At 48.5% G+C, this 1,039,061-nt stretch overlaps 1 protein-coding gene across 2 annotated transcripts; it reads left to right on the plus strand.

Annotated features, from left to right (window-relative positions):
* The first annotated feature begins 67,794 nt into the window (after nt 1–67,794).
* On the plus strand, nt 67,795–761,730 carry GCN1 (GCN1 activator of EIF2AK4). 2 transcript variants are annotated; one of them, XM_085633485.1, is made up of 58 exons: nt 67,795–67,884; nt 133,887–133,989; nt 174,449–174,512; nt 195,463–195,594; nt 196,185–196,293; nt 196,422–196,520; nt 196,618–196,752; nt 197,580–197,648; nt 198,398–198,506; nt 209,964–210,038; nt 210,963–211,091; nt 222,949–222,999; nt 231,505–231,603; nt 231,745–231,918; nt 314,345–314,497; nt 339,585–339,677; nt 340,743–340,818; nt 389,765–389,924; nt 390,575–390,764; nt 395,476–395,597; nt 409,753–409,931; nt 410,250–410,343; nt 410,674–410,787; nt 411,050–411,248; nt 412,902–413,057; nt 425,188–425,366; nt 427,266–427,346; nt 428,456–428,599; nt 464,212–464,339; nt 465,723–465,912; nt 517,677–517,747; nt 518,008–518,173; nt 520,202–520,396; nt 520,708–520,954; nt 521,263–521,384; nt 521,536–521,650; nt 522,179–522,358; nt 541,746–541,966; nt 561,261–561,329; nt 561,554–561,692; nt 582,475–582,671; nt 583,350–583,492; nt 636,048–636,165; nt 637,314–637,529; nt 639,646–639,810; nt 641,325–641,486; nt 642,929–643,021; nt 644,238–644,381; nt 644,604–644,873; nt 656,842–656,955; nt 657,199–657,429; nt 657,842–658,035; nt 690,933–691,047; nt 691,149–691,245; nt 691,575–691,723; nt 694,263–694,370; nt 749,361–749,579; nt 761,098–761,730. In XM_085633485.1, exons 1-58 carry the CDS (start codon nt 67,795–67,797, stop codon nt 761,221–761,223), a joined length of 8,082 nt encoding a protein of 2,693 aa, XP_085489611.1. In that variant the 3' UTR covers nt 761,224–761,730. The 2 variants fall into 2 exon arrangements, with proteins under 2 accessions (XP_085489611.1, XP_085489610.1); XM_085633484.1 differs by having other exon boundaries at nt 390,575–390,763; nt 395,472–395,597.
* Nucleotides 761,731–1,039,061: the final 277,331 nt, after the last annotated feature.

Below are 1,039,061 nucleotides of genomic sequence, written 5' to 3' on the forward strand. Positions count from 1 at the left end.
TTTTTTCCCATCTTTCAAAAATACCCAAAATGTAGGTGTATTTAGGCCAATTTCTTGGTCCCCTCCAGGCGAATCAACAAACCTTGAGTACCTTTAAAATCCCCATTATGGTGAAAGAAAAGGACGCAAATTTGGCGTGGATACCTTATGTGGTCAAAAGGTTACAGGGGCCTAAGCACGAACTACCCCAAATAGCCCAAAAAAGCCTTAGCACGGGGGGGGGAGGCCTGGCAGACAAGGGGTTAAAGATAGAGTATCAAACACTGCGAATACTGTGTTTCTATTCAGCAGAATGGGCATTCCTGCTAACTATAGGCCAATCTCCTTATTGCCTGCAGCATCTAACATGTTATAGTTAACAGGTGAATAAACAGTTGTCTAACTTTCTGGAAGCAAACAACTTGCTTCACCCTAGCCAGTCAGGCTTTAGAGCATGATATAGTACAGAGACGGCACTGGTGGAGGCATCAGAATATATTAAAAGAACTCTGGATGCTGAAGGAGTGGCTGTATTGATCATGCTCGACAACCTATCAGCAGCATTCAATACGGTCCCCAACTCAATGTCACTGGATCATCTTCAAGCCATTGGAGTAGAAGGTCAGGCTTTAGATTGGCTAATGTCATTTTTAGCTAAGAGGGGCCAACAAGTTTGGATCCCTTAATGCTCTGCCAATCCGTGTGATATACTTATGGGAGTCCCTCAGGGCTCTGGCCTGTGCCCTATCCTTTTTAATCTATATCTTACCCCTCTGGCTCAACTAGAAGAAGATCTGGAAGCTAAAGTGATCTCCTACGTGGATGATACACAATTGCTTTTCTCTTGGGACATGGGAGGTGAGTTGAAGGGTACACAGGTTAAAACTTGCCTGACTGCTGTTTTTCATTGGTTAGCCAGAGCTCAACCCAAATGTAATGAAGAGAAAACAGAAATTATCTTCTTTGGGAAGATCCCACCAGATTTCTGGCACACCTTTTGGCCAGATGATGCCTCTGCCCCAGGAGCTCAGAAATACTCAGTTAAATGTCTGGGTATTACATTTGATAACAGGCTGTCCTTTAGGCCTAAAATAAAAATGTTGGTAAGCACTTGTTTTGGGATTATGAGGTCGCAAAATAAATGTATCCCTCTCTTATCCTTTTCAGCAAAGAAAACAGTCATTCTGGCGCTGATAACATCTAGATTCGATTATGGTAATGCATTATATTTTGACTTACCAGAGTACTTGATGGTCATACTCCCAGTGATCCAGAATGCGGCAGCCCAGCTCCTTTCGAATGTTCATATGAGGATACAGATTTTGCCACATTTGCGTGTACTTCATTGGCTTCCAATCAGGGAAAGAGTCACATTAAAGGCTCTTGTATTGGTACATGATGCCCTATATCAATCGGGCCCTCCTACCTCAGAACCAGATTTGGCTTTAATAACCCCAAAAGACAGCTGAGATCCACCAATACATTTCTGGCAGAGATCCCCAGGATTCAGCATGCAAGAGCAGGAGGATGGTCTCTAGGCTACCTGGGTTGACAGCTTGGAATCAGCTTTCTCTGGAGCCGCGGACTATGAGTGGAGTGGCAATGCTTATGAAGGAAGTTAAAACCTGGCTTTTTTGTGAAGGCTTAAGCCTTTTTTCATATTCTGATCTTGCTGCTTCGGGAAGGTACACTCCTTGGAGTATCTGTGCGCGGTAGAAATTGCTATCATCATCATCAAAATGTTTGACATTTTTACAGGATGAGCATTAAAACCAGTGCAACAACCAGCAACTGCTGTTTTTAACTTAAAAAAAATAACTTACAATGGAAAACAAGTTTGCTTTATTTTACCTTGCTTGAACCTTTACCAAATCTATGCCAAAATAAATGTGGCTAGAATTTAGTTGTAGCTTGCATTAGCTCTTACAGGAGTAACACCTGTTCCAAACCTATGAAAAAAACACCCAAAGGCTGCACTTTCTTTAAGAACACGTTTTCTTTAAAAACACTTTTAAAAGACAATAATCTTCGGTTTTAACTTCAATAAAAGGTAGTATATTTAGTTATTGTTGACCGAGTGTTCAGATGGCATTCCCAATTTTGCTTTTCCGTATCACTCAGAAGATTGGAAGATGAAATGAGGGTCACATTGAAGAGGAACAGTGACATTTGTTTATTTGTTAATAAAAACCATAAACATAAAACATAAAATCAGCCAAATTATCATCACTGTATCTGAAAAGATATACAAACATAATACAAGTGCAGACCTAAAACTGTTAATAAATCACATTGACCATAGTAGCAAATGCAAAACACAGCACTTAGGCCCCACCAAGCTCAGGGCATCGTATAGTGACTTAAACGCAGCATTTATGTTTTAACGTATCTCATATGGATACCTCCCCCAGGAACAGCAGCAGTTTTGGAAACCTGGAACATAGCCACATAGATTTCATACTATAACGTGCGTAGTGTTAAAAGTATGAAAACGTGATACAAGCTCAGACTAAAAATAGATATAAAATCAAGTTGACCATAGCAGCAAATGGAAAACATAGCACTTAGGCCTCACCATGTTCAGGGCATTGTATGGAGGCATAAACACAGCACTTAGGCTTTGACAAATCTCATTTAGATACCTCAACCCCAGAATAGCAGCAGATTTTGACACCGGAAACATGGCCACATAGCTATCATACTATAAAGTGCATAGAGAATAGCAAAGTGTAAAGGGCCAGATGTATGGCCCATCTCCAACATCCCCCTCTTAGCCAAAGTGCTGGAGAAGTGTGTGAAACAGCAGCTAAGTCAACACTTCAACAACTTCCACTTACTCGATGACTTCCAATCCGGATTTAGAACTGGGCACAGCACAGAAACCACCATGCTCCACATCATTGATGATGCCCTCCAAGACCTTGACCAAGGCAAGACCTGTCTCCTAATCCTCCTAGATCTATCCTCGGCCTTCGACGTGGTCAACCATGAAAAGCTACTCGAACGCCTCAAACTCAGGATGGGATTGGTTGGCACCGTTATAGAATGGTTTAGGTCCTTCCTCCAAAACTGATCACAGAGATTCCTAATCAACGGCAAACTATCTGCTCCCTCCCCAGTCACGGTCGGAGTCCCTCAAGGAACAACCCTGTCCCCCACCCTCTTCAACCTGTATCTAGAACCGCTTGCCGAAGTACTACGCACTGCAAACATCTCCTACCATATGTATACGGATGACACTCAGATCTACATTAAAACCTCATCTCTCGAAGAGATTCTCTCCCTGAACGAAACCCTGAAACTCACTGTCCAATGGCTCGCCTCCAATCAACTCAAACTCAACGCAAAGAAAACAGAATTTCTCCTAATTTCCCCTCCTAATTCCAACCCCGAGATTCAATCATAGATTAAGGCTATCACAGCCTTAAATTACCCACCCACCATCGTGGATTTGGCTAAATCCCTGGGAATTACCCTTGACAGCAACCTGAACATGCGGGACCACATCAATTCGATGGCTTAGGAAATTTAAACCCTTCCTCGATGCTCCTGATCTAAAAATGGCAGTCCAAGCACTTGTCATCTCTAGACTGGAATATGGCGGTTCTACCCTCTCAGGCTTACCCAAGATCTCCCTGGCACCTTTAAAAGCCTGTCTCAATGCGGCCGCCAGACTACTTACCGGCACAAGAAAATTCGACCACATCTCCCCTCACCTGAAAGCTCTCAACTGGCTTCCCCTTGAGGCACGAATACAGCTCAAACTAGCATGCATCACACACAAGGCTTTATACTCAAACTCCCCTGCATATCTTGCACGGAAACTTGTGATTTCCGGGGGAATCAGAGACTCCCGGTCTGCCAGAGACCTCTTGCTCCAACCTGCCCGCTTCCGGAAAAAAAACGTACAATTGTGCTTTCTCTGGGGCCGCTCCAAGAATATGGAACTCTCTCTCACCTGACATCAGAAGAATCCCTTCTCTGGCTCACTTAAAAAAAGGAGGCCAAAACCTTCATTGTGGGTAAATTCCTCGTTTAAACTTTGCATACAACCACCACTACGGCACTGAGCTACCTCTGTCTATTACCTCCCCGCGGATTACCGAGTCACCCAACCAAGAAACCTGGGATCTTATCTTGAGTAATTGTAAATGTAATCTGCATTACATGTCGTGTCTAAGTAATTGTAAATGTAATGTGTAAATACGTGTCCTTTATCTACTATGTATCTTGCACCCCGCCCCCCCACTACTCGATTTTTCACTTGGTGATTCTAAGCCTTTTTGTACAACGCGAGGATACCTGTAAAGTGCTCTGATACCCTAACGGGTCAAGTTTGCGCTCTATAAAACACAATAAATAAATCAAAATTAATTTTACCGAACGCAAACGGTAAAATGCATTTTCCTATGTACCAACCCTATTTTTCGAGTCGGTAACCTATCACCAAACCACAAAATACGGTTTGCAAGTCGCTATTAGTAAGGGGTGTGTAAAGGGCATCCCTTCCTAATAGCGAGTCGCACTGGTATGAATGAATGTTTTTCGACTGGGAATGCTGTCACAAAACATTCGCATTACCACCAATTTCAAATTGGTGATAAGCCAGTCGCAAATGGGAAGGGGTGCCAAGGGACCCCTTCCCCTTTCTGAATGGGGCGCCAACATTGTCTTAGAGCAGGCAGTGGTCCCACAAACCACTACAGTCTCACAAACCGCTGCCAACTCTAATAAAATTAAAAGAAAACGTTTCATATTCATTTCTGAAATGCATCCCGTTTTCCTTTAAGGAAAACGTGTTGCATTTAAAAAATATATATATATATATATATATGTTTTATTTAAAAAGCAGTCACAGACATGGTGGCTGCGGACCCCCGCAGGCCACCTTCCCTGTAAGTGTCAGCCATGAGCGTCATTTGGAGGTAGTCAGGGGTCGCAGCTGTGACCTCTAGCTTGCTCCCTGCTACTCCTGGCACTTCCTTTGTGATCCATGGCCTCAGAGGGGGCAAAGGTTTTGCCTACTCTAAGGTCAGGGTTCGCAAAGTAAGTGCCAGGGGTAGCAGGGAGCAAGCTAGAGGACACAGCTGCGACTTCTGACTACCTCTAAACGACGTCCATGGTGCTGGACAATCCCAATGGGTTGGAGTTTTGGCAGAGATGCTCAACATCCTGTGAATCTGGGCGAATCACTTAATCTCCCCGTGCCTAACAAAAAAATGAATATGTCTGTCTGTAACGTAACTGGTGCTCATGTAAAGCGCTCTGATACCGGATACCTTTGGGTCGAGTTTGCACTATATAAAACTCTGAAAAACGAAATAGGTTTTGCGACTCACAAGTCGCTTAAAATCGCATTTTGCGAGTCACAAACCCTGACGGTCGTACATGTGGCCCTAAGTGCAACCAATTCTCCTCCTGTCCCTGAACTTCTTGTATCTTTTAGGGGGCTCGTAACAGTGTTCAACCAAAAATAAATTGCTGTATTACAAAGGCATTAACATGATAAAAGAACACAGGCTAGGGCACATCTGACCAGTCATAGCAGCAACTCATGTACAAATGGCTTAAGCCTTATAGTGTTAAAACACCAAAGGGATCCGTCTCCCTTATCATAACATAGCTGCACGGTAATTAAACTATAAACTGACAAGTAACTACGTATAAAACGAGACCAGCGTAAAGGGTACATGGACGCCCCCGTGGATCCTCGTGCCCCCATAGGCGGGATAGGGGGCATAATTCCTCTCGCTTACCAGCAGCTCATCTTTCGGGATCCTGCTATGCCCCACTATGCCATACTATTGGCGGCCTTCCTGAGTTTTTGAAGAGAAACAGGTTGCCTCACCTGGAAGATGCATTAGGCATTGCATGTTCCAGCATTCAGGAAGTTGTTTTACAGTTTATCCCTAAGACTGTATGTGAAATTTGGGTACACTGCACTGCACGTTACGTTACGTTACGTGCACTGTTACATTTAACTAATCAACTGATAGTTTGTTTTCGTTCCTACTTGAAGACCACTAAATTCTTCGCATCTTGCACACTTACACATTTTTCAAAGGAGTCCCCATCATGTCATCCTGACGCTTCTCAAAATTAGCCTCATTTTGAAGTTGCCATTCCGAAAAGGGGATTTTAGAAAGTAGAAGGCCCTCCTAGTAGTATTAATTCGCCATTCTTCCTACAAGAAGATCCCGCGCCTGCTCATTAGTGCCTATCTGTAGTTGATGTTTCCATCACGTGTTCTTGCTTCCATTCACTTGCAATCAGAAAAAGTGTATTCTGATCGAGGGTGAAGCTGTAATCGGCTGAAACGTCAGTTTCCATGCCTGTCTTTGAATGCATGCTGGTTCCTGGCCTGTCTTTGAATGCATGCTGGTTCCTGGCCTGTCTTTGAATGCATGCTGGTTCCTGGCCTGTCTTTGAATGCATGCTGGTTCCTGGCCTGTCTTTGAATGCATGCTGGTTCCTGGCCTGTCTTTGAATGCATGCTGGTTCCTGGCCTGTCTTTGAATGCATGCTGGTTCCTGGCCTGTCTTTGAATGCATGCTGGTTCCTGGCCTGGTTTTGAATGCATGCTGGTTCCTGGCCTGTCTTTGAATGCATGCTGGTTCCTGGCCTGGTTTTGAATGCATGCTGGTTCCTGGCCTGTCTTTGAATGCATGCTGCTTGTTTTGCACTGAGCGCATGTTAGACTTCTGCGCGCTATCCTGAGTGTTGTGTTTCCTTTTACAGTTCATTTGCAGGAAAATACCATCAAATTATGTTATTTTAGAAGGTTGAATTCTTATTAATTTCTCACTAACTTTACATAGTTATTGTTTTAATAATTATTAAACCGTTTGTGGCTTCTTTAGCAACGCCCTCTTCTCTGTGCCATTAAGAACAATATTGTTGTTTATACTGATAACTTTTACATAGCTTAATTGGAAGAGTCAGGTTATTTGCTGCTGTAACTGCAATTATATGGCGCTAGCGACCCCGGGTGAGGCATTGAAGTGCTTTACGCAGGGCAGCACGCTGTGCCTGAATCCAGGGTTAGTGGTTAGCTCAGTGTGTTTGGGTACTCTTAGTTATTGGTATTAGTTCTGTATGCTCGAGCAACCATTCTATGCAGTCCCTGTAGTTTCTTTGTAGTACATTAAATTAATAGGAGTTAGGTGTACTCATTAGTGGGCAGGGGGTGATGGGGGTATGTGAGTTCATGAAGATGTTTGTTGGGATTATTAGATGATCTAGAGAGGTTAACTATTGTTGCCTTGCAGGAGATGGTTTTCAAAAAAGGGAGGCACGCTTGTGATCTTTGAAATGAGCTGGGTGCAAACTGCAGGAATACATTGATAGGGGTTAAGGCAAACATGCAAGTGGTTTAGAGAAGGTTGCGCCCAGCAGGATAAGGAAATGGGAGAAGAGGGTCCTTTGAAAGAAAAAAGGGGAGGTGATAATTAGAAATGTTAAGTTAACATCAGTTTTTATGCTGGATTTTATGACTAGAGAGGGCCTTTTTGAGGCAGCATGCAATTTGAGGATGCCAGACTCTAAACAGAAGTGATATTATTTGCATGTGAAGACAGTGCTATATTTGGTACTTTTGATAGGCACTACAATAGGGCAAACAGTCTGTGTAGTGCCGGGCTACCTCTAGACCACCGCTGTGTCTGGAGAGCAGCCTGGAATAGAAATTTGAAAGGAGAACCATCCCAAACCCTTTGTGCAGCATGTACACTGTGGAAACATGCATCACCATTGTTTTAAAGCTGTGGTAAACCGCATTAGAAAAACTCATCACTCGGTTAAAAATGATTTAATTGATGGATGATCTGACTTTCTAGATATTTTTAGTAAGAAGGGCTATAGTATTTATTCACGATTTCCAAGAACATCTGGCAGTGCAGTTTGTGGTGGCAGGCTGCCTAGTCAAGGCATATGGCAAATGCCACTCTCACTGCTGCCTGAAGAGGAGCAAGTCTCAGCTCCCTCATACCACCTGCCAACATAAACCTACACGATTGGATTTTCATGTAGCTCTGTACACAGTAAAAATGTGATCAAGAAATTCAAAATGCCTTCAGCAGTGTGCCAAAATCAAACCTGCAACTACACTAACATATGAAACTACTTGCATTCAAATGTAATATGGAACCCTGCAACTGAAAAGACACCTTAAACAACTCTGTTGATCAATGCCCTACTGCACATAACTGTTTTTGCGTAACATGTCGTTTTAGAACAAGGGGCAGGAGCTATCAGCCTCCTACCCGAAGAGTCATATAATTGGAACAGTTGAAGTAGCCGCAAACTGTGATATGTTCGGTTTTTTTATGCTGTTGAGGGCACACATTAATGTGGAACAATCTAGACTTTTCCCAAAATAAGGGCATGCCTTAGGTATAAACAGTGGAACGTGGCATAGGAATAATGGGTGCAGATAAAAAGCAGGCACATTCACAAATATGAGCAACCGATCTGGCTAGAGGAGATGGGCATATACTCAGGGCCACTAGAAGTATGCGATTCTGCGGCCGCAGCGTTTTCCACAGACATAAGGATTTGCTTTATTTACCACATAATCCACCATCTGCTGCAGAATCAGTAGATTTTAACAAAACAATTGTTTGTAGCTCAAACAGATCAAAAGTTAATAAAATCACAACAACCTGTGTTGCCGCGCAGCGTAATGTCATATGCAAAGGCTGACTGGTCATCTTTCAGGTGCTTATTACTGTATTTGTATGTTAAACTGGTACTAAGGAAGTGAAAACTTTGTCCAGACAGCGCTAGAACGCGAAAAAATTACAAAATTATGAAGTAGTGCTATCACAAAATGTCCCGTATTAGGTTGCATAATTTGCCTTTTCTTGCCATGGGGTCTCCAACCTTTTCTGTAGTGAGAGCTACTTATGTTCAATGAAACGCATTGAGAGCTACTAATATTATTAGTGCTGTATAATTTCAATTTTTTATATGTATAATAATTCAACCAAGCAAAACATCCTAATTTAATAAACTGGGCTGCAGACAGGTGAGCTACTCAGAGGTAGGTAGAGAGCTAAAGTAGCTCGCAAGCTACTGGTTGGAGACCCCGTTACCTGCCTCATAATTTGGTTCTTACCTGCCGTAAATTCCAGTGGCCCTGCATTTACCACAAAAAGAGCCCACAGGTGACTGCCAGGGCCTCCTGCCCTGATCCGGAATGGCTCACCATAGCCCCAGTTCACCTACGAGGTGAGAGCAGAAAGAACCTATTCCCTTGCTGGAGGACACACACTCGCGGTGGAAGACGAGGAGGCCACAAGCACTCTGATTCCCATCCTATTCTGACTCCACTGCGCCTTCTCTTGTACCGTGTGCGACACTCAATCCTTTGCAACTCTCCACTTTCTTCTATATGCATTCTGCCACACTTGTAGAGTTTGCATGATCTCAGGGATGCCACGCGCATAAGCCATTTTACAAGGGAAATCCACCCAGACTTTCCTTGGTTCAGGAAATGCTCCTCTAGTGTAGAAGCCTTGCCAACACATGTTACAGTAAAATTGAAGCTTGCGGTTGAGAGGATGTGGGAAATGGAGTCTGGAAGAAAGAAAGAATACACATATATATATTGGGTTCCTTATTTTGGCTTTATATAGTTCACCACAGATATATTCCTGGTGTAGTGAACTGCCTCTCAGTGAGTTCTGCATTCCTCCTTTCACAGAAATAAAATGTGTCATGTTATGAAGACGGGGACTGTACTCTTAGCAATAATTTACCTTCTTCACAACAACAATCACCTATGCTATAGAAGCATATGCTATTTTTCAACATTAAACATGCAGGACCCTTGGAATGACCACTTTATGACACACTGGTAGGCAAATGCATGGAGGGATGCATGGTCAAGTACAGCACCAAAATTTAAAGTAACAGGATTCTAAAAGTGAAGCTCTCCAGTCCTACTTGCTGCAAGCAGCCACATTTCAACCAGTTGTAAAGGAGGCAAGAGCAAGAAATAGGAGTACCAGAACCACAATGAAGGTATTTTCCCCTTATTGTCCATCTCATTTCTGTCTGAATCTTACACATTCCAATGTTGTTGACATGTCCTAATTTTTGTCTGAATCTTATTTCAACATTATTTGTCAACAAGTCCACAAAGTTCCGCTTCTAATAGTAAGGTAGTGTTATTGAAAAGCTCTCTGATGTTCCTCCAGCTAAGGTTAATACTATGAAAGAAAGCTCCTCTATTAATAAAGTTCAAAATAAAATGATCCTCTCGGCGAATCCAATGCCCCAGATACATTTTACAGTAGATGTAATATTTGTTAGTGGAAGGCACTGGGCATGACTCTCTCTTACCCTACCAAATAGCAGCTGCTGGGTTCAGGTTTCAATAGTCCTGCTCTGGTCTCAGGCAAAAGACTCATACCATCGCGACAAGAAGAGTGTAAAGTATGAATGAGCATAACGCATAGATGGTGATGCTGAGGATCTCTTGGACGTGGTTCAGGTTCATGTATTGAAGGTCATGTGGTAAAGGCTGGTCCTTAATTCAAGGCCAGCAAGGAAGAAAATAAAGACATTTGTCATAAACAAATGCTGCAAAGTTTAGTGGAAATGTCTTCCAAAGATTGTTCGGGTAAGAAACCAGGCCACTCGCCTGCAAAATGGTTACTATTAGACTGTTGTGCGGAAAGCACAAACAAAATGCATCCACAGACTAAAGGAGTCACCTGCTTTTTAAACCCATCTCCCCTGCAAGAAAATGGCCGTCCCCAATTGACTTTAATTGGATCACCCGCTTAAACGCCAGATTTCACCAGCATTTTTTAGGCAAGAACTTGACAGAAGTACTTACACAGCCCTTCAAGTGCCACGCATTGCGAGTTAATGTTACACATTTTAATGTTGGCCCCGCGTTACCTAAAATGCAAAGTCATGCATATTAAGCTCCCCTCTGAACAAATTGCTTGAGGCGCTGTAGCTCTCTTTCAGTTATACAATTAGAGAGGCTTCTCTGCTGTGTCTCCCAGGAAGAATATAAGCCGGGCCCAGGGTAGAAAAGAGGTGATTAGTTACCATGGATACCAGTCATGTAAGTCTGAGCCTGGCTTGATTCTCTCTTCTTCAGTGATAAACCACCCGGCTCAGGCCCGGCGTTAGTGTGTGGTGCAAGAGGTGCTCTTGTTTGCACCTTGCCCAGTGTTAATGGACTCTGTTCTGAGCCGCAGCTCGGAGAGCTGAGCAGGGGTCCATTGGTCCTGTCTGTGTGGGGCATCGCTCTGGAGGTAGGGAAGGTGGTATATGTAGTCAAGGAAGAGGCGGTATCCACGCCCCATGTGTACCCCTTTAGTGTAATGCAGTCTCTTCACACAGGTGTCTCTTGTTCCAAGGTCAATGTCTTGAAATTCAACTCTTTTATAAGCCCATGCTGCCTAAAGTTTCCGAGATATCTTTGACAAGGAGAAATCTCTTACTCTTGCTGTTCCTCTGAACACTCACACCGGGAATGTTCAAAGTGCATTCTTTTTTAGGTCGAGAAACTGCTCTGCGAGGCTTCTTGTAAGCACTCTAAACTACTCCGTGTGGGTCTGACTCCTCCCACACATAGGTTTGGCTTTTGCGTGTGTCTTACAGTAATGAAAGCACGCAAATGTCTAAAGGTGGGCGCATGTCTCACCTTCTTTTGTAATGTTCACTCCCACAGCGTTTTGCTCTCGGGAGCGAGCAGCGGCGTGCAGGGTGGCAGCTGCATTCCTCGTGGGTCAGGTTACACACAATCCGCCGTGCTTTTGCTTGGTTTTTTTGTGGTTTAATGCTAAGTGCGTCACGTTGGCTTCGCTTTCTGCTAGATGTATCGGAGGCTTTTGGAATCGTTAACGGCGGGGTTAAGATCAGTTTATTAAGGTAAATGTAATACATTTTCTAAATAATTTGAAATTGGACCGAGGACACTGCAGCACTTTACATGCGCACCAGATTACTTTTCATATTTAATTTTTTGATTTTTGTTTTTTGTTTTTAAAATCAATGTTAAAGGGTGCCTTCCTAGCTTTTATCTGAAACAATGTAAGCGAGGGAGGAGGTTACAGTCGGCCCGTGTATCAGATCATTGTGACAAAGACACTGGGAGATTAAGCGATTTGCCCAGAATCACAGGATGTTGCTCCGATGCCGAGACTCGGTTAAAAATATGCTAATGCTGGGAATATTGGAGACTTCCTCTCCTGCATGCAAGCATGCTTCTACAAGGTCACTAAATGACAGGGTCTCAGTGCAATATGTAAGTGACAAGACTTAAATTTACAGCGAGTTGAAAGCCCGTAGAAGCACTACACACCACCCACACAGCTCACACGAAGAATAGTGTGACTCACAAAATGATGGTCTGAATCACCTTTAGTAGAATGAAAGGCCAAATCAGCGCAGCAGATATTCTAACTTCCTCTAGGTTGTATGTGTATTTTATCCACAGAACCCTCAAACTCTCAAAAGATTCCGGATTCATCTGCGCGGTCACATTTTGTGAGTTGGACGCGTGTGTGTGCTGCCAGGAGCCGTAGGTCCCAAGGACAGTACAGCACAAGAGCAGCAGCGCAGAAGACTGCACCCTAGGAAGCACACACTGGCAGTCGCACATCGGGACAAAAAGGGAGATACACGTTATTCAATTGAAAAGCATGCATACAGCACGCGGAAGAGGCGAGCATTTCGTCGTAAATCAGACAGCCTATAGTAATTGTACAGCTATTGAATACCTGGCAACACAATACATAGGATAATGTGCTACATGCTAAACGCTTATAAGGTCCCAAAGGCAAGACCTATTGGCTGTGCCAATGCTTGTTTTTTTAAGCTGTCTCGTGGCGCAGGGGGAAAAGTATGTTGCAAGGGGCGGTCTCCCCATTGCTGGCCTTTGGTGTAAAGAAGCAGCAGCTTCTCTCGTCGCAGCGAGAATTCAGTTGCAAGATCCAGGATTATGGGGTCGCCATACCTTAATGAAGATCGAAGGGTGCTGCAGGCGGCAGCCTCTTCCCTGTCATCTCTCTGGGAGTGCCACGGGGGCCCGTCTCTGGGAGCCTCCCTTCAGCGACTAACTCTCAGAACCCATTCAATCGTTTGTAGCAGCTGGCCAACCAGACTGTGGGAAGATAAAAGTAAGGGGCTTTAATGTACAGTCACATTTAGGAGCTCCAAGGAGAACATTTGTCTGGCACTTTCTATGTGGAAGTTAACATTCATTGTATCCGGATGTTTGACGTGTAATCGGTTGCGGTGCTTGGTGTAGTCCAGTTATGGTCCCCGTAGAGCTAGAGCAGAGGGGCAGCCCTTCTGAAGCACGGATGCATGCTTTGGTGGGGTTCTTGTAAATATTTTGGGACTGCTTTGTTTTATTCTTATTTATAGCAGTACACAAACTGTTAGAATTCGGACAGTACAGACAGTAAGGTACCACCTTGTATTACTTGTAGGAGCATTCTTTTCGAAGTGACAGGAGTAGAAATTGCCCCTTTATTGCCACATCCTGTTGTTAGTTGGTGTTCTCCCATCTTGTTTAGTAACTGAAAGGAAGCAAAGCAGACTGAGGCGCCTGTTGTGAAGCATCATAGAAATGTGTGCCTGCCTATGGAAACAAGTGTGGATTATCTATTTATTTTTAAAATCTTTTTATTAAACTTTGTTAGTTGCAACATACAGTGATCCAATCACAGGAGCATTGATATTGTGCAGAATAACATTACATGTTGATTCTTCTTTGAAATATTTCAGTGTCCATACCTGTTCAAATCTTTGTTAGGCACTTACTAGTTGGTAGTTATCTCGTTTCACCTTTTACCATCGGTTCCCTCCCTCCCCCCACCATGGTCCCAAAGCTTCTGTATACTACCCAGCGCTTCCATATTATTCCCCATTTCCGTGAGCAACCTCTACTCTCATAGACAGCTTTTTCGGCTGTACTACACCAGTCCAGATCAGATTTCCATTGCCCCACCCTCGAGGGGAGATTTCCCTCCACGCTCTGGCAATATTTCTTTTGGCTATCATTGCCGCCACCATTAACCACATTTTTTGATATTTTCGTATGGCTAGATCGCCCACCACACAGTGGATATGCCATCTGGCCTCCATGGGAATTTCTTGCCCCAGGACATCTGACATGACTCGTGTCACCTTCCCCAACTATTGCTGAATAACTGGGCATCCCCAAATGATGTGGAAAAATGTGCTCCTTTGGTTACAGTCTCTCGTGTACGTGTCTTTGGGGATACATCCTAATTTGTGCATCAGCACACCTGTAAAGTAGGGTCTGTGCAGGATCCTTAATTGGACCAGCCGCAATCTAGCCCTGATCGCTACTTCCCTCGGGCTTTGTATTGCTTCGGTCCAGTCCTTATCTTCCAATAACCCAATGTCTGTTTCCCAGGCTTCTCAGGTGCATTATTAATTATCTTCCTGTATATTGAGGACATAGCCTTTTTAAGAATCGGGTCTAATAAAAGTCAATCCTCCACTGAGCTGGACTCTGGGAGGTGCTCCCCTTCTCTAATGTGTCTACGCAGTGCATGCCCTAACTGCATGTACGTATATCTTTCGGAGTCTGCTAACTGGTATTCCTTCTGTAGGTCTTCGAATGGGATTATTGCCAGGCCTCTCCATACATCTCCCAGATGAGTAATATCTATCAGTTTCCATTTATTGAATCCCTGTATTTTACCTACTTCTTGTAGCATGTCGCTGTCCCATAGTGGGGTTCTTTGTGTTAATCTATTTTTCCACCCAAGGAAATTAGTGGCTCTCCGCCAAACAGGGAGCTCAGCTTGTGTATGTAGGGGCATTAGTTTGTCTACAGCTTTACAGTACAGTGCACCTGGATAACCCCTCTGCCCATCCCTAAATGGTCCACCCTGTACACCATGGGTACTCACAAACTTTCTCTCGGGGGCCAAATTTACAGTGTGGTTTCTGGCTGAGGGCCGCACCAGTGGGGGCGGGGCCAGTCGGGGAGGGGGCGGGGCTAGAGCAAAAAAAAACTATGACCATGAGGTTGAACACAGGCCACTGCAGCGGACGCCTTCATCCACTGAGCCACCAGACCCGGTATGCACACATTATCTATCTATCTATCTATCTATCTATCTATCTATCTATCTATCTATCTATCTATCTATCTATCTATCTATCTATCTATCTATCTATCTATCTATCTATCTATCTATCTATCTATCTATCGCTCACTCTGTCTCCCTCCCGCCCTCTCTCTGTTTCCCTCCCTCTCTCTCTCCCTCTCTCTATTACTCTCCCTCTCTCTTGCTCCGTCTCCCTCCCTCTCTCTATCTCTCTCTCCCTCCATCACTCTGTTTGTCTCCCTTTCTGTCTCCCTCCCTCTCTGTCTCACTCACTCTGTCTCACTCATTCTGTGTCTCCCTCTCGCTCCCTTTGTCTCACTCACTGTTTGTCTCCCTTTCTCTCTGTCTCTCTCCCTCTCTGTCTCCCTCTCACTCCGTCTCCCTCTCATTCCATCTCCCTCTCACTCTCCCTCTCGCTCCCTCTGTCTCACTCACTGTTTGTCTCCCTTTCGCTCTGTCCCCTCCCTCTCTCTCTCCGTCTCCCTCCCTCTCCCTCTCTCCCTCTGTCTCCCTCCCTCCCTATCCCTCCCTCTGTCTCCGTCTCCCTCCCTCTGTCTCCGTCTCCCTCCCTCTGTCTCTGTCTCCCTCCCTCCCTCTGTCTCCCTGTCTCCCTCCCTCCCTCTGTCTCCCTCCCTCCCTCCCTTTGTCCTCCCTTCCTCCCTCTGTCTCCCTGCCTCTCTCTCCCTCCCTCTCTGTCTCCCTCTCTCCCTCCCTTCCTCTCCGTCTCCCTCCCTCTCTCTCCCTCCCTCTGTCTCACTCACTGTTTGTCTCCCTTTCTTTCTGTCCCCCTCCCTCTCTCTCTCCCTCTCCCTCCCTCTCTCCGTCTCCCTCCCTCTCTCTATTGCTCTCTCTCTCCCTCTGTCTCCCTCACTCTGTCTCCCTCCCTCTGTCTCCCTCCCTCCCTCCGTTCTGCCTCTGTCTCCCTCCCTCTCCCTCCCTCCCTCTCCCTCCCTCTGTCTCCCTCTCTCTCTCCCTCTCTCTGTCTTCCCCCTCTCTCCGTCTTCCTCCTCTCCCTGTCTTCCTCCTCTCCCTCTCTCTCCCTCCCTCTTCCTCCCTCTGTCGCACTCTGTCTTCCTCCCGCTGTCACCTCACCCCCTGCTCTCACTCCCTGCTGCCCTCCATCACCTCACCCTGCTGTCCTCTGTCACCTCACCCCGCGCTGAGACGGCTTCCAGGGAACGCACACGGCCGCCGCACCCAAGTACTTCACAGGTCTTTTAAAGACCATTCACTTGTTAATGAGACTTTGTTGTATTTCACCTCTTCTTAGCGCCCCTGCATCTCCACTCAATCAGAGGGGAGATGCAGGGGCGCTAAGAAGAGGTGAAATACAACAGAGCCTCATTAACAAGTAAATGGCCTTTAAAAGAATCGCCCGGCCTCACAGCTCCGCGCTGCTGTAACCGGCGGTGTTCGCTGACAAGCACAGGGCACAGGCACTATGTCTGCAATGTCCGCGGGCCGCCAAGGAAGGCTTGCCGGGCCGCTGGCGGCCCGCGGGCTGTACTATGAGTACCCGTGCTGTACACCGTATCGTCTCTATCTGCAAAGATCCACTCATTGACCGTTACCAGCTGTGAGACCCAGTAGTATTTTTTAATATCTGGAACGGCGAGGCCTCCCTCGTAGACACTTCTCTGTAGTTTGGTTAGCGATATCCTAGCACCACCCCTGTCCCTTAGGAGCTTCCTCAGTTCGCTATCTACCTCCCTAAAGAATGTGTCTGCTATTTTGTATGGGGTATTATGACATATAGCATGCACGGCAGTTTCATCATTTTGAATAGTACTGCTCTTCCCATCAGGGAGATTGGCAGAGTCCTCCAGTGCGTCAGGTCTCTTTTCAGATGTTCCAGTTAGGGCTTTAAGTTTTCTTCCAGAACTCCGGTTCTGTTCATACGATACTTGAATTGGTCTTTAGTTTGGAATTTGACATCCCCAGTCAGCGAGGCTATTGGTCCTCCCGTAAGTATGAACAGGAGAGACTTGTCCCAATGAATTTGATACCCTGAGCAGCCACCAAACAATCAGAATATTTGCAACAACCTGTTTACTGTGAAGCGTGGCCTAGTGGCATATAGCAGAATATCGTCAGCGTATAATGATATACGCTCCTCCCAGTTCCCGTCTCACTTTATTCGGTTATCCTCCTGTTACCCAGGCCACGAGTGGTCCACTGCCAACGCAAATAGGATGGGGGATAGTGGGCACCCTGCCTCGCCCCTCTGTGTAAGTCAAAAGATCGGGATACCGAGCCATTCACTTGTACCCTAGCCATTGGTTTCGTAATTTAATCCATGATCGATATCGGGGGCAAATCCAAATCCCTCCAAGACTGCAAACAAATAGTGCCATTCAATGCAATCAAACGCCATATGTGAGTCTAATGAGAGCAACACCACTTCATCTTCTGAGTGGGACTGAGTCAAGTGCATTACCCCATATAGACGCCTAAGGCTTAGTCTGGTACTCCGGTGTGTCATAAAGCCCGACTGGTCTGGATGTACCAGAGACGTAAGAGCTCCCCAGATACAACTCACTGAGACCTAGGCTAGGATATTAACCTCCGAATTTAGCAAAGATATAGGTCTGTATGACCTGCATTCTTCCGGAGGTTTGCCCATCTTGGGGATCACCACTATGGTGGCTGTTCGCTAATCTGCTGGCAAGTATCCCCTTTCCCGTGTGTATTCAAACATTCTCAGCAAATGTGGAGCCACCACCCCCGCTGTGCCCTTATACAATTCGGCCGGTAGGCCGTTGGGCCCCGATGCCTTCCCGGTCTGTAAGTCATGTATAGCCCCTAAAATTTCCTCAACTGTGATGTCTTTTTCGATGTCCTCTCTGTCCCCAACTGACAATGTAGGGAGCTGGATGTCTACCAGTAGCTCTCTACAGTCTTCTCCTGTTCTAGTGGGTGTAGAGGTGTATATTCCCTCATAATAATCAGCAAAGGCTTCCACTATTCCGTCCCCGTTCATCTGTGCTACCCCCTTGGAGTCTCGTATTTCCACCACACAGTTCCTCTCCCTATCCCTCTTTTCCAGCCACATGATCATTTTGTTGGCTTTATAGTCGAGGTTGTATAACCTCCTCTGTGTTGCTAATGCTAGAGATCTAGCCCCATCTTCTGCCAGATCTCTCATTTCCTGCTGCTTGAGCCTAACTTGGTCAGACTATTCCCCTGCTAGTATTTTTGCTTCCAGCCTAACTATTTCTCTCTCCAAGGTGTCCCACTGGATCTTTTTTTCTTTTTTCTTCCCCCGATCAATGCTTGTATGTACTTACCTGGGTATCACTGATTTAAATGTTTCTCATAAGGTGAGTACTGAGTCCACTGACCCTTCGTTTTCCAGGAAGTAGAGTTGTTCCCTCTCTCTAATTTGGTCTACCAGACCTTTATTCTTGAAAACCCAGGGATCTATTCTGGGTGGTAATACAGTCATTCTCGGCGGACCCTGGAAAATCACCTCCACCGGAGAGTGATCTGAAATACCATGTGTTTTAATGTTCTATTTCCAAAAAAACCCAGCACTCTCTGCATGTGTCAGGATATGGTCTAAGCTGGAGAAGCTACAGTGCACCGCTGAGTAATACGTATATTGCCTTTCCCGGCTGTTGTGAAGGTGCCATAGGTCTGTCAGCCCCATGGCTTCCGCAAACCGCTGCAGCGGTTCTGTCCCCTTCCCCTTAGTTACTTTGGATTTCCTGTCTCTTTCTGGTTCCATGGTCACATTCATGTCCCCTTCTAATATTAAGATTCCCCGTGGGAGATCAACAAGCAGGGCACCCAATACCGACAATGTGTCTGTGGCGGAACATAGATTGAGACAATGTTTAGGACCCTCCCTTCCCATGTCCGGGTTAGCGCCATGTATCTCCCAAGTGGGTCATGCCATATTTTCTTCATTGCCAAAGGAAGGGCAGTCTTCATCAGTATCCCCACCCCTCTCGACTCCATTGTGTAACCTGCATGTTCTACTATATTGTATCCGTACCTGTCTAGCGCCTTATACCGGTTGCCCTTCAGATGCGTTTCTTGCAGTAACACTAGGTCAGGGGAGTGCCTATGTAGGTATTGTAAGACTATTGTACAATTAAATCGGTTGCCCAACCCATTAGCATTCCATACCAGGATTTTCACATTATTAATCCCCTTGTGTCCCCTTTGACTCTGCGCCCCTAAGGTGGAAGCTTCCTTTTGTTAGTCGCTAATTTCTGGCTTTAGCCAGTTAACTGGCACAAACACCACCTCCTGCTCTGGACACTGTAATTGTCTTGCAACCTGACATTTCTGTAACAAACAATGAATAGTCTCATACTGACTGAAACAATACCACATTCCCCAACTATGTAACCCCCCCTCCCTGCTAGGCCGGCTTAACTAACAACCCACCTCCCGAACTTGCAGAGCGCCTGTCGCCCCTTTAACTTTGGGAACTAAAATGGGGTAGGCCGGTGCCTGATGGTATATTGTACCGTCCCCGTTTACCCATACATCCCCAATCTTTTGATTTTTTTTTGATCCTGCTGACAACCTAATGATCTGCTGTATATATACCCTCCCTCTAGATACCAATCACCCCCCAGTTGTTTAACCTTTCCCCTTGTTCATAAAGGATATGACTGGTGGTAGTAATCAAACACATCAACTGTCTCTTGTCCACGGGTGTTAGCTTTGTCCATGTGCAGTTCTCAATATTCCAATCTTTCCTGCCATATCAGTCTTAGTCTTCTGTGTGCGTTCTCCCTTCTGTTGGGCCAACTGGCTGATCCTTCTGCCTTCCTTGTCTTCTGTCTCGCTGAGAGTTATGTCCTACTGTGCGCCATCCTGCCAGCCACTACCAGGCCTCCTCTGCCGTATTGAGTTGCCAGGTCTTCTCCTCTGCGATGACTCAGCTTTGCTGGGAACAACATCATGTATTAGATCTCTTTACCTCGCAGTTCCTTCTTGACTGCCTCGAAGGTCCGTCCTTGCCTTTGGACCTGTAGCGTAAAGTCTGAAAAGAATCAAATTATTGCATTGTCATAGTGGAAATCACCATGTGCACATGCTGCTTGCAGTATAGCATCCCTATCTCAAAAATTAAGGATCCATGCTAGAATTGTTCTGGGTGGTGCACCCGGTTTTGGCTTAGGGATGGGAGCTCCGTGCGCACGTTCTATAGTAAAATAGTTGGAGAGTCTCTTTGGCTTTAGGTGATTGAGTATTAAGTCTTCCAAAAATAAATCAACACTCGGCCCTTCTGCGCCTTCCGGGACCCCCACCACTTCAACATTATTTATCTGCGCTCTCCCTTCTTGGTCTTCCAGCCTTGCTGCCATAATCTCTTGCTGTTTTGTGAGATTCAATACTTGTTCCTCAAGGGGCTTCGTGCTGGTCTGTAGATGCGTTACCTATGTCTCTGCTGTGGCGACTTTGTCAGATATTTTATGGAGATCCGCCCATAGAAGATTCACATCTAAGGTCACTGCACCAAGCTTGGGTTTCAGGTCCGCAATCGCTGCCATTATTGCACTTAGGGAGGGTTCAATCAATCAATCATGGCATTTGTAAAGCGCACTACATACCCGCGAGGGTCTCAAGGCGCTAGGGGGGTAGGGGGAAGCTGCTACTGTTCGAAGAGCCAGGTCTTGAGAAGTCTTCTGAAGGTTAGAAGGTCTTCGGTCTGCCGCAGGCGGATGGGGAGGGTGTTTCATGTCTTGGCGGCGAGGTGGGAGAATGATCTGCCGCCGGCGCTCACTCTTCGGATGCGGGGGACGGTGGCGAGGGCGTGGTCTGCGGAACGGAGCTGGCGGGTGGGGGTGTAGAGGCGGAGTCGGCTGTTGAGGTACGTTGGTCCGGTGTTGTGGAGTGCCTTGTGTGCGTGGGTGAGGAGTTTGAAGGTTATCCTCTTGTTGACAGGGAGCCAGTGTAGGTCTCTCAGGTGGGGTGTGATGTGGCTGCGGTGAGGGATGTCGAGGATCAGGCGTGCAGAGGTGTTCTGGATGCGTTGAAGCCGTTTCAGGAGTTTGGCCGGGGCTCCTGTGTAGAGTGTGTTTCCATAGTCCAGTCTACTGCTGACGAGGGCCTGGGTGACCGTCCTTCTTGCTTCGGTGGGGATCCACTTGAAGGTCCTGAAAAGCATGCGTTGGGTGTTAAAGCAGGAGGAGGAGACGGCGTTGACCTGCTTCGTCATGGAGAGGGTAGAGTCGAGGATGACCCCTAGGTTGCGTGCGTGGTCGGTGGGTCTTGGGGGTGTTCCTAGTGCAGTCGGCCATCAGGAGTCGTCCCAAGCCGAGGTGGTGGATCCGAGGATGAGGACCTCCGTCTTGTCCGAGTTCAGCTTCAGTCGGCTGTTCCTCATCCAGTTGGCGACGGCCTTCATTCCTTCATGGAGGTTGGTATTGGTGGTGTGGGGGTCCTTGGTGAGGGAGAGGATCAACTGGGTGTCGTCGGTGTAGGAGATGATGTTGAGGTCATGCCGTCGTGCGATGTGGGCAAGTGGTGCCATGTAGACGTTGAACAACGTTGGGCTGAGGGATGAGCCTTGGGGTACGCCGCAGATGATCTCGGTGGCATCGGAGCGGAAGGGGGGAGGCGGACGCTCTGTGTTCTGCCGGAGAGGAAGGAGGAGGTCCAGTCCAGGGCTTTCTCTTGGATTCCGGTGTCGTAGAGGCGTGTTCGTAGTGTGCGGTGGCAGACCGTGTCGAAGGCGGCTGACAAGTCCAGGAGGATGAGGGCCGCGGTTTCTCCGTTGTCTAGCAGGGACCTGATGTCATCGGTGGCGGCGATGAGGGCGGTTTCAGTGCTGTGGTTGCTACGGAACCCGGACTGGGACGGCTCCAGGATGCTGTTCTCCTCGAGGAAGCTGGTCAGTTGTTTGTTGACGGCCTTTTCGATGATCTTCGCCGGGAACGGGAGCAGGGAGATGGGTCGGAAGTTCTTGAGGTCCTTGGGGTCCGCCTTGGGTTTCTTGAGTAAGGCGTTGATCTCTGCGTGCTTCCAGCTCTCCGGGAAGGTCGCTGTCTCGAAGGAGATGTTGATGGTTTTCTGGAGATGGGGTGCGATGGTACTGCTGGCTTTGTTGAAGATGTGGTTTGGGCAGGGGCCGTCCGGGGATCCGGAGTGGATGGTGTTCATGATCTTGATGGTGTCGTCGTCGTTGATGTTGGTCCAGGAGATCAGGCAGTTGGTGGGGGTAGTGGTCGTGGGAGTGGGAGTCTCAGTGGTTGCTGGGGTGGTGACGGTGTTGAAGCTGTCGTGGATGTCTGCGATCTTGCGATGGAAGAAGGTGGCCTGCGAGTCGCACAGGTCTTGTGAAGGTGGGATGTCGTTGGTGTTGGAGCTGGGGTTAGAGAGTTCCTTCACGATGTTGAAAAGCTCTTTGCTGTTGTGTGCGTTGTTGTCTAGGCGGTCTTTGAAGGAGGTCCTTTTGGTAGATCTGATGAGGTGGTGGTGTCTGCGGGTGGCGTTCTTGTGGGCGGTGTAGCTTTCCAGTGTTCGTTCACGGATCCAGGTTTTTTCGAGTTCTCAGCAGGTTCGTTTGGAGGCCTGGAGGTCTTCGGTGAACCTGCTGGCTTTCTTGCTAGTGTGGGTGTTGGAGGGCTTCTTGAAGGGGCGAGGGTGTTGGCGCAGTCGTTGATCCACTGTTTGAGGTTGCGAGCGGCGGTGTCAGTCGGATCTGTGGGTGGGTTCCGGGTGAGGGAGGTGGAAAGCTGGTCTTCGGTGACTTTGCTCCAGTAGCGGCGAGGCATCTGTTGCGTGGTGGGTTTCCGGAAGGTGAAGTGGATGCAGCGGTGATCGGTCCAGTGGAGCTTGATGGTGTGGTTGAAGGAGACATGGGAGCTTGCGGAGAAGATGGGGTCAAGCGTGTGGCTGGCGGAGTGGGTGGGTGTAGTGATGAGTTGTTTGAGTCCAAGGTTGGCGAGGTTGGCGAGGTTGTCGATCAGGGTGGAGGAGTTGGTGTCGTTGTTGTTCTCGAGGTGGAAGTTCAGGTCCCCAAGGAGGATGTAGTCCATGGAGGCGAGGGCGTGTGTGCTGACGTGGTTGGTGATGGAGTCGCTGAACTGTGCTTGTGGTCTAGGGGGTCTGTAGATGAGGGTTCCTCTGAAGGTGGTGTTGGGATAGGTATGGATCTGGAAGTGCAGGTGTTCGGTGGTGCTGAGGGTGTCGTCGGTATTGGTTGAGACTTTGAGAGTGTTCCTGTGGACGATGGCAATTCCTCCTCCTACTCCATTGGTGCGGTCCCTGCGGGTGATCTTATAGCCTTCCGGGATGGCTATGGCGATGTCGGGTGCCGAGGAGGGGTTCAGCCAGGTCTCCGTCAGGAAGGCGACGACTGGGGTGTTGGAGTCCAGTAGGTCCCAGAGTTCGTGTTTGCGTGCGGAGCGGGTGTTGAGAAGGATGCATCTGAGGTGGTTGGGTTCTTTGGTAGGTGGGTTGGCGGGCCGGATGCTGGTGAAGCTGCAGTTCCAGCAGGAGAAGGGTCTTTGGGTGCGCTTCGGGGCAGTCAGGCAGCAGGTGCGTGATCGGCCGGACGGCGTTGAGTACGTGGAGGGTGCTGGAGTCGTAGCAGAGGTGGGCGTCTTGGCGTTCACGGGGGCCAGGGGTCCTGGCGGACAGGCGCAGAAGGGCTTGACTTAGGCGCACCTTCGGCGCACCAGCGTCTCGGCCGCATGGCGGCCGCCATATATGGGTAGGAGGGAGGGAGGAGCAGCTGGGAGGCAGGAGGTAGGGGACGCGAATGGACAGTCAAGGGGGCGGGGACGCAGCGGCGGGAATGGGAGCGGTGGACGGCACGGGGGCAAGGGCACAGAATCATGGGGGGCACAGAAAGAAAAACGGGGCACAGATCACGGGGCACAGAAGGAAAAACGGGGCACAGATCACGGGTGCACAGAAAGAAAAGCGGGACACAGATCACGGGGGCATGGAAGGAAAAACGGGGCACAGATCACGGAGGCACAGAAAGAAAAACCGGGCACAGATCACGGGGGTACAAAAAGAAAAAACGGGGCACAGATCACGGGGGCACAGAAGGAAAAAGAGGGCACAGATCACGGGGGTGACGATGAGAACAGAAGGAAGGAAGGGTACAGGAGAGAATACAGGCACAGGGTGAAGACAGACAACAGCAGTCACGGACACTCGAGACACTACTTTGTTGTATCTCCGCGGGGTCCGCGTCACGGCCGTCACCACTGGGCCCTGCAGTACAACCGCTGTCCGCTTGAACTTCCTCTGTCATCCCCACGTGGCAGTCCGTTCTATTCGACCCTCTGATCCTCCTTGGGTTAAAAGGCCGCTTACCCTGAGTCCATGTCCGTGATGGCAGGGGGCTTATCCCCCCTGAACCTCCCCTGCAGCTAGATAGAGCTTGCCACGTCCACTGAACCCCACTTCTAAAACAAATTGGTTCGAGACCAGTTCGATATTGCAGACAGAGGGTTTCAAGGGGTATCGTTGTTGGCCTGAATGAGCCTCTCTTAATGCGCCATGTACCTGATACTTCTAGCAGCGGTTCCCGATCCTGGTTGCTCACGCCGTTATCACCGAGGCTCAACTTCCTTTTTGCCCTGTTTGTGGAACAGCCGGAGGAGCGCCAGTGTTCTCCCTTCTGTGCGTTTAATGCCGCCTCCCTTTATTACTGCCTGTAGCGGCCTCCTTGTACCGATCTCATTTCTTGGCGGCATGGCCGTTTTCTTCCCGGTGTAGATCAGAGGCTCATGCCTCCCTCGCCTACCCTTGTGGGTGTACTGCTTCGCGACACCATATTCCCCACCTTCATCTACGTCTCTGCTCTGCGGACGGCGAAACAGTCCCTCACGCACTTTGGGCCTCCACCGTCCACTGAGGCTTGTCGCCAGGCCCCACGCGCTCCTCAATCACACCGATTCCCAGCACCTCCCCCGGTGTGTATCGCAGCAGGGCTCGCCGAGGGTCCCACCCTCTCTGGTCTCAGCGACAGGGTTCGATGCGGTGTGAGCGTCAGCAGCAGGCGATACTCGATGTTGCAGTCAGCGCTCTAGCGGTTAGCGCTAGAGCGCGTAAGTTACGTGCATTGTGCGTACGCCACGACGGTGGCGTGCGCAAGTATAAAATAAAGGGGCGTGCCTTTCTGCGGCAGTCACGCCGACGCCAATATCCTGTGTGGTCTCCAATTATTAGCGCTCCAGTGATTTAGCGTATTAGGCCCCGCAGCGCGTAACACAACAATGGCGACGAGGGCGGTCTGAACCACCGCGTCTCCCGATCTACAGCTGCACGCCGACCGGCTCGCGGCAGTCCCGCGACCGGCGCCCTGTCGGCCCTCCAACCGGCATCCTGTCCGCCTCGGTGCTGCCTGCCGCTGGAACCTCCACTCGCTTCCCTGAGTGACGGTGAGCACATGTGTGCACCAATCACAGCGCCCAGCGGCAGCGGATGAAAATTCCCGCTTGATCTGCCCATCTCCTGCCTCCCATTGATGCCCACCTGTTTGGCCTGTGACATTGAGGCTCCTGTTCTGGACTCTGCCTCCCCTGAGTGTGCCTCCTTATACTCTCCCTGGGTTGTACCCGGATAGCTGCTTGTCCCACGTCTCTCTGCACCTTCTCCTTCCCGGAGCCATGGGTGACGACGCCCGCCCTGCGCCAGCCGTCCCTTTTCACCCGCCAACTGGTGTCATGCCACCGTTCAGCGAAACAGCTGACCCCGCCACAGCCGCCCCACGCTGGCAGACATGGATTGGCCAGCTCAACAATTACTTTACGGGGTCCAGAGAGACTGATGGCACTGTGAAACGCTCACTCCTGCTTCACTATGCGGGTGAGGAGGTGTACACGCTCCGCAAGCACCTCCCCAACACGGGGAATGCGGACAACTACGACGCGGCCGTCGCAGCGCTCAACGCGCACTTTGACCCCCAAATGAATCCTGATTTCGAACATTTCAAACTGCGACAAGCAAGGCAGAAAGAGGGGGAGTCGGTGGATACTTTCCACGCCCGACTGAGGGTGCTTGCGGACACGCACCTCGCAGGGGACAGAGCGAAAGAGGAGATCAGACTGATATGTGGCATCCGAAGTAAGAAACTGCGGAGCCTCATCCTCCGCCAACCAAACATCCCATTGGCAGATATCCTTGTGCTCGCACGGTCCCATGATCTGTCCGACGCCCGCGCAGAAGAAATGGAGCAGGCAATCACGCGGAACTCAGGGTCAGGTGTGCCCGTCAAGGTGGAACGCGCCGACGCAGTAAAGACACATGAGAGGCCACACCGACAGGCAACTAGGAGATCGTCCCAAGCCCAGTGTGGGTACTGTGGTTACGAAGAACATTCAGGAAAAACCTGCCCAGTGAAGGGGAAAACGTGCACACACTGCGGCACCCCAAACCATTTTGCCTCTGTCTGCCGGAAGCGCTCCACGAGGACCGACCGCCGAGGGAAGAAGCCGGCAAGGAACATGGTGAGGCAACTGTCCCAGCTGTCCCTGTCATCTCCGCGGACGCGGGCCGCAGGCCAACGCAAGCTCTGCGTGAAGAGGACTCTGACTCAGACGATGAAGGGGAGACATACCTAGTCTCGTTTACCAAGGCCCTCAAAAGCACAAGAAGACCACAACCTCGGTGTGACATCATGGTAGCAGGGTCAAGAGTAGACGCCGTGATCGACACTGGCGCGTCAGTCACCGTCATGGGGGTGCAGCAGTACAACCGCCTCAGGCCGAAACCTGAACTCAAGACGTCGAAGGCCCGAATTTACGCCTACGGGAGCGATGTGCCCTTACCTCTCGTGGGGAAAATGAAGGTACCAGTGAGCACGGGTGAAGCAGAAGTAACGATCGACATACACATCATCAATCAAGAAGTAGACAAGCTCCTAAGCGGCCACGCTGCCGAGGACCTAGGGCTACTGGCGTTCCTCCGGAAAGTGCAAGACACCCAAACAGCCAACCTACTGGACCAGTTCCCAGAGCTATTCACCGGTCTAGGGAGCATCAAGTGCCCACCAGTCAAGCTCCACATTGACCGCCCCGTCGCGCCCACGGCGCTCAAACACAGACGAATCCCTTTCCACCTACGCCCACTGGTGGAAGAAGAGCTCAAGAAATTGGAAGAACAGGGAGTTATAGAGACGGTCACCGGGCCTACACCCTGGGTGTCCCCCATGGTAATCGCCGAGAAGCCCCGTCAACCAGGCAAAATCAGGGTGTGCATTGACATGAGGCTGCCCAACAAAGCCATCAAGAGGGAACGGCACATCACGCCTACCATGGACGATATCATAGCCGATCTCAACGGAGCCCGCTGGTTTTCGAAGTTGGACTTAAACGCAGGCTATCACCAGTTGACCCTAGCCAAGGAGAGTAGATACATCACAACTTTCAGCACACATCTAGGGTTACGAAGATATCAACGGCTCAACTTCGGGATCTCGTCTGCGGCAGAGATCTTCCGGAACACCATTCGTGACATCCTGCAGGGCCTGCCCGGAGTCATGAATGTGAGTGATGACATACTGATCCACTCCACAACAGTAGATGAGCACTACCGGCGAGTCCGAGCCACGCTAACACGACTCAAAGAGTACGGAGTCACACTCCACAAGGACAAATGCCAACTCTTCCAACAACGCATCGAGTTCTTCGGCTACACGTTCACTAGCAACGGCATCCAAGTAGACCCGAGGAAGTCCCAGGCCATTAAGAACGCCCCCGCACCAGCATCTGCCTCAGAGGTCCGCAGCTTTTTGGGTATGGCTACATACTGCGGACGGTTCATCCCGAACCTGGCAACGATTGCCGAACCGCTCAGACACCTCACCAAAAACGATGTCCCGTGGCAGTGGGGGCCGCGCGAAGGCCAAGCATTCCAAGCCATCAAGACGGCGCTCCTCGACCAGACCACACTAGTCTACTTCGACCCAGCCAGGAAGACCGAGCTGCTAGTCGATGCCAGCCCGGTGGGGCTTGGAGCAGTGCTCACCCAGGAACAAGAGCCGGGGCAATGGGCGACGCTGGCGTACGCGAGCAAAGCGCTCACGGCAACGGAGCAGAGGTATTCCCAGATCGAGAGGGAAGCACTGGTCATAAGGTGGGGTTGTCGACACTTCCACCTGTACGTCTGCGGGCACCCGTTCACAGTCGTGACGGACCACCAGCCACTAGTGCCCCTTTTCAAGGGGACAGCACCACACCCACCTCTGCGAATCGAGCGATGGGCCATCGGACTGCAGCAATACGAGATGGACATCACCTATCGGCCGGGTGCCAAGAACCCAGCCGACTTCCTGTCCAGACATCCGGACAAAGAGGAGCGCAGCCACACGGGGAAGGATGAGGAAGATAATGCCGAAGCACACCTCGATCTCCTGGCCGCTCTGACCTGCCCCCAAGTGCTGACGCTCCAGGAAATCATGCAGGCCACGGAACAAGACACAGTGATAGCCAGGACGCGGGAGGCTCTCCACCAAGGGTCGTGGACGAACTTCTTGCAATCAGCCAACACGTGGTCGGAGGACGAACGCAAAGACCTGCAACAAATCTGGCGAGTGCGGAACGAGCTCAGTGCGACCAGAGAAGGAATCGTCTTGAGAGGGGCCAGGATCGTCATTCCAACAGCGCTACGCCGCCAAGCCACAATCCTCGCCCACAAGGGGCATCAAGGAACCGAGAAAATGAAGGCCCGGATGAGAGAGAAAGTATGGTTCCCAGGAATGGACAACTTAGTGGAGGACACAGTGAGGAACTGCCCAGCGTGTCAAATGACGAGCGGACCTGAACCTCCAGCCCCCATCGTGACCGAGGAGCCAGGAAGACACCCCTGGGACAAAGTCAGTGTAGACTTTGGGAGTCTCCCAGACGGGAGAATGACACTAGTAGTTATGGACAGCTTCTCCAAATACCCCCTGGTAGAAGCGCTACCATCCACGGCGTTCACGTTCGTAGAGCCAGCACTAGAGAAGATATTCAGCCTGTTCGGGCGTCCCTCAGAGCTGAAAAGTGACAACGGACCCCCGTTCCAAGGCCACAAGTTTCGGGATTTCCTCGCACGCCAGGGCATACGACACCGGCGGATCACCCCACAATGGCCCCAAGCCAATGGCGAGGTTGAGCGGTTCATGCGAACATTAAATAAAGTTCTGCGAATAGCCAGCGTTGAACACCAAGACCCGGAACGAGAGATCCAACGGTTCCTAGGAGAATACCGGAGCACACCCCACTGCGCCACCAAACAAGCACCGTGGGCCCTCATGCTCAACGGGGCCCGCCAGGACGGCCTCCCTACGGCCCCAGAGTGGACCCCTCCACCCTTCCAAGAGGAACAGACTCTCCGACGGAGGGCACACCACAATCAGAAAGTGAGCCGGTCACGGGGTAGCCGGAACCGCACCCTTGGGCCGGGTGACAATGTTCTCATAAGAAACAGAAGGCCCGGAGGCAAATTCAAACCCCGATACGAGCCGGGGAGCTGGGTAGTGGAACGAATGCGTGGGACAATGGTCACGGCCAGGCGCGGAGCAGAGTCTGCCACGCGCAACATCTCGTGGTTCAAGCGCATTCCCGAAGCAACTGAACGCCGCTGTGACCATGAGAGAGATGAGGAGGAGGACGCTCTGGTCCCCGGAACTGTAGCCGAACCCCAGTCACCCCAGGTCAGGCCCGAGTCAACACCCGGGCCTGAACACCCAGGCCACGGGATCCCCGAGGCTGACGGTGCTCGCCCAGCAGACCCCAACACCCGGGCGACCACCAGGTACGGACTGAGGGGAAACCCCCCACCGAGTAGCCGCCTCAAAGACTTTGCGTGCCAAGTAAGTGACTGTTGATGTCAAAGGCGGTGTTTCCTCATCCAAGTTTGAGAGGGATGTTGCAGTCAGCGCTCTAGCGGTTAGCGCTAGAGTGCGTAAGTTACGTGCGTTGTGCGTACGCCACGACGGTGGCGTGCGCAAGTATAAAATAAAGGGGCGTGCCTTTCTGCGGCAGTCACGCCGACGCCAATATCCTGTGTGGTCTCCAATTATTAGCGCTCCAGTGATTTAGCGTATTAGGCCCTGCAGCGCGTAACACAACACTCGACTTGCCTGCTGCTTCTGCTCGGGGACTGAGGGAGTTCGCCACAGCCGTTCTGGGTGTTTTCACCGATTCCGGCTGGGTGCTCCTCAGTGGCTGGTGCTGCACAGTCCCTCCCACGCTGGGCCTACAATTTAGCGTCTCGTCCGTGCTCTGCACTAGGGGGCATATTATCAAGCCAGGCGATAAAATTATCGCCGCTTGAGCGGCAGAAAACTGCCGCTCAAACGGCGATAATGGGCTTGATAATATGCCGCAGAGAATTCCAATTGATGCCCATGTTAAATGTGAAGGCCGTCTAACATGGGCTTCAATTGGAATTCCATAGAGCATATTATCAAGCCCATTATCGCCGTTTTAGCGGCAGTTTTCTGCCGCTAAAGCGGCGATAATTTTATCACCTGGCTTGTTAATATGCTCCCAAATTTGCGGCTCATTGCTGGCCCAGAACTTCCCGCTATGTTTTCACCACTGTGCAGACATTAGCAGGACCGGATATAAAGACAGATAATGGGGTGTCCGGCAAACGTAGGATGGAGCTTCACTAAAGAGCTGCCATCTTGATCGGCTCCTAAGCCATGCCCCCTCTGGATTTTTTTTAATGCAGATGATTATGATAATGTAGGGGGCAAAGGACAACATTTAAGTCTTCTCTTCTGAACAGCCTCATTGTTGATCTGGAATAGCACTTTAGCTGCTAATGATACCCTGTGGCTTTAGCACCGTCAGGCGGGTTTCAGTGGTCTGTAAGCAGTCACAGATACCCAACTGGCCATTTGACAGAGGTGGTGTTTAGAATGGCTGTTTTCTGTGCGCACCAATATTTTTGCCTCTACAGCTCATGTATATTTTTCTTTATTCGTGTGCAGATTACATTTATTTTATCGTTGTAAAGTGCTCATTGGGGTGGTGCAGTTCTCTTCAAGTGGCTCTCTTAGGCTGCCCTGGAGACACCTCCTTGTGTAAACCAATGTTTCTCAATGCGGGAAGCACCCATAGGCTAGGTGTATATTTTTTAGGTCTCGCCTGACCCAGCGCATGCGCTGGTCTGGCGAGACTTATTGAGAGGGCTCCAAAAAGTGCTACCAGGCCAGCCTAGAGCTACAGTGCATGTGCGCGGGCGCGCACGCCGCGCTTTACCGTGATTACTTTCACTTTCGCGGCCGCTTTGATGTTTACACGGGATCGGGATCACTTTCGCGGCCGCAGGACATAGCCAATGGGTCTCGCTTTTGGGACCTTATAAGTATTTAGCTATGCAACTGTTGCATGGCTAAACACTTATAAGGTCCTAAAGGCGAGACCTATTGGCTATGCCAATGCTTGTTTTCTTTATTTGTGTGTGTCAGATGCATCGTGAGGTAACTTTTGCGACTAGGTTGCATTAAAGACTACAGGACCCGATGATGAAGCATCTCACCAACTAGGTTGGTGAGTGAGGGTCTTCTTAAAACACAAATGTGTTGTCCCGCTAACACACATTAGGTGCTCCGACCTAGTAGCTAGTTCCCTTTGATATATACATAAGAAAAAATAATAACATTCTGGACTTATGCCTTGCCGTTTGCATGAAGTTCCTTGATGCCAGTTCATAATAACTTGTGACCTGCAGATAACATCTCCTCCATTGCAAAAGCAGTAACCCATTGATCTGTATATCTGTATACAACTAATCTGTGAGTCTAATCACATGGGTTGGGTACTTGTTCCTATCGAAAAAAAGAAGAGAATATGACTGCTCATGAGAGTCTGGCTGGATGGGAAATAGTGTGAAAGGGATCTTCCAAATTTGGAAGTGATGCCCTCACACACCCATAAGGGTGTCATGCTTCATCATCGTGGGGCCAGGGCTGAAATGCCCCACAGGCCCCGTGAGAGGGCTCTTTAGCGGAGATCTTCTTAAAGAACAATCTGTGATGGTGCATGGGGTGTGTGGAGCCAGGTAGTGTAAGTGTGATTTTAAAATTACCTGAAGGGTATCCGAAAGTGAGTTTATTAGGTGATCCTATGTAGAGCATAGATTGCCTAGTTGTTGTACTTAACACTCTAGTGAATGACTGATGGATGTTCACTCACCTCGAGTTAGTGGGTAAGGTCATTATCACTAACGGACCCTCATATATGTGTTTCAATGAAGGGATATCAGTATTCTCTGGTCTGGTTTTTATGTGCTTAGGTGAGTGCGATGTTCTTGTGTATGAGGTAATTTATTTTCGACTCCATTTTGTATTCCGTTGCCATTTTGTGTTGCCCTCACTCAGGCAGCTCGGCGAACGAAGTGTTTCTGCCCTTTGTACTGCTACGTATCAAATAACCCCCCTTCCTTGTTGTGAAGCCAATTCCAGGAACTAGCCAGACTGACTAATCCTTGTCTAGACTGACTAATCCTTGTCCCAACTATCTGTTGGCCTTCGGTATTCTTTCTCTGCATTATCTTATTTTGCAAGTCGTCCTTTGAAGCACACAAACACGTCCTGCCATTACTGATTGACCTATAGGTGCTGTCATTGATTGACTTATGGGGTTGGGCAAGAACACGACTCAAGGGGGATGGTCTGGTTACATGGTGCCTTGTTTTGAATGTTTTCCTATTGGCTAATATTTGGTGCATGGGGAGTGTTTTTCTTTGGGTGTATAAGGTTATAAAAGACTGTGAGCCACGGAGTAAAGTGGCAGTCTCCTGAGAACCTACCACTGATGTACTTCTAGGATAACTGTGCGTAGCTGCAGCTAATAAATTTGGTTTTCTACGCTAACAGAGTATTCCGTGTCTCTGTAAAACAAGGCAGGTGAACTCGGAGATTTCAGGTGTGCCCTGTGCCGCCAGGCCCTTAAAGGCCTGGTTCTTCAATTGGTGCCCTCTGTGAGGCGGCTTCAGAGGTAGCGGTCGAGCCCGAGGGTCGTGAGGAGTCCTGCAAGGAAATTCCAGAGGAAGCGCTCCACGTGATCGACCCCTGCATGTCACAAGTGGACCGAAGGTCTTTGCAGCGCGGCTTCTCCTTTTCAATGGCTGTTAGTGACTGCTGCCCTGACTGCCGCCCTGCCTTGGCCCCCCTTTGGTGATGACTGGTATTCCGAGACGTTAGACGGACCTCTGTTGGCGTGAGAGAACATTTGGTTAAGTAATAGTGGGTAGCTCCCACTTCTTTGTTTTTGATTTTTTGATTCGACTCTTGCAAAAGCCGAAGCCGAGGGGTGAGTACATTTGTGCTGTGTTGGTTGATTAACCCCTTGATGTTTGTAAAGAGGCCAGTGAAATAACGATGCCTGGTTTCAGTAAGTTTAGAAGGTGGTGTTGTTGTTGTTGCAATAGGGATTCCCGACTGGAGGACTCTTGTCCAATTCCTCCGGCTGGAACTCCCACCTATGAGCTCTATTCTAAACATGGTGTGGGCCCCATCACCTTTAATGAAGTGTGGGTCCGCTATACGAGAAAAGATTGCGTTTTGCAGTGGCCAAAAAATGGTAGTTTTGAGCCTGATATATTAGATAATTTGGAAGCTACATTGTTTAAAAGAAAAGCCCGGCCGGCTATGTTTGACTCTTTTCGCCTTTGGCGCAAGGAAGCCAAACAGAAAGAAATAAAACAAGCAAAAAGAGATAGGAAGGAAAAGGGCATGACTGTTATAAAGGCTGCCCAGTAGTTTAAAGACAATGAGAATGATTATACAATTGAGGTTTTAGATAAACAACATCATATGGCAGTAGATAAGTGTTGCGTTAGACCTCCTCGCCCGTAAGTGGATCATGAATGGCCCCCAGTATGGTATACAAGATATCATGGACACTTTTCAGCAGTGGGATGCGCCCACACAAAGACATGTTTTTGATACCATATGTGTCATTCTTGGTCAAGAGTGGGAGGATATGGGTTTAGGATCAGCCCCCCAGGGTCTGCTAGATGTTCAGGCTGACTTTAACAAAGGGATAATTGTGGGTGCTGAGGTTGAGGATGCTGTAAGGACACTTGCCACCTTTAGAACAATGTTCACTTACCAGTCTCTGCCTAAACTAGATCCTTCTGTTAAAAAGAAACGAAAACACTATCCTATGAGAGAGGTTCCTCCGGTGTGGAGAGAAGCGGTTGCACCCCAGGGCGCTAATCCTGGTATACCCGCTCACTTTCAACGTGTATGGGTACATGTTCCTTGGAAAAGATCTGAGGTTCTGACCCTTAAACAATCCTTACCAGACCCCCGTAAAAATCCTGCTGGTTATTACATTATTACAAAGAACTGTCCCAGACTGTTGATGCATGCATTATGAATTTAGCCGATATAGACATGCTGATGGGAAATGTGGTCCCACAACCATTGTGGGCTAGGATTCGGAAAGAGGACCATGCCCAAGAATTGGGGGGTGATTGGGCTGCTATAGTTGCCGCAGATAGACTCCAAGTGGATGGTGCTAAACCTGATGCCTTAATTGCAGACCTTACCGCTAGGATTATTACCTTGATGAAAACTATGATGCCCGCTCTGCGAGTTAATTGGGACAAGTTAGCTGCCTGTAAGCAAAAGAAAGATGAAAGCGTTTCCGACTATTTACTCGATTTGAGGAGACGTTTCTTGATCACAATGGTCAGGATATGAGCACGGAAGGTGGCCAATGATTATTTGTAGATAAATTTGTTTTTAATTTGCTCCCTGAACTTTCCAATAAACTGAAGGATTCCGAAAGTGCGTGGGCCGTGTCCTCTTCTACACAGATATTGGCTACTGCTCAGTATTATGAAAATAGGGATAAAGAGGAAAAGGACAAACTTTATAAAAAGACTAAGGAATTAAACACGAAAGTTCTTTTGCAACAGGCTTATCCCCCTCGCCCTGCTCAGCGTCAGTTCCAGCCGCTTCCCCAATTCCAGAAGCTGTTGCAAAAACCTGAACCCTTTGTTCCCCGGCCCCCACTGGGTCCAAATGAATGCGCTTATTGTAAGGAGGAAGGTCACTTCAAAAATAGTTGCCCGGTTTTGGTGCAGTGTGCTGGTGGCATGCCTGGGCCGCGAGGCCGAGGAGGCTACCAGTCAACACCCAGGGGTAGGGTGCGAGGCACATCATCTCAAGACCAGCGTTCCTTTTCCCCTCAAAACTCCATGAATTATTTTGATCAGCATAATGCTAAGTCTGCCCATTATTACAATGATGATTATTATACCGAGGATGAGAGTCAGGGTTTTCATACTAGCTAGGACAGCCATAGACAAAGTGAGGGAGTCATATCAGTTTCAGTGGACCAAAATGGGCCTTATGTTAAAGTCGTTGCACTAGGTGTTTCAGAGCCATTTCTATTGGACACTGGTGCACCAAAGAGTTCTATTATCCACTCTAAACTCCCTGGGGCACCTTTGTCTGGCTTAACAAATGTTTCTGTAGGATTTTCTGGCGCCCCAGTTCATAACCCAGTTTCTTGTCCTCTGCCCATCTCAATAGGTCCTTATGATTTGGAGGCTTCGCTTATTTTGACAACTGGTTGTGGTGAAAATTTGTTAGGTTTGGACTTGTTAAAAAGACTGTACGTGACATTGCATTGTTCCCCTTCTGGTGTACACCTCACTTTAGGTAAGAAATTGATTTCCCCAGCGTATTTGTCTAAAGACCAACTCCCCCCTGAATTGCGCTCCCTTCCTGCAACCCTCTGGGCTACAGGTCCCAATGATGTTGGTCTTCTGCGGATTCCGCCCTACATCGTCACCCTCAAATCCAATGTTAAGTTACCCCGCATTCCACAGTACAAGATTTCCAGTGATGGTGAAAAAGCTCTATTGGCTATTACTTATGATTTGGTTCAGAAAGGCGTGATTGAAGAGACAAGGGGAAATGTATGCAATAGTCCTGTTTTACCTGTTCTTAAACGCACTGACTCTTCCCAGCCACCCGTTTATCGTTTTGTGATTGACCTCCGGGAGGTCAACAAGATTGTTGTACCCCAATTTCCTGTCGTCCCAGATATCACTGCCCTATTGACAATGATACCTGCTTCGGCTGCTTGGTTTTCTGTTATTGACCTTAAGAATGCTTTCTTCAGCATTCCTATTGCTGAGGAAAGTAGGGATATTTCCGGCTTCTCTTTAGGAGGCAGAGGTTTCCGGTTCAAGCGTGCTCCTCAAGGCTATTGCGAGAGTCCCTCCATTTACAGTCAAGCTTTGAAAACGCAGCTTGATGCTTTCTCTTTGCCCCCAGGTGCCACCCTTATTCAATACGAAGATGACCTGTTGGTTGCTGCTGATTCTGAGGACACTTGTAAACAGGTTACTATTTCACTGTTACGTCACTTGTCTGACCTTCATCACAAGGTTTCACCCTCTAAATTGCAATATTGTCGCCAAAAGGTTACCTATCTAGGTCATCTCTTGTCGAACGAGGGACGGCGATTGACCCCAGAACGTATCCAAGCAATTGCTCAAATGTCTGTACCATGTACACAAAGGGAGGTGCCTGCCTTTCTGGGCATCACCTCTTATTGTAGACAGTGGATTCCAAATTTTTCTTTGCTAGCGAAACCTCTGTTGGCACTCACTCTCAAAGACACACCCCAACCTCTCCCTTGGACTGCGGAATGTCAGAAAAGTTTTACTGATTTACGTACTTCCTTGTGCTCTGCTCCTGTGTTAGGTACTCCTGATTACAGTAAGCCTTTCACACTCTACGTTCATGAGAGAGAAGGTTGCGCATTGTCAGTTTTAACGCAACCATTTGGAGACAAGCAGCGCCCATGTGCCTATTTTGCGGCCACACTAGACCCAGTGGCCAAGGCGTTACCCAGTTGTCTGAAAGCCACAGCAGCAGCAGCAGTTTCCATTCGCCAGTCTGCTGGATTGGTACTGGATAATACTCTTATTGTCATGGTGCCGCATGCAGTAGATACTCTCCTAAATAGAAAAAAACCAGCACCTTACGAGCGCCCGCTTGTCAGGGTACGAGCTGACACTCTTGGCCAGTCATGTACATATTAAACGATGCAATACCCTAAACCCAGCCACACTGTTACCGATCCCAGTAGAAACAGGTACTCAGGAGCAGCATGATTGTTTCCTCCGAACAGAGGAGGAGACAAAAGGTAGAGTGGATCTAAAGGACACTCCACTCCTGGACCCGGATGGGATCCTATGGGTGGATGGTTCTTGTTTCAAGCTCCCCAATGGTGCGACGACTTCGGCCTATGCAGTCAACACTTAGTACACAATTGTGGAAACAGCACGCATTAGGCACAATTCAGCCCAGGCAGCTGAAATGATAGCTCTGACTAGAGCTTGTGTGTTCGCTGAAGGAAAGAGAGTGAATGTGTTCACTGATAGCCAGTATGCGTTTGGAGTGGCCCACAGTTTTGGTCGCCTGTGGAGGGAAAGAGGATTTCTCACCTCCCACGGCACTAAGATACAGCATGGTCAGTTGATAAATGACCTTCTCGAATCACTTACCTTGCCCACTCAGATAGCAATTGTCAAATGTAGTGCGCATAAGAAAATCACTGATGATGTGGGTCGAGGAAATGCTTTTGCAGACCAGACAGCGAAGGAGACAGCCAGAGACGTCACAAGCCGCATGTATGTTGCGGGCCCTGCTAGATGGGTCAGACAAGGAGGGATGTGTGAGGACACAATAGAAAGTGTACAAATGATCCAGGTAGAGGCTACAGAGAAAGAACTGAGTAAGTGGAGAGAGGGTACAGGAATGTTGGACGCGACAGGGTGTTGGACAGAATTGTCGGAACATCAGCGCTGGCTGTTACCAGACGCCTATATACTTCCAGTAGTTACCATAGTACATGGTCCAGCCCACATTAGTGCTAAAGGGATATGAAAGCTTCTGGCCCCTGTATGGCAGAATGTGGGGATCCCTAAATGCGCAGATAATCTGGTTAAGCACTGTATTGTTTGCTTGATGCACAATCCAGGAAAGGGAACACCAACCCCAGCAGGCCATTTTGCCCCTCCAATGTACCCTTTTGAGGTGTTGCAAATAGATTACATTCACATGGAGCGATGTAATAATCTGAAGTATGTCCTTGTGGTGGTATGTGCCTTTTCTAGATGGATAGAGGCCTACCCCCTAAAGGATAATACTGCTCTATCTACGGCTAAAGTCCTTTTGAAGGAGTTTTTCCCGAGGTTCGGCTTGCCTCGAATTGTCTGGAGTGTGGTAAATAATTTAATTACCGGGACTTAATTTGATACAGAAACATAATGAAATAGCTCAGTAAATAAGAGGCAGAATCCGTGGTATTAGAGGTTCGGAATGGGCTTTATTCCAGAGGTCGATTATAATCGGTTGCTCCAGGTTCCATCACCACGAAGGTTCAGGAAGTGAAGTACATACGTTATTGACAATCAATTACTTTTATACAATAAGCATTACAGTGAAGCAAATACAAGAGGCGTAACAATTGATAGTGGAGATAATATATTCATACGTGGCAAAGATAGGCGTAATTGGGTGTGTTTAAAGAACGTCATCAGATGTGATGTCATAAGAGGGTGGTTACATGAAAGAATTTCGCAATGTCAGCAGAAATATTTGGCAGAAATGCGCGCGCAGCAGCATGACGTGTAATTGACGTGCAACTAGGGGGTGAAGGGGACTTGACATTTAGCTCTACATGTGGCGACAGAAGTCTGGAGGGTCAAGTCAACCTAATCCCAAATCATATCTAACATCCTATGTTTAAAGAACTAAGTTATCCAAAAGAGAGGTCTCTTCGAGTGGAATCTTATTCTATACTGACTATACTGATTATTAGTGCGTGTACAAGCGTCTAAGTGTCTATACTAGATGCGAGGGCGGAATCTTCCATAGTAACAGGGCTATGAATTATTTGCATGAAGACAGAGAAGCCGGGCCTTTGCTCGGTAGCTGGCAGAATGTTTACTTAAGCTACTAGACAGGAATGCATTGGGCAGGGAGCGGAGCAGATAATTTTCGAAGGTGAAATACAGTTTTTGGCAGGCAGCAGGCTGATGTCAGGCTTCGTGAGCCGCGCAGAGAATGAGACAAAGTTCATGGTCACAGGTGCAGGCTCAGACTGGAGCTTTCAGAGGCAGAAGGAAAAAAGAAAAGCTTGATGACAGAATCAGGGCCTACTTGCCTGGACTGTAAAATGGCATAAGTGAACCATATAAAGGCGGTGGCCTTTCATACTTAGGAATGGAATATCCGGCCCATTCATGGCGGATCAACAGAGGACATGTTAACGGTGGACGCACATGTATTTGCGTCTTCATAACTGGAACTGGAGGGAACATACATGTATTTGTAACATGCACATAGAACCGTTGGGGTCCAAGATAGGGGACATAACTGACCAGAAAAATCCATATTTCCACATTCCCTCCTTGTCCCCTACTTGCCCGTCAAGAGATATCAATCTTCATTAATCCATTGATCTGTTCATATAGCATCATTTGTTCTTCTTTCTTCTTCCGGGATCTTGAATGGAAATCTTGATGTGGAATGCAGGATGTGGCACACGGACCACAAATCGCTGGTCCACATTGTAGATTGTAGCAACTGAATAGTATGAGAAGGCCAATACCTAGGAAGGATAGGACTCTCCATCCCCAGGCTGATAACACGCTCCAAAACCAACCGGACCAAGTCCAGGTGCCTGGATTCTGGTGTATCTGGCTTACAATCTTATGAAGACGAGATATGGCTTTATATACAGATGGCGAATTTTCTGGTATGAAAATGCAACAGCTTGATCCGATGACCCTACAAGCTCCGCCCCTATCAGCCAGGATGACGTCAAGGACAAGACGATTTTGAAGCACAACAATCCGCATAGCAGACTGCTCTTCTGTTAAATTGCCTAAGGCGGAAATAGTTTCGTTCACTACTGCTTCAAGGGTTCTAGTTAATCTACGTATCAGCTTACTATTAGTAACGGTACCTATATAGGGAAAGAGACCTTTATTGAAATCTGTGTATTTTTCCCATGCTGTTTCAGTGTAGTCGACTATTGGGAGATCTCTCCTTACTCTATTATATACTAAATTAATATTTCTGTGATAATCAGGAGGAGCTAGAAAAAAAGGTGGCAAAAGGAATCCAATGTAGCAAGTACCATCCCAATCTAGAGGCAAACGTACATATGCCGTCTGACCACATATGAAATAGGAATGGCGGGAAGCTCTAAATGTAGACTTGCCTTGATCACTAAATTCTACTACAGTGGTGCATTTACTATGGCCCATGTGTATGGAACCATTCTTTCTTATACATAATTCACCTTTTACTGGAAGTATTGACATAGCGGGCAAAATTGAAGTAGCTTCGGATTCGACATTCAAGATCAGGAGATTAAGCGTAAAGTTACCTAATCCATATACTTCATTTTCTAGATCAGTTCCTGTTCCTTTGGGAAGTCCCTCCTTGTTGGGGTGGCAGACCTTAAGTAAAACTAAGTTCAGATTTCCCCATACCCCATTGTCTTGATAAACTGCAGAGTTCGAATCTTGGGAATTAATTAAACTAAACCATGCTCCACAGGAGCCGTTGTGTGTGAATGGGTATGGAAAAAGAGGTAGAATTCCTTTATAGTTCTGATAGGGAGGGAGTCGGCCACATATCCAACAATTTGTAGCATTGCTAACCTGATGGGAATGATGTAACATACTAATAAACGTGTTATTGCGCAGTGCAAATCTATAAGACAACTCAAGCGGAGGTAATTTACTAAAAGAATGTTCAGCAGTAACATTGTAAACATGTCTAGAAATAGGATAATATATGTGCAACAATATACTTGCAGTAATTATTAAAATACTTGAGAGAAATAAAATTAATAACGTCACTATGCAATGACTACGCAGTGATTTACAGTACGCCTGTCGTTTCAACATTTTTCGGGTGCTTTCTCTATTCAGGTCCAAGGGATACATGTCAGAGACAATTTAACCGCTTCACCTTGGAGAGGACTTAAACAATCAAATTGCTCGACTGATTGGGCCTGAGCTTTAATTTATAATGCTCAGAATCACTTTTTTCCACAAAAGGAAGTTTTGAGTCAATGGGTGAAGACACACAAGGTGAGGTATTCACATCTGATTTTAGTCCATGAAATTTCTTGATATGACTTGAATGAATCCATCCCTTTCTGCCTTCGATCTTCACGGCTGTTCTTGTGGTGAGCAACACCAGCTGAGGTGACCTCCACCTAGGTTCCAGCTGAGTCTTTCGATCAAAGTTCCTCACGAGGACCAAGTCTCCCGGAACCACGTCATGGGGTTTCACCTCAGTGTTGTCAGGAAAAGCTGCAGCTACCTGTGAACGACAAGATTGTAGTGCAGACATCAAGGAAGCCAAGTAATCTGTCAGCATGTTACAGTCAATATCAGTTATTTTGCGTGGTATAGGCGTCCCCCACATATTTGGTGGTCTGCCGAAGATCACTTCATACGGGGATAGCCCTGTTCGAGAGTGTGCTACCATTCTTGTGTAAAAGAGTGCAACTGGTAATGCTACTACCCAGTCGACACCTTTCTCTCTGCATATTTTGGATAATCTTATTTTCAGAGTCTGATTATGTCTTTCTACGAGACCTGCTGCTTCGGGGTGTCGGACACAGTGGAATTTCCACTGATAGCCTAACAAAAGTGAAACGTGTTTCATTAATTCGGATGAGAACGGCTGGCCGTTATCTGAGTGAACAACACGTGGTAAACCGTATCGTGGGAAGAATTCTCGAACCAACTGTTTGGCAGTAGTCGGGGCAGTGTAATCTGAAACCGGGTATGCCTCCGTCCAACGGGAAAGAGCACACACAACTACGAGAACATATTTGAATCCTCTACATCGTTCCATCTGGATATAATCCATCTGGAGGACTTCAAAAGGATGATCAGGAGGATGAAATCCACCCTGTTCTACGGGAACGCTTTTTCCTGGGTTGAACTGGCAACATATCATGCAGGTACGAACTTTTTGTTTCGCTGCTGCTCGTAAATGCTTGTTGAACCAAATATGTTGAATGCTGTCTAGCATTGCTTTCTCTCCTAGATGTGCAGGACTATGTACAGTGTTAATTATAACTTGGACCATTGAATCAGGAAGGAACCACACAGATTTTTCCTTCATCATCCATCCTTGATCGGTTTGGATCCCTCCTAATTCAGTCCATTTCTTTATTTCGTCTGGTGTAGCATATGTCTGTATGTCAATTACATCAAGAGCGGGATCCTTAACCATCATACAATGTGGTGGTGTCTGGACTATTGTCTTTGTCATGTCGGATGTTTGAGTTTGAGCAGTCTGTTTAGCGGTTCTGTCAGCTAGATCATTGCCTTGAGAAATGATATCAGTAATTTTCGTATGAGCTTTACATTTCATAATCGATATTGCAATGGGCAAATGTATTGCATCTAATAAGGCATGAATGAGGGGTCCGTGCTGAATGTGGGCACCGTGAGAAGTTAAATAACCTCTCTCTCGCCACAGCACGCCGAAGTCATGTACGACTCCGAAAGCATAACGTGAATCAGTGTATATGTTGACTTTTTTATTTGTGGCTTGAATACAGGCTTGTGTCAGAGCGACGAGCTCTGCTGCTTGAGCGGACAAGGTATTTATACACTTGGTTTCAATAATTTCAGTGTCTGTGGTGACTGCGTAAGCGGCCACTAACTCTCCTGTACTTGTTCTCATACATGAACCATCTACATACAACGTCAGGTCTGGATCTGACAATGGAACATCTGTCAAGTCTTGTCTGGGTTTCGTCGTGATTGTAATAACATCAATACAATCGTGGGCTAATGGGTCTGTTCCATTTACAGGTAAAAGTGTGGCAGGATTCAATGTGTTACAACGTCTGATTTCTATATGTGGCTGAAACAATGTTAGTTCATACCCTGTAAGTCGTGCTATAGTCAAGTGTTGTGTTTGCGTTCGATTCACAAGAACCTCTACGGCGTGTGGTACTTGTACTGTCAATGGATGTCCTAACACTATGGCATCGCTTTGTCTGATTGCTAAAGCTGTCGCTGCCACTGATTTCAGGCACGCAGGCAGAGCCTGAGCTACGGGATCTAATGTACTAGAAAAATAAGCACACGGTTTGTGTGATCCTGCTTGTTCCTGTGTGAGTACTGACAAGGCAGTACCTTCTCGTTCTGTAACAAAGAGTGTAAAATGTTTTCTGTAACATGGTGTTGCTAAAACAGGTGCTTGGCATAGAGCTTTCTTTAAGCTTTCAAAAGCTTGTGTATGTTCCTGAGTCCAAGGGGGAACAGTCGATGTGGCTGCCTCCTGTGTTGTCAACTGAATGAGTGGTTTTGCTAGAAATGCATACTGAGGGATCCACTGCCTACAATATGAAGTGAGGCCTATGAAAGCCCGCACCTCCTTTTGTGTCTTGGGTATTGGCATGTTAGCTATTAACTGAATGCGGTCGGGTGTAAGCTGCCTTCCCTCCTTGGACAGCGAGTGACCAAGGTAAATAACTCGCTGGACACAGAATTGCAGCTTAGAAGGGGACACCTTGTGCCCCTTTTCGGCTAGAAATTGTAAAACCGTCAGTGATGCTTTTTCACATTCAGGTTCGCTTCGGGCGGTGATCAGCAGATCATCGACATATTGAAGCAAAGCAGTGTTAACTGGCATGTGGATACTGTCGAGTTCTCGTTTCAGTGCTTGGCTATAGATGCTGGGGCTTTCTGTAAATCCTTGAGGTGCGCGTGAGAATTTGAAGCTACGTCCATTTAAACTAAATCCGAACAAATATTGGCTTTCCGGATCTATTGGGACGCTGAAAAAGGCATTTTTGAGATCAATTACAGTAAAGAATGTTGCTTCGGAATCAATAGCTGTCAGTAATGATGAGATATCGGGGACCACAGGGAATTGTGGCACAATACACTTGTTTAATTCGCGCAGATCAATAATCAATCGATATACTGGCGGGGCCTTCGGATCTGTTCGTTTGAGAATCGGAATTATCGGTGAATTACATACATTGGAGTCTGTTTCTACAACCACTCCTTGGGCAATGAGCTCGTCAATGATTTGTAGTAAAGCCACTACAGCATCTGGTGGTAACTTGTATTGTCGCATTCGTGGTAGTACCACTCCTGCCTTTAGTGTAACTCGATATGGTGTAATATTCATGCAACCAACATCAGTAGGGCCTTGTGCCCATAGATGTGTAGGTAAAGTCTGCAATCGGGGATCCATATCTCTAGACACATAATGACCTTTAAAATCACGTAAAAACAATCTTACTCCTTCCGGAGAACAACATATTATAGCTCCTAGAGCTTTCAATGTCTTTATTCCTAACAGGTTTTCTGGACATGATTTAGTAAGCAACAAATCTGTAGTTCGGGTCAAAGGTCCTATCGTAAGTGGAAGAGGTTGTGACACTTCATTAACAATAGGTTTTCCTGAAAAACCAAGGGAAATATTCTGTGAGCCTGAGAGGGGTGCCCCTGGAACTTCACTACGTTTTATAGTTGTTCGACTTGCCCCTGTATCGAGTAAAAATTTTCTGTCTTGGCCTAATAATTCACTATGCACATAAGGTCCTTCTTGATCTACAGGGATCTCGATAAGGGGTAAGTCAACTTCCCTCTCTAGGCTGGTTCATGCATATCGTTGATAATCAGGATAGTCATACTGTGCGGTCTGGTACAGTTGTCGTGTCGTGGTTTGTGTGGCAGCAACAGGCAGCGCTGGTGCAGCTGGCACAAACTGTATAGTCTGTGGTGGAGCTGGCATGGACTGTGCATGCTGCAAGGCTCCTTGTTCATTCTGATCCTGTCTAAGTGGCCGTGGTCTTTCTTTTGTAATACCCGTGGCGATATTACGCTTCAGTACTGGACAATCGTGTACATGATGACCTAGTTGTTTACAATAGTTGCATGTCCCTTTTACAGGTCCTGCTAAATCGCCAGAATGTGTCGTACCCTTTTTATGTCCTTCAGCTGGAACTGTCTGGGAGACTAGCATTTTCATTTTCGTGTCTTTCATGCGTCTTTGTTCATGATCTTGTTCCTCTCTAATTCTATTGTGATGATACTGTAACATTTGTAACATTTGTGATGGAGTGTTACCTTGCCAGGTACTCTCGAATTTTAATACTCTATTCTTCACTTGGGGCAAGGAATTTTCAACTAATTTTGTCACAAACAGATGTGGGTATGATTCGCTACTTGCTTTTATGCCACTATTTATACCGAAACATTTTTCAAATCGTGCATAGAAATCACTAGTGTCTTCATCTTGCTTTTGTTTACAGGCTGAAATTGCACCCCAGTCTTCCTTTTTCGTGGTTAATAAACGTGGCAGTACCTGTACTAGTAAACCTGGTAATGCTTTAGTTTTGTCCCCAAGCCCCGAACCTGGACCTCGGGCCTTTTCTTCATTTTCTAATGCTGTCCAATCTATCTTTTGGTCCCCCACCTCCCACTCTTTTTCCTTGAGTTTTTCATAAATGCCAGCAGGCATTAATACCTTTAATATTGTCATAATGTCGTGATAGGTATACTCTCCCATGAGTAACATGTCTTTAATTTCTCGGTGGAAACCCGCTGGGTCTTTGTCATGACTGGGTACCACTTTCTTCATTTTCTAACAATTCTATTTTTGATATAGGCGTATATACATATACACGTTTAAACTGATTGTCCTCGCCCTTTATTGGGTGCACTTCTCGTAAGGGATTCTGTCTGTCCATGTAATACGTGGTTCTTTCCTTAGTGGGCAGTGAGACATGTTCTGGGCATATAAAAAGAATGTACTGCTTTCTTGATTCTAGTATTTCTTTAATTAGCTTAGTACCTGGACCTCTCCATTTATTCGTGAGTAATTCAGTCAATATATCAGGTAAGGGACCAGGATCTGAATGTTGGCTTTTATATAGTATAAGAAGTTGTTGAATCATATAAATCCCAGCTAAACGCTGTTCATCTGGGGTGAGATTCAAAAATGTGTGTGCTACTGTATTATCACCATACATTTCGGCACTGTCAATCCAATGAACGGCTGACCTAGCTAATTCTCGTTCATCCATAGAATCAAGAAAATGATAACCCCTTCGTTCTCGCAGTAATTTGTCAGCGGCTTGGAATGAATGCTCGTTAGACCTTATATTTATTATTGGTGTTTGAAAATTCCTGTTATTTTCTAGACATATCGGACGTATCGGATCAGTAAGACATCTAGTACTATTACAAGATTTTCCTCTACCTACATAGGCTATGGTTTCTGACTGTCCCGTAGGAAGTCCTGATCCTTCTTCCTCCTCGTTTTGTTCAAACTGGTCTACCGCTAATCTTTCTTCGTGTAGGCGTTCTATTTCTTTTCGGATCTTTCTGCACATGGCTATTATACATTTTTGCCTATCATGTCTCCCTTCTGATATATTCTGGCTCCATCTGGTAAGAGTTTGCATTATTTCCGGATCTACCCCCGGTCGGTCTTGATTTCTGATTACGCAATTTATGAGGAAACGTAACAGTTCCCCCTGTATTTCCACTTTCTGGTATTCCATAGCTCTGTTAATACATTCAGAATCTCGCCCTGTTTGGACATAATGATATATATTATCTAGATGCATAGTCATTCCTGGTAACTTCCCTAAATACACCGCGGCTCGTCTGATACGTAATGATGCCAGAATCATTTCGTCCTCCTTGCCGGGCACAGGGTCATATCTACAATCTACTAGAAGTTCCTTAAGCGTGCGGGCATTTATGAGTTTGGGGGTACGTGGATGTGCTGACTCTTGAAAAGTACGTTTATTTATTCTAAGTGGCGTAGAAAAGATATTGGCAGCACCTCCGGTAGCCCCGTCTGGGGTATCGGGTGTGAAAGGATTCGTTGAACGTGATACAGCAACTATAGGTGTGGATACAGCTATAGAAGTAGCTGTAGGGACAGATGCAGAAACAGATGTGCTTGCCGGAACTTGTGCCAGAACTTGTTGCTGTAGGGATACGGGTACTGGATCTTGGCGTTGAACCTCCCTGGCAGGCGGTCTATGTGGGGCGGGATTAGCATACTCGGGAGCTGCGTCATCTAAATATGAGGAAAGAAAAACATCTTCTGCGGTTCTAGGATGCCTCTTAGGATGTACCTTTATTGGAAATAATGGGGTTGGCAAGTCTTTTGGTATCCCTGGAGTAGCCTTAGGTAATCCTTCAGCCAGAAGGGGATACATACCATTCATAAGGGCATTTCTTTGTCTGTCTACTTGTTCTGATTTCACTCGTGCACCTTCTTTAATGAATAGATTTTCTCGGACTTCATTTGAATTCTCTTTACTCTTCTCTTCCTGTCTACGTGCTTTTTCTGTACGTCTATACGATTCTTTACGCCATAATTCAATGGCGTCTTTCTGTGATTGTCTAGCTTTCTTTTTCCATAATTCTTCCTCTACTTTCACGATGCACTCTGCATCCCAGGTCCCAGCTGCGGGCCACCTCTGACTTTCTGGTAATTCCTTAGTGTAGTCTACCCATAAATCGAGAAACAATATGGCGTCTAGGCCATGTTTATGATACATGAAGTACCCTGGAGTGTCCCTAGGAGGAATGGGAACAGCTTCTTCAAGTACCCCTTTTCTAGTTGTGATCTGTCTTAGTTTCGAAAAGAGCGGCATATTGAGAACTGGTCTGCTACTTGATCTTGAACAAACTTAATACAATAAAACACAATAATGAACAGTCATTCATACCACAATATGCAGGACGTATCAATACATTTAACCTTTAACATTTAAAATGAGCAGCGGTGATGATGACGATGATCTAAGAAAAACTTAATCACTAAAACATAATACTTGACATTAACTGACTTATTCTGAATTTATATACTTGATATACTGCTAAACAGTACAGATACACTGCTGAAACAGTGCAGACCGGATTTGTGTACCCAAACCCGTCTGGAACGGCACAACTTATGTGCACGCCAGAACGCCTCCCCAGTAATGGTACTCACCGGGTAGCTCGGAACGGAAGGCCTCGGAAACTGAACTGAACTTGAACCGGACTGGACTCGACTCGAACACTTCGGACACTGGACTCGACTTGGGACTTCGGAAACTGGTGGGCCTCTGTATACCTCGGATCTTGCTCTCTCAGCTAGGCTCTGGTCGGGATACTTCGCACTTCTCACCGCCTCGTCTGGGTGTTGATCGCAGCCTCAGTCGCCCCCGCTTGACCGGAGGGAGATACAGGAAATCCTGCTGGTACGCGTTGTTGTCCGTCCAGCTGTGGCAGGAGACCGGGCCTGCAACGCACCGCCGGCGCGTGAGATGAGAAAGTGTCCCTGTTCGGGCGCCATTTATGTGGTAAATAATTTAATTACCGGGACTTAATTTGATACAGAAACATAATGAAATAGCTCAGTAAATAAGAGGCAGAATCCGTGGTATTAGAGGTTCGGAATGGGCTTTATTCCAGAGGTCGATTATAATCGGTTGCTCCAGGTTCCATCACCACGAAGGTTCAGGAAGTGAAGTACATACGTTATTGACAATCAATTACTTTTATACAATAAGCATTACAGTGAAGCAAATACAAGAGGCGTAACAATTGATAGTGGAGATAATATATTCATACGTGGCAAAGATAGGCGTAATTGGGTGTGTTTAAAGAACGTCATCAGATGTGATGTCATAAGAGGGTGGTTACATGAAAGAATTTCGCAATGTCAGCAGAAATATTTGGCAGAAATGCGCGCGCAGCAGCATGACGTGTAATTGACGTGCAACTAGGGGGTGAAGGGGACTTGACATTTAGCTCTACATGTGGCGACAGAAGTCTGGAGGGTCAAGTCAACCTAATCCCAAATCATATCTAACATCCTATGTTTAAAGAACTAAGTTATCCAAAAGAGAGGTCTCTTCGAGTGGAATCTTATTCTATACTGACTATACTGATTATTAGTGCGTGTACAAGCGTCTAAGTGTCTATACTAGATGCGAGGGCGGAATCTTCCATAGTAACAGGGCTATGAATTATTTGCATGAAGACAGAGAAGCCGGGCCTTTGCTCGGTAGCTGGCAGAATGTTTACTTAAGCTACTAGACAGGAATGCATTGGGCAGGGAGCGGAGCAGATAATTTTCGAAGGTGAAATACAGTTTTTGGCAGGCAGCAGGCTGATGTCAGGCTTCGTGAGCCGCGCAGAGAATGAGACAAAGTTCATGGTCACAGGTGCAGGCTCAGACTGGAGCTTTCAGAGGCAGAAGGAAAAAAGAAAAGCTTGATGACAGAATCAGGGCCTACTTGCCTGGACTGTAAAATGGCATAAGTGAACCATATAAAGGCGGTGGCCTTTCATACTTAGGAATGGAATATCCGGCCCATTCATGGCGGATCAACAGAGGACATGTTAACGGTGGACGCACATGTATTTGCGTCTTCATAACTGGAACTGGAGGGAACATACATGTATTTGTAACATGCACATAGAACCGTTGGGGTCCAAGATAGGGGACATAACTGACCAGAAAAATCCATATTTCCACAGGAGTGACAATGGAAGTGAATTCGTGGGTCAGATAATGCAGAAAGTGTGTGTAGGTCTTGGTATCAGACAGAGATTTCATGCGGCAAACCACCCTCAGTCAGCAGGTTTGGTGGAATACTATAATGGTACTCTTAAGCTAAAGCTCACGAAGATACAGGCCAGCACGGGTCTTGCCTGGCCCGATGCTTTACCCTTGGCTCTTTTGTCTACTCGAACAACTGTTCATTCCCATATGGGACTCAGTCCCTACGAGGTTGTGTTTGGATGCCCAGCAAATGTCTGGGGAGTCCCAAGGCCAAAGAAGTATTCCGAGATAGAGCATCCAATATTGATTGATTATTTGCATGACCTCACCACTAAATTGTGTGTCCTTCATCAACAGGTACAAGACGCTTTGCCTCAGACTTGTACTGATCCTGGTCATACCATACAACCCGGCGATTGGGTGTGTATGAAGAATTTTCAAAGATCGAAGAACTTGAAACCTCGCTGGAAAGAGCCTGGTCAAGTATTTTTGACAACATGCACAGCTGTGAAGGTGGTCGGAAAGAAAAATTGGATCCACGGTGTGCATTGTAAGAAGGTACCCTTGCCTTATGACCAGTGGGTCCGTGAAGGTATTGGCGATTTTGAAGGTGAAAGGGTCCCCCAATTCGTACCTTTTAGCAATGCACACCTAGATTGGACTCGATCCGAGAAAGAGGATGATGACGTTCTGCAGGACGCTGTACCACCACATCTCAGGTTGAACACGACTAATCCGGAGACACTTTTTCAGGACCAGACTGTGCCGAATAAAACGAGATACAATTTGAGGCCTAGAGTGGCTAGAGACAATTGAGAATTTTTCTTTTGATTACGCTTTTCAGTGATACTGACCATCCGATTAGGTTGCAGGGTTGTGGTAAGAGTCTTAGTTTGTGACCTGAGTAGTGGCAATAGGCCTGCACGACTTGCAGTGTCATAGGACGGCTGATAATCACAGCTGAGTGAAGAAGGAAGACTGCCACGAGCAACATTTAGAGGATGGATTCTATTATATTAAGGAAAAATGATAAGAAGTATAAAATGAAGAAGAAATATTGCAAATTGTTGTATAATAGATGTGGTATAACGTTGTGTATTTTAATCTTTTTATGTATTATATTAGCTTGTGTGGGTTGGGTTACTTATATTATGCAGCCGACACCTACACCTACCTCCCATCCCGTGTCTTTTCACACCACTGCCTCCCCGCACCAGTTACATACACTACCAGAACATGAGCAAAGTAGGAGAATGGAATATTTCAATAATTAATTCATTCAATTGTTGCACCAGCATCAATTGGTGGTCAATACCACCGATTGTTGGGTTTGTGGACTCTTGCCCCATACTACGGATAAAGGGATGCCATATTTAGTTTTACCTTTTTCCCTGGGGGGGGTCTGCTTGGGCTTATGTGTCTATGTTTTCTAATGCTTACGAGAACCAACCCCGGCACCCTGTTGGTCCATATGGGGGTGGGGTTGACGTTAGTCATGACTCTCTGGTAAAGGGAATATTGGCTATGACCAAATATTACAGTAAAATTAATAAGTTCCCCGCCGACGAACGACGGGCATATATTGGCTGGAACATGACCCGTTACGTTACTAGCCTTACAGATAGGGCCAGACGAAAGAGATCCCCGCCCATATGGACTGTACCCCACCGAGGCCACCTGTGTCTCCAAGGAAATGGTCAGAATGCTAAGGCCCAATTGGGAACGAGCTCTTGTGCACATACATATACCTATGCATCTCAGACTTCTCCACCGTTAGTGCCATCTCAGGGAACGTATTTCGTTTGCCATGACAGGGCCTATACATGGTTACCAACTAATTTCTCAGGATCATGTTACGTGGTTTTTCTCCTTCCTCCGACATATACCGCCCCTTCGGGACATCACAGAAATAGGTACAGTAGGGGCGTCATTAATTCAGAAGATACAGCAGGACAAGAGGGAGGCGACTTTTTCAAAGGATTCCTCCTATTTTGGAGCCCTATGGCCAATAGCAGAAACATAAGGCACCTCACTCGAGTTGTTGAGGCAACGATAGATGAAACTGTAGGGGCACTGAGTAACCTCACAGCCGAGCTTCAGGCGGACCGCCTTATGACATTACAGAACAGGATGGTTTTAGATATCATTCTTGCGGACCGTGGTGGAGTATGCAAATTGATTGGATCCAGCTGTTGCATTTACATACCTGACAACGCCCCTACAGTATACCAGGCCATCTCTAAATTGCATCTGATCGCTGAGTCCATTCACCAGGACGAAGGAGATTGGTCTTTGACAGAATGGTTTTGGGGATTACTGTCCACATAGGGATGGAAAGTATTGACTTTCATTGGAATGATTTTGGCCATTATCTTCTCATGTTGCCTCTGTCTACAATGTGGTCCTGCTATCTGCGGCCTTTGTGCCACCATGTGTGTTCCAAGGCCTGTCTCACAGAAAGCAGAAAATATGAAAATGATGTTGCAGCAACAGCTTGACGACCTCATGGCTATTGACATTGACTCAGATTAACGTGAGTCTATGTGTTTTGCCTGCATAATGGCAAAAGCAGGGTCTGAGGTAATTTAGTTTCGACTCCATTTTGTATTCCGTCGCCATTTTGTGTTGCCCTCACTCAGGCAGCTCGGCGAACGAAGTGTTTCTGCCCTTTGTACTGCTACGTGTCAAATAACCCCCCTTCCTTGTTGTGAAGTCAATTCCAGGAACTAGCCAGACTGACTAATCCTTGTCTAGACTGACTAATCCTTGTCCCAACTATCTGTTGGCCTTCGGTATTCTTTTTCTGCATTATCTTATTTTGCAAGTCGTCCTTTGAAGCACACAAACACGTCCTGCCATTACTGATTGACCTATAGGTGCTGTCATTGATTGACTTATGGGGTTGGGCAAGAACACGACTCAAGGGGGATGTTCTGGTTACATGGTGCCTTGTTTTGAATGTTTTCCTATTGGCTAATATTTGGTGCATGGGGAGTGTTTTTCTTTGGGTGTATAAGGTTATAAAAGACTGTGAGCCACGGTGCAAAGTGGCAGTCTCCTGAGAACCTACCACTGATGTACTTCTAGGATAACTGTGCGTAGCTGCAGCTAATAAATTTGGTTTTCTACGCTGACAGAGTATTCCGTGTCTCTGTACAACAAGGCAGGTGAACTCGGAGATTTCAGCCGTGCCCTGCGCCGCCAGGCCCTTAAAGGCCTGGTTCTTCATGTAGTGCTGTCACAAGGACTGTTAACTAACATAATGTCCATAATATACAGAGGAACAGGAAGGTGGAGGTTTGTATCCCTTGTGTGGTTATGATGTCATCTTATGTGCTGAACGTTCACAGTCAGAGAAATGCGGGGTGTCTAACACAATATGGTTTTACCTAATGCATTCTAACCATGGAATGTGGTCACTTAATCCTTGTTGATGGCTCTTCAAATGGAAGACCCATCGTTGTTCCTTAGTGAACAATAGTCGCTAATGCCAGCATTAGTTTGCTTCAATGAGATAGTCCATTGTAGGTCTTACGGGGTATGAGTGTTGTTGACAAACTGAATGGACATTTTGGTAGTGATGCGTTTGCATCTGATATTGCTACAATGCTCCATCACCCTCGTTTTTATTGTTCGAGTGGTCATCCTAACGTATCGTAAGTTGCAAGGGCAAGTTATCCGGTGTACACAATTCCCGTTATGCCAGTTGGTGCGGTGTCTCTGTAACCATGGACGACCTCCCCCATGTCGATTTCCTTGTTCCTTCTCATGAAGTTACACACTGTGCAGTTGCCACATGGGTAATGACCTGAAAATATAGGCAAACCCCACAGGGTGCTTTAGACCACCTTTGGAGGTTTCTGTGGTCATGTATGTATGAGAAGGTCCCTGATATTTTGAGTGTGTTTGTACCCAAACCTAGGTTTAGTTATAATGAGTGTCCCTGTGTTCAGAGTGGACCAGTGTCTATTATTGATCTTCTGTACCCGATTGGAGGATGGGGTGAAAGAGGTTATACATGTCAGAGCTTCATCCTCTTCTCCGAGTCTTGGTTCCAGGAGAGTGTCCCTGTGATTGTTCCTGGCTCTCTTGCAGGCCTTCATTATAAGATTCTTGGGGTAGTGGCGGGCGGCCAGGTTTTTCTTCAATTCAGCTGCCCTGATGTCATATGCCTGTAAACTGTCACAGTTACGGCGGATGGGTAGAAAATGGCTAACCGGGAGATTGCCAGCAAGTACTTTAGGATGGTGGCTGTCGTATAAAAGTAGACTATTTCTGTCAGTTGTCTTTTTGTAGTTGGTAGTTGTCAGCTTACCGTCACTTCTGGAGATCAATAGAGCAAGAAATGACACTCCTACGCCAAAGGATCAGTATATCATCAATGGAACGTCGCCATATTCTGATGTTTCTATGGTAAGGATTATTATATCCTGTAAGGTGTCCATCCTCGAAAGCTGCCATGTACAGGCAGGCTAAACTAGGGGCAAAGGTGCTGCCTATAGACATCCCTTTCACCTGATGGTAGAGTTTGACCTTGAATTAAAAGGAATTCTCTTTGAGCTCTATGGTTGTGCATTCCACAATAAAATGAACAGAAGTCTTGGATTGCCAATTGGTTTTTGTCATCAAACAATTCTCCAAGCCTTAAATGGTGACCTCCTGAGGTATATTGGTATAAAGGGCTTCCACGACCAGGGTCACAAGTAAGTCAATCTCATCAGGATTTTCAAGATTCTTCAAAAGGTTGAGGACATCTGTGATGTCCTTCAAATGTGTAGTGGTTTCAGTCACCAAAGGTCTTAAGACGTAGTCACTGAATTTACTCAATGGTTCCAACACTGAGTTGATCCCTGAGAGAATAGGGTGCCCAGGAGGGGGCATAGTGCCCTTGTGTATTTTAGGCAAGGTGTAGAAGTAGGGTATTGTAGGTGATGGATTGATTAGGAAATCAGCCTCAGTCTTTGTGATTCAGCCTTCGGTTTCTGCGGCGGTTACGAAATGGGTGATCTTTTTTGTCAATCTGGTTTTTGGATCTTTGCCAGTGGATGCTTCTTCTTCTTCCTTTGCCTCTGCCCCACCCACTGTTGAAAAAAGGTGTGTGAGGTTAAGGTTGGGGAAGCATCTGAGCCTGTGGTTGCATGGTCATTGGGTACAGCGGATTCCACATAGGTCGTTGGCTCGGGATTATCCCCATATGGTGTGTCCCTTAAAATGGGATTGCAGGGAAGTTCAGCAGAGGTGGTCTTTTGCTTTCTCCTTGCTGGTGAGTGTGGTCATAGCCCCAGTTCTCCTCGCTTGATTTGCAATGAACGAGTTGTTCTTCCTGCGAGATGTGGTGGAACCTTCATCTGATGATGTCTCTCCTCCTGAGACTTAATAATCTTCTTTAGTGTATGGATAAATCCTCTATCAAATTGCTTAATGTCTTTTTGCAGTTTGGTAATTCTTTGTTGGGTCAAGTATTCTTTATGTTCATTCATCTCACCATTGATCTCTCCTAGGCGAGTCTTGAAGGCGGTGATGTTAATTCCTGTTTTTAGTGCGTTCTCCGAAATAGCGATTTTGATCAGTTGTGTTTCAGATAAGCTTTTGACTGTATTTGATGATAAGAACCAGCCAATCCCTGATGTACTTCCATAATGTTTTAGCCCATTCTGTAAGAAACTGGCTCTATATATACTGCACCAAAGTAAGGTACGTTGTGTATAGAGTCCAAGGGTCTCCAGAGGTTTGGCAGAGGTTAAAGTTAGATAGAACCTTACTCTCTAAAGTGGTAGCTTGGTTGAGCAGTAAGGCAGTATCAGAGGAACTGTGTTAAGCATTTGATGTACACACTCAGTCAGCAAATGAATTCACACACTCAAGAACTGAACTCTAGGCCAATTGTTTTTGTATGAAAAATATACTGGTGTTTTATTTCTAGAACCAAGCAAGCCTGGTACAGGTAAGCATATAGATACTTTGCAGTAGGAAATTACTTGTATGAACACAGTTCAAAATTGCAGTATAACTTGTACTGGTTTTGGTTACAGTTCTAAGTAAGTAGTTTTCAACACATTGCAGGTATAGTACATTCAAATGAATGGGCTTTTTAAGTAAAATACAGTTAATTACTTTTCAGATTACTTTCACTAACACAGGGTTGGATCCTAGATTCAGCCCTGGGACATTTCCTGAAAACAGGTGAGTAAATGCGTTTTAGTTAGAGGTACGATTTTTAAAGAATATTATTGTATTTCAAAAGTTGACTCTTGAAAACTTTTTCACATAGAATCACCAATATTATCCTATGGGAGAAAATTCACTTAGCAGGTAAGTTACTTTTGTGTCAGTCAGTCAGTCAGAAAAACTTTATTTCGGCTACAAGCCATAAAAGTGATAAAATATCATGGTACAATATTTACAAATTTAAGACATGATTGATAAAACCAACACAGTAATACAATTCACGAATTAAAACAAATTAATAGCAGGGATTGGTGCCAATGTGATTGAGTAGTTGTCTTCTGGTTAGCCACATAGAAAAGAGAAATTTAGCAATCACAGTAACATAGAGGGGAGAAGGATCATATTTCAGCAGCCTGAAGAGATCTCTATGATTCGTAACCCCTATATTCTTGGCAAGTTGGATTATCCATTTCCTACGAGGTATTTTATATGCCAAACAGAAAATTACGACATGAACCTCAGTTTCATCAGTAGTACCACACCCTGGACAAGATTGCCTTGGTTGGCCAGCCCATTTATTTGTTCTTGAAAACAGGGGGAGAGACCCATGCCTGAATTGTAAGTATAATTTTTTAGCCAATACGGGTTGGATCAAGTCGATTGCAGGCTCAAAACTATAACTAATTTTGGCCTCTAGGAAAGCCGAGGTCAAATTCGGGGTATTAACTGATCGGATGGTCTGAGTTAGATTAAATTCCTGCAGTGTTTTACCCAATGTTTTTTTTGGCAAAGAAGGGCAAGTGTCCTCAGGTGTGTGCCAGAGGTCTTCTCTCCCTATATCTTTTAGTGATTTCCTAACATGAGCTAGCCAGGGGATAGCACCTGCCCTTGGTAGCAATAGGATGGATTTCAATTCTTCCTGAAATATGGCAAGTTCAGGAGTGCTCCATAGTCGTCGCCAGTACATTACTGGTCTGGAGGCGACCATGTCCGCAATTGGTTGAATACCCAGGTCCATCCTGGGTGGCTGTATTGGGGTGCTCACCGGGAGTGCGAATAACTGTCTTAAAAATTTGTTTTCTGACTTAGTTAAAATCAGGGATGGGTTATGGCCCCATAATTCCGCACCGTAGGCTGCCATCCCCCTTGCCTGACTTTTGTATATCTCTACCAATGGGCTGATTAGTTTTATGGGGCTGTTTTTGAGCATCTTTAGGATCCCCCCTGATGTCTGAACGAGTTTCAAATTTACTTTTGAGATCTGGTCAACCCAAGTCATTTTATTGTTAAGGGTCAGGCCGAGATAATCAAAAGTATTCACCCGTTCTAAGGGCAGTCCATCCAATTTCGGTATGGGACGGTTGATGGTATCTGCGTGAAACACCATGTATTTTGTCTTGTTCACGTTGATTATTAAGTTCCTTTTCCTACAAAAGGTAGCAAAGCCATCCAGAACTCTAGCCATACCCATAGGTGATCTTGACAGGAGCAGAGTATCATCCGCGAACATAAGTACGGGGATTTTCCTGCCTGCCAACTTAGGTGAGTCTATGTCACTCAATGCCAGGATATCTTCAACCAGTCCGTTCAGGAAGAGGGCAAAGAGTGTTGGAGCTAGAACGCAGCCCTGTCTGACTCCCTTTTCGACCCTGAAAGGGTCTGTAAGGTCTCCATGTAGTCCAAACCTGACTCTTGCAAAAGTGTCCTTATGGAGGCGTTCTAGTAAATCACATAGATAAAGAGGTACGCCCATCCCCTTTAATAACTCCCAAAGTTGGCTGCGGTCCACCATGTCGAAAGCAGACTTCAAGTCAACGAACGTGAGGTAAAGGCTGCCCCCTTCTAAGATTATGCTTTTCCAGTGGATCATTTGCAGCCTAAACAATTGATCCACAGTTGACATCCTAGCTCTAAATCCGACCTGGAGAGGGGTCAGGATGTTAGTTTCCTCCATCCAGGTTTGTAGTCTCCCTAAGAGAATGCGGGCAAAAATCTTCTGGGCGACATCTATTAGGCTAATTGGCCTATAGTTTGCCGGATCAAGTGGCGAGCCCTTTTTGTGTATTGGTATGATCTCGGCGCCAGCCCAGGTGGATGGTAACGGCATTCCGGCTAGAATTGCGTTAAAGAGACCAAATAGATAAGGGACCCAGATATCGGGCTCACTTTTAAAAAGGTCACCTGGGATCCTATCTAAGCCTGGAGCTTTATTTGGTTGGATTTTAGTAAGAGCAACTCTAACCTCACTAAGGGTGCACATCGGGGTCAAAACCTGGGTTGGAGGAGTATACAAGGTAGTAGGGGCGAGGGGGGTGGGCAATGATGTGGGCTGGATTGCGTATAAATCTTTGAAGTATGTACGCCAGATTTCTTGGCCAAGATTGGGTTGAAGCGCCTGCGTTGATCGTGACATTCCGGTTTTAATTAAATTCCAGAATGATCTTTGGTCCCTATTTTTTAGTGCGTGGGAGATTTCCTCCCATCTACTGATTTCCCACTCTTTTTTAGCTTCGTGGATAATTTTCTTAAAATGGCCCCTGGATTCCTTAATTTCTGGCTTGGTTCCATTTTTTAGCGTTGAGAGAAGCGAGAGCTTTGCTTCCCTACAGGATTTATTGAACCAAGTTGGGGTCTCCCTTGTAGGAGGTAAATTTCTCTTGATTGCCCGACTAAAGTGGGCCTCAAGGCTAGCACATAATTCTACGTGTGTGGCTCCTATCAGCTTAAAATCTAAGTGGCCCTCTGGTGAAATTGAGGCTCCCAATAATTTTTCCAAATAAGGATAGATCTCAGAATACATTACGCTGAGATTTCTATCAGATAGAACAAACTTCTCCCACCTGACTCTTCGGGAGCCGTCGGATGTGATCAGGGGAACAGCACTAAGTGGGACTATAGATGAGGAGTGATTGTTTCTAAAACCCTTTAAGGTGACAATAATGGGGTTGTGGTCACTTTCACTATGTTTAAGTACTCGAAAGTCCAGAATACTTGACCATAGTCCCATGCTGAGCATAATATAGTCAATGATGGACGCTTGGTCGTTTCTTTCAAATGTGGGATTGCCTGGGTTATCTGCTGGGAACCTACCATTACAAGACCTTAAAGAGTGAGTAAGTGTCAATTGGGTGACTTGGAGAATCAATGGCGTCCAAGCCTTCGTGGGATAGGAGTTGGAGGGTGGTATAGCCCACTCTTGGTCCTCATCCTGGGATACAGGGGTAACCAACCCGTTTAAGGGTTCGTAGTGACAGTTAAAGTCCCCACCAATTACCAGAGTATCGGTGTTAGTAATGGAGCTCAAAAGAGCATCCAAACTACTCAAAGTGGGAGACTCCTGCCCGTACCGCACAGGACGAGAATAAATGTTAACGATAGACAGTACCTGATTACCCCTCTTGAACATACCTACACACATAATGTCCGGCGAGTCGGTATTAATTCTCTTGAATGTGCATTCCAAATGGGTCCGTACCCAAATAGACAGCCCTCCAGAGGGCCTTCCCCCATTTGGCCTTACTGCAGGTTCCCAGAAGGTAGCAAACCCCACACGGTGGTAAGACTTCAATGCCCATGTCTCCTGAAAGAGGCAGATATCATGGCCGTCGATGAAATCCCCCCAGTCGGGGAGTTCTAGCAGCCGTGGCAGACCTGCCACATTCCAGGACAAAATTTTCAACCCCATATCCTTGTATGAAGGGGGAAGGGCAAGGTAGGACCTAGGTGGTATAGGTGTTATAGGCGGAGGAATTCTAAGATTACCATTTATGGTGATCGGTGTTGGGCCTGGCTCCATAGAAGGATCAGTAGGAGAGGTGTTAACGTAGATGGTATCAGAACGGGAGGTTGTTGACTCAGAGGGATATGTCGCCAGTTCTGTTTGGCGTAGTAGCCCAGGGCTAGGGCATCCACCTAAGAGCATAATCGAACTCAGAGCGGGTGGGGTAACCTGATCGGTGCCTAAAGGTAAAGGATTCATAGCGTCTAGACTTTCTGGACATTCAAGGGACGCTACAGTCCAATTTGGAGATTCTCCCCGTGGTCCAGGATCGTAGGCAACATCGAGGTATCTCAGAGTGTCTAGACCCGTTGTTGCCTGGGGCTGTATAGGTACAGTCAAGCTCTCAATTGGTTTTTTCTGGGTTGGGGCTGCGAACCTGGAATTGCCAACCAACTTCAGTCAGTCGACGCAATCCAAGGCACTGAACCTATTGTGACATGAAATATTAGGATAGGCAAGGTGTAAATCAAAGTCCTGGTTTCCGCTATGACCTATGCATGGTCTCTCTGCAGTCGGTTGTACATTAGGTGTGTTCCTCCTATGGTTTAATGCTCCCAGCGGATAAAAATATGAGAGTAGGGGGGAGTGAATTCCATCAATCATATTGTTCCAGCCACCCTCACCCACATACATTACCACCCTAGGGTCTTTAAAATTCACAATTATGCAGTCCCCCTTAATATTCTTCACACCCCGGCCTACCCAAGATACTCTTCGAACCATCAGAATTTCCCCATTCAGATTTGGAGGCAGAGGTCTTTTTACATTCAACCAATGGACTGTCTTGTTCTTCAACGACTGGTAAGGTTCGACTCTGCCTTGTGGTAATTCAGGTACGCCTGTTAAGACCACAACGTAAGGGCTACATTCTGGGGGTAAGTCTAATCTTGGAAGATAGTTGGCAGTAGGGGGGGATTAGTTCCGGTGTTAGTCGAGGAAGGGAGGGATGGTTGGGGTGGGGGACCCACTAAGCTTCCTAGTTCACACGATAATTTAGCCTGTCGTATTGTGGCCGCTCGAGCTTGCCTAGGAGCTTTGTTATTGGTAAGTTCCCTACCAGGTTGGGCTACATTTGGAGAGAAGGAGTGGCCAGTCGCCTGATCACTGGGTAAGGTAAGGGGTAAGGTGGTCAGATGTTGACGTGGCGAAATCCGGTCTGGGAGCACTGGTGCCACTGTATTAACCTGAGTCAAGTTGGATAGAGATGCTAATTTTCCTTCCAAGGCAGCAAGACGTTCAAATAAGGGGGACAGCCTCCCGTCAATTAATACAGCCATTACTTTTGTGTTACTTTTGTAATCCAGTGCTGGACTCCTAGATTCAGCACAGGGACATCTACTTAAAACAGGTAAGTAATTAAGTTTTTGTAGTTTGTACAATTTTTAAAGAATATTCTTGTATTTCCAAAGTTGACTCTTAGAAACTTTTTCACTAAGAACCCCCAATGTTATCCAATGGAAGGAAATTCAATTCACAGGTAAGTTACTTTTTAGTTACTTTTCTTACTGGACACCTGGGTTCAGCACTGGGACCTTTCCTGCAAACAGTTGAGAAAATTCAGTTAGGTTATTTTGTGATTTTTAAGGAATATTCTTAAGTTTTCAAAAGTCGACACTTGGAAACTTTTTGGGAGAAAAAGTGTCAATGTTATTCTATGAGGAAAAAGAGGTTATCGGTTTCCAGGTAGGTAATCGGTCTTTTGAATTAGGGTTCTGGGGTTAGACTCAGGGGTCTCCCAGGGTCAGTGATGCACTGTTGTTGCACCCCCAGTGGCACTAGGGCGGCCGGGTGCAGAGTGTTGAGGCCTAATGTTATCCTATGGAGGACAGGGGGGCTCCGGTTGGTGACAGCTGGCAAGCAAGCCACGGGTTGTGGGAGCAAAGCTCCTAGGGCAGTGGTTCCCAAAGTGTGCGCCGTGGCACCCCGGTGCGCCGTGATGAGAAGCCAGGGGCGCCGCGCAGGATGTGGGAGATTGCAGCCGCAGCGCAACACTCGTAACAGACTCCGATGCAGTACCAAAGCTCAGATACCCAGCAGCATTGGAGAGGCACAGCGGGATGGCAACCCTCACACCTTCAGCCCTTCATGAGCTGTTAAGAGGTGTTTGAAGGTGACTGAGAGGGAGGGGCTGCAGCTTCAGGCGCAGGGGCATCCATTCAGATGCAAACAACCCTGAATGCGTCATGTGTCATGTCTCTGCAATTTGGAGGGGCCTCACACATTCCCTTTCAGCCCAGGGCCCCAAAAATCGTAGAACCGGCCCTGATTACACCGAGGCAGCACGAGGTTCTCTCAACAGAGCTGAATTCCTGTTACTAAATTGTAAGCAAACCTCGGTTCTTCAAACATGCAGTCTATAATGTAATAAAATAAAGACATGGCACAATCGCACCCACACTGATTAACAAAGTATGGAGGACAATCAGTTAAATCAGTTCTCTTGGAGTATCTCCTTTAAGTACTGTACATCACAGTGGGGGATGGCAAAACTAACATTTTAGAAAGAGAGCCTGTCTCGTTGTCTTGTCCAGGAGGGGGTGAGGAGCCCTACCCCACCAAGATGATTCTAGAATACTGCATGCCCACCCCTGTGCCCACCCTGGGGGATCCTGTTCCCCCTCATGTGATGGCTCCTGCCCCCCCCCCAGTGATGGCTCCTGTCCCCCCCCAAAACCTGTGATGGCTCCTGTCCCCACCCCTATGGTGGATCATGTCTCCGCCCTGGGTGGTTTCTGTCCCAGTCCTGGAATGGCTCCTGCAGCGAGGGTTAAGTTCTTGATGGGCCTCTTCTCAAAAAGGCTCAGCTCAAAATTAATATGAAAAGGTGAGCGAGTGAGTAAGTGAAGGGATGGGTGGATGGCTGGATGAATTAGTGAAAGGGTGAATGGATGAATGAAAGATTGAGTAGGTGGATAATGAGAGAGGATGGATGGATTGATGAGTGAGTGGAAGGATGGATGAGAGAAAAGGTAAACAGCTGGATGTATGGGTCGAAGGGTTGCTGGATGGGTAAAAGGGTGGATGGATGAGTGAAAGGATGGATGAGTGAAAAGGTGGATGATGAGTGAGTAAGCGGGAGGATGGACGTGTGAAATTATGGATGGATTGATGAATTGATAAGTGCAAGGGTGAATGGATGGATGAGTGAAAGGGTGGATGTAAGGATGGATGGGTGAGTGAGTGAGTGAAAGGGAGGGTAGGTGGACAAAAGGATGAATAGATGAGTGAAGGAGTGAAAGGATAAATGGATGAGGGAAAGGATGGATGAGTGATAGGGTCAATGGATGGATTAATGAGTGGATGAGTAGATGGATGGGTGGGTGGATGGATGGAAGGATGGCTAAGTGAAAGGATCGATGGAGAGAGAAAGGGAGGATGGATGGATGACTGAAAGGGTGGAAGGATGAGTGACTGGGTGGATGGATGAGTAAGTGAAAGGATGGCTGGATGGGTGAAAGGGTAAATGGCTGGATGGATGAGTGAATGGATGGATGGGTAGAAGAGTGGATGGATGAGTGTACAGATGGATAGGGTGAAAGGGTGGATGGATGGATAATGGATGGATGAGTGAAAGGATGGATGAAGGGATGGATGAGTGAAATGATAGATGGAAGGATACATGATGGATAGGTTTGCAAATGGTTGAATATGTTTGGATATGGCTGAGCTTACTTATATACTACTGCGCGACCTCCTCTGATGTGTCTGTAAAACTTACCTATTGTCCTGACACCTGCCTTTTAGAACTGCACCGGCAGGACCCAGCACACTTAAAACACTGGGTAGATGGGATCTGGTGAGCCATCTTGGGTTCATCAGAGCCCACCCCATGTAAACTTCTTGTAACGCCACAGAGCTCCTTGAGCCTTTCTCTAGCAATTGAGATGTACTTAATAAGATCTTTGTGATTGCAAATAAAGTTTAGTGATGGCTACTCTCTGAATCCTTCATCACGTCTAGGCTTGATTCTTCTTGTAGACCAGTGGTTCCCAAACTGTGCGCCACGGCACCCCGGTGCGCCAGTAAAAAAATGGTGGGGAGCCACGGCCAACTGCCAATTAGGTCAAGGGAGCCATGGGTCAAAAAGTTTGGGAACCACTGTCCTAGGGTTAAGCTCAGGGCAAGTTGGGGACAAGGTTAGCACAAAAGGGGCACCCTCAGCGGCAGTAGGGCGGCCGGGTGCAGGGTGCTGTTTTGAGGTCGGGTGCCCTGTTGATTTCAATGGAGATTCTCCGGGACAAAGAAACACTGCAGGCTCGGGGACGAGGATCTTACAGGAGTGACCACCACTTCGAGGGGTAAGTTGGGATGTAGAGGGATGGTTAGGCACCATTGGGTTGGGCACACAAGGCCGTGGGGCGTTGGGTGTAGAGGTGCCTTTGGACGTCGGATTTTCTTACCCGCTCTGGTCGCAGTAGGGGGGGGGTCCTCTGGATAGAGGCTGCAGGCGTCGTCTGGAGGCTTGAGGCAGGTCAGGGGTCGCCGGATCTCGGGTCAGGATCGCCGGGGGGACCTTCTCGTGGTGTTTGTTCACTCAAACACGGGCCGTGCTCGGCGGGTGCAGAGTGTGCTGGATTCGCGGTCCCTGGCTGGCACCAGGAGCTGCAGTTCAAACACGTCCGGTGTTCACGGGAGAAGCAGCTTGGAAAGTGAATGAAGGCAGGTCCTCCGGGGTTTTTGAGGTTGCTGGCCACTGGACACGCCGGGATTTTGCAGGAGCAAGTTCGAGGGGAGACAGGCCTGTAGGGCTGGGGCCAAGTCAGTGGGTGTCGTCCTCTTGTTAGCTCTGCACTGCTTCTCGTCCTTCTTCTTCTTCTTCTTCTTTTCTTGTGGTTGCTAGATCTGAGGAAGGAAGGTTCAGGGTGCCCCCAAAATACTAAATTTAGGGGTGTCACAGGTAGGAAAAGGGCTGGGACCAATGGGTCCCTTCCCTGGGGTGGGTACACCCCCTATTCTGCTACTCTCCAGTGGGAGGGGGGCAGGAGCCTGTCCCTAGTTGGCTGGGTCCCCCCATCCTCAAGATGACGGGGACTCAAGGTTGTGCTTCACCTCGCCTCCCCCACCTTAGGGGAGGAGTCTCTTCCTCGCTTGTTTTTCCCGCCGGTTCTCCCGCCCAAAGTGGGGGGTAAAACCAGTGGGGACCAGTTGCTGAAAGCAGCAAATGGTCTGGAGAGGCTCACAAAGGCGGCATGCCTTTGAAGCTTCTCCTTCGTGAACCCTGCCCATCCTGGGGAGAAGGCTTGACACCTCGTCCCAGGATGTGCATTGTTTCAGGCCCCCGAGAGCAGCAGGCTCTCGACCCAGGGATCCAGAAACATGTCTGGTGGTGGCAGCCTGCGCAGCCACTCAGTCAGGTCACTGGTAGTTGGTCGTTTTTCAGGGGGCATCTCTAAGATGCACTCTGTGGTGCATTTTACATTAAATCCCACACTGCCATCAGTGTGGGTTTAATGTGCTGAGAAGTTTGATACCAAACTTCCCAGTCTTCAGTGTAGCCATTATAGTGCTGTGGAGTTCGTAATGACAACCTCCCAGCACCATATACTCTTAATGGCAGCACTGCACTTAAAGGGCCCGGGAATGGACCTGGGCACTGTAGGGGTACGGGGCTCATGCACCTGTACCCTCACCACTGGCATAGGGCACCTAGCTAGAGGGGTGACTGATGTAGGCCAGGGCAGTGGTTTGTGGGCATGGCACACAGGGATGTGTGCCATGTCGACTCTTTGTTTTGTTCTGCACCCAGACACTCAGCCTGCAAAGGCATTATGTGTGTGTGTGTCAGGGTACAGGACCTCTAAGGGTGGCACAATAAGTGCTGCAGTCCTTAGCTGCCTTCTCTGGTCACAGTGCCCTGGGTACCTATGGTACCATTTACCAAGGGCTGACATGTGGCCAGAGATGTCAATTGGGTTTTGTTTTGGGGAAAGAACACAAGGCCCTGGGGTCCTGATTGGCAGGGCCCCAGAGCACATCAAGTCAAAGAGCATCAGTAGTCTGGCAACAGAAAAAAGGGGGGAGGGTTTACTGCAACAGAAACCCACTTTCTCACACATTCTCACTGGAATGTGAGATCTTCCAAGAAGATCTGGGGTACAATGTTCACTAGAAGACTGTTTGGAGCACTATTGGCCCATAGTTATTGAGTCATGATGGAACCATGAAGAGTAATTTTAATCATTTGTTTCTTCATCTTTATGATTGTATTCCAGTCTTCTGATTGGTTGCCTGTTGCGGTGCCACTCTCTGATCCTAGTAGTGACGGTGTTCTTAGTATTTCTGACACTACATCGTCATCATAACTTAACCCCTAATTCTCTGTCATGATGCCGGTTTCGGTTACGTTGGGTAAAGGGTGTCTTTGTATTGCTAGGTTGGTGATGAATGAAATCAATGTGTAGTACTCATAATATGGAAGGGAAAATGTAGAAAGGACGCAGGAGAATAGATCAAGCTTGGCTGCTGTCCTTTTATGTATCACAACAAAAGAGATAGGGGGGTTAGGAGCACAATGAAGGTCCAGTACCCATGTTCCTAAAGGGGATCAGTGAGCATGTTGAAAGTCACAGATGCATAAGTCGCTGCACATCATTCAAACGGTGTATAGTACTCATTATGTAAATACACCTGGCATGTTATGATGCTAAGAATAAGGTGGTGACTCATTATGAGTACTCTACTCAGAAAATTGTTTTCATTTGCTCTATTGCGCTCCTATTTTTCTTTCTCCTTTTCTACAGGTTGGATTATATTATAATTCAGGGAAAGCATTTTCCAGGTACTTTCTGAACTGATGCTGTTCCACTAGAATAAGTAACGTTTCTCTTTTAGGGATCACACTAGTGTCCTCAAAACACTCACTGGTCCTGAAGAAACACCACAGATCCACTCGGACCACTAGGGCGTGAAACATGTCGACCTGACCTAGCATCAACCAGACTGTGTTGATTCTCCATTCACGAGACAGTCGTGCTTTCCTAACCAGCACCGAATGCTAAGCTTTTATTGAACTTTTTAATTTACCCATGGGATCCCCTAATAAACTCACTTAAGGATACCCTTCAGGTCATTTTAAACTCACAGTTACACTACTTGGCTCCACAGACCCGCATGCACCATCACGGCTTGTTCTTGAAAAAGATCTCCTCTGAAGATCCCTCTTGCAGGGCCCGTGGGGCAATGCAGAGCAGGCCCCACGAGGAGCAAAAAGCCCGATGATAAAGCATGACGCCCTTATGGGGGTGTGAGGGCATCACTTCTAAATTTGGAAGATCCCCATCCCACCAGTCTCTCGTTAGCAGTACAAGTACCCAACCCATGTGATTAGATTAACGGATCCTCTTTAGAAGCATGGGTACTGGACCTTCATTGTGCTCCTAGTCCCCCTCTCTCTTTTGTTGTGATACCACTAATCTGGGACATGCAAGTCTAACGTTGTGCTTTGTGGCAGACACTTTAACCTCCTATGCTATTTTATGATGAGCCAAATCTGTGACTAGACTGCACACGGATTTCTCCTACACATACATTCACTGTCAAGTATGGTACGACCTTCCATTTCAGGGATTTTCCAGCAGGGTCAAAGCCCTATTTGAGCTTTTCATTGCTCAAAGAGGATTTGTTTATATACTTCTTTCTTTATACGGGCTTCATTCCTCGTGTCTCTTTAAGTGAACACGCATGTGGCAGTAGAAAGTCACTCGCAACTACACTTAAAGCATGGAAACGTTACACATTCGCAATCTGAAAACTTGTGAGGTATGCTCATAGTTTCCATGGGCCCTAAAAAACACGTATTTTGAAACCTTATGCAAAGTATGTACACGAGTGCAAAGTAACCTGAAAAGTGAATAAGGAAATGGCCATCCTATTTATTATAGTTAACCGCGAGATGTATAATTACCTTCTCCCATTTCGATGTGGTTGTCATTGATAAGGAAACAGTACAAATACAAATAAGCCTTAACAATTTAGGAAATATTACGATTTCAGATTACCCACTTGGAAAGAATAAATTGCAGGATCTTTAGAATACGGAAAATTCACCATAGTGCGTTTAAAACACCCACTATAAGATGGACGCAATTTAATGTATAATCTCCCCTACAACAGGACCAAAGCAAACTTGTTTAAACTGCCCATTCTAAAATGGCGACAATTGACTGACTAACCTGACAGCTTTCAACGATTGGTGTATATTTCGGTAGTGCGCGATAATCACTCAAATGTCAATTCAGGAAACCTACAGTACAACCCGGAAGTGCGTCAGATGTTCTTCCTGGGTTGCAGCCGGCAAGATGGCGGCAGACACGCAAGTGAGTGTGGCCGTGTTTGATTCGGTAGAGCTGCAGTACATGTTGGCCTCCGAGGAGGCAATTGAAGTACAAGAGCAAAGTCTTAAAACCTTTTGTTGGGGTCTCTACAGCGCTGTTTCTGACACTTCTTTTGGGTAGGCGGGGTTGAAGTCTAGTTGGGATAATGCGATAGATTGTGACCTGACATGCCAGGGCACTGACCAAATAAGAGGTAGGGCAGTAAACACGGAAGCATTTTTACATAAAAAGAGGACAGAGTCTTTGTGTTTATTGCTTAAATACGAGGTGGCTTGTGAATCTGGCTGTAGTGGGGTGGAAATTGTGACAGAGAAGGGGATAAGAGAATGAATGCCGGACACCTTAAAAATGTTAGTGTGCGATAGTGGGTGGACAGTAAGATGGGGCATGCCACTGTATGCTTCAGATATGACGAATACGTACAGCGTTCAATCTCGGAACTGGGAGGGGGTGGGGGGGTCAAAAGAAACTTGCTATATGAGTATGTGTGGCATAGTGCCATGCTTAGAATTTACTAGGGGGGTGGGATCGAGAAAGAAGTGGCCCATGCTACGTTGTTGGCATTGGGGATATATTGATATGGGTTCAAAGCATTGTGTTAATTTACTTAACATTACAAAGATCTGTTGTCTCAACGCAAAATTGAAGAGCACGCGCACAGTCCTTAGTATATCTGACCGTGTAGTTTAGGTGCGAACAGAGGGATGTACTAAATTGCTTGCACGTCCTCTGTTTTCACATGCAAGATGTGTGCGAGTGTTGTTGAATGCCATAATAGTTAGTTAATGTTATATTTCCACTGTGCTGAATGCATGTTAAGAGTTCTCTTTTAATATCATGGTAGGGTGTGTTACTGTGATAATGGTGGTAGCCAACTATGTGTCGTGTGTGCTTTGTGGGACGTGTTCAGTGCTCTAACATGTACTGGTGAGTGGAGCTTGCTTAGAATTGGACATGTGAGCGAATATATGACAAATCTTGATATTAGGAGAAAATTAGCAGCTGTTTCCTTTCCCCCAGTAACTCCTTACAGGAGCATAATAGATGCAGCGAGATTTATTTTCCTTAGCCACATAAGTGCCAAATCCGTGTGAGCAATAGAGAGGGAAGCAACCTCAATCTGTATTTCAAGAACTTCACATTGGCAGCTCTCAAATACCCTGTGTTAAAATAGTTTTGAGGTGTAAGTGTATTTAGAGTCATGTAGGCGTGAGATCCACATCAGTCTTCAGTGAGCGAAAGAAGTATTATTGTTTTCCAGGCCATTTCTTTTGAAGGCCAAGTGGCTGATGGGAGTTTCCCAGAGCAGGGTTAGTCTAGTGACTGACAGTGATTCTTGGAGGCAGGGCTTGAAAAATCATAAAAATGTTACTAGACCTGCAGGTCTAGTAACTTTACTAATCTACTCGACCTAACTGTAATGTAATTGACCCGTGAACTGGTCTCAAATTGTGTGATCCTTAGCAAATATTTGTCTTATGGAGCCGCCTTTTTCTTTATTATCGCATAAGAGAGCTCCTTCAAATATGCAAGTTCACTATTTTTGCTGTACGAAAAACCTTTTTTTTTATTGTCTAGACTAAATGTTTGCTCCATGTATAACAAACGCGTCGCAGTTAAGGTGCTGGATTGTGCTGGACTCTATTGCCCAGAAGACCGAGGGGCTGCCTCACCTGCTTCCACTGCTGAACTCCGCCCAAAGCGCCTTTAAATCAACCTAGCGCTTCCCGCTTCGCGGGAAATGCGTCGCAGCTAAGGTGCTGGATTGTGCTGGACTCTATTGCCCAGAAGACCGAGGGGCTGCCTCACCTGCTTCCACTGCTGAACTCCGCCCAAAGCGCCTTTAAATCAACCTAGCGCTTCGCGGGAAACGCGTCGCAGTTAAGGTGCTGGATTGTGCTGGACTCTATTGCCCAGAAGACCGAGGGGCTGCCTCACCTGCTTCCACTGCTGAACTCCGCCCAAAGCGCCTTTAAATCAACCTAGCGCTTCCCGGGAAATGCGTCGCAGCTAAGGTGCTGGATTGTGCTGGACTCTATTGCCCAGAAGACCGAGGGGCTGCCTCACCTGCTTCCACTGCTGAACTCCGCCCAAAGCGCCTTTAAATCAACCTAGCGCTTCGCGGGAAACGCGTCGCAGTTAAGGTGCTGGATTGTGCTGGACTCTATTGCCCAGAAGACCGAGGGGCTGCCTCACCTGCTTCCACTGCTGAACTCTGCCTGAAACACTATTTAATTCGTATTAAGCTCCGCTACGCGGGACGCGAGCAGGCGCACCGGATGAAGCCCGGACAAAGGGCGGGCCGTCGGAGGCCGGGCCGGGCTACCCCCCTTGTTTGACGTATTGCGAATTTGCGAGTTACACTGGTGCTGTAATATCTGGTTGTGCGGGACTTTGTTCATATCTATCATTGTGCCTTCTGCTTTCTTTGTATACCATGGGTAAACGGAAGTTGATTGATAGCCAAGGAGTCGGTGGCGAGGGTAGCGTTGTAGCAAAACAACGTAGGAAAAAGAGAGCTCGGAGGTCTGCAAAAGCGGCTGACTCAGTGGGGACTTTGGACCGTATTAATTTGTTGGTCGAGGAGTGTGAAGCTATTCTGGAGACAGAGGAGAGAGTTTCAGGTGCTCCTTCTGGGGTGCCTGTTGATGTCCTGGTGCATACAATTCCTAATTCATCCCCTAGTATCCCGGCTATGTTTCGTACGAAAGCTAAAAAGATATCTAGGGGTGAAGGGAGCGTTGAGGTGGGAACTGAGCCGGGCGGTGGGGTGGATTTGTTTTCTGCCGTCTCTACCCACTCTGGGGATGCTGTGCCTGTTGTTTTATGCTCCAATAGATTCGCACCACTGATGAATGATTCTGGGGTGATTAGTGTTGAAACTATCGACTCCTTACTTCCTTTACCAACGACTCCACCATGTTGTACTGCTGGGTCCCGTGAAGATTCTTTCCAAGCTCTTGTTAAGCTAATTCGCTCATTACAGGAGGAAGTTAGTGCCTTGAAAGTTGTGATTAATACCCTGACTGTGGCCGTTGGTAACCACACACTTGTTCAGCAACCCTTCTCTTGTATTCCCAAGGAAGCATCCACGCTACCTGTGAATGCTAGGTTACCTTCCCAGGCTAACCCTTCGGGGTTGTTAAAATCTGGTGTCCAAGCCAATATGGAGGTATCATATAGTGATGCACTAAGGGCGGGGAATCTTTGCTCCTCACCACATTCTGGGGGCATTCCCGCTGCTGTTTCACAGTCTAATTTGAACTATAAGAGGAATGAAGGTGAGAGAGGAACTCCTGCTAGTACCATTCAGAGATCTGTAGTAGAAAGGGGGCAACGTGTGGACCGTTATACGAATGCTGATAATAGTTGTACCAACAAGAACATTTTTATGACCAATGTTCCAAAACTATGCAATAGTCAGGGTCTTGAAAGTGCTGACTCACTGAAAAATAAGGCAATCCACTGGTTGAGATATGTCAGAGGCTATCGCTCTGTTATTAGAGATGACATTATCAGAGCTACTAGACTGACTTCTCCACTGTCGCCAACCGATTGTATTGAACTAAGTCTTTGTTCTAGTGATCTTGTGGAGAATTTATTTACCTTGGAGTTTAGGACATGCCCCCCCAATGGATCTCCTATCCAGCTAAGAAAATCTATTTTGTATGGTCCAGGGTGGGCTAAGTGTGACCAGCAGAGTACCAACAGAGAGGATGGGTCTGTACTGGATAATGTTGATTGACACGATGTCCTGGGGGCCACTGGTTCTATAGACGAAGGGATCCTATTGCATAGTGTTGATAGCTGTCGTATTGGGTTTAGTACTATCTCTAACCCGCCCATGGATCCAGGTTCTAATAATTGTTTTCATACTGATACAGAGCAGAGTCTGGATCCCATTTTTTCGACGAATACTGGTAGCTCTGTTCCTCAATCCACTACCCTTATTAATAAGTTCGTATCCATGGGGGGCGGCTCATTACTTTCTTGGAATATAGCTGGGTTAAATGCTAAGTTACCAATTGTTGAATGGGTTGCATTTATTAATAATGTGGATATATGCTTATTCCAGGAGACTTGGTTGCTGGAACCCAGATTCTGTATAGGTTATTTAAATTACCACATTCCGGCAACTAAAGGGACGCATGGCCGTCCTTCTGGGGGTTTAACGATATGGCTTCGGCAAGATCTGAGCTTAAATAGTAAGCACATTTCTACTGGGAGTGGAGATATACAATTACTTAGGTTAGAACTGGGTTCTGTGGGCACCATCGATATTTATAATGTCTATGCTAGGGGCTCGGGTGGGGCAAGATCACCAGTCTTTGACGAGCTATTGAGGCTGCTTGATCTTAACTCAACTGGTTCTTCTGTGGTAGTCGTTGGCGATTTTAATGCTACCTTCGACCCTTTGGTACTCTGTGAGGGGGATGAATATGAGAATGAGGAGGCACTTTGGGGTATCCCCCCTCAAGAACTGCCTCCTGTAAATAGGTGGACTGAAAAAATAATTCAGATTAATTCCCTTTGTATGGAGAAGAGCTTAAGGGCATTGAATGGTAGGATGCCTAGCGACCGTAATGGTGCCTATATTTTCAACAATGGTCAGAGTAGGGGTCGCATTGATTATATCCTTGCGGCTGTGAATTTTTGGCACTCCCTTGTTGATATGAAGGTTTTCGACCTCCCAGAAAGTGATCATAATCCCCTTTGTTTATCCCATAATTGGTGGAAAAGGGATTGCGCTCTTTTGTCGATTGGAGAATTGCCCACCTCGAATGTCGTGTCATCCAATGATATGCGTCGTCTGAGGTGGTCTTGTATTCAAGAGAATCCCTTCAACTTGCAGAATATTTCAAGTGAGGTGAATAGTGCTATTCAAGAAATGGAACAGATTTTTTCTTCCAATGGTGATATAGGGGATATAGCATCGATTCATACTAATCTCTTTGCTTTCCTGAAAACCCTCGTTCAAAAGAAGAGAGGATCTGGTCCGAAATTGGCCCGAGTCGAGTTAGCTGGTTTACTGAGGACTGTAGACGGTCGAGGCTATTGCTGGGGAAAGCTTTAAAGAAAGGCGATGTAGGTGCTGTGCGTACTATCAGAAATGATTATAAAAGTTGTATTGCCAGGGCAAAGCGTCACTGGGATGAACTTAAGTGGTTGGATCTTTTAGAAGCGAGTACCTAGAACAACAGCAAATTGTTCTGGGGCATTGTAAAGTGGGGACATGGTGGCCAGGCAGAGCGGCCTCAAAACAATGTTTCCCCGGAGAGGTGGGTGGAGTATTTTAAACCTCAGTATGCTTCCCTCCTGGATAGAACAGCTAGCGAAGGTATTGCTGCCCCGAATATCTTGGTTCCTGATTTTAATAGTGCAGAAGTGGCGCTGGCCCTTACCGGTGTAGCTCCCGGGAAGGCTCCTGGCCCTGATGGGGTTCCAGTGGACCTCTTTTGAGTGATAAGGTTAAATGGGGGAGATACATTCAATTGGTTGCTAATGCCCTGGCGCGTGGTGCCCCTATCCCCGGCATGTGGCAATTGGCTGAGATAATTCCAGTATTCAAAAAGGGGGATCGGTCGCTTCCGGAAAACTACAGGCCCATTAGTTTGATCGATGCTACTCAGAAAATCATAGGTAGGTTGATCTTAAATCGTGTTCATCTGTGGTCAACCTCAAACAGTATTTTGTCTCCATTCCAGGCAGGCTTTCGTCAGCATATTAGCACTGTTGACCAGGTATTCCGTTTTGTCCTTCTATATTGGAAATTCGTGACATTGAGTAAAGGGAGTCTTTATGCGGTCTTTGTGGACCTAAGGGCAGCCTTTGATTTAGTCCCTCGTCCTAAATTATGGAGGGTGTTGAAGGATCTGGGACTGCACCAGGGGCTGTTGTCTTTAATACAGAGGCTCCACGATGATAATACCGCCAGAATTAGATGGGGAGGGCAGGGCGAGTCAACCGAGGCCTTCCCGGTAGAACGGGGGGGTCCGCCAGGGTTGTGCAATGGCCCCCACTTTATTTTCCCTTTACATTAATGGAATAGCCGAACGTCTTTTAGAAGCAAGTACTGATTCCCCTTCTCTTGCAGGCGTGAAAGTCCCGATCCTAATGTTCGCGGATGACACGCTTCTAATTGCCAAGACTCCTAGCGGTCTACAGCGGGTATTAGGTATTTTCGAGATTTTTTGTGAGGACCGTGGACTTGAAGTAAATGTAAAGAAAACAAAGTTCATGGCTTTTAACCCTCATAGACATTTTAAAAATAAGTTTTTATTGTTTAACCAATCCCTCGAACAAGTACAGGCTTTTACTTATTTAGGGGTTATTATACAAAATAACCTTAAATGGACGCACCAGAAAGAAACTGGCAGCTTTAAAACATAGACAGCTCACTGGCGTTATAAGTGGTGAATTCAAGAAATCCCTAACAAAACCAATCAAACCTGTGCTCCAGGTCTATAGTGCTAAAGCTGTTAGTACAGCACTGTATGGAGTTGAATTGTGGGGCTTCGAGAACTTGTCCTCCCTTACTGTTTCTGAGAATAAGTTCTTTCGAGGCATCACATCATTGCCCCAGAGTACGCCCTTAGTACCCCTTAGGTATGATCTGGGAAAGAGTTCTATTGCAGATATAGCTAGACTACGTCCAATTTTATATTGGCGGAGACTGTGGTCAACCCCGGAATTAGCTCAGTATGCAGCGGGGTTCCTGGACGTTTTGTCTATGGCTGGATCCTACAAAATTGGGTGGTTCAAGGATCTTCGAAAAACTTCTGAGGCTCTGGGTCTGAGCGAACTAGGGTTGAAGCCCTTGGGTGCTTCCTTTCCATCAAAAAACCTGCTAAAAGAAAATTACTGGGAGTGGACCAATATAAAGACAATGACCGATTGTAACACCCTTTCTCTAACGGATGGTTTTTTGAATATAAAATCTGTCCCAAGGCTTGAGCCCTTTTGGGACCTTGTCACTAAACCATTAGATAGGAAACTGTACTTCCAGCTACGGGTGGGATCATTGCCCCTGAATTCATTCACCGCACGGTGGTCTAATAATGTAAATAACCTATGCCCTTTTTGCAAATCCTATGAAGAAACGATAACCCACATGTTTTTTGTATGTCCTCCCTATTTATCTCCGAGGCGTGTCTGGTTGAGACCAATTTGTCAACTATAGGGTACTAGACATAGTGGCGAGGCATTGAGGATTATGTGTACTAGTACAGAACCGGTCATTGTTGTGGCGGTGGCAAAATTCTTAGGTTGGGCGTGGACAATAAGAAACCAGAACATTAGAGTGATGTCCTAGCTGATTCTGATGTGCACCTGTATTATCCTTGAGTATGTTGAAATATGTCTCTTTTTATAAATTTTAGAGCTTAGTTTTTAATTCTATTTTAAGTAATTTAATTTAAGTGTATACATTTTATATTGCTATTATGGACTGTGTACTTGTTTGTATCGCTTTTATGACAATTGTCGAATAAAGCTTTTTGGATTGGATTGGTATAACAAACATTAAGCCCATTTATAGGGTAGACCTGATTCCTGGCTTGTCTCTTAGTTCACTAATAGCATAGTGATCTGGGTAGGAGCAGTAATAATTCCCGGTTCATGTTTAAAAACTCACTTTTCATAAATATATTACTAAAGCATAATGTGGTAGTGCAGTGTCATTTACAAATAGCATATTTTCAATTGAAATGGCCACAAATGTTCCCACTAACATGTAGTTTTAGTGATTATAGTGCATAAACAATTTTTGGAAATTGGGTTTCAGCAAAAACATTTAAAATTTGCACATCACCAAGTAAAGTTTTCTAATTTGTTTTGATCCCATAAAAATATTTTTTTCACCTCAGAATTACAAAAATGGTTCTTCATAACTATTGTAATATAATTGAAATGTTTGAGCTGTTCACTTAGCTATTTCAGTGTTGTCAGAAAACAGCCTGACATCTTACAGCCTTTCATTTAACATGCTTTGCACATTTCAATTGTAATACAGTTCACTTTACAAAATCCTCTAACTTAAGTCACAGAAAGAAAAATAAATGTAATAAGGTAAGTTGAATTTTGACCTCTGTCTCCGAAAGCCAGCAAATGTGACAACATGATAAGATTTAATGGCATTTTTCTTGCTCTTTCACTTTGAGAGCAATAAATATGCCTTAATAAATCTTGTCACATTTGCTTTGCTTTCTGAGACAAAAGTCAGTTTGTCTTTCCTGATTTTCAACTTGCCAGAAAGGGCAAGTAGTCCCTAAAAATAGCTTTTCCTGAATAAATCTTGCTCGACAATGCAAGTGGATTTTTTGAGGTAATATCTAGCAGTCGATTTATCCATACATTGCAGCTCCTGACGTAGATGGTAATTCAGGGTGTTGGAATATGCCTTTCTGATTTTGTTCCAACAATTTATATACGCCCTCCGCCTGGCCAGGGTCTGCTTTTGCAAGCCGAACTCCAGCCTGAGCAATGTTGGTTCTGTCAATTTCCTTTGAGATTTTTTAGTGTTCCCGCAGTGCCAGGCATTTCCTTTTTGATTGCCCTTTTCTGGTGAACAATTAAGCCGTTTTTATCAATGATTACTCCCAGGTATTTATATTCTTCAGATGTGCCAACCTGTGATTTGACCCAGCACAAAGACAGTGTTCTTTTTTTGTTATTGTTAAGGGTTGTGGTTTTCGTTTTTTCGAGGTTGGTGGTCAAGCTGTTCCCGGCAGAGTATTCTTGCACTGTGTTGAGCAGACATTGCAGCTTCACCTGGGTGTTACTCATCATCAGCTTATAGAACGCTGGAGAGGGTCATGTCCCCTAATTTTGGGATGTGGTACTTTTAGGTGTTTCGATTTTGAACCAGGTCAGCCAAGAAGAGGTTAAACAGGGTGGGTGGAAGAACACACCCATGCTACAGCCCTTTGGTTGTTGGCATTTGTCTGGAGAGGTGTATTCCAGTGCCCAACTTGACCTGAGCCCACAATTCTGTGTGAAGCAGAATAAGCATATCCAAGAGGGCCGCAGGGTTGTCCAACTAGCACCAAAGTTTCCCCCCCGTCAACGTAATCGAACGCTTCTCTGTAGTCAATGAAGCAAAGGTGTAGGGGCATCCTGGAGCCTTTTGTTGCATCGACGAGGAAGGATATGGTTAGGATGTTTGTTGTCTTGCCTGTGAGCTTTGAAAATCCTGTCTGATTCAGAGGGATTATGATGTTGTTGGAGGACCAAGATGTTAATTAGTTGAGCAGTGTCCCTGCAAAGTATTTAACCTCGTTGTTAATAGATGAGGGTCACCAGACAAAAGTTATTTGCCAACGATTTGTACCCACTCTTTTAAGATGTGCGAGATTATAGAGTCTCTCCATGAGGCTGGCAGTGCGCCAACTAGTCTAGTTTAGGAAAAGACTGGTTCCAGTGCCTTAGCCCAGTACTCTGCTTTTTGCTTGTAAAGAGCAGGGGGATGCCGTTTGGGCCAGAGCTCCCTTTCTTCTGCCATTTGCAATTTGACTTAAAAGCTTTCTGCTGGCCTTAAGTTGAGACAAGGCTGGAGCGAGACTAGCTGCCGTTGGATAGGTGTCATTTGGAAGTTGCTGGCAGCGTTCCTGCTAATGCTTGGCATGAGGCACTTCCGGCCAATTGCTGGTTGGAGTGGTCACCAAGGAAATTTGCCCAGGTTTCCTCGGGTATGTTTGAAGGGACGTCTCCATGGACTGGGCGCAATAGCTTATTGGCTGCCATTCAGAAACATGCACTTTTGTGCTTTATATCTGGAAACAGTTTTGCACATCGCTCGTCTTCCTGGGACCTTTTTATGGCCCACTTTAGCTTCTTATACAAGGTTGTTTTGTAGTCTCAGCATTGTTTGGAGACCAGTATCCCTTGGTTTGTGGCACAAGGTTGTTAAGAGTGTTGGTAACTGCCTATTTAGGTCTCGCCTGACCCAGCACTTGCGCTGGTCTGGCGAGACTTTAAGTAAGGGCTTCAAAAAATGCTACCGCCGGCCACAGCTTGCAGTGCATGTGCGCGGGCGCGCGCTTGAGCAGAGGCGCCATATGGCATGATTACTGCTGCGCGCGCACCACTCCCGCACATGCACTGCAAGCTGTCGCCGGCGGTAGCATTTTAGCTTCCTTGTTCTTTTTACAGTTGAGTAGCTTTCCAGTTCGCTGATCTCATCGTGGTTGCGAAAGTTGGCTTCGAAATCGCTGAAGAGATCATGCGAGGAGAAGAGAACTTAGCATGCTTATCACCTGATTCTGCGCTTTAGCCATGAACACTAAAGCTTCTATCCCTTCCGCGCTAGACTCTACCTGTGCTTATGTGGATCGCGTTGGGTATGCACGCTAATAGAAGGTATTACATGAGCGCACGAGATAGATGCTCTGCCTGGGAAGCATGGTGTGGTAAGAGCCATTCAAAAGCAGTTATTTAATTTGTCATAATAATAAGTTAGATTATAAAGTGAAATTCATAACGTGCTGAATTTTACTGCGAAATGTCAGTTTGTTCCCGAACATATACAATAATAATCTTTTGAGCATTAATACAAATAATACGATTAATTAATGATTTGCCTATATTTATTCAATTCATTTGTTCTTTTTATTATCAACGTTTGTTCGGTCTTTAGGTTTAGGGCACAAACTTTGTCTTTCTGCTATGGCGGCCGTGTTTGTGCCGGAAAGATTAGGCGCAGTACTGTTGCGGCCCCAGTCCGTCTTCTGTTTCCTTTGGTAGTGGGTGCCTCCAGTGTGAGCCAAAAGGTACTCGCCTACAATTTCCTGCTGTGAGTTTTCACCTGTTCCCGAAGTTGGTGTTTGTGCTTCTTTCTTTTAAGTTACTTGTCTAGTTCCGGACTTCTACAGTTGCTGTTACACGCACATGTTAAAGTTGGAGTTGTCAGGCAAGTAGTCTTTTGTCTATCCCTCTCAGAAATAGGTAAGCCCGAAAATTCGTAGAGTACCGACTCAGGGATCTCTGGCTTGACTCTTAGCCTACGCACGAGCCGAGCCATGAAAAGATTGGACATGTATCTGGTACAACAAACGTCGTATCAAAGTACGATAAAGTATCTCAAATTAAAAAGAAGTTATTTGTTGAAGGCTTGTGTTTTACTTCAGTGCATTAGATAATATCAGTGAGTGCTTTGATATCTTTAAATAGTAATCTTTTAATACAAACCTTCCCTACCCCCTCGATGCCCTGCCTCCGCTGCCGAAAGTACTTCAAGAGAAGCTACTTTGTCATGTGCACTATTTATGCGTTGATTGTTGTGGTGTGTGGAGCAGCAGTATTCATATATGATATCTGCCAAAGGTTTTAGGTTTCGCCTGCAGACAGCTTTTAGCTGTATGTCGTTGGAAGACCTCGGTAGACAGTATCGAAAACTTACAGTGGACTTTGTGAAGCCTACTGTGAATAGTTTATTGATTCAAGAATTTAAAATTGTTACAATACATACATACCATACGATCTAACATAAACATTGTAGATACAAAATTGTAACGTTTTCTAATTGTGAAAACAATATTGGTAATACTAATAATTTTCTGCAATTCTTTAAATAAATGAAAGTCACCCCTTCAGTGATTTTCGTTATAAAATTTTACCATTCCGTTATTTTAGAGCTGTGTGAGACCGTTCAGTCTTCATTTTATTGTCTATAATATTTATACATTTACCAAATTGTACAAGTTCTGTGGTGGTGTTTGTGGTAAAATAAAATACTAATCCACTTCTGCAAGTAGTGATTGCATTTTTTTAAAACATGGGTTCACGGCGTGCAGACATAAATACAGGGCAGCAGGAAAGTATATGTGCCGTTGTTTCTTTTGTGTAGTTGCAAAACCTACAGCTCCCAGTCTGTTTGTAACCTTTTTCAGCCTGCTGTACTCCTGGATTGGGAAGACCATCAATCTTGGACACATGATTTGGGTTCTGCAATGTCTGCTCATTGCGTTTGTTTGGAAAGGCTGTCTTCGATCTTTCTCATACGATTTGCAAATCGGCCCCTGGTTTGTAATTTGATTAAGTCTGCTTTCCAGGATATTTGTCGCAGTACCTTTTTTATTATTGTTTGCAGTAATACACAAGGAGTGGTACAAAGACAGGAATCTGAAATAAATCCTTTATAGCTTCAGACAAGAAATTTGACCAAGGTTTTTTCATTTGTTTGAAAGTTGCTCCGATTACAATCTTAAGTGTGTTTGAATGTGCATTCATAACCTGGTGGTAATATTTAATAAAGGATGTCTTGCGTTCTAAATCCGGTCTTAAAAGGCCAAATTCTAGATGATTATTATTTATGCGTTTTTATATAGTGTGTACTTTACCTGACTGTGTCAGGGCGTTTTACAATAGAACCAGTTACATTGCATAAGGACTTCAGAGTACATTAATTATTATTATTAATGGAGTTTTATATAGCGCAAATTTGACACCAATCGGGTATCGGAGCGCTTTACATAGCACCAGTTGCGTTACATGAGGACACATTCATTTTTAGGTCTCCCTACGCAGTGCGCATGCACTGCATAGGAGACCTTTAGCCGTCGTGCAGCTCTTTTTCCAAGCACATACTCGTGCTTGTGGCGGTATACAGCTTGCGGGAGTGCGCAGCAGCATGCCACAAGCATGAGTATGTGCTTTGAAAAAGAGCTGAATGCGCACGCACGCCCGATCGCTTTTACTTTTGCGGCCGCGTCGGGCACGCATGCACACACGCGCTATCGCTTTTACTTTCGCTGCTTTTCCAGTCTCCCCTTTGAATTTAATGACCCATAAAATGCCCATCTTCTGCCTTTCCCGTTCTGCCCCCTCCTCGCCGTCCAATCTAACTCTGCCCCCGCTGTTTTTCCCTTCCTGGCCCTCTTCACTGTTTCTCTCCCTGCCTCTCCCCGCCCAGGCTCTCTCCCTGGCACCGTCTTCTTCTTTCCCTCCCCTCACTCCCTCGCTGCTTTTTAATGACCCGTAAAATGTCCTCTTTCATATGGATCTGAACAGTCTTTCATTGTCTGCTGCGCTAATCTGGAGTGCTGTGCCCGCCTCGGTCACTGGTCTGCCGTTCGCCTTGCCAGTAGAAACCCTGTGCACATGCGCACTTCTATACCATCGACGAGCCCATCACCACATGAGTCCGCCATTCAGATGAACATGAGAGGAGTTAAACTTTATTCTTGGATATTCCTCGCTTGTGAGGACCATTATGTGCCTTTCCCCACCCCCCCCTATTGTGTGTGCTCATTATACTGGCATCGGTGATTGACCAGTTCTTTTGCTCCCTGTGTGCGGTGGCCATGCCTTCCCTTCGTTAGGCTTGAGGACTTTGAACGTTGCTGATAGTCTCAACTCATACGTTGGCAGATGCAGTCAGTGGTACCGATTATTCTACAAGGTGCGTTCAGTTGCTTGTAACCATGTCGTGGCAGTGCAGTCACCCATTACAATAACTACCAACCTAAACCACGGACAACGTCATTGTGACGGTAACTAGCTCTGCAGCTCTGAGTAAGGTGACAGCACCTAGCTGTCCTGATCTGTACACTGAGGCTGCCGTAGGGACAACCTTTGACTGGGGTTAAGTGTAAACAGCACAGCTTCGACTCTTACCCTCTCAAGCGCAGTGAAGCTGTTCTCAAACAGCCCTCGGGACCTGATTTGTTGTTTTCTTCTTCCCATCTTTCTTTTATATTACCTCAAGTTATTGGGATTCAGACTCAACCACTGCTTTTGCATATGACACTCGAGCGCGGTTCTCTGTACTTTTAGTCTCATTCTTTTCTGCCAGGACACCCCCACCCCAGTAACTTGGAGCAGTGTTTGATTTCAGGGTTTCATTTGACGAACATGTCCTGCGCAGCCACATGCTGGGACTGGAACAGCATGCTCCAGGAAGTTATACTGAACTTTGCAATTAAACCGTTGCTGATGTGATAGGCGGTAAATCGTCCTTTCATCACCAACTCTGGAGTAGTCTTGACTGGAAAGGCGAAGAATAATTTTTTTAAAGCTTTTTCTAATCTGTTCTAAATTGTCTCGCACTTATTTCTCTACATGGCTTCTCTTAACATTAAAAAAGGGATGTACTTAAGAACACGTATGACTTCTGTCAGTTGTCACATGAAAGCCCTCCACCCACGTGTTTTTTTCTAACATCTGACCCTAATTTTCCCCAAAACAGGTCTTTTTTTGATCCCAGGGTACTGTGCTTTGAGTGTCAATAACGTATACAACGAGCATTGGCATAGCCAATAGGTCTCGCCTTTGGGACCTTATAAGTGTTTAGCCATGCAACAGTTGATGTTGTTGCACCAAGGATATTGTGCTGCATAACTAAATACTTATAAGGTCCCAAAAGCGAGACCTATTGGCTATGCCAATGCTTGTTGAGTTGTTTCAGTTGTGTTAATTGGGCCGGGGGTATGTTGTCCTGCTGCCCAGCTGCCCAGTGTATTTGTTGTGGGTTTTTGTTATAAGAGGAATGGAAAATGTAGTTGCCAGCCCTTTGATGAAACACTCCCATGCTTTTAGGGCGCATTTAGATGTTACTATTGATCCTTGTAGCAGTTCTTTTTCTGATACCGACAGGTCCTCTATGGTGGATTGTGAATACTTAATTCTCCTTTAGATAACAGTGAACACAGAGCCAGGTACCTCTGCTGTGCGACTAAGTGCTGGCGGAGTAGTGAAAAAGGACGCCTCTTGCGGGAGTCAATAGCTGTCTGCTTTGTCCCCCAGATGGAATGAGTTGACCCCGTGGAACGGCGAGAGGGTAACGAAGTTGTAATCTAATATCGAACTGGTAGTGGAATGAGTCTGCTGGCGGATTGTCCTCTGTGAACCTGCCATTGAGGTCCCTGAAGCTGAGTTCTAAGTCATCCAAGTCTTGTCTGCCCATTTTTGTTCACATTGCTGTAGCAGTTTCTGTCTTGCGCCGGTATGTCACAGTATGAGGATTGGTCTAACACAGAAACGTCCACGGAGTTGCAGGAGGAGCATATTAAAGTCTCCTGGAAGGATGAAGTTACCTCCTCCTCTGTGTACCCTAGAAGCTGCTCGTGAGGCCTTTGGTCTACTTTTGAGGTGGATGTAAGCATTTACTTTATTTATTTTGAAGGTTTTATATAGCGCGACCATGAACCTTGCGGGTATCAGAGCGCTTTACATGAGTCGAGAGTAGAAAACAAAAGAACACAGGAATACATAATTAAGACTTGTAATACAGTTCTCCGTTACGTAGATGCATATGAACAATGTTTCATGAGAATTTCCTTAACAGTAGGGATTTTATTTCTTTTTTAAAAGAGGTAAAAGAAGGGTTCCGTCTGGTTTCAGTGGGCAGTGCGTTCCAAATCCTAGGAGCGAATCCAGAGAAGGCACGGTTGTATGTTTTCTTTTTGGTAAAGCGTTGTGGTTTCAGTAGAAGATTGCTGGTACATCTGGAGGATCTGTTTCCACAGGAGAGCACCAGTTTTTGGGACAGGTATCTCGAAGTATTGTGATGTATTTGATGATTATCACCTCGGTTTGGACGTTGTGATAGCGGATAGTGATCTTGACAGCCATGATTGCTTATGGCTTGGAATACAATGCTCTCACTGAGACTGCACTTGATATTGAGATGTAAATTGCTAGGCCTCCAATCAAGTGGCCGTAGTTTGCCCCTTTGACGGCTGAAGCACAGAAATTCGTGAACCCCTGTAAGTGAAATGGTTCTGCGAGCCGTGTCTCCTGCAGAAGGATGATGTCAAAGGATTGGACATACTGGAGGAATTCAGGGTCGGTTGTTCTGCTTCCAAGGTCATTGACATTCCAAGAACATGAGTGTAGAAAGCCTTGGTTGTTCTTGGAAAATGCACCATAGTGCGAGTTTTGTTGTGGATTACCAGATGAACAGTTTATTGTTCTCATGCCTTGGTCCTGAAGTACAGTTGTGTTCCGGTTTCAACCTTGTTGGTCATTAAATGCTCCCTTCTTCCTTGGTAAATTCCTCAGAGCCCCCTTGAGTACAGAATAAGTGAGTTTGTATGGCCTTGCGGCCACTCTTGTTCAGTCTGGGAGAGGTAGAGGGTAGCCTGGTTCATGATACAAGGTACGCTTTATCCCCCATTTCTTGAAATGCGACCGTACTGTGAACACTTTATTGGCAATTGCGGATCTTTTCCAGGTGGCCTTGGTGTCTTCACACTCTGGAAGGTCTTCGGTACGGACAAAAAATATCGACATGAGGTCCGTTGACCTTAAATCAGCTAGATTCAAGGTCGATGATAATAACAGTATAATGTTGCTCCTATTCAGAATATCACTGTTTACCCTGGATTTGTACTCTGGTATGAGAATTGATGTATTTGTGTCTTCAGGCAAGTCTGACGGTACATGTGTCGAATATTTGGTTCCCCTGGGGTATTGAGTGATTAGTCTTTGCCTCTCCCTTTACTGGTTAGTGCCGGCTGTTGGAGCAGTAGGGTAAGTAGATACTGTCCTGACTTGTACCTGCTCTCTGACCCTTATTGCTAATGCGGGGATGTAGCTTGAGTTATTTTCCTGAGCGCCCCGAGGGAGCACTGGCCTAATGCTTTGTATGTTGGGGGCCATAAATGCATCTGTGGCGTCATCGGAGCCTGGTGAGCAAATGATTGCTTCTTCAGGATTCACATTCGTGCTACTCGTGCCTTCAGTCGTTAACGGTTTATCAGTATTGGGACAGGTCTGCTCCTCCACAATGTAGTGACTGCAATGCCCTTTGCTAGTACCGGAGGTGAGTTGGTTATCTACTGCTGGTGTGCCTTCCTCAGTGTTGGAACAGGATTGCTTCTCCAGGACTTGGTGAGTGCGGTGCCCTTCTTTGGCACTAAAGGTAAGTTGGTTGTCTGCTGCTGGTGTGTGTCTTACAATTGAGAAACCAATTCCTCATGTGCTTCCTCCATTTGTCTAATCGATGATCTCAATTGAGGATGTACGCGTATCTGGTTTGATGCGGCATTCTTTTTATTCTGATATTTCCTCCTTTGAGACAGTCTGTATTTAGCATTGGTTTTTGAATCCAGGGCAGTGTAAGGTTTAAGATTCAGCTTAACGGTTTTTGCCAGTTGGTCCAATGAGGGGAGTGGCTGTGCTCCTTCAAGTGATCTTTTGGTGTTTATATGATCGACTGCTCTCAGCTGAAATTGTTGGTGTGTCAGGTTCTTGCAAACCTTGTGCCTCAGAGTTGTTGTTTGCGATCGAAGGTGGCATCCCAGAGAAGACTTAGGGTGTTGTTTGTGATCTGTAAGTGGGTAATTGGGCATAATAGGAACTGAAGACAGTTTGTCCACAATCAAGATGCAAGGGTAGCTTACTTGCGTAAGCACGTTGTTTGGCTGTGCTTGCTTATGGAGTGAGTTAAAGCTCCCTAGCTTCTCGATGCCGGCAACAAAGACAGCCGGGGTGTTGAGCAGTGACAGCTGGAATGTGCATTTTATTTGATTGATATTGCAGTGCTTCAATTGACGCTGTCCAAGGGTGATCCTTTTTCCCGTCAAAGCTCAGCTTCGTAACCTTGTGGGCCAGCTGCAGGGTAAGTTTCCCCAAGGCAGCTCTTGCTGGTGTGATGCGATCATTTTCCCACATTCTTGGGTTCCAAGGTACAAGAACACCCCTTGGACCCCTTTGTGATCCTCCAGGACAGAATGGCTTATTCTTTCACTGCTGAGATGTGAAGAGGTCTGTTGGTAGGCACAGTGGTCTGATGGAGTTCCTCCTGGGTCAGGGTTAACAGTTCGTTTAGCAGGAACCTGGGGGCATCCTCCTCAGAGTTCCTCTGGTCTTGTGGATGGGGGATGGGGAGGGGGGAGTTGCAGCTGCCAATGCCTCCAGTTGCATCAGGAGTTCTGTGGAATTTGCTTCCTCTCGAACCTAGAAGGGAAGAATGATGGCCCTTGAAGTTTGATAGTAATACCTGCCCATGGTCTTGGCCAATTGTACCACCCACAGAGGGATCGATGGTCCCAGTCTGCATGGTCCCAGGAGGTTCCTATTTGCCGGTGGTGGCCTGCGTCCTGACCTGGCTCTCGTGGATTGTGCTTGGGCTTCAGCAAGGTGCATGCTGGATGTCTGACCAGGGCCCCCTCTGTTTTAATTAACTGTCACCCCAGGTAGCAGTGGTGTCCGAAGATCCAAGAGTTCATCATTACTGGAGAAAAGGGCAGAGTCTGCATTCTTCGGAAAGTAAAACATGGAATTTATTTTCGTATGAAAGGCGCATGTAGAGGTCCTGACAGCAGTAGCACCCGTATCAGGATTAATAGCTCTGACTGCGCAGATGCCTGGGTGATCCAGAAAATCCTTTCCAGTTGTGTTTAGAGATGGCTCGATTAAGGGTGTAGGATGTTCAGTCAATTTAATTTTTTAGGTCTCGCCTGACCCAGCGCATGTGCTGGTCTGGTAAGACTTTTAGTAGGTGAGTTTTCAAAGTGTTACTGGCTGGCCTAGCGCTTGCGTTCACGTGTGCGTGCACGCGCGTAGCCGCCATCTGTCTTACATGGGTCATTAGCACCACTCGGCCGCACGTCTTGTGGCTCCTGCCATGTCTGCATTTGACCCTCGCGCACGCACCACTTGGCCGCACGTCTTGTTATACTTTTCTTGTGCTAAAGTCTAGCAGTCCTCTAGTTTTACACGTGTTGCAGAGCATCAAATTGACTGCACCTTAGGTAAATGATATGCAAGACCCATGCATGAGTGCTTCAAGCAGTACGTTTATTAAGTTTAATGTACACTCTTTCGCTACGCTGTTCTTTTCAAACTAAACCATTCACAATACAAAAGTTAAGAGCTATAGCATTTCAAGATACGTTGTAACAGGGCATTAAGTGGAATTAAAAATCTAGGTAGTCTCTCAAAGGGCGTAGACAATGTAATTAAGGCCGTCGCTTAAAAATACACCAGCTAAAAATCTGTGTTTACCATAGTGTGCTGCCCGCCTGGATTTTGCTGCTTCTGTCATTGCATCCAGCTATATAATACAAGTAACATTACACCCACAAGTCAGGGCTGCTTGCTTTGCCAATGCCTGTTAGTTGTGTAAGATTAAGCAACAACTATAGCTTTTTTGTACAGAATATTTTAAATTCTTCGATTCTGAAATGACAGTGAAAAACTACAACGAGTGTCTTTGAAGTTGCCTCAAAGGCAGTGAAGGGTGGTCTTGCGTCAGGTTTCAGATTTTTGTTTTTACCTGAGGGGAAAAAATGCAGAGCCCTATAGAGACCCGTCTCAGCACCTGCTTTTTACAGCTACTGGTGCTTAGCACCAGCAGGACCCGGCCCACTTAAAGCCCAGCGTTGTAAAGTATGTGAAATGTTATACTTGTTATATCTTATAAGCTTTTCTAAAGTTAGTGGTCGCATGACCTTTTAATGTTTCCAGGAACATAACATTGTTATTAATGTTTTACAAATCTGCGTCAATCCGTTTTAACATTGACTGGTGTCAGTATGACATAGTATGTCACTTTCCTGTTTTGTAAAATAGTAGTAACCCTCTTTCCTCAGAAACCCTGTTAGTGCATCCTAGTTACCTACAAGTACAGCGCCCTCATGGTATCCAACCTGCAGTCTTATACGAATCCCACGAAGGAAATGTGCATGCTTACAAGACTGATTTTTGACACACTCGTTGAGCGATCAGTAAATACATGTGAGACCAAGGAAGCACTTGAAACATGGTGTATTACAAGAAATGCGGCATACAGCAGCGTTACCTCTTTGTGCTTTTAGGATGGCGACACTGGGAGCTCTCTCATTTGAAGGGGTGTAGGGTGCGCGCTTGTATTGATATGATGAAAAATCATGTACGTGTTTGCATGCAGTTGGAGAGCACGAGCTGAGAGGATGAACTTTGCATATGTACGGCTCATTAGCATGTATTCTGACTGTGCAAGGTTTGCAGGCAGGCGATGATTTTCTTCCTTTGTGTGCTGTACAATGGAGCATTTATTGTAGTCCCTGGGAAGGCGGAAGAGAACAATTGCTTTTTTTGGAATATTCTTCTTATCCGCAGCATGACTCGGGGGGGGGGGGGGGGGGGCACCGCAGCATGACTGGGGGGGCCACCGCAGCATGACGGGGGGCCACCGCAGCATGACTCGGGGGGGGGGGGGAGGGGGGGGTCACCGCAGCATGACTGGGGGGGGGGGGCCACCGCAGCATGACTCGGGGGGACCACCGCAGCATGACTCGGGGGGGGGGGCCACCGCAGCATGACTCGGGGGGGGGGGGGGGGCCACGGCAGCATGACTCGGGGGGGCCACCGCAGCATGACTCGGGGGGGCCACCGCAGCATGACTCGGGGGGGGCCACCGCAGCATGACTCGGGGGGGGGGCCACCGCAGCATGACTCGGGGGGGGCCACCGCAGCATGACTCGGGGGGGGCCACCGCAGCATGACTCGGGGGGGCCACCGCAGCATGACTCGGGGGGCCACCGCAGCGTGACTCGGGGGGCCACCGCAGCGTGACTCGGGGGGGCCACCGCAGCATGACTCGGGGGGGCCACCGCAGCATGACTCGGGGGGGCCACCGCAGCATGACTCGGGGGGGCCACCGCAGCATGACTCGGGGGGGCCACCGCAGCATGACTCGGGGGGGCCACCGCAGCATGACTCGGGGGGGCCACCGCAGCATGACTCGGGGGGGCCACCGCAGCATGACTCGGGGGGGGGGGGGGCCACCGCAGCATGACTCGGGGGGGGCCACCGCAGCATGACTCGGGGGGGGCCACCGCAGCATGACTCGGGGGGCCACCGCAGCATGACTCGGGGGGGCCACCGCAGCATGACTCGGGGGGGCCACCGCAGCATGACTCGGGGGGGGCCACCGCAGCATGACTCGGGGGGGGCCACCGCAGCATGACTCGGGGGGGGGGCCACCGCAGCATGACTCGGGGGGGGCCACCGCAGCATGACTCGGGGGGGCCACCGCAGCATGACTCGGGGGGGGCCACCGCAGCATGACTCGGGGGGGGCCACCGCAGCATGACTCGGGGGGGGGGGGGGCACCGCAGCATGACTCGGGGGGGCCACCGCAGCATGACTCGGGGGGGCCACCGCAGCATGACTCGGGGGGGCCACCGCAGCATGACTCGGGGGGGCCACCGCAGCATGACTCGGGGGGCCACCGCAGCATGACTCGGGGGGGCCACCGCAGCATGACTCGGGGGGGCCACCGCAGCATGACTCGGGGGGGCCACCGCAGCATGACTCGGGGGGGCCACCGCAGCATGACTCGGGGGGGCCACCGCAGCATGACTCGGGGGGGCCACCGCAGCATGACTCGGGGGGGCCACCGCAGCATGACTCGGGGGGGCCACCGCAGCATGACTCGGGGGGGCCACCGCAGCATGACTCGGGGGGGCCACCGCAGCATGACTCGGGGGGGCCACCGCAGCATGACTCGGGGGGGCCACCGCAGCATGACTCGGGGGGGCCACCGCAGCATGACTCGGGGGGGCCACCGCAGCATGACTCGGGGGGGCCACCGCAGCATGACTCGGGGGGGCCACCGCAGCATGACTCGGGGGGGGGGGGGGGCCACCGCAGCATGACTCGGGGGGGGGGGGGGGGCCACCGCAGCATGACTCGGGGCCCCCGCAGCATGACTCGGGGCCCCCGCAGCATGACTCGGGGCCCCCGCAGCATGACTCGGGGCCCCCGCAGCATGACTCGGGGCCACCGCAGCATGACTCGGGGGGGGGGGGGGGGCCACCGCAGCATGACTCGGGGGGGGGGGGGGGGCCACCGCAGCATGACTCGGGGGGGGGGGGCCACCGCAGCATGACTCGGGGGGGGGGGCCACCGCAGCATGACTCGGGGGGGGGCCACCGCAGCATGACTCGGGGGGGCCACCGCAGCATGACTCGGGGGGGCCACCGCAGCATGACTCGGGGGGGGGGGGGCCACCGCAGCATGACTCGGGGGGGGGGGGGGGGGGCGGCCACCGCAGCATGACTCGGGGGTGGGGGGGCACCGCAGCATGACTCGGGGGGGCCACCGCAGCATGACTCGGGGGGGGCCACCGCAGCATGACTCGGGGGGGCCACCGCAGCATGACTCGGGGGGGCCACCGCAGCATGACTCGGGGGGGGGGGGGGGGGCCACCGCAGCATGACTCGGGGGGGGCCACCGCAGCATGACTCGGGGGGGGGGGCCACCGCAGCATGACTCGGGGGTGGGGGGGCCACCGCAGCATGACTCGGGGGTGGGGGGGCCACCGCAGCATGACTCGGGGGGGGGGGCACCGCAGCATGACTCGGGGGGGGGGGGGGCACCGCAGCATGACTCGGGGGGGGGGGGGCACCGCAGCATGACTCGGGGGGGGGGGGGCACCGCAGCATGACTCTGGGGGGGGGCACCGCAGCATGACTCGGGGGTCCACCGCAGCATCACCGCAGCATGACTCGGGGGGTCCACCGCAGCATGACTCGGGGGGTCCACCGCAGCATGACTCGGGGGGTCCACCGCAGCATGACTCGGGGGGGTCCACCGCAGCATGACTCGGGGGGTCCACTGCAGCATGACTCGGGGGGGTCCACCGCAGCATGACTCGGGGGGGGGGGCACCGCAGCATGACTCGGGGGGGGGGGGGCACCGCAGCATGACTCGGGGGGGGGGGGGGGGGCCACCGCAGCATGACTCGGGGGGGGGGGGGGCACCGCAGCATGACTCGGGGGGGGGGCCACCGCAGCATGACTCGGGGGGGGGGGCCACCGCAGCATGACTCGGGGGGGGGGGGCCACCGCAGCATGACTCGGGGGGGCCACCGCAGCATGACTCGGGGGGCCACCGCAGCATGACTCGGGGGGGCCACCGCAGCATGACTCGGGGGGGCCACCGCAGCATGACTCGGGGGGGCCACCGCAGCATGACTCGGGGGGCCACCGCAGCATGACTCGGGGGGGGCCACCGCAGCATGACTCGGGGGGGCCACCGCAGCATGACTCGGAGGGGCCACCGCAGCATGACTCGGAGGGGCTACCGCAGCATGACTCGGAGGGGCTACCGCAGCATGACTCGGAGGGGCCACCGCAGCATGACTCGGAGGGGCCACCGCAGCATGACTCGGAGGGGCCACCGCAGCATGACTCGGAGGGGCCACCGCAGCATGACTCGGAGGGGCCACCGCAGCATGACTCGGAGGGGCCACCGCAGCATGACTCGGAGGGGCCACCGCAGCATGACTCGGAGGGGCCACCGCAGCATGACTCGGAGGGGCCACCGCAGCATGACTCGGGGGGGGCCACCGCAGCATGACTCGGAGGGGCCACCGCAGCATGACTCGGGGGGGGGGGGGGGCACCGCAGCATGACTCGGGGGGGGGGGGGCCACCGCAGCATGACTCGGGGGGGGGGGGCCCACCGCAGCATGACTCGGGGGGGGGGGGGCCCACCGCAGCATGACTCGGGGGGGCCACCGCAGCATGACTCAGCATGCTGCACAGCAGCCACACTTCTCTACAGCACAGCTTAGAAACATTGGCAAACTCAATAGCTCTATCGAAACACTTATAAGACCCCCCCCAATGCATAGCCAATAAGTCTCGCCTTTGGGACATTATAAGTGTTTAGTTATCCAGCACAATATCCTTGATTAAACAATATCAACATGGCTAAACACTTAGAAGGTCCCAAAAGCGAGACCTATTGGCTATGCCAATGCTTCTTTCCTTGGGGGCCTAGAGGGTAGTGTTCCCTTTACTTTCCCCGACCTCAGGGGTTTTGGCCCGGTGTCTCCTAGAGCCTGTATAATGTCTCAATGCGACAAGTGTGGTTGTAAGGGTTTATGTGGGGTAATACAATGAGGGTCCGGTGGGGTTCTGTGAACTTTTTCTGATGCCACCTCATAGTATGTTGTACATCTTGATATAGTCAAGTTAGGGCTGCCACACCCCTCCCGTGGATTATTTGCCTTGGCTGTTGGCAAAGGCAGTTGCAGGCGAAATGTGGAGGTCAAACCTCAGTGGGGCCAAGTACAGACCTTCGGTGCTCATTGTCATGTACGGTCGGACAATGAGCCAAAATGAGCAGGCACAGCATTTTACTGAGCGCGACAATTAAGCCTCAGGGAGTGGCGATGCTGTTTTTGAGCATCACAGCTAGCACTAATGGGAGTGGAGTAAAAGGGAGTTGTGCCTGCAAGGAGCTAGATTGCAATCGGCCATTTAAGAGGCTCTACTTCCATCTCCAGCAGCAAACAGATGACCCTTGGATGTCTCCTTCCACTTAATCTCCATAACTGTGAGTCTCTCTCCTTTTTCATTGAGAGAAAATGAAAAAAGTAAGGCTAACCAAATTGAGCAAAAAGAAAACTTTGACAACTCATAACAGTTGTTTTTTTGACAACATTACTGTGAAAAACATTCATCCTGTCACAAAAACGACAAAGGGAAGGGAGTGACAAAATGTAACGAGCACATATCGGTCATTAATACAGTAACATTGGCCATTTGGTTGAACTCCCAGATTGCTACGATATCTTCAAAGAAGGAGTCCAAAATAAGCATGCAGGCTCACTGTACACACAAGCATAGTCCAAAACACATGGTGGTACAACAAACAAGCATTGGCAAAGCCAATAGCTCCTGCCTCAGCTAGAGCTATTGGATTTGATAATGTGTTTTAGCCATGATTAAGACCACACCCTTATTTGGACAAGCCACACCCCTTCAACAGATTGACCACGCCCCTTTTAGAACTCCCCCAGTTTATTTCCCACTTAAAGGCCCTGCTGTGGCCCTTCTCAAGACCGGACTGCTTCCACGAGGCATCGAAAGTAACTCTGCAGGTAAACTGTGAGCTTTTCAGCCCGGGAGCACTCCCAGTCTGTAAGCCGCACCCAAGGCTGGTCTGGCCACTTCCCCAGGCCTCTGGCTCAACTTACGTGCAGGGGGACCGAAGCCTGCTGCTGCCTCGCCAGAAGCCGCCTCTCTTGCCCTGCTCTTACTGGGCGCCAGGCGCTGAGTGCTGCGAGCTTTGCATGTGTTTGGTGTTGCAGTTAAGGGTTGTCGGTGACCTCAGGCCCAGTGGAGCCAGGTGGGGCAAGTCCACTCTAGCTGCTGTATTATGCAGCTGCAGTACCTCAGCAAACTGCCGGCAATCAAGTAGACGGTGTAGCAGGAAGGGTCAAGCTGGATTGAGGTGAGCCCCTCCCCTTCTGATGCCGTAACCAGAAGGTAAGGTTGCCATGGGCGAAGGTTCGGGGTTGGTGCGTGCTTCTCAGAGCACTGGCGAGCAGCAGGTCGAAGTAAGCCTCCAAACTTCCAAGCCCACAACGACGCCCATTGGCGGTAACAGCAGCGGCCCGTGACAGCTCTGCTCGGTCACTCAGACGATTATCAACTCCTCCTCACATCGCAAATGCATGTGTCAAGACAGGGGCGTACAGGCACATATTGAATGAAAACACAATTCCCTTCAAAACTGGTGGTTTTGTTTGTTTTTGGGATGTGGGTGTTTAAGGAAATGGAATGGGTAGCAACGTATTACTAGCAGATTTGAGAGGAGTTTGTGCTGTCCTTTATGTGATCCTTAGTAGACACCGTTATCCACAATTTGCTTGTTAAGTTAGTGTTTTTCATTGCCAAACAAAATCTTTATTATGTTCAGGTTTTTCTCATGGGTTTGGCACAGCGGATGTTTTGCTCAAGTGTATAGCTCAATAGAGCTTTCTCAAAGATGTTGTAGATAATTTTTTTATGAAAATACCGTAAAGGAATTATGCAAACTGAATTCCAGTCATTTTCAGTCACGAAGCTAGCAGTGTTTGAAAGTCCTGTAATAAGAAAGGAGTAGGGTGGTTGTGGGTTGGCCAAGTGCAGTATTTTTTTTAAAATACTTTTTATTGGCATTTAAGAATATAAGTATACATACATCATCTTCCGTGAAAATGGGTACGTTACAAGAGTAGGCAATTAGACCAACATCAATATAGAGAGAACGTATATGTTTTGTTCCAGGTCGAAGTGGTCCGTATGGTAGCAGATCATTGCCTGTATAAAGAACTGGGGAGGAGAACCAAACTGGGGGATGCCATGGAGTTCTGAGGGACGAGGTCTAGGCTATGTCCCAATTCTGCCATTGCCTATTCGGCTATATATCTGCCTCCCATCTAGGGGGGGGTGGGCGTGTGCACAGTCCGGGATGAGGAGCCATGGGGTGTATCAAATGAGCAGGGGGGGGGACTCAGCTGGCCCAGGGGTGGTGCGGGGGGACATTGGGGGGGATCCCCCGTCGTGGAGATCCGGACCGCGTTAGGCGGTGCGGCGTCGGGGGTATTCCTGTCGGCTACCGGTGCAGTTGGGGTCTGAGATTGTCTGAATTGGTGTAGTAGGAGCGCCCATTCTAAAGATATAGGGGTTTTACGGGTTCCTTTGGCCTCCTCCTCTCGTATTGCGTCTTCCTCCGCAGCAGCCCACTTAAGAACCGCCCCCACCCAAGCTGCAAGTGGAGGACCAGTGGGGGACCGCCAGTGCATTGCTATACAGCGTTTGGCTAGTAGGTGGGCCAGGAAGACGAAGCGCATCGACACCTTGTGCCGTTTCCTCCGCCCCAGGACACCCAGTGCGCACCCCTCCCAGGTAGTCAAATGGGTCAGCCCAGTGAGATCCCTGAGTGTTGAGTGGATCGAAGTCCAATAGTGCTGAATGCCCGGACAGGTCCAGAACATGTGAAGGAAGGCAGCATCCTGCGCCTGACAACGAGGGCATAGAAATGTAGTGTCGGGATAAAAACGTTGAAGGCGCGCGGGCGTCAAATAGGCCCTATGGAGAATGTGGAATTGTATATTTTTAAAGCGGGCATTCCTGGATACTTTTTTGGGGAATTCTATCGCTCTGTCCCATTCGCTGTCGTGAAATGGTCGTCCCGTCTCCTCCTCCCATAGGGCTCGGAGAGGCACCAGCAGGGGGGGTGTTAGGTCCCCAATTGATTTATTCAGCCATGTAATAAGGTGTCGACCCCGTCCCAGTTGTAAGAGTGTGTGAAGGACTGGGTGTGTGGGAGGTTCCCCTTGCGTGAGGTCAGAGTATGGTCGGAAGTGGCTGAGGAGTTGACGGTGAAGCAGGAACTGGCCTGGGGGCAGATCGTATTCCTCCATGAGCTGTCGGTATGGCCTGAGCTGTCCCTCGTCAAATAGCATTTCCGCTTCGACAATGTCCCTCGCCGTCCACTCCCGAAGCATGACGGGTGTGAAAAAACCGTCATTTCTGGGCCAGCCGACCAGCGGCAGTAATGGCGTGTATGGAGGGCGGCGCGGTGCCATGCGGTGGATACGCTGTACACACTTCCGGGCAATGTCCACCTGCAGGGGGTAGGTTCGCATGGGACGAGAACCCGGCAGAAGCAGGCGACGCAACTCGGGCAGGGGCACCCGTCCCGTGACCGTGCATGTCTCAAGCAGGCATCGCTCCGCCGTCCAATATGAGAGCCATTGGAGCTGCGACGCCAGGAAGTAGGCTTCGAAGGAAGGCGCCCCGAGCCCCCCCTGCGTCGTGGGCAGTCTTAGCTTGGCCAGCGCGATTCTGTGTCGGCCCTGCCCCCATATTAGAGAGCTGAGAAGCGTATCTAAATCTTTGAAGAAGGAGCGGGGGGGAATCACCGGGAGATTGGTGAAGTAGTACAAAAGCCGCGGGACCAGTATCATCTTTGCCAGGGCTACCCGGCCAATCGGGGCTAACGGTAAACTCCGCCAGAACCCAATGGACGATCGTATCCCTGCTAGTGCTCTCCGATGATTCCCTTCAAAAATGTCGAGTGGGGAATGATATAATCGGATCCCGAGGTATCGGGGACCCTCCGTCGCCCAGTGCAGCTTCCGATCACCGATCCAGACCTCCCGAGAGGGGGCGTCCGGGTGGAGGGGATAGACCATCGATTTGTCCCAGTTCACCCTCAGCCCCGAGGCCTCCGCAAACTCCGCCAGGGCGGTCTCAACGGTGGTGAGATCCGCCGTCACGTCCCGTGTATATATATGAGAAGATCGTCCGCATACAGAGATACACAGTGCGTGACGTCCGCCAGTGGGATACCCCAGGCCTGCCCATCCCCACGGAGCCGGATGGCCAAGGGTTCTACCGCTAGTGCGAATAAGAGGGGCGAGAGGGGGCACCCCTGTCGCGTACCCCTGTGTATCGCAAATTCCGGGGAGATATAGCGAACGAACGAAACCGCATTGGTCCGGGTGTACTAACGGGCATATGATTTGAGAGTATCTGTCCGCCAAAATTTTTCCCAGGATTTTACAGTCAGCTGTGAGCAGCGTGATGGGCCGGTAGGAGGCGAGGAGTTGAGGGTCTCGGTCGGGTTTCGGAAACGTCACGATCACCGACGCTCTCATAGAGCCGGGCAGTTCGCCGAGTCTAAGCGCCGAGTCCAATACTGCTGATAGACGAGAGGTCAACTGTGGGGCAAAAGTGGCGTAATATTCAAGTGGGAGCCCGTCAAGGCCAGGGGCCTTGCCGCGGGCCAGTGCTCGTACCGCACTTGTAATCTCAGTTGTTTTTATCTTTGCGTCCAACTCCTTCCGGTCTAGAGCGGCAATTCGGGGAAGGGGAAGAGGGTCGAGGAAATGGTCGATGGCCCCGGGGTCGAGAGACGCGGGAGCAGTGTAGACTGCCGAGTAATGGTGATAGAACGCCTGGAGGATCTCATCCTGAGATTGCACCAGGGTACCCTGGGGATTTATGATTGCCGTAATAGGCCGGATTTCGGTATCTTGCTTAACAAGCCACGCCAGGAGTGCGCCCGACTTATCACGGTCCCGATGAATGCGGTTTGCGTATGCCCGAAAATTGTGACGACGCAAGTCCACGCACGCCACCTGGTACTCCGATTTGGCGTGGGCGACCTGAGCTACCGTCGCCACTGATTGATCTGCGGCCTTAGTGGCCGTAGCCAGTTGCTGCTCCGCCCTCTCTAGGGCTTGCTCCAGGGTGTGTCGCACCCCGGTTCTGTACCGAATGCATTCTCCCCTGGCCACCACCTTGAAACCATCCCACTCGACCAGGGTTGACGACGCGGTCCCCGCATTATGCGTAAAGTAGTCTTGGATGCTACGTTGGTGGTCATGTGTAAAGGTCTGGTCCTTGAGACACTCCTGTGACAGTCGCCACGTAGGAACAGGGGGGCGCGGGGGTCGCCACTGGAGGCCGAGAAGGTGCGCATCATGGTCGGAAACGACTCTACCCAGGTAATCCGAGTGACATATTTGCGGGAGAAGCGCTGCTGTGCATAAGAATCGGTCAAGCCGGACTCGTAAATTATGAGGAATGGAGTGGAAAGAGTAAATGCGGGTCTGGGGATGGTGCATCCTCCATGCGTCCGTGAGGGACCAGTGTGCGGCCCACGCTTTAAAGCGGTCTATTTGTCTATAGGTGGGAGAGTGTGGGAGTGGAGGGTGTGAGCGGTCCAGCACCGGGTCCAGGATACAGTTGTAGTCCCCTCCTAATAGCCAGGGCACCTGTGTGAATTGAGCCAAAGAGATTGTGAGTCGGTCCCAGAATTTATCCTGGTCGACATTCGGGGCGTATATACTGCCTAAAAGGACAGCCCTCCCGTCTAAGAGACCCTCTAGTAGGACGTACCTGCCTTCGTCGTCCACCACCCGTCTTAGTTCCCGAAAAGGGTTTCCCGGGCGGATCCATATCAGTGCCCCTCTGGCAAACGAGGAGTAGGTCGTGGCGCAGATGAGTCCGCGCCATTTTACTCGTAGTTTGCCGACTTCGGTTGCATTAAGGTGGGTTTCTTGTAAGCAGAGGATAGATGCCTTCTGTCGTTTCGCATAGGCGTATATTGCGTAGCGCTTACGTGGGGTATGTAGACCACGTGTGTTGAGTGTGAGTATATTAATGTCTGCGCTAGTTGTCAGTTGTGCCATAGATGGTCGGTTCTGTGTGGGGACGGGGTGTGGTGCCTCTTAGAGAAATCGAATAGTGGGCCCTCAGGGACGTGCTGCGTTGGAAGGGGGCAGGCGGACTGGAAGCCTGGAAAACGGATGTGCTGCGGTGTGAAACTCCATGGCGAAGTGGGACATAAGCAAACCGGGGTGTGAACAACGTGTGGGGATGCGGGAAACTGTCCCAATACTCAGGACTCATCGTGCGGGTAACGATATGTCCAAACTACCTCCCGTAACACTAAAGGGGGGAGAACTGCTTTATATGATAGGGGGTGACGAGGTGCTAGTGCGAGGCCGCACGCTGAGTGGGCATGTAGTAGGATCTGGAGCAGATTGACTGTCCCTGCGGGCGCCATATCATGGGTGCTGGGTGCGCATCACAGTTAAGGATACCAAGAGTCCGTGTGCCTGAGTTGCCTCAGGAGAGAGGAGGAGAGGGTGGCCCATCCAATAGTCCATCTGCGGTCTGCGGAGTGGCGTGGGGAGGTGCCGTCTGGTCCACCCCCGAGACGGTGCTGTCGCTGTCGTTTTCGCCTTCGGAGGAGAACAGGTGCGGAGGTCGATCGATAGAGTCTGAAGGTTGTGTGGTGCGTAGGTCGATCACCGCTTGTAGAGCCTCCCGTCTTTCTCGCATAATCTGTTCGAGATCCGGCGAGTCGTGGGCGCCCTGCGTTGGTCGGGACTCGATATTACGGAGCTTCTTGGGCCGCTTCCGGGCGTGGAAAGTTTTGAGAGGGGCGCTCCTCTGGGGGTGAGGATCGGACGCCCGCGAGCAGTGCTGATCTGCCCAGTCTTGTGCGGCCTCCGCGGATGCGAAGAAGAGGGAGGATCCTTTATAGATAATCTTGAGGCGGGCCGGGAAGAGCAGCGCATATTGGATTTTATTGTCCCGCAGCCTCCGCTTTACGTCCAGGAAGGAAGATCTCCGTTGTTGCACCGCTCGAGCATAGTCCGGGAAGATCATGATGTGGCTGTTGTCCACTCGCAACGGTGAGGCCAGTCGCGCCGCCCGAAGCACCGCATCTCTATCCCGGAAGTGCAGGAACTTGGCGAGAAATGGTCGAGGAGACGTGCCGGGCGGGGGCTTTCGGGCCGGCACTCGGTGAGCCCGTTCAATGGAGAAGAATGGTGTGCGGTCTGCGGGCGGGGTAAACTACTTCAGCCACGTGTCCATATATGCAATGGGGTCAGCACCTTCGACTCCCTCCGGCAGCCCCAGTACCCGGATGTTGCAGCGTCTCGAGCGGCCCTCTAAATCCTGCGAGTGTTCTTCCACCGCAGCCAGACGAGTAAGGACCCCCTGGAGCGTCTGCTGTTGCTCTTTTAGTATGGGCTGTATTTCCGCAAGTGTCCGCTCCTCCGTACGCACCCGGTCCGCCAATTTCCGGTGGTCATCGCGGAGGAGATTGACATCCGTCGCCAGGGTACCAAGGCGCTCTTCCATAGACAGACGGGATAGTTCAATGGCGGCGAGGACCTTATCCAGCTTGTCTGAGATCGATAAGTCCGTGGAGGCCACCGCGTTGGGGGACCACGTCGAGGTCCGGGGCATGTTCTCCGGGACTGTCTCCGGGATTACTTGATGCTGCGCGGGCTTTGACTTCCCCATCGTGAGTCCACGCGGTCCGGACGAGTCGGTAGTGTCCGCCGGGTCGTAGGAGCCCCAGCGACGCGAGGAATCCACAAAAGGCCGGAAGGCGCGGCCGCGCTGTCTCACGGGTGAAGCCGCCCAGGGAAGCCGCCGTCTGAGCCGGTCCACCAAGGTCCCCCCGTGGACCAAGCACAGGAAACGTCCACACCGGTCACCAGGCGCCACATTCAGGGCGCTCCCAGCACCAATCCACCCCTCGCAGGGTCTCCACCGGCGACTGACGCCACGGGGTATCCTCCGCGGCCGCCCCAAGGTCAAGGGGTCCCCGTGCAAGCCCCAGTCTTTCTCAGGGTCTACTGTCGAGGCGGGGTCATCAATGTCCCTCGGCGACTCGTAGCGGGTAGGCGGTCAACAGGTCTGGCAAGGGCACAGCCGCGCCCACAGGCGGCACCCAGAAGGCCGTCACTTCAGTAGGCACAAGGAGCCAGGCCTCACCGGCTGCATGGACAGGGATGCGATGTCCCGTGGGCGGCCATTTTAGGGTCAGGCAATCGCTGGTCTGGTCGGTTGAATGCCTCCCGGTCCTGCCGTCTGCAACAGAGCCCAGCACCCCCTTAGCTCACTCCAGCGCCAGTCACATGTAGTACCTGAGGTGCACGGGGGCCGCCCCAGGGCCCGACTCCGGGTCTCAGCGGGCTCAGTGGGCTTAAGATGGCGGGTGCGTTCGGGTCAGCAAAGCCCCTCCGCTCCTCGATGCTCTCCACGTCGCTATCCGGGAGTCCGCTCCCTGCTCACACTCCCCGAGTGTCGGCGCGATCAGGGTGAGACGCGGTGTTGGCTTCTCTGTCTCCCCTCACGGCATCCCCCGCATCATTCAGAGAGCTCCGCCGCCATCTTACGGCTTAAGATGCGGCGCCGGCGGCAGCAGTCGGGCCGATTCCTATCCGGAGGGCTGGGGGTGCGCCCGGGCGTCCACTGTCTCCCCGCTGTAATGTAGTCACCCTCCGATGCCCCCCGCATCGATCAGCACCCGGCGGGACACTCCATAGAGCTGTCGAGAGGCGCCCAGACGCGGAGCCTCAGCAAAGCCGATCCGCCATCGTGGCTCGCTTAGCCACGCCCTGGCCAAGTGCAGTATTGTATGGTTTATTTATATAGCCCTTTCCATACCTGTTGCAGGGTCTAAGTGATTTCTGGATGAGTAAATACCTAGCGCCAGATTTATTAAGGTTTTGCGTCACCAAGGGGGCGCAAGGGCGATGCCAAACTTTAGTGAGATTTATCAAGCCATGCAAGGCCACCTTGCGTGGCCCTGCATGGCTTGATAAATCTAGAGTGACGCAAGGCAGCCCAAATGATTGCCTTGTGTTGTATTCTGCAGCACACATTGAAAGAGGAAAATGCCTCTCAGAATTGTTTCTGTGTAGGAAGGATCTCCCTTCCTGCACAAAAACAATCCTTCCTACACTCCTATGGAGATTGGTGCGGCGATAAGGGCCCTAGCCACGGGCAAGTTGCCGGGTACGGATGGTCCTCCATCCCATTTCTATAAAGCCTATGCCCACATAGTGACACCACACTTACAGCTGTTATTAAACACGGCGCTCGAAACAGCCACTCTACCCCCTTCTGTGTGGGAGGCGCTGCTTGTTTCCCTGCCCAAACCGGACAAAGAATCGTCTGATCCTGGCTCATATCGCCCATTGGCCTTGTTAAATACAGATGATAAAATATTATTAAGGTGCTAGTGTACCGGCTGTCTCCACTAGTGCCAGTGTTGGTGGGATCTGACCAGAATGGATTGGTACCAGCCTGTAACTCCTCGTTGAACTTCTGTTGTTTTTTCAAGGTCTCCACCTACTCTTTCCCGCATTGGCCATACTCAGGCTGTCTAGTCCTCGACCTGGAAAAAGCATTCGATTTCTTGGAGTGGGATTACCTCTTTGAGATCCTTCCCAAATTTGGAATCACAGGCTGTTACCTTGGGCTGGCCTGGCTACTGTACATGCAACTGACGGCCAGGTTGAGGACAGGTTGCTATATATCTGAACCCCTTCTGGTAAGTTGTGGCATCTGTCAGGGGTGCCCTTTATCCCCGTTGTTGTTTGCACTGGCGGTAGAGCCACTGGCAGCGTTGCTTAGGGAGCATGGCGTGGAGTGGGGAATACCTCTAAGACGGTGTACACACAGTGTCTTTATATGCAGACGATATTGTGATTTACCTTAGGGATGTGCGCTCTCTTCTGCCTACTTTGACTCACGCACTTATGGCATTTGCGTCCTTATTGGGGCTGCGTGTAAATTGGGAAAAGTCTTGTCTATACCCCTTTAATCAAGGGCAAACTGATCCATTACTCTGCTTTAATGGGGCAGGCATTAACTGGCAACCTGATGCGTACCACTATTTTGGAATTCGTTTTTACCATCAACCTGATACGTACCACTATTTCGGAATTCGTATTTACCATCAACAAGACAACTTACTGGAGGGCAATCTGGGGAGAGCAATCACCGCGTTGCGCTCACAGATGTCCTTCTGGTGCACACTCCGGTTGTCAGTTGTGGGCCGGATTGCCCTACTGAAGATGGTGGTGCTCCAAAGACTGCTGTATTATTTTGCCAACCTACCTACCCCATTATGTGGGACCGGCTCTGTTTAGGAAATTCGTATCAGTGATGAGGGAGTTCCTCTGTTGAGTGGCTCTTGTGAAACTTTACCTCCCAACAGATAGAGGTGGCCTCGCGGTTCCCAACGTGGGACAGTATTATTTAGCATCATGGCTTCAATGGGTGGCACAATGGGTGGTGGGGCTGCAACTATCTGACACAGCATCGGAAGACCCGCCTCGTCACTAGCCTATATACTTTGCGTATTCCATCCAAGTGCTAAATGTTAGCAGCCTGAGCAACTTCTCCTGGAGGTTGCGTATAAGGCCTACCGATAAGGCCTACCGTAGAAGTCTGTATACACGCACAACCACTCCTTATGCTCCGGCCTTGCCACTTCAAGGCACGCCTCACTGGAGCGGAGCGGTGACTGCGGCGGACCTGGCACCCTGGCTGGCTGCCGGAGAGCAGACACTGGGAGATCTTTACAGTATGAGGAATTGGCCGAAATAAATGGCCTACCACCTGACCAGTTTATACAATACCACTCATTATCATTGGCCCTCCAAGGTAAATGGGGTGGTTTGAGTGCGGATCAGCCTGCGCACCTCACCATACAATATCTACATGTGATGGACAGGGGTAGGGATCTTACCTGGTGGTTTGCAGACTTGCCGCGGCTCCATACAGCGATGGAACTGACTAAGCAACGGTGGGAGGTAGACAGGGGATGCCCATTCACAGATGAGGAGTGGACAGAGATACTAAATAGTCCCACATACATCACACGTAACTCGCGCTTTAGGCTCATCCAACTCTGTTAAATACATAGGGCTTATTTCACTCCCTCCAGCAAAAATTAATACGTTTTATAGAAGGACAGATGCGACGTGCCTCAGATGCCAGAAATCGGATGCTGACCTGTTGCACATGCTGTGGACCTGCTCAGCTTTGTAAAATTACTGGCAGCAGATCTGCACGGCTTTGGCGGCGGTCACTGACCGCCAACTGGAATGCACATTTGAGGAGGGCGTATTACATCTCTACCCTAGAGGTAAGAGACTGAAAGTCACCTCTAGCTTCCTTGATTTAGATATGCTGACTGCAAAGCAAATGATCACGAAACAATGGAAGAGACCCGAACCCCCTGCGCTGCTGGCATGGCGGCAGTCCCTGCTGACGTGGGCCAGAACAGAGGGCAAAGCACTCTATAGTCAAGATATTAGAGGTCTTCGCAAAGAGCCTATTGCGGTGCAGTGGGAGGCTATCGCACAAGAATTCCAGGGGCTGCAGGCAGGCAGCAGAGTATCATCTGCATCAGCTGTGCCTGACGCTCTTAGTGGGCAAGCGGGGGGAGTTAGGGGTTGAATAGCCTGCTCGCAATCCTCCCTCCACCCTGATACTTGCGGGGAGTGCGCCGGACATGTCTTTGCAGGCGGTAGGGGGGGGGGTGGCGCTAAGACGCCGCGTGAGAGTACAAAGCGCGATAACACACGTACCCAGCATGCAGTCATATAGCATGGGAAACATGCTGGGCTGACAGCACAGCACAACACTGAATAAAAAACAACGTGACATGCGCCCCCCAAGGCGCATCTTGCCGCTGGATGATCATATAGACTATACCACATGCACTGCTTAACCAGCTGACATAGAGCCCTGCAACCCAAGGGGAGAGGCACACGCCATAGATGCTACTTAATAGGTCCTGAGAAAGCTTTACTGGCAAATGCTCAAAAGTTGTTATTTTGTTATAACAATCATCTGTCACAGATCACCAAGTAGTACAAGAGTCAATTTGGACTCAATTATAGTCTATGTGAGCTTACAGGGGTGCAATACTATAGGAACAGCTGTGGCAACTGTCAGTCATTTGCACAACATACCTCCTAAATGTCCTGATGCTGCTGTACTTCCTGTAATGAAAATGTTGCATGTATAACCCTTTGTAATTACAACACCATAGAAAGTTCAGTAAACTGATGTATTAAAAAAAAATCCTGCCTACAATGCAGGCACCCTTGCACCACTAAGCAAGGTTGTCTGAATTGGCGCTAGACAGCCAAATGTGCGCCAGCGCTAGGTAAGGACAGGAATGCGCGGTATAATGTAAAATACGACACATTCCTGCCTTTTGACACAGCGCAGCAAGGTGGCTTGCTGCGTTGCATTAAGGGTGATAAATCAGGCCCCTAGTCTGAATGTATCAATTATATGTACCCACAAGAGTTCACATGATCACTCTGACTTTTCGTCAAATTCATGGGTGTCCATCGAGAGCATGGTTGAAAGGATATTTGTTGCTGTTAAATGTAAATTTGAAAAATTGGGGGCTGTGCATGCGGTTGTGGATAAGTTAGACCTGTTGGATGAGCTTCCTCGCACATGCAAAATATTATGTGGTAGAGTAAGGTTCCAGCCGACAGCACATGCTGGTACTTACTTCCCTTGTGTAGTGAATGTTGATGAAGCGAACTGTTGATGGAGTTTAATTTTTCATTAGTTGGACTGCACATTACAGTGAGAAATACGTGGCAAACTCGCAGGCCCGTCTGCGCCTGTCCGAGACAGGGCAGGGCGACACCTCTGTGACTCGCTTGAAGTTCCAGACCACGACCCCAAAGAACCCTTTTTCCTGACATCCTAGCAGAACCTTTCCCTGACTTAGCAAGAACACTGCACTATTCAGTGTTATAGTCTGGCCCTGATTCGCTGGAGCCTCTATTGCACCACTAGGGGGGGCATTGGGTTTTTATCAACAAAGTAACCACTTATTAGGGTGTTGTAAAAGTGGTAAGTGCTATAGTAGCTGCTATCACTACCAGTAAGTGTGTGAACTTTAATTTTGGTCCTGATGAATTGCGGTTGATCTAACTGGTGCAAGAAACATGTTGACCATTGCAGCGCAAACCTGACAACTTTACTTCAGGGACGCGCACTTTTTTGTTTTAGTCAAGAGTGGGACCTGCTTTATTAAACTCTTGTTATTTTGGATCCCTCCTACTTGTTTTAAACTTCACGAGTACACACTACACTTAGGGCCCTCACCCGCACTACACCAACCGGCATACAAGGAATAAAGATCTCCATCAAAAGGCCCCGTTAAGGGCGCCGATCGGGGATTGCAGCGCCGCCCCGATTTTTAGCAGACCTGAAGATGAAGCATGACATCTAGCTGTCTGGATGTGTGAGGGTCTTTTTCCTGAAGGAGGAAATCCCTCCTGATTTCACTGATTAACATATTACTGTAGGCCTCTTTCTCTTCTCACCCTCTAGGAACAGCATACGTCTCTATACTTGTAAATACGTGGCAAAACCATCTGTTTAGTCCATCTAGATACACTGTTAGGAGGAACCTTCAGTGAAGTGGAGTTCTAATTTTTGCTACTTTTCATCCATTAAAGCAGGAGTAGCACTGCCTGCTACAGTCCATAAGGAGTGTCGCTGTGTCATTTTATGCAAATGGTAAGGTAATTGGAAAAGACCTCTTGTTTATTGCCTGTTAAAATTCTAAACGGTTTCTGATTATCTTGGGTATGGTGTACCACAGTTTGTCCATTTGTACTAAGCATGTGTTTCTGGATTTCTTTGAAAGACAAGATAATAGTGGCAGCTTTCTTGATCTGAGGTTCCATTTTCAGGAGTAGGTTTTGAATTGAGATTTTAGGGAAATTGATCATGTGCAGTGAATTGGTCTTGCGTGCAAAACAGGTAGTTTTGAAGGGCAACTGGTAACCACTGCTGGTCTTTAGAACATGGGCAAAGTGGCCCCGTCTGTTCAGGTTTGGAGCCTGTCTGGTGGTGGCATTTTGAACTCAGTTTGTTGAGTGGTTATTTTTGTTAAACCGATTCTGGCCTAATCTAATCTTGACAGCACTAAGGCCTTTCATGCTTGTTCTCTGTGGGGAGAGCCTAGGTAGGAAAAGACCATTCTTCGAATTTCATGATGTTGAAGGACCTTTCATCACCTTGTGTACCTGACATATGAGTGAGAGTTTGAGATCCATAGTGACACACATGTTGTTTACTTAATTTTATGTGCCTGTGGGAGACTGTTTCCTTAGACCAAGGTGTGGTTGGAGTGTAGTTTTTCCTGATCTTCAGATTTGAATCTCAGTTTTTAGGTTGATTAAGGGCCTGATTTAGATCTTGGGAGACAGGTTACTCTGTCACAATGGTGACGGATATTCAGTCCGCCCAAATATAAATCCCATTATATCCTATAGGATTTATATTTCGGCGGTGGGATATCCATCACCCTTGTGACGGAGTAACCCTCCTGCCAAGATCTAAATCAGGCCCTTAGTGTTCGAAGATGTGGTAGCATCTAGTTGTTGACTGTCTACAAGCATATGTAAAGCCCATCTGTCCAAAAGGCCGATGTGTTTTCCAGTTTGGAAATAATCTGTCATCAGCGAAGTTGTAAATCTTTAGTTTGAAGGAGTTGATTGTGTGAATGTTGAATATGAGAATGTAGTTAGTGATATGATTTGTGTTCTTGCTATTAGGTACAACAGTATTCATTTAAATACAGTGCCTTGTATTCCTATATCTTTTAGTCTATTGAGTAGTTGTTAGAAATTCGCAGTATCAATAGCGACTGAGAGGCCCAATAGAATTATGACAGTAACCCCTATGGTGTTTAGGAGGTCATCTTGAGTAGCGATTAGTGATGTTTAGGTGCATTTTCAAGATCTGAATCCTATCTATTGGTCAGAAAGGAAGTTGATTGTCTCAAATTCTGCTGCATTTCCATCATTTTGCCCAGAAGTGGTCCATTAATTTGTTGGATCTTCTGAGGTCAGACGTGCTTCTTTACAATTGGTATCATATAGGATAATTTTAGTTTGCTGGGAAATCCTCATTTCGATACTGATTTGTTAATGATCGTTCTGGCCATTAAAGCCTCAGACAAAGATTTGAAGATGCTTTAAATACATGCAGGAAGGGGTGGGGAAGGTTTGGGGGGCACGGGTCAGTAGGAGATCCAGCAACATTGAATGGGTTCCTATACAAATATAGTTTTACATGTGTGTTGCTATGTTCATTGTTTAGTGCATTTAATAATGCAATAGGGTTCATATGTTTTGTTAGAAAGTAGTCTTGAACTCTTTTGTGCGTGTGTCTTTTTTATGTATTTTGCAAATGAGTTGCATAGTTTTTACAGGCCTTGAAAAATCTGAAAACTTTTACTAGACCTGCAGGTCTAATGACTTGAATAATAATTGACCTAACTACAATGTGCTTGACCCGTAAACTCCCCTCAAATTGTATGATCTTAGGCAAATGTTTTATTTCACAGTTGCCTTTTTCTTCATTATTACATACAAAAGCACCTTCAAATGTGAGTTTATCATATCTACTATACAAAAGAACTTTTGCTTCATTTATTAGACTAAAATTTGGCTTATGTGTAATAAAAATCTTGCCCACATATTGGAGACATGTGACTTATTACTTGTCATCAGGGCGGGGGCAAGACCGTTTCTCAGTTTATTATTTAAAACTCTCACTTCTAATAAATATATTACTAATACATAATATGGTAGCACGCTGCGATTTACCAACAAATATTTCCCAGTGAAATGGCCACAAACTTTGCCACTGACATGCAGTTTTACTAATAAAATTATATAGCGTACAAACAATGTGCAGAAATTAGGTTTCAGCACATATTTATCATTTGCACATCACCAGGAAAAGTGTTCTGATTTGTTTTGATCCTATTGAAATCTCTGTTTCCCTCACACGTCTGAATTAAAAAAAGAATGTGCTTTCCTAACTGCTGAAATATATGTTTTGTCTTAGCAGAAAAACTGACATCCTACAGCCTTTCATTTCACACCTTGTATCCCAGCACAATGGTCAGACATTTCACTTTACAACGTCCTCTAACTTTGGAGAAAGAAAAGTAAACACCAATGTCGGAGATAAAATAAGCAGCATTTGACGTTTGACCTCTATCTTTAAAAACACAGCAAAAGGGACATGATAAAATCAAAATTTAGAGGCTTCTTTGTTCACGTTATGTATAACCGAAATCCTGTTCTTTTTCAGCTCAAGCTCTCGACAGAACTGGTCATTAGGGCCTAAAAATAGATCAGTTTGATAAAATCCTACTCGCCATTGTGAGTGGACGAGTAGATTTTTCTATGCCTGGGTCAGGTAGTGATATTGTTTACCCCCCACCTATGGGGCCAGTGAGAAAATGAGAGAAATGCAGTTTTTTGAGAGGTCCACCAGAAACATTGGTTGTAAGAGCTTTAATTTGCCAATGCTGTAAATGTGAACCTCCACGATAGTGATTTTGATTTTGAGAAGGTTTGAGACTGGGCAACACAACTTTTAAGAATACAATTTAAGTCCCCTACAAGAGAAAAACCCAGATGGACATAAAGGGGTAATAACAAAAAAAATGCTGCGACGCATAAACTTTCAAATCCACAATGAAGAGCTCTGACAGAGAAATAAATCCAGATCAAACCACCTGGAATGCAAAAGTCAGACTGATCCTTGATTTTAGCCCTCCTAAAGACAATCAAAGAGAAAATAGAAGAAATGTGGAAAACCAAGACAACAAAAGAACTAGTAGCTCAAGGGAACTCGCAGCCATTTGATCTGCAAAGAATAAATCTGAAACTAAGATAAGAAACCTGAATGGGCAACCCACAGACCGTGGGGATGGGTAAACTGGTCACTATCATTGCTGCCATTAGTGTGACCAGCTAAGCACTCGAGACTCAGATAGCTGCGATGTGTGCAAATGTGACGCTACTAAAAGATGACCAGAAGAAGTTATCAGATAGGGTTAAACAGACTGAGATCACTTTGGGTGAGCTACAGCCAAACAGATGTCTTACAAAAACAAATACTAGAATTGACTGAAAGGTCACCCTTTATCGAATATGGGACTTGTGATTCGTAAGGGTGCTCTCTGCGCAATAATACCCATCTGATATGGCATACTACCTTGAAGAGCGGCTAATATCAACCACTGCACCACAAGGAATATCAAAATGTTACCTTCTTTAGACAGTGCTAAGGCTCCTAGCTACTGAGCACCCACTCGACCAGTGGTGGCCACTTTACATGATTATAAAGACAGAGACATGTTGCTTCGGAAGCCTGCTCCGTGGGACAGCTTAAAGTTGAGAATAAGGTATGTATTTTCGAAGATCACACAATTGCAGTCCAGAAGCGAAGGCCTTTCATTATGGCAGTCAAGAAATGTTTGAGAATCAGTCTTATTTTAAATGCTGCTATATCGAGCAAAACTGAAGGTCATCGTAAGTAACAAAACAACCCTCTTCACAGTCCCAAAAGAGGTCTGAGAGTGCTTGGGCAATCACGAGCCAGATAATAAAAGATAGTCATCATTTGCTGGAACAAAAAAGGAGGCAGTCCTACTGACTAGACATAAAAAGATCTTCCTGAAGCCAGACAAACATTGAGAGCACTGCAGCAGTTAAGCCATGGAGGACCAATGCAATGGATATCACTCCCAGGCTGAATCGCGTTCCAAAATGAGTACTGGCTGAAGATCCAAACCATTACCAGTTGAAGGCCTCAAACTATTCAGACTGACCATGTGAACTGCTGACTGTCTTTCCTAAGTATTGTCAAACAATTGAATGGGGTAAGTGGAGGGAGTCCGTCATCAACAGGGCCCTGGCTGCATGTCAGTCTGAAACACAGGCGGTGGGCAGCTAGCACATTGGGAGAATTGGCTGAATGGCTAACACCCCTGCTTCAGCTCTGCCTTCTCAAAATTCTTCTCCCTCTTCAAGAGAGGGTAGGTTAAATTCCTTAACATTTATTTTAGACAGAATGCCGTTGTGATAAGAGTTAGTGGTTGTTTGCAACCGGTTTAAACAAGTCTACAGCTGAGACACAGGTTATGCATTTCTGGGAAGGGAGCACAAAGTTGATGTCCCTGTGGGCCATTAATGTGGGTGGACGATGGTACAGAGACCTAGAGATTAATTTGAGAGGGCTAAATAATTGGCCTAATGGCTAGGGCGCTCGACCTCGGACGTGGGGAAATGGGTTCGAGTTTCGGTAATGGCGCTGAACATCCTGTGATTCTGGGCAAATCACTTAATCTCCCCGTGCCTAACAAAAAAAAAAATACAACTTTGTTACATAGAAGATTCTTTGAAGGAGTTCTGTTGATAAAATGGCAGAATCCCATGCACATCTGAGATGTAGAGGTGTTTATACAGCATTCCTTCTGTAGACCCACCAGGCTGGTGCTAAACCTGATATGTTACTATCTAGACAGAGGGGTAAAATATATGCCACAGATTACTCTCAATACGTTTGAGGGAACATTGATTTGGATGGAACACTGGCTACCTTTCACTGCTATTGACACACACGTTTATAAGAAGGGCTATTATACTCTGCCCAGAGGCAGATTAGATGGAAATGAAGTCTTCCTTGGGAGCATATACACTCCTAACTAAGACCTGCCAAATTCCAGAATGTCTTATCACACTGGCCAGGTATAGCAGTGATACTAAGAGCTGACTGCAATTTCACCCGACATGACCACATTGTTTAGGGGTCTCCAACCTTTTCTGTTATAAGAGTTACTTATGTTCAATCTATCCAAAGCTGCTAACATTAGTAATGTTGTAAGAGTGACCACATGATACAAGATTATAGAAGTGGCCACTCCACAAAAGATTACCAGCAATGATACCCATCAGTGCATCAAGCAGTGTTTCCAGCAGCACATGATTTGCCAATGTAAAATGCATATACATTACATACCAGCCATAGCTGAAAAGCCCCAAGTGCCAAGAATTAATAATACATTATCCACAGTGCCTGATGATTTATCACTCACATATCCGCTTTAAATATATTTTGGAAATTCAACCATTTTTCTCAAAGCTTCAGCTTATGTGCTATGCAAGGCTCGTATTCAACCTCCCACGCTGCACCCGCATCACACTGCACCACAGGAAGCTTTCAGGCTCTCCATTCACAAGCACTCCCAAATCAAACTTCACACGCACACATACAAAGCCCCACACAGCAAAGGACCAGAATACCTGAACAGCCGCCTACACTTTTGTCATGTAGTTCCCACTAGTAGTAGCATCTGCACGCTTGTTGGACAACATACACTGTGGGTGAGGTGCCTAGACTGATTCCAAGCACCCCAGCAGGGTATGTTGGCCTAAAGACCAGCTAGCTCACAGTTGCACCACCAGCCCCCAAACCCGAACCCTGACCCCTGAGGGATCGTGGTAATAGATAAGGAACCTTCCGCTCAGTCACTTGTGCTCTTTTGTTCTCAGAGAAATATACAGAGCATACACAGTGGGACGTTTTCAATATATTTCTTGAACCAATGTTATTCTTGTATAAAATATATGTGCTGCGATGATCAGCAGACAGAAGCAGGTAAAGTTCCACCATGGTGCTGAAAGTGTATATATGCAGGCATATAATACAAGGTAGTAATCAGGTGTACTCCTACAATGCAATCCCAATGCTGTGTATGTCTAGAGTGTGTGTAGATGTAAAACCAAGAATCCCCCCCAAGAGATGACCCACCCCATTACCTGGCGGGGGAGAATGTAGGACGACGAACTGAAGACCACTCTCAAAGATGTGTGGTGAAGTTTCAGCACACAGGGACCCTCCGTGTCAGCTGAAGTGCCTTTTCTGATAAAGAGATGCTTATTATTTATAATAAAAAGCATCCTTGCAATGTACATATAGATTAGCAATGTTATGGATATGTAGTTAGCCCTGTTGCCCCATGGATGAAGATAGAACAACATTTGTACAATGTGTATAAAGGCCTTGTACTTGGTGAAGCATTGCGATAATGTTATGCGAAGCCAGATGTATAAACAGGAGTAGTTTCTCAGAAACTAATCCAACATTGTCATGCATGCGAATATGTGCAAAAGGTCACAGCAGTAATGTTATTGTGCAGAAAGAGGACAATGTAAGAAAATGTGCAGCTAAGTTACATGTGCCTAACACAGGCACATAACACCCACCCCTCATACTAAGGGTAGATATAAAAGCGATCTAAAAAAGGCGGCAGGCCAAAATGAAATTCAAGCTAAAATCATCTAAAAGTAAGCTTCCCTTTAAAATAATCATTATAGTCATTATACTGTTTGAAATCCCAAGCACCCAAAAAGCCATGGCGCCTAGAAAAGCAGAAAAATATGTTTTAAGTCACAATGTTTAAAAACAGGCCAAATAGTTCCCACCAAACGGAAAAAGTCAATTGTTTGTGTTCCGAGTGGTAGTCGCAACATTTTTGTCACTGGCAACGGCAGACGACGTTCCCAGATGTGCACCTTGAAGCAGGTTTATGGAGCAAAGGTGGTTCCATCCAGTTCCCACATCAGCCGCTGAGGAAGGGACTACATCCTGTAAGTATTCCGCTGGGCCGGTATCCTTTCACTGGGAGCCAAAGTATTCCAGGGTGGCTTGAAGAATGTATTTGTCAGCAATGGAATACACTGGGGACAAAACTACCCATGGGCCTCTAAGGGGTCCATCAGTACCTAAATGTCCAATGGCGCAATCAGTTGTAATCTGAGACAGAAATCCAATACGCATTCATAGCTGCAAAGCAGGCAGCGGAATGCACATTGTACGCAGTGAAGCCACACAGCCCTGAACCATGAAAACCAGTGCTCATTCAGTTCTCAAAGCAGAGGTTTGCCGAAGCAGTGTAACATGTGCTCATGGCATTGCAGCACAGCCATTGCTTTCTCCATTCTGGTTTCAATAAGGACATCCATTGTAGAGCAAGAAAATCAAAATCAGAATTCCCACCACTAGTAGCAGGACAGGCAGTAGGCCTCCAAAAAGGCTTCCCGACTTGGAGTGTATGAAAGATGGTATAACTCTGAAAATGGTCAGAAAGGCGCTACCCAGACAAGATGCAATACATTTAAAAACAAAATGCGCTATTCCCTTTGTATCAGACACATTCAAGATACAGTGGACCAGCTTCCCAAAGCGCAGTGAGAAATTGTCCTGAAGTAGCATCTGTATCTCGGAAGGGGACCTTGCAATCTGGAGATCAAAACATCTCTCTGGATGATTAGGTCACATCTTCTTGAACAAACATGGCTTTCGGTTTGCTCTGAGAATCCAAGCGTATGTTGGAAACATTTATCGAAGGCCATAGCGTTGCCTCCCTAACTATGCGGGCAGGTGGAAACCGTTCTTGTGTGCAACAAGTTACTATGGAATTAACCGTTACCAGATAAACGATGCCTGGTTCCATTCCACAGCAGCTCTGATTGTTCAACATCGAGTAACTCCCATTAGAGAGCAGCCTGAAAACCTGACTGATCACGGTGGCTGGAGAACCCTTCAGATAACAGGACAAGTTCACAGCAGAAGCATTACACGCCCTATGAAGTGAAATGTCCTTGCATACCAAGGACCTGCTGAAAGCATTCTTACAGTCAGTGTCCCCAATCCTCTATCTAAACTTGAATGGTAATTCCCAGCATTCATGCACATAACCTTCCCCTAGTGCTTCACATCTGCCTACTTGGTGGTATTGTAGACCATATTGGAATTGCAAAGTCAGCACCAGTAGGGTTGTGTAATCATGGATTATTCGGTCTGTGGAAGGTGTCTCAGCCACGGTGAAAGTTAATTGATCTAATTTTTCAATGTGCAACATGGTATACTTTGCATCTCTTTGTGCCATCAAGATCTATCTTTCAGTTAGGTGATATGCAGAAAGCAAAATAGTGCTGTTGATATAACGCCACGGCACATGACCAGAACATAATGTTTGTAGCATCCAGCTTAATAAATACCGTAGTTGTATTATATCAATTTCAGAAGATACTATGTTTCCCACTGAATATTTCCTAGGGGATAATGTGGTCATACCATTGTTTACCAGAGACAAAGCCTTTTCTAAACTAACCTTATTAATCTTGTGCAGTCTCTCAGCAGTTTCCTGTAGAGAAACTTTCCACAGCTCATTGTATATTGCATATAAGAAACGCTTTTGACGTGGGTACCGGGGACCTAACAAGAAATCCCTAAGATTCATGTCACCGGAAAGAAAGGACAAGTGTTGTTTCTCCTGAGAAAGTGTTGAGGTTTTTCGCCAATCAATGCACAATTTCCCTTCACTGTTTGATGTCACCACCCAGTGTATTCAGATTGTACATATCGCTGGTCTGTCCTATTTATTTTAAACCCTTTGTCCTTGCCCAGGTATCTAGACTGACACCCATTAGTGTCCAAAGGCCAAAGCAACCATCCCTTCCAATTGGGCTTCTATGAATTGTAAAAACCATTTCGTATCATGGCATCTAGTGTATCATCACTGTATTGTGTGAAATGCTGCCAGTTCTCAAAATGTAAGAATGTGTGAATATGAGGTGTGTTCAAATCCTTCATCTTGGCTATTCCAAGACAGGAAGTTTATTGCACTGTTTTATTCAGGAAAATTATTTGATGAGGTATTTGGCATGCTCTAAACATGGCATCAGCTCCCTAAACCTACCAGTTTTTTGTCCCCCAAACAGATTTTGTATGTATTGTTTCTTTCCAAAATCGAAACCCTGTACAGACAGCTGGGAAAGAAAGGAAGCAGAGTATATCAGCTTGGTGTTAGCATATTTTTCTTTGCAGGGGTTGCTGCAAGTCTGTAAAAATTAAGAGGCTGGTTCTGATGTGTCAAAACCAGAAAAATAAGTAAACTTTTGTGCAAAGGTTTTTGAACTACCTTTTGGTGGTGTTGAGCAGTGTTCCCGTTGAGTGTAATTGTGAACAGCATGTGGTATACTTGTATTATGCAGAAAATGGTGACCATTATGTTGATAACAGAACAAATCACCGTAATTTGATGTACCAGCATACAATTCATCAGAAGAAACACAGTTGACTGTACTAGATCTTCTAGCATGTTATGTACTGTATCAATGTCCCAATCATCAGAGAAAGTACTAGAGGTGATGATATCATTTAAGGAAATTTTACACAAATATGATATTTGTAGAAGTTCAATAGGGCCATACACATCATACGATACCCTGTTCCACACTATTCCTTCTTGAACTGCTGTAATTTTCACCGGGGACAGGTCCCCTAGTTTACGGTGCGATGCTGCATGTGGTTAAATTTTTTTTTTTTTAGTACTTTATTGGCTTTTACAAAACAACCAAGAGACTTTGTCTCCTTCCATATAGCAATTGCAATTACATATGAAAATCGTACAGCATATCTCACATTACACAGTTTAGCAGGCAGTTATAACCGATGACATCCTGTTTTTGATCTACACCCCCATCTCTACACCACATTTCCGCGCGTACCTGCAGTTAGATTCTGGAGTAGCTTAACAAATTCTCCCCTCCCATCCCCCCCACTATGTCAGTAAGCAGCCATCGTTACATGCTAAAAAGGCCAAGCCAGACCCCATGAGACTATTCGTTAGGACTGCTCGCCCTCACCTCTTGATTAACAGCATCATCTGGTGCAGTATCACTGTCCTTGGTTGCCACATATGTTTTGTACAGAGCCCAGAAGTTCTTAGGTCTGCTACGTGGTGGGAGAAGTCACTGAAGTTCTCAGTTTGTGTGCTACAATACATCATGTCTCTCGACCACTGAGCTATCGTAGGGATCGGGCCGGGTGACCAACATATCGCTACCCTGCGCCTAGCTAGTAGCAAGCCCATGTCAACTAACCTTCGGGCACCTTTTGGTATCGGCTTAGAATAACCCAGCAGGGCCAGAGCGGGCTCTGGGGAAAGTATCGAATTTGCTTGTCCCAATTCCTTAAAAACTAGATCCCTGAAACTGGATATTCCGGGGCAGAGCCAGGCCAAGTGGAAAACATCAGCCTGCTGAGCACTACAGCGTTCGCAATTTGCCCCATCCCTCAGTCCGTACCTACATAGTCTATCTGGGGTGTAGTAGACCCTGTTTAGATACTTAAAGTGAATCAATCTGTGTCTACCATTTAAAGATATGCGCTTCGTGCTTTTGTAGCAGTATTTCCACATACTATCATCGATGTCCCTGCCCAGGTCACTCTGCCAAGCCAGGCGGGCTTTAATGTAATGGTTTTCCTTATGGCTCATGGTCAGCTTGTATATTTTAGACACAATCTGGGTCGGCGAGTCAGTTTTTCTGACATGGTATAGGGGAGCCAGTTCTGGTGGTTCCGACAAGTCGCTGCCCAGGATATTCAGCAATGCCTGACGTGTTATGTGGAACTGAAATCTAGTGAGGAGAGTTACTTCCGAATCTACGATCTCCATCTCTTCCCAGTTCTTTGCTGTGTTCCCCTCAAACAAGTCCCCTATCGTCTGCGCTCCTATCAAGTTAAGAGCACGTGTAACTCCCTTGTCTCTGCACAGGGGTAGCCATTGACCTCACTCCAGTGGTGTGAGCGGGGAGTACAGTCTGGCACCTGCTTGTAACTTTAGAAGATGGTGCTAGGCATGCTTTGTAGCAATAACTGAGTCAAGAATCCCTGTTCTACCGTCCGCAGCCGTAAACAGTGCTGGCAACGGGAGTGGGGACGCCACTACCTTCTCTGTGTGTAGATGGGGCGTGTCTGGGGGGCCATGCTTCCAGTGGTAAGAATGTGCGCTTTGTGCTGCCCTGTAATATAGCTCCAGGTCAGGCGCGCCCAGACCCCCTATGTGGTATGGCAGTGTAAGTACGTTCCACCTGACCCGTACCTGTTTGCCGGCCCAAGCCAACTTAATCATCAACGCTGTGAGCTGACAAAAAAAGGAGCAAGAGAGAACCAGAGGTATGTTTGTGAAGAGAAACAAAAACAGGGCAATATTACCATCTTCATAATAGAAACTCTACCCAGCAGGGACAGCGGCAACCGGATCAAGCTCTCCACTTCATCCTCTAATCTACTGATCGCCACCCCATAGTTTTCCCTGAACACCACCTCGGAGTCCTATGGATCGTGATTCCTAAGTACCTCACCGGTTCCGTCGACCACCCCAGCGGGTAGTCGGGCTCGAATGGGGTCGTAGGTGGTGTGAGGGGGCATATAATAGACTTTGGCCAGTTAACACGGAGCCCAGTCACCGCTTCAAATCTCACTACCTCCCGCAGTACAGGGGACAGGTTACGAACCGGGTCCCGTACATATAGTAGCGTGTCGTCTGCGTAGGTTGATACAATCAGCTCATAGCCCGGGAATCGTATACCCCTATATCTGTCGTATTCTCGTAGCGCTCAAGCTAGAGGTTCCACCACCAACGCATACGATATCGGTGACAGGGGTCAACCCTGCAGTGTGCCTCTAGAAACATGTATAATATCTGTTACTAGGTTGCCAATTTTAACCCTGGCCGTGGGTGAGTTATATAGGACCCCTATCAGCTGTAGGAAGACACTCCCCAGCCGCATCAAGACCTGCTGCATAAAGGGCCATTCGACAGTCAAAGGCTTTTTCCAGGTCTAAGAAAAACTCACTGCCCGCACTTCCGGCCGAGCGTGTTGTAACGTTCCAAACACCGTTCTCAAATTTCTGCTCGGAACGAAGCCAGTCTGCTCTGGTGTGACCAGCAACAGGACCAGTGGGACTAGCCGGTTCGCCAGACTTTTCGCAAAAATCTTCGTGTCTACATTAATCAACAAAAGTGGGCAATAGGATGCGCACTCGTCCGGAGGCTTGTCCGGCTTCAGGATAGCGACTATGATCACCTCTCATATCAAGGGAGGCATAGCACCTGACACGCACATTTTGTCGAAGAGGGTGGCTAAATGCGGCACTTGCAACTCCTTGAACGCCTTGTAAAAAGCAACTGTGAGGCCATCAACTCCTGGTGCACTCCCTGTCACAAAATTCAACTCTGTGCCTCCAATTCCACTCCGCTCCATTTCACTTCACTTCTGGGCAATTCAGTATCAACTTTCCATACAACACAGTGCCACTTCACTCGACTCCACGCAATACCACTCCACACAATTCCACTCCACAAAATTTCACTCCACTTAACAACCATGCTACACAATTCCACTTCACGCCACACAATTGCACTCCATGCCATTCCAGCCAATTCCACTCCATGCCACCCCAATTCCACTCCCCAACACACAATTCCATGCCATTCAGCGCAACTCCATACCACTCCACACAATTCCACTTCTCACAATGCCACCCCTCACAGTGCCAGTCAATGCCACTCCATGCCACACAATTCCACTTCACACAATTCTACGCCACTCCACACAATGCTTCTCCACACAATGCCTCTCCACACCACGCCTCTCCACACCACACAATGCTTCTAAATTCAATGCTTTTCCACTGCACAGTATTCCATTCCTCTCCACTCAGTTCCACTCCTCGCCACACAGTTCCATTCTGCACAATTCCACAGCACTCCTCGCCACACAATTTCCATTTGGCTCAGCACGATTTCCACTTGGCTCAGCACGATTTCCACTCGCGCGGTTTCTACTCGCGCCGCGCGGTTTTCTACACGCGCCGCGCGGTTTCCACTCGCGCCACACAATTTCACTTGCGCCACACGATTTCACTTCACTCAATTCCACTCCACACAATGCCACTCAAGCCCATACAATTCCACTTCACTTAATTCCACTCAAGCCCATACAGTTCCACTTCACTTAATTCCACTCAAGCCCATACAGTTCCACTTCACTTAATTCCACTCAAGCCCATACAATTACACTTCACTTCACTCCACACTACACAATGCCACTCAAGGCCATACAATGCCACTCAAGCCCACACAAAGCTTATGCCACTCCTCTCCTTACAATGTCACTCCACTCAATGCCACTCCACAAAATGCCTTGTCACTCTATGCCACACAATGCCACGCACTCTATGCCATTCACTGCTGCTCTACTCCCTGCCTGTAGTTCCTGGAGGCTAAATTTGCATTTGTTCTGCCACTCCATTCCCCAACCCACAATTCCACTCCTCACACTGCCACAGAATGCCACTCCATGCCACAGAATGCTACTCCATTCCACTCAATTCCACTCCACGCCACACGAACCCACTGCACACCACACAGTTCTACTCCACTTAATGCCTCACAATACCTCTCCATGCCACACAATGCCTCTATACTCCACTGCACACAATTCAACACCACAGAATTCCATTTATATCCACTCAGTTCCACTCCCCGCCACACAATTTGATACCACACAATTTCGCAAAACACTCCATGCCACACAATTCCACTCAATCTCTACTCCAGTGCAATTCAGTGTCAACTTGAGCAACTTTCCATACCACACAGTGCCACCCCACACAATACCACTCCACACAATTCCACTCCACTCTACAAAATATCACTCCACACAGTTCCACTCCACCCCACACAATTCTGCTCCATGTCACGCCACACAATTTCATGCCACGCCACACAGTTCCATCCCTCATAATCAATCAATCAGTATTTGTTTAGCGCAGCACTGTTGCCTCTGGGTCTATCTTAGTTAAAAAGCCAGGTCTTGAATTTCTTTTTTAAATCCTCCAGTGTGGGTGCACAATGCCTCTCCACGCCAACACAGTTCCACTCCACGCCCCCGCAGTTCCACTCCGCGCCCCCGCAGTTCCACTCCGCGCCCCCGCAGTTCCACTCCGCGCCCCCGCAGTTCCACTCCGCGCCCCCGCAGTTCCACTCCGCGCCCCCGCAGTTCCACTCCGCGCCCCCGCAGTTCCACTCCGCGCCCCCGCAGTTCCACTCCGCGCCCACACAATTTTACTCAAGCCCACACAAATCCACTACTCTCCTTACAATGCCACGCCACTCAAAACCACTCCACATCACAGTTTCATATCAAGTGACATACATTTGCAGTACATGCCACTCCACACACTTCCACTCCACATAATTCCACCTCATGCCACTCTAGTCCATGCCACACAATTCCACTCCATTCACACAACTCCACGCCATTCCTCTTCACTCCACACAATTCCACTCAATACCACACACTGCCTCTCCACTGCACACAGTTGCACGCCACATAATTCCATTCCTCCATGCCGCACAGTTCCGCTCCATGCCGCACAGTTCCGCTCCATGCCGCACAGTTCCGCTCCATGCCGCACAGTTCCGCTCCATGCCGCACAGTTCCGCTCCATGCCGCACAGTTCCGCTCCATGCCGCACAGTTCCGCTCCATGCCGCACAGTTCCGCTCCATGCCGCACAGTTCCGCTCCATGCCGCTCAGTTCCGCTCCATGCCGCTCAGTTCCGCTCCATGCCGCTCAGTTCCGCTCCATGCCGCTCAGTTCCGCTCCATGCCGCTCAGTTCCGCTCCATGCCGCTCAGTTCCGCTCCATGCCGCTCAGTTCCGCTCCATGCCGCTCAGTTCCGCTCCAAGCCGCTCAGTTCCGCTCCATGCCGCTCAGTTCCGCTCCATGCCGCTCAGTTCCGTTCCCCCCCCTCCACGCCGGCACCGTTCCCCCCCCCCCCCCTCCACGCCGGCACCGTTCCCCCCCCCCCCCCTCCACGCCGGCACCGTTCCCCCCCCCCCCCTCCACGCCGGCACCGTTCCCCCCCCCCCCCCCCTCCACGCCGGCACCGTTCCCCCCCCCCCCTCCACGCCGGCACCGTTCCCCCCCCCCCCTCCACGCCGGCACCGTTCCCCCCCCCCCCTCCACGCCGGCACCGTTCCCCCCCCCCCTCCACGCCGGCACCGTTCCCCCCCCCCCCTCTCCACGCCGGCACCGTTCCCCCCTCCCCCCCCCCCTCGCCGGCACCGCTTTCCCCTCCACGCCCACACAATGCCAATGGTTACTCCTTTCCTCACAATGCCACTGCACTCAGTGCCACGCAGTACCTCTCCACTCACTGCCGCTCCACTCTACTCCACATACTGCCATTCAGCTCTACTCCACACAATGCCACCCCACTCTACTCCACACAATGCCACGGCACTCTACTCCACACAGTGCCACACCACTCAGTGCCTCTCTACTTAATGCCACTCACTGCTGCTCCTCTCCACTCCCTGCCAGTAGATCCTGGAGGCTAAATTTGCATTTGTTCTACTACCTGCCTGGCAGTAATTAGCATATGAAGAGATGTGAAAACTGCCCCGACCCGAAAATAAAGACTGGCTTTAGGGAGATATTGTCGTTCCCTGAGGTGGTATTGAGTGGATGACCAGTGGGGTTGGGCTCAGCAACTAGATTAACTTTAAAGAGGCATCCCCTGTCACTGGCAAATGTTAGCTGACACCTGGGTAAGACCTTTACTTGCCCCCCCCCCTCCCTTCCCAATTCCTGGCAGGCTCCAATCACAGTGAGACAGTGAGCTTATTTTTTAGGTCTTGCCTTCAGGTAGTATGTCTGCCCTGTTGCTTAGCAACAATCTATTGTGTCCCAAAAAAACCTAATAAGTGGCTTTTAGCCACCCATTACTTACTATTAGTTGGCATTGTTATATCTCTCCTTTGCTGCCTTCTAATTCAGCAGCGGGTGCTGGGCTTCACTTCCTTTTATTTTTGTTGTGCATTGACCAAGTATAGATTGGTTCAAATTAATTAGTGCCCGTCCACTGATTGCGCTGCCATTCAGGTACTATTTCTTTCCTTAATCCCCAACTGGGACGATACATGTTGCGTTTTCTATTTCATCTGTTATAGTGCTTTGGTAATGAGTCAACACATGTTACCAAAAATATTTTTTTATTGGCTTGTTGTTTCAAGTATTCCAGATGCAGGGGCATATTTCAGACTTGGTAATCGCAACCCAGTTTCACAAGGGAGTCTTGATGTTGTTCTGTCTGATCTTATTTGAGACTTCTCTTTTGTAGGAACCTCTTCATGCTCTAAGCTGCCTTTTTCATACCGGCCACTGGGAAATTAGCAGCAAATAATTGGGGCTTTTTCAGCTTTGTTTCTTTGATTTGAGAGCAGGCCTTGATTCTTTTTATAGCCGAGCAGCCATTTTGTGCTTACAATATGCAAATCTTGGCTCTGGTGTCATTCTCTGTGGGCTGAATACATCCGAGGACCCCTCAATATGCCTTTGGCGTAGGCTTTTGTTGTACAGTGTGGTTTCAAAAATATAAATCGCCAGTTATGTTTACAGGAAATGACCATTTTAATGTGTTTGTACACAACATACACTTTGATTAACACCCTAAAGGAGTGTGACTTTTTGTGTTAAAAATAAATACGCAGGAATATGAATTCTTACCAATTCAGTGAACAGATGTTACTTTGTTTAGGTGCTGCCCCGTCTCCCAGTGAAGGTCCACATCTCTGATTCATTTTTAGGTCTCGCCTAGCGATTGCGTAGCAATCGCTATGCGAGACTCTAGTAAGGGGCTCCCAAAAGTGCTCCCAAAAGTGGATTGCATGGCAAGCACGCGCACAATCACGTGCATCGTGCCGCCATGCAATCCACTTTTGGGGAAGCGCCTCAGCCCACTGGCGTGTGCACTGGCGACGGGCGTGCGGTTACGCGCACAATGACGAGCAGAGGCGCCATATGGCTTTCCTCTCTCGTCATGGTGCGCGCACATCGCACACCACTCGCCAGCCAGCCTGCTTTCACTTTTGCGCCTCAGTCTTGTTTTTTTTCGCTCCCCACCTCTCCTCTCTGACCATGCCTCCCTCCTCTCCTTCCGCCCCCGCAGCCTCTCGTCCTTTTCTCCTCACTCCTCCACTCTGTTTTCCTAAACCCTCCCTGTTCAGCTTTCTTCTCTCTTTCTCCCCGTCTCCGCGTCCCTCCTTCCTCCGCGCTGCCTCTCTCCGCACCCCCGTCCTTTTCACCCACTCTTTCGCCTCTTTGACTTTCCTTCGACAATTCGTGCTCCTCGCCCGCCTTTCCGCTCTCGTTTTCTACCCTTAGCCTCTCCCCCTCTCTAGCTACTGGCTCCTTATGTCTGGTAGTTTCACGTGTTCTCTTTTTACCCCCTGTTTTTCGGATTAACTTAAAGGGGACAACACTGCGGTTTGACGCGCTGGATGGATAAAGTTGATATTCGTATTGCCGCATTTTTCTCTCACCCCCAATCTCTTGTCCCCTTCTATATTTTCTCCTTCGCACTGCTCCATCCCTCCCCCCCGCCCCTATTCCATCCATACATTATTTCGTATTCCCCTCTTTTCTCTATCCCCAGACCTACTCCGTTTCTTTATGCATTCTCTCATCCTCTCTCCTACACCTCACCACCCATACTTCGTCCCTGTCTCTCTCCTCATCTTTCCAATATGTCCCTCCCTCTCTCCTCATCCGTGTCTCCTCGCCCTCTTTCTACCCTTGCTCCTTTCTCCTATCATATTTCCCTTCTGTTCTCTTGCCTTTCACTGGTATTCATATGAGAACACACCCCACAAAAAGTGGTTTGTGTGTAGTAGATCACCCTGAGGTAGGAGGGGGCGAAGCCGCTCTCCAGAGGTTACAGTAAATATCGCCCCTTTGAGGTGAACACATTATGGATTGGAAAAAGCTCGGCGCCCCTCCGAGGAGCGTGAACACTGACTGCAGTCCTCTGGACCCCTTTGACTGGCCTGAGATATTTTGCTTGTCACCGCTGCCCATCTCTTGATTTTTTTTCTTCTTTTTATCGGCTCTGTCAGCCCCACCTTGCTGTATTGCCTCTTTCTTCTTTCGACACACTCAAACACCTCTCCTTATCTCACTGCCCCTCCCTACCCCCCACCTGTCTCTGGCTGGTAATCCCAGGGTTAAACCATCCTGAGTCAGTAATCACCTTTGATATAAACTTCCTTCAGAGAGGTGCTATAATGCACCATGTTGCATCAGCTGCCACCCCGCCTCCCTCCCCCCGCCCAACCCTAAGCAGTTTGGAAAAGCAAATTGTCTTATCAATCTAGTGGTTCACGGGTCGGGGTGCGTATGTGAGTGGTGGGGGTCGCCTACTACACGACAGGGTACAGAGAGCGATGGTAGACGGCTTGCGTGCATGTGTGTGTGTGTATTGTGGAACAGTGTGTTTACATCTCTGTATAGCTGTTGGCAACGTGATTAGCCTGTCTAAATCTCTGGTGGCACGTGTGTGTTTTTAACGTCGGAATAAAAGCAATTATAATAGGATAGCAGTGTGCCCAACTGTGTCTGTTGTGGCACCCATGTGGGTGCCTCTCCCTGTGCATACATACGGCTGTGTCCAACTATATGCCCATAAGTATGTCTCCCTGTCTAACTTTTTGTTTCCGTTTATGTATAATTGCCTATCTTCTAGAGTGTTTGTTTTCAGGTATCTGTGTTTTGGTCGGTTGACCTCCGTAGATGTGTGTGTGTTCGTGTTTTTGTTTAGACTGTGATATGTGACTGTATGTGTGTTTGAGGTCTTGTGCTTATCAACCTATCAACATACCTAGTCTGTTTGAGCTGTGGTGAGTTGAATGAAATTTAGCCATCTCTTGCCACATAATTTACTTAGCCCTGCCGTATAATTCCAGTAGCCCTGGTTTTAGCCTTTGTACGTTATTGTGTGAATATGCAAGTGTACTTAAATGTGTCTATTGTAGTGTCTATTTGTCTGAGTTGTGTGTTGGTGGCATGTTCGAGTTGTATTCCAGTGTTAGTCGGTGGCGTGTGATGTGTTACTGCAAATGTGTCGGTATGCACATCATGTTTTTCTGTCCGAGTTAGGGTTCGCAAGTTTGTGTGTACATCCACATGACTGTCTTTTTGGGTGCATCCCCCATGTCACTTTTTTGGTCATATTATTTTACTTTTTGTGTGTGTCAGTTTACCTAATCTCTATGTTTGGATTGTGGCAAACTCATAAACGTGTGTTTATTGGTGAGTGTTTTTGTGCAGCTGTGTGTGAGTTTCTCTCTCCCTGTGTCGGTCTACCAGGGCTGTCATGTGTGTCTGTATGTTTGAGATGTAACATGTAGGTGTATCTCTGTTTCTTAGTTGTAGTGTGTTGGTGTACACGTGGCAGTTTTTCCATGTAAAGGGATGCAAACATGGCAGCGATGTGAGGCCATAATAATGACACACAGCATTATATAAATCCCTGTTAACATAACAGAGCACCTATGATATATGATCCTTTGGTTGTGGTGTGTTGATGTCTCTGTGTCCTCTGTCTGCCTGTACATTCCTCTGTGCAGAGTACCCTTCCCAATATGAAGAGCAGCTCCTTTAGCCAGGCGATGCTACTGGCGTTATGCCACCTTCCAGCAGGAAAGAGTTCTCACCTGCAGCAGCTGATCCCACTTCTGCCGGAACCTAGGCCTGGTGGACAGCACTGCGGGGTCGAGGTGAGGCTTGGTGATTGAGTGGTATTTTCTGGGTTTCCTTGCATTGCAGGTACAATCATCCCTTTTCCACACCATATAAACTTTAATTTCATCCACTTTTGTGGCATTTGTTGGTTTTTAACCCAAATACGAGTTCCTTTTCCACAGTTGTCGGTTCCTGTCATGCTTTAGGGTGCCTTTTTCCCCCCGGTAGACTACCACCCCATGTATTATTTACCAATAAATTCCCCTTCTATCTTTCTGACGCCTCTCCAATTAATTTTCACGGTCCGCACACCTTTCTTCAATTGTTTTAAACCACACACTCCCTCATGCTGTCCACCATTCTCAGTTTCCAAAGGAAGAGACAATGTCACCATGTCTAAACCGCAGGGATTTGGGCACTTTGATGCAGTGGGCTGCTCCACATCCGGTGGAGTGGTTTAGATGTGGAGTTGCACAGTAGAAGGTGGTCTCTTTTTTAGGTGTCGCCTGACCCAGCGCATGCGCTGGTCGGGCGAGACTTTTAGTGAGGGCTCAAAAAATGCTACCATGGCCAACCTAGAGCTACAGTGCATGTGCGCGGGCGCACGCTTAGGAGCAGAGGCTGGCAAACCTCGTCATGCTCATCAAGCGCCCGCGATCACTTTCGCCCGCGATCACTTTCGCAGAGCCCTTTTGATGTTCTCGTTCAAAGAACATCAAATATCAAAGAACATGTTGTTGTGTTAATGCTTTGCTGCGCCCGTTTGACTTACAACGTGCTTTCTCTTTCCACAAACTCGATGTTTGTGTTCCTTTATTTTGAGATGCTTTTATTATTACTGTCACAGACAACTACAACCACACACACAACCATACAACCGCCCCCCACACACACACCCACAACCACACACACCCACAACCACACCCCTCCACAACCACACCCCTCCACAACCACACCCCTCCACAACCACACACCTCCACAACCACACACCCACAACCACACACCCACAACCACACACCCACAACCACACACCCACAACCACACACCCACAACCACACACACACCCAACCACACACACACCCAACCACACACACACACACCCAACCACACACACACACCCAACCACACACACACACACACCCAACCACACACACCCACCCAACCACACCCACACCCACACCCACAACCACACCCACACCCACAACCACACCCACAACCACACCCACAACCACACCCACACCCACACCCACACCCACAACCACACCCACACCCAACCACACACAACCACACACAACCACACACAACCACACACAACCACACACAACCACACACACCACCCACACACCACACACACCACCACACACCCACAACTGCACCCACACACAACCACCCACACACAACCACCCACACACAACCACACCCACACAACCACACCCACACACAACCACACCCACACACAACCACACCCACACACAACCACACACACCCACCCAACCACACCCACAACCACACCCACAACCACACCCACACACAACCACACACAACCACACACACCACCCACACACCACACACACCACCCACACACCCACAACTGCACCCACACACACCACCCACACACCCACAACTGCACCCACACACAACCACCCACACACAACCACCCACACACAACCACACCCACACACAACCACACACAACCACACACACACAACCACACACACACAACCACAACCACACACACACAACCACAACCACACACAACCACACACAACCATACACCCAACTCCACACAACCATACATCCAACCCCACACAACCATACACACACAACCACACCCAACCACACACACACAACCACACACACAACTACACACACACACAACCGCACACAACCACAAAAACACACACACAACCACAAACAAACCACACACACAACCACCATCACACACACAACCACCATCCCACACACAACCACCATCCCACACACAACCACCATCCCACACACAACCACCATCCCACACACAACCACCATCCCACACACAACCACCATCCCACACACAACCACCATCACACACGCAACCACAACCACACCAAGCCTTGGCATAGTCAATAGGTCCCGCCTTTGGGACCTTATAAGTGTTTAGCCACGCAACGGTTGATTTGGTTGCACCAAGGATATTGTGCTGCATAACTAAATACTTCGAAGGTCCCAAAAGCGAGACCTATTGGCTATGCCAATGCTTGTTTTAGGTCTCGCCTAGGCAGCTCTTGTTTTAGGTCTCGCCTAGGCAGCGCTTGCGCTGTCTCTTCGAGACCTGATGGATTCAGGTATGGACTTGAAGCTCCACCTATCTTTTCAGTTGGCTCTTGTTACTGGTCTTTAAAAATTATGGCTTTTGGTTCGTGAATAGGATTAGTAGTCCCTCCTAAGTACTTTATTTTTTAACCTCCCACAAGGACTGCACCTCTTATGTGTGTTGTTACTTGGTATGTTTTATTTACAGTCTGTTAGCTCTATTTACTTGATTGATTTTCTCCTGTTGCATGCATGTTTTCCTAAAACCTGCAACCCCTTGTGTGTTTTTAGGTCTCGCCTGACCCAGCGCATGCGCTGGTCTGGCGAGACTTATTGAGAGGGCTACAAAAAGTGCTACCAGGCCAGCCTAGAGCTACAGTGCAAGTGCGCGGGCGCGCGCGCCGCGTTTTACCGCAATTACTTTCACTTTCGCGGCCGCAAAGCCGCTTTGATGTTGATCACGATCGCGATCACTTTCACTTTCGCGGCCGCAAGGCCGCTTGGCATAGCCAATAGGTCTCGCTTTTGGGACCTTATAAGTATTTAGTTACGCAACTGTTGCATGGCTAAACACTTATAAGGTCCCAAAGGCGAGACCTATTGGCTATGCCAATTCTTGTTTTTTTTTAAGCTGGGCTTTATCTTATTTTTTTTGCCTCAAGAATGGCAGCCGCGCCATTTTGCTCCTCCTTTTGCTGCCTCCTTTTGCTCCAATGTGACAATCAACCGAGTGTCATCAGCATATGACACCAGTTTCACCCCATGTTTCAATACAATATCTGCCAGAGGGCACATGTACACATTAAATAGAGTTGGACTGAGGGCAGAGCTGTGGTACCCCTTGAGACAGAGGACGTATCTCTGACTTAAAAGGACATTGTAAGACCCGGAAGGATCTATTCTGCAGGAAGTACTTGATCCATTCCCATTTGTGTTGATTAGTGTCCAGCTCCTGATTGTGCTGTTAATCAGGTACTACTAATCCACTCTGTGCCACCCGAGTCCATTCCACACAATGCCACTCCACGCTACAAAATGCCACTCCACTCCATGCCATTCAATGACACTCTCCCCATGCCACGCAATGCCACTCTCCCCACTCCGAGTCACTCTGTACACTCTATGCCACCCTACGCCACTCTATTCAAATCAGTGCCACTCCATTCCACTCAATGCCACTCACTTCACGTCACACAATGGCATTCCACACCACACAATGCCACTCCACGCCGCACAATTCCATTTCACTAGACCCAATGTCACTCCATGCCACACATTGCCACTCCACGCAATTCAACTCCATTCATTGCCATTTCACTCCGCTCAATGCCAGTCAACTTCATGCCATACAAAACCACTCCACTACACAATGCCACTGCACAATGCCACTCTACTCCAAATAGTGCCACTCCATGCCTTACAGTGCCACAATGCCACTTCATGCCACTCTACTCCAGCAAAGCCAATAAATCTCACATAGTTTGAGACCTATTGGCTTTGCCAATGCTTGTTGACATTACAGTGGCAAATCCTGCTATAGAGTCAAATCCTACTTGACAGGTCTGCTAGTGTTTACATATATCACAGGGACAGGGAAGCAGGATGTGAAAAAAACATTGTTGTGTATCCATTGTCTGGTTGCTGGAAAACCCTGTTTTGCTCTACAGACTGCCTGTCTCTGTGTTTATTGTAGGTACAGTGACTGTCCAAAGCTATATTTAGTTTTAGAAGTGTAAAAAAACTATAATTACCATAGTACACTCCCAACATATATCCCCGCCCTCAGAGAGCAAGAATAGTGTAGTCAAAGACTTAATACATCTTGAAAATGCCCAAAGTGGGTACGTTTGGCCAAGGGAATGTGTACCCCATTGGTTAGGGTGTCCCCCCCCCCCCCCCCCCCCCCAATGCTTTTGACAGACATAAATGTGGCATCGCCAGGCACCCATGTCTGAGCACACCTGGAACTTTGGAAGATCAGAAGAGGACTGAACCTGCAGTCTGAGACCCAAGAATAGCCTAAAAGACTAGAACTAGACCTACTCTCCATCTTGTACTCATGATATGATAGTGGACTCCAAGGAAGCTCTCATTGAAACTACAGGGACACAGCAAGAGGACGTTGCGTGCAACAACCTAGCTGACCAGTATCCACTGGACCTGGACTGGACCCTTCTGTTTGGCTTCTGCCTTGATAACCTGTGAATCTCCAAGTGCCTCCCCTCAAGTTCTTTTGGATGGGGAGGACCTTAAGAAGTGTACTTCTGTGGTGGATTGGGACTTAGAGGACTAAGTCAGAAGGTAACATCTTTTATCCACGATGAACTTGGTTGGTGTATCTGTCCCGCTTACCATCGCAGTCAGCATCAAATTGCGCCTAGGTCCTGGTCTATCGCAATCATGGACTATAATTTTCACTTTCTGCTTCTTGGTCCTGTTCCGAATTAAAACTTTAACAATTCAGAACTCTTGTTCTCCTTATTGTTTTTTTGTCATTTAAGTGTCATCTTATTTATTACATTTTACACAGTTTTTCCAATTCATTTTTGGGAATTTTATTGTTTTGTATTCAACTTTTTTGGTGCTCCATAAATACGTTACACATTGCCCTAAGTTAAGCCTGACTGCTCTGTGCCACAGCTAACTGGGGGTTGAGCGCAGATTATTTTAGTGACTTTGAGGGTTCACCCTGACAAGGGTTTTGATTATTCCTTGAGGTGGTGTGAGAAAGTGCCCTATTAATGCATGGTTGCCCCCACTTGTTGCTGAATTGCTGATGTGCATTGACTGAGTGTGCCCTGGGTTCCTGCTAGTCAAGTACCCAGGGCCTATGTTCTTTCCCTAATACTGCATTGAAGCCTAAACCTAATTGGCATCTCTGGCCACAAGTCAGCGACTGGTAAATGGTACCCAGGGCACAGTGACCAGAGAAGGCCTCTAAGGGCTGCAGCACCTATTGTGCCACCCTTAGAGGTCCTGTATATATGTATATATATATATCACACGCGCACATGCACACACGTACACACACGCACACACGTACACACACGTACACACACACACACACACACACACACACACACACACACGTACACACACACACACACACACCCACCCACCACCACCACCCCTCTCCCTCTTTGTAGGCTGCATGTTTTGGTGCAGAACAAAGTGAAGAGTCGACATGGCACACATCTCTGTGTGCCATGCCTACAACCCACTGCCCTGGCATAGATCTGTCACCCCTCTAGCTGGTTGCACTATACCAGTGGTGAGGGTACAAGTGCACGAGCCCTGTACACCTTCAGTGTCTAGGTTCATTCTTAGACATTGTAAGTGCATTGCTGCCATTAAGAGTATATGGTGCTGGGAGTTTGTCATTACGAACTCCACAGCACCATAATGGTTACATTGAAAACTGAGAAGTTTGGTATCAAACTTCTCAGCACATTAAACCCACTTTGATGCCAGTGCAGGATTTAATGAAAAATGCACACTGAGGGCATCTTAAAGATGCCCCCTGAAAACTAACCAACCTCTAGTGTCCAGGCTGAGTGGCTGCTTTCAGCTGCCACCACAAGACATGTTTCTGGACCCATGGATCGAGATCCTGCTGCTCTCTGGGGCCTGAAACAGTGTACATCCTGGGACGAGGTGCCAAGCCTCATCCCCCAGGATGAGCAGGGTTCACGAAGGGGAAGCTTTAAAGGCTTGCCGCCTTTGTGAGCTTCCCCAGGCCACTTGCTGCTTTCAGCAACTGGTCCCCACTGGTTCTGACCCCCACTTTGGGGGGGGGGGGGAGAATCGGCGGGAAAAATAAGTGAGGAAGAGAGGTGTGCCCACCTCTGCCAACTCCACCCCTCAGATGGGGCAGGCGAGGTGAAGCACAACTCTCAGTCCACGCCATCTTGAAGATGGGGGGGGGGGGAACTCAGCCAACCAGGGACAGGCTCATGCCCCCCTCCCACTGGAGGGTGGCATAATAGGGGGTGTACCCACCCCAGGGAAGGGACCCGTTGGTCTCTGCCTTTTACCTACCTGTAACACCCCTAAATCTAGTATTTAGGGGCACCCCTGAACCTTGCTTCCTCAGACAAGAATGTGCAACAAGAAAAGAAGAAGGACCAAACAGCCGTGCCAAAGCTAACAAGAGGAAGACTCCCACTAACTTTACCTCTGCCTACCTTTTGGAGTTCCACTGGACTCTGTGCACACTATACCTCACTTTGGTATAGTATATACAGAGCCAGCTTCCTACAGATGGGTAGTCCGCTTTCCCGCCCAACCTCAAATAATAATCCAGTCTCTTACACTGTTCGCAGTGCTGTACAAAGCCATTCACTCTGTGTCAAAATAAATAATTGAAATGTAAGGTGCGATTGGGAACCAGACATTGGGTAATAACTAATGATAAGAAACAAGTTATTAGAATGTACCCAAACATTTCCAGAAACTCCTGCTTCGAGTGTATTCGATTTAGTTATACTCCTACAACTTACCTAACACTTAAGGGAATCCTTAAAATACATAAACAAACAATAGTATTCTGCCAAGATGTAAATTGGTTGTGGGATTCTTGTATATGGTGTGTAAATACCCCATCATTTTAAACCATTGGAAGAAACTAACCAATATTGGAGAGACACTGATTTGTGCAAAGCAACACACTGACTACTCTGCCAGCTTAATTGCCACACACTAAACAAGGTAGGAAATAGAATTCAAAACCTAGCGTTCTTACTTGGTGTTCGTCTTTGTTCCACCACTAGGTCACTGGCATAGTAAAGTGAAAAATTGTGTGAAGAATGAAAGTATCATCCTCCATAGAGAAGAAAACTAAGGTCCCTGCAGACTATCTGTTGCTCAGCAGTGGGACTGGCGTATTAGATACATTTGAAACAACCCTGAATCTAGGTTAGTACCTCCTACAGAACAGAGACACAGACCCCATAACAAACCCCTTAACTACTTAATATAAATATGCATAGAAGAAAACACCTTGAAATTATCCACTATAAAAAACATAGAAGCAGTGCCTACACATTTGAAAGGACAACCAAGCATAGGAAATAAGACTACCACGTCTGCAAAATCATTCATACATTTGTTATATAATGTGCCCAAAACCATCTATCCCCACATATAGAAACAACAAACGCATATAGACATAAACACAGGACTCACAACCTGTACTTCTTGTTGGATTATTCTAGTTCATTGAATTATTGCTCTATTCCTTTGATATCTAATTATTATTTACCAGTAGGAGTATAGGCCAGGCATATTCAACGTCAATATTTAATGCCAAACACGTATACATTGTACATGGAATGTATGATTGTGTTAATGCAGATAAATCTAATGTACTCACCTAAACAAATTGTATACTTTTTCAAAGCAATAACAGTATCGCACCTGGCCATTCATTCTCTCGTTTGAGTACCAAAGTAAAGGAGAGAAAGACATCGAAGGATTAGGACACTAGCTTTTGAGGCAGTGAGTCTCTGTGGAATCTCGACAATGGCTGTTGGGCACCTCTTTGTGAACATATCATAGATATACTTCCAGCGCCTAAATAAATATTCAGAATACATTTTACTTGTGCATATTTATTGATTGAGCCTTTGCACAGGGTGAGTGAATATAATCTTGGAATTTCAAAAAGCAAAATTATTTATATAATTGTTGTAAAGTGATTGTGCAAGCAGAGGATGACTTAAAGAAGAGTAGAGAATGAGCATGGGGCAGAACTTGTATTAATCAGAATGCTTGACAGAAGAGATGTTTGCAGAGTTGGTGACAACAATGAGATGATGTTTGTATTTGAATGGATTGTTGTTGAAGCCCACTGGTGACAGTTTATGGTATAAATGTTTCGGGGCAGGGAGATAGATAATCAAGGTTCAAGATATTAGCATGGAGATAAGCTTTGAGCATGAAGGAGGAGACACTGCATTCGGAATGTGGAAGAAAAGAGGTGGCAAGTTGTGTACCGGACGCAAATATGTGCTGAGAGTTTGAATGGGACCACTACAATGTATGAAAGAATTTCAGTATGTTTGTGAAAGAGTGAATTTTGAATTTATGTATTGTTGTGAAAAGAGGTCTTTTGGTTTATTACGAGTGGTGTGCTCATGTTAAATAGGCAGGAGACTGTAGTCCTCCTGGAAGAAAGTGTATTTGCATGATCAGCAATGACCACTTTTATGCTGGGGAACAAATTATGAGTATTCCAATAACAGTGAGCACTGGGGAGAATTTAGTAACTGTTGTGTAGTTAATTGATCAGACTGAGCAAAGCGCACCTATACAGAATGGTGAGTAAGTGTACAATCTTTACTAATCAAAGTTTTATCTTTTTAATCTTTAAGGTTCATGAAACCCTAAAGAAGTTTGCTGTGAAAGTTACATCATCCAGCGTTAAAGAACGTAGAGAAATCCTTAATGAGCTTGGAAAATGTGTCGCAACCAAAGGTAATTCATCACTCTACACTTTTCCAGTTCAGTTCCGCAAATATTTCAAAGAAATCCAAATGCTTCCACCATACTGGCAATTTGTACTTGACAAGATGACATGATGATGTTCTACAATCTTGTTTGCTATGGTGCATATGAATTTCCACCATAACAACCTCCGCAAAGGCACACCCCTGAAGGAATCCTTCTAGAACTAGAATAAGAGTAGCTGGCAGTCACACAAAGCAGCGGCTTTCTACCATCTAATATTGTTCATAGTGTCTGCTGAATGTAAGAATTTTGCAAATGATGTCCAGTCCGAAACAATTTATTGTAAATAAACCACCTCTTTTAAGTGTTTCTCTTAGTACATAACCACTGCATGGATGAAGCCTCATATCTATAATGTATAAATCATCAGATCTGTTTTTCAGAATGGGAGGTTGACTGGTAAGTAGGTTGAATGACTGATGGATTGATAAGTGGAACTTCTTAATAATTGCTAGTCTCTCTAACTTTGTTAGAATGGGGAATCTTCCGTAATGTACATGCAAGTGAAGTGCTACTTGTAAATTGTGCTAGAATCAGTTTTTGCCTCCACAAATGCACTTTTCACACTTTCTGACACCTGTATTTGTATTGCATCAGTATGTAAAGCTAACATTTCATACCCTTTGTAGAACTTCTCTCCAGACAATCTGTAGCTGTCTTTTGTCGAAGACCTGTTATGAACAATACCAATACTTGGGCCAGCCCATTGCTTTGGGCCAAACCGTTGACTGTCTTTCTTGTATTTCTCATTCATTTCCTTCTTATTTAATGGTTTTCCATCCTCTTATGTTTGTCCCACCCCTGGAACATAGATTTATAGCATATTTCTATTCTCTTACATTCAGGGAACCACTTTTTCTTTTTCGTTCAACACTCTGGGAGTGTTTGCCTTTTGTTGCTCTCTCTTCTGTGCTCTCCCTCATGTGGAACGTAGCCTATTGACCTTTCTTAACAGCTCCATCAATCATACTTCAATGTAAAATACAACTACAACAAAGTTGATAAAATCACTAGATGAGACGGCGATAAATACAATGGAGAAAGAAAATGTTACAAAAGCTGATGTTTTTAAGAAACTTCAGTAACAGTTGGTCATTTTCCAAAAGCTAACTTGTTGCTATGCTGTTACAATTTTTAGTGACCGGTGAATACCAAGCAAAGAAAAAAGTGCAGTTAAAGAACACTGGATCAATCTTTAGCACCTGGCATGTGTGTTTTAAAAAGTATTTCCTTATTTCGGGGTTCAACTTTTCTCCTGAAGGCAGGCTCTTTAATAGAATGATTGTCTGCATCTTAACCTGTGCAAGGTGTGAAGTATGTTCTTTGACATTCTAATACAGGCCATGTTTAACACTTGACCTGCAGTCCAATCGAGGTTTTGGATGGCCACTGCACACTGGTCTTTGTCTACCAGTAGATAGGTCTTTGTCTACCAGTAGATAGCAATAAAACAATGCAGGATCATTGCTTGATAGCAGAAAGAATGTCTGCAAATAGCACCTCCTGATTGGATTAAAAAATAAACTGCTGCCACCTGCAAAACAAGAAGGAATGCATTTAGAAAAGGTCTGTTGAAAATATGAGCTGCCCTACATGCTGCAGTCTTCTTGGTCTTTATATGAGAAGCCAGCTTCATACTCCAAGATGGAACACCCACCATGAAATATTAAACTCTTGTAGGACTGCCTCAGACCCAGAGGTTGCAACAGGAGATACACTTTCTAGGTACGAACAGAAGATGACCAAAATATGAAGTTCTTTCAACCGGTTTGTTTCCTGATTATTGTTGAAAGAAATATTGTACTGTTAATTGAAATCACTCAATCTTATAAGTTGCAGCAAGGCGGGCACATGAATATTCAAACTTTGGTTATTATGTATCCTTCACAAATTGTAGTGATCTCTCAGAAATGCAGTCAGTCTCACTTTTAAAGTGGAGATCCTGACAAACTACTGTTTTCATGTGTCCCATCACTCTTTTTCATGGTTTATTTTCTTGTTTTCTATTTTACTGTTTGTAAAACTCCTTGTTTTGTACTTAAAACTGAAACACTTTATGGTACTTATACCAGCCTAAACAGGTGCAATTTTGTTCTTAGAAATTGATATTGATGGGGCTCATATCAGCCTACACGGTTATATAAGGAGCTCAAGTTTTCCTGCAGGCCTCCCTAGCTTGTTATAGTTATGTCAAAATCTGAATCCTGGGCTGAAAGGGTAGAATGTTTGCTAAATAACTGATTTAGCTTGGGCTAGTTGCTTAGAAATAATAAACTCACTTCACATTTGTAGGGAATATGTTTTGTTTTGTTGTCTTTGTAAATGCATTTATTAACGCAAAAACATCAGGTTTTCTTGTTACTGTTTGAGAAATATAGACAGGCTAAAATTTGACAACAGATTCAACATAAAACTGATTTACAAAGCTCAGAACTTGGGCAGTGTCCTAAAAACATCATGTTTTGAATCGAAGTGAGAAAGGCATAGAGTTCAAAACCGCTGGCACAGCAAAAATGCTTGTTCACCAAGCCGTAAGGCTCTTATTATGGGAATTGAGGGAAAATAAAGTTCTCGCATATTGGTATGTTAGAAAAATTTGAAGGAATTTTTAAAAATATTTTTCTGTTCGGTAGGCAATGTGTAATATATGCACTGATTTAAAGATAACTGTATGTATGATCTTAAGACTGTGGAAGTGAACTTCCACCTAGTGGGATCTGATATACTACGGACTGCTAAGTTCTGAACTATCTGTAAACGTTTAAGTAGTTTGGCTGGTAAGGCTGTATAAACTGAGTTGCCGTAGTGTAGTCTTGATGAGACTAGAGCATTGCAACTGGAATGTGAAGCTTGTAGTCCAAGAAAAGTTGGATTTTCTTTAGAATTCTCAGGAAGACAAAACAGCTGTTGGCTTACCTGAATGGCTTGGTAGTTAAGAAGAGAAAAATCACACATCAAAGAAGCTTCCCAAATGTATTACAGTGTTCACTGGTTAAAGGCGTTCACCTATTGAGTCTGGCCAAGAAAGGGGATCCAGTGGCCGATTCCTGGGATAGTAATCAGAACCTTTGTTTTAGATGGATTCAACTTTAAAAAGTGAGAAATCCATCATTGGCTGAAGATCTAGCCCTTATTCAGTTGATCGTGTTTGAGTTGGGGACAACATTGTTTTATAAGAACAGGAGAATTTTTTGAGAGGACCCAGCCACTGCTGTTAGATTCCTGGCTGCCCCATTTGCTGTGCTATACCATCCACATGCACCATCAGTGCTGAAGATGTGTTCCTGATGGAATGAACACATTTTTGATTTTGCCCGCAGTATCACGCCAAGTACCCACACACGGACACACATCTCATGTGCAATCTTTGCCTTTCGCCCAATCATTGTGAGGCTGATAGTGTGACTGCAAGTCTTTCCGATCACAAAAGACTCTCCGGGATCGAAGGCTGTGTCAGCTGGAAATGTCTAGTCTCTCTGAAGACAACATTCCTGACATTTACAGAGAAGAGCATGCCCAGAACGAGCATGCTGCTGAGGAGGAGGAGGAGGAGGAAGAAGAAACTTTCTCCATCGAGAAAACTTCAAGGTCAGAGGTGGAGATGTGGAAGAAGAATTGGAGTACACCCTGCCACTCGGTCAGCGCGTGAGTGCTGCCAACCCCTGACTCTGTTCCTCCACTTAAAAAGACCTCCAAACCTTTGCCCTTTCCATTATCAGAGGTCGCCGGAATGCCACTTCCACCTTGCGATGGCTGGATCTGAAAAGACACTTCGGATGCCCCACCTGACGGCTCAGCACCTAAAACTTCCACCAAGGGTATAGCCTTGATTTAAACCTCATCGGATCGAGCACATGCGTCAGTTTCCCCCACTCTTCGGAACCGACCCCGCAACTGAATGCTTCTGCCTCGGTGACAGTCTAAAAACATTCCGCTTCTAAATCTCCAGTTCCGAAACCAACTGAATCTAAATACTCGAAGCATTCTTTGGTTCTGAAACCATCCAGGACAAAAACTTTGAAACATTTCACAGTTTCTATGTCTCCTGTTGAGCCTATCCTCGAAAACATGGATATTAGAAAAAGGAAAATCCAGATTCAACATGGAACTGGGAGAATAATGGCCCTCCTCCACCAAAGAGGCAATTGAATTTTGAGGAGGTTTTTGACACTTCTGTGCCATTAAAAAAAAAAAAAAAGAGGACAATCAACACTGCTAAAAGCCATACTCATCATCATCATCCTCCTCCTCCTCATCATCTTCCTCCACTTCCTCCTCCACCACCATCTCCGCCTCCACCACGTCCCCTCCTTGTCTCCTGCATCTCCACATCGCCATCCTATACATGCTACATCTCGAGGCTCACCGTGATCATACACTGGGGGGCATGGAAGACCCATTAGGAGAGCCAGATCCATGGGGCCTATGATACTGATCCCATAACACCTAATGGTACTGATCTATATCCAGTTGGACCCTCCTCTCCTGAGGATGTTAGTGCCTACCAACAGGTTTTTGCTAGGACAGCCTCCTACCATGGTGTTGAGTTGCATAATGAATCATTAGAAGGGGGGGGGGGGGGGGGCGTGGCTTGGCGCGCGGCAAGATGGCCACACAATAGTGTAGCTCTGCCGGCTGCCAATATTATCCTTTAACATATCCTGCTCTGCTGTGGCCACCCACGCTGCTAGTGAGACTTGAGTGTGCTGGAGCACTGGGCTACCATCTGGTGACGGTCCCATTGGTGCGAGGTGCCTGTGGAGCCCGATCTACGTCCTTTGATGTGGGCGCCAGTATCTGAGATGGCGGCCGATCGGCTTTAGACGCGGCCGCGAACATGCTGAAGAATCCTGCAACGTTGCTGGCGAGCTGTGAACGGCATATCAGACCCCAGAGGCAGAAACCATTACAGCGGGTGAGCAGCGCTTTGCCTGCATGTTATTTGTAGGGATCGGCAGCAGTCGCGCAACCCCCTGAGGACGTGTGAGTGGAGTTCGGCCCGATCTGGGGTGTTGAGTGCTACGCGAGCTCCCGGCTATGAGTAATAGGTTAGGCCTCACGGCAATAAAATGCCGCTGGATGCTGTTAGACGTGTGCTAGGCGCTCCATTTGCTCAGTCCTGCGGATTAGACCGGTGTGTCAATACCTGAGAAGGAGGTTATCTGGCTAGAAGTTATTCGGCTGGGAGATACGCAATACTCGTGCTGTGGCTGGCCCCACTCTGCTCTTTGGCGGTATTGCTGCATTGAAGCCTGGTCTCTACCATCTAACGCCTCATCTAATCAAAAGCTTCTGAACTAACATCATGGGCAAGCCAGAAAAAAAACATCCCTGTCTTAAGTTTAACTGCGCAAAAGTGGTAAATCGACGCAGAATGCTGCGTCTGACTCGGAGCTGGACTCTGCTACACAGGCTCCAACAGCACTGGAGAAGACGCTGGCTGCGATCCAAGCCAGCTTACAATCTATAGACGGTAAAATAGAAGCTCTAAATGGCTGCATGGACCACATATTGTTAAATTAGATAAGCGGGCGATAAGGCTGGGTGAAGCTGAACAGCGGATATCTGATACCGAAGATGGTTTGCAACATGTGGCAGCCAAGACCTCAGACATTGAAAAGATATTGACGCTCATCAGGGATAAAAATGAGGACATTGAAGCGTGCTTGAGGCGCAATAATGTGCGCGTTTTGGGTCTGCCGGAGTCAACGAATGTGGGGTGGTTGGAGGACTACGTTGAGGCCCCTGTTTAAAGACATTTGCGGTGCTGAGAACCTTTCGAATATGATGGTTGTGGAACGTGCCCTAAGATGTCTTGCAGCCCACCCACTCCACGGTGCTCCTCCTAGGCCCATTATCGCACGGCTACTAAACTTCAGGGACCGGGACACAGTGCTGCGCATAGCCCGGCAGGAAGGCACTATCAACCACCAAGGAAATGAACTGTCATTCCACCCCGATTTTACAGCCTCCTTCCAGGCGGCCAGGAAAGAATTTCAAGGTGTCAAGAAACTGCTAATGAAGGAACAAGTTCCCTACGCTATGCTGTACCCTGCTCGCCTTCGCAGTGGCGTAGCTGACAAGGCAAAGCTCTTCATTAACCCGAAGCTGGCCATGGAATTTGCTAAAACTTTGAGTCGCAAAAAGCAGCCTTCAGGCCACATTTCAGACACTGACTGATAAGACTGCCTTTTTGTATTCATCTGCCAGCTCCATCTGCAGGTCCAAGAGGGTCTGTCTGTTTGGATTCCAACTGACTCATTTCTCTTACAGAATAGGAGGCTGGAGGTTCTACGTCGGACATAAGTTTATCTAGCCTGTTACATATATGATTCTACTCCATTTGCTGATATATGTTTTTGTGGCTTAAGTCAATTTTTCGTTGGGATTGTGCATAATGGTTTACTGTGAATGTTTGTTTGCAGATACCTGAACGCACGCAAAGTAAGGTCTGCTTTATGGGATAAATCACTGTAGCGAGGGTGGGCGTTCCTACTTGCTCTTGTCTCTTACAATGTATTGAACAATGTTTATCCCTTTCAGTCGCGGGCAGGTCACAGGCAGTGGCCTACATTATTCTGAGGCGGCCCCCTCCCTACTACAACTGGGAGTGGTAGGTGCCACTACGACCCCCTATGGGTGTACCCTGTCATGTAATTACTGTACTATGTTCTTTGTTGGGGTTGTTTATCACTGTTGGTCATGGCTTTGGCTAATTAGGGTTGCCAAAGTGGGTGGGGGGAGTTTATTGTATGTAACTGATATCCTTGATGTGATAGATAGGTCAGACATGGATGCAGGTTTGCTAATGATTTTGTTGGGATATAGATTGATATTTACTCAGAACAAACTCAAACGTTACGATAGAAGGGCTGGGTGAGCGTTATAATTGTATAACATGTAATATCTGCGGACTCAACACTCCCAAAAAGATCCGGCAAGTGATAGCATACCTTGAGAGGCACAAAGTCCAAATTACTTTATTGCAAGAAACGCACTTGAGCAAACAGAAGGAAGTCAACATTGCACACACATGGGCGGGATATAAGGTAGCGTCATCGTTCTCCACCTACGCAAGGGATGTCCTTATTTTGATTAAAAGAGGTGTACCTTTCCTCCCTATATTATACACTGACCGAGCGGGTCGCTGGGCTATGATGCAGGGCAAACTAGGCAATACATTGGTAACGTTCATTAACATATACGGCCCGGTTGTGGATGATCCACAAGCTTTCGTGCAGATGCTAGGAGTGTTGCGAACATGGTCGGAGACGGCAGTCCTTTGGGGAGGCGATTTCAACACACATCTTGATCTGAGTCTGGATAACTCCAACCCACATGGTGTGCGAACTATCAGGGTAGCACAGTGTATCCGAGACGCCATGATGGAGATGGGACTAGTCAGCGTTTGGCGACTGCGCAATGCTGATGCTAAAGTAGGCACACACATCACCCCAGCTCACAACAGTTGGTCGCGTATTGGTTATTAAATGAGGAGGCCAATGGATGGGTAACACATGTACACAACCTTCCGCGCACCCTATCCAATCATAATCCGATATTGCTTGGCATCCAAATCCCTGCAAACATACATCACCCCTTTACATGGCGATTTCGCCTTACTTGATCCTGTATATGAGGACACTATTAGGCAGGCAATAATACAGTACTTTGAGTTGAATGTGGGCTCGGTAGTGAGCTCCGCCGTCTTATGGGAGGCGTTCAAGGTCACGATACGGGGGGTCTGCATTAGCACTACATCGGGCATTTTGAAGGATATCAGAGGTCTGCTCTCCAAAACAGAGCAATTGTTAAAAGATCTCGAAACACAATATTTAGCTAATCCGACAGCAACCCACCCTTGACAAAGTCCAAGAATTGCTAAAGGAGTATGAGTCGCTGGCGGAATCAGAGGCACGCTACTTGACGCGCCGCCATGTGGCTAGGGCTTACGGAGAGGTGGGGCAACCTGGTAGGAAGCTTGCTGCCACGCTATGCTTCAGATCCGATCATCACCACATTGCTAAAATAGTGGATGCTCAGGGGGTTGAACACTATAAGCCGAGAGAAATAGTAGAACAGTTTAGAGGCTTCTATAGAGAATTATACACGACGTGGGGGACATGCGATGAGGTCGCCATGAATGATTATCTTGACGATGTTGCATGTGTGTGGCTGTCGGATGGGCATCGGGAATACCTAAGCCAGCCTATAGAGGAGTCTGATGTTAAAGAGGCGATTAAGTCTTTGCCAAATAACAATGCCACTTGACCTGACCGGCTCACTGCTGAATTTTATAAACGGTATGCAGACATTCTTACCCCTTATTTGCTAGAAGTGTATGCAGAGGCTCACGACTCTGGTGTTCTACCTCCATCCCTTAGACAAGCTCTCATTATCACTCTTCTCAAAAAGGGCAAGGCACCTACACTATGTGAATCGTATCGCCCATTGTCACTAATCAACTTAGACGCAAAAATATTGGCGAAAATAATCGCTACTAAATTGCCATCTCCTACTACCCGTCATGGTTTTTCCCGATCATTCCGGTTTCGTGCCGGAACGCTCCACGTCCAATAATCTTCGTACGATATTCGCCATGTATCACATTTTAAACCCTGATCTTCCGGCGGCGGCAGTCATGCTTGATGCCGCTAAGGCATTTGATTCAATTGAATGGAGTTATATTTTTCATGTCTTAATGAGAATAGGGTTCCCCAGTGTGCCTGCTGCATTGGTTGCAGGTACTATACACTGACACATCGGCGAGGGTGAGAGTGGGTGGCCTCACCTCTGAACCATTCCGCATAGACCGAGGCACTCGACAAGGGTGCTCCCTGTCACCCCTTCTATTTGCTAGGAGCCACTTGCCTGTATAATAAGTCAGCGACACAGACACACTGCACTTAATTTCAATCACAGACCTGTCGGTATTTCAATGAATGCAGACAACATGGTCCTTGTCATTCGAGACCCACAGGTTCACCTTTCCTCGGTACTTCATGAATACATCAGGTTTGGGCTCTTTTCCGGACTCACGATAAATTGGGACAAATCCGTGGTAATTCCCTTGACGATGTGTACACCCCCTTCTCCGATGGAATACCCTCTAATCTGGACAACGGACCCTGTCAAATACTTAGGAATTTGGGTACATCGCGACCCAGTGACCGTCGTCAGAGAAAATTACGGGAGAGCATACAACACTTTGGTAAATCAGGTGGAGAAATGGACCCATCTCCCTCTGTCCCTTGCAGACCTCTTTGCAGTAATCAAGATGGTCATTCTGCCCTGTTTTTATATCTCTTTTGTAATATACCAATTAGCCTAACCAAGCACTTCTTCTCTAAGGTCAAAACACAGCTCTTGAAACTGGTGTGGGGGAGGCAAACAGGCTAGAATATGCTGGACTACGTTGACACTTTCATATGCTCGAGGGGGATTTGGGGCACCAGATCTGTATACATATTACTTATGTGCGCAGGCCCAATATGCCTATTACTGGTTTAGGCCACATGCCTTCACTCCACACCTAGTAGTGGAGGACGGGGACGCACATCCCATACCTTTAACAGGGAATATCACACATGTTCACAGAGGCACACCCAAAGTGGAGATCAACACCATTGACACTACTGTTGCAGCATGGCAGGCAATTGTGAAGATAGCTGGCAAGCTTCCTCTTTATGCTCCGGCTCTGCCATTAGCTGGACACGCAGCACTATCTGTTACACAAGAGGCTGGTCCTCTGAGATCCTTGAAGGAAGTGGGGATCCCACATATGCGCGACCTCTACCCTGTTGGTACATATATAGACTATGCTGATTTAGGGTTCATTGCTAATCCCACACCGCTCTTTATATATACTGCGTATCGCCTGAAGCGTGCCATGAGAAACCACTATCCGCCATTCTCTGATGAACCACCATCTCAACTCACTGCAGCTTCTTATTGTAGCTCCCACAAAAAAACAGCTCATTACTAAATTATACAAGGCAGTACAGGAGGAAACAGTGAGAGCAGCAGATAAAAGCCTTGAGTGCTGAAACTCTCACCCAATGAAAATCTACGTATTATTAATTTAAAATTTATTCACCAGGCATATCACACTCCGACTAGATTGCATAAAATAGGACTTCGCGACTCGGATCAATGCAAAAGATGTGGACAAGGAGAAGCTGACTTCTACTATGTAGCGTGGAAATGTAGATCAGTCTTTAGCTACTGGGAGGAGGTACTTGACCGATTGCATACTATGACATTGTCCTCACTCCAATGTACGCCACTCACATGTTTGCACTGTTACGTTCCTCAGCTGAAAGGAGTGATGGGTAGATATGTTCGAATCGCTCTTCTGCTGGCCAAGAGAAGGGTGGCTATGACATGAGATAGCAGGCTTAGTCCTCCCTCAGGTTGATGGGTGGATCAAAGACTTGGTGTACTGCAGGGAAACCCTGGAATTGTATGCAGAAGAGCTGCCGGTAGCGTCTCGACCCAAGGACAATTGGGAGCTGCTGAGGCAACACCTGATGCATCAAGCGCAAAGGGAGGTCACATCACCCTGAAATGTAACTACAGTGCTGTAATATTATGCATATCTGAGTAAATGATTTTCAGATTACGGCTTGATCTGTACACCAATGTCCAAATGTATAACCTGGATCACATGCGATAAACACAAGCCTGTTGATTGTGGTGTTTTGTTTTAAACGCCCTGCATGGCGTCATGTATGGTTTTTAGTTTTTTCAGCCACACTATGAAAATCCAATAAAGAGAATTTAAAAAAACACAGACGCACATTATTTACCTATGCTTCCTGGTATGTTGCAAAAGAAACAAGTGATGGATGGAAGGCTGGACAATGCAAACATTCACCCCCAGTCACAAGGATCTGGGTTAAATCCATCTTTCTTTTGCTCACCACACCACCCCAATTTGGACGCAGTCATATATAAATCAGTCTTGGCTGTGTTGCTTGTGCGAACAGTCCATCCCGAACTGCCAAGCCAGGTCCTCCCTGGACCAAAAACAAGCATCTCGGGGCCGGTTTCAGGGCATCACCCTTCATCACCCTTCATCAGCCAGGCTAGCTTGAATCCAGTGGTGTAGTGAGCATGGGACCTATATCTGGGCATGTCCTTCTCACGTAGGGTGACATATGCAAAAGAAACAAGTGATGGACGGAATGCTGGACAGTGCAAACATTGCAATCTTGGATCTCAGACTCCTCAATTACTACATCGTCTCGGAACATTTTCACATGGTCACTCTACAGGATGTCATTCCCCTTCTAGAACAGGGTGACTTTATGGCCACCCTGGACCCGAAGGATGCTTACTTTCACATACCCATACTCTCTGCTCATCGCAAGTACCTCAGGTTTGTCATAGCAGGAAAATAAGACCAATTCAAAGTACTTTGCAGTAGTGGCAGCACACCTAAGACGACAAAGCGTTCACTTATTCCCTAACCAGCACCCATCAACAATGTCAACATCGCATTCAGTTGACAGTAGATCTACTCCACAGCTTATATATATATATATATATATATATATATATATATATATATATATTTGAGCGTCGTTGCCGAGACTCTAACCCTGTTCCCCAGCTTCAAGGTTGAACACTCTAGCCGTAGGGCTGCACCCTCTCCCCAATGGGTTTACCATCAATGTCCCCAGATCTCACCTTTAACCTCTTCAAATTCAACCATACTTAGGGGCAACACTCCACACACAGTTGGGGCTAGCTTATCCCAATCCAGCTTGGATACAAAAATTTCAAACAATGCTGCCTCATTTCCAGCCAAACAACACTCTCTCAGTTCGGACTGTCATGCGTCTACTCTGAACGATGGTGTCTTGCATTGTCATAATTCCACACTCAAGACTACACATGCAACCGCTGCAACAGTGTCTCTCTCGTCAGTGGTGTCAAACACAGGGTCACCTACAGGATCTAGTGTTGAAAGACCACCACACTCACAGTTCTCTGCAATGGTGGAATTCCAACAATCTGTTGAAGGGGTGGCCTTTCTTGGACCCAGTGTCTCCTATCATTCTAACCACAGACACATCAGAAACAGGCTGTAGTGCGCACCTACGAGACCTAACGATACAGAGTCTGTGATATGCCAAACAACAATGCCTTCACATCAACTACGTGGAACTTCAGACAGTCTTCCCAGCACTGAAGTCTTTACTTTTTCACTTTCTCATCCGTCTTACCAGGTTTTCCTAGCCCAGACAGACACTATGACAGCCATATACTAACTTAAACCAGCATTGAAAATGCAATAGGTCTCGCCTTTGATTAAGTTAAAGCCATTTGCTCTGCTAATGGTATTGTGTAGCAAAGCAAATGGCTTTAACTTAATAAAAGGCAAGACCTATTGCATTTTCAATGCTTGTTACTTATTACACTCACCCTCCTGTGATGAGCCTTACAGCACCAAAGATAAAGTTGCATTAGCAGCAAAACAGGGCAGCCATTTTGTTCAGGTTTAATAAATACTACCTCACTCAGCCGTTTAGTACAAGCAGGTATATTTTAGAAGTAATCTTAAGTACTGCACTAGAGTGTCCCTTGATTAGTAGGTAGAATGAGTAACATAGGAATATTCGAATGAAACACCGTTCAGAGTCCCAGTCGCTGTGGCAGTGGGTGCTTGAGGGAGGCGGTGAGCACTTTGCTCCCAGTGGAACTAGAAGTGAAGTGTAGGGAAACACGCTGAAAGTCACAGGGCGTCGCTAATTCTAGAAGCAAACGGCAGCGCGTGCAATAAATATTGTCGTGCACGTACGTGCCCTATAGGCCTTCCCTCCTGGAGCAGATAAAGATGCTGAGGATGAGAGCCGCATCTGTAATGACAAACTTTAGATCTCCCCTGGACCAAGGAATGTACCGTCACTTTCCCAGGAAGAGAACATCAGTTCCAAACTTATGGAATATAACATATACACAGCACTTTCTAAGGCGGGCAAACTTTCAACACTCCCCCAAAGGCAAGGCAAGAAAACAATACTTTACACATCACTTGCCAGGAGTAGAACAACTCCATATAACACAATTACCTGCTAGAAGGGAATTCACCCATCCTTCTACAACAGAATACTTGGACAAGAAGAGTCCACACCTCCTGCTACAAGGAAAAGACGAATTGGTATATCTGGGATGTATTTATTAGTAAATAGCACCACACAGTAAGCAAAATGCACCTAACATAGCAGACTCTAACATATCAATAGTATGATTGAACCACAATCAAGGCAAATATATATGTAGAAATATATTCAATTCAATTCAAATGATCTTTATTCGGAATTTGGTACATCCATAAAAGTGCATAAAGAATAAAACACGTAAAGTGCATAATACATAATAAGGATATACATTAGTCTATTAGTATATGTAGTCATAGATTCCTCTTTATCCACTTCCAAAATAATCATACAGATCCAAACACACACATAATTGATTCTGTATACAATTTATATCAGAATGGTAAGGTGCAATGTGCATTCAATGACCGTTATGCGTGTTCCATGCTTGCCCTAGATCTCACACAGACTTTTATAAAACAATTTACAGTATGTATAACCTCGTCTGTTGGCAACATTTGTAGGAATCTCAATGCCAGATTAAAGTCCCTTAGATTATATTTACGGAAAATCGGCATTAAATATTGACGGGTATACAACTTATAATGGCCACAGAAGAAAAAATAGTGCAACAGACTTTGTTTTCCACCCTCTGCACAAGGGCAATCCAGCTCTTCTAAACTTTTGTTATAGCCAAGAGGGAAGCTTAGTAAATTGACAATGCTTCCTTCCCGGAACCTGAATAAAAGGCTCCGGTTCCATCTTCCTATTGGGATTGAGAGGTATCTACAAGGCTTGTTTAAGTTATCATTGCCTGGATCAGTTAGTGGCAAATATTTAATAACCGCAGGTTTTACCAATTCGGATCTCCTTCGTTCCTCCTTATATAAATCAAACAGTGCCCGTTTTACACTGAACAAAGAACCATGTCCCACGCTCAACAGGCTATTATTGACTGCATTTAACCAGGGTATAAGGTGGGATCTTTCGTATAATAAACAATCATATATTATACTGCGTGTTAAGGATGCAGCTGGATTGGACCATATTTTTATCCAAAAAAGCGCGGGCCTTGACCTAATAAAATCAGCAATATATGGCAGCCTAAGTTCATTGTGACAAATAAATGTGGGCGCACAGGGAACTCCCCCCAGCACCCTTCTACAAAATCTATTTTCCTCCAACTGGAAAGACGTGCTGTTACAATAACCCCACACTTCTGCTCCATATGTCCCAGTTGGTTGGCATTGGGTACGATAAATATTGAGCAGGGGGAAATGACATCAGCCAGTTTGGGTTGTCGGAGAGATAAAATTGAATTGATTGATTTGCCAATTTTATTTCTCGCATAGGCAGCATGTGGCTGCCATGAGCCTGTATTAGAAAATAGTAACCCTAGATAAGGGAAGGTGCTGGTGCATTTTAATATATTGTCCCCTGATTTAATTGAAGTAATGTTGTACTTTTTAGGTCCACAATTCATAATGAAAGATTTATTAACCCCTTCCCCGCTCATGACGGAACCGTTCCTTCATGAGCCACGGTTGGCGTGTGCTCATGACGGAACGGTTCCGTCATGACAATCCTGTTGGCGGACGCTCCGCCTGCGCGGCGCTGTTTCCCCGCCTGTGCGGGGCGACAACGCAAATGGGCGGAGTCATGACGGAACCGTTCCGTCATGAGCACAGCTCAACTGTGGCTCATGACGGAGCGGCTCCGTCATGAGCACAGGCCCACCGCGCTGCCCCCCTGCCCCCCCCAGCGCTGCAGCGGAATGTCCGCAGCAGCGAAGGGGTTAAAATTGGTACTTAAGCCCAAATCGGACATAAAAGCAACAAACCCAGTGATTAAAATGCGTAAAGCATTCGGGGTACGCCCCATTAATACTGCGTCATCCGCGTAAAGTAGGGTAGAAATGGGGGAACCATTTATAATTGGTACATCCTTAGTGTTCTTGCTCAAAGAGCAGCTCAACCCGCTAATATATAAAATAAAGAGCAGTGGGGCGAGTACTCTGCTAATAAAAATATCATCAGATAATTCACCATCATTATTAATACGTACTCTCGCCTTTAGATCCCTATGTAAATAAGAAAGAAAATATACCAGTGAGTCATCAAAACCATAATCAAGCAAAAGTGACCACAACCTAGAACGATTAACAAAATCAAATGCGGAACTCAGATCCATAAAACCTAAATAAAGCGGGGACTTTTTAACATTGGTATATTTGGCCATAATCAAATTCAAATTAAGGCATTGTTCGACAGTGCCCACATGGCTTCTGAATCCCAATTGACTGCAGTGTAAAACATTATTATCCTCAGCCCAATTCCTTATCCTTTTAAAAATTACCCTTCCAAGAACTTTGAGCGTATTATCGATCAGTGAAATCGGGCGGTAGCAGGCAGGATCCGACCTGTCACCTTTTTTGAATATCGGTACGATGACACTGTTCGACCAGGATTTGGGAATTGAGCGGTCAGCCAAGTTATTAAATAAGTTACATAATAAAGGGGCCCAAAAATTGATTTCAGATTTAATCTGGTCAATAGAAAGACCATCCGGGCCGGGAGCTTTATTACTAGCGCTCTCAAATATAGCATCCTCGACCTCGGATATTGAAAAGTTCAGTCGGTCAACGGTGTTGGATAGGGGGACAGTGTCTAGAGAAGTGGGTGATATAGCATAAATTTTGGAAAAGTGCTCTACCCACACCTCGCCAGTTATATTGCAATTGATTGGTTTGATGTTAGAACCAAAGGATCTGAGGGACTTGACTTCTCTCCAGAATCCTGTTGTGTCTTTTAATGAGGCAGTGCGCGTGAGAGATTCCCAGTGATTAATCACTAGGGCCTCAGATCTAATGCGTAACACGGATTTGTATTTTGATCTTAATTCTCTCTCAAGTTGAGCGTCCCTAGGATTGGTTTTTAAGGCCGCCCTCAGGTCCCTATTGGCCTTAGAGCAGAAGGAGTCAAACCAGCGAGGGCCATGATCTATATTAGGCCTAGCTGGTTTAGAGGATTCTCTTTTAATAGCCCCACAAAGATTACCAAAGGCAATAACCACATCGTCGCCTGGGCTAATGTGCGACAGACAAGTCTCTACTATCTTAGGGTGTTTTTTAATTACTCTAGCTAAAATATCTTTATTGTCCACCCCTTTCCATATTAATCTTAGTCTATCAGTAGATAAAACCAGGTTTTGTGCCCCAAACTCTGCTCTCGATGCAACCTTCGTGATCTGTGGATTATCTAAATATATTCTAAGCGGGTAGTGATCACTATATGCGGAACAGATGACTTCTACTTTTAAAATTATGTCACACAATGTCGGACAGATAAATATATAGTCTATCGTAGAGGCGCAGCCCTGGCCTATATATGTAGGTGTTGATATATTGTTTGCACTAGAACCAGCAATTTCCATTGCATTTACTAAATCACGGGAGGCTAGATAGATTTTCAACTCTTCACCGTTTCTACATGGAGGACTATTGCGGTACATATGAGCATTAAAATCCCCTCCGATGCAAATGCCATCAAAGGGCCCATACTTCTGCCCCTCCATAATTTCATCAATAAAATTAAACAGTGACAAAAAATTGTCATTGGGACGAGTAACAAAATCATTATTATAAAAGTTAATTATGCATAGTTTCATCCTGTTGGTGTACTTCATAGCCATAAAACATTTACCCGGTGTAGGGATCAATTTGGTTTGTACCCCGGATTTTATTTTAGTCCAGATAGATAAACCCCCACTGGGGCGACCCATAGGTGAAGGAGAAGCCTTTAAATTATAACAACAAAAACCCTCCGTTGTAGGTGTAGTTGTGCACCAAGTCTCTTGTAGCATCAATATGTCACAGTTATTTTTAACCCATTCTAACCATTCTTTAATTTTCATTTTAGTAGTAAGACCCGCTATGTTCCAACTTACAAAAGATAGTTCGAAATCCTGGGGCAATAGTCTTTGGTTCGTGGGTTTTTCTCTCGCTACAGTCCGTGGCAAAGGTTGTGGGACTACCTGAGTTTCAGTGGTTGATGCCAATGATAATTCGACTGATTTAGTCGATGAGGGTCAATCTAGCATATCCAAATCTGACAAAGGTGCAAATCTATTAAACATATTGAATGGAAATGAAGCTGGCTGGAATTGCATAGGGGGTGGCTGAAAATGCATTGGTGGTGGTTGAAATTGCATTAAGGGTGGCCGTGATTGCATTGTAGGTTGTCTGTAAAAGTAACTCAAAGGTAACATAGTTACAACCGTAGAAATAGCAGAACAGTTACCATTCCTGTTGAGTAGATGTCTTACAGTACCAGGGTTTTTAAAATTGAGAACGATACAGTCACCTTCCTTATCTTTAGGTAGGGGGCCAACCCAAGACACCCTACGAGCCGATAAAATCTCTCTTGAGATGTCGTATCCGGCACCTTTGTGCTTAGTTAGCCAGTCTATACATTTGTTTCGCAATTGCACCCATGATTCCCCCTGTTCCTCCCTCAACGATGGTACTCCTGCAAGGACCAGGACAAAAGGACAGGCATCCGGTGGCAAGTGTAAAGCAGGCCCTTGATGTTTAAAAGGCCTGCTTGTCCCTGCTTGCCCAGTACCTTTATTGTTAACAGCAGTTGGTCTTATTGCTGTTATAGATTGGGTAGAGCCGTTCTTGTGGTTGGTGGCATTTTTATTAATAATAACGGAAGGGGCAGTTTGTCTAGGTGCAGGCGTTGGGGTAGATTTGGGAGGTAAATTGGATTTTGCCAAGTTCTTCCCTCCATTGGCAGATCGGGGTTGAATTGTAGGTGGTACAGTAGAGGGGGCTGATGTTCCAGGGTTACTCGTGCCACCACCCGGTAAGGTGGGAACTTCCTGTTTCTTTAGTGACAGAGTGTTGCTTACAGATTCAAGTTGTTTTACGAGGCGGTCAGCTCTGATTTGATCCAAGATGACAGACCTCTTTCTTTTTACTTCTTCGTTTCTAACCAGGTTATCTAATCTATCAAGTCTTTTAAAAACATTATTAAACTGGTTGATCATTTGCTTCTCTAGTCGGTTAAAAATAGTATCCACTATAGTTTCTATAAGGTTCCCATTCTGTTTCGAGAGATGATAATTATCTCCCATTAGTGTTGTTTGGGTCCCACTTGAGTCAGTAGTGGTTGCGGTAGGAGTATCATCATCCGCGACCACAAGGTCTTTATCCACAACATGAACAGTTTGTGCCCCAGTAGGTTTTTGTTTATTCCACAAGCTCTGAGGCGTAGGCTGATTCTTGCTAGTTGGGGGTTGTTTCCTTTTATTGGCACTGGGTTTGGTAATGCCTCTTTTGCGTTTTTCCCCTCCCTGTTTATTACTAGTGTCCGTAGATCCCAAGGTAGTAACATCATCCTGGGAGGCGATTGTAATAGTGGGAACGATTTCAGACAACAGGGATACGGGGGATGTTGATACCAATACCGGTTTTGTAATAACAGCTGGTGATAGTGGAATCCCAGGGCTATTTGACAATGATGTCGGCTGAGTAATATTGTTAGTGCAGCTCATGGACATTCTTCTTTCAGTGTCAGCTATTTCATTTGATACCAAGTTCAATGCATTTTCAAGTAGGGACTCAAATGTAGCAGGGGGGAAAGGGAAATCGTCCTGTGTAACACCAGCATTAGCAGACTCCATAGTAGGAGACAATTTAGACTCACCACAGACGAGATGACAATGTTAGAGGGGTGGCCCGCCCGACCACTGCAGACCACTGACGGCCACAGACAGCCCGCCCTCTGCCCGGGCTCCGCCCGGCGCCGTCCGCGCGCGTCCGCGACGCGGATGGAGCTCCGCGATTTTATGCACCTCCTGGTGCGCAGGACAGGAAATGGTGGTGTGCAGCCGCAAGGGACGCTGGGGACCGTAGTTCCTCCCCTCGGCAGCCGAGATGGTGAATGGCGCCGTCAGCGGGAGTTACCAGCGGTGTTTGCTGCGGTGTTTGCAGCCCAGCGCCCAGCAGCAGTCTCCAAACGGTGAGTGGGCTCCTGCCTCGCACTCGACAGGCTTTCTCCACAATATATATGTATGGATATAAGAATCAGAAAATAAGAAGGAAAGGAGAGAATCAGTAAAGAATCAAGAGACAGTTAGTAGCAGAGACACCTCACCTAATGCTCCATCATTTCACCCCACTTTGCTCAAGGGGAGTCTATTGCTTGAACCGGGTGAAAGCTCAGAGGCGACACCAGCCTCTACTCATCCGTGACAGCACGTCTGCTCCATGGATGAACTTCCACCAGGCCAGTGTAGGCTCCCCTTTTTAATACACATTCAAACACAGCGAAGCTTCTAGCAAGCCTCACCCCCTCGTTCTCATGAGAGCCCGTACCAGCCTGCTCCACGGCCACTGCATCGGTTGATCAGGCCTTTGCTATGGCTACAAGTCAAACCATGTACATTCCTCTGATAAGAACCAGTTCTCTCTAGTCAGTAAAGTGCGAAAAACAGGAAAAAAGAGCAGACCATGCCCTCCCCACTTTGCAGTTTCGTGCAGGCACAGAGTTAGTTAAGCCATGCACACAAAGGCACAAAGCAGGATGGAATTGCAAAGCAAGATGACATGAGAACATGTCAAAGGCAAAAGTCAGCACTGCCATAAAGCAAGGTAAAGTCAGAAAACAGAATGACATTAGACCACGTCAAAGCCAATAGGTCAAAGTCATAATTCACCTAACCCAAATAACATTATAGACTTAATCCCTCAGTATACAACATTGAGCACATGTGTGCACCACCACCCACAAGACTGCACCTCAACATCCCATACCTTCTATTCTTGGAAAGACTATTCCACTAAAAGGCAGAAGAAAAGCAGGCATATGCCAACCCATCCTACATTAAGGCTAAGATAACATAACACACTTAAGTCAGTACAAAATGGTGGTGGTTGAGGGTCATCATAGGGTGTCAGACCACAAAAGTGGCTCATTCACCACAGCATCCTGGGCCGAACACTTAATAAGAATCAGGCAATAAGCCATCTCTCTGCCACGAGGTCTGCACACAGCTCAAGAAGGGATCTGTGTGCTGCTGCTGTAAAATAACGCACAAGACCGCCTTACCACAGTCTTTGTTGTTGTCGTGCCAGCTAATATTGAACCTGGAAACACCAAGGCTTTCTGAGATATATTCATATGCAGCTTTTACAGGAGAAGGAATGAAGGGCGAAGCAGAGACGAAGGCTAGTGTCCTCGTGCCCTGGGGGTCATGGCTGTTCTCCACCGACCTGTCAGTCCGATTAGACAGTGAACACATCAGGTGTCCACCCATAATGTGCCATGACCGATCAGCACCTCTGCAGCCTGAAGTGCGGGGCGGGGGGGGGGATTATGGTCCAGACTTTTCTCGCAGCAGAGCTGGGAGGAGGTCCTTACTGCGTGCAACAGCAGTGAAGTATAAAAGGGGGGCAAGAATTGGTGCTCGCGTGCACACCCCTAGGGTCTTCTAATGCACAGTGACGGATCTCATGAACGGCTCTTTACAGGGCGGACAGAAGACGTGCACGCTTGGACTGGCTTTACTGGTGGCGAAAAAAAAAGTCCCCAGAGTATCATGCCGCCAGTAAAGCATCCATTCCCCGCGTGCACAGTTTCTGTCCCACCATGTGCTCGCCTGGAATCCGTATCGATTCCAAAAGTCCCTCGCCATGGCGAGAGCAACGCATGCGCGCTGCTAACGCCAGGCGAGACCTAAAAATAGAGGGGGCGGGGGTGTCACAACTCACTCGGACCATATGAAATTAAGTTATTTACCATCACATTCATCTCTCGGTGGAATATCTGCCAGGAATGGACAACATTCTTGCGGACCTGCTCAGCAGGACGCATCAGCAAACCCATGAATGGGAGCTCAATCCACAAGTTTTCCTTCTGTACTTTCAAAAGTGGGTGTTTCCTCAGATAGTCTTATTTGCCACAGCTGAAAACGCAAAATGCCAAAACTTAGCTTCCAAGTTCCCACACCCGCTATCCAGGAGCAACTCACTATGGAAGAGTTGGTCAGAAATATTTGCGTATCCTTTTCCTCCTCTCCCTCTCATTCCATTTCTGGTTCGGAAACTCAGGCAAACATCACTCCATATGATCCTTGTAGCTTCCCACCTGGGCACGTCAACCCTGATTCACAACCCTACTAGATCTTTCAATAGTCCTAGATGAGAAGCTCCCCAGTAGGCTGGACTTTCTCACTCAAAATCATGGACAAATCAGACCCCTAGCGATCTGGCTGGCACCTGAGGCCTTAGAATTTGGTAACTTAAACTTGCCAACAGAATGTATGGACATTCTTTTTTTTTTTTTTTTTTTTTTTTTTGAAACCGTTTATTGCAGTTCGTAAAAGTTACAGGTATGGGCCTACAACCATCCGGCCGGCCGCTAGAATGACAAAAACATATTGCACACATACAGCAAAAGTCTCTAGGCAGTGCAGAGCAGTGAAACAGGAGTAATCAATGGTGCAGGCCACACAGCTCCAAGCCCACAGTACGGTTCCCTTTTCTTAAAACAAAACACCAAAAAACCACACCCGCAAGGCAACCCGCGATCCAAAATAACAGCACGTGCTCCATAAGTGGGGGATCCAAACCAGTAGCAGAACTCTGGAGGGGGGAATGGGAATAGATCAGGGACTGGGGGACCGCGCGCCCGCGGCTGAGGGAGGGGGGCCATCTAGGGAGATGGAGCAGGCGAGGCAGCCGGCAGCAGTGGTGGCTCACAAATACCCCCGCGGTAGGCGTTGCAGGGGCCCCAGAGTTTCACCCACGCCCCAGGCTTACCTCTCGCCACATACACCACCTTTTCACGAAACATACACCAATCCATATGCTCTTTCCAGGCCGACACCGCAGGGGGCCTCTGGGATCCCCACAATTGAGCAATGTCGCGCTTGGCTATCATATATCCCAGAGTCACCCACCGCGTCTGCGGGACCGAATAGTCATTCGGTTCCCATACATTCAGCAAGCATCTCCTCGCTTCAGGCAGCAGCGCAACACGCGTCACCACACGCAGGACCTCATGCACACCACGCCAGAATCGCTCCACCTTCGGGCACTCCCACAGTATATGCATGAAAGTTGCCAACGCACCACAGCCACGCTTACACATTCCGTCACCAGCAAAACCCATACGCAGAAGCCTTGGCCCCGTCACGTAAACCCGGTGAAGGATCTTGAGCTGGACGAAACGAAGGCGAGCCGGGATGGCCACCTCTTTCGGAGAGGCCACCGCGGAAATCCAATCCTCATCGTCCAGCTCCAGCCCGTCGGCAACCCAAGCCTCGCGGAGATTGGTCAGCAGGCACGATCTATCGTTGATCAGTTTTTTGTATATGAGGGAGATCGTGCTGTCCGGGACATGGCCATCTAGGACTCTGTCCTCCAGGGGGGAAGACTCCGGAATGGATGCGACATCCGGGAAGACGGAGCCCAGCGCATGCCGGACCTGTAGGTACCGAAAGTACTCACTGCCCCGCAGCTGGAACTCCGCCTGCAGCGTCTCAAAAGTTTTGAATCCCCCCCTCGTCCAGAGATCTCCCACCGTGCTGATTCCGATCGTGTCCCACTTCTCGAAGCCCTTCGACGTCCACAGGGAGCCCAACCTCTCAGACGCATACAGCGGTGATGCCCGGGTCAAACGGTCCTTCCACCCCATAGCTGCATTAGCCGCGTGCCAGACACGCACCATGACACGCGTCGGTCCCGTCAAACGGGAGTCGGGCGCGCCCGCGTAGAGCGCTCGATTGTAATCGCCACCGGGCAGGAGCATCTTATCCATCTCAAATGCCGGGTTCAAGGCGGGCCCGTAAAGGCCATGATTAATTGCAGCTAGCTGGGAGGCCCAGTAATACCGTTTAATGTCAGGGAGGGCAACCCCCCCATCGTACCACGGGAGCGTCAATTTAGCCAGAGCAATGCGCGGCCTCCCGTCCCAGAACAGGCGCCGCTGGAGGCCCTCCACCTCACGGAAATAGCGTGCCGGGACCAAGTCCATAGTATTCTGGAGGGCGTAGAGGAAGCGTGGCAGGGACATCATTTTAAACAAGGCCGCTCGGCCGAGCGGCGAGAGCGGCAGACGCCGCCAGCGCACCACGTCCTCCCTCAAACGCCGGAGGGGGGGTAACAAATTCCGCTCATAGCGGGCCTCCGGGTCAAGAGTGATATAGATACCCAGGTACCGAAAACCTTGGGAGGCAATCTGGATCGGACAATCCCGTGGTAAGGCCGGAGCCTCCCCGGAAAGCACATATACACAGGATTTCGCCCAGTTGATGACCAGGCCTGAGTTGCGACCGAATGAACGCAAAACATCAACCAGGACGATCAGTGACTTACGCGGGGAGGCGAGATACAGAAGGATATCGTCAGCATAGAGGGACACACGGTCCTCATGCTCGGGGGTCCAGCGGAGACCACGGATAGAAGGGTGCCACCGCAGCCACTCCGCCAGGGGCTCCAGGGCCAGAGCAAACAGGAGAGGCGACAGGGGGCAGCCCTGTCGCGTACCCCTCCCCAGCGCGAATGGGGCCGAGACTCGCCCATTCACTACCACCTGCGCCAATGGGCCCGAATATAGCAATTTGACCCAGCTAATGAAACCCGGGCCAAACCCGAATTTTGCCAGCATCGCCCAGATGTATGGCCATTCAAGCGTATCGAACGCCATGGTGGCGTCCAAGGACGCCAAGATGGCCGGCTCCCGCACAAATGGGACACGCGCGAGCACCCCGTGCAAGCGCCGCAGATTGAGCGCCGTGTTGCGGTGCGGTATAAAGCCAGATTGGTCCTGGTGGACCAAATCGCCCATCACGCCAACCAACCTGTTGGCCAACACCCTGGCGAGGATTTTGGGCTCCGCGTTCAAAAGCGAAATCGGCCTATAGGATGTGACCCGTTCACGGGGCCTCCCCTCCTTGTGGATCACCACAATTGTGGCTAGACGCTGGTCCGGCGGGAGGGAACCCCGCGAGTGGGCCGCCAGGAACATCGCGCGCAGGTGAGGCGCCAACACATCCGGGCGTAGCTTGTAGAGCTCGATGGGAATACCATTGGGGCCCATGGCCTTGCCGGATGCAACCGAGCGAATAGCCAAGGCAATTTCGTCCGAAGTGGGAGGGGCATCCAGCGAATCCCTGTCCTCCACCGTTAGGGAGGGCAGTGCGATGTCCCGAAGCAGGGCATGGGAGTCTGCCTCCGAGCAGGGGGAAACCGGGGAGTAGACTTCGCGGAAATAATCCGCGAAGCAGGAGACAATGGCTTCCGGCTCAGTGACACACGCACCATCAACACTCTCAATCAAAGGCACCACACGGCTCGCTCTCTCCCTCTTATCCAACCACGCAATCAATTTGCCAGCCTTATCACCCACATCATACAATCGCCCCTGCTGCTCTCTACTGAGGCCCCTGGCCGCCTCCGTGACGAGGGCCCGATAGGCCGCCTGCTTTAGGTGTAGAACATGCAACTTGTCGTCTGTTACCCCGCTTCCCAGGGCATCCTCCAGTTCTGCAATCTCGGCCTCTACCCGGGTCACCTCCTCCCGCTCGCGCCGCCGGGCATGGGAGATAAAGGAGAGGGCCTCCCCTCTAAGGACTACCTTGAAAGCCTCCCACAGGGAGATGGCCGAAGAGACCGACCCCACATTCTCATCGAAATATCGCTGTAGGGATTTGATCAAATCGGCACGAATGGTGGGGTCGCGCAAATACCATGCATTGATTGGGGCAACCCTGCCATCCCCCCTCGGGAAGACATCGAGGTGCAACAACAATGGGGAGTGGTCTGAGATACCCCGCGCCAGATGGCGCACCTCCCCCACCCTCCCTGCGTGGGCCGCCGGGACAAGGATGTAATCAAGCCGCGAGAGGCTACCATGGGCACCCGAGTGGAAGGTGTACTGTCGCAATGCAGGATGCTTTAATCGCCAGCAATCCACCAGGCCAAGCGTGTCCAGAAGGCCGGTCAGCCACGCCTGTGCCCGGGGGAGGTCCCTAGGGGGATGGCGATCCATAGACCCAGAGGCCACCGCATTAAAATCCCCTCCAACCACCAGCAGGCCACTCGGAAGGTCCAGAAGGAGGCGCCCCAGGTCCGCAAATGTGGTGGCTTGTAACCCAGGCGGGACGTACACCGATATAAAGATAAACACTCTACCCTCCATTCTTCCCACCAGAACCGTGTAGCGTCCCCTCTCATCATGGCGCACCTCATCAATCTCCAACGGGAGCGAGTTCTTGATCATAATACCCACCCCCCGCGAGCCCGAGGTGAAGCCAGAATGGGCCGCCAAACGATATCCCCGCCGGTTCATTGCATGAAAGGAGTTACCTATAAGGTGCGTCTCCTGCAGGAAGACAACATCTGGTGAAATACGTTTTAAGTACTGCAGGACCACACCACGCTTAATCCTATCCCCCAGGCCGTTAACATTCCATGACAACACAGCCAAATCCCTACCCCCCATCATACGTCGAAACAATCGGTCGTCCCCCATCGAGCATCCTAAAAACAACAACATAGTAGCGGGTTTGCCCTGCGGTGCTAACAAACAACACACCCCCCCCACCCCCCGGTCCCAACAAAACTCCCCCCTCCCTGCACCCCTGCATGAGCCCAGACAGCCCCCCCAAAGTGCAGTGTGCCTGTCGCCCCATAGCTAAAATACTAACTAGTCCCCCAGAGGAGGAGGGAAGCCCCCAACAGACCCCGCACGACCTCCATAGGAGGGAAAAATACACAATCAATAAATGGTGAAGGAACAACGTCCAGAGCAAGGCCTATGCAGTCACCCCTCAATTCTGCTCCGGCGGGCCCTCCTCGCCAGCCGCGCCCCCCCCGCCCCCCCGGCCCCGATCTCCAGGCAGAGTGTCCAGCCAGTCCCCAGCCGCCTCGGGCCGGTCGAAGAAGTGCGTGCGACCATCCACCTCTACCCTCAGCTTAGCTGGAAAGAGCATTGAGTACTTGAGGTTCAGGTCCCTCAGGCGACGTTTAACACCAAGAAAGCTCTGCCGCTGCTTCTGGACCGCCGGGGTAAAGTCTGGGTAGAAATGTACCTCCATGTTATCAAGCTTGACCGGGCCCTGTTGTCTGGAGGTCTGGAGGATAGCATCTCTGTCCCGGAAATTAAAAATCCGGGCAATGAGAGGCCGCGGCGGGGCACCAGTCTTAGGTCTGCCCCCGGGGACCCGGTGAGCACGCTCCACCGCAAAAAGCTTACTCAGCCCTCGGGGCTGGAGATGGGTCAGGATCAACTCTTCCACGAAAAGATCCGCTGCCTCCGCCTCTCGTCCCTCCGGCACCCCCACAATACGGACATTATTCCTCCGGGCCCGACCCTCGGAGTCCTCCAGTCGCCGGTCCATCAGGGCGCTCGCCTGGCCAAGCCGGCGCACCTCCTTCTGGAGGGCCACCACGTCTGTCGTGAGGCTCGTCGTGGTGTGGGCCAGGGAGTCGACTCGGTCGTTTGTTTTGGACAAGTCTGCCCTCACAAGGCTCACATCCACCAGGACCGAGTCTATTTTTTGCGCTAAGGTGTCGAAACGCTGGTCCACCGAGGCCTTCATCTCTGCGATGGCGCCCATGACGTCCCGGAGGGTCAGATCCACCGGATGAGCGGATGCCTCCGTCGGGCCCACCGGGGATGCACGCGATGTCTCCGGAGAACCCTTCTGGAGCGTGTAGCGGTCCATACTGTTGGCCTGGTGCGCCGTGCCACGGCGGGTCGTCTTCACCTTCGCCCGGTCGCCATCTTGTTTGGTGGACATGCTGGCTCTTCCACCGTCGTACCAAGCACCCCAAACGGGCCGCTATACCCAGTCACGGGTGCCAGGGGGGGGGCAGGGGCGACCACCGAACCGCGGGTCAACCCACCACCGGCGGGTCAGCCGGGCTCCTGGACAAAGCCACACCACCACACCCCGCTCCGCAGTCCGACCCTGCTTGAGAGCTAGGAGGGCGCAAAGGCGAAAGTGAAAGTGCGGGGTACGCCAGTCGCCCAGCCCCGTTCGCCGCTGTTATTCACTTTGTCCCCGGATCGCCCCACTACTCCAATCCGGGGGGCCGGCGAGGAGAAGGCCACAACCTTCGATCGATGCTCCCACCGGCGTCCGGGGTCCGATTCGAGCCCAAAAAACGGGTGGCGCCTCAGCTCCGGTTCCCCAACACAGTCCCCTCAACAAGGACAGGATATCGCCAGGATTAATTCAGGAGGTCGCGGAGGTCCTCGGGAGCCTCGCACCTACGCGGCCATCTTGGTTGCGCGCTAGGCTCCTCCTGTATGGACATTCTTAAACAAGCACACAGACCCACAACTAGAGCGTGTTATGCTACAAAATGAAACGTTTTGTTTGCTACTGTCAACCTAAACAAATAAATCCCCTCAAAGCCACAGTACAGGCATTGTTTTTTACTCACTACAGGTACAAAAATCCAATTTAGCATATACTTCCATTAGGTTACATCTTGCTGCCATAGCTGCCTATCTCCAAAATAAACCAAATTCATTCCTCTTCAGGATTCCAGTCATTAAGACATTCATGAAGGACTCAAATGAGTTATTCCATCTTGTGTACCTACAGCACCCTCTTGGAACTTAAATATTATTCTTACTAGGCTCATGGGTTCTCCTTTTGAGCCTTTGCACTCATGCTCTCTTCAGCTTCTATCACAGAAAGTGGCATTTTTAGTTGCTATTACCTCACTAGGGCATGTTGGTGAGCTCCAGGCGTACATAAAGACAAACTTGTTCTTCACACTATTCCCAAATTCCTTCCTAAAGTAGCCTCCCAGTTTCGCCTCAGTCTATTTCCTGTTTTTTTTTCTCTAACCCGGATTATGTTGTAGAAAGAGCTCGCCATACTCTGGATGTAAAAAGAGCGCTCATGTTCTTCATTGCTTGAACTAAAACTTTCAGGAAGACAAAACCACTCTTTGTAGCCTTTTTTCCACCTATAAAGGCAACACTATATCCAAATCAGGCATAGCTAGGTGGATAGTCAAATGCATTCAAACTTGTTAAATAAAAGCCAAAAGACCTTTACATGTAACTCCCAGAGCACATTCCACTCGTAAACAAGCAGTGGCATAGCCAATAGGTCTCGCCTTTGGGACCTTATAAGTGTTTAACCATGCAACAGTTAATGTTGTTGCACCAAGGATATTGTGCTGCATAACTAAATACTTATAAGGTCCCAACGGAGAATGACCAACGGCAATTGATCAGGGTATTTTCCAATCAACCCTCCCAAAGGGAACAAGAGTGATTTGCGAGCATTAACTTTAAGGTAGGTAACCCCACCAAAAGCTCCTAACAGCCGTAACAAGAGACTGACTACCCAGGGGATCATACATAAACTAGTGCGTCACCGCATACAATGAAACAATATGGGTGGAACAGCCCATCCGGATCACCCAAGGCTCCATTTCTCTATGCAACAGAGCAAAAGGCTTGCTTGCTTGTACAAAACAAGGGGCGAAAGAGGACACCCATGTCTGCTTCCTCTGCTGACTAACCACGGGTCATAGGGGTCACCACTCACCCTGATACAAATAGAGGGGCAAGTGTACAGGGAGACCAAGGCAAATTCAGCCTCACCTCCTGCAGTGTCATGGGGTACACGGGTCAGTCTTCAAAGATTGTGGGGATTACACAATGTTAATATTAACTGTATGTTAAAACACTTCAATGCACCATAACATTCTACTCCCTCAGCACTGATGAGGTCACTTACAAGAATCTATTATCAAGTCCTTTCAAGTCTGATGTAAATCTAATACCGACTCCCCCTGCGTTAAACTTCTATAGATTTCTCATCTGCAACACAACGTCTTACTTTGCTCCAAAGACATCTTACGAACAATGTGCTGTCCCTTAAATATGCATTGAATTGCTGCACTGGGACACTATAATCCAATATGTTAACACAGCAAAGAAGCGTCCTAGTACCTAGGCTGGACAACTGGGGGTCTGCAACTTGTATGTCACATGCTACAACTAGGAAGTGTCTGAAATGCTGCTGTCTGCAACAGATTGCTGCAGCTTTAATAAGAAAACAAAAAGGCCAAAGAGTAGGCAAGTGAAAGAGCACTTTGGTAGATTAATGCTCATTATTACTCCCACTCTTTGCTGAGTATGGAGTTGCTCTCAAATGAATAACTGACCTAATTTTCGAGCACTTCTTAATCCCGGATAGGAAATTAAAGACATTTTAGGTTTCCATAAACGAATGACCTTAAATTTACACTACCACATGGCTGCCATTGGATTAGAAGACCAAACTCAAATAACACAAAACAATACATTTACATATCAGCATATTTGGCTAATATATATAAAGGTCCTAATGAAGGATGGGTACGTTGTATGTTAAAATTCAAATTTTCAGTTGCAACCATGGTCAGAGAAAGATCTTGTACGCCGTGACGTAGGCCATTTATCAATGCACGCACTTCTCTATAAAAACAACTAGCGCATCGTGTTACGGGGAAGATATGATTAAGGCCCTCTTTCAGAGCCACAACGCCCCCTTTCCGCTTTGCAACACAGGGATATATACCTTACCACCCAATCAGGACAATTAGGAAAGCGGGCATCTGCTCGTAATGTGGATATTTCTGTGTATGTTGTTTGTTACTAACCAGAAGGATGGCAGTTTGTCTATTACTTGTTTACCAGTATTTCCAACTATAGTTAAAACTATTTTCGCAGATAAATGATGTATTGCACACACCCGGGTACAGCACTATACAAAGGCTACATTCAAACAAAAGTTGGTTCGCTTAATGGCAAAAGTAAATTTAAAATCTGGGAAAAGTGGGGCGCCATTTTATGGTAAATTTACAGAACATCGACCGTGTCAAAGGAAAGGCAACCTACCACGTGTTACATTTATTTCCCCACTCAGTTTGCGATGTGCAAATAAGAAACGTACATCACATAACCCTAAATGCTCTTTAATTGACTGAAAATACAGGTTTATAATGCTGTGGTAACCTGCCTGATCATTACTCTGTTGCACCACCAGCCCTTTATGTTGCCTGGTTTTACGCTGCATCGAGATAATCCCTTGAAACATCGGGTGAATTAAAAAAAAAAAAAAAGAAATATTTCGGAACATCATTCTGAATGGCTGTGAGAAAAGGAAATGGAGGGGTGCGGCGCTTGCACTTTGCGTTTCCATCATACAAAGGACTGGCAGAAGAGGCATGATCATAATACCCAGCTGAAACCACATTTGCTTCCGCACAAAATAACCCAGTCCCTGGAACCATATACGTCTTTCAGCATACTAGCGCCCCCATCCGGTTTTACTTACTATAGAGGAAAAAGAGAGGAGCAGGATTTTAAAGAGGTTGCAGAGAAAGACTGAGCTGAGCACCAGCAGCCAGGCGCAGCTCTCCGCCATGTTGCAGGCTACCGACACAGCACACACTCTCAGTGGCTGTCAGTAAACCCCACCCCTCCAGACAACGGCATCTAGAACTCCATTCTAACACGCCAGGCACCACGAAAAACACCACAACGAACAGAAAGCTCTGCTCACACCAGCCCGACGTATTTTTATTATTAAAAATTAGAAGTACGCCAGCTACGCCAACAAGCTGGGGAGGGAGCCAGGCTGAGGTTCAGCACCGCCGTGTGAGGCGTGCAGACGATAATACTGGTCACATGACAGGGCGGGGCCCAATCGGGGAGGGAGGCTTTATTTACCACCACTTCCAAAAAACTAACGTGAAACAAGGCAGAGCAACGCGGTCCCGAAAGTGAAAGAGGACCGCGCTGCAGCCGATCTCTTGTCTTTATGGGGCCATATGTTTGAAACACATGGCCCCATAAAGATAAGAAAAGCCTTTACTACAAACGTAAAGCAACCGAGCCAGTCCAACTGGGGCGGCTCTAAAAGAGAAAGGTGTATGTCACTAGACGCTCTTTTCCAATGGCTGGCGACCGTTTAGCATAAACGGTGACGCCTGCCAATGGAAAAGAGGGGCGGGGCTTAAAGCCCACTATAGAAATCTACCCAAACTCATTAAATCTCGCCAGCGAGACTGCGCATGTCTGTGCAGTCTACGCCAGGTGAGACCTAAAAAGGAGCAACTATGAACTTTTTATGCAATATCTCAATAGCTGATATTTGTAAAGCCACTATATGGTCTACACCACACACATTTATTAAACACTACTGTGTGGATATTTTAGCACGCTAACAAGCTAATGTAGGTCAGGCAGTGCTACATACCCTTTTTCAAACGATTGCAACTCCCACTTGCTGACCACCACTTCTGAGGAACATATGTATCTACAGCCACACATGCCATAGAACGGATTATGTTACTTAACCTGTAATCATCTGTTCGTGCTCTGTAGTGCTGTAGATTCACATGTACCTTCCCTCCTCCCTGGATTCTTTTGGCCATTGCAGTGATGTTTTGATACATCTCCCTGATGCATTCATATTTTAGCATGGACATCTCTATTTCCACATGTTCCTTACACACTTTTCTCACCCTCCCTGGGAAAAACAAACTAACAAAGGAGTCAATGCCCATGCACAAAATCACCGAGAGGAGGAGTCACTCTACCTCGTGACTCGAAAGAATTCTTCAAAGAAAAACAACTTGTACAACTCCGAACTCCGAATAAATGGCAGGAGTATATGAATCTACAGCACAACGTGCAACAAACAGATGCTTACAGGGTAACATAAACCTTTCATATGCTTCAATCTGGAATCCATGGCAATTTTATTAGCTTTTGAACAAATACAACTTTAAATATTGTTTTGGAGTTTTGTTTATTCTAATCGTAGGGACAGTTGCGGGGATGATCTTACATGGTGCACTCCTAGGAATTGCGTACTAGCAGCTCAGCACTTTTACAATAATGCATCAAACAATTTGGCTGAACATTTCAATGAAGCAAGATAAAAATGCATGCAGGATTGTAACATAGAGCGACAATTCGATATGTTAAAATAGCATTTGCATGATCTCAGTTTACAGTTTGCAATTAATAATCACATACGCAATATAATTTGAATAAATGTTGACAGAAAAAAAGTTACTTTGTCAAAGACAATAGCACGCTCCTAACACGTTATCCTCTAAACAGGGAAGATTTGTGTGGTACATGTTGCTAAGTGAACTAGATAGTCTGCCAATATCCCCGCCTAGACAAAGGTGGTAGTCACAGATACCATAACGCAGTAACTCTGGAATCACAGCCCCCTCTTGGCCGCACACACAAGTTGCGTCTGTTTCCTGGGTCCAATTTTTCCCTAATGTCCAAATATCACCTTTTCTCGCCCAGGGACAACGACCTGCACCTCCTGCACTCCTATCAGATACTAACAGTGTTACGAAACGTGATTAGCACTGGGAAATCCTTGAACTAAAAAACCATGAGACTGAGCTGACCACTGCAACCAGGATAGCTGTATCACAAAAATAGCATCCTGGAAGTTATAAAGGGCTATATAAATATTCACCTTTCCTAGCATGGCGACTATTGAAAAAAGGTTACTTCAGCGTGGCTCCCCAAAATGTTGCTTGAGTTTGAAATCCCTTTAATAACGGAAGACAAGAGGCGTTTGGCAAAACAGATCAGTCAGCAATCCCAGACCTTCGTCTGAGGGCCTGCCTGACTACATATTTGCGAGTCGAGGTTGATGTAGAGTTCCCAATGGGCGAATCTATAAATAAGGACGAGATATCATTTTCGTCGACAAATGTTTTCAATTCCATATAACATTCCCTCCAACTGCGAGAGACTTCAGCATTGGATCAGACGCCAAAAGACACCCGACACCCGAGTGGACCAAGGGTGTCCCTGCGTGCCAGTGGATTTCAAGAGTCGAGGCCCCCTGTTGGTTCCCCAGTCCCTGCTTGCAGCCTCTTGTAACCGGACTGTTCATCCATTGAATGAATGGGATACCAGATGTCGTAAAACTCCCATGCACCTGGACGCCCCATAGCCGCCCAAGGTGACCTGTTGGTGTGGCCTTGGACCTTGCCCCGATACTCACCTTAAGTCCAGAAGAACAGTCCTATAAGTCGCTGTTGAGTGCCCAAATGCAGTACATGTTTCCCCCCTATGGGATAACATTACTGCTCCCAAAAAGTGCAGTCAACTGTTGAGAACTGTAAAAATTCATAACTCGAAAAGTAGTTACCCGAATCTGATGATCTTGGGATCTAAATTCATATAAACGTTCATTTTGTAAATTTGTATCTGATTCCTTTGTGCGTGTAATAAATGCGTAGCGCTACCCTCTGTTGTGCCTAACTTCTCACCCACACTACCACAAAAGAGAGCATTTGGGGTGTCATTGGTGCCTCTGTAATTCCTTTGGGATTTGCCTGGACTCTTTACACAGTGTACCTCTTTTAGTGGTCCACTATATAAAGAGCCAGCTTCTTACATTGGTGGCACAGCGGTGGGGTCCAAAACCTTGCATTTACTGTACCAGTATGTCAATATTACGATTCCACTAAAGAATCCACAATTGACATAAGACTACCAAAAAATATTTTTTTTTAAATCTGAATTTTTAAATTTTTCTAAATTACTAATTTGGGCTTTTAGGGCCTTGTTTAAGTCCCCGAGTCCTTGTTGTTTAGAAATTTAAAAAGCATCCTAGACAAGACTTTAAAAAAGTAGTCTGGTAGATTTTTCTAATTTACCAAAACGGTCCCAACTGTTCTAAAACCATGTCTGAGACAAAGGGTAGTTCATATGCACTCAACCTGGGTCTTTACAGAAACCTTAAGTTTTTCAAACTTAAGGAACTCTGCAACGCATGGAACCTTACCATCGGAGCTAAACCCACAAAAGTTCACCTGCAGAACCTGCGTGCTGAGATTGATAGATCAATGGCTAGGGAAGAAAAGGCAGATAATACAGAAGAGGGAAATGTCAATGAGAATAATTAAGAAGTCTCCAATTCACCTACTGACAGTACCTCTACTGGAAGTACTTCTAGTAGTACCCGATACCCCACATAAAGTAGGTGAGGAAGATGTAGATCTTCAAAAAGTAGCTACCAGACTAGCTCTAGAGGCCAAACTCTTGGCCATCGAAAAAGAAAGAATAGAGATGGGCCTAGGTCCCACCTCTGGTGGTAGCAAAAACTTGCATAGAGAGAGAGATGGAAAACTTTTGACCCTAAAATCCTTGAAAGGTTTGTCCCCAAATATGTAGACGGTGATGATATCTTGTGGTTTACAGCCTTTGAGAGGCCCTGTAGAATGAGGAAACCCAACCATAAGTATTGGGGATCTCTACTCTCGGAGCTGTTTTCAGGAAAGTGCAAGGATAGACCCCTGACGCTTGATGAGACAGATGCTGAGTCCTATGAACTAATGAAGGGAACCCTTAATAAGAGCTTTGAACTCACCATTGAGGAATATAAAACTACGTTCAAGAAGACTCAGAAAACACTAAAAGGTTGGTTGAAGGGAAGTCAGGTGCATGATTATGATGTTCTTTATAATATGATTATGAAGGAGCATCTGTTAAGTAACTGTACTTCTGAAAAGTTTAATCAGTACCTGGTGGACCTGGGACCCGTCTCTCCCCAGGAGTTGGGGAAGAAGGCTGATCATTGTCCAAGAGAAGTCAGGGAGGGGTGTAACCAAAAAAAGGAGCTTGTGAGCCCCCCACCCCAAAGAGAAAAGGGTGGACCACTCTAAAATCAAGCATAAGGAGTACTCTGTAGGCCCCCAGAAACCTGGTCTGAGGGGGTTGGCCGCAAAACAAAAGTGGTTACCAGGGTAAGGCTTGGGATCCCAAAAAGGCTTGGTGCTTTGACTGTAAGCATACCGGGCACCGGAAAAAGGACACTTCCTGTCCTAAAAGCAAACCCACTAGTGTACCTCCAGGGGTTGCCTGTGTAGTCTTTGAAGCTGATTCCTCAGATGAGATAATTTTCTAGCTTTAACCTGGAAAGTGGTTTCAAAAGGTGAGTTGGAGACTCCAGAGGGATGCAAGCACTTGCACTACCTACCTACTGGTGAATGTAATCCCAGCCACTGCCCTGAGAGATACCTGTGCCAGTCACACCACTGTGCATGACAGGTTGTTACTCTCAAACCAGGATATCCCAGGAGAGACTAGAAGAGTAAGGGTTAACCCAGTGTGGCATTAGTACCAATAGAAATAGCTGAGTCCCTTAGTTGGAGAGTGATGGTAGTCCGTACCGACCTCCCCCTTGACTGCATCCTTGGAAATGGCCCCCCTGAGGTTGGTTTGAGCACAAAAGAGGTACTGGCCCAGTGCCTGTTCCCTGCCAAGGATTCTTGAGATGATGAACCTGCAGTTAGTGCAAGTAGGGCCCAGAGAAAAGAAAAAGGAGAACATGTAGGAAAGGTAGGCAATGTTTAGCCACAGTTGCAGTAAACCAAGGAGCTCCTTCCCCTGCTGGGGAGGACTCCCCAAGTTGCACTGGTAAAGCCCTACCTGACGCACAAAAAGTCCTAACTATTCGGGCAGCTGTTAAGCCTGAGATGGTGGCTCCCCAGCTAACAGAAGAGAGGGTGAAAGAAGGTGTTTGCCACAGGATGAAGTTACCCCCACTCTAAAACAGCAGACCGCCCCCCTGAACCCAAGAAGCCTGTAAGTTAGCCCCTTCACTTGTCAGTGGAGAGATAAAGGTGTGGTTCTGGGCACTGATGGATGTCAGTGGCCTTTGCTAGATGTTAGCTTTTATGGTTGAACTGTTCTTGGTATGGTGGTTTAACCCAATATCAAATGGCAAGCTTGGCCCCCTAACCCTGTTGGTCATGGTGGGGTTACTTAAGTTGTGCGTAACTTATTTGGGTGATCTGAGGATTGCCCTGTCTAAGATAGGGCTAGCATAGGTGGACACCTCTAACCCCAAAGACAAGAGAATGGCAGAGGAAACCAAAGAAGCAGACAAAGTGCTATCTAAATGGGGTCTTAACACTGTTGAGGTTTGTCAGCTTGCCAAAGGAAATGACCTGGACAGGAGAATGTAAGGCAGTAGGCCCTGGAACAGACCCTCCTCTTTCCTTACTCTTCCTCGCTTGACAGACTAGAAAGACTCTCCCAAGGTGGGGCTGAGTCCTGGCCTGTGGGCTGGGGGTGGTGTGTAGGAAACTGGGTGTTTCTTGCACTAATCCCCAACATTTTGCCTGGTATTTGATACAACTTTGACTTAAGTGAACTAAGGTCCTGCTAACCAGGTCTCAAGTGCCAGTGTTCCTACCCCAAAACAAGGCCCTTGGCCACCTGATCCCTAAGTGACCTGGCCTTTAGCACATCTGTAAGTCCCTAGTAAGTGGTGCCCCTGGTACCCAGGGCATAGGTACTAATGAGTGTCCCTAAGAGCTGCTGTATATCTTGTGCCACTGTAAAGGACCCAGCACCAAACTCATGCAGGCTGCCGCTGCAGGCTGCATGACAAGGTGCTCTAAAAATTGAAAACGCAACATGGCACACACTTGTGTGCCATATCTGGTAAAACGCTGCATGCCTTATTTGCAAGTCACACCTACAGCAGGCCTTACAGCCCTTAGGCAGGGTCCATTATATTGCATGTGAGGACATCTCTGCATGAGCAGCTATGCCCCTCTACTGGCCAGTTTCATCCCTGTCAGTACAAGTAAACAGGGAAGCCATCTTAAGGTATGTACTGGGCACTGGTCAAAACGAGTTCCCCAGCTACATAATGGATTCACTGAAACATATGGTGTTTAGTATCAAACACCTCGTATCAATAAACCCACACTGATTCCGGTGATGGATTTATTAATACATGCATCCGGAAGGTACCCCTGAAACCTACCGCCCCTCTAATGTGCTAGCTGAGTGGTCCAGTCCAGTCTGCCACCAAAATGGCGAGAGCCTTCGCTCTCAGGAGGTCAGGAACAATGCCAGCTCTGGAGAGAGGTGTTATCACCCCCTCCTCCAGTAAGGCTGGTATTATTAGCATTCCACAACTTGGGGCTTCAAAGAGCCCACCGCCTTTGTTATGCAAATCTGGCATCCCTCACTGGAAAGGATGCCTGCCCCGCCTTGCATCGAGCCATTTGGCACCAGGACAGGTGGGAAAATTTGGTATGCAGGAGGCGTGTTGCACTGCCAGCCTGGGAACACCTCTAGAGTGACCAAGTTTGAAGAGAACACTAAATTTAGGATTCCATCATCTTGTGTGTGGTGGAATTAAGAATTCTGGGACAGGGTGGTGCCCACTGCCCAAAAGATGTGGTAATCTAGGGGGTGTAGTGATCCCAGGGGTAAGTAGCGCATTGGCTGCTACCCCTCACTCCCCTTAATGCCCCTAAATTGAGTATTTAGGGGACCCCCTGATACTAGGACTTCAGATATCAACCAGCAAGAAAGAAGTAGTAGACTGAGAAGACTGCTGATTCGAGGAGCACGACTGACTAGGCGCCAACCCTGCTAGCCTGCCTGCTGCACCTGACCCTTGTGGAAACTCAGAGGGCTGCCAGTGCTTTGCCAATTGCCAAAGAAACTCCCTTGGACTAGAGGAGCTTCGGCCCTGCAGCTGCAGGCACCAAAGAATCAAGACCCGGTACACTGAACTTATCCTATGGGGTAAAAACATATTCTGCATTCGGGCACTTGTCAGCGACTTACAGAATCCTTCTCCTGGACTTAATGTGAGTATAGGGCAAGGTCCAAGGACACACCAACTGGTCACCTCAGGAGGCTCTGGGGCGTCCAGGTGCAGAGGTGTGTTTTGAGTTTGGGTGCCCTATTCATTTCAATGCTAACAGTCCGCTTGAAAAGAGGGTGCAAGCTGGGACTGTCCAGTTGAACACACAGGGGAGTTTGGTCCTTAAGATGCTTGCGAACGTACGGAAACCATTGGTCCACTTCTCCTCTGGCTGTAGGACTCGGTGAAGTGGTGACTTTAGGTATTAGATCTGTGCTGCAGGAGACACGGCTGAGGGGGCCTGCAGAAAGAGGCATCAGCCGGTGACTGGGAGCCCAGTCTAGGCAAACCCAAGAGTTGGCTCAGCCTTTGAGGGTCTCAGGACTTTTATCACCGTCACCTTCCTTGGACTCAGGCTGTGGGGGCACGGGTGCAGTGGCACTTTGAGGGGTCTGGTGGCGGGTGTCATAGGCTTTTATTTTGTCTTGGTTTCTGCAGAAGAGGGGCAAACAGGTCAGCTGAGCCACTTAAAGTGTGGATCTCACTGTCCCTGAAGTCCCCCGACGTGCAGGTCCGTTTTCCTCAGCGTTGGTGTCCAGTCTGGACAGAACAAGCCTTGGCTGCTGCAAGGGGCCTGATGCCCCAGTTATTGATACTGTGCAGCTCCGGGCGGGCTTTGCATCCCCACCCTTGGAGGGAGGACAGATCTGACCTGTGGGAGCATGGCAATCTCTTCCTGGGCGGCTGCTGCTTCAGTAGTCCCAGTGTGTGGCAGGATGGTGTTCGGACTTTGTTTCTCTGGTGGCTGCAGGGCAGTAGCTCCTCTACTGCAAGGTAGTTCTCTGGTGATTTGCAAAGCACTGGCAGCCGTCCGGGTTTCTTGGAGTCAGTTTCTCCTCGAGGGTCGAGGTGCAGCAGGCAGTCCGAAAGGGTTGTCGCCAAGTCAGTCGCTGTGCCTCTGTTCCCGGGTCAGCAAGCTTTTCATTCCACTTCTTCGTTGTGTCCGTCGAATTTGAAGTCCTGGCATCAGGGGTGCCCCCTAAATACTGTATTTAGTTAGGGTTGTTATAGGGAGTGATAAGTAGTAGCCAATGGGCTACCTTCCTTGAGGGTGTAGACACCCTAAATGTGACCACTTCCTGTGGGAAGTGAGAATAACCTTGACCCAGAGGACCTAATTCCACCAAAAAACAAGATGGTGGAAATTTCCTTGTGTTCACTTCAGGTAGCTCACCTTAGGGGTGGTACTAGCCTCCTTCTGACTAGCTAATTTTCCAGCCTGTCATGGTGCCAAATTGGCCCTGTGCAGCATGTGTAATTTCCTCTGTCAGGGGGTGGGGTGGGGGAAGTCAGGGTTGTATATCACAGGTGCGGAGGCCTATGAAGCCTCCTGCCTTGATATACAGATTGCTAGCCATCCTGCTTGGAGGAAGTTTTAACACATCCTGCCAGAGCAGGCATTGTTTCTGACCTCGGAGAGTGGGGGCTCTCCCTTCCACGGGGTCAGAAACACATCTGTGGTGGCCGGCTGGACAGAACAGTCAACAAATACACTAGAGGTTGGTAAGTCTTCAGGGGGTACCTCTGAGCTACTCTCTGGGTGCATGTATTAATAAATCCATCACTGGAATCAGTGGGAGTTTATTAATGTGAAATGTTCGATACCAAAACCATAGGTTTAACTGAAGCCATTATGTAGCTGAGAAACTTGTTTTGACCAGTGCACAGCACATATTAATATGGCTTCCTTGTTCACTTGTACGGTCAGTAATTGAACTGGCCAGCAAGAGGTATATCTGCTCATGCAGATATGTCCTTGCATGAAATATAATGCACCCTTCCTTAGGGCTGAGGCCTGCTATAGGGGTGACTTATAAATATTACATGCAATGTTAGGGAACATGGTACACAGAGTGTTTGCCAATTTGTGTTTTCTCTTTTTAGAGCACCTTGTCATGCAGCCTGCAGAGGCAGTCTGCATGCATTTGGTGCTGGGTCCTTTAGAATGGCACAAGATATGCTGCAGCACTTAGGGACCTTCTTTAGTGCCTATGCCCAGGCGTACCACCTACTTGGGACTTACAGAGGTGCTAAAGGACTGGTCAGTTGGGGATCAATTGACCAGTTAACTTGATTTGGGGAAAGAACTGTGGCAGTGGGAACCTGGTTAGCAGGATCATGGTGAACTTCAGTCAAAGTTGCATCAAATACCAGGCAAAAAGTGGGAGCGGGGGGACTGTTGCCACAAAAATCCAGTTTCCTACATATACGTTCAAATGACTCCTGAAAAATCAAAGCCTGAGTCAACCTTGCTAGTGCTTGAACGTACAACCTGAAATATTACACACCTCTGAGTTGTTGGCTCTTAATTTGGCCAGGTGACTTTCTGGCTGTATTTGTAGTTATACTTTAAGTATCATCTGCTAAGTAGCATTTATAGACCTTTATAGACCTACTTGGGAAGGTATCTGCTTTCCTTACAGGCTTACGTCTATTCACTTGTGACTTTTGGGTGTTTTTCTTTCACAAATGATAGTACCATAATTTGAATAGCTACAGTGTACACTTGTCTTTCTACTTTTTAGGGTCTTTTCAGCACTTGTGGTTCCTTGTTCATGTTTTATCAAATTGTGTTTTTTCAGATTTACCAGAGGGAGCAATCAAAGGACTCTGCAAACTGTTCTGCCTGACATTGCATCGGTACAGGTAAGTCGTGTGGCTTTTCTCCCTGTGCCTTTGGTTTTTCTTTGTACTATGAAGTTATGTATATGTGTGTAAGGGTTATCATGTCTAAGCAGTATACTGATTTAAATAGTGTGATAAGGCACCTTTTTTTGTGTTATTAGAAGTCAGCACTTCGCATCCCTCCCTATTCCAGGTTGTTTGAAGGACTTGAAACCTCTCTTAAACCATAACATTTTTTTAAAAACCGGCGACAAGTTTTCTCCATTACCCTGACGTATGTTGCCTACCTACTAACGTCTTCAGTAAAGAAATTGATATTGCCTGTACGTAGCTCTGTGCAAATAAAGTGGCTCTCAACACAAAGCTCTTGGACATACAAACAATGTATATAAACAGAAGTTCTTGTGTGTTTAATCTCCTTTGAAGTGCCAATCTCGAGATGAAAAGCTATAATGACATTTCGTTACTTGTGCTATGAACAACACAACAGTGCCCTTTTTACTCGTGCCCCTGCTGCTCAGCCTGCTAGTGTAAAATTCCATAACTAGGTCTTTGTTCGTCTTACAGTGTTCTTGTTCTGTAATGTGTGCCACAAGGCTAGATTTATTGGTGACAACCCACACGATGGCCCACACTGGAAGCCAGTCAGACTAACTGACAATCCCAAAGCCCACAAAATGAAAACGATTACTACATTTGTCCTCGACAGTATTGAGACCCACCATCCTCATTTTCTTTGTTTTGTTGACCATCACCTAGCAACCATGTGAACTCCGTTGGGTGGTCTGGCTTGAGTGTTCAAACCAACTTCTTCTGATCATCCTGACTTTTGCCATCTTGGAGAATCCAAGGATAAAGAGGGCAAAGACTGAATATATACTTCCTCCTGTATGGAGGAGAAATTTGAGTTTAAAAAAAACAACTTGAAACTTGCCTGGCACCTACCTCCTGTGTGACAACTGAGGTCAAGGAGGTGCAGCACAACAACATTGTGAGCCTTTACCATCCCTGACCTTAACTTTCCAGGAAACCTGGGTCCTACTAATTATTGTTCTAGAGATACGCTGATGTTCTTTTCAGTCTCCCCAAGTCTTGAGGTTGTCTGCTTCAGCTTGAGCTGTCATTAGTTTGAAACAGTTTAAACACTCAAGTTCCAAAGAGTCTTATTTTAGTTGCAGTAGTACTCTATCCCTGCATTCCACTTCCTAGATTGGATTAGTCAAGCCTTGAGATGACTTTGATCTAGCAGGTTCCCTTGCCAACTAAATCCTTTAAATTTCCACTTTTCACATAATAGAGCTATGAAGTCTGCCACAAGGGGAAGTTTTCAATCAAATAGCTATCTACCTTTAAAAGCAAGCATTTTCAATGCAATAGGTCTCGCGTTTGCGAATGTTTAACTATTGGCATTGTAAATGACTGCCTTTTATTTGTTTTTTTAAAAGCAACACATATATAAAAGGCATTGTTATTTCTAATGCCAATAGTTTTATCTCTAGCAAATGCAAGACCACTTTAATGGTGGCCGCTCCCCTTTCTTTAGGCGCTGCTCGCCGTATTCAGGTTACAGTGAGCAGTGTCTAAATAAAGGGGTGCTGCCAACATTAAAGTGAAAGTACGTATGTGGTGCTTTCACCCAAAGCGGAAACAAAATCATTAAGAAAGCTTCTGTCGCGCCACCGCTAAAGTGAAAGCGGCCTGCGCTGTTATTTAAATAAATACATTACTAATAATATAAAAGCATGTGGCGTGGTGCAATGTCATGGATGGAATAAGGGAAGATGATTCAAGAAAATAGTGCTCACCAACTACATAAAGCAGAACACAAGTAAAAAGTCCAGTCATTATGGGAGGTTACAAATGCAGACAAGGTGGTACGAAGGAGAGATTACTAAGCCTATTCACAAATAAAAAGCAACAATTTCACAAGGACAGTAACAGGAGCCAATTGAAAAGATGGTCGGGAAATGGGCAGAGTTTCTCTGCCTTACCTTAATACAGCATGCCTCACAGAGCAGCGCATGTGCTGACCAAGCTTGACCTAAAAAAGTAACCATTACCTGGTTTCCTGAGAATTGCTTTCCTCTATCCGCTATCTACTGTACACAGATGGTCCTTTTAATATGATGAGAGACAGTGTCACAAGCTATCATTTTGGGACCCACAATGTGGTTTTGGCTTGGGTCGCACCGTTGTTCCGTGCTTTTGCAATAGTAGAATTTTAGGCTTTTGAGACTCTGATTTCTATAATCTAAGCTGCATGCCCCCCCCACCCAACCCCCTTCCTTTTTTTTATTTAATAAATATCGGTTTATTGAATTGTCAAACTCAGTTACACAGAAAAAAGAAAAACGAGCTGCAATATGAATAATGCTGAAAGAGGCCATACAATAAGCAGTTAACTCAGTCCGTCCAATCATGTAAACAGTGGTTCTACACTGCACAGGAACAAAAAACAATCCTTTGAATCATTATGAAGGAAATACAGGAGAGGTATCGTAGGAGGGAAAAGAGGGATGAGAAAGAGGAGGGGGAAGCCACACATAGAAAGTGGGGACAGGAGTTCTCACAGCTGTCTCTCCAGTCGCCTTAGCAAGAAGGGGCTTAACCCATGCGAGTTACGCCACAGCTTAAACCCCTCTCATATGAGGGGACTTACCTTCGAAGGTCATATTACGCGCTAATCTGCTTCCTGCGCATCGGAGATAGTGTCTACCATTCCCGCCCCATCCTGCAGCTTCTAATACAACTCCAGGGGAGAGCATTTATCGTTTGGGCATGGCCGGACCAGAATCCGTTCCTAGTAAGCGGTCAAGTGACCCTGGCAATATGTGGCATCCCGCAGCCAGTTGGCAAGCCGCAGGACCAGGCGGCGACCACAGTGGATAGCTACCCATCGATTGCCCAGCAGGAGCACGAGAGCAGTCCATTTCTGCAGCTCCAGGGGGGCTACTTTAACATAGCCCAGCAGCGCAACCTGGGGATTGTGCTTTAGATGCATGCCTGTGATCTCATCAATAATGTCAAAAACAGAATGCCAGAAACGTCCTACCCCAGGACAGGTCCATGTCAAGTGAAGGAAATCCACGCATGGATCCGAACATGTAGCACAGGGGGCATGGTCTCGTTTGCCCAGCCTATGCAGCCGCTCTGGGGTAAATAAAGCCTGTGTAGATATTTAAAGTGCACCAAACGAAGCCAATAGTTGGGCGATAGCGCCAGAACGCAGCGAAGAGCCACTGATCCTCTGTAATGGGAACCGCCAAAATATCTGTTCACGCCCGTCTGGCTCCAGGAGCCCGCACGGTGCCGTACCATGCATTCCAGCATATAGCCTGGCAATGAGCCTGCGCAGAGTGGTTCACAAGACAGTTCTCAAGCACCTAAAACATAGGGGGCGTTTGGGGAAATGAGGTGTGAAGCGCAAACACTGTTGCACGCACCTTATATTATGTAAACCTGTCTAGCATATTGGTATTGCACTCCTGCAGAGCCTGCTGTGGTGTGATAAAGTAACCTTCTAGGTATATGGCCCCCATAGTAGTGAGATGCAGCCTTCACAGTCTGTCGCGTGTGCCAGCATCCTGGGTGATGGGCAGGGCAAGGTGTCCAATCAAGGTGATCGAGAGGGGTAAAGAGATTGTCTAGGCCAACCCTCCTCCGCATTTTGTACCATGCCCTCACTGTGCAGCCAACCATGTCAAACGCTGCTCTTGGCCGCCGCAGGGTCCAATACAACGCTATTTGGAGGCAGCACAGGGCCACATGGTCGTATTTGGGTCCTATGTGAACCATGAATTGTATGGGGTATAACCAATAGAATGCAAACTGCGCCCTCGCTCTATAATAATAGAGATCCATGTCTGGCGCACCCAGTCCACCCTGCTCAAACGGGAGGGTGAGTACCTCCCACGCGATCCTTGGCTGATGCCCTGTCCATTCAAGCGCCACCATGTGGGATCTAAGTTGTCACTGAAAACACTGCAGAAATGGCGATTCATGAACAAATAGAGGAATTTGGGCAACACATTCATCTTGGCCAGGGCTAATGTACCAGCTATAGAGAGACCAAGCCTTGCCCAGGCCGCCACCCTCAGCTCCAGCCTGTCCATTAGTCGGCCGTAGTTGGACCTCCAAAGGTTGGTTAAATCGCGACTCAGCCATGTCCCCAAGTATTTTATCAGTCCGCTCGCCCATTGTAAATGAAACTCTGAGGCAAACTCTCTGTTCTCCATCGCGAGTGGGAAAATCACAGATTTTGCATAGTTGACATTCATCCCAGAGAGCCCACTGAATCTAGTGAATTCTCGTATCAGGGAGTCCAAATTGTCGCATCGGGTTTTGATGTATAAGGTGACATTGTCAGCCTGCATAGACACCAGCACAACACTGGGTGTGACAGTCAGGCCCCGCTTGGTATGATGTTGCCTGAGCCTAGTTGCCAGGGGCTCCATCGCGATGGCAAAATGGATGGGCAACAGGAGACATCCCTGCCAAGTACCTAGAGCAGTCGGATTAGCAAGGCAAAAAGGTATGGTCATTCAAGTGAATCAAAAGGTCTTAGTGGCATCCAGGAAAATCGCAGTCGCGCTGAAAGAGGGTTTTATGGTCTGTAATATCGCAAAGAAGGTGCGACAATTGTGAGACATGGCACGCCTGGACACGAGGCCCAATTGTTCCTGTCGTGCTATGATAGGAAGCAAAGGGAGCAGTCGAGAGGCGAGCAGTTTAGCAAGGATTTTATTATCCCATTAATCATGGATAGCGGTCTGTATGACTTGCAGCGCTGCGAGTCGTTGGTCTAATAGTTACTGTTAGCACTTCTCGCAGAGAAGTGTGTAGCTCACTTCGCGCAAGGGATTCCCTAAATATGTTAATGAGGGTCGGAGTCAAGAGAGTCGTAAACTTTTTATAAAATGCGGCTGTGAGTCGTCTAACCCACCTTATCTCCGGGTAAAGCCCTAATGACCTGCACAACCCCCTGCTCTGTGAACGGCTCATCCAGGTATCTACAGTAGGAAGCTGGCTCTGTATATACTAAACCAAAGTAAGGTATAGTGTGCACAGAGTCCAGTAGAACCCCAAAGATAGGAAGAGGTGAAAGTAGATAATACCTTACTCTCTATTAGTGGTAGTGTGGGCGAGCAGTAAGGCGTTATCAGAGGTTAAGCCTTTATTGTACACACTCATGCAAGAAATGATGTCACATACTCAGACTGAACTTGGACCAATTTTGTTTGTACAAAAATATTATTTAATTCTATTTTATTTCTAGAACCAAGCCAGGCCTGGTGTATGTAAGTGAAATAATACTTTGCAGGAATAGGGGCAGTTGAATACAATTGAAATGCAGTTGGATGCGATTGGTTTGTTTACAGGTAAGCCAACAGTCAAATTTAATTTTGAGATTACTTTATACGTTACTTTTCAGATTACTTTTTAAGTTACTTTTTCTACTACGTGTGATACGCCTAGATATTACACTGGGACATTTCCTAGAGAAAAGGTAAGTAATTTAGTTTTTTTACACTTGCAGCTTCTTGGGGTTTCATACAAACCAAGTCCACCCTTAAAACAATTTTCACAAGAAAGCAGTCAATGCAGTCCTACGAAAAAATGTTATTGACTTAACGGTAAGTACTTCGGTTTGGGAGTTGGTTTTCTGGAGTTAGAACCAGGGTTCCCCTTTGGTCCAGGATGCACCCTCAAAGCACCCTCAGCAGCACTAGGATGGCCGGGTGCAGAGTGCTGAGGCCCAATGTTATCCAATGGGGGATAGGGGGCTTCCGGTTGGTGGCTGCTCACGAGCAGGGGGATCTGATTTAGCACACAAGGTGCACCCACAGTGGGGCAGGGGCAGCAGGGTGCTGTTTTGGCATTGGGTGCCTTGATGTTTTCAATGGAAGTTACGTTTTTTGATTTTGGTGCAGGCTCAGTCCAGGAAGTCTTCTGGGAGCAACCAACAGCTGGGTAGGTAATTTGGAGGTCTCGGGGACATAGGTGCACCTCGGGTTCTCTTTTCCAGGGCGCAGGGTAGCTGGATGTCGTGGTGTCTTTTGAGGTCTGATTTCACCTTACCGGGCCACTTGCGGCTGGGGGGGGGGGAGGTGTCTCTGTGCAGAGGCTGCAGGTAACTTTGGAGAATCCGGGAGGGGTCAACCCATGGGGGCCTCGGACTCTGGAGCCCTGTGGGACCTCGCTGGGACCGGTGTGCCACTCGGACTCGGGCATAGCCGTTGGGTGCGGTAATAGTTACAGGCGTCGGGTTTCTTTGTCCTCAGCAGGCTCTGAGTCTTTCTTTGGTGTTTCTTTTGAACAGATCTGCTGTTCATGGGAGATCCGGTCTTTGTTGAAGGCAGTAAGTCCTCCCAGGGGTTCTGCAGGTCGCTGGCAAGGCGACTTTTGGTGCAGGATCTCTGGAAAGGCAGACGGGCCGGTAGGGCTGGGGTTAAGCCAGGTCTTCTCTGCAGTCTCCTCTGCTGGACGTAGTCTTTCGTCCTTCTTCGTAGGTTGCGGGAATCGTTCTTCTTGGTTCAAGGCTGCCCCCTAAATACTGTATTGAGGGGGCGTTTATGGGGTCTCGAGGTCAGTAGTTAATGGGCTACTGACCTTAAGGTGACTACACCCTTGGTGTGCTCACCCCACGTAGGGGATTGGGCACAATCCATAATCCTGATTATAGATTGCCTGCCTTCTGCAAGATGGTGGGTACTTAAGAGTGGGCTTTACCTTGCCTCCCCCGCTTGAGGTGTAGGTTTGACAGAGTTGTCCCCACCTTTTGGGCTGTTCTAATTTTTCCCACCTGTCTTCCCGCCGAAAAGGAGAGGAGACAGGAAGTGGGCCTGCTCCTGATAGCAGGAGAAGCTGTGGGTCGCTTTACAAAGGCGGCAAGACCTTTGAAGCTCCCCTGCCACAGATGGTTTTTCCTGACCTGGGGGAGGTGTGACCACCTCCGCCCAGGAAAGGCTTGGTTTCTGGGCTCAGGGAGTGATGGCTCCCACCCCAGGCATCTAGAAACTTGTCTTGTGGTGGCAGGCTGGTGTTTACCAGTCAGGGAACCCGCTAGAGGCTGGTTGTTTTTCAGGGCGCATCTCCAAGATGCCCTCTGAGTGCATGGTATAATACATCCCACACTAACATCAGTGTGGGGTTTTTATGCTGAGAAGTTTGCTACCACAATTCCCAGAATTCACCATTATGGTGCTGTGGAGTTCGTAATGACCAACTCCCAGACGATGTACTCTTTATGGCTTTATTGCACTTACAATGTCTACGAATGGACTTAGACACTGTTGGGGTAAAGTGCTCATGCAACTGTATCCTCGCCAGTAGTATAGTGCACTCAGCTAAAGGGGTGTCTTACCTATACCATAGGCAGTGGTTTGCAGGCATGGCTCACCAGAATGTGTGCCATGTCGACTCTTCATTTTTCTCTGCACCAAAACATGCAGCCTGCAATGGCAGTGTGTGTGTGTGTGTGTGTTAAGGTACAGGACCTTTAAGGGTGGCACAAAATGTACTACAGCCCTTGGAAGACTTCCCTGGTAACAGTGCCCTTGGTACCCATGTTACCTTTAACAAGTGACTTACATGTGAACAGAGAGGTGCCAATTGAGGGGTACAAAGGTACAGTTTTGGGAAAGAACAAAGACCCTGGGAACCTGATTGGCAGAGACCCAGGGCACATCAAGTCAAAGTGCATCAGAATCTGGCTAAAAGTGGGGGATTACTGCAACAGAAACCCAGTTTCCTACACCTACGATGTACATCCTCCAGCCATTGCAGTTTCACTGAGTCGAAGGAGTTGAGGTCTGGGGCTGTATTCGGTTGAGTTTTTCTGTGCAGTGAAGAGTAGAAGTTAGTCATCTCCCTTTGCACCTTCGACAGTACAACGGCAAGGTCATCCTCATTGATCATTATTTGGTGATATAATCACTAGCCCAGGGTTTACGTAACATGGCGGCCAGCGTCCTGCCCACCCTGTCACCCTCACCATAATGCCTGGCACGCGTGTCTTTGCCTAAATAATACGCTGCTTCCTCAAAATCATGGATCTGGTTACGTAGACTGGACAGCGTGGACGCACCGTGGTCCGCATAGAATTGAAGTTCCAGTACAAGGATTCCAGCCTGAATGCAGCCATCCCACCCCAAATTCTGCCTCAAGTTGCCAACAGTGTTAAGCAGATAGGAAATCATCCCACAGAGGCAAGCTAGAGTCCTGGCACACTCTCGGCTAGGGGAAAGTTGGGCGGCTAGAAGAAGGCAGTTATGTGGCAGTCAAACTCGCCGTACAAGAAGGGGCCCAATAAATCCTTTTCAGTTAGTCTAAATGAGGAGGCCTGGGCGGCTGGACACCCGCGCATGCCCTTGTATCCAAATCAGCTCGGGAGCAGTACACAGCCGGTAGCCACAGTTTCTTACTCAGGTGCATCTGTAGTTAATCATTATCACTGATGCTTCCAGAGTCCGCATTTCTGGGGTTAGCGTGCGGTCGAGCTGCCGCTAGTGTGAGCCCCTTGATAACGTGGGATCCGGGAAATACAAAGTCTTCCCTGCATGATAAATGCACAACTTAGCTGGGGACAGGAGGGAGTATTTGGCATCATTTCTTAGGAGGGAACGCTTGATTGGCAGGAAGTCTCTTCTGGCTGCATGAACTGCCATTGTGAAGTCCAGAAAAAACTACAAGTTGTTCCCTTGGTAATTTAGCGCTTGTCTATCTCTGGCAAGCTGCAGAACCGTATCACTATAATTCAAAAGACTGGCTATTATGGGATGAGCCAGTCTTGCAGGCGGAGGCCGTGGACCCAGTGATCTATTTGCCCGCTCTACTATACATCTGAAAAAGGAGCAGAGCATTGTCTCCATGTAGTTCCTCCTTGCGGTTCATTGAAGTGGACTCCGGCCCCCCAGTTATTCTAAGATTGTTCCCACTGTGTTATAAGTCCAAAAACATTGCCCTTATGTCAGATTCCTGGGGTGAGCCCTCAGGGCTCCCTGAGCTGGAAGTGTGCTCCTCCAGTGGTGGGCCTGCCATATGCGTCTGCCTACTCAATCAAAAACTGGTGGATGATCAAAAGACGACTTGGTTTGTTTGGTGTTGGTTTTACACGTCCTGCGGGTGAGGGGGCGATCAGCCACCAGGAATGGCCACAGATCGTTATGTTCCAGACAACTCCAAGCACCAACCCTCGGTCCACGGCGTGGTCCCGCCTCTCCCCAGACAGTGCACACCTGGGGGGCATGAGCAGACCCTAGAGTTCAACCGTGGCCCCAGCATTGGGAGAAAGGCGGCCGCCAGAGGGAGGGATCCCCGTGTTCACAAGGAGATATCCACCTTTCAAAACACCCCAATTCCCTCGGCAAATATTCACTTTCCCAAACTCCCGAGGAGTAACTTGCTCCCGCGCCCCAAAAAAGCCAATCACAATCTGTCTTCAGCAGACATCGCTAACTTACTGGCTAGATACAAGACTCCTAATGCCACCCCCCACCATCTTCCTCTCCTAGGAAGTCTACTCTGTACACTATTCCGACCATCTCTCCTGTCAGAACCAATCATCAGCCTTATTCTACCCTGGCACCCTCTTACAAGAACATTATCCCTATCACCCCCAAAAGCCCAATTGCCCCCGCCCCCTCGTCAGAGTTGCGCTGTTTTCTCCACAACTGCAGATCTGCAATTAAACACAAACTGGAAATTTCTGACACCATCACTCTCTACAATCTTGAGTTGCTCTTCCTCACTGAGACCTGGTTCAACAACACCTCTCATACTGTGTTTGATCTTCTGTTACCCACTGACTATTCTATCTTTAGAAATGACAGAACATACCAAGTAGGGGTGAGGTGTTGCAATCATCTTCAGAAACTCCCTTCAACTTAAGGCTTTTCCTAACAGCTCCTTCCGTACATTCGAATGCCCGTCTCTGGAGCTTCAAGTGCAACACTGCTCACCCTTCAGATTTCATGCCATTTATCACCGTCTGGTTACTGCTCTTCGTTTTTGGAGGACCTCACGACTTCATCAGCGACCAATATTCTCACAGTGACAGACAGATCTTCCTGGGAGACTTCAATCTTCACTGGGGCTCTTTGGAAGACTCTGCTGCCAATAGGTTTGCCACATTTCTCTCAGCAAATGATCTTATCCAACACTGCACTGAAACCGCACACTCTAAGGCAGGGGTCTTCAAACTGTGGGGCGCGACCCCCAGGGGGGCCGTGGAGTGATGCAAAGGGGGTCGCGCCTTCCCAGTCACACTTCTGCCCAGGCCCAAGGGCTTCAGCCCCCCCCCCCCGCCCCCTTCCCCCGTCCTGTGTCTCAGCCCGGGCTGCTGCAGTGAAACTTGAGCTGCTGGGGGCTCAGGTGGGCAGTGTCTGGATTCCTATCTCCGGCACCCCCGTGTTTTTTCACAGGTCTTTAAAGACCATTTAACATGCCTTTGTAAACTGGTTACAAAGGCTTAGGTTTTTTTGCTGGTTCCAGTACCCCCTGGGTCCCCACCGTGCCTATGCCTTACATTTGGATTTTACATTCACTGCCGTAGTGTGAGAATGCATTTCATGGAAAGGAATACAAAGTTGGCTTCCTGGGGGCGCCGTGAGTGAAAGTTTATTGTGCTTTTGAAGCACCTGCTGCAGCGTTTCTTTCCCCGGCAATTACCAGGCCTCACATAAATGTCAAGATAACTCGTGTGATTAATTATCTTCCTGGAGAGAGATCAGAATGTTGTATAGTTGAGGTTTTGATTTAGGTGATGTTAGTGCAGAGGGTTAATATGCCTGCTGCAAAGAACGTTTACCAAGTAGATTACAGAGTGCGTATGATGTGAAGAGATCAGCAGGTTACTGCTTTCAAAAGAGACATCCTTTTGTTACTTGCAATTTATAACTTAAAGTCCTAATAGAGAATAGTGAGCTATTAACTTTCATCCTAGAAATGCATACACACTACAAAGAATACATTATTAGACCATTGATTAATGTTGCAAAAAGGGTTAATTTGTCTAGAAATCAATTCTTATTATTAAAGGAAACTCCCAACTATGCTGTTTCTTTTTCGACTCCGAGTTTGTGCTTCTCCACACCAAGCACTCTTGAACTATACTGCCTACCAGTATGGATGACATGTGACTCCTATACTTTTAGTCCTTTGGCTTATGTAACATTTCCTATACACTGATTTACACACTTATGATTGTCTCTGTGTAATGTGTGTGTGATGCAAAGTGCTCAGACACCCTACACTGGTATGAGTGGCACTATATAACTAATTCAATGCATCAGAGTGTGGGGTTATGGAGACTTGGTCATTGTTAAAGGGTGCTAGTGAGAGAATCCGTGGTGGGGGTGGTCATTGTGGGGGGCACCAACAAACATGGTCGCACAGGGCACCACCAGCACTAAAGCCGGCCCTGGGAAGTATGCACAGATAAGCGCTGAAAATCCCGCTTTAGGTGACTGTTTTTTTTGTACCGACTGGGCCACCAAAATAATCTGCTGGCAACCCTAACCATAGGACTGGAAGTTTGTTGCAGGATCAGCACATTATTTATTTCCTTCACCCTCGATCCCCGATTAATGCCGCAATAGTTTAACTTAGATCTTAAAGTCTACGCCCCGTCAATAACATGCTGAGTTACTTCATGGGTCTGGGAATGCACCCTGCATTCAGACAACTCATTCCTCATTCTCGCCCTTCATTGTCACGCTCACCCTGCACTCACAGTGATCACTCTGCTCTCAAAATGCACTTGTCCTGCTCACACTATACCTCAACCTGCAGTCACACGAGTACACTACTCATCCTGCACTCATGTGACACTTCACTCACCTGTCCCCCTCACTACTCAATATGCAACTCACTCAAACAAGCCCATCAGTAATCATACATTCATTCATCCCATTCTGAACTTGCATCCGCACCCAAAATGAGAGAGGACAGCAAGGGAGTGAGAGAATTTGATTGAAGAGGTCAGGGATGAGGAGAAATGTGAATTGCCGAAGAGAAGTGTGGACACGCAAGAAGCGAGTGTGATCCAAAGGTGAGGGCTTCTGTTAGAACAAAGGGGAGATGTGAAAGAGGAATGGGGGGACTGGAGAGGTGTAAGATACAAATAGACAAAAATTTGAATGAAGAGACGAGGTGAATGAGAAGTGCTGAGGGGCACGGGAGGTGACAGGGCCAGAGAGGCCATGAGATAAATGTGAGAGACTGTTAGAGATGAGGGCAGTGAAAGGACAGAATGGCAAGAGGTGATTAAAGGTGAAGTGAGAGGTTGAATGGGGAGAGTTCAGAAGTTGTAAAAAGGGGTGAAAGAAAATGACCTGCAAAGTGAGAGAGGGATCCGGGGTTAGGAGAGGAGAGAGGGATGGAAGGGAGGGGGTGAGAGGAAAGCTGCATGGGTAAAAGGCTTAACTCTACACAAAACCGCCAAGGTTTTAAGGGACCCCTGCTTCTTCCGGTCAGGGCCAGGTGAGCTTCTAATGTGGCAGCACGTATTGCTGCAGAGTGGAAGGCCCTTCACAAACGTTGACTTAAAATCTTTCTGATGATAATTGCTGTATTTTGGTTATAAATGGGTACTGATTGGGTGAAATCTTTCCTCAGCGTTACTGTGTGTAACAAATATCAAAATAATGAAGCAATGCTATCCCAAAATATGCGGCATCACAGAACCTTATTTACATTTTCATCCCACGCAATTTAGTCAACAGGTTTAGACATTTTTGTCAAGAGGGGGTCCTTACGCCTCAAAATGTTGACAGGGGGGTCTCGGCATCCAAAAGTTTGAAGACCTCTGCTCTAAGGGCTCAATTCTGGACCTTGTTATATCGAAAGCAGACATGCTTACAATTGCTATCCCTATTCATGTAGACTGGTCTGACCACTTCCTCATCCCCTTCTCTCTTCACCTAGCACACACTATAACTCTCGGCCAACCTAAAAGGACTACTACCTGGTTCCGTAACACCAAAAACATTGACCTTGACACTCCTTGTGATTCTGCTATGCTATCACTTCCACGGCTAGACCCTAATTTGGATGTCAACGATCTTACCTCCCAATTCCTCTTAGTCCTTGCAGTCGAAATCGATAATGTCGCTCCACTTCAAAGCAAAAGGAAAAGGCCTATTCCTTCAGCACCTTGGTTCAATAAATCCCTTTTTGAAGAAAGGAAGAACCTGAGAATCCTGGAGAAACAATGGAGACAATCTCCATCCACCACTAATCTTTCTATTCTACGTTCAGCAAAATCAAATTACCACAAACACTTCTTCCATAAAAAAGCTTCGCACCCATCCTTGACTCAGCCAAAAACAGACCCAAACAACTATTTGACCTCATCAAAATTCCAAACTGCTTCAAGCCTGATGATTCTCCAAAGAAAGCAGCAGAATTCGCTATATTCTTTGATGAAAAAGTGAAATCACTGGTGGATCAGGTCATTCATCCTACACCCCTAGAGGAGCGCAAATCCTTAGTCATTTGGCAGAACTTTAACGTCATCTCTGAAGTTGCCCTCCTCAAATGCATACTTGAAACAAAGCCCCTTAACCATTCTTTTGACCCTATCCCTGGTGACATTGCTATTGATTTCTACACCCATACTCTTTCCTATTGGACCAGTCTGGTTAACCTCTTCCTCAGCCAAGGCTCCCTTCCTGTTGACCTTAAAACAGGACAGGCTACCCCACTTCTTAAAAAACCCTCTGCTGATGCGAACGACCTCAACAACTTCCGCCCCATCCCTAACCTCCCTTTTCTTGCGAAAATCGCAGAAAGATGTGTACATATTAAGGATAATAATCTTCTTGACAATTTCCAATCTGGTTTCATTCAAAACTGCAGCACTGAAACAGCCCTGCTGCAAGTGATCGACGATGTGCTGCGTATACTGGATTCAGGGGAGTCTTGTCTTCTGATTCTTCTAGACCTTTCTGCAGCCTTTGACACTGTTAATCACAACACTCTCCTTAACACTCTTCAACAGAGAATGGGTTTGGAAGGTACAGTGCTTAAATGGTTTGCCTCTTTCCTCTCGGACAGATCCCAAATGATCAAAATAGCGAACAGTCTTTCGTCTTCTTTGGCGGTGGGTCAAGGCCTCCCTCAAGGTTCTATCCTTGCACCCACTTTGTTCAATCTTGATTTAGAACCATTGGGAAATCTCCTAAGTAAATCTGGGATCCTTTACCATCTCTATGCGTATGACAATCAAATCTACCTTAAGGTGTCTTCCGCACACAATATCTCAATCCTCAACTCTACTCTCAACTCTATTCAAAACTGGATGTTACCTCATCAACTCATTCTGAATCCTTCAAAAACTGAATTCCTCCTCTCCTCTACCTCTCTCCTCCTCATGATCAATCTTGGATGGATCAGCTGAATTTACTCAACAATAAACCTATCATTGTCGACCGCACAAAATCCCTTGGTGTCGTACTTGACAAAAGGCTCAATCTACTCTCCCACATCAATACCATTGCAAAGAATGCACGATACCAACTGCGCCTTCTCTGGGAGATTTGACGTTTCCCTCCGGAGCAAGACCTATAAACCTTGGTCCAATCTCTGGTTCTCTCTAGATTGGACTATTGCAACTCTCTTCTTGCTGGCCTCCCCAAATCCCACCTTTCCCCTCTTAAATCCATTCTCCATTCAGGCACTCGTTTAATATCTGGGGCCAAAAGAAGTGACCACATCACATCCATTCTATCTTCTCTTCGATTGCTTCTCATCGAGGCAAGATCAATCTACAAGACTGCCTGTATCACCCACAAAGCCCTGCACACTTCCTCCCCTCGATACCTGGTGAATAAACTGAAAATCTCTGGAGGCTCTAGACCATCTCGTAATGCGGAAAGTGTACTGCTCGAGTCCCCCACCTTCAAAAGGGAAAGATCGATGACTCAATCCTTCTCGGGCAATGCGGTGAGGATCTGGAACTCGCTTCCTTCACTACTCAGTACCACCACCTCTCCCCCGACCTTCAAAACTGACCTCAAATCTCTTCTCTTCCAAAGACACTTCCAGAACTAATACACCCCTTTTCATGTCCCTCAAGGAAGTTCTTTCATTATTGTAAATGTGTAACCTATGCCTGTACAATCTTCATCCTATTGTTTTTGTGTGTTTTTGAGTGAATGCCATCTATTGTTTTATTTTACCTTTTCTTGTTTCTCTTTTGTTTCTGAAAAGTGTAAACTAGTAATATTCTCCTCAAGTAACGTACTTGGTCCTATTGTGAAACTCTCCGACAGCTTTGGGTAAAGTTTGCGCTATATAAAATTCTATTAAATAAATAAATAAAGAGACAATAGTCGTTATGCCGGCGAGTAGTGTTCGGCCCTGCCACACCTCAGCAGTTCCCACCAGGGGGCTCGATCAGGCCAGTTCCAGGAAACAAACATGAGCCTCCCTCAGTGCTAGCTGGGCAGATCTAATGGGCAGGCAGGAGGCCATGCACTAACCTTAATGTCTGGCTCCCAGGGGCCCACCAGGGAAACGGGGTCCTCAGCCGCGGTGTCACAGATTCTAGATGGAGCCACCCCAAGTGCAACCTGCAGTTTAATATCCCCCGAGGGGCTCCACTCACTAGAAAGCATCTATGAGCACAAGGCCCTCACTCGCTGATGACTAGCAGAGATGCAGTCCCCGCACCCCTCAAGGATGCAGGCAGCGCGAGGCAGTGCAGGACGTGGAAAGGGGGTCGAGGGTTTGATGCTCAGTAGGACCCAGTCACATTCTCACCGCCGGTCCCCAGGTGCCACCCCGGGACCTGTCCTCCCACACACAGCGTTGACTGGGCCGGCAACCTCCTGTGGCTGTCTCCTGTCAGCAGGAGAGCGGGCACCCCAGCGCGGGACTGCATACAATGAATCAAGGCCCAGGTGCTCTGCCTGCAGTCAATCGGCACCAGCGGGCCCGGTCAGGTCGCCCCGTGGCAGTGCGTGCAAACCTCTCGCACCGTCTCACCCAGCACAGGGGCGGTTGCCTCGAAGGTATTTTGCCAACCACAAACCTTCTCTCATCAGGGCCTCCCTCGGTCCACAGCTGCAGGCCTTTAGAGAAGTCGGTGGCACTGCAGGTCCTCCATGGCAGCCGCACGCCGGTGCACCGCATGTCCGCCTCGGGACCACCACAGTTATTTAGATGGGGCCTTGTGAGGCAGAAATGCTTCAGAGGGATGTAGGACTAATCCCTGACAGGTTGTGGTTTTGAAAGATAGGGGACAAAGATTTGACCTCAAAGACAGTAAAGATAACACGGTTGCTGGTTTGTGTGTTGATGTGCCCCACAGTAGTCTCTTCTGCAAAGTGGTGGTTCTTTTACAGAGCGCAATCACTTTGGTAAAGCAGTGGATTTCTGGTGGGGTGGATCCCGATCCAGTGATTTGACCAAAGTCGATCACGTAATGGCTTTATTTCAGGACGGCGGGTAGTGACAAGGAAGGCTATTTATTGTGATGCAGCTTTTTGCTTCCTGCACCGCATGCCGGAAAGATCACAAGCACAAAGTGGAACCGAAAAAGACTGAAACAATGGCAGTTCATATGATGCCGTAATGTGGGCTAGATTTCTGCCATCCAGAGAGGCTATCTTCCCAGTGGCACACTATGCATCTCCTTTAGTGTCAATATCTCCTCTTTATCTCATCAAGGGAGGGGTCTAATGCAACCCCTTCCAAACAGAAGGAGTACTGTAACCAGAGTCCTTTTCTTATATCCTGTACACAGTGCCTGGAGACAGGGGTGCTGCCCTTACTGGGGCCCATTGAATTCTAGGACTGAGCAGGCAGATCTAATGTGCAAGAGCAGGCCATTCTAGGCTGGAAAGGAATGAGAGTGTGCGGTCCGCAGCTCTGGATCCTCCAATGCAGGGGACATGGGCGAGCGGTACGCTGGTGTAGCGAATGTTAGTTGGGGGTGTGGAAACTGATGCAGCTGTTCAGGTAGCGTGTCTTTGGTTGTGCAGTGCGTTCTACGTGTGCCTGAGTAGTTTGAAAAGGGTGAGTTTTGAATAGGGATCCAATGGAGGACTTTGAGGTATGACAATATGTGGGGGTGGGGCGAGAGGTCAAGTGTGAGTCTAGCCCCCCTGCTCTCTAATGACCTGGAGTCTCCTGCTGAATTGTGGGGAGATTCCGACCTAAAGTGCATTACAGTAGTCCAGCTTTCTGGTGATAAGGGCTTAGGTTATGATTTGACAAGTGTTGAGTGGATGACATTTGTTCATTTTCCTGAAGCGTTTAAGGTTGTGGAAGCGGTGATCAAGTTGACCTGGCTGGGCATCAAGATTTTTTTATCACAATCCTTAGGTTCCTGGCTTGGCACCACAGAATTGTCCTAATTCGGAGTACCACCAGTCCTAGGAACAGAGTGAAATGTCTTTCTCGAAGAGTACCCCCATCGGCTTCTTTGATTTGAGCTTCAGGCAGTTGCTCTTCATCCAGTGGGTGACATGCAGTCATTCAATTTAGTTTGAGTCCTCGGAGAGGGAGAGGATGAGCTGGGTGTCGTCAGTGTATGAAATGATCATGAGTCCTCAGGCTTGGGCGATGCTGGCAAGTGGGGCTGTGTAGACATTGAAAATCATGGGGTTCAGAGATGAGCCTAGCGGGACTGCAAATTAGGTTGGAGGCTCTGAGGATATAAGGGGCCAGACCAACGACTTGCATTTAGCCTGTGAAGAAGGAGCTGATTCACTGAAGTGCAGTTTTACTTATTATGGTATCTGTGTTGGGTGACGATTTGGTGGGTGGCGGTGTCAAACTGCCGAGTATTTGAGAAGGATGAGAGCTGTGGTGTCATCCTTGTTCATGATTAGACTGATGTTGTTGCAGGCAGCAAGGGGGGCAGTCTCAATGCTGTGATTCAGACTGATTAGATGGGTCCTGAGATGTGTTTGCCATTGAGGTAGTTCACTAGTTGTGTTTCGAATAGGTTCTTTCTGTGCCGTCGCCCTGTAGGGTAGTGGGGAGATTGGTCTATAGTTCATCAGAGTCTCTGGATCTTCTGCTGTTTTTCCCACGAGTGATAGGACGGTGCCCTGTGTCCAAGTATCTGGATAGGTTATTGAGAATCGCTGTGATGGCGGTGCAGATGGTCTTGAGTCCTTTGGTGAAAGCAAAGTGCAGACAAGGGTCCAAGAGTGCTCCCGAGTGGATAGAGAGCATGGTGGCTGTGGTTTCCATGGTGGTATCCATTGTGCATTTACTTATTTTCCAAAAATCGAAATCCTACAAGGTCATAAATGTTTTTTTCTTTTGGGTTATAAGATAGCGTTAGTATTTTTTTGAACCTTACATTTTTAACGGACAGGTCTACGCTGTGCATGTGGTTTCTTCACACCAGGGCACTTCCCGGTCTAAATGGATTGTAGTAGGAGCAGTTGGTCAAACCAGATTAATCATTATAGGGTAATAAGCTTATGGTGAAGAAAAATACTATTTTCAATTTGAAATTTGTATGACCAGTCTGAGGTTTGAGAGCTCTTTTAGATTCTTAGCTAATGTAGCAAGTAGATCTGACTATCTCTTCTTCAAGGATAGTGCCAACACACCAATAAGAACAATATGTAGTCAGCCCAGAAGTGAAAAAATCCTAGCCCTTGGCGACAGTGCTAAGCCACCAGAAAGTACAATAAAAAGTCACCCCCAAGAGTGAGAGAATCCTAGCCCCTTGTAATAGTGGCAAGGCTCCTGGAAACACCACATGAAGTGAACTCTGGAGCGATGGAATCCTCACCCCCGGGGCAGTGCTAAGCTACTAGGAGATACCATGATGTCTTAATCTTACTCTACTAGACCTCAAGGTTGATGGTCTGTGGTTTACCCCGAGAAGTATTGAATTATTAGGTCGATGCAGTAGTCTGCTTAGGTGACAACTAGTATTTTCTGTAGGAGTTGTGTTCTTGGTTAAGTAAAGAGACAATGATGGGAGTAAGGTGAAAGTAGAGGAGTTATGGCAGTTGAGGCTATCGCCTTATGCTCATCAAGAGTAGATAGTGGCAGGTGGATTTCAGACTTTGCTTGCTAGGTTACCCATGAGCGTCAGGCGTTGCCCATTGCATGTACTGGTTACAGTCAGTGTTGATAAATTCCAAAAACAGTCTCCAGGCGTGACTGAAGAGCTGAGGAGCTGTCCGTGTCGTGCACTGGTTACAGGTAGTCCGATAATTGCCCATTAGGTTCAACTCCCCCCCCCCCCCCCCCCCTCCCACCCCCCCGAGCAGAAGGGGTGAAGCAGATAGGATTCACTTGTTATAAATATGCAGATAAATGCCTGTTGGGCTCACCCAAAAGCAACAGTGGAACTGTTAGTTTATAAGCAGATGTAACTCTAGTATGTTTATTGAAAAGATTAAACAATACCAGGCTCTTTCTGGTTGGCACATGACCATTATTTCTTGTAGGTTTAGAAGATGGTGGGTATTTTGGATGCTCGTTGGGTGTAGTGACACTTGCTGTTGCAGGTTCCTTTATCTGTAGCACCTCAATAGAAAATTATGTGACAATGGTTTTTCCTAAAACCCATGTTTGAGTTTGGCACAAGTTGACGTGCTTTTAGTGGAAGGTCACGGGCATCCAGATTGTGCGGTTAGGTAAGTGAAGCTGCTATGTATGATATGTTTGTGCAGAGCTTATGTCAAAAGAGGAGATTGATTTTACAACCTATGTTTGCAAGTAATGCCAGTAGAATATATAGTGAAGTAATCATTGTTTGCTTGGACTTAAACATTTTACGTATTGCAGAGCGTATCCACATTTGAAGGGATCTTAATTAACAAACTTGCCAGCGTGATGAAGTATAAAGGCTCTTTGTTGTTATGCTGGTTTGTAATAAGAATATGTAATAAAATAGTTATCTTTCGTCAGAATGTTTTATTTGGTTTGTAAATTACCCAGATCAACAATATATAAAGATACTTAAATGTACAAAGTTTTATATGTGATTGACTTTCAATGACAGAGGTTGCGTCTTTTACTGATAAACTGCGTGGTATATTTTAAATTTCATAAAGATTTGTACTAATTGGTTAAGAAAATTATTATTACTACATAGGCCGGAAGTGTGGCCCAGGGCCCACCCATGCCCAAACCAGGTAGTGGTTTACCTTAGATGCCCTTAACCACATGATGTATTAATCAAAAGATTGGTTGTAGAATTGTTCCCCTTATTAATTCACATATAGGGAGAAAAGGTAAATGTCTGTTTAAGGTGAGAGGTTCTCAGTTGGGACATCTGCCTAAATTGAGTTTTGGAAGATTTTCAAACTTGTTTTTATCAATCCGTGTGGTTTGTGCATTCTTTCTGTATTTTGGTGTTCAGGTAATTTAATAATGGCAAAAGTGCTGTTTGAGCGAATGTGGGACCCTCACTGTTTTGCTTTCATGGTTTGCTATTCGTGTTTTTGAGTGGTGGTCGTGGTGATAATTGAGACTGTAAAAGTTTGTAAAATGTGATGGGTCAGTGAATTACATTATCTCCTGTCACCGAGTGTGTATTTCCTTGGTTTTTAATTGATTTTGGTGGATGACTGACATTTATCCTTAACTGTTTGGGGACTGCTGCCTTTGAGTATTACCCCAGGTCATATTTTTGCTGGTGGTTTCTTGAGGTGCTGCAGAATCGTTTAAGATGATTATCATAAAGGACTTTTGTTTCACCATCAGTCATGTTGGCTCAGTGCATGCTGCTCGGCAGATAAAATAACCTTGATACATCAGCACCTGGATTAGCTATTAAATCTTACTTGATTCAATGGTTTGTTATATTTGTTTAACAAAGACTTACATAGTTCTATATTACCATTAGTCAGGCCTTGCAGTGTTGTGAGGATTGAAATCCACCACAGTTCACTGTAGCAAATTGTAAAGAGCTCACTCTTTGACCTCTTTTGAGCGACTATTGTTAGCTAATTTTATTTGATGTTATGTTTCCTTTCATTTTCTTTGTTAGAGATGCAACATCTCGTCGGGCACTTCGTGCCGCCATCCAGCAGCTTGTTGAGTCACAGCCTGAAGTTGCAGCCAAGAACCTTCTGCAGTCCCTGCAGTCCACAGGGCTAGGTGGCAAGAATGGTGCTCCCAGGTGAGACCAATACACTTCTCCTATAAAGTAAACCCCCGGATGGCACTCAGGAGCTAGTTACATAACTGTCAAAGGAGTCATCGAGTGAATGATGTCAAAACACAATTCCGAAACTTCACCCAGGCATCCTCAAAAAGTGACTTTTAGAATCCTTATTCCTAATGATGTGGAATTTCTAACAGAACTCGTTTTGTATCTTTCACTCTATGGCCCTTTTAAAACTATTTACTGAAATACGATTGTTTCCTAAAATGAAGCGAAAGCATTGCATGTTGGCTGTAAATTTGGTCTATAATATTATCATAGACAAGTATGCTTCCCTATTTGCCTGTTGTGGAATAAATGGTCTCGGCAGTAACATTGACCCCATTTTGTGATGAAAAATAAAAAGGCTAGCTCTGTGCTCTGGTTATTCAATTGAGTGAAGGGCGTATGTTAAATGGCATGGTCCTCACAAAAGTTATTATCTTGGTCTCTTGGAAAGAATAATTTCAGGTGGTCTAGTAGCTAGGTCGGTGGCTATAATGTTTGTCTATTGCAACAGGTTTGCCATGATAGTATATAAATAGCACTCTATTTCCATCTTGCAGTAAGAGCAGCGGGTCAGCTGCTGCATTGGCTTTCTCCTGGACTGGCCTCCTCAATCCGACTGTCTTCCAAACACCTGACAAACGACAAGGCGAACTATGGCAAAAACTTGTAAGTTTCTTGGATTGTCAGATGTAGGTGGTGGAAGAGGTCTTGCTCAGGTGGCTTTCTACTGCTTGGGTGTAAATGACTGCCAACATGTTGTATGGATCCTGAAAAGTTTGTTTTCTCTGTCTTAGGTTGAAGTTCAATGCCTCTTGTTAATGGAAGTGCTGGGAGGATCACACCAGCATGCTGTGCAAGGAGTTGTCAAGAAATTAAACCATCTTTGGAAAGAGGTTAGTTTCCATTGTCTGCTTCTACTTGCTCTTGGATCAGCTCTTTTGTGTACTATGCATTGTCCTTGCTATAATTGGGTGTCCTATTTTTATTTAGAATCCTGGATTGGTGGATCAGTACCTAGCCACTACCCTTGGTCTGGAGCCCAACCAGAACTACACAGGGATGCTGGGACTCCTGGTGCAGTTCTGCATGAACCAGAAAGAGATGGAAGTAGTAAACAAACACAAGGCAAGTGCCAAATGCAGCGCTGTGCTAGTGTTATTTTTCTTAAGGGCCCACTTTGAGATAGATGATGTGGCAGGACCATTCTGTAAAGTTGTCCCCAGGTGAATTTTGACAGATGCTTATTTTCTGGGCTTGTGGATCCGCAGAGGAGTGCTACTAACTTGACTTTAATATTAGTTTATAATAGAAATTCTGGGTCTGAGATCAAGAATATTGTACATCAAATTGAAATAGTAACATAAATTAATGCCATGGAAACATACTGCGAGGGCAGTGAATGGGAGTACCTTCAAACACAAAATGTGCAGCAGTTGTGGGTGACCTAGTTAGTCAAGAAATATGATGCATGGATAATGGAGGCTGTAGAAACATCTCCATTTGGATGATATGGTACTGGAGGGTGTCTGTGATGGTGTTGGATATGTAGGGTCTTAGATCAAGGTGTTGGGTATTCTCATAAAGTAGTGCTAGAGCTGCAAATGATTAAACCAGGGACATGGCTTATGGGAGCTGAGTTGCTGAGAAGATGGTGGACTCGTTCGGTGGGTGGGGGATGTCTCTAAGGAAGCAAGTTTAAGTGAGATGAAAAATGTAGAGATTGATATAAACTTGATTGTGAACATGAAGTTGACTCATTTGCAGTGTGGTCCAGCCTGCTTGGTGCCACTTGTTGATTCTGTGGGTGCTTCATTTCATGAGGAACAAAGTTGAGGACGTTGTCAAGTGGCTGGAATGAGTAAATGTGGAGCACTTGGGATGGAATCTAGGGATGGTGTCGTTTGTTGATGATTGAGAGTTCATGTGAAATCCTGGTTTGGTCTTTCCTGCAGGGTACCCTGTTGGATTTCTACATGAAAATGATTCTGATGAGTAAGCTGAAGCCTCAGAAGCATCTTCTGGTAAGAGTAATCGTTTGGTCTTCAAACTGTCTTTGTTGTAGCACTAAGAGGATGAATGTCTTGTACTAATGTCAACATTATCTTGACCCCTTCGCAGGTTTAGCTAATATGCTCGTTTGTATGCTCGTGCAGGCTTCTGGTACAGTAGAGTTAAATGATGACAGGGATGATCCTGACACACTTCATTTATTCTTCTTGCACAAATTCATTTAAGTGCCCGAGTTATGGTTCATTATGACCCTATTGTGTTGTGTTGATGTTCAGTAAAAATAAATAGGGTTGTACAGGTGGGGCCCTAACATGCACACACCTATTCAAGAAACAAGACAAAACAAAGGCACAAAGCACAAACTCTTCTCATGCTTTTCGTGTTAGTGAGCCTGACAAAACACAGTTTTCTATGTTTCACAGATCAAGACGGATTAGCACTTTGGGTATTTATTCTGAAATTGTGCCCATCGATTAGATTTCTGTAGGCTTTGGATCTCTAAGACCATGTTGGCTTACTCTGTAGCCTATTAGTAACATATTGGTTACTATTGCGCTGGCACGACTGACTGATCTTGAGTGGACTCTGGTTGTGTATTACTTTGTGAATAGAGAATATGAGTGCATCAGTGTTTTACTCACTCTACCAGAAGATTTTCTGGTTAATTGAGCTGAGATAGCTGCCAATTGGTTGTCTCTCTCTAGCTTTGTTATTTGTGGTTTGACCCAGTTTTCTTCAGGTGACTGGTTGTCTCTTCTAGGATAACTGCTCTCCATTGATCCGGCATCTTTCTCACGCTGAATTTAAAGAACTAGTTCTGCCGGCCCTTCAGAAATCACTCCTCCGAAGCCCAGAAAATGTAATTGAAAGTAAGTGACTGCATGGGAGTAACCTAATGGGTTTTCTTGAATGGGTGGAGAACTGCAAAAGGAGATAACTGCTGGTAGAAAAGTTGTAAAGTGCATTCTGGTGTTCGTGTGTTGGGTTTAAAGTGTGGTGTGCTGCATTGCTATTTCAGGTCAGTCAATATGGGAAACTATTCAGAGGGGCAGTCTGAGCTTCCTTAACAAAAATGAAAGACCAGTCCTTTGAATCCTGCTGCAGTGTGTTGACCAGTTACCATCATCTTTGATCTCTATTAAAGACCTTGGCACTCAAGTAGAAAAACAGCTATTTTTGATGTTCGAATAACACCTAGGTTACAAGAATAAGAGTGGAAAACACCATAGCCACTTTAGAGTTCCAAACTTATTTAACTGTTAACCCATCTTTAAACAGATTGTTGAAATAATTTGACTATTATAGTACCTCTACATTCCCCAGTTATTTTTTGTACCAGTTCTATCGGTTTCCAGGAGCCTTTCCTCAGTGACACTGATTTTGCATTTTATATGCACATTTAAGTTTTGCAACCTTTTGCTGACTACTTCTGACTTCATTCTAATGATTTCAATTTACTCCAATTGTTCCTGTGATAAATGAGCTATTTTTTCTGTTGGGCAAGCACAGCAAAGGTCAGTCTTTTTAATGTCTTCTTCCTTTCCTCAAAGTCTTTTAATCGTGCTTCAGCTTGTGCTCCTGGGTGGAGTGTCATCTTAATTTGATGTCTCCTGATGGAATTCATGAACTGAAAAAAATATCCTTCCGGATTTTATGCATCACACTAAATGTTGAATCCTTAATAGTAGTTCCATGGGCTTTCCTAACCCACCTACTGTCCAAATACTGTCAGAGTAGCCTATTATAATTTGGTTTAAGCCCGGTTTGCTTTTTTATTTGTTTTTATAGAGCGGCTGGACACCTGATAGGTGTGCTATTTCTGCACCCCAAAAAAAAATCTATCCGGTAACAACTCAAAAACCTTTTGTTCTGTGGGTCAGTCCTATTACATCAGTCATATAATTGATCTAATTACAGTTTGAGAAGTCCTTCTCTATCGATAACAGCATACTTAAAGCATTTATTAAAATGTAAAATTATATTTTGGGGACCAGAGAAGAAATACCTCTTTTTAGTAAGGCAAATATCAGGAAGGTGATCATAAACTTCTATAAGCTGCCTAGTGACTGTAGACAATGAATTGCCTCACAACTACTTGCATCCACTTGCATACCAGATATGCGCTATGAGAACCTGCCATCTTATGCGGAGATGTTTTACTAAAGAAATCTGCATAGACATATGTGATTCTTTGTAGTTTACCTCCTGGAAAACCATCTTCCCCCTTATGCTCAACATTAACTGATTGAAGTCCCTTTCTAACTTTTGTTTCTCTGTCCGTATGGTGAAGTGTTTTGTTCCAAGTGGATCATACTCTTACAGAAATCTCTCTATTTCTATCCATTCATGCTCCAGTAATGGCTAACTAATCTTATTGTTCATATAATTCTGTTTACATATGTGATTTTAATGGTAATGCTGACAGTTTTACCTATCGCTGCACATGTTCTTGTGTGTGCTTTATTGTTGTCTGCCCAAAAGAAACCTTTTATGAACGACCTTAATGGTTTGTGCAGGCTTGCATAAACACAGCAGATTCAAAGTTTCTGTTATTCCATTATTTTGTTGTCTACTCAGAGATTTATTGACCCATTCTTCAAATAGATATAATTATTTGTAGACATCTTTTCCAAAACTGTTTCCATGAACAGTACTGTTTTAGGTTTGGCTATAGACCGTTTTAGCCAGAGTTCATCTTATCTAAAAAAAAAAGACCAACATTATAAATAAAAAACACAGAGAGAGGTTCTTTGGTTCCACCCCTATGTTTGATCATCTTCTTTATGGACATTTGATTGGACAGCACTCATGGTAGCCAGTTTCTGAAGTAGTTCCCCGCTACTAATTATTCATTAATAATACAAATCTTGTTAACGCAACCTCATGAGAAAAAAAAATATTAAGAACGACTCTGCATTTTGAAACTCTGGGACTTGTGCAATAAGAAGTGTGTTTATTCTGTAAACTCTGACAGATAGAATTGTGAGATAGTTTACATTGTGAAGGCTATGACAAACACCTCAGACAAGGGGGTTTGCATTTTTATTTTTATTACTGACTGACTGGCCTCCATACATTTCTTGTTCACGATGGGCTTGTTGCAGAACTATGCGCAGGAAAACAGGACCTCGGTGTATAGGTGCTGAACCTTCCTACACCCTAGGTACCCAAAATCCCAAAACCGACTAGCTATAGTGTCTCATTCGTTCTCCTACATAATCATGAAGCTACAAAGGATTAGACAACCCAGAACACAACACTTCCGACTCTCTCAGGAATCGTGGTAGCAAGACGTACCCTTTCGCTCACTCACTCGTTCCTGTCCACAATAAGAATTGACAGTCACTGTTATAGTTCAAAAGGTTTATTTTAACTATAGTGCTCTATAATGCAGTATATGCGCCACCACCACCAGCAGCAAAACGCATAAACCTAAAACAGTTAGCATTGTTGTAATTCCAAAGATTATAAAGGGGGATATCATCGTATACTGACAGTGGATAAAGGGCTATGAGGCCTAACCACCCTCCCCTTGGCTAGAAAAAGTTTTATTATATAAAGGAAGATCCCTGGGCTTTATCAGCAGACCCCCTACCTTAATGCCTTGATGGTAGTTTTACATCATAGGAACAGCCTAGCTCTTCTCCATGGAAAGGCCCCTCTCCAAGTGTGTTTCTGAACAACATACAGCCCCATAATATCAAAGCACGAGTTTCCAGCAGTAGCGGCTGTGTTAGCATGTTTTGTCTAGGCGCTAGGGACTGACCAGAACAGAATAACACGGGGCATTGTTTATTGACCTTGCACATCGTGTTTGGACTAAACTCCAGGAACAGGCAGAGAATGCAGAAAGCAGACGGTTCTCATGTGAAAGGCACAAACAGAGTTATGCCAAATAAAGTTGCGCAAAAGCTGCATCATGGCAGCAGAGCTCATGCTATCTTAGCTCTGTAGACAATGACCCAAACGGCCATATGACACCCTCCCCTTGGTAAGGTCGAAGTATATAGACAAAAGACCCAAACAGAGTTCAAATTAAGCAGAGTCTAGAAGCTCTTGAAAAATACCAAATTGGAAGATTTAAAAAAAAAAAGCAATTTCTAATTCTGTTGTTAACGGAGAACAGGTTTCATTTGGAGGTGGAAAATCCATCAAAGTATGTGAACGTAAGAATGCAATTCGTTCCAGAAGGTCATCCCTATAGTTAGTAGCAAAAAAGGATGCCATCCAATCTAGACCCTCGAAGGAACACACATGCTCCTCATAGCCCGATGCCTCCAAGAGCAAATCTGGGCAACATGCGTGATATGCGATGAAACTCCGTTGCAAGATGTTCTGCGCAGCCGCACAGATATCCCACTCAGCCAATACTCCCAAGTGCAGCCGCACACGCCATACGACCATCCCGAGAACAGGCCTGGTCGTGGGCCAGCAATCGACCCACTAACAGATCATAGTCCGAGTTAGCGCATGATGTATTGTAGAGGCATAAGTCCATGGCCCAATGGAAAGGGCACCGCTGGCAGTAGAATACAGGTTGCACGCAGGTGAAGTAGGAAGAGACAAAAGTTAGTCCATAACTTACGCCAAGCGTCGCTAATGGCAAGCATCCAAAAAGTTGTTGCATTCGGTCACGGTACAGTTGCAACTGGCCCAGTCTGTGCATTACCACATGTGGGCAGCCATTGCACAACAGGAGCAAAAGAACCAGGATGCCACTCGCCAATGCTAGGATTAATGGGAACCCTCCAAAGGCGCTGGAAAAATAGAATGAATAAAGGCCGGTATTACTCCAAAAATCGTCTGAAAAGAAGTCACAAGGCCGGATCCCACAAGTTTAAAAAAGAGCAAGGCCTTCTGTGTCAGGCGCATTAAATATTTGATGCATCAGTTCCCCAAAATTCAGTGGGAGATTCGTGTTCAGCATTGACGGAATCTCACTAGATGGTCGTGCCACCTGCAATTTGAAGGGCTCTCGAGCCAAAGTGAGAGCTACTTCTTGCTCAAACAATAGAGCTTTGAGTCTGCCTAATTTTTTTAAATCTGTATTCAAAGTCGGAATGGAAGGCCAAATGGAACTCTCTACATTCCCATGCGGGGGAGGCAAAAGCACATTGCTACAACAAGTACCACATTGTGAAACTGTTCCTATATACAGGATTCCTGCCCATAAACCACAGCAGTCGTGGTTATTCAAAATAAGATAACTGTCTTTGGAAAGCAATGTGAGAGCAGGAATTATTGCCAGGACGGGAATTCCTTTAAAAAAACAAGAGTATGTGCCGACACATTACAAGTGCTGTGCAACTTAATGGGTTTACAAACTAGGTGAAAGGCAGGGACCATAATTCATGAAGAAACGTACCACCCAGGGGTTCAAAGTGGCCGATTGGGAAATGTTTCATACAAGATTTAAATTGAAATAGCGAAAAAGGCAGAGATAACGCCGTGAATTAACCATACTGCTGAATCTGTCCCCGCCACAGAAAATGGTATGTGTTCTAACTGCTCAATGTGTAACAGCGTGTATGAAGCTTCTTTCATGAACATAAATCTCTGTTTATCAGTTAGATTAAATGGTAAAAGCAGAAGCGTTCAAATAATCCCATGGTACTTTTCCCATTTTGAGAGTTTGTAACGTCCATGCAAATTTCATTACAGATCGTAATTAACTTTAACCATGATATAACATAGATGCATTACTTTGAACAATATCAATAACAGAGGAAACCATATTATCCAAGGTATAAATACGGGAAGACAGTGTATTTATGCTATTGTCGACTACTGCAAGAACTTTTTCTAAATTTACTTTGTCAATTTTATGCAGACTGAACGCTTTTTTCATCTGCGAAAGTTTCCATCATTCATTGTAAGCTGCATAGATGAATCTCTTTGTTCTGGGAATCCTAGGACCTAAGATCCAATCAGCCAAATTGATGTCGCTCGACATGAGGGACAGGTGTTGTCACTGACAACAAATTACAGTGTTCCAACCACTGTTGTCACAATTTTCCCACCAAGTATGTGGTTCAGAGTGTGAATGTGGGTAACAGGGATCAGGTCTAGTTTGTGTGAAACCACTCATTGCATTATGAAAACTCATTTGACATGCATTTGAATTGAATTGCCACAACAACCATCCTGAGGGGTCAACATCAGAGATATTGAAACTGTCATTTCTAAACAGAGCTTGTAGTACATCGATGATATAATTTGTGTGTTTACACCAATAATCATACTCTGCCAATGACAGAATGGACGGGATTTTTAGATTCCGTAACCAGGCCAAAGCAAGTAGTTTGGTGCACTGTCCTTTAAAAATAATATTTGAGTCGGGCATGCACAATGCAAATACTTCAAATAACTACCTCTCATCATGAAGTGATCACTACCAACCATCACATCAAATCGATGCTACTCAACTGCAGATCGGCAGGGAAACATGCAACGGATATTTCGGAACTCATCATTCCGCAAGACTTGGACCTTCTGATTCTTACTGAAACCTGGCTCAATGATGCCTCCTCCCCTGTCCTCAACATCTCAATCCATTCTGATTACGCCATTATCAGACGCGATCGACTTGGTAAAATGGGGGGGTGTTGCATTGCATTCATCGCTTCAGCCTCACTGTAAAGCAATGAAATGTGCTTTGCTGTCTTCTTGTGAGCAACTAGTCATCAACATTTGGAATAAGGGCAAGATTGCCCGTGTACTTCGCTCAATTTATCATCCACCGGGTGATAATCTGATCTTCGTAGAGCAAATCATGGAGGTCATTAGCTCGAGTTCGGACCAACTCTGCCATATCTTCCTCAGAGACTTTAACCTCCACTGGAATAACACAAATGATCCTTTAGTCTGCTCGTTTAAGGCTTTCCTCTCCGATCTCAACTTCTCAGAGGTCTGTAAGGGTCCTACCCACAACAAGGGCGCCACTCTCGACCTTATCATTGACAATAGCATACAACTGAGTGACATCCTACCCTGTGACTGGTCGGATCATCCTCAAATTTCCTTCCACATATTGGAAAAGGTCTCGTGCAGACCGGGCCAATCTATTAAAGCTAAACACTGACTCGCAATTTGAGAGACATCAACATCAATGTTCTAACATCCATCAGCAAAAATAGGCCTCAGCCCCCTCCTAACACGGTCAAGCTTGACTATCTTTCTGATCACTACATTAACTCTATGGCTAACATTTTTGATACTATTGCACCAAAGCAACTCAAAAGGATTCCAGTCAAACAATTCAAACCTTGGTTTAATGGTGCTCTAAATGATGAACGGTGCAATCTTAGACTCTCAGAGAGACTTTGGAGAAACACACCCTCCACCACCAGCCTCATTTAGTTAAGGAAGGTGAGAAGTACTTACAACAAACACATCAGCATTGCTAAAACAGACCACTTCAGGGCTCAGCTGGATAGCACTAATAGACCCAAGAAGCTCTTTGAAATCATCAAGTAACAAGCTAACTAACCACTCTTCCAACTCTATCTCAACTCCCATGTCCTTGCTTTCTAGTGGGGAGGACTTCAGTGCAGGTCGCTGACAAAACAAGGAAAATTGAACTGCAGCTGCTACCTGACACTCCCATTTTGTGGTCTGATACCCATAAGGGTCTTGTTCGCGCTTTATAAAACTTTTCAAATAAATAAAATAATATATATATTTTTTTAATTCACTCTGAACCCCATACAGATTATGTAGCCAGCTACTTCATGTATCCAATGCCCTAATGGTCAAGGCTTGTTTGAGCATACAGTTGGCGCATTCTATGGCTGCCCAATTGTAGGTGAAACAGGTGCAAATATAGCAGTCATAGAGTAAACATAGCATCTAAAGATACTTTAATGGCGAACGCAGTAGCACTATCTGAATGAAAGGTATTAATTGTTCCCACTTCTACTAGGCACTGCAAGACAATGACTGCTCAAGCAGTAGCAGTCTTTGGTGGCCAAACTCAAAGGAATCTGGAGCATGAATCAGCAGCAACGAAGATATACTTTTATCAGTTAACACTCGAATTAGCCCAATATGGCCAAGGAAAATGACCCCAAAGATAGTAAGGGGAGCCTGCGCAGGTTTTGCAACAGTGGAAGGTTTTATCTGTTGACAAATAGCACATTGCTGCACATAATTCTTTGTAGGTTTTGATGATAAATATTACCACCAGTAATGTTGCTGTAGCATTAATACCAGGATGTGCAGAGGCTATCCCCACAGAAGCTGCCCGGAATAAATCTATCCCAACATGGAAATATGTCTATCCCTGACTCCAAGTGTAAAAGCCATAGGAACCTTCTGTTTAGTGAGGTTGTAGAAGTATTTAGAAGTAATACCATCAGGGATCTTTTCTTCCATTTTACAGTAATTGTATTTCTGCCAACATGACTGCATCAATTTTAGTTAGAGATCAGGTTACAGCAGCTACCTTAGAGGCTTCCCATGCTGTTTTCGCAGCCAAGTTGTTTGCACAGTTTCTTTAGTGTGAATTCCTTCACTTTTATGGGCCATTGTGTGCTCTACATTAACCAAAGGAAGCTTACCCTGGAGGATAGCTACCTTTCCTCAAAGTTGCTTACTTTTTATTGATTTCTGTTTGGAATCTATGAATCGAATCTGTTCAAGTGCCAATAAGGTAACTCCACATTATACTCTTGCACACAATGCTGAAGTCCACAAAATAGGTCTAGTAACTAATGGATCAGCTTTCTGTAGGGCATGCGTCAGGGCATGTATTTCTGCAAGCTGTGCAGTGAAAATCACCTAAAACCTTAGTGTGTGTGCATAGCTCCATGAAGTTTTCAGCTTCAAAAATTCCCTGTATTGCAGCTGAAGTTGCATTATATTTTTGTTTAGTACTAACTGCAGGTTGTACAGAGACATCCGTGTCGAACATGCCGTTATTGTCATGTATTAGTAAGGCTTTTGGAGTTGGTGGTATATTTTGTGTGCATTGCAAAAATTCTTGCAACTCTTAATACTTGATAAACATGTTGTAGAACTTAACATAAACTAAATGCGCATTCTTTTTAATAACACATATTCATTATTGATTGATTAGCATGTGTAATTTAAGAAGGGGAATAACCAGAAAAGAAAAGACATATTATTTGTGACACAACCTTGAGGCTTATCTGCCCCTGGATGCCCTTAGATGTAATCATTTATTTCACCACCTCTCTAAAAGTGTTTTTACTCCTGCTTTCTTCAGACTAGTTTGTGACTGTAAACCATTTCTTTATTAAAGAAAGGTAATTAAATTAGCTGCCAGTCAAAGCGATTCTCTAACTTGGGTATTTTTAGTTTTATATTTGCAAGCAATACTTCTTACCCCATCTTTAACCATGAGATGATGCTTCTGAAATGAACTCCAAGAAAAAGTGAGGAAATGGGTGCCAGAACATGACTTGAAAGTATTTGCTAGCGTGGATTTAAATTTAAGCCCTTGATAAAGTCAATATTTCACAAGCATGAAAACCAAATTCCCTGGAGACGTTTAAGCTAACCTTGTACACTATGAGAATGATTCCCTAATGATTTGCCTGCTCGCAGCATGACAGCATAGCTCCAAGACATCAAGCAGCTGATGCTGAAATTTAAGGGAACACAGATTTAGTTCCCAGTGATCTTGTATGAAATGGGACCCTTAAGTGAGACCGAACCCATAAGAACATTTGAGACATGAAGGGTGCTTCACTGATCTGATAGGGACATCTAGCCGCAGATTCCTTAACTTAGAATATCCCCAGGCGTCCGACTGGATCCGGAAAATCCCCTGCAGCAGCACCTATGCGCGCCTGGGGAGCGGCGCCACACGACCCCACCCTGACGTCATCCACGGATGTGACGTCAGCGAGGTCCTACAAGTCCCTCCCGGCGCGCTGACGTCCGTTTCCTTCTTTTCTGCGGACAACGTGGATCCGGAGTAAGCGGTTCCTCTGGCCCGTTTTCAGGCCCTTTTCTGACGCTTTGCGTCTGGAACAGTTTGCAATGCCTTTGGGCTTTAAAACTTGTACCTCCTGTTCGCGGCAAATGTCCGCGACGGACCCACACTTTATCTGTACGTGGTGTCTGGGCGAACACCACGACTCGACGAACTGCGACGCCTGCCAACTCCTCAAGCCGAAGTCCTGGCAGGAGCGCAGGATGAAGCTGCTTTCGGCTCGTCTGTCCCGGTCGGAGTCGTCTCGGCCTCCTCATCGGCAGCAGGTCCCTCTGGCAGTGGGTTCCATTTGCGGCATCGGTCACCCTCTGGTTCCCAGGTGCGTCGTTCGCCTCGCTCGGGTAAGTCACAGCGCATGTCACCGAGGTCCTCAACCTCCCTTCCTTTTGTTGTCGGGTGCACTAGTTCCCGGAATCCTCGGGACGTGCGCCCCCGGGAGTCGCCCCTTCTTTATCCGCCTTAACCTGGTGTGGGGGCGACTCGGACCCAGATGGAGGCCTATGCCGCGGCCCTGCAGGCCTTCCTTAGGTCCCCTCCTCTTCCTGGGGCGTCCTCGGAGCCTCCGCTACGTGCAGGGTCTCCGGCGGATGCGCCGGCGGGTTCGCCCCCGGCGCCGACTGTGCCCCTTGCCTCTAGGGATGATGGAGATATGGCGTTGTCGGGGCGCGGCCCGGTTGGGTCCCCCTGTTTGACGCATTGCACCCCTGCCGCGCCGAATAGCCCAATGGGGCTCCCTGTGGCATCGCAGGTGGTTGCTGGAGCTCGCAGCTTGGCTCCGAGCCCACCTTGGCCTTCCGGACAGGCGGCTGCCTTGTCGGGGGCCGAGCTGGCGCCGATTCGGCACCTAAACCTTGCCTCCCTGGCTCCATCCCTCACTTCAGGGTCAGAGCCTGTTGTGGTCAAGGCAGGGTCGGCGCTGGTCTGGCGCCGTAGACTTGCATCCCCAACTCCATTCCTTCCTTTGGAGTCGTGGACTGTTGGGGGTTGAGGCTGAAAAAGCGCCGGTCCGGCGTCGTAGGCTTACCTCCCCTGCTCCGGCGCAGTCCCCTTCTTCTTCGGAAGCGGAACTCGTCGTGGTTGAGACCGAGTCGGCGCCGGGCAAAGTCGCTCAGGCGCCGCATCGAGGCAGGATTGTTGACTCCTCTCCGGAAGATTCCAGGGGGAGTTCGGTGTCGCCGCAATGCCGGATCTGTACTTGCTTCTCCCCCCCGTTGGAATTTGTGGCCCCGGCGGACTCCCCGCCTCCTCAGGAGGACTGTTGGGGTTGAGGCGGAGTTGGTGCCGGTCCGGCGTCGTAGGCTTGCCTCCCCTGCTCCGGCGCAGTCCCCTTCTTCTTCGGAAGCGGAACTCGTCGTGGTTGAGGTCAAGTCGGGGCCGAGTCGGCGCCGGAAGGGGCAAGGGCAGAGGTGCTGCTGCAGGGGGTTTCCCGGATCCAGTCTGACGCCTGGGGATATTCTAAGTTAAGGAATCTGCGGCTAGACAATGTCTCTACCAGATACATCGTTACCGAAGGTAAGTAACTCGTACAATAGCGTCACAGTGGCCTATAAGAATGGTCCTATTTTCTCTGTCAGCACATGGATCAGCTCTGCATAGAGGCAATGGTGAAGCAACAATTTGGGGACGGAAAGAAGCCAATACGTTTGAAAACAAAATTGGGAGAATTAATCTGGGGTTAATTTTTTGCAGAATGTGTTTTAAACTATTCTGGTGATTATCCTAGCGGCTAAGGAGTATTCCACCAATCTTGTTGTGCTGCATGATGTCTTTGTTGGAGAACCAGTATTACAGGTAAGTAAGTCATGCTAAATTTATTGTGAATACAATGCTTTTTAGTCTTCAGTTGTTCTATGTTAAGTGTGAGCTGTGCCCCTTTCTGTTTCGGTATCTGTCCTTTTATGGAATTTATGAAGTGCGTCGCTGAATTTTTGAGGTATGAGGGGAGAGGGTGAAATGTGTGATAAGCTGCCCTGGATTTTGATCCTGGTTTAGAGGTAGAATAAGCAGGTTAGTAAAATGATAATGATGTGACTTGGATGAAAGGTTAGAATAACTAGGCAGTGGGTAATTTAGTGAAGGACTTCACAAATAGCTGATCTTCACCACTGAATGTTCATAATGGTTGAAGCACTTGCCTTGTTGTGCTGTCTGGTCCCTAAGGCCAGTTGGCGGTAGACTAGCACTTCGTAGTAGACTTCTAGCATGACATAGATTAGTTCTCCTTCTGCCACACTTGCTACCAGTCTTTGATGCTTAAAGATAGGTTGGTGTCTGTCTGATCTTGGGCAGGTAGGTAAGCAATCAGACTTGTATGTGAAGTATTTATTTGGTACATGTTACTCTTCATTAATCCCTTTTTGTTTTGCAGCGATCTCCTGCTTACTTGCTTCTGTTACTCTTGACCTGAGTCAGTATGCACTGGACATTGGAAGAGGCTTGGCCAGTAAGTACCCTCTGACAAGCTAGTTATATTAATAGCACATGGTGTTCCATAAAATAACAACTTATGAATATCCTCTTTAACTATCCGAATCTATAAGGGTTTTATTCACACACCATGGGGTATATGGGAATGTCAGCATATAAAAGTGAACCTTTGTATTATACTCTTGCTAGAAAAAAAGTAAGAGAAAAAAGCCTTTGTCAATTCTCACTTAAGTTGTTTAGTCATGGAACCCATGTGTCAATTTGATGCATTGAGTTAGTGATTGTCAATAAGGTGCACAGCTGGCAATAAAACATCTGAGTAGTGCCGAGTGCAGTAGCGTCTTGAATTTGAATGGTCTCTCAAAGGCAAGGCTTCATTTCTTTACAGTCAAGGCAGTATGTGACAGCTGAGTATGGATATTTAATGCTTAAGGGTTGCATATACTTGTCATGGCTTGTAGGTCTCAGCACACAAAGTTTTTGTAAAGCTGGTTAATCATCTGGCTTTTGAACATATGGCAACGTTGTTCAGGTGTTTGTCAATAGGCAATCTTTATAGACATACATCACTGCTGTAGTCCATATGTTGGATCTTGGCAGACATTTCTGGGTCTTTGCCAAGAGGCAACGATCCTTGAAGTTGAACAGGGCAACACTAGCCTATAGACTCAGACTTCTAGTTGCATAGTTTATTCAGTCTTCTGCATCTCAAGTTAGTTTTACTACTATCTCCACGCATTTTATGTATAGTTTTTGTCCTGCTCCAAATGGTATGGCCAATTCTTCTCTCTGTGGAAATTCTCACATATATGCCTAACTGTAATAATGCAGCACAGCATGTCTAGAGAAACTAGCATTAGGTTTTATTTTCATTTGCTCAAAAGGAACTCGGTAGAATTTCCCTGTCTGCTTCATGTCTGACTTTCTGTTCTCTCACTAGGTCAGTTAAAATCCAATAATACTCAGCTTATGGACGAAGCTGTGGTGGCTTTACGGAATCTTGCTCGGCAGTGCAGTGACCCTCCTGCGGTTGAGTCTCTGACTAGACACCTGTTTGCTATTTTAAGCGGTGAGTTACATCAGAAATCACTACACAATGTTAGGCTTTGGGAAAATGACCTTGGGTGCCATTTATGGGGGGAAAATGAATAAGTACTTGAACAGCTGTTGTTTCACAGTAATGGTAAAGGAACTTAAATATTAAGATGCATGGGTCTATGCTTGTTGGGGTATTTACGCAGTGCAGACCTACGTATAAAGCAACAGGGTGTTATACAGACATGTCATAATATATGGATGTATAATATATAATTATTTTTTTCTTTAAGGACTCAGTCTTGCTACCTAGCTTACTAAGTGACCAGGTGGCCAAAGGTTACCTAGATTACTGCCTGCCTAGAGGGTGAATACAGATTACCAGTCTGTTGACCATACTTGCACATAGAATTACGCGGTGGATGGGATGCTGCACTGTATTGGCATTGGAGTCTGACCCTGGTGACTGCACTCTCATCTGGTGCTGGCCATTATAGTCCTGCATCTAAAGTAGACTTTTTGCAACAACGTAATACGTAATTAGAAAATGTTGGTCTCTCCAGTTCCACAATATGTCTGTTGTTTTACAGTGTCTATGATTAGTACTGAGGCGTTACATCTCCTATTTTTACTGTGATCTCAAAACTTGGCCTCTTCCATGTTTTTGTAATATTACCTTGCAGCTGTATTGGAAGTCCTTTCTTAATTACCCAGCTCTCCATGTTATAAGGGTTGCTTTCAGTCCTTCCTGGGTTTTTTCACCTACTGCAGGTAACCACCCCAGTGCCACACGAAGTGACCTGTTGGTGCTGCCTTGGACCTTGCGCCGTATTCACCTTAAGTCCAGAAGATTAGCCCCATAAGTCTCTGTTTAGTGCCCGATTGCAGTACATGTTTTTCCCCCATTGGATAACATTACCGCACCCAAAAATTGCACTGTCAACTTTTGAAAACTGTGAAAATTCATAACTCGAAAAGTACTTACCTGATTCTGATGAGCTTGGTATCTACATTTATGTAAACGTGCGTGTTATTTTTATAAGTTGGTGTTGGATTTCTTTGAGTATGCGTCGCATTTACTGCCTTTTGTGTGTGTAATAAATGCTTATCACTATCCTCTGATGCGCCTAACTACTCGCCCACACTACCACAGAAGAGAGCATTTAGGTTATCATTTACCTGGACTCTTTACACAGTGTACCTCTTTTGGTCCTCTATGTAAACAGCCAGCTTCCTACAAGAACACTACAAATAATTCTGCTAACTTTTTCTTTTGATGCACATGATCATAATTGCAGTAATCATTTCAAGATTAGACCACTCTAACATACTTTACTAGAGGCTATCCAAGATAGACCTAACTGCCCGCCCACACTACCACAAAAGAGAGCATTTGGGGTGTAATTTGTGCCTCTTTAATTCCTTTGAGGTATCCCAGGACTCTCTGCACAGTGTACCTCATTTTGGTGCACTATATAGAGAGCCAGCTTCCTACACTTAATAAATCTGTACTGTTGCCAGTACAACATTTAATATGACATGCATCCGGAGGGCACCTTAGAGCCACCCCCTGAAAAGCCTGCCACTATCTAGTATCCAGCCTGACTGGCATCGACCAGCCTCCCACCACAGATGAGTTTCTGATCCCCTACAGGTGAGAGCCCACACTCTCTTAGGTCAAAAACAATTCCTGCTCGGAATGAAGGTGTTCACACCTCTTCAAAACCCCTGCCACCTTTTGATATGTGAGCCTGGCTTCCACCAGACCTCGGAGATGCCACCCTCTGCCTTGAGGCCCATTTGGCTCCAGGACAGGCTGGAAGTTAGCTATGGAAGTAGTCGTGTTGCCTCTGCAGGCTAGTCACACCCCTAAGGTGGGCTACCTGATGTGCTTCACAAAAGAAAGTTTCCACCAGCTTGTTTTTGGTGGAATTAGGAACTCTGGGGCAGGGTAATGCCTTCTCCCCACAGGAAGTGATCATATAGGGGGTGTAGTGACCCCAAAGGTAAGTAGCCTATTGGCTTCTACCCTTCACTCCCCTTAACACCCCTAAAATCATTATTAAGGTGGTCCTCTAACACCAGGAACCCTGATTCGACTGACTAAAGAAGGAGGACAAAGCAGAGCTGAGGAACGAGAGAACTATGAACTAGCTGTGGACTTGGAGCCTAACCCTGCCTGCACCTTTCCTGGCAGTTGCAAAGACCAGACTCGTCCTGCAGCTGTGCATCCTCCCAAAACCTTGGAGGGCTGCCAGCACTTTGCCAACCAGCTAGAAGCTCCCTTGAAGTGGAGGAGCAACTTGCCTGCAGGCACCGTCTGGTTCACTGATCTGCTGACCACCGAGTTCACAGACGCAGCAGCAGCCCAGGAGGAGGACATCAAGTGTCCAAGAGGTCAACCTCGTCAATCCATCCAGTCTTTGAGACGCTTATCCACCCTGGAGACTCCCTGAACCAATTCCCAGTGTACCAGAGCCTGTTGCAAGCACCAAGGCTGGTTTGTGTTCAGTCTGAACACCACCGCCGCCAAAACGTACCTGCACATCGAGGTACTTAGTCAGTGGCTAGCTCCATGTCAGAAGTTGTCTTGCTGTGTTTTTTTCCCCTCTTCTGTAGGTACCCTGAAAACTGTGAAATCCTCAAACTCGCCGACTTGCCGGACAAAACACCTATGCACCTGAGCCCCCCAGCCTGAGTCCATTTAAACAGATGGTGTCTCTGTGGTCCTGAGACCCTCAAGAGCTGAGCCTCCCTTTGGGTTCTGCTACACTGGTCTCCCAGTCCCCACTTGCAGCCTTATTTTGCAGGTTCTGGTCCCCATTGACTTCAACGTGTAGTGGTAGAGGCTACCACTACGAAAAGCACTTCTGCACCTGGCCACACAGGGCAGGTAAACTTGAACTGTTGGTGTTTTCTTAGACTTTAGCCAATCCATCCATCTTAGACCTTTGGAAATCAACCCATCCATTGAAAGAGAGGTTTCCGTCTCACTTGTTTTGCCACCTTTCCATGGATCTACATACTGGGGCTGGAGGTAGCGGTAAGCAATAGTTTCCCATGGTAGGAATGTCATTTTGAGTCTGTGCAAACATACTAACGCACAAGTTCCTACTTGTGTAACGATATATCTGTAAGAGACATTAGTTAGTGATAGATTCCTTACCTTAGAATATCCCCAGGCATCAGACTGGATCCGGAAAGTTTTTAGTCAGCAATACCCTTGCTTGTCGGAAGATGGCGTCGTCAGGCTACCTTCCGACACGCAGGGGTACTGCTGACAAAAAAAAATCCGGATCCAGTCTGGCGCCTGGGGATATTCTAAGGTAAGGGATCTATAACTAACGTGTCTCTTTCAGATTTGCATGTTTTATGGGTTTTCATTAGCTTTTCTCCAATATTTTCCCATATAGAGAAAGGTTGGAAATTAACTCCTGACAAGGGCAGAGGTAAAACTTCTGCCAGGGTTGGGGAAAACACTGTCTGATGGGGAAATTAACTTGTTTCCACACAGTAGATTTTCGCATGAGCAAATCTAGACAGGATTATTTGCCACTGCTAAAATGCACTTCACAAATATTTTCTAGGAGTACAATTCCCTGACCTACTTCTCTAAATTCTTGTGAATTCAGTAAGGATGTAAATCAGCTCTACCTCAGTAATATACTGTGGGTGCACTTTTGTCACTTTCTTTAAAAATGGGGTCCTTATTTAGGTCTGTTTTTTTTATTTTTTATTATTTGTATCCTTTTTTTATCTACCAACTGGCTTGACTGCGAGTAACCACTTTCTGATCTTTCACAAGGAGCATATTGGCACTCAAAGTAGTTTTGTTAAGTGACAGGACCTACTGTGGCAATGTTTATTTTTTGTGACCAAAACTATTTTTGCTTTTGCCAATGTTTGTTATAGTGATGTGGGCCCGGCAGCTCCCACAACAACAACATTTTACAAAACCCACGTCAAAAGAAGGCACTCATTGACATAATCTAAAGGCTGACCACCAAAGTCATACCTATTGGTTTTGCCATTGCTTGTTTATTTTCATGTGCCTTATAATTTTGTTGCGGTTACACTGATTCCACATTACGAATATTTTTGGGTAATACTAGCCTGTATCAACACATTTTGCTAATCAATCTTTCAAAGAAATGGTACCTAAAATTTCACAGTAGTTTACCAAAAAGTTTTTTTCCTAGTTGCCTTTTTTTTTTTAATGACTGTTTATCTTGAAAGCAAAGATTCATCAATCTTGCTTTCAAGCTTTCACATATATTTGCATCTAATCAAAGAGCATTCTGAAAGCATTATACGTAGCTTCATATTATTAAACTTTGCGAACGTGGGTACACATTTTTGTACAGGATCCACGGTCAGTAGCGCAGTCTGAAATTACAACATTTCCTTAGAGTGCTCACCCTAATAATAAAGTATTTATATTAACGAACCTTAAATGCATGTTTGAACAGCGTTAATATATGGACACAACTATTCTCTTAACTGCAGACAATGCCCGTCACTGATCCATAATGTAGGAGTGTAATCTGGCAGCCAAAGGGTTTGTGCTTACTTGTCCCAAGGACAAAATAAACACGGAAACTTCTTGTCTTGGGCATTGGGCTATAGGAATTCCAAACCTGTGCTGTCAGAGCGGATGGTTAGTGGCCATATCAAACACTGCCAGCAAGTCCAGTGGGATTAGAATGCTACAGCCGCCAACCAGCATGGTATAGGTCAAAGTCATCTTCTCCATAAGTTTGTTGCTACTGACTAGCAGTTTGATTTAAAAAAAGTAGAAGATAGAATTGCCAAGATCTCCTGGTCTAGAGAAGGCTTTTTCCTAGAAGAGCAGTGGCCACCATGAATGCGAGGATAAGAGGGCTATTCATTGTTTAATGAGCACTTGATAGTTCTGCGTAGGTGACTTGCAATTTCTGTTGGTGAATTATTAGGTAGCCTGACTGTTAGCTAACTTAAAACCAGGAGCTTTTTCAAATGACATTGAATAAAAGCTATGAAGATCTGGTAACCCTTTACCTGTAGAGGTAGCTATTGGATTGATGGGTGACAACCTCATCCAAGCCAGAGGCTCTATTTGTCTGTCTTATTATCAAGAAACTTTGCAAGTCTTTCACAGAGAGCCAGTTGCGGTTAAGGTATTGTTTATATTGCCATTCTAGTGGTCAATTCAGAAATCACTTTGAAAGGGGACGCTGAACGCTGTAATTGCACTTTCATTTGCACGAAACCCTACCTCACCAGATGACACTTCCGTGAGGGGAACGGATTCCAGCATCAGGGTCTCTCGCTCCAGCCGTGCGGGAAACGGCACCGGGCACTGAAGGGACTACATCCCCCAGAGTCCCCAGCGAGGCGCCATCCATTTGCATCATCTAGGAGCGCCGGAGGTCTTTAAAACCAACAGGGACCTCACGCAGCGCGGGACGCTGAACGCTGTAATCGCACTTTCATTTGCACGAAACCCTACCTCACCAGATGACACTTCCGTGAGGGGAACGGATTCCAGCATCAGGGTCTCTCGCTCCAGCCGTGCGGGAAACGGCACCGGGCACTGAAGGGACTACATCCCCCAGAGTCCCCAGCGAGGCGCCATCCATTTGCATCATCTAGGAGCGCCGGAGGTCTTTAAAACCAACAGGGACCTCACGCAGCGCGGGACGCTGAACGCTGTAATTGCACTTTCATTTGCACGAAACCCTACCTCACCAGATGACACTTCCGTGAGGGGAACGGATTCCAGCATCAGGGTCTCTCGCTCCAGCCGTGCGGGAAACGGCACCGGGCACTGAAGGGACTACATCCCCCAGAGTCCCCAGCGAGGCGCGATCCATTTGCATCATCTAGGAGCGCCGGAGGTCTTTAAAACCAACAGGGACCTCACGCAGCGCGGGACGCGCGCGGGCAGCGCCCGGGCCAAGCCCGGGCCAAGGGCGGGCCCGTCCTTGCCCGTCACTGCCTGGACCTGACTGGACTGGGCCATCCCTCTGACACTTCTAAGTGCTCACCGCCAGGAAGGTAGATTTGCACTGTATTTCGTCATTTGTGATATGAGTAGTAGTTTGTATTGCATACGTATGATTTGAGGTTGCTGATCCCTTAGGCTGATAACGTGAAAAGCTGTATTGAGACGTAACATTTGGACTATCATCACAACATATTACCAACACTGCCCTGGGACTGTATCCTGTCATAGGGGTGTACACAGTGCCTGATGGCAGGCAGGGGGAAGCGTTTGGGAGGGGGCGGGTCTGTGTCTGGCACTATGGATCATTTCATCACGAGAGCGGTCTCGGTTTTAGAACAGGAACTAGCTATTACCGAGCGCCGGTTATCTGCCGAGCTAAGTCAAGCTAGACGTTCCTCTTTAGGCTTACTTGCCCTAGCAAAATCCCCTAAGAACCCTGTATTGCAGGGTGCGGAAGCTATTGGGCAACAGATGGATAAAGCAGTTAGCTCCATTACAATAGTCGATCAGAATGATACAAATGACACAAATGATCCCCCGAGAGAGGCTCCCCTTACAGTCACTAGTGCTCTGATTCACACCCAATCTGCCTCTAGTCACCCACAGACAAGAGCCCAAAAGAAGGGTAGTAACAGTGTAGCATGTAAGAGGAAGAGAGTAGGGCTATCACAGGGCGGGAGATCAGCAAAGCATACTAATATCACGACTGGCCCACCAGCGAAGTCTGGTTTGGTTCAGTCTGTCGATATTACTATTGGTGATGAAACTGACAATGGACATCAGGATCAGCCCCAACATAATGACCTGATCCCCCTGATCGAACAAATAGTCCGTTCCCTGCTATCACCACTTTTGGATAGGGTAAAGGTGGTTTCTGACAAAGTAGATCGTCTTGAGCAAACTATTTTAGATAATTTTTGCTCATAAAAAAATGTTATTAAATTAGCCACCAAGGACTGTGTTAATCCCATTAAGGTGACCCATACCCTTCCTGCCCTGCCACTTTCTTCCCCCAATACTGTTATACCCCCTATAGTCGACTATGGGACAGTTCCACCCAGAACCTCGATAGCAGACAACACTAGCACCCAGGGTAGTACCCAGGATAGGGACCGCCCAAAGGACCTACCTGGAACCAAAGTGGATAGCAGGTCTTCATACAAAGGTTCAAACTTAGTCTATGGAGATAGGATAACCAAACCCTCCAAATCTTCGAATGTCTGCATTCATTTACCTCCTGAATCTATTCCCTATGTTGCTGTCTTATCCGGCGTCCCGGAATTAAAGAGCGACACAGAGGAATCTTATCAACAACTCAAAAATAAAGTCATCTTCTGGCTCAATCAAAAGAGACCTATCCCGAACTTTATGGACGGGAAAATTCTCTTTGCCAGAAGAGTTAGTTGGGTTGGTCCCAGACCAAAAAATGTCCAAGGGGATTGTATCATTAATTTTAGGGATACCCGAGTTGTGCGCATCATCTGTGACCATCCACTTAGCTGGGACAGGTCAGAAATAAGGGTCCATGACTTAAGGCACTTCTATAATCCTCACGTTAACACCCCCGAAAGCTTTGTTCAATCCCAGGATAGGACCGGACCCAACCCAAATTTTGTAATGCCTCCCACTCAGAGTATCGATAACACATACCACCTGGAAGCATCAGCCTGACCGGGCCTAGAGGGGCCTTTCCTTAATCTGTCACCCTCTGTTGATAACCCACCAACAAGATCTGAGGGAAAGGGTGTAGATGTCTGTGTGTCGCACGATTTGTCCGACAGAAAAAACACCTGTAAAATTTTAAGTTGGAATGTTGCCGGCACCAGACTTAAAAGCCAGGATGATTTATGGATTGGTTATGTTGTGTCCCACGATATTATCGCCCTGCAGGAAACTTGGGACACATCAAACAATCTTTTTTTGGACGGGTTTGTTCACTTCTATATTCCAGCAACACCTAGCTTGGCGGGGAGGGCTAAGGGGGGCCTTGCCTTGCTCGTTTCACTGAACCTGAAAGGATCCGCCAAACAGGTTGATTCTGGCTCCCAACATTGTTTAGTAGTAGAATTAGTGGTGGCAAAATCTCCTTCTCTACTCTTGATAAATTTTTATAATTCTAAAGACAGTGTCAGTCCAAATTACCATCTAGAATCTGTGGGGGAGGTTCTGGATAAATATAGAGCTCTACACAATAATTTCGAGGTAATTTTAATGGGCGATCTTAATATCCATCCGTGCAGTCTAGGTTGCATTTTGGATGACGAGGAGGGTTCTTCCAACGCTTCACACACACACTTTGAACACACTAAATCAGGTGAGGCTTTGGAGAGTCTACTGGCCACCTCAGATCTCTCTGAACCTGGTCACTGCACGGTGGGGCAGAGACCGTTTACCTTTAAAGGCCCGGATTCAGGGTCAGTCATCGATTACATTTTTGTTTCCTCTTTGCTTCTTGTTTTGATTTTAAACTACAGGGTGGAGGACTCCGCATTCAGTGATCACAATCCAGTGATAGTAGAGGCTGCTTCGGATGGGTTATTGGCATTTAAAGAGCCTAGTATCTTGGGACCTAGTGCCCTGATAGTAAAAGACCAGGGCAGGAGGGTAAAATGGGCTCAGGTGTCCCCGATCTCTTTTTGTCAAGATGTACTGGCTAAAGTTAAACCGGAGATGGACATATGCCTAGACCATGCCAACTCCAATTCTAGCATTGTTGAGGCTTTTGCCATCATTTGTCAACACATAAATGCGGCCCTCCTGACCAAACCCAAGGCAGGATGTGCCATAGGGAAAAAATGGTTCAACACCAATTGTATTAAGGCCCATTCTGCTCTTTTGAAGGCAATAAAAGGTAAACCAAGAAACAGACCTCTAATTACCTCTTTGCGGAAACAGTACAAATTGGCCATCAAAGCACGTAAAAATGAGATCCAGGAAGAAGCCTGGAACAATTTGCTGTTACCGGACACCTTGCGGGATAGTTCCAAATTTTGGGGATTGATAAATCACCCCTTTTTTTCCGATAGTGGGAATCAGACCTTAGAATGTAGCATACCTGATGAACAGTGGCTAACCCACTTCGGAAAAATTTATAGTGCTGCCTCGCATGGGAATTCAGAGGAGTTGTCAGCCTTAAATCAGGTTGGTCCTGTTTCTGCCTTCAGGGTGGAGGAGGTGGAAAAAGCCATCCAAGAGACATCAAAGAGTAAGGCACCAGGCCCTGACGGCGTCCCGGCTGACCTATATAGGTCCGCACCTAAACTATGGGCCAAATTATTAACTAATGTTTTTAATGTTGCAAGATACAAGTATATCCCTGAGTCCTGGGCGACATCCACTATTATACCAATTTTTAAAAAAGGCCAGAGGGATGATCCGGCATGTTATAGGCCGATCTCCCTAATTGACTCTGCTGTCAAAATTTTAGGCAGAGTCATCTTGGGCAGACTGAATACTTGGTTGGCAGGTAACAATATATTATGTGACGCCCAATATGGTTTTAGGGCTAACAGGAGCACGCAGGATCAATGCTTGAATCTCCACTTACTTATTTGCAAATACACCATCGCAAAGGAGGGGTCGTTGTACATGGCCTTTATGGACCTCTCCTCAGCCTTCGACCTAGTCAATAGGTCGAAACTGTGGAGTATTCTTTTGGACAATGGAGTCGATCCCCCACTGGTTGGTTTTTTGGCAGATCTCCATTGTGATTTATCAGCCTAGGTGAGAGTCACCCAGGAGGGAAGGTGTACCAGCCGCTTCAAGTCAGAGCGAGGTGTAAGGCAGGGATGCATTTTGGCACCCCTCCTTTTCACGCTTTACATCAATGCACTGGACCCCGCCCTGGCAAATGCTGCGGTGGATGTACCACGGGTAGGAGACACCAAGATCCCAGTTCTCCTTTACGCGGACGACGCCGTTCTTTTGGCGCGTACAGGAGTGGCCCTTGACAGATTATTGGCCTCTTTCGGAGACTTTATGACATCGTTAGACCTGAAAGTTAATACCCAAAAATCACAGGTCATGATCACGGGCCAGGCTAGTAGGAAAAAGAAATCTAAATCCTTCTATTGTCTAAGCCACGAGGTCAAAAGGGTCCCAATTTTCACCTATTTAGGGGTCATTTTTGACGAGAAGGGATCGTGGGGTCCTCAACACAACCTTAAAGGCAACGCAATGGCAAGATCTGTGGCAGCTATACTTGGCTTTGCCAAACGGCTGGGTAGTCGCCCCCTGGAGGCCATCTTGAAAGTCTATAAAGCTAAAACTCTGGCATTGGCCACCTATGGCTCCGCCATATGGGGCTATTCCAGAAATGACACCATCCAGAGGGTGGAAAACAAGTTTTTAAGATCCTTGTTGTCTGTTCCTCAGTCCACACCTATTTTTACATTACATTCAGAACTGGGCTTGGGGTATGTTGTCGATCTAATTAAAATGGCACCTGTCATATGTTGGCTTAAAACCTGGCTTAATCAAGATATTCCTTTAACACATTTAATTCTAAAGGATTGTCTAGCCTTGGAAAGAGCCCACACAATTCCATGGCTAGTATATGTTAAAAAGATGCTGAGTTCAGTGGGACGTTCAGTGCTCTTCAATTCCCCCGAAGGCATCAACAAGCAGGACATTAAGGGGATTAAGACCGCATTAATGACAAGATTAACGGTCGAGAGGGAGGACACTGAATTAATTAAGCCGGTAGTGAGAAGGAACTATGGGCTAATTACTGTTCCGGGCCTTGAACCCTACCTGGCTTTTGTCACAAGCCCACTTCACAGGTCTCTCTTGATTAAATTTCGTTTAAACTTGATACCGTATGTGCTAGGTTTTTATCCCACGTGGGCAACCCCGGATAATGCGCCCCCATGTGATTGCGATAATTTTTCTAGCCAAGATACATTACATTTCATCATGTTTTGTGAACATTTTGTACATATCAGGAGAAAATACCTGTTACCCTTACTTAAAGAGGCTGGCCATGTTCAGGTTCGGCCAGCGCTCTTGTCCCTACAACTCCTGCCTAATATCACCACTGCCTTTCACGTAGCAAACTTTCTAGTCGCTGCTGTGCGCATTAGTAAGAAGCGTGCCAGAGAGTGGCACACTATTAACACAACGGTTGTGGCTGTGATGGGCGGTGGTCATTAATTAATTATGGACTATTTCATCCCTGTTAGTCTTTTAGATAGAAACTGTATTCTTAAACTCTATTTATTCATTTTAACTTAAGAACTGAATCGATGTAATGGGTTCTCTTCGTATTTTAAAATTTTTAAAATTTTGATTATGTTCCTTATATACCAGATTTGTAATTGATGTATCTTTGCTCTGTATTTCCGTACTGTGATTTTATGTGTGTTTTGTCTCTTTTTATGATCTTTTATTGATCGAATAAAAGTATTTGACTGACTGACTGACTGACTGACTGACTGACACTTTGAAAGTATACTTTGAGATATGAGATATTAGTTTGATTAACATATACAATTGTGTTCATTTAGTGCCTAAAAGAAAGTTATATGCCTTCCTTAGTCAGTTCTCCACATTCCTGTTCATCAGACCTCCGGATTCAGCTAAGGAGTATTCCATCAATTGACAATTTGAATGTGGAGTAGGACCCAAATGTTCTTTTTCTCTCTCAAAATGAACCTTTACATGCAAAGTCTTATACCTTGATTTGTTGCCACTGCTATTCTTTATTTTCCTTCATATCATCAATTTTATATCATCTTTTCACTTAATTTTCTAATAGTCCTATTCTTACTTTAAAATCCTCGTGTCGTACTACTTGTCCACCTTTGCTTCAGTTTATTTGTCCTTTTCTTCCCCATTCTACTGTGTGGGTCACTAGACACGAGTGCCTTTTCTTTTTCAGCATTGTAATAATCCAAATCTCTTTCAGGTTCAGAGGGAAAGTTGACAGCCGTTGCACAGAAGATGAGCGTTCTTTCAGGTGAGAGGCTGCTACTGCTTTTAAAGCAAAACAGATGCTATGGTGATCTTGATGGAGCACAGCTTATTGCAGGATCTTTCCTTTGTAGTAAAACACTTTATTATTGTACATTGGCAGCTGATCTTGGCCACTTTCTTGCATTGCACTGAATTGTTCTAAGGCTGCACTGAAACCTATTTTGTGTACCTGCACACTTGCGCCGTGATGCCTTCGGGTAGCTGTTCGCGCTTTACAAATACTGAATGTACATTTTACACCCCAATTTGCTGGGTATTTGCAATTTCTAGTGCCTTCCTTCTGCACTCTGCTGACGTTTGAATTCCATGTTAAGATCTCCAGATTAGCTCCTTCACTGCTGATTGCACAGAAGATCACACCTCCCCACCAATACCTGGCTTTTTACTCCAGCATTTACTACTTAAGATGTTGCAGTTTGATGGCGTCGCAGTTTGATGACACCGCACGTGACTGGTATTTTCATGCAAGGTGATGGACTGATCTTGTAGAGTAGATAATTATGCAGTTGCTGAAAAGTAGAGCAGATCTTTAACAGCCCTCCCAGGATTTTTCACAACATCCTCTTTTTAATTTCCTGTATAGGTGTAGTAGTCAAATTCTGTAAGTCGCATCATGTCCTCAAGGAAAAGCTAATTTATTCACCTTATATTTGTAAAGTAAATTGGAAAAAAAGATGTACGATTATAGAAAACTGTTTGTCTCAAACTATGTTGAATGATTTTATAATGAAAGATTACTGCTCACAAGCATAGCAAAAAGATTTATTGGATTAGTTTTAAGACCATTCTAATCTGTCCTTTAATTTGTAAACCCTATACAGTTAAAAGGGGTCCAGAGTGCTAATTGCATCTTTGTATGTAAGCATATCCATTTTATTGACTTTTAGTCTGTGTAAAACCAAGTGTAGAAAATGACCATCTTTTGCATAATGTTCCTCTCAGATTTTGGCCCTATCTGCTTTGTTGTCTTTAGAATTCTGTGGATTTGCCCTTGTTAACCAGTAGTAAAAAGCCTGTTCTCCCTGTTTCAACATGGCTAAATTGGCCTATTCCTGAGTGACACATTTAACTTACCTGTAAGTGCCTAATATTTGTTGTAGAAAGTGCTCACAGGAAGTACAAGTAAATGCTGCTTGTGGTTCCACTACAGTTGCAGTGCAGACATGGCTAAACGCATATCCTCTGTAGCCTTATGCTGCAGTGTAAAAGCTGCAGTGCAACCTTTGAAAATAACTCTTTTTAGTAGGTAAAAAAACTCAATTTTAAATATTATATTAGTAACTCACCCATATGTAAGCATTATAGCCCACAAGATGAGGGGCATGGTATTTAAAAGTGGGATAGGTAGAACATTATTATTGCCATATACCTACAGTGACAAGGTACAAAAAGCTATTTTAAATGTGACAGACTTAGCTGCCCTATGTAGAAAACTAGGCTGCAGATTTAAATACTAATACTGGTATCTATGAAAAGGGACCAGCTAGAAAAATAATTACACAGCTATTTTTTTTATATTTCAGCGTTGAAGTTAGATTTTGAGGAAAGGTAACTTTTAGAGAATTCGCTTTTCCCTGCCTGAAACTCTTGGAGGCTAATTTGCTTTATTCCATGTATAAGAACCTGAAGCAACATAACATTTTAATTCACGATCTTGTGTTAATAAAAGATATCAGAAAAAGGGCTAAAAAAAGCATATAGAGTGTATCACAAACATATTTTTTATTATTTAGCATTCAATTCTCATTATTAAATAAACTAAAAATATTAATAAGAGATACTAATAAGATAATATAGTCTTCATAAAATCAGAGAAATTGGCCACACACACATACACTATGTTTGCATCTACATTTTTATTAACCATTTATAGAGCGCCCGGCTCCTCAGTGTTTCCCGGCGTGGAGCATAGGCAGAGATGCAGCTGAAGTCAGGCAGGAACTGGATTAACCAGGTGTTAGAGTCATATGAGCTGTAGATCATATGCTTTATCATAGATCGCCATCTTATGTTGGGCCCGGTTGTTTGCACTTTGTTTTTCTTTGAAGAAGTCTTTCCAGTCACGAGGTAGGTGACTCCTCCTTTCGGTGATAGTGCGCATGGGCATCGACTCCATCCCCAGATTGTTTTTTTCCGCCATCGGTTTCGATATGTATTGCTGCGCTCAGGTTCGGTATCGTTCTCGAACCCCTTTGTCGCGCAATCCTCTACGATATTGTCTTTTGATTGTGGTTTCCCATTCGACGCGTATCGTTTAAACTGAGAAAACCTTCGATCGGGAACTTCTAAGCAGGCTGTCGGGCCTATCCGTCCCGACCACGCCAGCAGTCGATGGAACAGACTCCATTTAAGCTATTCCCCGGGTGTCTGCGACCTCTGCTTATCCCCAGAATACAACAAACAGGACTGTGAAGTGTGCTGATCGCGCCGATCGAAGAAGACCATTCGTGATCGTCTGGCTTGACGCTACACAACGCGGTAGTGGCTCCATAACGGACATCTTAGGTAAAGATTCATATTTCCACTGTCCAGCTGCAGAAGCCGAGGACAAAGAACTGTTCTCCGTGTCCGAAGCCGACTCCGACATGGAGGTTGAACTGAACATCACTCTGGGTCAACGTACCGTGAGTACAGATCCCCATGTGCCCACTCAACCAAAATCTAAGGCTCCGGTATCACCTTCGCCCTCAGGTCGGCTCCGAGAAAAAGTTTCAGATGCCCAGCCCCCCAGCCCGGCTATGAAACAGTCCGGTGCCGAACCAACACCTTCGGCACCGAAACATAAGACGATGAAGGCCTCGGAGCCGAAATCTTCCAAACCTAAAGCTTCGGACACGAAATCTTCCAAACCTACAGCTACAGAGCCAAAATCGTCGACACCTGAAGGCTCTGAGCCGAGATCCTCCGCGCCGAAAAAATGTTCAGAGCCAAAATCTGCCACTCCGAAAGCTTCAGAGCCCAAACCGGCTAAAACGAAGCACTCTGATTTCAAAACATTCGATGCCCACAGTCTCTCAGTCCAAATCTTGGATGCCGAAATCAACTCCTAAAGGAAAAGATACTCCATCCAAAGAGTCTCCGTCCGAGGACCCACCTTTGGATTCAAAACAAAAGAGACTAAGTATTGTCTCTAAAACTGGACACCTCCTGGCCACTCTTCCTAAAAAACAGAAGCTGGATCTCTCAGAGGATTGACCTATACTGCTAAAGAAAAAGGACATGGGTACTAACCCTTCTCCTTCTTACATACCTCCTTCTCCTCCTCCTAACCCAAATTTAATCATTACACCATCAAATTCACCACCACCTCCGCTATCACCTGACTCGCAGGATGAAGATTATGGGGATGAACAGCAGGATATACCACAAGATCAGGACATACCACAGGACACTGACCCCTGGGAGAATTATAATAAGGAACCAGATCAAGACAATGACCCAGACCTGTATCCCTCCAGACCCTCCCCACCTGATGACAACTTTGGCTACGTTCAGCTATCAACAGGGCTGCTCAATATCACAGGGTGGAACTTCATACTGACCCTCTAGAAGAGGATTGCCTTGTTGAGACACTAACGCACTCACAAAGTTCTACTAATAATTTCCCAGTGCTCAAGGACATGTTAAAACACATGGATGAGGTATTCAAAGACCCCGTTAGATCCAGAATACTCACACCTAGAGTAGATAAAAAATACAACAAGGTCAGTTGCCCTTAGACTCTCTTGTGGTATCTAACACCCGCAAGAGAGCTCGCTCTCAAAGCACAGGTGACGCACCTCCTCCTTAAAAAGAGTCTAAACTCATTGATGCCTCAGGTAAAAGAGTGGCTTTGCAGGCGGCTAACCTTGGCGTATTGACAATGCCCAGGCTCTCTTTGCACGCAACGATAGGGCTCACTACGACGAGTTGGAAAAACTCATGCAACATTTGCCAGAGGAGTATAAAACCAAAGCTAATGACCTCATTCAGGAAGGTAAGCTCATTACCAACACTTCCATCAAATGTGCACTAGATGCGGCAGACGCAGCATCTCGTGCCATCAACACTAGCATACTCTTGCGCAGACACGCTTGGCTTAGAATCTCTGGATTCAAGCATGAGGTACTATCCTCCATACTTAATCAGCCTTTTGATAAGGAGCATCTTTTCGGGCTAGCTGTCGATACTTCCCTGGAAAAGATGATGAAAGATACAGAAACTGCAAAGTCCATCGGGCCTTACAATTACCTTCTAGCAGGGATTCCTTTTGCCGCTACTTTTACAGGGGTGGCTCAAAAACAGTGTCCCCAGAGAATCCCTCCTCCTCTTTTATAAGGGTAACAACCAATTTTTCGAGGAGGCTACAAAGGAAATAACAAGGGAAGAGGCAGAGGGAACTCTACCCACACTTCCCCTGCCAACAAACAGTGACTCTTCTCTACTACCCCCGATCATCACACTCCTGTCGGGGGACGTCACTCACAGTTCCTACCTGTCTGGAACTCAATTACCTCAGACAAGTGGGTAATACAAATTATCCAGTATGGTAACTGCCTGGACCTTACCTGCACTCCCCCCAACTATTCTTCCAAGAGAACGTGCAAGGTCACCAGAACATCTCACCCTCTTAAAACAAGAGATTCTCTCTCTGTTTCAAAAACATGCGATGAACTAGTCCCATTACATCATCAAGGGACCAGAGTGTACTCCCTGTATTTCTTTATTCCAAAAAAGAACGGTTCTCTCAGGCCTATACTAGACCTCAGACAGCTGAATCTCTACATTCAGTCAGATCACTTCCACATGGTCACCCTCCAACATGTGCTCCCATTGCTTCAGCAAGGCAACTTTCTAACCACCCTAGATTTAAAAGATTCCTACTTCCTTGTTCCCATTCACCCAGATCACAGAAAATATCTCAGGTTCGTGGTGGATGGACAACATTACCAATTCAAAGTTCTCCCGTTCGGGGTAACTACAGCACCCAGAGTGTTCAAGTGTCTGGCAGTAATCGCAGCTCATTTAAGAAGACAACACATTCACGTCTTCCCTTTCCTGGATGACTGGCTAATAAAATCCAGATCACAACACAGCTGCATACATCAGACTCACAAAACATTTCAGCTGCTTCATGACTTGGGATTCACTGTAAACCTCACCAAGTCTCACCTCCAGCCATCCAACACGCAAGAGTACCTAGAAGTCACAACAGACACTTGCAAAGCTCTAGCATACCCCAACCCAGTCAGGATACGCAACATGCAAAATCTAATGTCCCAATTTCAGCCTCAACACTCATTACCAGCCCGAGGCTTCATGCAATTGATCGGCATGGTGACTTCTTGCATTCTAATCGTTCATTATGCAAGACTTCAAATGCGTCCCCTACAGGAATGCTTATCACGTCAGTGGAACCAGGCTCAAGGGCAGTTAACAGATCTGGTGTTGGTGGACGGCCGCACCCATTGCTCTCTGCAGTTGTGGAATACACAAAACCTTTCCAAGGGGTGGCCATTCATCGATCCCTGTGTGCCATGTCCACCACCTACACTGCCCTGGCATACATCAGCCACCCCTCTAGCTGGGTGCCCTATGCCAGTGGTGAGGGCACAGGAGCAGGAGCCCTGTGCCCCTATAGTACCCAGGTCCATTCCTGGCCCTGTAAGTGCAGTGCTGCCATTTAAGAGTACATGGTGCTGAGAGCTCGTCAAACATGAACTCCACAGCACCATAATGGCAGCACAGAAGACCTAGAAGTTTGGTATCAAACTTCTCAGCACATTAAACCCACACTGATGCCAGTGTGGGATTTAATGTACCAAGCACGCCAGAGGGCATCTTAGAGATGCCCCCTAAAACCTAACCTACAATCCACGTCTGTTCTGAGGCTGCCTAGGCTGCCACACAGCAGACCTGTTGCTGGACCCCAGGGTAGGAGAGCCCCTGCTCTCCTGGGTCTGCAACAATGCACATCCTGGGCGAGGTGCTAAATCTCCTACCACAGGATGGGCAGGGGGAAGCTTCAAAGGCATGCCGCCTCTGTGAGCTTCCCCAGGCCACTGCAACCCCCCACTCTGGCAGGAAGCTTGGCCGGAAACCCCAAACAAGGACAGGGGATGTGCCAGCCTGCCATCACCACCCCTCAGGTGGGGGAGGTGATGTGAAGCACATCTCCGGGCTCTCGCCATCTTGAAGATGGGAAGCCTTGCCCAATCAGGACTAGGCTACTGCACCCCTCCCACAGGAGAGAGGCAGGATTAGGGGTGTACTCATCTCGAAAATTCTGTGACACATTGTGTTTTGGGCCTGTTTCAATAAAGCACATGGCGACTACTGCAAATATAGGCAGGCCAATCTCTGGGAGCCTTTCCTCCATTGATTAGAGAGTAATTAGGAGTGTCTTAGAGTGTTCAACCTCCACCCACAGGCTAGTGAACCCTACAAAGCTGGACCCCCACCCAGCCTTAGTCAGAACATGATTGGACCTGTGGAAGAACAAAAGAGGACTGAACAGTCTGCCTTCATTGTGGTGTTAATAAAGGTGGGGGAGGGGGGGTGTCAAAGTAAGGTAGCAGAAGAGGCATTAGGAAGATTATCAAAAAAACTTTGCATTTCAAAAGAAAAACATGTATTTGTTGGATGCAGTTGTCCTGTTCAATTTAGATCCTCATTTTTGGCGGATGCACAGAGTCTGTGCATTGCGAGGGATGCGGAGCTGAGGTTTCTGGATGGTTGGTGGATGTTTAGTCGGTAGTTCATGTATGCTGGTTCATTGTCATGGAGGGCTTTATAGGCTTGTGTCAGTAGCTTGATTTGGCATCTTTTCTGGACGGGTAGCCAGTGGAGGTTCCTCTGGTGTTGGGGGTTCGTTTGTGAAGATTGAGGATCAGTCTGGCCACTAAATTCTGTATCATCTGTTGCCTTCCAATGAGTTCGACAGTGGCTTCTGCATACAGAAAGTTGCCATGGTTCATAAGGCTAGTGATCAAGGCTTGCATGACTTTTCTTGTGTTTGTGGGGAGCCATTTGAAGATTCTTCGGAGCACGCGAAGAGTGTGGATGCAGGCAGAGGAGACTGGGTTGATCTGTTTGATGGTGAGTTTGCTGTCTGGGATGATGCCGAAGTTGCGTGCGTGGTCTTTGGTGTGGGTCCGTGCTCCACGGGCCACCAGGTGTCGTTCCAGAGGGTTGCCAAAGATCAGTACTTCAGTCTTGTTTGTGTTGAGCTTCAGACAGTTGTCCTTGATCCAGGCTGTGACCTTTTTCATGCAGTTGTAGAAGTTGGTCTTGGTCTGGTGGTTTGGTCCGCTGCGAGCAAGAGCTTGACAAGCAGGGTAGGGTGCGAAGTAGGCGAAACTGCACTTGGAACATGAGGTCATCTACAGGTATTTCATATTCTTGTAGACTGTTTTGCAAGTTTTGCTTTCAAGTTGAGGAGTGGGATGCAGTGTCTTTCAATATAAAGCACATAGCCCGTTTTGTGCTTGAGGTAATTTTTGTTGTGTGTAATAAACAATTATTTATCTCCTACTGCAAAGCACCACTTAATACACCGAAATTGTTTGATGATTACGATAGAGAGACTGGAACTACCTTTTGTTTATCTCACTATCTTTGAGGCGACTATTTTTCAAGTCTTTTTCAATGGGCTGTTTAAGAGGTCTGCTATACTAAATTTAATGATAAACTAATGCTGAAGAATTTATGAAAAAGAATAAACAAAATGCTACAACTTAAATTAATGTGAGTTGTGCTTCATCTCCCCTTTTTATACATTTAGAAATATTGTCTTCTATAGTGATGTTAATTTCATTCTTTTGAATGTAAATGATGAACCGAGACAGTTTCCATTCACTATTCAATTCAGCCATGTAAACTACCTCAGTCTTGTCTGTTTATTCAAGCAGGAATTCTTGTTTCAGACATCTAGAAATGTCTTTGACTGGTCTGTTTATTTACATAGGAGTCGAGGAGACACAAACTGTAATTTAGTTATGCTTGTAAAGTGGAATATGATAATATGTAGTGAGCTGGCTCAAATCCGGCGTGAGCTTTAATGCAGCCAGACCCAAAGACATTAGCCTGCTAAAGTTAATGGTTTGTCCGCTCCTGAAGTAATAACTGCAGTCTTCATACTCTCAGCCTTACTGCACATGGCATGAAAAGAAAGGCTGTGCGGGTGCGCACGCAGGCAGCTTAGAAGAGACACAGGACACAGCAATTATTTCTTATGGGTGTTTAAATATATCCCTTTTGTTGGGTTTATTGAACCGCAGACACTTAGAAAAAGAGAATGTGTTATTCTGGCTGCAAAGTATCATCCAATTCAGTGGTACTCATTTTATCAACCTGCACATAGCAAATTAATCCAGCTGGGATTCCGATCTAAGGGTTTGAAATGGTTGTCCGTATTGAATGCTGAAATGTCTTCCCTGCTTACATGTTTTCATCTGTGGATTTAGTTTGTCTTGCACAATAACCGGAACCTTTTTTTTTTCCCCTCCAGGGATCGGCAGCTTAAGTTATCATGGTGTTTCTGGATCCTCCAGCCAGGCTCTGAGCGCAGTGGTGTTGGAGCTCTTCATTCCCTTTCTGTCACAGGAAGGTAAATATATTACAACTTCTGCTTCTACAGCTGTAATTGCAGCCATGTTTTAAATCCACTCTGTTCTTTGGGGCATGTGAGATAATGTGGGAGCAAGTTAGCTATTCTCTTACTGATTTCACCTTTTTCTGTCTAATTTAGTTCATGAAGGCACCCTGGTACATGCAGTGTCAGTCCTCACTCTCTGGTGTCAGAAATTCAACACAGAGGTCCCCCGAAAGCTGGTGGATTGGTACAAGAAAGCCTACAGCCTTAAAACATCCACTACTGGTGTGCGGCATGCCTACCTACAGAGCATGCTGGTGTCCTTTAAAGGTACTTACTTTTTCTCTTTCGTCCTTAAAGTGAGAGCCTCCAGTTTTCACACCTTTCTTTTCTAGGATCATTGTGTTGGAACACCTTCTCCCCAGGTGTAAGTTCTACTACCTCAATGTGCTTGCCTTTGCACAAATATATTTTTCCTGAATGATCGGAAACTAAACCTCATCCAGTCATTTTACACAGTAAGACCTGCACTTCTAATGGCAAGATCTTTCCTGGGAAACTATAAGTGTTGGGCTTTGTATTGTAAAATTTGACAAGCACATTATCCAGTGATCAAATGTTGTCATTACAAAGAGAATCACCAGTAAAATGCTGTACACAATTAAAACAGAAATCCAACATAGTAGTGCTTTGGCATATCCAAATAATTGCTTTTTTCTGTATTGAAGCCATGCCTCAGATTTACTACCGTACAGCTTGTCTTGGGAATCCTCTGAATGAGGTTTGCACTAACCAGCATTAGAAGGTACAGATTGTAATCAGCTAACTTTATGGAAAATGAGACCTTTTCTTTATTTCTTTCTCCTTGGTCCTTTCCCCACAACAGCTTTTTTAGATTTGACAATCTGTAGCAGCCAAAGGCAAAAAGAATGGCTTTCAGGCCCTGTTAAAATGTGTTGAACATAGCGCATGACTTGTTTCTGCTAAAAGAACAAAACAAAAATAAGCCACAAATGCAAACAGTTGGAACCTTCCAAAGAGGAACGTTTCTGAACTGATCCACATCTCGTTGGTGGAAATTGTGCCCTCTCCTTTGGAACAACTCCTCATTGACACCAAAAGAAAATGCCAAAACAGCCTTGGTTGCATTAGTTCAGCACCTCGACAACAGCTGCCACAATAACTGCCTTGTCAACAAGGCTTTACACGTCGAGGCAGAAACTCCCTCATCAATAATTACCTGTTTGTGAACTTGATTTCTTCAACCATTATAGCAAGTATCTAAACAAGCATTTATGGTGGTAAACCACCAGAGCTTCCTTTCTTGTCTAGTTATGTTATACAGCATACATAGAGCACTCGTTCACCCAAGGGTTTCATGGCGCTAAATATAAGAGAGATGTTAACACTGAAGCTTTTGGTCAACATTAGGAGTGGAACTCAAATGCTTTATTAAAGAGCCAGCGTTTTAAAGCATTCCTGAAAGTTTTTATTTCATTGAGGTATTGAATATGCAATGGGAGGGAGTTTCAAGACAACCCCGAGAAACTGCAACCTCCATTCTTTGGCTTGTAAAATATCACTACCAAGAGAATGACTGTAGAAGAAATGTGTTCTCTCGTCTGGACGCGTCTTGCCACTCAACTGGTCAAAATGTCAGGGCCATCTGATGCAGAGCCTAGAAAAATATGCAGCAAGTTTTAAATTGGGTGCGCTGCTTTACTGAAAACGAGTGAAGTTGTTTCAGAAGGGGTAGGGTGTGTGTTCTGCTAAGAGCTTTGAAGACTATTCTAGCTACAACATTCTGAAATAATTGTAATCTTGCAGCCCAAGATAAAAGCTGTTTGCATAATCTAGTCTATCCCGAATGAAAACTGCCATCACAGTCATCAACACTTTAGCAAAAGAAAAGGTTGTACTTTTTTTAATGTATCTTTCTATGTAGGCAAATTAAAACAAAACCAAAGACAATCAGAAAAATGAGTGCACATTTAGTACCATGTTACATGCTGTGGAGCTAAAAACATGATATAGTAGTCATTTTAACAAGATCATATAAATTTAGGACATTACCGATCACTTCCTCGAGACCCCCATCATTCAGGTGTTTACCGTCTGGTTTCTTTGTCTTGGTATTGGTGCACATATCATGCCTTGATACTCGTTCCACCTCCCCCAAATTTTCGACCATTTGCCGGTTGTTCTGCTTGGGTTTTCGGATCAGATAGAACCCGCTCAACAGAGCCTCTCTAACCCAGCCAGAACGTTACCCCCTCCCTAGGGCCTATTCACACCTAAGAAACCACATATATATATATATATATACCACCTAAGGACAGGGAATTCCTACTATATATATACCAAGACCTCTTATAATATAAGTGGCGGCCTCGCGGTCCCAAACGGACCCAGGACTTCCTACCCAGACGGCAGCCTCAGCCTCACGGTCCCAAACGGACCCAGGACTTCCTGCCCAGACGGCAGCCTTAGCCTCGCGGTCCCAAACGGACCCAGGACTTCCTACCCAGACGGCAGCCTCAGCCTCGCGGTCCCAAACGGACCCAGGACTTCCTGCCCAGACGGCAGCCTTAGCCTCGCGGTCCCAAACGGACCCAGGACTTCCTGCCCAGACGGCAGCCTTAGCCTCGCGGTCCCAAACGGACCCAGGACTTCCTACCCACACGGCAGCCTCAGCCTCGCGGTCCCAAACGGACCCAGGACTTCCTGCCCAGACGGCAGCCTTAGCCTCGCGGTCCCAAACGGACCCAGGACTTCCTGCCCAGACGGCAGCCTTAGCCTCGCGGTCCTAAATGGACCCAGGACTTCCTACCCAGACGGCAGCCTTAGCACGAGTTCATCCTATAATTACCACGACATACAACAAGGGAATCAGTGTTACTATGTATCAGATCACACAAAGACTGCTAGTTGAGCACAACCTGTTCCCCAGTTCGAGGGGCTCCTTTCTCCCTTATTCAGTTACCACTTACCTGATCAGGATTAACATCTGTTCATATCAAGTCACAGCTGACTAGAAGAATAGGCTACCCTCTTATACAAGAACACGCAGCACATGTTGATTCACTACAAACTGGATACTTTATTTAGTCACTACATACACGCTCACAGAATACAATACATATCACATATAACCTGCAAAGAAAAGTGAAAGATTAGGTTATACACTCTAATAAAAAGGGGTCGACATCACCTTAGTCGTATGTAGCCTGTACTCAATGGTCATCTAGGTTCCCTTCTCGTCTGCGCCTCGGCTTCGCCTGGAAGTCACACCTCCGCAGATCTACTCCCTTCTCTTTCTCCGAGTCACTGGGACCTCTTCCTCATCGGCTACTCTCTTCTCTTTGGCTATTCTGTTAGAAGAATATCTGTCTCTCGGTTTTTCTCCACCTTCAAGTTTGTCATCTGTCTTCCCTGGAATAAGTAGTAGCTTTACTGCTAACGGCCAGGTGCCGCCTACGGACTAAAAGCAAGTGCCAGTATCTGCCTCAGACTTTCACTAATATAGAGGTGCATTTTCTCATGGAAAATTCCAGCCCGTAACCTGCCGCCCACCAAATTCTTGTACCTCCCCGTGCCAAGGACACTTTCCCAGCCGGCCGGCCTGATGTAGCGTCTTCGGCATGAAGAAAAATACAATCCTTCGATAAGGGCTGGTCTGAACCGGTTCTCTCCAAGCGAATAACACCTCATAACTAAAACATCCCCTTTAACCTAGAAGCATCTCAAGCTGCTGGAACAGAAAGAAAGATGGAGTCTCCCCCGTTTGAGGCCTACCAGGCCTGAATTCAGCACGGCTCCATGAAATACCCTCACTACAGGGCAGGCTATCCCTAAGACTAACGAATCTATCCCCTAGGATATGTGTGCAAGCCCTGATCTATGGGGAAGAACACAGGATCATGTCGAAGTGCCTAGAAAATAGACTTCATTCACTACTCTAACCCTTAGGCTTGAATGGTAGAGAGACTGAAGTCACCCTAATCACCCATCAACACAATAGGGCCGGGAAAATCGAGCAGTACACCGGTGCAGCCGCTACTTTCATATATGGGTTTTTCAGCCACCCTGCACCAGTTCGTGGCACTTTTACAATCGTTCAACCAAGGAGCTAATGGGGCATTCCATAGTCTAGCAATGTTACGTTTAGAAACTATAGAACCCAGTGTCACCCACAGACTGTCTTTCCCAGTAAGGTTGTAGTTTCTTGATCGTATGTACAATAAACACACATTTGAGACCCCAGTACCAATGTGCTTTAAATTAGTTCAGGGAAGAACATGCTAACGTCCATGTATCCACGCACTCCAAGCCCCAGTGTTCTTTTCATTTTATGATCAGGGCCAGCGCAACGAGTTCTGAAAGTTACCTTGCAGCCTCAGGTGGGCGCAGAGAATATTCAGGAAGTGAATTTATACCATTAATTGTACAACTCTGTTGAAACCACTAGCAGATGTGTGGGAAATGAGAAGTACTGCTAGCTGCTTTAGTACCCTGAATCAATTAGTAAAGAAACAATAGTGCTGTTGAACATCTTGCCCCAATATGCTTCAGAGCATGCTCTTGTCTTATGGTAGAAGAAGACATAAGTGTGAGATGTGAGAAAGTGCCATCTTTCTTGTATGGGATGCCCCCACTTTTTGCTGAAATGCTGAATGTACTTTGACTGAGTGTGCCCTGGGCTCCTGCCAATCAGGTGCCCAGGGCCTATGTTCCTTCCCTAAAAACTGGGCTGAAACCTAAACCCAAATTGGCAAACCCTGGCCACATGTCATCCCCTGGTAAATGGTACACTAGGTACCCAGGGCCTTGTGACCAGGGAAGGCCTCTAAGGGCTGCAGCACTTATTGTGCCACCCTTAGAGGCCCTGCACCCTAACACACACACACTGCCCTGGCAGGCTGAGTGTCTGGGTACAGAACAAAACAGAGTCGACATGGCACACACTGCCCTGGCATACATCAGCCACCCCTCTAGCTAGGGTGTCCTATGCCAGTGGTGTGGGTACAGGTGCATGAGCCCTGTGCCCCTACAGTGCCCAGGTCCATTCCTGGGCACTGTAAGTGCAGTGCTGCCATTTAAGAGTATATGATGCTGGGAGATCGTCAAACACGAACTCCACAGCACCACGATGGCTCCACTAAAGACTGAGAAGTTTGGTATCAAACTTCTCAGCACATTAAACCCGCACTGATGCCAGTGTGGGATTTAATGTACAATGCCCGACAGAGGGCATCTTAGAGATGCCCCCTGAACCTAACCTCCAGTCCCCGTCTTGTCTGAGGGGCTGCCTAGGCTGCCACACAACAGACATGTTGCTGGACCCCTGAGTAGAGAGCTATCCGCTCTCCTGGGCCTGCAACAATGCACATCCTGGGCGAGGTGCTAGGTCTCCTCCCGCAGGATGGGCAGGGGAAGCTTCAAAGGCATGCCGCCTTTGTGAGCTTCTCCAGGCCACTTGCTGTACTCAGAAACTGGCCCCTACCGGTTCTAAACCCCCACTCTGGCGGGTAGACTGGCCGGAAGCCCCAAGAAAGGACAGTGGGTGTGCCAGCCTCTGCCAACCCCACCCCTCAGGTGGGGGAGGCGAGGTGAAGCACATCTCTGGGCAGGGCTCCCCATCTACAAGATGGCGAGAGCCCAATCAGGACTAGGCCACTGCCCCCACCCACAGGAGAGTGGCAGGATAGGGGGTGTACCCACCTATGGCAGGGACCCAGTGGTCCCTGCCCTTTACTTACTTGTATCGTCCCTAAATTTAGTATTTAGGGGCACCCTGAACCTTCCTTCCTGAGATCCAGATTCCAAAACAGCAAAGAAAATCAAGAGACAAGAAGATCTGCCGTGCAGCTGCTCACAAGAGGAAGACACCAACTGCTTTGGCTCTAGCCCTACCGGCCTGTTGACCCTCGAACCTGCTCCTGCTAAATTCCGGCATCTCCAGTGGCCAGCAACCTCACAAACCCCGGAGGACCTGGCTACCTTGTGAGTCTAAGCAACTGGAACTCCCACGAGCAGTGGTACTGCTCAAATCAAGTAACTGACCCCTGGCATCAGTCAGGAACCGCAAACCCTGCACACTCTGCACCCGCCAAGCCTGGCCTGTGCTGGAGTGAACAAAGACCGCGAGGACGTCCCCCCGGCGACTGTGACCCCGAATCCAGCACACAAGGACCCACCTCGACGCTCCTGACGACGCCTGCAGCCTCAGAACTAGGGACCCCTCCAACCGCGGGTAAGATTTCCTGACACCAAAAGGCACCCCTGCGGCCCCCTGTGCCCATCTCCTGGGTGCCTACCTATCCTCCAACTACTCAACTTACCTCTCGAAGTGGTGGTCACACCTGAAGAATCTTCGTCCCCGAGCTTGCAGCCTTTGTTCGTTTTAGAGCTTCTCCATTGCAATCCATTGAGCGCCCGACGGCTCAAAAGCACCCTGCACCCAGCTGCCCGAGTGCCCCTGGCAGTGCAATCTCTACTCTACTCCCCCCATTTGCCCTGAGCAAGTGACCAGGAGCCCAGCTCCCACAGCCGCGTGGCCTGCTAGCCAGCAGCCACCAACCAAGGGCCCCCTGCCTCCCATAGGATAACATTGGGCCTAACTCACTCTGCGCCCGGCTGCCCCTGTGCCGGTGAGGGTGTTACAACTGTACTGACCTGACCCTGGGAGACCCCTGAGTCTATTCCCAGAACCTTAACTCTGCCAGTCGAGTACTTACCCAAAAGCCTATAACTCTCTTTTCTTCCATAGGGTAACATTGACTGGTTTCACTTGGAAATTCTTCTAAGTGTGGAGTTTCTAAACTTTAAAATATTCACCTAAAATCAACCGAGTAACGAAAACGAAATTACTCACCTGCTATCAGGAGAAATCCCAGTGCTGGATCTTGGTGCCCAGCACTGACCCTGAAAAGTAATTACAACCATACTTACCGCTTACCCAATTTTCTTCCATAGGAAACCATTGACTGTTTTTCTGTGAAATTTCTTCTAAGTGTCGATTTTTGCAAACTACAAATATTCTTTAAAAATCGCACCAACTGTGCAAACGTAATTACTTACCTGTTTCAGATAGATGTCCCGGTGCTGAACCTAGGAGTCCAGCACTGGATTACCAAAGTAACGAGAACATACTTTACCTGCAACTTGAATTTTCTTCCATAGGATAACATTGCCTGGTTTTTGCTGAAAAAGTTTCGAAGTGTCGAATTTGCAAATGTACAGATATTCGTTAACAATCGCCTGTATAACCAAAACCCATTATTTCAACTGTTTACAGGTGGTGCCCCAGTGCTGGATCCAGGATCCAACACTGAGTTAGAAAAAGTAACAATAACCCCACTTCCATGCTAAGTGAAATTCCTCCCATAGGATAACATTGGTGATTCTATGAGAAAAAGTTTCTAAGTGTCAACTTTTAAAATACCAAAATAGTGCTAAAAAATCACTACTGTAACCAAAACGCTTTTACTCAACTGTTTACAAGAAATGTCCCAGGACTGAATCCAGGATCCAGTCCTCTGGTTAGAAAAGTAATCCTCAAAGTGACTAATTGCATTTAATCAGAAATTCCCATTGAGCTCAATGTATTATTGTGAGAAAGTGCGTCAGCGGTGGGATACAAACTTGCATTTGTTGGACTACTTGGTTACCATCTGATCACATGACAGAACTCTTAAAATTGCCTTTAGAATTCTGATTGGTCTTTTCCAAAATACTAAAAGTCTTGCTAGGGCCTTGCTTAAGTCCCATTAGAATTTTAGAAAAATTAAAGTCACTATAGTCAGGGTAGAGGATTAGAACTGTCAGGTTAGAATGACTCAAACAAACCCAGCTATTAGTGAAAATAATAACATGGACCTGGTGGAGGAGCTCGACCTCACACCTTACTTACACTTGTCTTTGAAGGAACTGAGGTCCCTATGCAAACTTAAAAATATACCAATGGGCCTGCATCCAACCAAACTAGGGCTCCAAGAGCTCTTGGCTGAGTATGCTAAGGACCACCCATCTGAACATGTTGATGGCCAGTCAGATGAGGACAGGGAAGAAGAGGAGGTGGATAATAACCCCCCCCCACACACTCTTCCCTAGGGAGGAGAGGGCCCCCATACCCTTCAATCCAAGAATTAGCATCTGGGGACCTAGAGATCACACAGGTGACTCTGGTACAAGAGAGATCACTGGGAGACCCACCAGTGAAGAGGACAGCCTTGTAAGGCTGGCCAAAAGATTAGAGCTAGAGTCCAGGCTCCTGGCTCTAGAAAAAGAAAGGAGAGAGATGGGTTTAGCACCCTTCAATGGTTGCAGCAATAATAAAAACAAGGATAGGGAGGAAACTTCTGATCCTAAAATCCCCAAAGGGATTGTCCCTAAATTTGAGGAAGGTGAGGATATCACCAAATGGTTCACAGCCTTTGAGAGGGCTTGTGAAATAAGAAGAGTAAAGAAACCTCTCTGGAGGGCACTCCTGTGGGAACTGTTCTCTGGTAACTGCAGAGACAGGCTTCTGACCCTCTCTGGCCCAGAAGCAGGATCCTATGACCTTATGAGGAAGACTGAGGGATTTGGATTTACTACTGAAGAGTATAGCATTAGATTCAGGGGGGCTCACAAAACCCAGACACAGTCCTGGATTGATTTTGTAGACTTCTCAGTAAAGACACTGGATGGTTGGTTAGCTGGACAAGGTGTGCATGATTTTACTGGATTGTACAATTTATTCATGAAGGAACATATATTAAGAAACTGCACAAATGAAAAGTTGCATCAGCATTTGGTAGACCTTGGTTCAATTTCTCCCCAAGAATTGGGAAAGAAGGCAGACCACTGGGTCAAGACTAGGGTGACAAGGACAGCCACTGGGAGTGACCAGAAGAAAGTGGTCACAAAGCGTCCCCAGGGGAAAGGTGGTGAGAATCCCTAAGATAAAAAGTCTGAGTCTTCCAAAGGGCCCCAAAAACCTGTTCAGGGGTGTGTGGCCCAAACTACTCCCTATGTGCCTAAACCCTATAGGGGGAAGAACTTTGATCCCTTAAAGGCCTGGTGTATTAACTGTAAGAGGTCAGGACACCTAACTGTAGATAAATCTTGCCCCCACAACAATGCCTCTAAGGCACCCAGTACAGCTACTCCTGGGGCAGCAAGCATACTGATGGGATCAGAAGTGTACCCTGAGCAAATCTGGGAACACACTGAAGCAAGTCTAGTCTCACTGGGAGAAGTGGAGTTTGCCACTGTAGCTGTGTGGCCACCCAACTTAAAGAAATACTTACAGTACCCCTGGGTGAATGGAACTAGGGTAGAAGCTCTGAGGGATACAGGTGCCAGTGTCACTATGGTGAGAGACACACTGGTTTCCCCCGAGCAATATTTGATTGGGAAGTCTTACCCAGTCACCAATGCTGACAGTGTCACCACTAGTCATCCCATGGTGACATTAGGCTGGGGGGAGGGGGAAGGTGGGGGGGGGGGGGTTACTGGCCTGAAACAGGTAGTGGTCTTTCCAAAGTTGCCAGCTGCCTGCTTGGAAATGATCTGGAAACCTCAGCCTGGGCTGAGGTTGACCCGTGCAGCCATGCTGGACATCCCTGAAGTGGTGTGTGTGCAAACCAGAGCATGAGGAAGGGTGAAAAAGTAGGTCTGGAGCCTGAAATAATGGCCCCGCCAACCAAGAGAAAAGGTAGGAAGACTGGGGAACCAGCTTCTGTACAGCAAAACATTCAGGAACCCTCTCCATAGGGAGAGGATTTGGATACCCCTGAGGGAACTGAGCCCATGGAGCTTGACCCTTACCAGGTTGAACTCTGGGGCCCAGGGGGACCCTCTAGGGAAGAACTGTGCCAGGGTCAGCGAGACTGTTCCACTCTTGAAAGCCTGAGGCAGCAAGCTGTTTCAGAAGCAAAGGGAGATGTCAGTGGTAACCACAGAGCTTATTGGGAAGAGGGATTACTGTATGCTTAGGCAAGAAACCCCACTCCTGGAGCCACCAGGTGGGTGGTAGTGCCACAGAAGTACAGGGAGTTCCTCCTAACTTTGGCTCATGACATCCCCCTAGCTGGACATCTGGGGCAATCCAAAACTTGGGAAAGGCTAGTGAGTCACTTTTACTGGCCCCAGATGCACCAAAAGGTGAAGGAGTTTGTCAGCTCCTGTGTTACCTGTCAAGCCAGTGGCAAGACAGTTGGCCACCCAAAGGCCCCCCTCATCCCACTACCAGTGGTGGGGGTTCCCTTTGAAAGGGTAGGAGTGGACATTGTGGGTCCACTTGAACCTCCCACAGCCTCGGGGAACAAATGTATTCTACTAGTAGTGGATCATGCTACTAGGTACCCTGAAGCAATTCCACTTAGGACTACTACAGCTCCTGCAGTAGCCAAGGCCCTCCTGGATGTCTTCACCAGGGTAGGGTTTCCTAAGGAGGTGGTTTCAGACAGAGGTTCCAACTTCATGTCTGCTTACCTGACACATGTGGAAGGAGTGTGGAGTGCAGTACAAGTTTACTACACCCTACCATCTACAAACCAATGGCCTTGTTGAGAGATTCAACAAGACATTGAAAGGCATGATCATGGGTCTCCCTGAAAAAACTCAAACGGAGATGGGATGTCCTGTTACCATGCCTGCGTTTCGCTTACAGGGAAGTACCACAGAAGGGAGTAGGTTTCTCACCCTTTGAACTTCTGTTTGGTCATCCTGTGAGGGGACCACTTTGTCTTGTAAAAGAGGGCTGGGAGAGGCCTCTTCAAGAGCCCAAACAAGACATAGTGGACTATGTGCTTGGCCTAAGGTCCAGAATGGCTGAGTACATGGAAAAAGCATCCAAGAACCTTGAGGCCAGCCAGGAGCTCCAGAAGCACTGGTATGACCAAAAAGCTGCACTGGTTGAATTTCAACCTGGGCAACAGGTGTGGGTTTTGGAGCCAGTGGCACCAAAGGCCCTCCAAGATAAATGGAGTGGCCCTTACCCTATCCTAGAAAGAGAGTGTGAGGTCATTTAGTTGACCTGGGCACTAGCGGGACACCCAAAAGGGTTATCCATGTGAACCGCCTTAAGCTCTACAATGACAGGGCTGACATCACCATGCTGATGGTGACTGATGAGGAACAGGAAGCAGAGAGCGAACCTCTCCCTGACCACCTCTCCTACAGCCCACAAGATGGGTCAGTAGATGGTGTGGTCTTTTAAGACACCCTCTGTGCCCAACAGCAGACTGACTGCAAGCAAGTTTTGCAACAGTATGCTAGCCTCTTTTCCCTGACCCCTGGTCTGACGAACTGGTGTACCCATGATGTGGACACTGGTGACAGTGCACCTGTCAAGAACAAAATCTATCGCCAGTCAGACCAAGTCAAGGAAAGCATCAAAGCTGAGGTCAGCAAGATTCTGGAGTTAGGGGTCATTGAACCCTCTGAGAGCCCCTGGGCTAGCCCAGTGGTTCTGGTCCCCAAACCTCATCAACAATTTGAAAAGAGAGAGATGAGGTTCTGTGTGTACTATATAAGGCTCAACTCTGTTACCAAGACAGATGCTCACCCTATTCCAAGAGCAGATGAGCTGATAGATAAATTAAGGGCATCCCAATTCCTCAGTACTTTTGACTTAACTGCAGGGTACTGGCAGATTGGTATGGCCCCAGGAGCAAAAGAAAAGACCGCATTCTCCACCCCTGATGGGCATTATCAGTTTACTGTGATGCCCTTTGGGTTAAAGAATGCCCCTGCCACATTCCAGAGGTTGCTGAACCATGTCCCGGCTGGGATGGAGTCCTTTAGTGCAGCTTATCTTGATGATATTGCTGTCTTTAGCTCCACCTGACAGGATAACCTGATCCACCTTGGGAAGGTTTTAAAGGCTCTGCAAAATGCAGGTCTCACTATCAAGGCATCCAAATGCCAGATAGGGCAGGGCACTGTGGTGTACCTGGGCCACCTTGTAGGTGGAGGCCAGGTACAACCCTTACAACCCAAGATCCAGGCCATCGTGGACTGGGTAGCTCCAACAACCCAGACCCAAGTCAGGGCATTCCTTGGCTTGACTGGGTACAACAGGAGGTTTGTGAAGGGATATGGGTCCATTGTGATCCCCCTCACAGAACTCCCCTCCAAGAAGATGCCACTTAGACAATGAAGACTCCATAGGGCAAGGTTAGGCTCATCACCTCTCGTTTGCGGGGGGTGGGGGGGATGGGGGGGGTTTGTGTGAGAAAGTGCCATCTTTCTTGCATGGTATGCCCCCACTTTTTGCTGAATGCACTTTGACTGAGTGTGCCCTGGACTCCTGCCAATCGGGTGCCCAGGGCCTATGTTCCTTCCCTAAAACCCAAATTGGCAAACCCTGGCCACATGTCAGCCCCTGGTAAATGGTACCCTAGGTACCTGGGGCCTTGTGACCAGGGAAGGCCTCTTAAGGGCTGCAGCACTCATTGTGCTACCCTTAGAGGCCCTGTACCCTAACACACACACACTGCCCTGGCAGGCTGAGTGTCTGGGTACAAGACAAAACAGAGTCGACATGGCACACATCCCTGTGTGCCATGCCCACCACCTACACTGCCCTGGCATACATCAGCCACCCCTCTAGCTGGGTGCCCTATGCCAGTGGTGTGGGCACAGCAGCAGGAGCCCTGTACCCCTACAGAACCCAGATACATTCCTGGGCACTGTAAGTGCAGTGCTGCCATTTAAGAGTACATGCTGCTGAGAGCTCGTCAAACACAAACTCCACAGCACCATAATGGCAACACTGAAGACTGAGAAGTTTGGTGTCAAACTTCTCAGCACATTAAACCCACACTCATGCCAGTGTGGAATTTAATGTACCAAGCACTCCAGAGGGCATCTTAGAGATGCCCCCTGAAACCTAACCTACAATCCACGTCTGGTCTGAGAGGCTGCCTAGGCTGCCACACAGCAGACATGCTGCTGGACCCCTGGGTAGGAGAGCCCCTGCTCTCCTGGGCCTGCAACAATGCACATACTGGGCGAGGTGCTAAATCTCCTCCCCCCAGAATGGGCAGGGGGAAGGTTCAAACGCATGCCGCCTCTGTGAGCAGGCCACTGCAACCCCCCACTCTGGCGGGAAGCTTTGGCCGGAAACCCCAAATAAGGACCGTGGATGTGCCAGCCTGCCAACCCCACCCCTCAGGTGTGGGAGGCGAGGTGAAGCACATCTCCGGGCTCTCGCCATCTTGAAGATGGGGAGCCCTACCCTATCAGGACTAGGCTACTGCCCCCCTCCCATAGGAGAGAGGCAGGATAGGGGGTGTACCCACCCCAGGACAGGGACCCATTGGTACCTGCACTTCAAATACCTGTAACGCCCCTAAATCTAGTATTTAAGGGCACCCTGAACCTTCCTTACCGAGATTCCAGATTCAAAAACTACAAAGAGGAAGATGAAAGAAGACCTGCCCTGCAGCTGCTAAAAAGAGGAAGACACCAACTGCTTTGACCCCAGCCCTACCGGCCTGTCGACCCTCGAAGCTGCTCCTGCTCCAGCCCGGCATCTCTTGTGGCCAGCAACCTCACAAACCCCGGAGGACCTGGCTACCCTCTGGCTCTAAGCCCCTGGGACTCCCATGAGTAGAGGCTCTACTCAAAACCTATTTCTAATCCCTGGCAGCAGCCCGGAACCGCGAACCCAGCACACTCTGCACCAGCCAAGCCTGGCCAGTGCCGGAGTGAACCAAGACCCAGAGGACGACCCCACGGCGACTGTGACCCCGAGTCCGGCACCCAAGGACCTCCCTCTACACTCCTGAAGAAGCCTGCAGCCTCAGAACAAGGTGCCCTCCCAACCGTGATCAACAGAGGGTAAGATTACCCGACACCAAAAGGCACCCCTGCACGCGGCGCCCTGCGGCCCCCTGTACCCAATCCCGGGGTACCTACCTATCCTCCAACTACCCAACTTACCTCTCGAAGTGGTGGTGGCAGCTGTAGAATCCTCGTCCCCGAGCTTGCAGTCTTTTTCTAAACCTGAGATTTCCCATAGAAATCAATTGAGCGCCCGGAGGCTCAAAAGCACCCTGCATCCAGCCGCCCGAGTGGCCCTGGCAGTGAAACCTCTACACCTACCTATTTCCCCACTTGCCCTGAGTAAGCGACCAGGAGCCCAACTCCCACAGCTGCATGGCTTGCCAGTCAGCAGCCACCAACCAAGGCCCCCTATCCCTCATAGGATAACATTGGGCCTAACTCTCTCTGCACCCGGGCGCCCTAGAGTCGCTGAGGGTGAACCAACTGTACCTTCCTGACCCTGGGGGGCCCCTGAGTCTATGCCCAGAACCTCAACTCTGCCAGTCGAGTACTTACCCTTAAACCGCTAACTCTATTTTCCTCATAGGGTAACATTGACTGGCTTTTTCCTGAAATTTCTTCTAAGTGTGGACTTTTCACATCTTAAAATATTCACCAAAAATCAGCCGAGTAACGAAAACAAAAATAGTCACCTGCTATTAGGTGAGCTCCCAGTGCTGGATCTTGGTGCCCAGTACTGACTCTGAAAAATACTTACAACTGTACTTACCAGTAACTCAATTTTCTTCCATAGGAAACCATTGACTGTTTTTCTGTGAAATTTCTTCTAAGTGTCAAATTCTTTAAAAATCGTATAATATCTGAAAACGTAATTACTTACCTGTTTTGGATAAAGGTCCCAGTACTGAGTCTAGGTACCCAGTACTGGATTACAAAAGTAACGAGAACATACTGTACCTGCAACTTGAATTTTCTTTCATAGGGAATCATTGACTGTTTTCTCTGAAATATTTTCTAAGTGTCAACTTTTAAAATAGCAAAATATTGTCTAAAAATCATAACAGTAATTAAGTCGACTTTTATCACTTGATTCCAAGTACTGACCCAGGACTGAATCTAGGATCCAGTCCTGGAATTCTAAAAGTAATCTATTGCAAATAACTTGAAACTTCCATTGAACTCAATGCATTATTGTGTTGCCTTTTGCAACCACTTGTAACTTTGTACAAAAGTCAATTGCCTATTGCAAAAGTATTTATATAAAGCATCTCATTCTGAGAAGGTATATATATATATTTTTTTTTTTTGAAACCGTTTATTACAAAGTTCAGAGAATATACAAAGATGGGCCTACAACCTTCAGGCCGGCCGCTAGCAAACAAGAGGAGCATAAGATACACACAGTAGACCGCAGGCTGCGGCAAAGGGAAACGTACAGGAGTTAGCCGCGTTGATGGCCACACCATCCGGACCCCACATGACGGTTTCTTTTTAACATAAATAACAACAAACAAAATCAAACCACAAGGCAACCCACGATCGAAAACAGCAGCATGTGCTCCCCTAGAAGGGGGACCCTACCAATCCATAGGAGTATCAAGGGGGGGGGGAGAAGGTCAGAACAGGGACTGGGTGGACTCAGTGCCCGGTACCGGAGAGCTAAACCGGCTAAGGGGACGGGGCAGGCGATGGATCGGGCAATAACGGCGGGGCACAGAGTCCCCCGCGGTAGGCGTTCCAGGGGCCCCATACTTTCACCCATGTCCCAGGCTGAGAAGGTATATTTTAATACCTATTGTTGGTTCTAAAATAAAACAAGCATATATTTTTTTATATATAAACCATTGGCCTAGAGTTCAGTTCTTGAGTTTGTGAGACCATTTGCTGACTGAGTGTGTGCAACAAATGCTTTACACTGTCCTCTGATACTGCCTTACTGCTCGACCAAGCTACCACTTTAGAGAGTAATGTTATATCTAACTTTAGCCTCTGCCAAACCTCTGGGAACTGTGGACTCTGTACACCCTGTACCTATTTGGGAACAGTATATACAGAGCCACTTTCTCACAATCATTATGTTTGAAGTTGGGTTGCCTATTGTAACAACTGTGTCTATTGCATTCAAAAGCCTACTGCATACTGGAAGTATTTATATAAAGCCTCTCATTCAGAGAAAGTATATTTTGAAATCTATTGTTGGTTCTAAAATAAAACAACCATATATTTTTATACAAAACCATTGGCCTAGAGTTCAGTTCTTGAGTATGTTAGACCATTTGCTAACTGAGTGTGTGCAACAAATGCTGTACACTGTCCTCTGATACTGCCTTACTGCTCGACCAAGCTACCACTTTTGAGAGTAATGTTATATCTAACTTTAGCCTCTGCCAAACCTCTGGGGACTGTGGACTCTGTGCACACTGTAGCTATTTGGGAACAGTATATACAGAGCCACTTTCCTACTGTAAGATATAAATGCATTGATGCAAAGAAAGCTTCCCTGCACCACCTGTTTACTAAGGACATGTCTCCATATGGCAGATTGTCCAGGAAGAGATACATTGTCGCTGGTAGCAAATCAAAGGCCACTCAAACGACAATGTGAATTTGAAAGCTCCAAATTTGTCCCTGCTGTGATAAATACAAGAGATTGGTGGCTCCTTCCAAGATCAAGCACCCCAAACTCTTTTGATGTGATGCTTTCTGCTGTCCATTATCTCCTTGTGTCTGCTTTGATTTGCATTTAGCTGTGTCTAAACTGAGGTGGCGAAGTAAGCTAAAGAACGATGATGGATTCAACCCAGATCTCAGACTGGGGCTGAGTGTCTGAAAAGTTTCAGCACTCTGTTCATTATCACCTTGTGTTTGCTTTGTTTTCCCTAAGTTGGCAGGGTAGGCCCAGACGTGGGTCCCTTGCTCACTTTGAATGAGGTGTGTTACCCCAAAACTGGTCCCAGGATTCTGGTTTTCGGTTCAGGCATGACCTGGTTTGGCTGTTCGGTCTGGACTGTTCCCATGTGGCACAGGGTCAAGACTGATTTGCGTATAGCTGGGGTCTGAACTGAGGTGGCGAAGTGAGCTAAAGAACAATGATGGATATGTGACTGGTGGTGAGTGTCTGAAAAGTTTCAGCGCTCTGTCCATCTTCTTGTGTTTGCTATGCTTTCTGCAGAGCTACAGGCTTGGTGGTACTGCACTTTATAACAAAATGCTGATATCAGTGTGTTCGAGGCATGTGGGCTGCTGAATTCATATCTGTGCATAGATCGCCGCCTAGTGTTGGGTCCGGATGTTTGCACGTTGTTGTCCTGGAAGAGTCTTCGAAGTATCCTTGGATAGGTGACTCCTCCCCTGGACTACAGTGCGCATGGGCATCCTCTCCATCCTCAGATTGTTTTTTTCCGCCATTGGGTTCGGATGTGCTATCTTAACTTCAGTTAGGAAAAACTTTGAATCGAGGCCAAAAGGCCTTTAGTTCGCGTCGGTACTGTTCACTCGATCGGTTTCGACTCTACCTGTTAGCTTACTAACTTTGGAAACAACTTTTCGCTTTTTACCTGACCATCGACGACACCGACGATGGAGTCGAGGACACCATTCAAGAGGTGCCCGGTATGCAATGCGAAATATCCCCATATCGACGTCCACCCGGTGTGCAACAAATGCTTGTCGCCGGACCACGACGAATCGACATGCATGGCCTGTGCCCGGTTCCGTTCCAAGAAGACTCTACGGAATCGACGAGCAGCGAGACTCGAAGCGCAGCACGCGGCACCGGCAGACATCTTCAACGCCGAAGATGTCGAGGAATTGGAAATCCTACCCTCCAATCCCGGTTCCGAACATGACTCCGGTTCAGACGACGTCGACGAATCACTCTTTCGCAGAGATGAAGACAACACCGAGGTAGGAGACGGCGATGAGGCCTTAGGGGCCGAAGAGAGTAGCTCCAATGACGAGCAAGGCCTACCCGTTCAGACTGACGAGAGCCCAGTGCCACAGTCTATGGCTCCGGTCGAGGGATCGCCTTCGGGCCTTACCCGAGACCTATCCCGCAGTTCTTCGGCCCCGCCCTCGGGCCCGGCCTCGGACGTTCAGCGGCAGCCATTATTACCTAAACCGGCTGGTTTCCCTTCTACCAAACCGAAACCGAAAGCTGCACTGGTACAAATGAAACCGAAACCGAAAGTGGCGCTAGTCGGATCGAGGCCTTCCACACCTTCGACGCCAGCGACACGCATCGGCACCGAGCCCACCAAACGAGACTTCGGTGCCGAACTTCAAGCGGCCGATGTCGGAGTCGGCATACGGAAAAAGGCCCTCGGTGCCATCAAACCTGCTCGGCTCGCGGCGCCGACGCCATCGACTCCTAAACCAAAGGTCATACTGCCTGCTGCGTCTCCCGTCGCTTCCACGGCAACGCCAAAGCCTCCTGCATCGTAAACGTCGACGGCCATTTCCGCCCCTCGACCCGATGACCCACCGGCGCCGAAAAAGTCCACGGCCGCCTCTACAAACCTGGTCGGAGCTAAGGCCTCGAAAGCGCTTCAAATGCGAACCGTTGCAGCACAAGGCAGCAAAACCCAAACGGTCCTCCAGGACACGTCGGGCTCCGGCCCACTAAAAGCTCAAGCAGCCTCTTCGGCGCCAGCCAACATAACCTTTGGCCTGCCGCCATCCACGATCCCGAAAATGTTCCAACTCAGGACATGGATCACCCACACCACGGTTACGCCTGCTGAGACGTCTCCGTCACATTACATCGACGCCAACACCGGCAGGATGATTATCCATGACCGGAGGATAACTTCGGAGCCACCCTTGGACCCTTTCAGGATCCCACTAAAAAGAAAGCTGCCTGTGGACTCAGAACCTGTGCTTTGCGAATCTTTCGACTCGCCCTACCAGGATCCTCTATCATTCTCTCCCACACACTCCGACACGGATGCGTTGGCAGACTATATGGATGACCAAGTCCCTTACCACGGAGACATGGACCCTGATCAAACTTGGGGCGACCCTGCAGACCCCAGTGCACCTCTAGATGCACAGGACCCACAACTCTATGGAGCGAAAACATCTCCCACAGAGGACACTGCAGCGTTCAACGCTCTTATTGAACGTGCTGCAAATAATCATGGAGTGCAGCTTCACTCTGACACCGTGGAAGACGACTTCCTTATGGACACTTTCGCTTCCTCAGAAAGGCATGTAAAGACTCTGCCCATGTTGAAAGGGGTCCTCAAACCAGCCAAGGACATCTTCAAGGAACCCACCAGGGCAAGGGTGATAAACCCCAGGATCGACAAAAAGTACAGATCAGCACCTGGGGACCCTACTTACATCAGAGGCCAATTACCTCTCGACTCCATTGTCGTTGCGAATGCTCGCAAGAGGGCACACTCGCAAACGACAGGTGACGCTCCTCCCCCGGACAAAGAGTCCAAGGTGTTAGAGACCTCTGGCAAGCGAGTTGCCGCCCAGGCTGCCAACATATGGCGCATAGCCAACACTCAAGCGCTCCTCGCTCGCTACGATAGAGCGCACTATGACACATTGGAGCAACTACTCCAACATCTCCCTGACCAGTTCAAAGAAGGTGCAGAAATTCTTATCAGAGAGGGACAGCTACTCACAAATGCTTCCATCAAGTGTGCACTAGATGCTGCAGACACGGCTGCCAGGGCCATAAACACAAGCGTCATGCTGCGACGACATGCCTGGTTGCGACTCTCCGGGTTCAAACCTGAGGTGCAAAATAATATACTAAACCAACCTGTCAACCCCGACTATTTATTCGGGCCGGAGGTTGACACAGCCCTTGAGAAAATAAAAAAGGACACGGACACTGCAAAGTCCATGGGGGCTCTCCAGACTCAGTCCTTTCGGAGCAGCTCCTTTCGTCGCCCCGGAAATAGAGGAGCAAGTAGAGGACAGGGGTCACAGCAGACATACAACAAGGGCAATACCCAAACCACCTACGATAAAAACACCCGGGGTGGATATCGTGGCTCCAGTACAAAGGGCAGAGGACGCGGCTACGGCAACACCAGGTCCTCCCCCAAGAACAAGCAGTGACGCCCTCTCCCTTCCTCCCGACCACATAACACCTGTCGGGGGAAGGCTACAAAGGTTCCTGTCCACGTGGAACTCCATCACCACGGACAGGTGGGTCAAAGATATTATCAAATACGGTTACTGTCTAGAGCTAACCTCCACTCCACCCACAATACCTCCAAGAAACCGTCCTATGTCCTCAGAGCACTTAACGCTCTTACAGCAAGAGGTGCAAAGTATGCTTCTAAAAGGCGCTATAGAGGTCGTACCCGTCCACGAGCAAGGTACGGGAGTGTACTCCCTCTACTTTTTAATACCGAAAAAGGACGGGTCACTCAGACCTATACTAGACCTAAGACCCCTGAACCAGTACATTCTTTCCGAGCACTTTCACTTGCTCACTCTCCACCAAGTCCTTCCGCTTCTCAAGCAGGGAGACTTCCTGGCCACACTGGACCTCAAGGATGCGTATTTCCACATACCCATTCACCCCTCACACAAAAAATACCTCAGGTTCACTGTTCAGGGACAGCACTATCAATTCAAAGTCCTGCCCTTCGGCGTGACAACAGCACCCAGGGTTTTCACAAAGTGCCTGGCTACTGTGGCGGCACATCTACGGAGACAGCACATACACGTCTACCCCTACCTGGACGACTGGCTCGTTCAAGCTAAGTCAGCCCGGCAATGTGCCAGCCACATGTCCCGCACCATTCACCTCCTTCACAGTCTGGGATTCTCACTAAATTACCCAAAATCCCATCTCCAGCCCGCACACGTACAACAGTACCTGGGTGCGACTATAGACACTCTGGCGGCCACAGCTCAGCCAAATTTAGTGAGGATCAACAGCATGCAAATGCTGATTTCCAAAATCAAACCCCAACACTCCCTTCCTGCGCGAGTGTTCATGCAGTTGATAGGCATGATGGCCTCCTGCATTTTCATAGTCCCGCACGCGAGATTACATATGCGCCCGCTTCAGGAGTGCTTAGCACGTCAGTGGAATCAGGCTCAAGGACAGTTGAAAGACCTAGTGTTGGTGAGCGGTCGGGCATACAACTCTCTGCATTGGTGGAATCCACAAAACCTTTGCAAGGGCCGACCGTTCCAAGAGCCTGTTCCACAAATAGTACTGACAGCGGACGCGTCTCTCCAGGGATGGGGAGCTCATGTACTCCACTACACAGTGCAGGGACTATGGACGACACAACAGAAGAAAATGCACATCAACCTTCTGGAACTGATGGCAATCTTCCTGGCCATGAAGGCATTCAAAGTACATCTGTGCAACAAGGTCGTGTTGATCCGGACGGACAACATGACCGCAATGTACTACATACAGAAGCAGGGAGGAACGCACTCTCCACAGTTGTCTCATCTGGCTCAGAGCATGTGGAAGTGGGCCATTCAGAGGAACATGTTCCTCATGGCGGAACACCTCCCCGGCAAGGACAACCAGATGGCGGATCTGCTCAGCAGACACAGCCACCAGATGTACGAGTGGGAGTTACACCCATCAGTACTCCAGCCGTACTTCCAGCAGTGGGGTCATCCAGAGATAGACCTGTTCGCCACAAGCGAAAACGCAAAATGCCAAAGCTTTGCCGCAAGCTTCCCACATCCGCAGTCGCAGGGCAATGCGATATGGATGAACTGGTCCGGCAGATTTGCGTACGCTTTTCCCCCAGCGCCGTTGATACCGCTGGTGGCTCGCAAACTCAGACAACACTCCCTGACACTCGTCCTAGTTGCTCCTACGTGGGCACGCCAGCCATGGTACACCACCTTCCTCAAACTTTCCGTGGTGCCGCATCAAAGGCTGCGGATCAAACCCGCGCATTTGACGCAGAACCATGGAGAGATTCAGCACCCAGATCCGCAACAGCTGAACCTGGCGATCTGGCTCCTGAAGTCCTAGAGTTTGGCTACCTCAACCTGCCACCTGACTGTATGGACATCATCAAGGAGGCCAGGAGACCCACTACAAGAGCTTGCTATGCAGCCAAATGGAAGAGGTTCGTCATTTATTGCAATAATAATGACATTAACCCGCTAGATGCATCCATCCAAAACATTATTTGTTACCTATTACACCTATACCGATGCAATCTGGCGTACACCTCTATACGTGTCCATTTGACCGCAATATCAGCCTATCTGCAGACCAGGCAGCACCTCTCTCTATTCAGAGTGCCTGCCATCAAAGCATTCTTGGAAGGACTCAAACGAGTCATTCCACCAAGCCACCCACCGGCTCCAATGTGGAACCTCAACCTGGTCCTCACACGCCTGATGGGTCCACCCTTTGAACCTCTCCACTCATGCGAGATTCAATTCCTCACCTGGAAAGTAGCTTTCCTGGTAGCGATCACTTCTTTAAGAAGAGTTAGTGAACTCCAGGCACTAACAGTTCAAGAGCCATTTATACAGGTTCATGCCAACAGGGTCGTACTACGTACCAACCCCAAATTCATGCCCAAGGTAATATCGCAGTTCCACATGAATCAAACTATTGAACTGCCCGTTTTCTTCCAAAACCCACAAACTGTCGCGGAAAGGGCACTCCACACACTAGATGTCTAAAGGGCCCTCATGTATTACATCGACAGGACCAAACCCTTTAGGAAGACCAAACAACTGTTCGTTGCCTTTGCCCCACACCACAAAGGTAACGCCATCTCCAAAGCAGGGATAGCCAGATGGATAGTTAAGTGTATCCAAATTTGTTATCAAAAGGCAAAACGCACATTAACTATTCCCCCACGAGCCCACTCAACACGTAAGTTAGGGGCCTCCATGGCTTTTCTAGGAAATATTCCCCTGCATGATATATGTAGAGCAGCCACCTGGTCCACTACACACACATTTACCAAACACTATTGTGTAGATGTGCAATCAAAACAGCAGGCAGCTGTAGGACAGGCTGTTCTCAAAACCCTTTTTCAGACCGCTGCAGCTGGCACTGGTAGCCGCCGCTAATAGAGGGCACTGCTATATATTCTATGCACAGATATGAATTCAGCAGCCCACATGCCTCGAACTGAATATGCTACTTACCAGTATGCATCTGTTCTTGGCATGTAGGGCTGCTGACATTCATATCGCCCTCCCTCCTCCCCGGCGCCTGTAGCAGCTGCAGCTCTCAGAATTACTGTAAGCATGGCCATCACTTTTCTGTATCTACTCCATCACTGCCACAATGGCGAAAAACAATCTGAGGATGGAGAGGATGCCCATGCGCACTGTAGTCCAGGGGAGGAGTCACCTATCCAAGGATACTTCGAAGACTCTTCCAGGACAACAACGTGCAAACATCCGGACCCAACACTAGGCGGCGATCTATGCACAGATATGAATGTCAGCAGCCCTACATGCCAAGAACAGATGCATACTGGTAAGTAGCATATTCAATCATCGGATAGGCTTAGGCCATGACCTGTTGATCCCTGATGCAGGCTTAAGAGTTTAGGCCGAGAAAATGTTGGACAGTCATCAGCAAGTCTTTAGCAAGTGGGGGATAGCACTTCTATATATTTTCGCATAAGAACATGGGCAAGAAATGTCAAAATTTTCCATCAGACAGGTTGGGTAGCCCTCCTCCAAAAATGGTCATGAATGTTTCCATGCACCTTCTACTCCCATTCCTCTGATTCTCTGCAAAATGAATGTTGTTGCTGCTGCTTGGGCAAGATAATATTGGTACACAAATCTTTAGACTCTTACCAGACAAGCTATCATATTGAGAGTGTATCCTAAATTATTGAAAGGCGATAGGCCAAACCATGTATCACAACACAGTGTGTCTACACGTGACAACGTGTCTCTTGGGCACTAGATAACCAAATGTCAGGATCCAGATTGCATCCTGAAGTAATTATAGCAGTGTTTCCTTGTGCAGGTGAATCTGTGTTGCTGTTTGTTTGCTATGTTCTTCCCTGGAAGTGTCAGAATCGAGCCGAATATAAGCTCCACCCCTGTGCACCAGTGTCAGTTCCTTCCTTCCTGTTCCTTCAAACATGGATGCGAATATCCGCTCCCTCTTATGTCAGTTTTCAACAATTTATTTTAATCAAATCCACTGTGCAAGGGAACAGTGTCCCAAAATACAACTACAGGGTTCAAACCAAGCCGTGACTGTTGGAAACACATGACAGTAATGGACTTGGCCATCACAAGGTGTTCGGGCTTGGGGGCGACGCCAAGTGTCCCTCACACACACAATGACGATCGGGGACTGAGAAGCAAAGCTGTATGCTGATGAACATAGAAGTCATGGACCTGGCGTGAGTCCTTTTCTCAAGGTCTATTCTGTGAAAGATAACCTTCGCATTCAGAGTCATTCAGTAAGTCGAAATGTAAGAGGAAACATAAGAAGTCGAAGTGAGACTTAATCCCATCCATTGCTTTCTGCCTAAAGAGAAGTTGCTAGAGCTTCAAATTGCCAGTACATCTCACTTCTGATCCCCGATTGAGAAGGCGATTCGATAGGTGGTCCCAATGAGCATAGAGTTCCCCAGGCCCTCAGTAACAGCTAAGCAGGTCGAGGCCTTTAAGGAAGCCATGCTGCACATTTTTGACACTCTTCTTGCTCCCTTTGGTGTGTCTTCGAGCCCCAAGGAGCCATAGGGGTCTCCAGCTAAGCTATCACTAGTGGATCTGTTCTCTGCACCGTTGGAGCCCATCAAACCAGTCTTTGGTTCCGTACCAACTCTGTTACTGACTTCCATTCTGGCTCCAAGACCTGCATTGGTTCCTCTTTCATTAACACCGGTCCTGAGTTTGCCAACACCAAAGGGGAATCCAGTTCAACTCTTTTGTCCAGCATTGAGCCGTTTCCTGTACAGCCTGATTCAGACACTCGCCTGCAGTGTCATGGAGCTGCTGTCAAAGGCTTCACAATCCTTTTGGTTCGGATTGTGAGTAGAGTTTACCACCACCTGGAGATGACAGTGGTGGTGATGAGAATGCTTTACCCACATTATAATCTTACCAGTTTATACGTGAACTTACAGAAAGCCAATAGGCTTGACAATAGCCCTGATACACTGTTGATTTGCCCTCTCAGGCAGGCCTTAGAAGAAAGTGCTTCATTTCCTGTGGTCATATGAAATGCTGCTGACGTCCTGGAGCTACAGCTGCCTTCTGTTGAAGTTAAGATAAACATCCTTACAGAAGTTCGGCAGGATGGGTCTACTTCCTCTGAGCCCTTAGTCCCATTCAACAAAGTTCTGCCTGATACTCTGATGGGCACTTGGTCTAAGCCTTGCTCCTGCCCGCTGGTGAATAGGCAGATGGCCAGATGCCACAGACCAGCACCTGGTCACCATGATTTTTTTTTTTAACATCTTTTTATTAAGTATATACCTTGTGTAGTATACAGTACAATAAGCACGAAAAATGGATGATAGGACATCACGGCGTACAGTGTTTGTGACACAATAGTTGGTACATTAATCCGCAGATCTTGCATTTCAAACCACACTTCAGTAGGAGCCCTAACACCCCTTGGTGTCGGGCCTATCGCCCTCCCACATCTTCTAAACCTCTATAGACTTCCCAAGGGTTCCACACTTTCTCCCACTTCTTGGGGCAGCCCTTGCTCTCATACACAACTTTTTCTGCATCACAACACAAATCTAAGTCGTTCTTCCATTGTTCCACCTTTGGTGGCAGGGCAGCCTCCAATGCCCTGGCTATATTTCTCTTGGCCACAATTGCATCCACCATTAGCCAGAGTTACTGGTATTTTGGCCATGTCTGTTCTCCCGTGAAACAAAGTATGTGCCATCTGGCATCCAGTGGGATTTCTTGTCCTGTGACCTCCGACATCACCCGTATTACTTTCCCTCAATAATGCTGTATAATTGGGTATTCCCATATGATATGGAAGAAGGTACCTTTTATATTACAGCCTCTTACACAAGTATCAATGTGGATGTGTCCGAGTTTGTGGATGAGCGTACTCATAGAGTAGAGCCTATGGAGGATTCGTAGCTGGACTAGTCTAAATCGCGCTCTGACCGCGACCTTTCTTGGGCTTTGTATGGCCTCTACCCAATCATCGCTCTCCAATAGCCCAATGACTGTCTCTCAGACCTCCCTTAGCACCCCCAGTGGATCGGGTGTGTGTAGGAAAGTGGGTTTCTGTTGCAGTAACCCCCCCACACTTTTTGGCAGACTACTGATGCACTTTTACTTGGTGATGCCTGGGTCCCTGCCAATCAGGTTCTTGGGGCCTGTGTTCTTTCCCCAAAACTAAACCAAATTGGCATCTCTGGCCACAGGTCAGCCTCTGGTAAATGGTACCCAGGGCACTGTGACCTGAGAAGGCCTCTAAGGGCTGCAGCACTTATTGTGCCACCCTTAGAGGTCCTGTACCCTGACACACACTGCCCTTGCAGGCTGTGTGTTTTGGTGCAGAACAAAGTGAAGAGTCGACATGGCACACATCCCTGTGTGCCATGCCTACAACCCACTGCCCTGGCATAGATCAGTCCCCCCTCTAGTTGGGTGCACTATACCAGTGGTGAGGGTACAGGTGCATGAGCCCTGTACCCCTTCAGTGTCTAAGTCCATTCTTAGACATTGTAAGTGCAGTGCTGCCATTAAGAGTATATGGTGCTGGGAGTTTGTCGTTACGAACTCCACAGCACCATAATGCCTACACTTAAAACTGAGAAGTTTGGTATCAAACTTTTCAGCACATTAAACCCACACTGATGCCAGTGTGGGATTTAATTAAAAATGCACACAGAGGGCATCTCAGAGATGCCCCCTGAAAACTAACCAACCTCTAGTGTCCAGGCTGACTGGCTGACTTCAACTGCCACCACCAGACATGTTCCTGGACCCCTGGGTCGAGAGCCTGCTGCTCTCTGTGGCCGGAAACAATGAACTTACTTGGACAAGGTGCCAAGCCTCCTCTCCCAGGATGGGCAGGATTCACGAAGGGGAAGCTTCAAAGGCTTGCCGCCTTTGTGAGCTTCCCCAGGCCACTTGCTGCTTTCAGCAACTGGTCCCCACCGGTTCTGCCCCCTCTTTGGGTGGGAAAACCGGTGGGAAAAACAAGTGAGGGAGAGATGTGTGCCCACCTCTGGCAACTCCACCCCTCAGGTGGGGGAGGCGTGGTGAAGCACAACTCGGAGCTCCGCTATCTTGGGGATGGGGGGACCCAACCAACCAGGGACCTTGCTTCCTCAGATCCAGACAAGAGACAAGAAGAAAAGGACCGAACAGCTGTGCAGCAGCTAACAAGAGGAAGACGCCCATTGACTTGGCCCCATCCCTACTGGCCTGTCTCTCCCTTGAACCTGCTCCTGCGAAATCCCAGTATGTCATGCAGCCAGCAACCTCAAAAACCCAGAAGGACGGGCCTGCCTTCACTTACAAAGATTGCTTCTCCCGTGAACACCAGATTTGTACAACTGCAACCTCTGGCAGCAGTCAGACAGCGAATCCGCCCCACTCTGCACCCGCGGTCCACAGCCAGAGCTTGAGTGGGCAAACACCACGAGGAGGTAACCCCGGCGATCCTGAACTGAGTTCCGGCGACCCCTGACCTCCCTCAAGCCTCCAGCCGACGCCTGCAGTCTAAATCCAGAAGCCCCCCCTGACCGCGACCAGGAGCTGGTAAGATCAGACCCCAAACGGCACCCGACGCCCCACGGCCTTGTGTGCCCAAACCAACAGTGCCTAACCAACCCCTAACTTCCTAACTTACCTCTCGAAGTGGTGGTCGCACCAAGAAGTCCTTCGTCTCCCTGCCTGCAGTGCTTTTGCAATCCGGAGGTTCTCCATTGAAAACAGGGCACCCGACCTCGAAACAGCACCCTGCACCCGGCCGTCCTAGTGTCACTGAGGGTGCACCTTTTGGTGCTCCTTTTTCTCCATTTGTCCTGAGCTAAAGTCCAGGAGCTTTGCTGCCTCAACCCAGTGGCCTGCTTGCCAGCAGCCACCAACCGGAGGCCCCCCCTATTCCCCTTTGGATATCATTGGGCCTCAACACTCTGCATCCGGCCTCCCTAGTACCGCTGAGGGTGTAACAAGAGTGCATCACTGATCCTGGGGGACCCCTGAGTCTAAAAATATACTTTAAAAATCACACGAATAACCAAAACGTATTTACTTACCTGTTTGCAGGAAATGTCCCAGTGCTGAATCTAGGTATCCAGCAGTGAGTCAGAAAAGTAAAAATTAACTTGCCTGGTATTTACTGAAAAAGCCTATTCATTTCAGTGTACTGTATTGCTAAGTATTGCAACCTACTGCATCCCCTGTAAATCAAACAAAATACAAGTCCTATTGCATTTTCAAACTGTTCTACATTCAGCAACTTATTACTGTAAAGTATTTAATGCTTACCTGTGCCAGGCTTGCTTAGTTCTAAAATAAAATAACAGTATATCTTTTATACAAAAACAATTGGCCTAGAGTTCAGTTCTTGAGTGTGTAAATTAATTTGCTGACTGAGTGTGTACATCAAATGCTTAACACTGTCCTCTGATATTGCCTTACTGCTCGACCACTCTACCACAAATAGAGAGTAAGGTTCTATCTAACTTTAACCTGTGCCTACCTCTGGGGTCACCTGGACTCTATACACACTATACCTTACTTTGGTGTTGTGTAAATAGAGCCAGTTTCCTACAGTGAGTTATTAACGATCTTTTTATATGTAAGGAACGCCGTCATTTCAGGGATTGGGTCTTATAGGAGCCGGTCTTCCAGGGGACCATATTCCGGGATACGCTCCCCCTCTCGGATATGTGCACAGAGTGCATGTCCCAGCTGTATGTATCTATACCTTTCTGCTACTGCTAATTGGAACTCAGTCTGCAAAGTTTCTAACAATATGATCGCCCTGCTCCCCCATACATCCCCTAGATGAGTTATATCTAACAACTTCCATTTGCCAAAACCCTGCAATTTCCCGACCTCCTCCAGCATATCACTGTCCCATAGCAGAGTACATTCGTGAAATTTATTAGACCCTTTCCACGCATCGAACACTGCCTTGGTATGTGGGGGGCATAGATTTCCCAACTCCTTTACCATATAATGCGGCTGGATAACCCTTAGTACCCATCACAAGGAGGTCAACCCGATAAGCCGGGTCATTTCTATCCCTAAAGATCCAGTCATTTATAGTCCTCAGCTGCGATGCCCAATAGTACTTTCTCAAGTCTGGTACCGCCAGGCCCCCCTCATACACTCCCCGCAGGAGTTTGACTAATGCTATTCTTCCCCCCCCCCCCCCCTCCCTTGTCCCATAAAAACTTCCACAATTCGCTATCGACCTCTTTGAAGATTGTGTCGGGTATCTTGTACGGGGTATTCTGGAGGACGTATAACACCCGTGGCAGTGGCATTTTAAACAGGACGGCCCACGCCATCAAAGATTTTGGCAACGTCCTCCAATGTGCTACATCTATTCTCAGATGTTCTAGTTGGGGCAACAGATAAGGAGTCATGAATTCTGCTTCCGTCGTGGTGAAGATGATGCCCAGATATAAAAAATGATCTTGTAGTTGAAGTTGTATCCCCTCAGGAAGGAGGGGCGGCGGGCCACCAGGAAGCATGAACAGGAGGGACTTATCCCAGTTAATTTGATAACCGGAGTACCCCCGATTAAATTTTGTATGAGCCTAATGATTGTAAAACGGGGTCTAGTCACGTTTAAAAGGACATCATCAGCATATAGGGAGATTTTCTCTTCCCACTGCCCACCGCCTATGATACTAGAGGCCACTGGGTCAGCACGCACACATGCCGCGAGTGGTTCCAAAGCCAGCGGGAACAACACGGGGGACAGTGGACACCCCTGACTTGTCCCCCTGTACAGGGTGAGGGAGCGGGAGATGGAGCCATTCACCAGGACCCTAGCCATAGGGTTAGTATAGAGCAGCTTAATCCAGGATTGGAACCAGGGGCCAAACCCGAATCTGTCTAAAACCGCGAACAGATAATGCCATTATATGCTATCGAACGCCATACTCGCGTCCAACGACAGCAACGCAGCCTCCTTATCCGGACGGGACTCGGTCAGATGCATCATACCATATAGACAGGTTAAGTTTATATGGGTACTCCGGTGTGGCATAAAGCCAGACTGATCTGGGTGTATTAGGAACTTAATCACACCTGTAAGGTGGTTCCCCAGGACTTTGGCAAGAATTTTGACTTCCATATTCATAAGGATCTGGGCCTGTGGGGCGTGGCCTGGCGTCTGCCAAGATGGCAGCTTAGAGCAAGAGCTCTGCCGTGGCCGCTTTGAAAGGCTGTGATATCCTCTTAAAATCCTGCGGTTGCGGCGCTACCTGTATGTGCAGTGGGACACTGCACGCTGTCAATTGGTGTCCGGAGCCGGGAGCCATGACCTGTAATGGCGGAGCTAGACGGTGGGACGGTGAGGCCGACCAACGCAGAGGTTTACGCAGAAGTTTGGCGGTGCTCGAGCTGCACGCACCGCGAACGTTGGATCATCCTGTCGGAAGAGGCGGAGATATAGTCGTGTGCGGCCTGGTGCGCTCGGGTCGAGCTGCGGAGATCTTGCGCTGCCGCACCCGCCCGGTAAAATTTGGGTCGCCGGGCGAGGTCGGGCGGCAGCAGGAGCTGTGACTGGCTGGCAGTAGCACGATCGGCGGTCCCTTGCAACGGACCTGAGCTAGCGGGGCGGACCGGGCCCCCCGCACAGACTGCCTACTCCTGAGACGATGGAGATATTCAAGGAAGACCAGCCCCAAATTGTGTGACTGTGCTGCGCGACGCTCCTTGCCAATACTGTGGTGCCACTGAACCACAGCCTAAGGCCTGCGAGGCAAAGAGCGTGATCAGCCGGACGGCAACCCCGTACAACGGCCTGAGTTGTCGTGGATGACGAGGACGCCCCCCCCGGGCAGCCATTATCACCGGAGCAATTCTGGGGCACCTACGCCTTGCCGAGCCCAAATTGTGCGTGTTGCTCTCTTGCTAGTGCTTTAGCGCCATTATCCGAAGGTCCGAGACCCACGTAGCGACCGGCCTGAAGCTGTGTTGGTTTCCTTGGATTGAAACGGTAGAGGATGACGGGCCTTACACATCACCACGCCTGTACTCTGGTGGAGTGCAGCTCCGGACCTGGCTGCGGGTGAATTACAGGGAGCCTCACCACACTGCTTCACGGAGCTACGCTGTTTTCCTTGTGAGGCAAGGGACTTAGCCTCACAGAAGACTCCGGCGCTGGGCTTGTACGCATATCGCGACTCGAATGGGCTACAATTGTGTGCAAGGATCCCTGCAAGGTTGTGAGAAAGTGGCTCTGTATATACTGTTCCCAAATAGGTACAGTGTGTACAGAGTCCACAGTCCCCAGAGGTTTGGCAGAGGCTAAAGTTAGATATAACTTTATTCTCTAAAGTGGGAGCTTAGCCGAGCAGTAAGGCAGTATCAGAGGACAGTGTAAAGCATTTGTTGTACACACTCAGTCAGCAAAATGATTTCACACACTCAATAACTGAACTCTAGGCCAATGGTTTGTATAAAAAATATATGTCTGTTTTATTTTAGAACCAACAATAGATATCAAAATATACTTTCTCAGAATGAGAGGCTTTAGTTAAATACTTTTGCAATATGCAATTGACTTTTGTAGGTAATAGTTACAGGTTGTTGCAATAGGCAACACAATTTCAAACACAATAATACATTGAGCTCAATGTGAGTTTTAAGTTATTTGCAGTAGATTACTTTCAGGACTACTTTTCTAATTGCAGGACTGGATCCTAGATTCAGTCCTGGGACAGGTCTTGGAGACAAGTGAATAAATTCGTTTTAGTTACTGTTGTGATTTTTACGCAATATTTTGCTATTTTAAAAGTTGACAGAAGAAATTTCATAGAAAACAGTCAATGATTCCCTATGGGAGAAAATTCAAGTTACAGGTAAAGTATGTTCTCGCTTTTGTATTCCAGGGCTGGGCTCCTAGGCTCAGTACTGGGACGTCTATCTAAAACAGGTAAGTAATTACGTTTTCACAGTTGGTACGATTTTTATAGAATATTTGTAGTTTGCAAAAATCGACAGAAGAAATTTCACAGAAAAACAGTCCATGATTTCCTATGGAAGAAAATTGGATTAGTGATAGGTACGGTTGTGAGTACTTTTCAGGGTCAGTGCTGGGCACCAAGATCCAGCACTGGGATCTCTCCCAGGGCAGGTGAGTATTTCCGTTTTCGTTACTCGGTTGATTTTAGGTGAATATTTTAAGTTTTAGAAACTCCATGCTTAAAGAAATTTCAGAAGAAACCAGTCAATGTTACCCTATGGAAGAAAATTGGGTTATTGGCTTTTGGGTAAGTACTCGACTGGCAGAGTTAAGGTTCTGGGCACATACTCGGGGGTCTCCCAGGGTCAGGTTGGTACAGTTGTTACCTCCCTCAGCGGCACTGGGGCGGCCGTGTGCAGAGTGAGTTAGGCCCTATTTTATCCTATGGGAGGCAGGGGAGCCTTGGTTGGTGACTGCTGACTAGCAGGCCACGCGGCTGTGGGAGCTGGGCTCCTGGTCACTTGCTCAGGGCAAAGGGGGAAGTAGGTAGGAGTAGAAGTTACACTGCCAATCAATCAATCAATCAATCAAAGACATTTATAAAGCGCACTACATACCCGTAGGGTCTCAAGGCGCTGGGGGAGGGGGGGAGCCGCTACTGCTCGAACAGCCAGGTCTTCAGCTTCTTCCTGAAGGAGAGGTGGTCTTGGGTTAGGCGCAGGTCGGTAGGGAGGGAGTTCCAGGTCTTGGCGGCCAGGTAGGAGAAGGACCTTCCTCCTGTCGTCGCTCTTCGGATGCGGGGGACGGCGGCGAGGGCGTGGTTGGCTGATCGGAGGTGGCGTTTGGGAGCGTAGAAGTTGATTCGGCTGTTGAGGTAGCTCGGTCCTTGGTCGTGTAGGGCTTTGTGTGCGTGGGTGAGGAGGCGGAAGGTGATTCTTTTGTTGACGGGGAGCCAGTGTAGGTCTCTCAGATGTCCGGAGATGTGGCTGGTTCGTGGGATGTCGAGGATGAGTCTGGCTGAGGCGTTCTGGATCCGCTGGAGTCTCTTCTGGAGCTTGGCGGTGGTTCCGGCGTAGAGGGCGTTGCCGTAGTCCAGTCGGCTAGTGACGAGGGCCTGGGTGACGGTCTTCCTGGTCTCGGTGGGGATCCACCAGAAGATCTTCCGTAGCATGCGTAGGATGTTGAAGCACGCCGAGGAGACGTTGTTGACTTGCCTGGTCATGGAGAGGGAGGAGTCCAGGATGAAGCCCAGGTTGCGTGCATGGTCTGTCAGTTTGGGTGCGGTGCCCAGGGCGGGAGGCCACCAGGAGTCGTCCCAGGCGGAGGGTGAAGAGCCCAGGATGAGGACCTCCGTCTTGTCTGAGTTCAGTTTCAGGCGGCTGGTCGTCATCCACTCGGCTACCTCTTTCATCCCTTCGTGCAGGTTGGCTCTGGCGGCGGCGGGGTCGTTGGTCAGGGAGAGGATCAGCTGGGTGTCGTCGGCGTAGGAGATTATGCTGAGGTTGTGTTGGCGTGCGATGGCCGCGAGGGGGCTCATGTAGACGTTGAAGAGGGTGGGGCTCAGCGAGGATCCTTGAGGGACGCCGCAGATGACTTCGGTGGCCTCTGACTTGTACGGTGGTAGGCGGACTCTCTGTGTTCTTCCGTCGAGGAAGGAGATGATCCATTCCAGAGCCTTGTCCTGGATTCCGACGTTGCTGAGGCGCTGTACTAGGGTGCGGTGGCAGACAGTGTCGAATGCCGCGGAGAGGTCTAGGAGGATGAGGGCCGCTGTTTCTCCGTTGTCCATCAGTGCTCGGATGTCATCGGTGGCGGCGATGAGGGCGGTCTCGGTGCTGTGGTTGGCTCGGAAGCCAGACTGTGAGGGGTCGAGGGATCCATTAGTCTCGAGGAAGGCGGCCAGCTGCTTGTTGACTTGTTGCCAGGACCACTCGGGCGGCTGGGTGCTTCTGAGCCTTCGGGCGCTCAATGGATTTCAATGGGAAAGCTCCAGGATGAACAAAGGTTGCATGCTCGGGACGAAGATTCTTCAGGTGCCACCACCACTTCGAGAGGTGAGTTGGGTAGTTGAAGGATAGGTAGGTACCCAGGAGTCGGGCACAGGGGGGCGCAGGGGTGCCTTTTGGTGTCGGGAAATCTTACCCTCTGTTGATCGTGGTTGGGGGGGTCCCTGGTTCTGAGGCTGCAGGAGTCGTCAGGAGCGTCGAGGTGAGTCCTTGGGTGCCGGATTCAGGGTCACAGTCGCCGGGGGGACGTCCTCGGGGTCTTTGTCCACTCCGGCACAGGCCAGGCTTGGCGGGTGCAGAGTGTGTAGGGTTCACGGTTCTGGACTGATTCCAGGTGTTAGAAACTTGCTTTGAGCAGAGCCACTGCTCATGGGAGTCCCAGATGCTCAGAGTCACAAGGTAGCCTGGTCCTCCGGGGTTTGTGAGGTTGCTGGCCACAAGAGGTGCCGGGATTTAGCAAGAGCAGGTTCGAGGGTTGACAGGCCGGTAGGGCTGGGGCCAAAGCAGTTGGTGTCTTCCTCTTCTTAGCAGCTGCACGGCAGGTCCTCTTTCTTCTTGCTCTTCTTTGCTTTTTTGGAATCTGCAGAAGGAAGGTTCAGGGTGCCTCTAAATACTAGATTTAGGGGCGTTAAAGGCAGATAAAGGGCAGGGACCAATGGGTCCCTGCCTTGGGCTGGGTACACCCCATATCCTGCCACTCTCCTGTGGGAGGGGGGCAGTAGCCTAGTCCTGATTGGGCAGGGCTTCCCATCTTCAAGATGGCGAGCGCCTGGAGATGTGCTTTACCTCGCCTCCCCCACCTGAGGGGTGGGGTTGGCAGGCTGGCACATCCCCTGTCCTTACTTGGGGTTTCCTTAGTCTTCGCACCAGATTGGGGGTCAGAACCGGTGGAGGCCAGGAGAAGCTCACAAAGGCGGCATGCCTTTGAAGCTTCCCCCTGCCCATCCTGGGGGAGGAGACCTAGCACCTCGCCCAGTATGTGCATTGTTGCAGGCCCAGGAGAGCGGGGGCTCTCCACCCAGGGGTCCAGCAACATGTCTGCTGTGTTGCAGCCTAGGCAGCTTCCCAGACCAGACGTGGATTGTAGGTTAGGTTTCAGGGGGTATTTCTAAGATGCCCTCTGTAGTGCTTCGTACATTAAATCCCACACTGGCCCCAGTGCGGGTTTAATGTGCTGAGAAGTTTGTTACCAAACTTCTCAGTCTTCAGTTTTGCCATTATGGTGCTGTGGAGTTCGTGTTTGACAAGCTCTCAGCACCATATACTCTTAAATGGCAGCACTGCACTAGTACCCATACCAATGGCATAGGGCACCCAACGAAGGGGGGGGGGGCTGATGTACGCCAGGGCAATGTAGATTGTGGGCATGGCACACAGGGATGAGTGCCATGTCGACTTTGTTTTGCCTTGTACCCAGACACTCAGCCTGCAAGGGCAGTGTGGTTGTGTTAGGGTACAGGGCCTCTAAGGGTGGCACAATAATTGCTGCAGCCCTTGGATGCCTCCCCTGGTCACAAGGCCCTGGGTACCTGGGGTACCATTTACCAGGGGCTGACATGTGGCCAGGGTTTGCCAATTTGGGAGTTTAGGTTTTAGGGAAGGAACATAGGCCCTGGGCACCTGATTTGCAGGAGTCCAGGGCACACTCAGTCAAAGTACATTCAGCAATTCAGCAAGAAGTGGGGGCATACCATGCAAGAAAGATGGCACTTTCTCACAAAGGTTGTTATGGTTGTGCTGTGGACCTCTTCCTGCTGTGTTCCCACCCCCGACAATACGGTTCAGCGACTGGGCCCAATTGGAGAAGCAGAGAAAGACTGGTGTACACTGGGTGTCCACCATACAGTGATTCTACTGTGGCCTAGCCCTATACAGTGAAGCCAAAAGGAGACCCGCAGGTGCAGTCCAACAAACTGGACAAATATGCGGTCCTGAAGCAGCCGTCCACGAAGGAGGGAGCCTCTGGTGACTGGGAGGCAGCATCCGAGCCATCGCTTGGCTCAATAATGGCAGCCATTCACGTTCTCGGAACGACGCTAGAAACAAAGATTGATAAAGTCTCTATTGAAATGAACTTAATTTGTGCTGATATGAACAGGACCTTGGAGAGAGTTACAGTGGCGGGGACAAACATAACGGAACTTCAATCTACCACAAGCCAATTGGAGGAGTGGGTCCAACAACGTGTTCACCAACACAAACAAATGGCCCTGAAGCTGGAGGACTAGGAAGGAAGGGCCCGCCGGAACAACATACGGGTGGTTGGGGTCCTGGAGGGGGCGTAAGGCCCCAATATGGACCTTTTCCTTGAGAACCTAATTATGAACCATCTCAAACCTAAACGACTGCACCCTTTTTACAGTGGAAAGGGCCCACAGAGCTCCGATCCCTCTGCCGAAGCCGGGGGCACCCCCAGAACAATCCTTGCTAGGGTCCTGAATTATAGGGACCGGGACGCTATTCTGCAAGCTGCGGGGCTCCATGGTGACCTCCCCTATGAAAACACGACCATAAAATGTTTCCCGGTCTTTACTTTAAACGTGGAGCAGGAGCGCCGCACCTTTGATGGAGTGAAGCACGCCCTAAGGGAAAGGGGAATAAAGTATGATGTTTTTCCCGGCGAAACTCAAAGTGATTGACAATGATCTCTCCTGGTTCTTCACAGCCCCCTCGGATGTGCAAGACTGGCTGGATGAGGGACTTCAGCAGAGGGGCAACCAGCGCAAGGAGGGTGGCTGGAGAGAAACCCATGGTCATCCATCCGGATCTGCGATTGGGCGGGAGGGGTTGGACAAGCTAGGGTAACGTTCTCGGTGGTCATGTTCTATGAGCCCAGCGGTCTCAGATACTTATAGAAAATAACCTCATTGACGCAGATTCATGATTTCTGTAACTCGCAGCTGAATTACGTAATGTATATGGCAATGCCCAGTAAGTGGATACTTGTAATCCTTATGCTGGGTGGCCCCGACTTTGGTAGTGCACTGCAACTGAACTTTACTGGACTTTGGCTGGGTAGGAACCTCTCGGAGACTTAGGGTGGCGACGCCCGGCAGCCCCTTCACTATTTACTGGGCGACAGGCGCTCTGCTAGTTGGGGATGTGGGTAGTTCTAGGCCTACGAAGCAGGGAGGAGGGTTATAGTTAATTGGGTTTTCCTTTTATGCAGTTGTTATGTTTGCTCCAGTCTAGCAATGCCATTCAAAGTGATCTGGGTCTTAGGACAGAAGGTGCCACATCGATACATAGGGGTTGAGGGTGGCGGGGGGGAAAGGTGGGGCGGACACTCGATTATATGTTCCTCCTAGATGGCCTTGCAACACATTAACAAACTAAAGGTGCTATCATGGAATGTGAATGGTCTGGAGGACAAAATCAAACTGACCATGGTGTTACAGTATCGCCGTAGACACTCTCCAGATACAGTGCTCCTGCAGGAGACGCACCTGAAGGGAATAATTATCTAGTGCTCAATCGGTTTGGATATACGCTTGCGACACATGCAGCGTTCACAATTGGCTCACGAACACGGTGCCACTTGCGGTAATTCACACATGCTGTGATCATATGGGGCGCTATGTGGTGCTGACGGGTGACGTGGGAGGGTCATACCTTTAATATATGCTCAGTTTACATCCCTCCAAGAATGCACCGGGTAACTTTCCCGGAACTTAGCAAACTACTGTTGGACATGCCAGTGGGTACTCTCATCCTGGGTGGGGACATGAATGAGACGGTCGCCAGAACTAGACCGGGATGCGCGCTCCCACAGAACCGGGGGGCTGCTGCCATTGAAGGTTTTTGCGACTGCAATGGGGTTGGTGGACTTGTGGAGACTGCACAATCCCGCTATCAGACAAAACACCCACATCTATGCAGCGCATGGTAGTGGGTCACGTTTAGACTATATCTTCACACAGTCTCGCCTGGTCGGACTCTTTCAGGCTGGCTGTCACAGGGCCTGAGGAATATCTGACCACTCTCCGGTGCAGGTGTTTCTGCGGGGCCCAGTTGGGGATTGGATTCTACCTCCACGTTAAGACCCCTATTTATTCAAAGACCAGGAGTTCAGGGAACAGTTTGAGGAGCACACTGAGCAATGTTTTACAGAAAACTCGGGATCTGTGCAATCTGACTGTATATTGTGGGAGGCATGTAAAGCAGTGTCCAGGGACTTTGTGCAAGCGACTGCTGGGGCTAGACGCAAAGAAAAGAGGGCGAAATGTGACAGTCTGGAGCGAGAGATTACAGCTCTGGAATCTGCGCTGGGATCAGTACAGGGGGACGACACCGGACGCTTACACACACTTAGACTTAAACAGAAAGAGCTTAGAGATCTAGAGGAAAATACCGCCCGTAAGTATGCCATAGCGACGCAAAGATGCATATACGACTTAGGTGACAAGGCAAATAAACTCATTGCATGGCTGGAAAGGAGGGATAGAGGCCTTAACTGGGTCTCCGAGATACGGACCTCTCAGGGGACGGGGACGGGCGCAGTTATAGCAGAGGTGTTCGCCAAATATTATGAAGGGATCTACCAGACCCAGACGGGCAGGGTAGAGGAGGACTGCACGGAGTGTCTGAAAGATATAGCCCTGCCAACACTTCATGCGGAGGACTGGGAAGCGGTTGACTCGGATTTCACTATTGAAGAAATTGACGGTGCCATACGGGACCTGCAATCGGGGAAAGCAGCGGTTCTGAACGGCTTCCCGGCAGAGCTTTATAAATGTGTGGCTGGGTATCTGGCGCCTTACATGCTCCGCATGTTTCGAGAGGCGTGAGCGGAGGGCCGATTGCCCCCAGATCGGAGGATAGCTACTATTGTTGTACTCCTTAAGAAAGGTAAACCTCAGGTTCTTTGTATTTCATACAGACCAATTTCCCTCTTAAATTTTGAGGCTAAAGTATTGGCTAAGGCGATTGCGAACAGACTATCCCCAGTGATAGTCTCTGATTCACCCGGACCAGTCCGGATTTATGCCCCAGAGCAACACCAGGTTGAATCTGTCGTTTATATGGGGTAATGCACATGGTACAGCGACGACCGGATGATCAGGCAGCACTCCTGTCACTCGATGCCCATATTGCTTTCGATAATATCGAATGGCCATATTTGTTTGCTCTTCTTGCTAAACTCTGATTTGGCCCTGGTTCCCGAACCTGGATTGAGCTTCTGTACGCTGCCCCATTAGCACGTGTCCGGGTTAATGGAACAATGTCCAGAGATTTGGGGCTGCGTAGGGGCATGCGGCAGGGCTGCCTGCTCTCGCCGATGCTCTTTGCGCTGGCACTTGAACTGCTGGCCTCATGGGTAAGAGGAGATCCGCTGGTGAGAGGCATTGACGTAAGAGTGTATCTCCCTCTAGGCGGACGATATCCTACTGTACGCTCGTAGATCTAGACAGAGCTTTCATAGGCTTATCCATATTATACAGTCTTTTGGCCAATATTCTGGATACCGTATAAACTGGGATAAATCCTTGGTATTCACTCTGGCAGGGGAACCTCCGGCTCTGACGTCGGCATGTAAAGAGTGGGTCCACAAAGACCTCTTTAAGGTATCTTGGCATTTGGATCACCAAAACGGAAGAGGAGTTCTGTGAGAAAGTGCCCTCTTTATTGCATGGTATGCCCCCACTTTTTGCTGAATTGCTGATGTACTTTGACTGTGTGTGCCCTGGGCTGCTACCAATCAGGTACCCAGGGCCTATGTTCCTTCCCTAAACCTGCATTAAAGCCTAAACCCAATTGGCATCTCTGGCCACTGGTCAGCCCCTGGTAAATGGTACCACAGGTACCCAGGGCAATGTGACCAGAGAAGGCCTCTAAGGACTGTAGCACTTATTGTGCCACCCTTAGAGGTCCTGTACCCTGACACTCACACACTGCCTTTGCAGGCAAGAAAAAGAAGCAAAGAAGGAGGAGAAGCCGTGCAGAGCTAACAAGAGGACGACGCCCACTGACTTTGCCCCAGCCCTACAGGCCTGTCTCCCCTCGAACCTGCTCCTGCAAAACCCTGGCGTGTCCAGCCTACAGCAACCTCAAAAAACCCGGAGGACCTGCCTGCCTTCACTTTCCAAGCTGTTTCTCCCGTGAACCCCGGACGTGTTTGAACTGCAGCTTCTGGTGCCAGCCAGGAACCACGAATCCAGCCCACTCTGCACCTGCCGAACCCAGCCCGAGCTTGAGTGGAAAAATACCACAAGGAGGTCCCCCCCGGCGATCCTGACCTGAGATCCAGCGACCCCTGACCTGCCTCAAGCCTCCAGACGACGCCTGCAGCCTCAATCCAGAGGACCCCCCCTACTGCGTCCAAAGCAAGTAAGAAAATCTGACGTCCCAAGGCACCCTGACGCCCCACGACCATGTGTGTCCAACCCAGCGGTGCCTAACCAACCCTCAACATCCCAACTTACCCCTCGAAGTGGTGGTCACTCCTGGAAGATCCTCGTCCCCGAGCCTACAGTGTTTCTTTGTCCCGGAGAATCTCCATTGAAATCAACAGGGCACCCGACCTCAAAACAGCACCCTGCACCTGGCTGCCTTATTGCCGCTGAGGGTGCCCCTTTTGTGCTAACTTGGTCCCCAACTTGCCTTGAGCTTAACCCTAGGAGCTTTGCTCCCACAACCCCGTGGCCTGCTTGCCAGCAGCTACCAACCGGAGTCCCCCTATCCTCCATAGGATAATATTGGACCTCAGCACTCTGCACCCGGCCGCCCAAGAGCTGCTGAGGGTGCAACAGTGTATCACTGACCCTGGGAGACCCCTGAGTCTAACCCCAGGACCCTAACTCCAAAGACCGATTACTTACCTCGAAACCGATAACCTCTTTATCCTCATAGAATAACATTGACACTTTTTCTACCAAAAAGTTTTTGTCGACTTTTGAAAACTGAGAATATTCCTTAAAAATCACCCGATTAACCAAAACTCATTTTCTCAACTGTTTTAAGGAAATATCCCAGCCCTGAACCTAGGTATCCAGCACTGAGTAAGAAAAGTATTGTTAAAGTAACTTACCTGCTAAGTGAATTTTCTCCTATAGGATAACATTGGTGATTCTACGTGAAAACGTTTTTAAAGTGTCAACTTTTGAAATACCAGAATATTCTTTAAAAATCCTACAACTAACTAAAATGCATGTTTGGCTCTCCTCCCCAGTTTTTACTTTACTGGCAAGGAACTGCTACAGTACAGACCGCATCTACACAGAACAAGACACATACATGCTTTCTATATCGCAAATGGTGTAATTCGTTACTCGTGTAACATGCTCATTTCCACGGAATGTGGTGTATGTATGCTTATCTTCATAAATGCCAATAAAAAGAACGTTAAAAAAAAACTAACTAAAATGCATTTACTCAACTGTTTTTAGGAAGTGCCCCGGTGCTGAATCTAGGATCCAGCACTGTCTTAGTAAAAGTAATCCGAAAAGTAATTTATTGCATTTTACTGATAAAGCCCATTGATTCCTATATACTGAGTCTAATAAGTTTGTGCATTACATTGCAACCCCTGTAAACTCGAATTGGTACAAAGTCCTACTGTATTGTGAAAGTATTCCACTGCATCTGGTATTTACATGCTTACCTGTACCAGGCTTGCTTGGTTCTAGAAATAAAACAGTATATTTATTTATACAAAAACAATTGGCCTAGAGTTCAGTTCTTGAGTGTGTGAATTCATTTGGTGACTGAGTGTGCACTTCAAATGCTTAACACTGTTCTCTGATACTGCCTTACTGCTCGACCAAGCTACCATTTTAGAGAGTAAGGTTCTATCTAACGTTAACCTCTGCCAAACCTCTGGAGACCCTTGGACTCTATACACACTGTACCTCACTTTGGTGCAGTATGTATAGAGCCACTTTCTTACTAGTTCATGCAGTTAACCCCTTCGGTATGTGTGTCAAATTATACCGCCGTGCGAGGGGGGGGGGGGGCGAGGCTGGGTGTGGCGCTCAGGTACCCAGGATGGCTCCCGGCCGTCATAAATCACGGTGGGCGTGTGCTCATGACGGCCGGGAGCCGTCCGAACACCGCCCACTTATTAATTTGCCCGCACGGGCGGGGAATTAGCCGCGCGTAGGCGGAACGGCAACGGTCGGACGGCTCCCGGCCGTCATGAGCACACGACTACCGTGACTCATGACAGCCGGGAGCCGTCCTGAGCACCCATGTGGTTAAATGTACACTCGCAGTTCGAAAGGTTGAAGGGGGATGTGACCCATTGGCTGTACTCACCTGTCTCCCTTATGGGAAGGGCGGTTTTGTTCAAAATTATGGCCCTCCCGCGTCTACTGTACGCTATACAGAATACCCCATTCCAGAGCCCGGAAGCTTTTTTCCACGCGGTTGAGTCTGAACAACGAACACTGATATGGGGGGTAGGCTGCCCTAGGATCGGTCTGAAGAAATTGCAGAAAGGGGTCTATGAAGGGGGGCTGGTGATACCGGACGTCAGAAAATATTACTAGGCAGCTCAGCTTCTTAACATTAATGGGTGGGTCTTTTCACCGACTGAGGAGCCAGCCTACCGGGCCGACCGATTTGCTATGGGTACAGGTATCTATCTATCTGCTCTCTACAGGGGGATGAACAGCCTCCCGTCCCTCCTGCCCCACACGCAGACTGTGGTCACGGCATGGCAGAAGGCAAATAAACTGATCGGATGGGAGTCCAGGCTCACCAAACAAACGCCACTCTGGGAGGGAGATTTTTTAGAACCAATAATTTTTATTGTGCGGAAATCATGATTATATGAACACAGCTTCCTGCCTACATCTCATGGCCGGCAGAGCGAAAAATGAGCATGAGTACGCAGCTTGCAGGCACACAACCCGGAGGCCGGCCGCGCAATAAGCAAAAGTGTAGGGCATCTGTGTTGACTTCCAATTTAAAGACAACCAAAATGAAACCAAAATAAAACAAAGAGAAAACATAGACCACAATCCCTCCCCCAACCCCCTATCCCACCCCCACCCCTCTCCGCACCAGTACTACCTCACGCCGTAAGCCCTTATCACAGAGCATCACTCGCTAAAGGGTCTATGCTCAACTGCCAACTTTTGAATGTGACCAAGAGGCTCTAGTGGCAGCAACTTGAGTATCTGTAGGTATTTAGGGCATGTAACCTCTCTCAGGTCTTTCGTGAGTAATTGCAAAAAGGGGCCCCATAATTTCGCATAATTTTTACCCTTCCCCTCCACACTGAGCGACATGTGCTCCATAGCTAGGAGTTGCCTCAAGCGATGAACCCAAACTAGTACCTCAGGCGTCGTAGATGTCCCCCACAGAGCTAGGATGACTTGTCGGGCCGCCAGCTGCGCTAATACTATCTGCCTACGTCGGAGAGACCTCAACGGGAAGGCTTTAGGGTGGGAGAGGCCTAGTAGTGTGTATTCTGGGGAACGGGGCAGTGCTATCTTAAATGCAGCATCAATATCATCAAGAACCGATGTCCAATAGCGTTTCAGTTTCAGACAGTGCCATAGCAGGTGAGCTAAGGTTCCAGTCAACCCGCAACCCCTCCAACAGAGATCCATTTTTTTCTTGTCCCAGCAGTGCACGCGGGCAGGGGTCTAGTACCAATACGTAACTACTTTAAAAGCGGACTCCGCCCCAGCTGTGTTATGTGCAGTATGGTGTGCCCTATATAGAATGTGTTCCCATTCCTTAGGGGTTAAGTGCCTACCCAATTCCGTTTCCCAGCGCACCTGCACCCGCGTACGGTGTCCAGAGGGGTGTGTCATATGCATGGAATAAAGTTCAGAGATAAGCCGGCGATCATCAGTCTGGCGCACTAACCACCTTTCGAACAAAGTGAGGGGTCTGGACATTCGGGCATAATTGACTGGCCTAGTTACCCAGTATGTATGTATGTATGTATGTGCGGTCTTATATAGCGCTCAAATTACCCTTGGGCATCTCGGCGCTTGCATTGGGAACCCGTCCTGGTTTTTCCCTGTGAGATAACCCGTACTGGGCATCCCCAAGGTGAAAGCCAGGCATCCCGCCGCGGGGGGGCCGTTGTGGAGATTAAGCAAGCTTGTTGCCCAGAGCTGCATAGTGTGAACTCGTGCTTAGAGTAGGCACCGAAGCGAGAATTATCGAGTCCGTGGACAATTGGGCTCCAGACCCTGCCGCGTCGGGAATCGAACCCTGGTCCCGGGTCTGACCTCTGCTTCAGGGTATGCCTCCTCTAACCAGTGAGCTACACTTCTCCTCCAGTGACAGATCTGACTATAGGGAAATGGGTTAGTTGCTAGAAGATCATAATCCTTCCGAAGTTGGTCGAAGGGTGTCGACCCCTCCGTATCAAAAAGGGACCCAACCCTCTTGCAGCCTTCCTCCCGCCACCTCTGAAACACTGTCGATGCCTGTCCCGGATTTAAAATCGGGATTGTCTACAATGGGGGACATAGGGGATGGGAACGACTCCACCCTTTTGATAAGGCTACTCTATCCCACACCTTGAGGGTAGGCGAAGTAACAGGGGAGGAGTATAGCCCCCATGTTCTGTTTGCGGGGTAACCACAGTTCCCTCCAAATGTTCGCACCTGCGACTGATTGATCCATAAAACTCCAGTGTTTACTGGACAGAGGCCTATTCCATTCCACTAGGTATCGAAGGCATGATGCTTGGTAGTAGCCGCCTACTAGAGGGAGACCCAATCCACCCTGAGCCTTTGTGCATGTCATTTGAGCGAGAGAGAGACGTGGCTTTTTCCCCTCCCGCACAAACCTATTAATAAGGGACTGTAGTTTCTTGAGGGTTCCTGGCGGTGGGGTCATCTGGAGCATCTGGAAAATATACAGGATGCGTGGGAGAACCGTAATTTTCACCGCTGCTTCCCTCCTGAACCATGCCAACCGAAGACGTGACCAGGCGTCCAGCTCCTTGGTCTTGTGTTCCAGCAACAGGGCGTAATTTAGCGAGACCGTCTTAGTAATGGTCGCAGTCAACTTAAACCCTAGATGTTATTTATTTTTTTGTCCTCATTAGCCTCGATTACCAGTCAATAATATAATTTACTCCAGGGCCTCCCTTTTTAATTAGCGCCAACCAGAGATATATATGTTCCAAATCGAGGATGGATCACTCTATACCATGCTCGTTAACCTCTAACCATAGGAAACTTATTTTCAGCTGAAAAAGCTATGAAGTAACCAAAGGAGTATTCCAGCAGTATAGTATAGAGGCCTAATCATTGGACTATGTTTAAACTGGAATGTTTCACCCAATTCTCATAAGGAAGCCAGAATTAATTTCACTTTATCTTAGATGATCTATCAAACTGATTGGTGTACTTCATAACCATTAACAATTCTATTTTCGTTGGGAGAGTAGATTTAACCCAATTTTTACAAATTTCTCTGCGGTCCAAAAGTATCAGATAAAATATCAATTTTTGTTATGTTATTTGTCATAGCTTCGCCGTGCTCCATCATCCCAAAGAAAACAAACATTTTGCTTACCTGGAGTAGATCTCCACGTATAGAAGATATTGTGCTACTCGCATCCTCCCAGAACTCCTGGAGAACAGGACACTCCCGAAACATATGAATGTCGTCTCCTCTTTCCTTACCGCACTTTGGGCATCTCGGAGTGCGACCTTTCCCCATTTTTGCCAGTTTATACGGAGACCAGTAAACTCTGTGGAGACAGAAGAGGTGGTTACGCCTTAAATTTGCAGCACGGACCGTGGAGTATAAAAGGTTACAAGATACTTGCCATAAATCTTCATGCTCCTCTCCCGGCAAGATCTTCTCCCAGAGAAACGATGGTAGATTAAAATATGCGTCTGCCAAATCCAATAAGAGCCAATACCAACTCGCCACCTCTTTTTTCCGGGTGATATTTGTCACCATCTTTGATTCCAGCACATTAGATACTCCTGCAGCATCCCAGACGGAATGGAGTCCGCTTTTTATTGGAGGTATTTAAATCTTGAAAGCTGATTGTTGCTCAATTCTTGGCATTCCTCCCATGAGATCAATGTACCATCTACTATCAGATGACCCCAGTGTATTACGTTAAAATTTTTCGAAAGAAGAGCCAGACTTATCTTTGGACCATTTTGGTGAACTAGGGGAGATCCAAATAGGAGCCATTCCACTATAATAACTCCGCTTTAGTTCTTTCCTGATTTTGTACCATGTTTCCGCAAAGGACTGCAGGACTTTAAGTCTCACTTTTTTGATGAAACGCGGATCCCCATATTTGTGAATAAAATGATATTCGCCCCCTTCCACATCTTGCAGCATTGCTTTAAATGTATTCCCAAGATCTGAGGCATCCAGAGAAGTAAAGAGCATTTTCCCTGATTTTAAGAGAAATACCCGTGCATAATACAATAAGTCTGGCAATCTTATCCCCCCTTTATCATATTTTCTCCTCAACCTCTTCCTTGAAATACGAACCCCTTTTGATGACCAGATAAAACTGGAGATTTTTGATTGAGCCTTAGTAAGCCAAATTTCCTTGAAAGCCAATGGAATGTTCTGAAACAAAAAGGTGTATTTGGGGAGGATGGACATTTTAATCGGGTTTATTCTACCATATAGTGCCAGTGGAAGAGGGGACTAGCTTAACAACAGTTATCCTACTTCTTTATTTACTTTATCAAAGTTGGCTTCCGGGATTAACTCTACTTTTGGTACTATCTTGATACCCAAATATCTCATCTCCTCCTGAATACACTCTAGCTGAGAGTTGATATTCCAGCTCATTGCCATTGTTTTATTTAGATTTATCTCCTATCCTGAGATGGCCCCAAACTGTGCTGCTAGCTCATATACCACTGGAAGAGAGGAATCAGTTTCTGAAGAGTACACAACCAAATCATCAGCATATAATCCTGCTTTTTTCTCCCACCCTCGAAATTTAAAAGAGGGAATATTCTCGTGATTCCTTATCTTTTCTGCCAAGGGCTCAATATATAAATTGAAAAGGAGGGGAGATAAGGGGCACCCTTGCCTAGTTCCCCTAAATTTTTTAAACGGTTTTGACAAGTTTCCATTCACTATAATTCTAGCTATGGGGTTTCTATATAGTAAATCTATCGCAGTACAGAAATTCTCACAAAGATTAGATCATTTTAAGATCTTCTGCAAGTAGGACCAGTTAACCCTATCAAAGGCTTTAGTCGCGTCTGTTATCACTGCCAATGGTAGTTTATATGTGGTGGCTATATTTATGGCCTCAATTAAACTATATGTGAGATCATTAATTCCCCTGCCTCGCACAAACCCTTTCTGATCTTCATGCAGTAAGTGCCCTACCACTCCGCTAAGTCTATCTGCCAAAATGTTCGAGAACATTTTATAATCTGAATTGAGTAGCGAGATCGGCCTGTAGGAATCACAGGAATTTGGTGATTTTGTCAGGTTTTAATATCAGCGTCACTATAGCTTCATCCCAAGACGGTGGGATCTCGCTACCATTTTAAAAAATTGCTAAAAATAGTGTAAACATTACAGGTGCCAAACAATCCTCTAATTTTTTTATAAATCTCGATAGGGAGACCATCAGGTCGCGCTGCTTTATTAGATTTCCCTACTCTCATAGATTTCCTTATTTCCCCTACTGTTATAGAGCTATTAATAGCTAGCCTTTGGGTATCGGGAATCTTCCTTGGAATATCCTGTCCCAGCCATTCTTCCACATCCTCCTCTCTTGTATCAAAATCCTCCGTATACATTTCTCCAAAATGGTTGAGAAAAACTCCTCGATACCCTCCATTGTCTCAATTAAAGTCCCTGAATCCTTTTGCTTTAACTCTTTTATGGAAGATTTTACCTGATCTTTTTTTGTCTTCCAGGCAAGCAATTTGCCACAACCTTCTCCATAGTTAAAGTGGGCTAGTTTGCTTGCTTGCCACCTTTCTTGTACTCTACCTTCCAATATGCCTGCTAGATCATTTTTTAGCGTCTGAATAGAAGGTTGAAGAGATTCTTGTACAAACTCTTTATTTGACAACTGCTGTTCTAAAATCCAGATCTTTCTCTCTATACTAGCTATCTCTTCCCTTCTTTGTTTATTCTTCTGAGATTGTTCAGAGATTATTTTCCCCCTTTAGGAAGGCTTTATATGCATCCCATACTATGGCGATCGATGCTGTATCCAAATTGTCCTAAAACAACTCTTTGGTTTCCAGTCTAAGTATTTTCACTATCTCATCATCAAATAGTATAGAGCGATCCATTTGCCATCTTTTCTGTACTACATTCTTCGAAGGTGTCAAAGACATATTAATGGCTGAGTGATCTGACATGTGCTAACCCAGGTGACTCACACTTCCAAGTAGTTCTTTTAAAATAAGACTGATCAAAAAAAAATCGATTCTAGATTGATGTCCATATTTTTTATTGTTAAAAGTATATCTCTTATGGGGTCCCTTGCTGTCTCTCTCTCCAAATATCACACCAACCTCTATCTTTCATTGCATTTTTAATCAAGGATCGTTTTTTTTTTCTTTTTTCTTAACCAATGCCCTACTTTTGGTTGAGTGGTCCAAATTAACATCTAAGACTATATTGAAATCGCCGGCCAAGATAACAGGATCAGGAAAATCTAAAAGTTCTGCTAGCAAGTTGCCAAATGGAATGGGGTTGTCTAAATTTGGGCCATAGTAGCCAACCACTGTATATGCCTGATCATAACATCTGACCTTGGCTATTGCCAATCTGCCCGCCCTATCTACTTTACTACGCTCTATTACTATCTAAGGATTCGTTTTCACTAGAATCGCTACCCCTCTGATGGTAAGCTGCTGATCAGTAAATAATGCTTTTTGTAACCATTCATTGACTTAAAAACCTCTTTCATCTCATCGCCAGTTAAATGGGTCTCTTGTAAGATTATGATCTGGGCCGGGGCATCTTTCAAATATTGCAACAGCTTCTCCCTTCTGTGTTTCATTGCAAGCCCATTAACATTTCATGAGATTAGTTCTACCTGCTTTATCTGGCTGACTGTCATCTTATGTTATTTAGAAACATTATTGTTTTTATTTGAGGCTTGAATGTGTCTTTTCCAATGAGGACTACATTGTTGTCTTTTTTACCCTCTGCTCCCTCACCCATGTGCTAAAACCGATCTGTGACTCCCCTCCCTCCCACCCTTGGAAAACCCTCCTCAAACTTCATGTTGGCCTAAAGCCTTAGGAGGCCCCCTTACTTGAGGAATCAACATAAAATTTAAAAAATATTAATCGACGAGGAGAAAAGAAAAAAAGACAATAATAATATTTCTACTATTACATCATAGCAATCTGAAGGAAAGAGGGAAGAAAAAAGAAAAGTCAATAAGAAAAAGAAAGAAGGTACAGTGCTACTCAGCAGCTTACTATTAAATATCCGTTATCTCTGGAGGGAGACCCTAACTCCGCCCGGTCTCTAGTGACTTCAGAAATTCAGCTGCATCCTCTACCCTTCTAAAATTATGTAGTTTGTTGTTATGCATCACATGAAGACTGGTCGGAAATCTCAACTGAGCAGTTGCCCCATTTTTTTTATGAGGCTCAAACATATTGCCAAATTCCCACTGCTTATTAGCGGTTATTTGGGATATGTCAGATCTAATTTCGAAAGTCATTCCGTCTATTGTTAAACTTTTCTGTTTTAAGGCCTTTATTAGTTTTTTTTCCTTGATTTTATAAGTTTTAAAATTGACAAGAATTTTCCATGGTTTAATCTTACCCAGGGATGCCTTGAATATGTCTTCCATCAATTCATTTACCGTGGACTCAATTTGTGTACTTGAATTTATGAGTCTTGCGACAAAATCCTTAAGGTCTTCTCCCTCTGAGCCTTCTGGAATTTTTAGCATCCGGAGATTGTTTCTTCTCATATTATATTCTAATGATTCTATTTTATCTTTCCAGACCATCTCATTTCCCTTTAATATTTTTTTTTCTTTAGTGTTGACTTCATTTTGGAACGCAAGTTCTTTTACTGAAGACTCCAGCCGGGTGGTCCTGCTAGCAAGGTCATCCATTTTTCTCTCTAGGCTATAACATGCTGATCTGATCTCTTTTTGATTTTCTTCAGAAACTTCAAACCTATTCCTCACATCTGTTGTTAGCACCTTGATTAGATCAACAACCGATTGAGAGACTGATTCAGATTGCGGTTGGGAAAAAGCATTCTGAGACTGATTTGCCTCCACTCGTCCATCCGTGGTTGATATTGAGACTTCCTTTGTCTCTCCTGCTAACTCTCCCACTACCTCTTGCTGTAGCTCAACTAAAGGTGGAGCGCTAGATTCCATATCTATAAGAGGGGGGTGAACTCTTTCTTCAACCAGTAATGGACTGGGCTCCCGCTCTGCCGCTTCTTCCTGAGGATCTGGGAGATTTGCCAGTATCTGATACCTATTCGGGCTAACTATCTCTTTATTCCCTCCCTGATTGTACACTGTATCAGATTGTACTGGGTTTTTTAAAACCAAGGTTTTCTGTACCACTTTAAAAAAAGTTCTTAGGGACGGGGTAATTTTTAAACTTATCGGTAACTCTTCTTTTTTTGCTTCTCTGCTTCCTTCTCCTGGGAATCTCCCACTCACTTTCTTTTACACTGTGTTGTTTCGAGACAGAATCACCTTGAACCCTTACAGCCTCTACAGTACAGGTTCCCGTATCATCATCTTGGTTTATACTAGATATTTTTTTCATGGGATTTTTTCAATTCCTCAACTGCTACCTGTTCTGGAACGTGTCCCTTTCTGGGACCTGGCCCTCCCCCACTTTTTTCAAATTTCTCGATGCCACTTTACCTCTTTGACGTTTTCCTAACCGAGTAAGTAAAGGACTAGATAAGGGACTAGGTATCTGACTTGATATGGGTATTCCAGTTTTTCTATTTTGTATCTGAAGTTGTGTCCGAGCTCGACCTCCTTCTTCACATTCACCTTCTACCACTTTTACTAACTGATTCTTTTTTATTATTTCTGCTTCAGTATATCACTGCCCTGATTTTGCTCCTGTTATATTGCTATTTGTATATTCTGCCGTATTGTTAGTGCCCAGACTCCACCGTGACTTCCATTTCCTTTCTGCCACAGACTTCAATACAGGCTCCGATACCCCAACACTATCTTCTTGCAAGACCGAGCTCTCTATCACTCTTGTTCTTCCTCTGCCCAGACTGTCCTGGAGAGGGATCAGTGCTGCCGCCCTCCTTCCTTTCCCCACCTCTCTTGCTGAGCGCAACCAGCGGAAGTCCCGGGTCTCAGGCCCCGATCCAAAGCCCCCTCGGGCCTCGACAGAAACAAGCGGCTGCCACGCTTCGCCGCCGCCAGCCCTTCCACCGCCAGCCGGCTGTGCCCTGCCGACCTACAAACCACGAAAATCCTCTCTCTTGCGGTAAGGCTGCCTTCTTGCAGCATTTGTACCGTTTTGAAAAACATTTGGCGCTACGCCACTACTTCCGAATATTTGTGTCCGTATTACAACCGCATCTCTTTTCTTTGAAATCCTCCCTCGCCGCTTTTACCTCCTTGTTTACATTGTCCTGCACCGCATTAGCTCCTCAATCTCGGGAGCCTCCGCGAGCACGTCTCAAGCAGCCGCCATGTTTCCCCGCCCCAAACCCAATATATGTTCTGTCCATGTGCGTCCAGTGGAAGGTGAAATCCTTTGCAGTCTCTCCACGGAATTGAGAGGTTCAAGGTCAATGATTTACCTAGGTTTACTTTAAATCCCAAGACTTCCCCAAAGGCAACAAGTTCATCGAGCAAAGCAGGTAGGGTCGTCTGAGGCTGTGTAAGAGAGAGGATCACATCGTCTGCGTACAGACTAATTTTATGGACCTCTGCCCAAAACTTAAGACCAACGACACTGGTTAGCTCGGATCCGCTGAGCGAAAGGCTCCATATAGAGCGCAAATAAAAGCGGGGACAGGGGGCAACCCTGTCTTGTCCCCCGGGTGATGGAAAAAAATGCAACCTTCACCCATTAACCCGCACGAACGCCTAAGGTGCAAGATATATGCACCTGAGCCATTGCAAAAAGTTATCACCAAGCCCATAGCTGCGCAGCACTGCGAATTAATAGACCCAACCTCCACGATCGAAGGCCTTTTCGGCGTCTATTGATAAGAGAAAAGCCTTTTTCGGGACCGCTGTATGCGATCGATGAGGTGTAAAAGTCTTTTGGCATTGTCTCCCCCTTGCCTTGAGGGGATAAAACCCGATTGATCCGGATATATAAGGGGATTGGGGCGCACCGCTAAAATTCCCGTAAAGAGCTTTGCATCAATGTTGAGAATCAAAATAGGTCTGAAGGACCCGCATTCCTGCGAGTCTTTACCAGGTTTCAAAATAAAGGAAATCGCCGCTTCAGATATTGAAGGCGTCACTTCCCCTGTTTTAAGAAAGGAATTAAACAGTCTGGTTAAAAAGGGAGCTTGCTCCACACAACGTTTTATAAAATGAGCCCGGGAATCCATCCAGACCCGGCGATTTGGCCAATTTCAATCTAGAGATGGCCGAAATCACTTCCTCAATGCAGATTTCAGAATCAACTTCCTCTGTCACGGCTCTGGGAAGAGGTGTTATCTCACACGTGCTCAGATATGCGTTTGGGTCTTGTGGTGGCAGGTCTTGCTCTGTATTAAGAAGATTATAAAAACTACGGAAGGCGTCTACAATCTGCTCGTCGGCGTACTGTTCTACCCCGGAGTGATCCCGCACTGCCTGAATTAAGAACGTCTGCGTCTTAGCCCGCAACCTATGGGCCAACATCTTCCCGCACTTATCACTGCTAAGGTAAAATTTGTGTCGCAGCCGCCGGAGGGCATGTTCCGCTCTGTCCTGATCTAAGTGTTTTAGCATATGTCTGCGATTCTCTAGCTCCCGCCACACACTCGGAGCCCCTGTGCGCTTATATATCGCCTCTAGCTCACCTACCTCCCTCTCTAACTCAGCGCGTTTTACTCTGCGTAGTGTGTTATAAGTTGCCGCAATAGCGATGAACTCCCCTCTCGCAACCAGCTTAAGGGCCTTCCATACAGCTGACAGTGAAGTGGACCCTACATCATTAACCTGGAAATAGTGTACGATAGTATCTCGCATGCGCTTAACCACATCTTCAGAGTGCAACAGATTCTCTCTAAGCCACCACCCAGGAGGCAATGCTCGTGTATGCTGCGCAGGCAAAAGGACGGAAATTAGGGAGTGATCAGAAAGAGAGTGGGGGGTAATTGCGGCTGAATGAAGGCTATAGACATGAGGGAAGTAGAGGCCAGAAAGTGCTCGAGCCGCGCATACGTTTTATGCGAGGCAGAGTAATATGTATAGTCTCGCTTTGTGGGGTGCTGAACCCGCCACACATCATACAATCCACTATCTTCCAGCCATCCCCTCCCCGTCGATGAGAGAGCCCCAGCTTGGTGCGTCCGCTGCCCCGACCTATCCAACCCTGCGTCCATCACGAGATTCCAATCTCCCCCAACCAGAATCGCAGCATCCGGGGAAGAGAGAACCTCCGCCAAGGCTGAGAGAAGGAAGGAGGGTTCCTGTTTCTCATTGGGGGGCGTAAAGCGACCCAATGGTAAGGTGTGTCTTCCCCAATTGTACCCGTATGGCCAACAGTCACCCCTTTATTTCTGCCACAGTCGATATTATCTTGCACGGGCAACAGGCTCCCAGTAAGATAGCCACCCCATTTCTCTTGGACGGCCCAGCTGACCAAACCTGTTGCAGGAATTGCCTATCCCGCATTCGCATAATATCTTTGGAGAGCAGATGCGTCTCCTGGAGGAGGCAAATGTCACTATCAGCATTTTCAAGGAGGGAAAGCACTGCAGCTCGTTTTACAGGGTTTTTGTTTTTTTTAAGAAGTTTTATTAAAGAAAAAGGCATGATAGATACATAGCAAATTTGCAGTTCGTTTTACAGGGTTATTTAGCCCACGAACATATAGGCTCACTACCTTAAGATCCCTACCCATGTATTATCCAGAATATATGCTTTGAAAGACGCTAGCCCTTCGTCTGACCGTCATCTGATCACCAATTTAGACCCTGACTCGCCCATCAATAGGCTGCCCTGGCACGTGAACTGGTGCGGAGATCCCCAACTGCAACCCTGACAAACCCCATCCCCCAAAAAAAGGAAACATTAAAACATCTAGAAGAAAAGAATTAAAAAAGAACATGTCCAAAGTTCGTCACAGAAGATAAAGTCCAGAGGATCGTGGCTGAGACTACAGTCCAGCCCTTGAAGGGTTTGACAAGTTTCCACCTCGACGCAGAAGAACAGCCAGGAAAATGAACTGGACACTCCCTTCCATCCCCCGGCGCCCCTCTGTGAGCCTACCCCAGGGCCATCAGCTGCATACCTCACGGGGTGGCCGGGCGCTCCGATGCTTGTGATAGGGTGGAAAGCACCGCCTCTCTTTCTCTATCTCTCGTGGCCTGGTCGGGTTTCCTGACTAGTGGTGTCTTGCCCACTCGCTGCCATCCCGAAGCACGGCGTGTGCGCTGTGAGCTGGGTCATTCAGCGCCCTCTGTCGAATTGGCATTTTCGAGACCAAGGATCTCCAGTGCTTCCTCCAGCGATCTGATTTGCAGCAGCTTGCCATGATGTTTGAATTTAAGGCGGAAGGGGTAGCCCCACGAGTAAGGAACATTGTTCTCATGCAGGTGAGTGGTCACCGCTTTAAATGCCCGTCTCTTGATGAGTGTGGAGGCTGCCAAATCCTGGAATATGGCTGGCTGGTGTCCGCAAAATTGTATGGGTTGGGCCTCCCACGCTTCCCGAATGATGCTTTCCTTCAATTGAAAATCGTGAACACACATGAATATGTCAGGGGGAGGCGCTTTGTTTCCTCGTGGGAGGCCCACTTGATGGACACAGTCCATTTGAATGTCTGATACCTCATCTTCCCTATGGATTTGCTGGAATAGTTGTGAGAAAGTGGCTCTGTATATACTGTTCCCTAATAGGTACAGGGTGTACAGAGTCCACAGTCCCCCAGAGGCTGATAGAGGTCAAAGTTAGGTATGACCTTACTCTCAAAAAGTGGTAGCTTGGTCGAGCAGTAAGGCAGTACCAGAGGACAGTGTAAAGCATTTATTGTACACACTCAGTCAGCAAATGGTTTCACACACTCAATAACTGAACTCTAGGCCAATGATTTGTATATATAAAATATATGCTTGTTTTATTTTTAGAACCACAAAGGGGGTAAAAATATACTTTCTCAGAATGAGAGGTTGAATATAAATACTTTTGTTTCAAGCAATAAATTTGTGTAAACAGTCACAGTTGGTTGCAATAAACAATCCTATTTCCTAAACATAACAATGCATTGAGCTCAATGGTAAATTCAGGTTATTTGTAATAAATTACTTTTTAGATTACTTTTGGAATTCCAGGTCTGGATCCTAGAACCAGCCTGGGGTCAGTATTCAGAATCAAGTGATGAAAGTCGACTTAATAACTGTAATGATTTTTAAATAATATTTAGCTATTTCAAAAGTTAGCACTTAGAAAATATTTCACAGAAAACATTCAATGGATCTCTATGGCAAGAAATTCAAATTGCAGGTAGAGTACTTTATCGTTACTTTAGTAATCCAGGACTGGGTGCCTAGACCCAGGACTGGGGTCCTTATCAAAAGCAGGTAAGTAATTTCGTTTGCAGAAATGGTACGATTTTAAAAGAATATTTCAAATTTGCAAAAGTAGACACTTAGAAGAAATTTCACAGAAAAGCAGACAATGGTTTCCTATGGGAGAAAAATGAGTTAGAGGTAAGTATAGTTGTGAACACTTTTCAGAGTCAGGGCTGGGCACCAAGATCCAGCACTGGGAGCTCACCTAGGAGCAGGTGAGTAAATTCGTTTTTGTCACTTGGCTGATTTTTGGTGAATTTTTGCAGTTTTGAAAAGTTCACACTTAGAAGATTTTTGAAGAAAAAGCCAGTCAATGTTACCCTATGAGGAAAATGAAGTTAGCGGTTTAAGGGTAAGTACTCGACTGGTAGTGTTGAAATTCCGGGCATGGACTCAGGGGTCCCCCAGTGTCAGGTAGGTACAGTTGGTTCACCCTCAGCGGTTTCAGGACGGCCGGGTGCAGAGAGAGTTGGGCCCAATGTTATCCTATGAGGGATAGGGGGGCCTTGGTTGGTGGCTGCTGTCTGGCAAGCCACGCGGCTGTGGGAGCTGGGCTCCTGGTCACTTACTCAGGGCAAGTGGGGAAGTAGGTTAGTGTAGAGAGGGCACTGCCAGGGCCACTCGGGCGGCTGGGTGCAGGGTGCTTTTGAGCCTTAGGGCGCTCAATGGAAATCAATGGGAATGTTCCGGTTTGGAAAGAGGCTGCAGGCTCGGGGACGAGGATGTTTCAGGTGCCACCACCACTTCGAGAGGTAAGTTGGGTAGTTGTAGGTTAGGTGGGTACCCCGGGATTGGGCACAGGGGGTCGCAGGGCGCCGGGTGCAGGGGTGCCTTTTGACGTCGGGAATCTTACCCTCTGGTTGATCGCGGCTGGGGTGGCACTTGGTTCTGAGGCTGCAGGCTTCTTCCGGGATGTCGAGGGGGGTCCTTGGGTGCCGGACTCTGGGTCACAGTCGCCGTGGGGTCGTCCTCTGGGTCTTTGTCCACTCCGGCACTGGCCAGGCTTGGCTGGTGCAGAGTGTGTTGGGTCCGCGGTCCCGGGCTGGTGCCAGGGATAGCAAGTAGGTTTCTTGAGTAGAGCCTCTACTCGTGGGAGTCCCAGGGGCTTAGAGCTAAAAGGTAGCCAGGTCCTCCGGGGTTGGTGAGGTTGCTGGCCACGTGGGATGCCGCGCTGGTGCAGGTTCGAGAGTCGACAGGCCGGTAGGGCTGGGGCCAAAGCAGTTGGTGTCTTCTTCTCTTTTTAGCAGCTGCAGGGCAGGTCTTTGTTCTTCTTGCTCTTCTTGTCGTTTTTCTATCTGGAATCTGAGGAAGGAAGGTTCAGGGGGCCCCTAAATACTAGATTTAGGGGTGTTACAGGTAGGTGAAGGCCAGGGACCAATGGGTCCTTGTCCTGGGGTGGGTACACCCCCTATCCTGCCTCTCTCCTGTGGGAGGGGGGCAGTAGCCTAATCCTGATAGGGTAGGGCCTCCCATCTTCAAGATGGCGAGAGCCCGGAGATGTGCTTCACCTCGCCTCCCCCACCTGAGGGGTGGGGTGGGCAGGCTGGCACATCCCCTGTCCTTGTATGGGGTTTCCGGCCAAGCTTCCCGCCAGAGTGGGGGGTTGCAGTGGCCTGGGGAAACTCCAACTGGCGGCATGCCTTTGAAGCTTCCCTTTGCTCATCCTGGGGGAGGAGATTTATCACCTCACCCAGGATGTGCATTGTTGCAGGCCCGGGAGAGCAGGGGCTCTCCCACCCAGGGGTCCAGCAACGTGTCTGCTGTGTGGCAGCCTGGGCAGCCTCAGAGCAGACGTGGATTGCAAGTTAGCTGTAAGGGGGCATCTTCTAAGATGCCCTCTGGGGTGCTTAGTACATTAAATCCTACACTGGCATCAGTGTGGGTTCAATGTGCTGAGAAGTTTGATACCAAACTTCCCAGGCTTTAGTGTTGCCAATATGGTGCTGTGGAGCTCGTGTTTGACAAGCTCTCAGCACCATGTATTCTTAAATGACAGCACTGCACTTACAGTGCCCAGGAATGGACCCGGGTACTGTAGGGGCACAGGGCTCCTGCTCCTGTGCCCACACCATAGGCGTAATGCACCCAGCTAGAGGGGTGGCTGACATATGCCTTGGCAGTGTAGGTGATGGGCATGGTACACAGTGATGTGTGCCATGTCGACTCTTTGTTTTGTCCTGCACCCAGACACTCAGCCTGCAAGGGCAGTGTGTGTGTGTAAGGGTACAGGGTCTCTGAGGGTGGCACAATGAGTGCTGCAGCCCTTAGAGGCCTTCCCTGGTCACAAGGCCCTGGGTACCTAGGGTACCATTTACTAGGGGCTGACATGTGGCTAGGGTTTGCCAATTTGGAGTTTGTGTGGTTTAAGGAAGGAACATAGGCCCTGGGCACCTGATTGGCAGGAACCCAGGGTACACTCAATCGAAGTACAGTCAGCAATTTAGCAAAAAGTGGGGGCATACCATGCAAGAAAGATGGCACTTTCTCACAATAGTGCACTGACATATGCCTTGAGATCGTCCCCTTCCATGGAACGCCCCTGATTCTCACATTATTCCGCCTGGAACGGTTCTCCAGGTTTTCTGCATGAGCCTGAAGATCGATGTTCTGGTTTCTGAGGCGTAGCATGTCTTGCAGCAGGTGATGGAGTTCTTCAACCCTGCTGACGTCGTGTTCCTCGAGGGTCGCCACTCCCTCCCCGATTCCATCTCACGACGCACCTCTTTCAAGTCTGATGCCAGTTGGAACGTGAGTTCTTGAATGTCATCCTTTATGGCCGTGAAGAGCTCCACCATAAATGCTTTGGTCACTGGGGACTCGTCGCCCTTCATTGTGCTGGCCCCCTTCTCACCTTGGGTTGCGGACTGCCCGGGCTGCTTTAGGAGGAGCTTCTTCAGCGACTTCTTCTTCCTAGCGCGTGCTGCTGCCATGTCGTGCGCCTTCCTTTGCGAGCACGATGGGCCCCAGCTGCCACACTAGGTATTAATGTAGGTGCAGTCATCCCCGGCTATGCAAACCTCTTTATCACTGGAGTCCCGCGTGCCCCTCCAAAAACAGACCGTCTGCCGTTCAGCGGACCGCTAATGCCTCACACCAGACCCTCTCTATCTGTGGCCGAAGGCCACAGGCTGCCTTCTCGGCCCACTGCTCAGGTGTCTTCTGCGCCTCTCTCCCTGCACGCAGTCCGGCCGGCGCCGTCAAATCTAACCCACCAAGGACAGGTTTGATCTCGCTGTGCCCCTGGCGCTGTGCTCCACAATCACGCCGGAACTTCAAAATCTGCTGATTGTCAGGGCCACACACGAGCTGGACCTCGTCCGCCGATCTGCGGACTGCTGAGACCCAGTCTAGACCCTATTTCTTCACCGCACCCCCAGCACCGCCTGTTGATCCGCGGACCACTAAGGTCCTACACCAGGCCCACTCTCTCCGCCGCCGAGCTGATGGGAGCACAAGCGGCTGATTTGGCAGCTCACCGCCCGCTCAGCCCTCTGCCCAGGTGTCTTCCGCACTTCCCTCCCGCCGGCGCCGTTACAACAAACCCTCCATAGGCAGTGCTCTTGGGCACTCCTCGGAGCTACAGACACGGCCCTCACTTGGTGCCGGGTGCCCCGTCTCCCACCTATGTCGGGAGACTGCACCTCAGCGTCCCCTCTCGGTATGCCGCAAGCGTAGGTGCATTGTGCGTTCGCCAACGCTTCTCGCCACAAAGGATCTCCGAGCCCCTCCAGTGACCTGTCTTGCCAAATTGTGGACGGATGGCCCCGGGAACAGGCGATACAACAAGGCTAATGAACCGCAGCGTCGGAGGACACAAACCTGCGTCCTACTGTACTGCCATCTTTGCCACGCCCTCGAGGGAGATTTTTTAAGAGTGGTAAGGCGTAGGAAGGGCTTCCATAGATGGAGCAGTATAGGCATTGATCTCCTGGGAGACATCTGGAAAAAGGGGAAAATTATTACATTTGATTGTCTTCGAACAGAGTTCTGAATGGGTACGAACGAACACTTCAGATAGCTGCAGCTGAGACACGCACTTCACTGCCACCTGAAGGAAGGAGGTTCAATACCGAAGTACGCACCACTTAAAGAGAGACTCCTACTTGATCCAATGATCGATAGGGTGATATCCCTTAGTAAAAGCTAATAAACAATACACCTCACTTTCTAGGACCCTTGCGGGCGGCCTGGGAGTCGGATATGGGTCTCCTTGAAGATGAGGATTGGGGAGGGGTTCTGTAGAGCCCAGAAAGATAGCAGTACGAACGAGACTTTTTTTTTTTTTTTTAAAGTGCAGTTTTGCTTAGCGCGAACTTGACCCGGTATCAGAGCGCTTTACATAGCACCAGTTGCGTTACATAAGGACACATTCATTTTTGTTAGGCACGGGGAGATTAAGTGATTTGCCCAGAATCACAGGATGTTCAGCGTCATTGCCGAGACTCGAACCCAGTTCCCCAGATTCGAGGTCGACTGCCTAGCCGTTAGGTCAACTCCTCTCCTCAACTACGTATTTACACAGGTTGTATGCCTCAAGGACGGTACAATACCGTATGGGTCATTGTACATTGGCACAGTGTATTAGAGGCTGTGGTGAGACTGGAACATTTTTCCACATACTGTGGGCCTGCCCCAAGATCCAGACATTTTGGAATGGGTTCGCTCGAGTGATGACAATGTTAGTGGGGGAGCAGATCCCAGTAGACGTGAGATGGCAGGTGAAATAGAATGGCCCAAATGGGCCACGACATGGCTTGCCCTGGCAGGAGTGGTGACAAAGCGCAACAGCGCCCGAGCATGGGGTGCCAGTATAGTCCCAACTGTAGAATCCTAGGAAAATAACTCAGACTGGTGCCAACAGGCTGGGCAGGCAGTGTAACAGAGCAAGGGGTGCCCACGCAAATGGGAAAAGATATGGGGGGGGCCTGAGTGAGCAACAGAACCGAGCAACTCCCAGTTTAATAACCGGGCATTAGGCACTTTAGGGATCAAGTTGAATGATTGTACCCTTCATCTGATTGGTTGGGTGGGCGGGCCACTGGGAGGTTTGAATTGCGGTAATTATTATGTCTTTGTATACGCCAAACTCATACTATGTATATTGTAATGTCTTCTGAAGCATTTGTTTTTTTGGTTAATAAAAAGAATCTTTAAAACAAAAAAAAAAGGATATGGGCCTATATGAACTGCAGTGGTCTGGCGGCTTGCCCGCCTTGGGTATAACCACAATGGTGGTTGTCTGTTGATCCACTGGTAAGCAGCCCATGCCCCCAGCCTCCTCAAACATAGACAAAATGATCACCATGATTTTGCCATGCATCACCCACCCCCTAGTATGGTGGTCCCAGCTTTCACCACCAAGGTAAAGCCGAATTCATTCACCATGACCCCCCAAGACAGTGCATCATTTTGGGAAACGAATGTGCCGTTCTCCAAGTCTAGCCTTACGGGCCTGTCGTTTAGTTCTACAAATCTAAATATGATCTGTGCGCTTGGACAAACTAAGGGATTGGTGGTCCAGGCTTATTCTAGACACCCCAAAGGATATGTTTTTCTGTAGACCAGCTAGCTCAGAGTGCCACTATGAGCCCCTCTTACCAAGGAGCAAATAGTTTCTGGCAACTATAGAACATGACAACACTGACCCCTCCGGGATCGTGGAAACAATAGTTCTTTTCGCCTAGTCACTCATGCTCACTTTGACTGAGAGGTGCACAGAATAAACGGTGGAGATGTTTTCAGTAAGTATTTATCGAACCATCGTCATTCTAGTATAAAATACTTGTGCTGAAACAACCATGAGACAGAAACAGATATATACAGCTATAAGCACCAGCAGGGTAAAGAAAATGTAGAATTCTACCATGGTGCTAAAACATTGACTATATGCAGGCATATAGATACATGACAATAATAATGCGTACTGCTACAATGCAAACCCTAACTAGATGTACCTAAGGGTACCAAGCATGTATGTTGGTGTATAGCCAAGAATCTCCTTAGGATAAACCCCATTACCTGATGTGGGACAGCAAAGGACCCCGTTTAGGTCTAGAGATTGACACCCCGCAAGGGCTGTCAGACCACTGTGCGCTGGAGTGTCTTCTTGCAGGAACCTCAGCGTCTCCTGTCAGGCTTGCCCAGCGAAGATGTGGTGCTTATGTACCCAAAAGATACCCTCAGGGGTTCTACCTAGATGTGTCATGGTATTGTGGGCATGTCGGACAAGGATGACAATAATGATGACCCTTATACAGAGTTATTATGCATAAGTTGGTAATCCTGCTGTGATACTGGGAATCATCTTGCATAATAAATGGGGTTAGATTTTGTAGAAAAGCACACAACATTTATGCAGCACCTAACTAGATAAAAGGTCAGCACCAAACCTGTTATGTGGAACAATTATAGGACAAATATACTATGCTATGATGCTTGTACACTGGTCACTGGTGGAAACCCAGCTCCATATAAATCTTTTGGTCTTGCAGGTCTTCATTTGGCGCTGAAGGCCTGCTTACCATCCATCAGGGGAAGCTGGTACAGATTCTCACAAATACCGCCGCCATGTGGTACTTTAACAAGCAATGCGGGGTTGAGTCCTAGGTCCTGTGCCAGGAACCTTTGTACCTTTTTGGAGGTGGTTCAATGCTCAGGGCATCAAACCATCTGAAACATGAACCCCCTGATGGGAACCTTGAACACCAAGGTGTACTAGCTCTTAGCTCTGGTGGTGGTACCTGGTAAATCACTGGAGTCTGCACCCTGAGGTGGCACAGGATAGGGTTATGACCATGGGGAGAGTGTTGCCTAGATCTATTTGTGGTTATCAACGATGCTTATTGCAGTTCCCTCAAAGGCTTCAGTCAATCAATCAGTATTTGTATAGCACAAGGCTGTCACCCCCTAGGAGTATGTGGGCGATGAGGTTGCTGCATTTGCATCGAAGAGCCAGGTTTTCAGTCTCTTTCTGAAAACTGCCGTGGAGGGTGCTGCTAGGGGGTGGAGGGGAGAGGTCATTCCAGGTCTTGGCGATGTAGGAAAAGGAGTGCCTCCACTGCGGTTGTGATGAACGTGGGATACATGAGCTAGGAAAGTGAGGCGAAGCGCAGGTGTCTCGAGGGTAGATGGAAGTTCAGCCAGTGGTCTTGAACTGGCATCACTTGTGTATAGGGAGCCAGTGGAGGTTTCTGAGATGAGGACAGATGTGAGTTAGTTTGGGGGGGTCCAGGATGAGTCTGGCTGCAGCCTTCTGTATGGTCTGGAGTATTCTGAGGAGGTGGGTGGGGATTCTGGTGTAGAGCGTTGCTGTAGTCAAGGCGGCTGATGATGAGGACGTGTGTGACAGACTTTCTGGTGTTTTCTGTGATCCATCTAAAGATACTGTGGAGCATGCATAGGGTGGGGAAGCAGGAGGAGGTGACTGCGTTGACTTGTCGTTTCATGGTCAGTTGGCTGACGAGGATTATGCCAAGCTTGCGTGCGTGGTCGTTCGTTTTGGGTGGGGGACTGAATTCTTCCAGCCTCCAACTGGGGTCACATGTGGAGGTGTTCTGCCTGAAGATCAGTACCTCTGTTTTGTGGGAGTTGAGTTTAGGGCAGCTGTCTCTCATCCAGTCGGTTATGTTGGTCGTGATGTTGCGGAAGTTGATTCTGGTGTTGGAGGGGTCATTGGTGAGCGAGAGGACGAGCTGGGTGTTATCGTCATAGGAGATAATGTTGAGTCCGTAGGCTCTGACAATGTCTGAGAGGGGGGAATGGGTTATGGAGATGTTGAACAAGGTAGGCTGAGGGATAATCCTTGGGGCACGCCACATATGATGTCCTTGGGAGCGGAGGTGAATGGAGATGGACTGATGCTCTGTGTGTCTCCTCAGAGGAATGAGATGATCAACTTAAGGACATGTTGTTGAATGCCGATGTTGAGGAGTCTGTCGATGAGGATGTGGTGGGAGGCGGTGTTGAATGCTGCAGAGAGCTTCAAGGAGAATCAGTGCCACCATTTCTCCTCAGTTGAGGAGAATTCTGATCTCGTCTGTTGCGGCGATCATTGCGGTCTCACTGCTGTGGTTGGCCTTGAATTCTGATTGTGAGGCGTCAAGTAGATGGTTTAGTTCAAGGTAGTTTGTGAGCTGCAGGTTGATGGCTTTCTCAAGACCTTCGCCTGCAGGGAGTCCGGCCAGTAATTTTTAAGTTCGATAGGGTCGGCAGATGGTTTCTTTAGGAAGGGTCTGACCTCTACGTGTTTCCATGCTTCTAGGAAGATTGCTGTGGAAATGGAGGCATTGAGGACGGTGGTGATTTCAGTGCTGATTATGTTGGATCTGAGGTTAAAGCGTAGGTGGGGGCAAAGGTCGAAGGGTGCCCTGGAGTGGATTGGATTATAGTAACAATGGGGTAACCCAGTATCCCTCAGAACCTGGGCGATCATATATAAAACAAACAATGGTTCTGTCGGATATGCACTATTTCTTAGAACATTGAATCAATCAAAGGTTAATTTTCATGAAAGACAAATTCTCATAAGCAACACACATGGAGACCAAAAGAGGGGGTATTTGAAAAGTTTTATAAATTACGTCATTTATAAATCCCCACATTCAATTTGTATGGCTGTCACTATAAAAAGTCAGCTGTAATTTGTGACAAAGTGAAGAGTGGTGCTCAGTGCTATAGTGAGGTGCGTAATATATACAAAGTGACTTTCGTGATAACGACGTTTAAAAGGCCAGAATACAACGGCTGTTTGAATAGGTCTGTAGACTGAATAAATGAGTCTTTATACAGAGTCTTTCAGCTGGTCCAGGGGATATGTCGACGTTTCAACCCAGGAGGGCATTACTGTCTTAGTCAATGCGGGTCTTCATCAGGACAAGGAAATTGGGGACAGCCTGGAGAATAGTAATGTATGGTCAGGTGTGTTGACGTGAAAGGCTGAATAAATCAAGGTATGTAGGGTAATAGGGTAGAGGACTCACCTACTGGGGCCCGTGGTGATTCAGAGGGCTGGTGTGTATGCAGTAACAAAGGGGTACTGCATGGGTTCTTCCAAAGTGGGTATCCTAATTGGGAAAATTAGCATTATAAGATCTCTAATTGTTTAAATTCGGTGATTTACTAAAACTTAATATCGAGGTTGCGGCCGACTTACCCAGTGAAGGGAATCGACCACAGTCTTCCGAATTGTAAAGACCTCGATGTGGTGGAGGATTACAGGCAATCGTCCTGTCTCTTGTGATAATCACTCTATGATTCTGCGAAAAAGGGAGGAGGGGATTAGTCACCTAATGTGAGGATCGCATCTGAGTGATTGCGCCATAAGCTGTTGTTATACAGCGCTTACCTCAATGAAAATGGTGCCAGGAAAAAATGAATTAATTCCGGTCCGTGGGTGCAGGCTAACGTCCTATCTGCTCGAGCTCCGACAACAAGTGTGCCGCTGGGCGTCTATTTCATGGTCGGGCAGAGCGCGTGTACGTAGCGTGTGTGATAGCCTCCAGGGCTCGTTGCTAAGCAACACGCTAAACGTATGACGTCCCACCGTCATATGAGTCAAAGGAAAAGCGTCCCGGTCTCGTTGCTAGGCAACCGGCTACGTGGTGCATGCGACTCAATATGCGTCTATTTCATGGTAGGGCAGAGCGCGTAGACTCGGTGCATTCAAGTATGCGAGGAGCATTACAATAGAATCTCATCATGAACAGTGAATGAATGGGTGAACTGGGCGCATTCATGAGTATGCGAGGGGCTCTGAGAGGTGTAGAATCATTTTATTAGAATCCCACCCGATGGAGGTCAGGTCAGCGGTTTAGAGCCAGCATGGTCGATTCGGATAAATCATACATTTAAACAACAATATACAATTAAACAACAATGTACAAAAGTAAGAACAAACTTTCTTGGATTAAAACAACTAAGAATCAATGCATTGAATCGCTGATACTGCGTTATAAAGTGAGTAAGCTACACATTGTGATTAATGATACTGAGTTCGTTTGTGGTCACGACCTGAATGAGTTGAGGATTCTAGAGCGAGGGGGAGTCGAGGGACCCGCAGGCTCAATTGTCGTATGTATGGTGCATGCAGGTAAACAGACATGGGAGAATCAGGGTGTTGTAATTGTCCCATTTGTCTAGCGGTCTCTTCGATCTCGTTCAACCCGTTAAGAACAGAGTTGAGTGAATGAATGGGTGAGCTGAGCGCATTCAAGTGTATGCGAGGGGCTCTAAGCATTTAGTATATGTATGGTACATGTAGGTAATGGGACATGAGAGAATCAGAGTATTAGAGTTGTCCCATTTGTCTAGCGGTCTCTTCAATCTCGTTCAACCCGTTATGAACAGAGTTGAGTGAATGAATCCATTTGCATTCTTTGTAATTTAGGACCCCAGATAATGAGCCACCTCTCGCATTGGGACTGATCTTTTCTATAATCCACCATTTTATGCTGTTTGGAGAATGGTTATGTGTCGTAAAATGCTCAACCATGGGTGCTCCCTGTACCTTGCATTTTATTCTGCTCATGTGTTGAAGAATTCTGGCTTTAGCTTTCTGAATAGTTTGCCCTACATATATCAGACCACAGGGGCAGAGGATGGCATATATGACGTGGGAGCTGTTGCAATTTGTAAAGAGAGGTTGTTTGTATGTTTTGTTGTTATACGTGAAGGTCGTGCCTTCTTGACATTGGTCACAGGCCTTACACTGTCCACATTTGTAGTGCCCACTGAGTGGTGAGAGTCCAAGGTAGTTTCTTAGTCCTTGTTGCTTCGGTGGTTCTAAGAATGCTCTGACAACCGTGTTCTTGATATTTTTACCTCTCTTGAAGGCAAAGATCGGGTCTTGCTTAGTGTCAAGTTCACTCGCAACCAAGTTCCAATATTTCTTCACAATCTTTTTGATGTTATTACTCTTGGTGTTAAAAGTCGTTACACAGACGATGTTGTCCGATTGTGTGTCTTTGTCCTTTACCTCCAAGAGTTCCTCACGTGGGCAATACCAAGCTCGTTTTTTTGCTCTTTTGAGGAGTCCTGTTGGGTAGCCTCTTTCCTTCAGGCGACTCACGAGATTGTCTGCTTCTTTGAAGAAATCCGATCGTTTCGTACAATTTCTTCTCAGTCTGAGGAATTGCCCGTAGGGCAAGTTATCTCTCAGGTTGCGTGGGTGATGCGAGTTGTACATCAGCAGTGTGTTTCTCTCCACAGGTTTCCTGTAGAGGTCGCAGTACAACAGACCTCCTTGAACTCGAAACGTGAGGTCCAAGAAATCTATGGACTCATTACTACTCGTCATCGTAAATTTGATATCACTTGATCTGGTATTTAGCCAGGCGTGAAATTCATTTAGCTCATTTGTGTCCCCAGACCAAACCATTATCACGTCGTCGATATATCGTTTCCATATCGCGATCTGATTCAGGTATGGGTTTTCATCACAATACAAATGTTCCTCTTCAAAATCATCCATAAAAATATTGGCCAGGCTCGGCGCGTATGTAGCTCCCATCGCTACGCCCTTACACTGGAAATAAAACTGTTTCTTAAAGATGAAATAATTCTTTTTCATGGCGATCTCTAGGAGCGAGATCAGAAAGTTAGTAGGGATCCAGTGTGGTCTCAGTCGTTCGTCCAGTGGGTGTCTCATGACGTCCAGGGCTTTTTCCTGTGGGATAGATGTGTAGAGGGAAGACACATCAAGTGTTACCAGAAGCTGCTTATGCGTATCAAAGGCTTGTCCTTCCAGGAGTTGAATGATATGCATAGAATCCCTCACGAAGGATTTGGTTTTTGGGACTAGCGGCTGTAAGAAATGGTCTATGAACTGGTTTAACGGTTACAATATTGAGCCACAACCGGACACAATCGGCCTTCCCGGTGGTTTCACTATCCGCTTATGCACTTTAGGAAGTGTGTAGATTGTAGGGATCCTTGGTTCCTTTTTGTTTAGGAAGTCATGTTCATGTTGACTGAGGAAGCCGGAATTCATTCCTTCCTTGGTTATGTTCTCTATCATGACTTTCAGGGTGAGCGTGGGATCACGTGGAGTCGGTTGGTAACTCTCCCGGTCGCTCAGTTGAAGTTCTATCTCTTCTACATAGTCACAAGTGTTCTGTAGCACCACGGCACCACCCTTATCGGCCGCTTTGATGACAATAGAATCATTGTTGCGCAGGGAGTTCAGTGCGAGTTTTTCTTCCTTGCTGATGTTGAAATGAATATATTTCCTTTCATTCATCAGTTGCATAGCTTCTTGTAGGACAATCTTCTCAAATGACAATATCTTTTCGCTCATTAGATAGGAACCCGGTGTAAAGGTGGAAGTGGGTCTAAAGCTTGTGGCGGTTGTTCTCGGATTGTAGATATTTTTGCTAAAATAGTATTTTAGTCTAATCTTCCGAAAGAATTTCTGAAGTTCCAGTTTGACTTGGAACGAGTCAGGTATGACAGTGGGCACAAATGACAGCCCCTTGGCAAGGACATTTCGCTCAGCAATGGACATAATGTGAGTTGACAAGTTTATTATAGGTTCACTTTGATCTAGCATATTGACGTTGTTGAGGGGTTCAACCTGGCTCAATGTAACATTTTCAATCGTCTGTGGTGCTATGGTGTCAGTGTTAGGGGAGCTGGTAGTGGTCACATCATTGGGAACAATATTAGTATTCTGCATGGTCAACACCTTATTATTGTCCCTAGGGGTGCTACAGTTAGCTCTCTGGATTTCTACCATCTGTAGGTTTGTCTCCGGGTTGAGATCTCCCCGTGCGTTTCTGGTTGGTAGAAGCGAACCCGTGATGTTCCTTGTTGTGTGTTCCTGCCTCTGTTCCAACCCCTTGGTCTTTCCCAGTTCTGTGATCTCCCCCCTCCCCTGTTTGTCTGTCGGTAACCCTCCCCTAAAAAATGTGGGCCCTGGTTACCTTGGTTACCTTGGAAGCTAGTGGTGGGTCTCTCTGAGTCTGAATCTGAGCCATTGCCTACCGTTGAGTCTAAAAATGTTTTGAACCTCCTTGGGCCCTGCCTGCTTCTATTGGTGAAGAAACCCTGGCTGTCCTGTTGGTAGTAATCATCAGCCAAGTAAGGGTAGGTTATATTCTTATCGTAACTTCTTATGTCTTTTGCTAGTTTGTCTAACTTCCTGTTTAATGTGACCGTATTGAAGTCAACCAATGCCTTTTCAGCTCTTTCTAGGGCTTCTTTTGCGTTCAGGAGGGCTCTATCCTCAAGTATCTCTTTCTTTAGGTCAGAGATTTCTTGCGTGAGTTTTTTGACGTACTCAATCGCAGTTTCAACCCCTAAGACCATCCAATGTCGAGAGCAATTGTTTGCCACGAAGCTAAAGCCCTCTCTGAATTTTGGGATGTCTATAAATATAGCAGGTTCGTTGCGTACTTGCAATCCTTTTGGGATTATATTGGATTGCAGATACTTAGTTAGTACGTGCCCGTGAAGGCGTGATCTGATGAGTTTCTTTTCCAATCTTTCAATTTTGGCAAGTTTCTCATTCAAGCCTGTATCTACTGAGACTCTGTCAGATCCTAGAAGGAAGTTAGAAGGAAGTTAGAGGCACCCTGGTCTTGTATTAGCCTTGCTATATAGTCTTCGCTATATGACAGAGTTTCTCTCTCAGACATACTACGAAGATGGAAGTATGGACAATGAACAATTTAACAATTTCAAAGAACAATGAATGAGAGCAAAAACCCTCGCAGGTCAAAAAAAGGTCTACCCTATTACCCTACATACCTTGATTTATTCAGCCTTTCACGTCAACACACCTGACCATACATTACTATTCTCCAGGCTGTCCCCAATTTCCTTGTCCTGATGAAGACCCGCATTGACTAAGACAGTAATGCCCTCCTGGGTTGAAATGTCGACATATCCCCTGGACCAGCTGAAAGACTCTGTATAAAGACTCATTTATTCAGTCTACAGACCTATTCAAACAGCCGTTGTATTCTGGCCTTTTAAACGTCGTTATCACGAAAGTCACTTTGTATATATTACGCACCTCACTATAGCACTGAGCACCACTCTTCACTTTGTCACAAATTACAGCTGACTTTTTATAGTGACAGCCATACAAATTGAATGTGGGGATTTATAAATGACGTAATTTATAAAACTTTTCAAATACCCCCTCTTTTGGTCTCTGTGTGTTGCTTATGAGAATTTGTCTTTCATGAAAATTAACCTTTGATTGATTCAATGTTCTAAGAAATAGTGCATATCCGACAGAACCATTGTTTGTTTTATATATGATCGCCCAGGTTCTGAGGGATACTGGGTTACCCCATTGTTACTATAATTTGATTCGTGCAGGTTTTGACCTGCGAGGGTTTTTGCTCTCATTCATTGTTCTTTGAAATTGTTAAATTGTTCATTGTCCATACTTCCATCTTCGTAGTATGTCTGAGAGAGAAACTCTGTCATATAGCGAAGACTATATAGCAAGGCTAATACAAGACCAGGGTGCCTCTAACTTCCTTCTAGGATCTGACAGAGTCTCAGTAGATACAGGCTTGAATGAGAAACTTGCCAAAATTGAAAGATTGGAAAAGAAACTCATCAGATCACGCCTTCACGGGCACGTACTAACTAAGTATCTGCAATCCAATATAATCCCAAAAGGATTGCAAGTACGCAACGAACCTGCTATATTTATAGACATCCCAAAATTCAGAGAGGGCTTTAGCTTCGTGGCAAACAATTGCTCTCGACATTGGATGGTCTTAGGGGTTGAAACTGCGATTGAGTACGTCAAAAAACTCACGCAAGAAATCTCTGACCTAAAGAAAGAGATACTTGAGGATAGAGCCCTCCTGAACGCAAAAGAAGCCCTAGAAAGAGCTGAAAAGGCATTGGTTGACTTCAATACGGTCACATTAAACAGGAAGTTAGACAAACTAGCAAAAGACATAAGAAGTTACGATAAGAATATAACCTACCCTTACTTGGCTGATGATTACTACCAACAGGACAGCCAGGGTTTCTTCACCAATAGAAGCAGGCAGGGCCCAAGGAGGTTCAAAACATTTTCAGACTCAACGGTAGGCAGTGGCTCAGATTCAGACTCAGAGAGACCCACCACTAGCTTCCAAGGTAACCAAGGTAACCAGGGCCCACATTTTTTAGGGGAGGGTTACCGACAGACAAACAGGGGAGGGGGGAGATCACAGAACTGGGAAAGACCAAGGGGTTGGAACAGAGGCAGGAACACACAACAAGGAACATCACGGGTTCGCTTCTACCAACCAGAAACGCACGGGGAGATCTCAACCCGGAGACAAACCTACAGATGGTAGAAATCCAGAGAGCTAACTGTAGCACCCCTAGGGACAATAATAAGGTGTTGACCATGCAGAATACTAATATTGTTCCCAATGATGTGACCACTACCAGCTCCCCTAACACTGACACCATAGCACCACAGACGATTGAAAATGTTACATTGAGCCAGGTTGAACCCCTCAACAACGTCAATATGCTAGATCAAAGTGAACCTATAATAAACTTGTCAACTCACATTATGTCCATTGCTGAGCGAAATGTCCTTGCCAAGGGGCTGTCATTTGTGCCCACTGTCATACCTGACTCGTTCCAAGTCAAACTGGAACTTCAGAAATTCTTTCGGAAGATTAGACTAAAATACTATTTTAGCAAAAATATCTACAATCCGAGAACAACCGCCACAAGCTTTAGACCCACTTCCACCTTTACACCGGGTTCCTATCTAATGAGCGAAAAGATATTGGCATTTGAGAAGATTGTCCTACAAGAAGCTATGCAACTGATGAATGAAAGGAAATATATTCATTTCAACATTAGCAAGGAAGAAAAACTCGCACTGAACTCCCTGCGCAACAATGATTCTATTGTCATCAAAGCGGCCGATAAGGGTGGTGCCGTGGTGCTACAGAACACTTGTGACTATGTAGAAGAGATAGAACTTCAACTGAGCGACCGGGAGAGTTACCAACCGACTCCACGTGATCCCACGCTCACCCTGAAAGTCATGATAGAGAACATAACCAAGGAAGGAATGAATTCCGGCTTCCTCAGTCAACATGAACATGACTTCCTAAACAAAAAGGAACCAAGGATCCCTACAATCTACACACTTCCTAAAGTGCATAAGCGGATAGTGAAACCACCGGGAAGGCCGATTGTGTCCGGTTGTGGCTCAATATTGGAACCGTTAAACCAGTTCATAGACCATTTCTTACAGCCGCTAGTCCCAAAAACCAAATCCTTCGTGAGGGATTCTATGCATATCATTCAACTCCTGGAAGGACAAGCCTTTGATACGCATAAGCAGCTTCTGGTAACACTTGATGTGTCTTCCCTCTACACATCTATCCCACAGGACAAAGCCCTGGACGTCATGAGACACACACTGGACGAACGACTGAGACCACACTGGATCCCTACTAACTTTCTGATCTCGCTCCTAGAGATCGCCATGAAAAAGAATTATTTCATCTTTAAGAAACAGTTTTATTTCCAGTGTAAGGGCGTAGCGATGGGAGCTACATACGCGCCGAGCCTGGCCAATATTTTTATGGATGATTTTGAAGAGGAACATTTGTATTGTGATGAAAACCCATACCTGAATCAGATCGCGATATGGAAACGATATATCGACGACGTGATAATGGTTTGGTCTGGGGACACAAATGAGCTAAATGAATTTCACGCCTGGCTAAATACCAGATCAAGTGATATCAAATTTACGATGACGAGTAGTAATGAGTCCATAGATTTCTTGGACCTCACGTTTCGAGTTCAAGGAGGTCTGTTGTACTGCGACCTCTACAGGAAACCTGTGGAGAGAAACACACTGCTGATGTACAACTCGCATCACCCACGCAACCTGAGAGATAACTTGCCCTACGGGCAATTCCTCAGACTGAGAAGAAATTGTACGAAACGATCGGATTTCTTCAAAGAAGCAGACAATCTCGTGAGTCGCCTGAAGGAAAGAGGCTACCCAACAGGACTCCTCAAAAGAGCAAAAAAACGAGCTTGGTATTGCCCACGTGAGGAACTCTTGGAGGTAAAGGACAAAGACACACAATCGGACAACATCGTCTGTGTAACGACTTTTAACACCAAGAGTAATAACATCAAAAAGATTGTGAAGAAATATTGGAACTTGGTTGCGAGTGAACTTGACACTAAGCAAGACCCGATCTTTGCCTTCAAGAGAGGTAAAAATATCAAGAACACGGTTGTCAGAGCATTCTTAGAACCACCGAAGCAACAAGGACTAAGAAACTACCTTGGACTCTCACCACTCAGTGGGCACTACAAATGTGGACAGTGTAAGGCCTGTGACCAATGTCAAGAAGGCACGACCTTCACGTATAACAACAAAACATACAAACAACCTCTCTTTACAAATTGCAACAGCTCCCACGTCATATATGCCATCCTCTGCCCCTGTGGTCTGATATATGTAGGGCAAACTATTCAGAAAGCTAAAGCCAGAATTCTTCAACACATGAGCAGAATAAAATGCAAGGTACAGGGAGCACCCATGGTTGAGCATTTTACGACACATAACCATTCTCCAAACAGCATAAAATGGTGGATTATAGAAAAGATCAGTCCCAATGCGAGAGGTGGCTCATTATCTGGGGTCCTAAATTACAAAGAATGCAAATGGATTCATTCACTCAACTCTGTTCATAACGGGTTGAACGAGATTGAAGAGACCGCTAGACAAATGGGACAACTCTAATACTCTGAGTCTCTCATGTCCCATTACCTACATGTACCATACATATACTAAATGCTTAGAGCCCCTCGCATACACTTGAATGCGCTCAGCTCACCCATTCATTCACTCAACTCTGTTCTTAACGGGTTGAACGAGATCGAAGAGACCGCTAGACAAATGGGACAATTACAACACCCTGATTCTCCCATGTCTGTTTACCTGCATGCACCATACATACGACAATTGAGCCTGCGGGTCCCTCGACTCCCCCTCGCTCTAGAATCCTCAACTCATTCAGGTCGTGACCACAAACATGAACTCAGTATCATTAATCACAATGTGTAGCTTACTCACTTTATAACGCAGTATCAGCGATTCAATGCATTGATTCTTAGTTGTTTTAATCCAAGAAAGTTTGTTCTTACTTTTGTACATTGTTGTTTAATTGTATATTGTTGTTTAAATGTATGATTTATCCGAATCGACCATGCTGGCTCTAAACCGCTGACCTGACCTCCATCGGGTGGGATTCTAATAAAATGATTCTACACCTCTCAGAGCCCCTCGCATACTCATGAATGCGCCCAGTTCACCCATTCATTCACTGTTCATGATGAGATTCTATTGTAATGCTCCTCGCATACTTGAATGCACCGAGTCTACGCGCTCTGCCCTACCATGCAATAGACGCATATTGAGTCGCATGCACCACGTAGCCGGTTGCCTAGCAACGAGACCGGGACGCTTTTCCTTTGACTCGTATGACGGTGGGACGTCATACGTTTAGCGTGTTGCTTAGCAACGAGCCCTGGAGGCTATCACACACGCTACGTACACGCGCTCTGCCCGACCATGAAATAGACGCCCAGCGGCACACTTGTTGTCGGAGCTCGAGCAGATAGGACGTTAGCCTGCACCCACGGACCGGAATTAATTCATTTTTTCCTGGCACCATTTTCATTGAGGTAAGCGCTGTATAACAACAGCTTATGGCGCAATCACTCAGATGCGATCCTCACATTAGGTGACTAATCCCCTCCTCCCTTTTTCGCAGAATCATAGTGATTATCACAAGAGACAGGACGATTGCCTGTAATCCTCCACCACATCGAGGTCTTTACAATTCGGAAGTCTGTTGTCGATTCCCTTCACTGGGTAAGTCGGCCGCAACCTCGATATTAAGTTTTAGTAAATCACCGAATTTAAACAATTAGAGATCTTATAATGCTAATTTTCCCAATTAGGATACCCACTTTGGAAGAACCCATGCAGTACCCCTTTGTTACTGCATACACACCAGCCCTCTGAATCACCACGGGCCCCAGTAGGTGAGTCCTCTACCCTATTACCCTACATACCTTGATTTATTCAGCCTTTCACGTCAACACACCTGACCATACATTACTATTCTCCAGGCTGTCCCCAATTTCCTTGTCCTGATGAAGACCCGCATTGACTAAGACAGTAATGCCCTCCTGGGTTGAAACGTCGACATATCCCCTGGACCAGCTGAAAGACTCTGTATAAAGACTCATTTATTCAGTCTACAGACCTATTCAAACAGCCGTTGTATTCTGGCCTTTTAAACGTCGTTATCACGAAAGTCACTTTGTATATATTACGCACCTCACTATAGCACTGAGCACCACTCTTCACTTTGTCACAAATTACAGCTGACTTTTTATAGTGACAGCCATACAAATTGAATGTGGGGATTTATAAATGACGTAATTTATAAAACTTTTCAAATACCCCCTCTTTTGGTCTCTATGTGTGTTGCTTATGAGAATTTGTCTTTCATGAAAATTAACCTTTGATTGATTCAATGTTCTAAGAAATAGTGCATATCCGACAGAACCATTGTTTGTTTTATACTGGAGTGGATTGGAGACATGATGGTCGTGGTGGTCTTAGTGTTGAGTGGAGACCAGGTTGTTATGGCTGGGAGGTATTCGTTTGTTGGGTGAGGTTGTTGCAGCTGGCGTGGTGGGTTGGGGGTCAAAGTTGTTGTAGATGTTGGCAAGTTTGCTGTGGAAGTAATAAGATAGGGTGTTGCAGAGTATTTGGGAAGGGTGTACCATGTTTTCTGGGTTGGAGAACTCCTTAATGATTTTGAAGAGTTCCTTTGTGTGGTTAGCCACTGCGTCTATCCGGTCAGTGATGGCTGCTCTTTTGGCCTTCTCGATGTGCCGATGGTAATTGCGGAGTGCTGATTTATGCGCAGCTCTGGTGGAGGGGTCCTTGATGATGTGCCATTGTTTCTCGAGTAGGAGACAGTTGCGCTTGGTGATTCTGAGCTCTGGGGTGTACTAGCTGGCTTGTTTTGAGGGACTGTTGGTTTTTGCCAGTTTCAGTGGGGTAACTCTGTTGGCGCGTTTGTTGATCCAGGCGGAGAAGTTGTGTGTGGCTTACTTAAGGTCGGTGTAGGAAGCTGGCTCTTTATATACTATCCCAAAGTGAGGTATAGTGTGCACAGAGTCCAGTGGAACCCCAAAGGTAGGCAGAGGTAAGGTTAGAATTTGTGATAGTGTGGTCGAGCAGTAAGGCAGAATCAGAGGACAGTGTTAAGCATTTGTTGTACCCACTCAGTCAGCAAATAAATTCACACACTCAAAAGACTGAACTTCAGACCAATTTTTTTGTTACAGTAGTAATGCAATTTGTAAACAGTTTGAATTGTAATTGTATATGAACTTTGTTTGGACTTAAAGTATGGTTGCAGAGAAATGCAATACTTCGTAAATAGAGTACATAGACTTGAATGGGCTTTTCAGTAAAATACCAGGTAAGTTACTTGTGTGAGAAAGTGGCTCTGTATATACTGTTCCCTAATAGGTACAGGGTGTACAGAGACCACAGTACCCTAGAGGCTGATAGAGGTCAAAGTTAGGTATGACCTTACTCTCAAAAGTGGTAGCTTGGTCGAGCAGTAAGGCAGTACCAGAGGACAGTGTAAAGCATTTATTGTACACACTCAGTCAGCAAATGGTTTCACACACTCAATAACTGAACTCTAGGCCAATGGTTTATATATATAAAATATATGCTTGTTTTATTTTTAGAACCACAAATGGGGTAAAAATATACTTTCTCAGAATGAGAGGTTGAATATAAATACTTTTGTCTTAAGCAATACATTTGTGTAAACAGTCACAGTTGGTTGCAATAAACAATCCTATTTCCTAAACATAACAATGCATTGAGCTCAATGGTAAATTCAGGTTATTTGTAATAAATTACTTTTCAGATTACTTTTGGAATTCCAGGTCTGGCTCCTAGAACCAGCCTTGGGTCAGTATTCAGAATCAAGTGATGAAAGTCGACTTAATAACTGTAATGATTTTTAAATAATATTTAGCTATTTGAAAAGTTAGCACTTAGAAAATATTTCAAAGAAAACATTCAGTGGATCTCTATGGCAAGAAATTCACATTGCAGGTAGAGTACTTTATCGTTACTTTAGTAATCCAGGACTGGGTGCCTAGACCCAGGACTGGGGTCCTTATCAAAAGCAGGTAAGTAATTTCGTTTGCAGAATTGGTACGATTTTAAAAGAATATTTCAAATTTGCAAAAATAGACACTTAGAAGAAATTTCACAGAAAAGCAGACAATGGTTTCCTATGGGAGAAAAATGAGTTAGAGGTAAGTATAGTTGTGAACACTTTTCAGGGTCAGGGCTGGGCACCAAGATCCAGCACTGGGAGCTCACCTAGGAGCAGGTGAGTAAATTCGTTTTTGTCACTTGGCTGATTTTTGGTGAATTTTTGCAGTTTTGAAAAGTTCACACTTAGAAGATTTTTGAAGAAAAAGCCAGTCAATGTTACCCTATGAGGAAAATGAAGTTAGCGGTTTAAGGGTAAGTACTCGACTGGCAATGTTGAAATTCCGGGCATGGACTCAGGGGTCCCCCAGTGTCAGGTAGGTACAGCTGGTTCACCCTCAGCGGTTTCAGGACGGCCGGGTGCAGAGAGAGTTGGGCCCAATGTTATCCTATGAGGGATAGGGGGGGCCTTGGTTGGTGGCTGCTGTCTGGCAAGCCACGCGGCTGTGGGAGCTGGGCTCCTGGTCACTTACTCAGGGCAAGTGGGGAAGTAGGTTAGTGTAGAGAGGGCACTGCCAGGGCCACTCTGGCGGCTGGGTGCAGGGTGCTTTTGAGCCTTAGGGCGCTCAATGGAAATCAATGGGAATGTTCCGGTTTGGAAAAAGGCTGCAGGCTCGGGGACGAGGATGTTTCAGGTGCCACCACCACTTCGAGAGGTAAGTTGGGTAGTTGTAGGTTAGGTGGGTACCCCGGGATTGGGCACAGGGGGCCGCAGGGCGCCGGGTGCAGGGGTGCCTTTTGACGTCGGGAATCTTACCCTCTGGTTGATCGCGGCTGGGGTGGCACTTGGTTCTGAGGCTGCAGGCTTCTTCCGGGATGTCGAGGGGGGTCCTTGGGTGCCGGACTCTGGGTCACAGTCGCCGTGGGGTCGTCCTCTGGGTCTTTGTCCACTCCGGCACTGGCCAGGCTTGGCTGGTGCAGAGTGTGTTGGGTCCGCGGTCCCGGGCTGGTGCCAGGGATAGCAAATAGGTTTCTTGAGTAGAGCCTCTTCTCGTGGGAGTCCCAGGGGCTTAGAGCTAAAAGGTAGCCAGGTCCTCCGGGGTTGGTGAGGTTGCTGGCCACGAGGGATGCCGCGCTGGTGCAGGTTCGAGAGTCGACAGGCCGGTAGGGCTGGGGCCAAAGCAGTTGGTGTCTTCTTCTCTTTTTAGCAGCTGCAGGGCAGGTCTTTGTTCTTCTTGCTCTTCTTGTCGTTTTCTATCTGGAATCTCCGGAAGGAAGGTTCAGGGTGCCCCTAAATACTAGATTTAGGGGCGTTACAGGTAGGTGAAGGCCAGGGACCAATGGGTCCTTGTCCTGGGGTGGGTACACCCCCTATCCTGCCTCTCTCCTGTGGGAGGGGGGCAGTAGCCTAATCCTGATAGGGTAGGGCCTCCCATCTTCAAGATGGCGAGAGCCCGGAGATGTGCTTCACCTCGCCTCCCCCACCTGAGGGGTGGGGTGGGCAGGCTGGCACATCCCCTGTCCTTGTATGGGGTTTCCGGCCAAGCTTCCCGCCAGAGTGGGGGGTTGCAGTGGCCTGGGGAAACTCCAAATGGCGGCCTGCCTTTGAAGCTTCCCTTTGCTCATCCTGGGGGAGGAGATTTCTCACCTCACCCAGGATGTGCATTGTTGCAGGCCCGGGAGAGCAGGGGCTCTCCCACCCAGGGGTCCAGCAACGTGTCTGCTGTGTGGCAGCCTGGGCAGCCTCAGAGCAGACATGGATTGTAAGTTAGCTGTAAGGGGGCATCTCTAAGATGCCCTCTGGGGTGCTTAGTACATTAAATCCTACACTGGCATCAGTGTGGGTTCAATGTGCTGAGAAGTTTGATACCAAACTTCCCAGGCTTCAGTGGTGCCAATATGGTGCTGTGGAGCTCGTGTTTGACAAGCTCTCAGCACCATGTACTCTTAAATGACAGCACTGCACTTACAGTGCTCAGGAATGGACCCGGGTACTGTAGGGGCACAGGGCTCCTGCTCCTGTGCCCACACCATAGGCGTAATGCACCCAGCTAGAGGGGTGGCTGACATATGCCTTGGCAGTGTAGGTGATGGGCATGGTACACAGTGATGTGTGCCATGTCGACTCTTTGTTTTGTCCTGCACCCAGACACTCAGCCTGCAAGGGCAGTGTGTGTGTAAGGGTACAGGGCGTCTGAGGGTGGCACAATGAGTGCTGCAGCCCTTAGAGGCCTTCCCTGGCCACAAGGCCCTGGGTACCTAGGGTACCATTTACTAGGGGCTGACATGTGGCTAGGGTTTGCCAATTTGGAGTTTGTGTGGTTTAAGGAAGGAACATAGGCCCTGGGCACCTGATTGGCAGGAACCCAGGGTACACTCAATCGAAGTTCATTCAGCAATTTAGCAAAAAGTGGGGGCATACCATGCAAGAAAGATGGCACTTTCTCACAACTTGTTAATTACTTTTCTTGCTCAGAGTAGTATACCTGGATACTACTCTGGGACATTTTCTGTAAACAGGTAAGTAAAAACGTTTTGGTTAAATAGATACATTTTAAAGAATTTCTTTACGTTTTCAAACTCCAAACTTTTCCAAGAAAAACAGTCAGTATTATCCTATGGAGGAAAATAGTGTTTATGGTTTTGAGGTAAGTATTTGGTAGTGGGGGTTGAGGTTCTAGTGGTAGATTCGAGTCCCCCATGGTCAGGGATGCACTCTAGTTACACCCTCAGCAGCACTAGGGCGGTCCGTTGCAGAGTGCTCAGGCCCAGTGTTATCCACTGGGGGATAGAGGGCCTTCGGTTGGTGGCTGCTGACGAGCAGGCCACTTGGTTGTTAGGAGCAAAGCTCCTAGACTTTAGCTCAGGGCAAATGGAGAAAAACAAAGTAGCACCAAAGGTGCACGCTCAGCGGCACCAGGGCAGCCGGGTGCTGTTTCGACATCAAGCTCCCTGTTTGCAATGGGGAACCTCCGGTTTGCAAAGGCACTGCAGACTTGGGGACGAAGGTCTTCTGGGTGCGACCACCACATAGTAAATTGTGATCTTGGGGGTTGGTTAGGCCCTCTCGGTTGGACCACCCAAGGCCGAGTGGGGTCGGGTGCAGGAGTGCCTTTTAGGGTCAGATCTTTTTACCATCTCCTGCACACGGTTGGGACGACCTACCGAATTTAGGATCCTTGGGGGACCTCCTCATGGTGTTTGCCCACTCGAGCTCGGGCCGTGGACGGCGGGTGCAGAGTCGTGCGGGTTTGCGGTGTCTGGCCAGAACCAGAGGTTGCAGATGAACCAATCCGGTGTTCACGGGAGACACAGTCTTTGAGGTTGAAGGCAGGCAGGTCCACTGGGGTTTTCGAGGTTGCTGGCTGCAGGACACACTGGGATTTTGCAGGAGCAGGGTCGCGGTGAAGACAGGCCGGTAGGGCTGGGGCCAAGTCAGTGGGCATCTTCATCTTGTTAGCTTCTGCACGGCTGTTTGGTCTTTCTTCTTCTTTTCTTGTAGTTTCTTCGTCTTCTGAAGCAAGGTTTAGGGTTGCCCCTAAATACTAGATGTAAGGGTGTTACAGGTAGGTAAAAATGTTGGGACCAATGGGTTCTCTTCTCTGAGGTGGGTATACCCCCTACTATGCCACCCTCCAGTGGGAGGGGGTCAAGAGCCTGTCCCTGGTTGACTGAGGCCCCCCATCTTCAAGATGGCGTGCACTGAGAGTTTTGCTTCACCTCGCCTCCCCCACCTGAGGGGTGGAGTTGGCTGAGGTGGGCACACCTCTCTTCATCACTTGTTTTTCCTGCCGTTTCTCCCGCCCAAGTGGGGGTCATAACCATTGTGGACCAGTTGCTGAAAGCAGCAAGTGGCCTGGGGCAGCTCACAAAGGCGGCAAGCCTTTGAAGCTTCCCCTTTGTGAATCCTGCCCATCCTGGGGGAGGAGGCTTGGCACCTCGTCCCTTGATGTGCATTGTTTTGGGCCCCAAGGAGCAGCAGGCTCTTAACCCAGGGTTCCAGAAACCTGTCTGGTGGTGGCAGCTGAAAGCAGCCACTCAGCCAGGACACTAGTGGTAGGTTGTTTTGAGGGGGCGTCTCTAAGATGCTCTCTGCATTTTTCATTAAATCCCATACTGGCATCAATGTGGGTTTAATGTGCTGAGAAGTTTGATACCAAACTTCAGTTTTCAGTGTAGCCATTATGGTGCTGTGGAGTTCGTTATGACAAACTCCCAGCACCATATACTCTTAATGGCAGCACTGCACTTACAATGTCTAAGAATGGACTTAGACACTGTAGAGGTACAGGGCTCATGCACCTGTATCCTCACCACGGGTATAGTGCACCCAGGGCAGTGGGTTGTAGGCATGGCACACAGGGATGTGAGTTATGGGGTAGGGGGTGCACTCCTTATTTATCAAATTAATCTAATTAAATTGCGAGCCCACGGGGATACGATTTAGCAGCATCACGGAAGTTAATCTTCGAACGCGACTATATTGCTTACAGGTACGAAGCATTTGCAACTATACCGGTTCCCATTTAGAACCATACGCGTCTCTTCTGATCTATCGAGCAAGGGTAACGACCTAATCTCTATCCCTGTTGTTTTCTTGTGCAGACATTCGACATAATGGGTGCCACTAAGGTAAGACTGCTCACCAGTCGGTGAGTGGCCAATATGCGTCACAGTTCTACTTTTTGAGTTCCTAGTAGAATGATTTTCACGCCTGATCCTTTCGGTTCTTTGTTTCAGAATATGTGCATGTTAAACCTCCCAAGAGGTAAGCTTCATTTATGAGCCTTTTAATGGTATTGGCTCACCATTTCATTCTGGTGCGAGATTGGGTGCAAATACATCATGATTGCCACTTGGTCTTTTCAGATTACACTCCGTTAGGCCCACCGGTTTATGCTACATATAACTGCCCACTCAAGGTAGGATCTATCGTTGCATTCAGGATATGTCACAATTACTCTATATAATAACAACTTGATAATAACTACATAATCCATGAAATCTTAAAACCCTGAAGTTCATATAAATGTTGTTTTTTGAGCCTCCATATGGACAGACACTAAAAATAAAATTACTTTATTTTTTATTCCAGAATTTCCCCTGAGGAAGGAACTATTAAGTTCCGAAATGCATTGGGCATGAGTACCCATGAATGTATACATTTGTAAATCTGCATATGTATTGGTTTTTGTTTAATTCCAAGCACATGAACATTGTTGTACTCAGCAAGTAATTGAGTTTTCATGTCATCATGTACAAATGTATGAAAGATTGTAATTTTGGTTTTAAATGATTTTCAACAGCAAATGAATGGAAAACAACTGTGACTATAGGTTTATAAAGTGGCGTTTACACACCTGTGAACAGTGCGCAGCAAACACAAGTCTCCATACTTGTGACTAACTTGACACAGGGATGTGTGCCATGTCTACTCTTCACTTTGTGTGTAAAGGTACAGGGCCTCCAAGGGTGGCACAATAAGTGCTGCAGCCCTTAGAGGTCTTCCCTGGTCACAGTGCCCTGGGTACCCGAGGTACCATTTACCTGGGGCTGACCTGTGGCCAGAGATGCCTATTGGGTTTGGGGACAGAACACAGGCCCTGGGAACCTGATTGGCAGGGACCTAGGGAACATCAAGTCAAAGTGCATCAGTAGTCTGGCAAAAAAAAGTGGGGTGGGGTTACTGCATCAGAAACCCACTTTCCTACAGACTTGTTGAAGAATATACATTCCAACAGAGGTAATGAGTATGATCATGTTGGTTTTATATACCTTTTTTTAGTTTTTTACCACCCTCTGTTACAAACTAATTGCTTTCTTGTTCTCAGTCTAGTAGAGGCTATGGCCAGGTCACTTCATATTTCTTGTATGTTTTTTGTTCAGGTGCACTTCAGTAGTTATTTGTCATGAATAGTTTTATATTTACCCATGATACACATGACCTTTCTGACTGGTTAATTCTTGCTCACCTGGATACATTTCTTTGCCTAGGTGACACGCTCCAGCAGGCCCAGGAACTGCTGCCAATGCTAGTGCAAACTGTGGAGAAGGCATCTTCCCAGACCACACAAGTTCCCATAGTGACAGAAGGTGTGGCTGCAGCAGTATTGGTCTGCCGGATTTCTGTGACTGATCTCCAGAGCGGTAAGACTTCTACCGTAAGCTTGGTTATTAGTATCATTGCTATATTTTGTTCTTGTCTATTCTGTTGGTTATGTCTCTCTGATGTGCATAGATCCATTATTTCCATGTCACACCTTGTGGCACCATCGGACTGACTGGCAGTATTGCACTGCTCCAAGAAGTGACTGCAGAAAAAAATAAATAGATGTGTATGTGTATATGTGTGTGTATATATATATATATGTGTGTGTATGTATGTTTATGTATATATGTTTATGTATGTGTGTATATGTATGTTTGTGTATATATTTGTGTGTGTGTATATATATATATATATATTTTTTTTAATTTTATATAGCACAAACTAGTCCTGAAGATACCGAGTATTGGAGCGCTTTACATAGCAGCAGTTTCGTTACACAAGGACAAATTAATTTTTTTGTTAGGGACCGGGAGATTAAGTGATTTTCCCAGAATCACAGGATGTTGAGCGTCATTGCCGAGACTCGAACCTGGTTCCCCAGCTTCGAGGTCAACCGCTCTAGCCGTAAGGATGTGTGTGTGTATATGTATATGTGTGTATATATGTGTGTGTGTGTGTGTATATGTATGCGTGTGTGTGTGTGTATGTATGTGTATGTATATATATTGATCTGTTTACATGTTTTTTTGAAGAATATTACATATTTATATGTTTATATTTATTTATGTATTTATATATTTATTATACCACATTTGAAAAACATGTGATCCAAATGACAATTCAATAAACATCCATGCTCATGGTCATATGTACAACTGCATCTTATACAAAAAATGATACAAATTGACTCCAAATCTAATCGGTTTTTAATTCATTATTGAGATCTCTTTGAATTGATTCAAGAGAGATCCAAGAAGTGATACAACTATAAAAAAATAAGTAAAAAAATAACTGAAAAGGAACATTAATGCGTTAGGCATAAGCAATAATAGTATTTTACTTATGAGCACTTTATGTATGCACACTTTTGCACATTTCTGCACACTTTTGCACATTCAACCAAGTTATAATGCATATGTAAATAACAGCATTATTTTTACTTTATGACAAACATCTTAGAAAAAAATAGTGACTCACTCAGATACCATGAATAAATATTATGGACCAACAAGACAATAAATTATTCTTTTTGTATTTAAGCAAATATTAAATTGACCTCATTTACATACTAGACATCGAAATAAAGAACTGCTAAAAAATGTTAGTGATGTGGGATAAAATTAACATCTGTCACTTTCAGCATGTTATTACAACTTTTATTGAAATTTGTGCATAGTAAAATTGTTTCTATCGGCCAATATATTTTATAAATATTTTGGTATTAAAGCCTGTTGGTTCAAAACAACAAATATGCATTTAAGCTAAATATTATTGTTAAAAAGAATCTGTCATATGTATATATTTTTTCTATGTCTATGATTGTGTGCAAACCATGTACCTATCACTGAGCACTATGTCACTTTAAATAATGCAAATGATGTTGACAACGTTACCATGTGATCAAGACTCTTAGGAGTTGAAACGCGTAATGGCAGTGACATAGAGAAAATAAATATTTAAATCTTGCACCAATTCTGTGGTCAGTGTGTGGAGAGAGGAAGCAGAGGATGCTGCGGATATCGTGATATGTGAACTGGGAGGTTTCACCCGGTGCTACACGGACCTCCGTTATATTCGTGGTCGACAGCACAAGGAAACCAGAATCCGGAGCCATTGGCGAAGGAATACAATTGAGTCCGGTGGGACTAGGACTGTCGGACCCCCCTCAGCGCTAAAGCACAAGGCGCCAGAACCAGAGCGAGGACCGGGAACAGCTGATTCGGAGGACGCAGTTGAAACCGACAACACGCAAGGTAGGCGATGGGCAGCGCCAAAGGGTTAACGGTGTGCAAAACGCGCATGGTAAAGGGATAAACAGCAGAACCAGTAAGGCGCGCAAATACTAAACAAACAATATGATGTCCGGTGACCCGTTGAGAGACAACGAAGCGACGGCATTGGAAATGTTTAATGATTTGCCTAAAACAAACGTGATAACACAGAAACTTAGCGAGGAGTCTAACAAAAGTAACGACACATTAAAAGATATATTTAAGCAGTTGGAAAAAGATATGCGCCCGGAACAAAGCAAGTGATGGGAGACGAAATCTTTACAAAGGTATATTGATGTTGGGCGAATACCTCGTGGCTTAAGAATTTTCATAGCTCCCAGCTATGAGAACCCTAACCCGAAAATTATGCAAGAATGGGCAAGCTGTAACCTAGAATCATCCAGAAATTTAGTACTTATATTGATTAAATACGCAGAGATCGACCGTGCATCATTATTGGAACAAATTGACAAACTCAATGAAGAAATTGGGAATTTTGAAAAGTCAGAAGCCAACCAGACGCAAATAGACAAAATGCGTAAAGAAATGATAATACGCTTGAAAAAAGAGGAGGAAAAAATAAAAGGAAGAAAAGCTTACAAATTTATCAGAGATAAAAATGACTATGAATTGGGACAGATTTTCACTTTTTCAAAAACATTGACTCCATGCGGCGCAACAAAACAGGCGCAGCTGATGGCCAAAAACCAAGTACTTTGCAACATAATAGACAAACAGTGCAGACATCAAATTTAGACTAAAGCTCCGCCCCTGACAGTGGATCAGATTCAGAATTAAGGAACAAAACAGATAATATTATTCAAACAGTACCTGAACCTGGAGAGGAAATTAATTTTTTATCCATAGACAGACGGCAGACCCTGCGCCCAAGGGTCCAATCAAACAGAGCCCAAGCCGCAGAAATTACAAGCGCAGGCAGAGGTGCAAAGCGAGGCTTCAGTACAGCAAATCCCAGGAGGCAAGCCAGGGGGAAATGGGCACAAAAACAACAATAAACAACAAAACAAATAAAACAATTCTCAACCTGGCAAACATCAATTTATCAAAGGCAGAAGAACAAATACTGATAGATAGATAGATAGATAGATATATATATATATATATATATATATATATATATATATATATATATATTCATATTCTACTGGCGGTCGCCAGTAGGTAGTTATAGTTAGGACCTAGTTACTATAGGAAAATGGCAACATTCTATTCGCAATAACCTTGGCGCCGATTGATGAATCTTCGTGAAATTTTCAAAACTAATTCTTTGTTGGGATCAGCTCCTATGTTGAACGTTTGGGGGTGATTTGTCAAGGGGGGGCAGAAAAAAGGGGGGGTCCCAAAACGTGTTTTTTCAATGTTAATTTCCATAGGATACTTTAGACAAGGCTACAGGTCGAATGGGTGAATGGAATTACCCCAAATTTTGCAGGGGGAAGGGTCTTGGTCTAGAAAGCACGCTTTTGTTCATTCGGTGTACATCCATTCAGTAGTTTTTGAGAAATATCGAAATTTACAGATATCGATATTTGGGAATTATGCCATCTGATTGGCTGTGTGTGAGAAAGTGCCATCTTTCTTGCATGGTATGCCCCCACTTTTTGCTGAATTGCTGAATGTACTTTGACTAAGTGTGCCCTGGACTCCTGCCAATCAGGTGCCCAGAGCCTATGTTCCTTACCTAAAACCCAAATTGGCAAACCCTGGCCACATGTCAGCCCCTGGTAAATGGTACCCTAGGTACCCAGGGCCTTGTGACAAGGGAAGGCCTCTAAGGGCTGCAGCACTTATTGTGCCACCCTTAGAGGCCCTGTACCCTAACACAAACACACTGCCCTTGCAGGCTGAGTGTCTGGGTACAGGACAAAACAGAGTCGACATGGCATACATCCCTGTGTGCCATGACCACAACCTACACTGCCCTGGCATACATCAGCCACCCCTCTAGCAGGGTGCCCTATGCCAGTGGTGTGGGCACAGGAACAGGAGCTCTGTGCCCCTACAGTACCCAGGTCCATTCCTGGGCACTAAGTGCAGTGCTGCCATTTAAGAGTATATGGTGCTCCACGAACTCCACAGCACCATGATGGCAACACTGAAGACTGAGAAGTCTGGTATCAAACTTCTCTGCTCATTAAACCCGCACTGATGCCAGTGTGGGATTTAATGTACAATGCACAACAGAGGGCATCTTAGAGATGCCCCCTGAACCTAACCTACAATCCACGTCTTGTCTGAGGGGCTGCCTAGGCTGCCACACAGCATACATGTTGCTGGACCCCTGGGTAGAGAGCCATCCGCTCTCCTAGGCCTGCAACAATGCACATCCTGGGCGAGGTGCTATGTCTCCTCCCCCAGGATGGACAGGGGAAGCTTCAAAGGCATGCCGCCTTTGTGAGCTTCTCCAGACCACTTGCTGTACTCCGCAACAGGCCCCTACCGGTTCTAAACCCCCACTCTGGCGGGGAGACTGGCCGGAAACCCCAAGGAAGGACAGGGGGTGTGCCAGCCTGCCCACCCCACCCCTCAGGTGGGGGAGGCGAGGTGAAACACATCCCCGGACTTTCGCCATCTTGAAGATGGGGAGCCCTGCCCAATCAGGACTAGGCCACTGCCCCCCTCCCACAGGAGAGTGGCAGGATAGGGGGTGTACCCACCCCAGGACAGGGACCCAGTGGTCCCTGCCCTTTACCTACCTGTAACGCCCCTAAATTTAGTATTTTGGGGCACCCTGAACCTTCCTCCCTCAGATTCCAGATTCCAAAACAGCAAAGAAGATAAAGAAGAAAGAAGACCTGCCATGTAGCTGCTAAGAAGAGGAAGACACCAACTGCTTTGGCCCCAGCCCTACCGGCCTGTCGACCCTCGAACCTGCTCCTGCTAAATCCCGGCACCTCCTGTGGCCAGCAACCTCACAAACCCCGGAGGACCTGGCTACCTTGTGATTCTGAGCACCTGGGACTCCCACGAGCAGTGACTCTGCTCAAAGCAAGTATCTAACCCCTGGCATCAGCTCGGAACCCTGCACACTCTGCACCCACCAAACCTGCCCTGTGCTGGAGTGGACAAAGACCCCGAGGACGTCCCCCTGGCGACTGTGATCTCGAATCCGGCACCCGAGGACCCACCTCGACGCTCCTGACGATGCCTGCAGCCTCAGAACCAGGGACCCCCCCCCAACCGCGAATAACAGAGGGTAAGATTTCCCGACACCAAAAGGAAACCCCGGCGCCCTGCGGCCCCCTGTGCCCGACTCCTGGGTACCTACCTATCCTCCAACTACCATATTACCTCTCGAAGTGGTGGTCATACCTGAAGAATCTTCGTCCCCGAGCTTGCAGCCTTTGTTCGTCCTTGGCGATACCAAAGGGGATGATGGACGGAGCGTTTGAGCAAATCAAACACTCACCCCCAGTCAACAGCACTCACTAACACTCATCCTAGTTGCTCCCACATGGGCGCGCCAGCCATGGTACACCACCTTTCTAGAACTTTCCGTGGTGCCGCATCAAAGGCTGCGGATCAAACCTGCACTCTTAACGCAGAACCATGGCGAAATTCAGCACCCAGATCCCCAACAGCTGAACCTGGCACTCTGGCTCCTGAAGTCTTAGAGTTTGGCTACCTAAACCTGCCACCTGACTGTATGGAGATCATCAAGGAGGCCAGGAGACCCACTACCAGAGCTTGCTATGCAGCTAAATGGAAGAGGTTTGTCATTTACTGCAACAACAATGACATTAACCCGCTAGACGCATCCATTCAAAACATAATCTGTTACCTCTTACACCTATACCGATGCAATCTGGCATACACCTCAATACGTATCCATTTGACCGCAATAGCAGCCTATCTCCAAAACAGGCAGCACCTCTTTATTCAGAGTGCCTGCCATCAAAGCCTTCTTGGAGGGACTTAAACGAGTAATTCCCCCAAGACACCCACCAGCACCAGTGTGGAACCTCAACTTGGTCCTCACCAGACTGATGGGTCCACCCTTCGAACCTCTCCACTCATGTGAGATTCAATTCCTCACCTGGAAAGTAGCTTTGCTAGTAGCAATCACTTCGTTAAGAAGAGTTAGTGAACTCCAGGCACTAACCATTCAAGAGCCATTCATTCAGGTTCACGCAAACAGGGTCGTACTACGTACCAACCCCAAATTCATGCCTAAAGTAATATCGCAGTTCCACATGAATCAAACTATTGAACTGCCTGTCTTCTTTCAAAATCCACAGAATGTAGCAGAGAGAATGCTCCATACACTAGATGTAAAGAGAGCCCTCATGTACTATATAGACAGAACTAAGGTCTTCAGGAAGACAAAACAACTTTTCGTTGCCTTTTCTCCACAATACAAGGGCAACGCCATTTCCAAAGCAGGTATAGCCAGATGGATCGTTAAATGTATTCAAATTTGCTATCAAAAGGCTAAACGCACATTAACGATTCCCCCACGAGCCCACTCAACACGAAAGTTAGGGGCGACAATGGCTTTCCTGTTAAACATTCCTTTACAGGAAATATGTAGAGCAGCCACATGGTCCACTATACATACATTTACCAAACACTACTGTGTAGATTTACATCAGATTGGTCGCACACTGCTACACCTACCAGTCGTGTTCCCCCAATGAAAATGGTCCCTGAAGGTCAGCGTCGGCGGATACACCTATGCTCAAGAGTGCGTGCAAGTATGCGTGGCGTGTGCCATCCCTGGACACGTGTTTCGAGGTAGTTGCCTCTCGTCAGCAGGGAGTAGGAAAATGAGTGGGGTTGCTGTGTAAGCTGCTAAAAACATAATCAGGTCTAGTACCTCTCTTAGCGCGCAGGTGCGTAACCATGAGTCCGTCGACTCCACCGGCTCAAGGGAGCCTGAATATAAAGTTACATCAGATTGGTCGTACACTGCTACACCTACCAGTCGTGTTCCCCCAATGAAAATGGTCCCTCAAAACAGCAGGCAGCTGTAGGACAGGCTGTTCTCAAAACTCTTTTTCAGACTGCTGCAGCTGGCACGGGTAGCCGCCGCTAATAGGAGGTACTGCTATGTATTCTATGCACAGATTTGAATTCAGCAGCCCACATGCCTCGAACGGAATATGCTACTTACCAGTATGCATCTGTTCTTGGCATGTAGGGCTGCTGACATTCATATCGCCCACCCTCCTCCCCGGCGCCTGTAGCAGCTGCAGCTCTCAGAATTACTGTATAGCATGGTCATCACTTACTATATCTACTCCATCACTGCCACAATGGCGAAAAACAATCTAAGGATGGAGAGGATGCCCATGCGCACTGTGGTCCAGGGGAGGAGTCACCTCTCTCGTGATACTTCGAAGACTCTTCCAGGACAACAACGTGCAAACATCCGGACCCAACACTAGGCGGCGATCTATGCACAGATATGAATGTCAGCAGCCCTACATGCCAAGAACAGATGCATACTGGTAAGTAGCATATTCAATACAAACCATTGGCCTAGAGTTCAGTTCTTGAGTGTGTGAGACCATTTGCTGACTGAGTGTGTACAACAAATGCTTTACATTGTCCTCTGATACTGCCTCACTGCTCGACCAAGCTACCACTGTAGAGAGTAAGGTTATATCTAACGTTAGCCTCTGCCAAACCTCTGGGGACTGTGGACTCACTGACCCTTACTTTGGTGCAGTATATACAGAGCCACTTTCTTACATCAACATCCCAACTCACCCCTCGAAGTGGTGGTCACTCCTGGAAGATCCTCGTCCCTGAGCCTGCAGTGTTTCTTTGTCCCGGAGAATCTCCATTGAAATCAACAGGGCACCCGACCTCAAAACAGCACCCTGCACCCGGCAGCCCTAGTGCCGCTGAGGGTGCCCCTGTGCAGCTAACTTGGTCCTCAACTTGCCAGCTGCCACCAACCGGAGCCCCCCTATCCTCCATAGGATAACATTGGGTCTCAACACTCTGCACCCGGCTGCCCGAGTGCCGCTGAGGGTGCAACAACAGTGCATTACTGACCCTGGGAGACCCCTGAGTCTAACCCCAGAACCCTAACTCAAAAGACGGATTACTTACCTCGAAACCGATAACCTGTTTTTCCTCATAGGATAACATTGACACTTTTTCTCCCAAAAAGTTTGTCGACTTTTGAAAAGTAAGAATATTTCTGAAAAATCGGCAAATAACCTAACCAAATTTTCTCAACTGTTTGCAGGAAAGGTCCCAGTGCTGAACCCAGGTGACCAGCACTGAGTAAGAAAAGTAACTAAAAAGTAACTTACCTGTGAACTGAATTTCCTTCCATAGAATAACATTGGGGGTTCTTTGTGAAAATGTTTTCAAGTGTCAACTTTTGAAATACAAGAATATTGTTTAAAAATCGTTCAAACTACAAAAACGCAATTTCTTACCTGTTTTAAGTAGATGTCCCAGTGCTGAATCTGGGAGTCCAGCACTGGATTACAAAAGTAACACAAAAGTAACTTGCCTGCTAATTGATTTTCCTCCCCTAGGATAACATTGGTGATTCTATGTGAAAAACTTTCCATGTGTCAACATTTGAAATACAATAATATTCTTTAAAAATCGTACCTTTAACCAAAATTACTCACCTGTTTTCAGGAAATTATCCAGGGCTGAATCTAGGATCCAGTCCTGTGTTAGCAAAAGTAATCTGAAAAGTAATTAACTGCATTTTTCTTAAAAAGCCCATTCAATTGAATGTACTATACCTGCAATGTGCTGCAAACTGCTTAATTAAAACTGTAACCAAAACCAGTACAAGCTACACTGCAATTTTGAACTGTGTTCATACAAGTAATTTTCTACTGACAAGTATTTTTATGCTTACCTGTACCAGGCTTGCTTGGTTGTAGAAATAAAACAGTATTTATTTTATACAAAACAATTGGCCTAGAGTTCAGTTCTTGAGTGTGTAAATTCATTTGCTGACTGAGTGTGTAAATCAAATGCTTAACACTGTCCTCTGATACTGCCTTACTGCTCGACCAAGCTACCACTTTAGAGAGTAAGGTTCTATCTACCTTTCACCTCTGCCAAAACCTCTGGAGACCCTTGGACTCTACACACCCTGTACCTCACTTTGCTGTATATATAGAGCCATTTTCCTACAGACGTTCCTACCCACGCTCTGGAGGTCTCTGAGCTGCGAGACGAGTCACTCTTCTTCAGCAGTGTCTTTGAGGGCTGCAGACAGGCAGGTAGGGCTGGTGCCAAGTCAGTGGATTTCTTCAATCTTCGTTGCTGCAGTGCTCTTCTTTGTCCTCTTCCTTGTAGCTTGTCGCAATCTGATTTTAGGGTCTTGGGGGGGGGGGGGGGGGCACACTTAAATACTAGCTTTAGGAGTGATATGGGGGAGTATCGAGTAGGAACGAATGGGTTTCTTGCCTTGGGTGTCTAAACCCACTATTAGGCCACCCTTCTGTAGCAGGGGGACGTAGCCCTAGCCCTGTTTGGATAAGTGCTTAACTTGTCCTGTAGCACCTGAGGGGTGGAGTTGACGAAGGGGGGCACACTTTGTATTCTGTCTTAGTTTTCCCGCCGGTTCTCCTGCCAAAAGTTGGGGTTTGAACCGGGGGCTGCCTTTTTTTCTGCGAGCAGCAGAGGCAAGGGTCGCATTACAAAGGTGGCAAGTCTTTTTAAGCTTCCCTCTCAAGCACTGTGCCTATCCTGGGGGGGGGAGGAGGTGTAACACCTCCACTCGGGGTGTGTATTGTTTCCGGCCTTGGGGAGCAGAGGGTGTCGACTTAGGGGTCCAGAAACATGTTTGGTGGTGGGAGGCTGCCTTAAGCCAGTCAGAGACCACACCAAGGTTGGTAGGTTTTCAGGGAGCACCTCTGAGGTGCCCTCTGGGTACATGTTTCAATAAATCCCACACTGGCATCAGTGTGAGTTTATTGAGGAGGTTTTTGGTAGCAAAAACTCCTGTGTTTAGTGTAGTAGTCATGTTGCTGGGGAAATTAAGTTGTCGAGTCTTCAGCCTATGTACTCTCTATGGTTTCACTGGCATTTACAATATTTAAGAATAGAGTTAGATATTGTAGGGGCATATCTGCTCATGCAGATATGCCAACACCTGAGATATAGTGCACCCTGCCGCAGGGCTTGTAAGGCCTGCTAAAGGAGTTATTACCTATACCTTGGGCAGTGCTGCTGGTCATGGCACACAGACAGTGTGCCATGTCGACTTTGTCGTTTTTCTCTGCACCAAGTCATGCATGTGGCAGTTTGCATGGCCTAGAATAGGGATCCCTAGGGGACCCTCTTCAGTCCCAATGCCATGGGTATCAAGGTACCATTTACTAGGGATTTACAGGGGGGTCAGAAGTGCCAATCATAGTACAGTTTTGGGGAAGGAGCACTGGCCATGGGGATCTGGTTGGCAGGGACCTTGTGGACTTATAATCGAAACCACGTCATTTTCCAGGCAAAATGTGGGTGCTAACCATGTCAAAAACGGCAGTTTATCACATCTCTCCTAGGACATGTGCTTTCTTATACCCATCCTGTAGACCCACAGAGGCTTTGTTTGGTTTGTGGTAGCATTAGAACACTTTTAGTTTTCTTTGCTACCCTTTGGCATCCTGGTGTTTGTAGGAAGCTTGCTGTCTAGAAAGTGTACCAAAATGAGGTGCACTGTACAGTGTCCAGGTATCCCCTGTCAGTGTACAGGGGCTTGTCTAGCAATCCCAATGTGCTTTATTTATGCTAGTCTGGTCGAGCATCCTTGGACTTATCAGAGGGGAGTTATGCATTTGTTGCCAACAGAGTCAATAAATTGGAGACACACTCTATAAGCAAATTGGAGACCAATTTAGAAAAATAGCATATATCTTTAAATTCTATTTATTTAGACAACAAGATCTACAAAATTAGATAAGTACTTTTCCGGTTAGCAATTTTCAGATACTTAGAAAATACAGGATCAGATTTGAGGCATGATCCTTGAACTCTGTAATATTATCCTATGGGAGGAACATACACTTGCACACCACTTACAGGACTGTTCTTCTAGACTTAAAGTAAGTAGAGGCCAAGGTCCATAGAACCACCAGTAGTTTTGGTTCACCTGCCCTGGGGTGTCCGGGTGCAGAGCTGCTGGTTGCAATGGTAACCTTGAAGTCTACTGCTCAAGTCTAAAGAGAAATCTCAAAGCAGAAAATTGCTGCAAGTGTGGATTTGGGGATACGTCCGTTGGAACCCAAAGGGGTGCTTGGTTTATTGCAGTCTCTGGAGAAAGGGTGTACCGCCGGTAGGCCTGGACTCGGACTGTGGGGCTCGGGTGAAGATGTATTATATCTGTCAGGTCGCTTGCATTGGAGACACTCACTTCTTGGGGTCTACCTAGAGATTGGGAGAAAAGAGGACAGCAGGATCTCTCTCGGTGCTGGCCTCGGTGAAGCGGACTTCCTCGTAGGTCGATCTGGGCGATTTTGGTGTCTGGGCTGAGCACTGAACAAGCCTTGGCTGCTGCAAGGGGTCAGGCGACCAGGGTATTGGTGCAGGGCAGCTCCTTGGGGTCCTGGCATCTTCAAACTTGGTGGAGAGATGGATATGACTTCCTGGAGCACAGTGACCTCCTCCTGGGTGATAGCTGCGTGGGGGGACTGCTATGGTCAGCAGATCAGTGAACCGGATGTTGAGGCCAGTGGCTGTAGGGAAGTGGCTTCTCCACTTCAGGGTAGATGCTGACAGGTTGGCGAAGTGCTGGCAGCCTTCTGGGACTTTTGGAGGATGCACAGATGCAGGACAACTCGGGTCTGTGCAATTGTCGAGACAGGAGCAGGCAGGGTTTTACTCCAAGTCAACAGCTAGTCTTAAGTTCTTGCATGCTTTGGCTCTTGTATGTCCTTCTTCGGTCAGGTGAATCGGAGTTCCTGGTGTCAGGGGGCCCTCTAAATTCTGGAATAAGGGGTGTCCAGGGAAGTGAAAGGTAGTATCCAATGGCTACTTTCCCATTGAGCCACTACACCCTCTTTATTACCACCTCCTGTGGAGTTTGGGCATAACCCTGTCCCAGATTTTTTAATTCTACCCAAAACAAGATGGTGGAATCCTCCTTTCGTGGAGCACATCAGACAGCCAACCTTAGAGGTGTGACTAGCCTGGTGATGCAACACAACTACTTGCTTAGCTAATTTCCCACCTGTCCTGGTGCCAAAAGGGCCTCAGGGAATGGCATCTTCCATGTCTAGGTGAAGCCAAGTTTGCTCATCAAAGGCAGCAGGTGCTATGAAGCCCCTGGCCCTGACATGCTAAAACACTAGCCATCCTGCTGGAGGAGAATTGAACACCTCCATCCAGGGCAGGCATTCCTTCTGGCCTGAGAGAGCATGGGCTCTCACTTGCAGGGGGCCAGAAACTTGTCTGTGGTGGTGATGGACTGGAGGATACCAGCCACTCAGCACACTAAATAGAGGTAGGTTTTTCAGGAGGCACCCCTAAGGTGCGCTCTGGGTGCATGTGATAATACATTTTGTACTGGCAACAGTGCATATTAATTAAGACATGGTGTTAGATACCAGACACCACAGGTTTCAATTAAGCTGGCATGTAGCTGGGGAACTCGTAATGACCAGGGCCCAGTACATATACTTAAGACTTCCCTGTTCACTTGTACCATCAAGCAATTGAACTTGACAGCACAGGGGTGTAAGAAACTGGCTCTATATATACTTCACCAAAGGGAGGTACAGTGTGTATAGAGTTATGGGTCTCCAGAGGTTTGGCAGAGGTTAAAGTTACATATAACCTTACTCTCTAAAGTGGTAGCTTGGTCGAGGAGTAAGGCAGTATCAGAGGACAGTGTTAAGCATTTTATAGGGACGGAGAACTGCTCACATTTGAGGAATTTCACGCGGATTGGGACATCCCTCAGGGGCACTTTTTACTCTCTGGGGCTGTCATAGGGGCCATGCGCAGACACTGGAAGAGGGGAACAGAACCACCCACACACTCCACATGTGAACACATTTGCCTGGCGGGCGGTGTGATCAAAGCGGTTTCGTGCCTCTACAGAGCTCTTCGGAGTGATTCCACGAAACCGCTGGAGGGGCTGAGAACCAAATGGGAAACAGACCTGGGACACCCTTTGGAAGATGAGGAATGGGAAAATTCACTACAGAGGGCTACTAAAGTATCCCGTAACGAACGATTTCGGTTGATCAGTTTCTATACCTTACATCTTGCATACATCACCCCAACTAGAATTAATCAATACTTCCATAGGGATGATGCAGGCTGCCCACGCTGCGGAGAAACAAATGCTAACTACATTCACATGATATGGAGTTGCCCACACTTAGACATATATTGGCAGGAAGTGACTCTGGAAACAGCATGACTCAAAGGAAGGGTGGTACCATGCACGCCAAGCCACGTGTTGCTCAACCTGTTCCCCCACTCAGCGAAAACTAAAGTGACCGCGAGGTTCCAGGACTTGGCCTTCATACTGGCGAAGCGAGAACTGACCAGCAGGTGGAAGGCTCCAGCGGGCCCTGGGGTCGACAGGTGGAAGAGCGAGTTAGCAAGATGGGCAGGCTGTGAGCACAGAATATTGCTCAGAAATGCGGAACGAGGAATAGGGAGGTTGGAGAGGGCACAGACGTGGGGAACAACACTCGATGACATAAGGAGCGAGGAACAGGACTCTGCTCCTGACACATCTCAGGGACCGTCCCGACCTGTGAGCTCGGCCCACGTAGGCCCCGAAGGGGGACAGCATGAGTACCATGGAATGCACTGATAGGCTGCACCAGTAGCCCTGGAGAGAAGCACACTGCCCAACACACCTGGCCATAGTAGAAGGTGATCCAGACCACGCACACACACCAGAGCACCATAGATTCCTTGGTTGACAGCAGCGCGGGGGTGGGAGGGGGGGACTAGTTGGGGGGGGGGGGGGGTTAGTTCTTAAGGGAAATCAGGAGAATAGCATTGCTAGGAATATGACCCCTAGTTACGAACAACGATGAATAGTGAAGAGTACAAACACCAGGAACTATTGTCAACTAGGTAGCGAGTATGCTGCGGAACAACCAAGTGATGTGCTTATGTATTTTAAATGGATGTATACTGATATGTGAAAAGAAATAAAAATGCCAATTATGTTTAAAAAAAAAAAATAATGTTATTCTATGAGGAAAAAGAGGTTTATCGGTTTCCAGGTAGGTAATCGGTCTTTAGAGTTAGGGTTCTGGGGTAAGATACGGGGGTCTCCCAGGGTCAGTGATGCACTGTTGTTGCACCCCCAGTGACACTAGGGCGGCCGGGTGCAGAGTGTTGAGGCCCAATGTTCTAGGGGGGCTCCGGTTGGTGGCTGCTGGCAAGCAGGCCACAGGGTTGTGGGAGCAAAGCTCCTAGGGTTAAGCTCAGGGCAAGTTGGGGACCAGGTTAGCACCAAAGGGGCACCCTCAGCGGCACTAGGGCGGCCGGGTGCAGGGTGCTGTTTGGAGGTCGGGTGCCCTTTTGATTTCAATGGATTTTCTCCGGGACAAAGAAACACTGCAGGCTCGGGGACGAGGATCTTCCAGGAGTGACCACAACTTTGAGGGGTACGTTGGGATGCAGAGGGTTGGTTAGGCACCGCTGGGTTGGGCACACAAGGCCGTGGGGCGTCGGGTGCAGGGTGCCTTGGGACGTCGGATTTTCTTACCCACTCTGGTCGCGGTAGGGGGGTCCTCTGGATTGAGGCTGCCGGTGTCCTCATGAGGTTTGAGGCAGGTCAGGGGTCGCCGGATCTCGGGTCAGGATCGCCGGGGGGACCTCCTCGTGGTATTTTTCCACTGGAGCTCAGGCCGGGTTCAGCAGATGCAGAGTGGGCTGGATTCGCGGGTCCTGGCTGACACCAGAAGCTGCAGTTCAAACACGTCGGTGTTCATGGGAGAAACAGCTTGGAAAGTGAAGGCAGACAGGTCCTCCGGGGATTTTGAGGTTGCTGTCCGTTGGACATGCCGGGGTTTTGCAGGAGCAGGTTCGAGGGGAGACAGGCCTGTAGGGCTGGGGCCAAGTCAGTGGGCGTCGTCCTCTTGTTAGCTCTGCACGGCTTCTCGTCCTTCTTTTTCTTGTGGTTGCTGGATCTGAGAAAGGAAGGTTCAGGGTGCCCCTAAATACTAAATTTAGGGGTGTTACAGGTAGGTAAAGGGCCGGGACCAATGGGACCCTTCCCTGGGGTGGGTACACCCCCTATTCTGCAAATCTCCAGTGGGAGGGGGGCAGGAGCCTGTCCCTGGTTGGCTGGGTCTCGAGGTTGGCGGGGACTCGAGGTTATGCTTCACCTCGCCTCCCCCACCTTAGGGATGGAGTTGGCAGAGGTGGGCACACCTCTCTTCCTCACTTGTTTTTTCCCGACGGTTCTCCCTCCCAAAGTAGGGGGTAGAACCAGTGGGGACCAGTTGCTGAAAGCAGTAAATTTATTTATTTATTTATTTATTTTATGCGATTTTTAGAGCGCGCAAATACCCTTAGGGTGTCTCGGCGCTGTAGTTGCAGGACTCTCCGGAGGAGGCGGGGGAGGGGGAGTTAGGCAGGGAACAACCATGTCTTTAGTTGCTTTCTGAAGTTAAGAAGGGTCGGAGCGGTCTTAATGTTTAGAGGAAGGGCGTTCCACATTTTGGCCGTGGCAACCGCAAAGCGTTTGTCGCCCCAGTTGGCTCTTCTTGTACGGGGTACCATGAGTAGGTGCGCTGCGGATGATCGCAGAGTTCTGGTATGTTCGAGCCGTCGGAACGCTTTTCTTAAGAATAAGGGTCCTTGATTGTGAATGGCCTTATATGCAATGCATAAAGCCTTAAACTTGATGCGGCTCCTCACCGGTAGCCAATGTAATTGTCTGATGTAAGGAGAAACTGATGCAAATCTCGGGATTGATAGCAATGTTCTAGCGGCAGCGTTTTGAACCGTTTGCAGTTTATTAAGAACCTTTTGTTGTGTATTGAGTAACAGTGCGTTGCAGTAATCAGTTTTGGAGAATACTAATGTACTGACCAAGGTTTTACCTGCATGTGACGGAAGGTATGGGATTAGTTTTTTTATCCTTTTTAGTACGTGGAAGGAAGAAGAAACCACAGCATTGACGTGTTGCCGGAATGTCAATTTGTTATCGAAGATAACGCCCAAATTGCGTACCTTCGTCACAGGTTCTGGCGGTTGTCCCATCTGGTGAGGCCACCATTGAGGGGACCAGGTGGGTTGAAGCCTCCCGAATGTCATCACTTCTGTCTTATCGGAGTTAAGTTTAAGACAGTTGGATGACATCCAGGAGCTTATTGCCTTCATTCCCATTTGGAAATTGGCTGCTACTGAGATTCCGTCGTTATGTATCGATAATACCAATTGGGTATCGTCAGCATAGGTAGTGAGGGAGATTCCACAGGATTTTATGACCCTCGCCAGGTCCGACACATAGATATTAAATAGTGTCGGACTTAGCGAGGATCCCTGAGGTACTCCACATGGCAAGGAGAAGGTCTGGGATGTGAATTTGCCTAATTTCACTGTTTGTGGACGGTTCGACAGGAATGAGGCCAAAAGGTTTTTTGCTTTGCATGTGATTCCTATGGCTTCGACACGGTCGATCAGGGTGGCGTGATCGACCGTGTCGAAGGCCGCAGATAAGTCCAGGAGTACGAGAACTGCGGCTCCTCCATTGTCCATTGTGGACCTAATCTCATCTGCTGCTTTCAGCAGTGCCGTCTCTGTTCCGTGTCCCTGTCTAAACCCAAATTGGGTATCATCCAGTAGATTATTGTGATGGATGTAATTTGACAGCTGAATATTCATGATCTTTTCAAAGATCTTTGCAGGGAATGGAAGGCAGGCAATAGGCCTATAACTAGCAGGAAGGAGAGGGTCTAGACTAGGTTTTTTTAGCAGTGGTTTGATTATTGCTTTTTTCCACTGTGGGGGGTATATACCGGATTCAAACATTGCATTGCAGATGGTGGTTAGGGGAGGGGCAATGACCTCCGAAATGAGGCCAAGGATGTTGGGAGGGCAAGGATCCAAAGGTGAGCCCGATTTGGTTTGAGCAATCAGTGGTTGAATAAATTCACAGGAGGTAGGTTCAAAACCTGTGAATGAAGGGCCGGTGTCAACTGCGGAATGAGAGGGGGTGGTCGCTACCACAGGTGTAAATGTATTAAAGATAGCTCTAACCTTGTCCTCAAAAAAATTAGCTAGTGTATCAGAAAGGGCTTGAGACCCTTCTGACTGAGGAGCAGAAGGACTGGACAGGTAGGTTACTACTTGAAATAGTTTCCCTGAGGAGTTTTTCGCCTCATTAATTTGGCTTGTATAGTATGTAGTTTTTTCTGTTTTTATGAGTTTTTTATAGTTAATGAGAGCGCTTTTGTAACTAATCTTGTCAGATGGGTTAAAGTTACGGCGCCACTGCCGTTCAAGGTTTCTACAGTACTGACGCTGAAGTCTGAGCTGCTCAGAGAACCAGGGGGCTGAAGAACGATTTTTAGTACGGTGTGAGGTTTTGGGGGGAGCCAATTTGTTGCAGGCTTCGATCAAAATCTCCGTATAAGTGTCTGACGCTGCTATGGGATCATGCTCATTAAGTGGTGGACTGTCCTGAATCATCTGAGTGAGACGTTCAAGATTTAAATTCTTCCAGTCTCTGAATGTAGTAGAGTGGGAAAGAGACAGCCTAGGGGGTGTGGGTTTGATAGGGATAGAGAAACATACAGCAGAATGATCAGTCCAAATTAGAGGAATGACCTCTGTGATGGAGACTTCGGGATAGTTGGTGAATACTCCGTCCAACGTATGGCCTGCTATGTGCGTGGGCTTTTTAACAATTTGTGTGAGACCGGCAGTCTCTAAGTCTCCAAGCAACATTTTTGTGTCAGGGTCTTCTGAAACTTCAAGGTGAAAGTTAAAATCACCTAGAATAGTGAAGTGTGGTGCTCCAATAGATGTCTCGATTATGTGATCCAGGCGTGCTAGAAATTTAGCTCTGGATCCTGGAGGGCGGTAGATGAGCATACCTTTAAATGTTGCTTTGCTGGATATGCCTATTGAGAATAGGAGGGCCTCGCATTCAGGATAGATTATATCTGTAGTCGATAATTTAAGGTGATCTTTGTACATGATTGCGACTCCTCCGCCCTTCCCCATAGGTCTATCCAGTTTACACACACAGTAGTTGTCTGGTGTGGCATCTCTGAAGTCTGGGCCAGAGGCCTCGTCTCCCCAAGTTTCAGTGAGGAATAGAATATCTATCTGATGCGAGTCTATGAACTCAGCAATTTCACATTTATGTTTTGGTAGGGATCTTGCATTGATGAGGGCTGCTGTTACAGGAGGGGGAGGTATAGGGGGAGAGATGAGTGGCGTCTCAGTGCAAGTGGGACACATGAGTGGTCCGAACCTAGGATCGTTGTAGTTAAAATTTGGTAATAAATGAGGGTACCTGGTTGTTTGTTTGATGCTGAGGAGTTGATCCGAAGTGTAGGTTATTGGTAAGGTGCTGGTTGCGGGATGTGTAGATGGGGGATCAGGGGGGGTGGCCCTTAGCCCGGTCTCGGCGCGGACGAGCGCAGACGAGCTTGCCTTATGCGCGCCTTCGGCGCGCATTCGTCGCGCCCGCTGCGCTCGTCCGCTGCGCTTCCTGTGCAGACACATTCTTATGGACCAAAAAGAACGCCAGGGGGCGTGGCCTCGGAGTGGGCGTGTCCTGCTCCGGGCGGGGGAAATGGTCTTTCCTTAGCGCGGTACTTGGGATCTTCCCAGCGCTCGTTTAGGCAATCAGCAAGTGCCTGCAGACAATAACGTGTGCAGGGATCAGGGGGCGAGTGAGGTTAAAAACAAGTGATTTCCAATATTAAAAACAACACAAACGTCTCCCGGCTGTGCCTCAGGAGGTAAGCAACTAACAAGCGCCCAGCGCGACGGCGCGCTATTTATTCAGGTTCTAGGGGGCGTGGCCTCGGAGTGGGCGTGTCCTGCTCCGGGCGGGGGAAATGGTCTTTCCTTAGCGCGGTACTTGGGATCTTCCCAGCGCTCGTTTAGGCAATCAGCAAGTGCCTGCAGACAATAACGTGTGCAGGGATCAGGGGGCGAGTGAGGTTAAAAACAAGTGATTTCCAATATTAAAAACAACACAAACGTCTCCCGGCTGTGCCTCAGGAGGTAAGCAACTAAATGGTCTGGAGAGGCTCACAAAGGCGGCGTACCTTGAAGCTTCTCCTTCGTGAACCCTGCCCATCCTGGGGGAGGAGGCTTGGCACCTCGTTCCAGGATGTGCATTGTTTCAGGCCCCCCCGAGAGCAGAAAACTCTCGACTCGGGGGTCCAGAAACATGTCTGGTGGTGGTAGCCTGCGCAGCTACTCAGTCAGGTCACTGGAAGTTGGTCGAGTTTCAGGGGGCATCTCTAAGATGCCCTTTGTCATGCATTTTACATTAAATCCTACACTGGCATCGGGGTGGGTTTAAATGTGCTGAGAAGTTTGATACCAAACTTCCCAGTCTTCAGTGTAGCCATTATGGTGCTGTGGAGTTCGTGATGATGATCTACCAGCACCATATACTCTTAATAACAACACTGCACTTACAGTGCCCAGGAATGGACTTGGGCACTGTAGGGGTACAGGGCTCATGCACCTGTACCCTCACCACTGGCATAGGGCACCCAGCTAGAGGGGTGACTGAGGTATTCCGGGGCAGTGGTTTGTGGGCATGGCACACAGGGGTGCCGACTCTGTTTTATTCTGCACCAAGACATGCAGCCTGCAAAGGTAGTTTGTGAGTGTCCGGGTACAGGACCGCAAAGGGTGGCACAATAAGAGGCCTTCTCTGGTCACAGTGCCCTGGGTACCTGTGGTATCATTTACCAGGGGATGACATGTGGCCAGAGATGCCAATTGGGTTTAGGCTTCAATGCAGGTTTAGGGAAGGAACACAGGCCCTGGGTACCTAATTGGCAGGAGCCCAGGGCACACTCAGTCAGAGTACATCAGCAATTCAGCAAAAAGTGGGGGCATACCATACAAGAAAGAGGACACTTTCTTACCAGGGGCATATCTGTTCATGCTGATACACCCTCACATGTAATGCAATGCACCCTGCCGTAGGGCTACAAGGCCTGCTGTAGGGGTGACTAGCATATATTAAATGCAGTGATTTTGGCATGGAACACAGTGAGCGTGCGATGTCTTGTTTTCTCTCATAGTTTGCACCATGACACGCAGTTTGTAGTAGATGTCTGCATGCAATCTGTGTGGAGGTCTGTAAGAAGCTGGCTCTGTATATACTATACTAAAGTGAGGTATAGTGCGCACAGAGTCCAGTGGAACCCCAAAGATAGGCAGGTGTAAAGTTAGATAGCACCTCACTCTCTACTTGTGGTAGTGTGGTCGAGCAGTAAGGCAGTATCAGAGGACAGTGTTAAGCATTTGTTGTACACACTCAGTCAGCAAATTAATTCACACACTCAAGAACTGAACTTCAGACCAATTGTTTTTGTATAAAAATATTCTTTTAGTTATTTTATTTCCTAGAATCAAGGAAGCCTGGAATAGGTAAGTGATAAGTACTTTGCAGTAAATATACAGTTTGGATTGCAATTGTTACTGAGAAATGCAGTTGGCTAGTTTTTCCCTCCTGTCTTCCCGACGAAAAGAAGGGGAGGCAGGAAGGGGGCTTCTCCTGATAGCAGGAGAGGCTGGGGGTCACATTACAAAGGCTGCTAGGCCTTTGAAGCTCCCCTGCCACAGATGGCTCTTCCTGGCCTGGGGGAGGTGTGAACACCTCCGCCCAGGAAAGGCTTTGTGTCTGGGCCCAGGGAGCGAAGACTCCCATCCTAGGGGTTCACAAACATATCTGGTGCTGGCAGGCTGGTGTGTACCAGTCAGGGAACCCACCAGAGGCTGGTCGTTTTTCAGGGGGCATCTCTAAGATGCCAGTGTGGAATTTAATGAAAAATGCACACAGAGGGCATCAGTGTGGGTTTAATGTGCTGGGAAGTTTGATACCAAACTTCCCAGTTTTCAGTGTAGCCAATCTGATACACATCTAGTCGCAAATTCCTTAGCTTAGAATCATCCCCTGACGTCAGACAGGATGCGGAAAGATTTTGCAGCAGCAACTCTGCGCGCCGGGGGACAGCGCCACACGACCCCGCCCTGACGTCGTCTACGGATGGGTCGTCAGCGAGGTCATATAAGTGCCTCCCGGTGTGCTGACATCAGTTTCCTTCTTTTCCGCGTGCAACGCGGATGCGGAGTAAGCGGTTCCTCTGGCCTGTTTTCAGGCCCCTTTTGACGCCTTCGCGTCTGGAACAGTGTGCGATGCATTTGGGCTTTAAAACGTGTACCTTCTGTTCGCGGCAAATGTCTGCGACAGACCCACACCTTATCTGCATGTGGTGTCTAGGCGAACACCACAACTCGACGTATTGCGGCGCCTGCCAACAGCTCAAGCCGAAGTCCCGGTGGCAGCGCCGGATGAAGTTACTTTCGGCTCGCCTGTCCCGGTCGGAGTCGTCACGGCCCCTGGCCTCCTCTTCGGCGACAGGTCCCGGAGGCAGTGGGTTCCGTTTGCGGCATTGGTCGCCGTCTGGTTCCCATGTGTGTCACTCGCCCCTTCCTACTTCAGAATCGCAGCCTGTTGTAGTTGAGGCAGGATCAACGCTGTTCCGGCAACGTAGACTTGCCTCCCCGGCTCCGGCAGCGTTCCCTTCTTCGGAGCCAGAGCCTATTGTGTTGAGGCCGAGTCGGCGCCGGACGAGGCTGAGTCGGCACCGACCAAGGACATGCTCGCGCCGCCTCGACACCGGATCATTGACTCCTCTCTAGAGGCTTCCAGGGGGAGTTCGGCATCACCCCAACATCTGGCAACACCAGATCAGTCATTGCCCCCCCCCCCCCCTCCCCTCCACCCCCTTGCAATTTGTGGCTCCGGTGGATTCTCCAACTCTTCAGGAACCCCATCAGGACCCTCATTCATCCATAGGGCTTCCTTCATTTGGACATTGGTCGCATCCTCCGTTCATCGGAAACCCTCCTTGGGTTGGGAGGCTCAGTTTACAGCCTTCACCCACAGATGAGTTATTGTCCCCTCCTCGGAGGGCTACTGATGCTGATGCGGCATTTTTAAGAGTTGTTTCCATGGCCGGCCGCATTCTAAGTTTGCAGCCCCCTTCGGTCCCTCTGTTGGATGTACTCCACCACGGTTCGGGGAATGTAGAGCCGCTTCTGCCTTTCGAAGCTTCTCTAAATGATGCCCTTCCGGGCACCTGGGCTCGGCCGGCATCGTGTGATCTAGTTAGGCATTAATAGGCGGATTTTGAAACCGATTAATCGCTCGGTCAGCAGAGCCGAGAGCTTACGCGGCCATCTTAGCCCTCGGCTTAGCCACGCCCCCGGATGTGTCTTTTTACTTTGGGTGTTACCGTCATCTGTCTGGTGTGCCTGCGGGACAGCTCCTCTGCTGAAGGTCATTCCAGGTGCTGTGCCCTGCGCTTCTGTTTTCCGGGAGTGTTCTCCACTTGGCCTTCAAACTGCCTTGCTGGGCAGTCCCGTACTCATCATAGCTACTCCACCTTGTCGCTGTACCTGCCTGCTATGTGCATGTTCTCGTTGTTGCCCGCCTCGGTGTGGTTCAGCGTGGTTATGTCCGCCCCCGTTGCGTTCTGGTGACTAACTGTGCACTTGGCGTGTCTTATGTTCCCTCGTGTGCTTTTGAGGCACTGCTCTGTTCCTGCCTCTTACCCTTCGCTTCCTGGATTCTGCCTGTCCGGCCTCCCTTGCGTGGGCTCGCCTGGTAGTCTCTGAGTACGTCTCTCCATGTTGTCCTCTAGCTTGATTGGTGTCAATTTACTGCGCCATTGAGCTCTGGGAGTGGTTAGTGCGTTATGCAGCTCTGGGGGTGGTTTCTCCTTCTTCCCTTCGTTATGTGCTCTCTACCATTCTGGGATATGGCTTAGTGCCGTTTCTACTTCTACTCGCACAGGTATGGTGTTGCGCCATTTTGGCAGTCTTGTGATGCCTCGCCTCCTGTTATCTTTTGCTCTTCCGAGGTGCTTGGGTTGCTGAATGGCTGCACCGCCGCAGCTTTCCCCTTAGTCTGTCACTCTGTTGCCGGCTCAGTGCTCTCGGGCACTTTCTGTTGTTCTGTTGCAGACCCGCCTCCCCCTGGGGTATGGCTGTGGTATCTATTCTAAGTTAAGGAATCTGCGGCAAGATGTCTCTATCAGATGTACGAGTTACTTACTTTCGGTAACGGTGTATCTGGTAGAGACGTTGTCTAGCCGCAGATTCCTTAAGGCCCACCCATCCTCCCCGTTCTGCGAGGACCTTGGCAGGTGGGTTTCTCCGCTTTGCCTCCTTTCAGTTGGCACTGGTCTTCATTCAAGGTGTTCAATTTGGTGCAACCCTTTTATGATTTACAATATGGAGCCACCTTCCTCCAGGTGGTTTCTCTTCCTGTAAAGCGGTGCTTTTTGCTTCGCCTTCACCGGGAGATTCTGCTTTCTTTTCCCTGCATTCCTCCACCCTGGTCCTTCCAGTGTGGGATCTTCTATTGCTTTCCCTCCCTCCCGCCTCCTCTTTCTACTTGGGGATCTTTTCTCCTGTTCTGTCGTCCTTTTGGGATCTACTGGGCTGTGTTTCAGCTTTCCATTACTATAAGGGAAGTGCCATTCTTGTAATTTCTTCTCGCAGTAGATTGTTGTTCATCCTGTGCTCCGCCCTTGTTGGCTGACACAGTTCTACGTTGTAATAACAGTCTGTCTTTGTCTGTCGGGATATTCTTCCCTTGTTACTCAGCCTCTGGGGAGGGTCCACGCTTCGCTTTGCGGGGTTGTTTCTCAGAGCATTGCTCTATTCTTTACTTCTTGGTTTGTAAATAGACAGTGTCTGACATGGCATTTATGATGGTGTTATGCACCATCCGATTTCTTTGCCATACGGATTTTTTCTCCTTTACACACTGTTCCCATACTTTCACAGTTTTGTTGGTGGCTCCGCATTGTGCCGCGCAAAAGTTTCTCTGAAGACAACTGACGTCTGCGCGCCGGGAGGGACTTATGACCTCGCTGACGTCACGTCCATGGACAACGTCCGGGCAGGGTTGTTTGGCGCCGTCCCCCGGCACGCAGAGGTGCTGCTGCTAAAGTTTTCCGGATCCAGTCTGATGCCTGGGGATGATTCTAAGTTAAGGAATCTGCAGCTAGACAACGTCTCTACCAGATACATCATTACCGAAGGTAAGTAACTTGTACATATGATGCAGTGGAGTTCGTAATGACCATCTCCCTGCACCATATACTATTAATTGCAGTACTGCACTTACAATGTCTTGTATCCCACCACTGCACCATCAATGTAGGATGATTGCTCTCTATGTGGTGTACGAAAATGAGGTGCACTGTGTAGGGCATCCACGTATCCCTTACTTGTGTACAGGTGCTTTCTTTAACCATCCCAAGGTGCTGTATTTGTGGTAGTGTGGTCGAGCAGCCATAGGCTTATCAGAGGGGAGAGTTAGGCATTTGTTTCACACACAAAATCAAGAAATGAGATACACACTCAATAAGGTCATCTGACACCAATTTAGAAAAATAGAACATATTTTCATATACTTTTAGACACCAAGATCTTCGGGATCAGGTAAGTACTTTTGTTAGTGATTTTCAGCAACTTAAAAAATACAGCTGTCAGTTAGCAGGGACCCAGTGCACATCAGTCAAATAACATCCGCACCAGTGGCAAAAATGGCACTTCACTGCACACTTTCTCACTAACTTGCAGAAGGTGGAGTGCACCGAATGGCCTTTGATTGTTGATATAGCTTGCATGGGCTGGTTAGCCTTTGTGTTCCTGTGTCTGAAGCATAGTGGCAGATTCTTTGGTCGTGGAACTCTGAAATAAAACATTTCCAACTGTGCATCACAGATAGTGAATGATGTATTGTGTTAAGTTCTATCTGCCCAAACGTGTTTTGGAATGTCATTTTTTGACACTGAAACAGAATATTGCTCTTACTGCCTCTGCCCTCATTTATTAACGTCTTAACTGTGTGAAGAAGAGGATAGTGTTGTGATTGTGAGATAATAAACTGCATTGTAAATGGAGGTCTTTAATAAGCAGTCAGCCTCCCAAGGCGTGTGATTTTGTCATCTACTTTTAATTTGACTGCAGTGTTCTGTCCATCTTTTGGCAGAGACCAAGCTGAGCAACTTTTGGGCACTGGTTTTGGATGAAAAGAAGCAGATTTTTACCTCTGAGAAGTTCCTTTCCATGGCATCTGAAGACGGTGAGTCTCTTAACAGCAAAGTAATGCCGTTTTACCTTTGGACTACAGAGCACATATGAACTTTAGGGTTTTTATTGGGAGGGGGTGTAGTCGATCATAGCGAAGCTTTAAACGCATTGCACTTGGATTTAGGTGGGCAAGAGGAGGTCAAAATCTGGAAAAGAATATCTTTAAATGGTGGTGTCTTTGGGATATGATAGGCCAGAATGAGCAGATGAAGCTGGTAGTAGAAGAAAGAGAACAGAAATAAAGTATTAAATGTTTGTTAATAACCCAGATCTATGACATTGAAGTAACTTAAACATGCTTTGTACCCCTTTTCTTAATCTATGGTAGAAGCATAAAGAGGCCACTTTCTTCAACTTTAGTCTCACCTGCCCAAAACAGAACACCAAACACGAATATGATCACACACCCTCTCTCTCTGTGAACTACCCTCCACTCTTAAGTAAAATGTTGTATCTCTTGGCTTGATCAAACATTTTAAAGGATTGTGATACAAACAATAAGCTGTCTTGATGGATAACCGCAGTTGGTCTAATTACTTTTTTCAGTCTATATTCACATCTATGAGTCTATACTTGTATGCTGGATTTCCACTCTAACATGTTTGAATATCTCAAGGAGCTCTACCCCTCCCTTGTCTGTTCACCACCTTTTGGGTTGGTGTACCCATGTCAGTCCCGAAATACCAAATCAAATTTTTATGTGGCTTGGTGCGTGTGTGTTTCTCATATCAGAAGTGGTGGTTGAGAGGGGCGGAGCGGGGGAGGTCATGCCAAAGACCAGATCATTTCATGCTTGCTTGCTATCTATAACCGAAGTGGGTTGGGCACTAGTGCTGCTAAGCAGTAAGACACACTCACCCTTTCTTTTTGTTGCTAATCTTTGTGCATGTGAGAAAAGAAGATACAGAAAGTGATCCAAACCTTTTCGTTTGTCATGTCTTTTTTTTTTTGTAGTGAGTTTGTCCTTTTTTTATTTTAGTACAAGCTCTCTACATTTTGTATTGGGGTAAATGTGATGCGGGTTTGTCTCTCCTGAGTATTTTCTTTGTCTCCACAGCCTTATGCACAGTCCTACAGCTGACTGAAAGACTACTCCTTGACCAGATTCACAGACTTCCCAACAACAAAATTCAGTATGTATATCTTTGGTGTCAACCATAGTTTTTTAATCTTTGTCATCTAGGCAACTTTTTCGTATCTTTGTGACTACATTTTTTGGCAATCCACTAACTACTCCCTAATTTACTGAAATAGTCTATTTAAAAAATAAAAAAATGATTTGAATCAACAACTTCCATGATGGGTACAGCATGCATAACAATGTATCACAGAGGCACAGCAATACACTTTAGAGAGACAAGTAAGCTGCTATGACAATGTATACAGAAAAATTACTCCGAGCATGACACGTCACTCCCAAGGTGCCCCAGCCACACTGAAATAGTCTCTTAATCATCGCAGGTTACTAACATACATAATGTAGTCTCCCAACTCCCATGATTGATATATCTCACATAGCAATGTATCACAGAGGCACAATATACTTCAGGGCAACAAGTAACCTGCTATGACAACGTATGCATGACAGCGTTGTCAAACCCCGCGTGCCCCATCTGCACTTAAATGGTCTCTTCATCATGCCTGTTAGTAACTTACTGTGATTGAGACCATTTCAGTGACGAAAAAAGTTTATCAGCTTCGTCAGCGACGAAAGACTGCACTTCAGGAATGTCATTGTCAACTACATTCTTGACTGCTCTCTATAGACACCATCTGTCTCGTCATCGAGTCAGACCTTGATTTCGTCGACCGTTTCATAGTCTTCATCAAAGCTTGTAGACTGTTCGCCGTCAACGAAGCACTCGCCATCATCTAAGTCCATGTTGTTTACGAAGCATTCGTTGATGAAGTTGCCGTTAAAGGGGGAGCCACACTTGCCAAGCACATCATCAACGGAGAAGAAACTGTTGAAGGATAAGCCATCATCGAAGAAGACACCGTAGTTGACAGAGACAACGTTCTCGCAGGTGGCAATGACGTTGTTGAGTTCACCTTTATCGACAACGACACAACCGCCAGCTTAAGCCCAGCTGTCGACAAAGATTCCGCCGCCAAAATCACTGTCAACTGCCAAATCGCCATAGTTGACGAGCTGTTTGTGGACGAGGAAAGCTGATGCACATGCAGAAAAACATTGCAAACAATACAAACCTATAGTGATTGCCCCAGACCATACTTCCCGAGTAAAATCACGCCTCTTCTGCCCCCTCATCTCCTAGAATTAGAAGATTCCGAAGAGGAAGGTCTTTTTGCGGGTGCATATAGTCCGTCTGACTTGCACGTTAAGTGTCAGCCTGATGATGATGAGAAGCAGAAATACAATGCCTAGACTTATTATGCCCAGCCGGAACCCTGCCTTCAGCAATATCAACAAGAGATGGTGATGATGCCATCAGCCATACTCTTGGATCTCCAATTGGGCTTTGGGGCTGACATCTATTTTATCTGTTCCATCCATAACGCTGCTCTTTTCTGCTGCGATTTGTGCTCTACTGTGTTCTACTGTTTGGGGGTCATTTTAAAAAATGTATTGTTCTTAGCGCTTTTTTGCACATGATATGTTTTTAAATACAATCTTGGGGGCAATGTTAACTTGATCGTATTTCCGCTTTTCCCCTCACTTCTGGTGTGCCAGATTAGAGGCGCCATTTTGTTTTGGCGGGCGCGCTCTAGCTATCTGGCCACCGAAGCTATTTAAATGCACGCTGCGCGTTCGCGCAACGGTCGCACCGCTGGCGCGCCGAAGGCGTGCCTAAGGCAAGCCCCGTCTGTGGCCGTCAGCGTCTCGTCGGCGGCCTGGGCCAGTTATGCTGCTCCGCAAATGGGGTGCGCTGGTGATCGTCAACGCTTCTCGAGTGAGTCGCTGAAAGGGCTAAGGGGCACGTGCTGTGACATCCAGAACTACCCCAATTTATGGGGAATGCAAAATTATGTGTGTGGGGTTTGTGGATTTCACCTTTGCTTGGATTCTACCCGGCGTTTAGAGCTCCTGCCATTTCAGCAGCACTGCTAAATGTGCGCTCACTGAGGAAGCACTATTTGGAGGTTTTTGATTTATTGGAGGACAATTCTCTGGACCTGCTATTTATTACTGAAACTTGGCTGGATGGCTCTTCTGACCCTATAGTGTCAATGGCTATCCCTGCAGGTTATAAAATCTGTAGATTAGATCGTTCTGTGTGGAGAGGAGGGGGGGTGGCTGTTATTTTTAAGGATAGGTGGGAGCTTGGCAAAAGTGAGCTTTGCCAGTGGGGCAGTTGTGAAGCCCTGGATTCTAGTATTCGTTTTTCAGCTCATTTTACGCTTGGTGAGTCTTTGATTTACCGCCCACCAGGCGTGGCCAAATCCTTCCTTCAGGCTTGTGATGAGGCTGTCTCATCGCGGGCACTTCGGTTTTCCCACTACTTAATTCTTGGAGACCTCAATATTCATCTGGATCATGGGGATCTAAGGGATACGGTGGAGCTTCTTGAGATCTTCCAGGTAGCGCAGTTTTCGCAATGGGTCTGTCAGCCGACCCACCAAGGTGGCCACATCCTTGATCCCATCTTCTCGATCTTTCCCATCAAAATTAAGGCTCCTCTTCCGGTCTTGTGGTCTGATCATTATTTAATTTATTTTTCATGGGAAGTAGCCTCCCCGTGCTTAAAGCCTACAGTTTCTCATAAACCTTCTTTTAAGAAAATCGACCCTGTCGACTTTGCAAGAGCTTTGGAGGTGAAAAGACCGTCCTTGCCGCAGGATTTGGATGGGAGTCTCAATGCCTTTCATAACTGGTTGCAGGACTCTATAGCTGAGATAGCCAATCCAACTTCTTCTAGAAGGTCGAGGGATTCTCCCTCTAAACCCTGGTTTACGGTGGATTTGCTCCACCTGAAGCAGGACTGTAAGAAACTGGAGCGATCTTGGCGCCTTAGCAACTACTGCTTGGAGGCCAAGGGCAGGCTTAGGCAGGGCCAGAAAATATAGTATAAGGCCAGTTCGAGGCATGTGGGCTGCTGAATTCATATCTGTGCATAGATCGCCGCCTAGTGTTGGGTCCGGATGTTTGCACGTTGTTGTCCTGGAAGAGTCTTCGAAGTATCCTTGGATAGGTGACTCCTCCCCTGGACTACAGTGCGCATGGGCATCCTCTCCATCCTCAGATTGTTTTTTTCCGCCATTGGGTTCGGATGTGCTATCTTAGCTCAAGTTAGGAAAATATTTTTTCGAGGCCAAAAGGCCTTTAGTTCGCGTCGGTACTGTTTATCGATCGGGTTTCGATAGAATTTGTTAGTTTACTAACTTTCAGCACCGACTGCTTTCGCATTTACCTGTCCATCGACGACTTCGACGATGGAATCCAGGACGCCATTCAAAAGGTGTCCGGTATGCAATGCGAAGTACCCACACATCGACGTCCATCCGGTGTGCAACAAATGCCTTTCGCCGGACCACGACGAATCAACATGCATGGCCTGTGCCCGGTTCCGCTCGAAGAAGACTCTGCGGAATCGACGAGCGGCGAGACTCGAGGCGCAGCACGCGGCACCGGCCCCGACAGACATCTTCGGCGAGGCCGAGGACGTCGAGGAATTGGAAGTCTTGCCCTCCAGTCCCGTTTCCGAACACGAACCCGGATCGGACGAGGAAGACGAGTCACTCTTCCACAGAGGTGAAGACGACACCGAGGTAGGAGACGACGAGGAGGCCTTCGGGGCCGAAGAAAGTAGCTCCAATGATGAACAAGGCCTACCTGTTCAAACCGTTCAAACACCAGTGCCACAGCCTATGGCTCCGGTCGAGGGATCGCCTTCGGGCCTTACCCGAGACCCATCCCGCAGTTCTTCGGCCCCGCCCTCGGGCCCGGCCTCGGACGTTCAGCGGCAGCCATTACTACATAAACAGGCTGGTTTCCCTATCACAAAACCGAAACCGAAAGCTGCTCAGGTTCCATCGAAACCGAAACTGAAAGTAGCGCTGGTCGGATCGAGGCCTTCGACGCCAGCGCACCGCGTCGGCACCGACCGCACCAAGAGGGACTTCGGTGCCGAACTTGAGGCGGGCGACGTTGGAGTCGACAAACGGAAAAAAGCCATCGGCACCGACAAACCTGCTCGGCTACCGGCACCGACGACACCAAGGGCCGTACCGCCTGCTGTGTCTCACATCGCTCCCTCGACGACACCTAAGCCTCAGGTATCGAAGACTTCGACGGTGATCTCTTCACCCCGACTCGATGACCCGCCGGCACCGAAAAAATCTACGGCCGCCTCTACGAGCCTGGCCGGTGCCAAAGCCTCGAAGGCGCCCCAAGTACGACCTGGTGTGACGCAAGGCAGCAAAACCACACCTGTCCTCCAGGACACGTCGGGCTCCGGTTCGGTCGGAGCTCCCGCAGCCTCTTCGGTGCCGACCAACATTACCTTCGGCTTGCCTCCGTCAACAATCCCAAAAATGTTCCAACTCAGGACACGGGTCACCCAACCTACGGTCACACCTGCTGAGACGTCTCCAGCACGTATCATCGACGCCGGCACTGGCAGAATGATTCTCCAGGACCGAAGGATAACTTCGGAGCCGCCATTGGACCCTTTCAGGATCCCACTAAAAAGGAAGTTGCCTGCAGAATCGGAACCTCTCCTTTATGAACCCTTCCATTCATCCTACCAGGATCCACACCGGTTCTCCCCCACACGCTCCGATACAGACGCATTGGAGGACTACATGGCTGACCAAGTCCCCTACCATGTAGACACGGACCCTGATGACCAGCAGGACCCTGATCAAACTTGGGGCGACCCTGCAGACCCCAGTGCACCTCTCGATGCACAGGATCCACAACTCTATGGGGCAAAGACATCTCCTACGGAGGATACTGCAGCGTTCAATGCTCTTATCGAACGTGCTGCCAATAACCATGGGGTGCAGCTTCACTCTGATACCATCGAAGATGACTTTCTAATGGACACCTTTGCATCCTCAGAAAGACATGTAAAGACTCTGGCAATGTTGAAGGGGGTCCTCAAACCAGCCAAGGACATTTTCAAAGAACCCACCAGGGCACGAGTGATAAACCCCAGGATTGATAAAAAATACAGATCAGCACCTGGGGATCCTACTTACATCAGAGGACAATTACCACTCGACTCCATCGTCGTAGCGAATGCACGCAAGAGGGCACACTCGCAAACAACAGGTGACGCTCCTCCCCCGGACAAAGAGTCCAAGGTGTTAGAAACCTCTGGCAAGCGAGTTGCCGCCCAAGCTGCCAACATATGGCGCATAGCCAACACTCAGGCGCTCCTTGCTCGCTATGATAGAGCGCACTATGACACACTTGAGCAAATATTCCAACATCTCCCTGACCAGTTCAAGGAAGGCGCAGAAATGCTCATCAGAGAAGGACAGCTACTAACGAACGCTTCCATCAAATGCGCACTAGATGTTGCAGACACGGCTGCCAGAGCCATAAACACAAGCGTCATGTTGCGACGACATGCCTGGCTACGGATCTCAGGATTCAAGCCTGAGGTACAAAACAATATACTGAACCAGCCCGTCAACCCCGACTATTTATTCGGGCCAGAGGTTGACACCACCCTCGAAAAGATAAAAAAGGATACGGACACTGCAAAGTCCATGGGCGCACTACAAACTCAGTCCTTTCGGAGCGGCTCCTTTCGTCGCCCCGGAAACAAGGGAGCAGGTAGAGGACAGGGGTCACAACAAACATATAACAAAGGCAATACACAGACCACCTATGATAAAAACACCCGAGGTGGATATCGTGGCTCCAGCACAAAGGGCAGAGGACGCGGCTACGGCAACACCAGGTCCTCCCCCAAGAACAAGCAGTGACGCCCTCTCCCTTCCTCCCGACCACATAACACCTGTCGGGGGAAGGCTACAAAGGTTCCTGTCCACGTGGAATTCCATCACCACGGACAGGTGGGTCAAAGATATTATAAAATACGGTTACTGTCTGGAGTTAACCTCCACTCCACCCACAATACCACCAAGAAGCCGTCCTATGTCCTCAGAGCACTTAACGCTCTTACAGCAAGAAGTGCAAAGTATGCTTCTAAAAGGCGCTATAGAGGTCGTACCCATCCACGAGCAGGGTGCGGGAGTGTACTCCCTCTACTTCTTAATTCCAAAAAAGGACGGGTCGCTCAGACCTATATTGGACCTGAGACCCCTGAACCAGTACATTCTTTCAGAGCACTTTCATATGCTCACTCTACAGCAAGTCCTTCCGCTTCTCAAGCAGGGAGACTTCCTAGCCACACTGGACCTCAAGGATGCGTACTTTCACATACCCATCCACCCCTCACACAAAAAATACCTCAGGTTCACTGTTCAGGGGCAGCACTATCAGTTCAAAGTCCTTCCCTTCGGCGTGACAACAGCGCCCAGGGTTTTCACGAAGTGCCTAGCTACGGTGGCAGCACATCTACGGAGGCAGCATATACACGTCTACCCCTACCTAGACGACTGGCTCGTTCAAGCGAAGTCAGCCCAGCAATGTGCAAGCCACATGTCCCGCACCATTCACCTTCTTCACAGTCTGGGATTCTCACTGAATTATCCAAAGTCCCATCTCCAGCCCGCACACGTACAACAGTACCTAGGTGCGACTATAGACACTCTGGCGGCCACAGCTCAGCCAAATTTAGTGAGGATCGACAGCATACAACTGCTGATCTCCAAATTCAAACCCAATCACTCACTTCCAGCGCGAGTGTTCATGCAGTTGATAGGCATGATGGCCTCCTGCATCTTCATAGTCCCGCACGCGAGATTACATATGCGCCCACTTCAGGAGTGCCTAGCACGTCAGTGGAATCAGGCTCAAGGACAGTTAAAGGACCTAGTGTTGGTGAGCGGTCGGGCATACAACTCTCTGCATTGGTGGAATCCACAAAACCTTTGCAAGGGCCGACCGTTCCAAGAGCCTGTCCCACAAATAGTACTGACAGCGGACGCGTCTCTCCAGGGATGGGGAGCTCATGTACTCCACTACACAGTGCAAGGACTATGGACAACACAACAAAAGAAGTTGCACATCAACCTTCTGGAATTGATGGCAATCTTCCTAGCCATGAAGGCGTTCAAAGTACATCTATGCAACAAGGTCGTGTTGATCCGGATGGACAACATGACCGCAATGTACTACATACAGAAACAGGGAGGCACACACTCTCCACAGTTGTCTCATCTGGCTCAGAGCATGTGGAAGTGGGCCATTCAAAGGAACATGTTCCTCATGGCGGAACACCTCCCTGGCAAGGACAACCAGATGGCGGATCTGCTCAGCAGACACAGCCACCAAATGCACGAGTGGGAGTTACACCCATCAGTACTCCGACCGTACTTTCAGCAGTGGGGTCATCCGGAGATAGACCTATTCGCGACAAGCGAAAACGCAAAATGCCCAAGCTTCGCCGCCAGATTCCCACATCCACAGTCGCAGGGCAATGCGATATGGATGAACTGGTCCGGCAGATTTGCGTACGCTTTTCCCCCAGCGCCATTGATACCGCTAGTGGCCCGCAAACTCCGACAACACTCCCTGACACTCGTCCTAGTTGCTCCCACGTGGGCACGCCAGCCGTGGTACACCACCTTCCTCGAACTTTCCGTGGTGCCGCATCAAAGGCTGCGGATCAAACCCGCGCATTTGACGCAGAACCATGGAGAGGTTCAGCACCCAGATCCGCAACAGCTGAATCTGGCGATCTGGCTCCTGAAGTCCTAGAGTTTGGCTATCTCAACCTGCCACCTGACTGTATGGACATCATCAAGGAGGCCAGGAGACCCACTACCAGAGCTTGCTATGCAGCCAAATGGAAAAGGTTCGTCATTTATTGCGGAAATAATGACATCAACCCGCTGGACGCATCCATCCAAAACATCATCTGTTATCTCTTACACCTATATCGATGCAATCTGGCGTACACCTCTATACGTGTCCATTTGACCGCAATATCAGCCTATCTGCAAACCAGGCAGCACCTCTCTCTATTCAGAGTGCCTGCCATCAAAGCATTCTTGGAAGGGCTCAAACGAGTCATTCCACCTAGTCACCCACCGGCTCCAATGTGGAACCTCAACTTGGTCCTCACACGCCTGATGGGTCCACCCTTTGAACCTCTACACTCATGCGAGATTCAATTCCTTACCTGGAAAGTGGCCTTCCTAGTAGCGATCACTTCCCTCAGAAGAGTTAGTGAACTCCAGGCACTAACCGTTCAAGAGCCATTTATTCAGGTTCACGCTAACAGGGTCGTACTACGTACCAACCCCAAGTTCATGCCCAAGGTAATATCGCAGTTCCACATGAACCAGACTATTGAACTGCCCGTTTTCTTCCAAAACCCACAAACTGTTGCAGAAAGGGCACTACATACACTAGATGTACGGAGGGCCCTCATGTACTACATCGACAGGACTAAACCATTCAGGAAGACAAAACAACTGTTCGTTGCCTTTGCCCCACACCACAAAGGTAACGCCATCTCCAAAGCAGGGATAGCCAGATGGATAGTTAAGTGTATTCAAATCTGTTATCAAAAGGCAAAACGCACATTAACTATTCCACCACGAGCCCACTCAACACGTAAGTTGGGGGCTTCCATGGCCTTCCTAGGAAATATTCCCCTGCATGATATATGCAGAGCAGCCACATGGTCCACTACACACACATTTACAAAACACTATTGCGTAGATGTGCAGTCAAAACAGCAGGCAGCTGTAGGACAGGCTGTTCTCAAAACACTTTTTCAGACCGCTGCAGCTGGCACGGGTAGCCGCCGCTAATAGAGGGCACTGCTATGTATTCTATGCACAGATATGAATTCAGCAGCCCACATGCCTCGAACTGAATATGCTACTTACCAGTATGCATCTGTTCTTGGCATGTAGGGCTGCTGACATTCATATCGCCCTCCCTCCTCCCCGGCGCCTGTCGCAGCTGCAGCTCTCAGAATTACTGCAAGCATGGTCATCACTTTCTGTATCTACTCCATCACTGCCACAATGGCGAAAAACAATCTGAGGATGGAGAGGATGCCCATGCGCACTGTAGTCCAGGGGAGGAGTCACCTATCCAAGGATACTTCGAAGACTCTTCCAGGACAACAACGTGCAAACATCCGGACCCAACACTAGGCGGCGATCTATGCACAGATATGAATGTCAGCAGCCCTACATGCCAAGAACAGATGCATACTGGTAAGTAGCATATTCATTTCTTTAGCTAAAAGGCAGTTTTTCGCCACTCGCATAGATCAGGTGCAAAATAATTCTAAAGAGATCTTTGCCATTGTTCAGAGCTTTGTCTCCATTAGCTCAAAGTAGCACGATGCCCGTGTCTGTTGCCTGGTGTGAGTCCCTATCCAAATTTTTGGGGGATAAAATCCAAGGGATTAAAGATAGTTTTTCAAATCCCGTTGTGCAGGACTGCAGATCTTCTTCTTTGGTCTCTCATGCGCCCAGCCGGGGTGGGTATTTCTTCCATCCATTCTTTTGCTAATTTTTCCCCAGTTGATCTACCCTGCTCGCTGAGAATATTGTAAGGGCTTGAAGTCCGGCTCTCCGGCTGATCCCTGCCCGGCAAGACTTTTGGCTTCCGTGGCAGAGACTGTGAATGCCGAAGTTAATTACATCATCAATATGTCCTTGCACGTCGCTAAGGTCCCTAGTATTTGGAAGCAGGCAAAAATCCTCCCCCTCTTGAAGAAAGCTGCTCTTGATCCCTCGTTTCTGGGGAACTATAGACCGATTTCTCTTCTCCCTAGCCTCTCTAAGGTGTGCGAGAAGATAGTTAACAGGCAGCTTTCAGAGTATGTGGAGGGTGCGGGCCTACTTCATCCGGCCCAGTTGGGTTTCCGCCCTTCCTTTAGCACGGAAGGTGCCTTAGTGGAGGTATCGGAAGCTATTCGTGATTGTCTCGATGCTGGCGGGAGAGCAGCCTTAGTGCTGCTCGACCTGTCGGCTGCTTTCAATACGGTTCCCCATTCTCTACTACTGGACAGATTGTCAGAGATTGGTGTGATTGGCTCAGCCTGGGGCTGGATTAAGTCCTTTCTGGAGGGCCGGTCTCAGCGGGTTTGGCTTCCCCCGGTGGCTTCCACACCTCAGCGTGTGTGCACAGGGGTGCCTCAGGGTTCATCCCTTAGCCCCCTTCTGTTTAACATCTACCTTACCCCTCTCGTCAGGTTGGCGGAAGGTTTGGGGACTAAGGTGCTTGCCTATGCAGACGACACACAACTTCTATTCACGTGGAATAAGAACACAGCTGCTGTGGCCCCTGTGCAATCGTGTCTCGCGGCAGTTTTCAAATGGTTGGCTATCGCCCAGTTGAAATGCAACGAAGACAAGTCAGAGGTTTTGCTGTTTGGTGACTTTCCACCTGGGTTCAGAGATTTGATCTGGCCAGCTGAGTTTCCGCCCCCCCTGTCCAGTAGCCAGACAGCCAAGAACCTGGGTTTCTGGTTTGATGGGAATCTTTCCTTTTCCAGCCAGGTGAATCGACTGGCAAGCTGCTGTTTTGGACTCTTGAGAGTTCTGAGAAGATTTTTTCTGCTTCTTCCGCAGTCGGCTCGCGAGTCGGTTGTGCGGGCACTTATCCTGTCTCGTCTGGATTACGCTAACGCCCTCTATGTGGGGATTCCAGCTTACTCCCTCAATAGACTCCAGGTGATCCAGAATGCGGCTGCCCGCCTTTTGGGAGGGATCCCGCCCAGGGAGAGCGTGCGGGGCTACCTGCGCTCCCTGCACTGGCTCCCGGTCAAGGCGCGGGTGGTGTTTAAATCCCTCACCATAGCCCATCGGGCGCTCCACGGCCAAGGACCGGCCTATTTGCAGAAACGTTTCTCTTTTTACGTTCCTGGGAGACTTCTGCGCTCTGCTTCCCTTAAATTGGTAAAGATTCCTGGTTTCCAGCGGCATCGCTTGGGGGGTGCTTCCCTGTCCGTTCTGGCGGCTCGTGCATGGAATGCACTTCCCTTTGCTCTTCGTTCGGCTGATGACCTTGTTGTTTTTAAAAAATTGTTAAAAACTCATCTCTTTTTGTGAGGGTCTGGTTTTGTTTGTTTCCCCTTTGCTCGCGCCGGGACACTCCTTCGAGTAGCTGTGCGCGCTATAAAATTAAATAACATAACATGTTAGAGGATTACCGCCGATGCTTCCCACCTTCAGAGCCTGCTTCCAAACTTCCATCTCCACCAGCGGTATGTCCAGGGCAGACAACTACTCCAACCATACTTTCAGTCCTGAATACACCACAATCCATTCCACTCCAAGATGCGATCTTTTCAGTCTGAGAGAGGAAGGGGAGCTTTGTGACACTGCCACAGAATGGGAAATTGTGATGTCTGGTCCTGCATCACTAACACCTCCTCCTAGAGATTCCCCTCCATGGGATATAGGAGGATTCCATAATCTGTTGGAACGTGCAGCAAAGAGATTCACTTTACCAATGCCTTCTAGACAGTCTGACTGTTTTTTATATGATTTTAAGACCCGTTCCGTAAATCTCCCAAGGTCATACTGTGAGAAGCTGGGTTTCTGTTGCAGTAAACCCCCCCCCCCCCACCACCACCCCCTCCCCACACTTTTTGCCAGACTACTGATGCACTTCTTACTTGATGTGCCCTGGGTCCCTGCCAATCAGGTTCCCAGGGGCCTGTGTTCTTTCTCCAAAACTGTACCCAAACCCAATTGGCATCTCTGGCCAAAGGTCAGCCCCTGGTAAATGGTACCACAGGTACCCCGGGCCCTGTGACTAGGGAAGACCTCTAAGGGCTGCAGCACTTATTGTGCCACCCTTAGAGGCCCTGTACCTTTACACACACACTGCAATTGCAGGCTGCGTGTTTTGGTGCAAAACAAAGTGATGAGTCGACATCGTACACATCCCTGTGTGCCCTGCCTACAACCCACTGCCCTGGCATAGGTCAGCCACCCCTCTAGCGGGTGCACTATACCAGTGGTGAGGGTACAGGTGCATGAGCCCTGTACCCCTACGGTGTCTAAGTCAATTCTTAGACATTGTACGTGCAGTGCTGCTATTAAGAGTATATGGTGCTGGGAGTTTGTCATTACAAACTCCACAGTGCCATAATGGCTGCTCTGAAAACTGAGAAGTTTGGTATCAAACTTCTCAGCACATTAAACCCACACTGATGCCAGTGCGGGATTTAATGAAAAATGCACTCAGAGGGCATCTTAGAGATGCCCACTGAAAAACGACCAGCCTCCGATGGGTTCCCTGAATGGTACACACCAGCCTGTCACCAGGAGACATGTTGCTGGACCCCTAGGGTGGGAGCCTTTGCTCCCTGAGTCCAGAAACAAAGCTGTACAACAAATGCTTAACACTGTCCTCTGATAAAGCCTTACTGCTTGACCACACTACCACAAATAGAGAGTGAGATGCTATCTAACTTTACCTCTGCCTACCCTTAGGGTTCCACTGGACTCCGTGTACACTATACCTCACTTTGGTATAGTATATACAGAGCCAGCTTCCTACACATACACATAATAGACTGCTTCTGGGGAAGAAGGCATTAGGATCATGAAGACCCCGGTTTCTATACCGGTGGTACTTCCACGCCTTGACAAGAAATGCAATACTACAGATGATGCACCAGTGTGTCTCACGGGGCACCCTATGCTAGACTCAATGGTCATGCAAGCTGCTCAACACCGCTCGAAAAATTCTTCAGCACCTCTTTCTGCTCCTCCAGATAGGGATGGTAGGCGACTAGATTCCACGGACAATCATTTTTCGGCCATGTCCGCGCTAACAGTGAGAGCGGGAAATTCTGTGGCTCTTTTAGGGCGGTGTGACCTCCAGATGTAGTCGGCCATTGCCCCTACATCAAACAGCTTCCTAAGGGTGCTAAATAGGAGGCCAACATCAAATATGAAGGAGAAAGATCATCTAGTGAGATAATAGATTCGGCCATGGATGTTGCCATCACAGGGTTCAGACAGTTGGCAGGCGCTGCAGTTCTTAGGCGACAAGAGTGGCTCAAAGCCACCTCATTCCATCCGGAAGTTCAAAATGGGATCCCGGCCCTACCTTATTACGGAGAGGCCCTCTTTGGAAATCATGTAGAGGAGGCCCTCAAAACCATCAAGGTGGACACCGATACTGCCAAGTCTTTGGGAACATTGCAATTCCAGAAAACTACTTTTGCCGGATTCTGTGGAAGAGGATAACCTTCCTATAGTGGGGGGTATCAGCAGTACAGTTACCCTTCCTCGAACACGCAGTCTTACTGTCCCCAGTTCCAGCAACGACAACTGCCTCAATCATCTTATGTCAAATCGAACGATGTAAAAACGGCACATGCTGGCCAGGATACCATCTGTCGCCAATGATATTTTACAGGATCTGGCACCAACTTCTCCTTCTTATTCTCTTCCTCCTCCTACTCTATACCTTGGAGGAAACATTTCCAATTACCTCCATCAATGGCAAACCATTACCACGGATCAGTGGGTTCCACGCCTGGTAAAATTCGTACACACTCTGGAGTTTCTCCAAAAACCACCTACAACCCCACCCCACCCCAACCCTCCCTCCAGAGACATCTCAAGGTCAAAGTCATGTTTCGCAAAGGAGCAATCGAAAAAGTCTCTGACTCCCAGAGGGGCAAATATTTCTACTCCTGTTTCTTCCTGATCAGAAAGAAGTTAAGACAGTGGCGACCAATTTTAGACCTCAGAAACCTCAACTTCTATTTGAAAAAGCAATTGTTTTGGATGGTCTCATTCCAGGAAGTTCCAAAGCTCCTCAACCAGTGCGACTTTATCACCACCCTAGACCTCCAAGACGCCTATTTCCATAAGCACAGGAAATGTCTAAGGTTGCCGGACGCCACTACCAGCTCAGGGTGCTCCCTTTTGGTCTCAAAGTCCTCACCCAGGGTTTTTACAAAGTGCCTTGCACCTGTTGCAGCATTTCTTAGATAATGCAATCAGGGATGTGGAATTCCTATAGCCCGACACCCAGGACATATTGTTTGGGGTCAAGGGCAACAAGTTGTAATGTGTATTTTGTCCTTGGGACAAGTAGGCCCAACCCCCTGCAGCACAATCCCTTTGGCTGCCACTTTGCAGGACCACGTTTTAGATCAGGGAAGGGCATTGTCTTCAGTTCAGGTGATGTGTGTCCATGTGTTAATGCTGTTTAAACTTATATTTATGGTTCATTAATTGAATGCCTTTATTATTAGGGTGAGCGCTCCAAGTAAATGTTGTAAGCTCGGACTGCACTACTGACAGTGGTTCCAGTATAAAATTGAACACACCTTTCCAAAGTTTAGTAATATGAGGCTATGTCTAATGCTTCCAGAATGCGCTCTGATTATATGCAAATATTTGCAGATGCTTGAAAGCAAGAGTGATGATTCTTTGCTTTCAAAATAAAATGTTCACAAAAAAATGCAAGTAGGAAAAAAACATTTCGATAAACTACTGTAAGATTTTAGGTACCATATCTTTGCAGCATCATTTAGTAACATGTTGATGTATGCTAGTATTTCCCAAAAATCTTCATGATGGAAAATCAGTGTAACCAGTTTAAACACAATTATAGAAAACAAAAATAAACAAGCATTGGCAAAGCCAGTAGGTCTGAAATTGGAGGTCATTCTTTTGGTTTTGTCAGTGTGTGACTTCTATAGGCATGGTTTCTGTAAAACCATATCGATGTGGGAGCTGCTGGGCCCTCACCATTTTAACAAATGTTGGCAAAAGCAAAACAAAAAATTGGTCTCAAAGTACGCTTTGCCACAGTAGTTCCGGGCACTGAACAAAACTACTTTGTGTGCCAATATGCTCCTTGTGAAAGAGCAGAAGACTGTTACTCACAGTGAAGCCAGCTGATTGAGAGAGAATGACCGAATTGTAATAAACACAAAAGGTCATGTTTAAGGCCAGGCTTAATTAGACGCCCAATTATTAAAGTAAGTCTCAAAAGTGCATCCATGGTATATATCCTTGCATTCAGTGCTTAAATACGGTTTCCGTGAATTCACGAGAATTCACAGAAGTAGGCCAAGAAAAAGTACTCCTAGAAAGTATTTGTGAACTGCATTTTACTATGAGCAAATCTTCATGTGTAGATTTGCTCATGTGAATATCTGAATGTTTCCAAGTTCACTTTTCCTCCAACCACTTTTTTCCTAACCCTGGAAGAAGTTTTGCATCTGCCACTGTCAGGAGTAAATTTCCAACCTTTCTCCTTATGGGAAAAGATTAGATAAGAGTTGGTGAAAACTCTTAAAGCATGACATGCAAGTTAGTAGGTTTACACAAACTCAAAAGGGCCTTCCAACCCTTGAACTATTGCTTACCACTATCTTCAGCCCCAGTATGTAGACCTGCAAAAACATGGCAACATAAGGGAATTGCTAGTATTCAAACCCTACTATGGTACGAGCCTTGGCATAATCAGAGAGGCTATTTCAGAACTCTTTTATAATGAGCTTGCTGCCGTAATTTTTCACTGCATTGTGCACTGGATTTTGTTACAGGACAAGTAGGCAACCTGCCCCATGGACAAGTAGATATTTTATTCAATTGCACACCCCTGATGCAAGCATCAAGTCTTTCTGTATATGCACGGGTGGCTAATCAAGGCACCTTACAAGGGAACAGCGCTAGCATCTACAAATATCTGCACAGCTCTCTTCCGATGACTAGGTCTTACTCTCAACCTACAAAAATCCAAACAAAACCCATTGCAAACGATTGTCTTTCTAGGAGTCAAGTTAGACACTATATGCTCAAAGGTGTATCCCACAGAAGAACGACAACAACGGCTTGTCATGCTAACTGTAGGAAGCTGGCTCTGTATATACTATACCTGTGAGAAATAGCCCTCTTTCTGCATGGTTGCCCCCACTTTTTGCTGAATTGCTGATGTACTTTGACTGAGTGTGCCCTGGGCTCCTGCCAATTAGGTGCCCAGGGCCTGTGTTCCTTCCCTAAAACTGCATTGAAGCCTAAACCCTATTAGCATCTCTGGCCACATGTCAGCCCCTGGTAAATGGTACCATAGGAAACCAGGGCACTGTGACCAGAGAAGGCCCCTAAGGGCTGCAGCACTTATTGTGCCACCCTTAGAGGCCCTGTACCCTAACACACACACACTGCTCTTGCAGGCTGAGTGTCTGGATACAAGACAAAACAGAGAGTCGACATGGCACACATCCCTGTGTGCCATGCCCACAACCTCACTGCCCTGGCATTACTCAGTCACCCCTCTAGCTGGGTGCATTATGCCAGTGGTGAGGGTACAGGTGCATGAGCCCTGTACCCCTACAGTACCCAGGTCCATTCCTGGGCACTGTAAGTGCAGTGCTGCCATTAAGAGTATGTGGTAATGGGAGGTAGTCATCACGAACTCCACAGCACCATGATGGCAACGCTGAAGACTGAGAAGTTTGGTGTTGGTATCAAACTTCTCAGCACATTAAACCCACACTGATGCCAGTGTGGGTTTAATGTAAGATGCACCACAGAGGGCAACTTAGAGTTGCCCCCTGAACCTAACCCACAATCCACGTCCTGCCTGAGAGGCTGCCTAGGCTGCCACCCAGCAGACATGTTGCTGGACCCCTGGGTAGAGAGCCATCCACTCTCCTGGGCCTGCAACAATGCACATCCTGGGCGAGGTGCTATGTCTCCTCCCCCAGGATGGGCAGGGGAAGCTTCAAAGGCATGCCGCCTTTGTGAGCCTCCCCAGACCACTTGCTGTACTCAACAACAGCTCCCCACCGGTTCTAGCCCCCACTCTGGCGGGAAGACTGGCGGGAAAGCCCAAGTGAGGAAAGGGGGTGTGCCAGCCTCTGCCAACCCCATCCCTCAGGTGGGGGAAGCGAGGTGAAGCACAACTCCGGGCTCTCGCCATCTTGAAGAGGGGAAGCCCTACCCAATCAGGAGAGTGGCAGGATAGGGGGTGTACCCACCCCAGGGAAGGGACCCATTTGTCCCTGCCCTTTACCTACTTGTAACGCCCCTAAATTTAGTATTTAGGGGCACCCTGAACCTACCTTCCTCAGATTTCAAATCCGAAACAAGCAAGAAGAACAAGAAGGAAGAAGACCTGCCGTGCAGCTACTAACAAGAGGACGACACCAGCTGACTTGGCCCCAGCCCTACAGGCCTGTCGGCCCTCAAACCTGCTCCTGCTAAAACCCGGCGTCTCCAGTGGTCAGCAACCTTGAAAATCCCGGAGGACCTGACTGCCTTGTGACTCTAAAAGACTGTGACTCCCACGTGCAGTGGTCCTGCTCAACAACAAGCAACAACCCCTGGCACCAGCCAGGAACCGAGAACCTTGCACACTCTACACCCGCCAAACCCGGCCTGTGCCTGAGTGGACAAAGACCACGAGGACGTCCCCCCGGCGACTGTGACCCAGAATCCAGCACCCAAGGACCCTCCTCGACGCTCCTGACTACGCTTGCAGCCTCAGAACCAGAGACCCCTCCAACCGCCACCAGCAGAGGGTAAGATTTCCCGACGCGAAAAGACACCCCTGCACCTGGCGCCCTGCGACCCCCTGTGCCCAGCTCCTGGGTGACTACCTACCCTACAGCTTCCCAACTTACCTCTCGAAGTGGTGGTCGCACCTGAAAAATCTCCGTCCCCGAGCTTACAGCCTTTGTTCGTCTTGTAGCTTCTCCATAGAAATCCATTGAGCGCCCGACGGTTCAAAAGCACCCTGCACCCAGCCGCCCAAGTGCCCTGGAAGTGCAACATCTATCCTAATCTACTTCCCCACTTGCCCTGAGCAAGTGACCAGGAACCCAGCTTCCACAGCCGCGTGGCCTGCCTGCTAGCAGCCACCAACCAAAGGCCCCCTACCCGCCAAAGGCTAACATTGGGTTTAACTCTCTCTGCATCCGGCTGCCCCTGTGCTGCTGAGGGTGTAACAACTGTACCTACCTGACCCTGGGAGACCCCTGAGTCTATGCCCAGAACCTTAACTCTGCCAGTCGAGTACTTCCCTAAAAGCAGATAACCTACATTTTCTCCATAGTGTAACATTGACTGGTTTTGAAACTTGAAAATAGTCACTAAAAATCAGATGATCAACGAAAACGAAATTACTCGCCTGTTATCAGGAGAGATCCCAGTGCTGGATCTTGGTGCCCAGCACTGACCCTGAAAAGTAATTATAACCGTACTTACCGATAACTTGATTTTCCTCCATAGGATAACATTGGTTAGTGTCGATTTTTGAAACATACAACTATTCCTTAAAAATCGCCTGTGTAACAAAAAAAGATTTCTTTCAACTGTTTACAGGAAATGCACCAGGGCTGAATCCATGATCCAGCCCTGAGTAAGAAAATCATACGCAAAGTAATTGAAACTGCATTTACTTAAAAACTCCCATTGAGCTCAATGTTTTTATTGTGTTTCCTATTGCAACAACTATAACTACTGTATTCAAAAGTATATTGCCTATTTGAAAGTATTTAACTAAAGCATCTCATTCTGAGAAAGTATATTTTGATACCTACTTTTGGTTTTAAAATAAAACAACTATATATTTTATATATAAACCATTGGCCTAGAGTAGAGTTCTTGAGTGTGTGAGACCATTTGCTGACTGTGTACAACAAATGCTTTACACTGTCCTTTGATACTGCCTTACTGCTCGACCAAGCTACCACTTTAGAGAGTAAGTTTATATCTAACTTTAACCTCTGCTAAACCTCTGGGGACTGTGGACTCTGTGCACCCTGTACCTATTTGGGGACAGTATATACAGAGCCACTTTCTTACATTGGTGGATCAGCGGTGGGATACAAACTTGCATTTGTTGGACTACTTGGTTACCATCTGATCACATGACAGAACTCTTAAAATTGCCTTTAGAAATCTGATTTCCTAAAGTGGACTTTCCAAAATACTAAAAGTTTTGTCAGGGCCTTGCTTATGTCCCCTTAGAATTTTAGAGAAATAAACGTCACTTTAGTCAAGGGTAGAGGGTTAGAACTGTCAGGTTGGAATGTCTCAAAAGAACCCAGCTACTAGTGAAGTTAATACCATGCAGGACCTGGTTGAGGAGCTCGACCTCACACCTTACTTACACTGGTCTTTCAAGGAATTGAGGTCCTTATGCAAACTTAAAAACCTACAAATGGGCCTGCGTCCAACCAAACAAGGGCTCCAGGAGCTTCTGGCTGAGTATGCTCAGGGCCACCCCTCTGAACATGGTGATGACCAGTCAGAGGAGGAAAGGGGTGAGGATGAGGAGGATGATGATCCCCCTCTAGTCATCCCTATGGAGGAAAGGACCCCCATATCCTTTACTCCAAGAATCAACCTCTGGGAACCTAGAGACCCCACAGATGGACCAGGTACCAGGGAAGTGAAGAGGACAACTTTTTAGCAAAGCTGGCCAAAAGATTGGATCTAGAGTCCAGGCTCCTGGCTCTAGAGAAAGAAAGAAAGGAGATGGATTTAGCACCCATCAATGATGGCAGCAATACTAAAACTAAGGATAGGGAGGAAACTTCTGATCCTAAAATCCCCAAAGGGATTGTCCCTAAATTTGAGGGAGGTGATGACATCACCAAATGGCTCACAGCCTTTGGGAGGGCTTGGGAAATGAGAAAAGTAAAGAAACCTCTCAGGGGGTACTCCTGTGGGAACTGTTCTCTTGTAACTGCAGAGACAGGCTTCTGACCCTCTCTGGGCCAGATGCAGGGTCCTATGACCTCATGAAGAAGACTCTGATTGAGGGATTTGGGCTCACCACTGAGGAGTATAGAATTAGATTCAGGGGGGGGCTCATAAAACCCAGACCCAGTCCTGGATTTACTTCGTAGACTACTCAGTAAAGACACTGGATGGTTGGTTAGCTGGACATAATGTGCATGATTTTACTGGACTTTACAATTTTTTTATGAAGGAACATATATTAAGTAATTGCACAAATGAAAAGTTGCATCCGCATTTGGTAGACCTAGGTCTAATTTCTCCCCAACAGTTGGGAAAGAAGGCAGACAACTGGGTCAAGACTAGGGTGACAAGGACAACCACTGGGGGTGACGAGAAGAAGGTGGTTTCAAAACCTCCCCAGGGGAAAGGTGGTGAGAATCCCCAAGATAAAAAGTATGAATCTTCCAAAGGGCCCAAAAACCTGTTCAGGGGGGTGGGTCCCAACCTCCTCCCTATGTGCCTCACCCTTGTAGGGGGAAGAACTTTGATTCCTCAAAGGCCTGGTGTAACAACTGTAAGAAGTTGGGACACTTAACTGTAGATAAATCTTGCCCCCACAACAAAGCCCCTAAGGCAACCAGTACAGCTACACCTGGAGTGGCAAATCTACACATGGGATCATCAGTGTGCCCAGAGCAAATCAGTTATTGTTGAAACAGTTTTTATTAGTTTTCAAATCAACAACAACTGTACATTACAGCATTAGCTCCCATGTGCCATAAAAGTAGCCCCCCTCCCACTCCCAACTCATCCCCCCCCCCCCGTGTCAGTGCGCCCCTGTCCCCCATTTCACCCTTGATGTGCCCCCCCCGACCCTGGAGTTCAATTGGAGTCGCTCACCTCCTCTCTATGCAAACAAATCGTCCCTCGTGTCCAGGCCTCTGGTATGTGTCTGGGGGCCGCCCCCATCCCCTTCCCAACTCAATCTCCAGTTCCCCTCGCCTCTCGCCGATCTGAAGCGCTCCCTTCTTCCTCTACCTCAGACATCAGCCCCTGGAGCTCCACTACTAATGCTTCCCATGCCCTGGCTGTCGCTAACGCTTTCTCATCGTCACCCCTCAGAGCCATCTGCACCCGGAGTGTACCCTCCGCCCCCGCCCATCTCACTAGCGCTGCCCTCCACCGGGACCCAGAGCAAATCAGGATGCACACTGAAGCAGTTCTAGTTTCAGAAGGGGAAGTTGAGTTTGCCACTGTAGCTGTGAGGCCACCCAACTTAAAGAAGTATTTACAATACCCCTGGGTTAATGGAACTAGGATGGAAGCTCTGAGGGATACAGGTGCCAGGGTCACTATGGTGAGACACACTGGTTTCCCCTGAGCAATACCTGATTGGGAAAACTTACCCAGTCACCTATGCTGACAGTGTTACCACTAATCATCCAATGGCTATGGTGACATTAGGTTGCGGCGGGGGGTTACTGGCCTGATACAGGTAGTGGTCTCCCGAAAGCTACCAGCTGCATGTCTGCTAGGAAATGACCTGGAAACCTCACCCTGGGCTGAGGTTGAGCTAAAGACCCATGCAGCCATGCTGGGTATCCCTGAATTGGTGTGTGCGCAAACTAGAGCACAGAGCCAGAGGAAGGGTGAAACAGTAGGTTTGGAGCCTGAAAATATGGCCCAACCAACCAAGAGAAAAGGTAAGAAGACTGGGGGGCCAGCTTCTGTACAGCAAACAACTCAGGACCCCTCTCCACAGGTAGAGGACTTGGACACCCCAGAGGGAACTGAGCCTATGGAGCACTGGGGGACCCTGTAGGGAAGAGCTGTGCCGGGGTCAGCAAGACTGTCCCACTCTTGAAAGCTTGAGGCAGCAAGCTGTTTCAGAAGCAAAGGGAGATGTCAGTGGTACCCACAGAGTCTACTGGGAAGAGGGATTACTGTATGCTGAGGCAAGAAACCCCACTCTTGGAGCCACAAGGAGGGTGGTAGTGCCATACAAGTACAGGGACTTCCTCCTAACTTTGGCTCATGACATCCCCCTAGCTGGACATCTGGGGCAATCCAAAACTTGGGAAAGGCTAGTGAGTCACTTTTACTGGCCCCAGATGCACCAAAAGGTGAAGGAGTTTGTCAGCTCCTGTGTTACCTGTCAAGCCATCGGCAAGACAGGTGGCCACCCAAAGGCCCCCCTCATACCACTGCCTGTGGTGGGGGTGCCTTTTGAAAGGGTAGGTGTGGACATTGTGGGTCTACTTGAACCTCCCATAGCCTCAGGGAACACATTTATTCTAATAGTAGTGGATCATGCTACTAGGTACCCTGAAGCAATTCCACTTAGGACTACTACAGCTCCTGCAGTAGCCAAGGCCCTCCTGGGTGTCTTCACCAGGGTAGGGTTTCCTAAGGAGGTGGTTTCAGACAGAGGTTCCAACGTCATGCCTGCTTACCTGGAACACATGTGGAAGGAGTGTGGAGTGCAGTACAAGTTTACTACACCATACCATCCACAAACCAATGACCTTGTTGAAAGGTTTAACAAGACATTGAAAGGCATGATCATGGGGCTCCCTGGAAAACTCAAAAGGAAATGGGATGTCCTGTTGCCATGCCTGCTTTTCGCTTACAGGGAAGTGCCACAGAAGGGAGTAGGGTTTTCCCCCTTTGAACGTCTGTTTGGTCATCCTGTGAGGGGACCACTCTGTCTTGTGAAAGAGGGTTGGGAGAGGCCTCTCCAAGAACCCAAGCAAGACATTGGTGACTTTGTGCTTGGCCTAAGGTCTAGATGGCTGAATACATGGAAAAGGCATCCAAGACTCTTGAGGCCAGCCAGGAGCTTCAGAAGCACTGGTATGACCAAAAAGCTGCACTGGTTGAATTTCAATCTGGGCAACAGGTGTGGGTTTTGGAGCCAGTGGCACCAAGGGCACTCCAAGATAGATGGAGTGGCCCTTACCCTATCCTATCAAAAAAGAGTGACGTCACTTACTTAGTTGACCTGGGCACTAGCAGGACACCCAAAAGGGTTATCCATGTGAACCGCCTTAAGCGCTACAATGACGGCTGACATCACCATGTTAATGGTGACTGATGAGGAACAGGAAGCACAGAGTGAACCTCTTCTGATCTCCTCTCATGCAGCCCAAAAGATGGGTCAGTAGATGGAGTTGTCTTTTCAATCTGATAGAGACTACTAGCCGCAGATTCCTTCACGTAGAATTATCCCCAGGCGTGAGACTGGATCCGGAAACTATTTGCCACAGCATTCCTGCGCGCTGGCGGCGGGGCGACATCACGCGACTCCGCCCAGGCATCGTACGTGACGTCAGCGAGGTCACATAAGACCCACCCTGGCACGCCCATGTCAGTTTTTTTGTTTTCCGCATGCAACGTGGATCCGTTCCTTGCTGCGGGCCTCTTTAAGGCCTTCTTTCTTCCATTCTTTTTTGGTAGAAACAGTGTGCGAATGCCTTCGGGCTTTAAATCTTGCACGTTTTGTGGGCGTCTTATGTCGGCGACAGACCCTCACCTCATTTGCATGTGGTGTTTGGGGGAGGATCACGGCTCCTCCGATTGTGCGGCGTGCCAGAAGTGGAAACCGAAGTTGTGGCGGGAGCGCCGAATGAAACTTCTCTCAGTGCATCTCTCCAGGTCGACGTCCTCCCCTGGGTCTGCTTCGGCAGACTGCTTCAGGTGCGGCCGCGGTAGTCGTCCTCGCCTTTCTCCGATGTCACGTGAGCGTCGCTCCCCGGTGGGTAAGTGTTGCAGTTCGTCCCCGGGGGCTGGGTTCCGGCCTACCGGGGGCGTGGACTCTCCGCGGTTGATGCGGCTCCACATGTCATCCTATCCACTGTTTCCCGGTGCTGGGGCTTTGAGAGTCCAGATGGAGACTTAGGCGGCGGCTTTGCAGGCCTCGCTGGCGTCTCCTCCTCCTTCCCCTCCTGGGGCGTTGACGGATCCCTCGCCTTGCGCAGGGCCCTCCGCAGCGCTGCTGGTGGCTCCGGCGCCGACTGGGTCAGATCCAGGCTTGGAGGATGTGGTGCTGTTGGGGTGCAGCTCCTCTGGGGCACCTCCTTCAGGCCACGGTGTCTCTGCCTTGCCGCAAACCCCCGCGGGGGTCCCTGTGGTGTCGAGGGAGGTCACCGGGGCTCGGGTCGCATCCCCGAGCCCCTCTCGGTCCCTTGGCAGGGTGGTCCTGTCTAAGGCCGAGGTGACACCGCTACGGCGCCAACAACACCTAGACGGTGCGGAGCCACAGGGGTCGGTGGACTCTTCTTGTCCCGCTCGAGGTCGATGGCTGACCCCTCGTTCCTCTCCGGGCCCCTCTCGTACCTTCTCGCAGGCGGCTGCCTCATTGGAGGGCGAGTCTGAGGTTGCATCGTCCCTGGCGCCGCCACAGGGGTTGCCGGGCGACCTTCGCCTCCTTCTGGGCCGCGGCTGGCGGAGGGCTTCGGCCCCTCCCAGGGCCCATCCCGTTCCCCCCACGCAGGTGGTTGCCTCAGCGGGGGTCGGGCCGGTGCCGCTCCGGGGCCGGTGTTGCTCCAGCTCTACTCCGGTCCCCTCTCCGGTGTAGGGTGACTTGGATGTCTCTTGCCCGGCGACGCTGGATGATGCCGGTGACCTGCCTCAAGCAGCGGACTCTACGGCTCCAAGCAGGGGTCGTACCGCGGATTCGTCTTCGGACACTCCTTCTCCGGAGGCAGGCTGCATATTGGTGTTGTCCTCCCCGGAGACTGGTCGCCGTGTGCTGTCCTTTTCACCGGCGTCGAAGGGTGGCTCCCCGCCCTTCCTGGCACAGGGGTGTTCGTCTGAAGAACGGCAGGTCCCCCATTCTTCGGCTCCTCCTGACTTCCAGGTCTGGCCCTTGCCCGCCCCGCTTGGCCTCGGGTACGGCCGCCTTAGTTTGCAGCCGTCGCCCACGGAGGAGCTGCTTTCTCCACTGCGGGACCCTACGGATGTGGGTGTGGCCTTTGCTTACGTGGTGTCCACGGCTGTGGGCATCCTACGCATGGGTGACCCAGTGGCTCACTTTCCGGCAGACAATCTGTTGGAGGTCCTCCAACAGGGCTCTGGTGGGAAGGAAATCTTGCTTCCCTTTGAAGGTTCGCTCCTTTCTGCCTTGATGGGGGCTTGGAGGCGTCCTGCCTCCGGAGACCCAGTGCCTCCGCATCTTCTGCATCGGCACCTTCCGACGCCGTGTGACCCGGTGTGCCTGTCCATTCACCCCTCAGCCGCCAGTCCCCTTCTGCGGTCTGCTTTCCCTTCCCTGCTGCTTCTGTTGGCTCTGCCGTCCAGAGAGGCCCGCTGGCTGGACACTTGGGGACTCAACATTTTCGCCTTGACCAGCGAGGCCCTGCGGGCCCTTAACACCTGGTGTGTGCTGGCTAGGGCCTCCTCCTGTTTGTGGGACTCGGGTGAGTCTCTGGGGTCTGCAGAGTCCCAGGAGTCTGCTCAGGTGGATTTGCGGCACCATGTATTAGATGGCCGGGAGCTTGCTGCGTTTAGTCTCCACTCTGCTCTGGACGTCTCTGAGGCGCTGGGCCGTGCCATGGCTTCCTCAGTCGCTCTGTCGCCATGCTTGGCTTCGGGACGGCGTCTTCCCCGAAAATATTTGGTAGAGGCTCATTGATCTCTCATTTGATGGCAGTCTGTTGTTTTATGCCCTGGTCGACTCCGCCATCCAGAGGCTCTTGGCAGGGCTTTGTCCTCCTCCTCCTCCTCCATCCCCTCCTCAGTGACTTCTGAGTTAGGGTTGCTTCTGGGACTTCTTAGGCCGGCGGTTATGGTTGTGGAGTTTGTTTTTCTTGCCGTTTACAGCCTTCCTTGGGACTTTGGCATTGTTGGCTGCTGGACGGCCCCTTTGTTGTGTGTGTGTTCTGCAGGAGTTGTTGCGCAGACTTGGCCCTGAGATTTGGCCTTCTGCTTTGCTTGGGCTGCTGTCAAGCCTGTAGCGGGGGTGCTTTTTTTCCACGTGGTTCTTTTGTTTCTTCCTTTGCTGCGGAAGTTCTAACAAAGAGGGTTTCCATATATTGGGACTTCACGTGCCCTGTGTGGGGTTATGGTAGCTGTCGTATGGCTTGCGCTCTGCTGGAGGGTTCTGGTCGCCTTCGGGTACCTGTTCTCCATGGTGTTTACGTAGGTCGCTTTTGTTTCTTGAGGTCGTGTGCGTGGGCACTCGTGGTGGTGGCCCGGGCCTCTCCTCCTCTCCCTGCTCCCGTTCGGCGGTCTGGGATGTCCCTGTGTTCTCCCTTGCCAGGCATTGCCTACTTGGTCTTCCTGGGGCCTCGGACTGTTGTTCTTGCTCCTAGCCTTGACTGCCGGCATTGTTCTGGCTAGCAGGCTGTTCTCCATCTGGAATGGGCTCGCCTTCTTCTCCTTGGTTTCTTTGGGCCCTCTAGGCTTCTTCTTCTTCCGTCTTCCTGTCTTGGCATTCAGCGGAAGCTATGTTGCCTTGTGGGGGTGGCGTGCTTCGGCCTCTCCGTCCTCCCCCTTGGTTCCTCTGCTGTGAGTGTACGAGCCTCTTCAGCCTTCTTTCCCTCCTACGTCCCCTTGGGGTCGGTGGGGTTCTGCCTGTGGGAGTTCCCCTGGCCTGGCAGGGGCACGGTTCTATCTGGTCCACAGATCTGGTCCCCTGTGGGGCCCTCTGTTCTGCTTTGGCTGGTGGGGTCCTTTTTGCAGACCCTCCTTCCCAGGGGGTATTGCTAGGGTATCTATTCTACATGAAGGAATCTGCGGCTAGTAGTCTCTATCAGATGTACGAGTTACTTACCTTTGGTAACGATGTATCTGGTAGAGACAATTCGAGCCGCAGATTCCTTCACGGCCCGCCCTTCCTCCCCTATTCTGCGAGGATCCTTGGGTTGGTCTTCGGTACTCGCCTCCCGGTGGGGAGCTGTGTCTCCTGTGAGTGCCTTCCTTGTTCTTGACGGGTGGCTCCGTCTGGGGGCGGTTCATTCCTCCCATGGTTCTTTGGAGGATGGGGGTTTAGTGCGCCGGTGCCCTGCTGCTCTGGCTACTCCAGGTTTGGGGGGGGGATTGCTTCTATCCTTCTCCTCCCTCCCCTCCCTTCTTTCCATTGCTATCCTCTGGTTTGAGGGTCATCTGGCCATGTCTTGCCCTTGTTGGTGGTTGCCCTCTAAGTTGGGGTGGCTTGGTGGTTTGTTGTCCCTGTCTGTCTTGGGACTGGTCCCATTCCTTGGTCAGAATGAGGGGGATGGGCTTCCTACGTGTGCCATGACTTTTATTTCTGTTCTTCCCTTCAGGGCACAGGGATGCGAGTTTGTCTATGTGCGGGCAGGGTGGCTGAGCAGGTTTCTGCTTGTTCTTTTTTCTTCTTTCCCTGCCCTTGGGGTCTGCGGTGTTGGCACTACCCTGGTTGTGGTGTTAGTCACTGTTTCTTTCCAATTTTTCTGCTTTTCGCACACTGATTCCATGCTCCCACAGTTTATCTGGTGGTTCCGCGTTGTGGTGCGGAAAAGTTCTCCGAAGAAAACTGACGTGGGCGCGCCGGGGCGGCTCTTATGTGACCTCGCTGGCGTCGCGTACGCGGACGGCGCCTGGGCGGAGTCGCGTGATATCGCCCCTCCCATGGCGCGCAGGGATGCTGTGGCAAAAAGTTTCCGGATCCAGTCTCGCGTCTGGGGATAATTCTACGTGAAGGAATCTGCGGCTAGAATCGTCTCTACCAGGTACATCGTTACCGAAGGTAAGTAACTTGTACGACACCCTCTCTGCCCAACAGCAGGCTGACTGCAAGCAAGTCTTGCAGCAGTATGCTAGCCTCTTTTCCCTGACCCCTGGCCTGACAAACTGGTGTACCCATGATGTGGACACTGGTGACAGTGCACCTGCCAAAAAACAAGATTCTATCGACAGTCAGACCAAGTCAAGGAAAGCATCAAAGCTGAAGTCCGCAAGATGCTGGAGTTAGGGGTTATTGAACCCTCTGAAAGCCCCTGGGCCAGCCCACTGGTTCTAGTCCTCAAACCTCATTCACAGGGTGGAAAGAGTGAAATGAGGTTCTGTGTGGACTATAGAGGGCTCAACCCTGTCACCATGACAGATGCTCACCCCATTCCAAGAGCAGATGAGTTGATAGACAAACTAGGGGCAGCCAAATTTCCCAGTACCTTTGACTTAACGGCAGGGTACTGGCAGATTGGCATGGCCCCAGGAGCAAAAGAGAAAACCGCATCCTCCACACCTGATGGGCACTATCAGTTCACTGTGATGCCCTTTGGGTTAAAGAATGCCCCTGCCACCTTCCAGAGGTTCGTGAACCAAGTCCTGGCTGGGTTGGAGTTCTTTAGTGCAGCTTATCTTGATGATATTGCTGTCTTTAGCTCCACCTGGCAGGATCACCTGATCCCCCTTGGAAGGCTTTAGAAGCCCTGCAAACTGCAGGCCTAAATATCAAGGCATCCAAATGCCAGATAGGGCAGTACACTGTGGTGTACTTGGGCCACCTTGTTGGTGGAGGCCAGGTACAACCCTTACAACCCAAGATCCAGGCCATCCTGGACTGGGAAGCTCCAACAACTCAGACCCAAGTCAGGGCATTCCTTGGCTTGACTGGGTACTACAGGAGGTTTATGAAGGGATATGGGTCCATTGTGACTCCCCTCATAGAACTGACCTCCAAGAAGATGCCCAAGAAGGTTAACTGGACAGTCCTATCCCAGACCAATGATGAAGGCCAAGACCAACCTGTTGCTTTTATAAGCAGGAGGCTTCTCCCCAGAGAGCAGCGTTGGAGTGCCATTGAGAGGGAGGCCTTTGCTGTGATTTGGTCCCTGAAGAAGTTGAGGCCATACTTGTTTGGTACTCACCTTCTGGTTCAAACGGACCACAGACCTCTCAGATGGCTAATGCAAATGAAAGGGGAAAATCCCAAAATACTAAGGTGGTCCATCTCCCTACAGGGAATGGACTTTGAAGTGGAACACAGACCTGGGACTGCCCATGTTGATGCAGATGGACTTTCAAGGTTCTTCCACTTAGAGAATCAATTCTCTATTGGGCAAGGTTAGTTTCATCACCTTTTGTTGGGGGGGGGGGGGGGGGGGCGTTGTGTGATAAAGTGCCACCTTTCTTGCATGGTATGCCCCCACTTTTTTGCTGAATTGCTGATGTACTTTGACTGAGTGTGCCCTGGGCTCCTGCCGATGCGGTTCCCTGGGCCTGTGTTCCTTCCCTAAAACTGCATTTTAGCCTAAACCCAATTGGCATCTCTGGCCACATGTCAGATCCTGGTAAATTGTAACATAGGTACCCAGGGCACTGTGACCAGAGAAGGCCCCTAAGGACTGCAGCACTTATTGTGCCACGCTTAGAGGCCCTGTATCCGGACACACACACACACACACACTTCCTTTGCAGGCTGAGTGTCTGGCTGCAGAGCGAAACAAAGTCGACATGGCACACATCCCTGTGTGCCATGCCCACAAACCACTGCCCTGGCATACATCAGTCACCCCTCTTGCTGGGTGCCCTATGCCAGTGGTGAGGGTACAGGTGCATGAGCCCTGTACCCCTACAGTTCCCAGGTCCTTTCCTGGGCTCTGTAAGTGTGGTGCTGTCATTAAGAGTATATGGTGCTGGGTGGTTGTCATTACGAACTACACAGCACCATAATGGCTACGCTGAAGACTGGGAAGTTTGGTATCAAACTTCTCAGCACATTAAACCCACACTGATGCCAGTGTGGGATTTAATGTAAAATGCACCACAGAGGGCATCTTGGGAGATGCCCCCTGAAAAACGACCAACTACCAGTGACCTGACTGAGTGGCTGTGCAGGCTGCCACCACCAGACATGTTTCTGGACCCCTGGGTTGAGAGCCTGCTGCTCTCGGGGGCCTGAAACAATGCACATCCTGGGACGAGGTGCCAATCCTCTTCCCCCAGGATGGGCAGGGTTCACGAAGGAGAAGCTTCAAAGGCATGCCGCCTTTGTGAGCCTCTCCAGACCCTTTGCTGCTTTCAGCAACTTGTCCCCACTGGTTCTACCCCCCACTTTGGGCGCGAGAACCAAAAGGAAAAACGTGTGGAAGAAAGGTGTGCCCACCTCAGCCAACACCACCCCTAAGGTGTGGGGGAGGCGAGGGGAAGCACAACCTCGAGTCTCCGCCATCTTGAGGATGGGGCGACCCAGGCAACCAGGGACAGGCTCCTGCCCCCCTCCCACTGGAGAGTAGCAGAATAGGGGGTGTACCCACACCAAGGAATGGACCCATTGGTCCCTGCCCTTTACCTACCTGTAACGCCCCTACATTTAGTATTTAGGGGCACCCTGAACCTTCCTTTCTCAGATCCAGCAACCACAAGAAAAGGAGGACGAGAAGCCGTGCAGAGCTAACAAGAGGATGACGCACACTGACTTCGCCCAGCCCTACAGGCCTGTCTCCCCTCGAACCTACTCCTGCAAAACCCCGGCGTGTCCAGCGGTCAGCAACCTCAAAAACCCTGGAGGACCTGCCTGCATTCACTTTCCAAGCTGCTTCTCCCATGAACACTGGACGTGTTTGAACTGCAGCTTCTGGTGCCAGCCAGGAACCGCGAATCCAGCCCACTCTGCACCCTCCAAGCCCGGCCCGAGCTTGAGTGGAAAAACACCACGAGGAGGTCCCCCCGGCGATGCTGACCCGAGATCCGGTGACCCCTGACCTGCCTCAAGCCTCCAGACGACACCTGCAGCCTCAATCCAGAGAACCCCCCCCCTCCCGCGACCAGAGCGGGTAAGAAAATCCGACATCCCAAAGTACCCCTGTACCTGACGCCCACAGCCTTGTGTCCCCCAACCCAGCGGTGCCTAAGCAACCCTCAACATCCCAACTTACCCCTCGAAGAGGTGGTCACTCCTGGAAGATCCTCGTCCCCGAGCCTGCAGTGTTTCTTTGTCCTGGAGAATCTCCTTTGAAATCAACAGGGCACTCAAAACATCACCCTGCACCCGGCCGCCCTAATGCCGCTGAGGGTGCCCCTTTTGTGCCAACCTGGTCCCCAATTTGCCCTGAGCTTAACCCTAGGTGCTTGGCTCCCACAACCCTGTGGCCTGCTTGCCAGCAGCCACCAACCGGAGCCCCCCTATCCTCCATAGGATAACATTGGGCCTCAACACTCTGCACCCGGCCGCCCTAGTACCACTGGTGGTGCAACAACAGTGCATCACTGACCTTGGGGGACCCCTGAGTCTTATCCCAGAACGCTAACTCAAAAGACCGATTGCCAACCTGGAAACAGATAACCTCTTTTTCCTCATAGAATAACATTGACTTTTGAAAGTTTCGACTTTTGAAAATTGCAAATATTCCTTAAAAATCAGACAAATAACCAAAACGCATTTTCTCAACTGTTTTCAGGAAATGTCCCAATGCTGAATCTAGGTATCCAGCACTGAGTAAGAAAAAGTATCATTAACATAACTTGCTAAGTGAATTGCCTCCCATAGGATAACATTGGTGATTCTATGTGAAAAAGTTTCTAAGTGTCAACTTTTGAAATACAATAATATTCTTTAAAAATTGTACCTCTAACTAACAGACAGTTACTCACCTGTTTCCTGGAAATGTCCCAGGACTGAATCTAGGTTCCAACCCTGTGTTAGCAAAAGTAATCTGAAAAGTAATTAACTGCATTCTTCTTAAAAAGCCCATTCATTTGCATGTACTATACCTGCAATGTGTTTCCTTAAAACTGTAACCAAAACCAGTACAAGACATACTGCAATTTTGAACTGTGTTCATACAAGTAATTTACTACTGCAAAGTATTGATATGCTTACCTGTACCAGGCTTGCTTGGTTCTAGAAATAAAACAGTATATTTTTTTTTATACAAAACAATTGGCCTAGAGTTCAGTTCTTGAGTTTGTGAATTCATTTGCTGACGGAGTGTGTACATCAAATGCTTAACACTGTCCTCTGATACTGCCTTACTGCTCGACCAAGCTACCACTTTAGAGAGTAATGTTCTATCTAACTTTAACCTCTGCCAAACCTCTGGAGACCCTTGGACTCTATACACACTGTACCTCACTTTGGTGCAGTATATATAGAGCCAGATTCTTACAAGGCCGAAATGGCTAATATTTTACAAAGAAAGAAGAATTTTGACAAAAGCTTAAAACAATTTAAAATGCCTCCTAAAAGCTCGACGACATTCGAAAAAAGCGTCAAAGACTTAGAGCTTCACTTAACCCCTGAGCCTCAGAAGGAACAGGAAGAAGAGTTATTTTTCGAAGAAGAGGAAGAACAAACATACATAGGGTCAGAGAGCTCAGAGTTTCACGAGGTACAGTGGCAAGACCTCGACACAGATTCACCAGAAGAGGCTGTCGACACTTCTCCATCGCGGCCTTCTCCACCAGACGATATTGGGCTGTACAATCAAGTCATTAAGAAGGCTGCAGAAGCATATGAAGTCCAGCTTGAGGAAGAAAAACATCAATCATGCTTCTTATTAGCGAGACTACTTTCTACACAATCTAGAAACCGATTCCTCCCTAGGTTACTAAGTGTGCTAGATCAGGGGAAAGAAGCTTTCAAAGAGCCTGTCACATGCAATGCAGTTACACCTAGAGAGGAGAAGAAATACAAACTCCTGCTAGTGTCCAAATATATTAATGGTTCAGTGCCTGCAGACTCCATCATAACGTCCACAGCCTGGAAGAGAGCAAATGTGCCAAGTGCAACTGGACCTCCCAGGGATTAAGAAAGTCATACAATGGACCTTATGGGCAGAAAGGTTGAGAGAAGTGCAGAAAATCAATGGCGCATTGCAAATTCAAATGCATTGCTCAACGCCATTCATATCAGCGCTGGTAGGGGATAGATCTGATTAAGCACCTACCATACCAATACCAAAAAAGGGCAGCACATTTGGTAGAAGAGGGGAAAAACATAGCCAATATGTGCTTAAAATCAGCCCGGATGCGCAGAGACATCATTCTGGCAAATGAAGATTGGTATCAAGGAGAGAACGCATGTATGGCTACGCATCTCAAGGTTCAAGCCAGAAGTACAAAACAACATTCTGAATGCACCATTCAATGGAGAACAGCTCTTCGGAAGCGTATTAGACGACACCCTAAACCAATTAAAAAAGACAACGAGATATAAGATCAATGGGGTCTCTACAGATCAGAGGTGGAATGCGTAGAGGAATCACCCTCTCAAAAAGACCTGCAGGAAGAGGAAATTTACACCACACAACCTTTCATCAACAATCTTGCATCAAACTTATCAACAAGCTTATCAAGGAGGACACCAATCACAGTAGCATGGACCGCAACAAAGATGGCAGCACCAGCAAGGAAGGCAGTCCTTTCGAGGACATCCTTGTGGAAAAGGCCAACTGCAAAGGGTGGGGGAAGCTCCCCCCTACACCCAAATGACTGGACTTCCGGCACAGTGCACACCCCAAGAAGACCAGGGAGCTTCTAAACAAGGAAGTCAAAGCAACTAAATTCAGAATTAAACCAACAGTTACTCCTACCTCTGTAGGAGGCAGACTGAAACATTTCCTTAGCAAATGTAAACAAATCACTTCAGACAGTATGGATACTGCATAGAACTAATCAAACCACCTCCAAACAAAGGTCCAAGGAGGAAGGTACATTCCAAGGAAGAAACAACACATCTACTCAAAGAATTAGAAGAAATGTTTGACAAAAGAAACAATCGAGTTAGTGCACAACAAGGAATTAAAGAGAGAAAACTACTCAACATATTTCCTAATTCCATAGAGAGGCGGGACACTAAGTCTTATCTTGGATCTAAGGTTTCTGAACAAATTTATAAAAAAGCAAAGGTTCAGAATGACATCCCTGCATGAGGTAAAACCCACAACTACAAGAAGGGAACTACATGGCTACAATAGCTTTCAAGGATTCCTATTTGCACATCCCCATGAGTGCAAAGCACAAAACATTCTTAAGGTTTGTGATCAACAAAACACACTACCAATTCAAAGTGTTAGCATTTGGTATAAAATCAACAACAAGAGTATTCACAAAGTGCCTAGCAGCAATAGCTGCATATATCAGAAGACAAGGAATACATGTGTACACTTACATAGGCGACTGGTTAGTTAGGGCAAATTCATACAAAACCTGCAAACAACATATGCAGCAAGTAATAGAGATACTATACCAGCTAGGGTTCCCCATTCACTGGTAGAAGTCACCCCTGGAACCAGAACAGGGGAAAGTGTTTTTGGGGGCAAAAATAGATTAAATTAAAGGGAAAGTTTTTCCCAGTGACAAGAGAATAGCAGCACTGCTGAAGGAACTACAGCTATACCGGAAGGGTTAAGCTCTGACACTGAGGACAGTGTGGATGCTGCAAGGAAGGTTGGCTTCTGCATCCATTTGATACCAAACACATGACTACACGTGAGACCATTTCAGGAATGGCTACAAACACAATGGTCACAAGCAACAGGGAGTTGGGAGGATCTAGTGGTTGACACACAGAGGATACAGGAAGAGATAGGATGGTGAAGCACTGCGAACATAACACCAGGAAGACCATTTCCACAACCAACTCCCACTGTAACCATAACTACAGATGTCTCCCAGATGGGATGGGGAGCACACATTAACAACCTCAGAATAAAGTGAGTGTGGAAAGAGCAGGATGCTATACAGCACGTCAAAATCCTGGAATTAAAGACTGCGTTCCTAGCCTTAAAAGCATTTCAGAAAGAGCTCTTTGGGAAAACAATACTGATACAGACCGACAGCACAACCACCCTGTTCTACGTAAACAAACAGGATGGAACCCAACCAACATCCCTCTGAATATGAGCTCAATAATTGAGTAATTTGGCAAATCTAAGGAAAATGAACATTGTAGCAATGCACCTACTGGGAAATCAGGAACTTTAGAGATCAATTTCTCTACAACACCCCAGAACACAAAATGGCAACGCTTCACCTCCCGGCAACACTGCTAACAGTCCATTGGGAATGGAATATGGATAAACTGGTCAGGGATATTTGCATAAGCTGCCCTTATCCCCCCCCCACCCCCGATACTACTATTTCACAAGGTGATCAGCAAATTCTGAATTATCAGCAAGAAGTTGAGACTAATTGCTCCACAATGGGCAAGACAAACCTGGTTCTTGTAAATAATGGAAATATCGCAGAAAAGAATAAAAAATTGCCAGCCAAAAAGACCAGATTTGTTAACAATGCAAGAAGGAAGGGTGCTTCACCCAGAACCGGAGTCCTTACGCCTGGCAGCATGGCTCCTGAGGACTTAGAGTTTGGACACCTAAAGTTGGTGGAGAACACAATGGCAATTCTTAGAGAGGCAAGAAAGCCTACCACTAGGAAGTGTTATATGGCAAAATGGAGGCGATATTCACTATGGTGTCTTAAGGAAGAGCTACCCAAAAAGAACACAAAGGATGAAACGGTGCTAAGGTACTTAACACATTGCCTGGATTGTAAGATAACCTATGCATAACTGAAGGTTCACCTAGCCGCAGTCGTAGCATATACAAGGCGCCACATAGGAAGAAGCTACTTCACTTCACCAGTGGTCAAGCGGTTCCTAGAGGGAGCAAAATGAATCGCTCCCCCAAAGAAGGTACCTGCACCTACTTGGAATTTAATTGTGGTACTCTCTCAACTGATGAAGGCACCATTTGAACCATTACACAAGGCTACACTACGAATGCTCACACTAAAAACTGACTTTTTGATAGCAATAAAATCACTACATAGTGAGTTACAGGAACTAACATTACAGAAACCTTATTTACATATACATAAGGCCAGAATCATCATGAGAACGATCCACAATTCATGCTAAAGGTGATCTCACAGTTCCATATAATTCAAACTATACAGATACCAAGTTTCTTCCAGAGACACATGCAGAAAAAATGTTACACACCCTAGATGCCAGAAGGGCAGTAATTTATTATATTGAAATAACAAAGGAGTACAGGATTAATAAACTACTCTTTGTATCATTTTCAAGGGAGACCAGTGACCTAGAACACAATTGCAAGATGGATAGCACCAACAACACAATTGTGCCACATAAATGCAGGAGAAAAATTACAAAGGGCTCGAGGGGCACATTCTGCAAGGAAGAAAGGAGCAACCATTGCCTTTCTAGCAAACACACAACTTTAAGACATTTGCATGGCACCAACATGGTCTTCAGTGCACACATTCACAAAACACTACTGTGTGGATATTCAAATGAACAAGGAAGCTCGAGTAGGACAAAAGGTCTTACAACATCTATTCTCAAATCATGTAGTACCAAACCGCTACAAAATCAATGCACAGCATGTGAATCCAGAAAAGATTCATGCTGCAAAATGTATAGTTTCTCACCGGTTGGTGTAGTTTTGCAACTTGAAGAATTTTTGGGATTCACAAGCGAACCTTCCCTCCTCCACCAATGAAGATGAAAAGAGGGAAGAGAAAAAAAAAATGTAAAAAAAAGAATCAGAAGATGGCGACCAACGGTGGGAGCTTCCGGAGGAAGCACAGTGACATCACAAGGGGATACAAAATGTAGGTACGTCGACGCCCACCAGCAAGAAAAAAGCAAGCATTGGCATAGCCAATAGGTCTCGCTTTTGGGACCTTATAAGTATTTAGTTTTGCAGCACAATATCCTTGGTGCAACAATATCAGATGTTGCATGGCTAAATCTTGTACCTTATAAGTGTTTAGCTATGCAACAGTTGATGTTGTTGCACCAAGGATATTGTGCTGCATAACTAAATACTTATAAAGTCCCAAAAGCGATATCTATTAGCAATGCCAATGCTTGTTTTAAATGGATTGCCGCTCTGACGGTTTATCATATGTAGGCCTGTATAATGCTCTCTTGTAGCCTTAACTGATGGAATGAGCTTTGCATGTGTTGGTTAAACTGTTGCGCTTTCAAACATTTTGATACGTGTGGGATAATGGGCTGCAGATCGCTCAATTAATTTTAAGATATTTCAATTTACATACCATTTTATATTTGTTTTAGGTTGGTGTTCTGTGTTTGTTGTATTGATTTAATTAATTGCTATTTATTGTAGATTTTTATGATATTTGTAATTGCTTATGTCAATGAATTGAATAATGTGCAATATTTCTGTAAGAATGCATTTCTTGGAAATAAAGAGTCTGATCTGATTATACATGTGTGCATTCATATATAGCAAACATATATTCCTGTTCTGCTGAGGCCACCCTCTTCACTGACTATAACGATGGTTCTATATTTTGAAAGAGGCCATACAAATTGCACAGAAAGGTATACTTTGCAAAAGTCTATGAAATTTGTTGCAGCTTCACAAAAGCTTGCAATCTTTGTCACATCACTATGAAAATCATGATATGTGGGGAAATATATGGAATCAGCAAGTCCCGTTGCAGGCAGCAAAGAAGACACGGGCACAGACCAGGCTACGTGCAAGTAGCAGCTTTATAGGCAGGTAACTGAGTTGCATTACGTTAGGAGTCACGAGATGCGTGTGTTTTACGGTGAACGTGAAATATAATGACAGTGCAAACTGATTAACTGTAATTTTGCTGCAAAGCATGACATGCACAATCACGACAATGGACAGTGAAAGAAGTAAAGAACTGAGTGGCGGCGCAGTGGGGGAATAAAAATGTGAAAGAGACGCGTGAACTAGCCTATGTTCGCATTAAAATCTGACGAGCGTGGGAGCTAAACGCCATAAAGACTGTTAGATGTGGGTGCGATCATAATGAAAGATAGGGCTTATGGCCTAATCACAGCGCAGTGCTGGTTAAGGGAATCCCATAGGTAAAGCACTGTGGCTTGCATGGACAGGCTGACGCGCAATGTAACCCCACAAACTCGTCCCAACTGAATGTAGTCCAAACGGAAACCCCAACAGTAGACGGGACAACTAGTGTGACAACAGCTAAGCAGGGGTGGAGAAAGTTAATACAACTGGACCCTAACTGTAACAAATTAAAGAATTAAATAATTAAATCAAAAACGGGCACTGTGCAACAAGTTACCGTATAGTGAAAAAGATCTAAGTGCCTAATGGTGTAACGTTCTATACAGTGATTATATGCCAAATGCGACGTAAAGAAACACATAAGCACAAGAAAATGTCTACTGTCTGAGGCGGCTATGGCTTAGTCGGAAGTGAATTGCTCCTTGAAGAATTCACATCAGATGCTTCCGAAGTTAAGAATAACAAGCTAACGAGGAGGGAGGGGGAGAAGGGAGGAGGGAGAAGGGAGGGGGTAGTGAGAGCAGACAGCAAGGGGGTGGAGGAGGTTTAATGAGCCATGACAGAAAGGCAGATGGCGGCTGCGGGCATGCACGCTCACATGCACTCAAGCTTTAGGCCACCAAAAGCCTCTGGTGGCACTTTTAAAAGCCACTTACTAAATGTCTCAAAGAGACAACATGCGCTGTCTCAGGCGAGACTCAAAAAGAGGAAAGAATAGGACATAGTTTAACATTTCCGGACCCAACCACTAGATGGTGGAATAATGCACAGTATGTGAATCCAGAAAATTCAAGCTGCAAAACTACACCGACAGGTAAGAAACTATACGTTACACAACATAACTCCAGGGCAACAACTTATGAGTACTGTGCCCCCTTCAACCTGACCACAACAGCAAAGCCTCACCCATCACATGAGCCAAAGACTGTAATTGGGCCACAACTGCCGACCGGCTGCATCCGAAACATCTAGTCGCGGCTCGGCATCGAAAAAACAGCCTAGACAGCAGGTCACCGATCCAAGCCCCTCAACATCTGTCAGGCTCCTTTAATTCTAAAGGCGATCTTCTCGGGAACAGATGACCTTGCCTCAATTCCCTCCTGTCGAAGCCAATGACAGGTGAGAGCAACTGCCAGAACACTATGAAATCCGTTTTCACTTTCCTGGATGTATTCTCCAACGCTGGCTAAAGTTCTCTGTAAATTCTCATCACAACTGAAACGCGCTAGAAAAACGCTCCAGTCAGAACAATCTCCTCAGTTGAAGTGCGCCGCGCGAGAAGCGCGCAGGCGCATTATTGACTCAAAAGCGTCTCGGGAAAAAACGACTAGACCGAGCACCTCTACAGGAAGCGGGCGCGGTCGAGTCTAGTCCCTTAATCGCCGCATGCGACATTCGACGCACCATACATCGAAGAGAGGCTCTCAAGGAAGGAGTCAATCTTTTCCAGTGTGGGTATCGACTCACAAGCGATTTGAAAGGGGTAAGAGAATGTTTTATTGAATTCATAATGCAGCAAGATGAGGGGTTTCTGACAGCATCGGATTTAAGCCATCCTTCGGTGCCGAAACCCTCCTTATCAGGCTTGAGCAGACTTTCGGCACCAAAATCTTTGGAACCAAAAAACTCCAATTTGGCACAGAAAACTCAGCGTCTGAGCCAAAACCTTCGGCCCCTGCATAAATCGACATCAGAGCTGACAAAACACACATCTTCGATGCATTCTCAAGACATTGTGCAACTAGTACTCGAGATACTTAATCAAGAATTGGACACCTCGGCAAAATCTGCTGATGATTCGAGATACAGGACGTAGCCTCACCAGGCTTCCCCATTCAGGGGCACAGCATGCTAAAAGGCAACTGTCTTTTGAGGAGGCAGTTGATGTTCCTCTGAAGAAAAAAAGAGGGTGGATTAAGCCACTTGTCCACTGCACATCAGTCCATCACCACTGCCTCCTGTGCACACACACTTACCACTACTGAATCATCCAAGGGTTCACTTCTCTCCTTCAGATGACTGGGAGTCATATGATGCAGATCGACACAAAACACAGATCCGGATCTCTACCCATCAAACCTTCCCCTCCTGATGACACCACTACTTATAAGTAGGGCAGCCACTTCTACAAAGCGCCACTCCACACTAAACCATTAGAGGATGTCTTCTAATCAGAGACTGTCACGTACTCTCAGCTTCCGACGCAATACCTCCCTATGCTCAATGGTATGCCCAGGCGCACTGAGGACCTTTTTAATGACCCAATTAGATCCAGGGTTCTTACTCTCAGGCTCTCAAACATATTGTGAGGCGCCCCACCAGATAAAGAAAGTAAAAGTGTAGATGTTGCGGATAAGAGATTGGCACCGCAGTCTGCCAACCATTGGAGTATTGCAAACACCATTGATCTCTTATCACGCTACGATAGGTTGATATTGAGGATATTCTCCATAATCTCCCATAGGAACATAAACAAGCATTGGCATAGCCAATAGGTCTCGCCTTTGAGACTTTATAAGTGTTTAGCCAGAGCATGCCCTTTCCACGTAGATGCCTTTACAACGCATGCAATGTCTTCAAGCTATGTTGTAGAGCAGTGTGGCTGCTGTGCATCATGTTGAAAAGTTATAATAAAGTGATACTGTGTCCACTTCTCATGCCACACATTAAACGCCTTGTGAGAAAGTGGCTCTGTATATACTGTTCCCTAATAGGTACAGGGTGTACAGAGTCCACAGTCCCCCAGAGGCTGATAGAGGTCAAAGTTAGGTATGACCTTACTCACAAAAGTGGTAGCTTGGTCGAGCAGTAAGGCAGTACCAGAGGACAGTGTAAAGCATTTATTGTACACACTCAGTCAGCAAATGGTTTCACACACTCAATAACTGAACTCTAGGCCAATGGTTTATATATATAAAATAGATGCTTGTTTTATTTTTAGAACCACAAAGGGGGTAAAAATATACTTTCTCAGAATGAGAGGTTGAATATAAATACTTTTGTCTTAAGCAATAAATTTGTGTAAACAGTCACAGTTGGTTGCAATAAACAATCCTATTTCCTAAACATAACAATGCATTGAGCTCAATGGTAACTTCAGGTTATTTGTAATAAATTACTTTTCAGATTACTTTTGGAATTCCAGGTCTGGCTCCTAGAACCAGCCTTGGGTCAGTATTCAGAATCAAGTGATGAAAGTCGACTTAATAACTGTAATGATTTTTAAATAATATTTAGCTATTTCAAAAGTTAGCACTTAGAAAATATTTCAAAGAAAACATTCAATGGATCTCTATGGCAAGAAATTCAAATTGCAGGTAGAGTACTTTATCGTTACTTTAGTAATCCAGGACTGGGTACCTAGACCCAGGACTGGGGTCCTTATCAAAAACAGGTAAGTAATTTCGTTTGCAGAAATGGTACGATTTTAAAAGAATATTTCAAATTTGCAAAAATAGACACTTAGAAGAAATTTCACAGAAAAGCAGACAATGGTTTCCTATGGGACAAAAATGAGTTAGAGGTAAGTATAGTTGTGAACACTTTTCAGGGTCAGGGCTGGGCACCAAGATCCAGCACTGGGAGCTCACCTAGGAGCAGGTGAGTAAATTCGTTTTTGTCACTTGGCTGATTTTTGGTGAATTTTTGCAGTTTTGAAAAGTTCACACTTAGAAGATTTTTGAAGAAAAAGCCAGTCAATGTTACCCTATGAGGAAAATGAAGTTAGCGGTTTAAGGGTAAGTACTCGACTGGCAGAGTTGAAATTCCGGGCATGGACTCAGGGGTCCCCCAGTGTCAGGTAGGTACAGTTGGTTCACCCTCAGCGGTTTCAGGACGGCCGGGTGCAGAGAGAGTTAGGCCCAATGTTATCCTACGAGGGATAGGGGGGCCTTGGTTGGTGGCTGCTGTCTGGCAAGCCACGCGGCTGTGGGAGCTGGGCTCCTGGTCACTTACTCAGGGCAAGTGGGGAAGTAGGTTAGTGTAGAGAGGGCACTGCCAGGGCCACTCGGGCGGCTGGGTGCAGGGTGCTTTTGAGCCTTCGGGCGCTCAATGGAAATCAATGGGAATGTTCCGGTTTGGAAAAAGGCTGCAGGCTCGGGACGAGGATGTTTCAGGTGCCACCACCACTTCGAGAGGTAAGTTGGGTAGTTGTAGGTTAGGTGGGTACCCCGGGATTGGGCACAGGGGGCCGCAGGGTGCAGGGGTGCCTTTTGACGTCGGGAATCTTACCCTCTGGTTGATTGCGGTTGGGGTGGCACTTGGTTCTGAGGCTGCAGGCTTCTTCCGGGATGTCGAGGGGGGGTCCTTGGGTGCCGGACTCGGGGTCACAGTCGCCGTGGGGTCGTCCTCTGGGTCTTTGTCCACTCCGGCACTGGCCAGGCTTGGCTGGTGCAGAGTGTGTTGGGTCCGCGGTTCCGGGCTGCTGCCAGGGGTTAAAAATAGGTTTCTTGAGTAGAGCCTCTACTCATGGGAGTCCCAGGGGCTTAGAGCCAAAAGGTAGCCAGGTCCTCCGGGGTTGGTGAGGTTGCTGGCCACGAGGAATGCCGCGCTGGTGCAGGTTCGAGAGTCGACAGGCCGGTAGGGCTGGGGCCTAAGCAGTTGGTGTCTTCTTCTCTTTTAAGCAGCTGCAGGGCAGGTCTTTGTTCTTCTTGCTCTTCTTGTAATTTTCTATCTGGAATCTAAGGAAGGAAGGTTCAGGGTGCCCCTAAATACTAGATTTAGGGGCGTTACAGGTAGGTGAAGGCCAGGGACCAATGGGTCCTTGTCCTGGGGTGGGTACACCCCCTATCCTGCCTCTCTCCTGTGGGAGGGGGGCAGTAGCCTAATCCTGATAGGGTAGGGCCTCCCATCTTCAAGATGGCGAGAGCCCGGAGATGTGCTTCACCTCGCCTCCCCCACCTGAGGGGTGGGGTGGGCAGGCTGGCACATCCCCTGTCCTTGTATGGGATTTCCGGCCAAGCTTCCCGCCAGAGTGGGGGGTTGCAGTGGCCTGGGGAAACTCCAAATGGCGGCCTGCCTTTGAAGCTTCCCTTTGCTCATCCTGGGGGAGGAGATTTCTCACCTCACCCAGGATGTGCATTGTTGCAGGCCCGGGAGAGCAGGGGCTCTCCCACCCCAGGGGTCCAGCAACGTGTCTGCTGTGTGGCAGCCTGGGCAGCCTCAGAGCAGACGTGGATTGTAAGTTAGCTGTACGGGGGCATCTCTAAGATGCCCTCTGGGGTGCTTAGTACATTAAATCCTACACTGGCATCAGTGTGGGTTCAATGTGCTGAGAAGTTTGATACCAAACTTCCCAGGCTTCAGTGTTTCCAATATGGTGCTGTGGAGCTCGTGTTTGACAAGCTCTCAGCACCATGTACTCTTAAATGACAGCACTGCACTTACAGTGCCCAGGAATGGACCCGGGTACTGTAGGGGCACAGGGCTCCTGCTCCTGTGCCCACACCATAGGCGTAATGCACCCAGCTAGAGGGGTGGCTGACATATGCCTTGGCAGTGTAGGTGATGGGCATGGTACACAGTGATGTGTGCCATGTCGACTCTTTGTTTTGTCCTGCACCCAGACACTCAGCCTGCAAGGGCAGTGTGTGTGTAAGGGTACAGGGCCTCTGAGGATGGCACAATGAGTGCTGCAGCCCTTAGAGGCCTTCCCTGGCCACAAGGCCCTGGGTACCTAGGGTACCATTTACTAGGGGCTGACATGTGGCTAGGGTTTGCCAATTTGGAGTTTGTGTGGTTTAAGGAAGGAACATAGGCCCTGGGCACCTGATTGGCAGGAACCCAGGGTACACTCAATCGAAGTACATTCAGCAATTTAGCAAAAAGTGGGGGCATACCATGCAAGAAAGATGGCACTTTCTCACACGCCTTCACCCCTGAATGCATTCCTGCATACTCGCCCCCCTCTGCTGGTAACTGGTGCTCATGTAAAGCGCTCTGATACCTTTGGGTCGAGTTTTTGCTATATAAAACAAAAAAAACCATGTTGTGTTGTCACAAGTGCATTGCAAACCGCTAAAGATGATGATGACAAAATGATGACAATCATACTGCTATCGATGACAATAATGTGATTGTAATAACATTGCTGTTAGTAATAATAATACTATTAAAACCAATGAAACTGTTGCAGTTACAATATCACCCCCCCCCCCTTCCCGTCCCCTCCCCCCCCCCCCCCCCCCCCCCCCGCCGCACTTGATATTGAAAGGTTATCCCGGTAACATAAGGACACTTCTATTGTGGGGTTAGCATCGCCTCCTCGCTCATAAATATTTGCATGAACAGCAGCGTGGTGCTTCCCATTGATCAGGGCGCTGTGTTATTTCCCCAGCCACTAATTTAGTTCTTGATCTGCCATAATTTGTCTAAGCACAGCTGACCAAGCAGAGCCAGGTTTTAAAAGTGGCTTTATGTTTTGATAAATTTGATCGGCTTGAAAAGTATTTTTTTACACCGAACGCAGAGCTCAATGGAACATGCTGACAGAACCGTTTTAATGCATTTTGTTGGAAATGTGTGAACCAATCGAGTAGCGGTTGGTCCTTCATAATTGGCTGTAAAAGTAGATGGAAACATCGCCATTGCATATGGAAATGCGGGATGAGAAAGGGACATTCCATTTGGGCTGCATACATTACGATTTGCATCTCCGTAGCTGTAATGCAGGCACTCGGGATGGGTGCAATGATAAAAATAAAAAAGAAATTACATTGTAGCTATCTGACTTAATATTTCATTTATATGTCGGCAAAAACATCAGCTAAAAAAACCTTCAAAATAAATATACCAAACTATTTGTGCTCTGGTTGGTCCTGCCTGGGAGTAATCACTGAATGAAGCCGTTTTCTCCCCACTGCCTTCTAAGTTGACCACACACCATCCGTACAACTGGAGTCGGTGTCCGCACGCTGTGCAAAGAAAGGGGAACCCCCCCCTCCGCCCCTGAATGCAATCTGCTAGTCGAGAGTCAGATATTTGGATATTTAATTTGCAAACGGAAGTGAGCTGCCCGTGAAAACAAAGAATAAAAGGATTTTCGAGAGGGGGAGTTAAGTGGGGCTCGCTGCAATCAGTTAAACCGTTGACAACAGCTTACAGAAAACACTTTGGAGTCTAGTTCCTGGGAAGAGCGCCCTTGAGGAGTGTCACATTTTAAAACCGACGCCTCTGCCCCTTTGCAAGTGAAAACACTAGCGTTTCCAGTGTTCGCGGACACGCCACTGTTGTTCTTCCACCTTGTTTGTGTCCGTGAAAAGTGTTTCATTTCTGTATGCAAAAAAAAAAAAACAAGAGCAAAAAGCCCACCCAAAACAACAACCGCAGCCGCGAAAGAGAAAGCGACCGTGCTGTGTTTAATTAGTAACATGATACACGACGAGGGAGGAATGCAGCTGCCAGCCTGCGCGCCACTGTCCCCTCCCTATAGCAAAACGCCATGGGAGTGAACATTTGAAGAAGAGGTGGGACATGCACCGCCTTTGGCCATTTGCGTGCTTTCATTACTGAAAGACACACGCAAAAGCCAATCAGATGTATGGGAGGAGCCCGACCCACATGGAGAAGTTTTGAGCCCTCACAAGAAGCCTCTCATAGAGCAGCGCAAAAGGGCATACCAGATTTCTTTAGAGGGCAAACTCATATCCAACACAACCATACGATACGCACTTGAAGCAGCTGATTCAGCAGCTAGAGGCATTAATTTAAGCCTCCTTCTCAGGAGACATGCCTGGTTAAGGGTATCCGGTTTTAAACCTGAAATTCTGCTGAACTTGTTAGCCCTCCCACGGCGAACATCTTTTTGGGCCCCAGGTAGATTCCCTTCTAGAAAAGATAAAAAAAGGTAACGAGACAAAAGTGATAATAGTGTTGCAAATACCAGCACAATGTAGCTCCTTTCGCTGCTGATTCAATCATGGAGGGTCCAAAACAACCTCCCCTGAGGCATCCACCTCTTATAAGACACGCACTCAGATATCCGACCCAAAGGATACTATAGGTTCAATAGGGGAAACCATTCTCTAGGCAGAGGTAGAGGAGGTTTTACCAAACCTTCCACCTCCAGCACCAAGCCTTGACTTGCCCACCATTCCCCCGATCACATTACACCTGTCGGGGGGAAGACTACAGCAGTTCTTTTCCACATGGAGTAATATCACATCCGACTAATGGGTGTTGGATATTATCCAGCATAGTTGTTGCCTGGAACTCACTTCCACACCTCCAAACATTCTACCTTGCAGCCAGAGACTGTCCCAAAACCATCAACAACTGCTCAAAGAGGAAGTTCAAGCTCTTCTACAAAAGGGAGCAATACAATTTGTGGCATTACACCAAGGCACAGGGGTCTATTCACCTAATTTCCTTATCTCCAAAAAGAGTGGGTGTGTCAGACCAATCATCGACCTCGGACCCCTTAACAGGTATATTCTTTCAGAGCACTTCCACATAGTCACACTTCAAGATGTAATTCCGCTACTACAGCAAGGCGACTTCATGGCTGCACTGGACCTCATGGACGCCTACTTCCACATTCCAATTCATCCAGCACATTGCAAATACCTCAAATTCTTGCTAAAGGGACATTTTCAGTTCAAAGGGCTTCCATTCGCAGTCGACACCGCCCCAGGGAGTTTACTAAGTGCTTAGCTATAGTAGCAGCTCATGCAGGTAAAACATCCATGTTTTCTCTTATCTGGATGATTGACTCATCAACAACAATACTCATCAAAACTGTTTACAACACTCTCAAACTACCATAAACGTACTCCACCAACTAGGTTTCATTATCTATTCAGTCAAATCTCGCCTGCAGCCCCTTCAGATACCTTACCTAGGAGCTATCCTCAACTCGCACATCGGAATAGCTTACCCAAATGCTGCAAATTTCAGTCCTTCAAAGCACTTATTCCACAATTTCAACCTCATTGGCAAATGAAGTGAGAACCGTCATTCACCTCCTAGGCAACATGCATAGCCATAGTACCTCATGCCAGACTCAAAATGCACCCTTTGCAAGAATATTTAGCGCATCAATGGACTGAAGTAGAAGGTCAGCTACAAGATCTAGTGTTGATCAGCCGTCAAGCTTACCACACTCTGCAGTGGTGTGTGAGAAAGTGCCATCTTTCTTGCATGGTATGCCCCCACTTTTTGCTGAATGTACTTTGGCAGGGGCCCAGGGCACACTCAGTCAATCAGGTACCCAGGGCCTATGTTCCTTCCCTAAAACTGTGCTGAAACCTAAACCCAACTGGCATCTCTGGCCACATGTCAGCCCCTGGTAAATGGTACACTAGATACCCAGGGCCTTTTGACCAGGGAAGGCCCCTAAGGGATGCAGCGCTTATTGTGCCACCCTTAGAGGCCCTGTACCCTGACACACACACACACTTGCCTTGCAGTCTGAGTATCTGGGTACAGAACAAAACAGAGTTGACATGGCACACATCCCTGTGTGCTATGCCTACAACACACACTGCCCTGGCATACATCAGCCACCCCTCTAGCTGGGTGCACTATGCCAGTGGTGTGGCTGCAGGTGCATGAGCCCTGTGCCCCTACAGCACCCAGGTCCATTCCTGGGCACTGCAAGTGCAGTGCTGCCATTAAAGAGTATATGGTGCTGGGAGATCGTCAACACAAACTCCACAGCACCATGATGGCTCCACTGAAGACTGAGAAGTTTGGTATCCAACTTCTCAGCACATTAAACCCGCACTGATGCCAGTGTGGGATTTAATGTAAAATGCACGACAGAGGGCATATAGAGATGCCCCCTGAGCATAACCTACAATCCACATCTTGTCTGAGGGGCTGCCTAGGCTGCCACACAGCAGACATGTTGCTGGACCCCTGGGTAGAGAGCCATCCGTTCTCCTAGGCCTGCAACAATGCACATCCTGGAAGAGGTGCTAGGTCTCCTCCCCCAGGATGGGCAGGGGAAGCTTCAAAGGCATGCCGCCTTTGTGAGCTTCTTCAGACTACTTGCTGTACTCAGCAACTGGCCCCTACCGGTTCTGACCCCCACTCTGGCGGGAAGACTGGCCGGAAACCCCAAGGAAGGAAAGGGGGTGTGACAGCCTCTGCCAACCCCACCCCTCAGGTGGGGGAGCCGAGGTGAAGCACATCTCCGGTCTCTCGCCATCTTGAAGATGGGAAGCCCTGCCCAATCAGGACTAGGCTACTGCCCCCCTCCCACAGGAGAGTGGCAGGAGAGGGGGTGTACCCACCCCAGGGACCCAGTGGTCCCTGCCCTTTACCTACCTGTAACGCCCCTAAATTTAGTATTTAGGGGCACCCTGAACCTTCCTTCCTCAGATCCAGATTCCGAAACAGCAAAGAAGATCAAGAAACGAGAAGACCTGCCGTGCAGCTGCTAACAAGAGGAAGACACCAACTCTTTGGCCCCGGCCCTACCAGCCTGTCGACCCTTGAACCTGTTCCTGCTAAACCCCGGCATCTCCAGTGGCCAGTAACCTCACAAAACCCGTAGGACCTGGCTACCTTATGACTCTAAGCAACTGGGACTCCCACGAGCAGTGGTACTGCTCAAAGCAAGTAACTGAACCCTGGCATCAGCCAGGTACAGCAAACCCTGCACACTCTGCACCCGCCAAGCCTGGCCTGTGCTGGAGTGGACAAAGACCACGAGGACGACCCCCTGCCGACTGTGACCCCGAATCTGGCACCCAAGGACCCACCTCGACCCTCCTGACGATGCCTGCAGCCTCAGAAGCAGGGACCCCTCCAACCGCGACCTGCAGAGGGTAAGATTTCCCGACACCAAAAGGCACCCCTGCACCCAGCGGCCTCCTGTGCCCAACTTCTGGGTGCCTACCTATCCTCCAACTACCCAACTTACCTCTCGAAGTGGTGGTCACACCTGACGAATCTTCGTCCCGAGCTTGCAGCCTTTGTTCGTTCTTGAGCTTCTCCTCTGCAATATATTGGGAGCCTGACTGCTCAAAAGCACCCTGCACCCAGCCGCCCGAGTGCCCCTGGCAGTGCAATCTCTACTCTACTCTACTTCCCCATTTGCCCTGAGCAAGTGACCAAGTGACCAGGAGCCCAGCTCCCACAGGAAAACTGCTTTACAGGCTATGCGAAGCTTGTATATCCTACAGCCACATATGCCATCAAATGGAAAATGTAACTGACCCATTGAGCATCTGTTTGTGGTTATCTACATTAAACATTATAATATTTTTGCATGGTCATCTCACTAGGATACATCATCCTTCACACTCAATCCTCACCTGTCAAGTGGTAAGCAATCTAGCAAATGGAGTCAAGTACCATGTGTATTGCAAGGAAGATGAGGAGGCACTACACCTCGTGACTCAAACATACTTCATTGACGAAAAACAACTTGCACACTGCCGAGCCCAACACTAGATGGCAGACTTATGCTAAGCATATGAATCTACAGCACTAAATGCCACAAACAGATGCATACTTGGCAAGTAACATTTTCCATACGGAACAAGGAAAACATTGCATGCAATACACTTCTGCTTATTCTGGCTGCTTGTATTTCAAGGTCACACCTCTAACATCTTGACCATTTACATTGCTCTCCTTCTGGTTGCAGGCCTTATCACCGCACGCTGCTCTCAGTGCTACTCAACCGTTCCTGGCGAGTGCGTAAGCTGGCCCAGCAAACAGTCAAGAAGCTGCTCTCTTCACTGGGTGGATTTCGGCTTGCAGATGGACTCTTGGGAGAACTTAAAACTGTTCTGAATACTCATAAGGTATGTTCTATGGAAATTACCCAGTTTAGGTGTTTATATCCCCCTCACATCTGTTTAGTCTCTTGAGCAGTCTAAATCGTCTTCCTCGGGCAGCAGCACTAAGCTGACTTCATATGTTGTTTTTGGGTCTGGCCTGATATCACAGCTGTTTGCTGATGCAATGTTGCTAATTTACTTTAAATATAGAGTGGACGTTGTCTGCCCAGTAAAGTTTTACTCTCTTACCTTATACTGTTGGCTATATGATGTATTAATCCACCTTCCAAGAAGTGCTACCCACTGAATACATGAGGTACTATTTCACATCTGGAAACTTAAATAGATCATCACAGTTTGCCAAATTGAATGGTTTATCTGCAATATGCATTCTGCACAAAAAGCAATCCTTTATGGATACCTTTTCTCCAGAATTTTCAAAGTCAGTCCGTAGGTCAGGCTTTAATGTGATAAACTGAATTGGTGCATGCAGTACATGTCAGCTACATTTGTGAATGTCTGTGATTGTATGTGTAAGCAGAACTATTGGCTTTGCCAATGCTTGTTGTTTCTTTTTGGCTTCTCCGTACCCTTCAGTTTGTTTTGCACCTTCTTCTTCCTGGTCTCTGTTTTTTTTTTAATTGAGGTCTCTCTCTGTCTTGGTTGCTCCCCAGGTGTTGCCTCCAGAGGTGTTGGTCACGGAGTCAGGGGAGCTCTCTGAATTGGGGAAAGCATATGTGCCCCCTCGTGTTCTTCAGGAAACGCTTAATGTCATTGCTAATGTGCCTGGGCTAGAGCCAGAAAGCCCAGAGGCAGAGAAACTTGCAAAGGAGCTGCTGATTTTGGCACACCACCCATCTATAGGTGAAGCACAAGTGCATTTACAGCCATATGGAAGGAGGTTTTGTGAACTGTGTGCTTGATCTCAGCAATGAGTGCATCTCAGAAGTATGGGGAAGAAGTGCCTTATCTTGTGAGGATTTGTATGCACATGAGAGGACTACAGCAGCCTTTAACTTGAGGACACTGAATCAGGCATTTGTATGAATTCCTGTAACGTGTAGGCAGCAGTGATGCTATAAAAAAATAGTATGTTATGATATTTACACGAAACATTGAAGGTTCTCCAACATCAACCTTTCCCATGGATACTTCTACCTACAGATTCCTCGCCTGTAAATAAAATCCCGCAAAGCTCTAAAGTTGCTGGTAGGGTGTGCCGGCTTCATGTCAACGGTGGAAGTAAAGTCAGATGACATAACCAAAGCCATTTAGTTCTCACCCTGGCAAAACAATGTCAGTCCCCCTTATTCAGCACTTTCAACAGGGATCCAGAGCTTGCTCTAGCCAGAGAGCTGTGAGTTTTCCTCACATAAAATTCATTTCAGTGCGGTTCAGAAGTCTGCTCCAAAGCATCCGGGCTTCAAGCTTCATAGGGACTGTGAGGGACAGATGTCTATTACTGATTCCCATTCTATCTGCCTTTGGTATTTCCGATGATGGTGATAGGGTATTGGCAAGCGTGTCATTGGCCAGTGGTTTGGACACCTCCCTGGAGATGAAGATTTAATATGTAGCAGGGCATCCTACCCCAGTAGTTATGTCATTTCACTCAGTGGTCAGAAAAGCTGCTACGGTACTAGAGCTTCAGCTTCCAACTGTGGATGGCAAGACAAATGTCCTCACTAAAGTACTCCTCAGCTGCACCCACGTCAGAACCCCTACTGCCCTTCAACGCTGCCTTGCTGGATCTGATGATTGCAGCATAAGAGAAGGCCACCTCCACAATTGTGGTCTACAGGTTGTTGGCAAAGCGCTACTGTCCCGCATCAGGGTATCCTCCCTTCCTTTCTGCAATGCTGTCTCCAGGAAGCCTCGCCATACACGCATACTGCTCCTCTGGGCAATTCTGGCACCTTCCCTTCTGTACCTACTGACAGTCAAACCGTCTGGAATGTAGGGGGAATACACTTTTGCAGTGGCCAGTCTGGTGTTCGAGTCCCTGAATGCCACCCGTCTCCTGTTGCGATTCACCCATGACTAATGGGACATGGCCCACTCTGTGGCATACATTATGGGTACCTCCGTCTCTCTGAGGTGACCCACCTAGCTTCGAACCTTCAGCTTCTTTTCAAATTTGCAGGCTAATTTAATGTATCTCCTCTTTTATGGAGCTCACATGATCAGGGATAAAGCTGACTTTGCATTGTAAATCTTCAAAGCAAGCAAGTCCACAACCTGATCCTTGGGTCTCCAACAACCTTTACCTACTAGGGACTTCCACCAGCTTAAGCATTTTCTAGTGGTCTCGAGGAAATTTTCCTTCCATAAGCACCAGTCCCAGCACTCAGACCGCGCACCCCCAAAGTTCACTGGTGATGCAGTACGGAGTCAGAACTGGGGGGCAAGGGCCAAGGATCAATCTACTACCTCCTTCTTTTCTGCTTTCTCACCACCAGGAACGCAGGTCTGGTTTACTCCTCCAAACCTAAGTAGGGCTCATCCTTTAAGCTCAACCTCACCATTGCCCCCAACATCTCCCCTGTAGCCAGACCATCTCTTTTTCCTGCAACAAGAAGTGGCAGCACTCCTCTTGACGGGAGCTCTGGATTTAGTGCCAGAGCAGGAAATTGGACAAGGATGTTACTCCCATTCCGTTGTTCCCAAAGAGGAGGATGATCTGCGTCCAATCCTAGACCTCAGGGACTTTAATTTCTTCCTCAGGAAGAAGTTCAAGATGCCGATCCTAGCTCGGGTGTTTTTGTAATCTTGTGACTGGATGGTGTCACTCGTGCTGCTGGACTTATATTTCCACGTTCATAAGAGGAATTAGTAAGGGTACCGCCACAGGCAGTGGTTGCAGCATGGGAGATATCTGTCAGTCTTCATCGTAGTCTCCCCGAGATCTACAGCGGATGTAGTTTAGAAGGGGAGCGAGTCAAACCTGCACAATGAGAAGGCCTTCAGTCCCCCTCCAAGTGTGAGCAAGGTAGTGACGGATACCTACACCCTATGGTAGTCTTGGAAATCAGAGGCGTCTGGTTTCCAGAGTAGCATATGCTTTCCATCAAACGGTTGTAACTGTTTGCAATTCGGCTGGCGCTTCAGTCCTTCCTCAACGTCATCCAAGGTCGGTTTGTGACGGACAATTTGACAGTAATGTACATGATCAAACAAGGGGGAGGTATGGTCCTTTCTCCTTTGTCTAGAGGCATTAAAGCTATGGACTTGGGCACACTACCAAGGGATCTAGTTAACAGCCAATTACCTTCTAGGGAACTGACAGCCTGAGCTGGCAATATCTTGCAGATCATGAGTTGTCTCCTGCTGGAGGTAGTCCAGGCCAGCTTCACGCAGTGGGGCGCTCCTCAAGTGGACTTGTTCACCTCCTCTGAAAATGCTCAATGCCAGCAGTTCTGTGCCTTCCAATATAGGTTGAGGTGAGTCTTGGGAAACATATTTCAGTTGAGATGAAACTTTCAAATGCAGTGCATGCCCCTACCCCTTGATTTCTTTAGTTAAGCAAGACTGGACACAAGTTATTTTAATGACTCCAAATTGGCACAGGAAGGTGTTGTGTAAAGACATTAGGCGTGTATCCCTATATCCCATGCTCAAGCTGCCATTCAGGGCAGATCTTCTTTCTGTCTGGTGGAATGGTGCATTGCCCAAATTTCCAAGGCCTTCACCTTCTTGCCTAGAGATTGAGTGGGGACATTTAAGCTCCTTTAAGCTTCGCTTGGAGGTGGTCGACATAATCCTGTCAGCTAATCGCTGCTTCACAAAAATCTGTTTATTCTGGAAGATGGGACAGCTTTCTTTCATGGTTGGCAGACAGGAGCATAGTTCCTAATCAGTGTCATTTTTCACAGATCCTAAAGTTCACTCTCTTCCTAGCCCAGAGGCGGTCTGCTGTTGCCTCAGTTAAAGCATTTTTGCCGTTCCTCTGTTTCCCAGATCTACCTTTCATGTTCAGATTTCCTACTGTGATACGTTTTCTGAAGGGGTTAACTAATTTTTACCTGCCAATCCCCTTTTTGTGTCCCATTGCAACTTTGATCTTATAGTCAAGTTTTTGGTGGGGTCTCCGTTTAACCACCTTCACAGTTGCCAGTCGCAGATGTAAACCTTAAAAAAAAAAATAAAAAAAAAAAAAAAAATAATAATTTTTGTTAGCAATTTCCTTGGTGAGATGGGTCAGTAAATTACAGTCCTTGAGTTCTGTCCAGAGCTGCTTTTCTTCCCAAAGTACGGACTCCTTTTACATAGGTCAGTCCATCACCCTACTGATATTTTATCCCCTACACCACCACACAAATTAGAAGGAGCAGCTTCATAGGTTGGATCCTTGGTGGGTGGTCAGTTTCTTACTTGCCATGTGAGGATATGCGACTGGATGACTAGCTCTCCGTCGGGTACTGCGAGGCTATCCAGATGGATCATCCTTTGCATCAAGACCTGCTATGCCTTGGCCGATAAAGAACACTCAGAAGGGTTCAGCACTCATTCCACAAGGGCAAAATCTTCAGCCTCATATTGCAGAGATCTGCAAGGTACCTACATGGGCATCCCTAGACACTTTTGCTGAGTATTGCAGCCTAAATTTAGAAATGCATAAGGACAGCCACTTCGTCACAGCAGTTCTGCAGGACTTCCTTATCTAACTATCCTCTATTCTTCCCCAGGGAAGACTTCTGCTTTGGAATATATTCTACAGGTGGAGAATTTGCCGGTGGAAGAATCCATCAGAAGAACATATTACTTACCTGTAGTAACAATCTTTCTGTGGATATTCTATATACCTGTAGATTGCTCGCTGTTACTGCCTGCCTCCGTGTTCTATGGAAGTGTTTTAGGGAAAGTAAATAGGGCCCCAATTCAAGTTTGGACCTTAACTACTTAATGTCTGTCCATCCACTCAAATGGAAGGCTTGGAAAATATAGGTTCCGTGTCAGGAAAGGTGCAGTATGGCCTTGGTGACTACATCCGACATCACTTCCAGGTATTGGAATGAAGCCAGCACCCCCTACTGGCGACTTGAGAACTTTGGGGTTTCCAAACCCAGTCTGACTCCTAGGATTATTCTACAGGCGAGGAATCTGCATTTAGCTAAACATATTCACCAGAAAGATCATTGCAGCAGGTAAGCAATGTTTTGCTGTGTATGCAAACTTTTCTAATGGTGTTTTTTGCTACATGAGTAAATTATGTCCCCTTTGAAGTTGTGTGTGGGTGTTACTTTTTCTTTTCTTGGTGGGGCATGTGTATGTGGAGTTTGTTCATGGTTATGGGCTTTAGGCTTATAGGTGATTGTCCATCTGTACGGGTCGGAAGACGCGATCATAGCAAGAAGGTGGATGTGTGGGTCTGGCTGCAGTGTCTGCGTGGGGGCGTTGTCTCACCCACTGTTCAAGGAAGGTGCATGGGGGTTGTGCCAAGGGCAATTTTAGCTGGTGTGTATAAATGTGTGATTCTTTAGAATGTATCCATGGTTTTGTATTTCGCATAACTATTGATTTGTTTCCCAGTTTTTGTAGTTAGATCATTCTTTCCTCTTCTTTTACCTTCCTGTAGGCGCCCAATCTGGCCTCTGGCCAGCTTTGCTTCTCAAGATGAAATTGGACCCAGTGGAGTTTGCACATAAGCACCTTGATGAAATTCTTCCCATAATCACTACTGGAAAAATCATAGACCAGGTATCGGCCTAAAGTTGTGAAATGCTTCCTTGAAGCTACACTTTTGATTCAAGTCTTCTATGCCAGATTTGAGGTTGCTTTGATAATTTCTAGCATCATTCTCCTTAAGTGTCAGTGGTTGCTGTGCTGGCACACCTCTCTTTTGGTACAGGCCTTTGAAGCATAGATGATGTCCTGCTGATTGCATGCATAAACAGCAACATCCTATTTGGAAACTGTGTTTTCATGTTTTTCTGCAAAATGGACATTGAGTGCATATGAAATACTTTTTTAATGGAATTGGGGGTATCATGAATCATTTGGTGCAAGTCTTAAATCCAGTGTGGCTATTGTCTGGCTGAATGAATTGCTGCCTCAGCAGTCTTAGTTCAGGTTCATGACTGGAGAAATATCCCTTTTGTCATGTTTGTGTTACTGACTTAGTTTTAAAGTTTTATGTACCTGACTTGAAATGGTGAAGAGATCTGGTTTGGACATTATTCAGTAACAGCTCAGAGATCGACTCATTCCCTGTACCTTTCTGGGGTCTACCAGTTCGGTAACTTTGACTCAGGCAATAACAGAGCAATCTTTGCGATTCTCTGAATGTTTGTAAATGATCGAATCAAGATCGAGGAAGACCTCTCAATTTCACAATCCTTGGTCGATTCCTTCTTAATCTTCAGCAGAACAACTCGTAGAATGCAGGCAGCTACAGAATGATAGAACAAACACCATTCCAATTTTGCCCATAGTGCAACTCCAAGTACTCTTTGGCCGATCAGCACAGTCTATACAACCTCTGCCTCTCCCTCGAGCACAAAAAGGCCTCTTGGGAGTCCTGTATCACCTTTTATTTCAAGGAGACACTAAGGTACTGACGGAAAAGACATCGGGTGCACCTAAAGATGTAACAGTCATCCGCTGAGACGCCAGATGTTTTTGGAGAACAAGATCCCCTCAATGTGGAGGAGTCCAGACCCTTTGGAGTGCTGGCTCATCAGCCAACATCCAGCCCACAGACCATGTCTTCAAGTGCCTCTTAGGGGCAGGAACTTGAAGAAACACCTTCTGTATTGACACCTTGTAGGAAAATTACCCTTTTTGTCATTGTCACGCGCACGTTTTTCCACTGGTAGTGATGTTTTTCGACCGATGTGCACTGGATTCTTGCTAATCAGGTGCCAGTTCTCTTTCCCTTAAACAAAGTGAAAAAGGCTAATTGGCACCCCTAAAGTGCCTATTAAGTGGTGTCCTGGATACTTATGGTGTGGGGACCAAAGAATGTCCTTCCGGGCAGCAGCATGTATTGTGCCACCCTAAGGGACACACCATACAAATTGCATGCTGGCTGCCATTGCAGACTGTATGTGGTTGTTCAAACCATGAGTGAAAACACGACATGGCACACTCACTGTGTGCCATTCCCAAGTCACTGCATGGAATATGTAAGTCACCCCTACATCAGGCCTTGTAATCCTAAGGCGGGGTGCATTATATTACATGTGAGGGCCTATCTGCATGAGCAGATGTGTCCCTAAGCTGTCTGGCTCAATTACTAGAGGATACATGAGAACAGGGAAGTCATCTTAAATATATGTCCTGGGCACTGGTCATTAAGAGTTCCCCAGCTACATGGTGGCTTTACTGAAACCTATGTTGTCTGGTATCAAACACCTTGTCTTAATACATCTGTACTGTGGCCAGTGCAAGATCTATTATAACATGCACCCTGAGGGCACCTTGGGGGTACCCGCTGAAAAACCAACTACTGTCTAGTATGCTGGCTGACTGCTCTCGCCCAGCCTGCTGCCACAGACCTGTTTCTCATCTCCTGCAGGTGAGATCCCACGCCTTCTGACGCCAGAAACAATGCCCGCTCCACAGGAAAGTGTTCACACCTCCTCCAGCAGGATGGCTAGCAATTTAGCATGTCAGGGCCAGGGGTTTCAAAGCCCCTTCCGCCTTTGATATATGACCCTGGCTTCCCCCAGACCTGGGAGATGGTACTCCCTGCCATGTGGCCCTTTTCGCACCAGTACAGGCAGGAAATTAGCTATGTAAGTGTTGCACCGTCAAGCTAGTCACACCCCTAAGGTGGGTTGCCTGATGTTCTCAACGAAAGGAGGATTCCACCATCTTGTTTTTGGTGAAATTAGGAACTCTGAGACATGGTTCTGCCCACTTCCGACAGCAAGTGGTCATATAGGGGGTGTAGTGACTCCAAGAGTAAGTAGCTTGTTGGCTTCTACCTTTGACTCCCCATAACACCCCTAAATTTAGTGTTTAGGTGGCCCCCCTCACACCAGGAACGCAGATTCACCTGACCCAAGAAGACGACAGGAAAAGAAGAGCCGAAGAATGCAAGAACTGAAGTCTAGCTGTGGACTTGGCACCAAACGCTGCCTGCCTGCTTCTGTCTCGAACATTGCAAAGACCTAACTCATCCGTCAGCTGTCCATCCCCCACAAGCCTCAGAAGACTGCAGCACTTCGCCAACCTCTCAGCATCTCCCTTGAGTGGAGGAGCCCCTTCCATGCAGGCACCCACTGCAACGTCCGGTTCACTGACCTGCTGACCACCAGAGTCCACCAAAGCAGCAGCTGCCCAGGAGAAGGTATTGCTCCAGGAGGTCTGATCCAACTCCCCACCAGTTACCAAGGCTTGTTCTGTGTTCAGCCGGGACACCAACACTACCAAGACCGACCTACCGATGAGGGACGTCCACATCACCGAGGCCAGCACCGAAAGTGGCACTGTTGTCCTGTTTTGTCTGCATCTTTAGGCCAACACCTAAAGTGAGAGTCTCCAACGCAAGCGACCAGTTGGACAAAACACCTCTGCAGCTGAGCCCCACAGCCCGAGTCCAAACCTACTGATGGTGCACCCTTGCCTCAGAGTCCCTCAAGAACCAAACACCCCTTTGTGTTACGACGGACATATCCCTAAGTTCCCACTTGCTGCATTTTTCTGCTTACAGGTTTCTCCATAGATTTCAGCGGTAACGTTGGAGGCTACCCTTGCGACCAGCACCTCTGCAGCCAGACATTCCAGGACAAGTTACCCAAAACTGCTGGTAGTTTTAACGACCTTGGCCCCTACTTACCTTAAGTCCTGAAGAACAGTCTTGTAAGTGGTTTGCAAGTGACCCTATGCAGTGTATGTTTCTCCCATAGTATAACATTGCCACATTTGAGGCTCATGGCTCAAATCTGACAGCTGTATTTAAGTGGTTGAAAATCGCTAACTCGAACAGTACTTACATAAACTCGTAGATCTTGGTATCTAAATAATTATAGAAATGTCGATTTTAGGTCTTGCCTACGCAGCGCGCATGCGCTGCCTAGGAGGACCTTTAGCCGTCGTTCAGCTCTTTTTGGAAGCACACACTCGTGCTTGTGGCGGCATCCACCTTGCGGGAGCGAGCAGGGGGCACTACACAAGCATGAGTGCAGTGCTTCCAAAAAGAGCAGACTGCGCGTGCACTCACACACCACTCCCGGTCTCACTTCTCCCTCCCATTGTCATTTGACTCTTCCTTTCTCTCCGCCCCTTTCCCTCCACCACCCCTTTCCCTCCACCACCCCTTTCCCTCCACCACCCCTTTCCCTCCACCACCCCTTTCCCTCCACCACCCCTTTCCCTCCACCACCCCTTTCCCTCCACCACCCCTTTGGTAACCCCACCCCAACTACTTAATTCCATTGACAAACAGCTCTCAAATTTCCCTGGCCCATTTGTGAGCAGCACAGCAAGGCTGGTTTTTGATTTGCATTTTTTTTTAATGTATAGGGCCGCGCGCGAATACGACTCGGAGGTATTGGAGCGCTTTACACGAGCATCAGTTGCATGACACAAATTCACATTTTTTTTTTATAGGCACGGAGAGATTAAATGATGTGCCCAGAATCTTCGAACATGGTTCCACAGATCAAAAGTAGGCAGCTCTGGTCCTAACGCCACATCCTCTCCTGAGAGATCTGCATTCTGGGGCGGGTAGTGCTGTTATTCCATTGTAAAAACAGGACAACTCCCAGAATACAAAGTAACACACCAGACTTGCGTGGGGTACCCACGCATTGACATGGGAAATGTGACAGCTCCGAGAGTTCTCTTTAAACACGGCAATCAATTTTGCATTGTGCGCCACTTTGAAAAAAGTGTTTTTGATCAAATGCTCAGCTGTTTATTAAACACTCATCCTCCTCTCGAACACTAAGCATTCTAAATTTTAGAAAGACATGAGAAATGAGGAACAATCTCGAGACATTTGCTCAGGATCACACCACTTGACAGGATTCGCCAAATCCCCTTGCTACTTGTAATGCTTATCCTAAAGCCAGCATTTTCTTTTGGCAACTGCCTTTTCTGAATATCTGGCTTGTTTTCTGTCTTGCTTCCTTCGGCACGCAGAGCTTTGTGCACGGATGAAAAATACTTTAAAGACCTAAACAAACACATCCTGCCCCAACTGCTGAACTAGAGGCCCAGTGGGGAAAAGCCACTTTGGGAACAGTCCATAATACTCTATAAATGGACTTCTGTTGAACTCATTTCCCTTTACCTTACAAGAGAAAGGAGAAGCCCACCATGGCAGACCGCCGATAAGTAGAAAATAGATCTCAGGAACAGACAAAGGCTATGCTTGACACCCTAAGAGAGTCCAAGCTTCTTAACCAACTGTTGCATTCTGGTACTTGTAGTTTCAATGTTAACATGGGCTCAAAATTCTCACCTTGCAAAGTCGCCTAAAGAAGCCGTTGCCAGAGACAAGCCTGCACCGAAGCCTGTTGTGTGGCTTGAGTCTTGGCTTGTCCACTTTCTCTTTTTAGACTACAACTCCCAGAGTGCATTTGCCCAGGACTGGAACTACTGTCCATCCAGGCTCTCGTGTCGTGAGGTGGCCACGAAGGCTCAGGTAGACCTTCTCCTGACAGCTTTTCGTGCCAAGGAGACCAGCCAGGCAATTCTGGACAGGGAATCACCCCTGGCACCGGATTCTACACTAACCTGCTTTCAGCAAATTTAACTCCTGTGCCTGAGCGCAGAGGAAGGCAAGATATAGCGGCTCCTTATCAGAAAGCCATTTAGTTAAACAGATTATGCCGTGTTTTGTGCTCCTAGGTAGATGAAAACATTAGTCCTACTTCTCTGTTTGTGGTAAATCCCTGTTTTTGTATTCAAGCTCTGGTCAGCTAGTCTTGTGTCTCCAGAGAATACACCTTCACATACAGTGTAATGGAGCTTCACCTGTGGCTGATCTCCTTCAGGTTCATGAGGAACAACCTTTGGTTCAACATCAGCTCAGGGAATAATCTTCTTACGGAGAGTCCGGGCACGTGGCTGTAATAAGAGCTACTTATGTTCAAATAAATCATCCCGAGCTACTAATATTAATAGAGTTATAGTAGTAACAACATTAGACAGGATTATGTTAGTGCCCCCCTATGCAAGAATACAAGCAGCAGACACCTCAGTGAATCAGGCAGGGTTGCCAGAAGAAATATAAATAAGCATTGGCATAGCCAGTAGATCTCGCCTTTGGGACCTTATAAGTGTTTAGTTATCCAGCACAATATCTTTGGTGCAACAACAAGTGTTAAATGGCTAAACATGAGACCCAAAGGCGAGACCTATTGGCTTTGCCAATGCTTGTTCTAAATTGGTGTCAGATTTTCTTATTGAGTGTGTGTCTCTGTATGTGCAACTGATGCCTAACACTCCCCTCTGATAAGCCTAAGGCTGCCCAACCACACTATCACACATAGAGCACCTAGTGTAGGAAAGTAGGTTTCTGTTGCAGTAACCTCCCCACTTTTTGCCAGATTTCTGATGCACTTTGATTGAATGTGCCCTGGGTTCCTGCTAATCAGGTTCCCAGTGCCTGTGTTCTTTCCCAAAACTGTACCTTTGTTTTCACAATTGGCACACCTCTGGTCCACATGTAAGTTCCTTGAAGAAGGTACCAAGGGCCTGTGACCAGAGAGGGTCTCTAAGGGCTTCAGCATGTATCGTGCCACTCTCAGAGAGCCCTCCCCTAACACATATACACTGCCATTGAAGACTGTGTTGTGGTGCAGACAAAACCTAAGAGTCGACATGGCACACATCCCTGTGTGCAATGCCCACAAACACCGCCTGTGCCATAGGTAAGTCACCCCTCACAGCCCTAAGGCAGGATGCATTATACCACAGGTGAGGGAATAGCTGCATGAACAATATGTCCCTACAGTGTCTAAGTCCATTCTTGCACATTGTAAGTGCAGTGAAGCCATATTGAGTACACGGGCTGGCTGTTTGTCATTACGAACCCCACTGCACTGCTCATTGATGGCTTTACTGAATGCGAAGACGTTTGGTATCAAACTTCTCAGCATAATAAATCTGCACTGATGCCAGTGTTGGATCTTTTGCACAATGCACTCAGAGGACAAGTTAGTGATGCCCCCTGAAAAACCACCAACTCGCTTGTATCCAGCTGACTGGTCTGCACCAGCGTGCCACACACAGACATGTTTCTGACCCCCTGAGGTGGGAACCTTTGTGCTCTCGTGGGTCAGGGACAAAGGCTGATTGGGTTGGAGGTGCTTCACACCTACCCCCAAGCAGGAACAGCATTCAGAGCGATGAGCCTCAAAGGCTTCCTGTTCTTTGATATGCTAGCCAGGGCCTCTCCAGCTGGTGGAGATGCCCACCCCCTGACCCAGCACCACTTTTGGCAGCACGGTCGGTGGAAAAATTAGAATTCAGGAGAGGTGTGTCCACTCTCTGCCAGGACCACCCCAAAGGTGCCCTGGACCGAGGTGACCCCCCTCCTTAGAAAATCCACCATCTTGAATGGAAGGATTTTAGCCAATCAGGTTAGGGGATGCCTCCTCCCCAAAGGGAGGGGACATACTAAGGGTGTAGTCACCCTAAAAGCCAAGTAGCCCATCTGCTACCATCTGCCAGTACCTGTAACGCCCATAAATTTAGTATTTTGGGGCACCCCTGAACCTTGAACCTCAGATTCCTCCAACCTACAAAGAAGGTGGCGTTCAGCAAAGACTGAAGACGACGACTGACGTGGTCCCAGCCCTACCAGCCTGTCTCCAGCTATAAGAACTTGCGAAGAAGACTACACATGTCCCGTGGACAGTGACTTCCAGAAACCCCAGGAAGACTGCCCACTCTTCAACAAAGACCAGCGGCCCTGTCCAGAGTAATCCAACTACAAGGACTCCAGATCCAGCTGGAACAGCGATTCCTGCTCACTAAGCACCTGATCCCTAACGGCCTGAGTCTGAGTGGCTCACCTGATCAGTGAAGTCTCCCCAGCGATACTGACCTAGTCTCCACTTGTTGCTGACCTCTCCTGGATACCACGAAGACGCCTGCAGCCTCTTCGCAAAGGGTTCCCCGGACTGCGACCGGCTCCGGTAAAGAAAATCCGACACCTAAAGGCTCCCCTGTATCCTCAGCTCCTGACTTTAGGGAGGCGAACCAACGGTGCCCAGGCCTTCTCTGACATCTCCGCTTACCTGCCCAGCTGGTGGTCACCTTCGTCCAGCCTCCTGGTCCAAGCCTGCAGCCTCTCTGTGCGACTGAGATCCCCCTTTACTTGCATTGGGCGACCGATAACGATTTGCACCCTGCACCTGGCCGTCCCTGTGCCGCTGGTGGTGTATGACTGGTGTTGCTTTGTGGCCTCCCCACAAGGTGGATTGTTAAATGCATGTAAGCTTATTATGCAAAGGCTAAACATGTACACCCCATATCTCCATGGGCGCACTCTACATGTAACAGGCATTGGCAAAGTCAATTGGTCTTGCCTGTGGGTGGACTATTGGCTTTGGCAATCGTGTTGGGGTGGATAGCAGGACTGGTAAAAAGCATTATGAAGTGGCAGCGCTGGCACCTTTATAGTGCTTTTTTCCATTTCTCTGTTTGGGGGGGGGGGGGGGGAGGGGGAGGATAGAAGAAACGGGGATGGGAGGGGTAGAAGAAACCGGGATTGGAGGGGGGAGAAGAAACATGGACAGGGGTAGATGGGGAGAGAAGACACGGGGACAAGGGTGGGAGAGGAGAGAAGAAACCGGGTGGGAGGGAGAATAAAAATGGGGGCTGTGTCCTGGTGTGGAGAAGAAGAAAGAGGGACGTGGCAGGAGGGGATGGATTCAAATGCAAGCTTTCTAGCGCAAAAATAAATAACGTTAGCAATGTAAACATGCTAATCTGCCATGTGATATCTGCAAGCTGTGCTAAGTGTTGTGGTAAACTTCCAACACACAGATTAGGTAGAAGATAAACTAGAAACAACGTTCCGTGCAACACGTGGAAGCATCCATTGTTGCAAATTATGTTTGTTTAATCATCGCTATCATTCTCAGGTGCATTCCCAAATTAAATATAAGTTCAAAGTGATTTTAAGAATAAGAGAGTATTTCCATTTGTGGCCTAAACGATAAGGAAAGTTAGATGTTTAGTTCCAAAAGAGACTGACTACTCCTAGAAACCATGAATGGGGCTCAGAAAATTTCAGGCTACAAGGGAGTTAAAATGTTTCATTAAGTCAGATGAACGTAGTGAAAAGTTATGATGGTACTACACCTCCTTTTGACAATGTCTGCACAGAACAGATAAATATCCAAAACACTTCGGTAAGTGTGTTGTAAAGCCTAATAACTGTCACTGGCTGAAGTACCTTTGTAGGTGAAGTGGCAAAAATTAAAAAACATGGTTTTGTTACTGCAAGAGCCCTGCAGAAAACTCAAATACACAGAGGGGCTGGGCAGAATGTATGATCTGAAATAATTCTATTCCCCAGAGTAATGGTCGTCGCTCCAATTCACCTGGGTCTACAAGCTCACAGAGCTGGCCAGTCATCGTATCGCTAGTGCAAGGCATGGACTTATCCTTTCAACAGCAAGATGCTCGTGTTGCAGACTGGCATTCTTTGAGACACAGTAACACAGGATGCTTGACTGCTGCGGGTGCTTAGCTTTCCTAATAGGAGCTCAAAGTACAGCGCTGGCAGAACTCCTGCTCTTGTGCAACATCCCTTGCTCGAGCCTCACCTGTAGCTGGCCAGCAGGCTCTTGTTAACCACAACAATCAGGAAAGAGCTAATGTCATAGAACGTTGGTGCAAAGAGCTTCAGGAATATAGTGACCATTTCGTCCGCCATTCCCAAACCCTCTTCCGTGTATGCTGAGGATTCGGTGGTGCCATTGCCTTTAACCAGCTCATGCTGACTTCTGCAAATTTCCTCCATGGCCTCAGTCGGGCACGCAGCATGATTGCTCTGAGAGGAGGCAGGGGGTGCCTGTAGGAGAGTAGGATCTGCTTCTTATAGTTAACCCCACTTTTTGCTGATGTTTCACTGTTTTTTGACTTTAGTCTGGCTGGGATCCTGCTATCCAGGACCCCAGCCTAGCTGCCTTCTCTCTAAATTGAGTTGCATGTACCTTAGGTACACCACAGATTGGATTCTGGGGTACCCTTATAAGCCCCTAGTATATGGTATCCTATATACCCAGGGCATAGGTACCCCAGAGGCCTCTCAGGGGCTGCAGCATGTATTATGCCACCCCTGGGAGACCATTCAAAATGACTCCACAGGTCTGCTACTGCAACCTGTGTAAGGTGGTGCATGCACCCCTTACTTAGATATAGGTTCATCTATATATCCATATCACTGCACAAATATTCCTATCAGTCACCCCTATGGCAGGCCTTATCAATCCTGAAGGCAGGGTGCTGGGTTTCATGTGAGAGGGTTCCCATGCATGAGCAGAGCCCCTCTGCAGCCTTCGGAACCTCTATTCCGGGGTTGTTTGTGATGCAGCCTGACCATATACTCTTAAGTGCATTATGTCCTCGCGGTAAATGCTAACTTTGGAATGGCTGCACGGAAACATGTCGTGTTTGGTGTCAAACACCTTGGAATCATACCTCCACACCAGTGACTTGTGTGGAAGGTATGATTCCACCCTAGTAGAGGGAGAAATATGACCGCACCGGTACACCAGGTACCAGCTTTGCAAGCCCTGGCATCACAAAATGGATGCTGCCAGCCACAGACCCGAGTCTGCCCTCCTGCTGCTGGCTGAAACTCCGGCAGGGGATGGCTGGACAATAGGTTTCCTGTCACAGGGAGGTGTGACCACCTCCCAGTCAGGCTTTAGTGTATTGGAGCTGGGTGGGTGTGTGAGAAAGTGCCATCTTTCTTGCATGGTATGCCCCCACTTTTTGCTGAATTGCTGAATGTACTTTGACTGAGTGTACCCTGGACTCCTGCCAATCAGGTGCCCAGGGCCTATGTTCCTTCCCTAGAAACACAAAACCCAAATTGGCAAACCCTGGCCACATGTCAGCCCCTGGTAAATGGTACCCTAGATACCCAGGGCCTTGTGACCAGGGAAGGCCTCTAAGGGCTGCAGCACTTATTGTGCGACCCTTAGAGGCCCTTTACCCTAACACACACACACTGCCCTTGCAGGCTGGGTGTCTGGGTGCAAGACAAAACAAAGAGTCGACATGGCACACATCCCTGTGTGCCATGCTCATCACCTACACTGCCATGGCATACATCAGCCACCCCTCTAGCTGGGTGCTGTGAGAAAGTGGCTCTGTATATACTGTTCCTTAATAGGTACAGGGTGTACAGAGTCCACAGTCCCCCAGGGTTTGACAGAGGTTAAAGTTAGATGTAACCTTGCTCTCTAAAGTGGTAGCTTGGTCGAGCAGTAAGGCAGTATCAGAGGACAGTGTAAAGCATTTGTTGTACACACTCAGTCAGCAAATGATTTCACACACTCAATAACTGAACTCTAGGCCAATGGTTTATATATAAAAAAAATATATGCTTGTTTTATTTTAGAACCAACACTTGGATTTAAAATATACTTTCTCAACAGGAGATGTTTCATATAAATACTTTTGCAATATGCAATAAACTTTAGTAAACAGTTACAAGTGGTTGCAGTAGGCAACTCTAATTTTTAAACACTACAATACATTGAGCTCAATGGTAAATTCAAGTTATTTGCAACAGATTACTTTTTAGATTACTTTTGGAATTCCAGGACTGGATCCTAGATTCAGTCCTGGGTCAGTTCTCAGAATCAAGTGATGAAAGTCGACTTAAGTACTGTAATGATTTTTAACTAATATTTAGCTATTTTAAAAGTTGACACTTCGAAAAAATTTCACAGAAAAACAGTCAATGGTTTCCTATGGAAGAAAATTGGGCTAAGAGTAAGTACAGTTGTAAGTATTTTTCAGAGTCAGTGCTGGGCACCAAGATCCAGCACTGGGAACTCACCTAAGAACAGGTGAGTAAATTCGTTTTTGTCACTCGGCTGATTTTTGGTGAATATTTGAAGATTTGAAAAGTCCACACTTAGAAGAAATTTCAGGAAAAAGCCAGTCAATGTTACCCTATGAGGAAAATAGAGTTTGCGGTTTAAGGGTAAGTACTCGACTGGCAGAGTTGAGGTTCTGGGCACAGACTCAGGGGTCTCCCAGGGTCAGGTAGGTACAGTTGGTTCACCCTCAGCGGCTCTAGGGTGGCCGGGTGCAGAGAGAGTTAGGCCCAATGTTAACCTATGAGGGATAGGGGGGCCTTGTTTGGTGGCTGCTGACATGCAAGCAACGCGGCTGTGGGAGCTGGGCTCCTGGTCACTTACTCAGGGCAAGTGGGGAAGTAGGAAGGAGTAGAGTTTTCACTGCCAGGGCCACTCGGGCGGCTGGGTGCAGAGCCTTCGGGCGCTCATTGGATGTCAATGGGAAATCTCCGGTTAGGAAAAAGACTGCAAGCTCGGGGACGAGGACTCTTCAGGTGCCACCGCCACTTCGAGAGGTAAGTTGGGTAGTTGGAGGATAGGTAGGTTCCCCGGGATTGGGCACAGGGGGCCATGGGGCGCCGCGTGCAGGGGTGCCTTTAGGTGTTGGGAAATCTTACCCTCTGTTGATCGCGATTGGGGGGGGGGGCACCTGGTTCTGAGGCTGCAGGCTTCTTCAGGAATGTCGAGGGAGGTCCTTGGGTGCCGGACTCGGGGTCACAGTCGCCGTGGGGTCGTCCTGAGGGTCTTTGTTCACTCCGGCACTGGCCAGGCTTGGCTGGTGCAGAGTGTGCTGGGTTCGCGGTTCCGGGCTGCTGCCAGGGGTTAGAGATAGGTTTCGAGTAGAGCCTCTACTCATGGGAGTCCCAGGGGCTTAGAGCCAAAAGTTTGCCAGGTCCTCCGGGGTTGGTGAGGTTGCTAGCCACAAGAGATGCTGGGCTGGAGCAGGAGCAGGTTCGAGGGTCGACAGGCCGGTAGGGCTGGGGCCAAAGCAGTTGGTGTCTTCCTCTTTTCAGCAGCTGCAGGGCAGGTCTTTTTTCTTCTTGCTCTTCGTAGTTTGGGATCTGGAATTTGGGGAAGGAAGGTTCAGGGTGCCCCTAAATACTAGAATTAGGGGCGTTACAGGTAGGTGAAGGGCAGGGACCAATGGGTCCCCGTCCTGGGGTGGGTACACCCCCTATCCTGCCTCTCTCCTGTGGGAGGGGGGCAGTAGCCTAGTCCTGATAGGGTAGGGCTCCCCATCTTCAAGATGGCGAGAGCCCGGAGATGTGCTTCACCTCGCCTCCCCCACCTGAGGGGTGGGGTTGGCAGGCTGGCACATCCCCTGTCCTTATTTGGGGTTTCCGGCCAAAGCTTCCCGCCAGAGTGGGTGTTTGCAGGGGCCTGGGGAAGCTCACAGAGGCGGCATCCCTTTGAAGCTTCCCCCTGCCCATCCTGGGGGATGAGATTTAGCGCCTCGCCCAGGATGTGCATTGTTGCAGGACCAGGAGAGCAGGGGCTCTCCTACCCAGGGGCCCAGCAACATGTCTGCTGGGTGGCAGCCTAGGCAGCCTCAGAGCAGACGTGGATTTGTAGGTTAGTTTCGAGGGGGCACCTCTAAGATGCCCTCTGGGGTGCTGGGTACATTAAATCCCACACTGGCATCAGTGTGGGTTTAATGTGCTGAGAAGTTTGATACCAAACTTCCCAGTCTTTAGTGTTGCCATTATGGTGCTGTGGAGCTCGTGTTTGACGAGCTCCCAGCACCATGTACTCTTTAAATTGCAGCACTGCACTTACAGGGCTCAGGAATGGACCTGGGCACTGTAGGGGCACAGGGCTCTTGCTCCTGTGCCCACACCATTGGCATAAGGCACCCAGCTAGAGAGGTGACTGATGTATGCCATTGCAGTGTATGTGATGGGCATGGCACACAGGGATGTGTGCCATGTCGACTTTGTTTTTGTCTTGCACCCAAACACTCAGCCTGCAAGGGCAGTGTATGTGTGTAAGGGTACAGGGCCTCTAAGAGTGGCACAAGGAGTGCTGCAGTTCTTAGAGGCCTTCCTGGGTCACAAAGCCCTGGGTACTTAGGGTGCCATTTACCAGGGGCTGACATGTGGCCAAGGTTTGCCAATTTGGGTTTGGTTTGTTTTAGGGAAGGAACATAGGCCCTGGGCACCTGATTGGCAGGAGTCCAGGGCACACTCGGTCAAAGTACATTCAGCAATTCAGCAAAAAGTGGGGGCATACCATGCAAGAAAGATGGCACTTTCTCACACATGTGCATTCTGGATTAAGGGAGGAGTAATGTAGTATCTACCTGATGACTCAAAGCTTCTTCGAAGAAAAACAACTTGCAATGTCAGAACCTAACACTAGAGAGCAGGAGTATGCAAACCACGTGAATCTACAGCACTACACAATACAAACAGATGCTTACTGGGTAAGTAACATTTTCCTTCCTCCTAGTGGACATTTTTAAGATCTCATTGCTAGCACTACTCTTTTAGTGTTGTTTCAGTGACAGTTGTAGGCTCCTTGGTGAGCCATGTCTCTTGTGGTTTAATATAGTTTTCTCTTGCTAATATGTGTTATTCGGGGTAGTTTTATTAATTGTTAATATCCCTGCAGGTGCTCAGAGCACCATTGGCTACAATTCTGTATACAAAGAGCAAAAGAAAGCCATGACTTGCAGAACAATAGCCCATCTGTGTCTAATTACTTGCTGTGTATAGTTGTGGTCTATGTTTTATGTGGGCTTGACTCTGATATGGGTGCCATGTTCATGACCAGGATTTTAAGGTGCCTTGATTGTGATATATATATTCAGAAATTCTGTGTGTAGTGACGCAACTTGCTCTTGTCTTCAGGCTGCCTTGAATTCCGCAGGAGCGCTTTCTGCACTGTCCCCCAGTAGAGTGCTCCCACAGTTGATCAACACCATAACAACGTCGATGGGGAACACTGCTCTGCACCATGTAACGCGGGAAGAGTATGCCATAATGCAGACGCCTGAAGGGGAGTTGTATGACAAATCCATTCTTCAAAGGTGAGGGCTTTCAGTGAAGCTTTACACACTTAAGTCTTCACTTATGCCTCTCTATGCTTGCCTTTCTAAGAACACTACGTTCTGTTATTTTTTTTCTCCTTTACTCTTATTTTTTGTAATCCCTGCCATTTATCTCCTTGTGAACGCACGGTTTGGTCACTTCAGTACCCTGGTTTGCATGCCTGTTGAATAATAAACATCTGTTACTCAGCGGCAAGATACCCTTGGGTGAACGTGCACTTTACAAATACACGTCATGTTGAATCCCACAGCTCTGCTCTCCCACAGTTAATGTTCTTGGTTCTTTGCTCTCACTAGTGCTCAACAGGACAATATGAAGAAAGCTAACATGAAGAGGGAAAATAAGGCATACTCGTTCAAGGAGCAGATCATTGAACTTGAATTGAAAGAGGTGAGGATGCTATGAGCACCATTCGTAGGTGAGCACAGGATCTTCATTCAGTTTCTCAAGCCATTTATGCAAATTAGATGAGATTTACAGCTCTCACAGGTATTTGCAGGCACTTTTTAGTAATGCTTATCAATCTCTTTTCTCTAAAATGTCTTTCCTTTTCCTCTAAATTATTGATGAAAGAAGGGGCTGCATCCGTGTCTGAGAACAGGGGTCCAGCATTATTTTGAATTACTGTGCTGCCCCACAGCCTCACATTAGGGCAAAACAGATAGTTTTTTTTTTTTCTCCAAGTTCATTTTGTGTTAAATTCTTTCTTTTGCCCCACAGGAAATTATGAAGAAGAAGGGGATTAAAGAGGAGGTGCAGCTGACAAGCAAACAGAAGGAGCTGCTTCAAGCACAGTTGGAAAGGGAGGCCCAAATCAGGAAACGGTTGGTTGAGGTGAGTTTCTGCCATCCTTTGTCTGTAGTGGTGTTGCTCCCTTTCCATCTCTTTGTAAGGTTGTGGGGTTGGTGTAGTACATTTGCACCCTTTAGGATTCATCTTTGCACACTGTGAATGTGATTATCATCCACATAAAGGGGTTTGGGTGTTGTGAGTAATGTATTTTTGGGACCCCGATTGTCCTGCTTTATCTGATAACACATTAATTAATGTCTCATTGGAATTTGAGTTCCATTATTAACTTATTTTTCTCCTTAAGCTGGACACGGAACTGGTGGCGACTCTTGGTCTTCTGGATGCTATCATAAAGAAAAAACCATCAGAACTCTCCCAGTATGTTCCTGTTCTGGTCAGCTCCTTCTTGCCACTTTTCAAGTCGCCGCTGGCTGCTCCCAGGGTGAAGACTCCCTTCTTGTCTTTGGCAGACACTGTTATGCCTGCACGGCTGCATACTCTAGGTTAGTCTGTGCAACTTGTGTTCCTTTCAGGTTGTACTTCAGTGATACAGAGAGAATATCTGGAGCAGACACCCTCAATCAGATTCTTCGAGCTTGATAAAGAGCTTTTTTCATCAGACTAGTTTTAAAAAGATGAATCAGTTGGATTTCAGAACACCGTTAACTGGTCCTGAAGTCTTTAATTACTGTGGTTGAGACAATGTTTTGTAATTTATAACAAAGGGGTGTGCAGTTCATAGGAAAGGAGGGAGGTGAAAGGGAGGTCTTTCTTAGTGGTGACCTCACACACCCCTGAGCATGTCATGCTTCATCATAGGGCCTCCTCCTCGTCGGGCTGGCACTACCAAGCCCGACGGGCACCCACGACAGGGGCTCTTTGGTGGAGATCTTTTGATGAAGCTGTAGAATGTGTGTGGGTGGGTTCTATCTGGGTCTTCTACTGCTTCTGGCTATCAATACAAAATTAACTGAACAAGGCCCGCGGTAGTACACACAAATTACACGGTTCATTTAACTACACTTAAGGTCATGATGAAGTGCCACCAGACCCATTAGGGGCTTAACGGGCACATAACATGTCGACCTACTACACCACTTCTGCCCTATAGGAACATTGGATCCATTTCGGGGCCTACACATTTTTTAATTAGGCGTGTGCTACCATAAGAATAAATACAATAGTTGGATTGTCCTAGACTTATTTTATCCCACCTACTCACTGCAGTACCCAGTCCACACACCAGCACTCACCCTACGGCTTCATTGAAAGATCTCTGCCAATGAACCCCGTTCGCGGGTGCCTGTCGGGCATTGCAGCGCCGGCCCGACCAGGAGCAGGCCCCATGATGAAGCATGACATCCTCCGGGCTGTGTGATGGCACCAATAAGAAAGACCTCCCTTTCCCCGCCCTCCTTTCCTAGGACCTGCACACCACTTTGTTATACATTATCCCCTTGAAGCTTGTGCGCAGGACCTGCCTAAACATAGCTCCTGGTTCCTCTTGTTTACGGCAATGTTTTGTAATTCACATATTTCCCTTCATGCAGCCCACGGACCTTTTCTTAGCCTTTAACCTCAGGCATTGGTCAGGCTCCTAAGGGTTTTTGAAGAGAATGTTTCTGGCAGTGATTAAGCCCATTTGGCTAATTTTCAGATTCCCATACCCATTACATGGAGAGGACAGCATGAGTGATGTACTCTCTGCATCCTTTGACCTGTACATAGTATTTTATATTGCACATGTGCTTAACGCTAGAGAATTTGGCTTTATTCTGCCTTCAGATCTTTACATTGCTAGCTCTTAAATTGGTTTTACTCCCTGCTGCACTTGCCCGTATAATGCATATAATGTGTTAGGACTTCTGCTTATTGTCTCTGTACACTTGATTTTCTCATAGGCAAGAAGGGTGAATCTTTCCTTTGAAACTTGTTTTGTCTCCTGCATTTTATTACTCATGAATTAGGCAGCGAATTTTTTGTTAACCATGTTCTGTGCTTATTTTTATGTGTGGGTGATGAATGGGATATTGTTGCATCTTACATAGTCATAGCTTGTGTGCTCTTTGTGCATGGTTTGACAATTGGGGAAACTGCTTTGCGCATCTGTTTGTTTTCCATTCACACAGTCAACGACTAATTTGTTTGCTCTGCAGGCACCTTGATTGGTAACCTGACGCTGCGCCTGCTCAAACCTGAATGTGAATTAGATGAAGCTTGGTGCCAGGAAGAGCTGTCTGTTGGTGTGAGTCGAGCAGTTAATCTCCTACATTTGAGCACTACCCCAAGCCGGACAGGAAAAGGAGACCATGGTACGTTACACAACATCAGTTATCTGCCTGTGTCTTGGTGGTGTTTTTTAAGCTTGAATCTACAGTTCGACAGTATGATATATCTAGATTTAATACACTGCACTTCCATCCATAATATTCCCCAACATTTGGTTGTTGATCTTGTAGGAAACTGGGTTTTTGTTGCAGAAGTCCTCCCACTTTTTGCCTGGTATTAGATGCATCTTTGACTGAAATGCACTGGGTTCATACCAACCAGGTCCCCAGTGCAAGTGTTCCTTCCCCTAAATAAGACAACTGGTCACTGTAAGTGCAGTGCTGTCATTAAGAGTATATGGTGCTGGGAGGTCGTCAACACTAACTCCACAGCACCATGATGGCAACACTGAAGACTGAGAAGTTTGGTATCAAACTTCTCAGCACATTAAACCCACACTGGCATCAGTGTGGGTTTAATGTAAGATGCATGACAGAGGGCAACTTAGAGTTGCCCCCTGAACCTTACCCACAATCCATGTCCTGCCTGAGAGGCTGCCTAGGCTGCCACCCAGCAGACATGTTGCTGGACCCCTGGGTAGAGAGCCATCTGCTCTCCTGGGCCTGCAACAATCCACGTCCTGGGTGAGGTGCTAGGTCTCCCCCCCCAGGTTGGGCAAGAGGAAGCTTCAAAGGCATGCCACCTTTGTGAGCCTCCCCAGACCACTTGCTGTACTCAGCAACTGGTCCCCACCGATTCTAGCCCCCACTCTGGCGGGAAGACTGGTGGGAAACCCCAAGGGAGGAAAGAGGGTGTGCCAGCCTCTGCCAACCCCACCCCTCGGGGGGGAGGTGAGGTGAAGCACATCTCTGGGCTCTCGCCATCTTGAAGATGGGGAGCCCTGCCCAATCAGGACTAGGCTCCTGCCCCCTCCCACAGGAGCGTGGCAGGATAGGGGTTGTTAAAACCCCAGGGAAAGGACCCATTGGTCCCTGCCCTTTACCTACCTGTAACGCCCCTAAATTTAGTATTTAGGGGCACCCTGACCTTCCTTCCTCAGATCCAGCCTACCTACAAGAAGAAAAGGACGAAGAGCCGTGCAGAGCTAACATGAGGACGACACCCACTGACTTGGCCCCCTTCCCTACAGGCCTGTCTCCCCTCGAACCTGTTCCTGCGAAATCCCGGCGTGTCCAGCAGCCAGCAACCTCACAAACCCCGGAGGACCTGCCTGCCTTCACTTCCCAGACTATTTCTTCCGTGAACACCAGACGTGTTTAAACTGCAGCTTTCGGTGCCAGCCAGAGACCGCGAATCCAGCCCACTCTTCACCCGCCGAACCCTGCCCGAGCGGAAAAATTCCACGAGGAGGTCCCCCCCGGCGATCCTGACCCAGGATCCGGCGACCCCTGACCTGCCTCCAGACGACCCCTGCAGCCTCAATCCAGAGGACCCCCCCTACCGCGACCAGAGCGGGTAAGAAAATCCGACGTCAAAAGGCACCCCAGCACCCGACGCCCCACGGCCTTGTGTGCCCAAACCAATGGTGCCTAACCAACCAACGAAATCCCAACTTACCTCTCGAAGTGGTAGTCGCACCCAGAAGATCCTCGTCCCCGAGCCTGCAGTGTTTCTTTGTCCCGGAGGTTCTCCATTGAAAACAACGAGTAACTCGACATCAAAACAGCACCCTGCACCCGGCCAACCTAGTGCTGCTGAGGTTGCACCTTTGGTGCTACTTTGGTCCCCAACTTGCCCTGAGCTTAACCCTAGGACCTTTGCTCCCACAACCCATTGGCCTGCTTGCCAGCAGCCACCAACCGGAGGCCCCCAGTCCCCCATTGGATAACATTGGGCCTCAACACTCTGCACCCGGCCACCCTAGTGCCGCTGAGGGTGCAACAACAGTGCATCACCGACCCTGGGAGACCCCTGAGTCTAACCCCAGAACCTTAACTCCCACAGTCGATTACTTACCTGTGAACCGTTAACCTGTTTTCCTTCCATAAGATAACATTGACACTTAGTGTGGAGTTTTGAAACCTAAAAATATTCTTTAGAAATCGCACAAATAACCAAAACGTGTTTACTCACCTGTTTGCAGGAAATATCCCAGTGCTGAATTTAGGTATCCAGCACTGAGTTAGAAAAGTAACGTAAAAAGTAACTTACCTGCAATTTACTGAAAAAGCCTATTCATGCCAAAGTACTGTATTTGCTTAGTGTTGCATACTACTGCTCCCCTGTAAATCAAGCAAAGTACAATTTCTATTGCAATTTCAAACTGTCCTATATCCAGTAACTTATTACTGAAAAGTATTTAATGCTTACCTGTAAGAAGCTTGCTTGGTTCTAATAAATAAACAGTGTATTTTTATACAACAACAATTGGCCTAGAGTTCAGTTCTTGTGTGTGAAATCTTTTTGCTGACTGAGTGTGTACATCAAATGCTTAACACTGTCCTCTGATACTGCCTTACTGCTCGACCAAGCTACCACTTAGAGAGTTTTAACCTCTGCCTACCTTTGGGGACTCTTGGACTCGAAACGCACTGTACCACACTTGGGTGCAGTATATATAGAGACAGTTCCTTACACGTTGTTCTTCTCATGTAAAATATATGCGCTGCTTTAACTGTTACACAGTAGCAAAGATATAGGATCAGCGGTACAGTGAATAAAAAGGAATAGTACATTTCTTCCATTTCGCAAAAGTCATGAACAGATACATGAATATAAAATGCATTTATAAAAGGTAGTGCGTACTCCTACGATGCCTGTCTAGATGTACCGAAGTGTACCTAGCATGTGAGTAGGTGGGAAAGAGCTAATACGCCTAAGAGTCTAGAAGTCTAAGAGCCAAGAATCCTGCTAGGATTTAGTCGAACCCCATTACCTGAATAGTGAGAGTGTTGGACTTTGTCCTGGACTTGAGTTGGACACCCCGCAAGGGATAGTCAGACCACTGTCAGCTGGAGCGACTGCATGTCGGAGCCTCAGCCTCTCTGGTCAGAGTGTTGGCGTGAAGTCTCAGTTCCCTCCTGCCTACTGATAGTAAGAGGTGCTATATGTACCATGTGCGTGTGTTAGCCATTGTTCAGTATGAGGATGACGTTGGGGATTAAACCTTGTGCGTAGATAGGAGAGGTGAAGTATACCCCCTGGAGAGTGTTCTCATAAATTATTCATATGTGCTAAGGATGACGTCTTTGCATTATCAATTGGGAATAACCCACCCTCGGCACGGAACTAGGTGAAAGGTTTAGTCCTTAAAAGGCGTCAGTCCTTATAAAGCTCTATGCAGGGGCGCCCGCAGACCCTGCAGTGCGGGGAGACCCGAGCTCCAGGGGGCCCCTTCAGCCTAATACCCTCACAGCAGAGTTCCTGAGTGTGGTCGGAGGGGGCCCCCTTCATGTACTGTGCAGGTGGACCCCCTCAAGTTTTGTTATGCCACTGGCTCTATGGCCCTATAAGGCATTCTGTCCTTATTTGGAGTGATGTCCTTATAAGGCTCGTTCATATGAAATTAAGAGGAGATAATGTAGGGAAAGTGTACGATGTTCCCTAGACCTATATTAGGGTACCAATGTGAAATATAACAGCAGGACACCCAAAAGCGAGGCAACATTTCAGCTTCATGACCAAAGTGATGCAGTTTTTGGCTTTGCTTCTCTGGGGCTGCAGCAATCGCATGGCTTCTGACCAACTTCAGTTCTTTGTGGTCCTTGTGTTTTTCGTCCCAAGTCAGCTCCTTCTAGTGGGTGCAGTGCAGGTCTGACTGCAGACAGGTAAGCAACCTTTACAGTGGGCCAGCGTAGCAAAGTATCAAAAGGTGTACCACACTTAGTCCCTGTCCTAAGTGACACTGGCAAGAAGGCAAACGTTTTACTCCATGAAGTGCAGGGTTTCCTAGGTGTCTATAGCCAACCAATATTGGTTTAAGGGTGCCATACTGTATGCTCTTTGGGTAATAAACTATAGCCAACCAGAGGGAATCCTTTATTTGAAGGTCTCCAATCTTAGAAGAGTGTCTCCTCTTTTGTCCAATTTTCCTGATCGCTGAAGTCAAACACAGTTAAAATCAGTTTAGTTTGATCAATGTTGTTTTTGAGGTTCGACAGCTCTGGGTCTGTTTATCTATGAAAATACAGGAAGAGCCAGTGGTGTGTTTTCATTCGAGGAAGTGGACATCTTTTCTAACAAAGGGATTCAATGGCATTCTCTTTTAATCTTCAAGGGATTTCAGGGAGGAAGACCTGGAAAGGCATGTGTGCAGACAAGGGCCAGATGCACCCCCACAATTTATTTGGTCTCTTCAAATCTCTTCACTTTGCTCTTCAACCCACACCCCTTCCTCCAGACATGTTAATCACATGAAGATTACTAGGAATCTCAGTTATGGAAAGAGGACATATCCTTAACTGTTGAAGACCACTAGGCATCCTCTCTTCAGGAGTACATGTAAAAAGGGATGCGCCTTTCTACTTTTGATCATCTGGGACTGCATTGCCTAGATTAATGGGGCTATAGCCACCCTCATTCAAAATTGTGAAACACAGTGTTCCGCCAGGAGTCAGAGCACTCAGTTAGGACAGCTCCCAATAGCTATACACCATAACAAGATGGCATCAGGGTTCCTCTGGTATAATGTTTATTTCTTTAAGCGTTCGTTCTGTCACTGGTATCCCCTTTGCCTTTTCCCGTTTTTTTTAGATCTGGGGTTTGAAAGTGCAGCTCTCTACAGGTCTTTAATTTTCTAAATACGTAATGCGGGCTTTAGGTATGCCCTTTTGAATTATTGTTTTTAGGTCTCGGCTAGTGATGGCTGCGCTTGCGCAGTCTCGCTCGCGAGAGATAATGACTTGGGAGAAGAGGGGCTTGAACCCGCCCCTCTTCTACCCTGTTCTCCATTGGCTGGCCTAGTAAATGCTGGCCAGCCATTGGAGAAGAGGTCCCGTCACTCCAATCATGCCCCGTCCTTTTCGGATCGGGGGGCGTGTTTTTTGCGAAAAGTCTCAGGGAGGAGACAACAGCAAAACACGCCCCGAATCCGAAAAGGACGCTCCCTTTCTCCGAGGCATTTCTGCTGTGCCTCGGAGAAAGGCAGTGGTGTGCTTCGGTGTGCTTCTTTGTTTACTTTTCTGTGAGGTCGGCCTGTTAATAAATCAATCGGAATGACGCGCTCCTCTTGCTATCATCCCACCGGGTTCATTAAAGCAAGAGAAATAATATGTTTTTTAGGAAAGCTCCGGTTGAAATTGTAATTCCGTCCGCCAAGGGGTTCCTGTGTGCCGGCTTGCATGCTCCTGGCCCCGAAGGACGCGTCCGCCTCACTACGTAATGCACTGTTTCTTTTAAGATGTAAAGTTATGTAAGTGCGCGAAGTTGTCGAGCAGATGCTTTGTGTGCCGGGGCTTAGCTACATTTATTTTTTAAATCTGCGCCGGCTTGCATGCTCCTGGCCCGAGGGACGCGTCCGCCTCACTCGGATGATTTCTGCATTGTCCGCCTTACGTCAGTGGACGAGAGTTGCCCGCTGTAAGGAATCCCGCGACAGTTCATAATTGGGCACTACGTAATGCACTGTTTCTTTTAAGATGTAAAGTTGTCGGCGAACGGCATATTCCAGTGTCAGTACTTGTCTGTTCTAAGTGCGCGAAGTTGTGGAGCAGATGCTTTGTGTGCCGGGGCTTAGCTACATTTATTTTTTAAATCTGCGCCGGCTTGCATGCTCCTGGCCCGAGGGACGCGTCCGCCTCACTCGGATGATTTCTGCATTGTCCGCCTTACGTCAGTGGCCGAGAGTTACCCGCTGTAAGGAATCCCGCGAGAGTTCATAATTGGGCACTACGTAATGCACTGTTTCTTTTAAGATGTAAAGTTGTCGGCGAACGGAATATTCCAGTGTCAGTACTTGTCTGTTCTGCCTCGCCGCCTCTCTTTTTCTTCCTCTGTCTCCTTGTTTCCTCCATGTGCATAGAACTGAAAATGCCTTCCTCCGATTGTTTTCTCCTATGTCCTCTCTCTTTGCTACCCTTCTAATCGCTTTGTGTCTATCTCATGTCTCACCTCTTCCACCCTTATCACATTGTCACTCAGCTGCCGCCTCTCTCTCTCTCTCTCTCTCTCTCTCTCTCTCTCTCTCTCTCTCTCTCTCTCTCTCTCTCTCTCTCTCTCTCTCTCTCTCTCTCTCTCTCTCTCTCTCTCTCTCTCTCTCTTTTCTCTCTCTCTCTCTTTTCTCTCTCTCTCTCTCTCTCTCTTTTCTCTCTCTCTCTCTCTCTCTTTTCTCTCTCTCTTTTCTCGCTCTCTCTCTCGCGCGCTCTCCTCCATCCACTCCTCGACACAACATTGCTTTATTGCCATAGCATAAAGTGTTTAAGGCAGTGCCAGTGCAGTGCGTATGGATCACTTAATCCTTGAGAGACAATGTCAGAGGCTAAGAGATTTACTGCTCCGATACCCCCCTCTCCTCTCCCCCCTTGTCTCCCAGGCCGATCTTTCTCCACGTCCTCTCCTACCTTTGTGCCTCGGTCTTTCCTCGTCTCTATACCTTTGTCTTTCCTCCTTCCTATACCTTTGTGTCCATGTCTTTCCTCATTTCTATATCGTTGTGTCTGTCCTTCCTCGCCTTTGCAACTTTGTGTCTGTTTGTCCTCCTTTCTATACCTTTGTTTCTGTCTTTCCTCCTTTCTATACCTTTGCGTCTATGTCTCTCCTGCTTCCTCGTCTCTCTCTGCTTCCGCGCATATCTCCTATATTGCTGGGATTCTTTGAGATGTTTCGTTTCCACCCCTCTCTTTCTTTTTAGTCCTCTCCTAATTCTCTTTCACTCTAGTGCTCTCTCTCATTTACTTTCACCTTTCTCGCTCTCGTCCTCTTCTCTCCCTTGCCCCGCCTTCTCTTGCCTCTCTTTTTTGACTCTCACTCTCCTTCCTATATTTCTGCGCTTCACTCTTCACCTCTCTCGGCTTTTCGCTCTCTTTACTCGTCTTCTCCTATTTCACTTTCTTTCCCTGCCTCTCTCCCCGTTCCCTTTGTGCTCGTTCGCTTCCCTCTCCATGTTCACAACGCTCTCTTTCCGTCTCTTGCTTTGTGTCTTCCTTTCACCTTCTTCAGATCGTCTTTTCTGTGTTACTCAGCTTAAAGCTGCCACTTACTGAAACCCATGAACTGTGCTCCTATCTCTCACACCTCGTCATCCAGCACACTGCTCCGCACTGCGCCCCAGAACACCATATAACCATGTCGGTGATCATACACACCACAAAGGATCCCAAAACAAAGACCACAGCCTTCCAGTCGCATACCCGACATGGTGTAGCTGGCTGCCCACCTAGGCAAGCGCTTCAGTGCCCCACAAGCGCTAGATAAATGGTGTAGTACTGTACAATATATGCCGTCTCTTCTGCTGCTCGTCTTCCTCTTCTCATTTTTAAATATTTATTTATAGAGTTCTTGTCATCAGGAAGGTTTCATGGCACTGACATGCCAGGCGAGGGCCATATTAAGATTTCACCAAAGCTTAATCGGAATAAATTACTGTAGCCCTCTACAAGACATATAGGGGGTCATTAGATTTCTTCTGACAGGTCTCCTGTCTTAGCACTAGACAGGAAAAGGTGCGTCTCCCTGTCCACTCTTTCTTCATTCTGGAGATACAGAATTTCAGGTCTGTCTTGGGATGTAGTGCACAATAAGGGAGAAACTTACATTTAAGATTAGCCATGCCAGATTGTATGGCCTATGGAGAGACATTTGGACTGTACACTTTTCTCTCTTTCTCTTCTACTCCATACCCATTTCTCTCTCCACTTTTCTCTCTGTCCTTTTATTCCCATCTCTCTTTTACTTCTCCCTCCTACCCCTGCCTCTCTCTATTGCCCCAATTCCACATGGTTTTAGTTTAGACCACTGTTTAGATAACACCAGTTTCTGTTAGTAAAGTGCAAAGGTCATCAATTCATGAATTTAAACAAAGCACCAGACGGTGCCCTCCGTGACATGTAGGTTGCAGTTTCCGGGGAAAGGCCAACTACCACTGAAATCGCCCTGATTGGTTAATAATACCCCTTTTACTAATTTTGAACCCAAATAGTCTGAAAACTGTTCACTTGGAACAGCCCTAAAAGCCCCTATATTGCCATAAAACGTACAGTGTCGAAACTGGAAAATGTGAAAGGAAGTTGTTTTCTCGAGTTGGGAGTCCACTGATTTGGGAGCAGCGGCCCTTGCAGCTCCCCTGCCTAGTGTGTGATGTGACCAGTGGTGGGTGGAGAGAGAGCATTCACGAAACCCCACATGCCAGCAAGAGAGCTCATAGTTGTGTTTAAGGGCAGCAGCCTTGTTTACCTACACAAATAATCTGCACACCTGTCACATGGTGTGATTATTACTCTATACCTGAGCAATCCCTAGTCTCTTCTGGCAGTGCCTGCTTCTTTGGAGATGTCCAGAACCACCAGCCTCTTCATGGACTGAATAAACATTGTCGAACTGTATCCCTCACCTAGCAGTCAATAGTCAAACTGACCCTTCCCAACGATGAATCCTTTGCAAACACCCCCTACCAGAAAGGTTCCTGACTAGGAACTGACACTCTCCAGTCCTAATAGCCTTTCAGAGGTACCTTTTGTAGGAAAAAATGTGCTTCCTAGAGGCTGTTCCACCTCACCCCTTCTTGGGTTGTTGTGGGCACCTCGTCACACCGACATCTTAATGTTCTCACTTGTGTACTCAGTTGATAATACACCTTCCATACCAATACATATAAAATACAGACGAAAGACCACAGTCTGTTGGTATTCATTGTAGGACATAGCTTTCTTTACTTTATATCCAAACACCAGATGTTAAAGTTTACGCATTCTTTCTTTACAGACTTCTTAATGGCAGAAGATTGTAAGACTTTGTAAGAATTATAATTACATCCCCTCAAGGCAGGCTCAGATACCTGACAACATTCTTTAAATAGCATATCATAAGGCAACATAGCATCAATTATTCACAAGTGAAAGCTATGAGAACTTCCTGGGCTGCATCCCTGCTAGGGGCACCTCTAACTGTCCCCAGCCACATCCTGATGAACTGTCCATCTGTGGGCAACTTTGGGGTAGGGCCAGAAGTATTGAACCACCATCATGCCAGCCCTACCTCCAGCCAGCGCCTAACCCACCAAAACCTCACAGCAAGAGCAGACAAGGAGCTTCCAGGCACCATCGCTGCTCAGGGCACCCATGACTCAAGCTACACCCCAATGAACTCTCCATCTGTCAGCAACTCCAGGATAGGACAAGAAGATCTGGTTCTTTTATTATTGCCTGCAGACTGGGAGGGTGTTTATTGTGGAAGGTGAAATGGTGATTTTGTGTGATGTGACTAATGGGTTCTCGTTCGGAATTATGTTAATCACGTATGGAGGGATGGATACACCCCCAGGATAAATCACAGAGCAAGTGGTAGGTGAAAATGTAAATAATTGAGAGAATGCATCTGCGAGGAGCACACTGATGTATGCATGAGTGATTTATTACGAGAGGCATGTCTGTGCCAAGACCGGAACACAGAAGAGGCGCTGCACACGAGGCAACAGGAAGGGTTGTGATTCCAATACAGCACCACCGTAGTAACAGGATGGGTTAGTCATGCGTAGGATCCCACAATCCGGTCAAGTGAGGACAGCCAGGATAACAACACAGGTCTTCTTAATCCTACAGGTGACATATCCACTAAACCCCATCTTAGATTTCACAACCATCTGAAAGGGGAAAACTGTACACACTCAAGAACACTGCCTGAACACAAAATGAAGGCTGCTTGTATTTTCCTCTGCGGAACATGTTTTATTTAGTTTTTAGGTCTCGGCTAGCGAACAAGCATTTACAATGCAACGGTCTCGGCATTGTGAAAGTTAGAGCTATTGGCATTGCTCATTACATTTTTTTGGTTTATGTTTTTGTTTTTAAAACATGTAGAGAAACGGCATTGTTATTTACAATGTCAATAGCTTAATCAGTGTGTGTGTCGGTGGCTCTGTGTGTGGGTGCAAATGCAATAGGCCTCGCATTTGAGAGTGATTAAGCTATTGACATTGTAAATAACAATGCCGTTTCTTTAAATGTTTTAAAAACAAAAACCTAAACAAAAATGTCATGAGCAATGCCAATAGCTCTAACTTTACCAATGCCGAGACCATTGCATTGTAAATGCTTGTTTTATTTACCTGCCCTTATCAGGTTTCATTCCTTGACTTGACACGTTGTCGATCACATCTGTGCTCAACCCATTAGAGTATTTCTCTCTCACACTTACGTTTGCCTCCAATTGAGCATTTCCATTACAATGCATCAGGGCCTGTTTAACATTTCAAAAGTTAACACACGGTTTATTACAGTGATTTACTTTTCAAGTCTTCTTTGCATATCCTGATCATTCCATTGAATAATGTTAAATGTGCCAAGCTTTTCTTATATCACTTTTATCCAATCTTCAGTTTGAGCCTGACCCCGTCATGGCAGCTCCATTTACTTTAATTTTTTGACACGTTGGGACACCTGACCCCAGGATGGCTGTTCTGATCTTGTGTACCATCAGCGTCATCATGAGGTCATGGCGTTCTCGTTTTGGAAAAAAAACATAAAACCTCACGTCTCCTCCTTTCCCCTCTCTCTGTGTCCTTCCTCATTCCTCCTGCCTGAATCTCCCTCCCTCCAACCCATAGTGCTGTCCCCTATGTATTATGCCCTGTAGGGTCTACCTGTCACTCACTCTTTGTAGCCTCTCTCCTCCCTGGCCTTCTGTGGTCGGGAACCCTCGGCCGTTAGTCACTCCCTCCCTTCTTTGTGCTTAAAGTAGTCCCAGACTATGTAGGTTTTGCGTTCTGGTTTATTTACTGGTTCAGGACTTTAGTCTCTGGTACAGGTATGAGTAATAAATAGTCAATAGGTAATCAATAATGGGTGACAACAACACAGGTGTGGGGTCCTCCACATCAGACTCCTCGTCTCTCTCTCTCTCTCTCTCTCTCTCTCTCTCTCTCTCTCTCTCTCTCTCTCTCTCTCTCTCTCTCTCTCTCTCTCTCTCTCTCTCTCTCTCTCTCTCTCTCTCTCTCTCTCTCTCTGCTCCCAGCTCCGTTTCGTGGTAGGTGAGCGTGGACACAAAAGAGAACAATACTGGGTTTAGGCTTCTATAATCCTGAAGCAAAAAGGGGGAGGGGGGCAAGTGTACCGTCACCAGTCCCTAGTGTTTTGTGCCTAGTGTGAGGGGGAGGAACAAGTGGTGACTTTTAGTGATATCCCCTTAGGCGAGCCCACAATCCCTGAACAAGCCCCGAGTGTGCTGCGGTTACTTGCCTGCTTCCACGACCCTCCTGGGCCGAGGTGTTGGGAGACCAAACCTCCTTCTCATCGAGGAGTGCAGTGGTCCCGGGGGCAGTGCTCCTGGAGCTGTTTTCCCTCGTTGTCTCCCTGGTGCTTGGCTCTTGGTTGGCTCGTCAAGCTCCTCTGCTTCTCCCTCCGTTCTCCGCGTGGTCGGGTTCCTCCGTTCCTCTTTTCCTGCTCCGGTCGCGTCCTCCTCTCGCTCCGATCCTCCTGAACCTCGTTTCCCCCGCGTCCGAGACTTTCAGCCGTCTCGTTCGCGCGTTCTCGCCCAGACGCTAGAGCGTCAACTCCACTTCCGGTTTGCGCTGCGGCCATCTTGGATTGGTCGGCGCCGCTCTCGAGGGGGACCTCGTCACACCTTCATTACAGTCCTTCATATAAACAAAGGTGAAGTGGTATAGGGGGCTTTCTTTGCAGTACTTATTTGGTTTCTATGACATAGAAAGAAACAAAGGACTGTAATGAAGGCTTATTTCCGCCTAACCTTCATTTCACATAGAAACAAAAAAATTGAACCAGATTATACTGTAGTTGAGCCTTCAATATGGCCTAGTTTATTCGCTTAGATTTGTCTTGCTTTCATGTGCTAACAGTGTGTTTCCAGTTGCATGTTAAACCCTAATCTTTTGGCTTGGCAATGCTTGTTTCTTTTTGTATTCCACTTCTTGATGCAGCTTTTTTGTCACTCAGGTAAACAGCATGTTTTTAACAATGTAGCTAATTGATGGTGCAAGCCTGTCAAGTAGTCATATTTAGCTTTTCGTTTGAAGTCTTGAATTCCTCTCCCTTTCTTATACAGGCGCTTCCCTTTCTGCACCTGCGTTTGCCTTCGTTTTTCCATTCCTAAAGATGGTGTTGATGGACACTCCAAATGACAGTGAGGAGAAGGAGGAGCTTCTTATTCAGATTTTGCATATTCTGACACTTCATGCCCAGCTACGGTCTTCCACTGACAGTCAGTCCAAGTTGGTGGATGAGGTCAGTGTTTTTTTTAGTATTGTTGATTCATGCAGGCTTGTATTGCCTAGGTTCTATCATGTACAGAGGTTTCATTTCATATAGTGACTCTCCGTTGGAGCACTTTGCTTTGTTTATTGTGCAGTTGTTTTAAGAGTGGCTTTGGATCTAGCCTTCTGGATTTATAGTGGATGAGGAGGTGGTCAATTATAAATATATATATATATATTTTTTTTTTTTGAAAATTGTTTTTATTCGTCAACAAACACATATATTGCCGGCCCCTGTAGCCCCAGAGGTATCGGCCCAAGCAACACATTGATCATGACATTGACAATTTTATCATAATAGGATACTTTGAATGTATTTCAGATGAAAACCAACTTCCCCAACTCTCCCCCCCCCCCCCCCCCACCTCCCAACTCCCTCCCCCCGACCGCACTATAAATATATTTTTAAACATGCATGACTCAACCTGTAGATATATGACCACTTTAAGACACACCAGTTGGTTTCCAACATCTGTTTTATGAAGAGAGTGAGTGTTAGTGTTTGGTGCCAGTCATGATGTGGAGATGGTTAGTTGGAGTACTGGTAGGAGAGCAGTGTTTTGAGAACCACATGAGTGGACTTTTGGTGATGGTAGCTCCAGGCTGAGGAGTTCCATTTTTAAGACTCTCTGATCTGAATGAGTCTTTCTTAGTGGATATATTTGTATTTGCCTCTCACAGTTCTGTTTCAGAAAGTGGTTTCTCGGCAGTGCAGTAATTTTACAGAGGTAGTCTACACAGGTTGACAGCTTGTGGGTCATGGAAACTATGGTAAAATTATCTGCAATGCATGAGCTGCTATACTTAGTGAAGTGCAGCTTTTGATGGACTGATTCAGAATTAGTGGGAATGTTCTTTGGAGTGTAGCCAATGGAAACCATATCCAGAATCTACAGCAGCAGTTTTGATAATGAGGTAATTGATATAATGGATCAAGTTCTAGGAAGCATAAATGTGCTTTAAAATGGAAAAGCTTCATTGTAGCAAAGTATCTCAAAACAGGAGATATTGCACTTTGGTTACGTGGTCTGGTTGACACCTGAAGACAAGGATTAAGATGTGATTGAACAAGGGTTTACAAACTTGTAATTGGAACAATATTATGCAGCAACTTGTACAGCTACTTTAAAAAAAACATATTTACATTATAGATATTCACAGCTTGAGCTGAAGCACTGCTGATTTTCCCAAAGAGTCACGATTGTGGTTAAAACCTGGATTGGAACTCAGACTATCCCGCATTCATGAGCCCTTAGCCACCTAACCACATCTCTGATGGCAAGACCTTAACATGTTTAATATTCTGCTGGGTTCTGTTGGTGCAACTGTTACTAATATTTAGCTTCCCTGGTGATTTTTGAAGCTACAGTTGGTGGTGGGAATTGTAAAATTACACTGAGAGCTTATTCATACAGATAGTAAGCATTTTACCACACAAGCCGGGCTATCGTTCATTACTGTCTTGTAAATTAAATTAATTGTGGTGAATCCCATCAGGCTCTAGTGACCTTTTTGGAGGTGGTGTTCTGGTAAGGAAGTGATGGTAATTATTCTCTATAGTCCAAAAAGAACTTACTATAGTCCTCATCTGTGATGTTGTTTTATGAGATATTGATGCACTTCTTTATAGTCCTAGTTGGAGTTTAGAGCGTTGTCTATAGAGTGGATATGGTGCTTCTTTAGCTATAGAAAGGATATAGGATTTGTGGTTCCATGCTGCTGTGTTTTACAATGAAACTAAGTTTCTCTCTGTAATTTGCCTTGGGGGATTTTTGGTTGTTCTTGGGAATGCTTTCTAGCCTGAATTTAATAGGTACTGAATAAGGTTTTCTCTGGTTTGTAATGCTTTCTTTCACTATTGCCCCCTCAGAATGGCCCTGATTTGCTGCCTCGTGTGGATATGCTACTTCTGCTGACAAGGGTAATTGGAACTGGTGCTCCGCGCTTGCAGGTGAGTTGTACCAATGTCGTTAGCAAATTGTGCTGTAGCTGGAATCCATAGTCATTCGAGCTTCAAGTGAAATGCGCCGACGTGGTGCTGTTTAGCAATGAGTGTGGTTAAGTTGTGTCAAAAGGGGATGTTGTACTAATACAAATTGTTCAGTCTTCTGTAGCTTTACATTCTGTATTTTAAAGTGAAAAGACTACCATACCTCCACTGACCAGCACCATAAGACTGAGCCCTTCTAGCCCCTGGCATGCCCAACCTGAGCATCTGGGCGAATTAAGCAAGCAGAGTGGAATATCAATGTCGCTCAAGCTAGTCCAAGGCTACGCCAAAGGTTTCTGGTCGTATTCAAAACTTGCCTTGGTGACTAATTGTGTGAGGGGCTAATTTGTTGCACCCTGCTTCATTTCTGCTACTATGTGGTCTCCAGAGGGATCGCAGCAAGGGCTGTGCTGGCTTATTAACTTGTCATTTTCTTTTAAAGGAAAAGTCGTCACTTGTCTCCCCATTAAAAAAAAAGATAGCGGGAAGGAAAGATAGCAGCAACAAATGTAGAAAGACGTCAGCCACTCATGGAACAATTGGATTTTGTCTCTGAACTTTGTGGCTGGGATTAAAATGGACAGTAGTCGATGTAGTGTGGCAAAGCCACAAACCCACTCAGTTCATTTGTCCTTTCATTCCTATTCCACTCCCAATTGAGTGTCAATGGTGTGCGATCCTGGGTGGCATGACACCTTCCAGAAGTACAGTAAAAACCTTTCCCTGAAAATGAGGGCAACCACTGAGTTAAGGATGAGAAATGCATCCTATCATGGTAGATATGAGAGAGTGCAGTTCCTCTGCTGTTATTAGAGGGACTATTGGCCAAAATCTAGTAGGGCATGATGAAGGATAAGGGGGATGAGCCGTTGACTACGGTTACACAACGGATGTAACAATCTTGTAGGGTAAGTAGAGTAATGGCTGGTGGAGGGAGGACAAGCTCTAGTGAGACAGTGTTTAAAGGAGATACGGAGAGAGAGAAGCTATCTATGTAAAGTAAGTGACCAGTGAAGGCTTCCTGTTTGTTAGTAAAACTGTCATGCCATCTTTGTGTTTCCTAATATCAGATCCTGGCATCGAATACCCTGACAGCACTGTGTACCAGCAGCAGTGGAGAGGATGGCTGTGCTTATGCAGAGCAGGATGAGATTGATGTATTACTTCAAGCCCTACAATCCCCATGCTCTAATGTGCGAGATGCAGCTCTCCGGGTGAGTGTATTTGGATTATGGAAGGTTCTGGGAATTAAATAATAAAATGTTAAGGTTTTCTTTTTATGTCTGACTTAGGCAAATAACAGCTAAAAATAACCTGCTTTATTGTTAAGGTGCATGTAGAGAGAGATCTTGATTTCCACATAGAATGTGATGGCTATAAACCTCTAGCACTCTGACCTTGTGAACCTACACCAATCTGAACTCAGTGTGTGCAGGTCTATCATCCCCTCAACCCTCCACACACGTACAGCGCAATCTCGAGACCACTGGAGTGAACTCATGTTTTAGAACAAAAGATCCTCCTAAGTAAAAAAAAAAAAAAAAAAAACATTTCCATATGCGAGATCTCAATAGACTTCGAAGCCATTGTTGATAGCATGGAGTAAGAATACATGACATAGTGTTCGATGCCTACTCAATGAGTGGTACCTTATAGCGGTGATAGGTAGAGTTGCTACGGTCCTTGCATAAGCTGGAACAACCTTCCTTTTTAGAAAGTACTGTTTTCTTTCTTTTTAAAAATAAAGTTTGCTGATGAACACTATTTGCTGCAGATTCCTCAGCCCTTGAAACTCCAATAGGTGCCAAACTGGTTTGAAAAACTTGTAATAGCTCTCCTGCGCCAATAGGTGGTGCCTTGGCTCTGGAAATAGTCCTGGATTTGGCATCATCGAGTTTTATAGGGTGCCACCCTGTCTCACTGATAGTTTATTTTGTTTCCGCACCCTTTGAAGCAGATCTGGAGTTGTTGTCCTACGAACATTTTCCTACACATTTTAGAACGTTACAGGTAGGTGAAGGGCAGGGACAAATGGGTCCCTGTCCTGGGGTGGGTACACAACCCCCCCCCCATCCCCCCCCCCCCCCCCAAACGCAAGGTGCTGAGACTAACCTTGCCCTATGTAGTCTTCATTGTCTAAGTGGAAGAACCTGGAAAGTCCGTCTGCATGGGCATGGGCAGTCCCTGGTCTGTGTTCCACTTCAAAGTCCATTCCCTGTAGGGAGATGGACCACCTTAGTAGTTTTGGATTTTCCCCTTTCATCTGCATTAGCCATCTGAGAGGTCTGTGGTCAGTTTGAACCAGGAAGTGAGTACCAAACAGGTATGGCCTCAACTTCTTCAGGGACCAAACCACAGCAAAGGCCTCCCTCTCAATGGCACTCCAACGCTGCTCTCTGGGGAGTAGCCTCCTGCTTATAAAAGCAACAGGTTGGTCTTGGCCTTCATCATTGGTCTGGGATAGGACCGCTCCTATCCCTAGCTCAGAGGCATCAGTCTGCATTACGAACTGCTTGGCATAATCTGGAGCTTTTAGAATTGGTGCTGAGCACATTGCTTCTTTTAGGGTATCAAAAGCCTTTTGGCAACTAACTGTCAATTTCACCTTCTTGGGCATCTTTTTAGAGGTGAGTTCTGTGAGGGGGGTCACAATGGACCCATATCCCTTCACAAACCTCCTGTAGTATCCAGTCAAGCCAAGGAATGCCCTGACTTGGGTCTGGGTTGTTGGAGCTATCCAGTCCATGATGGCCTGGATCTTGGGTTGTAAGGGCTGTACCTGGCCTCCACCTACATGGTGGCCCAAGTACACCACAGTGCCCTGCCCTATCTGGCATTTGGATGCCTTGATAGTGAGACATGCATTGTGCAGAGCCTCTAAAACTTTTCCAAGGTGGATCAGGTGATCCTGCCAGGTGGAGCTAAAGACAGCAATATCATCAAGATAAGCTGCACTAAAGGACTCCATCCCAGCCAGGACCTGGTTCACCAACCTCTGGAAAGTGGCAGGGGCATTCTTTAACCCAAAGGGCATCACAGTAAACTGATAATGCCCATCAGGGGTGGAGAATGCTGTCTTTTCTATTGCTCCTGAGGCCATGCCAATCTGCCAGTACCCTGCAGTTAAGCCAAAGGTACTGAGGAATTGGGCAGCCCCTAATATATCTATCAGCTCATCTGCTCTTGGGATAGGGTGAGCATCTGTCTTAGTGACAGAGTTGAGCCCTCTATAGTCCACACAGAACCTCATCTCTCTCTTTTCACCTTGTTGATAAGGTTTGGGGACTAGAACCACTGGGCTGGCCCAGGGGCTCTCAGAGGGTTCAATGACCCCTAACTCCAGCATCTTGCTGACCTCAGCTTTGATGCTCTCCTTGACTTCTTCTGACCGTCGATAGATTTTGTTTTTGACAGGTGCACTGTCACCAGTGTCCACATCATGGGTACACCAGTTTGTCGGACCAGGGGTCAGGGAAAAGAGGCTAGCATACTGCTGCAAGACCTGCTTGCAGTCAGTCTGCTGTTGGGCAGAGAGGGTGTCTGAGAAGATCACACCATCTACTGATCCATCTTTTGGGCTGTAGGAGAGGAGGTCAGGGAGAGGTTCACTCTCTGCTTCCTGCTTCTCATCAGTCACCATCAGCATGGTAATGTCAGCCCTGTCATTGTACAGCTTGAGGCGGTTCACATGGCTGACCCTCTTGGGTGTCCTGCTAGTGCCCAGGTCAACTAGATAGGTGATAGGGTAAGGGCCACTCCATTTATCTTGGAGAGCCCTTGGTGCCACTGGCTCCAAAACCCACAGCTGTTGCCCAGGTTGAAATTCAACCAGTGCAGCTTTTTGGTCATACCAGTGCTTCTGGAGCTCCTGGCTGGCCTCAAGGTTCTTGGATGCTTTTTCCATATACTCAGCCATTCTGGACCTTAGGCCAAGCACATAGTCCACTATGTCTTGTTTGGGCTCTTGAAGAGGCCTCTCCCAGCCCTCTTTTACAAGACAAAGTGGTCCCCTTACAGGATGACCAAACAGAAGTTCAAAGGGTGAGAAACCTACTCCCTTCTGTGGTACCTCCCTGTAAGCGAAAAGCAGGCATGGTAACAGGACATCCCATCTCCTTTTGAGTTTTTCAGGGAGCCCCATGATCATACCTTTCAATGTCTTGTTGAATCTCTCAACAAGGCCATTGGTTTGTGGGTGGTAGGGTGTAGTAAACTTATATTGCACCCCACACTCCTTCCACATGTGTGTTAGGTAAGCAGACATGAAGTTGGAACCTCTGTCTGAAACCACCTCCTTAGGAAAACCCACCCTGGTGAAGACACCCAGGAGGGCCTTGGCTACTGCAGGAGCTGTAGTAGTCATAAGTGGAATTGCTTCAGGGTACCTAGTGGCATGATCCACTAGCATAGATTTGTTCCCTGAGGCTGTGGGAGGTTCAAGTGGACCCACAATGTCCACTCCTACCCTTTCAAAGGGGACCCCCACCACTGGTAGTGGGATGAGGGGGGCCTTTGGGTGGCCAACTGTCTTGCCACTGGCTTGACAGGTAACACAGGAGCTGACAAACTCCTTCACCTTTTGGTGCATCTGGGGCCAGTAAAAGTGACTCACTATCCTTTCCCAAGTTTTGGATTGCCCCAGATGTCCAGCTGGGGGGATGTCATGAGCTATAGTTAGGAGGAACTCCCTGTACTTCTGTGGCACTACCACCCTCCTGGTGGCTCCAGGAGTGGGGTTTCTTGCCTCAGCATACAGTAATCCCTCTTCCCAATAAGTTCTGTGGGTACCACTGACATCTCCTCTTGCTTCTGAAACAGCTTGCTGCCTCAGGCTTTCAAGAGTGGGACAGTCTCGCTGACCCTGGCACAGCTCTTCCCTAGAGGGTCCCCCTGGGCCCAAGAGTTCAACCTGGCAAGGGTCAAGCTCCATGGACTCAGTTCCCTCAGGGGTATCCAAATCCACTCCCTGGGGAGAGGGGTCCTGAATGTTTTGCTGTGTAGAAGCTGGTTCTCCTGTCTTCTTTCCTTTTCTCTTGGTTGGCTGGGCCATTATTTCAGGCTCCAGACCTACTTTTTCACCCTTCCTCTTGCTCTGTGCTCTGGTTTGCGCACACACCAATTCAGGGATGCCCAGCATGGCTGCATGGGCCTTTAGCTCAACCTCAGCCCAGGCTGAGGTTTCCAGATCATTTCCAAGCAGACAGGCAGCTGGCAACTTTGGAGAGACCACTACCTGTTTCAGGCCAGTAACCCCCCAGCCTAATGTTACCATGGCCATGGGATGACTAGTGGTGACACTGTCAGCGTTGGTGACTGGGTAAGACTTCCCAATCAAGTATTGCTCAGGGGAAACCAGTGTGTCTTTCACCATAGTGACACTGGCACCTGTATCCCTCAGAGCTTCTACCCTAGTTCCATTCACCCAGGGGTACTGTAAGTATTTCTTTAAGTTGGGGGGCCACACAGCTACATTGGCAAACTCCACTTCTCCCAAGGAGACTAGACTTGCTTCAGTGTGTTCCCAGATTTGCTCAGGGTACACCTCTGATCCAATTTGTATGCTTGCTGCCCCAGGAGTAGCTGTACTGGGTGCCTTAGGGGCTTTGTTTTGGGGGCAAGCTACAGTTAGGTGTCCTGACTTCTTACAGTTATTACACCAGGCCTTTAAGGGATCAAAGTTCTTCCGCCTATATGGTTGGGGCACATAGGGAGTAGTTTGGGTCCCACCCACCTGAACAGGTTTTTGGGGCCCTTTGGAAGACTCAGACTTTTTATCTTGGGGATTCTCACCACCTTTCCCCTGAGGAGGTTTTGGGACCACTTTCTTTTGGTCACCCCCAGTGGCTGTCTTTGTCACCCTAGTCTTGACCCAGTGGTCTGCCTTCTTTCCCAATTGTTGGGGAGAAATTAGACCTAGGTCTACCAAATGCTGATGCAAATTTTCATTTGTGCAGTTACTCAATATATGTTCCTTCATGAATAAATTATACAAGCCAGTAAAATCCTGCACACCATGTCCAGCTAACCAACCATCCAGTGTCTTCACTGAGAAGTCTACAAAATCAATCCAGGACTGGGTCTGGGTTTTGTGAGCCCCCCTGAATCTAATTCTATACTCCTCAGTGGTGAATCCAAATCCCTCAATCAGAGCTTTCTTCATGAGGTCATAGGATCCTGCTTCTGGCCCAGAAAGGGTCAGAAGCCTGTCTCTGCAGTTACCAGAGAACAATTCCCACAGGAGTGCCCCCCAGAGAGGTTTCCTTACTTTTCTGATATCATAAGCCCTCTCAAAGGCTGTGAACCATTTGGTGATATCATCACCTTCCTCAAATTTAGGGACAATCCCTTTGGGGATTTTAAGGTCAGAAGTTTCCTCCCTATCCTTATTAGGTCTCGCCTGACCAAGCGCATGCGAGACTTATTGAGAGGGCTCCAAAAAGTGATACCAGGCCAGCCTAGAGCTACAGTGCATGTGCGCGGGCGCCGCGCTTTACCGCGATTACTTTCACTTTCGCTTTCCGCTTTGATGTTTGATCGTGATCGCGATCACTTTCGCGGCCACACGGCCGCTTTGCATTGCCAATAGGTCTCGCTTTTGGGACCTTATAAGTATTTAGTTCTGCAACTTTGCATGGCTAAACACTTATAAGGTCCCAAAGGCGAGACCTATTGGCTATGCCAATGCTTGTTTTTATTATTGCTGCCACCATTGATGGGTGCTAAACCCATCTCTCTCCTTTCTTTTTCTAGAGCCAGGAGCCTGGACTCTAGCTCTAGTCTTCTGGCCAGCCTCATAAGGCTGTCCTCTTCACTGGTGGGTCCCCCAGTGTTCTCTCTGGTACCAGAGCCACCTTTGTAGTCTCTAGGTGCCCAGATGCTAATCCTTGGATTGGAGGGCATGGGTGCCCTCTCCTCCCTAGGGAATAGTATGGGGGGGGGGGGTTATTGTCAACCTCCTCTGCTTCCCCTTCCTCATCTGACTGGCCATCACCATGTTCAGATGGGTGGTCCTTAGCATACTCAGCCAAGAGCTCCTGGAGCCCTAGTTTGGTTGGATGCAGGCCCATTGGTAAATTTTTACGTTTGCATAAGGACCTCAATTCCTTGAAAGACAAGTGTAAGTAAGGTGTGAGGTCGAGCTCCTCCACCAGGTCCATATTATTGTCACTAACAGCTGGGTTTGTTTGAGTCATTCTAACTTGACAGTTCTAATCCTCTACCCTGACTATAGTGTCTTTTATTTTTCTAAAATTCTAATGGGACTTAAGCAAGGCCCTAGCAAGACTTTTAGTAATTTTGGAAAAGACCAGTCAGAATTCTAAAGGCAATTTTTAAGAGTTCTGTTGTGTGATCAGATGGTAACCAAGTAGTCCAACAAATGCAAGTTTGTATCCCACCACTGATCCACCAATGTGAGAAAGTGGCTCTGTATATACTGTTCCTTAATAGGTACAGGGTGTACAGAGTGCACAGTCCCCCAGGGTTTGGCAGAGGCTAAAGTTAGATATAACCTTACTCTCTAAAGTGGTAGCTTGGTCGAGCAGTAAGGCAGGAGCAGAGGACAGTGTAAAGCATTTGTTGTACACACTCAGTCAGCAAATGATTTCACACACTCAATAACTGAACTCTAGGCCAATGGTTTATATATAAAAAATATATGCTTGTTTTATTTTAGAGCCAACACTTGGATTTAAAATATACTTTCTCAGAATGAAATGTTTCATATAAATACTTTTGCAATATGCAATTGACTTTTGTAAACAGTTACAAGTGGTTGCAGTAGGCAACTCTATTTTAAACACAACAATGCATTGAGCTCAATGGTAAATTCAAGTTATTTTCAACAGATTACTTTTTAGATTACTTTTGGAATTCCAGGACTGGATCCTAGATTCAGTCCTGGGTCAGTACTCAGAATCAAGTGATGAAAGTCGACTTAATTACTGTAACGATTTTTAAACAATATTTAGCTATTTTAAAAGTTGACACTTAGAAAATATTTCAAAGAAAACAGTCAATGATTCCCTATGGAAGAAAATTCAAGTTGCAGGTACAGTATGTTCTCATTACTTTTGTAATCCAGTACTGGGTGCCTAGACTCAGTACTGGGACCTTTATCCAAAACAGGTAAGTAATTACGTTGTCAGATATTATACGATTTTTGAAGAATATTTAAAGATTGCAGAAATCGACACTTAGAAGAAATTTCACAGAAAAACAGTCAATGGTTTCCTATGGAAGAAAATTGGGCTAAGAGTAAGTACAGTTGTAAGTATTTTTCAGAGTCCGTGCTGGGCACCAAGATCCAGCACTGGGAGCTCACCTAAGAGCAGGTGAGTAATTTCGTTTTCGTTACTCTGCTGATTTTTGGTGAATATTTTAAGATTTGAAAAGTCCACACTTTCAGGAAAAAGCCAGTCAATGTTACCCTATGAGGAAAATAGAGTTAGCGGTTTAAGGGTAAGTACTCGACTGGCAGAGTTGAGGTACTGGGCATAGACTCAGGGGTCCCCCAGGGTCAGGTAGGTACAGTTGGTTCACCCTCAGCGACTCTAGGGCGGCCGGGTGCAGAGATAGATAGGCCCAATGTTATCCTATGAGGGATAGGGGGGCCTTGGTTGGTGGCTGCTGACTGGCAAGCCACGCGGCTGTGGGAGCTGGGCTCCTGGTCACTTACTCAGGGCAAGTGGGGAAGTAGGTAGGTGTAGAGTTTTCACTGCCAGGGCCACTCGGGCAGCTGGGTGCAGAGTGCTTTTGAGCCTTCGGGCGCTTAATAGATTTCAATGGGAAATCTCCGGTTTAGAAAAAGGCTGCAAGCTCGGGGACGAGGACTCTTCAGGTGCCACCACCACTTCGAGAGGTAAGTTGGGTAGTTGGATGTTAGGTAGGTACCAGGGGCTTAGAGCCAAAAGGTAGCGAGGTCCTCCGGGGTTGGTGAGGTTGCTGGCCACAAGAGATGCCGGGTTGGAGAAGGAGCAGGTTCGAGGGTCGACAGGCCGGTAGGGCTGGGGCCACAGCAGTTGGTGTCTTCCTCTTTTTAGCAGCTGCAGGGCAGGTCTTCTTTCTTCTTGCTCTTCTTTGTAGTTTTGAATCTGGAATCTGGGGAAGGAAGGTTCAGGGTGCCCCTAAATACTAGATTTAGGGGCGTTACAGGTAGGTGAAGGGCAGGGACCAATGGGTCCCTGTCCTGGGGTGGGTACACCCCCTATCCTGCCTCTCTCCTGTGGGAGGGGCAATAGCCTAGTCCTGATAGGGTGGGGCTCCCCATCTTCAAGATGGCGAGAGCCCGGAGATGTGCGTTCGAGGCATGTGGGCTGCTGAATTCATATCTGTGCATAGATCGCCGCCTAGTGTTGGGTCCGGATGTTTGCACGTTGTTGTCCTGGAAGAGTCTTCGAAGTATCCTGAGATAGGTGACTCCTCCCCTGGACTACAGTGCGCATGGGCATCCTCTCCATCCTCAGATTGTTTTTTTCCGCCATTGGGTTCGGATGTGCTTATCTTGACTCAAGTTAGGAAAATCTAGTTTCAGGCCAAAAGGCCTTTAGTTTTCGACGTTACTGTTCCCGATCGGTATCCACAGTTTACAGGCTAGTTTAGCGACTTTAACAACTTTTCGGATCCATTAAATCCGACCATCGACCGAACTTTGACGATGGAATCGAGGACCCCATTCAAGCGGTGTCCTGTTTGCCACGCCAAATACCCCCATATCGACGTCCACCCGGTGTGTAACAAATGCCTCTCACCGGATCATGACGAATCGAAATGCATGGCCTGTGCCCGATTCCGATCCAAGAAGACTCTACGGAATCGACGAGCCGCGCGACTGGAAGCGCAGCAAGCTGCACCGGCCCCGACCAACATCTTCAGCACCGAGGACGAAGATGTCGAAAGCGTGGAAAATACACCCTCCAGCCCCGCTTCCGAACACGGTTCCCGATCGAAAGATGTCGATGAAGAGCTTTTTCACAGGGAAGAAGCCGACGATGAGGTAGGAGACTACGACGAGGCCTTAGGGGCCGAAGAAGGTAGCTCCGGTGAGGAGCAAGGCCTACCCGTCCAAATGGAGGATATCCCAGTGAGTCAGTCGACGGCTCCGGTCGAGGGATCGCCTTCGGGCCTTACCCAAGACCAATCCCGCAGTTCCTCGGCCCCGCCCTCTGGCCCGGCCACGGACGTTCAGCGAGAGCCATTGTTACCTAAAAAGACTGGTTTCCCTACCACGAAACCGAAACCAATCATCGCACCGGTTCAACAGAAACCGAAAGTGAAACTGACACTGGTCGGCTCGAGGACCACCACACCTTCGACGCCAGCCAAACCCGTCGGCTCCGACCGCACCAAAAGGGACTTCGGTGCCGAACTCGCTGCAGCCGATGTCGGCGCCGACCCAAAAAGAAAATCCATCGGTACCGTCAAAGCGCCAAGGCCCCCGGCACCGAAGCAATCGGCACCAGCCATCAAGGTGAAAATGGCCACTGCATCGCTATCCACCTCGAAGGCACCTACTAAGGTACATTCATCAACGCCATCGACGGCTACTACCCCTCCTCGGCTCGATGACCCGGTGACTTCGAATAAGTCCACACCTGCTGTGAGAAAGTGCCATCTTTCTTGCATGGTATGCCCCCACTTTTTGCTAAATTGCTGAATGTACTTCGATTGAGTGTACCCTGGGTTCCTGCCAATCAGGTGCCCAGGGCCTATGTTCCTTCCTTAAACCACACAAACTCCAAATTGGCAAACCCTAGCCACATGTCAGCCCCTAGTAAATGGTACCCTAGGTACCCAGGGCCTTGTGACCAGGGAAGGCCTCTAAGGGCTGCAGCACTCATTGTGCCACCCTCAGAGGCCCTGTACCCTTACACACACACGCTGCCCTTGCAGGCTGAGTGTCTGGGTGCAGGACAAAACAAAGAGTCGACATGGCACACATCACTGTGTACCATGCCCATCACCTACACTGCCAAGGCATATGCCAGCCACCCCTCTAGCTGGGTGCATTACGCCTATGGTGTGGGCACAGGAGCAGGAGCCCTGTGCCCCTACAGTACCCGGGTCCATTCCTGGGCACTGTAAGTGCAGTGCTGTCATTTAAGGATACATGGTGCTGAGAGCTTGTCAAACACGAGCTCCACAGCACCATACTGGCAACACTGAAGCCTGGGAAGTTTGGTATCAAACTTCTCAGCACATTGAACCCACACTGATGCCAGTGTGGGATTTAATGTACTAAGCACCCCAGAGGGCATCTTAGAAGATGCCCCCTTACAGCTAACTTGCAATCCACGTCTGCTCTGAGGCTGCCCAGGCTGCCACACAGCAGACACGTTGCTGGACCCCTGGGTGGGAGAGCCCCTGCTCTCCCGGGCCTGCAACAATGCACATCCTGGGTGAGGTGAGAAATCTCCTCCCCCAGGATGAGCAAAGGGAAGCTTCAAAGGCATGCCGCCAGTTGGAGTTTCCCCAGGCCACTGCAACCCCCCACTCTGGCGGGAAGCTTGGCCGGAAACCCCATACAAGGACAGGGGATGTGCCAGCCTGCCCACCCCACCCCTCAGGTGGGGGAGGCGAGGTGAAGCACATCTCCGGGCTCTCGCCATCTTGAAGATGGGAGGCCCTACCCTATCAGGATTAGGCTACTGCCCCCCTCCCACAGGAGAGAGGCAGGATAGGGGGTGTACCCACCCCAGGACAAGGACCCATTGGTCCCTGGCCTTCACCTACCTGTAACGCCCCTAAATCTAGTATTTAGAGGCCCCCTGAACCTTCCTTCCCCAGATTCCAGATAGAAAAACGACAAGAAGAGCAAGAAGAACAAAGACCTGCCCTGCAACTGCTAAAAAGAGAAGAAGACACCAACTGCTTTGGCCCCAGCCCCACCGGCCTGTCGACTCTCGAACCTGCACCAGCGCGGCATCCCACGTGGCCAGCAACCTCACCAACCCCGGAGGACCTGGCTACCCTTTAGCTCTAAGCCCCTGGGACTCCCACGAGTAGAGGCTCTACTCAAGAAACCTACTTGCTATCCCTGGCACCAGCCCGGGACCGCGGACCCAACACACTCTGCACCAGCCAAGCCTGGCCAGTGCCGGAGTGGACAAAGACCCTGAGGACGACCCCACGGCGACTGTGACCCCGAGTCCGGCACCCAAGGACCCCCCTCGACATCCCGGAAGAAGCCTGCAGCCTCAGAACCAAGTGCCACCCCAGCCGCGACCAACCAGAGGGTAAGATTCCCGACGTCAAAAGGCACCCCTGCACCCGGCGCCCTGCGACCCCCTGTGCCCAATCCCGGGGTACCCACCTAACCTACAACTACCCAACTTACCTCTCGAAGTGGTGGTGGCACCTGAAACATCCTCGTCCCCGAGCCTGCAGCCTCTTTCCAAACCGGAACATTCCCATTGATTTCCATTGAGCGCCCTAAGGCTCAAAAGCACCCTGCACCCAGCCGCCCGAGTGGCCCTGGCAGTGCCCTCTCTACTCTAACCTACTTCCCCACTTGCCCTGAGTAAGTGACCAGGAGCCCAGCTCCCACAGCCGCGTGGCTTGCCAGACAGCAGCCACCAACCAAGGCCCCCCTATCCCTCATAGGATAACATTGGGCCCAACTCTCTCTGCACCCGGCCGTCCTGAAACCGCTGAGGGTGAACCAACTGTGCTTACCTGACACTGGGGGACCCCTGAGTCCATGCCCGGAATTTCAACATTACCAGTCGAGTACTTACCCTTAAACCGCTAACTTCATTTTCCTCATAGGGTAACATTGACTGGCTTTTTCTTCAAAAATCTTCTAAGTGTGAACTTTTCAAAACTGCAAAAATTCACCAAAAATCAGCCAAGTGACAAAAACGAATTTACTCACCTGCTCCTAGGTGAGCTCCCAGTGCTGGATCTTGGTGCCCAGCCCTGACTCTGAAAAGTGTTCACAACTATACTTACTTCTAACTCATTTTTCTCCCATAGGAAACCATTGTCTGCTTTTCTGTGAAATTTCTTCTAAGTGTCTACTTTTGCAAATTTGAAATATTCTTTTAAAATCGTACCATTTCTGCAAACGAAATTACTTACCTGCTTTCGATAAGGACCCCAGTCCTGGGTCTAGGCACCCAGTCCTGGATTACTAAAGTAACGATAAAGTACTCTACCTGCAATTTGAATTTCTTGCCATAGAGATCCATTGAATGTTTTCTGTGAAATATTTTCTAAGTGCTAACTTTTGAAATAGCTAAATATTATCTAAAAATTCTTACAGTTATTACGTCGACTTTCCTCACTTGATTCTGAATACTGACCCCAGGCTGGTTCTAGGATCCAGACCTGGAATTCCAAAAGTAATCTGAAAAGTAATTTATTACAAATAACCTGAATTTACCATTGAGCTCAATGCATTGTTATGTTTAGGAAATAGGATTGTTTATTGCAACCAACTGTGACTGTTTTACAAATTTATTGCTTGAAACAAAAGTATTTATATTCAACCTCTCATTCTGAGAAAGTATATTTTTATCCCCTTGTGGTTCTAAAAATAAAACAAGCATATATTTTATATATACAAATCATTGGCCTAGAGTTCGGTTATTGAGTGTGTGAAACCATTTGCTGACTGAGTGTGTACAATAAATGCTTTACACTGTCCTCTGGTACTGCCTTACTGCTCGACCAAGCTACCACTTTTGAGAGTAAGGTCATACCTAACTTTGACCTCTATCAGCCTCTGGGGGACTGTGGACTCTGTACACCCTGTACCTATTAGGGAACAGTATATACAGAGCCACTTTCTCACATTGGTGGATCAGCGGTGGGATACAAACTTGCATTTGTTGGACTACTTGGTTACCATCTGATCACACGACAGAACTCTTAAAAATTGCCTTTAGAATTCTGATTGGTTTTTCCAAAATTACTAAAAGTCTTGCTAGGGCCTTGCTTAAGTCCCATTAGAATTTTAGAAAAATAAAAGTCACTATAGTCAGGGTAGAGGGTTAGAACTGTCAGGTTAGAATGTCTCAAACAAACCCAGCTATTAGTGATAATAATAACATGGACCTGGTGGAGGAGCTCGACCTCACACCTTACTTACACTTGTCTTTCAAGGAATTGAGGTCCTTATGTAAACTCAAAAATTTACAAATGGGTCAGCATCCATCCAAACAAAGGCTCCAGGAGCTCCTGGCTGAGTATGCTAAAGACCACCCATCTGAACATGGTGATGGCCAGTCAGATGAGGAAAGGGAAACAGGGGAGGAGGACAGCAACCTCCCCATACTATTCCCTAGGGAGGAGATGGCACCCATACCCTCCAACTCAAGACATAGCATCTGGGCACCTAGAGACCACACAGGTGGCTCTGGTCCCAGAGACAACACTGGGGGACCCCCCAGTGAAGAGGACAGCCTTGTGAGGCTGGCCAAAAGAATAGATCTAGAGTCCAGGCTGCTGGCTCTAGAAAAGGAAAGGAGAGAGATGGGTTTAGCACCCATCAATGGTGGCAGCAATAATAAAAACAAGGATAGGGAGGAAACTTCTGACCTTAAAATCCCCAAAGGGATTGTCCCTAAATTTGAGGAAGGTGATGATATCACCAAATGGTTCACAGCCTTTGAGAGGGCTTGTGATATCAGGAAAGTAAAGAAACCTCTCTGGGGGGCACTCCTGTGGGAACTGTTCTCTGGTAACTGCAGGGACAGGCTTCTGACCCTCTCTGGGCCAGAAGCAGGATCCTATGACCTCATGAAGAAAGCTCTGATTGAGGGATTTGGATTCACCACTGAGGAGTATAGAATTAGGTTCAGGGGGGCTCACAAAACCCAGACCCAGTCCTGGATTGATTTTGTAGATTTCTCAGTGAAGACACTGGATGGTTGGTTAGCTGGACATGGTGTGCAGGATTTTACTGGATTGTACAATTTATTCATGAAGGAACATATTTTGAGTAACTGCACAAATGAAAAGTTGCATCAGCATTTGGTAGACCTAGGTCTAATTTCTCCCCAAGAATTGGGAAAGAAGGCGGACCACTGGGTCAAGACTAGGGTGACCAAGACAACCACTGGGGGTGACCAAAAGAAGGTGGTCACAAAACCTCCCCAGGGGAAAGATGGTGAGAATCCCCAAGATAAAAAGTCTGAGTCTTCCAAAGGGCCCCAAAAACCTGTTCAGGTGGGTGGGACCCAAACTACTCCCTATGTGCCCCAACCATATAGGGGGAAGAACTTTGATCCCTTAAAGGCCTTTTGTAATACCTGTAAGAAGCAGGGACACCTAACTGTATCTTGCCCCCAAAACAAAGCCCCTAAGGCACCCAGTACAGCCACTCCTGGGGCAGCAAGTATACAAATGGGATCAGAGGTGTACCCTGAGCAAATCTGGGAACACACTGAAGCAAGTTTAGTCTCCTTGGGAGAAGTGGAGTTTGCCACTGTGGCTGTGTGGCCCCCCAACTTGAAGAAATACTTACAGTACCCCTGGGTGAATGGAACTAGGGTAGAAGCTCTGAGGGATACAGGTGCCAGTGTCACTATGGTGAAAGACACACTGGTTTCCCCTGAGCAATACTTGATTGGGAAGTCTTACCCAGTCACCAACGCTGACAGTGTCACCACTAGTCATCCCATGGCCATGGTAACATTAGGCTGGGGGGGGGGTTACTGGCCTGAAACAGGTAGTGGTCTCTCCAAAGTTGCCAGCTGCATGTCTGCTTGGAAATGATCTGGAAACCTCAGCCTGGGCTGAGGTTGAGTTAAAGGCCCATGCAGCCATGCTGGGCATCCCTGAATTGGTGTGTGTGCAAACCAGAGCACAGAGCAAGAGGAAGGGTGAAAAAGTAGGTTTGGAGCCTGGAATAATGGCCCAACCAACCAAGAGGAAGGACAAGAAGACTGGGGGACCAGCTTCTGTACAGCCCAACACTCAGAACCCCTCTCCCCCTGGAGAGGATGTAGATACCTCTGAGGGAACTGAGTCCATGGAGCTTGACCCTTACCAGGTTGAACTCTTGGGCCCAGGGGGACCCTCTAGGGAAGAGCTGTGCCAGGGTCAGCGAGACTGTCCCACTCTTGAAAGCCTGAGACAACAAGCTGCTTCAGAAGCCAGGGGAGATGTCAGTGGTACCCACAGAGCTTATTGGGAAGAGGGATTACTGTATGCTGAGGCAAGAGACCCCACTCCTGGAGCCACCAGGAGGGTGGTGGTGCCACAGAAGTACAGGGAGTTCCTCCTAACTTTGGCTCATGACATCCCCCTAGCTGGACATCTGGGGCAATCCAAAACTTGGGAAAGGTTAGTGAGTCACTTTTACTGGCCCCAGATGCACCAAAAGGTGAAGGAGTTTGTCAGCTCCTGTGTTACCTGTCAGGCCAGTGGCAAGACAGGTGGCCACCCAAAGGCCCCCCTCATTCCACTACCAGTGGTGGGGGTCCCCTTTGAAAGGGTAGGCGTGGACATTGTGGGTCCACTCGAACCTCCCACAGCCTCAGGGAACAAATTCATTCTAGTAGTAGTGGATCATGCTACTAGGTACCCTGAAGCAATTCCACTTAGGACTACTACAGCTCCTGCAGTAGCCAAGGCCCTCCTGGGTGTCTTCACCAGGGTGGGTTTTCCTAAGGAGGTGGTTTCAGACAGAGGTTCCAACTTCATGTCTGCTTACCTAACACACATGTGGAAAGAGTGTGGAGTGCAGTACAAGTTTACTACACCCTACCACCCACAAACCAATGGCCTTGTTGAGAGGTTCAACAAGACATTGAAAGGTATGATCATGGGACTCCCTGAGAAACTCAAAAGGAGGTGGGATGTCCTATTACCATGCTTGCTTTTCGCCTACAGGGAAGTGCCACAGAAGGGAGTAGGTTTCTCACCCTTTGAACTTCTGTTTGGTCATCCTGTAAGGGGACCACTGTGTCTTGTAAAGGAGGGCTGGGAGAGGCCTCTTCAAGAACCCAAACAGGACATAGTGGACTATGTGCTTGGCCTAAGGTCCAGAATGGCTGAGTATATGGAAAAAGCATCCAAGAACCTTGAGGCCAGCCAGGAGCTCCAGAAGCACTGGTATGACCAAAAAGCTGCACTGGTTGAATTTCAACCAGGGCAACAGGTGTGGGTTTTGGAGCCAGTGGCACCAAGGGCTCTCCAAGACAAATGGAGTGGCCCTTACCCTATCCTAGAGAGAAAGAGTGAGGTCACCTATCTAGTTGACCTGGGCACTAGCAGGACACCCAAAAGGGTCATCCATGTGAACCGCCTTAAACTCTACAATGATAGGGCTGACATCACCATGCTGATGGTGACTGATGAAGAACAGGAAGCAGAGAGTGAGCCACTCCCTGACCTCCTATCCTACAGCCCAAAAGATGGGTCAGTAGATGGTGTGATTTTTTCAGACACCCTCTCTGCCCAACAGCAGACTGACTGCAAGCAAGTCTTGCAACAATATGCTAGCCTCTTTTCCCTGACCCCTGGTCTGACAAGCTGGTGTACCCATGATGTGGACACTGGTGACAGTGCACCTGTCAAGAACAAAATCTATCGACAGTCAGATCAAGTCAAGGAAAGCATCAAAGCTGAGGTCAGCAAGATGCTGGAGTTAGGGGTCATTGAGCCTTCAGAGAGCCCCTGGGCTAGCCCAGTGGTTCTGGTCCCCAAACCTCATCAACAGGGTGAAAAGAGAGAGATGAGGTTCTGTGTGGACTATAGAGGGCTCAACTCTGTCACCAAGACAGATGCTCACCCTATCCCAAGAGCAGATGAACTGATAGACAAATTGGGGGCTGCCAAATTTCTCAGTACCTTTGACTTAACTGCAGGGTACTGGCAGATTGGCATGGCCCCAGGAGCAAAAGAAAAGACAGCATTCTCCACCCCTGATGGGCATTATCAGTTTACTGTGATGCCCTTTGGGTTAAAGAATGCCCCTGCCACCTTCCAGAGGTTGGTGAACCACGTCCTGGCTGGGTTGGAGTCCTTTAGTGCAGCTTATCTTGATGATATTGCTGTCTTTAGCTCCACCTGGCAGGATCACCTGATCCACCTTGGGAAGGTTTTAGAGGCTCTGCAGAGTGCAGGTCTCACTATCAAGGCATCCAAATGCCAGATAGGGCAGGGCACTGTGGTGTACTTGGGCCACCTTGTAGGTGGAGGCCAGGTACAGCCCTTACAACCCAAAATCCAGGCCATCATGGACTGGATAGCTCCAACAACCCAGACCCAAGTCAGGGCATTCCTTGGCTTGACTGGGTACTACAGGAGGTTTGTGAAGGGGTATGGGTCCATTGTGACCCCCCTCACAGAACTCACCTCCAAGAAAATGCCCAAGAAAGTTAACTGGACAGTTAGTTGTCAAAAGGCTTTTGACACCCTAAAAGAAGCAATGTGCTCAGCACCAATTCTAAAAGCTCCAGATTATGCCAAGCAGTTCATAGTGCAGACTGATGCCTCTGAGCTAGGGATAGGAGCGGTCCTATCCCAGACCAATGATGAAGGCCAAGACCAACCTGTTGCTTTTATAAGCAGAAGACTACTCCCTAGAGAGCAGCGTTGGAGTGCCATTGAGAGGGAGGCCTTTGCTGTGGTTTGGTCCCTGAAAAAGCTGAGGCCATACTTGTTTGGCACTCACTTCCTAGTTCAAACTGACCACAGACCTCTCAGATGGCTAATGCAGATGAAAGGGGAAAATCCAAAACTACTGAGGTGGTCCATCTCCCTACAGGGAATGGACTTTGAAGTGGAACACAGACCAGGGACTGCCCATGCCAATGCAGATGGACTTTCCAGGTTCTTCCACTTAGACAATGAAGACTCCATAGGACAAGGTTAGTCTCATCACCTTTCGTTTGGGGGGGGGTTGTGTGAGAAAGTGCCATCTTTCTTGCATGGTATGCCCCCACTTTTTGCTAAATTGCTGAATGTACTTCGATTGAGTGTACCCTGGGTTCCTGCCAATCAGGTGCCCAGGGCCTATGTTCCTTCCTTAAACCACACAAACTCCAAATTGGCAAACCCTAGCCACATGTCAGCCCCTAGTAAATGGTACCCTAGGTACCCAGGGCCTTGTGACCAGGGAAGGCCTCTAAGGGCTGCAGCACTCATTGTGCCACCCTCAGAGGCCCTGTACCCTTACACACACACGCTGCCCTTGCAGGCTGAGTGTCTGGGTGCAGGACAAAACAAAGAGTCGACATGGCACACATCACTGTGTACCATGCCCATCACCTACACTGCCAAGGCATATGCCAGCCACCCCTCTAGCTGGGTGCATTACGCCTATGGTGTGGGCACAGGAGCAGGAGCCCTGTGCCCCTACAGTACCCGGGTCCATTCCTGGGCACTGTAAGTGCAGTGCTGTCATTTAAGGATACATGGTGCTGAGAGCTTGTCAAACACGAGCTCCACAGCACCATACTGGCAACACTGAAGCCTGGGAAGTTTGGTATCAAACTTCTCAGCACATTGAACCCACACTGATGCCAGTGTGGGATTTAATGTACTAAGCACCCCAGAGGGCATCTTAGAAGATGCCCCCTTACAGCTAACTTGCAATCCACGTCTGCTCTGAGGCTGCCCAGGCTGCCACACAGCAGACACGTTGCTGGACCCCTGGGTGGGAGAGCCCCTGCTCTCCCGGGCCTGCAACAATGCACATCCTGGGTGAGGTGAGAAATCTCCTCCCCCAGGATGAGCAAAGGGAAGCTTCAAAGGCATGCCGCCAGTTGGAGTTTCCCCAGGCCACTGCAACCCCCCACTCTGGCGGGAAGCTTGGCCGGAAACCCCATACAAGGACAGGGGATGTGCCAGCCTGCCCACCCCACCCCTCAGGTGGGGGAGGCGAGGTGAAGCACATCTCCGGGCTCTCGCCATCTTGAAGATGGGAGGCCCTACCCTATCAGGATTAGGCTACTGCCCCCCTCCCACAGGAGAGAGGCAGGATAGGGGGTGTACCCACCCCAGGACAAGGACCCATTGGTCCCTGGCCTTCACCTACCTGTAACGCCCCTAAATCTAGTATTTAGAGGCCCCCTGAACCTTCCTTCCCCAGATTCCAGATAGAAAAACGACAAGAAGAGCAAGAAGAACAAAGACCTGCCCTGCAACTGCTAAAAAGAGAAGAAGACACCAACTGCTTTGGCCCCAGCCCCACCGGCCTGTCGACTCTCGAACCTGCACCAGCGCGGCATCCCACGTGGCCAGCAACCTCACCAACCCCGGAGGACCTGGCTACCCTTTAGCTCTAAGCCCCTGGGACTCCCACGAGTAGAGGCTCTACTCAAGAAACCTACTTGCTATCCCTGGCACCAGCCCGGGACCGCGGACCCAACACACTCTGCACCAGCCAAGCCTGGCCAGTGCCGGAGTGGACAAAGACCCTGAGGACGACCCCACGGCGACTGTGACCCCGAGTCCGGCACCCAAGGACCCCCCTCGACATCCCGGAAGAAGCCTGCAGCCTCAGAACCAAGTGCCACCCCAGCCGCGACCAACCAGAGGGTAAGATTCCCGACGTCAAAAGGCACCCCTGCACCCGGCGCCCTGCGACCCCCTGTGCCCAATCCCGGGGTACCCACCTAACCTACAACTACCCAACTTACCTCTCGAAGTGGTGGTGGCACCTGAAACATCCTCGTCCCCGAGCCTGCAGCCTCTTTCCAAACCGGAACATTCCCATTGATTTCCATTGAGCGCCCTAAGGCTCAAAAGCACCCTGCACCCAGCCGCCCGAGTGGCCCTGGCAGTGCCCTCTCTACTCTAACCTACTTCCCCACTTGCCCTGAGTAAGTGACCAGGAGCCCAGCTCCCACAGCCGCGTGGCTTGCCAGACAGCAGCCACCAACCAAGGCCCCCCTATCCCTCATAGGATAACATTGGGCCCAACTCTCTCTGCACCCGGCCGTCCTGAAACCGCTGAGGGTGAACCAACTGTGCTTACCTGACACTGGGGGACCCCTGAGTCCATGCCCGGAATTTCAACATTACCAGTCGAGTACTTACCCTTAAACCGCTAACTTCATTTTCCTCATAGGGTAACATTGACTGGCTTTTTCTTCAAAAATCTTCTAAGTGTGAACTTTTCAAAACTGCAAAAATTCACCAAAAATCAGCCAAGTGACAAAAACGAATTTACTCACCTGCTCCTAGGTGAGCTCCCAGTGCTGGATCTTGGTGCCCAGCCCTGACTCTGAAAAGTGTTCACAACTATACTTACTTCTAACTCATTTTTCTCCCATAGGAAACCATTGTCTGCTTTTCTGTGAAATTTCTTCTAAGTGTCTACTTTTGCAAATTTGAAATATTCTTTTAAAATCGTACCATTTCTGCAAACGAAATTACTTACCTGCTTTCGATAAGGACCCCAGTCCTGGGTCTAGGCACCCAGTCCTGGATTACTAAAGTAACGATAAAGTACTCTACCTGCAATTTGAATTTCTTGCCATAGAGATCCATTGAATGTTTTCTGTGAAATATTTTCTAAGTGCTAACTTTTGAAATAGCTAAATATTATCTAAAAATTCTTACAGTTATTACGTCGACTTTCCTCACTTGATTCTGAATACTGACCCCAGGCTGGTTCTAGGATCCAGACCTGGAATTCCAAAAGTAATCTGAAAAGTAATTTATTACAAATAACCTGAATTTACCATTGAGCTCAATGCATTGTTATGTTTAGGAAATAGGATTGTTTATTGCAACCAACTGTGACTGTTTTACAAATTTATTGCTTGAAACAAAAGTATTTATATTCAACCTCTCATTCTGAGAAAGTATATTTTTATCCCCTTGTGGTTCTAAAAATAAAACAAGCATATATTTTATATATACAAATCATTGGCCTAGAGTTCGGTTATTGAGTGTGTGAAACCATTTGCTGACTGAGTGTGTACAATAAATGCTTTACACTGTCCTCTGGTACTGCCTTACTGCTCGACCAAGCTACCACTTTTGAGAGTAAGGTCATACCTAACTTTGACCTCTATCAGCCTCTGGGGGACTGTGGACTCTGTACACCCTGTACCTATTAGGGAACAGTATATACAGAGCCACTTTCTCACACCTGCCTCGACGGAACCTCTCGGCGCCAAAGAACCGTCGGCGTTCCAGGTGCAACAAGTGGCAGCGTCCTTGCAACGCATCAGGGAAAAGGCAGCCCTCCAGACCTCGTCGGGCTCCGAACCGAAACGGGCACAGAAGGCACCTTCGGCACCGGCCAACATCACCTTTGGTTTGCCGCCATCCACGGCGCCGAAGATGTTCGAAATCAGAACCCGCGTTACCCAGACAAGGTCCCCATCTACCGAACACTCGACTACTGGGACATCGCCGTCCCACTTCATCGACGCCGACACCGGCAGGCTTATGCTCCGAAAGCGGAAGATCACTTCAGGGCACGCTTTGGACTCTTATAGGATCCCGCTAAAACAAAAAATGCCGGCGGAATCGGAACCAGTTCTTTATGAACGCATCCACACCTCTTACACAGATCCATCATTCTCTCCAACGCACTCCGACACGGATGCAGTGGAGGACTACATGGGTGACGACGCCAAATACCCCGAAGACATGGACCCTGAGGGCCAGCAAGACCCTGATCAGGTCTGGGATGACCCCGTAGAGCCAGGTGCCGCTCTGGATACTCAGGACACACAACTTTATGGCGCAAAAACGTCCCCCACAGAGGACACTGCTGCATTCAACGCCCTCATTGAACGGGCCGCAGCCAATCATGGAGTGCAACTCCACTCAGACACTATCGAGGATGATTTCTTGGTGGACACTTTCGCATCCTCCGAGAGGACTGTAAAAACTCTGCCCATGTTAAAGGGTGTCCTCAAGCCAGCAAAGGACATTTTCAAAGAGACCACCAGGGCACGGGTAATAAACCCCAGGATCGAGAAAAAATACAAACCCGCACCTGGGGACCCCACGTACATTAGGAGCCAATTGCCTCTGGACTCCATTGTGGTTGCCAATGCTCGCAAACGGGCACACTCGCAGACAACTGGTGATGCTCCTCCCCCGGACAAAGAGTCCAAGGTTCTAGAGACCTCCGGCAAACGGATTGCAGCCCAGGCAGCAAACATATGGCGCATCGCCAATACACAGGCCCTCCTAGCTCGCTACGACCGCTCACACTATGACACGCTAGAGTCCCTACTCCAACACCTGCCAGACGAGTACAAAGAGGCAGCGGAGCTCCTCATCAGGGAGGGACAACTGCTCACAAACGCATCCATCAAGTGTGCACTAGATGCTGCAGACACTGCTGCAAGGGCAATAAACACCAGCGTCATGCTACGACGACACGCCTGGTTACGAATCTCCGGATTCAAACCTGAGGTCCAAAATAACATCCTCAATCAACCGGTCAACCCCGACTACTTATTTGGACCGGAGGTTGACGCCACCTTAGAAAAGATAAAAAAAGACACGGACACTGCGAAGTCAATGGGAGCTCTGCAAACGCAGACATTTCGTAGTGGCTCCTTTCGTCGCCCCGGAAATAGAGGTGCAGGTAGAGGACAGGGGGCACAGCAAACCTACAATAAAGGGGGCACACAGAGTTCCTACGATAAAAACACCCGAGGTGGATATCGTGGCTCCAGCACCAAGGGCAGAGGACGCGGTTACGGCAATACCAGGTCCTCCCCTAAGAACAAACAGTGACGCCCTCTCCCTTCCCCCCGACCACATAACACCTGTCGGGGGGGAGACTCCAGCGGTTCCTGTCCACGTGGAATTCCATCACCACAGACAGGTGGGTCAAAGATGTTATCCAACACGGTTACTGTCTCGAATTAACCTCCACTCCACCCACCATACCGCCAAGGCACCGTCCTATGTCCTCAGAGCACTTAGCGTTATTACAGCAGGAAGCGCTAAGTATGCTGCAAAAAGGCGCAATAGAGGTCGTGCCCGTACACCAGCAGGGAACAGGGGTGTACTCTCTGTACTTCTTAATACCAAAAAAGGACGGGTCACTCAGACCTATCCCAGACCTGAGACCCCTCAACCAATACATTCTCTCAGAGCATTTTCACATGCTCACCCTGCAGCAGGTTCTCCCGCTCCTCAGACAGGGAGATTTCCTAGCCACGCTAGACCTCAAAGATGCGTATTTCCACATACCCATACACCCGTCACACAGAAAATATCTCCGGTTCACCATTCAGGGTCAGCACTATCAATTCAAAGTCCTCCCCTTCGGAGTGACAACAGCACCCAGAGTTTTCACAAAGTGCCTAGCTACCGTGGCTGCACATCTACGGAGGCAACACGTTCACGTCTACCCTTACCTGGACGACTGGCTTGTTCAGGCAAAGTCAGCCCAGCAACGTGCCAGCCACATGTCCCGCACCATTCAGCTTCTTCACAGTCTGGGATTCTCACTAAATTACCCAAAATCACATCTCCAACCCGCACACGTACAACAGTACCTAGGTGCGACCATAGACACTCTGGCAGCCACAGCTCAGCCAAATTTAGTGAGGATCAACAGCATGCAAATGCTGATTTCCAAGTTCAAACCCCAACACTCCCTTCCTGCGCGAGTGTTCATGCAGTTGATAGGCATGATGGCCTCCTGCATTTTCATAGTCCCACACGCGAGACTACATATGCGCCCGCTTCAGGAGTGCTTAGCACGTCAATGGAATCAGGCTCACGGGCAATTAAAAGACCTAGTGTTGGTGAGCGGTCGGGCATACAACTCTCTGCATTGGTGGAATCCACAAAACCTTTGCAAGGGCCCACCGTTCCAAGAGCCTGTTCCACAAAGAATACTGACAGCGGACGCGTCTCTCCAGGGATGGGGAGTTCATGTACTCAATTACACAGTGCAGGGACTATGGACAACACAACAAAAGAAGATGCACATCAACCTTCTGGAACTGTTGGCAATCTTCCTAGCCATGAAGGCATTCAAAGTACATCTGTGCAACAAGGTCGTGTTGATCCGGACGGACAACATGACTGCCATGTACTACATACAGAAACAGGGAGGAACACACTCTCCACAGTTGTCTCATCTGGCTCAGAGCATGTGGAAGTGGGCCATTCAGAGGAACATATTCCTCATGGCGGAACACCTCCCAGGCAAGGACAACCAGATGGCGGATCTGCTCAGCAGACACAGCCACCAGATGCACGAGTGGGAGTTACACCCATCAGTACTCCAACCGTACTTCCAGCAGTGGGGTCATCCAGAGATAGACCTATTCGCGACAAGCGAAAACGCAAAATGCCAAAGCTTTGCCGCCAGGTTCCCACATCCACAGTCGCAGGGCAATGCGATATGGATGAACTGGTCCGGCAGATTTGCGTACGCTTTTCCCCCAGCGCCATTGATACCGCTGGTGGCACGCAAACTGCGACAGCACTCAATGACACTCATCCTGGTTGCTCCAACATGGGCACGCCAGCCATGGTACACAACCTTTCTGGAACTTAACGTGGTGCCGCATCAAAGGCTGCGGATCAAACCCGCGCTTTTGACGCAGAACCATGGAGAAATTCAGCACCCAGATCCGCAACAGCTGAACCTGGCAATCTGGCTCCTGAAGTCCTAGAGTTTGGCTACCTAAACCTGCCACCTGACTGTATGGAGATCATTAAGGAGGCCAGGAGACCCACTACCAGAGCTTGCTATGCAGCTAAATGGAAGAGGTTTGTCATTTATTGCAACAACAATGACATTAACCCGCTAGACGCATCCATTCAAAATATAATCTGTTACCTCTTACACCTATACCGATGCAATCTGGCATACACCTCAATACGTATCCATTTGACCGCAATAGCAGCCTATCTCCAGAACAGGCAGCACCTCTCTTTATTCAGAGTGCCTGCCAGCAAAGCTTTCTTGGAGGGACTTAAATGAGTAATTCCCCCAAGACACCCACCAGCACCGGTGTGGAACCTCAACTTGGTCCTCACCCGACTGATGGGTCCACCCTTCGAACCTCTCCACTCATGTGAGATTCAATTCCTCACCTGGAAAGTAGCTTTCCTAGTGGCAATCACTTTGTTAAGAAGTGTTAGTGAACTCCAGGCACTAACCATTCAAGAGCCATTCATACAGGTTCACGCAAACAGGGTCGTACTACGTACCAACCCCAAATTCATGCCTAAAGTAATATCGCAGTTCCACATGAATCAAACTATTGAACTGCCTGTCTTCTTTCAAAATCCACAGAATGTAGCAGAGAGAATGCTCCATACACTAGATGTAAAGAGAGCCCTCATGTACTATATAGACAGAACTAAGGTCTTCAGGAAGACAAAACAACTTTTCGTTGCCTTTTCTCCACAGCACAAGGGCAACGCCATTTCCAAAGCAGGTATAGCCAGATGGATCGTTAAATGTATTCAAATTTGCTATCAAAAGGCTAAACGCACATTAACGATTCCCCCACGAGCCCACTCAACACGCAAGTTGGGGGCATCCATGGCTTTCCTGGGAAACATTCCTTTACAGGAAATATGTAGAGCAGCCACATGGTCCACTATACATACATTTACCAAACACTACTGTGTAGATGTACACTCAAAACAGCAGGCAGCTGTAGGACAGGCTGTTCTCAAAACTCTTTTTCAGACCACTGCAGCTGGCACTGGTAGCCGCCGCTAATAGGAGGTACTGCTATGTATTCTATGCACAGATATGAATTCAGCAGCCCACATGCCTCGAACTGAATATGCTACTTACCAGTATGCATCTGTTCTTGGCATGTAGGGCTGCTGACATTCATATCGCCCACCCTCCTCCCCGGCGCCTGTGGCAGCTGCAGCTCTCAGAATTACTGTATGGCATGGTCATCACTTTCTGTATCTACTCCATCACTGCCACAATGGCGAAAAATCTGAGGATGGAGAGGATGCCCATGCGCACTGTAGTCCAGGGGAGGAGTCACCTATCTCAGGATACTTCGAAGACTCTTCCAGGACAACAACGTGCAAACATCCGGACCCAACACTAGGCGGCGATCTATGCACAGATATAAATGTCAGCAGCCCTACATGCCAAGAACAGATGCATACTGGTAAGTAGCATATTCATTCACCTCGCCTCCCCCACCTGAGGGGTGGGGTTGGCAGGCTGGCACATCCCCTGTCCTTATTTGGGGTTTCCGGCCAAAGCTTCCCACCAGAGTGGGGGATTGCAGGGGCCTGGGGAAGCTCACAGAGGCGGCATGCCTTTGAAGCTTCCCCCTGCCCATCCTGGGGGAGGAGATTTAGCACCTTGCCCAGGATGTGCATTGTTGCAGGCCCAGGAGAGCAGGGGCTCTCCTACCCAGGGGTCCAGCAACATGTCTGCTGGGTGGCAGCCTAGGCAGCCTCAGAGCAGACGTGGATTGTAGGTTAGGTTTAAGGGGGCACCTCTAAGATGCCCTCTGGGGTGCTGGGTACATTAAATTCCACACTGGCATCAGTGTGGGTTTAATGTGCTGAGAAGTTTGATAACAAACTTCTCAGTCTTTAGTGTTGCCATTATGGTGCTGTGGAGCTCGTGTTTGACGAGCTCTCAGCACCATGTACTCTTAAATGGCAGCACTGCACTTACAGGGCTCAGGAATGGACCTGGGCACTGTAGGGGCATAGGGCTCCTGCGCCCACACCATTGGCATAAGGCACCCAGCTAGAAGGGTGACTGATGTATGCCATGGCAGTGTATGTGATGGGCATGGCACACAGGGATGTGTGCCATGTCGACTTTGTTTTTGTCCTGCACCCAAACACTCAGCCTGCAAAGGCAGTGTGTGTGTGTGTGTGTGTGTGTGTGTAAGGGTACAGGGCCTCTAAGAGTGGCACAAGGAGGGCTGCAGCTCTTAGAGGCCTTCCTTGGTCACAAAGCCCTGGGTACTTGGGGTACCATTTACCAGGGGCTGACATGTGGCCAGGGTTTTTCCAATTTGGGTTTGTTTTAGGGAAGGAACATAGGCCCTGGGCACCTGATTGGCAGGAGTCCAGGGCACACTCAGTCAAAGTACATTCAGCAATTCAGCAAAAAGTGTGGGCATACCATGCAAGAAAGATGGCACTTTCTCACATATAGTCTATGCAAAAGTGTGTAATCTGCAGCTCATATGCCTCGAACGGAATATCCTACTTACCAGTATGCATCTGTTCTTGGCATGTAGAGCTGCAGATCTACACACGCCCACCCGGCTACCTGTATCTGTTCCAGTCTATCTTATTTAGATAAAACACACATGGGTTTCTTCACTGTTATTACTACGCTCCATCTTTCCCTGTTGGCGAAAAACAATCTGAGGATGGAGCCGAAGCCCATGCACAATACGATCCAAGGGAGGAGTCACCGACCTCGTGACTTCCAAAGACTTTCCAAGAGGAAAAACAAACTGCAAACATCCGGGCCCAACACCAGATGGCGATCTATGCAAAAGTGTGTAGATCTGCAGCTCTACATGCCAAGAACTTGCTCCAGTACCATCTTTCAAAAGGAAAACGTCTTTCCTTCAAGATACTGGATATAAGATACCTGTAAAAAAAAGGACATAGCTAGCTACCGTTCCCATGCACTTTATTTTTCCTTCTTCACCTCCACCACATTTACCTGTACCTTTGTTACCTTCTTCACCTACAAAGCCTCTAAACATCCCCCCGGAAAGTTCACCTCACACAAACCCAGACGCACGTGTAGGGGAGGACAATATTTATGAAGCACCACCAGACCCCTGGCAGGATTATGATGGGGACCCTTCAGGAGACACAGATCCTGATCTTTGTCCTGAAAACCCTCACCTCCTGATGAGAACACCTCAGATCAGGAGCTCATTTCCAGGGCAGCTGCATATCATGGGGTCAGCTTACACTAAGAAGCCTTAGAAGAAGACTTATGATTTGAAACCTCAGGTACTTTACACAAAACATAATTATTTTTTACCAATGTTAAAAGGCATGATGCGCCATGCAGAGGATATTTTAATATACCCTGCACGTGCATGCATTATTATACCTAGGGTAGGCAAAAAATATAAAGCCCCACCATCTGACCCAATTTTTACTAGAGGTCAGCTTCCACCAAACTCCTTGGTTGTGTTCAATGCTCGCAAAAGAGCAAACTCAAAAATGACAGCTGATGCACCACCACCTGCCAACGAGTCAAAGTTGATAGATGTCTCAGGTAAAAGAGTTGCTGCACAGTCGGTCAATCACCGGTCTATAGCCAATACATAGGGTCTTCTTGCCTGATACGACAGAGCTCACTGGGGAGATATTTAAGAATTACTTCAATATCGTCCAGAGGAACATGAGAAAAGAGTTCAGGAATTTGTGCATGAGGATAAATTAATGTTCGAGGCATATGAGCTGCAGATTGTACACTTAGCATAGATCGCCATCTGGTGTTGGGCCCGGATGTTTGCAGTTTGTTTTTGTTCTTTGGACAGTCTTTGGAAGTCACGAGTTTGGTGACTCCTCCTTCGGTCCGTACTGCGCATGGGCTTCGGCTCCATCCTCAGATTGTTTTTTTCCGCCATCGGGCTCGGATGTGATACTTCGTGCTCCGGCTTCGAACTTCTACGGTTCCAGCCTCGACGGAAAATCCTCGTTTCTTCGAGTTTCTTCATCATCATCTTCATCTCTCGAAGCGGCACTTTCTCCATCCCGTACATCGGCACCGGCCTTCGGGCCCTCCTCGACTCCGGTCCCGGCCGATGGAAAGGACTCCGTTCAAAAAGTGCCCAAAATGTGGGTCTAAATTTCCCCACACCGACCTCCATCAGGTGTGTAATCTTTGCCTCTCTCCAGAACACGAGGCCAGAGACTGCCCCGCCTGTAAGTCTTTTCGATCGAAGAAGACCATCCGAGATCGAAGAGCTCGACGCACCATGGCGCACTCATCGTCTGCAGCTCCACCGGACATCTTCGGAGACGGCGCCGAAGCTTCGGGGCAAATACACACCGAGCAGGAGGAAGACGTCGTCAGCGCTTCCGAGGCCGACGACTCCGACGTGGAGGACATCACACCGTCGCAGCGGGTCGTGAGTACTGTGCCCCCTCCCACCCCCGCGCCCAAAACCAAAGAGACTCAGGTTACACCCTCGCCTGCTGGCCTGGGCAAAACCAAGACCAAAGCTTCTATCACCCCACCTTCGGGCCCGGTGTCGAAGCCTCCAAAGTCTCACGGCAGCTCGGGATCGAGCCAGCCGACGCCCGGTGCCGAAAAACAGCATCCGGCACCGAAGAAAGTAATATCCAGCTCGACTCCGAAGCCACCGGTGCCGAAGCCTGGACTCTCGGCGCCGACCAAACACAAACACAAATCAGTCGGCACCGACGCTCCGGCGCCGAAAACTCCCTCGACGCCGAAAAAACCGGAGGCCCCAAAAAAGCATGGCGCACAGAAACCATCGAAGCCCTCGGTTCCCAAATCATCGGTGCCGACGGACGATTCGGCACCATTGGCTCTGTTTACACCAGACCCTTTACAAAAGACTCTGTCCAAAGACTGGGCTATTGACTTTAATTATCAAGTAAAGACGCCTGGATACTCCGGCTCCTCCTCCACCGCCCAAACGGAAGGACTCTGCTACTTCTCCCCTCAGAGTGCCCTCCCCACTTCCTCCTCCCCTGCCTCCTCCACCTCTTCCACCCCCTCCCCCTCCCAGGTCTCCGCCATCTTTACCTCATTACTCTCCGACCCCGTCCCTAGATCCGGACGACGGGGACCCGGACAATTACCCGGCGGACGCCCCAATGGATCCCACTCCACCGGGGACCCCAGACCCATGGGAGGATTACAATAACCCTGATATACCCGATATGCCTCAGGACGACCTATACCCATCCAGGCCGTCTCCTCCAGAGGACTCCTTAGGGTTTCATCATTTAGTGCAGAGAGCAGCACACTACCATGGGGTGGACATGCACAGTGAACCAGTGGAAGACGACTTCTTACTGGACACATTTGACATACAGGACAAATCCACATCTATTTTACCCATGCTTAAGGGTGTCACCAAGCATGCCGCATAGGTGTTCAAAGACCCTGTCAGGGCCAGGGTACTAAACCCTAGAATAGAGAAAAAGTACAAGGCGGCACCCACAGACCCTGCATACATTAAGGGCCCTGCTCCCTTAGATTCCCTAGTTGTCTCTACAGCTAGAAAGCGGGCTAACTCCCAGTCCTCAGGAGAAGCCCCACCGCCAGACAAGGAATCCAAACTCCTAGACGCGTCTGGCAAACGCACCGCTTCTCAAGCTGCAAACATGTGGCGCATTGCAAACACACAAGCGCTACTTGCGCGCTATGACAGAGCACACTACGACGAACTTGAGGCTCTTATGCAGCACCTTCCCGAGAAACACAAGCGTAGGGCTCATGAACTAATACAGGAGGGTAAACTAATTACAAACACCTCCATTAAGTGTGCCCTCGATGCAGCCGACACTGCTTCTAGAGCCATAAATACCAGTGTCCTGCTTCGTCGCCATGCCTGGCTCAGGATTTCAGGGTTCAAGCCTGAAGTCCAGGCGTCCATACTCAATCACCCCTTTGACCAACAAACTCTCTTTGGGCCAAAGGTAGACGAAGCGTTGGAAAAGATGAAAAAGGACACAGACACAGCAAAGTCTATGGGGGCACTCCAAACACAAGCCTCTAAACGTTCCTTTCGACGCTCCTCCTTTCGTGGCACAGGCAGAGGCTTCTCCACCGATAGCGCCTCTACCTCCTACAAGTCCCCTCCTCAAAATACCTTTTCAAAGGGCAACCAAAGGGGTGGTTACAGAGGCAACAACAATAAGGGCAGGGGCAAAACTAACACCACCCGTTCTGCCACCCCGCCCACACAATGACTTCCCTCCGCTCCCCCCAGACCATCCCACTCCGGTCGGGGGCAGACTACAAAACTTTATCCACGCATGGGAGTCCATAACATCGGACAAATGGGTGACCCAAATCATTCGGTCAGGGTACTGTCTCGAGCTAACATCTACCCCACCCAATATCCCACCAAGGCACCGTCCAATGTCTCAAGAACATTCCACACTGCTCAAACAGGAGGTACTCTCCCTCCTCCAAAAACACGCTATAGAGCAGGTCCCCGTCAATCAGCAAAATCTAGGGGTCTACTCCCTATATTTCTTAATACCAAAGAAAGACGGGACCCTCAGGCCCATTCTGGACCTCCGGCCTCTAAATGCCTACATACATTCAGACCATTTCCACATGGTCACCCTACAACAAGTCCTCCCGCTCCTCTGTCAGGGAGACTTTCTCACAACCTTGGATCTGAAAGACGCATACTTTCACATTCCAATACACCCCTCTCACAGGAAATACCTCAGGTTCGTGGTGGACGGGCAACATTACCAATTCACGGTTCTCCCCTTCGGGGTCACCACCGCACCACGGGTGTTTACCAAATGACTAGCGGTAGTAGCAGCACACCTCAGACGTCAACATATTCACGTCTTCCCTTACTAAGACGACTGGCTGATAAAAGCCGCGTCCTACCACCAATGTGTGCAACATACAAACAGCACCATCCAACTGCTCCACCAGCTAGGCTTCACGGTGAACTACCAAAAGTCCCACCTCATACCATCTCACACAAAGCAATATCTCGGGCCACTATAGACACCTCCAAAGGTATTGCCTATCCAAACTCAGCCAGAATCACAAGCATTCAAGCCTTACGCAAAACATTCCTTCCCCAACACTCTCTTCCAGCAAGAGTGTTTATGAAGCTCATAGGAATGATGGCGTCTTGCATCTTCATAGTGCCCCATGCAAGACTACACATGCGTCCACTTCAAGAGTGCCTAGCACAACAGTGGAACCAGGCCCAGGGTCAGCTGACGGATCTGGTGTTGGTGGACGGCCGCACACATCACTCTCTGCAGTGGTGGAACACCACAAACCTTTCCAAAGGGCGGCCGTTCCTGGACCCGGTTCCTCAGGTGATTCTAACAGCGGACGCATCGCTCTCCGGCTGGGGAGCGCACCTCCTACACCTCACAATGCAAGGTCTATGGACGCCACAGCAAAAATCGCTCCACATCAACCATCTGGAGCTCTTGGCGATCTTTCTAGCCCTAAAATCTTTCCAAAAACAGATTTCGGGCAAAGCAGTCCTCATTCGCACAGACAACATGACTGCAATGTATTATATCCAAAAACAGGGGGGGACACACTCTCCCCAGCTCTCCCGCTTAGCCCAGAGCATATGGAGATGGGCAATTCCCCAAAACATCTTTCTCCTGGCACAGCACGTTCCAGGCATACAAAACACCATGGCAGATCTGCTCAGCAGACAAACGCAACAACTACACGAATGGGAACTGCATCCACAAGTTCTTCACCCATTCTTCCAACAGTGGGGGCATCCTCAGATAGACCTCTTCGCCACCCACGAAAACAAAAAATGCCCAAGCTTCGCCGCCAGATACCCACACCCATTGTCTAAGGGCAATGCGATATAGATGAACTGGTCAGGCAGATTTGCATACGCCTTTCCACCTCTCCCACTAATTCCATTAGTGGTAAGGAAGCTACAACAACACTCCCTCACACTCATTCTAGTAGCTCCGACGTGGGCCAGGCAGCCGTGGTACACCACGCTACTACAACTGTCAGTGGTACCACATCAAAAACTGCACCTATCCCCATGCCTCCTAACCCAGAACCATGGAGAAATCAGGCACCCGGACCCAGCTCAGCTCAACCTGGCGATCTGGCTCCTGAAATCTTAGAATTCGGATACCTTAACCTTCCCCCTGATTGCATGAACATCATCATGGAAGCCAGACGTCCTACCACTAGAGCATGCTATGCCGCAAAGTGGAAAAGATTTGTAATTTACTGCCGTAACAATACAATCAACCCTTTAGATGCATCCATACAGCACATTATATGCTATCTGCTCCATCTTCACAGGTGTAACCTGGCATATTCATCCATACGCCTACACCTAGCAGCGATCGCTGCTTATCTACAAAACAGACAGCATTTATCACTCTTCAGAGTGCCCGCTATTAAAGCCTTTATGGAAGGCCTTAAACGAGTAATTCCTCCCAGGGCACCACCTTCCCCTGTATTGAATCTAAATTTAGTTCTTACACGACTAATGGGTCCGCCCTTCGAACCAATGCATAAATGTGAGCTACAGTTTCTCACCTGGAAAACAGCTTTTCTCGTAGCTATCACTTCCCTTAGAAGGGTTGGTGAAATACAAGCGTTCACTATACAGGAACCCTTCATACAAATACATCACAGCAAGGTCATACTTCGCACAAATCCGAAGTTTCTGCCCAAGGTCATTTCCCCCTTCCATCTCAATCAATCGGTGGAATTACCTGTCTTCTTCTCGCAACCTCAATCTGTTGCAGAAAGGGCCTTACACACACTCGATGTGAAAAGGGCTTTGCTATACTACATACAAAGAACGCAACCCTTCAGGAAGACTAAACAATTGTTCGTTTCCTTCTCTCCACCACATAAAGGCAACCCCATTTCTAAATCAGGGATAGCTAGGTGGATTGTAAAGTGCATACAAATTTGCTATCAAAAGGCAAAAAGAACATTATCTGTTCCGCCTAAAGCCCACTCTACAAGAAAGTTAGGGGCTTCTATGGCTTTTCTAGGGAATATACCCTTAGATGACATCTGCAAAGCAGCCACATGGTCTACACCGCACACCTTCACAAAACATTACTGTGTAGATGTGCATTCCAAGCAGCAAGCTAGGGTGGGCCAGGCTGTACTAAAGACACTTTTTCAAACCACTGCAACGGATACCGGTGGTCGCCGCTAAGGTTGGGTACTGCTATATAATCTATGCTAAGTGTACAATCTGCAGCTCATATGCCTCGAACGGAATATGCTACTTACCAGTATGCATCTGTTCTTGGCATGTAGAGCTGCAGAGTTGTACACGCCCACCCGCCTCCCCGGCTACCTGTATCCGTTCCAGTACATCTTATTTAGATACAACACACATGGGTTTCTCACTGTTATTACTACGCTCCATCATTTCCCTGTTGGCGAAAAACAATCTGAGGATGGAGCCGAAGCCCATGCGCAGTACGGACCGAAGGAGAAGTCACCAAACTCGTGACTTCCAAAGACTGTCCAAAGAACAAAAACAAACTGCAAACATCCGGGCCCAACACCAGATGGCGATCTATGCTAAGTGTACAACTCTGCAGCTCTACATGCCAAGAACAGATGCATACTGGTAAGTAGCATATTCCTTCCATCTCCTCCATAAGGTGTGCATTGGATGGTGTTGACACCGCTGCCAGGGGGATTAATTCCAGTGCCCTCTTAAGGAGACAGGCCTGGCTACATATCTCTAGTTTTAAACCAGAAGTCCAACAGACATTTTTAAATGTTCCTTTTTAATAAACAAAATCTAGTCGGCCCACAAGTGGATGAAGCCTTAGAAAAGAGGAAGAAAGACACTGAAGTGGCTAAATCCATGGTAGCACTTCAAACGCCTTCCAATAGAGGTTCCTTTCGATGCTCCTTTTACAGATGAGGTTCAAAAACGACTTCCACAGAGGCTTCAACATCGTTGTATAGGCCACACAATCAATCCTCTCCTTCTAGAGGATTCTACAGAGGCAGTTATAGGTAACAACTCCAATGGTCGGGGCAAAGGTACACCAACCCGTACCTCCCCTTCTGCCAACAAATAGTGACTCGACTCCATAATAATTCCCCCGATCATCCTACACCTGTCTGGGTCAACTGCAACAGTTTTTCCCACTTGGCATTCAATAACATCAGACCAGTGGGTGCTGAACATTATCCAATATGGTTATTGACTGGAGCTGATCAGCAATCTTCCTAATATTCCATCTCATGCTCAGAGTTTCTCTGGAACATCAACATCTGCTCAAACAGGAAATACAAGCTCTATTAATTAACTTAGCTATAGAGCAAGTTCTAATACAACATCAAGGGGTTTACTCCCTGTACTTTCTAATTACCAAAAAGGATGTCTCTCTAAGGCCTATTTTAGTCCTAAGACCTGTAAACCTCTATATACTATCTGAACACTTCCAAATGGTCACACTTCAACAAGTGCTTCCACTTCTACAACGGGGCTACTTCATGTCAGCACTCGATTTAAAGGATGCATACCTTTCTATCCCTATACACCCAGCACATCAGAGATACCTCAGATTTTTCATAGCAGGGAACCATTATCAATTCTAGGTCCCCCCCCCCCCATTCGGAGTCACTACTGCACCCAGGGTGTTCACCAAATGCTTAGCACTGGTAGCAGCTCATCTAAGAAGACAACAGATCTATGTCTTACCATATTTAGACAATTGACTGATCAAAACCAATACATATGTTATGTCACCAAACACATTCAAACTACCACCAATCTTCTCCTTCAGCTGGGATTCACAGTCAATGCTCAAATATCACATCTTCAACCTGCACAGCTTCAATCATATCAAGGAGCTGTGATCAACACTCAAATAGGCCTAGCCTATCCAAATACAGCCAGGATTCAAAATTTTCAAGCACTGCTACCACAATTTCAAAGCAATCCGTATCTAACAGTCAATCCTTTTGTGTGACTTCAAGGGATGATGGCATCATGCATTGCGAAAGTGCTCCATGCAAGACTAAACATGCATCCTCTACAGGAATGTTTAGTACATCAGTGGACTCAATCACAGGGTCAGCTACTCTATCTGTTCTTAACCAACTCATAGTACTTCCTTGCAGACTTGTGTTGCTTCCTCCGTTTGCCTTACATGTTGGTTTTTCTTGTGTGTTCCAGATGTCTCTTGTTTTGTGGATTTCTTCTGATCTTCCCTGTTAACTCCCTTATCGTTCATCTAGGGATTGATGGAAATGCAGATGGTGCTGCCAACTCCAGACAGCGATGAGAAGAATGGAGTGAATCTACTGCATAGACTATGGGTTGTAAAGTTTGATATGGAGGATGAGATCAAAATACTGGCAGAGAGGTGAGCGGTCTCTTAATCACTGGCCTGTAGTGAAAGGAAATTAAAGGAGGAGACGGATTGCATTGTTTTGTAGTATGAAGGGCCAACATTATACCCATAGATGAATATAGGTAGGTATGGGGGGGAGAAGTTGGGTTGCTGAAATTAGGGACATTAGCTACTTGCTCTTGTACAAAGAGATTATTGCTACGCCCTTTTATATACTAATAGTAGCAATGCAAACAAGCTGGTCAGAGTAGTATGACTAGCACGCTACTTTATTCCATCCTGCATAGACCCTCTTAAAGTGTTGCTCATGAAACTCCAACCCCTGTGCAGACCTCTGTTTGATTGCGGTTCAGAATGTTTTGGACTTTATTGCAACCAGGTATTTCTAATGATTGCTTTCTAGATCTCGCTTTCCATACATGTGTTAGCTGTCTGTAGACAAAAGCCTCTTGTGGACTATACCAAAAACGTACAGTGGGCTTAGAGCCCTCTCATTGCCTACCACTGGTTGCCTTTATTGCCACTGTATTGGCATGCTTCTTATTAGTTGACTAGCCTTCCTCTTTTTGTGTTTGTCTCTCCTGTGAGGCATAGTCTTTTTTAGCCATCCTTTTTGATTGTCTGCCTTTTATCTTTACTCTGCTCACATTCAGGAAACTATTTTCTGCAAGCACTTCGTGAGAGTGCATGTTTGCCAGATCTCTCACTTTTGTGTCCCCGCCCACCCCCACATCTGCCTCCCCGCACTCCGTGTTACTCTCTTCCACCACTTGCTCTCTCTTCCATGTATGCTTCTGTCCCTGTTGATAGAGCTCTTTGTAGCTCCTGTCTTCTACCCTGTCTTTTTTATTTTCATTTAACTATCACACACACTCTCTCTCTCTCTCTTCCTCTCTTTCTCTCTCCCCCTCATCCTGCTTCTCTGTAGCTCATCAATGCTTGCAGCACCTTTTTTAAACATTGTATTTTGTTTGCAGGGCCCAGTAGCTGTCCTAAATGTTCTTTTCTGCAAGTGGAAATTATTTTTTTATTTACCATTACAAGTGGTATCTGCCATTTTGGAATGATGAATAAAACAATAAATAAAATGGCATCAGTGATATTCAGTTGGTGTGTGCATGCATGTGTGGTGATGCATGCACACACATCTTCACGCTTGGCCATGCCTGATGAATGATGCGGGTGCCTATAGAATCCTGTCAGCATCATGTCATCACATGTTTTTTGCCGATGCTATATCAGATCAGCAAAGAGCATTTTGCTTTTTGACAATATGTACATCAATTGCCAATGCTAATACATCATTTGCTTTGCTTTGCCAACCCTTGTTTGCTTATCCCTCAAATCACCACCCACCTATGATGTAGTTCTCACCTATAAATTCTTTTCTTTTAGGCTTTGGGAGGCCATGGGTCTGGAGCTGCAGCCTGATATCTGCTCACTGCTAATCAGGGATGTGATTTATCATGAGGAAGCTGTTCGGCAGGCCGGTGCAGAGGCACTCTCCAATGCTGTGTCTCAGTATAGAAACCAGTCCTCAAACGTCATGAATAAACTAATAGAAATCTACGAGGAGAAACTCTATGTAAGTGTGCGATTAACATTGACTGAGGATAGGTTATGATATACCAATCAAAACACACAGGATATTTCACACATAACCAGAGATGAAAAATGAGTCATATGCAGTCTTGGAGATTATATGTAAAAAGAACAATTGATGGCGGGAATGCTGAACAGTGTAGATCATTCACCCCCAGTACAAAGATCTATGCCCAAATCCATCGTTTTTTTGCTCACCAAGTCATTCCAGTTTAGACCGAGCCATATGCTCACAGGCTTGACCCTGCTCACGATGGGAACAGTCCAGCCTGAACTGCTAGACCAGGTCCTCTCTGGACCGGAAACGGGCATCCTGGGACTGTTTTCGGTGTATCACCCCTCACCAGACAGGCAAGCTTGACTCCAGTGGCATGGTGAGCACGGGCCCCACATGTGGGCATACTCATCCCACTCAAAGTGACAAATGCAGAAAAAATAATTGATGGACGTAATGCTAAACTGTCAAACATTCACCCCCAGTCACAGATTTGGGTTTCATCCATCGTTTAGGCAACACAATTTCAAACACAATAATACATTGAGCTCAATGGGAATTTAAAGTTAAATGCAATTAGTTACTTTAGGGATTCTCCAGTATTGGGGTGTCTTTCATAGATTCACATGCTTGAATATTCCCCGTCGTCGGAGTGGGAGTCCCACGGTAAATAATATAGCAATATATACAGCCATAAATATATATATATATATATATATATATACATATACATAAGTAATCATATAAAACAGAGATATAAGTAAGTAATAACATCAAGAATGTCCCTATATGAAATTTCCATAGATACATGGAAAGAGAAAAAAGACATTCATAGTCTATCTCTGTCATTATGTTAGTCCGAACTCCGGCCAATCAGGCGCCAGCTCCTCTCTAGAACCTTCTCCTCAGAGCTCCTCACCTCAGATTTTCTACCGCACGTCGTGTGAAAGGGAGTCTCCCTGAGCTCTGCTCAGTTTTTTCTCTTCAGGATGACTTCAAGTAAGAAGTCTTTGTTTAGACCTTGTTCTTTTGTGGAAAGCTACGTTATTCTCAGAAGATCCACACAGTAAGTGTATTTACTGTCTTTACCCTACCATGAAGTGGGTGAATATAAATTCTGTAGAATTTGTTCTACAAAAACTCTGAAAGACAGGGAAGGCCGTCTCTTGTTGTGGCTCCAGAGACTTAAGGATAAATATGAAGTAATTTTCTGAGGTAGAAAACTTTACTTCTGGCCGTTCCCACACAGCCTCAAAACGCAGTAGTGTACAGGAGTTACCTACTCCTTTCCTTAAAAGAAGAAAATGTCTCTGACTATGACATCTGCCACTTCTTCTTCTTTGAATACTGCTGTGTCGCCCACGAGACATAGTTCTCAGGCTAGTGAGGTTTTCAACTTTCCAGTTTTTTCAAAGATGGCTCCGTCTACGATGGCTCCGTCTACGATGGCTCCGTCTACGGTGGCTCCGTCTACGGTGGCTCCGTCTACGGTGGCTCCGTCTACGATGGCTCCGTCTACGATGTCTCCGTCTACGGTGGCTCCGTCTACGGTGGCTCCGTCTACGGTGGCTCCGTCTACGGTGGCTCCGTCTACGATGGCTCCGTCGACGATGGCTCCGTCGACGGTGATTCCGTCGACGATGGCTCCGTCGACGATGGCTCCGTCGACGATGATTCCGTCGACGATTATTCCGTCGACGATGATTCCGTCTACGGTGGCTCCGTCTACGGTGGCTCCGTCTACGATGATTCCGTCTACGATGATTCCGTCGACGATGGCTCCGTCGACGATGGCTCCGTCTACGGTGATTCCGTCTACGGTGATTCCGTCTACGGTGATTCCGTCTACGGTGATTCCGTCTACGGTGATTCCGTCTACGGTGGTTCCGTCTACGGTGGTTCCGTCGACGATGATTCCGTCGACGATGGTTCCATCGGCAATGAATCTTTTGATGGTGGTTTCCGTCGACGATGGTTCCGTAGACGATTCCATCTACAAAGATCTCTTCAATAGCCTTCTATGCCTCAGAGCCCGTCGACTGCAGTCTCATCGGTAAAAATAAGGGTTTAAAAAAGACGACTTCTGCACAGAGGTCATTAAAAATCCAAATCTCTTCGACATATTCAGCGACTACTTCGTCCTTTGCTGCTGTTCCTTTATTACCATTACCACCGAGTACTTGACAAGAAAGGTCGGGTGAGGTTATATCGGTGGAGGATTCCCGCCTTCCTTAACCATTGTTTTACCACTGACTCAGATCAAGATTCAGAAGAAGGTTTAGCTGAATCGGTTGTGACAACTATAATCGGCGGTTTTTCCTTTATCACCACAAGTGTCTGTGGTTCCGCTTACTCCAGTGGTGCCAACAACTATATCGGAACCGGTACCGGCTCCAATACTTTCTGTGGTAATACCTACAGTACCGCTGAGACATTCTTCAACTCGGACAGTACCTCCTCATGATACTGAAGAAGAAGAAGAAATTCCTCAGGACAGGGAGGATGGTGAGATTCTCGATGATGGTGGCGATGCTGATGATGATGATGATGATGGTATGGCGGAGTGGGATAACTATCATGCCCAAACACCATCTCCCTCTCCGGTGCTACCTGGTGACTCACCACCTGTTGATATGCAAGTTCCACCAGTTAAGGGATAGGACAGCACTAACGTTCAAATTAACGAAGGATTATTTCCTGTACGATTTCAAAGATCAGCCTGTTAAACAAACACATACAATCCCTATAATCGAATTTATTGGGGAGGAAGGCAAAAAGATTATGGAGGCCTCATAGTCTTCCAGCACGGGTGCCTAGATTGGAGAAAAAGGTACAAATCACCATTAGGAGCACCAGCGTGCCTCACTGGTGAAGCGAAGCCAGTTTCTGTAGTCACACGCCGGGCTAGAAACCCTGCATCTACGATCACTGCACCACCTGATCGTGGTGGATGTCGTTTGGATGCCATAGGGTGAAAATTCTCTTCGATGGCTTCCACCATGGTGAGAGCGGCTAATGCTTTGGCCATCCTGGGTCGTTAGGACCGTCAAGTATGGGCGGATATGTCAACACTAGTTGAGCAACTGCCGGAACCGTCAAAGACCATGGCATATGACGAAGAAGAGGTTTTATTCGGAGATCAGGTGGATGAAGCTCTCCAATCGATAAAGAAAGATACAGATACTGCTCGCTCTCTGGGCACATTGCAATTTTGATAACAACCCTTTCGGGGTGCACGCGGACGCGGCACCTCCTCTATTTTCGAAGAGGAATCAATCAATATCGACCTTATAACCAGGGTTCAAACCGATATTCCTCTAACCAACAGCAAACTTCTCGACAGCAGTCTTCCAAGACTTACAGAGGAAAATCCTCTTACAAGGGTTACACTCCTAAGAGACATGACTTCCATCAGTCCCAGAAAATTGGAGATCGAATCTATCGGTGCTATTTTCAATGGTCCTCCATACAAGGAACCGTTGGGTTTTGGAAATTATAGCAAGAGGTCACACTTTGGAGTTCATCGAATTCCCTCCACCCACACCACCTACCGGACTGCCACCGGCTCATATCAAAGAACTGTTACAACAAGTTCAATTTCTATAACACAAGGAAGCCATAGGAGTAGTACCAAGATTTCAAAAGAGGGAAAGGATTTATTCCCGATTCTTCCTTATCACCAAAAGGAAGGGGGAATGGAAGCCCATTCTAGATCTGAGGGCTCTCAGCAGGTATCTAAAGAGACATTCTTTTCGTAGGCGAACGCATGTAGAGATCTTGCGATTATTTTCACAAGGAGATTTCATGGAAACAATCGACCTCCAAGATGCATATTTACATATCTCCATACTATGACAACATCGGAAATTTCTTCGTTTTCGAGTGGGTCGAGGGGATTTTCCAGTTCAAAGTTTACCATTCGCACTGCGCTCGGCCCCTCGAGGGTTTACAAGGGTGCTAGCCCCTGTGGTAGCGTACTACGTTCCAGGGGGTTCAGATCTTTCCATTTCTGGACGACTATCTCCTAAAATCGCAATCGAAAGTTCAACTTCTACAACACACACATCTTTGACAGGAGATGTTTTCGCGCCTTAGGGCTCTCCATAAATACCACAAAGTCCCATCTACTGCCTTCTCATCGCACGGATTTTCTGGGAGCAACCTTAGACACAGTGTCAGCAAGGGCACTTCTCTCCCAAGACCGTCTTCAAAAAATTCTCCGACTGGTAACCCTTATCAGATCAAAAAGACCCGTTTCTGTAAGAATATTGAAGTCCTTTCTGAAAATGGCGTCATCATGCATTGCATTGATCCCTCATTACAGATTACAGACACGCCCCATCCAAGGAGTACTGGATGTCCAAGAACGCCAGGTTACAGGTTCTTTAAACGATGTTGTAAACGTCACAGATCGGATGAAGTTGGCGCAAAGGTGGTGGACGCAACCGTTAAATCTAACGGAAGGCATTTCTCTTCTGACAATGGTACCAGACATGACAATAACAGACGCCTCTCTGGAAGGATGGGGTGCTCATTTGGAGGTTTTATCAATAAAAGGAAAATGGTCAATATGTCAAAAAAAAAAAAAAAAAAAAAACCTGGCACTTCTACAGGTTGGATCTCATGGCTATATATTGCTGGCTCTCAAAGCTTTTCATCCTTTAATCCAAGGAGAATCAGTCCTGATACAGACAGACTATACAACCTGCATGCACTATATAAACAAGCAGGGCAGGATAAAATCTCCAAAACTGTCTCGACTAGCTCAGTCGATTTGGGATTGGTCTATCAACCATCGCATCACGATATGCAGCAGTTAATCGACCGGGGGTATCCAATATCCTGGCGGATTCCCTGAGCAGGTCCTCCTCATCGACCCATGAATGGGAGTTGCATCAACCAACTCTAGAGAGGATATTTCAACGATGGGGTCGCCCACAGCTGGATCTCTTTGCCACACTAGAGAACCGGAAATGCCGAGATTACGCAAGCTGGCATCCCCACAAAAGATGTCTGGGCAATGCCTTTTGATGGACTGGTACGATCTGTTTGACTACGTTTTTTCTTCCCCCAATCCCACTCGTACCTCGAGTTTCTGTGGTAGATGCGGAGGCAACCTTGCCATCTACTTCTATAGCCCCCCGTTGGCCTCGGCAGGCATGGTTCTCAGAGCTACTCCTACTGTCTCAATCCGAACCAATCATTCTACAGCCTCGTGCAGATCTACTCACGATGGACAAGGGGAAAATTGGTCATCCGAATCCCTCCTCACTGAGCTTATCAGCTTGGAACCTGAGCACTGTGAATTTGCCCATTTGGATATTCCACAGGACTGTAGAGACATTTTAGCTCAGGCGAGGGCTCCTACGGTGAAAACGTACAAATTAAAGTGGAAAAGTGTTCCCCACTGGTGTGCATCTAATGGGGTGCACCCGTTTTCACTCCACACCAGCACAATTGTTACCGTTCTTCTTGCATTTAGCTAACTCCGGGTTCTCTCATGCAACCTTTAGGGGTTTTTTCTGGCGGCAATTTTCCGTTTCCGTCAGGATGGTTCAACTTCCCTTTTGTTTCTTCAAGGATTATCCATCAATTCGTCTAGGGGTTATTTTGCAAATCTCCTCCATTGTGGCATCTGAACATCGTATTGGCTCAACTAATGAGACCACCGTACGAACCGATTCACAAGGTCGAGTTGTAGTATCTAACATGGAAGGTGGCTTTTCTTCGGGCGCTAACGTCTTCACGTCGCGTCCGTGACATTCATGCATTTACAATAAATCCACCTCTTTCCTACAGTTCAAACCAGATTCTGTAGTATTGCGTACAGATCCAAATTTCTTGCTGAAGGTGCCTTCAGACTGTCATATTAACGAACCAGTGATTTTAAGAACTTTCTTTGCTATCCGCAAACTCCTACGGAGCAGAGATTACATTCCCTGGATGTGAAACTAGGTTTAACATTCTACATCAGCAGAACGGCTGCTTTACGAAGGATTGATCAACTATTCATAGTTTATGGACGCTTTCACAAAGGTCGTCCAGTGACGAAACCAACTATTGCACGTTAAGTTTCAGCTGCCATCGTCTTCTGCCATCAAAAGGCAAACAAGCCATTGCATTCACCATTGAGGGCTCACTCCACCAGAGCAATGTCTTCCTCAACTGCTTTATTTGCTGGAGTGCCTTTGCATCAGAGCTGCAGAGCAGCTAGGTGGTCGAGCAGACACACGTTTACAAGACACTATTGCTTGACAACTTTAAACGAGGAGGATGCTGCAGTTGGGCAGGCAGTGCTTCGCAATCTTTTTAAATAAGATGAGCCTCTTCCTTCCCTCCTCCATATTGTTTCCATTTATAATTGACATAATGATGCATTTATACTGTTACAGTTATTCAGTACTGTCATATGCATAAGAAGATTGATTGTCATTACAATTTAGAAGCTGTGTGATCATGGAAACAATGATATTGTTACTGCTAGCTATTCTATATTCAAGCATGTGAATCTATGAAAGACACCCCAATACTGGAGAAGAACAATTGTTACTTACCTGTAAACAGGTGGTTCTCCAGTATTGGTGTCTTTCATAGATTCACATGCGACCCTCCCTCCTCCCTTCAGAGGCTCTTTTCTCCTCATACAGTCTGAGTAACTATGGTGCTACGAAAATCTGAGGTGAGGAGCTCTGAGGAGAAGGTTCTAGAGAGGAGCTGGCGCCTGATTGGCCGGAGTTCGGACTAACATAATGACAGAGATAGACTATGAATGTCTTTTTTCTCTTTCCATGTATCTATGGAAATTTCATATAGGGACATTCTTGATGTTATTACTTACTTATATCTCTGTTTTATATGATTACTTATGTATATGTATATATATATATATATATATATATATTTATGGCTGTATATATTGCTATATTATTTACCGTGGGACTCCCACTCCGACGACGGGGAATATTCAAGCATGTGAATCTATGAAAGACACCAATACTGGAGAACCACCTGTTTACAGGTAAGTAACAATTGTTCTTACTTTTCTAACTCCAGGACTGGATCCTAGATTCAGTCCTGGGACAGTTCCTCGAAACAGGTGAGTAAATACGATTTAGTTACTGTTGTGATTTTTAAGCAATATTTTGGTGTTTTAAAAGTTGACACTTTGAAACTTTTTCTAATAGAATCACCAATGTTATCCTATGGGAGGAAATTCACTTAGCAGGTAAGTGGGGTTATTGTTACATTTTCTAGTTCAGTGTTGGATCCTGGATCCAGCACTAGTGTACCACCTGTACAGGCAATTTTTAACGAGTATTTGTAAGTTTGCAAAATCGACAGAAGAAATTTCACAGAAAAACAGTCAATGGTTTCCTATGGAAAAGTTACAGGTAAAGTTTGTGCTTGTTACTTTTGTAATCTGGTGCTGGGCTCCTAGGTTCAGCACTGGGACATCTATCTAAAACAGGAAAGAAATTATGTTTTCACAGTTGGCGCGATTTTTAAATAATATTTGTAGTTTGCAAAAATTGACACAAAAGAAATTTCACAGGAAAACAGTCAATGGTTTTCTATGGGAGAAAATTGAGTTAGCGGTAAGTATGGTTGTAATTACTTTTCAGGGTCAAGGCTGGGCACCCAGATCCAGCATTGGGATCTCTCCTGATAGCAGGCGAGTATTTTCGTTTTCGTTACTTGGTTGATTTTAGGTGAATATTTTAAAGTTTAGAAACTCCACACTTAAAAGAATTTTCAAGTGAAACCAGTCAATGTTACCCTATGGAAGAAAAGTGAGTTATCGGCTTTTGGGCAAGTACTCGACTGGCAGAGTTAAGGTTCTGGGCATAGACTCCGGGGTCTCCCAGGGTCAGGTAAGTACAGTTGTTACACCCTCAGCGGCACAGGGGCAGCCGGGTGCAGAGTGAGTTAGGCCCAATTTTATCCTATGGGAGGCAGGGGGCCCTTGGTTGGTGGCTGCTGACTAGCAGGCCACGTGGCTGTGGGAGCTGGGCTCCTGGTCACTTGCTCAGGGCAAATGGGGAAGTAGATAGGTGTAGAGGTTACACTGCCAGGGGCACTCGGGTGGCTGGGTGCTGGGTGCTTTTGAGCCGTCGGGCGCTCAATGGATTGCAATGGAGAAGCTCAAGAACGAACAAAGGCTGCAAGCTCGGGGACGAAGATTCTTCAGGTGTGACCACCACTTCGAGAGGTAAGTTGGGTAGTTGGAGGATAGGTAGGTACCCAGGAGTTTGGCACAGGGGGCCGGGTGCATGGGTGCCTTTTGGTGTCAGGAAATCTTACCCTCTGTTGATCGTGGTTAGGGGGGTCCCTGGTTCTGAGGCTGCAGGTGTCGTCCGGAGCGTCAAGGTGGGTCCTTGGGTGCCGGATTCGGGGTCGCAGTCGCTGGGGGGACGTCCTCTTGGTCTTTGTCCACTCCAGCACAGGCCAGGCTTGGCTGGTTGAGAGTGTGCAGGGTTTGCGGTTCCTGGCTGATGCCAGGGGTCAGGTACTTGCTTTGAGCAGTACCACTGCTTGTGGGAGTCCCAGATGCATAGAGTCACAAGGTAGCCAGGTCCTCCGGGGTTTGTGAGGTTGCTGGCCACGGGAGATGCCCGTATTTAGCAGGAGCAGGTTCGAGGGTCGACAGGCCGGTAGGGCTGCGGCCAAAGCAGTTGGTGTCTTCCTCTTGTTAGCAGCTGCACGGCAGCTCTTCTTGCTTCTTGATCTTCTTTGCTGTTTCAGAATCTGGATTTAAGGAAGGAAGGTGCAGGGTGCCCCTAAATACTAAATTTAGGGGCGTTGCAGGTAGGTAAAGGGCAGGGACCACTAGGTCCCTGCCCTGGGGTGGGTACACCCCCTATCCTGCTACTCTCCTGTGGTAGGTGGGCAGTGGCCTAGTCCTGATTGGGCAGGGCTCCCTAGCTTCAAGATGGCGAGAGCCCGGAGATGTGCTTCACCTCGCCTCCCCCACCTGTCCTTCCTTGGGGTTTCCGGCCAATCTTCCCGCCAGAGTGGGGGTTTAGAACCGGTAGGGGCCAGTTGCTGTGTGCAGCAAGTGGCCTGGAGAAGCTCACAAGGCGGCATGCCTTTGAAGCTTCCCCTGCCCATCCTGGGGGAGGAGACCTAGCACCTCGCCCAGGATGTGCATTGTTGCAGACCCTGGAGAGCGGATGGCTCTCTACTCAGGGATCCAGCAACATGTCTGCTGTGTGGCAGCCTAGGCAGCCCCTCAGACAAGACGTGGATTGTAGGTTAGGTCTCTGGTGCTTGGTCTCTGGCAATGGCAGAGTTGTGTGATGTGTGTGACTTGATGCACCTGAAGGCTCTCAGCGAGCAGGAAGCGCAGTTGTAGGTATAAGAGCACAAGAAAAGGCTGCATTCGTAGCAGCGGGTGAGTCTTTCCTATGCCAGATCCCAGTCTTGCTGAGTCATCCTGAAAATCTACAGCAATTCACAAATGCAAAAGGGCAAAGTGGGATTCAGTCCCTCCTCTTGCTACTTGGTCAGGCAAGAGGCAGCGCGTCCTATATTCAAATGGCCCCTTTAAAGTGACCACCGACTGAGAGCCCTTTCCGAGGCTGGTCCCAGCACGCCCTGAATTTCTCAGGCTAGGTCTACCCTCCTGCAGACCAAGGTGCTCAAAGAGGCTGTGCTGACAATTTTCAAGCTGCTTCCACTACCTCTGGAGTGCCTTTGAGCTCAACCAAGACACAGGGACCACCAGTCCAATTTCTGTTACCGGTTCCCTACCAGACATCGACTGACACACTGCCTGGCTCAGACTTAAACGCAGTACAAGGGCTGACAAATACTCCCCATGACAGTGTTGAGTAAGCAGACAGCTTACTCCCTCCTCATTTTAGCACTACAGGACTCTCTTTGGACCTACAAAATGCTAGTAGGTTGAGAACCTCTTTGGAAACGGAGTTGGCATCCCCACCTGGTCCCTAACCTGAAGAAGGTAGTGGAGGTCCTTGACCTGCAATTGCCCACTGTAGAAACAAAATCCAACTTACTGAAATTCTCCGACCAGCAGGGCTGGCCTCTAAAGAAAACTCTATTGCCCTTTAATGAGTCACTTACTTAGTCTAATGGTCTCTTGGGCGAAGACATGCTCAGTCCAACCAATCAGTCGACATGTGGATAGGCGATATAGACCAGCTTCTGGTGACTCAACATTTCTTACTCCCCACCCGATTCCAGAATGTCTCATGGTGTAAGTGTCAACCACGAAGATAAATCCATATGCTTTCTCTTTTGTCCCTCCAGACAAGGAATCCAACTGTATTAACACCTTTGGGAAGAAATTGTTTACTTCAGCTAGCCTTGCTTCGAGAAAGTGGCTCTGTATATACTGTTCCCAAATAGGTAAGGGGTGTACAGAGTCCACAGCCCCCAGAGGTTTGGCAGAGGCTAAAGTTAGATATAACCTTAGCCTCTAAAGCGGTAGCTTGGTCGAGCAGTAAGGCAGTATCAGAGGACATTTGTTGCACACACTCAGTCAGCAAATGGTCTCACACACTGAATAACTGAACTCTAGGCCAATGGTTTATATTTAAAAAATATATGCTTGTTTTATTTTAGAACCAACAGTAGGTATTAAAATATACTTTCTCAGAATGAGATGCTTTATATAAATACTTTTGCAATATGCAATTGACTTTAGAAAGTTACAAGTGGTTGCAATAGGCAACACAATTTTTAAACACAATAATGCATTGAGTTCAATGGACGTTTCAAGTTATTTGCAACAGATTGCTTTTAGGATTACTTTTGGAATTCCAGAACTGGATCCTAGATTCAGTCCTGGGTCATACTTTGAATCAAGTGATAAAAGTCGACTTATTTACTGTTGTGATTTTTAGACAATATTTTGCTATTTTAAACCTTGACACGTAGAAAATATTTCATAGCAAACAGTCAATGATTCGCTATGGAAGAAAATTCAAGTTGCAGGTATAGTATGGTTCGAGGCATGTGGGCTGCTGAATTCATATCTGTACATAGATCGCCGCCTAGTGTTGGGTCCGGATGTTTGCACGTTGTTGTCCTGGAAGAGTCTTCGAAGTATCCTGAGATAGGTGACTCCTCCCCTGGACCACAGTGCGCATGGGCATCCTCTCCATCCTCAGATTGTTTTTTTCCGCCATTGGGTTCGGATGTGCTTATCTTAGCTCAAGTTAGGAAAATTTAGTTTAAGGCCAAAAGGCCTTTAGTTTTCGTCGGTACTGTTCCCGCTCGGTATCGACAGCTTTCTTGCTTAGTTTAGCAAACTTCTTCAAGTTTTTCGGATCCGTTTAATCCAACCATCGACCTTACATCGACGATGGAATCGAGGACCCCATTCAAACGGTGTCCTGTATGCCACGCCAAATATCCACATGTCGACGTCCACCCGGTGTGCAACGAATGCCTCTCGCCGGATCACGACGAATCGAAATGTATGGCCTGTGCCCGATTCCGATCCAAGAAGACTCTCCGGAATCGACGAGCAGCGAGATTAGACGCGCACCACTCGGCACCGGCCCCGGCCAACATCTTCAGCACCGAGGACGAGGATGTTGAAAGCGTGGAAGACATAAACTCCAGCCCCGCTTCCGAACACGATTCCCGATCGGAAGACGCCGATGAAGCGCTTTTTCACAGGGAAGAAGCCGACGATGAGGTAGGAGACTACGATGAGGCCTTTGGGGCCGAAGAAGATAGCTCTGGTGAAGAGCAGGGCCTACCCGTCGAAACGGAGGCTATCAAGGTGCGTCATTTTACGGCTCCGGTCGAGGGATCGCCTCCGGGCCTTACCCGAGACCAATCCCGCAGTTCTTCGGCCCCGCCTCGAACATCCAGCAAGAGCCATTATTACCGAAACAGACTGGTTTCCCTTCAACGAAACCGAAACCAATCGTCGTACCGGTTCCCCAGAAACCGAAAGTGAAACTAGTAGTGGTCGGCTCGAAGCCCTCGAAGACCTCCACTCCTTCGACGCCAGCACAAACCGTCGGCTCCGAACGCGCTAAGAGGGATTTCGGCGCCGAACTCGCTGCTGCAGACATCGGTACCGACCCGAAAAGGAAGGCCATCGGTACCACAAAGGCGCCTCGGCACCCGGTACCGAAGCCATCGGCCCGACCACCAAAGTTAAGATGGCCGCTCCATCCGAGTCCACTTCGAAGGCAGCGACACGTGTCAAATCATCGACTCCGTCGACCGCTACTACCTCTCCTCGAATCGATGACTCGGTGGCTCCGAAGCATTCCACGCCTACCTCAACGGAACCACTCGGCACCAAAGAACCTTCGGCGTTCTCGGTGCGACAAGTTGCGGCGTCATTGCAATGCATTAGAGAACGGGCAGCCCTCCAGTCCACGTCGGGCCCCGACCCGAAAAAGGCTCCGAAGGCACCCTCGGCACCAACCAACATCACTTTTGGTTTGCTGCCGTCCACGGCGCCGAAGATGTTCGAGATCCGAACACGTGTCCGCCAGACAAGGTCCCCATCTACTGGACACTCTCCTACTGAGCCGTCACCGTGCCAATTCATCGACGCCGACACTGGCAGACTCCTGCTCCGAAAGCGGAAGGTCACGCCAGAGCAGGCCTTGGACTCTTACAGAATCCCTCTAAAGAAGAAACTGCCAGCAGAGTCAGAACCGGTTCTATATGAACGCCTGCATACCTCCTATCCGAATCCCCAGTCCTTTTCTCCGACGCCCTCCGACACGGACGCAATGGAGGATTACATGGGTGATGATACCACCTACCCTAGGGATATAGATCCTGAGGAGCAGCAGGACCCAGATCAAGCTTGGGATGACCCTGCAGACCCGGGTGCCGCAACAGATACCCAGGAAACGCAGCTTTACGGCGCAAAAACATCTCCCACAGAGGACACTGCTGCCTTCAATGCCCTCATAGAACGTGCTGCAGCCAATCATGGAGTGCAACTCCACTCTGACACTGTTGAGGACGACTTCTTGGTGGACACTTTTGCCTCCTCTGAGAGGACTGTCAAGACACTGCCCATGTTGAAAGGTGTTCTCAAGCCAGCAAAGGACATTTTCAAGGAAACAACCAGGGCACGGGTGCTGAACCCCAGGATTGAAAAAAAATACAAACCTGCGCCCGGGGACCCTATGTACATTAGGGGTCAGTTACCTCTGGACTCCATGGTGGTTGCTAACGCTCGCAAACGAGCGCACTCGCAAACAACTGGTGATGCTCCTCCCCCAGACAAGGAGTCCAAAGTGCTGGAGACCTCAGGCAAGAGGATTGCAGCTCAAGCAGCAAACATCTGGCGCATTGCCAATACACAGGCGCTCCTGGCTCGCTACGATCGTTCGCACTACGACACGCTAGAGTCACTACTCCAACATCTGTCAGACGAATACAAAGAGGCAGCAGAGCTCCTCATCGGAGAGGGACAACTTCTTACAAACGCATCCATTAAGTGTGCACTAGATGCTGCCGACACAGCTGCTAGGGCGATAAACACCAGCGTCATGTTACGCCGACACGCTTGGTTAAGAATCTCCGGATTCAAACCTGAGATTCAAAACAACATCCTAAATCAGCTTGTCAACCCTGACTACTTATTCGGACCAGAAGTTGACACCACCTTAGAAAAATAAAAAAGGACACTGACACTGCAAAGTCAATGGGGGCTCTGCAAACGCAAACATTTCGTAGTGGCTCCTTTCGTCGCCCCGGGAATAGGGGAGCAGCTAGAGGACAGGGGTCACAGCAGACATACAATAAAGGGGGCACACAGAGTACCTACGATAAAAACAACAGAGGTGGATATCGTGGCTCCAGCACCAAGGGCAGAGGACGCGGTTACGGCAACACCAGGTCCTCACCCAAGAACAAACAGTGACGCCCTCTCCCTTCCCCCGATCACGTAACACCTGTCGGGGGGAGACTCCAGCGGTTCCTGTCCACGTGGAAAGCCATCACCACGGACAGGTGGGTCAGGGATATTATCCAGCACGGTTACTGTCTCGAATTAACCTCCACTCCACCCACAATACCGCCAAAGCACCGTCCTATGTCCGCAGAGCACTTAGCATTATTGCAGCAGGAAGTGCTAAGTATGCTGCAAAAAGGTGCGATAGAGGTCGTACCCGTCAACCAGCAGGGGACAGGGGTGTACTCCCTGTACTTCCTAATCCCAAAAAAGGACGGGTCGCTCAGACCTATACTAGACCTCAGACCCCTCAACCACTACATTCTGTCGGAGCATTTTCATATGCTCACCCTACAGCAGGTTCTCCCGCTGCTCAGCCAGGGAGACTTCCTAGCCACTCTAGACCTCAAAGATGCGTACTTCCACATACCCATCCACCCATCACACAGGAAATATCTCAAGTTTCCTATTCAGGGACAGCACTATCAATTCAAAGTCCTCCCCTTCGGAGTGACAACAGCACCCAGGGTCTTTACAAAGTGCCTAGCTACAGTGGCTGCACATCTACGGCGACAACACATTCACGTCTACCCTTACCTGGACGACTGGCTTGTTCAGGCAAAGTCAGCCCAGCAATGTGCCAGCCACATGTCCCTCACCATTCACCTTCTTCACAGTCTAGGATTCTCACTAAATTACCCAAAATCACATCTACAACCCGCACACGTACAACAGTACCTGGGCGCGACAATAGACACTCTGGCAGCCACAGCTCAGCCAAATTTAGTGAGAGTTAACAGCATGCAACTGCTGATCTCCAAGTTCAAACCACAACACTCCCTTCCTGCAAGAGTGTTCATGCAGTTGATAGGCATGATGGCCTCCTGCATTTTCATAGTCCCACACGCGAGACTACATATGCGCCCGCTTCAGGAGTGCTTAGCACGTCAATGGAATCAGGCTCACGGGCAATTAAAAGACCTAGTGTTGGTGAGCAGTCGGGCATACAACTCTCTGCATTGGTGGAATCCACAAAACCTTTGCAAGGGCCGACCGTTCCAAGAGCCTGTTCCACAAAGAATACTGACGGCGGACGCGTCTCTCCAGGGATGGGGAGCTCATGTACTCAATTACACCGTGCAGGGACTATGGACAACGCAACAAAAGAAGATGCACATCAACCTTCTGGAACTGATGGCAATCTTCCTAGCAATGAAGGCATTCAAAGTACACTTGTGCAACAAAGTCGTGTTGATCCGGACGGACAACATGACTGCCATGTACTACATACAGAAGCAGGGAGGAACACACTCTCCACAGTTGTCTCATCTGGCTCAGAGCATGTGGAAGTGGGCCATTCAGAGGAACATATTCCTCATGGCGGAACACCTCCCGGGCAAGGACAACCAGATGGCGGATCTGCTCAGCAGACACAGCCACCAGATGCACGAGTGGGAGCTACACCCATCAGTACTCCAACCGTACTTCCAACAGTGGGGTCACCCAGAGATAGACCTATTCGCCACAAACGAAAACGCAAAATGCCGAAGCTTTGCCGCCAGGTTCCCACATCCACAATCGCAGGGCAATGCGATATGGATGAACTGGTCCGGCAGATTTGCGTACGCTTTTCCCCCAGCACCATTAATACCACTGGTGGCACGCAAACTGCGACAGCACTCACTGACGCTTATCCTAGTTGCTCCAACATGAGCGCGCCAGCCATGGTACACCACCTTTCTGGAACTTTCCGTGGTGCCGCATCAACGGCTGCGGATAAAACCTGCACTCTTAACGCAGAGCCATGGCGAAATTCAGCACCCAGATCCGCAACAGCTGAACCTGGCAATCTGGCTCCTGAAGTCTTAGAGTTTGGCTACCTAAATCTGCCACCTGACTGTATGGAGATCATCAAGGAGGCCAGGAGACCCACTACCAGAGCTTGCTATGCAGCTAAATGGAAGAGGTTTGTCATTTACTGCACCCACAATGACATCAACCCGCTAGACGCATCCATTCAAAACATAATCTGTTACCTCTTACACCTGTACCGATGCAATCTGGCATACACCTCAATACGCATCCATTTAACCGCGATAGCAGCCTATCTCCAGAACAGGCAGCACCTCTCTTTATTCAGAGTGCCTGCCATCAAAGCCTTCTTGGAGGGACTTAAACGAGTAATTCCCCCAAGGCACCCGCCAGCACCAGTGTGGAACCTCAACTTGGTCCTCACCAGACTAATGGGTCCACCCTTCGAACCTCTACACTCATGTGAGATTCAATTCCTCACCTGGAAAGTAGCTTTCCTAGTAGCAATCACTTCCTTAAGAAGAGTTAGTGAGCTCCAGGCACTAACCATTCAAGAGCCATTCATACAGGTTCACGCAAACAGGGTCGTACTGCGTACCAACCCCAAATTCATGCCTATAGTAATATCGCAGTTCCACATGAATCAAACTATTGAACTGCCTGTTTTCTTTCAGAATCCACAAAATGTCGCTGAAAGAATGCTACATACACTAGATGTGAAAAGGGCCCTCATGTACTATATAGACAGAACTAAAGACTTTAGGAAGACAAAACAACTTTTCGTTGCCTTTTCTCCACAACACAAACGCAACGCCATCTCCAAAGCAGGTATAGCCAGATGGATCGTTAAATGTATTCAAATTTGCTATCAAAAGGCTAAGCGCACATTAACGATTCCCCCACGAGCCCACTCAACACGCAAGTTGGGGGCATCCATGGCTTTCCTGGGAAACATTCCTTTACAGGAAATATGTAGAGCAGCCACATAGTCCACTATACATACATTTACCAAACACTACTGTGTAGATGTACACTCAAAACAGCAGGCAGCTGTAGGACAGGCTGTTCTCAAAACTCTTTTTCAGACCGCTGCAGCTGGCACTGGTGGCCGCCGCTAATAGGAGGTACTGCTATGTATTCTATGCACAGATATGAATTCAGCAGCCCACATGCCTCGAACTGAATATGCTACTTACCAGTATGCATCTGTTCTTGGCATGTAGGGCTGCTGACATTCATATCGCCCACCCTCCTCCCCGGCGCCTGTAGCAGCTGCAGCTCTCAGAATTACTGTATAGCATGGTCATCACTTTCTGTATCTACTCCATCACTGCCACAATGGCGAAAAACAATCTGAGGATGGAGAGGATGCCCATGCGCACTGTGGTCCAGGGGAGGAGTCACCTATCTCAGGATACTTCGAAGACTCTTCCAGGACAACAACGTGCAAACATCCGGACCCAACACTAGGCGGCGATCTATGCACAGATATGAATGTCAGCAGCCCTACATGCCAAGAACAGATGCATACTGGTAAGTAGCATATTCATTCTCGTTACTTTTGTAATCCAGTACTGGGTGCCTGGACTCAGTACTGGGACCTTTATCCAAAACAGGTAAGTAATTACGTTTTCATAATTTATACGATTTTTAAAGAATATTTAAAGTTTGCAGAAATCGACACTTAGAAGAAATTTCACAGAAAAACAGTCAATGGTTTCCTATGGGAGAAAATTGGGTTACTGGTAAGTACGGTTGTGAATATTTTTCAGAGTCGGTGCTGGGCACCAGGATCCAGCACTGGGAGCTCATCTAATAGCAGGTAAGTATTTTCGTTTTCGTTACTCGACTGATTTTTGGGGAATATTTTAGGTTTTGAAAAGTCCACACCTAGAAGAATTTTCAGGAAAAACCAGTCAATGTTACTCTATGGAGAAAATGGAGTTATCAGCTTTAAGGCAAGTACTCGACAGGCAGAGTTAAGGTTCTGGGCATAGACTCGGGGGTCTCCCAGGGTCAGGTACAGTTGTTGCACCCTCAGCGGCACAGGGGCAGCCGGGTGCAGAGAGAGTTAGGCCCAATGTTATCCTATGGGAGGCAGGGGGGCCTTGGTTGGTGGTTGCTGACTAGCAGGCCACGTGGCTGTGGGAGCTGGGCTCCTGGTCACTTGCTCAGGGCAAATGGGGAAGTAGATAGGTGTAGAGGTTACACTGCCAGGGCCACTCGGGCGGCAGGGTGCTTTTGAGCCTTCGGGCGCTCAATTGATTTCAATGGGAAAGCTCCGGTTTAGAAAAGGACTGCAAGCTCGGGGACGAAGATTCTTCAGGTGCCACCACCACTTCGAGAGGTAAGTTGGGTAGTTGGAGGATAGGTAGGTACCCCGGTGTTGGGCACAGGGGGCCACGGGGCGCCGGGTGCATGGATGCCTTTTGTTGTCGGGAAATCTTACCCTCTGTTGATCGCGGTTGGGGGGGGCACCTGGTTCTGAGGCTGCAGGCGTCTTCAGGAGAGTCGTGGGAAGTCCTTGGATGCCGGACTCGGGGTCACAGTTGCCGGGGGTCGTCCTCGTGGTCTTTGTTCACTCCGGCACAGGCCAGGCTTGGCGGGTGCACAGTGTGAAGGGTTCGCGGTTCCGGGATGATGCCAGGGATTAGAAGTAGATTTTGGGTAGAGCCTCTACTCATGGGAGTCCCAGGGGCTTAGAGCCATAAGGTAGCCAGATCCTCCGGGGTTTGAGAGGTTGCTGGCCACAAGAGATGCCGGGTTGTAGCAGGAGCAGGTTCGAGGGTCGACAGATTTAGGGGCGTTACAGGTAGGTGAAGGGCAGAGACCAATGGGTGCCTGTCCTGAGGTGGGTACACCCCCTATCCTGCCTCTCTCCTGTGGGAGGGGGGCAGTAGCCTAGTCCTGATTGGGCAGGGCTTCCCATCTTCAAGATGGCGAGAGCCCAGAGATGTGCTGCACCTCGCCTCACCCACCTGAGGGGTGGGGTTGGCAGGCTAGCACATCCCCTGACCTTATTTTGGGTTTCCGGCCAAGCTTCCCGCCAGAGTGGGGGGTTGCAGTGGCCTGGGGAAGCTCACAGAGGCGGCATGCCTTTAAAGCTTCCCCCTGCCCATCCTGCTGGAGGAGATCTTGCACCTCGCCCAGGATGTGCATTGTTGCAGGCCCAGGAGAGCAGGGACTCTCCTACCCAGGGGTCCAGCAACATGTTTGCTGTCTGGCAGCCTAGGCAGCCTCTCAGACCAGACATGGATTGTAGGTTAGGTTTCAGGGGGCATCTCTAAGATGCCCTCTGGGGTGCTTGGTACATTAAATCCCACACTGGCATCAGTGCGGGTTTAATGTGCTGAGAAGTTTGATACCAAACTTGTCAGTATTCAGTGTTGCTATTATGGTGCTGTGGAGTTCGTGTTTGACAAGCTCTCGGCACCATGTACTCTTAAATGGCAGCACTGCACTTACAGTGCCCAGGAATGGACCGGGGTATTGTAGGGGCACAGGGCTCATGCTCCTGTGCCCACACCACTGGCATAGGGCACCCAGCTAGAGGTGTGGCTGATGTATGCCAGGGCAGTGTAGGTGGTGGGCATGGCACACAGGTATGGGTGCCATGTCGACTCTTTGTTTTGTCTTGTACCCAGACACTCAGCCTGCAAGGGCAGTGTGTGTGTGTTAGGGTAAAGGGCCTCTAAGGGTCGCACAATAAGTGCTGCAGCCCTTAGAGGCCTTCCCTGGTCACAAGGCCCTGGGTATCTAGGGTACCATTTACCAGGGGCTGACAATTGGCCAAGGTTTGCCAATTTGGGTTTTAGGTTTTTAGGGAAGGAACGCAGGCCCTGGGCACCTGATTGGCAGGGGTCCAGGGCACACTCAGTCAAAGTACATTCAGCAAAAAGTGGGGGCATACCATGCAAGAAAGATGGCACTTTCTCACACTTGCCCTATGATCTCTGATTGCGATCTCTCTTCTCGGCAGATATGTACATACCCTTTGTGATATGGGTAGCAAGATCTTATTGGCTATCCTAGAAGATCTCAGAGTAGCCTTTACCCAACACATCCAATTTGGACAGGCTTTGGTAAAGTATGTCTTATGGGCTGGTGTGGATACCACGGACTGTGTGGGTTTTGCCATGGGCATCTGCATAGTTCTCAAGCACACTTGAAGTCATTTAGATGTTTCTTGGGGAAGGCCGATTCAGCATTAGAGCGATTTAAAGACAGCTGTGTTGCACATTTCTTTGGGTTGCTCTTGCTGGCCCGTCAATTTCATCAGCACTATAGAAAGATCAGTAGCTTCTTACAGGGGCTGGCTGACTACTGGCAACCCTCCCAGCCAGTTCAGCAACCAGCTCAGAACATTTGTGGCTCCAGGGGACAACTGAAGCAGTTCACACCAGCTGTGGCTCTGTCCCCTGCTTCCTTCTCATTTGCTTCAGTGTCCATGTTACTGTGATTTGCCCTATCTGAAAGAAACACGTTAGTTAGATTCTGTAGTAGGGGATCTCTGTGTATAGTCATAATCTAGTGAATAGTCCCGCCCATGTGCGCGGACCCCGGAGCAATAAAAATAATCTCTTAAATTGTCAAGCCATGCAGACCTGCGCAGTGATGCTTGACGTCGAGGCGCAGTGATGCTTGACGTCGAGGCGCAGTGATGCTTGACGTCGAGGCGCAGTGATGCTTGACGTCGAGGCGCAGTGATGCTTGACGTCGAGGCGCAGTGATGCTCGACGTCGAGGTGCAGTGAGGTGATGTTCGACACTGTTGTGGTGGTGACGTCGCAGTGATGGTGATGTCATGGGTGACGTCGAGGGGTCATTACTGGCGCTCGATGTCTAGGTCCCGTTCTGGACCTCGCTCCGTAGTGAGCCTATCGTCATAGGCGGGGACTTCGTTTTCCCGGCAACGTGGACTCGACGCTGAGCTGGGGATGGACGCCGAGGAACCCTTCGGAGTCTGGGGCTACTTACACGTGGTCCGCTCAGAAGCGAGGGACTTTGGTCCCTTCGCTTAGTTGGGAGTGTCTGTGTACCGGCTCACCATCTAGGTCGCCTCCTGCTCCGCCCCCACTGGTGATACCACGGGGATGCCGCAGAATTCTCTCCGGCTCATCTCCCACTCACCGAGGGGCCTGTGGCTCCTCAGCCGGCGATTTCCCCCCCCATGGAATCTTGATGTCCCTAGAACGAGGTCTCGTGTTGGGGCGTCGGTCCCATGGACTCCGCGGTCTTCCATAAGGTCCCGTCGTCACCGTTATGGAAGGTCTCGGGTCAGGCATGCCAGGGATGCATCTTACGAGAGTATGGAGAGGTGCTCTCCTGCTCTTACGAATTTCCCCCTTAGCGGGTTGTTCACTGGTGTGTGGTACTTGACTTTCGTACACCGTCACCGCCCAGTAGGTTCTGGCTTCGGAGCTTCCTGTATAGTTGACATCCGTGATGTGTAAGACTCTACAGATGAAACCTCTTGCTGGGCCGTTGTGATAAATCCCTGTGTGAGTTCCTTCACCAAAGTGTGGATCTCCTGCCCAGAGACAGGGATAGTCTATAGGGCCTGATGGTTGCGGATATACATTCTTCGGCTCTGCAGCGGATATTTCGCTGCAGGCGAAACCCGGGCATTGCCATGGTTTTGTTCTACGGCGACCTACTTGTATTCGTCTGACATCTCTGAAGCCTGCGGCACAGCAGTGTGTTTCTAATCTCCCGTTCTCTGGCGTAACTCTTTTGCTCCCATGCGGATAGCGAGGTGGCCCGCATGAAGGAGGAGGCAGAGGCTTTGAAGGCTGTAGGTTTGGAGGGGCATGGAGAACGGCTTAAGGCCGTCCGCCCTTTTCAGCGGCGTTATGCCTCCCAGATTTTGTTTCTGCGGTCTCGGGCCGCCATTGAATCATTCAGGTGCTGAATATCGTGCGACTCTTCCAGTTCTCTTCCAGCGCTCCCTCCAACTCAATCGCGCTACATGCGCGAGTTGTAGAAGGAGGCCACCACCCTCTTCCAGTAAAGGAAGATAGAATCGGCTCCTCTGGGACGGAATGGAATGGGATGGTACTCACTGTTCCTTCTAGTGTGCAAGGGAGACATGACCGAGTTTGGACCCGTGTTCGGCGTGCGACAAGCCGACTCGTGGGGTCAAAGAGTAATAAATTCCGGTGAAGGTCCCTGCATTAGATTTCCCCTCAACTTCATCAGGGAGACTGACTATGCGCATTAGATCTGAAGGCCGCAGATTCTCACGTACCCCTGGTGGGGAAAATATCGCGAGTTCCTGCTTTTCACAGTGGGCAACGACCATTATCATTGCTTTGTGCCTCCTTTCGGCCTGAAGTCAACACCTCGGAATGTTCCATACGCAAGGACGTAGTGGCTGCGCATATGAGAGTAACAGTGTCTTTGTCTATCCGTTTCTGGACGACTGGTTGATCAAGGCAGCTACTTTCAGGTAGCGCGCCTGCATTTCACTCTAACTTTCTCTCTCTTACTTCGTTTGGGCCTCCGCACCAACCTCACGAGGTCTGTCTTGGCTCAACGAATGTGTGTCCTACGGAGGGGAGACACTCTTCGATCCTTCGGAAGGCTCGAGTTCTCATAATCATGCCCTCCCCAACGGTGGGGCCGGTCTCGTCTCTTCTGGGCTTTATAGCTCTATGTGTCTTCTCCTCTGCAATGCAACGATTGGTTGATCAAGGCAAACCTCTTCTCGGAAGCACAAGCGCACTTCCAGAAGAAGTGCGTTCTCTTGAACAAGCTGGGGTTGCACGTCAACATGTCCAAGTCTGTCCCGACGCCGGTCCAGTGCATACAGTAAGTGGGGGCCTCCATCTCTACGCTGTCAGTAAGCGTGTCTCCTTCGGAGGAGAGACGATTGTCACTCCTTCGGAAGACTCAGGCCCTTATGACCGCTCCATCGACAACAGTGAGGAAGGTGTCTTCGCTGCTGGGATCGATGGCATCATGTATCTTCCTCACGCACGGCTGCACATGAGACCACTGCTGGAGTGCTTGGAGGATCAGTGGGATCAGAGGACAGGTTCTTGGGACGACGAGATACGGCTGTCTCTGCATGCGCTTCAGTCGCTGAAGTGGTGGTGTTAGGCGGAAAATCTCCTCAGGGGGGTTTCCTTCCACAAGAACATTCCCACGCAGAGTATCGTGACGGATGCGTCGCTCCATGGCTGGGGAGGGCATTCCGGAGAGTGGTCCCCGTTGGAGTCGACGTACCACATGAATTTCCTGGAACTCAGAGCCGTTTACCTGGCATTGAAGGCCTTCCATCCGTCCTTCCAGACCAACTCGCTGCTCTTCCAGACGGACAATACAATGAAATGAAATGAAATGAAAATTAATTTATAACGCGCAACTTAGCCCAATGGGCGTCAAGGCGCCTAACCAAATATAGGATCTACAATCACAGTTGCTTACTGGTAGGCCTTAGAGAAATACCAGGTTTTGAGTGCTTTCTTGAACATAGTCATAGAGGGTTGAACCTTGATGTCAAAGGGAAGAGCATTCCACAGCCGCGGAGCCACGACAGAAAAAGCCCTACTTCCCCATCTAACTTTCTTAAAACGGGGAATTACTAACAGGTGCATATCTGCAGAACGAAGAGCCCTGCTAGGAGCGTAGCAAGTCAAAAGAGAGCCCAGAGCATTAGGAGGATCTGCCCTTAAGGCTCCAAAAACCAGAGTCAGAAGTTTAAAAGAAATCCTATATTGGATGGGGAGCCAATGAAGGCTTTTCCTGGCTAAGGTGGCCGAAGATGCAGCAGGAACAGATAAAACAAATCGAGCTGCCGCGTTTTGTATCACCTGAAGGCGATGAATCAAGCCCTTATTAATTTCAGCATATAAGGAGTTGCAGTAATCTAGTCTTGATCCAACCAGTGCCACCACAATCTGCATACGTGACTGAGGAGAAAGATAGTGAACAATTCTCCTCAGAATCTTAATGACCCCCCAGCATGTAGAAACCGTTCTGTTAACCTGGAGGGTCATTGACAGTGAAGTGTCAAATATGACGCCCAGGTTCCTGGCGGACTGAGATGGAATAGGACAAGAACCCAGAGACGGGGGCCACCACTCATCAGACCAACAATCCTGATTGTTCCCGAAGATCAGGACTTCGGTCTTATCACCGTTCAACTTCGACAACCACGATGTATTACCTCAACAAGCAGGGGGGGTCGAGATCACGCACTCTGTCGCAGGAGGCGCAGTCGATCTGGCACTGGCTTCTGGCCCGAGGACTGACAATTACGGCCACGCATCTGCCGGGTGTGCAGAATGTTCAGGCGGGCGCACTGAGCAGACTACTTCAGGAAAACCACGAATGGGTCAAAAACGACGAAGTACTAGGGGACGTCTTTGCAAGGTGGGGGACTCTAGACGTAGATCCGTTCGCCACCGCCAAACAGCAAATGCCGAGACTTCGCATCCAGGTACTACCAGCGGGGGACGCTGGGGAATGCGCTATGGATCGACTGGTCGAACAGCTTTCGGTACGTTTTTCCACCCATTCCCCTGATTCCGGCGGTGCTCATCAAGCTATCCCAGTCCGGGGCGCGGATGACCCTGATTGCCCCGGGATGGCCCAGACAGTGGTGGTTCACGGACTGCTTCACCGGTCTCTCCGTCCTCACATACGGCTGCCGTGCAGGCCGGACCTTATCACGAAGTTCGGGGGGCAGTTGGTGCACCCCAACCTCTCGTCTTTGAGTTTGGCGGCATGGCTCCTGAGATAGTGCAATGTGGACATTTGAATCTACCAGCAACGAGTGGAAGAGATTCTGCATCTGGTGCAAGTCCATGCACTTTGACCCGACGGCATGTAAGGAAGATGTCATCCTTGCGTACCTTTTGGCATTTGGCGCAGTCTGGCCTTAATTTCCATTCCATTAAGGTCCATCTCGCTGCTTTGACTGCTTACAGGAAATGCCCTTCACAGGCTTCCTTGCTTTCAGATCTCGGTCATGAAGGATTTTTTTTTGGAAGGCTTGAAGAAGGTGTTTCCTCCTGTCAGACTTCCCTCGCCTTCATGGGAATTGTATGTGGTGCTGTCCAGATTGATGAAGGAGCCTTTTGAACCTATTCACAAGGCTTCGTTGCAGCACCTGTCTTGGAAGGCGGCGTTCCTAGTGGCCATTACATCTGCCCGCAGGGTGAGTGAACTTCAGGCGTTGTGTTGCCAAGAACCTTATACTGTATTTCATGCTGCTAAGGTTGTTATGCGTACTCACCCTAAATTTCTTCCTAAGGTTATATCTGATTTTTATGTCAACCAGACCATAACTTTACCTACGTTTTTTCAGAATCCCTCTTCTCCAGCGGAAAGGTCTCTACATTCCCTGGACGTTAGGAGGGTGTTGAAGTTTTATCTTGATAAGACCAAAGATATTCGTACGTCAGACAAATTTTTTATCAATTATGGATCAGTCAGGACCGGTCTTGCCACCTCCAAACAGTCCATCTCTTGGTGGATTGTGTCCGGTATACAATTGTGTTACCAAAAGGCTAATAAGACCTTAGGGGGTAAACCTAAGACTCATTCCACCAGGGACAATGCTGCCACGACTGCTTTGCTGCGTAATGTTCCGATTGCAGAAATCTGCAAGGCGGCCACTTGGAAGTCGGTCCATACCTTTGCTGCGCATTACTGTCTGGTCACGGATGCCAGGGCAGATGCTCAGGTTGGGCAGGCTTCGCTGCGAAATTTGTTCGCACAGTAGTGGTATTATTTTGTAATCTTCTCCACCGCCGTTTTTGTGTGGGGATGGGCTTGCCATTCTATTCACTAGATTATGACTATACACAGAGATCCCCTACTACAGAAGGAGTAGTTTCTTTTCTGTAACTCCAGTTCTGTAGTAGGGGTATCTCTGTTATAGTCATAAGCGCCTGCCCGCCTCCCCGGTGGAGAGATGAATGTTACTATAAGGAATGCTACAGGTCTGGCGTGCTACGCCTTCAAAAAGAACTGAAAGTAGAAGTGACCTGCTGTGCATTCTGGGATACTGGAAAAGTTCTGGAAAGTTTTCTTAAAGGCACAGTATCCTGTTCTGAGCCACATAATCGCAGCCTATGGGGCTTGTCTGTCCATTCCTCCCTCTCTATCATTCCAGAGGCTTTTGCTGGTGGAGGCAGGTTTTTCTCTGTGGAAAAAGCTGGGCAGGCAGTGCTGTTTGTGGATGTTGGTGGAATTTTCTAGTTGAAGTACTGGACAGTGTAGCCTATGGATATAGGCTGCATTATCTGTCTTTGAATTCTCTCTTAAATGTAGCTGCAGGTCTGCATGGCTTGACAACTTAAGAGATTATTTTTATTGCTCCGGGGTCCGCGCACATGGGCGGGACTATTCACTAGATTATGACTATAACAGAGATATCCCTACTACAGAACTGGAGTTACAGAAAAGAAACTACTCCTTCCTCACCTTAGAATATCCCCAGGCGTCAGACTGGATCCGGAAGATTTTTCGTCAGCAATACCCCTTGCGCGTCGCTAGGCGTCGTCTGCGGCTCCGCGTCCGTCATCGGCGTCGTGCGCCGGAATGACGTCGTCTGAGTACTTAGACGCCGCCCTTGCGCGCTGACGTCAGTTCTTCTTTTTTCCACGCCAGTAAGCGCCGATCCGGGAGAGCTACCCCTTTAGTCAATTTTTGACGAACTTTTTTTGACTCTTTTTGGTCATTTCTCGACTCTGGTGCCGGTAGGATGCCTGGTTTCAAGGCCTGCGACGACTGTCACCGACTGATGTTGGTGACCGATCATCACCGCCGGTGCCTGTACTGCTTGGGCCTCGACCACGACGCGGCGTCGTGCTCCGATTGTATGGCCCTGACCTCGAAAGCTAGGCGGGAGCGGTCCCGCAAGCTTCTCGAGCTTCGCCACTCGGCTCCGCGCCGCTCTCGATCCCGGTCCAGGAGGAGGTCCAAGGATCGGTCGCGGAGCCGCACTCGACATCGTCACTCGTCTGGCTCGAAGTCTTCGGGTAAGTCGAGGCACTCCAAGAAGTCCAAGAGGCGACACCGCTCTTCGGACTCCCCTCGCCGGTCGCGCGACTCGGCCGAGGGTCCGGGTGGCTCTACCCCCGCGGCTCCGCAGGAGCCGCGCAAGTCCCCATACCAGACGGTCCCTGGGACTGACGCGACGCCGGAGGAGGTCAGTGCCTTCCTCTCGGCCATGAGGAGCCTGGCCCCGCCGTCGATGCCCGCTGGTGCGCCTTCGGGCCCTGCGGACTCGACTGGGCGACCTCGCGTGCCGGCGGCTCCGGCCCCGGCGCCGTAGGTCCCCGAGGGGCCCGAGCCTGGGCCCCTGTCGACGCCGGTCGACCTTGTTACGCCTCCTCCGCCGACACCGATACCACCCCCGACGCCGGCTCCGGTCGACGTCGATCCCCGGTTCAGCCCCTGTCCGGTCCCGATGCCGATGCGGCGGCGCCCGACGCCGCATCCGACTCCGCTAGAGACACATATTGTCTATCGACCGGCTCCGATCATTCCTCCTGTTTACCAGGAATCGGATGACGGGTGTGACTGGGAGGGGTCTGACGACCCTATGGCCCTTCAGGGCCAACTTGCTCAGGACTGGGCAGATGAACTGGGGGAGGCCAGTGGTTTGGATACCTCACCGGACACTGGATTAATCTCTCCTCCGACTGTGGCTTTGGAGGAGGGTGCAGCTTTTTCTGTGGTGCTGCGCAAGGCGGCCGAAGCCCTTGGGCTTGAGCTGCCTGCCGTGGCTGTGAGGACTAACATCCTCACTGAGGTGCTTCAGTCTGCCGCATGCTCCACTGAGCCTCTGCTGCAATTCAATGAGGCCCTCACTGACGTTCTGCAGGGCACCTGGTCCAAGCCCTCCACAGTCCCTCCTGTGGATAGGAACGTTGCCAGGCGCCACCGCCCTGCTCCGGGCGACCCCAGTTTTCTGTCCCAACACCCCACCCCCGAGAGTCTGGTTATCCAGGCCTCTACCTCCCAATCCTCCTTCCCGTCCGCTCCTCCTGACCGGGATTCCAAGAGACTGGAACAGTTTGGTAAGAAGCTGTTCTCCTCGCTCAGTTTGGGCCTGCGGTCTTTGAACACCGCCTGTCTCTTGGACCGTTATTCCCACTCTCTGTGGGATGCGGTGGAGGACGTGCTGCCACTGTGCCCGAAAGAGGCCCGGGCGCGGCTTTCCTCGGCTCTGGCCGATGGGAGAGATGCAGCGCGCCATGCAATCCGATGTGGACTCGACACTACGGACTCGCTGGGTAGGGCGATTTCTACCACGGTGGCGCTTCGACGTCACGCCTGGCTGCGGTCCACGTCCTTTTCAGGGGATGTCCAGAGCACCCTCATGGACATGCCTTTTGATGGCGCTCGCCTTTTTGGTGAGAAAGCGGACAGTGCGCTGGCTCGCTTCAAGGACTCCCGGGCTACGGCCACGTCCTTGGGCCTCTCGGCCCCGCGGCCACAAACTTCCGCTTTTCGCTCCTTTCGTGGCCAAGGAAGGGGCACCTCCTCACGTCCGCCTAGCCACCGGCCGCAGAACCAGCCTGCACGCGGTCGCGGTTTCCGCCGAGGCGGTACTGGAGGACGACGCGGTCAGTCCACATCCACCCCGGCAGCATCCGCCTCAAAGCCTTCCTAGTCCGAGCTTTCAGGCCCATTCCACGCCAGTGGGAGGCCGGGTTCGCCATCACCTGCTCCACTGGCGTGCCATTACTTCGGACAGGTGCGTGCTGCAAATCGTCCGAAGGGGCTACTCCCTCCCCTTCGAGACGACCCCTCCAGCCATGCCACCGCAGCACCACCGTATCTCGGGGGATCATTTGAATCTTCTACACGAGGAAGTTTCGGCCCTCTTGGCCAAGGAGGCCGTCGAGTGCGTTCCGAGCCCAGAAGTAGGTCGTGGTTGTTATTCCCACTACTTTCTGGTTCCCAAGAAGGGCAAAGGGGGCCTACGCCCTATCTTGGACCTCCGGAACGTCAATGCCTTCCTCCGGAAGGAACGGTTCAAAATGTTAACTTTGGCTCAGGTTCTAGCTGCCCTCGACCCTGGAGACTGGATGGTAGCGTTGGACTTGCAGGACGCATATTTCCACATCCCCGTCCTACCGGCCCACCGGCGTTACCTGCGGTTCACGGTGGGTCAGGAGCACTTTCAGTTCACCGTGCTCCCCTTCGGCCTTACCAGTGCCCCTCGGGTGTTCACGAAAGTGATGGCGGTGGTCGCAGCTCATCTGCGCAGATCAGGGGTTCCAGTCTTCCCCTATCTCGACGACTGGTTGTTGAAGGCGGGCTCGCCCCAGGCAGTCGTCTCCCACCTCCAGACTACGGCGGATCTCCTGCATTTGCTGGGGTTTTCCATCAACATGCCGAAGTCACACCTGAGCCCCTCTCAGAAGCTCCTTTTCAGCGGAGCGGTTCTCGATTCGGCGCAGTTCCGGGTTCATCCCCCGGAACAGCGGGTCCGGGATATAAAGGCCCTGATTCCCATCTTTCGGCCTCTATCCTGGGTTTCGGTCAGGCTAGTGTTGTGGCTTCTGGGGCCGATGGCCTCCTGCATCCTACTAGTGCATCACGCCAGGCGGCGCATGCGGGCTCTGCAGTGGGACCTGAAGTTTCAGTGGGCCCAGCATCACGGCAACCTGTCCGACCATGTCTTGATCTCGGAGGGCACTGCACAGCAGTTGCAGTGGTGGCTCACGGACCGCGATTGGGTCACGGGCAAGAGCCTCTCCCTACCCCTACCGGAGCATGTCGTAGTGACGGATGCGTCCCTCCTGGGATGGGGTGGCCATATGGGAGAGGCGGAGATCAGAGGCCTCTGGTCTCCGGCGGAGTCTCGCCTCCACATCAACTTGTTGGAGCTGAGAGCGATCCGACTTGCACTGAAAGCCTTCCTTCCCTCTGTCCGGGGAAGTGTCATGCAGGTGTTCACGGACAACACCACCGCCATGTGGTATTGCAACAAACAGGGTGGGGTGGGGTCGTGGACCCTTTGTCAGGAGGCTCTGCGCCTCTGGACGTGGCTGGAACACCAGGGCGTCACCCTAGTGGTTCAACATCTGGCGGGCTCTCTGAACGCCAGAGCAGACGAACTCAGCCGCCGGTGCATGATGGATCACGAATGGCGTCTGAACTCCGAGGTGGCGCAAGGTCTCTTTCAGCAGTGGGGAGAGCCTTGGTTAGATCTATTCGCCACTGACGAGAACGCGCAATATCAGCAGTTCTGCACGTTGGAATTTCCAAGGCGGCACTCGCTCGCCGACGCTTTTCGTCGCGAGTGGAGTTGCGGTCTGTTGTACGCCTTTCCGCCTATACCACTTCTGCCCAGAGTGCTGAAGAAGATCAGGCGCGACCGGGCCCAAGTCATCTTGGTGGCTCCGGATTGGGCACGAAGGTACTGGTATCCCGAGCTACTCAGTATGTTGACCGATCCTCCGATACGTCTGCCCCTTCGGGAGGATCTTCTGTCACAGCAGCAGGGGACGGTCCTCCACCCGAACCTGTCCAGCCTCCACCTCCATGCGTGGAGATTGAGCGGCGGCAGTTGATGCCATTTGACTTGCCTCCTGAAGTCTGTGATATCATTCTGGCAGCCAGGCGTCCCTCCACAAAGACGGTATACGCCTGCCGGTGGAACAAATTTGTGGCATGGTGCACAGCAAAGGCTGTGGATCCCCTTTCCGCCCCTCTTTCTGAGGTTCTCCTCTTTCTTCTTTATTTGGCCCGGCAGGGCTCTGCCCTGGGCACCTTGAAAGGTTATCTTGCTGCCCTCTCTGCCTTCTTACGGCTTCCTGATCAGCCCTCTCTTTTCAAGTCCCCTGTAGTGTCACGCTTTCTTAAAGGCATTACTCACACGTTCCCTCCTGTCCCTTTCGTAATGCCTCAGTGGGACTTGAATCTTGTCTTAACATTCCTGATGTGCGCTCCCTTTGAGCCTCTTCACAATTGTCCTCTTCGTCTTCTAACTCTAAAGACTGCTTTTCTGGTAGCCATCACCTCGGCTAGACGGGTGAGTGAGCTCCAGGCTCTATCGTCCAAGCCTCCTTTTCTATCTGTTCATCCGGACAAGGTTGTCCTTCGGCCTCGTCCTTCCTTTCTACCGAAAGTGGTGACCCCCTTTCATCTTGGGCAAGGTGTCACCTTGCCCACCTTCTTTCCGCCTCCGCATCCTTCCAAAGAGGAAGAGCGGCTCCACCGTCTGGACCCAAAACGTGCGCTCTCCTTTTATTTGGACCGCACAAAACAGTTCCGAGTGGACGACCAGCTTTTCGTTGGCTACGTGGGTGCAAAGAAGGGAAAAGCTGTGCACAAACGGACCATCTCCCGGTGGGTCGTTTTGTGTATAAAAATCTGTTATTCCTTGGTGAAAAAGGACCCTCCTGTTGGGCTGCGAGCCCATTCTACTCGGGCCAAGGCGGCTACTACTGCTTTGGGACGGGGAGTCCCTTTGCAGGACATCTGTCAGGCGGCGACGTGGGATTCGCTGCACACGTTTGCCAGGCACTATTGCCTAGACAGCCAAGTCCGGAGGGATGGCTTCTTTGGCCGTTCTGTCCTCCAGGACTTTCTGGTGTGATCTTGGTTCGCAGACCCACCACCGGGGTTGGTATTGCTTGGGTATCTATTCTAAGGTGAGGAATCTAACTAACGTGTTTCTTTCAGATGAACAAGTTACTTACCTTCGGTAACGATGTATCTGTAAGAAACATTAGTTAGTTAGATTCCTCACCGACCCACCCATCCTCCCCGTTCTGCAAACTGACATCTAGGGTTAAGGCTATCCTTTTCAGGGCCCTAGACTTTTTTGGCACCAGTGTCAGTCTCTTGCATGGCTCTGCGTTCCTGGTGCGGAAAGCTATGTACAAGAACTGACGTCAGCGCGCGAGGGCGGCGTCTAAGTACTCCGACGTCATTCCGGCGCACGACGCTGACGACGGACGCGGAGCCGCAGACGACGCCTAGCGACGCGCAAGGGGTATTGCTGACGAAAAATCTTCCGGATCCAGTCTGACGCCTGGGGATATTCTAAGGTGAGGAATCTAACTAACTAATGTTTCTTACAGATACATCGTTACCGAAGGTAAGTAACTTGTTCTTCAGGACCACAGCCAGTAGGGTGCAGGAACCAATTGTTCCTACCCCGGCTGGAAATCCATAAAATGATTGAGTACTGCACATCGTCTAAAGGGATTGTGCCTAGCTTTCGTTTAATCCCGTCCCCCTCTCTCGACCTAGTTTTTGACAGATCACACTTCTGTCCTTAACAGGAGATCACTTTACTCCTGGCCAAGGATGCAACTGAAAGTCAAAAATAGGCAAGAAATCACTACCTCGAAGCCACAAAGGATAAGGCTCAGACCCGTCTTAGACCTCTAGCTTTTGAATGCCTTCTTACAGAAGGACGAAGTGAAAATGCTCACTCTGGCAGTTTCTTTTTGCTCAGGATGATCTGGAGGACTGGATGGTGTACTTGAATTTGTACAATGTTTATTTTATATACCCGTCCTTCAGTCCAATGTATGTTACCTGCTGTCCACGTTTGGTACAGTACACTTCCAATTTGCAGTTCTTCCCTTCTTTCCTTCTGATCAGCCCCTTGGGTGTTTAGGAGGGTGATGCCAGTGTTCGCAGCTCATCTTTGCAGGTCCAGGTTATATGCATTTGCAATCCTCGACAACTGGCTGCTCGAGGAGGGCTTGCTGCAGTCGGTTGCATACTACCTGTGGAGAACGGTTGCACTTCTGTTACCCCTTGCCTTTTCCATCAGCACTCTGAACATCCACCTGATGCCCATACAGAAGATTCTGTTTATAGGGGTCTCCATTGCCGTGGTCTCAGTGATGATGTTTCTCAGGCTTTTGGGCCCCTGGCTTTGAACAGTGCTTCTTATCCTATGTGCCAAATGCATATGTTGTCTATACTGTGGAATCTTGGGTGGTGGTGAGCTATGCACTGGACAGTTTGTCCAATGCCAACCATATCTCAGAGGAAATGGCCCTGGTTCTTCAGTGGTGACAAGTGGACACCAGCCTGACTTGTAGCCAGCTGCTCCCCCAACCAGAGCTCACTAATGCATCCTCTTTGGTTTGACGTTTTCACTTGGTAATGAAGAGACCGCTCTACTTCAGTCTGTTGGAGCTTCGAACCATCCTGCTGTAAGAGTGGAGTGCCAGGATACCCTGTGCCTTTGAAGGTGTCTTGGTCAGCAGGGTTTTTTTTCTTGTGACCAATCGCCTGTCAGGGTCTGAATATCAGAGAGATCAAAATGAGCAGACGTCAGTTGGCAGGTCATGAATGGAGTCTTCTTCCAGAGTGGGTGAAATAATCATTGACCAGTGAGCATAATCTGGGTGGATATTTTCACCACTGCAGAAAATGTGCAGTGTTGAGACTACTGTGCAGTGCAGTTTCCACCTGGAAGATCCTTAGGAATGCCTTTCGTGCACGATGGAACATAAACTTCCTTTTATGCGTTTTCACCACTACTTCTCCTGCCTCAGGTCGTTTGGAAAATCAGGAGAGACCAGGCCCACGTCACCTTGATTGCCCTAATTCGGCCTAATGGTAGGGTACCCCCATGAGCATTTTCCCTCTGATCTGGCTACCCCTTTCGGAGGACCTCCTATCTCAGCAAAAGGGCAGGGTCCTACACCCGAATCACCACACCTTACAGGTTCATGCTTTGAGGTTGAACAAGCAGTTTTCACTTCCCTTCTGAGGTGTAAGATGTGATCCTGGCAACCAGATGTCCTTTGACCAAGTTCGCTTGCCTGGGATGCTTCGTGAAGCTTTGGCCTTGTGTAATGTTTTTCAGCTTGATCCCTTATAGGCTAAATTATCAAATGTTTGTTTTGTTGTTGGTCCATCAAGTCTTCACGATAGGTGCAATTAAAGGGTACATGTAGGCCTTTTTGGCCTTTTTTTGTTTGCCATAGCAGCCTTGCCTCTTTGAGTCACATTTGTTAATGCATTTCCTGATAGCCATAACATGTTTGACCCCAAATGGTTTATGCTTCGATGAAACCTTAACTTGGCCCTCACCTTTCTCATGTGCGCTCCTATATAGCCCATGAATAATTGCTCTTATCACAATCACTTCTGAGCCAAATATTTTAGCTGCACAACCAACCTACATTCACTTGACCACTTTGTTCCGAGACAAGTTGGTGCTAAGTACCCGGGCTGCCTTCTGGCTAGAATGATATTGCCCATCCACATAGCACTACCCATCATCCTACCAGTCTTTTTCTCTCGCCCGTATTCCTTGTGAGAAAGTGGCTCTGTATATACTGTTCCTTAATAGGTACAGGGTGTACAGAGTCCACAGACCCCAAGGGTTTAATAGAGGTTAAAGTTAGATATAACCTTACTCTCCAAAGTGGTAGCCTGGTCGAGCAGTAAGGCAGTATCAGAGGACAGTGTAAAGCATTTGTTGTACACACTCAGTCAGCAAATAGTTCCACACACTCAATAACTGAACTCTAGGCCAATGGTTTGTATAGAAAAAATATATGCTTGTTTTATTTTAGAACCAACACTTGGAATTAAAATATACTTTCTCGACAGGAGATGTTTCATAAAAATACTTTTGTATATGCAATATACTTTTTAGTAAACAGTTACAAGTAGTTGCAGTAGGCAACTCTATTTCTAAACACAATACATTGAGCTCAATGATAAATTCAAGTTATATGCAACAGATTACTTTTTAGATTACTTTTGTAATTCCAGGCCTGGATCCTAGATCCAGTCCTGGGTCAGTTCTCAGAATCAGCTGTTGAAAGTCGACTTTGGTACTGTAATGATTTTTAACTAATATTTAGCTATTTCAAAAGTTAGCACTTAGAAAATATTTCAGAGCAAACAATCAATGATTCCCTATGGAGGAAAATGTAGGTTACAGGTACAGTAGGTTATCGTTACTTTTGTAATCCAGTACTGGGTGTCTAGGCTCAGTACTGGGACCTTTATCCAAAACAGGTAAGTAATTACGTTTTCAGATATTATACGATTTTTGACCAATATTTAGAAATTGCAGAAATCAACACTTAGAAGAAATTTCACAGAAAAGCAGTCAATGGTTTCCCATGGAAGAAAAATGAGTTAAAGGTAAGTATAGTTGTGGGTACTTTTCAGAGTCAGTGCTGGGCACCAAGATCCGGCTCTGGGAGCTCACCTAAGAGCAGGTGAGTAAATTCGTTTTTGTCACTCGGCTGATTTTTGGTGATTATTTGAAGATTTGAAAAGTCCACACTTAGAAGAAATTTCAGGAAAAAGCCAGCCAATGTTACCCTATGAGGAAAATAGAGTTTGCGGTCTAAGGGTATGTACTCGACTGGCGATGTTGAGGTTCTGGGCACAGACTCAGGGGTCTCCCAGGGTCAGGTAGGTATAGTTGTTTCACCCTCAGCGGCTCTAGGGCGGCCGGGTGCAGAGCGAGTTAGGCCCAATGTTATCCTATGAGGGATAGGGGGGGCCTGGGTTGGTGGCTGCTGTCGGGCAAGCCACGCGGCTGTGGGAGCTGGGCTCCTGGTCACTTACTCAGGGCAAGTGGGGAAGTAGGTTAGAGTAGAGCTTTCACTGCCAGGGCCACTCGGGCGGCTGGGTGCAGGGTGCTTTTGAGCCGTCCGGCGCTCAATTGATTTCTATGGGAAATCTCCGGTTTGGAAAAAGACTGCAGGCTCGGGGACGAGGACTCTTCAGGTGCCACCACCACTTCGAGGGGTAAGTTGGGTAGTTGGAGGATAGGTAGGTACCCCGGGATTGGGCACCGAGGGCCGTGGGGCGCCGGGTGCAAGGGAGCCTTTTGATGTCGGAAATCTTAACCTCTTGTTGATCGCGGTTGGGGTGGCACTCTGTTCTGAGGCTGCAGGCTTCTTCAGGATAGTCGAGGGGGGTCCTTGGGTGCCGGACTCGGGGTCACAGTCGCCGTGGGGTCGTCCTCGTGGGTTTTGTTCACTCCGGCACCGGCCAGGCTTGGCGGGTGCAGAGTGGGCTGGGATTGCGGTTCCGGGCTGCTGCCAGGGGTGAAAGGTAGGTTCTGAGTAGAGCCTCTTCTCATGGGAGTCCCAGGGGATCAGAGTTCAAAGGTAGCCAGGTCCTCCGGGGTTTCTGAGGTTGCTGGCCACAAGAGATGCCGGGTTTGGAGCAGGAGCAAGTCCGAGGTCGACAGGCCGGTAGGGCTGGGGCCAAAGCAGTTGGTGTCTCCCTCTCCTTCGCAGCTGCAGGGCAGGTCTTCTTTTCTTCTCGCTCTTCTTGTAGTTTCGGAATCTGGAATCTGAGGAAGGAAGGTTCAGGGTGCCCCTAAATACTAGATTTAGGGGCGTTACAGGTAGGTGAAGGCCAGGGACCAATGGCTCCTTGTCCTGGGGTGGGTACACCCCCTATCCTGCCTCTCTCCTGTGGGAGGGGGGCAGCAGCCTAATCCTGATAGGGTAGGCCTCCCATCTTCAAGATGGCGAGAGCCCGGAGATGTGCTTCACCTCGCCTCCCCCACCTGAGGGGTGGGGTGGGCAGGCTGGCACATTCCCTGTCCTTGTATGGGGTTTCCGGCCAAGCTTCCCGCCAGAGTGGGGGGTTGCAGTGGCCTGGGGAAACTCCTAGAGGCGGCAGGCCTTTGAAGCTTCCCTTTGCTCATCCTGGGGGAGGAGATCTATCACCTCACCCAGGATGTGCATTGTTGCAGGCCCGGGAGAGCAGGGGCTCTCCCACCCAGGGGTCCAGCAACGTGTCTGCTATGTGGCAGCCTGGGCAGCCTCAGAGCAGACGTGGATTGTAGGTTAGTTGTAAGGGGGCATCTCTAAGATGCCCTCTGGGGTGCTTGGTACATTAAATCCCACACTGGCATCAGTGTGGGTTTAATGTGCTGAGAAGTTTGATACCAAACTTCCCAGTCTTTAGTGTTGCCAATATGGTGCTGTGGAGCTCGTGTTTGACGAGCTCTCAGCACCATGTACTCTTAAATGGCAGCACTGCACTTACAGTGCCCGGGAATGGACCTGGGTACTGTAGGGGTACAGGGCTCCTGCGCCCACACCATGGGCATAAGGCACCCAGCCAGAGGGGTGACTGACATATGCCTTGGCAGTGTAGGTGTTGGGCATGGCACACAGATGTGGGCAATGTCGACTCTTCATTTTGTCCTGCACCTAGACACTCAGCCTGCAAAGGCAGTGTGTGTGTGTGTAAGGGTACAGGGACCCTAAGGGTGGCACAATGAGTGCTGCAGCCCTTAGGGGTCTTCCCTGGTCACAAGGCCCTGGGTACCTAGGGTACCATTTACCAGGGGCTGACATGTGGCCAGGGTTTGCCAATTTAAAGTTTGTGTTTTAAGGAAGGAACATAGGCCCTGGGCACCTGATTGGCAGGAGCCCAGGATACACTCAGTCAAAGTACATTCAGCAATTTAGCAAAAAGTGGGGGCATACCATGCAAGAAAGAGGGCACTTTCTCACATTCCTCAAAAGAGGAGCCATGGCTTTATGAGCTTGATCCATGAAATCCTTAGGAAACATTGCAGTGCACATTGGAGTATCGTGTTGATGATCAGCATGTCATTGCCAAAAAAGGAAAAACTATGCTGAAGAGGACTCTGTTGAGGTGGATCATTTATTGAATGCAGATATGCAACTCTCCAGCCAAGAGGCAGCACCTTAAAGGCCCACAGGATCATTCCACCCACCAGAGTCAAGGGTGCTCTAATGGTAATAACAAGCGAAAGTTTCTGTCTTGAGCATATGTCGGGATGCTACATAGGGGTCCTCTCACGCTCTCACCAAGCACTACTGCCTTGACAGATTTTCAAAGGGTAATTCTGCCTGCTTTTTCCTGCAGGACTTGTTAATTTGAGTTCACGCCTCGGTCTCATCATCTTATGGGACTGCTTGGAGATCTATTCTACTGGTGAGGAATCTGAGATTAGTAATATCTATCAGAAGCGCAAATTACTTATTGTTGGTAATGCTTTTTTTGCTGAATGCTCCAACTAACTGTGGATTCCTCACCAAACTGCTGCCTCCCTGGTCTGTGAACTGGCCATCTGCACAGTCTTGAAAAAAGAAGATCCCAGTTAGTCTTTTGCACATTGTCACCAATTTGTTAGAGTTGATCCGCATTTGAGGGCACGTAGCCGTGGCAGCCACCAAGCTTTGGAATTCATTGCCCACCTTCATTTCCAATGTGGACGCTCTTCCGGATTTCAGAAAACTTTTGAAAACATGGCTATTTTCATCTTAGTGGGCTGTTAGTGCATCTCTCCCCTCCTCTATCAGCCCAGCGCCTTGACACCTTAGAGTATAAGTGGGCTTTACAAATATTATCTTATCCTATAAGGTGAACTTAAAAAGCTAGGTCGGTCCCATTCCCCATCGAAACCCCATAAGTCCATGGAAAAGTAGAAAGACAAGTCCAAAACAAAATTCAGTTCAAGTGAGTCTCTTGCTTCCCCACCACTCCTGCTCCAGGGTTAAGTTTCATAGTCCTATTTCAAACGGTGTGTCCCTGGTTTTGACAATCAAACTCTTATCAAATTCATGGTCTAGAGCCATTGCTCCCCAAATTCACTGGCCATTGTCTACTCTACAGGAAATAGTGACCTCAAAGGAGGCCATCCTGCAGCTTTTCAAGATGGTTCTCAATGGGGGAATCTTTGTGCACTGTGAGAACACTGGGTGTATTATATGGTGTGATTGTGCGACCTCACACTGTAATACACTACCACCCCCTTTTGGTTCAGTAGGTACCAACCCCTTTTGGTTTAGCAGGTTTCGTCTCAACCCTGAGTAGCTGTAGCACTGAGCAGCACGACTTACACAGAGAAACCAGTGTTAAGCATTTAAACAGCAGCAAAACAATTGAAGAAATCAAGACGACCCTGAAAAAGTTGATACAAATTCATATAAATAGTTATTACTTTTATGAAAATATAGGCACTTAAATGAGAAAGATCCACCGGAAGGATCCGGGGATATAGATTTTACTAGCATCAATAAATCGATACAATTTCAAAGACATTTATTTCAGCTCTATGGCCATAAAAGCACATAGAATACAGTAAAATGTGGATAAAACAGATTACAATTAAATACAGATAAAAATAGTGCTAAAACTCATGTTTAAAACAGCCTTTGAACAAGACAATCTTATGTACATCAGTTGCCATTGAGACTTTAAAGTATGATTGCTTTTGATCAGCATAAATGAGGATTTCAAATGGAAAGATGGGAGAAATCAATCAAATTCAAAGTCATCTAAAATAGGGCTAGGAATGAATGTGCAAATTACGTTCTTTGTCTCACATGTCGGTACAGCAGCGATGGTTGGATTCTCAGGGGAGGCACAAATCTTTGCCCTGGCTCTCCACATTGCCATCAAATATCGGGTAAGCACATAAATAAATGGCTTGCTGTAGTCTATTTTTAGTATCATTAGTGCAACTTTATACTTTCTAATGCTAATGCCCAAGTTCCGAAATAGCACGTCTATCCAACAGCGCCTGCTATTCGTATAGGCCCTGCAGAAAAATGATGCATGTTCTATGGTCTCTTTAAAGGCACGTCAGGCTGGACACCGCCAATCATCCGCCCTGTGGGTTTTGGCCCACTTTGCAATGAACGAGTGGAGGGGTAGGGCCCCATAACGAAATAGCAAGTACAAGCACCTAGCTGGAGGGACGCTCTTACTCATCCAGGAAATCTTCGCTAGCGAAGGAGTCTGACTGTGAGAAAAGCATCAGTCAAAGAGCCTTGGTTTGCGTGCGAGTGTATTAAAGAAACTCTATACTGCCAGTAGGCTGATTTAATATTGGACTTGAATGTCATCCCTGCCTCTCCCAGGGCACTCCACAAAGTTGTCAACCCGATCTCTTCCAGGATGGCATTCACATACTTGATCGAGGGTAAGTTACGGGAGCCAATAAGACTGAGTATTTCTTCTAGGCCTTCACGATACGGGTGGAACTCTGGGGATGCCCAGATCCTCCTCCAATAAAGGAATGGGCGTAGAACTGATTTGCCTATCTGAAAGAGGCACGTTGGTGATAGATTCCTTACCTTAGAATATCCCCAGGTGTCCGACTGGATCCGGAAAGTTTTTTGCAGCAGTACCCCTGCACGTCAGTAGGTGGCGTCATACAACTCCGCGTCCGTCGCTTGCGTCTTAAGCGCCGAGATGACGTCACGGTGACTACTGAGGCGCCACCCATGCGCGCTGACGTCAGTTCTTTCTTTTTCCGTGCCAGCGAACGCAGATCCGTATAGAGCACGTACCTTAGTCACTTTTTGACTACACTTTTTTGAGACTGTTTGTCTCCTTTTGCCCTTGGTGCTCGTAGAGCTGCCTGCATTTAAGTTTTGTGGGGCCTGCCGTCGCAAAATGTCAGTGGCGGACCCCCACGGTGTTTGCCTCTACTGCCTGGAGACCAACCACAACTCCTGGTCCTGTCGGGCCATGGCCCCAAAGGCCTTGAGAGAGCGGCGCCGGAAGTTGCTGGAGGCCCGGCACTCGTCCCAGCGCTGTTCCAGGTCCCGGGACCGTTCCCGAGAACATCGCTCCTCGGGCTCCAAGTCTTCGCCCTCGGATTCGGGTAAGTGACGACATAAAAAGAAGCCGAAGAAGCGAGTTCGCTCTCAGACGTCCCCGGTCGGTCCTCGGTTGCGGACGAGGGGGACAGGGGTGTTCTATCACTGCGGCTCCTTTGGAGCCGGGAGTCCCGCGGCCTACCCGGGTCTGTCGGCGACTCCCGAACAGGTGCAAGAATTTCTTGCTACCTTGGACCGCCTTTTTACGCCTCAGGCTCCCGCCGGTGCGCCTTCGAGCCCCGCGGTCCCGTGTCCGGATCCTGTGGGGCCGCCGGCGGATCCAGCTTCGGTGCCACAGGATCGTGCGCCGTTGGCTCCAGCCCCTGTGCCGCAAGGTCCAGCGCTGCCATTCTCGGCTCCACCTCTGGCGCCGCAGTGGGTGCAGTTTGTCCCGTCCTTGCCCTGCTTCCAGGACCATTTTGTCCCTACCTGGGATCCGCATTGGGACACGGACACAACCCCGGCTGGCGCCGTTCCCAATGCTGTTTCCGACGCCATATGTTCCTTCTCCAGCTTTGCCGCCGTAGTCTGTTCTCCATGCAACAGAGGTGGAGGACAACTGGGAGGGGTCCGAGGACCCTCTTGCCCATCAGTGTGACTCAGAGCAGGACTGGGTGGACGACTTAGAGGATGCTGGCGACCTCGACGTCTCTTCTGACCAGGGGTTTGCCTCTCCCGCACCTACCATGGATGAGGGCACCTCCTTCACGATGGTGCTCCGTCGGGCAGCTGAGGTCCTCAAACTCGATTTTCCTACAGTGGCCCTCAAAACTAATCTCCTCACTGAGGTGCTCCAGACGGCGTCCACTTTGTCGGAGCCCCTGCTTCCCTTTAACGATGCCCTCATTGATGTCTTGTTGGGCACTTGGTTGCGGCCAGCTACAGGGGCTCCTGTGGATAATAATGTCGCCAGGCGTCACCGCCCGGCGCCTGGTGAACCCGTGTTTCTGACCACTCATCCTACACCTGAGAGCCTGGTCATCCTAGACTCGACGTCACAGAGTGCCTTTCCCACGGCCCCGCCGGACAAGGACTCTTAAGATGCTGGAGCAGTTCGGTTAGCGGTTGTTCTCTTCGGCCAGCTTAGGGCTGCGGTCAGTGAGCACTGCCTGCTTATTAGGCCGCTATTCCCACGCGGTGTGGGATACCGTTGTGCAGGTGTTGCCTCAGTGTCCTGAGGAGATCCACGCTGTCCTGTCCCAAGCTGTTGCTGAGGGCAAGGATGCGGCTAAGTTCGCCATTCGGTGTGGTTTGGACATCGCGGTCTCACTGGGTAGGGTGATTTCTGCGACAGTGGCGCTGCGTTGCCATGCCTGGTTACAATCTACTGGGTTCTCGCCCGATGTCCAGAGCTCGCTCATGGACATGCCCTTTGATGGCACTCGCCTGTTTGGTGATAAGACAGCCACGGCCAAGTCCTTGGGTCTTTCTGCAAAGAGCCCAGCCACTCCTGGTTTTCGTTCCTTTTGTGGCCACAGCAGAGGCGCCCAGGCACGTTCCTTCATCAAGCCTGTGCAGAACCAGCCTCAGCGCGGCCGCAGTTTCCACAGGGGTGGGTCTGGGCATCAGCGTGGTGTCAGTCCACCTCAGCCCCCGCTGCTTCGACCTCCAAACCTTCCTAATCCGAGCTTTGTGGAGCAACCCACGCCAGTGGGGGGCAGGATCCGCCACCATCTCCCTCCCCCACTGGCACGATATCACATCGGACAAGTGGGTGTTGCAGATCCTCCGCAGGGGTTACTCCTTCCCTTTCAGTCCTCCCCTCCAGCCATGCCACCTCGGTGCCACCACATGTCGGGGGATCTCTTGGTACTTCTCCAGCAGGAAGTCACGGCCCTCTTGGCCAAGGAGGCCATCAAGTGCAGTCCTGGGCCGGAAGTAGGGAGTGGTTGTTATTTCCACTACTTTCTGGTCCCCAAGAAGTACAAAGGGGGCCTGCGCCCCATCTTGGACCTCCGGAACGTCAATCGCCTCCTCCGGAAGGAGAAGTTCAAAATGCTGACTCTGGCTCAGGTCCAGGCTGCCCTCGACCTTGGAGACTGGATGGTAGCTTTGGACTTGCAGGACGCATATTTTCACATCCCCGTCCTGCCGGCCCACGGCGTTACCTGCGGTTCACGGTAGGCCAGGAGCATTTTCAGTTTGACGTGCTACCCTTCGGCCTTACTAGTGCCCCTCGGGTGTTCACAAAAGTGATGCTGGTGGTCACAGCTCATCTGCACAGGTCGGGGGTGTCAGTCTTCCCCTACCTCGACGACTGGTTGTTGAAGGCGGGCTCGCCCCAGGCAGTCGTCAACCACCTTCAGTCTACGGCCGACCTCCTGCATTTCCTGGGGTTCTCCATCAACGTGCCGAAGTCGCACCTGAGTCCCTCTCAGAAGCTCCCCTTTATCGGAGCGGTTCTGGATTCAACGCTGTTTCGGGTTTATCCTCCAGAGCAGCTACTCCCGGATATTCAGGCTATGATTCCGATCTTTCAGCCTCTGTCCTGGGTTTCAGTCAGGATGACCCTCCGGCTTTTGGGCCTGATGGCCTCCTGCATCCTGCTGGTGACACATGCCAGATGGCCTATGCGGGCTCTGCAGTGGGACCTGAAGTTCCTGTGGGCGCAGCATCAGGGCAACCTGTCCGATCATGTCCAGATCTCGGAGGGCACTGCACGGCAATTGTAGTGGTGGCTCACGAATCGCGATTGGGTCAATGGCAGATCCCTCTCCCTTCCCCAACCGGAGCACACAGTGGTGACGGATGCGTCCCTCCTGGGATGGGGTGGCCACTTGGGTGAGGCGGAGACCGGAGTCCCGGCTCCATATCAATCTGTTGGAGCTTTGGGCGATCCGCCTTGCACTGAAGACATTCTTTCCCTCTGTTCGGGGAAGTGTGGTGCAGGTGTTAACAGACAACACCGCCATGTGGTATTGCAACAAACAGGGTGGGGTGGGGTCCTGGATCCTATGTCAGGAGGCTCTGCGCCTCTGGACATGGCTACAACATCAAGGCATTACTTTGGTGGTTCAACACCTGGCAGGCTCTCTAAACGCCAGGGCGGACGAACTCAGTCGCCGGTGCTTGATGGATCACGAATGGCGTCTGTGCTCGGAGGTGGTGCAAGGTCTCTTTCAGCAGTGGGGAGAGCCTTGGTTAGATCTATTCGCCACCGAAGAGAAAGCGCAAGGTCATCAGTTCTGCGCGTTGGAATTTCCAAGGCGGCACTTGCTCGGTGACGCTTTTTGTCGCAAGTGGAGTTGCGGTCTGTTGTACGCCTTTCCGCCTATACCACTTCTGCCCAGAGTGCTGAAGAAGATTCGGCGCGACCGGGCCCAAGTCATCCTTCTGGCTCCAGATTGGGCACGAAGATACTGGTATCCCAAGGTACTCAGCATGGCGATCGATCCCCGGATCCGACTGCCTCTTCGGGAGGATCTTCTGTCGCAGCAGAAGGGGACGGTCCTTCACCTGAGCCTGTCCAGCCTCCACCTCCATGCGTGGAGATGGAGCGGCGACAATTGACAGCTTTCGACCTTCCTCCCGAAGTCTGTGATGTCATTCTGGCAGCCAGGCGTCCCTCCACTAAAACGGTATACGTCTGCGGATGGAACAAGTTTGTGGCATGGTGCACAGCTTAGACTGTGGATCCCCTACTGCCCCTCTTTCCGAAGTCATTCTTTCTTTGGACCAGCAGGGCTCTGCTCTGGGCACTGTCAAAGGTTTTCTTTGGGCCATCTCCACCTTTTTACGGCTTCCAGATCAGCCTTCTCTTTTTAAGTCCCTAGTTGTTAACTGTTTCCTGAAAGGCATTACGCACACGTTTCCTCCTGTGCCGTTCATAATGCCTCAATGAGACTTGAATCTTGTCTTGACATATCGGATGTGCGCTCCCTACGAGCCCCTTCATACCTTTCCTTTGCGTCTTCTCACTCTCAAGACGGCTTTCCTGGTAGCTATCACCTCTGCCAGAAGAGTGAGTGAGCTTCAGGCTCTTTCTTCCAAACCTCCTTTCCTTTCTGTTCATCCGGACAAGGTGGTTTTAAGGACCTGTCCTTCTTTTTTGCCAAAGGTTGTCATGCCCTTCCACATTGGGCAGACCATCACTTTGCCCACCTTCTTTCCGCCTCCACATCCTTCGAAAGAGGAAGAGAGGCTCCACCGTCTGGACCCAAAACGTACGCTGTCATTCTACCTGCAGCGCACACGACAGTTCCGGGTGGATGACCAGCTTTTTGTTGGCTACGTGAGCGCCAAAAGACGTTCGGCTGTGCACAACCGGACCATCTCTCGGTGGGTCGTTCTCTGCATCAAGGCTGTTACTCGTTGGCTAAGAAGGATCCTCCTGTGGGGCTGCGTGCTCATTCTACCAGGGCAACGCAGCCACTACTGCCTTGGGGCGCGGTGTCCCCTTACAGGACATCTGTCAGGTAGCTACGTGGGCCTCGCTGCACACGTTTACCAAGCATTACTGCCTTGACAGTCGGGTCCGGAGAGACGGCTTCTTTGGGCGTTCTGTTTTCCGTGACTTTCTGGTGTAATCTATTCGCAGACCCACCACCGGGGTTGGTATTGCTGGGGTATCTATTCTAAGGTAAGGAATTTATCACTAATGTGTCTCTTTCAGATGCACAAGTTACTACTTGTGTAACCATATATCTGTACGAGACATTAGTTAGTGATAGATTCCTTACCGCCCCACCCATCCTCCCCGTTCTGCGAACTGATTTCTAGGGTTAAGGTCATCCCCTTTTTTAGGGCCCTTGTTTCATGGCACCAGTGGTCAGTTTCTTGCATGGCTCTGCGTTCCTGGCGCGGAAAGTCGTGTACAGAACTGATGTCCGCGTGCATGGGTGGCGCCTAAGTAGTCTCCGTGACGTCATCTCGGCACTTACGAAGCCAGCGACGGACGCAGTGCTGCACGACGCCACCTACTGACGCTCAGGGGTACTGCTACAAAAAACTTTCCGGATCCAGTCTGACACCTGGGGATATTCTAAGGTAAGGAATCTATCACTAACTAATGTCTCTTACCCCACCGATCCACCCACCGATCCAAATTTGCTCATCACACCCACAAATTCTCCACCACCACTATCAGCTGTCCCACAGGATGAAGGGGATGGGAATGAGGATAGGCCACAGGACATTAATGACCCATGGTAGGACTATGACACTGATCCGAAAACTGATAATGATCCAGATCTATATCCTTCCAAACCCCCACCACCTGACGACAACATAGGATACATAGTTACTTAACAGGGCCGCTCATTATCATGGGGTGGAGTTGTCCAAAGAGGCTCATGAAGAGGATTTCTTGTTCGAGACCTTAAGTTCCTCTCAGAGAGCTACTCTCACATTACCAATGCTCAAAGGGATGCTTAAGCATACAGACAATATCTTTAAAGATCCTGTGCGGGCAAGAATTATTACACCCAGGGTGGAGAAAAAGTTTAAGCCACAACCTACTGACCTCACTTACATCAAGGGTCAGCTACTGTGAGAAAGTGCTATCTTTCTTGCTGAATTGCTGATGTACTTTGACTGAGTGTGCCCTTGTAGTAAGGAATCCCTTAATACGTACATACATTGTTAAGTTAGCATAACCACGTTAGATGTTAGAGAGCCATCTTGCTGCTTTTGCGCACGACACTGCGTCTACATGTTATTGTTTAAACAAACTGCTGACTCGCGCTTTGCCTCACACGAGAGCAATCTGTTGTTACCATCCCGAGCTCTGCGCAGTGACCTTGGTCTGCACATGGTGTAACAAACAGTCTGGATCGTTAGACAATGCATGTTTTCCACTCCAGGTTGATCGACCCACTATTTAGCCATAACACACAGGCAGCTGCGAATACCTGAAAGTTGGTGCTTTTAATATTGCAGACATCATGTTTAATATTCAGACCGAAGACGAGCCTTCCTGCGAGAAGACGTCTGATGCTCCTGTGATGTGATTTCACTAAGCTGATCTGTGAGGTATGGGGTCCCCTGTTCAAGCCGAAGAGACCTTTTATTAGCATAATAATAATATTAGCTTCTTAGTTAAGGGAAGGTGGTAGTATCCACTGTCATTTATAACATGATCACTCCCTTTATATTCTATGGTATTGTAACGATGCTGATGGTTTTAATTATAATCATTTGTCTGCTTGTATTAGCCAAAGTACTGCATCTTAGGACACGTGGTCTATAAAAATAAACTCTTTTTATTTTCACCGTGTCTCTGTTGATTCTTGTTGTGGACTGATGTGAGAATAATATACGAACAGATGTTTCCGATTCCCACCATTCCTGAGAGTACACTGAGTCGCTTGTTCTGGGTTGTCTTTTCATTGGGACCGCCGAGCTAAATCTCGGATAACGAATGGGACACTTATGCTAGCCGGATACTGGGTTCTGAGGTGAGTTTCTGGTACACCACAATTCACTGAGGTCCTGGGGTTCTACGCATAGTTCTGTGTATAAGCAGAATCCCTGCAACACCCTGGGCTCCTGTCAATCAGGTAACCAGGGCCTGTGTCCCTTCCCTAAAACTGCCTAAACCCAATTGGCATTTCTGGCCACATGTCAGCCCCTCGTAAATGGTACCCTAGGTACCCAGGGCCTTGTGACCAGAGCAGGCCCCTAAGGGCTGCAGCCCTTATTGTGCCACCCTTGGAGGCCCTGTACCCTGCCACACACACACTGCCTTTGCAGGCTGAGTGCCTGGGTGCAGAACAAAACAGAGAGTCGACATGGCACACATCCCTGTGTGCCATGGCCACAACACACACTGCCCTGGCATACCTCAGTCACCCCTCTAGCTGGGTGCCCTATGCCAGTGGTGTGGGTACAGGTGCATGAGCCCTGTGCCCCTACAGTACCCAGGTCCATTCCTGGGCACTGTAAGTGCAGTGCTGCCATTTAAGAGTATATGATGCTGGGAGATCGTCAAACACGAACTCCACAGCACTATGATGGCAACGCTGAAGACTGAGAAGTTTGGTATCAAACTTCTCAGCACATTAAACCCGCACTGATGCCAGTGTGGGATTTAATGTACAATGCACGACAGAGGGCAACTTAGAGTTGCCCCCTGAACCTAACCTACAATCCACGTCTGTTCTGAGGCTGCCTAGGCTGCCACACAGCAGACATGTTGCTGGACCCCTGGGTAGAGAGCCATCCGCTCTCCTGGGCCTGCAACAATGCACATCCTGGGCGAGGTGCTAGCTCTCCTCCCCAGGATGGGCAGGGGAAGCATCAAAGGCATGCCGCCTTTGTGAACTTCTCCAGGCCACTTGCTGTACTCAGCAACTGGCCCCCACCGGTTCTGACCCCCTCTCAGGCGAGAAGACTGGTGGGAAACCACAAGGAAGGAAATAGAGTGTGCCAACCTCTGCCAACCCCACCCCTCAGGTGGGGGAGGCGAGGTGAAGCACATCTCCGGGCTCTCGCCATCCTGAAGATGGGGAGCCCTGCCCAATCAAGACTAGGCTACTGCCCCCTCCCACAGGAGAGTGGCAGGATAGGGGGTGTACCCACCCCAGGGAAGGGACCCATTGGTCCCTGCCCTTTACCTACCAGTAACGCCCCTAAATTTAGTATTTAGGGGCACCCTGAACCTTCCTTCCTCAGTTTCCGAAACAAGCAAGAAGCTCAAGAAACAAGAAGACCTGCCGTGCAGCTGCTAACAAGAGGAAGACACCAACTGATTTAGGCCCAGCCCTACAGGCCTGTCGACCCTCGTACCTGCTCCTGCTAATCCCCTGCGTCTCCAGTGGTTAGCAACCTCAAAAACCCTGGAGGACCTGACTTCCTTGTGACTCTAACCAACTGGGACTCCCAAGAGCAGTGGTACTCCGCAAAGCAAGTAACTGATCCCTGGCACCAGCCAGGAACCACGAACCCTGCACACTCTGCACCCGCCAAGCCTGGCCTGTGCCTGAGTGGACAAACACCAAGAGGACGTCTCCCCGGCGACTGTGACCCAGAATCCAGCACCCAAGGACCCACCTCGACGCTCCTGATGACGCCTGCAGCCTCAGAACCAGGGACCCCTCCAACCGCGACCAGCAGAGGGTAAGATTTCCCGACGCCAAAAGGCACCACTGCTCCCGGCGCCCTGTGGCCCCCTGTGCCCAACTCCTGGGTGCCTACCTATCCTCCACCTACCCAACTTACCTCTCGAAGTGGTGGTCGCAACTGAAGAATCTTCGTCCCCGAGCTTGCAGCCTTTGTTCGTCCTTGAGCTTCTCCATTGAGCGCCCGACAGCTCAAAAGCACCCTGCACCCAGCTGCCCGAGTGCCCCTGGGAGTGCAACCTCTATCCTAATCTACTTCCCCATTTGCCCTGAGCAAGTGACCAGGAGCCCAGCACCCACAGCCACGTGGCCTGCTTGCCAGCAGCCACCAACCAAAGACCCACCATAGGATAACATTGGGCCTAACTCTCTGCACCCGGCTGCTCCTGTGCCGCTGAGGGTGTAACAACTGTACCTACCTGACCCTGGGAGACCCCTGAGTCTATGCCCAGAACCTTAACTGTGCCAGTCGAGTACTTACCCAAAAGCCGAAAACTCACTTTTCTTCCATAGGGTAACATTGACTGGTTTCACTTGGAAATTCTTCTAAGTGTGGAGTTTTGAAACTTTAAAATATTCACCTAAAATCAGCCGAATTATGAAAACGAATGGATCTTGGTGCCCAGCACTGACCCTGAAAAGTAATTACAACCGTACTTATCTATAACTTGATTTTCCTCCATAGGATAACATTGCCTGGTTTTTGCCAGAAGTTCTAAGTCGATTTTTGAAACTTACAAATATTTGCTAAAAGTCGCCTGTATAACAAAAACGCATTCTTTCAACTGTTTAGAGTAGCGTTGCAAGCAGCCAATCATTGGCCCATTGCTAATGCGCAAGCTTTATTACCTCGCTACGACAGGGCTCATTGCGATGAGCTAGAGAATCTGATGCAATTTCTGCCCGATGGGCTGGTCCCACGAAGGGGGAGCTTCAAAGGCTTGCCACCTTTGTGAGCTTCCCCAGGCCACTTGCTGATTTCAGCAGCTGGTCCCCACTGGTTCTGACTCCCACTTTGGACGGGAGAACCGGCGGGAAAAACAAGTGAGGAAGAGAGGTGTGCCCACCTCTGCCAACTCCACCCCTTAGGTGGGAGAGGCGAGGTGAAGTACAACTCTGTCCCCGGCATCTTGCAGATGGGGTGACCCAAACTACCAGGGAAAGGCCACTGGAGGCTGGTATATTAGGGGGTGTACCTACCCTAATTAAGGGACCAATTGGTCCCAACCTTTACTTACCTGTAACACCACTAAATCTAGTATTAGGGGGCACCCCAGACCTTGCTTCCTCAGACAAGAAACCCGAAGAAGAAAAGAAGGACCGAATAGCCGTGCCCAAGCTAACAAGAGGAGGATGCCTACTGACTTGGCCCCAGCCCTACTGGTCTGTCGTCACCTTGAACCTGCACAAGCGAAACTCTGTTGTGTCCTGCAGCCAGCAGCCTCAAGAACCCTGAGGACCTGCCCTGCCTTCAAAAGAAAAGACTGTCTCTCATGAACACCGGCTTTGTTCACCAACAGACTCCAGGTCCGCCATTGTCCCTGAGTCTGCATGTGACGCCCACAGCCCGAGTTCGACTGGCGCAACACCAAGAGGATGTTTCTCTAGCGAGCCTGACTCAAGATCCGGTGACCCCAGACCTGCCTCCAGCCGACACCTGCAGCCTCAAACCAGAAGGTCCCCCCAACCGTAACCAGGAGCTGGTAGGAAGGTCGACCCTAAAAGGCACCCCTGCACCCGATGCTCCACGGCCTTGGGTGACCCAACCGACTGTGCCTAACCAAACCCCAGCATCCCAACTTACCTATCCAAGTGGGGTGGTCGCACCCTGAAGACCTTCGTACCCGAGCATGCAGTGTATTTGCAAACCAGAGACTCACCATTGAAAGGTACAGGGCACCTGATGCCAAAACAGCACTCTGCACCAGTGCCGCTGAGGGTGCACCTTTTGTGCTGGTTTGAACCCCCATTTGCCCTGAGCTTAAGTCCAGGAGCTTTGCTCCCACTACCCAGTAGTCTGGTAGTCCGCAGCCACCAACCAGAGGCCCCCTATCCCTCATTGGATAACATTGGGCCTCAGCACCCGGCCGCCCTAGTGCTACTGAAGGTGTAACAAGAGTGCATCCTTGACCCTGGGGGACCCCTGAGTCTACCCCCAGAATACCAACTCCTACAACCGAATACTTGCCGTTGAACCGATAACCCTATTTTCCTCCATAGGATAACATTGACTGGTTTTCTGTGAGAAGTTTCTAAGTGTGGAGTTAGAAAATCTAAGAAACCCTTTAAAACTGTAACTAAATAACAAAAATGCTTTTACTTACCTGTTTACAGGCAATGTCCCACTGCAGTATTCTTGTATCCAGTATACCTCACTTTGGTATAGTATATACAGAGCCAGCTTCCTACAGAGCAATGCCATTGAGGTCTGGTTAGTGTACTTTCAGAGTTGAAAACCAGCATCTATTAGCTAAAAAAGGGGCAAAACGTGGGAGGTAATACAACACAAACCCAGTTTCCTGCATAGACCATCTATGAAAAAAGCAAGATTGTGCAAACATAGTTCAATTCAAGTTCATTTTGATTTCACTGGGAACCACACAATCAATATTCAAATCATAAAACATAAATAAAAATACCACACAAAATGCCTCCTTTTTGCTACATCAGTTTCCACAGTTTGCATACAATATTGGCTATCGCAAACTCTTTCACAAGTGAACGCACACAGTCACACACACATTCTGTTTCTTTGAGTAGAGACTAGTTAAATACAACACAAAAACCTTCAAACACACACATTAGCAGAGAGCAGTGGGAGTAGAATAAAGAGCAGGTAAATGTACAAACAAAGTTGATAAGTAGCTGAATTGGGAAGAAACCAGCTTCTCTCTGTTCTACGTTAAAGGAAACAAATGTGGTGCTCTGAGCTACAATTTGCATATTAATGCTGAGGGATAGAAGTGATGTGTTCTAATATCAAGAAGGAAACAGTTCAATAGATACACCCAGTTGCCTATATATTTTTTTTAATCAGGCAGTCTAGTTTTTGCTTTTGCTAAGGCTTGCCACTGGTGCTATCTGTTGTAGAACTTGTGTGCAGTGTGCTGTGGCCTTTTTTGTGTGCTTTTGATGAGGAGAGCTTGTGGTTAACATTCACTGGCCTCTGCACACTTCTAGCATTTGGCTTTGTGTTTAGCAGCTGTTGTCCTGCAGTACAAAGATGTTTGTAGAGTAACGCCTTTGATATTTTCCTCACACTTCCATTTACTCTTGGTTCTGATATTTGTAATTGGGATTAATTTTACAGTTTTTTTTGGGTGCTCAGAGTGTTTAACTAAGTTTGTTTTCTACTGTCCTCGTCTCCAGTACTGTATATGCTTGACTGAGATGTGTTAAAATTTGAATTTCACAGCGGCCTCCACCAGTGCTTGATGCTCTTGGGCGTGTCATTTCTGAATCTCCGCCAGACCAGTGGGAAGCCAGGTATGTGCTGTCATGCATTTCACTCTTGAGTATGCTTATTGGAGCCTTTGATGAAGAACCAGTGTGCTGTTTGTATAGGTAGTTGATGACCTTGGTACTGCTCACCCGTTTTGGCTGGACAGAGAATAAGACACCACACACACAAAGGTCTTCAAAAGGTTGCCTTGTACTGTGGAGGTGAAACTGCACTCGCAGTGCAAGTGTGTTTCAAAAGTCTCTTTCAGCCTAAAGATGTTAGATTCTCTACTTTGTTTTTCCAGGTGTGGCATCGCCCTTGCCTTGAACAAGCTTTCTCAGTACCTGGATGGCTCTCAGGTGAAGCCTCTCTTTCAGTTCTTTGTGCCAGAAGCCCTCAATGATCGATACCCTGAGGTCAGGAAGTGCATGCTGGATGCAGCTCTTTCAGCCCTCAATACCCATGGCAAGGTAAGGATTGGCACCAGCAGTTAAACAACACTAGCAGTTAAACAACACCTGATGAATTGTCTCATGATTGTACGTTAGACTAAGTACAAACTTCACCAATTCTTCTAAGAGAAAAAGAAAGTTTTAAACTGAACTTCTCAATGAGCTACTGTACTTTTCTCTGTCTTTGTAAGATGCACCTATAATGAACACAGATTATGCCTCCCATAAAAGTGCATCACTGTATAAAGACTTTTATGCAACACAACTGTTAGGTCATATTATGTGGAGTGAACATACTTTTCTGTACTATAAATAAATACAATATACATTATGAACAGTTACACGTGCGGCAATAGTATGCCTTTCTTTTATGTATCTTGCTACTTTTGCCATGAGATTGGTTGGGGTGGTGAACTATTCTAATAACTTGTAACGGTGTTTACATTGGTTCCTTTCTGGTACTTCAGATAGTGGCAGTGTCCGTATTGACAAAGGAGTTGATTTTTAATCCACTCACAATATATACATATGGATAGAATTTTTTGTGTGTTTCATATGCTATCTCTAGGACTCCTTTCAATTCGTGCAAGTCTGTAAACTTTGCTAAACGGCCTTTGCAATATAAAGATTGTAACCAGCAGCTGAGTTGCTTGTCTTGGTAATTCTGATTTTGTCAGAATATTTTATTGAGCGCTCATCTTTTCACTTAACCTACAAGATTGCAATCAACAAAGGGAGTGCTTTGGTATAAAAGCAGGTCTTTAAATTCTTTTTGAAATTGCATCTAATGTTGAATACGTGGGATGAGCCATGAGTTTTAAGGTGGGAGCGTTCTACTACTTCTAGACATGAAGATGAGCTGATATCTAAATTTAGCTCAAACTAGAACTCAACTGTTGATCTTTATATTGCATGACTAGTGTATGTGAAAGAGCCATTTGAAAGTCAGTGGACTGGGGAACACATTCAGTTCAGCTTTTGGTAGGGCACCGGCAAAGACTTTTTGGTTTTTAGATTTTTGTGACCTTTGGTTCTATAACCAGTAATAAATTTGCCGATAGATTTCTGATTCTCCAAGCGGATTATGGAGATCTGCTTTAGAAATATATATTTTTTAAACTATTGCAGTGAGGTTTCTGGCAGCATTACTGTAAAGCATTGCAGATCTGACCTATCGTTAAATATTTATGTTGTGTGTTTTTTAGGCAGATGGTTCAGGTTGACTTGATGAATAGGGTCAGTTTCACTGAAGGGTGGACAATTTTGGCTTAAGCAATCTGTGTGCTCTAAGGGCTTTGCAAGAGTACAGGTGTGTTTAAATAGTTGATTGGAATTTGCCATGGGTGTGTTAAAGTTGTGCTTCTTGGGCAGAGGCTGAGGAGGTATTTTATCAGTCTTGGATTCTGATTGGAAGTGCCATTAAACCAAGTTCTCAGTTTTACTCTGTGTAGACTTTATGTTACTGAATGTTATGATGTACTTGTGAAATGCAATATCACTCATTATGTAAAGTATACTGCACACGGGATAGAAGGTATAGATCATTTGAAAAAGGGTCGCATGGTAGGGTACTTTTACACTCTAAATCTTCTTCTCTGTTATTTATTGTCCATACAGTAGGCCAGTTGTGGAAAAGGGTTAGTGGATTTTCTACCATTACCTCCAACAATAGATTCACATATTTCTTTTCCCATGGTTTACTCTGTCATTGCTCTGCTTAGATCTGTTAGTTGACCGATTTACCCTTGAATGAATCCGAGAGTCTTTCATCTTGACCTACCTTCCCTCGCTTTCCCTACTTCCCTAACTTATTACCCTTTTGTGTGCACTTCTAATCAGAGAAGTTCACGCCTCATCTCAGCACCCAATCATACATTCTTTCTCATGCTTTTTACACAGCCATCATCCTTCAGTCTGGACTTGTCCTAACTGACCATGCCACCTCTGCTTCCTTTCCTTTATGTGCTATACAGATCTTCTATGAACTCGCTTAATTTTGATCTGCTGTTGTCAACAAACCACTGTCACTGGTCATTTCTCTTTCAGGACAGTGTTAGTTCTCTTTTACCGGTGTTTGAAGAATTTCTGAAGAATGCTCCCAATGATGCCAGTTATGATGCAGTACGCCAGAGTGTGGTTATTCTCATGGGATCGTTGGCAAAGCATTTGGACAAGAGTGACCCCAAAGTGAAGCCAATCGTTGCCAAACTGATCACTGCACTCTCAACTCCTTCTCAGCAGGTATCTCCTTCCACAAAACATTTGGTAAAAAGTGGCATTATGCAAAAAAAGTTGCAAAAGTACACAATGGAGAGCAGATTTGCGGATGGAGCTATTGCATGCTTAATTAATGGTTTCTATTAAACATTAAAAGTTCCTTCTGTTAGAGGTACTGAACAGGACATCATCACTGGTAAATGTGACTCATTTGTGATGGAACACAGGACAGGTGACATAACCACTATTTAATGTGCATTGATTGAGTGGGTGAATGTGAAAGGGAAATTGCGTTTGCAGATACTACTGCTGATAAACAGTCTGGCATTCTGTAGGTTCAAGAATCTGTTGCCAGTTGCTTGCCTCCGCTCGTACCTGCAATTAAGGAAGATGCTGGAGGAATGATTCAGAAGCTAATGGAATTGCTGTTGGAGTCTGATAAGTATGCTGAACGCAAAGGGGCAGCTTATGGCTTGGCAGGCTTGGTGAAGGGCCTCGGCATCCTGTCCTTAAAGCAACAAGAGGTGATGGTGAAGCTCACAGATGCCATCCAGGATAAGAAGAACTTCAGGCGTCGAGAAGGTTAGGATTGGCAATTGTCACTTTTATTTTTCAATTAGGATTTGCACCAGTTTCCCCCATCCACTTGGCATGATTTAGTTAATGGAGCCCTATATCTATCCTCTTTATCTTTTATTATAACATTCCACAATGAACATAGCTGTGTATTGCATACTTGTCTCTGATAGTGTTCTCTAACCATTTCCACCTTCTTCTTTGGCTCTCACTGTTTTGAATGATGTACTTTCTAGAGTTTTTGCATCATGTGTTTCTGGCCTCGTCAAATTGTGGTTTTCTGTGCGACTCAGTAGCTGACATTCTTTCTACAGGGGCTCTTTTTGCCTTCGAGATGCTCTGCAATATGTTAGGGAAACTGTTTGAACCTTATGTGGTTCATGTGTTACCTCATCTACTTCTCTGCTTTGGCGATGGGAACCAGTATGTGCGAGAGGTGAGTATGAGTTATGATTCAATTTTTACCCTGCTTGTTTGTCTTGCTATTAAAGATAACTTCTGCAATTGCCATTTGTCATGCATCTTGTATGTTTGGCAACTCTGCTCTTCAGTGAAAAATTCAACACCCCAGGTTTTATATTTTATAGGCAGCAGATGAATGTGCCAAGGCTGTGATGAGCAACTTGAGTGCCCATGGTGTGAAGCTTGTGCTTCCATCACTATTGGAAGCACTGGAGCAAGAATCGTGGCGGACTAAAGCTGGTACAGAGACATTCAAGTTGCTTCTCTTTTTCCCATTTCATTGTAAGGCTTCTAAATCCAAGTATTCCATGTTGTATACCCAATTTCCATTTGTTTACACTTTGGTAGGTGTAATCTGATGTAAGTCTGTGGTCTTGCTAGTGGTATATATGCACCACATCCTTTCTTTACACACTGTTCCTTTCGAAGCCTCTCAATAAAGAAACATCTACTCTAATCTAAGCATCATTGCTGATGTATGTTGCTTTTATTATGCTTGCCACATCCATACTTCACACCACTGTTCCTAGTCATACTTCTCTTTATAAAATGAACACTACAAACCTCCTTTGCTATCCAGTAATATCGACTTCACTTCCTATTTGTGTTTCTTCTTCTTAAGTCTTGATGCAATAATGTGGTCCTTCTCATAATCTGTCCATTTCATCATCCTTAACACTCTGTTTCTCAGTCCAGTCCACAACAATGCTGCTGATCTTCTCATATCTTGTTTTTTTTATTCCTAATGTAATTGTGATTCTTGCATAGGATCGGTGGAATTACTGGGTGCTATGGCTTACTGTGCACCAAAGCAACTTTCCTCTTGCTTGCCAAATATTGTGCCAAAGCTCACTGAAGTATTGACAGACTCCCATGTTAAAGTGCAGAAGGCTGGACAGCAAGCTCTCAGACAGATTGGGTCTGTCATCAGAAACCCAGAGATTTTGGGTAAGTTTAATAGGAGTTTGTAGCCTGGTAGAGGAAATCCAAGTTTGCATTATTTGTTGTGTGAATTTTCTTGTTTATAATCTCTGGAACACTGTCCAGCACATTATTCCTATTCTTGTTCTGGTCAATTAATATTACTGAAAAAGGAACTGTTGCATCTAGCTTCACAAGTGGAATGTCTACATTTTGATGTGTGTAACATGCTGTTGATCAAAGGAAGAAAGCAAATGTGAAATTTACAAATGAAAGTCATAATCTTTTAACCAAGTATGACAGTGATAGTTACTTCAAACTATAAATGTCTGTTCGCAGCATGTGTGGCTGTTGATACACATGCTCTGTGTACTCCTGGCATCTAGTGTTTGGCTCGGATGTTTGCAGGTTGTTTTTCTTCGAAGTCATGGGATGCAGTGCGGCTCCTGCCTTAGTGGCCAAAGTGCATGTTCACCGAATCCATGTTATACTGTCTTTTTCTGCCATCGTGTTCTGACTTATACTGACTTGGCTCCGTGATTCAGCATTTTTCACCTGTTTTTTGGGGATTTTAACACCAAGCACTATGAAAAACTAGTCCAAGCTTACTTTGTTTTCTTCATCAGTCATCCTCTGAAGACTGATGCCTAGCGACCCAAGTCCCTGCTCGCCAGGGCCCTTCGAGGGCCGCTTTTACTACCGAAGAATGTGGACCCTTTAAGGGTGCTAGAATGGATGCCCTAAAAGACCTGCCCCCGGTGCCACACTAAGTGCCCGTTGGTCGGACCATCACGAGGTCTGTCCCCATGCCAGGATGCCGCTTCCTGGGAATCCTGCCTCACCTTAGGCTTGAAAAAGACCTTACTGTACCAAAGGGAGAGACTTTGGGCGCACTGCAAGATGCATCAACAGTCTTTCTCTGACGTCCCTGACATCTTTGGCGAACAAGACCCATTCAGCACTGAGGAAGTAGAGGATGACGGGTCCTCCGGCCATCTTCTCCTGTGCCTTCAAACCTGAGGGCGGAGAGGAATCCTTGCCGGCAGCTAAGACCAGCAGCCCTCGAATGAAGACCACACTCAGGGTCATAAGTGTGCGCTGAGTCGAAACTCACTGGATGTTCACAAGAGGCCTCACACCAAGGCAGAGCAACGATCCCAAGGGCGTTGAGTCTTATCCACAAAAGACTGACACTTCCAGGGCGTCTGCTGTCTTTGGACGCCAGTCAGCACTGGGAGATGGCTTCAGATCCGAAGAAGAACCACAGATATCTGTCCACTCTGAAGGCTGCATCAATGCTGAAAGTACTGACGACCATCTGTTTTGGGGAATCAGAGCGTCTAATCCTTCAAATGCTTCAAGAAGAGTTTAATGCCAAACAGAATCGCCTCTTTATTCATTCTGGCACCAGCAAAATGTTGGCTATACCACTTCCACCGAAGCCAACAGACACTGCCTCTTAAGATTGGGCTTGTCTTAGGGAAGGAACCCACAGGCCCCTTCGCATCCCAGTACGTAAAGACGGGTGAAACTGCCCTCCCCCCTATGGTACTCCACCAACTCTACTGCCATCCTAACACACATCACCCTCACTACCTCTGCCGGAGTCAGCTGAGGGGTCACCGTGTTGGCCCCCTTGGTCTTGCTGGTCCCTATCTCAAGGCTCTTTCTTCCTGCAAAGATATTAGAAAAAGCCATTAATGAGGAACTTGGGGACTATCTGGACACACATGATGTTCTAGATCCTCATCAACACGGTTTCAGACCCCATAATTGCACAAAGTCAGCATTATTGATTGCGACAGAGGAGATATGTAGATTGGTGGTTCAGGAAGATAGGGCTGCATTGATACTTCTCGACTTCTCAGCCGCATTTGATACGGTGCATCATTCTATGCTTGTAGGACGGCTGGAGAGTGTCGGTATTAGAGGTGTAGCCCTGGCGATCCTCCAATCATTTTTGTCAAACCGAGAATAAAGGGTGTCCTTTGGAGAATTCACATCTGATCCTTTTTTCCACAAGGGTCATCTCTCTCACCTACATTGCTCAACATTTATGTTATCACTCTATTGGAACCCATTAGATCTTTTGAGCTGCATCCTGCCCTCGCTCTGCCACTCTCGATCCATGCCTGCCGCCACTGCATGTAGGGAGAGTGTATGGGGAATACGCCTTTTCATTTCTGCTCCTTCATACAATCAAACTGCTATGGTCGAACCATTAACAGGTTTGTAACCTCTGTCCACTGAGAGACCACAACAAAAGTGCCTGTTCCGCTTATAAAGACTTTGGTTCGAAGAAAACTATTCAGTATCAATGTTAATTGCGTTGGGTACATTATCTCCAGTGCAGCAATGAGTCTACCTCGTCACCATTCACCATTATAGCTAAGAAAGTCAAAGGAGCCCACTTTTTGGACAAAGGGAGGCCCATTCGGTACTCCCAAAGCCATGCATGCGAGGAGTCCCATATAATGTCTCCTCTGATGACTCCGACTCAAGAGACGACTCTCCAGGGTCCTCCACGACACACGTACCCAGGGCTAAGACCACACCTTGGGTTTCTATTACTAAAGCCAGGTCCATGCCTCATAGCTGCGGGTGCATACTGCACCTTTCAGTACTGCAGATCTTCCCTCTGAGTTCCAACCTTGAACAGAGTCTTGGCTCAAAACCAAGAAACTGCCCTGCGAGCACCATGCCTTGACAAAGAAAATGCCCTAGAAGAAACCTGAAGTCTTCCACCTTCCAATACTAGCAAAACTGTTCAGGTATCCCTTAAAGTGTCAAATTATAATCCTAATATTAATCATTAAGGTGTTCATGAAAGAATTAAAACGGGTTATTCACATTGATTATCTCCTTTGCCTTCGTGGAATTTTAATATTGTTCTAATTAGACATAAGGGGGTGTCTCTCTCTTTAAGCACCCCCATTAGTAAACACAAACTTTTTTGCCATGGAGGGTGGTGTTTCTTGTTGCCATCACTCTCATATGCACAATTTCAAGCATTGCCAGTGGATGAATGTTTGTTCAGGGTCATAACGCTGTCAGAACACATCCCTAGTTTTTGCCTAAATGTGTCAATCCTTTCCATGTTAACTGTCTATTGAATTGCCTTGATTTTTTTCCTAGTCACAATTGACTGCAAAAAGGATTTTATACACTCTAGATCACAGTTACTCATAGTACGGCCCGCGGGCCGCCAGCGGCCTGGCAAGCCTTCCTTGGCGGCCCGCGGACCTTGCAGACATCCTACCTGGCTGTGTTGTAAAAAAAAATTTGCAAACACTGCCGGGTGCAGCAGCCCGGACTCTGAGACTCTGCTCTGTGGGGCCGGGGGATTCCAGTGATTGTCAAAGTGGAGATGCAGGGGCCTAAGAGGTGAAATACAACAAAGCTTTATTAACATCTAAATGGTCTTTTAAAGATCTGTGAAGTACCCGGGTGCAGCTGTGTGTGCGCTGGGAAGCTGTCTCAGTGGGGCTGTGTGCGAGCGCTGGGAAGCTGTCTCAGCCCGGGCCGAGGGCTGACACACACACACAGGGGGTGAGATGACAGAGGGTGATGGAGGGAGGGAGAGGAAGACAGAGGGAGAGGGAGGGAGACAGAGGTTGACAGAGGGTGACAGAGAGAGGGAGACAGAGGCGCAGTCTGGGGGAGACAGAGGGAGGGAGACCGAGGGAGAGGTGGGAAGATGGGAGGGAGAGGAAGGGAGACAGAGACAGACAGGGAGGTGGATATGGAGGGAGGGAGACAGTGAGGGAGAGAGACCGGGAGAGATAGAGGGAGGGAGACAGAGACAGAGGGAGGGAGACAGAGGGAGGGAGACGGAGGGAGGGAGACGGAGGGAGGGAGACGGAGGGAGGGAGACGGAGGGAGGGAGACGGATGGAGGGAGACGGATGGAGGGAGACGGAGGGAGGGAGACGGAGGGAGGGAGACGGAGGGAGGGAGACGGAGGGAGGGAGACGGAGGGAGGGAGGGAGACGGAGGGAGGGAGATGGAGGGAGGGAGATGGAGGGAGGGAGAGAGACTGGGAGGGAGACAGAGAGGGAGGAGGGAGAGAGACGGGGAGAGAGAGACGGGGAGAGAGAGACGGGGAGAGAGAGACGGGGAGAGAGAGACGGGGAGAGAGAGACGGGGAGAGAGAGACGGGGAGAGAGAGACGGGGAGAGAGAGACGGGGAGAGAGAGACGGGGAGAGAGAGACGGGGAGAGAGAGACGGGGAGAGAGAGACGGGGAGAGAGAGACGGGGAGAGAGAGACGGGGAGAGAGAGACGGGGAGAGAGAGACGGGGAGAGAGAGACGTGGAGAGAGAGACGTGGAGAGACGGACGTGGAGAGAGAGACGGACGTGGAGAGAGAGACGGACGTGGAGAGAGAGACGGACGTGGAGAGAGAGACGGACGTGGAGAGAGAGACGGACGTGGAGAGAGAGACGGACGTGGAGAGAGAGACGGACGTGGAGAGAGAGACGGACGTGGAGAGAGAGACGGACGTGGAGAGAGAGACGGACGTGGAGAGAGAGACGGACGTGGAGAGAGAGACGGACGTGGAGAGAGAGACGGACGTGGAGAGAGAGACGGACGTGGAGAGAGAGAGACGGACGTGGAGAGAGAGAGACGGACGTGGAGAGAGAGAGACGGACGTGGAGAGAGAGAGAGAGACGTGGAGAGAGAGAGAGAGACGTGGAGAGAGAGAGAGAGACGTGGAGAGAGAGAGAGAGACGTGGAGAGAGAGAGAGAGACGTGGAGAGAGAGAGAGACGGGAGAGAGAGAGAGACGGGGGAGAGAGAGAGACGGGGGAGAGAGAGAGACGGGGGAGAGAGAGAGAGACGGGGGAGAGAGAGAGACGGGGGAGAGAGAGAGACGGGGGGAGAGAGAGAGACGGGGGGAGAGAGAGAGACGGGGGAGAGAGAGAGACGGGGGGAGAGAGAGAGAGACGGGGGGGAGAGAGAGAGACGGGGGAGAGAGAGAGACGGGGGAGAGAGAGAGACGGGGGAGAGAGAGACGGGGGAGAGAGAGACGGGGGAGAGAGAGACGGGGGGGAGAGAGACGGGGGGAGAGAGACGAGGGAGGGGGTAGGGAGAGGGGAGCGAGGGAGGGAGGGAGGGAGATAGGGATGGATAGATAGATGTATGTGTGTATGCCGGGTCTGGTGGCTCAGTGGACGAAGGCGTCCGCTGCAGGGACCTGTGTTCAACCGCATGGTCACAATTTTTTTTGCTTTAGCCCCGCCCCTCCCCCTCTGACCCCGCCCCCACCGGTGCGGCCCTCGGCCACAAACCACACTGTAAATTTGGCCCCCAAGAGAAAGTTTGTGAGTACCCATGCTCTAGATGTTACCAGAACTCTAATGTACTATCTAGCTTGTACTAAGTGCATTAATAAAACAAAACAGTTGCGTTTGTAGAATGTGCTGGTGTAGATCACATGCTCTGCATATACCTACCATATAGAAACTGTATCTGAAAGAGACACGTTAGTGATAGATTCCTTACCTTAGAATATCCCCAGACGACAGACTGGATCCGGAAAGGTTTTCGTCAGCAATACCCCTGCGTGTCGGAAGGTAGCCTCACAACGCCATCTTCTGACGTGCAGGGGTACTGCTGACTAAAAACTTTCTGGATCCAGTCTGATGCCTGTGGATATTCTAAGGTAAGGAATCTATCACTAATGACTCTTACAGATATATCGCTACACAAGTAGGAACTTGTGCGTTAGTCGGTAGGTGTCATCGTACGGCTCCGCTCCTGTCGCTGGCGTTGTAGTCGCCGAGATGACGTCGCTGGAGCTACTTAGACACGCCCACGCGCGCTGACGTCAGTTCTTTCTTTTTCCACGCCAGAAAGCGCAGATCCGGAGAGAGCGGTACCCCAGTCACATTTTGACTGAGTTTTTGGGACTTTTTGTCTCTGTTTTCAAGAAATATTTCAATCTACAGGTGCCTGGTTTTAAGTCCTGCGCGGCATGTCCCTGCACGATGTCGATGATGGACCCACACTGTGAGTGTCTCTACTGCCTGGGGTGCGACCAGGACTCCGAGTCGTGCCCCCACTGCCAGGCCATGGCTCCGAAAACTTTGCGGGAGCGGTCCCGAAAGTGGCTGGTCCCGAGGGAGGTCGAGGGACCGGCCGCAGAGCCATCATCATCATTCGAAGTCTTCGCACTCTAAGTCAGATAAGGCGAAGCACAAGAAGTCGAAGAAGCGTCGTCGCTCTTTGCCTTCCCCTAGCCGGTCGCGCGCTGCGGCTAAGGGTGCAGGTGGCGCTGCACCAGCGGCTCCGGCGGAGCCTATGCAGTTGCCGAAGGCCTACCTGCCCTTTCCGGGTCCATCAGCGACTCCAGCCCAGCTGCAGAAGTAGTTCGTGTCAGCCATGGCACGGGTCTTCGGACCGTCCGGCTCGGCCGGTGTGCCTTCGGGCCCTGTGGGCCCGGCTGGGGATCCTCTTTCTTCGGCGTTGCCGGCTCTGGCCCAGACGGAGTGGTCGACGCCGAGGGACCCCGTGGATCCAGGCCTGGATCCCCGTCCATGCCGGTTGGCCCTGTCTGACCTCCACCGGCATCGACGTCACCGACGCCGGCCCCCTCCCCGGTGTGGAACAGGTGCCGGAAGGGTGTCTACCGATTCCGATGCCGTTTGGGAACATCTATCCCTATCTCCACCGTTGCCACATGTTCCACCTGTTCAGCAGGCTATGGAGGACGGGGAGGACTGGGAGGGGTCTGAGGACCCTCTCGCAGCTCAATGCGAGTTAGACCCGGACTGGGATGAGTATCCGGGGGATGCAGGTGACCAGGAGAATGCTCCGGAACCTGAAGCATTGTCTCCTTCTACCGTGGCTACGAAGGAGGGTGGATCTTATTCTATGGTGTTGCGTAGGGCGGCAGAGGTGCTCCACCTCCCTACTGTGGCCGTCAGTGTAAGAAACTGGCTCTATATATACTGCACCAAAGTGAGGTACAGTGTGTATAGAGTCCAAGGGTCTCTAGAGGTTTGGCAGAGGTTAACGTTAGATAGAACCTTACTCTCTAAAGTGGTAGCTTGGTCGAGCAGTGTAAGAAAGTGGCTCTGTATATACTGTTCCCAAATAGGTACAGTGTGCACAGAGTCCACAGTCCCCAGAGGTTTGGCAGAGGCTAAAGTTAGATATAACCTTACTCTCTAAAGTAGTAGCTTGGTCGAGCAGTAAGGCAGTATCAGAGGACAGTGTAAAGCATTTGTTGTACACACTCAGTCAGCAAACGGTCTCACACGCACTCAAGAACTGAACTCTAGGCCAATGGTTTGTATATAAAAATATATGGTTGTTTTATTTTAGAACCAACATTAGGTATCAAAATATACTTTCTCAGAATGAGAGGCTTTAGATAAATGCTTTCAATAGGCAATAGACTTTTGAATACAGTAGCTACAGTTGTTGCAATGGGCAACACAATTTCAAACACAATTATACATTGAGCTCAATGGGAATTTCTAAGTAAATGCAATTAGTTACTTTTTGGATTACTTTTCTAACCACAGGACTGAATCCTAGATTCAGTCCTGGGACATTTCCTGGAAACAGGTGAGTAAAAACGTTTTGGTTACAGGTATGATTTTTAAGGAATATTATTACATTTCAAGAGTTGACACTTGGAAACTTTTTCACATAGAATCACCAATGTTATCCTATGGGAGGAAATTCACTTCGCAGGTAAGTTGGGTTATTGTTACTTTTTCTTACTCAGTGTTGGATCCGGGATCCAGCACTGGTGCATCTCCTGTAAACAGTTGAAAGAAATAGTTTTTGTTATACAGGTGATTTTTAAGGAATATTTGTAAGTTTGCAAAATCGACACTTAAAAGAATTTCTGGCAAAAACCAGGCAATGTTATCCGATTGACGAAAATCAAGTTAGTGGTAAGTACAGTTGTAATTACTTTTCAGGGTCAGTGCTGGGCACCAAGATCCAGCGCTGGGATCTCTCCTGATAACAGATGAGTAATTTTGTTTTCGTTATTCGGCTGATTTTAGGTGTATATTTTAAAGTTTCAAAACTCGACACTTAGAAGAATTTCCAAGTGAAACCAGTTAATGTTACCCTATGGAAGAAAAGTGAGTTATCGGCTTTTGGGTAAGTACTCGACTGGCAGAGTTAATGTTCTGGGCATAGACTCAGGGGTCTCCCAGGGTCAGGTAGGTACAGTAGTTACACCCTCAGCGGCACAGGGGCAGCCGGGTGCAGAGAGAGTTAGGCCCAATGTTATCCTATGGTGGTCTTGGGACCTTTGGTTGGTGGCTGCTGGCAAGCAGGCTACGCGGCTGTGGGAGCAGGGCAACTGGTCACTTGTTTAGGGCAAGTGGGGAAGTAGATTAGGATAGAGGTTGCACTCCCAGGGGCACTCGGGCGGCTGGGTGCAGGGTGCTTTTGAGCCGTCGGACGCTCAATGGATTCCTATGGAGAAGCTACAAGACGAACAAAGGCTGCAAGCTCGGGGAAGAAGATTCTTCAGGTGTAACCACCACTTCGAGAGGTAAGTTGGGAAGCTGTAGGATAGGTAGGCACCCAGGAGTTGGGCACAGGGGTACGCAGGGCGCCGGGTGCAGGGGTGCCTTTTGGCGTCAGGAAATCTTACCCTCTGCTGGTCGCGGTTGGAGGGGTCCCTGGTTCTGAGGTTGCAGGCATCGTCTGGAGCATCGAGGTGGGTCCTTGGGTGCTGGATTCTGGGTCACAGTCGCCGGGGGGGGGGACGTCCTTGTGGTCTTTGTCCACTCAGGCACAGGCCAGGCTTGGCGGGTGCAGAGTGTGCAGTGTTCGCAGTTCCTGGCTGGTGCCAGAGGTTGTTGCTTGTTGTTGAACAGGACCACTGCTCGTGGGAGTCCCAGGTAGTCAGAGTCACAAGGCAGTCAGGTCCTCCGGGGCTTTTGAGGTTGCTGACCACTGGAGACGCCGGGGTTTAGCAGGAGCAGGTTTGAGGGTCGACAGGCCTGTAGGGCTGGGGCCAAATCAGTTGGTGTCTTCCTCTTGTTAGCAGCTGCACGGCAGGTCTTCTTGTTCCTTGATCTTCTTGCTTGTTTCGGATTCGGGATCTGAGGAAGGAAGGTTCAGGGTTCCCCTAAATACTAAATTTAGGGGCGTTACGGGTAGGTAAAGGGCAGGGACCAATGAGACCCTTCCCTGGGGTGGGTACACCCCCTATCCTGCCACTCTCCTGTGGGAGGGGGGCAGTAGCCTAGTCCTGATTGGGCAGTGCTCCCCATCTTCAAGATGGCGAGAGCTCGGAGATGCGCTTCACCTCACCTTCCCTACCTGAGGGGTGGGGTTGGCAGAGTACAGCAAGTGGCCTGGAGAAGCTTACAAAGGCGGCATGCCTTTGAAGCTTCCCCTGCCCATCCTGGGGGAAGAGAGCTAGCACCTTGCCCGGGATGTGCATTGTTGCAGGCCCAGAAGAGCAGATGGCTCTCTACCCAGGAGACCAGCAACAGGTCTGCTGTGTGGCAGCCTAGGCAGCCCCTCAGACAAGACGTGGATTGTAGGTTAGGTTCACGGGGCAACTCTAAGTTGCCCTCTGTCGTGCATTGTACATTAAATCCCACACTGGCGTCAGTGCGGGTTTAATGTGCTGAGAAGTTTGATACCAAACTTCTCAGTCTTCAGTGTTGCCATCATGGTGCTGCGGAGTTCGTGTTGACTACCTCCCAGCACCATATACTCTTAATGGCAGCACTGCACTTACAGTGCCCAGGAATGGACCTGGGTACTGTAGGGGCACAGGGCTCATGCACCTGTACCCACACCACTGGCATAGGGCACCCAGCTAGAGGGATGGCTGATGTACGCCAGGGCAGTGTGTGTTGTGGCCATGGCACGCAGGGATGTGTTGCATGTCGACTCTGTTTTGTTCTGCACCAAGACACTCAACCTGCAAAGGCAGTGTGTGTGTGTGTGTGTGTGTGTGTGTGTGTGCCAGGGTACAGGGCCTCTAAGGGTGGTACAATAAGGGCTGCAGCCCTTAGAACCTTCTCTGGTCACAAGGCCCTGGGTACCTAGGGTACCATTTACCAGGGGCGGACATGTGGCCAGAGATGCCAATTGGGTTTAGGCTTTATGCAGTTTTTAGGGAAGGAACACAGGACCTGGGTACCTGATTGGCAGGAGCCCAGGGCACACTCAGTCAAAGTACATCAGCAATTCAGCAAAAAGTGGGGGCATTCCATGCAAGAAAGATGGCACTTTCTCACAAGCAGTAAGGCAGTATCAGAGGACAGTGTTAAGCATTTAATGTACACAGTCAGCAAATGTATTCACACACTCAAGACCTGAACTCTAGGCCAATTGTTTTTATATAAAAAGATATACTGTTTTATTTCTATAACCAAGCAAGCCTGGTACAGGTAAGCATATGAAATACTTTTAAGTAGTAAATTACTTATATGAACACAGTTTAAAATTGCAGTGTAATTTGTATTGGTCTTGGTTACAGTTTTAAGTAAGCAGTTTGGAACACATTGCAGTTATAGTACATTCGAATGAATGGGCTTTTTAAGTAACATGCAGTGAATTACTTTTCAGATTACTTTTACTAACACAGGGCTGGATCCTAGATTCTGGGACATTTCCTGAAAAACAGGTGAGTAAATGCGTTTTAGTTAGAGGTACGATTTTTAAAGAATATTATTGCATTTCAAAAGTTGACACTTAGAAACATTTTCACATAGAATCACCAAAGTTATCCTATGGGAGAAAATTCACTTAGCAGGTAAGTTATATTAACGATACTTTTTCTTACTCAGTGCTGGATAACTAGATTCAGCACTGGGACATTTCCTGAAAACAGTTGAAAAAATGTGTTTTGGTTATTCGGCTGATTTTTAAGGAATATTTGTAATTTTCAAAAGTCGACACTTAAAAACTTTTTGGCAGAAAAAGTGTCAATGTTATTCTATGAGGAAAAAGAGGTAATCGGTTTCCTGTTAATCGGTCTTTGGAGTTAGGATCCTGGGGTTAGTCTCATGGGGCTCCCAGGGTCAGTGATGCACTGTTGTTGCACCCTAAGTGGCACTAGAGCGACCGGGTGCTGAGTGTTGAGGAACAATGTTATCCTATAGATGAAAGGGGGACTCCGGTTGGTGGCTGCTGGCTAGCAGGCCACGGGGTGCTGGGAGCAAAGCTCCTAGGGTTAAGCTCAGGGCAAATTGGGAACCAGATTAGCACAAAAGGGGCACTCTCAGCGGCACTAGGGCGGCTGGGTGCAGGGTGCTGTTTTGAGGTCGGGTGCCCTGTTGATTTCAATGGAGATTCTCCGGGAGAAAGAAACACTGCAGTCTCGGGACGAGGATCTTCCATGAGTGACCACCACTTTGAGGGGTAAGTTGGGATGTAGAGGGTTGGTTAGGCACCGCTGGGTTGGGCATACAAGGCCGTGGGGTGTCTGGTGCAGGGGTGCCTTGGGACGTCGAATTTTCTTACCCCCTCTGGTTGCGGTAGGGGGGGTCCTCTGGATTGAGGCTGCAGTCATCGTCAGGAGGCTTGAGGCAGGTCAGGGGTCGCCAGATCTCAGGCCAGGATCGCCGGGGGGGATCTCCTTATGGTATTTTTCCATTCGATCTCAGGCCGGGTTCGGCGGGTGCAGAGTGGGCTGGATTCGCGGGTCCTGGCTGGCACCAGAAGGTGCAGTTCAAACATATCCGGTGTTCACGGGAGTAACAGCTTGGAAAGTGAAGGCAGGCAGTTCCTACGGGGTTTTTGAGGTTGCTGTCCGCTGGACACGCTGGGGTTTTGCAGGAGCAGGTTCGAGGGGAGACAGGCCTGTAGGGCTGGGGCCAAGTCAGTGGGTGTTGTTAGCTCTGCACGGCTTCTCGTACTTCTTCTTCTCTTCTTTTTCTTGTGGTTGCTGGATCTGAGGAAGGAAGGTCAGGGTGCCCACTAAATACTAAATTTAGGGGTGTTACAGGTAGGTAAAGGGCAGGGACCAATGGGTCCCTTCCCTGGGGTGGGTACACCCCCTATTCTGCCAGTCTCCAGTGGAAGAGCAGGAGCCTGTCCCTGGTTGGCTGGGTCCCCCCATCCTCATGATGGCGGGGACTCGAGGTTGTGCTTCACTTCGCCTCCCCCACCTTAGGGGTGGAGTTGGCAGAGGTGGTCACACCTCTCTTCCTCAATTGTTTTTCCCGCCGGTTCTCCCGCCCAAAGTGGGGGGTAGAACCAGTGGGGACCAGTTGCTGAAAGCCGCAAATGGTCTGGAGAGGCTCACAAAGGCAGCATGCCTTTGAAGCTTCTCCTTCGTGAACCCTGCCCATCCTGGGGGAAGAGGCTTGGCACCTCGTCCCAGGATTTGCATTATTTCTGGCCCCCGAGAGCAGCAGGCTCTCGACCCAGGGGTCCAGAAACATGTCTGGTGGTGGCAGCCGGCGCAGCCATTCAGGTCACTGGTAGTTGGTTGTGTTTCAGGCGGCATCTCTAAGATGCTCTCTGGCGTGCATTTTACATTAAACCCACTCTGGCATCAGGGTGGGTTTAATATGCTGAGGAGTTTGATACCAAACTTCCCAGTCTTCAGTGTAGCCATTATGGTGCTGTGGAGTTCGTAATGACAACCTCCCAGCACCATATACTCTTAATGGCAGCACTGCACTTACAGGGCACAGAAATGGACCTGGGTACTGTAGGGGGTACAGGGCTCATGCACGTGTACCTTCACCACTGGCATATGGCACCCAACTAGAGGGGTGATGTTTGCCAGGGCAGTGGTTTGTGTGCATGGCACACATGGATGTGTGCCATGTTGACTTTGTTTTGTCCTGCACCCAGACACTCAGCCTGCAAAGGCAGTGTGTGTGTGTGTGCGTGCGTGTGTGTGTGTGTGTCAGGGTACAGGGCCTCTAAGGGTGGCACAATAAGTGCTGCAGCCCTTAGGGGTCTTCTCTGGTCACAGTGCTCTGGGTACCTAGGGTACCATTTACCAGGGGCTGACATGTGGCTAGAGATGCCAATTGGGTTTAGGCTATAATGCAGTTTTAGGGAAGGAACACAGGCCCTGGGTACCTGATTGGCAGGAGCCCAGGGCACACTCAGTCAATGCACATCAGCAATTCAGCAAAATGTGGGGGCATACTATGCAAGAAAGAGGACACTTTCTCACAGTCAGGACTAACCTCCTGACAGAGGTGGTTCGGCCAGCTTCTGCTTCTACGGAGCCGCTGCTGCCCTTTAACGATGCACTCTTGGACGTTCTTATGAGCACCTGGTCCAGGCCCAACACAGGGGCTCCTGTGGAGAAGAATGTGGCCCGACGCCATCGGCTGGCCCCGGGCGACCCCGTTTTCCTCTCCCAACACCCCTCCCCTGAGAGATTGGTTGTCCAAGCCTCTGCGTCACCAAGCGCATTCCCTTCTGCACCTCCGGACAGGGAATCTAAGAAACTGGAGCAGGTTGGGGAGAATAGTTTTTCTTCTGCCAGTTCGGGCCTGCGGTCTGTGAACACCTCATGTCTCATTCTGTGTGGGATACGGTTGCGCAAGTGCTGCCTCAGTGTCCGGTGGAGGCTCGGGCAATACTTTCCCAAACTATTGCTGAGGGGAGAGACGCAGCCAAGTTCACGATCCTTTGTGATCTTGAGACTGCTGACTCACTGGGCTGGGCATTTTCAACGACAGTGGCGCTTCGCCGTCACGCCTGGCTGAGAATGATTGGCTTTTCTGGGGATGTCCAGAACACATTGATGGACATGCCCTTTGAAGGGACTCGCCTGTTCGGCGATAAAGCAGATAGCGCAGTGGAACGTTTTAAGGACTCACGGGCTACGGCCAAGTTCTTAGGCCTTTCGGTTACATGCACTCCTTCTGCTTTTTCGCTCCTTTCGTGGCCAAGGAAGGGGCACCCAAGCACATTTGTTTCAAAGCCACAGGCCCGCACAGCAACAGTCTCCGCGCAGCCGCGGACGTGGGACCCGCAGAGGCGGGTCACCGGGCCAGCGTGCAGGTCAGTCCACCACCTCCCCTACAGTCACTGCCTCCAAAACGTCCTAGTCTGGTGTTACAGGCCCACCAGACACCAGTGGGTGGCAGGATTAACCATCACCTCCACCACTGGCACACCATCACATCGTACAGGTGGGTCCTGCAGCTTGTCCGAAGGGGCTACTCCCTCCCCTTCGAGACTACCCCTCCAGCATGCCACCACAGTACTCCCGCATGTCGGGGATCACTTGGCACTTCTCCAGCAGGAAGTTACAGCCCTCTTGGCCAAGGGGGCCATTGAACGCGTTCCGATGCCAGAAGTAGGTCGTGGTTGTTACTCCCACTACTTCTTGGTTCCAAAGAAGGACAAAGGCCTGCGTCCTATCTTGGACTGTCTGGATGTTAATCGCTTCCTCCGAAAGGAGAAGTTCAAGATGCTCACCCTTGCTCAGGTCTTGTCTGCCCTCGACCCGCAAGACTGGTTGGTAGCGTTAGACCTACAGGACGCTTATTTTCATATCCCCGTCCTGCCGACCCACCAGCGTTACCTGCGATTCATTGTAGGGCAGGAGCATGTTCAGTTTACCGTGCTCCCCTTTGGCCTTACCAGCGCCCCTCGGGTGTTCACGAAAGTGATGGTGGTGGTCGCAACTCATCTGCGCAGATCAGGGGTTTCAGTCTTTACCTATCTCGACGACTGGCTGTTGAAGGCGGGCTCGCCCCAAACAGTTGTCTCCCACCTCCTGACTACGGCTGACCTCCTGCCTTTGCTGGGGTTCTCCATCAACGTGCCGAAGTCTCACCTGCTTCCCTCTCAGAAGCTCCTCCTCATGGTTTCGGGTCTATCCTCCCAAACAACGATTCCGGGACATTCGGGCTATGATTCCGATCTTTCAGCCCTTGTCCCGGGTTTAGGTCAGGTCGACCTTGAGGCTGCTGGTCCTCATGGCCTCCTGCATCCTGCTCACCAACTAGGGCAGATGGCATATGCGGGCTCTGCAGTGGGACCTGAAGTTCCAGTGGGCGCAGAATCAGGGGAACCTGTCCGACTACATCCAGATCTCGGAGGGCACTGCACGACAATTGCAGTGGTGGGTCACGAATCAGCATTGGGTCAGCGGCAGATCCCTCTCCCTTCCCCAACCGGAGCACACAGTGGTGATGGATGCGTCCTTCCTGGGATGGGGCGGCCACATGGGAGAGGCGGAGATCAAAGGCCTCTGGTCTCCGGCGGAGTCCCGGCTTCATATTAACCTCCTGGAGCTTCGGCGATCCTTCTTGGACTGAAGGCATTCCTTCCCTCTGTCAAGGGGAAGGTGGTGCAGATGTTCAGACAACACCACCGCCATGTGGTATTGCAACAAACCAGGCAGGGTGGGGTCGTGGACTCTGTCAGGAGGCTATGCGCCACTGGACATGGCTGGAACATCAGGGCATTTCCCTCACGGTTCAACACCTGGCAGGTTCTTTGAACGCCAGGGCGGATGAACTCAGCCGCCGGTGCCTGATAGATCACGAATTGCGTCTTCACTCGGAGGTGGTTCAAGGTCTCGTTCGACAGTGGGGAGAGCCTTGGTTGGATCTATTCGCCACCGAAAAGAACGTGCAATGTCAGCTGTTCTGCGTGTTGGAATTGCCAAGGCGGCACTCGCTCGGCGACGCTTTTCGTCGCGAGTGGAGATACGGACTATTGTACGCCTTTCCGCCTATAGCACTTCTACCCAGAGTGCTGAAGAAGATCAGGTGTGACCGGGCCCAAGTCATTCTTGTGGCCCCAGACTGGGTTTGAAGAGTTTGGTATCCCAAGCTACTCAGTATGAGCATGGATCCCCAGATCCGACTGCCTCTTCGGGAGGATCTTCTGTCGCAGCAGCAGGGGACAGTCCTCCACCCGAACCCGTCCAGCCTCCACCTACATGCGTGGAGATTGAGCGGCGACAGTTGATTCCATTTGACTTGCCTCCTGAAGTCTGTGATGTCATTCTGGCAGCCAGGTGTCCCTCGACTAAATTGGTATACGCCTGCTGGTGGAACAAATTTGTGGCATGGTGCACAGCAAAGGCTGTGGATCCACTTTCTGTCCCTCTTTCAGAGGTCCTTTTGTTCCTTCTTTCTTTGGCCCGGCAGGGCTCTGCTCTGGGCACTATCAAGGGCTACCTTTCTGCAATCTTGGCCTTTCTCAGGCCTCTCTTTTCAAGTCCCCTGTTGTTGATAAATTTCTCAAAGACATTACTCACCTTTTCCCTCCTATTCCTTTTGTAATGCCGCAGTGGGCCTTGAATCTGGTACTTCCTTTCTTGATGTGCGCTCCTTTTGAGCTGCTTCACAACTGTCCTCTTCGTTTGTTGACTTTGAAGGCTGCTTTCCTGGTTGCCATCACCTCTGCTAGATGCGTGAGTGAGCTCCAGGCTTTTTCCTGTAAGCCTCCTTTTCTGTCTATCCATCCGGACAAGGTTGTGCTTGGCACTCGTCCAACCTTCTTGCCAAAAGTTGTCACTGCTTTTCACATTGGGCAAACTATCACCTTGCCCACTTTCTTTCCGCCTCCGCACCCTTCCAGAGAGGAAGAGAGGCTCCACCGTCTGGACCCAAAACGTGCGCTTTCATTTTACTTAAATCGCACACAACAGTTCCAGATGGATGACCAGCTCTTTGTTGGCTACGTGGACGCCAAGAAAGGCCGGGCTGTACACAAGAGGACTATCTCCCGCTGGGTTGTCTTGTGTATCAAAGCCTGTTATTCTCTGGCTAAAAAGGAACCTCCGGTGGGGTTGCACGCCCATTCTTCCAGGGCGACAGCAGCTGCTACTGCATTGGGATGTGGTGTCCCCCTGCAAGACATCTGTCAGGCAGCCACCTGGGCCTCGCTGCACACTTTTACTAAGCATTATTGCCTTGACAGTCAATTCCGGAGAGATGGCTTCTTTGGCCGTTCTGTTCTCCGTGACTTTCTGGTGTGATCTTTGTTCGCAGACCCACCACCGGGGTTGGTATTGGTGGGGTATCTATTCTAAGGTAAGGAATCTATCACTAATGTGTCTTTTTCAGATGCACAAGTTAATTAATTGTGTAATGAAATATCTGTAAGAGATATTAGTTAGTGATAGATTCCTTACCGCCCCTCCCATCCTCCCCGTTCCGCGAACTGATTTCTGGGGTTATAGTCATCCCTTTCAGGGCCCTAGTTTCAATGCACCAGTGGTCAGCATCTTGCATGACTCTGCGTTCCTGGCGCGGACCGTCGTGTACAGAACTGACGTCAGCGCGTGGGCGTGTCTAAGTAGCTCCAGTGACGTCCTCTCGGCGACTACGACGCCAGCGACGTACGCGGAGCCGTACGACGACGCCTACCGACGCGCAGGGGTACTGCTGACGAAAAACTTTCCGGATCCAGTCTGACGCCTGGGGATATTCTGAGGTAAGGTATCTATCACTAACTAATGTCTCTTACAGATATATCGTTACACAAGTGAGCAACTTGTGCGTTTGTTCCGCACATTAGCAACCTCAAGGAGCATTCCATTAGCAGATGTTTGTGAAGCCACTATGTGGTCATCTTGCCACACATGTGTTGGAAAGTGCCCATTTTTAACATGGTCACACCCAGTTTTTGCCTGTTATTTGATGTAATTTCCACTGAAAGTTCACTGGGTTCTTGTTAACCAGGTCCCAAGTGCCAGATCTCTTTCCCAAAACTGTGCAATTGTACCCCAGTTGGCACTACCTTTAGCCCTCACTGTAAGTCCCTAGTAAGTGGTATCTCTGGTACATAGGGCAAAGAGGCTAAAGAGGGTCCATAAAGGCTGCAGCACGAATTCTGCCACCCTAAAGGACCCCTCACCAGACACATACAGACTGCTACTGCAGACTGCATGTCTTGGTGCAGACAGAATTGAAAACACAACATGGTGCTGCAGACACTGCATGCAGTATAGGAAAGGCAGAGTGCATTATATTACATTTGATGACACCCCTCTGCTGGTCAGTTCCATTGCTGCTAGTACAAGTGAACATGGAAACCGTATTAAGTACATGTGCTGGACATTGGTGAAAATGAGTTCCCCAGCTACATGACGATTTCACTGAAAATAGGGATGTTTAGTTTCAAACATCTCTAATTAATAAACCCACACTGATGCCAGTGTTGGATTTATTAATACATGCACACAGAGGGCAATTTAGAGGTGCTCCCTGGCTCGACCACACTACCCCCTAGAGGAGCACCTTAGGATTGCTAGAGCAAGCCCCTGTTCACTTATAAGGGAATTCCTGAACTCTTTGCACAGTATATCTTTTAGATATACCATATAGAGAGCCAGCTTCCTACAACATTCACTAAGCATAATTCTGTGGTTAGGTAGGCCCCCCAAGAAGCACAAGTTTGTGAAACTGCTTTTCCATGTATATAAAGCATGTGATTACAGCCACGCATGTGCCAAATTCAAAAAGATTCTGGTTCTGTGCCTCCTCTCTCTTCTTTGTCAGTCTCCAACCTAGAGTTCTGGACCTTACTTTTTAAACCACAGTAGAGAGAAGTATCTGAAGATGACCACCATGCACTGGAGCATTGTGGGCTTACGATCAACTTTACGAGGGGCTGCTATAGCCCACCTTCTGGTCGTTACCCAAATGGAAAAAATTAATAGACCCGGGCCCAACCGTTGGTCCGAAACTGTTTCCCTGTTTAGATGGCAGAATAATGCAAAGCATGAGAGTCCAGAAAAGTGTTCATTCTGCAAAGCTATTATTACAGGTAAGAAATGCTTTTCTTACCTCTAACAACCAGTTTACAGCTTGTAGAACTGTGGATTCACTTGCCCATTACTCGCCACCTCAAATGTAAGTTTACGTGACAGATGTAACATTGTATAATCAGAGGTACAATTTTTACATTACTTTGTGCAGACATAATACTGCTTCACACCTTCACTCTTACAAGTAAAACTGACAGTGGGGGAAAAACACAATTTAAGGTAGAGTCTGCATCCTTGTGCATTTTAGGATTCAGGGTAGGTATTCAAGAGTTCCCTCAAATCTGAAGGAACTACGTCAGAGAAAACCAAGTTGCAGCATTCTGAGCAAAGCATGTGATCTACATCACTACAAGCTGAAAATCGATTGTTACAGATTTCTTTGGAGGAGGGGTGCTTTTATATAGTGTGAACTAGATCCGAAGGTATCAGAGAACTTTACATGAGCAACAGTTGCGTTACAGACGAACACATTAATTTTCGTTAGGCAAGGGGAAATAAGGGATTGCCCAGAATCACAGGATGTTGAGCGTCCCTGCCGAGACTCAAACCTAGTTCCCCAACTCCGAGGTCGACCACTCTATTCGTTAGGCCACATCCTCTCCCCTAATATAACACATTTTGTTATTGCTGAAAATAAAATATGTGCGGTAATGAAAAATGCACTTATGCACTGAATTTTAATTAAAGATGTAATTTTTCCCCCCACTTTTTTTAGCCATTTCTCCTATTCTACTGGATGCTCTGACTGACCCTTCGAGGAAGACTCATAAATGTTTGCAGACACTGCTGGACACTAAATTTGTTCACTTCATTGATGCACCATCTCTTGCGTTGATTATGCCTATTGTTCAGAGAGCATTCCAAGACCGTTCCACAGACACCAGGAAAATGGCAGCTCAGATTATTGGAAACATGTACTCTCTAACAGACCAAAAGGTAGGAAGCTGTAAATATGAGGGAGGAGCTTGCATTGGATTCTGTGACTCAGCAGCTGATTAGACAGTTGGATATGTGGAGGGAAGTGAAAATCAAACCTGTCCTAATAAAGTGACGCTTCTAACGTAACACTTTACATTAATTGGTAGGATTGTGATTTTATGTTTGTATAGGGAGGACAGCAGAGGATGGCAGTACAGAACTGGGGGTGCATGTCAGTAGAGTTGGTGTTGTGTGGATAAAATAAGGACGTTGTTAGTGTTTCTGCTGCTGGTGGCCTCATTTCAAAGTAAAAGGTTGAATGGATGCCTGCAGTTAGTTTCTGTATGAGAATGCAGGAGTTATTTGGAGGTGTCTGGAGACTGCTGTAGAACCATTCCAGCTAAAGTGGTTTAACTGCAAAGCTGAACATTAGCGATTTTGTGCAAAATTCATTAGGTCATTGGCTCTTGCTGATTTGGATTTGGTGTACCTTGTGTACAGGGATTATCTGAAAGAGACACGTTGGTGATAGATTCCTTACCTTAGAATATCCCCAGGCGTCAGACTGGATCCGGAAAGTCTTTTCGTAGCAGTACCCTTGCGCATCAGTAGGTGGCATCGTGCGGCTCCGCGTCCGTCACTGGCGTCGTATGCGCCGAGATGACGTCACGGAAACTACTTAGGCGCCACCCATGCGCACTGACGTCAGTTCTTTCTTTTTTCGCGCCAGCAAGTGCAGATCCGGATAGAGCACGTACCTTAATCACTTTTTGACTACCTTTTTGAGAGTTTTGTCTCCCCTTTTTCTCCTGGTGCACGTATGGATGCCTGGCTTTAAGTCTTGTGGGGCCTGCCGTCGCAACATGTCAGTGGCAGACCCCCATGATGTTTGCCTCTACTGTCTGGAGACTGACCATGACTCCTGGTCCTGCCGGGACTGTCGAGCCATGGCCCCGAAGGCCTTGAGGGAGCGGCGCCGGAACTTCTGGAGGTCCGGCACTCGTCCCAACGCCGCTCCAGGTCCTGGGACCGTTCACCCCCCCCCCCCTTGCCCCGATTCCAGGACCATTTTGTTCCTGCCTGGGATCCGTATTGGGAGGCGGCGCCGGCCTGGCCCCGGCAGTTCTTCTGGAGGTCCGGCACTCGTCCCAACGCCGCTCCAGGTCCTGGGACCGTTCCCCCCCCCCCCCCCCCCCCACCCCCCCCCCCCCCTTGCCCCGATTCCAGGACCATTTTGTTCCTGCCTGGGATCCGTATTGGGAGGCGGCGCCGGCCTGGCCCCGGCAGTTCCCGGCGCCGTTTGTCCCCTCTCCGGCTCCGGCTCTGCCGCTGCGTCTGGTTCCTCCTGCGACAGAGGTGGAGGATGACTTGGAGGGGTCCGAGGACCCTCTTGCCCGTCAATGTGACTCCGAGCAGGACTAGGTGGACGATCTGGAGGATGCCGGCAACCTCGATGTCTCTTCTGACCCGGGGTTTGCCTCTCCCCCGTCTAAGATGGAGGAGGGCGCTTCCTACACGATGGTGCACCGTCTGGCTGCTGAGGTCCTCCATCTTGATCTTCCTACGGTAGCCCTCAAAACTAACCTCCTTACTGAGGTGCTCCAGACGGCTTCGTCAGAGCCTCTGCTTCCCTTCAACGACACAGACGTCCTGTTGGGCACTTGGTCGCGGCCGGCCACAAGGGCCCCTGCGGATAAAAACGTCGCCAGGCGTCACCGCCCGGTGCCTGGTGACCCGCGTTCTTGACCACTCATCCCACGCCTGAGAGTCTGGCCATCCATGCCTCGACGTCACAGAGTTCCTTTCCCACGGCTCCGCTGGATAAGGACTGTAAGAAGCTGGAGCAGTTTGGTAAGCGGTTGTTCTCATCGGCCAGCTTGGGGCTGCGGTCGGTGAAAACCGCATGTTCGTTGGGCCGCTATTCCCACGCGGTGTGGGACACGGTTGCTCAGGTGTTACCTCAGTGCCACGAGGAGGTCCATGCCGTGCTTTCCCAGGCAGTTGTTGAGGGTAAGGATGCGGCTAAGTTCGCCATTGGGTGTGGTCTGGACACTGCTGACTCGTTGGGCAGGGCGATTTCTATGACTGTGGCGCTGTGTCGCCACGCTTGGTTGCTATCCACTGGGTTCTCGCCTGATGTCCAGAGCTCGCTCATGGACATGCCCTTTGATTGCACTCGCCTGTTTGGCGATAAGGCTGTGTGAGAAAGTGGCTCTGTATATACTGTTCCTTAATAGGTACAGGGTGTACAGAGTCCACAGACCCCAAGGGTTTAACAGAGGTTAAAGTTAGATATAACCTTACTCTCCAAAGTGGTAGCTTGGTCGAGCAGTAAGGCAGTATCAGAGGACGTGTAAAGCATTTGTTGTACACACTCAGTCAGCAAATGGTTCCACACACTCAATAACTGAACTCTAGGCCAATGGTTTGTATATAAAAAATATATGCTTGTTTTATTTTAGAACCAACACTTGGAATTAAAATATACTTTCTCGACAGGAGATGTTTCATAAAAATACTTTTGTATATGCAATAGACTTTTTAGTAAACAGTTACAAATAGTTGCAGTAGGCAACTCTATATCTGAAAGAAACACGTTAGTTAGATTCCTCACCTTAGAATATCCCCAGGCGTCAGACTGGATCCAGAAGACGTCGTCGGAGTACTTAGACGCCGCCCTCGCGCGCTGACGTCAGTTCTTCTTTTTTCCGCGCCAGTAAGCGCAGATCCGGGAGAGCTACCCCTTTAGTCATTTTTTGACTAACTTTTTCGATCCTTTTTGATCTTGTCTCGACTCCGGTGCCGGTAAGATGCCTGGTTTTAAAGCCTGTGCTGACTGTAGCCGCTTGATGTTGGTTACGGACCATCACCGCCGGTGCCTTTACTGCTTGGGCCTCGACCACGACGCGGAGTCGTGTTCGGACTGCAAGGCCCTGACCTCGAAAGCTAGACGGGAGCGGTCCCGTAAGCTTCTCGAGATTCACCACTCGGCTCCGCGCCCCTCTCGATCCCGGGCCAGGAGGAGGTCCAAGGATCGGTCGCGGAGCCGCAGCCGATGTCATCATCGGTCGTCGGGATCCAAGTCTTCGGGTAAGTCGAAGCACTCCAAGAAGTCCAAGAGGCGACACCGCTCTTCGGACTCCCCTCGCCGGTCGCGCGACTCGGCCGAGGGTCAGGGTGGTTCCACCCCCGCGGCTCCGGCGGAGCCGCAGGCGCCGCGCAAGACCCCATACCCACCGGTCCCTGGGACTGACGCGACGCCGGCGGAAGTCAGTGCCTTCCTCTCGGCCATGAGGAGCCTGGCTCCGCCGTCGACGCCCGCTGGCGCGCCTTCGGGCCCCGCGGACCCGACTGGGCAACCTTGCCTGCCGGCGGCTCCGGCGCCGTTGACGGCTCCGGCCTCGACACCGCAAGCGCCCGAGGGACCCGTTCCCGAGTCCCCGCCGACGCCGGTCGACCTCGTCACGCCTCCTCCGCCGGCGTCGACACCGGTACCACCTCCGACACTGACTCTGCCCGGCGTCGAGCCCCGGTTCAGCCCCGGTCCGGGCCCGGCGTCGATGGACGTCGCGTTCGGCGCCGCTGGAGACACATTTTGTCTATCGCCCGGCTCCGATCCTTCCTCCTGCATACCAGGAATCGGATGATGGGGACAACTGGGAGGGATCAGAGGATCCTATGGCCGCTCAGGCTCAACTGTCACAGGACTGGGCAGATGAACTGGGGGAGGCCAGTGGTCTGGATACCTCTCCGGACACTGGATTCATCTCTCCTCCGACTGTAGCTTCGGAGGAGGGTGCTGCTTTCTCTGTGGTGCTGCGCAAGGCGGCCGCAGCCCTTGGGCTCGAGCTACCTGCCGTGGCTGTGAGGTGCTTCAGTCTGCAGCAAGGTCCACTGAGCCTCTGCTGCCATTCAATGAGGCCCTCACTGACGTTCTGCAGGGCACCTGGTCCAAGCCCTCCACAGTTCCTCCTGTGGATAGGAACGTCGCCAGGCGCCACCGCCCTGCTCCGGGCGACCCCAGTTTCCTGTCCCAACACCCTACCCCCGAGAGCCTGGTTATCCAGGCCTCTACCTCCCAATCCTCCTTCCCGACCGCTCCGCCGGACCGGGATTCCAAGAGGCTGGAACAGTTCGGCAAGAAGCTGTTCTCCTCCCTTAGCTTGGGTCTGCGGTCTTTGAACACCGCCTGCCTCTTGGACCGTTATTCCCACTCTCTGTGGGATACGGTGGAGGACGTGCTGCCCCTGTGTCCGGAGGAGGTCCAGACACGACTTACCCAGGCTCTGGCCGATGGGAGGGATGCAGCACGACATGCTATCCGATGTGGGCTTGACACTACGGACTCGCTGGGTAGGGCGATTTCTACCTCAGTGGCGCTTAGACGTCACGCCTGGCTGCGGTCCACGTCCTTTTCGGGCGATGTCCAGAGCACCCTCATGGACATGCCCTTTGATGGCACTCGCCTTTTCGGCGAGAAAGCGGACAGTGCGCTGAATTTGCATTTTGCCTAAATATTTCCCTGTTTTATTTGAATGTACTTGCAATATTTTCCAAATATGAATTGACTGGTTGTGTTTTTATCTTTCCTTTTATTATATTGTGTACTGTGATAATCTATGTCGCTTTTATGGCCATAGAGCCGAAAATAAAGTTTATCAATGGCAATGGCTTTAAGGACTCCCGGGCTACGGCCAAGTCCTTGGGCCTCTCGGCCCCGCGGTCGCAAACTTTCGCCCCTTTCGTGGCCAAGGAAGGGGTGCCTCCTCACGTGTGCCTAGCCACCAGCCGCAGAACCAACCTGCGCGCGGTCGCGGACGTGGTTTCCGCCGAGGCGGTTCTGGAGGACGACGCGGTCAGCCCACCTCCACCCCGGCAGCATCCGCCTCAAAGCCTTCCTAGTCCGAGCTTTCAGGCCCATTCCACGCCAGTGGGCGGCAGAGTTCGCCATCACCTGCTCCACTGGCGGTCCATCACATCGGACAGGTGGGTGCTGCAAATCGTCCGAAGGGGCTACTCCCTCCCCTTCGAGACGACCCCTCCAGCCATGCCACCGCAGCACCACCGTATCTCGGGGGATCATTTGAATCTTCTCCACGAGGAAGTTTCGGCCCTCTTGGCCAAGGGGGCCGTCGAGCGCGTTCCGAGCCCAGAAGTAGGTCGTGGTTGTTATTCCCACTACTTTCTGGTTCCCAAGAAGGGCAAAGTAGGCCTACGCCCTATCTTGGACCTCCGGAACGTCAATGCCTTCCTCCGGAAGGAAAGGTTCAAGATGTTAACTTTGACTCAGGTGCTAGCTGCCCTAGACCCTGGAGACTGGATGGTAGCGTTGGACTTGCAGGACGCTTATTTCCACATCCCCGTCCTGCCGGCCCACCGTCGTTACCTGCGGTTCACGGTGGGCCAAGAGCACTTTCAGTTTACCGTGCTCCCCTTCGGCCTCACCAGTGCCCCTCGGGTGTTCACGAAAGTGATGGCGGTGGTCGCAGCTCATCTGCGCAGATCAGGGGTTCCAGTCTTCCCCTATCTCGACGACTGGTTGTTGAAGGCGGACTCGCCCCAGACAGTCGTCTCCCACCTCCAGACTACGGCGGATCTCCTGCATTTGCTGGGATTTTCCATCAATGTGCCGAAGTCACACTTGAGTCCCTCTCAGAAGCTCCTCTTCATCGGAGCGGTTCTCGATTCGGCGCAGTTCCGGGTCTATCCGCCGGAACAGCGGGTCCGGGATATTCAGGCCCTGATTCCCATCTTTCGGCCCCTATCCTGGGTTTCGGTCAGGCTAGTGTTGCGGCTTCTGGGGCTGATGGCCTCCTGCATCCTACTAGTGCATCACGCCAGGCGGCGCATGCGGGCTCTGCAGTGGGACCTGAAGTTTCAGTGGGCCCAGCATCACGGCAAAGTGTCCGACCATGTCTTGATCTCGGAGGGCACTGCACAGCAGTTGCATTGGTGGCTCACGGACCGCGATTGGGTCAAGGGCAAGAGCCTCTCCCTTCCCCAACCGGAGCATGTCGTAGTGACGGATGTGTCCCTCCTGGGATGGGGTGGCCATATGGGAGAGGCGGAGATCAGAGGCCTCTGGTCTCCGGCGGAGTCTCGTCTCCACATCAACCTGTTGGAGTTGAGAGCGATCCGACTTGCACTGAAAGCCTTCCTTCCCTCTGTCAGGGGAAGTGTCGTGCAGGTGTTCACGGACAACACCACCGCCATGTGGTATTGCAACAAACAGGGCGGGGTGGGTTCGTGGACCCTTTGTCAGGAGGCTCTGCGCCTCTGGACGTGGCTGGAACACCAGGGCGTCACCCTAGTGGTTCAACATCTGGCGGGCTCTCTGAACGCCAGAGCAGACGAACTCAGCCGCCGGTGCATGATGGATCTGAAAGAAACACGTTAGTTAGATTCCTCACCTTAGAATATCCCCAGGCGTCAGACTGGATCCGGAAGATTTTTCGTCAGCAATACCCCTTGCGCGTCGCTAGGCGTCGTCTGTGGCTCCGCGTCCGTCGTCGGCGTCGTGCGCCGGAATGACGTCGTCGGAGTACTTAGACGCCGCCCTCGCGCGCTGACGTCAGTTCTTCTTTTTTCCGCGCCAGTAAGCGCAGATCCGGGAGAGCTACCCCTTTTAGTCTTTTTTGACTAAATCTTTTTTGATCACTTTTGATCCTTGTCTGTCGACATCTGGTGCCGGTAGGATGCCTGGGTTCAAGGCTTGCGAGGATTGCCATCGACTGATGTCGGTGACCGATCACCACCGCCGGTGCCTCTACTGTTTAGGCCCCGACCACGACGCGGAGTCGTGCTCCGATTGCCAGGCCCTGACTTCGAAGGCTCGGCGGGAGCGGTCCCGCAAGCTTCTCGAGCTTCGCCACTCGGCTCCGCGTCGTGCGCGATCCCGGTCCAGGAGGAGGTCCAAGGATCGCTCGCGGAGCCCTAGCTGACGCCACCATCGATCGTCGGGCTCCAAGTCGTCGGGTAAGTCCAAACGCTCTAAGAAGTCCAAGAGGCGACATCGCTCTTCGGACTCCCCTCGCCGGTCGCGCGACTCGGTCGAGGGTCCGGGTGGTTCCACCCCCGCGGCTCCGGCGGACCCGCAGGCGCCGCACCCGTCCCCATACTCTCCGGTCCCTGGGACTAACGCGACGCCGGCGGAGGTCAGTGCCTTCCTCTCGGCTATGAGGAGCCTGGCCCCGCCGTCGACGCCCGCTGGCGCGCCTTCGGGCCCCGCGGACTCGACTGGGCGACCTTGCCTGCCGGCGGCTTCGGCCCCGGCGCCGTCGACGACTCCGGTCTCGACGCCGCAGGTCCCCGCGGGGCCCATGCCTGGGCCCCCGTCGACGCCGGTTGACCTAACCACTCCTCCACCGGCGCCGGCGAATGAACCACCGACGCTGCCACCGGCGCCGCCGGCGCAGACGCCTACACCTCCGGCGCCGCCGACGCCTTCGGTGCCGACTCCGGACGGCGTCCAACCCCAGTTTAGCCCTATTCCGGACCCGGCGCCGCAACGGCGTCGACCGACGCCGCGTCCGGCGCCGCTTGAGACCTATCATCTCTACAGTCCGGCTCCGATCATTTCTCCTGTTTATCAGGAATCGGAAGACGGGGGCGACTGGGAGGGGTTCGAGGACCCTATGGCTGTTCAGTCGCAGCTTTCACAGGACTGGGCAGATGAACTGGGGGAGGCCAGTGGTCTGGATACCTCGCCAGACACTGGATTCACTTCTCCTCCGACTGTGGCTTCGGAGGAGGGTGCAGCATTTTCTGTGGTGCTGCGCAAGGCGGCCGCAGCCCTTGGGCTCGAGCTGCCTGCCGTGGCTGTGAGGACTAACATCCTCACTGAGGTGCTTCAAACCGCAGCAAGCTCCACTGAGCCTCTGCTGCCGTTCAATGAGGCCCTCACTGACGTTCTGCAAGGCACCTGGTCCAAGCCTTCCACAGTTCCTCCTGTGGATAGGAACGTTGCCAGGCGCCACCGCCCTGCTCCGGGCGACCCCAGTTTCCTGTCCCAACACCCCACCCCCGAGAGTCTGGTTATCCAGGCCTCTACCTCCCAATCCTCCTTCCCGACCGCTCCGCCGGACCGGGATTCCAAGAGACTCGAGCAGTTTGGCAAGAAACTGTTCTCGTCCCTTAGTTTGGGCCTGCGGTCTTTGAACACCGCCTGTCTCTTGGACCGTTATTCCCATTCTCTGTGGGATACGGTGGAGGACGTGCTGCCCCTGTGTCCGGAGGAGGTCCGGACACGTCTTACCCAGGCTTTGGCCGATGGGAGGGATGCAGCGCGGCACGCCATACGATGTGGGCTTGACACCACGGACTCGCTGGGTAGGGCGATTTCCACCACGGTGGCGCTCCGCCGCCACGCCTGGATGCGGTCCACGTCATTTTCCGGGGATGTCCAGAACACCCTCATGGACATGCCCTTTGATGGCACTCGCCTGTTTGGTGAGAAGGCGGACAGTGCGCTGAACCGCTTTAAGGACTCCCGGGCTACGGCCAAGTCCTTGGGCCTCTCGGCTCCGCGGGCGCACACCTCCGCTTTTCGCCCCTTTCGTGGCCAAGGAAGGGGCGCCTCCTCACGTCCGCCAAGCCACCAGCCGCAGAACCAACCTGCGCGCGGTCGCGGACGTGGTTTCCGCCGTGGCGGATCTGGAGGACGACGTGGTCAGCCCACATCCACCCCGGCAGCATCCGCCTCAAAGCCTTCCTAGTCCGAGCTTTCAGGCCCATTCCACGCCAGTGGGCGGCAGAGTTCGCCATCACCTGCTCCACTGGCGGTCCATTACATCGGACAGGTGGGTGCTGCAAATCGTCCGAAGGGGCTACTCCCTCCCCTTCGAGACGACCCCTCCAGCCATGCCACCGCAGCACCACCGTATCTCGGGGGATCATTTGAATCTTCTCCGCGAGGAAGTTTCGGCCCTCTTGGCCAAGGGGGCCGTCGAGCGTGTTCCGAGTCCAGAAGTAGGTCGTGGTTGTTATTCCCACTACTTTCTGGTTCCCAAGAAGGGCAAAGGGGGCCTACGCCCCATCTTGGACCTCCGGAACGTCAATGCCTTCCTCCGAAAGGAAAGGTTCAAGATGTTAACCTTGGCTCAGGTTCTAGCTGCCCTAGACCCCGGAGACTGGATGGTAGCGTTGGACTTGCAGGACGCATATTTCCATATCCCCGTCCTGCCGGCCCACCGGCGTTACCTGCGGTTCACAGTGGGCCAAGAGCATTTTCAGTTTACCGTGCTCCCCTTCGGCCTCACCAGTGCCCCTCGGGTGTTCACGAAAGTGATGGCGGTGGTCGCAGCTCATCTGCGCAGATCAGGGGTTCCAGTCTTCCCCTATCTCGACGACTGGTTGTTGAAGGCGGGCTCGCCCCAGGCAGTCGTCTCCCACCTCCAGACTACGGCGGATCTCCTGCATTTGCTGGGATTTTCCATCAACGTGCCGAAGTCACACCTGAGTCCCTCTCAAAAGCTCCTCTTCATCGGAGCAGTTCTCGATTCGGCGCAGTTCCGGGTCTATCCACCGGAACAGCGGGTCCGGGATATACAGGCCCTGATTCCCATCTTTCGGCCTCTATCCTGGGTTTCGGTCAGGCTAGTGTTGCGGCTTCTGGGGCTGATGGCCTCCTGCATCCTACTAGTGCATCACGCCAGGCGGCGCATGCGGGCTCTGCAGTGGGACCTGAAGTTTCAGTGGGCCCAGCATCACGGCAACCTGTCCGACCATGTCTTGATCTCGGAGGGCACTGCACAACAGTTGCAGTGGTGGCTCACGGACCGCGATTGGGTCATGGGCAGGAGCCTCTCCCTTCCCCAACCGGAGCATGTCGTAGTGACGGATGCGTCCCTCCTGGGCTGGGGTGGCCATATGGGAGAGGCGGAGATCAGAGGCCTCTGGTCTCCGGCGGAGTCTCGTCTCCACATCAACCTGTTGGAGTTGAGAGCGATCCGACTTGCACTGAAAGCCTTCCTTCCCTCTGTCAGGGGCAGTGTCTTGCAGGTGTTCACGGACAACACCACCGCCATGTGGTATTGCAACAAACAGGGCGGGGTGGGGTCGTGGACCCTTTGTCAGGAGGCTCTGCGCCTCTGGACGTGGCTGGAACACCAGGGCGTCACCCTAGTGGTTCAACATCTGGCGGGCTCTCTGAACGCCAGAGCAGACGAACTCAGCCGCCGGTGCATGATGGATCACGAATGGCGTCTGAACTCCGAAGTGGCGCAAGGTCTCTTTCAGCAGTGGGGAGAGCCTTGGTTAGATCTATTCGCCACCGAAGAGAACGCGCAATGTCAGCAGTTCTGCACGTTGGAATTTCCAAGGCGGCAGTCGCTCGGCGACGCTTTTCGTCACGAGTGGAGTTGCGGTCTGTTGTACGCCTTTCCGCCTATACCACTTCTGCCCAGAGTGCTGAAGAAGATCAGGCACGACCGGGCCCAAGTCATCTTGGTGGCTCCGGATTGGGCACGAAGATACTGGTATCCCGAGCTACTCAGTATGTTGACCGATCCCCCGATACGTCTGCCCCTTCGGGAGGATCTTCTGTCGCAGCAGCAGGGGACGGTCCTCCACCCGAACCTGTCCAGCCTCCACCTCCATGCGTGGAGATTGAGCGGCGGCAGTTGATGCCATTCGACTTGCCTCCTGAAGTCTGTGATATCATTCTGGCAGCCAGGCGTCCCTCCACAAAGACGGTATACGCCTGCCGGTGGAACAAATTTGTGGCATGGTGCACAGCAAAGGCTGTGGATCCCCTTTCCGCCCCTCTTTCTGAGGTTCTCCTCTTTCTTCTTTCTCTGGCCCGGCAGGGCTCTGCCCTGGGCACCCTGAAAGGTTATCTTGCTGCCATCTCTGCCTTCTTGCGGCTTCCTGATCAGCCTTCTCTTTTCAAGTCCCCTGTGGTTACACGCTTTCTAAAAGGCATTACTCACACGTTCCCTCCTGTCCCTTTTGTAATGCCTCAGTGGGACTTGAATCTGGTCTTGACATTCCTGATGTGCGCTCCCTTCGAGCCTCTTCACAATTGTCCTCTTCGTCTTCTGACTCTTAAGACTGCTTTTCTGGTAGCCATCACCTCGGCTAGACGGGTGAGTGAGCTCCAGGCTTTATCTTCAAAACCTCCTTTTCTGTCTGTTCATCCGGACAAGGTTGTCCTTCGGCCTCGTCCCTCCTTTCTTCCGAAAGTGGTGACTCCATTTCATCTTGGGCAGTCTGTCACCTTGCCCACCTTCTTTCCGCCTCCGCATCCTTCCAAAGAGGAAGAGAGGCTCCACCGTCTGGACCCAAAACGTGCGCTCTCCTTTTATTTGGACCGCACAAAGCAGTTCCGGGTGGACGACCAACTTTTCGTTGGATACGTGGGTGCTAAGAAGGGGAAAGCTGTGCACAAACGGACCATCTCTCGGTGGGTCGTTTTGTGCATCAAAATTTGTTACTCTTTGGCAAAAAAGGACCCTCCTGTTGGGCTGCGCGCCCATTCTACTCGGGCCACAGCGGCTACTACTGCTTTGGGACGGGGAGTCCCTTTGCAGGACATCTGTCAGGCGGCGACGTGGGCTTCGTTACACACGTTTGCCAGGCATTATTGCCTTGACAGCCAAGTCCGGAGGGATGGCTTCTTTGGCCGTTCTGTCCTCCAGGACTTTCTGGTGTGATCTTGGTTCGCAGACCCACCACCGGGGATGGTATTGCTTGGGTATCTATTCTAAGGTGAGGAATCTAACTAACGAGTTTCTTTCAGATGAACAAGTTAACTACCTTCGGTAATTGTAATTGTAAAAATATTTGTTAAGCGCGGTTGCTGCCCGTAGGCGTCCAAGCGCTGAGTTGAAACAGAGAAGTGACGGGAAGAGGAGCTACGGTACACAGGATTTGGCAAACAGCAGTGTCTTTAAGTTTTTACGGAATAAGAGGAGGTCTGGGTTGGACCGGAGTGAGAGGGGGAGAGCATTCCAGAGCCTGGCGGTATTCAAAGAGAACAGCCTACCCCCAGACCTGGCTCGCTTGTATCTGTAAGAAACATTAGTTAGTTAGATTCCTCACCGACCCACCCATCCTCCCCGTTCTGCGAACTGACATCTAGGGTTAAGGTTATCCTTTTCAGGCCCCTAGATTTTCTTTTTGGCACCAGTGTCGGTCTTTGCATGGCTCTGCGTTCCTGGCGCGGAAAGCTATGTACAAGAACTGACGTCAGCGCGCGAGGGCGGCGTCTAAGTACTCCGACGTCATTCCGGCGCACGACGCCAACGACGGACGCGGAGCCGCAGACGACGCCTAGCGACGCGCAAGGGGTATTGCTGACGAAAAATCTTCCGGATCCAGTCTGACGCCTGGGGATATTCTAAGGTGAGGGATCTAACTAACTAATGTTTCTTACAAATACATCGTTACCGAAGGTAAGTAACTTGTTCTTCTAAACACAATACATTGAGCTCAATGCTAAATTCAAATTATATGCAACAGATTACTTTTTAGATTACTTTTGTAATTCCAGGCTTGGATCCTAGATCCAGTCCTGGGTCAGTTCTCAGAATCAGCTGTTGAAAGTCGACTTTGGTACTGTAGTGATTTTTAACTAATATTTAGCTATTTCAAAAGTGAGCACTTAGAAAATATTTCAGAGCAAACAATCAATGATTCCCTATGGAAGGAAATATAGGTTACAGGTACAGTAGGTTATCGTTACTTTTGTAATCCAGTACTGGGTGGCTAGACTCAGTACTGGGACATCTATCCAAAACAGGTAAGTAATTACATTTTCAGATGTTATACGATTTTTGAGGAATATTTAGAAATTGCAGAAATCAACACTTAGAAGAAATTTCATAGAAAAGCAGTCAATGGTTTCCTATGGAAGAAAAATGAGTTAAAGGTAAGTATAGTTGTGAACACTTTTCAGGGTCAGGGCTGGGCACCAAGATCCAGCACTGGGAGCTCACCTAGGAGCAGGTGAGTAAATTCGTTTTTGTCACTCGGCTGATTTTTGGTGAATATTTTGAGTTTTGAAAAGTTCACACTTAGAAGAATTTCCAAGAAAAAGCCAGTCAATGTTACCCTATGAGGAAAATGAAGTTCGCGGTTTAAGGGTAAGTTCTCGACTGGCAGAGTTGAAGTTCTGGGCATAGACTCGGGGGGTCTCCCAGTGTCAGGTAGGTACAGTCAGTTCACCCTCAGCGGTTTCAGGACGGCCAGGTGCAGAGAGAGTTAGGCCCAATGTTAGCCTATGAGGAATAGGGGGGCCTGGTTTGGTGGCTGCTGACTAGCAGGCCACGCGGCTGTGGGAGCTGGGCTCCTGGTCACTCACTCAGGGCAAGTGGGGAAGTAGGCTAGTGTAGAGATTGCACTGCCAGGGCCACTCGGGCGGCTGGGTGCAGGGTGCTTTTGAGCCGTCGGGCGCTCAATGGAAATCAATGGGAATGTTCCGGTTAGGAAAAAGGCTGCAAGCTCGGGGACGAGGATGCTTCAGGTGCCACCACCACTTTGAGAGGTAAGTTGGGTAGTTGTAGGTTAGGTGGGTACCCCGGGATTGGGCACAGGGTGCCGCAGGGCACCGTGTGCAGGGGTGCCTTTTGGTGTCGGGAAATCTTACCCTCTGATGATCGCGGTTGGGGGGGCACCTTGTTCTGAGGCTGCAGGCTTCTTCCGGAATGTCGAGGGGGGTCCTTGGGTGCCGGACTCAGGGTCACAGTCGCCGTGGGGTTGTCCTCAGGGTCTTTGTCCACTCCGGCACTGGCCAGGCTTGGCTGGTGCAGAGTGTGCTGGGTTCGCGGTTCCGGGCTGCTGCCAGGGGTTAGAAATAGGTTTCTGAGTAGAGCCTCTACTCATGGGAGTCCCAGGGGCTTAGAGCCAAAAGGTAGCCAGGTCCTCCGGGGTTGGTGAGGTTGCTGGCCACGAGAGATGCCGCGCTGGTGCAGGTCCGGGAGTCGACAGGCCGGTAGGGCTGGGATAAAGCAGTTGGTGTCTTCTTCCCTTTTTAGCAGCTGCAGGGCAGGTCTTTGTTCTTCTTGCTCTTCTTGTAGTTTTTCGAATCTGGAATCTGGGGAAGGAAGGATCAGGGTGCCCCTAAATACTAGATTTAGGGGCGTTACAGGTAGGTGAATGTCAGAGACCAATGGGTCCTTGTCCTGGGGTGGGTACACCCCCTATCCTGCCCCTCTCCTGTGGGAGGGGGGCAGTAGCCTAATCCTGATAGGGTAGGGCCTCCCATCTTCAAGATGGCGAGAGCCCGGAGATGTGCTTCACCTCGCCTCCCCCACCTGGAGGTGGGGTGGGCCGGCTGGCACATCCCCTGTCCTTGTATGGGGTTTCCGGCCAAGCTTCCCGCCAGAGTGGGGGGTTGCAGTGGCCTGGGGAAACTCCTAGAGGCGGCAGGCCTTTGAAGCTTCCCTTTGCTCATCCTGGGGGAGGAGATTTATCACCTCACCCAGGATGTGCATTGTTGCAGGCCCGGGAGAGCAGGGGCTCTCCCACCCAGGGGTCCAGCAACGTGTCTGCTGTGTGGCAGCCTGGGCAGCCTCAGAGCAGACGTGGATTGTAGGTTAGTTGTAAGGGGGCATCTCTAAGATGCCCTCTGGGGTGCTTGGTACATTAAATCTCACACTGGCATCAGTGTGGGTTTAATGTGCTGAGAAGTTTGATACCAAACTTCCCAGTCTTTAGTGTTGCCATTATGGTGCTGTGGAGCTCGTGTTTGACGAGCCCTCAGCACCATGTACTCTTAAATGGCAGCACTGCACTTACAGTGCCCGGGAATGGACCTGGGTACTGTAGGGGCACAGGGCTCCTGCTCCTGTGCCCACACCATGGGCATAAGGCACCCAGCCAGAGGGGTGACTGACATATGCCTTGGCAGTGTGGGTGTTGGGCATGGCACACAGGGATGTGTGCCATGTCGACTCTTCATTTTGTCCTGCACCCAGACACTCAGCCTGCAAAGGCAGTGTATGTGTGTAAGGGTACAGGGCCCCTAACGGTGGCACAATATGTGCTGCAGCCCTTAGGGGCCTTCCCTGGTCACAAGGCCCTGGGTACCTAGGGTACCATTTACTAGGGGCTGACATGTGGCCAGGGTTTGCCAATTTGGAGTTTGTGTGTTTAAGGAAGGAACATAGGCCCTGGGCACCTGATTGGCAGGAGTCCAGGGTACACTCAGTCAAAGTACATTCAGCAATTTAGCAAAAAGTGGGGGCATACCATGCAAGAAAGAGGGCACTTTCTCACAGGCTGACAGCGCGCTAGAGCGCTTTAACGACTCGCGGGCCACTGCCAAGTCCTTAGGTCTTTCCACGAAGAGTCCAGCCACTCCTGGGTTTCTCTCCTTTCGTGGCCAAGGCAGAGGCGCCCGGGCACATTCCTTCAACAACCCTGTGCAGAACCAGCCTCAGCGTGGCCGTGGCTTCCACAGGGGCGCCTCTGGGAATCAGCGTGGGGGGCAGTCCACCTCTGCTGCTTCTACCTCCAAACCTTCCTAATCCGAGCTTTGTGGGGCACCCCACGCCGGTGGGTGGCAGGGTCCGTCACTACCTCCACCACTGGTGCGATATCACATCATACGAGTGGGTGTTGCAGATCATCTGCAGGGGTTATTCTCTTCCCTTTCAGTCCACCCCTCCAGCCATGCCACCTCGGTGCCACTGCATGTCGAGGGATCACTTGGTGCTTCTCCACCAGGAAGTTACGGCCCTCTTGGCCAAGGGGGCTATCGAGCGCATTCCTGGGCCAAAAGTAGGGAGTGGTTGTTATTCCCACTACTTTCTGGTCCCCAAGAAGGACAAAGCGGGCCTGCGCCCCATCTTGGACCTCTGGAACGTCAATGGCTTCCTCCGGAGGAAGAAGTTCAAAATGCTGACTCTGGCTCAGGTCTTGGCTGCCCTCGTCCCTGGAGACTGGATAGTAGCGTTGGACTTGCAGGACGCATATTTTCACATCCCTGTCCTGCCGGCCCACCGGCGTTACCTGCGGTTCACGGTAGGCCAGAAGCATTTTCAGTTTCCCGTGCTCTCCTTCGGCCTTACCAGTGCCCCTCGGGTGTTCACGAAAGTGATGGCGGTGGTTGCAGCTCACCTGCGCAGGTCGGGGGTGTCAGTCTTCCCCTACCTCGACGACTGGATGTTGAAGGCTGGCTCGCCCCAGGCAGTTGTCCACCACCTTCAGACTACGGCCGACCTCCTGCACTTGCTGGGGTTCTCCATCAACGTGCCGAAGTCGCACCTGAGTCCCTCTCAGAAGCTCCCTTTCTTCGGAGCGGTTCTGGATTCGACGCTGTTTCGGGTTTATCCTCCCGAGCAGCGAGTCCGGGATATTCAGGTTATGATTCCGATCTTTCAGCCTCTGTCCTCGGTTTCAGTCAGGATGACCCTCCGGCTCCTGGGCCTGATGGCCTCCTGCATCCTGCTGGTGACACATGCCAGATGGCATATGCGGGCTCTGCAGTGGGACCTGAAGTTCCAGTGGGCACAGCATCAGGGCAACCTGTCCGATCATGTCCAGATCTCGGAGGGCACTGCACGACAATTGCAGTGGTGACTTACGAATCTCGATTGGGTCAAGGGCAGATCCCTCTCCCTTCCCCAACCGGAGCACACAGTAGTGACGGACGCGTCCTTCCTGGGATGGGGCGGCCACTTGGGAGAGGCGGAGATCAGAGGACTCTGGTCTCCGGCGGAGTCCCGGCTCCATATCAACCTCTTGGAGCTTCGGGCGATCCGGCTTGCACTGAAAGCATTCCTTCCCTCTGTCCGGGGAATTGTGGTGCAGGTGTTCACGGACAACACCACCGCCATGTGGTATTCCAACAAACAGGGTGGGGTGGGGTCCTGGACCCTTTGTCAGGAGGCTCTGCGCCTATGGACGTGGCTGGAACATCAAGGCATTTCCTTGGTGGTTCAACACCTGGCAGGTTCTCTGCACGCTAGGGCGGATGAACTCAGCCGCCAGTGCTTGATGTATCACGAACGGCGTCTGCACTCGGACTTGGCGCAAGGTCTCTTTCACTAGTGGGGAGAGCCTTGGTTAGATCTATTCGCCACTGAAGAGAACGCGCAATGTCGTCAGTTCTGCGCGTTGGAATTTCCGAGGCGGCACTCGCTCGGCGACGCTTTTCGTCGCAAGTGGAGTTGCTGTCTGTTGTACGCTTTTCCGCCTATACCACTTCTGCTCAGAGTGCTGAAGATTCGTCGTGACCGGGCCCAGGTCATCCTTGTGGCTCCGGATTGGGCTCGAAGATACTGGTATCCCGAGCTACTCAGCATGGCGATCGATCCCCTGATCCGTCTGCCTCTTCGGGAGGATCTTCTGTCGCAGCAGCAGAGGACATTCCTCCACCCGAACCTGTCCAGCCTCCACCTCCATGCGTGCAGATTGAGGGGCGACAGTTGACAGCTTTCAACCTTCCTCCCGAAGTCTGTGATGTCAGTCTGGCAGCCAGGCGTCCCTCCACTAAAACGGTATACGCCTGCAGGTGGAACAGGTTTGTGGCATGGTGCACAGCAAAGGCTGTGGATCCCCTTTCTGCTCCTCTCTCTGAAGTTCTTCTGTTACTTCTTTCTTTGGCCCAGCAGGGCTCTGCTCTGGGCACTATCAAACGTTATCTTTCGGCCATCTCCGCCTTTTTGAGGCTTCTAGATCAGCCTTCTCTTTTTAAGTCCCCGGTTGTTAACCATTTCCTTAAAGGCATTACGCACACGTTTCCTCCTGTGCCGTTCTTCATGCCTCAATGGGACTTGAATCTCGTTTAGACCCATCTGATGTGCGCTCCATTCAAGCCCCTTCATACCTGTCCTTTACGTCTTCTTACTCTTAAGATGGCTTTTCTGGTCGCTGTCACCTCTGCCAGAAGAGTGAGTGAGCTCCAGGCTCTTTCTTCCAAACCTCCTTTCCTTTCTGTTCATCTGGACAAGGTGGTGTTAAGGACCCGTCCTTCTTTTTTGCCGAAGGTGGTCACGCCCTTCCACATCGGGCAGACCATCACTTTGCCTAACTTCTTTCCGCTGCCGTATCCTTCAAGAGAGGAAGAGAGGCTCCACCGTCTGTACCCGAAACGTGCGCTCGCATTCTATCTAAAGCGTACCCAGCAGTTCCGGGTGGATGACCAGCTCTTTGTTGGCTATGTGGGTGCCAAAAAAGGTCGGGCTGTGCACAAATGGACCATCTCTCGGTGGATCGTTCTGTGCATCAAAGCATGTTAGTCCTTGGCTAAGAAGGAGCCTCCTGTGGGGCTGCGTGCCCATTCAACCAGGGCAGCTGCAACCACTACTGCCTTGGGCGTCCCCTTGCAGGACATTTGTCAGGCAGCTATGTGGGCCTCGCTGCACACGTTTACCAAGCATTACTGCCTTGACAGTCAGGTCCGAAAAGATGGCTTCTTTGGCCGTTCTGTTCTCCGTGACTTCCTGGTGAAATCTATTTGCAGACCCACCACTGGGGTCGGTATTGCTGGGGTATGTATTCTAAGGTAAGGAATCTATCACTAACGTGTCTCTTTCAGATGCACAAGTTACTACTTGTGTAACGATATATCTGTAAGAGACATTAGTTAGTGATGGATTCCTTACCGCCCCACCCATCCTCCCCGTTCTGCAAACTGATTCTAGGGTTAAGGTCATCCCCCTTTCAGGGCCCTAGCTTCATGGCACCACTGGTCAGTTTCTTGCATGGCTCTGCGTTCCTGGCGCGAAAAGTTGTGTACAGAACTGACGTCAGCGTGCATGGGTGGCGCCTCGGCAGTCTCTGTGACGTCATCTCGGCACATACGATGCCAGTGATGGACGCGGAGCAGCACGACGCCACCTACTGATGCACAAGGGTACTGCTACGAAAAGACTTTCCGGATTCAGTCCGACGCCTGGGGATATTCTAAGATAAGGAATCTATCTGTAACTAATGTCTCTTACAGACATATCGTTACACAAGTAGTAACTTGTGCATTAGTCCTAGTTATTTTGAGAGATGGCTATGAAGTGTGGCAATACTTTGCACATGGGCTGGTGTTGGTTTACTGGGGGTGAGCACGAAGCTTGACAAGTGAGGAACCTTTTGATGCTAGCAGTAAAGGGAATCTGTAAGCCTAATTCATGGTGTTTTTCCTTAGTTTCTAAAAAGAAAAGTTAGTGTGATTGTTAAATAATCATGAAGTTAAGAGCTGTGTGGATTGAATAAGCTGACTGGACCTGACACTTTGGTGTTTGAAATTGTATGGCAGAAACAGTAGAATGTGCTATATTTGAAAGCCGACTCTGATTCATTTCTCAAGTGTGTGTCACGTAGCGTTGTATTTTTTTCAAAAAGAGCCACTTAATTCTCTTCGTTCTTGTTTTAGGACCTGTCTCCATACCTGCCCAGTGTTACTCCTGGTCTTAAAGCTTCCTTGCTTGACCCTGTACCAGAGGTAAGAGACTATTTACATAATTGTGCTGTTTTGTACCTTTTTTCACTGTTGGGGAATATCTGGGGTCTGTAAATATATGTACATTTGTCTGGTATCCTCATTAACGTGGGTGATTGTTAGTGTGGATTGCAAGCAGACAAGGTGTACATTTGGATACATTCCTTGTATGTTGTCCTGTCTCCCTCCCTGCCCATGTTTAATTGCTCTTTTCTCAACCCTTCCAGGTGCGGACAGTATCTGCCAAGGCATTGGGGGCAATGGTGAAGGGGATGGGAGAGTCCTGCTTTGATGACTTGTTGCCATGGCTGATGGAAACGCTGGCATCTGAACAGAGCTCTGTGGATCGATCTGGAGCTGCTCAGGGTGAGCCTTTGACGGGGGAAATGTGGAACCTCCAGTCAGCAGCAGTTGGTGCTTAGCATTGTAATCTGAAAGAGACACGTTAGTGATAGATTCCTTACCTTAGATATCCCCAGGCATCAGACTGGATCTGGAAAGTTTTCGTCAGCAGTACCCCTGGGTGTCGGTAGACGTCATCGTGCGGCTCCGCGTACGTCGCTGGCGTCGTATTCGTCGAGATGACGTCATCGGAGCTACTTAGACGCGCCCACGTGCGCTGACGTCAGTTCTTTCTTTTTCCGCGCCAGCAAGCGCAGATCTGAGAAAGAGCGGTACTCCTAGTTAATATTTTAACTTTATTTCGGAGACTTGTGTCTCTTGCTTGTGGAGTACTCGACTTCTGGTGCAGTGGAGATGCCCGGGTTTAAGTCCTGTAGGGACTGCCGTCAGTACATGTCGGTGGCGGACCCGCATAATGTGTGTCTCTTCTGCTTGGGGCACGCCCATGACCCCGAGACGTGCCCCAATTGTCGGGCTCTAGCCCAGAAAGCTTTGCGGGAGCATTCGCGAAAGTTGTTGGAGGCCCAGCAGTCGGTTCCGCGACGCTCGAGGTCCCTCTCCCGTCGGAGGTCGAGGGACAGGTCGTGGGGCCGACACCACCATTCGTCGCAATCGGGGACAGGTAAGTCATAGCGCCATAAGAAGTCGAAGCAGTAACATCGCTCTTCATCTTCCCCTCACCGGTCACGGAACGCGGTGGAGGGGGCGGATGGTCACTTCCCCGTGGCTCCGGTGGAGCCTCCGTTGTTACCTGCAGCCTGCCCGCCTTTCCCGGGGCCGTACGCGCCACCGTAAGAAATACAGGTCTTCCTGTCGGCCACGGGCCGTTTATTTGCCCCATCGGGCCCCTCCGGGCCCCGCGGACCCGTTGGGTGGTTCTGACCCCGTGCCGCCGCCTTTGGCACCGGCTACACGATCAATGTAACCTGCGGCGCCGTTGGCTCCGGCCTCGGCACTGCCTCCGGCGTCTGGACCGCCACGGGACACGATGCCGTTGCCTACAGGGCCAGACTACGTCGAGCCTGGATTGGTCTATTATCCTCAGATTCCTATTCCAGGTGGGGAGTTTATTCCCTTTCCCCGGGTCCCTCGTCCTTACTGGCCTCTTAAACAGCCGGTGGACAGGGGAGTACTGGGAGGGGTCTGAGGACCCTCTCGCAGCTCAATGTGAGGATGAACCGGAGTGGGAGGGTGATATGGACGGTCCAGGCGATCTGGATTTCTCTCCACACCCTGGTACACTGTCCCTTTCTTCCATGGCTACGGATGAGGTTGGGACTTTTTCTGGGGTGTTGCATAGGGCGGCTGAGGCTCTTAACCTTGAGCTCCCTTCCGTGAGTTTCAGGACAAATCTCCTGACTAAGGTGCTGCAGCCGGCGACCTCTTCGGCAGAGCCGGTACTGCCCTTTAATGACGCGATTACAGACATTCTGTTAAGCACCTGGACCAAGCCTTACACAGGGGTTCCTTTGGATTAGAGTGTGGCACGACACCATCGCCCGGCCCCGGGCGACCCCAGTTTTCTCACGCTACACCCAAAGCCTGAGAGTCTGGTTGTCCAGGCCTCTGCCTCTCCGAGCGTATCCCCTCCCGCACCTCCGGACAAAGAATCTAAAAAAACTTGAGCTGTTTGGGAAAAAGATTTGCACCTCTGCCAGATCCGGGTTGCGAGCGGTGCCTGTTGGGCCGCTATTCCCACTCTGTGTGGGACACTGTAGCACAGGTGCTGCCTCAGTGTCCAGTGGAAGCTCGAGCGGTGCTCTCCCAAGCCATGACCGAGGGGAGAGATGCTGCAAAATTCACTATCGGTTGTGACCTTGACACAGCCGACTCCCTCGGCAGGGCAATTTCCACAACATTGGCGCTACGCCGTTACACCTGGCTCAGGAAAACGGGCTTCTCCGGGGATGTCCAGAACACTTTGTTGGACATGCCCTTTGATGGCACGCGCCTCTTTGTTGACAAAAAGCGGATAGCACTTTGGCACGCTTTAAAGACTCCCAGGCTACAGCCCAGACCTTGGGTCTTGCCTCCACGCCTGCTCCCTTGGGGTCTGTCTTTCGAGCCTTTCGAGGTCAGGGACGAGGCGCCCAAACGCGTTCCTTTCAGATCCGCCGACCTGCGCAGCCACAGTCTCAGTGCAGCCGTGGTCAGGGGGCCTGTTGAAGTGGGGCACGGGGCCAGCGGACGGGTCAGTCCACCCCCGCTACCACTGCCTCAAAACCTTCCTAGTCCGGTGTTTCAGACCCACCAAATGCCAGTGGGCGGCAGGATTCGCCTTCACCTCCCCCACTGACGCACCATCACTTCGGACAGGTGGGTTCTGCAGATAGTCCGAAGGGGCTATTCCCTCCCTTTCGAGACATCCCTTGCAGCCATGCTGCAGCAGTACCACCGCATGTCGGGGGATCATTTGGCGCTTCTCCAGCAGGAAGTTGCAGCCCTCTTGGCCAAGGGGGCCATCGAGCACGTTCCGATGCCAGAAGTAGGTCATGGTTGTTACTCCCACTACTTCCTAATTCCAAAGAAGGACTAGGGCCTGCGTCCTATCTTAGACCTCCGGGACGTCAATCGCTTCCTCCGGAAGGAGAGGTTCAAAATGCTCGCGCTTGCTCAGGTCTTGTCTGCCCTAGACCCGCAAGACTGGATGTAGCGTTGGACTTGCGGGATGCTTATTTTCATATCCCCATCCTGCTGGCCCACTGGCGTTACCTGCGGTTCACGGTAGGCCACAAGCACTTTCAGTTCACCGTGCTCCCTTTCGGCCTTACCAGCACCCCTCGGGTGTTCACGAAAGTGATGGCGGCGGTCACAACTCATCTGCGCAGATCAGGGGTCTCAGTCTTCCCCTATCTGGACGACTGGTTGTTGAAGGCGGGCGCGCCCCAGGCAGTCGTCTCCCACCTCCAGAGTACGGCCGACCTCCTGCATTTGCTGGGGTTCTCCATCAATGTGCCGAAGTTGCACCTGATGCCCTCTCAGAAGCTCCTCTTCTTCGGAGCGGTTCTGGACACGGCGCAGTTTCGGATTTATCCTCCCGAACTGCGAGTCCAGGACATTCGGGCTATGATTCCGATATTTCAGCCCTTGTCCTGGGTTTCGGTCAGGACGAACTTGAGGCTGCTGGGACTCATGGCCTCCTGCATCCTGCTAACCGACCATGCCAGATGACATATGCGGGCTCTGCAGTGTGACCTGAAGTTCCAGTGAGCGCAGCATCAGTGGAACCTGTCCGACTACGTCCAGGTTTCGGAGGGCACTGCACGAGACTTGCAGTGGTGGCTCACGGGCCAGCGTTGGGTCAGCGGCAGATCCCTTTCCCTTTCCCAACTGGAGCACACAGTGGTGATGGATGCGTCCCTCCTGGGATGGGGTGGCCACATGGGAGAGGCGGAGATCAGAGGCCTCTGGTCTCCGGCGGAGTCCAAGCTCCATATCAATCTTTTGGAGCTCAGGGCGATCCTACTTGCACTGAAAGCATTCCTTCCCTCTGTCAAGGGGAGGGTAGTGCAGGTGTTCACAGACAACACCACCGCCATGTGGTATTGCAACAAGCAAGGTGGGGTGGGGTCGTGGACCCTATGTCAGGAGGCTCTGTGCCTCTGGACATGGCTAAAACGTCAAGGCATCTCCTTGACGGTTCAACACCTGGCAGGTTCTTAGAACGCCAGGGCGGACAAACTCAGCCGCCGGTGCCTGATGGATCATGACTGGCGTCTTCAAACGGATGTGGCACAAGGTCTCTTTAGGCAGTGGGGCGAACCTTGGTTAGATCTATTAACCACCGAAGAGAACCCGCAATCTCAGCAGTTCTGCGCGTTGGAGTTTCCCGGCTCGGCACTCGCTCGGAGACGCTTTTCGTCGCATGTGGAGTTGCGGTCTGTTGTACGCTTTTCCGCCTATACCAATTCTACCCAGAGTGCTAAAGAAAATCAGATGCGACCGGGCCCAAGTCATTCTTGTGGCATTGGACTGGGCTCGAAGAGTTTGGTATTCCAAGCTACTCAGTATGAGCGTGGATCCCCGATCCGACTGCCTCTTCAGGAGGATCTTCTGTCGCAGCAACAGGGAACGTTCCTCCACCCGAAAGTGTCCACCCTCCACCTCCTTACGTGGAGATTGAGCGGCGACAGTTGATTCTATTTAACTTGCCTCCTGAGGTCTGTAATGTGATTCAGGCAGCCTGGTGTCCCTCAACTAAATCTGTGTACGCCTGTCGGTGGAACAAGTTTGTGGCATGGTGCACAGCGAAAGCTGTAGATCCCGTTTCTGCCTCTCTTTCTGAGGTCCTATTGTTCCTTCTCTCTTTGGCCCAGCAGGGCTCTGCTCTGGGCTTTATCAAGGGCTACCTTTCGGCCTTTCTCAGGCTGCCTGATCAGCCCTCTCTTTTCAAGTCCCCTGTTGTCAATAGATTTCTCAAAGGCATTACTCGCCTTTTCCCTCCATTTCTCTTTGTGATGCCTCAGTGGGACTTGAACCTGGTTCTCACATACTTAATGTGCGCTGCCTTTGAGCCTCATCATAACTGTCCTTTGCGGTTATTGACTTTGAAAACTGTCTTCCTGGTGGCCATCACCTCCGCTAGGCGTGTAAGTGAGCTCCAGGCTCTTTCATGTAAACCTCCTTTCCTGACAATTCATCCGGACAAGATTGTGCTTCGACCACGTCCCTCCTTTCTGCCGAAGTAGTCACTGCCTTTCATCTCGGGCAAACTGTCACTCTTCCCACTTTCTTTCCGCCTCCGCACCCTTCAAGAGAGGAAGAGAGGCTCCACCACCTGGACCCAAAACGTGCACTTTCATTCTATCTCAACCGCACACAACAGTTCTGGGTGGATGACCAGCTCTTTGTTGGCTACATGGGCGCCTAGAAAGGCCGAGCTGTGCACAAGCGGACTATCTCCAGTTGGGTTGTCTTGTGCATTAAAGCCTGTTACTCTCTGGCTAAAAAGGAACCTCCAGTAGGGCTGCGCTCCCATTCTACCAGGGCCACAGCAGCTACTGCAGCATTGGGACGCGGTGTCCCCCTGCAAGATATGTCAGGCAGCCACGTGGGCCTCGCTGCATACTTTCACTAAGCACTATTGCCTTGACAGTCCAGTCCGGAGAGACGGCTTCTTTGGCTGGTCGGTTCTCCATGAATTTCTGGTGTGATTTCACTTTGCAGACCCTCCACTAGGGTTGGTATTGCTTGGGTATGTAGTCTAAGGTAAGGAATCTATCACTAACGTGTCTTTTTCAGATGCACAAGTTACTTACTTGTGTAACAATATATCTGCAAGAGACATTAGTTAGTGATAGATTCCTTACCGCCCGCCCATCCTCCACGTTCTGCGAACTGTTCTCTAGGGTTCAGGTCATCCCTTTCAGGGCCCTAGTTCTATTGCATCAGTAGTTGATCTCTGGCATGGCTCTGCGTTCCTGGCTCGGAAAGTCGTGTACAGAACTGACGTCAGCGTGCGTGGGCGCGTCTAAGTAGCTCCGATGTCATCTCGGCGAATGCGATGCCAGCGACGTATGCGGAGCCGCACGACGACGCCTACCAACGCGCAGGGGTACTTCTGACGAAAACTTTCTGGATCCAGTCTGACGCCTAGGGATATCTAAGGTAAGGAATCTATCACTAACTAAAGTCTCTTACGGATATATCGTTACACACGTAAGTAATTTGTCCGACTGCGCCAAAGGGCACAAGTGGTGAAGTCTTTGGGATTATATAATGCAGTTAATCAAATGGAGGCTTCAGTTTGGATCGGGAATTTCCTTCAATTTATTTCTGCGTCCTTCCTTTTTAAACTGTTATGGAGCGTTTTGTGTCAGTTTTATGAAGAGTAGCTGGATTGTGGCAATTTGAAACGTTTAATCCTTTCTAGTCTCATTACACAAATTGTATTTGCTTTCCTGGTAGCTGTATCAAATGCCCTTTTTTTGTTCCATACATGGGGATGGTGTAGATGGTGCACCAATACAATCAAAGCACAACCCTCCATAAGCCTAGCCAAAACCACCTAGCTCATTTTGATCCCACTGATCGTGTATGAATGTATTAGAATATTTCTAATGGGAGGTTGTAGGAAGCTGGCTCTTTATGTGATATATCAATAATCTGATATACTGTGTAAAGAGTCCAGGGGTTCCCTTATAAGTGGACAGGGGTTTGTCCAGCAGTCCCAAGGTGCTATATTAGGGGTAGTGTGGTCAAGCAGCCTTAGGCTTAACTGAGAGGAGTACAAGACATCTGCAAATACACACAATGATCAATAAATGACACACACGACTCAAGAAGGAGATTTACACCAATTTATTTTAAAAAAGCAGGTGTTTTTATATATGTGTGTAGGCATCAGAGAAATCGTTCAGGTAACTACGTTTTTAAAGATAAATACTTTTCAGTTCAAGCAGTGGACACACTGCAATTTTTGAGCTCTGCAATGTTATATTATGGGTGGAAGAACAAGTATTGCAAACAAGTATAGCACAGCGACATACAATACCAATCTCCAGGAGTTAAGGTGAGTGGTGGACAAGGTTGAAGGCAGCACCAACAGTACATCAACAGGGGCATGAGGGCGGCAGGGTGCAAAACAGCATTGGGAACCCTATGTTATTCTATGGAGATCTGTCACTGCAAAACAAGGCTGCAGGTTCTGTCCGGAAGGCCAGTCTAGCTGAACCAACAGAGGCGGATCAGGCTTTGTGGTGCTTGGGGACATAGGGACACCCTTGGTCCTCTTCTCTACGGTCAGGGTGCAACAGATGAGGGGGTGACTTTAGGCGTCTGGTTTTCAAACCTTGAGCAGTCACTGTAGAGGGGACCAGCGTGCAGAGGCAGAAAACGGCAGACAGGTCAACTGGACTGAGACCAAGTCTGGTGCTCTCGTCAGTCTTCTGCTTTTGTGGCTCTTCGTGTCCTCCTTTGTCAGGATCTGCTTCTCTGGTGCCAGGGATTCCCCTAAATACTGAATTTAGGGGCGTTGGGGGAGTGTAGGGTAGTAGCCAATGGGGTACTGACACCTGGGGTCACTGTGCCCCCTATATGACCACTTCTTAGTGGGAATTGGGCATAACCGTGTCTCAGAATTCCTAAGTACACAATCACCTAGATGGCTACTTATGAAAAATCGTGTCCATCTCTGTGATGCCCACCTTAGGGGTGTTACTCAGTGTAGCCCACCTTAGGGGTGGTACTATCCAGGAGGGGGCACACATACCTGGCTAGCTAATTTTCCCACCTGTCCTGGTGCCAAGGGGGTCCTGGACAAAGGGGCCCGCTTCCTCTCCTTGAGGGGAGCCAGACTTGCATTCCAAAGGCAGCAGCTCTTTGAAGGTTGCTGGCCTAGAGAGGCTATTCAGCAGGTCATCCTGTAGGAGGGCGTGTTACACCCTCTTCCCAGACAAGCTTTTGTTCTCGGCCTCCGGAGAGCAGAGACTCTCACCCTATTAGGTCAGAACAGTGTCTTGGGTGGCAGACTGGCAGAAACCAGTCATGTATTGGTAAATCAATCACTGGAATCAGTGTGGGTTTATCAATAGGGGATGCTTGATACCAAACATCCCTATTTTCAGTAAAGCCATCATGTAGCTGGGGAACTCGTTTTCACCGGTGTCTAGCACATCTTTTAAAATGGCTTCCCTGTCCATTCGCATTGGCAGTAATAGGACTGACCAGAACAGGGGCATATCTGCTCATGCAGATATGCCCTCACATGTAATATTCAGCACCTTGCCTTAGGGCTGTCAGGCCTGCTGTAGGGGTGTGTAGGAAGCTGGCTCTTTATGTGATATATCGAGAATCTGATATGCTGTGTAAGGAGTCCAGGGTTTCCCTTATAGGTGGTCATGGGCTTGCTATGCAATCCCAAAGTGCTCTATTAGGAGGTCGGGTGGTTGGGCAGCCTTGAGCTTAACACAGAGGAGTGCAAGAAATTTGCAGATACACACAACTCAAGAAGGAGATCCTCACCAATTTATAAAAATAGCAAGTATATTTATATATGTTTAGGCATTAGAGAAAAATCGTTTAGTTAAGTAAATTTTTGTACATTATTACATATAAATTCTTTCCACTGAGTTCTGCAATGTTATCCTATGAAAGGAAGAAAAATGTCTGCGAACAAGTATAGAACAGCGACTTACAACACCAATATCCAGGGATTAAGGTGAGTGGTGGGCATGGTCCAAGGCAGCACAAGCAGTACACCACCAGTGGCACGGGGACGTCTGGGTGCATGGTGCAAAACAGTGTCGGGAGCTCAATTTATTTCAGTGGAGATTGGTCACTGCGGAAAGAGGCTGCAGGCTCTGGCCAGGAGGCCAGTCATGCTGAACCAGCAAGTGGGATCAGGCCTTGTGATGCTCGGTGATGGGGAGACACCTATGGTCCTATTCTGCTGGTCCCATGGGCGACGGGTGCAGAGGTGTCCTTAGGTGTCTGTTTTTTCCTTACTGGAGCAGTCGCGGTTGAGGGGGCGTGCGTGCAGAGGCTGCAGGAGACGTCAGGGAGTCCAAGACAGGTGAAGTCACATGGACTCGAGGGCTGGCGGGCCTTATTGACGCTGGTGGCCCACTGCAACTCGGGCCAGAGGCGACTGGTGCAGGGCTGACTTAGGGTGTCGGGTGTTAGTGGTCTCAGATGCCTCATTCTACACTTTTGGAGTTTCTTAAGAACTGGTCTGCTGTTCACGGGAGGTCTTGAGTCTTTTTCTAAGGCAGGCAGTCCTCCCAGGTTTCTGGAGTCAACAGCTGCAGGATGAGTCGACTTTGGCACAGTTTTCGATGAGGGATGCAGACGGGCCAGCAGGGTTGGTACCAGGTCAGCTGCGTCTTCTCTCCTCTCTGCATTTGCTGCCCTTAGATGTCCTCTCTCTTCTTAGGTCGTAAGGATCTGCTTCTCTGGTGCCAGGGGCTCCCCTAAAAACTGAAATTAAGGGTGTTAGTGGAGTGTAGGGCAGTAGCCAATGGGCTATTTACCCTGGGGGCCACTACACCCACTATATGACCACTTCCTGTGGGAAGTGGGCATAACCCTGTCCCAGAATCCCTAAGTATGCCATCACAAAGATGATGAAATATTGTGTCCCCCTTACAGTAGTCCACCTTAGGGGTGGTACTAGCCTGAAGGTGGCACGACTACCTGGCTAGCTAATTTTCCCACCTGTCCACGTGCCAGGGGGGTCCAGGACAAAGGGGGGCAGCTTCCTCTCCTGGAAGTGGACCCAGATTCGCATTCCAAAGGCAGCAGCTCTGTGAAGCTTGCTGGCCCAAAGAGGCTAAAGAGCAGGTCATCCAGTGGGAGGGGGTGTTACACCTTCTGCCCGGACAGAGTTTTGTTCTGGGTCTCCGGAGAGCAAAAGGCTTTCACCCTAGGAGGTCAGAACAGAGTCTTGGGTGGCAGGTCGGCAGAAACTAGTGATCAAGTACACCAGAGGCTCTTAGGTTTTCAGGGGGCACCTCTAAGGTGCCCGCTGGGTGCATGTATTGGTAAATCCATCACTGGAATCAGTGTGGATTTATCAGTATAATATGTTTGATACCAAATATCCCTATTTTCAGTGAAGCCATTATGTAGCTGGATAACCCATCTTCACCGAGGTGGGGGGGGGGGGTGTTGCTCCTCTTAAACAGCTGGTTTGGTTGCCCTTGGGGCTTCTTAGCAGTCTTAGTCTATTAAGATGTCCTCTAATCAGCTACTTCCAATCAGCGGATTCTCGCAGTTCCTTTGTGGTTAAGTCACTCTTCCTGGTAGGTACAGTCCAGCTCCTCTCTCAGGCAAATAGGTCTCCTTTTCTCCACAGGCAAGCAGCAAGATATTCTGCAGATTTATACTGGGCTTAGTCCCAGTCCGTAGTGAGAGTTTCAGCTCACAATATTCAGCTTTTTTTCCAGTTGTATTCTATTCTTTTTGCTGTTGCAGAGGTACCTTCCAGGGGCCCTGCCATTCCTGGGAAAGGGATGACACATGTTTGACCTTCTGTTGTCCAGGTCATGCCTCCCTGCTGCCCTTCCTAAGTATATTTTACGGCTGGTTCCAGCGAAAAATGGTATGACTCAAAACAGGGAGTGATCCACTAAAGAAATACTAATTTAGAAAATTTGATGGAATGGGGTTCGCTCTTGCATCAGCTACATTAAAATGCTGATGGGTACCATCCACCCACAGTCTGCTGGTGTTGGGGAGGGGAATATGGGCATGTGTATGGGTGGACTACATTGTTTAAGGTGGATGTTGCCAGCCTCCTAAACAGGTCACCAACCTCTTGAAAATCACACACATGGTGTCTAAAGTTCCCCACCATTCACATATCTAGGAACATTTATAACTACACATATATAGTCTTCAAAACTGTCCCAAATATCATGAAAGTAATGGAACTCGGATATGTGAGACCGCACAGACCTTATTGGAGGGAGCCAGTCTGGCACGTGTCAAGAGGGTACAGCTTAAAAGCTTGTGCCCTATGATTATGCTTGTCCCACTATTGGCTTCTCATACCTTGTTAGAGGAGACAGTAAGTCCCGCTTTCAAAGAGGTGGGAAATGTGGGTGCCGCCTTGATATGGGAGCCCAGCTCTGTCTCAGTCAGAAAAACAGGATTATCTAAATGTATATCTCGTTGGGGAAAACAGATAGCGCTGTCCAGGTTAGATACAAGTACCAGGTGGCAAAGCTTTACAAAGCATGCAGGGGAATTAATCAACAATACCCAGCATGCCACAGTCAGTCACCCCTTGTAGTCCACTACACATCTATCAAAACTGTGTTATGATTATAGTAACTTCTTTTCATATCTCAAGTTTTTCTGCCACTTCCATCTGCATGACTTGCGTGTTTCTCCAAGGTGTCCTTCCTTTTCCATATTAACTCCCAACTGACATGTTGACAGACCTTTTTTTTTTTTAAATAGTGTTAAATTTAATATTTATGTAGAACATATGGCTTGAATATTTTTAGAATATTTATTATATTGATGGAGACTTTTTAGGTCTCACCTAGGCAGCGCGCATGCGCTGCCCTGGCTAGACTTCTTGTAAGGGGCTTTCGAAAGCTCATCACACGCTTGTGCGTGTGGTTTTGTTTTCGTTACAGGCTATTGGCCTTTGCATGCGTCTTTCTAAGAAAGACTGCACGCAATTGGGCAAAGGCGGGTGCATGTCCCGCCTTTGCTCCGCCCACGGCCTATTGCTTGTGGTTACCCGCACGGGCGACATCTGTTTTAAATTATCGTACCCAGACACGCTCGCGATAATAGAAAACAGATGTCTTGCTGTAGCGCGCGCGCACCACTCGCGAACTATCACGAGTACTTTCCGTTCTAACATGGCCACTGGACTGGTAACGCGACCACATCTACTGCAAATCATACACCCTGTTTCAATGCATCGTTAAAGAACCATCTCCCATACTGCCTCACAATGTCTTGGTCTCTGATGTTCATGGCTTGTTTTAGGCAAGAATGCTGAGTTTATTCAACCAGCCTTGCATTCTTTAAGGAATTGCCCGACGGCAACAATTGCTCAAAGATGGGACTCTGTGTACAAATAACATGTGCATATAAGTGCTTCTGGGGTAAGCCAGCGTGATTCGGACTGTTTATCGTCTTCTGTAAACAGGCACTCAGCGAGTTGTTGTCCACAGAACCCACAGCTGCCAAATGCTACAGGCCGTCAGGAGTTTCAGTCAAAACCGCAAAGGAGATCGAAATTATTAACCGTTTCCAAGACAAGCGGTTACATAAAGCTTCTACAGCATCCCTTTTTAGCCCTTGACGCACAGTCTGAGAACAAACCAGGCTTTCGTTTTCATTTTTAGAGAACCTTGAGGACTGCTACAAAAATATAATTCCTGCCTCTTGTCTGGCAAGTCAAGTCCCAAGATTCAGTAAACTATTCGCACTAGGAGGGTTTGGCTCTTACCACCCGCAGCACTTGCTGCACGCAACACCCAAGCCCTGCTGGTAAGATGGGTAGTGAAGGCTGAAGGGCATGGCACATCTTCTGAGGGTCATGGAGTAGGTGATGAGCCCAACTTCAGCCCCGGAGACCCCGCTGATCGGTGGTGCTACGCGGGGTCCTACTCACCCTCTTCAGCTGGTTTACAGCTACAGGCACTTATTAAGTGAGATACTATTGCATTATATCATAGATTTAGGATTATGTCCAGGTGACCAGGCAGGGGACACAGGCGCCACCCAACGGACTCACTAGCACGGCTTAATCCCCTCAGTGTACCACGACCATCCGCAACATCTCTAATAGTAAATGAATTACAATAATAATGTAAACTAGCGAGCATTTGAGAGGTCTATTCGCCACGCTGCCACGCTTGTTTCTCCAATTAGCGCGTTTGGGGTCGCCACACTGCCCCGCTTGTTTTAATTAGTTTTACATAGCGTAAACTCAACTCGAAACTTTTTGTAGCGCTGTGCGCAAGTAGGATACATTGCACACGGTCACATTCATTTTTAGGCACGGGAGAGATACTCTGTGATTTGCCCAGAATCACAGGTTGTAAATTTGACGCCAGGACTTCAATATGCTCTCCCCCTCCCACCGAGCTCTCCCACACAGCTGGTTCGGCTGCTTGTTTTAATTAGCAGCTTGTTACAATAGTGGACGGCGGTCCAGGCTGTACGTGCGTCTCTGCCGTTCCCTTAACCAATTATTTTGCGCCATAAAATCAAGGCTGCAGTCACTCTTTCTTTCCCTGAGCCGCTTGTTTTAAAATGTTTTACATAGCGTAAACTCAACCCGAATGTTTTTGTAGCGCTGTACGCGAGCAGGTTAAATTGCATGCGGTCACATTCATTTTTAGGCAGAGAGAGAGAGATACTCAGTGATTTGCCCACAATCACATGTTGTAGATTTGACGCCGGGACTCCAATCTGCTTTCCTGATCTAAAATAGGCAGCCGTAGGTTCAGTGGTAAATTGTCGCTCTTTACTCCAGAACTTCCCAGTGGCAAAATACCAAAATAGCCCCATATTCTGAAGAAAATGGTAGCTTCTGAGGAGAAATAAAAAATGAAATGCAATCGACAATTTGGTCAAGCATTCGTAGTCGAAAGCCATCGGTGCCACAAAATTGCAGATCCCTGCTTTAAGGGCCCCCATAGCAGGGCCCAAAAGGTGTGTGTGATCAAGAAATCGTTGCATGATGTCTGAAAATATTTATTAGTGCCGTCTGGCAAATAAGCTTCTTTGCAGCTTTGGGCGTGATGTCAAAGAGCAGCGAAGCCTTAGGCGCCTCTCTTGACTTGTAGTTTTCCATCTAAGCAAGAGCACACACAGAATTGCCCCCTAGCGTTTTTAGGTCTGGCTTTTGACACCTGAGACGTCAACCAGAGCCACTGGTTTCAGTATGTAAAAAATGTGGTCATTGTGTCTGCCCCATTCAACCATCTGCTCTCCTCATCCAGCCATTGACTTAAGCCTTTGTCAATCATACCTTGGATCAGCTCACTGGGGCATTCGCCTCTCACTTAATGCTATTTGCTCTTTGGGTGTATCCTTCTGCCTCAAAACAATGCATTGGGTGAAGGGAAATCTAAACCAGGAAACGATTCAATTTCATAAGGTGCAAAAACTAGGATATTCAAGTAAATTTGTTTGCGTGAAAACATTGCACACACGTTATTTTCGAAAGCACTTGGTTGAAACCTGAGATCAGTGTATGCAGGATGCAAAAATAATTGAATAAATACAATACTTAATCACCCAACCGTGTTTACCTACATCAGAAAGATGAAAGATGAACTGGCCCCACTAAGTGCCTTCTCTGTTACCAGCAAGTGCCACATGAATCTGGACGGCAGGCCATTAACCCCCTGAGCAGTGTTACTAGTAGTAGCCCTACAAGAAAACATTAACTCTAATCACACTTAGTGAAATGAAGGCAATAGATTCTGAATTGGATGTTTTTAACATGTTACACACAAAGAACTGTGGGAATTGGACAGCTTCTGCCCCTCCCAGCTCATTCGCACCCTCGCCCCAGGTCATGCGAGTACCTACTGCAGACTTCAAAGATGTTTTACTGTCATTGCTGCAAAGCCCTGACACCGGCACATATTTAAGAAGGCTGGGCTGGATGGGGCAGCCGCTGCAATGTTCCCTCCACTAACCTTTTAAGTGTACACTCATTTTTAAATGACGGTCCACGTAGAAAAGATGAATCACCAGGGAGATATTAAAAAAATTATGTGAAAAGCTTGTGCTTCTAAAAAAGATTAAGGTCTGAGGCACAGATCTCAAGTTGTCCGAGGTCAGTTGCATCAAGTTTTGTTTTGCGCGTTGCATTCAGGTACTTGTAGTTGTGCTTTTTCTTTTGTTTCATTTGGTTGCAGCATGAGCCTGGCTTGTTGCCCCTTGAACATTACATGGAGCAACAATAACATTTATTATTGCTGTGGGCTGCCAATTTTACAATGCAAAAGGGAAAAAAAATTGAGTGAGGTTTTCACACCTCATGTGTGAGGCCATGAGAACTCTGCATGTCTGGAGTCTGCCATATTAGGCATTTAAGAACTAAGCTATTTTTAACATGGGATACAACATGTATTCCTGAATCAGACTGTATGACCCAGTGTGTAGCAGTTGTATAGCTCTTCAGTTCCTAGCGGCCTAGCACCCAGGCTAATGTACTGCATGCCTAATCACTTATAAGGTTCCAAAGGCGAAACCTATTGGCTATGCCAATGCTTGTTTGTGGTAGTTATTTAGTATTACTAGATGAAAAGAATGCTTCAGGATCTGTTTTGTGGAACAAGCATCAGAAAAAATATGTATTGTAAGGTTATTCTTGTTTTTGAATGTCTGCAAGCTTTCAGCCTCCTTACAGGATAAATCTGAAAGAAACACGTTAGTTAGATTCCTCACCTTAGAATATCCCCAGGCGTCAGACTGGATCCGGAAAAGTTTTCGTCAGCATTACCCCTTGCGCGTCGCTAGGCGTCGTCTGCGGCTCCGCGTCCGGCGTCGTGCGCCGGAATGACGTCGTCGGAGTACTTAGACGCCGCCCTCGCGCGCTGACGTCAGTTCTTCTTTTTTCCGCGCCAGTAAGCGCAGATCCGGGAGAGCTACCCCTTTTAGTCTTTTTTGACTAAATCTTTTTTGATCCTTTTTGATCCTGTCAATCGACGTCTGGTGCCGGTAGGATGCCTGGGTTCAAGGCTTGCGATGATTGCCATCGACTGATGTCGGTGACCGATCACCACCGCCGGTGCCTTTACTGTTTAGGCCCCGACGCGGAGTCGTGCTCAGATTGCCAGGCCCTGACTTCGAAAGCTAGGCGGGAGCGGTCCCGCAAGCTTCTCGAGCTTCGCCACTCGGCTCCGTGTCGTGCGCGATCCCGGTCCAGGAGGAGGTCCAAGGATCGCTCGCGGAGCCGCAGCCGACGCCACCATCGATCGTCGGGCTCCAAGTCGTCGGGTAAGTCCAAACACTCTAAGAAGTCCAAGAGACGACATCGCTCTTCGGACTCCCCTCGCCGGTCGCGCGACTCGGCCGAGGGTCCGGGTGGTTCCACCCCTGCGGCTCCGTCAGAGCCGCAGGCGCCGCGCAAGTCCCCATACCCACCGGTCCCTGGGACTGACGCGACGCCGGCGGAGGTCAGTGCCTTCCTCTCGGCCATGAGGAGGCTGGCCCCGCCGTCGACGCCCGCTGGCGCACCTTCGGGCCCCGCGGACTCGACTGGGCGACCTTGCGGGCCGGCGGCTCCGGCCCCGGCGCCGTCGGAGACTCCGGTCCCGACGCTGCAGGTCCCCGCGGGGCCCATGCCTGGGCCCCCGTCGACGCCGGTTGACCTAGTCACGCCTCCTCCGCTGGCGCCGACGCCAGAACCACCGACACCGACGCCACCGGTGCCCCCGACGCCGGCACCGGATGGCGTCGAACCCCAGTTTAGCCCTGTTCCGGACCTGACGCCGTTGCGGCGTCGACCGACGCCGCGTCCGGCGCCGCTTGAGCCTCATCAGCTCTACCGTCCGGCTCCGATCCTTCCTCCTGCGTATCAGGAATCGGATGACGGGGGCGACTGGGAGGGGTATGAAGACCCTATGGCTGTTCAGTCACAGCTTTCACAGGACTGGGCAGAGGAACTGGGGGAGGCCAGTGGGCTGGACACCTCGCCGGACACTGGATTCACTTCTCCTCCGACTGTGGCTTCGGAGGAGGGTGCAGCATTTTCTGTGGTGCTGCGCAAGGCGGCCGCGGCCCTTGGGCTTGAGCTGCCTGCCGTGGCTGTGAGGACTAACATCCTCACTGAGGTGCTTCAAACGGCCGCAAGCTCCACTGAGCCTCTGTTGCCGTTCAATGAGGCCCTCACTGACGTTCTCCAGGGCACCTGGTCCAAGCCCTCCACAGTCCCTCCTGTGGATAGGAACGTTGCCAGGCGCCACCGCCCTGCTCCGGGCGACCCCAGTTTCCTGTCCCAACACCCCACCCCCGAGAGTCTGGTTATCCAGGCCTCTACCTCCCAATCCTCCTTCCCGACCACCCCGCCGGACCGGGATTCCAAGAGACTCGAGCAGTTTGGCAAGAAACTGTTCTCGTCCCTTAGTTTGGGCCTGCGGTCTTTGAACACCGCATGTCTCTTGGACCGTTATTCCCACTCCCTGTGGGATGCGGTGGAGGACGTGCTGCCCCTGTGTCCGGAGGAGGTCCAGACACGTCTTACCCAGGCTTTGGCCGATGGGAGGGATGCAGCACGACACGCCATACGATGTGGGCTTGACACGACGGACTCGCTAGGTAGGGCGATTTCCACCACGGTGGCGCTTCGACGTCATGCCTGGATGCGGTCCACGTCATTTTCCTGGGATGTCCAGAACACCCTCATGGACATGCCTTTTGATGGCACTCGCCTGTTTGGTGAGAAGGCGGACAGTGCGCTGAACCGCTTTAAGGACTCCCGGGCTACGGCCAAGTCCTTGGGCCTCTCGGCTCCGCGGGCGCACACCTCCGCTTTTCGCCCCTTTCGTGGCCAAGGAAGGGGTGCCTCCTCACGTCCGCCTAGCCACCAGCCGCAGAACCAACCTGCGCGCGGTCGCGGACGTGGTTTCCGCCGAGGCGGTTCCGGAGGACGACGCGGTCAGCCCACATCCACCCCGGCAGCATCCGCCTCAAAGCCTTCCTAGTCCGAGCTTTCAGGCCCATTCCACGCCAGTGGGCGGCAGAGTTCGCCATCACCTGCTCCACTGGCGGTCCATCACATCGGACAGGTGGGTGCTGCAAATCGTCCGAAGGGGCTACTCCCTCCCCTTCGTGACGACCCCTCCAGCCATGCCACCGCAGCACCACCGTATCTCGGGGGATCATTTGAATCTTCTCCACGAGGAAGTTTCGGCCCTCTTGGCCAAAGAGGCCGTCGAGCGCGTTCCGAGCCCAGAAGTAGGTCGTGGTTGTTATTCCCACTACTTTCTGGTTCCCAAGAAGGGCAAAGGGGGCCTACGCCCTATCTTGGACCTCCGGAACGTCAATGCCTTCCTCCGGAAGGAGAGGTTCAAGATGTTAACTTTGGCTCAGGTTCTGGCTGCCCTAGACCCTGGAGACTGGATGGTAGCGTTGGACTTGCAGGACGCATATTTCCACATTCCTGTCCTGCCGGCCCACCGGCGTTACCTGCGGTTCACGGTGGGCCAAGAGCACTTTGTTTACCGTGCTCCCCTTCGGCCTTACCAGTGCCCCTCGGGTGTTCACGAAAGTGATGGCGGTGGTCGCAGCTCATCTGCGCAGATCAGGGGTTCCAGTCTTCCCCTATCTCGACGACTGGTTGTTGAAGGCGGGCTCGCCCCGGACAGTCGTCTCCCACCTCCAGACTACGGCGGATCTCCTGCATTTGCTGGGATTTTCCATCAACGTGCCGAAGTCACACCTGAGTCCCTCTCAGAAGCTCCTCTTCATCGGAGCGGTTCTCGATTTGGCGCAGTTCCGGGTCTATCCGCCGGAACAGCGGGTCCGGGATATACAGGCCCTGATTCCCATCTTTCGGCCTCTATCCTGGGTTTCGGTCAGGCTAGTGTTGCGGCTTCTGGGGCTGATGGCCTCCTGCATCCTACTAGTGCATCACGCCAGGCGGCGCATGCGGGCTCTGCAGTGGGACCTGAAGTTTCAGTGGGCCCAGCATCACGGCAACCTGTCCGACCACGTCTTGATCTCGGAGGGCACTGCACAGCAGTTGCAGTGGTGGCTCACGGACCGCGATTGGGTCAAGGGCAAGAGCCTCTCCCTTCCCCAACCGGAGCATGTCGTAGTGATGGATGCGTCCCTCCTGGGATGGGGTGGCCATATGGGAGAGGCGGAGATCAGAGGCCTCTGGTCTCCGGCGGAGTCTCGTCTCCACATCAACCTGTTGGAGTTGAGAGCGATCCGACTTGCACTGAAAGCCTTCCTTCCCTCTGTCAGGGGAAGTGTCGTGCAGGTGTTCACGGACAACACCACCACCATGTGGTATTGCAACAAACAGGGCGGGGTGGGGTCGTGGACCCTTTGTCAGGAGGCTCTGCGCCTCTGGACATGGCTGGAACACCAGGGCGTCACCCTAGTGGTTCAACATCTGGCGGGCTCTCTGAACGCCAGAGCAGACGAACTCAGCCGCCGGTGCATGATGGATCACGAATGGCGTCTGAACTCCGCAGTGGCGCAAGGTCTCTTTCAGCAGTGGGGAGAGCCTTGGTTAGATCTATTCGCCACCGAAGAGAACGCGCAATGTCAGCAGTTCTGCGCGTTGGAGTTTCCAAGGCGGCACTCGCTCGGCGACGCTTTTCGTCACGAGTGGAGTTGCGGTCTGTTGTACGCCTTTCCGCCTATACCACTTCTGCCCAGAGTGCTGAAGAAGATCAGGCACGACCGGGCCCAAGTCATCTTGGTGGCTCCGGATTGGGCACGAAGGTACTGGTATCCCGAGCTACTCAGTATGCTGACCGATCCTCCGATACGTCTGCCCCTTCGGGAGGATCTTCTGTCGCAGCAGCAGGGGACGGTCCTCCACCCGAACCTGTCCAGCCTCCACCTCCATGCGTGGAGATTGAGCGGCGGCAGTTGATGCCATTTGACTTGCCTCCTGAAGTCTGTGATATCATTCTGGCAGCCAGGCGTCCCTCCACAAAGACGGTATACGCCTGCCGGTGGAACAAATTTGTGGCATGGTGCACAGCAAAGGCTGTGGATCCCCTTTCCGCCCCTCTTTCTGAGGTTCTCCTCTTTCTTCTTTCTTTGGCCCGGCAGGGCTCTGCCCTGGGCACCCTGAAAGGTTATCTTGCTGCCATCTCTGCCTTCTTGCGGCTTCCTGATCAGCCTTCTCTTTTCAAGTCCCCTGTTGTTACACGCTTTCTAAAAGGCATTACTCACACGTTCCCTCCTGTCCCTTTTGTAATGCCTCAGTGGGACTTGAATCTTGTTCTCACATTTCTAATGTGTGCTCCCTTTGAGCCTCTTCATAATTGTCCTCTTCATCTGCTGATGCTTAAGACTGCTTTTCTGGTAGCCATCACCTCGGCTAGATGGGTGAGTGAGCTCCAGGCTTTATCTTTAAAGCCTCCCTTTCTCTCTGTTCATCCAGACAAGGTTGTCCTTCGGCCTCGTCCCTCCTTTCTTCCGAAAGTGGTGACTCCATTTCATCTTGGGCAGTCTGTCACCTTGCCCACCTTCTTTCCGCCTCCGCATCCTTCCAAAGAGGAAGAGAGGCTCCACCGTCTGGACCCAAAACGTGCGCTCTCCTTTTATTTGGACCCCACAAAGCAGTTCCGGGTGGACGACCAACTTTTCGTTGGATACGTGGGTGCTAAGAAGGGGAAAGCTGTGCACAAACGGACCATCTCTCGGTGGGTCGTTTTGTGCATCAAAATTTGCTATTCATTGGCGAAAAAGGACCCTCCTGTTGGGCTGCGCGCCCATTCTACTCGGGCCACAGCGGCTACTACTGCTTTGGGACGAGGAGTCCCTTTGCAGGACATCTGTCAGTCGGCAACGTGGGCTTCGCTACACACGTTTGCTAGACATTATTGCCTTGACAGCCAAGTCCGGAGGGATGGCTTCTTCGGCCGTTCTGTCCTCCAGGACTTTCTGGTGTGATCTTGGTTCGCTGACCCACCACCGGGGATGGTATTGCTTGGGTATCTATTCTAAGGTGAGGAATCTAACTAACGTGTTTCTTTCAGATGAACAAGTTACTTACCTTCGGTAACGATGTATCTGTAAGAAACATTAGTTAGATTCCTCACCGACCCACCCATCCTCCCCGTTCTGCGAACTGACATCTAGGGTTAAGGTTATCCTTTTCAGGCCCCTAGATTTTCTTTTTGGCACCAGTGTCGGTCTTTGCATGGCTCTGCGTTCCTGGCGCGGAAAGCTATGTACAAGAACTGACGTCAGCGCGTGAGGGCGGCGTCTAAGTACTCCGACGTCATTCCGGCGCACGACGCCGACGACGGACGCGGAGCCGCAGACGACGCCTAGCGACGCGCAAGGGGTATTGCTGACGAAAAATCTTCCGGATCCAGTCTGACGCCTGGGGATATTCTAAGGTGAGGAATCTAACTAACTGTTTCTTACAGATACATCGTTACCGAAGGTAAGTAACTTGTTCGTTGTGTCCTCACTGGGTTATAGTGGTGTATTCATTTTATACATGATGGGATGGCTTGGTGAAGGAAATGAGAATGCAGGGTGTGGGGCCTTCTTTACAGTTTATTCACTTGGGATGTTCAGCTATTCTTGTAGTCACTTTTTAAAATGGTTTGCTTTTAACTTTCAGGCTTGGCAGAAGTATTGGCTGGCCTGGGAGTGGAAAAACTGGAAAAGCTTATGCCTGAGATTGTAGCAACTGCCAGCAAAGTAGACATTGCCTCTCATGTCAGAGATGGGTACATCATGATGTTCATCTACCTGCCCATCACATTTGGAGAAAGGTTCACACCGTATGTGGGACCCATCATCCCATGTATTCTAAAGGTACAAAACCATTTCTGAAATTAGGATGTTGTATTTCATCTCCACTATTTTTCGTTTCCATGACTAACCTCACCCGAAATCAGTTATGGTTTCCTGATACAAACCTTTTGATTGTTTCTGCCCCATTCAACTCCTAAATATCTTGTTGAAAAACTCACCAAGTCCAGTTGCAGCCTGCTGATATTAGGATGTCAGTTATCAGTGTTGTATGGGAATCACTGCACTAAACTAATTTATCATCTGTCAATTAATTGCTCACGGGCTCCAATTACATTTTTGCAGCCTTAGATCTATTGCTAAAATACGCCTGATTGGTTTCGGGAACCAAATGTTTTAGTGAAAGGCTGATTGTACCTTGTTCATTCACTTAAAATTATTCTTGCACATATGAACTGCTCAGTCCTTATTTACAATAAATACTAGTGTTATAGACCAAATGAGCTAAGAGCTTTTCAGAAGACTTGTGCATTCTCAGTAGGTCTCATTTCAATGGTTTGACAGATGTAACTGGTTAAATCTTTTCCCAGATAGCTTTTGCATTGAATATGTTTACCTTTTTAGCACTTGTGTTCAGGGGGGGTTGAAAGTGCGGATGGAGAATGCATATTGAGTTCTCCCTCCAGATTGGACCTACGGAATTTGCTTTGTGATGATTTACTTCATTTGGGTTTTGTCTAGGCGCTGGCTGATGAGAACGAGTTTGTACGGGATACAGCCCTCCGCGCTGGACAGCGAATTATTTCCATGTATGCAGAAACAGCCATCGCCCTATTGCTGCCACAGCTGGAGCAAGGCCTCTTTGATGACCTTTGGAGGATAAGGTAAGAATTGTTTTCCCGCACAGTTGACCCTCTGTGTGTTGACTTTGGCGGGCAGGCCTTTTCCATTGTTTGTGTGGTGTCCTTATTCCAGAACTACTACGCATGGACAAAGAAATAGCCCTCAGAATGGTTTAGGGCTGATTCCACCGAAAACAAGGCCGCTACCACTGTGTTGGCACTTTGAGTTCCTGTCCTGGACATTAGTCCGGTAGCTAAGTGGATGTTTCTCAATATGTCTGAAAATTACTACTGCCTGGACAGCCAGGTTCGCCAAGAAGGCCTTTTCACCCCCTTAGTCCTAAAGAATTTTTTGGTTTGAGCCAATTCACAGATTACCCTACGCATAGGTATTGCTTTGGTATCTACTCAAAAGGTGCGGAATGTGGGGTTAAAAGTATCTATCAGAACAACAAGTTACTTACCTTCATAATTCTCTTTGTCATGGAGACTATATCTAGCAACACAACCCTCCCATCCCCCGTCCTGTGACTTGGGTCCTATCCATTTAAAAAGATCCCAAGTCTAGGAATCTGCATCTAGGAATATTCACACTGGTCAAAGTCAATTAGCTGCTGGTCCTCTGTGTGTGGGGCGAGGACTGCCTTGAAAGCAACTGACATCAGTGTGTGGGAGCGGTGCCTATATTGGCTCCACACATCATTTCTGGAGTGGAACAGCATCAGTGCAGATCCACACAGCTCACCTGGTGGCATGCAGATACTGCTGAAATGTTTCAGAATCTGGTCTGACGCCTGGGGAAGTATTCAAAAGCTGAGGAATCTGCTATAGTCTCTACCAGAAGGAGCATTACCGAAGGTAAGGAACTTTTATGTCTGCTCAACTCCTGGAAGTGGCGATTGGAGCCGCATATAGACACCACACAATCTCACTGATGTCAGTTCCTTTCAATTTGCACCTTTGTATTTGGATCCGGAGCTAGCTCCTATTTGTTTTTAGGTCTCGCCTGGCGTTGCAGCGCAAAGCGCTGCACCCTCGGCGAGAGATTTTGTGGATGATGGATTTTCACAAAGGGACTCGAAGCCCTGCCCCTCATTTCCATTGGCTTGCGACACCATTTATGCTAAACTGTGTCCTGCCATTGGAAATAAGGGTTTTTTGTTGATGCCATTTCGCCTCCGATCCGGACTGGGTCACCTGCTTTGCTGCTGTCGCAAAGCAATTTCTTACCTTTATGGGGGCCAGCCATCTGTTTTCACTCGGCCCATGTTTATTTTTGCATCGCGTTTTCAGTGAATGTGAAAGTGCGATGCAAAAGCGGCTGAATGAAAACAGATGGCGAGCGCTTGTTCTATTTGTCGTTCTGCTTTCCCTCTACGACATCCTTTGTGTCTCCTAGATCACCCCTGTGCCCCCCGCCCCTCACTCCACTACCTCCTGTTACAATCTGCTTCTCTCTCGTTGCATCAATAATTTTTGTTTGCATCTTTCCATGTCTCTTTCCAAGCGCCGCCCGCCCCTTCGCAACATATCTGGTTCTCCCTCACCCCTCTGCCTCCCTCGCTCCCTCCCCAGCGCCCCTGCCCCACACCCCCCTTTCCCTTCTCCCTTCCTAAGCTTTCCCGGCAGCTGCTCAGGCTGCCACAGTGTCAGTGGGCAGAAAAAAAGATTGGGGAAACACCTGATTCCGACATGAAAAGGTGGAAAAACAACCCAGCACAGACTTCAAACCTCTTTTTCACTTCCAACCCTCCCACAACTTGTAAAATAAAGCAATAAAAACGGAGTATTGTTTTACAAAAGATTGCTTGCGCTTTGTACACATGAAGCTTTTATCCCTGACCAGAAGTGGCTCTCAATTTAGAGTTCTTTTGTAGAGCAGAAAAGGTGTCCACGAAAGTGCGCTGGGACATCCTTGCTAGGCATTAACTACTAACAATGAATGACGGGTGCAAGGCTTCACTCATCTAGGCGCTAAGTAGGCATATACTTGTGTGGGCACACTCCACTGTGTGCGCGCCTGTGTGGTGTGAGACACGTGTAACTGTGTTTTGCACATGTAAACGTAGTGTAAAAGAGTGGACCCAAGTGGGTCTGTGCTGGGAAATTCTTGAAGGGCAGTAACTGAGCTTAATGACGGGCGGGCGCAAAGCTTCACCTCAGTAGGCGCTAAATAGACAAAGGCAACAGCATAGGGGTGGGGGCGTATACACAAGCACACATATTTGTAGGCACATACTCTTCACTGTGTGCGTGCCTCTGTGATGTGAGACACACAATTGTGTGTAACTGTGTTTGCGCATGTAAACATAGTGTAAAAGAGTGCATCCAAGTGGGACTGTGCTGGGAAGTTTTTGGAGGGTATTAACTGAGCGTAATGACCGATGGGTTGCAAGGAGTCACCCACAGATTACATCTAAGGCTAAAACTGAAGAAGATGGTGTGCGTGTGTGTAAATAAAGTGTAAAAGAGGGCTCGTAATGGAAAGTACCAGGAAAGTCCCAACGTTTCAGCCTAATAGTTCAACTACCTGAGCGCACGAGTCGCGCATCTGTGCGTAAAAAAACGTTTTTAATGTCCGCAGAATTGATCATGTTAGACGTTCCTGGCAGGTCATTAACAGAAGGTTAATGCATGGATCTGATAATAACGCTCACCAGAGCTAGCAGACACGAGCCCGTGGAAGGGGAGGGGTGTATGGAGTTGTGTGTGCGCCTTGCCTGTGTGTTTATCTGTGTGTATGTGAGCACAGCCTATGGGAAGAAACCTGACGAGGGGTGCTATGAGTATGAGCAATATGTGCCGTTTTTCATGATGAAGAGGAAGGAGGTATTCAACCTCCTTCCACCCCCTCCAAAAGTAAATGAATGGACGCGGAGAGGGGCGCCAGGGGGATGCGAGCGAGGTGTGGCCTGTATTTAAATCTCCGATATGTCGGTGCTGAGGGGAGTGGGTATGTATATAAAGTGCAGAGGGCATGGGGTGGGCAGACACACGTCCAGACATGACAAGCCTGGGGAGAGCGTCGGCTGCATGGACCCGCGGCCCTGTACGGATCACGCAGGCACCGGCACAGAGACCACTCTAAAGGGACAACGCGTCGATAAAAACTGATTTTTGTAGAAAGAGGCTGGGATTGCGCGCTGGGGCCGTGCCTACACTTGTTGCTGCGCGCTTGTGCCTTCCTGCCATGGCTGACATGGGGGGTTCATGGGGGCCCTGGATTGGGATTTGCACGGGTTCGCCGCCTCCCTCAGGAACATGGCCCTGTCGGACTCCCCCGGTTTCTTGGCCGAGAGTCTGGGACAGATCGAGGGCCGGCTGCAGCGGGGGTCGCCCACCGACTTCGCGCACCTGATGGGCATCCTGCGGCGGAGGCAGCTGTACTGCCGGACCGGCTTCCACCTGGAGATCTTCTCAAATGGCACGGTGCACAGCACCCGGCAGGACCACAGCAGGTTCGGTAAAAGCCGCAGGTGTAGCTCCTGCATGTCTGCCTCTGGGTGCTAGCTACCTCGGGAGAAGCAAGCGGGTGCGTGAAACCCACTCACACCCCACATCGAGAGTCCAGGACTGTTGGGGGGGAGCTCAGGGGGAGTCAAGACAGAAAGGAACCCTACTTCTCATACTTCCTCGGGACCCAGGTCTCTCGGGGGAGTCAAGACAGAAAGGGGCCCTCATACATACCACCTCAGGGTAATGCAAGTCAGTGAGTGCAGCCTACTCCCTCACTACTCCGGGGCCAAGGACTCTCAGGGGATCTCAGGGCAAGGCAGGCAAGCGTGTGGCCCCTAGATCCATCCTAGCTGAGGATCCCAGACTCTCAGGGCAAGGCTATTCAGCGGTGTACCCCACTGAAACGCTGCCTGAGAGCCAGGAACTCTCAGGGACTCACGGCGAGGCAAGTCAGGGAGGTACTTACTCCTATGTTACAACAGGATCACCGGGGCTCCTCGGGCAGGGCAGGTCTGTGGGTGTCCTCACCTCGGGTTCCTCGGGGCAGGGCAGGTCTGTGGGTGCCCCACCTCGTGGTTCCTCGGGGCGGGGCAGGTCTGTAGGTGCCCCACCTCGGGGTTCTTCGGGCGGGCAGGTCTGTGGGTGACCTCACCGCCGGGTTCCTCAGGGCTGGGCAGGTCTGTGGGCGTCCTCACCTCGGGGTTCCTCGGGCGGGGCAGGTCTGTGGGTGCCCCACCTCGGAGTTCCTCGAGCGGGGCAGGTCTGTGGGCGCCCCACCTCCGGGACCCTCGGGGTGGGGCAGGTCTGTGGGTGCCCCACCTCCGGGACCCTTAGGGACCTCAGGGTGAAGGAGGTCAATGGGAGTATATCTCACACAGACCGTTCTATACTCCGGGGCACCTCTTGACTAAGGAGGATGTGCCCCCCAAAGGCTTTCTCAGGGTCAGGACCCACAGTGGACCTCAGAGCGAGGCAAGTCCATGGAGGTGCCTCATTCACCTGATGTCTCTGTCCCAGGACTCTCGGCGGAAATGACTCAGTGGATGGATGGATGAATGAATGAATGATTGATGGATTGATGATGGATGGATGGATGAGTGGGTGGAGGGGTGGGTAGATTGGGTGGGTGGATTGGATGGGTGGTTGGGTGGATTGGATGGGTGGATGGATGGATGGGTAGGTGGGTGGGTGGATGGATCGGTAGATGGATGGATGGATGGGTAGGTGGATGGATGGATGGATGGATGGGTAGGTGGATGGATGGATGGGTAGGTGGATGGATGGATGGGTAGGTGGATGGATGGATGGGTAGGTGGATGGATGGTTCTGGTGGGTGGGTGGATGGATGGATGGGTAGGTGCATGCATGGATGGATGGATGGTTGGATGGTTGGGTGGGTGGGTGTATGGTGGGGTAGGTGGATGTGTAGGTGGGTGGGTGGATGGATGGTAATCTTGCCTCCATTCAATGTCTTTAAATGGTTTGGTTAATTTCTATTCGTTCATACAACATAACATAGAAATACGTGTAGGTAATATAAATGGAACACGTTTTGGAAAATGGGAATATTTTTTCTTTTTTTTTTTTTGAAAAACCTTTATTACAGTTTCAGAGACATACAAGTATGGGCCTACAACCAACAGGCCGGCCGCTAATGCACACTATAAGCATAGACACATCTTAACAACCACATCGGTGAAGCAATAAGAGAGCTACTGGAGTGCTAATCAACTCAGCCAGCCGCAGCCGCAGTCCATAGACAAACAAAGAAAGGTTTCACATTTTTAAAGAAAACGAAAAACATCACACACACAAGGCAGAGGAGGTCAATAGTAGTAACATGTGCTCCCCGTGTCGAAGTGGCATACAAACCCAGGGAGAAGGAGGGGGGGGGGGGCAGGCAGAAGAAACCAAATGCACATGTCGCAGGAGCATAGAGGAATGCGCGGGCTAGGGAGACAGAGCAGCATCCATCTCTCGCGTCTGGGGCGGGGCGCAAATACCTCCACGATAGGAGTTCCAGGGACCCCACACCTTAACCCACTTCCCAGGCTTGCCTCTCGCCACATACACCGTTTTCTCTCTGAACATACACCAGTCCATGTGTTCCTTCCACGCTGAGGCCGTTGGTGGCCTCTGGGAGCCCCACAGTTGTGCAATGTCACGCTTCGCTACCATATAGCCCAGAGTCACCCACTGCGTCTGCATCACATTGTAATCAGTCGGCTCCCAGACATTCAGCAAACATCTCCTTGCCTCCGGCAACAAGGCAACATGCGTGACTTCTTCTAACACCGCATGCACTTTACACCAAAACCGAGTCACCTCCGGACACTCCCACAGGATATGGAGGAAAGTCCCCAGTAGTCCACAGCCACGCTTACAAAGACCATCCACCGAATACCCCATACGCATCAAACCAGGCCCCGTGACGTACACTCTATGAAGTATCTTAAGCTGGACGAAACGCAAGCGGGCCGGTATAGCCACCTCTTTCGGGGAGGCCACCGCTGACACCCAATCCTCGTCGTCAAGTTCCAAACCGTCGGCAATCCATGTCTCCCGCAATGAGGTCAGCAAACCCATTCGATCATTGATAAGAAAATGGGAATATTAACGTTATGCCAACTTGGGTGAACGCCAGCTATTTGCATCAAGTGCAGCCAGTGTAAACAAGCATAGCTATTTACGTAGCCACTCATTTATTGCCAGGTTAGTGAGATAAAACGTGTAATGACACTGCCTAAAGGCGCTATAAACAGCTCGCACACACACCCATCTCATGCTTGGTAGCTACCCGAGATCGGCTTTGCATGCCCCACATAATGAGTTTACACAAGTTTGCAGGCTGTGTGCACACAACCACAGACCTATTTTAAACTGTAGTGAGGGCGGGATTCAGGGAATTTTAATTTCGCGCATATTTTCTGGAGCAAGACGTGGTGAAATCATCGCGAAGTGCATGAATTGCGTTTGAAGGGCACTGCCTGGCATCTGCACAGGGCGGGATTTACTGGGTGTGATGGGTGTATCTGCACAGCCGCTCATCCAAGGCGCATTCCTGCATGTCTACTTCCTGGCTGGGTGCACGGTGGCAGTCTACCCAGTGCACACTGGGCTCAGGGGTGGTGGGGTACAGGATCGATGAGGTGCAGGATCAATGGGGTGCCCACGGTACAGGAACCAGGGGCCCTGGGAGATAGGAACCAGGGGTGCCCAGAGTACAGGAGCCTGAGGTACTGGGAGAAGTAGGAGCCAGGGGTACTGAGAGACAGGAACCAGGAGTACCCGGAGTACAGGAGCCAGGGGTTCTGGCTATTGGAACCAGGGGTACCCAGGGTACAGGAGTCAGGGGTACTTGGGGAAAGGAAAATATATGCACCCGTGGTACTGGAGCCAGGGGTACTGAGAGATAGGAACCTGGGTTACAGGAGCCAGGAGTACTAGGAGAAAGGAACCTTGGGGTGCCCGGGGTATAGGAGGCAAGGATACTATGGGAAAGGAACCTTGGGGCACCCAGGGTACAGGAGCCAGGGGCACTGGGAGAGAGGAACCCGGGGTACCCAGGGTACAGGAGCCAGGGGTGCCCGGGGGACAGGAGCCAGAGGTGCCTGGGGTACAGGAGCCAGGGGTACTGGAGATAGGAATCAGGGGTGCCCAGGGTAAAGGAGTCAGGGGCACTGCGGGAAAGGAAGCTTGGGACGCCTAGGTTACTGGAGCCAGGGGTACTGCGTGATGGGAACCTTGGGCACAGGAGCCAGGGGTACTGGGGGATAAACCAGGGGAATGGGGGGGTTTAGAAGCCAGCGGTGACCGAGGTGCAGGAAATGGGAGGAGCCGGGGGTACATGAATCAGGGGTGACGGGCGTGCAAGAACTGGGGTTTTCGGGGTACAGTATGTCATGAACAGGGATTGGGGGACACTTAAAGAGAAGCAGTGGACAGTAACTAGGGGTGAACCCTGCTCAGGAGGTGCGCGTCCTGGGCGTGAGAGGGGGGGTGATGAGGGGTGCCAAGGGTACAAGCACTCGGGTGCCCGTGGTATTAAGAACAAGGGTACCGAGTACCCTCCCACTAGAGATGCTGAGGTACTGGGGCACTGAAGAAAATGGAAGAAAGGGCAGGGTGGATACTGAATGTTGGCACCAATAGTACTGTTTTGGGGGTGCTGTGATGCTGGAAGTAGTGGCACTGAAGGTACCGGAACTAGATTTGCAGAGAACGCCGGAATTAGGGGGGCTGAACAGTGGCGCCGTGAACACCGGGTTATCAGCTACAGTGGAGGGGGGGGGGGGGTAATGGGGGTGTGGGACGGGGCGGGCACTGGCCACTGTGGGCTGGAAGGTGGTGTGTGAAAAATCTATCTAGTCAGCAGATTACTCCGAAATATGGATAGAAGCGAGAGGATGACAGAGAGTGAGGGGTGTGGAACCGAGAGAAGGAAAGGGGCCTGGCTGGGAAAGAGGACTGAGGAACAGGGAAGGAAGAAGATGAGAGAGAGAACATGAGACAGTGAAAAGTAAGTAACAAGTAAGAAGGAAAGAAAAATGTGAGGAGGAGCAAAGGAAGGTAGTAAGGAAGGGTGAAAGGAAGTAACTATAACAAGCATTGAAAATGCAATAGGTCTCGCCTTTGATTAAGTTAAAGCCATTTGCTTTGCGAATGGTATTGCATAGCAAAGCAAATGGCTTTAACTTAATGAAATGGCGAGATGTATTGCATTTTTAATGCTTGTTGACTCAGTTGATAAGCTTTTTTCTCCCCCTCCTGAAAATAGAGTTTAAGCCTTGTAGGGGTTATTTCAACCAAATGTCTGTGATGGATTGCCATGAGATGTCTCTCTGGTGTTTGGAGGATCACTGACAGAATATCGACGACAAGAATATCGAGGTACACAAATATCGTCTACAGAATATCAATGTCAAGAATATTGACATCCTATCTCTACAAAGATAAGTACAAAAATATCGAAACCAAAATATCGTTGTCCAAAATATCGTTTTTTTTCAAATGTCTTAGAAATAATATAAAATACATTAAATAATAATTATAATTATTAAAAACCTAGAATTATTTAAAAATGTTAAAAATCATAAATAGTAAATGTTATATAAAAAACAATGAAACCTACATATATAAAAATTATTATATATATATTTACTTAATATTGATAATTATTTTATTAAATTATAAAATGCTAGAAACATAATAAGAATTATAAATATATATATATACACACCTGTATAACATAAATATAAAAAATAAAATATATATATATATAATAAATTAAAATATTAAAATTATTTAATTTTAAAGCAACATTTTATACTACATTATCTAAAACAGTGGGGAAAATGTTGGATCGCTTAGAAGATAAAATTACTATTCTCACTCCAGGAAATGCAAAAGTAGGGAAAGTGTTATTAAGATGAGGGGATAAAATTACTATTCCCACTGCAGCAAGTGCAACTATACAAAAGTGTTGAATAGAGGAGGGGAATAATTTACTATTCCCACTCCAGCAAGTGCAACAGTAGGGATAGTGTTGGATAACGGAGGGGATAAAATTACGATTCCCACTCCAGGAAGTGCAAGAGTAGGGAAAGTGTTGGATAGCGTTGGGGATAAAATTACTATTCCCACTCCAACAATTGCAACAGTAGGGAAAGTGTTGGATAGCGAAGTAGAATAACTTACTATCCCCACTCCAGCAAAATAATAAACATTAATTAACAAATACTTAAATAATAAAAAATTATTTACCTCCCACCAAATCCCCCTATAAATGACACCACCAATATTGGTTAACAATTAATTAACTGATAACAATGAAAAAGCAAAATAAAACCATCAGTAATAAATGATTTCACACCATTGACTATAAAATAGCAATAACTAAATATTATATAAAAAAAATTACATTTTAATTACTTTCCACACTACTACCCTATAAATCCACAACCCGCTCCTAAAAAAGACACAATTTACATATTTACAATTAATTATGAATAATTAATAACCAATTAATAATAAAATATCTAACACGATTAACAATATAAAATATTAATTACACAGTATTAATTAATAGATATTATTTATTAATTATTTATAATTAAATATCTTCCCACCCTACTCCCTAATAAACCCACAACCCGCTCCTAAAAAAATAAGACAATTAACATATTTACCAATAATAGATATCCAGTGAATAACTAATAACAAATTAACACAATTAGCAATATGAATTATTAAATACATAAATATTAATTAATAGAATTATTAATGAATTATAATTACATTACTTCCCACCCTACTCCCCTATAAACCCACAACCGCTCCTAAAGAAATGACACAATTAACATATTTATCAATTAATTAATAACCAATTAACTAATTAATAACCAATTAATTACCACAATTAACAATATAAATTATTAAATACATAAATATTAATAGAATTAATTAATTATAATAAATTGCTTCCCACACTACTTCCCTATAAACCCACAACCCGCTCTTAAAAAAATGACACAATTTACATATTTAGCAATTAATCATTCATAATAACCAATTAATAATAAATCATTTAACACAATTAACAATATAAATTATTAAATACAAAAATAATTATTACAATTATTGATTGATTATAATTACATTACTTCCCACCCTATTCCCCTATAAACCCTCAACCTGCTACGGAACTAAAACACAATATTTAATTTATATAAAATTAATAACTGCTAAAACTTAATAAATATATTATAATTAAATTACTTCCCACCCTATTTCCCCTACAAACCCACAACCCGCTACAGAACTAAAGTACGCAAAAATTACTTATCATAAAACTTAGTTGAGGAGCTCGACCTCACCCCTTAGCTTCACTTCTCTTTCAGGGAGGTAAGGTTCTTATGTAAAATTAAAAATATACCAGTGGGCCAGCATCCAACCAAACAGGGGCTCCAGGAGCTCCTGGCTGAGTATGCCCAGGCCCACCCATCTGAGAATGGTGATGACCAGTCAGTTGAGGAAGGGGATGAGGAGGACAGGGCTGTTAGCCCACCCCCAATAATCCCTAGGGAGGAAAGGGTCCCCAGACCCTTAACACCAAGAATCAACCCCTGGGGACCTGGAGGCCACACAGGTGGTACAGGTTCCAGTGAGGGCATTGAGGACAGTCTCAATGAGGAGGACAGCCTTTTAGTAAGGCTGGCCAAAAAATTGGATCTAGAGTCCAGACTCCTGGCTCTAGAAAAAGAAAGAAAGGAGATAGGTTTAGCACCCGTCAATGGTGGCAGCAATACAAATAATAAGGACACAGAGCAATCTTATGATCCTAAAATCCCCAAAGGGATTGTCCCCAAATATGAGGAGGGTGATGACATCACCAAGTGGTTTACAGCCTTTGAGAGGGCTTGTGAAGCCAGGAGGGTGAAGAAGACTTTCTGGGGGGGGGCACTCCTTTTTGAACTATTCTCTGGTAACTGCAGAGACAGACTACTGACCCTCTCTGGGCCAGATGCTGGGTCTTATGACCTAATGAAGAGAACTCTGATTGAGGGATTTTGACTCGCCACTGAGGAGTATAGAATTAGATTCAGGGGGGCTCACAAAACCCAGAACCAGTCCTGGATTGATTTTGTAGACTACTCAGTAAAGACACTGGGTGGCTGGTTAACTAGAAACAATGTGCATGACTTTAATGGAATTTACAACCTGTTTATGAAGGAACACATATTAAGTAACTGCATTGATAAAAAGTTGCATCAGTATCTGGTAGACCTAGGTCCACCTTCTCCCCAAGAGTTGGGAAAAGGCAGACCACTGGGTCAAAACAAGGGTAACTAGGACGTCCACTGGGGGTGACCAAAAGAAATGGGTCACAAAGCCTCCCCAGAAGAAAGATAGTTAACCCCTTAAAGAAAAGAGTAAGGAGTCCCAGGTAGCCCCCCCAAAAAACCTGTCCAGGAGGGTGGGCCCAAAGACACCTCACAACCTAAGCCAGGGTACCAAGGTAAGAATTGGGACCCCAACAGGACCCTAGCTGTCCTAAAAGCAAGGCCCTTAGTGCAGCCCCAGGGGTTATTACTGTGACTCCAGGGGTTGCCAGTGTAGCATTGGAGGAAGGTTCCTCAGATGAGGAGGTCCTCCTAGCCTTCAACTGGAGTATGGGCCCAAAAAGTAAGCTGGAAATTCCAGAGGGGAGTAGACACTTCCACCACCTACTGGTGAATGGGATTCCAGCCACTGCCCTGAGAGACACCTGTGCCAGTCACACTGTGGTGCATGCCAGGTTAGTTCTCTCAAACCAGTATATCCCAGGGGAAACCAGAAGAGTAAGGACTGTCCCAGAGGGAGTCACTGTTAGGCCTGTGGCTGTAGTGCCCTAGAAGTAGCTGGGTGCCTTAGATGGAGAAAGGTGGTAGTCAGTAGTTGTGAGAAAGTGTGGCTCTGTATATACTGTTCCAAAATAGGTACAGTGTGTACAGAGTCCACAGTCCCCAGAGGTTTGTCAGAGGCTAAAGTTAGATATAACCTTACTCTCTAAAGTGGTAGCTTGGTCGAGCAGTAAGGCAGTATCAGAGGACAGTGTAAAGCATTTGTTGTACACACTCAGTCAGCAAAATGATTTCACACACTCAAGAACTGAACTCTAGGCCAATGGTTTATATAAAAAATATATGGTGGTCTTATTTAGAACCAACAATAGGTATTAAAATATACTTTCTCAGGATGAGATGCTTTTGGTAAATACTTTTGCAATATGCAATTGTCTTTTGTAGGTAATAGTTACAGGTTGTTGCAACAGGCAACACAATTTCAAACACAATAATACATTGAGCTCAATGTGAATTTTAAGTTATTTGCAATAGATTACTTTCAGGAGTACTTTTTCTAATTCCAGGACTGGATCCTAGATTCAGTCCTTGGACAGGTCTAGGAAACAAGTGAGTAAATTCGTTTTAGTTACTGTTTTTCATAGAAAAACAGTCCATGATTCCCTATGGGAGAAAATTCAAGTTACAGGTAAAGTATGTTCTCGTTACTTTTGTAATCCAGGGCTGAGCTCCTAGGCTCAGTACTGGGACCTCTGTCTAAAACAGGTAAGTAATTACGTTTTCACAGTTTGTATGATTTTTAAAGAATATTTGTAGTATGCAAAAATCGACACTTAGAAGAAATTTCACAGAAAAAAAACAGTCAATGATTTCCTATGGAAGAAAATTGAGTTATTGGTAAGTACGGTTGTGAGTACTTTTCAGGGTCAGTGCTGGGCACCAAGATCCAGCACTGGGATCTCTCCTAATAGCAGGTGAGTATTTCCATTTTCGTTACTCGGGTGATTTTAGGTGAATATTTTAAGTTTTAGAAACTTCACACTTAGAAGAAATTTCAGAAGAAACCAGTCAATGTTACCCTCTGTAAGAAAATTGGGTTATTGGCTTTTGGATAAATACTCGACTGGCAGAGTTAAAGTTCTGGGCACAGACTCGGAGGGGGGGGGGGGGGGGGGGGGTCTCCCAGGGTCAGGTTGGTACAGTGGTTACACCCCTCAGCGGCACTAGGGCGGCCGGGTGCAAAGTGAGTTAGGCCCAATGTTATCCTATGGGAGGCAGGGGGGCCTTGGTTGGTGGCTGCTGACTAGCAGGTCACACAGCTGTGGGAGCTGGGCTCCTGGTCACTTGCTCAGGGCAAATGGGGAAGTAGGTAGGACTAGAAGTTACACTGCCAGGGCCCCTCGGGCGGCTGGGTGCAGGGTGCTTTTGGATTTCAATGGGAAAGCTCCAGGATGAACAAAGGCTGCAAGCTCGGGGACGAAGATTCTTCAGGTGCCACCACCACATCGAGAGGTAAGTTGGGTAGTTGGAGGATAGGTAGGTACCCAGGAGTCGGGTACAGGGGGCCGCAGGCATCGTCAGAAGCGTCACGGTGAGTCCTTGTGTGCCGGATTCGGGGTCACAGTCGCCGGGGGGACGTCCTCGGGGTCTTTGTTCACTCTGGCACAGGCCAGGCTTGGCAGGTGTAGTGTGTGCAGGGTTCACTGTTCTGGGCTGGTGCCAGGGGTTAGAAACTTGCTTTGAGCAGAGCCACTGCTCATGGGAGTCCCAGATGCTCAGAGACACAAAGTAGCCAGGTCCTGCGGGGTTTGTGAGGTTGCTGGCCACAAGAGGTGCCGGGATTTAGCAGGTTCTAGCGTCGACATGCCGGTAGGACTGGGGCCAAAGCAGTTGGTGTCTTCCTCTTCTTAGCAGCTGCATGGCAGGTCTTCTTTCTTCTTGCCCTTCTTTGCTTTTTCGGAATCTGGAATCTAAAGAAGAAAGGTTCAGGGTGCCCCTTAATACTAGACTTAGGGGTGTTACAGGTAGGTAAAGGGCAGGGACCAATGTGTCCCTTTCCTGGGGTGGGTACACCCCCTATCCTGCCACTCTCCTGTGGGAGGGGGGCAGTAGCCTAGTCCTAATTGGGCAGGTCTTCCCATCTTCAAGATGGCGAGCGCTCGGAGATGTCCTTCACCTCGCCTCCCCCACCTGAGGGGCGGGGTTGGCAGGCTGGAACATCCCCTGTCCTTACTTGGGGTTTCCGGCCAGTCTTCATGCCAGAGTGGGGGTCAGAACCGGTGAGGGCCAGTTTCCTGGGTACAGCAAGTGGCCTGGAGAAGCTCACAAAGGCGGTATGCCTTTGAAGCTTCCCCCTGCCCATCCTGGGGGAGGAGACCAAGCACCTCGCCCAGGATGTGCATTGTTGCAGGCCCAGGAGAGCGGGGGCTCTCCACCCAGGGGTCCAGCAACATGTCTGCGGTGTGGCAGCCTAGGTAGCCTCCCAGACCAGACGTGGATTGTAGGTTAGGTTTCAGGGGGCATCTCTAAGATGCCCTCTGTAGTGCTTTGTACATTAAATTCCACACTGGCATCAGTGCGGGTTTAATGTGCTGAGAAGTTTGATACCAAGCTTCTCAGTGTTGCCATTATGATGCTGTGGAGTTAGTGTTTGACGAGCTCTCAACACCATATACTCTTAAATGGCAGAACTGCACTTACAGTGCCCAGGAATGGACCTGGGTACTGTAGGGGCACAGGGCTCATGCTCCTGTGCCCACACCACTGGCATAGGGCACCCAGCTAGAGGTTTGGCTGATGTATGCCAGGGCAGTGTAGGTTGTGGCCATGGCACACATGGGTGTGTGCCATGTCGACTCTTGGTTTTGCCTTGTACCCAGACACTCAGCCTGCAAGGGCAGTGTGGTTGTGTTAGGGTACAGGGCCTCTAAGAGTGCTGCAGCCCTTAGAGGCCTTCCCTGGTCACAAGGCCCTTGGTACCTAGGGTACCATTTACCAGGGGCTGACATGTGGCCAGGGTTTGCCAATTTGGGATTTTAGGTATTAGGGAAGGAACATAGGCCCTGGGCACCTGATTGGCAGGAGTCCAGGGCACACTTGGTCAAAGTACATTCAGCAATTCAGCAAAAAGTGGGGGCATACTATGCAGACTACTGCTGCTCTTTGACTTGATGTGCTCTGGGGCCCTGCCAATCTGAAAGAAACACGTTAGTTAGATTCCTCACCTAGAATATCCCCAGGCGTCAGACTGGATCCGGAAGATTTTTCGTCAGCAATACCCCTTGCGCGTCGCTAGGCGTCGCCTGCGGCTCCGCGTCCGTCGTCGGCGTCGTGCGCCGGAATGACGTCGTCGGAGTACTTAGACGCCGCCCTCGCGCGCTGACGTCGGTTCTTCTTTTTTCCGCGCCAGTAAGCGCAGATCCGGGAGAGCTACCCCTTTAGTCAATTTTTGACTAACTTTTTGATCCTTTTTGATCCTGTCTATCGACACCGGTGCCGGTAGGATGCCTGGGTTTAAAGCCTGTACGGACTGTAGCCGATTGATGTCGGTTACGGACCATCACCGCCGGTGCCTGTACTGTTTGGGCCTCGACCACGACGCGGAGTCGTGCTCGGACTGTAAGGCCCTGACCTCGAAGGCTAGACGGGAGCGGTCCCGTAAGCTTCTCGAGATTCGCCACTCGGCTCCGCGCGCCTCTCGATCCCGGTCCAGGAGGAGGTCCAAGGATCGGTCGCGGAGCCGCAGCCGACGTCACCATCGGTCGTCGGGATCAAAGTCTTCGGGTAAGTTGAAGCATTCCAAGAAGTCCAAGAGACGACATCGCTCTTCGGACTCCCCTCGCCGGTCGCGCGACTCGGTCGAGGGTCAGGGTGGTTCCACCCCCGCGGCTCCGGCGGAGCCGCAGGCGCCGCGTCCGTCCCCATACCCTCCGGTCCCTGGGACTAACGCGACGCCGGCGGAAGTCAGTGCCTTCCTCTCGGCCATGAGGAACCTGGTTCCGCCGTCGGCGCCCGCTGGTGCGCCTTTGGGCCCCGCGGACCCGACTGGGCTGCCTTGCCAGCCGGCGGCTCCGGCCCCGGCGCCGTTGACGGCTCCGGCCTCGACGCCGCAAGCGCCCGAGGGACCCGTTCTCGAGTCCCCGTCGACGCCGGTCAACCTTGTCACTCCTCCACCGGCGTCGACTCCGGTTCCACCCCCGACGCCGACGTCGACTCCGCTCGACACCGTGCCCCAGTTTAGTCCCGGTCCGGGCCCGGCGCCGGTCCGGCGTCGATGGACGCCGAGATCGACGCCGCTAGAGACACATTTTGTCTACCGCCCGGCTCCGTTACTTTCTCCTCTACACCAGGAGTCGGATGATGGGGACTACTGGGAGGGATCCGAGTATCCTATGGCCCATCAGGCCCAACTGTCCCAGGACTGGGCAGATGAACTGGGGGAGGCCAGTGGTCTGGATACCTCGCCAGACACTGGATTCATCTCTCCTCCGACTGTGGCTTCGGAGGAGGGTGCTGCTTTCTCCGTGGTGCTGCGCAAGGCGGCCGCAGCCCTTGGGCTCGAGCTACCTGCCGTGGCTGTGAGGACGAACGTCCTCACTGAGGTGCTTCAATCTGCAGCAAGCTCCACTGAGCCTCTGCTGCCGTTCAATGAAGCCCTCACTGACGTTCTCCAGGGCACCTGGTCCAAGCCTTCCACAGTTCCTCCTGTGGACAGGAACGTTGCCAGGCGCCACCGCCCTGCTCCGGGCGACCCCAGTTTTCTGTCCCAACACCCTACCCCTGAGAGCCTGGTTATCCAGGCCTCCACCTCCCAATCCTCTTTCCCGACCGCCCCGCCGGACCGGGATTCCAAGAGACTGGAGCAGTTTGGCAAGAAACTGTTCTCATCCCTTAGTTTGGGCCTGCGGTCTTTGAACACCGCTTGTCTCTTGGACCGTTATTCCCACTCTCTGTGGGATGCGGTGGAGGACGCGCGCTGCCCCTGTGTCCGGAGGAGGTCCGGACACGACTTACCCAGGCTCTGGCCGATGGGAGGGATGCCGCGCGACATGCCATACGTTGTGGGCTTGACACCACGGACTCGCTGGGTAGGGCCATTTCCACCACTGTGGCGCTTCGACGTCACGCCTGGCTGCGGTCCACGTCGTTTTCCGGCGATGTCCAGAGCACTCTCATGGACATGCCGTTTGATGGCACTCGCCTGTTTGGCGAGAAGGCGGACAGTGCGCTGAACCGCTTTAAGGACTCCCGGGCTGTAGGAGAGTAGGGTCTGCTTTCTATGTTCACCCCCACTTTTTGCTTTTGCTTTACTGGTTTTCGACTTAGATGTGGCTGTGGGCCTGCTAATCAGACCCACAGCCCTGCTGTTCTCTCTCTAAATTAATACTATGTACTTTAGGTGCATAACCCATTTGGATAGGATCACCTTATTGGCCCCTGTACAGTGTACCCTAGGTACCCAGGGCATAGGTGTACCCTAGGCCTACCAGGGGCTGCAGCATGTATTATGCCACCCCTGGCCTGGCCTTCCATTTTGACACAACTGGCTGATCACTCAGGTGGGGCAAGGTCGTGTAATCACCCCTTGCTTAGGTGTAGTATTCCTATACCTAACTTACATATAGACACATGTGTACCTATCAGTCACTCCTATGGCAGGCCTTAACAATCCTGGAGGCAGAGTGCTTGGTAACATGTGAGATGGTGCTCTAGCATGAGCTGAGCCTGTCTGCAGCTTTCGGAACCTTGTCCTTATAGCTGTTCTATGATATAGCCTACCATATACTCTTAAAGTGCCTTATAATCTTAGACGGTTATGGTAACTATGGTTTGGCTTTATCGAAACATGTCGTGTAAGGTGTCTAACACTGTGGAATAATACCCCCATGCCATTTCTGGACATGAGAATATTATTCCCCCCTTCTAGAGGGAAAGACATGTTAAAATCATACTTCAACTGTTAGCCTCTGACCAAAGCCTCAGCATCACAAAATGGATGCTGCTGCCACGACACAAGTCTGACCTCCTGCAGCTGGGAGTGATCCCAGCCAGGGAGGCCTGGACAATAGGTTTCCTGCTTGGGGAGGTGCTAGCACCTCCCCAGACAGCCTTTAGTGTATTGGGGCAGGGTGGGCTGAAAGGAATGAGACATGCCTGGGGCACACAAGGTGTTCCTTGCATAGTCCAGTTCAAACCGGCGCTGGGGCACTCCAGCCCCAGCTCTGGCGCGAAACTGGACAAAGGGAAGTGGGTGTAACCACCCCCTCCCAGGTCCCACCCATAAGGCGTGACCTAGCAGGTATCCCAGCCCCCCAGATTAGTATAAGAGTGGGAGTTGGGCCTCAAGACTTTAGATTATCCTGAACCTGCAAAACTGAACAGAAACTCTGGACCTTCGACATTCGACGAAAGAAGAAGACTGAAGAATCTCCCTTGTAGCCAAGGAGTGGCTACCCTGTGCAAACAGGCACCATCAAGAGACTACCCTTTGCTTTGCCCACGTTCTACGAGGAACCGACTGCAGAGCCTGACCAGAGCCTTGACTTCCAGACTTCTCCGACCCTGATCCACATCTACAGCAGAGCTGAGATCCGTGGAGGCGACGAGCGACGAGGGACCGGCTACCTGGAAAAAGTGGCTAGTAACTTAAAGCGCAGCTTCTGAGGTACCCTCGAAGTTGTGCACCGGGGATTGAGAAGCCCCAACCCCAAGCACCATCTGCACCGAAGATCAGCCCCCCACACTCCACGAGTCCTGCGTGGGGCCCTTCAGCATTTTCCTGCTTGCCGCGTCTGTCCGGTTGCTTGCCCGCTGGCTAGTGGCCTTTGTGACGACGCACCCTGAAATCTTCTGCGCTGGTTTGGCTCCTCCAGACTGGCTCCCGCTTCTCTGCAAAGAAGAAGCACCCCAGACCTTCCTGGTCTGCACCAGAAGCAAGTCCTTCGTTCTTCGTGGGTTCCGCTTGCCAAGGCTTGGTGAGTCCTAGTCCAACTTCGACGCCGCCGACAGCAAGAGCCTTCGTGGGACAGCTCGCCTCCTGGTCCTGGTCGTCCTCGACGCTTCCTGGTCCTCCTGGCTGCAGCGACAAGCTTCACCTTCACCTGCAATCTTCACGACATCGCCTGGTTCCTTCCTGGTTCCACGTGGTCACTGGCTAGTGACCTTGACTCTGTCCCTTCTGCTTGCAGGTTTCTTCTCTTTTTGATCCCAGCCTTGGGATCCACCGGACACTCTTCACTGACTGCCTGTCAGCATCTTTCTTCAGGCATCCATAGGAGTCGACGACGAAAACGACGCATCTTCACCCCTATGCACCCGCAGCCTGTGGGCTAGGTAACTTGGGTACTCCGGTGCTCATCAGGATAGTGACTATCCTAGTGTCTAGTTTTCAAGTCTCAACTTCCTAGCTACTCCGGAAGTGTCCTAAATCTACCGTTTTCTAAACTGTACTATTGCTATTGACTTTTACGCATTACGCGTGAGTGTTTCCACTCTGCACACGAATCCCGTGGGCCTCCCACTTCCTAACTAACGCTAGTGTAGTGTAGCCCCAGCGATTCCCTAGGCCTAGGCCTATTCTATTTCCGTGACAGTGGTTCTTATACCACTTACTTAGTATATGGTTTGCGTGGCCCCTAGGGCCTAACTGTATTACTTACCTGTGTGACTTAATGTATGCTTAAATAAGACTGTGTTGTACTTACCTCTAATCTCATAAAGAGTGCTGAGGGTTTGACTAGAATAAATACACTTTATTTTATATATATATATCTGTTGTGGTGTCCTTTCATTTGGTATTCAAGGGATTATATATGGTATCACAGCTGGCTTCACATGCCATTCAGAGTTTAGCCTAAGACTGCTCTTGTCCATGCTACCACTAGGATAGCTGGTCTATAAGGTTGACTTTACAACCAATCACCATAAGGGTATTTGGACTGATATAGGGTGTACACTAGAACTAGTGACATCCTACATCAGGCCAACTTCTCACACGGGCTACGGCCAAGTCCTTGGGCCTCTCGGCCCCGCGGTCGCAATCTTCCGCTTTTCGCCCCTTTCGTGGCCAAGTAGGGGTGCCTCCTCACGTGCGCCTAGCCACCAGCCGCAGAACCAACCTGCGCGCGGTCGCGGACGTGGTTTCCGCCGAGGCGGATCTGGAGGACGACGAGGTCAGCCCACATCCACCCCGGCAGCATCCGCCTCAAAGCCTTCCTAGTCCGAGCTTTCAGGCCCATTCCACGCCAGTGGGCGGCAGAGTTCGCCATCACCTGCTCCACTGGCGGTCCATCACATCGGACAGGTGGGTGCTGCAAATCGTCCGAAGGGGCTACTCCCTCCCCTTCGAGACGACCCCTCCAGCCATGCCACCGCAGCACCACCGTATCTCGGGGGATCATTTGCATCTTCTCCACGAGGAGGTTTCCGCCCTCTTGGCCAAGGGGGCCGTCGAGCGCGTTCCGAGCCCAGAAGTAGGTCGTGGTTGTTATTCCCACTACTTTCTGGTTCCCAAGAAGGGCAAAGGGGGCCTCCGCCCTATCTTGGACCTTCGGAACGTCAATGCCTTCCTCCGGAAGGAAAGGTTCAAGATGTTGACTTTGGCTCAGGTTCTAGCTGCCCTAGACCCCGGAGACTGGATGGTAGCGTTGGACTTGCAGGACGCTTATTTCCACATCCCCGTCCTGCCGGCCCACCGTCGTTACCTGCGGTTCACGGTGGGCCAAGAGCACTTTCAGTTTACCGTGCTCCCCTTCGGCCTCACCAGTGCCCCTCGGGTGTTCACGAAAGTGATGGCGGTGGTCGCAGCTCATCTGCGCAGATCAGGGGTTCCAGTCTTCCCCTATCTCGACGACTGGTTGTTGAAGGCGGGCTCGCCCCAGGCAGTCGTCTCCCACCTCCAGACTACGGCGGATCTCCTGCATTTGCTGGGGTTTTCCATCAACGTGCCGAAGTCACACCTGAGTCCCTCTCAGAAGCTCCTCTTCATCGGAGCGGTTCTCGATTCGGCGCAGTTCCGGGTCTATCCACCGGAACAGCGGGTCCGGGATATACAGGCCCTGATTCCCATCTTTCGGCCTCTATCCTGGGTTTCGGTCAGGCTAGTGTTGCGGCTTCTGGGGCTGATGGCCTCCTGCATCCTACTAGTGCATCACGCCAGGCGGCGCATGCGAGCTCTGCAGTGGGACCTGAAGTTTCAGTGGGCCCAGCATCACGGCAACCTGTCCGACCATGTCTTGATCTCGGAGGGCACTGCACAGCAGTTGCAGTGGTGGCTCACGGACCGCGATTGGGTCATGGGCAGGAGCCTCTCCCTTCCCCAACCGGAGCATGTCGTAGTGACGGATGCGTCCCTCCTGGGATGGGGTGGCCATATGGGAGAGGCGGAGATCAGAGGCCTCTGGTCTCCGGCGGAGTCTCGTCTCCACATCAACCTGTTGGAGTTGAGGGCGATCCGACTTGCACTGAAAGCCTTCCTTCCCTCTGTCAGGGGCAGGGTCGTGCAGGTGTTCACGGACAACACCACCGCCATGTGGTATTGCAACAAACAGGGCGGGGTGGGGTCGTGGACCCTTTGTCAGGAGGCTCTGCGCCTCTGGACGTGGCTGGAACACCAGGGCGTCACCCTAGTGGTTCAACATCTGGCGGGCTCTCTGAACGCCAGAGCGGACGAACTCAGCCGCCGGTGCATGATGGATCACGAATGGCGTCTGACCTCCGAAGTGGCGCAAGGTCTCTTTCAGCAGTGGGGAGAGCCTTGGTTAGATCTATTCGCCACCGAAGAGAACGCGCAATGTCAGCAGTTCTGCGCGTTGGAATTTCCAAGGCGGCACTCGCTCGGCGACGCTTTTCGTCACGAGTGGAGTTGCGGTCTGTTGTACGCCTTTCCGCCTATACCACTTACTGCCCAGAGTGCTGAAGAAGATCAGGCACGACCGGGCCCAAGTCATCTTGGTGGCTCCGGATTGGGCACGAAGATACTGGTATCCCGAGCTACTCAGTATGTTGACCGATCCCCCGATACGTCTGCCCCTTCGGGAGGATCTTCTGTCGCAGCAGCAGGGGACGGTCCTCCACCCGAACCTGTCCAGCCTCCACCTCCATGCGTGGAGATTGAGCAGCGGCAGTTGATGCCATTCGACTTGCCTCCTGAAGTCTGTGATATCATTCTGGCAGCCAGGCGTCCCTCCACAAAGACGGTATACGCCTGCCGGTGGAACAAATTTGTGGCATGGTGCACAGCAAAGGCTGTGGATCCCCTTTCCGCCCCTCTTTCTGAGGTTCTCCTCTTTCTTCTTTCTCTGGCCCGGCAGGGCTCTGCCCTGGGCACCCTGAAAGGTTATCTTGCTGCCATCTCTGCCTTCTTGCGGCTTCCTGATCAGCCTTCTCTTTTCAAGTCCCCTGTGGTTACACGCTTTCTAAAAGGCATTACTCACACGTTCCCTCCTGTCCCTTTTGTAATGCCTCAGTGGGACTTGAATCTGGTCTTGACATTCCAGATGTGCGCTCCCTTCGAGCCTCTTCACAATTGTCCTCTTCGTCTTCTGACTCTTAAGACTGCTTTTCTGGTAGCCATCACCTCGGCTAGACGGGTGAGTGAGCTCCAGGCTTTATCTTCAAAACCTCCTTTTCTGTCTGTTCATCCGGACAAAATTGTCCTTCTGCCTCGTCCCTCCTTTCTTCCGAAAGTGGTGACTCCATTTCATCTTGGGCAGTCTGTCACCTTGCCCACCTTCTTTCCGCCTCCGCATCCTTCCAAAGAGGAAGAGAGGCTCCACCGTCTGGACCCAAAACGTGCGCTCTCCTTTTATTTGGACCGCACAAAGCAGTTCCGGGTGGACGACCAACTTTTCGTTGGATACGTGGGTGCTAAGAAGGGGAAAGCTGTGCACAAACGGACCATCTCTCGGTGGGTCGTTTTGTGCATCAAAATTTGTTACTCTTTGGCAAAAAAGGACCCTCCTGTTGGGCTGCGCGCCCATTCTACTCGGGCCACAGCGGCTACTACTGCCTTGGGACGGGGAGTCCCTTTGCAGGACATCTGTCAGGCGGCGACGTGGGCTCCGCTACACACGTTTGCCAGGCATTATTGCCTTGACAGCCAAGTCCGGAGGGATGGCTTCTTTGGCCGTTCTGTCCTCCAGGACTTTCTGGTGTGATCTTGGTTCGCAGACCCACCACCGGGGATGGTATTGCTTGGGTATCTATTCTAAGGTGAGGAATCTAACTAACGTGTTTCTTTCAGATGAACAAGTTACTTACCTTCGGTAACGATGTATCTGTAAGAAACATTAGTTAGTTAGATTCCTCACCGACCCACCCATCCTCCCCGTTCTGCGAACTGACATCTAGGGTTAAGGTTATCCTTTTCAGGCCCCTAGATTTTATTTTTGGCACCAGTGTCAGTCTTTGCATGGCTCTGCGTTCCTGGCGCGGAAGGCTATGTACAAGAACTGACGTCAGCGCGCGAGGGCGGCGTCTAAGTACTCCGACGACATCATCACGACGCCGACGACGGACGCGGAGCCGCAGACGACGCCTAGCGACGCGCAAGGGGTATTGCTGACGAAAAATCTTCCGGATCCAGTCTGACGCCTGGGGATATTCTAAGGTGAGGAATCTAACTAACTAATGTTTCTTACAGATACATCGTTACCGAAGGTAAGTAACTTGTTCATCAGGACCCCAGGGCCTGTGTTCTTTCCCCAAAACAAAACGCAAAAGTAAAGAAATAGAAAAAAACATCTATTTCCTTACTTTTGCTATAATCGCGGCACCCGCGCTTTACTTTTAATGTTCAAAGTAAAGCGCCGGTGCCACGATGCTTGTTGACATTGGGGTTAGTAAACATGCTTGCTCTCCAGTCCTTTGGGGAGAACCCAGTCATCTTTGCACTTCAAGCCTGACCCTTCATTGAAGCCGGTCTGGGGTTGCTTTTGTTGCCTTTTAGAGCAGAGGGTTCGCAGGGTAGCAATTCGGTCTGGACAGTCCCTTTTGGTACTAGACTCATATTCATTTGCTTATGTTTGGTGTCTGCCTGTAATGGATGGGCTGGACTGTGACACAGGAATGACCTGTGGCCAGGTTAGTTGAAGTATTCCACCTATCTCTTTGTACTGAGTCATCTTTGTGGCCACACTGTCCTTCTTTTTTTGTTGCCAGAAATACGTATATTTCAGCGCTTTACATGAATATGCAAAGCTACCCTTTGACTGCAACAAAGTGCGCTGGCGCACTTTTTAACTGGGGCTCATTAAATATAGACATGTGCGGAAGGTTGAGTGCTTTGTTCTTGTGGTCTTTCTCGCTGCTGTTTTCTAAAAGTAAACACTGATTCCACTCATTGACCCCGAATCCAACCTGGCTGCTGGCGCCGATTGTGGGTCGGTACTTCCTGTTCCGTTTACGGGGTAAGAGGTGCATGCGCGGGTGGACGAGGAGGGTTGTGCAATGCATGCGGCAATATTGTCTCACTTGGCATGCGCACTAATTACTAGACAAGCGTTGCATGGGCTAATGGCCCGGGTTACCGTTGGCACACCTGATCAACGTCCCCCCTGTTGTATACAAGGCGTCTAGGGCATTGGGGCTGGCGTACAGAAATTTCCTTTCAGCCCATAGAAAAATCCCATCCCTAGGGGAGGTTGTTTTGCACTGTATCACATGGTCCCTCCCGCTGACTCAGTTTCACTATTATTAATTTCTTTATTGTCGCCATTCTTGTTTTCCCACACACACAACCACACACACAACCACAACCACACACACAACCACACTCACGCACAACCACACATACAACCACACATACAACCACCCACACACAACCACCCACACGCACAACCACCCACACGCACAACCACCCACACGCACAACCACCCACACGCACAACCACCCACACGCACAACCACCCACACACACAACCACCCAGTTTCACTATTATTAATTTCTTTATTGTCGCCATTCTTGTTTCCCCACACACACAACCACACACAGAAAACCACAACCACACACACAATCCCACACACAACCACACTCACACACAACCACACTCGCACACAACCACACTCGCACACAACCACACTCACACACAACCACACTCACACACAACCACACTCACACACAACCACACTCACACACAACCACACTTACACACAACCACCCACACACAACCACCCACACACACAACCACCCACACACACAACCGCCCACACACACAACCGCCCACACACACAACCACCCACACACAACCACCCACACACAACCACCCACACACAACCACCCACACACAACCACCCACCCACACACACAACCACCCACACACACAACCACCCACACACACAACCACCCACACACACAACCACCCACCCAACCACATACACACACAACCACATACACACACAACCACACACACACAACCGCGCCCACAAACCCACAACCGCGCCTACAACCACAAACACAACCACACACACACACAACCCCACACACACAACCACACCAAGCATTGGCATAGCCAATTGGTCTTGCCTTTGGGACCTTATAAGTGTTTAGCCACGCAACAGTTGATGTGGTTGCACCAAGGATATTGTGCTGCATAACTAAATACTTAGAAAGTCCCAAAAGCGAGACCTATTGGCTATGCCAATGCTTGTTTTTTTCCGCTTGGATGTGTTCTCACTTTCCAGTTCAGAACCATGAACGGTTTTCTCTTTCGACGCGCAATCCTTCCCATCTCGACGGTATTGTTTTCAATCGCGTTTCCAGCCACACGCGACCCTTCAACTTCGAACTCTTCAATTCTGGTCGTCGACAAAGGCCTTCGGGCCTACCCGGGCCTCATCTCCGGCTCATGGAAAGGACGCCATTTAAAAAGTGTCCTCGATGTGGGTCGAAGTTTCCTCGCACTGATCTTCATGAGGTGTGCAACCTCTGCCTCTCACTGGAGCACGAGGCCAGAGACTGTCCAACTTGTGCCTCCTTCCGCTCCAAAAAGACCATCCGGGACCGACGAGCTCGAAGAACAATGGCGCGCTCGTCATCTTCGATCCCCGATGACATCTTTCAAGAGGGCGTCTATGTTCCGGAGCAGGGTCAAGTCGAGGAAGCCATCATCAGCGCCTCCGAAGCAGATGATTCCGACGTCGAGGACATCACTCCAGCTCAAAGGGCCGTGAGTACAGACGTCGACCCCGACCCACCCACCCCCTCGACACCATCAAAAAAGGCTTTGGTACCACCCCCACGCCCAGGTGCAAGCTGAGACACTGCTTTCCATGCCCCACCTTCGGGCCCGGTAAAGAAGCCTAATAAGCCTTTAAGCGACTCTGGCTCGAGTCAGCCTACCCTCGGTACCGAAAAGCAACATCCGGCACCAAAGAAAAAGCCGCCATCCACCTCATCCACGCCGACCACTGCTCCCACATCGAAGCACTCGGCGTCGAAGGCTAGCACCAGTTCCTTGGCACCGACAACACCCTCGGAGCCAAATAAAAAACGCCCGCCGAAAGACCTCGGAACCGAAAAAACAGCAACCCGTTCCAACTGATAGACACTTCAAAACTACACGGTTCCAAGCCTAGAACCGTTACCGAGTCGACGCCCAAAAAACTGACGGCACCGAAGCCCTCGGCTTCGATGGATCTGTCTCCCACAGATGAACTGTTTCGACCAGATCCTACCCAAAAGACTCTAATGAAGGATCCTAAGACTGGTCATTTAATGCTCAGCATCAAGAAAAGACCACTGGACATGCCTGCACCACCACCAAAGAAGAGAAACTTTACTACCTCTCCACTAAGGATTCCTTCTCCTCTTCCTCCTTCCCCACCACACCACTCTCCCACACAATCACCTACCCCAATAGATGATGATGATGACAACACCTCAGATGCTGCAGGGGAAGGTGCGGACGATCAACCCCTCGGGGACCCTACTCCTACTGGCTCCCCTGACCCCTGGGATGATTAGTGTCCCAGATGTCCCTTACTCCCCACAAGAGGATATTTATCCCTCCAGGCCTTCCCCCACACAGGACAATATTGGATTCAACCAGCTCCTTCAAAGAGCTGCCCAATACCATGGGGTGGCCCTGCATACAGACCCTGTAGAGGAGGATTTTCTTATGGATACCTTTGATACCACACAAATGTCCTCATCAACACTGCCCATGCTTAAAAGGGTCATTAAGCACACACCAGAGATCTTTAAAGACCCCATCAGGGCTCGGGTCATCAACCCAAGAATTGAAAAGAAATATAAAGCTGCCCCTATTGACCCAGTATACATTAAGGGCCCCACACCACTAGACTCCCTAGTAGTCTCTAATGCCAGGAAGAGGGCAAATTCTCAGACGTCAGGTGACGCACCACCACCAGACAAGGAATCAAAACTCCTAGACGCCTCTGGCAAACGCACAGCGTCACAGGCAGCAAATATTTGGCGCATTGCTAACACCCAAGCGCTCCTAGCCAGGTATGACAGGGCACATTATGACGAACTTGAGTTCATAATGCAGCACCTCCCTGACAAATATAAAAACAGGGCCAGTGAACTAATCCAAGAGGGTAAGACCATCACTAACACCTCCATTCGCTGTGCCCTAGATGCAGCAGATACCACCTCAAGGGCAATCAACACCAGTGTCCTTTTGCGCAGGCATGCCTGGTTACGTATATCAGGTTTTAAACCGGAAGTACAGAGTTCTATACTCAATCAGCCTTTTGATGAGCAACACCTGTTTGGACCCAATGTAGACGTATCCCTCGAAAAAATGAAGGATACAGACACCGCCAAATCTATTAGAGCCTTGCAATTGCAAGCTCCCAGACAGTCCTTTAGTCGCTCGTCCTTTAGAAGCACCCATTGAGGCTACTCCTCTGATAGCCCCTCCACCTCTTACAAAGCTCCCGCACAATCTACCTTTACGAGAGGTTACAAAGGGGTGGATACAGGGGGAATAACAGCAAAGGCAGGGACAAAAACAACTCCTCCCGCTCTGCCTCCACACATACCCCATGACTTCCCTTCACTTCCCCCCGACTATTCCACTCCAGTCGGGGGAAGACTCCACCAAATGCTCCCTGCCTGGATAAACCTCACTTCAGACAGGTAGGTCCACGAAATCATTCAATCAGGCTACTGTCTTGAACTAACATCTACCCCCCCAAACATACCACCCAAACACCGTCCAATGTCACAAGAACATCTGTTACTGTTAAAGCAGGAGGTAATCTCCCTCCTACAAAAAAGTGCAATAGAACCAGTTCCCCTGCACCAACAAAACAAGGGAGTCTACTCCCTCTATTTTCTCATACCAAAAAAGGACGGATCTCTAAGGCCTATTTTAGACCTCAGACCCCTAAACCTATACATACATTCAGACCACTTCCACATGGTCACACTTCAGCAAGTCCTCCCTCTGCTTTTCCAGGGCGACTTCCTTGCTACTCTAGACCTCAAGGATGCCTATTTCCACATTCCCATTCACAGCGCTCACAGAAAATATCTGATTCGTAGTGGACGGTCAGCACTATCAATTCAAAGTACTCCCATTCGAAGTCACCACAGCACCAAGAGTGTTCACCAAGTGCCTAGCAGTAGTGGCAGCACATCTAAGAAGACAACACATACATGTCTTCCCATATCTAGACGACTGGCTTATAAAAGCCAAATCGTACAATCAGTGGGTACAACACACTCACGCCACTATTCAACAACTTCACAATCTGGGGTTCATAATAAATCACGCCAAGTCCCAGCTGCAACCGTCCCACATGCAACAATACCTTGGTGCCACAATAGACACCTCAAGGGCGCTTGCCTAGCCCAGCTCCGCCAGGAAAGCGAGCATGCAAGCTCTTTTCACCAGATTCCAGCTGCAACACTCTCTTCCAGCTCGAATGTTCATGCAACCCATAGGGATGATGGCCTCTTGCATATTCATAGTGCCTCATGCAAGACTCCAAATGCGTCCTCTCCAAGAGTGCTTAGCACACCAATGGAACCAGGCTCAAGGTCAGCTAACAGACCTGGTGTTGTTAGACGGTCGTACCCATCGCTCTATGCAGTGGTGGAACACCAAGATCCTTTCCAAAGGACGACTGTTCCTCAAGCCAGTTCCTCAAATAGTCATGACAGCGGACGTATCGCTCTCCGGCTGGGGAGCTCACCTACTACATCACACCATGCAGGGCAGGTGGACACCTCAACAAAAGTTACTCCACATCAGCCACCTGGAGTTACTAGCCATATTCCTAGCCTTAAAAGCATTTCAAAAACAAATATCAGGCAAGACTGTATTAGTCCGCACAGACAACATGACAGCCATGTATTATATGCAAAAAGAAGGCGGGACACACTCTCTGCAGCTCTCTCAACTTGCACAGAGCATATGGAGGTGGGCTATACCTCAGAACATTTTTCTCCTAGCACAACATGTCTCAGGAGTCCAAAACACAATAGCCGATCTCTTGAGCCGTCAAACGGAACAAATCCACGAGTGGGAACTTCATCCACAAGTTCTTCAACCGTTTTTTTCAGATTTGGGGCAACCACAGATAGACCTCTTCACCACCCAAGAAAACGCCAAATGCCCAAACTTCGCTGCCAGGTATCCTCACCCATTATCCAAAGGTAATGCGATATGGATGAACTGGTCAGACAGATATGCGTACGCTTTTCCGCCTCTCCCACTCATTCCGCTAGTGGTGCGCAAACTACAGCAACACTCAGTAATGCTCATCCTAGTTGCTCCAACTTGGGCCAGACAGCCATGGTACACCACACTGCTGGAACTCAGTGGTTCCGCACCAAAAACTACACCTCTCTCCACGCCTCTTAACCCAGAACCATGGAGAGATCCAACACCCAGACACTGCTCAGCTCAACCTAGCGATCTGGCTCCTGAAATCCTAGAATTTAGTTACCTTAACCTTCCTCCTGACTGTATGAACGTCATCAAAGAAGATAGACGGCCTACCACTAGAGCATGCAATGCAGCCAAGTTTAAGAGATTCGTGGTATACTGCCATAACAATGACACTAATCCCCTAGATGTGTCTATCCAACACATCATAGGCTACTTACTACACCTCCAAAGATGCAACCTAGCCTATACCTCTATCAGATTGCATCTTGCTGCCATAGCAGCATATCTACAAAATAGACAACATCTCTCACTTTTCAGAGTACCTGCCATAAAGGCCTTTATGGGGGGACTCAAGAGAATAATTCCCCCCAGAGTACCACCTTCCCCTGTGTGGAATTTAAACATTATTCTCACAAGGCTAATGGGGCCTCCATTTGAACCTATACATAAATGTAAGCTACAATTCTTAACATGGAAAACTGCTTTCCTCGTAGCCATTACTTCTCTACGAAGAGTTAGTGAACTACAATCACTAACCATTCAAGAACCCTTTCTCCAAATGCATCTTAATAAAGTTGTTCTCTGAACTAATCCTAAATTCCTCCCTTAAGTCATTTCTCCCTTCCACCTCAATCAATCTGTAGAGCTGCCTGTATTCTTCTCACAGCCACAAACAGTTGCAGAAAGAGCTCTTCACACCTTCGATGTCAAAAGAGCACTACTATACTACATAGAGAGAACAAAACCCTTTCGTAAGACCAAACAACTATTCGTGTCTTTCTCACCACCACACAAACGCAACCCCATATCAAAATCTGGGATAGCTAGGTGGATTGTCAAATGCATACAGATTTGTTACCATAAAGCAAAACGTACATTATCTGTTGCTCCTAAAGCCTACTCTACACGAAAGATAGGGGCTTCAATGGCATTTTTAGGAAACATTCCTTTAGATGATATCCGCAGAGCAGCTACATGGTCTACACCACACACATTCACAAAACACTATTGTGTTGATGTACAAACTAAACCGGCTAGTGTGGGTCAGGCTGTACTCAAAACACTATTTCAAACTACTGCAACAGATACTGGTGGTCGCCGCTAGGAGTGGATACTGCTTTACAATCTATGCACAGTGTGTAATCTGCAGCTCATATGCCTCGAACGGAGTATGCTACTTACCAGTATGCATCTGTTCTTGGCATTTAGAGCTGCAGATATACACACGCCCACCCGCCTCCCTGGCTACCTTTATCTGTTCCAGTATTATCTTACTTAGATACACCACACATGGGCATCTTTCCTGTTTCTAAGCTCCATCTTTTCCCTGCTGGCGAAAAACAATCTGAGAATGGAGCCGATGCCCATGCGCATTATGATCCAAAGGAGGAGTCACATACCTTGTGACTTCCAAAGACTTTCCAGGACAAAAACAAGTGCAAACATCCGGGCCCAACACCAGATGGCGATCTATGCACAGTGTGTAGATCTGCAGCTCTACATGCCAAGAACAGATGCATACTGCTAAGTAGCATATCCCTTCTCTTGCAAAACGTATTTACCTGATCATATTGATTCTGGTGTCTAAATATATATAAAGATACATGTTTAATAAATTGGTGTGGACCTCCTGATTAAGTCAGGTGCATAATGTATTGACTATTATGTGTATTTGTAGATGTCTGACACACCTCTCTGATAAGCATAAGGCTGCTCGACCACACTACCCCCTAGAAGAGCACCTTCAGATTGGTAGAGCAAGCCCCTGTCCACTCATAAGGGAATACCTGGACTCTTTGCACAGTACACCTCACTTTGGTACACTATATAAAGAGCCAGCTTCCTACACCCCACAGTGCATTTAGAACCTCTTTGGTGTTCCGCCTCGAACAACGCTTTGACTCAGTCAATGAACTGCTTCAACCCACACAAAGGCCTCTGTAGTCTGCACCCTACCACTGCTCCTGGACCATCTTCACTGTGAAAGCCTGCCTCCACCCCAGAAAAGCTGCAAGACCATGAGCTTCTCCCTTGATGCTGAGACACCTTTTATAAGCCCCAAAAGTCAACACTGTCTGCCTCAGAATCGAGGCAAACTCTGAAGTGGACCTCAATACCAGCCTCAGTGCTGAGTGAAACTCCACCAGCGGGAAAGAAAGGAGAGCAGCCTGATATAAGACATAGGAGGATCTATATTGGCCCACTCTCTGGACACATTCCAGCAAGTGCAACTGGCCAACCTCAGATCAAAAAGCGCATCGACTCACATTTTAGTTAAGGGTGTGAACCTTTCCCAAAAAGACAAAACCTAGGTTGCCCACAAAACCACCCACACTTACCTACATTCTACCATCCCCAGGACCAGAATTAGGGTCCCCCTGCATATCAGCCAGACCATTATGAGGGCCCAATACCCACGGATGACCGAGACAGCCTTTGGCATGACTAGAACATTGACTCTTCTTTGGCACTTTATCCCATCAAGTATTCCCCACATGTCAATACTGCAGCATATCACGCAGTGATCCAGCATGTGGTAGACCATCTCAAGATCCAACTTGATGTGGTAGAGGAAGAGAAAAAGACTTCCTCATTCTCATTGAGGTGTTGGCAAAGAGCGAATATTATGTTCAGTTTCTGCCTATGTTGAAGAGCATGCTCACATGTCCCAAAGGAAACTTGAAAGGCCCTGTCAAAAGCTGGCATTGCGACGGCTACGGTTAAGACAAAATATAAAGTAGTTCCACAAGACCCCATCTACAACAGCCAGCCGTTGTGAAGGCAGAGACTCTCAAAGCAAGGGCACCTCTGCCTACGAGCAGTGACCTTCCATGCATCCCTCCAACCGCTCAACAGCTGTTGAGTAACACCTAAGATTATACCTTCGTATGTGGGAGGAAATTACCTTAAACAAGTGGGTATTCTCCATCGTTGCCCAAGTCTTATCACCTGGAGTTCTGTACTGCACCACCACATTTTCTACCAATCTGGCACATCGTCAGCCAAGATCACCAAAGGAAGCTGCAGCAAGAAGTGCAGACATTGCTTCAAAATAGAGGCATCAAACCTCTTCCACTATATCAGCGCCCAGATCCAGACTTACACTGACACAGGTACCAGAAGTCTTAGAATGTAGGTACCTAGAGCTTCCAGAAATGTCCATGCAAATTCTTAAGGCGGTCTGAAAGCCTGCTTCAATGGCGGGCTACGTTGCAGAATAGAAAAAACGTGTTCACTATCGTAAAAAATCTCTGTAAGCCCCCTTACATACCTCGCTACAAGATATCATCTATTACTTGTTACACTTACAAGAGGTACGGCTTGCCTACTCTTCCGTAAGGGTACACTAAACCACTGTAGCAGCTTTCCTGCAAAACCGAGAACACCAACCAGTCCTAAAAATAACTGCTACCAACACCTTTATGGAAGGCCTTAAAAGGGTGATCTCTCCTAAGACGCCATCAGTCCCTTCATGGTCCCTGAACATTGTCCTTGCTTTGCTCACAATAGCCAGCATTTGGGCTGAGACACTCTTCACCACTGCAGTTCCTTTCATGGACATTGTAATTACTTATTCCACTCACGTATCTACATAGTTAAATGGCAATCCCTTACTGTAGAAGGCACAAAGATAGGGTCGTCCTTGGAACAAACCTTTGTTTTCTGCTTAAGGTCCCAACCCTTTCTATATCAATCAAATTATTGATGTACCAAGCTTTTTCCTCTGACCACATTTGATTGTGGAAAGGGCTTTACATACTTGAAGTGTTAAGAAAGCATTTATGTGCCAAATTGACCATACCAAATCCATTAGGAAGACCAAGCATCTATTTATAATTTTTGGCTCGCCCCACTGTGAGAAAGTGCCATCTTTCGTGCATGGTATGCCCCCACCTTTTGCTGAATTGCTGAATGCAGTTTGACTGAGTGTGCCCTGGGCTCCTGCCAATCAGGTACCCAGGGCCTATGTTCCTTCCCTAAAACTGTGCTGAAACCTAAACCCAATTGGCATCTCTGGCCACATGACAGCCCCTGGTAAATGGTACACTAGGTACCCAGGGCCTTGTGACCAGGGAAGGCCCCTAACGGCTGCAGCACTTATTGTGCCACTCTTAGAGGCCCTGTACTCTGACACACACACACTGCCCTTGCAGGCTGAGTGTCTGGGTACAGAACAAAACAGAGTCGACATGGCACACATCCCTGTGTGCCATGCCCACAACACACACTGCCCTGGCATACATCAGCCACCCCTCTAGCTGGGTGCCCTATGCCAGTGGTGTGGGTGCACGAGCACTGTGCCCCTACAGTACCCAGGTCCATTCCTGGGCACTGTAAGTGCAGTGCTGCAATTTAAGAGTATACGGTGCTGGGAGATCGTCAACACGAACTCCACAGCACCATGATGGCTCCACTGAAGACTGAGAAGTTTGGTATCCAACTTCTCAGCACATTAAACCCTCACTGATGCCAGTGTGGGATTTAATGTACAATGCACGCCAGAGGGCATCTAAGAGATGCCCCCTGAGCCTAACCTACAATCCATGTCTTGTCTGAGGGGCTGCCTAGGCTGCCACACAGCAAACATGTTGCTGGACCCCTGGGTAGAGAGCCATCCGCTCTCCTGGGCCTGCAACAATGCACATCCTGGGCGAGGTGCGAGGTCTCCTCCCCCAGGATGGGAAGGGGAAGCTTCAAAGGCATGCCGCCTTTGTGAGCTTCTCCAGGCCACTTGCTGTACTCAGCAACTAGCCCCTACCGGTTCTGAACCCCACTCTGGCGGGAAGACTGGCCAGAAACCCCAAGGAAGGACAGGGGGTGTGCCATACTCTGCCAACCCCAAACCTCAGGTGGGGGAGGCGAGGTGAAGCACATCTCTGGGCTCTTGCCATCTTGAAGATGGGAAGCCCTACCCAATCAGGACTAGGCTACTGCCCCCCTCCCGCAGGAGAGGGGCAGGATAGGGGGTGTACCCATCCCAGGGCAGGGACCCAGTGGTCCCTGCCCTTTACCTACCGGTAACGCCCCTAAATTTAGTATTTAGGGGCACCCTGAACCTTTCTTCCTTAGATCCAGATTTCGAAACAGCAAAGAAGATCAAGGGACAAGAAGACCTGCCGTGCAGCTGCTTACAAGAGGAAAACACCAACTGCTTTGGCCCCAGCCCGTCGACCCTCGAACCTGCTCCTGCTAAACCCCGGCATCTCCAGTGGCCAGCAACCTCACAAACCCCGGAGGACCTGGCTACCTTGTGACTCTGAGCATCTGGGCTGTAGCTCTGCTCAAAGCAAGTTTCTAACCCCTGGCATCAGCCCGGAACCGCGAACCCTGCACACTCTGCACCCGCCCAGCCTAGCCTGTGCTGGAGTGGACAAAGATCCCGAGGACGTCCCCCCTGCAACTGTGACCCCGAATCCAGCACCCAAGGACCCACCTCGACACTCCTGACGACGCCTGCAGCCTCAGAACCAGGGACCCCTCCAACCGCGACCAGCAGAGGGTAAGATTTCCCGACACCAAAAGGCACCCATGCACCTGACGCCATGCGGCCCCCTGTGCCCAACTCCTGGGTGCCTACCTATCCTCAAACTACCCAACTTACCTCTCAAAGTGGTGGTCACACCTGAAGAATCTCCGTCCCCGAGCTTGCAGCCTTTGTTCGTTTTTTAGCTTCTCTATTGCAATCCATTGATCGCCCGACGGCTCAAAAGCACCCTGCACCCAGCCGCCCGAGTGCCCCTGGCAGTGCAAGCTCTACTCTACTCTACTTCTTTTTTTTTTTTTTAGAAATTTTTTATTGAGCAGTTGTGAGAAAGTGGCTCTGTATATACTGTTCCCTAATAGGTACAGGGTGTACAGAGTCCACAGTCCCCCAGAGGCTGATAGAGGTCAAAGTTAGGTATGACCTTACTCTCAAAAGTGGTAGCTTGGTCGAGCAGTAAGGCAGTACCAGAGGACAGTGTAAAGCATTTATTGTACACACTCAGTCAGCAAATGGTTTCACACACTCAATAACTGAACTCTAGGCCAATGATTTGTATATATAAAATATATGCTTGTTTTATTTTTAGAACCACAAGGGGGTAAAAATATACTTTCTCAGAATGAGAGGTTGAATATAAATACTTTTGTTTCAAGCAATAAATTTGTGCAAACAGTCACAGTTGGTTGCAATAAACAATCCTATTTCCTAAACATAACAATGCATTGAGCTCAATGGTAAATTCAGGTTATTTGTAATAAATTACTTTTCAGATTACTTTTGGAATTCCAGGTCTGGATCCTAGAACCAGCCTGGGGTCAGTATTCAGAATCAAGTGATGAAAGTCGACTTAATAACTGTAATGATTTTTAAATAATATTTAGCTATTTCAAAAGTTAGCACTTAGAAAATATTTCACAGAAAACATTCAATGGATCTCTATGGCAAGAAATTCAAATTGCAGGTAGAGTACTTTATCGTTACTTTAGTAATCCAGGACTGGGTGCCTAGACCCAGGACTGGGGTCCTTATCAAAAGCAGGTAAGTAATTTCGTTTGCAGAAATGGTACGATTTTAAAAGAATATTTCAAATTTGCAAAAGTAGACACTTAGAAGAAATTTCACAGAAAAGCAGACAATGGTTTCCTATGGGAGAAAAATGAGTTAGAAGTAAGTATAGTTGTGAACACTTTTCAGAGTCAGGGCTGGGCACCAAGATCCAGCACTGGGAGCTCACCTAGGAGCAGGTGAGTAAATTCGTTTTTGTCACTTGGCTGATTTTTGGTGAATTTTTGCAGTTTTGAAAAGTTCACACTTAGAAGATTTTTGAAGAAAAAGCCAGTCAATGTTACCCTATGAGGAAAATGAAGTTAGCGGTTTAAGGGTAAGTACTCGACTGGTAGTGTTGAAATTCCGGGCATGGACTCAGGGGTCCCCCAGTGTCAGGTTGGTACAGTTGGTTCACCCTCAGCGGTTTCAGGACGGCCGGGTGCAGAGAGAGTTGTGCCCAATGTTATCCTATGAGGGATAGGGGGGCCTTGGTTGGTGGCTGCTGTCTGGCAAGCCACGCGGCTGTGGGAGCTGGGCTCCTGGTCACTTACTCAGGGCAAGTGGGGAAGTAGGTTAGTGTAGAGAGGGCACTGCCAGGGCCACTCGGGCGGCTGGGTGCAGGGTGCTTTTGAGCCTTAGGGCGCTCAATGGAAATCAATGGGAATGTTCCGGTTTGGAAAGAGGCTGCAGGCTCGGGGACGAGGATGTTTCAGGTGCCACCACCACTTCGAGAGGTAAGTTGGGTAGTTGTAGGTTAGGTGGGTACCCCGGGATTGGGCACAGGGGGTCGCAGGGCGCCGGGTGCAGGGGTGCCTTTTGACGTCGGGAATCTTACCCTCTGGTTGATCGCGGCTGGGGTGGCACTTGGTTCTGAGGCTGCAGGCTTCTTCCGGGATGTCGAGGGGGGTCCTTGGGTGCTGGACTCTGGGTCACAGTCGCCGTGGGGTCGTCCTCTGGGTCTTTGTCCACTCCGGCACTGGCCAGGCTTGGCTGGTGCAGAGTGTGTTGGGTCCGCGGTCCCGGGCTGGTGCCAGGGATAGCAAGTAGGTTTCTTGAGTAGAGCCTCTACTCGTGGGAGTCCCAGGGGCTTAGAGCTAAAAGGTAGCCAGGTCCTCCGGGGTTGGTGAGGTTGCTGGCCACGTGGGATGCCGCGCTGGTGCAGGTTCGAGAGTCGACAGGCCGGTAGGGCTGGGGCCAAAGCAGTTGGTGTCTTCTTCTCTTTTTAGCAGCTGCAGGGCAGGTCTTTGTTCTTCTTGCTCTTCTTGTCGTTTTTCTATCTGGAATCTGAGGAAGGAAGGTTCAGGGGGCCCCTAAATACTAGATTTAGGGGCGTTACAGGTAGGTGAAGGCCAGGGACCAATGGGTCCTTGTCCTGGGGTGGGTACACCCCCTATCCTGCCTCTCTCCTGTGGGAGGGGGGCAGTAGCCTAATCCTGATAGGGTAGGGCCTCCCATCTTCAAGATGGCGAGAGCCCGGAGATGTGCTTCACCTCGCCTCCCCCACCTGAGGGGTGGGGTGGGCAGGCTGGCACATCCCCTGTCCTTGTATGGGGTTTCCGGCCAAGCTTCCCGCCAGAGTGGGGGGTTGCAGTGGCCTGGGGAAACTCCAACTGGCGGCATGCCTTTGAAGCTTCCCTTTGCTCATCCTGGGGGAGGAGATTTCTCACCTCACCCAGGATGTGCATTGTTGCAGGCCCGGGAGAGCAGGGGCTCTCCCACCCAGGGGTCCAGCAACGTGTCTGCTGTGTGGCAGCCTGGGCAGCCTCAGAGCAGACGTGGATTGCAAGTTAGCTGTAAGGGGGCATCTTCTAAGATGCCCTCTGGGGTGCCTAGTACATTAAATCCTACACTGGCATCAGTGTGGGTTCAATGTGCTGAGAAGTTTGATACCAAACTTCCCAGGCTTCAGTGTTGCCAATATGGTGCTGTGGAGCTCGTGTTTGACAAGCTCTCAGCACCATGTATTCTTAAATGACAGCACTGCACTTACAGTGCCCAGGAATGGACCTGGGTACTGTAGGGGCACAGGGCTCCTGCTCCTGTGCCCACACCATAGGCGTAAGGCACCCAGCTAGAGGGGTGGCTGACATATGCCTTGGCAGTGTAGGTGATGGGCATGGTACACAGTGATGTGTGCCATGTCGACTCTTTGTTTTGTCCTGCACCCAGACACTCAGCCTGCAAGGGCAGTGTGTGTGTGTAAGGGTACAGGGCCTCTGAGGGTGGCACAATGAGTGCTGCAGCCCTTAGAGGCCTTCCCTGGTCACAAGGCCCTGGGTACCTAGGGTACCATTTACTAGGGGCTGACATGTGGCTAGGGTTTGCCAATTTGGGGTTTGTGTGGTTTAAGGAAGGAACATAGGCCCTGGGCACCTGATTGGCAGGAACCCAGGGTACACTCAATCGAAGTACATTCAGCAATTTAGCAAAAAGTGGGGGCATACCATGCAAGAAAAATCGCACTTTCTCACAGCAGTGCCAAATGGAAGGAAAATACATGACTTCAAAGCATATAAGCAATCCATCAGAGACTATCAACAAAAAGCATCCCAGACCTTTAAGAACTTCTTTGTTGCCCCCACCCGTTTAGCATAAGCTTCCTCGAAGCATTTTGTTAGATTCATTTTACACATCCATTTCTCAAATAGTGGTATCGTCTCGGATTCCCAATTTTGTAAAATCAATGAACGAGCGACTAACATAATTAAAAGGAAATGAGCATGAGAATCTGAAAAAAACATATCCTTAGTACTTATGCCGAACATAACGATTTCTGGAGAAGGTTTACACAATTGTCCTGTCGCTTCACTAAAATAAGAAAATATTTGCTCCCAGAAAACACAGAGTAAAAAATAATGATACCATCCGCCACCTAATGAGGAATCACAACGAAAACATTTATTTGATACCTCTGGATAGATTTTGTTTAAGGCTTCAGGAGTGTAATAAAGCATCCAATTTGCCAAGAATGCCATTCTTTTATAATTGGCAGCAGGCAAAGCCTTATTACCAAAAATTGAAATTCTTTCCAATCTTGGAAGGAAAAAGCACATTTTGTATTGATTTTAATTTTTTCCAAAATCTTAGATGATTCAATATACGGTACCAATTACCTACGCCGGTTTGTTTTGCGTCATACAGTGCCGAAGCAATATTACTGGGAGGAGTACCAAGGACTATATTATATTTTTTCGAAAAGTTAATTATTTGAATATATTCAAAAAAAGAAAGTCTATTCGAGCTAGAGGATCTCACCTGGGCTTCCTCCCAAGTAATTGCCCTCCCTTGAATGCCTAATTTACTCAGAATCCCCAATCCGGATTCATTCAATTTTTTCATTTGTGTCGAATGCATATATAATCCTAACTCACGGCATTCAATCAATTTAAGTGAAAAATAACCAGAAAAACCTCTTTGTTTAAAAAACAAACATAAACAATTCGAAAAATCAATTAGTCTTACAACGGGTTTTTTTTGGCAATTTTGAAGTTTTCAAAAAGGTCGGAAGTTGCATACCAGCTTCTTGAGTCATTAAACAAAAAAAAAAGTTGTCAAGCGAATAGTATTTGGATAGAATACATGTCATGTATGTATGTATGTATGTATTTCCATTTATAGAGCGCACTGTAACCCTACGGGCATCCTGGCGCTAAAGACACAGAGAAGAAACTTAACAAGAACTAACAGAGGGCAGAAGGCCCATGAAATTATGCTCTGGGAAAGAGCCAGGTCTTGATCTGCTTACGAAACCGTGTCAGTTCCTGAACCTGTCTTAACTCTGAAGGAAGACTATTCCACAAACGGGCAGCTGCAGCGCTGAACGCTCGTCCCCCCAAGGAAGATCTCTTCATCTTTGGAATCCTGGCTGCCGAGGAGCGCAAGCTGCGCGTGGGGACATACCAGCTAAATAGACGTTGCAGCGGTCCAGGGCCCAATCCATGAAGCGCTTTAAAAACTATGCACAAAGACTTAAACAAAATTCTCTGTTGCACAGGGAGCCAATGAAGCTCTGTTAATGCCTTGGTACTTGATGCTTTGCGTGGTCTCATTAGGGCAAGCTTAGCAGCTGCCGCCTGGATACACTGAAGACGCCAAATCATGTAGCCAGGGGACTCCAGCAACAGGGCATTACAGTAGTCCAGACGAGTAAGAATGGTACATCGGACCACTGTGCCTCTGACTTTGGAGGGAAGAAGTGGTAAAACTTTACGTAGGCCTCTAATGATCATGTGGCAGTTCGAGGCCACTTTATTAACATGCGACTCCAAACTCAGCTTCTCATTGAAGCTGACCCCCAGGTTACGCACGGTCTTCACAGGGCCCAGAGGGGTGTCCAGGGGAAGAGGCCAAAAATTAGAAGGCAAAACCTGTGGCACTTTACCCACTGCACAGTGCAAAATCTCAGTTTTAGCACTATTGAATTACAGAGCATTATTTTTCAGCCAAGATGCCATTTCTGTCATAAATTTGTGGAAAATAGTTAAGGAGTCCGCATGATCCCCCTCCAGGGAAACAATCAGTTGTGTCATCGGCGTAATTGACCGCCCTGATGTTGTTAGTTTTAATAATTTCAACCAGTGGTCGCATATATACATTAAACAGGACCGGACTGATTGAAGATCCTTGAGGGACACCATGTTTATTAGGCAGGAAAACTGATTGATACGGAGGCAGAAATACTGCCTGCCGTCTATCCGATAGATAGGAGCGAAGCCACTTCAGGGCCAGATTTGTAACTCCCACCTCCTCAAGTCTTTGCAAAAGAATGTCATGGTTGACCATATCGAATGTGGCGGATAGGTCTAGCAATATCAATGTTGCAGAGTGACCCTTATCCGCACGCATCCGAAGATCGTCTAAAACGGTAACCAGTGCGGCTTCGGTCCCATGTCCGGGGCGGAAACCGAACTGATTTTCCTCCAGCTTGTAGTTGCCCTCCAGGAAACCAGAGAGCTCCTGACTGACCAGGCGCTCTACTATCTTAACCGGGAAAGGCAACAGGGAGATAGGTCGATGATTCCCGTAGCAAGAGGGGTCCAGCGAAGGTTTCTTCAGGAGGGGTGAGACCAACGCTTCCTTCCAGCAAGGCGGAACCACTCCACTACTGAGTGATTGAATAGCAATCTGGTAGAGATGCGGAAAAGTCTCAGGACCCAGTTCCTTCCAAAATTTCTGAGGGATAGGATCCATCATAGAACCGGAACACACTTTCTTGGCCAACTTAATGAACTCCTCCTCAGAGGGGCAAGTCCAATGATCAAGAAGAGGCCTTACCAAAGACAGTTTTCCCTCAAGGTCCGTCCAATCGGACCTTGGGTTAACTATCAATGATTCCACCACAGCCCTAGTGCTTAACAAGGAATCCGATTGCAGACCCTCAATAATTCCCTTGATTTTATTATGAAAGAAGGCTGCCAGCCCATCACATAACTCCTGTGAAGGAGTAATCTTGTTACCAATGCACTCTGGGTTGGTAATATCTCTCAAAATGTTAAAAACACATTTCACACTATTAGGTGCCTTTAGTATAAGGTCCTCAAAATACGACGCCTTAGTGGTTGCTATAGCTCTTTTGTATCTAGCTAAAAGATAATTTTATCATTATCTGAGTAATGACTGCCTCTTTGCGTGTTTACACTGGATCTTAAAGTTCCTTAATTCCTCCGAAAACCATGGCGCAGAGGGAGACCCCAGTTTCCTGAGCCGTTTCAGAGGAGCAAACAGATTGATGGTGTTTACCAAATGCCTACACAGCGCCCCATAGTTTTCATCAACCGACTTCCCCGGGTCAAAGGAGGGGACCGCACCAAAAAGTGGCGCTAATTGGGCTTTTCTCCTAAGGGCCTTCCAATCCCTAACCAGGACACTCCTTTCCTCCCTGGTAGGGGGCCTACTTCTTAGGACCGGCAGCATTCGAAATTTGACCAAATGATGGTCAGAGCAATCCACTGGAAGAATACTGTCCATGGCCACCACGTTATCCCCAGCAAATACCAGATCAAGCACATGGCCAGCAATATGGGTAGCCTCCAACACCAGTTGCGGCAAATTTAGGTTGGCACATGATTGAAAAATATTATTGTAAACTGTTCTCAACTTTACATTGGGCCAGAGATTAAAATCTCCCAGAATTAACAATCTGTGGTGAGTAAGTGCCAGATTACTGATCACATCAAGAAATTGCTGTTGTAACTGTTCACTTACAGCCCCTGGGGGTCTATAGCAGACTAAGCCAGTCAGGAACTGGCCGAACCTATCCTTTAACGAAAAGCCCAGAATGTCCATATGCATAATCTCATCTATATCCAGAGGCGAGAAGTCCCACCTTTCTTTATATATGATCCCAGTTCCACCCCCCCTGCCGCTAGATCTTGGCTTATGAAAGGCTTTGAATCCTGGAGGGCACACTGACCCCAATTCCAGATCCAGCCCTGGCTCTAGCCAAGTTTCAGTCATATGTTCCTCGATTAGCAATTGAATTTCTGTAGCATGTTTAGGGAGTGACCTAATATTGAGGAGGCCACAGTTCAACCCCTCCTCATGTGGTGGGGGGAGCAACATCCCTCGGCGAAGGCCTTGGCCCCGGCACCCCTAGAGCAGAGCAACACTTACCTAACTCATACAACTGTTGTAAAGTGTAGCAATGCCGCGCAGTGTCCTTATCCTCGCAAGCCATAGAGACTGGAGCGGCATCATCTGTGGTCATGTAGTCACATAGTGCCGCTTCGTAATATAAACGAATATTCGGTAAAGAAAGTCCTCCCATATTAATATCAAGTTGTAAAATTGGAAGCTGAACTCTAGGATTCTTTTGGTTCCATATAAAACTTCTAATCATAGTATCAATTTGTTTAAAGAAACTAACGTTAAGTTTAATCGGGACATTAATAAATAAGAAAACCTAGAGAGGTAGAATAGACATTTTAATTAAAGCTATTCGACCCACCAAAGTAAGGGGAAGATTGGACCATTTAGCCAAAAGATTAGCGATCTTATCGCAGGTTGCTTCATAATTATTTTTTAATAAATCTCTGTAGTGTGTTGTAACGAAAATCCCTAAATATCTAACTGGGTCGATTTTCAACGCCTGGGATTTTAATTCTTCCGGTAGACAATCCACCCCCGTATTTAACATCAAAATCTCAGTTTTAGTGGTATTTATTTTATACCCTCCAATTTGTTCGAACTTTTGAAATTCTGCGAGAGTAGATTGAATATTTAATTTTTCCAGATCTAAATAAAGAATAGCGCCGTCTGCGAAAAGTTTTATTTTAGTCATCCCTGCAATAGGGGCTCTAATATTCCTATTTGAACGTAAACTAATTGCTAAAGGTTCTATAAAAAAAGTAAACAAGAGGTGACAAGGGGCATCCCTGCCTAGTTCCACGATTAATTCTAACCGTGCCTGCTTCACCCCCATTGATTATAATCAGTGTCTGAGCTTCCGAATAAATATTTTTAATCATCGTTATTATAGATGATGGAAAAACAACCCTTAAAAGTGCAAAAAATAAAGAGTCCCAATTAACCACATCGAAGGCCTTTTCAGCCTCCACCATCGCTATGCAAGCAGAAGTCTTATTGCTATTAAAATAATCGAGAGCTTGAATCAAAAAGCGGGTATTAGTTGACATCATTCTTCCAGCAATGAACCCTGTTTGATCGCCATGAATCACTTCCTTGGCTGCCTGGGTCAAACGCAGGGCCCAAATCTTCATAAAAAATGTATAATCTGCATTCAGTAAACAAATTCAAATTCAAAAATTCTTTATTTCGGCCAATTTGGCCATAAAAGAGTACAAAGTAAAACACAAAGGGGAAGAAGGGGGGAAGGAAAGGCAAGTAACATTTAAAATTCATTTATATACACATGGGAATATTTTCGTACAGGCAAAGTACCCTCTCATCTGTAAAATATTTAAAAATACATCAGGTTCCAAACACTCATTTCATAAACATTAAGGCTAGCAATCGATATCGATTAATTTACGCCGCTTACACCACATAGCTAGCAAAAATTTAGAAAGTGCAAAAACAATAGGGCTCGATGTACTGGTTTTAAAAATTCTAAAAGCATTCAGGCAATGTTTAAAACCCAGATTTCTGCACAATGGTATCAACCAATATTTTCTTGATTTGGTATATGCTGGACAAAAGAAGAGAACATGAAGCTCATCTTCTAAGTCGCAGCTGCAGGCCGGGCAAGACTTATTAGGGAGGCCGTCCACTTGCTTGTGACGGACTTGAGGGGTAAAGTGCCATGTCGCCATTGGATAAAAAGTTTGCGCGCTAAAATCGGGAAGACAACATCCATGAAGTCCTCGAAATAATAAGAATTTTTGAATTCTAAAAAAGTTAGTGAGGGAACCTGCATTAGGGGCCGTGATTAAAAGTTCCAGCTTTTGCCCTTTATAAATTTTGGTAAACATGTTTCGTGATATCCGGCCACATGCCTTATCTGGATCTTCCCACATGGATTGTAGTCCTAGACTTAGAAGTTCACGCTTAATGAACGCAAGCCAGGGAATTTTGCTTACACAATTAAAACTAAGGATCTGTTTGAGTTCGTCCCTATAGTTTAAAAGATCTGGAGTGGTCCATAGTCTGTGCCAGAACCTATGGGGCTTTACTGCTCGCTCGTTTGCAATAGGCGTCAGTCCCAGGTCTAACCTCAGCGGTGTTAATGGAGTACTCTGAGGAAGCGATAGTAATCGCCTTGCAAATTTGGACTCAACTTTAGTGATTTCAGGGGCAGCACAGTGACCCCAAAGCTCACCCCCATAGAGAGCAGCTGGCCTTGCTTACGTCTTATAGACCTCCAGGGCAGGACTCACTGGTCTAAAGCTTGATGAGTTGGAAACCTTTGAGATAGCACCCGACAGCTGTGAAAGTCTCATGTGGGATTTGGCCTTTTGCGGACCCCATGACAAATTTTCATGAATTGTAACACCCAGGTACTGGAAGGTCTTAACCCTTTCCAGACATACATCGCCCAGTGATGGATTTGCGCGAGTATACACTGGCGGGTTAAAGATCATGAATTTTGTTTTGTCAGCGTTGATCTCAAGGCCTTTACTCCGACAGAAGTCCCCAAAGCCATTCAATATCCTCTGGATCCCCATGGGAGATTTGGAGAGTAGGAGGGTGTCGTCCGCGAACATGATCGCCAGCACCCTCCTACCAGCCAGCCTTGGTGCGTCATTGTCAGGAACACTGTCCAGATGTGAGATTACCCCGTTGACATAAAGGCTGAACAGGGTCGGTGCTAAGACACAACCCTATCTCACCCCCCTGCAAACTGGGAACCTTGGTGACAGCGTCCCATTCTTGCCACAGCGTACCTGGGCGAAGTTCCCCCCATGCAATCTCATGAGTAGCACTACAATCTGATGCGGGAAGCCCAGATCCTGAAGGACAGCCCACAATTTCCCCCTAGGAACTAGGTAAAACGCTGACCGGAGGTCGACGAAGACCATATAGAGGCTGCCACCCGCTACCTTTACCGTCTTCCAGTACAGTAGGATCAGTCGGAAAATTTGGTCCAGAGTGGACGTATTCCTTCTGAATCCCGCCTGGAAGGGGCTCAGTACATCGTGATCCTCCATCCACGTCAACAAATGGTCCAGGACCAGTCTTGCAAATATTTTTTGTTGAACGTCGATTAAACTGATTGGCCTGTAGTTGGCTGGGAGCAGAGGTGACCCCTTCTTAAATATCGGGACTATCTCTGCTCCCAGCCAAGTACTGGGAATTTCCATGCCTCTCGAGATAGCGTTAAATACGACGAGGAGATAGGGGCCCCAGATTTCAGGTTGGTGTCTAAAAAGATCCCCCAGTAATTTATCAAGTCCCGGGGCCTTTCCCGCTGAAAGTTTGCCTATTACGCTTATCACCTCCCCCAAGGTAAACTCCAGGGGCTCCTGCTGATCTTCTGGGACTTGTGAGTTGGGCAAACTACACAACACGGCTTCCCCCCCATATAGGCCTTTAAAATGGGCCTCCCATGCTGATGCCGCAATATTCGGTTCTATGGCAGACTTTAAGTCACCCGAACCATGGTTAACAAGTGACCAAAATCTGCGTGCATCTTTTGTGTCCAGGGCTAGCTTTAGGTTCATCCACCTTTCCATATCCCATTCTTTTCTTGCATGCCCCATAACCTCTTTGTACTGCAATCTGCAATCTCAAATCGCCATTTTGCTGTGCCCTGCCTTAATTGCTGTAACAAGATTGCTCTTTGCTCTCCTGCATGCTGAATTATACCAGGATGAGGCAGATTGTCTGGGCTTTCTCGTGGGTGCCTGGGGGTAGAAGACATCAGCCAGGTTATTGGCCAACTAATTGGACGATAAGAGTTAACATTATTAGATGGTTTACCCTTTTTTCGAAACTTACGACTATAGCTTTTTTAACTTCTGAAGGAATTACGCCCCCCATTTTTATATAATCAAACAACTTAACCAGAAAAGGAGTTAACTCTTTCCAAAAAGTTTTTAAAAATTCATTAGGGAGTCCATCCTCACCACACGCTTTAGCTGACGCCGAAGATTTTATGACTTTCTCAATCTCAGCTGCAGTTATTTGAATTTGAAGTGTTGATACCAAGCTATCAGATAATTTGGGAACAAGAAGAGAATCAAAATAGCTCTCAATCAGCGCTTTATTTATTGGATTATTAATGGTATAAATTTGTTGATAATGATCAACAAATATACAAGCAATCTCCGCTCTATCAGTGGTTTTTAAGTGTGTATGGTAATCTAATATTTCGCTTATGCATGCAGATTCTTTACGAGCTCTTGTAGAACAGGCAAGCATCTTCCCCACCATTTGATTTTCCTCATATACTTTCTGCTGGTAAGTCTGAGAGCAGTTAATTTCCTCTAAAACAAGGAAATCCCTTAACTCCTTCCTTGCTTGGTCCAACCTAGAATAATTTAAAGTGCCGCCTGCATTAGCAGAATCAGTTACTGACTGTTGAAGTTGTGCTATCTTATCTCGACGTTCCTTAGATTTATTAGCCATTATAGCGATCATCTCTCCTTGTGCTGAAGCTTTGAACGCCCCCAAACAGAAAAAATGTCAGCTGTTCCTTCATTTATTAAAAAATATTCATTTATCCAAACTTGAAATTTACTAATCCAGACTGGGTCCTGTAGCAGAAGCCGGTCCAGCTGCCACTTGGACCTGCCTCTCCCAGCCAGATCCAGTTCGACATCTACTAACACAAGAATGATCGGAGAATGCATTGGGGCCTATACTTGCATCTTTGAAATTAAAGGAGGGAGACATATTATAAGAAGCCTATACGTGATGCGGTTTTATACTTACGAGAGAAACAAGTATACTCCAGAGTGGCAGGATTTAAAACCCGCCAGGGATCGATTAAATAAAGATCTTGATTCAGAGCATCCAAAAGCTTCTTTGTTTTGGGTTTTAATTGTTTTTCCCTCTATTAGAGGTATCGAGCTTTAAATTCTGAATATAGTTAAAGTCCCCACCTAGAACTATTCGACCCGGAGCCCCCATCAATAATTTATAAAGTATGGATAATGCAGTGTCGTCATCAAAAATTGACCCATAATAGTTTACAAAATTTAGAATCTGATTATTAAGTGAAACTTGTACTCAGAGCCATCTCCCAAAGGGATCTCTTTGTTCATGAAGAAAAACCAAATCAAAATCCCGAGAAAAATAGATCGCTACCCCTCGCATAGCAACTCCAGCAGAAGCAAAAAAGGCTCTCAAAAATATTCCTGGAATAAAATAATTAGGAATATTAGTTTTTAAATGAGTTTCCTGTAGATAAAGAATTTGGGGTTTTAAAGTAACTAGCCATCTAATCAAACCTCCATATTTACGTTTATTCAGAATGCCATTAATGTTAATTGACACAACTCGACAATTGCTAGCTGGATTCAATTTTGTTTCTTGTAGAAAATAAATAAATCTGAGAACATTCTAATCTACCATAAATTACCAGTGTAGTCCCTAACATGATATCCCAACAGCACCTGCTCAAATTTCTTTTAGAACCCTTCCCCCCCACTAACTCTCCCCACCCAAAACAGACCCTCCCTAAACCAACCAGGAATTATGGAATTACCCACAGTCCATAATTCCCTCCCCCTGAACATATATTGGTGCCCTGATATTGCACCACCCAGTGGACTCACCACCCCCCGCGAGAGAAAAAAAGAGGAAGAAAAAAAAGAAGAAAAAAAAAAGCGGGCCCCAGAGACCAAAAACCAGAAAGAACAAGCAAACCAACTATCTATACAGTCAATATAACTTAGCAGCAGCCAAGCTATATGACCAATATAATGATTCTACACGGTTATTGTTTTAAGCAGTTCCTGAGCTTCATCTAGGCGAGTGAACAGATGGAATTTACCATGAACGAGGACTTTGAGCTTTGATTGTTGAGCAATCGAGGCTTGAGCCTTGAACAAAAATAAAAGCTTGACAAACTCCTTTCGTCTTTTTGCCGCCGTTACAGACATGTCTGAAAAGATTCTACATCTTCCTCCATTTTCCGTTTCGAATTGACGAGCCTGAATTGCTGCCGAGAGGATTTTTCCCTTTATTCGAAAATCAGCAAAATTCACAAGAATAGTACGAGGAAATTTTGCGTTAGGAGGAAGATAAGCAGGAACTCGATGAGCCCTGGTCAAAGTTAAGTCGCCAGCAAAATTTGGAAGCACAGTTTTTTTTATAAACATCTCTACCCATTGGATAGTATTGGTCCCTTCAAGCCGTTCAGGAACACCAACTATCCGTAGATTGTTACGCCGAGAAAAATTCTCCAATTCCTCAATTTTGTCCTCCAAAATCGATTTTTTCTGTAGCGTTACTTCAACTTGCTGGAGGACACCCACCATTTGATCTTCCAAAGTGGAAATCCTTGATTCAGCTTCAAGGAATCTAGCCGGGAGACTCGATACCGCTTCTTCAATTTTTTCCAGACGCCGATGAATAGCCTGAGTTTCGACAAGATGGAATTTCTTCATACCCTGAATTTCCTCCAAAATCAGATTCAGCATAGTTTTAATATCCATCTGACATGCAAATTCCTTTTCTTCCTGAATTACCAACAAAGATTTTTGAGACTCTGCCTGTAGATCATTTTCTTGCAGATTGGATGTAGAAGCAGCTAAATCCGAGACCAGTATCAAAGAAGAGGATTGCCTATTGGCGGGCCCCTGAGGCAGATCTAACCTGGCTGGCCCATTTATCATGTCTATCTCATCTGCCTGATACTGATTCTGATAAAGATCTTGTGGCAGTATTGAGGGATTCGAAGGAGATTCTATAGTTTTCCTGATTCCAGAATAAGGGGAAGAGGGGGGCACCGGGAGTAGACTCGCGGCGGACACTGCCATCATAGTCTCAGAATTTTGAGGTATACTCCCATCCTTCGCCAATGAAGCTTTTAGCTGATTCATTGATAGAGGAGAAATTTCTTGGGCTGAGATAATAGTATCCCCAGAAGGCTCACTCGTTGATGCCCGTGTAGCCGGTACCAGCTCTTTCCCACTGTCTAGCGAGCTTTTTGAAATACTAGGAGAAACCGTTTTTTTCGAAAAAAAGAGGAAATTCTTTGGTATTTTTCACTAGCCTTTTGGGCTGCATCTCAACAATTCCTGGAGGAGCTTTACCATCTTTTTCCGAGGCCATCGGCATTCTAATAAGATTCAGAGGAGCGTCCTCTAGCCCCGAGCTTTGTGAGCTAAAAGAGGACTCTGGTTGTTGATGTTTATTGCTCCCCTTAAAATTAGTTGATTTGACTTTCAACGAACGTGTCTTAATTTTTGCCGTCAAAATAGCCTCTGCTTTAGCAGCTGCAGTTGCCATTTTATGTTGTTTTCTGAGCATACTTCGCCTTGAACTAACAAAACTCCCAGAGGGGGGGAAAAAAAAAACAACCTGAGGGAACACAAGCCCGCGTCTGAACACCCTATACAGTTAAAGTTTTGCTAACATTTTTTTTAAAAAGATGCCTCTGGTTTAATTTTCCTCAATTTTGGCCCAGTATACAATAGGAACCTTAGTAATGCTGCCAAGTCTCGTATATAAATGTTTATCCAACTTTTTACGTGCCGGCTCCAGTAAGTCCACTAGCCTTATCAGAAAGCCTCCAGATTACTCGAATCCAGCATAACGCCACAAAAAATAGAAATCTAAGACCGTAGCCAAACCGCCTCCACATGATAGAAGGGAATTTTTATTCCGAAATTATCCAAGCTGCCCCTTTCTTTCCCTTCTTCTCCCTTCTCTCCCTTATCAGTTCGATCTTCAGTCTTGTTTCATCTCGCATGCAGCCGACTGTTATTTTTTAAATGGGCCATAAATCACCAACCTTGCCGCCAGAATACTTCCAGTTGCTCTCACATAGCCGAGAAACTTCTTTCCCTTTTCCGACCACAATAAGAATTTAGTAACAGCCACTTGTTCTTGAAAGCTGCAAGCGATGTAAACTCGTGCTGGAAAGCCTCTGTATTCCAAAAAAAAACTTCAGCAGCTGAACACTAATCACCGAGACCTCGGCAGCCAGACATTCCCTTTCGCGCTCAGCTCCCAGAAAATTTTCAGCAAGCATAGATCACCTCGGCAGTGTAGCGTTATTCACCAAGCTCATCGCCATTCCTTCTCCTCAGTTTCTCCCACGAGGGGCGGAGTCACACACCTGACTAAGGAGAGGCGGGGATCTCCATAGCCCGTTTGCCCCAAGTAAAGTGTTCTACTCTACTTCCCCCATTTGCCCTGAGCAAGTGACCAGGAGCCCAGCTCCCACAGCCGTGTGGCCTGCTAGCCAGCAGCCACCAACCAAAGGGCCCCCTGCCTGCCATAGGCTAACATTGGGCCTAACTCACTCTGCACCCGGCTGCCCCTGTGCCACTGAGGGTGTAACAACTGTACTGACCTGACCCTGGGAGACCCCTGAGTCGATGCCCAGAACCTTAACTCTGCCAGTCGAGTACTTACCTAAAAGCCGATAACTCTCTTTTCTTCCATAGGGTAACATTGACTGGTTTCACTTGGAAATTCTTTTAAGTGTGGAGTTTCTAAACTTTAAAATATTCACCTAAAATCAACGGAGGAACGAAAACGAAAATACTCACCTGCTATCAGGAGAGATCCCATTGCTGGATCTTGGTGCCCAGCAGTGACCCTGAAAAGTAATTACAACCATACTTACCGCTAATCCAGTTTTCTTCCATAGGAAACCATTGACTGTTTTTCTGTGAAATTCTTCTAAGTGTCGATTTTTGCAAACTACAAATATTCTTTAAAAATCGCACCAACTGTGGAAACGTAATTGCTTATCTGTTTTAGATAGATGTCCCAGTGCTGAACCTAGGAGCCCAGCACTGGAGAACAAAAGTAACGAGAACATACTATACCTATAATCTAAATTTCCTTCCATAGGATAACATTGCCTGGTTTTTGCAAACGTACAAATATTCGTTAAAAATCGCCTGTATAACCTAAACGCATTCTCTCAACTGCTTACAGGTGGTCCACTAGTGCTGGATCCAGGATCCAACACTGAGCTAGAAAAAGTAACAATAACCCCTCTTACCTGCTAAGTGAATTTCCTCCCATAGGATAACATTGGTGATTCTATAAGAAAAGGTTTCTAAGTGTCAACTTCTAAAATACCAAAATATTGCTTAAAAATCACTACTGTAACCAAAACGCTTTTACTCAACAGGAAATGTCCCAGGACTGAATCCAGGATCCAGTCCTGGAGTTAGAAAAGTAATCCTAAAAGTAATCAATTGCATTTAACTTGAAATTCCCATTGAGCTCAATGTATTATTGTGTTTGAAATTGTGTTGCCTATTGCAACAAACTGTAACTATTGCATTTAAAAGTCAACTGCCTATTGCAAAGTATTTAACTAAAGCATCTCATTCTGAGAAAGTATATGTTGATACCTATTGTTGGTTCTAAAGTAAAACAACCATATATTTTTATATACAAACCATTGGCCTAGAGTTCAGTTCTTGAGTGTGTGAGACCATTTGCTGACTGAATGTGTACAACAAATGCTTTACACTGTCCTTTGATACTGCCTTACTGCTCGACCAAGCTACCACTTAAGAGAGTAAGGTTATATCTAACTTTAGCCTCTGCCAAACCTCTGGGGACTGTGGACTCTGTGCACACTGTACCTATCTGGGAACAGTATATACAGAGCCACTTTCCTACACACCCCCAACACTAGATGGCAGGAGCATGCATAGCAGGTGAATCTACAGCACTACACGCTGCAAATAGATGGTTACGGGTAAATAATGTTTTGCTTTCTGAACCCTTAGATCCTATCTGATTGTTCAATCTAGTAAATGATGGTTTGTAACGTGGTGTGATTGCTATTTTCTTGTATTTTTGTGTACCTAGGTTCAGCTCTGTCCAGCTTCTTGGTGATCTCCTGTTCCACATTTCTGGAGTCTCTGGAAAGATGACAACAGAAACTGCCTCTGAGGATGACAACTTTGGAACAGCCCAGTCTACTAAGGTGAGGATTGTTGGATCATGGGGTCATAGAATGTTGGTGATATTAGTAGAATTTTTTGAACTTGCATGCAAGTAAAGGTGAAGAATTCCACATAGGGTTATTAAAGGCATTGTGTGAGCGCTAAGCATGCATTATGAGGCACAATGATCGGCACAAAGAATAAACCCACTATCCATGTTCCATTATGCAATAAAAGGTAAGCTAGTTTACTTTCTCTAACTGTGCTTCCTGCCAATTTGTAGCTGTGCCCTCTTCTCCATTTTTTCATTGTTCCCCCATGTCTGCTCTTCATTGTGTCCTATGCTTGTCCTTCTTTGTGACACTTTGCCCATCCTTCACAGTGTCCCTCTGTCTGTTTGACATTGTGTCTGCTGTCTTTACGACATTGTTTCTCCTGTCTTTTTAATGCTGCATATCCTGTCAGCTTGACAATATGGCCCCTGTCTGTCCTTCACTATGGCCCCTGTCTACCCCTGTCTGTCCTTCACTATGGCCCCTGTCTGTCCTTCACTATGGCCCCTGTCTGTCCTTCACTATGGCCCCTGTCTGTCCTTCGCTATGGCCCCTGTCTGTCCTTCGCTATGGCCCCTGTCTGTCCTGCGCTATGGCCCCTGTCTGTCCTGCGCTATGGCCCCTGTCTGTCCTGCGCTATGGCCCCTGTCTGTCCTGCGCTATGGCCCCTGTCTGTCCTGCGCTGTGGCCCCTGTCTGTCCTGCGCTGTGGCCCCTGTCTGTCCTGCGCTGTGGCCCCTGGCTGCCCTTCACTGTGGCCCCCTGTCTGTCCTTCACTGTGGCCCTAGCCCGTCCTACACTGTGGCCCATGCTTTTCCTTCACAAGGCCTTCTGCTCCCCCTTCGCTCTGTCCCCTGTCAATCCTTCAACTCTTCCGTTGCTTTGCTGGTCCCATAGCCTGTCCCCCTCTCTGACTGTTCTTCAGCCAATCCCAGTCTTTGACAGTTCTTTAGTCAATCTTTTCACTCTGCCTTTGCTTTGCTTTTCTGCCTGTCCCATTTTTAATTGTCGCTGTGCCCACACAGTACTTAGTCCCCTTCTTGGTATTTTTCATCATTAAGCCCCAGCCTCTGTCCTTCATGCCAGTAGTTTCAAAGAGCAGGTTTGTGAAATAGAGGTTTTACTCCTTTCTTTCAGGCCATTGTTGGCGCTCTGGGAGCCGAGCGCAGGAACCGAGTACTTGCTGGATTGTACATGGGGCGATCAGACACCCAGCTCGTCGTGCGTCAAGCCTCTCTTCACGTCTGGAAGATTGTGGTGTCTAACACACCTCGTACGCTCCGGGAAATTCTTCCAACTCTCTTTGGCCTTTTGTTGGGGTTCCTGGCTAGCACTTGTGCAGACAAGAGAACGGTAAGTTCACCATGATGCTACTCCTGTTAAGACCACCTTCGAATCCTTTGGAATGGTACATTAAATGAGAACATTCAGAGCTCTCCAAGGACAATCTTTTGTGACACATTTTAGCAACATAAGTGGGGAATGCTACCCACTCTTAGCCTTCTCTTTAAAATGATAACCCTGTCTCAATTCTGGCAATTTTTTAAATCCAAAAAAAACTTAGAGTGAAAAAAGCCCAAGGCCCACAGTATGGAAATGGGCACTGTCCTCCTTTAATGATGTCACGCCCAGCAGTGGGGGTAGCCCTCATTAAGCGAAAGGTATTGAGCCACAACCAATTGGTTGATTCTCTGCACAGTTGAAAAAAACATATTTTTGGAAATGCAGTAGAAGCGTGCTCCTACTACTCAGAGCGAAATGTCAAACTAGAGCAAAACATTCATGCAAGATTGAGACTTGTATTACGAGTAATAGGCGTACTCGCGTAAAAGTGAAAGGGCACTAGCTCATCTGGCTGGAGTGGCCGGAGGTATAACCGGCAAAGTAATGATGGCTAGGAAAGGGGTCAGTAGCTGGAGCTTGGTCAGTGGGGCCAGGAAAAGGCTGACAGGTAAAAGTGGCTGGGCATAGCATACGCTTTCCCTACTTTGTATGGACATTCCTGGGGCACCCGTTATGTTCTTCTAAGGGTATTAATATCCTGCATGCAGCATTTGAGACTTACTTGGTTACTCAATAGAGTTAGTTTTGTGACTCCAGGAAACTTCCATATACAAAGATATTTTATATATTTATATTATATTATAAAAGGGGGAAACTAATTTCTCCACTTTAGAAATCAGAGATTGGATCATTGAGAACCTCTAGAAAGAAACAGGAGGGAGAGATAGGACCGGATTGCACATGTACTTCTCATTGATAATCAGTGAAAGTATTTGTGCAGGTGGACCAAACGTATGTAATTTAACTATAGGCACAGCTATTGCATTTCAAATACTTGCATGAGATATACTGTACCCCTCGAGGGTTACAAAATATGTACCAGGAAAACACTGGAACGTTTAATAGATGTGTCGTGGAAGACCCTGATTTTATGCATCTTGCATGGTACATCTGTACCATGTGGGCATTTAGGGAGGCGGCCATCCATTTCATCAAACAATGGTGGGGATGGGGATACCAGGGGATAGAAAGGGATGCCCATTAGATTCTGAAAGTCTGGAGAAGGTTGGTTTACTTGGCTATACTTAAGCAAAACATAAAGTTGCAATCTGTTAGGATAAGAAAGCTGTTACACTTTCTAAGGTCTAGCTACTCCAACTCACAAAATGTGACCTGGAAGAATAATATTTTAAGGAAGTGATTCCAAAGTCACAGCATAAAGATATCTGGCCTCCATTTGTTATTATTGTTATGTTCCATGATGATGAGAGATACAAACTGTGAAGATGGTAATGCACGAATAGGATTTGAGTGGTTTGGGCAATTTAACGTGCTACAAATCCTTAGCCCTGAGAATGTAATAGTGCTGGGGGTTTGGGGATGGTTAGCCATGTTACATGGGAAACGCAATAATCCCATTTCAAATCTTGTGAAAGACGATTGATATGCAAAAATAAAGAAAGTTTAAAAAAAAAAAAAAATTCCTTGGTACTACTGTTTGGCTTAATCTGAACCACAAACTTTTTTCCAAGTTCATCATGATGGCTACCTATCCTTCTAATTAAGGTTTAATGAAGAAGACCTGTTTCAAGTTTTCCCCATCAACAGCAACATGTGCACTGCTCTGCCTACTGTAACTGCCACGCCAGCCACATGTGACAACATAACCACAGCTGAGCAGATCAGCAATGGAAATAACACTGATCCCTCCTTCCTTGCTCTGTTGAGCAGTAGGGGCTTGAGTATTCAGTGATTTATGGTAACTCTAGTGTGGAATATTCAAGTGTGTGTGCTGTAGCATTATTTTAATATGTGTGATAAGTCCACACAAGTGTAAATGCTCCTCTTACATATAAACACAATGTTTAACCCGATGTGGAATACAGTAGACATGTAATAACAGTGACATCATACTTGAACGCTGACCATGGAAATCCTTCCTGTTATGTTTTGTCTTTCACTGAAGATTGCAGCGAGGACACTCGGGGATCTTGTCCGTAAACTTGGAGAAAAAATCCTACCAGAAATCATCCCTATCTTGGAAGAAGGCTTACGATCGGATAAGAGAGATGAAAGGCAGGGGGTGTGCATCGGGTTGAGCGAGATCATGAAGTCTACCAGTAGGGACGCGGTAAGTGTAAGAGGGAGGATGGTTTCATTTGAGCTCATCAGTTATGCCATCCGAGATATAATAAGTATGTGTTTTAGCCAAACTTTGTGGTGGCCCAAGATTAAAGTAAATATTTCATTGGCGTGGTGAAGAGTAGTTTGGCATTAGTTGATTTTTAACCCATGAAATGTATCCATCTTTTTTGGACTCCTATTTCAGTCTCATTGCAGCACCTGAATAGTATAGGGAAAGGTTTCACTAGTCCAGTCTTTGTATTAGGGGAACAATGCCTTCTGCTGTTATAAACACCCACCTCCTAGACAGACACACTAAGTAATTTCGCCTCTGTTTTGTGTTGTGCTTTCTTTCTTAGCACTCTGAATCAGTATCTATTCACTGCTGTGTTTGTTGTTTTCTAACCACTCCCCTTCATCTTTATGAACGTTTCTTCCTTCCCCTTTTATTCTAGCAATGTTTCCCCACAGTTTCACTTAAGCATCCTTCCACCCTTTGATCAGCCCTTCCATAGGCTTTTCACTGCAATCTGCAGCTGCCTTAGATGCTCACCCTACATGTGTAAAAACACTTCTCAGAAGGAATGAATATGTATTTACATATGAGGGTGTGTTTTTATTTAAGGAATAAATGGGCCCCCCTTCTCGGGCAAAAGCTCACGGATAGGCAGTGGTCCCTTGCGCAGGAGCAGGTCTTTAGTGTTTCTAGGAACCCACGTTTCAGAATCACACGTTCATCTACCTACACAAGATATATCTTACTCCCAAACGCCTATACTGCATATTCCCAGTGGTGGACCTGAAATGCACACGGTGTATATGTCAAGAGGCAGACTTCTACCATTTGGTGTGAAAGTGGTGATATCAGACCGACGCTGTGGCTACATTAACAGATTTATGGGACGTCCCCTACAGTTGGATCCCCTGCACTGTTTGTTGAGTCTGACATTCCTTACAAGTAAGAGCAAATATGTCACAAGATTTGTGTACCTGGCGTATATCCTGATAAAGCACTGCTTAGCAATTGTGTGGATGTCCACCACAGCCCCCCATTTTCTGTGTGGCTCAGAGACCTTTTCAAATGGTCATCAGCTGAGATCAATGCATGGAGCTCACTTCTGCCACGGGGGGGGAGAGGCCACCAAAATGGGACAAGTACTTTGATAAACTGGCAGACGAGTGACTGCATTGAGGAGCTGTATTCATTGGCTGCCATCCTCCTGTGCAGTTGGCAGTGGGCATGGTGTGTCAACTCATGGCGGTTGACACAGCATGTGTGACTGTGGACTGGACATTGGGGGTCCTGCTTCCTACCTCTTGACATGCTGACTATAGCACCTCCTTTCTCTTTCTGTATCCACTCCATGGGTCTGGCACAACCTACCCTTGACAGATTGTGTAACAAAAAAAGTGGGTGGGTATTTATATTTTCTCGTAGTTACTGGCTGCTGTGGGATCCATCCTACATACATCCATACCACAATTACTGTGTAATCAGTCATGTTGACTTTACTCCTGCAGGTAATGTTTTTCTCAGAATCCTTGGTTCCCACCGTACGAAAGGCTTTGTGTGACCCCCTGGAAGAAGTCAGAGAGGCGGCAGCTAAAACATTTGAGCAGCTCCATTCTACCATTGGCTTCCAAGCCCTTGAAGATATTCTGCCTTTCCTGCTAGAGCAGCTGGTAAGGAACCAAACTTGTGACGGTACTATGAGAAAATGCATGACAAAAGTTTGACGTTGAGTTTTGTATAATCATGATTCATGTATCCTGTCTTGCCTACCTTCCAGTATTGTTCGTTTTGTAAGCTGCATGAGCTAGTTATAAATTCAAAGATGATTAGGAGAAGGGTTTTTGAGACCAGTAACCTCAGGAATGAAATTATGGGTTAACCTGCATTAGGAACCACATCTGCAAAAGTTGAATACTTTGATACTTGAGAGTGTGGCTAGTTTATGAGGGAGGGAGAATAAGACAACTGCAGAAAGTGTCTTGAAAAAATAGACTAGCTCTAGGTTGTGTTGTGGAATTTAATTTCTGCAAGTGAGTTTTAGGGGGGTAGATTGAGCCAAGGAAGGTGTTCTGAAGGAAACAGCAGTAATTTAGCATCAGAAGAATGAATTAGCTGAAAGATTGGAGTAAGAGAATGATGGGAAGGTTGCAAATGGGGCAGAGAAGAATAAGGTGTATTGGAGCCAGGAAAGAATAGTGGGTAGTGGTGCCAGAAGATGGAATAAAAGTTACAGCTTTAGTGGATGTTCATTAAGTTTGCAATTGCTTCAGTTCTGGGTGAAATAGCCAAAACTGGGGTTCAACAAAGGTTTGAATAACTGGAATTGTGTTTCACCAGATGATGGGATACTTGAATATAGGCTAAATGGAGAAAGCATGAAGATGGGGCTGGGAAATGACACTTCTTGTGGTAAGAGTTGCAAGAGGAAAGAATAACTTAAAGATAGAGTTCTCTGACCTATGCAATGGCTACAAATGGGGTTATAAAAGGATTATTGAAAGGAGCTGGAAAGGGTGTAATCACAGGAGGTTGGAGGTGATAAACTTGAGATAGGCTGTGAAGGTCAGATTATACAAAAATGTAGTTGAATGACTAGAGGAAGGTTAAGCTCTGATAGTGGGAATTTACATGTGAAACATGTAAAAGGGAGAAACAAATTATTTTTCTGTTTTGAATTGTAGCTGGTAGACCTTTTGAGAGTAAACTCCTGGACCCTTGATGAATTGAGCCTGTTTGGATATTTTATGTAGTATGAGGACATTTATGGCCACTCGTGAGACGCCTCCTCCCTAATTACTTTTTTTTGGCAATATAATCCCCCGTCTTGAGACCTTTGTTTATCCATGGGAAAGATGTGTATCCCTGACATTGAAGATTTTTTTTTTCCAATGTAATGCTTTTGGCTTGTATTCACTTTTGTAACCTGAAGAAGTATCTCTGCACTCCTCAGCAGGAGCCTTCTTTTGTTCACTCAGTATTTTCTCATATGGTGAGCACATCAGTGTATGGGCTTTGGTTCAGTTGCTCTTGAAACCCCCCATTATCTTTTTTGCTCATTTTACTTTTTTATTTTCTACTGGTGCTCATCGACCCTTGCACTTTCTTCCTTTAGGATGACGAATTGCTCTCTGAATTTGCTTTGGATGGACTCAAGCAGGTTATGGCAGTGAAGAGCCGCGTGGTGTTGCCTTACCTGGTTCCAAAGGTAAATTTGAGGCTTCTGCCCGGACCAAGAGTTTTCATGAGCTTATTGTGTTTCTAAAGTATTTGTTCGTGTGTGTCAGCCTTTCTTGCAAACATTGTACAGAGCAGTACATATTGTACACAACTGCATCAGCAGTTCTGGTTAGAGATACATGCAGATAAAGAGTCTTGATGGGTGTTACTAAACAGCACTGACATTACATACTGGGAATATATTTTGTATTTTACACATCTACAGAGAAACTGTGATTATTTCATGGATACATGTTTTCCCTTAAGACAGAGCAGAAAGGATTTAAAGCCAGTCTTGAGTGGAGGAGGGAGTCGCATGGATTTTGCTTGAGTGTCCGTTCCATTGAATAGTTTCAAGTGTATGAAGAGTTAAAACCCTTAAGGGATGGTTTAGGCATGGCTGAATGATGAGGACTGGACGATCTGTGTTCATCCACTGTGTAGCCAGTGATACAAGGCTCTGATAATGGTGTGGATTGAAAGTAGTATGGATGAACTTGAAAGATCTAGAGTAAGTTTGTGAGCTAAATCCAAATTTTTGTTAGAATCTGAATGAGAGTTGAATAATGCTTTGCTTGGCCCTCCGAAACAGAGTTTGATCTATGTTTGTGAATTAGGGGTGACTTGAGTCATCAATAATTGGGTGAGTTAGCTTTGTCTTCTCGGAGAATTCTGGTACACACCTTCTCTGAAAATCTGAGAATTCAGCATCTAGGTATATGGCCTATGAGTAATATCTTGCTGTATAGTCAGAATTTATCTGATAAGGGTGAGATGGGGAGACATTACTCAGTGTTTACCTGAGAATTAAATCTTGCAAATAAAATGGGTCTGGTGAATATCTGGATATTGGTACTATCATTGTTGAAGTAGAAAGGAAAAGCCTTGATGCAGCTTGTGTGTCATCTGTCTTACAGACTGGGAGTTGGTTTACAGATGCAACTATGTAAAGTAGTGAAATGGTTCATTGATTTTGGGTAGTCTGTATTTGGTAGTTTGTTGTGGGGTGCAGAGTGCATCCCGGAGTTTTGCTATTTTTAGGATCACCTTAATAATTGGGCATAACTTTTGTTCATGATGTGGCAAAGTTCAACGAGCAAGATTGGAGATCTTGGAACAGAGAACTCTGTCTGTCCCTCTTCAATGGAAGATTTAAAATTGTGTTGTGTCCCATCTCATTATAAATTGACACTTGTGTATTACAGCTGACATGTCCTCCCGTGAACACCAGAGTGCTGGCTTTCCTCTCTTCTGTAGCAGGAGATGCTCTGACACGACACCTCAACGTGATACTTCCAGCAGTGATGTCGGCCCTAAAGGAAAGACTTGGGACTGAGGGGGAGCAGCTGGTAAGTAATAAGGCTGTAGTTGCTAATCTCATCAGAATATCACATTCTGTAATCGCAGAGACCACCTTAAGTCTTGGACCAAATTCTGTAATTCCATGTCTGGAAGGTACAATTTATAGGCTTCTGGTAGGGCTTGGTATAAGGAACAGTGGTGTGAAGAGCTTGATGCTATGCACTGGCATTTTTTTGTTTTTTTACATTACACTTTTGTGTTTCTTGCAGGAGTTGGCAAACTGCCAAGCAGTGATTTTGTCTGTGGAGGATGATGCGGGACAGAGGATTGTTATTGAGGATTTGTTAGAAGCCACTCGCAACTCTGAGGTGGGCCTGCGTCAGGCTGCTGCCACTATCCTGAATATCTACTGTGCAAAGACAAAGGCGGACTACACTGCTCACCTTAGAAACCTGCTCTCTGGTCTTATCCGTCTTTTGAACGATTCCAATGAAGTGGTTCTGAATGAGAGCTGGGACGCGATCAACGCCATAACCAAGGTGAGCTATGACATGCTTTTTATTAAATGTTCTTGAGATCCTAGAAAACCACACTAGTTCGCTATTATTTAGTGACTAGAAAACAGTTAATCTTAGGCATAATAGCTGAAAATTGAGTTGGCTTTGTCTAGCATGCTTATTTTGGACCCTTTATTTTCTAGCTGCTGCTCTAGATATAAATTATCTAGCAGAGTTCCTTACCACCAAACTTTAATGCGCAGCTACATTTTACTGGCACACACATCTTCAAGGAAAGCTAAATCCAAAAACAATCTTTTGAAGAGTTTGTGTTTAGTGGTTTGTTTCTGCCAAACTTGTAGGAACAAATGGCTAAATAAGCACATTTATATAGCATACATTGGTTGTCTCATTGTCTCCCCATTGAGAGGTCCATAACAATTAGAAAGTCCATTTGCGCTCAATCAATATCTAGTGAGTTATCTGCGATTTTCATCAAGGTGGTGTTGGTACCAGGCACAAGGCAAAAGATGAGTTGTGTTTTTTCTAAAACCGACACTTCACCAAGGTTTGCCTGGAGCTAGCTTGGGACAATCACTTTGGTTGGGCTACATCTTTTTTGCACTATAAGGCTGCATGTTTTAATGAAAGAGGGACACACCCTTCAGAAGAGAATTGTAGCAATAAGTGAACAAACTAGTGAGAAAATCACTGAGGGTAGCAAAAGACTAACTATCAGGGCAGCGCAGGATGTGGTGGTTTCCTTTAAGTTGTCAGCATAGAACTAGTTTTCAATGGAACTTAACTCCATAGCTAAATTTGTCTTGCCAGTAATGGCAACGTCTCTTTTATGGCTTGATAGTTGTTTTTTAGCTCTATTTTGTAATGGAGAGGATTGGCAGGAGAATATTGTACCATTCCCTTGCAAATTTAAGGCTTGAAAAGATTTTTTTTTTTAGCTCTGATGAGAACCAGCTACTAGAGCAAGTTATTGAACATGGATGAGAAGTTGGTGTCCTAAAGTAGTGTGCTCAGCTGGGCAGCGAATACTAAAGCGTTTAAGTATGAATAAGACTACGGTTAGGTTTGAAAATAGACCTCTTGAGATATCATATGCTTCAAATAGAAGATGAGGCTATCATAATGTGCATAATAGCTAATTTATTATAGAAGGTACTCTTTCCACACAAAATTGTAACATCAAAGGTGGCATATTCTCGAGGTTACAGGAGAGGTCACTTGGCTGCAGTGGGTCCGGTTGTGGTTGGCATTAGCTGTGGGGGGGTCGCAAAAAGGAACACTGCACGTGCATGGGGGGGGCGGCAGCGGAGCCTCCGACAGTAGCAGCATGGCTGGGTGAAATGGACTGGTGCCATAATGCAGAGTAGGTGGTCTATCAAAGTCGTGGGTGCCCTCGCAAATGGGAGAAAATATGGGGGGGCCTGGACAATATATAGAGGCCTTTGATGGACTTCGGAGGGGACGCCGAGTGGGCTATCCTTTGAAGGGTGAGTGACAAACACAAGCGGTTGGCGTCCAGAATTGCGTTAAATGTACCTGCGCCCTACATTGCAATGAATGATGATGACTGTGTACTCAACTTAACTTGTTTATGTATACTGGAATTCGCTTGTATCTGAAGCCTGTTTTCGGGTTCAATTAAAAGATTTACAAAAAAAAAACTAACATCAAAATGTGGATACAAGGATATATTTGGACCAATTATTTGAATTATTGTAACAGTGCCACTCTTGTTTACAGTCTATCGCTTGTAAATGTTATTGAATTATCACACCAGTCGTCTCTTTTATTGTGTAACACAAAAAAATGGTAGACATGGCTGTAGCCATTGAGATTGGAATCGTAAAAATCAATGGCCTGACGATCTGACCAAGAGAGTGGCCTGACCTCTGTATCTTTGCCCTACACATTTTTTGTAGCTCGTAATGCCTTTAGTTGCCTGTGTCCATTTTTAGGTGAACCAATAATTGGTTATATATCGTGTAAAGAGTCCGGAGATTTCCCCAGAAGTGTACAGGGCTCAAAGTAAACTCAGAGTGCTCGATTTGTGGTAGTGTGGTCGAGCAGCCTTAGGTCTAACAGATTATTGTAAGACATTTGTTATGCACACATTGATTAATAAATGACACACGACTCAAAAAGGACATCCACACCATTATATAAAAATAAGCTTCTTTCTAGATTTATTTTAAGACCAAGATGTACGTTCCAAGGTAAGTATATTTTTCAATAAAAATACTTTTCGCTTTAAGAAGTGGCACTTTTTCATTCAGTAATGTTAACCTAGGAGAGGAAAACAAGAATACAGTTTTGAAAGTAAATACACAACTTACAAATCTAGTCTTTGGGGTTTAAGGTCAACACCAGGAAAGGTTTAAATTAGTATCACAACTGCACCACCAGTGGCACAGGGGTGCACGGGTGCGGAGTTCAAATTCAGAGTCTTATACCCAATGTTAACCAATGACTGGGGATGATCGAAGATGCGCTGCTCAAAGGCAAGTAAAGCGGTGTTGGGTCAATTTTCAGGGGTTAAGGTAAGCATAGTGAGGCTACACAGCAGCACCAAACTTCCACCCTCAGCGGCACATGGGCGCAGAGTGCCAATATAGCGCCGGGCGCTCAATGCAAATCAGTGGGGGAGATAGGTGGTGAAAAGAGGCTGCAGGCACTGCCAGGAGGCTGAATGAAGAAAACCCACAGCTGCCCAGGTACATTCTTATACTAGGGGACGTAGTGACACCATTGCCCAAGCTCCCCAAGGCCCAGGGGCTTCGGGGTCATGGGTGCCGTATGGTGTTGGAAGCAGCTTACCGGGCAGGTTGCTGTTGTGAGTGGTCGTCATGCAGAAGCTGCAGGCATTGACTTGAAGTCCAGTAGGGGTCAGCCCACGATGAACTCTTGCCCAGAATTGCTGGGGTACCTTCGCAGGACCGGTGAGCCATTAGGACTCGGGCCATGGGCGTCGGGTGTAGAGATGGGTCTGGTGGGTGGTTTCACAGTTCCTCAGGGCAGACTTCTTTGTTATGTAAAGTTGGTTTCTTCTGGACGGGTCCGCTGTCCACGGGAGATCGTGATCTTTATTGAAAGGAGGGAGTCCTAATGGGGGTTTTAGAGGTTGCTGGGCCTGCAGGACAAGTAGACTTTTCTAGCAATGGCAAGAGGTAGCAGACAGGCCGGCAGGGCTGGCAGCAAGTTAGTCACTGGTCCTTCTTTCTTGCTATTGCGGCTGTTTGGTGTCTGGGCTTCATAGGCTGGCAGGAATCTGGTTTCAGAGTCTCGTGGGGGGAGGGCCCCTAAGTACTAGTTTGAGGGTCGATACAGGGTAGTGACAGGTAGGGTCCTTTTCCTGGGGTGCCCACACCCTCCTGAGGGAGAGGAGCATAGTCCTAGTCCTGATTGGATAAGTCCTACCATATTCAAGAATATGGGCACTGAAAAATGTTCTTCTCTTCGCCTCCAGCACCTGAGGTGTCAAGTTTGCGAAGGGGGACTCACCTCCTATTCTCACTTAGTTTTCCTGCCGGTTCTCCAGCCAAAAGTGTTGGTTCGAACCGAAGACTATCATCTGCTGCTAGCAGTAGAGGCTGGGGTGGCATTACAAAGGCGGCAAGGCCTTTGAAGCTTCCCTCTCGCGCACTGGGTCTTCCTGGGGGAAGATGTATGACACCTCCGTCCAGGGTGAGCTTTGTTTCTAGCCTCAGAGAGCAGGGGCTATCGACCCAGTGGTCCAGAAACATGTCTGGTGGTGGCAGTCTGCCTAAAGCCAGTCAGAAACCACACCAGGGTTGGTAGTTTTCAGGGGGCACCTCTGAGATGCCCTCTGAGCACATGTTTGAATAAATCTAACACTGGCATCAGAGTGGGTTTATAAAAGGAGTTGTTTGGTACCAAACACCCCTGGGTTCAGTGAAGCCATCATGGTGCTGGGGAATTTTAGCTATCAAGTTTCCAGCCCATCTACTCTCTGTGGCTTCCCTGGCACGTACATTATTAAGAATAGACTTAAAATATTGTAGGGACATATCTGTTCATGCAGATATGCCCACACCCAAGATATAGTGCACCCTGCCTTAGGGCTTGTAAGGCCTGCTAGAGGGGTAAATTACCCATACCTTGGGTAGTGCTGCTTTGACATGACACACAGGCAGTGTGCCATGTCGACTTAGTCGTTTTTGTCTGCACCTAGGCATGTAGGCTGCAGTGGCAGCTTGTATGGCCTTGGTTAGGGGTCCCTAGGACACCCTCTTCAGTCCCAATGCCATGGGTACCAGCGGTACCGTTTACTGGTACCAGCGGTACCGTTTCCTGGGGACTTACAGGGCGGTCTGTAGTTGTGCCAATCGTGGTACAGTTTTAGGGAAGGAGCTTTAGCAGGGGCCCTGTGCACTTTCAATTGAAAGCACATCATTTTCTAGGCAAAAAGTGAGGTGCGTGTCAAAAGAGGCACTTTCTCACAGTCATCTTACAAAGCTTTGAGCAAGATATGTGAGAAAGTGGCTCTGTATATACTGTTCCTTAATAGGTACAGGGTGTACAGAGTCCACAGTCCCCAAAGGTTTGACAGAGGCTAAAGTTAGATATAACCTTACTCGCTAAAGTGGTAGCTTGGTCGAGCAGTAAGGCAGTATCAGAGGACAGTGTAAAGCATTTGTTGTACACACTCAGTTAGCAAATGGTCTCACACACTCAATAACTGGACTCTAGGCCAATGGTTTATATATAAAAATACATGCTTGTTTTATTTTAGAACCAACAATTGGAATTAAAATATACTTTCTCAGAATGAGATGCTTTATATAAATACTTTTGCAATATGCAATTGGCTTTTGTTAACAGTTACAAGTGGTTGCAATAGGCAACTCTATTTTAACCCCTTCGCTACGGCGCGAATTCCGCCGCGGCACTGGGGGGGTGAGCGCGGCGCCATCATGAGTCACGGGCGAGCTGTGCTCATGACGGAGTGGTTCCGTCACGACTCCGCCCACTCTCTATTTCGCCCGCACAGGCGGGGAATCAGTGCCGCGTGGGAGGAGCGGCCGCAGCATGACGGAACCACTCCGTCATGAGCACACGCCGCCCGTGGCTCATGACGGAGTGGTTCCGTCATGCGCACGCAAGGGGTTAAACACAACAATGCATTGAGCTCAATGATAAATTCAAGTTATTTGTAATAGATTATTTTTTAGATTACTTTTGGAATTCCAGGACTGGATCCTAGATTCAGTCCTGGGTCAGTACTCAGAATCAAGTGATGAAAGGCGACTTAAGTACTGTAATGATTTTTAAACAATATTTAGCTATTTGGAAAGTTTACACTTAGAAAATATTTCAAGGAAAACAGTCAATGATTCCCTATGGAAGAAACTTCAAGTTGCAGGTACAGTATGTTCTAGTTACTTTTGTAATCTAGTACTGGGTGCCTAGACTCAGTACTGGGACCTTTATCCAAAACAGGTAAGTAATTACGTTTTCAGATATTATACGATTTTTGAAGAATATTTAAAGATTGCAGAAATCGACACTTGGAAGAAATTTCACAGAAAAACAGTCAATGGTTTCCTATGGAAGAAAATTGAGTTACTGGGAAGTACAGTTGTAAGTATTTTTCAGTGTCAGTGCTGGGCACCAAGATCCAGCACTGGGAGCTCACCTAAGAGCAGGTGAGTAATTTCGTTTTCGTTACTCGGCTGATTTTTGGTGAATATTTTAAGATTTGAAAAGTTCACACTTAGAAGAAATTTCAGGAAAAGCCAGTCAATGTTACCCTATGAGAAAAATAGTTATCGGTTTCAGGGTAAGTACTCGACTGGCAGAGTTGAGGTTCTGGGCATAGACTCAGGGGTCCCCCAGGGTCAGGTAGGTACAGTTGGTTCACCCTCAGCGACTCTAGGGCGGCCGGGTGCAGAGAGAGTTAGGCCCAATGTTATCCTATGAGGGATAGGGGGGCCTTGGTTGGTGGCTGCTGATTGGCAAGCCACGCGGCTGTGGGAGCTGGGCTCCTGGTCCCTTACTCAGGGCAAGTGGGGAAGTAGGTAGGTGTAGAGTTTTCACTGCCAGGGCCACTCGGGCGGCTGGGTTCAGGGTGCTTTTGAGCCTTCGGGCGCTCAATTGATTTGAATGGGAAATCTCCGGTTTAGAAAAAGACTGCAAACTCTGGGACGAGGACTCTTCAGGTGCCACCACCACTTCGAGAGGTAAGTTGGGTAGTTGGAGGTTAGGTAGGTACCCCGGGATTGGGCGCAGGGGGCCGCAGGGCGCCGCGTGCAGGGGTGCCTTTTGGTGTCGGGAAATATTACCCTTTGTTGATCGCGGTAGGGGGGGGCACCTTGTTCTGAGGCGGCAGGCTTCTTCAGGAGTGTCGAGGGAGGTCCTTGGGTGCCGGACTCGGGGTCACAGTCGCCGTGGGGTCGTCCTCGGGGTCTTTGTTCACTCCGGCACTGGCCAGGCTTGGCTGGTGCAGAGTGTGCTGGGTTCGCGGTTCCGGGCTGCTGCCAGGGATTAGAGGTAGGTTTTGAGTAGAGCCTCTACTCATGGGAGTCCCAGGGACTTAGAGCCAAAAGGTAGCCAGGTCCTCCGGGGTTGGTGAGGTTGCTGGCCACAAGAGATATGGGTTGGAGCAGGAGCAGGTTCGAGGGTCGACAGGCCGGTAGGGCTGGGGCCAAAGCAGTTGGTGTTTTCCTCTTTTTAGCAGCTGCAGGGCAGGTCTTCTTTCTTCTGGCTCTTCTTTGTAGTTTTGAATCTGGAATCTGGGGAAGGAAGGTTCAGGGTGCCCCTAAATACTAGATTTAGGGGCGTTACAGGTAGGTGAAGGGCAGGGGCCAATGGGTCCCTGTCCTGGGGTGGGTACACCCCCCATCCTGCCTCTCTCCTGTGGCAGGGGGGCAGGAGCCTAGTCCTGATTGGGCTCTCGCCATCTTCAAGATGGTGAGAGCCCGGCGATGTGCTTCACCTCGCCTCCCCCACCTGAGGGGTGGGGTTGGCAGGCTGGCACATCCCCTGTCCTTATTTGGGGTTTCCGGCCAAGCTTCCCGCCTGAGTGGGGGGTTGCAGTGGCCTGGGGAAGCACACAAAGGCAGAATGCCTTTGAAGCTTCCCCCTGCCCATCCTGGGGGAGGAGATTTAGCACCTCGCCCAGGATGTGCATTGTTGCAGACCCAGGAGAGCAGGGGCTCTCCAATCCAGGGGTCCAGCAACATGTCTGCTGTGTGGCAGCCTAGGCAGCCTCAGAACAGACGTGGATTGTAGGTTTAGGTTTCAGGGGGCCTCTCTAAGATGCCCTCTGTGGTGCTTTGTATATTAAATCACACACTGGCATCAGTGTGGATTTAATGTGCTGAGCAGTTTGATACCAAACTTCTCAGTCTTCAGTGCTGCCATTATGGTGCTGTGGAGTTCGTGTTTGACAAGCTCCCAGCACCATATACTCTTAGCTGGCAGCACTGCACTTACAGGACCCAGGAATGGACCTGGGTACTGTAGGGGCACAGGGCTCCTGCCTCTGTGCCCACACCACTGGCATAGGGCACCCAGCTAGAGGGGTGGCTGATGTATGCCAGGGCAGTGTAGGTTGTGGGCATGGCACACAGGGATGTGTGCCATGTCGACTCTCTGTTTTGTCTTGTATCCAGACGCTCAGCCTGCAAGAGCAGTGTGTGTGTGTGTGTTAGGGTACAGGGCCTCTAAGGGTGGCACAATGAGTGCTGCAGCCCTTAGAGGCCTTCCCTGGTCACAAGGCCCTGGGTACCTAGGGTACCATTTACCAGGGGCTGTCATGTGGCCAGGGTTTGCCAATTTGGGTTTTGGCTGTTAGGCAGTTTTTAGGGAAGGAACACAGGCCCTGGGCACCTGATTGGCAGGAGCCCAGGGCACAACAAGGAAAAGTGCATCAGCTATTAGGCAAAAAAGGAGGGGGTTACTGCAACAGAAACCCACTTACTTACAAGATACATGTAACATAATCTCCGAACAAGTTTTGGAAACTAGCAGCCATACCTTGGAGTTACAGTTTGATAAATGCATTATAGCATAGTTATATTATATAATTCAGGTGCTGATAGGTGACTCAAATCCATTGATAAATCTGGTTTGAGAGGAATTAAAGGACAAATAATCCTAATCAATGATGCACCTCTCCTTGACCTTGCTTATTAAGGTCTCTCTATTTAGAGACCATGCTAACAACATGGAACAAGTTTGCAAATGCAACAGTTGATTGTGTCAGTCAGACAACCACGTTTCTGTAAGAAGCAAGATGTGGAGTTCAAAGTGAAAACTAATATCACAAGTTTGCTGAGTATTCCAGATTACAGCTCTAGTATTAACTAACCACACAAGTAAAATGGACTTTGAGTTTAAAGGGCATGTTGCCTATCCTACCAAATGTGATCTTGGTGAGATGGTGTCTCTAGGATGTTAAAAGGAGGGAGGGTAGGGTTCCTCAACCTCAAGTTAAATGTGTGTGTGTGTGTGTTCGAACTACAGGGCATTGTAAAGTGCATACTTAAAAACAAAAAATAGTAATAAATTTCCATACACTGGTGGTGTCAGTACATTACCAACCCCATCAAACTGCACCTTTTAATTTTATTGCTTTTGTTTATTACGTTAAGGTGAATTTACCCTGTTTATTATTCAAATATTGAGCTGTAAGAAAATGCCTCTTTTCGACATGATCATCCCCACTTTTTGCTTGGTACATGATGTGATTTCGACTGGAAGTGCACTGGGTTCCTGCTAACCAGGTCGCCAGAGCTCTTTCCCAAAACTGTACAATTGTTCCCCCAATTGGCAAAACCTTTAGCACCCTCTGTAAGTCCCTAACAAATGGTACCCTGGTACCTAGGGCCAGGGGTACTAAAGAGGGCCCCTAAGGGCTGCAGCACGAACTGTTCCACCCTAAGGGACCCCTCACCAAGCACATGCAAGACTGCCATTGCAGACAAAAGTTAAAGCACAACTTGTCGCACATCCCTGTGTGCCACGTCCCCTACCACTGCATATCATATTTGCATGTCACCCCTATAGCAGGCCTCACAGCCCTAAGGCAGCATGCTGAATATTACATGTGAGGGCATACCTGCACGAGTAGATATGCTCCTGTGCTGGTCAGTCCCATTGCTGCCAGTACAAATGACCAGGGAAGCCATTTTAAAACATGCTGGACACTGGTAAAAAGGAGTTCCCCAGCTACATGATGGTTTCACTGAAAATAGGGATGTTTAGTATCAAACATCTTGTATTTGTAAGCCCACACTGATGCCAGTGTTTGATTTACCAATGCATGCACCCAGAGGACACCTTAAAGGTGTCCCCTAAAAACATACCAGCCTCTGGTGTCCTTACTGACTGGTTTCTGCCACCAGAAAAGTTGTTCTGACCTCCTCGGGGGAGAGCCTTTGCTCTCAGGAGACCTAGAACAAAAGCATGTCTGGGAAGAGGGTGTAACACCCCCTCCTACAGGCAGACCTGCTGATTAGACTCATTGTGCCGGCAGCATCAAAGAAGCTGCCACCTTTGGAATGCGAATCTGGCTCCACTCACAAGAGAGAAAGCCACCCCCCATGTCCAGAGGCCTTTGGCACCTGGACTGGCTGGGAAATTAGCTAGTCTGGTAGGCGTGCCGCCTCCAGGCTAGTACCACCCCTAAGGTGGGCTACTGTGAGGGGGAAACCATTTTTTCAGAAGTGGCTATCTTTGTGACGGCATACTTAAGAATTGTAGCTCAGGGTTATGCAAACTTCCAACAGGAAGTGGTTCTATAGGGTGCGTAGTGACCCCAAGGGTCAGTAGCCCATTGGCTACTAGCCTTCACTCCCCTTACACCCCTAAATTAATTTATTTAGGGGAGTGCCTGGCACCAGAGAAGCAGATCCTGGTGACCTAAGAAGAGGGAGGACACCGAAGAGCCACAAAAGCAGAGAATAGAGAAGCAGCAGCTGACTGGTAACAACCCTGTCGGCCTGTCTGCATCCCTCATCAAAACAGCGCCAAAGTCGACTCGTCCTGCAGCTATGACTCCGGAAACCTGGGAGGACTACCTGCCTTCGAAAAAGGCTCAGGACCTTCCGTGACCAGCGGATATGTTCTAAAGAATCGCCAACCGAGAAGACTCTAAGGTTTCTGGAACAGCCAAAACCCGACACCCAAAGCCCACCACTCCACCCTTCGCCTCTGACCCGAGTTGAAGTGGGCCACCGGTCTCAATAAGGTTCCCTAGCTCTGCAGAGCTGAAGTCCATCATGGTGTCACCTCTCCAGGACTCAACGACATCGTCTTCAGCCTCTGCATGCAGGCACCTCCTCAACCGCGACTGCTCCAATAAGGACTAGCCTGACCCCTAAGGACACCCCTGCACTTGGGGAAGAGAGCCCTAGGTGTCTCCCGAGTATCGCAAGGCCTGATTCCACTTACTGGTTCTGTCCGACGGACTTCCGAGAGCATGCAGCCTCTTTTTATAGTAACAGATCTCCATTGAAATGCATTGGACTCCCGACGCTGATTTGCACCCTGCACCCGGATGCACTCGTGCCGCTGGCTGTGTACTGTTGGTGCTGTCTTGGACCTTGCCCACCACTCACCCTAACTCCTGGAGATTGGTCCAGTAAGTCGATGTACTGTACCTGCTTGTATAACTTATTCTTCCTTCCTTAGGATAAAATTGCAAAACTCAGAAATTGCACTGTCCACATTTTAAAGTAAAAATAATTTATATTTAAAAACGTGCTTACCTGAACGATTTTTCTCTGTTGCCAAATCATATATAAAGATATTGGCTATTTTTATAAATTGGTATGGATCTCCTTCTTAGTATGTCATTTATTGATCATTGTGTGTATTTGCAAGTGTCTTGCACTCTGTGTTAAGCCTAAGGCTGCTCAACCGCACTACCCCCTAACAGAGCACTTTGGAATTGCATAGCAAGCCCCTGTCCACTCATAAGGGAACCCATGTACTCTTTACATGGTATATCAACTTATTGAGCTGTCCTATAAAGAGCCAGCTTCCTACATGAACCCTTCCCCTTAACGTTCTATTATTACTCAACTTTGACTTGTAATGTTTCATAATGTAGTGGAGTTGATGTAATGGCCTGTCCTTGTCATGGTTGTGATGTAGTGTGGGTGCACCCATACATCTGTACTCTGCCAGAAAGGAAGATAAATTATATCTTCCCACCTGAAAATGGCAGCATCTAAATCCAGAACTATGCTGTCTAGCATCAAGTGGGCTCTGGACAGGCCATAACAAATTACTTATAAGTGGTATATAACTACTTAATGGGGCCTATCAGCAGTGGATTGTATCAAATAATGCCAGCAATCGAGTGGTTTCTAGTGTTGCAGCCATTGTATCAAAGTTGACATGCTCAAGGCCAGGGTTGTGAACCAGCAAAAATAAAATGGCAAGCTGTTAGTAATCGAAAAAGAAATAGATAAGAGAGAAGTAATATAATAAGGGGAGAAAGGTAGCTACCAGTGGTGTGCTCGGGTGTCCAGCAGAAAACAAATTAAAAGACCAACATCCTAGTTGCACCTGCTTGCCTAAAAATTAAGTGGGGTCCAGTGACACCAGCAGCCTGCAGAGGCTAAACACTACTGGGAACAGTTCCCTAGCCCATGGTTTCCTGTCCCAGAGGCTATATATCACAGCACAAATGCAGTGTTGTCGGTAAAAGAAGGGGTCCATTGAAGAAGCAAAAATCCTTCAAGGATTAGGTGATTGCTGAAAACTAGTAGTGAAATGAGGGGTGTGAAGAGGAAAACCGAGATGTTAAAAAGTCCAGTAAGGGCAGCCATACAGACAAGGGGATGGGATCATGCATATTTGTCTTCGGTGTTTTATAAAACTTTAAGTCAAGGTTTAGGACAAGGATGTTTAATATTTAAGAAGTGTATGGTACTTGTATTTCAAGCCATTAATTTGAGTCGTTGGCCTGAGTGTGTTTTTTAACTTCTCCCTTTCTCTGATCTACTGACAATATCTGCAGAAATTGGATGCTGGGAATCAGCTGGCTCTCATTGAAGACCTTCACAGGGACATCCGAATGGTGGGAAATGAGGTTAAAGGAGAGCACGTTCCAGGATTCTGCATTCCCAAAAAAGTAAGAAGGGTCATCATCTCTGAGATGGTTTCCCAATTACAACTTTCTCATATCATTCACTGATGACGAGTACCTTCAAAAAAACCTGTAAATATTATCCTTATGGGGCCACTGATTTATATTCTATCTGGGCAGGATATCCTAGTTCGATTTGGTATAATTATTTCAGAGGATGATGCTTTGGAGTTGACCTAGGAGGATGCTGTCTAAATGTTTATTTCCCCATCTTGAATCTTTTCTCAGGGTGTAACCTCCATTCTTCCCATTCTGCGTGAGGGGGTGTTGACTGGAAACCCAGAGCAGAAAGAGGAGGCAGCCAAAGCCTTGGGGCTAGTTATTAAGTTGACATCAGCAGATGCTCTTAAACCCTCTGTGGTTGGAATCACTGGACCGCTCATCCGCATCTTAGGTGACCGTTTCAGCTGGAATGTGAAGGTGGCACTTTTGGAGACACTGAGCCTGCTACTAGCCAAGGTAAGCTGGGATGAACTATCAATACTTGGCTACCTTGCTTGAGAAGGAATGCATGTCATCCATAGTGCATAATACGTTTTGCAAGACGTTCTGTGTCTGGAAGATTTGTTGAGCCTGGTAGTTGACCCATGTGTACAAAACGTATGGCAGTCGTGTGCAGGACCTGATAAGAAATTAGTTTTCAATATGTAGTATAGCTGTTAAAGGATAACCTATCCGTGACTGTTGAGAGGCTGAATAGCTGTGTAAGGGACCTGAAGTTTGGGATTTGTAGGTATCTATGTGTTAGACTAGGACACAATACAAAACAGACTGGCAGCTAAATCACTTTGGTTTTTCTGTGTTTCTCATCCTGTGTTGATGCTGTTGTCACTTTGAACTTTCTTATCTCAACACACTTCTTTTCTTACAGGTTGGCATTGCCCTAAAGCCTTTCCTACCTCAACTGCAGACAACCTTCACTAAAGCACTGCAGGACTCCAACCGCACAGTACGACTGAAAGCTGCTGATGCACTAGGAAAGCTCATAGCTATACACACAAAAGTTGATCCTCTGTTTGTGGAACTTTTAAATGGGATCAGGACTAGCGAAGACTCTGGAGTTAGGTATGTAATCAGAAGGTTTGGCAATCAATGCACTGATGAGTGTAGCAATGAGACGGTAGCACAGCTGGTGAAAAACAAGTGCATGAGAAAGGTTGAAACATGATTAGTAAATAAATGTTTGCAGAGTCAGCAAATAATATATTTGCATTGTGGTGCATGAAGATCTCTAAATAAAGATAATCATCAGTGCACGACAGTGATTCACCCTGGGTGTCAAGGCAAAAGAACTTTGTCATGTGAAGTCTGTGGTACTCCTGATTGTAGTTTAGCAGTAAAGACTGTGGTGCTCGATCTCAGGTTACCGATCTGTGCTGTTTGTTGCTGCTTCATTTTAAAGTGGCTGATCTATTCCAGACTCTCTATTCCAATGATCTCTTCTAGCCGACCGATTTCTTTGCACATTGAATTTCAGAATGGTTTCACAGTTTTATTTAAAGACCAAGGAAATTTGAAATGTGATACAACTATATTCATAGAGTGTGTGGCTGTAGATGCACATGTGCTGCATATTCCAGCCATCTAGTTTTGAGCTTGGACATTTGCAACTTGTTTTTCTTCAAAGTCGTCTTTCTAGTCACAAGGTATGGTATGACTCCTTCCCTAGGTAAAATGCTCATGGGCTCCATTGTTCGATTGCGTTTGTCCGTTATCGGGTTCGGGGGTGTATCAGCGTTGCTCCTGGACTCAACGCATTAAAGGTTGAATGTTCGCTGCTCCGGGACCCTTTCTTTCCACTCCTGTCGCCGAGAAGATTTTTTACATTGATGGTTGTCCCTCCTCTTCTCCCTCTACTCGCTTGAGAGACCGTACCCGATGAATAAGAGAATACTGGGACAAATGCACTCCATCCGGCTCAGTTGCAATGGCCTGTTGCCACCGGCCATTGCAGCAAGTCCATGTTGAGAGTCATGAATACAGTCAAAACCTAAGATCGCAAAACACAAAAAGCTGAGGGGAAGCTCCACTCTTAAGAGGGTCAGGCATCAAGCCCCATGCTTAACCCTCGGGCTTCGGTGAGCATTGAGGCAAGGCATGAGAGCAGAGATGGAATCGCTGCAAGTGCCTCAACCCCCATCGAGCTTCGAGTCTTATGAGATGTCTCGGCGCTGAGACATCCAAGCACATGGCAAAGCTTAAGGCACCATTTAAACCAGTGTCTGCCCAAACATTGCCGTGCACGGCCGGCTTTAAACACTCCGAAGGCCCTCCCTCGAGAAGCTTCAGCAGAAGCTTGATGGAGGTAGTGATTGTCCACCCTGCACCGGAAAATATCTGCTAACCCCGGAAAGACTTTGCCTGGACTCCATAAAGAGAAGCCCTGCCCCTAAAGGCTCAAAGACAAGGCTGCAAGCCCTTCACCTCCTTCTACACCAACTCCACCTGCAACGTCTCACCGTATGGTACCTCCACCTTCTTTACCTCCCCATGTTTGCCACAGGTGTCAATGCTGTCCTTTTTGGACACAGGCAGCCTTAGGCCCTATTCCCGTGTAGAGGGCTTGGAAGCCCCTCTGTACGAACACCCCACAGATGCCCCATGGGAGGACTATGAAATAGAACCCCTGGGGTACCCACACCTAGAACATGTCCTTGTTAAGGGACCTCCCCAATCAGATGACACCACTGCATATCATGGGGTTATTTAGTGTGCAGATGCCTACCGTACCATAGACATGAATGTTCCGCCTGAGGACGATGGTTTCTGGTCGAGACACTATCCAGGACAGTGTGCCCTTTTGTGTATATCAATGCTAAGGGGTGTAGGAAGCTGGCTCTGTAAATACTATACCAAAGTAAGGCATAGTGTTCACAGAGTTCAGGGAGCCCCCAGAGGTATAGCAGAGGCTAAATTAGGTATGTACTAACCGCTCTCTTTGTGGTAGAGTGGGTGAGCAGTTAGGCTTATCCAGTGGGTGTGTGAAGCCTTTATTGTATTCACTCAATCAAGACTGATGGCATTCACTCGGAGGCAGAACCCAGACCACTTGGGTAAGTATAAAAAAGGTATACTTGTATTTTATTTCTAGAACCAAGCAGGGCTTGGTACAGGTAGGTAAAATATACTTTCAATTGTAAACCTAGACACAGAAAGGAATGAATTTGCAAATATAGGTTGGTAGGGTTTCAAAAAGCAGCTTAAATTAGACTTTAGTTGCTTTTAGAATACTTTTTGATTACTTTCAGATTACAATGACTATTTAGGGTGATAGACCTAGATACCACACCGAGGGATCTCACAATACAAGGTAAGTAAGCCTTTCTCACAATACAAGGTAAGTAAGCCTTTTTAGACTTTGCAGTTTAATTATCTTTTCTCCATACAAACATCAGTTCAACATTTTAGGCCAAAAATTTCAAACCATGGGTTCCTACGGGGGGAAATGGTTATCGGTTTCACAGGTAAGTAAATGTCTTACAAGTGGGAGTTTTGGGGGTCAGGACCAAGGTTCCCAAGGTCCAGATAGGCTCTCAAATTGCACCACCAGCTGCACTAGGGCAGCCGGGTGCAGAGTGCAGGATAATAATGTGAGCCAATGGGGCAACTTCGTTGGGGGGCTGCTCACTGGCAGTCTACTCTGTCTTGGGAGCCAAGCTCCTAGGATTAACTTCAGGGCAAAGAGGGTCCCGGGTCCGCACCACCAGCGGCGCAGGGGTGAGAGAAAGTGCCCTCTATTGCATGGTATGCTCCCCTTTTTGCTGAATTGCTGATTTACTTTGAGTGTTCCCTGGGCTCCTGCCAATCAGGTACCCAGGGCCTGTGTTCCTTCCATAAAACTGCATTAAAGCCTTAAACCCAACTGTCATCTCTGGCCACATGTCAGCCCCTGGTAAATGGTACCATAGGTACCGAGGGCAGTGTGACCAGAGAATGCCCCAATGGGCTGCAGCACTTATTGTGCCACCCTTAGAGGCCCTGTACCCTGACACACACACACACACACACTGCCTTAGCAGGCTGAGTGTCTGGGTGCAGAACAAAACAGAGACGACATGGCACACATCCCTGTGTGCCATGCCCACAAACCACTGCCCTGGCATACATCAGTCACCCCCCTATTGGTTGGTGCCCTATGCCAGTGGTGAGGGTACAGGTGCATGAGCCCTGTACCGCTACAGTACCCAGGTCCATTCCTGGCCCTGTAAGTGCAGTGCTGCCATTAAGAGTATATGGTGCTGGGAGGTTGTCATTAGGAACTCCACAGCACTATAATGGCTGCACTGAAGATTGGGAAGTTTGGTATCAAACTTCTCAGCACATTAAACCCACACTGATGCCAGTGTGGGATTTAATGTAAAATGCATGGCAGAGGGCATCTTAGAGATGCCCCCTGAAACTCGACCAACTCCCGGTGACCTGAGTGGCTGCGCAGGCTGCCACCACCAGACATGTTTCTGGACCCCTGGGTCGAGAGCTTGCGGCTCTCAGGGGCCTGAAACAATGCACATCATGGGACGAGGTGCCAAGCATCCTCCCCCAGGATGGCCAGGGTTTACGAAGGAGCGCTTCAAAGGCATGCCGCCTTTGTGATCTTCTCCAGACCACTTGCTGTACTCCGCAACTGGTCCCCACTGGTTCTACCCCCCACTTTGGGCGGGAGACCCGGCGGTAAAAACAAAGTGAGGAAGAGAGGTGTGCCCCTAAGGTGGGGGAGGCGAGGTGAAGCACAACTTAGAGTCCCCGCCATCTTGAGGATGGGGGGACCCAGCCAACCAGGGACAGACTCCTGCCCCCCTCCCACTGGAGAGTGGCAGGATAGGGGTGTACCCACCCCAGGGAAGGGACCCATTGGTCCCTGCCCTTTACCTATCTGTAACGCCCCTAAATTTAGTATTTAGGGGCACCCTGAACCAACCTTCCTCAGATCCAGCAACCACAAGAAAAGGACAGGTAACCGTGCAGAGCTAACAAGAGGACGACGCCCACTGACTTGGCCCAAGCCCTACAGGCCTGTCTCCCCTCGAACCTGCTCCTGCAAAACCCCAGCGTGTCCAGCAGCCAGCAATCTCAAAAACCCCAGAGGACCTGCCTGCATTCACTCTCCAAGCTGTTTCTCCCTTGAACACTGGACGTGTTTGAACTGCAGCTTCTGGTGCCAGCCAGAAACCGCGAATCCAGCACACTCTGCACCCGCCGAGCCCGGCCTGTGTTTGAGTGAACAAACATCACGAGGAGGTCCCCCCGGCGATCCTGACCCGAGATCCAGCGACCCCTGACCTGCCTCAAGCCTCCAGACGACGCCTGCAGCCTCAATCCAGGAGAGCCCCCCCCCCTACCGCGACCAGAGCGGGTAAGAAAATCCGACGTCCAAAGGCACCCCTGCACCCGTCTCCCCACGGCCTTGTGTGCCCAACCCAGTGGTGCCTAACCATCCCTCTACATCCCAACTTACCCATCGAAGTGGTGGTCACTCCTGGAAGATCTTTGTCTCTGAGCCTGCAGTGTTTCTTTGTCTCGGAGAATCTCCATTGAATTCAACAGGGCATCCGACCTCAAAACTGCACCCTGCACCCGGCTGCCCTAGTGCCGCTGAGGGTGCCCCTTTGGTGCTAACTTGGTTCCTAACGTGGCCTGAGCTTAACCCTAGGAGCTTTGCTCCCACAACCCTCTGGCCTGCTTCCCAGCAGCCACCAACCTGAGTCCCCCTATCCCCCATAGGATAACTTTGGGCCTCAACACTCTGCACCTGGCCGCCTGAGTGCCGCTGAAGGTGCAACAACAGTGCATCACTGACCCTGGGAGACCCCTGAGGCTAACCCCAGAACCCTAACTCAGAAGAACGATTACTTACCTTGAAACCGATAACTCATTTTTCCTCATAGGATAACATTGACACTTTTTTCTCTCAACATGTTTTTAAGTGTCAACTTTTGAAAACTGGAAATATTCCTTAAAAATCAGCCGATTAACCAAAACGCATTTTCTCAACTGTTTTCAGGAAATGTCCCAGTGCTGAATCCAGGATCCAGCACTGAGTAATAAAAAGTAACGATAACATAACTTACCTGCTAAGTGAATTTCCTCCCATAGGATAACATTGGTGATTCTATGTGAAAAAGTTTCTAAGTGTCAACTTTTGAAATACAAGAATATTCCTTAAAAAACATACCTTTAACCAAAACACATTTACTCACCTGTTTTGAGGACATGTCCCAGGGCTGAATCTAGGATCCAGTCCTGTGGTTAGAAAAGTAATCTGAAAAGTAATTAACTGCATTTTACCTAAAAAGCCCATTCAATTGAATGTACTATACCTGCAATGTGTTGCAATCTGCTTTCTTAAACCTGTAATCAAAAAGTACCAGTTATACTGCAATTCTCAACTGTGTTCAAACAAGTCAATTACTTCTGCAAATTATTTATATGCTTACCTGTACCAGGCTTGCTTGGTTCTAGAAATAAAACAGTATATTTTTTTATACAAAACAATTGGCCTAGAGTTCTATCTAACTTTAACCTCTGCCAAACCTCTGGGGACTCTTGGACTCTATACACACTGTACCTCACTTTAGTGCAGTATATATAGAGCTAGTTTCTTACAAGGGGTAGCTAGGTGCATGGTGCTTAGGAGGGGTCAGGAGCCGAATGCAATCCTATGGAGGTTGCCAGTTTTGTTGAAGGCATTCAGTTCTGCCTGGGGTTTTGGAGGTCACTGGCTGCAGTACAAGTCGACTTTTGGCGCAGGAACTCCTCAAACTACAGACGGGCCAGTAGGGCTGGGGCCAAGTCAGTTCTTCTCTGTAGTCTCCTCTGCTGCGCAACTAATTCCGTCCTCCTTCATCGGTTGCAGGAATCTGCCTTCTGGGTTCAGGGCTGGCTGCCAGGTACTGTATTTAGGGGGTGTTATAGGAGTATTTTGGTAGTAGCCAATGGGCTACTGACCTTAGGGTCACTACACGCTTGTTTTGCTCACCCCGTGTGGAGGAGTGGGCACAATCCCTAATCCTGCTTGTTGAGTGGCTGTCATCTGCAAAATGGCGGGCACTGACAAGTGACTTCAACTCGCCTCCCCATCTGATGGGTGGGGTTGGCAGAGGTGGGCACACCTTCTGGGCTGTTCTCATTTTTCAGCCTGTCTTTCCACCAAAAAGGGGGCGAGACAGGAATGGGGCCTGCTTCTGATAGCAGAAGATGCTGAAGGTTGCGTTGCAAAGACAGCAAGACCTTTGAAACGTTCCTGCCACAGATGGCTCTTCCTGACCTGGGGGAGGTGGGAACACCTCCGCTCAGGAAAGGCTTTGTTTCTGGGCCCAGGTATCAACGGCTGCCACCCCAGGGGTCTAGAAACTTGTCTCGTGGTGACAGGCTGGTGTTTTACAGTCAGGGAACCCACCAGAGGCTGGTTGTTTTTCTTGGGGGGCATCTCTAAGTTGCCCTCTGAGTGCATTGTATAATAAATCCAACACTATCATCAGTTTGGTTTTATTATGCTGAGAAGGTTGCTACCAAACTTCCCAGAATTTAGTAAAGCCATTATTGTGCTGTGGAGTTCGTAATGACAAACTCCCAGACCATATACTCTTTATGACTTTTCTGGACTTACAATGTCTAAGAATGGACTTAGACACTGTAGGGGTACAGTGCTCTTGCAACTATACCCTCACCAGTGGTATATTGCACCTAGCTAGAGGGGTGACGTACCTATATTATAGGTAGTGGGTTGCATGCATGGCACTCGGGTATGGGTGCTATGTCGACTCTTCGCTTTTCTCTGCACCAAAACACGCAGCCTGCAATGGCAGTGTGTGTTAAGATATAGGAATTTTAAGGTTGGCACAATATGTGCTGCAGCTCTTAGAGGCCTTAGTTGACACCGTGCCCTGGGTACCCTTGGTACCTTTTACACAAGGGACTTACAGGTGGCCAGAGAGGTGCCAATTGTGGGTAGAAATGTACAGTTTTGGGGAAGAACACAGGACCTGGAAACCTTATTGGCAGGGACCGAGGGCACATCAAGTCAAAGTGCATCAGAAGTCTGGCACAAATTGTGGGGGGTGGGGATGTGTGGGGGGTTCTGCAACAGAAACTCACTTTCCTACAAGGGGCATGATCACAACCACAAATATGAACTTTCTCCCTCTGATCCCTTGTACATCAGAGGGCATATCCCCCAAGAATCCTTGATGGTTTCCACCACCCCTAAGTGAGATGCGTCCCAAGCTATAGGCGGTGATCCCCTCTCCTGAGAAGGACAGCAAGCACATCGACTCAGCTGGCAAAAGGGTGGCAGTCGGTGACACCACCCACTGGCACATCACCAGTTTTGTGGGACTCCTGTTGTGCTATGACAGGGCACAAGGGGAGGAGATGGAAGCCCCACTTAAGTGCTTTCCTGATGATTAAAAATCAAGGAGAGGAGTGACAAGTTATGTATGACGCCACCATAGAGCCTCCATTATCCTATGTCGCTACTCCTTGCCAAAAGTCACCTCTCATGACCAAACTCTGTGCTAACCAGTGGCGACAGCAGTCCTACTACCAACAGGGGGGTAGAAGATACTCACAGGATACTTTCCTGAGCAACAGCTCCAAGGGACTCCTGACAAGAGAGCCTCTACCTCCAAACATTGGCTTGCCCTGCATCCTACTGATTACACAGCACCTGTCAGGGGGAGTCCTCAAGGGTTACCTCAGATCGGTGGGTTTTATCCATCATCGAGCACGGCTACTGCCTTAAGCTCACCTCAAACCCACCAGACATGTCACCTCACCCACACACCCTCAGCCTGGAACACCTGCTTCTCCTACAAGAGAAGGATTTGGTGCTCCTACTGTCTCTTTTCCAGCCACATAGTCAACTCACAGTCCGAACATTGATGCGCCTCCTGGGAATAATGGCCTCTTATATATCCATAGTTCCCCATGCCAGGCTACACATATGTCCACTATAGGAGTGTTTTTCGGCACAATGGTTTCTGGTGGACAGTCACGAAGATAATATCTATTGTTGATTTGGGACAGCACCCATCGCTCTCTGCATGGTGGAACTGCAGCAGCTTGTTGCAGGGCAGGCCATTTGTGGACCCCATTCCACAAGTCACCATTATCGCAGATGCCTGTGGAGGTGCGCATCTTCAAGACACCACAGTGCGAAGTTCGTGGTGCCCTTGCGGTCATGGTCTCTACATCAGTCGCCTAGAACTTCTAGCCATCTAGCTATGGATGTCATGAAATCATCTCCAGTTAAATGGAACCAAAACTGAGATCATGCTGTTCGGCAAAGCTGTTGACCATTGGTCGCATAACTGGTGGCCGTCCAAGCTTGGGCCTTGCCCCGCATATAAGAACGTGGTCCGAAACCTGGGCTTTCACATTGACAATAATTTGTCTATGAGTGGCCACGTAAAGCATGTGATCAGCACTTGCTATGGTATTATGCGGAGCCTGCGTAAAGTGCTTAAGTGGCTTCCTTTAGAGGCCCGTAGACCCTTAATAAAAGGCCTTATCATGAACAGAGTAGACTATGGCAATTCACTTCTGCATGCCATTAATTCAGATCTGTTAGCTAAACTCCAAGTTCTTCAAAATACGGCCGCCAGGCTCGTCTTGGATTGCCCATATAGGACCTCGGCCCGCCTCTGCTTAAACTCCCTTCACTGGCTCCCAATAAGGAAACGAACCCTGTTTAAAATACTATGCTTGACTCATAAGCAAATGTATGGTAACGGCCCCAAGTATTGGCTGCCAAAACTCCGCTGGTACCATCCCTATCGAGCCTTGCGATCCAGTGATGCTGCCCTGCTCATCCCCCGCAGGATTTGCACTGCTAGGCAGGGAGGCCGTGCCTTCTCCTACCTGGCCCCCTCTTCATGGAATAAAATGCCTTATCTCCATAACTTGCCTGATCACGGTGACTTCCGTAAAAAGTTAAAGACCTGGCATTTCGGCAATTAATCTGTGGTCCTCTTTTCTTTTCAGAGTTTTCTGCAAGCGCCATGAGACTCTCTGAGTGTTATGTGCGCGATATAAATATCTCTGACTTGACTTGACTAACCCTCAAAGCGTTCTTCCAGGACAGTGCAAAGGAAACCTGATAACAACCTCTGACCCAACAGGTGGCCTAGATATGCTCCCCACTCTTGAAGGATAAGCCTTTATCTCTATCACTTGTCGTTAACTCATTTTTGGAAAGGAATTCCTTTGAGTGAATCCTGACTCTGCACCACCATATCTGAAAGAGACACATTAGTGATAGATTCCTTACCTTAGAATATCCCCAGGCGTCAGACTGGATCCGGAAAGTTTTCGTCAGCAGTATACCTGCGCGTCGGAAGGTGGCGTCGTGCGGCTCCGTGTCTGTCGCTGGCGTCATAAGCACCGAGATGACATCACAGAGACTACTTAGGCGCCACCCATGCGTGCTGATGTCAGTTCTTTCTTTTTCCGCGCCAGCAAGCGCAGATCCGGTTAGAGCACGTACCCTAGTCACTTTTTGACTAAACTGTTGAGACTTTTTGTCTTCCATTTTTAAGTCTTTGACTCCTGGTGCCACGTAGGGATGCCTGGACTTAAATCCTGCGGGGACTGTCGCCGTACGATGTCGGTGGCCGACCCCCATGGCGTCTATCTCTACTGTCTGGAGCGCAACCATGACTCCCGGTGATGTTCCGACTGTCTGGTCATGGCTCCGATGGCCTTGCGGGAGCGGTCCCGTAAGCTACTGGAGTCCCGGCAGCCGTCTCCGCGCCATTCGAGGTCCAGGGGTCGCTCAAGGAATCGCTCGCGGAGCCTTCGTCATCATTCCCCGGGGTCGAAGTCTTCCCGCTCGAATTCGGGTAAGAGACGTCATAAGAAGAAGTCGTAGAAGGGTTTCCACTCTCCAACGTCCCCTCGTCGGTCTCCGGACGCAGACGAGGGGGCGGGGGTGCCACCCCCGCTGCTCCTGCGGAGCCTGAGAGTCCTGCGGCCTACCCACCTTATCCGGGTCCATCAGCGACTCCTGCCCAGGTGAATGAGTTTCTTGCAGCCGTGGACCGCCTCTTCAGGCCTCGGGCTCCCGCCGGCGTGCCTTCGGGCCCCGCGGTCCCAGTTGAGGGCCCTCCCTTGCCGACTCTGGTGCCGGCGGGACCTCCGCCGGCAGCTCTGGCCCCGGTGACGCCCATGGCTCCGATCCCGGTGCCGCAGTGGGTTCCGTTCGTTCCACTGCCGCCCTTGCCTGGGTTCCCGATACAATTTTGCTCCTGGTTGGGACACGGAGCCGGACCGGCGTCGTTCGACCATATGTATTCCCCTGTCCCCCCCACCACCACTACCACCGCCTGTTCCACGGGCAGTGGAGGAAGGGGACTGGGAGGGGTCTAAGGACCCTCTCGCATGGCAGTGCTGGTCAGAACAGGAATGGACAGAAGAGCTGGAGGATGCTGGTCGTCTTGGCCTCTCCTCTGACCCTGGTTTTCTTTCTCCTCCTGCTGTGGCTATGGAGTTGGGCGCCACATACACTGTGGTGCTCCGTAGGGCAGGTGAGGCCCTTGACCTTGACCTGCCAACAGCGACCCTCAAGACTAATCTCATCACTGAAGTACTTCAGCCGGCGACAAGCTCTTCGGAGCCCTTGCTTCTGTTCAATGAGGCATTAACTGACGTCTTGATTGGCACCTGGTCTAGACCGGCCACGAGGGTTCCCGTGGATAAGAATGTGGCCCGGCGCCATCGCCCAGCCCCGGGTGACCCCGCTTTTCTGTCCACCCACCCAACCCCGGAGAGCCTGGTCATGCAGGCCGCCACTTCCCAAAGCGTATTCCCTACCGCTCCGCCGTATAAGGAATCCAAAAAGCTGGAACAGTTCGGCAAGGAACAGTTTTCATCTGCCAGCATAGGGCTGTGGTCGGTGAACACTGCATGCCTCTTGAGCCGCTATTCCCATGCTGTGTGGGACACGGTTGTGCAGGTGCTGCCTCAGTGTCCGGAGGTGGCTCGGATAGTGCTTTCCCAAGCTGTTGCTGAGGGGCAAGATGCAGCAAAATTCACCATTAGGTGTGAACGGAACACTGGGTAGGGCGATTTCCACGACGGTGGCCCTCCGTCGCCACGCCAGGTTGCGGTCCACTGGTTTTTCGGGGATGTTCAAAGTTCTCTTTGATGGTACTCGCCTATTTGGCGATAAGGGAGATAGTGAGCTGGAGCGTTTTAAGGACTCCCGGGCTACGGCCAAGTCCTTAGGTCTCTCCACCACGTGCCTGGCCACGTCTGCTTTTTGTTCCTTTCGTGGCCACGGAAGGGGCGCCCCTAAACATTAGTTCAGCCAGAAGCCTGTGCAGAACCAACGTGGTTCCCACCTAGGCTTGGCAGGGGGCCAGCGTGCTGGTCAGTCCACCTCCGCTCCTGCAGCTTCCACCTCGAATCCCTCCTCGTCCAAGCTTTGGGGCACACCCCACGCCGGTGGGCGGCAGGATTCGCCATCACCTTCCTCACTGGCGTTCCGTTACCTCAGACAGGTGGGTGCTGCAAATCGTCTGGAGGGGCTACTCCCTCCCCTTAGAGACTACATCTCGAGCCTTGCCACCTCAGTTCCACCGCATGTTGGGGGATCATTTTGCGCTTCTCCAGCAGGAAGTCGTGGCCTTCTTGGCCGAGGGGGGCCATCGAGTTTTCCCCTATCTCGACGACTGGTTGTTAAAGGCGGGCTCGCCCCTGGCAGTCGTCTCCCACCTTCAGACTACGGCCGACCTCCCGCATTTGCTGGGGTTCTCCATCAACGTGCCGAAGTCGCACCTGAGTCCCTCTAAGAAACTTCCCTTCATCGGAGTGGTTCTGGATTCGATGCAGTTTCGGGTTTATCCTCCCGAACAGCGAGTTCGGGATATTCAGGCTATGATTCAGATCTTTCATCCTCTATCCCGGGTTTCAGTCAGGGTGACCCTCCTGCTCCTGGGCCTGATGGCCTCCTGCATCCTGCAGGTGCAACATGCCAGATGGCAAATGCGGGCTCTGCAGTGGGACCTGAAGTTCCAGTGGGCGCAGCATCAGGGCAACCTGTCCGATCACGTCCAGATCTCGGAGGGCACTGCACACGACTTGCAGTGGTGGCTCACGAATCGCGATTGGGTCAAGGGCACTTCCCTCTCCTTTCCCCCACCTGGAGCAAACGGTGATGAGGGATGCGTCCCTCCTGGGATGGGGCAGCCACATGGGAGAGGCGGAGATCAGGGGCCTCTGATCTCCGTCGTAGTCCCGGCTCCATATCAACCTTTTGGAGCTTCGGGCGATCAGAATTGTACTGAAAGCATTCTTTCCCTCTGTCCGGGGAAGTGTAGTGCATGTGTTCACGGACAACACCACCGCCAGGAGGCTCTCCGCCTCTGGACATGGCTGGAACATCAATGCATTACCTTGGTGGTTCAACACCTGGCAGGTTCTTTGAACGCCAGAGCGGACGAACTAAGCCAGCGGTGCATGATGGATCACGAATGGTGTCTTCACTCGGAGGTGGCGCAAGGTCTCTTTCTGCAGTGGGTAGAGCCTTGGTTACATTTATTCGCCATCAAAGAGAACGCGCAATGTCATCAATTCTGCGCGTTGGATTTTCCCAGGCGGCACTTGCTCGGTGACGCTTTTCGTCACGAGTGGAGCTACGGTCTGTTGTACGCCATTCCGCCTATACCACATCTACCCAGAGTGCTGAAGAAGATTCAGCGCGACTGAGCCCAAGTCATCCTTGTGGCTCCGGATTATGCACGAAGATACTGGTATCCCGAGCTACTTAGCATGGCGATCGCTCCCCTGATCCGACTGCCTCTTCGGGAGGATCTTCTGTCGCAGCAACAAGGGACGGTCCTCCACCCGAACCTGCCCAGCCTTCACCTCCATGCGTGGAGATTGAGCAGCGACAGTTGACCGCTTTCGACTTTCCCTCCGAAGTCTGTGACCTTATTCTGGCAGCCAGGCATCCCTCCACTAAGACGGTATACACCTGCAGGTGGTACAACTTTGTGGCATGGTGCACAGCAAAGGCTATGGATCCCCTTGTTGCCCCTCTTTCCGAGGTCCTTCTGTTCCTTCTCTCTTTGGTCCAGCAGGGCTCTGCTCTGGGCACTATCAAAGGTTATCTCTCTGCCATTTCTGCCTTTCTACAGCTTCCAGATCAGCCTTCTCTTTTTAAGTCCCCAATTGTTAATCGCTTCCTGAAAGGCATTACACACGTTTCCTCCCGTGCCCTTCATAATGCCTCAATGAGACTTAAATCTTGTCTCGACTTATCTGATGTTTGCTCCCTTTGAGCCACTTCATAACTGTCCTTTACCTCTTCTCAATCTAAAGACGGCTTTCCTGGTAGCTATCACCTCTGCCAGAAGAGTGAGTGAGCTCCAGGCTCTTTCTTCTAAACCTCCTTTTCTCTGTTCATCCGGACAAAGTGGTTTTAAGGACTCGTCCTTCTTTCTTGCCAAAGGTTGTCACGCCCTTCCATATCGGGCAGGCCAACACTTTGCCCACCTTCTTTCCGCCTCCGCATCCTTTGAAAGAGAAAGAGAGGCTCCACCGTCTGGACCCAAAACATGCGTTCTCGTTATACCTGCAGCACACACAACAGTTCCGGGTGGATGACCAGCTCCTTGTTGGCTACGTGGGTGCCAAAAGAGGTCGGGCTGTGCACAAGCGGACCATCTCTCGGTGGGTCGTTCTCTGCATCAAGGCCTGTTACTCGTTGGCTAAGAAGGAGCCTCCTGTGGGGCTGTGTGCCCATTCTGCCACGGCGACGGCAGCCACTACTGCCTTGGGACGCGGTGTCCTCTTGCAGGACATTTGTCAGGCAGCTACGTGGGACAGTCTGGTCTGGAGAGACGGCTTCTTTGGCCGTTCTGTTCTCCGTGATTTTCTGGTGTAATCTATTCGCAGACCCACCACCGGGGTTGGTATTGCTGGGGTATCTATTCTAAAGTAAGGAATCTATCACTAACGTGTCTCTTCAGATGCACAAGTTACTACTTCTGTAATGATATATCTGTAAGAGACATTAGTTAGTGATAGATTCCTTACCGCCCCACCCATCCTCCCCGTTCTGCGAACTGATTCTAGGGTTAAGTTCATCTCTTTCAGGGCCTTAGTTTCTTGGCACCAGTGGTCAGTTTCTTGCATGGCTCTTCGTTCCTTGCGCGGAAAGTCGTGTACAGAGCTGACGTCAGCGCGCATGGGTTGCTCCTGAGTAGTCTCCATGACGTCATCTCCGCGCTTACGCCAGCGACGGAAGCGGATCCGCATGACGCCACCTACCGATGCGCAGGGGTACTGCTAGCAAAACTTTCCGGATCCAGTCTGACGCCTGGTGATATTCTAAGGTAAGGAATCTATTGCTAACTAATGTCTCTTACAGGTATATCGTTACATAAGTAGTAACTTGTGCTTTAGCACCTCGGTAACTCCCTAGTAAGTGGTACCTCTGGTACCTATGGCATAGGTACTAAAGAAGGTCCCTGAGAGCTGCAGCATATCTTGTACCACACTAAGGAACGCAGCACCTAACTCATACAGACTGCCATTAAAGGCTGCGTGACAAGGTGCTCTTGTGTACCATGACCCCTAACACTGCATATAGTATTTGTAATGCACCCCTACAACAAGCCTTACAGCCCTAAGGCAGGGTGCATTATATTACATGTGAGGACATACCTGCATGACTAGATATGCCCCTGTGCTGGCCAGTTCAATTACTGATATTACACGTGCACAGGAAAGTCATCTTAAGGTATGTACTGGGCACAGGTCAAAACAAGTTTCCCAGCTACGTAATGGCTTCACTGAAACTTATGGTGCTTGGTATCAAACATCTTGTATTATTAAACCCACACCGATGCCAGTTGTGAATTTATTAATGCATGTACCCAGAGAGTACTTTGGAGGTATCCCCGAACCCAACTAGCCTTCTAGTGTGGTGGTTGACTGGTCCAGTCGAGCCTGGCACCACAGACGAGTTTCTGACCCCAGGAGGTGAGAGCCCTGCTGTCATATGACAGAAGCAATGCCTGCTCTGGAGATAGTGTGTTTTCACCTCCTCCAAGAAGGCTGGTAAATCAGCATATCAAAGCAGGAGGCTCCAAATGCCTCTGCCGACTTTAATATGCAATCCAAGGCTTCTCCATAGAGGGGAGATGCCACCCCCTGCTCTGGACCCATCTGGCCCCTGAACAGGCAGGTAAATTAACTATGCATGGCTAGACACACCTCTAGGGACCCCCAGCCTGAACTGAAGACTAAATTAGGAATTTAACCATCTAGTGTGTGGTGGAATTAGGAATACTGGGATAGGGCGATGCCCACTCCCCAAAGGAAGTGGTCATCTATGGGGTGTAGTGACCCTTGGGGTACATAGCCCATTGGATACTACCTCTAACTCTCCTTAACGTCCCTAACTTGAGTATTAGGGGGATCCCCTAATATGACGGACACAAAAGGAGTAGACAAAGAAGACTGCTGACCCGAGAAGTGAGAAGCACAACTGACTTGATGCCAACCCTGTCTGCTGCACCCGGCCCTCCTGGAGCAACCGACTTGTCCTGCTGCTGTGCAGGCTCGAAGAAACCCAGAGGGCTGCCAGTGCTTCACCAATTGATAAAGATACTCCCTCGGAGTAGAGGTAACTACTCCCCTGCAGCCGCATGCGCCAAAGGAGCAATGCCCTGTACACCGACCTGCCACCTATAGGGATTACCGACACAGCAGCTGCCCAAGAAGAGGTAGTGGTGCTCCTACAGGTCAGATCGGTTCTCCCTCCAAGTGTGGTGACACCAGGACTAACCGGAGCCACATAACACCAATACCTGGGGGTACTGAACCCCTTGCAGCAACCAAGGCTTGTTGTGACCAGATCGGGCATCAACCCTGAGAAAAACCGACCTGAATGTCGAGGTTCTTCAGGTACAGTGAGACTCACAACAAGAGTGGCCCAGCTGTCCTGTTTGCACCCCTTCTGCAGAAACCAAAGTCAAGGAGTGAGTCCTCGACCGGTGACATCTCGAAGCACTTCTGCACCTGCACTCCAGAGCCAGAGTCCGAGCCAGGTGACAGTGCCCACTGGGTCGTGAGACCCACAAGAGCTGTGCCCATCCTTGGGTTTGGCCAGATTGGACTTCCTGTCACCGACTACAGCCTCTTTCTATAGGCCCCCTCCAGCCGCGAGTGACTCCAGCTCTGAACCAGACACCTAAAGACACCACTGCACCCGAGCCCCACAGCTCAATGAGAAGTAGATCAGTGGTGTCCCTATGTGCCCAAGCATCTCAAGAGTCGAGCGCCCAATGGGTTCTCCCAGGCTGGTCCCCTGGTCCTAGCTTGCACCCTCTTTCTGACCAGATAGTTCCCTATTGAAGTGAATGGGGCATCTGACACCATAAAACACCTCTGCACCCCGACGCCGCAGACAAGGATGTGGAATTCCTATAGCCCGACAGCCAGGACATATTGTTTGGGGTCTAGGACAACATGTTTTCATGTTCATTTTGTCCTTGGGACAAGTAGGCCCAATCCCCTACAGCAAAGACCCAGTGGCTGCCAGATTACAGTACCACGTTATGAATCAGGGAAGAGCACTGTCTGCAGTTAAGGTAATATTTGTATCCATGTGTTAATGCTTGTTGAGCTTGTATTGATGGTTCATTAATACAAAGCCTTTATTATTAGAGTGACCGCTCTAAAGAAATGTTGTAAGTTCAGACTGCACTACTGACAGTGGTTCCATTATAAAAATGTATACGCACGTTTGCAAAGTTTAACAATTTGAGGCTACGTTTAATGCTTCCAGGATGCTCTATGATTAGATACAATAAATGCAACTAGTGAAAAAAACATATTGCCAAACTACTGTGTAAATCTAGGTACAATTTCTTTGAAGCATCATTTTGTAAAATGTGTTGGTGCATGCTAGTATTTCCCCAAAAATATTCATAGTGGAAAATCAGTGTAACCAGTTTAATCAAAATTATATGAAACACAAAAAATAAACAAGCATTGGCAAAGCCAATAGGTAGGACATTGGTGGTCAGCCTTTTGGTTTTGTCAATGCACATCTTGTTTTTACATGGTTTTTATAAAACTTTATTGTTGTGGGAGCTGCCGGGCCCTCATCATTACAACAAACACTTTTTAGTCTTAAAAACCCACTTTGCCACAGTAGTCTGTTCTTGTCACTGAACAAAACTACTTTGTGTGCCAATATGCTCCTTGTGAAAGAGTAGAATGCTATTACTTACAGTGAAGCCAGTGTGTGTGTGTGTGTTTATGTATGTATGTGTGTGTATATACATATATATATATATATATATATATATATATATATATATATATTTGAGAGAGAGATGAGCGAGATTGAGAGGGAGATTGAGATTGATTGATTTTAGGGGCCCAATTCTTCAAGAAAGTAACATAAGTGCACCCATGGCTTATGTCCTTGCATTAGTGCAGTTGTACAGTTTTCATGAATTTACAGGTGCAGGTCAGGAAATCGCACTCCTAGAAAATATTTGTGAACTGCATTTTAACACAAGCAAAAATGCACGTGTAGATTTGCTTTTGCGGAAATTTGTTGAGCGGTAACAAGTTCACTCTCCCAACAACCACTTTTCCCCCCCAACCCTGGAAGAAGTTTGACTTCTGCCCTTGTCAGGAGTAAATGTCAAACCTTTCTCTGTATGGGAAAATATGAAAGATAAGCTGATGAAAACCCATAAAACATGCAAGTTAGTAGGTTTGCACAGACTCGAGGGCATTTCAACCATAGGGAACTATTGCTTACAGCTACCTCCAGCCCCAGTGTATAGATCTGCGGAAAGATGACAAGAGAAGAGACTTGCTAGTATTGAGACCCTACAATTTTATGAGCCCTGGCATAATCAGAGAGGCTATTAGCAGAGCTCTTATATAATGAGATTGCTGCCATAATTTGTCATCGCATTACATGGTACCAAAGGGACAAGTGGAATTTGTTACAGGACAAGTAGATTTATGAAGCAACGTTCCTTGGACAAGTAGATATTTTTATTAAATTCCACACCCCTGCCAGTGCCTCCCGAAGTAACCTGTTGGTGTGGCCTTGGACCTTAAGTCCCAGAGAACAGTCCAGTAAGTTTCTAAGTACCCAAATGCAGTACATGTATTTCCAATATAGGCTAACATTACCGCACCCAAAAATTGCACTGTCAATTTTTGAAATCTGTAAAAATTCATAACTTAAAAAGTGCTTACTGATGCGGATGATCTTGGTATCTAAATTCATATCAAATTAAGTGTTAATGTCATAAATTGGTTTCTGATTTCTTTGAGTGTCTCTTTGTTACTGCATTTGTGTGTGCAGTAGATACTTAGCACCACCCTCTAATAATCTTAACTGCTCACCCACTTTACCACAAAAGAGAGCATTTGGGTTATCATGTGTGCCTCTGTAAACTGATTGGGGTTTGCCTGGACTCTTTACACAGTGTACGTCTTTTTGGTCCACTATATAAAGAGCCATCTTCCTATATACCCTAAATATGAAAGATGCATATTACACATCCCTATATTTCTGGTGCATCATTGCTACCTGCGCTCTGTGGTAAGTGGCCACACAACCGATTCCAAATTCTACCCCTTGGGATCCCAGCAGCCCCAAGAGTATTTACCAAATGTTTATCAGTCATAACTGCAGAAACACCATCCATGTCTTTCCTTACCTGGATAGTTGACTGATAAAGAGAGGCAGTAAAGAGCATTGCCTAGCACACACTGAGATGGCAGTGTCACTGTAACACAGGCTAGACTTCACTGTCAACGCTAAAAGGTCACATCTCGAGTCACAGCACATCCAGCCCTTTTTAGGTTCTTCGCTAAATACTGTCATGAGGAAAGCCTACTCAAACCAATAGATGTTGATGGCATTTCAAAGGCTGTTGCCTCATTTTTAGACACCATGTTCTGTTACGGTAAGTATGGTAAGAAAATTGTTGGGTATGAATATTGAATTTATAAAGCGCGAACTTAGCCCAAGGGTGTCAAGGCGCTGAATGCAAAGCAGCAGAAAGCGATGAGAGGGGGAACATGCTCAGACTGAAGAATTTAGAAAAAGCCAGGTCTTTAAGGTTTTACGAAAAAGCGGAAGCGGTTGGGACACTTGACTAGAGAGTTCTTCTGGGAGGGAATTCCACAGTTTGGGCACAGCCATAGAGAAGGCTCTGCCACCCCATTTAGCCTTCTTAAACCTTGGAACAGTGAGCAAGTTCTTATTCGAGGATCATAATGATGGACAAGCGACTTGATGCCCTCTGACTTAGAGTCATAATAGGCTTCATGAGTCAAGCATAGGACCTTAAAAAGAATCCTACGGTATGATGGTTTCATGCATTGCGATAGTGTCACACTCAAGGCTACATATATGTCGAGTGAAGGAGTGCCTAGAGAGACAATGGTCACAAGTGGAGAGTCACTAGGGAGATCTAGTGTTGGTACAGCCTGCCCCTTAGAGGCAACGCGCTGTTATTTGGTGGAACAACAAAAACTTGTTGCTGGGAAGGCATTTTCTGAACCCGCCACTTCAAGTGACCGTTACCACAGGCGCCTCAGTCCTGGGGTGAGGAGCACATCCAGCTCCATGACTGAGTTATCCCAGCCTATCCTCTTCCGGGAAGCGGAATGACTTTGTAGGCTTTTCAAACAGGACCCATCAATAAGTCCCCAAGTAGGAGATGAGTCTCCAAGTGCTTTAAATGGCCTGTTAACAGTGAGACACTACCGCAATCTATGTGGTCTTCCTTGAACTGGAAAATGAATAACGCAAGATCAGTGTCACCCTTATTGGGCCTCCCCGGTAAAGTGCAGTGGCAGGGGTACGCCTAGACGAGGCTCTCGTGCTCACTCATCTACACGAACCAAGCGACATCTGATGGACGAGCCCCAGTCAGTGCAACACCGGTCTTGGATCGCTTGTGTTCCAGTTCAGGGAGGACCCAGCAGACCGGGCTGTACTGTTTCCTTTGGAATACGGTCAGGACTGAGATGCATGTGGCTGAATCCAAACTGAGGTGGCATGGTGAGCCATAGTACGATGGCTTGGAATGCTACCTGAGCACTTGTCAGTGGCTAAACTTACTTATTTTAATCAGTTTCCCTTAACCGTTTGTGTGTTTGACCTTCAGGATGCACAGCGCCTAGATCGCATTACACTTCACTGACATTACTCAGCCTCTAGGTGAAAATCCTTCTGTGGTGGAGTCTTTTTGGGGACTCGGGGGTGAAAGTTGCACCGTATTTTGTGACTTGAAATTTCTTTGAAGAAAAGCAACTTGCAAACACCTGCTCCCAACACTAGATGGCAGGAGTACACAGGGCATGTGAATCTACAGCACCACAATCTACAAACTGATGGTTACGGGGTAAGTAACATTTTCCTTTCCTGTTGTGCATTAAAACTGAAAAGGTTTGTTATACCTGTTGTATAATCACCTGCATCGATTTTGTTTTTTTATTGTAAAATGTTTATTGCATGCATATGCCTGCCACATTTAGGCTGTGGTAGCATATTTTGTTTTCTTTTTCTGCACATGTCTGCAATAAAAATAAAACGAATAACCATCCAACAGCTTGTCAAGGTCACACCTATTGACTTTGACACAACTTGACCTGTTTTGTTTTCATTATGAGTAACAGTGAACATCTCTATGAACCTTACGCAAAAAGCACGTGACCTAAACACATTTACCCAGTTTAAATAAGTAGACAGGAGCTCATCTCAGAAATGTATATTAAAATCGATGCTGTATAGTTAACCATTGGGAAAAAAAAACGAGGTCTTTAAGGGCCCAATGAGGGAAAAGGACAGCAAAGAGACAGCTGCAGAAATGATACAAGCAATATTTAGAATGACTTTCCCCACATCACTTAAGAGGAACACCCTCTACATTTCATCCCACACCCAGTACGGTACATACACCCGCCCCCGACCACTTCAGCAGTCAAAGGATGCCTGGATCCCAACTTTCAAGAAATGCTTCCTCAGAGCGAGCCTGGGAAAATATTAAATGCTTTCCCTGTCTCGCTACCTTTAAACGATCCAAGAAGCCCACAGGTGCTGTAAAATCTTTTACCACCATCACTTGTTTAATCTCCAAAATGCCATTTTTTCTAGCCAACATAGCTGGGATGCAAGTCTGAGGAACAAAAGGGGGTGCACCTTCCCTATTAGCACTGCTTTCTTTCCTGATTGACTCCCACAGAATGGTTCTCTGAGATCAAGAGATCGCAACACCACCAAGACCATGCCACGAATTTCCATTGCAAGCCTTAATGTTTATGTGGCGTTTCTATATACCTTTCGCACCAGTCCAAAGGTCTTGGTCACTTGTTGACTCAGCGGGTTTATCAGAATTCCTCCCATATTTTAGGTCGAGCCTGGGCAACGCATGGGCTGCTCTGCGAGGCATGCGGTATTCAGGTATGGACTTCAAGCTCCACCCACTTTCTGCCCATATTTTTCTTTGGCTTGTGTCATTGTCCACTGTAAACTGTGACTTTTCATTGGTCAAAAGGCTTAGTAGTCCCGCCTTAGTATTACCTTGTCTTATTTTGTAACCTCCCATGAGGACACGCCCTGTTACATGTGTTTTTACTTGGTAGGCTATAATTACAGCCTCCGAGCACTATTCTCTCAAATAGCTTTGTCTTGCCTGCTGTTGCAAGTAGGACACGCTCTCTCCTAACGCTTTAAAAACAAATCTTTATAGCACGGGCGCCAAATGGATTTGCAATGCAATAGGTCTCGCATTTGCGGAAGTTTAATCTATTGGCATTGTAAATGATAATGCCTTTTATTTACCTGTATCTGACAGACTACTAGCTGCAGATTCCTTCCCGTAGAATTATCCCCAGGCGCGAGACTGGATCCGTAAACTTTTTGCCACAGCATGCCTGCGCGCCAGGGGGCGGGGTGACACCACGCAACTCCGCCCAGGCATCATCCGCGTACGTGACGTCAGCGAGGTCACATAAGCCCCACCCCGGCGCGCCTACGTCAGTTTTTTCCTTTTCCACGTGCAGCGCGTATCTGGTCTTGCTACGGGCCTGTTTCGGGCCCTTTTTTCTTCATCATTGTCTTTCTCTTGGTGGAACAGTGAACGAATGCCTTCGGGCTTTAAAGCTTGCACATCGTGTGGGCATCCTATGTCGGCGACGGACCCTCATCGCATTTGTATGTGGTGTTTGGGGGAGAATCACGGCACCGCGGATTGTAAGGCGTGCCAACAGTTGAAGCTGAAGTCGCTACGGGAGCGCCGAAAGAAACTTCTCTCGGCGCGTCTCTCCAGGTCGACCTCCTCCCCTCGATCAGCCTCGGCAGACGGCTTCAGATACGGCCGTGGTTGTCGTCATCGCCCTTCCCTGATGTCGCGAGAGCGTTGCTCACCGGTGGGTAAGTGTAGCAGTTTGTCCCCGGGGGCCGGGTTTCGGCCTGCCGAGGGCGTGGAATCTCCGCGGGTGATAAGGGCCCGTGTGTCCCCCTACCCACCGTTTCCCGGTGATGGAGCGTCGAGAGTCCAGATGGAGACATACGTGGCGGCTTTGCAGGCCTCGCTAACATCTCCTCCTCCCCCTCCTGGGGCGTCAGCGGTTCCCTTACGTGGGGCCTTCCGCTGCGCCGCCGGTGTCTCCGGCGCCGACTGGGTCGGATCCAGGCTTGGAGGATGTGGTGCTGTTGGGATGCGGCTCCTCTGGGGTACCTCCTTCACACCACAGCGTCTCTGCCTCGCCGCAAACTCCTGTAAGTAAGAGCAGGTGAGTAAATTCGTTTTTGTCACTCGGCTGATTTTTGGTGAATATTTGAAGATTTGAAAAGTCCACACTTAGAAGAAATTTCAGGAAAAAGCCAGTCAATGTTACCCTATGAGGAAAATAGAGTTTGCGATTTTAGGGTAAGTACTCGACTGGCAGAGTTGAAGTTCTGGGCACAGACTCGGGGGTCCCCCAGGGTCAGGTAGGTACAATTGGTTCACCCTCAGCGACTCTAGGGCGGCCGGGTGCAGAGTGAGTTAGGCCCAATGTTATCCTATGAGGGATAGGGGGGCCTTGTTTGGTGGCTGCTGTCTGGCAAGCCACGCGGCTGCGGGAACTGGGCTCCTGGTCACTTACTCAGGGCAAGTGGGGAAGTAGGAAAGTGTAGAGTTTTCACTGCCAGGGCCACTCAGGCAGCTGGGTGCAGAGGGCTTTTGAGCCTTCTGGCGCTCAATGGATTTCAATGGGAAATCTCCGGTTTGGAAAAAGACTGCAGGCTCGGGGACGAGGACTCTTCAGGTGCCACCACCACTTCGAGAGGTAAGTTGGGTAGTTGAAGGATAGGTAGGTACCCCGGGATTGGACACAAAGGGCCGTGGGGCGCCGGATGCAGGGGTGCCTTTTGGTGTCGGAAAATCTTACCCTCTGTTGATCGCGGTTGGGGTGGCACACTGTTCTGAGGCTGCAGGCTTCTTCAGGATTGTCGAGGGGGGGGGGGGTCCTTGGGTGCCGGACTCGGGGTCACTGTCGCCGTGGGGTCGTCCTCGTGGGTTTAGTTCACTCCGGCACCGGCCAGGCTTGGCTGGTGCAGAGTGGGCTGGGATCGCGGTTCCGGGCTGCTGCCAGGGGTGAAAGGTAGGTTCTGAGTAGAGCCTCTACTCATGGGAGTCCCAGGGGATCAGAGTTCAAAGGTAGCCAGGTCCTCCGGGGTTTCTGAGGTTGCTGGCCACAAGAGATGCCGGGTTTGGAGCAGGAGCAGGTTTGAGGTCGACAGGCCGGTAGGTCTGGGGCCAAAGCAGTTGGTGTCTCCCTCTCCTTCGCAGCTGCAGGGCAGGTCTCGTTTTCTTCTCGCTCTTCTTGTAATTTCGGAATCTGGGGAAGGAAGGTTCAGGGTGCCCCTAAATACTAGATTTAGGGGCGTTACAGGTAGGTGAAGGGCAGGAACCAATGGGTCCCCGTCCTGGAGTGGGTACACCCCCTATCCTGCCTCTCTCCTGTGGGAGGGGGGCTGTAGCCTAGTCCTGATAGGGTAGGGCTCCCCATCTTCAAGATGGCGAGAGCCCGGAGATGTGCTTCACCTCGACTCCCCCACCTGAGGGGTGGGGTTGGCAGGCTGGCACATCCCCTGTCCTTATTTGGGGTTTCCAGCCAAAGCTTCCCGCCAGAGTGGGGGGTTGCAGGGGCCTGGGGAAGCTCACAGAGGCGGCATGCCTTTGAAGCTTCCCCCTGCCCATCCTGGGGGAGGAGATTTAGCACCTCGCCCAGGATGTGCATTGTTGCAGGACCAGGAGAGCAGGGGCTCTCCTACCCAGGGGTCCAGCAACATGTCTGCTGGGTGGCAGCCTAGGCAGCCTCCGAGCAGACGTGGATTCGTAGGTTAGGTTTCAGGGGGCACCTCTAAGATGCCCTCTGGGGTGCTGGGTACATTAAATCCCACACTAGCATCAGTGTGGGTTTAATGTGCTGAGAAGATCTGAAAGAAACACGTTAGTTAGATTCCTCACCTTAGAATATCCCCAGGCGTCAGACTGGATCCGGAAGATTTTTCGTCAGCAATACCCCTTGCGCGTCGCTAGGCGTCGTCTGCGGCTCCGCGTCCGTCGTCGTGCGCCGGGATGACGTCGTCGGAGTACTTAGACGCCGCCCTCACGCGCTGACGTCAGTTCTTCTTTTTTCCGCGCCAGTAAGCGCAGATCCGGGAGAGCTACCCCTTTTAGTCTTTTTTGACTAAATCTTTTTGATCATTTTTGATCCTTGTCTGTCGACATCTGGTGCCGGTAGGATGCCTGGGTTCAAGGCTTGTGAAGATTGTCATCGACTGATGTCGGTGACCGATCACCACCGCCGGTGCCTCTACTGCTTAGGCCTCGACCACGACGCGGAGTCGTGCAACGACTGTCAGGCCCTGACTTCGAAGGCTAGGCGGGAGCGGTCCCGCAAGCTTCTGGAGCTTCGCCACTCGGCTCCGCGTCGTGCGCGATCCCGGTCCAGGAGGAGGTCCAAGGATCGCTCGCGGAGCCCTAGCCGACGCCACCATCGCTCGTCGGGCTCCAAGTCGTCGGGTAAGTCTAAACACTCTAAGAAGTCGAAGCGGCGACATCGCTCTTCGGACTCCCCTCGCCGGTCGCGCGACTCGGCCGAGGGTCCAAGTGGTTCCACCCCCGCGGCTCCGGCGGAGCCGCAGGTGCCGCGTCCGCCCCCATACCTTCCGGTCCCTGGGGCTGACGCGGCGCCGGCGGAGATCAGTGCCTTCCTCTCGGCCATGAGGAGCCTGGCCCCGCCGTCGACGCCCGCTGGCGCGCCTTCGGGCCCCGCGGACTCGACTGGGCAACCTCGCGTGCCGGCGGCTCCGGCCCCGGCGCCGTCGACGACTCCGGTCTCGACGCCGCAGGTCCCCGCGGGGCCCTTGCCTGGGCCCCAGTCGACGCCGGTTGACCTTGTCACTCCTCCACCGGCGCCGACGCCTGAACCACCGACGCCGTCACCGGCGCCACCGACGCCGACGCCTGTGACGCCGACGCCCCGGTTTAGCCCTCATCCGGACCCGACGCCGGCACGGCGTCCGCCGACGCCGCATCCGACGCCGCTTGAGACCTACCATCTCTACAGTCCGGTTCCGATCATTCCTCCTGTTTATCAGGAATCGGAAGAAGGGGGCGACTGGGAGGGGTTCGAGGACCCTCTGGCTGTTCAGTCACAGCTTTCTCAGGACTGGGCAGATGAACTGGGGGAGGCCAGCGGACTGGACACCTCGCCAGACGCTGGATTCACTTCTCCTCCGACCGTGGCTTCGGAGGAGGGTGCAGCATTTTCTGTGGTGCTGCGCAAGGCGGCTGAGGCCCTTGGGCTCGAGTTGCCTGCCGTGGCTGTGAGGACCAACATCCTCACTGAGGTGCTTCAAACCTCAGCAAGCTCCACTGAGCCTCTGCTGCCGTTCAACGAGGCCCTCACTGACGTTCTGCAGGGCACCTGGTCCAAGCCCTCCACAGTTCCTCCTGTGGATAGGAACGTTGCCAGGCGCCACCGCCCTGCTCCGGGCGACCCCAGTTTCCTGTCCCAACACCCCACCCCCGAGAGTCTGGTTATCCAGGCCTCTACTTCCCAGTCCTCCTTCCCGACCGCTCCGCCGGACCGGGATTCCAAGAGACTCGAGCAGTTTGGCAAGAAACTGTTCTCGTCCCTTAGTTTGGGCCTGCGGTCCTTAAATACCGCCTGTCTCTTGGACCGTTATTCCCATTCCCTGTGGGATACGGTGGAGGACGTGCTGCCCCTGTGTCCGGAGGAGGTCCGGACGCGTCTTACCCAGGCTTTGGCCGATGGGAGGGATGCAGCACGGCACGCCATAAGATGTGGGCTTGACACCACGGACTCGCTAGGTCGGGCGATTTCCACCACGGTGGCGCTCCGCCGCCACGCCTGGATGTGGTCCACGTCATTTTCCGGGGATGTCCGGAACACCCTCATGGACATGCCCTTTGATGGCACTCGCCTGTTTGGTGAGAAGGCGGACAGTGCGCTGAACCGTTTTAAGGACTCCCGGGCTACGGCCAAATCCTTGGGCCTCTCGGCTCCGCGGGCGCACACCTCCGCTTTTCGCCCCTTTCGTGGCCAAGGAAGGGGCGCCTCCTCACGTCCGCAAAGCCACCAGCCGCAGAACCAACCTGCGCGCGGTCGCGGACGTGGCTTCCGCCGTGGCGGAAATGGAGGACGACGTGGTCAGCCCACATCCACCCCGGCAGCATCCGCCTCAAAGCCTTCCTAGTCCGAGCTTTCAGGCCCATACCACGCCAGTGGGCGGCAGAGTTCGCCATCACCTGCTCCACTGGCGGTCCATAACATCGGACAGGTGGGTGCTGCAAATCGTCCGAAGGGGCTACTCCCTCCCCTTCGAGACGACCCCTCCAGCCATGCCACCACAGCACCACCGTATCTCGGGGGATCATTTGGATCTTCTCCGCGAGGAAGTTTCGGCTCTCTTGGCCAAGGGGGCCGTCGAGCGCGTTCCGAGTCCAGAAGTAGGTCGTGGTTGTTATTCCCACTACTTTCTGGTTCCCAAGAAGGGCAAGGGGGGCCTGCGCCCTATCTTGGACCTCCGGAACGTCAATGCCTTCCTCCGAAAGGAAAGGTTCAAGATGCTAACGTTGGCTCAGGTTTTAGCTGCCCTAGACCCTGGAGACTGGATGGTAGCGTTGGACTTGCAGGACGCATATTTCCATATCCCCGTCCTGCCGGCCCACCGGCGTTACCTGCGGTTCACGGTGGGCCAAGAGCACTTTCAGTTTACCGTGCTCCCCTTCGGCCTCACCAGTGCCCCTCGGGTGTTCACGAAAGTGATGGCGGTGGTCGCAGCTCATCTGCGCAGATCAGGGGTCCCAGTCTTCCCCTATCTCGACGACTGGTTGTTGAAGGCGGGCTCGCCCCAGGCAGTCGTCTCCCACCTCCAGACTACGGCGGATCTCCTGCATTTGCTGGGGTTTTCCATCAACGTGCCGAAGTCACACTTGAGTCCCTCTCAGAAGCTCCTCTTCATCGGAGCGGTTCTCGATTCGGCGCAGTTCCGGGTCCATCCTCCGGAACAGCGGGTCCGGGATATACAGGCCCTGATTCCCATCTTTCGGCCTCTATCCCGGGTTTCGGTCAGGCTAGTGTTGCGGCTTCTGGGGCTGATGGCCTCCTGCATCCTACTAGTGCATCACGCCAGGCGGCGCATGCGGGCTCTGCAGTGGGACCTGAAGTTTCAGTGGGCCCAGCATCACGGCAACCTGTCCGACCATGTCTTGATCTCGGAGGGTACTGCACAGCAGTTGCAGTGGTGGCTCACGGACCGCGAGTGGGTCAAGGGCAAGAGCCTCTCCCTTCCCCAACCGGAGCATGTCGTAGTGACGGATGCGTCCCTCCTGGGATGGGGTGGCCATATGGGAGAGGCGGAGATCAGAGGCCTCTGGTCTCCGGCGGAGTCTCGTCTCCACATCAACCTGTTGGAGTTGAGAGCGATCCGGCTTGCACTGAAAGCCTTCCTTCCCTCTGTCAGGGGAAGTGTCGTGCAGGTGTTCACGGACAACACCACCGCCATGTGGTACTGCAACAAACAGGGCGGGGTGGGGTCGTGGACCCTTTGTCAGGAGGCTCTGCGCCTCTGGACATGGCTGGAACACCAGGGCGTCACCCTGGTGGTTCAACATCTGGCGGGCTCTCTGAACGCCAGAGCAGACGAACTCAGCCGCCGGTGCATGATGGATCACGAATGGCGTCTGAACTCCGAAGTGGTGCAAGGCCTCTTTCAGCAGTGGGGAGAGCCTTGGTTAGATCTATTCGCCACCGAAGAGAACGCGCAATGTCAGCAGTTCTGCGCGTTGGAATTTCCAAGGCGGCACTCGCTCGGCGACGCTTTTCGTCACGAGTGGAGTTGCGGTCTGTTGTACGCCTTTCCGCCTATACCACTTCTGCCCAGAGTGCTGAAGAAGATCAGGCGCGACCGGGCCCAAGTCATCTTGGTGGCTCCGGATTGGGCACGAAGATACTGGTATCCCGAGCTACTCAGTCTGTTGACCGATCCCCCGATACGTCTGCCCCTTCGGGAGGATCTTCTGTCGCAGCAGCAGGGGACGGTCCTCCACCCGAACCTGTCCAGCCTCCACCTCCATGCGTGGAGATTGAGCGGCGGCAGTTGATGCCATTTGACTTGCCTCCTGAAGTCTGTGATATCATTCTGGCAGCCAGGCGTCCCTCCACAAAGTCGGTATACGCCTGCCGGTGGAACAAATTTGTGGCATGGTGCACAGCAAAGGCTGTGGATCCCCTTTCCGCCCCTCTTTCTGAGGTTCTCCTCTTCCTTCTTTCTCTGGCCCGGCAGGGCTCTGCCCTGGGCACCCTGAAAGGTTATCTTGCTGCCCTCTCCGCCTTCTTGCGGCTTCCTGATCAGCCTTCTCTTTTCAAGTCCCCTGTAGTGTCACGCTTTCTCAAAGGCATTACACACACGTTCCCTCCTGTCCCTTTTGTAATGCCTCAGTGGGACTTGAATCTGGTTTTGACATTCCTGATGTGCGCTCCCTTCGAGCCTCTTCACAATTGCCCTCTTCGTCTTCTAACTCTAAAGACTGCTTTTCTGGTAGCCATCACCTCGGCTAGACGGGTGAGTGAGCTCCAGGCTTTATCTTCAAAGCCTCCTTTTCTATCTGTTCATCCGGACAAGGTTGTCCTTCGGCCTCGTCCCTCCTTTCTTCCTAAAGTGGTGACTCCATTTCACCTTGGGCAGTCTGTCACCTTGCCCACCTTCTTTCCGCCTCCGCATCCTTCCAAAGAGGAAGAGAGGCTCCACCGTCTGGACCCAAAACGTGCGCTCTCCTTTTATCTGGACCGCACAAAACAGTTCCGGGTGGACGACCAGCTTTTTGTTGGGTACGTGGGCGCTAAGAAGGGGAAAGCTGTGCACAAACGAACCATCTCTCGGTGGGTCGTTTTGTGTATAAAAATCTGCTATTCCTTGGCTAAAAAGGACCCTCCTGTTGGGCTGCGCGCCCATTCTACTCGGGCCACGGCGGCTACTACTGCCTTGGGACGGGGAGTCCCTTTGCAGGACATCTGTCAGGCGGCGACGTGGGCTTCGCTACACACGTTTGCCAGGCATTATTGCCTTGACAGCCAAGTCCGGAGGGATGGCTTCTTTGGCCGTTCTGTCCTCCAGGACTTTCTGGTGTGATCTTGGTTCGCAGACCCACCACCGGGGATGGTATTGCTTGGGTATCTATTCTAAGGTGAGGAATCTAACTAACGTGTTTCTTTCAGATGAACAAGTTACTAACCTTCGGTAACGATGTATCTGTAAGAAACATTAGTTAGTTAGATTCCTCACCGACCCACCCATCCTCCCCATTCTGCGAACTGACATCTAGGGTTAAGGTTGTCCTTTCAGGCCCCTAGATTTTATTTTTGGCACCAGTGTCGGTCTTTGCATGGCTCTGCGTTCCTGGCGCGGAAGGCTATGTACAAGAACTGACGTCAGCGCGCGAGGGCGGCGTCTAAGTACTCCGACGTCATCCCGGCGCACGACGCCGACGACGGACGCGGAGCCGCAGACGACGCCTAGCGACGCGCAAGGGGTATTGCTGACGAAAAATCTTCCGGATCCAGTCTGACGCCTGGGGATATTCTAAGGTGAGGAATCTAACTAACTAATGTTTCTTACAGATACATCGTTACCGAAGGTTAGTAACTTGTTCTTTGATACCAAACTTCCCAGTCTTTAGTGTTGCCATTATGGTGCTGTGGAGCTCGTGTTTGACGAGCTCTCAGCACCATGTACTCTTAGATGGCAGCACTGCACTTACAGGGCTCAGGAATTGACCGGGGCACAGGGCTCCTCCTGCTCCTGTGCCCACACCATTGGCATAGGGCACCCAGCTAGAGGGGTGACAGATGTATGCCATGGCAGTGTAGGTGATGGGCATGGCACACAGGGATGTGTGCCATGTCGACTTTGTTTTGGTTTTGCACCCAAACACTCAGCCTGCAAAGGCAGGGTGTGTGTGTAAGGGTACAGGGCCTCTAAGGGTGGCAAAAGGTGTGCTGCAGCCCTTAGAGGTCTCCCTTGGTCACAAAGCCCTGGGTACTTAGGGTACCATTTACTAGGGCCTGACATGTGGCCAGGGTTTGCCAATTGGGGTTTGTTTTGTTTTAGGGAAGGAACATAGGCCCTGGGCACCTGATTGGCAGGAGTCCAGGGCACACTCAGTCAAAGTACATTCAGCAATTCAGCAAAAAGTGGGGGCATACCATGCAAGAAAGATGGCACTTACTCACACATGGGTTCCCTCGCTTATCTTCTGAACACCCGTCATCACAATCCCCAAAACGTTCCACTGTTACTTGGACACCCTGCTTTTTGTCTCCCCCCTTTTGCGCGCTACATTTAAAACTTTACCAGGGAGGCATTCCAGTTTCTTCTTGATGCCTTTAGCCGCCCATTCTTTTGCCCCAGTTTTCTCTTTCATATCTGCATGTAAAATAAAATATAATTCAGTAGTATGCGCTCACTACTTGGCGTCTCGGGATTCACAGGGAGCATGGTGGTAGACTCAGTTTCCCTAGATTTAGAGGCACCTAGGGATGTGAAAAAATCCTCCTATTTTACTTTGGTTACCCCTACGGTACAGCTGGAGAATGTATCATCCAAAACCTGCTTAGAGGCAAAAGTTATGCACAATAAATAATGCCCCAGGTGGCACACCAGTTCCTAAGGACCCTTACAGAAGAGGGGTCTCGTTTATTGCCCTTGGTATCTAAGCTCGTCCCCGTCCAGTGTGCTGCCACCCAGGCACATGAACATGGTTATGTCCTCAATACAGCTTGTGAGTGCCGAGATTACACGTTCTTTGCTGCTCCTTCTGCCCTCCAACATCCTTGAAGGCTCCTAGCCTTCCTTCTGACCTCCCCCCTTAGCAGGGTGCAATGCCGAATTTGTTTTCTCCTTCACCGGGGCATGCAGGCTGCAAGGACAGTGGCATGGTCCCAATGAGGGGGGCTCCCAGGGGACCCACTTTAGCTCCCTGGACCTATATACTCTGAAGTGCTGATTAGGGATTTGGTTTTAGGGAAGGAACACTGGCACAGGGGACCAGACCTGGTTGGCAGGGACCCTGTGCACTACATTTGAAACCACATCAAAACTAGGCAAAAAGTGGGGCATAACCATGCAAAAAAAGGCACTTTCTCACAGCCACCATCACCTCTTTCATCACCCGTGACTCAGCCCAACTCTGATTATCAGTCTGGAATGCAAGGGATGCCACTGAAGGTTCCCCTATTACAAAAACAAAGTTAGAATGGGCACACCCAGCTGACTCACTTATACGCCTGCTGCGACAGTCCCAGGACGCCAAAGGCGGCCACACTGTTGGGAAAATAGGTGTCAGGTCGGGGAACTTCACTAGACCGCTGCTATCTTGTGTCCCAGTGTCCTCTGCTGGTAATTATTGAGAGCTCTGTCATGTTATTTCTCTCTCCTTCTCGCACCTTACACCTTTCTCCACAGTAAAGGTGAACTGGTTGTAACTTTACAGGCGAGGAGCAGTGTGGAACTTCCCCATCTGGGGTGCAGGTCAAAGACCTGTACTCAGGATCTATAAATTACTGCCGCCACTACCACCGCTCATTTCCTAGCCCTACTTCAGGTATAATATGGGTGTTCCTCATTTGAGCAGGGGTGGGCAGTGCTGTCATTTGCCTTTTTTTAAAAGGACAAACACTTCCAATGGACTTGAAGGTTTTTAAATCTGCTGGGGCAAAATCTAAAGCAAGTCAGAAGAAAATTCACAAGACAGGATTGTACAACTGTACAGAGTTGTGCGTGGGACTTCTGTCCTACAGCTAGCCATGAAACTGATTTTTTGTTTGTGCCACAATACAAGATAAGGTCCTAATTCTCCCCAAAAGGAGCTTTCTCATTCAGCTAGCAGAGCACATATTGTAATTTAAAATGGTAAAACTACGATAACCAACTTGCCATAACAGACTCTGTGATCCTTCTCAGGCCTCTGACCAATACAAGGGTCAAACTTAACCCCCGCCTTTGCTTGCTGCACTGTTTGAATATTTAGACCCCTTCCTGCCATGAAACTGGAGCAGTTGAGTGTCTTGGGTGAGCTTGTGTGCCTGCAACATTTGGTTGTCAATTTCACACCTCGTGTGTTTTGGAGTAGAAATCCGTTTGATGTCACCCTTCTCTTTTTTTCAACCATATTCATGTATGTATGCACATTTGTTGAGCATGTGTATGTATGTATGTGGGGTAGGTTTTGGGTGTTGGTCTGAGGGATCAGATATATATATATATATATATATATATATATATTTATATAGTAGTTTAAATACATGATCATTTTGACCATTGTGAGCATGATTATAATTGCTGATTTTATGCTGACTCTGAGCTTCTTGTATTTATCCACTTTTTGGTACAGGGAGACTATGCTGCAGGCCCTGCGGTTTGTCACTCAGGGAGCTGGTGTGAAAATAGATGCAACAATACGTAAAAATATAGTTGCAGCACTGCTAGGAATGCTTGGGCACGACGAGGTACGTGATTTGTACACTTCAGCCAAATTGCTACTGCTTGTTAGGTTCATATTGATACCAAAAATCCATGGTTCAACTATTTGTTTGCTTTACTTGAACAGGATGCCACTCGCATGGCCTCAGCAGGCTGTCTGGGAGAGCTGTGTACATTTCTTGCAGAAGATGAGCTTAGTAACGTCCTTCAGCAACATCTCCTAGGTACGCATTGTTATCAGAATAAATTATCAAATAACCTGTGGCAGCTAACTTGCACTTACATGACCTGCACTTCAGTGTACTTAATCTTCAAGCTCATGGTTAGAGGGAATATTGTCCATCTTGGATAAGGATGAAGTTTAAAAATATACTGGATTGTTGAGTTACAATTCCTATTAGTATTTGAACGCATGATCAGCTGACAACTTCAGTCATACACTAAATATATTAAGAGGTAGAATGCTGGTTTAGTTCACTTAGTCATTAGCCTTGAACTATTGCATTTGATTTATGATTCCGATTTTCCCCCATTTGTCTCCTACATTTTACAGCGGATATATCTGGCATTGACTGGATGGTGAGGCATGGACGGAGCTTGGCGCTCTCTGTTGCCATAAATGTAGCTTCCAGCAAGCTCTGTACTCCCAAGTACAGCAACAGTGTTCAAACAATGGTTCTCAGCAATGCAACAGCTGACCGAGTAAGTAGACTTCCTCAACAATACAACAGCAAACTTGCGGCGGAGTCTGCCACTTTATAAGAATTTCCTCCTGTAGACAAGTTAGGATATGTCTGGGTGATCACTAGCAATGCTACTGCAGAGATAGTACGATGATCTCCTTGATGTTTCTCTGCAATGAATCTCGTGCCAAACACTTGTGTAGTGCCCAGTTGATCTTCACAAGTGCAAAACCCTGGTTTGATGGTCTTCCATGTATGCTCATCAACATCTCCACAGGATGCCAATGCAGTGTCTTGGTGATACGCAATAGAAAATTGTTCATAACAGGCAGCAGAAGAAAAAGAAAGCTAGGTGAGGTGATCTCTCGGGGGGGAAGGACATGGATCTTAAAACGTAGGCATCAGCACTTTTTATTCAACTTTTTCTTTTGCTGTTATTGAAAACAAGGTGCTGCCGCTGACAAATTATGAACATTCTGTTTCCTAAGTGGAAATTGCAAATATAAACATCTGTAGTGTCAAAGCAGACTGATTATGGACTATCTCTAGTTTTTAGTTTCAGTTGCAGGAGCAAGGGCATGTTCTTGTGATCCAGGGGAGGGCATTTCTCAGTTCTGAAGGACTAGAATGGGTTCATAGTGCAATAAATGGCAAGTAGCTGGTTCAGACATATTTTTTTTATTCAACTGTAAAGTCTACAAGGAGTAAGACATAGCGACAATATTGTTATTGATAGCACGGCCAGTGATCGAATACATTTACAGTTTGAGGCACAGTTAACCAACAGGACAGAAAACCCTGTATACCTTACATTTCAGCATCACGCCACTATTATGCAAAAATCATCCCATGATTCGCCTCAAAACTTGGCATGTTTATATGAGTCTATTAGTGAAAATTGGCCCTTGCCTCTCAACCACTCTTGGATAGTAGAGGGAAGGCTTAGTGGATTGCCAATATCTAAACATTTCTTTTAGTCCATAAGAGCCGCAGGCCCATGAGAGTTAGCTTACCTTTTTTATTACCACTTTCCCTAATAGTGCCGTGGAGCGCTGTTCTGGAAAGGAGTGTGACCTGTATCCAAAAACAGCAGACTTGACCATTGCGATCTAGAGCCAATAATCAAGCATCCTCTTGTTACTTGTAGTAAATGTCCACTTGTGACAAGCACATCGGACAGTTTGTGAAATTATCACTACCCATCTTTCCAGAGAAGATTAGGGGTTTATTATATCCAGTGGAAATATTTCAATTGTATGAAGCATAACTTGACCAATGTGACCATTTTGCAAGACACTATTAGTGCTTCTCACCAATCACTATTGTCTAAGGGACTGAGATCTCCAACCCATTTAGTGATCAGGTGCATTAATGACTAGGGTGCAGCAAACCTGTGGTATGACTTTAGTTTCCAATCAGTCAAAGGTCAATTTAGCGTCAAGGGGCTCAACTCAAAAAGTATGCTGAAACTAGTCCTGTACATCTTAAGAGCTTGACACCGTTGAAGGTACACACAAAATTTAGATTTGTGTAGCAAGAATTAGTCACTCAATATTTGAAAGGATTTAATATGGTCTTTAGTTCAAAGCCCAGTATCCCCAACCCCTAGTTTAGAAATGCCACCCACCGAATTCAGAAAGCTGGACTTTCTGATGGATGATTCTAACTGCAGATTCCTTACCTTAAAAATATTCACAGTTGCCAGACTGGACCCAGAGAAATTCTTCAGCAGTGCTCCTGAGCACTAGAAGTTGGCACCATGTGGCTCCTCAGTGACTTGGTACTGCCCTGAAAACAGCAAAGCTCTACTTAGGGGACACCCCTGTATCACTGCTATCAGTTCCTTTCGTTCCGCTCCCTTCGATGCAGATCCAAGCTCCTCTCCCAACTTTGTTTTCTGATGCCTCCAAAATGTACCTCAGCTAGTGTTCAGCAGGTCATACGTTGCTCGAAAATGACAGGATTCAAACAATGAACCTGCACGTGTGTTTAGTGCTTGGGCTCCGTACCTGAACCTGGAACAGGAGACAAAACTTTGTTATTGAACATAAGAAGAGGTAACAGTTGATGCATAAGTCCTACTCCAAGTTGCGAGGCTGCTTACGATCTCATTCAAGATCTGGTCCCACGTTAAGTCCCGTTCCAGCTCAACATCTTTCAGTAGGTTAAAGATGCACCATGTTACAAGGTCTACAGCGGTTTCTGATGTCACTTCACACCTATACACCCGGCTTCCCTGGTGTAGGTATCCTGGTTCCCAGTGTATCCACAGGTGGATTGACTCTCCAACCTTCCATCTTCCACGGGGTTTCTTCAAGGTCCTCTGGGAAGGGTCCTTCTTCTTGAAAGCTGCAACTGTGACTTACCCATTCACTTATATTGAGCACACGGTCGTGTTCCCACTCAGCACATGGCCTCCGGGGGGTTCCTGGCTTCTTACCTTGGGTGGTTCCTTGGGTCTCCAACTCTTCACAGAGTTCACTCGATTATTAAGCACTCTGCCTCCTTTGTGTTTCTGAAGTCTCACTGTTAATGCAACTATTATTTTTGCTCTGCAGATTCCAATCGCCATCAGCGGAATTAAGGGAATGGGCTTCCTCATGAAGCATTGCATTGAAGCAGAGGGTGGAAATCTGCCTCCAAAGATTGCTGGCCTCTTCATTAAGGTATGTTCACATGGTGTAGGATTTGCTGTTAAACTCTCCAAACCTTTTGAATATATGTATAGTGCTGCTAACAAAGTAAAAAAATGGAGATCGCACTGTTTTCCCAGCGGAGAATGCTAAAGGACATATTTCTGCCTCCTACATAACGTTAACCACATAATGAGAAAAGGATGGATGCTCTGATTGATCGTAACCTATATATAATTAAAGAAAACTTGCATCTTTTCTGACTAAGCACTCATCTGAATGTACTCTTCCTGTTGAAAACTAAAACATCTGAAAGAAACACGTTAGTTAGATTCCTCACCTTAGAATATCCCCAGGCGTCAGACTGGATCCGGAAGATTTTTCGTCAGCAATACCCCTTGCGCGTCGCTAGGCGTCATCTGCGGCTCCGCGTCCGTCGTCGGCGTCGTGCGCCGGAATGACGTCGTCGGAGTACTTAGACGCCGCCCTCGCGCGCTGACGTGAGTTCTTCTTTTTTCCGCGCCAGTAAGCGCAGATCCGGGAGAGCTACCCCTTTAGTCAATTTTTGACTAACTTTTTGATCCTTTTTGATCCTGTCTATCGACACCGGTGCCGGTAGGATGCCTGGGTTTAAAGCCTGTACGGACTGTAGCCGATTGATGTCGGTTACGGACCATCACCGCCGGTGCCTGTACTGTTTGGGCCTCGACCACGACGCGGAGTCGTGCTCGGACTGTAAGGCCCTGACCTCGAAGGCTAGACGGGAGCGGTCCCGTAAGCTTCTCGAGATTCGCCACTCTGCTCCGCGCGCCTCTCGATCCCGGTCCAGGAGGAGGTCCAAGGATCGGTCGCGGAGCCGCAGCCGACGTCACCATCGGTCGTCGGGATCCAAGTCTTCGGGTAAGTCGAAGCATTCCAAGAAGTCCAAAAGGCGTCATCGCTCTTCGGACTCCCCTCGCCGGTCGCGCGACTCGGTCGAGGGTCAGGGTGGTTCCACCCCCGCGGCTCCGGCGGAGCCGCAGGCGCCGCGTCCGTCCCCATACCCTCCGGTCCCTGGGACTAACGCGACGCCGGCGGAAGTCCGTGCCTTCCTCTCGGCCATGAGGAACCTGGCTCCGCCGTCGTCGCCCGCTGGTGCGCCTTCGGGCCCCGCGGACCCGACTGGGCTGCCTTGCCAGCCGGCGGCTCCGGCCCCGGCGCCGTTGACGGCTCCGGCCTCGACGCCGCAAGCGCCCGAGGGACCCGTTCTCGAGTCCCCGTCGACGCCGGTTGACCTTGTCACTCCTCCACCGGCGTCGACTCCGGTTCCACCGCCGACGTCGACTCCGCTCGACGCCGTGCCCCAGTTTAGTCCCGGTCCGGGCCCGGCGCCGGTCCGGCGTCGATGGACGCCGAGATCGACGCCGCTAGAGACACATTTTGTCTACCGCCCGGCTCCGTTACTTTCTCCTCTACACCAGGAGTCGGATGATGGGGACTACTGGGAGGGATCCGAGGATCCTATGTCCCAGGACTGGGCAGATGAACTGGGGGAGGCCAGTGGTCTGGATACCTCGCCAGACACTGGATTCATCTCTCCTCCGACTGTGGCTTCGGAGGAGGGTGCTGCTTTCTCCGTGGTGCTGCGCAAGGCGGCCGCAGCCCTTGGGCTCGAGCTACCTGCCGTGGCTGTGAGGACGAACGTCCTCACTGAGGTGCTTCAGTCTGCAGCAAGCTCCACTGAGCCTCTGCTGCCATTCAATGAGGCCCTCACTGACGTTCTACAGGGCACCTGGTCCAATCCCTCCACAGTTCCTCCTGTGGACAGGAATGTTGCCAGGCGCCACCGCCCTGCTCCGGGCGACCCCAGTTTTCTGTCCCAACACCCTACCCCTGAGAGCCTGGTTATCCAGGCCTCCACCTCCCAATCCTCTTTCCCGACCGCCCCGCCGGACCGGGATTCCAAGAGACTGGAGCAGTTTGGCAAGAAACTGTTCTCTTCCCTTAGTTTGGGCCTGCTGTCTTTGAACACCGCTTGTCTCTTGGACCGTTATTCCCACTCTCTGTGGGATGCGGTGGAGGACGCGCTGCTCCTATGTCCGGAGGAGGTCCAGACACGACTTACCCAGGCTCTGGCCGATGGGAGGGATGCCGCGCGACATGCTATACGTTGTGGGCTTGACACCACGGACTCGCTGGGTAGGGCCATTTCTACCTCAGTGGCGCTTCGACGTCACGCCTGGCTGCGGTCCACGTCGTTTTCCGGCGATGTCCAGGGCACTCTCATGGACATGCCGTTTGATGGCACTCGCCTGTTTGGCGATAAGGCGGACAGTGCGCTGAACCGCTTTAAGGACTCCCGGGCTACGGCCAAGTCCTTGGGCCTCTCGGCTCCGCGGTCGCAATCTTCCGCTTTTCGCCCCTTTCGTGGCCAAGCAAGGGGTGCCTCCTCACGTGCGCCTAGCCACCAGCCGCAGAACCAGCCTGCGCGCGGTCGCGGACGTGGTTTCCGCCGAGGCGGATCTGGAGGACGACGAGGTCAGCCCACCTCCACCCCGGCAGCATCCGCCTCAAAGCCTTCCTAGTCCGAGCTTTCAGGCCCATTCCACGCCAGTGGGCGGCAGAGTTCGCCATCACCTGCTCCACTGGCGGTCCATCACATCGGACAGGTGGGCGCTGCAAATCGTCCGAAGGGGCTACTCCCTCCCCTTCGAGACGACCCCTCCAGCCATGCCACCGCAGCACCACCGTATCTCGGGGGATCATTTGCATCTTCTCCACGAGGAGGTTTCCGCCCTCTTGGCCAAGGGGGCCGTCGAGTGCGTTCCGAGCCCAGAAGTAGGTCGTGGTTGTTATTCCCACTACTTTCTGGTTCCCAAGAAGGGCAAAGGGGGCCTACGCCCTATCTTGGACCTTCGGAACGTCAATGCCTTCCTCCGGAAGGAAAGGTTCAAGATGTTGACTTTGGCTCAGGTTCTAGCTGCCCTAGACCCCGGAGACTGGATGGTAGCGTTGGACTTGCAGGACGCTTATTTCCACATCCCCGTCCTGCCGGCCCACCGGCGTTACCTGCGGTTCACGGTGGGCCAAGAGCACTTTCAGTTTACCGTGCTCCCCTTCGGCCTTACCAGTGCCCCTCGGGTGTTCACGAAAGTGATGGCGGTGGTCGCAGCTCATCTGCGCAGATCAGGGGTTCCAGTCTTCCCCTATCTCGACGACTGGTTGTTGAAGGCGGGCTCGCCCCAGGCAGTCGTCTCCCACCTCCAGACTACGGCGGATCTCCTGCATTTGCTGGGGTTTTCCATCAACGTGCCGAAGTCACACCTGAGTCCCTCTCAGAAGCTCCTCTTCATCGGAGCGGTTCTCGATTCGGCGCAGTTCCGGGTCTATCCACCGGAACAGCGGGTCCGGGATATACAGGCCCCGATTCCCATCTTTCGGCCTCTATCCTGGGTTTCGGTCAGGCTAGTGTTGCGGCTTCTGGGGCTGATGGCCTCCTGCATCCTACTAGTGCATCACGCCAGGCGGCGCATGCGGGCTCTGCAGTGGGACCTGAAGTTTCAGTGGGCCCAGCATCACGGCAACCTGTCCGACCATGTCTTGATCTCGGAGGGCACTGCACAGCAGTTGCAGTGGTGGCTCACGGACCGCGATTGGGTCATGGGCAGGAGCCTCTCCCTTCCCCAACCGGAGCATGTCGTAGTGACGGATGCGTCCCTCCTGGGATGGGGTGGCCATATGGGAGAGGCGGAGATCAGAGGCCTCTGGTCTCCGGCGGAGTCTCGTCTCCACATCAACCTGTTGGAGTTGAGGGCGATCCGACTTGCACTGAAAGCCTTCCTTCCCTCTGTCAGGGGCAGTGTCGTGCAGGTGTTCACGGACAACACCACCGCCATGTGGTATTGCAACAAACAGGGCGGGGTGGGGTCGTGGACCCTTTGTCAGGAGGCTCTGCGCCTCTGGACGTGGCTGGAACACCAGGGCGTCACCCTAGTGGTTCAACATCTGGCGGGCTCTCTGAACGCCAGAGCGGACGAACTCAGCCGCCGGTGCATGATGGATCACGAATGGCGTCTGAACTCCGAAGTGGCGCAAGGTCTCTTTCAGCAGTGGGGAGAGCCTTGGTTAGATCTATTCGCCACCGAAGAGAACGCGCAATGTCAGCAGTTCTGCGCGTTGGAATTTCCAAGGCGGCACTCGCTCGGCGACGCTTTTCGTCACGAGTGGAGTTGCGGTCTGTTGTACGCCTTTCCGCCTATACCACTTCTGCCCAGAGTGCTGAAGAAGATCAGGCGCGACCGGGCCCAAGTCATCTTGGTGGCTCCGGATTGGGCACGAAGATACTGGTATCCCGAGCTACTCAGTATGTTGACCGATCCCCCGATACGTCTGCCCCTTCGGGAGGATCTTCTGTCGCAGCAGCAGGGGACGGTCCTCCACCCGAACCTGTCCAGCCTCCACCTCCATGCGTGGAGATTGAGCGGCGGCAGTTGATGCCATTCGACTTGCCTCCTGAAGTCTGTGATATCATTCTGGCAGCCAGGCGTCCCTCCACAAAGACGGTATACGCCTGCCGGTGGAACAAATTTGTGGCATGGTGCACAGCAAAGGCTGTGGATCCCCTTTCCGCCCCTCTTTCTAAGGTTCTCCTCTTTCTTCTTTCTCTGGCCCGGCAGGGCTCTGCCCTGGGCACCCTGAAAGGTTATCTTGCTGCCATCTCTGCCTTCTTGCGGCTTCCTGATCAGCCTTCTCTTTTCAAGTCCCCTGTGGTTACACGCTTTCTAAAAGGCATTACTCACACGTTCCCTCCTGTCCCTTTTGTAATGCCTCAGTGGGACTTGAATCTGGTCTTGACATTCCTGATGTGCGCTCCCTTCGACCCTCTTCACAATTGCCCTCTTCGTCTTCTGACTCTTAAGACTGCTTTTCTGGTAGCCATCACCTCGGCTAGACGGGTGAGTGAGCTCCAGGCTTTATCTTCAAAGCCTCCTTTTCTGTCTGTTCATCCGGACAAGGTTGTCCTTCGGCCTCGTCCCTCCTTTCTTCCGAAAGTGGTGACTCCATTTCATCTTGGGCAGTCTGTCACCTTGCCCACCTTCTTTCCGCCTCCGCATCCTTCCAAAGAGGAAGAGAGGCTCCACCGTCTGGACCCAAAACGTGCGCTCTCCTTTTATTTGGACCGCACAAAGCAGTTCCGGGTGGACGACCAACTTTTCGTTGGATACGTAGGTGCTAAGAAGGGGAAAGCTGTGCACAAACGGACCATCTCTCGGTGGGTCGTTTTGTGCATCAAAATTTGTTACTCTTTGGCAAAAAAGGACCCTCCTGTTGGGCTGCGCGCCCATTCTACTCGGGCCACAGCGGCTACTACTGCCTTGGGACGGGGAGTCCCTTTGCAGGACATCTGTCAGGCGGCGACGTGGGCTTCGCTACACACGTTTGCCAGGCATTATTGCCTTGACAGCCAAGTCCGGAGGGATGGCTTCTTTGGCCGTTCTGTCCTCCAGGACTTTCTGGTGTGATCTTGGTTCGCAGACCCACCACCGGGGATGGTATTGCTTGGGTATCTATTCTAAGGTGAGGAATCTAACTAACGTGTTTCTTTCAGATGAACAAGTTACTTACCTTCGGTAACGATGTGTTCGAGGCATGTGGGCTGCTGAATTCATATCTGTGCATAGATCGCCGCCTAGTGTTGGGTCCGGATGTTTGCACGTTGTTGTCCTGGAAGAGTCTTCGAAGTATCCTTGGATAGGTGACTCCTCCCCTGGACTACAGTGCGCATGGGCATCCTCTCCATCCTCAGATTGTTTTTTTCCGCCATTGGGTTCGGATGTGCTATCTTAGCTCAAGTTAGGAAAATATTTGGTCGAGGCCAAAAGGCCTTTAGTTCGCGTCGGTACTGTTTATCGATCGGGTTTCGATAGCATTTTGCTAGTTTACTAACTTTCAGCACCGACTTCTTTCGCATTTACCTGTCCATCGACTACTTCGACGATGGAATCCAGGACGCCATTCAAAAGGTGTCCGGTATGCAATGCGAAGTACCCACACATCGACGTCCATCCGGTGTGCAACAAATGCCTTTCGCCGGACCACGACGAATCGACATGCATGGCCTGTGCCCGGTTCCGTTCCAAAAAGACTCTAAGGAACCGAAGAGCGGCGAGACTCGAGGCGCGGCACGCGGCACCGGCCCCAACAGACATCTTCGACGAGGCCGACGTCGAAGAATTAGAAGTCATACCCTCCAGTCCCGTTTCCGAACACGACCCCGGATCGGACGAGGGCGACGAGTCACTCTTCCACAGAGGTGAAGACGACACCGAGGTAGGAGACGACGAGGAGGCCTTAGGGGCCGAAGAGAGTAGCTCCAATGATGAACAAGGCCTACCTGTTCAAACCGAAGAAACACCAGCGCCACAGCCTTTGGCTCCGGTCGAGGGATCGCCTTCGGGCCTTACCCGAGACCCATCCCGTAGTTCTTCGGCCCCGCCCTCGGACGTTCAGCAGCAGCCATTGCTGCATAAGCCAGCTGGTTTCCCTACCACAAAACCGAAACCGAAAGCTGCTCCGGTTCATACGAAACCGAAACTGAAAGTAGCGCTAGTGGGATCGAGGCCTTCCACGCCTTCGACGCCAACGCAACGCGTCGGCACCGACCGCACCAAGAGGGACTTCGGTGCCGAACTGGAATCGGGCGACATCGGAGTCGACAAGCGGAAAAAGGCCATCGGCACCGAGAAACCTACTCGGCTACCGACGCCAACAACACCGAGGGCAATACCGCCCGCTTCGCCTCGCGTCGCTCCCTCGCCGACGCCGATGCCTCACCTATCGAGGACGTCGACGGTGATCTCCACACCTCGACTCGAGGACCCGCCGGCACCGAAAAAATCCACGCCCGGCTCTACGAACCTGCCCGGTGCCAAAGCCTCAAAGGCGCCCCAAGTGCGGCCTGCTGCGACGCAAAGCAACAAAACCAAGGCGGCCCTCAAAGACCCGTCGGGTTCCGGCCCGATCGGAGCTCCAGCAACCTCTACGGGGCCAGCCAACATTACCTTCGGCTTGCCTCCGTCAACAATCCCGAAGATGTTCCAACTCAGGACACGGGTTACCCAGACTCCGGTTCCACCGGACGAGACGTCTCCGTCACGGGTCATCGACGCCGACACTGGCAGGATGATTCTCCACGACCGAAGAATAACTTCGGAACCGCCATTGGACCCTTTCAGGATCCCACTAAAAAGGAAGCTGCCGGTGGAATCAGAACCTCTCCTTTATGAACCGTTCCATTCCTCCTACCAGGATCCACGCCGGTTCTCCCCCACGCGCTCCAACACGGATGCATTGGAGGACTACATGGATGACCAAGCACCCTACCATGTAGACACAGACCCTGATGACCAGCAGGACCCTGATCAAACTTGGGGCGACCCTGCAGACCCCGGTGCACCTCTCGATACACAGGACCCACAACTCTATGGGGCAAAAACATCTCCCACGGAGGATACTGCGGCTTTCAACGCTCTTATTGAACGTGCTGCAAATAACCATGGGGTACAGCTTCACTCAGATACCATCGAGGATGACTTTCTAATGGACACTTTTGCATCCTCAGAAAGGCATGTAAAAACTCTGCCAATGCTCAAGGGGGTCCTCAAACCAGCTAAGGACATTTTCAAGGAACCCACCAGGGCACGAGTGATAAACCCCAGGATTGATAAAAAATACAGATCAGCACCTGGGGATCCTACTTACATCAAAGGACAATTACCACTCGACTCCATCGTCGTAGCGAATGCTCGCAAGAGGGCACACTCGCAAACGACAGGTGACGCTCCTCCCCCGGACAAAGAGTCCAAGGTGCTAGAGACCTCCGGCAAGCGAGTTGCCGCACAGGCTGCCAACATATGGCGCATAGCCAACACTCAAGCGCTCCTCGCTCGCTACGATAGAGCGCACTATGATACATTGGAACAACTACTCCAACATCTCCCTGACCAGTTCAAAGAAGGTGCAGAAATTCTTATCAGAGAGGGGCAGCTACTCACAAATGCTTCCATCAAATGTGCACTAGACGCCGCAGACACGGCTGCCAGGGCCATAAACACAAGCGTCATGCTGCGACGACATGCCTGGCTACGAATCTCAGGATTCAAGCCTGAGGTACAAAATAACATACTGAACCAGCCCGTCAACCCCGACTATTTATTCGGCCCAGAGGTTGACACCACCCTCGAAAAGATAAAAAAGGACACGGACACTGCAAAGTCCATGGGCGCCCTCCAAACTCAGTCCTTTCGGAGCGGCTCCTTTCGTCGCCCCGGAAACAAGGGGGCAGGTAGAGGACAGGGGTCACAACCAACGTATAACAAAGGCAATACACAGACCACCTACGATAAAAACACCCGAGGTGGATATCGTGGCTCCAGTACAAAGGGCAGAGGACGTGGCTACGGCAACACCAGGTCCTCCCCCAAGAACAAGCAGTGACGCCCTCTCCCTTCCTCCCGACCACATAACACCTGTCGGGGGAAGACTACAAAGGTTCCTGTCCACGTGGAACTCCATCACCACGGACAGGTGGGTCAAAGATATTATAAAATACGGTTACTGTCTGGAGTTAACCTCCACTACACCCACAATACCACCAAGAAACCGTCCTATGTCCTCAGAGCACTTAACGCTCTTACAGCAAGAGGTGCAAAGTATGCTTCTAAAAGGCGCTATAGAGGTCGTCCCCATCCACGAGCAGGGTACAGGGGTGTACTCCCTCTACTTTTTAATTCCAAAGAAGGACGGGTCGCTCAGGCCTATATTAGACCTGAGACCCCTGAACCAGTACATTCTTTCGGAGCACTTTCACATGCTCACCCTACAGCAAGTCCTTCCGCTTCTCAAGCAGGGAGACTTCCTAGCCTCACTGGACCTCAAGGATGCGTACTTTCACATACCCATCCACCCCTCACACAAAAAATACCTCAGGTTCACTGTTCAGGGGCAGCACTATCAGTTCAAGGTCCTTCCCTTCGGCGTGACAACAGCGCCCAGGGTTTTCACGAAGTGCCTAGCTACGGTGGCAGCACATTTACGGAGGCAGCATATACACGTCTACCCCTACCTAGACGACTGGCTCGTTCAAGCGAAGTCAGCCCAGCAATGTGCAAGCCACATGTCCCGCACCATTCACCTTCTTCACAGTCTGGGATTCTCACTAAATTACCCAAAGTCCCATCTCCAGCCCGCACACGTACAACAGTACCTAGGTGCGACTATAGACACTCTGGCGGCCACAGCTCAGCCAAATTTAGTGAGGATCGACAGCATACAACTGCTGATCTCCAAATTCAAACCCAATCACTCACTTCCAGCGCGAGTGTTCATGCAGTTGATAGGCATGATGGCCTCCTGCATCTTCATAGTCCCGCACGCGAGGTTACATATGCGCCCACTTCAGGAGTGCCTAGCACGTCAGTGGAATCAGGCTCAAGGACAGTTGAAAGACCTAGTGTTGGTGAGCGGTCGGGCATACAACTCTCTGCATTGGTGGAATCCACAAAACCTTTGCAAGGGCCGACCGTTCCAAGAGCCTGTTCCGCAAATAGTACTGACAGCGGACGCGTCTCTCCAGGGATGGGGAGCTCATGTACTCCACTACACAGTGCAGGGACTATGGACGACACAACAGAAGAAGATGCACATCAACCTTCTGGAACTGATGGCAATCTTCCTGGCCATGAAGGCATTCAAAGTACATCTGTGCAACAAAGTCGTGTTGATCCGGACGGACAACATGACTGCCATGTACTACATACAGAAGCAGGGAGGAACACACTCTCCACAGTTGTCTCATCTGGCTCAGAGCATGTGGAAGTGGGCCATTCAGAGGAACATGTTCCTCATGGCGGAACACCTCCCTGGCAAGGACAACCAGATGGCGGATCTGCTCAGCAGACACAGCCACCAGATGCACGAGTGGGAGTTACACCCATCAGTACTCCAACCGTACTTCCAGCAGTGGGGTCATCCAGAGATAGACCTATTCGCGACAAGCGAAAACGCAAAATGCCAAAGCTTCGCCGCCAGATTCCCACATCCGCAGTCGCAGGGCAATGCGATATGGATGAACTGGTCCGGCAGATTTGCGTACGCTTTTCCCCCAGCGCCGCTGATACCGCTGGTGGCTCGCAAACTACGACAACACTCCCTGACACTCGTCCTAGTTGCTCCCACGTGGGCACGCCAGCCGTGGTACACCACCTTCCTCGAACTCTCCGTGGTGCCGCATCAAAGGCTGCGGATCAAACCCGCGCATTTAACGCAGAACCATGGAGAGGTTCAGCACCCAGATCCGCAACAGCTGAACCTGGCGATCTGGCTCCTGAAGTCCTAGAGTTTGGCTATCTCAACCTGCCACCTGACTGTATGGACATCATCAAGGAGGCCAGGAGACCCACTACCAGGGCTTGCTATGCAGCCAAATGGAAAAGGTTCGTCATTTATTGCGGTAATAATGACATCAACCCGCTGGACGCATCCATCCACAACATCATCTGTTACCTCTTACACCTATACCGATGCAGTCTGGCGTACACCTCTATACGTGTCCATTTGACCGCAATATCAGCCTACCTGCAAACCAGGCAGCACCTCTCTCTATTCAGAGTGCCTGCCATCAAAGCATTCTTGGAAGGGCTCAAACGGGTCATTCCACCTAGTCACCCACCGGCTCCAATGTGGAACCTCAACTTGGTCCTCACACGCCTGATGGGTCCACCCTTTGAACCTCTACACTCATGCGAGATTCAATTCCTTACCTGGAAAGTGGCCTTCCTAGTAGCGATCACTTCCCTAAGAAGAGTTAGTGAACTCCAGGCACTAACCGTTCAAGAGCCATTTATTCAGGTTCACGCCAACAGGGTCGTACTACGTACCAACCCCAAATTCATGCCCAAGGTAATATCGCAGTTCCACATGAATCAGACTATTGAACTGCCCGTTTTCTTCCAAAACCCACAAACTGTTGCAGAAAGGGCACTACATACACTAGATGTACGGAGGGCCCTCATGTACTACATCGACAGGACTAAACCATTCAGGAAGACAAAACAACTGTTCGTTGCCTTTGCCCCACACCACAAAGGTAACGCCATCTACAAAGCAGGGATAGCCAGATGGATAGTTAAGTGTATTCAAATCTGTTATCAAAAGGCAAAACGCACATTAACTATTCCACCACGGGCCCACTCAACACGTAAGTTGGGGGCTTCCATGGCCTTCCTAGGAAATATTCCCCTGCATGATATATGCAGAGCAGCCACATGGTCCACTACACACACATTTACAAAACACTATTGTGTAGATGTGCAATCAAAACAGCAGGCAGCTGTAGGACAGGCTGTTCTCAAGACACTTTTTCAGACCGCTGCAGCTGGCACGGGTAGCCGCCGCTAATACAGGGCACTGCTATGTATTCTATGCACAGATATGAATTCAGCAGCCCACATGCCTCGAACTGAATATGCTACTTACCAGTATGCATCTGTTCTTGGCATGTAGGGCTGCTGACATTCATATCGCCCTCCCTCCTCCCCGGCGCCTGTCGCAGCTGCAGCTCTCAGAATTACTGCAAGCATGGTCATCACTTTCTGTATCTACTCCATCACTGCCACAATGGCGAAAAACAATCTGAGGATGGAGAGGATGCCCATGCGCACTGTAGTCCAGGGGAGGAGTCACCTATCCAAGGATACTTCGAAGACTCTTCCAGGACAACAACGTGCAAACATCCGGACCCAACACTAGGCGGCGATCTATGCACAGATATGAATGTCAGCAGCCCTACATGCCAAGAACAGATGCATACTGGTAAGTAGCATATTCAATCTGTAAGAAACATTAGTTAGTTAGATTCCTCACCGACCCACCCATCCTCCCCGTTCTGCGAACCGACATCTAGGGTTAAGGTTATCCTTTTCAGGCCCCTAGATTTTATTTTTGGCACCAGTGTCGGTCTTTGCATGGCTCTGCGTTCCTGGCGCGGAAGGCTATGTACAAGAACTGACGTCAGCGCGCGAGGGCGGCGTCTAAGTACTCCGACGTCATTCCGGCCGACGACGGACGCGGAGCCGCAGACGACGCCTAGCGACGCGCAAGGGGTATTGCTGACGAAAAATCTTCCGGATCCAGTCTGACGCCTGGGGATATTCTTAGGTGAGGAATCTAACTAACTAATGTTTCTTACAGATACATCGTTACCGAAGGTAAGTAACTTGTTCATATGGCCTCCTCTGGCCCTGCCCCAGCTCCTACCCCTACATTAATTTAATGAGCAAGCCGTTTTGTAGACTTTTTCCTGCATAGTACCTCCAAACATGCTTTTAAAACCGTAGAGGGAACCCCTTCCTCAGTCTGTGAATTCAAACATTGAGAAAAATGTTGGCATGTTTATTTGGAGAAGTGTGGCTCAATGATTAGAGCGGCAGACCCTGATGCAGAGGTCTAGCCCGGGACCAGGGTTCAATTCCCTGCCTCGGCGGGTCTTGGGCTCAAAAATTCCACGGACCTGATAATTCTCGCGTCGGTGCCTATTCCAATCATGGAGTCCCACTCTGCAACTCTGGGCAATAGCTTGCTTAATCTCCACAACGGCCCCCACAACGCTAAGGATGCCTGGCCTCCACCTTGGGGGTGCCCAGGAGTGGACGCCTCACAGGGCAAGCCAGGATGGGTTCCACAGCGGTATTCGTACAAGCGCCTTGAGACCCTTGCGGGTGAGTAGTGCGCTATACAAGTATCAAATTTACATTTAATGAAGGTAGGGAAAGAGAAAGATAGACTGGGTCAGAGGAGGGTTTTTGTCTCTTTTTCAAGTACAAGTGTTTTCTTGGTTACAATGGGGGGTGAGAAAAGAGGTAGTTTGCGAAGATTCACAGCCTCAAGGAGTATCTATGATCAATCTTTAAGGTACTAGATTTTAGATAACTAGGCATTGCAAGTACAAGGTGTGAACAAATGGTAGCCCAGGTCTACGTAATCAGGTAAGTAAGTTTTTAATTAAAAAGACTTTTCACTCTAAAAAATCTTTGCAGCCTGTGTAAGTTGGTGCATGCACCACTTACGAAAGATATATATAGGTTTACTATATCTAAGAATCACTGCACTTAAAACCTATGTCACCCCTCTACCAGGCTTTTACAATCCTGAGGGCAGGGTGCTTGGTTCTAAGTGTGAGGGTGCCCCTTAATGAGCAGGACCCCTGCAGCCTACGGAGTCCATTCTCCCGTGTTGCCTGTGAAGCAGCCATATACTAAAATAGAGGGGCATTATGTGACTGCGCGATGACCATCTCGAAAACTGCTGCAACGAACCCTATCATGTTTGGTGTCAAATATATTGGAATCATACTCCCACACTGTTACCGGTGTGGGAGGTATGATTCCACTCACCGGGAGAGCCCTCCGTTAGGCTCTCAGTGTTCCCGATACCAGCCTTCTAGTCCCGGACAGCACAAAATGGTTGCTGCCGACCAGAGACAAGTTTCTGCCCTCCTGCTGCTGAGCCAAGCTCGAGCAGGGGAAGGCAGAACAATAGGCACCCTGTCACAGGAAGTTGTGACCACCTCCCAGACAGGATTTAGTGTATTCGGGCTGGATGGGTGCGCTTGCCAGCTCCTGGAAGTCTGCATGAAGGGCACATTTGGTGTCCCCTGCATAGTCCTGTTCAAACCAGTCCTGGGAGCCGTTGGCTCCCGCTCTGGCACGAAACTGGACGAAGGATATGGGTGTGTTCGAGGCATGTGGGCTGCTGAATTCATATCTGTGCATAGATCGCCGCCTAGTGTTGGGTCCGGATGTTTGCACGTTGTTGTCCTGGAAGAGTCTTCGAAGTATCCTTGGATAGGTGACTCCTCCCCTGGACTACAGTGCGCATGGGCATCCTCTCCATCCTCAGATTGTTTTTTTAGGTCTCGCCTGCGAACGCAGCGCGAAGCGCTGCAATCGCAAGCGAGATCTATTGTTGCTGACTTGCCTCGGAAGTGGGACAGGAGATGTGCACGCGCAGGCTTTCGGCGGATTTGAGTTGGTGTACGCGCCTACAGCCACGCGGCGTGCACATCTCCTGTCCCCCTTCCCTCGCAAGCCAGCATGCAGTTTCACTTTCGTCAACACGCACATCCTAGGCAGCCTCATGCTATTTAATATTTTTTTTTTAATTCGGACGCGCTGAGCAACAATAGCCCACACGGAGCCCCCCTAGCCCTTCTTCACTCACCGGGCTGCTCTTCTGGGGGGTCTCCTCCTCGCGGCTGCAGCACTTCTGTTGCGGGGCTTCCCTGCACTCCTGGGAGCCCCGCGCTGCTGTGGTCATCCTTGGCCGCCGCATTCTTCACCCGGGCCCCCTCCTGGGACCCGGGGCTTCTCTTCACTCCGGCCGCCACCGCGGGGCTCTCCCTTCAGCATGGGAGCCCCGCGTTAGCACGGCACGCCGGTTTCTGTTTTTGCCGGAGCAGGCCCCGCCCATGTCCCGGGCAAGGGCGCCTGACTTCCGGCTTGAAGACTAGTTGGCTCGAGCTGTTGCCATATTGCCGGGTGCGCGCTGTGGAAGGCTATGTAGGGCTTCAAGTCTCAGCTCTGGCACGGCGGACGCAGTCGAGTCCAGACCAGTCTGTTTAAGGGTCGGGTCAAGGCTGGTCCTGCGTAGGTCCGACTCTAGGTATTTGTATGCCCCCCTCGAGAGTCTGATCCTCCGTTGCTGTCAGTGCGTGCTATGCTGCAGGGCCGGCTACTGTACTTCCTTTGGCTCAGTGGGAGGTCTGAAATACACCTGGCAGGTTGCGTAGCCGCAGGGTCCCCCCAGGACCTCCGAAGTGTGTTATAACTGTGGCCGGTATGTAGTTCCTATTTCGCTGCAGACCAGAGGCGTAACGTAGAGGCCTACCCCAGGCAAATCCTTGGGACCAGAGCACTGTGCCCGTTTACTGGGAGAGTGCCCAGTCGCGCCACCGGTGAGGCCCAGTTCACCTGTGTCGGGCTACTCATTCGGGGATAGCTCCTACTACGGGCCGAATCAGTGGAGTCCCTTATGCAATGTCCGGGCATTTACACACTCTCAATCCACACCCCCCAGGTGCTGGTGGCCGTCCACTGGTGCTGTGAATGGGCCTGCTTCCAGGAGCCAGGCCGGGCTCTTTAGTGCTCTCCGCCCCCAGTTGCGTCTACCTTGCAGCCTATGCTAGTCATTCGTGGGCCTCTCCTCCCCCGCCGCCTGTCCCATGCACCTGCTCCACCTATTGCATAGGCCCCTCTTTCTCTGGTGGCGGTGGCAGACGGGTGTTCGCATCTTCTACCTCGGGGTCAGCGCAGCACGCCCCCTCAGTGCAGGCACACGCTTTTGCTTTAAGATATCTCCTTGTGGGCCGCCAGGCCACAGCGATCTCTCCAGGCCCGGCCCGATCAGTGAATCCGATCTCTCGCTGTTCCAGCGGGAGGGAGAACCAAGGGTCCTCTCAATAGGCGGAGGGAGTCACTCGGCCACCCGGGACTCCAGGTGCTGACCGTGGGTCACCGCCGCAGGTCGGATCTAGCCTCTGATGCGTCACACGTCCTGAGGCCGGGTTGGACACCGCAGCTCAAAGTACTCCAGCACAGGCACTCCACCTCCGGTTGATCCACGGAGGGGCTCGGTTTCACAGGTTCGGCGGTGCTCAGCTGCTCCCTTCTACGCCCCGTTGAGGTGTGTATTGGGTCCCCAGGAGTCTCCACTGGTACAATGCGGTGGGTAGGCAGCTAGAGTACAGGCTTATGTCGGCAGAGTCGGAGAGACACAGAAATAAGTCTCATCCGACCGCCATCTTAGCCATGCACTCATTTTAGAAAAGGTAAGTGGCAGAATTAAAAAATAAAATAGTCGAGAGAATGTTAGGGTGACCAACTGGCATGGGTGCAAATTCAGGACGATCAGTGTACAAATTCAGGACAAAGGGTCAAAATTCAGGACAGGAGGTCAAAATTCAGGACAAAACTTCGGGACAAAAGTTACGTTTTACAGACACATCAGAGGAGGTCGCGCAATAGTTTATGATTAAGCCCATCCATATGCAAACATATTCAACCATTTGCAAACATATCTATCATGTATCCTTCCATTCATCATTTCACTCATCCATCCACCCTTTCACTCATCCACCCATTATCTATCCATCAGTACACTCATCCATTCACTCTTCCACCCATCCATTCACTCATCCATCCGTTTTTTTAGCCTTTCAACCATTCAGCCATCCGTTTATTTACTCTTCTATCCACCAAGTCACTCATCCTTCCACCCATTCACCCTTTCAGTCATCCATCCATCTTCCCTTTCTCTCTCAATCGACCCTTTCACTTACCCAGCCTTCCACCCATCCATCTGCACATCCGCTCATGAATCCATACATTGATCCTATCACTCATCCTTTCACTCCTTCACTAATCTATCCATCCTTTTGTCCATCTACCCCCCTTTCACTCACTCATCCATCCTTACATCCACCCTTTCACTCTTCCGTGCATCCACTCACCCTTTCACTTATCCATTCATCAATCCATCCATCCTTTCACTCATCCATCCACTAATTCAGTCACCCATCCATCCACTCATCCAGCCAGCCAAAAACAAAAATTACATGACACATTAACCCTAAAAGATATATAATAATTCTTACTAGTGTCCCCCTTACAGTTCTGGGCAAACCACTTAGAGGCAGTCAAGATGACACACAAAAGGCTAGTGGACCAGTTGACCTAGTTCTAGTGTGACACCCTACAATTCCACAGATTACTATAATTTCCAGGACTCCTCGTGTTGCCTTACTTCTAATTTCTCAAAAGATACAAATGAATAAAAACAGAAACAGACTGTACTGTCTGGAAATGGATACATTTCACCAAGATAAGGAGCCTCTGAAAGACTTGGTTGAGCTGTGAAAGGCTCCACTGTGCCTCCCCAGCATTGTTCACCTTTCTGTCGCACCACTTTTTAGGTTGCATTTTTTAAAGTTTAATAATCTCTTTCGATTTTGTAGGAAGCGGCACTGCTGGGTTCTTCTCTATCTTGCCTTTAGAAATTAGGTATTTTATTAAAAGCATAACGGCCTGACATGCACATATTTCACATAATTTACTGAATATGAAAAAAAGAGCTTAGTCAATAAAGGACATGATAATTCACACCGCATGTCTGGCAGGCTATGGTCTCTGGTTGCCACAATGGAGTAGTTCAAAAATGCCTACTGCGAAAGAACAAGAAGTTCTCATGGGGTTTGCCATTTGCAATCGAACTGAAATGAACCTTTAAAAAGAAGCATCTGCAATGCAATAGGTCTCGCATTTGTGAGAGTTTGAGCTATTGACATTGTAAATGACAATGCCTTTTATTTATGTGTTCTGAAAACCTGCAAGCAGTGCGTAAACACGCACTTTGTACTTCTAGTCCTTGCTTACGAGAAGCAAGGCTGGCAGTAAAAGAGGTGGTTACTACCAGCCTTGCTTCTCGTAAGCAAGGACTAGAAGTACAAAGTGCGTGTTTACGCACTGCTTGCAGGTTTTCAGAACACATAAATAAAAGGCATTGTCATTTACAATGTCAATAGCTCAAACTCTCACAAATGCGAGACCTATTGCATTGCAAATGCTTGTTCCGCCATTGGGTTCGGATGTGCTTATCTTGACTCAAGTTAGGAAAACCTTTTTACAGGCCAAAAGGCCTTTAGTTCGCGTCGGTACTGTTCCCGATCGGTATCGATAGTATATTGTTAGTTTACTAACTTCCAGAACCAACTTTTTCGCATTTTCCCCGACCATCGACCCTTCATCGACGATGGAATCGAGGACACCATTCAAGCGGTGTCCGGTATGCAATGCGAAATATCCCCATATCGACGTCCATCCGGTGTGCAACAAATGCCTTTCACCGGATCACGACGAATCTACATGTATGGCCTGTGCCCGATTCCGATCCAAGAAGACTCTTCGGAATCGACGAGCAGCAAGACTCGAAGCGCAGCAAGCGGCACCGGCCCCAGCCCACATCTTCAGCGCCGAAGACGAAGATGTCGAAGACGTGGAGAACCTACCCTCCAGCCCCGCTTCCGAACACGACTCCGTATCGGAAGACGTCGAAGAACAACTCTTTTCCAGAGATGAAGCCGACACCTAGGTAGGAGACTACAATGAGGCCTTAGGGGCCTAAGAGAGTAGCTCCGGTGACGAGCCAGGCCTACCCGTACAGACTGAGGATATCCCAGTGAGCCAGTCTATGGATCCGGTCGAGGGATCGCCTTCGGGCCTTACCCAAGACCTATCCCGCAGTTCTTCGGCCCCGCCTTCTGGCCCGGCCTCGGACATTCAGCGGCATCCATTACTACCCAAAAAGGCTGGTTTCCCTTCTTTGAAACCGAAACCGAAAGCCACATTGGTTCACCAGAAACCGAAACCAAAAGTAACGCTGGTCGGATCGAGGCCCACCACCCCTTCGACGCCAGCAAAACCCGTCGGCGCCGACCGCACCAAACGAGATTTCGGTGCCGAGCTTGCAGCAGCCAACGTGGGCGCCGACACACGGAAAAAGAGCTTCGGTGCCACCAAACCTCCTCGGCTACCGGCACCGACACAATCGGCTCCGACCCCAAAGGTCAAACTGCCTGCTGCGTCGCACCCCGCTTCGACAGCACCACCAAAGGCACACTCATCAAAGACGTCGACGGCCGTTGCCGCCCCTCGACTCGATGACTCGCCGGCACCGAAGAAGTCCACGCCCGCCTCTACGGAAACGGCCGGCACGAAGGACTCGATGGCACTCCAGTGCACCAAACACAAAGCAGTCCTCCAGGACACGTCAGGCTCCGAGCCGATAAAAGCTCCACCGACCTCTTCGGCACCGACCAATATCACTTCTGGCCTGCCGCCATCCACGGCCCCAAAACTGTTCCAGATCAGAACACGGGTCACCCACACCACGTTCACGCCTGCCGAACGCTCTCCTGCGGAGTCGTCTCCGTCACATGTCATCGACGCCGACACCGGCAGGATGGTGCTCCACAAAAGGAGAATAACTTCAGAGTCAGCTTTGGACTCCTACCGGATCCCGCTTAAGAAAAAGCTGCCGGTGACTTCGGAACCAGTTCTTTCCGAACCTCTCCACTCCTTTTACCAGGATCCACAGTCCTTCTCTCCCACACACTCCAACACTGACGTTTTGGAGGACTACATGGGTGACCACGTCCCCTACCCCGGAGAGATGGACCCTGAAGGCCAACAGGACCCTGACCAAGCTTGGGATGACCCTGTAGACTCTGGTGCACCTATGGATACACAGGACCCGCAACTCTATGGAGCAAAAACATCTCCCACAGAGGACACTGCCGCATTCAACGCCCTAATTGAACGTGCTGCGGCCAATCATGGGGTGCAACTCCACTCTGACACCGTGGAGGACGACTTTCTCATGGACACTTTCGCATCCTCAGAAAGGAATATAAAAACTCTACCCATGTTAAAGGGTGTCCTCAAACCAGCAAAGGACATCTTCAAAGAACCCACCAGGGCAAGAGTAATAAACCCCAGAATCGACAAGAAATACAGGTCGACGCCTGGGGACCCTACCTACATTAGAGGCCAGTTACCTCTAGATTCCATTGTAGTTGCGAATGCTCGCAAACGGGCACACTCGCAAACAACAGGTGATGCTCCTCCCCCGGACAAAGAGTCCAAGGTGCTAGAGACCTCCGGCAAACGGGTTGCGGCCCAGGCAGCTAATATATGGCGCATTGCCAATACTCAGGCGCTCCTCGCCCGCTACGATCGAGCACACTACGACACACTAGAACAATTACTCCAACATCTCCCTGACCTATTCAAAGAAGGTGCAGAGATCCTCGTCAGGGAGGGACAACTCCTCACAAACGCATCCATCAAGTGTGCACTGGATGCCGCAGATACAGCTGCCAGAGCCATAAACACTAGCGTCATGTTGCGACGACACGCCTGGTTGCGAATCTCCGGATTCAAACCTGAGGTACAAAATAACATCCTCAACCAGCCTGTCAACCCCGACTACTTATTCGGGCCGGAGGTTGACACCACCCTAGAGAAAATAAAAAAGGACACGGACACTGCAAAGTCCATGGGGGCTCTTCAAACGCAGTCCTTTCGGAGCGGCTCCTTTCGTCGCCCCGGAAATGGAGGAGCAGGTAGAGGACAGGGGTCACAGCAAACCTACAACAAAGGCAACACACAAAGCACCTACGACAAAAACACCCGGGGTGGTTATCGTGGCTCAAGCACAAAGGGCAGAGGACGCGGTTACGGCAACACCAGGTCCTCCCCCAAGAACAAACAGTGACGCCCTCTCCCTTCCTCCCGACCACCCAACACCTGTCGGGGGAAGGCTACAAAGGTTCCTGTCCACGTGGAACTCCATCACCACGGACAGGTGGGTCAAAGACATTATCAAATACGGTTACTGCCTAGAATTAACCTCAACTCCACCCACAATACCTCCAAAACACCGTCCTATGTCCTCAGAGCACTTAACGCTCTTACAGCAGGAGGTGCTAAGCATGCTACTAAAAGGCGCAATAGAGGTCGTACCCGTCCACGAGCAAGGTACGGGGGTGTACTCCCTGTACTTTTTAATACCAAAAAAGGACGGGTCACTCAGACCTATATTAGACCTGAGACCCCTGAACCGCTACATTCTCGCCGAGCATTTTCACATGCTCACTTTACAGCAAGTCCTCCCGCTGCTCAAACAGGGAGACTTCCTGGCCACACTGGACCTCAAGGATGCGTATTTCCACATACCCATTCACCCCTCACACAAAACATACCTCAGGTTCACTGTTCAGGGGCAGCACTACCAATTCAAAGTCCTTCCCTTCGGCGTGACGACAGCACCCAGGGTTTTCACAAAGTGCCTAGCTACTGTGGCGGCACATCTACGGAGGCAGCACATACACGTCTACCCTTACCTGGACGACTGGCTCGTTCAAGCAAAGTCGGCCCAGCAATGTGCCAGCCACATGTCCCGCACCATTCACCTCCTTCACAGTCTGGGATTCTCACTAAATTACCCAAAATCCCATCTCCAGCCCGCACACGTACAACAGTACCTAGGTGCGACTATAGACACTCTGGCGGCCACAGCTCAGCCAAATTTAGTGAGGATCAACAGCATGCAAATGCTGATTTCCAAGTTCAAACCCCAACACTCCCTTCCTGCGCGAGTGTTCATGCAGTTGATAGGCATGATGGCCTCCTGCATTTTCATAGTCCCACACGCGAGACTACATATGCACCCGCTTCAGGAGTGCTTAGCACGTCAGTGGAATCAGGCTCAAGGACAGCTGAAAGACCTAGTGTTGGTGAGCGGTCGGGCATACAACTCTCTGCATTGGTGGAATCCACAAAACCTTTGCAAGGGCCGACCGTTCCAAGAGCCTGTTCCACAAATAATACTGACAGCGGACGCGTCTCTCCAGGGATGGGGAGCTCATGTACTCCACTACACAGTGCAGGGACTATGGACAACACAACAAAAGAAGATGCACATCAACCTTCTAGAACTGATGGCAATCTTCCTGGCTATGAAAGCATTCAAAGTACACTTGTGCAACAAAGTCGTGTTGATCCGGACGGACAACATGACCGCCATGTACTACATACAGAAGCAGGGAGGAACACACTCTCCACAGATGTCTCATCTGGCTCAGAGCATGTGGAAGTGGGCCATTCAGAGGAACATGTTCCTCATGGCAGAACACCTCCCCGGCAAGGACAACCAGATGGCGGATCTGCTCAGCAGACACAGCCACCAGATGCACGAGTGGGAGTTACACCCATCAGTACTCCAACCGTACTTCCAACAGTGGGGTCATCCAGAGATAGACCTATTCGCCACAAGCGAAAACGCAAAATGCCAAAGCTTTGCCGCCAGGTTCCCACATTCGCAGTCGCAGGGCAATGCGAAATGGATGAACTGGTCCGGCAGATTTGCGTACGCTTTTCCCCCAGCACCACTGATACCGCTGGTGGCACGCAAACTCAGACAACACTCACTGACACTCGTCCTGGTTGCTCCAACGTGGGCACGCCAGCCGTGGTACACCACCTTTCTCGAACTTTCCGTGGTGCGGCATCAAAGGCTGCGTATCAAACCCGCGCATTTGACGCAGAACCATGGAGAGATTCAGCACCCAGATCCGCAACAGCTGAACCTGGCGATCTGGCTCCTGAAGTCCTAGAGTTTGGCTACCTAAACCTGCCACCTGACTGTATGGACATCATTAAGGAGGCCAGGAGACCCACTACCAGAGCTTGCTATGCAGCCAAATGGAAAAGGTTCGTCATTTATTGTACTAATAATTACATTAACCCGCTAGACGCATCCATACAAAACATAATTTGTTACCTCTTACACCTATACCGATGCAATCTGGCGTACACCTCTATATGTGTCCATTTGACCGCAATATCAGCCTATCTGCAGACTAGGCAGCACCTCTCTCTATTCAGAGTGCCTGCCATCAAAGCATTCTTGGAGGGACTCAAACGAGTCATTCCACCAAGCCACCCACCGGCTCCAATGTGGAACCTCAACTTGGTCCTCACACGCCTGATGGGTCCACCCTTTGAACCTCTACACTCATGCGAGCTTCAATTTCTTACCTGGAAAATAGCTTTCCTAGTAGCGATCACCTCTTTAAGAAGAGTTAGTGAACTCCAAGCACTAACCGTTCAAGAGCCATTTATACAGGTTCACGCCAACAGGGTCGTACTACGTACCAACCCCAAATTCATGCCCAAGGTGGTATCGCAGTTCCACATGAATCAGACTATTGAACTGCCTGTTTTCTTTCAAAACCCACAAACTGTCGCAGAAAGAGCACTCCATACACTAGATGTGAAGAGAGCCCTCATGTATTATATCGACAGGACTAAGATCTTTAGGAAGACAAAACAACTTTTCGTTGCCTTTGCGCCACACCACAAAGGTAACGCTATCTCCAAAGCAGGTATAGCCAGATGGATCGTTAAATGTATTCAAATTTGCTATCAAAAGGCTAAACGCACATTAACGATTCCCCCACGAGCCCACTCAACACGTAAGTTAGGGGCCTCCATGGCTTTCCTAGGAAACATTCCCCTGCATGATATATGTAGAGCAGCCACCTGGTCCACTACACATACATTTACCAAACACTATTGTGTAGATGTGCAATCAAAACAGCAGGCAGCTGTAGGACAGGCTGTTCTCAAAACTCTTTTTCAGACCGCTGCAGCTGGCACTGGTAGCCGCCGCTAATAGAGGGCACTGCTATGTATTCTATGCACAGATATGAATTCAGCAGCCCACATGCCTCGAACTGAATATGCTACTTACCAGTATGCATAAGTTCTTGGCATGTAGGGCTGCTGACATTCATATCGCCCTCCCTCCTCCCTGGCGCCTGTAGCAGCTGCAGCTCTCAGAATTACTGTATAGCATGGTCATCACTTTCTGTATCTACTCCATCACTGCCACAATGGCGAAAAACAATCTGAGGATGGAGAGGATGCCCATGCGCACTGTAGTCCAGGGGAGGAGTCACCTATCCAAGGATACTTCGAAGACTCTTCCAGGACAACAACGTGCAAACATCCGGACCCAACACTAGGCGGCGATCTATGCACAGATATGAATGTCAGCAGCCCTACATGCCAAGAACAGATGCATACTGGTAAGTAGCATATTCAATCCTCCCCCCCCCCCCCCCCCCCCCCAGTCCATACCCTCCCCTGGAAGGGTCCCCTGAATCATCCCAACCCTCTCCTTAGGGTACTTAAGGGCTTACCTGGGTGTAGGTCCCTAGAATTGTTTTGGACAAGATTCAGAACTGAAACCACTGCACTTCTACCATCTGGGCACTCTGGACTTCGCTGAACTTCGTTTGGGCCTGACTTTGTCTCCCTTTCAGTCTGCTGCATCGTTCGTGCCTGTGCACCATACAGGATCCGTGCAGGACCTGTAAAGCATCCAAGACACTTGAAGATAATCTCCCTTGAAGTGAACACCTCAGCACTGCTGACCGGTCTGCTGATTCCGGAGCTCCTGCGGACTCCGAAGGAATCAACAACACAGGTGGTGGTTATCTACGTCACCCGAGCTGCCCTCACCAAGTCTGAGGTCAAAATCCCTCGTGGGGGCTGCATTAACCGAACTCCTGTGCACTGCGTACTTTTGCAAGTGCATATGCTTGTTGGCAACCCTGCGACCAGTGCATTGGGCTTCAAGTAGCCCCGACCTCCGGCAACTTCTTGCACCAAGGCCTTCAGCCACACTGCTTCTTGGGCACCGTGGCCTGCTCCTTTTGGTGAGCTGCTGGAGGTCCTCTCACGATCTCTGTGCCTCTGGCCTGTGGGTCCAATTGAGGGTCATCTGTGTTTTCCTTGAGCTCCCCTGATTGCTCGGGTCCTGCCCTGACTCCCCTGATTGTGGTGAGTCTCCTGGGGCTTGCTGATCCCAACTGTGCACCTTCTTGATTTCCTGCATGGGTTGCATTTGCCAAGGCTTGTTGGTGCTCCCGCCGTACACCGACCCCTCAGCACTCGACATTATTCACTGGACAGCTCGCATCCGAGTACTGGTCGTCCTTTGCGCCGTCTGGTCCTCGCAGCTTTAGAGTCACGTTCACCGCCATCCTTCCTGAAGCACCCGACATCGGAGGGCATTTGTCTTCCAAGTCTCCCTGGTCACCCCTGAGTGACATAGACTCTGTTCCCTCTGCTTTCAGGTACTCCTCGTCAAGAATCCACGATTGGATTCCTCCAGATACTTTCTCCTCTTCCCGCAGCAGCACTTACCCAAAGTCCTCCATTGGGTTTAACGGCGGTTTCCGACACCACTTCACACCTATGCACCCGGCTTCCCAGGGATAGGTAACTTGGGTACCACGGTATCCACGGGTGGGGTGACTCTCCAACCTTCTGTCTTCCACTGTATTTCTTCAGGGTCCACTGGGAAGGGTCCCTAATCTTTAAAATTCTTGCACATAGACTTGTACAGAGAACGCGGTCGTGTTCACACACTGCACACGTGCTCCGTGGGGTCCCTATCTACTCACCTTGGCTGGTTCTGTGGGTCCCCAGCAATTCTACGTCCTCTCGGCATTGTCCTGACTCGAGTCTTGGTCCTTATACCACTTTTTCACTATATGGTTTAGTCCCACCTGGGGCCCACTGTGTATTTTTGCTATTTACTGTGATTTCTTTGCTAAAGTAATTTCTAATTTAACAGTATATGTAAAGCACATCAATCATCCCGGGGGACATCACGGCGCTGGGACGGATTAGAGTGTGATGTGATTGATCATTGGTAGGGTCAGTCTCTAGGGAACAGGTAGGTTTTCAATGTTTTCCTGAACAGTAGTTAATAGTCTGTTAAGTGAAGATCAAGGGGTAGATTGTTCCAGAGGACCACATTGGCCTTGGAAGTGCGCTTGACAGAGGCAAGAGCTAGATGGCATGATCTCAGGTTACGCGAAGGGATGTGGAATTGTAATTTATCGTGTAGAATTTGTGGCCCCTTTTTATGGAGGGTTTTATGCGCAAAACAGAGGACTCTGTAAAGTATTGTGTGCTTTGTGTCTATCTCCGTGTAGGGGATACTGTAACGTATTAGAATGTGTTATATAACAAATACATATTTTTATACTTACTTTGTGTGGTTCCTTTTCATTTAATCTATACTATAGGATTGCATTCTGGTAAAACAAGCTGCTGCTTTACACTCCTTTAAGACTAAGCCTGAAGGCTGCTCTCCACAGCTACCACTTGGATAGCTTTCTAATGTTGTCTGAGACCTCTTAAATCACCATAAGGGTTGCCTGGACTGGTGCAAGGTGCCCACTTACATTAGTGGACATCATATACCAGGCCAGCTTCTCGCACTCATTATTTGGGGAGAAATTGGACCTGGGTCTACCAGATACTGATGAAACGTTTCATTAATGCAATTACTCAAGTGTTCTTTCATAAACAGATTATAAATCCCAGCATAGTCCTGGACTTCACTTCAAGCTAACCAGCCATCCAGTGTTTTCACTGAGTAGTCCATGAAGTCAACCCAGGACTAACTCGAGGTTTTGTAAGTCCCCCTGAATCTAATTCTTTATTCCTCATTGCTAAATCCAAAGCCCTCAATCAAGATAACCTTCATGAGGTCGTAGTACTCTGCATCTGCACCAGTAAGGATCAGGAGTCTGTTCCTGCAGTTACCAGTGAACAGTTCCCAAAGCAATGCTCCCCAGTGCAGTAACTCTACTTTTCTCATTCCACAGGCCCACTCAAAGGCTGTGAGACATTTTGTGATATCATCCCCTTCTTCATATTTGGGAACCATCCCTTCGGAGATTTTAGAGTCATTCGAATTCTCTCTGTCCCTGCGTATTATATTTCTGCCACCATTTATGGGTGTTATAGCTAACTCTGCTCTTTCCTTTTCTAGAGCTAAGAGCTTAGCTTGTAGGGCTAGTCTTCTATTCAACCCTGCTAAAAGAATGTCTTCTTCATTGAGGCTGTCCTCAATGTCCCTTAGTATACCTGCCCCACCTGTGTGAGATCTAGGTATCCTAAATATTACTTTCGGGCAGATGGGTGCAGGGACCACATCATCTCTATGTAGGTGAGGTGGATGGGAATTGTCCCCCTCATCCCTACTTTCTCCTTCAGGGAGGTCATCCCCTTCAGAAGGGTGTTCCTTTGCCTATTCTGCCAAGAGCTCCTGCAGCTTTACCTTGGTAGGATTGGAACCAGTTTTTATTTTTTGGGAGTTTGTAGAGGGTCCGTAGCTCCTTCCATTCAAGATGAGGGTCAGATTGAGTTCCACGACCATTACATCAGCACCTTCCATTATTTTACTAATAGTTGGGGCCTTTTTTAAAGTACTGAAAAAAACTTCCAAGTTCTTTTTCCCTCACTAAAGTAGACTTTTTAAACTTTGAAAATACTAAAGGGACTTAACCAAGGCACTTGTTAGACTTTTAAAAATTTGGAGAAAGTGTAATTCCCAAAAATACAGTGAATCAAGGCAATTTTTGGATTGTAGTTGTGTGTTCACTTATTGTCAGAGTGGGCCAGCAAATGCCAAGTCGTATACCCCACCGCTGATCTACCAGTGCAGGAAGCTGGCTCTGTATATACTATACCGAAGTAGGGTATATTGAGCACAGAGTCCAATGGATCCCCACAGGCAATACTAAAACCTCTATTTGTGGTAGTGTGGTCGAGCAGTAGGGTTTATCAGATGGCTGTGTCAAGTATTTGTTGTACTCACTCAGGCAAGAAATGATTATACATTATCAAAGAGTGAATCCCAAACCAATTGTTTTGTATAAAACGTTATTACTTTATTTTATTTTAGAACCAAATGGAACTCAGTTGCAGGTAAGTAACAGTTTAAAGAGTAGTAATACTTTTCAAAATGCAACAGGAAGTGTCTTTCAAAGGCAGTAGGAATAGTTTACAGTATTAGAATTGTTTTTGTGTTGTCAATCAAAAAACGTAGCAAACCTAGTTGTAAAAGATACAGTTAAATGCAATAGGAGAAATGCAATGCAATCCTATGAAAGGAGAACTGTTATAGGCATTAACAGATAAGTACACGTCTTACTCTTCCAGTCTTCGGGGGTTTAGACCAACACTGGGCAAGGTTCAGAGAGGTCACTGAGCCGCTCAGACTCTGGCCGTGGGCGTCCGGTGTAGTGTGGGCAGGGGTTGCAGATCTACTTGAATCCGGAGTCCTTGAAGTTGGAGTTTTCTGGACAGGGCTGCTGTCCTCAGTAGATTTGGTCTTTGTTGAAAAATGGCAGACTTCCTGGGGTTCTGGGAAGTCGCTGGCCACAGGACAGGCGTCATCATCTTTGCAGGCTCTTTCACCTAGAAAAAAGCCGGTAGGGCTGGGGCCAAGTCATTCATTGTCTTCAAGCTCTGCTGCACCGTGTCTTCTTTGTAGGTTGCAGTAATCTGTTTCAGGGGTGCCCCTAAATACTGAATTTAGCAGTGTTACAGGTACTGGCAGCAGGTGGCCAATGCGTTACTTGCCTTTTCGGGATGCTACACCCTTAGTATGTCCCCTTCTTTTGGCGAGGGAGCATCCCCTAACCTGACTGGCTAAAATCCTTCCATTCAAGATGGAGGATTTTCTGAGGAGGGGTCACCTAGGTCCAGGGCACCTTAGGGGTGGTCCTGGCAGAGAAGGGACCCACCTCTCCTGACTCCTAATTTTCCTGTCGACCTTGCTGCAAGAAGTGGGGATTAGTCAGGGGATCGGGCTTCTCCACTAGCTGGAGTGGCCCTGGCTAACATATCAAAGGGCAGGAAGCCTTTGATCTCACCGCCCTGAATGCTGTTCCTGCTTGGGGTGTAGGTGAGAAGCAACTCCACTCCAAGCGGGCTTTGTTGCTTACCCATGAGAGCACAAGGGCTCCCACCTCAGGGGGTCAGAAACGTGTGTGTGTGGCACGCTGGTGCAGACCAGTCAGCTGCACACTATTGGGTTTGTCGTTTTTCTGGGGCCATCTCTAAGATGCTCTCTGAGTGCATTTTATAATAAATCCAACACTGGCAACAAAACCCCAGAAACATGCGCCACCTACAAAACAGCCACCACAGCACACCACCAACTCATCAAATCCACAAAGAAGAATTTCCTCCAAGACATGCTCGTCTCCAACGACCACTACTCTAAGGAACTCTTCTCCATTATACAAGAATTTGCCAAGCCCAACTGTGAAATAACAGACGTCCCTCCCTCCTAAGATCTCTGCGATACACTCAGCTCCTTCTTTCACCTCAAGATCAAGATGCTCTACGACAACTTAAACAACCAAGTCATCATCACCCCCTCCCCTCAGCGATGCCACCCAACAGACACTACTTACTTGGACCCCACTCATGACAGAAGACACCCTAAAGACCATAAAGAGCATCCACTCAGGAGCACCTTAAGACCCCTGCCCACCACACATCTTCCCCAAGGCCGCCACAGCCATCGCACCCGAGCTACGGCTCATCACTCACTATGAATTGCCAGATCAACGCAGTCTTTTCCGCATGCTACAACACCCTCCGCATACTATGCAAAAACATTCAAATGGATACCCTCCGACTCCAGTAAAACGGTCACTCACGCCCGCAACACCAGCAGACTGCACTACGGCAATGCCCTCTGTGCTGGAATCAACAAAAAACTCCTCTGCCATCTCCAGACCATCCAGTACGCCACGGCGATACTAATCCTTGATATCCCACGACACAACCATATCACCCAACACCTCTGCGACCTCCACTGGCTCCCCATTGAAAGAAGAATATATTTCAAGCTGCTGACGCATGCCTACAAGGCCCGCCACAACATCGGACCACAGTAACTCAACAACCACCTCTCCTTCCACGCCCCTAACAGAAACTTCCGCTCAGCCGACCTCTCCCTAGCCACCGTCCCACGCTTCTACAGGAAGAGAGTGGGTGGAACGTCCTTCTCCTAACTCGCAGCCAAGACCTTGAACGATCTCCCCCTTCACCTCCGTCTAAGTCCGACACTGAACCAATTCAGGAGAGACCTCAAATTCTGACTGTTAACATGACCCCACCTGAGCTGCGCCCCCCCAGCGCCTTGAGGTGAGTAGTGCGCTATACAAACCCCTAATTGATTGATTGTGAGTTAATTGTGCTGAGAAGTTTGATACCAAACTTCTCAGCAATCAGTAAAGCCATCATGGAGCTTTGGAGTTCGTAAAATGACAACCTCCCAGCCCATGTACTCAATATGGCTTCACTGCACTTACAGTGTCTAAGAATGGACTTAGGCACTGTAGGGGCTTATTGCTCATGCAGCTATGCCCTCACCTGTGGTTTAGTGCACCCTGTCTTAGGGCTGTGAGGCCTGCTAGGGGAGTGACTTACCTATGCCATAGGCAGTGTTTGTGGGCACGGCATACACAGATGTGTGCCATGTCGACTCATAGGTTTTGACTGCACCAAAACACAGTCTGCAATGGCAGTATGTATGTGTTTGGTGAAGGGTCTCTGAGGGTGGCACAATACATGCTTCAGCCTTTAGAGACCCTCTCCCGTCACTAGGCCTTTGGTACTACTGATACCTCTTACAAAGGATTTACATGTGGCCCAGGGATGTGCCGATTGTGGAAACAAAGGTACAGTTTTTGGAAAGAACACAGGTACTGGGAACCTGATTGGCAGGGACCCAGCGCACACTCAAAGTGCATCCGAAATCTGGCAAAAAGTGTGGGGGGAGGGAGTTGCTGCACCAGAAACCCAATTTCCTACATCAGGGTGTAGGTTAGTTGCTGATCACCTTTCATCTGGAGGGGGCAGGGGTGCATGTAATGAAAATACTCTTTGCATTCTCTCCCCGAGTTTTGGGACTGATTCTACTGGTTTTTTTACTCTAAGTACACAGAGTCCTGCCAAACAGGCCTCGGTGCCTTTAAAAGGTATATCTCTGATTGGCTTACCCCCAATTAGCTTAGGTTATCTTGCATTGTAAGTCCCTAATATCTGAAAGAGACATGTTAGTGATAGATTCCTTACCTTAGAATATTCCCCAGGCGTCAGTCTGGATCCAGAAAGTTTTCTGCTTAGCAGTACCCCTGCGTGCCAGTAGGTGGCGCCGTGCGGCTCCGCGCCCGTCACTTGCGTCGTGCGCGCCGAGATGACGTCACGGAGGCTACTTAGGCGCCACCCATGCGCGCTGACGTCAGTTCTTTCTTTTTACGCGCCGAAAGCGCAGATCCGGATTGAGCACGTACCCCGGTCAATTTTTGACCACTTTTTTTAGACTCTTGTCTCCTGGTGCACGTAGGGAAGCCCAGCTTTAAGTCTTGTGGGTCGTGCCGCCGTAATATGTCGGTGGCGGACCCCCATGATGTCTGCCTCTACTGCCTGGAGACCGACCATGACTCCCGGGATTGTCGGGACTGCCGTGCTATGGCCCCGAAGGCCTTGCGGGAGCGGCACCGGAAGTTGCTGGAGGTCCGGCAAGCCTCTCGCCGCCGCTCCGGGTGTAAGGGCCGTTCGCGGGACTGCTCGCGGGACCGGAGCCGTCGCTCCTTGTACTCTAAGTCTTCACCTTCAGATTCCGGTAAGCAACGCCATAAGAAGAAGTCGAAGAAGCGTGTTCGCTCTCCGACGTCTCCCCGTCGCTCTCCAGAGGCGGACGAGGGGGACAGGGGCTCCGCCCCTGCGGCTCCTCCGGTGCCTGGGAGTCCCGCGGCCTACCCGCTGTTCCCGGGTCCATCGGCGACTCCCGAACAGATGCAAGAGTTTCTTGCTGCCATGGACCACCTGTTTAGGCCTCGGGCTCCCGCCGGCGCGCCTGCGGGTCCTGCAGTCCCATGTCCAGATCCTGTTGACCCGGCGGCACCACCTCCGGCGCCAACCCGGAGCCACTGGATCCAGCACCCGCAGCTCCGGCCCCGGCGCCACAAGGTGCAGCACCGCTGGCTCCGACACCGGCGCTGCCCTTGGCTCCGACCCCAGCGCCGCCACAGGCGCCACACTGGGTGCTGTTTATCCCGCCCCTGCCCCGGTTCTCGGACCATTTCGTTCCGACCTGGGATCCTCATTGGGATGCGGTTCCGGGTCATTCCCGGCTGGCGCCTCTCCCGACACCGCTGGCCCCCGCTCCGGTCCTGCCGCCGCAGCCATCTCCTTCTACCCCGGAGCCGGATGAGGACTGGGACGGCTCCGAGGTCTCCCTTGCGCGGCAGTGTGACTCCGAGCAGGAGTGGGTGGATGACCTTCAAGATGCGGGTGAACTTGATGTGTCTTCTGACCCGGGGTTTGCCTCCCCTCCGCCTACTTTGGAGGAGGGCGCTTCCTACACTATGGTGCTGCGTTGAGCTGCGGAGGCTCTCCATCTCGACCTCCCTATGGTGGCCCTTAAGACCAACCTCCTTACGGAGGTACTTCAGACGGCATCTACGTCATCGGAGCCGCTGTTCCCTTTCAATGAGGCCCTTACCGAAGTCCTCTTGGGCACTTGGTTGCGGCCGGCCTCGGGGGCACCGGTGGATAAGAACGTTGCTAGGCGTCATCGCCCGGCACCTGGTGACCCTGCCTTCTTGACCTCTCACCCCACGCCTGAGAGCCTGGTCATTTAGGCCTCGACGTCGCAGAGTGCCTTTCCCACGGCTCCGCCAGATAAGGACTCTAAGAAGCTGGTCCAATATGGTCAGCTTGGGGTTGCGGTCGGTAAATACCGCCTGCTTGTTGGGCCGTTACTCCCACACCATGTGGGATACGGTAGCAGAGGTCCTGCCTCAGTGTTCTGAAGAGGTCCAGACCGTCCTTTCCCAAGCGATTGCAGAGGACAAGGATGCAGCGAAGTTTGCCATCAGGGGCCACGGCTAAGTCTTTGGGCCTTTCCGCTAAGAGCCCTGCCACGCCTGGGTTTCGTTCCTTTCGTGGCCAGGGTAAAGGCGCCCAGTCGCACTCCTCCGCAAAGTCTGTGCAGAACCTGCCTCAGCATGGCCGCGGACGTGGCTTCCGCAGGGGCGGGTCTGGTAACCAGCTGCTTCCACCTCCAAGCCTTCCTAATCCGAGCTTCAGGGGGCACCCCACGCCGGTTAGAGACAGGGTCCGTCACCACCTCCACCACTGGCGCGGTATCACTTTGGACAAGTGGGTGCTGCACCTAATCTGCCAAGGTTACTCGCTCCCTTTTCTATCCTCCCCTCCAGCCATGCCACCTCGGTACCACCGCATGTCGGGGGATCATTTGGCTCTTCTCCGTCAGGAAGTCACGGCCCTCCTGGCCAAGGGGGCCATTGTGTACGTTCCCCATCAGGAAGTAGGGAGTGGTTGCTATTCTCACTACTTTCTGGTCCCCAAGAAGGACAAGGGGGGCCTGCGCCCCATCTTGAACCTCCGGGACGTCAATCGCTTCCCCTGGAAGGAGAAGTTCAAGATGCTGACTCTGGCTCAGGTCCTGTCTGCCCTGGAGACTGGATGGTAGCGTTGGACTTTATGAACGCTTATTTTCACATTCCCGTCCTGCCGGCCCACCAGCGTTACCTGCGGTTCACGGTAGGCCAGGAGCATTTTCAGTTTGCCGTGCTCCCCTTCGGCCTTACCAGCGCCCCTCGGGTGTTCACGAAAGTGATGGCCGTGGTCGCAGCTCATCTGCGCAGGTCAGTGGTGTCAGTCTTCCCCTACCTCGACGACTGGCTGTTGAAGGCGGGTTCACCCCAGGCAGTTGTCTCCCACATCCAGACTACGGTCGACCTCCTGCATCTGCTGGGGTTCTCCATCAATGTGCCTAAGTCGCACCTGAGTCCCTCTCAGAAGCTCCCTTTCATCGGAGCGGTTCTGTATTCGACGCTGTTTCGGGTTTATCCTCCCGAACAGTGAGTCCAGGATATTCAGGCTTTGGTTCCGCTCTTTCAGCCTCTATCCCGGGTTTCAGTCAGGACGACCCTCCAACTTCTGGGCCTGATGACCTCCTGCATCCTGCTGGTGCCGCATGCCAGACGGCATATGCAGGCTCTGCAGTGGGACCTGAGTCCAGTGGGCGCAGCATCAGGGCAACCTGTCCGATCATGTCCAGATCTCGAAGGGCACTGCACGGCAATTGCAGTGGTGGCTCACGAATCGAGATTGGGTCAATGGCAGATCCCTCTCCCTTCCCCCAACCAGAGCACACAGTAGTGACGGATGCGTCCCTCCTGGGTTGGGGAGGCCACATGGGAGAGGCGGAGATTGGCGGCCTCTGGTCTCCGGCGGAGTCCCGGCTCCATATCAACCTTCTGGAGCTGCGGGCGTTCCGGCTTGCACTGAAGGCATTCCTTCCCTCTGTCCGGGGAAGTGTAGTGCAGTCGTTCACGGACAACACCACCGCCATGTGGTAATGCAACAAACAGGGCGGGGTGGGGTTGTGGACCCTATGTCAGGAGGCTCTGCGCCTCTGGACATGGCTGGGACATCAAGGCATTACCTTGGTGGTTCAACACCTGGTAGGTTCTCTGAACGGCAGGGCGGACGAACTCACCCGCCGGTGCATGGTGGATCATGAGTCGCGTCTGAACTTGGACGTGGCGCAAGGTCTCTTACTGCGATGGGGAGAGCCTTGGTTAGATCTATTCGCCACCGAAGAGAACGCGCAATGTCATCAGTTCTGCGCGTTGGAATTTCCAAGGCGGCACTTGCTCGGAGACGCTTTTCGTCTCGAGTAGAGCTGCAGTCTGTTGTATGCCTTTCCGCCTATACCACTTCTGCCCAGAGTGCTGAAGAAGATCAGGCGCGACCGGGCCCAAGGTATTCTTGTGGCTCCGGACTGGTCTCGAAGAGTATGGTATCCCGAGCTACTCAGTATGAGCATCGATCCCCCGATCCGTCTGCCTCTTCGGGAGGATCTTCTGTCGCAGCAGCAGGGGACGGTCCTCCACACGAACCTGTCCAGCCTCCACCTCCATGCTTGGAGATTAAGCGGCGACAGTTAACACCTTTCGATCTTCCTCCCGAAGTCTGTGATGTCATCCTGGGGGCCAGGCGGCCCTCCACTAAAACGGTGTACGCCTGTAGATGGAACAGATTTGTGGCATGGTGCACAGCTAAGACTGTGGATCCCCTTTCTGCCCCTTTTTCTGAGGTTCTTCTGTTCCTTCTCTCTTTGGCCCAGCAGGGCTCTTCTCTGGGCACTGATAAAGGTTACCTTTCGGCCATCTTTGCCTTTCTACGGCTTCCAGATCAGCCTTCTCTTTTTAAGTCCCTGGTTGTTAACCGTTTTCTTAAGGGCATTACGCATACGTTTCCACCTGTGCCCTTCATAATGCCTCAGTGGGACTTGAATCTTGTCTTGATGTTTCTGATGTGCGCTCCCTTTGAGCCCCTTCATAACTGTCCCTTACGTCGTCTTACTCTCAAGACGACTTTCCTGGTAGCTATCACCTCTGCCAGGAGAGTGAGTGAGCTTCAGGCTCTTTCTTCCAAACCTCCTTTCCTTTCTGTTCATCCGGACAAGGTGGTTCTGAGGACACGTTCTTCTTTCTTGCCAAAGGTTGTCACGCCCTTCCACATCGGGCAAACCAACACTTTGCCCACCTTTTTTACACCTCTGCATCCTTCAAGGGAAGAGGAGCGGCTCCACCGTCTGGACCCAAAACGTGCGCTCGCATTCTATCTGCAGCGTACACAGCAGTTCCGGGTGGATGATCAGCTCTTTGTTGGCTACGTGGGCGCCAAAAGAGGTCCATCTCCCGGTGGGTCGTTCTGTGCATCAAAGCCTGTTACTCCTTGGCCAAGAAGGAGCCTCCTTTGGAACTGTGTGCCCATTCGACCAGGGCAACTGCAGCCACTACTGCCTTGGGACGCTGTGTCCCCTTGCAGGATATTTGTCAGGCAGCTAAGTGGGCCTCGCTGCACACGCTTATCAAGCACTACTGCCTTGACAGTCAGGTCCGGAGAGGCGGCTTCTTTGGCCGTTCTGTGCTCCGTGACTTTCTGGTGTAATTTTGTTTGAAGACCCACTACCGGGGTTGGTGTTGCTGGGGTATCTATTCTAAGGTAAGGAATCTATCTGAAAGAAACACGTTAGTTAGATTCCTCACCTTAGAATATCCCCAGGCGTCAGGCTGGATCCAGAAAGATTTTTCGTCCGCAATACCCCTTGCGTGTCACTAGGCGCCGTCTGTGGCTCCGCGTCCGTCGTCTGTCGGAATGACATCGTCGGAGTACTTAGATGCCACCCTCGCGCGCTGACGTCAGTTCTTCTTTTTTCTGCGCCAGACAGCGCCGATCCGGGAAGAGCTACCCCTTTAGTCAATTTTTGACTAAAACATTTTGGACCATTTTGTCTACTCATCGACTCGAACTGGTGCCGGTAGGTTGCCTGGGTTTAAAGCCGTGACTCCTGTCACCGACTGATGTCGGTGACGGACCACCATCACCGGTGCCTTTACTGTCTTGGGGCCGACCACGATGCGGAGTCGTGCCTCGACTGCCAGGCCTTGACCTCGAAGGCTAGGCGGGAGCGCTCCCGCTAGCTTCTCGAGCTCCGCCACTCGGCTCCACGCCGTTCATGGTCCCGGTCCAGGAGGAGGTCACGGAGCCGCAGCCACCATCACCGCTCGTCGGGCTCCAAGTCTTCGGGTAAGTCGAAGCATGGTAAGAAGTCCAAGAGATGACATCGCTCTTCGGACTCCCCTCGCCGGTCGCGCGGCTCGGTCGAGGGTCAGGGTGGTGCCACCCCCGCGGCTCAGTTGGAGCCGCAGGAGCCGCGTCCCTCCCCATACCCACCGGTCCCTGGGACTGACACGACTCCGGCGGTGATCAGTGCCTTCCTCTCGGCCATGAGGGGCCTGGCTCCGCCGTCGATGCCTGCCGGCGCGCCTTCGGGCCCCGCGGGCTCGACTGGACGGCCTAGCAAGCCGGCGGCTCCGGCGCCGTCGTCGGTCCCAACGCCGCAGGTCCCCGTGGGATCCAGGCCTGCTGGGCGCTGGTCGACCTCTCGACGCCTCCTCCGCTGGTGACGACACCGGTTCCACCCCCGGGGCCGTCTCCGGACGACGCCGGTTCAGCCCGGCACCGGTGCGGCGCCGTTCGGCGCCGCATCCGACGCCGATGGATGACCATTTCATCTACCGTCCGGCTCCGGTTATTCCCCCGGTTTAACAGGAATCGGATGACGGGGGCGACTGGGAGGGGTCTGAGGACCCTATGGCCCTGCAGGCCGACTTATCACAGGACTGGGCAGATGAGCTGGGGGATGCCAGTGGTCTGGACATCTCCCCGGCCCTGGCTTCATCTCTCCTCCAACTGTGGCTTCGGAGGAAGGTGCTGCATTTTCCGTGGTGCTGCGCAAGGCGGCCGAAGCCCTTGGGCTGGAGCTGCCTGCTGTGGCCGTGAGTACTAACCTCACTGAAGTGCTTCAACCGTCAGCAAGCTCCTCGAAGCCTCTGCTGCAGTTCAATGAGGCACTAGTAGACGTTCTGAAGGGCACCTGGTCCAAGCTCTCCACAGTACCTCCTGTGGATCTGAACGTGGCCCGGCGCCACCGCCCTGCACCGGGCGACCCCAGTTTTCTGTCCCAACACCCCACGCCCGAGAGCCTGGTTATCCTGGCCTCTACTTCCCAGTCTTCCTTCCCGTCCGCTCCTCCGGATCGGGAATCCAAGAGGCTGGAACAGTTCGGTAAGTAACTTGTTCTTCTCTTCCCTTAGTTTGGGACTACGGTCCTTGAACACCGCTTGCTTCTTGGACCGTTACTCTCACTCTCTGTGGGATACAGTGGAGGGCGTGCTGCCCCAGTTTCCGGAGGAGGCCCGGACAAGGCTCGCCCAGGCTCTTGCCGACGGGCGGGATGCAGCGCGACATGCTATTCGATGTGGACTAGACACTACGGACTCGCTGGGTAAGGCAATGTCAACCACGGTGGCGCTCCGCCGCCACGCCTGGCTGCAGTCCACGTCTTTCTCAGGGGATGTCCAGAGCACCCTCATGGAAATGCCCTTTGATGGCACTCGCCTTTTTGGCGAAAAGGCGTATAGTGCGCTGGTGAGCTTCAAGGACTCCCGGGCTACGGCCTAATCCTTGGGCCACTTGGCCCTGCGACCGCAAACTTCCGCTTTTCGTCCCTTTCGAGGCCAAGGAAGGGGCGCCCCCTCACATCCGCCTAGCCACCAGCCGCAGAACCAACCTGCACGTGGACGTGGATTCCGCCGAGGCGGTACCGGGGGAGTCAGTCCACATCCACCCCGGCAGCGTCCGCCTCAAAGCCCTCCTAGTCCGCGCTTTCAGGCCCATTCCACGCCAGTGGGAGGCAGAGTTCGCCATCACCTCCTCCACTGGCGTTCCATCACGTCGGACAGGTGGGTGCTGCAAATCGTCCAAAGGGGCTACTCCCTCCCCTTCGAGACGACACCTCCAGCCATGCCACCGCAGTACCACCGTATGTCGGGGGATCACTTGAATCTTCTACGGGTGGAAGTTACGGCCCTCTTGGCCAAAGGGGCCGTCAAGCATGTTCCAGGCCGGGAAGTAGGTCGTGGTTGCTATTCCCACTACTTTCTGGTCCCCAAGAAGGGCAAAGGGGGGCCAACGCCCTATCTTGGACCTCAGGAGCGTCAACGCCTTCCTCCGGAAGGAGAGGTTCAAGATGCTTACCCTAGCTCAGGTTCTGGCTGCCCTGGATCCAGGAGACTGGATGGTAGCATTGGACTTGCAGGACGCTTATTTTCACATCCCCGTCCTGCTGGCCCACCGGCGTTACCTGCGGTTCACGGTGGGTCAGGAGCATTTTCAGTTCACTGTGCTCCCCTTCGGCCTCACCAGTGCCCCTCCGGTGTTCACGAAAGTGATGGCAGTGGTCGCAGCACATCTGCGCAGATTAGGGGTTCCAGTCTTCCCCTATCTCGACGACTGGCTGTTGAAGGCGGGCTCGCCCCAGCAAGTCGTCTCCCACCTCCAGACTACGGCAGACCTCCTGCATTTGCTGGGGTTCTCCATCAATGTGTCGAAGTCGCATCTGAGTCCCTCCCAGAAGCTCCTCTTAATCGGAGCGTTTCTGGACTCGACGCAGTTCCTGGCTCATCCTCCGGAACAGCGGGTCCGGGATATTCAGGCTCTGATTCCCATCTGTCAGTCTCTATCCCGGGTTTCGGTCAGGTTGGTGCTGCGGCTTCTGGGTCTGATGGCCTCCTGCATCCTGCCAGTGCATTACGCCAGGTGGCGAATGCGGGCTCTGCAGTGGGACCTGAAGTTTCAGTGGGCCCAGCATCGGGGCAACCTGTCCGACCATGTCTTGATCTCGGAGGACACTGCAAAACAGTTGCAGTGGTAACTCGCAGACCGCGATTGGATCAGCGCCAGATCCTTCTCCCTACCCCAACCGGGGCACGTAGTATTGATGGATGCGTCCCTCCTGGGATGGGGGGGCCACATGGTCTCCGGCGGAGTCTCTGCTCCGTATCAACCTGTTGGAGCTGAGAGCGATCCGACTTGCACTGAAGGCATTCCTTCCCATTGTCCGGGGAAGTGTGGTGCAGTCGTTCACGGACAACACCACCGCCATGTGGTATTGCAACAAACAGGGCGGGGTGGGGTCGTGGGCCCTTTGTCAGGAGGCTCTGCGCCTCTGGACATGGCTGGAACATCAGGGCATCACCCTGGTGGTTCAACATCTGGCGGGCTCTCTGAACGCCAGAGCATACGAACTCAGCCGCCGGTGCATGATGGATCACGAATGGCGTCTAAACTCGGACGTGGCGCAAGGCCTCTTTCGGCAGTGGGGAGAGCCTTGGTTAGATCTACTCGCCACCAAAGAGAACGCGCAATGTCAGCAGTTCTGCGCGTTGGAATTTCCAAGGCGGCACTCGCTCGGGGACGCCTTTCGTCGCGAGTGGAGTTGCGGTATGTTCTACGTCATTCCGCCTATACCACTTCTGCCCAGAGTGCTGAAGAAGATCAGGCGCGACTGTGCCCAAGTCATCTTGGTGGCTCCAGATTGGGCACGATGGTACTGGCATCCCGAGCTACTCAGTCTGTCAATCGATTCCCCGATACGACTGGCTCTTCAGGAGGACCTTCTGTCGCAGCAGCAGGGGACGGACCTCCACCTGAACCTGCCCAGTCTCCACCTCCATGCGTGGAGATTGAGCGGCAACAGTTGATGCCATTTGACTTGCCTCCTGAAGTCTGTGATGTGATTCTGGCAGCCAGGCGTCCCTCCACATAAACGGTATATGCCTGCAGGTGGAACAAATTTGTGGCATGGTGCACAGCAAAGCCTGTGGATCCCCTTTCCGCCCCTCTTGCTGAGGTTCTCCTCTTTCTTCTTTCTATGGCCCAGCAGGGCTCTGCTCTGGGCACCCTAAAAGGTTATCTTTCTGCTATCTCTGCTTTCTTACGGCTTCCTGATCAGCCTTCTCTTTTCAAATCCCCTGTTGTTTCTCGTTTCTTCAAAGGCATTACTCACATGTTTCCTCCTGTCCCCTTCGTAATGCCTCCGTGGGATTTGAACCTGGTCTTGACATATCTGATGTGCGCTCCCTTTGAGCCTCTTCATAATTGTCCCCTTGGTCTTCTGACTCTTAAGACTGCTTTCCTGGTAGCCATCACCTCGGCTAGACGGGTGAGTGAGCTCCAGGCTCTATCTTCTAAGCCTCCTTTTCTTTCTGTCCATCCGGACAAGGTTGTCCTCTGGACTCGTCCTTCCTTTCTTCCGAAAGTGGTGACTGCCTTTCACATCGGGCAGTCTGTCACCTTGCCCACCTTCTTTCCGCCTCCGCATCCTTCAAAAGAAGGAGAGGCTCCACCGTCTGGACCCAAAATGAGCGCTGACCTTTTATTTGGACCGCACCAAACCGTTCCGGGTGGACGACCAACTCTTTGTTGGCTACGTAGGTGCTAAGAAGGGGCGGGCGGTACACAAACGAACCATCTCGAGGTGGGTCGTGTTGTGTATAAAAGCTTGTTATTCCTTGGCTAAAAAGGCTCCTCCTGTAGGGCTGAGGGCCCATTCCACCCGGGTCACAGCGGCAACTACTGCCCTGGGCCGAGGAGTCCCCTTGCAGCACATCTGTCAGGCAGCAACGTGGGCCTCGCTGCACACGTTTTCCAAGCATTATTGCCTGGACATCCAAGTCCGGAGAGATGGCTTCTTTGGCCGTTCTGTTCTCCAGGACTTTCAGGTGTGATCTTGGTTCGCAGACCCAAGAGGGTTGGTATTGCTGGGGTATCAATTCTAAGGTGAGGAATCTAACTAACGTGTTTCTTTCAGATGAACAAGTTACTTACCTTCGGTAACGATGTATCTGTAAGAAACATTAGTTAGTTAGATTCCTCACCGACTCACCCATCCTCCCCGTTCTGCGAACTGACATCTAGGGTTAAGGCTATCCTTTTCAGGGCCCTAGAATTTTTTGGCACCAGTGTCGGTCTCTTGCATGGCTCTGCGTTCCTGGCGCGGAAAGCTATGTACAAGAACTGACAGCGCGCGAGGGCGGCGTCTAAGTACTCCGACGTCATTCCGGCGCACGCCGACGGACGCGGAGCTGCAGACGACGCGCAAGGGGTATTGCTGACGAAAAATCTTTCCAGATCCAGCCTGACGCCTGGGGATATTCTAAGGTGAGGAATATAACTAACTAATGTTTCTTACAGATACATCGTTACCGGAGGTAAGTAACTTGTTCATCACTAACGTGTCTCTTTCAGATGCACAAGTTACTACGTGTGTAACGATATATCTGTAAGAAACATTAGTTAGTGATGGATTCCTTACCGCCCCACCCATCCTCCCCGTTCTGCAAACTGATTACTAGGGTTAAGGTCATCCCCTTTTAGGGCCCTAGTTTTATGCACCAAAGGTCAGTTTCTCGCATGGCTCTGCGTTTCGGCGCGGACAGTTGTGTACAGAACTGATGTTAGCGCGCATGGGTAGTAGCCTCCGTGACGCCATCTCGGCGCGCACGACGACAGTGACGGGCGCGGAGTCGCACGGCGCCACCTACTGGCGTGCAGGGGTACTGCTTAGCAGAAAACTTTCCGGATCCAGACTGACGCCTGGGGAATATTCTAAGGTAAGGAATCTATCACTAATGTCTCTTACAGATATATCGTTACACAAGTAGTAACTTGTGCATATGGCATCATGGGGACCCAGGGCCTAAGTTGTGTCCCTCATGGACTGAAGCTCATATTGTGCTACCATGAGTGTCACACAACAAAATCATGATTCCCAATCTGCCATTTCAGGCTGGCATGGCAGTTTTACACTGCTAACTCAACTTTGCCATTTAAAGTAATGGCAAACTCCATACCTTCATTTTTCATATATATGTGACCCCTAAGGCAGGCTTAACATGCCGTAAGGCTGGGTGCTGTATATTAAAAAGTAGGACATGTATAGTTTTTTTACATGTCCTGACAGTAAAAACCCCACACTGTTGTTTGTATTTTACAGTAGAAACGCTAGTAGCCCCTTTGGAGAGTAGCGGGTTACACGCTGACCACTCAGCAGTGCTAACTTCTGAATGGGATGACATAATATGGTACATCAAGGTATCAAAATAATTCTTGCATATTCCCGGACTTATTACTCAGATCGACTTAAAAGTAAGTTTTATACAAATGGCAACTTTAGAAAGTTGCCACTTTGTTACTCAGTTTTCCAGTCACAGTTTACAGTTGCACACAAGCTGTTGTCCTCAAGACGGCCTTCTGCCCTCCGGGGGGGAGACGTGAACAACTCTGGAAGGAACATAAAGGGCCTGCCGTTGAAAGAGCTTTGACCCGCCTCCTGGCAGGAATGCCAAACAGGGTGTGAGCACAAAAGGCAAGCTTCAAAGGAGAAGCAACCTTTGAAGGGCAAATGGTAGTCACACACGAGAAGGGTTTTCTTTTGTTTTAGCAGATAGGCTGGCATCTCAGATATAGAAGTGGAAGGCATTGCAAAAACTTTTTTTCCGTGAGCGTGTAGCTCCACCTCTGAGATGGGCTAGGGAGCTCCACACACCATGAAAAGGGTTCTGCTATGTTGGGATTGGGCAGAATGGTGCCATTTGGACAAGCTATATGCCACACTTCACAGGAGGTAGTCATTATGTGGGAGGGGATCTGGTTGCCCATTGACCAGTAGGGGCCACATCCCTGGGGGTGTGAAACAGGCATAAAAGTGACACCCAGACCTCTGATCACATCTGTACTGGACCGAAGAAGGACTGCCCTTCTTTTACCTGCACCCAACAAAGAGAGGCAAAAAGGCTGCATTAAACACCAGACTGCACCTGCTGCACCATGAGCTAGCAAAGAAAGGACTGTGCCTGTGTTGTCCCACTCAAGGAAAAGTCCTTTCCAAGCACCAGACAGAGAAGGTGATTCCAAGAGTCATTTGGCTGACTCCCTGTTATGCCAAAGGGCCATAAAAGCTAAAGGAGCCTGCCTTGATGAGTTAGTATCCAAGGACACCTGAACGCTACAGTTGCTGACTCTAAACAGTGCTGCCTGGTACTGGTGACTGAATTGCTACAGAAATATTTCTAGATCCAGTCTGGGGCCTGGGAAGGGGTTTCAAGTAAGGAATTTAATTCACTTATCAATCAGAAAGAAAGTTGCCTTAGGGAATTCATTCTATTACTTGTTTGTGCCACCGTTGTAAGAAACTGGCTCTATATATACTGCACCAAAGTGCGGTACAGTGTGTATAGAGTCCAAGGGTCTCCAGAGGTTTGGCAGAGGTTAAAGTTAGATAGAACCTTACACTCCAAAGTGGTAGCTTGGTCGAGCAGTAAGGCAGTATCAGAGGACAGTGTTAAGCATTTGATGGAAACAAATTCACTCACCCAAGAACTGAACTCTAGGCCAATTGTTTTGTATAAAACATATACTGTTGTTTTATTTCTAGAACCAAGCAAGCCTGTTACAGGTAAGCATAAAAAATACTTTTCAATAGTAAATTACTTGTATGAACACAGTTCAAAATTGCAGTGTAACTTGTACTGGTTTTGGTTACAGTATCTGTACAACATCAAGCCGCAGATTCCTTAACTTCGAATATACCCAGGCGTCAGACTGGATCCAGACTTTTTTTGAAGCAGCACCTCTGCGCACCGGGGGATGGCGCCACACGATCCCGCCCTGACGTCGTCCATGTACGTGACTTCTGCGAGGTCATATAAGTCACTCCCGGCGCTCTGACGGCAGTTTCCTTCTTTTCCGCATGCAACGCGGATCCGGAGTGTGCGGTTCCTCTGGCCTGTTTTCAGGCCTGCGGTTCCTCTGGCCTGTTTTTCATGCCCTTTTTCGCCGCTTCGCATCTGGGACAGTGTGCGATGCCCTCGGGCTTTAAATCATGTACTTCCTGTTCGCGGCAAATGTCCGCAACAGACCCGCATCTTATTTGTATGTGGTGTCTGGGCGAGCACCACGACTCCACGGACTGCGAAGCCTGCCAACACCTTAAGCCGAAGTCCCGGCAGGAGTGCCGGATGAAGCTTCTCTCGGCATGACTGTCCCGGTCGGAGCCGTCTCATCTCATGGCCTTTACAAACGCAGTTTTGCCATCGATCACCTTCTGGGGCCCGAGGCCGTTGTTCACCACTTCTTGGTAAGTCGCAGAGGTCCTCTACCTCCCTTTCATCTGTTGTCAGGGGCACTAGTTCCTGGAATATTCTGGACGTGCGCCCCTGACAGCGCAGCCCCCCCCCCTCTATCCGCCCTATGCAGGTGCAGGGGCGACTCGGACCCAAATGGAGGCTTATGCCACGGCTTTGCAGGCCTCCCTTGGGTCCTCTCCCATCCCTGAGGCGTCCTCGGGGCCTCCGCTACCTGTGGGGCCTCCTACAGACTCGCCGGTGGGTTTGCCCCCGGCATCAGATGAGCCTTTGCCCTCCAGGGATGTCGGAGATGTGGTATTGTCAGGGCGCGGTGCGGCTGGGTCGTCCTCTACGAACCCTATGGCGTCGTCGGTGTGCGGCCCGGGTGGGTCCCCATCTACGGCCCATTGCACCCCTGCCGCACTGCATAGTCCCATGGGGCTCCCTGTGGCGTCGCAGGTGGTTGCTGGTGCTCAAAGCGTCGCTTCGTGCACACTTCGGCCTTCTGGGCAGGCGACCGCCTGTCCGGAGCCCGAGACGGCGTCGTAGACTCGCCTCCCCGACTTTGCCTCCGCTTCTTTCTCCAGAGTCAGAGCCTGTTGAGGCTGAGGCCGCGCCGATGCGGCGCCGAAGGTCCTGCGCCACATGATCCGGTCTGCTTATTTGTGCATGCCAATGTGCTGGGGTTTGTTTTGCAAACTGCCTTCCCTTCCTTGCCCCGACTATTGCTTCCTCCCTCCCGGGAGTCCAGATGGCTCGAGTCATGGGGTCGGAACATCTTTGCCTCCACTCGTGCTGCACTACGGTCACTAAATACAGTATGTGTCCCTGCTCAGGTTACCTCTGCCCTGTGGGACTCTGCAGAGTCTTTATTCTCCACCAGCGCTGAAGGCGCTCGTGTTACCTGCTTCATCTTCTCCGAGATGGCCGTGACCTTGCTAAGTTTACAATCTGCTCCACCTTGGATACTGCGGATTTCTTGGGCCGGGCTATGGCTGGTTCAGTCGCCTTGTGGCGCCATGCTTGGTTACGGGATAGCGTCTTCCCAGAAAATTTCCGGGAGAGTCTTGTTAATTTACCCTTTGGGGTTTTATTGTTTGATGCACACGCCGACTCGGCTGTTCAGCGCCCCCTTGCGGGCTTTTGCCCACCCCCCACCACCACCTTAGGCCTGTGTTCCTCAGGCGTTTGTTCTGGGTTGGTACCCTTTAGCATCCTTTTGATGCGTTCTGTGCATCTGAAAGAGACAACTTAGTGATAGATTCCTTACCTTAGAATATCCCCAGGCGTCAGACTGGATCCGGAAAGTTTTAGTCAGCAGTACCCCTGCGCGTAGGCAGGTGTCGTCGTACGGCTCCGCGTACGTCACTGGCGTCGTATCCGCTGAGATGACGTCATCGGAGCTACTTACACGCGCGCTGACGTCAGTTCTTTCTTTTTCCGCGCAGCAGCGCAGATCCGAGAGACAGCGGTACCCGTAGTTAAGTTTTTACTTCTTTGTCATGTTGTGCTTTAGGCTGATAGTAAGCCTCAGGTTTTCCTTTTGCATGGTGTTGCAGGGATTCTGCTTATGCACAGAACTATGCGCAAGAACTCAGGCCCTCAGTGAATTACGGTGTACCAAAAACTCACCCCAGAACCCCCTATCCGGCCAGCATCCATGTCCCATTCGTTATCCGAGGTTTAGCTCGGCGGTCCAAATGTATAGACAACCCAGAACAAGCGACTTAGTATATTTCTCAGGAATGGTGGGAATCAGAAACACCTTTTCGTAATTATTCTCGTACCAGTCCACAACAGAATAAACAGACACGGGAAAAGTTTAAAGAGTTTATTTTATAAACCTCGTGTCTTAATATGCAGCAGTTTGGCTAACATTAGCAGACAAACGATTACAATCAAAACCATCAGCATAGTTACAATACCATAGAAAATGAAAGGAGTAATCATACTAAAATGACAGTGGCTCTAGGCCACCTTCCTTTCTCTAACACACTAATAGTATTATTAGACTAATAAAAGGTCTCTAGGCTTGAATGGGGAACCCCATACCGTATAGATCAGCTCAGAGAGTTCACATCACGCTCTCCTTCCGAATGTAATGTAAAACAAGCAACACTGCAATATTAAAAGCACTCGACTTTCAGGCATTTGCAGCTGCGTGCGTGTTATGGCTAAACTAGTGGGCCGATCAACCTGAACTCAACAACATGCACCACCTAGCGACCCAGACTGTTTCTGTTACACTGTGTACAGACCAAGGTCGCTATTCACTGTTTAAGATGTTAACAACAGACAGTTCTCATGTGAAGCAAAGCCGAGCAAGCATTTCTCAATTCTAATAACATGTGACTACAGTGTCGTGTGCAAAAGCGGCAAGATGGCTTTCTAACAATTAACGCGGTTATGCTAACTTAGCGTTGTACATAAGTAGATAACGATCTTCACTACAATGGTTGAAGGTGATTACCCTTTCATTTCTCATCCTTTGGATGCATTATGCGTTTTACACTGGCGGTTAACCTGCTGTGCCAATGATAGGGGGGTACATACTCTGTGTGGGGTACTTGGTTGCTATTATATAGCTCTGTTAAGTCAACTGGACCTACGAGTTCCTTTGGCCTCTAGGAGCCCTCTGGTGCTCTTCTCTGCCGTTGTACGGTGCTCAATGCGGTGCCTTGACATCATCTTTACGTCATTGGTCATCTTGCTTTATTCTCCTCCTTCGGAGGTTTTTCGGGGTGTTCATCACGCTTTAACGGCAGCTTCCGTCTGCCATCACGGTAATGGGTGTGTTCCTCTACAACTATGTTGTATAGTTGTGGCTAGTTTACCTGTTTTTTGCTACATATATCTGTAATTAGGTATATATACCAGTTCCATGGGTACTCTTCTTCCTACTCTTCAACTCTCTTCGAGGCTGTAAGGTCTGGTCTGAAGTCTCTCTATGTTCCAGGGGCTTTCCGGTGATTCATGCAGCGTTACCAATAAGGCCCCTTTTTGTGTTCCGCTTGCTGGGGTAGTTTCCCAGTTTTGCGCTGCTCTCTTCTTCCTGTTCAGTTACTGAACTATTCTCTCTTCTGGACAAGGATTACTTTCCTTCCAGTCGGTGGGTGTGGTCTGAAATTCTGCGATTATTCATTCCTTTTTTTTTTTGTTCTAGTACTTTGGTGCCTTGGCTGCACCTTTCTTCGGCTGTGCTATATTGTATCAGCTGGGCTTATGGGACGGCTCTTCTAATGTCAGTTGTCCTAGTTCTCCACCCTGCATATTTGTATTTCGTGTGCTGGTTCTCACCTTGGTCTTACCGCGGCCTGGGCAAGCAGCCTTAGGCTTATTTTAGCTACGCCACCTTATGGTCTCTGTAGCTGTTTGCTCTGCGCATGTTTCTGTGGTGGCCTGCGTCAGTGGGCTTAAGATTGTTACTGTTAGCCCCTGTTCCCCCTTTTGGGACTGAGTGTGCACTTGTCGTGTTTCTTGTCGCTGCCTGCAATTCTAAAAACATTGCTAATTTCTTTCCCTTGACCTTGGGTTCTTGGCTGTAGCCTCTCCAGCCTTCCTTCCGTGGGCTAGCCTGGTAGGCTCTGGTCGCATGTTTCTTCTCAATCTTTGGTCGGGGTTCACATAGTGTACCATTACGCTGAGAGTGGTCCTTCTTCCCCTCTTTTTCTTTTGGTCTGGTATATGGCTGGTTTCGTTTCTACCTGTCAGGCTTGATGTAGCACCATTATGGCCTTTTTGGGATGTTTTGTATCCCATTATCTTTTGCTCTTTCGAGCTATTTGGGTTGCTGTCTGGCTGTTCCACCACAGCCTTCCCCATTGTCCTTCACTCTGTTGTCGGCTCAAATGCTTGGCGCTTTCTGTTGTTCTGTCGCAAACCCACCTCCCGTTTGGGGTATGGCTGTGGTATCTATTCTAAGTTAAGGAATCTGCGGCTAGATGTCTCTATCAGATGTACGAGTTGCTTATCTTCGGTAATGATGTATCTGGTAGAGAGGTTGTCTAGCTGCAGATTCCTTAACGCCCACCCAGCCTCCCTGTTCTGCGAGGACCTTGCCAAGTGGGTTTCTCCGTTGGTCTCCCTTTTACAGTTGGCATTAATAATAATCCACATTTGTAAAGCGTGAACAATCACCCGTAAGGGTCTCTAGGCGCTGGGGGCCGTCGGGAAGATTATGCAAGCTATTGCCCAGAGTCACATGGTGCTGGGCTAATCTGGCGCCGGGGATCGAACCGTGATCCCCAGATTCCGGAGTCAGTCGCCCTGGCCGCTGCGCCACACCTCTCCCTATTGGTGTCATTGGTGTTTTTCTCTCATGGTTTTTCTCTCATGGTGCTCACATTGTTGTGTCCCTTTGTGATTTACCATAATACAGCTGACTCCCTCTTAAGGGTTCCTGTTACCATAATGCAGTTGACTCCCTCTCTAGGGTTTCTTGTCTGTAAAATGATGCCTTTTTGATTGACTTTCACCGGGAGATTCCTCTTCATTTTCTTATCTCCTCCTGCTGCCTTCCTGCCTTCTCTATTGGCTCAGGGTTCTGGTTTCCTCTACAGTAGTCTTCTTTGGGGTTCTGTTGACCTCTGTCTCAAACCACCATAACTTGGGGGCAGTGCCAGTCTTTCATACCTTCCTGCGGGGGACTGTTGTTCTCTCTGTGCTCCGTTCTTGCTAGACGACACAGTTGTACATGGTACTGACAGTCTATTTCTGTCTGTTGTTCTGCATGGTGATAAGTCTATTTCTCTCTGTTGAGATATTCTTCCCTTGTTCCCCTCGGTAAGGGTCTTCGCTTAGCTTCTCACAGCTTTTTCACTTACATGTAGGCAGTGTCTAATTCTGTCTTTTACGATGGTGTCTTGCACCATCCTCCTTATTTCTTCACGGATTTTCATCCGTTGCACACTGTTCACATACTTTCAGTTTTTTTGTTGGTGGCTCCACGTTCTGTCGCGGAAAAGTTTCTCCAAAGAAAACTGACATCAGTGTGCCTGGAGGGACTTATATGACCTCACTGACGTCACGTAGGTGGACGACGTCAGGGCTGGGTCATGTGGCGCCGTCTCCTGGCGCGCAGAGGTGCTGCTGCAAAACATTTCCAGATCCAGTCTGATGACTGGAGATATTCTAAGTTAAGGAATCTGTGGGTAGACAACGTCTCTACCAGATACATCGTTACCGAAGGTAAGTAACTTGTACTTTAAGTAAGCAGTTTGCAAAACATTGCAGGTATAGTGCATTCAAATGAATGGGCTTTTAAAATAAAATGCAGTTAATTACTTTTCAGATTACTTTTACTAACACAGGGTTGGATCCTAGATTCAGCCCTGGGACATTTCCTGAAAACAGGTGAGTAAATGCGTTTTAATTAGAGGTACGATTTTTAAAGAATATTCTTGCATTTCAAAAGTTGACAAAATATTTTTCACATAGAATCATCAATGTTATCCTATGGGAGGAAATTCACTTAGCAGGTAAGTTATGTTAACAATACTTTTCTTACTCAGTGCTAGATACCTAGATTCAGCACTGGGACATTTCCTGAAAATAGTTGAAAAAATGCGTTTTGGTTATTCGGCTGATTTTTAAGGAATATTTGTAATTTTCAAAAGTCGACACTTGGAAACTTTTTGGGAGAAAAAGTGTCAATGTTATTCTTTGAGGAAAAAGAGAGGTTATCGGTTTCCAGGTAGGTAATCTGTCTTTTGAGTTGGGGTTCTGGGGTAAGACTCAGGGGTCACCCAGGCTCAGTAATGCACTGTTGTTGCACCCCCAGTGGCACTAGGGCGGCTGGGTGCAGAGTGTTGAGGCCAGTGTTATCCTATGGAGGATAGGGGGGCTCCGGTTGGTGGCGGCTGGCAAGCAGGCCACGGGGTTGTGGGAGCCAAGCCCCTAGGGTTAAGCTCAGGGCAGGTTGGGGACCAGGTTAGCACAAAGGGGGTACCCTCATCGGCACTAGGGCGGCCGGGTGCACGGTGCTGTTTTGAGGTCGTGTGCCCTGTTGATTTAAATGGGGATTCTCTGGGACTAAGAAACACTGCAGGCTCGGGTACGAGGATCCTCCAGGAGTGACCACCACTTCGAGGGGTAAGTTGGGATGTTGAGGGTTGGTTAGGCACTGCTGGGTTGGGCACACAAAGCCGTGGGGCGTCGGGTGCAAGGGTGCCTTGGGACGTTGGATTTTCTTACCCGCTCTGGTCGCCGGTAGGGTGGGTCCTCTGGATTGAGGCTGCAGGCGTCATCTAGAGGCAGGACAGGGGTCACCGGATCTCGGGTCAGGATCGCCGGGGGGACCTCCTTGTGGTGTTTTTCTACTCAAGCCTGGGCCGGGCTCGGCGGGTGCAGAGTGGGCTGGATTCGCGGTTTCTGGCTGGCACCAGAAGCTGCAGTTCAAACACGTCCGGTGTTCACGGGAGAAGCCTGTCCCTGGTTGGCTGGGTCCCCCCATCCTCAAGATGGCGGGGACTCGAGGTTGTGCTTCACCTCGCCTTCCCCACCTTAGGGGTGGAGTTGGCAGAGGTGGGCACACCTCTCTTCCTCACTTGTTTTTCCCGCTGGTTCTCCCGCCCAAAGTGGGAGGTAGAACCAGTGGGGACCAGTTGCTGAAAGCAGCAAATGGTCTGGAAAGGCTCACAAAGGCGGCATGCCTTTGAAGCTTCTCCTTCGTAAACACTGCCCTTCCTGGGGAAGGAGGCTTGGCACCTCGTCCCAGGATGTGCATTGTTTCAGGCTCCCGAGAGTAGCAGGCTCTCGACCCAGGGGTCCAGAAACATGTCTGGTGGTGGCAGCCTGCGCAGCCACTCAGTCAGGTCACTGGTAGTTGGTTGTTTTTCAGTGGGCATCTCTAAAACGCCCTCTGTGGTTCATTTTACATTAAATCTCACACTGGCATCAGTGTGGGTTTAAATGTGCTGAGAAGTTTGATACCAAACTTCCCAGTCTTCAGTGTAGCCATTATGGTGCTGTGGAGTTAGTAATGACAACCTCCCAGCACCATATACTCTTAATGTCAACACTGCACTTACAGGGCCCAGGAATGGAACTGGGTACTGTAGGGGTACAGGGCTCATGTACGTGTACCCTCACCACTGGCATAGGGCACCCAGCTAGAGGGGTGACTGATGTATGCCAGGGCAGTGGTTTGTGGGCATGGCACACAGGGATGTGTGCCATGTCCACTTTGTTTTGTTCTGTACCCAGACACTCAGCCTGCAAAGGCAGTGTGTGTGTGTCAGGGTACAGGGCCTCTAAGGATGACACAATAAGTGCTGCGGTCCTTGGGGGCCTTCTCTGGTCACAGTGCCCGGGGTAGCTAGGGTACCATTTACCAGGGGCTGACGTGGCCAGAGATGCCAATTGGGTTTAGGCTTCAATGCAGTTTTAGGCCCTGGGTACCTGTGAGAAAGTGCCATCTTTCTTGCATGGTATGCCCCCACTTTTTGCTAAATTGCTGAATGTACTTTGATTGAGTGTACCCTGGGTTCCTGCCAATCAGGTGCCCAGGGCCTATGTTCCTTCCTTAAACCACACAAACTCCAAATTGGCAAACCCTAGCCACATGTCAGCCCCTAGTAAATGGTACCCTAGGTACCCAGGGCCTTGTGGCCAGGGAAGGCCTCTAAGGGCTGCAGCACTCATTGTGCCACCCTCAGAGGCCCTGTACCCTTACACACACACACTGCCCTTGCAGGCTGAGTGTCTGGGTGCAGGACAAAACACAGAGTCGACATGGCACACATCACTGTGTACCATGCCCATCACCTACACTGCCAAGGCATATGTCAGCCACCCCTCTAGCTGGGTGCATTACGCCTATGGTGTGGGCACAGGAGCAGGAGCCCTGTGCCCCTACAGTACCCGGGTCCATTCCTGGGCACTGTAAGTGCAGTGCTGTCATTTCAGAGTACATGGCAACACTGAAGACTGGGAAGTTTGGTATCAAACTTCTCAGCACATTGAACCCACACTGATGCCAGTATGGGATTTAATGTACCAAGCACCCCAGAGGGCATCTTAGAGATGCCCCCTTGCAGCTAACTTACAATCCACGTCTGCTCTGAGGCTACCCAGGCTGCCACACAGCAGACACATTGCTGGACCCCTGGGTGGGAGAGCTCCTGCTCTCCCGGGCCTGCAACAATGCACATCCTGGGTGAGGTGAGAAATCTCCTCCCCCAGGACGAGCAAAGGGAAGCTTCAAAGGCAGGCCGCCATTTGGAGTTTCCCCAGGCCACTGCAACCCCCCACTCTGGCGGGAAGCTTGGCCGGAAACCCCATACAAGGACAGGGGATGTGCCAGCCTGCCCACCCCACCCCTCAGGTGGGGGAGGCGAGGTGAAGCACATCTCCGGGCTCTCGCCATCTTGAAGATGGGAGGCCCTACCCTATCAGGATTAGGCTACTGCCCCCCTCCCACAGGAGAGAGGCAGGATAGGGGGTGTACCCACCCCAGGACAAGGACCCATTGGTCCCTGGCCTTCACCTACCTGTAACGCCCCTAAATCTAGTATTTAGGGGCACCCTGAACCTTCCTTCCTCAGATTCCAGATAGAAAACTACAAGAAGAGCAAGAAGAACAAGGACGTGCCCTGCAGCTGCTAAAAAGAGAGGAAGACACCAACTGCTTTGGCCCCAGCCCTACCGGCCTGTCGACTCTCGAACCTGCACCAGCGCGGCATCTCTCGTGGCCAGCAACCTCACCAACCCCGGAGGACCTGGCTACCTTTTGGCTCTAAGCCCCTGGGACTCCCATGAGTAGAGGCTCTACTCAAGAAACCTATTTTTAACCCTTGGCAGCAGCCCGGAACCGCGGACCCAACACACTCTGCACCAGCCAAGCCTGGCCAGTGCCGGAGTGGACAAAGACCCTGAGGACGACCCCACGGCGACTGTGACCCCGAGTCCGGCACCCAAGGACCCCCCTCGACATTCCGGAAGAAGCCTGCAGCCTCAGAACAGAGTGCCACCCCAACCGCGATCAACCAGAGGGTAAGATTTCCGACATCAAAAGGCACCCCTGCACCCGGCGCCCGGCGGCCCCCTGTGCCCAATCCTGGGGTACCCACCTAACCTACAACTACCCAACTTACCTCTCGAAGTGATGGTGGCACCTGAAGCATCCTCGTCCCCGAGCTTGCAGCCTTTTTCCAAACCGGAACATTCCCATTGATTTCCATTGAGCGCCCAACGGCTCAAAAGCACTCTGCACCCAGCCGCCCGAGTGGCCCTGGCAGTGCACTCTCTACACTAACCTACTTCCCCACTTGCCCTGAGTAAGTGACCAGGAGCCCAGCTCCCACAGCCGCGTGGCTTGCCAGACAGCAGCCACCAACCAAGGCCCCCCTATCCCTCATAAGATAGCATTGGGCCTAACTCTCTCTGCACCCGGCCGTCCTGAAACCGCTGAGGGTGAACCAACTGTACCTACCTGACACTGGGGGACCCCTGAGTCTATGCCCAGAATTTCAACACTGCCAGTCGAGTACTTACCCTTAAACCGCTAACTTCATTTTCCTCATAGGGTAACATTGACTGGCTTTTTCTTCAAAAATCTTCTAAGTGTGAACTTTTCAAAACTGCAAATATTCACCAAAAATCAGCCAAGTGACAAAAACGAATGTACTCACCTGCTCCTAGGTGAGCTCCCAGTGCTGGATCTTGGTGCCCAGCCCTGACTCTAAAAAGTGTCCACAACTATACTTACCTCTAACTCATTTTTCTCCCATAGGAAACCATTGTCTGCTTTTCTGTGAAATTTCTTCTAAGTGTCTATTTTTGCAAATTTGAAATATTCTTTTAAAATCGTACCATTTCTGCAAACGAAATTACTTACCTGTTTTTGATAAGGATCCCAGTCCTGGGTCTAGGTGCCTAGTCCTGGATTACTAAAGTAACGACAAAGTACTCTACCTGCAATTTGAATTTCTTGCCATAGAGATCCATTGAATGTTTTCTTTGAAATATTTTCTAAGTGCTAACTTTTGAAATAGCTAAATATTATTTAAAAATCATTAGTTATTAAGTCGACTTTCATCACTTGATTCTGAATACTGACCCAGGGCTGGATCTAGGAGCCAGACCTGGAATTCCAAAAGTAATCTGAAAAGTAATTTATTACAAATAACCTGAATTTACCATTGAGCTCAATGCATTGTTATGTTTAGGAGATAGGATTGTTTATTGCAACCAACTGTGACTGTTTACAAAAATTCATTGCTTAAGACAAAAGTATTTATATTCAACCTCTCATTCTGAGAAAGTATATTTTTATCCCCTTTGTGGTTCTAAAAATAAAACAAGCATATATTTTATATGTATAAACCATTGGCCTAGAGTTCAGTTATTGAGTGTGTGAAACCATTTGCTGACTGAGTGTGTACAATAAATGCTTTACACTGTCCTCTGGTACTGCCTTACTGCTCGACCAAGCTACCACTTTTGAGAGTAAGGTCATACCTAACTTTGACCTCTATCAGCCTCTGGGGGACTGTGGACTCTGTACACCCTGTACCTATTAGGGAACAGTATATACAGAGCCACTTTCTCACAGTACCCGATTGGCAGGAGCCCAGGGCACACTCAGTCAAAGCACATCAGCAATTCAGCAAAACGTGGGGGCATACCATGCAAGAAAGAGGGCACTTTCTCACAACCGTCACTCGCTAATCTATTTCATGGATCCTTTAAGGTTATTTCGTAGTGAGATTTTTAACTATCCAATACACAATTAAAGGCCTCCCCACATTAGTGGTAGTTTTTTCCTGATACTGGTTGATGTTTTAGTTCATTTGATTGTTAGCAACGCAATTCCACATACAATGAACTGCTTAATAAAAATGGCGGAAATGGTTTGTCTTGCAAGTTAACTGTGTTTATGGCAATTATTGTTAAAAGCCTTTTTTTCACCTTAGTGTCTTCAGAACCCATCCAGTGACATCAAGTTGGCTGCAGAGAAAATGATCTGGTGGGCAAACAAGGATGAACTCCCCCCATTGGATCCTCAAACCATTAAGCCTCTCCTGAAGGCACTCTTGGATAATACGAAGGACAAAAATACAAGTGTGCGGGCTTACAGCGACCAAGCCATAGTCAACCTACTGAAGATGAGGGCAGGAGAACTAGTGCTTCAGGTAAGTCAGATATAGACCATTTATTTTTGGTAATGTTTCTTTGGGTCTTTTATGCAGTCACCTTTACTTGGTGTACAGAACAAAGAAGGTTGGTGAGTTTTGTTTTTGAGAGTGATGGTATGTTTGTTGGTCACTTTTTTTTTTTATAATCTCTTTCAAAGTTGCCCTTTGAAAAAACAGCTTTAGTCAGAATGCAAAAGTGAAGCTTGATTTCAAGCTGGATTTGTTCAGTTCAAGGCCACCCCTGCTTCTTTGGCTTTTTTGCCAGGTGCAATCCAACCTTGGTTTAAAAAATAATCTAACCCATTTTAGTCCTGCTTATAACCATAGGTTTCCTTGTTGAAACCCTCATTGCTTGAGCATACCCACGTTGGCATCGTGATCGCCGGGATGACGTTGCGGCAGCTATATAGACGCCGTCCTCGCACACTGACGTCAGTTCTTTCTTTTTCCGCGCCAGCCAGATCCGGAGTGAGCGGTGATGCGGCGCGGAATACAAAATCCCTCCCTTCGTCACAAACCATAGATCTTCACAGACACACTCATTCACTTAATTCACTGGTGGGGCCAATAACACCAACATTCATTCTCTATTGGTCTGTATTTCTAAGGAGGTGATTGTTCCATTCGCTGTAATGAAAGGAAATACTCGTTTGTCCCTAATGAGCGATAGATCTACCTAACCTTCTCTCTCTCTCATTACGACCTGAACATCACCTTTAGTATTCCTCCCATGGATAGGCCATGGATCAACTAGTTGCAGGTTTGAGTGATTTCTAATTCTATAATTATTTTAAATCAATACATTTTCTTGAAATAAACAACCCAACACAATTCAGTAATTAATAAATGGAATTTATCTAAATAATGCAAGCAAATTCATTAATCGATTAAGCAGTTGGTCATCATATTTACCTATTCTGGCTAAATGTCGTCCTCTAAGTCAAATTTAGATCTTTTGTCTCTCTACACCCATTGGAAAGCAATTATTCAGTTCATCAGGAAATTGGGCATCTGATCAGTCCGTCAAAGATTCAGGGAAACAGCTGTCCTGCAGTGTCACCGTCCTCTCCGTCAGCATAACGTCAGGAAATTGTAAAAAGGACGTACCAACCTCTCTATTCTAGGGTTTATATAATAAAATTTGACAAGGTATTGTATCAATATAAGTTTTCTTAGTCTCTGATTGGTCAGTTCAATATGGGATGTTAGGTTCTCACAAAAGTAATGTCTATTAGATCATGGGTCTTGATCATTCCGGTTTAGGAAGACGGCCTATTGTTCTTCATCTTTTGGCCGGTGTCCCGGACTGTCCTTGATGGGTACAGCATGCCTGGGGTCAGAAATAGGCCATTGTTGCTCATCCTTGCGCAGGCGCACTTCACCCAGAAACTCAGTAGCGTTGTCAGTTGTGTCCGATATGGAAGGCAGCCATCTTATGGCAGGCCCAAAATGGTCAACTTAAGCAAAAGAAACATAAAACGTAATTAATACATAGAAATGATTAATAAAATGTTATTCTCGCGCTAATACCCATATGTGTGTGTATTTATCTAGCAAAAAGCAACACTCATTGCGGGTTATACTCACTTTATAAATCACAAGTCACAAATACATCACGAAAGCAACATATAATATGCAAATTCTAATTATCTATGATTAATATGCGTACGCATTTTAGTTTACGTATTAATTAGGCCATGCAAATGCAATTCCCACGTGTATTTCATATATTATTAAGGTTGATTAATTTCCACAGCAAACCAATTAGTACAATTACTATTAGTTAATTATTCTTATTAATATAAACATGCAAAATGGAGAGGGTATACAATTTTTCTAAATAAAACCCGCTCCAGCAGCGGTACCTCCAGTCACTTTTTGACTGGCCTTTTGCCAACAACTTTTTCGAGTCTTCGACTCCTGGTGCACAACAGGGATGCCTAGCTTCAAGGCTTGCGGTTCCTGTAGCCGACTGATGTCCGTGAAGGATCCGCACCGCATGAGCCTGTTTTGCCTGGAGCACGACCATGACCCCAAGTCGTGCTCAGACTGTCGGACCATGAATCCGAAGTCTTTGCGGGAGCGATCCCGAAAGCTTCTCGAGGCCCGGCAGTCGGCTCTGCGCCGTTCGAGGTCCTGGTCGCGTGGGAGGTCGAGTGACCGGTCCCAGAGTCATCATCACTCTTCTTCCAAGTCTTCACACTCTGTGTCAGGTAAGTCCAAGCACAAGAAGAAGTTGAAGAACCATTGACTTCTTGCACTCAAAGCATTCCTTCCCTCTGTCCGGGAAAGAGTAGTGCAGATGTTCACGGACAACACCACCGCCATGTGGTACTGCAACAAACTAGGCGGGGTGGGGTCATGGACCCTATGTCAAGAGGCCCTCCGCCTCTGGACATGGCTGGAAAAACAGGGCATATCACTGGTGGTCCAGCACCTGGCAGGTCTGCTGAATGCCTGGGCAGACTAACTCAGCCGCAGGTGCATGATGGATCACGAATAGCGTCTTCCCTCGGAGGTGGTGCAAGGTCTCTTTCAACAGTGGGGAGAGCCTTGTTTAGATCTATTCGCCACCCAAGAGAACGCGCAATGTCAGCGATTCTACGCGTTGAAATTTCCAAGGCGGCACTCGCTAGGCGACGCTTTTCGCCACGAGTGGAGTTGCGGTCTTCTATACACCTCTCCGCCTATACCACTTCTGCCCAGAGTGCTGAAGAAGATTAGGCGCGACCGGGCCCAAGTCATTCTTGTGGCTCTCGATTGGGCAAGAAGAGTCTGGTATCCTGAGCTGCTACACATGGCCATCGATCCTCCGATCCGACTGCCTCTTCGGGAGGATCTTCTGTTGCAGCAGCAGGGGACGGTCCTCCACCTGAACCTGTCCAGCCTCCACCTCCTTGCGTGGAGATTTAGCGGCGGCAGTTGACGTCGTTTGACCTGCCTCCTGAAGTCTGTGATGTAATCTTGGCAGCCAGGCGTCCCTCCACTAAGACCGTATACGCCTGCAGATGGAACAAATTTGTGGCATGGTGCACATCAAAAGCTGTGGATCCCCTTTCCACCCCTCTTTCTGAGGTCCTCTTGTTCCTCCTTTCTTTGGCCCAGCAGGGCTCTGCTCTGGGCACTCTAAAGGGCTGCCTCCCGGCCTTCTCTTTTCAAGTCCCCTGTTGTAAATCGCTTCCTTAAAGGCATTACTCCTCTTTTTCCTACTGTTCCCTTCGTAATGCCCAAGTGGGACTTGAACGTGGTTCTTATATATATTATGCGTGCTCCCTTTGAGCCACTACATAACTGTCCTCTCAGACTTCTAACCTTAAAAACTGCCTTTCTGGTGGCCATCACCTCTGTGCGCAGTGTGAGTGACCTCCAAGCACTTTTTTCTAAGCCTCCTTTTCTGAATTTTCATCCGGACAAGGTTGTCCTTCGAACTCGTCCTTCCTTCCTTCCCAAAGTGGTTACTCGTTTCCATATTGGACAGACCATCACTTTGCCTACCTTCTTTCCTCCTCCACATCCTCTGGATCCAAAGCGTGCGCTTTCCTTTTACTTGGATCGCACATAACAATTCCGGGTGGATGACCAGCTCTTGTTGGCTACGTGGGTGCCAAAAAAGGTCTGGCCGTGCACAAACGAACCAACTCTAGATGGGTCTTTTGTGCATTAAAGCTTGTTATTCCTAGGCAAAGAAGGAGCTTCCAGTGGGGTTGCGCACCCATTCCAACAGGGCGATGGCAGCTACCACTGCTTTGGGACGTGGAGTACCCCTTAATGACATTTGTCAGGCCGCACCGTGGGCATCACTGCACACGTTCACTAGATACTACTGCCTGGACAGCCAAGTCAGTAGAGACGCCTTCTTTGGCCGTTCTGTTCTCCGCAACTTCCTGGTGTAAACTTAGTTTGCAGACCCACTTCCGGTGTTGGTATTGCTGGGGTATCTATTCTAAGGTAAGGAATCTATAAGTAAAGGTTTCTTTCAGATGAACAAGTTACTTACCTTCGGTTACGATATATCTGTAAGAAACATAGGTTAGTTATAGATTCCTTACCTCCCCACCCATCCTCCCCGTACTGCGAACTGACTTATAGGGTTAAGGACTTCCTTTCAGGGACCTAGTTTTGTGCACCAGTGGTCAGTGTCTTGCATGGCTCTCTGCTTCTGGCGTGGAAAGTCATGTACAGAGCTGCCGTCGGCGCTCGAGGGCGGCATCTATGTAGCTACCGCGACATCATCCCAGCGACCACGACACCAACGACAAATGCGGAGTCGATCGACCCCACCTTCCGACACGCAGGGGTACTGCTGATGAAAAACTTTCTGGATCCAGTCTGACGCCTGGGGGTAATTCTAAGGTAAGGTATCTATAACTAACCTGTTTCTTATAGATATATTGTTACTGAAGGTAAGTTACTTGTTCTTCAAGAGCAATACCCTGCCAGTGGAGAAGGGTTGATGGATGATTAGATGAGGAAATCTTGCAAATTGGACCTTGCGAAGTGGCTGTCCAGCCAGACCTTGGAATCCAGGCACTAATGCTTGGTGAAGGTATGCAGGGATGCCCACATCGCCGCTTTGGAGATCATCAACCCCTTTAGAAAATGCATAACAGTGGGGGATTTGAAAGGGAATGACTGGTCTGATAGCAAGAGGAATGCTTACAACACAGCCAAATACCCCTTGGCAGTACCTATTGCAAAACCTTTCTGGGCAAAGAAAATTGCATATCACAGGATCTGTGACAAATTGGCGTGCAAGATGCGCAGAAGGTCTGCATACAACAACCACCTTGGCGAATCTGGTGCAATGAGAATGACTTGGGATCGATTTTGGCGTATCTTCCTCAGTGCCCGAGGAATCAAGGGTGTGTGGAAAACACGTCGTGCAACGGAAAATTCAATTTCAGCTGAAATGTGTCCCCCACTGGTGTGTGTAGGTGTGTGTGTGTAGGTGTGTGTGTGTAGGTGTGGGTGTGTGTGTGTAGGTGTGTGTGTGTGTGTGTAGGTGTGGGTGTGTGTGTGTAGGTGTGTGTGTGTAGGTGTGTGTGTGTAGGTGTGTGTGTGTAGGTGTGTGTGTGTAGGTGTGTGTGTGTGTAGGTGTGTGTGTGTGTAGGTGTGTGTGTGTAGGTGTGTGTGTAGGTGTGTGTGTAGGTGTGTGTGTAGGTGTGTGTGTAGGTGTGTGTGTAGGTGTGTGTGTAGGTGTGTGTGTAGGTGTGTGTGTAGGTAGGTGTGTGTAGGTGTGTGTAGGTGTGTGTAGGTGTGGGTAGGTGTGGGTAGGTGTGGGTAGAGGTGTGGGTAGAGGTGTGGGTAGAGGTGTGGGTAGAGGTGTGGGTAGAGGTGTGGGTAGAGGTGTGGGTAGAGGTGTGGGTAGAGGTGTGGGTAGGTGTGGGTAGGTGTGTGGGTAGGTGTGTGGGTAGGTGTGTGGGGAGGTGTGTGTAGGTGTGTGTAGGTGTGTGTAGGTGTGTGTGTGGGTAGGTGTAGGAGTGGGTAGGTGTAGGTGTGTGTAGGTGTAGGAAAATGCAGAAAGCCAGCAGACCTAGGAATCCTAGGACACTCAGGACTGGGACTTGCGCAACTTGCTGAAGATGGGACCATATCTTGGATGTCGGCGATCCTCTGAGGTGGAGCAAAGGCATGGAGAAGGGTGGTGTCAAATCTGGGGTCGTTGGAAGGGCCACAAGTGAGATTTGAGCTTGTTGATTGAAAAGCCCAGGTCGGACAACAGGGAAGCTGTTGATTGTGGATAGTGCTACACCACCTCTGGCAAACTGGTTTTGAATAGTCAGTCCATCAGGAACAGAACGATGAGGACCCCAACATTCTGAGATGGGTCGCAACCACTGCCATCACCTTCATGTAAACTTGAGGTGCTGACGTTAAGCCAAATGGAAGGGAACCGCAGATTGGTAGTGTGTAGAACCCACTTCAGATCACAAATACGTCCGGCATGATTGCAGGATAGAAATGGAGAAGTTCGCATCCTGCAGGTCGAGTGACACAATCCAGTCTTCAGGTTCCAACGCCAGTAATACTTGAGTAACTTGAGCTTTTTCAGAAGTATTTAGCCAGGCATGCCTCTAAATGGAGATTGAGGTATCCTGGCCACTGAATCAGCTGTGTATGAACCATATTTTAGAACATGGCAAAAGGTGTTCTGCCCGTCCTGGATCACCTATTAGAAATGGCCACTTATGTCCTCTGGGATACAGCTCATACAGTGGAGCCTCATGTGCCAAAGGGTGTGGGTGTAGTGTACAAGGAGGCAGTTGGCATTGATGGACTTGAGAGCCATGATTTCTGTCGCAAATGATTTCTTACGCCAGGACTCCAGGCGTTTCAATTCTCTATCTGATGGAACTGTAGGAAAGGTCCATGCAGGGTGTCCAGATGAACAGGAAGCCTGAATGGCCAGGCTCTCAGGTAAAGGGTGAGTTGATAGGAAGGACGGTGTAAGAAAAGGCCTGCTAATCAGACCTCCATGCCAGTGCCCTGACCCTAAAGTGTATGTTGAATTGGCTGTACCCATTTGGAATTGGCTAACTTAACTAAGTCCCTAGTTTATGGTATCCTGGAAACCAGGGCATGTAGGTTACAGGGGTACCCCAGGGCTTACATCCCTGGGCCACCACTTCCCCTCTACATCTGTGTAAGTCACCCTTCTGACAGACCTACCGAATCCTATGGGCATGGTGCATCATATGGCACAGGCAGGACATGTACTTTAAAGATCCTGACAGTAAACACACAAAACTGCTGTTTTTACTATGGAAGGACTTTGTTGCCCAATTGGCAACTACAGGATTACACGTTAACCCCTCAGGTGTGCTAACTCTAGAACGGTGCGACCAAAGTGGGCACTCAGGCTTAATGTAACAAGTTGTTTGATATTCTGACTTGTATCTCTAGTCAAAATTAGCGTAACGTATTGCAGTGTGCACCTTAAGCAAAGCTGCCACTTTGTTGCCTTCAAAACTCCTGTGCCTTCCCAGGTACCCATGGAGCCTGTTCCAAGAGACTGCTTTCTGCTCTCCTGGAGAGACGTGCCAAAGAGACTCAGGAACGAGAACAATGAAGGATTGCAGGCCATGGAGGTGTTACCTCCCTCTCACAGGAAACCACTTGGATGTCAGCTCCAAAAGACAGGCTTTGAATGAGAAACCACATTTGGAGGGCAAAAGTGTCACACTATGGAGGAAGGCCGCCCCATTATTTAGGTTGAAAGCTAGCACAGGGAGCAGAGAGGGGAAACAAGTTTCAAAATAGTTTTCCCCAGGGGCTTGTAGCCCTGAGATAGCCACACCCGGGAGTGGGCTAGTCAGGTCTGAACACAAAGAGAAGGGTCTCACCATCTTGACAGTGGGCAGACTGGTGCATCCTGAGATACAGATGCTGCCCTCTACAGGAAGTGGTACCAGTTGTGAGGGAACCTGCTAGCCCATTGGCTACCAACTGCATCCTTCCCTAAGGGCACTTTTCGAGCATGAAGGGGGCACCCCTGGCTCACAGACATCTGATCTTGGCCAACTTGGAAGAAGGACCAAAGAAGGACTGCCTGCTGAACGAGGGACCCGCAAAGATAGGTTGCACCATCAAAGAATGAACCTGCTGCCTAGCAAAGAGTGGGGTGTTTCCTGCTCAAGGAGAAGCTGTCTCTAGGGCCCAGACAAGCCAAGAGACTCCAAGGGCCAGCCAACTGGCCTCCTGTTTGCAGCACAAGGACACAACAGCTGAAGAAGGTGGTAGCCCAAAGTCTTCAAATCGGTACCCAGCTGCCGTGCAGCACCAGGTACCAAGTCCCGCTGCACAGAGTTGCACCAGAGTTTGCTGAACCCAGGAGTGCTGTCTGAGAACTGCGTGGACCCTCTCAGGAGGCATGTTATGGACCTTGCATACATTGGTCTGTCACTGCAACACTGGGCAACTAGTAGTCCAGTTGTGATTCGAATTCGGCCAGACTGAAGAGGACCTCGTGGGACGTCGACCCTGTACCAGGACACCCTCCATCTTCATGGACTAAGAGATCCCTGCAGGAAGATCTCCATCAACCGCGCTGCATCCACAGCATCCTTGGAGCATCTTCAGAAGCCTTCATCCACTGCATCAGGACCACACCATAGGAATCCATTGCAATGTGGATAAAGTGTCTGGAAATGCTGGAGGACTGCTTATTCTGTGAAGGTAACAGTTCTTGAGGACCTTACTATTCCCCCTGCTAGAGTTGGTCACCTCAAGTACTTCTGACAGCATTGACACTTGCCCACGTTTCCTTTGAAAACGTTTCTAAGAGTCAAAATCATTGGCTTTGCCAAGGCTTGTATACAGTTGAGTAAAATTGTTTTGATGTATTATTGTTTATAAAATCAATATCTCTGGAACACTCCAGTGGATCTTTTTCATTCTAGTGTCTAAATTTTTATAAAATACAGTGTTTTTTATAAATTGCTGTCAATTTTCTTGCGTGTTGTCAATTTTCTTCTTCAGTTGCTTTGGTGCTGATTAAATGCTATGCACTTGTTCATCTGTGTAAGCTTTGCTGCTCAGTGCCACAGCTACCGAGGGGTAGAGCTGCAGATTTGACAGATTAAACATAAGGGGCCTAAACGGGTTGTTAAGTGTATCACACAGTAAGGTTGCACAACCACACCATATAATAGACCATTTCCTACCAGACAGGTATGCTGGAGCTGAGTGATAATGGTGTGCCGCCAGCTTGTTAGCTGCAGGAGTTGAAATTGTGTTTTTTTCCTAGGCTCCCAGAACCAGATCCAAAGGGTATCATCAAAGAACAGCAGGACAGAGGACTTCTGTTAGTATGTTAGTCTTGATGTCCACCATTGGTAGTGTAAAGTCCGACACCTCAGCAACCTTTTTTATTATTGAATGATATGACACCACTTCTGGCATTGGAGAGCCAGTGGTGAACTCCAGTACCAATTCTGGGGACGCGTCCAGGCCACTAGCCGATGAAAGCCCTTGGAGGTCATGCTCTTGATCACCATCACATTAATAAAGATCCAGAGGGTCGGAGTCTGTTCAAAGTAGGTCAAGCATCCTGCTCCTTCAGTCCTAGTCTATCAACCGTTGAGCCTCCCTGTGTGATCTGTTCTGGGACACAAGTTTGGGGACTGGCATCACTGGTGGTGTGTCCGGCGCCAGTGGTAAAGTGTCGGAGGTGGCACTGGTGGAAGTGGGGCCGTACAAGGCATAGGCGTTGTGTAACGTCAGATCAAACAGCAGTGAAGTCGACATCTGGCGCCATGGTGCAGTGCCAAGTGGCATCGGAGCCATAGGCCTTGGTGACAGAATGAAATCATGGGGCTTGTAAGCATGCTAGATGGTGTTAATCTCTTAGCAAGGAGGGAGTACTTTCTATTCAAGAATGCTAGTGGATCCGAGCCTGGAGTCAGAAACTCAGAGTGAGACGGCCCCAGTGCTGAAGTATCCAGGAAGGATAATAGTGTGGCCCAAGTGGCTGTGGGTCCATTTGGAGGGGGGACTATGGGCTCCACTGTAACCAACTCGGGTTCCAATGAAGATGATCCTGGTGAAGTTGGAGGGTGCCGAGGTGACTTACCTTTCACATGAGTCTTATGCTACTTGTGCTCCTTTCTTTTGCCCCCCAAAGAGTGTGAGGAAGACGGCCTGGAATAAGGTTTTCAGCATTGTCAACCACCCCATTCCTCTTCTGCCCTAGCCATAAAAAGCTTCACTTTCCACTCTTTGATGGCCTTCTGGTGCATGATTCGCAGCCATGTGAGTCATGGTCTGATTCGAGACATCAGCGGCAGATGAAATAGGGATCACAAATGGACATCTGTCCCTTACACTCCCTACAGGTATTTAACCATGATTTCTTGGAGGGTTTGGGGCATTGTACTACACAAGAATTTGGTGTGTGAGAGAACTCAGAGAGCAAAGTCCAGATTTGCTTCAAGGTGCGTCAAAGGGCTACTGACATTGTTGAGCCAGGGTGGCCTCTATATAGCTTCAGTGACTTCATCTGACACCACTTCCTACGTTGACACAAAGCCAGTGCTCCCTTCCAGCGACATGAAAGCTTTTAAGTTTCTGGTCCAGTCTGGTGGCTGGGATTATTCTACCAGTGAGGGATCTGCAGGTAGAAGTAGGCACCAGAACTCGTTCTCAATGATTGCTGGATCTGCTTTCTAAATACAACAATGAGACAATGTATTAGCAAAATGGGTCATACATGTCTAACATATGCCATAAGGTAATAACCATGGGGTCTTTAACTTACTTTTAACAAACAACGTGTTGCTCAAACATGTATAGATGGACAAACTGTCCCAAAGCTTCAGGCTGAACGAGGAGCCTTGAATCACTTGGATACCTTCTACCCACCTCTTAAGCCAATCCAGGTGGAGCAAAGAATATTTCATCTGGTCCCACGCTTGTAAGGCTCTATTTTTATGTTGATAGTACCCGTGAGTTTAGGGCCAGTGGCCAACTTTTCATGGACTTTGCAGACCCCAACAAGGGCAAAGTGATTTAGAGGCTGACCATTTCCCGCTGTATCTACCTGTGCATCATGATCTACTATGCCCTCTGCAAAAAAGAGCCTCATGAGTGGATCTGAGCCTTTTCCACTAGGGATAATGTTGTTCTCTTCTGCATTGTCTCTGGGAATTGTCATGTTGGAGATTTGCCCCAACCATAACTTATGCTTTGTTCATTAACTGTCTTGATTCTAAAGTCCGTAGTAATGGCTATTTTGCCAGTTGTGTGGCAGGACATCTTAAATAGTGGAGTACTCTTAGGTAGTGATTCAAGAGATGAGGAATCTGCAGATAGAAGCAGCTGTCAGAAAAATAAGTTACTTTCCTTCTGCAATGATCTGTCTGCGACTTTACCTTCAGATTCCTCTCTGACCCTGCCCAGCTCCTTGTTCAAAGGAGTGGTCTTGCGACTGATGATAAAGTCCTAAGTTAGTTTGGTACACTGGTATTTTGTCTATCTCATCACCCTCTGAGGTGGTGCCAGTAATAAGTAACTCATTCTTCTGATGAATAGTTCTCACCACACATCTCTCAGATTTTAAATTCTACCAGGTGCCAAACTTGATCTGGCATAAATTATTTTCTGCAATAGCCCCTGAGCACTAGCTGGTGGTACCATTTGACTTTGTGGTGGCTCCGCCCCGCTGCCTGAAGTGGAAGTACAGAGCTGCATATAGGCCTCACCCCTTAATGCCGATGTCAGTTAAATAGCCAGTACTTCTCCGCCCTCTACATAGGAACATTGGTGAGTACTCTGTGGGGAGATAGAGTATCCACCAAAAAGAGTGCTGTCAGGGGTATTATCTTGTTCTTCAGATGGATACTTTTAACTGCAGATTACATATTTTTTCAATCCGTGCAACAGTTAGGTAGATCATTTGTACCACTTTGACCAGAATGACTGTCAAAAAGGTACCCTGTGTATGCTATGAAACACATATGTCTGAAATTCCATTTGTGGGTAGAAGTTTTTAATTGAAGCCTATTTTCTTCTTTTGCAGTCTGTTTCTAAGATTCTGGATGCAGCTAGTTTGGAGCTGTTAAATGAGAGCTGTCGAAGGTCTCTGAAGAAGTTAGCCAGCCAAGCAGACTCCACTGAACAGATTGATGAAACTATATTAACGTGATGAGCACAACTTGGACCCAAGAAGAGACGTCATTGAACCACCCACTGCATCAGCATCCTGGCTCAAAATCAAGCAAATGTTTTCATTTTTGAAAATAGATTTATTGGGAAAGGCACAAAAAAAGAGCTTGCCAGTGCAAATTTGGACCATTGCTTGTACCAGAAGGCATTGCCTTACAACAAGCCAAAAATGTAAAATTTGCCTCCATGAGTGAATGCCTTAAGGCAGGTCCATTGACTTGGAAGTAGCTTGGATTCCACACCAGAAAGGGCTTTGTCCCCCAAACGGTATTTGCTTGAAAGCTTTGTCCATGGAGCTAATGTTTGCCTTTCCCTTGTTACCACATGTACATGAAGCAGGCGACATGTGAAAGTGGACTCTTCTGTTTGTTTCTGAGGTTTGAATCTAAAACTGTATTTCATTAGCCTTCAAAGGCCGAATCTTGGAGCAGGATTCAAACACAATAGCAGCTGCTCACATAAATGATTAATAAATGGTTTGATTTAATCCAGATGGTTCGAATTGGCTTCTTGCATTTCTGAATGCTTTTGTTACTGTACCGAACTGCATGACACACTGAAAGTGCCCTTTGTGAGGCATTGTAGATGAGTGATTTTGGCTGGCAAACTAATTAAGTATTGGTAAATTACTTATTAAGTTGTGTACTGTACCATAAAAATATTCATACTTGGAAAAGACAACAATTTTCTTGAAGACGCTTGTTCTATGAATAATTTTTGGAAGGCAGATAGTTGGAAAGGGTGGTCACCTATTCAACATCTGAGATAGATATGTGATAGGACAAGCATTGTCATGCATGGCTTTTCAGTGGGTCGTCTGGTTTTCATTAATTTTAAATTTTGTATGGTCTAAGCTACACAAATGGTTTACATAAGCACGAAATATTATTTTTCCTAGAAGGGGAATTTCATAGTGTCAAATATTACTCGTTACTCTCTTCCACAATTTCCCTAGGTGAACCTTTGTGCCAGGCAACAGACTTTTCTAGTTACTGGTACTAGATGGTACCTTACATGGTTCACCGCAGTGGTGCCAGAACAGGTGTGCAGCATCCTTATGTGCCCAGCATTGGTCACATAAATTTTATTTTTAGGAGAAAGTTCAAGCACAAGAAGTCTAAATAAGACTTGCCCCAGCCTAGCCACTCTCCCTTGAAGAAGTCACAAGTTCCTCAAGATGTCCCAGGTTCGCTTCCCTACTGAGGAACCTCTATCTGATAGAGATTACTAGCCACAGATTCCTTAACGTAGAATTATTCCCAGGCGTGAGACGCTCTGATGTCGTCCGCGGACGTGACGTCAGCGAGGTCACAGAAGTCCCACCCCAGCGCGCTGACGTCAGTTTCCTTCTTTTCCGCGTGCAACGCGGATCCGGAGTGAGTTCCCTTGACCTGTTTTCAGGCCTCTTTTAACGCCTTTACGTTGGGAACAGTGTGCAATGCCTTCGGGTTTCAAGACATGTGCTTCTTGTGCGCATCAGATGTCGGCAACGGACCCTCACCCTATTTGTATGTGGTGTTTTGGCGAGCACCATGATTCTACGGACTGCGACGCTTGTCAGCATCTCATGTCAGCATCTCAAGCCGAAGTCCCGGCAGGAGCGCCGGATGAAATTGTTTTCGGCCTACTTCAGGATTTGGAAGTGTGGTGTAGTCGAGGTGTGGCCCTAAGGGGTTCCCCTCTTCGACCCACAGCGTCCCTGCCTCGCCGCAAAACCCCGCGGGGTTCCCTGTGGTGTCGCAGGAGGTCGCTGGGACTCACGGCTCGTCCCCCTCGGACCTCGGGGCAGGCGGCTGTCTAACCGCAGGCCGAGCCGACGCCTGTCAAGCGTCGACGGCTTTCCTCCCCGGCCCAGGCTGTGCCACGGGTGGAGGCGCCTCCCCGAGTCCCTCTCGGTCCTCTGCGCAGGCGGCTGCCTCGTCGGAGGGCAAGCCGGCGCCTTTTCGGCGCTGTTCATTGGCAACTTCGGCTCAAACCCTGCCCCCATCTCTGATGAGGCACGTGGTGGTAGAGGTCGACTCGGCACCCCTTGTGGACACGTCTGCGCCAATCGACAACACACCGGTGCCCGTGGCGGACTCCCTGGCGCCGTCCCGATGTCGGATCGTCGATTATTCTCCGGATGTCCCTTCCTCTCAGGAGGATTGTCGTCTCCTTGTCTCCTCTTCACCGGAGACTTGACGCCGCATCGTGGCATTTTCCCCGGCGGCTTCCAGGGCGGGTTCTATGCCGTCCCCGCGTCCACAGCCCTGTCTTCCGCACCTTGCAGTTGACTGCCCCGCAGGCTTCTCCGCCTTCTCCGGAGACCCCTCAGGCCCCTCACTCGTCCATGGGTCTTCCGTCCTACAGGGGCTGGCCTTTTCTTCCTCCAGCAGGGCACGGGGACGGGCGGCTTAGTTTGCAGCCTTCGCCCACAGAAGAGTTGCTTTCCCCCCACGATGCCCTACGGAGGCAAGTGTAGCCTTTGTCCGGGCCATCTCCACGGCCACCGGCATTTTGCAATTGGGCAACCCGGTTGCTCCACTCCCAACGGACCACTTGTTGGAGGTTCTCCACCAGGGCTCTGGTGGAGGGGAGCCGCTTCTTCCATTTGAAGCTTCTCTCCGCAACTCTTCTGGGGGCCTGGGGGCGTCCTGCTATGGGGGATCCGGTGCTTCAGCCGCTTCTTGACCGTCCTGCCCCGCACGATCCAGTCTGCCTTTTTTCCCACCCATCTGCCCAGGGCCCTGTCCTGCAGACTGCTTTTCCTTCCTTGCCTTCGGTGTTGCTCCCTCTATCACGGGAGGCCCAGTGGTTGGACTCCTGAAGACGTAACATTTCGCTTCCACTAGTGCTGCTCTGCGTGCGCTCAACACACTTTGTGTGTTGGCCAGGGCTACCTCTGACCTATGGGATTCTTCTGAGACCCTTCTGTCTCGCACCTCCCACGAAGGTGCCCGCGCTGATCTTCGGGACCATGTGCGGGACGGTCGGGAGTTAGCTGCATTTATTCTCCGTTCGGCCTTGGATGTCTCTGATTCTCTCGCCCACGCTATGGCGAGTTCTGTCACCCTCCGCCGCCATGCTTGGTTGCGGGATAGCGTCTTTACGGAGAATATTCGTGAGCGTCTTGTGGACCTGCCTTTTGATGGGATTCTGTTATTTAACACCCACGCGGACTCTGCTATTCAACGGCTCCTTGCGGGGCTCCATCCTCCTCCCCCTCCATAAGCTTCGGCTTGTCTGTCCTCAGGTGTCTTATGGGAGGAGTTTATCCCACCTTTCTCTTTCGGGCTTAGTGTTTCAGTTAGCCCGTCTGTGTGCTGTGTGTGGCTTGGAATGCCTTCAGGTCCTTAAGTTGGCCCCTCTGTTCTTTTGGCTGCTGGTTCAGCCCTTCAGCTTTTGTGGTGAGTGATTTTTGGCTGTTAGTGAAGCCGTATAGGTCCTCAGGTTGGACCATCTGTGTATTTTTTGGCTTATTGGTAAGCAGCCTGTGGTGATAGCCACAGGTCTTTTATGTTCTTAGCCTCTGCTGCGGGTTTCCCTACAAGGTGTTCCCCTGTTTTATTTTAGGACGTGTCATACCCTAGGTGAGGTACTTGTTGGCTATTGTATAGCTTTGTCCTAAGCTGGGCGGGTGTGGATGCCTTCTCGGGTTCCTCGTGTTTCCTGGCGTCACTGTATACCGCTTGGTGCGGTCTTTTTATTTTTTCTTTCGCCTTAGCGCACCTTGCGCTGCTCCAGGTTCTGTCCCGCTCGGTGTCCGATTGGGTTTCTATCCTTCTTCTACAGGGCTTGCCTGTCGTCCATTTTGCCCTTTGTTCCTGCGGGATATCTGCTTTTGTGCGTTTTGCCTTCCCTCTTCAGCCTCTGGATCGCCAGACCGACTTTTGTCATGCCGTCTACGGTGTCGTATCTTGGTGTTCCACCTTGTTGTCTGACGTTTCGGCCTGGGCCTCTGCCTTGTGTTCCAGGGGGGCTAGGTTATTCCTGGCGTTCTCCTGTGTTCTGGTTGACAGCTTTAGGTCTGTACTACATATCTCTCACTTCTCGGGGGCCGCTTCGTTTCTCCCCCCCCCCCCCCAAACCCGGCTGCTTCTTGGGGGGTTCTTCTCTTTATCTTCTGGCCTGTCCCACTTCTCTTCATGGGCCGTGTTGTGCTACAGGGACGGTCCTTCTCTGGGGCTTATTCTGGGGTTCCCTTGCCTCTGTCTTCGTCTTGCGCTCGGCTTGTTCTGGGCACGCTACTTCATAGTATTTACCTGCTGCGCCTGGTAGTTATGGTCCACCTCCGAGGGCCTCGCCGTGTAACCATGTGCTCCTATTCCTTGCTTTGCTGGAGCTTTGTGCTTCTGTGTCTTCCTTATCGGCTGTGGGGCCGTTCCTGCTTTGTTCCCTGCCTCGAGGCTGACACCCGTTCAGCTGACCCCTTTGCTGTGTGTGTTCTCCTGAGGCGGGCTCTGCCTCCGTTCCACCTCTTCTCCTTGGATTTGCGGGTGGTTCTTTTCTTCCTTTGGCACTCGCTTGGCGCTGTCTGTCCCTCTGGGTTTTCTGGCGGACGCCCTTTGCTCCTCGGGTAGGCTTGTGGTATCCTGGCCTTCCCTTCTCCTTGCTTGCTTACTTCTGCTTGGAGGGGGCTGTGCCGTCCTTTCTGTCCACATGACACATCCCCTGTTGGGGCCCTGTGTTTTTCCAATCTGGTGAGGTTCTCTCGCAGCCCTCCTCCCCTCTGGGTATGGCTAGGGTATCTATTCTACGTTAAGGAATCTGCGGCTAGTAGTCTCTATCAGATGTACAAGTTAATTCACGGCCCACCCTTCCTCCCCGTTCTGCGAGGACCCTTCCAGTTTCGTTTTCTGCACTCGCCTCCCTCCGGGTGGCATTTGTCTTCTGCAGATGCCCTCTTTCACTTTATCCCTGGCGGGATGCTTTGTTCTGTTTATTTGTTCCACTCCTTCTTTTCTGGTAATTGGACGGTAGGTTCATGTGTACTTTTGCATCCCTGCACCCTGGTTCTTCCAGTGTGGGGCCTACTCATAATCTTCTCCCTTTTTTCCTTGCTTGGGGTTTCTGACTCCTCTGCAATCCTCTGGGTTGGGGTCTCTGGGCTGTGCTTCAGCCCTTAGCTTTTTACAGGGGATAGGACACTCCTTGACGGTGTTGTCTTCGGGTGATGTGTCGCTACTCATCTGTTCCGGACTTGTTCCCCTTCACTGTTGTAGGTTGTGGTTGCAGACTTTCTGCCGTCTGCCACGACATTTTTCACATGTTTTCTGCCTCCAGGGAGGATATCGCCTTCGCTTTGCAGTGTTGCTTCTTAGAGCGGTGCTCTGCTCTTTCCTTTCCATGACTTTCAGTGCTGTTCCTCACCATTCGCTTCTTCCCTTTCTGTTTCACTGATTTTTCGCACACTGTTTCCATACTCTCACAGTTTTGTTTTGTGATGGTTCCGCGTTGTGGCGCGGAAAAGTTCCCCGAAGAAAACTGACGTCAGCGTGCCGGGGTGGGACGTATGTGACCTCACTGATGTCACGTCGCGGACGTCAGGGCGGGGTCGCGTGGTACCGCCCCCAGCGCGCAGAGATGCTGTGGCAAAAAAAATCCGGATCCAGTCTCACGCCTGGGGATAATTCTACGTTAAGGAATCTGCGGCTAGAATCGTCTCTACCAGATACATCGTTACCGAAGGTAAGTAACTTGTACACTGCTACTGATGCACCTAGAATTTCTAAGTCCTTTGGCAAAACCACAGCGGTATTTAAAGATGCTATGCTTAGCATCTCTGGCACCTTAACTGTACCCTCGGGTGCGCCTTTGGGCCCCACGGTCCTATGAAGGGTACTAGCCGGGTCACCACCGGTGGGTCTGCCCTCCATGCCGGCTAAGGTGCCTGAACCCTCTTTGGGTTCAGTTTAGACAATCGAGCCCATTTCATAAATAGCACCGTGATCCACTATTCGCCCCTGGTGCACTTTAACAGCTCTTAGGGTGGACTCTGAGCAGAGCCAACCTGCATTTGGAGATGTTTATGGCATGGAGAAATTTCCCCCACAATTTGGCAATTTCTATTTAGACCAATAAGAGGCGAGTAGGTTAGATATTCCCCTGAAACAGGTCTCGTATTCCTTACTGGCCCCGCCACTGAAGAGTCTGCCTTGGTAATTTGAGCAGCCAAGGCTTTCCATTTACACATTTCTTCAGTTAAAGTGAAGACTAACGTCGTCAAAAAGGTTCTACAGCCCGAACACTTCTCTACGGAGCCTCTGTCACCTTGTAATAAAACACTTGACATCCTTATGGGCACTTGGGCAAAACCATGCTCTTGAGAGCAGCGAAGGTGGTACATCGCAACAGACCAGCTCCATTTGGCCTGGCCTTTCTTATCCAGCATCCAACTCTGTAAACCCTGGTGGTACAGACCTCCACCAGTAGAGCTAACCCCAATCCTTCCCTATTACCTCAACAGACAGGGAGATGAAAGTGGATGCGTTTTTGGACAATGATGTGATCAATAGTATGTGTGACTGTAGGTAGACATGCTCTGCATACTCCTTCCATTTAGTGTTGGGTCCGGATGTGTGAAAGTTGTTTTTCTTCTCAGAAGTCTCTTGAGTCACGAGGTAAAGTGACTCCTTCTCTCGGTGGTATTGCACATTGGCATCAACTCCATTTATAGATTGTTTTCTTTCCACTATCTGGCTTGGATGTGTTCTTTGACACTCCAGTTTGAGACTGATTTCGGGATTCCTTCAGTTAGTTGTGAACATCTATACCTGTCAGTATTGTTTTTGTTTGCGTTACACAGTTGCCTTTTGATCATCAATTGGACGTACTCCAGTCATAGTCTTCGGGCCTCACCTTTTCGAGCCTTGTTTCTTGGCTACATCAACTTTACCAGTGATGTGCTGCTGATGGACTAAAATCCATTACGATTTTTTCCCCAACTGTCAAGCAAAATGCCCTCATACAGACCTACATCAGATTTGTAACCTCTGTCTGTCTCCTGACCACAACGAGGAAAACTGTGAGACTTGTCAATCTTTTTGATCGAAGAAAACATTGCGGGACTGTCGGGCGCATCGGAAAGAGATGCTGCTCCGAAATCTTGACAAGGCACCTGACATCTTTGGCCAACATGATGATGAACATACGGAGGAGGAACTGCACGAGGCTTCAGCACCGGAGGAAGTAGCCCTTTCCATATCCGACTCAGCATCCCAGCCTGAAATAGAGTTTGGCCTACAGATGCAGGACTTAACTTCGGGACAGCGCGCAGTGAGTACTCTTGACCCTGGCCAGCTCACTAAGAGACTTTCATTTTTGATCGAAATTATGGCTCCCGGACCACCACTGCCGACTGCCCATGGTAGGCACTGAACATCTCCTAAGGAAGCCCCACACTCTGGCCCAACACCAAAAACCAAGCTGAAAATCTCTGCATCGAGCTGACCAATCTCCATGCCGAGCAAGCCATCCAATGCACCAGCTCAGAGCATCCAGTCCTCCGCCGCCTCAGGTCCGACCTCCTCGGCACTGAAACAAAAACCAAGTTTGGCACTGAAACCATCCTTTTCAGCACCAGAATCGATCCTCCAAACTCTTAAAGAAAGGCTAAATCCGAGCAGATGATGATACATATTAACCCTTCTACAGGTCGGATTTTGGCAAAGACAATAGTCATGTCCCTTATTCATTGAAAGGCTGCTTTTTTTTGTGGAGGCCGTCAATCTACATGTACCTCCTAAGAAACAGGAAAAAGGACATTGCAACTAGTCCTTTACAGCCATCTTTCCCGCTTCTCCTCCACCACCTCCTCCACCTCCCTCACCACCACCACCACCTCCTTCATCACATCACTTTCTTAGTGATACAAGAGACATTACTCCACAGGGTTTCCCACTGTCTGATACTGGCGATTGGGGGAGGAGATGACCGTGATCAGCAACCCACAGATCCATGGGACAGCTAGGACATTCCCATCCCGCCACCCCCTCCACCCTCTTCCCCGCTTCCAGTGATAATGACCCAGACCTTTACCCAGGTAAGCCATCACCCCCTAGTGATGCAACATCATTTCAGGAACTTATAGCTAGGGCAGCTGCGTATCATCAGGTCCCCTTGCATAAAGACCCCTTAGAGGATGACTTTCTCTTTGAAACCCTCTCCTCTACTACCTAGAGCATGCCAGTATCTGCCTATGAAAAAGGGGAAGCTCCGTCACTCAGATGAAATCTTTAAAGGCACATAATATTACACCAAAGTAGGCAACAAATACAAAGCTGTACCCTCAGATCCAACTTCCATCAAGGGCCAACTTTCCCCAGACTCGCTGGTGGTATCTAATGCCCGCAAAAGGGCTAATGCTCAGACATCAGCAGGTGCCCCTCCACCCGACAAAGAGTCTTAATTCATTGATGCTTCAGTGGAAAGGGTGGCAACAAAGACAATCAATCATATGCGATTTGCCAATACTCGGGAGTAACCTCCAAACCTGTTTAAATTACAACATATAGCTTCCACATGGGAGGAAGGATCACGCATTTTCTACAGGGGTGGCTAACTGTAACTGTCTTATCTTTCCACTCTCCCCCCCCCCCCCCACCTATTCTATCTACATCAGAGTGGCTTTCAGAGGACCATTTGTCCATTTTGTTGCAGAAAGTCCATGCTCTTTTGGCCTAAGAAGTCGGACCTGGATGGTAATCGTGCTGTTTCCTAGTGCCAAAGAAGGGCGGAGGCCTTGACCCTATTTTAGACATCCATTCTCTAAACTTCTTCATGCAGGAGGGCAAATTCAGAATTGCTCACACTAGCCCAGGTTTTCTGCCCTTGCTCCAGAAGAGCAGCTGGTGGTGTGGACCTGTAGGACAGTTAATTCCATGTCCTCGCTCTGCAGGCGCTACATGCGGTCAAAGCTGTGTCACAAGCACTTTCAGTTTGCCGTGCTCCTCTTTGGTCTTACTAGTGCCCATCTGGTGTTCATGAAGGTGATGGCAGCTGTTGCAGAGTACCTGCTGAGGTTAGGAATACCAGTCTTCCTTTACTTCAACGACTGGTTGCTCAAGACAGGTTTGCCTTAGTCAGTCGTAGACCTCTTCAAGACTATTGCAAACATCCTTACATTTTTGGGGTTCACAATGTGCGGAAGTCGCACCTGACTCCTTCATGGAGGCTTCCTTTCATCTGAGTCATCATTGGTAGGGTAAAGGTTCGAGCCTTTACTCCGGACCAGTAATTCCAGGATATTTGGGCTATGATCCCAATGTTTAAACCTCAGTCCTGGATTTTAGTACTGATTGCTCTGAGACATCTTAGCCTTCTATACTCCTGCATCCTGATTGTTGATCATATCAGATGGCATATGTGGACTTTGCAGCAGAAACTGATGTCTCTGGGCTCAGCACCAACTTTTAGGATTACATCCGGTGTCAGAGGAGGAGACAGCAAAAGATCTGCTGGGGTGGTTGCTCATCTGCAGTTGAACCAGTGGCAGACCCCGCCCCCCCAACCTCACCAAAAGCTGACAGTGTAATACGTGCATCACTACTGGGTTGGAGATGTCATCTGGGTCAGGTGGAGATCAGATGACTGGTCTCTGGCAGAGACCTGCCTTCACATCAACCTGCAGAGGTTGCAGGCCATTCGCTTTTTGTTGATAGCCTTCCTGCCATCCATCAAGGCAAGGCTGGTTCTGGTCCTCATGGACAGCACCACCACTAGGTGATACTGAGACAAGCAGGGAGGAGTGGGGTCCTGGACTCTGTCTCAAGAAGCTCTATGCCTCTGGGCCTGGCTGAATCGTCAGAGCATCTCCCTCATAGTTCACCTCTTGGTGGATTTTTTAGCCACCAGGACGGACAAGCTCAGCCAGCAACGCCTAGCAGAGCATGAATGGCAACTGCATCTGAAGGTGAAGTAGAATGTTTTCGACCTGTGGGGAGAACTCTGGCTTAGTCTTTTTGCCACCACAGATCGTGCCATGTCAGCATATTTGCATGTTTGAGTTTCCTAGGTGGCTGTTTCAGAGATGCTTTCTACTTAGAGTGGAACACTGAACTCCTGAATGCCTTCCATCCATTATCTCTCCTCCCCCAGAGGTCTGAAGAATATCAAGAACAACCTAGATAAAGTCCAAGTCACTCTGGTAGCTCCGGATGGAGCCAGGAGAGTGTTGCACCAGAAACCCTTGGGTATGAGCATTTGTCCTCCAGTCAGGCTTCAGGAGGATATTCTATTCAGGCAGCAGGGCAGGGTCTTGCACCTCGGCCTGTGCAATCTATATTTCTATGCATGGAGATTAAGCAGTGACAGTTGACTGCTTTCGATCTTCCCTTCGTAGTGGAAATCCATTTACCTAGGACACTGGGACAAGTTTGTTGCTTAGTGTAGGACCTATGACACAACCTATTACAAGACAAACTGTCAAATGCATTACTATGTGTTTTATCTTGTTCCCAGCAAGGACTTGCGGTGGGAAGTATTAGAGTTTATTTTCGTCTCACTTTTTATGTTTTGTGGCCAACCATCCATTAACAGACCTTTGAGGCCACCCACACAATAACATTCTGCACCCTTTGACTCGAAGCACGAACAGTTGATTCTACTAGTTTTCTTATCTCTAACTTGAGACCTTTTTAGATGTTAAAATGAGACCACTCTACAGAACCGGGAGTTGGGAGGACGGTGAGTTATCTGCTATTGGAGTAATATACAGAAGACGTGCACAGGAGTAATCTACAGAAGATGCGCACAGCTAGGAGGCCGCAACGGTTGCAGATGCCGCACATGCTGAAGATGAGAACCCTTATGATCCTGGCCCAGAGGTCACATCTGCCGAAGACAAGCGCTGCTTCACGCCAGCAGTCCAAGTCTAGAGTGAGGTTGCCACCATGGTCCTGCATCGCCAGAGGCAATGCTGAAGGTGCAGGTCAGATCAGCACAAAAGCTGTATCTCCCCGAGTAAGAAAAGTGGGCCGAAAAGTGAAAGACGAAAACTGAACTGATGATCCAGAGGTAAAATTGTTCTGAGAGCACCAACTGTTGCCAGTGTGATCGCTTTCAGCAACAACAGTCTGAACTGATCTACAAATTATTCTGTGAGGCAGTGGTCTTAACCTTTGATTTCTGTGGGCCCCTACTTAATCACTGCTGGAACCCGGGGACCCCCACTGAATCATTATTGGGACCCCGGCCTAAGCATTTTCATTTGAACTGCAAAACCAATACACAAAAAATACAGAAAGAAGCTTTCATCAAACAAATAAATGATGGAATATTATAATTTAATTCACAAATATAGAAAAGAAAATCTAAATTGGAATCTTAATGGGAAGGTTAGAGCTTTCTTAAATTCAGCCGAGGCCACTACTATCTTGTTTCATTCACTTGCACTGCTCCAGCTAATCAATCAAAGGATACTAACCTATTTTTAGGCTCCAATTTTACATTTTACTTTTCACACTGTACTAATCTGTTAATATTATTTAAGTTTCTGAGCAGTCAAGGACCCCGATTAAGCTTTGCGGAGCTCCAGGGATCCTCAGACAACAAGTTAAGAACCACTGCTTTGGAGTCATTATGGGTGAACTGCACCTGTGCCTAATCTAAGCCTATACGCTTGTAAAATTACTACAGATATTGGCAGAGTTTCATAGGACAGGAGAGAGGATTGTAGTATTTTAACGCTTGACTAGGAATCGTAGGTGTGGTTGCAACCCGGTAACTCAGCCCCTATTAAACTGGCCATTATTTAGTTTAGTTTGCTTTGAAATTACTTTATTTTCTGATGGAGACTTCTGAATGCAGATTCCTTACCTTAGAAAATTCCCCAGGTGTCAGGCTGGACCCACAAAATCGTGAGCAGTACCTCTGCGCACCGGTAGGTAGAGTCAGCTCTGGATTTGATTTGAAATTTTATATAGTGCTGTAATGCCCTGGGGCATCTTGGAGCTGTTTCCTGCACAGGTCTAATACGTTGTCTTGCATGCTAGTTGACTAGTTGTTGAAGAACCAACTTTTTAATAACTTCCTGAAGGATAGGCGATTCGGACTGTCTATAAGTTCAAGGGGGAGAGAGTTCCAGAGTCTAGCTGTTCCTGCAATAAACCTCCTTGCACCCCACTGTGCTCTTTATATCCTGGGGACAATCAAAAGTTTAGTGCTGGATGATCTTAAATGTCTAGATGGAAAGCTCTAAATAAAGCACTTTTTCAGGAAATCTGGGCCAATATTATGCAAGGCGTTAAAAGCAATGCATAAGGATTTGAATTTGATCCTTTTTTAGGTTGAGAGCCAATTTAGTTTAACCAATTCTTGGAAAACCGATTGATGCTTGGGAATTCCTAAAAGCAGTCGTGCGGCTGCATTTTGAAGCATCTTCAGTTTCTTTAGAAGTTTTTTTTTTTTTTGCACGTTAAGGAATAAGGCATTCCCATAGTACAATTTGGACAGGGCTAAATCAGTGACCATTGTCTTGTGAAGGTCTGAGGGAATGAAAGGGCAAATCTTCCTGATCATTTTTAGGATGAAGAATACAGACGGGGTGTTAATGTGGTCTTTGAACGTCAATCTATCATCGAAGATCCCCTCTAAGTTCCTTACTTTTTTCACAGGGAGCGGAGGAGTGCACATATCAGTTGCCCACCAGTTTGGTGACCAGAGTATGCTGTCATTGCCCAAGAGAAGAACCTCTGTCTTAACGAAATTAAGATGTAAGCAGTTGAAATTAAATGAAATGAGGCATTTATAGAGTGCTAAATATACCTGGAGGTGTCTAGGCGCTACCTTCAGAACAATCGGATTGTATAGAGTTAGCTTGGACTCACCCTCTAAAAAGCCAAGTCTTTAGACCCTTTCTGAATTTTAACGGCTTAGTTTCTTTTTTCAGTATTGTTGACATGGAGTTCCAGAGTATGGTCGTGGTATGAGTGAAGCTTTTGCCCCCCCCCCCCCCCATTTGACTTTTCGCAACCTAGGGGTGGCAAAGTTACCACAATCCACTGACCTCTAAGTGGTCTAGCCGGAGTGTATGGCACCTGCTCCGGCCCTAGTCCATGCAATGATTTAAATGCTTTAAACTGGATACGCTTAGCAAATGCCAGCCTGTGCAGTTTACTCAGGGCCTTAGAGACGGAGTAAAATCTTGTAATACCCAGAAGTACCCAAGCTGCTGCGTTTTGTGCCATTTGGAGCTTATGGATACTTCGCTTATTTGCACTAGTGAACAATGCATTACAGTAGTCTAGCCTAGATGAAATTAGTGCAGTGACCACTGTTTTTTCAAATCAAAAGGAATTGGAGGAAGTATTTTTCTCAGAACTTTGAGAATAAAGAAGCAAGCAGTAGTGTGGTTAATTTGAGCTTAAAATAAATTGGTATCCAATAGTATGCCAAGATTTTTTACTTTATTTGACGGGGTTGGCAAAGGGCCCAGTTGGGAGGGCCACCAATGATGAGCTGTTACCGGAAAGAAGACTTCGGTTTTGGATGAATTATCTTTTAGACAGATGTCTAACATCCAATGGCCTATATGACACATGCAGTCGTGGAATCAGACTGCTGTTGAGTTTGATGAGCTTTTAATTGAGACAATTATCTGTGTCTCATCTGCATAAGACACCAATACAAAGCCATAGCTTTTGATTAATTTGGCCAGAGGGATGACGTACAGATTAAAAAATGTCGGATTCAGGGAGGATTCCTGAGGTACTGCACAAGATGGTGAGAAGGATGGGGAGATATGGTCTCCAAGAGGCACCACTTGGGAGCGATCTGATAAGGAGCTCAGCAGGGAAAGTGATTTATCCCTGATCCCGGACAAGGATAGGCAGTCAACCAGCAGATCATGGTTGACCGTGTCAAAAGCCGCTGATAGATCTGTCTGAAAGAAACACGTTAGTTAGATTCCTCACCTTAGAATATCCCCAGGCGTCAGACTGGATCCGGAAGATTTTTTAGCAATTCCCCTTGCGCGTCGCTAGGCGTCGTCTGCGGCTCCGCGTCCGTCGTTGGCGTCGTGCGCTGGAATGACGTCGTCGGAGTACTTAGACGCCGCCCTCGCGCGCTGACGTCATTTCTTCTTTTTCCGCGCCAGTAAGCGCCGATCCGGGAGAGCTACCCCTTTAGTAAATTTTTGACTAACTTTTTCGACTCTTTTTGGTCACTTTCTCGACTCTGGTGCCGGTAGGATGCCTGGTTTCAAGGCCTGCGACGACTGTCACCGACTTATGTCGGTGACCGATCATCACCGCCGGTGCCTGTACTGCTTGGGCCTCGACCACGACGCGGAGTCGTGCTCCGATTGTATGGCCCTGACCTCGAAAGCTAGACGGGAGCGGTCCCGCAAGCTTCTTGAGCTTCGCCACTCGGCTCCGCGCCCCTCTCGATCCCGGTCCAGGAGGAGGTCCAAGGATCGGTCGCGGAGCCGCACTCGACATCGTCACTCGTCTGGCTCGAAGTCTTCGGGTAAGTCGAGGCACTCCAAGAAGTCCAAGAGGCGACACCGCTCTTTGGACTCCCCATCGCCAGTCGCGCGACTCGGCCGAGGGTCCGGGTGATTCCACACCCGCGGCTCCGCAGGAGCCGCAGGCGCCGCGCAAGTCCCCATACCTGCCGGTCCCTGGGACTGACGCGACTCCGGCGGAGGTCAGTGCCTTCCTCTCGGCCATGAGGAGCCTGGCCCCGCCGTCGACGCGCGCCTTCGGGCCCCGCGGACTCGACTGGTCGACCTTGCGTGCTGGCGGCTCCGGCCCCGGCGCTGTTGGAGGCTCCGGCCCCGACGCCGCAGGTCCCCGAGGGGCCCGAGCCTGGGCCCCCGTCGACGCCGGTCGACCTCGTCACGCCTCCTCCGCCGGCGTCGACACCGGTGCCACCTCCGACGCCGACTCCGGTCGACGTCGATCCCCGGTTCAGCCCCTGTCCGGTCCCGACGCCGATGCGGCGCCTCCCGACGCCGCATCCGGCGCCGCTTGAGACACATTGTCTATAGACCGGCTCCGATCATTCCTCCTGTTTACCAGGAATCGGATGACGGGGGCGACTGGGAGGGGTCTGAGGACCCTATGGCCCTTGAAGGGCAACTTTCGCAGGACTGGGCAGATGAACTGGGGGAGGCCAGTGGTTTGGATACCTCACCGGACACTGGATTCATCTCTCCTCGGACTGTGGCTTCGGAGGAGGATGCAGCTTTTTCTGTGGTGCTGCGCAAGGCGGCCGCGGCCCTCGGGCTTGAGCTGCCTGCCGTGGCTGTGAGGACTAACATCCTCACTGAGGTGCTTCAGTCTGCCGCATTCTCCACTGAGCCTCTGCTGCAATTCAATGAGGCCCTCACTGATGTTCTGCAGGGCACCTGGTCCAAGCCCTCCACAGTCCCTCCTGTGGATAGGAACGTTGCCAGGCGCCACCGCCCTGCTCCGGGCGACCCCAGTTTTCTGTCCCAACACCCCACCCCCGAGAGTCTGGTTATCCAGGCCTCTACCTCCCAAACCTCCTTCCCGTCCGCTCCTCCGGACCGGGATTCCAAGAGACTGGAACAGTTCGGTAAGAAGCTGTTCTTCTCGCTCAGTTTGGGCCTGCGGTCTTTAAACACCGCCTGTCTCTTGGTCCGTTATTCCCACTCTCTGTGGGATACGGTGGAGGACGTGCTGCCACTGTGCCCGGAGGAGGCCCGGGCGCGGCTTTCCTCGGCTCTGGCCGATGGGAGAGATGCAGCGCGCCATGCAATCCGATGTGGACTCGACACTACGGACTCGCTGGGTAGGGTGATTTCTACCACGGTGGCGCTTCGACGTCACGCCTGGCTGAGGTCCACGTCCTTTTCAGGGGATGTCCAGAGCACACTCATGGACATGCCTTTTGATGGCGCACGCCTTTTTGGTGAGAAAGCGGACAGTGCGCTGGCTCGCTTCAAGGACTCCCGGGCTACGGCCACGTCCTTGGGCCTCTCGGCCCCGCAGCCACAAACTTCCGCTTTTTGCTCCTTTCGTGGCCAAGGAAGGGGCACCTCCTCACGTCCGCCTAGCCACCGACCGCAGAACCAGCCTGGTCGCGGACGTGGTTTCCGCCAAGGCGGTACTGGAGGACGACGCGGTCAGTCCACATCCACCCCGGCAGCATCCGCCTCAAAGCCTTCCTAGTCCGAGCTTTCAGGCCCATTCCTCGCCAGTGGGAGGCCGTGTTCGCCATCACCTGCTCCACTGGTGTACCATTACTTCGGACAGGTGGGTGCTGCAAATCGTCCGAAGGGGCTACTCCCTCCCCTTCGAGACGACCCCTCCAGCCATGCCACCGCAGCACCACCGTATCTCGGAGGATCATTTGAATCTTCTGCAAGAGGAAGTTTCGGCCCTCTTGGCCAAAGAGGCCGTCAAGCGCGTTCCGAGCCCAGAAGTAGGTCGTGGTTGTTATTCCCACTACTTTCTGGTTCCCAAGAAGGGCAAAGGAGGCCTACGCCCTATCTTGGACCTCAGGAACGTCAATGCCTTCCTCCGGAAGGAACGGTTCAAAATGTTGACTTTGGCTCAGGTTCTCACTGCCCTAGACCCTGGAGACTGGATGGTAGCGTTGGACTTGCAGGACGCATATTTCCATATCCCCGTCCTGCCTGCCCACCGGCGTTACCTGCGGTTCACGGTGGGTCAGGAGCACTTTCAGTTCACCGTGCTCCCCTTCGGCCTTACCAGTGCCCCTCGGGTGTTCACGAAAGTGATGGCGGTGGTCGCAGCTCATCTGCGCAGATCAGGGGTTCCGGTCTTCCCCTATCTCGAAGACTGGTTGTTGAAGGCGGGCTCGCCCCAGAAAGTAGTCTCCCACCTCCAGACTACGGCGGATCTCCTGCATTTGCTGGGGTTTTCCATCAATGTGCCGAAGTCACACCTGAGCCCCTCTCAGAAGCTCCTCTTCATCGGAGCGGTTCTAGATTTGGCGCAGTTCCGGGTTCATCCACCGGAACAGCGGGTCCGGGATATACAGGCCCTGATTCCCATCTTTCAGCCTCTATCCTGGGTTTCGGTCAGGCTAGTGTTGCGGCTTCTGGGGCTGATGGCCTCCTGCATCCTACTAGTGCATCACGCCAGGCGGCGTATGCGGGCTCTGCAGTGGGACCTGAAGTTTCAGTGGGCCCAGCATCACGGCAACCTGTCCGACCATGTCTTGATCTCGGAGGGCACTGCACAGCAGTTGCAGTGGTGGCTCACCGACCACGATTGGGTCATGGGCAAGAGCCTCTCCCTACCCCTACTGGAGCATGTCGTAGTGACTGATGCGTCCCTCCTGGGATGGGGTGGCCATATGGGAGAGGCGGAGATCAGAGGCCTCTGGTCTCCGGCGGAGTCTCGCCTCCACATCAACTTGTTGGAGCTGAGAGCGATTCGACTTGCACTGAAAGCCTTCCTTCCCTCTGTCCGGGGAAGTGTTGTGCAGGTGTTCACGGACAACACCACCGCCATGTGGTATTGCAACAAACAGGGCGGGGTGGGGTCGTGGACCCTTTGTCAGGAGGCCCGGCGTCTCTGGACATGGCTGGAACACCAGGGCATCACCCTGGTGGTTCAACATCTGGCGGGCTCTCTGAACGCCAGAGCAGACGAACTCAGCCGCCGGTGCATGATGGATCACGAATGGCGTCTGAACTCCGAGGTGGCGCAAGGTCTCTTTCAGCAGTGGGGAGAGCCTTGGTTAGATCTATTCGCCACCGACGAGAACGCGCAATGTCAGCAGTTCTGCGCGTTGGAATTTCCAAGGCGGCACTCGCTCGGCGACGCTTTTCGTCCCGAGTGGAGTTGCGGTCTGTTGTACGCCTTTCCGCCTATACCACTTCTGCCCAGAGTCCAGAAGAAGATCAGGCGCGACCGGGTCATTCTTGTGGCCCCGGACTGGGCTCGGAAGAGTTTGGTATCCTGAGCTACTCAGTATGAGCATAGATCCCCCGATCTGGCTGCATCTTCAATAGGATCTTCTGCGCAGCAGCAGGGATGGTCCTCCCACCGAACCTGTCCAGCCTCAACCTCCTTGCATGGAGATTGAGCGGCAACAGTTGATTCCATTTGACTTGCCTCCTGAAGTCTGTGATATCATTCTGGCAGCCAGGCGTCCCTCCACTAAATCGGTATACTCCTGCAGGTGGAACAAATTTGTGGCATGGTGCACAGCAAAGGCTGTGGATCCCCTTTCTGCCCCTCTTTCAGAAGTCCTTTTGTTCCTTCCGTCTTTGGCCCGGCAGGGCTCTGCTCTGGGCACTATTAAGGGCTACCTTTCTGCAATCTCGGCCTTTCTCAGGCTCCCTGATCAGCCCTCTCTTTTCAAGTCCCCTGTTGTAAATCGATTTCTCAAAGGCATTGCTCACCTTTTCCCTCCTATTCATTTTGTGATGCCGCAGTGGGACTTGAATCTGGTTCTTACCTATTTGATGTGCGCTCCCTTTGAGCCACTGCACAGTTGTCCTCTTTGTTTATTGACTTTGAAGACTGCTTTCCTGGTTGCCATCACCTCCGCTAGGCGAGGGAGTGAGCTCCAGGCTCTTTCCTGTAAACCTCCTTTTCGGTCTGTTCATCCGGACAAGGTTGTGCTTCGCACTCATCCTTCCTTCTTACCAAAGGTTGTTACTGCCTTCCACATCGGGCAAACTGTCACCTTGCCCACTTTCTTTCCGCCTCCGCACCCTTCCAGAGAGGAAGAGAGGCTTCACCGCCTGGACCCAAAACATGCGCTCTCATTTTACGTGAATCGCACACAACAGTTCCGGGTGGATGACCACCTCTTTGTTGGCTACGTAGGTGCCAAAAAAGGCCGAGCTGTACACAAGAGGACTATCTCCCGCTGGGTTGTCTTGTGTATCAAAGCCTGTTATTCTCTGGCTAAAAAGGAACCTCCGGTGGGGTTGCGTGCTCATTCACCAGGGCGACAGAAGCTACTACTGCTTTGGGACGTGGTGTCCCCCTGCAAGACATCTGTCGGGCAGCCACGTGGGCCTCACTGCACACTTTTTACTAAGCATTTCTGCCTTGACAGTCAAGTCCGGAGAGACGACTTCTTTGGCCGTTCTGTTCTCTGTGACTTTCTGGTGTGATTTTGGTTCGCAGACCCACCACCGGGTTTGGTATTGCTGGGGTATCTAGTCTAAGGTAAGGAATCTATCACTAACGTATCTCTTTCAGATGTTCAAGTTACTTACCTTCGGCAACAATATATCTGTAAGAGATATTAGTTAGTGATAGATTCCTTACCGCCCCACCAATCCTCCCCATTCTGTGAACTGATTTCTAAGGTTAAGGTCATCCCTTTCAGGGCCCTAGTTTCAATGTACCAGTGGTCAGTATCTTGCATGGCTCTGCGTTCCTGGCACGGAGAGTCGTGTACAGAACTGACGTCTGCGCGCGTGGGCGCGTCTAAGTAGCTCCAGCGACGTAATCTCGGCGACTACGACTCCAGCGACGTACGCGGAGCCCCACGGCGATGCCTACCAACGTGCAGTTGTACTGCTGACAAAAACTTTCCAGATGCAGTCTGACGCCTGGGGATATTCTAAGGTAAGGAATCTTTCTGATGGATACATCTGCCAGTGGATTCCTCACCTTTTGAATATCCCCTGCGCCAGCATTCCACGGAACTTTTTTCCCCAGCTCTCTACGCCGACGTGGACGTCCTAATTCTTCGGCTCCGCTTGCGACTCCGTATGACGTCACCGGAGCCATAAGAGAGCCACGTCGGCGTGATGACGTCCGTTCCCTTTTTTCCGCGCCGTCGACGCGTAACGGTTTTCCAGCACTCTCCTGCTACTTTGTAGTCTTGTAGTGGGTTACTGTTGTGAATTCACCATGTCTTCGACTAGGAAGTCAGGTTTCAAACATTGTAGGGAATGTGGGGGCCACATGTCAATGACTGACCCCCATGAAGATTGTTTGTGGTGCCTTTCTTCTGACCACGACGTGAAGGACTGTTCCAGCTGCAGAAGAATGAACCCCAAGGCCTTGAAGGAGAGAGAGGCGAAGCTCTTCATGGCCAAGGCGAAGAAGGAAAAGAGGGGTAGGAAGACGGAGAGATCGAGGCCGGAGTCGTCGACTTCGCACTCTTAGAAGTCGAAGAAGCATCACAAGAAAAGAAAGCATAGCTCTCGGCGCCGGTCTTCGGAGAGCAAGGCTTCGAGGTCGCCGTCGCCTCGACGTCGAAGTAAGGATGTTGTATATCCTCCTTCATCTCCTAGGAAGTCTCCAGAGAGGTCACCTTCGCCGAAGTGGTCCCCGGCGCAGTCCCCGGCGCAGTCTCCGGCGCAGTCTCCGGCGCAGTCTCCGGCGCAGTCTCCGGCGCAGTCTCCGGCGCAGTCTCCGGCGCCAGTGGAGTCTTCTGCTTCTGACGTCGAGCAAGAAAAAGAGCTTTCTCCATAGCCGGCTGATCCTGTGGCTCCTGTTGAGGACTTTTCGGCTCCGGTTCCAGGTACTCCTCAGCCAGATTCGGGATCAATCCCTTATCCGCAGTTCCAGACTCCTTTTCTTTTTTTTTTTTATACATTTTTTTATTAACATCTTCAATTTTCAACAAAATCTGCAATACCATATGATTTCCTCATTACAGATACAACGCCCCCAAATTTTCAGTCATTTTTCCATATATCAAGGGTCTGTTCACAATTTTGTCATAACATTTCGCAACCATCTCTTTGCCCACATCAAAATACACCTTATTACTATCTCCTATATACACCTTGGCTAGTCGGAGTTGTCTGATAGCGTTTCTTCCTGTGGGGGATCGCAGATGTTACCCCGATAATCGATCCATTTCCCCCATATCCGCGTCCATTTTTTGGGACATCTCCTATGGACGTATACTGATTTTTCCGTTACCATTAATTCATCCATACCATTACACCATTTTCGTAGTGTAGGGACTTGCCTTGCTCCCCACAGCTGCGCTATATCCCTCTTTGCTAATGTCATACCGAGCGACACCCACGTTTGCGCTGCCTGATTGAGGTCTGTGGGCTCCCAGATGTTTAGTATGCATCGCTTTGGTTCAGGTGCCACCGTTATCCCAGTGACCTGCGAGATTGTGCGCATGACTGCTTTCCAATAGTTATTAATTTCTACGCATTTCCATAGTATGTGCCAGAATGTACCTGGTTCCCCACATTGTCTGATGCAAAGTGGGGGAAGAACATGTCTTGCCTCTTGTTGCCCTCACACACCCCGAGGGGTGTCATGCTTCATCATCGGGCATTTGCTCCTCGTTGGGCCGGCGCTGCAATTCCCAACGGGTCCCCCGAAGGGTCACTTTGTCGGAGATCTTTTAAGGCATGCCGGATGGTGCATGTGGGTGTGTGGGTCCTATATGAGGGTAACAAAGTACGTGCATAGTGAATAAAATCTGGCAAGGGGTAACCTATAGACTGTTATTTTGAAGTAGTAACCCTCTTGGCAGAATAAAAACTCTAAATTAGAGTGTAATCCCAAATGGCACATTATGCCTAGGTGTTACGAAAAGGTCAACATGTTTCGTGCCTCTGTTGCCATAAAGGTCATTGACGCTTCTTCAGGACCAGGATATAAAAAGAATTGTGAAATGCACGTGATAATTAAAAGGGGATTGAATACCCAGAATTCTTGGCAGGGCGTACCATTGTGCTGCTCCTGACCAGAGACCTAGGACAAGAAAAAGAAGAAAAGAGAGAGAGGACATATATAACGTGCATTAGACTAGCTTAATACAGCGTAGTGTGCCACAATCGTGTGCACAACATATCAATGTCACAAAGAAAAAGCAAAAAAGCACGAGGCCACAATGGGGGTAACAAACTCCCTCGTTTAACTCAACGGAAGGGGGGAAGGCCCATACAAAATATACATACATCTCGCGGCATTCCAAGGTAGCAGGGGAGCCATGTTGCAGAAAAGAAATAATGCCTCCCTACTCCTAGAGTGCTGCGCCGCCATATTAGAGTGGCCCCTACAATCACTACAGTTTGTAAAGCATCATAGCCCATCATACAAAACCTACAAGTAATCATCCCTCATGATGTCCTTACCTCCCATTAAAACGAGAGCCACTCCTTTGGCTGTAAGCGTTAAACGCCCGCACCTTGTCGGGCTACTAAAAGAAACATAGGCATAGTTAAACATCCGTTAAAAGCACAACATCCAGAGAAAGGGTTCCGTGGCCTAGTCCCCGTGCTCAGTTCAATACTCGCTCTTATAGCCGGTGCAAGCACCCTTACACCTAACGCGTCCAACCGCCAACCAGATGAGCAAATGAGGCAGCGGGACGGGTGCTAAAAATAGAGGAGTTTGTAAGTGCCTTGGTAAACCTTCCGGGGCGTTTCCTAGGGTCAGGTCCTCACGCGCATGTGTGCAGATAAGCCCATATCGCGCAAGCGCAAAAAATGGGCAACTAATCTCCAAACGCATGCGCCCTCCTTATGTGGGCTCGTATTACTGGTATTCAATAAGGTAAAGGAGATCATAGTCCATGCAACCTATCCCAATAGATATCGGGATGGCATAATCTCTTATAGGGGCTCTCTACCCTAATCTGGGGGACCCCTTTGATGGCAGTCTCATCTCAATTAATAAAATCAAACAATAGTCCAACCAGTACGATTAATAGTTTAAAATAACAGTTTTATGCCTATCCCACATACACATACACCCAACTATAGTGACTATGTTCAGTTATTATCTCAAAAAGACAAATGGGTAAAATAAGGAACGAGGGTGTATTATTATTGAGGAGGGAAAAGGGGGACCACCACCACTTAAAACGAAAAAAGGGGGGAAAGTATCCCCAATGTGTATACCTTACAAACCCCATCGCAAAAGGATATCGGTCTCGTGTGTGAAAAGAAAAGGGAAACAGCAGGGATAAAAAAGACTGCAGGTCCCTCGGCTGTGCCGCCGTGCTACTACTCTATCAAAAAAGGAAGAAGGGGGACCGGGGAGTCAATTAATGGTCCAGTGTCCATGCTCCCCAAAATTACATTAACGACAAATAGAGGACACTGTTCCAAAAGTAGGGTCAAAAAAAGATTTTTTTTAAAAACCCATAGACCTTCTGCTAAGAAAAAGCAGAAAGAAAAGAGTCCTAGGTGAGGCGGGCCCATCAAACAGGGAGAAGAACATGTCTTACCTCTTGTTGCCCTCACACACCCCGAGGGGTGTCATGCTTCATCATCGGGCATTTGCTCCTCGTTGGGCCGGCGCTGCAATTCCCAACGGGTCCCCCGAAGGGTCGCTTTGTCGGAGATCTTTTAAGGCATGCCGGATGGTGATGTGGGTGTGTGGGGTGTGGGTCCTATATGAGGGTAACAAAGTGCGTGCATAGTGAATAAAAACTGGCAAGGGGTAACCTATAGACGGTTATTTTGAAGTAGTAATCCTCTTGGCAGAATAGAAACTCTAAATTAGAGTGTAATCCCAAATGGCACATTATCCCTAGGTGTTACGAAAAGGTCAACATGTTTCGCGCCTCTGTTGCCATAAAGGTCATTGGCGCTTCTTCAGGACCAGGATATAAAAAGAATTGTGAAGTGCACGTGATAATTAAAAGGGGATTGAATACCCAGAAATCTGAAAGAAACACGTTAGTTAGATTCCTCACCTTAGAATATCCCCAGGCGTCAGACTGGATCCGGAAGATTTTTCGTCAGCAATACCCCTTGCGCGTCGCTAGGCGTCGTCTGCGGCTCCGCGTCCGTCGTCGGCGTCGTGCGCCGGGATGACGTCGTCGGAGTACTTAGACGCCGCCCTCGCGCGCTGACGTCAGTTCTTCTTTTTTCCGCGCCAGTAAGCGCAGATCCGGGAGAGCTACCCCTTTTAGTCTTTTTTGACTAAATCTTTTTGATCATTTTTGATCCTTGTCTGTCGACATCTGGTGCCGGTAGGATGCCTGGGTTCAAGGCTTGTGAAGATTGTCATCGACTGATGTCGGTGACCGATCACCACCGCCGGTGCCTCTACTGCTTAGGCCTCGACCACGACGCGGAGTCGTGCAACGACTGTCAGGCCCTGACTTCGAAGGCTAGGCGGGAGCGGTCCCGCAAGCTTCTGGAGCTTCGCCACTCGGCTCCGCGTCGTGCGCGATCCCGGTCCAGGAGGAGGTCCAAGGATCGCTCGCGGAGCCCTAGCCGACGCCACCATCGCTCGTCGGGCTCCAAGTCGTCGGGTAAGTCCAAACACTCTAAGAAGTCGAAGCGGCGACATCGCTCTTCGGACTCCCCTCGCCGGTCGCGCGACTCGGCCGAGGGTCCAAGTGGTTCCACCCCCGCGGCTCCGGCGGAGCCGCAGGTGCCGCGTCCGCCCCCATACCTTCCGGTCCCTGGGGCTGACGCGGCGCTGGCGGAGATCAGTGCCTTCCTCTCGGCCATGAGGAGCCTGGCCCCGCCGTCGACGCCCGCTGGCGCGCCTTCGGGCCCCGCGGACTCGACTGGGTGACCTCGCGTGCCGGCGGCTCCGGCCCCGGCGCCGTCGACGACTCCGGTCTCGACGCCGCAGGTCCCCGCGGGGCCCTTGCCTGGGCCCCAGTCGACGCCGGTTGACCTTGTCACTCCTCCACCGGCGCCGACGCCTGAACCACCGACGCCGTCACCGGCGCCACCGACGCCGACGCCTGTGACGCCGACGCCCCGGTTTAGCCCTCATCCGGACCCGACGCCGGCACGGCGTCCGCCGACGCCGCATCCGACGCCGCTTGAGTCCTACCATCTCTACAGTCCGGTTCCGATCATTCCTCCTGTTTATCAGGAATCGGAAGAAGGGGGCGACTGGGAGGGGTTCGAGGACCCTCTGGCTGTTCAGTCACAGCTTTCTCAGGACTGGGCAGATGAACTGGGGGAGGCCAGCGGACTGGACACCTCGCCAGACGCTGGATTCACTTCTCCTCCGACCGTGGCTTCGGAGGAGGGTGCAGCATTTTCTGTGGTGCTGCGCAAGGCGGCTGAGGCCCTTGGGCTCGAGTTGCCTGCCGTGGCTGTGAGGACCAACATCCTCACTGAGGTGCTTCAAACCTCAGCAAGCTCCACTGAGCCTCTGCTGCCGTTCAACGAGGCCCTCACTGACGTTCTGCAGGGCACCTGGTCCAAGCCCTCCACAGTTCCTCCTGTGGATAGGAACGTGGCCAGGCGCCACCGCCCTGCTCCGGGCGACCCCAGTTTCCTGTCCCAACACCCCACCCCCGAGAGTCTGGTTATCCAGGCCTCTACTTCCCAATCCTCCTTCCCGACCGCTCCGCCGGACCGGGATTCCAAGAGACTCGAGCAGTTTGGCAAGAAACTGTTCTCGTCCCTTAGTTTGGGCCTGCGGTCCTTAAATACCGCCTGTCTCTTGGACCGTTATTCCCATTCCCTGTGGGATACGGTGGAGGACGTGCTGCCCCCGTGTCCGGAGGAGGTCCGGACGCGTCTTACCCAGGCTTTGGCCGATGGGAGGGATGCGGCACGGCACGCCATACGATGTGGGCTTGACACCACGGACTCGCTAGGTCGGGCGATTTCCACCACGGTGGCGCTCCGCCGCCACGCCTGGATGCGGTCCACGTCATTTTCCGGGGATGTCCAGAACACCCTCATGGACATGCCCTTTGATGGCACTCGCCTGTTTGGTGAGAAGGCGGACAGTGCGCTGAACCGTTTTAAGGACTCCCGGGCTACGGCCAAGTCCTTGGGCCTCTCGGCTCCGCGGGCGCACACCTCCGCTTTTCGCCCCTTTCGTGGCCAAGGAAGGGGCGCCTCCTCCCGTCCGCAAAGCCACCAGCCGCAGAACCAACCTGCGCGCGGTCGCGGACGTGGCTTCCGCCGTGGCGGAAATGGAGGCCGACGTGGTCAGCCCACATCCACCCCGGCAGCATCCGCCTCAAAGCCTTCCTAGTCCGAGCTTTCAGGCCCATACCACGCCAGTGGGCGGCAGAGTTCGCCATCACCTGCTCCACTGGCGGTCCATAACATCGGACAGGTGGGTGCTGCAAATCGTCCGAAGGGGCTACTCCCTCCCCTTCGAGACGACCCCTCCAGCCATGCCACCGCAGCACCACCGTATCTCGGGGGATCATTTGGATCTTCTCCGCGAGGAAGTTTCGGCTCTCTTGGCCAAGGGGGCCGTCGAGCGCGTTCCGAGTCCAGAAGTAGGTCGTGGTTGTTATTCCCACTACTTTCTGGTTCCCAAGAAGGGCAAGGGGGGCCTGCGCCCTATCTTGGACCTCCGGAACGTCAATGCCTTCCTCCGAAAGGAGAGGTTCAAGATGCTCACGTTGGCTCAGGTTTTAGCTGCCCTAGACCCTGGAGACTGGATGGTAGCGTTGGACTTGCAGGACGCATATTTTCATATCCCCGTCCTGCCGGCCCACCGGCGTTACCTGCGGTTCACGGTGGGCCAAGAGCACTTTCAGTTTACCGTGCTCCCCTTCGGCCTCACCAGTGCCCCTCGGGTGTTCACGAAAGTGATGGCGGTGGTCGCAGCTCATCTGCGCAGATCAGGGGTCCCAGTCTTCCCCTATCTCGACGACTGGTTGTTGAAGGCGGGCTCGCCCCAGGCAGTCGTCTCCCACCTCCAGACTACGGCGGATCTCCTGCATTTGCTGGGGTTTTCCATCAACGTGCCGAAGTCACACTTGAGCCCCTCTCAGAAGCTCCTCTTCATCGGAGCGGTTCTCGATTCGGCGCAGTTCCGGGTCCATCCTCCGGAACAGCGGGTCCGGGATATACAGGCCCTGATTCCCATCTTTCGGCCTCTATCCCGGGTTTCGGTCAGGCTAGTGTTGCGGCTTCTGGGGCTGATGGCCTCCTGCATCCTACTAGTGCATCACGCCAGGCGGCGCATGCGGGCTCTGCAGTGGGACCTGAAGTTTCAGTGGGCCCAGCATCACGGCAACCTGTCCGACCATGTCTTGATCTCGGAGGGTACTGCACAGCAGTTGCAGTGGTGGCTCACGGACCGCGAGTGGGTCAAGGGCAAGAGCCTCTCCCTTCCCCAACCGGAGCATGTCGTAGTGACGGATGCGTCCCTCCTGGGATGGGGTGGCCATATGGGAGAGGCGGAGATCAGAGGCCTCTGGTCTCCGGCGGAGTCTCGTCTCCACATCAACCTGTTGGAGTTGAGAGCGATCCGGCTTGCACTGAAAGCCTTCCTTCCCTCTGTCAGGGGAAGTGTCGTGCAGGTGTTCACGGACAACACCACCGCCATGTGGTACTGCAACAAACAGGGCGGGGTGGGGTCGTGGACCCTTTGTCAGGAGGCTCTGCGCCTCTGGACATGGCTGGAACACCAGGGCGTCACCCTGGTGGTTCAACATCTGGCGGGCTCTCTGAACGCCAGAGCAGACGAACTCAGCCGCCGGTGCATGATGGATCACGAATGGCGTCTGAACTCCGAAGTGGTGCAAGGCCTCTTTCAGCAGTGGGGAGAGCCTTGGTTAGATCTATTCGCCACCGAAGAGAACGCGCAATGTCAGCAGTTCTGCGCGTTGGAGTTTCCAAGGCGGCACTCGCTCGGCGACGCTTTTCGTCACGAGTGGAGTTGCGGTCTGTTGTACGCCTTTCCGCCTATACCACTTCTGCCCAGAGTGCTGAAGAAGATCAGGCGCGACCGGGCCCAAGTCATCTTGGTGGCTCCGGATTGGGCACGAAGATACTGGTATCCCGAGCTACTCAGTCTGTTGACCGATCCCCCGATACGTCTGCCCCTTCGGGAGGATCTTCTGTCGCAGCAGCAGGGGACGGTCCTCCACCCGAACCTGTCCAGCCTCCACCTCCATGCGTGGAGATTGAGCGGCGGCAGTTGATGCCATTTGACTTGCCTCCTGAAGTCTGTGATATCATTCTGGCAGCCAGGCGTCCCTCCACAAAGTCGGTATACGCCTGCCGGTGGAACAAATTTGTGGCATGGTGCACAGCAAAGGCTGTGGATCCCCTTTCCGCCCCTCTTTCTGAGGTTCTCCTCTTCCTTCTTTCTCTGGCCCGGCAGGGCTCTGCCCTGGGCACCCTGAAAGGTTATCTTGCTGCCATCTCCGCCTTCTTGCGGCTTCCTGATCAGCCTTCTCTTTTCAAGTCCCCTGTGGTTACACGCTTTCTCAAAGGCATTACACACACGTTCCCTCCTGTCCCTTTTGTAATGCCTCAGTGGGACTTGAATCTGGTTTTGACATTCCTGATGTGCGCTCCCTTCGAGCCTCTTCACAATTGCCCTCTTCGTCTTCTAACTCTAAAGACTGCTTTTCTGGTAGCCATCACCTCGGCTAGACGGGTGAGTGAGCTCCAGGCTTTATCTTCTAAGCCTCCTTTTCTATCTGTTCATCCGGACAAGGTTGTCCTTCGGCCTCGTCCCTCCTTTCTTCCTAAAGTGGTGACTCCATTTCACCTTGGGCAGTCTGTCACCTTGCCCACCTTCTTTCCGCCTCCGCATCCTTCCAAAGAGGAAGAGAGGCTCCACCGTCTGGACCCAAAACGTGCGCTCTCCTTTTATCTGGACCGCACCAAACAGTTCCGGGTGGACGACCAGCTTTTTGTTGGGTACGTGGGCGCTAAGAAGGGGAAGGCTGTGCACAAACGAACCATCTCTCGGTGGGTCGTTTTGTGTATAAAAATCTGCTATTCCTTGGCTAAAAAGGACCCTCCTGTTGGGCTGCGCGCCCATTCTACTCGGGCCACAGCGGCTACTACTGCTTTGGGACGGGGTGTCCCTTTGCAGGACATCTGTCAGGCGGCAACGTGGGCTTCGCTACACACGTTTGCCAGGCATTATTGCCTTGACAGCCAAGTCCGGAGGGATGGCTTCTTTGGCCGTTCTGTCCTCCAGGACTTTCTGGTGTGATCTTGGTTCGCAGACCCACCACCGGGGATGGTATTGCTTGGGTATCTATTCTAAGGTGAGGAATCTAACTAACGTGTTTCTTTCAGATGAACAAGTTACTAACCTTCGGTAACGATGTATCTGTAAGAAACATTAGTTAGTTAGATTCCTCACCGACCCACCCATCCTCCCCGTTCTGCGAACTGACATCTAGGGTTAAGGTTGTCCTTTCAGGCCCCTAGATTTTATTTTTGGCACCAGTGTCGGTCTTTGCATGGCTCTGCGTTCCTGGCGCGGAAGGCTATGTACAAGAACTGACGTCAGCGCGCGAGGGCGGCGTCTAAGTACTCCGACGACGTCATCCCGGCGCACGACGCCGACGACGGACGCGGAGCCGCAGACGACGCCTAGCGACGCGCAAGGGGTATTGCTGACGAAAAATCTTCCGGATCCAGTCTGACGCCTGGGGATATTCTAAGGTGAGGAATCTAACTAACTAATGTTTCTTACAGATACATCGTTACCGAAGGTTAGTAACTTGTTCTTCTTGGCAGGGCGTACCATAGTGCTGCTCCTGACCAGAGACCTTGGACAAGAAAGAGAGGAAAAGAGTGAGAGGACATATATAACGTGCATTAGACTAGCTTAATACAGCGTAGTGTGCCACAATCGTGTGCACAACATATCAATGTCACAAAGAAAAAGCAAAAAAGCACGAGGCCACAATGGGGGTAACAAACTCCCTCGTTAAACTCAACGGAAGGGGAGAGGGCCCATACAAAATATACATACATCTCGCGGCATTCCAAGGTAGCAGGGGAGCCATGTTGCAGAAAAGAAATAATGCCTCCCTACTCCTAGAGTGCTGCGCCGCCATATTAGAGTGGCCCCTACACTCACTACAGTTTGTAAAGCTTCATAGCCCATCATACAAAACCTACAAGTAATCATCCCTCATGATGTCCTTACCTCCCATTAAAACGAGAGCCACTCCTTTGGTCCCATTGTCTGAACCCCTTCGTGTTTCTTAGCCTACCTGCGTCAAGACTCCCTCCCATCCCATGTCCCTCTGCACTTCGTATAATACTCAAAAAGAGACACTGTTCCTAAATAAGAAAAGGAAAACGAGAGAAACTCAAGGAGAATAGGAGAGATTAAAGTCCTAGGCTAATATTAGGCCCAAAAATAGATCGAGGGGGAGGCACACCTTAATTTCTCTTGTTGCCCTCACACACCCCGAAGGATGTCATGCTTCATCATTGGGCGTTTTGCTCCTCGTCAGGCCGGCGCTGCAATGCCCTACGGGTCCCCCGAAGGGTCACTTTAGCGGAGATCTTTTAGAGAAAACGCCGTTGGGTGCATGCGGGTGTGTGGTTTGGGTCCTAATAAAAAGGTACGTCAGTGACGTGATAAATTAAAAATGTCTAAGGGTTGCTAATGAAATAGAATTTAATATAAGTGGCGCCCATGACATACTAAAAAACCCGTAGGTTAGGTGTTACCTTACTGGAAATAATGTACCATCAGGTGACTAATATGTGGTCGACATGTTTCGCGCCCCACTGGTCCAAAATGGATCCTTGGCGCTTCCTCAGGACCAAAATAAAGGTAGTGAATTGTGAGTGTGGACTGAGGGATACTACCCACAGTCAATATCCGGGCGTGCAGGTAAAGATAACCCTGCTCTCTGTGTAAGAGTAAAGTCGCTCCAGGATAAAAGCCTAAAAATGGGGAGAATGATGCTCCATAGATTAGGGGACGAGCGTACACACCTTCATGTGAGTTTAGCTCCGGCGTGGCCTCTTAACCACCTTCCCCAGCCGTCCTGCCTGATCTTAATTGTATGCGCTGTAGGACCTGTAATATTTTTAGTTTTATTCCTGTTGTAGAGCTCTCCCATGATACCGTCTGTTCCCAGGAGATATCTATCCATGCGATACGCCGGGTCTTCCTGGTCAGCATGAAGCCACTGATTTATTACCGCCAATTGGGAGGCCCAATAGTATACTTTGATGTGCGGGAGGGCTATTCCTCCATCATACCAGCCCTTCACTAGCTTGTGCATCGCAATACGTGTTGCCTTACCATCCCACAGCAACTTGTTTACTTCGTTATTGACTTCCTTGAAGTATGATGGAGGGACCGGAAATGGTGTATTTTGTCGACGCATTTTCTTAATGCGATGTATGGGATTTTTCAACGGGCTGCCTTCCCATCCGGTTCACCATCTGGTCCCGTGGGTCCTATGGCATACACCTTGGGAGTGCCGCAGCATTATGCTCAGGCCCCATTTATGCCCTTTTTTGCCGATGGCTCCTTCGTGGCAGTTTCCGGCGCCGTCTGGGGATCCATCTCGGCTTCGTATGGATCGGCCTTCTTCAGAGCCCTCCTCGACGCCGTTGCCGACTCCCTCGGCTCCACGTCCGGCGCCGCCGACTCCGACGCCGCCGACTCCACGTTCGGTTCCACCGACTCCGCGTACCGCGCCGTCGGCGCTGGTTCCTCGGATCCGTTCAAGGAGAGAGGCCCAGAGAGTCTTAGAAGAGGAACGTTATAGGGAGGATGTGGAAGAAGGTGAGGTGGATACATCTTCGGACGACTTTGAAGGCATTCATGATGCTAGTGGTCTTGATACAACTCCGGAGTGGGAGCTTTCTTCTTCTAGATCTTCGCCACCGCAAGAACTGGCTCCCTATCATATAGTTATTAAGAAGGCCGCAGAGTTGCTGGACTTGCAGTTACCCTCTGCTGAATATAAACCAAACCTTCTCACTGAGGTTCTACATTCGCCAGCTTCAACTATTGAATCCTTGTTGCCTTTTAATGAGGCTATCTTGGAGCCAGTTATGGACGTCTGGCATAAGCCACTCTCTTCGCCGGCAGTCTCCAGATAGGTGGCAAGGAGATATAGGGTGGCTCCTGGTGATCCAAGTATTCATTCTTCCCACCCTTCTCCAGAAAGCCTGGTGGTGCAGGCTTCATGCTCGAAGCATGCTTCAGGAGCCTTCACTCCGACTCCTGCGGATAGGGAGTCTAAAAAGGCAGATCAGGCAGCTAAAAATACCTTTTCTTCAGGGAGCATGGCGCTTAAATCCACTAATGCCACCTGCTTACTAGGGCGCTACGTTCATGCTCTTAAGGACTTTATGAAATCATTAGCCCCTAAGCTTCCAGAAGGAGATAAAGCTTCTTTTATGGAGGTGGTCACTGACACTCAGGCTGCTGCAAGGCAGGTAATTCAGTCGGGACTTGACGAGGCTGATTCTGTGGCAAGGATAATGGGATCGTCGATGGCCACTAGGAGGCAAGCGTGGCTTTGTTCTTCTGGCTTCTCTACTGATGTTCAGGCTACTTTGGTAGATTTGCCTTTTGACGGAGAAAAACTGATTGGCGAAAAGGGTGATTCCGCCTTGCAAAGGTTTAAAGAGAGCAGGGTAACAGCTAAATCTTTAGGATTACAGACTCCTGCTAAGGGATTTGGTCTTAGAAAAGTCAGAGGCTTTGGGAGAGCCTCATTTCGTTCCTTCCGGCAACCTCAACAGCAGCAGCAACAACAGCAGCAGAATCCCCTCTATAGGTCGTATAGAGGAAGGCAAAGGGGACGGAGAGGTTCTGGCTGCAACCCATCTTCATCTTCGGCCTCCTCTGCTCCCAATGAAGCTTCAGGGAAGCAGCCCTAGATCCCCCATCCTAGATCATGTGAGACCTGTGGGGGGTCGGGTGTCCCACTTTCTGCGAGGTTGGAAATCTGTTACAACCGACCTTTGGGTTTTAAACCTCGTGGAGACTGGATATGCCCTTCCCTTTCGGGAGTTTCCTCCCCCTTACCCTCCTTGCCAGGGTTACTGCTCAGAAGACCATCTGCTTCTTTTGCAGAAGGAGGTTCTAGCTTTGCTTCAAAAGGGTGCGATAGAGGTGGTTCCAGAGCAGGAAAGGGGTCAGGGATGCTATTCCCGGTATTTCCTGATTCCCAAGAAGGACGGTAGATTGCGTCCGATCCTGGACCTCAGAGTCTTGAATCTTTACCTGAAGCAGGAGAAATTCAAGATGCTGACCCTTGCTCAGGTTCTTCAAGCGTTGCAGCAAGGAGACTGGATGGTGTCGATCGACTTGCAGGACGCGTACTTCCATGTCCCAATCCTGAAGTCACACAGGAAGTATCTCCGTTTTACGGTTGGGTCGCAACATTACCAGTTTGCGGTCCTCCCGTTTGGTCTTACTACCGCACCTCGAGTCTTCACGAAGGTGATGGCGGTGGTGGCTGCCCATCTCAGGAGGGATTCAGGTTTTCCCCTACCTGGACGACTGGCTTCTGAAGGCAGAGTCCCCAGAGATGGTGCAACATCATCTGCAGGTAACATCTCAGCTGTTATTCGACTGGGGTTTTTCGATCAATGTGCCCAAATCTCACCTGGTGCCCTCTCAACGCAACCTGTTCATAGGGGCGGTACTGGACACTACTGTGTGTCGAGCATTTCCCCCTCCTCAAAGAATTCTCGACATACAGGAAATGATTCCTTTGTTCCACAATGGAGTGGTTGTTCCAGTTCTGAAGGTCCTTCGTCTGCTCGGTCTGTTCGCTTCCTGCATCCTGTTGGTCAACCATGCACGCTGGCACATGAGGGCGCTCCAGTGGTGCCTCCGCAGGCAGTGGTATCAGCACAACGGAGATCTCGGGGAGTCGATCAGGATCTCCAGAGAAGCTGCAGCGGATCTATCTTGGTGGAGCGTGGAGGGCAATCTGTCTCAAGGAAAGCCCTTTCATCTTCCTCCATCGGTGGCCACAGTAATAACGGATGTCTCCACCCTGGGGTGGGGTGCTCATCTGGGGGATCTGGAGATCAAAGGTCTTTGGTCTCCAGAGGAAAGGTTGCTTCACATCAACCTTCTGGAATTGCGGGTGATTCGTTTGGCACTCAAGGCCTCCCTCCCTTCCCTTCGCGGTCAGTCTGTTCAAGTCCTGACGGACAATACTACCGCGATGTGGTATGTCAACAACCAGGGAGGAGTGGGGTCGCATTGTCTGCAGAGAGGCTCTGCGTCTATGGTCCTGGGCTCGGGGCCATCAGATTTGTCTAATGGCAAATCATCTGGCTGGGGTGCTGAACGTACTTGCGGACAGTCTCAGTCGGCAGTTCTCCGCCGACCACGAGTGGAGGCTCCATCCGGAGGTGGTTCGTCATGTTTTTCGGACGTGGGGGATGCCTCGGGTGGACCTATTCGCCACCCGCGAGAACGCGCACTGCCCGTCATTTTGCAGTCTCCAGTTTCCGATGCAGGGGGCGTTGGGGGACGCGTTTCAGTTGAGTTGGGGCTTGCAACTCCTTTACGCGTTTCCTCCCATACCCTTGATTCCTCGGGTTCTGAGGAAGATTCGCCAAGACCGGGCCCAAGCTATTTTGGTCGCCCCGGATTGGCCACGAAGTGTGTGGTATACAGATCTTCTCCACCTCTCCTCGTGCCCTCCGCTCCGTCTCCCTCTGAGGGCAGACCTCCTCTCGCAGTCGGAGGGGCAGGTTCTACACCCCCACCTCCAGAGCTTATACCTTCATGCCTGGAGATTGAACGGGGCAACCTGAATTCTTTCTCTCTCCCGCCTGACGTGGTGGATGTTATTTTATCGGCCAGGCGACACTCCGCCAAGTCCATTTACTCATATAGGTGGTCTAAGTTTGTTAAATGGTGTAGAGAGAGATCCATTGACCCTTTAAAAGCCCATCTTTCTGATGTTCTTCAGTTTGCTCTTTCCCTGGCTCAGCAGGGCTGTGCTGTGGCCACGGTCAAGGGCTATCTATCGGCCTTATCGGCTTTTTTATGTCTTCCTGATCAACCGTCATTGTTTAAATCTCCTATTGTACTAAGGTTTATCAAAGGCCTTACAAACAGGTTTCCACCTACTCCTTTTGTAATGCCACAGTGGGACCTTAATCTTGTCTTAACTTTTCTGATGGGGTCTCCGTTTGAGCCTCTTCATAGTTGTCCTTTGAAGCTGTTGTCCTTTAAGACGGTCTTTCTTGTAGCCACAACCTCGGCAAGGAGGATGAGTGAGCTTCAAGCTCTTAGTTCTAAACCCCCGTTTTTAACATTGCATGCTGAAAGGATAGTTCTCAGGACCAGGGCTGCTTTCCTGCCTAAACTGGTTACCCCGTTTCATTTGGGGCAGTCTATTACTCTCCCTGTTTTTTATCCGCCTCCTCATCCCTCCAAGGAGGAAGAAAGGCTCCATCGTCTGGACCCAAAAAGAGCTGTGAGCTTTTACTTGGACAGAACGAAGGACTTTCGTTTGGACGATCAGCTCTTCGTGGGCTATGTTGGACATTCTAAAGGAAAAGCTGTGCACAAGCGCACACGAACAAGATGGATCATCCTTGCCATCAAGATCTGCTATGCCCTGGCTGGTAAGGTTCCTCCTGAGGGTATTAGGGCTCACTCTACTAGGGCTAAGTCTTCCACCTCTGCTTTGGCCAGGGGTGTTCCTGTGGCAGATATTTGTAAGGCCGCGACTTGGGCCTCCCTCCATACCTTCGCAAAGCATTATTGCTTGGACTCTGAAATGAGGAGGGAGGGCCACTTTGCACGCTCTGTCTTGCAAGACTTTTTGGTATAGGAAGGTGGACACCCTCCTCCGGGAGTGGGACTGCTGTGGGAATCTATTCACAAGGTGAGGAATCCACTGGCAGATGTATCCATCAAAAGAACAAGTTACTTACCTTCGGTAACGCTTTTTCTGGTGGATACAGTATCTGCCTGTGGATTCCTCACTGGCCCACCCGCCTCCCCGTTGTCCACCTTTGTATACCTTAAAAGATGTCTTGCTTGAGATGTTGTTATGCTTTGTAGCTTCTTTCTTTCTGGTACATTGGTAGGAAATGCTTGTTTTCTTTAGCTTTCCTTTTGTTTATGTACTATGTATAGTTGATTGTATATTGTATACTGTGTATACTTTGAATCTGTCGTTGGTCCACCTGTGCGCCTCGGAGGTACAGAAAAAAAGGGTGGAACTGACGTCATCACGCCGACGTGGCACTCTTATGGCTCCGGTGACATCATACGGAGTCGCAAGTAGAGCCGAAGCATTAAGACGTCCACGTCGGCGTAGAGAGCTGGGAAAAAAAGTTCAGTGGAATGCTGGCGCAGGGGATATTCACAAGGTGAGGAATCCACAGGCAGATACTGTAACCACCAGAAAAAGCGTTACCGAAGGTAAGTAACTTGTTCATCGCTAACTAATGTCTATTACAGATATATCGTTACCGAAGGTAAGTAACTTGTGCGTCAGGGAGAAATTTGACTCAGGACTTGAGGCCGGTACTAACGATTAGGGCTATTCCTCCCCCTTTTTTCTCCTCTATGGATCTTGAATCCTCCAGGAATAGCCAAAAGCAAGTCTCGATCTGTAGAAGCATCGGCCCACTTTTCGTGACGAAGGCCAGTTCTGTTTGATGGGTGTGAGAAGTTGGCCTGATATATGATGTCACTAATTCTAGTGTACACCTTGTATCAGTCCAAACAACCCTTATGGTGATTGGTTGTAAAGTCAACCTTATAGACCAGCTATCCTAGTGGTAGCATGGACAAGAGCAGTCTTAGGCTAAACTCTGAATGGCATGTGAAGCCAGCTATTATACCATATGTAATCCCTTGAATACCAAATGAAAGGACACCACAACAGATATATATAAAAATAGAATGTATTTATTCTAGTCAAACCCACAGCACTCTTTATGAGATTCGAGATAAGTACAACACAGTCTTTTTTAAGCATACATTAAGTCACACAGGTAAGTAATACAGTTAGGCCCTAGGGGCCACGCAAACCATATACTAAGTAAGTGATATAAGGACCACTGTCACGAACACAGGATAGGCCTAGGCCTAGGGAATCGCTGGGGCTACACTACACTACCAACAGTTAGGAAGTGGGAGGCCCACGGGATTCAGGTGCAGAGTGGAAACACTCACGCGTAATGCGTAAAAGTCGATAGAATCACTAGCAGTTAGAAATAAGCAGTTTTAGGACACTTCTGGTATAGCTAGAAAGTCGAGACTCAGAAACTAGACCCTAGGATAGTCAATACCCTTGTGAGTACCGAAGTACCCAAGTTACCTAGCCCACGGGCTGCGGGTGCATAGGTGTGAACTTGCGTCGGGTTTCGTCGTGGACTTCTATGGATGCCTGAAGGAAAGTTGCTGACAGGCAGTCAGTGACGAGTGTCCGGTGGATCCCAAGGTGGGGATCAAGAAGGAAGGAACCTGCAAGCAGAAGGGACAGAGTCTAGGTCACCAGCCAGGAGCCGGGAAGGAACCAGGCGATGTCGTGAAGATGCAGGTGAAGAGGTGAAGCTTGTCTCAGCAGCCACGGGTACCAGGAGACGTCGAGGACGACCAGGAGGTGAGCTGTCCCACGAAGGCTCTTGCTGTCGGCGGCGTCGAAGTCGAGTCAGGACCCAACAAGCCTTGGCAAGCGGAACCCACGCAGGATGGAGGACTTGCTTTTGGTGCAGACCAGGAAGGTCTGGGGTGCTTCTCTTTCACAGAGGAGCGAGTGCCAGTCTGGAGGAGCCGGACCAGCAAGATGAAAACAAAGGTTCGTCGTCGCAGAGGTTACTAGCCAACGGGCCAGTAACCGAACAACACGTCGAGCAACACAGGTGCAGAAGGGCCCCACGCAGAACACGTGAAGTGTGGGGAGCTGATCTTCTTTGCAGATGGTGCTCGGGAGTGGGGCTTCTCAATTCCCCAAGCACAGCCTCGAGGAAGCCTCAGAAGTCGCGCTAGTCAGTTACTAGCCACTTTTCCCAAGTCGCCGGTCCCACGTCGCCTCCACGGGTCTCAGCTTCGCTGGAGATGTGGATCTGGTTCAGAGGTGTCTGGAAGTCTCGGCGCTGGTCAGTCTCTGCAGTCGTCCCTCGTAGGATTCAGTCGCAAAGCAAGCAGCGGTCGCTGGATGGTGCCTGGTTGCCCAGGGTGGTCACTCCTTGGTCACAAGGGAGATTTCTTCAGTCTTCTTCCTGAGGTCGAATGTCGAAGGTCCAGAGTTTCTGTTCAAGTTGCAGATTCAGGTTAATCTAATTTAGCAGGGCCCAACTAGCTACTAATATACTGGGCTAGTGGGCTGGGCTACCTGCAAGGTCCCTCCTATGGGTGGGACCAGGAAGGGGAGTGGCTACACCCCCTTTCCTTTGTCCAGTTTCGCGCCAGAGCTGGGGCTGGAGTGCCCCAGCACCGGTTTGAACTGGACTATGCATGGGACACCTTGTGTGCCCCAGGCAGTGTCTCGTTTCTTTCAGCCCTCCCTGCCCCAATACACTAAAGTCTGTCTGGGGAGGTGCTAGCACCTCCCCAAGCAGGAAACCTATTGTCCAGGCCTCCCTGGCTGGGAGGGCTCCCAGCAGCAGGAGGTCAGACTCGTGTCTGTGGCAGCAGCATCCATTTTGTGATGCTGAGGCTTTGGTGAGAGTTAAACAGCAAAGTAGGATTTTAACATGTCTCTCCCTCTAGAAGGGAGGAATAATATCCTCATCACCAGAAATGGTATGGGGGTATTATTCCAAAGTGTTACACCTTACACGACATGTTTTGATAAAGCCAAACCATATACCATAACCGTTTAAGATTATAAGGTACTTTAAGAGTATATGGTAGGCTATATCATAGAACAGCTATAAGGACATGGTTCCAAAAGCTGCAGACAGGCTCAGCTCATGCTAGAGCACCATCTCACATGTTACCAAGCACTCTGCCTCCAGGATTGTTAAGGCCTGCCATAGGAGTGGCTGATAGGTACACATGTGTCTATATATAAGGGTAGATATAGGTATACTATATCTAAGCAAGGGGTGATTACACGACCTTGCCCCAGCTGAGTGATCAGCCAGTTGTGTCTGATTGGAAGGCCAGACCAGGGGTGGCATAATACATGCTGCAGCCCCTGGGAGGCCTAGGGTACACCTATGCCCTGGGTACCTAGGGTACACTGTACAGGGTCCAATAAGGTGATCCTTACCAATTGGGTATGTACCTAGGGTACATGGAGTCCATTTTAAAGAGTGAGCAGACAGCCTGAGACCCTGAATGGCAGGATCTCAGGCCAACTAAGTCGAAAAACCAGCTAGACACTAGGCAAAAATTTAGGGGTAACCATAGTCAGATATCCACCTACCTACAATGGGCTTCAATTAATTCACGGAATGCAACAGCATTTTTTATCAAGGATCTTGCGTTTATAAGCACATAAGGAATATGAGTTGGCTTTCATCCATTTATTAACCTAGGCGATGCAACCGTTCAAGCTGCTGTTTCAGTTGGGTTACTAGATATTGAGACAATTCGCTGGGTGCCATCAACATATGATACGACTGAGGAACCACAAGATTTTATCAGCTTTGCCAGCGGTGTTACATATAGATTAAAAAGGGTGAGGCTTAGGGACGAGCCCTGCAGTACCCTGCATCTCAATTTAAATTGATCAGAGGAGAAGGATCCCAACGTCACATGTTGTACTCTGTCAGTTTTTAGTGCTGCATGTTTTATTCCACACTCTGAGAGTCAGTTGATTAAGATGTCCTGGTTGACTGTGTCGAAGGCTGTTTAGTGCCCTTTTTTTAGTACTTTGGAAGGTAAAGGTAACCTGGCAATGGGTCTATAGCTGCTTGGCTCTGCTGGATCCAGGTTATATTTTTTATCAGCGGAGAAATGGAAACCATTTTCCAATCAGCTGGGAAAACTCCTGTCATTATAATTCTGTTGAGAATATTAGTGAGTTGGTCACTTATAATTACTGGTGCTAGATGAATAATCCGTGAAGGACAGGGTTCAGCTGGTGAGCCAGATTTGGTTAAATTTATAAGCCTTAAAGCTTGTTCTGTATCTAACGGGGAGAAGGATTCAAGGGTTATTGGGGAGCGTGAAGTGCCAGTGATTTCATATACATATTTACTTTGAGAGTTGCTGGTTGTAAAGGAGTAATAGATTTCTTCAACTTTTCCCTGAAATAATTTTGCCACTGAGTTACACAGGTCCTGGCTGCAGTTTTCGTTAGTGGGGTCTGGTAGCTTAGCTAGATTTTTTATTGTGCGAACAAGTTTTTGTACACGTTTTCAGGCTGTAAAATATTAGAAGAAAAATATTAGCTTTTTTCTTCCATGATTAGTCTTTTATAGTCCGATATGGATTGGACTTACTTATTTTTTTCCTGGGGACCAAATTAGACCCTATGCCTTTCCTTTCTTTGGCAGAGCTGCTTTTGTAACATATGTTTTTCTTTAAACCAGGGTCCAAACAGAGTTTCCCCAAGCTGGAGTGGGTTTCCAGAAGTGCTAATGGAATTGACGTCCGGAGCGTTGGAAGTGATGCCGCGGTGCCCATATATGCGCAACCGCATCAACTAGACATCTGTTCCTTTCTTTCCACATCAAAAGGTCGTATGTAGAGAGCTACCTCTCCCTTTTCTTTTTAACCACTTTTTCGCCTTTTTTGTCCAGCATTATTTGAGCAATTGCTCCCAGTGTGCTAGTACTATGTCCCCTAATAAACCTACGGGTTTTTAAATCATGTGGGGAATGTCACAGACAATTATCTGTGTCTGATTCCCACCTGATCTGTTTTTGGTGCCTGAGGTCGAGCCACAACCGCAAGGCCTGGGACGAGTAGGCACCATCTGCGCCAATGGACCGAAGTAACCTCCGGCAAGTGGGGCAGAGGGGTTATGTCCTCCCATGCAAGGAAACCCCCGTTGCTGCCGATCCCAGAACAGCAGACGGCACCAGAAGTAGGTTGTCGTTATTCCTGCAACTTTCTGATGTGGAAAAGGGACGAAGCTCTCTGCCCCATACTAGATCTGTGCCCTCTCAACGCCTTTCTGCAGAAAGAGACATTGTGATGATGATCACCCTGGCTCAGGTGTTGTCTGCCCTGGACCCCTGAGAATGGATGATAGCATTGGACTTGCGGAACACATATTTCCACAATCCTGACCTTCAGGCTCACTGGTGTTGCCTTTGGTTTATGATAAGCCACCAGCGTTTCCTGCTTGTGTTCTCTTCTTCTGCTTTACCAGTGCCCCCTGAAGTGTTCATAAAAGGGATGCCGGTGATTGCAGCACATCTATGGAGGTCAGGGGTTCCAGTCTCCTACCTTGACGACTGGCTGCTTAAGGTGGGCTCACCCCAGGCAGTTGTCACCCACCTCCAGATTACGACGAACCATCTGTACTCGCTGGGGTTCACTATCAACATGTCTAAGTCACACCTGACTCCTGAAACGCTCCCTTTCATCAGAGCCATTCTGGACAGTGTGCAGTTTTATGCCTATCCTCCTGAGCGGAAAGTCCAGGGCACTGGAGCTATGATCCAATGTTTCAGCCTCCATTTTTTGGATTTTGGTGAGACTGACTGAGGTTGCTGAGTCTGATTTCGCCTGCATCCTGCTGGTGAAGCAAGTGGGATGGCACAGGCGGGCTCTGCAGGGGAATCTGAAGTTCCAGAGGACGTGGCACCAGGGGAATCTCACAGACCTAATCAGGATTTCCAAGGAAACTGCAAAAGATCTACAGTGGTGGCTGAGGAACCAAAAGTGGGTCAGCGGCAGACCAATTTCCCTTCCCTACCCAGAACAGACAGTGGTGACCGATACATCACTTCTGGGAAGGGGTCACCACCTGGGAGAGTTGGAGATCAGAGGCATCTGTTCTCCAGCAGAATTAGGTTCCATCAAAATGTTGGTGCTGAGGGCGATCTGCTTGGCATTGAAAGGCTTCCTCCCTTCCATCAGGGGAAGGCTAGCTTGGGTGTTCATGGATGTCAAAACCACTTTCAGAGGGCGACGGGGTATGCTGGGCTAACTGGCCTCAACAATGGGGATTGAGGCTTGCTATTCCTGATGTCCCGGCCTACTATGAATTGTGAGTAATTGAGCCGAGTACCCCTTCTACATTTGACTCATAGAAGTAACGTGGTCGAGCAGCCCAAGGGTCCGTCGAGGGATGTGGGGTGGATACAAGGGAGTGAACACACTCACAACTCAAAATGCACGCAGCAGCAGCAATAAATCATTGTCCTGCCAAATACTTATTGTGAGGAAATGGGATGTATTATATGGCGTGGTTGGGTGACCTCACCGTGTAGTACATTTACCAACATTTGTTAAACCCTGTAGCTCAACCCTAGGTAGCGGTGGGTCTGAGCAGCAAGGCTCTCACAGAGGAACAAATGAACAAGTGTAAAGCATTTAAACACCACCAAAACAATTGAAGAAGAAATACATGAAACCGTCTCAAAGTCCGACACAAATCTATAAACATAGACTGTATTAAAGGTATTGAAACTGCACAAAGAGACCTACTGTGGGACGGGAAGCCACGTATCTCGCTCCACAAACTGACACTTGGCTGGTATGATGAGGGAATTGCTCTCCCCGATATTAAAAAATATTATTGGGCGGCACACCTCTCAGCCATCAATCAATGTACATACCGCAGTGGTGATGACCCCGCATACTGCATGAAAAAGTGGATTCTATCTGGAGGTGATTTCACGAGGGCATTGTACTCCAAGCCCAGCAAATATCCCCTTACGGGACCTACAACACACTCGGTTCAAATTTGGCACGCAGTAAATCGTAGCTTGGGCTGGGCCAACAAACTTACGCTTGCTACCCCGCTCTGGGATTCTGAGTGCCTGGGTATACTGGGTTGTACCAAGGGGTTCAATAAGTGGGATCTAATAGGGCTCTCACGCATAGGAGATCTCTGGGGACCACACAGAATAGTAACATTAGCTTCACTAAAGCAGACACATGAAATGGCTGATTCTGAATATTTCCGATATGTACAAGTTCGACACTCCCTTCAGGCAAACATCCCAGCAGGCGCAGTACTCCCGGAGTCCTCTCCCCTTGGAGATAGACTGCTATACAGATATCTGCCAGAAAAATCCATTTCCCTTACATATAAAAAGCTCATACATCACACTCCTGATCCCCTTATAACGCTGAGGGGAAAATGGGGGAGGGACTGTCTAGAAATAGACGATGAGGAGTGGCAGGAAGCACTCTCTTCCCCTAAGGAAGTAGCCATCTCTGCGAAGCTACGGCTGATCCGGTTAAAGATCCTACATCGGGTGTACCTTTCTGGGCGCAGATTGGTGTTGATGGGCAGGAGCACAGATGGGATGTGTTGGAGGCAATGTGGCCAGGAGGGGCTTTTCTTACACATACTCTGGGAGTGTCCACTAATCCAACATTACTGGGAAAAAAGTCAATGGATGTATGAGCACGGTATGGGGGTTGTACTTCGACTGGATGTCTCCTGAATATTTGGGAGCCCACGGACTTAAACGCGAAGGGGAAAACCTGGGTAACGCTGGGACAGATGGTTGCCAAGCGAAACATCGCTTGCCTCTGGGGAGCGGCAATGCCACCAACACTCAGCGCCTGGAGAGATGACATGAATTGGTCCATGTTTTTGAAGTGAACGAGGGAACCAATTAGTTAGGCAAGGACCTTGGGTAACAGCCGGATAGTATGATTTAATCAAAAAATTTGATTAAATCATACTATCCGGCTGGATAGAAAAATATAGAGCCGATTCTGTTCTATATTCATCACCTTGCTTCAATTTCTTTGCGACAGGGACCATTGTCCCCCTTATGAATTGGTCCATGACACACGAGAAAACAGTGTATGTAGCTCGAGGCTGTCCCCGAAAATGGATAGCGCTCTGTACCAAATGGAATGAGTATCGAGGGAATGTGTGCGAACCTCCACTTGTCCCCTCCCTTGACGAACCACCACCACCATGATATATGTATGGGAATAGAATGTGCTAACCTCAGGATCGTTCAAGATCATAGTGTATTACACTTCTGCCTGCCGATGATAATGTAACACAGATAATCGTACTGCTATTTGTATGCAATGACCACTTCTTTGATTGTTCAATAGAAAGAAATTAAAAAAAAAAAGACTGTAATTTTATATTTTTTGACACCACAACAAAAAAGATCTACTGGGTCTGGAGATATAAGATTTACAAGGTATAGCAAATCAAAGCATTTCACTCAACCACAAACAAGCATTGGCAAGTCCAACAAATTTGACACAAACTGTTTCAGCAAAAAGTTGGGCTAGTTGTATAGAGGTCATTTAAAATCACTTTAGGCAACCAACTCAGGAGTGAGCCAGTTAGGGTGAACCAGCAAGGTCCTCTTATCCTTACATCAGCAGGTGACACAGTCTTCAGTCAGTTTTCAATGAGTTGTGGGTGCACCAGGAGAATGAAGCCCAGAGTTCATAAAGTAATGTCAAAAGTTCTTTATTTTCAAAATTTTACAAATTGCATCAAAAGTATGTGAGGCTCAGCCAACGTGTTTCATTCCCTCACAGGGAACTTTACCAGGGCTCAAAGATAATAGGAGTAAGCATCAGAAGCTCCAACCAGCCCCACTTTTTATCCTGACTCTGATGCATCTTTCACTGAATGTGCACTGGGTTCAAGCTAACCAGGTTCCCCGTGCCTGTGTTTCCACAATTAGCACACCTCTAACACATACATAAGTACCTTGTAAAAGGTACCAGTGATACCAAGTGGCTTGTAACTAGAGAAAGTTTCTTAGGCTGTAGCATGTATTGTGCCACCCTAAGAGACCCTCCCCAAACACATGCACTCTGTCACTGCAGTCTGCGTGTTTGGGTGCAGATAAAAGTGAAGAGTCGACCTGGCACACATCCTTGTATGCTAGGCTTTTGTTAGTTAAAGGAGTGAAGAATTGTATCCTTTACACCGGCTTGTTCCCTTGATTTTGACCCTTGATACGTACTAAGACATATGTTTAGTAGCCCACACATATTTCCCCAGTTGGTATATGTACATTGTCTACAGAATTATCAAAGTCAGAATAGAACAATTTAATCCAGGTTTGTTGATAATATAGATTAAGAAACACAGAATAAGAAAATTAATAGGTCAAAGGAAGGTGAAATAAGCTGCGCCTTCAGCTGCAGAAGCAGGTAGATAGGAACAAATAAAGCAATTTTCAACTTGCATACGTTTCACATATTCAGATAACATTTGATAGTACACATAACTATACACATTCCCTTGCTGTGGGAGGTGTAGAATATTTCTTTCATGAGATGGTGGGCTAGTCACAGAAACAGCATTAATATCTGATAAAGATTTCTAGTTGCAGATTCCTTACCTTTGAATTTCCCATGCGTCGGACTGGGTCCGGAAACTTTTGCATGAGCAGCACCCCTGCTTGCCGTCAGGTGGCTCCGTTCGGTTTCACATGTCGTCGGCATTGTTGGCACCGGATGTGACATCTCGTCAACTATATAAATGCCACCCAGGTGCGCGGACATCAGTTCATCAGTTATTTTCTTTCCACGCCAGTTAGAGATCATCCAGAGAAGAGCTACCCCTCTGTCTCTTTTTGACAGACTGTTTTTAATGTTTTGTCAAGGATTTTTTCTTCAGTGTTGAGGGAATGTCCCCTAGAAAGTTAGGGATCTAGCCATGTGGCGCATGTCACTGCACCATGTTGGTTACCGACCCGCACCGTGTGTGCTTATGGTGTCTTGAGTGTGACCATGACTCAAAGTCGTGCTCGTACTGCCAGGCCATGGCACTGAAGGGTTTGAGGGAGCAGTCCCTAAAGCTGCTTGCGGCCCGGCAGTCGACGACATCTAGCATGACTCCTAGGAGGTCTCGGTCCCAATCAAGGAAAAGAAGGTCACGGTATCGCTCCAGTCGCACCAAGTATTCTTTGTTCCACTCGATGTCTTCGGGACACTCAGGGATGAAGCACAAAAGAAGAAGTCTAGATTGACCTTGACTTCACCTCATCCGTCAGCTGGAGAGACAAGTGGGAAACATCGACGTTCCAGGCACAGTTCAGCAGAGCCGCTGCCAGGTCCAACTCCGCGTTTCTGGGAGACAGAATGACCCCCGCTCAAAATGCCTTGCACAGAGTATTTGAGCAGGCCTACCCCTCTGAAGCTCCTTCAGACCCCTCGGGGTCTGAGAAGGCCCCATCCGACTCCAGCCTCAGCTCAGATGGGGTCTCATGGATCCAGATCTGCGCCAATCGTGCCAACGCAACCTTCTCTGGTGCTGGTCCTGATGTCGAAGGATGTTTGGCGGTCACTTTATCAGTAACTTTACCTCTTCACTAGGTCATAGAGTCTCTGTGCACTGTCTTCGCCGACACGGTCTTATCTATCCATTGTTTAACACCTTAGGTGCACTACGGCAATGTGTTTGTTTTCTCATTTTCATTTTCGCTTTGAAGATACACCGATATAATCTTTCCAAAACACACTGACTCTTAATCACTCCTCGTAGTTTACGAACGCTGACAGTATCGATGCACCATTATACTCTTCGTTAGATTGCAACTCTTGGTACGTTTGGATTACCCCTTCTTCTATCTATTTATCCTGTCTTCACCACTTCTGCACCGTTTTTTAATAAAAAATCTTCACGTACATCTAATACATTGCACCGATGTTTCATCGTTAAAATTATAGGCTGATTCCTAGTTTTTTCCAGTGCCGCCCCTGATGAAGGGCTTCGATAGCCCGATATGCATTGGGCATTCAGGCGAATGTTAAATGGAACCAATTTCCGAATGCATATGAATTCAAGACATTTCTAAATTGAAAGGCTCAATAAATTCAATTGACCTTGGGACAAAATTGTTTATTCTATTGAATTGATGAATTAAGTTTCAGTTTTGAGTGCAGTACGAGTGACACCCTCCTACAAAGGAAGGTGCATAACTCTGATATTCATATCCCGACTCAGGGGGATTTACCCGTCTGCACCTGCGACCTTCCTTAAATCTAAATACCTTTGATTCAACCGAGTGCGCTTATTCTGTTTATATCTGCTGTTTATTTCCCCTTCTGAGTGACACAGAGCGCGCACCACCATACTAATGGATGAAATTGAGAATGCGTCCAAACGCAGGGCTTAAACTTTCATGTATACCCATGAAGAAACACAACGCATATATGCACTTTTCGAGGATACTACAGGAACCAGCAGCAGTACAACATCAATCCAATCCAACATCAGACAACTATTATATACCTCTAAAAGAGCTATTAATCAAAGACTTCACGCTAGCACTCTAATCAGGTATCATAATGTACAACGAATTCCAAGAGGCTTAAGAATCGCCTTAAAATCCACCTTATGTAAAAACAATCCACGATTCACCGAAAAATGGGAAGCTATTTTGAACAAATGCTCATTAGATCTCATTCTGTTAACAGTTGAGGAATTATCCAAATTACTTGAAGAATTGAATAAAGAAATTGACTAACTCCGACAAGAAATCTCCACTAAATCAACAGATGTTGATTGGAATGCCACTTTAGCAGATCTTAATAAGCAACTTGAAGAATACACTAAGGAGATCAACGAGAGAAAAATCAGAAAATTTAAACGCGACAATGTTGATTACAAGTTAGGAGAAGTATATACCTGTGATGAAGCATATGCATTTAAAAGACAACAACGAAAACAGACAGGTCAAAGATCAGACACGGACGCAACATCATCGGATGATTCTTCAACAAGGGACAGACTATCTAGAGTTCCTTCAACTTCACAGATAAACGTGATATCGTCAGACACAGGTGACTTACAGCAACCAGTCATTGAAGGTCCTTCAACCAGCGATTCCAGACAACATTTTTTAGGATCAGGCACAAAACCACTCGGAGATCCAGGAGGAAAAACATCCACAAAATCAGTGGCAAAGAGTACCCGCAGTCATTTTTTTTTCATTTCATAAGGCTTTATTCGGAGCTTAAAATACAAAGTCCATAAAAGCAAAAACAAATACACATCAAATACATCAGTCATAAAATCATAATAATAATAATACAGTACAAATCACATGGTTAAAACAGTTAAAAATGGTTAAAAGAGCATACTAGGCCTAGCTTTGGTAACTTGTAGGAGGAAAGTAGCAGTGAAAAAACAACCATCAGGGTAGGGTTTAAAAAGCAACTTCATAGCATCTTGTACACTCCTAACTCCGTATTTTATCAGGATAGGCTTTAAATAGGCTTTGCGAAAATTACCATATAGATTACACAGTAAAAGAAGGTGCATGGTGCTTTGTATTGATACATTGTCACAAGGACATGGGCCCACCGGATGTTTTTTTAATACAGGGGAAGGCCACCAGATGGTGCACAATCCCGAACCTTAATCTAGTAAGGACAAACCGGTGAGAAGAACGTGTGACTAAACTCAAATACAGCTGGAAACCCACAGAATCACAGTATTTCCCGTAAAACGTACACGTGGTTAAAGTACTGCAGGTCCTTTCCCGCCTCACTGATTTATGGTTCATAAAAACTGACTTCAACACTTCCTTAGACAGGCTGGAGGGGGCATAACAATCATCTTTAAGTTTGAAGCCATAGATCTCTAAAAAACAATTGAGGACAAATTTAATCCAGGGAATCTTTTAAGTGGTCATCAATGGAGAGACAATCTCCAATGATCGCTCTATTTAAGGAGGTCTCCTCCTTTGACCAGATGGTACGCCACAGCATTAGTGGTCTTATGGCCAGCAGGTCAGAAAGATAAGAAATGCCGAGCTCTCTGTGCGCCAAATCGTTGGAAACTGATTTAGGCAAGCACAGGAGCCTCTTAAGGAAGAGATTTTCCTCCACTGCCATGGTATGTCCCCACACCCCGGCACCATAAAGGGCAACAGAAAGACATCTCATTTGAAAATTTTTTAACATGTCTTTGATCCTTTTGTCTCCAATTTTGGTGGCAAACTTAAATACTCCATGAGAGCTTTTGGCCATCTTGGCCCGAACGTGATTAATCTCGCTGGACCAACTGCCTGATTTTGAGAAGATAATACCGAGGTAATTAAAAGACTCCACTATTTGCACCTTGTGCCCATCAATAAAAAAGGCATGGGGCTTTTAACGTCCCGCACCACATTCCATAATGAAGGTTTTGGATTTATTGATCAGCAGCTTCCTGTCCTTGATGAACTGCGTGAACCTGTCCATCAGACGCTGTAGGCCTATAGGAGTCCTAGACAAGATTACAGCGTCATCCGCATAAAGAAGGACGGGGACAAAAAAATTGTTTACTTTGGGTGCATCAGCCGCAACCGTCTTTAAGGCTGAATCCACTTCATTAATAAAAAGACTAAAAAGTAAAGGGGCAAGCACACACCCTTGTCGAATACCTCGCCTGACCCTAAACTTTGTGGTGCACTCCCCTTCCTGAACGGACACTGGTGCTTAGTTTAGCATAAAGTCTTGCTAGAAAATAGACGATGGCCTCAGGTGCCCCCATTTCTAGTAATTTGGGCCATAAAATATTGTGGTCCACCATGTCGAATGCACTACTCAAGTCAGCAAAACAAAGGTAGAGGGATCCTTTTTTAGCCTTCGTGTACTTCCCGATTAACAATTCGAGATTAAGACATTGTTCTATGGTCCCTCTACCCTTCCTAAAACCATATTGAGAGTTAGCTAGAATATTATTAGTTTCAACCCATTCTTCCAGCCTAACCATAAGCACCCGACTCATAACTTTCACAGAGGAGTCCAGGAGGGAGATTGGGCGATAATTCTTCACATCCCCCCTGTCACCCTTCTTGAATATTGGTATAATTATGGACTCCTCCCAAGTATGGGGGACCCCAATATTTACGACAGCATTAAATACCTTTGTTAGCAACGGACCCCAAATCTCTGGTGCTGTTTTATATACATCGATAGGTACCCCGTCAGGTCCCTGGGCCTTCCCACCCCTACTAGATTTAATAATATCCCTCACTTCAGCAGTGGTAATGTCCAAAGGGATGACCGGCCACCCATCTTCGTAGGGTCCCCTGGATCTGTCCGTATCAAAGATCAGAGAGAAATGGGTGACCCAGCTTTCCGCACTAACATTAGCCGTTAATTCGGGCATATTGTCATCCTTTAAAAATGGGCTGTTAACTGTCGCCCAAAATAAGGAGGAATCCACAGTTGTGGCTGCCTGGTCTAGTTTGTCCCATGCCTCTTGTCTTAGTTCTATTTTCCTAGATTTAACTGCGGCCTGATAAATACCTCGCAGTTCCCTAATCATACTAATATCTCTATTCTGGGCTGCCAAAGCTGTTTTGAGCCCCTTAAGTGCAATAGAACATGCATGGTCGAACCACCCCCTTTGTTGAAATTTCCTACCCTTGGTGAGTATGGTGAAATTGCTGTCTATGATTAAATTGATATTAATAAAATTATGGACAATTTCAACAGTTACTACCTCACTTTCTAAAATTGTAGTAATTTCCATAAGACATTTTGAAACAATGGAATTAGACGTGATGTCCGCTTTATTACCTTTCCTTCTGATACGAATTCCATTGGGCCGGTGTGGCTCAATATTGGTAATGGTACATGTATTAGAAACCTGTTGCTCCTTCCAAAGTGTTACCTCAACGGTAATACAATTATGGTCACTGATACAATTGTCCACGACCACTGGGATCGAACACCATGGGCTAATACCAGAAGACATGCAGATAAAATCAATTACTGTATTAGCATCTCTTCCCGTAAAAGTAGGGACAATTGCACCAGAGGAATTGACCTGATTAACCAATATTTTCATATCATAGGTAGTTAAAATTTTATTCAAAGAATTGCCATAGGAGTTATGGGGGAAGTGGGGGACACCGTCCCCAAAGTGGTTAGTAAAACCACATACCCTTTGGGCAACAAGGGGGCACATCACTGTGTTAAAATCACCTGCCCATATGATATCAAAATCAATATCAAATTTGGTTATATTATCTTCCAAGGCGGACTCCAAAGCAAGTACAACCTGATATCTCGTACAATCAAAAATATTATTATAAAAATTAATTAAAAGGATATTTCTACCCTGCTCCTGTTGAAGCCATAGAATCTGGGAGTGTGCCCCAACCAAGACATGTTTCTTGACTCTGATGGGTATTTCTACAGAGACCAGAACCAATAACCCACCCTTTGCCTACCTGACTGTGAGGCTACAGCGTGTAGGTGAAAGGAGACAAACCCATTATAATTGATTGGGTCCACACACCAGGTTTCCTGAAAACATATAATATTAAAAACATTAATGAACTCTGTCCACCCCAAACAGATGTCCTTAGATGAGAGTCCTGCGATGTTCCAACTGACAATCGTGCAAACACTCTTTCTACAAGGTTTGGATAAAGGTATATGGCTAGTGAGGTCAGGGGGTACATAATTAGATAGTGAAACCCCATTCTCACCAACCAAAAGAACCCGATTCTCACTGTCGCAACAACTAGCCATCCTGCTGATATTGACCGGAGGGTTATCGTAACCATTAGGGTCTACTGTATCTAAAACCCTCAAAATGACGTCCCCTCCTATGCCTGTTATAATCGGAGCTGGCTCCAGTCAATCGTTACTGTCCAGTCCACTCAGGGCTTGGAAACGGTTTGACGTGGTAATTGTAAGCCCAGGGTATAAGTTCATGTCTCCTTCTTTAGCCCCAGTATGTTCGTCATTGGGTCGATAATTAAAATGCCTGTAGAAATACCCTAAGGGGCGGAGAGATATCCCTTGATCCCGGAAGGAGGGTGGTGGTGCTCTTGACAGGACAGTTGAGGCAAGATGGGGGTTTCTAAAATTAATCACAATACAATCACCCCCACACGTCTTATGCGAACTACCAATCCATTTAATTCTTCTTGTACTTAATATGTCCTTTGATTGAACAACTGGGAAACCACATTTCCGGTGCAGCCAGTCCACGGTCTTGTTCTTCAGAGAAGCATGGGATTCACTATAGCTACAACCGGTCTCCCTAACTGGGGGAACATTAGTAAGAACTGCCACAAATGGAGCACAAGCCGGGGGCAAATCAATCCTGGGAGTACCAGAGTTTTTAACGCTAGATCCTAACTGATCCTCTGGGACTGGGTTACGTAAAGTACTCAATTGCCCTGAAATCCGCAGAGGGTCTGGAACATTAATTCTCTCCTCACAAAGTCCTACAAAAGAGGCGTTGGGAGGGTTGGTCATAGACGTAGATGTAACTTCCCCAGAAACCTGCGGAGGATCATAATTGTTCCCTTGATCCTTAACTGTAGTTTTAGTGTGGATACTAGCTTTAAGATGTGATTCCAGCAGGCCTCCCAGTCTGACCACCTCATTAGCAACTACATCAAGTTTGATCAAGAGAGGTTTAACTAGTAGATCAAGCTTGGCATCCATCATGCTAATTAAGAGGTCGAATTGTTTACTATCCATGGAAACAGGGTTACTATCCTGCACTACACTAAGATCATCGACAGAGTTGGTAGATGAAGGGTCAACTCTCTTATGTAATCGACCCCCCCCCCCCCCCCGTTTGGGGTAAGCATTCTTATTATTAATCCTACTAGAACGTAGTACTCTCTTTGATGAAGTGGCCATCATAGTAGGAGTCGGTGAACCCGGTGTAGTTGTTAAATCATCATTACAAACCCCAGAAATAGGACCAGCAGGACTATTTACTACTAGTGGAACCGCCGCTATAGAACCATCCATAAGATTGGGCTCGTTGCTTACATCTTGATTGGGAACGGGCAGGAAAATAGGGGAGTTGGCATTTGGTGAGATGAGGTCAGTAATTCCTGATCGCCCCAGGGACTTTCTCCGTTCCTGATTTATCTTATCTACCATTTTAACAAGATAGTTATCCATGGTAGCCTTCACCGGGGTAAATTTGGCTTTCGACATGGAATTCTCACTGATGCAGCTCTGAAGCTATGGGTCTAGATTAACAGGCAGTTCCAAACCCTTGCTTACTACCTTCTTTGAACCAATAATCCCACAGTGGAACGCTATATGCACCACACACTAGGGCAACACCATACACAATACCTGCTATGACAACCGATGTGTCGAAACACTTCATGCAGTTCAAAATGTCCACAGCCCCTCCAGCCCCCTCCTGACCCGGACTGTCACAGACTGTCCGCCCTTTGTCCGGGCTTCGTCCAGGGCGTCCCGCTCGCGTCCCGCGCAGCGGCAGACAAAGGGGAATAAGTAGGCGTGGATCGATGGGCGGGTGGGCGGGCAGCAGCGCACCTGTGGACACGCACGGACTCCTGGTCAATGGAGTCCCGTGCACCAGCCTAACTTCGCCAGCGGCAACACCCGGTTCCTCCCGCAGTTCCTCCAGATAAGGCAGCGTTTGTCAGCAGTTCAAAGCCCCTCACGGCGATGCGGGACCCGCGCCAGCGGGTTCCGTGAGCTTATTTCAAGGGATGTGGGCGGGTGGGCGGGCAGCAGCGCACCTGAGGACACGCACGGACTCCTGGTCAATGGAGTCCCGTGCACCAGCCTAACTTCGCCAGCGGCAACACCCGGTTCCTCCCGCAGTTCCTCCAGATAAGGCAGCATTTGTCAGCAGTTCAAAGCCCCTCACGGCGATGCGGGTTCCGCGAGCTTATTTCAAGGGATGTGGGCGGGTGGGCGGGCAGCAGCGCACCTGAGGACACGCATGGACTCCTGGTCAATGGAGTCCCGTGCACCAGCCTAACTTCGCCAGCGGTAACACCCGGTTCCTCCCGCAGTTCCTCCAGATAAGGCAGCGTTTGTCAGCAGTTCAAAGCCCCTCACGGCGATGCGGGACCCGCGCCAGCGGGTTCCGCGAGCTTATTTCAAGGGATGTGGGCGGGTGGGCGGGCAGCAGCGCACCTGAGGACACACACGGTCTCCTGGTCAATGGAGTCCCGTGCACCAGCCTAACTTCGCCAGCGGCAACACCCGGTTCCTCCCGCAGTTCCTCCAGATAAGGCAGCGTTTGTCAGCAGTTCAAAGCCCCTCACGGGGATGCGGGACCCGCGCCAGCGGGTTCCGTGAGCTTATTTCAAGGGATGTGGGCGGGTGGGCGGGCAGCAGCGCACCTGAGGACACGCACGGACTCCTGGTCAATGGAGTCCCTTGCACCAGCCTAACTTCGCCAGCGACAACACCCGGAGCACTTTGTTTTGGTGACTCTGCTCTTTCCTTTCAGCGCAGAGGGCAGAGACATCAGCCGCTCCACAGGGGGCGGAGCCAGCATTGTGATGGCAGAGCACAGGTCTATTCAGAATCAAGGTGTACTCCTCCCACCCATCCTGGTGTAATCTCTCTACCCACCACCTGGCAGCCAGCCTGTCTCCTGGAATTCCCCAGCCCTGCCCCTCACTGAAACTAGTCAGCACACACACACACACAGCAGAGGCGGACTGAAATGGCTAAGCAAGTAAATACTAACTTTCTAAAAGTAGATTTACAAACACAGGATATTAAAATAAACTTTACTAAAAGAAGTATTTTTTTATTCTGAGTTCAGGCATACTAAACTTGACTTTCTACCATGCTCTCTGAGTCTGCTGGGATTACAGCGTGTAGTAATTCCAGCAGCCCATTCTGGCCTATGGAGAGCAGGGAGCCTTCAATAGTGAAAAACGAAAATGGCTGTAATTCACTATTAGGACATGCCACACACATCAGGGCATGTCCTACCTTATGCCTACAATGCACCCTGCCCTTGGTCCTACCATAGGGGTGACTAATATGTAGTTAAGGGAAGGTTTAGCATGACAGTACCAGACTGCACGCAGGTTCTGCAATGGCAGACCCTAGACACATTTTACGAGGCTGCTTCTGTGGGTGCTCGTGTTCACTACGCCACTGGAGTCAAGCTACCCTGGCTGATGACGGCTGATAGCCAGAAACCGGTCCTAGGATGCTTGATTCCGGTCCAGGGAAGACATGGCTTGGCAGTTCGGGCTGGACTGTTCCCATGAGGCACAGGGTCAAGACTGATTTGCATATGGCCATGTCTAAACTGGGGTGGTGTAGTGGGCAAAAGAACGATGGATTTAACCCAGATCTCTTGACTGGGGGAGAATGTCTGCATTGTCAGCATTCCGTCCATCATTTGTTTGTTGTAACGCTTTTCGCCCTAAGTGGGATGGGTATTCCCAGACGTGGGACCCGTGCTCACTACGCCACTGGAGTCAAGCTACCCTGGCTGACGGCTGATAGCCAGAAACCGGTCCTAGGATGCTTGATTCCGGTCCAGGGAAGACATGGCTTGGCAGTTCGGGCTGGACTGTTCCCATGAGGCACAGGGTCAAGACTGATTTGCATATGGCCATGTCTAAACTGGGGTGGTGTAGTGGGCAAAAGAACGATGGATTTAACCCAGATCTCTTGACTGGGGGAGAATGTCTGCATTGTCAGCATTCCGTCCATCATTTGTTTGTTGTAACGCTTTTCGCCCTAAGTGGGATGGGTATTCCCAGACGTGGGACCCGTGCTCACTACGCCACTGGAGTCAAGCTACCCTGGCTGATGACGGCTGATAGCCAGAAACCGGTCCTAGGATGCTTGATTCCGGTCCAGGGAAGACATGGCTTGGCAGTTCTGGCTGGACTGTTCCCATGAGGCACAGGGTCAAGACTGATTTGCATATGGCCATGTCTAAACTGGGGTGGTGTAGTGGGCAAAAGAACGATGGATTTAACCCAGATCTCTTGACTGGGGGAGAATGTCTGCATTGTCAGCATTCCGTCCATCATTTGTTTGTTGTAACGCTTCTGTGGGTGGCACAACTAGTGCTGCAAGCCCACCAGCAGCATTTGCATTTACAAGCCCTGGCACTCCTGGTGCACTTTACTAGGGGCTGATAGTAAACCAAATAAGCCAAACATGGAATCCAATGAACATCAACATTTTACCATATGGAGTGCATATGCACCTTAGCACTGATCAGCAGTGGTAAGGTGCCCAGAGTCATAAAACAGCCAACAACAGGTCAGAAAATATACAGGAGGAAGGCAAAAAGTTTAGGGATGACCCTGCAAAAAGGGCCAAGTCCAACAAGGTACATTGATGACATTTTCATTCTATGGAAAGGTTCAACGAATCACTTGAAATCCCTCATTGAGATCCTCAATACAGTTGATCACCGCATTGAATTTACTTATTCCATAAGCAAGGAATCCATAACGTTCTTGGACACCCTTATAACAAACGACAAGGGTCATTTGATTACACAAGTATACACCAAACCAACCGATCGCAATAATTTACTACATTTTCACACTTTCCACCAGCCATCACTCAAAAAGCATCTTCCATACTCGCAACTTCTTAGATTGAAAAGGATATCAAGCACCAATGATCTATATGAATCAAGCAAAACATCATGTATTGATAAATTCAGACAACGCAAGTACCCACCAGAAATCCTTGAAAACGCCATCTTAAAAGTGGACAAATCCACACGACAAATGTTACTCCAACAAAAATTGTCAAAAAAGTCAGAACCAAGAATGGTATTCGTGTCTAAATTTTCAACACAAAGTTATCACATTAAAAAAACATCCTTAGATATTGGCCGATGCTGAGTACCGAAGTAGATTTTAAAAATATTTTTGAAATGCCCCCGCGATTTGCCTACCAAAGATCACACAACTTTAACCAAATTCTATCTACTTCTAAAAGATCTACGATGTCCGATTTCAAAGGAACCACACCTTGTTTAAATTGTGGCAACTGCAATTCGATCATCAAAAGTAACACCATTCAACACCCTCTCCGAGGTTACCCGATAAAATTGAAGGTAACAGCTACATGCAACAGTTCAAACGTCATTTACATGTTAAAATGTGGCCTAGTCTATGTGGGCAAAACTGAAAGAAAAGTCCGTATAAGACTCAACGAACATAAAAGCAATATCAGAACCCGACAGGCTAAATCTCCGATTGCTAATCATTTTTACCATTTCCAACTCAACATCTGTCAATTACGCTTTCTAGTTCTAGAACAAATACCCATTACGAAGGGTCGGAATAGTACCAAATTCCTATTGCAAAGGGAAATATTTAGGATAAATAGATTAGACTCTATTCACCCTAAAGGTCTCAATGAACGTTATGACCGAGGCTGTTTCTTGTAATTAGTCATCTGAACTATAATTTATAACATTGATTGTACTGTGCCCCCTTGAAACAGGATTGATTTCTGATACCTGTTAATGTGAATGTATTAATGTTATTTGCATTGCTATGTTGATTCTTGCCATGGCGTTTTTACATCTGACCACATGTTTTAGTGTTCTATTCAAGTTCCTTCAGCTTGATTCTAAACCACATGTCTTGGTTTACCATATTGACAATGTATCTACCTGTTTTACATTTTTCACTTTAGTTTCTATTTGCATCGTTTTTTCTTTTTGGATCGTTTTTTTCCCTGTTCTTATAATTTATTGTCTACCTTTTGAGAGCTTTTTAACACACCTCAATTTTCCCTTCTTCTCTACTCTATTATTAATTTTCACGGATGATATATGTTTTCAACCTTTGACAACATTAACATTCATTCATAATACGGTTCTATTTTCCGTAGTGGGAAACTACGAGTCTGTCTTCTTTGTAGTTTACATTCTCCTCCGTGCGTCTGACGGGTATAAGTCGTCACACGCCTGACAATGCTTACTTTTCCGGTCACTTCTTGATCGGTTTACGCATTCGAAGACCATACTTATTACCTGAACCGTAAGTTTACAGCACAATCCCTTGTGGACATCACGTTTTCAAGTCTTTTTGAAGTTGCTTTCGGAATGACGGTCACTTTATCAGTAACTTTACCTCTTCACTAGGTCATAGAGTCTCTGTGCACTGTCTTCGCCGACACGGTCTTATCTATCCATTGTTTAACACCGTAGGTGCACTACAGCAATGTGTTTGTTTTCTCGTTTTCATTTTCGCTTTGAAGATACACCGATATAATTTTTACAAAACACACTGACTCTTAATCACTCCTCGTAGTATACGAACGCTGACAGTATCGATGCACCATTATACTGTTCGTTAGATTGCAACTTTTGGTACGTTTGGATTACCCCTTCTATCTATTTATCCTGTCTTCACCACTTCTGCACCGTTTTTTAATAAAAAATCTTCACGTACATCTAATACATTGCACCGATGTTTCATCGTTAAAATTATAGGCTGATTCCTAGTTTTTTCCTTTCAGAGTGCTACCCCTGATGAAGGGCTTCGATAGCCCGAAATGCATTGGGCATTCAGGCGAATGTTAAATGGAACCAATTTCAGAATGCATATGAATTCAAGACATTTCTAAATTGAAAGGCTCAATAAATTTAATTGACCTTGGGACAAAATTATTGTTTATTCTATTGAATTGATGAATTAATTTTCAGTTTTGAGTGCAGTACGAGTGACACCCTCCTACAAAGGAAGGTGCATAACTCTGAAGGTCCCGGCAGCCCCATTCTCGTCACCAACAATTCTGAATCAGAACGGCTGATTCTGTAGCCGACCAGGCCCAGTGGATCTAGGTTGTTGCCTGAGCCTTTTGAAGAGCAGAAAGGCATGGGGGAAGAGAGGGAGGTGTCATTGGCCCCCTTAGAACACCAGTTATACACCCCGGGTGAAAATCTGGACTGGTATGAGGAACTAGCAGAGGCCAGTCGACTGAACACCGCTCCAGATTCTGGTTTGCTCTCTCCACCTACCGTGGCTACAGAGGAGGGAGCATCTTATGCAATGGTGGTGAAGAAGGCAGTAGAGGTCCTTGACGTAGAATTGCCCTCAGTTAAGGTCAAGCCTAACCTCTTGACCAAAGTGCTTCATCCTGGGGCTTCCTCCTCTGAGCCCCTTTTGCCCTCTAATAAAGCACTGATTGATGTCCTTCTAGGCACTTGGTCCAAACCCAGCACAGGAGCTCCTGTGAACTGGACAATAGCGTTATCCTAGTTTCCTCAGCCAACATCCCACAGCTGAGAGCTTGGTGGTCCAAGCCACGACTTCCTATGGCGCGTTCCGTGCTGCTCCCCCAGCCAGTTAATCCAAGAGGCTGGACACACTTAGGATGATGTTTTTTCTGCCAACCTAGCATGGCAGTCAGTGAACACCACGTGCCTTTTGGGCCATTACTCCCATAGCCTATGGGAAACGGTTGCGCAAGTGCTGCCACAGGTCCCGGAGGAGGCCCGGGCCATCCTCTCCCAAGCAGTGAAAGATGGGACGGATGCAGCAAAGTTCACCATTATGTGAGGTCTGGATATGACCGATTTGCTGGGCAGAGCGGTTTTGTCGATGGTGCCCTTACGGCATCATGCTTGTCTGAGAACATCTATCTTTTCTGGGGATGTCCAGGCCAGCATCTTGGACATGCCCTTTGATGGGACTCCTCTCTTCAGAGAGAAGGCAGACATGGCGTTGAAGTGCTTTGAGGACTCGCAGGCTACAGCCAAGTCCTTGGGCCTCTCAGTGACACCTTGCGGCCAGTCTACTTTTTGTGGCTAAGGAAGAGGCTTCCAACCGCATCATCCATAAGATGTGTGAGGACATGGACGTTGTGCATTCCGATCCTGTGGGAATGGTAGCCAGAAGTCATCCTCCACGAACTCCACGGCTGCTGCAGCCTCTAAGCCCACCTAGTTTGATTCTGCTAGACCATGGTTGCCCAGCTGGGGGAAAAATGCAACATCATCTCTTCCATTGGCAGTCCATAACATTGGACAAATCAGTCTTGCAGATAATTTGGAGGGGTTACTCCTTGCCTTTCTAATCTTTCCCTCCCCTTTTACTGCTGTCTCACGAACGGCTGGCAGCGGGTCATCTTATTTTGCTCCGAGAGGAAGTTACAGCTCTCCTGGCCAAGGAGGCTATAGAGAGGGTTCCAGTTTCAGAAGTAGGCAGTGGTTGTTATTCCCAATAGTTAATGATACCCAAAAAGAACAAAGATCTTTGTCCTATTCTAGACCTCCGAACCATCAATCTTTTCCTCAAAAAGGAGAAATTCAAGATGCTCACTTTGGCTTAGTGGAGGAAGCTGGCTCTCTGTATAGTGTACTAAAATGAAGTACACTGTGCAGAGAGTTCAGTGGGTCCCCAATTGTTTTACAGAGGCTAAAGTGGATAATACTAACGCTCACTTTTGTGGTAGTATGGGAGAGCAGTTAGGCTTATCAGAGGGTAGTGCTAAAGATTTGCTGTTCTTTCAGAGGCAATAAATGAGAGACACACTCAAAGAATAAATCTGAGACCATTTTAGAAAAATAACACTTTTTTTAATATATATTTCAAACTCAAGAACTTTGTTTCAAGGTAAGTACAGTTTTCAATAAAATGATGCCCAGGTAGGTAAAAGTTTCAGACCTGTGCGTTTTTACGCACAATGCAATCCTATGGAAGGAAAAGCCAAAGATGCACGTAAGGTAGGTACAGTCTCTTTCAGGGGTTCACCTTCTGGAATCGGAAAAGTAGTGGGCCTGTCACGTTCCGCGTTCCTGGTCTCCTCGGAGCTGTGCTGATGCTGAATGGGGTCCACCTCTTGACCTCCCCAAGTCCGGAATATGAAATAGCGCGGACTAATGAAGTGGTCAAGCGAGGGAAGGAAAGGGTAGGGACAGCGGGGAAGGAGATCTACAAAGAGAAAGCGCACAATAAATATATGCAGTGATACCAATATCACCAATATCGTGGGCATACAGTGGTTATCGGAGGGATACTTTATACTTTATATGGTTCAGCCCCACCCATACCTGAAAAGAAAAGAGAACGAACAGGACGGTTGATGCGGGGTTGGTCACGGTGTGAAACGAAGTAATGGAACTTGTCTACTCTCTGTGAGAAGTAGTGTCTCTCCTCAGCAGGGGAGTGATACAAGCAAATAGTGGTGTGAGCGGGGTTTGTTACCTACGTAAAGTGTACAAAAGCCCCAATCTCATTTATACCCCGACAAGTCAGAAATAAACAATACCGTAAAGCAATGTCAAAGCAATGTCTCCCGTGAGGGAGTCTTACTGCCGGTGGGTGTGGTATTTCTCTCTCAGTGGGCCCTCCAGCAGCTGGACAGACTGAAGAGGCCGGCTTGGTAAGATGTTGCAATCTTTGGCGCTCCTCTGCACGAGACGTGGCAACCGTCTCTCCAACAGAGGAACGAAATATGCACCCAACGACGCTTTAGCGCTCCTCTGCACGAGGCTCCCCCTTGGAGACTCACCAACAGAGGAGCAAACAAGGAAAGCACCGACTCCGGGTTGCAAAATGGCACAAGAAGCTTTAGCGCTCCTCTGCATGAGACGTGGCAACAGTCTCTCCAACAGAGGAGCGAACAAGGAAAGACACCGACTCGAAGTCGGAAATGGCACCAAATATACTTTAGCGCTCCTCTGCACGAGACGTAACCACAGTCTCTCCAACAGAGGAGCGAACCAGAAAGGTACGGACTCGACGTCGGAATTGGCACCTAGTTTACTTTAGCGCTCCTCTGCACGAGACGTAACCACAGTCTCACCAACAGAGGAGCGAATCAGAAAGGCGCGGACTCTGGGTCGGGAACGGGGATTACTCACGGCGTGGAAGCGGGAGTCTCGGAAGCTAGCTGTCGGGTCTGAACGTCACACGGAACGCCGGGACTGCTTACAGCAATGGAATAACCAGCGCCTGTCCGTGCTTCCGGGCTCATAGATAAAGATTTGGTGCGCACATACGCGTTACGTGAAACGCGCCTCGCGCTGTGCCTCATGGGAAACGTAGTCTTTTGTCGGATATCATCGGGATGAGGACAGTCAGTGTTTACCGGGTGCTCGGCCTGACAGGGCCAAGGTTCAAAGTACTACCAGCAGTTTTTCGGAAACCGGACAGGTTTTAATGGGAGCAGATTGCTAGTGAGGCAGGTAGCTGGCGCTTGTGAGAAAGTGCCCTCTTTCTTGCATGGTATGCCCCCACTTGTTGCTGAATTGCTGTTGTACTTTGACTGAGTGTGCCCTGGGCTCCTGACAATCAGGTACCCAGGGCCTGTGTTCCTTCCCTAAAACTGCATTGAAGCCTAAACCAAATTGGCATCTCTGGCCACATGTCAGCCCCTGGTAAATGGTACCATAGGTACCCAGGGCACTGTTACCAGAGAAGGCCCCTAAGGCCTGCAGCATTTATTGTGCCACCCTTAGAGGCCCTGTACCCTGACACACACACACTGCCTTTGCAGGCTGAGTGTCTGGGTGCAGAACAAAACAAAGAGACGACATGGCCCACATCCCTGTGTGCCATACCCACAGACCACTGCCCTTGTCTACATCAGTCACCCCTCTAGCTGGGTGCCCTATGCCAGTGGTGAGGGTACAGGTTAATGAGCCCTGTACCCCTACAGTGCCCAGGTCTATTCCTGGGCCCTGTAAGTGCAGTGCTGTCATTAAGAGTATATGGTGCTGGGAGGTTGTCGTTACGAACTCCACAGCACCATAATGGCTGCACTGAAGACTGGGAAGTTTGGTATCAAACTTCTCAGCACATTAAACCCACACTGATGCCAGTGTGGGATTTAATGTAAAATGCACGACAGAGGGCATCTTAGAGATGCCCCCTGAAACCCGACCAACTCCCAGTCACCTGACTGAGTGGCTGCGCAGGCTGCCACCACCAGACATGTTTCTGGACCCCTAGGTCGAGAGCTTGCTGCTCTTGGGGGCCTGAAACAATGCACATCCTGGGACGAGGTGCCAAGCCTCCTCCCCCAGGATGGGCAGGGTTCACGAAGGAGAAGTTTCAAAGGCATGCCGCCTTTGAGAGCTTCTCCAGACCACTTGCTGTACTCAGCAACTGGTCCCCACTGGTTCTCCCCCCCACTTTGGGCGGGAGACCCGGCGGGAAAAACAAAGTGAGGAAAAGAGCCAACTCCACCCCTAAGGTGGGGGAGGCGAGGTGAAGCACAAACTCGAGTCCACGCTATCTTGAGGATCGGGGGACCCAGCCAACCAGGGACAGGCTCCTGCCCCCCTCCCACTGGAGAGTGGCAGAATAGGGGTGTGTACCCACCCCAGGGAAGGGACCCATTGGTCCCTGCCCTTTACCTACCTGTAACGCCCCTAAATTTAGTATTTAGGGGCACCCTGAACCTTCCTTCCTCAGATCCAGCAACCACAAGAAAAGAAGGATGAGAAGCCATGCAGAGCTAACAAGAGGACAACGCCCACTGATTTGACCCCAGCCCTACAGGACTGTCTCCCCTCGAACCTGCTCCTGCAAACCCCCGGCATGTCCAGCGGCCAGCAACCTCAAAAACTCCGGAGGACCTGCCTGCATTCACTCTCCAGGCTGTTTCTCCCGTGAACACCGGACGTGTTTGAACTGCAGCTTCTGGTGCCAGCCAGAAACTACGAATCCAGCACACTCTGCACCCGCCGAGCCTGGCCTGTGTTTGAGTGAACAAACACCACGAGGAGGTCCCCCCGGCGATCCTGACCCGAAATCCGGTGAACCCTGACCTGCCTCAAGCCTCCAGATGACGCCTGCAGCCTCAATCCAGGAGACCCCCCCTACCGCGACCAGAGCGGTAAGAAAATCAGACGTCCAAAGGCACCCCTGCACCCGTCATCCCACGGCCTTGTGTGCCCAACCCAGTGGTGCCTAACTATCCCAACTTACCCCTCAAAGTGGTGGTCACTCCTGGAAGATCTTCGTCCCCGAGCCTGCAGTGTTTCTTTGTCCCGGAGAATCTCCATTGAATTCAACAGGGCACCCGACCTAAAAACTGCACCCTGCACCCGGCTGCCCTAGCGCCGCTGAGGGTGCCCCATTGGTGCTATCCTGGTCCCCAACGTGCCCTGAGCTTAACCCTAGGAGCTTTGCTCCCACCACCCTGTGGCCTGCTTGCCAGCAGCCACCATCCGGAGTCCCCCCTATCCCCCATAGGATAACATTGGGCCTCAACACTCTGGAAACTGGAAATATTCCTTAAAAATCAGCCGATTAACAAAAACGCATTTTCTCAACTGTTTTCAGGAAATGTCCCAGTGCTGAATCCAGGATCCAGCACTGAGTAAGAAAAAGTAACGATAACATAACTTTACCTGCTAAGTGAATTTCCTCCCATAGGATAACAAAAGTTTTTAAGTGTCAACTTTTGAAATACAATAATATTCCTTAAAAATCATACCTTTAATCAAAACGCATTTACTCACCTGTTTTCAGGAAAGGCCCCAGGGCTTAATCTTGGATCCAGTCCTGTGGTTAGAAAAGTAATCTGAAAAGTAATTAACTGCATTTTACTTAAAAAGCACATTGAATTGAATGTACTATACCTGCAATGTGTTGCAAACTGCTTTCTTAAACCTGTAATCAAAACCAGTACCAGTTATACTGCAATTCTGAACTGTGTTCAAACAAGTCAATTACTTCTGCAAATTATTTATATGCTTACCTGTACCAGGCTTGCTTGGTTCTAGAAATAAAACTGTATATTTTTTTATACAAAGCAATTGGCCTAGAGTTCAGTTCTTGAGTGTGTGAGACCATTTGCTGACTGAGTGTGTACATCAAGTGCTTTACACTGTCCTCTGATACTGCCTTACTGCTCGACCAAGCTACCACTTTAGAGGCTAAGGTTCTATCTAACTTTAACCTCTGGAGACTCTTGGACTCTATACACACTGTACCTCACTTTGGTGCAGTATATATAGAGTCAGTTTCTTACAGCGCTACAGAGAATGGAGGCCTTCTGAAAAGAGGCTGCACAGGGGGACATGCGGGGAAATCTGAGGGCTCTCAAACTGGGGCTCAAGTTGCAAGGGGTCTTATAGCATGTGGTCACAGCCGGTTTGTTGGGACCCGAGCCGGAGGGCTCAGGAGCAGAGTGGTTTGGTCACCTGGGCTGATGTGCAAAGTAGCACCTCACGGTCAGGGACAAACAGCTGGAAGAGGAGAAATCAATGCAGCTGGGCCACTCTCAAGTGGGTCTCAGTGATGCTGATGTCCCACAATGGCTGCTTGGTCCTGGTGCAATGAGGTCTGGACTGGACACTCACGGTCAGTGTTTGCTGCAGGGCGTCCGGTATTCCGGGGGTTGGTAAGGCACTGCTCTGGTTGGTCCAGATGTCTTCACACTCAGTGGGGACACAGATCTGACCTTCCAGAGCACGAGTACTTTCTCTGGTTGTCTGCAGTGTCGATAAGGCTGGGGAGCTGCAAGTCTCTGCTTATTGGTGCCTGCAGACTGCAGAGAGTAGTTCCTCTACTCCATGGGAGACTTTTGGTGTTGGTTGAAGTGCTGGCAGGCTTCCCAATGCTTGGGTAGTGCTCCAGTTCATAGGACGAGCCAGTCTGTCGCGATTGTTGAGAGAGGGCTTAGGACAACAGGGTTTTTTCAAAGTCCTGCTGCAGTTCTCACCAGGCAGTGACTCTTCTTCATCCTTCTGTTGATCCATCAAATCTGAAGTTTAGGGTCGAGGGGTGCCACCTTAATACTCAAGTACCCAGTAGTAACCAATGGGCTGTCTACTTGTAGGGTGGCTACTCCTTCTATATGACCACTTCCTGTGGGAAGTGGGCATGACCCTGACCCTAAAAGGCTCATTCTCTCCAACACAAGATGGAGGATTCTGAAAAGTGTGGTCCACATCAGCTGGGCCGGCCTAGGGGTGGTGCTTGCTGAATGTGGGCATATACCTCCTAATCGAACTGATTTTTCCACTTGTCTTGCTGCCAAAATGTGGGGTCCGGACAGGGGGGCGGGCACCTCGACTATGTGGAGAGGCCCGGGATCACATAACAAAGGTGGCAGGGCCTTTGGAGCTTCCCACCCTGGAACGTCCATCCTGCTTGGAGGAGGTGTGAACACCTCTGCCCAGAGCAGACATTGTTTCTGTCCTCCAAAAGTGAAGGCTGTCACCTCAAGAGGTCAGAAATCGGTCTATGGTGGTTAGCTGGTCAAGACCAGTCAGTCAACACACTGGTAGTCAATAGGTTTTCAGGGGGACCTCTAAGGTGCCTTCTGTGTGCATGTATTAATAAATCCAGCACTGGTATCAGTGTGGGTTTATTATGATGAGGTATTTGGCACCAAACACCTTGGGGTACAGCGAATCCATCACCTAGCTTGGGAATTCGAAATGACAAGTGTCAAGCCCATGTACTCGTTATGGCTTCCCTGTGTACGGGTAATATCTAACAGTGATCTTAAATATCACCAGGACACATTCACTCTCGCAGCTATGCGCTCACATGGGTATAGTGCACCCTGCCTTAGGGCTGTAAAGCCTACCGTGGGAGTGTCTTACCTATGCCACATGTAGTGCAGATAGGAATGGCACACAGGGATTTGTGCCATGTTGACTCTTCGATTTTCTCTGCATCAAGACACACAGGCTGTAATGGAAGTTTGCATGAGCTTGGTGAAGTATCCCTTAGGGTGGCACAATTTGTGCTGCAGCCCTTAGGGACCCTCTTTAGGTCCAATGTCCTAGGTACCAGGGGTACCACTTACTAGGGACATAAAGGGGGGCTAAAGGCCTGGTCACTTGGGGATCAAGTGATCAGTTGTCTTATTTTGGGGAAAGAACACTGGCACTGGAGACCTGGTTAGTAGGAACCCAGTGCATTTCAGTCAATGTTGCGCCTAATAGCAGGCAAAAAGTGGGAGGACTTCTGCAACAAAAAGCCAGTTTCCTACACAAGCCCCCCGCCAGCAGGCCAGGAAGCTCGGCCACAATCTGGGAGAAACTACCTACACTGTCAGGTGAGGACAAGAAAGGAAACAGACCGGATTGTTGCAGGGCCTTCTCTGCCTTACATCCTCCTGTCTAGGTCATTCCCTCTGGGGGGCTGACCTACCTCAACAGTGTTGGGATCCAACGTGAAATGCACCTTGTCTGCTTCTTTGCCCAGTGTATTTTCTTTGGGATGAGAGGTGTCTACCTCTGCTAACCCTATCATAGCCAGGGAAAACCCCAGCTTACTTAAAGAGGACACCCACAACTTGAGTAACCCCACCATAACCAACAGTGTCAGGGGGCCTGCCTTGCTATTCGACAATGGGTCAGAACACCATGCCAAGAACAGTGCAGCCATAAAGGCTAACACCCAGCAGAGCCTGCTGACAGCTGTCAGTGCCCAGAACCACACCTTTAGCTCTTCGCTGACAGGTGAAGGTGCTAACTCATAGGCTTCTATGGATTCAGGTTGTCTGTCTGCTGTTTTAGAGTGGGGATTACTACATACTTTAGTAAACACCGTCCTTCCACTCTCTCTTCTGTTAGTTGAGGAGCCACCATCTCATGCTTAACAGTTGCCTGACTAGTCAGGACTTCTTGTGGGTCAGGATGAGCTACAACAGTGCCAAATGTGGAGTTCTCCCCTACTGGTATAGAAACCCTTTGGCTCACTGGAACTTTGGCTAAAAGTTGCCCACCTTTCCTACACTGTTTCCTTCTTCCTTTCTTTTGAAGCCTTCTTGTATTAACTGCAGGTTCAACACATTCGGAATCATTGGGTAAGGATTGGCACTGGGCCAGTGCCTCACTTTGGCTCAGACCAACCTCTCGGTGGTCCTTTCCAAGGAGACAGTCAAGGGGAATGTCTTTATTGACTACCACCCTTCTCCAAATAAGGGTCCCAGCTATCTCTAGGGGTACTACAGCCACAGACTTAACAATAACATCTCCTGGGATAGTCCTTACTCTTCTAGTATCACCGGGGATGTACTGGTTTGAGGGAACCAGCCTGTCATGCACAACAGTGTGACTGGCACAGGTCTCTCTCAGGGCTGTGATTGGAATTCCATTCACCAGTAGGTGGTGGAAGTGTCTACTCCCCTCTGGAATCTCCAACTCACCATTTCAGCCCATTTCCAGTTAAAGGCTCAGAGGATTTCCTCATCTGAGGAATCATCACTCAAAGGCTACACTGGCAACCCTTGGGGGTTCACTAGTGTGTTTTTGTCATGTAGTTCCTATAAAACCTATATAAGAGCTGCACATTTAGACAACATACACTGTAGGATTGGTGTCAGACTGATTCTAGACACCCCCACCGGATATGTTGGCCTGTGTACCAGCTAGCTCACAGTGCCACTAGAAACTCCTCTTACCAAGGAGAGAATAGTTCTTGGCAACTATCGAACATGACAACCCTGATCCCTCAGGACCGTGGAAACAGTGTACTACTTTTCGCTCAGTTACTCGTGCTCACTCAGTCCCAGAGAGCTACACAGAATAAACGGTATGGACATTTTTCAATAAGTATATTTTGAACAGTCGTTATTCAAGTGTAAAAAAGGTGCGCTGAAGCAACCATTGGACAGAAAAAGATATAAATTATTAGAAGCACTAAGAAAGTAAAAGGATGGTAGATTTCTACCATTTTACTCTAACCATGAATCCAGGCAAGTATATAAAATGCATGACAATAGAAATGCATACTCCTACAATGCTACCCTAACTAGATGTACCTAGCATGTATGTAGGTGTTAAGCCAAGAATCCCTCTGGGATAAAGTCAACTCCATTACCTGAAGTGAGAGACTAAGGGACCCCGTCTTGGTCTCGAGTTGGACACCCCGCAAGGGATGTTAGACCACTGCGAGCTGGAGTATCTGCATGCAGGAACCTCAGCGTCTCGCATCTGTGTGTTTCGGCAGGAAAATCCTGTGTTCTGTGTGCAGAGTCGTATCTATGTAAAAGGTCAGTCGGAACCGTTATGTATGTAATGTAGGGAAGAATATAGGTGAAGGGTTATGATGTTACGTGAGCCTATATTGAGGTACCTATATGGAATATAACGGAGCCTTTGGTGCGGTGTCCAGTCTTCTGACAGTTGTGATTCCATGCCTTTTTGTGATCCCAATTCTTACCTTGGTACCCAGTTTTGTTTTGTGTGGTGTCTCGGGCACACCCTCCTGGTAAGTTTTTGGGAGGCCTACAGAGGACTCCTTTTACTTTATCCTTGGAGTGGTCCACCTTTTTCTCTTGAGGGGAGGGGGGGGCGTTTTGGCCTCTTTCTTTTGCTCTCCCCCTCCATGACTTGTCTTGGTCACTATAGTTTTCACCCAGTGATCAGATTTCCCAAACTCTTGGGAAGAGACTGGCCTCGGGTCTATTAGGTACTGGTGCAATTTTTCTTGATAACAATTACTTAATAAATAAATGTTCTTTCGTAATTAAATTATACAGCCTATCATAGTCATGCACATTGATAACTTTCAATCAACCACCTAGTGTTTTCACTGAAAAGTCTACAACATCTACCCAAGATTGACTTTGGATTTTTGAGTCTCCCTGAACCTGATCCTGTATTTTTCAGTGATGAATCAAAAGCCCTCAATCAGAGTATACTTCATGTGGTCATAGGACTCAACTGCTGTTCCTGTCAGTTTCAGGAGTCTATCCATGCACTTGCCAGACAACAGTTCCCAAAGGAGAGAGCCCCAGTACTTCTGGCTACCCTTCCTTGCTATACAGGCTCTCTAGAACGCTGTAAACCGTTTTGTGATGTCATCACCTTCTGTATACTTAGGAACAGTCCCTTTGGGAATTGTAGGGCCAAAGGTTCTCCCTAGGAACTATGTTGCTGCCACCATTGAAGGGTCCTAAACCCATCTCTGCCCTTTCCCTTTCTATGGCCAGTATCCTGTCCTCCAGGGCTATTCTTCGGGCCAGTCTTTCAAGAAGAATCTCCTCCTCTGAGGGTTCTTCTATGTACCTTGAGTGACCTGAACCGTCCTTACTAGAGGCAGGTACCCTTCGTACAGTGGGTCGTTTTTTAGATGGAGGTACAGCTGTCCTCTACCTTGAGTTGAGAATAATCTTCTTCACTCCCTCCACCCTTGTTCTCAGGGGCAGTGGCCTCATCAGTAGGTTGGGCCTGCTCATACTCTGCTAACAGCTAATGAAACTGTACAGTGGTAGGGGTTGAGCCTGTTTTCATTTTGTACTCTTTGCAGAAAACTCTTAGCTGCTTAAATGTAAGCTGTAGGTAAGGTGTAAGGTTGAACTCCTTAGCCACATCCCCTACAAGATCCATTATCACACTAACGTTGGGCTCTGTTTGAAGTTAGAAAAATCCTAATACAAGGCTTCCTAGCCCTAACTATAGTACATTTTTAAATCGTAAACAGTTATAAACTTCAGGGACTTAACAAAGGCCCTAACAGTTAATTGTAGAATTTTTGAAAAAAATTGACCAATTGAAAAAATACAATTTAACTGAAGGCAATTTTTGGAATTACTCATGTAGTCACTAATGGACAAAGTGGTATCCGTCAACGCATAGTGGTAGATCCCACCTCTGCCACCAATGTAAGAAGCTTGCTCTCTCTATATAATGTACTAAAATGAACTACACTGTGCAGAGTCAAGTAGGACCCCAGCTAGTTTTCAGAGACTAAAGTAGATAATCTCAACGCTCTCTTTTGTGATAGTGTGGGCGACCAGTTAGGTTTATCAGAGGGTAGTGCAAAGTATTTGTTTTACTCACAGAGGCAATAAGTGACACACACATTCAAATAATAAATCCAAGACCAATTTAGAAAAATAAGACTTCTTTTTATATATATTTTAAACTCAAGAACTTTGTTTCAAGGTAAGTATAGTTTTCGATAAAGGTTTGCACAGGTAAGTAAGCGTTTCAGACTTATGCGCTTTTACGCACAATGCAATCCTATGGGAGGAAAAGTCAAAGATGCATATAAGGAAGGTACAGTTGGTTTCAGTGGTTCACCTTCTGGAATCAGAATAGTAGTAGGCCAAGGTTTAATGCACTACTGTGGCCCATTTGCCTCGGCCCCAAAAAACACAATTAAAGGCCTGGGCATCTGGCTGGACCACTCCCTTAATTTTAACCATCAAGCAGCTAAGCTTTCAGCCTCCTGCTATGGTTTACTCAGGCTGCTACGGAAAATCCTTCCCCTGCTCCCATTTCAGGCAAGACAAATCATGGTCCAGAGCCTCATTCTATCACGCCTGGACTATGGGAATGCTCTCTATCTAGGAGCCCCTCAATCTACTACTCGCAAACTCCAGATTATCCAAAACTGTGCAGCCTGCACACTCCTCCAGATTCCTCGTCGGTACTCAACCAATCCAGGATTAAAGAGCCTGCACTGGCTCCCGGTTAGGGAAATAATTCAATGTAATGCCCTGTGCATTGCTCACAGGGCTTTCTGGAAGACTGGCCCGGCCATCAGCCAATCGCTGATCACTCCCTACCAACCGAACAGACAGATTCGATCGGCATCTTCCTCCCTCGCCCTAGTTCCCAAAATCAAGAGAGCAAGGTGTGGTGGCCGCTCCTTTGCCTATAACTCAGCCAAATTATGGACCGCTCTTCCCCTCCACCTGCGAGCACAGCCCAACCGTCTACCTTTCCGTAAACGCCTAAAAACCCTGCTTTTCAACAAACCCTTATAGACCTCATCAGCCTCCCTGGCCGCGTGTGTCTGCAGCGCCAGGACGCCTCATTGTAGCTACCGTGCTTTACAAATGTTCTTTTCATTTCATTACATTTCACTACCACCCTGGGGTTTGTACGGCACGGCTATGGTTGTTGGTGGTGACTTCATACTCGGTGGGGAGACAGATCGGACCTTCCAGAATAAGAGTATTTTTTCCTGGTCGTCTGTGGCGTCGGTCGGTCGGGCCGGGGAGCTGCAAGGCAGTGGACCGGACTCTGCTTGTTGGTGCCTGTGGACTGCAAGGGAGTAGCTCCTCTATTCCTAGGGAGACTTTCGGTGTTGGTTGAAGTGTTGGCCCGGCTACCCGAGGCTTTTGTAGTGCTCCAGCTCACAGCACGAGTCACTCTGTCGCGATTGTCGAGAGAGGGTTGAGGATGGCAGTTTCTTCTCCAAAGTTCTGCTGCAGTTCTCGCCAGGCAATGACACTTTTTCGTCCTTCTGTTGATCTGTCGAATCTGAAGTTCAGGGTCAAGGGGTGCCAGCTAAATCCTCAATTTTGGGGGTGTTAAAGGAAGTACCATGTAATAGCCAATGGGCTTCCTACCTGTAGGGCAACTACACCCTCTATATGACCACTGCCTTGGGAAGTGGGCATAACCCTGACCCTAATAGACTACTTCTCTCCAACACAAGATGGAGGATTCTGAAAAGTGGAGTTCACATCAGCTGGCCCACTCTTGGGGTGGTGCTGGCTGAATGTCGGCACACACCTAATCTAACTATTTTTCCCGCCTGTCTTGCTGCCAAAATGCGGTGTCAGGACAGGTAGAACGCCGATTTTCAGTTATGAGATAGAGAGATAAGACCTAGGACTGATCACGTAGGCTCTTGATTTTGGATAATACTTTGGAGTTACGATTGACTTGTGAAAAACGATTCCTGGGAGAAACTTCCAGTATACGGACACATGTGAGAAGTGAGATATACTTTTATGAACACGTACTGATGACTGTTCATACTCAAGATATTATAATACAGTACATTACGTTGACTTGGAAGATAGAAACGATATTGAGTGTGGCATTTTATACAGGAGGAGATATTTGTTTTCTATACTTTGTTATTTGTACTACAGCCCTGAAGAAGTCAAGGATGCTTTACTTAGCATGACGAAACATGTGTTGGCTGCGTGGTTACTTTGCAATTTACATATACTGAAGAATTATCAAATTGAATGTTTTGGATACTTGGATACTTGGATATGGACATCTCCTGTACCAATAGAAGAATTCCTGATCTAATGGAAATTGAATAAATCTATGGACATTGAAACTTGAATGCTGTGGAATTACACTATTTTGCCAACTGTTATGTGATATTTGTTTGAGTGCTCGGGGAAGATTTTGTTATAATGTTTTACTATACTGTTTTGTAGGTAGAGGTAGGGTTGTGGAGGTAATCAACCTTTCTTCCCTGTGAGCACCACTGAATATATGTTGTAAGTAGTTACACTACCCTGATTAAGAGTTGAGCACCGTTCAGCAACCTGGTTACCTAGTGTCTTATTTCACAGGGGTGTGGGCACCCGAACTATATGGAGAGGCCCGGTGTAGGAAGCTGGCTCTGTATATACTATACCAAAGTAAGGTATAGTGTGCACAGAGTCCAGGAAGTCCCCAGAGGTATAGCAGAGGGCAAATTAGGTAAGTGCTAACAGCTCTCTTTGTGGTGGTGTGGGGGCAAGCAGTTAGGCTTATCCAGAGGATGTGTTAAGCATTTATTGTATTCACTCTATCAAGGACTGATTACACACACTCAGATGCAGAATCCAGACCAATTAGGTAAGTATAAAAAAGGTATACTTATGTTTTATTTAAGAACCAAGTAGGACTTGGCACAGGTAAGTACAATACATTCTCAAATTCAAGGAAATGCAGTTGTGGTTGAATTTGCAGTTGTTACAGGTTTGGGCTTTAAAATGCATTTTGACTTGTACAGTAAGTACTTTCAGATTACTTTTGAGATACTTTTGGATTACTTTGAGTACTGGGTGTGGTATACCTAGATGCCACACCTTAGGATCTCACAATACAAGGTAAGTACGACTTTTTATACTTTGCAATTGAGTTCTCATTTCTCCATACAACAGTTCAACACAGAACATTTTTAGGCCCAAAATCTCTGAACATGGGTTTGTATGGTGGAAACATGTTAGCGGTTTTCCAGGTAAGTACTTTACTTACGAATAGGAGTTTTGGGGGTTAGGACCAAGGTTCCCCAAGGTCTAGATGGGCACTCAAATTGCACCACTAGCGGCACCGAGGCTGCCGGGTGCAGAGTGCCGGGGACCAATGTTAACCAAAGGCCCTAAGGGGTCCTTAGGTTAGGGACTGCTGTCGAGCAGGTCACTCAGGTGTGGGAGCCAAGCTCCTGGGGTTAAGACCAGCACTGAAGGGGCCAACCACTGGAACAGGAGCTGAACCACCAGCGGACCCTGTGCTTTTCAATGGTTTTGCAGTGTTGCTGCAGGGTCGGGCAGGGAGACTTCCTGAAGGCGACCGCCGGCTGGAGAGGTAAGTTAGGATCTTGGAGGATGCCTGGACACCGTTGGTTGGGCCACCCAAGGCCATGGGGCGAGGAGTGCAGGGGTGTCTTCTGGTGTCTGTTTTTCTTACCAGCTCTAGTCGTGGTCGTGGGGAACCTTCAGGATGAGGCTGCAGACATTGTCATAATGCTTGAGGGAGGTTGGGGATCACCAGTCGGGATCGTGGGGTAGACCTCCTTGTCTTGTCAGGCCATTAGGGCCATGGGTGTCAGGTGAAAAGTTTTGCAGAATCGCTGAGTCGCCAGAATCCGGATTCTGTGGTCCATCTTTGCATTGAGCAAATCCAGTGCTCACGGGAGACAGAGTCTGTAAGATAGTTGCAGGGCAGGTCCTCTGGGCTCTGGGGGTTGCTGGCTGCTGGACTCGCCGGGGTTCTTGCTGTAGGCAGGTCGCAGATGGGACAGGCCGGTAGGGCTAGGGCCAAGGCAGTTGGTGGCCTCTTCTTCGTCCTGGGTCAGTAAGGCTCTTCGGTCCTTTTTCTTTCTTCCTCGAATCTGAGGAGGCAAGGTTGCCCCTAAATACTAAATTTAGGGGCGTTAAAGGGGTGTGCAGGTCGGGACCAATGGGTCCCTTCTTTGGGGTGGGTACACCCCCTATTATGCCACCCTCCAGTGGGAGGGGGCATGAGCCTCTCCCTAATTGGCTGAGTTCCCCCATCTTCAAGATGGAGGGGACTTAGATGTGTGCTTCACCTCACCTCCAAAGGTGGGTACACCTCTCTTCCTAGCGTGGTTTTCCTGCCTATTCGCCCGCCAAAAGTGGGGGTAAGAACCGGTGGGAGCCAGTTGCTATGGGCAGCAAAAGGCAGGGGCAGCTTCCAAAGGCAGCAGGCCTATGAAGCTTCCCCTTTCATGGACCCAGCTCATCCAGGAGGGGGAGGAGGGGGGGGGGGTAGAGGCATGACACCTCTGCCCAGGATGGTCTTTGTTTCTGTATCCAGAGAGTGGAGGCTGTCTTCCCAAGGGACAAGAAAACTGTCTGGTGGTGGCAAATGTCAGGTAGCAATTCAGGAACCACACCAGGGTCGATTTCAGGGGTCATTTCCAAGATGCCCCGAGTGCATTTTACATTAAATCCAACACTGGTGTTAATGTGGGTTTAATGTGCTGAGCAGTTACCAAACTTCTCAGCTTTTAGTAAAGCCATAATGAAGCTGCGGAGTTCGTAATGACCAACTCCCAGACCATATACACTTACGTACAATGTCTAAGAATGGGCATAGACACTGTAGAGGTACAGGGCTCATGCCACTGTACACTCACCTTAGGGCTAGTGCAGCCTGCTTGTGGGGTGACCTACCTAGGCCTTAGGCAGTGGGTTGCAGGCATGGCACACAGAGATGGGTGCCATGTCGACTCTTCACTTTTCTCTGCACCAAAGCATACAGGGCTTCTAAGGGTGGCACAATAGGTGCTGCATCCCTCAGAGGCCTTCCCTGGTCACAGTGTCCTTGGTACCCATGGAACCTTTTATAAGGGGCTTACCTGTGGCCAGAGATGTGCCAATTGTGGGTACAAAGGTACAGTCTTGGGAAAGGACACATGCCCTGGGAACCTGATTGGCAAGGGCCCAGGGAACATCAAGTGAGGTTGCGTCAGTTGTCAGGCAAAAAGCAGGGGGTGACCATGCAAAAAGGGGCACTTTCCTACAACAAGAGGGCAGCAGGGCATTTTAAGCTACCCGCTCTGGAACATTCATTCCTCCTTAAAGGAGATGCGAATACCTCCATCCAGAGCAGGCTTTGTTCCTGTCCTCCGAGAGCGAAGGCTGTCACCTCAGGAGGTCAGAAATTGGTCTATGGTAGTTGGCTGGCTGGAACCAGTCAGTAAACACATGAGTACTTGGTACTTTTTCAGGGGGCATCTCTTAGGTGCCCTGTGTGTGCATTTATTAATAAATCCAGCATTGGCATCAGTGTTGGTTTTAATAAGACAAGGTGTTTGGTATCAAACACCTCGGGGTACAGCGAAGTCATAAGGTAGCTTTGAAACTCATAATGACAAGTGTCCTGCCCATGTACCCGTTGTGGCTTTCCTGTGCATGGGTAACATCTAAGGGTGAACTTAGATATCACCGGGACATAGCCACTCTCGCAGATATGCACTCTCACATACAACTTGGACTTCTACCTTCTGAGTGGGGATGTTTGGGACTTCAACCAAATGAATTGTAGAATGGGTAGCCCTCCCTTTCAATCAAAAATCATAACATTGACTTCTCTGTCACCATATGGTCCACTTTGGTCTACCTCTAGGACTGCTTTAAGCATGCAATCCTCCTTCCCCCTCAGGCACCGTCATTGTGAATTATTCCCTTTCAACTCATTACTCAGAATCAAAGCACTCTGCTGGTGCCCTGCACAATAGGGTATCTTGTTCCTCATGTTTTGCTGTATCACTGAAGATGTGGACATCAGCATTCAAAATGATTTTTGACTTGGTGCATTCTGTTCCTGATTCTGCATATTTGGAACCATTACACAATTTATTTCTCTGCATCGGTGAAATTTGCTCTACATTTCCCTGAATCTTGTTAAGATTCTAATGACACTCCCTCCTCCAGTGGCCAATCTTCCCACAGAAGTAACAAGCTGTATTCTTTTTAATCATTATAATGCTCACATTCACTCCATCGCTTCTACTACCACTTTACATATGCACCTGATTACATTAATTCCTATTAATCCATCTGATTTCGAGACCCTTTCTTAAACTGCTTTGTCTGGGCAATCATCAGCTTCTCTTTAAGCTTTTTCTGTTTTGCCTAAAAATAATCACTACTATTTTTCGGTAACATCAAGATCTCATCTATGCCCTTTGTCTGCCAGCACAACTTACTCTGTTGAATATGATTACTAATCTCTGGCCTCGATAAATCGATGAATGAAAAACACTTTATATAGTGCAAACAGCTGCTTTGAAGAAGCATCCCAGAGCTTAAACAGCAGAGAGACCTTTACTTCAGACTTAACAGAAGTGAAATTCATATTTATTCCAGTCTGAAATCCAGGTACACATATAGTACCCTATCTCTTTCATCATCTCAGAGGCTGATGTTCCTTCTGGTGCTAAAATCTTACCCTCTGATGTGGTACTTTAAAATTTGGGACCGTGTAGGAGGCAGGGCCCTACCCTGCCTATTCCGGCATTAGCGAACCGCGAATGGCCAATGCGGTATGTACAAGTGCTTTGCATAACGTTTTATCGTTAAATGCACTTTGTATACGATATTAAACATTGACTTTGTGGGTTCCATCTTGGAGCAGTGGCCATCTTATGGTTGCCCTCACATAGGCTACACATTAAGAACAAGCACAGGCCTTCAGAACACATGTGCCTTCTATTGACTTCTCAGTGACCTATGCAACTTGGCTCCACTGCCCCCGGTCAGTCCGGTCTCACGAGCTCCCTGTCCTACGGCCACCTGTGATTAGCATCAGGGTTTGACACACCATAAAGCCTTTTCATCCCACACAAGCCTCCGGCTAATCTCTTTCACACCTGACTCTTCCTGCTTTATGGCTTGTTTTACAAACAGGAGGTGCCCGTGTTTATTGGGGTCTGCTGATATCTGATGTGGGATCTGAGCCTCGCTGGGTAAATAATTGTGGGCTGGCTTAACTGGAATGTGGGATGGTCATCATGACTCTGCCTTTTCGTTTGTAATGAATACATATGAATGACCATATCGTAAAACAAGGAATGTGTGCCTGAAGCATGATATTTTGTATATAAGAAGAAGGCCGTTTCTGTAAGTTTTAAGCAGTCTCCTGAGAACATACATTGTGTTGTACTTCTCGGATACCTGTAATTGATCTGCAGCCAATAAACAAGATCTTTGACTTCACCTAGAAGAGACTGTGTTTCTGTGGGTCTGAAACAGGAAGAACTCGAAGTCGTAGGGTGTGTTTCCCTGCACCACTGGGTTTTAAAAACCCAGTACTTCAGTTGGCGCCCAACTCGGGGCGATTTCAGCGGTACCGGTCCAAGCCAGAGGTTCGTGAGGAGCTTCGTGTGGAAATTCCGGAGGAAGGCCGCCACTTCATCGACCCCTGCATGTCGACGTGGTACGAAAGTCTTTTCTGCGAGGTTCTCCGCGTCCCGACGGCTACGAAGGACTGCTGCCCTGATTAATCGCCCTGTTTTGGACCCTTGACGATTTGGTAGAGCGAAACAATTGAGAGAGTCTTCTGGTGACGCCAAGGATCATCGATACCTCGGTTAAGTATAAGTGGAGCGTCTCCCAGTTTGTTTGGTATCCTTCGGGAATTTGGTATCCTTCGGGATCACTTTGATTTGAAACTTACAAGTGCCAAAGCCAGAGGACTCGTGTATTCACAAGACTATCGTATTCGATAATCCTTTGAAGTTTGAAACTAGACTAGTGAGCGAAGATGCCTGGTTCTAGTGTATTTGGAAGATTGTTTTGTTTGGGTTGTAGAAGGGATTCCCAATTAGAGGATTCGTATCCGGTTCCTCCAATTGGAACTCCAACTTATGAGCTTTATGTAAAACATGGTGTGGGCCCTATTGCATATAATGAAGTATGGATCCGATACACCAGAAAGGACGGTGTCTTAAAATGGCCCCAAAATGGTAGTTTCGATACCGATATCTTAGATAATTTGGAAGTTAAATTATTTAAAAAGAAATCCCGGCCGGCGATGTTTGATTCTTTCCGCCTATGGCGGAAGGAAGCCAAACAGAAGGAAATTAAGCTAGCAAAAAGTAATAAGAGAGAAAAAGGTATGTCAATGATGCAAGCAGCTATCCAATTTAAAGATAATGAGAAGGAACAAATGAATGAGCAGTTACATAGACAGCGCAAACTAGGGATCGATAAATGTTACCCAGTTTTGTCACCCCTTGAACAAGATGAGACAAAAGAGAAAGAGAAAGATTCCCTAATGTCCCATTTGCTAAGTTTGCCACCCCCGTATGCGCAAAATGCCACAGCGCCTCCACAGCTCGTGAATGTGCAGCCTCCAGTTAATGTGCCGCAAGCCTTCCCACAACCACCAGCTCCCCCTCAGCTGGCTCCTATCCCTACAGCGCAGCCCTCTCAAGGGCCGCCAGTTTTGTTACCTGTCTCCCCCGCGCTTCCTGCGACTTTGCCAGGTACATCAGCTGCCTCCCTTGGCGCTCTTCCTAACACTGCCCCTGTATCTGCATCTGCACCCGCTTTTCTTCCCTCTGTCTTTCCCCCCGTTTTCGCCTCTACCTCTCCTTCAGCACGACAGCGAATAGCTAATGTAGTTACTAGTTTAATGTCGCCTCTCTTTGGGTCATCTAGTATGACCCCTGGTTTACAACGTAAGCAGTTGCGTAGTCAGCTGCCTAATCCTGAAGAAAAAGAGGTGTTAGACCATATGGCACGTAGGTGGATTGTCCTTTCTTCACTCTATGATGTGGAGTCAGTCGTTAATGTTTTTCATCAATGGGATGCCCCAAAACAGAGGTATGTGTTTGAGAAAATGTGTGAATTCCTCTGTGAGGAATTGGAAGATCATGGTTCAAACACAATCCCGCAGGAGTTGTGTCGAGTGCGATTTGATTTTGGAACAGGTACAATTGTGGGTCCCGACGTAGATAAAGCAGTTGCGACTTTACTGTCCTTCAGGAATGAGGATTGTCAACAATCCTTGTTCGAACAGGAATTCCCTGTGGGGAAAAAGGGAAAAGTGCGACAATACCCTATGAGAGAAGTCCCTCCGGTATGGAAGGAAGCCGTTGCGGCTGATGCCGCTCGAGCTATTGCTGCTGTTCCAGCTCATTTTCAGCGTGTTTGGGTACATGTCCCATGGAAGCGCTCTGAGGTGTTAGCGCTTAAGCAGACATTGCCTGACCCCCGTAAAAACCCTGCAGGGTATTATAAGGAGTTATCAGAAACTGCAGAATCGTGTGTCATGAATCTAGCTGATATAGATATGTTGTTCGGGAATGTTGTTCCACAGCCTTTATGGGGATCCATTCGTAATGTAGATCACGCTGCAGAATTGGGTAACACATGGGCTAATATCGTTGTCGCAGACGCTAGACAAGTTGGTGGTGCAAAACATGAGCCCCTCGTAGCAGAACTCCCTGGTAGAATTATTACATACATGAAAACTTTAATGCCCACGATGCGCGTGAATTGGGATAAACTATCCGCATGCAAGCAGAAGAAAGATGAAACAGTGTCCGATTTCTTTACAAGGTTTGAAGAAACGTTTATCGACCACAGTGGTCAAGACATGAGTTCTGAAGGTGGCCAACGGTTATTTGTTGATAAATTTGTGCAGAATCTACTTCCCGAGTTGTGTAAGAAATTAAAAGATTCAGAGAGTTCTTGGGCTGTTTCCTCATCAGCGCAAATACTGGCTACTGCACAGTATTACGAAAATAGAGATCAGGATGAGAAGGATAGAACAGACAAGAAAACAAAAGAATTGAAAACGAAGGTCCTTTTACAGCAGGCTTATCCGCCACGTGGAGGTCAGAATAATTATAGGCAAACCCAAGTTATCTATCAGCAACCCCAACAGTTTCAGAATAACCAGCAAATGAATGGGTATTATCAACCACGTATCCCTATAGGTCCCAATCAATGTTCATATTGCACAGAGGAAGGTCATTTTAAGTATAATTGTCCTAAATTGTTGCAGCGTACTAATAATGCGTATGGCGCAAGAGGTGGTCAGCAAGCTCCTAGAGGCAGAGGGTGTGGAAATGATCCCCAGAACGCGCGTCCTCTTCCGCCTCAAAATACGATAAATAGCTTTGATCAGCAAGCCAATGCTACTGGTAATACAGCTCAGTACTATAATAATGATTATTATGCAGAAGACGACAATGGGGAAGGTAATGATTACTAGGACAGCCATAGACAGAGAGAGGGAGTTGTTTCAGTGCCAGTGGATCAGAGTGGACCGTATGTTAAGGTGACTACAGCGGGTGTAACAGAGCCCTTTCTGCTGGACACTGGTGCGGCAAAGAGTTCAATTATGCATTCAAAACTCCCTGGCGTGCCTTTGTCTGGCGAAATGAATGTTTTAGTAGGTTTTTCTGGCTCCCCAGTTAGGAACCCGATTTCCAGTCCTATGCCCCTTTCTGTTGGACCTTGTGAGCTAAAAGCACCCCTCCTCTTAACGACAGGTTGTGGTGAAAATCTGTTAGGGTTGGATTTGTTAAAAAGATTGCATGCAACACTATATTGTTCTCCCTCAGGAGTACAACTTACATTGGGTAAGGAAGTAATTTCCCCGATGTATTTGTCAAAGAATACATTGCCACCTGAATTGTCATCGCTTCCGGATGTCCTTTGGGCAACTGGTCCCAATGATGTGGGTCTCTTGGAAATACCGCCATATGTGGTCACTTTAAAAGCCAATGTCAGATTGCCACGCATTCCTCAGTACAAGATCTCCAATGAAGGTCAGAAAGCGTTGTTAGCAATTATCAGTGATTTGATTAAAAAGGGTGTCATTGAAGAGACAAAAGGCAACGTTTGCAATAGTCCTGTTTTACCTGTTTTAAAACGTACGGACCCTTCTCAGCCACCTGTTTACAGATTTGTGATTGATCTTAGAGAGGTAAATAAGATTGTTGTGCCACAGTTTCCAGTTGTCCCTGATATAACTGCCTTGTTAACCATGATTCCAGCCTCCGCTGCATGGTTCTCAGTGATCGATTTAAAGAATGCCTTCTTTAGCATCCCAATTGCAGAGGAGAGCAGGGACATTTTTGGCTTTAGTTTAGGAGGTCGAAGCTTCCGCTTCAAACGCGCTCCACAGGGCTACTGTGAAAGTCCATCAATATACAAGTCAAGCTTTAAAAGCGCAGCTTGACGCACTTGTTTTACCTAGTGGTGCTACCCTCATTCAGTATGTTGACGATTTACTAATCGCCGCGGATACTGAAAAGATTTGTAAAAAAGCTACATTGTCATTGTTGCGCCATTTGTCTGCCTCTCATCATAAAGTGTCTCTCTCCAAACTGCAATATTGTCGACAAGAAGTGACCTACTTAGGTCATCTCTTATCGAAGGAGGGAAGGAAACTGACCCCAGAAAGAATTCAAGCCATTGCACAATTAAGCGTGCCAAGAACACAGAGAGAAGTGCGTGCTTTCTTGGGCATTACTTCATACTGTAGGCACTGGATACCAAATTTTTCTTTGCTGGCAAAACCTTTGTTAGCATTAACCTGTAAAGATACACCGAATCCTGTCCCATGGTCTGAAGAGTGTCAGAAAAGTTTTTTGGAATTGTATAATGCATTATGTTCAGCTCCTGTGTTGGGTACCCCTGACTACAGCAAGCCTTTTACATTGTATGTTCATGAAAAAGACGGTTGCGCATTATCAGTGTTAACCCAGCCTTTTGGCGACAGACCGCGTACATGCGCATATTTTTCGTCAACCTTGGACCCGGTAGTGAGGGCATTGCCAAGTTGTCTGAGAGCTACAGCCACAGCAGCTATGTCTATTCGACAGTCTGCTGGATTGGTAATGGATAACACATTGATTGTTATGGTTCCACATGCTGTGGACACATTGTTAAACCGGACCAAGACACAGCACTTAACTAGTGCTCGATTGTCAGGGTATGAATTGACACTGTTGGCAAACCATATACACATAAAGAGATGCAATACGTTGAATCCAGCTACACTATTGCCGATTCCAGCAGACATAGATGAGATTGAGCAGCATGATTGTCTGTTCAGAACAGAAGAAGAGACAAAAGGGAGAGTGGATCTTAAAGATATTCCCCTGACTGAGTGTGATGGTACCTTATGGGTGGATGGTTTGTGCTTCAAGCTTCCGAATGGTGATACGACTGCTGCATATGCTATCACGACTTTGCGCACGATTGTTGAAACTGCACGTGTGCCACATAATTCGGCTCAAGCAGCAGAATTAATTGCCCTTACAAGAGCATGCGTGTTGTCTGAAGGAATGAAAGTGAACATATATACTGACAGTCAGTACGCCTTTGGCGTGGCCCATAGTTTTGGGCGCCTATGGAAAGAACGTGGGTTCCTGACTTCGCATGGAGCTAAAATTCAGAATGGCAAGTTGGTGAATGATCTCCTTGAGTCACTGACCCTACCGTTACAAGTTGCGATTATGAAATGCAGTGCGCACAGGAAAGTCACTGATGATGTTGGTCGTGGTAATGCATTTGCTGACGAAATCGCGAAAGAAACAGCAAAAGATGTGAAGACTCGAATGCATGTTGCAGGCCCTGCAAGATGGGTTGGTGATGTTGGAATGTGTGAAGACACGATAGAGAGTGTGAAGTCCCTTCAAGCTGAAGCCACAGAGAAAGAGTTAAGCAAGTGGAGAGAAAGTACGGGTAAATTGGATGAGAATGGTTGTTGGGTTGATTTGTCAGAACATCGGCGATGGTTGTTACCTGATGCATATGTGCTTCCAGTGGTTACTATGGCACATGGAATGGCACATATCAGTGTGAAAGGAATCTGTAAGTTGTTGGCTCCAGTATGGCAGAACGCTGGAATTCCCAAGTGTGCAGAGAATGTGGTCAAGAATTGTATGGTATGTTTGAAATACAATCCTGGTAGGGTAACCCCAACTCCAGCTGGTCATTTTGCGCCTCCATCATATCCATTTGAGGTTTTGCAGCTAGATTTTATCCACATGGAAAGGTGCAACAACTTGAAATATGTACTGGTTGTTGTTTGCGCTTTTTCAAAATGGATAGAAGCATATCCCCTAAAAGACAACACTGCTTTATCCACAGCCAAAGCCCTTGTGAAAGAATTTTTTCCTAGGTTTGGAATGCCAAGAATGGTGTGGAGTGATAATGGGAGTGAATTTGTGGGTCGAGTGATGAAGAATGTGTGTGAGGGATTAGGTATAAAGCAGAAATTCCACGCTGCAAATCACCCCCAATCAGCTGGATTAGTAGAGTGCTACAATGGCACTCTGAAGCTCAAGCTGGCCAAAATCCAGGCGAGCTCCGGTCTTAAATGGCCTGACGCTCTGCCTTTAGCACTCCTATCAACAAGAATGACTGTGCATTCACGAGTGGGACTTAGCCCATATGAAATCATTTTTGGCCGCCCGGCCAATGTATGGAGTGTGCCAAGACCGACAAAATTCAGCAAAATCGAACATCCAGTACTGCTTGACTATCTGTATGAATTGACGGCTAAATTGCGTGTTTTACACCAACAGGTGCACGATACTCTGCCCCAGGCCTCTGAAGCTCCAGGACACCCTATCGACCCTGGCTCGTGGGTGCTCGTAAAAAACTTTCAGCGAAAGAACAACGATGAGCCCCGTTGGATCGGCCCTCACCTCGTACTTCTATCGACAAGATCAGCGGTTCGAGTGAAAGGGAAAAAGAATTGGATTCACGGCGCCCACTGCAAACGGATCCCTTTGCCCCTACCATATGACCGGTGGGTCCAGGAGGGTATCGCTGATTCTGAAACTGACACTGTCCCCCGTTTTGTACCATTCAGTGATGCACGCGTAAGAGGCGCAACTTCAGAACAAGAAAGCGATGATATTCTGCAGGAAGCTGTGCCACCGTCAATGCGATTGGACACCACAGAGCCTGAACTCTTGTTTCAAGACCAGACAGTACCTGGCAGAAACCGCCATAACCTAAGACCAAGGCCTATGGACAAATAAAAATTCCCTTCCCTTACTATTTTTTGAAATTATAGCTCTCCCATCTGAAGGACTTTTTGATTTTTGTTTTTCGAACCACCATCCGGGTTCAGCCGCAGGGTCGCGGTGCCAAGACTTTGGGGTACAGGCCGAAGACGTTAGGTCAACGGTTCTGGTTGGTCTGGGGCGTTCCCTGGACTAACAGGCGTACTCCTTAGCAGAAGATACTCACCCGCCGCGAGCGGCACGATTAGAGGATGGAGTTTTTTAAGATGGAGAGACCCGCTGAGGAAATGAACTCTAAGACGAAAATATGTAGAATAATGAAGAGAAAACGTTTTGTATTATTATGTCTGTTTATATTATTTAGTATGATGGTGTTTACTGTAGGTTATGTATTCTTCTCCTCTCAAGAGCCATTTGCACCCACTGAACAGCCTATACCTCCTCCTACTGCCTCCTTACACTCTTTCCACCCTCTGCCTGAACACGAACAAGCTAGACATTCCGAGTTTGTAAACAATTCATTCATTCAACTCCTGCACCAGCACCAACTAGTCATGAATACAACCAATTGCTGGGTGTGTGGTTTAATGCCACATACCATTAACAAGGGTATTCCTTATCTAGTGCTGCCGTTTAGCTATAATGGATCGTCATGGGCATTCCAGACCATGTTTCTTTTTGCATTAGATGCCTACACCCCGCGACAACCGCGTTCCATCAGACCTAGCACAAACAATAAGGCCTTAATGAAAGGAGTCGCTGATATGAGCAAAGATATCGACGCATACTCATCTATTCTCAAGGATGAATTGCGAGCTTATGTAGGTTGGAACGCGACGGGGTATAGCATTAGTCTGGGTGAAAGGCAGCGAAAAATCTCATCCCCAATTTGGGTCGTACCCCACATAGGTTGGTTTTGTTTACAAGGTAATGGTCAGAATCCAAGAGCTCAACTGGGGAAAAGTGACTGTACTGAAACGTACACTTTTTCATCGCAGTTTTCCCCTGCGTTTTTGGCTGCCAAGGGTACATATTTTGTCTGCAATGACCGAGCATATACATGGTTGCCCCCTGATTTCTCGGGCACATGTTATATTGCAAACTTGCTACCGCCAACATTTACTGCTGCCTCTGATTATCACAAGATCAGAGTTGTGAGAGGCGTGATTAGTCAGGAGGATACTGCCGGTCAGGAAGCGGGAGACTTCTTTTTGGGTTTCCTGCCGTTTTGGGGACCGATGGTCAATAGTAGGAACCTGAGACAACTGACTCGTGTGGTTGAATCAACTGTTAATGTAACGGCTGGTGCCCTTGGTAACTTGACAGCTGAGCTCCAAGCGGATCGCCTCATGACTTTGCAGAACCGTATGGTTCTAGACGTCATACTTGCAGACCGCGGTGGGGTATGTAAGATCATCCAATCTAGCTGTTGCATTTTCATACCAGATAACGCTCCAACAGTTTATCAAGCCATCTCCAAACTGCATAAAATATCTGAATCTATTCACGTGAATAAAGGAGATTGGTCACTGATGGGGTGGTTCTGGGAACTGATATCTGCCTGGGGTTGGAAGATTCTGATGGTCATTGGAATGATCTTAGCCATTCTTTTCCTATTCTGTCTGTGTATACAGTGTGCTCCCGTGATATGTGGCCTCTGTGCTACATTATGCGTAAGGAAACCTGTATCGAGGGACGAGCTAAGTAATAGGATGATGCTACAGCAACATCTCCATGACTTCATGAATATAGACCTGGACTCGGATTAATATGAGTATAGTTATTGCCTATGTAAGGGCAAAAGGAGGGTCTGTGGTACTTTAAAATTTGGGACCGTGTAGGAGGCAGGGCCCTACCCTGCCTATTCCGGCATTAGCGAACCGCGAATGGCCAATGCGGTATGTACAAGTGCTTTGCATAACGTTTTATCGATAAATGCACTTTGTATACGATATTAAACATTGACTTCGTGGGTTCCATCTTGGAGCAGTGGCCATCTTATGGTTGCCCTCACATAGGCTACACATTAAGAACAAGCACAGGCCTTCAGAACACATGTGCCTTCTATTGACTTCTCAGTGACCTATGCAACTTGGCTCCACTGCCCCCGGTCAGTCCGGTCTCACGAGCTCCCTGTCCTACGGCCACCTGTGATTAGCATCAGGGTTTGACACACTATAAAGCCTTTTCATCCCACACAAGCCTCCGGCTAATCTCTTTCACACCTGACTCTTCCTGCTTTATGGCTTGTTTTACAAACAGGAGGTGCCCGTGTTTATTGGGGTCTGCTGATATCTGATGTGGGATCTGAGCCTCGCTGGGTAAATAATTGTGGGCTGGCTTAACTAGAATGTGGGATGGTCATCATGACTCTGCCTTTTCGTTTGTAATGAATACATATGAATGACCATATCGTAAAACAAGGAATGTGTGCCTGAAGCATGATATTTTGTATATAAGGAGAAGGCCGTTTCTGTAAGTTTTAAGCAGTCTCCTGAGCACATACATTGTGTTGTACTTCTCGGATACCTGTAATTGGTCTGCAGCCAATAAACAAGATCTTTGACTTCACCTAGAAGACTCTGTGTTTCTGTGGGTCTGAAACAGGAAGAACTCGAAGTCTTAGGGTGTGTGCACCGCTGGGTTTTAAAAACCCAGTACTTCACTGAAGATACAACAGTAACCTGAGATTTTACAAACAAATTTCCCATTGTTTACTCTCAAAACAAACTAGAAATGAACTCAAGCAAACTCAAAATCACAACAAACGAACTAGTGAACAACCAATTGCATTGCAGCTTCATCAGCAACCAACTAAAGAAACTACCACCAGCTTTGTGATGATGTATCACAAATCCCAGAGCGGCTCTCTGGCTAAGTAACTAATCACAGCACAGCTTATCCATGAACAGGAAAACAATCACAAAACCTCTTTAAAACCAAAAACCTCAATAAACACTTGTATGTTTAGTTTACCCTAGAAAGGAAGGAAAGTTCAATAAATCAAGTAAAACAATTCAGTCACAAGCCATGAAACTTCGGAAACAAGAACAAAATTGAAAATCAAGTTTGGGAAACCAAGAAATTTTCCACAAAGCACTTCAATCCCCACTTAGCAGACTCTGGTCCGATGATTATTTTTCCTAGTCAGTATGCTTTCTCACATGCACTCGAGCAAGGATCACCAACTCAAATTTAACACGCAACCTAGGACAAGATGTTTGTTAGGTCAGAATCCCTACCAATTTGTAAAACGCACCTCACTCTACACACCACAATTACAGACCAGTATAATCAATATATATTTTGACAAATCCAATAACCAAACCAATCGATAATCTTATTTGAACCAGTAGACTTCAAATGCATTTACAAATATGAATAATACAGCAGCACATCAGTGATCATTCCACCAAATTAAACCACAATCATCACCGCATATCCAAACAAGTAATGGCATAGCCAATAGGTCTTGTCTTTGGGACCTTATAAGTGTTTAGCCAGAGCTATTGGCTGTGCCAATGTTTTTAATGTATGTTGATGAGCAGCGTGGATGGTGTGCAGCATTTAAAAAGTTATTTGAAAAATGGGTTACAAGTATTTGTTTACCTTATATGTATAAAACTAAGAAGACATTATGTACAACTGAACAACCCAATTAAAAAAATAATTAACAAAAAAATGTCTTCTAGTTTTTTTGTCCTTGCATTGCAACCAATTTCTTCCTGCCTGTTCTAATGCTTGTTTGTTATAGCTTTTTTTATGGGTGAGTGGACATAAACAATAGGAAGTTGGAAAATAGTACCTGAATTACAACATGAGCAGTGGACGGACATCAGGGGAGAATCGACAGATGCCATATTTCGAGGGGCAGACTGCATTGTTGCTGAATGACGCTGACCGGTGCTGAAGTGGTGCTGCACTGCTGCTGAGGTGGCGCTGCACTGGTGGTGGCGCTGCACTGATGTGGAGGTGGAGGTGGTGCTGTACGGATGCTGAGGTGGTGCTATGGGAGTGCTGTGGTGCTGTTGAGTGATGATGAGTAGATGAGCTGATGCGGAGGTGGTGCTGAGTGATTCTGTGGTGGCGCTGAGTGATGCTGCGCTGGTGCTGCACTGATGCTGAGGTAGTGCTGCTCCACTGATGCTGAGGTGATGCTGCTGCACTGATAATGAAGTAGTGCTGTGCTGGTAGTGAGGTGGTGCAGTCCTGGGGCTGAGTGATACTGAGGAGGTGCTCAGGTGCTGCTGGGTGATGCTCAGGTAGTGCTGTGGTGGTGCTGCTGAAGTGGTGCTGAGTGACGCTGACTGGTGCTGCACTGATGCTGAGGTGCTGAATCGTGCTGTGGTGGTGCTACTGAGTCATGCTGAGGTGGTGGTGCTACACTGGTGCTTAGGTGGTGCTGAGTGATGCTGAGTTGGTGCTCTGCTAAGGTGATGCAGCGCTGATGCTGAGGTGGTGCACTGATGCTGAGGTGGTGCACTGATCCTGAGGTGGTGCACTGATGCTGAGGTGGTGCTGCACTGATGCTGAGGTGGTGCTGCACTGATGCTGAGGTGGTGCTGCGCTGATGCTGAAGTGGTGCTGCGCTGATGCTGAAGTGGTGCTGCGCTGATGCTGTAGTGGTGCTGCGCTGATGCTGTAGTGGTGCCGCGCTGATGCTGTAGTGGTGCCGCGCTGATGCTGAAGTGGTGCTGCGCTGATGCTGAAGTGGTGCTGTGCTTGTGCTGTAGTTGTGCTGCGCTGATGCTGTAGTTGTGCTGTGCTAGTGCTGAAATGGTGCTGTGCTGGTGCTGAAGTGGTGCTGAGTTGCTGCGGAGTTGCTGTTGATGTGGGTCTGCGCTGGTGGTGGTACATTGATACGAAGGTGTGCTGTGGTGTTGTCGAGGTGGTGCTGCGCTGGTGCTGTGGTGGTGTCCTGACACCAGCAGCGGTACCCAGACACATTCTGTGTGCTTCTCTGGCCATCTGGAAAGGGCTCATTTTGCTTTACAGCATGGCTGGCTGCATGAAACCTCACTTCACAGACAATCTAATTAATTTAGGGTTCAAGCAGCTTCCTGGCTGGCAACAGTTAGAGGTCATTCACAGAACTGCTGAGATATCATACCTGGCCACCACACCGAGCAGCCTAGCCAAAAAAAATAATATATCTCTTGCAGTATAAATTCACAAGTTTCTGAGATTTACACCGTTTGCCACATTAAATTCTTAAGCGCATTGCTCCTAATTTTCACAGCAATGGCAAAGCCAATAGGACAGGCTTTTTATGTGATGAACAGCACTTACAGTGAACTGGAGAAGTTCTTAGGTACAAACAGCCTAACTCATGACACTTGACAAATGTGTGACTTCAGGCGGTGTTACCACCAAGGGGTCTGCATTACATGATTTCTCATTTTGCATTGAGTGCATTATACTGCTCTCATAAAACGACACTGCAGGGAGGCCAAACTCTCACAATGCTGCACGCGGGCATAAGCTCATATCAAGCACATCAAATACGACAATGTCACTCACAAGCCTCTAGAATTCACTCGGACTCAGAGTTCCCCTGAGTTTTCAAGCGATGTAAATAACAGGTGTTACTGTTACACAATTTAATAGGAGCATTTTATCGACCTCAAAAGTCGGGAAGGCCTCAGCTTGCCTGGTCTGGTATCCAACACGTGACCTTTCGTTCAGTGCATATGGCTGCAGCAGTCTTTACCTTACTGAGGCTGGTTGCAGCTGTACTCCTGCCCCTATGTGTGCTCTGCAGCACGGCTCTGAGCGAGTCTCCCCTCAGCTCCATGTTCATGAGGGGGGGGGGGGGGGGTGGCGAGGTTTGGTGGAATGCAAATGCAGCTGGTGCAGTATAGCAATTGTGGGGTATATTCACAAGAGCGTATGATAACTACCGCAAGAGTAGCGTAACGCAACTTTCAATATCGCAGCTCATCGGGGGAAAATAACCCTGTGTCAACAGGGAATTCACAACAAGGCGGTACCATGCGATAAATACCAGATAACATGTCAAATGACAGCGTCAAAATCAACACCACGCCGCAAAAATGCGAAACGCGAACGAGGAAATTCATGTGATGAGGCCAATCGCGGCACAAAAAGTAGCGAAACCAGCCACAAGCCTGCAAATCCCACGTGTCTTGCGGGAAAATGCACCATAAAAACCGCAGAAACACACCAGAAACACGCCTAAGTACGGAGCAACATGGATGCACCCTGACCCAGCGCAGAGGACAACGTGAACCCCACAACCCCCACAGACCAACTGCAAGGAACAACGGGTACGGGAAAGGCCAAAAGGGAGAGGAAGAAGTGGTGCAGACCGCAGGAAAACAAAACCAGCGTCACGGAGGTGACAGAACACTACCAGCAACTGACCCACTACCATGAATGCAGCCGGAGTGTCGAGGAGGCCAACGGAGGAGGCCATGAGGCGCCGGCAGGACGTGACAACCTAAACCAGGTACAAACCCCCTGCCAACAGGAAGGCAGCAATGGCGACAGGAGGCGGCAGTCCAGCGCCACAGGAGGAGCTGGAGAAAACGCAAGCCATAGTCCTCAGTGTGGAGACGGTGCAAGGAGTAGGGAGTAAGGACACAGCTCGAGAGGACCTGACAACATCAACAGGGAAAGTAACGGACAGGGACTAGGTGGACAGGGGGAGATGGGCACAATGACACACATGCACAACGAGGCGTAGCAAACGGCACACCCACAATTACCCAGGATCATGTACCACATCCCCTTGGCACACTGCAGCACACACACATAGCAAGAACAGCACACCCACATCGACGACAACGTGGTACAATGTGCATAGCCGACACTGCAGAACAGAGGACACAACTGGCTCCGCACATGCACAGAAACATGCCTACCACATCTGACAGAGCAGGAAACTGTGAAATGGAAATGTACGCGTACAACCTCACATCTGTCATGTAGTCCAAATGTACACTGTCCCGCAGAAGAATCCAGCACCTCCCAAACAGTCACAATGTACATTGCCAAACAGTCTGCATGTAAACCAGAACAATGTGCCAACATACATGTCAACACAATGTCAACTCCCCTTCACATTGCAGAGGGGCACACAACTCCTCCAGCAGAGCACAGAAGACAACACATCTGCGATGCCGGAGAGGACCACCACACCTTCGACACCGACGCCCTACAACAGCCCATGGATATCCCACGCAAACCACCACCAGGGCAGACAAGCTACTTAAATGAGAACACAGCCCCTGCAACAGACCACACAGCAGATAGCACACGCAAGCACAGCTGGCCCACGACACTTCACCCACCCACACATGGCACCCCAATGCCATGTGTCAGCATTCCAAAAGGAGGTGGCCGAACAGGTGTGGGTGAGGTCTCAACCAATGGAAGGCGAACTAGATCACATACGTTGGTGTCTATTACCCTTCAGGGACCACCTACACCCCACAAAGGAGACCCACATTGCCATAGAGACACATGCAGATGCACATTCATAGTACACAACCACGCCCAGGGGTACGCACATATCAGTCACACACCCACGTTGGCCCTGCATACGACGGCCCTGGCCACTTCCCTCACAAATTGAGTGGGTGATGACATAGCTACATGTCCAAGCTCCAACCCGCTGTCTGCGGTGACATGTCTGCATCCGATGTACACAGCACACTGTAATGGCCCAGGGCCTTCATGCATGCAACAAGACCACAGGGACACACAAAGATATCCTAACAAACTGGCTATGGGCACGTGCGCCCGGCCCCTTTATTGGCAGGGCCACATGTACAGTGATGCCTGTGCTGGATGTGTGTGGGGTGAGTGTAAGCCATTCCACATGGAATGCTTGCTGCTGGCAACAACTTGATCATTGAACACCACTGCAACGGAAACATAAAACACATGCATAACAGAGTCAACTGCATAGCAACATGGTGGGAGCCGGAGTAAGGACAGAGGTCCCCCAATATTCAGTCAGGAGGTTCCGTGAGTTGCAGTGCACTGAGGTAGGGGCACTAGAGATGAGCGCGCTCATGTGAAGGCATTGCTAGGATTGTGTCCCTTCGGGTTTGTCCTGATGCAGATGCAGTGGGGTGTGTTACACCTGCATCAACTTCCTCATCAACGTCCCAGGTCTCCTACACTGCCTGAGGTGACAGTTGCGTCCGCAGTCCACCAGTAATGGTTCCGGTGTGTGGATTGCCTACCAACTCCAGTCTGCATTCCTGCCTTGGGGATGTTGCCTCCTGCCCTCCCATTGTCTGTGCCATCTCCCGTATGCACACTTGACACATCTTCCCCATCATAGTCCTAGGTCTTCCCCACTGCATGAGGTGCCCAACATCTCCACAGCACAAAACTCAATCACTAACGGACAATGGCTTGCGGTGCCCTGAGGCACTGGCACCTGGAGTGCTGAGCAGGGTATCAGGCCGATGATGGCATCCACGACAGGACTGAGTAACTCCGTAGGTCTGTCAGGACCACTATATCAACTCTGGCAGATGGCGGTTGGAGGTGGTCCTTACAGTGGTGGCGTGTGCCTCCTGTGGTGATGCCACATCCGGGCCAGTCAGGACTCGATTTGGTGTGTGAGCCCTGGTGGGACGCTGTTGGGCCCGGAGGCTGCGTACAGCGCAGGGCCACAGAGAAATGGCGTTGATAACCCCAAGGCCAATGCTTCAGGGGCCATCCAATATCTCATAAGAAGGGGTTCCGGACCTGACAAGTACAGAGTTAGTGGCCCCGGATGCACAGCGGCCAGCACAGGCACCCAGCCACAGGACGGTGACTTGCGGTGCAGTCAGATGGGCCATGCGTCCTGAGCGGGTCACCATCAATGTCAGAGGTGTATGTTGCAGAGGGTTTCGGGGGACAGTGGAAGGTGTCCTCCAGGGCATGACGCCGAAAGGTTTGATTTTATCCGGAAGCAGCAAATTGAGGAGTGGAATGCGACAGCCTCGTTGCCACCACCAATTCGGCTACATGAGGATGAAAACTGCCCCCTAGTCCATAGACTCAGACGCCACCAAAGTTCGACCAGAGAGTGTCCATGATTGTCGGGGAACAGACTTAGTGGCACCGGGGCTGAGAGGGGGATGCTGTTTGCGATGATGCCGGTACGCTGATATGAACTCAGCCATTGCAAAATGAAGAGTCTGTGACCTACTGGACCGCAGTGTAGGCCGGAGGCAGTGGTCAGCAGTGGCCCACAGCCACGTGTCAATGGCTGGCAAGGCACAGGGTTAGTGACACAAGGGCAGTTGTCAGTAGTGTACGATCACCTCCGTAACGATGATCTTGTTCCCTCCGGACTTCAACTCGTCATCCTCTTACACCTCTCCGTGCGTGCGATTACATGTATTCTGTCTTTTGAATAACCGATGTTCAGTTCCAAATCTGTGACCTACTCGTGCACAGCGTAGGCCGAGGGCAGTAGTCCGCGTAGGGCCACAGGCACGTGTGGTTGTAATGCCATGCACAGACTTGCTGGCACCACATCGAAGTGAGTATAGTGACTTGTTCTATGCCTGAAATGGTGTTCACTGCCATGGTGTAATAAAGACTCACTTCCAAATGTGTGACCTACCTGACTGTGGTGTAGGCCTGAGGCAGCGGTCAGCACGGGCCATTCACCGAGTGTCGCCGGCATAGGTTGGATGGCCCCACCGGCCTGCGTTGAACAGGGTTAGTGGCACCAGGTGTCACGGGCTGGCGTTGAACAGGGTTAGTGGCACCAGGTGTCTCCGGCTGGCGTTGAACACGGTTAGTGGCACCAGGTGTCGCCGGTTGGCATTGAACAGGGTTAGTGGCAACACGTGTCACCGGCTGGCGTTGAACAGGGTTAGTGGCACCACGTGTCGCAAGAAGCCCATATGGAACTATGCCTCACTGATCAGGCGGGGCCTCGTGCTGTTGCCGCTGGCCCGGATTTGGGGTCACTGCCATTCATGACTCAGGGCACAGTTTCACACATGGGACCTGCTGGGCCAAGGAGTAGGCCTGAGGCGGCAGTAGAGTACGTCAACGAAAAAGGACTAAAGCGGGCCCGTGTCGTAGAGGCCGTGATGGTCTGAGGAGGCTGCCAAGGTCGCGGTACTCGGGCCTGGATCTTGCGCCGGAACGTGGTGGGCCCTCCTTGACACACGCCGGTGTCGACAGGTGATCAGTGAGGCCTGGCTGCACAGGGGCGGGCCTGACTGGTTCAGGGTCTGGCAGCTGCACATCATCACAGGCAACTCCGCTCTAGAGGATGGCGTCGGCCTCGTGGCGGGGTGAGAGGCACCGCCCTGGAAGAGATGTTGGGCTTTCCGGAAGAGGACCACGCCCAGGGCTACGTGCTTTTTATGCACACACCTACACTGGCATGGCGTACACCGCGCCATCCCACTACGGTCATGCTTAGGGGTGGGCATAATAGGCAAGATTTCCGCGAGGTCCCCCACTGGCTGTGGTGACATGGTTATGTCCACTGTCCACTACGCTCCATTCACCAGAGGTGTATGTCGCCATGGATATGGGTGAGTGCTGCATACTGCGGTCTGTCCAGAACATCTCAGCCACTCTTGGCACTGTGTACTTTCCCAATTGTGGTAATACTGCATCCTTCACAGATGCCTGTTTGCCACCTCTCCCCACATTTGGCTGTTGTGTGGCTGAGGTGCCATGCCGTTGATGGCTCATGGTCACTGCTTGGCCAGGTAACCATTGTGAATTGTTCTGTCGTGTCTGGTAGGTGGGCATGTCGTTGTGCATGTTGGTTGTGATTTTGTGACGTGTGCATTGCCAGAGTTCTGATTTGCATGGTTGTGGGGTTTAGGTGAATGGGGTGTTCATTAGAAAGTTGCCAAGGGGCTGTGCATTTCCCTTGGTGCCATCCTGAGGGATGCTGGTTGCTGATGTACTGTCGGAGGATGGAGGAATGATGCACACTGGCTGTGTATTTGAAGGCGACATTGTTGGAGGTTCCACTGTGTTGTTGCCTGCACATTGGGGTGGGACGTGTGCTTTCTGTTGCGGTGATTGTGTGCTGTGTCACCAGGGGGGACAGGTGGGACATGTGTGCTGTGGATTGCTCACAACTCGTGCGTGCATCCTGCTATGGCGTATGGTCCTTGCTTGGTCTCCAGCGTGACCTGCGCAATGTGTTGGACATATGGGGACTGGGGTACCAGGGTGATGGTGATGTCCAGGACAGGTGTGAGGGACTTGGATGTGGCTGGCAGTGAGACTCTTCCAACTCTTGCGGGTGTTGGTTGGGGTGTGCCAGGGGCCAACAGGTGCAGCCAAGCCAGCAGCTTGGTGTGGGGTGGGATGTTGGTTGTCCCCTGTGTTGGTGCCATAGGCCTGTTGGGCGATGGTCGGGATGGTTGTGCCTTTCAGCCTGTGGTGGACGGTGACATTGTCAGAGGTTGGGTCTGTGAGGCTGGTACGCTTCCTGGGGGTCCGTTGTCTTTGTCTGCGCTGGGTCTGTGGTGGACATGGGGAGGGGGGTGTTCCGGGTGTGGGTTGTGGTCCAGGGGTGGTTGCGGTGGGGGTTGTGGCCCTCTTGGGTGTCTGGGCCGCATGATGGGTGGCTCCATGGCATCTGTTGCCCTTCTGATGTGGCCCTGGGCTGTGCTCCCTTTTGTTGTGCAGGCTGCCGTCTGACTTTACACCAGGTCAGAGCAGGTGTAGATTTCCTGGTGCTAACATGCCTTATCGCCTGTTTTGTGTTTTTATAGCAGTTCTGTCTGGTCATTGAGAATGTTGAGGTGTGATGTTGTCATGGCTTTTGGAACGGGAATGCCCACTCTGCATCTCATTAGTGATAGTTGCGGGGGGCCTCTGTGGCGATGTTTTGTGCGGCTGCTATCGCGGGTAAACTGGTGATGTGGGCTGTTAAAACCAGCTTGTGAATGGGGCGATAGATTTATCGCAATTTTGGCTGCGATAAAGTGCCGTTGACTCAGCGATAGTTTGTTGTGAATATGCCCCTATGTTTTCTACAAGAAAGGCAATCGCCAGGTAGGTTTTGTCAACACAGGAAAAGCCGTTCATGAAGACAAGTTTATAAGAAAGAGTTTGAAGAAAAAAATTGTAAGAACCAGTTTCTATGGTATGTCTTCCGTTGAAAACCCATACAACTGATTAGTTTTGGAAAATAAGATACATCAGGGGTTTAGACCAACGTGAACTTAACCCTGGCTTTGCAGTTCAGAAGAGACTGACTTAGAAGCTTATTTGGGGGCTTAGGGGCAATATCTATTGACATTATTGGTAAAGGAGATGCTTTAAGGAGATGTGAACACCGTTTTTGCTCCAACATCTTATTCTCTCCTCCAAGTTACCAAGGCACAGTTTAAGACCCGGGGCCTTATTTATGAGGCCTTGCGTCAATTTTACGCCGCCGGTGCGTCACTTTGTGTGACACACCGGCAGCTTAAAAAATGCGCCATGTTGCACCCTATTTACAAAGTGACGCATCAAAGCAGATGCGTCACTTTGTAAACCCCCACGCCACATTATACCTGGGCAAAGTATAATGTATGCAGGATGGGCGTTCCCCCAGCAAAAAGCCTTGTAGAAGTGACGCAGTGAAATCTATGAGATTTCAGTGCGCCACTTATAGGATGCCATTGCGTGAACATCCTAGCTCACAGCAGGCGTAAGACTGACGGAGGCCCTTTCACATGGGGCTTGCCCATGTGAAAGGACACATTGCTGGAGTTGCATCTATTTTCAGACAACCCCCAGCAATGCGTCACTTCTGCGCCTACAGATACGTCAGAAATACTGACGTATCTGTAACTCCTTGCGACATGATGCATCATATGGTAAATATGACGCATCCATCATGTCGCAAGAAGGGTGCACTGACAAGTGACGCATCGCTGTTTTCAAGCAGCGATGCGTCACTTATAAATAAGGCCCCCAGTGTTCAAAGAGGAGGAAGCAAATGCTTAGCTTTTTTTTAAGAATATAATTTCATTAAAAAAAACTGTGCTGAAAAAGGGATGAGAAACTACCTGCCCCATCCATGGTGTAGAGAAATATGAAGCATGTGTTTAACTTATTCAACTAATGTATACCAAGCATTGGCAAATGGAAATAGGTCTGGGCTATTTAGGTGTTGAAGTTCCTTGTTGTAGTACCACAGTATTGTGTTATGAACGCGAGCTGCGCTGGGGGTGTGCAGACACCACCAGCGGAAAGGACTGGACAGGGGAGGGCAAAAAGCATCAAGGAATGGGTAGCGGGTTTTTAAGTATAACAACTCCATTTGTTCTTTTATTGTCAATCTCTTTCTGCACCAGCCTAGTGTGTGTGTGTGTGTATTCATACGTAAGAAAGAGGCAAAGTGTGCGCTTGTGAGATGGGTGTGTCAGTCTACGTTCCGAATGTCTGCACCACTGTGTGTTGTCAGCAGTGTAGGGTACATGTCGGGGGCAGCACTTGCTTAGTGAGTGCTGAGGACTTGTTAGGGCATAAAACGCAAAGGATTATTTGGAAGTGGGGCATCACTGCATTGGCCTGAAATATAAACAAAAAAGTCCTAAAGAAATCCAGAATTATTATGTACTTATTAAATCTGTAATCACGTGTTTGACAATACCTCAAAATCAAGTGCAGACATTTTGAATCAATCATACGTATTGAACAAATGCATTCTGGTATGTCATGAGTGCATTTCTAATTTACTAAATGTCTGTGTCATCTTGGTGTTGAGTTTAGGCAAAAACATGACTGGATTCAGATAAAGAGAGCACAACAAAGGATGACTCCTAGCGTGAGAGGTGAGAGCCAGAGGAAGACCGAGTTAGAGAGGGCAAGTACGAGGGAGTAAGAAAAAGACAGAGAGAGTAAGTGAGAGAGAAGAGACAGCTATACTGAAATCAGAACTGCACATAATCCACAGTGGGGCAACTGTCCACCAGCATGTTATGCAGAGCACCTTGCACAAAACAAGAACTTTTTTGTTGTTGCAGTTTTATATAGCTCGAACTCGACCCGAAGGTATCAGAGCGCTTTACACGAGCACCAGTTGCATTACAGACGGACACATTGATTTTTCAGGCACAGGAAGATTAAGTGATTTGCTCAAAATCACAGGATGCTTGAGCCGACGCTGAGACTCGAACCTTGTTCCCCAGCTTTAAGGTCAGCCGCTCTGGCCACGTGCCATATCCTTGGAGGTGAAAGCTCGACAACTGTTTTGTAAATGTTCCCCAATGTTTATTAGTTGTAAGTGTTATGTTGTGGGCCTGGCCGGTGTTGCGCGGGGCCCCGGGGACAGCGCACGCGGGCCTCGGTGCAGGAGGGCAATTAATTACACGGAGCCAGTTATGGTGGTCTCACTGGTCCCGCGGTTGCAGCCCAAGAGAGCTTACGCATGCGCGTAACCATTATTTATTTAACATTTAAAGTCGCATGACTTTACGTTGCCGTCAGCGCCTGTGGCGTCACTGACGCAACATTACATTCCTCCCCAACAACATCAAAACAAAATGGTTGCCAACAAAACTCTAGAGTCTGTTCTCAGCCTAGTGCCACATCCCAGGCCAAAGTTCGGACCCCAAACTAGCACCCAATAAATAAAATGAAACAGTCTTACGTTAGGTAGTCTCTCAGCCGGCAGGATGGCTCGGGATTGCCTCTCAGGCCGTATTGCGACAGGCCACGGCTCAGGGAGTCTCCGCCCTCGCTGTTCTGCAGGTTGGTAGGGACCACGGCCCTTTGGGAGTGGCTGGCACCGCTCGCCACAGATTCATCGGCCCGGTGGTGCGGAGTTGTCATCGAGGTCTCAAACCCTCCGACTGTCCCGGCTTCTTGGAAGGCCGACCCCATCTCAGCTCCACTTGACCTGGACTCTTCTGCTGAGCGCGTGTTGGGACAGTTTTTCCCTTGGTTGGATGACTGTCCCGGTCTTTCAGGATGATATTTCTTAAAATGTGACACATTCCGCGTTATTCTTTCTCTCCCTCGAGTGGCCACGACACGGGTTCCCTGGACAAGCACTACTGTCCATGGTTCTTTTTCAAAGGTCAGGCGAAATTTTCCACTTGTGACTCGGTTTTTGAGTAGCACTACGTCCCCGCTTCGGAAGTTGGGCACTGTAGATCTTCGCCGAAGGCTGACGTGCATGTGTTTTACGTCTCTGGGCATCTATTAGGCTGTCCCTACGGGTCTCTGGCTGCCACGTCGGGTGATGAGGATTGAGTCGGTGATTACTCGCCCCATTTAGCAGGTGAGCCTTGGTTATGCCTGTTGAAGTGTGTGTTTGGCGATAGCTCCTGAGAAACGTGAATATGGCCATTTCTAAGGACTGGGCCCTGTCATGCGCAATTCTGATCACCTTGTTGAGTGTTCGCATGAATCTTTCAGCCTCCCCATTTGCCTGGGGCCACCAGGGGGTGAACTTCCGATGGTGAATGCCAAGGGCCCGTAGGTATGACGCAAATTCTTGACTTTGGAACGGAGACCCATTGTCTGTTCTCAGCTCCTGCATGATACCATGGCGCCATGATTTTCTCAATCTTTGGTATGATCTCCGTGGCGCTGAGTACTGACACTATTTCAACTTCAGGATATTTGGAGTGGTCATCAATGGCCACCAAGGTGTGGCGTCCGTCCGGCAGGCTGCCAAAATCAAGGCTCACTCGAGACCACGGGGTTCTACGATGATCGGAGCGGGTCGGGGTACCTCCCCAGTTACTTGACATGCCGTGCAGGCTCGGACTGTGGCTTCCACGAGGTCATCCATCAACGGGAACCACACCTTCGTGCGGAGCCGCGACTTTGTTTTGACCATTCCCTGATGCCCAACATGTGCAAGGTCCACCACGCTGTGGGTCAGGGATGTCAGAATCACCAACCTGTGTCCCCTCAACAAACATCCTGTGTTGTCTTCGGTGAGTTCGTCTCTGACGTGATACAAACTGTCCATCACCCTTTGTGCCGAGGCGGTTAGACTTTTCCATTCCTCCTTGGCTCTGTGCCAGCTGTTGTTCTGGATGGCTGCCTTGGCGCGCTGTATACATTCATCTTGGGTTGTCACATTCCGCAGTCGTTCCATGGAAATGGGTATAGGGCATGATCGAGCGGTGACACACCTGACATACTCTTCGGTGTCTGCTGCATCCTCCATTTCCTGCGCCGTGGCCTTCCGAGGATGTCGTGACAGGTAGTCCGCCGGGTTTTTGGACCCGGGCTGATACTCTACTTTACAGTTATAGTTCTGGAGCTGCAGTATCCACCTTCCAATCCGTGGTGGTGGTTTGGTCGAGGTTCCTGAGAACAGGGCCACCAGCGGCTTATGGTCTGTCGCGACTACGAAAGGCTTCCCGTAGATGTACAAGTGGAAGTGGTGGCACCCCCAGTGAATAGCGATAGCTTCCTTCTCTATTTGTGAATACCTTTGTTCCGTTTCGGTGAGGGACCTGCTGTCGAACGCCACGGGGGCCCACTCTTCCTGAGAGTTCTTTCTTTGGAGGAGGACTGCTCCTAACCCTACAGGGCCAGCGTCTACTGCTACTACTGTCAGCTTCGTGGGGTCAAAGAACGCCAGGGTGGTCGCTTCTGAAAGGGCCTCCTTGACTCTCTCGAAGGCCTGGGCTTGTTCAGGGCCCCACTTCCAGGTGATGGATTCCTTGGTCAGCTCCCTCAGTGTTGACGTCAAGTTAGCCAAGTCTGGGATGAATCTCCCACAGTAATTGACCATTCCCCGGAAGCTGCGGACTTCTGTGACATTGGTGGGAGCGGCGGCTTCTTTAACGTCCCGAACCTTCTCTGAGTCCGGGTTGACCCCTTCTGTGGAGAAAGTGTAGCCAAAGAATTGTAGTTTTTGGCATAAGAACTCGCACTTTTCCCGGTGAAGGGTGAGGCCAGCTTCCCGTAATCGGCGTAGCACTTGAAGGAGACGTTCATTGTGTTCTTGGGTGGTTTTAGCATGTATCATGATGTCATCGCTGACATTAATGACACCGGGAATGTCCACAATCAACTCCTGTATCACATTTTGAAATACCTTCGCGGCGCTGGACACTCCGAAACTCAACCTGGTGTACCTCCTGAGTCCCACATGTGTCGAGAACGTGGTGATGTTGCGGGAGGCCTCGTCCAGTACCAGTTGATGATATCCGGACCTCAGGTCCAGTTTTGAAAACCAGCGAGCTCCTGCCATTTCTCCAATGAGGTCGTCTATCGTGGGAGTGATGTGACGTTCCCGCTTGATCGTGACATTGGGGAGTCTCATGTTGACGCAGATTCTCACCGCGCCCGGCTGTTTGGGCTTTCGCGCGATGACGATCGGGGACACCCACGGAGTGGGACCAGATACCTTCTCAATTATTCCTGCTGCCTCCAGCTTCTTGAGCTCCTCTTCGACCAGGGGCCGCAGGTGGAACGCTATTCGCCGGTGTCTTAGGGCGACAGGCTGGACCGTTGGATCGATGTGAAGGTGGATTTCTTTCCCCCTGAACTTCCCTATTCCTTGAAAGACTTCCGCGAATTCTGCAAGGAGGTGTTGGAGTGACTCTTGGTGTACTCCGAAGGCAAATGTGATGACTCCCAGGTCCTCAGCCGCTCGGCACCCTAGAAGCATCCCCTGGCCGTCCTCGGTGACATAGACATTAGTTGTGATGGATTTTGAGCCATGTGCAACGGTGGTCCGGAACCGTCCCCGTATCTTCAAAGGAGCATCTTGTCCGTAAGCGAACACGGTGATGGTTGAGGGGTGGAGAGCTGGTTGTGGATCCATGGTGCTGTGTAGGGTTGAGGCCATGATGTTGATGGTGGCCCCTGTGTCTACTACGGCGGTGACCTCCTGGGATCCTACCCGGATGCTGCATTGGGGTAGGCGTCTTGACTTTCTGGTGGCGGTGCCGATCATATGGATTTTGTGCACCACTCTGTCTTCCTCCTCATCATCGTCCATATCACTGGGTTCTGGTTCTTCTTCTTTGAGAGTGTTCGCTACCTGGCGAGGCTTGCGATACTTCTTTGACCTGCACACTTTTTCGAAGTGGTTAAATCGCCCCCATCCTGAGCATCTTTTGCCTTTCGCGGGGCACTCGGCCGCCATGTGCGGTGGACCTCCACAGTATCCGCATGACTTGGTTTGTTCCTGGTCCTTTCCCGTTCCACCTCTGCGGAGGTTTGGTCGTTACCGCGTTTACTGGTTCCGATTTTACTGGTGTTTGGAGAGCAGCCTCCATGTGCACCGCCCGCGCTTTCGACAATTCTTTGGTCCGTCCTAGGGTCAGTATTTCCGCTAGGGGCTTGCCGGATTCTTCTAGTATACGTTCTCGCAACTTGGCCGACGCACATCCTTGGATTATCTGTCCCCTAATTTCTTCGGTTTCGTTGTGAAATCCACAGGTAGTCACAAGGTTCTTCAATCGTGCGTGATACGTGTCTAACGATTCCTCCGGAAGTTGGCGCGCTTGCCGGAAGATGAACCTTTCATAGTCCTGATTGGCCATTGGCTCGAAGTGTTCGTTGAGGGCATTTATTAGTGTATGGTGGCTCTTTGGGGTGGCTTCAACTATCGTTTTGACGATATTGTGTATGTCTTTGCCTCCCAGGTGGATCAGCATTGCCCGCTTCTGGTCATTATGGACCTTGGTGGCCTCAAAGAAGATACGCAGGCGGTCCACCCAGTCCTTCCATCTGGCCGCTAACGCCGATGGCGGCCCCTCCACTGTAAACGGCTCAATGGGTGGTATGGTCGCCCGGGTCCCTCCTGACCTTTATGGCCTTGTTGTGCTGGGCACGAACGTGCAGCTCCGGTACCCGTGGACTGGCCTTCTCTTGGTGGCTCGCGCTGTTTACCCGCTTGTGCTGGGGATCTTGCCTGGAGTAGTGTCCTTCGTCCCCCCTATTGCTGGGCCCCTCCAAGGGTGCTGGGTGCTGCTGCACTAAGGGGTGTGGGCCTACTTGAGGATGGTGAGCCTGCTCCTGTGTTTATTTCTTTTATTTCTCATGTGTGGGCCTGCTTCTATACTTCCTTTTTTCCTCCACCACGCCACACAGCAGAGGTACTCACAGTCAGTTGCAGGCAGACCTGTGCCAGGACGCTGAAGAACCCCCCACGTGTTCTCCCTCTGTGAGGCCCGAGGCGATCAGCTGCACCGCCGGCAGCAAAGCCTGGACCATGTGGGTTGAAGTGCTGTGCTCCGGTCCTTCCCCGCCTCTCACGGGGCATAAATCACCCAGAGCACACGCGCGGATAGCAGCGTGTGTGCCGCGCTGCACGCTGATGGGGCCCCCGATGAACAACGCGCACTGGGGCACGAGCGCCGCGAGCGGAGGACAGCGCTCGCAGCTGCCACACTAGCGCACGAGTCAAACGAGGGCGTGCCCACCCTCGTCGCCAGTTTGTTATGTTGTGGGCCTGGCCGGTGTTGCGCGGGGCCCCGGGACAGCGCGCGCGGGCCTCGGTGCAGGAGGGCAATTAATTACACAGAGTCAGTTATGGTGGTCTCACTGGTCCCGCGGTTTCAGCCCAAGAGAGCTTACGCACGCGCGTAACCATTATTTCCCTATTTTTTGTGCTTTCGACCTCCTTCCAGTTAATTGTAGAAATGGGTGCAAAAGCAATAATGGATCCTGGAGAGCTATGCATTTTGGGAAAGTAGACAAAATTCAAGCAAGGGGTCATTTGTGTAGATCCATCAAGGTTTCTTTATAGAAACTAACAGTTAAATATAGGATCAATTGAAAATTTGTTGAAAAAAAAACCTTTTGTGTCAACGTTTTCACCTGTAACTTCTTCTAATTATGACAGCTCTTTGAAAGCAATATACCGTTACATCCGCTGGACATTACTGGTTGTGGGGATATATAGGACTTGTAGGTTCACCAAGAACCCGACGAACCCAGAGCCACAAACTGAGCAGCAACTTAAAATGGTTTTTTATTATGTACCGGGTATATAGTAATTATATAGTAATTATTCTGTAAAAATGTGTACATGGAAAAATCGGTATGAAAGACACCTATGTATTTCTGAAATGGGAACAAAATATAGAGTTTAGAAACAGTAGATATTGCACATTTCCGAAATTGGGAATACTCATACTAGCATGAGAATTATCAGTCATTTTTTAGAATGACTTATTTTTTACACAATGTCTCCCGATAAAAATGGTACCTCACTTGTTTGGGTAGGCATAGTGCCCACAACAGGAAATGGCTCAAAACCCAACGTGAACACACCACATTTTCACAATGCAAAATGACCCTTTTTTGGCAAAGTGCCTAGCTGTAGTTTTTGAACCTTAGCTCTGCCGGCACCTAGGGAAACCTAGCAAACCTATACATTTTTGAAAACTAGACACCCAGGGGAATCCAGGATGGGGTGACTTGACTACCTCCCACCAGGTTCTGTTACCCAGAATCCCTTGCAAACCTAAAATATTGCCAAAATAACCACATTTTCCCCATATTTCTGTGGTGGAAAGTTCTGGAATCTGCGTGGATCCACAAATTTCCACCCACCCCGTGTTCCCCAAAGTCTTCCGAGAAAAATGGTACCTCACTTATGTGGGTCGGCCTAGTGCCCGCGACAGGTAACGGTGCAAAACGCATCGTGGACACACCTCAATTTCACAGTGAAAAATGAACTTTTTTTGGCAAACTGCCTAGCTGTAGTTTTTGAACCCTACCTCTGCCGGCACCTAGGGAAACCTACTAAAACCACACATTTCTGAAAACGAGACACTCGGGGGATTCCAGGGAGGTATGGCTTGCGTGGATCCCCCAACGTTTCCTTACCCAGAATGCCCTGCAAACCTCAAATTTAGCTGAAAAAATCACCTTTTTCACACATTTTTGTGTGGGAAAGTTGTGGCATCACCGGGCTGACACAAATTTCCTACCACCCAGCGTTCCCCCGGGTCGCCCGATAAAAACGGTGTCTCACTCGTGTTGGAGGCCCAAGTACCCGCGACAGGCAAGGGCCCACAACGTAGTGAGGCAACATGAAAATTGCCTATCACAAAACGACCTGGTTTTGCAAGGGGGTCACTTGGGTTTTTGGCCCGGTGCTCGGCAGCCACCTAGAGAAACCTACCAAACCCACACATTTCTGAAAACTAGACACCCGGGGGATTCCAGGGAGGTATGGCTTGCGTGGATCCCCTAACGTTTCCTTACCCAGAATGCCCTGCAAACCTCAAATTTAGTTGAAAAATCACCTTTTTCACACATTTTTGTGTGGGAAAGTTGTGGCATCACCAGGCTGACACAAATTTCCTACCACCCACTGTTCCCCCGGGTCTCCCGATAAAAACGGTGCCTCACTTGTGTGGGAGGCCCAAGTACCCGCGACAGACAAGGGCCCACAACGTAGTGAGGCGACATGAAAATTGCCTATCAGAAAACGACCTGGTTTTGCAAGGGGGTCACTTGGGTTTTTGGCCCGGTGCTCGGCGGCCACCTAGGGAAACCTACTAAACCCACACATTTCTGAAAACTAGACACCCGGGGGATTCCAGGGAGGTATGGCTTGCGTGGATCCCCCAAAGGTTCTTTACCCAGAATGCCCTGCAAACCTCAAATTTAGCTGAAAAAATCACCTTTTTCACAAATTTTTGTGTGGGAAAGTTGCGGCATCACCGGGCTGACACAAATTTCCTACCACCCAGCGTTCCCCCGGGTGGTCTCCCAATAAAAACGGTGCCTCACTCGTGTGGCAGGCCCGAGTACCCGTGACAGGCAAGGGCCCACAACGTAGTGAGGCGACATGAAAATTGCCTATCACAAAACAACCTGGTTTTGCAAGGGGGTCACTTGGGTTTTTGGCCCGGTGCTCGGCAGCCACCTAGGGAAACCTACCAAACCCACACATTTCTGAAAACTAAACACCCGGGGGATTCCAGGGAGGTATGGCTTGCGTGGATCCCCCAACGTTTCCTTACCCAGAATGCCCTGCAAACCTCAAATTTAGCTGAAAAAATCACCTTTTTCACACATTTTTGTGTGGGAAAGTTGTGGCATCACCAGGCTGACACAAATTTCCTACCACCCAGCGTTCCCCCGGGTCTCCCGATAAAAACGGTGCCTCACTCGTGTGGGAGGCCCAAGTAACCGCGACAGGCAAGGTCCCACAACGTAGTGAGGCGACATGAAAATTGCCTATCTCAAAACGACCTGGTTTTGCAAGGGGGGTCACTTGGGTTTTTTGCCCGGTGCTCGGCAGCCACCTAAGGAAACCTACCAAACCCACACATTTCCGAAAACTAGACACCCGGGGGATTCCAGGGAGGTATGGCTTGCGTGGATCCCCCAACGTTTCCTTACCCAGAATGCCCTGCAAACCTCAAATGTAGCTGAAAAAATCACCTTTTTCACACATTTTTGTGTGGGAAAGTTGTGGCATCACCAGGCTGACACAAATTTCCTCCCACCCAGTGTTCCCCCGGGTCTCTCAATAAACACGATGCCTCACTCGTGTGGGAGGCCCAAGTACCCGCGACAGACAAGGGCCCACAATGTAGTGAGGCGACATGAAAATTGCCTATCAGAAAACGACCTGGTTTTGCAAGGGGGTCACTTGGGTTTTTGGCCCGGTGCTCGGCGGCCACCTAGGGAAACCTACCAAACCCACACATTGCCTGTCGCGGGTACTTGGACCTCCCACACATTGTGAGGCACCGTTTTTATCGGGAGACCCGGGGAAACGCTGGGTGGTAGGAAATTTGTGTCAGCCCGGTGATGCCACAACTTTCCCACACAAAAATGTGTGTAAAAGGTGATTTTTTTCAGCAAAATTTGAGGTTTGCAGGGCATTCTGGGTAAGGAAACATTGGGGGATCCACGCAAGCCATACCTCCCTGGAATCCCCGGGTGTCTAGTTTTCAGAAATGTGTGGGTTTGGTAGGTTTTCCTAGGTGGCCGCAAAGCATCGGGCCAAAAATTCAAGTGACCCCCCTTGCAAAGCAGGTCGTTTTGAGATAGGCAATTTTCATGTCGCCTCACTACGTTGTGGGCCCTTGCCTGTCGCGGGTACTTGGGCCTCCCACACGAGTGAGGCACCGTTTTTATCGGGAGACCCGGGGGAACGCTGGGTGGTAGGAAATTTGTGTCAGCCCGGTGATGCCACAACTTTCCCACACAAAAATGTGTGAAAAAGGTGATTTTTTCCAGCTAAATTTGAGGTTTGCAGGGCATTCTGGGTAAGGAAACGTTGGGGGATCCATGCAAGCCATACCTCCTTGGAATCCCCCGGGTGTCTAGTTTTCAGAAATGTGTGGGTTTGGTAGGTTTCCCTAGCTAGCCGCCAAGCCCGGGGCCAAAAACTCATGGGACCCCCTTTGCAAAACCTGGTTGTTTTGTGATAGGTAATTTTGATGTCTCCTCAATTGGTTTTGGGCCCTTGCCTGACGCGGGCACTAGGCCTACCCACGCAAGTGAGGTACCATTTTTCTCTGAAGACTTTGGGGAACGCGGGGTGGGTGGAATTTTGTGGACCTACGCAGATTCCAGAACTTTCCACCACAGAAATGTGAGGAAAATGTGTGATTTTGGACACATTTTTCAGGTTGCAATGGATTCTGGGTAACAGAAACTGTTGAGAGCCAGTCAAGTCACCCCATCCTGGATTCCCCTCGGTGTCTAGTTTTAAAAAATGTACAGGTTTGCTAGGTTTGCCTACGTGCCAACTGCGCTAGGGCCCAAAATCCACAGGTATGCACATTGCTAAAAAAAAGTCGGAGCCCAGTGGGCTTTCTGCCGCCCTGGGGGGGAATCGGGGAAGGGGGTTTCGTTCAGATATGCCCCTAAAGGGGCAGAAAGACTGTGGCTATTTTTTGTGAGGGTGGGGGCATTGGTATGACCATTTTGGGCAGACCCCACCCCCACGCATAAAAAAAGCCTGCGTACTCGCTGGCGCCTAGTGGGCTTTCTGCCCCCCCCCAGGGGACAGATCAGGGGCCGCTGCTGCCAACTGCCCTCCTGGGGGGGGCGGAAAGACTGGAGTTTCTCTGGGGGTGGGGTGGGGGTATTGTCATGCCCATTATGGGGAGCCCCTACCCCTACACTAATAAAACAAAAATATCCATGGTTTCTAGTGGGCTTTCTGCGCCCCCCCAGGGGGGGCCAGATTGGGAGCTACAACTCCCATCTGCCTCCTGGGGGGCAGAAAGACTGTCATTTTTGTGGGGGGGGAGGGTGGGGGCATTGGCGTGCCTGTTTCGGGCAGCCTGCACCCTAAAAACAATTTCGCGAAAAAAATCCCTGGCGTCAAGTGGGCTTTCTGCCCCCCCGAAGGGGCAGATTGGAGGCTACTGCCCTATCTGCCCCCCAGGGGGGGCAGAAAGGCTGTAATGGTGGCGGGTGGGTGGGGGTATTGGCGTGCCTGTTTCGGGCAGCCTCCACCCTAAAAAAAACCTTCTAAAAACAAATCCCTGGTGTTTTGTGGGCTTTCTGCCCCCCGAAATGGGGCAGATTAGGGGCCAATGCCCCATCTGCCCCCCAGAGGGGGCAGGAAGACTAATGATTGTGCGGGGGCCATGGGCATGCCTGTTTTGGGCAGCCCCCAACATTATTTTTACTTTCTAAAAAAATCCCTGGTGTCTAGTGGGCTTTCTGCCCCCCCGAAGGGGCAGATTAGGGGCCAATGCCCCATCTGCCCCCCAGGGGGGTAGAAAGGCTGTAATGATGGTGGGTGGGTGGGGGCATTGGCGTGCCCGTTTCGGGCATCCCCCACCCTAAAAAAAAATCTAAAAATAAATCCCTGGTGTTTAGTGGGCTTTCTGCCCCACCAAAGGGGCAGATTAGGGGCCAATGCCCCATCTGCCCCACGGGGGGGGGGGCAGAAAGACTGTAATAATTGGGGGGGTGGGGTGGGGGCATGGGCCTGTCCGTTTTGGGCAGCCCCAACCCCCTTTTTTTTTTTTTTTGAATTCCCTGGTGTCTAGTGGGCTTTTTGCCCCCCCGGGGGGGGGGGCAGATTGGGGGCTACTGCCTCCCCGTGCGCGCCGATCGTCATTACACTGAAAGCGGGGGGGGGGGCCTTGGGAGCTGGGGAAGCTCTTCCCCAGCTCCCAAGGCTATTTTTAATTAAAGGGAATCCCTCTGGTGCCCGCACCAGAGGGATTCCCCAAGGAATGCCTCATGACGAGCTGGACTCGTTATGGGCACAGCGCGACTGTGCTCCATGACGAAACCACAACCAAGGACCCGCCTACATTAACCATCGCCTCCACCAACCATCGAGAAGACTACGCTCTGCCTCCCTTTTACTTGCCCATACTCCCTGCATCTACCAAAGCAAAAGTGGACGACACTCCTTCTCCCACATTGCAGCAAAGACTTATGCACCTGCCGACCATCACCTCACTTCTGGAATTCCAAATGCCCCTCAAGACTTGACTGTTCGAATAAGTCTCTGGGGCCTGCAAGTGCTTGGATACCCTATCGGGTGATTAGCCACACTTTATTAATCCTGCTAAATTGACTGAATTTAAAAGTTAATCTGGGAGCCGATTTCTGTAGTAATTTCAAAGGTTTTGTAATTCGATCTTCATTGCTACAATGAGCACCTGCTGTACCATCACCAGTATCTTCCTTAATTCAAATCAGAACATTCAACAGCTGCACAGAAGAGGAAGTTGCTTGAGGTTCTTCAGAAGTAATGTCACTTAACTCCTACAAGTTTCCCTGGACCACCGCCCACTCCAAGATGGCCACTGCTATCAGAATAATAGGACAGTTGGAAGTCTGGTGTGAGAGCGGGAGTCATCTTGCAGTGCATGCTGAACACCAAAGCACTGATTGAAAATGTATTAAGAGAATCTCTCCACAACTGTTAACCAGCTGCTATTACAGAAGAATGTTTGACAGCATCAATGCAACGTTCGTGTCCCTCTTTCAGTGGGTTATTTTTTATCATGTAATCTTGCCATTGAAAAAGTGCAGTTCCACAGGGCATGGCTGACACTGAGCACAAGCGCACAGCAGATCCCCACTGGCATCCTACAAACATGAGCAACGAAACTTTCAGCAAGTAAAAATGAAAATTAAATATTTGCTCAAGGTGAAGACTATCGCTACGTTTTGTACTGCTTGATGAAGTAAGAGTGCCAAATGTCTCTTCTGGCCCATGCTACCAGGAATTTCCTGATGAGGCATTTATAAATACAAATCAGCAGTTTTTGGAGAGAGGATGTGGCGTATCATCCAGTGCTGTTCACTTTGGAACTGGGGAACTGGGTTCGAGTCTCTGCATCGGTTTTCCCTGTCCCTACCAAAAAAAACAATTTAAATACATGTCAATCCCTATTTAAATACACGTCAACAGAAACACAATGCACAATGCTGTTCCAGTAATTAGCAAGCAAACTCCTGTCTGGTGAAGGGACAGAAACCAAATAAAAACCAGCAGTGTTGTGGGAGGGGTGAGGGGGAAACGGGAATGACATTAAGTGAATTGCTAAGCTGAAACATGGAACACCGCGGAAAACAGCATGGCGTTTCATTAATCCGTGCACAAAGTAAACGGAACACTTAACACAAGACGAGGCAGGCCAACAAAAACAAATTGTCCTCAAAGTATCCTAAATAACCTGAAGAATAAGTGCACATGTAACAGGGCCAATACTCATGGGAGGATACAAAAGTAAAAACGGAGGGACTACTAAGCGTATTCACCAAACAAAAGCTGGCATTTACAAAGGACAGTAAGAGGAACCAATGAAAAAGATGGGCTGTGCTTCAAGCCCATATTCTGGATACAGCATGTCTCGAACAAACAGTGCACGCGCTGCCTAGGAGAGACCAAAAACTCACACCAGAAACAGAAATCCAATTCACAAACTCATATTTCTATGCACACTCACAAAATCAATTCTCCCTATTGACACTTATACTCCGAATCATTCAGGATTTCCTAGGGACACTCTTGCATCGAAATTTTGGCAAAGTTAAAAAAAAAAAAACCTCCTTTCTCCCTCAGGCCGGGCATTGAAGACACATGGGAACATCTTTTGGGGACCCCTACCAAAAATGAGGTGCTCTTACACAACATCCTCTGCTACTAAAATTGTGGGAGCTGAACCCAGTATTTCACTGAACCCCAATATTTTGATCACCCCAAGATTTACCTCCGGCAGTTTAGCTCCTGCACACTTGATCTAGCAATAAGAGTCAACCTTCTCATCATCATAACGAAATGTAAGAAAACAGGGCTTTTTGTAGATGTCCCCCCACTTTTTGCCCCCATTTGGACTACTAGATGATGGTTTTTGACTTGACAGTACACTGAATCCTGCTAACCAGACCCCAGTGCCAGTGCTCGCTCCCTAAAATTGCTATGTGTAAATGGTCATCCCTAATTGACTAGGACTTTACCCTCCTTATAAGTCCCTGGTATATGGTAGAAGGGGTACCCAGGGTATGGGTGGCAAAGGGGTCCCTCAATTGTGAACAACCTGCATCGAAGAGGACAAAAGAAGAGACCTGTGTCTGGCAACAGGACTTGCAGAGAGCAAAACGGGATACCCTGCACCTCTGGCAATGCTCCAGGAACTGCCCGATCAAGACTTGTCCTAGGCTAACTTTCTGTTCCCCCAGGCTCCTGTGGAAGCCTGCAGCACTCTCAGACTCCCCTGGACTAGTGGCACTAGTCCCCTGCAAACAGCAGGTAAAAGAACGCTCTGGTTCCGAAGACCAGCTTGCCATCGGTACCTCCGCGGGACTGCACAAATCCAGATGGTCTAGTGCATTGTGGGAACTGTAAACCTGCCTTCCACAAAGTTACAGGCAGCTATCGTGTCAAAGTACCTTTTTCCAAAGATTACTGCGGCCAAGGCTTGTTGGTTGTCAGTCAAGCAACTGAACCCTTTACTCGACTCTGCACCTAGAGAGAACTTCATCCGACCGATGCCAGCAACCACCTCATTGTGTTTATGCATCTTGTTCCCTGCAGCACAATGTAAGAGGTAAAAGTAGCTGTCCCGCAGCTCCCCTTCAGGACATAGGCCAACCAGGACAACACAACACAGGGCTCCACAGACCAGGTAACATTGAACTGACTCTCCTGCCCTGGTCCTGGCACCCCCATCACCCTTACCCAGCAAGGATACCATGCAACTGGACATGCAAGTGACTGATTGTCACTATCGGTTTTTCCCATTGCCCACAATGTTAATTTTTCACTGTATTATATTGCACTGATTTTATATTTCTTCTAAAATCTTTAACCCCAGTTATATTATGCTATTCTGTTCATTTTAGTGTCAAAATTACGATAAAAATACACTCTATGCTTATAAATTGGTGTTGGTGTTGGATTTCTCTTGAGTTGTGTCAATTACATATTGTCCATGTTGGTACTCTGAAATGCTTAACATGTGTTCGTCTAGTAAAATCTGACTGCTCTGTGCCACACTACTAGGACTGAGCTTAGGATTTATTAGTGTGAATCCAAGGATCATCTTTGGGATTTTTGAGAATATTGCGTGGTGAAGCCTAACCAGCATCACCACACAATACTCCACCTTCCTACACTAACAAATTAGAAGAGTAAATTAAATAGTGACCGGGACCACTCGGTAGCCGAGTACTAGATCAATAAAAAATGAAAGGTTATTTTATTTAAAAAAATCTAAATATAGGCAATACAGTAAATGCCATGAAAGCTCAGATACAGTGTACATAGTCTAAACTCAGAATTATTTCAAGTCCCAATATGCAGCACAAATCATAAGAGTAATGGGCAGAGACCCTAGCTAGAATGTTCAGGAACAATCTCCATCCAAATAGACAGAGTTTAGTGAGGAATATGAAAAAGAAACACTGAAAGCAACTCCAAGGAAAAAGAAAAGTCCCCCTGGCTCACCCACAAAACCAGGGATTTTTTAAACATGGTATGCCTAAACAATGAGTAAAACTGTAAATTCATCTTGGCATGACTAGCAAGAACACATATTGGACACATCAGAAATATGATCGTCTTTATAATTGTTATAACACTTACTGATTACTTAGTGAAAATCTTCCATCAGTTTCTAAAGCAACAGCAGTCCGGAGATTTAAAATATAATCTGAAACATTCTCAGACAAAGACTCATACACTAGTGTGCTAGCAACCCTGGTTCGGAACATCCACCGGAAGTGCCCTTCATAATGATACTGTGGGAACACGCCGAAAAGGTAAATTCACACTACATGGTGTCTAAGGAAAATAACCAACTGTATCCCAGTGTGCTGTGCTCTGCGAAAACTGTGAGGAGAGAAGACTTGCAAGGCGTTTATTGGGAGGGGGCAATGAGAAGGAGCAGAATGAAAAAAACTCTAGAAAACATCCAACTTGATAAAATGGCGTTGCTGCGAAAATGTGGCATAACTAAACTACATTAATAATCACACTTCTAAACATCATAGTTAAATCGTCTTCAGTGCAACATCATTAATTCATAAAAGTCATTACTATGTGCAGATTATTTGTTTCCCAAAATTGCACAATAAAGAAAAACTTTAACACCCTCAAATCAAGGATTCTGGTGAGAGGACCCGCAATGTCCGGTGATCTATTCTTGCAAGTCGTCCAGGTGCAAAACAAACCTTTTTTTGGGTCATTCCTAAAGTAGGAAAAATAAAGTAACATGGGGGGTGTCAATAAGCGGGTTAGTAGTCATTAGGTAGAGATGGATGAGAACATTCGGACCATAACCCGTTATGAATTAACTCATCTAAATCTTGTTATAACCCAAATTAAATTTAGCTTGCAGCACGATCTGATGAGACTCACTCTGTAGAATTTGGATCATGAATTCATAAAGAACTGAACACCTCATTTGCCCTCGGATACAAAATTTTGAAATCTGATTTTTGAAACGACTCCCCTGTAGAATCATTAAGAGAATATTTACATCTCTATTCTGGAGACCCAAGCCAAAACATTTCATCTGGATCCCCATCATTCCTGTTACCACAATTATCCATATTATATTGGTCAAACTCATTATCAACATCATATAAATGAACTAAACATTAATGGGAAGGTTTATTTGAAGAGTTGAATTTGAACCCTCTTGGCCCGGAGGACCTCAATCTAGAGGATCCACGGATGTAGATCTTTTTCTTTTTGTCGACGATTTACTAGGCTGTTGTCTTGACAGGTTGTTCTGAACTTTAGGGTCAGTCTCCTGGTAGTTCCGAGGTGAGGAACATTTCCTTCCTCGATTGTTTTTACTTTCAATATTTGTTATAGTAGTCAGCTTCTTAGACAAATTTTCAGTTACATAAGCATTTTAATTGCAAGTAATGCTAGACCTCAGACCAGATTCTCAAAAGGTTAGTGTTTTGGGATTTACAAACAAACACTGGTTGGTATTAGCGTTGGTTTGTATGTAAAATTAACGCAATGCTGTGCGAAACACTGCTTTGCATTAATTTGTGTCAAGGGGGCATTACATGGGTGGTAAATGGGCGTTCCCATGCAACCACCCATGCTTTTTTACAGTAAACCCTATTCATTAATATTGGTAGAAAGGGCTTAGCGCCCAAAATTAAGGCGCTGAAAGACAGGCGTTAAACGGAGAAATTTTTAAATTTCTATGTGCTGTTCCAACTTTGCTTGCGTGCTGCACTGTACAGCACACATACAAAGTAGGAAGAGCTTTTAAACTTGTCTAGGCATAGTATTTTGTAAGGGAAGGGTATCCTTCGTGTACAAATCTATGCTAGACTCAGGCACACATCCTAGCCCTATGGAGCTAAGCAGGGCTTTAGGTAGACCAGGTCCTGCCGGTGCCCAGCAGAAAAAATTCTTAACTCTGAAGCAGTACCACTCTTCAGTGCCTTTTATTTAACTTTGAAGTGACTCGTTGTAGGTCTTTTATATTCTCATCATGTCCGAACTGAAGCATTTTTAATATTATAAACAACAAAGCTATAGTTGTTGCTTATTTATCTTATGCAACTAATAACCATCGGCAAAGTCAATAGTCCTGGCTTGTCGGTATAATGTTACTTGATGTATTATATATCTGGATGCAATGACAGAAATAGCAACATATCAGTCAGACAGCACAGGTTTTTAGCTTAGGTGTTTTTAAGCCACGTCCTCAATGACATAAGTCAAACCCCTTTGAGAGAGCCCCCCAGTTTTTTTATTCCACTTAAAGCTTTGGCGCTAAGGTGTGTGCCTAGCTGACAGCAGCTGAAATCAGCGCCAATGCTAGGGAGAGGGGAGGAGAGAGCCATATCTTTGTGAAAATGGCGCTCTCCTGCTCCCTCCCTGTCACGCAGCGCAGTATCTTTGGGAGCTGCCCTGTGCTGCCTGACACCTTTCAGAATCTGGGCCTTAAGAGTCTGTGACAGCCTCTTGGATGTTTTATGAAGGAGCTGTAAGAGTTTAGGTTACCACTGAATAACCGGATACTCATCATGTTCTTAAAAGTTTCTTCGAAACATTCGACAGGGTGTGAAAATAAAGACAACCAAAAAAATAACAAAAACATCTATTAATTACAAATATGAAAATTGAGAGGAAGTCTGAGGGACTAATGGCTGATAAAAACAATTTCCAAATATTAAATAATAATCCAAATTAAAATTATTAACGACTCATAAAAAATACATCATTTGAGCTGTTTCCACAATTCATGTTTTTTCAGGTCAATAGAGAACATGAACTCCTATTTCTGGAGTAATCCGACCTGCCTCAGAAAAGTAAGAGAAACAAAAGTTGCCTAGCAGGGGTGGTCTGGGATTGAGGTCCAAGCCTTGTAGATGGAGCACCACAGAACTGGGTAAGGAGAAGAGGAGAGAAACACTGCGTCGTCTAGTAATGAGGGGCATGGCATCAAGGGTGCCGCCAGTCGTGGCCGGCATGACTCGCGGGTGGAGGGGCAGGGGGGTCGCGTGTGGGGGAGGATATATATATTTTTTATAAAGTTCTCTTACCTTCGCCAGCCCGGTCTGGTCCCGCGTCGTCTCTGCTTCTCACAGGAAGCATGCAGCCCCGCCCATAAGCCAATCCCAAAACTGCAATGGCAGCGTTGTGATTGGTTGGGACGCCGACCACACAGGCGTCTATGGGGAGGCCATTTTCTCCATGTAGGCTGCATGCAGTCTACATGGAGAAAAGGCAGAGTGTGTATGACTGGTTTGATCCGTCCTGGGCCGACCAAACAGTCAGCGCCCTCAGAGTGGGCAAGCCACTCCTCCGCTGCCCTAGAGCAGGACTGCCCACCCACAACCAAACCCTTCTGCTTTCTTGCAGTGCGAGAAGCAGAAACATAAAATGGTATTTATAATACCATTTTATGTTTCTGCTTCTCGCACTGTGTGAAAGCAGTGGTGCGATACTCCTCCACCCACATGGAGGAGCCGCCCCTAGGTGCCGCACCCTCTGAAGGGCATGAATCTCCTGCAAGAGATGGCCACATCGAATGACTATCGCAGTGCCATGGCGCAGACAAGAGTAAATGAGTTAGTGCGCTGAATCAGTGAACAGTGGGACCAAAAGTTTAACGAGCGGAGAGAAGAAAGATATTTGATGTGTACTAACAAAGTTAACATAAAAGAAGGACTTGTTCACAGTCAGGATTATTCAGCGGCTGACTCTATGGTTCTTGGTTAAGCTTCATTGTGAGTTCGTTTGTAGTTATTTTCCAATGATTTATAGAAAAATGTAGTTTATTATATCTTGGATGCTGTGTTTATAAAGCCAGAAAAGATGAGCATAATATGAGCTTTTGGTCTTGTAATATAATTGAGGTTAAAGTCAAAAGCACTAACTCCAACTCAAATACCTTCCTGCTGCTAATCCTTCCCAGTATCTGCATTTTCTCCTCATGCCTAAAGGGCACCACTACTGGCTTAATGCCAAGTGGTGGCCCTTAGACACACTTTTTTTTTCTTTCTTTCTATTGTACCCAAGGTTGATCTGATACACTTTAATATTCCGGACTGTTTGGCTATGCAGGTGCCGCGTATGACCGACTTAAAGGCCTCCCACAATAAGGCAGGGAGCCTACTGATTTCTCATTTATAGAGAAGTACTGCAGGAGCTCTTTGTGCACCTCTTCACTGAATGCTGCGTCGCCTAGTGCGTGTGGTGGCAAACGCCAGCTGAAAGAGCATGGTACAGACTGGGGTATGGTCCAGTTGAGTGCTGCCGGGGCGTGGTCGGACAGGGTGCGTGGCAGGTGTACAATGCTAATGGTCCAGGATGCAATGTCACGTGAGAGTAACCAATAGTCGAGTCTGGACCATGCCTTATGGCAGGAGGAAATGAACATGCCCTCCCTAGTATCCGGGTTCCAGGTGGGCCATATGTCTATGATCCTGTACTCTTGTTTTATGGAGTTGAGCATGTGTGAGGTTCTAGGGTGTAGCTGTCTAGAGGATCCTGCCCGGTCAATAGAGTCCTGCATCACTGCATTAAAATTCCCTCCCCAATCCAGTCCTAGTAACATAATCCTAGCCTAAATGGTTTCAAACAAATCTGGGTCATCCACATTAGGACCATATATATCAGCTAGGGTCACTGGTGTCGTGTGTAGCATGCCATGTAGGAGAACAAAGCGACCGTCAGGGTCAATGACCGAGGTGGTGGTGGCCCAGCCCACATTGCGACAGATCACGATTGCTGTTCCCCGGGCATAGTTGGAGTATACTGCTGAGTGAACCTCCCCCGAGTATCCATTGTGCAGCTTAGTATCCGATGCGCTCTGGAGGTGTGTTTCTTGCAGGAAGCATATATCAATTTTGTGCCTGATCAAGTAGGCATGGAGTAATCTCGCCTTTCTGTGGTTATTCAAGCCACGAATGTTCCAAGTTAAAAAGGTAACTGCTATCCCGCACATTAGGGACTCCCTGCGACACGACACTGATTGCTACTTTAAAGAAAACGAGGGGTCGGTGGATTCGGCGGTGACACTATGGGGGGCCTACGGGGCGGTTATTAAAGGAAGAGCACTGTCCATGCTGGTGGGACACAAACGTGAACGGCGAAGCCGGGTTACCGAGCTCGAGGCGGAGATACTTCAGCTCGAACAGGGAACCGCACACACCCCGGCCCAAGATGCCCCACACTTACTCGAAGTGAAGAAACAAGACTATAAACAGCTGCTCTATGAAGAGGCCAGTCGCCGATCCCTCGCCACCCAACACAGAATTTATGAGCTGGGAAAACGCATGGGTAAAATGCTGGCATGGTTGGAGCGGAGGGAAATGGCGGCGCGATGGGTGGGTGCGCTCAAAGGGCCAGACGCGACATTGATCACCGACCCTCAAAATATAGCAGAGGCGTTTGCTGCGTACTATGAACATATCTATTCCCCGCCGCAGAACTCGCAGGCCGGTTGGGCACCAGACCTCCTTGCAACCATTGAGTTACAATGTGTCTCCCAGCAAGACCGGGAAATGCTGGAGTCGGACATCTCGCTGGAAGAAGTCCAGACGGCCATCCGAGACACACGCTCTGGGAAGGCTATGGGTCCCAATGGAATCCCAATAGAACTCATGAAAAACATGTCGCTGATGGAGGCACCCCACCTGTTAAATATGTATAACGAATGCTATGAGACTGGCACTCTTCCGGCTGAAATCCGCATGGCTACGATAGTGGTAATTCGCAAACCCGGCAAGCCAGCGGACGAATGTACATCATATCGGCCCATTTCCCCGATTGCAGTGGAGGCCAAAATTCTGGCTAAGTTACTGGCCAATCGACTGCTTCCATACCTCGCAATGCAATCGACGGGGCCCTGCCTGCTGCGACTCCCCTTCCAAATTCCTCGCCCTTGGAAGATAGATTGTTGCTCGACCCCATGGACCGCAGGGCGATTTCCCTAACGTACAAAAAGTTGGTCAACAACCGAGATGACCCGATGAAGAACCTACGGGCTAAGTGGGAGCTGGACACGGGCGAGATGTCGGAAGAGGCCTGGCGAGATGCGCTGGCCTCCCCTCGGGAGGTGGCGATATCGATGCGGCTCCGCCTGGTCCAGCTCAAGGTGTTACACCGTGTATATTTTGATGCGGTCCTCTTGTACAAACTGGGTCGGCGTCCTAATGAGCTATGTATCCGTAACTGCTCTCACATAGGCTCGTTTACACATATTTTATGGGCTTGCCCCTCCATACAACGCTATTGGACGGAGGTCACCCACCAGATGGCACGGGCCAACGGGAAGTCGTTGGTTCCCTCCCTCCGGCTATGTCTCCTGAACGTGTGGGAGGACACGGACCTTACCCAGGCGGAGCAGGAGTGGGCGGCATTGGGTTGGGCCCTAGCTAAAATAAACATTGCCCAGAAATGGGGGGTGGCTGCCTCGCCGTCCTTGAGCGCCTGGGCCAGAGATATGGATTTCTTGATGGTGGCGGAGAAAACGGTCTATAAAGGTAGAGGGTGCCCCAAAAAATGGGACCTTAAGTGGGGTAGGTGGAATAAATATCGGGGGGAACCTTGTGTTTCTCCCACGGTGGAACTCCGGCGAGAGAGACAGGCCCTGCTGGATAACTTGGACACAGAGGGAAGGTCCGGAGCCTTGGGAAACACCTAATCGTGCACTATGTGGAGTTGAGCCCCCAGGACGTGGACGGGTCGGTGGGTGGTCAGTATGGCGCTTTATGTTAGATGGGTCTCTGAGCGAAATTACCCCTGTAGTGATGTTGTTTTTGTCTGATGCCCCTACATGTACTGTGTATAATTACAGACTGCTATGTGGTCGTGCCTACTGTAACTGCTGCGAATTTATTGTTAACAAAAAGTTTGTTAAAAAAAAAAAAGGTAACTGCTGTCATGTTTTATGAGCGTGGGGATAGTGTGTAGACTTCCGGCCTGCTGTCAGCTGTATGGTAATCGGCCCGTCGGTGATACCGTTGGGCAAGATGGTCAATCGTGTAGAGCAGTGCAAGCATGTGCCCTGAGCGTGTGTCGAAGTGAATGAGCAAAGCGTTGTGGTGGTAACCTTGAAAACGTAAAACAACGAATATGAGCCCCTTCTCACCCGGCCTCCTACACCAACCCCCCAGTTAGGTTGAGATATCCATCCCTCCTCCCTCCCACACAAACCCATGAGATAAACAAACATTGCGAACCATTGAGATCTCCCTTTGGGGGCATGGGTTACCGGCGAACTGCCCTGCACAAGAAGCAGGGTGGCCGATATGTCTAATCGGCACAGGAGACATATATTGATATTGGAAACAGCGCCGCAACAATGGGACTACTGAAATGAGTGTTCATTACGAAACGGACAAGTGGAACAGTTCAGTTCAAGTGCGACAGCACAGGGCAATCACAGTGAGCATATAGACAATCATTGTCACTGAGTCTGTCCGCTGAGTCCGCTTGTAAGGTTGCTTGAGGCGGCTGTCTTCTAGGGCAGATGTGTTTGGCGAACTAAAGAGCTGACTTGGCTTCAGTGAAAAAATGTGTTTGGCCATCATGCACGATTTTCAGTTTTGCGGAATAGAGTATCCCGTATGGGATTTCAGCGCGCTGCAACAGGCACTTGGTAGGGAGGAATTCCTTGCGTGCAGCCTGGACCATGGGGGTAAAGTCCAGGAATATGGAGATGTTTTTGCCCTGATGGTTAATGGGGCCGTGTTCTCTGGCAGCTTTTAGTGTGGAGTCTCTGTCCCGGTTGTTTAGCAGCCGCGCTATTATGGGTCTAGGTATACCTCCGATGGGAGGTTTAGGACCAAGGGATCTGTGCGCACGCTCTACCACAAACCCTGTAGAAAGAGCAGACAGGAAAAGATCGCGCAGAAGGTTTTCTACGTAGGGTTCAATTTTGGGTATGGCTGTGGTTTCCAGTATTCCAGCTAGTCGAAGATTGTTGCACCTGGAGCGCACCTCCAAATCTTCGTTCTTTCTTTCAATTAGTGTGAGGACGCGCTCCATATTGAGGAGGTGTTCTTTGGAGTCTACCTGGTATCCATGAGCCTCTGTCACGCGATCCTCCAATGCGTCCAGTCTAGCCTCATGTGTGCCAACTTGGCCCTTTACCGTGTCTAATCTAGTGGTAAGTGCATCTAGCTTGGTGTCCATAGACTGCTAGCTCAAGCGGACCTCCAGCATGATGGTGCATAGGTCGTCATCTTGTTTGTCGCAGCTTTGAGTGGGGTCAGTCTCAGGCTCGGAACTTGTATCCCCAGTCCTGGTATGGCGCTTATTTTCAAATGGCAGTTTGGACTGTTGGGGGTCATTCTTCCCCATGTTGGAGTGAGGTCAGGTTTGCTGGGCCCCAAGTCGGACAGGCTGCTCCCATGCTGCGCCCGCGGCGTCTCCAGGTAGTCGTCCGGTCATGAAGCGAGAGCGGCCGGTCTCAGGATAACAGAAATATCAGACAATGGGTGTTGCCACTCTGACTCTACATGCAGATATTTACAGACAAGAAAAGATATCTTGAGGCCCTACCTGCACTATTGCGCTGCCGCAACGTCACTTTTCTAACGTTCCGGTGGCGCAATGTGCCACTGGCATATTTAAAAAGGCAGCGTAAAGCCACTTTACGTGGCTTTTCATGGTCTTATAAATATGTGCCCCTTTCACCAGAAAACTCTGTGAAAAGGACGTTCAATGGGTGTTGCCAGGGGCGTTTCCATCAACAACCATGACTTTTTGACACTGCCCCAGATTTAGGGGAAATCGTAAGTCTGAGGCAGCACCAAAAACATAGCTAAACTAGGAGAAATATGTTTATTTCTCCTCGTTTCTGCAGCACACATAGAAAGAGTAAAAAGCCTCCTGCACAAAAAGAATCATCCCTGCAACTCAGGCACCCTTACACCATGGTGCAAAGGTGCCTGCGTTGGCGCACGTCAGCCCATTGTGCGCCGGCGCAGGTAAAAAGGACAGGAATGCTCTGCATCTAATAGATACGGTGCATTCCTGCCCTTTTCTTTTGCCATAGGGTAGCGCAGCAGCAAAGCCTGAGGAGCTACCGTACAGCAAAAAACACATAAATGAGGCCCTTAATATTTTGTTAATGTTTCATCTAGTACTTAGTTACTGTTGAGATACCTACAAAATATCTCTGTTTTTCTGACTTATGATGGAACTCTGAATTTCCTAAGAACTGAAACATAAATATTTCCTAGGAAACACGTCAAACGTATCACTGTAGATAACTAATTTCTGCATTATAAGAACACACTCCCTGTATCGAAAATACATTCAAGGGTGTTTTGTTTCTAAAAACTGAAGTGCAACAAACATTCATTAGAAGTGTAAAGTTGATCTGAACAACAAGCAGTCAATTTCACAATCTATATCACTAACTTAACATAAGACATGCATTATTTTGGGTCTGTCGTATTATTTCGACAACCCAGGAAATATTGCTAAAATATCAATGGCCACGCTGAGAAAGAATTTTTGGGTCATTCCTATCTGAAAAGAGATACTCGGGAGATTGGGAAAAAAATGGTTATTGATCACTCACTTTTAGTTTGTTCCTTAGGTACTGAACATTATCTCTCTTTTTATTTTAGCCATGCATAATATCTCTCTTTTTATTTTAGCCATGCATAATTGCACTATCTCATAAGGTTAGGGTTTGGAACCTCTCATCTGTTGGTTTCATACACGCGTAACATAAATTCTGATGCCAAATTGACTGCATGCCCATGTGACTCAAAATCAGCATAGCATACGCTGCATTTTATGTTTTTCTGTAAACTTTATACCAACCAAAGGTGCACTTTTTAATAACACTTTTAAAATTCCTAAATATAAGAAAATGTCAGACTGCTTTGCACTACCTTCAGCTTTTAAAGGATGAATTTATCTGCTTAATGGTTTACAAATACATCTCCTCCGCAGTTCAGTTACGGAATATTGTTGGAAAATGATTTCCATGTTTTTTGCACAGGATTTAAGATCCCTCAGTGTGGGATCGCTTCCCATGGTGACTAATGATGACATTTTGAAACTGTTGCCAGTATTATGCATGTAGTTGCTTCCTTTTTCTGCTCCTTTACCATCTCTAGTTCAAACACGGTTGTGCTTATACGCCTTCATGATAATTACTTGAAAAGAGATTGTGATTTGGACATTTGTCAATTATTCCTCTTATTTAGGATTTTTTTTTATTTACTATCTGTAATTGTATTAACTTCATTGTATTTTTTAACCAGAAATGCTTTTTTTTATGATGTATTCTTTTATGGCTTGGAATATAGCCGAATAAAGATTTCTGACTGATTGAGACATGCATCAAGAGAAAAACATATCAAAGCCTCTGCTGAAATGATGCGTATCCTTCCCATTCATCCTGCAGGTAAATAAGATGGGCGAGAATATGCAAGCTAATAATCCTTACATGGTAGTTCTGAAAACAACTATAGCAGACAGAATTTCTCCGCACAAACAACGATTAGTTTTTATTTTTTTTGTGTTCAAAATATTTTATTGAGTTTTCATAATAAGCACTAAACAAGAGACAATAAAAAAATCGTACCGAAAAGAAACCTAATTACAATTGAAAGATAATGAAAGAATAGTCATTAAGTTACAATAGGCAAAAACATTAAACATAATATTCCTATAAAAACAAAAAAGGAGGGAAAGGAGCAAAAATTAATCTATATAATGGTGAGAATAAAATGAAGCTACTACAACATGAAAACTAGATTAATGTAATAACAATTAACTACTGGAATAAATATGTACTTTTTTTAATTATTTTTTTTATATTTTGTTGTTTTTTTAATTACATTTCTGAACAAAATCAAGACAGTGTACCATTATACAATACGATAATTTTGGTTTTACAGTTCGTATTCTTACACATATGGGACTAACAGAGATTTTCAGTGTAGCCTACAGACAAATCCTCTGGTCTACATTGTACATAAATGTTCCTTGCTGTAACAGTTTTATACTCTTCGAAGTAAGCCTTTCATATAAGTGGGATATATGGAGAACAGTGTAGCACCACATATAATCCAGTTCCTGCCTTATCATTTAGATCAATACTAATACCAAACATTACCCCCCCCCCCCCCCCCTCCCTTTTGAACTCCAAAGCAGTTATGTTTACCACAATAGCAGTCAATAACATCGAATTTTTCAGTTACTGGTAACGTCAAATTTGTCATGGTACGTAACTAGTATATCATTTATGGCGTACCCTGGGTATTCTAACATTAGACGACTCTATCCTATCCACGTGTCACGTTCCCGCTTATCCTATGTGAGTGTATTAATGTCTATCGCTTTGAATTCCTCCAACATAATATTCCATTCAAGTGAAATAGATTTCTTACGTAATCCACGCTTTTCCTCTCGCTGTAGTTCTATACCTTCAGCTCTACCCCATCTAATCACCTCATTATACCAGTCTATGATTGATGGCAGCCTTCTCGCTTTCCAACGCATTCTTATTGTTCTTTTAGCCAGTATCAGCAGCAGATTGAGGAATCGTGCCGTGGGGTTTCCGCTTTTAGCTTTTATGTTCATACCTAGTAAACAGCATTCTAGTGTGTCTCGTCCTCACCCCAGCACTATTGAATTGAATGCTGTATGTATTATAGACCAGCACTGCATTAACCTCGGACATGACCATATCATGTGAATTAATGTGGCATCCGACTCCTGGCAGCGGGGGCATGCATCAGGCACGTCAGCAAACATGACACTCGATCTGTGAGGGGAAAGACAGGCCCGGTGTAAGATCATTAGTTGAATACATTTGAACTTCGGATTACGTGACACTTTTCTGGGATGTTCAAGTATAGTGCTCCGCTCCTTGTCCGTGAGAGCCCTCCCCACATCCGTGCTCCAGTTTCCCCTAAGGTTATGTAATGGTGTAGCGGTGTGTGATTTAATGCCACAAGCTAACCACTTCGTGAGGTGACTGCCATTTCCCATCAAGTAGTGCATGTGCACCAACTCATGCGTTGGGGGTTCAGTCCCAGTTGGCGCCCATGCACTACGGACAAATCGCAGTATATGTGCATGTGTCAGTAATAACGTACTGGGTACTCCCTGTTCTCTCACAAAGGTAGCATGATCCAGCAATGTACTTCCTATAAATAGCATCCCTACCGTATCCAGGCCTGCTTCCAACCAGGCCGAGATACGTCTTTGTGTTACGTCCTCCAGCTGTAAGGGAATACCCATCAATGGCACATTGGGGGCGTATGGAATCTGCTGATTGGTGTATCGTAATGCTTTTCGCCAGTACTGTAAGGCCACTTCTAGCTGCGGAGGTGCGTTTGGTGAGTTATAATAATAATCCACATTTGTAAAGCGCAAACAATCACCCGTAAGGGTCTCTAGGCGCTGGGGGCTGAAGATTAAGCAAGCTATTGCCCAGAGTCACATGGTGCTGGGCTAATCTGTCGCCGGCGCCGGGGATCGAACCGTGATCCCCAGATTCCGGAGTCAGTCGCCCTGGCCGCGGCCCACACCTAGTATCTTACTATTTGGCAAAAGGAGCGTTTGCAGCTTGCCCTGACTCCATTCCCTCTGGGAGATATCTATTTCTCCCAGATTTCGGCCTGCTATCCAGTACACCATCCATTGCAGTTGGCTGGCTTAACAATATGTCTTGAAGTCTGGAACTCCCATTCCTCCACTCTTAGTGTCTAGTTGAAGCTTGGACAGTCCTATCCTACGTCTTCCGGGGCCCCAGATCAATTCTACTAGTAAGGAGTCCAGTGTTTTGAAGATGTGCACTGGAAATAGTATGGGTATGTTAGTAAAGTAGTCTGGGGAGCATCACCATTTTGGTGATTGTTATCCTACCCGCCACTGATAGAGGTAATGATGTCCAAAACCTTATTTGCGTTCTCAGTGTGTTAATCGCGCGAGATATATTGCCATCAATCATATTCTCCATTTCTCTGTAAATCTGAATTCCTAAGTATTTAAAAGTGTCTGTTGCTAGTTGAAATATCCATGGGCCAAAGTGCAATGGGACATGCAACTCGTGATCAGTGAATGAATATGCATACAACTTGTAGTCGTTAATAGAAAGCCCAGATAGGGACTGGAACCTCTGGAATATATCCGAGAGAGGTGTGTGATCACCTCTGAGGTCTCCTAGATATAATATGATGTCATCAGCGTAAGCCGAAACAATGTGGGTTTCATGTCCTCTGTGTATCCCGTGTTGTAGCACCAGTGTACGAAGTTTGACCAGTAACGGCTCTAAAGCTAGGATAAATATTAAGGGTGAGAGCGGACAACCTTGTCTCGTACCTCGTGCCACTGCATATTGGGGAGAAATGTGAGTCCCCATACAGGCACGTGCAGTTGAATTGGTATATAATAATGCTATCCATTTTGTCTAATATTCTGGAAGGCAATACTTCGGCAGAGTACGAAACATTTTGTTCCAGTGTAGTGAGTCAAACGCCTGCCTCAAATCTAGTGATATACAGCCTTGCGTATTTATGTGTGACGACGCTCTAGTCATCAGTTGATGCAGCCTACGTATATTTAGAGCTGTATTTCTGCCTGGTACGAATCTGTAACGCCCTGAACGTCTCAGGATCGTTTAACAGACACGACAATGAGGACGCAACCACTTGTGAAGGGTTAGTTCTTTTAATGAAGGCAAATAAAATACAAAGAACAAACAAAGGTTATAGTCACTGGAATCCTCCAGGCTAAGTACGTTACCAGCCCACAGCACGGATGGTCCTAACCGTCCTCTGCATATACGCCGATCCCGGCGTATGCCAACAGAGGGCAGAAATGAAATGGCCGACAATGCCAATCGGTAGGCTGTGAGGGGCACGAAGAGTGTTGGGGAGAATCGAGGAGTCAGGGAAACACCCAGCCGGGGTCTCTACCTGAAGGGAGCAGCCGCTCAACCTCTTCCTCAGACTGCACCGGGACGCGGAGTCACCTCCTGGTGATGCGTCACCGATACCCCAATCACAAGCAAGAAGACTGAACCGAGAGCAGCCGCTCGATCGATCCTGTGGACTTCCGAGTCTGTAACGCGGCAAACACCTCCTGGTGTGCGTTACAGCTGGCAGTCCCTGTGTCTCTGGTCGGGCTGGGAGTTACGACTCCAACCAGCAAAAGCGCCACTGCGCTTGGACTCAGCCGAGTCAAAAAGCGAAGCTCAATGGTTGACCGGTAGAGCTTCCGGGTCCTTCACAGGTGACGATGGGGCAAGACACGGCCCAGGGAGTAACGACTCGACCTACCTCCGTTCTTGCCTTACTGGAGCACCACTCCGGAACACTGCTCTTCACGAAGCAGGTACGTCGGTGTAAACACAATATCCGACAGCCTTGTACCTCCCGGTTCCTCCCTTTATAGGGCGTGTTTTCCTTGAGTTATGTAACAGCTCTCCTGTTTACATAAGGGCGTGTTTCCCTTGAGTTATGTAACAGCTCTCCTGTTTACATAAGGGCGTGTTTCTGTGGTAAATATTTCTCCTTTACCGGGACTGAATTTGATACAGGAACATAATAAAATAGCTCAATGAAATGAGAGGCAGAATCCGTGATATTAGAGTTTCAGAATGGGCTTTATTCCAATAAGCGATTATAATCGGATGCTTCAAGTTCCATCACCACGGGAGTTCAGGAAGTGAAGTACATACTTTATTGACAAGCAGTAACTTTTATAATACATACATCATAATGAAGTGAATACAGTAGGCGTAACAATTGATAAGGACATTGACGTTTTGGTGTGCGTAGCCGAAAATGGGTGTAATAATGAGTAAAAAGGAACATGATTGGCTATGATGTAATACATAGGTGGATCTATAAGATAATACTTGGCATTGATGCGCGCGCAGCAGTCTGACGTGTAATTGATGTATAACTAGGGGGTGACGAGGACTTGACATTTAGCTCTACGTGTGGAGACAAGAAGTCTGGGGGGTCAAGTCAACCTAATCCCAAATCATATCTACATCCTATGTTTAAAGAACTATGTTATCCACAAAAGAAGGACTCTCGGACAGAATCTATTCTATACTGACTGTGCGTGCGTGTACAAGCGTCTAGGTGTCTACACTGAATGCGAGGGGGTAGGAATATTCCATGGTAACAGGGCTATGAATTACTCGCATGAGGACAGAGAAGATGGGCCTTTTTGCTTGGTAACTGGAAGAATGTTTACTTAAGCTACTAGGCAGGAATGCATCGGCTGAGGGGGAAGCAGATAATTCGAAGGTGAAATACAGTTCTTGGCAGAGAATAGGCTGATGTCAGGCTTCGTGAGCCGCGCAGAGAATGAGACAAAGTTCATGGTCACGGATGCAGGCTTGAACTGGAGCTTTCAGAGACAGAAGGCAAAAGGAGTTCGATGACAGAATCAGGGCCTACTTGCCTGAACTGTAAAATGGCATAAGTGAACCATATAAAGCCGGTGGCCTTTCATATTTAGGAATGGAATATCCAGCCCATTTATGGCGGATCTGACAGAGGACATGTTGACGGTGGACGCACATGTGTTTGCGTCATTATTACTGGAACTGGAGGGAGCATACATGTACTTGCGACATGCACATAGAACCGTTGGGGTCCAAGATAGGGGACATAACTGACCAGAAAAATCCATATTTCCACATTCCCTCCTTGTCCCCTTCTTGCCCTTCACGAGATATCAATCTTCATCAATCCATTTATCTGTTCATATAGCATCATTTGTTCTTCTTTCTTCTTCCGGGATCTTGAATGAAAATCTTGATGTGGAATGCACGATGTGGCACACAGACCACAAATTGCTGGTCCACATTGCAGACATAGACAGCAACTGAATAGTATGAGAAGGCTTATACCTAGGAAGGATAGAACTCTCCATCCCCAGGCTGATACCGTATTCCAAAACCAACTGGACCAAGTCCAAGTGCCTGGGTTCTGGTGTATCTGGCTTACTATCTTATGAAGGCGAGTGATGGCTTTATATACGGATGGCGAATTTTCTGGTATGAATACGCAGCAACTTGATCCGATGACCCTACAAGCTCCGCCCCTATCAGCCAGGATGACGTCAAGGACAAGACGATTTTGAAGCACAACAATCCGCATAGCAGACTGTTCTTCTGTTAAATTGCCTAAGGCGGAAATAGTTTCATTCACTACTGCTTCAAGGGTTCTAGTTAATCTACGTATTAGCTTACTATTAGTAACAGTACCTATATAGGGAAAGATGCCTTTATTGAAATCTACATACTTGTCCCATGCCGTCTCAGTGTAATCGACAATGGGGAGATCTCTCCGTTCTCTATTGTGTACTAAATGAATATTTCTGTAATAATCAGGAGGAGCTAGGAAAACAGGTGGCAAAAGGAATGCTATGTAGCAGGTACCATCCCAATCTAGAGGTAGACGCATATATGCAGTCTGACCACATATAAAGTAGGAGTGGCGAGAAGTTCTGAATGAAGATTTGCCTTGATCACTGAATTCTACTGTAGTAGTGCATTTACTATGGCCCATATGTATAGAACCAACCTTTCTTACACACAATTCACCCTTTGCTGGGAATACTGACATGGTGGGTAAGACTAGCTCAACTTCGGATACGACATTTAGAATCATGAGATTAGGTGTAAAATTACCTAATCCATATACTTCATTTTCTAGATCAGTTCCTGTTCTTTTGGGGCGTCCCTCCTTGTCAGGGTAGCAGACTTTGAGTAAAACTAGGTTCAGGTTTCCCCATATCCAATGGTCTTGGTAAACTGCTGTGTCTGAGTCTATGGAATTAATTAAACTGAACCATGCTCCACAGGAGCCATTATGTGTAAATGGGTGCGGAAAGAATGGCAGGACTCCTTCATAATTCTGATAGGGAGGGAGTCGGCCACACACCCAACAATTGGTGGCGTTACTAGTCTGATGGGAATGGTGTAACATACTAATGAAAGTGTTATTGCGCAGCGCAAGTCTATAAGACAATTCATGCGGAGGTAAGTCACTAAAAGAATGTTCAGCAGCAACATTATAAACATGTCTAGAAATAGGGTAATATATGTGCAACAACATACTTGTAATAATTATTAAAAGACTCAATAAAAACAAGATTAATAATGTCACTATGCAGTGGCTACGCAGTGATTTACAATACGCCTGTCGTTTCAACATTTTTCCGGTATTTCCTCTACTTAGGTCCAGGGGATACATGTCAGAGACAATTCAACCGCTTCACCTTGGAGAGGACTTAAACAATCAAATTGCTCGACTTGGTGGGCCTAAGCTTTAGTTTGTAAAGTTCGCTTTCCGTTTTTTCCACCAAAGGAAGTTTTGAATCAGTCTGTGAGGGAGTGCAGGGCACAGTGTCTATATCTGAAGGTAGTCCATGAAATCTTTTTATGTGACTTGAATGAATCCAACCCTTGCGGCCCTCGATCTTCACGGCTGTTCTTGTGGTCAACAGGACCAACTTGGGTGCTTTCCACCTGGGCTCCAGTTGATTTTTTCTGTCGAAATTTCTCACAAAGACAAGATTACCCGGAACAACGTCATGGGGTTTCGCCTCAGTGTTGTCGGGAAAGGCTGCAGCTACCTGTGAACGAGAAGATTGTAGTGCAGACATCAAGGAAGCCAAGTAATCTGTCAGCATATTACAGTCAATATCAGTTATTTTGCGTGGTATAGGCGTCCCCCACATATTCGGTGGTCTACCGAAGATCACCTCATACGGGGATAGCCCTGTTCTAGAGTGTGCTACCATTCTCATGTAAAAGAGTGCAACTGGTAATGCTACTATCCAGTCGACACCTTTCTCTCTGCATATTTTGGACAGTCTGATTTTCAGTGTCTGGTTATGTCTTTCTACGAGACCTGCTGCCTCGGGATGTCGGACACAGTGGAATTTCCACTGATAGCCTAACAAAAGTGAAACGTGTTTCATTAATTCGGATGAGAACGGCTGGCCGTTATCTGAGTAGACAACACGTGGTAAACCGTATCGTGGGAAGAATTCTCGAACCAACTGTTTGGCAGTAGTCGGGGCAGTGTAATCTGAAACTGGGTACGCCTCTGTCCAACGGGACAGAGCGCAGACAACCACGAGAACATATTTGAATCCTCGACATCGTTCCATCTGGATATAATCCATCTGTAGGACTTCAAAAGGGTGATCAGGAGGCTGAAATCCACCCTGTTCTACGGGAACACTTTTTCCCGGGTTGAACTGGCAACAGATCATACAGGTACGGACCTTTTGTTTGGCTGCTGCTCGTAAATGCTTATTAAACCAAATGTGTTGAATGCTATCTAGCATAGCTTTTTCTCCTAGATGTGCTGGACTATGGATAGTGTTGATTACGACTTGGACCATTGAATCAGGGAGGAACCACACAGACCTTTCCTTCATCATCCATCCCTGGTCCGTTTGGATCCCTCCTAATTCAGTCCATTTCTTTATTTCGTCTGGTGTAGCATGTGTCTGTATGTCAATTACGTCAAGAGTAGGATCTTTAACTGTCATACAATGTGTCGGTGTCGGGACTATTGTCTTTGTCATATCGGGGGTTTGAATTTGAGCAGTCAGTTTAGCTGTTCTGTCGGCTAGATCATTGCCTTGGGAAATGGTATCAGTAACTTTTGTATGGGCTTTACATTTCATAATTGATATTGCAGTGGGTAGATGTATTGCATCTAATAATGCATGAATGAGGGGTCCGTGCTGAATGTGGGCACCGTGGGAAGTTAAATAACCTCTCTCTCGCCACAGCACGCCGAAGTCATGTACAACTCCGAATGCATAACGTGAATCAGTGTATATGTTGACTTTTTTATTCGTGGCTTGAATACAGGCTTGTGTCAGAGCGATGAGCTCTGCGGCTTGAGCTGACAAAGTATTTATACGATTAGTTTCAATAACTTCAGTATCGGTTGTGACTGCATAAGCGGCTACTAACTCTCCTGTACTTGTTCTCATGCATGAACCGTCGACATAAAATGTCAAGTCTGGTTCTAACAATGGAACATCGGTCAAGTCTTGTCTGGGTTTTGTCGTTACAGTAATGACTTCAATACAGTCATGGGTTAGTGGGTCTGTTCCGATTACTGGCAAAAGTGTGGCAGGATTCAATGTGTTACAGCGTCTTATTTCTATATGCGGCTGAAACAATGTCAGTTCATACCCTGTAAGTCGTGCTACGGTCAAGTGTTGTGTTTGTGTTCTATTTACAAGAACCTCTACTGCGTGTGGTACTTGAACTGTCAATGGATGTCCTAACACTATGGCATCGCTTTGTCTGATTGCTAAAGCTGTCGCTGCTACTGATTTCAGGCACGCAGGCAAAGCCTGAGCTACTGGATCTAATGTACTAGAAAAATAAGCACATGGTTTGTGTGCTCCTGCTTGTTCCTGTGTGAGTACTGACAAGGCAGTACCTTCGCGTTCTGTAACAAAGAGTGTAAACTGTTTTCTGTAACATGGTGTTGCTAAAACTGGTGCTTGACATAAAGCTTTCTTTAGGCTTTCAAAAGCTTGTGTATGTTCCTGAGTCCAAGGGAGAATAGTCGATGTGGCTGCCTCCTGGGTTGTCAACTGAATGAGTGGTTTTGCTAGGAATGCATATTGCGGGATCCACTGTCTACAATATGAAGTGAGGCCTATGAAAGCCCGCACCTCCTTTTGTGTCTTAGGTGTTGGCATGTTAACTATCAACTGAATGCGGTCGGGTGTAAGCTGCCTTCCCTCCTTGTCCAGCGAGTGTCCAAGATAAACAACTCGCTGGACACAGAATTGCAGCTTAGAAGGGGAAACCTTGTGCCCTTTTTCGGCTAGAAATTGTAAAACTGTCAGTGACGCTTTTTCACATTCAGCTTCGCTTCTTGCGGTGATCAGCAGATCATCGACGTATTGAAACAGAGCCGTGTTAACTGGCATGTGGATACTGTCAAGTTCTCGTTTCAATGCTTGGCTATAGATGCTGGGGCTTTCTGTAAATCCTTGAGGTGCGCGTGAGAATTTAAAGCTACGTCCATTTAAACTAAATCCGAACAAATATTGGCTTTCCGGATCTATTGGGACGCTGAAAAAGGCATTCTTGAGATCGATTACAGTGAAGAATGTCGCTTCGGAATCAATAGCTGTCAGTAATGACGAGATATCTGGGACCACAGGGAATTGTGGCACAATACATTTGTTTAACTCGCGCAGGTCAATAACCAATCGATATACTGGCGGGGCCTTCGGATCTGTTCGTTTAAGAATCGGTATTATCGGTGAATTACATATATTGGAGTCTGTTTCCACAACTACTCCTTGGGCAATGAGCTCGTCAATGATTTGTAGTAAAGCCACTACAGCATCTGGTGGTAACTTGTATTGTCGCATTCGTGGTAGCACCACTCCTGCCTTTAGTGTGACTCGATATGGTGTAATATTCATGCAACCAACATCAGTAGGGCCTTGTGCCCATAGACGTGTAGGTAAAGTCTGTAGTCGGGGATCCATGTCTCTAGATACATAGTGACCTTTAAAATCACGTAAAAACAATCTTACTCCTTCCGGAGAACAACATATTATAGCTCCTAGGGCTTTTAACGTTTTTATTCCTAATAGATTTTCTGGACATGATTTAGTAAGCAGTAAATCTGTAGTTCGGGTCAGAGGTCCTATCGTGAGTGGCAGAGGCTGTGACACTTCATTAACAATAGGTTTGCCTGAAAAACCAAGGGAAATATTTTGTGAGCCTGAGAGGGGTGCCCCTGGAACTTCACTACGTTTTATAGTTGTTCGACTTGCCCCTGTATCGAGTAAAAATTTTCTATCTTGACCTAATAATTTACTATGTACATAAGGTCCTTCTTGATCTACAGGAATCTCGATAAGGGGTAAGTCAACTTCCCTCTCTAGGCTAGTTCATGCGTAACGCTGATACTCGGGATATTCATACTGTGCGGTCTGATACATTTGTCGTGTTGTTGTTTGTGTGGCAGCAACAGGTAATGGGGGTGCAGCTGGTACAAACTGTATTGGCTGTTGTGCGGCTGGCATTGCCTGGACATGCTGTATAGCTCCTTGTTCATTCTGGTCTTGTCTTAGTGGCCGTGATCTTTCTTGTGTTTTACCTATGGCGATATTATGTTTTAGAACTGGACAATCGTGTACGTAATGGCCTGGCTTTTTACAATAATTGCATGTCCCTTTTACAGGTCCTGCTGAATCGGAATGTGTCATACCCTTTTTATGTCCTTCGGCTGGGACTGTCTGGGAAACTAGCATTTTCATTTTTGTGTCTTTCATGCGTCTGTGTTCATGTTCTTGTTCCTCTTTAATTCTATTGTGGTGGTACTGTAACATTTGTAACATTTGTGTTGGAGTGTTACCTTGCCAGGTACTCTCGAATTTTAATACTCTATTCTTTACTGGAGGCAGAGCATTTTCTACTAATTTTGTTACAAACAGATGTGGGTATGATTCGCTACTTGCTTTTATGCCACTATTTATACCAAAACATTTTTCGAAACGGGCATAGTAATCACTAGTGTCTTCATCTTGCTTCTGTTTACAGGCTGAAATTGTACCCCAATCTTCCTTTTTCGTAGTTAATAATCGTGGCAGTACCTGTACTAGTAGTCCTGGTAATGCCTTAGTTTTGTCCCCAAGCCCCGAACCTGGACCTCGGGCCCTTTCTTCTGCTTCTAATGCTGACCATTCTATCTTTTGATCACCTACCTCCCACTCTTTTTCTTTGAGTTTCTCATAAATGCCAGCAGGCATCAACACCTTTAATATTGTCATAATGTCGGGGTAGGTATACTCTCCCATGAGTAACATGTCTTTAATTTCTCGGTGAAACCCCGCTGGGTCCTTGTCATGACTGGGTACCACTTTCTTCATTTCTAATAATTCTATTTTCGATATAGGCGTATATACAAATACGCGTTTAAACTCATTGTCCTCACCCTTTATTGGGTGCACTTCTCGTAAGGGATTCTGTCTATCTATGTGGTACGTAGTTCTTTCCTTGGCGGACAATGGAACATGTTCTGAACACACGAAAAGAATATACTGCTTTCTTGATTCTAGAATTTCTTTAATTAATTCAGTACCTGGACCTCTCCATTTATTCATAAGTAATTCAGTCAGTATGTCAGGCAAGGGACCAGGGTCCGAGTGCTGACTCCGATACAGTATAATGAGTTGTTGGATCATATAAATCCCAGCTAACCTTTGTTCATCTGGGGTAAGATTCAAAAATGCGCGTACTACTGTATCATCACTATATTTTCCGGGACTGTCCACCCAATGGACAGCTGCCCTGGCTAAATCTTGTTCATCCATAGAATCGAGGAAATGATAACCCCTTCGTTCTTGGAGTAGTTTGTCGGCGGTTTGGAACGAATGCTCGTTAGACCTTATATTAATTATAGGTATTTGAAAATTCCTGCTATTATCTGGACACGTCGGATGCATTGAGTCAGTATGATATCTAGTCTGATTCCTATTACAAGATCTTCCTCTACCTACATAGGCTATGGTGTCTGACTGTCCTGTGAGCAGTCCTGGCCCTTCTTCCTCGTTTTGTTCGAACTCGTCTGTCTCTAATCTCTCTTCGTGTAGGCGTTCTATTTCTTTACGGATCTTTCGGCACATGGCTATTATACAATTTTGTTTATCATGTCTCCCTTCTGATATATTCTGGCTCCATCTTGTAAGAATTCTCATGGCTTCCGGGTCTACCCCCGGTCGGTCTTGATTTCTGATCACACAGTTTATGAGGAAACGTAACAGTTCCCCCTGTATCTCTACTTTCTGGTATTCCATAGCTCTGTAAATACATTCTGGATCTCGCCCTGTTTGGACAAAATGATATAGATTATCTAGATGCGCAGTCATTCCTGGTAACTTTGCTAAATACACTGCGGCTCGTCTGATACGCAATGATGCTAGGGTCATTTCGTCCTCTTTTCCAGGCACCGGGTCATATCTACAATCTATAAGAAGTTCTTTAAGCGCACGGGCACTAAGGAGTTTGGGTGTACGTGAGTGCGCTGACTCTTGAAAAGTAAGCTTATTTATTCTGGGTGGTGTAGAAAAGACATTGGCAGCTCCTCCCGCGGCTCCATCTGGGGCGTCGGGTGTAAAAGGATTCGTTGAACGTGACACAGCAACTACAGGTGTGGACATAGCCATAGAAGTAGCTGTAGGAGCGGATACAGAAACAGATGTGCTTGCCGAAACTTGTGACTCGATTTGTTGCCGTAGGGATATGGGTACTGGATCTTGGCGTTGAACCTCCCTGATAGGTGGTCTACGTGGGGCGGAATTGGCATACTCGGGAGCTGCGTCATCTAAATAAGAGGAAAGAAAAACATCTTCTGCGGTTCTAGGATGCCCCTTAGGATGTACCTTTATTGGGAACAATGGGGTTGGCAAGTCTTTTGGCGTTTCCGGAGTAGCCTTAGGTAATCCTTCGGCCAGAAGGGGATACATACCATTCATAAGGGTATTTCTTTGTCTGTCTACTTGTTCTGATTTTACTCGGATACCTTCCTCAATTAATAGATTTTCTCGAACTTTAGTGGAATTCTCTTTACTCTTCTCTTCCTGTCTACGTGCTTTTTCTGTTCGTCTATGTGATTCTTTACGCCATAATTCAACGGCGTCTTTCTGTGACTGTCTGACTTTCCTTTTCCATAACTCTTCCTCGACTTTCATGATGCACTCTGCATCCCAGGTCCCCGCTATGGGCCACCTCTGACTTTCTGGTAATCCCTTGGTATAGTCTACCCATAGATCAAGAAATAATATGGCGTCTAATCCATGTTTATGATACATAAAATGCCCTGGGGTGTCCCTAGGAGGGATAGGGACGGCTTCTTCGAGAACCCCTTTTCTGGTAGTGATCTGTCTTAATTTCGAAAAGAGCGGCATATTGAGAACTGACCTTATACTTGATTTTGACCTGATACTTGAATTTGAACAGACTTAATACAATAAACACGATAATGAACAGTCATTCATACCACGATATACTTAAACACTTCAAACATTTAACATTAAACCTTTAACTGGAACAACAATGATGATCGTCTGCATGACTAATCACCAAGCTTAATTCTCGACAATAACTAGACAATAACTAGACACTTCGGAATACTTGATATACTGCTAAACAGTACAGATACACTGCTAAAACAGTGCAGACCGGATTTGTGTACCCAAACCCGTCTTGACCGGCACAACCTATGTGCACGTCAGAAATGCCTCCCCAGTAATGGTACTCACCGGGTAGCTTCGGAAACGGAAGGCCTCAGTAACTTGAACTTGACTCGGATTTGGACTGGACTCAACTCGATTCGTCGGACACTGGGCTTGACGTCGGACTGGTGGGTCTCTGTATACCTCGGATCTTGCTCTCTCAGCTAGGCTCTGGTCGGGATACTTCGCACTTCTCACCGCCTCGTCTGGGTGTTGATTGCAGTCTCAGTCGCCCCCGCTTGACCGGAGGGAGATACAGGAAATCCTGCTGGTACGCGTTATTGTCCGTCCAGCTGTGGCAGGAGACCGGGCCTGCAACGCACCGCCGGCGCGTGAGATGAGAAAGTGTCCCTGTTCGGGCGCCATCATGTGGTAAATATTTCTCCTTTACCGGGACTGAATTTGATACAGGAACATAATAAAATAGCTCAATGAAATGAGAGGCAGAATCCGTGATATTAGAGTTTCAGAATGGGCTTTATTCCAATAAGCGATTATAATCGGATGCTTCAAGTTCCATCACCACGGGAGTTCAGGAAGTGAAGTACATACTTTATTGACAAGCAGTAACTTTTATAATACATACATCATAATGAAGTGAATACAGTAGGCGTAACAATTGATAAGGACATTGACGTTTTGGTGTGCGTAGCCGAAAATGGGTGTAATAATGAGTAAAAAGGAACATGATTGGCTATGATGTAATACATAGGTGGATCTATAAGATAATACTTGGCATTGATGCGCGCGCAGCAGTCTGACGTGTAATTGACGTATAACTAGGGGGTGACGAGGACTTGACATTTAGCTCTACGTGTGGAGACAAGAAGTCTGGTGGGTCAAGTCAACCTAATCCCAAATCATATCTACATCCTATGTTTAAAGAACTATGTTATCCACAAAAGAAGGACTCTCGGACAGAATCTATTCTATACTGACTGTGCGTGCGTGTACAAGCGTCTAGGTGTCTACACTGAATGCGAGGGGGTAGGAATATTCCATGGTAACAGGGCTATGAATTACTCGCATGAGGACAGAGAAGATGGGCCTTTTTGCTTGGTAACTGGAAGAATGTTTACTTAAGCTACTAGGCAGGAATGCATCGGCTGAGGGGGAAGCAGATAATTCGAAGGTGAAATACAGTTCTTGGCAGAGAATAGGCTGATGTCAGGCTTCGTGAGCCGCGCAGAGAATGAGACAAAGTTCATGGTCACGGATGCAGGCTTGAACTGGAGCTTTCAGAGACAGAAGGCAAAAGGAGTTCGATGACAGAATCAGGGCCTACTTGCCTGAACTGTAAAATGGCATAAGTGAACCATATAAAGCCGGTGGCCTTTCATATTTAGGAATGGAATATCCAGCCCATTTATGGCGGATCTGACAGAGGACATGTTGACGGTGGACGCACATGTGTTTGCGTCATTATTACTGGAACTGGAGGGAGCATACATGTACTTGCGACATGCACATAGAACCGTTGGGGTCCAAGATAGGGGACATAACTGACCAGAAAAATCCATATTTCCACATTTCCCTTGAGTTATGTAACAGCTCTCCTGTTTACATAAGGGCGTGTTTCCCTTGAGTTATGTAACAGCTCTCCTGTTTACATAAGGGCGTGTTTCCCTTGAGTTATGTAACAGCTCTCCTGTTTACATAAGGGCGTGTTTCCCTTGTATGACAGGAATTCTTGACAGAATCCACATTGATCCGTGTGTATTAAAAGGGGTATAAATTATTGTATTCTATTAGCCAAAAGTTTACTTAGGATCTTGTAGTCCGTGTTAAGCAATGATAACGGTCTATATCCTGCTATGTCTGTACTGTTTCTGCCTGGCTTTAGTAGTGAGACTACTACGGCCTGAAGTGTGGTGTCAGGCAGTGTGCCAGTATCTATTGCTGCCTGGTACATTTTGTTAAGATGCGGAGTCAGTATTGACATATACGTTACATAAAATTCTACAGGCAGTCCATCCGACCCTGGAGTTTTATTTCTAGGTAGTACCTTAATCGCCAACTTAACTTCCGCCTCTGTTATAGGTTTATCTAACTCTTCCCTTTGCTCCTCTAATAGTTGTGGCAGATGGAGTTCCTCAAGAAATACGTCAGAATCACTATCGGATAGTATCGGGAGTGCTGCATATAGCGTCTTATAGTATGATGTAAATGCTTCGTTAATGTCAAGCTGAGTGTTTACAGTTGCTCCCTCCGGGCTAGTTATTGCTAATATGGGAGTCGTGGTCTGTGAATTTCTTATGATTCTTGCCAAAAGTGGTCCAGCTCTGTCCGCCTCCGTATGTTGTTTTTGTGTGTACAACCGGTAGTCTAGTAGTCTTAAGTCCTCTAACAGTTCTGCATGCTGTATATGTGCATCTTGTAACTCATCCTTACTTATAGCGTCTGTCTGTGCTTTCTTTTCCATCCCGCCTAGTTTGTTTTCTAACTCTGTGAGTTTATCTATCAGGGCTGAACGTTCTACTATTCTCGTACTAATGGCTACTCCCCTTATTACCGTCTTGAATGCATCCTACTTCACCTGTCGTGATCTGGCAGTGTTAGCATTGTCAGTAAAGTAGTTATTAATAGCTGTGGCTAGTGTGTTGTGAAATACAGAATCCTCCAATAACGAGGGTTGTAACCGCTCCCTGGGTATTGGTGTGGGTATTCTGCCCCATGTAAGGGTAACCTCCAATGGATTATGGTCTGATAGAGTTTTTCCTAAGCATTGTGAGTGTAATACATTAGGGAATAGTCTCATAGAGCAGAATATCCTATAAATTTGTGTATGTAAACCGTGTGGGTGAGAATAGAAGGAGTACTCTTTACTATCCGGATGTTTCATTCGCCATGCGTCCCCAGTGTTCCATCCCAACGCCCAACTCCTTAGTGCCTCTGCTTGTTTCCTACTACTCGTGCCCTGCAGGGGTGGGTGTGATCTATCTAATCCTTCATCCAGTATAGCATTAAAGTCTCCCCCCAGCACCCATGGATAATCATCCCAATCCGTCAACATCGTAGACAGTGTTTCCAAAAACACATTCTGATCTGTGTTGGGCACATATACACTACCCATTACTATCTGATGCCCATCAAGCCTACCAAGTAATAGAACATATCTGCCGTTCATGTCTATTTTCTGTTCCAGCAGTTCAAATGGGAAACTGCTCCTTATCCAGATTGCCGCAACTCTTGCAAAAGCTGAGTAAGAAGTGTGGAACAATTGCCCTCTCCATTTCTTCTGCATTTTACCTGCCTCCTTTTGCGTTAGGTGGGTTTCTTGGAGGAAAGCAATATGTACCTTCCTGCAATTGAGTTGTGCTAACACCCTGTGTCTCTTGTGGATAGATCCCAGCCCTCTCACGTTCCAGGACGCATATGTATATTTGTTAGACAGTACCATGCATCCAACATTTACATATCCCAGTGTACGTCAGTGTCCTGCCATCATGCAAAAAACAAAAAGAGCATGCATCTGAGTTTGTAATAAAATTCCCCAGTCCAATTCCCAATACTAGGCTCCCCCAAATAACAATAGAGGACCAAACAATAAACAATAATATAACCAATACACTAAGATATGTAAAACATAGTGCAGTCGCAATTGGGAGTTGGTGACCGCCTCACCCTGCCCGCACATCATACACATCTGTTCAATACAGGTCTACGGTCCCGGCCTGAGTCCAGATAAATTGTAATAAAGACATGGGTGGCAGGCAAAGAGTCACAAAACATCATCTTTTGTTGATATACTTATCCATAGTGAGCCATGACCCAGAGGTAACTAGAACACCACACCAAGGTTAAAGATCATCTGCGGTCTGTGGGGTCGCCACGGGGAACAGCATCAGGCTGCTGTCGGAGTCCGAGTGTTCCTCTGGGTCCTCAGAGGAGCCCACAGTTTCAGCAACGGAAGTCCCGTCCCGGTCTATCAGTGTCACCGCTGCCAGCAGGGCTTGGGTTTGACTTTCTGCAATATGGTCCAGTGTGGGGCCTCTTTCAGGGAAGAGTCCCGTTTTCTTGTATTTGTCTGTCTTAATTTTGCCACCTTTGCCTCGTTGCGTTTTTCCTCGTTGGCTGTTCTGTGTTGAGTTTTGCGAGGAGTGCGGTGTTAATGTTACTTCAGCACATTCCATTGCATCTTGTGGGTTATCAAAGAACAATGGTTTTTGGTTATGGATGACCTTCAGCCTCGCCGGAAATAACATAGCGTAATTTAAATTGTGGGTTTGGAGTGTCTATTTAACCTCTCGCAACGTGTTCCTTGCCTTCTGAACAGCCATCGTGAAATCTGGTTAGATGGAAACGCATTTATTCTCAAACTGTATAGGTGCATTTTCTCTGGCTGCACGTAGACTTGTATCTCTGTCTTTGTAATTTAAAATCCTGGCTATAATCGGTCTGGGTGGTGCTCCAGGGCGTGGGTGTCTGGGTGGCACTCTGTGAGCTCTTTCGACAGTGTACATTGGCAATAATCCCTCTTTTGCTACATGATCACACAGACAATTTTCCACAAATTGTGTAGGGTTTGTCCCTTTGCTGCATTCCTGAACCCCTTGTATTCCTACATTGTTGCGGCAGGATCTACCTTCCGCGTCATCCAACTTTTCTTGTAAGTCTTTCAACTGGCAATTTACTTTATCCAATTGAGAGGTAGTGGCCGTCTGTTGTGGTACCAGATCATCTAACAGTATTTTATGATTTTTAACTTTATCCGCTTGTTTGTCATGGTCGGCTCGAAACTAGTGGATGTACCTATTTATGATTCAATAACAACCTGCGATTCTCATATTTCTTTCAATATTAAATCCAGTTTGTCTCCTCCGGTTGCCGTGGGCGGTACCATGTCTTGTCCTGAACTTTGCAGCGCATCTGTATGCATCGTGGTGTCTCCATCTCCTGTGGCTGACAGGTTAAGTTGTTTGGTCTTTGTTCTGCCCATTATAACTAATTAATAAGGGAGTAGTGGCAAGGGGGAATAGATTATGGCCATCTACCAAGATCTGTAATGATTATCAAACTCTGCTCCAAATGTGTGTTTAGTTAACAAAATATGGCCATATATCTTAGAAATCAAAGTGAGGTAGTTGTGGGGTATTTGTGCACTTTACAATATAAGCAATGGACTTTATTATGTCGTTTAGAACAGTCTATCTACTCTCAATAACTTTTATAACCGAGCACAAAGGGCGCCTCTTCCCAATAATGCTGGTTTCACTCCTCTTCAAGGCAATAATTAGTATTGTTCAAATGGTGTGCCCAATAACCAAGGCCAGACCCCTTACGCTCCTATGAGGAATGAAGTGGTGCAGTTTCTCTGTATCCCGCTCGGTAGAACTGGTGACCGCTGCACAGATATATCTGGTTGCATTAGTTTAGAATCAGCGCAGGGAGCGTCAGTGGCCGTCTGCGCGTAAAGAAACCTGGATGCCAGTGTTTTGTTTTCTCTTCTCTTCTCTCCTCCAGTGCAGCTTGCCTCCAGTAGTGAGCCACGCTCTTCGTTAATCGTCAGGATTTCACTGGCTGGGTCGCTCTATAGTCACTGATCTAGTGGGCTTCGTCTTGTGCTTCCCCCTGCCCTCTGCGTGTGCCATACAGTGTCCCAAACTCCCAAACAGCATTTGATCATTAACTCTCCAGCATATTATACCTTTTCACTATATCGCGCTGTTGTCTGGGATCCTGGTGCGTGCCTCTGTAGGAGGCCAAGGGATTCCCCAAGCCCGGTCTCCCCAGTTGCTCACTCCGTTTGCAGCTCGCGCAGCAGCCTAAGACACCACACCGCGCACTTGCCTGACTTCCACGATGTTCGTGTGCCCACGCAAGCCTTCCCCAGCCTTATCCCCAAGTTACACCAGTGCAGGCTTTTCGTCCGTCACATTACTGCTTGGTGCACTCTGTATTCGAGGGGCTGTACGCTTGTCGGGCAGATCGTTTCACACAGACACTCCGCACCCGGTGCTATTTTTAAAGTGCGCCATCATTTTACAGTCCTCTGGAAAAGGGGTCCTCCCCATCGAAGCCCCATAATTCTCTCTGGTTACGTCGCCAGCCAGTACAAAGTTTGTATCTGCACATGTGTTTGTTGTACTGTGCCCAGCTTACCCAAGCCCGCTTCCGCGAGTTCAGTTACGGGCTCTTCCTTTGGTTCTGTGCCCACAGCGTCGTTCGTTTCCTGTTCGCCTCTCCGACTTCACAGTTCTTCCCAAGTACCCGATGCATTGCTCGTGTTCCGCACCTCCGTGGCTGTATGAGCTAGTTTTTGTCCCCGCCACCCCTAGTTTTCAGTGTGTTTTGCAGGACCCCGGCCGGAGCTCCATCTCTACACGTCCGCCATGCCCCCCCCCTCCCAACAAGCTGTAATGGATTTCAAAGCTGCTGATAATAGAAAATTGAAAAGTTTACCTTCTAATTCATTTATCTTTTGTGAAAGAACAACAGATTTGCTGATTATCAGTTTGAATGAGATATCATCATGAATATTAAGTACTTTTAGGACAATCATAAAGCATATGTTGTAACGAACCAGTATGTAAATTACAGTGCCAACAAATTGAAGACGAAATGAGTTTTGCTTGAAATAAACATAGTGGAGTCCATAGACAGTTATATAAAATATATGAATTAGTTTGATAGAGCGAAACAGGTAACCAACCAGAAATACTATTAAACCAAATAACTTTCCATCTATCAACATAAAAAGAGGTTGAAAGCACGTATTCCAAAATGTTGAGATTATATCAATGTTGGAACCTTGAGAAATAGACATTTTTTTTAATAATACAGAAACGTCATGAGATAAAGTAGAAACAGTTTAAATATATATTGATAAATCTGATTTAATATTAGAAGCAATATTATGAGGAAATTAATCTAAAATAGAATTACATAAAGATTCATATTTGACAAACTCAGAAGAAGGTAAAAGAAATGTTGTTTGTAAAGCTTCAAATGATATAAAAGCATTATTACAATAAACATCTTTAAGGTAAAAAATGCCAGCTTTGATCCATGAATACCAAAATCTAACATTTCTATTAAGGTTTATGACTGGATTATACCACAATGACATGCCTTCTGTAGTGGATATGGCTGATTGAAAAGTTAAATCTAAATCATTTAAAATGAGTTTGGTGGATTTTAAAATAACAGATTTAAGGAGAAATGGAGATTTATTAGACATAGTTAGCAAAGTGGGTAGAGAAAAAGGTTCTATCAATTTTTTTACGATAAGAAGCCAATTAGGAGGATTACTAAAAAAAGAGTGGTTAAACCAAAAAGAGCTTTGTTTTAAAATAAAAGCTTTGTGATAAAGAAAAAAGTCCGGTAATCCAAAAACCCATTACATTTGGGTATTTTCAATTTTCTATACCTGATACAAGCTGATTTGTTAATCCAAAGAAATTTGGAGAGGAGCTGATCAACAGTTTTATAAAACTTTAAAGGGAATTGAGTAGGAATCATAGCAAGGGTATAAACATTTTTAGGTGCAATAGTAATTTTTATAGTGTCCAGTCTACCCCACCATGAAAGATGAAGTGAAGACCATTTGGAGATTTTATCTTTAATATAATTTAAAATGGAGTCACAATTTATAGATATTATTGATTTCATAGAAGAAGAGAACATAATACCAAGGTATTTAAATGTATCCTTTTGCCAAATAATTTCATTCAAAGGTAGCATATCAGGAGTACAATAAATATTTAAAGGAAATAATTCAGTTTTATTGGTATTTAATTTATATCCAGAAACATTGTAATAAAACGAAATAATTTCCATTAGGGAAGGAAAAGAGGATAAAAGATCACTAATAAATAAAAGTACATCATCTGCATAAGCTAAAGTTTTAATAATAACATCTTTGATATTGAGTCCAATAACTTTGTCACATTTTCTAATGTAAGTAAGTAATGGTACGATACCGAGAAGAAACAAAAGCGGGAAAAGGGGACAACCTTGTCTTGTACCTCTGTAAAGAGAAAATTGATTTGAAATTTGGGCATTAATAAATAAACGAGCAATAGGTGAAGAATATAAAGCAGAAATCATATGGATAAACGTGTCACCAAAATTAAATGATAATAAGGTACGAAATAAAAATTGCCAGTGAATTGTATCAAAAGCTTTCTCAGCATCTAAAGCGAGAATTCCTGATGGTAAAGATAAAGTAGATCCTTGTTCAATAACATGTAGCAAAGTTCTTGTATTATTAGCAGAATATCAACCAGATTGATCCGGATGTATGACAGACTCTAACACAGAGGATAATCAAGTAGCAAGTTGTCACAAGGTGCCCCGACCGGACGAGGAGGAGAACCTGCCGCTATTGACTGTACATGTGAACCCCCTCCTCTCCCCTCTTTACCTCCAGCAACCCGGAGCCTGGGACCGAGAAACCTGCTCACTCCCTACGAGCGGAAAAGGCGATCCATGTTTCTTTAATTGGGCCGAGCTGGCTGCGGACCCCGCCCCCACGGATGACGCGGATAAAGGGAGGAGTTCCGAACACGGAAGCCGTCAGCGACCAGGAGTTGCGAGTACGGACGGAGTGGAAGAAGAGAGGAGAGTGTTTGCAGAGGAGAGGCGAGGGAGAGAAGAAGACGAGGGACCAGAGACCCAGACCCTGGAGCCAGGAGGCCAACGACCCGGCGATTCGCCCCGCCACGTTTCCGGAGAAGCGTGGCACCAACAGGTACGAGCTCGTATCTCGGGTTGGGCGGGACGACAGAGTCTAAAGAAGCCGTAGGAGACGTATTCCCCTGTTCCCCTCCCCTCACACTACCGTCACATAGGGAAATAGAGAGAGCATGGTGTGAATTCCTCACCCCCGGCCCTTCACGTTAAAAGTCCACCAGAGCACCTGCCTTACATCAGTCTTGCTTCTCTTTTACACCCACGCCCGGGACCTGAGAACGGCGCAGTGTTCGAGAGGAGAAGGCATCCTGGAACGGGGCGTGAGAAGAACGAAGAGTCCACACCGGCGACCGGCAGCCAATCAAGAGGCAGAACTCCCCCTTCCTTATTACCGGGCCAAGACTTACCGCAAAAGAGTGCTCAGACCAATAAAACACACCTCCCCAGCACACCCTGTCTCTGAGTCTCCTTCAAACCCGCTACAAGTGGTGGAGAATGCGGGCATAGGACCAGCCATCTGTACACAAAAGATGGACGAACTAATCCAGCACCTGGTAAAGGGGCAAGAACAGCTGGGATGGATGGTGGAGCAACAGTTGAATTCCGCCCAAGCTGACAGAGACACGTTTAAAACAACCATCTCCGCCCACCTCGAAGGCTTACAAGCAATGCTCAGGGAACCAATCCCCGGAAACCCTCCTCTCACCCGACCCACCAACCCCGGACCCTCAGGGATATCATTGCAGAAATATGTGGCAGGCGAAGATCCCGATGCATTCTTACTTAATTTCGAACGGGCCGCCTTGGCTTGTGGGTGGCCTGTGGAGAAATGGCCTTTCCTTCTGGCTCCGTTATTAACCAGCGAGGCACAGGGGGCCTATCAGGTCGCCAATGCGATGGGCAATGTACCCTATGCCACCATCAAAACCGTAATCCTAGACCATCTGGGGCTGGATGCGAAAGCGTACCGGGTACGGTTCCGAAAGGAAAGGGGAGCCCCGGGAGAGAATCCTAAAACCCTGTTTTTGCATCTCTAAATGGCTGCGGATAAATGGCTAACCCCGGCCTCCAGTTCGAAGGATGAAATAATGGACAAGATCTATTTAGAGCAGTTTTTGGAGGCAGTACCGTTTACCACCCAGAAATGGCTACGACAACACTCTCAATTGACTACAGCTCAAGCTATCGAAATGGCCTCTTCCTATGCCAGGGCGCAACCTCGCTCAGCTCCTTGGGACACAGAGAAAACCTCACGTCCTATTCCGGTTAAGGGAGAAAGGAAACCTAGACAGCTGGTAGAAACCAACCCGCAAAAACCCTTGAGAACAGAGCCCCTCTCCTTCAAAGGACCGCAATGCTTTGAGTGTGGGACTTGGGGACACATTGCACGTCTATGTCCTCACAGGAGGCCATCGGAGGAGCCTATGGAAGTCATTCTACGTTCTTCTGTATGCCATACTTGCAACAGTGTTCCATCGCCCTCTTGCTCCCTTAATGGGATAACACAAACCTCTTCTGTTTCACCGAACCATACCCAACTTAGAAAGGGCTTTCTAGTCAATGCTAGGTCACTCATTAAAAATAATGTTGCCTTTCACGATTTTGTGACTGCCAGGAAACCCTCCTGGGTGTTTGTGACAGAAACTTGGGCCTCGGACTCGTCTGGTCATGATCTATTGATGGCAATTCCTGAAGGCTATGCGTTGCATAGACTTGACAGAACTAGACGTAGGGGGGGGCGGGCTGGCAATTCTTTATAAAGCTTCCTTTGCCTGTAGTATTAAAGCCCTGTCTGAGCCCTCGGACTCCTTTGAGGCTATGTACTTTTCTATTTCCTGTTCCCCTTCGGTATCCTTTACAGGCATCCTTATTTATAGACCTCCTGAACCCAGATCCAACTTCAGCTGTGAGCTCTTTAGAATTTTGGAACCCTATTTTGGTAAACTCCATCTTACCATACTAGGGGACTTAAATTTTCATCTGGATGACCTGGGGTCTAAAGATACGCTTTCCTTGGTGGACTCGCTGGACGCGTGTGGCTTTACTCAATTGGTGAACAGCCCAACCCATCGGGCTGGCCATATACTAGACGGGGTGTTTACTAACGACCCGAGACTCTCGGTTGGTCCCCCCCTGCCTCTGGTCAGGTCTGACCATTTGGCAGTGCCTCTAGAATTAGCATCTTCCCCTGCAGGTGCGCCTAAGCTGAGCTCCATCAACAGAGAACCCAAAAGGAGCTATAGGAATATTACCAACGAATCCCTTGCTCCGTTTATAGGGTGTATCTCGTATTCATCTACCACGGAAGCTGGTGAGGCTGCACAAGAGCTCGCTAATTCTATCACTAGAGCTGTAGATGTGCTAGCCCCTTCATCCCTTCGGTACTCAGCAAGGCGTAAACCTTCAGCTCCCTGGTTCACTGAGCCGTTAAGGCTCCTGAGGCAGAGCTGCAGGAGACAGGAGAGAAGATGGCGAAAATCCTGGGACCCCACTGAAGGAGAGGCCCACAAACGTCTGCTGCGAGAATACAAGGTCAGGGTGATAAAGATAAAGCAGGAGTTTTTCTCCAACCTTACCACATCCCTCACATCATCTAAGGAACTTTTTAAGATTGTGGACTCCCTATGTTCCCTACAAGTGCCTGATCCAGTTGTGGGCTCACAGGAGTTGTGTAATAAAATCTCAGAGTTTTTCCATAATAAAATTGAGGATATCTATCTTGCTCTGGAAACACAGAGGAGTACCCTGGGGGCTCACTCTCCCTTGGCCCTCGCAAAATTGGAGTCCTGGACCAGAGATCCCACTAAGACCCTTACCCATTTCCCGCCGCTTTCACTTGAGGAGCTTGATCTTCTGTTGGACAGGACTAAGTCGGCCTCTCCTTCGGACCCTTGTCCCCTGAAAGTGCTGAAAGCATGTAGGGACACCCTACTACCGCCTCTGATGGAGGTGATGAATGGTGCTATGGCACAGGGTACTTTCCCGGCAGCCTGAAAAAAGGCGATAGTCAAGCCCCTGCTTAAAAAGCCCACCCTGGACCCAGAAATGCTCAAAAACTTCAGACCCATATCTCTGCTGCCTGCCCCAGCCAAAATGCTCGAATCCCACCTTAATTTTCATCTGTCTGCTTTCCTGGATTCCTATGGGTTTCTGGACAACTCCCAGCATGGATTCAGGAAATTCCATAGTACGGAATCTGCACTCACTATGGTGGTGAATAATATTCGAACGAAGGTGGATCAAGGTCAGACCACTCTTTTGGTGCTACTTGATCTAACGGCAGCATTTGATACCCTGTCTCCCTCGACTTTAACATCACGTCTGAGGGAGGTAGGAGTGGCGGGTCCAGCCCTGAGCCTTTTGTCCTCTTTTTTAGATCTAAGAGAGCAGAGGGTCAAGCTTGGAGAGTTCCTCTCCCCTGCCAAATCCTTGCAATGTGGGGTTCCACAGGGGTCGGCCTTGAGCCAGACCCTGTTTAACATTTACGTGGCCCCACTTGCTAGGCTTGTGAAATCGCAGGGGATGGAGGTGGTGTCATACGCCGATGACACCCAAATCATGGTGTCCCTGGCTCACTCGGTTAGTACATCCGCGTTCAACTTTAGGAACTGCATGCAAGCAGTCTCCGAATGGATGATCCAAAACTCCCTACAGTTGAACGGCGATAAAACCGAGGTCCTGATCTTTGGTAAGAATCAGGATATTTGGTCCAGTGAGTGGTGGCCCCCATCTTTGGGAACCTGCCCTATTCCATCCCACTCTGCCAGGAACCTTGGCGTTATTTTTGACACCTCGCTGACTATGACTCTCCAGGTCAATAGAACGGTGGCCACCTGCTGGGGGGTTATCAAGATTCTTAGGAGAATCGTTCACTATCTTTCCCCCCAGGCCCGTAAGCAGATTGTGGTTGCGCTAGTGGGTTCAAGGTTGGACTATTGCAACGCACTATATGCAGATATCAACAAGGATCTCATTCAACGCCTTCAGGCTGTGCAGAATGCTGCAGCAAGATTTGTTCTGGCTGTACCTAATGCTTCCTCGGCTACATTAGCCAGGAAGAGTTTGCACTGGCTTCCAATCCAGCATAGGATCTTGTTCAAACTTCTGTGCTTGGCATATGGAGCCCTATTGGCCGGATCCTCTGATGCCTTAGGTTCCCTGCTAACCTGCTATATCCAAGCAGGTGTCTTCGCTCCTCCGAGATGAATCTTCTTGTAGTTCCTCGTTCCAAGAAAGTCAGATGGGGCAGCAGGGCCTTTTCCAACGTGGCCCCTTGATTATGGAATGCCCTCCCCTCGGAGATTAAGGCCCAACCTTCACTAGCCCTCTTTAAAAAAGCGCTCAAAAGGCCTACCTGTAAGCAAGTTCATTTGATCTAACTAGCATTTTTTGGTTAGGCGCCTTGACGCCCATTGGGCTTAGTAGCGCATTATAAATTGGATTTCATTTATTCATTCATTCAAGTAGGATACGTCCCCAAGTCAGTTCTATACACAGCGGAGCTGGGCAGTTCCTTCTATGTAAGTGTAAGGGTGAATGGGAAAACGATCCGGGCACTACTAGACTCTGGGTGCAGACAATCGGTAATAAGAGGGGTGTTCGTGGAAGCTAGGCAAGTGATCCTCCAGACAATGGTTTGTATCAAATGTGTACATGGGGACACAAAACCATATCCGGTGGCTATGGTCCACCTGGAGATCCCGGAGGGAGGGCAACACCTAGTGATGGTGGGAGTGTTGGACGCGCTACCGGAAGAACTGATTATAGGGACCGATAATCCCAACTTCCTGGATCTATTCACACGTTCCACACACGTACAAACCCCACAAGAATCAGTAGAGGCGAGAGCGGATCCCTCTCGCCCCGCGGACATTACACCAGAGCCGTGGGTAGGGGATAGGAACTTCAAATTCGCACAAGCCAATGATAGCACCCTCTATAACGCATGGGAACAGGCACACTATACCCAGGGAGACTCCAATCCTATGTTTCCCCGATTCCTGATCCAAAACTGGTTGTTGTACCGACAAGGGAAGAAGGACGACCCACTGCAGCTGTTAGTGCCCATTACCTTAAGGGATCAAATTATGTTCTATTCACATTCCCATCTCCTCGCTGGTCACATAGGTGCTGAAAAAACGACTCAAAACATGCTGCGACACTTTTACTGGCCTGGTATCTACACGGATATAAAACAACACTGCATGTCATGCGAGCTGTGTCAAAAAAAGAACATACATAGGCCCCCAGGAGCCCGTTACAACCCCTTCCCATTATAGGGACCCCATTCGAGAGGGTAGGCTTAGATTTGATAGGCCCTTTACCCAAAACCAGAAGAGGGAACCAGTACGCCCTAGTTGTGGTAGATTATGCCACCCGCTTTCCGGAGGCCTTCCCCTTGAGAGTACCAACCTCCCGGGCAATAGCTGAGAAGATAATAGAGCTCTTCTCCCGCGTGGGGTTCCCGAAGGAGATTTTAACGGACCAGGGGACCCCCTTTGTGTCCAGACTGATAAAGGAGGTATGTTGCGTTTTAGGTGAGGGGAAAAAGATCCACATCCCTTACTCATCATATAATAAGCATGTGTTGTCTTCTATTTTTTCTGGCCCAGAGACAGGGGGAGAAACCCCTATCCCCCTAAAATGAAGTAGGATGAGTTTAGTGTGTCCGGGCAAGATTCTGGATTTTTTATGGTTGATAAAAATATCCAATTGATGCAAGTATATCAAACGATACTGGTGAGAAGTTTGTGCTTTTATTTGTTTGTCAGAGAAGAACAAGGATGGCACAGCCAACACGTGTTTCGCCCTCTAAACGGCCATCAGGCCTAGGGCTTCTTCAGGGCGGGAGGTCAGGTAATGGGATATCAGATTGGTTGTGAGGGTTTGTCAACCCGAAGATTCTATTGTCTTGGCTAATGCCGGTGCCGAAGGGTTTCTCAGGTCGTGGCGCGATCGACCTGAGAAACCCTTCGGCACCGGCATTAGCCAAGACAATAGAATCTTCGGGTTGACAAACCCTCACAACCAATCTGATATCCCATTACCTGACCTCCCGCCCTGAAGAAGCCCTAGGCCTGATGGCCGTTTAGAGGGCGAAACACGTGTTGGCTGTGCCATCCTGATAAAGGAGGTATGTAGCTTGGTGGATCTACGACATATCAGGACGTCTGTGTATCACCCCCAGACAGACGGACTCTTAGAACGTTATAACGGGACCCTCAAGGCCACGATAAAAAAGATGCTGTCGGTGAGTGGGAAAGAGTGGGACAGCCTCTTACCTCTGGCCCTGTACGTAATAAGGGGACAAACGCAGAGTAGCCTCGGCTGTTCCGGGATGTATGACGTTACAACGCACACTTTTACAACGCATGCACTTACAACGCATTTTTTACAACGCATAATCCATTACAACGCACTACACTTACAACGCATGACACTACAACGCATTTTAAAAAACTACCATTACAACGCATACCATTACAACGCATAATATTTAATTGCATTTAAGGTAAGTATTAGATAGTATAGGGGTAAAAATTACTTTTCTAACTCCAGGGGGTGCAACAGTAGGGTAAGTGTTGGATAGTATAGGGGTAAAAATTACTATTCTAACTCCAGGGGGTGCAACAGTAGGGTAAGTGTTGGATAGTATAGGGGTAAAAATTACTATTCTAACTCCAGGGGGTGCAACAGTAGGGTAAGTGTTGGATAGTATAGGGGTAAAAATTACTATTCTAACTCCAGGGGGTGCAACAGTAGGGTAAGTGTTGGATAGTATAGGGGTAAAAATTACTATTCTAACTCCAGGGGGTGCAACAGTAGGATAAGTGTTGGATAGTATAGGGGTAAAAATGACTATTCTAACTCCAGGGGGTGCAACAGTAGGGTAAGTGTTGGATAGTATAGGGGTAAAAATTGCTATTCTAACTCCAGGGGGTGCAACAGTAGGGTAAGTGTTGGATAGTATAGGGGTAAAAATTACTATTCTAACTCCAGGGGGTGCAACAGAAGGATAAGTGTTGGATAGTATAGGGGTAAAAATTACTATTCTAACTCCAGGGGGTGCAACAGTAGGGTAAGTGTTGGATAGTATAGGGGTAAAAATTACTATTCTAACTCCAGGGGGAGCAACAGTAGGGTAAGTGTTGGATAGTATAGGGGTAAAAATTACTATTCTAACTCCAGGGGGTGCAACAGTAGGGTAAGTGTTGGATAGTATAGGGGTAAAAATTACTATTCTAACTCCAGGGGGTGCAACAGTAGGGTAAGTGTTGGATAGTATAGGGGTAAAAATTACTGTTCTAACTCCAGGGGGTGCAACAGTAGGGTAAGTGTTGGATAGTGTAGTGTAATATTATGCGTTGTAATGGTAGGCGTTGTAATGGTATGCGTTGTAAAGGTATTTTTAAAAAATGCGTTGTAGTGTCATGCGTTGTAAGTGTAGTTCGTTGTAATGGATTATGCGTTGTAAAAAATGCGTTGTAAGTGTAGTGCGTTGTAACAGTTGCGTTGTAAAGGTTGTTCCCCCTGTTCCGCCTTCGAGATGCTATATAACCCAGGACCCTTCTCGAGATGACTAAGGAAGCCTGGGAAAAAGATGCAGGAGAGAGCCAAGGTCTGTTGGAGTACACCCAAGACCTGAAAAGCAAACTGGGAAAAATAAGAGAATTGGCTTATGTCAATTTGGGACGAAGTCAGAAACGGCAGAAGACGACGTACGACAAAGGAAAGAAATGGAGGAAGATGGAGGTGGACGACTGGGCCTTGGTGTTGTTACCATCTGCTACCCGCTGATTCCAGACGGAATGGATGGGACCATATAAAGTAATCGCCACCATAGGAAAGACCAGCTACAAGTTACAGGTGTCCCCTCGAAAGACACAGGTATATCATATCAACTTACTGAAAAAATGGATCGCCCCCCCCCGCCAAAGGAGGTACATCTCTCCCTACCTACAACGGACACAACCTCGTCTACGCTAGAGGAGCTAGTCATAAGCGACGACCTCAAACAACAAGAGAAAAAGAGCCTGCAGGAAACGTTGGATCCGTTCTCTCCTCTATTTTCCGATGTCCCCGGGAAAACAACAGTGATCGAACACTGTATTGAGACCCCAGCGGGAGCTGTCGTCGCGAAGCGACCATATCGAATACCAGCCGCTCGACGACCCGCCATACAGAAAGAGGTGCAAGAAATGCTGCGTCTGGGGATAATCAGGCCCTCCCGCAGCGAATGGTCTTCACCGATCGTGATGGTCCCGAAACCCGATGGCAGTACCCGGTTCTGCATGGACTTTCGAGCCTTGAATCAAGTGTCCTCCTTCGATGCATACCCAATACCACGGATTGATGAGCTTATCGAGCAGCTCGGAGAAGCCAAATATATAAGCACTTTAGACCTGACCAAAGGCTATTGGCAGGTGCCACTTCGAGAGGAAGATCGCAAGAAAACGGCCTTTTCCACACCCAACGGTTTATTTGAGTTCAACGTTTTACCGTTTGGCCTCCACGGAGCTCCTGCAACGTTCCAACGTTTAATGAACGAGGTGCTACGAGACTACCAAGACTTTACCTCCGCTTATCTAGACGATATCATTATTTTCAGTCCCTCTTGGGAAAGCCATCTCCTCCATCTGACCCTGGTTCTTCTGGCCCTACGGAAAGCAGGGTTACGTGTAAATGCAAAAAAATCAAGAGTGGGCTACCACAAAGTAAAGTGTTTGGGGTATGTTTTGGGCCATGGAGTCATCGAACCTCAAATAGAGAAAATCAGGGCCATCTCCGAAACCCCTTTTCCCTCCAACAAAAAGGAAATGAGAGCTTTTTTGGGGCTCATCGGATATTACAGGAGATTTATTCCCTCATTTTCGGACATCGCTACCCCCCTAACTGATACACTCAAAAAAGGGACCACTACACAGTTGTTTCACTCACCCACACCGGCTATGTGGAAAGCCTTCAAAACTTTAAAAGTGATGATCACCACCAACCCGGTATTAGCCTCCCCAGATTACACCAGGCCATTCATTCTACACACGGATGCTTCCGAGTGTCGGATAGGTGCGGTATTGTCTCAAACTTCCAAGGAAGGGATAGAACACCCCATTCTTTACATTAGCAGAAAACTGTTCCCCAGGGAGGTAAAGTACCCCACGATAGTGAAGGAGTGCCTGGCCATAAAGTGGGCCGTAGATAAATTAAGATATTATCTTGAGGGTCACCCGTTCACTTTTTACACAGACCATGCCCCACTGCAATGGATGAGTCAGAACATGTCACACAATCCCCGGGTGTTGCGGTGGTTTTTGACACTCCAACCCTTCGCGTTTACCGTACAACATCGGAAAGGCATAGAGAACAATAGTGCGGACTTCCTATCCCGACACCCTCTCCCCGATCGGGAGAATCCAGGGGGGGTGGTGTGTCACGAGGTGCACCGACCGGACGAGGAGGAGAACCTGCCGCTATTGACTGTACATGTGAACCCCCTCCTCTCCCCTCTTTACCTCCAGCAACCCAGAGCCTGGGACCGAGAAACCTGCTCACTCCCTACGAGCGGAAAAGGCGATCCATGTTTCTTTAATTGGGCCGAGCTGGCTGCGGACCCCGCCCCCACGGATGACGCGGATAAAGGGAGGAGTTCCGAACACGGAAGCCGTTAGCGACCAGGAGTAGCGAGTACGGACGGAGTGGAAGAAGAGAGGAGAGCGTTTGCAGAGGAGAGGCGAGGGAGAGAAGAAGACGAGGGACCAGAGACCCAGACCCTGGAGCCAGGAGGCCAACGACCCGGCGATTCGCCCCGCCACGTTTCCGGAGAAGCGTGGCACCAACAGGTACGAGCTCGTATCTCGGGTTGGGCAGGACGACAGAGTCTAAAGAAGCCGTAGGAGACGTATTCCCCTGTTCCCCTCCCCTCACACTACCGTCACATAGGGAAATAGAGAGAGCACGGTGTGAATTCCTCACCCCCGGCCCTTCACGTTAAAAGTCCACCAGAGCACCTGCCTTACATCAGTCTTGCTTCTCTTTTACTCCCACGCCCGGGACCTGAGAACGGCGCAGTGTTTTAGAGGAGAAGGCATCCTGGAACGGGGCGTGAGAAGAACGAAGAGTCCACACCGGCGACCGGCAGCCAATCAAGAGGCAGAACTCCCCCTTCCTTATTACCGGGCCAAGACTTACCGCAAAAGAGTGCTCAGACCAATAAAACACACCTCCCCAGCACACCCTGTCTCTGAGTCTCCTTCAAACCCGCTACACAAGTATTTTGGCATACAACTTACAATCTTGGTTTATTAAAGAGATCGGATGATAAATTGACACAAGAGTAGGGTCTTTATTAGGCTTGGGTAAAAGAATAATTAAAGCCTCAATAAAAAAAACAGTAGTAATTCCCATAGAACCAAAAAAAGTAAAAAGTTGAAATAAATGAGGAATAAGTTGTAGCTGAAATTCATTATAAAACTCAGCGGGAATACCATATGGTCCAAGGGATTTTTTTTTAGAGATATAACATAACACTTGTATTTGTAAAGTGCACTTATCACCCAGGGGTCTCAAGGCGCTGAATAACAGATGTTTATTGTTACCCAACTCAATGGTACTCATTTTATCGACGTCAAATGGAAGAAAGGCTGAGTGGACCCGCCGGGATTTGAATCTGTGACCATGAGGTCAAACACAGGCCCCTGCAGTGGATGCATTAGTCCATCAGACCCGGCTTATGGTAACAACATTTCATCTTGAGTAATGGGCGAGTCAAGTTAAATTTTTATCAGATTGGGAAATCTTGGGTAATCCACATTTAGCTAAAAAAGAATCAGCCAAAGAGGCATCCTCAAAATCAGGTTTATTATATAAAGTGGTATCAAAATCTAGAAATTCATTAACAATATCAATTTGGGATGGAGCAATTTTACCATCAGAGCCATGAATTGAATTTATTTGTGCTTTATCTTTTTTAATGCGTAAATAAGTGACTAACAATCTTCCAGCTCTGTTGGCATTAAAACTAAATTTGGCTTTAGAGTTTGATAATTGAATACCAGCTCTTCTGCTAAGGATTGAATTAAATTCATACCTAAGTTTTTGCAATTTAAATCTATATTGAGGATCATTAGATGAAATAAAAAGTCTTTCATATTTTGCAATTTGTTTCTCTAAATTTTTAATATTTTCTTTTAAAAGTCTTATTTTCATGGTCCATAAGAGAAATAGAAACACCGCTAATGTAGGCTTTAAAAGCGTCCCATCTATTCACCATGGAAGTAGAGCCTTCTGGATTAAGAAGGAAGTAATCATGAATAGCATTTAAAAGTTTAGTTTTATTATGTTCATTAAGAACAATACTTGTATTCATTCTCCATCTGGATTGCGAAGTAAAATTTTAATTCATTTTCAAAATAAAAGAAATTAAGGTATGATCCGATATATCAATATTACCAATAATATGAGTGACTACAGAGTTAATTAATTGTCTGGAAATTAAAAGATAATCAAGCCTGGAGAGAGAGTTGTGAGGGTTAGAAAACAATGTAAAGATTTTTTATGTAGGAAAGTGTAATAGCCAAATATCAACTCGTTTTGTAGTTTGAAGAAATGATTTAAATGCAAAAAAGGCTTTAGGAGGTCGAAATTTAGTAAGAGATAATCTATCTAATAAGGGATCAGATATCATATTGAAATCTCCTCCAACTATAAGAGGAACTTTACCCAATTTAAGAACTTCTGTTGTTAGAGTGGACCTAAAAATAGGATCATCAGCAGTTGGACCATACACACTTAGTAAAAACACAAATGAATCGTGAATTTTAATTTTAGCTATAACATATCTGCCATCAGTATCAGTAAATGTACAAAAAATTTGGCAATGTAGCCTTTTTGCAAAAAGGATAGCAACACCATTTTTTTGCCATTTGCAGGAGAAGAGACAATACTGCCCACCCACTTTTTTTTCATGTAATCTAAGATTTTGTCATCAATATGAGTTTCTTGAATAAAACAAATATCTGCTTTACAACTGCCTAAATAATCTAACGTTTTTGTACGCTTAACTGGATGGTGTAACCCCTTGACATTTAAAGAGACTATCTTGATATTATGGAAATTAGCCATAGGAAAAAAGAGAAAGAAGATCACGAAGAGGAGAAAGAAGTAAAGAAAGAGAATGAAAAATAGTAGCTCCAGAAACAAGTGAAAAGGAGAGAATAGGTAAAAATGAAAACAAACAAAACACGGAAAAACGACAAACAAGAAACATTAATAACAGGAATGAAACGCACACACGCTTTACAAGCATGACCGGAACCGTTGGAGCCCTATGAGAAAATAAATCATCATTTTGTCAGACTATACGTAATAGTAGTATTCAAGTAGCAGAGTCATGAGTATCCATTGAGTGCTGTGAATGTTGATCCAGAAACAGTTTAAGTTTTTCTGGATGATAGAAGGATTTAGAGAAATTATCTTTCCAAATATGCATTGTTGATGGATCAAAAAGACCATATTTGAAACCAAGACTTCTTAGTTGAGGACGAAGAGCAGTGAATTCCTTGCGAATTGAAACAGTCTCCTTAACAAACTCTTGGTGGATAAATAATTTATTTCCATTGACCATCAAAGAAGGAATTTCTCGTGCTGCTTTACTGATCAAGACCAAATGGTGGTGACGGAGAACTTTAAAGATCATTTGTCGAGGCTCTGTGTGATGAGGGTTTTGATGAGAAAGAATCCTGTGTGCCTTATCAATTTCAAATTTTTCTAGAAATTTGATGTTTAGGAGGCCAGGAATCATATTTTCCAAATACAATCCGCAATTGGAACCTTCAACATCTTCTGGTAAATTGAAAATGCGTACGTTATATTGTCTGTTACGATTTTCCATATCTAAAAGGAGTGTAGACGTAGGTGATATTTTCGCCACAATTGGAGTAAAAGCTTCAATTTTAACTTTATTATCTTGTATTTTCTCTGAATTATCAGAGATTTTCATTGTTAACTAGCCATGTCTTTGCGCACGTTTTTAATCTCTGATGCAATTGTATCTGTATTAGCACAAAGTGCCTGAATTTCATCCAGAATTAATGTTGAAGAAGGTTCAGTTGACTCTACCACTTTAGATTTAACTGGAGGAGGTGAAACTTGCTGTCTCCTTTTATTATGAAGAGAATGAGTATTTTTATTATCCATTTTCTCGTAGAAAGAATTATATTTGTAGAACAATATAAAGTTAAGGTGAAGGCAGAGTATTGTTTGAGAAAAAAGCCTGAAAATAACTGGTGCAGCAGCTAAAATAGACTGTTGGAGTGGTTAGGCCAAAGCCAGGCCCTCTCTTGAGCACTTACTCCGCCCCCCTGACAGACAAGCCGGGCAATGCCTCGACGCAGAGCTGGGTGCTGGATCCTGAAGGAAGAAAACACCACTTCCGCTGACCAAAGACGCTGGAAACACTTCACAGCAACGGGTACTGGCTTCAGAAACACAGCGACCACATAGTGGAAACAATTCTGACTGAAAGTAGTCATTTTTTAATTAATAACGGGTGAAAACGAGCTGGAGCTCACCGGGAGGCGGCCATCTTAGATCGCTCGCTTGCGCATCTCCAACAAAGATTAATTTTAAGACTACTTCTCTGTATTAAGTGCAGACTTTCATCAACTCCGAAGATAATCACAAGCACTTTTCAAGGTTGTCCATAATTCTGGCACAAAGCCCTAACAGCAGCAATAATGTGTCTCCCTTGCCTAGCAAGACAAGCTGTACCACTAGGAAATTGCAAATGCTCCTGGAACTCACAAACCTCGCAATACTCTGGTTTCATGGGATACGCAGTTTCTATTAATGTACCTGCGGGCCTGGTGGAGTGCATCCAGCAAAGATACAAGGCCTCTCTCCAAGCGGTGCCAACACTCCACTGCATACCAGTCTTTTATTCCTCTGAATGAGCGCACTGACTGATAGTTCAGAGTATTCCTCTTGCAGGTTTGGCAAGCAGGAAGAGGTGAACATAGGTCACAGATAAAGACAGTAGCCTCTCCTAAAGACCGCTGTCTCTGAGATGGAGTTCCTGGGTTTTCTAAGTTTTATGGGACAAAACGTGTACATCAAAAGTGGGATATGATGTTCAGAGGCTGGTTACCCAGTTTGCTCATCAAGGCTGAAAACATGTGATTTACTAGGAATTGCAATTGTTTTCTAACAGATTTTGGATCTTGAATCTTATGCACTTCATTGTCTTTATCCGCATTCACCTGAGCTAGCGTAGGATTTGAAACAAGACATGGAATACAGAACCAATTATCATGGACAGAGGAAATTTTTTCGAAGGACGGTAATTCATAATGTGTTCAATAGAAAATAGATGAATTAATTTGTTTGCAAATTAGAACATCTTTGCAAATGTAAATTCTTTGTGAGTGGCAGTACTTTCACCCCCACAGTATATTTAGGTGCTGGAGTTATTTTTCAATCAGGATATAGGTTATACATTGGCTTGGCTTCTTCTAATGCTTCCTGTGCTGAATTTTAAATTTTGTTTTGGTTAAATGCTATTGTACTGAAGGAGCTGATGTGGACAAAGACAAATGAAATGGTAATATTTGGGGATGATGCCAACAGATACAAAAGAAGGGTGACATTCCCGTGGCTGAATGCTCCATATTGTCACAGAGTAAAGCTACTAACCAGCGTCTGACTCCAGTCTTCTTGTTGCAGTGCTTGACATCTTGAATATTGTTTAATGCATTGGTTTAATCTTTTACTTTGTCCACTTGTCCAAATGTAGTAGACAGACAAAAATATATTTCTAAGTAATTATACAAGGCAGACTAAAATCTTCAGGTGAACTGAAACCCCTATCAGTTATAAAACTACTTGTTTTCTGTGTAATCAGATGATATTGCGTAAAACGATTTATGCTAAGTCTTTTATAGTTAGCAATCCTGGAATGAAATGAAATGCCAAATCTTAGTCAAATGGTCTACAGCTGCCAAAAATATAGTACAATTTTGACTCTTGGGCAATGTTACTATAAACGTCTTTGATACTGTATGCCAGGGTTTTGGAGGAAACGGCAACAGGCTCAAAAGATGCACAAGTTTAATATAGGAACTCAAATTGTGCCAAAGTTGAACATGTTTGAAAATATTTTTTACATCTACAAGTAAAGATGGGCACCAAAATATCTCCTAATTGCAGCTAATGTTGTAGCTATTCCAAGATGCCTAGCAGTATTTGAAGCACACAGGCAACTCATAGTATGATGTCTTAACTGACCTGAAGACAAGTACAGAGCCATTCTTTGATACTGATCCAGCTGAAGCTTTTTCTACTTCCACCGCTGCATTGGGCCCACATACCATCTTTTGGAAATTTCCTCTAACCTCAGATTTAATACTGTACCCACAAAGGCACTGGTCCTCAGATGGACCTTTCTCTGTCGTAGTGACGGGTAAGAAATCAGGATGTCCCAAACTGTTGGCTACTCAATGAGAACCAATTAATTAGTAGCCAACTCACAAGTTAGTGATGAAGTTCAAATATACAACCCTCAGAACCATGCTATAAACATAAGGGCAGATCTATATTGGAGATGCGCCACTTTTACGCCACCGTTGCGTCACTTTTGTGACGCAGCGGCGGTGTAAACCCTGCGCCACGTTGCGCCATATTTACATCGTGACGCATCTATGGAGATGCGTCACGATGTAAAGCCCTGCTTCACGTAAAACCTGCGTCAGGTTTCACGTGGGCGTGTCGACAGAGGGGGGGGGGCGTTCCGTCGCAGGAACGCCCCTATAAGATTTGACTGAGTCACTTTCCCAACGCTGATGCGCCAAAACCCTGCGCCTGCTTGAAGCAGGCGTAAGGCTTGATGCACCATGTTAGGGATAGGGTAGGTTGGAACAGTGCTGGAGTTGCGTCACGCTTGCGACGCAACTGAAGCACTGCGCCAACCTTACGCCATCGGATGTGTCACGCATCTGTTTATTCCTGCGCCATGATGCGCCGCATTGTAAATGCGGCGCATCATGTGTGGCACAAGGGTAAACTTGCGTGACGCATCTTTCCTGGCGCATCCTTGCTGATTTGCAGGGATGCGCCAGGAAACATAATTCTGCCCCATAGAGTATTGAGATGGAAAGACGGGACCTCCTAAAGAAGTTGAGTCTGGCCAATATTATACCCAATCAATTCATAAAATAACAATTTTAAGTAGCTCAGTTAATTACATCATGTAGTATAAAACCACACATTTGGTCAAAGTATTCTATTCATAAAGAGGATGGTTAATCCTTACAGACTCTCACTCCAATGAAGGCAGGAAGATGGTTCAAAGAAATTCACCCACAAAGGGGATAAAAGGATCAAGTTAAAGTCCACTAGGGTAAAGGGCATGGGCAAAGGGGAATAGAGCTAAATCAGGAAAGTTCAGATCTGGTCCCTCATTTAGACAGTCCAAAAGAGTTCAGCAACCAAGTTCATTGGAAGAGAGAAAGGAAAGGTAATCAATTTGTCTGCAAAGAAGGATTCCAAATCGATCAGCAGCTGTAGTAGAAGAAACCTAAAATTAAGAGCCAGAAAAGCCGAAAAGCGAAAAAGCCGCCCCGTCCTTTGGGAAGTTAGTCTTTATAGTATTAATAATGCAGTTATGACATCAGTAGTCGTTCCACAATCGTCCGATCATCATGTGGTAATTTTTCTGTTTGTCGGGTACAATTTTGATACTCCGGCATACTTTCCCGTGCTGGTCACGAGAAATGACAGTCCATTCTGTCCTGACAAGTTAGTTGATAAAGAGCTGTATACTTTGTTGCTCTTCATGAGTACAGTCCAAAAGTTTAGTTCACACCAATTCACTCCACAGCGAACATTAAAACAATTTCCTTATCATAAAAGGATTGTTGCATAAACAGAACAGATGATAAAATATATGAATTCAAACATATTTAAATAAATAAAGCATTTCATATCAATAAATAATGGTAATATTGTCAGTACTTATTGCGTAGAAATTAATAAACCTAAACATGACCTACTCAGTGGCAGCTCACAGAGGGAGTGCTGTGGGGTGGTGAGGCGGGGCGGGGGAGGGGCAGTGTGGGGGGGTAGTGGAGTCGTACATACGACGGGCAGGAGTAAGGTAAGTAAATAAACAAATAAAACTATTTACCTTGAGCTCGCAGCATTGCCAACTCGGCGATGCAGCGAGCGCAAGGTAAAAGGTTTTATTTATTTATTTACTTACCTTACTCCTGCCCGTTGTATGTCCAACTCCACTACCTCACCACCCTGTCCCTCCCCTGCCCCGCAGCACTCCCTCTGCAAGCTGCCACTGGACCTACTTATATGATTTTCAAAGTACACATTATTCTAAAAAATAATTTTTCGCAAATCGTTTTTATATTTGCATGTCTCCATCAGCCACACCACCGAACTCTTCTGGACCGACCACCGCTGAATCCATTTCACCTTCCAGAAACCCACCACACACCACCGCACGCAACAGATCCCACGCTGCTGCAGGAGCAAAATCACCAAAGACCAACTACATGCAAACCTCGCTCTCAGCCCACCCACCGAACCCTCCAACACCGACGACGCTGCCCACAGCCTCAAACGCTGGATTGAGGACTGCGCCAACAACCTCGCCCCGCTGAAGAAACCCCCCCACAGAGACACCAGCAAGAGGGCCAGCTGGTTCACCCCAGAACTCCTAGCCTCCAAGCAAGCCTGCCGGAAACTAGAGAAGAAATGGCACAGCGAACAAACTCCGGACAACCGCGCAGCACACAAGGACGCCATCCACAACCACCACCACCTCATTAGGGCTGCCAAGAGAACCTCGTTCCAAGACTGCTTCGACAACAACGCACACAATAGCAAGGAGCTCTTCAACACCGTGAAGGAATTCTCCGACCCCAGCTCCAACACCAACGACAACCCGCCGTCGCAAGCCCTGTGCGACTCCCTCGCCACCTTCTTCCACCGCAAGATAGCAGACATCCATGACAGCTTCAACACCCAGACAGCCCCAACAGACAACAACACAACAGACTCTCCGCACACCATCGACCACAACCCACTGCTAGCCTGGGCCAGCGTGAGCATCGATGACACCATCAAGACCATGAGCACAATCCACTCTGGCTCCCCGACAGATCCCTTCCCGCACCACGTCTTCAACAAGGCAAGCACCTCCATCGCACCCCACCTGCCCAACGTCATCAATCTCTACCTCAAGACCGTGACCTTCCCAGAGAGCTGGAAACACGCCGAGATCAACGCCTTACTAAAAAAAAACAAGGCAGACCCAAGAGACCTCCGGCCCATCTCTCTTCTCCCCTTCCCGGCCAAGGTCATCGAGAAAATTGTCAACAGACAGCTAACCCGATACCTCGAAGATAACAGAATCCTGGACCCTTCCCAGTCAGTGTTCCGCAGCAACCACAGCACGAGACTGCCCTCATCGCCGCCACCGACGACATCAGGACCCTGCTTGACAACGGTGAGACCGCAGCACTCATCCTCCTAGACCTCTCCGCCACCTTCGACACCGTCTGCCTCCACACCGCAGGGATCTGAGACAAGGCTCTGGAATGGACCATCTCCTTCCTCTCCGGCAGAACCCAGAGCATCTGCCTCCCCCCATTCCGGTCCAAAGCCTCCGAGATCGTCTGCGGCGTATCCCAAGGATCCTCCCTCAGCCCGACGCTGTTCAACATTTACATGGCCCCGCTCGCACACGTCAACCGACAGCATGACCTCAACATAATCTCCTATGCCGACGACACTCAACTGATCCTCTCCCTCACCAAGGACCCCATCACCGCCAAAGCCGACCTCCACGAAGGAATGAAGGACGTCGCTGACTGGATTTATGACCAGCCGTCTGAAGCTGAACTCGGACAAGACGGAGGTCCTCATCCTTGGCACCAACCCTTCAGCCTGGGACGACTCCTGGTGGCCGACGGCACTGGGAGCAGCCCTGACACCCGCCAACCACGCACGCAACCTGGGAATCATCCTCGACTCAACGCTCTCAATGACCAAGCAGGTCAACGCCGTCTCCTCCTCCTGCTTCAACACCCTCCGCATGCTCCGCAAGATCTACAGATGGGTCCTGACAGACACAAGAAAGACAGTCACCCAGACCCTCGTCAGCAGCAGACTCGACTACGGAAACGCTCTCTACGCGGGAGCCCCGACCAAGCTCATCAAACGACTACAACGCATCCAAAACGCCTTGGCATGACTGATCCTCGACGTACCACGCCACATCACCCCCCACCTGAGGGACCTGCACTGGCTCCCCGTCAGCAAGAGGATATCCTTCAAACTCCTCATCCACGCACACAAAGCACTCCACAAGACCGGCCCAGGCCACCTCAACAGATGGCTCTCCTTCTACATCCCCAACCACCAGTTACGCTCCGCCGACCTCTCACTAGCCACCGTCCCGCGCATCCGAAGAACAACCACCGGCGGGAGATCCTTCCCCCACCTCGCCGCCAAGACATGGAACACCCTCCCACTGAGCCTACGACAGACCCAAGACCTGCTGACCTTCAGGAGGATGCTCAAGACCTGGCTGTTCGATCAGTAGCGCCCCCCCCAGCGCCTTGAGACCCTCGCGGGTATGTAGTGCGCTTTACAAATGATTGATTAATTGATGATCCTAATAATATCAAGTATTAATACTGTAAATATCATCTATGTTATTCATTTCATATTAATCTTGCACCAATTTCTTCTTCATTATGCATTGCAATGAAAACAACAGTAATGCTAAGTCTCAGCCTCACTTTTTGATAACTGTTTTGTTATTTCTCTTGATTGATAAGCATATTAATCTTATTACATCTTTTTTTTTCTATTTCAATTTATTTTCTATTTCTACAAAACCAAGCTTGCTTTTAAGGTGCTGGTACCTCAACTGTTTCTCTCAACGTGTGTAATGTGCATGTTAGAATTTCAGCGTTTATATCAGCTTTTGTGTCGTGTAAAGAATAAGCAATTTGTGCGCTACATCAATACAGTAACCTATCCTTCTCACTTTGACTTTGCTGTTCCTTGAGCTAAGTGTGTTTATACATGGACTGTAGTTCTATAACTACTTTGTTAAAAATGCTTCTAAGTTAATTAGTGCTGGGTTGTTTGTTGTTCTGGTTGGATGGGTCGGGCATGCCTAGACGTGGTCCCTGTGCACAGTATCACTGGTACCAAGCTATACCTGGCTGAAGAGCCCAAACTAGACTGAAACCATTCCTGGGTTGCTTGTGTTCTGGTTCAGGGAGATGCTGGCCTGGCAGTTCAGGCTGGACTGTTCACACTGGAGCAGGCTCATGACTGATTTGCATATGACTGGGTCCAAACTGAGGTGGCATGGTGTGCAAAATAACAATGGATTGGGATGCGGCTCAAGTAATTAAAAGTGGCTGAGTTTAAATCAGCCATTCCATCCATCACTTTTTTGCATAGTTTAGTGTGTCACCCTAAGTGGTAGGGGTATGCCCAGACGTGGGTTTCATGCACACTGGGTCACTGGAACCAAGCGATACCCGTCTCATGAGCCCTAATCATAGCAACACCAGTACTAGGTTGCTTGTGTTCTGGTTCAAGGAGGAGCTGGCCTGGTAGTTCAGGCTGGCCTGTTCCAATAGAGCAGGATCAAGACTAATTTGCATATGGCTGGGTCCAAACTGAGGTGGAATAGTGTGCAAAACAATGATGGACTGGGTTGCAGCCAGAGTAATTACCAGTGGTCAAGATTAATTCAAGCTATACATCCATCATTTTTTTGTGTACTTCAGTGTGTCGCCCTATGTGGGACGGGAATGTTCAGACATGGGTCCCGTGCAAACTGGGTCACTGGACCCAAGCTATAACTGGTTGATGAGCCCTAACCAGAACAAAACTGGTCCTGGGTTGCTTGTGTTCAGATTCCGGGAAATGCTGATCTGGCAGTTTGTGCCGGATTATTCCCATTGGAGCAGAGTCAAGACCGAATTGCATTTGAATAGGTCCAAACTCAGGTGGCCTGGTGTGCAAAATAACGAGGGACTGGGATGTTGTCTGGGTAATTACCAGTTGCTGAGAATAAGTCAAGCATTCCACCCATCAACTTTTTGTATTCTGTAGTCTATGTTAATTAGGAATAGCGAGTGGAAATTCTAACTCTGATGGCAAGATTAATAGGGATCATTAATCAATGCATTTTCATTAGGAGGTTGACTTTGCTAGAAGAAAGAGTACATTTTTCTATTGTTTGGACCTGGTTTGTGATTAATCACAAAATCTTAATCAGGAAAGCTGTCTGCCAGTAAATGCTGTGACTTATTCCTAAAACAGTAGATTCCATTGATCAATATATACAGTGTTTTTGATAGAGACTTCTAACTGCAGATCTGTTGCCTTTTCAATATTATCCATGCGTGAGACTGGATCCTGAAACTTTTCTGGTACCTCTGCGTGAGGGTAGGTGAAGACGTGCATCCCTGCACTGACCATTCCGGAAATGACGTCCGGGGTCTATATAAGAGCCCCTTGCATGTGCTGACGTGAATATAAGTGATGAATTATTTTTGCACCACCAGACCCGAATCCGGAGTTACCGCTCATCTCTCTGAGATCCTTTACCTCACAAATTTTAAAGTGTGCAAGGGAAATGTCACCTCTGTTTGGATTGTTGCAGGGAAATGTCTGTGACAGGTCCCCCAGAGGTGTGCCATTGGTGCCTGGTGTTGACTCACAACTCCAAAGCCTGCAGTGACTGCGGTGCTGAACCTGAATACCGGACTGTGAGACGAGACTCTGCATAGCCAAGCACCACGAGACTACAGGTTGTGAAAGGTCCCTCAACAAAGACTGCATATCCCTGTCTTTGGGACAAATTTGGGGCTTCGTGTTTTGTCTATTACCCAACAAGGCTTTGCTCTCGGCACAGTTAAAGGGTATCTTTCACCCTTTTTGATGTTGCCGGATCAGACCGCATTATTTAAATCACTGGTTTAAAGACCCACAAAATCTGTTTCCTCCCTCTTCTTTTGTCCTGCCACAGTGGAACCTTAACTTGACCCTCACATATTTGATACGCACCCATTTTGAGCCACTTCTGCTGCTTCTCACTCTCAAGACAATGTTCGTCATCGCCATAATATCAGCACCTCCCGTAAGGGAGCTTCAAGCTCTGTGTCAACCTGCTGTACACTACCTTTTTCCCAGACAAATTGATTCTGCGTACGCAAAAATTGGAGGAGAGACACCATCACTTGGACCTCAAACCAGAGAACATTGAGTGGATGATCAGCTCTTTGAAGGGCTCATCAGAGCAAAGGAAAAGGCAAGCCATGCACAAGAGGACAGCCTCCCACTGGATCGCACTCTGTATTAATATCTTCTACGCACTCGGAAAAAAGCAGGCTCTGGAAGGGCTGAGTGCTAATCAGAGCCAAAGCTGCTACCAATGTGTTGGCATGCGGAAGGCGTTTCCTGAACATCTGCCAGGCAGTTACACGAGCGTCCCTACATACGTTCACAAAGCACTATTGTGTGAACAGTCAGGTTCGCGGAGAGGGGCACTTAGCCTGCTTGGTCCTACAGGACGTTTTGGTTTTAGTCCGTTCATAGACCAACCTCCAAATAGGTACTGCTTTGGTATCTATTCAAAAGGTGAGGAATCTGCAGTCAAAAGTCTCTATCAGAAGAACGAATTACTGATCTTTGGTAAAGGTCTTTCTGCTAGAGACTCTATCGAACTGTAGATTCCTCACAGACCCTTTCATTCTCCTAATTCTGTGAAATTGACCCTATCAACTAATACGATTCTATGTTTAGGAATTTGCACACTGGTCTAGCCACCTTGCTACTGGAGCTCTACTTCTGAGAGCGCATACAGGATCGAAAACAACTGATGTTAGTGCTCTGTAGTGGCGCCTATATAGGCTGCGCATGCCATTTCCACAACGGAATGACATCAGTGCCGAGCCGTACAGCGCTACATACCAGCACGAAGAAGTACTGCTGGAAAGTTACCAGATCCAGTCTGATCCCTGGGGAATATTAAGAAAGTGAGGAATCTGCAGTTAAATAGAGTCTCTACTAGAAAGAGAGTTACTGAAGGTAAGTAACTTGTTCGCAGTCACTAAGGCCCAGATCTACTAAGGTTTTATGTTGGAGTTGCTTCACTTTGATGGCATAGCTCCGATGCAAAATCCTTTCTGGCATTTACTAAGCCACGCAAAGCCGCTTTGCATAGTTTAGGGAATACAAAGTAAGGCAAGGCATTGATTAGCACTGTCTTGTGTTACTTTGCGTCAGGGAGGGGTTCCCATGCATCTGCCTATGGTTTTGGACATCATTTCAGATTTACTAAGGTGAGTAAACCTGGAGCTGCCAAAAGCTACGCCTCCCTGGAGCAGGTGTAAAGAGGAGAAATACCTTCATTTCTTCTCATCATTCCTCTTTCTATGCGCAATGCATCTTGCAGCATGCATATAAGGATGCATTCTGCAGCATGCATAGATGCCCCCAAGGACACTTCAGTGTTGCTGCAGTCAAGTTGCTTTGAGTTAACCGCTGTAAAGAGGCTGGATTGACTTTCCTTTAGCAAGGGAGTCACCGCCAGCACCTCAATGAATTGCTTCAAATATCTGTGTTCTCTGGTGGGAGCTGGGTAGTGCTGCATCTCTCCCCGACGCAGGTCCCTGCTGCATTCAAAGATAACATGCGACAGGCCACGTGCCCAGTGCATGGATGATAAAACGTCCTCAACTTGTTGAGCATGGAGCATGTTTCATCCTAGCGCAAGCCACTGCTCCTTATGGGCTTCAGGAAGAACATATGAGAGACTATTGCGTGTAACTACCTCAGTGTGTTGAGCACAAAGAGCTCTTACTTACTGTGTGATTAGGTAGTGCTGCGCCAGCGACTGCGCCCCAATGCCCTGACAGCATGCTTATTCTTCAACCAGAAGTTTAGGGCGGTGCGGCTGCACTGGGCGCTGACCTGTGGAGGGGGCGCTGACTTCAGGAGGGGGGCGCTGTGCTTAGCAATGATTGGAGAGATGAGGGCCACTTTTGCCTGGTGGTAGTGAGAGAATCTGAGGAGGCGATCGCGGGGTGTGGGGGTGCCAAACATGATTATTGCACTGGGCGCCACCAGCGCTAAAGCCGGCCCTCCAGCTCACTGTTTGTGTTGGCACATCACTCAATGTGTGGGCGGCCACAAGTTTGTTGTTTTTCAATAGCCAGTGTGAGTGTGCCCTGCCCTCAATGCGATACGCTATGGGACACTACAATGAGTCGCCACACGAGATATGTTACACTGAAAGGAAAACAATGAGCTGCTGTCTAGTGCTGGGAGAGCCAACAGCAGCCTCACCCATCAAAGACAACAATACATGCTGCACTCAGAAGAATACTCTGCCACCAAGAGTTTGGAAGCTAGAATTACAACCCTGAGTTTCAAAAGGACAGGACTCCACTCCAGTTTGGCAGTGGTTCCCTCTCCTATCAGGAGCCTCAGACACTTCACCTGTACGTCTATTTAATACAACCAAAGGAGAGTGAACTCACCATTGTAAAACGTTTAATGCCCACAGTGTGTTGTATAGCCAGCGTCTTTCTTTGCACACCAGTCCCACAAAGCCAATAGCGGGAGGTCATAATAAAAGAGAATTAGCCATAATCAAAATAAAGTTAAAAATTGAACAAGCATAAATCTACTCAGTATGTGGGTCAAGACAAAAATAATTAATCGTCAAACAATCTAATGGGGGAGACCGGCAATTCAAAAGCAAAGGTCTAATTATAAAGTTAGGGACTGCTCCATATGAAAGCAAGAAAAGTTCTAAATCAAAAAACAGACTGGCGTGGAGTCTGTTTTCATGAAAGCAAACAAAAAGGTCTGCCATAAATCCCAGAAATGGCACATTTTATAGTTTCAGAGAAGTAGGAAAAAATGCTCTCCACAAAACGTGGTGTGATATGATAGGGCTTAACTAATAAAGTTACATGACTTAAACAAATTAACATTGCAGATATTGTGGGGCTTGTTTATCAAGGTTTGCATCTCGCTTGCGCCACGCAAGGGAAAAACAAAACCTCAATGAGAATGATCAAGCCAGACAAGGCCACCTTGCATGGCCGAGAGGCTTGATAATTCTGGAGTAACGCAAGCAGTGCAAATCGCTACCTTGCGTTACTTTACTGCAGGGAGGCGAGCCATAGGTGGACCGCGGGTGTTCCCACGCATCCACCCATGCATTCTGACACATTTCTAGATTTACAAACATTGGTAGACCTGGGAATGCGTCAGAATTGTATGCCTCCCTACAGAGGTGCAACAAGGAGAAATATCTGCATGACACTTAGAAAGAGGAAAATGCCTCTGAGGATTGTTTTCGTGCAGGACGATATCCCTTCCTGCTTAAAAATAATCCTGCCTGCAGAGGCAGCCAAAAGTGTGCCAGCGCTAGGAATTACAATGGGCACTATAAGGGTAAATGTGGTGCATGCCTGCGCTTTCCCTTTGAAGCAGTGCAGCGCAGCAAGGTGGCTTCCTGTGTTGCATGAATTTTTCATAAACATGACCCTGTGTTACCTAAAACAGGCTACTCTAGCAACCAACCAAATTAATAATAAATGATGCCCTTTACCCTATAGACAAGGGAAATTACACCGAACTATTGAAGAATAATTCATTTAAAATGAAAATAAATACATTTATAGGCAGCAACAGCCTTGTTTATTAAAACATTACCAGCACATCTCCAACATGGCTTCCTCTGAGGTACACAGTTTTGTAACAGTACATCATGATGTAGCACCATGAAATAAAATTCATTTTGACTATTTTCTGAAAAGGAAAAATATAGAAAAGAAACAAAACATTCACACAGGAAAGGTATTTGTGCAACCTTTGCAAGCCACACTTTTTTCAGGTTTCAGTGCAAACTGACAAAGGCCCAGTAATGAGTGTTGTAGCCTAATTATACTAACTTAAACTCATTGAACCAAACATTATACTTAATTACTATATCACCTCTAACAACCCCGCTTGATGATTTTTGAAATCATCACAAGCTATGCTAATCTACTCTTACAATAAATCATCCTTCAATTTTGATTTCTTCAACTTCTCCAAGGCTGTTAGTTCATCAATGTGGGGAACCGCCTCCCCGCCCACTGCACATACCTGGTGGGAATGCAGGTTATCCTTCCTTGTCGCTCTCAAAGTGCTGACGGAATCTGCAAACACAAAATAAGGACATTGGTTTAGCAGAGGGGCTGGATTGGACTTCAGCATGGAGGACACTAGGAAAGGACTTTCCCTTCCAGGGTCCTGGGGGTGAGTGATCCTGGCAAAAAGGAGATGTGTAAAGGAGAATTGGTGAACGCCGCTAGAGGAGGCTTATTGGCTGGGCACAACTCACGAGAGTTGTGGCAGTGCAGTGAGTGAATGTTGAGGGGAGGGGAGGCCATGTGTTGGTTAAGGGATTTTGTGTTGACTGGTTTAGAGTTTAATTTACACAGGGTTTTCTTCATTTTACCGTGCAAGGTGTTCTCTTGGGGTTGATGGTATATCAACTCTTTAGAAAGGGGGAATCAACTAAAAGATTTCACAAATAGTGACCCTTACCTCTGTAATTCATTGATGTAAGTGGCTTTGAGGTATTCTTGAAAAGGTGGTTGTCTCTATCAGTTTCCAGAATGTATGCACTTCGATAAGGCACGGGTAAAGGGGAGACAACGTTCCCCCCACTTGGGACCCAAATCACTTTGCTCACAAGTGTTATGGTGAAGGGAATGACCAACACCTAGTGAGAACATTTACTTACTGCATGTTTCTGTTTTCCTGAGGACACTGGCGGCAACCATCCTGAGGGGAGAGCAGAGAAGAAGTCCAACTCAGTTACCGCTGGATCTAGAAGGAAGACGTTCCTCAGTCCACCCTGGTATATGTGTATGATACATGTCCAATAAAACACCACAATTAGTAAATAAAATGTGCTTCCAAAGCCATATACCCGCCCATCCCTCCTACAATCCTACACTCTGGATTTGATGTCATTAAGTTCAGCATCTTCTCTCTTCCTTTTTCTAGTCATATTCCTGGTTCCACAATCACAATGTATTCTTCTCTATAAAAAGAAAGCTTAGCAGAAGACATCAATTAAAATAAGAAAAATTGTAATAGTAGGGGTTAGTATCCTTTTTAAAAAGTCACAGCCCACATCACCAAATCACTCACCAGTTCCTTTTCCAATTGAACTGAACCATTCACCAGTCTCTCCTAAGATTTTAGTTTCTGGTGGAAATATTAGTTATTTTATAAATATATTAATTTAATTAATTAGCATGAAATTATCAGGCACAGATGTACAACACTGCTGGACCTGTATTACACAGCACACACCACCATCTTTTGTAAGCAATATATCCAAAGCTAATCTGTTTTGGATAACCATTGCACAAATGGCTATCATTTCTTCATTAGTTTTAGTTAATGCATCTGCAGTGTTAGTAGCCAAACAATGCAATAAAGTAGACAGCTTTCTAATCTTTGCATCATTCAAAACCACACCATTAGGAGGAATCAGCACTTGGCCAAATCCACGTTTCCTCTTTTTTTTTTTTTAGAAACATATTTTATTGCGTCAAGTGTCCAATACAATGCAGAGCTCTGTAACCCAGAGGCTATCTGCTACAGTTTAACGTACAACGGTTGGCATTGACATTTAACATATCATTTTCAGAATGAAACAGTAAAACATAATCTATAAACCCCCCTTGTACTGTCTCAGCACCGTTTCCCAGGCACCACCTCCACTCCCACCATATCTGAAACAGTTCCCGCTTAACCACTCGTCCCCTGCCCCACAGTCCTACGCTGTCATCCCAAGGCTGTAGCATCTCCAGAGGAAATGGGTTCCAGGTATAGGCCTTGATTGTCTGCCCATTGCTTCCAAATCTTTGGGTGCTTTTGGGGGCCCCCTGGCCTTAAATATAGGAATCTCCAATTCCCATGTTAAAATCAAGACCGTTTTTCCAAGCAGATAAGGAAGGTGGGACCTCTGTCTTCCACTTTCGTGCAATATCTAGTTTAGCTAGTGTAAGGTCCAATAACATTAGATGGCATCTATAAATATTTCCTCCAACACCCTCCATTATATGTAAAAGCACTAAGGGGCATATTATCAAGCACGGTGTTAAAATTATCGCCGCTTTAGCGACAGAAAACTGCCGCTAAAGTGGCGATAATGGGCTTGATAATTTGCCGCAGAGAATTCCAATAGAAGCCCATGTTGACACCAGAACATGGGCTTCTATGGAATTTCTCAAGGGCATATTATCAAGCCCATTATCGCCGCTTTAGCTGCAGTTTTCTGCCGCTAAAGCGGCAATAATTTTAATGCCGTTTCTTGATAATATGCCCCTAATTTAGGCAAAAAAGGGAGCTCCCACCCCAACACCTCTGCTAAACAGGCCATAAACCCCCCACCAGAACTTTGCGAGTGCTGTACACTGCCATACCGTATGAATTAGAGCGCCCTCTTCCTGACCACAGCGTAACCAAGTCGGGGATGCAACCAGACCTGCCCTCCACAACCTGACCCTTGTATAATACACCAGGTGTAGGTAATTAAATTGGATTAGCCAGAGCCGCATTGCAATCTCGGCCTCCCAAGGGGAGGCCAACGCCTCCTTCCAATCATCTCCATCCAATGGGCCTAGGTCTCCTTCCCACGCTTCACTAAGTTTATCTAGTGTAGTGGGACAATTTGTCACCAGGGACTGATAGATTTTGGAGATTTCGTGGTCTTGTAGGTCTCCCGTGAACAGTTTGGCTTCAATAGGGCTAAAATCGGGGAGGGACTCCAGTCCCGTAATAGTGGGGAGGATAGCATGCCTAAGTTGAAGGTATGTATAGAATTGGGTCTTTGGCATCTGATACTCCTGCTGGAGATCTTGAAAAGACATCGGAGCCATGCCCCACATCACATTTCCTAAGGTAGAGATCCCTATATTATCCCAGTCTCGGAAGCCCGCTAGGGCAGCCAATTGTGGCAGTCTCCCATTAGACCATAGTGGTGTCTCCTTCGTCAACCTGCCCCACCACCCCATCTTCCACAAAGCCTGCTTCCACACCTGGAATACCACCCTTGTGGCCGACGGCAGAGTATTACGCTGAGAGGTTGAGTATAAGATAGTATGTAAAGTAGCATCCCCATGTATCTTCGTTACACCGCATACGCTGGGTCCGTCCTGTCCCCATACCACCATTCATTCAGTATCAACAGGTGCGAGGGCACATAATATGACTGAACATCCGAGGTGGCCAATCCTCCACAATATGTTGACTGGAAGCAAGACCGCAACGCCACTCTGGGTGCCTTTCCTGCCCACAAAAGCTGACCCAGGGCCGAGTTGACCTGACAAAACCACGAAGAGGAGATGGGGTATGAATAATTTTGCAATTGATATAGCAGGTGCTGCAGTGACACCATCTTAAAAATGGCCGACCGACCAGGAATAGAGAGAGGCATGTGAGACCAAGCTTTCAGCTCCTCGCGTACCCGTGCCCAAACCAGGACTATGTTACGATCCCAGGACACACTTGGTAAGTCGGACAGGGAGACTCCCAGGTACTTCACTCCCATTGTAGTAACCTGCACTGCCGAGGCCCAAGTGCCGAGTTCCATTTGGTTCCCTAGAATCCACAGAGTGGATTTACAGGGGTTCATGAACAAACACGATGATTCCCCAAAGATTTGCATGATATGAAGCAGCCTTGGTCCTGTCTTATTAAGATCTGTCAAAAAGAATAGGACATCATCGGCATATAATGCGATCCGATAGCCCCTGGGCCCATTCGAAACCTGCCAGCTGAGCATCCATCCACACCCACGCCGCCAAGGGCTCCATAGCCAAGGCGGAAAGAAATGGTGACAATGGGCAACCCTGCCGGGTACCCCGTCCAATAGGGAAGGTGAAGGAAGTAGACCCCGCGATATGGACCGAGCCCGTGAGGTCCGTATATAGCAGTTTTAAATAAGACAATTAAAGTGGACCCATATTTAAGCGATCGAGAAGGGCAAATAAATATTTCCAGCTAAGCGATTCGAATGCCCTATCCATATCTGCCAATAGCAGTGCGGCTGGTTCACCCAACTTCTGAATAGCGGCAATGGCAATATGCGCTCGACAAATATTGTGTGCCGTCGCTCTCTGAGGCATGAAACCTGCCTGGTCTGGATGGATCAGAGACATAATATGGGATTGAAGATGGTTGGCCAGAGCCTTAGCCAAGATCTTGGCATCAATATTCAATAATGAAATAGGACGGTATGAAGCATGTTGGTCTGGAGGCCGGCCCGGTTCATGAAATACGACCACCTCGATGTGCCTCCAATCTCGTGGGAGGTAGCTGCCTTCCCGTGCCTCCTCAAACACCCTAAGGAGATGGGGTCCCATTTTCATATAATATCTCTTAAAAAACTCGCAAGGGTACCCATTGGGGCCCGGGGCTTTCCCGGAGTTTAAGTCTCCTAGGGCTGCACAGAGCTCCTCTTCGGTAAGTGGTAGGTCAAGTTCTGCCCGAGCCTCATCGGAGAGGGTCCAGGGCGCAAGATCCCCTATGAATCAGTGCACCATATCTTCTGGTAGGGATTCCTTCGGGGTATATAGTTCAGCAAAGTAATGTGCAAAGCTCTCCGCAATCAAAGAAGGATCCCCGAGAATCTGCCCCTCAGGACCCAATATACCGGGAAGAACCAGGGGGTGCAAGGCCCCTTGGCACAGCCGATGGAGTAGCTTGCTAGACTTATCCCCCCACTGGTAAATCCGGCTACGGGATGCCAACCATGCCAATCGGGCCACGTCCATCAACAAGTCTGCATGCGTCTGTCTCGCTATCAACAACTGACGATGCGCCAGGCCTCCCCCATCCTTCCTACTGTCCCGCTCAAGTTCCATAATATGGGCATCAGACCGCAGCAGCATCTCCTTCCGGGCCCAACGTTCCTCGGAGCAATAAGATATATCTATGCCCCGTATGGTCGTTTTCATAGCCTCCCATAGGGGTTCAGCTGCGGCTACCGACCCCACATTAAATTCCAAAGATTGGTCGATTCGCTGCCCTATATGTTCTCTGTACTTCTCGTCCTTCAAATTCCAGGGGGAAAGACGCCATCGAAAGGGTAACCTCGCAGGGCTCAATTGCACCAAAAGCTCAACTGGGGAATGATCAGATAACCCCCTCTGGAGAACTTCTGCAGCTCTCACTCTACCACCTGAACCTGATGGCACAAATATATAATCCAGTTTGGCAAATGATTTGTGCACTGCTGAGAAATATGTGTAGCCCTGATCCTCACCATGCAGCCCACGCCAGGAATCTGCCCAGCCCAAACCTGATGCCAGGGCATATAGTTTGGTGGTTTAACTAACTATAGGTTGGCCACCCTGTCTCCATCTATCCCTAGCTATATCCATCACATCATTCCAATCTCCCCTATAATTGCCAGCCTATCTGGTATATCTGCCTACAGGGTCGTAAGGCGCTCAACCAACGTCCAGGACAATGGCGGGGGTGTAGACACTACCCAATACCACCTGTTCCTCATAGATAGTGCAGTGCCCTTGATGAAAGTGTACCTCCCGTGAGTATCTGCCCATGTCTTGGAATGTTTATATGGGACCCTATGGTGAATAAGAATGGCGACCCCCCTGGATCCCCTTGTGAACCCAAAATGAAACACTTGCAAATACCCATATTTATTAAAGCATAGGGTCTTCGTTCCCAGTAGGTGCGTCTCTTGCAGCATCAGGACGTCCGCTCCCCTAAAGCGCGTCCATCTTGCTGGATGCCCCAGACTTCCAGGGATGTCGCGCCCTTCCCTCGTCTCTGACACTGCTGCTCAACCTCCTCGGGCAGCCGGATCCCACCACCGATATTCTACGAGGGGATGCAGGAAGGTGGGGAACCAAAGCACTCACCGGATCACCCCCGGCAATTACTGCTCTCGCCGGCTCTGCACTTACTGCAACCCCCGTCTCAAACCTCCAAGGGCCAAATCAGTGCGCGGCGCGACTTCAGGGCCCCACAAGAGATGGCCCAGACCTCCAGGGGTACTGCACCCCCTCCCGGTTCACGGCGTGTCCGCCCAGCCTCTTCACATGGCCCGATCCAGCTGCCGGGAGTCAGCGAGTGGAAGTGGAGGGGAGAGGGAACAACGGGCCCCACCAGGGGTGTCCCAAGCTGCTGCTACTTCTTCTCATCCCCTGCTGTGGAGTCTTAAAGGGCCTATCATGCATGGCTGCGCGTGGGCGCGAAATAAGACACGGGAGCCGATCTTAGTTAAACACACACGCGGCTCCGACTGCCGCGCCGAGGCCACGCCTCTTTATTTAAATGAGCTAGCGTCTGACGGCTAGAATGCCTCGCGCGCGCCGAATACTACACTCCTTCCAACCTTTATAAAACATTAAGCAAAACATAAAACCAACGATGAATCTATTACCAGTCTGCCAGTCCTTACAGGTTACACCATATAGTCTGCCAGCTGGAATGACGGGGCCGGGTTTTTCCTCAGGTTGTAGCGGGATGGGCCGCCTCTGGCAAGGGCCACCTCAGGGGTTCTGCGCCTTGGGGTGTTCGGCTCTACCCGGGCTGGGGAGCTGCCAGGCGGGTTACCCCCCGGGGTGGCTGGGACGGACTGGGAACCACCATTCTCGCTCCGACCGTCCTCCACCTGATCTCCGCTTGGCTGGTCGGGATCCGGCCCCTCGGGCTCGGCCCCGGGACGTGAGGGTGTTCCTGGGTGGACTTTTTTGAAGAAGGACACATCTCGCGTGACCGTTTCAGCACCTCTCTGAGCGGTCACCATCGTGCCTGTCCGGCGGGTGACAACCCATGGTTGTGGTTCAAAAGGAAGTCTGAACTTGCTGCCTGGGTAGCGGTCCTTCACGTACACTCGATCCTGCTGTTGTATCGTGGACTGCTTAGCTCCCCTTCGCCGGCTGGCGTGGTCGTTCGAGCGCATCCGATTGGCTAAGGTCTTTTCGTTGGTGGTTTGGGCCGGAACCCATGTAGGGTGGTGTGGGATCGTGTCACTTACGATTCTCCCCATGGTGGCTGTTCCTGGCGCTGCCTCGGTTGTGACATGGGGGGTCAGCCGGTATTCCCGCAGAAAACTGTAGATCGCTCTCTCCAGTGGAGATCCGTCAGCCATGGCGATGCAAATGGTTTTGTTGAGTGTCCTCATAAACCTCTCCACCTCTCCATTGGCTTGGGGCCACCGTGGTGTTATTTTGCGGTGATGGATCCCCCAGCTCTTGAGATACTCTGCGAACTCCTGCCCTTGGAAGGGCAGTCCATTGTCGGTCTTGACCACCCCGAGTATGCCATGAGTGGCGATGGTTTTTTCGAACTTCGCGATCACTTCAGTGGCTGTCTGGCTCCCCGCAATTTCGACCTCTGGGTATTTGGTGAAGTCATCGATAATGACCAGCGCGTACCGTCCATCAGGGAGATGTCCGAAGTCGGCACTCACGCACTCCCATGGTTGCAGAGGATTGTCTTCGGTCGCCACCGGGTGAGGGCGTTCCGGCTGTCCTGCGGCTTGGCACCACGTGCAGGTTCTCACCGTCTGTTCCACCATCGCATCCATGCCTGGGAACCATACTTTGGCTCGGAGCCTGCCCTTTGTCTTTACCATTCCTTGATGTCCCCTGTGGGCGAGGTCCACCGCCTGTTGAGCGAAGCTGGCCGGCATGACTAGTCTCGGACCCCGCAGAAGACATCCTTGGGCGTCAACGGACAGCTCACTTTTCACTTTCAAGAATGATTCCAGTGTCAGCTTGGCTTGCGGCGTCCTTCTGTTGAGCGAGGCTTGAATTGTCCTCCAGTCTCCCGACCTGACGGCCTCCGCTGCTACTCTCACGCATTCATCACCTTCTGAGGCTTCTATTATTGCGGCCAGGCTCTTTGGGAGGGGTCGTGACCGCTCTGTCACATACCGGACGTACTCCTCTGTATCCTCGGCCTCCTCCTTCTCTTCTGTTGTGGCTTTCCGCGGGTGCCGTGACAGATAGTCCGCCGGGTTCGTGGCCCCTGGTTTGTACTCCACCCGGTAGTCATACCCTTGTAGTTGGAGTATCCATTTTTCAATCCGGGGTGGCGGCTTCGAGGACGACCCTTGGAATAGGGGAATGAGTGGCTTGTGATCGGTTGTCACCGTGAAATGATGTCCATACACGTACACGTGAAAATGCCGGCATGCCCAGTGGATGGCGATGGCTTCTCGCTCGATTTGCGAGTACCGCTGCTCTGTTTCGGTCAGGGACCGGCTGGCGTAGGCAATGGGGGCCCACTCCTCGTTGTCCTGGAGTTGTGTCAGGACTGCTCCCAGCCCAAACGGGCTCGCGTCGACCGCCACGTTGGTGGGCTTTGCCGGGTCGAAGTATGAGAGGGTAGTGTCCGCGGACAGGGCCGCCTTTGTTGCTTGGAACGCCTGTTCCTGTTCCGGGCCCCACTGCCACATGGCGGACGACTTGGTCAGCTCCCTGAGGGGTTTGGTGAGGTTGGAGAGGTCCGGAATGAAGCGGCCGCAGAAGTTGACCATGCCCAGGAAACTCCGGGCCTCCGAGATGTTCGTCGGAGCTGGGGCATCTTGGACATCCTTCACCTTGTCCGGGTCTGGGGCCACCCCTTGGTCCGAGAAGGTGTACCCAAAGAAACTGATCTTGTTCTGCAGGAACTGACACTTCTCCCGGTGCAGGGTCAAGCCTGACTCCTGAATCCTCTTGAGGACCCCTCTCAACCGCTGGTGGTGTTCCTCTATGGTTGACGCGTATATGAGCAGGTCGTCGCTCACATTGAGCACGCCGGGGAGCCCACTGAGCACTTCTCTGATGGTATTTTGGAATACCTCTGCGGCACTCGAGATGCCGAAGTTCAGGCGCCGATACCGTCTGAGGCCCACATGGGTGGAAAATGTGGTGATGTACCTCGAGTCCGGATGAAGTGGTAGCTGGTGGTAGCCCGACCGTAGGTCCATCTTCGAAAACCACCTGGCCCCGTTCAGCTCCCCCAGGATGTCATCAATGGTGGGCGTCAGGTGTCGCTCTCTTTTGACCGCGGCGTTAGGGAGGCGCATGTCCACACAGATGCGGACTTGTCCTGGCTGCTTCGGCTTCCTGGCGATGACGATCGGGGATACCCACGGGGTTGGCCCACTGACCTTCTCGATGATGCCTTGTCTCTCCAGGGCCTCCAGCTCCTCCTCGATCTTCTGCCGCAGGTGGAAAGCAATTCGCCGGTGCCTCAGCGCCACTGGTTGGACCGACGGGTCGATGTGTAAGGATACTTCCTTTCCTTTCAGGCACCCGATGCCGTTAAAGACTTCTCCAAACTCTTCCATGATGGTATCCAGTTCTTCCTCCAGGACTGCCATGGCAAACGAGATCAGTCTCAATTCTTCGGCCGATTGCCCGCTCAGCAGCATCCCGCTGCCCTCTTCCGTGACATAGACGGTGGTGTTGATGCTCCTCTCACCATGTTGTAGCTCTGTTTTGAAGCACCCGATGAGGGGAATGGGCGTCTTCTGGCCGTATGCGAACACCCGAATCTTCGCCTCTCTCAGCGGGGGTTTGACCCGCAGTTGGTGGTAGACATTGGCGGCCATCAGCTCGATGGAGGCCCAGGTGTCAATTGTCGCCTTTACCTCTTGTTGTTGGACTAGGATGCGACATTTCGGAAGTCTGCGCTTCTTCTTCTTTGGTTGATGGATTGCAAACACATAATGGACTGGGTACTCTTCGGTGTCGTCGTCCATGTCTTCACTGTCTGCTTCTTCGCGTACCGCATGGGCCGCCTCCTTCTTGACTCTGGTGGACCGGCACACCGCCGCAAAGTGGTTCATCCACCCGCAGACGCCGTACTTTTTCCCTCTGGCCGGGCAGTCTTGCATGCGGTGGGGTTGGCCGCCACAGTACCCACAGTCTTTCTTCTTTGCCTCCGGCTGCCGTTTCCCTCCGGCTTGCCTTCCTTTTGGCCGCACTACGTTCACCGCCTCCGCCACTTGCACTTGCTCCGTCTTCACAGGGCGATGTAGGGCTGCCTCCATATGCGAGGGTCTCGCTTGCGATAGCTCCTTCGACCGTCCGAGAGTGAGGATGTCCGCCAGGGGCTTTCCTTCTTCCTGGAGGACCGTGACACGAAGCTTAGACGAGTAACAACCCTGTATAATCTGCCCTCGGATCTCCTCCTGTTCGTCGCGGAACCCACACGTGCTGGCTAACTCCTTCAGCCTGCCATGGAATGCATCTAGGGACTCGTCCGCCTCTTGTTTGGCCTGACGGAAGATGAACCTTTCATAGTCTCTGTTCGCCATGGGCTCGAAGTGGGCATTGAGCGCGTTCAGCAGTGTTTGGTACGTTTTTGGCGTGGCTTCCACGAGAGTTTTGTAGATGCGGTGGATGTCTTTGCCTCCTAGGTGGAGCAGCAGTGCTCTGCGCCTTTCCCTCGTGATGCCAGCCCCTTCGAAGTAAATTTGTAGGCGGTCTGTCCAATCCCTCCATCGCGGGGCAAGGGATGACGGGGCACCGTCAACGGCAAACGGCTCAATGGCGGGAATCGACGCCATCTTGGCACGTGCGCAGCACGCGGTGGAAGCTGGCTTCCTCTCCTCTGCGTCGACGCCACCAGGTGTGCACCCCCTACGGGGGTTGCGCATAGACTCCCCTCGCGCTTCTGCACCAAACGGCGGGCGCACCTACCTCCAGACGTCATCCGCGGGACCCCTCAGGCGCTTCTGGGTTGAGGCGATCACACCCGGCGTAGGCCTGAACCGTAGGAGGGCCCGGTCGTCGTCAGGCACCTCGTGGGGCAGGTGCGGCACCACCTGGGTGAGACATACCCCTTACCGGCTGTGGATTGGGGCACCAGGGCGCACACAGCGTCACCTCTGATGGCTCGGTGGGCCTCCAGGGCACTTGCAGTGTTCCTCACCAGGCCTCACAGCAGGCTCAGCCGGGTCACCAGGAGGGGGGCTGCACACACAGGCTCAGGACACATGGGTGGCCAAAATGGTCACTGTGGGGCATAAAACAGCACATCAGGGCTCAATAGACCCTCGTCGCCAGTATGGAGTCTTAAAGGGCCTATCATGCATGGCTGCGCGTAGGCGCGAAATAAGACACGTGAGCCGATCTTAGTTAAACACACACGTGGCTCCGACTGCCGCGCCGAGGCCACGCCTCTTTATTTAAATGAGCTAGCATCTGACGTCACGCGTCAGCGCTAGCGCACCTCGGCAGCGCGGAAGGCTAGAACGCCTCGCGCGCGCCGAAAACTACACCTGCGTGGCAGTCCGATCTCCCCCACATGGCCCGATCCAGCCACTGAAACACAGCGAGTAGATGCGGAGGTAGGGGAACCAGCACACTCCCCAAACTGCCACCGCTGATTCCCCCTCGCACAGATACCGCAACAACCACAGCCCCGGCCTCCAGGCCGCCCCCAGGGGCCAAACCAACGGTCCGCCAGGCACTCCTCTCAAGAGGCTCGTCTGCACCTCAAATCCATCGTCAGCAGCTCTGGCCGCCGCCCAGTCGACTCGCCTCGAACTCGCCGGGCAGGCCACCAGGCCGCATACTCCAGTAGACGCCACCATATGTCACTGTCTCGGCCGATTGTGCTGTCACAATGTTCCCACTGGTTCCTCTCTTGGTCCGGGGACTTTTCAATGATAGTAATGCCGACTAGGCAGGATAAATGTCGGATATTGAAGACGGGCTCTGCGGATCTTGCTGGATAGCTAGGCCCGGCCCTCACGTTTCACTCTTTTGTGACTTGTTTCACTCATCTCATTTACATGATACACTCTTTGAAAGATTAATGCCAGATACAGGAACCTACCCAACTACTTACAATGTTAAAATAAGCTGTTTTATCTCTGACATGATAAATGCCCCTAAATATAGGGTCATTACCCAACATATAAAGGCCTGATTCACAAAGGTAAAATTACACTTTTGTGTACATTTACTCTTTTTCGGTATTCACAAACTATGATTGAATAGTAACTTTATGAATGCAGACTCTGCAATTGTTGCAGAGAACTCTGCACATAAAACAATAGGCCTGTCCTAATTTTATATGGGCAGAGTTCTCCGCCCCAAATGCAGAGACTTCGCAGTCTTAAAGTTATTAGGTCAGAGTTTGTGAATAGCGAAAAAGAGTAAACTTACACAAATGTGTACATTGACTTTGTGAATTAGGCCCATAACCTTTGCCAACTATATAGTTATAACTGCACTCACTGGTCCCAATCACCCTTGAAGTATCTCATTCATCATGTTTTTCAAAAGTCAGGCATATAACTCCTTTCTTCTCCGGATGAATACTAAGTCTAGGATGCATTGTTGAATTTCTTAATCTCACCTCTTCTTCCTGTATTTGAATCTCCTACAGCATCTCTATTAATTTTCAATCTCCTTCAAATTAAATTCTCTTATAAAATTACACTCTACATCAGTTAAGCTACGCTACCCACACACCACTTGTAAGTCTTGGTAATCTTTGAATAAATAGCATATTCAATGTATTATTTATTTTTTGTTAGCAAAAGCCAAATTCTTAATTACAGGTAACTCAGCCAAAGACAATTGTTGCCCGCTTCATACTCCTCCAACGGATCCTGTCCTAATAGAACGGAAAAATAGATGCTGCAAGATATACCTTAGCTTAACAGAAGTTGAAAATAAGTTGATCCCCCCGACACAGAACGAGGCAGGTAAGTACCGACATAACAATTTGTAACATTCATAAGCCCCTGAAACTCGGTAAACAAATGAACATTTTCACTCAACTTCCCAATAAAAACATCTCTATGATCTACTATCACTTGTAACATTACTATGATAGAAATTGTTTTTCTTTTTATCTTCAGAAGTGGATCCTACAGGAATGTACACACTCACTAAAATGCATGCCAACTAATACTAATAAAATAGAAATCACTCCCCTGTTGTTGCAACAGCAGTCCTCCCTGAGGGGCAGCCTGATCAGAGGACAGATGTTTAAGCCCAGGAGTAATCAATACCATACTCTCTGTGCCCATCCTGGGGTACTAGGATGACCTGTGCCGGCCCAGTCCTGATCTTCTTCAGAATTCTGGGAAGATGAGGTATTGTCTGGAAGGCATACACAAGTCCTGAGTTCCACTCTAGGCAGAATGCATGTCCAAATGAGAGATGCCTTGTAAAATCCAATATGCAGAATTGCTGACTGCACGTTCTTGGTGGTGGCGAATTAATTGAGCCATGGTTCTTACCAGTCATGAAAGAAACCTTGTGTCACATCCAGATGTAACTGTCACTCGTGATGCACTAGGTGTCAAATGCTGAGCTTGACAACCCTGGCATTCAAAGATCCTGCCAGATGGTTCACCACCGGGAAAATTCCTTAATGGTCCACCCATTTCTAGAGGCATAGTGCCTCCTGGCAAAAGACACAGGCCTCCACTCTGCCCTGTTTGTTAAAATAGCACATGGTGGAGGAGCTGTGCCAGCTTCACATTAATTGACAGAAGGAAGGCTTTCAACACCAAGCAGATGGCCTGGAGCTCCAGGAGGTTGATATGGAAATGGGCCTCCTCCGAAGACCAGAGTCCTTTGATCTGCACCAACCCAGAAGTGACGCATTGGTCACCACTGTCATTTCTGGGTGGTGTGTGTAGAGGAGTCTGCTGATGACCCAATCGCAGTCCAGGTACCAACCCTGCTGATCTTTCATAATCCCCTTGATGTTAATCTCACTTAGACTTCAGATCCTACTGCAGAGCCCTCATATGCCACCTGGTGTACTTATTTAAAACGATGCAGAAGGCCATACTCCCAGCAGCCTTAGAGTCAGCCTCACTGAAATCCAGTACAGAATCTGAAAGATTGGGATCATAGCCTGAATCTCATGGGCTCTCCTTTACGGGGGAAAGGCATGAAACCAAACGGTGTCCAGAACATTTTCGAAAAAGCAGAGCATCTAAGAAGGAGTCCAGTATGACTTCGGCACATTGATAGTGATTGATAATGAATCTTCCCACCAGAGCCTCTGCCAGACCAGCACTCAAGGCCCTACACTGGCTCCCGATCTGTCAGAGGATTGAATTTAAGGCCATGTGTACCACCCACAAACTCCTCAACGGCCAAGGCCCTTTGATCCTGAGAGACATGGTCACTCCCTATAAGGCTCCCAGACTCCTGCGCTCTGACAATGAGCGTCTGGCCAACGTTCCGAGATTCAGGAAGGTGCGCACTGGTGGTCGACGCTTCGCAGTAAAGGTGTCCTCTGGATGGAACTTACTTCCACGCAGCTTGCGTCTGGAACCCTGCCACCTTCGGTTCCGCAAAGAACTGAAAACCTTCCTCTTCCCCAAATAGTACCTCCTCTCCCCCCTGATCATTACTAGTCTTTTACAGCGCGGGGATGCCTCCGGGTCACCAGGCGCTTTACAAATCGATAAATAATAATAATAATAATAGTGAACCTCAAAGATGAAAGGAGGTTCATCACAGTGTGGGCCATTGCCTGGGGCAAGCTGGCCTTCAACAGCCAGTTGGCAGAGGTTCTGGAATTCCCGACCTCCAAAGCTGTGCTACTACCATAGCCACCACTTTCATGAACACCTGAGGTGCACTGGTAAGACCAAAAGGAAGAAGAGCAAACTGAAAATGCTCCTGTTCCACCACAAACCGCAGGTAGGGCTAATGGGCCTGCAGGACAGGTATATAAAAATAGATGTCCTGCAGATCCAACACCATCTTCCCGTCTCCAGGGTCGTAAACAGAAAAGACCTAGGCCAGTGTGAGCATCTTGAATTTTTCCTTCCAGAGCAAGGTGTTGAAAGGGCGTGGGCCTAAAATAGGACAACAGCCTCCTCCTTCAATGGCACCAGAAAGTAGTGGGAGTTACAATCATGACCTACTTCTGGCACAGGCACCCTCTCAATACCCCTTACGGTCAAAAGGGTTTATACTTCCTGTCGTAAGACGGACATAAGTAACAATCATGGCCTACTTCTGGCACAGGCACCCTTTCCATACACCTTACAGCCAAAAAGGGTTTGTATTTCCTGTCCTAAGATGGGTAGAAGGCCCTCCGTCAGTCAGTCCAGAGATGGTGGAAAGTGCAACAGAGTGGCAATAAAGGGCAGGGAGTACCTCTTTCGGACTATCTGCAGGACCCACCTGTCCATTATGATGGTCTGCCAACCCTGGATCTTGACTCCAACTGGGTGGCTGTTCTCACTAAGGGCATGGGAAAGGGGCTTGGCAGGTGGGGCTGCAGAGGGACAAGGGATTGAGTGGCTCCCTAACCTTGACTTCAGGGGCGCTTGGGCACCACAGCTCGGCCGCAAAACTACTGGGCACCTTGCTAAGGCTGAATTGATTGCTGGTATAGGGCTACTTCTGCCAAAATTGCAAAAAGAAAGGTAGGGTTGATGCAGCTGGTAAGACGAGGCAGCTAAGCCCAGGGAGTGCACTGTGGCTCTGCTCTCTTTGAACTGCTCCAGAGTGGGATCTGCCTTACCCCAAACAGGTGAGTCCCGCCAAAGGGCATGTCCATGAGGGACTATTGGACATCGCATGAAAAACACAAAACCGGTGACCGCAGCCAGGCATGGCAGTGAATAGTGACGCTAGCGCCAATGACTCGCACGGTGGAATCTCGGGTATCCAAGCCACAACAAATTGTGAACTTGTCTGTGTCATGACCATCCTGTATGCCTTGGGTCAGAACAGGTTAGAGATCTTCCAGGACACCTGGGAGGCCACGCAATCCCAACGAGCGTGGGAATAGCTAGTAGGTTACTGGCATTAACGGACCTGAGGGCCAAACCAGTGGAAGAAAATACTCTCTTCCGAAAGGTATCCACTCGTTTGGACTCCCTATCCAGGGGAGTAGTTGAAAAGGTATTTAGGTTCATCTGACTGGTAGGTGCCTGTACCCCCAAGCTTTCAGGGGGGGAGTGCTGATACAAAATGCAGGGTCGCCTGAGGCGGGGCAGTGACGTCTCATAATTTGGCGACTGAGCAGCCAGAGCAAGGTTTGGCCGAGGCCCCTAATGCAGCATCTGTAAGTGTCCCATTGAAGAGTAGGAGGTACTCAGAAGTTGTTTGCCTCGGCTGGAGCACTTCCATCGAGACATTTGTTTTGACTTCTAAGGTGGGAATCTGCAGGTTAAGAACTGCAGCTGCCCTACACATGACCCTTGCTAAAGATGCCCTCTTGTCATTGGCCTGGGAGAAAAAGGAGTCCAGATTTGGTGGCTGTGTCAAGGCAACTGGCCTCTTGATGATCATCATACCAATTTTCTTCATGGTATGGTTGCCCTATCACATCACCCGTATCATAATTGGTGACCAAATAAGGAATGCACCGTATAAGGAATGCACCATGTGTGTTCTTCCTTGTAGAGGTGGCAAGCAGAGATTTTGCTCTGATGCAAATTGAGTACTGCCTCGGTCGTAGTCATAGCTGAGCAGACTCGAAGTTGAAGAGAACAATGGGCACCTCATCTTTCGGCATGAATGGAGTCAGCATTGGCGTCAAGGCTACGGGAACCGGTGTGGAGAGTAGTGCCAGAGTCAGTGCAGGAGCCGGAGAATTCAACTGACGCAAAAGGCAAATCAGCCGGCGGTATCCCAGATGGAGGGCCTCTGCCTCCTTGGGGCTCCCAGGTATGCCAGAGGGAATCAGTAAAGATCCGAAGAGTCTGAGCATGGCCTCGCAGAGCTCTTCGATCTGCCTCAGTGTCGCAGATGGACACGGAAACTCGGATTGTGCCAGGACAAGTTGGTGGATGGGCTCAAATGTCAACCGACTTCGGGAGCAAGACCAAGGGGCATGGTGAGGCCCTCGTGCCTTCTCAGGAGTATGTAAAGGCAGGAAGAGGCCAAGTCTCGCTTGGATTTGGTATGTTTCTGTTTCGTCTTACCCAGAGACTTGGAACTCAACAATGACTGGCATCTGGAACTACTCTTGTGACTTCTGGACCAGGTCCGGCCTTTCGACGTGGACCAGTCTCACTGCAGTGTTCCAGTGCTTGGGGATAGAGTTTTGCTTTGCAGTCTTGTATGGCCTTTGGGTCCATCAATGTGCAGTCACTGCAGGCCTTAGAGTACTGGCGCAACCCCAGGCACCACAGGGAAAACTGATGAGGATCTCTGACAGCCTTTACAAAGCTTAACACATTTCCCTTGCACACTGAAAAACTTTGGAGGTAAATTGTCTCAAAGAGATTAAAGGTAGCTCTAGGTCAATGACTGGTGGTGCTGAAAGTAATGAATTGACATCAGCATGCAGGAATGGGCTATGCACGTCATTTGGAGAGCGGAATGGGGTCAGTGATGTCCACCTTCATGGATCGAGATTGAACGGCGACAGCTTACACTTTTGATCTTCCTCTGGAGGTGGTTCATGTGACACATGACAGATTGACCCTCGCCAGGCCAAGTTATTTGATGTTAGGTTGTTTGTTTTGTTTCTCACTTGGCAAGGCTTTGCTTTGGGCACAATTAAAGGGTACCTTCCAGCTCTAGTGACCTTTTTATGGTTGCCAGATTAGCCCTTGTTGTTTAAAATATCTGTTGGGATGCGTTTTATGAAAGGTTTACATCACACGTGTCCTCCTTCTTCCTTCCTCGTTCCACAGTGGGATCTTAACTTGGTCCTCACATATTTGATGTGCATTCTCTTTGAGCCGCTCTACAGCTGCCCCCTGTGACTTTTCACCCCTAACACAGTGTTCCTCATTGGCGCAGCGGGTATGTGAGCTTCAAGCTCTCCTGTGTCAAACCACCATTTACCACCTTCTTCCCAGATAAACTGCTTCTGCGAATGCGAGGATCCTTTCAAAATTTGTGATGCCATTCCACACCTGTCAAACAATCATTCTGCCAGTTTTCCATGCTCCGCCTCATCCCTCTACGGAGGAGGGGAGACTCTATTGTTTCACTCCAAAAGAGCACTAACCTTTTACATTGATTGTACCAGATAAACCGGGCGGAGGATCAGTTCTTTGTGGTGTTCACTGGAGCAACAAAAGGCAGTACCATGCAGAAAGGGCCATGTTTCACTAGGTCATGCCTGCATTAAGGTCTACTACGCACTGGCCAAGAAGCTGCCTCCGGAAGGACTGTCGGCGAGAAAGCAAAAGACACACAATTGATGGACGGAATGCAGAACCAATCAAAACATTCACCCCCCAGTCAAGAGATCTGGGTTAAATCCATCATTCTTTTGCTCACCATGCCACCCCAGTTTAGACCTGGCCATATGCAAATCAGTCTTGTCCCTGTGCCTCATGGGAACAGTCCTGCCCGAACTGCCAAGCCAGGTCCTCCGGTCCAGGGAAGACATGGCTTGGCAGTTCGGGCTGGACTGTTCCAATGAGGCACAGGGTCAGACTCATTTGTATATGGCCATGTCTGAACTGGGGTGGTGGAGTGAGCTAAAGAATGATGATGGATTAAACCCAGATCAGTTGACTGGGGGTGAGTGTTTGATTTGCTCAAACGCTCCGTCCATCATCCCCTTTGGTATCCAGAAGGACTGTAAGCACCTCAAACCTGCTACCACTGCATTGGCATGCGGAGCTCCTGTCCTGGACATCTGTTTGACAGCTACGTCGGCATCATTCCATACTTTCATGAAGCACTGCTGTCCAAATAACCAGGCTCACCGTGAGGACCATTTTGCCTGCTAGGTCCAACAGGACTTTCTGGTTTGAGTTCATTTCCAGTCCCATCTACAAAAGGTACAGCTTTTGTATCCATTAAAAAGCTGTGGCTAGAAGTTTCTATGAGAAGAACAAGTTACTTATCTTCAGTAATTCTCTTCTGGTGGAGAATCTATCTAACTGCAAAGTCCTCACTGACTCTCCCATCCTCTCCCATCCTCTCCCATCCTCTCTGTTCTCCATTAATAAGATCCCTAGGAATATACACACTAGTCACAACCAATTTGGACAGCTTTAAAAACAACTGACATCAGCGTGCAGTAGTGTCTCCCATATAGTCTCTCCACATCCTTTCCAGAATGGATCAACGTTGTTGAAGAGCCTCTTCCGCCACCTACTGGTCCGCAGAGGTACTGCTGAAAAAAATTCCAGAAAAAGTCTGCTCCTGGGGAATATTCAAAAGGTGAGGAAAGAGCGTTATCGAAGGTAAGTAACATGTTCTTTTAGAGCCAAGCATGGAATTTGCTTGCAAGTAGCTATCTTCTTTCTATATAAACTTTCATAAACAAAAAACAAACCTCTAAAGAAGATGCACAATTGTCAGTGCAAATTAAGTTTTCAAATTTTTTAGAGATTCTGATCTAAGTTTTTCAGTTCTCTAAATGCATTGCTGTGAGCAGATACTGGCATATAATTCAACAGTTCAACTCATAACGTTCATTGCAGACACAAAACTATCTTCTGCAGGCTACCTAAGGCACAAAGTGAAATATCTTCAAATCAGGTATTTACTATGAAAAATGTGGGCATGAACAAAAAGACTCTATCTAAGTTTCTAATCTAAGAGAGTTATACAGGCACACTGTGAAAATCTAAACTATTCTCCTCAAATATTTTTTTTAAAACTGTTCCATTATTCCATCAGGAAATTATTCAATGCTGATCATCTTCATTCTCAGTTCATTTCTATTCATGGAGTTCCTCCAATTGTCTCTCAGAGCAATGTCTCTTTCTTCTGGTTCAATCCGACAAATATGCCCATTCAGGAGCTGCATACTTCTTGTTTGGCATTCTTACTCTTGTTGATCTCCTGACCTCAGGCTTCTCAGAATCTCTTGTATCAAGTTTCCATCTTCAGTCAGACTTGTTACACTTGCCTCATTTTCATCTTCACTTGTTTCATGATTTGCACAACTTGCACCTGGAACACCTAGAGTTGTTCTTAGGGTCTTCAGAGATTGAGTTTTTAAAGTTTGATTTTCTTGTTATTTTTTTATAGTTGTTTTTCCTCTTGAATTCTTTGTTCTTACCCTTGTAGATCTATCTTGTGAACTCAAGTTTGACTTCGTAAATTAGTGGTTTGAGTAACCAGTTCTTCATCTGCTGTCTTCACTCTCTTTGTCTGAGATCCATGGAACTAGTGTGGCAAACCTCCACACTTTACACCAGTATCTGTCACCAAGATCACTTGATAAGGTCCTTTGCAACGAGCTCCCAAACAAGTGTTTCAACAAGCTTCTTCACCGCAGCCCAATCACCAGGCTCTAGGTCGTGGCAGGGTTCCTCACTTGCTGAAGGTATACCCAAATTTACCTGGCGAGAGATAAAGCAGACTGTCATGTAGTCTGTCTTTATGGGAGCAAGCAAAAAGGTCTGACACACACATCCCAGAACAGGCACATTTTATAGTTTCAGAGAAGTAGAAAAGAGTAGAGGTAGTGTGAGCTGGTATCATAGGGCCGAACTAATAAAGTGACATGACATAAACCAATCAACATTGCAGAAATTGTTTTACATAAAACAAGCTACTATAGGGACCACCCGCATTATTAATAAGTAATGATCCCCTTTACCCTACATACAAGAAAATTGACATTATATTATTGCTGAATAAGCCGTTTAAATTTAATAAAAATACAGTTTCTCCAAAGCAAACAGGGGCATATCAGCAAGGGCCTGCGATAATTATTTCAGCGCTTTTAGCGCAAGGATAATTATCGCAGGCTAACGCTGGATTCTATCGCGGAGATAGCATGCTATCAGCAACGCTTATCTCCCAAGCAATAGGAATCCATGTGTTAGCTGGAAAACAGTGTGATTATCGCTGGAAATACAGCGATAATCGCACTGCGACCAGCGATACCTTGCTGATACGGCAGGGTGGTCTTAGCCATGTAATCCACCTCCCATTGGATTACATGGCTAAATCAGATTACAAGCAGGCATAAGGAAAGTAGCGGTAACTGTGGTTAGCGCTACTTTTCCTATCGCTCTGCTTGTTTGCGTGCAGCTTGATAATTGGAGAAATGTCAGTTAGCGACATTTCTCCAGTTATTTTGGCATGGAACGCCCACTTTGCATCTCATTAGAGATGCAAAGCTGGGCGTTGTTGTAAGGGCCGCTAAATCAGCAAAACACGCAATAACGTGTCTTTGCTGATAAGGCGATGAAATTATCGCCGCTTTTCGCCCGAAAACGGACGCAAAAGCGGCGATAATTCCAGAGCACCGCCTTGCTGATATGCCCCACAGTTTTGTTATTTGGAGAGGGCACAACCCTCTCCAAATAAACCCCTACCCCAGCAGTAAAGGCCCACATATGGGTGTGGTGGCGACTCGAAAGAAAAGGAGCATTTCCTAATTCATGCTATCGCTATTTGTCTCATTCCTGTGAGCTTCTGGGTGGAGCCGTTCTGAGGGGAGGATACTCTAGGAGGAAAGCAGACCAAGATGGTCTGATTAAAGACTTGCATATCCGCTACCAGTATTTCCAACAAACATTGGGGCATATCAACAACAACCGGTGATAATTATCGCTGAGCGCACTTAGCGCTCGGATAATTATCGCCGGCTAGCGCCGATTTTTATCGCTGAGATAGCGTGCTATTAGCAACGCTTATCTCATTGTCGATAAAAATCCTGGCGCTAACTGGCTAACGTGAGATTATCGCTGGAAACCCAGCGATAATCTCACATTAGCTAGTTGATAGGGACTCACAAATTTAGCCATGATATCCACCTTCCATAGGATATCATGGCTAAGTCAGTCCTGAAGCAGGCGTAAGGAAAGTAGCGATAACAGGGGTTATCGCTACTTTTCCTGATGCTATGCTTCATAGCGTTAGGCTTGCTGATAGGAGAAATGTCGCTTAGCAACATTTCTCCTGTCATGCCAGGTCAGGAACGCCCACTTTGCATCTCATTAGAGATGCAAAGCTGGGCGTTAGGAATCCTGACGCTAAAGCAAGGTTTCACGCGTTAACGTGACCTTGCTGATTAGGCGATAAAATTATCGCCGCTTTTCAGCCGAAAACGGCACAAAAGCGGCGATAATTTTTTATCACCTGCTTGTTGATATGCCCCATTGCTCTTTACGCCCAAATACACAATATACGGCAACATTCAGAAATATATTTAGCCCCGCGTTTATATTTCCACCCAGCCCTCCCACAGTTAATATAAAGAAAGAAGAGAAAGGTTCAAACTCAAAGACTCACTTTAAGAAAGGACAGTGGCAGCAGGAAACAAGCTCTGCAAACTCAAGATGTTTCTACGGAATGGGACTTGGTCAGTAGCACTTCTGACATCGCAGCAGAAGTGACAATAGTTCACTAAACTACCAGGGAACATCTGGTGGTTACTCTAACTACATAGTATATATATATATATATACACACACATACACACACCAGGTGGACATGTAAACCCTCTAACAGGGCTCATAATGTAGAAACACAGATTGAGGGGGATATTCGAGGCAGTAAAAAACCGATATTTTGGCCTCTTTTATCGGATGCCTATGACATCATTCTCACAGAGGATGACTGTCCTCCAGTTTTTGTATACGATGCACCTCGAGGTGAGCAGGTAATAATGCAAGCATCCAGGGAAAAATATGCATGTGAGTGGACTTTGAAACAGGCTCTTGTGCTGTGTAGAAACCAAGCGTGGTGGGACAAAGGACCAGTTCCAAAGATAAATCCCTCAGGGAGTGAGCCTCATATGCAGGCTCAGCATCCTGCACAATAAAAAAGCCATTGCAAACCAGCAATAATGTCAAGGTATAACAGTGCCTTGTAGTTTAACAATGAACACCCCACTTGTTCTGGTAATGAAGCCTGATCATGTATATAGAATAGTTTTAGATTAAAGACAGCTTACAGGCACGCATGCTTTAGAAAACGCTCACAGCACTGGACTAATGACAAACTTAGAGAGAAATTACAGAAGGGGGAATGGGGGCGCCGGACTTCCGCGCATACTGTTTTGCAAGCCAACTGCAAAGGCTGGTGTACTGGCTGGCAGGGTGTAACCTACACGAGCTGGGATACACACCACAAGCCTTGGCCCGAGGCACTCTCCATGCCCTATTACCCCAGGGTAGGATCCCGTTTGCAGCCCCCCTGTCACTTCGAATACCCCTAACCTACTGGAAAAGAGCGTTGCAATCTACAAGCCAGCGACTCCCCCATGCTCCCAATACCCCATTGCTAGGGATCCCCACCCCTACAGGGCTGGTAACCAGGCGTATCATCCAGAACTGGGAAAGGGAGGGTGTGTCCACAGTAGGTGCGCTGTTTATGGATGGCATGCTGGTAGACCATGAGAATTTTGCTCGGGAGCGGGGAGTCCCACGATCCCTTTTTGTCTTACAAGCAACTGTAATTAAGAAACACTGGGCACCGGATGGTGTGGAGCCTCCTGCTCACGAGCTGCTCCATACTTTGTACTTGATGGGTGAGGGCCGCCACCTGATGAGATGGCTTCACAGAGGCGTTCGCTCGCATGCAGCGACCCCTCTTACGGCGCTCAGAGAAACGTGGGCTGGAGATCTTGGCAAGGATTGTCAGACAAAGATTGGGTCTCTCTCCTGGAATACCCCAAGAAGGTGTCTCGTAATGCTAAATTTAAGTTTATACAGTACACGATGCTCCATAGAGCCTACCTCACACCACACCGATTAAACCAAATGTACCCGGCGGCACAGGAACCCTGCCCAAGATGTCATGTACACGGCGCTGCCCTCCTACACATGACGTGGGCGTGTCCTCGCCTGGCCGTCTTCTGGGCCAAGGTCGCAAGCACACTGGAGACAGCGACAGGGATTCCTAACTGGGACGCAGCGGAACGGTGCATGCTGGGGTTCCGCCGTCGCTCTAAGACACAGAAAGTACAGCTCAGGTTTGTAGACTTGGCCTTACTTATCGCGAAGCGCTCCATTACTATGAGGTGGAGATCAGCCTTACCCCCAACAGTGCATAGTTGGCAGGACGAGGTGATGAGAGGGGGAAGAGCGGAGAGTGCGCTTATTGGTATCGAAGAATACAGGGGTTTACGGAAAATACCTATCTCCATGGAGTGGGAATTAATGCTGAAAACATTTAAATCCACTGACCTCTTAACCCCATAACACGCAATAAGACGCTAACCCACACCAAGGTCAAAATTGTATCTGGCGTCCTGTTGCCTACAAGGGGCAAAGCCGGTCGCAGAGGATCGCACATATCCCAAATGACTTAGCATGAAGATACTATTCTGGGCCCATGCGGCCAACTTTGGGGTGAGCCAGGGTAGTTCAGCGGTTTAACTGCAGTTGCAGTATATCTGCCTGAATATGATCAATTGCACCGAGTGCGTACCAGCATATACACTGTCACATTAGCTCGCGGATTTTATTCTGTTTGTAAATGTACGCACGGAGAAGCTTACTTATGCCTGAACCCCCGCAGGGTTAATTGACATCCTTAGGTATCAAGAACTGTACGAAGCTTTGAGCATTGACAAAATCAATAAAGAATGTTTTTGTTTTTTTAAAATATTTTTTTTTAAACTTAGAGAGAAATAAAGAAGAACTCTGGATAATTCCAATGGATTCTGTGGATTCCTTAGCCAAAATATACCTCCTGAATCCCAGAATCTAACTGCTTTTTCTTTCTGTGGTTTTAAGTACACCTATATAAGATTGACCAGGGAGTATAAGAGTAGCCCTGGGCTTTTTGCAGGAACAATCGTGAAGAACTTACAAGAAGATCCAGAGGTGCTATCATACATTGCTGATATATACATTACAGATGATGACAGGACTGACCACCTGGCAGGGGTGGGCATGATAGTGGGTTTGTCAGCTTGATACAGGTATACAATTTACTTTAAACAAATCTAAAATCCAGTATTTAAATGTGATTTTTCTTGGATATGAAAAAAAAGCTCCTGCACTTATTGTTTCGGATTCAACATTTTGTATCCAAGGATTTAATGTGGATTTGCCACGATTCAGAGATTCATAGGGTAAGTCAATAAAAAAGTAAACAGCTTTGGGAAAAGGTAACTGTTCTACAGGACAAGCTTCATTTGGTGCATGTACCGCACACCATGGCCCATAAAAGTGAAGGAAGTTGTGTTAAAGGGAACTGTGCAGACACCTGGCTGCAAAGAGAGTGCTGCAAATCTCTGAAGTGGCTGCAGTAACTGGGTCTCAAACCAAGATCAATGCAGATATTTTGGTAGCGATATAGGCAACATTGAAAGGAGCAAAGCCCCTTGATGATTTTCCTTTTAAATACATGTACACACTCACTAAAGATAATGTTCCTATAGTTTTTAATACCTGGAGTAAGAAAAAGATACATTCCTAATCAGTGAGCTAGGTTAGATGTTATCAGGGAACCTCAAGCAAGGATAACTTATACATGTGTTGGGATGAGCGCTATTGTATCAATGCTACTGCAACAGTACTGGTGGTCATATTTATAATAATAATAATCCGGTATTTGTAAAGCGTGAACTAATCACCCCTAGGGGTCTCAAGGCGCTGGGGGGCGTCGGGGAGATTAAGCGAGCTATTGCCCAGAGTCACACGGTGCTGGGCTGCCGCTGGTGCCGGGGATCGAACCTGTGAACCACGTGCTCAGGAGTCAGCTGCCCTGGCCACTGCGCCACACCTCTCCCATCAAACTTTCCAAAAATAGGTGCTGCAATGCACTACTTGCCAAAAGAGAAAACATTCTGCTGTACCAAAACCAGTGCAGACTCCCCATACTATCTCTGACAAAACCTTTGGGGTAATTTTCCTCAACCACATTGGGCCAATCCAGAGTGTTAACCAATAAATATATTGGTTGCTGTTGATTTATGGCCTAGGTTCCTTTGGGTTTGGCCACAAAAGACTGCCACTGCTCTGGGAGTACAGCTGCTATATTGGCACCCTTTCCACTTGGAAAGTAATGATGTCGTAGTAGGCGCTAAAGGTAAGCTTAAACAAGACTTGACTGCTGGGGTATTGGATACAGGATTGAGTTCAGTTTACGTAATCTGTACTGGGTTCAGAGAGCATACAAAAATTTACCTAGAGGAGTTTTAGGTGGTCACACCCTGTATGAAATGCTCTTTGGAGGTCCAATGTATATGCCTGATCTTGATGTCCCTGAGAAAGCAGCAGAGTCAAAAAACATCTGACCCACTGGCACGTTTAACTTGATTGCAGAATTTTTGAAAAACTAGAACTACATTTTTTAATATGAAGAATTCTAACTCTGCCACAGGTGAAGATAAGATTCCTAATGATGCTGATTGGTGACTCCTCAAAGTGGGAGAGCTAGTGCATGAAAAAATCCCTGTTCCTGCTATTATACGGACCACCTGTTCCAGTTCTTGAGTTAGAAGGCATTAGAACAGTAACCTTACCGCCATTGCCAGGCTAAAACAAAAACAGGAAGGAGCTGATTGATCAAATTCTTTTCAATATTGGTTTTAGTGAGTTTGTCTGCTTTACATACCAATATATCTGTGACAACCTGTGTTATCACACGATAGTGGTATAGCCGTGTTCCTCATGCATGTTAAAGGAGGTCATTATGTGTCGCCCAAGCTTTGTCCATCTCAGTGTGTATAGAGGTCAAATTTGATGCACATGTGCAAAAATGAGTCCATGTGAGATACCTCATCACAACAAGAAAGAGCTATAGGTCCCACCCCTGTATAAGGCATGCGTGGGTGTGTCTGCATATAGCATAACGTCACATTCCCATGGGCGACAACATTCATGCATCTAAAAGGTACAGCTAAATAGTGTCAGTGAGCCAAATCTGCCGTCATCAGGGTGATGTCTGGGCCCTGCAGCAGTTCATGTTCTATCTCAGCCAGATCGTCTATGTTGCGCTCATCCTGGGAGTCCGTGTTGCGCTCATCCTGAGAGGCCGTGCCATTCAGTGATGTGTGTGATCACAGCAGATTATTGTTCCATCTCTTCCACCACCACAATATGTTCTTTTGCTGCCCGTTCAGAGAATCGGCGAATGTGCAGTCTACGGTTGCTCCTGCGCTTCAGTCTTTGGATTTGTCAGGGACCATCCTGTGTTCCCTTGTCCATCACAGCTGTATTTCCATGTGATTCTAGCCACGTGGGCACCTCAGCTGGTGTCGAGAATAAGTATATGCATTCGCCTTCGATGATTCGCAGTTTGGTGGGATATAATAGGGAGTAACAAAGGTTCAGATGTCACAAACATTGCTTGACTGGGAGGAACAAGGTTCTCTACTACTGCATTTATAACATGTTATTCGGGAATATATTTACAGTGCCGTTTTACACCATCCACAGGTCTTTGCACCTGAAAGTCTGCAGGATATGATCCCTATCCCTGTAATTAAAGAGGCGCCCTACTTTGGCTTGGGACGGGGGGGCGGTAGGTGTTCTAGGTGCCCGGCCTTGGCCTGGGACTGCTTCCCTGCCAATACCATGTTCACAAGCCATTTTTCAAGGTACAATTCCATGCTGTGGCCCTCTACATGTTCCGGCAATCCGATGATGTGAATATTATTCCTACATGATCTACCTTCAGCATAACTGACCTTTAATTTCAGCGCGTCCACTTCCTTTTGCTAATCCTGCACTTTGGTTTGCATCTTTTTCATGGTTGGGAGCATCACAGCAAGTATTGATTCAGTCATTTCAACCCTGTCCATCAGCTTCCTGTGGTCCCTTTGGACCAAACCCAGGTCTATGTCCATGGCATCAATTTTGGGTTCTAATGTTGTCCTGACATCTTGGATGGCCTGGAGGATGGCTTCAAACTTGTCTGAATGTTGCGCAGGGTGGTCGCCGTGGATTCTGCAAGCGGTGAGGTATGGTCCCCTGACAGCCTCTGTGGGTAAATATGATCCCCCTGAACAGTGGACCTCAATCAACTGAGCTTCTCCATCTTTAGCAGGGCAGAACAAATGCACAGAGCTAGTGATCACTGTGTCCCACCCGTTCGATGAGAGCACCACCGCGTAGGAACTCAGCGCCACAAACAGCAGTCACCGGCGCAATTCTGGGGGAAAGATCTTGGTATAGGTGTTCCCCCTACTCATCATTCATCACATCGCCCATACCTCCAGCAGAGGTCAGTCTCAGGTGTGTCCTGATCTCCCCTTGGGCTTCCGAGGCAACTTCACCTCTTTTACTCAGGTTCCAATCCTGCTGCTAGGCCTCAGCTCACCATGGGTGGGCGCATTGTCCTCTGTTAGGTCGCATCTGCCTTGACTCGTCCACAGGTGCAGGCTGTCGGGGAAAGCAGCTATCCACCCCTTGACAGAGGAGCCCTCTCAGTGCAGCCACGCCTCTTCAAGGCCGCTCAGTAAGGAATTCACCCGTAGGTATGTCGCTCTCCCACGGTTCCATGTACACCCTCAAACACTCACAGGAGCAAATTCCTCCTCCGGGGCCCCAAAGGTGCAGCCGACCTCAACTCTCCCTTCAGTGCAACTGCGGCTCCAGTCTAGGGCCTGCCTAACAGCAGTGGCAGTAGCGTCTCCCCCAGCTGGCCTAAGTCATGTCTCCTGACACAGTTGTTTCCGGTGGCCATAAGGAACCGATTTGGTCTCCGATCCATCTACTTGGATCAAAGCACCACGAAGGACTCCCATCCCCAAACCCATGTAGAGGGGGGATATTAGAATCCAGGATAAATCATAATGGTGCTAGTCATGGACTCACTTTGTGTGCGTCCCACATGGCTGCTTGCTTGGCCACGCCCTCTCATTGATCACATTAAAAAGCATTATGTGGCTGATTCTGTTCAGAAGACCTCCAAACACCAACATGCCTCCAGAATAGATCAGCACTCTAAGGAAACAGGCTTTTTGCAGGTTTACCTCCACTCACTTTTTGTCCCCATTTTGACTACAGGTACTGGTGTACTGGCTCTGAAATGCCCAAGCCCTGCTCAACATGACTCAGTCCATGTGCCCTGACCCTTAACATGGTGCAGGTTTTATTGAATTGTCCCAAATTGGTACAGCCCAACTTACCTGTAAGTCCCTAGTGTATGGTAAGTTGAGGTGTCTCTCGTGAACTGCAAAAAGAACTGTTGGTGGACAGAATGCAGAACAATGTCATACATTCACCCCAGTACAGAGATCTGGGCCTAAATCCATCGTTTCTTTGCTCTCCATGCCATTCCAGTTTGGACCCAGCCATATGCAAAATAGCCTTGACTCTGTGCCCTATGGGAACAGTCCAGCCCGAACTGCCAGGCCAGGTCCTCTCTGAACTGGAAACAAGCACCCTAGGACCGGTTTCGGGGTTTCACCTCTCTTCAGCCAGGATAGCTTGATTCCAGTGGCATGGAAAGCACGGGAATGCCACTGGAATCAAGCTATCCTGGCTGAAGAGGGGGTGAAACCCCAAAACCGGTCCTAGGATACTTGTTTCCAGTCCAGGGAGGACCTGGCTTGGCAGTTCGGGCTGGACTGTTCCCATTGGGACAGGGTCAAGACTGATTTGAATATGGCTGGGTCCAAACTGGAATGGCATGGTGAGCAACAAAACGATGGATTTAGGCCCAGATCTCTGTACTGGGGTGAATGTATGACATTGTTCTGCCTTCTGTCCATCAACAGTTCTTTTTGCATTTGTCACCCCGAGTGGGACGGGTATGCTCAGACGTGAGTCCTGTGCTCTCCATGCCACTGGAATCAAGCTATCCTGGCTGACGAGGAGTGAAACCCCGAAACCGGTCCTGGAATGCTTGTTTCCAGTCCAGGGAGGACCTGACCTGGCAGTTCGGGCTGGACTGTTCCCATTGGGCACAGGGTCAAGACTGATTTGCATATGGCTGGGTCCAAACTGGAATGGCATGGTGAGCAAAAAAACCGATGGATTTAGGCCCAGATCTCTGTACTGGGGTGAATGTATGACATTGTTCTGCATTCTGTCCATCAACAGTTCTTTTTGCATTTGTCACCCCGACTGGAACGGGTATGCTCAGACGTGAGTCCCGTGCTCTCCATGCCACTGGAATCAAGCTATCCTGGCTGTAACCGGTCCTAGGATGCTTGTTTCCAGTCCAGGGAGGACCTGGCCTGGCAGTTCGGGCTGGACTGTTCCCATTGGGCACAGGGTCAAGACTGATTTGCATATGGCTGGGTCCAAACTGGAATGGCATGGTGAGCAAAATAACGATGGATTTAGGCCCAGATCTCTGTACTGGGGTGACTGTATGACATTGTTCTGCATTCTGTCCATCAACAGTTCTTTTTGCATTTTTCTCGTGAACTGCAGCATTAGTTCGTAAGGTCAAACATGGCTCCCAGTCTGTTACTGTGGAATGGAATGGCACTTTAAAACTGCTAATTCAACGTTGCCATTTAAGGTACTGGCAAAGCCTAAGCCTCCTTTTTAAATATATATAAGTCACCCCTAAGGTAAACCTAACAAGCCCTAAGGGTGGGAGCTGTGTCGTGTAGTTCCTATAAACCTATATGGGATCTGTTCATTTAGACAACATAGACTGTCGTATTGGTGTCCAGACTGATTTCAGAACCCCCACTGGGTATTTTCAGCTGTATACCAGCTAGCTCACAGTGCCACTGTAAACGCCTCTTACCAAGGAGAGAATAGTTATTGGCAACTATCGAACATGACAACTCTGCGCATCAGGGATCGTGGAAACAGTACAGTACTTTTCACTCAGTCACTCATGCTCACATTGTCTCAGAGAGAAACACAGAATAAACGGTGGGGACATTTTCAATAAGCATTTATTGAACCAGCGTCATTCTAGTGTAAAATAGGTGTGCTGAAACAACCATAAGACAGAAGCAGACATAAATGATTATAAGCACCAATAGGGTAAATGGATGGTAGATTCCAGCCATAGTGCTAAAACAATGAATACAGGCAGGTATAAAAATACATGACAATAATAATGCGTGCTCCTACGATGCAACCCTAACTAGATGTGCCTAAGTGTACCTAGCATGTGTGTAGGTGTAGAGCCAAGAATCCCTCTAGGCTGAAACTAACCCCAGAACCTGAGGTGGAAGACTGTGGCATCCCATCTTGGTCTCGAGACGAACACCCCACGAGGGATGTCAGACCACTGTGAGCTGGGGTGTCTGCGTGCAGGAACCTCAGCGTCTCGCGTCAGTATGGAAGTCTTTCTCCTCTGCCTGCCTTAGCAAAGATATGATTTATATATATAAATATATATATATATCTCAAGATGGATGCCTGGTCAGTGATTGCCGTACTGGGCTTAAAACCCATTTTCCCCCCCGTAATCTTATCCGGACAGCGGAGATGACTTGGCTGATGCCTGGTGGAGCCGCTTGGTTCGGCTATAGGAGAGTCTGCCCGGGTTTCTCCCAAGGCCGTCTCCTACCCAGTCGGGCATGGCCTACCTCACCCCTCTGATGCTTCTCTTTCCGACTCTACCGCCTCCCTCGGAGCTTATCGTCCTCCTGATGACTATCCAGCCTCGGCGCAGTTCTGGCTCCTTCGGATGGCTCCAGATGGCGTCGGATTGGGGCATGATTCCAATCTTTCCGGGATATCGAGACAACTTGGCCGATGCCCAGTGGAGCCGCTTGGTTCGGCTATCGAGGAGTCCGGGTTCTCCCGCGGCCATCACCTACCCAGCTGGACATCGGGGAAAGACATTCCTCGTCCTGCTGCTGCTGCTGTTCTCTCCCTCTGCTCACTGCCTCGGAATGAGTTGCCGCGGATGACTGATGATGGGGCCAGCCATGGCGCAGCTCTATCTCCATCGGCTGTCTGCCAGTCCGCGCTGCTGCCTCCCCATGCCGGCCGTCTGCCTGGATGTGCTCCGCCTCGTCCCTGACTTCTGAGACCTGAGAGACCTTTTCCAGGTATGGGGGCACGGGAGCCACAACCGGTGGATTGCCTACACCGATGCCCCAGTGGTCCCGAGCCTGCACGCCTCTTCTCCCTTCCTCCCGCCTTTGACTTTGGAACTGCATACCCCCCTTTGACTTCTTTTTTTGCACTTAAATCATGCTACCTGGTTCGCATTTATGGACTTTTTTACTTTTGCCCTGCCCGCCATTTTGTTGCTGATCACCGCCGATTCCCTGGACCCGGACCTGCCATCTTGTTGAACCTATGTCTTTTCCCCCTTTCCGCTGTTCTCCCCCGACGATCCTCAAATGTTTCTCCCTCTTTCTGGTCTGCCTTAACTCCATCCCCCCCCAGCTCCCTCCTATCCCCGAACCCGCTCTCATAACACTACTTTTGTCCCCCTCTACCTTCTCTCCCCCCCCTTTGATTTTTCCACTATCATTGTTAATTCCATGCAACTCTGTCTTTAATTTACTGTACCTTGACCTTATGTTAATCGCTATGATTCCTTAACTCTTGAGTCGAACGTCTTTCTCTTTTCGCCTGTCTGCCTTTATTCCCTCCCCCCTCAGGTTGCCTTCCCCCCTCCCCCACCGATTCTTTTACTCATATTCTTGTCCCCCCTTTCCTCTCTGCCTCTTATGATTTGTCATTTACTTTGAAATTTCCGTGAAACTGTTTAAACTATTATTCTTGTAACTCGCTGTTGTTCCTTATGTAAAGCGCTCTGATTCCTCTGGGTCTAGCCAGCGCTATATAAAACTCAATAAATAAATAAAATAAAATAAATAACTATATATACCCAAAAGGCACCCTTAGAAGATTCTACCATGCTGTGTCATGTTGGCCGAGGATGACGGAAGGGATGACCCTTCTACATAGTTATTAGGCAGGAGATGGTAATCCTGCTGTGATTCTGAGAATCTTTATGCATAATTAATGAGGCTAGTTTTCGGGGAAAACCACACAACATCTTATGCAGAGCTTAACTGGGTAAAAGGTCAACACCAAAACCTGTTCTGTAATGCAAAGGTTCGGTAAATGTAGGTGAAGGGTTAGGAGAATACTCAGGCCTATATTGGGGTACCCTATGAAACATAACACCCACTACTAATCCGACCGGACGACTTACTAAAAAGGGAATGACCTTCTAATCAAGCATAAAACATTGTTTAAAATGCATTAAAAAAGCTTATAAAAAATCTCTGAAAATGAAACTCTAAAAGTATTTTAAAATATGTTCATATATATATAGTCTGTTGATATATCGCCAGGGCACAACCAGAGCGCAATGATTGTAGCGTCCAGCTTAAAAACATAATAGAATGTAACTCTGATTGTCCGTGTTGTAAGATGGACAGATCCTGTTCCATTATATCTATAGCAGAAGATACAATGCTGCCCAGTTAAAAAATCCTGGATGTTAGTGTGGTCATGCCATTGTCAACCACAGCCAAAGCCTTTTCCAAGTTAATTCTATCAATTTCACGCAATCTCTCCACAGCTTCCTGTTGGGAGATTTTCCAAATTTCGTTATAAACAGCAGACAAGAAGCGTTTCTGATGTGGCTTACGGGGGCCTAGTTAAAAATCCCTGAGATTCATGTCATCTGAAAGTAGGGACAAGTGTTGCTTCACCTGTGACAGTGTTGAGGTTCTTAGACAATATAGGCATGACTTCCTAACACTGTATGATGTCACCACCCCCGGATGTTCTCATTGTACAGAGTGTAAGTCAGGCCTATGGATACTAAGGTAGTGTCCTCACATTTTACTGCCTAAATTATCTATAATTACTAATCACATGACGGTCACTATGTCTTCATCCCCTATCTATACAGGGATGTTTACTCAATACCACGTCAGAGAAAGGTTACATCAATCTATATGTAAACCTCGAAAAACGTATTCAATGTGAAAAAAGGGGGAGGACAAGATGGCACCTCATGTGCACACCACCAATAGAGCTTGCTGATTGGTACTCACCAGCTATACCCACTTGTCTCATCATTGGTAACCATCTTGCCTCAAAATAAATATGTGTCCCAAAAAAGTGCAAAAAATTATACCAAATGTGGTGTTTGAAAGAACAAGACCCAGTGATTTTAAAATTGAAATAAGTGTCACAAATACCAACTTTATTATTCACATGTGCACTTATTCAAACTAAAAATTGGCTACCTTATAGCAAACCCTTAGGCCGACATGTTTCATTGCCAATCTTAATTCCAGGCAATTTCATCAGGGCTGAAGAGTCTTTTAATCACCAATCAGGGGCACTGGTATATTTCCACACGTGACTGTCAAGTATAAATAAAAACAGCAAACGGTCACTTCACCAACCTCATCACTCTAAAGAAGTAAGCTGATACACATCATTACACCATATAAATATGGTCATTACCATGTGGGGACTAAGTCGCTCGTACCAGCCCCCACTTCGTCACCCCGAGGAAAACTCCAAACATGAGCTCCTCATGTCGGTAAGTACGCTAACGTCGTACTCGATCTAAAAAACAAATGGGACAGTCAAAGTTCTGCAAAAATTATACCAAATGTGGTGTTTGAAAGAACAAGACCCCGTGATTTTAAAATTGAAAGAAGTGTCACAAATACCAACTTTATTATTCACGTGCACTTATTCAAACTATAAATTGGCTGCCTTATAGCAAACCTTTAGCCGTCCCTTACCTTCGTGACCTTGGATGTCACCAGCTTCTATACATGTATCAAGAAGGAATTTGGGGTAAAAGCCTTACAATTCTATTTGGGACAAAGGACAGCAGACCATTATTTACACGATGAGGTCCTCCTTGAAATGACTGACATCATTTTATCTAAAAACTTTTTTCTTCATGATTCAGAATGGTTCCATCAAATACAGGGCACAGCGATGGGCTCCAGGTTTGCTCCCGCTTACGCCGGGCTCTTAATGGGCTGGTTTGAGCGGGAGCATGCCTGGGGCCGTCATGCATCAAGGTGGATGGCGCATGTGATTTTTTGGGGCAGGTACATCGACGATGTCATCATGTTGTGGGATGGACTTGCCCCGGAGCTTATGGAGTATCATGCTCATTTCAATGATAATCCCTTTAATGTGAGATTTACTATTAATTATAGTAAAGAAGAGATTGATTTCTTGGATGTCACTTTTTTCATTCAGGATAATCATATCCACAGCCGTACACACAGAAAGAGCACTGCTTGTAACAGCACATTACACTATCAGAGCTCACATCCCCAACATGTCATCTCTAATATCCCCTATGGGGAGATGATTCGCATGCGCCGAAATTGTAGTACGGAGGAGACCTTTGTCCGGAATCTAGGAGAGACACAAAAACGTTTTCTGGATAGAGGGTACCCGGAGACTATATTAAAGAAAGCACATATGAAAGTAATGAAAATCCCTAGACAAGAGACCTTGACAACTAAACCTGGTAATAAGTCCAAAAAGGCTATAATCGTGATTAATACACAGTTTGGCGACCATAGTAGTAGGGTTTATAATATCCTAAGAAAACATTGGCATTTATTGGCAGACATACCAAGTCTTAAGGATACCATACCGATAAAACCAAAGGTTATCTACAGGACAGGACAAAATCTATGGAATATTCTTTGTCCAAGCTATGTCACCACTCCTAAGGCACAAACTTGGCTTACATCTAAAATTACGGGCTTTTATACATGCAACCAGTGCAGTGTTTGCAAATTAGGCAAAAATAGAACAAAAACTTCTGTTTTTACACCAAACGCAGATATTCCATTTATCATTTAATCAATTGTAATTCCAAATATGTGACATATGTGCTAAGCTGCTCATGTGATAAGATCTACGTGGGCAGCACTAAAGTGCCTTGAAAATAAGAATGCAAGAGCATGTACGAGCTCGCCGCAATGGAGATCTCAGATACCCCCTGACATTTCATATGCAGGAAAATCACACCACTGAAGAGGAACTCTGGTTTATGGGAATAGACCATATACTCGCTAACCCAAGGGGTGGTAATCGGGAATTGGCCCTTAGAAGAAATGAGGCAGGGTGGATTTGCAGACTACGGAGTGTAGAACTAGGTTACAATAATGATGATGAAATGCATTACTTCTTATAATAATCTGCCTCTGTCACCCCCTCTACACTGCTCCTGTCTTGAAAAGTTGTTATTTATGTGGACCAACAGCAAGATTTACTGGTTTGGCTGTGAATAGAACAAACATGCGAATGATTCTAATTGCCTAATAATTACATATTACATAAATGATGTCAATATTATATGGGTGTTGACATTATTGATGTTGAGCCATTACAGTCGGTTTTCTTTTCCTTATAATCCTATATGCCTTTTCTGTATCGTATTCCCCCTCTTCCCTCTATGGATTCCTGTCATATCAACTTAATGTTCCATCTGAGGGGCTCATTAACATAGTACAATTTAGATGTTATTGTTTAGATCACATACCTCCCATTTTTATAGAAATCCTAACCTTGTAGATGTACGGTTGAGAGCAGGCTTCAGATAATTTGGGCAAATAGGGTACCTGAATATGATTAACTTACTTTGTCTTAGCCATGGACCCGGTGGCTCACTCTTTTTCCCTTGGGAGTATTGTTGCCTTGGGAAATATCATCCTTTATCGTATTGATAAGGTTAGCTCATGAGGTTCTTTCACAGATTCTTGGATTAGGGATGGCTGCTTCTGTCTTTTTTGTTGCCACTATACTGAAGCTATTGTTACAGGGGTTTATTCCTCCTTTATCACAATAAAATGATGTTATCTCTCTTACTTTAAACTAAATTTAGTTGAACCCGTCTTTGTTCATTCGCCACTCATTCATTTGAATGGGATGGTGTATTCTGGGGTCGGCTGATTATAAACGAGTCGTCTCGGGGATGGCAATCACAATGGGTCTTCTATCAAGGACTATTGTACTTCTCACTCACACATCTAATGCTGCCTGACTCCTTCCTACTCATTCTACTCTGTTGCGTATCGAAATGTTCCTCCCCAAGACAATAGGGGAATGTAGTTATCTTTGCATTAAACTAAATTCAGTTGAAATTCCACCCTGATTTCTATTTCTTTTCTCTATAGATTTAATGCTGTTGAATATGATGGCGTACTCTTCGAGGTGAGTTGACCAGACAGGAGCCGATTTAAAGAATATTTAAATATGCGGCTCTTCCTCGTGGTCCCCCGTACCCGAAAATTATATTATTATTAACATATCTCTGACCATCTTACTATTCAGTGTTCATAGTGACACTGGATTATTTTCTGTAGTAAACCCCGTGTCTTTAAGATATTTTGATTGTTATAATGCAGCTATAATCACCAATTGTTTTGTTTATATACGGTGGGAACTTTGCACATCACAATATGGCCACCGTGAAAGCGACGCCAGGGACTGTTGATGAAGGACTCCGTTCACATCTCATACACAGGTGATCTAGATTTCCCCGACTGCGCGCGTTATTTAAACTTCACCTAGACACCATTTCAGGCTTCCTGCCTTGGCGTCTGGATCGCAACGTCGTCTCTCGGTCACCGCTGCAGTCCGCAACTATTACATTGCGGTAAGTTTCCTGATCAAGGAATGCCGTTACTCCGACTCTTTTGGATAAAGTATTCGTTAATATTTAAGTATTGGGTTTCCTTGATGCGACTGTTATCCCCTTGTCTCTAAGGGGGCTTACTATGTGGAGGGGGTCATCCCCCTCATATTTCAATATTTACGAAGTGGTATGCGCATCAACCGTCATGCAGGCATTATATAACATCTCGATAGTGAGGGGAAACTAGATTTATATTTTGGACTCAGCGATGCATTTCCGGCTAATCATTGAAGTTAGCTTTTCATCCACTTTTTCATTTTTATGTCTACTTATTTTTCTTTGTAATTATAGTGGCGATTGGCTCAGCCGTAGCCTCTTCTATATGATGCTGAAACCATCTCTTTCAGCGTCATTTATTGGTTATTTATTGGTTGTTACTAGTCCTTATGATGGTTACTGACGGACAGGAAAGAAAGCATAGGAATGCTTGCTTCCGTTGGGGGTTGTCACCAATTACATCCGTCAGAAGTGTGTTATATTGATAATGGAGATTTCTCTATTAGAAATCTCACATTGAGCTCTTGCGTTTTCCTTCTTAACTCAGATTGCTTCGGGTTCGGTCTTAATTGGTTTTTATACAGAGACACTTCACGTTGATGCTGATATTGGATAATCCAAAGGTAAGGGCTTTACAAATGCGGATCTGTTCTTATATGGATTCTCCCCTTAGCCTGGTATGCATTTCCCTGTCTCATTTTGCCAGCTTATTTTCTTAAGATAGGGAGGTTATTGTTTCATGTTTCTACTGTGAGATCTAGACTGGCTCATTATTTATTATTTGATATAACATGTATCATCTGTCCACTGATAGGTAATACTGTGTGGCTATTCCTTAGATTGCTATGGAGGAAGAGGTTCCACACTTTGAGGTGGACAATTTAGAGAGACATATTATCATCTTGGTCTAAATAACATCATTTTACTTAGACAGAACATATAGATTACTTCTATTAGATCTGAACAATTTACTCATAGATGCTGTCATTATAAGACACCTTTCCTTATTTCAGAGAATCGGGATGGATTTCACTTTATAATAAAAGTACCAGTCTTTCTCTCTGGTGTGCGTGGTACTCTTGATTGTGGCCTGCATGTGGCAACAAATAGCTGAAAATGATTGGACTGATATGAGTACTAGGAACATAGATACAAAGTAAGTTGCAAATAAACAGATACACATATGTGGTAGTCCCTTTTGCTCCTCCTGGTCTTATCAACTTTACCGACAATATAATTGACCTTGGTGGTGTTTTCTGTTGTTATTTATTTTATAGACTTTGTTGGATGGGATAATATCTCCTACACAAAATCTATTATGATTTCCGAGCATAATAAAACTTCGCTCCGCATCGTCAACTAGCGGTGGGTATCAACTTATTCCTGTTTCTGATTCAAGGTTTTCCCTATGCCTTTACTTCCTCCCTCCTCTTAATATATCACTATCCCTTGTCTTTCTGTTCTCCTTTTGATTTTTAGCCCCTCTTCTCTTGTTCCCCACAATATTCCTAGAAATTTAGAAAGTGGAGGAATATTATCCTTTCAAGTTTTTATGTGCTTTTTAGCTTGATTATTCCTGCAGCCCCAATGGATTAGCACACTTTTGATATTCAATAACTTTCTTTGTCACTATATAAAATTTCAGTTTGATTAATATATTATGAGTGAAAAAATTAGTTATTTAATGTATAATGAAATCACTCAATTGTTTTGCACCCTGTGGTTTGTCATTTTTTATGTCAATGTAAATAGACTTCGTTATCTGTAACATGTATGAGGACTAGGTATTGGTCCTTTGGTCCACATATCTTGTTGTTCTGTCTTTGTGCTGTATAGTGTATTTATACATGTATGTTTATTTGTTTGTAATTAACAGCCCTGAAGAAGTCCTGTATCAGGACGAAAGGCGTTGGCTGTTCTGTTTGTTGAGTCACAAGAACTGAAGCCTGTTTGTCCTACGTATAATGAAAATGAAATAAAAGAAAAAACTTTGAAGAATTCACGTTGTTGGAGATGAATTTTATGATTGTGAACTTTAATCTTCTCCTGTGGTGCACCTGTGTTTTGATTTTACACATCTGGATTCCCGAGGGAATAAGCACTGTGACAGTGGGTGCTATTCAGTGTGCACGCAAATCCCTATTAAAACTTAAAGGGACAGCATTGAGGGAGTGATAATAGGTTAGGTGCTGACCATTAGAAGGTTCCACTGTTCTCAGCTTTTTTTTAAACTTGTAGGGGAACTCGAGTGAAAATGTATTTGGTACAGCTGAGCTGTTTTTGGGTGAAGTATTGACAGCTACCATTATGTCTCCGTCTATTCTCGTTCTAGAATGAGTGATTGCAGCTATGGCAACAGTTTGTACTTCCCCTTTTGGGGCTTCATCAGCCATTGAATTCCCTTCAATGTGAACGCAATCACGTTGATGACTAAGCATGTGTATCACGTGAGCTCTCTTTTTTTTTCAACTCCGCTACCTCTTCCCATAGCATTTTATGCTTAATTGTGCAACCTTTTGAGTCTTTAAACCCATTCTGACCCCACTAGTGAAGATATTCATTGTATGACTGAACACAGTAAAATGAATCGCACACAATCAGTGTGGGGAATTCTCGATCCGTATTTATTAGTGCCAGTAACAGGGCTTTTAATGCTGCCAATTGTACCATGCAGTCTCCTAGAGACTGTGTCTTCGTACTGCTAGGATGGAACTTACCTTCCTGCATACGACCCTTCACAATCGGACATGCGGCGCTGTATTGTTGTTTACTTCCTATGGCCGGCTGAGCAGATCCGGCAGTGTATATAATGTATTCATGCTGATATAGAGGCATTATTTCATTAGGGAGAGGATATTCTTGTTCATATTGCAGGAATTCTTGCGTTTTAAGAGTAGAGTCAAATTTGTAATCTACATGTGTTGCAGTGATAGAATTAGCCCATTGTATCCATCTTGGATGTAAAGCTTGAGCATTTGGAACACTTGCTTTTGTGACAGCCTCTAAGGACAGTACCGGAGTTACGACAATTATTTGTTTCCCCTGAGCCAGTGCTCTTTCTCTCACTACAGCAGTCTGTACTGCTGTCAGAATTGTTTCTGTGGAAGAAAAACGCATTTCCACGTTTGTGTACAAGTGTGCTGCCAGGCTTTTCCCTTCACTTGAAAGCTCATATCCCAAAAATTGGAAATTGAGGTGGGCTATTTTTGTTTTTTTTAATTGAATTTGCAGCCCTCAGAGGCAAACCCCAAAGTTATGTTGCTCATCCTAGTCAAATGATCCATTAAATCATCATCCGTCAGATGACTATCATCTACATAGGACAATGCCCCTTCATCCAAATTCTGAAGTAACTGGTTACCGTAGCTGAGAACAACCCAGGTCTATTCTTATACCCTTGGGGAAGTCGATAGAATTGACGCTGAAAACTGAGCGCTGAGAATGGGGTCAAATATCTGCTTCAGGCGCAATATTCTGGCAGAAAAATTAATTTGAGATATCTAATGTTGTTTTGTATTTTTTCTGCACAATATTATTCTTTAATGAGGCACTGTGTGCATTCTGTACTGCAAATGTTTTAGTGCATGTGTTCAGATGTCTGTAGTCTAAAACTAGGCGCTGTTAGAAATGGGGGTCTCTAGTTGGCAGAGGTAGGTACCTTTGTCTGAATAGGGACCCTCGCTTATAGTCAGGGTAAGGGGGACACACTCCTAAAATAACCCCTGCTCACCCCCTTGGTGGCTTGGCACGAGCAGACAGGCTTATCTCAGAGGCGGTGTGTAAAGCATTTGTGAACACATACAGTGAAAACACTACAAATGGGCACCACACCAGTTTAGAAAAATAAGTAATCTTTATCTGAACCAAAACAAGACCAAACGATAAAAATCCACAATACAGGAATAAAGATATGTCTTTCAGTAAGTAGAAATAGTTCAGTTCAAGCAAAATTTCAGATACAAAACTTCTCTCACAGAGTACCTGGGATGAGTCACGCAAACAAACAAAACGGGCCGCAGGGAAGGTGATGCGTCGGTTCCTTACACTCAGGGAAGGTGATGCGTTGGTTCCTTGCTTTGGGGAAGGTGATGCGTCAAGTGCTTACTACAGTGCAGGGGACGTGATGCGTCGGTTCCTTACCGAAGAGGAGGTGATGCATCGGTTTCTTACTGCGTGAGATGATGCGTCGGTTTCTTACTGCGCCACCCAACGATGCGACTGACTTGGCACCTCGATGCGATACGACGACCGGGTGACGATACGTGAACTCGTGCAGCTGCACAGCAGGCCTTGCGTCTGACTCGGTGCGGTGATCTCCGACTCCGGAGATCAGTGCCCTCGATGCAGCGATTTCTTGAGCCGCAGAAGGCGCTGCGACGGTTTCTTCAGCGATGCGTCGGAAACAGGTGCGGATGCGTCTCGCTTCTTCGAAGTTACTTTGATTTTCTAGCTCCCAGTGGAAAACAGTCTCTAGAGGTCCAGAACAGCAGCAGGTACCACTTTGCAGGTTAGAATTCCCAGCAAGGAAATTCAGGGGAGCTGGTGGTGAAGTCTTTGTGTCCTTGAGACTTCAGAACAGGAGGCAAGCTCAGTTTGAAGCCCTTGGAGATCTTTTCCTCAAGCAGGTGACAAAGCAAACAGCAAAGTCCTTTTCTCCTTTCCTTGGCAGGAAGTAGCCACTGCAGGCCAACCCCAGACAGAAAACAGCACAGGGGCAGTATTCCTCCTCAGCTTCTCCTTGGCAAAGGTTCCTCTTGATTCCCAGAAGTGATCTAAAAGTGTGGGGTCTGAGCCTCTCTTTTTATACACACAAATCCTTTTGTTTTCTGAAGGCAGAGAGTGTCTGTACCCAGCCAAAACCAGTTTTGTCCTCACTAGTGCAGCATCCTGGCAGGAGGTGGAGACAGCATTGTTGACGGCAGACCAGGTCCATTCAGGTGAAAGGAAATCTCCTCCCCCTACTCTAAATGCAGCCCAGGTCTATTCAGCCCAGCCCTGAATCATCAGACTTCTGGAGCTGCTGCCCCTCTTCAGCCCCTGTTATCCAAAAGCCAGACATGCAATACACAAACCTAGCAGAGGCACACTAGATGGTTAGGCAAGAAAATACTTACTTTCTAAAAGTGGTATTTTGAAACACAGAATGCAAAAATCACCCTCACTAACAGATGCACTTTAACATTCTGAGTTCAGCATACTAAACTTTATTTTTCTACCTTGTTCCCAGGGCCAGTTATGTTTATAAGATGTTATAAACAAACTCCCCATTCTGTCCTATGGTAACAGGTAGCCTTGCAATAGTGAAAAACTAATTTGGCCTCATTTCACTATTAGGACTTGCCACACACATAATGGCATGTCCTACCTTTCACATACAATGCACCCTACCCACAGGAGTACCTTGGGCCTACCTTAGGGGTGACTAATATGTAGACAAGGGAAGGGTTAGGGACTGGCAAGTGTGTGCACTTGCCAAGTCGACATGGCAGTCCCAGACTACACACAGGCTCTGCAATGGCAGGCCAGAGTTACATTTTACAGGCTGCTTCTGTGGGTGGCGCAATCAGTGCTGCAGCCCACTAGCAGCATTTGATTTACAGGCCCTGGGCACACACGGTGCACTATACTAGGGTCTGACAAGTAAATCAAATATGCCAATCATGGAATCACTAATCCATAACAACAATTTACAAAGGGAGCACTTGCACTTTGGCACTGGACAGCAGTGGCAAAGTGCCCAAAGCATCTAGACCAGCAAAACTGAGTCCAACACATAGCAAAAACACAGGAGGCAAAGGCAAAACATGCAGGGGAGACCCACGCCAATGGTGCCAGGTCTAGCATGTGTCCCCTCCAGCTGAAATGTGGGGAGAACTACCCACCCTCTTGGGAGTTCTCTTCACAAAGGCAGAAAGATGTGGACAGACCATCAGCATTGGCGTGTTCTGTACCAGGGCGGTATTCCACCGTGAAGTCCATCCCCTGTAGGCAAATGGACCACCTCAATAGCTTTGGATTCTCACCCCTCATCTGCACCAACCATCTGAGGGGGCCTGTGGTCTGTCTGAACCCGAAAGCGAGTCCCAAACAAGTTAGAAGTATGGCCTCAACTACTTCAGCGCCCAGATCACAGCAAACGCACTCCACCTCTGTTCGCGTGGAAGTAACCTCCTACTAATGAAAGCTAGAGGTTAGTCTAGGCCCTCTTCATTTAGCTGTGAGAGCACAGCCCCCACACCATGCTCTGAAGCATCTGTCTGCACAATGAACTCTTTGAGAAGTGGGTGCCTTATGCACGGGCGCTGTGCACATGGCATATTTCAGGGCATCAAAAGCTTTCTGGCAGGCGTCAGTCCAGTTCACTTTCTTGGACTTCTTTCTGGAAGTCAGCTCTGTCAAGGGGGCAACAATGGTGCCATACCCTTTGACAAACCTCCTGTAATACCCTATGAGTCCTAAAAAGGCTCTCACCACTGCCTGGGTCTTGGGGGGTTCCCAAGCCAGAATGGCATCAATCTTGGACTGTACGGGTGCCACCTAGCTGCTCCCTACCTAGTGTCCCCAGTACACCACAGAACCCTGCCCGATCTGGCACTTACTCACCTTGATCGTGAGGCCTGCCCTCTGCAGAGCCTTCAACACTTCTCAGAGGTGGTGCAGATGTTCCTCCCAAGTAGCACTGTACACTGCAATGTCTTCCAGGTAGGCAGCACTGAAATCATCCAGACCAACCAACACCTGGTTGACCAACCTCTGAAAGGTGGCAGGGGTATTCTTCATCCCAAAGGGCATCACCCGGAATTGGTAGTGCCCATCTGGTGAGGAGAATGCTGACCTCTCTCTTGCCCCATCAGTTAAGGTGATCTGCCAGTACCCAGACGTTAAGTCAAACGTACTAAGCTACTGGGCAGCTCCCAACTGATCGATGAGCTCATCAGCTCTGGGGATGGGGTGCGCTTCAGTCCTGGTGACCAAATTGAGCCCTTGGTAGTCCACACAAAACCAGAGTTCTGGTGAGCACCGGGTGCAGCAGCCTTTGGGACCAAGACCACTGGGCTAGCCCAAGGGCTGGTTAACCATTAGCTCTAGCATCTTGCATCTTGGAGACCTCCTCCTTGATGCAAGCCTTGACACTTTCAGTCACTCTGTAACTTCTGTGCTTTACAGGAGGACTGTCCCCAGTGTCAACATCATGGACACACCACTGAGTGACACCAGGGATCAGGGAGAACAGATCAGCAAACTTTCCTAACAGTTGGCGACAGCCACCCTGCTGTTCAGGAGTCGGGGCGGGGGAGAGTGATACACCGTCCACTGACCCATCGAGCTCCTCTGCAGACAGGAGGTCAGGAAGAGGCTCAGTCTCCTCTTCCATTCCAGCATCTGTTGCTAGGAGCATGCCCACTACGGTCCTCTCCAAGTGGGGCTTCAGGCGGTTCACATGCAGAACCTGCAAAGGGTTCCTGGTAGACTGCAAGTCCACCAAGTAGGTGACGTTGCTCTTGTGCTCCACCACCTCAAATGGTCCGTCCACTTATCCTGGAGCACACAAGGCTCCACTGGGGCCATGACCCATACTTTTTGTCCAGGCTGAAACTCGATCAGAGTGGCATTCTGATCATACCACCGTTTCATCTCCTCCTGGCTGGCTTCCAGATTCACCTGAGCGAGTTGTCTGAAGCGCTTAGTTTGGTTTCTGAAGGCCAGCATGTAGCTATATACATCCTGGGGAGGTTTACTGGGAGCTTTCTCCCAGCTTTCTTTCACCAGACTCAGAGGTCCTCTTACAGATGGCGGCACAACAGCTCACAGGGACTGAATCCTAAGGACTTCTGGGGCACCTCTCTGTAAGCAAACAAAAGTCATGGTAAGAGGATGTCCCACTTACGCCTCATGGGTTCACTAAGATGCATAATCATGCCCTTCAGGGTCCTTTTGAATCTCTCAACCAGCCCATTACCTTGGGGGTGATAAGGAGTGGTGAACTTGCAGGTTACACCGCACTCCTGCCACAGGGACTTCATATACTTCGATATGAAGTTGGTATCACGGTCGGACACCGCCTCTAAGGGGAACCCCACACGGGAGAAAATCTCCATCAACGCACGACCCACCATGGGGGCCATCACAGTCCGGAGAGGGATGGCTTCCGGGTACCGGGTGGGATGGTCCACCAAGACCAGGATGAACCTGTTGCCCATGGCTTTCTTGGGATCCAGAGGCCCCACAATGTCAGTACCCACCCTCTCAAAGGGGGTGCTGACCACAGGGAAAGCTTGGAGAGGAGCCTTACACTTCCTACCACTATTGCCACTTGCCTGGCAAGTCTGGCAAGTAAAAGTGGGTGACAAGCCTTTCAATGGTCTTATCTTGCCCCAAATGTCCTGCTAAAGGCACCTCGTGAGCCAGACCCAGTAGGAAGGCTCTGAAGCGCTGGGGTACCACCAGCACCTGGGCTGACGAAGGCTCAGAAACCATAGGAGACCATTCTCCCAGTATATCCAATGTGATCCAGACTGATCACCTGCTGCCTGGTTTGCAGCCTGCTGCCACAAACCAATAAGAGAAGTGCACCTCTGCTGTTCCTGGCAGAAATCTTCCCTGGAGGGACCTCCTTCCTGCTGCCAATGGGTCAGCTCAGGAAGGTCCCCCAGTTGAGCCACTTGTTCCCCTGTAGGCTTCAGGCCACCGCCCTCAAGGTTTGCCTCCTCCTGGACAGTGGAAACTTCGGGCCGGTTTCCCGCGACCCCTGCCTCTTCTCTTTCTGGCAGGCACCTGGCCCACTCTTTTTGTCTCCAGGTCCTCTTGAATGCCCTTACCAGCTGCCATGGACCGAGTGGTCATGCATGCTCAGACCCAACATCTCTAAATGAGACCTCCGTTCCACCTTCGCCCAAGGGGAGCGCTCCAAATCATTGCCTAGCAGATAGACAACAGGCATGGCTGGCCTCACAGCTACTTTCAAAGTACCTGAGACCACCCCCACCTCCACTCAAAGGGAAAGTGTGCCACTTTTCAGAGGCACTCTTAATTGTCAGCGGCAATTACTGGGTAGAATGTGTTGGGGACCACCTGCTCTTCAGACACCAGCCGACAACTGACAGCTCTCACACTGGCTCCGGTGTCTCTCAGAGCCTCCACACTATGGCCATTTATGGTCACCCACTGCCTGTACTTTTTGGTGTTATCAGGCAGATGAGCTCTAGGGACCATCTCACTGTCTCCTAAAGAGACCAGCGACATCTCTGCGGGATCCCACCCATCTTGACCACCTGACTCCTCCCCCAAGGCTACACTACCCATCTGCCAGGGCGGTGCACCAGTGGGTGCGGTGGTAAAGTTTCTGGGACACCTAGGATCCCCTTGGAAGTGGCCGACCTGACTACAACCATAACATGCCTTGGAACCCCTCTGAACAGGCTTATCTGTTGGTATCCATGGTGTCTTCTCAGTGGGAGGCTGGGAACCCTTACCTTAGTTCCTTTGGGGATTACTTTGGGGCCCTTTTTGGAACTCCTTCTGTTTACCCTTGTCCCCCCACTCTTCTGCTGAGGACCCTGCCCACCTTTGGCAGAGCCTCCCACACAACCTCTTTGGACCCTGGTGCTGACCCAGCGATCAGCCTCCCCAGCAAGCTTTTTGGGATCAGTCAGCTTACTGTCAATCAAGTGCTGGCATAGCTCTGGAAAACAATTATCTGACAAGTGCTCCCATGCAACCAAATCATACAGCCCATGCAAATAATTCACCTTGCTACCCTTCACCCAACCATCCAGTGCTCTGCAAAAATAGGACACATACTCCACCCAAGTACTTGATTCCAGCTTCTTACAGTTTCAAAATGTCTGCCTATAAAGCTCTGGGGTCAACCCAAACCTGGCTACCAAGGCTTCCTTCATGGGGGCATAGAACATCTGATCCTCAGTGGGCATGTTCAGCAAGGTTTCCCTCCCTTCACTGAAAATGAGGCCCCACAGCCCCGCTCCCCAATACTTCTCAGGGACCCGGTGGGACCTCATAGCTACCTCATAGGCCTTAAACCGCTGCCCAATATCCTCATGCTTCATGAAATCTTTGATAACATCTTTGGGAATGTATATCTTTCCTTCTCCAGGCACTGATGGACCGCTGCCACCAGAGGGATTGATCTCTAAACCCTTTGCTTTCAGATCCAACTCCCTCAACCCTCTCTCATGCTCTAAAAGCATCTTCTTCTTCATGGCCAATTTCTTGCTCTCCAACTCCAACCTCTTATTCTCTAAGTCACCCTGGCTTCCCAGCTTGAGTTTAGCAAGCTCCAATTCATGCACTCTGCTTCTCTCCCTGTTCTCCAACTCCTCTGGAGACAAACCCTTTGAAGACACACTGCTGCCCACCCTGGAAGGCAACTTCCCCCCAGTCAGGCCCAACAGCCCCTCCTGCTGCCCATCTAAATTCTCTCCCTCCACCATAGGCTCTTCAGGATGCTCACTGGCATCACTAGATTCCAACCAGGCCCTCAGCGTCTTTTGGTATTCCTCCTTTCTGGTGAGGCCTCTTACAGAGATTTTAAATGTTATGCCAACAGCTTTGAGTTGTGGCACAGTGTAGGTATCAACCCTCAAATTCACTATCCACAGATGCAATGAATGCTGGTTTACTCATGGTGAAAATTGGCAGTTCTCAAGATGCAAAAAATTCCCAGGGAAAACGAAACTCTACCAAATGTATGTGATTGCTTAATGGTCTGCACTCTACTAGTAGTGTACACCAATCACTGTATGTAAGTCACAATTACAAGTCCAGATCCTCACCGCTGACCGCAAATGTTAGAAATGGTGGTCTCTGGGTGGCAGAGGTAGGTACCTTTGTCCAAATAGGGACCCTAGCTTCTAGTCAGGGTAAGGGAGAAACACTCCTAAAATATCCCCTGCTCACCCCCTTGGTAGCTTGGCACAAGCAGACAGGCTTATCTCAGAGGCAGTGTGTAAAGCATTTGTGAACACATACAGTAATACAGTGAAAACACTACAATTGGGTACCACACCAGTTTAGATGATAGAAATAGTTTAGTTCAAGCAAAATTGCAAATGCAACACTTTTCTCACAAAGTACGTGGGATGGGGGGAGGAGCCTAGCGCGCAACCAAGATGGCCGCGTAGGTGCGAGGCTCCCGAGGACCTCCGCGACCTCCTGAATTAATCCTGGCGATATCCTGTCCTTGTTGAGGGGACTGTGTTGGGGAACCGGAGCTGAGGCGCCACCCGTTTTTTGGGCTCGAATCGGACCCCGGACGCCGGTGGGAGCATCGATCGAAGGTTGTGGCCTTCTCCTCGCCGGCCCCCCGGATTGGAGTAGTGGGGCGATCCGGGGACAAAGTGAATAACAGCGGCGAACGGGGCTGGGCGACTGGCGTACCCCGCACTTTCACTTTCGCTTTTGCGCCCTCCTAGCTCTCAGGCGGGGTCGGACTGCGGGGCGGGGTGTGGTGGTGTGGCCTTGTCCAGGAGCCCGGCTGACCCGCCGGCGGTGGGTTGACCCGCGGTTCGGTGGTCGCCCCTGCCCCCCCCCTGGCACCCGTGACTTGGTATAGCGGCCCGTTTGGGGTGCTTGGCACGACGGTGGCAGAGCCAGCATGTCCACCAAACAAGATGGCGACCGGGCGAAGGTGAAGACGACCCGCCGTGGCACGGCGCACCAGGCCAACAGTATGGACCGCTACACGCTCCAGAAGGGTTCTCCGGAGACATCGCGTGCATCCCCGGTGGGCCCGACGGAGGCATCCGCTCATCCGGTGGATCTGACCCTCCGGGACGTCATGGGCGCCATCGCAGAGATGAAGGCCTCGGTGGACCAGCGTTTCGACACCTTAGCGCAAAAAATAGACTCGGTCCTGGTGGATGTGAGCCTTGTGAGGGCAGACTTGTCCAAAACAAACGACCGAGTCGACTCCCTGGCCCACACCACAACGAGCCTCACGACAGACGTGGTGGCCCTCCAGAAGGAGGTGCGCCGGCTTGGCCAGGCGAGCGCCCTGATGGACCGGCGACTGGAGGACTCCGAGGGTCGGGCCCGGAGGAATAATGTCCGTATTGTGGGGGTGCCGGAGGGACGAGAGGCAGAGGCGGCGGATCTTTTCGTGGAAGAGTTGATCCTGACCCACCTCCAGCCCCGGGGGCTGAGTAAGCTTTTTGCGGTGGAGCGTGCTCACCGGGTCCCCGGGGGCAGACCTAAGACTGGTGCCCCGCCGCGGCCTCTCATTGCCCGGATTTTTAATTTCCGGGACAGAGATGCTATCCTCCAGACCTCCAGACAACAGGGACCGGTCAAGCTTGACAACATGGAGGTACATTTCTACCCAGACTTTACCCCGGCGGTCCAGAAGCAGCGGCAGAGCTTTCTTGGTGTTAAACGTCGCCTAAGGGACCTGAACCTCAAGTACTCAATGCTCTTTCCAGCTAAGCTGAGGGTAGAGGTGGATGGTCGCACGCACTTCTTTGACCGTCCCGAGGCGGCTGGGGACTGGCTGGACACTCTGCCTGGAGATCGGGGCCGGGGGGGCGGGGGGGGCGCGGCTGGCGAGGAGGGCCCGCCGGAGCAGAATTGAGGGGTGACTGCATAGGCCTTGCTCTGGACGTTGTTCCTTCACCATTTATTGATTGCGTATTTTCCCCTCCTATGGAGGTCGTGCGGGGTCTGTTGGGGGCTTCCCTCCTCCTCTGGGGGACTAGTTAGTATTTTAGCTATGGGGCGACAGGCACACTGCACTTTGGGGGGGCTGTCTGGGCTCATGCAGGGGTGCAGGGAGGGGGGAGTTTTGTTGGGACCGGGGGGTGGGGGGGGTGTGTTGTTTGTTAGCACCGCAGGGCAAACCCGCTACTATGTTGTTGTTTCTAGGATGCTCGATGGGGGACGACCGATTGTTTCGACGTATGATGGGGGGTAGGGATTTGGCTGTGTTGTCATGGAATGTTAACGGCCTGGGGAATAGGATTAAGCGTGGTGTGGTCCTGCAGTACTTAAAACGTATTTCACCAGATGTTGTCTTCCTGCAGGAGACGCACCTTATAGGTAACTCCTTTCATGCAATGAACCGGCGGGGATATCGTTTGGCGGCCCATTCTGGCTTCACCTCGGGCTCGCGGGGGGTGGGTATTATGATCAAGAACTCGCTCCCGTTGGAGATTGATGAGGTGCGCCATGATGAGAGGGGACGCTACACGGTTCTGGTGGGAAGAATGGAGGGTAGAGTGTTTATCTTTATATCAGTGTACGTCCCGCCTGGGTTACAAGCCACCACATTTGCGGACCTGGGGCGCCTCCTTCTGGACCTTCCGAGTGGCCTGCTGGTGGTTGGAGGGGATTTTAATGCGGTAGCCTCTGGGTCTATGGATCGCCATCCCCCTAGGGACCTCCCCCGGGCACAGGCGTGGCTGCCCGGCCTTCTGGACACGCTGGGCCTGGTGGATTGCTGGCGATTAAAGCATCCTGCATTGCGACAGTACACCTTCCACTCGGGTGCCCATGGTAGCCTCTCGCGGCTTGATTACATCCTTGTCCCGGCGGCCCACGCAGGGAGGGTGGGGGAGGTGCGCCATCTGGCGCGGGGTATCTCAGACCACTCCCCATTGTTGTTGCATCTCGATGTCTTCCCGAGGGGGGATGGCAGGGTGGCCCCAATCAATGCATGGTATTTGCGCGACCCCACCATTCGTGCTGATTTGATCAAATCCCTACAGCGATATTTCGATGAGAATGTGGGGTCGGTCTCTTCGGCCATCTCCCTGTGGGAGGCATTCAAGGTAGTCCTTAGAGGGGAGGCCCTCTCCTTTATCTCCCATGCCCGGCGGCGCGAGCGGGAGGAGGTGACCCGGGTAGAGGCCGAGATTGCAGAACTGGAGGGTGACCTGGGAAGCGGGGTAACAGACGACAAGTTGCATGTTCTACACCTAAAGCAGGCGGCCTATCGGGCCCTCGTCACGGAGGCGGCCAGGGGCCTCAGTAGAGAGCAGCAGGGGCGATTGTATGATGTGGGTGATAAGGCTGGCAAATTGATTGCGTGGTTGGATAAGAGGGAGAGAGCGAGCCGTGTGGTGCCTTTGATTGAGAGTGTTGATGGTGCGTGTGTCACTGAGCCGGAAGCCATTGTCTCCTGCTTCGCGGATTATTTCCGCGAAGTCTACTCCCCGGTTTCCCCCTGCTCGGAGGCAGACTCCCATGCCCTGCTTCGGGACATCGCACTGCCCTCCCTAACGGTGGAGGACAGGGATTCGCTGGACGCCCCTCCCACCTCGGACGAAATTGCCTTGGCTATTCGCTCGGTTGCATCCGGCAAGGCCATGGGCCCCAATGGTATTCCCATCGAGCTCTACAAGCTACGCCCGGATGTGTTGGCGCCCCACCTGCGCGCGATGTTCCTGGCGGCCCACTCGCGGGGTTCCCTCCCGCCGGACCAGCGTCTAGCCACAATTGTGGTGATCCACAAGGAGGGGAGGCCCCGTGAACGGGTCACATCCTATAGGCCGATTTCGCTTTTGAACGCGGAGCCCAAAATCCTCGCCAAGGTGTTGGCCAACAGGTTGGTTGGCGTGGTGGGCGATTTGGTCCACCAAGACCAATCTGGCTTTATACCGCACCGCAACACGGCGCTCAATTTGCGGCGCTTGCACGGGGTGCTCGCGCGTGTCCCATTTGTGCGGGAGCCGGCCATCTTGGCGTCCTTGGACGCCACCATGGCGTTTGATACGCTTGAATGGCCATACATCTGGGCGATGCTGGCAAAATTCGGGTTTGGCCCGGGTTTCATTAGCTGGGTCAAATTGCTATATTCGGGCCCATTGGCGCAGGTGGTAGTGAATGGGCGAGTCTCGGCCCCATTCGCGCTGGGGAGGGGTACGCGACAGGGCTGCCCCCTGTCGCCTCTCCTGTTTGCCCTGGCCCTGGAGCCCCTGGCGGAGTGGCTGCGGTGGCCCCCTTCTATCCGTGGTCTCCGCTGGACCCCCGAGCATGAGGACCGTGTGTCCCTCTATGCTGACGATATCCTTCTGTATCTCGCCTCCCCGCGTAAATCACTGATCGTCCTGGTTGATGTTTTGCGTTCATTCGGTCGCAACTCAGGCCTGGTCATCAACTGGGCGAAATCCTGTGTATATGTGCTTTCCGGGGAGGCTCCGGCCCTACCACGGGACTGTCCGATCCAGATTGCCTCCCAAGGTTTTCGGTACCTGGGTATCTATATCACTCTTGACCCGGAGGCCCGCTATGAGCGGAATTTGTTACCCCCCCTCCGGCGTTTGAGGGAGGACGTGGTGCGCTGGCGGCGTCTGCCGCTCTCGCCGCTCGGCCGAGCGGCCTTGTTTAAAATGATGTCCCTGCCACGCTTCCTCTACGCCCTCCAGAATACTATGGACTTGGTCCCGGCACGCTATTTCCGTGAGGTGGAGGGCCTCCAGCGGCGCCTGTTCTGGGACGGGAGGCCGCGCATTGCTCTGGCTAAATTGACGCTCCCGTGGTACGATGGGGGGGTCGCCCTCCCTGACATTAAACGGTATTACTGGGCCTCCCAACTAGCTGCAATTAATCATGGCCTTTACGGGCCCGCCTTGAACCCGGCATTTGAGATGGATAAGATGCTCCTGCCCGGTGGCGATTACAATCGAGCGCTCTACGCTGGCGTGCCCGACTCCCGTTTGACGGGACCGACGCGTGTTATGGTGCGTGTCTGGCACGCGGCTAATGCAGCTATGGGGTGGAAGGACCGTTTGACCCGGGCGTCACCGCTGTATGCGTCTGAGAGGTTGGGCTCCCTGTGGACGTCGAAGGGCTTCGAGAAGTGGGACACGATCGGAATCAGCACGGTGGGAGATCTCTGGACGAGGGGGGGATTCAAAACTTTTGAGACGCTGCAGGCGGAGTTCCAGCTGCAGGGCAGTGAGTACTTTCGGTACCTACAGGTCCGCCATGCGCTGGGCTCCGTCTTCCCGGATGTCGCATCCATTCCGGAGTCTTCCCCCCTGGAGGACAGAGTCCTAGATGGCCATGTCCCGGACAGCACGATCTCCCTCATATACAAAAAACTGATCAACGATAGATCGTGCCTGCTTACTAGTCTCCGCGAGGCTTGGGTTGCCGACGGGCTGGAGCTGGACGATGAGGATTGGATTTCCGCGGTGGCCTCTCCGAAAGAGGTGGCCATCCCGGCTCGCCTTCGTTTCGTCCAGCTCAAGATCCTTCACCGGGTTTACGTGACGGGGCCAAGGCTTCTGCGTATGGGTTTTGCTGGTGACGGAATGTGTAAGCGTGGCTGTGGTGCGTTGGCGACTTTCATGCATATACTGTGGGAGTGCCCGAAGGTGGAGCGATTCTGGCGTGGTGTGCATGAGGTCCTGCGTGTGGTGACGCATGTTGCGCTGCTGCCTGAAGCGAGGAGATGCTTGCTGAATGTATGGGAACCGAATGACTATTCGGTCCCGCAGACGCGGTGGGTGACTCTGGGATACATGATAGCCAAGCGCGACATTGCTCAATTGTGGGGATCCCAGAGGCCCCCTGCGGTGTCGGCCTGGAAAGAGCATATGGATTGGTGTATGTTTCGTGAAAAGGTGGTGTATGTGGCGAGAGGTAAGCCTGGGGCGTGGGTGAAACTCTGGGGCCCCTGGAACGCCTACCGCGGGGGTATTTGTGAGCCACCACTGCTACCGGCTGCCTCGCCTGCTCCGTCTCCCTAGATGGCCCCCCTCCCTCAGCCGCGGGCGCGCGGTCCCCCAGTCCCTGATCTATTCCCATTCCCCTCTCCAGAGTTCTGCTGCTGGTTTGGATCCCCCACTTATGGAGCACGTGCTGTTATTTTGGATCGCGGGTTGCCCTGCGGGTGTGGTTTTTTGGTGTTGTTTTGTTTCAAGAAAAGGGAACCGTACTGTGGGCTTGGAGCTGTGTGGCCTGCACCATTGATTACTCCTGTTTCACTGCTCTGCACTGCCTAGAGACTTTTACTGTATGTGTGCAATATGTTTTTGTCATTCTAGCGGCCGGCCGGATGGTTGTAGGCCCATACCTGTAACTTTTACGAACTGCAATAAACGGTTTCAAAAAAAAAAAAAAAAAAAAAAAAAAAAAAGAATGTGTAGGAAATAGGTTACAAATTTAGGGACACAAGTGATGAGATGTTTTCTGTACCAAATCGTAACTGCTGAGTAACCTTTTATTTGACTTTTTGTAAGAAATATTGTTCATGTTGCTATTTAAGTGGTTGCCTGTGAAGCAGCAAATTAAGACCGGCTGTTTACCTGTTTAGAGATAGCTGCTCTCCCTGCCACAACAATAAACCTGATTTTGCCCTACCAAAAAAAAAAAAAAAAAAAAAAAAAACAAAGTACGTGGGATGCGTCATGCAAACAAACTAAACAGGCCGCAGTGAAAGTGATGCGTTGGTTCCTTACACTCAGGGAAGATGATGCATTGGTTCCTTGCTTCGGGGGAGGTGATGCATCGGTTCCTTACTGCAGCGCAGGGGAGGTGATGTGTCGGGTCCTTACCAAAGAGGAGGTGATGCATCAATTTCTTACTGTGTGAGGAGGTGATGCCTTGGTTTCTTACGGCGTCCCCCAACGATGAAACAGACTTGGCGAATCGTTGCGATACGACGATCCGGTGATGCTTAAACTCATGCAGCCGCACAGCAGGCCTCACGTCAGACTCGGTGTTGTGATCTCGGACTTCAGTGCATTCGATGTGGCGTGCTGCGATTTTTCGACCCGCGGCAGGCGCTGCGACAGTTTCTTCGGCGATGTGTCGGAAACAGGTGCGGATGTGTCTCGCTTCTTCGAAGTTGCGTTAATTTTCCAGCTCCCAGTGGAAAATAGTCTCTAGAGGTCCAGAACAACAGCAGGCACCTCTTTGCAGGTTAGAATTCCCAGCAAGGAAATTCAGGGGAGCTGGTGGTGAAGTCTTTGTGTCCCTGAGACTTCAGAACAGGAGGCAAGCTCAGTTTGAAGCCCTTGGAGATCTTTTCCTCAAGCAGGTGACAAAGCAAACAGCAAAGTCCTTTTCTCCTTTCCTTGGCAGCACGTACCCACTGCAGGCTAACCCCAGACAGCAAACAGCACAGGGGTAGTATTTGTAACGCCCTGAACGTCTCAGGATCGGTTAACAGACACGACAATGAGGACGCAACCACTTGTGAAGGGTTAGTTCTTTTAATGAAGGCAAATAAAATACAAAGAACAAACAAAAGTTATAGTCACTGGAATCCTCCAGGCTAAGTACGTTACCAGCCCACAGCACGGATGGTCCTAACCGTCCTCTGCATATACGCCGATCCCGGCGTATGCCAACAGAGGGCAGAAATGAAATGGCCGACAATGCCAATCGGTAGGCTGTGAGGGGCACGAAGAGTGTTGGGGAGAATCGAGGAGTCAGGGAAACACCCAGCCGGGGTCTCTACCTGAAGGGAGCAGCCGCTCAACCTCTTCCTCAGACTGCACCGGGACGCGGAGTCACCTCCTGGTGATGCGTCACCGATACCCCAATCACAAGCAAGAAGACTGAACCGAGAGCAGCCGCTCGATCGATCCTGTGGACTTCCGAGTCTGTAACGCGGCAAACACCTCCTGGTGTGCGTTACAGCTGGCAGTCCCTGTGTCTCTGGTCGGGCTGGGAGTTACGACTCCAACCAGCAAAAGCGCCACTGCGCTTGGACTCAGCCGAGTCAAAAAGCGAAGCTCAATGGTTGACCGGTAGAGCTTCCGGGTCCTTCACAGGTGACGATGGGGCAAGACACGGCCCAGGGAGTAACGACTCGACCTACCTCCGTTCTTGCCTTACTGGAGCACCACTCCGGAACACTGCTCTTCACGAAGCAGGTACGTCGGTGTAAACACAATATCCGACAGCCTTGTACCTCCCGGTTCCTCCCTTTATAGGGCGTGTTTCCCTTGAGTTATGTAACAGCTCTCCTGTTTACATAAGGGCGTGTTTCCCTTGAGTTATGTAACAGCTCTCCTGTTTACATAAGGGCGTGTTTCCCTTGAGTTATGTAACAGCTCTCCTGTTTACATAAGGGCGTGTTTCCCTTGAGTTATGTAACAGCTCTCCTGTTTACATAACCTCTCAACCGCTAAGCATCCTGGGAGATGTAGTCCGTTTTCGCTGGTTACCGTTTTCCTCCCCTCGTAGGACAGGAATTCTTGACAGTACATCCTCCCTCTCAGCGGCTCCCCACGGGTCCAGCGCTGGCAGGAAAACGCCGATGGAACAAGGAGACCAAGCGCGGAGCATGAACCCCTTCAGCCGGTTCCCATGAATGCTCCTCCGGGCCATAGCCTTTCCACGCAACCAGGTACCACAGCTTCCCCCTGCGCCATTTGGACACCCGTATGCCCGACACTTCATACTCCACCTCCGACTCCACGCATACCGGCCTAGGTGTCCCAGACGGCTTGGAGGGTGCTGGTTTGAGCAATGATACATGAAAGACAGGGTGTATCCGCAATGACTGGGGCAAGCACACCTTCACGTTCACGGGACCCATACACTTGGTAATTCGATAGGGGCCCATGTACTTGGGATGGAACACACTGTTCTTTTGAAACCTCATGTTTCTTGTGGATATCCAGACGTAGTCTCCAGTGCGGTACAGTGGCCCGGGCCTTCTCTTCCTATCTGCCGCAGCCTTGTATCTTCTCTTGGCCTCTATTAGGACAGCCCTTGAGCGCATCAACGTGTCTTTTATGTGTGCCACCCTGTCCGCTGTGGCGGGAATCCTGTCCTCTCTGAACGGATGTAGAAATGGCAAGAACCTGGGATGTTGGCCATAGTTGCTATAGAACGGAGATGACTGTGTGGAGCTGTGAGTGGCGTTGTTATAGGCTATCTCTGCAACCCATAGCAAGTCGACCCATTCTTCCCTGCCCTGGTCCACAAAACATCGCAGATACTGTTTGAGCGTTTGGTTCAGGCGCTCGGTTTGGCCGTCCGTTTGAGGGTGGTAGCTGGTGGACAGGGCGGTCTTAACATGCAGCGCAGTGCACCAAGTCTTCCAGAATTGCGCAGTAAACTGCGACCCCCGGTCCGACACGATCACCCCAGGTAATCCATGCAGTCGTACCACATTCTTTAGGAGTAGTGACGCCAATTCCCCGGCCATAGGGACTCTCTTGCAGGGGATGAAGTGCCCCATTTTCGTCAAGTAATCCACCACCACCAGTATTGCCGTCATCCCCTGGTCCACCGGTAGGCCCACCACGAAGTCCAGTGATATGCTATCCCATGGTCTATCCGGGGTCGGAAGTGGATGTAAGAGCCCTTGGGTTCGGCCATGGTCGGCCTTCATGGTAGCACACGTAGGACACTCCTGTCCCTCTGGACTCAGCATCACTCCGAGGAATTCCACGGATGTGACGTGGAAGTCACACTTGCTGAGTTTACAAAACAGCATGTTTTCCCTCAGTTTTTGGAGCACAGCTTTGACGTGGTGTACGTGCTCCTCCACACTGGACGAATAGATGAGGATGTCGTCGATATATACGACCACGTAGATATCCAACTCCTCTCTGAATACCTCATTCAAAAAGTACTGAAAGGCTGCCGGGGCGTTGCACAGACCGAACGGCATGACGAGGTACTCAAAAAGGCCGAACCTGGTCTTAAAGGCGGTCTTCCACTCGTCTCCGTCCCTCATGCGCACCAGATGGTATGCCCCTTTCAAATCCAACTTGGTGTAGATACGAGCTTTCTTGACCTGTTCCAGAAGTACACTGATGAGAGGCAAGGGGTACCGATTTTTTATGGTTATCGCATTCAATGCCCTAAAGTCCACACAGGCTCTCAGCTCCCCATTAGCCTTCGGGATGAAGAAGAGTGGCGAGGCGGCCGGAGACTTGGACGGGCGGATGAATCCTAGCTTGAGTAGTTTATCCAGGTACCCCCGGAGATGCACGTTTTCAGGCTCCGTCAGAGCATACAGCCTGCCACTGGGAACGCTGGCCCCTGGCACCAGGTCGATCTGGCAGTCAAACTGTCTATGTGGTGGTAGCACTTCCGCCTTCACCTCATCAAATACATCCTCAAAACTGTGATAAGCCTGGGGGAGAGCCACATCTTTTTCTGCCGCTGTAGCCACCGTCTGACTCCCGCTCTCATCTGCGTCAAGGGATTCCGTTCTTATTCCACAATGCAGGATGCAATACGGTGACGTCATTTCGATGCGATGTGTTGGCCAATCCACAAAGGGGTTGTGTTTCTGTAGCCACGGCAATCCCAATATGACGCCATATTGGGGCGCTCGGATGATGTTAAAATCGATTTGTTCCAAATGGTTCCTCCCATATCTCATCGGAAGGACCCCCGTGTGCTGTCCGATGGGCCCCGTCACCAATCGCCTTCCGTCTACCGCATAGACGTCTTCGGGTACTGCTTTGGGAAGAAGCACTAGCCCTAGCCTGCATGCCTCGTTGTGGTCCATAAACATGCCAGTGGCCCCTGAATCCACCATGGCCACAACGGGTATCCACTGGTCATGCACTCCCACGTGCACCGTGATAAACAGGTGTCGTTGTCCCTTAGTGACCGAGTTGGAAAGTGAAGGGATGGATGAGTGACTCCGAGATGCCCCTTCTCTGGTCTTGGAGTCCTCTAGTTTTCCGCCGGTATGTCCACCACGGCTGTTACCGACCGGTTGGCCCGATAACGTGACGTCTTCGGTTTGGCAGGGCATTCACGTACGTAGTGGCCTTTTTTGCCACAATATAGGCACAATCCTTGTTTACGGCGTGACTCTTTCTCCGTGGCTGTGAGGCTTGCTCGTATTGCGCTGATGTCCATGGGTTCTCCCTTGGATGCGGTGGAAGTTTCAGGACTTCCCACCGTCACATAGGATGGAAGGGATTTTCCTTTTCTCCCATGATCCCCCTTTCTTTCACTTAGCCTATGTTCCAGCCGTAATACCAGGTTGATAAGGCCCTCACATGTCTTGGGTTGAGGGTCAATATGAGCCACGGCGTCCTTGAGCTCATCGCACAGCCCTTGATGGAAGAGCGCCGTCTGTTTAGCAACAGGCCACTTGGTTTCCGCAACCAGCCTTCGGAACGCGTTGAGATACTGCACCAGGTCGTTGGATCCCTGTCTCAACTCAAGCATTTCACGGTCCGCCGTGTACGAGTCAGCCCTTCTGTCGAATACCTTCAGGAATTCCTCGCGAAAAGCACCCCAATCACATAAGAGGGGGTCGTCCCTGCTCACCAGAGGTATGGCCCATTGTGCCGCGTTTCCAGCCAAATAGGATATAAGGAAAGCCACACGAGCCTGACTCGTGGGGAACGCCTTTGGTTTGCACGATAAATGTAGCGCCACTTGTGTGAGGAATACCTGCACTGTGTTAGGATCCCCACTGTACCTCTCTGGTGTTGCCAAGGGGATGGCTACCGGCATTTCCACTACTACCGCAGGGGTCTGGTTCGTGAGGGAGGTGCTGGGCGTGAGTGGGTCCAATTGGATAGCATCCAGTCTGGCTTTTACATCGGCTGTTTCTTGCCTAGAGGCAGCCACTTCAACTTGCATGGCCGCTAAAGCAGCCAGCACATCATCAAGTGTTGCCATGTCTGTTATCGACCGGGAGACAGTTAGTGTTATTAAGGTCGGATATTTTGTAACGCCCTGAACGTCTCAGGATCGTTTAACAGACACGACAATGAGGACGCAACCACTTGTGAAGGGTTAGTTCTTTTAATGAAGGCAAATAAAATACAAAGAACAAACAAAAGTTATAGTCACTGGAATCCTCCAGGCTAAGTACGTTACCAGCCCACAGCACGGATGGTCCTAACCGTCCTCTGCATATACGCCGATCCCGGCGTATGCCAACAGAGGGCAGAAATGAAATGGCCGACAATGCCAATCGGTAGGCTGTGAGGGGCACGAAGAGTGTTGGGGAGAATCGAGGAGTCAGGGAAACACCCAGCCGGGGTCTCTACCTGAAGGGAGCAGCCGCTCAACCTCTTCCTCAGACTGCACCGGGACGCGGAGTCACCTCCTGGTGATGCGTCACCGATACCCCAATCACAAGCAAGAAGACTGAACCGAGAGCAGCCGCTCGATCGATCCTGTGGACTTCCGAGTCTGTAACGCGGCAAACACCTCCTGGTGTGCGTTACAGCTGGCAGTCCCTGTGTCTCTGGTCGGGCTGGGAGTTACGACTCCAACCAGCAAAAGCGCCACTGCGCTTGGACTCAGCCGAGTCAAAAAGCGAAGCTCAATGGTTGACCGGTAGAGCTTCCGGGTCCTTCACAGGTGACGATGGGGCAAGACACGGCCCAGGGAGTAACGACTCGACCTACCTCCGTTCTTGCCTTACTGGAGCACCACTCCGGAACACTGCTCTTCACGAAGCAGGTACGTCGGTGTAAACACAATATCCGACAGCCTTGTACCTCCCGGTTCCTCCCTTTATAGGGCGTGTTTTCCTTGAGTTATGTAACAGCTCTCCTGTTTACATAAGGGCGTGTTTCCCTTGAGTTATGTAACAGCTCTCCTGTTTACATAAGGGCGTGTTTCCCTTGAGTTATGTAACAGCTCTCCTGTTTACATAAGGGCGTGTTTCCCTTGAGTTATGTAACAGCTCTCCTGTTTACATAAGGGCGTGTTTCCCTTGAGGTATGTAACAGCTCTCCTGTTTACATAACCTCTCAACCGCTAAGCATCCTGGGAGATGTAGTCCGTTTTAGCTGGTTACCGTTTTCCTCCCCTCGTAGGACAGGAATTCTTGACAGTATTCCTCCTCAGCTTCTCCGTCTCTTCTCCTTGGCAAAGGTTCCTCTTGTTTCCCAGAAGTGATCTAAAAGTCTGGGGTCTGGGCCCCTCTTTTTAAACACAAACATACTTTGTTCTCTGAAGGCAGAGAGTGTCTGTGCCCAGCCAAAGCCAGTTATGTCTTCACTGGTGCAGCTTCCTGGCAGGAGATGGAGACAGCATTGCTGAAGGCAGACCAGGCCCATTCAGGTGAAAGGAAATCTCCTCCCCCTACTCTAAATGCAGCCCTGGTCTATTCAGCCCAGCACTGACTCATCAGACTTCTGCAGCCACTGCCCCTCTCCAGCCCCTGTCTTCCAAAAGCCAGACATGCAATACACAAACTTAGCAGAGGCACACTGGATGGTTAGGCAAGAAAATACCTACTTTCTAAAAGTGGTATGTTCATACACAGAATGCAAAAATTACCCTCACTAAAAGATGCATTTTAACGTTTTGAGTTTAGGCATACTAAACTTTATTTTTCTACCTTGTTACCAGGGCCAGTTATGTTTATAAGATGTTATAAACAAACTCCCCATTCTGTCCGATGGGAACAGGTAGCCTTGCAATAGTGAAAAACGAAATTGGCAGCATTTCACTATCAAGACATGCCACACACATGAGGGCATGTCCTATCTTTCACATACAATTCACCCTGCCCACAGGGGTACCTTGGGCCTACCTCAGGGGTGACTAATATGTAGAAAATGTAAGGTTTAGGGACTGGCAAGTGTGTGCACTTGCCAAGTCGACATTGCAGTCCCAGACGGCACACAGGCTCTGCAATGGCTGGCCAGAGTTACATTTTACAGGCTGCTTCTGTGGGTGGCACAATCAGTGCTGCAGCCCACTAGCAGCATTTGATTTACAGGTGCTGGGCACACACAGTGCACTATACTAGGGTCTGACAAGTAAATCAAATATGCCAATCATGGAGTCACTAGTCCATAACAACAATTTACAAAAGGGAACACTTGCACTTTGGCACTGCAAAGCAGTGGCAAAGTGCCCAAAGCACCTAGACCAGCAAAACAGAGTCCAACACACAGCAAAAACACAGGAGGCAAAGGTAAAAAATGCAAGGGAGACCCACGCCAATGGTGCCAGGTCTAACAGACAGTATTAATTATCGGGTTTCATTACAGGAAACAAAGGATTATTCATTGGAGATGTGCAAGTTTCAATTACACTCTGGTATTCAAGTTGATCTATGTTCTCCCTGACCTATTTTTTCACATCTTGTTTTATTGGGTACTGTCTCTGTGGAGTTGGAGTAATTTTTACTGGGTTTACATGGTGAGATGACTCAGCATCTCATCAGACATGGTTGTGATATAATGCTGGAGCAAGTGATACCGCCCACTCCTGCACATATGAATGTTTTAAATATACTGGAACGAGGTTGGAGAAAGCCGGTAAAATTACAGTTTCTCCTTTTGGGCACTCCATAACAATTTCAGGTGGCCAATCTCTTTCAGCCAAAAGGATGTCACATCCATAAGTCAGGTTTTTCCTAAAAGAGACCTTTAATTTTTCTAGGTTTGCCCCCCTCCATTTGGAGTGCTATTTCATGTAACTTATGCAGGACACTTACCCACGTATCAGGTGTCTCTACCGTGATATCCTCATTCAACTCTGCTGTCATCAGAAATTCCGTCTGTTTCTGGTGAGCTATTGTTACTTCTGCTGCGCTGTCTAGCATCGTCGGAGCCCATTCCCCATTCAGAAGTTGAGTCCTCAGAATTCTGGACATATCTAACTTTAAGACCTGCTACTTTCTTCTTTTTAAATTGAGGTTTTGATTTTTGTTTCTCCTCTTTTTTGGAAGTATTTTCTGCAGCGCGTTGCTTGTTTCTGGACTTTGTATGCTCTTCTTGTCTGTGTTCTGACCGTCCATCCCTCTCGGAGTTTTTTTATGGACCCTGAAAGGAACGAGTATCAGTATGCTGATACCTGTCAGGTTTTTTAATGTTATCTCTAATCGTAAGGTTGTACCTCTTTTCGGAGGGCTCCTGTCTAGGAGACCCACCCCTGCATTGTGACCTCTTTTCTCTATTCTTTTGTTTTTTATTATCCCATTTCTTCTTGGATGAATCAGGTGCTTGCTTGGTGTTTTATTTTTCAGGACCACCCATAAATAGAGGTTTTGTTGCTCTGACTCCCAAACCATCTCTACCTAATTTGGAAGAGGTATCTTTAATAATTTTAGGTAATTCATGTTCCTGTTGTAAAGGAGTGAAATCCCTGAGGCATTCGCGCATTGCCAGTGCTGCTGCCTCCCCTTTTATGTTTGCTTATATGATAGTTGATACCCGGGCAAAATATCCTAACAATTTCATCCCTACGTTCAGAGCAGGTTCAGCTCCATACTCATTCTGTATTTGTCTTAATAGATCTTGTATTACTGCTATTGAAGGGATACCATTTGTTCCTGTATGCATGGCATCGAAAACTGTACCCCAAGAGGTACAATCCTCTTTCTGGGGAGCTATCCCCATTGTCAGCATTCTGTGTTTTTCTTGAGGGCTTGTGTGTCGAAACACTGCCTCTAGCTGTGTTATTTTCTGAGCTATCCAGAATGGCATTTGATCACGTCTAGTGGGCATTTTACCTATAACTGCATGTTGCGTTGGTGGAGTTATTTTGGTTGCAGACCCCCTGAATTTGTCCTGCTTGTGTAGCCCTTGTTGGCTGAAGTGTGAGTGTTCTCATCACAAACTGTTTCAGGTTTCTGTAAAGTTGTATTATTTCTTTGTGTACTGGACGTAAGTCTGCTACCGGCATTGTATCAAAGTCTGGATGCAGTATGTAAGCCACTAGGACCGGCCAAGTCGCTCTGCCGAGCGGACTGAATCTTACTTTATCTTTTGTGTGTGGGAGGGCGCCTTTAAACCAGTTTATGTGCTCCTGGTAGGTGAGCGGAACTTCAATGTCCTCATATGGACAGTATTCCTCTGGTGTTTCATCTTCAGTGTAAGAATGAAATGTATTTGTGCGTCCATCTGCTTGTGGGAATTTAACCCATGAATTGAATACCTCAGTTCCATATGATTTGTGTGTCTCACTCACAAATGTTACTGTTTCACCCTGTGAGAAGTTGGCCTGGTATATGATGTTCACTAGTTAAAGTGACCACCTTGTACCATGCCAAGCAACCCTTATGGTGTGGTTGTAAGTCAACCTTTTCGGACTAGCTGCCCTAGTGGTAGCGTAGGCTAAGCAGTCTTTGAGGCTAAACTCGTTTAAGCGTGTTAAGCAAGCTGTTTTACCATATGTAACCCCCCTTTATACCAATGAAAGGACACCACACAGATATATATTCAAAATATATATGTATTTATTACTCAAAGTATCCCCTAGACTCTTTATGAGCACAGGAGCACAAATCGTTAAACAAGAAATTATTACAATATACAGAAGTTGCACTTTATATGGATAGGCCCTGGTGGCCGATCAAACCATATACTAAAATAGTGGTATAAGTACCACGAACAGGAAAGGGAAAAGGCCTAGGGCCTCTAGAATCGCTGGGCCTACAAGGAGCTAACTTCAGTTAGTGACCAGGAGGTCCACGGGTCGCGTGTGCAGTGAGGAAAGTTACACGCGGGCTCCCATAGGTTTTCAATGGGTGCGTAAAAGTTCAAATGTTACTGCTAGAAGGGTCTTCTGGGTGGACTACGAACTTAAGACTTAAAACACAGACACTAGAGATGTTTCTCTACACTTGGGCACCGGAGTGCCAGCTTTACCTCACCCACAGGAAGCTAGTGCATAGGTCTCGAAGTGCGTCGGGTTTCGTCTATCTGTTCAATGGAGCCTGATGACAAAGATGCTGCAGGCGGTCGGTCCAGAAGAGATGCGGTGGATCCAAGGGTGGATCGGAGTTGTGGAAGACCTGTAAGCAGAGGGGACAGTGTTCACAGTCACTAGCCAGTGACCGGCGTGGCACCAGGTAGGTACCAGGCGATGTCGGGTGCAAACAGGTGAGGAGGTGTAGCTTGTCTCCGCAGCCACGTGGTCCCTGAAGGTCGACGACGTCCAGGAGTCGGTTCACGAGCTGTCCCACGCAGGCTCTCGCTGTCGGTGGTGTCGGCGACTCGAAGGAAGCAAACAAGCCTTGGCAAAAGCAGGAGTTGTAGGAAGTGAAGAAAGCTGTTTACTCTGACCAGCAAGGTTAGAGGGGCTGCTCCTTTGGAGGGAAGCAGGGGCCAGTCTGGAGCAACCAGACCAGCATCATAGTTTTCAACGTTGGTCGCCAAGATGGCCACTAGCCAACGGGCCATGGACCGGGCAGGCGCGTCAAGATGCAAAGTGCAGAGGGGCCCCACGCAGATCGTGGAGATGCTGGAGGGCTCACCTTTGGTGCAGATGCTGCTCGGATGTTGGGCTTCTCAGGAATCAAAGCACAACTTGGAGGGAGCCTCTGTTGTTGCGCTTGCAGCTTGTCGAGTGTCTTTTCAAGATGGCTGGCTCCACGTGTCTCGGTGCCTCCACGGGTTCCTTCTTTGCAGGGACTGTGGATCGGGCTGCGAGAGGTCTGGAGGTCCAGGTCTTGTCAGTCTCTGGGCTCGGACTCCGGCAGGAGGCGGCGGCAAAGCAGACGTCGAGTTGCTGGATGGTGCTTGCGTTAGCAAGATGGTCTCTCCCTGACCATAGGGGAGATTTCCTTCTGTCCTCTGTGCAGCAGAGCGTCGAAGTTCCCGTATTCTTCTTTGTGTTAAGTTGATTCCAGGATGTCTGAAGTCTTAGGACACAGCTCCTACCTTTAAGCGGATTCTAGGGGCCGGACTACCTGCTAGGTCCCTCCCTAAGGGTGGGACCAGGAAGGGGGGTGGTTACACCCCCAATCCTTTGTCCAGCTCGCCCCAGGTCTGGGGCTGGTGTGCCCCAAGACCGGTTTGAACTGGCATATGCACCAAGGCTCCTTGTGAGCCTCAGGCATGTCTGATTCTATTCAAGCCCTACCTGACCAATACACAAAATCCTGTCTGGGGTGGTGCTCGCACCTCCCCTGGCAGGAAACCCTTTGTCCACGTCTCCCAAGCTGGAAGGACTCCCAGCAGCAGGAGGGCAGACTTGTGTCTGTGGTGGCAGCGTCCATTTTGTGGAGCTGAGGATATGTCTGATTTTACCCGGGTTTCAGGTTCTGTACATGTCGTGTCCCTCTAGAAGGGTGGAATGCTAACCCCGTCACCAGAATTGGCGAGGGGTTAGTATTCCAATTCGTATGACACCTTACTCGACATGTTTTGATAAAGCCAAACCAAAGATAGCATTTAACCGCGAGGTTCATAATGCACTTAAGAGTATATGGTATGGCGATATCTGGAAACGGTAGAAGGAAGTTGTTCCGACCACTGCAGACAGGCTCAGCTCATGCCAGAGCACCATCTCACATGGAACCAAGCACTCTGCCTTCAGGATTGTTAAGGCCTGCCATAGGAGTTAGGTATAGGTATACTACACCTAAGTAAGAGGTGGTTACACCAACTTACCCCAGCTGAGTGATCAGCCAGTTGTGTCAAATTGTTAGGCCAGGCCAGGGGTGGCACAATACATGCCTCAGCCCCTGGTAGGCCTTAGATACACCAATGCCCTGGGTACCTAGTGTACACTGGTACAGGGGCTCACAGGGTGATCTAGTTTCAATGGGTTATGCACCTAGGGTACATGGAGTCCATTTTAAAGAGAGAGTAGATAGGCTGAGATCCTGAATGGCAGGATCTCAGGCCAACTAAGTCGAAAAAACAGCTAGACACTAGGCAAAAAATTGGGGGTAACCATAGTCAGATATCCACCTTCCTACACAACCCCCCCCCCCCCGAAACGAATGGAGATAAGGGCTGACCTTGACCAGGTAAGCCTATATTGCCTAAGTGGCCATATAAGGAAGAACCAGCACTGGCATGGTTACCCCCTGTCTCATGGTCCACTAAGCAATCCCTCACCCTAAAGGTATCATAGGGTCTCCACCATAGGGAATCTCTACCTTTGGTGTGTCTTTGCAAAGTAAAAGGCTGGTGTTGAGATGGAGTACTGCAGTGAGTGTCCTCAGAGTGAGGCCTCAGCTTCCTCCAATCATCCTCCACCATGGATGCCTTTCTTTCCTTAACTGAGTTGCACTGTGCTCTCAGGGTCAGCCTCTGGCTACCTAAAGCTGGAGGCTGGGTCCCTTTTGTGGGCTTACTGGAGGGACAGGTCAGGTTTGGGGCCCTAAGGTCCCATGTTTGCCTGTGCCCAACAGAATCCCTCTGGGGGAGGTCCCTAACTACCTGTAAAGGGGATCCCTCAAGAATGTGTTTAATCATCACCTGGCTAGGGCTACTAGCCAGGCAATCCTCATTCTTTTGATGGGGGGGGTTCTTGTGGACAGGGGCCCTCTTGGGGGTCACTGGCCTCCCTGACCTCTGCAGCCCTGGGCTGACTGAGGCAGGGTAGAGAGAGGCAGGCTACCTGCACCAGACTGGGTCCCACCTTGGAAAGGTCCACTGACATCAGAGGCTCTGCCAGGCTAGGCCTGGCTACCTCTGGGGCAGTTCTTCCACAAAGGGTGAGGTCAGATCCCTGAGGAGGCTGACCTTTTCCTAATGTCTGGGGAGAGGGAGACTTTTCTTCCTCCCCACTACTCTCTGTTTGTGTGGAGTGATCCATAGTTTCAGGCTTCACTACACCTATGTCAGTCTGAGTATGGACTGAGACCATTACAGTCCTGCCAACCTTTTCAGGGGGCCACTCAGTTTGGATTTGAGCTGTGACTGTCACAGCTCTGCCAGTCTCTACAGGGAAGTCTGTCCTTGCCTGGGCTGTGGCTACCACTGCCCTTCCAACCTTTTCAGGGAGGAGATCTACTTGGACAGGGGTTGTGGCTGGCACAACCCCACTACCCTTTTTTGAAAGGCCTACCATTTTAGAATGGGTGTCTTGTTCAACTCCAGCCCAAGCTGAGAGTTCTAAGTCATTCCCCAGTAAGCAGTCTACAGGCAAGGTTGGGGACACTGCCACCCTCTTAGGGCCAGTGACACCTCCCCAGCTGAGACATACCTCTGCCATGGGATGACTGTTCTGGTTGCCATCAATGTTAGTTACCTGGTATGAGAAACCAGGCAAAAGCTGCTCAGAGGGAACTAGCCAATGGGCCACCATTGTGATGCTAGCTCCAGTGTCTCTGTAGGCCTCAGCTTTTGTACCATTGATGTAGGGCTCCTGTCTGTACCTACCCAAAGTGTTGGGACAGGCAGTGAAGTTGGCAAACCCCATGCCACCATCACAGACAAGAGTAGTTGCTGTAGGGGAATTGGCTAAGCCAGGGTCCCCCTGTGTTCCCCAAGTAAACCCACCCAAATTTCTGGGGGCACTCCCACCACCTGGGGGATTTCTGCTGACAGTAATAGGTGGTGTGACAGGAGTAGTTGGAGGAACAGTTTTGGTTTTAGCCTTTGGGCAACTGCTGTCAGTTTTCCAATGCCCAGGAATTTTACATTCATGGCAGTAAGGCTTTTTACTTGTGGTAGAGGAGGGAGCTTGGGACCCACCACCCTGTGTGGAGTTTTGGGGCCCTGAGGGAGATTTCTCTTTTGCTTTATCCCCACCCTTCTCTTGAGGTTTGGTGGCATCTTTCTTTTGGTCACCACCCTGATTTTTAGGCCTGATCCTGGTCCTGACCCATTTATCTGCCCTCTTTCCCAATTCTTGGGGAGAGGTCAAATCTGAGTCTACCAGGTGTTGATGGAGAAGCTGGTTTTGACAGTTACTTAAAATCTGTTCTCTCATCATCAAATTGTACAATCCTGTATAATCTGAAACCTTACTTCCCAGCAACCAACCCTCCAAAGCCTTAGTGGCACATTCAACATATTCAGACCAGTCCTGAGTCTGTGTCTTCTGGGTATCTCTGAACATTAACCTGTACTGTTCAGTGGCTAAGCCTAACCCATCAACCAGGACACTCTTCAGGGCGCTGTAGTTTCTGACATCCTCCTCTCTAACAGTGAGGAGTCTATCTCTGCCTCTACCTTCAAAGGAGAGCCATAAGATTGCTGCCCACTGGTCTTCAGGAACCTGCTGCACTTTGCAGGCTCTCTCAAGAGCAGTCATCCACTTGTGGATGTCATCCCCACTTTTGTAGGGGGGCACAACCTTGGACAGGTTCCTATTGTCAAAGACCCTATCTTTGTCCCTAGGGACAATGCTTCCAGCAGTGGGTATAGACCCACTCTCTCTAGGTTGCCTAGCCTTGTTCAGTTTCTCTTCCATCAGGGCTACTTCTAGCTCCTGCTTCCTGATCCTCAGCTGGGCTTCCTTCATTCTGGCCTCATGCTCCCTCCTCTGAGGGCTGATCATCCTTCTTCTGGAGTGACCTTGAGAGCCTCTGGAGGCATGAGAAGCATTAGAGTCACCTGAGTGATTCCTCTGTCTCCCAAACCCCTGGTTAAGTCCACTAGGGAGATTCAATGGGGGGAACCCATTGTCAGTCCCAAGTAGTCTTAAGTTAGGTGGGCCAGGTCTGGCACCTGGCACTGGGCTATTTCTCCCATCAGAACTACTACTACTATCAGACTCATCCCCTTTGTCATCCCTGTCCCTATGCTGATCCTCATCATCTGTAGTCTGATTCTCAACTAAGGGGCGACTGTTAGAAAGGGGTACTTCAGTAGCATCTTCAGAAGGAGGGCCTCCTGTTCCAGTCCCTAAGGGGTCTAACTGGGAGGCTTTCTTGCGAGCTCTCTGATCTTCATCAGCTTGTAAGAGTTCTCTGAGTTCAGCGGAGGTAGGGTTCCTGGGCTGTTTAAGGCCCCTGATATTAGCCAACTGCCTGAGCTCATTCTGGTTTAGGGTAGCAAAGATGGTTGGTGCCCTCTGGGGGTCACTCTCGACAGAGATGGGTACATTGGACCCCTCTGCCCCAGCCATTGCTCTTAAGTGTGGGTGGATGTGTTGCAACTACCTACACTTGGGTTTTCCTACTAAACCTATCTAGTAGTTGTAGTCAGGGTGTGCTACTCCCTTTTCTCTACAACAACTAAGTTCAGTAGAACTTAAGTATATAACTATTCTTGTTTTATATGTACCTACAGGTACCTGTATGATCTTTCAATTGGTAACAAAGAGATTACAGAGGTAAAATACAGCAAGCTCAAATCCAACCGCTGCTCACCAATGTGAGAAGTTGGCCTGGTATATGATGTTCACTAGTTAAAGTGACCACCTTGTACCATGCCAAGCAACCCTTATGGTGTGGTTGTAAGTCAACCTTTTCGGACTAGCTGCCCTAGTGGTAGCGTAGGCTAAGCAGTCTTTGAGGCTAAACTCGTTTAAGCGTGTTAAGCAAGCTGTTTTACCATATGTAACCCCCCTTTATACCAATGAAAGGACACCACACAGATATATATTCAAAATATATATGTATTTATTACTCAAAGTATCCCCTAGACTCTTTATGAGCACAGGAGCACAAATCGTTAAACAAGAAAGTATTACAATATACAGAAGTTGCACTTTATATGGATAGGCCCTGGTGGCCGATCAAACCATATACTAAAATAGTGGTATAAGTACCACGAACAGGAAAGGGAAAAGGCCTAGGGCCCCTAGAATCACTGGGCCTACAAGAAGTTAACTTCAGTTAGTGACCAGGAGGTCCACGGGTCGCGTGTGCAGTGAGGAAAGTTACACGCGGGCTCCCATAGGTTTTCAATGGGTGCGTAAAAGTTCAAATGTTACTGCTAGAAGGGTCTTCTGGATGGACTACGAACTTAAGACTTAAAACACAGACACTAGAGATGTTTCTCTACACTTGGGCACTGGAGTGCCAGCTTTACCTCACCCACAGGAAGCGGGTGCATAGGTCTCGAAGTGCGTCGGGTTTCGTCTATCTGTTCAATGGAGCCTGAGCTGCAGGCGGTCGGTCCAGAAGAGATGCGGTGGATCCAAGGGTGGATCGGAGTTGTAGAAGACCTGTAAGCAGAGGGGACAGTGTTCACAGTCACTAGCCAGTGACCGGCGTGGCACCAGGTAGGTACCAGGCGATGTCGGGTGCAAACAGGTGAGGAGGTGTAGCTTGTCTCCGCAGCCACGTGCTCCCTGAAGGTCGACGACGTCCAGGAGTCGGTTCACGAGCTGTCCCACGCAGGCTCTCGCTGTCGGCGGTTTCGGCGACTCAAAGGAAGCAAACAAGCCTTAGCAAAAGCAGGAGTCGTAGGAAGTGAAGAAAGCTGTTTACTCTGACCAGCAAGGTTAGAGGGGCTGCTCCTTTGGAGGGAAGCAGGGGCCAGTCTGGAGCAACCAGACCAGCATCGTAGTTTTCAAAGTTGGTCGCCAAGATGGCCACTAGCCAACGGGCCAGGGACCGGGCAGGCGCGTCGAGATGCAAAGTGCAGAGGGGCCCCACGCAGATCGTGAAGATGCTGGAGGGCTCACCTTTGGTGCAGATGCTGCTCGGATGTTGGGCTTCTCAGGAACCAAAGCACAACTTGGAGGGAGCCTCTGTTGTCGCGCTTGCAGCTTGTCGAGTGTCTTTTCAAGATGGCTGGCTCCACGTGTCTCGGTGCCTCCACGGGTTCCTTCTTTGCAGGGACTGTGGATCGGGCTGTGAGAGGTCTGGAGGTCCAGGTCTTGTTGGTCTCTGGGCTCGGACTCCGGCAGGAGGCGGCGGCAAAGCAGACGTCGAGTTGCTGGATGGTGCTTGCGTTAGCAAGATGGTCACTCCCTGACCATAGGGGAGATTTCCTTCTGTCCTCTGTGCAGCAGAGCGTCGAAGTTCCCGTCTTCTTCTTTGTGTTAAGTTGATTCCAGGATGTCTGAAGTCTTAGGACACAGCTCCTACCTTTAAGCGGATTCTAGGGGCCGGATTACCTGCTAGGTCCCTCCCTAAGGGTGGGACCAGGAAGGGGGGTGGTTACACCCCCAATCCTTTGTCCAGCTCGCCCCAGGTCTGGGGCTGGTGTGCCCCAAGACCGGTTTGAACTGGCATATGCACCGAGTCTCCTTGTGAGCCTCAGGCATGTCTGATTCTATTAAAGCCCTACCTGACCAATACACAAAATCCTGTCTGGGGTGGTGCTCGCACCTCCCCTGGCAGGAAACCCTTTGTCCACGTCTCCCAAGCTGGAAGGACTCCCAGCAGCAGGAGGGCAGACTTGTGTCTGTGGTGGCAGCGTCCATTTTGTGGAGCTGAGGCTATGTCTGATTTTACCCGGGTTTCAGGTTCTGTACATGTCGTGTCCCTCTAGAAGGGTGGAATGCTAACCCCGTCGCCAGAATTGGCGAGAGGTTAGTATTCCAATTCATATGACACCTTACTCGACATGTTTTGATAAAGCCAAACCAAAGATAGCATTTAACCGCGAGGTTCATAATGCACTTAAGAGTATATGGTATGGCGATATCTGGAAACGGTAGAAGGAAGTTGTTCCGACCACTGCAGACAGGCTCAGCTCATGCCAGAGCACCATCTCACATGGAACCAAGCACTCTGCCTTCAGGATTGTTAAGGCCTGCCATAGGAGTGACTTATAGGTTAACATGTGTCCCATTGAAGGTTAGGTATAGGTATACTACACCTAAGTAAGAGGTGGTTACACCAACTTACCCCAGCTGAGTGATCAGCCAGTGGTGTCAAATTGTTAGGCCAGGCCAGGGGTGGCACAATACATGCTTCAGCCCCTGGTAGGCCTTAGATACACCAATGCCCTGGGTACCTAGTGTACACTGGTACAGGGGCTCACAGGGTGATCTAGTTCCAATGGGTTATGCACCTAGGGTACATGGAGTCCATTTTAAAGAGAGAGCAGATAGGCTGAGATCCTGAATGGCAGGATCTCAGGCCAACTAAGTCGAAAAACCAGCTAGACACTAGGCAAAAAATTGGGGGTAACCATAGTCAGATATCCACCTTCCTACACACCCCTAAAATGTGACTACATAGTCTGCTAGTTTTAAAGTAAGGGCAGTTCTGACAGTTTGTGAAATGTTTATTTCGCCTTCTTATTCTCCTTCCTCCACTGCATTCACACACAGTACTGGTGCAGCGAGGTTTTCTTCAGCCATTACTGAAAAAAATTCAAGGATACTGAGATAAGGTTTTATGCACAATAGGAACTATTGGTCCTTCAAGCTTGGATAAACCTACAGCCAATACATAGGACATGCCTACTTAGCTGCGGCTGATTTTTCCCTCCCACTCCAGACGTCTCTGGAATAATCTGAGTAGGGGTCTCTGAGAAAAGCACGACTGAACTACTCAGATTCGACTATGAAATAAGTACCAAACCAACATTGAGCGCCATGTCTTGTAGTTCCTATAAACCTATTTAGGATCTGCTTGTTTAGACAACATAGACTGTGGGATTGGTGTACAGACTGATTACAGACACCCCCACGGGATATGTTTGTCTGTATACCAGCTAGCTCACAGTGCCACAGTAAACTCCTCTTACCAAGGAGAGACTAGTTCTTAGCAACTATCGAACATGACATCTCTGTCCCATCAGGGATCGTGAAAACAGTACAGTACTTTTCCCTCAGTCACTCGTGCTCACTTTGTCTCAGAGAGAAACACAGAATATATGGTGGGGACGTTTTCGATAAGCATTAATTGAACCAGCGTCATTCTAGTTTAAAAAAGGTGTTCTGAAACAACCATACGACAGATGCAGATATAAATGATTATAGCACCAATAGGGTAAACGGATGGTAGATTCCTACCACAGTGCTAAAACAATGAATACAGGCAGGTGTAAAAATATATGACAATAATAATACGTACTCTTACGATGCAACCCTAACTAGATGTACCTAAGTGTACCTAGCATGTATGTGGGTGTAGAGTCAAGAATCCCCCTAGGCTGAAGCCAACCCCATTACCTGAAGTTAGAGACTGTGGGACCCTGTCTTGTTCTCGAGATGGACACCCAGCGAGGGATGTCAGACCACTGCGAGCTGGAGTGTCTGCCTGTAGGAACCAGCGTCTCGCGTCAGTGTGTCAGCATGGAAGTCTTTCGCCTCTGCCTGCCTTGGAAAAGATATGGTGTATATATACCCAAAATGTACCCTTAGGGGATTCTACTCTACTGTGTCATGTCGGCTGAGGATGACGTAAGGGATGACCCTTATACATAGCTATTATGCAGAAGATGGTAATCCTGCTGTGATTCTTAGAATCTTCATGCATAATTAATTGGGCTAGTTTTCGGGGAAAACCACACAACATTTTATGCAGCGATTAACTAGGTAAAAGGTCAATACCAAAACCCATTAGGTAGTGTAATGGTATGGTAAATGTAGGTGAAGGGTTGGGAGAATACTCAGGCCTATATTGGGGTACCCTATGAAACATAACAGCTGTATATTAAAAAGTGGAACATATATTTTTACATGTTCCAGAAGTTAAAACCCCAAATGGTCCTTTTTACTGTGGAAATGCTAGTAGCCCCATTGGCAAGGACAGAGTTACAGGCTGACATCTCAGCCCTGCTAACTTCTGAATGGGACTACTGAAGTTGGCACTATAAGGAATCAAAGAAACCAGTGCATGAAATCTGAATCAATGTTTAATTCGAGTTTAATAAGGTAAACACCAACAAGACTTCTCCAAAACAGTATAATTTAGTAAATTGCTGTCCTACCATGATATATAAACTGTTCTGTTCCAGACCAATGGGTTTTAAAGTTTATTTATCAAAAGTACAAAAGTACAAAAATATATTTAATAAATCTTTTTTTCTTTTATATGTGAATATTCATTATAAATAAAAAACAGGAACATATACCACAATATTTTCATGTGCTCAATAACAGCTCCATATATTTGAGCTTTAGGTAAGCGTAGTTTGTACATGAGACATTCGGTTGAACAGAGACCATTTCGGTAATTGAGCTTTTCTGATTAGTCCATTCTGATTATCTTTTCAGATTTAACTACATTTTGTTGGGCTACTGATTTTTAACAACCCTGGACCGATAGATACGGCCCCTACTCTGGCTGCAATTTTCCAGCACTTAAGGCATGTAGCCACACTAGGGATGATTATACCTCAGGTTAGACATACTCCTTGCATTTGATACATGATCATCTTTTTGCCTTAGATTTGACCCTGAACGAGTGACCTTCTGCATTGCACCCAAGAGAGTTTGAGGTCTCTTTATCTACTTGCCATCCATTTTTCGTTTCCAATAATGTGGCTTACCAGTAGGTGTTATATTTCTACTCTAAGCACCTACGGTGTTTTTACTCACAGGTATTTTATGAAACTCTGTTTTTTCCTGTGTTCTAACACTGGTTTCTTACCTTTGTGACTACTGGGACATATTCTGCTTCTAATCTTACACATCGTAATACAAATAGAATGGGGGACCGGGAGCGTTATTAGAGAAAGGTCCAGTACCCGTGCTCCCTCAGAATACAGTGTATATACTAAGAGGGTAACTGTTAGGAACAGTTACCCTCTTAGTATATACACTCTAATCTTACACACACTTCGCTCGGTGAAGCATGATTAGTGGGCACACTCTGCTTCTATTTCTAGACACACAGCAATTGGTGAGATAGCATGGCTCCCTCTTGATTATCTAGGGTCCGATAGGGCCCTTACTTTGTAAGAGTATTCGGTGTACATATTTTTAATTTTTTCCTGTGATCCAGATCACTGTTTGTGAACATGTGTTGAGCACCCTGCGCAGTCCTATAACAAGTGAGAGTGCATCCCCTGCAGATGGCTTTCTGCCACTGCACATGTTGCATACAGACAGCGCCTTGATGAAGGATATGTTCATCTTCCAGTTACTTCCGGAACGCGCGCAAGCCCATTTCTGTTTATTAATGCACTAACGTTGAACATGAACATTTGATCAATTCAAACACAAGTATAGAATGAATTATTCTTGTTTGTAACTTGTGTGAATGCCCTTTTTTGCTTTGTATGTTTATTGTTCACTTGCTTCTGTATTGTCTTAGTCTTAATATGGTTTGTGAGTTCTGTTAATTGCAGTTTCGTATGTAAATGTTTATTTATAATGTTGTTGTGGGTGCTCCCCAATTGAACACATGAAGATGTTATGGTATATGTTCCTGTTTTATATGTAAAATGAATATTCATATATAAAAGAAAAAAAGATTTATTAAATATATTGTTGCACTTTTGATAAATAAACTTTAAAAACCATTAGTCCTGGAACAGAGCAGTTTATATATCGTGGACGGACTGCAATTTACTAAATGATACTGTTTTGGAGACGTTTTGTTGTTGTTTACCTTATTTACCTGCTTCCTTATCCAACCCCATCCAGAATGGTCAGGGACCGTCTTTGTTTTTCATTAAATCGAGTTTAATGTCATTGGTGGGCAAAGTGAAACTTTAGAAGTTTCCACTTTAGTTGCCCATAATTTCCAAGGCCCGTTTACTGTTGTAAATGAGGTCTGACTTGTTGACAGCTTTCCTGAGGAGACATGCTAATGACTCCCAGGACAGGAGACAACAGGGATCTACTTGGGAGAGAGATGTCACCTCCCTCCAACAGGAAGCCACACAGGTGTTGGCCCAAAAGGAAAGCTTCAAAGAAGAAGCCATCTTTGAAGGGCAAATAGGAAACACTTGGGAGAGAGGCTGTTCTATTGTTTAGGCAGGCAGGCTGTCACTGGGGACAGTAGAGGGGAAACCAGTTGTCAACCCAGTTTTCCAGGGGGATGTAGCCCCCTTGGTAGTCACACCATTGGGTTGGGTGCATGGGAGCTCTGGACACCAAAAGCAGGGTTCTGCCATATTGGGAGAGGGTGGAATGGTGCAACCTGTGATACCCAGATGTCACACTAAGTGGTCATCAGGAGGGAGGGAACCAGGTAGATCATCAGCTACCAATCTCATTCTACCCTCAGGGCATTGTCTAAGCATACATGGGGCACCCCCCCCCCCTCCACACCCAGAACTGAGATCTCGTCTGGACTAGCAGGACTGAAGAAGGACTGCACTGCTGTACCATGAAACTAGGGAATATGATTCTGATGTAGATTTTGAAAGAGAAGAGATCATCAATCTTCCTCCAGTGAATCAGTGCTACAGAGGGTTTCTCGCTTGCTGTTGGTTTCGCAACACATACCTCCATCCAGCATATTCATACGTCTGGATTGCCACTAGAGTCCTATTCCTCATAATGTGGATTTTTGAAAGTTACCCTAGATGATGTTAAAATTCCTGGCCCCTTTCCAAATTTATGGGGCATAAATGATGTTAAACAATTGATAAATGATGTATCCTTGTTTGCTATTTTACATAATGAAGAACATTATTTATACCCTAAAAATCACCAAGAGCTGTCTATTTTCTATTATTATGTACATCATTACATTCATAGAACAAGTGGTCCTCAAGAAATATATAATCACTCACTTCGAGAGCATTGTGGGGTTGTGCCCTGAAATAGTCCAGAAGATTCAAGAAAAGGTTCTCCTATGTTAACAGTGATGGCCGGTCAGACCCATCTGCTTTTTGTTATTCACAAAAAACAGAGAACTTCCTCAGAAAAATCTGATTTCCAATCACAGGTTCATAAATTCTTTAGAATTTATTGAAACACATACTATTGAAAAGAAAATATATATTTTTTTTAAGTATTTTAGGAACCAAGTTTAAGCAGATTAAAAGTACAGAAGCTTTATTCAGAGCATGCGTGAGTTCAAGTAAGTACATACTGTTCATAATTATTCATGCATGTTGACACATTCAGCAAACTTGTGAAGAATTTGTTGAACGCGCAAGCATTAGTCAGTGTCCCAATGGCACCTAATGGTCAGCGACAAGGGTTTATGTCCACAACGCCAACCCCACACATATATTAAGCCGGCAAAGTCACATATGCACTCATAAGTGTATCTCAACTTCCTCTGTATTTGCGCTATGAAATAAAAAATTTAAACAAGACAATCCAACAGAAAATATGCATGGGGTTTGCATCCAATCTAAAGACACCATTCTCTGCAACAGTTAATTTGACACAATTTACAGGTTGACAATAGAAAGAAAATGTTGCTCATGCTGAATTAAACACTATGATTCAGAATGGTATATATAATTTTAATGCATTTGGTTCAGATGGAATAAATACTGATGTGTGCATGAATAGGTTGTTTTCTAAAGCTGCTAGGCCCCTAGCAAACATACCAGGGGACATATTACATATATGGCACATTTTCTCTGTTTGTGCCACAGCTCACCTTTAAATAAGTGCGCTGTGCGCAAACATGGATAGTGCGCTATATTACCATGAATGACACCTAGCTGATCATCTCCATCACCAATGAAACCCTCAACAGCAAGAATCAACTTTCACAGGGGAATGAAGGCAGTCGCTACCAGGATGCAAGACAGCTACCTCAAGCTCAACTCTGACAAGACCAAAGTACTCATCCTGGGACTCACCCCCTCAGACTTGGATGATTCCCAGTGGCCTGCCGCACTAGGAACCATTCCCACCCCTACAGACAACGCATGAAACCTTGGCATCATACTGGACTCCTCACTCTCAATGAACCGCCAAATCAAGCAGTATCCTCATCCTGTTTTCACACGCTCTGCCTACTTCGAAAGACTTCCAGATGGCTTCCCACAGAATCCAGAAAGATCCACTCTCATCACCAGTTGACTGGACTACTGCAACGCACTCTACACCGGCATCACCCAGAAACAGCTCAGGAAACAATAGAACGCCCAAAACACTGCAGCCAGACTAGTCCTCGACATCCTGGACACACAACACCTCCGACATCTCCACTGGCTCCCTATCAACAAGAGAATCACCTTCAATCTCCTCAAACATGCCTACAAAGCTCTCCACGATGCAGGACCAGAATACCTGAACCACTGCCTCGCCTTCCACACACCCGCCAGACAACTCCGCTCTGCCCAACTCGCCCTGGCCTCAGTCCCACAGATCCACAAGACCAGAACCGGAGGAAGATCCTTCTTCTTTGCCACCAAGACCTGGAACGTCCTCCCCCTCACTCTTGTCCCACAGCTGTTTGCCAGTAGTTCCTGGAGGAGTCAAGACTGGGAAGTGAGTTATCCCGACTGTCTTTAGGTTACTGTGGTTTCAGAGATTGGCAGGGTAAACCCTGCGTGTCCTAGTAAAGATTCAGTAGCAAGTTAAGATTAGTGCACAAGAGGAAGGAGTTGTGTTGGTGTAATGGAAATGATACATTTCCTCTTGTGGAATGAGAAATGCTCTTATAGTTGTAACTTTTTTCACCACTACATCCTTTAGAGGACTATAATGGGTCCTAAAAGAGAAGATCAGGCATAATAATTACAAACCTGTTAAATAGCACAATAAGTGTGCCAAGCTTGTTGCCATTGTAGAAAAGTGGCTCTATATATACTGTTCCCAAATAGGTACAGTGTGTATAGAGTCCACAGTCCCCAGAGGTTTGGCAGAGGCTAAAGTTAGATATAACCTTACTCTCTAAAGTGGTAGCTTGGCCGAGCAGTAAGGCAGTATCAGAGGACAGTGTAAAGCATTTGTTGTACACACTCAGTCAGCAAATGGTCTCACACACTCAAGAACTGAACTCTAGGCCAATGGTTTGTATAAAAAAATATATGGTTGTTTTATTTTAGAACCAACAATAGGTATCAAAAATATACTTTCTCAGAATGAGATGCTTTGGTTATATACTTTGCAAAAGACAATTGACTTGGAATGCAACAGTAACAGTTTGTTGCAATAGGCAACACAATTTCAAACACAATAATACTTTGAGCTCAATGGGAATTTTAAGTTATATGCAATTGATTACTCTCAGGATTACTTTTCTAACTCCAGGACTGGATCCTAGATTGAGTCCTGGGACAGTTCTTGGAAACAAGTGAATAAATACTTTTTAGTTATTGTTGTAATTTTGTAGCAATATTTTGCTATTTTAAAAGTTGACACTCAGAAACTTTTTCTGATCAAATTACCAAAGTTATCCTATGGAAGGAAATTCACTTAGCAGGTAAGTGGGGTTATGGTTACTTTTTCTAGGTCAGTGTCGGATCCTGGATCCAGCACTAGTGTATCACCTGTAAGCAGTTGAGAAACTGCGTTTAAGTTATAAAGGCGATTTTTAAGGAATATTTATAAGTTTGCAAAGTTACGGGTAAAGTATGTTCTTGTTACTTTTGTAATCCAGTGCTGGGCTCCTAGGCTCAGTACTGGGACATCTATCGAAAACAGGTAAGTAATTACGTTTTCACAGTTGGTACCCTATTTAAACAATATTTGTAGTTTGCAAAAATCGACACAGAAGAAATTTCACAGAAAAACAGTCAATGGTTTCCTATGGGAGAATATTGAGTTAGTGGTAAGTACCTTTGGGAGTACTTTTCAGGGTCAGTGCTGGGCACCAATATCAAGCACTGGGATCTCTCCTAATAGCAGGTGAGTATTTCCGTTTTCGTTACTCGGCTGATTTTAGGTGAATATTTTAAAGTTTAGAAACTCCACACACAAGAAATTTCAGAAGAGGCCAGTCAATGTTACCCTATGGAAGAATAGTGAGTGATCGGCTTTGGGGTAAGTACTCGACTGGCAGAGTTTAGGTCATGGGCACAGACTCAGGGGTCGCCCAGGGTCAGGTAAGTACAGCTGTTACACCCTCAGCGGCACAGGGGCGGCCGGATGCAGAGTGAGTTAGGCCCAATGTTATCCTATGGGAGGCAGGGGGGCCTTGGTTGGTGGCTATTGACTCTAGCAGGCGACGCGGCTGTGGGAGCTGGGCTCCTGGTCACTTGCTCAGGGCAAATGGGGAAGTAGGTAGGAGTAGAAGTTGCAGTGCCAGGGCCACTCGGGCGGCTGGGTGCAGGGTGCTTTTGAGCCTTCGGGCGCTCAATGGATTTCAATGGGAAAGCTCAAGGACGAACAAAGACTGCAAGCTCGGGGACGAAGATTCTTCAGGTGTGCCCACCACTTCGAGAGGTAAGTTGGGTAGTTGGAGGATAAGTAGGTACCCAGGAGTCGGGCACAGGGGGCCGCAGGGCGCCGGGTGCGGGGCTGCCTTTTGGTGTCGAGATATCTTACCCTCTGTTGATCGCGTGGGGGGGTCCCTGGTTCTGAGGCTGAAGGCGTCGTCAAGAGTGTCGAGGTGGGTCCTTGGATGCCGGATTCGGGGTCACAGTCGCTGGGGGGACGTCCTCTGGGTTTTTGTCCACTCCAGCACAGGCCATCCTGGCGGGTGCAGAGTGTGCAGGGTTCGCGGTTCCGGGCTGGTGCCAGGGGTTAGATACTTGCTTTGAGCAGAGCCACTGCTCGTGGGAGTCCCAGGTGCTCAGAGTCACAAGGTAGCCAGGTCCACCGGGGTTTGTGAGGTTGCTGGCCACAGGAGGTGCCGGGATTTAGCAGGAGCAGGTTTGAGGGTCGACAGGCAGGTAGGGCTGGGGCCAAAGCAGTTGGTGTCTTCCTCTTGTTAGCAGCTGAACGGCAGGTCTACTTTCTTCTTGATCTTCTTTGCTGTTTTAGAATCTGGAATCTGAGGAAGGAAGGTTCAGGGTGCCCCTGAATACTAAATTTAGGGGCGTTACAGGTAGGTAAAGGGCAGGGACCACTGGGTCCCTGTCCTGGGGTGAGTACACCCCCTAATCTGCCACTCTCCTATGGGAGGGGGGCAGCAGCCTAGTCCTGATGGGTAGGGCTCCCCATCTTCAAGATGGCGAGGGCCCGGAGATGTGCTTCACCTCGCCTCCCCCACCTGAGGGGTGGGGTTGGCAGGGCTGGCACATCCCCTGTCCTTACTTGGAGTTTCCGGCCAGTCTTCCCACCAGAGTTATGTTATGTTATGTTAAATCAATTTATAGAGCGCACTAATACCCGAGGGTGTCCTGGCGCTATAGCAGTTTACTTGGAAGAAGTGGTGAACAGGACTCTCGCCCAGAAGCGATGTCAGCGCCTAGGCTGAAAACAGCCAAGTCTTCAGACCTTTTCTAAAGGAAAGGAGATCAGTGGTGGACCTTAGGGAAAAAGGAAGTTCATTCCAGGCGTTGGAGGCCTTGAGCACAAAACTCTTTCCACCCCAATTGACCTTTTTTGCCCTATTGACAACTGCCCGTTTGGCTTCCCTGGAGCGCAGAGATCTCCCCGGGACATACCACTGGAAGCGTTCTCTAAGGTCCCGCGGCCCAACTCCATGTAAGGATTTGTGAGCTATGCAAAGGGCCTTAAAATGGACCCGTTGTTTCATGGGGAGCCAGTGCAGATCCCGTAGGCCATTTCTGACAGACACAAACCTAGGAGTATTTGTTAGCAGCCTTGCTGCCGCATTCTGTGCCATCTGGAGTCTGCTTAGATGTTTGTTATGAACTGTAAGATACAGACTATTGCAATAATCCAGATGGGACAGAACTAAGGCGGACACTACGGATCTGAAACTTTCAGTTGTTAAGTAGGGTTTGATTTTTCTCAGGGTCCTTAGGATAAAGAAGCAAGTTGAAACCACTTTGCTTACCTGATTCTCAAAGGAAAGCCTGTTATCAACAATCACCCCCAGGTTTTTTACTTTGGGTGCTAGGGGGGGAGGGAGGCCCATCTCACAGGGCCACCAGGCCGAGGACCAAAGGCTGGAATTATTCCCGAACATGATCACCACTGTTTTGCCAGCGTTTAATTTCAGACAATTAGCGGCCATCCAACTAGTGATGGCGGCCATGCAGTCTTGGCAGTTGGAGGCTTTTGTCACTTTGTTCCCTTTTTGAAGGGATATCATTATCTGGGTATCGTCGGCATAGGAGGTTAACCATAGGCCGAACGATCATATGAGGGACGCTAGAGGTTTCACGTAAACATTAAAAAGCGTGGGGCTCAAGGAGGATCCCTGCGGAACTCCACATGGAAGAACAAATGAATCAGAGATATCTGCTCCCAAATCCACTGTTTGAGTTCTATTTGTCAGGAAGGACTTCAAGAGGGCCAAAGCAGAGCCCAGTATCCCGGCCTTCGATAACCATCCTAGTAGTACCTCATGGTGTACTGTATCGAAGGCCGATGACAGGTCCAGCAAGATCAAAATAACTGACCCTCCTTGGTCGACGGTCTCCCGGATCTCTTCTGTAGCTTTTATCAGGGCAAATTCCGTGCTATGACCAGCACGGAACACGTACTGAGAGTGGTCCAGAAGGTTGTTTGTTTCAAGGAAAAGGCTGAGTTGCGTGTTCATAGCCTTCTCCAGGATTTTTGCAGGTAACGGAAGACAGGAGATAGGCCTGTAGTTATTGGGGTCTTTAGGGTCAAGATTAGGTTTTTTTATGAGCGGTAGAATAGAGGCTATTTTCCAAGATAAAGGGTATTGATCAGTCACCATTATCTGGTTGAGTAATGGAGTGAGGGTATTAGTGATAATATCTGGAGACATTTTAATTATTGTAGCTGGACAGGGGTCCTTAGGGGAGCCGGATCTACAGCCCAACAACAGATTAGCCACCTCCTGGTTAACCAACGAAGTGAAATTGTTGAAAGTGGGGGTGTTCTTGGAAAGCATCGCGTCCGGGCTTTCCTCAGAGGGGAATCCCGGTGGCTTGTTGAAGGATGAAAAAATAACTTCTACTTTATTCAAGAAGAAAGAAGCGAAGTTGTTGCAGAAATCGGAATTACTGTGCACGATGGGGTTAGGGGGGGTGAGAAGACCGGTGACGGTTTTCAAAAGTTCTTTAGCAGAAGATTTGGCTTCTGTAATCTTGTTAGAGAAATACGCCTTCTTTTCAGTCAGCAGCGAATTTTTATAGGCTAAGAGGCAGGATCTATAATGATCTTTATTGATGGGTTTATAACCGTTCCTCCATGTGCGCTCCAAATGTTTGCATTCTGATTTCAGCCCATGGAGATTCTGCGAAAACCAGGGGGCAGAGGGTGTCCTGCGTTTAGGAAAGCACCATTTGACAGGGGCCAATTTATGACAGGCCGACTTAATCCAATCATCATAGATTGCTGATGCTTCCTCTATGTTTAGAGGTAGATCTGGGACTGAACTGGTTAAGGCTTTACCCAAATTGACCGGATTGATATTTTTCCATGACCGGATGGCTATCCTATCCCTAGGATTAAAGTGAGATTGTAAGGTAGATGACCGGGTAATCTAAAAAATGACGGCAGAATGGTTGGTCCAAGGTAGTGGCAGGGTGTCCAGGATGGACAGACAGGGAATGTTTGTAAAAATCACATCTAGGGTGTGGCCAGCCTTGTGTGTGGGGCCAGATACCTGTTGCCGGAGGTCGCCGGCACCCATGATTTCTACCAGTCTAGCCGTCTCGGGATCCGTAGGGTCCTCAAGATGGAAATTAAAATCGCCTAAGGTGGTGAATGATTTGGCACATAGACCCTCTTCCAACAGCGAACCAATAGAGTCCAAGAAACTCCCTTTGGTGCCTGGGGGACGGTAGATAAGCATTGCCTTAAATGTGTCTTGTGGACCGTATCGCACGCTGATTGATAAGGCCTCGCACGAGCTATTGGAGGCATCCTCAAATGTGGGGCTGAGGCTTTTGTGGTAAATAACAGCCAGCCCACCACCTTTCCTTAGTGGGCGGTCTAGGCTATAACAAAGAAAATCTGGAGGGGAGGCCTTAATCATGTCAGGTCCGGACACATTGTCCGTCCAGGTTTCAGTGATAAAGGATTTGAATTTGAATTTAAAAGCATTTGTTAAGCGCACGTATACCATGCGGTTTCATGGCGCTTCTTAACGTCCTGGTCCTCAATCAGGAGGGAGCACTCCTCACTGTGCTTGACTATGGATCGTGCATTTACCAGAAGACATTTGAAATTGAGTGCAATCTTAGGCAACTCTGCTCTTACGCTGCCTTGGGTAAGGGTTTTAATTGGAGATGCCAAGATGAGCGGGAGTGGGGGTCAGAACCGGTGGGGGCCAGTTGATGAGTACAGCAAGTGGCCTGGAGAAGCTCACAAAGGCGGCATGCCTTTGAAGCTTCCCTCTGCCCATCCTGGGGGAGGGGACCTAGCACCTCGCCCAGGATGTGCATTGTTTCAGGCCCAGGAGAGCGGGGGCTCTCCACCCAGTGGTACAGCAACATGTCTCCTGTGTAGCAGCCTAGGCAGTCTCTCAGACAAGCCGTGGATTGTAGGTTAGGTTTCAGGGGCATCTCTAAGATGGCCTCTGTAGTGCATTGTACATTAAATCCCACACTGGCATCAGTGCGGGTTTAATGTGCTGAGAAGTTTGATACCAAACTTCTCAGTCTTCAGTGTTGCCATCATGGTGCTGTGGAGTTCATGTTTGACGAGCTCTCAGCACCATATACTCTTAAATGGCAGCACTGCACTTACAGTGCCCAGGAATGGACCTGGGTACTGTAGAGGCACAGGGCTCATGGTCCTGTGCCCACACCACTGGCATAGTGCACCCAGCTAGAGGGGTTGCTGATGTATGCCAGGGCAGTGTAGGTTGTGGCCATGGCAAACAGGGATGTGTGCCATGTCGACTCTCTGTTTTGTCTTGTAACCAGACACTCAGCCTGCAAGGGCAGTGTGTTTGTGTTAGGGTACAGGGCCTCTAAGGGTGGTACAATAAGTGCTGCAGCCCTTAGAGGCCTTCCCTGGTCACAAGGCCCTGGTTACCTAGGGTACCATTTACCAGGGGCTGACATGTGGCCAGGGTTTGCCAATTTGGGTTTTAGGGAAGGAACATAAGCCCTGGGCACCTGATTGGCAGGAGTCCAGGGCACACTCAGTCAAAGTACATTCAGCAATTCAGCAAAAAGTGGGGGCATACCATGCAAGAAAGATGGCACTTTCTCACAGCCATCCTGTACGTAATGCCAACGATTAAAGAAAAATGGCAAGTGGTATGCCCCAGTATACAATGATTAAAGCCCTAAACTATTTACTCATCGATGGCAAACGCTCTGAAATGCGAGTAGAGGTAACTGATGGTAATATTAGCTAATTGATGTTCTATTTAATTCAGTGAGTGAGCTAACTCATTCAGTGTTACTGCAGATAGGATTATGTTGGAGTATGACATTGTGTCCATTGGGCAAAGACCGTGTTACGTTAAATCAATTTAACTAAAGTCTTACGTGAAATACTAGGGTCAGCTGCTATTGTATTATCTCATGGCATCTGACCTGTAGGTGGCATCCAATTTTAGAGTGTTTTCAAGGCTAGTCAGCCGGATTTTTTGCATCATGTATTTAGTAAGCATATTGAAGGACTGGGCAATTTCTAAGACCCAGCGGTGCCAGGGGACAACACCTGAAACCTTCGGGGTTCACCTGTTTTGGCGTACTTAACAAACAGAGACACGAGGTTCTTCCTCTGGCGTCAAAAGATCGTCTTTAATGACTGCAGTCAGGAATAGAAGTCACAGAAGTATCATACAAGATAGATTCTAAGGAGACTGCTCGATTTGTACAAAACAGGTCGCTCCTTAAATACTGAATATTCTGAACATTCCTGCAAGTTTACAATTATTCCTGTTTCTGTATTCCAAACAATAAGATCACACAATATCACATTCCCATCTCCAGGTGTCTGGCCTTCAATCACATGTTTCTGACATCCCTCTATTGAAATGCCGGAACGCCCCATAATAAAATTGGTCACCTCCTCATCATAAAAGGCTAAAGGGAAATGCAGGAACAGATGAAGAAAATAGAAGAGTCAGATAAGACATATTCGTAGGCCAATAAAAGAAGCGTGGTCTATTATGTCAGGGTCAGTAGCTTGGCTCAGGCAGGACAGGACAGAAAACCAGTACGGCAGGGTCCGCCTCAGGCGACAGGGTCAGCTTTCGCCAAGTTATGCAGAAGTCGGCAGAACGCGCACTAGGGACTACGTGCCCTCGAGGTTACCTAATCAGGGTCATTGTTCGGACATCGCTCATTCACTGACTATGTGAGGGCAATGATACAAAATGGACGTCGTGCACGAAATGGAACCCGTAGGTTCGAACACAAGAATCAGCAATACATGACGAATCCTTCAGTGCAGCGTTGCGAAAACGTTTGCTTTATACTAGACTCATCAATTGCAATCTGCTAACGCCAGGATCGTCACGGTACCATTAGCTCAGAAACACGGGTTCAGTTTTCACGGAACCTCAGACCCTCCTTTTGCCCTTACATAGGCAAGCACTAATCGATATCCGAGTCAATACCTATTTTCATCAAATCACTGAGATGTTGCTGAAGCATCATCCTTTCCATCAATACCTCTCTAGTAACAGGTGGCCTTCTTACACACGTTGTGGCGCAAAAACCACATAAGGCAGGACCACACTGGACACAGAGACAGCACGAATGTAAGGATCTTACCCAGTCGAATTTCTGCAGGGACGTCAAGGAATCCCAACTTCAGGCGTAGGAAGGACCCAACCTTCCACCCCACCCTACTGCGTCTATCAAACTCTAGAGCGCAGAGGAGGTGGCGGAAAGAGGGGAAACAAAACAAGGATAGAGGGGAAAAACACAGGAGCTGCAATCTTCTTCCTTCCTTTTCTGTGGAACTGTGTCTGTGTTCTTGGAGCAAGGTTCTGAAAAAGGCAAGAAGAACAATATATAAGGCCCTAAATAAGGGCCTACAATACCCCTAGTTTAACCCCTCTTTAATGTATAGCTCTGCTATCTAGTTACCTATAACTAACAGCTTGCTTATTCTAGATAGTTGCACAGAAGGACTGAAGAGGTCAGGAAAGGGTACAGGCTAGTCGTAATTTCCCTTCAGGACTGTAGGAGGATGTCCCTAGGATAGATAAAGGCAACCATATAGTAATACACCCACTTGAACATCTGAAAACACTACTTCCCCTCCCCCTTCCGACCACTTATCTTACAAGGGTATCCAGATGTCATCACAGAACAAGGAGTCCGATCAAATGCTGTAGAGGCTTCTACAGCTAGAATCTGGAAGATGCAGCAGGGAAGGAACTCAGGAAGACGGGTCAGGACCAATGCGGCGTAAGGTGAACAAGAGCCTCCTTAGGGGGTAACTGGCAGGTCCACGGGAGCAGTTTGGGAGGAAGGGGACAGGGCAGAGACACCCGGCCGGCCCGCGGGACAAAATCCGGCAAGGTGGGCGGAGCGCTCTGACCCTAAAACACCAAAGTCCCGAAACTAGGGGCAGCTCGCGTCCAGTTACAGCCAACACTGAGGCTCGGCACCAATATAACGAACGCACAAAAAAGGAGGGGAAACAGAGCTCTGAAATATGAGAGACGGCTCTCATACGAATGACCGAAAAAAGAAGGGGATTGCAAACACTCGAAGCGATGCAGGTAGTGTAGAATGTCCCGGTCCTCCGAGACGAACGCCAAGCGAAAAAACCAGGAAACAGGATACAGGAAGTTCAGGAACCGCCTGCGGGGCAACACTAGAACGCGAAGCCCCGAGGTTCCTGAACGGCAGGCTTTTCTACTATTTCGTTGCTATCGCGCATGCGCGATAGCTAGACGCTATGGGGAAGTCACTCGCAACTCGGTGACGCTGGAATCGGCAATCCTGACAACGAAAACAGGAGAGCTAAAGCAGCCCCAATGACCATCAGAACCCTCCATCCCCACGCAGATAATAGGTTCCAAAACCAACCAGTTAGCGACCACTCCCCTTCATCCATATGTATAGAATCAGAGATCTTATGCAACTTGGAAATGGCCTCATAAACTGTCGGAGCATTATCCGGAATGAAAACACAGCAACTCGATCGGATCACTTTACACACTCCACCTCGATCTGCAAGTACCACATCTAGAACCATACGGTTCTGCAACGTCATAAGGCGATCCGCTTGAAGCTCAGCCGTCAAGTTACCAAGTATTTTTGTTAACAATAGTCCCTAGCGTAATCTTGGTTAGGAAAACTAATTCGACATAGACTTCAATGAGACCTATGTGAGTTCCTCCTGTGTCCAGCCGGACAGAGGAGCATTTAATCTTGAGTTTCACAAAATTATAAGTTAGAATAGTGAAGACTGAAGAAACAAGGGCACAGTCCTGTACCGAGTTTTCAACAGAGAGGGAAGGGGAAGATCAAAAAATTAGAAAAAAGTACAAAGTAATAACAGGCAAAAAGGCTTTGGAGCGATCATGGGGGCTTACAATACAGTAATCAACTTAAGTAAGCTATAGCCAACAGTATCCACAATAAATTTACACAATGGATACAATGTGGAACTGTTATAGAAAGTCGACGTGACGTTTCAATCCCTAGCTCCTAGTATACTGGGATCATCATCAGGACTAAAGGGTTTACAAACGATTGCCTGGTATGATTATAAAGCCTGTGGACGTTAATGAGGGAAAGAAGGGGAGAACAAAAAATATAATCAGCATTTCGTATGACAGCATTCAAAAAGACAACAATAGAACGGCAATTGTGTGCTCAGGAATAGTGCCGCATGCGACAAGTGGTGATGGAAGAAACAAGTGATGATGCGACGATTTGGTCGTGTACGTGGCAGTGATGGAGTAGCCGCGCGAAGGATTGTGATGAGCGGTCTTACACTGGAGGCTGTTCCGCAATTATCAGTTGCTTGGAGAAGTGCCTGATGTTGGGCGAGACGTGAGAGTGATTCATCACTAAATTCCACGAATACCTTTGCTAAGGTGGAGGAAGGTTCATGCGACGATGCGACAATTAGCGTGCGAAGCTGAGGTCGTGGGGTGATGGAGGAGTACACGGCAAGGAAGGCTGGTAGTGGTGAAAACCACCGGTGGTGTGGTAGAAATGTGCAAGTTGCATGGCAAGGTGCCTGGTGGTGAGCAAGGAGTGGGAGTGATAGTTACCTAAATTAGGTGATTGAGTATATACATGATGTGTCAAGGTTGGACCCCGGAGGGCGGTTGGAAGCTCCTGGGAATTTCTAGGGATGGAAATTGAAGAGCGTTAGGGGAGGGTAAACACGTCAATGGGTGTTTAAGGAAGCAGAATGCCGGGTTACCTGGGGGGGAAAAAAGGAGAGGGTTCCACTCTGGGTAAGAACGGGGACGTCCGCCTTGATAGCGGGAATAGCCAGCCACGATCTTGGATCTGAAAGTGAAGCTCGTATTAGGAGGTGCTTTGGTGGGGGGCCGGTCAGGGGACAGTCAAGTAAAAGGAGGACATGCTTACCAGATCGGTGGTTTAAGAGGACACGCGTTCTTCGAGCAATGGATAAAAGAGCGCGTCTGGTGAAGTGTCCGGGCGGCAGCTACAATGGCTGTCCGTGTTCCGTGATTGAGCTAAATGGAGGGGAAGGCTCATTAGTAGAATGCGGGAATAGCCAGCGGCGATCTTTGCTCTGAACGTGAATTAGGAGGTGCTTTGGTGGGGGGCCGGTCAGGGGACAGTCAAGTGAAAGGAGGGCATGCTTACCAGAACGGTGGGTTAAGGGGACACGCGTTCTTCGAGCAATGGATAAAGGAGCGCGTCTGGTGAAGTGTCCGGGCAGCAGCTACAATGGCTGTCCATGTTCCGTGATTGAGCTAAATGGAGGGGAAGGCTCATTAATAGAATGAAGGTATGGCGGATGGTCTAAGGAGCTGCACGGGGTTGGCGCTTACCTCGTCAGAGTCTCAATGCCGCGATGGGAAGTCTGAGTCAGCCGGCGATGGGGACTGGACTCGAGGATGCAGTGTTGGTTTAAGACAGCAAGGAATAGTGAAAATAAAAATAGGACTGTGTCAGTGGGGAGCCAAGAACGGCGTGAGTGCGGGGCCATTTTGGAGTGGGGAAAAAGAGTGGTCATGTGAATAAATTGCAGGATAAAGTTTGAGAGATAAGCATTGACGGTAATTTCAAGGAAAACAGGTTGTGAAAACATGGTAAAATGCAATATAAGTTACAAGATTTAGGAAAACAACAGCAGTCAAATTGCATGTAAATAATGAAGGAGAACATTTCAAACACGTTAGTTTCGGCCATTCAAGGATCAGGCACGGGGGAGAATGTTCAAAGAAGAAAAAGTCTCTGTTTTTGAATAAAGTTTTAAAGGAGCGTTGTCCAATCCTCGGTCCTGTTCAAGCCTTTTCGAATTGAATCATAGGTGATGATTGCTTTTAGTTCCTCTTTGTTTAGGATCTGGGCCATGTTACCCCCACGTTGTGGTAGTTTCAGCACTTTCAACACTGTCCAGCGAATATCATCTTCATTGTGATTGGCCTCTCCGAAGTGATCGACGAGGGGCGCATTTGGAGTCTTGCACCGGATTCGGCTTCTGTGTTGGCAAATTCTCGTTTTTACTCTTTGTGTGGTTTGGCCAATATAGATCTTTTGGCATGGGCACATGATGAGGTAAATTACATTCGCAGTGTTACAGTTGGAAAAGGAATTGCTGAGTGCAGTGATGTTATTGAACGTGAAACTTTTACCTTCCATTGTAAAAACACAAACATTGCAACTTCTGCATTTGAAATGCCCTAGAATGGGGGGAAGGCCCCAAGCTCCATCAAGAGTGGAAGTATTGATAGGAGAGGGTAGAGAAGCGCGGATCAGGTGATCCTTCAGATTTTTGTTCTTTTTAAAGGCAAAAAGTGGTTTGTCTAATGTGAGGGTTCCTACGTTCAAAATTGGCCAATGGTGGAGTATCATTTTCCTCAGTTTATTTGAAACTGGCGAAAAAGTTGTGACACAGGCTATTCTTTGTGTTTCTTTTTTGGGTTTGGGGGTCAGCAGGATTTCCCTTGGACAATACCATGCACGTTTGGAGGCATTCTTGACGATTCTCTTAGGGTAGCCTCTCGCTTTCAATTTTAAGGAGAGATAATTTGCTTCTCTGAATTAGTCAATTTTGCAAGAGCAGTTTCTCCTTATTCTAAGGAATTGAGAGTAGGGCAATGAGTCCCTAAGGGCCTTAGGGTGGTTACTGGTGTAGTTCAGTAGAGTGTTCCGCTCGGTTGGTTTGCGGTACAAACGTGTGAGTAATTCGCCTTCAAAGTGGACGATTGAAAGGTCTAAGAAGGCAATGGAATCTTTGGCAGTCGTGATGGTGAATGACAGGCCTGAACAGTTGTTGTTCATCCAATGTACAAAAGAGATTAAGGACTCTGTGTTCTCTTTCCAGATTATGAAGATGTCGTCTAAATATCTTCGCCAGAAGCAAATGCAAGAAAAGAAAGGGTTTGAGTCAGTGAGGATGACATTAGTTTCTAGTTGGTCCATGAACAGTACTGCCAGATTAGGGGCGAAAATTGCACCCATTGAGGCTTGAACAGGACCGAGGATTGGACAACGCTCCTTTAAAACTTTATTCAAAAACAGAGACTTTTTCTTCTTTGAACATTCTCCCCCGTGCCTGATCCTTGAATGGCCGAAACTAATGTGTTTGAACTGTTCTCCTTCATTATTTACATGCAATTTGACTGCTGTTTTTTTCCTAAATCTTGTAATTTATATTGCATTTTACCATGTTTTCACAACCTGTTTTCCTTGAAATTACCGTCAATGCTTATCTCTCAAACTTTATCCTGCAATTTATTCACAGCACCACTCTTTTTCCCCACTCCAAAATGGCCCCCGCACTCAAGCCGTTCTTGGCTCCCCACTGACACAGTCCTATTTTTATTTTCACTATTCCTTGCTGTCTTAAACCAACACTGCATCCTCGAGTCCAGTCGCCATCGCCGGCTGACTCAGACTTCCCATCGCGGCATTGAGACTCTGACGAGGTAAGCGCCAACCCCGTGCAGCTCCTTAGACCATCCGCCATACCTTCATTCTATTAATGAGCCTTCCCCTCCATTTAGCTCAATCACGGAACACGGACAGCCATTGTAGCTGCCGCCCGGACACTTCACCAGACGCGCTCCTTTATCCATTGCTCGAAGAACGCGTGTCCCCTTAACCCACCGTTCTGGTAAGCATGCCCTCCTTTCACTTGACTGTCCCCTGACCGGACCCCCACCAAAGCACCTCCTAATTCACGTTCAGAGCAAAGATCACCGCTGGCTATTCCCGCATTCTACTAATGAGCCTTCCCCTCCATTTAGCTCAATCACGGAACACGGACAGCCATTGTAGCTGCCGACGGACACTTCACCAGACGCGCTCTTTTATCCATTGCTCGAAGAACGCGTGTCCCCTTAAACCACCGATCTGGTAAGCATGCCCTCCTTTTACTTGACTGTCCCCTGACCGGCCCCCCACCAAAGCACCTCCTAATACGAGCTTCACTTTCAGATCCAAGATCGTGGCTGGCTATTCCCGCTATCAAGGCGGACGTCCCCGTTCTTACCCAGAGTGGAACCCTCTCCTTTTTTCCCCCCCAGGTAACCCGGCATTCTGCTTCCTTAAACACCCATTGACGTGTTTACCCTCCCCTAACGCTCTTCAATTTCCATCCCTAGAAATTCCCAGGAGCTTCCAACTGCCCTCCGGGGTCCAACCTTGACACATCATGTATATACTCAATCACCTAATTTAGGTAACTATCACTCCCACTCCTTGCTCACCACCAGGCACCTTGCCATGCAACTTGCACGTTTCTACCACACCACCGGTGGTTTTCACCACTACCAGCCTTCCTTGCCGTGTACTCCTCCATCACCCCACGACCTCAGCTTCGCACGCTAATTGTCGCATCGTCGCATGAACCTTCCTCCACCTTAGCAAAGGTATTCGTGGAATTTAGTGATGAATCACTCTCACGTCTCGCCCAACATCAGGCACTTCTCCAAGCAACTGATAATTGCGGAACAGCCTCCACTGTAAGACCGCTCATCACAATCCTTCGCGCGGCTACTCCATCACTGCCACGTACACGACCAAATCGTCGCATCATCACTTGTTTCTTCCATCACCACTTGTCGCATGTGGCACTATTCCTGAGCACACAATTGCCGTTCTATTGTTGTCTTTTTGAATGCTGTCATACGAAATGCTGATTATATTTTTTGTTCTCCCCTTCCATCCCTCATTAACGTCCACAGGCTTTATAATCATACCAGGCAATCGTTTGTAAACCCTTTAGTCCTGATGATGATCCCAGTATACTAGGAGCTAGAGATCGAAACGTCACGTCGACTTTCTATAACAGTTCCACATTGTATCCATTGTGTAAATGTATTGTGGATACTGTTGGCTAGAGCTTACTTAAGTTGATTACTGTATTGTAAGCCCCCATGATCGCTCCAAAGCCTTTTTGCCTGTTATTACTTTGTACTTTTTTCTAATTTTTTGATCTTCCCCTTCCCTCTCTGTTGAAAGCTGTTTCTCACCCAGACTAATGCTATACCCAGTCGCATTCCAACCCACATAAGCTCGCAACTCATCCTTAGGAATGGAAGAATATGCATCGATATCTCTACTCATATCGGCAACTCCTCTTACCAAGGCTTTATTGCTAGAGCTATATCTTGTGGAGCGTGGTGGTCGCGGGGGATAGGTCTCAAGCGCAAAGAGAAACATAGTCTGGAATGCCCACGATGACCCATTATAGCTAAAAGGCAGAACTAGATACGGGATACCTTTATCGACGGTATGCGGCATTAAACCACATACCCAGCAATTAGTCATATTCATCACTAGTTGGTGTTGGTGCAGGAGTTGAATAAATGAATTGTTCACGAACTCAGAACGTCTCGCTTGTTCGTGTTCAGGTAAAAGGTGGAAAGAGTGCGAAGAAGCAGTCGTAACAGGAAAGGAAACATGAGGAGGCACCGTAGACATAGTAGGTACAAAAATTAACTGGGCACCAAAGACAATTCCACCCATCAGAGTTACCAAGACAATCAAAAACATTAGGGCACACTGGATCAGGAAACATTTGTTGTGCAATATTTCATGCAATTTCACTTTACGCTCAATCATAGTATTAACACCTCGCAGCGCAGGAAGCTCCATCCTCTACTTGAGCCGTCCGTGGCGGTTGGTTTGTACCTGTTCGGAAATGCGTCCGTTAGCCTTGGGAGTTCCCAAAGACCAACCGGGGGAACCGACCTAGCGTCTGGTAACCTGCAAATCAAAACTAGGCACACGTCACGGCCCTACGGCGAACCCGGATGGCCGGTTCTTAAAGAAAAAAAAAAACAATGCACACAGCAAACTTCCTGGCTGAGGAGAATACAATTGTCCAAAGATGAGTTGTCAGGGCAGAGGGGGCAAAGGAAAACAAGAAACGGTATTCACTTTATTAGTCCTTGGAATGGGAGCGTAAAGAGTAACGATGTCTTCCAGGTTGTGTCTGTTCTTCGAACAAGGGACCAGATGGCGAAACAGTGTTCAATTGTTCAGGTGAATGTTTGAACGGAGTAATGTTCGAATCCAGGGGCAAAGGCACAGTTCCAGGTGAAGCAGCAGTGTTCTTCAGGTTAGCAGACTCAAGACCTTTAAATTGTGCATCGCTGAACGGGACAAGCCTAGGAACACACTCTGTCTCAGAATTGCCAATTCCCGGTCTAATCCATTTGTCATACGGTAAAGGAAGCGGTACACGTTTCGTATGGGCAGCGTGTACCCAATGCTTTCTTCCAGCCAATCGAACAGCAGTTCGTGTTGACAACAGGACCTGGAACGGTCCGATATATCTTGGCTCCAAGCTTCTTGATTTCCCAAAGTTCTTTACGACCATGAAATCGCCATGCTCTAACTTGTGTCCTGGTCCCTCTGTTGGTTTTGGCAGAGCCGCAAAAACCTGTTGATGAATGGCACTTAGTTTAGCAGTCAAGTCATAAAGGTAATCGATCAACATGGGATATTCGAGCTGGGTGAATTCTTTAGGTCTAGGGACTCCCCAAACGTTCGCAGGACGACCAAACACAATTTCATACGGGCTAAGCCCTATTCGAGAGTGAACAGTCGCCCTAGTGGATAGAAGAGCCAGAGGCAATGCATCTGGCCATGACAACCCAGTGGTCATTTGGATCTTGGCTAACTTTAATTTCAGAATCCCGTTATAACCCTCAACAAGACCTGCGGACTGTGGGTGATTTGCACTATGGAACGTCTGTCTAATCCCCAAACCCACACACACGCTCTTCATGACCTTTCCCACAAACTCACTTCCGTTATCCGACCATACAATCCGTGGCGTGCCAAACCTAGGGAAAAACTCTTTGAGAAGGACTTTGGCTGTGGACAGGGCTGTATTATCCTTCAAGGGGTAGGCTTCAATCCATCGTGAAAATGCACAAACTACAACAAGGACATACTTAAGGTTGGTACACCTTTCCATATGAATGAAGTCTAGTTGAATAACCTCAAAGGGACAAGTCGGGGGAGCAAAATGACCAGCTGGAGTTGGAGTTCCCTTGCCAGGATTATGCATCAGGCACACCATGCAATTCTTAACCACCCTCTCCGCACACTTAGAAATTCCATCATTCTTCCATACCGGGGCCAACAACTTGCAAATTCCTTTCGCACTAATGTGTGCCATTCCATGTGCCATTGTAACTACTGCAAGCACATACGCATCAGGTAACATCCATCTTTGATGTTCTGACAGATCGATCCAACAACCAGTCGAATCCAATTTACCCGTACTGTCTTTCCACACATTCTTCTCACTCTCAGTAGCCTCATTCTGAATTGACTTCACACTCTCAATCGTGTCTTCACACATTCCAGCATCCGTAACCCATCTTGCAGAACTTGCAACATACATTCGACTCGTCATGTTCTTTGCCGTCTTTTTCGCAATCTCATCTGCAAATGCATTACCACGACCAACATCATCCGTGACCTTCCGATGAGCACTACACTTCACAATCGCGACTTGCTTTGGCAAAGTAAGTGATTCCAGAAGCTCATTCACCAATTGTCCATGCTGTATTTTTGTCCCGTGGGACGTCAAAAATCCTCTCTCTCTCCATAATCGTCCAAAACTATGTGCAACACCAAACGCATACTGGCTATCGGTAAACACGTTCACTCTCTTTCCCTTGGCCAAAACGCACGCTCTCGTCAGCGCAATTAACTCTGCAGCTTGTGCAGAATTCTGACTTACTCTCGCAGTCTCAACTCAATGTCGTCACAGCATACGCGGCAGTCACATCGCCGTTCGACAACTTAAAGCACAAACCATCCACATACAAAGTACCATCCGGATCTGACAACGGGGTATCTTTCAAATCGATCCGACACTTCGTTTCTTCTTCAGTTCGCAAACAACAATCATGTGGTTCTGAATCACTCGACTCTACAGTAGTCGGCAACAATGTGGCTGGATTCAACACACTACATCTCTTAATCTGAATATGACTTGCCAAGAGTGTCAGCTCATAGCCTGACAACCTAGCACTCGTGAGATGTTGAGTTTTTGTTCTGTTCAATAAAGTATCTACTGCATGTGGAACCATTACCACTAACATATTATTCATGACCAGACCAGCAGACTGTCGAATAGACACAGCAGCTGCCGCTGTCGCTCTAAGACAACTCGGCAATGCTCTTGCTAATGGATCTAAGGTTGAAGAAAAATACGCACACGGACGCTGTTTATCACCAAATTGTTGTGTCAACACGCTCAACGCGCAACCCTCTCGTTCATGAATGTATAGTGTAAATGGTTTACTGTAGTCGGGGGTACCCAACACACGAGCTGAACACAACGCATCGCGTAGCTCAGAAAAACTCTTCTGGCAGTCATCAGACCATGGCAGAGGATTCGAAACATCTTTGCACGTGAGAGCTAACAAAGGCTTTGCTAACAACGAAAAATTTGGGATCCATTGTCTGCAGTATGACGTGATACCCAAAAAGGCACGTACTTCTCTTTGAGTGTTTGGCACAGTCATTTGAGCAATTGCTCTAATTCGTTCTGGGGTCAACCTTCTTCCCTCCTTTGACAAGAGATGACCTAAATAGGTTACCTCTTGGCGACAATATTGCAGCTTAGAAGGTGACACCTTGTGATGTAAATCGGACAAATGCTGTAGCAAAGATATTGTAGCTGCTTTGCAAGTTGTCTTGTCATCAGCAGCCACTAAGAGATCATCTACGTACTGGATCAAAGCAGCCCCGACAGGCAATACAAAGGTATCAAGCTGGCTTTTCAGAGCCTGACTATATATCGAAGGACTTTCACAATAACCTTGAGGTGCGCGCTTGAATCTGAAGCTACGACCACCCAAGGAGAAACCAAAAATGTCCCTACTCTCTTCTGCTATCGGGATGCTAAAGAAGGCATTCTTCAAGTCAATCACCGAAAACCAGGTAGCTGAAGCAGGAATCAATGTCAATAAAGCTGTGATATCGGGAACCACAGGAAACTGCGGAACCACAATCTTGTTTACTTCTCTAAGATCAATTACGAAACGATACACAGGAGGTTGGGAAGAATCGGTACGTTTCAAAATCAGCAAAACAGGACTATTACACACGATACCTCGTGTTTCTTCGATCACACCCTTCTGGATCAAATCGTGGATGATCACTAAGAGTGCTCGTTCACCATCGCTCGAAATTCGATACTGCGGAATTCGCGGTAACCTGACATTCGGTCTGAGCTGAACAACATATGGGGGAATTTCCAGAAGACCCACATCATTAGGACCCGTAGCCCAAAGAGATTCGGGGAGCGAACGCAATTCTTGTGGAAGCCTATCTGTCGCCACATACATAGGAGAGATCACTTTCCTGCCCAATGTAAGTTGTACTCCCGATGGGGAACAATGCAATGTCGCATACAATCGTTTCAACAGGTCCAAACCCAGCAAGTTCTCACCACAACCAGTAGTCAAAATCAACGGTGCTTCTAACTTACATGGTCCAATTGAAAGGGACAAAGGACTAGAGACTGGATTACGAACAGGGGCGCCAGAGAATCCCACTGAGACATTAGTTAAGCCAGACAAGGGTGCGCCAGGGAGTTTAGAATGTATGATTGAACTTTTTGCCGCACCAGTATCCAACAGAAAAGGCTCAACCACACTTGATAAAGCTACTGAAACGTAAGGCCCACTCTGATCAACTGGAACTGACACTACTCCCTCTCTTTGTCCATGGCTATCCTAGCAATCATTATACGCAGTACTCTCGCCCTCGACATAGTAGTCATCTACATGGTACTGCGGAGATCTATCAGATTGCACCTTCGATTGGTCAAAGCAATTAAGAGAACTTTGTGACGGAAGAGAACGCTCATTCTGAGAAGGCGTGACACCACGTCCTCTACCTCTAGAGACTTGTTGGAAACCACGACCTCTCTGAACTGGCACACCATTCATACGCTGTCGCAAAGCAGGGCACTCGTTCTTATAATGACCCTCTTCTTTGCAGTATGCACATTGATTCAATCCTAACAATGGCCTAGAAACGAGGTACTCCGGTCTCAGTTGTACTCTCGGAAACGGTGTCTGTTGCTGAAATTGCGTACGTTGCTGCGAATCGTTCTCATTCGAGCGAGGCGGATACGCCTGCTGCAACAACACCTTAGTCTTCAGGTCCTTCGTTTTCCTCTCTACACGTTCTCTTTCTTCCTTATCTCTATTCTCGTAATATTGGGCTGTGGCTAGAATCTGAGCCGTTGAAGAGACAGCCCAAGCACTTTCAGAGTCTTTCAACTTGTTGCACAAGTCAGGCAGCAAGTTAAACACGAACTTATCAACAAATAGTCTCTGGCCTCCCTCTGAACTCATATCTTGGCCGCTGTGGTCCACAAAAGTCTCCTCAAATCGCGTGAAAAAGTCGGATACACTTTCATCCTTCTTCTTCTTACAGGCCGACAATTTATCCCAGTTTACTCTCAACGCTGGCATCAACGTCTTCATTAGATTAACTATCCTATTTGGTAACTCTGCTACTAGGGGTTCAGGTTTTGCACCTCCTACTTGGAGAGCATCCGCCGCTAAAATAGCAGTCCAGGTACCGCCTAACTCGTTCGGATGATCCTCATGGCGGATTTTCGCCCATACCGGTTGTGGCACTACATTGCCAAACAACATCTCAATATCTGCAATGTTCATAATACAGGCGTCTACTGTCTGGGACAATTCTTTATAGTAACCAGCGGGATTCTTACGTGGGTCTGGCAAAGTCTGTTTTAATGCTAATACTTCAGACCTTTTCCATGGGACATGTATCCAAACTCTCTGAAAATGTGCCGGAGCGGCCGCAATACCTCTCCCTGCATCAGCCTGTACTGCATCACGCCATACTGGCGGAACCTCTCTCATAGGATACTGTCCTAACGTTTTCTTTGCCGAGGAATCATTCGCAAACAAAACTCTAGACGGTAATACAGACCTATAGGCAAGAAGCCGTTCTAACGCATGTCTAGCATCAGAGCCCACAATCATACCTTTCGCAAATTGACTCTGGAGTTCGTGCATTTCAGCAGGGGCTGAGTCTAATTCGTCGTTGTCCCATTCGTCTCGCAACAACTTACACATCTCCTCAAACACATATCTCTGAGTCGGTTCATTCCACTGAGAAAATGTATCGTAAACTATACGACAACTATACCTATCGGGTTTCAAAATCCATCTATAAGCCATCGAATCTAATAATGCTCGTTCCCCAGACTCAGGGAGCTGGCTACGTCTCTGCATGGAGTCAGAAACGACGGGCGCAATTAGCGACCCAAAAAGAGGAGACAGAAAACTAGGGACGGTGTCGGTTACTCGCCGACGAGAGGAAGGTGAAGTAGACATAAGGGCGGGAGAAACAGCATTCAGCGAAAGCGAAGGAGCAAAAGGGGTAACAGAAACAGGAGTGACAGGCGTAGTAAGGTGAGGTGTAGCAGTTAAAGATGAAAAAGGCAACCCAGGAAGAGGGGGTGCCGGAGGAACATAACCTTGCTGAGGAACAGGTGGTGGGGGAGGAACTACCAAGGGCTGACCAGCAGCCGGTTGTACAGCAGGGGGAACAAAAAGGGCTGTAGCGCTGTGTACATAAGGAGGTGGTGACTTCAATAAATAAGACATCAGAGGATCCTTTTCGGGGTCCTCTTTCGGCTTATCGGGACATGATGGCAAAACAGGGTAGCACTTATCAATTGCCATGCTATGTGGTCTAGTGAAAATCTCGGTTGCTTTCTCTTCTTCATCTTCCTTAAACTGCCTAGCAGCTTGCATAATCGAGACACCTTTTTCTCGCTTATCCTTTTTAGCCTGTTTGATTTCTTTCTGCTTGGCTTCTTTGCGCCATAGACGAAAGGAGTCAAACATCGCCGGCCGGGCTTTCTTCTTAAATAACTTCGCCTCCAAATTATCCAAAATTGCAGTTTCAAAACTACCATGTAATGGCCATCTGAGAACACCATCTTTCCTCGTATAGCGGACCCATACCTCGTTATACGTGATAGGGCCCACACCATGCTTCGAATAGAGCTCGTAAGTCGGAGTTCCAACCGGAGGTATCGGACAAGAGTCCTCCAATCGGGAATCCTTGTTGCAACATCCAAGACAAGACAAGAAACCAAGACTACGGTTAGGCATTTTCGCTCACTAACCGAGTTTCAAACTTCAAGGGGCTATCTCTATCGATACACTCGTAAATGTACGAGACCCTCGGTTTTTGGGAACTGCAGCTACCAAATAATCCTAAGGACCAAACTAAACCAAATGCAATGGAACCATGCAAACCAAAACTAAGGACCAAAGAACTCGAGTTAAACCTAAGGACTGGGAGCGACCCACGTATACTTAACTGAAAGATCAATGACGTCACCAGGAAGACCCGTCTATCGTCTCGCCGTACTAAGGACTACGCCAGGCTCCAAAACAGGTCGACAGTCAGGGCGCCAGTCCTTTGCAGCCGTCTGGAAGCGGGAACCTTCGCGGGGAAAGACCTTCGGACCACTTATGCGACATACATGGATCGATGAAGTGGGGTGCACTTCCCTCGGAAGTTTCACACGAAGCTCCTCACAATCTTCAGGCTAGGACCGGAACCGCTCGATGTCGCACCACGCTAGGGCGCCAACTGAAGGACTGGGCAATTTCTAAGACCCAGCGGTGCCAGGGGACAACACCTGAAACCTTCGGGGTTCACCTGTTTTGGCGTACTTAACAAACAGAGACACGGGGTTCTTCCTCTGGCGTCAAAAGATCGTCTTTAATGACTGCAATCAGGAACAGAAGTCAAAGAAGTATCATACAAGATAGATTCTAAGTAGACTGCTCGATTTGTACTAAACAGGTCGCTCCTTAAATACTGAATATTCTGCTTCGGGCAAACATTCCTGCAAGTTTACAATTATTCCTGTTTCTGTATTCCAAACAATAAGATCACACAATATCACATTCCCATCTCCAGGTGTCTGGCCTTCAATCACATGTTTCTGACATCCCTCTATTGAAAGGCCGGACAGCCCCATAATAAAATTGGTCACCTCCTCATCATAAAAGGCTAAAGGGAAATGCAGGAACAGATGCAGAAAATAGAAGAGTCAGATAAGACATATTCGTAGGCCAATAAAAGAAGCGTGGTCTATTGTGTCAGGGTCAGTAGCTTGGCTCAGGCAGGACAGGACAGAAAACCAGTACGGCAGGGTCCGCCTCAGGCGACAGGGTCAGCTTTCGCCAAGTCATGCAGAAGTCGGCAGAACGCGCACTAGGGACTACGTGCCCTCGAGGTTACCTAATCAGGGTCATTGTTCGGACATCGCTCATTCACTGACTATGTGAGGGCAATGATACAAAATGGACGTTGTGCACGAAATAGAACCCGTAGGTTCGAACACAAGAATCAGCAATACATGACGAATCCTTCAGTGCAGCGTTGCGAAAACGCTTGCTTTATACTAGACTCATCATTTGCAATCTGCTAACGCCAGGATCGTCACGGTACCATTAGCTCAGAAACACGGGTTCAGTTTTCACGGAACCTCAATATGATGTGCAAAGTTGGGTGTAGGCATGCCGATGGTGGGGTGACTATCAAACGTCAAGTGTGCACCAGCAGGTTGGATTTATGTGTTTAATCAAGCATAGAAGACCATAATGTGTGATGCAGAAGACAAAAACCATGTTTATTACATAATCTGAGAACAAACAACCCCATAGATCTGTGGGCACTCTGTAAAATACACATGTATTACACAGTGGCAGTCACCACTGTATTATTATAGTTGGGACCTAGTTATCATATACCTCGCATATAACTTTGGCACCGTTTGATGAATCTTCACAAAACTTAACTAAAAAAAAGTTCATCCATCTCAGTTCCTTCCTAGAATGTTTTGGAGTGATCCGTCAAGTGGGGGCAAGAAGAAAAAGGTGGGGGGTCCCGAACCCTAATTTCCTCATGCAATTTTCCATAAGAATATTGTTCAGGAATACCGTATAAGTGGCTGAATGGAATTAGACCAAATCTGGCCTAAACCTAGATCTTAATCGTGAAAGAGTACATTTTGTCATTTGGTCCAATTCCGTTCAGTAGTTTTTGAGACATTAAGGTTCAAAAGTGCTATAGAAATGCAAACCTTTTTCCCTCCACTATCCTTCTCAATCCAAATAACTGATTAATATCCACCACTCAAATTACTTTCATATTTCACTATACTAATTCACCACTAATTCTTATGGGTTCAGGAGTAGCGTGCTACTTACCAAGAAAGTGCTTCAACACCCCATTAGGGGTAACAAGCGCCATATAAATGCAATCCTTTTTTCCCTCTTCTATCCCTCCGCTATCCTTCTCAATCCAAATAACTGACTAATATCCACCACTCAAATTACTTTCAGATTTCACTATACTAATTCACCACTGATCCTTTATGGGTTCTGGAGTAGTGTGCTACTCGCTGAAAAAAGCGCTTCAACACCCCATCAGGGGTAACAAGCGCTATTTAAATGCAAACCTTTTTCCCTCTTCCATCCCTCCACTATCCTTCTGAATCCAAATAACTGACTAACCTATCCACCACTCAAATTACTTTCATATTTCACTATACTAATTCACCACTAATCCTTATGGGTTCGGGAGTAGCGTGCTACTTACCAAGAAAGTGCTTCAACACCCCATTAGAAGTAACAAGCGCCATATAAATGCAAACCTTTTATCCCTCTTCTATCCTTCCGCTATCCTTCTCAATCCAAATAACTGACTAATATCCACCACTCAAATTACTTTCAGATTTCACTATACTAATTCACCACTGATCCTTTATGGGTTCTGGAGTAGTGTGCTACTCGCCGAAAAAAGCGCTTCAACACCCCATCAGGGGTAACAAGCGATATATAAATGCAAACCTTTTTCCCTCTTCTATCCCTCCACTATCCTTCTGAATCCAAATAACTGACTAACCTATCCACCACTCAAATTATTTTCATATTTCACTATACTAATTCAACACTAATCCTTCTTGGGTTCCGGAGTAGCGTGCTACTCACCGAAAAAGCGCTTCGACGCCTCGTCAGGGGTAGTAAGCGCTATATAAATGCAATTACAATACAATGCATTGCCCCAGGCCAGCCACGAATGTTTTGCCTTTGGGGAAAGTGCATTTAAGTGAAATACGGAGCAGTTGCTACAAAGCCATTCTGTGTTTACTGTGCAGGCGTTAACCAGCCTGCACTTTAAAGAGGAGAGAGAGATCCCCTTGCAGGTGGGTGCAGTGAGTGACAGCACCCGCCTTCCTGGTGATGGGGGCATGTACAGGGTTTACGTGACAACCGCCTAGCCTCTCAGCTCCCTAATGGTTTACAAACTACCACTTTAATAAGTACTTCTCAGAGCAGTGTTAGAACGAGACATATTAATGCCAAAGTTTGCACATACTGAAGAAATACACTTTTTTGAATTGAAGAGACTTTATATTTTTTAAGTGATATTTGTTGTATTAAATAGGAATACTTTTTAGGGCTAGGCGCGTGCAGGGGCTCTAAAAGCCGAGCCAGGTCAGTGGCTTGGCTCTCCCTGCAAATGTGTTGCCCCGCCTACCTTTAGTGCTCAGTTGGGTATCCGCTTGATGCTCGCTAGTTGCTCAAATATTAGGACAGCGATTGGAAAGAATAGTATGTGGTGCGATTACGTTTCCAAACGTAGGCTGACTTGATTCTATTAAAAACCTGCTGTGACATAATTTACTGACTCAATCATGGACAGCAAGTGTTTCCGTTCATTTGGAATGCTTCTCCTGCCGACAACAGGTGCTTTGGCACCTTTTAATACGGCTTAACATCTTTATTGACAGAACAAACCGTGACGCCTACTGCCTTGGTGCTCTTCTACACACATCAGTGCCTATGGGTCGCTGAATCATATGATTGGGTGTGGGAGGAAGCGTCTCATCTCTGACGCACATTCCTGGCTGAGGCTTCCTTCGCGGTACCTAGCCCGCCCACCTTGACAGGTCGGTTATGCAACCAATAGCAACAGCGCTTGCTTTGCTTGTGCCTGCCCACTAAGCCCTGCGACCATGTTTGATGAGTGTTTTAGGAGCCCAATTCAATGCACTCATCTATGAGTTGTTAAAATGGTACTTTCAAAAAATCATTAACTTGAACTTTCTAGAGAGCAAATTATTTAAGTACGACGCTCATGTCACCAACCTCTACATATTGTGTAGTTCACTACTACGAATATGACATCTGCCGCGGGCACTATATTAAAAATAAGTGTTGTGCACTAGTGCTTAGGAAGGTGGCTATGGCAGGCGTAACTTGTAGGTGAGCTTTAGCATAATAAAAAGACGAGTATTAAAAGCGTTTAAGTTCTATTATGTGTGAATTTAGCAACCTCGTTCCTATTACAGTTGTGTCAATTTACGACCGTCTAATCCCTATACAAATCGAGAAATACAAGCTACAATGATATTTTATTTTTAGG

This window comes from Triturus cristatus, chromosome 11, assembly GCF_964204655.1.
Source record: "Triturus cristatus chromosome 11, aTriCri1.1, whole genome shotgun sequence".
Taxonomy (NCBI): Eukaryota; Metazoa; Chordata; class Amphibia; order Caudata; family Salamandridae; genus Triturus; species Triturus cristatus.

What these genes read in the sequence shown, in the direction of transcription:
- GCN1 (XM_085633484.1), top strand. Translation starts at nt 67,795, where the DNA reads ATGTCAATTCAGGAAACCTACAGTACAACCCGGAAGTGCGTCAGATGT. An exon ending in TGCACGGCTGCATACTCTAG is followed by an intron (nt 411,249 to 412,901) that starts GTTAGTCTGTGC and finishes TTTGCTCTGCAG; the next exon opens with GCACCTTGATTGGTAACCTG. An exon ending in GACAGGAAAAGGAGACCATG is followed by an intron (nt 413,058 to 425,187) that starts GTACGTTACACA and finishes TTTCTTATACAG; the next exon opens with GCGCTTCCCTTTCTGCACCT.